General features: G+C 39.1%; 6 protein-coding genes and 2 pseudogenes across 15 annotated transcripts; 3 read left to right on the top strand and 5 right to left on the bottom strand.

Moving 5' to 3' along the window:
* Positions 1–163521: 163521 nt before the first annotated feature.
* Positions 163522–221024, top strand: EDNRA (endothelin receptor type A). The gene is made up of 8 exons (XM_030312960.1): positions 163522–163568; positions 167548–168041; positions 195109–195236; positions 208199–208397; positions 211499–211651; positions 215830–215963; positions 216389–216497; positions 219954–221024. Exons 2-8 carry the CDS (start codon positions 167622–167624, stop codon positions 220092–220094), a joined length of 1284 nt encoding a protein of 427 aa, XP_030168820.1. The 5' UTR covers positions 163522–163568; positions 167548–167621; the 3' UTR covers positions 220095–221024.
* Positions 221025–298890: 77866 nt separating this feature from the next.
* On the top strand, positions 298891–323858 carry TMEM184C (transmembrane protein 184C). Its single transcript, XM_030312959.1, has 10 exons — positions 298891–299590; positions 305669–305799; positions 305898–305934; positions 306679–306884; positions 316874–316948; positions 318059–318152; positions 320662–320774; positions 322135–322234; positions 322710–322881; positions 323092–323858. Exons 1-10 carry the CDS (start codon positions 299372–299374, stop codon positions 323355–323357), a joined length of 1413 nt encoding a protein of 470 aa, XP_030168819.1. The 5' UTR covers positions 298891–299371; the 3' UTR covers positions 323358–323858.
* Positions 323859–324668: 810 nt separating this feature from the next.
* On the bottom strand, positions 324669–363864 carry PRMT9 (protein arginine methyltransferase 9). 7 transcript variants are annotated; one of them, XM_030312952.1, is made up of 12 exons: positions 363460–363863; positions 361189–361337; positions 356599–356835; positions 355556–355723; positions 353230–353332; positions 350455–350561; positions 346727–346919; positions 344178–344361; positions 340519–341236; positions 330800–330953; positions 326158–326280; positions 324669–325858 (listed from the first exon to the last, which is right to left on the bottom strand). In XM_030312952.1, the coding sequence occupies exons 1-12, from the start codon at positions 363646–363648 to the stop codon at positions 325643–325645; spliced, it is 2541 nt and encodes an 846-aa protein (XP_030168812.1). In that variant the 5' UTR covers positions 363649–363863; the 3' UTR covers positions 324669–325642. The 7 variants fall into 7 exon arrangements, with proteins under 7 accessions (XP_030168812.1, XP_030168813.1, XP_030168816.1 ...); XM_030312953.1 differs by having other exon boundaries at positions 344178–344262; XM_030312956.1 differs by lacking the exon at positions 363460–363863 and adding an exon at positions 363152–363271.
* Positions 328351–329774, bottom strand: LOC115512184 (keratin, type I cytoskeletal 18-like). The gene has a single exon (XM_032592893.1). It carries the CDS (start codon positions 329714–329716, stop codon positions 328427–328429), a length of 1290 nt encoding a protein of 429 aa, XP_032448784.1. The 5' UTR covers positions 329717–329774; the 3' UTR covers positions 328351–328426.
* Positions 363865–375843: 11979 nt separating the features above from the next.
* LOC115512991 lies at positions 375844–376182 on the bottom strand (annotated as a pseudogene).
* Positions 376183–419415: 43233 nt separating this feature from the next.
* Positions 419416–742904, top strand: ARHGAP10 (Rho GTPase activating protein 10). Of its 4 annotated transcripts, XM_030312948.1 has the most exons (23): positions 419417–419677; positions 500027–500122; positions 500196–500257; positions 522247–522318; positions 531017–531118; positions 537697–537807; positions 539825–539929; positions 550620–550749; positions 553949–554055; positions 556239–556333; positions 584214–584295; positions 586278–586323; positions 589116–589181; positions 609825–609899; positions 616591–616678; positions 625678–625736; positions 637382–637487; positions 639151–639310; positions 687641–687791; positions 713655–713814; positions 731512–731664; positions 732835–732926; positions 742175–742904. In XM_030312948.1, exons 1-23 carry the CDS (start codon positions 419524–419526, stop codon positions 742261–742263), a joined length of 2361 nt encoding a protein of 786 aa, XP_030168808.1. In that variant the 5' UTR covers positions 419417–419523; the 3' UTR covers positions 742264–742904. The 4 variants fall into 4 exon arrangements, with proteins under 4 accessions (XP_030168809.1, XP_030168810.1, XP_030168808.1 ...); XM_030312949.1 differs by lacking the exon at positions 537697–537807 and having other exon boundaries at positions 419416–419677; XM_030312950.1 differs by lacking the exons at positions 537697–537807; positions 539825–539929 and having other exon boundaries at positions 419416–419677.
* Positions 668411–669430, bottom strand: LOC115512181 (annotated as a pseudogene).
* Positions 742905–748604: 5700 nt separating the features above from the next.
* Positions 748605–1098096, bottom strand: NR3C2 (nuclear receptor subfamily 3 group C member 2). Its single transcript, XM_030312947.2, has 9 exons — positions 1097763–1098096; positions 1090545–1092303; positions 926543–926682; positions 851221–851337; positions 819162–819509; positions 817275–817419; positions 791200–791330; positions 785440–785597; positions 748605–751353 (listed from the first exon to the last, which is right to left on the bottom strand). Exons 2-9 carry the CDS (start codon positions 1092299–1092301, stop codon positions 751198–751200), a joined length of 2952 nt encoding a protein of 983 aa, XP_030168807.1. The 5' UTR covers positions 1092302–1092303; positions 1097763–1098096; the 3' UTR covers positions 748605–751197.
* Positions 1098097–1153433: the final 55337 nt, after the last annotated feature.

Here is a 1153433-nt window from a genome sequence, read left to right as displayed (position 1 = left end):
CAGAGCAAAGAGAAGAGACTGACATGGAGTTAGTTAAGAAGAACCATGGATTATTTAAAAATAGAGGTTACACACACAAGATCAGACAGTGAGTATTCACTTTTCAGACAGTGCAATCCATGTACAAAACAGTTTTGAAAGCCACACACAGGCTCCCTGATGTCAAACACCTAAACTCAAAATGCAAAACACCATACTTCAGAAGGAAATACAATCATCAGAGGAAAACAATTGGTGAATTAGTACTAAGTGGAGAAAAAAACTTGCAACAATGCTTAGTTTCAAAACAATAACACTGGCTGTTGGTTCATAAACTGGGTGCCATACACAGAAGGGCAAGAAGAAACCAAACAAACAGGAAGACCACTCCAGACTGGCAGGTGACAGGTGTAACAATCAAGGGAACTTACATACAAGGCTTGTCTTGGCTGGCTGCAAAATAAGTAGCTCTCTAAAGCTGTCCACCAGAATCTTAAAGTTTCTACAGGCCTTCACAGGGTTTAGTCATGTATTCAGTTCAAATGGTCTCAACACCAGCTGACTCTCAAGGATATGTCCTTCAAATAGCTCCCAATATGGGAATGGCAGACAGAACATACATTTCAGGGACAGGGAAGGTGGTGAGGAGCCTCTAACTGCCCAAGTCCAACTGCAGGGTCAACCAGTGGTCACCTCCTCTTGATGACCTCCTGCAATACTGGCTAAACTGAAACTTAGTCATACTTGGTATCTTCTTTCTTTTTTAAGTTTATTTATTTATTTTGAGAGAGACACAGAGAGGGAGAGAGAGAGAACCCCAAGTAGGCTCTGCACTGTCAGCATGGAGCCGAACGCAGAGCTCGAACTCACACACCATGAGATCATGACCTGATGCAAAATCAAGAGTTGGTCGCTTAACCAACTGAGTCACCCAGACACCCCATACTTTGTATATTCTTATCTTGATTTTTCTCAGTCATAGTAGACCCTGATGAATATGAAATCATTTTAAATAAACTAATTGAAATAATAAGTACTGATTTTTCATTTATTGATTGCTTTCTGCCTTAGTCTGGGTTTCCCAGAAAGCAAGATCTAAGGCAAAAGCTGATATACTACTCCTTTATTAGGGGTAAAAGCCGATATACAATCTCCAGGAAGCAAGAGTGAGGGAAAGAGAAAATGAGTCAAAGAAGGAGAAAAAAAAATGTAAATAGTTCATTCAACCTCTTGGATTGTTCTACCTTCTGTAACCATCTTCCTATAGGCTATATAAACTACTAACTTAGAACAATCTATCCAAGAGTAGAAAGGAAGAAAAATTATCTACAGGTTAACATCTCTCACTGACACTGACACTGACCCCCTGTACCCTTGGGTTGCCCATGCATGGGGACCAAGTGGCTCCTGCAGTGTCTCACACTTCAGCAACAACAAAGACATCACGGGGTAAGAGGGGAAAAGTACACAGAATATGCATAAAGCAAAACACTGTCATATTTTTATTTTGTGAAATCAGTGGCTACAACAGCTCAGTGAAACAAGTATCCAAATATTCTAGAAAGAAGTAAAACCAAAAAGATCTGAGTTGTCACATAAAAGGTATCTGACATAGCCCACCCCCTTGCATTGCCCAATCCTCTCACGTAATATACAGCGCCTATATAATAATTCAGGTTATTCTTGTTAAAAAAATGCCCTTACTTGTTTCCTAGTGAAAGATACAAGCCTAATTAGTCATGGCCCTTTTCAAAGTGTTTACCACTTTGGAAATAAATTAAAATGAAAATACAACATATTATGGAAACCAATTTGACAATACATTTCATATATTGAAAAAAAAAAGAAAGAAAGAAAAAAAAGAAAATACAACATATCAAAATGTATAGAATTGAGGGAAATATATAGCACTAAATACCCATACTGGAAAAGAAGAAAGATCTTAAATCAGTAGACTCAGTTTCTACCCTAAGAAATTAGAGGAAAACAGCAAATTAAATCTAAAGTAAACATTAAAAAGAAAAAAAAAAAAAGAAAAAGACAAAAAATTAGGGACACCCAGATGGCTCAGTCAGTAGATCATACAGCTCCTGATCTTGCAGTTGTGAGTTGAAGCCCCACATTGGGTGTAGAGCTTACTTTTAAAAATTAATTAACTAATTAAAAATGATAAATTTATTTAAAAAAATTTAAAGAGAAAAGCATAAATCAATGAAACAAAAATAATAGAGAAAATTTTTAAAACCAAAAATTGGGTTTGTGAGATCAATAAAATTAATCAACTACTGGCCATACTGAACAAGAAATAAATGAGAAAAAAACACAAATTAGTATCAGGAATGAGAGTGGTGGAAAAACTATAAAAGTCACAGATATTAAAATGAAAAAATATTTTAAACATTTTCTGCCACTGGGGAGCTTGGGTGGCTCAGTCAGTTGAGTGCCCGACTTTGGCTCAGGTCACTATCTCACAATTGGTGGGTTTAAGCCCTGTGTCAGGCTTTGCACTGACAGCTCAGAGCCTGGAGCCTGCTTCAGATTCTGTGTCTTCCTCTCTCTCTGCCCCTTCCCTGCTCTTGCTCTCTCTCTCTCTCTCTCTCTCTCTCTCTCTCTCTCTCTCTCTCTCTCTCTCTTTCTCTCTCTCTCTCTCTCCCTCCCTCCCTCCCTCTCTCAAAAGTAAATAAACATTTAAAAAAATTTAAACATATTTTACCATTAAACTTAAAACTTAGATGAAATGGATAATGCTCATTCAAGGATAATAGATAATCTGAATACTTACTAAATTTGTAGTAACAAACATTCGCACATTCACACAGTGAAAACTTCTGGCACAGATGGCCTCACTCCTGAATTCTAACTTAATTCTACACAAACTTTCCTGAAAATAATGAATAAGGAAGATGTCCAAATTCAGTCTGTGAAGTCAACTTTAACCAGATCCCAAAGTCAGTTATTATAAGAAGACTAAAAACCAATATTATTATTGGACATGGATGCAAAAATTCTCTTAAAATTTTTGCAAATGAACTCCAACAAAACATGAAAAGGATACTACACAGTGATTTAGTGGGGTTTATCTCAGAAATGCTAGGGTGGTTTAGTAGTCAAAAATCAGTCAGAGGGGAAGGGGCCTGGGTGGCTCAGTCGGTTAAGAGTACAACTCTTGATTTTGGCTCAGGTCATGATTTCATGGTTCATGAGATGGAGCCCGCGTTGTTTGGGATTCTCTATTCCTCTCTCTCTGCCCTTCCCCTGCATGTGCACATGCATGTGTGCTTACACATTCTCTCTCAAAATAAATAAACATTAAAAAAAATCAGTCAATGTAATTCACTACAATAATAGACTAAAAAGAAAAATCATATGATCTTCTCAATAGATATGGAAAAAGCATTTGACAAAATCTAACCTCCATTACTCATTTCTTTTAGGCCCTCAGGAAACTAAGAATAGAAATAACTCAACCTGCTAAAAGGGCCTCCACAAAAAAAACCTACAGCTAACATCATACTGAATGTTGTTCACCTGAAGTAGGTAACAAGACAAGAATGTCCTCTCCCATTACTTCTAATCAGCATATCGAAGGTTCTAGCCAGTGCAATAAAGCAAGAAAAAGAAATTAAAAGTGAAATAATTTGGAAGGAAAAACTAAAATGCTATTCATAAACAACAGAACCATTTATATAGAGAACCCTACAAAAGCTACAAAATTACTAGAACTAATAAGTAAACTTATTAAGCAGGGTATGGAGTCAATATAAAAAAATCAGCTGTATTTCTAAGTAATAGCAACAATTATAACTGATATTAGAATATAAATCAGTTAAAATAATATCAAAATATAAAATATGTAGGGACAACTCAGTAAAAAGATATATAACTTGTACACTGAAAGCTACAATGAAGTACTAATTTAAGTAAATGGAGAAATATACCATATTTAAGGACTGGAAGACTCAGTATTCCAAAACATTAGTTTTCAACAAACTGATCTACAGCTTCAATGTAATCCTAATCAAAATCCAAGTGACTTTTTATTTAGAAATTAACAAGCTTATTTTTACATATATGGGAAATCAGACCTAATCATACCTAAAATAGCCCCAAAAAACTTTGACAAAGAATACAAATCTGGAATATTTACATACCACTACTTGATTTCAAGACCTGTATTGTAGTAGTAATCAAGGCAGTATGGTATTATAAAGAGAGATAAATAAATCAATGGAACGGAATAAAAATCAGAAATATCCCCATACATATATGTCAATTCATTTTCAACAAAGGTAAGAAGACAATTCACTGAGGAAGGAAAATTATTTTAATAACTAGTGCTGGAATTATTGGATAGTCATATGTAAAAAACAACCTTGACTTGCTTCACACCATTTACAAAAATTAATTCAAAATAGATCAAAGATTAAATGTAAGAGCTAAAACTATAGAACTTCTCAAAGAAAATGTAGGGAAAGATCTTCATGATCTTGAATTTGGCAAAGATTTCTTAAGATGACACAAAAATTCCAAACAAAAAAGGAAAAAATCAGTAAATTTGACTCCATCAGAATTTAAATCTTTTGTTCTTTTAAAGATCATTTATGAAAATTAAAAGGCAAGTCACAGACTAGGAGAAATATGTGCTAAGTATGTATCTGATAATGGCCTTATATTTAGAATATATAAAGTAATCTTAATATTCAATAATAAAAACCCAAATGATCGAATTTTTAAAAATATTAAAATGATTTGAACAAACATTTCACTAAAGAGAATATATATAGATCTCTTAAGAAGACCTTGAAAAAATGCTAAAGATCATTGTTTTTAAGAAAATACAAATTGAAAGCAAATGAAAAATCACTATCTACCCACTAGAATGACTAAAATTAAAAAAGACTGACCATATCAAGTGTTGGCAACGATGTAGAAAAACTGCTCATACACTGCTGGTTTGAATGCAAAATGGTGTTAACTATTTTGGAAAACAATTTTCCAGTTTCCTAAAAGTTAAAACTGTATCTATCAGACCACCCAAGCCTTCCTCTTCTTATTTACTCAAGTAAAACAAAAGCATATGCCCATGCAAAGATATATGCACAAATGTTTACAGCAGCTTTAGTTGTGATAGCCAGAATTGGAAAAGAACCCAAAAGACCAATAACAGGTAAAGTGAATAAATAAATTTTGCTATATTCCTAAAATGGAATACTACTTAGCAATAAAAAGTAATAGATTATTGATACTCACAAAAACATGGATGAATCTGAAAGTAAAGATACTGAGTAAAAGAAGCCACACCAAAAAAAATGTCATATGACTTCATTTATATACAATTCTTGAAAATGCAAACTAATCTATAATGACAGATTGATCCATGCTTGCCTGTGGATGGAGGTTGGAAGGGAGAGGAAAAATACAAAGGGCAGAAATATATTGATTTGAAATTTAACGCCATATTAATTGTTATGGAAAATATTTCTGCATCTGGCCCGGTAGTGGTACTTGAGATCCATAAAGATAACCCCTTGTTGGTCTTTCACATGTATTTATCAAATGACCCATCTCTTTACTTTTGTTGCTTAATATACTTAACAAAAATACCAGTCTTCTCAAGAAAGCAATGTGGTTTAGGAAACCTTCATCCTAATTAAGTGGTATATTAACAGAAAAAGTTTGGGAACCACTGCCAATGTAAATTTGTTCTTTTGAAATGAGGGAAGAAAGGGGGGTAAAGTCTGTGCAATTCGTGCTGTGAAAGCCTTGGATCCTCTTTGACCTTCCATTACCCAGATCAGCTTGGACCAATTTCAGAGGAGCCTTCTCTATAGTAATAGGATTAATTATGGGGGAATAGCAGCACGAATTATGCCAGACTTACGTAGCTTTAGCATCTACATTCTTATAAGCTTCAACTGGAAGACCAAAGGATTAAGACCTAGAAAATTTTTGTTGTCATTCAGGTTCAATCCCTGGGCAACCTTAAGCAAATCATTTGTTCATTCAACTATTAGGTACCAATTAATTGTGTATCATGCACTTTTCTGGCTCTACAGATAATAAGATGAAGGTATCATCTCTGCCCTCAAAAAGTTCAGAATCTGGTAAATTATAAGTTTATTGTAAAAATTAATATTCCAATATAAAAATCTACCCACATCTCCAGATCTCAGTTTCCTCAGAGAAGAATTCAGTCTAGAGTTTTTATAAGATCCTTCCATTCATACAAGACACTTGGCACATACAAGAAAAACAAAAAAATAAAGTAAATAAGGGAGAAGTCTCATCCCCCACGACTTTCTGAGCCTAACTAGTTTAGAGTGGGCTGATACTGGAACATTGACCACCTTCCAGTAAATATCCAGCCTCACTGCATAGGTCTCAAGAGGCTAAGTTGTCAAGGCACTACCTAGATTTTATGCCAGATAGAACAAAAGGTCATTACAGTCAAGGTCAGCCTTATGATTAGACTGCTGACCTAAACATGGCTTTCTCTCTGTGTGCATTGCTAGCCAACATTCCTTGCAGCAGGGGTTAGAAGGGAAGGCCTCCAAGATTCCTTCTAGTTCTATAGGTTCTACAAAACCTTGGTTATATGCTTATTTAGTCTCTTGTAGGAAGAAAAAGAATGGACTCTGCTCAAAGGCTAGTGGGAAGCTGGCAAGTAAGAAGCCACATTTTAGTACCAGTGAAAGTGCTATAATCACTGAGTGCTTTGAGTGCATGCAGAAAGGGGCACCAAGGGCAGGACATGAAAGAAATCTCCTGGAGAGCTTCCAGGAACAGGCAACACTGGAAGGAATAAGCATACTAAAAATAACCAAAAGTCTAACATTGTTCAAGTTGCAATACCTTTCTAAGATGAGTTTACCCACTTACATGAATTCCAAAACTTCTGTTCATAATAAGACTCTTGGGTGTAAATACTATAGTAATTAGGTACCCACTACATCTGGAGAGAATGTGTACCTCCTGTGGGAAAACTGATGAGGGAGTTTCAACCTTGCACGCTCCTCTTGGCAATAAAGACAGAATGGTAATTCCTAGAGCTGTGCCTCTCAATTGTAAGCTTGAATCAGAATCCCCCAGAAGTCTTATCAAAACACAGATTCCAGGGACCAATATCCTTGGGACCCTGTTCTAAGACATTCTGATTTAGTAGGTCTAGGCCGGGGGCTGAAGAATTTGCATTTCTAGTAAAACCCCAGATGATGCTAATGGTGCTGGTCAATGCTGGGCCATAAGTTTGAAGCACACTTAGAGTTGTATTGCTGCAGAGCAATGGTTCTCAAATGTTAGCCTGTTTCAAAATCACCTGGACAGCTTGTTAAAATAGAGGTTGATGAAACCAGAAGCTGATTCTTTGAAAGAATTAACAAAATTGATAAACCACTAGCCAGTTTGGTCAAAAAGAAAAAGGAAAGGACTCAAATAAATAAAATCAAGAATGAAAGAGGAGAGATCACAACCAACACAGCAGAAATAAAAACAATAATAAGAGAATATTATGAGCAATTATATGCCAGTAAAATGGGCAATCTGGAAGAAATGGACAAATTCCTAGAAACATATACACTACCAAAACTGAAACAGGAAGAAATAGAAAATGTGAACAGACCCATAACCAGTGAGGAAATCGAATTAGTAATCAAAAAATTGCCAAAAAACAAGAGTCCAGGACCAGATGGCTTTCCAGGGGAATTCTACCAAACATTTAAGGAAGAGTTAACACCTATTCTCTTGAAACTGTTCCAAAAAATAGAAATGGAAGGAAAACTTCCAAACTCTTTCTATGAAGCCAGCATTACCTTGATTCCAAAACCAGACAGAGACCCCACTAAAAAGGAGAACCAATTTCCCTGATGAGCATGGATGCAAAAACTCTCAACAAGATACTAACCAACCAGCTCCAACAATACATTAAAAAAACTATTCACCAAGACCAAGTGGGATTTATACCTGGGATGCAGGGCTGGTTCAATATCCACAAAACAATTAATGTGATTCATCACATCAATAAAAGAAAGGACAAGAACCATATGATCCTCTCAGTAGATGCAGAGAAAGCATTTGACAAAATACAGCATCCTTTCTTGATAAAAACCCTCAAGAAAGCAGGGATACAAGGAGCATACCTTGAGATCATAAAAGCCATATATGAATGACCCAATGCTAATATTATCCTCAATTGGGAAAAACTAAGAGCTTTCCCCCTAAGGTCAGGAACAAGACAGGGATGTCACTCTCACCACTTTTATTCAACATAGTATTGGAAGTCTTAGCCTCTGCAATCAGACAACACAAAGAAATAAAAGGCATCCAAATCAGCCAGGAGGGGGACAAACTTTCACTCTTCACAGATGACATGATACTTTATATGGAAAATGCAAAAGATCCCACCAAAAAACTGCTACAATTGATTCATGAATTCAGCAAGGTTGTAGGATATAAAATTAATGCACAGAAATCGGTTGCATTCCTATACACCAACAATGAAGCAACAGAAAGAGAAATCAAGGAATCAATCTCAGTTACAGTTGCAGCAAAAACCATAAAATACCTAGGAATAAATCTAGTCAAAGAGGTGAAAAATCTATACACTGAAACTATATAAAGCTTATGAAAGAAATTCAAGAAGACACAAAAAAATGGAAAAAGATTCCATGCTCCTGGACAGGAAGAACAAATATTGTTAAAATGTCAATATTACCCAAAGCAATCTACATATTCAATGCAATACCTATCAAAGTAACACCAGCATTCTTCACAGAACTAGGACAAATAATCCTAAAATTTGTATGGAACCAGAAAAGACCCCGAATAACCAAAGCAATTTGGAAAAAAACAAAAACAAAAACAAAGCAGGAGGCATCACAATCCCAGACTTCAAGCTATACTACAAAGCTGTATCATCAAGACAGTATGATACTAGCACAAGAACAGACACTCAGATCAATGGAACAGAATAGAGAACCCAGAAATGGACCCACAAATGTATGGCCAACTAATTTTTGACAAAGCAGGAAAGAATATCCAATGGAATAAAGACAGTCTCTTCAGCAAGTGGTCCTGGGAAAACTGGACAGCAACATGCAGAAAAATGAATCTGGACCACTTCCTTACACCATACACAAAAATAAACTCAAAATGGATAAAAGACCTAAATGTAAGACAGGAAGCCATCAAAATCCTTGAGGAGAAAGCAGGCAAAAACCTCTCGACCTTGGCTGCAGCAACTTCTTACTCAACACGTCTCTGGAGGCAAGGGCAACAAAAGCAAAATGAACTACTGGGACCTCATCAAAATAAAAAGCTTCTGCACAGCAAAGGAAACCATCAGCAAAACTAAAAGGCAACCGACAGAATGGGAGAAGATATTTGCAAATGACGTATCAGATAAAGGGTTAGTATCCAAAATCTATAAAGAACTTATCAAACTCAACACCCCCAAAAACAAATAATCCAGTGAAGAAATGGGCAAAAGACATCAATAGACACTTCTCCAAGGAAGACATCCAGATGGCCAACCAACACATAAAAAAATGCTCAACATCACTCATCATCAGGGAAATATAAATCAAAACCACAATGAGATACCACCTTACACCTGCCAGAATGGCTAACATTAACAACTCAGGCAACAACAGATGTCGGTGAGGATGCGGAGAAAGAGGATCTCTTTTTCACTGTTGGGGGGAATGCAAGCTGGTGCAGGCACTCCAGAAAACAGTATGGAGGTTCCTCAAAAAACTAAAAATAGAACTACCCTACGACCCAGCAATTGCACTACTAGGCATTTATCCAAGGGATACAGGTGTGCTGTTTCAAAGGGACACATGCACCCCCATGTTTATAGCAGCACTATCAACAATAGCCAAAGTATGGAAAGAGCCCAAATGTCCATCGATGAATAAATGGATAAAGAAGATGTGGTATATATATATATTATATATATATATATATATATATATATATATATATATATAATATATATACATACATACAATGGAGTATTACTCGGCAATCCAAAAGAATGAAATCTTGCCATTTGTAACTACGTGGATGGAACTGCAAGGTATTATGCTAAGTGAAATTAGTCAGAGAAAGACAAAAATCATATGACTTCACTCATATGAGGACTGTAAGAGACAAAACAGATGAATATAAGGGAAGGGAAACAAAAATAATATAAAAACAGGGAGGGGGACAAAACAGAAGAGACTCCTAAATACGGAGAACAAACTGAGGGTTACTGGAGGGGTTGTTAGAGGGGGGATGAGCCTAATGGGTAAGGGGCATTAAGGAATCTACTCCTGAAACCATTGTTGCACTATATGCTAACTAATTTGGATGTAAATTTTAAAAAATAAAAAAATAAAATTAAGAAAAAAAATTAAAAAATTAAAAAATAAAAGAGGTTGTATCTGAGCCCTACTCCCAGTGTTTCTGATGTATTAGGTCTTGGGTAGGGTTTGAGAATTTCCATATCTAACAAGTTCCCAGGTGATGCCCATGCTGCCTGTCCTAGGACTGCTCTCTAAATAGCATTGCCTAGAGGAACTTCCTGCATAACAGCGTTTTTTTGTCAAGAATTGTCCTGACTCCTAAAAATCTTTTTGAAAGATATACTGGAGCCATAGACAGCAGATGTAGGCTAGAGTCAAATGTAAGGTAGAGGATATCAACAGGGAAGAAGAGACAATCGGTAGGGAACAAGTGGAAGGAGAGGAGAAAACCTTTTAAGCACACACCAACAAAGTGGTGAAGTAGAAAGACTTTTTAATCACACAGACGTAGGTTCAAATCCCATGTATGGAGCTATCTGATGCAAGAAACATATATTAAACCCTTTTCTCACCTGCAAATGAGGATAGTGATTTTTAAATAGGATTCTTGTGTGTGTTCCCTGTAAGGAATATATTTAAGCACCTAATACATAATCAGAAGCAATAAAATAATAGGGCAGACCCTTGTACAAGTTCATGAATTTTAGAGTGTACAAGGAAAAACTTGAATTGTTTTTCCAAATAAGTGTTATGAGATTTCAGTCAAGTGTTCACACATTCCAAAAAGGTCTGCTTTCGGGGCGCCTGGGTGGCGCAGTCGGTTAAGCGTCCGACTTCAGCCAGGTCACGATCTCGCGGTCTGTGAGTTCGAGCCCCGCATCAGGCTCTGGGCTGATGGCTCAGAGCCTGGAGCCTGTTTCCGATTCTGTGTCTCCCTCTCTCTCTCTGCCCCTCCCCTGTTCATGCTCTGTCTCTCTCTGTCCCAAAAGTAAATAAACGTTGAAAAAAAAAAAAAATTAAAAAAAAAAAAAAGGTCTGCTTTCTTCTCAGTAGAGACTAGGGCTAGATGGTTCTAGGTCCTCCTCCTTCTTTAAACTATTTTAAGATTAAGGAAAAAGACTGCCACTAAGAGGTTGAATAAATGAAGTATATTATCTGTACATCTGAAGTACATCTGAAGTATATTATCATTTCCGAAGCAGAAGAAAACAATATCTGACAGACTTGGTCCAATCCGGCTTCATGAGGAGACATCTAATAGAATTGGAAACTGACATGAAATCCATTGCTGATTTCAAGCAACAGGTTAGGCTGAACATCCCCACTCACCACCAGCCCCTCCACATTCACCTCACCTTTCCCACCCCAAGGAAAATTAGCCTCGTGTGTTGGGGTTTGGGATATAGGCATTTCCAGTGATTCACATGTTAACAGTAGCACTCTTCAAGGTCCAGTGTGTGGAGGAGGGAGCAAATATAAGTCTTGTTCTCATTCCAGACCTCTGGTCTCCCCAGCACATGGCATGCTAAAATCCAGGTTGAAATGATTTAGGTTTTCTGCCTATTCACTCCAAGCAAGGTTCACATCACACATAAATAAGGTTTCCCTACTGTCAACATGGCATTCATGTTCTTGTGCCAGGATTTATTTTGATATTCCCAAAGTTCTCAATTCTGCGCATTTTCCAACTATTGTCTGCCTTCTGACATAGTGCTAATTTGACCCAGAAGTCCATTCCTGGCAGCATCGGATAGGAAGATTTTTATGATGTATTTGTACAACTGTCACACTAGGACAGCAAGGAGGTTAAGGAAGTTCCCTGCCAGCATTGCCTCTCCCACTCCTCCACCATTTCAACCAATGGTCTACATGCTTCTAAGCTTCTACTACCCCCTCTAAGCAAAGACAAGATCACAAACCAATAGCCTTTGTTTCTATTTTTAAACCTTTATTTTCTATAACAAAAGTATACCTATGTCCTTTTAAAAATATCACGTTAAACCAAAATGTTTATAATTAAAGTGATCATATAATTTATTATCCAAACTGGGACACTTATTTCTGGCACAAATATTAAACCAAATGGCATATGGAACATGAGGCGTAAACCAGAACTGTCATGGATAAACCAATATATATTGTTGTTCTACTTCTAATGGAAAACAGCAGTTCCTGACGTACTTCCAAAACTTTATCTCATTCTCTATCACTATTAACTCTTTTATAGCTATTTCTCCTGGAAAATGTCTCCATTTTTCCAAATAATATAATATTATGGCTACTTTTTGATTAATCAATTTTACACTGTAACTATTGATTTCCCATTATGATAGAACAGGACTGAGTGCTCATACCATTGATCCCCCTTCCGCTTCCTCCTAATATAATTGTTTTACTATTTTTAGTTAAATGAATAATGTTTACAGAATTACCTATGTAAATACTATTCACTGCAGAATCAAGTAATATAAAAGCATTTTATTAAATGATTACATATCCTTTCTTATACTCTTTATAAAAATAATTTAAGTTTGTCCTGAATTTAATAGTTGCATTGTTTCCTGATTTACATAATTTTCAACCCACGTATCTTTATTTTTTTCCAATTACTCTACCATATCTGCTATCTATGTGCTCTCCCCACCCTGACCTCATGCACTATTATATCTTATGTTCTATCAAGCCCCCTTTATTTCCAGGCTTCTCCTTCCTGGACCCTCCAGTCCTCTTGCTCCAATTTGAACCAATGGCTGCTGCCCATGTGTCATCCTGAATATTCTTTTTATTCCTCTTTTGAGGTCTATTCACTGTTTCTTGAAAAACAGGTCTTCCTTTTCTTGATTTATTTTTCATTGTGATGAAACAAATTCATTGGACACTTTGAAAAGAATGCATGAGTGCATGAATCCTCACATATGTGAAAATGTCTTTTTTATTTTAGCTGATGTTCTACTGATAATATGACCAGATATGGAATTAATTGTAAGTAGGAAATAACTTTCAGTCCAAATTGTGAAGTATTCTATCTATTGCCTTATAGTATTGGGAAGGCAATAAATTAGATGCCACTCTGAAGCTTATGCCTTTATGGGTGAGGTGATTTTACTTCTCCTCTCTGGAAACTTTTAGAATCTTCTTCTGTATCCCTGGTCCATCATTAAGTGCTTTGGAGTGAATCTTTTTCAGTCCTGCTACTGGAACTCACTGAACCCATATCCATCTGTTTTTAGAAGTATTTTTCTATTCATTTGTGATGATTTTCTACTTTTAAAAAATGTTATTTTTAGAACTCCTATCATCCAAATTTTGGATATCAGATATATACTCTGGTCTTCCATGATTTTTCTAAACAATCAATCTCTTTCTCTCCTTTTTTCACTCTCTGGGAGGGTTCTTTGACTATCTTCCAACCATTTACTTAATTCTTTTTTTAATATTTATTTTTAATTTTTTAAACATTTATTTATTTTTGAGAGACAGAGCCTGAGCAGGAGAGGGGCAGAGAGAGAGGGAGACACAGAATCCAAAGCAAGCTCCAGGTTCTGAGCTGTAGGCACAGAGCCCGACACGGGGCTCGAACCCACAAATAATGAGATCATGACCTGAGCCAAAGTCGGACACTTAACTGAGCCACTCAGGCATCCCTACTTAATTCTTTATGTTATAAATTATGTATCGAACTTGCAAAACTTCTCTTTTTCTAATTTTTCCTTCTTCATTGTTTTCTGAGTATAATAATCCTTGTCTATTTCTGAATTGCAGAGGAGAATGCTCCTTCTCTTTCCTGAATTACCTTTGTTTCTTCGAGTTCATCTATTTTCATCTCTGTTTCTTTTTTTTTTTTTAATTTTTTTTTTCCAACGTTTATTTTTTTTGGGACAGAGAGAGACAGAGCATGAACGGGGGAGGGGCAGAGAGAGAGGGAGACACAGAATTGGAAACAGGCTCCAGGCTCCGAGCCATCAGCCCAGAGCCTGGCGCGGGGCTCGAACTCACGGACCGCGAGATCGTGACCTAGCTGAAGTCGGACGCGACGCTTAACCGACTGCGCCACCCAGGCGCCCCTCATCTCTGTTTCTTAAAGGAAACTTTCTTCAAGTGGACAGTGGTTCATGATTGTCCATCCGTTCATGTTTAATAATAAGACACTAAGACACCAAGGATATGACTGGAAATTCTCTGATTACAAATGAGGATCAGTAACTAGAACTTTAAGGCGTTATGGGGTAGAACTTCCCCTGAGAAATTCCCTTCCCTTCAGGCTATTCTAAGAGCCTCCAGTGTCAGTGTGTGCTTTCTCCAGTTATCTTTTGCCACACAACAAGCCATCCCAAAATGTAGTGGCTTATAACAAAAACATCTATTTTGCTTATGAATCTAGAATTGGAGCAGTTCTCATCAGGGACATCGTGTCTCTGCTCTACTTGGCATCGTCTAGAGCAGCTCAAGGGCTGGGAGCTGCAACACTCAAGGCTTGTCAGACACCTGTCTATCTCTGTGCAATCTCTGCACGTAATCTCTCTAGTTTGGCAGTTTCAGGAAAGCGGAAATCTTACACGTTGGCTCAAGGTTCTCAAAGTGTATGAACTGAGAAAGAGAGAGAGAGAGGGAGACAGAAAGAGAGACCTCAGGTAAAAGCTATAAAGCTGTATCCCTCTTATTTTCTGGCCCCAGAAGTTGTAGAGCATCACTTTGGCGATATTGGTTGCAGCAACACACTCCTTCCCAGATTCGAGGGAACAGTGCAGAGATGGCACATCTCAGCATCTCCATGGGAGAATGGTCAGGATAGATGTATATCCCACCTCTCAGGTGTCTATGTGTGTAGATATACACGCATAGATAGTTATGTTACATTTGGAAAATAAAAACTGCCTCAATCTGCTGTTTATTTCTGAAGCCTTTTAGTGATTTCTGATCCCCTTTTGTGGAGTAGGGGGGTTAGACTCTTCCTGCAGGTGTTCCACAAGCAAGGAAGAGCAGGAAGAAGCTAGTGTCTGAATCTTCAGCCTCTGAAGTTCAACTCTCCACAGAAGAACACTTTAGCCTTCCGTTAGGATGCTAGATGCCTGCCGTTCTGCCTCCATCTTAGATTCTGAATAGTGACTTTCAAACAATCTTTGTATTTCAGTACTGCTCTTTTCCAGAATCTTAACTTGCAAAGACTCTTCCAGGAACATCAAGGCTTTTCTCATTAACAGTCTCCTTTGCACACCATGGCTTTCTGTCTGTTTGGTCCCATATAATTTTAACGTCTTTACTACCACTCAACTGGTTTCGGGAAAAAGAGGCGATAAACATCTTCATGATAAATCAGTCATCTTTAACCATATCCCAAGGCCCCAACGAGAAGGTGTGTAATGAAGACAGAAAGGCCTTTGGCCTTGTTTTGAATACCACAGGTTCAAATTTTAAAAAGAAGATGGTAGCAATGGGGGAAAAGTTAGCTTTCTTGATAAGATTTGCCCTGCCGTTCCCTGCACTGTTCCTGCTAGAAGCATGGGATCACGATCACCAGACTGCCTCTTAGAAGCAGAATGACCGGTCCCCCAGTCTCCACTCTATTCTACTGTTTTTAGCCAATGGTTTAAGATTTCAGCACCTGTAAAAGGCAGCCAATCCCACCTACCTCATTGAGCCATTTTACGACACACCTAATGTATTTAGAATGATTCCTGGCAAACAGTGAGCATGCGAACTTTCAGCTGTCATTATGGAGCAACATGCCCGACTCTTTCACACTTCTTTAAGTTCTTCCTTCAAAATGCACTGTTGGAAAATTTCTATTTACGTTTTCACCAAAACTCTTGTCCTTTACTCTCTTCAGTCTAATAACCAAAAAGCTCACGAATCCCTAACCATTTTCAGTCTACTGCAGCATTTGCAATATATTTGGAATCATTTCTTTATGTAGCTGGAGCACCATTTATGCTCTTCACCATTTAGAGCATAAGAGAGAATAAGCTCAATAGGAATTTCATAACTAACCTTATTTGCTCATTAAAATAAATTCTTATTTTCTGACGTCCTGAAACAACATCTATCATAAAATGTAATTTAATGCAAAAGAGAGAAAGAGAAAGAGAAAGACAAAGAGGAAGAAAAGAAAAAAAGAAAAGAAAAGAAAAAAGGGAGTAAGAGAGAAAGAGAGAAGGGACAGAGGAAGGAAGGAAGGAAGGAAGGAAGGAAGGAAGGAAGGAAGGAAGGAATTTAGTAATCAGTTCCCCAGCTTCCAGTCATTTACATTCTCTGTGTATATGTGAATACTTAAGAACACTTTTTTGAATTTTTCTGCCTATACATATTGAATATTAATCTAGAACAATGTCTTGGATTTTTCTTTGCAGTTAGTTAGTATCTGTTACACATTAAAGAGAAAACTGTTGTGGAAAGTTTTAGGATACATCAGTTACAAAGCTTAGATCTCTGGGAACTACAAAATCAAAAAGAAAGAGGCAACTACGGCCAACACAGGAAACCCGATTTACAGGCTCACTCTACCGGTGGAAATGTTTGCAGCTGCAGAAAGGTCTATGTACATTGCTTACATATTTGTGGTTTGACCCTAATTCATCCAATGATCCAGCAGTCTGATTTTTTATACTCATATTTGCAGAGAATACTTTTTTTTAACCTGTTAAATGGATTTTTCTTTTATCACTCAAGAAAGGCGAGAACCAACTCCTTCTATAAATATTTCCGTTATTTGCAATAGATTACATTAAATGCACATTAAAATTGAGGATATGCATTTAGTGTGCCACTTGGTACAATGCACTTAATTACACACAACCTTATTGCTGCGACTACATTTTGATAGGTGAGACAGGAAAAACACAAAAAGAACTAGAAAAGTGATATTCTTCCACAGCATAAAACAGTTCTCCATCGTGTTTAGTATTCCATCCAGAGTGTTTATAAAGTATGTGAAGCGCACAGAATTAATTACAAAATTTTTACATTTCTTATGTTATTTGTATATATGACAATGCTCTAAACCAAGAAATTTCACACTGAAATCAAAATATATGTAGAACAAATGCTTTACCATCCTATCTTTGTTTTTCAGCCACTTATATTTGCTTGCCCACTTGTTTTTCGGATGATTCATGGATGTGGATTGCCAAATAGGCCAAAAGCACAGGAGAAGGCTCCAAAGTAATTAAACCCAGGGTGAAGACTGAAATAAAGGGTTTTTTTTTTCATCTTTTATTTCTTCCAGAAAGAAAAGTCGAATGTTCATGTTCTCTAAGAGGAGAATACATACTTTCAAGTCTTTTCAAGTTGTGGATTTTAAGTTATCATAAATAACTTTGAAATTAAAGGGAGCATGCTCTCAAGTACGTCTCTATATTGTCTGCATAAGGTGAGACAAAACCAGAGGTATTCGTGATGAATTCCAACTCTTAAAGGTATAGAAACTTGCCTTCTAACCATCCACAAATGAGAATCAGATAGCCAAAGTGACTTCTCAGTTCACCATCATCTTTCAAAGACAAAATGGGACCACCCATAGCCAACCTTGTCTAAACTCTAGGAAAAAGGAAATGGCTGCTATTAACAGCCCTCCCTTCTTGTCGCATTAGACAGTGATGGGCCCACAGTGAGAGGGGTTACAGAGGACAGCTCCGTATGACCATTAAGCTATAAAAGTATGTCCAAGGATATTCAGCACAGGCTAGAATATAAATTTTTATCATTAGCATGAAGATTCATATTGCACACAAGCAAATCTCTAAGTGTTCATCAGGACAATCTATTCTGAACGGAGTTCTAAGTTCTGATGAGCATCCTAGAGTGGCCTGAATGAATCATGGTTGAAAAACACATGTCTTTTTTTCCAAAACAAGCTACTGAAAAACACCTAATTCACAAATATGAGGTAGGAAGGTTTAGAGGGAAAAATAGAAAAGAGCTGGATCTGATGCAGCTCCTTAAAAATTATGGTTTTCATTGTATAGGGGGTTTTCATTGTATAGAGTCCCCTCAAGTGCTTCACATAAAACTGAGATATTTAGTTATTAATATTTGTAACCCACTTTTATTGCCAAGTGTAGTTCCTAAATTTGAAGGCCTATCTAACAAATTTCCAGATAATGTGCCCAATAGTGATCCAAGGATCCACACTGTGCATTACCGTAGAGGAATGTACTGGATGACGGTGTCTTTTGTTAATAATTTCCCTGACCCATGAACATCTTTATAGAAGGGATACTGGAGCAGTAGATGGCAGATGTGCCACCAGAGACTGGAAGGCAAGAGAGTATTAGTAAGAAAGAAGAGATGGTAGGTAGAAGCCAAGTAAAAAGAGAAGAGAGAAGATTTTAGGCACGTAGAACAAAGTGGTAAAGTAGAAAGAACACCTATTTTCTAGTCACATGGACTTAGGTTCATGTTCAAATCTCATCTCTGGTGCTATGCATGATGCTATCTGGTGCAAGACATATATTCTAAACCCTTTTCTTACCTTCAAATGAGGATAATGATGTTCTTTCTGATGGGATTGTTATGTGTGTTCAATGTGGGAAATATACTAAAGCAACTAGCACACAGTAAGAAACAATAAAATAATACAAGTTTCTTACACACAAGTGCACGAATTTTAGAGTACAGAGGAAAAGAGTGCATCAGTTTCCCAAATTTCCTTTATTGTTGTCCCTGGTAAGTAGCATGATCTTCTTGGCCAAGGGCAGTGAAGTCAGCATGGCCTGACTGGATTTCCAGTGACATAGTTCTCAAGAACAGTAGGTTGCACTTCTTTTTCTCAATTTAATATCCATCCCCCCATGTACATGATCATGGAATCGTTTCATCTAGAAGAGGCAACAGCTTTTCATTTCACATGAGTGATGATGAACTACTCTTTAAAACATTTTCAGTATTTTTAAAAATTTTTTTAATGTTTTATTTACTTTTGAGAGAGAGAGGGAGACAGAGCATGAGCGGGGAAGGAGCAGAGAGAGAGGGAGACACAGAATCCGAAACAGGCTCCAGGCTCTGAGCTGTCAGCACAGAGCCCGACGCGGGGCTCGAACTCACGGACCACGAGATCATGACCTGAGCCAAAGCCGGACGCTCAACCGAGCCACCCAGGCTCCTTCAGTATTTTTTTAAGACACCAGAGGATAAATTAAAGAGTTACATTTTTATTTTGAGAGACTAGAATCAAAGGAAGGCGTGAGATGCTTTTGATGCAAGTACCATTTTTTCGTCTAGGCAAAACGTCATATGTGTGCTTTGGTTTTGTACACGTTTTTCTCTCCTAGGCCTAAAACTATTGAGATGAATTATTATTTCCTATTTTGATATTTCTAGCTATAATAATTTTATCCTCATGAAATACTACTTGATGCTGCAATGCATTAAGATTATACTACACTTAGAATAAAGCCAATAATACCTGAAGCATACATGTATGCTATGTTGCCGAAATTATCGTAAAAGCCAGCAGTCATTGACTGAACATCTCCTAGGTGCCAGACGGCACATGTGGGCTTCATGTTCATGCTCTAATTTCCTTGTAAGAGAACTGGGGACATCTTTCCATAGTCATCAAGGCTCAAAGAGGCCAAACTGAAAATCTCCTCTTCACCAAAGCTGACTTGCATTAATTCTTTCCCATGACAGATCCCATTCACAGGCCATAAATCACACTGGTTAAACCTATGGTTGTTATCAGCTACTGAGTCCATACCCAGAAGGTAATTATTGACAAACATGGGCTGCCAGGATCCCAATGGCCCCTGTCACTCACTTCCATTCATGACTGCCTCATCAGCCATGAGACATGGAGGCAGCTCCATAAAGAAGTGATGACAGCAGTGTCCCTCCAGGAATGTGTGAAAGTGAAAGGGCATGACCTCTCACCTTTTCAATCTCCACTGGCTTCTTGCCTTCATCCGACAAATATGTTCCTCTTTCTGGTTTCCTTTACTCCACTTCCTTCTCTCTTTTTGTCCTCTCCTGGACTTCTTTCACTATTTATGTCTAGACATTTATCAAGGTACTCTTACAATTTATTGGCCTCCAATTATGAACAAAGCATTTGCCATATATCTAACCCTCACAAAAACTTGTAATGATAATGAAAGAACCACCTGTGTTTTAGAAAACTTCATTACTAGGGCTTAAATTCCACATCTGTATGAGGGCAAGGCCTGAGTATCACTTTCTGCACCCTCAGAGAACCTCCTAGAGATGTCCAAGCCAGCTGAATCCCTTTCTCACCAGACCAGAATAAAGACCAATCTTCTACTGCAAATTGACATTTTTAAATTTCACTATGAAGTTGAGTTATCAAGTGCAATTATCTCTTGTGCTTTTCATGTGGCTAGAAGTGTCTTCACATAAGGTTATAAAGTGTCAGGATGATCTTTTAGAATGTTCCCTTGAGGGGACAAGGCCATGGCCATTTAATTCCGAATCTTTAGTCTCCTTGCTGGAAGGTCTGTAAGAAGAAAACTTTCAGGGGCGCTTGGGTGGCTCAGTCGGTTGAGTGTCCGACTTCAGCTCAGGTCATGATCTCGCGGTCTGTGAGTTCGAGCCCCACATCAGGCTCTGTGCTGACAGCTCAGAGCCTGGAGCCTGCTTCAGATTCTGTGTCTCCCTCTCTCTCTGCTCCTTCCCCACTCATGCTCTGTCTCTCTCTCTCTTTAAAATAAACATTAAAAGGGGCGCCTGGGTGGCTCAGTTGGTTACGCGTCCGACTTCGGCTCAGGTCACGATCTCGCGGTCCGTGAGTTCGAGCCCCGCGTCGGGCTCTGGGCTGATGGCTCAGAGCCTGGAGCCTGCTTCCGATTCTGTGTCTCCCTCTCTCTCTGCCCCTCCCCCATTCATGCTCTGTCTCTCTCTGTCTCAAAAAAAATAAATAAACGTTAAAATAAACATTAAAAAAATTTTTAAAAAGAAAACTTGCCACAGAGGATAGCTCCATGAGTAAGTCTGAAAGACAAGGAGAAAGAGGGGTGGAAGAGGAGCAGAGGAAGATGAGGAGAAGTGGGCAGTTAGGAGGGGCCACCATTTCCATCCAAGCCTATAAAATAAGCATTTTTAATTAGTGGCTGATTAGATCCACTGGTTAGCTCCAACCTGTGTTATATTCCACCTAACCCTCACAACCCAGGTCCCTGGCCTCTGAATAGCTTAGGTACTCTCTACTTCAGAACGCTTGCACATACTCTGTTCTCTGCCTGGACTACTTTTTCCAAGTACCCAAATGATTCTCTCTCCTCTCTCAGGACACCACTCAAATGTCACTTTCTCAGTAACATCTTCCTTGATTTTCAGTTTTTAAATTGCTACACCTAGTCCCCCACTGTTTTCTCTCTTCTCCTTTACTGCTTTATTTTTCTCCACTGCACTGACCGCTATCTTACATGCTATGTAGTTCACTTTTTAATTTTACTTTTTGTCACCTCCTTCCACTAGAATGTAATCTCCATGAGGATAGAGATTTTTGTTCACCACTACATCGCCAATGCCCAAACAATACCCGGCTTTTGATTTAGATCACTAAGTGATCTAAAATGTATGTTGAATGAATGGATGCACTGGAAGATAAGTCTCCCTCTACCTACCTCCTCTCATTGAACAACTAAATATTCAGTAACGTGATACAGGCATACTGTGTTTTCTTGCCCTTCACTTTATTGTGCTTTCATAGATATCGCATTTTTTACAAATTGAAGGTATGTGGCAACCCTGCATGAGGCAAGTCTATCAGCACCATTTTTCCAACAGCATTTGCTCACCTCATGTCTCTGTGTCAGGTTTTGGTGATTCTCATATTTCAAATTTTTTCATTATTATTATATTTGTTATGGTGATCTGCAACCAGTGATCTTTGTTACTACTGTAATTGTTTGGGGGAACCACAAACCATTCCCATAGCAGAGAGCAAAATTAATCAACGAACATTGTGTTTGTTCTGACTACCCCACCAACCAAATGTTCCCCCATCTCTCTCTCTCCTCAGGCCTCCCTGTTCCCTGAAACACAACAATATTTTTTTAAGTTTATTTTGAGAGGAAGAGAAAGACAGCACGAGTTGGGGAATGGCAGAAAGAGAGAGAGAGACAGAGACAGAGAGAATCCCAAGCAGGCTCCATGCTGTCAGCACAGAGCCTGATGTGGGGCTCAAACCCATGAACTGTGAGATCATGACCTGAGCTGAAATCAAGAGTCAGTGTCTTAACCAACTGAGCCACCCAGGTGCCTCGTGAGACACAACAATCTTAAAATCATCAGACCAATTAATAACCCTGCAAAGGCCTCTAGTATTCAAATGAAAGGAAGAATCACTCATTTCCTCAAAGGGATGTCCCTATAAATCAAAAGCTGTAAATGATTAAGCTTAGTGATGACGGAGGCATGTCAAAAGCCAAGACTGTCCAAAAGCTAGGCTTCTTGCACTAAACAGCCAAGATGTGAATGCAAAGGAAAAATTCCTGAAGAAAATTAAAAGTGCTACTGCAGTGAACACATGAATCCCAAGAAAGTGAACAGCTTTATTGCTGATATGGAGAAAGTTTTAGTTGCTTTAGATAGAAGATCAAACCGGCCACAACATTCCCTTAAGCCAAAGCCTAATTCAGAGCAAGGCCCTAACTCTCTTCAATACTATGAAGGTGGAGAGAGGTGAGGAAGCTGCAGAAGAAAAATTGAAAGCAGAGGTCAGTTCATAAAGTTTAAAGAAAGAAGCTGTCTCCATAATACAAAAGCACAAGATGAAGCAGCAAGTGCTGATGTAGAAGCTGCAGCAAAGTTATCCAGAAGATCCAGCTAAGACAATTCATGAAGGTGGCTACACTAAACAACTAATTTTCAATATAGATGAAATAGCCTTCTACTGGCAGAAGATGCCATCTAGGACTTTCATAGCTAGAGAGGCAAAGTCAGTGTCTGGCTTCAAAGCTTCAAAGAACAAACGACTCTCTTTTTAGGGACAAATACAGCTGGTGACTTTAAATTGAAGCCAAAAATCCTAGTGCTCTTAAGAATTATGTTAAATCCACTCTGCCTGTGCTCTATAAATGAAACAACAAAGCCTAGATGACAGCACATCTGTTTACAACATGGTGTACTGAATATTTTAAGCTCCCTATTGAGAACTACTGCTTGGAAAAGAAGATTCCTTTCAAAATATGATTGCTCACTGACAATGTACCTGGTCACTCAAGAGCTCTGATGGAGATAGACAGTGAGATTAATGTTATTTCCATGCCTGCTAACACAGCATCCATTCTGCAGCCCGTGGATCAATGAGTAATTTCAACCTTCAAGTCTTATTATTTAAGAGATCCATTTTGCAAGGCTGTAACTGTCATAGATAGTGATACTTTTGATGGATCTGGGAAAAGTCAATTGAAAACCTTGTGAAAAAGGATTAACCATTCCTGATGTCATTAACAACAATGGTAATTCGTGGAAAGAGGTTAAAATATCAACATCAACATGAACATGAGTTTGGGAGAAGTCGATTCCAACCCTTGTGGATGACTTTGAGAGGTTCAAGACTTCAGAGGAGACAGTAACTGCAGATGTGGTGGAAATACCAAGAAAACTAGAATCAGAAGCGGAACCTGAAGATGTGACTGAATTGCTGTAAGCTCATGACACAACTTGAACACATGAGGAGTTGCTTCTGATGAATCAGCAAAGAAAGTGGTTTCTTGAGATGGAATCTACTCCTGATGAAGATGCTGTGAAGACTGAAATGACAACAAAGGAATCAGAATATTCCATAAACGTAGTTGATAAAGCAGAGGCAGGGTTTCAGGGGACTGACTCCCATTTTGAAAGAAGTTCTACTGTGACTAAAATGCTATCAAACAGCATCACAAGCTACAGAGAAATCATTCATGAAAGGAAGGGTCAATCAGTGCAGCAAACTTCATCGTTGTCTTATTTTAAGAAATCACCACAGCCACCCTGACTTTCAGCAACCACTGCCCTGATCAGTCAGCAGTCATCAAGGTGCAGGCAAGACCCTCTACCAGGTCTTGAAAGCTGAGATGACAGTTTGTGGTTTTCAACAACAAAATAAGTTTATTTTTGAGAGAGAGACAGAGACAGATAGAGTGTGAGTGGGGGAGGGGCAGAGAGAGAAGGAGACAGAATGTGAAGCAGGCTCCAGGTTCGGAGCTGTCAGCACAGAGCCCAACACAGGACTCGAACTCATGAAACGTGAGATAAGACCTGAGCTGAAGTCAGATGCTTAACCAACTGAGCCACTCAGGTGCCCCAACAATAAAATATCTTTAATTTAAGGTATATACACTGTTGTTTTAGACATAATTCTATTGTACACTTAGTAGGCTAAAGTTTAGTGCAAACATAACTTTTCTATGCACTAGGAAAGCAAAAATTTCAATCGGCTTGCTCTATTGTGATATCTGCTTTATTGCAGTGGTCTGGAACCAAACCTGCAAAATCTCCAAGGTAGGCCTGTATATTTTGGGAACAGTCGTGTTTTCCCTATAATGGCAGAGCCCCATCTCGGTTCAGTGGGGCATCTTTTCCTTGGTCCTGGGCCTGTGGGTCAGCAGGAAGATTTTTGTTCCAGAGTTACACATTATGCCTGATCTAGAAGCTGGTTCTTACCAGGACACGGCTGCTCTAGGTGCTGAGAGTAATGTTCAGGACAAGAATAATGCTCACAACACTCAAACTATGAATGGTAGAGATGAAAGTAGTTGTTTGAGTAACCTGTGCTTAAAGTCAACTATCGAGGAAAAAGAACTGAAAGGGCTATTCTCAATCAGCCTTATCATTTTCAAATTATAAAATGTTAGTCCCACAGGCCATAAATTATAAGGTTGGCTCCTTCAGAAGGGCTCATGACATCATCAGATTGCTATGTCAGTTGGTAAATACTTTAATTATTTTAAAAGCCAATTTATATTACTGTATATTTGGTGCTGTTCGGTGAACATACTTATTTTGCCTAAAACCTAAGCTCTCTAATAATATTGGTTTTGCTTTCCTTTTACTCTTTTGTTTTTTTCTTTTTAGGGGCAGTTGGGGGTACTTAGTATACCTGGCTTAAACCTCAATGAAAATGAAAGAAAAATTTATAAAAGTTATTCACCATTGGCCTTTCCCAAAAATTTATACTGGAGTCTATGGCAGGGGTTAAACACAGAGTATGCTTACAGCTCAGATTTCACAAGGGGAACACATGGCAGGTCTCCAAAGAATGTCAAGTCCAAGACGCCAAAAGGGAACTTGAGAAAAATTAAACATGTGCAAATTTTAGTTGTATTTTATTACAAAGCAAACAGGAAGTCTGACATTAAATGTAACAGCCTCATAGGCTCATTAGAAATTCTAGGCTTTCATTTAATGAAACCATGGTAAAGTTACAGAAATCTCAGTAGACGGCTAAAAACCTAAAAGAAAAAGATAATTCTAATAAAAGCTTCTTTTTATGGTTTAATAAATTTAGCTAAAACAATCATCTGAAACCTGGGGGCAAATCTAGCAATGAGAGAAAACCCAGTCTCTGGAAACTTTTCTGGACTCATCCCTGCAAGTCAGAAGCAGTTCCTTGCCTCTTGTCTTGTGAATTAAGGCAGTTTCACAATGATGTACAAAAAGCCAACTCCCAAACTGTGAGGTGCTAATTTTAAATTTTACCACACATCTGAAAGCAAAGGAACTCCCACATATTGCAACTTGGATGAAACCAAATAATGTATTTGTTGATAAGGCTCTTATTCCTGTTTAGAACCTTGTGAATTTAAAATGGGATCAGTAAAAAGGTTACTAGTCAACAACAGTGTTTCCCAATAATGTGGTCCTAAAACTACTCAGCCAGAATCACCACGGGAAGGAGGATATGGAAGGGTTCTGGTTAAAAATGAAAATCCCCCAGGCCTTAGCCTAGACCTACTGAATATAGGATCTCTGAGGGTAGGGACCTAGAATCACCACGTTCCCCATAATCCTGAGATTTGCTAGAATGGAAGACCAACAAAAGAGTGGGTCCCAACTTTAAGTGAATAAGGAAACATGTGAGGAGCCTTAAAAAGTAAAGCCTAATCTCATACACAGAAATTCTCTTGAATTACTTGGGATGCAGCCTGAACATTTGGATTTTTAAGAATCATCCTTGGATGTGAAGTTAAGAATTACTGTAGTAGAGTGTCTTCCCACTAATAGCCTCTTCCTCCTAATCATGCAGAAATAAAACATGAATCATAAAATAGCTATGATCAGATAGGAAAATTTCTGTGACTTATTTCTAAAACACTGCTAAGAAGTTGAAATTCTTCTCTGATTTTATGGGGCAACCCAAGGATTTGGGACATAAAGTAGCTCAAATAAACTGTGTGAGGTGTGATTTAATCATTGTAGACAAAAAGAGAGATCTGAGCAATAAAGTTATAGACTTTATAATCCCTGATGATAAACCAGAGAAAAAGGGATTTCATGGTTCTTATTCCTTCAAAGTTGACAAAGGAGTTGGGTCAGGCTTTGTAATTTGTGGCCACAGTCAAGCATTATTCAATATTTTTAAACTTTAACTATTTTCTTTTTAAGTCAAGAGTACCAGTAGTTAGTAATAACATCCAATAGTATTGGTTTTTTACTATGTTTCAGGCACTGTGTCAAGCATTTTAAATGCATTATCTCATCTATTGCTATGTATTAAGTACAATTATTAGCCCATTTTATAGAATACAAAACTGACACTTGGTGAGGTTAAATGTCCAAGGTTACACAAGTTTTAAGAACTTCAAGGTATATGTTTTTAATCCATTTGCTAATACCATAGATTTAAATAAAGATCCAATATTCACCCTCTAGTCACATAAAGAGAAAAAAGAAAAAGAGGACTATATTTATTTCTTTGCAAAAAAGTATTCTTTGAACATACCGGGTTACCCAAGCTCTGATGAATGAGTCCCCATTCCCTGAAGTTCCAATGCTTCTGTAAGTACAGGAAATCTAAACATTTTTTTTTTTCAGTGAATTCCACCCACCCTGGAAGCCTGCAATAGACCCGTTTGTCATGGAAGGTACTGTCTTCTATTTTAAACTACCACCAGCTCTAAGACAAATTCAATAATTTGAAGGAGTGAAGACCTTGTTTGGAAACTAGACAGAAAATCTCAAAGGTCCACAGGGACAATAGGGCACAAGATAACATGTGTTAGGGATCATCTGCCCACTCAATGGGAGTCCCAGGTCTTGAGTGCTCACATGTCTATATGTTCAATGATCTTCTTACCTCAGTTGCTCCCATTGCTGAACTGGACTCTTGTCTTATTAAATACTTAGAGGATAGATTTCTTTTTAATGCTATCTTTCACAAGTGGATTTTCTTATAGAGTGCATTTTCACATCTTTTTTTTTTTTTAATGTTAAAATGTCATGGGAGGACTAGGCTTGCAATAAAAAAAAAAAAGGTGCTGGTGCCCACTGGACCAATGACCCTCTTCAACCATCTTGGGGAAAGGAGAAACATAGCCCTTCCATCAAATAAAAGTACTATGGGCAAGAAGATGAGTGGGAGAAATAAAAGCATTTGCTGATTTCTAGAGTCAGTGCCTGACATCTTTTCATCAGCTAAGATATTTTTAGCCTGAGAAGAAAAGCAAGGAATCCTGATTTCTTGTCCCTTTTCCACTTGTAACTCACCGTGGCCTAAGCAAGTTGCCACTTTCCTGGGCCTCTCCCTTCCTCTCAAAAATTGGGGCTAATGATAGTGTTCTAGCCACTTAATCTTAGTAATGGTGCTGGGATTAATGAGAAAATTTTAGAAGGAAAAAGAAAAAAGTCTTTGATCACAGATATGCGGTAAGTACAATATTTTATTATAAACAATAATAATGGGCCTATGCTACTGATGCCTGGGGAGCAAACCATTCCCCTCTTGGCCTGCATTAATACTTGGACCCAAGGGTGCTCATTAGCGCAAAAATATATGTACCGAGAGGCACCCTAGGGGCCTAAAGGAGTTAATCCATCCCTAAAAGGTGACTAATTTACTCTGCACTCCCCAACCTTTCCCACACAACCTTTCCTATCTATTATTATTAGTGTAGAATAACTGCACCCTTCTTACAGGTCTACTGGGCCCCATGTGCTCCATCCAATTTCCTTAACAGAATATAAGGGATCTGAATGTGCTGTTGGAATAGTACCTTCTATTTGAATATTTGCTCTTGCTTGACTGATTGGTGGAAGCAGCCACAAATTAATAATGATTACAATGTGATAGTATATAATCGGTACAATTTCCTATTTCATTCTCAAGATAATTTTTTCCCAGTACAGAATAAGTCTGTTCTCTTCAGGTGCCATACTTTTAAAATTCTCCCTCTTCTTCTTCAGCTTCTCTCCAATACCTTCTGCCTTTTTGGTCAACATAGCACACTTTCTGCTCCCTTCACTGAAACAAACCTTCCCACAGATTAGCACAGAAGCCATCAAGATGCTGGCTAAGTCACCAAGATTCTTTGAAACAAATCAAGAAGATAATAAGCACTTACTATATCATAATGATTGTCATAAAAATCATTATAATTTTAACATAGCAGGGTCAATTAATTTGGAACAATCATCCCCTTGATAGCCATCCTGCTCTCTCTCTTTCATCATAAATACCAATATCACTGTTAAATAGAAGGTAGGGGTACCTAGGTGACTCAGGCAGTTAAGCGTCTGGCTCTTGATTTCAGCTCAGGTCATGATCTCATAGTTTGTGAGATCAAACCCCGCACTGGGCTCTGTGCTGACAGCATGGAGCCTGCTTGGGATTCTCTCTCCCTCTCTCTCTCTCTCTTTCTCTCTCTCTGCCCCTCCCCTGCTCACACTCTTTCTCTCTCAAAATAAATAAATAAGCTTTAAATAGATATATATAGAGAGAGAAAGAGAGAGAGATAGACAGAAGGTAGAAAATCCCAAGGAACTCTTGCCGTTAATAAATCATCTGACCTTTACCACACAAATGTCTCAGAGATCATCCGTATTTATTTTAATGTGTTGTGACTGTTATGTGAGCTTAAGGACATGAGCAGTATATACATCATGTTGAAAAACCTAATAATGAATGTAAATGTGCTGCTTACTGTGCATCTTATGGTAAATTTATGAAGCCAAGACAGCTGGAATCAACTTAGCAATCACCTAAACCAAAATTTCACCTTAGGATAGAGTAACCAAAGCCCAGTAAGGTAAAGCGATTTTCTCAAAGATGAGTCCTGTCTACCCATTCATGGTTCTCTCCACTAATAAAGGTGAGGTGTAAAAAGGAAAATACTTGATTTAAAGACAACTCCTGTCAATTAAGATTTCTAGAGATTTGATAGAAAAATCACCTTAGGGTAACATCAACATTATCCAAATCAAATTGAAATACTACTCCAAACTACAGTATCAGCCCTAAGTCTAACATAGAATTGAATTTTATTTTTCTTTAACATAAACTAATCTCATAGAGAAATAATTTACCATTTATGTAAATAAGAAAAGAAAAAAGGCCGTAGAGAATGAATTTAAAATGTGTATATGGGCATGTTTATGTTAGCTTGACTTACTCTACAGCAAGCCTGCATTCCTGACACCAGTAGATAAACTCTCATAGATCAATTTGATAACAAGGAATTCCCAAACTCTACCTAAAGTATTAATCTTGAGTTCCTGAAAGGCAGAGCTTGTCACAGAGGCTTGCAGGGGATCTTAATGACCTGGTAAGAAAGGAGCTGTTACAGGATGATAACGAGACAGAGAAATGCCTCCAGGTCACTGAGAGCAGGAAGTACAGTGGAGACTCGTCCAGCCTCACACATAACAATGTTAAGCTGAGATTCATTCATCACTTGATCACTATTTTCTCTTCATCCACCACTCCCTACCTTAAGTAAATGCAAAGGGAAAGAAATGTGAACAATTCTTTTGAAAAAACACACTTCAGGAAAGTTTCCAAAAATAATTGTACTTCTGCAAAAAGCAAGGCATTAGTTAGATGTTCTTTCAACTGAAGCATAAGCCTTCAAACAATACTTACGAGAGTTGAGAAAGAATTCTTTTAATATACATGACTGACCAATTAAACTTAGAAGCTGCATTTATTTTTTCTCTATTTCTTCTAATTATCTTTAACCTCCAAAAGACTGTCTTATTGTGTATATGGCCTCTCAGTGATTTTTTTTTTTTTTGAGGGAATGATCTTTCAGTGACTCTGAAATGAGCACTGAGGTATTGCTGTCAACTGTGACTGACTACAACTGTAACGAAGAATTTCAAGCAAGGAGTGAGCATATAAGCCTACTGACTTATATTTAAGAGAATTTAAAATTAACATTTTTAAAGGTTTTTTTCTTCAATTATATCTACAAAATTTCTGCGGTGCTTCTCTACCATTTGATATTAAGTCCACTGAACTTTTCTATGAAATCAGATGTATTACCACCAGTTTTATCCCTTAGTGTATTATAGGTAAATAAGTAAAGAATGTCCTCAGTATAAAAAAAAAATAATAATGCTACTGGAATTCAAGATGAAGCACCAAATTAGCTTACATACTTTAGGACAATAGCTTAAGATTTGTCCGTAGTCCAGATTCTAAGACATTGTTTAAATTTCACCCTCTGAAATAATATGATATTGGGCAATAGTTGATTAGTTGATGCATGCTTGACAAATAACATGGATTATTTATAAAACATTTCTATTTGAAGTTCCAAGAGATTTCACTGATGCTTTTTCCTAGACATTCTCTCTAGGACTAATTCTTGTGGTCAAATCAGTACTTTTTGAAAAGAGGTTGTATTATATGACCAAATTCAAAATCAGATGCATTTCTATACACTAACAATAAACTGAAAGAGAATTAAGGAAAACAATCCCATTTACAATAGCATCAAAAGCAATAAAACACTTAGGAACAAATTTAACCGAAGAAGTGAAATATCTATACACTGAAAACCATAAGACACTGATGAAAGAAAGTGAAGAAGACACAAATAAAAGGAAAGACATATCAGAGGATATTGTTATTGTTAAAATGCCCTGATATTGTTAAAATGCCCATACTACCCAAAGCCATAGATTCACTGAAATCCCTACCAAAATTCCAATGGCATTTTTTGACAAAACAGGAAAGAATATCCAGTGGAAGAAAGAGAGTCACCTTAACAAACGGTGCTGGGAAAACTGGACAGAAACATGCAGAACAATGAAACTGGACCCCTCTCTTACACCATACACAAAAAAAAATTCAAAATGGATGAAAGACCTAAATGTGAGACAGGGAAGCATCAAAATCCTAGAGAAGAACACAGGCAGCAACCTCTTTGACTTTGGCCTTGGTAACTTCTTATTAGACACGTCATAAGAGGCAAAGGAAATAAAAGCAAAGATGAATTATTGGGACTTGATCCAAATAAAAAGCTTCTGCACAGTGAAGACAACAATCAACAAAACTAAAAGGCAGCCTATGGAATGGGAAAAGATATTTGCAAATGACATATCTGACAAAGGGTTAGTGTCCAAAACCTATAAAGAACTTACCAAACTCAAATAACAACAACAAAAATACATACATACATATATACATAAAAAACAAATAATCCAGTTAAGAAATGGTCAGAAAACATAGACAGACATCTTTCCAAAGAAAACATCCAGATGGCTAGCAGATACGTGAAAAGATGCTCAATATCACTCATCATCAGGGAAATACAAATCAAAGCCATGATGATATACTACCTCACACCTGCCAGAACAGCTAAAATTAACAACACAAGAAACAGGTATTGGCGAAGATGTGGAGAAAGTCTGTGGAGAAGACTTGTGGAGATGTGGAGAATAGTTACACTATTGGTGGGAATACAAACTATGCAGCCACTCTGGAAAACAGTATGGAGGTTCCTCAAAAAGGTAAAAACAAAAGTACCCTACAATCCAGCAACTTCACTACTAGGTATTTACCCAAGGGATACAAAAATACAGATTCAAAGGGGTACATGTAACCCAATGTTTATAACAGCATTATCAACAATAGCCAAACTATGGAAGAGCCTAAATGTCTATCAACTCACGAATGGACAAAGAAGATGTGATATATATATATATATATATATATATATATATATATACACACAATGGAATATCACTCAGCCATCAAAAGGAATGAAATCTCGCCATTTGCAACAACATAGATGGAACTAGAGTGTACTGTGCTAAGCAAAATAAGTCAGTCAAAGAAAGAGAAATACCATACGATTTCACTCATACATAGAATTTAAAAAACAAAACAGATGAACATATGGAAAGGGGGAAAGAAAGAGGGAAACAAACCATAAGAAACTCTTTATGACAGAGAACAAATTGAGTGTTGATGGAGAGAGGTGGGGGATGAGTGAAATGGGTGATGGGTATTTAAGGAAGGCACTTGTCACGTTGCATGCTGGGTGTCATACATAAGTGATGAATTACTAAATTCTACTCCTGAAAATAATATTACACTATATGTTAACTAACTAGAATTTAAATAAAAATTTGAAGAAAAAATTCCAATGGCATTTTTCAAATAAAAAAAAAATGCTAAAATTCATATGGAACCTCATAAGACCATGAATAGCCAGTCATCTTGAGAAAGAACAAAGCTGAAGGCATCATGCTTCCAGAGTTCAAACTTTATTACAAAGCTATAGTAATCAAAAGAATATAGTATTGGCATAAAATAAGTCTAATAAACCAATGGAACAGAATCAAGAGTGCAGAAATAAGCTCACACATATATATGCTCAACTAATACTTGACAAGGGAGCTAAGAACACTCAATAGGGAAATAATAGTTTCTCCAGTAAATGGTGTTGTGAAAACCAGATATCCACATGCAAAACAATGAAACTGGACTCTTTTCTCAACCTAATCCCAAAAATAAACTCAAAATGGATTAAGGACTTAATGTAAAACCTGAAATCATAACACTCCTAGCAGAAAGTAGAAGGAATTCTTGACATTGATCTTGGCAATGATTTTTTTGGATATTACACCGAAAGCACAATCAACAAAAGCAAAACTCAGCACGTGAGACTACTTCAAACTGAAAACCTTCTGCACAGCAAAAGAAACAATCAACAAAATGAAAAGGCAACCTACAGAAAGGGAGAAAATATTTGCAAAGTATGTATCTGATAAGGGGTTAACATTTAAAATATATAAGGAACTCATACAACTCAATAGCAAAAAACCAATCTGGTGTAAAAATGGGCAGAAAATGTGAGCATTTTCTCAAAGACATACAAATGGCCAACTGTACATAAAAATATGCTCTACTAATCATCAAGTAAATAAAAATCAAAACCACAATGAAATGTCACCTCACATCTGTTAGAATGAGATATATATATATATATATATATATATATATATATATATATTTTTTTTTTTTTTTAGTAAGAGAAAAATAAATGTCACCACAGATGTGAAGAAGAGGGAATCTTGGTATACTGTTCATAGCAATGTAAACTGTTGCAGCCACTATGGAAAACAGTATGGAAGTTCCTCAAAAAATTAAAAATAGAGCTACCATATGATCCAGCAATCCTACTTCTGGGTATATATCCAAAAAAAATGAAATCAGGATCTCAAAGAGATATCTGCATTCCCATGTTCATTGTTCACAATAGCCAATATATGGAAATAACCTAAATGTTCATCAACAACAGATTCATGGGTAAAGAAGATGTGAAATGATGGAATATTACTCAGCCATGAGAAAAAGAGGAACGCTTCCATTTGCAACAACATGGATGGATCATGAGGGCATTAAGCTAATGAAATAAGTCATACAGAAAAGGACAAATATTGCATGATCTCACTTATATGTGGAATCTAAAAATATCAAACACATAAAAACAGAAAGTAAAATGGCAGTTGCCAAGGGCTGAGGAATGGGGGAAATGGGGACATGTTGGTCAAAGGGTACAAAGTTTCTGATACAGATGAAGAAGTTCTCAGGATACAAAGTACAGCATGGTGACTCTAATTAACAATACTGTATTATATACTTTAAAGTTACTATGAATATAAAACTTTAATATTCTTACCATAACAAGCACATGGTAATTATGAAAGGTGAAAGATATGTTAACTTTCCTTATTGTGCTAAACAATATTTTGTAATATTTATGTGTATCAAATCATCACTTCATACACCTTAAACTTACATAATGTTATATGTCAATTATATTTCAATAAAGCTGAAAAATAAATGAGTTTTTAAAATTCACAAGCTGATCTTGATTAAAACCACAAGATAATTACAGGACCAAAATCATGTGAAACTTTTAAAAAAATGAAAATAGGAGTAGTCACATGGCTCTTTCTAGCTCTCATATAACTAGGAAATAGCCATGCAATCAAAACCCCGAAATAAACCGAAAAACACCTTCAAAAAGCCAAACTGCATATAAGTAACTCCCTGCACTCATCTATGTGCACTTCATTAAAAAAAATAATAATAATAATTTAAAAGTGACTTTGAGACACTTTCCCTTATTTTGGGCACAATTTTATTTGGCTCAGTAATCTGTTTCCCTAAGACATAACATAATAAAAGCAAAAACTGGAAAGGGGGAAAAGAGCTAGGGAAAGTTACAGGAAAGAAATAAAAATATTAGCTGACATAGCTAAATGGAGAAGAATAGATTTGTTAATAGAACTATAAAAATTAGACCTTAGTACCCAAATGCAGCAAGGGGTAATTTAGCGAAAGGGCAGAGATCCTCACGACTCCCAGAGAACATTCTTATACTAGACCATAATAACAACTTTATATACTAATGACCCTCAGTCATCAAGAAATGATTCATTTATTATTACAAATCCTATACCCTAAAATGTAAATGTATATAATATATATTATTTTTAAAATATATTATCAAAAGGAATAAAAATTTTAAAGTTTTAGTTAGGACTTTTTATGACTCCTCAAAAACACTAAACGTTGTTATAAGGTAGATACTGTGTCAACAAAACAAAAACTAAATAATCATGGCAGTAACTCACATTCCACTGAGGTACTGTCTAAAATCTAGCAACCTAAGAATTCCAAAAATACTGAGGGTAAAGATCCATGAAGATCTGGGAAGAAGGATTCCGGCGGGGGGGGGGGGGGGGGAAGGGGGAGCAAATGCAATGACCCCACGACAGGAACAAGCCTAAGTCAGCTGTCAGGGCTGCCATGATGTGACCAAAGGAAGAAGGGAATAAGAAAAGTTGGAGAATTAATTAGGGATCACATTACATAGAAAGTTTGGATTCTGTTCTAATCACAAAGATAAAATATCGTGAAGTTTTAAGACAAGCAAGAATGAGATCTGATGTATGTTGTGGGGTTTTTTTTTTTCTTTTTAATTTACATGGCTGCTTATGGGGAATGGATTGTAGGGAGTAAGAATGGAAAAAGGGAAATGAGTTAAGAGGCTACTGGATTGCTCAAAGCAGAAGATAATGGTGTCCAATAAAAACAGCAAGCTATCCTTTAAATAAACATTAGTTTGACTATCAACAGTAACACAACTGCACACTCTTCATCTAGTATCACTGGTGATCAAAGTATGTATTTCATTCATCTTAAAACTTGTTTATTGCATTAAGCATTTCAAAAGGCTGAAGTTGACATTCATAAAGACAACATGTGGAGGTGTTTGATATACTGTGCCAGGCAGAAAATGACCGAATTGGAGCCAGAGGGTACTTTTCAAAGGAAATTATCTACCTAATTTTCACTTACTCTTTCCAGAGTTTGATTTTAGAAATGTGACTGATCTAGCGGCATCTGCATGGCTCAGTCGGTTAAGTGTTGGGACTCTTGATGTCAGCTCAAGTCACGTTCTCACAGTTTGTGAGTTCTATCCCCCGCGTTGTGCTCCATGCTGGCTCCATGTGCTCCATGCAGAGCCTGCTTGGGATTCTCTCTCTCCTCTCTCTACCCCTCCCCCCCCATCAAAATAAATAAATAAATAAATAAATAAATAAATAAATAAATAAATACTTTAAAAAATAATGAAATATGAGCTTTGAAATCCCTTCAAGTCCCCTTTAGGTATAAGATCAGCATTAAGAAATTTCTAGCATGGTCTCTTTCACCACACTAAGTTTCAATCCCCACTTGACTCTCCTTCCTTAGGCAATTATCACCTTTGTAAATGAGTTAAGGTTTTGAAAAAAGAGAAAATATTTGAATTTTTTTTTCATGAAAGATAAATCATCTTTCTATTCCTTACTCTCTTTGTAGATTCCCTTAGGAAGAAATCTAGTGAAAGCTAAACTGGAAAGAATGTGATCAGTTTACCAAAACAATATGAATAGTTTGCCAACTTGATGGAAATGGAGATACTACGTTCCAGTTGTCCTAAGTATGATTTCAGTTTCTAGAGTACTCCGTGTGCCTACAAGCTCTTCAAGAACACTATGGAAGATTTTATAAGTATCAAAGTGTTCACCCACAAACAGGCACTAAGACTGGCCAGATAATACATAAGCATCTTTATTTATCCAAGGGTAATATGGTGGAGCATAGGAGAACCAGGGGTGCTTTGCCACTATCCTGCTTCCAACACACAAGCAACATCTGGGAGAATCAATAAGCAAATGACTGCATTTAGTTAGTACAGAAATAGCTACAATTACTAATTTAAATTTAGAACTATGTTTACATATCTATGAAAATAGAAGTTAACAAAAAATAGGTAAGAATCACTGCAAATTCCTATTTAAGAAGTTACACCCTGTACACTCCATAGAATTTCTGTAACAATGAAATAGTGTATTCCTTTATTCAAAAATTTCTAAAGCATCTACCAAGAGAGATAAAAATCTCTAACCACTACTCCCAGTGTTCATTTTTCTCATACAGACTCTTGAAACAACTTCTGTGACTCTCATAAATAGCAAAGCATGTCAGCTCTGGTCAACATTGCCTGGGTTCAAATCCTAGCTCTATCACTCCCAGCTACACATCTTTGAACAAATGCCTCTGTTTACTCATCTGCAAAAGGGAGTAATAATAATACCTATTTCAAAGGGTTGTTGGAAATATGATAAGGGAAGATAGGAATCAATAGGCAGAGAGGGAAAGATTAGGGCCTGAGGTCCCTGAGTGGGGGGAAAAACACCTATTCTGGAACAATGCTGGGAGAGTGTGCAAACCCCCTCAGGTGTAAGGTTCCTCTTAAGAATGTAACAGGCCCCACCTACTCCCCCTCAGGTTTCCCCTCAGGAATTTGACAAAAGACCTAACTGTGGCCATAGACCGGAAATGAGCCAATCAGGAACAGAAAACCCAGCACCGAGAGCTATCAAGCCAATAAGGGTAGAACTTGAGAAGGAATAGGTGGAAGGGATGGGAAGGGCTGACTAGAACCTTATAAAACAAGGATCCTGCCTACTATAACAGGCATTCACTTTCAAATGTCCCCTCTCTGTAATGAGAACTTTCATACTGTTCTTCCTTTTTAATCTTATATTCTAATAAACTTTTGCCTGCTGCCCATTTTGTGTCCACCTCTTCATTCTTTGAAATGGCAAGACAACGAATCCCAGCTATTGTGGTAAAAAATCCTGCAACAGGAGGACTATATGAGTTTATATATGTAATACATATAAACAGCCCCTGAGATATATTAGGTTTAACACGTGCTAATTAATACTTAATCCCTGCTTTCACCAATCAACATCAAAAGTGCATTCCCTCCCTACACCCCCAAATACAAGTATCCCCCACTTTTTGAAAGTTAACACTACACCACTTTGCTTTTATGAAAGATCTACATAAGTACCTGTTTTCACTAACAAAAGAAATCTGAAGAGTATTTTTGCTTTTACAAAAAAAGGTGAAAAGTAGAAATAGCATTCAGCATTTGTGTTGCAGCAAGGGGGCACAATCAGAACAAGGAGAGTGGCCCCGCCAAGCTCCTTCCCCGGGAACTACACTCAGCATCTCAGCATCAAGCGGCCACAGCCTTGAACTGTGTCTGTGAGCACCTGTGCTTTATCTGGATTTATGTTCTGCATCGTTAGCAAGATGTGTTCCAAGGTATCAGAAAAGCCTAAGACAGGTTATTTTTGGGGTCTCGGAATGCTCAAACATTTTTCCATATAAATTAATGTTAATTGCTTCTTTACTTTAAGCATTTTTGTTTACAAAAAGTTTCATAGGGATGTTCTACTTGCAGATAGCAGAGTAAACCTGTAAACAGACATGTTCTCTAATCTCTTGAGAAAGTACTTGTCTGGGACCAACAGCCCTGACATCACCTAGGAGCTTGTTAGAAATGCAGAATCTCAATCTTCACCTCCCCCATTTACTGAATAACAATCTGCATTTGAACAAGGCCCTTTGGATATATGTTATAATTTGAGAGCCACTGCTCTAACACACCATCTTCCTGTAATAACTACCTTCCCCAGAGCTGCACTCCCCTACACTGTGCCATCTGGAATTCTTGTTCCAAAATCAACACACAACCTTGTCTAAATATTTTCCCATCTCCTTACCGTACCTGAACCCCAGCCTTCCCCTTCCCCTAAGATACAAGTTTCTCTGCAAACTTCTGCTTATTCTTACACACCCCAAGGACATAGAGTTAAGAGGTGAAGTTGCTACCTTCGTTCTTCCCAGTTGCTGTCCTCCTCCTTCCTACTAAACATCCTGCTCTGTGGGGTCCCATGCCACTTGACTCCACAACCTTCTCCTACTCCCTGCCCCTCAGGCTTCCTATCTTTCATCCATTCACCTTCATCCATCGGACTTTGCCACCTGTCCTTTCCAAGCCATTCTCATCTCTGTGGAGGACTACAACAACCATATGGGCAATCAGAACCTGGCCTCTTGGTATCTTAAGTACCTTGTTTCCAATACCCTTCTCCAACACTTCACATCAGCACACATATCCAGGCTACGCCTAGAACCTTGTGATCATCTGGAATTACTCCAGTACCAAAAGCACTAGTTTAAGCACCCCCATTCTGGTGATAACCTCTTTTTCATCTAGTTTGCTTACTCTTGACCACTCTTCACAACTTCATTGATCTTTCTAAACTTTCTCCTTATCAAATTTAGATTCTTGTCAATAATGTTCTTGCCAATCCCCTAGCTATGCATCACCAATATACAAATCTCCCCTATAACTATTCTCATCCTTTCTTTCCTGTGACAGTGAAGAAGTTGACTCTGGCATTGTATAAGGCCAATGCTTTCACTTTGCTTTGAATGCTATGCTCATTCACCTACTCAGAAACCACAGGAACTATGGATTACTTTTTTCTCTCCTGAATATTCAACTCCCTCCAACAAATGGATCCTTGCCATTAGCTTTTAAACATTTCAAGTCTTTTCCATTAAAAACTAAACAAAACTTGTCAACTATACTTCAATTAAAAATAAATAAAAGTTAAAACAAATAAACAAATGAAACTTGCCTTAATCTACATGTCCTCTAGCCTCCTTTAAAGATATGTTTTATCCTTTACAAAATATTCTCAAACTATTTTTTTACTCATTCATTCATTTGCCACTTACACATTCCTCAGGCCATTTTGATGTGACCTTGTCCCATAACACTCCAATACCACTACACTCGTTAAGTGCTCTGATGTTTTACAGTTCTAACAGACACAATGTTTGACTTTGTCTTCTTTGCTATGCTATATTCAAGACTGTCAGTAAATCTTTTCTCCTTAAAAATACCCTTTCCCCTTGACTCTACTGATGCTCACTCTCCCAGTTTTCCTTCTATCTCTCCGGCTATTCCTTCTCCATCTTCTTTGCACTAATATCAGTTATTGTTAGTGACATTCTTAGAGCTAAAAGAGACTTTAAATACACAATATATTCTATATTTATACCTGTTTTAATATTAGCTATATACTTAAACCGAAATTAATATCACTTGAACTGACTTATAATCATGTTCAATTCTTACTATACAATAATCCTCTGCATGACTGCATGACTTATGAAATCTATAAAATCCCCCTGGACAAATCCAAGTTTAATGCTCTCAACAAACCCAAATCTAGCATGCCTCTTTTATCACCTTATAGCATTGGTTTGCATTTTTGTGTTTTGAACATACTGAGTAGTCAAAGATTTAACAACTAAAACAATTTCCTTAAGCGCATATAAGGCCATGATGATGGTTGAGAGAAATCTGCATGCAATATTTGAATATTGTCTCTTTGCATATACTATTTATATATCCTCCCCCCTTAAATTAAAATGACACATTGTGATAACTGCAGATGATAGGGAACCGGGTAATGGACATGTTGGATAAGATTAAATGAAAATTAATGAGACACTTTTGAACTTCCCTTTCAATAGAAACAATAATTTCTTAGAAAATTGGCTCTAAATACCCTCCCCCAAAATGTGGGTTCTCTAAGTCATAGTGACCTTTTCCCACAATATTTTTATAACAAATATTCTCCCAGGGACAATCTGAAATTCAGGTAGCTTACGCCCCTTCAAATAACCAATGGGAAAGAACATAAATAAAGCCAAGATTCCTACTTCAGATCAGTTTCCTTCCAAAACTACACATTCAGAAAGCTAAGTTCCCACAAGTATCCAAATGGTAACTAGAATTATATTTTTTTTTAAATTTTTTTTTCAACGTTTATTCATTTTTGGGACAGAGAGAGACAGAGTATGAACGGGGGAGGGGCAGAGAGAGAGGGAGACACAGAATCGGAAACAGGCTCCAGGCTCTGAGCCATCAGCCCAGAGCGTGACGCGGGGCTCGAACTCACGGACCGCGAGATCGTGACCTGGCTGAAGTCGGACGCTTAACCGACTGCGCCACCCAGGTGCCCCGAATTATATTTTTATCTTAGTAACACGATGAAATCCTTTACTTTAAAAAGCTGAATATCATTGTCAAGGCAATTCTTAAGTATTCATCAATTATGAGGATTATGCTCATGCAAGAAAGGCTTCTCCCCAGCTGCATTTTCACAGTGATGAGATCAATGTCTGAACTGTGGGGGTTCTCTGTTCCATTTCTCTGTGATATGGGGGAAAGAGGACCTAGATTTGAACCATTTCTCTACCATCTATTAGTGGGTTGGCATTGGGCATGACACCATTTATTAAACCTTCTGTTTTGGCATTTGTAAAATGGGGACAATAGTGTTTTTCTCACATCGTGGCTGTAAATATTAGATTAAATACTGTAGCAGAGATGAGGCACAGATCCAAATATCAACAATATGGGGGAAAATATTAAAAGATCATTAAAAGACAAAATATAGGTGGCAGGAAGTATCAGATCAAGGAGAACTATAGCCAGGAGTCTAGAAAACTTGCCTTGTGGGGATAATCTAGTGTAAGTTCTATGAAAAAGAAAATATATGTATTAGTCACTGCTCCTGGTTCCTGGCACCAGGCTCCTAAAACCCTTATAATTTCCTAAATGTTAAAAAACTAAGAGTACCTTTTGTTCTCATATTTGGTCTTTGACCAAGTCCCTGACACAGAGCACCTAAATCCCTTGGAATTTCCTGGGTGACAGTGGTATCTTTTATTCTGGTGAAGTGACTTTTGTTGGGCTCCTGGATGGGGCTGGTCACCAGAAAAAACAAGCCATGATTAGAAGGTTGGAATTTTTGGCCCTACCTCCAACTCTCCAGCGAGGGAACAGGGCTAGAAATGGAGTTAATGCTCTATCAAGCATATGTGATGAAGCCTTCATAAAAATCCCCAAGTACAGGTTTCGGAGAGCTTCTGAGTATACATGTTGGTGCTAGGAAAGTGGCATACCCAGAGAGGTCATGGAAGCTCCACCCACCCCCTTACCCACATATCTTGCCCTATGTATCTCTTCATCTGGCTCTTCATCTGTATTCGTTATCGTATCCATTATTATATAATAAACTGATGCACATAAGTGTTTCCCTGAGTTCTGCAAGCTGTTCTCGCAAATAATCAAATCCAAGGGGGAGGAAGTCATGGGAATCTCCAATTTGCAGCCAAGCTGGACAAAAGTTATGGGTAACCTAGGAACCTACTACTTGTGATCAGATTCTGAAGGAGGGGGCATTCCTGCAGCACTGAGCCCTTAACCTATGGGATCTGATGCCATCTCCAGGTAGACAATGTCAGAATTGAGTTAAATTGTAGGACACCCAGCTGATGTCAGAGGGAATTGCTTAGAGAGGGGAAAACCCCTACACATCTGGTCTCAGAGTGTTGTAAGTGTGGTAGTGAGAGAGTAAATGAGGCCATGTGTTCAAACAGGTGAAATGACTGATAAAGAGATTGAGAAGGGGCAGGCAGGTAAAAAAATATATATATAGTGTAAATCTCAGATTCCAGGAAACTAGCATTGGAAATGCACTCTGAGGGCCTACAAACCATTCTGGAAGAGATTCAAATACGGGAACTGGGTTGTGGAACACTGATGCAAGAGCCAAGAGGAAATGGTACATGTGTCTGAGACAAGAGAAAAATAGATATTCTCCATAAAAAGACAAAGTTCAGCACAGAACAAAGATCTGGAATCTGACAGTGAGGAGGAAGAAGAGCTTACGTAAAACACACAAATAAAATCAAGTACTAAGATGTGTAGTAATGACTATGAGAGCAAGAACGCATTCTGCAAAGTTCTGATGGATGATAGAATAGCTTTAAAAAAGGCTTCCTGAAGGTTATGGGATCCAACGGGGACAAGGCCTAGAGGGAAGGCAGATATTCTGGTATTCAGCATTAACAAATAATATAGAGTCCAAGAAAGAAGTAACTGAGGAAACTGTTAAAGAAATAGGAAATGTAAGCATACAACATTCCATTTCAACATGCATGTTCATTACCATCTCCTTCAGAACAAACAAAAAAATGAAACTATGGGCATGGAAAACAGACATGGTTATTTAAAACAGGTGTCTTTGGGGGCACCTGGGTGGCGCAGTCGGTTAAGCGTCCGACTTCAGCCAGGTCACTATCTCGCGGTCCGTGAGTTCGAGCCCCGCGTCGGGCTCTGGGCTGATGGCTCAGAGCCTGGAGCCTATTTCCGATTCTGTGTCTCCCTCTCTCTCTGCCCCTCCCCCGTTCATGCTCTGTCTCTCTCTGTCCCAAAAATAAATAAACGTTGAAAAAAAAAATTAAAAAAAAAAATAAAACAGGTGTCTTTGGTTGCAGTTTATTTTAAAATGAAAATATAAACTTGGGAATTCTCCACTGAAATGAGTCTTTTTCTCTCCACAGTTTACTACTGATTATCAGTTCTCTAGTTGTAGTTTTGTATTTTATGTAGAAGAAATTGACTCTTGGTTATTATGCGAGTCAATGACAAGATAATGATCTGACATTACTAGCATTTTTGACAAATAATGTGTACATTGATAGGGAAGTAACTTTTTGTATTGTCCATACCCTGATCTTGACTAATAAAGCACAGAAACACAAAAATCTCACATATTCTTCTCAGCTCACCAAGGAATTCTCCTGCAAACAGAAGCCTTTCCCATCCATTTACAGGATACTCCTCAAATCCCCCCACATTGACCCCTCCCCCACCTTCGCAAGTACCCCCACCCTTGTTCCTAGATCCCCAAGCCCTCTTCTCTTCCCTGAGCTTGTGGGCTGAGTTATGTCTCAGGCTCTGGGACCCATCAGTCCTTAAAAACCATTCTTTAGTTCACTTTCACAGCCATTTGCTAAAACTAAGCCTTCATTTTGCACAACCTCTCTGGTGCCTGATCGTCTGCCTTGCTCCTTCCTACTTGTGGCTCAGTAAGTGGTCCAGAATGCACATCTTCTAGAAACAGGAACCAGTCTTACATTCGCCAATCCTGCCCATGGGGTGTGTGCCCAGTTCCATTTAGGTCTTTTCTATTCGTCTACAGCTAACCTTCATGTTTCAGGAAGCCATACCCCAGGCTTCTCATCTATATTCATTAGGCAAGAATTAAACCACTGCCAGAGTACATACTGATCTTTTAGACCAAATGCAACTTCCTCCTACTTCTTTGTCAATGGCCCCCAATCTGACTTACCATCTACATATTTTTTTCACTGATTATTTTGTTCAATGTTATACGTTAGTGGTTGAGATAATGATGTAGATTATTTTGACTCCCTTGTAGCCTTTGTTAGGAGGAACAAAGTCCAATAGAGAATTTAATCAATCTCTTCATGGCCTGGAACCAGGATATAGAAACCCTACGAGTGATAGGAATGTCATAAACCGCCTGCCACATTCACAGCGGCGCAGAGAAAGTGAATCCGCCACTGCAAACAAGGAGCAGAGACAAGGCATAAAGTCCCAGACCAAACCTTGCTTTCTTACGGTTCCCTTACCTTCTTACGGTTGCATGCCTCCCGCTTTGGGTTAATTAGCCCTGGATCTCTATAATCAGTTACAGTGAGTCAATGTCTGTTCTGAAGTGCCATAACCAATATATATTACATGTTATATTCCCACAGAGGGACAGCAATGGCCTGCTATCAAGTGGGTCTGGAGCTCTGGCGGGGGGCGGGGGAGATCCTCAGGAGCACAGGGTCTCTTGTCATTTAAAAAACTATGTGACTATTCAGTCAGAGAAAGACAAATATCATATGACTTCACTCTTATGAGGACTTTAAGACACAGAACAGATGAGCACAAGGGAAGGGAAGGAAAAATAATATAAAAACAGGGAGGGGGCAAAACACAAGAGCCTCTTAAATATTGAGAACAGAGGGTTACTGGAGGGGTTGTGGGAGGAGGGATGGGCTAAATGGGTAAGGGGCACTAAGGAATCTACCCCTGAAATCATTGTTGCACTATATGCTAACTAACTTGGATGTAAATTTTTTAAAAATGAAAAAACAGGGGAGACCGGGTGGCTTGGTCGGTTGGGCGTCCGACTTCGGCTCAGGTCATGATCTCACGGTCCGTGAGTTCGAGCCCCGCGTCGGGCTCTGTGCTGATGGCTCGGAGCCTGGAGCCTGTTTCGGATTCTGTGTCTCCCTCTCTCTCTGCCCCTCCCTTGTTCATGCTCTGTCTCTCTCTGTCTCAAAAATAAATAAACGTTAAAAAAAATTTTTAAAAAAATAATGAAAAAACAAAACTATGTGACTATTGAACGTGATTTCCTCTTCATGGGATGCTCTTCAATATCCCTCCACCACCTCCTTATTCATTAATTCAAGTTACTCCTTGTGTCCAATGTCACCAGGTACAGTTTCTCCCTTCTCTAAATTCCACTGTAGTCTCTTCAAGAAGGTAAATTATATTCTTTATCCTGTTTTTTCTAAAACAACTTGGGGTGATGGTGACTAAGTGTATGACTCTGTGACAGTTTTTCTCATTCACTAAGCACAGGTGACACAGTTCCTGGTAGGCCTGCTATTCGGGTAACTGCTACCCTGATAACTTCCCCCTTGGGAAATCCCAGGACCTTTCTCTTTCCCTTGTAGATAATGGACACAGATTCCCATCTGTGAGCCTTTCTAAGACTCCTGGGTCAAGAAGCACATGGCTTCAGGGCTGCTTGGGTGGCTCAGTCGGTTAAGCACCACACTTTGGCTCAGGTCATGATCTGACAGTTCATGGGTTCAAGCCCTGCATCCAGCTCTGTGCTGACAGCTCAGAGCCTGGAGCCTGCTTTGGAATCTGTGTTTCTCTCTCTTTTGCTGCTCCCCCACACTCTCTCTCCCTTTCTCTCTCTCTCTCTCTCTCTCTCTCTCTCTCCCTCTCTCTCTCAAAAATAAACATTAAAAAAATTTTTAAAGTACATGGCTTCAGAAAAGCAGATGGTTTCACAATGTGAAAGGCTTGCACTTAAAAAAACAACACCATCATAAAAATCCTAAAACCAAGACATCCACATTTCCCATGGTATTAAATAGAATTATTCTATGTGTAAATCACTTTGTTTTCATCTGCTTTTCATAAATGGCCATGACAGAAATGGGAGGAAGGGAAGAGCAGTGAGATGGGAAATTCAGTGGACGTTCTATCCCACTGAGCCCCCCAGAGGGGTGTGCTCTCTTCCCATTCTCTTCCCCACAACTAGGAAAACACCTCTCAATCGCCACTGCATGAAGAAGCAAATTACACGACTCCTACAACAGAATTATAAAGTTGTGCTACCTTTAAAGGAACTTAATGAAAATAGTATTTTTTTAAATATTTTATTTCTGAGTTTGCTCAAACTCAACATAGAATTGTCATTTGATATGATCTAGATGAAAGACTCCAAAGTTTTCTTATTTTATAAACTTTTGCTTTATTTTCCTAATATATAGTATGCATATTTTACTTTTTTTTTTTTTTGGTCTGTAAAAACAACAAAAATATGTCTATTTCGGTGAGAAAAGGCCTAAAAGTACCCTTCATAAAGACAGTGATAAGCTATAAAATAACAAATTATTGCATATTCAATTTATTTTTAATCATTTAATGGAAATAGTTATGCATCACGAAATTACAAAGGGCCTGTATATATTGGTATGTCTAAAGTGATATACTGAATTGTTACAATTTCATGTTCTTTTTGCTAATTGAGCAAAAAGAAATGAAGTACTAGACCTCTCCAGTGTAAATAATATAGTTCACCAAGAATATGTAAACAAAAGTTTAGATAATGAAGAATTATGAGCCTTTAATGTTTAAATGTCTTTTGAAAACACTTCAAAGTAAACCTAATGAGTCTTAAGAATGGCCAAATGGATGGCTGCTGCTATGAGCATCTGGCCTTAGAGTCCACACCATCAACAAGAGAAATATTATAACCCTAAGCAAACCCCATTCCCAAATCTGATGGACATTAACCTAACATGCTGCCAAGAAAAACATTTCTCATTCACTGCCCTGAATAAGAGTCCTTCCTATGTACATGGGAGGAAGTCATTTGCCAGATGTTGCTGTTTATTTTACAAGTCTCCCTTTGACTTATGCTTATTTTCTCTTGACCTCCCCAACTTCTCCCATACACATCACATGGAGAAAAATCAAGGCTCTGTAAACCCTGGTAAAAAGTACCTAGCTGTTGTAGTCAATACCACAGTCTCGACATGTGTTCTTGTTTATGAATCCAGGCTAATTGCTGACAGAGATTGAATGATTAGGCCTCCCCCATTCAATGCTATCTGGACATCCATCAGTAAAACACACTATTTTACAACTTGCCATCATGAATGCCATCTATGATGAAAACTTTCTCTTTTATGATAACAACAAACCTATCAGTGATAAATCAAGATAAATAAAAGGAAGTCAAAACGAAAGAGAAAGACTGTGCTATTTTCTAAAGGCACGTTAGGTCTTTAGAACTCCCAAAAGATCACTCAGTGGAATGTCAGAGGTTACACTTTACCAAATGGGATTCTAGCAGGAATTTCACCGTAATCTTGCTTTCTCCTCCTGACGGAGAATCAAACTGGCTGATTCAGCAAAAAGGTCTTGTTCAATTTCTAGGTTACACATCTGTTGCTAACTTTATATTAAAATGACATTGATGTTCACAGGGCCCCTGGGTGGCTCAGTTGGTTAAGCATCTGACTCTTGGTTTTGGCTCAGGTCATGATCTCACTGTGAGTTTGAGCTCCACGTCAGGCTCTGTCCTGACAGTGTAGAGCCTGCTTGGGAGTCTCTCTCCTCTCTCTTTGCCCCTACCCCACTTACGCTCCCTCACTCTCAAAATAAATAAACTTAAAAAAAAATTTTTTAAATGACACTGGTGTTCATGCAGGCCACCGTGTCCTTGGCCAGTTGTGGCAGGGGGGCAGTTCTCACACCTCCCATACCCACTTGCCAAAGCCAAAAACTTTTGCAGTGGAGGCTGCTTCTGTAGTGGGTGTTCCAGCTTTAGCTTTTGAATTCTTCTGTGATTTCCATTGTCCTGTCCCACTTGCTATGTTCTGGGTCTATTCCTAGAATAGAAGCTAGGAAAACTGGGGTGACAGATAGTGGGGCCAGGAAAATAGGAAAAGCATGGTTGAAGTCCAACCAGCTAAGAACATTCTGTAAATGTGCTCAGTGGGCCTGAGTTCTTCAAGGGTTCCTCAAGGAACCCAAAGCCTACCTTTAAAACATCTCCAAAAATGTCTGTATATAGACAACCCCTCATACTATTCCATTAGCACATTCTAACATGCAGAGAGTGGTCCTGGGCATTTATAAGGTGCCCAATATGAATGAATGAATGAATGAATGAATGAACTGATACACAACAATTCTTTCGGTGAGAGACTAAACAAAGATATCCTCAGGATATCCTTGTGAAGACACTCGACTATTAAGCAAATTAGTAGGGCTTGGCCTCTCCCAAGCTTTTGCCAAAATTTCTCACAGGAATTAAGCAAAAATTGCCCATATGCAATTATAAGCCCCCAGAATCCTTTGAATCTTATTCACCTAGTTGACCAAGGTTTAAAAAATTCCTAATGATACAATTTACATATATCAATCTGGTATTTTATACTCAATGTGTTTTTAAAATACATTATTTTCAGGGTGCCTGGGTGGCTCAGTCAAGTGTCCCACTGCGGCTCAGGTCATAATCTCCTGGTCCATGAATCTTAGCCCCACATCAGGCTCTGCTGACAGCTCAGAGCCTGGAGCCTGCTTCAGATTCTGTGTCTCCCTCTCTTTCCCTGCTCCTCCTCCACTCATGCTGTCTCTCTCTCTCTCAAAAATAAATAAACTTAAAAAAAATTTTTTTAAACATTATTTTCAATTCAATAGCAAAGCCTGACTTGATTGTGGTTTAGCACAGTGTTCTCAAACTATCTGTAGTAGAAGATGAGTTTGTTTTTTTTTTTCAATTTGCAATCCAAAACAGGCAGATATTTTTACAAAATAAAAGAGATGAATTACCAGAAAAAGTAAATAAAAACATCCATGTTCATTGCAGCACTATCCATAATAGCCAAGATAGGGAAACTGCCTAAGGATTCATTGGCAGATGAATGGATAAAGAAAATGTGAGATACATACATAGACACATACACATAAATATGATATGTGTATGCATTATATATATATGAATATGTGGTGATATATATACACATACATATGAATATATATACAAAATAAAACATTATTCAGCCATGAGAAATAAGGAAATCCTACCATTTGCAACATGGATGAACCTAGAAGACATTACACTAAGTGACATAAGCCAGAGAAAAGACAAATACTGTAGGATCTCACTTATACATGGAATCTTAAAAAAAAAAAAATCAACAAACAACTCATAGAAACAGAGAATAAAAGAGTAGTTATCAGGGACTGAGAGGTAGGGGAGATAAGAGATGCTAGTCAAAGGGTACAAGCCGTCAGTTATAAAATGAGTAAGTTCTGAGGAATCTAACATACAATACAGTAAGTAATACTATATTGTGTATTTTGTTAAGAGAGTAAATCTTAAGTGTTTTTACTAAAAAACAATAGTAACTGCATGAGGTGATGGGCATGTTAATTAACCTGATTACAGTAATCATTTCACAATGTATACGTATGTCAAATCATCATGTTGTACACTTTAAGTATACACAATTTCATTTTTCAATTATACCTCAATGAAAATAGAGAAAGAAAATAAAAACAAAAGGGACAGAAAATACAAACACCGTTGTTTCTTCTATTTTTACTTTTTAAAAAATATTTATTTACTTTATTTTTGAGAGAGAAAGAGAGCATGGGGGAGGGGCAGAGAGAGAGGGAGACAGAATCCCAAGCAGGCTCCAGACTCCGAGCTGTCAACACAGAGCCTGACGTGGGGCTTGAACTCACAAACCATGAGATCATGACCTGAGCTGAAGTCAGATGCTTAACCAACTAAGTCACCCAGTCACCCCTCATTGTTTCTATCATTAAATTCAATAAACAAATAATTACACTTTCAAATTTCTTTCAGTTACACAAATGTTTCTTTTTTTTTTTTTAATGTTTATTTTTGAGAGAGAGAGACAGAGTGAGAGCAGGGGAGGGGCAGAGAGAGAGGGAGACACAGAATCCAAAGCAGCCTCCAAGCCTGGGGTGTCAGCACAGAGCCCGATGTGGGGCTCGAACTCATGAACTGTGAAATCATGACCTGAGCCAAAGTTGGATGCTTAACCAACTGAACCACCCAGGCGCCACTACGCAAATGTTTTAACCACTCTCAAACCACTCTCAATGTTTGTATCTATCTGGTCACAAACTGTTTACACCAGTCTGGTCAGCAACACCAATTTGTGGATCACATTAAGGATTGCACTAATTTAGGTCCAATCTTCTTTCTTTTGCCCTGCTTTAGGGCAATAAGTTGGAATATATCCACATTTTCTATTACCTTCTCTCCATAACACTTAGCACTAAGATAGATCCTTGCAGAGGAAAAAGATCGCTCTGTGCTCCCAATATTTTTCAAGCATAAAATTACGAAGTCATTTTCAATCACCATATGCTTCAAGTTTTTGAAATACTGAAGATTAAAATATTTGCCAAAAGTTAGAAAATAAAGGTCACTAAGAAAATGTCCCTTTTTCACAAAGAGTGATTAATCTCACTTACACACATCTCTGTTCTCCCACTGAAATGCTACCAAGCCATATTTTCTTGACATTAGGGAACAGTGAAAATACATGCCCAGACAACAATGAGCTCACACAGAAGACTGAATGACTCCCAACATGTTGCCCTATTAAGGGGCTGGGAGAGGGAAGACCATTCTTATGTGTTCTCTGCATCTCCCTCTCTCTCTCTCCCCCTTTCTTCCTCCCACCCTCCCTCACACACACACGCACACGCATGCACAGCACATACCACAACAGCTTAGCAGTTGAGAGTGTGGTTTTGTGACCAGGCAGCTTTATTCAAGTCCTGACCATGCCACTTATTAACCATGAGATCCTGGGCAATCACTCACTCTTCTGTGTCCAGGTTTCACAGGTGACTCTCCATAAATATTTTTGAATGAGCAAAGGGATAGAAAAAGAAACATAGGATTGAAGAGTAGAAGAGTAGAAGAAGGTGGACAAATAGCATCATAATTTTTCATTTGTGCCAGGTTCACATACACATACACATACACATACATCCAACAATTACTGACTCAGGTCATAGTCTGAAGTATGTTATCAAGAACAGAAACCATAGACTGTCTTATGAAAACTAATGAACAAGGATATAGCTTTCCTTCAGTGATAGTGCCCTTCTTCCTGATGGCCAAAAAATTACCTAAGCAAGCAAACAGAAAATCTACGTCAAAATTACCACTTTTCTGTCTTAAGTCTGTTATCACACATGCACTTCTTTTTAAAAAATGAATTGGATCAGAATAGATATTTCTAAAAAAAAAAAAAAAGCCATTACTTTCATTCAACCACCATTTTATAACAGCAAAATAGAACTGAATCTTACCAAAATACACTATCACAGGAGACACTTCTAAAGTTATTATTGCTGTATTATTCCTTACCTCACAGTAAAAGATGGAGATTTTACAGATTCATACAAGCAATAAAGTACAATTTCAGAAGAGCTGTGTTACACAGTGTAAAAGTTGTAGGGAATTTTTATCCTGTTAATGGAATGGGGACCCTACAGCAGAGGGGCCATAAATCACAGGAGATAGGGGAAAATGACAAGGAATTTGAGAGCAGAGGCCATGGGAAGACCACACTGTACTGCCAATTTTTAGCTACAATTCAGTTTTCCTTCATCTTTAAAATACAAATAACGATACAAACTCCCAAAGGAGTGTTATAAGAAATACATGATACATCATATCTGAAAAGCATTTTTGTAAGTTTTCAAATGTTTTTAAAGGTGATAGGGAAAAATAGTCCACTTTATTTTAATTTACACAGCCTCTACAAGGGCAGAAATGCAGAGAGCCTTATTTAAGACAATAACATAGAAATATTCGCCTTTAAAACCATTGACAGGATCGTGGCATCAACTGTACAAATCCCAAGGCTGAAGAGTTTACCAAGACACTGCCAAACACAAGAGCAATGTGAGACATGTCACGTTTCCCTCAATAAATACTCTTCTTCTACACCTTCTAAAGAGACAGAAAATGCAAACTTCTTCCCAACTAGTCAAAATAATTGCTTTTCCATAAGGAAATAATAAACAGGAATGAACAAGGGAGCGCCCAAAGCAGTGTTATAACACAAACAAAAATGGAAGCCAGAATATGTGCCCATCCCCTTCCTCAGCTCTAAAGAGGAAAAGAAGTATAAAAGCTACATGAGGAACTACTTCCCACAAGCTCTCTTTATTAACTACGTGTAGGTATTTGCATTTTTGGAAATCCCAAGTTCACTTCCCATTCCCTGGTGCAAATGGCACACGGTCATTGTCTACAAGCATGCTGCTCAGGTGAGCCATGCTAAAAAGAGGGTCTTGCTCAGCACTGAATACTGAGGTCTTCTAAATTGTTTTGATGCTTCAATGGCCAGTGCATGTTAGTTTTGGCAGAACAGACCTATGGAAAACTGTTCTCATATTTGTTGGCTCTGATACTTTGCATGTCAGATGAAACAGCAATGCAAAACTAAAACTGCTCCAGGCCAAAGAAGGCTGAATTTTGTTTGGCTTCTGGGAGACACAGAATCACGGTGGGAAAGCACTCGGTGGCAGTCTGGAGATGTGAGTTCTAGACTCCACATCATTGGATTTTTATTGGTTGCATACTATTCAGCAAATGTACATACCAAAATTTATAGTCATTCCCCCACAGATGAGCTTTTCAAGTAGTAAGCTGTTATACAAGTTTAATATTGGTGCCTAAGTATGTAAAACTTTCATCAAGGGAATAAACTGTCACATTTGGAGACGGGATAAGAACAAAGAGGAGCTGCAGCCAGGAACTTCGGACCACTAGGCAACTCTTCAGAATAGATGCAAATAAGGAATCCAGGGAAAGGCCTGGCACTCTGCCTCCATGGAGACAAGGCAGTCAAGGAAACTGGGCCTCCTGGTAACTAAGTTAGAATAAATACTTGTTCCTGAGAGAAGTCTCACCCATTCCACAGCCACGCAAAAATGCTCATCAAGGAAAATCTGATTTTCTGCAGCAGCAGCAAATGGCCACCGAAGCAGCTTAAGGTAAAGGGCCAAGTGTGGGTGACAAATTCTGCTGTCTAAAGTGCTTGAAAGGCAGTAAAGTGAGAGGTATCTCTGTAGCGTGAAAGTTGTTAAGGAAAAGGAAATGCAGTTGGTTTCAATCTTAGTGTAAAGAAATTTTTTAATTTTTTTTAATGTTTATTTTTGAGAGAGAGAGCGAGCATGAGCAGGGTAGGGGCAGAGAGAGGGAGACACAGAATCTGAAGCAGGCTCCAGGCTCTGAGCTGTCAGCAAGAGCCTGACATGGGGCTCGAACCCATGAACCGTGAGATCATGACCCGAGCCAAAGTCGAAGTCCAACTCAGTTGGACTGAGCCACCCAGGCGCCCCCTCAGTGTAAGGAAGTTTTTTAATTGCTCACCACGGTCTGCAATATATTCGTATATACTATTTACAGGCATTATATAAACAGATTTCTTTTTTTTAAAACTGTTTTCCTTCTTTTTTTTTTTTAATTTTTTTTCAACGTTTTTTATTTATTTTTGGGACAGAGAGAGACAGAGCATGAACAGGGGAGGGGCAGAGAGAGAGGGAGACACAGAATCGGAAACAGGCTCCAGGCTTCGAGCCATCAGCCCAGAGCCTGACGCGGGGCTCGAACTCACGGACCGCGAGATCGTGACCTGGCTGAAGTCGGACGCTCAACCGACTGCGCCACCCAGGTGCCCCATGTTTTCCTTCTTTTATGTAGCACTGGAGTTGAGGAGATATACAGAGGATTCATGCATCCCTGACAGGGCCATCTGAAGTGAATCCTATGTTTAAACTTTCATAACTGTATACAGAAGACATAAAATAATTTTACCAGAAAATTTTTCCCAATAGTAGTTTAAAATGTACCAGTGACAACAGAGATACCTCTGTTGAAATATGATGGCTAACTTAACATACAGCTTAAAATTTTAAGATAAAGGGCAGTGACTTTGCAAAGTGTTTTAGAATTTAAAATGACTTTGACCATCTTTTTTAAAACAGGCAGAAAAGTAAACTATACAAATCCAAGATGTAAAATGACTGAGTCTACAAATCCTACGAAATCCAAACTGCAATCTGAGAAGTTAAAAAAAATAATATGTTTCAAAGAAAACAATGCTGATGAAGTTTATTGGACACCAGACTGATTTATTCAGAGTTTATTAGTTCCCTTTTCTTCCAAGTGTGTAAGCATATGGCAGAGAATTTTCTCTTAAAAAAAAAAAAAAAAAAAGGAGGAGTTTTATAAAAGAAAAGATGGCCTAAAGTCTAGACTGTCTCTTAAGAGCCCTTCCTGTGTACTAATCCTGAATTTCATTCATAACTCATCTCCTTAGAGGTAATCCAAACAGATTAAGAAATAAAATGCTTTCTTCTGTCTTTTTCGCTTTGCAAACTGTTTTTAAATTAATACTTCCTGCTCCCTCCCAAGAACCCTGGAACCTTTGCAAACAGTTGTTAAATAGCTATAATTCTTTCTCATACTCATTCAACATTCACCAGCACTCACAAGATAAGCAACACCCACTTGAAGGTATCATAGTGTCAAATGCTGTACTAAAAAAAAAAGTGATTTACAGCAGCTGGTAAACACAGACATCTAATTCAAAAAACACTGCAAAAGACAGAGAAGATCTGTGCTTTAGACAAGGGTTGTGAGAGTTTCTGAATTGTTAGTACTTCAAAGCTTCATTCTATTACACTATATACAACTCAACTCATAACTTATTTTTCAGTTTTCCTTGGGACTAAACAATGCTTACAACAACTACCAGACCACCTGCCAAATTTTATTTTTTTTAATTTGTATATTCATTTTCTTGTGCAATTTCAGTTTTCTGGAGTCAACGACAGAAATGATTTATGATTTACTCTGCTAAATTTCCACAGCTTTGTATAAAGAAAAACTCAAAAGCATTTTGGCAAAAGAATTATGTGCTGCCAAACATACAATGTATGCATCAGGTTCAGAATGTTGGGAGGCAGATTCAAAGGAAAAACTGTTCCCACCATCTTTCCAGAAGAAATCTTTGCAAACATGGCTAACTAAGAATTGATGTAACCTAGTATTTTTAAAGTTATTTGGTTTTTAGTCAGGAAATACGTTCAATTGAGTAACAAAGAAGAGAAAACAAAACCCACAAGACTCTCTTTGGAGTTAAGTCATTCAAACCATTGGTTTTACCAATTAGCAAAACAACCACATTAATACAGTTCTCATCTTCTCACTGCTAAGTGATTTTCTTGATTCCATACACTGTTGGTACACATTTTACATAAAAACTCTTTTAAGGTTTAAAGATCTCAGTTCCCACAGTCAGTGGTGCAATGGTCCAAACTCAAACTCTAATTGTAGTGTCTGGATAACCACAAATGAAAATATTTCACAGTTTGTCCCAATTAATCAAAGGAACACTTGATCTAAGATTGAACCACAGCACCCGTGGTCATACACAATCTCTTTAGCAAACATAATCTTACTAATCAGCAAGAATTTACATTGTAATTTTTGTGATTTTTAATTTTTATTTTTTATGCAAGTGTTTTCAGAAATAAAAGGAGTCCATCTCAGGCAGCATAGAAAGTTGGTATCTTTCCCAATGACTATGGGAATCTTTGGGAAAGTGTGGTGAGAGTTCATCATCAAATAAATTTTAACATCTCAGTGAGTGATTTTCAAATTTCAGTATACTACAGAACTGCTGTGGTTAAGTTGAAGCATCTCTAATTTTAGTTCCACAGGTGGTGATTCAGATGCCCATCCAAGCTTTAGAACCACTGATCTAGATTGTACAATCAGGATCTCTCCTAGATTTTATCCTAGGAATTATCTTTTAATATAGCTTACCTTATTAAATCTGGATTAAAAGTCTATCCTTAATTCTATGACTGCTCATCCCTTGTCTTCTCTGTACATGATCGATTGCTCTCTGGTTTTCAGCAACAACTCACTGTCTGGCTAAGTCTCCCTGATCCTAGGGAGAGAAAGGAAGGGGTCAGCTCCACCAGAGGGAAACCCTGTGGATGAGTGAGACCTGAATTCAATTAACTTAGTTCAATGATATCTCCATTTCCTTAGAGAAAAAGAACATGTCTAGCCCTCATGTAAACTGCTGTAACAGCTGGATCTAGATGAAATACATGACATCGCTTCCCCTCTGGAAGATCCTAGTTCTTCAGAAAATACCGTGGGAAATCTGCTGACAATTTCCTGTAGCCTGACCAACACTAATTCCCAGTGATGTCAACCATTTCCTCTCCATGTGGTTTTGCAAAGCCCTTTGTCATAGCAAAATCTGTTCTTCAGGAGAATTTGCTAAGATATATTTTGCTCTTGCTATATCTTATGCCCAGAGAAGTGCCCAAGCATAGTAGGCACACAATAAGTACCTGTTAAATGAATGGTCTCCTGCCACATACAGTGTATGCTCTTTATCATCGTCAAGGACATAATAAACTCAGTACACAGAACTCTGCAAAATAACAAGGCAGCTATCTTTGTGCATAATTGATCTACCACAGAGTTGACTTCCATTTTATATACATATTTATCATTGAAACTTGTCTTAAATACAACATTATGCAGATTTCTTACCTGTACCATAATTCAATTGATATGATACCAGATTTTTAGTATTAGTTTACAAATTTAGGCCATCGGATACCGGCTAATAGGAGATGGCCCTAGAATTTACCCTAATATATTCTGAAGCATGATCACATTCATGAAAGACTCTCTATCCTTAAACATACAAGCAGAATCCTAGTGTAACCCTCTGCCATCTGAATAGTGTTGTCGTTTCTGAAATGGTCAGATTTTCCGGGATGGGCACCTCCTGTCTCCTACTGACTCAGCAAATGAGTGCTCCTTCTACATATATTACAACAGAAAGTCTGTTCTATTTATATAAAGCTTAGATTACATGAATTGAAGCTGTTTTACTTATGCAGGGTTAGACTCTATCCAATAAAAGTGATCTTTAAAAGTTGTCTATCAATCAAATTTTGTAAACTGAATTATAATCTAAATTACTGGGGGAATTTGTCAGTTGATGTGAGCCTATGATATTGCCTTTTGTAAACTGACAAAAAAGGAAATGTAATTATAAAAGTAAATTGTTTTACTACCAACTAATTTGTCATTTTTCTTATTAAAGTAATGTTTTGTTTCAGCAGCTTGAGGAGGCCCTTTTGGATATGGTTCATGTCTTAAAGGAGAGACTAGGGCATTTATAAAAAACACAGATGAGGCACCTGAGTGGCTCAGTTAGTTAAGGGTCTGACTCTTGATTTCTACTCAGGTCATGATCACACAGTTCATGAGATCAAGCTGTGCTAACAATGCAGCGACTGCTTGGGATTTTCTTTCTCTCTCTCTCTCTCTCTCTCTCTCTCTCTCTCTCTCTGCCCCCCCTTCTGGAAATAAATATTAAAAAATAATAAGAAGAAGATAAAAAACACATATATTTACCAGCCAAGTGAATTCTCCCTAAATTCTTTCTTCCACTGAATAGACACTTATTGAAATGCTAAGCCAAACATTAAACAATAGAGAACTGGACAGTCACAGCTCCTGCCTTTATAAAGTTTACATTCAAGAAGGAAATGTGAACATTAAGAAAATACTTACAAGTACAACAGGCGCTAAGAGAAATCCAGATTGATATTGGGATATTTAAAATGATGTCTTCAAGCCCTGCCAGGGGATACCTCATTTAGGCTGAGGCCCAAACAATGAATGACAATGCCAAGCAAAGTAAGAAGAACTAAGAAACACTGGGTTCAGAGGCAACAAACACAGATTGTTATGTAAAAGGAATTGAACGAAGCCCAGTGAGGCCAATGTAGAGAAGTGATGCAAAAGGAGGGAGAAGTTGGCAGGGGAGGCTGAAGGTATGGTTAGGACTCAGCTTGTCGAGGTCCATGCCACCATGTGAGATGTTTGAGACTTTGTTGTGAGAACAGGAGAAAACCACTGAACGGGGTAAAGCAGGTATTATGGTAATGATTTCATGAACACACGTCAAGCCCAACACTTGGCCAATTCTCACTAGAGCCATCTGTTGCAGTCTAACGTAACTTCTAAGGGCCAGAGCCAGAGGCATATAGGGCTGGCATGCAGACAGTTGATTTTAGGCAGTGAGCCCAAAGAACATGTACCTAAATAGCTGAAAGTGTACATGCTAGTGTGGAATAAGACAGCCCCAGTGGTGAGCAAGAGGCACTTGTGCAGCTGAGGCAGGTGCCATTAAGCTAATGGTATCCTGTAGCTGACTGGAACAGCAAGGCTGAAATTAAAAGATGGGATAAGAACATGTGAGGCAGGGGCACCTAGGCAGCTCAGTAGGTTAAATGTCTGACTTTGGCTCAGGTCATGATCTCACGGTTTGTAGGTTCGAGCCCTGTGTCAGGCTCTGTGCTGACAGTTCGGAGCCTGGACTCTGCTTCAGATTCTGTGTCTCCCTCTCTCTCTGCCCCTCCCCTGCTTGCTCTCTCTCTCTCTGGCAAAATAATAAACATTAAAAAAATAAAGATAATAAAAAACATGTGAGGCAGGACATGAGAAGCATCAGATTTGCCACCCAATGTACCATTCCCTCAAGAGCTGGCTATAAACCTGAAATTATTTATCATCTAAATGCAGAACCCACGTAAAGCATTTGGAGAACAGTTACTGGAGAGGAGAACTGGTCCTTTAGTGTCTAGTTCCATTTACAACCAATGCTTTATCTTTCCGAATAACACCATGTGCCGGACTCTGTGCAAACACTTTACAATGTCACATTTAATCCTTCCAACAATCCTATGAGGGGGTGCTGTCATTATAACTGTATCATTTATCTACTGCTGCAGAGCAAATTATCCCAAATTCAGTAGCTGAAAACAATAAACTGGGGCCATCTTGGAGGCCAGATGCCACAGTCACAATATTACACATGAAGCTACTGGGGCCCAGAGAGCTAAACTGACTTTCCTAAGTCACACAGTAAGTTGAACCGGGTTCTCTCTGACTGTAACTCTTATGTCTTCAGTCACTGCACTATACTGCCTCTTTAAGTAAACTGGTACTTAAAGCCAAAGATATTGAACCACACAGGGAAATATTTAATCTAAAATAATATCGAGAAAAAAAACCTGAGGCCTACCAACAGACTTAATTTGGCATGGATTTCTGGCTCCAGCTGTCTTCTGTAGAGACTAAATGGTCAGATTTATAAACACAGATGTACTTGTGCCAGAATTAATCAAACACTGCATGGCATCATGTAAAAAAAAAGGGGGGGGGGCACAATCTGAAAAGTTTAATTTAGTAAAATAAACTGACTTCAAAGCAGCCCAAATCATTTCAATACTACCCAGGAGAAGGAGAAGGAAGAGAAGGAGAAGGAGGAGAGGAGGAGGAGGAAAATAATGATTAAGGACGTGATAGACGTATATAACCATTCTGTCCTTTCTACAGGATGGGGGCAAGGATTGGTTTCTTCTTTGTATTTACAAGGCATGGAAACCAAGGCCAGATGACTAACTGTTGCTATAAATCAACCAGGATGCCCAACTTGAGTACTCTGTGGAGATGCTTGGGTTACAGTTCTCAGCAGTGCAGTGCTGTGCAATTAAAGCAAAATGTGAAAGCTGTGGAGCAAATAGGTGTACTAAAGGATGTTCTCCACCTGTACCTATGTGGTATCAACCCAGGGACCCCATCACATCCATTTAATGAAGTACCAGTATTGGAGTAGAAAGATAAAAGGAACAACATTTACATTCTGTGGTCCAGGCAATATCAAACACATTGATTCTTAAGTCACATACAGAAAACATAGGGACAATATTCTCGGTGTAGAGTGAAACTGTATTCTCATGATCTCCTTAATCATCACACAAGCCCTGGCTTAGGTTGCCTCTCACGCATCTCCAGGCCCTCCTGCCAGTGGAGAAAGCCAGGGTGTAATCCGTCCCAGTTCTCACTGAGGAGTCTGTCAATCTCACTCTCCACACTTCTCACAGACCTGTCCCCATCATCTTCCACTACCAGAACAATGCCCCATTGTTTAATGTAAGTAACAATCTTAGAGCTTCATGTACTGGTTCTTTTCAACCACAGCCCTTGTGAAAGCTTTTGCTCTCTGTATTTCCTTCTCTTTTATGAAAGTTAACAAAAAGCAGCATATCATGGGCTGAGATCCATGCAGCAAATTGAAGCCATTCCACACTCAACGGTTTCCAGCAGTTTTTCCTATCTGCAGACCAGGCCTACAAACTCAAATCATTTTCATTCATTTAAACTTCTGTTACAAAGCTTTAGGGATGGAATAAATTAGCCAGCTCATCTTTCCCTCAATTTCATAAAAGCACAGAGTACCATTTCTTTAAAGACCATTTCATGGAATAGACATCATTTCTTGCAGTAGAGCAGCCTGATAAACAGGGTAAGGGATTGCAACAGTGTTCAACAAGATTTGAAAGGAACGTTGAACAAAAAGTGGTAGGGGTTCTGCCCCAATAAAGCACTTTGAACTTTCCAAGGTCTTTGATCTTAAAAAGTGAAACTTTGGTACATCACTATAACAGCCTCCCAGAATATTTCTAGTATTTTTTTCCTGAGAAAATGGAATCTCCAAAACATTAACTAACAAACATAAATCTTATCAACTGCTTTCCATCCCATTTCCCTGTCCCATACCATTTCAGATATATTCATGTTAACCCTAAGAGATATCCATACTGTTATAAAGGATGGATACACTTATGTGGAAGGACAAAATAGTTCCACAGAAAAACTCCAAATCAATCATAAGACAACCACAAAAACAAGAGTTTTTAACTTGAGCTCTTTGAGTCAGGGGGCACTGGAAGGAGGGATCCAAGAGGGGGGAAAAAGAAGCAAAACCGACAGGGCTTCTGAAGAACAATGGAGACCTGTTCCAAGCAATTAAACTTGAAAATCAACTTTGGTTCCCACCTAAAGCCAGGAATATCTATGAACTCCTTCCCACAGCACCAGAAGTAAGTGGATATAATGTGATACAATGAAGCTTAAGCTCTGGGGTCCCTCCCTTTCATGGGTCCCTTCCAAGAACATCTCTGTTCCTATTTTTATATTTGTAATTTTGAGTTCTTTTTTCTTACACGGGGCCTCCCAAACTATTTAAGATCTAGGGCCCTTAAAATTTGGATTCATTTCTGCACCACACATTTTTAGAAGTATCCCTTCATCATTTCTACAAATATAAGCAAAAGCAAAGAGAAACAAAAATAACTAAAGCATTTAAAGACACTTAGAGCTGGTTACCCAGTGGCTATGCTTGAAATCCTTCCAAGGTTTCCCATGATATTTTGAACAAAATCCAAACTCTAGTGGTTTGCAAAGGCCTCCATGATCTGGCTCCTTCTTCAATTCCAAGTCATTCCACTCTCCCCATAATCCCCTGTATGACCTCCAGTCACACTGTCCTCCTTGTAACTCGTCTACATCGTCAACCTCTTTCCCATCTCACATCCTTTCCCTATTGTTTCTGCTATTGAACCTCTCTTTCTCCCCCTTGTCACATTGCTGGTACCATGCTGTTTTAGGGTTCTCTGGCCCTCTCTGATGGCTAAGATATCATGTTCTGTATCTCCTCATCCCCACCCTTGGGTTCTCTATCATATTCTCTTCCCCTGTAGCCTTTTATACAAGTTATTGCCTTTTTTTTTTTTTTTTTTTTTTTTTTTTTGCCTGTTTTATAACTGCCTATCTCTGCAATCCTGCAACTTCCATCAGGACAACAACGGTGCTTACTTTGTCCACCACTATGGATCCAGCCACTTGGGTCAGTGCCTAGTTTACAGTGGATGCCCCATAAAAATGTGAGCAAAGGATGGTGAATGAGTCATGCAACACAGTTAATCTTCCCGTTAACTTAATCCTTTAAAGCACAGAAACCAATAATAGTAATAATAGTAATAACAATTTTGGTGAGAATCTTTCCATGTCTTTGTAAATGGACTACCTGAATGTAATATAACATTTTTCTGGCAACTCGGGGCTAAAATAATGAACAGTAAATATGATGCCTTGTAGCCAAGGAATGCTGTCCTTGGAGATTTTTTTTTAATGTTTATTTATTTATATTTGAGAGACAGAGAGCGAGTGAGCCAGCACGAACAGGGGAGGGGCAGAGAGAGAGGAAGACAGAGAATCCCAAGCAGGACCTGCACTGCCAGCACAGAGCCCCACACAGAGCTCAATCCCATGAACCGTGAGATCCTGACCTGAGCTGAAACCAAGAATCGGACACTTTACTGACTGAACCACCCAGGAGCCCCTGTTCTTGGAGATTATTGATACAAATCAGTTATTTCTGGCACTCATATGTCAGAGATTGCTATAATTTTTTAATTTTTGTGTCTGCTTTCCTTGGTTCTGCTCTGGTCACTGTCAGGCTGTCAAACCATCTTCTTGAGCTTCTCAAAGAACCTTCCTTAAGCAACTCACAATCTCGTCCTACTTCATGCTACTTTAATCTGCTTATTGGAAAGTATTAAAACTGGAAAGTAGATAACAATCATGGAGAGATGTATGCAAAGTAATGGTAGACAAGACCCTCAAATGTCCATTAGCGAATTCAGTGAGTACAGTGGCACTTATTTTAGCCACTCAAGACAATCTTTACTTGGTAACTGTAATCTGGATGGAATGTAAGCCAGGTAAGCCACCCCTGATTATTGTATGGCTAAAATGCTGTAGCCCCCTGAAAACACTGTCGTCTCAAACACCCTACTATCAGGGCTTCTGGGTGTCTCAGTCAGTTGAGTGTCTGACTCTTAATTCTAGCTCAGGTCATGATCCCAGGCTCGTGGGATCAAGCCCCAAGTCAGGCTCTGTACTGAACATGGAGTCCACTTAACATTCTCTCAGGACACCTGGGTGGCTCAGTCTGTTGAGCACCTGACTCTTGATCAGCACCTGCTCAGATCATGATCTTACCATTTGTGAGTTCGAGTCCCAAGCCTGGCTCTAGACTGACAGTGCAGAGCCTGCTTGGGATTTTCTCTCTCTCTCTGGCCCTTCCTGTCTTTCAAAATAAATAAACATTTTTAAAAAAGAGAGAGAGAGAGATTCTCTTTCTCTCTCTGTTCTTGCCCTGCTCGCTCTCTCTCTCTCTAAAAAAAAAACAAAAACAAAAACAAAAATAAGCCACTCAACTCTCAATACTTCTGGCCACCACGTATGTGAGGGTTTTTCCCCACCAAGCAATTCTAATTGACTATGGACACCTAATGGGTGTCCTGTGATTCAATTCAATTCTGACACCATCTACCTGGAAAAAGCACCAGATCCCACAGGTTAAGGGCTCTGTCCAATAAGACTGCCTTCATTTCACATGCCAATCACAAGCCCAGGTTGTCACCTGTACCTCTAACTCACCAGCTATAAATTAGAGGCTCCCACGACCCCCTCCTCAGGTTCAGTATTTCACTAGCATGGCTCACAGAACTCAGGAAAACCATAAACCTACTAAATTACCAGTTTATTATGAAAGGATACAACTCAGGACAGCCATAAGGAAGAGACACATAGGGCAGGTTAACGGGACGGGGCACCGAGCTTCCATATCCACTCCAAGCACACCACGCTCTCCGCATCTCCATGCATTCACTATCCTGGAAACTCCCCAAAGCCAGTATTTTTAGGGATTTTTATGGAGACTTCCTTACTTAGGCATGATTGATTAAATCCTTGGCCACTGATGACTAATTTAACATCAAGCCCCTCCCACCTCTCCAGAGGTCAAGTTCCAAACTTCTAATCACCTGGTTGGTTCCCCTGACAACAAGCCTCCATCCCAGAGTTAAGGGGCTTTCCAAAAATCACCTCATTAACAAACTCAGGTTGAAAGGGGCTTGTTAAGAAAAACAAGACCCTCATTTAACCTTCATCTCCCTGGCACTATCTGAGGACTGGGGGACAAAAGGCCAAACATTAAAACAAAAAAGGGCGCCGTGCTCTTATCACTTAAGAAATTACAATGGCTTTAGGAGCCACATGCCAGGAAGATCAAGTATATATTTCTTCTTATAAGTCACAGTATCACACCCCATACCCATTTGAGTTGTTTGCATGTCCCTTCTAAAAGAGGCAAGACAAATGCAAGCTTAAATACAAATGCAAATGTTACATAGAGAAATATATTTGGATTCTCTTGGAGAAAGGGAAAATCAAAGAAAAATATTATGCACCAGGAATACGAATTGAGAGTTAATAATTCAAAAAAAACATACCTGAAAGCGCAAAAGGATCTCGAGCTAAAATGAAACTGGAGGCTGTGAAACGGCGAATCTCACGCATGCGCGCTGGGAGGAACGGAACTCCACGCTGAGGCGGAGACTCCTCTCCTGATCAGTGAACGTCCGGGAAGCATCTCTGTCCTGCACAAGCCAATGAACTTAATGCTTGGACTCTGGCTGGACTTCCCTCTTGTTGCACTCCTTGCCCATGAATACAACCCACCCAAAAGCCTCCAAGGCTTCGTCTATAGCTTGCTGAAGCCTGCCTTCACCCAACTGCAGCTACTCTGCTATTCCCGGATAAACTCAATTTTAGCTAATTCGAGTTTGCCTCAGTGTACTTTTATAAATAACGAGTATTTTGTCAAAAGGATACTTTGACAAAAGTAATGGCAAAGGTCAACTGTAAAGTCAATTATACCTCAATAAAACAAAACAAACAAAAAACAGAGGGGAAAAAATTTTGTAGGCTCAATCACTTAAAAAGAAAAAACGTCAGGGGCGCCTGGATAGCTCAGTCGGTTAAGCCTCCGACTTCGGCTCAAGTCATGATCTCATGGTTTGTGAGTTTGAGCCCAGCTCGGGCTCTGTGCTGATAGTCCAGGGCCTGGAGCCTGCTTCGGATTCTGTGTCTCCCCCTCTCTCTGCCCCTTCCCCACTTGTGCTCTGTCTCTTTCTTTCTCTCAAAAATACATAAATGTAAATAAAAAATAATTAAAAAGAAAAAAGCCATAGTCTGTAAAACATAATAGAGGTAATAGGAGTACATGATTAATAACATAAACCTACAAATTGCCACCCTGACCTTTGGTATGTATATCAAATTCTGTCTAACCTCCTAACTTGGAATCTTTGCTGGGCTTCTCTACCCTTTCCACTCTCCCGTTTGGTTAGCACCTACTTACCCTCCAGGTGGCACTTTGAAAGTTACTTCCTCAGGGAACTCAGCTTTTACCTCACACTAGCATCCTCTATTTTTCATTCAGATTATTTATATAATCATTGAATGTCCTGTACAAGACTGCATGTAATCTTTTTGAGGGCAGCACACATTGTTTTATTCTTTGCTCTCTTCCCAGAGCCTGATCTAATGCCTGCTAAATACTTTTAGTTTATTATGACTGTGGGTAATAAATATATGTTGAATATGTTGAATGAATAACTGAATGAATGAATCTAGTCTCCAGTATACTTGGAGAAGAGTGTCACTCTTCATGAGGAAGTTACCGATCAAAGAGTAAATAACCCCCTCTACTACATTTGCACAGCTCCATTCCCCATTCTGTGGAGGCCAGTATTTGACACCATAAAATGGAGAACAAAAAAATGTGTGACTTTGAGATTGCTTGTTTTGAACTCTACGAAGTAGGGAGTAAAAATAGAGCTTAAGAGATTCCAATGTGCACCTGACAATTTTATTTCTTTAAGTTTTCTCTTGGCCTAAACAGAGATGTGGACTAGTGGCTCTATCATTTCCAACAGACAAAGACCAAACTACTGGCATTACAAACGTAGTAAAAGTCCTGGGTAGAGAGTAATGTCATGGCAGTGATACTGGTTACTATGAAGTTAAGGACTGTTGTTAGTGAATTCTGTAGCTATTGCTCTGGAAAAGACACAGTGGGAGTTTACAGTTGCCCTTATAAGCAAAAGCCTAATGTCCTCAGCTACAAATATAGATTATAGGAAATCAAACAGCTAGGAGAAATGTCAGAGATGTAAATTAAATTTGGGAGTTTATGAAAATGACTAGAATTTCTAGAATAACAAATGTGAAGTATAGAATTCTCCTTTGCTTATAAAAGGATATAGAAGAAAAAATGGATTAGTTGGTTGATACCAGCCTTTTAAAAGTAATTAACCCACTGAAGCTGGGTCTATTATAAATAATATGATGGGGCACCTGGATGGCTGTCTGTTAAGCATCCAACTCTTGATTTCAACTCAGGTCATGATCTCACCATTTGAGAGTTTGAGCCCTACATCGGGGCCTACTGACAGTGTGGAACCTGTCCAGTGCAGAGGGATGCTTTCTCTCTCTCCCTCGCTCCCTGCCCATCCCCCACTTTCATGCACACTCTTTCAAAATAAATAAATAAATAAATAAATAAATAAATAAATAAATAAAATGACAATGGAACTGTCTTTGGAACATTACCAGCATTTTGTATAATTGCTATAATTTGTCACAAATGCTTGTGATAAATTTTACGTAGTTGAGATCTCATTAAAAAAAAAGTGAAACAAATACCTCTTCTTACATGTGAGATAATAATCTGGTATTAGCCAATAACCAAATAAATGATTTATTCCTCTATGAAGACTCCTTTCTGAGTTAGAAAGGAGGAATAGGTGAATTGGAATTAAAAATGAAAATATTAAATCTCTGATGGTGATGCACCATGGGCTCTTCCAGATGACTGTGAAAAGTGAGAAAAAGAATTCACTAAACAATAAGCATTTGAGCCCAGTATCACTCCTGGGAACTCGCTTCCACTCTTTGAACTAGTCCATTGTATAAGCTACTACCACAAATATTACCAGTGTGAAATGATCCCAACATTTGGTTTTCCAGTCTTTTGTAGCATGTGTTAACATCATTCTCCCAAGTGAAAATTTATCTGATACTACAAAAGACACATTCTTGTATTTTTAAATGTTTTCATTGCTCCTTATCTCATTTCAAAAATGATTGAAGTAGCTTATAATAAATAAAAGTACGCAATAAGGAAGTCAAAAATGAAAGAGAAAACTAATTCTAAGAAATTGGAGGGGCTCCAGGGTGGCTCAGTCAGTTGAACATCTGATTCTTGATTTCAGCTCAGGTCATGATCTCATGGTTTCATGAGTTTGAGCCCCACATTGGGCTCTGTGCTGACAGCACAGAACCTGCTTGAGATTCTCCCTCTCTCTCTGCCCCTCCCCTGCTCATACTCTCTGTTTTTTCTCAAAAAAAAAAAAAAAAAATAGTGGGAAACAATTAAGTTAATATCAAAAATAAGCAATGATATTCAGTTCAACTCAGCTTTCTAGAAGCCAAACTAAACAAAGGTCAATGGTGAATTACACATTTCTTATCTGAACAAAAAATATATATTGTTGATTTAGAATGTGCAACTTCTAAGCAAGATGTATTGCACTGCTCCTTCTACAAATGACTTTAGACAACATGGTAGACAATTCACAAGTAACTCCTATTCAGAGGCTGTTCATATGTTCACTAATATAGTCATCCCCACTTATCTATAGGGGATACATCCCAAGACCCCCACTGGATGCCTGAAATTGCAGATAGTGAACCCTATATACACTATGTTTTTTCCTGTACATACATACCTATAATAAAGTTTAATTTAGAAATAAGGCCCAGAGGGGTGCCTGGGTGGCTCAGTTGGTTGAGCGTCCGACTTCAGCTCAGGTCACGATCTCGCGGTCCGTGAGTTCGAACCCGCGTCGGGCTCTGGGCTGATGGCTCGGAGCCTGGAGCCTGCGTCCGATTCTGTGTCTCCCTCTCTCTCTGCCCCTCCCCCATTCATGCTCTGTCTCTCTCTGTCTCAAAAATAAATAAACGTAAAAAAAAATAATAATAATAAAAAAATAAAGAAATAAGGCCCAGAAAGAGATTAACAACAATAACTAAGACTAAAAATAGAACAATTATAACAAAACACCATAATGTGAAAGTTATGTAAATGTGGCATCTCTCTTTCTCAAAATACCTAATTGTACTGTATCTGTCCTTCTTCTCATGATAATGTAAGATGATAAAATGCCTATATGATGAGATGAAGTGAGGTGAATGAAATAGGCATTGTGAGATTGTGACGTAGTGTTAGGCTATTAAGGACCTTATGATGATATGTCAGAAGAAGGATCATGTGCTTTTGGACCATGGTTGACCAAGGGTGATGCAAACTGCAGAAAGCAAAACCTCAGATAAGAGAGGACTACTGCATATACCTACATATTAGTAAATTATTTCTGTATGCATTATAAATATACTATATATACACACATGCGCATTTCTGAGTTGTAGCTTATATATACCTACATAAATATTCCCATACATTGCAATAAACTAAATGTTTGTGTCCCCTTGAATTTCATATGTTGAAATCCTAACCTCCCAAGCGATGGCATTAGGAGGTGAAGCCTTTGGGAGGTATTTAGGTCATGGGGTGGGGCCCTCAGAAATGAAATCCCTACCCCTATAAAAGAGACTCCAGAGAGTTCTCTTGCCCTTTTCCCACCACATGAGGAAACAAAGAGAAATTAGCAATCTGCAAAACAGAAGAGCACTCTCACCAGAACCCAAGCATGCTGGCACCCTGATCTCAGACTTCAATCCTCCAGATTTGTGAGAAATAAATTTCTGTTGTTTATAAGCCAGCAAATTTATGGCATTTTCTTATGGAAGCCTGAATGAAGAGACACATACACACATACTGACACATAGGAAGTAACTCAGAGAATGTGCTTCTCTAAAGAGACAATGTAATAGGCTTGAGTAGACTCTTGCCAATGATGGCCACAACAATTCCTCCCATCCCTGTATGCTAACATTTTGCAATGTGTCTTTGTCATTTTCTCATAAAGTAGTGGAGTATATTTCTCCTTCCTTTAAATCTGGGCTGGTCCTGTGAGCAGCCTGAACCAACAGAAGTGATGGTGTGTGATTTGCTAGCCCAGGTTTCAAGAGGCCCTGTTCCAGCTCTCATGCTCTAGCAACAAGACTGCCACCACATGCAGAAGCACAGGCAGAGCGTGCACCTAGTAGACAAAAATAATGGGATATTTTGTAGCTTAACCAGTCTAAGACCATTAATTTGGCTGAGAGCCAATCAGCCCAGTCAGGAATTTTTTAGCAGCAGACTCACATTACAAAAAAAAAAATACTAGGGGCGCCTGGGTGGCGCAGTCGGTTAAGCGTCCGACTTCAGCCAGGTCACGATGTCGCGGTCCGCGAGTTCGAGCCCCGCGTCAGGCTCTGGGCTGACGGCTCAGAGCCTGGAGCCTGTTTCCGATTCTGTGTCTCCCTCTCTCTCTGCCCCTCCCCCGTTCATGCTCTGTCTCTCTCTGTCCCAAAAATAAATAAACGTTGAAAAAAAAAAAAAAATTTTCAAAAAAAAAAATACTAAAATTGAATGTAAATGTTTCTGGTCTGGCAGCTTTCCTCCAGGGAGTAACCCAAGGATCCAGACTCCTTCTATCTTGTGACACTATCATCAACATATGAGGAAGAGAGAGAGAGTGAGCAGTTGGTATCCCAGACATTTCACCATCTCTGCCTGTAAGGGACATATACCACTTGTACACATACTCCATTGGTCAGAACTAGTCAGGTGACCCCACCTGGAAATAAGGGGGCTGGGAAGTATGATCCTGGCATGAGCAGCTCCTTCCAGAAACAATGCTATGAGAGGCATGAATCCTAGGTGGTTCACTAGCTGTCTCCATCACATCTGTGAACAGAGACACAAAATTTCAGATGAATTTAAAGTAAATCAGTATGAGAAACTAAAGAGTGATAGGGACTGATTTTTAAATAGGATAACCAGTGAGGGCATTGGTGGAGATGACATTTAAATAAAGGCATGAAGTGAGGGGCACCTGGGTGGCTCAGTCAATTGAGTGTCCAACTTGATCTCAGGTCATGATCTTATGGCTTGTGAGTTTGAGCCCCACATTGGACTTGCTGAGCTGAAGCTACTGTCAGCAGGGAACCTGCTTCAGATCCTCTGGCCCCCTCTCTTTGCCCCTCCCCCATTTGTGCTCTCTCTCCCTTTCTCTCTCTCTCAAAAATAAATAAACATATAAAAAGAAAGAAAGAAGAAAGAAAGAAAGAAAGAAAGAAAGAAAGAAAGAAAGAAAAACATGAAAAGAGGGAGATATTTAAGTTATCTAGGGAAGTTGTGTCTGATACAGAAAAAATAGCAACTGCAATGCCCTGAGGCAGATATGTTTGATGTGTTTAAGGCAGGGGTTGGTGAACTTTTTGTGTAAAGGATCATATAGTCAATACATTAGATCTCTGTTACAACTACTCAGCTCTATATTATACTATAAAACCAGCCATATACAACATATAAATGAATGTGTGTGGCTATCATCCAATTAAACTTTATTTACAAAAACAGGCAACAGGACAGATTTGGTCACAGGCCATAATTTGTCATCCTCTAGTTTAAGGAAAAGCAAGGAAGGCAAATTTCTTCTCAGAAATTTGAATAGTGGGCAAGGGGGCTAGCAGAGGATAGTGAATTTGGACAGGAAACCAAGTGTTAAATCAAATGGAGCTTTACAGGTTATACTTATTGAAGGGTTTGGATTAATTCCAATGGCTTGAGAAAATTGTGGGAAGATTTTTAAATAGGGATGTAAAATGTTCTGATTTACATTGCAAAGGATGATTCTGGCTGCTATAAGCAATAAACCCTAGGGAAGTGAGAGTAGAAGCTGGGGGAACAGTTGAGGGTGGCTTCAATGCTTGGGTTAGCAGTGAAGACAGTAAATAGTTGCCAGGTTGGGAACCTTACTTGGAAGAACCAACAGGATTTGCTAATCAGACAAATGTCCTGTAGGGGGGCTTTTGAGCAAGTAAGCTAGAAATATTTTTAAAAACTATGTAAATTTAAGATTTCAGAGATGATGAAATTTCTAGAGTTGACAAGGTCAAGACATGTCTATATAAGAGAGTAGCAGCACCCAAAAAAAATTAATTAATTAATTAATTAAATAAAATAAAGATAGTGAAAATCAGGAGGAAGGCTGAGGAACCATGCTCAATAAGAAATGAAAAGTAATATGTATTAATAATCCTGTGATCTTTGAGTCAGCAGTGACCAGGATGATACTAAGAGTCAGCTGTGTCCTGCACTGTCCATTTAATGTGATCATCTAATCAAAGAGTGATGTCCCCAGAGATCTGTCCAGTAACCACAACCAAGAAAAACAAAACAGACAAAAAACAGGTAAATCAAAGCAACCACCATTAAATAATATGAAACAAGAAAATGTTGGTGCCTAGCTCCTCACAGGTCCCACAGAGAAACAAACACCTGGAAGTCAGACTTGATGAAATTTGACATTCATATGAACATCCACTCAACATGACCCAAAAGCAAACTTGGAAAACAATTTAAATCTTTATGGTGGACATTCACAAAATGCCACTGGGATACATTATCCCTAATATACTTCAAAACCACTTTTTGCTCTCAATCCACAACACCAGGGACAGTAACTGTACCACAACCTTCCTTCTGTCTCTAAAACTTTTTAGAATTTTCTCTAAAACCTGGCCTATGCTAAGGTTTTCCTATCTTGTCCTTCATTCTCTTAATCTTTTCCATTTTGAGTTATTATTCTTCCAGGGCTTACCCCGTCAAGCTTATCTCCATTCTTTTCATTAATCCAATTCTTCATAATGAAACCCCAGAAACTGAGCTGGCAAAGTCAGCATTCTCCTGGGCAGGCATGAAAGGGAAAGATGCTGTGATATTTGGAGCAGTGCTTCTCAAATTTCAACATGCATCAGAAGCACCTAAAGAGTTTATTAAAATGCAGATTCCTGAGTTCAATCTGGGGGGCAGGGATGATCAGGAGGTCTGGGTGAGGCCCAAGAATACGAACTTCTAACAAACTCCCAGGTGGATGATGATACTAGTGGCCCACCAACAACACTTGGAGCAGTAGCATGATGGAGCCCTTGGGAAAAAGATTTTAAAGGTCATTTAGGCAAATCCACCATAATTCACTGCAGGGTTTAATATTTAGTACCACTTATCTACATATACATTTTTTCTTTCAGAATAGGAAGAAAGAAAGAAAGAAAGAAAGAAAGAAAGAAAGAAAGAGAGAGGGAGGAAGGAAGGAAGGTAGGTTAAATTTATCTGTCCACTTGACTGGCCAAGGGATGCCCAAATAGCCGATAAAACATTATTTTGGGTGTGGCTGTGAGGATGTTTCTGGAAGAGATTAGCATTTGAATTGGTAGACTACATAAAGAAGATCACACTCACCAATATGGTTGATGTTCTCTTTGTTCTTGGCCTTATGACTCAGATGGCAATTTATATCATCAGGGCCCTTCCCCTTCAGTTCCCCCAATTCTCAGGCTTTTAGACTCCAGCTGAATTATACTACCAGCTTTCTTGGTTCTCCAGCTTGCTGAAGGCAGATTGTGGAACTTCTCAGCCTCCATAACTGAGTGAGCCAATTTCTATAATAAATCCCGTCATATACATACATACATATATCTTATTTGTCTGTTTCTTGGGAAAACCATGACTAATACAAATAGATGATAGATGATAGATACAGAGATACAGAGATAGGTAGGAAGAACACTCATTGGAGAAGAACAGAGAAGGAGAAAAGAAGGAGCAGGAAGAAAAGAAAGAAAGGAGGGAAGGAAGAAGAGAGGGAGGGAAGGAGGAAGGAAAAGAAAGAATTCAAGATCTCCCCCTGCCAATCTGCCAAGGATATCCCTCTACAGGATCCACCCTCCGGCATTTTGTATTGCTAGTTCCTGCCCAACACCTAGTCTAATGACCGCTCTCAGATTCCCACAGGTGAGCACAAATACTACTTATCATTACCAGATGGGCCTGCAATAGTGTAGGCAGCCAGGAAATGTTGATGGACTAAGGTGGTTCTGGAGGACCCTCCCAGACAAGCTTCCTCAGCAACCTTAAACCCTTTAGTCTGCCTCACACTTCCTGCATGACTGCAAGGTGCACAATGAAGTTATCAGTCTCCTGCCCCATTTCTTCCATGCCTGGTGAAGCAGCCACATTTTACTATATTAGCTATTTCTTAAGAGTATGTGCTTTTATATTTCTAAATAACATGATATACTGTACTTTTTTTTCTATTTTAGATATTTTTTCCTACTATAGGTAATATAAATTTAGCTCCTTATACCATATCCCATACAGATATTTTCCTTCCTATTTCCAGAATACAGTCTTATTACTTTGAGACAAATCATTATTTCATGTTTTTATTATGATTCTACAACAATTATTCATCACTGAATCAAGTAGTGTATTATGAATGTATTTCCCTCTCTTGAGTAATTGAATGTTGTTCTTGGAATAAACTGCTTCTTTTTTGCTTATATTTCTCTTTTTGAGGCTCTGGCTAAATCTTTACATATTCTTCAATGACTCTTCCTTCAATTTTCTATGTGGTCAAAACTATCATATATGTCTATCAGTTCCTTTTTTTTTTTTTTTTTTGGAAGTATTTCTCCCCGAGCCGTCCATCATCCTGTATAAGATGCTCCAGACCTGTGGGATTTCTCTTTTCCTCTTTCTTGTGCTGGATCTCTTTGTCCTTGATGCCAGATTTTCTTTTTTCTTGACTTAATCCCTTGTTTTATAGAAAAACATCCTTATGTAGCTTGCTGAGAAAGTGTATAACAGATCTAAGAATAAAAAGACCTAGGTTGTTTGAAAATGTCTTTAAGTTACATTCACACTGGATTGGTCATTTCGTGAGGTATAGACATCTAGACTGGAAGTCATTCTTCTCAAATTTGAAGCATCGCACCAGTACCTCCTAGCTTCCTTTATTGTAGTTAAAAGGCTGGCATTCCATCTTTAGTTTGGATCCTAGTATGTGACCTGTCTCTGTTGTTGTTGTTTTTTTTTTCTTTCCTCCCTCTGGAAGCTTTTAGAATGTACTCTTTCTATACCCATATTTCTGAGATTTCATGATCATATGCCCTGAATAGTTCTTTTTTCTGATCATCATATTAGGTATTCAGTAGTCTTTTGTATATAAAAACCCATGTCTTTCAATTCCAAAATTTTTTGTATAAATCTTTGATAATATATCTCCTCCATTTTCTTGTTCTCTCTTTCTGGAATGCCTATTATTTGGAAGATTGATTCCCATTACTTTCTGATTTCTTTTTCTCTCCTACTTTTTACTCCCAGCCTTTGTTCTACCTTCTAGAAGTCCTGTAACTTATCATCTAAATCTTCTCTTGAATTGTTTTTATCTGCTGTATTATTTTCCATGAATCATGGTTTCTTGATAAATGTTTTTAGTCCCATAATAAGTGTTTTCTTTTTTTTAATGTTTTTTTTTTTTTTTGAGACACAGACAGAATGCAAGTGGGTTGGGACAGAGAGAGAGGGAGACACAGAATCTGAAGCAGGCTCCAGGCTCTGAGCTGTCAGCACAGAGCCCGACACAGGGCTCAAACTCATGAGCTGCGAGATCATGACCTGGGCTGAAGTTGGACACTCAACCAACTGAGCCACCCAGGCGCCCCTTTAATAGGTGCTTTCTTAAAGACTCTTATTTTCCTTTTATGTATATAAATTGTCTTACCTTTCTAAGGATATTCATTCTCTCTTTTACATTTTTTTGTGATCTCTGCATTAAATTTTTTCCTCTGATTTTTTTCCTGTTTGTTTTGGTTCCTATTTTTAAATTACATTCTCTCCTTTTGGTTAACTCTTTGTATTTTTTTTTTTAATTTTTTTTTTCAACGTTTATTTATTTTTGGGACAGAGAGAGACAGAGCATGAACGGGGGAGGGGCAGAGAGAGAGGGAGACACAGAATCGGAAACAAGCTCCAGGCTCCGAGCCATCAGCCCAGAGCCCGACGCGGGGCTCGAACTCGCGGACCGCGAGATCGTGACCTGGCTGAAGTCGGACGCTTAACCGACTGCGCCACCCAGGCGCCCCTCTTTGTATTTTTTTAATGTTTATTTATTTATTTCTGAGACAGAGAGAGAAAGAGAGAGCAGGGGAGGGGCAGAGAGAGAGGGAGACACAGACTCCGAAGCAGGCTCCAGGCTCCAAGTTGTCAGCACAGAGCCTGATGCGGGTCTTGAACCCATGAACCGTGAGATCATGACCTGAGCTGAAGTTGGATGCTCAACCGACTGAGCCACCCAGGTGCCCCTAACTTTTTGTATTTAAAGGCCAGTCACAAAATCCTTACTAGAAGCTTCAGTGTATGGTTTGTCAAGTGATGGCTGCCTGGTAGATGCCTGGCCATTCAGTGCCAGCAGCTCTTTCTCCCACTTTCCTGCCAGTGTCCTGGGAGCAGACCAGATTATGAGGTCAGAGGAATCTCACAGTCAAAAGGTGGCTTTTCGTTTAATCTTGTTTCTGTATGGCCTCATTCCCATCTTTGGCTGCCAACAAACACATTTTCATCTGTCACAGTTTGAGTACTGATTTGTCCTTAGTAAAGTTCGGTCACCATCAGTGTGGATCCTGGGTGTTAGGGCAGACCTGGGAGTCTTGTCGTGGGGTGGAAGGGAAAACATGACAAAGGGCATCCTGAATCCATTAGAATCTTATTTTGGGGAAGCAGAAGAGGTGCCTGAACACATGGACAGCAGGATATGAGGGTGGCATGCAGGTGAGAAGGTGCCACTCTGCAACTCTTAGGCTGTCCTTATCCACTCACTTCCAATAGGCCATGCAATTAACCTTTAATTCACTCTTCCCTCTGCAATCTTACTCTGTCTTGGAGCAGTGAAGTGGCAGAGAAGGTAAGCCTGACTTCAGGAGTTTATATCACTGAACTATGCCTTTCTGGTAACCTACTATGCCCAGAACTCTTTACTGGATACACTATCACATACACACCCAGAAATTCTGCTTCTGATGTTCATGTTTCATTCACCCAGAGGACACAGAACAATATTGCAATAGGTATCGCTATTTTGTAAATGGACTACAATTTTAAAAGGCACAATAAACTTTGTGTATTCCAACCATAAAAAGGAATTTTCCCACCCCTCCTCTTATTTCTCTTGGAACATCAGCAAATTGAATTGCAAGGGAAATATAATGAAAAGATTTTAAGTTATTCTGCAGACATGAAGACATGGGAAGTTGGCTATAAAATTACATTTGGGTATTTTTGCTTATTCCCTGTTCAAACTCTGTCCAAACTTTCTCTATGAAATAGGAAACTTTTCCCCTTTCTCACCTCTGCACTCTGCAAGTCTAGAGCTAGCTGGCCTTTTATTAACCCCCCTCTTCACTCTCTACCCCACCCCTAAAATGCTTAGCGGTAACAGAGATTCATTCTTCATTGTCTGAACTGTTAAAAAAAAAAATAAGTCCATAACAAAGAGCTTCCTACTACTGCCAAGATACACTATGATCAGTCACAAAAATCAGTATATATTCCAAGAGAGTAAGTATCAGCAGTTGTAGGGAAAACCAAGATGTATGACCAAGTAAACATAGTATATACCTAGAAATACAGAATCAGATGTACAATACTAAAGGCAGAGGGTGTCTCAAGAGTTATTGATTAAACTCCCAAACTAGAGTTCATATAGCATTTCAGTAGCAAACACCACAAGCTGTTTCCCCTTGCTTTTCCTTTTCTTTCACTTTTTTCTCCCTTCCCATTCTCTGGGTTGCAGGGTGAGGAGTGGTGAGAACAGTAAAGATGATATGGATTTAATCAAAATCACATTCATTGTAAAACTTGGGATATACTCTTCACCTAAAACATCCTGATTCTTTTTCCCATTAGAGTCTAAAGATGGAAAGGGTGGTATTTATGTCAATGTCTTTGTTCTGCAACTTGAGAATAATTCATAGCCCTATAACCTGAAGAGTATGTTACATTCTCAATACTAAAACATTCAGAACAAGTCTTATTGAAGATATGTGACAGGGTCAAGCTCAAATTATCCAAAGAGACTCAAATGCATGAACTAAGTTCAAAACTGCTTCAGGGAGCCTCGCTTGAGCTTTCCCACAGGATGAGGGGAAGAGAAAGAGAAATCAAATAAATTCCAGCTAGATAAGCAGTCAGGGTGAAGGACAAGAATGGTAAGAGAGGGAGGAGGTAGAAGAAAGGGTATCACAGAGCCAGGAAAGAGAAGGTTCATGAAACTCGAGTTTGAAATTGTACAGTTAACAAAGAGAGATCAAAACAAGGTGGGATATGTTCCCAGGACTCTGAGCAAGTCAGCATCTGGCACCTGACTTATATGTATGGTGATGTGAACAAAGTAGATCTAGAAAACAGGGGATTGATTGAGAATTGGAGACGTTTCAGGACAGGCACTTCCTGTTTCAGCATCACTGAAATTGCAAGAGGTGCTACACAGCTAAATCTTCAATTAAGAATTGAAATATTCTATCCCAGACAATGGTGGCTGGGTTATAAACATTGTTCATAGAAGAACTAAAAACTCTTGGGAAATTTAGCTAATGAGATTAAAAAACAATAGATTCCAGATTGTGTTGTCATTTTGACCCATTCTGAACTTGTTCTTATTTTTTCCTCCATGTCAATCAGTTTACCCTTGACATTTATCAGTAAAATAGATCAAATGCAAACATTCATGGTGAGAATCTGCACAAAAATCCAAAATGCCACATTAAGTAATTCTCGTGGGAATTATTTGCAAAATTCATGAACAGGCAGCATTTTAACAAATGTATATAGGAAAGAAGATTCACCACATAAACTACTCTTCTCTCTGTAGGGAATGATAGTCCAATATCAACAACATTTCCTGCAGGCTGACCCCTTAGTCACAGGAGTCAGCTGTTCTTGTTAACAACACAGGCATGATTTATCTCAAGGATGTAAAGGAATGAGAAAGGCTTACCAAGAAAGTAATGGTATGAGATTGGATGACATTGGGGACATCAGGGGACAATGACTTTCTCACCATTTACATTTTCTCTTTTATACATTCTGAGACCAAGCTACACCTCAGGATCATTTGGGTGTTAATGCCCATCACTATCCTGATATTTCACTTTTTTTATGCTAGTGTTCCCTGTAGCTAGAAATTCATTAGTTAAATTGCTTTAATTTACGAAGTAACCTTCTTTTTTTTGGCCAGAGCAAGATTCATTTTGTTTGACTGTGTACTTCTTTTCAGATATAGATAGATAGATAGATAGATAGATAGATAGATATAGATAGATATATAGATACATAGATATATAGATATATAGGCTATATATATGTATATATATATATATATATATTGGCATGAGTTAAGCCATGTTTCTCCACACTCAATAATTTTTCTGAAGCATAATTCCTAGTCTGATTTTCTCTTCCTTGTACATTTCTAAATGAAAAAAAAAAGAGATTCAACTTGAGATATAATTTCTGCTTGAGGAGACCGATGGATACAGGAAACAGGAAACAGTATTTATCCAACTCAAAAATCCACACCCAAAGATCCAGCTGATAGAAGGCCAATGTTTTTATCTTTTCTTTTACAAATTATTTTCAGATTCCTTTTCCATAAGTCACTATAATGCTTCTTTCCTGAATTCAAACAACCAAAAATTCAGATAACTGGAATTTTTGTCTACATTTTACCTTCATAAAAAGAGACAAAACAAATAAACAAATGCATATCAGAGACTTGGGGTTTTATTATTGTTGTGTTTTATTTACTGTTGTTTTTCTACCTTTTAGACTATATCGTGAAATAAGTATATCTTAGACTAATTGCCTACGTCTTATACACCAACGGTACTCAATAATGGCATGTATGTTCAATCATAATTATATTGAGGTTTTTCATGGCATGAGCCAGTAAAGGAAGAAAAAATTCATTTTAATGATGTCTGTACTAGAATTTATTTGAAAACTTTTTATTTATTTTTTTGTTTATTTATTTTTTGAGAGAGAGACAGAGAGCACATGAGCAGGGGAAAGGGCAGAGAGAGAGGAGACAGAGAATCCCAGGCTCCACACTGTTGGCACAGAGCCCAATGCAGGGCTCGATCTCACAAACCATGAGATCATAACCTGAGCCAATATCAAGATTTGGGTGTTTAACCAACTGAGCCATTCAAGCTCCCCAGTGATAAAAAAATATTCTAAATTTAGATTGTGGTAATGGTTGCACAATTTTTTGAATATAATAAAAATCACTCAATCGTACACTTTAAGTAAGTGAAATGTATAGCATGTGAATTATATTTCCATAAAGCCTTTTTTTTTTTTTAAATACCCTCTCAGAGGTAGTTTCTCAGAGATGCCCGTTGTATGGGGAGGTCAGTGTAATCAAACTGAAAGAGTCAAACCTTTGGGTGAATCTCCTTTGCCTTCCTCCCCTTTTTCTCTTCAGAGATATTGGAGTAATTTCTGTTTCCTTCTCTGTTTTCATCCCATTGACTTGGAGTTGTACTTCCCATCTGTTCACTAACTTGGCTTTGAATTCCTGGCCTTTCTTAAAATAACGTCAAGGGCTCCTTTTAGAATGTCCACGGATCAAAAACCCTGCCTCTTGTACCTCATACAAAGTCTAACACCGGAGCACATTCTTCCATTCTTGACCAACACACTCCTGGACTCTGCCAAGTCTCCACTGTTTCTAATCCAAACCTCAGTCTTCTCCCAGAGATGTTAAGTTAGAACCAAGATAGGGTCTCTGATGGATACCAGGCAGGCTCCTCAAGAAGCTCTTCCTTGATCTTGTGGCAGTTACCTGCATCTACATGAGACACTGAAATATATAGATACTCACACTAGACAGCACCTAACCCTTTTTTCAGCCATTAAACTGACCCTAGATACTAGTGGGTTCTCCCTGTGGATTGGACCACTTTGTACCCCATGAAGACGTAGGTTACAGAGAAGAATGTTGGGAAGTTCACAGCAACACTGTCGGGTCCCCAGCATCAAGGGTGCCCCCATCCGGCCACCATATTCAAGTAGGCTCTGGAAACACCTCTCCAAATAACGGTCATTAATACTGTCCACGTTTGGAATGACTTAGAAAAAGGAAAAGTCCTAAGAGCTTATCTGATCTTATCGAAAGATAGAAGTCATACCTGTGGTTGTTTCTTTTTCCTTTTCCCAACCTTTTCTACCCCAAATTCAGAGCTCCTTTTGCCTTAATCTGCAGATTCTCTTCAAGAAGTGGTGCCTGAAGGCCCAGCTGAGTTACTGAGTTGTCCTGTGGTCTGACTCCCTGACACTTTAGATTTTGATTTTAAGAAATTGCTTGACATTTTTTCTCACCACTGGCAAATGGCAAAGTTTTCACATCCTAAAAGCAATGCTTTCTAAGTGAGAAATATAAGAATCAATTTGTCCATCATTCCATTATTCTGCTTAAATACTTAATAATTAATGGACATGCCAGAACACCTCAGCTAACTACTTTAAAAGCTTTTTTTTAAGTAGATGTTGATGTTGATGAGCTGCCAATAGTCTAAGAAAAGTTCTTTTAGGCATTTACCTGAAAGTTGTCACAATTTGAATGAATAGCTTATTGAAAATGAAATTTAAATTTCTCTATAGCAATTTTGGTTTCATGGAACTTTAAATCTTAGAAATAGTTTTAGCGCAACTCCTTTGCCTTCTAGCTAACAAAAGTAAGATCTAGTGAAGAGAAGTGACTTGCCCAAGTTCCTTAGCAAAATATATGACAAAAATAGGACCAGAAACCCCCAGTCCTCAGGCTCCCAGAACAGGGCCTTCTCCTACTCCATGATGTGGCAATAATTTATGATGACGTCTTCTGATATTTACACTTGGCTCAAGGACAAGGAGAAGATTTTGAAGGGATAGGAAACAAGGATCAAATAGCATCTTTTTCAGGGCCCTTGCAATAATAGAAATAGAGAATATTGTGAGGACTATTATCTATCCACCTGGCAGCTATAGAAGCTGGGAAACAGAAGGCCACCTTACTGCCCCACACTCAATTCCTGGACACTGGCAGACCACTGCTTCCTGTGTCAGGACCCAGACAAGCCCAAAATGAACCAAGATTCATGCCAACCTTAAAAGGTTGTAATAATCTCTTATGCTTATTTGAATATTACTTTTTCATACCAAAATAACAATAGGAATCTAACATAAATGAAATAAAGACCAAAATTACTAGGAAAAAGTAAAATATACTACATTTCATTAGACCCATTTCTAGATTTTTCTTAGATTTAACCTAATTTCTCTTGCAGGTCTATTAGAAAATCACTTTCTTCTGTTGGTAGACATTATCTAGAACTATGTTTCTTTGTTGTTGTTGTTGTTGTTGTTGTTTTTAATGAGCTGTTTGGCCTTGCTCATCTATAATTCTATGGAGCATTTGCATGGGGAGAAGGACAACTGAGTAAGTCACAGATACTCTTAGGAGGATGATAAAGCTCTTTGTCTGAACAAGAGGTTAGTCGTTCAATAGTTAGAGGGCCTATCAGTTATTCATCTCCTTGTAGATGTTCCTCTGAGTTGAATAAGAATCTTTTAGGGAGTTTCATCCCAAAGCAAGCGGTATTGGAGCAGTAGGGTAGTACCTTGGTGGTGATAAGTACAGAGACTAGGTTAAACTTTGGTTCCCTGATGACTAGCTTGATGACACTGGATAAGTTATTGAACCTCTCTATGAAATGAGACCAGCTGTCCTAATGCCATTATGTTGTTGCAAACATTCAGTGAAGTAGATACATGATTCTACCTGCCTGTATAGATTATATTCTCCATAACAAATTGTTTTCTTCCTTTCTCTTCATTAAGGGAATCAAAGTTCTGGCTGTACTGTTGGAAAGAAGATTGTACCACAAACAGGTTTCACTGGGGCCACAAGGACTTTGGGAAGATTGGACCCAAACAGTAGCTTAGAAAACTGGTGAAGGAGCCCAAGTCTATCCAACATTAGAACCAAGATTTTTAACAGTTCAGATGAATACAATCAAAAGTGTGGAACTTAAAGGTGGAGGGCCTGGGTGGCTGAGTCGGTTAAGTGCCCCACTTCGGCTGGGATCATGATCTCCCTATTTGTGAATTCGAGCCCCTCATTGGGCTCTGTGTTGACAGCTCAGAGCCTGAACCTGCTTTGGATTCTGTGTTTCCCTCTCTCTCTGCTCCTCCCCCCCCCCCACCGCCCTCTCAAAAATTAATAAACATTAAAAAAATGTTTTTAAGTGTGGACCTGGGGCCAACGGCATCAGTATCATCCCAGATCTTCTAAATCTGGCTTGCTGGGGGGGGGGGGGGGCAGTCGGGCAGGAAGCCATGATTCTACCAGCTCTTCAGATGATTTTTTTACATGCTCAAATTTAAGAAGCATTGTCCTAGAGAAAGTGTTACCAGCAAACCTAAAAGGACAAGAAGATAGAAACTGGGGAAACAATCCATTTTTTAGGGGCTCAAGTCAAGGAGATATTAAGGAAATATGAGAGAGACAACTGGTATTGAGCCTCTAGGGAAAATCCTTAGATACCATAACAATTATGAATTTTATAAGTGCTTTTATTTACTTAACAAACATGAATCCACATGGTGCTTATTAATCTTATAACTATAAATGACCCACTGAGTTTATTACCAACTGGCTTCGTAGGTCGATCCCCAAGACAAGAAGAGATCAACTGAAAAACCCCTTAAATAGAAAGAGCGTGCGTGCTTATTTTTGGTAACAAGTGGAGAGATGGGAAGATACCATCTTACTCAGCAGCCAGTCCTGGGAGGAAAAGAACCAATTTAAAATCTCTAGGGCTTTAAAGAAAAAACAAAACAAAACAAACAAAAAAAGTGAGCCATGGGACTGAAATCAGGGCTGAGACACAACCCATCAACCATAACTGGCAAGAGGCCCAGCAGCAAGGCCCCTTCTTAGGAATTAAACATCTGCCTGCTTTCACATCTCCACAACACGCTAAACTGTTAGCAAAAAGTTGTAGCATTCCACAAAGATCAAGGGCACATGACACTTAGGAGATTCAGTTCCACATGTAAATATTTACCAGCGACTTTCTTGGGGTCTACAGATCTGTTCCATTTTATTGGCAGCTGAATTCCACCATTTTAGTGAGCTGCTCTATTCTCCTAGAAATATGGGACGGGTGGGGGGCAAAACTTGAAGCAACTGGGAAAAATATATTACAGATATTTACTAACAGCCCCACTAGTGCCTCTAAAACATGGCAGCAGTGGGGGTGGGGGATGGGGGGTGGGAAGAGCATTCTGAAGTGGTTATGTCCATGTTAGAGAAATTTAACAGTCTATAATGATCCACCAGGCTCCCAGCTTCCTGCAACTTTCTCTGCTCAAAGTGAAGGCCACTTAACTCTATTTCCAGGTTGAACCCTTCCCCAGAATGTGGATCCAATATAATAATTAATCAGGAGAAACTGAGGGAGGTCCAGCTGAGTATCTCAAAAAGATATGCCTTCTAGGTAAGCTTATTCCTAGACTGGCTTATAGTTCCAGTTATATTAACTTTGCCTTAGCCCTGCTCTTGTCGGCAGCTCCCTCCTTATGTTTTATCATACACTTACTACATGTCCGCCTTAGAGCTAAAATCTGAGCCCTTCCTTCAGGAAGCCAACCATCCACTTTTTCTTTAAAAAAAAAAGTTTTAACCTTCCTTCCCAGGTAAGTAGAAGAATATGTATTCTGGCCAGAGTGGAAATTAAAAGCTCAATAGAAAGATTAGAAGATAAGGTTGATGAAATCTTTTAGAAAGCAGAGCAAAATGAAAAAAAAAAAAAAAAGAGGATCGAAAATACAAGGGAAAAAGATAAAAAATGGGAGTACTGGTTCTGAAAATCTAAATACATATTTTTCTGGAAAAAAAAGGACAGAGAAAATAGGAGGAAATCCATTTAAAAACTCAAAAGAATGTCCTAGAACTGAAGATCATGAATGTGACTGTTCAGCATGATGGATGAAAATAAAGCCACACCCAGGCACATCACTGGGAAATTTCAGAGCCTTGGGTATAGAGGGAAGAGTAAGCACTGCTCCAGAGAGAGAGAGAGAAAAAGTCATAAATGGAGGAATCGGAAAGTAAAATAGCCTCAAATGACACAAAAGCAACTGAAAACTAGAAATTAATGGAATAATGCCTTCAAAACTCTGATGGACAATTATGTCCACCTGAAATTTCTATAAACAGCCGACCCATCATTCAAGTGTCAGCAAAATGCTGGTATTTTCAGATATTCAAGGACTCAAAAAATTTTGGGAACATGGTGAAGGCCTTAGGTATCAATAGTGGTAAGTACAATAATAAATAAGCAAATTTAAAACAAGACAACTCCAGGGAATACAGAAAGGTATGCAGTGAAGGGGAAAAAAAGACACATGTGCATCATGCATTTATTAACAAAGTACAGAGATAATAACAATACAAACCTTTCTATTGACATAGCCAAAAGTATATTTGGAGGTCAGGGGGATAGGAAAAAAGGATGCGAGTAGGGTGTGTGTGTGTGTGTGTGCATGTGTGTCTGTATGTGTCTGTGTGTATGTCTCTGAGTGTGTTTCTGTGCAGAGAGTGGAGGGAAGAGGGCTAAAATACTCACTTTTCAATGTGGAAAGCCAATAGATAATGTCCAAAATTGGAGAACAGAAATCAAGGAATAGATAGAAATGGTACCATTTTATTTGGAAATATGGGAGGAAATACCAAAACCAAAAACCAGCTGAAGTGTTTTCTTCTAGGGAAGTGGAACTGGAGGATGAGGGAAAAGGAAATAGTTTTTCATCACTCATTTTGTAGGGCTTTTTGACTCTTAAAAGTAAAGAAGGTAATGTTGATTAAAATAAACATGCAAGAGGTTGAGGGCCAGCCCAGATATGAAAGGTGACAGGACAGAACCTCAAGTTACAGCACCTTGATTCACATCTTAGTTAAGTCCCCCTGGCTAATTATGTGACCTTGGGCACTTTAACCCCATGATCTTCAGCCCTCTCAAATTAAAATGGGAGGTTACAGTGATTAGCAGTGCCTGGCACACAATAAGTACTCTTCTGTTCACTGAACACAATGTAGAGGATCTACTATATATCAGGCACAGTTGTAGACATTTGGGATACATCAGTGAATATAAAAGATCCCTTGCCCTTGAAGAGCTTACTAGAATTAGGGGAGAGATACAGACAAGAAACAATAAAATACTACTAAATAAAGTATATAGTGCATGAAAAAGTGACAGGTGACACGTGCTATGGAATAAAATAATACAGGGGCACCTGGGTGGCCCAGTCGGTTGGGCGTCTGACTTCGGCTCAGGTCATGATCTCACCATCTGTGAGTTCGAGCCCTGAGTCGGACTCTGTGCTGACAGCTAGCAGCCTGGAGCCTGCTTCGGATTCTGTGTCTTCCTCTCTTTCTCTGTCCCTCCCCTGCGCACGCTCTGTCTCTGTCTCAAAACTAAATAAATAAATATTAAAATTAAATAAAAATAATAAACTAATACAGGGAGGGAGGGCTCCAGACTGCAGGAGGGGTAACACCTGCAATTTTAAATAAGTTAGTCAAGAAAGGCCCCATGAATCCTCAAGACTTTTGAGCAAAGATCTGAAGGAGTCAAGAGGTAAACCTTTCATATATTTGGAGAAAAGCATTTGAAGGCAGAGGAACAGCCCGCTCCAAGTGTGTAAGTAGGCACATGCATCACAAATTAGGCAAAGCAGGTGTGGGTTGAGCCGTGAAGGGAGAAAAGCAGGAGATGAGCTCAAAGAGGAAACAGGACCAGTGAAATCATGAAGAGCCTTGAAAACTTGAGCAGGACTTTGGCTTTACATAGAGTGAACCCAAGAGCCATTGCAGGGACCTTAGTGTGACATGGTCTGATTTGCCGAGACAAAAGTCATTCTAGCTGCCATGCTAAGAACGGAGCATAGTGGGGCAATGGTGGAAGCTGGGAGATCAGTAAGAGGTGCCTGCAGTGTTCCATTGAGATGGTGTGGCTCAGACAAGCAGAGTTGGAGAGAAGTGACTGGATTTCCTGTACTGAATAGAGTTAGTTCTTATTATCAATTACAAATTAATGACAGAAATAGGAAGCATGCTACAACCTCCCAGTCTTTTTCGGAATAAAGAAAAACTATAAATGGAAAATCCAAATTGAAATATAATATTATTTTGTCCTTATTATTTACCTTAACAAAATCTGTAAGGGATGCATTTCCCCTCAATCATAAAATCTCTGTTATTCTGTAGCTCTTGACATTTGTATACAATGTAAACATCTGGGATTCAAAAGGGGCCTTAGCATTTATAACAATGATACCATGCACACTACCTTATACAGTAAGTGTAATTTAGATACTGCTTAAGATTTATTCATTCATGGAATATTGTTAAATAAGGCATGACACTTCCCCTCAGATTACTTAAGAGTGTAATGAAGGAGAGTAGACAAACATAAAATTTAAGACACCTAAGAAAGAGGTTAACACCATAGAACTATACCTAGGGTTCAATTGCCCTAGGGAGTTCTGAGGACAGCAGTTATTCCTTTCAGCCAGGGGAGGACCAGGGGGTGGTATGTGAAAAGCTCCATGGAGGAAGTGACATCTGTGTAACTGTTTATATCTGGATATTACAAGATGAGGCAGAAGGCCTGGATATTCCTGGCAGTGAAAAAAAAAATTTTTAAGCACCTGGGTAGAACATTTCAGTGTATATAAGAGGAACGATAATTTCTGAAGAGTCACTGGAATATAGCACATGGGAAGAGGAAAAATGGAAATTAGGGGAGGAAAATCAATAGACTCAACACTGCCAGGTAAACGACTCTGGAAAGAGGTCACCACGAGAATAAATAAATGCTAATGAGAATCCAGTTATCAGAGAATTGTTCTACTATGCCCAGCCTAGGCATTGAGCACTGGGCTGGCTGTGAATTTCCCGACTGTCAAATTCACAGTCCAAGATTAGAATGTGGGCAGAAACTTGGAGGTAAAATTTTAAATGCCAGCCAAAAAAAACACCAAAAAACCTACTTCCTATTTTAATTTCTTTTTCATGTAAGATTTCTTTATCTTTGGATGCTTATTTCTCTATGTTGCTTTGCTTTCTACCCAAAGTCAAGGAAGAAATGACAGCAATATTCTTTTCCTCATCTCCTACATCCCTCTTTCCCTACTTTAGGAAAACGGCACCATCTAGATCTAATGACGAGCCTTGTGCTTTGTGCTAATTTTTACTTCAAGTCACTGGAGTCAGAAACAAAACCAAAACAGGACCCTCATAAAACACATCAAAGTCGGGGCGCCTGGGTGGCGCAGTCAGTTAAGCGTCCGACTTCAGCCAGGTCACGATCTCGCGGTCCGTGAGTTCGAGCCCCGCGTCGGGCTCTGTGCTGACAGCTCAGAGCCTGGAGCCCGTTTCAGATTCTGTGTCTCCCTCTCTCTCTGACCCTCCCCTGCTCATGCTCTGTCTCTCTCTGTCTCAAAAATAAATAAACGTTAAAAAAAAATTAAAAAAAAATAAATAAAATTAAAAAAAAAAACACATCAAAGAAAATGTTTAAATGCTACACGAAGTGAAATAAGCCTGTAGCCAGCCTCTGCATCTCAGTGAACATGACTTCAGCAATTTGGGTAAAGATTTCTGGTGTGTTCCACAAATCTCTCTCATGCCCTAATAAGTAGAAATGTAGCACCCACTCAGCAGGCTGCAAGATTTTCTGCAACCCAGATTATTTGGAGAGCTCTCAGTTTTATGATGGAATTTTCCAGTCTTTAGCAGTCCCACAATCCCCATTTCTGCCAATAATAACAGCTAACATTCATTAGAACATACTCTGTTCTAACCGGCATGTACAATTTCATTTCATCCTCACAACTCCACGAGACAGGTGCATTCATTGTGTCCATTCACAAATAAGGAAACCAAGGCACATTGAAGTAATTAGCCATAAATCATAGAGCTAGAAAATAAGTGAATGAATGAATATTTCTCTCTCCCTTCTTCACCAAGAGTCCATAGTCTGTCTCAGCAGCTCTCACTTGATTCTTTCCTCTCCAGCAGGGTACTGTCCTGAATCTGGGAATGAAGTCCTCAGATGATACCTCAGTTGCTATGAGGGAAACTAGATTTGTCTCCTAACATGGGCACTTGCCAAATCATCTTGGCCTCTCCAGCTTTTAGACGTTTTCATTAAAAAAAAAAAAAAAAAAAAAAAGCCCTCTTAACCTTATCCTCTATCACCATTATTCTGTTATCTTACCAGAAATTCCACTATTTTATCTGGAGAGTTTTCCCCCACTGTATTTCATCATTTTCAAATGTCAGATTAATTTGTCACCATGTATACCCTTCTGGAGACCTTAACATCATGGTTCGTCAAGACAATGCCAGAATCCACAACCCAATCCAGACAAAAAACTGAGAATTAAAATGTCATTACCGGAATGGGGAGGAAAAAAGTCTGTTCTCCAGCTGCATATACATCTGTGTGTTTCTTTGCTTTTGACTTTGAAATGCTAAAACACTGCCACATGGAAAAGATTCATTGTTTTGTAGTTTATGCATCTGAATACACAAGCATATGCTTGGGAATGCCTAGAGAACCTGGCCTTACAATGCCACGTAATTCTGTCAACATGCTCAGAGGCCTTTAATTAATTTTATACAAATTTACAGAAACTAGTATATTGCCCTTGTTCATAAATAAATTGATACTTTTAATTGGATCACTCATATAAGAAAAGTTGGTCCAAATAGCCCCAATTCTCCTATGTATGTAAAGAATATTTTCTTAAAATTTGCCCTTAATCCTTTTTAAATTTTTTTTTTCAACGTTTATTTATTTTTGGGACAGAGAGAGACAGAGCATGAACGGGGGAGGGGCAGAGAGAGAGGGAGACACAGAATCGGAAACAGGCTCCAGGCTCTGAGCCATCAGCCCAGAGCCTGACGCGGGGCTCGAACTCACGGAGCGCGAGATCGTGACCTGTTTGAAGTCGGATGCTTAACCGACTGCGCCACCCAGGCGCCCCGCCCTTAATCCTTTTTATGGAAAAAAAAGGGACAAAGGAACATTAAGCTTTATTTCTCTAAAGTATCTTCCAATTGTTGTCACTGTACATACATAAATACATTTTTATGTCATTGTATCATGCATTCAATTGTTTTGTATTCTGCTTTTCCTTGTACCTAAGTAAACCTCATCCTTGCCTTTACATGGTGCTTCTTTGAGATGATATTTGTTTACTGCCCCCTCCCCCTTTTGCTTTTTGGAGTTGTGTCTTATTTTCTCCTATTTTAAACTGAGCTATTTTTTAAACTTTTTAAATGTTTATTTATTTATTTTGAGAAAGAGAGAGAGCGCGCGCGCGCGCGCGCGCACACACACACACACACACACACACACAAAGTGAGCGGGGGAGGGGCAGAGAGGGGGAGACAGAATCCCAAGCAGGCCCCACACTGCCAGTGCAGACCGCAATATGGGGCTCCATCTCATAAACTGAGAGTTTATGACCTAAGCTGAAACCAAGAGTCCCACACTTAACCAACTGAGCCACATGGGGACCCTGAGCTATTTTTAATGTCATCATATAATTCACATTTTTCTCTTTAGGAATACCTCCATAGAGCACTAGCTTCAATTAAATTTTAGTTTCTTCTGAACCCTTTGCAGTGCAAAGGAAAAACTCCAAACTCTGACCTTACCTGCACTCTTTTCCTTGTAGGACTCCTTAGAGCCTGATCTGAACATCAATGCCACAGGTAGTCCCAGAAACGGAATGACCACCTCAAAATGGAGAAACAGTGTTAAAGCTTTTTCTTTTCTTTTTTTTCTTCAACTTTGCCAGACCATTCTCAAAAGGACTAAAGCAATTTACAATGCTGGTAGCTCTCTATGATTGTGGCTTTCTCAAGCCTACCAACCCCCATTGTGTTTTGCTATGATTATTGATTTATTATATTTAAATAGGTATAAAATGGTTCCTAAATACTGTTTTAGAATCTAGACACTCGATTTTGAGCAAATCCATACTCTCAATTTTGTCACAAGCTGATTAGTTTTCTCTTTATTTTTATTTTCTTGTGAGTATATATACTTTCTTCTCATCTCCATATTGAATTGGCTTTTAATGCTGGTGTGACCCACTTATATAAATTTATTTAGCATGTGTATAATTCTTGTATTATTTTAAATTACTTTGTTTTTTCTTGTACGTACCAGATATATTTTGAAACAAATTTTATCTATCATTTTGTCACTCTGTTGTTGAGGGTTCAGAGATGTATCAAATTGGGAGCAGTCTGGGCCAACCTGAGATGAATTGTACTGTATCTAGTTCTTATCTCTGTGTGGGCTATTGTGTGGTTTGTCAGGGGAAAAAAAAGCTTGGAATAGGTTAGAAAAAAAGGGAGGACTACATCAGAATCTTCTATCTTATCTACAATAATATCCTTGGGTTTTTTCAATAGTTAGGAATTTATTTTCTCATTATAGATTTCCTATCTGGTTCCAAAAGTTTGTAGAAAAAAGTTTACAGAGAAATACACACAATATGATGATGTCAAAATAGAAGTAGAATTAGGAAATTAGGCCAAGGGAAAATATAAATGGTTGTAGAACATCAAGGTCTCCTAAAGAAGAACACTTAAAGTTTGGATAAGTTTCTGGTGTCCTTTTTGTTTTTTGGTGCTTTACTTTTTGATAAATCTTGAAGTTTTTATTGTAATATGTGGTACATTTGTCAGTAATTCAGTTCTTCTCTATACCAACTGCCAGTTGTCCCTGCTATATTTAGTGATTAGCGTGATGCCATTCTTTCTTGTTCTAGTGCTTCTGATCTTTCATTCTCTTCAAATAGTTTATAAATTCTTCTGAAATTTCAGTGTAATTATGTTTTCTTTTTAGTCGAATTACATAGCTTTTTATAACATGGCTTATTTGCTAGAACAGTTTTAGATGTACAAAAATTATGAAAGATAGTACACAATTGCCACATACCCCTATCCAGTTTCTCTTATTACTAAAACATTACATTAGTGGGGTACATTTGTTATAATTAATGAACCAGTATTGATCCATCCTTATTAACTAAAATCTGTGCTTATTTTAGATTTCTCAAAAGTTTCCCTAATGTCCCTTTTTCTGTTCCAGGGTGCCATCCAGGATACCAGATTACATCCAGTCATCCTGTCTCCTTAGGCTCCTCTTTGACTGTAATAGCTTCTCAGACTTATTTTTGAGGAGTATTGGTCAGGCATGTTACAGAGAATCCCTTACTAGGAACTGAATTATGCCTACCCAAAATTCATATGTTGAAGTCCTAACCCTCAGTGTGACTGTGTTTGGAGACAGGGCCTGTGAGGAATCGATAAAGGTTAAATGAAATCATAAGGGGGGAGTTCTAATCTGTCTGGGCTGGCACTCTGATACGAATAGGAAGAGACACCAAAGCTCTGTCCCCACTATGTGAAGACACAACAAGAAAGCACCATCTGCAAGCCGGGAAGAGGGTTCTCCCAGAACTTGACCAAGCTGGTGCCCTGATCTCAGACTTCCAGCCTCTAGAACTGTGAGAAAATAAACTTCTCTTGTTTTAGCTTTGCAGTCTAATATCTTGTTTCTTTTATAATTTGATAGTGTTCATATGTTTGAATTTAAAACTATATTTTATTTTCAAAGCTATATGTATTACTTCAAAAAATCTATCAGGTAATATATTTTAGAGAAGTGTATTTTCCAAAGAACATACATTTGAAAATTTGGGGAATTTGGGATTTCACAGTTTTACAATATTCAGGAACATCTGTCAACTTTCTTCTTCTCTTAATAGTCAGTTTATGTTCCTTGTTTCTTGTGCTTATTTGGTTTGTATAAATTTCTAAATTAATCATTTAATTTGATACTAAATTTATTAATATAAACTGGGAATGATAATATAAAAATAATTTAAAACATGTCCTCAAATAATCTTTTGCATTCCTGATCTTAACTAATATTTTCTCTCTTTTCTTACCATTTAAAACGAGTTTTTAAATAAATCCTGTGAGTAATTTACTCAATTTACTCATTATTTTGAAGAACCAAGTTTTATCTTAAATGTTTATTCATTTTCCATTTTATTCCATCCTCTAGGTTTATTTCAGCATCCCCTTTTGCAAGTGCATCCCCTTTTTATAGAAGAACATTTTTTTAAGTTTATTTATCTATTTTGAGAGTGAGAGAGAGCGGGTGAGAGGCAGAGAGAAAAGGAGACAGAGGATCCCAAGCAGGCTCCACACTGACAGCAGCAAGCTCAATGCGGGGCTCGAACTCACAAACCATGAGATCATGACCTGAGCTGAAGTTGGAAGCTTCACTGACTGAGCCACCCAGGCACCCCTAGAAGAACATATTTTAAGAATAGCTTATGCCATTCCTATATGAAGAAAACCAATTATATCCAATTTGCTTAGCATAGATTGGTCTTTACTCCTGTAAGGGTCGTTAAGTCCATCATAACACATGAAAATGAATTGACCAGGGTGTAGCTAAGACAATTACAAATCAATAAACAATTGCCAGACTAGATATTCTATCACTGACTTACTTATCATTCAAATTCTGAAAAAAAAATCTTCCAAATATACAGAAAAATGCCAAGGTCATGTAAAAGATTTAGAAGGGATGGTTGCATTGGTTCTCTGCCTTTTATATAGCCATGCTTTCGAAAGGTTTATAAGAAGAACCAATAACTAGATTGACATTCAGGACTGACTCCTATCAGTCTGTCTAAACAACACTACCAGGGCAAGAACTTCTCTCAGATCCTTGCTTCCAGATGTGACTCACCTCACTGAAGCTCAGCCAACCTCTCTTACTTTAAAGAACTTCCTTTCCTCACAGTGCTTTCAAATTCTAATGAGATCTCCAGAAGTCTATTGCAAAATACCTGTGGCCCTTTACACACTTTCATCATTGGCTCGTAAACAACTCTTCTTTTGTCTTCAAACAGTCTACATGAGTTTCAAAGTTTATTTTTTTTAAGTTTTATTTGACTATACAATTCTAGAGGATTTTGTATTTTTATCTAAAAGCCAGAGTTTTGGCTTTGAAGAATATCTTTTTGTACCTAAAGATATCTTCAGTTTACATTTTTGCTGATCATAGAGCTGACAAGTCTTGTAACAAATAACAAGTTGTCAACCTGACTAATCTTTGTCCTTAAAACATGAGACGAATCCCAGTAGGGTCTGTGAAGCTTCTTAACTTCACCCTCATGCTGCTAATGATGGGAGGTAGAATAAACAATCAAAACGCACAATGTAGTAGGGTACCTGGGTGGTTGTCAGTTAAGCATCTGACTCTTAATTTCAGCTCAGGCCATAATCTCATAGTTTGTGTGTTCCAGGCCCACATTGGGCTCCGTGCTGATGGTGTGCAGCCTGCTTGAGACTGTCGTTTTCTCTCTCTTCCCTTCCCCCACTTGCATGTGCTCTCTTTCTCTCTCAAAAATAAACTAAAAAAAAAGGAATATTAAAAAAAAACACACACACACAATGTAGCATGTACACATAACAGCATACTGACTGAGTAGCTTCCATTTTTCATCCTCTTTTACTTTGCTGTTTTTGTTTTAAAGTAAAATCCCAGACATTAAGTTACTGCCTCCAAACAATGGGGAAAAAAAACAACAACCAGAGTATTGCTTTTAAATAAATATTAGACTGAAAAACATCCAGCTCCAGACTGTCTAGAAGCCCCTGAAGGGCAGAAGCCAATCTTGCTCGTCTTTGTAATTTCTCTCCCTTGGGACAGTCATAGATGTGGTTCTTCACTCTTATTAACAAGGACTGGTTGCCACTACTCCACACAGTGCCTCCATAAAAATTAGAGGAAGGGGCACCTGGGTGGCTCAGTAGGTTGAACTTCCAACTCTTGGTTTCAGCTCAGGTCATGATCTCGTGGTTTGTGAGTTCAAGCCCCATGTCTGCTTGGGAGTCTCTCTCTCTCCTTCTCTCCCCCTCCCTCTCTCCCTCTCTCCCTCCAAATAAATAAATTTAAAAAGGTTTAAGAATGCCAACTAATTTCAATTTAGTATTTTATTTAAATAATTACACAACATGCTTTCTTGGTAAATACATTTATTACAGCAATTCTACTATTTATTTGTAACTGGGTCTCATTCTATGAAAATGGCCACTTGGTTCAACTGTACTTTTTTGTGATATTGTAGACCTTAGGCCATGTTTAATAAATTTTCAGTTTGAGAATAAATTCTCCACTGCCACCAACACACTTAAATATAAACTGAGAACCAGGTAAGTATTGGGTGTGCAGTGAATTAAGGCTGCACAATCATGTCCCATCTGTTACTCCTTACTATGTTCATCAGTCAATTTCAATTATAAATTTGTATGTACTTGTAGTAATTCATTTCTACAGTTTTTCAAAGTATATATGTCATCTAGAACAGAAGTTAGCCAACAATGGCTCACAAGCTGAATCTGACCCACCATCTATTTTTGTACAGCCCATGAGCTAAGAATGGCTTTTGCATTTTTCAATGATTAGAAAATTGTTAAAAGAATAGCATTGCATGACACTTGAAAACTTCATGCAACTAAAACTTCAGCATCCGTAAATAAAACTTTACTGGAACACAGCCAAGCTCTTTTGCTTATGTGGGGTCTATGGCTGCTTTTGTACTACGATGGTAGAGCTGACAAATTGAACAGAGACCATGTAGCCCACAAAGCCTAAAATATTTATTATCTAACCCTTTTGCAAACCCCTGACCTAGAACTCTAAAAAGGCTGTGATCGTCTTTTTTTTCTTTTTTAGCTTTTAAAAAATTTTAATTCTAGTATAATTATCATGCAGTGTTATATTAGTTTCAGGTGTATAATACAGTGACTCAACAAGTCTATAGATTACTCAGTGCTCATCTGTGATAGTCTTCTAATACTGAAAACTTTTAAAAATGATAATCTTATTGTATCATTATTACGTATTAGTAGTAATGGTTATATTATGACATTATTGCTATATGCTATTATTTTGTATTATTATGATCTATATTTACTGAATTAATATTGCATGTTATTATTCTTTGTAAGTCTATACCATTATTCTATCTATCTACATATTTAGGTATTTCTAATTACATCATCAAGCAGTTTCCCAAAGAGCATCACACGCTGCTTCTCACATAGTTTTTAGTGACACAATGCTATCAGTTGATTCTCCCTCACATATTTCACAAAGGTTTTCAAGTTTTTTTTACATTTACTAAATGGGTTTTAAATACAATTCAATGTTCAGTTGAAGTCAAAAAGTAGCTGGTTAGTTCTTGAAAGATAATTAAAATTTAGTGGTGTCAAAAATATTTTTTTTTAAATTTTTTTTTCAACGTTTATTTATTTTTGAGACAGAGAGAGACAGAGCATGAACGGGGGAGGGGCAGAGAGAGAGGGAGACACAGAGTCGGAAACAGGCTCCAGGCTCCGAGCCATCAGCCCAGAGCCCGACGCGGGGCTCGAACTCACGGACCGCGAGATCGTGACCTGGCTGAAGTCGGACGCTTAACCGACTGCGCCACCCAGGCGCCCCAAAAATATTTTTTAACTATATTGTTAGCTACCAGGTTTAAAGAATGCACAGATAAGAGGATTAAAGGCTCTTTTGTGCAATCTGTTTTTTCTATATATACTTTTCATATTATCTGTCCTTAAGACATGAGGCTAATCCCAGAGGGGTCTATGAAGATTCTCAAATTATTTTTGTCTTTAAAATTGTATTTTAAACTGTTTAGTCCATAAGAAATGCACATAATTTTTTAGTTAGTTAACAAAATCCCAAACCAAGAATTGACATTTAGAAATATATGCATCTCTAGAATCCACAAATCTAATAGTAATTTCTCTTTATTCTATTTGGCATACATCAGGGATTGTGTCCAAAATAATTAAGTTGTGTTTTACATTTCTTGTTATCCAAACAATTCTGCTATAATTTTATAATTTTGGCTTTGTATTCCACCCCCTAAGAAGTATGATATGTTGCCAATGTTTGTATTCTGCACATGTCTTCTATGGTATTATAAAATTCTGCTATTGTTTCTAAAAAATACAGCAAATCACCATTGTCTTATTAAGTTTCTTGCATAATTCTCAATGCTAGACATAGTCTTGCCAAAACCTGAACCATACATATTAAGAGGTCCATCACAGAATGCCAGTATTTTTCTCCTTTCCAAGTAATCTCTGTTTAGTACCAAGAATTATAACATTTTTCTGTAAGATTTCAATTTTGAATACTTCCATTACTGTTGACCCGCATTTTCCTTTTTTCATGTTTACTAAGAATATGTAATAAAAGCTCATAGTCATTTCACACTTTCTTTCATTAGTGGATTTTTTTTCTATCCCAAGGCATTTATAATAGAGACAAAAGATAAATTGACTCGAGGTAGAATAACATATTCTAATCACTTTTGGCATTTGCAAGAACCTGCATATACTCATTTCTGAAATATTTTTACCTATTAGTGTCTTTGGGACTGTTATATTTTCTTGCAAGAATTGGATACTTTTCAACAAGAGTGGTATGTCTTTTTGTTTCATATTCAAATTAGATGACCATGAACCTAATCTGCAAATATAATATTCAGTATAATAAGTTCTTTTGTGTTTTTTCCTCTTCAAAGTATTCTTGAAATTCTTCATTTAGAATTGACACTGAAGTGGAATTAACATCTGCTCCATTAATAACATATCTATGGTCCATTTTGCTGAAAATTATGGTTCTGAAATCCTTTTCTTTTTGTTCTGTCAGTCCACCTATTATTTCTCTAGAACATTTATTTAACCAACCCAAATTTCTCTTTAATTTTCTTTTCTGAAAATTTCCCAATTATTCATTATATGATACTAATAAATAATTTAAATTTTCTTTTCAACATCCAAGGGGAAATAGCATCCTTTTTCAAAAATGTGTAACATTTAAAAATATTATAAAACATGTCTCCAGATTTTTAGAGGTTAATTTTTGTAACAACATTTCTATAGTAACAAAAAAAAGCCAATATTATAACATAATTAACAAATTGTTACATGGTAATCTCTAATTGGTATCTATGCAAAACATACTTTGTAGATTATTAATAGAAATTGAATCATTACATACTAATTTGTGTCATAAGAACTTGTAGATTAATTGGAAATTTAGCAGTACAATTTTGGTCCAGGAAACAAATAGCAGATGGTAAAAACTATAGCATATGATATCCATTAAGCCAGGGTACTAAAACCAATAGTGGATTTTTAAAAAAAAAAAAAAGATTTTCACCAAGATATTCAATAAGAAGCTCCTTGTTTATTTTTTTAAATTTTTTTTTTGTTTTTTTTTGTTTGTTTGTTTTTTGACCGACAGAGAGAGAGAGAGCGCAAGCAGGAGAGGGGCAGAGAGAGAGGGGAGACACAGAATCTGAAATAGGTTCCAGGCTCTGAGCTGACAGCACAGAGCCCCACACAGGGCTTGAACTCATGAACCACGAGATCATGACCTGAGCTGAAGTCAGACGCTTAGGCAACTGAGTCAGCCAGGCGATTCATGAAGCTCCTTCTTTAAAGGCCCAGGTTATTGGATCAAAAAGTTTTATTGATTAAGCTCATTCCTCTTTTATAAGGTAAAGCATAATTATACATATCTTCTCTGTTATAATATGATACTGTACGTCCATCTGTTGGAAATTTGACACACTATGCTGGCTTTATTTTTTAACTTTTCAAAAAAATTTTTATGTGTATTTATTTTTGAGAGAGAGAGAAAGACAGAGTGCGAGCAGGGGAGGGGCAGAGAGAGAGGCAGACACAGGCTCCAGGCTCAGAGCTGTCAGCACAGAGCTGTACATGGGCCTTGAACTCAGGAATCAGGAGATCATGAGCTAGACCAAAGTCGGATGCTTAACCGACTTAGCCATCCAGGTGCCCCCAATGCTGACTTTAATAAAGCAAAACTCCTTGCTGTCACAAGCCAGAAAATTGTCATAAAATATGCAGATCATCCATCTTTGGAGTGAACAATTAGGATAAAATAATTTTAAAATTTCAATAGAAGCATGTCTATATGTGAATGGAACCCCATTGCTATGACACCCTATTGATTAGATTAAACACAATCTAATCAATGTGAACAGCAGCTATCTGTAAGAAGAAACCTGGAAATATTCTCCAGTTCCTACTGACCATGTAGATAAATAATTATTTGTTGAATGAGTAGCACCTAGTGCCTAATTTGAACATTCATTTTTGTTTTCTTTCTCATCTCATCTCCATCCTCTTTCCCAGTTTTGTTTCTTTTTTTATTGTAAAGTCAACTTTAAATGTTATGACACAGACCTTGGAGCCTCAAACTTCTTCATTAAACTTATATCAGTGCTGAAAGTTGAGATTGTTCTGGGCAACATTAAGCATTTTATGCCTCTCAAGAAGATAATGAGCCAAGCCCAAGCAAAGAATAACTTAAAAATATGGAAGATTGACTAGTCAGTTGTCTTGGAATATCTTTGTATGATGACATATGGTATCTATACTTGTGGTAATCATAGCATAACATACAAACTTGTTGAGTCACTATGTTTTACACTTGAAACTAATGTGACATTGGGTGTCAACTATACATCACTCTAAAACAAGAAATTAAAAATATGGAAGATTGAGTAAATGCTAATAACTCTATATTTTGCTGGGTTGCCCATATAAACAGTGCGGAATACAACTCTAGGGATCTAAGAAGAGATTGATTTTTAATGTGAGACAATAGTAGGTCACAAAAAAAAAAAAGAAGGTAAAGAGGTAATAATATGTCTCCAAGAGCATAAATTCAACCCTTAAAAGAATGTATTAAGCAAATGCAATATTCAGCAACTGGGCACCCATCCTAGGAGGAGAGATAAGCAATATACAAATTGAGCCTATATTGCTGGAATATGTGATATACAATGAAATAGACAAGGTGCTATGGGAAAATAAAAGAGAACAAAACCACTTTGACTAGGGAGGATGGTGAAAATTTCATTAATTGATTAACCAAATACTTACAGAGGACCTGCAATGTGCAGGAACTATTTTTAGTGCTAAAGCCAACAAAGCAGCAAAAACAATCACCCTCGTGAAGCTTACACTCTACTGAAGGAAGCAGACCACAAGTAAATAAAAACTAAAACATCTTTCAAACAGTGCAAAGTGCTCTGAAGAACAACAGCAGCAAAAGACAGGCATGTGCTAGAAAAGTGCAATTTTAGATAGGATATTCAGGAAGGCCTCCTAGGGAAAGCAAAGTTTTAGTGGAGCCCTGGAGGAGGCAAAGGAATAAGTCATGTGAGTCTTGTGGCTATCATGCAGGTTAAGGTAAATTTATAATTTTTGAGGGTTTAAAAAAAATACACAAAAGGACAAGGCCACCCTGTAGTACATGCCCAGGGCCCTAGGCTTCAAAACATCTGGATTTAATGACATCTGACCTTCTTTCCAGCTCTGAAACTCTCTGTCTTGGAAAAGGGAAGTGCTTGTGCTAGAGTATGAATGGTGAGTTGGAGGAATGACATATTCAAGGCACAGCCTGAAGGCCAGTATGGCTGGGATAGAGGGGAAGTCAAATTGTATGGACAGAGAAAAAACAAGGGACAGATTATATAGGACCTCGTGGACCACTGTGAGGGCTTTCCTCCCAGTGACAAGGGAAACAATTAGAAGTTTTGAGCAGAGGGGCACCTGGGTGGCTCAGTCGATTAAGCGTCCAACTCTTGCATTTGGTTCAGGTCAGGATCCCACAGTTGTGGGATGGAGCCCACATCAGGCTCTGCCCTGAGTATGAAGCCTGCTTGAAATTCTCTGTCTCTCTTATCACTGCTCTTCCCTGCCCCTGCTCATGCTCTCCCCCTCTTTCTCTGTCTCTCTGTAAAATAAAAAATAACTTTTTCAAAGAAGCTTTGAGCAGAGAAATGACACAGTGTGAGAACAGACTCAGGAGAAGCAAAGATGAAAACTGGAAGACCAGTCAGGCAACTATATCAAAACTCTGGACTGCCGGTGATAGTGGTTCAGACCAGGGTGACAGCAGTAGAGGTCCAAAGGGCTCATATATGAATACTTAAATTTCTCAACAAACATCTTTTGAGTACCTAACAGACGGCAGGTACTGTATCTAACCCAAGGGCTAGATTCAGGATTTGGAACCCCTTGAATGGACCCTCTGGACTTCATTATCAATAATTCCAAACTCTATTGAAACCGAAACTATCCCTCACTAAAATATCCCTCATTACTATTTCAGGCCATATTGACCTCCTGCATTCAGATTCCAGCCTATCACAGACTACCTCTTGCTACAAACCAAGTATGTGATGACTTGAACTCCCTCCTCTCCATTGTTCATAAAAGGCACAGGTGGAAACTTTCATAACACATTTGGAAGAAAGCACCCAACCAGCCCAGACACCTAATATTAGAGTGTATATGAAGACCAGTGCTGAAATATGAAACTCTAAAGATAGGCTTGGCCTGGGGGTGGGGGTGGTCACTGTTTGACATTTGGGCTTTATCCTTAGGTCAAGACCAATGGACACAGGTCTTTTACTGCATGTTTTTTAGCCAGTGCAATAAATTGAATTATGTTCAGCAGATATTCACTCATTTTTCCTAGGATCATACACTTGGTTGTTTATCAGACAAGTTTAACATATAGAACTGCTGTAATCTTTCACAATGAAGGAGGAAGAACCTCATACATCTGAGAAAATTAGCCCCAGGCCTAGAGAGAAAAGTGTTTCCAGATCCTTTTGCATCACTTTTACCTGTGGGATAAATTTGTTTTAAATAAATTTTTTGTGATTCTTCCAAAAACCATGTGCACGAATTATCACATCTACCTACAAGATACCAAATTTAGAAGTAATAAAACCAAGTACTAGCCAATTGCATAATCAGTTTTTAAAAAATGTCTTGACTGGGGCACCTGGGTGGCTCAGTTGGTTAAGGGTCCAACTTCAGCTCAGGTCATGATCTTGCGCAGTTCATGAGTTTGAACCTGCTTGGGATTCTCTATCTCCCTCTCTCTCTCTTTCCTCTCTCTCTCTTCTCTCTCTCTCTCTCTCTCTCTCCATCTGCCCCTCCCTCACTTTCACACTTGCACTCTCTCTCTCTTTCTCTCAAAATAAATAAACTTAAAAAAAAGAAAAAAGAAAGAAATGTCCTGACTGATTTGCACTAGATTGGAAAACTCACTGCAGTAAGAAGTTAGATATGCCTTAGGCTCCCCATTTAAAATGTGAAATTATTTTTTACAGAGTACAGAAGCACAGAGATGCTACCTTAGAAAGAAAAAAGGAGATTAGAAAGGAAAAAGCTATTTTTCCCTACCAAAGACCTCAATATTTTAGACAGTAATGTTAGCAACTAATTAAGTTTACATGGAATAATAACAGCGACTCTTTTTCAAGTAGTTTCTATTTATAGGCACAAGCACACACAACCCATTTTAAATTCACAAAACCTTTTGAATAGGTATTATTGCCATTTTACCAGTGTCAAAACAGAGGCTCCTCAGCCAGTGTGAGGAGCTTGTCTGAACTCACACAGATAGCTACCATTCCTTGTCATCTTCCCATATGGAATCCACCAAAACATCTCACATGGAACATGGTCATCAGTGCACTTTGCTGGACTTCAGAACATTCTCCACCCCCTACATTATAGAGCAACGCTTCACAGAAGAAGTATAGGGCGTGGATTTTGCTATGGAGCTTGTTGCTCTAAATATTTGTTGATCAAGTGATTGCAAAGTTAAATGGCACAAGTAAAAGGTTATTAGGAAAAGATTATTTTTGCCTGTCTCAAAGTCTGAAATACCTCCTTTTACTAACCCTACAGACTCCCTGTCTTTTTCATGAAATGTCAACAAAAAAGAAAAAAGATGAGTATAAGCTACTTTGAGGAAAATGAAGAGGAAACCACACGACACTTGAATAAAGTCACAGGTTGCTCTCTAAGCTTTTTCAGTCAAAGATTCTATATAAAAATGAGGTACTTTGTCTATCCCCCAACCAGCCATCAGCTTATGCTGATAACTGATTAGCATATAATAGGTTGACCTCAGCTCCTCCTCTGAGCTTTCCTCTATGTGACTAGTGAGAACCTACTTTCTTAGGACATGCCCATGCTCGATCTTTCTTGGGCTCTTGTCCACATTTCACTAGCCTCAAAATTTAATGGCAACTCCATGATGAGAATATGAATCACACATGTTAAAGTTACAGATTCTCCAATATTCTTGAGCAAGCTAGGCCTTATGTTTTATTTGGCCCAGGCAGACTTGACTAAAGGGCATGCCTAATGTTCAGTGAATCTAAAGAAGAGCCGCCTTCTAGCCTTATAGTTTCCTTGTGGTGATGCATTAAGGTTTAAAATACTTACATTCTTCATTGTTTTTCTTATGTTCTTCAACATAAAGACAAACCCAAAGGTTTTGCCCACCTGATAAGTAATTTTTAATAATTATTCTTTACATCAATAAGAGTTCATCAAATTTATTTTTTTCATTGAATAGAACTACCAGCACAGCAGATTTTTCAGGCTACAGCTGTTTATGTTGATGCTATAATGACAAAACACAAAGTACTGTATAGATCCAAAATAAAATAAAGCATAGTCTCCAACACCCTATGTGATAAGACCATGCCTTCTTTTGACCTTGCCCCCAGCACTCCTTTACGTGATTGTTCTTCCCCAACCACACCATCCTTTCTGTTCCTCAGAGAAATCGAGTTTGTTCTTGTTGGGGGCCTCGCCACCTTGCTGCTCCCTCTGCCTAGAACACTCTGCTTCCAGGTTAGATGTATGGTTTGCTTCTACTTGTCACTCATGACTCAGCTTACACGTCACACTCAGACCTGCTTTCCCAGGTCACGCCCCCACACACAAAACAAGGCAATCACTCTCTCGTTGCAGGTCTGTTTTCTTCATAGCACTATTCACTATCTGAAGTAGCTTGTTCATTTGTTTGTTTAGCTGTTATCTATCTCCCCATCTAATATAAGCAGTCTAAGAGCAAGGTCCTTCTCTGTCTTGCTTACCAATTTACTTCTAGAGAATAGGACATTTGCCTAACAGAGTACTTAATGAATATTTGCTGTATGAATGAATTAACAAATGAACAAATGTATGAATGAATGAATGGTTTCTATGAAAGTTGTAGCAGAGCCACTAACACTAAACATATCCCAGGAGTTATGACAAATCAGCAGTCTCCTACAGTGGAGATGAATAACTTGGAGAACTAGATTCTATCCTTGATACTCATCCTTATATTTAGCCAAACTCCAAACAATGAAGAAAAGAAAATTCTAGAAGAAACCATGTCTAGGTTTCTCTCCTTGTGCCAAAAGATGATATTCCTAAATAGAAGCCAACAAATAGAGACCCATCACGTAGTAGCTATGTACTTTCTTTCTTCATAAAGGGATTTTTCCATAAGCAAGCAATTCTTAGTTTTCTCAATTTAATGCATTCCAAACACTATTTTTGCAGTCTACTGGGTATAAAATTTCAACGTACATAGTTCATTCTTTGGTTCTGCTTAATCTTGATTAATTTCTGGACATTTCCATTTGCATATTCTCTCTCTCCCTCTCTCCCCTCTGTCCTCTACCTCTACCCCATCCTTTCCTCTCTTCTCTCTCTCTCTCTCTCTCTCTCTGACAACATATGCCTAAATTAAAAATAAAAAGGATTTATGGGCCATAAATCAAGCATAGGTATATCTTGAGTAATCTCTACAGTCAGAAAGACAAAGAAAATAATCGTGTTACATTAAAAAATGTTGGAAAACTGAACTAGAAAGATGTCTCTTTTGCCTAAAGAAAAGCCACTCATAGTGGCTGCCTGACATTTTTTTTTAATTTATGGAGGCAAAAATATTTCTTTTCTACATAGTGCTGTATATAGAAATTTAATAATTCAATAATTAAAAGCTGGTTATACTTTTTGTTATCATTCAAACTGTTATAGTCATATATATAGTACATTTTACTGTTTTATGAAGAGAAAAATTTTAATATTTACCATTTATCTAAAATGCCTGTTCACCTAAAAATTCACAAAAATAGCAATATAAAAATTAAAAATTCTCTTTATTTAGAATTTAGAACATTCAAGATTTAATGACCAACATTTAACAAGTAGTAATAAGAGTGATAAAATAAATAAAAGAGAAATAATTTATACCAATGTAAATGTCTTCACATTTAGGCAATTTTGACAAATTGCCACATGGAAAAAGTTTAGCCGGTACATTGATAAAAAACATGTGTATATGTACATATGTATATATATATATATATATATGCACTATGGGCAAGGAGTCAAAATTTTAATTACCTAGCATTTCCTCTACAGAATGAATTTCTCCAGCTTTAACATGCTTTATGCCCCATTTATAAGCTAACACTATAACCTGTCCCTAAGCTAATATTCAGATAAAATGAGGCAATTTGATGACTCAAATTCATCTTCCCAAACCCTTAGCCTTTGGCAGGCAAAAACCTAAGTGTGCTAACTAATCTTTTCAACCTAATCTCAAATGCATATAGCTGGGCTTTTGTTGCTTAAAAACTGCATTGCAAAAATGGCATGATGACTTCCCCCTCACCACAAGAACTTCTGTGCCTATTTTCACTCAAAAAGTGCAACTATCACACAGATACTTTAAGACTAGGTCAGCCATTGTCATATTAGGCTAAGAAATATCAGATGGGGCCTAGTTGTGGCACTAATGAGATTCCCATCCCATGTAAGCCCATAATGTGTCTTCTCTTTTATACAGCTGTTTCCCCTTATCCATGGGGGATCTGTTTCCAAGATCCCGAGTGGACAGATGCCTGAAACCATGGATATTGCCAAACCCTATATATACTATGTGTTTTCTTATAATACATACCCATGATAATGTTTAATTAACAAATTAGGCACAGAAGAAATTAACAATAATACTAATAAAATAGAACAATTATAAAAATATCCTGTCATAAAAGTTATGTGACTGTGGTTTCTCTCTCAAAATATCTTATTATACCGTACTCATCATTCCTCTTGTAATGATGTGAGAAGATAAAACGAAGTGAGGTGAATGATGTAGGCATTGCAACATAGCATTAGGCCAATATTCACTTCAGAAGGACCTGAGGACACTTGAGAAGGAGGAACATCCGCTTTGGGACATGTTGATCATAGGTGACTGAAACCAGGGAAAGAGAAACCACAGATAACGGGGGGACTACTATATAGACTGACAGCTGGTATACACGTATCTAGGAATTCACATAAAGTAAGACACTAAAAAGGAAAAACAGAGAGTCAAAACCCTAGTGACTGCTTTTGGCTCTAGTCGAGGAATAATTTCTAAGATACTAACTTCTATTGTTGACTAGACTTTAAAGATAGAGAACAAAAATTTTTTTCTGAAAGTAGAATAAACTTTCTTGAATAGTTTCAATTGCAATGAGGTTAACAATAATGTGAAGCCTCCTGGCTATCACTTTAACAGAAATGCATTAACCAAACATATTTCAAGTGTACACATTTCAAGTCAGTAACGTTTTGCCAATTAAACTGTCTCTTTATTAATGCCAGGACTCAGAGTTTACAACAAGTTTACCTTTCTGACAAGGGAAAGAACATGTAGTAAAAAGAACTGTGGAACTACTATGCTATGAATAAATGCCCAAGTGAAAATTTTTTACATCATTGTTATTTTTTAAGGGAGAGCTTGGGATCTAAAGTTAAAATATGTATAGTTTACAGGGATGATATGCAAAATCTTTTCAATACTTCATGAAAGTTTGTTTTTTGGAATTTAATCCAAGTTCACTTAATTCAGTGCTAAGAAAGAAAACAGTAACTGACAGCCGGTTTTCCTCTCTAACAGGCCAAACTCATGACCAGTCATCATACAAATGCCCATTAATTTAGATCACCACTCACTGTGTTATGAGTTTAGATGGCACACTGGCTTGGAAGGGGTAGATATGAATGTGTTTATGTGTGTGTGTGTGTTGCAGATTTGCTGTCTTGAATTTAGTCTGACCAAGCAATAGGACGGAAGTCTCTGTACCCCTGGCTGCATTTTTGTGTAGGAAGGACCTCCACTCAACCTAAAGGAATGTGTTTGGCTTCTTGCCACCTCTTTACATGTATGTCCATCTGTGTTTAAGTACAAAATCTATCCTGCCCCTCAGATAAGCCACTCCACTAAATCTTATGGATTTTACTAAATATTAGGATAATTAGGACAATAGGAAGGTACACATCAATGTTACAATCTGTATTTCCACTTAAGTTAAGAATTTGGTCATTCGGGCACCTGGGTGGCTCAGTCAGTTGAGCATCTGACTTTGGCTCAGGTCGTGATTTTGGGGTTCATGAGTTCAAGCCCACATCAGGCTCTCTTCTGTCAGCACTGAGCCTGATTCAGATCCTCTGTCCCCCTCTCTCTCTGTCCCTCCATCACTTACACAGGCTCTGTCTCTCTCTCTCAAAAATAAATATTAAAAAAAAATTTGGTCATTTGACTCTATTGAGTATTTTGATACACACAGTGATGAGCAAACTATTCAGGGTCCTTATGTTCACAGGGCTTATAAAAAAATAATGCTAAAAGAGAAGTCTTATGCCTTTTCCTGAATATATTTTCATCACAAGAGTATTTTTTCTTTATATCTTCAAATTAGCTTTTGGTTGAAAATCCAAGGATAGACAGTAGCTATTTGTCAAAAAGAATATGGAAATATCTAAAGCTGTCCAGAGAAGAAATGAACCACCTCAAAGGCAGGGCTTATAAGGTATACAGCCATGTGACTTGGGTTGTCAATCAGTCAGTGTTCAACAATGTAACTGAGTGACTTTTAAGATCCCAGTGAACCCTTTCTGAAATTTTTAAACTACTTTTCTAAATACAGAGTAGGGAAAATTGAAGTAGACAGCATGGAATTATCCCAACTGAAAGAAACAAAGTATTAGCAACTCATCACTGTCTTCTTTCTCTCCACTCTATATTTTTTAATTGGTCACTTTTCCATTCATTAATTCATTTATTTTATTTTTTTTTAATTTTTTTCAACATTTATTTATTTTTGGGACAGAGAGAGACAGAGCATGAATGGGGGAGGGGCAGAGAGAGAGGGAGACACAGAATCGGAAACAGGCTCCAGGCTCTGAGCCATCAGCCCAGAGCCTGACGCGGGGCTCAAACTCACGGACCGCGAGATCATGACCTGGCTGAAGTCGGACGCTTAACCGACTGCGCCACCCAGGCGCCCCAACATTAATTCATTTATTTAGACAACAAAATTTTTAGCACTAGGCCAAACCCAAAAATTCTTCAAATGAACATTATGTCTTATAAAAGGTCCAGGGGCGCCTGGGTGGCTCAGTCAGTTAAGCATCCAACTTTGGCTCAGGTCGTGATCCCACGGTTCATGAGTTCAAGCCCCACATTGGGTTCTGTGCTGACAGCTCAGAGCCTGGAGCCTGCTTCTGATTCTTTGTCTCCCCTCTCTCTGCCCCTCCCCTGCTTGCACTCTGTCTCTCTTTCTCTCTCAAAAAATAAATAATAAACATTAAAAAATTTTTTAAAGGTCCATTTCTTGGGTTTTAAAATATATCTCCTTAATATACACTGGGAAGAAGTCTATATTTATATCTATTGGCTAATGAGTTTATGAAGTAAGGGATCTACTCGATAGGGGATGGAAACGTTTCACTGTTATCCTTCAGAGAACAGTCTAACCAAGTTTGGTTTTCCTTTTTTTACTTTATTATTGTAAAATATAATACGCATAAAGAAAAATGCATAAAACAAAAACTTAACAAAGCATTATACAACAAACACCCATGTATCCACCACACAGGTCAAAAAATACCATTCCAAATCAATTCCATCACTCACCTAAATGAAATTTTTCCTGTTTTTTATGGTAATCATTTTCTTGCTTTTCTTTAAAATCTTACCAACCACTATACATCCCTAAACACCATAAGTTTTGAACTTCATAAAGACAGCAACATACAGTATGCATTCTTTTGTATGTTTTTGGCAGCTTACTGATGGTGTGATTTGTCCATGATGTCCCATTCAGCTATAGTTCTTCCACTTTCTTTAATGAATAGTGTTACAATGTATAAGTACATACTATTTATGTGTCCTTTTTCTATTAACAGGAGCTTGGGATGTTTTCTCTTGTTGGGGCCATAATGAATCCAGCTACCGTGAGCATTCTTGGACATGCAGGACATATGCAGGAGCATATGCATTTCAATAGAAGTGTAACTGCTATGTCATGGAGATATCTTCAGTTTTAGAAAATATTGCCTATCTATTTTGTAAAATCGTACTAATTACATACCCACCAGCTATGTATGAGAGGTTTTGTTTTGTTGTTTTCCATTTTAAACATTCTGTTGGGTTTGTAGTGCTATCTCATTGTGATTTTAACAGGCATTTCCCTGATTATTAATGAGATGAATCACTTTTTTATATGTTTATTCAATATTTCAATTTCTTTTTTTAAATTCTCCTTTCAAATCTTTTTATACTAGGTTGTCTGTATTTTTAGTGATTTGTAGCCTTTTAAAGTACACTGGATACAAGATTTTTATTGGTTATAGATGCTGCAAATATCTTCACTCATTCTATGGCTTGACTTTTTCAGTCCCTTGGTGGGTATATACTATATGTAGAACTAAATGTATAACAGCATTAGAACAGATGGTAGGAGTGTAATGAGAATTGTTTTCAGTATAATAATTAGTAAATTATAATATCAATTCAAAGACGAAAATGATAGGATAAATGACATATTTTAAGCATTTGAATAGCCTCTAAAAATTAATGAGGAAATATAGCTAAAAAAAAGAGAAAAGATGTAATAGAAAAACCTTCTCAATTAACCTAAAAGAAGATAAAGAAATAACAAAAGACCAAAGAACAAAGGAAATAGGAAAAAAATTATAATTATACTTGGAGATTTTATTGCCCATTTTTCATAGTTGATTAAAGCAGGAAAAAAACTTGGGCTATAAAAATTTGACCAATATGAGTAAGCTAACATTTATATAGCACTAAACCCAACAACAGAACACATATCCCTTTAAAGTGCACATGACATGTTCACTAAGATATTTCAATAAATTTCAAAGAATTGTTCTGTAACTGCAGTGGAACTGAATTAGAAATCAACAAAAATAAGATACATAGAAAATCCTTAAGTATTTGAAAAGAAGACATAAAATAAGACATGCCTATAATGTAAACAGATATAACCACTGTGGAAAACAGTACAGAGTTTAAAAAAAAAACTAAACTAAAAATAGGGGGTGCCTGGGTGGCTCAATTGGTTTAGCATCAAACTCTTGATCTTAGCCCAGGTCTTGATCTCAGGGTCATGAGTTCAAGCCCCACACTGGGCTCTGTGCTGGATGTGAAGCCTACTTAAAAAAAAAAAAAAAAAATTAAAAATAGAACTACCATATGCTACAGTAATTTCACTACTATTTTACCCAACTCAAACAAAAACACTAATTTTAAAAGATATATGCAAGCCTATGTTATTACAGCCTTATTTAAAATAGTTAAGATATGGAAGCAACTTACGTGTCCATATATAAATAAATGGACAAAGGAAACAACAAACAAACAAGCAAAGAAAATATAAACAGACTCATAAATACAGAGAACTGGAGGACACCAGAAAGAAGGAGAATGAAGGAACCCGTGAAATAAGTGAAGGGGATTAAGAGGTACAATCTTCTAGTTATAAATAAATTAGATGAAAAGTACAGCATAAGGAATATAGTCAATAATATTGTAATATGTAATATGTAATCTGTAGTATGTATTGTAATAACATTAAATGGTGACAGATGGTAACTATACTTACTGTGGTGTATAATGTGTAGAATTACCAAATCTATATTGCACAAAAAACTAATGTAACATTGTATGTCAACTATATTTGAATAATAAAAAAATGTTTTAAGCTATATGAGTGGTCAATTAATACATTAAAAAATACCCAGTATCATTAGTCACCAGGGAAATGCATAGTATAGCATAGCCACAATGAGATATTACTTCATACTTACCAAAATAGCTAAAATTAAAAAGACTGACGATATCAACTGACAGTAAGGTTACACAACAATCAGAAATACAATATGTCTGGCAGTGCAACATGGTACATTTTTGAAAATAGACAATTTCTTTTCTTTTTTTAAAATATTTTTAAAAATTTTATTTATTTATTTTGAGAGAAAGAGAGCATGCATGCAAGCAGGAAAGGGGCAGAGAGAGAGAAGGAGAGAGAGAATCCCAAGCAGCCTCAACACTGTCAGTGCAGAGCCCAAGGCAGGTCTTGAACTCACAAATTGAACCATGAGATTATGACGTGAGCTGAAATCAAGAGTCAGACACTTAACTGATTGAGCTACCAAAGCACCCCGAAAATAGAAAATAGACAATTTCTTAAAAAGTCAATATATACTTACTTGACCTTTTAAGTCAATACTTTAACCCAATACTTTCACTCCTAAATTTTTACCCAAGAAAAAAAGGAAGCATATTTCTACAAAAGGAATTATATAAGAATATTTATAACAAGCTTAATTATAATACCCAAAAATTGGAAATAAACCAAATGTCCATCAACAAGTGAATGGATAAGCAAATTGTGTTATAATATTATAATTGAATACTTATAGCAATGAAATGTTATGAACTATTAACACCAAAAACTGTATAAATGGATCTCAAAAACACTATAGTGAGTGAAAAAAGCCAGATACCAAAGAGAACATGATATTGATTCCATTTATAGATTCTATTTCTAGAACAAGTAACTCTATTCTTTGGCAATCAAAATTTAATCTAATTATTTGAATAGGGTAAAGTAAACTCCCTAGGTTGATGGAAATATCCTTGTTTCTTGGTTCAACTATAGTTACATGTTCATATACATTTGTCAAAACTCACTGAACGATAATCATTCTATTATAAGTAAATTATAACTCAATAAAGTAGACTAAATTTTAAAAGACATATCATAGAAGGAAATTTTAGTAATAAATTTTAAAATAATGTGAACCAGATAATTATTTTCTTTAATCAAGAACAGCTTATCTCATTTTGCACTTTTTTTTTTGAGGCAAAATTTATATAACATAGAATTAACCATCTTAAACTGTCAGTACATTCACAATGTTATACAACCACTAACTCCATCTTCTTCCCAAAAATTACCATCATCCCAAAATAAAACCCTGTACCCATCAAGCAGCTACTCCTATTGTCCCCTCCCCAACCCTTGGTAACCACCAATCTACTTTCTGTTTCTACAGATTAACATATTCTGGATATTTCATATAAGTGGAATAATATATGCAATTTCATGTCTGGATTATTTCACTTACTATAATATTTTCAAAGTTCATCCATAGTGTAGCATAGATCAGTATCTAATTCCTTTGCCAAAAAAAAAAAAAAAAGATTTTACTTTCTAGTAATCTCTACACCCAATGTGGGGCTCAAATTCACAACCCCAAGAACAAGAGGTGCATGCTCTATCGACTGAGCCAGCCGGGAACCCCAGTACCTCATTCCTTTTTATGGCTGAATAATATTCCATTGTGTGTACATAGCATAATTTGTTTACCTAATCATCAGTTGATGGACATTTGGATTGTTTCCATCTATTACCTATTGTAAATAATGCTGCTGTGAACATGGTGTACAAGTATTCGAGCAACTGCTTTTGATTCTTTTGGATATAAAACTAGGAGTAGCATTGCTGGGTGATATGGTAATTCTATGTTTAACTTTTTGAGAAAATACCACCTATTAGAAAATAGACAATTTCACCACCTACTTTCCACAGCAGCTGAACCATTTTACATTCCCACCACCAATGGAAGAGACATCCAATTCTCCACCTCCTTGCCAACACTTGCTCTTTTCCATTTTGTTTGTTGTTTTTATGTAGAGCTACCCTGGTGGATGTGGAGTGGTATCTCATTGTGGACTTTCCGTTATTGTTATATAAAGTTTGAATACAGATTCATCAACTAATTTCCTTGCCAAACAATTTTTGTTGCTGTCTTGGTAAGGAGTCCCCCCACCCCAGGTATATGCCACTTTGTATCATTTAACAACAATAATAAAAATGATAATAGTTAATATTTACATAACGCTTATTGCTTATTAGTAATATTATTGTTGCTGTTATTATTATTATCATTAATTTAACCCTCATTACTACTCTATGGGGTAGGTATTATTAGCTCCACTTTGCAGATGAGGACACTGGGGCACTAAGTGACTTGTCCAAGGTCTACAACCAGTAAATATTGGAGCCGTAATTCATATCCAGTTAGTCTAACTCCAGAGTTTATTTTTTTCTGTGGTTGCCAGGCTATTCCCCAAAATGCTTGAAGCCCTGTAGGCCTTATAGAAATAAGTCTGGGTAGCATAACTTAATTACAACACGTAAGTTCAAAATTAGGCACCCATGTTATATATAAAATGCAAATGTGAGATTAACAACAACAAAAGGACTGTTGTTATGGGGTGCCTGGGTGGATCAATCATTGAGTGTCCAACTTTGGCTCAGGTCATGATCTCACAGTTCATGAGTTCGAGCCCTACATTGGGTTCTCTGCTGTCAACAGTGGGGACCCCGCTTCAGATCCTCTGTCCCCATCTCTCTCTGCACCTCCCCTGCTCTGTCTCTCTCAATAATGAAAGGACTGTTGTTATATATGCCCCCTGAATGCACTCTCCACCTACCTCTCAGGTCTACTTTATTGAGTTATAATTTACTTATAATAGAATGAACTGATTTTAGTTCAGTGAGTTTTGACAAATGTATATGAACACTCTCAGGAAGGGTCAAATACCCTCCATCCCAGCTGGCCAGGTAAGGGGAGGACCAAAGGCTGGAGGACCCTAGAGGTGGCTTTCTGCTACCTGTTATGCCAGCCTCTCGGAGACCTGTAGGGGGCGCCATTCCATCTCACCATCTAGCAAGGATTTGGCTGTGAACTGCCAACCACCAACCACCCCAGGGAGCAGAGGCAAAAATCTGAGCAGAAAAGTAAGAAACTATCATCTTTAGCTTTCCTCTTTGGACCGTCTCCATTTTCCTTCAGGCCTCTGAGCACTGGAAGCAGCAATGAAATTTCATGTCTCTGTGTAAAGAGAAAAGGGGCCAATTTCTCCTCTACCTCTGCAACTCAAAACTTAGTTCCTAAGCAGCAGCTCCTGATTCAGCTTCCGGCTGATAGAAATTCTTCCATTAACCTCACCTCATATTTTAGGGTTTCAGATGCAAAAGAACACTCCTTTCAAATACCTCCCCATCCCCCCCAAAACACAATCAGTCTTCAAGTGATAAAGAAAACCAGGTTTTTTTAAACAAAATTTTGAAAGAATTCATTAACAGCAAAAATCATGAACCACTGCTAAGAATGTGAGCAAGAATTACCACAAAATGACAAAGAATGACTCAGAAGGTTTTATAATGTTCTTGAATCCCCCAGAGGGTCCAGAGAGCCCTGAAACCTTTGCCTTTCTCATGCTTGTCATTCCTGCCTAGACTGACCAGTGTCGGGTGGTGTTCTTGGTGTGTGGCCCTCCTATCTGAGAGAACAGGCCTGCTGTCATGGCCCACCACTGTCCAGAAAAGAAGGAAACGAACATCTGGTGAGTGCCTACTATGTGCCAGATGCCATACAGAGCACTGTACAGACATGAGCAGTCACAACAGATGAAGAGAAGGGTCCTGGGGTCAGGCAGACCAGGGTTTGATGTTCCATGTCACCTCTTACCAGCCAAGTGATTTCATCAAGCCACTTAACCGTTCTGCACCTCACCTTTTTATCTGTAAAACCTAATAGCTCATATGTCATAAGACAGTGGGGAGGGCTGCATTAGATAATACTTGTCAAGTGCTTTGCACATAGCCTAGAATAGAGCAATTGCTCGAGCTAGAGTATTAGCTATTAATGGCAGCACTATCATTATTACTGTTACTATTGTTCCATCACCTCACTTTCTCTTCTTAGGCAAAGTCAGAAAAAAAACTCAGAATGGGAAGAACTTCTCAAGCTCTATCAGCTCTAAGTCAGCTCTTTCTAGGTTAATCCCAAGGGAAACTTTAGCCTGTAAGCTGTTCCATTCACCTAAAAGTGTCCCCGCCACCAGGAAGCATCTGAGTGCACGCTAGGCTTCAGTGCATTGTTCTTAACTTTAGCAATGCCTGCTCTATAATTGCTCAAACACAAGTCTCTGTAGTTCTTTCTAAATTGCCTTGTGAAAATAGGATTCAACCCCAAATGTAAACCTGTGCCACTCGTTGAAACAGTAAGTGCCATTACAACCAGTGCCGCAGGTCAAGGGTAGACTCACTGCTAAAATAACTGACTGCCTCCTGCTAAGAGATGACATTGCTCCTGCACAGATAAAAATTCATCTCTAAGATTTCTCATCAATGATGGGTCAGTTGAAAACTTTTGCCCATTTTTAGAACAAAATTGGAATTGGCCTTTTACGGTGACTCAAAAGCAGACAGATAGTATCTGCAATTATTTGCTTCTTTGCATTTATGGAATTGCTGCTCCCCCAAAGCAGGTGGCCTGAAGCAAACTATGCCAACTGCTTCCAGAATAATCCATGTTTGTATGTTCACTCCCCCCACACACACTTCAAAAAAAAAAAAAATCTAGCAGGAACTAAACAGAAACAGGCACATGTAAAAAACAGGTCTCTGACGCATGCACTCCAGCCCACAGTAATCCAGATTTCTCTCCTCCCTTTCTGCTCAGTTAAATGTACAATTTTTAGCTCTTGTCTTGCTTGACTTTTTGAATACTTTCAGAAGCATTTACACTGTTGTGTAATGGAAACTTTACGGCTTAATGGAAACTGCCTCAACCCAGTTGTGACATCCTCCTCCCCAGCTTCTTTTGGCCTCTCCCTGTCTCTGTCCCTTCATGGTTTCATCTTCCCCTGTGCTCCCCACTTACACTGTGGGTATTCCCTGGGATGCCACCTCAATGCCCATCCCCTTGCACTATCATGGCACATATAGCCTGCTATTAGGAGAAAGGGCATCTGAATGATTTCAACAATTCATGTAGAGAACATTCCAGAAACTTCAATCTTACTTTTTAAATAAAATATAAGCTGATATAATTACAAAAGCATTTATAAACCTAGAATAAGGCAACTTAAGATACAGTCTCTAAATCATGCCCTGTTTATAAGGAGAGAGGGAAATAGCCTAGCGAGAAAATTAAATTGCTACAACTTCTCTGAAAGCAATTTAGCAATAATTATCAAAAAGTCTTTACAATGTCAATACACTTTGATGCAACAATTTTATTTCCACATAATAATTAGGAATATGTGCTAATATTCATCTTTTAAACTCTTTTTAATGTTTATTTGTTTATTTCGAGAGAGAGAGAGCTGGGGAGGGTCAGAGCAAGAGGGAAAGCAAAAATCCCAAGCAGGCTCCTCACTATCAGCGCAGAGCCCAATGCGAGGCTCAAACTCATGAAATATGAGATCTTGACCTGAGCCAAAATCAAGAGTCAGATGCTTAACCAATTGAGCCATGCAGGTGCCCCTGTGCTAACATTCATCTTAATGGTCAATTGAAAATGCATTTGAAATAGCCAAAAATTGAAAGCAGTCTAAATAATTCAATAAACAAAGGCATATCCATATAATAACATTAAAAAATTTTAATGTATTATTTCACGAAAAAAGTTTAAAATAACAAACATACATACATGTAGAAAACAAGAGGGAAATAAATGGAAACAAGTCATATCCAATAGTAATAATGATTGTTTCTTTGTGTAAGAAATGTGTTATGATTTCTACTTTATTCTTTGAGTTTTTCTATATTTTCAAAATTCACTAAAATAGCATGAATCAAGGGAAAAATAAACTTTTTAGGGAATTTTTTTCAAAAAGAGGTTATATACACAAAGATGATATAATTACCATTCTCCTAGAATACTGACTCTTGTAAGATCCATACACTGAGACTATTTGAAATACAACATGTTTCAGAAGGAGCTTTTTGATTAAATAGACTTTGAATCCTGTTTGAGATCAGTCTAGAGACAAACATCTAAGTGGAGATGTCTCACTTATCACAACTTACTATAGGTAAGAGAACAGCACCTGGATGACTCCAGAATTTGCCAGAAGATAACTTAGCTTTCTCAAACACAGTGAGATACATAGCGCAAATATGGCAGCCTTGCCTTTGGGATTAGAGCAGCATTATTTACCTTTTATCTATGTCACTAACTAGCTGGCTAGCCTGAGGGAAATAACTCAACACTTTTTAAACCTCAGGGATTTTTAATTTGTGAAATAAGGACAAATCTTTTTGGGTTTTTTCTTGTGTTTTTGGTTTTTTTGTTTTTTGGGTTTTTTTTTTGAGAGAGAGAGAGAGAGAGAGAGCACAAGTAGGGGAGGGGCAGAGGGAAAAAAAGAGAGAAGCTTAAGTAGGCTCCGTGCCCAGCGCACAGCTCAATGTGGGGCTCTATCTCACAACCATGAGATCATGACCTGAGCTGAAATCAAGAGTCAAATGTCAATCGACTGAGACACACAGGCGCCCCAAAGGACAACTCATACCTCACACAGTGTGGATGTAGAAATTAGTTGATTCTTATTATTCATGGATTCCATATTTGTGAATTTGCTTACCCACTAAAATTTATTTGTAACCTCAAAATCAATACAGTGTTTTCACGGTCATTCACAAATATGCTCAGAGCAGGGAAAATTTTGCAACATGACCCACACATTTCCAGCAAGGTTGAGTAAGGGATACTCTGCCTTGTTTCAATTCTCATCAAGGAAACAAGTGTTCTTTTACAGTCTATTTAATGCCATGTTTTTCACATTTCTGTACTCTTTGTTAGTGATTTCACATTTAAAATGGCTACCTAGTATATTACTGGTGCTGTCCAGTGTCCCCAAGTGCAAGAAGGCTGTGATGTGCCTTAGAGGAAAAAAACATGTGTTAGATAAGTTTCATTCAGGCATAAGTCACAGTGCTGTTGGCTGTGAATTCAGTGTTGATGACTCAACTCTGTATGTTGATAAGGTATCTTTAAACAGAAACACACATAAAACAAAATTACATATGATTAGTTGATAAAAATTTTGTGACCAGAGTCTCATAGGAACCTAACCCTGTATTTCCCCTAGGAGCAATGGTTCAGTATTTGCTAATTCACTCTTCATGGCAAGTTTACAGACCATCACTACTGTGAATAATGAGAATAGACTGTATATACAATTCATTCCATGCTTTCCACAAATATTACATTAAGTGCATCATCAGCTAGATTAACACCATGCCTAGAATGAAGAAAAATGGGTAATCAATGTCTATTGAATAAATTTAATGTTGCCTTAAATAGAAACAACAGATGTCATAATACACCTATTTTTAACCAACATCAAGTTACGATTTCTGAAAAGCCTTAAGCATGATGGCTTTACAAACCTCCTTTGCCTGGGCTACAGTTGTTTGCAACAGTAGTTAATCTTAATTTCTCACAGGTCAATTTGCCCTTCAGTAACCAAACATTCTTACAAAGGTGAACATCCAAAACACTTTCAAAAATATGTTTTGGCCTAAAGGTAATTACTAATTCTCTTTATGGAGAGCTTTCTATCCATAAATAAATAAATAAATAAATAAATAAATAAATAAATAAATTTAAATAAATAAATAAAAATGAAAAATTAAAAGAAATATAGCTTCTTTCCAGCCTAATCCATTCTCCTGCTGCAATTACAATGTATTTATTCGTGGTGATACACTGATTCTACAACATTCAACATCAGTTGAATCAGAAAAAGTAGCCAGGAACAAAGTTGTTTTTTAAAAAAGGGGGAAATATCCATAATCTTAATCTAACCATAAGGAATGTCAAAAAATTTTCAAACTGAAGAGCCTAAAAATGTGAGAGTCCTACAAAATACCACTACTCTTGAAAAGTTTCAAGGTCACAAAAGACAAGGAAAGGCAGAGAAATTGTCACATATTTGAGGAGCCTAAGGAGAAATGATAACTAAATGTGATGTATGATTCTGAGTTAGACCCTGAAACAGAAAAAGGACACTTTTGGAAAATAAGAAATTATAATAAAGTCTTTAGTTAAGGGGTGCCTGGGTGGCTCAATCAGTTCAGAGTCTGACTTCAGCTCAGGTCATGATCTTATGGTTCATGGGTTCAAGCTCTGCACTGATAGCTCAGAGCCTGGAGCCTGGTTCAGATTCTGTGTCTCCCTCTCTCTACCCCTCTCCCTCTCACGCTCTGTCTTTCTCTCTGTCCCAAAAATAAATAAACATTAAAAAAAATAAAGTCTTTAGTTAAAAATATTGTATCAATGTAATTCCTTAGTTTTGTAAATTGTGTCTCAGTTATGTCTGGTGTTAACACTACCGGAAGCTGGGTAAAGACTATGGGAACTCTCTGTGCTAACTTTGCAATTCTTCTCTAAGTCTAAAACTGAATTACAAAAAGTTTTGAACAGAGAGTAGGGGAGAGTAAGAAAGGGAAGAGATGGCTCATCTACATTCAAGGTATGAATACTGAACTGAAGCCAGGTTCGGCGGGAGGGATGGACACACAGCTACTTTGGGTAGCTGGGCAATCCCCATAAGGGCCCATTATTTTTTTTAAAGAATTGACAGGAAGTAGTTCTTTACTCATACTACATGGGAGGACAATTCTCCCCAGAACCCTTAAATTCCTGTCTCCTGGAGGATTTCTTCTAGGCACCCTGAATACTGAGCACACCTCCCGGGCTGAAATGGTCCATACAGAAGAGAGACTTAGGAAGCCAGAGTTCTGAAAACATAGAGCCTATTTGGGTAACTGTTCTGCATCTGACAACTCAACATAAGGGCTATTTGTGGCATAACAGTGTTTTCCCTGGGCATGAACTTTTGCCTGAGAGACAAGTATCTCCAAATGTCCTTCTGTGAAAGCATAGGCTCTTGCGCCCCAGATCATGTCATAACATGACCATGACAATTCAAGCTCATAATTAGTACCTGCTACAATTTGTGCCCAAGTTGCTTTGAAAGACTGTTGCTGTTTAAAATTTTGTTTTTCTATAATTACTAGAGATCACAATGGTTATGATCTGAACATAGAGCAAGGAGATATTATTCCTTTCCTGAAAATACATCAACACTGGGGTTTCTTACTCTGAAATATTGGGAAATTTATTTTATTTTTCATAAGTTCCTTGAGCCAGCCCTTCCTGACAGCCAGCTGGTGAGTAAGAGGCATTCAGATCCAACTGCAGAGATTTAAATGCCCACTGTGCATCTATATGATTTTATAACAGTTGTCATAATCATATTCTGCATCTATCCAAAACTATGAGAGCTCAGAGCTATATACCAAGGTCCGTCTATCAGATGCAAGAAATTCAAAGTACTGGCTTTAGAGTGTCACGAGTCATACTTCCTCAAACCAAACAAACAAACAAACAAACAAACTCAAGGGTCCTAAACCTTAAGTTCTGCTTAGAAGAAATGCTCTAATTCTGGGACAGACAAGAGGCCTAGATAACCCAGGTATGTTCACAACAATGATGGTGTAGGGCAGTAGCACAGCAGCAGTAGTAATGATAATGATAGGGAAACGCTAACACTGATCGAGCATTTACTGTATTCCAGGCACTGTGTTACGCACTTGATGTGTGCTATCACTTGTAATCCTCCCCACAACCTTCTGAGGTAAATATGATCATTGTCCACCATGTAAACGATAAAGGAACTAAGACTTTATGAGGTTAAGTAACCTGCCAGAGCTCATAGGACTAGTAAACATAGGAAATGAACAAAATCGCCCTGACCCCGGAGCCTACCAGCTGAACCACACTACCCTGCACTTAGCATTGTGCAACTTGATACATTCCAGAGTTCCTTGTTACCCCAATTTCTGAATCAACATGACCTCTCTGAGGTGCTTTTAGGCAAAGTGAAGTGTTCAGAAACCACTTTAGTCCCTGGTCACTCTCTCTTCATGCCTCCCTAAATATACAGCTTGCTGAAGTCTCTAGTTGTGACTCCTGAAGGAGTCCTCATGGTTTCCAAGGCTTGAATTCACCAGGTAGGTTTATTTACAATGTTTAAATGTGACTGCCTGCTCCCTGGTCCTCAGGGTTAGCACTCCTCTAGGGATAAGAGCTAAAAGCCAGGAATAGGCTTGTTTTCTGGTCCTCCCTCTGCCACTAATTACCTCCCTGAACTTTGATAAACCTCTTTATTTCTGTGGTTGTGTGTGTGTGTGTGTGTGTGTGTGTGTGTGTGTGTATTTCGTAGAGATATTTCAAACAAAGAAAACTGTTTTATCTGGGCATAAAAATAAATTTAAGTATTTACTAAACCAAACTGACTGAGAAATGAAAAATCCTGGGAGTTGAGATTCACTCTGAGGATCTCAAAATCATCTCACTCAGCTCAACTCTCTACCCTTGCTATCTACATTACAAACACCACCCAGTCTCTTCTCTAATAGACACTTTTATAGCTGTGGGCAGGCTGCCAGTCTGGCCTGGTTTTCTTTTTGGGAAATGTCTCCTACTTTCCACAAGATTCTATTGAGCCCATCCATCTGTTATCCCCTGCAGACACAACACTCAGGCTGACGAATGAGAATAATTTGTCATCCTGATACAAAAACCCAAGAAGCGTTTGTCCAAGTCCTTTCTGAGGGATTGACATGGGTATTTCTTTTGTGCTTTGATTCCAAACTGTAAGAATCCCAGTGTTTGTGGCCACCAGGGACAGGTTGCTAAGGAGAGAGCCTAAGAATAAAACAGAGTAGTGACAAACAATACTGAAAGACAGAGACAGTGACAGAGATAGCAACAGGGACAGAAAGGTGACGAGATTGTTTGAACTCCTGGATCAAACTATGTCTGAAACCAGACCTACCACTTGAAGCTCCCAGTTAAGTAAACCAAAATATTCCCTTGTATATTTGGTTGTATGGGATTTTTGGTCCCATACAACTTGCAATATACAGTCCTAACCAATACAGTGGACATTAACAATGTCATGGATACCCAAGTCTCCTTCTTAATTCTTTTAATCTATTATTAATTGTTGAGAAAGTGATAAAGTATGAAATAGTACCACTTCTCTTAAAAAAATAAATAAAATTCATGATTTCTCATGTACTATCCATGTGAAATGAAATTGGGAGATATAGAAAAATTGCAATAGTATGTTGGGTTAATTAAAATAATTAAGCCAAAAAGGCCCAGATGTGGTTAGCTTCAGAAATATTGACTAATATTACATATAAATTAAATGTGTGTATTTAAACCCCATGTAATCTCTAAAACTGTGAGTGTGTGTGTGTATGTGTGTGTATACCTATCACTGATTTCCAAATTTATGTCTCTCACTTTGACCTCCCTTGCTGAACACCAGACTCATTTTTCCATTAGCCAACGGGACATCTCCCCCTCTGATGTCAATATGTATCCAATGTCCAAAAGAGAATCTGGTTCTCTTCAGAGTTTTCCTTTTCAATAAAAAAGAATCTTTTTTTTAATGTTTATTCATTTTTGACAGAGAGAGAGAGAGAGAGAGAGCGTGCACGAGCACGAGTGGGGGAGGGGCAGGGAGAGAGGCAGACACAGAATCTGAAGCAGGCTCCAGACTCTGAGCTGTCAACACAGAGCCCGACGTGGGGCTCAAGCTCACGAACCGTGAGATCATGAACTGAGCTGAAGTCAGACACTTAACCGATTGAGCCACTCAGGTGCCCCAATAAAAAGAATCTTTAATTCCCCAATGGCTAAGGTGCAAATCTTAAAGTTATTCTTGATTTCTTTCCTTCTTTCACCTCACATCTAATCAATAAATTTTGTTGGTTCTGCTTCCGGATGTATCCTGAATCCCTCACCACTTCTACCTCCACCATTATGACCTTGGTCCAACCCACAACACCTCTCAGATGGATAATTACAGCAGCTCTTAACTGAGATTCCTGCTTCCACTCTCAGCTCTGTCTAGCCAATTGTTCGCACAATAAGCAAAGGGACATCTTTTAAAATATAGATTTGATTATGTCACACCTTTCCTCAGAACCCTTCCATGACTTCCTGTCACAGTCACAATGAGGCCAAAGTTCTTATCATGACGTATAAGGGCCAAGATGATCTGGATCCTCACAACCTCTGATGTCATCTTTTATTACTGCCTCTCTCATTCTTTTCCAACTGCACTAGCCTCTTTGCTATTCCTACAGTAAAGCAAGCATGCACTCACTTCAGGGCCTTTGCACTCCCTATTTCTTCTACCTAAAATGCTGTACCCCTCAGTTATCTGTAGAGCTTACTTTCTTTCTTTATTCACGTCTCTGCTCAAACGTCATCTCATCCAAAAAGCCTTTCCTAGCTGGCCTAAGATCATCATCCCCTCTTACTCTCTAGCATTTACTCTGCTTTATTTTTCTTCATGGGTCTTATGCTATGACATTGTCATCATTTTCGTTTCCCTACTCTTTTATTGACTGATTGCCTTCTTTAGGATATAAGCTCCATGAAAGGCAGGACATTTGTTTTATTTATGGTAACATCTCCAGCATCTTGACTCAGGCAAAACACGAAGTGAGCACATGCTAAATATTTGCTGATTAATGAAAGAAGAAATATTTGTAACATTCAAGACAGGCAAAAAGTTAATATCTCTAATACATGGAGAGATGTTCCAATCAGTAAGAATTTTTTTTTCATTTCCATAGGAAAAAATGGGCAGACTCAGGCCCAGATCTTGGTGTTTAAATATGATCCTCCAGAAAAAGGAACCAGAGTTCCTTGGGAGAAGTGGCTGTCCAAGACTGGAGCACAAAAAAATACAAGATGAGCCTACATCGTTGTGCAGAACCATAAAAGAAGTACTCAAAAAATAAAAGGATGGGGTCATGTCAAAGAGACACAGGAGAGAAACGGAAGGAGTTCCCAGTAGCCAACCAAGAAGAATTTGAGCAACAAAATTAACATGGTATTAGGTTATAATCCAAAGTATAAAATAAGTATATGTGATTCCATACTGGTGTAAATAAATGGTTGAATATGTAAGTCAGTGGAGGGAAAGAGAGAAATCCTCCCTACAAAAAAATCCCCAAATAAAATATATAGATATTCTTTGCTGTTATGGGCTGAATTACGTCCTCCCTCTGTCCCAAATCCATACATTGAAGCCATAACTTGCAACACCTCAGAATGTGACTATATTTGGAGATGGGGCCTTTAAAGGGCTAATTAAGTTAAAATGGGGGTGTTAGAGTGGACCCTCATCCCATCTGACTAGTGTCCTTATAAGAAAAGGAAATTAGAACACAAAGACACCAAATGTGCATACACAGGGAAACAGCCATGTTAACACACAGCAAAAAGGTGGCCATCTGCACGCCGAGGAGGGAAGCCTTGGGGGAGACCAGATCTGCCAACACCTCAATCTCAGACCTTAAGCCGTCATAACTGTGAGAAGTAAATCTCTGTAGTTTAAACCACCTACCTGGTCTCTGGTATTTGCTCTGGCAGTCCTAGCAAACTAATACACCTCTCTTTTCAGAGGCAGTGCTTCAGCCCACCCCCACCTTGAGTGTGGGCTGAACTTAGTGACTTGCTTCCAAAAAATGGAGTATGGAAAGTGAAAAATAATCAATTTACAGAAACCTGGCAAACACCACCAGAACAAAATGATAAAGGTTAATATCAGCAGTGCTAAGTCATGTGGACAGCATGTACCCCTCAATAGGTTACGAAGGGCAAGGCATTCCACCTCTGGTAAACTTCCTCAAATCCTGTCATCGCAGCTGAATCGTGAGAAAACATCAGGCAAATCCAAAGTGAGAGATATTCCACAAATATATGACTAGTACTCCTCAAAACTATCCAAGGTCAAAAAACAAATACTGCATGTCCAAAGACATACCTGGGGAGACTAAGGAAACATGAAGATAAAATGCAGTGGGGTACTCTGGATTAGATGCTAGGACAGAAGAAGGATAATAGTGGACAAACTACTGACATCTAAGTAAAGTCTGAGGTTTAGCTAACATTATGTACTAATGTTGATTTCTTGGTTGTGACAATGGTACCACAGTAATGCGAAATGTTATGTAGGATATATAAGACTTTTCTGACTATCTTTGCAATTTTTCTGTAAACATAAAACAATTCAAAACTAAACATTTATTTTCTTTCAGATGGACAAGGAGAATGAATAGGCAAATCACTAAAAAAATGCATATGGTCAAACTCCATGGAAATTATGGACAAACATAAGCAATCAAAGAAATGTAAATGATAACAATGAGTTATTTTTCACCCATCGGAGTGACAATGATTTTCAAAAGTGATAATACCCAATGTTTCTAAAAAGGTGTGGAAAATATGTAATTTGCCACTGACATCTAATGTCTTTATCAAGTACATACTTCAATTCATTTCCCAAGGAAATAAGCAGGCAAGTACTGAAAATAATAACTAGCATTTATTGAACATTTACAATGTGTGCAAAATAGTACATATGTATTAGATCATTTGACTCTGATGATAATTCTGTAAGGTAGATAATATTATCATCTATAAGGATGATAAAACTAAATTGTAATTTTTATAACAATTAGAATATTTATTACAGTAAGGGCCTCTTCCAATGAATCATTCCTCTCTGTATCTATGCCCTTGCATAATCCCCTCCACAGTGACTCTGGGTTTGGCCATGTCACTTGTTTTGTCCAATGAGATATAAGCAAGTGTCACAAATAGAGGGTTTCCCTTTCTCTTTCTTCTTTTGAAATCTTGCCACAATGCTAAGAAATCCGAGCCTGCTAAGACTCAAAGTCAGTCAAGAGCCAGCACCAAGCACCAGACAGGGGAAGGTGGCTAAACTGAACAACCCAGCCATGGCTGAGCTCTCAGATGGCTTTAGCCACATGAATGACACCAGATGGGAGAGGGGGAAGACCCACCAAGCTGAGCCCAGACCAAAAGTTTGGGCTCACAGACTCGTGAACCATTAATGAACCACAAAATGGCTGTTTAAACCACTAGTTTGTTTTACAGCAATAGATAACTAATAGACAACCTTACAAGACTTTTGTTATAGCTAATTTATACATGAGGAATCTAACACTTCGTTAAGTAGTCTGTCTGGTAAGTAGCAGAGCCAGGATTCACAGGGACATAGCTAATAATCTTAAAAGAACATTCTTAAACTCCGTGTTGCTCCACAGACCATTCATCTTTGTAAAATAACTGAAAAGTATTCAAAAGGGGTTTGTTTCCATAAATTCTGTTATAAATAGATACAATAAGTGATACAATAAACTATTGCTAATGATAGAATAGAATGCAATTATCCTCTCAGCAATATAAACCCATTGTTGATCTGAAAAGATAATCAGAGTTCACTTTTATTGGGTGTTACTACATGTCACACACTGTCCTTAGTGTATTATGTGCTTTATTTCATTTGCTATTCACAAAAGCTCTGTGAATATTGTGAATGGTTCTCATTTATTATTATTCTCAATTATTCCCATTTCCCATTTCCTTACAAATGAGGAAAATGAGTGCAGAGCAATTGAACAACTTGCCCAAGGTCAATTAGTAGCAAAATGGGGAGTCTGACTTCCAATAGCCGTGTTCCTAACCACAGCATCATGCTGTTTTTCCCATAATGTATTTTTAGTTGAGAAATATCAGATTATGAAAACAATATGTGTTTCCATTTTGGTAACAAAAAAGAAAGTGTGGGTGGCTGTGTGGCCTCTGTTTATGTAGGCATAGGAAAGAATATGGAGGAACTTCTAAGTGTAGAGTATCAACAGTAGTTACTCCTGACTGGTAGGACTATGAGTGACTTTTCTTCTATATATTTTATGCATTTTCAGATTTTTTTTGAAATAAAAGTTTACAACTCTGATTATGGGAAATATACAACTCTTTTTAAAGGAAAACCTTAGCACTTCAATATTTAAAAATTATAAAATAGATTTTAAAATTTGCAGAATAAACGTAAAGTCCTATCTGACCATATTAAAAATTACAAATTACTTTGTAGCTATGTATGGTGCTGGGTGTTAACTAGACTCACTGTGATCATTCTGCACTATATACAAATATCTAATCCGTATGTTGTACCCCTGAAACTAATAAAATGTTATGTGTCTATTACACCTCAATTAAAAAACAAAAAAAAGTACAAATTAAAAGTTAATTAAAACAATTCATCAGTTAAAACAATTTTTCTCATCAAATGGGCATCTTTTAAATGTTAATTCTCAGCTTGCAAGGGTCTTAGGAGATGCATATTTTCAGCTGCTGCCACTGGAAACATAATTGCCACAACCTCTCTGAAATTTAAGCTAGCAGTACGTATTAAGAAAGAATTAATATCACAAGCGTTGGTGAGGATGTGGAGAAAAAGGAACCCTTGTGCACTGTTGCAAACTAGTACAGCTACTGTGGAAAACAGTATGGAATTTCCTCAAAAAATTAAAAAATAAACTACCTTATAATCCAGTAATCACACTACTGGGTATTTACAAAAAAAAATACAAAAACACAGATTCAAAGGGATATATGCACCCCGATGTTTACTGCAGCATTATTTACAATAGCCAAACTATGGAAGTAGCCCAAGTGTCCATCGATAGATGAATGGGTAAAGAAGATGTGGTATATATATATATATATATATATATATATATGGCATACATATATATAGAGAGAGCATATATATATATATATATAGTATATACATATAGTTATGGAATATTATGGAATATTATTCATCAATAAAAAAGAATGAAATAATGGGGTTCCTGAGTGGCTCAGTCAGTTAAGCATCCGACTTCGGCTCCAGTCATGATCTCACAGATCGTGAGTTCGAGCTTCACATCGGGCTCTGTGCTGACAGCTCAAAGCCTGGAGCCTGCTATGGATTCTGTGACTCCCTCTCTGTCTGCCCCTCCCCTGCTCACACTCTGTCTCTCTCTATCTCTCAAAAATAAATAAACGTCAAAAAAAAATTTTTAAAAGAATGAAATATTGCCATTTGCAACAACATGAATGGAGTTAGAGAGTATAATACTAAACTAAATAAGTCATTTGGAGAAAGACAGATACAGTATGATTTCACTCCTATGTGGAATTTAAGAAACCAAACAAATGAGCAAAGGAAAAAAAATAAAGAGAGAGAGAGAGACAAACCAAGAAACAGACTCTTAACTATAGAAAATAAAGTGATGATTACCAGAGAGGGGGTAGGTGGATGGATGGATGAGATAGGTGATGGGGATTAAAGAATGCATCACTTATCATGATGAAAAAATACAATAAAATAATAAAATAAAATAAATAAGCAAAAACAAAACAAAATTGCACAAAAAAGAAAGAATATTATATGAAACAGTAGCAATCACATCCTATTTATAATTCAACAAATTTAAAAAAACCCAAATTCCAACAATAAGAAAACGGTTCAGTGGGTAATGAAACATCCACATAATAGGAAAGAATATAGACATTAAAAGTCCTGTTTTCATAAAATATTTAATAACATTCATTATCCCCTATTACTTTCTTTCTCCTATTACTTAAAAAGCAGAATATTGGTAAATAGCAGTAATATCTATATGCAAGTAAATATGCGCGAATGAATGTGTAAATGTGCCCTCCCCCAAAAAACCTGAAATTAAATAAAATACAAAAAAAATTTAAAACATTATCTCTGAGTAATGGCATTTTAAGTAACTTTAATTTTCTACTGAATGGTTGTCAAGTGCCTAGGACAAGTCCCTGTTGAAATCAGTTGATACTGGGGCGCCTGGGTGGCGCAGTCGGTTAACCGTCCGACTTCAGCCAGGTCACGATCTCGCGGTCCGTGAGTTCGAGCCCCGCGTCGGGCTCTGGGCTGATGGCTCAGAGCCTGGAGCCTGTTTCCGATTCTGTGTCTCCCTCTCTCTCTGCCCCTCCCCCGTTCATGCTCTGTCTCTCTCTGTCCCAAAAATAAATAAACCTTGAAAAAAAAAAAAAGACATCAGTTGATACTAAGAGGTATACTAAGTAGCATTCAAAGTCAGGATCTCTATCCCAGCTCTTGGTACACTGAAGGCCATCACAGGGGCAGCGCCAGGAGTTTTGCTGAGTATGATTAGAACCACAGTACAGATGAGGAATGATATTCCTGCACTTCTCAAGAGAAGGACCTCACGAAGCTCCAGGTACTTTGGGGGAGTCAGATATACACTGGTTCTTCAGCCAGAACACAGGAGAGTCTTTTTAAGCTTCTGCAGCATGTAAGTCATTTTGAAATTGAACCTATTAAAGAATAGCAACCACAGTACCTGCCACTAATATGTGTTTATATGAAACATACAAAACATCTGGGGCCAGATCTCCCTCAAATCATAACATCACGCTTTGAATGTGGCTTCAGTAACCAGAATCTTACATTCCAGGTGCTTCTTCCCCGCCCCCCCTACTCCAGGTACTTCTAACCTGCCAAGGCCACCTTCTAGAAGGAGCATGGGAGGCCTCATATTCTTTTGTAGAGAGTCAGGGCTACCTCCAAGTTAAGTATCATTATCTCATCTGTACAAATACATGACCAAGCCAGGATTCAAACCCGTCAGACTGCAAAGCCTAAGGTAAATTTTAACCAGTGGCCTATGAATGTGAAGAATTCTGTCTTCTCCCCATCTACTCCCTATGGGGGGAAAGCATTGTACCAGTATTTGATATAATGTGTACTTCACTGAGTAACAGAATGGATGAATCCATGGGTCTGATGGCAATTCCTAATTTTGATCCAAATTAACTAAATGATTATTTTTTAATTTACAGCCCCACTTTGTTACTTTGTTACCAAAAAGTAGCTTACAAAGATGCATAAAGTGTAGTAAGATAATATGAATTAAAATTAGGTGAAAAAGAAAAGCGAATACAATGGTAGGGACACGAAAAGGCGCTAGCTTCGAGGCTAACACAAAATCACACATCACCACGTCCCTCTATGTGCTTGGTATCAGCTCTTTTATAAACTGAAACAGCATTTTAGAGTTGTGCCAAGTAAAACTCTAAGACAGTATGGTTTACTTCCTATTACCTGGTTATGTCCTAAAAAGACAGGACAGCTCTCCTGTATGCTGCTTCACATGACACCCATCATAGTAGCAAAAAAGGTCAGCAGTTTAGAACTGGTTTTAGAACCTGATGAACATGTGACCATGGATTGTGAACTAAAAAACCTTGAGATAACAGCAGTTATCTGACTCTTCTGTCATGCTGGTTGTAATTACCAATGCCCATAGGGGATAAAGATGTAATTTAAAATCAAGGAAATGCTAAATTCACCACCTCCAATGTCTGTCACATGCTGAAATTTTCAGTCCCCCAATTAGTGACAGAACAGAGCTAGGTCCATGGTAGTCACAAGTAGTATACAGCATTCAACATTTATTGTATTTAATGTTATTAATATGACACAACTGATTTGATTGATAATAAACAAGAAACCAATATAGATATTGATTTCTGCTTTGGAGAGATTTTATCAATGACCTACATCACATAAGGTATCACAAAGCTCAACTACACACTTACTCAGGAACAGTGATTTTTCACTTTAAGGAAGCCCTAATACGTAGACATGCTACCCCCAGCACCAAGAAAGAAAAAAAAAAAATCAGACATGTGTGAGCAAGTATAACATCCTGAAAAATCAAAAACATATACTGAGGGATTCTACTACTTCCAGAACCAGGAATGGAGGCATGTAGGGAGGGTACTCAGAAGAAGTCACATGAGCAATTTTAACAAAATCCTCCCTGCTTTCTCCTCCCTCCATCCATGAATTAAGACTGTATGGTTGGTTTATATCAGTAATTTTTAAATTTTAAGGAGTCCATGAACTGAGGATCTCTTTAAAATGTAGATTCTAATTCAGTAAGTCTGGGGTGGGGCCCAAGATTTTATACACGTAAGAAGCTCATACATGATGTGAATGCTGCTGGTCTGAAAACCTCAGTTACCAGTGGTACAAGTTTTTATTATATTTTTGTATCACTTATCACTAAGTTGATATATAAAAAGAGATTTGCTTTTACTTGGTACAACATGACTAGTCTGAGGGATGTCCTGATAGCTAGTGAAACATTACTTCTGGATGTGTCTGTGGGGGGCTTTTCCAGAAGAGATTATCATTTCAATCGGTAGGCTGAGTGAAGAGCATCCTCACCACTGCAGGTGGACATCATCTACCCCTTAAGGGCCTAAATAGAACAAAGAAGTGGAGGAAGAGCAAATTAACTCTCTACATAAGGAGAGTTTTAGACTCAGACAGGGACTATACCTCAGGGTATAGGCCTCAGGTTTTTAGACTCAGATGGGGACTATACCATTGTCCCCCTGCTCCCCTCCCCGTGCACGCCCCCCCTCCCCGCCTCTAATTCTCAGGCCTTTGGATTTGGCCTGAATTACACCACTAGCTTTCCTGATTCTTCAGCTTGCAGAGAGCAGATGAGACTCCTCAATGTCAATAACCAATTAAGCCAATTCCTATAAAAATCTCCTGTTGGGGTGCCTGGGTGGTTCAGTTGGTTAAGCATCCGACTTCGGCCTTGGCCATGATCTCACCATTCCCGAGTTCAAGCTCCATGTCAGGCTCTGAGCTGTCAGCTTCAGATTCTGTGTCTCCCTCTCTCTCTGTCCCTCCCCTGCCCATGCTCTGTCTCTCTCTTAAAAATAAAGAAACTCTAAAAATTTTTTTAAGCAAAAAACAATCTCCTCCTATATATATTTGTATATATCCTACTGGTTCTGTTTTTCTGGAGAGCCCTAACTAATACACTTGAGTAAAAACAAACTATAAATTGATATTTGGAGACTCAATTCAATTCATAATGTGTGATATGATAACTTCTAGCCTTGTGTGGCTATTTAAATTTAAATGACTAAATAAAATTTAAATTTTCAATTTAAATTTAAATTCCTCAGCTACACTTGCCACATTTTAAGTGCCCAATAGCAGTATGTGGCTAGTGGCTACCATACGGACGGCATGGAAGAACATTTCCATTATCATAGAAAGTTCTATTGAACAGTGCTGAACTGGAGATGGTTCAGTCACCAAACAAAAATGTAGAGAATATAAGGTTTACTCCACTTTAAAACAAATCAAAAACTGAAATCTTGAACTGCTCTTGGTAAAACCCCAGCCATCCCTGCTCAAAAAACAAAACAAAACAAAACAAAACAAAACAAAAAACAACAAAACAAAAAACACCAAGAATAGGTCAGGACAACATGATACCCATTAATAAAAGCAGCTTACATTCCTTCTTCCCAGCAAAGGGCAGTACAGCTTAACCTCAAATGGAACGTGACATTAAGGGGCTAAAAGGGAAAGACGGTAACAGAGTTGCTGAAGCTAACCAGAACAGGCCCCATGCTCTGCATGCTTCATTCCAAAGCCATGTTCATGACCCTTAACTTTTATCAGTCAATCTCTTGACCTGATGGGGAAACTAATACCAGTGAGACAAAAGTGTGGGGGTGTAGAGCACAATTTTTCGCTCAGCTCTATCTGGAATACTCAACTCTGACTATTCAATGAAAGCAACAATAACAAAAATGAAACAAAACAAAACAAGAAAACAAAAGGATGTATTAGTCAGGGATTTAGATAGGCCGATAGATAAATAGAGATTTATTTAAGGAATTGGCTCACATGGTTGTGAGGGCTGGCGTGTCTGAATCTGTCATGCAGGCCAGAAGGCTAGAAATGCAAGGGAGAGCTGACGTAGCTTTGAGTATGAAGGCAGTCTGGAGGAAAATTCCTTCTTCCTTTGGAAGCCTAAGGCCTTTAAGACCTTCAACTGATTTGTTGACGCTCATTTACACTAAGGAAAGTATTCTGCTTTACTCAAAGTCTACTGGTTTAGACGTTAGTCTTATCAAAATCATATCTTTAAAAAAATACCTCCATGGCAATATCTAGACTGGTGTTTGACCAAACAACTGGATACCATAGACTAGCCAAATTGACACGGTAACCATCACAAGGGGATAAAGACTGAAATCTTTAGCTCCAGGTCCCTAGTATTTAGGGCCTCCCTACTAGCTTCCTTTCTGGCTACTTTCTTCAAATTCAATAGAATCACCAGTGGAGACTGTAATGTTAGTGATGCTGTAATAAAGGCAAACTTGGCTGTGGTGGCCACTTGTCACCTGTCCCACACCAGTTTGTTGACAATAGCAAAGTCTCCATGAACTTTCAGAATAGGATGCCTGATGTCAGCACTGAGGATCGCTCTAGAACATGGGTAGCATAAGCATTAGCCTTTCTCCTTTCCCCAAACTGCCCCCTGCCAAAGCCTACGCAAGATACTAAAACTTGGGATTACGTTTTGCAGATTATACGACCACTTGGGAAATCTGGAAAATAAACGAGATGGTTGTCAACTACTGTGAGCATCTCAAAAAACAAGCATGACTGGAGGGGAAAACAATTTTCATTAAAAGAGCCTTTCCAGGCTTCTAAACCCAGCTTGAATTTTTCTGTGGGTTTGGTACGTAGAAGAGAAGGAAATTTATTTACCTTCTAGGAAAAAAAAAATAATAGTAATTCTTCCAGACCATGGGTTTCATGGTCTATGAGAGATAGAAGTTTATACTTCCAATAGAAAGTTTGCTCTGCCCTTCACTATACCTGATTTTACATTCATAACTGATGAATATATAGCCTGAAGTGGTGTTATCTGAGCAAGCAGAAATTAAGTTATAAATCCATGGAAATCCTTCCTCCCTTCAATGATATTAGATAATCAGGTAGCAGGTTTCTGGACTGATTTTCTTTATCACTTATTTCACAGTCTAACCATATGAGTCACAAGCACTAATATCCAACTTGCAATCCAGCTGCAGCTTTTTGCCTTCACCATGGCATGGTCCTTGGGGCATTTTTTCTAAGCATTCAGAAGTCTCTGAATTGTAAGTCCTGCTTATAATATTATAAGCTACACTCTCTGCATCTGGTTATTGCACAAGCCACCACTAACCTCCATGATTACCAGTTAATCTCAGCTGTTGACGGAAAAAGAGGATCAAAAATGCAGTTATGTAAATCCACAAAAGTATTGGTTTATTTCCAGTCTTGATCCAGACTTCAAAAGATTTCATGGACCAAACCCCACCATAATTGGATTTCATAGGAAGTATAAGAATTGCGTATAATTAAAGTGACTTAGTTTCCAAGAGTCAATGTAAATTCAGGAAATGACACTAGTAAATTCATTCATATGAGAATATGTCCCTTCTACAGTCCCTGCCCCCCACATTTTCACATTCTAGGCTTCTATTCTGCTACCCTCACCTACTATGTCTTGCATCCCACCTTCTCAAATTCATCCCTCCTTTTGAATTAATCCAATCCTTTTGCATTTATAGACTGACCAAAAGTCTATCTGCTAGGTCCCTACCATCAAATCCCCTATCTTCAATAAGCCTTCTCAGAGGTAATCACTTAGAATTCATCTCTACACTTCTGTACTTTCAGAATGTGTGGTCTTTACCAGAATTAGAGCCTTTATCACATTTCTGGTTAGGGATACTTGGGTGTCTTTCTCATTAATTGTGACCTCTGACATAAAAAGTTACTGTGTGTCATTTTTCTCCCCCAGCATACCAAATGAAAGTTTAAAATGAAATGGGATGGAATGGGATGGAAAGGGATGGAAGTAGCTCCAAAGAGGGACAGCTTCGCAGACCCAGCTCAGCTGCTGATACAGCTCAGCTGCTAATACAGCTTTTCTGTAGGCCCAGCGATTCTGTGATGCAGCACCATGTCTTTAGCCCACAGGACCCCAAAGGCAGGGGTGAAATGTCCTTAGAGAAATGACATACAGATGTAGAAAAGAACAGGGCATCCAGTTAAGGGGACACATTAGCAAGTACCAGCTTGTACTCAGTCTCCCAGAGTGGCCTCAAATTTCCCATTATTGAAAGCAGAATCTCCACCACTACATCTGTCCTGGCCACATGCAAAGTGGTAAACTAGGACTACCCCCCCCCACCAACTATAACAAAAATAAGTTGTGTTTAAAGCTCTTCCATATACATTACCACATTCCATTCATATGTATCCTGTGAGGTAGGCAGGTTAGCTTTATCTCATTTTATAGGCGAAGAAAAGGAATGTCAGAGATTAAATAATTTTCCTAAGGTCCCCTAGACAGCTTATGGCAGAGGTGGAACCGTAACTCAAGACTTTTTGATTCCTGGTTTAGAAGTGGAGGTGCTGACCACACTCCCAGTGCTATTACGAGTAAGATTTCCAAACACTGACTACCGTTTACTATTTCCACGCCGGACATTCTGGGGTTGGGGTGGGAGGGCAGCAAGAGCTCCGCATGTAGGAGCAGAGAAAGCTCAGGCAAGGAATGCAGGAAGTGGGGATAGTGCGACTGTGAGTGTTGGCTTTATTGTGTCAGGGAAATTCAGATTCCCATAGAATCTTTTCCCCTAGCAGCAGAAACTTTGCACTTTTTTTTTAATTTTTGTTTTTTAACGTTTATTTATTTTTGAGACAGAGAGAGACAGAGCATGAATGGGGGAGGGTCAGAGAGAGGGAGACACAGAATCTGAAACAGGCTCCAGGCTCTGAGCTGTCAGCACAGAGCCCCATGTGGGACTCGAACTCATGGACCGCGAGATCATGACCTGAGCTGAAGTCGGCCGCTTAACCGACTGAGCCACCCAGGCGCCCCAGAAACTTTGCAGTTGTAAGCCAAACCCTTTAGAGATCATCAGTAATTACAGTTTTCCAAGTCAGGTAAAAGGAAAGGACTCTACACTGGTATAGAGGAAAGAGGGAGCCCCCAGAACCCGCGCAGGAGTCATTGCTCTGGCGAGGAGGGAAAGGTACTGTCCATTTCTCCAGAAGAAAGGAAAAGGCACAGTCTTTTGAGCTCTCAAAATATGCAGTCTCAAAACAGTTGATCTTGAGAGAAAGTTCAAGTACCTCCTTGACCAAAGTCCAGGATGTTCTGCAACAGGCAGCAGCCACTTTTCGTGGATAAGATTTGCTGACCAGTATGCCTAGTTCTATGTTGTGACATTTTATGGGAATTACCCAAATACTGTGGTTACATGCTAATGATAGGCTGGGGGGGGGAAGCCGTTCCAAAATGCAAGGTAAAGTTGCTCATAAAAACTTTTTGACTCTTTGGCATCTGGTATGAAAAGGGGAAGGAAAGCACATACATTAAGTCAATGTATAGCACATGGAAATGATACATCTGATAATAAGAGGCAAAATACCTGTTATCTCTACATCAGATTTTTTACAATGCTGAACATAAACTGGAAGAAGAACCCAAGTAATCCTTAAGGTTGAAGGGAAAAGAAAAAACCAACCCAAATGATGGAAAGAAATCAGTGAAAACTGAGAGTGAGGGAAAACCAAAACAAGGTTCTGCAATATGAATATCTGCTCATCATAAAAGGATTTTTATTTTGGGAGCGTCTGGGTAGCTCAGTTGGTTAAGTGTCTGACTCTTGATCTCAGCTTAGGTCTTGATCTCAGGGTCATGAGTTCAAGCCCTGTACTGGGCTCCACACTGGACGTGAAGCCTGCTTAAAACAAAACAAACAAACAAAAAAAACCCTATGTTTTTTAACACAGGTTGTGGCAGTAACATTTCATAACTTTATTTTAAAGACTACCCCATTTTTTTTTTCAACGTTTATTTATTTTTGGGACAGAGAGAGACAGAGCATGAACGGGGGAGGGGCAGAGAGAGAGGGAGACACAGAATCGGAAGCAGGCTCCAGGCTCTGAGCCATCAGCCCAGAGCCCGACGCGGGGCTCGAACTCACGGACCGCGAGATCGTGACCTGGCTGAAGTCGGACGCTTAACCGACTGCGCCACCCAGGCGCCCCAAGACTACCCCATTTTGCTTCAGTAGGCTTAAAATATATAAAAAGAGTTTGGCTTTTTAAATATGAAATATTAAAATACATAATTTGAGACAGTGGGACTATGAACACTTTTTAAGGTTAGACAATTCTAATATTGTTTGGAATATGTATGTGTGAATATATATGTGTATGTGTGTAATATGTAATATACAAAAATACACATCTATTATATACTTTTATATATTATATATAATATACTATAAAAGAAAATATAAAGAAAATATTCTTTTCTTTAAGATACTGGTAAAGAAAGATCTTAAGTAGTTTTTGAATGAACTTGTTTGGGTTCACTGGGCAAAAGAAAATAATAATTTAGCTAAAGAGACAAACTGATGAGAAGAATAAATGACTAGGTTGCCTATGTGAATTTTCTCCTGGCTGGTCCAAGAAGACAGATACAGAGAAGAATGGAAGTGGTACCTTGTCCTGACTACCTCCCATACCCACCACCCCCAGATGTCAGTCATTAAGAAGTGAAGCAGGAAAGAGCCGAGCCCTTTGATTTGGAAGAAGAGTCTTTGGAAAGCTGTAGGCCACAGCTAATTAAAGAGCCAAACAGAAAAACCACTACCTCCTTTCTGATAAAGAGGAAGAAATTAAAGACTTAGTTATGGGGTTGCTGTATAGAGTATGTGTGCATGTGTGTTTTAATGCAAAGTTAAATCAAGTTCTAAATTACTGTCAGACAGGTAGAACCTAGAAACAAATTTTCGACTTTGAAAAAAGTCAAAATGAATTATATTTTATCTGAAGTAATAAATCCACTATTGTTTATTTATTATTACTTCGTGCCTATTTGAAAGAGAGACAAAGAGGGAATTTGATGTAGCTTTTTGTTAAAGTTGGGCATAAATGCTCTTGGAATAGAAATTAAAACCAGAAAAGAAGAAAGAAACAAATGCTTAACCACAAAGGATAATACAGTTACTGTGACTGAGCTCCATGCTTGGCCCCAAGATTCTTGGCAGTCAAGACCAAAAGGAAAACACAGTGGGTTATATAATGCCAATGAAAGAAAGCATACAAATGCTTCAAGGGAGAAAACCTTTGTTTCTGGTAATAAATTTTTCAAAAGGCATTCATCACTAGATTAAACAATAATTGATAACAGTTGAGCTCTCATGGAAGGAGCTTGCATTTTTATTTCTTAAAGGTTGCTATTTTCTATCTTGGCATAAATGTAGTATTCAATTCTTACCTATGGGAGGTTTATATGTATGCTGGTGATGCTACAATTACATTGTAGTAAAATGTAGAAGAACATGGACAATATGTTAAAGTCTTACTTTCTGTCATTTATTCATAAGCAAACCTTACCATTTTAATCAAAGCCAGATGCCAGTCCATGGTGGCATCCAGGAAAATTGGTTTTTATCCTCAAATCTACTAAAGGGTATAAAGAACTGTATCTTCATAAATAAGTGAGCATTCTTCAAAGAATGGGAGGATGGAATAAGAAATAGAGCCAATGGGATTTTAAAAGAGCTCGGATATTTTACTGTAGTCAGAGCTTTGTGGAGTGCAGTGGGTTTCTTTCCATTTTATTTTTTATTTATTCATTTTTTGAGAGAGAGAGAGAGAGACAGAGCATGAGTGAGGGAGGGGCAGAAAGAGAGGTTAGAGATAGAATCCCAAGCAGGCTCCATGCTCAGTGCATAGGCTAACTCAGGGCTTGATCTAACAACCATGAGATCATGATCTGAGCCGAAAGCAAGAGTCAGAGGCTTAACCGACTGAGCCACCCAATCACCTCTGTTTCCATTTTAATGTCAGAAGTGGGAGAATGGGTTTATGCTTCTTCCCTGGAATGATGGAGAGAAGTTTCTCTGTAAAAGCATACCACAGGCATCTGAAAAAAAGGCTATAGAAAAGATTAAGAAGTGAAAGATAAAGGATCATGCCAAGAGATAAAACAAGGGAATGCAGATATCAAGGGAAAGGATGTCAAAAGGCACTTATGAAGAGCACGAGGAAGAGATCCAAGTGAATTTTCCAGGAAAAGGTTAATTTTAGAGAGAAACTGCTGACAATCCTGCTTTAAAAGCAGAACTCAAGAAGTAAAAGGAAAAACAACTTACAGAGACAACAGAAATTCTGGAGATCCAAGGGGTTACTTAGAGTTTAAGGTCTAGGATTCTGGAATATATCACATATAAAGTGTATGTTAGAAAATAACAGAATAATTACATCCACATACAAATTTTAAGCCTTGTAACTATCGCTGCCATAGCAAAAAAAAAAAAAAAATGGAAAGAAAAGAAATAGATACTATAGGTAATTCAGTAGGAGAAATAAGAAAGAAAAGAGAGAGACAAGATGAAAAGCAGTGGCACAGAGGGAAAGAGCATGGATGTGGAGGTGGGTTCACATGAACCTGAATCCCTGGTTCTGTGATATAGGACAGGTTACAAAATTTCTCTAAGCCACGGTTTCCTTGTTTGTAAAATGAGAGTAACAACAAATTATGAGGAAAAGTAAATGGAACAGTGTGAAAAACACATAGCACAGTGCCTTCCACAAAGATCAACGCATTTATAGGGTTTGGGTGGGTGGTTGAGGGTGGGGACAGACGGTGAGTGATTGATGGATGGAAGGAAGGAAGGAAGGAAGGAAGGAAGGAAAGAAGGAAAATGAAATCCCTACTTAGAGAGACTTCAAAGAAACATAAACAGCCAAATAAGTTAGGGGAGGAAGCCCATACTGTTATATACTATTAGATGTATTAGAGTAGAAATTCCCCTTAGAGATTATGGATTTCAAATCCAATTTATAGGTAACTAATATGAAGTCCAAGATCATATTAACTCAAGGTCACACTGCAAGTTTGCAACAGATCTCTTCTCTGGAAAAAAAATGTATATATATTACTGTTATTTTTTATTTTTTTTTTAAATTTTTTTTTCAACGTTTATTTATTTTTGGGACAGAGAGAGACAGAGCATGAACGGGGGAGGGGCAGAGAGAGAGGGAGACACAGAATCGGAAACAGGCTCCAGGCTCTGAGCAGTCAGCCCAGAGCCCGACGCGGGGCTCGAACTCACGGACCGCGAGATCGTGACCTGGCTGAAGTCGGACGCTTAACCGACTGCGCCACCCAGGCGCCCCTTACTGTTATTTTTTAAAAGAAAATTAATGTCAAACAAGGTTGGCTGATTTATTTATGGACATAAATAGGGGGTGAGCATTAGCCTTGGCTGGCCTGAATTCTCAAAATTTATAACCGGAATATTTTACTTACTTTTGGCCTAGTCACTTGAAGACTTTCTCCTAAATTTAATGAATACTGTTTTATATTCTACTTAAATATAAACCTAAAGAATCTACTGAATATTTTATTCATTATAAGACTGCCAAGACTGAGCAAGTAGCTCTTTGGAGTATATAATTACTACCTCTTTGTTACTTTAACCACTGTCTCTGAAGACAATTTAGCCCAGACATGTCAATTAATTCCAGAATCATTAGTTCTTGGCAGCCAGGGCTTCTTGATACCTTTTCTCTTATTCTAGCCAAATTCTAGAAGCTATAATCACAGAGATCCTTTTCAGTGCCCTATAACGTTGTTATTATTTTAAAATTGTAGCCAGAAAGAGTATTTTTCAAAGGAAAAAAAATGAGGCAAAAATTATGTGTTCTAGCCAATGAAGCTATTGTTGAACATTTATAGAGAGTACAAGAATATGTTTCAGCTCTTCTTTTCATTGTTTCAGAGTCCAAATAACTAAAAACTACTTGGAATGGGATTTTAGGTTGTGTTTATTTTTTACATTAGCATATGGCATATCTACTCAAGTGACTTCATCTTAGGAAAATGACAGAGGTACTTGGTTCTATTTTTTAATTAGATTTCTTGACTTCTCACTTGGTTACCACTGTCAATCCAAGTCCAATCTGCAAACACTATGTTTTCAGGCTCTTTTAAATCCTTACAGAGAAGTGTCAGACAGATTTACCTATCCTTAAGAAGTTTAGCATCTAAATAAGGAGATGATACTTAAATAGTTTAAAAGACAATTACCAACAGATAGAAAAAAAATCATTCTGCCAATTACTAAATGAGTAATGCTGAGTTGAGAGGAAGGATGTAAAATGGTTAAGGAAGACCATCATCATCCACATCATCACCATCATCACCATCACCATAATCATCATCATCATTATATCTAACATGTATAAAGTGTTTATTATATGCCACAGGATAATTTAAGTACTGTATATCCATTAACTCATTTAATCTTTACAATAACCTATGAGACATGTGACAGTATTTTCATCTACAGAGGAGGAAATTAAAGCTCAGAAAGGTTAAGTGATCTATCCAAGATAACACAATTAGTAAGAGTCACAGACCTGAGATTTGAATCCACACATTCTGGCTTCAGAGTATGAACCCAAAGGAGGCCCAAAGAAATAAAATTTAATCTGGATCATGAAGGATGAATAAAAGCTCACTAAATGCAGTAAAGATTAGTAGGAAAAGGTATGAGCAAAAGCAAAAAGGTGAGAAAAGTCAGTTTGCCCGGAGTAGAGAAATACAAGATTAGAAAGACTGGCCATTGGTAACAACAACAACAAAATCACTGAGACTTTTAAGCAAGAAATGGACATATCAAAATGACACTTTAGGAAGGTAAATCTGACAATAATGTGCAGGATGGATTCAAATAGCTAGAGGACTAGTTACAGACCTTCATGACAAGTGAGATTTGCAAGGGGGAGGAAGAGATGAATGAGAAACATTACAAAAAGAAGTATCATCTCACAACTGAATTTACCTGAGGGGTCAGAAAAGATGAAGAATCAAACATAGCTCTGAACCTGGACAAATAGGAATATGATATCACTATTGACAGAAATTAGAGTTGATTTTACAAAGACAACAATGAACTAAATTGATTGTATTTCCCCAAGTTATTGGTTTTCCTACACAAATGATTCTTCACTGTATTACTTCTTTATCTGACAATCCATTTTTGTATTTCCCAAGGCTTACTCCATGATGCTCTTTTCTACTTTCCCAATCTTTCCCCTACAGACAGTGCACCCATTCTTGGGCTTCGATATTCATTTGTAAGTTCACAATTATTTTTTCCATATCTATATTTATTTATTCACAATTATTTATTCCATATCTATACCCAGTTATAACCTATCTCCTGAGTTCAGTATCTACTCTGGTGTGCTAAGGCTTCCACTTGGAGACACATCCACCATCTCATATTAACCTGTTCTCAAGTAAGTGAAGTAATGTTGCCTAAAAAAGCAACCTTTACTGCCAACCTATATGATCAATAGATCTTGATCCTTGCTATACATTAGATATAATTATGAAGGACTTAAAATCCACACATGACCACTTCATACCCCAGAATCTCCAGCAGAGGGTCATGAACATCCATGTCTGAAAACCTCCACCAGTCATCGTCTTGTGGAGTAAGGTTTGGAAATTACTAACCAATAATGTGATTGATCAGTAGAGGTACCGCTCAATGTCTGGAAAAAAGGAATTGGAACAACTAGAAGTTGGAGTTGGTTATAGAACAGAGTTCAGTTTCTTGCGTGAAACAACCCCAGCAAACCTGTAGAGGTGTTAGGATAGCAAAGATGAGAAATGACTCTTAAGTCAAGACCAGGGGCATTGGACAACAAAGTCATGAGAAATAAAGGAGGCATTGTGGGTTGCACCAGCAGTTCTGTGAATGCAATTCCCTAGACCAACTGCTTCAGCATCACCTGGAAATTTAAAAATACAAAATCCCTCAACCACACCTAACCTACTGAATCTAAAACAACCGTAGGAGGGCCCAGCAATGTGTGTTCTAACAAGTCCTCCAGGTGGTGGCAAAGCACTGTAAAGTCTGAGAACCGCTAGTCAAGAATCTCAGAGAATGGACAGAAGGAGAGGACATGAGTAGAGAAGAGGATATCTGGAGGCCTTAAAATGTTTCCAGCCATCCTATGGAAACCTTATTAATTAACCATGCCCTATACTCCAAGGGAAGTTTCATCTACTACTAAAGGAATGATATTATACAGATAGTATTCTCTGACAGCAATGCAACAAAATTAGAAACCAGCAACAAAGTCTGTAAAATACATATATATTATATATATATATATATATATATATATATATATATATACAGTTAGAAAATAAACACCACACTGCTAAATAATTCATGTAAAAAATAAATAGTATCCTGGAAACTGTGAAATCCTTAGAAGTGGATGTCAAAAAAAATACTACATATAAAACTTACACAATGCCAACAGAGTGAGACTTAAGGGGGCAATTATAACCTTAAATATATACATTAGAAAAGATCAGGATTAAAAATTAATGAATTAGGTTTCCAAACATAGATAAAATATGCCATTTTCTAAATTTGCCAAAATTAACTTGAGAAGAAACAGACTTGCAATCTCTGTGCAGATTCTCAATCCCCCATCATACCTACTGAATCAGAAACTCTGGGGGTTGGGCCTAGCAATATGTATTTTAACAAATCCTCTCTGTGATTCTGATGCAACTAAAATAACAAAGCCTACTCTACAAAGGAAGCTACTAAAATCATTTCAGTGACTTTTATCACTGAAACACCAGAAAACTTGCTTATAATCATTGTGAAGATGTGAATGGATTTTCATAGGCAAAATTCGTGAAAGTCATGACAATGTAGATTGCCTAAAACATTTGGGAAACAATCGTTCCCACTTTGAAAGCAGGAAGATGGTATAAAAGTCTGGCATGCCCTGTAGCCTGTACAGCTCAGAATGGCACCATAGTCAAGATACCTAATTGGTCCCATGTCCAGCTTTACATTCAGGGGCTGTGCAGAACATCTGAAAAGACAAAGACTTGAGGTTTTTGTATATTTTTTGTGCCTGCTTGCTAATAAGATGTTGTACATGTATGAGAATTTGCTCTGAAACAAGCTTTCATTGTAACCTGGTGTGAGATGGTGGAGGAATAGCAAATCTGACCTTGTCTGTCTTGTGGATACCATTATCTACCAAAAAGAATCTAATGGTTCTACATGATCAATTAGTCTGGGCTGGTTCACATTAAGTGGATTTAAATGAGAAGGGGAAAAGAGAAATTGGAGTCAATGAGTATAGATAATCCTTCCAAGTAATTTTATAAATGGGAACAGAAATTTAAGGGTATGACTGGTGTTGGGGGGGTGGGGGGTGAAGTCAAGAAGGATTATTGCATTTGCTCTGAATAGTCAGTAAAGTAATATTCCTATCTTTTCTCCTTTTTTAAAAAAGATTTTTAATGTTTATTTTATTTTTGAGAGAGAGGGGGGAGAGAGAGAGAGAATGAGTGGGGAAGGGCAGAGAGAAATTCAACAGAATTTGAAGCAGGCTCCAAGCTCTGAGGTGTCAGCACAGGGTCCAATGAGGGGCTTGAACCCACAAACTGTGAGATCATGACCTGAGAAGAAGTCAGACGCTCAACTGACTGAGCCACCCAGGTGCCCCTCTTTTTTCCTTTTTAAAAACATATTCCCCCAATACATGGAAAGTTTCACCAAGAAAAAAATTGAGAGCTGGTGATGCTCATAAAAACTTTAAGGTATTTTAAGTTAATCCACATTTTTAATCTGTTACAGTCTACATTTGAATTTGCACATGTGTAATCTATTTAGCATCCCAAAGAGTCTGGCATATTAGGAAGTATATTTAGACTAATAAAATCAGTTTTTAAATTTTTAACATTTTAGCCACCAAAAAACAGAAAAGTCATGGGCCTTCCGTTCAGTATCTCTTATTCTGTTCCACTTCTGTGGAATGCCATTCCCCTGCAACCATCACAAATAAACTTTCAACAGTATTTCTTCTTTACAGTATTTTATTTCCATAACTTCAGGTCACAGGAAGGTTGGATAAGAGAGACTGTTAATGAATCCTCTTTCTCTAAAGACTTAATCCTGATCATTAGAATGCCTGATTTTCTTCTGCAATAAATATACCCCAGGTTATTTTCCCTGGTGAATTAGCTAGGCACAGATGAATTCTGAGTTTTCATGGCCTGACTTCAAAATGTTTTCTTTTGCAATTCCCTACCTGGCAGAATTCTTAAACTGAAGACTGACACACAGACTGCTAGAGTGGGCATTCTGAATTTAAAAAAAAAAAAAAAGTGAGTCTCTTCAGCTGACACTAGTTACTGTAAGGAACTAACCAAGGAAAGGTGAATCCTAATTATCTATTCTAGAGTAAAGCTCAGCCAGCCAAAATAAATTAAATACTTAGACCAGGACATTCTAAACATTTCTAACCCACTGTCCAGATGTTTCTATGAAAACATCTCCAAATTGGTTCCTTTTGGGAAGCATAATTTTAAAACATTGATGAAAACAAACCTCTACTTTTCATCAGATCTAATGAATTGTTCTACTTTATTAAACAAAGAACTTATTATTCTTCATTTGTCTTTTCCTCATACAGAAAGTCCTCATTTTAGTAAAAAAAAATAAATGTTTGAATTCAAGTTGTCATCTCTCTAAAGAAGTCAAGAATTCTATTCATTCTTTAAATATAATCCTTGAAGATAGTCATTGGCAAAGTATGAGAATACTAAATGCTAACTTATACTTACCTAACTTTGGTTTCTTAAAAGACCTTCATATTCATTCTCTCGGCATCTGTGAGATAGGGGTGGGTAGGTGTTACCACTGCCATTTTACATATAAGGAAACTGAAGTTCAGAAATTTAAGGGACTTGCTCAAGGTCCCACAGCTATTAAGTGCTAAAGGTAAAACCCAAATACAAAACTCCAAGCTCCAAACCCAATGGTCCTCTCATGACATTACTTAGGTTCCATTTGAGTATCTAAGCAGAAGACAGTGGACCTACCAATAGCATCCATTTACAAGATGTTATATATCAATCCTTTCTCAGTTGATTTAGTGACTGAATTCCAGACTGGCCTTACTGAATGGACTCCCACAAGCACCACTGAATTTTTACTAAAACAACAACAAAAACAAAAGAAACAAAACAAAAACAAAACCTTTCAATGTTCAAATAAATTCATGGTTCAAACATATTAAGGAGTCTAAAGATTTAGAAATGTTCAAAAAATATTTCTAGCCAATACTGCATTCATACCATAATGTTAAACAATAATAAAAAAAAAACCTCCAATATTAACTTATCCACAGAGAAGGAAAAAGTATGCTTGTTAGAAAAGAGACTGAGCAAGACTCTAACAAAGTAATAGCAATTGCTATACAGAGCCCATAAAGCTTTCAGTTCAAGGCTAGACTAAACATATACGTTTACTTTTCATTCTTTCACAAACCTCATTTGAAATAAATATATACATATATACATATTTACATATGCTAAATATATATATTCTTTATATGTAAATATATAATATAAACATATATTTATATGTTACATGTTAACATATAAATATATAACATAAATATATGTAAAGTATATATATAAATATATAAAGCATATATATATAAAGATACATATATATGTATATATATACATACACACAAAATTAATCCCTAACAACACTGCAAACAAGAAAAAAACATAATCAGTAGACCAGAAATCTTGAGGAAATAAAAAGTAGATGAAGTCAGATGGATAGAAAAGCCAAACCAGAGAAAACTACAACACACAATAGGTGTGGGAAAGATGGCTGTGAGAGATAGAGATATTCATCTCTAAGGGCTCCATCAGAGAGAAACTGTCAGCTACGAATCTACAAATGTGGAGGGCAGACTAGACGATAATAAATTAAGGAAACACCCATAAAACAGCTGAGCCAGCCATGTCCCTCTTCTTGTCTCTCACTGGGGTATTTGCTTCCAGAGGATGTAACTAGGCAGGGTTCCTTGGACAGGGCAAGAAATGGAAGCACAGCAGAGTCTGAGGTCATTCCAGACACTCACAATGAAAACACACACACACACACACGCACAAGAAAGGGACCACCTTTCACACCCAAACATTCCTTGTACTGGCAATCCTGGGGGTCTCTGCACAACTGCTCCTAGCTAACATACTCTAAAAGAAAGCAGATCTGCTTACACAGAAATTTTAAAATTCTAGATGAAATGCTGTTTCTAGAAAACATAAATATTCACAGTTCCAAAAAAAGCTATAAGCCAAAACTGCACAATAGCCATCAGATAAATTAAATACATGGGGCAGGGCAATAAATGTACACCCAAAAGGCAATGGACCCAGACTGTTTCATGGGTAAATTTGTCTCAATAAAACCAATAATCCCTATGTACTTTAAACTGTCCCTAGATATTAAAAAAAAAAACAAAAACACCAAAAATCTCCCTGCTTCTTCCACAAGGCTGGCACAAACATATACACACACAAATGCTACTAGCTGGGTTCTATGGGCCACAACCATCTTGCCAGTGATTATGTGTACATAGCATTGTTTAAGTTTATTTATTTATTTTGAGAGAGATAGAGAAAATGAGCAGAGGAAAGGCAGGGAGAGAGAATCTCAAGCAGGCTCCACACTATCAGCGCAGAGCCCAATGTGGGCTCCATCCCATGAACCAGGGAGATCATGACCCAAGACGAAATCACGAGCTGGCCACTTAACAGACTGAGCCACCAGGGCTCATTTTATATTTATATTGAATGTAGATATTATGAGACCCAACATCCATTCTGTTACCACAGTCTGTGTTTCTTTCTTTATGTGCTTCTCTCTTTATGAGCCTCATCTACTCTACTTAAATTTTTTAACAAATTTGACTCCTTTAGACATGTGAGTTCACTATTCTGACCACAGACCAGTTTCACTTATGAATGTGAATTTTAAAATTCTTACTAAAATATTAGCAAATCAAATCTAGCAAAGGCTAAAAGAGCAAAGCATGTGAGTTTAGGCATGTGAGTTCACTATTCTGACCACAGACCAGTTTCACTTGTGAATGTGAATTTTAAAATTCTTACTAAAAGATTAGCAAATCAAATCTAGCAAAGGGTAAAAGAGCAAAGCATTGTAACTAATTAGAGCTTATACAGGGTTTATCATCAGAAAATTAATTCACAGAATTCACTATATTAGCATATTAAAGAACCATTTGATAGGTGGAAACACACACACCACACACACACACACCTGAAAATTTTGTATCCATTCCTGATTCTTTTGTAACTCTTAGTAAGCTAAGGACAACAACAAAAAAAAACTTCCTTAATTTGATAAAGAGAATAAATCTAAAACATAGAGTAGATGACATTCTTAAGGGTAAAAGGTGAGAGAATTAATAAAAAGATAATCACTATTATTAAAAATTATTCTGAGTTCCTAGATAATGTAATAAGACAAGAAACCAAATGAAGCATAAATATCATAATGAAGTAGAAAATGTTTTGCATAGTCATAGTTCAAGATAATCAATGTAAATTATTAGAATTGAGTTCTCTGAGATATCAAGATACAAGTACACCAAAATAATGACATTACTATAAATCAACAATAATCCATTAAATGCAATAAAAATTCATATTTATAACAACTAGCATTTTTATATGTATATATATTTTAAAATAATCAAACCAGAAAAGTATAAGAAAATTATTATTTTGGAAAATGCTTTTTAAAAATCTAAGTATCAAAATACATTTTTTTTAATATCAGAAGATTCCATTGGTAAAGGTATCAGTTTTTGCCAAGCCAATACCTGCAAATTGAATATGATTCTGACAAAAATCCAAACTGTTTTCAATGGAATTTGAAAAGTTGATTCTTGAGTTTATTGTAACAGTAAATGTGCCTAGAAAAATAGCTTAAGAATGAAAAATCATAAGGATGAAAAATTTTCCCTGCCAAATATCAAAACAAACTATAAAGCCATGTTAATTAAAACAGAGAATTCATGTTAAAAATATACATACATAGACATATACAAAGTTATAGACACATGTAGACACACACACACACACACACACACATACACACACACTCTCTCCAAAATACATCCAAAATTCACAATAGTGAAGCAAATATATGAAACAAGGAAATAAATGAGTCTTCCTGAGTTGTCCATCCTTAGTGTACCACAATCAGCAAGAGTAACCACTAGAAGCTAAAAATCTATGAAATTGTGCAGTTCACAAACACTTAAAATACACTGTGGAGTATTTATTAAAACCAAGTGCCTTGTAACTGGTAAGTAATTTTACATATAAACCCAATAGTGATAATCTGGTTAAAGATGAGCATTTTAGTTTGTTTTGTTGGTTTTTGAGAGAAAGAGAGAGAGAGAGAGAGAGAGAGAGAGAAAGAGAGAATGTGGGAGTGGGGCAGAGGGGCAGAAGGAGTGAGAGAATCTTTTTAAGTTTGAGAGAAAGCGAGCACACACACACGGGCACATGGGGGAGAGGGTCAGAGAGAGAGGGACAGAGTGAATCCCAAGCAGGTTCTGCACCATCAGCTTGGAGCCTGATGCAGGGCTTGATGCGACATGGGGCTCAATGTGGAGCTGGAACCCATGAACCATGAGATCATGATCTGAGTCAAAACCAAGAGTCAGATGGTTAACCAACTGAGCCACCCAGGTGCCCCACATTTTAGGTATTTTTCATCCTGGGTCACAGTTGGCTTTATTCTTCAGAAACACAAGTATTATGACCCAATATCAAGGATCAAAGAAAACGCTTACACTATGAACCTGTAGACCAGAATTTCTCATCTGAACTTTTGTAATTTGGGGGTATCTAATACTCAGTTGTGGAGCATTTCCCTGTGTGGCATCTGCTTCCTTTGGGCCTGGAGACTACTCAGTAGTGTGCAGCCTCATCTCAATACTGCTAACACAAAGTTCTGATTGGCCCTCTGTATTGCCCTGGCATTCCTGCATCACACCCTAGTCAACCACTCCCCCAGAGTCTAAGACAAAAGACAATAATTTCATCCCTTCCATTTTTCCCAAACCTCCATCAATTCACCCTCAATCCTCACTTCTGTCAACCACCAAAAGACAAAACTGCAAGCTGCAAAATAAAATATGTGCGTTTATTTAGGGTTTAGAGACAGCAACTGGGAGACACAGATTCCACCAAAATCAAAAGCGGGCTTCAGAGAGACAAAAGAAGGTCAGAGCTTTTAAAGAGGAAAGAGGAAATTTACACAAGTTGTTTCAAACAAAATGTGATTGGTGCTGGTTCAGTTACACTAATCTATACGGGATTGGTTGCTAGGGCTAATGTTAGGCAGAAAGTTCATTTATGTTCATTTTAACGCATAACAGATGCTTTGGCTTTCAGCTGAGTTCAGCAAAATTCCTAGAATTTCAGACAAAAGATGTGCATAAGCCCCACCTCCTCAATGTCCTCCCAGCTCCATTTTAAATAAACCTCTTAGTGATGCTTACTCCATTGTATTCTCTCCATTGTCACTTTTAACTAATGGCTTCAGGTCCTATTTCACTGAGAAAATAGAAGCAATCTGAAAATAGTTTTCTCATCTTTTTGCCACAAGTTCTACCAGCATTCACACATTAGTCTCCCCCTTATCCCTAGGGATTAAGTTCCAAGACCCCCAGTGGCTACCTGAAACCATGGATAGTACCAAACCCTGTATATACTGTTTTTTCCTATACATACAAGCCTACGATAAACTTTAACTTCTAAACTATACGCAGTAAGAGATTAACAATAACTACTAATAAATAGAACAATTATAAACAGTATCCTGTAATAAAAGTTATGTGAATGTGGTCTCTGTCTCTTTCTCAAAATATTTTATCGAACTGTACTTACGCTTTTTATTCCTGTGATGATGCGAGATGATAAAATGCCTGTTTTATGAGGTGAAGTGAAGTGAAAGGCGCAGGGCGCTGTGACATAGCATGAGGCTACTATTGACCTGATGATTCGCCAGAAGGAGGGTCAGCTGCTTTCTGTTGACTGTGGTAACAGAAAATGCTGGGAAAGCAAAACCACAGGTAAGGGGGGACTACTGTACCTCTATATTCAATCTTTTTTCCTGTTACAATAGGTAATCTCTCCCCGCTCCTAGCTATATTCATGTAATGATAATTAATACATACATGAATTTTATAGCCTTTGGTCATTCACACTTCCCACAATCCAAAGTATATGTGCTTACATTAAGATCCCATCTTATTCCAGTTGTAGCACTACTCTGAGAATGCTCCATTTTTAAATTCTGATCTTATAGCCTGGTAACAATATTTATCAATACCAATAAAGTGAGGAATCCTGATATCTAATATCTGTCAACAAAGTGTTTGAAGGTCCAATGTCTTTGAAGGATGGAAGCTTTCAAACATCTGGTATCGAGCAAGCACATTCATAACTTTGGAAAAATTGAGTATGTTGAGGAGAGTCAAGATAAAACTTCTTTTATCTTTTAAGAACATTTCCAGTGAGAAAAAAAAATGTGAAAGCATTTTGTCAGGTATTTTTATTGAGTGCCTACCATGCTTTTTAGAATAGCTCTAAGGTAAGTGGGAGTCTTTAATAAGGTATGTAACATCCAAATTTACCATTTTTCCTTTGGGGAAAATAGGATCTCCTTACAATGATTTACCTTATGATGCAATTTGCAGAGAAACTGGTAAGATGAAATTTGCCTATACCTGCCCTACTTCTTTCACGGGAACACTATGAAGCTTATAAAAATATAGACTCTAAGTGCAATTTGAAAAAATTAAGTGAATTAAATGCAAACTATTATCAAAAAAAAAACTGCAGTTCTTACCATGGATATTTAATCCTAAGGTGGGCAGCATGATTACTGTATATGGTCATCCTTTTAGCTTTTAAAATTTCTGGGACCAGGGACTATATTACATCCTTTCCCATTTTAAATCTTAAATAAGGAAAACTAAACAAAAGGAATATACTTAAACAAGCTTTTAAGTCATCTAGAAGACAGAGACCATGGAAGGCGTTCTAACGCCTGGAGTGATAAGCGAAAGTGGACTCAGCTGGCCAAGTCTGGAAGGCGCTACCCACAAGGTGCATCCGCTATCACAGAAGGATGAGTGATAAGCGAAAGTGGACTCAGCTGGCCAAGTCTGGAAGGCGCTACCCACAAGGTGCATCCGCTATCACAGAAGGATGAGTGGGTGTTTCTGAAAAGGAACTGGGAGCCTACTCTGGTTAGAGTGAGGGGCACTCCAGATGGCAGACAGGTGAAACTGGATAGCACTAGCTTGAGAGTGGTCAAATGTATTTGTCTGACTACGTTCAGAGAGCACATAGGCTCATAAATAGGGCCTTGCCCATAACAGATCATAAATACAGACTAGTAGAATTCCATTTACAATGCTGATGGAGAGAGAAGACAGGAGTTTTGGCTTCCTGCAGTTCAGGGTAGCCAATCATGAAAATCCTTACATGGTCCTGGGATGTGAGTGTGAATACACGCTAACAACACGGTGGTTCTCTGCATTCTAGAACTGGTTCTTAATAAAGACAGAAATGAGGAGATGAAGCAGAGTCTTTTATATGAACTTAAGTTAGTTCCCCACCAGCTATCAAGGATAAAGAAAAGAAATGTTTTGGGGAAACATGGCCACAGACCAGAAATGAAGAAAAGAACATTTCCAAGAATAAAGAAAGTAAGGCCTCAAAGTAAAAGAGCTTAAAATATTATTAAAAACAATGTCTAAAACTTAATATCCTCAAAGCATGATTTCTTTGTAAGTCTCACTTAGACGGAAATTACAAAACTATAGCATGAATGAACTTCACCTGTAGTGACTAATATCAACATAGTATTACTAAAATGAGGAATAATGACATACAACCACATCCTTACGACTCACCTACATCAGCATTTCCTAATGTTACTTAACCACAGAATGATTTACGAATTATAAAATGTTGATGGAGCACCAGCATTCTGACAGAAGATACTATGCACACTGGATTAAAAGAGGATGGCAAAAAATAAGTGCTTCAGGAAAACGTCAAAATTGAATTCATATGTTTGAGAAGAAAATAAACATTTAGTGAAATCACAAATAAATTTACCAGGAAAATGTTCTTATATTTTACAGATAAATATTTAGATGTGAATGTTATGATGTCCATAACTTACTTTAAAATACTTCCACAGAGGGGCGCCTGGGTGGCTCAGTCGGTTAAGCGTCCGACTTCGGCTCAGGTCATGATCTCACAGTTCGTGAGTTTGAGCCCCTCGTTGAGCTCTGTGCTGCCAGCTCAGAGCCTGGAGCCTGCTTCAGATTCTGTGTCTCCCCCTCTCTCTGCCCCTTCCCTGCTCATGCTCTGTCTCTCTCTGTCTCAAAAATAAATAAACATTAAAAAATAAATAAATAAATAAATAAATAAATAATAAATAAATAAATACTTCCACAGAAATATGCACATTTATAAAGCCAACTGTGAACATTTTCTTTAAGTCATGCAAATGCAAAGATCAGTACATGAAGCGGCAAGTTGGAGCAGAGCTGTGGAGCCTGGAGTGTGGTGGTGTGTGCAAAGTGTGTCCACAAAATCCAGGCATTTCAAGCCACAGAGGGCAAGTGTTAAATGTTGTTATGGGCTGAATTATGTTCCCCCTAAAATTCATATGCTGAAATTCTAACCGCCAATACCTCAGAATGTAACTGTATTTGGAAATAGGGTCTTTAGAAAGGTAGTCAAGGCAAGACGAGATCATATGGTGGACCCTCATCCAATATGACCCTATAAGAAGAAAAGATCAGGACACACACATACCCAGTCACACAGAAGAGACCATGTGACACCACAGGAAGGCTGCCATCTGCAAGGCAAGGAGACTCGAAGAAATCAAGCCTGCTGACACCTCGGGCTTCTGGCTTCCAGAACTGTGAACAGTAAGTTTCTGTTGTTTAAGCCACCCGGTTTGTGGTATTTTGTGACGATAGTCCTGGCAAGCAAATACAAATGTCCTCCCAAATGTATTCCAATCAGGAAGCTGTAAACAAAGGTCCTTGAGATGCTGCCTAATCTGTCCATCATCCTTCAGGCAGAGCCACCTCTACGTCTTCCAGGTGAGGGATCAGAAGAGTGTCTGGGGAAATAACCTGATATCCGTGAGAGGTGACTGTTGAAGGCGATACACCCTGAGGATGGAATCTTGGAATCTCAAGTCTAAATTATTTACAACACCTGTCACCCAGTTTTGGATATCTATTGCAGAAGAGTGGTCTTAAAGCTCTGGCTGATGAATGAAGGTGAAAAACTTTGGAAGGCTTTGCTACAGAACATACTGTATTAAACACTACCTCAATTTAGTAAGTAAAAATACACAAAAAGCTGGAAGTCTCCATCGTTTTTCTCTTTAATTCAGAATTGAGATAAGGTAATGAAAAACATCTTGGCAGCATTCTAAAGACATAAATGAGAAATCAGGAAGAGGCTTTGCTTCAACCTTTACCTCACATGCAAGCTTCCTGGTCTCTTGTTCACCTCTGTATAAAAAATATAAGTGGAATTGTTTCTCAATAAAATTCCTTTTCCAAATTTACCAAGAAGTCTTGAAAAAAAGCCCAACGTAGTACATGGTAATTGTAGACGGTGTTGACTTTTCTTCCACATATTACAGAAATAAATTTAGCAGAAAGATTTATACTCACTACTTAGCAATGTTCCTGCATGTCTTTTTGCACTGTTTCTAATTACTAAGTTATTTTGAATGTGTGTAAAGCAGAAGAGTTTGCCTAAAGGCTCAGCTTGACATCCTTAGAACAATATCCCCCTTATTGCCCATCTCCCTGACCCATTCTCCCTCTTCATTCCCTTTGACCTCTCTTGACCACCCACTCTTTCCTGTAACTCTCTTCTTTCTTTGTGTCAGAGACACTGCCCTTCCCTGCTTATTTCTTTCATGCTTCCCTCTCTGTTTGACAAGCTTCTGGTTATTACTTACCCTAACTGAATGCTTTGTACAAGGCTCATCCTGGTTTCTTCGCCCTTTTCTTTTTCACATTCAGTCTACAAATGAAATGCTTCCAACTCATGGCTACAGTTCCTGATTACTATCCTCATTCAAGCCTGAAGGCCTCATCTAGACCCAGGCCTACAGTTCCATACGTCTTTAGATATCAATGACGTTCACTTGAATGTTTTCAAACTGCTTAAAAACTGAACTCATCTTCTTCCCACTTACATAAACCTCTCTTGCCCCTCAAACCTGGCTTCCTTTTCCTGGTACCCTAATGGATTCACTGTCAATCTTCCTCTCCTGGCCACTTTGTTCACATACTGTGTATGGTTACTTTTTTTATATAAAAGCAGAGTCCAGTAATTGTGACAGAGACTGTAGGGTCCACAAAGCCAAAGTATTCAGTAAATAACCCTTTACAGAAAATGTTCTCTGACCTCCTATCTAGCAGATAGCTCTATCCTAACCCTTAGTGGGTTACTTTAAAGCTATTTACATATCTTTCCCCCTATTAGACTCTAGACTTCTTTAGAATAGGGTCATGTCTTATTCGTTATTGGGTTTTTTAAATCTCTATTCCTAGCGTAGAACCTGGTACACAGTATTTACTCAATAAACATTGGCGAACTGTTTTGAACTCCCAATAGGAAAATTTAGAGTCTTTTTTTTTTTTTTACTTTTTCCTGCTTCATCCTCTAGATCCACTCTGCACTCTTTCCCCCCAAAGAATTCTTGGTTTCATTAGATTGTTTGCAAAAATAGCTGCAATAGTTCTCTATTTCTATGCCCTTGGTTAGTCTTCTCCAAAACTGGCTCTGGGCTTGACCTTATTTGCTCTGGCCAATGGGATGATAGAAAACATGGTGCAAGAGGACACTTGAAGAATACTTGGTTACTGGGGCTTGCCCCTTCTTCCTGTACTTGGAACCCCAGTACAGCCAGATGAATGAGCCAGGCTAGCCTGCTAGATGATGGAAGACACAAGACCCTGTGAATCCCTTGCTCCAGCCAAGAGCCAGATATATGAGTGAAGCCATCAAATCCTACCTGACTGCACATACATGAGAAAACTCTACTGCATGAATGAGCCTAGCCAAGACCGACAAAAGAACCATACAGATGAACCAAAACTGCTGACCTACAACAGCATGAGCTCATAAGCTATTGTGGTTTTAAGCCAATATGTTCTTTGGGGGAAGGGGCTGTTATACAGCATAAGCTGGCTGCTATTTTTGTCTCCTTCATTTTAAATATCTCTAGGATTTGTGCCTTACTTAGACTTGACCAAACCACCAAAGCTGTGTCCATCGCCACTTTATTCTCTACCCTCATGCTTTAAACTGAGATGACACACTATAGGAGAGGAAGGAAAAAACTTTCCATCTACCTTTCTAAGTTTTTTGGCAGGTTTAATAATCAAATTAACAATAGACAGATTAACTATAGAAAAACAATTTGAATTACATACATATGGGGGCCCCACAAAGACAATGAGACTCCAGGACAAACCAGACAATTGAGACTTACATGCCATCTTGAGATGAGGAATGGGGTAGGGACCTGGGCTTCAAAGAGGAGGAGGGTGATTAACAAGAGGGTAAGAAAAGCAGATGTTTGGTAATTATGCTTGTCCTGCCATTCAGATAGGTCATTCTGATTTAAAAAGAAGAAGAACAAGAAGAAGGAGAAGGAGAAGGAGAAGGAGAAGAAGAAGAAGAAGAAGAAGAAGAAGAAGAAGAAGAAGAAGAAGGAGGAGGAGGAGGAGGAGGAGGAGGAAGAGGAAGAGGAGAAGAGGAAGAAGAAGAAGAAAGAAAAGAAAAAAAAATTATCTCTCAGTAGTAGCTCTCTTTCTGGGGCAGGCCCCTATGTAAAAATTTTTAGGCAGTTTAAGGGAGAGTTCAATTTTTTTCTGGAGTCTGCTGCATTTTAATTGCCTTGAACTCAAAATAGTCTACATGCCAAAGTAGCACATTTTGGGGAGACTTGTTCCAAACCCCTTCAATACTAACCTGTCTTCTTGCTCCTAGTTTCTATTCAGATACATAGATTGTAAGCTCCACAAGAAATGAATTATAGAATCATAAAGCATAAAAAGTCTATAGATGATGTAATCTTGCAATTTCCTTTTACTTATGGGGAAACTGTCTCCTCTATGCATGTCCCACCACTGCATTTTGGAAGCACAGTTTTTGTAGCTTCACACCTGGAGAGGACTTTTCCCTTAGGATGAATTGTATCTCTAGTCTCACCCATATCTGATTTAGATGATATTTAGATGAGACTTTGGACCTTAGACTTTAGAGCTAATGTTGGAATGAGTTAAGACTTCGGGGGCTGTTGGGATAGAATGAATGTATTCTGCATGCATGAAGGACATGAATTTAGGGAGTCTAGGGGAAAAATTTTCTAAACTGAATGTTTGTTTCCCCCTTGAATCCAGATATTGAAGTCTTGTGATATTATGATTTATAAGGAATATAACTTGGTCGTTCAAATGACGAAAATATGTGTCTCACATATAATTCATCTTTAACCACCTCTGGCTCACAGCTCCCCAGACCCTTGGAATTTCCTGAGCAATAAAAGCATATTTTGTTATAGTATTTGGTCTCTTGACCTCAGTGCCAAAAAAACACTTCAGATCCAGGAAGGTGAAATGAGTGTCTTGTTATTCATGACAATCGCCTTTCCAACACAATTGGGTTTATGTTAAAGAGGTGAGTTTTGGAAAGCAAATAAGGGTAGGGGCTAGTCACCAGGGGAACCAACCACAAAAAGGGAACTTTCAGTCCATGGCCTGATTTCCTGAGACTGAGTCAATTTCCAAAGGCCAATAATGTAATCAATGATGCCTATGTAATGAAGCCTCCATAAAAACAAAAAAGGAGAGGGTTTGGAGAGTTGGAGAGTCAGACAGCTTCCACATTCCACCATGCTGGGCCCCAAACTCCACAAAGACAGAAGTTTATTTGCGCAGGACCTCACCATATCTATCTCTTTATTGGGCTATTGAATAGTAGCTTTTAATGTCCGTTGTCATAAATCAGTAATCTGGTGAATAAATAACTTTCCTGAGTTCTGTAAGCCACTCTAGCAAATTAATCAAACTCAAGCAGGAGGGCAATTTATAGGCAGTCAGTCAGAATGACAGGCAACAACCTGGGTGATTGTGATTGGTATCTTACATCTCTTGGTACTGAGCCCTTAACCTGGGAAACCCGATGCGATTTCTGGGAGGATGGTGTCAGAATTGAGTTGAACTGTAGCACATCTAGCTGGTGTTGGAGAACTGCTTGGTGGTGTGGAAAACTGCACCCTCAAACACACCCTCCACACATTAAAATTGTTGATCAGAACCCATTAAGCCTTAACCTCAAATGTGATGGTATTTGAAGATGGGGCCTTGGGAGGTAATTAGGATTAGATAAGGTCACGAGGGTGGCTGGTGCCTTCATGATGGGATTAGTACCCTTATAAAAAGAGATACCAGGGTGTCTCTCTCTCCCTCTTTCTTTACCTCTGCCATGTGAGGACATGGCAAGAAGCCAGGCAGATAGCTCTCACCAGAAACCGAGCCTTCTGGTGCCCTGATCTTGGACTTGCAGCCTCCAAAACTGTGAGAAAACAAATTTTTGTTGTTTAAACCACCCAGTCTGTGGTATTTTACTGTGGCAGCCTGAGCTGATGCAGATAATTAGTCAACATCCACTTGCATCTCTACCAACCCAAATTAATTGTTATTTCTACATTTAAGAATCACTTGTACCACCATCAGTTTTCTACAACTCACAGAGCTGTAAAAGAACTTAAAGGTGATGGAAGGCACAGATAACACAAAAAAATGCACTAGACAGGACACCTAGTGATCTTTTCTGCCAATTTCAAAATCTATCGTATTTTGCCCTGACATATCTAAAGAACAAACAATAAGCTAATTGTCCTTACCTCTCCTGTTCTGACGTTATTCCACAAGACACCTGCTGTCACCTCTTTTGATTAAGAGTCTGTATTCAAGCTTTAGGGATATTTAGTTTGTCTTATTACATGTGCAACCCAGAGTTCCTGAGCCCATACCAACCATAAGGAACATTCAAGAGTCAAAGTCACAGTGATGTCCTCACAGCACCCACCTTGGCCTCTAGTCCTCACTGGCAAAATCGGGACCTCTCAGGCCCCTCCTGTGTCATTAAAGGGATCCCTGGGGCAGTGTAGCATAAGCTCGGCTGTGGATGATTGCTCTCACAGCCACCTGAAGATATCAGATCCCCTTTCCAGCATTTACCTTGTAGGTCCCCAGATGCCAGTGATCTCCTTGGCCTTAGTCACAAGTACTATGTCACCTTTCTAAAGTCACCCATGTTACCATGTGAAGCTGCTTCTTCTGCTATACCACTCTCCTCATGGACAAACAAGGAAGGAACACATGAAAGTGAAAAGAGCTATCACTTATTGAGCTCCCATGATGCGCCAGGCTAGGTACGTTACATCCTTTTTTTTTTTAACTCATGTCATTTTTGTTTCTGCTTTGGTAGTTAAAAGTAAATTATATATACCCCAAAAGAATCTACAATATAAGACCATTCTTCTATATGCCAAAGATAATCACACTGAATAAAGTTCATTTCACATCTGATAAAATTAATAAGTTATTCACAGCATCTAATATCTAGTCCAAATCTAAATTTTTCCAGGTGTCCAAAAAATGTCCCTTACAGTTGACTTCTCCAAACCAGAAGCCAACCCAGGATAGTGCAGCTGGTTGTCATGCTCCTTTAAGTCTCTTTTAATCTAGAAAAATACCCCTTTTTCATTGGCTGACTTGTTGAAGAGCTAGTTGTCCTGTAAAATGTCACACTTTCTGGATTTGTCCACTTGTTTCCTCACAGCATTTGTTACAATATCTATCTCCTACCTTTCCTGGAAACTGGAAGAGCTAAAGCCGTAATTTAAGTTAAACGGTTGTGACCAGATGGAATATGTCGTCAAAAGGCAACTAACATCTGCTTGTCTAAACATTAGTGATGCTAAAACTGAATGATTTTTCAGCCCTCCAACGAGACCACCAGCAGTTTACAAAACACTGGGCTACATTATGCATTGAGTATATTTTGATGAGACAACCTGCAGTCTTGACAACCATGTGCAACATTACTGCAGTGAGAAGACACTTTAGAATCTTCCGCAACCCATTACAAGCTAGCATTTTGGAATACTTCCTTTTACAAGCAAACCGTCTATAGTGAATTTCAATTAAAAATGAAACTTAAACTCACCGGGCTTGCTTTTTCTTCTCCAGGCCAGTGATGTTGAGTCTTGACCATGGCACCGCCCAGTGTGAAGACTGCAGTGACAGGCCCAGGTCTCTGATGTGCATCTCCCCGGTTTCTCCCCTCACAACAAGCGTCCCAGCCTTTCTTTAACTTTGTGGTTCTTCTCTGACCCCTTCATGTTTCCTTCCCCTAGGGGGCCCTAAAGGGTACAGAACATTTTTAGCAAACACTGTGAGACTCAAATCCTTTATTGCATTTCAACTTTGAGAATTGTTAAGAGTTAGCAATTGTGAAATGGATTTGCAAATTTGAATCAAGAAAATTAAATTCGCAAGAACTTTTACCCCAAGGACACATGAAAACTTGGCTCTTAAGTGCCATCTTGAGTACTTCTTAATTTTCAGCAATTATTATTCAGGAAATCAATAATGATAATATGATGCTGAGAAAAGTCAACGTAACTACCATTACAGTAATGCTCCACTTACGAGCAGCTTGAACTAGAAGTCAAGTGTGATTAAGAAAGTCTCCTTGAAACCCAGAAGGCCTACAAATCTGCATCCAACCTACCTTCCAGAGGAAAAAAAGAATCCTTGGAAATCAAATTAAGAAACATAGTCAAATGCATTAATTATATGTTCATTAAAAGTACATAGCAGGAATATAGAAGTGGGTGAGTAGGGGCACCTGGGTGGCTCAGTCGGTTGAGCATCTGATTCTTGATTTTGGCTCAGGTCATGATCTCATGGATACTGAGACTGAGCCCCATGTCAGGCTCTGGGCTGACAGTGCAGAGCCTGCTTGAGATTTTTTTCTCTCTCCCTCTTTCTGCCCCTCTCCTGCTCATTCTCTCTCTCTCTCTCTCTCTCTCTCTCTCTCTCTCTCTCAAAATAATAAACTTTAAAAAAAAAAGAAGTGGGGTGAGTATATAATGCCTTGTAAATGGGGCAAGGTGTTAGTGAAGTAGTTAATTTAAAGGAGAACAGATTTAAATCCACTGAAGTCATTTTCCCCAAAGTAAAGCAGAGAAGCCAAGAATATAAATCTCCAACAACTAAGGAAAGTTTATGTTGTTCTCACCTAGAATGAGGCAATCCCAATCAGTTACAAAGGTATATCTATGCTGGTGATCCATGTAATACATATTTATTTATATTTGAAGATCTTTCTTAGAAGAAGCAGTAAATTTATTTTATAAACATATAGGGTAGGTATTATACAGAGGCAGATTTCATCTTAATGTCAGGAAGAATTTTTTTGTGTGGCAAAATATACATAATATAAATTTATCATTTTAACCATTTTTGAGTGTAAGGTTGTGGCATTACCTTGTGCAACCATCACCACCATCTATCTCCAGAACTTTTTCATCCCAAATGGATGCTCAGAAGCACATTAAACAATACATCCTCATTCCTCCTCCAACCCCCTACCTTCTGGCAACCACCATACTACTTTCTGTCTCTGGTTTTGACTACTACTCTAAGCACCTCATGTAAGTGGAATCATATAATACCTGTCCTTTTGCGTCTGGCATATTTTACTTAGCATGATGTCTTCAAGTTTCACCTACATTGTAGCATGTATCAGAATTTCATTCCTTTTTAAGGCTAAATAATAGTTCATTGTATATATGTGTACTACATTTTATCCATTCATCCATAAATGGACACTTGGATTATTTCCATCCTTTGGCTATTGTGAGTAATCTTGCTATAAACACGGTGTACACATACCTGTTTGAGTTCCTGTTCTCAATTATGTTGGGTATATACCCAGAAATAGAATTGTTGGATCATACAGTAACTTAATGTTTAATTGTTTGAGGAACTACCATACTGTTTTCTACAGCTACTGCACTATTTTACATTCCCACCTGCAATGTGCAAGGGTTCCAATCTCTAGACATCCTTGTTAACACTTGTCGTTCTCTGCTTTTTGGTAATAGCTATCCTCATGGGTGCAGAAGAGGAATTTTTAATAACTAGACCTGTGCCACAGTGGGGTGAGCTGTTCCCAGGATGTAGAGGCTGATCGATGTGCTCTACCAAAGACTGGATAGACTAAGATGTTCAGTTGTACAAGCTGTGTACTCTCCAAGTGTGTCTGGTCACAGGGCGAGCAGGAGCTAAAATCCAGTACATGTTTCACCTTCCAAGGTGTGAACCCTCATATAGAACTGCCTTTTCTGGGAGGAAGCAATAACATTTTCTTCCCTGAAAATATTGCCCGCTTGCCAAGTCATGTGCTTGAAGGGGCACTTTTTTTCAATGCAAACTAAGGCACTTATTTATAAAAGCTATTGGTTATCCTGGCTGGCTGACTCTCTGTCATGGAAAGCTGTAGACAGAATAGATTAATGCACAGGGTAATACCTAGTCCAGTTGGACTAGATGACTATTAAGGTCCCATTCAATGGTGATATTCCGTGCATCTCTTTGATGGTTTTACAAGTTTCCCCCTAAAAATTCTTTGAAACTCCTTCCATTGACAGATGGAAGCAAAATCCTGTCACCTTGAATCTGGGATCGGTGACTGCTTGATAATAGAATTCTGCAGGAGTGACACTGTACCAGTCTCTAAAGCCCAGACCTTAAGAAACTGGCAGCTTCCACTTCCTGACTCTTAAGACACTCCTTCTTGGAACCCAGCCACCATGCTGTGAGGAAGCCTAAACCACTTTGTAGAGAGACACACATGGAGAAAAACCAACATTCGTCACCAAGTGAGTGAACTGTCCTGGAAGTGGAGCCTCCAGCCCCAACACAGATGAGCTGTCCCAGCCAAGCCCTGCTCAAACTGCAGATTGATGAGTAAAGTAAATGATTGCTGTTGTTTTAAGCCACTACTGTTTTAGGGTGACTTTCTTTAGCTGCAGTAGATAACCAGAACAGTCTGAAAGAGTTACCAGTGCTCCAAACTCACATTTCCACAATATGTCTCACACCAGTAGTGCAACGAAGGACCCCAAGGGAGAGCCTTCTCTAAGGAGTCCTCAGTTTTCTCTTGTATGTCACAGGCAATGGCCTTTGCCCTTCATCTCCTCCCCTACTCCTTAGGATAAAAATCTCCATCATGGAAAGATGCCCGCTTTCTGCAATGTCTGCACCCTCCGTGTTGGGATTTCTTGAGGAATCGTAGGTTTCTCTGAGCCACACACTGGAGCCTTTCACAGACTCTCCCGCCTTGCCTTGAAGTGGTATGCAAGAGACAAGGTAGTAGCAAAACTTGATCCAGTAAACTGCTGTGTTTGGTTCTTGAACGCGATAAGCTTCAGAGGGGGCATACAAACCCAAGCAAAGGGGCGGGGAGCAGAGACATTCGGCTTGGACCCCGGCTCTAGCCGCAGTCTTTCCCTCCCGGATCAAATCTGCCCGTGAAGGGGATGGGTTTTTCAGCAAGTCCTTCCACAGTTCTGAGTCTTGTCTGTTGGACTATTCTCCTCCTTCGACTGCCAACCCCCCACTTCAGTACTGGAAGGAAATGGTTAAAAGGCTGTTGCCCTTCAGGGCCTGGGAGGCAGCTGGGAGGGGGCGGCAGCTTTGTGCTTTATAGTGTCTTCCTCCTGGGAGGGCTGGAAGGTTGGGACGTTCTTGCTGTCCCAGAGTGGAGGCGAAGGTCTGGGAGTGTTTCGAGGAGAAGGGGAGGACAGCCGGGAGGCGTGTTCCCCTGGAGTTTTCTTTTTCTTGCGAGCCTTCGCGCGCGCGCGCGCGTACAGTCATCCCTTTAGTCTGGCGATTGCGGACGGGCGGTGGAGAGGCTCCGTCCCACTCGGTGGCCGGAGGCTGGAGGCTCGGGAAGACCTCCCCGGAGGAGCCGTGCCCAGGAAGCTTTCCGAAGCGGAGGCAGCTGTGCTTCCCGGGCTGCCGCGGCGTGGGAGCCGGGGACGGCCACCACCCACCCTCGCCGGCTCCGCTTCCTCCCGCCCAGGCGCGGCGCGCGGACCGGGCAGCTGTTTGAGCCCGCCGAGCTCCACGGTCGGTGCAACTCTTTCCTCGGGGACCCGAGTGGGGGTGGGGGTGGGGGCGCTACCTGGGAGGACTGGCGAGCCGGGAGCGTTTTCGCCCGGCGCCCTGCAGCTTGGCGACCCTTCGCACAGGGGCTGGCACCCACCTGCCCGAGGGCGCGTGGCGGGGCGGGCGCCTCTGTGGGAAGGGCGCGCTCCGGGAACGTTTGGGGGTTGGGGGACTGATCGAAAGCCCCCAGCCTCCCCAGGCGGGATTAGGATTTTTAGTCAGAGGAAAACCAACGGTTTTCCTTGGTCTCCCTTTTCCCCCAAGCATATAAGAACTTTGTGGAACATCACGCCCTCGTCGCTGGCTCCAAAGCCTACTTGCGAAGTTTGCTTCGCAGCCTTTTCTTACTCGCCTGCTTCTCCTCCTTGCACACCCGGGGTATGCCAAGGGTAGCCAAGGGCACTTGGTGTGAGGGACTGATGTGTTTTGGAAAACCCCCAGTGCAGCTAATTTGGAAACCTGCCTGTAGAGGTCTGGGCGTTGTGTTCTGTGCTCTCCTTTAAAGGGCACTTGTTGCCTTTCACGTGCAGAAAACAAGGGCTGTTTCTAGATAATCAGCCTCTGTTTACACCATCCTAATGGAGTTCCCGGATAGAGTTGGCGGCGGAGGGGGTGGGGTGGGAGGCACATTAAAGTCAGTTGTCTGTAAGGAGAGTTGCTAGTTTCTTACCCAGCAAGCAGAACCCACAGAAGACTAATAAAAAGTTCCTAGTTTGTTTGTTTTTTTTTTTTCTCTCCTCTAGTAGATATTCGTGGCCTCCTGCCCCCTCTGTGTTAACTAATTGAGAAACATCTTGGCAATCATTTCAGTAAATTACGTGCTCTAAATTTATGCCATTTTGGTAAGGTTGGAATTTCCAAATTACTAATTACAGGTGAACTTTAATCCTGAGAATCCAAGATGTTAAATGCTTGCAGTGTAAACCTAAGGATTCAGTCGTCTTCCTTAATAATAGCTTTAGGACTCCATCAAATTCTTAGCCCCCAAATATGAAGAAGGCTGAATCTATAAACTGTGTTTTTCAGGGTAGACCCTGAGATGCTTCACTAGAGCTAGGTCTGCTTGTGACCGAGAGTTCCAAGCACAGCATGACTTGGATCCACGGAAATGTGCTACAGGTTCATCCATGGAGGAACATGCATTTGAGAGGCTTTTTGTTTATTTGCTTTTGCATTTTTCACCCAATGATAATATGGTACCCACATATCTTTGGCAAGTATCCCTTAGCTCTGCAGCTTAATATGTGTCAAGAGCTGATGGAGATGTCATCATAAATGATGTAGCAGTATCATTGTGAGAAGAACAAGAAATGTGGCTTTAATGGTAGCTAGCTCACACTTTGATGAGAACCTATAGCCTTGGCCTCCATAGTTCCTGCCTAATCAGCTGACCAAGCAAACCAGCATGCTGATGTTCAAACACTAGTGGTACCTTTCCTAACTGGCATAATAGCCATGATAGCCAGGTCAGTTCACTAAATATCCTCCTAGTGGACTCTACTGGGCAAAGAGCCACTCCATTTCCAGGAAAGGCCTTCTCTTTCTCATTTTTAAGGAAACATTACTGAAGGGTCCAGCCCAACTGGGAAAGTAGGAGGCTGTAGTCATTAAATAGCATAACATACTGAAGGATTTCTTTTCTCTCGTATCTATGATCTAAAGAAGAGAATGACAAGGTGCTTTGTTCTTAGAATCTTGGTCTCCACTGTAGAATGCAAGCAGTGGCATTTTGTAGATCTACAGTATTCGGTCAAGTATTCACTCCAAACTGTAAGAAACAGGAAAAAACTGCAAACTATTTATAATTAAGCAAAGCAAAGTGAGGCATTATGCCTGTCCTGACACTCTTTGGCCATGAAGACTTCTTCAAGACCCACTTAACTCATGATTAAAATGGGAATATTGCCCCTGCCTACCAGAGTTATAAAGTTCAAGTCAGATAACAGATGCATACATAATAAATTATTAATATACATACAATGTTATTTTTTCACGTTCCCAGGAAAAACCTCAGGGGAAGGCAAAAGTATGTGGTATTTACACCTTGTACTTACTTTAGACCTTCTGCACAACTTGAATAAATCTTATTTCATCGACATATTGAGTAAACCTAAGCTCTACTGATTTCCCAATATAACTGTCAAAATTCCTAAAAGCGGTTAATACCAACTATAAATAGGCCGAGAAAAAGGACACAATTTTTAAAAAACTACATTATGACCCTATATATCATAGACACATGCCACTGCATTAATGAGGTTATGGTCTTCATTTAAAGAATCATTAAAAACTCACAGAGAAGAAAATTTACAAAATATTTAAGTGGGAGGAGCCATTTTTAATTTACCTTTGATTACTGTGTTACTACCAACCCCTCATTTCCTCCAATATCTTTTCTGTAAAAAAAAAAAAAAATCATTTATTTATTTTGAGAGAGAGAGAGTGAAGAGGGCAGGGCAGAGAGAGGGAGAGAGAGAATCCCAAGCAGGCTCCATGCTGTCAGCACAGAGCCCGAGGTGGGGCTCCAACTCCCGAACCCACAAGATCATGACCTGAGCTGAAATCAAGAGTCAGACACTTAGCTGAATGAGACACCCAGGTGCCCCTCCAATGTCTTTTAAGGATTAAAGTATCCTTCTGAGCAAGAAGGACCACTTGCTGTCAGCAAGTCACTTAAACAAACAAGAAAACAAAAAAGGAAAACAAATGATCTTTTGGAAACAAGTAATCACCCTCCCAAATCTATTGTTTCATGGAAACTCTGGGAGACTGTTGAAACATTTTAGGTGCTAAGAAAGCACAAGAATGAGAGAGAGAGTGTGTGTGTGGTCTAGTGGCTAAGAGCTCAGGCTCAGAGTCTGACAAACCTGCCTTAGAATCAACATTGCCACTACCACCTGTGGACCTGAAGGCTCCTTGCCTTTACTGAGCCTCTGGTCCCCTATGTTTCTAGAGGAACTGTGCATCGGCCTCACAGAGGCATGGTGTGCATTAGACAACACCATGCATGTGAAGTGCTCAGCACAGTTGGTGTGACAAATGTAACCACACAGGATGTTTCAAAGAAAGCATGAGACAGATAGCCCTTGGAAAGCCAAATTCTGTACCTGGCCTGGAAAGCCATTATTACCAGCTTCACTTGCTGGCAAGTATTGGGATAATAATTTCTAAAGAATGGAAGAGAGAGAGAAAAAATTCCTGTCAGAGAGGTGGATTGTACACATTAATCATCAAGATTTTCAATAAAATGAATATTTTGTGTGTATCAATTATATAACTTTTAATCGAAACTAAGATTGTTAAATGTATTGATGGTATTAAGCACAGTTCTGATTTTAAAAGAGCATTTTATGACACTTTAAATAACTACCTGTGCTACATTTTAACCCCATGTTCATTATTTACCATGTGTACAACAGAACACATTTTGGAATATTGAATTGTTAGTTACAGAATTTGCTAATTTTATGCCTTGATACCATGTAAATTTTACTCGGCAAATAATGCCTTTTCTCTTCCATTAATAAATAAAATTTTGTATCTCAACTCTTGAAGATTTTTGCAATTCAGGTTTTTATCAGCCAGTGTAATGGAGAGAAAAAAGTAACTTTTGATCTACTAAAGGAAAAACCCATATGTCCTCATCCATATTATAATCTAGATATAATCATGGATGGAGATGAGAGAGAGAAAGACAAGGAAGCAGAGGGGTGTAGAGAGAGACAGAGATAGAGATAGAGATGATAGAGATAGAGATAGAAAATTTGCCATAATGGAGCTTTGATCTTGTCTTTTTTCCCTGCCGTGGGATAACCTTACACAGATCTTATCTAATTACCAAATATATATTACTTTTTACCTGACGCAGTAAATAATCATTGACTACAATTATTGGCAGCTGGATTTTGTAACCAATTATTTTTCCTCCTTTCTTTTCCAGGTGAAAAAAAAAAAAAAAAAAGCAAGTGTATAAAGGGAAGGTAGTAAGAGACATTTCCTCAAATTTGCATCACGATGGAAACCTTTTGCCTCAAGGTGTCCTTCTGGGTAGCGCTGGTTGGATGTGTGATCAGTGATAATCCTGAAAGCTACAGCACAAACCTAAGTACTCCAGTGGATGATTTCACCACTTTTCGTGGGACAGAGCTCAGCTTCCTCGTTACCACTCATCGACCCACTAATTTGGCCCTACCTAGCAATGGCTCAATGCACAGCTATTGCCCACAGCAGACTAAGATTACTTCAGCTTTCAAATACATTAACACTGTGATATCTTGTACTATTTTCATCGTGGGAATGGTGGGGAATGCAACTCTGCTCAGGATCATTTACCAGAACAAGTGTATGAGGAATGGCCCCAACGCGCTGATAGCCAGCCTTGCCCTTGGAGACCTTATCTATGTGGTCATTGATCTCCCTATCAATGTGTTTAAGGTAGGAAGTAACCACAACTATATTTGCAGGTTTGAACATACGTTCTGATTCCACAGTAAGAGAGTTGCTGCAGACCTTTGGAGTTTTAGTCTGTGTTTTTACTGAGAGTGATTTCTGCAGCCTTCAACTTTGGTGGCCTTTAACATTTTTATTACTTGTTAAATGTTACATTTATTTGCTAACTTAATTGTTTACAAAATCGCGTTTTGGGGAAGACTATTTAAAGTCACGGTCTTTAATGAAGCAGATTCTCATGCCAGCCCTGAGCTTGCTGAGTGGATGGGCAATCTTGGGAAGAAACTGGATTTTTCTGAGACTCAGTTTTCAGGGTGAGATGTATTGAGCCCAAAAGATACTTAAAATAAGTATTTCTTCAGTTTCTGTAACCTTTTTAATGTGATGCCATTCAGTGGCCAGATAGCCAGGGTACATGTTGAAATGAAAGTACCTGTTTTATTTTGACGATCTGGATTGACGATGGAAGCCAAAGGGTATGCTGGCTTCCCTCAGTTGTCTCGGTGACTTAGAGATAGTGAGGTCCACGTGATCTCAGCTCAGTGTTGACCTTGTTGAACAGTGTCACTAAAGCCATTTAAAATAGGCCTCAGTTTACTGTTGCCTTCTTCATTTCTTCAGTTTACAGAGTTTTTATTCGTGGAGTACCCACTGTGTGCCTGCCCCTGAGCTAGGCAATAAGGATCCCAAGACAAATATGACAAAAGTGATGCCTCAGTGGGAGGGGAAGATAACTCATCCACTGTCACTGTGATCATCTTGCTTTAGGGACTGGTTAGTACCAAAACAAAGTAAAGCCCAAAGGAATTAGATGTTTCATATTTGGTCTAGTGGTTGTGAAGGGAAAATGGCTGCAAGAATTCAAGTGAACTAAAATTCAAGTAAAATTACGTGGTCTATGCAAGATGTTATGGAATGTCTTTATTCTAAACCCAGGAAAAGTACTTTCCTCAGCCTTTCTTTTTTTTTCTTCTATGTCTTATCCATAAAAACAAAACTATTCTGAGCAATAATATTCTGAAATATGACTTTAAGTAGCAAGTTTTGTTTGAAGACATGATAAATTTTAACTAAGAGTCTCTCGGTTTCCAATAAATACACTTAAACTATGGCAAAATTATGCTCGCCTACCAGGAAAAGCAGTCATACAATGAAGTGCTGACAGTAAAGATGAAAACAATGATTACAGTCTCGAACGTTACAAATAAAAAGCATTTCAAAAGTACTCAAGTATATTGTTGGCAAAATTGGAGAAATCAGACAACAAATGATAAAATTATATGCCATCTCTTTTCACAGAATGGCATGAAAACATATGTTTTCTATTTGAACTTGAAATGGGATTTTAGAACTGAACTATGATGCAAAACTGAAAATGCATAATTAACTTAAAATGTTTAGCACATGCTATAGAACTTAAATTTTTTTAAAGGTTATTAATTTTCTCTTTATGAAATAATGTGTGTGAACACGAGGCTTTCTCATGACATCTTTCTTTAATAGATTTAAAGTATTTATATGACTCTTATTCAAAATTTTACTCTAGTAGTTATGTTGTAGAGTATTAAACATTGATTATTCATACTTATATACTAGTTAACCAACCCATCATGCCTCAGAAGAATAATTAACTATCTCTGAATTAATTATTCCCGTTTGACCATTTGCAAAGAACATTTTTGGAAAACCAATATTTGCGACTGCTGGAAAAGACACTCGCTTATCTCTTTGAGGTGCTACCTGCCAGTCACTAGACTAAACATCATTTCTAGTCCAGACCAACACACGAAGCCAGACCGTCTGGACTATTCCCAGTTGGTGAAAATTCAAATAAAACTTGGTTTTACATTCATATAACAATGGATAATAATTTACACATCCTCATTTGACCAAATGGTTCTTCCTTTTGGGACTCTAATACTTTATATCCCTTATTGTAGTTCTATACAATGTGGACAGTTTGACAGGCCTTTACATCGCAGGGGTACATTTGTGTAATTACTGTTTTTCTAAAACTCACATAATGAGACATTTAACCAACATTAATTTTAGAAAGTAAACCTTTTGGGTTAAAAAAATACATACATGCTTTAGTTATTTCAATCTTCTTCCAGAGGAAAAGAAGAAAACATTTAAGCTAAAAAGCCTCCCAGTATTTGGGGGTTATTTCTACCTCATTCTGTCAGTCCTCTTCTCTGAGTTGGGAGATGAGAAGATGTAGTTTCCCTGATATCTGCCCAGGAGAGTCCAGAGAAATCCTTCCTAGTGATGTGAGCTCTGGGCCTTCCTGCCTTTGGTCTGCAGCTGCCTCCTGCTGTAAGAGTCTGATGCTTTGAAGTCTCACCTATCAGACCTGTGGACTCCTCTGACCATGGCATGCTACAAGGCAAAGCAGCAGCTGTCCATCTCCCTTTACCATGGTGTTTTGTACCAAGTGGCTCTCGATCTGTGAGCATGGAAGAGGGGGTCCCTCCACACCTATTTCCAAAAGTTTCCTAATCAAACTCCCTATCTTCAGGGTTTCTTTTCTCCAACCTATACTGGTCTTCACTTCTACTTACCGAGTGTCATTTTAATAAAAATCACCCAGGAGCTTCCATGTTTAGTAGTCGAGGTCCTCTCCACTCTGATCATACTTTACCTACTTCCTACCAGCTGCCAATGTGCAGGCACAGCTCTTGTCAAAATGCCATCACTGCAGCTAACTAAATAACATTCTCAGAGGGGCGCCTGGGTGGCTCAGTCCATTAAGTGTCTGACTCGGTTTCGGCTCAGGTCATGACCTCATGGCTCGTGAGACTGAGCACTGCGTTGGGCTCCAGGCTGACAGCGGGGAGCCTGCTTGGGATTCTCTCTTTCGCTCTCTCTCTCTCTCTGTCCCTCTCCTACTCATGCTTTCTCTCTCTCTCTCAAAATTAATAAACATTTAAAAAAATAATAACATTCTCAGAGAGGCTAGGTCTAGTCACTGAAGGACTGCTACTGAGGCATTTACAGATCCTAAATTGAAAAATAAGTCCAAAGCTACATGTGTTGCATAAAGAAGAAATAAGCCAAAAAGTGGAGAGAGTCTCCTCTGGCCCTAGCTTGTACTCTCACACACACAGACACACTACCTGGTGATAAAACCAGACAATCTGAGACAATAAAATTCAAAGCAGAAGGAACCAAAGGAAGCAAATAAATGCCAGTTACCTTCTTGGTTTTCAAGCATGCAAGGGCCTTGCAAATGGCAATGTTGGGGAAAAGTTGTTACTAACGTTATCAAAGGATTACTCTAATTCTTAATTATGCAAAAAGCATAATATCACTAATTATAAGAGAAGACTGACCAAAACAGGAGAGAGGAAGGGAAAAGAGTTACCGACCCTTTCAAATACTCATGCTTGTCACCTAAACTGATGATGGATTTTATGTGTGAGGAAATTACATTATCTGATATCCTGAATTTTCAAGAAATGCCCAAATTTAGCCAGTACATTGATCTGTGTATAAATTGTTTACATCCATTACAATGACAAAGCAATTAAAACCTTGTATCTTAGGGATACAAATAACCCCCAACTACTAAATGCCAATATAGGTTAGAACAGCAGAATCTAATAATTGTACTCTTTAATGATTCTTGAGATTATGTTAATGCCATAGAGTGCCATCTATAGGGAGATGGGTTATAATTTTGAATAGAAGGGAACCTCTAAAAGTGATGTTTATGCATGGGTAACCAGCCAAAGCTTGGCATCATGTGCTTTCAGGATAACAGCTCACCCATGTTTGCACACAGATATGCCCATAAAACACTGTAGCTCAGCCCCTTTAGTAGAGACAGGAATGTGGGGAAATATGTGTACGAGGAAGTAGATTGCAAAGGATTAAAATGGTGGCCGAGGGAAGAAGTGGAGTCCAATGACTTAGCATAGAAATATCTCACATGCAGAGCTGGGCATTGAAACTAGTGATGTCATAGATGATACTGTAGGTGAATAGTGTCTCTTTTTAGCATGTAGGGTAAAGCAGGTTTGTGAGAAGAAGCTAACCAGCAAGTGGCAGAATCTAGTAACTGATTGTTGGTTACTAATTTGGACCACTCTAAGCATCCACCTCTTATTGAGGACAACAATGAAAAATAAACAGATATAATTCTGTTTGAAATTATCAGAAATATTTTGCAATGGAAAGTCAAGACTCAATATGTTGCTCTGGCAGAGGATCTGAGCAATGTGGAAACCAGAGACGTTTGCTTGGAGCCAGTTATCTGCATATTCACACAGCCTTTGACATCTTGTGCAACTGGAATCCATTCTGTTGTTGGGGCAGCCATACCAAAGTTGTCTCCTGACACATCAAATCACCAAGGCAACTTTTGCCTAAAAAATAAATCGCCACAACTTATAGATTGTGTGTCTCAAACATAGTAGTCATTCAGTAAGTGCTTTTTGGTATAATTTGATTTGTTCAGGGTCTTTACTGTTAAAATTGACTTCTTATCAGATTTCTCTGAGATCTTCCAGTTTAAATACTGATGGTACTGATGATTATGATGACAATTTGTTAGAGGGAATCTTCATTTATGTACAAGACACAGGAAATTATCTGTGGTCTACGCATCTTATTCCCCCAAATTGATCAAATTACCCACCAGATTATTGCCTATGTGATAATGATGGTGTCTCCCTTTTACTTAGCATCAAGCAAATAAAAACATATCCTTCTTATGTACTCCAGTAATAGTACTATAACCATAAAATTAGGGATAAAAACTATATTCCCTGAATTTTGATAAAGAAAAGTGTGTCCTTTGACCAAGATCTCTGCCCCTTGTTGGTGCATTGCAGCTAAATATTTCCTATGGGGTAGCTCTGCCTCTGCCTTCCCTCCTGGGCCTCTCTCTGTACACATTCCTCTACCTCCCTTTCCTGGAGCTAACCTGGCCTGTCTGAGAATACCAAGATGGTCTCTCTACCTGGCAGATTTTCCCTTCAGGCCTCCTCTGGCTTATTCTGCTTTATTCTTCGGATCTCAGCTTAAACATCTCCTTGTCTGGCAAGTATCTATAACCCAAAATGGGTTAGTGCCTTTCTCATGCGCTCCCACGACACCCTCTATTAACCCTGAAATAGCATTTAACACACACTCTGTTGTATTTGCCAATTCACTTGCCTGTCTGCCCCACTAGACTTCAAGTTCCTTAAGACAGGCTGCCATAATTCTCATTTATCATTGTATCTCCTGCATCTAGCATTGTATCCAAGTTAAAAAATATTTGATGAATGAGTAAAATAAGAACATGTACTGGTACTTGCTTCTATAAGAGTGTTTTTCCTCCCATGCAATTCAAGATCTAAAAGCTGACTTCCTTTTTGAATTTATTGAATTTCTACTTTTTTCTTGCAAATGAGCAACGTCTCAGGGTCCATAAATCTGAGGGAAATGTGTGCAAAGCAGAGCAGCACATAACAGGGTCATTTTCCCCTTCTGCCTATGTCTGGACCACTGTGTTACCTTCCTCTCTCTGGTACATATAATCAATTGAGGACTCTTTTTTCAAAGTTTCTGTGCAATATGCATTCTTTGAGCATACTTGGAATTGTGGTTTTGATTGGAATATTAAACCTACATGTGATTTGGGATATCAAAATGAACATTCATATCACTAAAGATTTTATTTGCTCTTCAGAGAACAGGAAATAGGTTGAGTTTGAGTTTCTGGCGTTGCTAAGACACATGCGCATTGCAAAAAATTCATTATGCTAACTAGCTGATTTTAGAATATCTGTACACATAAAATGACAGAGTGATAAATTTATTACCCAATTTACTGTTTGTTATAAGGAAGTTGCTGTCTGGAAAGGCTTCAGAACCCTCTCCAACTCTACCTCCCATTCTGACTTTTCGTTTCCTGTGTCTGGGAACCTCATTGCCTTCTCTCATGCTCATGTTAAGTAATTATTCTCATGTGAGGTTACTCTCTTAACCCTCAGCATTTGGCTCACAGCACAGTTATTCCTATTTCAGGGAGGTGGGGGGAATGGAAACCATCCATAACTGCAAGATTGTTCCCATGGCTGAGGAGAGAGAGATGGTTTCAGTCCCGTTCTCATTAGGAAGGTGTGGAGATGTAAAGAAATATCATGGCTGATGATACTCCCCCATCGAACCATTCAGTTCATGGAAGAGGCTGCTGTGTTCTAAATTTAACATAAAATAGTGAGGGCTGGGGAGGGGATGTAAATGTTGCACTGCTTCAAACGCTTGCAGTACAAGCAGATGTTCGGGCTATTTCATTCTGAAATATTTCTATGGTGTCTTCATCTACGAGTTGCTAGGATATGAGTGTTATTTCTTTATTATCATACAAGGGTATGCAGTTGGTATAAAGAGTGTGCTAACTAAAATGAAAGAGGGTGGGGTATCAACTTCTCTGTGTCTGAAGTTGATTCTAAGACTAGAGTGATTAAGTGTGGACTGTTCTAAGAAATTCTGTCAAAATAAATTTGATATACTGCCAGAAATTCTACAACTGCTTTCTGTAGCTACCATATTCTCCTGGGAGTTCAAATAACTGCTTTCTATAGCTACACTTTTATTTTTAACTATGTCTAGCTTTTCTTGGAAAAACTTTCCTACATTATAAAGTTAATAGTTGAGATTAAATTCGGTAACGGGACTAAACGTAAGTATCACTCCATATTAATTTTTGGTAGACTTATTTTTAAATTTGAACATCAAAAATTTTACAAGACCACATGCTCTGAAATGTTTACTTAAACTTGGAAGGTTTGAAGTCCCCGGTGTTCCTGGACTCAGGAAGCAGCGATCCAAGTGTGCCCTCAGGAAGATTTAATCCTATTTTTGGATGTGCAAATTGAGAGGTTACTTTTAGAATTTAAACCTCTGTATGAGGTTTGTTGACATTGTTTCCCATCTCAACTTTTCCAACAACTTACTTAGAAAAGAGCATCCGTAATGGAAGCTGGTCAAATAATTCTTCTCATAACATGAATCCTAAACATATGAGCCCTATTTTACTCTAGAAGGTAATGGGGATAGCAGTGGATTGGCCATTTGGTTACTCAGTGACATCAGATCTTTCCTCTCTAAATGTTCTTCCTTTATCCATTCAATAGATAGTTACTGAGCTCCTACTATATACCAGTCATTGGGGAAATGGTAGTAAAGAAAAACAGACAATCATCCTTGCCCTCTTGGAGCATACATTCAAGTAGAAGAATACGACAATAAGCAAGTTAAATAAATAAATATCTCACATAGATCACTGATAAGGAGAAAAGTAAAATGGGAAAGAGGAATAGAAAGAAAGGGGGAAAGATACTAATTTTAGAGTGGTGGCTAAAGAATGCCTCAATACAAGATAACAGTTGAATAAAAAACCTAAAACTTTCCACGCCACTATCTAAGGTAAGAGCATTCCAGCAGAGGAAATGGCAAAGGCAAAGTCCCTGAGGCAGGAATGTGTCTGGACGGTTAAAAGACCAGCAAAGAGGCCATGGTGGTGAGTGGAAGGGAGACAGTAGTAACATGAGGTCACAGGGATAGGCGGTAGGCTATGTGATGGGGGAAGCAGATAACATAGGGCCTAATAATAGGGTAACCGTATATTTTATCATTTAAACCAGGATACTCTGAGAGTGAAAAGAGACACTGTCATCAATAATTGCATCTGGACAATAGGCATAAACATGGATTGTCCTAAAAATATCATGTCCTAAACATTGTCACCCTACCTGTGCACCTTTTATAAAGCCCTTAGCCTTTTCCTCTGAGTGAGATAGAAAGCTTTTAGAAGGTCAAGAGAAGATTAGTGACATGATTTGGTTTATATCTTAACAAGAGCATTCGCTCTACTGTGTTGAGAAGCACTTCCTGAATCAATGAAGGAAAAACATGCAATCTTAAAATATGTTATGTATACCAATATGTACTGTGAGAATAGTATTCCCTGAAGCTTAACTAGCATTTGCCCTGTGTCAGGCTAACTTTTTTGATCCTCGCAACAAACCCACGGTGCACCACAACTGAGATACAGTTTTTAAGGATTTCCTCAAGGTTATACAACTAGCAAGTGGCAGTGCCGGGATTTGGATCCAGTCTGATCTCGGAGACCATGCTGTAGGACAAGCAGCCATACCACTTCTCTTCCGTATACCTCATAGGGCAAACTTTCCAGTCATCCAGATGCCATCCCTGATACAGAAATATATTTTCAAAGACCATGTTCAAAGATAAAGTCAGACCCTTTTCTCTCCTCCATTAAATCCAATAACTTCTTCAGTTGCTTATTTAAGACAGAAGGAAAACATCATAAAGGAAAATGTGTATGATACAGAGACTGTTCTTCAGAATAGTATTTATGTTGTAAATCTTGCAGATTGCATTGGCACATCTGGTAAGCAGATTTTTGTATTCTATACTCGTCATGTTGGTGAGGTCAACCAACAGAAAGGAACCAGAAAATAAAATAATAAAACAAAGGTTGAGCTCTTGATGAGCTGATTGTCTAGACATATACATCTGCTTATCTGCTCAGAGGGACACATTTTGCTAAATAGGTGTCTCACCCAGTTATTTCTGGGAGGCCCAGGCAATTTTTCAGTGGACATGAGACAAAAATGAGTGTTTGTGACTAGCCCATAGTTTTATTTGGGGTGGAAACATGAGATTTTATTGCTAAAACTAAATGTTGCATTTCTAGACCTTCCTTCCTAGGTTTACCAGATGCACAGGAATTAAAAGGGGAATGTGGAACACAATGGATGATGTTTGGGAAATATGTCTCAACTGATATTTAAAAAGAAGCCAGAGGGGCGCCTGGGTGGCTCATTCGGTTAAGCGTCCAACTTCAGCTCAGGTCACGATCTCACTGTCCGTGAGTTCGAGCCCTGCATCGGGCTCTGGGCTGATGGCTCAGAGCCTGGAGCCTGCTTCCAATTCTGTGCCTCCCTCTTTCTCTGCCCCTCCCCCATTCATGGTGTGTCTCTCTCTGTTAAAAAATAAATAAAACGTTAAAAAAATAAAAAGGAGCCAGAAATCTTCAATTTGAAAAAAAATGTACATATGAAGTATATTATTTTGTGAAGTGGTCCATTGAATCTAAAACTAAGTAAGGAGTTTATTAATATCCCTAGTTATAAAAGCAACAAGTAAAGCAAATAATTACTGGACAAGTTAAAAATGTCCAAAGTCATTGCCTATCAGAGTATGAAAGGAATGGGATGGGCACACATCTCTGCCAAGTACTGAACAATATACTGTGCCCCATCCCACATGAGTTTTCTAGCTGATGAGGCAATTCTGCTAAATGTCTGTACCTGGAAGGAAGGAAGGAAGGAAGGAAGGGGAAGGGGAGGAAGGAAGGAATAAAGAGAGAGAGAGAACCATCTCTGCTGCGAATTTTTAACTTAGTTTATAAAATAAAAATGTCCTGAACACTCCAAAATTCTCCCTTAAAATAATGTCATTTATGTCATAAATGCTGTTTTTCTGAATATTTCCATTGTTTCCCCAAATTTGATTTTCTTATAGAAAATAAACCTATGAAAATTAGGGGAATGTTACATCATTTAAGAGTCATAATACTGTGTAAACTTTAAAAAGTTTATTGAAGTATAATATACATCCAGAACAATGTACATAAGTATCAACTCTATGAATTTTCACAAAACGAACACATCTGTGTAACCAGGATCAAGAAACAGAACATTACCTGCTCCCAGAAGTCCCTCAGTCATGAATCACCCTAACTCCCAAGGCAACCACTTTCCTGACTTCTAATGGCATGAATTTGCCTATTTTTGTATTTTATATAAAGAGAATCATATGATATATATTCTACTCTGTATGGCTTCTTTTGTTCAACATTACATTTGTGAGAGTAACCCACATTGTTGTGTTGTAGCTCATCCATTCTCATTACTCTATAGTACTTCCTTGTCTGAGTATGCCACAATTTATCCACTCTACTCTATGTAGGCATTAAACGGTTTCTAAAATTGAGCTAATATGAATAGTACTTCTATGGAAATTCTCATATGCATCTTTCTGTACATACATATGCTGAAATATATATACACACATACACATATATGACCTACGTAGGTATATATAAAAAGATGTATGTAATATTTGCATATCAAAATATACCTATATATTAAATATATATTTTTATATAAATATTGATTATAAATCTTTAATTTAAATTTTGATCAGTAATTTTGGAGAACTATACCAGGGCATGGTACACTATTAAGAATTAGGCAGCAATGCCTAAACAGGAATTTTTTTCTAATTCTGAATGCTCTAAAGACCTGTGTGGCATATGTGTGAATTGTGTTCATTGTAATTCTTCTTTGGCTTTCAAACAAATCTGTTATCTGCCTCCATAATGGATAATCCCCACATCAACTCACATATTTACTAAGTGTCTATAGAAAACACAAATCTAGGATAACCATGACTTTGAGTGGCACACATTCTGTTTGAGAATACAAACATATACAATCAAATTAGCCTAACTGCCAGGGTAATCTTATACTCTGGTGTTTTGTTGAAGTTTTTGAGACCACCAAACATGCACACACATGAAAAGCATTTTAAAAGTGAAACACCTATTTAACATTTTCTTTAAAAATAGAAACACTGCCATTTCTCTTTCTCCCAAAGGAGTATCTGCAGCTGAAACAAAATTAGTCAAATTAATTTCAAGGATACAGAAATAAGGTTTCAGCATTTTCCATTACTGCTATAATAAATGGTTATTTATTTAAAAATATTCAGGGGTGCCTGATTGGCTCAGTCAGTTAAGTGTCCAACTCTTGATCTCGGCTCAGGTCATGATCTCGCTGTTCGTGGGTTTGAGCCCATGTTGGGCTCCGTGCTGACAGCATGGAGCCTGCTTGGGATTCTCTCTCCCTTTCTGTCTGCTTCTCCCACTCTCTCTCTCTCAAAATAAATAAAAAACTTAAAAAAAAATAAAATGTCTAAACACACTATGAAACACAAATTAAAAAACAATGATTGCAGACAGTAAATGTTATGAGAGTTTAAGTTAAATTAATGAAACTTTCCACACAATCTCTCTGAGGTTATTTTTGTTAAATGACATATCTTGGGTGTGCCAGTTGCTAGGTAAAACTTGGAGGTTTAGTTATAATCTGGTTACTACTATTAAAATAAGATTGGTAAGGGAAGGTTGCTATAGAAATTTACCAAGTTGCAGCTTATGAAGACAGAATAAAATCCCTCATAATATCATCCACAAGGTTTGCATTGCAGCATCCCTAAAAAGAAATTTTATTTGTCAAAAACACTGACTCAATTTCAAATGCAACTTACAATGGTCTTATAGCGCAAATAATACATACTCCCAGAAGGTATTCAGAAGTGAGTGAAATGTGTGTGAGCACTGGGTTTTGCAATTATGAATATGCATTTAAACTTAGGTGATTTGTTGAAACTTCTCCTGCTTTTTGTTCCATGGAAATAGCTTCATAGGAATATTTTCATTGGTGTTATAGAGTGACCTTAAAATTGCCTTCATCTCCTGGGCCACCATTAAGGAGGGGAAGTAAATCTGGAAGTACTATACACTAAAAGGGATATTCCAGAGCTTCATGTGCAAGCACTGAGTGCTCACCATTTCTGCTTTCTCCTCATTCTCTGGCCCAGGGGTGGGTCTACGACCAGTGGGCCAAATCCAACCCAACACCTATTTTTGTAAATGAACTTTTATTGGAACACAGCCATACCCATTACTTAAGTAAATCATTTTGACAGACACCATATGGTCTGCAAAGCCTAAAATATTTGCTATCTGGCCATTTACAAAAACAGTTTATCAACCCCTGTGGCATCTCACTAACTACCCTGTTCCTGCCTTTCATCCCTGCCTCTCACTCTCCTCCATTTTGTTCCATAGTAGGTCAAAGCTCAAAACCTTAACTTCAGAAATATTAATATGTCTTCATAACCTTTGATATTTTTAAGTGGCTTATGTCTCCAACTCCCAAAAAAGTAAATGGGCATAATCCCAGGAAATTAAAATTTTTTTAAATGGTTTGTAATTGATCTTAAATAAATCACTTGATCTCTCAAGTCATTATTTTTGTACGAAATAATAATGAGGGACCCTAATCCCATGGAGTCCCCTTAGGCACAATGATGCATGGTAGGCTTGCTCCTGAAGTGACTACTAACATCAATTAGAAGAACGCCCGGGGTGCCTGGGTGGCTTAGTCTGTTGAGCGTCCAACTCTTGATTTCACCTCAGGTCATGATCCCAGGGTCTTGGAATAGAGCCCTGCAGTGAGCTCCATGCTGAGCATAGAACCTGCTTAAGATTCTCTCTCCCTCTTTGCCCCCACTCCTCTGCTCCTGCTCTCTTTCTCTAAAAGATAAATAAATAAATAAATAAATAAATAAATAAATAAAATCATTAAAAAAGAACAGGCAAGGGCTGTTATTGTCTCTTTGTCTCCCCCATTTAGTTATCACACATCAGAACTCTGGCCTCATTGAGGGTCTTGGTGACCAGGTATCCATGAAACCTATTGGATAAATCATGCATTTCTCATCAAAACTGAAAAAGTTTTAAATTCTTTGTCATGATCTTAGAACTGTTCATTATCTTGTCTTTCAAATAATTAAGATCAGCACTAAACCAAGTGACCAGATCTTTCAGCAATCATTCATGTTTCAGTTAGGAAAAAGAAGTAAAGAAGACTTTTGCATTTATTTTAGGTAAATATCATACAAAAAAAAGAGGTACTCCCTAAAGATTTTAAAGACAAAAACTTTACATAACTTGAAATTACTGGATCAGAAAATCACTGTATATTTATTTGGTATGCCACTTAAATTACATGGTCATATGTAATTTACATACATACTTTAAAATAAATGAATGTTTTTATCTCTGTTCTATAAAATTCAAGGAATTTTTCTTTGATAATGGATGAAGGGCCATGTCATAGACAAAGGGGAAAGTGGAGAAAGGATAAGAAATACTCTGTGTTCCTTTTTTATACAGTGTGTGTGTGTGTGTGTGTGTGTGTGTGTGTGTGTCTGTGTGTGTCTGTGTGTGTGTGTGTGTGTGTGTGTGTGTGTAATTTTGTGGTACAGATATTCTCTGTATATATAGTCCTTTTCTCAATTGTTGGGGAAAACAAAGTGCTACAGGGGATGGAGGAAAGAAGACAGAGTTGGTGATGGATGCATCCCTGGGACTCAACTCTTAGACACTATGTAATTCATCAGGTAGACAGAAGACAGTTCATATATATTTAGGAAGGGAGGGAGAGAAGCAGGGAGCATAGACTCTCAGAATGTTAGGAGTCAACATCTTTAGTTCTGACTGTGTGACCCAGAACACTGAGCTATTTACAATCTTACACAGATACTAATTCAAACTGGTCTTGTGTTCAGGTTGATATAATAAAAGCAGCTCTCAGCTGATAGACCAGAGTCTATCTCTACTGTGGTTTTGAAATTTTTTTACTTATTTGCAGTAACTCTAACTCTCATGAAATGATAAACATTTAAGTTTGTGGAAATGGTCCAGAAGAGAAAACTGGTACAGAATTGAAGACATCTAATAACATGTTATTTCTCTGCCAGGAATTTTGGATAAATGAATGAGTAGAGAAAAGTAAGTGCCTTAGGGCTTAATGTTTATCATTCAATCCCTTTTTAGGTTCCTTGATCCTCAGTGCATCCCCTCATTCTGTTCAAATTATCTCTTCTCTGCTAAAGACATCCATGATCTATGACTAATGGTTAATTTGGAAAATTTCATGTTATGTATATTTTACCACAGGTAAAAACAATTTTAGGGGGACACCTGGATGGCTCAGTTGGTTAAGCATGCGAATCTTGATTTCAGCCCAGGTCATGATCTCCCAGTTTGTGAGTTCGAGCCCCATGTCAGACTGTGCTGACAGCGTGGAGCCTGCTTGGGATTCTCTCTCTCCCTCTCTCTCTCTCTGCCCCTCCCCTGCTTGTGCTATCTCTCTCAAAATAAATAAAGTTAAAAAAAAGTAATTTTTTAAAAACTATGAACTTAAATGAAAATGTAAAAGTATAAAATTTTAGGGACAAAAAGAAAGAAAATCTTTGGGATCTAGGACTAGACAAAGCAATCTTAGACTTGATAGCAAAAGCACAATCTATAAAAGAAAGAATTGACAAATAGAACCTCCTCAAAACTTAAAACGATTACTCTACAAAGGACCCTCTTAAGAGGATGAAAAGAAACCTACAGACTAGGAGAAAATATTTGCAATCGCCAAGTCCAATAAAGGCTAGTATCTAGAATACATAGAAAACTCTCAAAAGTCAATGACAAAAAAATCCAAGTAGAAAATGGGGGAAAGATACAAATAGAAATTTTACTGAAGAGGACATATAAATGACCCAATAAACACATGAAAAGATGTTCAACATCATAAGCCATTAGGGCAATGCAAAATGGAAACCACAGTGAGATATCACTACACACCTGTAAGAATGACTAAAATAAACATACATTGCTGGTGAGAATGAAAAATTGTAGAACCACTCTAGCAAAGAGTTTGGATGTTTATTATAAAACTAACCAGGGGCGCCTGGGTGGCTCAGTTGGTTAAGCATCTGACTTCAGCTCAGGTCATGATCTTGCATGTGTTCGAGCCCCGCATTGGGCTCTGTGCTGACAGCTCAGAGCCTGGGGCCTGCTTTGGATTCTGTGTCTCCCTCTCTCGTTGCCCCTCCCCCACATTTCTCTCCCTCTCTCTCTCTCTCTCTTAAAAAAAATAAAATAAATATTAAAAAATTAAAAAAAGAAAAACTAACCATGCAATTACTGTCAGACTTAGCAGTTGCACTCTTGGGCATTTATTCCAAAGAAATGAAAATTACATTCATGCAAAAACCTGTCCATGCATGTTTATAGTGATTTGTTTGTAATAGCCAGAATCCAGAAACAACTCAGATGTTCTACAGTGGGTGAGTGGTTAAATAAACCATGGTACATCCGTTTCATGCAATACTGCTCAAGATTAAAAAGGAACAAGCTATTGACATATATATATATATATATATATATATATATATATAATAATTTGGATGAACAATTTTGGATGCTGAGTGAAAAAGCCAATCTCAAATGATTATGTATTATATGATTTCTTTTATAAAACATTCTTGAAATGACAGAGTTATACAGATTGAGGACAGATAAATGGTTACCAGGGATTAGGAATGGGAAAGGGAGGGGAGGTGAGTGTGGTTCTAAGAGGACATCATAAAGGATCCTTGTGGTGAAGGACCTGTTCTATATCTTGACTGGTAGTGGATACACAAACCTACACATGTCATAAAATTGCATAGAACTAAATACAAATGAGTAACATTGGAGGGATATGAATAATATTGCTGGATCATATTAATATAAAAAAATGATTGTACCAGTTGACAGTCCCATCAGCATTACATGACAGTTCCAATTTCTCCACATGCTCACCAGCACTTATTATGGGTCTTTTTAATTATAGCCATTCTAATGATGCATGGTGGTCTCTCATTGTGGTTTTAATTTCTGTTTCCCGAATAGACTAAAGATGTTCAGTATTTTTCATTTTCATGTTCTTATCTATTTTTATATCTACTTTGGTGAACTGTCTATTTAAACCTCTTATACTTTTTAATTTTTGTTAGTCTTTATATTTTTTAATTGTAGGAGTTTTTTTATATATTCTAGACAGAAGTCCTTCATCAGATACATGATTTGCAAATAGTTTTCTCACTCTGTGGCTTTTCTTTTCATTTTCTTAATGGTATCTTTTGAGGAGCAAAAATTTTTAATTTTGACTAAATACAATTTATCAAACTTTTATGGATCACGTTTCTGGTGTCATATCTATGAAATCTTTGCCTAAGCCAAGGTCACCAAAAAAATTCTCCAGTGTTTTTCTCTAACAGTTTTATAGTATTAGCTTTTGACATTAAATCTTTGATCACAGTTTTTGTGTAGGATATGAGGTAAGCATCTAAGTTCATTTTTTTGCACAGGCATATCCAATTGTTCCAAAACCATTTTTGAAAACCCTCTAGTCATTGAATTGCCTTGGCACCTTTGTCAAAACTCAGTTGATGATCAATGTTAAGAGTTTATTTCTGGACTTTCTTTTCTGTTCCAATGACTTCTGTGTCTGTTGTTTTGCCAGTACCATCCTGTCTTGATTAACTATAGTTTATAGTAAGTTTTTAAACACATATTGTAAGTCCTACTTTGTTCTTTCATTTCAACATTGTTTTAATTTTTCTAGATTCTTTACATTTATATATAAATTTTAAGATAAACTTTTTCACTTCCTTCAATTTAGATAGGGATTATATGGACCTTTTAAATGAATTTGGAGAAAATTGCCATCTTCACAATATTGATTCTTCCAATCAATATTGGAATTATCAAATTCCAATATTGTATTATCAAATACAATAAACATGTATTTTAGATCTTTGATTTCTCCAATATTTTGTAGCTTTCAGTACATGTCGTACACTTCTTTTGTAAAATTTATTCCTAATTTTGACACTACTTTGAATGAAGTTGTCTCTTAATTTCATTTTTGGATTTTTGGATTTTTCAGAGCTGGAATATTGAAATGCAACTGGTGTTTGTATATTGCTCTTGTATCTTGTGCCCCTGCTGAACCCCTCACCATTACTCTTGCAGCAGCAATTTTTTTTTGTTGCTAGTGTGTGATGGTGAAAAATACAATGACTATTAAAACAGTTTGGTGCCACTGTCTCTATTTGTGCTAAGGGAACCAGCAGCTTTCCCCACCATTGCTTTTGTACCAACAAGGCAAAAGGCAGTAATCTGCTAGTGTTCTCTTGATCGTACAAAGGTTCTCAGGGATCCTCAGGAGTTGCAGACAACACTTAAAAGAACCACTGATATAGATGATCTCTAAGTACCTGCCCTGAGTCTGAAATTATAGAACTTTAAAAATCTAAGATAATGTTGTTTACCAAACTTGTCTTAATAACATTTGATTAAATAGAACTACCCTACAACCCAGCAATTGCACTACTAGGTGTTTATCCAAAGGATACAGGAGTGCTGATTCAAAGGGGCACATGCACCCCAATGTTTATAGCAGCAGTATTAACAACAGCCGAAGTATGGAAAGAGCCCAAATGTCCATCAACTGATGAATGGATAAAGAAGATGTGGTATATATATATATATAATACTCGGCAATCAAAAAGAATGAAATCTTGGCATTTGCAACAACATGGATGGAACTGAAGTTCCAGCTAAATAAGTCATTCAGAGAAAGACAAATATCATGTAATTTCACTCACACATGGAATTTCAGATACAAAACAGATGAACATAAGAGAAGGGAAGCAAAAATAAAAACAAGGAGAGGAACAAAACATAAGAGGCTCTTAAATACAGAGAACAAACTGAGGGTTGCTGGCAGGGTGTTGGGTGGGGGAATGGGCTAAATGGGTGATGGGCATTGAGGAGGGCACTTGTTGGGATGAGCACTGGGTGTTAGTATGTAAGTGATGAATCACTAAATTCTATTCCTGAAATCATTATTACACTATATGTTAACCAACTTGGATTTAAATTTAAAAAATCATAAGAGAAAAAATTTAAAATAGCATTCGATTAAATGGTTGGTTTTCATGACAGTTAATATTCTTTAGACAAGCATAAGCATCTCTAAGTAATCAAGTCTAGAAAAGGAGTCTTGATGTCACTGTAGGCTAATTACATTAGATTCCAAATTTATATGTTTTCTGTTCTAGGTAGCACTAAAAATAAACGAAATGCTTACACTAGAGGTACAGCACATATCAAATATCAAGATTAGAAGCAAAACTAGCTTATAATCTATTGGTCTTGACTAGCACAACCTAATGTTGTATCATTTCCAACTAACTATAAGTAAGACAAAATAATAATCAAACTCATTTTCAAAACTTTTTTAAAAGCCCTAATTTTATACTACTATTTATAACAGACCCTTGACTGGAAGCTTAAAATAGCTACTTGCCTACTATTTTTTCCTGCATTTTATATATAGTCAGGATTATATTTAAAATATGATGCTTATAGCTCACTGACAAGTGTACTGTATATTTTAGCTTTTCCCTAGAGAGTAATAAAGTATTGTTGATTCATTCAAGGTAAATTAGTCTCAATGCTTCAATCTATGGGATTCCACAGGTTTTGACATCCTTAATCCTTCTGGTAGGAAAAAAAAAGGCAAAAGGACTGAAACAGTCACTGATTGGAAAAATAAAAGAGAATTTGGAAAAAAAATAATTATGTAAAATGAAGGGAAAGATTAAGCTAAGATTAGGGATAAATTGAGTTGATAATAGTTTTGGAGAAACCAGTTATAGATGGAGTTTTGATGTTAAAGAAAGAAATCACACAATTTCTGAGCAGGCAGAGAATTTAGAGATAAGAAACGTTGCACCAGAACTAGATTATTCAGCAGAGGAGGGAAGCAAGCCCAAAGATTTCTGACAGGGCTGAAGCTGGAAGTCAGGATTTCCAACTTCCCCTTTAGGATGTTCCATTCTTCTCTCTTCCCATTAAATATGACTTTTACGGTTTTAATACTCTCTATACCACACGTAGCACTTCCCAGAAGACAGCCAAGCTTCTAAAACTTTAATGGCAAATTGTTAAAATGCATGTCATTCGTATGTGAAGTATTATTACATGACTGGTAATTCGGACATCTTAGGTATGTCTTCCTCTTTCACTTTATGTGTCAGCTACTGGAAATCTTGAAGTTTTATTGTCTAATGAATTTCTGTTATTAAATATTTAAAATCACCTGAACCTCTTGTACTGTAACATGTCAGCTTCAGCATCAACTTTTTTCCTCCCAAAGACACAAGAGTACCATTTCTTCATGCTGCATACCGTACATTAGGTGGGCCATTGTTTCTGTCTACACATAGGATAATTTCTTATGACCACATGTCATACTTGACAATGAAGAACTAACTCCAGTTCTTAAGATTTTGAAGAACTCATGAATGACATGAAATCATTAAATAAGCTGCATGCCTTCAAATATGCTATTGGTTTTTCCTTTTTCCTACTTATCACCAATTCTTGATAAGTCTTTTGTAGCTACTCCCTAAATCTGTATGTGGAGATCTCTACCAGTTTGTTTTGTTTTGCTTTGTTCTGCTTTGGTTTTGCCTGCAGCTTTCTTTTAAACAAGTACCGGCATGTACTTGCATAGAGACTGCTGATTAAAAGAAATAATAAAACATTTTCATTAGGTTTTGTGCCTTGTTTTGTGTCCAGGTCAGAGCACTTGTGGGCTATAATTAACTATGCTTGCACTTTGTTACAAGAAAATGTGAGTCTCCACTCATAACACATGTGTGAAATCTTTTCTCCAGTCAGGAAAAGCTAGGGATCATTTTTTCCAACATAAATCTTCTCTCTGTTATGAATTAAATCTTAAAGTATTGGCACATATATTTGGCACTAACGTGTGTAATTTTGATATTGAGTCCTTCTAATGTTCCTCCTTTAAAGAATTTTAATTCTTCTCCATCATTCTCCATAATTATCCTTTGGTTTTACCCATGCAAAATGAGTAGAAGTCTCAAGGCCCCTGCTTCTAGACTGGTATCCTTACAGCAAACAGAGTTATTCAAAAGAGACATTTCTTTTCATTCCAACGTCCAGGTAACTGAGGCTGTTGAGGATAGGAAGCCCATGTCTTGGGGGAACCATCTTTCTTCTAAGGAAAAACCTTCGTGACTTTGGAACTCTGGTTTCAAAAAGTATTTTTCCTCTTCCCCGCCCCCACCCTCCTCCACCTGGTTGTTGTTAACAGCTATGTATCTCAGATTCTAAAAAAGTTATGACTTCAGCAAAAACGGAAACACTGAATATTCAACAGTGTAAGATACAGACAGCGAGGAGTAGCAACAATCCCATGTTTCCCATGGAAGTGCAGAACAGTGGGAACAGTCTCTCATGGGAACTAACATTTATGATCTGTGACAGGCCAGGCCCTGTTCTAAGTGCCTTTGTGTGGATTAGTTCATTTCATACTCACATGCACCACATGGCGTAGATTCTCTTTTCATGTCCAGTTTTCTCTGAGGCCACAGTTAACTTGTCTAAATTATGCCAGGCTCGGGTTCCAGAGCCTGTTTTCTCTGCCATGGTGCCATACCACCGTCTCCTTCTGTTGAGCTCCCACAGAACGTTGCTTACAGCTCCTTTAGGAACTATTATGTCTGTTCATCTTCCAGGTAATAATTTCCTTGAGAATGAGGTCTTTTGAGCTTGTGTCATCTTCCAGCACTCTGCAGCTGGTGACCTGGATGATCCTTCTTCACATTCTCGTGGAAAAACAGGACAAAACGTAGAGACTGATAATGATAGACTGTGCAAATATCTCACATTTCCAGATACTTACTTCTGCTAATCCCTCTGTATGGATCGTCTCTTCTGTTGCCCACAGAAATCCCCTGACGTAGCTGCCATCACTGTCTTCATTTTCTAGAGGAAGGAACTGAGAAGCAGTGAAGTTAATCAACATGTCAACGTCACACAGGAACATAGCAGAGCCTTAAGTCCAAAGAGAGCTTCAGGGCCCACGCTCTTAACTGCTCTGCCAAGCCACTTGCTTTAATTAGAAGTGCTTCTCCATCCCCCTTGGTCACTGAGGGCACCCAGCACCAGAATTGAGAACATTTATGGAGTTGCTGCTATGCTCTGCATTTGTCATACACTTCAAGTTTGGGGCTGGTCAGGAGGCAAGAGGAGCCTGTCAAAGGAATATGTGTATGGATAGAGCAGAGGCCATGGATTTTACTTCATTTATCTATATGAAAACCCTGCCTCAACCCTGAAGCAATTAAAACATAAAGGAAAAGAAAACTCCATGCTCAGTCATGCAGTGATTTATTTTATTGCATCTGATTTGAGATTTGCAACAGAGAGCATGTTTTCATTAAAGGCCTTTCCTGGGCATTACAGGCATTATAATTAACTCAGTCTGTGCTATTGGAAGATATTCTTGTTTACTACAGATTCAACTATTCAACTTCTACATCCCAGCCCCTCCCCCAACAAGAAAGAAAACCGTAGGACCTCACGTTTTCAACACTGGTACCTGGTCCATCGTGTTCAATTCCAAGTGACACTACAATAATTCATGTTGAGGAGAGGAGAATATTTAATTTGATATTTTCAGCTACTATAGACTGTGTTCATAAATCTCTCGCTCCTGTCTAGAATGGGTGGAGTGGTGTGAAGGGAGGAAAAGTATCCCTCAGCCGCACCGGATGGGCTGGAAGGAAAATTAGCACACAGAACAATGTGCCACTGGTTTTATTCATCCCATTATTAAGAAGCCATGGCAATAACAAAAGTAATGTCCAAATAATAGCATTAAATGGCAGGAGATAACATCAGGAATAGACAAAGAGGGGTAAATTCATTTCTGTTATCCTTGTTTTCATTAAGTTGTGCATAAATGGGACATTTCCATGTATGATTACCAATTATAGCAGTCCAAAGTAACTAATGTTTATGTAGTGCAGATTCAGTTTGCAGAATTCTTTCACATGTATTGTTCTTATTGAGCCTCTGAGATGGTCATCATATCATTGTTGGAGGAATGCGAACCACCCCATTTAACAAATACAGAAATGGGACTTACAGGGGTTTACCCAAGGTCACACAGGAACAGGTAGATCTCGGACTTGAACCTGAGTCCTCTGAGTTCACAACCTAAGTTGAATTTAGGGGAAAAACAGCCTTTTTCGGTAGCGCCAAGCTGATGAGGTCTGAAACATTAGGCTACAACATGAGGGTCTTGCGTAACAGTCAAGCCACCTGGTACCGAACTGTACTTTTACGTACTGAAGCCTTTAGGGACTACTGGGGTGAAGGGGCAGTGGGATGCTGCCCCTAAACTACTGTGATTTTTTAATTTCATACGTTTATGTTATAAACTATTTCTGCTTCTCCCCTATCTGGCTGTCAGCTGTCAGTTTTTGTTGATCGCTGTGCTTCTAGAGCAGTGGTTCCCCAAGTTTGGTTGATGGAACAGCACTATCAGCATCACCTAGGAACTCATGAGCAATGCAAATGCTAGGTATCAACTGTACTTCAATAAAAAAATAAAAGAAATAAAATAATTAAAAAAAAGAAATGTAAATTCTCAGGCCTCATCTCAGACCTACTGAATCAAAAAGCTCTGGGAATAGAGCCCAGCAATCTGGTTTAACGAGCCCTCCAGGTAATTCTGATGCTTTGAAAGCTTGAGAACCACTACACTAAGCAATGATTCTCAAACTTGGCTGTACATTGGAATCACCTGGGAGCTTTAAAAACTACTGAGGCTTGTGTCCCAACCCCAATGATTCTGGCTTATTGGTCTATAATATGGTTTTCAACCTCAGCACTATAGGCATTGCGTGCTGGATAATGATTCACTGGGGAGGCCTATTCTCTACCAGCTAGATGTTAGTAGCCTCTGTCCTCCAACACAATTGTAATTACCAAAAATGTCTCCAGAAATTGCCAAATGTCCTCTGGGGGCCAAATTGCCTCAAGATGAGAAGTACTAGTCTAGGGGCATGGCCCAGGTACTGGGATTCTTAAAAGCTCCCTAAATCATTCTAATGTACAGGCAAGACTGAGAACTATTACTCTGGAGAGTTCCCAGTAGTGAGGAGCTCTGGATGTGCAGTGGACTGAGGAACAATAAAAGCTAAACTTTATAGCATTGAGTATAAAGAAAGAATAAATCAACCTGCAGTGAAGAGTCCAGCAGTTTGCCTGTAAGTAAAGTACATGAGCTCTAGGGCATAAATTTCATGTCATCCAATGGGCTTCTTACATTTTTGCTTACTTTCCGTTTGTTATGTTCCAGAAAACTGACATAAACAGGTACATTGCACATAACTAAAACATCCCAACACAGTAGACATTGCTTTCTACTAAATATAGTGGTGGACAGAGATCCTACTTTTGGATCTAGTCGTTCTACAAACAGGGTGCTTATGAGCATACCTTGTGGTACAAGTCCTTAGGTAAATCTGGTTTTGACAGGCTAAAAATGCAGCCTGTCAATTTTATATTGACTTTGACATAATCCAAATCAACCACACACATACATACATATACATTCATATTCAATGTATACATTCATTTCTGCCATTTTAGAGGTATTTGAGTTTTCAGGTGATGATCAGGGACTTTAACAACATATATTTCAACTGTAGAAAATCCCCCAGGCTAGAATCAAGGAAAGGATCCTTCAGTAAAATCCATACCCAGCAGATTGCCCTATGCTCCTTCAGCAATTGTTCTGTGGTGTTCCTCTGTATCCCCTTGAGAATGAGATTAGACCATGGGACGCACATCATGTTCAAGTGTCTGCTCTGTGGCTCTTATCAGGCTGGATAGTCTCATCACAGCCCAGACTGAGAGGTCTCCAAGCACAGAGTTTCTGGCAGCTCCTGTTTAACCTGAAATCTTAAATAGAACAGTATTCTCCCACTTCCTCAAACGACTCATTCACAGGTGTGTGGTTTCTTTCAATGTGAGGAATGGAAATACTACACTGGGATGCTGATAAACAACTTTTAAGTAGAAAGTAAATTACAAGATGGATGTATTTTCAGGGCAAAAGTGGTACTAATTTCAAAATATGAAAATATTGGCTTCAGTTAATGAGTTGGGATTATTAATTCATTCAACACCTACTATGTGCTAGGACCTGTGTGATGTCCTTGGAAGTTATAAATATGAGGGTTACATAATAGCATAGGCCCTTATATGGCAAAAATAAGCTATGACTGCCCCAAGGTGCCCAGTTAACCCTTGAACCAATCTAACTTGTCTGTTTGTCAGACTAGTTTGGTTTTTCTTTCAATTAAGTGATAGTAGCTTGTTAACATTAATGAAATCAACCAGTTCTTTTGCTCTATAAGATTTATCTTATACAGTTGCCTATCTCTTCCTATCCTAGTCTAAATTCTTTCATGGATATGCTTTTAAAAATCCAAACCTTTTAATTAGACAATAGAACTGCTTACCAGAAAAGTAGGCAAAAAAGATCATAAAAGACTGTTAAAAGGTATTATTTCCATATGTTCCCACTTTTTTTTTTAAGGGCATAGGAAGTTTTCTGGAAGAAAACACACTTAACAATTAACAATGGATGCCTTTGGGCAGGGATTTTAGGGGCCTTGATTTTAAGGGAGACTTGCTTTTCATTACATGTTTTTATACAGCTTTTTACCATTTTAAATCTTGTGTTTTTAATTTTAAATGCTAGTAAATAACAGAAAGGATGCATTCCCAGCAGTCTTTCAGAAGTTCTAAAATATCTCTTCTAAATAAGAGAAAAATAGGTGAGCTACACTCTATGCCTCTTTGATTCCCTCTTTTTTTTTTCTTTTTTTGTATATGCTTTATAGCTAAAACAGAGTGAGCTGAGACTTGGAATGTAAAATTACCCCCACACTAGTTCCATGAAGAAAGAGATTAATAAGCAGAACCTGTTTGAGACCGGGTAGTTAATGGGGGCCTCTTTGAGGAAGCCACCTTTAATCAGAAAAGGAAGAAGTTGCGACAGGCAGTGGCCTAATTTCCCCTGGCTACATTAGGACAGTTACTTTCCATACATTCTTTCAGAATGAAGTGGATATAGGTTTTAGAAGTCTCCTTGTGATTGTCCGGAAATTTCCTCCAATGATTTCTTTCATTTCCCTTTGTCTTTAATTCCCAAGAAGAATCAAGGTCCACTCCAGGAGAAAAGAAAAGATAACAACATACATAACAAAGCATCTCCTTATGTCAAAGAAAGACAATTCTATGATCTCTTTGGTGCCCACCAATTCTATAGTATCTTTCCCTTCAGTCCTTCCTCTATATCTACCCCCATCTGGCAAGCATGAAAAAGGAAAAAACTCAAGGGCCAGAAAGAATACATGCTCAGTTGTGTTTTTTTCTGTATCATTTTTCTTAGCACTTGTCATTTATTCCCTCACAGGACCTCAGAGTCTCCCTTGTTAAGCAAGAAACATCCTTTTCTCTGATTATTGGATGTGTGAATTGGGAAATCCATCTATGTGGATTTCAGGATCCTCTGTTTCTGAAATGAACCAACTGTAACAGCTAAATTACTCCAAAGCATATCCTATAACAATCCCTACACATTTCATTTACATCTCTGTAATACTTCAGTGGAGAATTACACTTGTAGGACAAAATACTAAACTCTCTATAAAAAGTAGTTTTCAGGTTTTCTTTTCTTTATAGGGGAAGAGTCATCTCAGAAATAGTGTTTTGTGTCTTGCATCAGCATTAACAACCAGCAGTCAGCCATGGTATAATATTTGTTAGCTTCATGAAAACTGTCAGAGTTTAGGGCAATGTTTCTGTGAAGAGCCCATCAATTGTTCTTGGACAAAAAGTTTATGTGGAAATTCTAAGAAGACACCCACCAAGACTGATCAGAATGCAAGGAAAAAGAGATGAGAGGCAAAATTGGATTAAGGACAAGGTCCTTTCAGCAAACTATTCAAAAGAAAAGGAAATGTGTTTTAAGTGTTTAAGAGAGAATTTCTGGAATAAGTCATACAAGGTCTTAGCCATAAAAATAGGATTTTAGGGGTGCCTCGGTGGCTCAGTCTGTTGAGTGTCCTACTGTCACTTTCAACTCAGGTCATGATCCCAGGGTCGGGAGATCAAGCTCTGTGTCTGGCTCTGTGCTGAGTGTGGAGCCTGCTTGCGATTCTCTCTCTCCCCCTGCCCCTCCCCCGCACTCATGCTTGCGTGCATGTGCTCTTGAAGAAGAAGAAGAAGAAGAAGAAGAAGAAGAAGAAGAAGAAGAAGAAGAGGAAGAAGATTTTAGAGTGCCCTATATTACTAAATTCAAAATGAGTATCATGTTAATGGCCACATTGACCATGAAATTAAGCCTTACATAGTCTTTTAGAAATGACAGAACAGAAATTCAAAGCTCAACTCAGAGTTACTAAGGCAATAGGTACTTTGCAAAAAAAAAAAGAGAAAAAAGCCCCATTTATCAAGTTAGTAGGATAGTGTTTCCTAATGAGTGGAGTAGGTTTCAATTCTGAGTTACTAAGCAAAAATTAGAAGGGAAATCAATACCATTTTTACTCTTGAAAAGACATCAAGTATTCAGCAGGGACTTCCCTTTTAGGTAGCTGAGCTATTATTCAAGCCCATGCTTTGGGTATAATGCCTAATTAGATAAATATCAGCAACTCACAGGGGACTTTATATTATTGCTACTTACCGCAGCCACTAGAGGGTATCCATCCTTTCCTTCCAACAAAGGTTTTAAATTGTCAACATAGAATAGATTTGCCTGCAAATGCCACAAACAGATCACAGTAACCACCTTTCTCCATATGATAAAGGGAAGTTTAAGCCTAAATAAAGAAAGACCACTTGTGACACACATAGTGAAACAGAATCAGCCCTGTAAGCTAAATTCAAAATGACTTTAGGGTGTTAACCAGCTAACAAGTCAGTGCATCCTAAACCACTTCCTTCTCCCAGGATTCTCCATAACCTCGCATTCAGAGCCTTTGCTGCTTGTCTGGAGATAACATAATCTTCCAGCGCTGCTACTTGAAAACAAGCTTTACTCACGGTTTAATAAAAATAGGTAAGAAATGACTGCCTGCTTCTCATTCAAGCTGTCACCCAAACCCTAACCTTTTGCTACTCTTTGAAAAGTAGGCAGTATGACTACTTCACATAAGATCAAAGGTTCATCTCTTCTATTATTGTATTTATCATTCTCAACATTTTCCCAGATTAAAAAAATGCTACAGCTTTAAAATATTTTTTTAATTATAATAATACTCTATCGCTGCCATGCTAACTGGAAAGCATAATGAATAATGAAATTTAGAAGTTTGGAAGATCATTAGATATGTAAGTGTCCATGTATTCCATGCCAGCTCTGTCATTTCTTACCGTGGTGTCTCCTTTTTTCAGCTGCTGGCTGGGCGCTGGCCTTTTGATCACAATGACTTTGGCGTATTTCTTTGCAAGCTGTTCCCCTTTTTGCAGAAGTCCTCAGTGGGGATCACCGTCCTCAATCTCTGCGCTCTCAGTGTTGACAGGTAATGTGGTTCTTGCCCTCTACTCTTGTTACATTTAGAAAAACATTTTCTCAAAAAGAAGACAAAAAGCCTTGAGAGTTGGTGGCCAGGACAGTTGTTAATTAAAATATCAATAATTAAAGTGAATTAAAATATCAACAATCTTGCCCTACTGTTGAGAATTGCTTTACACATTTGCTGGTTATTAGCCATCTTTAGTGCAGGGGATTTGTATTTAGAGCATTTTGCCAGTTATAGCTATTTGGTACCCTGTGGCAACAAAGGAAAAATGAACATATTAGATGGAAGGAACTTTAGAAAAGGAGATTTTTGGACATGCAAATCCTATATTTTCAATGGTAGATTTCTCATTAGAAAAAAGAAGATACCATTCGATTATATTTATAATGCTTGATTACTTGAGCTGAGTGGTGAATACATAATATTGTTTTATTCTTCTTCTGTGTTTCTTTGAATGCCTGAAATGTATCATAATTTTTTAATGTTCTTTTTTAATGTTTATTCATTTTTGAAAGACAGAGAGAGAGCACAAGCAGGGGTGGGGCAGAGAGAGAGGGGGACACAGAATCTGAAGCAGGCTCCAGGCTCTGAGCTGTCAGCACAGAGCCTAATGTGGGGCTCGAACCCACGTGAGATCATGACATGAGTTGAAGTCGGACACCTAACCGAATGAGCCACCCAGGTGCCCCTGGAATGTTTCATAATTTTTTAAAAAGGGCAACAACAGAAGCACCCCTTGATCAGATTCTGAAAAACCCATCAAGTATATCTTTCTGGAATTCTCCTCAAACATGGATGTTAAGACTTCTCTAAAGGAGTACTTCTAGATGGTATTTTCCTTACCGTCTAATTTTCATAGCAGGATCTATAAAAAGTGATAGAAGAATATAGAAGAAAATAGACTAATATCTTTTTGATCACTGGAAAAGGAGGGCTTTGGAACTTAAAAAAGATGGTATAAATTCTGAATATAATTATTAAAAGGATTTCAGGAGATAAAGTTTGAAAATATGAATATCAAACATTCATAAATTTAAAAAACAAATATAGCAATAAGCTGGGGGAAATATTTGCAGCAAATACTTGTAGCAAAAGCTACAACATGTTAATATTCTTGGTAATTAAAGAGGCCATACAGATAGTCATTAAAATCATAAGACTTCCATATAAAAAGAGCACAAATATAAAAATACCAATGAAGAAGTTTGAATGACTAATTAGCATATTAATAGTGTTCATGTAATCAAAGAAATTCTAATTAAGAACATGTTTCTTAATATCTGGTGGGAGTAGAGATTTAAACACCCCTTCAGGGGGGCACCTGGGTGGCTTAGTTGGTTGGGTGTCCAACTTGGACTCAGGTCATGATCTCATGGTTCGTGGGTTTGAGCCCCACGTCGGGCTCTGTGCGGACAGCTTAGAGCCTGGAGCCTGTTTTAGATTTTGTGTCTCCCTCTCTCTCTGTGCCCCTCCCCTGCTCATGCTCTGTCTCTCTCTCTCTCTCTCTCAAAAATAAACAAACATTAAAAAAATAAAATAAACAGCCCTTCAGGAAGATAAAATCCTATATACACTTTTGCCTTCTGACCTGGTAATTACAATTTTTAGGATTGATTCTGAGAAAACATTCCAAACAGAGAATTCACGCACAAAAATTTTCTTTACAATATTATTTACAGCAAAATACAGGAATCTTATTGTTCCATGTTAGGCCAATGGAAAGGAGGTCATATATAATTGACATGTACAGGTATATGAATATAAAATTCCTTAAAGGAAACATGATAAATATTATTAGTAGTTATATCTAGGGATGGGGGATAGGTTTTTGTAATGTTCTTCTATGAGTAGGAAAAAAATCTGAAAGTTTATTTACTTCTATTACCTATTACCCATTTTCCTTATTTATTCTATGCCATTTTATGCATTTTATTTTTTCTCATTTATGCAGCTCATTCCTATGACTGGTGTTCTATATCAAGACTAATTTTCTATGGGCAGGCAGCTCTAAAACACAAGCACATACAGGCACATAAACATGAACACAGAAGTTTGTATACATGGAGAAATACATGTATATGCCCAGCCCAGAGTCTCTTCCATCCCTATTGTTGCCTTTACAAAAACACCATCATATTTGGGGAAAATAGCATTTTATATCAAAATTAAAGTTTGTCTCAAGGGCTTTAAAAACCAGGATGATAATGAGTGTTAGGAAAGAGGAATTTAGCATCGTAAAAGAAAACTACACCTCTGAGGAAACATCTAACTAAAAGCCAAAGCTAGATAAGATTAGCATATTACAAAAAAGAACGAGAAATAAAATGAAGACAAGGAGAATTCTTGTTTCCTATAAATAATAAAAATTTTTAAGATATCTAAGTATAATCCCCTGATAAGCATTAATAAAAGAAGAAGCCAAAAGAGAGGAAAGAACTAATCATCAGGGAGGTGCAAATCAAAACCACAATGAGCTATCACCTCACACCTGTCAGAATGACTAGTGTCAAAAAGACAAGAAACAATAAGTGTTGGTGAGACTGCAGAGAAAAAGGAATGCTTTTGCACTGTTGGTGGGAATGTAAATTGGTGTAGCCACTCTGGAAAACAAAATTGAAATTCCTCAAAAAACTAAAAATAGAATTACTATATAATCTAGCTATTCCAGTTCTGAGTATTTATCCAAAGAAAATGAAAACACTAATTTGAAAAGATACATGCACCCCTATTTTATTGCAGCACTATTCACAATAGCCAAGATGTGGAAACAATTCAAGTGTCTATCCATGGATGAATGGATAAAGATGTGGTATATATAAACAATGGAATATTAGTCAGCCATAAAAAAGGATGGATCTTGCCATTTGTGACAACATGGTTGGATTTTGAGGGCATTATGCTAAGTGAAAAAAGTGAGACAGAGAAAGACAAATACTTATGATCTCATTTATATATGGAATCTAAAAAACAAAACCAGCAAAACAGAAAAAAATGAGCTTAGAGATACAGAGAACAAATTGGTGATTGCCAATGGGCAGTAGGGGTGAGGGTGAAATGGGTGCAGAGGGTCCAAATTATTTCATAACTTCCAGTTATAAAAGAAATAAGTCATGGGGATATGATATACAGCATGATGACTGTAGTTAATACTGTGATGCATATTTGGACTTTGCTAAGGGAGAAAATCTGAAAAGTCCTCATCACACACACACACAATCCTATAACTGTGTGTGGTGATAGATGTTAGTTAGACTTATTGTGGTGATCATTTCACAATTTATACAAATATTGCATCATTATGTTGCATACCTGAAACTAATATAATGTTTTATGTCAATTATACCTCCATAGAAATAAATAAATGTTTCAAAAAGAATTTAGTAAGCAATGTCGGCAAACTGTCATCCTTGTGATTTATTTCCTCGCTACAAAATTTAGAGTCTTTTTGTGAATAGTGTTATGTGGCATGGTTTAGTGGTCCCTTTTATATTTTATATAAATCTATGTCATACGTTTTTTGTTGATGAAAATATTGTAAGGTACTTATCCCCTAGTGACATACTGTATAATAAATTATCCTAGATTGAGAAGCATAATTCATAATTTAGTTCAGCAGGGGCTCAGGCAGGAATGAGGTGATGGACAGACATGATGAATAAGGACTGGCTGCTGTCCCTTAGGAGTCTTCACGCTTGTGAAGATGGCAACCTGGAGACATGAGAGAATGAAATATTTGATGAAGGTATTTAGGCTATGGGATTCCTAAATCACCTAAATCTTCAAAACCCTGCCTTCCTTCCCAAGTTCACATTGTTCTGCCCTCTCTTTCTTCCTTGAGGGAATCTCAGGGAACCATTTTGCACAGCTTCGTTCTCCCCAATAGAAACTCAACCTCTGAAGGGGGTGGACGGGGGGGAGAAGGTGTAGGATCACCTCACCTTACCACTTCCTCCCCACTCCCATCTCAGGCATGGAGAAAAATGAAATAAATGTTCCATCACAAATGATCAGTTGTATATCAAATAAAATGTTCTTGGTTAAAAAAAGAAAAAAATGACATCAGGCATCTATTTCATTAAGACTTGGGCTCAGTTTCAAATCAAGATCATGAACCATTTAAAATTCCACTCCCACAAAAATCTGCCTTAACCTAGGAGATTTTCCTTGGTAATAAATGCTTTGTTCCCTGGGTCCTTTCTTTATTATTTTTACATTTCATTTGGTACTGACTCTAAGTTTTGGGATCTGAATATAGGGAATCTCTTCTGACATTTCTATTTCAAAAGCTTTCACACTAGAGAATGAATCATTCGCACTTAATTCCAGAAGATAAGATACTATTTGCTTTGAGTCTCGATTTGGTTGCATTATATTCTACTAAAAATTAAAAAAAAAATCCTTCTTTAAGAAAATAAAAATAAAACAAGAAGTAAAAAGAGGGAAATTGGAACCTATTACAAAACAATTTACAGTTTGGGAATCCCTGCTTTCCTCTTATGAACTGAATCAAATTTATGGCTCAGGAAGAGTTCCCATTCTTTTCTAAATATATTTTAAATAAAAAATGATGAGAAGAACAACATATTCAAGTTCTGTACAATTTCTTTTTTTTTTCTTCTTTGGGAAGACAATATAATAAAGAACGTATTTCACAAGTTGATTTACAGATTTAATAATCTATAATTTACAGATACAGTAAGAAAGGAAATGTTTTCCCACAACAATGAATAATAAAATGAAAACAACTAGATGAGAAAGATACTTGTAATTGATGTTTATGAACAGAAATTTTAGCCCAAAAATATGTATGCAAGAGAGATATTGGTTAATAAAGGCAACAGCTACTTTGTAGTGGAAGCATGGTTAAAGAATATGAATGTATGGTTATGTAAGAAGAACTATATCAAATGTTATTCAAAAGTTAAGCTTCCAGAAGAATTTCAAATTTTGTGAATTAGAGCAACAATGAGGTGTCATCTTAACTATAATTAGTAAAAATAAATCAATTTATTTATTTTATTTTATTTTTTATTTTTTTTTAAATTTACATCCAAATTAGTTAGCGTATGGTGAAACAATGATTTCAGGAGTAGATTCCTGAATGCCCCTTACCCATTTAGCCCATCCCCCATGCCCACAATGCCTCGAGCAACCCTCAGTTTGTTCTCCATATTTATGAGTCTCTTCTGTTTTGTCCCCATCCCTGTTTTTATATTATTTTTGTTTCCCTCTGTGCAATTTCTTTTAAAAAAAAATGTTTATTTATTTTGAGAGAGACAGCAGGCGTGCGAGTAGGGGAGGGGAAGAGAGAGAGAGGGAGAGAGAGAATCCCAACTAGGCTCCACAGAGCCCAACACTGGGCTTTATCCCACAAACTAAGAGATCATGACCTGAGCCAAAAATCAAGAGTCAGATCCATAACTGACTGAGGTTACCCAGCAGCCCCTGTACGATTTATTACTTTCATCGATTATTCAATGAATACAGAAAACTGAAAGATGGAAGAAAAAAATCTACCTTTCTCACTATCAGCTTTCAATCTGCAGAGGATAAACAAGAGAGTAAGAAGAAGCCCATAACTTGCCCCAGAAAGGATGAGCCTTCATGGTTAATATCAACTATGGACCTGTCTCAGCTCTACCTTTTCACTAATTCCTCTTCAAATCTAGCTCTTATTGATTTTTACTTTGCATCCTTAGTCACTTAAGAAAAATAAAACCAGAATTTCAGAGAAAGACTGAGGAAATTTAGAAACAACTTTGACCCCTCTTCAGATTTATCAGTGAACATTTTTTTTAATGCTAAGGTAGTGTACTCATAACACCAGCCATTACCAACAATTAAAATAGGTGTTTTTGTATGCCATAAGTGACAAATTTCAGATGTTACTTTGAGTTTGTTTGAGGGGAAAAAAGAGGGGGCAGGGAAGGGAAGAGGGATTCAATGCTGTTCTTTGTAAAGTTAACTGTCTTGTTTAAAGTGGAAGATGACAGGGTCAGACCAGTAAAAGGGTCTGGGTACAGATCCAACTTGTAGTTAAAAATTGCCTGTGGAAGGAGATTGTAAAAAGATAAAACTCTTTTAACAACGGCTCCAGGAGTGATGTATAATTAGATACCTGGAAAAGTTGCAGAGACCTAGTGATAAGGCAGTTTTGTTTCATAAGCCTCAAACTCAAAAGCCAATGTCAGTTCTTCATCCCAGCATTTTACATAATTGCTCAGTGGTCTCTATGATGTTCCCAAAGGTTTGTCCTAAGTCAAAACATGAAAGTGGTTTTCTGGAAAACCGGTTTTATTTAGACCTTGGACTTGGTTTCTCCTTATTCTTCTGCTGTTCTGATTGTCCTTTGCTGCATGACAATAGGGAAGACATGTAAGAAGAGCCAGAAGAGGGAACCCAGGGACCAGACACAGACAAAGCCAAATGCTGACTATAGAGCATTTGGCTCTATATTTGGGGGTCTGTTCCCCATTGCACATAGTTATTTGTTCTTTTATCTTAATTCTATTGATAAGATCAAGTGACTGGATAATTTTGCTAGCTTATTTTTCTTTTTTTGTTTTGTTTTGTTTTTATTTTTGAGAGAGAGAGACAGAGCACCAACAGGGCAGGGGCAGAGAGAGAGAGGGAGACACAGAATCTGAAGCAGGCTCCAGGCTCTGAGCTGTTGGCACAGAGCTTGACATGCGGCTCGAACTCACAGACTGTGAGATCATGACCTGAGCTGAAGTCAGACGCTTAACCAACTGAGCCACCCAAGCAATCCAGATTATTTTTCTTTGATAACAACCTACCTAACAAAACCTACCTAACCTACCTAACAAAACTTAGCAGCTTAAAACAACCACCATTTTATTATTACCTCACCATATGGTGGGGTAGGAATTTGGGCAATTCTTATGCAACTTGTCACTTTGACTGGGGTCTCCTGGTGGATTTCATCTCGTGGCTCAGCTTGTCTCTTGGGTCCAAGATACATGACTAGCCCTTTGGCAAGAACAAATGGAAGTCTGAGCCTAACTCCCTCTCATGTAGTCTAGCACCTCTTACATTCTCTGAGACAGGCCCAGGGCTTCAGGGTGGAGTCGCTGCTCTGCTCGGAAGCCAGGCCTGAAACCCACAAAGCTTCTACTTCCTTCCAGCTCTACTCAGTCAGTCCAAGCAGTCACAGGCCAGCCCAACTGAAAGACTCTGCCGAAGAAGTATGAAAGTACTCACTGCTATCTTTTAATCTACCATGCCTGGTTTCTCTTTAGAATTCTTCCTGCTGAGGAGACTATAGATGCTGGAGAGGATGTGGAGAAATGGGAACCCTCTTGCACTGTTGGTGGGAATGCAAACTGGTGCAGCCACTCTGGAAAACAGTGTGGAGGTTCCTCAAAAAATTAAAAATAGACCTACCCTATGACCCAGCAGTAGCACTGCTAGGAATTTACCCAAGGGATACAGGAGTACTGATGCATAGGGGCACTTGTACTCCAGTGTTTATAGCAGCACTCTCAACAATAGCCAAATTGTGGAAAAAGCTTAAATGTCCATCAACTGATGAATGGATAAAGAAATTGTGGTTTATATACACAATGGAGTACTACATGGCAATGAGAAAGAATGAAATATGGCCCTTTGTAGCAATGTGGATGGAGCTGGAGAGTGTGATGCTAAGTGAAATAAGGCATACAGAGAAAGACAGATACCATATGTTTTCACTCTTATGTGGATCCTGAGAAACTTAACAGAAACCCATGGGGGAGGGGAAGGAGAAAAAAAAGAGGTTAGAGTGGGAGAGAGCCAAAGCATAAGAGACTCTTAAAAACTGAGAACAAACTGAGGGTTGATGGGGGGTGGGAGGGAGGGGAGGGTAGGTGATGGGCATTGAAGAGGGCATATTTTGGGATGAGCACTGGGTGTTGTATGGAAACCAATTTGACAGTAAATTTCATATATTAAAAAAAACTAAAATTAAATTAAATAAATAAAATTTAAAAAAAAGTCTTCCTGCTGAAATAAATAAATAAATAAAAATAAAATAAAATTCTTCCTGCTGGTATTTTGCCTCCAAACCTCTGCATGGAAGTTAGTTTGTCTATCATATAAGATACATAAATCGTAAAGAAACATTACAAATGATTGCATTTGCTGTTAATTAACAATGTGCATAGGTAAGGATAGAAGTGACACTTACTGGAAGTGGCAACATGGAAGGGAAAATAATAAATTCCAATGTAGACAAGTATCGATAGGCACTTGGTAGAAATTACTGAAGTACTGAAAGTACTTCAGTTACCTTTTCCTTCTCTTGATTCAATAATTCCCCTCAAGATAATTAATCCAGGAAAATCATTCAAAAAGAGAAAAAAAACTATATATACAAACATATTTATAAGTGTGTTATTCACAACCTTGAAACACTAGAATTGATGTGAACTTAGGAGAAATATTTACGTCAACTGTATCAATATCCAGTTATACTGTGTAGCTATAAATTAATAAATGCCATGCTTCTGTAGAAGCATAAGGCCATTTTTTATCATGAAAAGTAGATAAAGCTAAAAATAAAATTGTAATTGATATGGTTATAATATATATTTAGATTATGCTTGTGAGAATAGAAATAGGCAAAGAATAAGAAGAAATAAAAATAGGTTTTGTTGAAGTGGTATTTTTTAATTTGTTTTATTTCATCCTGTTTTAAAGTACATTCAATAATAAATATATTAAAATTTACTTACCATCCCAGGCCATACCTCAAAAATTCAAAAACATGCATTAAATGCCTTTGGCCTTGGAAACATGTAGAAATCTATATATAGACATACACAGTAACAAACATCTTTACATAAATAAAATGCATAATTTATGGGGCGCCTGGGTGGCGCAGTCGGTTGAGCGGCCGACTTCAGCCAGGTCACGATCTCGCGGTCCGTGAGTTCGAGCCCCGCGTCGGGCTCTGGGCTGATGGCTCAGAGCCTGGAGCCTGTTTCCGGTTCTGTGTCTCCCTCTCTCTCTGCCCCTCCCCCGTTCATGCTCTGTCTCTCTCTGTCCCAAAAATAAATAAACCTTGAAAAAAAAATTAAAAAAAATGCATAATTTATACTTTTATTTTGGCATATCACATGACAGGGTACAAGGTGATGTCGTGGGAAAAGACTCCCCTGGGTGTTGGCAGACCAGAGCCCTAGTCCGGGCTCTCCACATTCACAGGAGATGAGGCAGACGATATAGTAACACTCCAGTCCTCAGGTTCCCAACTGGTAGAACATGAAGGGGAGAAAGATCACCCCAAGAGTCCCTCATGGTTTTTTAATTATTTGCTTCTAGGATTCTAAAAGTATTAGCTTTTTGTTTGTTGTCTGTCAAGGCTGCCTTAAAAAATAAGAAAATGCTCAGAATGTAGTGTGCTTTATTGGCTGATAAAGATAAATGCATGGCCAGAAAACAAAGACATTTACTTCGACAGATATTTATTTGGCACCTATTGTTCTAGGTATCGTGACCAACATATAAAATGCCTGCCCTCATGGCGCTTATATTCTAAACACAAGGGTGGACAGAGACGATAAATAAAATATTTGATTGGTCACATATTGGTGACCAATTGGTAAGCGCTATGAAGAAAAATCAATCAGCGTGAGCAGGTCAGCGTAAGTCTGTAGGGGATTCTGGCAATTTCAAACAGGATGTTCAGGGAAGGACCCTATGAAAAGCTACACCTGAGTAAAGTAAAGCAGATGAGGAAGCAGCTCTGAGAACACCAGTAGGCATTCCCACTGGGCTGGAAACTGCTGGGGGATTTGAACCGAGGGATGACATGAGGGACTTACATGTTAACAGGCTCACTTTGGCTGTTATGTTTGGGATAGAATGAAGTAGGACAAAATGGATGAAGGGAGACTAGTTAGGAAGCTACTAAAATAATCCAGGTGGGATGGTAACAGGAGAGATGGTGAGATGTGGTTGCATTTAGGTGTATCGTGAAGGAAGAGGTCACAGGGTTTGCTAAAGAATTGGATCCCTTTGTGATAGCAAAGGGAAAAAGAGGAGTTAAGGCTAACTTCAAATTCTGGGCCTGAGATGGTAAGGACTGAAGAGAGGGCAGGGTGGAGGTCATGAAAGGGACCAGGAGTCTGGTTTGGGTAAGTTCGAATGCCTATTAGATTTCAAGTGGCCATATCAGTTAACTAGTTGGAAAGACAAGTCAGGAGCTAGAGGCGGGGTCCTCGGTTAGACTTATAAATTTGGGAATTAATTATCAGTATATAGAAATTTTAAATGATGCTAAAGCCATGAGACTGGATGGATCACTAAAAGAAAGTGTGTTGATAGAATAGAAAAGAGGACCAAGGACTAAGGAGGAATCCAATGCTAAGAGTTTGAGAAGTGAGCAGGTTCCAGCCAAGGAGATGAGAAGAAATAGCCAGCCTTATCAGCTGGAGAAAGACCAGGAGAAATGTAGTAGAAGGCGAGAGAAGAAACCATTGCAAAAAGTAGACATCATTTCTGGAATATCAGCTGTTAGTGGTTGAATCTACACTTGCAGATTTTCTATGGCAAGTGAAAATGTCATATGTGTCCACTAGCTCCATTGAAGGATGTTTATAATCACACCTAGTTAGGAGAACATACTTATGGATATGTGTGTTGTATCATTATATTCTAAATAGAAATTATGTTTGGAACATCCGGTATTTCTTATCTTTCACACCTTTCCCTACCCCCATCATCACAAATGATTATTTCTAATTAACTCTTACAATTGTTTTCTCATGTCATGTAAATGTCATCAAAATCAATGTGATTACAAATAAAAAATAGTCTAATTCTTAGTCATGTAGATTTGCTACACTATACACTAAAAACTACTTCTATTTATTTTAAAATGTTGAATTTACATTAGATTATAGACATGTAATAATTTGAGGACTCATGGCATATTACAAAATGAAGCTGCTTTGTGAATATACTCATCATAAGAACATGTTGACCACATTTTCCTTCTCAAACCACCTTCTATCTCCAATCCTGCCTAATAAATCTTGCTTCCTTACTCCCTTAGGAGATAAAGCACTTTATTTAAAGCACCTTTCCTGATAGTTGATCTAAGAGAAGGGGAAAAGAAATAGATATAACTCACTGACAGCCTCGGGATATAGACATCCTGTCTCCATTCCTTTTAGCTTTTACTGGACATCAGGCTGCCAGTCTAATAAGGCAACAAAGAAAAGTAAACAGAAATGAAAAGCAAAATAAATAGCAGTCTTTATCCCACTGGAAATAACCATAAATTTAAAAATGCAATCTTGGCTATATCGTAAAAGGATTTTCTTGGTTTGTTTGCATAGCTGTATTTTATTCAATTCTGAACTAATCTGGACTTTTTTTTTTAAGATTCTTATTGTACATCAATCTTATTTATCCTAAAAATCTTTTGCAAAAAATATTTCTTCAGCAAATTGTGCTATATGTGTGCCATATGGCATCATCGTGCATACCCAAACTATAAGTTCTAATCTACAGTGGAGAACTAGGTAGCATAGTTCCTAAGACCTGTGTTTTCACAGATGTACCTTGTAGATGCACTGAGACAGCACAGTAAATATAAGTGATAAGAGTGATTATGGGTAACGTGTAGTTTGCCTTGGCTTTACTGACAAATCTTTGACATTAAGTCATGTGCCCTAGAAGCCCATGTGCACCTGTCCCCAATGCCTTGGTCTGTTTTACAGTCTTCTTCTGGCACTATCTAATGAAAGCTATAAAAAGAGAATGTTTACTTTCCATTACAACAGCAAAAAAAATTTCAAGAATGAAGCCACAAAAATACCATACCATGTCACAGGTCCCATCTTAATAGTAAGCCTAAAAGTAGTTAGCACCAGACCATCACCTCAGGTCAGAAACACAGACTTTCTGAAACCAAACTTTCTTTAGACTTAACATTGAAATGGGATTACTATCACAAAAAATATTAAAGTCGAAAATAAACAATTTCTTAATGCCAGTTTGTTTTTTGATTGACATGATTGTCCAGTAACATTTATGTTCTACATTTTTCTATGAACCTTTCTTTTCTATTAGATTGTAAACCCTAAAGATTAGGAACCAAGATATCTTTAACTCCACTTTATCTATTTTAGCTCAGGACCATAATGGGAGATAGTCATTCTTTGACTACCAGGTATACAGTGAGAGAAGAAAGGAGAAAATGATAGCTATCTATGGTCATATTCATTTAAGGATATCTAGATCCACTTCATAATAATGTTTCAAGTTTCTTTTTTTAATATAGAGAGAGGAGTAAGATGTTACCTTAACAAGTACCAGCAGCTTTCACTACACCTTCCATCATCCAGTTTTTCCCCCCAGCTTAAAAAACATAGGCACTGGGCGCCTGGGTGGCGCAGTCGGTTAAGCGTCCGACTTCAGCCAGGTCACGATCTCGCGGTCCGTGAGTTCGAGCCCCGCGTCGGGCTCTGGGCTGATGGCTCAGAGCCTGGAGCCTGTTTCCGATTCTGTGTCTCCCTCTCTCTCTGCCCCTCCCCCGTTCATGCTCTGTCTCTCTCTGTCCCAAAAATAAATAAACGTTGAAAAAAAAATAAAAATAAAAAACATAGGCACACTTATCTGATGCTGCCCCATTATAAGCCATCACAAGATTTTCCTGAATCCCAAATGAAGACCTCAGACTCAGGCCTGCCAGACACCTGATTCCCAAAGGGGTGGAACTCTTAATGGTTCCACTTACTTTTCAAATCAGGACTCACAGAAGGGTCCTTATTTTTCACATCAGGACTCACAGAAAGTTCCAGGACTCATTGGAAAGTTCCAGTGATTGGTCACTGGCTAAGGGGACGATCTTTCTAGCATTTATAATTATTTTTTAAATGAAATAAATTTTAAATTTCCTAACAACTAGGTTCTGCCTCCATTTCCCCCACCCCCACCTTGCTTTGGTTTTTCAGGTACAGAGCAGTTGCCTCATGGAGTCGTGTCCAGGGAATTGGGATTCCCTTGATCACTGCCATTGAGATCGTCTCCATCTGGATCCTTTCTTTTATCCTGGCTATCCCTGAAGCTATCGGCTTCGTCATGGTGCCCTTTGAATACAGGGGTGAACAGCACAAAACCTGTATGCTCAATGCCACATCAAGATTCATGGAGGTATGGAGAGTTTAAAGGAAATTGGGGAGGAGAGGAGGTCTTCATATATACTTTACCATCGCCAAGACTTGTTGATATTTTTACAGTGCCCAGTGTGGCTTACTCTGTTAGTTCAGTCCCATAATTAGAGCAACTATTTTGTTTTCACTCTTATATTAGAGCACAATTGTAGACACAACTCTAGTTTTACCCCAAACAACTCAGCATCTGAAACAAACTTACTCAGAAAGATAGATGTGGGCGGGGGGGGGGGGAGTATATATATACACAGTGCTATTTGTTTTTATAATAAGTAATACAGCACAACAATTTCCATCTGATGGGCATGCTAATATGTATTTTATGTTATTTGGGGAAATGCACATTCCTCACACTTTTTTAAAGATAGATTTACTAACTTAAAGTAGGAAGTTATACTTCATGTACTTATATTAGTACAAATTTTATATGTAATATACAAATAACAAATTTGCAGAACTTTTTAAAAAAGTGTTTTAGTTCTTTAACAAATTCAGTTGTTGTTTGATATATCTGACCACATTAATGTTTTTTTGAAAAGTTTAATTACATAACTGAGTGTATTGGGAAACATGTTTAAAATGCATATTTCCTTTGCCAAACTAGTCAAATGTGGACTGGGGAGGAAAAGGAGAACCATTTCTCTTAAATCAGCATAATTTAGTGCTTTGATGTAGGTTTCATGCAGCTCAGATTCCACATTTAATCCTTCACAGACATCCCCAGGTATGTTTTCCTAACTTGAAAAATTCACAAAATTAGTGGTTTTACAGTTGACCAGTTTTCCTGCATTGGAAATTCTTCTTTTAAAATTAAAAGTACTCATGAAAACTGCCAAACTGGCGATGTTAAAATTAAGGTCTTCTGTTTATCTACTGACCTTTTTATTAAGTCGATGTCCATAGTGAAAAACAAAGTAGCAGCAGGAGGTTATCAGAATTTGGGCAGTGCGAATAAGCAATCTAGCTATTCCCAACAAAAGTGTTAAAGAGAAGAGGCTTAGTATAAGAATGAGCTCACTAATCAATTGAAACTAGACAAAATGAAATGGGCTACTTCACAACAACCGAGTCTCTCTTCTAGAGTGGGCAAGCAAAGACTAGCTAGCTACCTAAGGGGATTACAATGAAAAGTATGAGTTCAAACTGATTGTTTTTTAGATTCCATCCAACTCTGAAGTTTTCAGACTCATTCTCCCCCAGCTTGTGTTTCATTCTTTCCTCCTCAACTCTGCCCTAACCTAGAATGGAGGGAGGTCCCTCCATACCCTGGCTGATGACATTAGTTCAAAAGAAACGTGTGACCCCTTTCTCTACAGGCCTCTGCCATGGAGGGGGCAGGGGACTCCATTGAGACCCCTCAGAGGTCAGCTTCCAGACCTTCTGCAGCTGCTTCTAGGGCATTCACACCCAGGCAGCAATGCATCTGGAAGAAGGAGGTACAAGTGAAGAGAGCGCTTAAAGGAGTGTTTGTGTGCACTTAAACAAAGAGTTCTGATTTTTTTGTTCTTGTGTTTTGTTTTGTTTACTTCAGTACGCAAATCTTTCTACAGTGTGATGTGGAGAGGGAAATACTTGTATAAACAGATCTGAATAAACCAAGTCCCTTGGTGTAGTTTGCACTAACCTTAGGATAGAATTCAGGGGTCTGTGAACCTGAATGGAAAAGAAATTACATATTGATTTTCACTAACTTCTAACTGAAATTTATCATTTCCTTCTATTGTGAATGTAGGCAACAAACCACAGTCATATTTAACAGAACCATTTTATTTCCACTAATGGAAGTAATACACATTTTCATAACATAACAGTTGGATAATCTTGAAATATCATTTCTGCTCATCATTATTTCAACTTCTGATGGTTATTAGAGCCACCATTTGATTTTTCATTTAATTTGTTAATAAACACCTAGATCAGAATTTTAATATTTTGATAGCTGTGTTTCAACGTAATTGGCTACCACTGTAATCTTATTTTATTTTATGCATATAAAAGTATCATTCTCAGAAAGGATTATAGTCTTCACCAGACTTCCAAAGCATAGAAACAGTTAAGAACCTCTGCCCAGAACTTTTTTTCCTCAGGAACCATTTATAGATTATTTTAATAGACATGTTATAAATGTAGCCTACTGGGCCTCTTTCTATATTCAGCAACTGTCAGTTTTTCACAGAGCAGCATGATTATTTTTTACTGTGGGAACTGAGATAATACAGGAGGCTGCATTATCCTTCGTAAATAAACAATCTGGAGAAAGAGTATAAGGAAAAGCATTTCTTCCTAAGTCGGTGATTAATTTAGTGGGAGGAAGAACGCAGATATAATTTTCTAATTTCCATTTTGTAGAGTACTAAATTTTCTCCTTTAAAAAGACATAAAACTTAATAATACTAGTATTTACAAATCCTGCCCACAGAGAGATAATGCTAAATAGGCCTTCAGATAAGATACTCTGCCTCAATAGTTTCCAGGTGATAAGTATTAAGAGCTCGAGAAAGGGCATGGTTATTGATGGCTCTAACTGGCTGGCTGTAAGGTCACATAGCAAGCATACCAGGCAAAGGGTTAACTCCCAGTAACCAGAGCTACACAGATAAGCCATTCATAACCTTCGCTGTTACCACACAAGATATTCACATTAAGTACACTTTAACCACAAGAGTCAAAAGTAAACTTGGCACTAGCAAAGTTTTGAGGCTCATCAATAAGTAAAGATAAATACATATTCTATCTATCTCAAAATCATGCTTTATGAGCTTTGGGAGGGAACTCTTCTTCTTGAGTAGGGCTCTCCCACTGTGTTATTAAAACCAATTTCGGTTTATAAAAAGTATCTTTGTCAGGATTATTTTTAAGTGCAATTTCTTCATGTGCTACTAGAAAGCCAGGATCATTTTTGGATTTTCCACTGGATTTTGGATTTTCCATTGAGTTTTGAGCACCACCCCAAGCCCTTTACCACAAGTGTGAATGTAGAAACATATCTACAAGCATGAAGATTTTGAAGCTACCAGAGCACTGCCCAGTAAATTTCTATTACAATGCACCTCCTATTCTCTCCCTTTCTTCACCCTACAGTTTTACCAAGATGTGAAAGACTGGTGGCTCTTCGGGTTCTATTTCTGCATGCCCTTGGTGTGCACTGCAATTTTCTACACCCTCATGACCTGTGAGATGTTAAACAGAAGGAACGGAAGCTTGAGAATTGCCCTCAGTGAACACCTTAAACAGGTAAACCTAATAAGATCGTGAAAATTTGGCCAAGACTTATTTGTCCCAGACAACAGAAGGCCTATAAATAAGTGTATTTATTTAGCATATTTACCCTGGTTTGCTAAAAATAAAGTCTTATAACTGTTTTATTTATAGTTATAGTATTAAAAATTTCTTTTTTTTTAATGTTTTATTTTTATTTTTGAGAGAAAGAGACAGAGACAGAGCACAAGTGGGCAGAGAGCAAGGGAAATACAGAATCCCAAGCATGCTCCAGGCTCCAGGCTCCAGGCTCCAAGCCATCAACACAGAGTCCAGTGTGGGTCTCAAACTCACAAACCACGGGACCATGACCTGAGCAGAATGAAGTCAGATCCTTAAAAACTGAGCCACCCAGGTGCCCCAGTATTAGGAATTTCTTTTGTGAAATAGAGAGTCTGCCTGTAAAACAGGTGGCCTGGAGGCAGGGCCAAATAGAGAGGAACTATTCATTTAGTTTGCCAAGAGTATATTGAACATGTGTGTTTGTGTGTCTGTGAATTGAACTGGGCTTGGAACTGTGCCAGGACACAAAGAGGCATAGGACTTTCTCCCCTAGCAGGCTTTGCATTCTTGGTGTAGAAATAAAATACAACATGAAAAAATTAGAAAATAGAATCACCAAATATGGTAAAAGTAGCCTATGCTGTAGAAAGCCAAGGATGATATAAAGACAAGGTCACAAAGACGCTTGTCATGGATGAGGGAGATCGAACTGTTCATAAAGGATAAATGGGTTTGATGGGGAAGAAGAAGACAGAGGGCATTTCAAGTGGGAGGACAGGAGTCTAGTTAGAACATGGCACAGGCACCACGCATTTGGGGAGTGGAAAAAAGAGATGAACCTCACTAGAAAACCATCCAAGGTAAGACTCAGGATAGGAAATGGGATTGGGTACATAAAAAGAGGTCAGATTTTGGATAGCCCCAAAATTTGTACATGTCAATAGGAGGCTGCTGTTGGTTCCCTCCCTGCCCTCCCCTCCCCTCCCTCACTACCAGGAAGCAAACAGAACATGTACAGCCATGGACTTTAGAGGGCAAACCTTTACACTTATACTTGCTGGCTCTGTGTTGTTGGGCAAATTGCTTAATCTCTCTGAATCTCTGGGTCTTCATAAAATATATGCAATAATATCTGTACCTTTCTGTACAAATACTGATTCAGTTTTAAATTTTAAAAAATTAAATAGGGGTGCCTGGGTGTCTCAGTCAATTAAGCATCTGACTCTTGATCTCAGCTCAGGTCTTGATTTCAGGGTTGTGAGTTCAAGCCCCATGTTGGGCTCCACACTGGGCATAGAGACTACTTTTAAAAAATTAAACAAAATGTATATAATAATACATCAAGAGGATTACCTAATGCATGTGCAGTGTCTAATAGAGCCCAACTCATAGTAAGTACCCAGAAAATGTTTGATATATATTAATTCAAAGAGTAAAACTAGGACTACAGGTAAATTCTCCGTCTCAGCAGAGAAGTGGATAAGAACACCCAACCGCACCAAAAGATAATGAATTGTTGATGAAGCCTGTAAATCTGCTCTCTACAATTACCATACAAAAGCAACATTCTTCATCAGCAACTCTTCTCAACTATTGTACTGATTTTTCTGAGTCTTCAGCTTCTTATCTATAAATTGGGCATAATTGTATATGAATCAATATTATTACAAAAATCAAAGGCATTAGGTGCATACATGTACTGTGTAAAATCCTTACATGCCATAAAAATGGTAGCTATATTTTTTATTAAAATTTAACGGAAAATTATATTGAGAAAATTTAGTATGACTTTGTTCAGGCATGAATGTTTCAAGTGCTCCAGATGTAAAATATATCAAGCAATTACTGTGTTTCACTCCTGCAGTGGAGGTAATTAATTAGAATAGATTTATAAAAAACAAAAACAAAAACAAAACCCCATAGTGTTTTTCAATGTTGACTTTTTCATTAGCACCATGATTGAGTGTTTAAGCTGAATGGTACCTGCTCTGAAAATAACTGAATAGGGATTGGTCACAATAATAGGATGCTCCTTCACATTTACATAGCATTTTATAAGTTTCCAAAGAGCATGTCATTTGCTTATGTGATTTCTTCCAAGCACCCCGAGATATAAGCAGGGTAGATGTCCGCATAAGGGTGGTTAAGCGATTGGCTTATCCAAGTGGAATTTAAAAGCAAAGACTTGGTCCTCCTACAGTAGTCACTGCCTTTGTCACACCCAAAGCTGTAGCAGTTTCCAACAGCAGGAGAGCAAGCCTACTGGAAGGCTTTCCATGGGGGCTGTAGGGAGCTAGCTCTCAGTGAAAGACCATGCCACCCTTTAACTAGTATCCTATATAGCTCTGGTCTTGCTTTCTGCACGGTTTCCTCGAATTTCTCTGTATTATTCTTTCAACATCTTTTATCAGTTAGGGATTGTGTTTGGATGCTGGTAGCAGAAAACCCAAAATAACATTGAGCAAACCAAGTGGAGGTTCTTCTTTCTCCCACAGGAAAAAAAATAAGTCACTGGTTCAGTGTTCAAGGGACTCAGAAGCCAGGGGTCTGCTGTTTTGCTGACTTTTCCTTTAGTATTGGAAGACAGTAACTACAACTCTACCCTTATATCAGATTTCCAGGCAGCAAAAAGGGAAAGAATATAGATCATATTAGTGTGTGTGCATCAGAAGGAGTACCCTCCACTTTTAAGTAGCTTTTCCAGAAACCTCTTACAATGATTTCTACTTGATCTCAGTGGTCCGACTGTGTCAGGTGGCCATGCAGATGATTAGCCCAGGCTCACCTGCTGACATAATAAAATCACGGTTCTGACTGATAGTGAGGAAAACAGGAGAATAGATATTGGTTAAGCAAATATCAGACTACCATACAACATATTACCTTTCGAATGATCATCCTCTTTGAGGATGTGCTCAAGGGAGATAACCTTTCCCCCAGTACCCAGTACCCTCCTTTTCTCTTTTTCTGGTCACATTGTCTTCCTGTGTACACTAAAGGACCCTTTAAAATAATCCCCTATTCCTACAGATTGGAACTCTTTATTTTCTCAACCATTGCTTAGCTTATATGTTCTCTGAAGCCATATCCCAGCTATCCCACCCAATAACTCTGGAAGATTAAAGAACTCCAGTCCTTTGGTCTAGAGCAGCAGTTTGTGACAACTGCCTTGAAATCTTCTTAAATGGCTCTATTAATCATGTGGGTTTATTGTAGGCTTCCCATACTTAATGTTATATGCTTTGGGTTGAACCAGCGTTACCCTTCCAAATCCTGTTTTCAATCAATTTTATTTTGACATTAACTGATCCCAGTTACAGACGAGTTGCATTTTATGTTCCTAGTTAGGCTTTCAAATGCATGCGTTTTAATGCTGAAGCATAATGCACACAAATGACTGTTGCAGATAATTCCTAACCTATGATTTTTCTGGTCTACACAAACTCGAAAGTATGTAAACCTTCAAAGTGAAGTCAGTCCAGGGTCAACATGTCCCACTTGTTCTAATCATCATTGCTGATAATCCTTTACCCTCATCCCTCTGTTTGCAAGCAAGATGTCGTTGGAAGCTATATGTCATTAATAAAAGAATTTTAGAAGCAAAAAACTCCCAGTGCTAGCTTTCTTCAACAGCAAGAAATGGGGGAAACACATTGCTATTGACCTTTTCTCTTTTTCCTACTTACGTTTTCCAAATATCTTCATAGATTTGTTCCTTCTTTATTATGCTAGGTTCAGTCACTTTGACTGCCATGCTGTCATTAATGCTAGTTACCCATTATGGAGGCTTTTAGCTAACCATCTCCCCCATATAGTCACACACACACACACACACACACACACACAGCCACACTGTTGGCTCAGCTCCAGCTAGTTCCCATTTCCCTGACATCTAACTTCTATCCTGACCCTAATAACCAGTTTCAGGCCACCATCCTTCCTGGCAGCCACCCAAAAGAATCATTAGCAACTCCTTGATTAGAAAGTTGGACTCTAAATATTGAAGAGATAGAGGCACTGTGAGGTATGCTGTTCTGGCTCTTTTTTAAGTAATTCTTTCTTTGCTATCTACAACTTCCTTTGTATAGTTCTTTCCTCTGGTAGAAAAACACTAAACTTATTGTACTTTTTTTCCCCTCACTTTCCTTTAGCGTCGAGAAGTGGCAAAAACAGTTTTCTGCTTGGTGGTAATTTTTGCTCTTTGCTGGTTCCCTCTTCACTTAAGCCGTATTTTGAAGAAAACCGTGTATGATGAGATGGACAAGAACCGATGTGAATTACTTAGGTATGATCCTGTGTACCATTAGGAAATTGGAGTTTCCCTAATTTGCACACTTATAATACTTTTTACCAAACCACCTAGTCTATAGCCTCATTAGCCGTGAAAATTAAAACTGCCAAGTTGATTATTTTTCTTGAGCTGACATAGCCCATGACTGATCCCCAAATTTGTGCAAGCCATAGCTTGGCTTGTGGCTCCCCTCCTGAGGCTGTGCATAATGGTTTGAGCTAACCAAGTGGCAGGTATATCTGTAAATGTTCTGCAGAACTGAAACTGCCATTTAAACAAGCACTTTAAAAAAATTCTGACTGCCACCTATAAGAAATGGCTCCTGGGCAAGAAAAATGCTTATTCTAGGGATAAATGCTAGCTAGCAGATTTAAAAACATTGTCTTCTAATTATTCTACACTATTTTCTTTTGTTCTAGTTTCTTGCTGCTCATGGATTACATCGGTATTAACTTGGCAACCATGAATTCATGTATAAACCCAATAGCTCTATACTTTGTGAGCAAGAAATTTAAAAATTGTTTCCAGGTAAGAATGTTTTGCACGTATTTTTTAAGGACAACCAAATGGTTATATTAAGTAGCCAACAAGCATGGCTAATTCTAGTAGAGAAGTTAAAATCATATTCTGTTACCTAGAGAGTCAGATTGTTAGCATAAAGCAATATTGTCCAGATGTTGGCAAGGATGCGGAGAAAGAGGATCTCTTTTGCATTGTTGGTGGGAATGCAAACTGGTGCAGCCACTCTGGAAAACAGTATGGAGGTTCCTCAAAAAACTAAAAATAGAACTACCCTACGACCCAGCAATTGCACTACTAGGCATTTATCCAAGGGATACAGGTGTGCTGTTTTGTAGGGACACATGCACCCCCATGTTTATAGCAGCACTATCAACAATAGCCAAAGTATGGAAAGAGCCCAAATGTCCATTGATGGATGAATGGATAAAGAAAATGTGAGATATATATACATATACATATATATATATATACACATATATATATACATACATATATATATACATATATATACATACATATATATATACACATATATATACATACATATATATATGTAGATACATAATAGAGTATTACTCGGCAATCAAAAAGAATGAAATCTTGCCATTTGCAACTACGTGGATGGAACTGGAGGGTATTATGCTAAGTGAAATTAGTCAGTCAGAGAAAGACAAAAATCATATGACTTCACTCATATGAGGACTTTAAGAGACAAAGCAGATGAACATAAGGGAGGGGAAACAAAAATAATATAAAAACAAGGAGGGGGACAAAACAGAAGAGACTTATAAATATGGAGAACAAACTGAGGGTTGCTAGAGGGGTTGTGGGAGGGGGGATGGGAAGGAATCTACTCCTGAAATCATTGCTTCACTATATGCTGACTAATTTGGATGTAAATTTAAAAAAATAAAAAATAAAGTTAAAAAAATAAAGCAATATTGTCAGAAAAATTGTCAGAAAAGCAAGATCAGTTCAGACAACAAAATATTCAGAGGTATAAAAAAGACTAACTTAATAATATGCTAATTTAGTATGCTGCTTTAAAAAGAAATGCTCAAGGGGCGCCTGGGTGGCTCAGTCAGTTAAGTAGCTGACTTTAGCTCAAGTCATGATCTTGTGGTCTGTGAGTTCCAGCCCCGCGTTGGGCTCTGTGCTGACAGCTCAGAGCCTGGAGCCTACTTCTGATTCTGTATCTCCCTCTTTGTCTGCCCCTCCCCTGCTTGCTCTCTGTCTCTCTCTCTTTCAAAAATAATAAACATTAAAAAAAAAAATTTTTTTTAAATACACTGTTTTAAAAAGAAATGCTCAAGGGGCCTTTGGGTGGCTCAGTCGGTTAAACATCTCGTTCCTGGGGCGCCTGGGTGGCGCAGTCGGTTAAGCGTCCGACTTCAGCCAGGTCACGATCTCGCGGTCCGTGAGTTCGAGCCCCGCGTCAGGCTCTGGGCTGATGGCTCGGAGCCTGGAGCCTGTTTCCGATTCTGTGTCTCCCTCTCTCTCTGCCCCTCCCCCGTTCATGCTCTGTCTCTCGCTGTCCCAAAAATAAATAAACGTTGAAAAAAAAAAAATTTTAAACATCTCGTTCCTGATTTCAGCTCAGGTCATGATCTCATAGTTCATGGGATCTAGCTCTGAGTCAGAGAGATCCCTGCTTGGGATTCTCTCTCTCCCTCTCTCTCTGCCCCTCCCCTGATCTTTCTCAGGTTTGCTCGCTCTTGCTCTCTCTCTCAAATAAGTAAACTTTAAAAAAAAATTTTTTTTAAAGGAATGCTCAAGGGGTGCTTGGATGGCTCAGTTGGTTGGGCATCCAACTTTGGCTCAGGTCATGATCTCACAGTTTGTGGGTTCGAGCCCTGCATCGGGCTCTGTGCTGACAGCCTACTTCAGATTCTGTGTCTCCCTCTCTCTCTGGCCCTCCCTCACTCATGCTCTGTCTCTGTCTCTATCTCAAAAATAAATAAAACATTAAAAAAAAATTTTTTAAAGGAATGCTCAAATGTGAGCTCCAGGCTGCATAGAATACATAAAACCTATTCATGCTTTTCATTATCTTAGACTTTAACCACAGTCTCCAACAAAATATAAATTCTGTTGTTAAAAACAATCTTGCTAAATACTGCTTAATACTATATTTAATAATAGCCTCTTCAAGGAGAGTAAATGCTTATTGCCCTGGAAATCTGAACTAATGTAATTTCATTCAAAATCAGTTTCCTTATGTTCTTCAAACTTCCTTGCAGCTAAGCTAACCCACGTCCTCCAGAAGCTCCATGCACTTCTTACCAAGGTGTCATTTCTGCAGTTCTTAGGATGATTTAGCATACAGTTAATTCTAACTGGATTTTGTTCTCTTTGGCCAGGATGTTTAACTTCAGTTTATGGCACATATTAGGAAGAGTAGGGTAGAGGTCAAGGCTGCAGGATCTGGAAGCAAACAATCTTGATTTACACCACAGCTTTGTACTTGCTAACTGTCTAACTCAGGTCCAGGTGGTACCCCTCCTGCCTCCTCAGTTTGATCATCTGATTTTATAGATTATCTATCTCATGGGTAGGATTCAGTGGGCTAATATATGTTAAGCACTTAAGACAATAATAAGCTGTCAGTATGAGTTTATTATTATTAGGGGTAGAGAAGAGAGGAAAACCACAATGACTGCCCTCATGTAGTTTGCCATCTAGAAGGAGACAAACATATATTTACCAAAGAATCATACAAATAGATGAATCTTGGCATGGAAGTTCTAGCCAACACCTTTTTGAAGTCTACTTGATAATGTTTACAAGTCATGAAATGCTATAAGAAAGATTCTGCCCAAAGAAGGATTGACTAAAATGCTGGTCATGATAATATATAATCTGGAGTTAACATCATTTTGATTAATTTACATACTAATTAGAGGGAAAGGAAAAATCAATGTACAAACTCTCAGAAATTAAACATGTCTTTTGACTGATCTGCAGAAAAAGGTAGCATATGCTGGAGAAATCTAGAGTCCTGGGTTCTAATTCCAGTTCTGCCTATTTCTCCCCTAAACCTCCTTGTCCTCATTAATAAAATGAGGAAGACAGCACCTACCACCTAAGGTCATTATGAACATCAGATGAGGCGCCCCATGCAGGTGGTGCACACTGTGGAAATGCCAGGCCCCTCTGGACTCTTCTCCATCCATGCCTACCCCAAGTCATGGAACATCTCCCTCAGGCCAACACTGCCTTCTCTTCCTCTTTGACTTGGTGAATAAATTAAAACAAGAAACAAGGGATCTATTTTTCCAGCACTAGAATGGACAGTTTAACTTCTACCTAGAAATTATAGGCTCCATACTCTGTTCAGGCTCACATTCTGTCCTCAAATTTGTATGGACATTTCCCCCTTGTTGGTAGGAAGCCAAGGCCTCTGTGTTCTGCTGGGAATGGGTTGCTAGGCTCATGTTATTTAGAATCTGTTCTTTCTCCCAGTCTTGCCTCTGCTGCTGCTGTTACCAGTCCAAAAGTCTGATGACTTCGGTCCCCATGAATGGAACAAGCATACAATGGAAGAACCACGAACAAAACAACCACAACACAGAGAGGAGCAGCCATAAGGACAGTATTAACTAAACAGCTTAAGAAACATTAATCAATATTCCTTCAAAGTCTGTTGAAGAGAAAAAAAATCACGCAGCAACTGTGTTTCCAGAAATCTTTTCTCCAAGTCTTCTCCCATGATGCAACCCCAACCCCAGAAAAATGCTTTCCAAAACATCAGAGGGTGGACTGGCTTATAGTCACAAATTCAATGAATCTTTCTTCTTTAATTTATCTAATTTACATATTCTGCATGTTATATTCAGCACCAAAAAATGTTGGGAGTTAGCAGGGAGAAAGGAGACTGTTCAATTAAACCAGAAGGATATTTGCTACTTTTGCATGAAAATAGAGTCTCCGAGTACTTAACAGCTTCCATGGCAGTTCTGTGGAATATTCCATGAGAACTGGTCATAATGAAAATTTTGCAATCTTGACAAGGTTTTCTTTTTTTTAATTGGCCAAAGACAGTAAGATGAGCAATTAGGTTAATGTTTTTCATGTCACTTTTTTTATTTTTAAAACATCAATTCTCAAGCTGCAACAAATACAGCCACTTAAAGCACAGACTGATATCCACATGTGGCAGTTTAATAGCTGCTATTCAAAGAATTGTTAAGAACCTATATATATATATATTTTTTTTTTTAATGGTGTTTCATTACAGGAGATCTGGAGCATATTTTTATGTTAAATTTTAAAATAATGCTTGAATCGAATAATTCTATTTTTTGCAAACCCAATCTTTTTAAAATGTAGATATTTTGTGTAAAACCAATGTCATGTACCAAAATGTAAATGTACAAATCATTCAACTATACCCAAGATTTTCAGTGGAATGTATTGAAGTCTAAAGCACACTTCATAGAAAAAGATTGAATCTTTTTTGAAGATTTGGAAATTTTCACTGAGACTTTGTTTTTTTGGTCATAGTAACATGTGTGTGTATGTATGTGCATATAGATGTACATATACATATATGTATAATGTATATAGATGTAGGCATATCTATATACATTATACATATCACCTCATATTCTCTTGATTTCTCTTAAAATGTTAACTGGCAGTAAGACTTTTTTGGTCATTCCCTTTTCCATATAAGAAACAATTTCAAGGTGGCCAACTGAGTTTATCATGTCAATGAAATATAATTATCCCCAAATACCACCATGAACTTACGGTTCTTCACTTCCCTGGGTTTCCAGTATGAATTGAAACACCTCCCCCACCCCTGCTCCTCACATGATCACCATTTCAAAGGGCCCACAGTGACTTTTGCTGGGCATTTTCCAAGATGTTTACAGACTGTGAGTACGGCAAAAAACCTTTTACTGTGTGTATATAAATATATATAAACAACTGTACATTTCTTTTAGCCAATTTTTCTGTGATTGTCTTTATGGAATATACTTGTGTGTGTGATATATGCATGTGTGTGACAGTATGTATGGACTTAATGAAATCTAATAATAATGCCCTGTAGTTGTACTACAGCACACACTCTGAGTGGGTGGAATCTAGTGGTTGTTCATCATGACAACTGGCCTTAGTTTTAATACATCTGTGTTCACAATCCTTGTGACCATGTTGCCATTACAAATGGAATATGAGAGGCAGCATGAAAGAGGATGCACCATGGGTTGACAATAGGGTTTGTTTAATTGGTTGGTTGGTTGGTTGGTTGGTTGGTTTGATAAAACAGTATTTGGGGTTATACTTTTTCCTGTGCTAGAGCAAAAATCATTCAATTTTGAAGTAGTATATTGTCCTGGTTCCTCAACTCAATGTGCTGATGAGACTGACAAGAGGTCTGATGTTTCTATCAGACTTCACCAGATAGATTGCTGATGATAAATTACCTAAGCTGATTTTTTGGGCTATATTTTAGCATAGTCATGTATAAAATGATATCAGGTTCCAGCTTGTGCCATTGCAGGCCTCCTCTATGTGTGAGCAGTCAAATTCCGTTACTATACTGGTGAATCACATACAGTGATATATACCTATAATATAAGCCATAGTTCACATCATTTTGTTTAGACAATTGTCTTCTTTTTAAATATATTTTGTCTCTTGCATATTAAAAATGCATTTTATAAGTTCAGAGAGTCATAGATTTCTGAATAAAACACAGACTTCAATGTGCATTTAATTTATGGACCAGTAAGTAACCATGATTTACTAACAGGAATAGTTCCAATTTCTACCTTTACCACATCTTTCCAAGTAGATCTGTAGAAATGAGCCAGAGGCCAAGGCCCCTGCATTGGCAGTGGCCCATAAGTATAAAATAAAAGTTTACAGAAGACTTGCAAGTGTCTCTTCATTTTTACATAGTTGTACATAGAAAATGTTGATTACGTGATGCCTGTTGCAAACTTCTCCCTAGTAGTAGCCAGGCAAGCAATTTTACTTTCAAACAGGTACTTCCTATTCTCAACCTACTTTGTTATACTAAACACTTAACTCTTTCATTCATTCCTTCATTCACCTTTCCAGTAAGTTTTAAGCATCTACTATGCACCAGGCATTCTTCTAGGTTTGGGGGACATAGCAGCAAACAAAACAGGCAGAGTCCCTGCTCTCATGGAGCCTGCATTCCAAAGGAGGGAGTTGGACAATAAATAGCGTGTCAGGTGGATATCTGGAGGAAGATACTCATATATACCTACATGCTTATTTAACATCTCCAAATGAATGGCTAACAGACATACTATATCTAAAACTAGGCTCCTGATATCCCTCTAACCTGTGCTGCCATAATATTTCTCTGCTTATGTATTAGGGTTCTCCAGAGAAACAGAACCAATAGGATAGATAGATAGATAGATAGATAGATAGATAATACATAGATGATACATAGATAGATAGGTAATAGATAAGATAGATAGATAGATAGATAGATAGATAGATAGATAGATAGATAATACATAAAAGAGGAAATTTATTATAGGAATTGGCTCCATGTGATTATGGAGGCTAAAATATGCCATGATCTACCATCTACAAACTGAAGAACCAGGAAAGCCAGTGATATAATTCAGTTCAAGTCCAAAGGCCTGAAAAAAACAGGGGAGCTAGGGTTAACTCCCAGAGTCCAAGGCCCAGGAACCAGGAGTACCAAAGTCCAAAGGCAAAAGAAGATAGATGTCCCTCATCAAGAAAAGACAGAATTCACTGTTCCTCTGCCGTTTTGTTTTTTTCAGGCCTTCTACAGATGGATGACACCTGCTCACACTGGTGATAGCAGATTTATTTGCTTTACTCAAGCTTCTGATTCAAATGTTAAACTCTTCTGGAAATACCCTCACAGGCACACCCAGAAGTAATATCTTACTGGATGTCTCTTAGCCTAGTCGACACATAATGTTAACCATCACAGCTCATTTAAAGACAGCTTCATTCTTTGAGCTGTCAGGATAAAAACCTTGAAGTCATTGCCCATTCTTTCTCTCCTGTCTTATACTAAATGCCTCAATACATCCTGACAGCCCTATCTTCAATATATATTCAGAATTTGACTACTTCTCTTTCTCTGCTTCTACTTCCCTTTTCTGAGCCACCAATGCCATTTGCCAGGATAATTACAATAGAATTCTATCATGTTTTTATCACGCCTGCTATCAATGCTTCTATCATTTCCAGCCTTTTAAACACTATACTCTAATTGGAGCCTGTCTCTCGACCCCTATAAACAGTCTAAAGGTATTCACATTTCCAAGCTAAGCTGACCAGTATCCCCTGGGGAGTTTTCTAGTAACAACTGAAGTAGGAAAGAGCCCTTTCCTACTGTGGCACACCTGGTAGGACATGACCATGGGAGCTGTGCCACCATGGTTTGGGCCTTATGAGGAAAGTCAACGTAGACTGTTACAAAGATGAAAAAGAGCATATAAGCTCCTGGTTCCAGTTTTCCCTGATGCTTTCCCATGGCTTGAGTAAGCAAACTAATATATTTACTCTTGTGCCTGTGCTAATATATTGGGTTTTTGTTGCTTACAATCCATACATTCTAAGAACATCTCCTCTAAGTTATCTTGATTTATTTCTCTTTTCTTGTTTAAATTAAGAGGCTTTATGTTTTTTAGAGTTTAAGGTTTATAGAAAAATTGATTGGAAAGTACAGAGAATTCCCACATGTCCTCTTTCCCTCCTTGCCTGCATGCAACTCTATTATTTCCCTCTTGTGTCAGTGTGGTATACTTGATGATCCAATATTGATACAAGAGTATTAACTAAAGTGCAGAGTTTACATTGGGTTTCACTGTTTTGTACATTCTATGGGTTTTAATAAATGTATAGTGACAGTTTTCCACCATTATAGTATCATTTAGAATAGTTTCACTGCCCTAAAAATACCCTATGCTCTACCTTTTCTTCCCTCCTTCCTTCTCCTTCTTGATTTATCTTTTCACCCAATACAGATATGGTAAACACCCTCCATTATTACACTGTGTGAGTTGCTGGGAATACAAAACCAGATATATAAACAAATAAATAAATGCACTGACATTCTTAGTGCTGACTCATAGATGCCAGCATAGGAGCCGGTAAAGGCACAAAATAGTCAAGATTCTTTAAACTTCAACTGGTGACATTAGAGAACACAGCGAAAAGGTTTTCCCTTCTACGATTCTTACTTTAATGCAAAAATATGTCACTGCTAGGAGAATGACATAATAAAAAGCAATAGACTATTGTCTTTACATTATGAGCTTTTTTAAGCTGTAAATACATGTCACTTTCCACTCAAAAATAAACCAAATATCTGTGCCTTTAAAATTATTAAGGTAATGAAACAAATGGGAGATTAAGTCCAGGAAATTGCCAAGACAAATATTAACCTTTTCCTAATCTCTTATCCTTATCATTATTTTTAATAGTATTACTAGTCCATAATATAGCATTAAACACTATATAGGTATGGAGTGAGGAAAGTGCACTACCAGTATTCCCCAGCCTCTCCAGGCCTGAAATTCTAATACCATGGTTCCTTTATTTGCACAGCAGTGTATTTATTGACCTTTCTCCATACTTCAAACAGGCAAAGTTAAATCAGGGCCCAAGTCCACCATATGCAGTAGTTTCTGAAATTCCAGTGGGGTCTTCATACTAAAACCCCCCCATGGATTTTTTTTTTTTTTAACAATCTTACATTTGGAGAAGTTTCTGTGACACTTTTCCTCTAAGTATTTACAAAGACAAACCAGTGTCTATATTTGGTCAGCACTGATACTCTGGCTTTTTTGTTTTGAGAGAGGCCACAGTTCTTAGAACCAGGGAATAATCAAGAACCAAAATTAACACTGTAACTGCAAAGCCAGGCTTTCCCCATGAAGCAAACTAGCATAGTTCACTTTTGATTTGATGAAGCCAGAAGTCCTAATATCTCATGGTTTCCCAAGCTTCTCACATCGATATTATTCAGTAGATGTCTTTGTTTCTTCCTGGGAGGTAATAAATTAGGAACAGCAATGCCAAGCGTAGATATAGTAAGACAAGTCATGGAATCTCCTAAGGGAATAGAATATTCCACAAATTTTTCCTTTTTGGCCCTAAACCACAGTCCTCTTTCCTAATTTATCTACATAGAACTGACCATCTTTCATTTGAATTTGATTCTATGATGATAGATACAATTGTATATTTGGTGCTGTGTGACAGATTTGTCCCAGATGGGGGACAGTAATGCACGCTGCCCAGACTGTGTAGTGTCATATGATCAGCCAAATCACAGTCCCCAGGCACCTACAGGGCACAGCCCTGACTCACTCCATTTATGCAAGTTTTTACAGAATAAAAAACCATTTCTCTATGAACGATAGCTCATTATTTATCTTAAAGTGTGACAACTGGGATTAACTGCAGTTAAATTCTTGTTTCTAAAAATATCTTCAAATGAGAAAATCAACTAAAAGTGATCAGGTGAAGGGAACTAAAAGTGATCAGGTGAAGGGAACACACTGAAAAGTGTAGGCTTTTCAGGCATACATCTGTGCATAATGAAATAAAACTGATTTCTTAGTCTAGTCTTTTCTCTATTTTATGAAATCTAATGGGGTTAGGCCTGGAGCACAGTTCTTCATTTGCAGTCAAGACCTTGTTGGGAGGGAAGGATTTCTCTGATGAGTTTAAGCCAAGCAGGGCTGATTCAGAGGGAGCAGGCAGGGGACGGTGACTTCCCAAAGGAAAACCCATATGGCCTTAGAAAGAGGAAGGGGAACAGCTGCACCGCTTCCTTTTTTCCTGTTTGAGGATATTGTCCATACATCCTGCTACTCCTTATTTCTGCTGCTTTTCACATCTGTAGCTTAGTTAATTCTTTCATTTCTATTACTTTCTTTAAAAAGAATTTATATGCAGGGGGCCTGGGTGGCTCACTCAGTTAAGTGTCTCACTCTTGGTTTCAGCTTAGGTCATGATTTCATGGTTCTCGAGTTCAAGCCCCACATCAGGCTCTATGCTGACAGCACAGAGCCTGCTTGGGATTTTCTCTATCTTTCTCTCTCTGCCCCTCCCCATTCTCTCTCTCTCTCTCTCTCTCTCTCTCTCAAAATAAATAAACTTAAAAAAAAAGAATTTTTGTTCTTCAAATTATAAAAACAATATAAAAAATAGATCTATAATATATTTAAAGCCCCTTCAGAACAAAACAATAATTAATAATCCATGTATTCAAGGGGAGAAAGTTTCTATACATGGGATTTTAAATATAATGTAAGATATATAGGTATAGATAGATAGCTATAGCTATAAATATTAGATACAGACAGATAGCCATCTGTATGTATATCTTACATTTAATTTATCCAGTCTTTTGCTACTACAAACAAGGCTACGTTGTACATCTCTGTACTAGTCTTCATGGAGACTTGTGTGATTTCTCTGAGACAATTAAAGGTGAGTAGGATTGCTGCTCCATCACAGGGGTTTTGCAAGTTAATGCCCTTACATACTGCAGATTGTCCCCACCAGGTCTGAGTGGAGCCATTATTATTACTCGGGGCTCTGAGTGGCCTGCAACTGCTCCACTTTACACTGGCACTGTCACACCGGAGGACCATATACCTTTCGGCAGATATGCAGATGCTGTCGGAGACCTCACTAGATCCTCCTGGATCTCTTGCACCAGCTCTGTTCACCCATCCCTAGCATCGTGTTTTTGCTACTGTTTGTACCTACAACTTTAAAAGTGGCTTTCCCTTGGACACAGGAGCCTCCTAGTTTATAAGGAGAAGTGGAAGTGTGTGGGATTTTTAGGTTCACCTACAACTCCCACCTGTGGGCCAACAGCCTCCTGGTGTGGGAGCACAAAAGTGCAGCTCTTGTGTCTCAGGTAGGACAAACACCAAGCACCCCGGGAGACAGGGCTGCAACTTCACCTGAAAGCTCACCTTTCTTAGGGTCTTCCCTTTTCCCAACTTGCTGCTTCTACTCTCTAACTGGTTTCTGCTTCTGGGGCTGTGCCTTAAGAAACCACTTACACCCAAATCCTTGCCTCAAGAACTATTTCTGGAAGAGTCTGCTCAAAGCTAGCACACGTTTTTATTTCACTGCTGAATGTAATTGGCAAATTTTGACATTGAAAATATTAGATTCTTCAGCATACTGCATCAGGGCTCCTATTTGAAGCTACTCTTAATTTCTCTCTCCAGGGCCTCTTAGGATGTATGGGCCTCTACTAATTGGCCATCCAAACTTCCCCACTCTCTACTTCGGTCCCATTGGCTATGAAAGAGCATGGCTTTTCTGTTGGGTGCTAACACCCAACACTCTAGGAGTTCCATTTCAAGCTCTAAGTTTTTCTGTTTATCTAACGGGATACTACTACACTTGCCCTTAGGAGAATATGCCTCTCCCAAGTGTCTGACAGATGAAGGTGTCAGTCATTTATGAAGCTGGAAATCAATAAGAGAGGTAACAAGATTAGTCAGCTGGAGACTGGGAAGTGCAGGGAGCAAGCAGAGACCACTTTTTCTGGGCTTGACAATGAGAGTACCAGAGAACTAGGATGGCAGCTTGAGAAAACAGCAGGGTCAAAGGAAAGGCTTCTGTTTCTTTAAGAGAAAAGCAACCTCAGCATTAAGATGGAAGAATTGAAGCCAGTGAAAGGAAGAGATCATGGATGTGTGAGAAAAAAAAAAGAAGATAATTGATGGATCAAGCTCCCAGAGATGATCTGAGGAGTCAGATATGGCAGGCTTTAAAAGGAAAGATTTGAAACTAAAAAACTTTGGATGTCAACTATATGCAAGTGAAAGAAAAAGAAAGAGAGGGAGGGAGAGAGGAAAGGAAAGGAAAGGAAAGGAAAGGAAAGGAAAGGAAAGGAAAGGAAAGGAAAGGAAAGGAAAGGAAAGGAAAGGAAAGATGGAAGGGAGGTTGATTCTTCCTCACTGACTAATCAATAGCATCTATTTCTTCAGGCATGTGATTTCCTATATCTTATTTAATTTATCCAGTCCTTTGTTACCACAAACAAGATTACACTGTATATCTTCTTACTCATGAATGTCCTTTGTATATGTTTTAGGCTTACAGACAAGAACAGAGCCTGTTTCTTATAGGTAGAAGAGTATCATTTTTAAATCATACCTTACGGGAACATCCTGGAAAGATACCAAGTGCACCTGTATGAATGAATGCTACACCTTAGTCAGCTCCTAGCTAGAGGGACTCAGAGAAGACTGACCTATAGCTAGACTCAGAATGGCCTCACCCACACTCCAGGCTATCTATAGGTGCCAGTGAAAACCATACCTGTACAATCTTTTCTATAATGAACATGTGATCCTTGCTCTGTAATCAGAGTATGTAAATAAATAGAGAAAAATTATCTTTGATTTTGATAATAGTGTTAAACTTTCTTCAGTTTAACAGCCAATGGGTTCTCCCAGAGAAACAGAACAAATAGAATATACATATATAGTAATATATAAGAGATTTATTACAAGAATTGCCTCATGTGATTATAGAAGCCAAAAAGTCACACAATCTGCTGTCTGCAAACTGGAGAACCAAGAAAACTAATAATGGCATCATCCTATCATCCAGTTCAAGTCCGAAGACCCTAGAAGCAGGGGGCCAATTGCATAAGTCCTGGTCTGAGTCTAAAGACCTGAGAACCAGAAGCTCCAATGGTCAAGAGCAGAAGACAAAGGTCTTAGCTCAAGCAGAGAGGACAAATTCACCCTTCCTCCACTTTTTTGTTCTTTCTAAGCCCTCGATGGATTGGGTGATGCTCACCTGCATTGGTGAGAGCAATCTTCTTTACTCAATCAAATGCTAATGTCTTCCAGAGACACTCTCATAGACATACCCAGAAATACATTTTATCAGCTATCTAAGCACCCCTTAGGCCAGAAAAGTGAAAATAAAATTGAAAAGTGAAAATAAAATTGACACATAAAATCAGTCATCAGTTATACAATAAATGCATAAGAAAAAACCAAAATCATTTCATTACATGTTTATGTTTTCTTATAGAAACGATCAGAGAAAATAAATTTTCAATAAGCTGGAGATGTATACTATGTACATAACTGTGCCTTAAAGCCTTCATTTTATAAACATCTCCCAATCACATAGCTGTTCCACATTAAAGAGTCTTTCTCACCATTCCAAATATATCAGTCAGGGTAGCTGGTGGAGATTAAGCTCTGAAGCAGTCTAACATGCTTACCTTGCCTTCCCCTGTGTGTCCATAGAGAATCTATAAAATGGTAGACTGTTTTCTAACTCCTCCCCCTTCACTGAGTGCTCCATTTCCAAACTACCCTGGGCCCAAAATTCATCAGGCAGAAGGGAGCCTGAGTTCATTACTTCCTCCACACTGACCCTCTTTCTCAGATTCTATGTCATCTACAGATATTCAGCAATTGTATTGCTAAACCAATTGCACAACCTCTTGGGCTTGGTTAGTAGATACAGTCATCCACTTTTGTCATCAGCCTGGCATCCAGAATCTCTTTCAATGAAAATGGAGAAGGGTCATGGGAACTTAATTTTCTACTGAACCATGAATTGGTTTGGGAAAAATAACGGTATAACTTCTGACCATGCGTGAGATCACACAGCATTCCACCAGGTTGTCCCAGTACTCCAGGGACCACTGTGGTTACACTCAAGTACTCTCATCTAGGAATTATGCTGCATAATGTACAATTTTACAAGCTCTTGCCTCGGTAGATTACACAGTATGCAACAAATAAAAGGTTGTCATTCTGATTTCTGCCTAAATGTCACCTCCTCAGACCTTTCCTGACCACAAAATGTAAATTATTCAGTCACTCTACCATATCATATATTATTTGGTTTTAATTCTCTGCATAACACATATCAAACTTAAGTGAGTCTTCAGTTTGTTTTAAGTTTGTCTATTGTATGCCACCTCTCACTAGATAAAGGACCTGGTCTGTCTTATTTTTTGTAATATCTACAATGCCTGAAATAATTCTGGATGACACATAGTTAGCCCTCAATATGTGTATAGTAAATTAATTAGATCAAGGTGATACAATAGAAAAAAATGCCTAGGAAGTTACCTTGAGGCTACTTTTAATATAGGATGGTCAAAGAAAGTCTTTCTGGGAGATGAAACCTATATGACAATCAGATAAGAGTATGAGGTTTTGATTATTACAATGGCCTGAACGTTTTATTGTTGATATGAGACTGTTATTGTGAAAAAAGAGCTTTATAACTATTGAAGAGCAACCCAAAAAAATATGGGATTGGCCCAACAACAGAACAGGAATGGGACTGGTGGGACTGTATGGGACTCTATTTGCTATTGCATATCTCCAGAGTGGGTTTAAAAGAGATAATGAGAAAATTCATTTTCAGTGCTTCTCAGAACATTTTTCTTTTCCATAATCCAGAATTTCTTCCCCTAAAGCTCCTTACACAATTAAGGCTTAATCACCCAAAGGGAAGGGATGGCAGATACCACCTAAAATAAAAGTCCCCAGTGAAAACATGATGAGAGAAGATTCTACCAGATTAGGAAAAATATATGCTCCTCTACTGAACAGAAGGAAAGCTTAAGAAGGAACACTATGAACATCCCACCTGGGTTCTCTTGGATTTCAGTGCTCCCACCCCATATCTCTAAGATTTAGCCAGTTGAAGGGTTGATTGCGGAGACAGAAATCAGTCAGAGAAGAGAAACAAGCCTAAAACTGGTAAATTGTGCCCTTTTTAGAAAAAGGCTTGTACACTACTGTTTCTATTTGGAAAACATGAACAGACTGTCTCACGGAGCACCTGTTGACCTAAACCAACATGTCTTCAGCTACTGAGAAATAAGCATGAACTATTAGACATGGAGAATTTTATTAGCTATCCCCAAGTTTCCCATACTTTCCCATGCAATGTGGAAAAGATACAGACATTCCTACTTGCTCCCAGAGAAAGCCATGGAAACCAGCCAAGAGTCAAGAGCCAGAGAGCCTACCTTTGGGTTACTATATAGAAAGGTGAGATGACACTAAAGGCCATAGGCTAGACAGGGTAGGCCAGAGAGACAATAGAGGACAAAACTGGACATTTCAGCAGTGGATGCAGTGAAGACAGAAGTCACTCACTGCAGAGGTAAATATGTATCTCAACTGGTGATCAACAGAAAAACAGAATGATATCACCAGGGCAAGGAACCTTTGTCCATAAAGGATAAATAAGCTCCTTCTTGCACCCAGACACCATCTTGGGCATATGGAGAAGGAAGGGAGACTCTGCAGAAGAGAAACAATTCTGGTGATGCTTATGAATTTTAATTTGCTTGAATATGGGTATATATAAACCCATAAAAACCAAACCATAATCTAGAATAGGTGAAATTACCTTCTAATAATAAGCTTTAAATGATTAATTTCTACAATCACCAGGAATTTAAGTAGCTCCAAAGTAACATAAGATCAATTATAGAAATACATACTTTAGATTGTTTCAATTTTGACCCTACTGTGTTATATATAGCTTAAGTGTCCACTTCTAATGTTACAGTTTGAGATGCTCAAGCATGCTCTATTCAACTCACAAACCTCCACACTAGGTATCCAAGGATTCCTTTGGTCTTATAGTTGCCCTGGCGGCAAATGTAGGGTACAAGTAAGAGTGCAGCTTCCTCTATTTGCTATAGAGTCAAGGAAAGGAGACTTGGCTGGGTATTGTTTTCATACCCACAGTGGCTGTATGACTTACTGCCAGGACATTTGAGGCCAGTAATATGAAATTCCCAGTAAAGACTAGGACATCAATAGCGTGACTTTGAACTTCTCTGGAAGTGACCCTTCTCTCCCAGCATTTGTGTTGACCTCTACACTTCCAGACACACTACTTCTCACATCCTCAGCCTCTCCCAATTAAACCTACGTCTCTCCTCTCCTGTTGTCACTACAAAAAAAAATTCTTTTTTCTCTTTTTTTCCAACACAGTAGTTGTTAAGAGCTAATAGGTAGAACCAAGATTATCCACTAAATTTGGACCCCATAGTATCGGTTCCTTCTCCTCAGGAGCAGAAAGACCTTTCTTCAGATCTCCCACTCATGGAAGGGAAGAGAGAGCTTTATTTTCCATGCAGGAAAACGTTGCCCAAACATTCACTACTACTTTCCTCTTGTTCCCACTAAGTCAAATGACTTCTTAAAAATGCCAAAAGAAAAGACAAACCCAACATGAGTTTTGAGGACAGAAGAGATCAACTCAAATGAAAAAAAAAAAAAGGTAGTTAACCAAAAAAACCACAGAAAATATAGGATCCAGTAAAACAGGTTCCAACACAGGAGAGAGGCAAAAAACTTCCCAGAATAATAGAGATCAGCAGCAGGCCTAGAGCAAGCAGTCCAAATCAAAGAAGGAGGAGAGAAAGCTTGAGAAAACAGAGCTTATCTGCAGGGGAATAATGAGATAGAACTAGTAGAGTGTCTAATAGTGTCCAAATTGTAACATTGTTCTAGTGGGAATCACTAGAATCATAGAAACGGGAAACTGTGCCTGTGTGCATGTGTGTGTAAAAGAGCAAGAGAAAGAGAAGGAGAGATTGAGAGAAGACCTCATTTACCCTGAAAAGAAGCCAAAATATAATATGTAAAATTGTTAAATCCACGGAAATGATGGTGTGAGCACACTGTTCAAAGAGGTGAAGTTAAATACCAGTAAAAACAATCTAAAATTTGAAAGCAGTAGCCTCTGGGGGACACGTATCAAGAGAGGCAAAAGCAAGGGGCTTCCTTTTTTCATTATTAGCTATAGATGATTAAAGATGGTCACAAATTCTTTGACAGCACTCCCATGGAAGGGTCTATTTCCCCTTTCCATGAATGAATTTGGGTTGGCCTATAACTGCTTACCAGTAATGTACCAGTGGACTTGACACTCTGTCATTTCCAGTCCTAGTTTTTTAGAGGATTAGAAGCTTCCACTGTGGTCTCATGAATCCTTGAATCAACATGTAAGAAGACCAACTACCTCCCTTGAAAGACCACATGGAGAGGCCTTTAGACTGAATTAAGAGAGAAGTAACCAGCTGATCCCAACCTTTTAGCCACCCCACCAAAACAGCAGATATGTGAATGAAGCTGTCTTGGAACCACCAGACCAGACCAGACACCAGCCAAACACACCCAGTTAATGCTACATGGCACAGAAAAATTAGCCAGCCAAGCCCTGCTTGAATTCCATATCTACAAAATCTTGAGATATAATAAAATAATTATTGGTTTGATCCATTATATATTGAAGTAGTTTGTTATACAGCAATAGATAATTGGAAACTAAGTCTTTTAGTCCTCAAGAGTAGTAAGTCTTTAGTACTAATTTTTTACATGTATATGTATAATTTTCATAAAAATAAAAAGTAAATTAAAATAGTTTGATCTGAGTAAGGTCAATGGATTATATTGAGGTCAATTTCATGATTGCAAAATTGTACTATAGTTATACAAAATGTTACCCTCGGGCAAAACTGGGTGAAGGGCATAAGGGAGGGGTCTCTCTATATTATTTCTTACAACTGGGTGAGACTCCACAATTATCTAAAAATGAAAACTTAAAAAAATAATTTGAACAGCTGAATGTCTGTATCTTGTCATATTTATATATGTTTAACAAAAAATAGTGGCATACTTTATATATTATCCTACATTTTTCTGTTTAATATATTTTATACCTATATCCATGTCAGCACTTATAGGTCTAACTTATTAATTTTAATGACTACATTAGAGCCCTCTGTATGAATTTGCTCCCATTTACTTAACTAGCACCTTACTGATGGATATTTATGTTTTTTCCTTTCTGGAGACTATGTACTCTATTAAATCAGAAGAATTCTAAATTCCCTTTGAGTGATAAAAAACTGGGCAATATGGCAATATCCCTCTAGTATAAACTGAAAGAACTTATTTCTATCATTCTTATGATAATTCCTTTCCTGTCTTCACATCTTCCATAAGCAATTCTAAGCCTACTTCTAAATCCAGGAAGTGTCCACATATCTATACATAGCTAACTCAGCTTCTGGGTAGCAGATTGCAATGCAAACTGCTAGATGTCAGGGAAAAAAAAACAAAAAACATATAACTAAAACTCAAAACTCCAGCCTTAAGTCACCCTGTCTGAAGGGGTGTCAAAAAAATGAAACCAGTAAAGAACACTGATATATAAGAGAAAGAACTGCTCTTCAAAACCAAGCCTCAAACCACAATGCTTCCAAAACCCAATATCTCAAAATAGCTATTTACTCTGACTAGCGTATTTTATATTAATGATAACATTAAGATCAAAATAAAAAGTAAAAATGATGTTCCAGGTAGATATACTGAATTGCTAGCCAAAAATAAGTTATTCTACCATCTAAAAACTCTCTGTGTTTTTAAGAAGGTGGATCTGGAGTGCATTCTTCACTCATTTACTAATTCATTCAGACACAACATCTAAGTGTCTGGTAGTGTGTCAGAAGCAGACAAAGGCAGCTATTGGTCCCTGGAAGAGCACATACTCCAGTGCAGGGACAGAGAACCACATAGATAAGTATAAACACTGTGACAGAGGGTAATAAAAATAAGCACGTGGTAGCACAGGGCTACACAGGAGGACATGCAAGCCTTTATGAAGGAAAATTTTTAAATTGTAAGGTAGGGACAGGGATGTCTGTGGGAGAGAGAGCTCATTCCACGTGGAAAGGAGCATGGACAAAGTCCTAGAAGCAAGCATAAGGTTGAGTATAGCTTGCAAGTGGGATGGTATAGGGGGTCAGGTGGCTGTACACGCAGTTACATCCTGCCCAAGTATACAATGGAGCATGGAGTTCCATGAGAGATGGCCTGGGTCCAGATCATATAGGGCTGTGTGCCTTTCTGAAGACATTCAAGTTTATCCCTCAAGTAAGGGGGATCTAAGGAAGGAGAGCCTTCCTTGGGGTCAACATATGTCCCACTTTGACCAAGACTGTTGCAGTTTATGCTCGTCCCAGTGTAATTATTAGTAGTGCTCACTTTCACATTCAAATGTCCTGGTTAAGATTATAACCCTACTTATTACCGTAGTTATGATAGACCTACTTCCAGTGGTACTCAGATCACTGAAAATCTAAGTGAGAAAAAGCAGACAATAGAAGGAAAGGAAGAAGAAAAGCAAAATCTATTTCCCACCGTGCAGAAAGTCTGATCAATGCTAAATTAAATAGTGGAGAAAGAGTAAGTGCAAAATTTTCATCAAATACATGCAGGAGCAATTTTTATTGTGTTTTTTTTTTTGGGGGGGGGGGGTTCTGCTTTGGGAAACCCAAAAACAAGTGTTCTACAACCTTTATTTTTCTTTCTTATACTTCTTTTTGAGGATTTTCTTTCCTCTTGATATGATACTTGTTGATTTATAAAAGGCATACATGAACATGATAATAATTATAAAAGTATAAAAGGAAAATTAAATTCTATCTTCCCAGGATGCCTGGGTGACTCAGTTGGTCAAGCGTCCAACTCTTGATTTTGGTTCAGGTCATGATCCCCGGGTAGTGGGATCGACCGCTATGCTCAAGGCAGAACCTGCTTAACATTCTCTCTCTCCTTCTGCCCCATCCCCCACTCATGTTCTCTCCTCTCTTAAAAAAAAAATCTATCTTCTCTCCCCAACCTAGGCCTACTATCCCAAATGACACCATATGAACTCATCAGTTTACTAAATAGGATAAACTTAATTGGGCAAAATAAGAGAATAGCTTTTTTCTTCTTCTATTGCCTTCAAACATGTTTGGTCTGACCCTCTCAGTGTTAGCAAATTACTAAAATAGCCAACAACTGGCCTACAAGCACACCTTTCATATGCAAACCAATCAATCCATAGCACATACCCCAACCACCTCCTTTATCCAACTTAAGGCCATTAGTCCCCTGCCCTACTCATCCCAGGGCCAGGTGCCAAACAACTAGGGACAACCCCTACCCCAGAGCTCTTCAAAATTATTCAGACTAGGAGTGATAGCAGCAATATGGCCAAATAAGACATGCCCATTAATATCTCCCTCACCTCAACAATTTGGCATCTATACACAGTATCTTTGGCTCCCAAAAGTGTGTTTGTGGGATTCAACACCATATGCCAAGGGACCAGGGAGGAGTCTTGCTGCATCCAACATCCACCCTTATGCTGTGAGTAACAGGCATACAGACCTTGGTTCCAGCTGTGGACCCTGAAGTGGACCATGAACCAGCTCCAGCCTCTCTTGGTGGTGGTCTGGGAGGCTCTGGAGAACACTGTCTTAGACAATCACTCACAGTTGAGAGATCTTCGTGGAGCCCAGGTTTACAGCAGAGATGTTCCACTTTGGAGCACTGGAGAAAAAAAATATCAAAGTTTGGATGCACTGGAGAACATAAGAGGAATAGTTTGACTTAATCAGCACTAGCCCTCCCCCAAGGCAGCACAGGTTGGGCCAAGAGAATGATTTTTCTGCATGGGGTGGGATAGTAAAATGAGAATGTGTGGGTAAACAGCTGGCTTTCTCAGCTATGCAGGATGCTGCCAATGAGGCCCATTTCTCTTTCTCACTAACCCAAGTTAAATTATGAGCTACATGACTCAGGGGTAGGGAGTGACTAGGAAAGAGGTAGATGGGACTCTTGAGGGCATTAAAGAGAAGCAGATCCGGGGCGCCTGGGTGGCGCAGTCGGTTAAGCGTCCGACTTCAGCCGGGTCACGATCTCGCGGTCCGTGAGTTCGAGCCCCGCGTCAGGCTCTGGGCTGATGGCTCAGAGCCTGGAGCCTGTTTCCGATTCTGTGTCTCCCTCTCTCTCTGCCCCTCCCCTGTTCATGCTCTGTCTCTCTCTGTCCCAAAAATAAATTAAAAAACGTTGAAAGAAAAAAAAAAGAGAAGCAGATCCTACTACCCATGTCACAGATTATATCAAGAAGCTCACCCACAAACCCCAGGGACCCCTTGCCCTCAGATCTTCCCAAATGGCATCCCCAGCGCTCCATGTACCTTACACACACATGTGCACGCACACACACATACACACACACACACACACACACCACCTGTGGTCAGCTCCCCATGTGTGCTCACAATAGTAATGAGAGTAAGTTTGGGCAGACTCAGATAAAATTAGAAATGAAAGAGGAGACATTACAATTGATACACCAGAAATAGGGGGAATCTTAACAGACTACTATAAACAATTATATACCAACATGTTGGATAATCTACAAAAAAAATGGATAACTTCCTAGAAACATACAACCTACCAAGACTGAATCATAAAGAACTAGAAAATCTGAACAGACCAATACCAGGTAAGGAGATTGTACCAATAATCAAAAACTCCCCAGCAAAGAAAAACTTAAGACCAGATGGTTTCACTGGTGATATTCTACCAAACATTTAAAGAATTTACACCAGTCCTTCTCAAACTCTTCCAAAAAAATTCAAGGGCAGGAAACATTCCCACACTCATTTTATGAAGCCAGGAATACCAAAGTCAGATAGGGACAGTACAAGAAAAGAAAACTACAAACCAATATTCCTGATGAATATAGATGCAAAAATTCTCAAGAAAATATTAGCAAACCAAATTCAACATCATATTAAAAGGATCATACAGCATAATCAAGTGGGATGTATTCCTGGGATGCAAGGATGGTTCAAAATATGCAAATCAGTAAATGTTGGTACACCACATGAATAGAATGAGAGGGAAAACTCATGATCATCTCAATGGATGTGGAAAAAGCATTTTCCAAAATTCAACATCCATTTATAATGAAAACTCTTGACAAATTGGATATAGAGAAAAATTACCTCAATATAATAAAGGCCATATATGACAAGCCCTCAACTACTGCCATACACAGCAGTGAAAGGTTGAAAGCTTTTCCCCTAAGATCAAGAACAAGACAAGTGTGTCCACTCTCATGACTCCTAATCAATATGGTACTGGAAGTCCTAGCCAGGGCATTTAGGCAAGAAAAAGAAATAAAAGGCATCCAAACCATAAAGGAAGAGGTAAAATTATATCTGTTTGAAGATTATATGATCTTATATATAGAAAATCCTGAAGACTCCACCAAAAAATGTTAGAGCTAATAAACAAATTCAGTAAAGTTGTAGGATACAAAATCAACATATAGAAATTAGTTGTGTTTCTATACACTTACAATTAAATATCTGAAAAAGAAATAAAGAAAACAATCCCATTCATAATAACATCAAAAACAATAAAATACTTAGGAATAAACTTAACCAAGCAGGTGAAAGATCTGTACACTGAAAACTATAAGACTGATGAAGAAATTAATGAAGACACAAATAAATGGAAAAATATATTATATTCATGGATCAGAAGAACTAATATTATTAAAATGTCCATATCCCCCAAAGCCATCTTTAGATTCAATACAATCCCTATCAAAATTTCAATGATATTTTTGATAGAAATAGAACAAAGTATTTTAAAATTTGTGTGGCACCACAAAAGACCCCAAATAACTAAAACAATCCTAAGAAAGAGGAACAAAGCTGGAAGCATCCTCTTTTCTCATTTCAAAGTACATCACAAAGCTATAATAATTAAAACAGTATGGTACTAGGATAAAAATTAACATATAAACCAGTTAAATGGAATAGATCCTCACATATACAGTCAACTATTATTTGGCAAGAAAGCCAAGAATACTCAATGGCAAAAGGATATTCTCTTTAATAAATGATGTTGGGAAAACTGGTTAATCACATGCAAAAAAATGAAATTGAACCTCTATCTTACATCAGTCACAAAAATTAACTTGAAATGGGTTAAAGACTTAAACATAACACCTGAAACCATAAAGCTCCTAGAAAAGAAATTGGGAAAAATTTCCTTGACACTGGTCTTGGCAAAGACTTTTTGGATATGACTGCAAAAGTACAAGCAACAAAAGCAAAAATAGAGAAGTGGGACTACATCAAACTAAAAAGCTTATCACAGCAAAAGAAATGATGAACAAAATGAAAAGGCAACCTAAGGAATGGTAAAAACAAATATTTGTAAGCCATATATCTGTTAAGGGGTTATTATCCAAAGTATATAAGGAACTCATACAACTCAATAGCCAAAAAGCAAACACTCCTATGAAAATGGGCAGAGGACCTGAATAGACACTTTTCCAGAGAAGACACACAAATGGCCAACATATACATGAAAAGATGCTTAACATCACTAATCATCAGAGATATAAGATATCCACAATGAGATACCACCTCACACTCATACCTGTTAGAATGGCTAGTATAAAAAAAAAAAAAAAAAAAAGCAAGAGATTAAGGATGTGGAGAAAAGGGAACCCTTGTGCATTGTTGGTGTGAATGTAAACTGGTACAGCCACTATGGAAACCAGTATGGAGGTTCCTCAAAGCAGTAAAAATAGAAATACCACATGATCCAGCAATCCCATTTCTGGGTATATACCCAAGGGAAATGAAATCAGGATCTTGAGGAGATATCTGCACTTCCATGTTCATTGAAGCATTATTCACAGTAGCCAAAATATGGAAACAACCTAAGTGTCTATAAACAGATCAATGGATTAAGATGTGGTATATATGCACAATGGATTAATATCTAGCCATGAGGAAGAAGGAAATTCTGTCATTCGTGACAATGATGAACCTTGAGGACATTGTGCTAAGTGAAGTAACTCAAAACAGAGAAAGATAAATATTATATGATATAACTCACATGTACAACCTAAAAACATCAAAATTACAGAAATAGCAGAATGGTGGTTACTAGGTGCTGAGGATTGGGGGAAGGGGATGATGTCAGTCAAAGCATACAAACTTCCAGTTATAAGATGAATAAGTTCTGGGGATCTAGTGTTTAGCACGGTAACTGTAGTTAACAATATTGTATTTTATACTTGCAATTTGCTAAGAGAGTAGATGCTCCTACCACAAATAAAAAATATAATTATGTGAGGTTTTTGAAGTTTTAAATTACCCTATTGTGGTAATCATTTCAAAATATGTAAGTGTATCAAATCATCACATTACACCTTAAACCTCACACAATGTTATATGTCAAACATATCTTAATAAAGCTGAAAAATAGGGGCACCTGGGTGGCTCAGTGGGTTAAGCATACGACTCTTGTTTTCAGCTCAGGTCACGATCTTGCAGTTTGTGGGTTCGAGCCCTGCATTGGGCTTTGCTCTGACAGCACAGAGCCTGCTTGGGATTCTCTTCCTCTCTCTCTCTCTCTCTGTACCTCCCCTGCTCTCTCTCTCTCTCTCACTCTCCTGCTCTGCCTCTCTCTTGCATATGCACTCTCTCTCTCTCCGTCTCTCTCAAAAATAAATACATAAACATTGAAAAGAGGTTTGAGTGAGAGAGAGCCAAAGCATAAGAGACTCTTAAAAACTGAGAAAAAATTGGGGCGCCTGGGTGGCTCAGTCGGTTGGGCGTCCAACTTCGGCTCAGGTCATGATCTCGCGGTCCGTGAATTCGAGCCCCACGTCGGGCTCTGTGCTGACAGCTCAGAGCCTGGAGCCTGTTTCAGATTCTGTGTCTCCCTCTCTCTCTGACCTTCCCCCATTCATGGTCTGTCTCTCTCTCTGTCTCGAAAATGAATAAACGTTAAAAAAAATTAAAAAGAAAAAACTGAGGGTTGATGGGAGGTGGGAGGGAGAGGAGGGTGGGTGATGGGTATTGAGGAGGGCATCTTGTGGGATGAGCACTGGGTGTTGTATGGAAACCAATATGACAATATATTTCATATATTGAAAACAAATACATAAACATTGAAAAACTTTTTAAAAATCTGGAAAATTTAAAAATTATTAAAGGTAGCCAATTCTAAACCTATCATTCCTCACCCTTCCCTTCCCACAGAAACCACAATGAATCTCAGGCCACATTTTACCCCTTCCCTCAGCCTGCTGATGGACACTGTGCTTCTCTGTGTGCCCTGCATGGTGTGGCAGGGTCCCTCTTCTTGGGGGTTGTAAGTACAACAAACTGTCTTTTCAATGCCAATCATCTCCTGATCTGTTTGCCTTACCATATTTGAATAATAATAAAACCTGCATTCTAAAATAATGCTGCATCAGATTTGTCCTCTTCATACTTTAACCAATATCCCAAACAGATCTCATAGCTATCCTGCCACTTTTATTAGAAGAGTCTTGTTTTTGGATTTTGAAATGTTACTCCAGTTTGAACCAAAATTTTCACCTCTTGTCCATTTTAAAACTTTTCCCCTTCCTCCAGGTCAGGCCTGGTCCAGCTCAGGGCAGCAGTGGAGAGAGGCAGAATGGTCTCACTCCTTCTCTTCCCTTCCTGCTGCTCGATCATCCAGGAGCAGGGGAAGGAATAGGAGGTATTAGAGAAAGGCACAAAGGAATTCTTGTCTAGACCATATTGGTGGCTCTTCTTTGGACATTAATTGCCCATATCCTCTGTTGTGGCAGGTGCTCATAGGGAGAATTAATAAACAAAAACCATACACAAAACTATAAATATCTCCAAACTATACTATTTCTTGACTTATTTCACCTTCCAGCTGACATCTTGTCACCATCCCTCCCCAACTCTGCTTTTGGCATTATACCCTGTAGCCTCTTTCTTCTGATGCCTCCCTACTCTGTCAGGCAGTTCCTCTCCATTATGAACTACTGCTTTCTAAGCCTCTGTGCAACTGCCCTCCTGTAATTGCTTTACATTGAACTTCTGGTTTCTACCATTCCTGGATTCTGTATCTTCCTCTTAAGTTTTTGTTTTGTTTTGTTTTGTTTTTGTTTTTTTAACTGGTGAATATCCTTGGATAATTGTTTCAGATGGAAGAAAATGTCTTTCTTTTACAAGCACTGGAAATGTCTTTATTTTTCCTTCATACCGGAATGATAATTTGACTCATAATAAATGTTAGGTACAAATTCTTTTCCTTCAAAATGTTGACAGTATTGCTTGTATTCAGTACCCATCATTGTGGAAGAGACATCTACTAACAATTAAATGCTTATTCATTTGAGGTAACCTGTTCTTTTTTAATTCTCTCTGGTCACATTTGAGATGTTTCTCCTTTTCCTTAGATTTTTGAGGCTGCATGAAATATTTTAATCTGTTCATTCATTGAACAAATTTTTACTGAAACAAGTGATACAAGAGTGCAAGTGATAAAACTATGAACAAAACAGATTAAAATGTTGTTTTCTCATTTGTTTTTGTTTTGTTTGTTTTCATAGCTAGGGCCTCTGTGAGCCCTGCTGAGTCCATCCAAAAACTAGAGTCTTAAAATTTACAGAAATGGGTTAATTATTATTTTTTTAACTTTATTTAAGATAGAAGAGTTAAAGGAAAAGTTATCTCCTATTTTCCATTCTCTTCTTCTCTTTTTCTTTTCAGCTCTCAATTCTAATGATCTCATTTTATCTTTTAGGCTATCAACTTGATCTTTTTCCCCATCAATTTGGTAATTCAGCTAGTCTATACTTTTTTTTTTTAATTTCACCATTCTTTTTTAAATTTCTATGTATTCTTTCTTGAACTCTGCTGTCTCCTTTTATGGCAGCCTTGTTTTGTCTGATGGGTACAATATTTTCTTAAATATCTCTGTGGATAGTATTTAGAATTTTTAAAATTCTCTTTTGTTCTCTGGATTATGTTTACTCCATAATCAATTATTATTTCAACTTTGATCTTCCATTTCACATTTTTTTGCTTTCCTCTTATGTCTGATGAACTGTTACCTATTCACAGTTATCAATAATGGATGATACAGGTTAACACCAGGAACTGAAACAGATTTTCTCTCTATTTGTGTAGGCCCACTTCTCCTGTGGTCTTTCCTTTGAAAACTGACAGTAGAGAGGTGGACAGAGTTGTGTTTCCAGGCAACCAACATGGGTGATTAGCCAAGAACTCTTCCAAATACCAAATTATGACTGTTTAGTGTATTTTACCCCTGAAAACTTTCTCCTCTACCTCTCCTCACTTTCCCTTCCTCTTCTTCTTCATTTTGTTTTGTTTTAGATGTCTAGAGTTATCTTAAATTCTATGCTACTTTTTTCTCAGTAATCTCTCTCCTGGAACCTCATGCAAGCCTTTTGTTGGATGAAAGCAGTTATTAACTTGGGCCTAAGGGTAAAGCAACTGCTCCCACAGCCCAATTTAGGGCATGGAAAAATAGTACTAGCAAGTAGGACCCAGTATATGATTTGTAGGCCTTGGTGCAAAATGAAAATGCAGGGTCCCTTGTTTAAAAATTACTAAGAATTTCCCGACAATGACAGACCATTAAACCAAGTGGAGGTCACTTCTAAGCATGGGGGCATTATGCCACTATACAGGTTACATGCCTATGAAGATGGCTCTGACTTGCCATTGGGCATTTCTCTAAGTTCTACCAATAAATACCCTTAAACTCCTTGCCATTACCATTGTTTTGTTTTTCTACTGTTCAGCTTTTTCCATCAATTCAACACCTTTTGCTTTCTATTGGTCAGGAATTCCCCAAATCTTCTGGTTTGCTGATGATACTTTTCCTTTCTTTCCAGTGATTTTTTAGTTTTATTCTCTTATAAAGCAGATTTTTTATTTTTTTGGAACTTTGAGAAGAAGAGGAAGTAGATGTCCATTTAAAACAAAACCTGGTTAAAGCGCCTGGGTAGCTCAGTCAGTTGAGCGTCCAACTTCAGCTCAGATCATGATCTTACAGTTCATGAGTCCAGGCCTCACATCGGGCTTTCTGTTCTCAGTGCAGAGTCCAGATCCTCTGTCCCCCTCTCTCTCCATCCCTCCCCTGCTTGCACCCTCTCCCTTAAAAATAAATAAACATTACAAAAAGTAACTACAAGACACTTGTTGGGATGAGCACTGGGTGTTATACATAGGGGATGAATCACTGAAATCTACTCCTGAAAACATTATTGCATTATATGCTAAAATAATGGATGTAAATTAAAAATAATTAATTAATTTAGAAAATAAATACATAAATAAATAAATAAATACAAAAACCAAAACCTGGTTTCTTTTAGTGACAAATAACCATAAATATACGGGTGGTAAACTGATTTTAAAACTATCCAGTTCTCTGTAATTTATTAACTTTAATAGTGCCAGAGCTTAAGTATTAACCAGTAGACCCAGAGCTCAAGTTTAGAAATACTAAAATAATACATTTATGGGGGCACTTTTGTACTTATCCTTTAAAAATTTCACATTATTGGGGCACCTGGGTGCCTCAGTCAGTTAAGCTTGGCTCAAGTCATGATCTTCGGCTCAAGTCATACTTTGGCTCAAGTCATGATCTCACGATTTGGGGATTCGAGCCCCACGGGCTCTGTGCTAATAGCTCAGAGCCTGGAACCTGCTTCAGATTCTGTGTTTCCCTCTCTCTCTGCCCCTCCCCTGCCTGCACTCTGTCTCTCTCTCTCTCTCTCTCTCTCTCTCAATTAAATAAACATTTTTTTTAAAAAGCTTAAAAAATAAAAAAAAAATTAACATTATTTCCTATATGAATTCATTTAAAAAATAACCTTTGATATCAATTTAGTTGTCAGTTTTCAAAGTTGGTGGGAGTTTCCCATTATACAAAGGAACATCACTTTACCAAAAAAGTCAACTATTTAAAGTCCAGTTTTTTTCAGCCAAAAGATATGGTTTATATACAGAGAGATGAATGATGCTATAAATCTGATGGGTGGAGAGGAATTTTCTGATTTTAGCTTATTATTTTTTACTTACTATATGCCCATCTTTACAAACTCCACCCCCATCAAAAGACGGAAGGTTTAACTGATACTTCATTACCTGGTAAAGCCCTTGAGTAAGAAGAGATTTTCACTTGCCTCTAAAACCTACTGCAATTTTATTGAAATGACTTATCAGAAAGTGTTCAGCATCCTAAGACCTCCTTTTACATGAACATAGTTTTTTCTGCGTATTTTCTTTTGTGTGTCTAAATATTTCTGCTATATACTCCATCAGTTAAGGAGAAGTGCACTTTACTAAAAATCACTCATGTCCACCAGTTCATGACTTGTGAAACAAATTTGCTTGTTTTCTTGCAACTTACAGAAATGAAAATTGACCAGAAAAGTGAGACATAATAATATCATATTTTTTCTAGAAATAATACAAGTCGATACACTATTTTCAATGGACAGAACAAGAGCCTTAAAGGCAACCCACACATTTTGATCCAACAAATCCAATTCCAGAAATCTACCCCAAAAATAATCTGAGAAGCAAGTTATGTGCTAAAGATGTGAATTTCCAGGGTTTTTTTTTCAATAATAGGAAAAAGTAGTAAATCCTAAGAAATGTCTGAGTATGGCATCCGTCTAAAACAGAGCCTGGGACACAGATTCAGGCAGGTAGCTTATTTGAAAGGTGACTCTAGGAAACAGTAAAGGAGATGGAAGATTAAGAGAGAGAAGGGAAAAAAAGCAACAGATGGTCTGTTTTGAGCTATAGGTAACTGGGGTGTGGTACTGCTGGGGACCCTCTGAAGAACCTGATTTTGTGCATCTCAAAGTTGGAGGACACAGCCCTAAGCCCACAGGGTGTTGTCTCTTGCTCTAATTGTATCTGAGACTTTAATAGGACATTCCAACATTTTATCAAGCTATTCACTTTCTATACTATATCACTTTCCAAGTGATATGGTATATTGTAGTACTCATGGATCTTGTGGTCATGAGCCCATCCATGGTCATACATCCTTTGCCCCCAAAACAGGTCACTTGGTCCAAGGTAAGGTTACAGAGGATCTATGTCAGTAAGTCAAGTATAGTAGGTCATGAGACACTCATAAGGGCAGAAGCGCTGTGGGAAGGGAAAATAAACCCATATTCTGCTGTAAAACAAAACAAAACAAAAAAGCGTGGGCTAAACAAAATGAATGATGAGCCTGAGCCTGAACTAAAATAAAGGCCACATAGAGAAGCGCTGAAGCACTGAGGTGCCAAGCATATGAGTAAAGAAAGGCTTCTTGGACCTACAAAACCAGACCAGCCCATTGCTGAGCACAGCTAAATGAGTGACTAACCCCATGTGGAGCAAAACATCTAATCCCAGCCTGGCCCAAATTCCTGACCCGGAGGATGGTAAGAAATAATAAACCATTTTTGTTTTGAGCCACTAAGTTTTGGGATGACTTACCAGTTGCAAGAAGCCAGTAGCTTCTGTTTTCATGCTCTTGGAATGCTACCTCTTAGAAGCCAGCTACCATGTAAAGAGTCTGACTACTCTGAGACCATTATGCTATGAAGAAGCCCAAGCTAATAAGTAGAGGGGCATTATGGAGGAGCTCCAAACTCCCTAGCCAATAGTCCTAGCTCAGTTAGAATCAAGTAATGCAAAAAAGCAAGCAGGCAAGCGAGCAAGAGAATAAAAAGAATCAAGTAATGCAGAAGAACTACCTATGCAATCCACAGAATCATGAAAAATTTTAAAACAAAACAACACAAAAGAAGCATTGTTGTTTTAAACCCTTAAATTTTTGTTATGGTCTGTTACATTGCAGTAGATCATTGAAACATATGGCTACTCCGTTCTTGGGCCTATTGCACAAGCATTGACAGAGGTTGGCTAACATCCCCAGATGCATTTGTCCATTCTATTGTCAAGTGATTCCTCTGCCATGGACGCTTCCTAGCAGATACTGGAGAGCACAAAGATTTTTTGTGCCCACACTCTTAGTTCTATCTGCCTCACTCTTTTCCCAGATCTTTTACTTCAGTCTTCCAATCTTGTTCTGTTCAGGCCCCTGACCAACAAGCCAAGACATTTGCCAATACTCAGACCATTTCTGTCATACAAAAATAACAGAAGTGTACTGCTGAAAGATCTACCCACTGGGAGGATTTCATCTCATTACTGCCCTATAGGGTATACTCCAAGGAGGGACAATAGTCCCAGAATCCCATTTTCAGATATCACCAACATATTGAGCCAACCCATCCATGAACCAGGCTGAATGGTTTTCTCCTGTTTTTGGTTGGTCATAGAGAATTCCTCAAGAAGCTATGGGGTGAGCTGAGGGAAAGGTATGGGTGCAAGAGAAGTAGGTAACATGGAAGGCAGGGCTAGTTAGCATTGTAACTTTATGCCCTCTGATTAGTTCCCAGATGTACTATATTATCATATAATACTGCAGCTTTCTTTCCAACATTATGATTTGGGGGCTCCAACTCATGACAAAGTTCCTGATAGGCAGTTTCAATCACATAGTTATTTGATACCTCCATTGTCAGGCATTCAACTTCTGCTATAGTAGCATTCTAAAAAAAAAATTTTTTTAATGTTTATTTCTGAAGGAGAGAGAGAGAGGAAGAGAGACAGAGCATGAGCAGGGGAGGGGCAGAGAGAGGGGGAGACAGAATCTGAGGCAGGCTCCAGGCTCTGAGCTGTCAGCACAGAGACCGATGTGGGGGTCCATCTACAAACCATGAGATCATGACCTCAGCCGAAGTCAGACACTTAAGTGACTGAGCCACCCAGGCACGCCTACTATAGTAGCATTCTAGAAGCTTATCCTTTCCTGTCCATCATGGGACTCCTCTGATGGGTAATCTTTGCCCTGGGTTCCTCATTGGCCTAGCAAAGACTTTCTCAGAGACTCTTAATTATTGCAATGTTACTATCACCAACAATAAGGCTTTGTTGTCATCTGGTTGTTAAGTGATTGGTTCCTAATAAACAATTCCAGCCTGGATGTCTACTTTCTAGAACCACCTTTGTACTCCCTGTCTTAGATACAGACTTGAGTGCAAGTCTACTTCGGAAATGATCTCAGGAAGCAGAGTAAAGGAATAGGAGAGAGAAAGCAAAGGAGGGAAAGTTAATTAAGGGTAAATTTTTAAGTGGTGGGCAATTAGGGTTCAATCTCTTTGTGGATTCTTGCAGGAATCATGTAAATGCACTTCAGGATTATTCTCCCAAAGAACAGGAAACTGGCATATTTATATGCCAGCTCCCACTCCTTTATTAGTTGAGGGTTGTTCCCAAGGATGTTAATTCTTCTTGCTCTTAATACTTCTATAGAACCTAAGAAATGTCTTAAAAGCACACATTTCTTCATACTCAATCCCCTGGCCTCTCATTCAGGGTTTTTCACTACCAGAACAAGTCTAATAAAGGGGTAGAGGTAAGTGTTCACTTCTAGCAGGCACTTCCAGAAAGGTACCAGAAAAGGCCTTTGTGACTAAACAATGGAGCTCCAACAGCTTGGGGATGCTGGAAATGACCTTCACTCAATGGAAATGAGACCTCATATGCAAGATCCCTTGGGGAGGAAACTGACAGAGCCCATCCAAAGCTTGAACAACCTAGAAGAGATCATAATAGAGGGCTGGGGAGGGACTGCATGGAGGGAATGGTGGGGTATCATGGAGAGGAACAAGGAACTAAGAAGAAATTGTTAAAGGCTCTGTATTTCTTTCCTATGGCTGCTGTAACAAAACACCACAAACTGGGTGGCTTAAAACTACAAACATTTATCTAGATTCCACAAGTCCAAAAATCAAGATGTTGGTAAGGTTGTTTCCTTCTGAAGTCTCTAAAGGAAAAATCGTCCCATGCCTTTCTCCTAGCTTCTGGTGGTTGCCGACAATACCTGGCATTCATTGGTTTGTAGATATATCACTTCGTTCTCTGCCTCTGTCTTCATATGTTGTCTTCCCTTTGTGTGTCTATGTATCTGAGTCCAAATTTCCCTCTGCTTATAAGAACAACAGCTATTGGATTAAGGCCCAATCTAATCCAGCATGGTTTCATTTTTACTTGATTACAACTGCAAAAACATTATTTCCAAATAAGGTAATACTCTGAGGTTCCTGGTGGACATGGATTTGGGGGGGGGGGGGGGGGCAGGGAGGAATACTCTTCAAGACAGGGCAGTCTCCAAAGACAAATAACTAACCAAATAGCTCTGTTCTTTTGGCCACATGGATATGTGGCTTCAGGGGCCAAGAGAGTAGAAATTATTACACATTTATCATGTTTTGCATCATTGGACAACTGGACCATCAAAGTCTTCTCCTTGCATGTGCCAGAGCTAAAGTACAGTGGTAACCATGCCAAGAACATTCTCTAGTTCAGTGGCTTCTAAACTCCTTTATCCAAATAATCCTTTGTTCAAATGAAACAGGTGTTAACTAAGTGTGTTCAGATAAATATAACGGATTAAAGCTGTTCTGAAAGAAGTGGAGCTTACAGGACCAGGGTCTCCTGCTCCTGGATCAGATCATGAGGAAAGGAGCTTCACAGAATACTATTGGAAGTCCACTTTTACATTTCTCTGTTTAGTTCAGGAAGCAAGTGATAAGTACTGCTAACAGTAAAATAAGTATATAGGGGCTAAGAGAAGAGGTAAAGAGAAGAACAAGGTAGGGGCACATGGCTGACTCTGTTGGTTAAGCGTCCAACTTTGGTTCAGGTCACGATCTCTTGGTTCGTGGGTTTGACCCCCACATTGGGCTCTGGTGCTGACAGCTCAGAGCCTGGAGCCTGCTTCAGATTGTGTCTCCCCCTCTCCCTGCCCCTCCCCTGCTCTCTCTCTCTCTCTCTCTCAAAAATAAATAAACATTTAAAAAGAGAGAGAGAGGGAGAAGAACAAGGTAAATTTAAAAAGGGCTGGAGAAAAAATAAATAAATAAAAAGGGCTGGAGAAGAGATAGTTATGGCCACCTGATTTATTTGGTTGCAAAAAGGAGAGGAAAAACACAAAAATAACAATCTATGGCCTCTTGGTAATACCAGAGGAGAGGGGGAAAGGGTAAAGAGAAGAAGAAGAAAGGAAGTCCTTCTATAATGATTTAGAGTGGTAGGTAGTATTTTATGGCCCTATGATGGACTAATGGATAAAGCTCTAGAGTTTCCTGGGTCAAGTTTGAGGCAATGAGCTACAAAGTGCAGGCAAGTTTATACTGAATGACTTTGAGATCTTCTGTTTCCCAAATAAGTGGATAAACAGAAGACTTTAGTCTCCAGACTCATTAATCTAATACCTTCTGTGAGCACTGAGCATACATACAAAGCCAAATAAAAGCATTCAATATAAATAAATCAATAATAATTTATATCTTTTGATCTCTCCAAAGAGAACTGTTTATATGTGGAGAAAAAATAAATAAATTGACATTTAAAGAAAGAGCCGTCCTTCCTCACAAACACATGGAACGTTTTTGTTTTTTGTTTTTTTTGAAGTGAGACACTAAGCCATTTTATGTGTCTTTAGAGTCTTCACCAAAGCGGGGAATTATCTGTCAATAAGCCAAGGCATGTGAGTCAATGGATCAGTTAGCTTTTGCTAAAGTCATGCTCCCAAGAAAGCACTTTGTTGTGTCTTCTTAAATAGTGTAGTGGCTTAACCTATTAATTCTCATGTCTTAAAACTAACTGACTCTGATATAGGGGAAAGTGGTAGTTGGGGACAGTTCTGATATCAAAAGGTTGCTAAGCAGTATTACAATTTTGCAAAGAGACCTGAATAAATGATATTTTGTTCAATGAGCACTGTGCCACCAATTCCACCTCTTTGAATACTTCTCAGTGCAACACTCTTCTTGTAGAGGGGCTTGATCAGCTTGGGCTACTTCTACGACAAAATACCACAGGCTGGGTGACTAAAACAACAGACAGCTATTTCTCACAGCTCTAGAGGCTGGGAGGTCTGAGATCAAGGTGCTCACAGACTCAGTGTCTGGGTGAGAGTTTCTTCCCAGCTTGCACATGGTCACATTTGCTGTATCCTCACCTGGCAGAGAGAGAGAGAGGAGGCTGTTTTGCTTTTCTTATAAAGACACTCATTTCATCATAGTGGCTCCACCCTCAAGGCCTCATCTAAACCTAAATACCTCCCACAGGCTTCATCTCCAAATACCATCACACGGGGGTTAGGGCTCCAACATATAAATTTGGGGTCACACAAACATTCAAACCATAGCAGGGGCTTTTCATCTTTTTGAGTCATGGACCTCTCTGGAAGTCTAGTGAATAATACTCTTAATGAATTCTTTCAAATGCATAGAATATGTTCCCTGGAAATGAGGTGTCTGGGTGGCTCAGTTGGGTAAGCATCTGACTCTTGGTCTTGGCTTAGGTCATGATCTCAGAGATGGAGCCCCGATTGAGGCCCTGTCAGGCTCCGTGTGGAACCTGCTTAGGATTCTCTCTCTCCCTCTCTCTCTGCCCCTCCCCCCATCTCTCTCTCTCTCTCTCTCTCTAAAGAAAAAAAAATAAAAATAAATATATATATATATATATATATATTCCTGGGAAAAATAGAAAAGCTACAATACACATGCCTGTGTGTATGTATGCACCCACATATACCCATCATACATATGACAGTAAACAGTACTGGAGATAGAATTACAGTTTAGGTATCAACTCTGCACTCAAAAAAAAAAACAAAAAAACAAAAAATAAATAATAAAATAAAATACATAGAATTATAAGGATACCCATTACATTAAAATACAGTTGTCACTCCATTCCCCCCCCCAAAAAAAATACAGTTATCAGAGTATTTTTTTTTTATTTTGTGATAGGGCAATATATGTTTTTTGTACTAACACATTAAATAATAAAATCTAGTGGCAGGTCAAACAATTGTCATAAGGGGTGATAAGTATAGATGATATCTTGGGAGATCTTTCAATAACTGTAATATGATGTGAAAATATCTGGGATTTTCTATTGGTGATAAGGCCATAGGTACAGCTAACACTACTATGAGGTGTTGCCTTTATTCATAATTGAAGGAAATGCTAATTATCAGTTGGAAGTGCAAAATAAAAATGCAATTTTTTTCCCATCCGCATACTCAGCCCCCAGATTGAAAACTCCTCTCTTTGATTTCAAAAGTTCTCCTTTCCTCAGTCCTCACAGGGCCTGGATGAAGAAACACACCTTCAGAAACCCCTCCTTTTACAGTTCCCACTGGCAGCTCTAGGAATGAGGATTATACGTTATCTCACCTCCACCACTTTGGCTAGGGCGCTGCGCATCAGAGGCTACCATTCCTGGGGTATGGGGAGGAAGGTTGTAGTTACCATTTCCCAGACGATGCCCTGAACCCAGGATGCAGTAAAAAGAGGGAGAGAAGAGAATGAACATTTACCGAGAACCTACTATGTGCCTGGTACTCTCGTAGGCACTTTATATTCATTATCTTAAGATGCCCTTAGGAAACAGAAAGAAAATGGGTTGGAGTGGATAAATGGGCTGTTCCCAGTTAGCAAATGACTGTCGTTGGTTTTGAATCCAAGTCTGTCTAATTCTAAAGTGCACAATCTTTTTTTAGCACGTCATGTATTACTGACACTGGGTTGACCTCTTGACCATTCAAAATCAGATTCCTTATCTGGATATAATGATATTGTGGATCATTTGAGAATACGCATACAAGTGTCCTATAAACTATAAAACACTTAGCACATGTTACTGCTGTTGTAATCATATGTCACTGTTGTTCTTACTATCATCAGAAATTTGGTATACAATAACTTCAGAAATCACTGAAAATCCTGGGCACCTAGACAATTCCCTTAAAAATGAGCCAAAGTAAGGAATATTATGTCACAGTATACTCTGTCACAGAGCTATTCTGATTTTTCCTGGTAATTACTTTATTATTTAAGGAAATTGGGTCTTTCCTAGTAAGGAAAATAATTTGCAAACTACATCCCACTTACTTAATAAAATATTCAATTTCTAAGAACTTATGTAAAGCAAGAAAAAAGTAATAAAGTTCATAATCTATGATAAGAAAATCTCTTATTCAACGCTGAGGTAAGATAAGCTTTATTCAAGGGGTCAAAATTTCTCAATTCTGGGGCAGCAGCTCTGTGAAAATGAATGTGCAATATCTTCTCAAGTGCAAACTCATTCTTGATTTTTTTCCACAAAGTTTTCATTGTGATGTGTATTCCCTTAAAATAAAATGGCTTGTTTTATAAGTTTTTAATATTATTTTCTCCTGTTTACAAAAATAACCTCTGCTTATTATAGAGGGGATAAAGAGAAGTGCAGATGAAAATTAAAATACCAGAGATAAGCAATGTCAACTTGCTGTGTAAACTTTTCAGCTGATTTTTAAACATTCCAATAAATTCAATACTTTTCTTTTGAACTCTGACTCCTTTTAGCAAGCAGACTCCCTTTTAGGGGATTTAGCAATAGTGACTTTCTATATAAGGGGCAAAAATAACTTCCCTGATAAAAGGAATATGTTCAACGATCCAACTATACAGCAACAGTTCAAAAAATATAGAAGATCTGGGGCACCTGGGTGGTTCAGTCAGTTAAGGTCCAGCTCTTGATTTTGGCTCAGGTCATGATCTCACTACTCATGGGTTAGGGCCCTGCATTGGGCTCTGCACAAACAGCACGGCACAGAGCCTGCTTGGGATTCTCTCTCTCCTCTCTCTCTCTGCCCTTCCCTCTCTCTCTCAGAATGAATAAATAAATAAACTTTTAAAATATATATATAGAACCATGGATCTCTAAAAAGACACTCTTTTTTAAAAAGACACTTAGAAAAGTTACCATCTGAAACTCAAAAGGAGTACAATTGTGTCAAAACATATGTGAGGATCTTGGGGAGAGGCAGCAGAGGACAGAGTTGGGTAAGAGAGGAAGGGAGAGGGTCACATGCCCCAGACACATGTCCTATTTCCTGCCCTCCAGATGGCTCTCCCACTTGTAATCATGTGAGGGAGCTTCTCACCCCCATCCTCACTGTGGGGTAGGGATAAGAAGAGGCAAAGCTATGCCCCAGTCCTTCTGACCTTCCTTCTTCTCACTCTGCAAAGCAAAATTGGTATTCAAGTCTTCATGATCCAGTGAGTTAAATAAAATGTAATTTCTGGGGCCTGCAGAGCCTCATTTTCTCACCAGTTTGCCAATTCTTTTAACCAGGGCTGCCTTTCACTTCAGAAATAGAAATAACGAGGTTCATTTCTGAAAGTGTGGCTGAGGTAATATTGCAGCATAAATATGTTTTAATAAAAGTGTAATCAGGTAAGATGGGAAGCCATTTTCGAATATGTATGAGGGCAGGGTACCCTGGGCAAGAAGAGACTTGAAATGAGGAAATTCATGAAGATACGATGTTTCCCAGAATAAACTTTGTTTATTTTTAGCCAACAGAGAACAAATAAAAGCCAGGCCAAATTATTTTTGTCGTTCAATTGCAAACATAGATGACACTGTGTACATAACTCCAAAGATGTGCCCGTATGCACAATGCTGGTAGCTAACACACAGGGCCTCCCTTACATTCTTTCGTTAAAACCCAAGATCCTGGAGCTGAATGTGATTTTTTAAAAATCATCTAGTCCAACCCCCTCATTTTCAGAAGAGGAAAGCAAATTCCAAAAAGTTAAATAAATTGCTAAAGATCGGTTCCCTAGTTAATGATTAGAATGCAGGCCCCCATGGAACTTACTGCAATCTTACTTGTATTTTGCTCATGGTCTCTCTATGCCAAGTTCAACATTAAGAGGCTCACACAAACACTAAATGGGATTGACCTATACAAGGTTGCTGACCTACAGCTGTTTTTACTCAAGGTATTTTTGTTGCCCACTGTTTCTTTATAACACTATACAATGACATTAAAGAATTAATGACATATACAAAAGATAGAGTAACTATGGTTAATTTTATATGTCAGCTTGACTGGGCCACAGGGTGCCCAGCTATTTGGTTAAACATTATTCTGGGTATTTCAGTGAGAGAGTTTTAGGTGAGATTAACATTTAAATTGACATACTTGAAAGAAGCAGATTATCCTCCCTAGTGTGGGTGGGCCCCATCTAATTAGTTGAAGATCTCAATAAAACGAAATACTAACCTTCACCCAAGTAAGAGAAGAATTCCTTCCTGACAGTTCAAACTGAGATATCAATTTTTTTTCCTGCCTTTGAACTCAAACTGAAATATCAGCTTTCCTGTGTCTCCAATATGCTAGCCTTCAGATTAGAACCATACCAATGAATCTGCTGGTTCTCTGGCATATAGACTCACACTAGAACTAAACTATTGGCTTTCCTGAGTCTCTAGCTTGTCAGTTTATCCTGCAAATCTTAGGACTTTCCAGTCTTTATGATCATGTGAGTCAATTTCCAATAATAAATTAATTAATCAATGAATAAATGAATACCTTATTGGTTCTAATCCCCTGAAGAATCCTAATACAATGACCTTTCCTAATGTTCAGATGTTGTGTTTCTCAGGTATCTCAAAATGCACATTCAAGGAAATTATATGAGCTTTTGCCCAGATGTCAACATAAATCATTTGGTGCCATCACCATAGTTCATATACATTAAAGAACAAAGGAGTAGAATAAACATGAACTCCCAAAAGTCATTGCTAAAATGAATATTGTACTATTCCAGTTGTCTTATGTTGATCATCTGAGAAATATTGAGATTAAGTTCCTGGAGTGGTAAAATTTTATTACTAGATCAGAAGTTCTCTGGGAAAATAAGTTGGGCTGGAAGTGATTGGCCAGAAAATGGGAAGAGAAAGAAGAGTCTGATAAAAAAAAAAATAGCAATAACTCGCATTTATTTGGTGCCTACTGTACTCCAGACACTTGGCAATCAATTATTCATCCAACAGATATTATCGAGAACTTTTTATGTGCCAGATATTATTCAGGGTGCTAGGGATACAGCTTTGTAAAAATAGAATTGATTTCCTGCTCTTATGGATCTTACAGTTTAGAGAAGGAAGATAGACAAGTAACAAATGTTAAGGAGAAAAATAAAGCAGGGAGGAGACAGAGGCAGTACAACTGGAAGGGATCATAATTTTTGGTAGGGTTGTCAGAGAAGACATTACCAAAACCAAGGTAACGTTTGATAATAGAGCTGAATGAAGGAAGTGAGGGAACAAGTCATATGGGGGACATTTTTCAGGCATTGGAATCAGTAAGTGCAAATGGCCTAAAGCACATGGATGTTTGCGTGTTCAAAGAACAGCAAGAAAATCAGTGGGGCTGGGGCTGAGTTTTTAGCAAGGCAAACGCAGTAGAAGAGAAGGTCGTAAAAATAATGATAGTAATAGTGACATGATAGTAATAGTGTCTAAGTGAGATAACTGGGGCTCAGAGTGGTTTGTAACTTTCCCACAACTTAGCTAGTAGATGACGGAGGCTGGCATAGACCTAGGTATATCCACCTGGGTGAAAAGCTTTGACTCTTTCCACTTTATTACATTGTTTCTCCAGAAAAAGCTTCAATATTCTCCAATTGTTTTGTGTATCCCTAGCATAGTATTTTCAGTAAATATTTGCCTTTTTTTTTTTACTACCCAACATATCACATATCCTTCCTACTTGGAGGGAAATCCCCAATGTGTGAATCTTGGCTTGCCATAATGAAACCAAATGTCCAGACAGTTCCTTCTCCCTAGCCCACAGCAGTTGGAGGGAGAGCACGGGGCCTGGGTCAACTTGATGCCTACACCTAGACTTTGAACCTTGAGGGTGTAGTCCAAAAAGGCAGGGTTACACAGCCAGATGGGGTGTCTAGCAATGCTAGACAAGCGGCAGTGTCCAGCAGAGGCAGTGGCAGGAGTAGCACTCTGACCAGAGGTGCCTGCAGCAGGACCTTGGTTGTATTGCTTGATTCCTCCCCTTTTCTCAGCCTGGTTTTATCGCTGCTAATGATGTTGCAAGACAAAAGAGGTGAGGGAACATCTCCCTTAGCTCCAATGATGTATTCTTGTTGGGAAAAACTGTTGCAAGACTTTGGAATGGAAAAAAAAAAAAAAAGATTATTGAGTGTCCTCTTTAAAATGTTTGTTTCTTTGTTTGTTTATCTTGAGAGAGAGAGAGAGAGAGCATGAGCAGGGAGGGGCAAAAAGAGAGAGGGAGAAGAGAATCCCAAGCAGGTTCTGCACCATCACCACAGAGCTCACGAATTGTGAGATTATGACCTGAGCCAAAATCAAGGGTCTGACACTTAATTGACTGAACCACCCAGGTGCCCCTTGAGTGTCCTCTTTAATGTACTCTTCCCAGCTATCTCTGCCTTTTATCATTTTTGAGCTATTTTACAACTCAGTAATTTGTAGAAAGCTGGAAATAATACCAAAGATTCTTCTCCATACAAATACAAATCAGTTGTGTCAGACAGAATGCATTCCCACTTTCTTATATAATTGTGTGGTACTTTGAATTCACCTTTCAACCAGTTATAACTTCTCATCAAGTTCCCCCAGTACTTAATGAGTGAAAATCTATGCCATATCATATTTATTTGTCAATTCATTTCATTATCTTTTACCTGCCAATATGTGTATGGTACCTTAGAGTTTTCAACCAGTAACATCTTACTGGTGCCCTTAACAATTATTAAGTTACGGGGGCCTGAGTGGTTCAGTCAGTTAAGCATCCAGCTTCAGCTCAGGTCATGATCTAGCTGTTGGTGAGTTCGAGCCCCACGTCGGGCTCTGTGCTGACAGCCCAGAGCCTGGAGCCTGCTTAGGATTCTGTTTCTCCTTCTCTCTCTCTGCCCCTCCCCCTCTAGGCACTCTGTCTCTATCTCTCTCTCAAAAATAAACATTTTAAAAATAAAAAAATAAACCAATAAGTTAAATAAAATCCATGATGCATGTTCATTTTATATTTGTATCAGAGGCAGGATTTTGCCACTTGGAAATATTCTTTAACAATAATGAATAGGAAAGTCACATCACTGTCCTGTCTTTGGCTTGGAGCACTCTCTCTCTGACCTTCACCAACCACACACAGGCATGCACTTCATGAGACTGGAGACCCAGATGCTGGTCTTAGCTCTCACCTTAACCAGTGAGTTAATTCACACAGCTTCCCTGGACTTCAGGTCCTTCATCTTTGAGATAAAGAGGATGAATTCAATATTCTTCAAGATCCAACTCAGCTCTGACTTCTTATGATTGACTGTGTTACATGCCCTTAGGTGTTCTCCCCACTATCTTTTGTGAGTTTTTTGTCCTTTTCCCCAGGACCTGCTGTATTTGGTTCCCTTTATTTCCTCTCTGCCACAGCAGGGCCTATTTTCCTTCTCTTAATTTCCCAAGGTTCGATTTCTCGATATTCAGCTTCCTGTCTCCCACATCCCGATAAACACACACACACACACACACACACACACACACACACACACACATGAATACAAACCTCTTTATGGGAACCAAAAGACAATAACAAACTTGTAGTTATTATAGGATTACATGGAAGAAACAAGGAATTTCCACTCTGCTTTGCCATTAATCCCTCCAAAAGAACTACCTCAAAACAAAACAAACAAGCACTTCACTAAAAAATAAACTAGTTGAACAAACAAAGCACTTTGATCTCACTACTCAGTTTCACCCAGGGGTAGATAATAATAGCACAAGTGATGGGCGTTCTTTTCTCTTCTCTGTTTCCCTTGCCAGCGTCACACTCAGGCTTCCCCAGCTGGGGCAGGAAATGCACATCCTGAGGATCACACTGTAGCTTACATAGACAACTGCTCAGGTCTGCGAAGCAGAACTCAGAAGTTCCTGACTCTTTGCCTGTGCTTCACACAACAGACCAAGAGTCCTTGAGGTCAGTCATCCTCAGGGAATCTGCTCTTACAAAATGCTTTCATGTGTGTTTTTCTGCCAAGTTCACTTAAAAACTGAAATGGTATCTTTTCTATCTAAAGAAAAGATCCAGGAAGAAAGCCAAATTAGATTCTCCAAAGATTTGTTTCTAACAGCAACTTCTGGCCAGTGTGATGTTATTTCTAAGCTTTCTTATGGCTCATAAAATGTCATGGGGTATTTGCAGGTTGAAGGAATTGTGCCAAAAAAAAGGCAGGAAGAACTTCTAGGCCAAGGAAATCCATGTGCAAAGCATGGGCCCTTCAAAGGACCCCAGTGTTCTGAGCATGGGGAGTAAGTCGTTCGATGTGGCTGCAGTAAGGGGGCTGTGGAGGGTCAGGAGGGGGAGGCAGAGAGCATTAGGAGAGGGCAAGCCTGCAAAGATAAGGGAGAGCTAGAATACAAGGGCCAAACTGCCACCTGTACTGTCAGGGAGCTCACAAAAGGAAATCTCTGTCAGATCTGCTACCTTGTTAGTTTATAATTCAACAAAACATGGTGACGTGATGTCTGAAACTTCCCCTTTGAGGTACTCATTCAAATCAATAGCATTTCCCAGAGACAAATACAACATTCGACCCTAAACATTTGCTGGAAAGTATGTCTATGGAAAATAGATGTGTAGTTGGAATTCTTGTTTTTCTCTATGCAAACGTGTGATCATCTTTCTCTCCCCACACCTCACCCTCCAGCATCAAGAACAAATGGAGCAATCGTCAGTAGAAGTAAACATGCATAGTTGCAGTAACTCCAAATACTTTATGGTACACTAACAACCCAAGAATTTGGATCTAAGAACATGATTGTTTTCTGTCAAGGAATTTCAAATACATATGCACTTGATTGATTTTTGGTCTCCTGGGAGATAATATGAACAGGTAATGCTTCAGTTGCCATGTTTAATGACTAGCACCAGACCTTCTGCAAGGGCATGCCTCCCATGCCTGGTCAACTTATGATGAGGAGACCTGGAAAGAGGGACTGCCATCTTGATAAACTCACATGGTTGCCTGAATCTAAAATCTCCGTGCTCCAAGGCACAACTAGCTCTGAAGAGACTCAAGATAGTAGTTTTGCCTTCAATATGCTCCCATCTCATACCTACCTTCATTCTCGTTCTGTTCCTTCCCCACTGAGGCAACCAGGTATCTCAGTCAGCTCAAGCTGCCATAACAAAATACATAGACTGGATGGCTTAACAGGAACTTAATGTCACAGTCTGGAGGCTGGCAACCACAATCAAGGTGCCAGCAGGGTAAATGCATGGTGAGAACCCTCTCTCCTTGAGTTGCAGACAGCTGCCATGAGCTACATCTTCACATGGCCTTTCCACTGTGCTCATCAAAGAGAGAAAGAGAAAGAGATCTCCTTCTCCTTTTTATAAAGGCACTAATCTTATCATAAATTCCCCACCCTTACAACTTCATCTAACCTACATGCCTCTCAATGGCCACAACTCCAAATACCATCACACTGGAGGTTAAGGCTTCAACATATGAATCAGGGGACACACAAATATGTAGTGCATTACATTCCACCCCTAGTCCCTCAAAAGTCATGTCCTTTTTGCATGCAAAACACATTCATTCCATCTCAATGGCCCCATAAGTCTTAACTCATTCTAGCATTAGCTCCAAAGTCTAAGGTCCAAAGTCTCATTTAAATATTATATCAGGGCACCTACGTGGCTCAGTCAGGTGAGCATCTGACTTCAGCTCAGATCATGATATCATGGTTCGTGAGTTTGAGCCCGGCATCAGGCTCTATGCTGACAGCTCAGAGCCTGGAGCCAGCTTCAGATTCTGTGTCTTCCTCTCTCTCTGTCCCTCCCCTGCTTGCACTCTGTCTCTCTAAAATAAATAAACATACATACATACATACATACACAAATAAATATCATCTCAGTTGGGGGCTCCTAGGTGGCTCAATCAGTTAAGCGTCTAACTCTTGATTTCAGCTCAGGTCATGATCTCATGGTTGTGAGATCAAGCCCTGCAATGGGCTCAGTGCTGAGAATGGAGCCTGCTTGGGATTCTGTCCCTTCCTCTCCCTCTGCCCTTCCCTCACTTGTACTCTCTCTCTCTCAAAAAAAAAAAAAATCATCTCAATCAGATATGGGTAAAACTTGACAGATGATTCATCTTGAGACAAAATTCCTTTCTAGCTGTGAACCTGTGAAACCAGACAAGTGATATGCTTCCTAAGTACAATGGTGGGACAGGCATAAAATAGACACTCCTATTCCAACAAGAAGAAAGAAGAAAGAAGGAAAGGGTGGTGGGTCCTAAGCAACTCCAAAGCCTAGCAAGGCAAATTCCATCAGATCTTAAGACTTGAGAAATCCTCTTTGTTTTGATGCTCTGCCTTCAGAACTGGGGCAGCAGCCACACTTCCAAGGCTTTGCTAGATAGGAGTTGCACCCCTAATGTACCCCCAATGTTTGGGGTTTGGTGGGGCTCCTAAGGTTCCACAGGGCAGCTGTACTCCTGAGACATGGGTGGGATCTTCCTGGTCCACAAGACAGGCAGCCTTACCCTTTGAAACTGAGGAAGAGACAGCCTGTCTCAGGACCACTGGTGAACATGGCAGTCCTCACAATCTCTGGATCTCCTTCTGGGTCATTCCTTTCTTTCTTTGAACAAAAACACACATTCACAGCCAAACAGGCCTATGGTCTTGTCTTCTAGAATCCAAGAAGTCTGGCTGACTTTCTTCATTTTGTCCCAGCTCTGACCCTTCAGTTCAAACTGGCAGTGTTTCTTCTACAATCCCATAACTTTATTGAGTGATAGTCCATTTATGAGCTTGGTGTTCTCTTTAGAACATGCTTTATCATTTTTTGCAATATGGACAAGTGAGAATTATCCAAATTCCCGAGTCTGGTTCCCTTCTATGTAACAATTCCTTCTGCAATTCATCCATCTCTTCTCTCATTTTACTCTCCTTTCCTCTCTCTGTTCTCTCATCCTTCAGTCGTGGGAATCAAGCCACTCCTTCAACACTTCACTTAGAAATCTCCTCAGTTAAATATCTAATTTCATCACTCAACAAGTTCTACCTTCCACAAACACTAGAACACAGTTCAGCCAAATCCTTTGCCACTTGATGACAAAGATCACCTTCCCTCCATATTCTAACATGTTCCTCATTTTAGTCTGAGACTGCCCAGAATTGCCCCTAATGTCCATATTTCTAGCATGCACCTCAAAACTCTTCCAGCCTCTTCCCATTACCCAGTGTCAAAGTATCTTCCAAGTTTTTAGCTTTTTGGAGGCTGAGAAGTTCCAAGATCTACTGTTGGCAAGTTGGAGACCCAAGAGAACCAAACGTGTAAGTTCCATTCTGAGTCCAAGTCCAAAGGCTAGAGAAGACTGATGTCCCACCTAAAAAAGAAGCAGAGAAAGAGAATTCTTTCTTACTCAACCTTTTTATGCTATTCCGGCCTTTGACAGATTGGATGAGGCTCAGTCAAAAAATGGAGGACAATCTGTTTACTCAGTCTACTGATTCAAATGTTAACCTCATTCATAAACATCCTCACAGACATGCCTGGGTATAATGTTAAACCAAATATCTGGGCATCTTGGGGCCCAGTCAAGTGGGCACATAAAGTTAAGCATCACACCAAGTCAATCCACCTTGACCTGCTTTCTCATCTTTTCTTCACAGGTTTAACTCTAGCTTTACCTGTTTATCACAATATTCTGGTTTTGTCCAATAATCAGAGCCTTTCTAAGATACTGCTTGATTGCCCTAAAAATTACTACTAAGCTTTGATGAGTGCAAATGATTTAACAATTATACTGTCTATTGCATTCAACTTCTCCTTAAGGAAGAAAAAAATTCCTATTGTATTGTGGTAAAATGCATATAGCATAAAATTTACCATTTTAACCATCTTAATATTTTTTTTTCATGTTTATTTATTTTTGAGAGAAAGAAAGACAGCATGGGCCAAGGAGGGGCAGAGAGAGAGGGAGACACAGAATCTGAAGCGGGCTCCAGGCTCTAAGCTGTCAGTACAGAGCCTGACACGGGCTCCAATTGACAAACCGTGAGATCATGACCTGAGTCTAACTCAGATGCTTAACTGAGTCACCCAGGCGCCCCACCATTTTAACCATCTTAAAATGTACAATTTAGTGAGATTAAGTACCTTCCCAATGTTGCACAGCCATCACCACTATTTCCAGAACTTTTGCAACACCCCAAAAGTAAACCCCATACCCAATAAGTAAATAGTCACTCCCTACTTGGAGATCTTGGAACTCCCCAGCCCCCCAGCCCCAGGCAACCACTAATCTGCTCTCTGTCTCTACGCACTTGCCTATTCTTGGGTATTTCATATACATGGAATTATACACCATGTGGCTTTCTGTGGGCTTTCCTTCACTTAGCTAAGGAAGAATGTTAGAAGGTGAAATTGGAAAATAGAATGTATTTTGTGATATAAACATTTTGAGGTATCTTTAAAAACACATCAACTTTCTATTTAATTATTTTACCAAGATTTAGGGAACTCATCTGTGACCCATCTCCCCCAGACATTGCCCCAGACATTATGTTATTCTTTCTTTCCATGGAGGTTTGAAGCAGCCAAACACAAGCTAGCATCAGGCCAGTGTGCAGAATGTGAGGACACCTCAGAGGGCTCATTTCACCCCCATCAGAGAGGCCTTCCTTCTCTGCAAGTGACCTGGCAAAACCATGGGAGTCAGAAGGTCATACAGCCCTGGGGGATAAAAGGATGTTTGCCCACTGACACTTGAGGTCTTGATGAAAATAAAAGCAAGCACATCTCTGGCTGCAAAGTAAATTATTCACGGGCTTTATTTAAAAAGAAAGCATTTATAGAAAAAAAATGGACATCACTTGAATTCCAAATATCATTTCCAAAAAAAGAACATTTTTAATCAAATGTGAGTGAAAGAGACTGCATTCACAGTTCACACAGCACAGCTACTGAACTATCAAAGGATCCCAGGTTTGCTGAGATACTGATTTCTACAATGTGGGTGATTTGAAAGGATACACAGCTTTACTGGGAATGTGCTGTGCAGATGGCCAGCCCAGACTACGAGTCTGCTAAGTTTGATGGGAAACGAGCCGTTTGGCAACCCCCCAGTCTAAAGGGTCTGAGAATGGCATGCCAGAAGGGCCTGGGCCGCAGGAGTTGTTCTAAAACCCTAAGCCCTGGAGGCCCCACTTGCGGGTTTCAGCCTGTGTCACAGATTTTATGTGCTGTGAGCTTTCACAGCTTTATTTGGCCTAACCAACGTACCTAAGCAGCATCTTTACTTTCTCAGCTCTTCCTTTTTACTCATCTCCTATTTTTATTAATAACCAGATACAAAGAGGCTACCAATATTTTTAGTGCTGATTTCTACCCTGTTACTACTTATATTTTTGCCAAGATCAAAGTCTAGATTCATCTTCAAATCAGTTCATGTTGTTTTCCTGCTTCTATTTCAAAATATGGACCACATAGTCTTTATAATCTTATTTCATGATGTCTAGCTTAGATTTAATCATATACACAAGCTTCAGTAGCTCACTAAACAATGTGAGGATAAAGGAAGATGTAGGCCTAGTCTGAGCATGAAAGCTTTTATACTTTTCTCCTTCTTTTCAGTAGTTTCTGAGGTTTGTAACTGAACAGATTGAACCCTGGTTGAAAGTTCACAATTCCTTTTTAAATAACATCATTTCTTTTTTTATGGGGTCCGTCCGCCCAAAATGATCCCTGTGTTACAACATAGATATTTAGTCGGTTAAGCATCTGACTTCGGCTAAAGTGATCTCGCGGTTCATGGGTTCAAGCCCTTGTGTCAGGCTTTGTGCTGATAGCATGGAGCTAGAGCCTGGTTAGAGTTCAGTGTCTCCCTCTCTCTCTGTCCCTCCTCCAATAATGATCTGTCTCTCTGTCTTTCTCTCTTTCTCTCAAAAATGAATAAACATTTTTTAAAAAGTTAAAAAAATAAATAAATAAAAAGATATGACTACCTGGGCACCTGGGTGGCTCAATTGCTTAAGTGTCTGACTCTTGATTTCAGTTCAGGTCATGATGTTGTGAGTTCAAGTCCTGTATCAGGCTCTGAGCTGATAGTGTGGAGCCTACTTGGGATTCTCTCTGTCTGTCTGTCTCTCTCTCTCTCTCTCTCCTCTCTCTCTCTCTCTCTCTCTCTCTCTCTGCCCTTCACCCCCCTCCCCCACTCTTAAAATAAATAAATATACTTAAAAATTTTTTTTAATTCAAAAGACATGACGACAAGGCCAGGTCACTGGATTTTCACAAATATACCTGAATTTATCCACAAAAATAAATATGTGCCCTTCAAATAGGTAGCAACATTCCAAGGATATTGTTATTGTTTAAAATGATTTTAGAACTCCAGTTAGGAACTGCTTTCCTTCACTCACTGAGGGGATTACTTTGAATGTCCCCAATGGTTAAAAAAAAAAATCTTTTTCTCATCAGTATAAGTTTCATTTCCAGAAAAAAACAAGTCACTCAATAAGGCAGATGGCAATTGACTGAATAAACTGCTTTAGCCTAAAAAAAAGGGACTAAAATAGAAGACTAGCTTTTTCTTTAATATGATTCCTTACATTATTTTCAACAGTAATTTGAAAAAGGGTTCATCAAACAATAGAATGATAGCAGTATGGTGAAAGAAGTGTCTAGACCTCCAAAGCAACTCCACTGAAAAGGAGGACTTTCAATTGAATATATGGAGGGTTTTATTATTATTCTTTTAATGTTTATTTATTTTAAGAGAGAGAGATTGCAAACCGGGAGGGGCAGACAGAGAGAGACAGAAGATCTGAACCAGGCTCTGCACTGACAGCAGACAGCCCAATGAGGGGTTTGAACTCACAAACAGCAAGATCACGATCATAAGCCAAAGCCGGATGCTTAGCTGACTGAGCCACTCAGGCACCCTGGAGGGTTTTATTTTTAAGAAAAATAGGCTAGCCTTGTTTCATTTTCACAGAAACCCCATATTATTGGTGACTAGATAAGAGAGTTGGCTATTTTTCAGCTTACTACAGGATATAATTTAACAATTCAATCTTTGGAGTGAACAAAGTACAAAACCTGAAATACATTCATTGAACCATGCTTTAGTGATATCTTCCAAACCAAAATGTTCATATGGATATACAATCTGGAAGCCAATAGATACACTCTGTGCAACCAATAAACATATACTGAATGTACATATGAATATTAACAAAATATTAAAAGTTAGTTCTACCCTCTAGAATTTATACTTTTGGTTTCAAAGCCTTGTTTCCAAAGCTAATTTCATTAAGCATGTTTGTTTGTGACTGGGTTGCAAGAACAGCATATACCAGAATGTCAGGCACTGTACAAATCAATTTAAACAAGTTTTGTATTTCACCCACATAGAGATATTTAATATAAATAAACCTGTGTTTTATTTTTGTATTCTTATTGATGATGAAAGGAAGAGGGAAATTATTGCACACCGGGCACCTATTATACACAGGATTGAACATGTTACGAATTTAATCCTCTCCACATCTCTGAGCTAAATACTTTTATCCAGATTTATAGATAAAGAAACCAAGTCTTAGGGAATTTAAACAGCAGAACACTGGCACATCACTGGCAAGTGGGAAAAACACACTCAGAATTAGCTGACCATGGTCAGAGAAAGAAGTCAAAGGTCACAGCCATTTCCCCCCACCCCAAAAAAACTGATGTTATCATTCCCCATCATCTTTTTTTCACTAATCTCAATAATTCTTTTGTCATACTTTTCTGCAAACTGAAATAGCGCAATTACCTCCTAATCTGGGGAAAAAAAATGTTCTATGAATTTTTATCATGTTATTTATACAAGGAGCCTTTGGAAACCAGTTAAGTGCTTGAACCAGTTAAGTGTTTGGGTGGGACATATAAAAACAAAGCAAGCTAAATAAAGAATTGTTGAAGCAAATGAAGCAAATAAAGCAAAGGAAAAAAAATCATGATCCTTAGTTCAAAAACACTAGCAGCCTTAATCATCTATAGGGGTAATAGGTTAAACATTTAACTTATGAAAAGGATAAAGAGCAGATCCTTCAAATAAAATGTAAAAGGAAATTGAGAATCAACATCAGGACGTTTCATTTGACCTTAGAGACATATTTTACCGGTGACTCTTTTTTTTTTTTTTTTTTTTTTTAATTTTTTTTTCAACGTTTATTTATTTTTGGGACAGAGAGAGACAGAGCATGAACGGGGGAGGGGCAGAGAGAGAGGGAGACACAGCATCGGAAACAGGCTCCAGGCTCTGAGCCATCAGCCCAGAGCCCGACACGGGGCTCGAACTCACGGACCGCGAGATCGTGACCTGGCTGAAGTCGGACGCTCAACCGACTGCACCACCCAGGCGCCCCTACCGGTGACTCTTTTAAGAGTGTTTCTGATTTGTTGTTGTTATTGTCAATGGCCTCGATTTTCTAGCTTATCTCCCAGTTTATTTTGCCTCATATAGTTTGTTCATTTTTGCCTTTTATTTTCTTGTTCAACCCCTATTGACTGACAATTTGAAAGGAAAGAAACTAAAATAAAGCACCTGGTTTGAGTAATAAATTTTTGTAATTACCCTGATGGATAACAATCCATTTCCAAAATAAATGTAAGCTCCATAATTTACTAATATTTTGTGAGGGTCTTACCTTATTTCTGCAGGGTTTCATGCTCATTGTCATCTGTCTTTACCATTCATCACCCAAACTAACACTAACTACCAAGCTCCTAGAAGGGGTTAAACCTGAAGTGGCTGATGTTTTGACAGTGATATGTTAAAGGAAGGAAGGAAGGAAGGAAGGAAGGAAGGAAGGAAGGAAGGAAGGAAGGAAGGAAGAGAGAGAGAGAGAAAGAAAGAAAGAGAAAAAAAATGTCTTATTCAGAAATTTAGACTGGTGAATATTTTATCTGAGTTCTCAAAATCTCAAAATTACTTGCCCAGTGCTGGTGTTTTTGGTTTGTTTTCTATAAGCCTCTGTCTGGCTTCATGCTTAAAAGGATATTCAGAAACTTGTGTGCATTGCTCATCTTAAATTGACATCTTACGAAGCTGAGCTGAGTACAGAATTTTCTTTCACTTCAAAGGACATACCACAGGGTACAGAGAAAGAAGGGTTGGGTACTTCCAGCCAAACATTGCCCTCTGGCACTCACACTCAACTCCCCCGGGATGGAAGAGGGCAAACTCTGGCCCCAGTAGCCCTAGGTAACATTTCCCACAACCCTGACTCATAAATATTGACGTTTGGGAAAAACAAGCGCAGAAAAGAAAAAAGAGCTCTACCTCCCCCCCCAAAAAAAGTTGTTTTCAAGTTGAAATGTTCATATATTTTCTAAAGCTTGATTAATATCAAAGATATTGATATAATTTTTAAAAATACCTCATCTTAACATCTTAAAATATAGTTTCATCCATCAACAACTAAAGAACATAGGAAACAAAATTTTTAACAGCGTTTTAAAATTTATTTTTCCATCAGGAAAATAGTTTATCAGGACTGGGTCGATGCAATTTTTCTAAAAGTAACTATAACAATGTTCTCAGAGAACATCTTTTCTACTGAATACCAATTTTTAAATCATAGTGAATTTAAAATTCTTTATTTTCAGCAAGATCTTTTTTTTTCCTTTTAAATATTTGTCTCCACCTCTCTGTGCTTCAAAAAACGGAAATACTATAGTTAACTAAGACCTCTGAGAATTCTTCACAGACCCTAGGCCTGTTTGTTTCCATTGTGGAACTACAGCGCAACCTGGTGGTATATGTCTGTAAATGGCCAAAATTACAAACCAAAATAGAGAATGCCTAGTGTTTAGCTTTTAGAAAATAAAGTATTGGGGAAAAGAATGTGGAATGGCTCTCTTAAATCATAATTGTGGATAGATGTCCTTATAGTTTCTAAAGTTATATACCGTAATATTGGTTACTGATGAGTCATTGACATAAATTGACACAATTTTGTTTTAAATTTTTTTTATGTTTGTTTATTTCTGAGACAGAGAGAGACAGAGCATGAGAGGGGGAGGGACAGAGAGAGAGGGAGACCCAGAATTGGAAGCAGGCTCCAGGCTCCGAGCTGTCAGCACAGAGCCTGACGCGTGGCTCAAACTCACAAACTGTGAGATCATGACCTGAGCCGAAGTCGGTCACTCAACCGACTGAGCCACCCAGGCGCCCCGACACAATTTTTAACATTCATATTTTTTCACAATAATCTCCTTTTTATGACTTTTCCAATTTTCTGAACACTGTTTCAAATGCATTTAAGGGGAAAAATATCTTTAATAAGTGGCAAAGTAAACTAATATTTTACCAGCCCTGGGAGGATTCTTTTCTGCTTTGTGCCACAAGTACAATAAGCACCATCAAAAGACCAAAATAGAAAGATGCACTTGTCATAAGATTTTTCCCGAGCTGTCAAATTTTAGCTAACAACAAGTTAATTAGGCTCATTTCCATTCTTAAAAAAGAAATGTGTTTTTTATATTTTTCCCCTAAAAGCAAAGGCAATTTTATATGCCTTTCTTTAACAGCTAACAACACCATTGATGTAAAACCTTGTAGACAAAATGGTGATTCACAATAACTATAATAGTTTATTATGTGTTCTTAGGACTTTACATCCAATCTCTTATCTAATCCTTTCAACAACTCTATCGAATTAAGATCAGTCTCACCCTCTCACAGAGTATTTACACTAAGGCTTAGGGAGATAAAATAACTTATTCAAGGTCACTCAGCTAATGAGTGACAGAAGGGACTGAACTCTTCAAAGCCCATATTCAGGCTTTGGCACATAGAAGGCCCTCAATAAATGTTGATTGACTCAGTGAATATATGTACCTGTTGCAGGATAGGAAAAGTTAGCCTGGACTAAATCCATTCTTTTGACTCTCCATCCAGTAATTTTTCCAGTAAAGTTTAGACATACTTCGACTTTTCTCTTGTATCTACATGTAATTATACTCTTCTGAGCCTGCAAAGTCGCTTCTATTTTCCAGAAAAACACAAAGAAGCAATACCAGGCCAGAGTCACCTGAGTCTCACATCTAAGCTGTTTTATTCATGAGGTACTAACAGCATCATTATAATTTTTGTGCCATAGATCCCTTTGGAAGTCCAGTGAGGCTCCTGGGACCCGTCCCAAAATAATCTTAATAAATATATTAAAAGGGAAATCAACTGTTTAAAATAATATTTTCAGGGGCACAGGGGTGGCTCAGTCGGTTGAGCATCTGACTTCGGCTCAGGTCATGATCTCATGGTTCATGAGTTCAAGCTCCACATTAGGCTCTGTTCTGACAGCCTGTCAGCTCAGAGATCAGATCCTCTGTCCCCCTCTCTCTGCCACTCCCTCGCTTGCACTCTCCCAAAAATAAATAAATAGTTTAAAAATTAAAATAAAATGTTTTCAAATATTTTTTAAAAAACTAATTTGTAATATATGTACTCATGAATCCATTCAATAATGAAAATAGCACTAGTGGCGGATTTAATAAGTACCTTATTGGGGCGCCTGGGTGGTGCAGTGGGTTAAGCGTCCGACTTCAGCCAGGTCACGATCTCGCGGTCCGTGAGTTCGAACCCCGCGTCAGGCTCTGGGCTGATGGCTCAGAGCCTGGAGCCTGTTTCCGATTCTGTGTCTCCCTCTCTCTCTGCCCCTCCCCCGTTCATGCTCTGTCTCTCTCTGTCCCAAAAATAAATAAACGTTGAAAAAAAATTAAAAAAATAATAATAATAACTACCTTATTGATATAAATGGTATTTTGAGATATCTGTAACTACTGTAATAAATTAATTATCTGTGACTTCTATTGGTAAGAGAGATATTGTTATATTAATAAGATATCTGATAAAGGGCTAGTATCCAAAATCTATAGAGAACTTAGCAAACTCAACACCCAAAAAACAAATAGTCCAGTTAACACATGGGCAGAAGACATGAATAGATACTTTTCCAAAGAAGGCATCCAGGTGGCTAACAGGCATATGAAAAGATGCTCAACATCACTCATCATCAGGAAATATGAATCAAAACCATGATGAGATACCACCTCACGTATGTCAGAATGGCTAAATTTAACAACAGGTGTTGGGGAGGATGTGGAGAAAGAGGAACCCTCTTGAACTGTTGGTGGGAATGAAAACTGGTGCAGCCACTCTGGAGAACAGTATGGAGGTTCCTCAAAAAGTTAAAAATAGAACTACCATAGGATCCAGCAGTTGTACTATGAGGTGTTTACCCAAAGGATACAAAAACACAGATTCGAAGGACTACATGAACCCCAATGTTTATAGCAGCATTATCAACTATAGCCAAGCTATGGAGAGAGCCCTAATGTCCATTGACTGATGAATGGATAAAGAAGTTGTGGGATATATATACAATGGAGTATTACTCAGCAATCAAAAAGAATGAAATCTTGACATTTGCAAAGACATGGATGGAGCTAGAGTATATTATGCTAAGTGAAATAGTCAGAGAAAGACAAATGCCATATGATTTCACTAATATGTGGAATTTAAGAAACAAAACAGGGCAACTGGGTGGCTCTGTTGGTTAAGCCTCTGACTCTTTTTTCAGCTTAGGTCATGATCTCACAATTTTGTGGGTTCCAGCCCAGCATTGGGCTCTGTGCTGACAGTGTGGAACCTCATTGGTATTCTCTCTCTCCCTCTCTCTCTCTCTGCCCCTCCCCTGCTCACACTGTCTGTCTCTCTCAAAAATAGGTAAACTTAAAGAAAAATAGATGAACATGTGGGGGGGGGGGGGGGAAAGAAACCATGAGAGACTCTTTTTAAATTATTTTAAAAAGTTTATTTATTTATTTTTGAGAGAGAACATGTGTGTGTGCACGAGTGGGGGAGGAGCAGGGGGGGGAGAGGGAGAGAGAGAGAGAGAGAGAGAGAGAGAGAGAGAGAGAGAGAGAGAGAGAGTCCCAAGCAGGCTCCACACTGACAGCAGGGAGTCCTACACAGGATGCAAACTCACAAACCCAGGACTGAATCATGACCTGAGCCAAAATCAGGAGTCAGACCGACAGAGCCACCCAGGTGCCTGAAATCAGTCTAATCTTAAGAGTTACCTGTAGGGGTGCCTCGCCTGGGTGGCTCAGTCAGTTAAGCATCCAAATTCAGCTCAGGTCATGATTCCCCGGTTCATGGGTTCAAGTCCCTGGAGCCTGCTTTGGATTGTGGGTCTCCCCCTCTGCCTGCTCCTCCCCCACTCATTCTGTGTGTGTCTCTCTTCCTCTCAAAAATAAATTAAAAAAAAAAAACACTTAAAAATTAAAAAAAAGAATTACCTGTAGACAAGTCTTTTCAAAAACTAAATTATAAAACAATTCTTAAATTTGAAAAATTCAGTACATATACTTATTTACATTTATATATATTCTCTTGATTACTATGTGAGATATGTACTTTACTATGAATGGTCTGAGGCGAGTCTCCAAAAATAAGCATGCCTGGGTTCTGGGAAGGTATTAAAACACCCTTGCCTTAATCTTATGACATTAATCAGTAAATAGTTATTGACTGCCGATAATAATAATTGCATTTGATTTAGCAAATATTTGTTGAACAGCTACTATGTACCACATACTCTTCTGGAAGTGTTAGGAAATTAGTAAAAAAAAAAAAATGAATAATTTTGTATCATATGTGTAGCACTTTATAATCTTCGAAGCAGGTCTATATACATCCTTCATTCAAGCTTAATTACAACACTGAGAGAGAGGTAAGCAAAGTATGGAGACTTATTCATTAATTCTTTATTTCCACAATAAATGCTACTCCAAACACATGGTGGATACTCAATAAATGCAGACACTGTGTGCTCTGTTCTTATTCCTTAAGCCCCTGAATTAGAACACTCAATTAAATTTGAATTTCAGATAAACAACAAGCTATTTAATATAAATTTGTCCCATGCAATATTGTCACATACACTGTATTCATTTAGTGGGGCAACCATAACAAAGTACTACAGACTGGGTGACTTAAACAACAGAAATTTATTTTCTCAGAGTTCTGGAGGCTAGAAGTCCAAGATCAAAGTGTCAGTAAAGTGGGTCTCTTCTGAATCCTCTCCTTGGCTTGCAGATGCCTGTTTTCTGATGGTGTCCTCAAGGGTCTTCCCTCTATACCTGCCTGTATCCTAATCTCCTCTTCTTATAAGACACCAAGCATATTAGATTAGGGGGCCCATCCTAGTAACCTCATTTTCTCTTAACTGCCTGTTTAAAGGCTCTATCTCCAAACACTGTTGCAATCTGAGGTACTAAGATTTTGGGGAGGATAGCAGATGTTGACGAGCATGGGGATGGATAATGCTGGGCCTTCTTTCCTTTATTTAGCACTGCCTCAAGTACCAATCATTAAAGTCCTGTCCTGTACCAGGCCCTGGTAGAGTCCCTTTACAGTAGCTTAGTTAATCCTTTCAACTACTCTGCAAGGTAGCTACCTATTGTCAAATTGCAAATGGGGAAGTGGATGCTCAGAGAGATTTTCTGAAGTCGCATGGCCATGGCGACTGTCTTTTCCTTTGCTTAAGTGAGTTGAGAATACATACGATCTACATTTGAATAGCTAACTGCAAACACAAGACAGTGGGTGGAAGTTTATGACAGGTAGCTCAGAGAGGAAGTCCTACCGGAGTCTAAAGACGGATGAGGGTGAACAGCAGGGAAATCTTCACACAGGAGATGGAACCTGGGCTGCGTCTTAGCACATAGGTTAGCTTCAGCTGTGAGAGGAAGGGCAGGGAGAGCGTTCTGGGGTGGATGGCCTCAGTGCAGAAGCAGCACTGGGCAGGTGTGCTGTGACTGTAAACACACGGATGGCCTGAGGATATAGGATATAGGGGACAAGGCCTTATTGTAGAGGCCTGGGAATGCCAGGTAAGAAATATGGAGTTCTTCTAAAGGCTGACATGGAGCAAATGAAGGTCGTTAAAAGAAGAAAATTGACATGATCAAAAGAAGATTTTATCATGTCATCTGGGAGTAGCAGGCAGGCTAGCTTGAAACAGAAAGACTATCTAGTAGACCCCTGACAGTTCATGCCTATGATAATAAAGACCTAAATAAGAATAATAAACAGGAAGGTACAGACAGCGCTACAAGGAAGGAATTATCAAATCTGAGTCATGGAAGGGCCAGGGAGAAAAAGAATAACAAAAATTCCTTTACTGCACCAGGGTATGGGGGAAATGGCACCTGAACAAGAAACTGGGAAGTTGGGTATAAGAGGATAAGCAAACCAGCTCACTCAGGGTATGATCATTTCTCTAAAAATTATACTCTAAGATTTTCTGAATGATCTGGAATTGTGACTATGTCCCCAGCTACACAAAAGTAACTCAAACGTATGGGTGAGGCACTCATCTCTTCTCTATCCTCCCTATTCCACCCATGACCTTGCCTAGCACCTAAGACCACAATCAGTCAGTTGTTAACTGTAGAGGACATCTGTTGTTTCTGTTTGCCCAATATCACTCCACCCCCCCCTCCCCATTCATCTGGTAATGGCATTTGTCTTCCCACTAAAAGATTCATTCCATGCTGTACAGGAGGGCCTGAATGCCGCCCCCCACCCCCGACCCCTACCTCACTCCACCTCACCCAACCCCACCCACCCCTAGCCCAGCTACAAAAACAAGCACATAGCCCAGACCTGGCCAATTAGACCATCCTGTACCCACTCCACAGCACAGGTTCAGGAACAGGCATGTGGCTGGAGCCAAGCCAATCATTAATTATAATTGTTATTAAGAAATAATAAGGAATTAGGGTACCTGGGTGGCTCTGTTAAGTGGTCGACTCTTGATTTCAGTTCAGGTCATGATATCAGGGTTGTGAGATTGAGCAAGGCATAGAGACTGCTTGTGATTCTTTGTCTGTCTGTCTGTCTGCCTCTCTCTCTCTCTCTGTCCTCCCCTGTGCCCTTTTGCTCTCTCTCGCTGAAAGAAAGAAAGAAAGAAAGAAAGAAAGAAAGAAAGAAAGAAAGAAAGAAAGAAAAGGAAAGAAAATACTTCTTTCTGCTACAATTAAGGTCCATAGTAGGAGTTCAGGGTTAAAAATTAAGGGTTAAAGATCAAAGGATGAGAGGAGGTCTAGGAAAGAGATAAGAGAAGCAGAGTCTCAGCAAAATTGTTTGGACCCCTGGGTCCAGCCATATCTGAAGTTAGCTGAACTTCTGAACTCTCCAACTACATCAACAAATTCTCTTTTTTTGCTTTGAGAAAAAGAAATTAGATTTCAATCACTTACTACCAAAAAAAAGTTTGGGGCGCCTGGGTGGCTCAGTCAGTTGAGCCTCCGACTGTGGCTCAGGTCATGATCTCCCGGTTTGTGAGTTCGAGCCCTACATCAGCCTCTGTGCTGACAGCTCAGAGCCTGGAGCCTGTTTCAGATTCTGTGTCTCCCTCTCTCTGCCCCTTCCCGTTCATGCTCTGTCTCTCTCTGTCTCTCAAAGATGAATAAACGTTAAAAAAAAATTTTTAATAAAAAAAAATTTTATATAATTAATTTTACTTACTAGCTTTTTACTAAAATGTGTCCTGCCTGTGCCAACAGCCCACATCATCTTAGAGATCATTTTATTGAAGTTTCTTCATTGGCCACCCTAGGTATGTTATTCTTCCTCTCAACTCTGCCTCCCACACCTAGTTATTTGCATTTACTTTGAAGAACATTTAAAAGTTCTAGCAGCACACCCTCCCACATGTGACCACTAAGAAAGGAGGATCTCCAGAAAAGTTTCCAAAAAGAGGAAAGCAGCAATGGCTCAGCCCAGGTAACAACTGTAGCCCTAGCCAACACCTTGATTTCAGCCCAGCGAATACCTGAGCAGAGAATCCAGCCATCTGAACTATCAAAAGTGTGAGATAATCAACCTGGGTTAGTGTAAACCACTAACTTTCTGGTAATTTGTTACCCTGCAATAGAAAACTGACATATGCCAGGCAAACAACTTTTCCTTCACCTTGGAAGAGGTAACTTAAAATGTCCTAAATGACTAGGACCTTAGAAAACTGAAATGGAGACATATGGGCAGATTCCAATGAAGCTGGGTAGCTGGAACACCTATATTCTTTTTTTGTTTTAAGTTTGTTTGTTTGTTTGTTTGTTTGTTTGTTTGTTTATTTTTGAGAGAGACAGAGAGCATAAGCAGGGGAGAGGCAGAGAGAGAAAGGGAGACACAGAATCCAAAACAGGCTCCAGGCTCTGAGCTGTCAGCACAGAGCCCGATGTGGGGCTTGAACCCAGGAATCATGAGATCATGACCTGAGCTGAAGTCGGACACTTAACCAATTGAGTCACCCAGGTGCCCCAGGAACACCTATATATTCTGTTGAGCCTTCTTTGCCAAGAGAAGCAGTTCTTCCAACTCTGCTTAAAGAGGTTATAGTTTCCCTCTGCTTGAAGAACTTTCCTGGCATACTGCAGAGGAGGTGTCTAGAGGCTGAAGGAGGTTGGAACTTTGAGCTGCAGCCTCAGACACAAAGACAATAGCCTTACAAAAACTGTTTAACCAGCTCCCACAATTGAATAAGGTCAAATCTTTGTTATGTGTGTGTGTGTGTGTGTGTGTGTGTGTGTGTCCTGGTGTTTCTGCTTCTCTGGTTGAATCCATAGTGATGAAGGAGAGGTCATTGTCACTAATTCCATGTTCAAGGTATATTCTCTTTGCCCCAGGTCCTAGTGCCCTCCTAGTTTACCTTCCTCAAAGTGTTATTACCTACATCTCTGGAAGAGGCAAAATCATACCTATATTCCTCAATTTGGCTCAAGAGGTTCAGGACATATCAGGCTATCTTAATAAAATCACCATGACTTATCATCAACCCATTGTTTATATATAAAAAAGAATAATGTGAGAAAACTTATAAGATTTTTGCTTCAAAAACTATAATTTTTTCAAAAGTGTTACCTTGATATTTCTCTTTACTCTGTGGGGGGTTTTTTGTTTAAGGAATGTGAAAAATCTAAAAAAAAAAGATATCCTTTTGGTTTATATGCAAGAGAAAGAAAAATAAACTGGCTGTAGCAATCAGGCTTCAATAAGAGAAACAGAGCCACTAGCATATTATGGGAATAAGAGATTTATTAGAGGAAATAGACCACACACTAATGTGGGAGCAGCTGAGGAAGTGAAGGTCAAAGGATTTGAGAAAGAGTCACTAACTAGTTCTCGAAAAGCACTGGTATGAGTGGGTAAGTTGGAGCTTGCAGGGAAATCTGAGAGGCAACAACACCCAGCTGCTTCAGGGATCGTGAAGGGGGAAGATGTTCCCTCTGTAGAGCTAACAGCCTGCTTTGGGTGAGCAGGTCCAGCAGTTGGAAACCGGACACTATGGAGGAGAACAAGAATCAGGTGGGACCCAGGGCACCTCTGTGTCTGTCTGTCTCACCAGGATGGTCTACTGAAAATAATGGTCTTTGCTTCTCTTCAAATTTCCAAATCTCTTGGAAGTTCCTCTTTGACCAACTCTCACTGAAAACTGGACACAGATGAGGACTCTGGGAAATGTAATTCCTAGCTTAACAAGAAGGCACAGCATCATCCAGCACACTAGCTAGGCAAAAAGAGGCATTTATTGAACCTAGGGTTCCTCAAAGAACTGAAGACAGGAATGAGATTAGGTCTCAGGAATACTTGAAAACAGGAACTCAAACACCATCACTTCTCTCAGTGTCTCGTCTCCCTTGTGGCACCTCCTTCCCTGCTTCTTTATCTGCCTCTCCACAGACTGACTTGTCCTGCAGGAAACCCGTGCCAACTGCTGACAACTCCTGAGTTTTATTTCTTACTGTTTCTTCAAATATATTAACTGGAGAGACTCTCCTAGCTCTATCTCTTGGTGCCTCATCCAAGACATGCTGGGAAAGGACTCATTGGCCAGTGGACTGGGTCATGTTATAATATCGCTGCTCCTGCTTTACCATGTGGATGGAGAAGGAAGAAGTTTCCAGAGGAAAGTAGAGTATTTTGAGCAAAACAGCTCACAGGTATCCACTGCATGGGGAAGTACTTATAATATAACAGGCTCTATGCTAAGAGCTTTGCACATGTTATCTCATTTAATGCTTACGTCAACCCTCTGAGGTTGCTTTCCTTCTTGTTTCCATCTTACAGATAAGGAAATTGAGGCTCAGAGAGATTGTATCTTATGAAAAGTCCTAGAACTCATAACTTGTAAGATTGGTCTGCACTCCAAATACCACACCAGTGGCTTCCAATGTGTCAAGGAGCCCCAGTAGCTTTATTTGAATGTCATTATGTGATGGGCTTTCCCCCAAGACTGCATTTCAACAAAACTTACCATTTGTTTAACGTTCTTAAAAACCCCTATGCCATATTGTACTACCTTCCTTTCCCATTTCACAAGTAGCAGAGACACAAAATGAGGACCTACAATACACATCTAAAGAAAAGTTCTGACTCTTGGTACAGAGTTCTTTTTCCTATTCCACATAGCTTCTGCACTCTTGATCATCCACTGCAGTAAATACAATAAAAGCTACTTTTAATTTCTTGTAGCAAGAGAAAAGCTGTGTTCACTCTCAAGTTCATTTAGTTTAGCATAATCAAAATAAAACCCACACTTGATATAATCACATAAATTGCTACTGACACTACTTCAGACTCAAGAACCTTCTAATGCAGATAAATATCAAAGCAAAATGGAACAATAGCTTGAAAGTTCATTGTTTTCCTTCCAGAATTTCATTATCAACAATAACTAATAAATATTGAGCATGCTATTATAAAGTACTTACCAGGCATAATAGAAAAAATTGAGTGTGTAAAACACAGCCCTAGCCCTTTTTTTATTTAAATTCCAGTTAGTTAACACAGTGTAATATTAATTTCAGGTGTACAATATAGTGATTCATCACTTCTATACAACAGCTGGTGCTCATCACAACAAGTGCACTCTTTAATCCCATCCCCCCACCTACCTCCCCTCTGGTAACTATTAATTTGTTCTCTATAGTGAAGAGTCTGTTTCTTGGTTTGCCTCTCTCCCCCTCTTTTTTACCTTTTGCCCGTTTGTTTTGTTTCTTAAATTCCACATATGGTATTTGTCCTTCTCTGATTGACTTATTTCACTTAGCATAATACTCTCTAGCTCCATCCATATTGTTGCAAATGGCAAGACTTCATTCAAATGGCTGAGTAATATTCTATTGTGTATGTGTGTGTAGATAGATAGATAGATACACAGATAGATAGATAGACCACATCTTCTTTATCCATTCATCAATTAATAGATACTTGGGCTATTTCCATTTCCATTTCCATAATTTGGCTACTGTTGATAATGCTACTACAAACATCGGGGTGCATGTATCCCTTGAATTAGTACTTTTGTATTCTTTGGGTAAATACCTGGTAGTGTTAATTGCTGAATCATAGGGTAATTCTATTTTTAACTTTTTGAGGAACCTCCACACCGTCTTCCAGAATGGCTGCACCAGTTTGCATTTCTGCCAACAGAGCAAGAGGGTCCTCCTTTTTCCACATCCTCGCCAACACCTGTTGTTTCCTTGGTGTTGTTGATTTTAGCCATTCTGACTGGTGTGAAGTGATACCTCATTGTGGTTTGGATTCATATTTACCTGATGATGAGTGATTTGAGCATCTTTTCATGTGTCTGTTGGCCATCTGTACATTTCCTTTGGAAAAATATCTATTCATGTCTTGCGCCCATTGTTTTTTGATATTCATTTTTAGGGTGTTGAGTTTTATAAATTCTTTATATATTTTGGGTACTAACCCTTTATTAGATATGTCATTTACAAATGTCTTCTCCCATTCTGTAGATTGCCTTTTAGCTTTGTTGATTGTTTTTCTTCACTGTGCAGAAGCTCTTTATTTTGATGAAGTCCCAAAAGTTTATTTTTGTTTTTGTTTCCCTTACCTCAGGAGACATATCTAGAAAGAAGACGCTACAGTCAATGTCAAAGAGGTTACTGCCAGTGTTCCCCTCTAGCATTTTTGTGGTTTCATTCTCTATCAAAATACCAAGAGCAGTTTTCACAGAACTAGAACAAATCCTAAAATTTGTATGAAACCACAGAAGTCCCTGAATAGCCAAAGGAACCTTGAAAAAGAAAATCGAAGCTGGAGGCATCACAATTCCAGACTTCAAGTTGTATTATAAAGCTATAGTGATCAAAACAGTATGGTACTGACACACAGATTAATGGAACAGAATAGAAAACCCAGAAATGAACCCACAATTATATGGTCAATTAATCTTCAAGAAAGCAGGAAAGAATATCCAACGGGAAAAAGACAGTCTCTTCAACATATGGTGTTGGGAAAACTGAACAATAGCATGCAAGAGAATGAAACTGAACGACATTCTTACAGCATACACAAAAATACATTCAAAATGGATTAAAGATCTAAAAGTCCTAGCCTTTTAAATTTGGTTGAGTGGATAGAACACAAACATGGAATATAATCAACTATTTATGGTAGCCTTCTAACCACTAATGAGTGATACGGAATAGGGAGTAACACTGAAGCCTGGAACAGTCAGAAAAGGTACCTCAGGAGAGATAGGAGTTGAAAGCTTGGACTTTAACACTTATTCCTACAATTCATTCATTCATTCATTCAATATTTATTGAGTTGAGCATCATGCTTAATACATGTAAGAGTAAATGGGCAATGGTATTTAGGCTGGAAAGAGGTATGAGAGAATCAGAAGAGACATTATTCCACTATCAATAGTACAATTGAAATGTGTACTCTTCACTCTCTCACCCACCAGGCACTTGTTGAGTATGTCTTGCCTTCTGAGTGCTGTGCTAGATCCCTCTTTAAATGAAGTAAAAGATAGCCCATCACTGTCTACAAAGATACAGAAAACATTTAAATAATAAGATAATTCTTTGTAAGAATAAGTGCCCAAATAGGCCTTGTTGAGGACAACTAGGACTGTAGCACAGAGTAGGCTCAAAGAAATGGCACAAGGAAAACAGTATGCACCATTCAGCTACTTACCATTCAGCTACTTGGAAGGGGCACAGCCAGTCACCCCATGGTTGTGCTCCAGGAAAAAGACATGGATCCTCTGCCACCTTGTATATTTATGGAAGTGATGAAAGGGGCAGGAATTATTCAACTGATTTGGGAAATTCAGTCTAGCTAGTACAAGAAACACCGTTTCGTGGAATGTTAATTTGCATATCAGCACCAGTTTCAAAAGAGACCTTGAAATTTATATCCCTCCTTGCTCAGCCAACTTATTGCTAGGCAGGGTTAACGTCCTTATCCAGGTGAGAAATAGCCCATCTTCTCAGCACTGTAGGAAATCAGAGTAAGGTGGGATGGGAAGATAGATCCACAGATAGGACTTGAATAGGTAAGAACAAAGGGGATTGGGCATGGCATTCTAAACAAGGGGCTAGCACAGGTGAAGGTGCAGAGACCGAAGGCAGGATGCCATGTTCCCCATAGTAATTCAAGTGCTTAGTTTAGTGGCAATTAATAATAGGTAAATATTTGTTGGCTGACTGAAAGATATTTAGGAAATCTGCAAGCCTAACACATCCCAAACTTAGCCCATAAAATAAGTGGCAAAGTCTTGGGATATATTCAAAGCCACAAGAAAAAAATAGCAACAACTTTACCAGATTTACTGGTACATTAATTTAAATTAAAACATATATGTAGATATATTTGTTTCAATTTTCCACATTATATAGGAGAGTATGTGTGTGTGTACATATATATATACATATATACATATATACACATACACATATATAACTAGATTGCAAAGTTTCAATAAATTCTTCAAACAAAACATGAGATTAAAAAAAAGAATGAAATCTTGCAATTTGCAACAACATGGATGGAGCTAGAGAGCATTATGCGAAACAAAATAAGTCATCCAGAGAAAGATAAATACCATATGATTTCACTCATATGTTGAACTTAAGAAACAAAACAAACAAGCAAAGGGAAAGGGAGAGAGAAGAAACCAAGAAACAGACTTAACTAAAGAGAACAGACTGATGGTTACCAGAGGGGAGGTGGATGGAAGGACATGGGTGAAATAGGTGATGGGGATTAAGGAGGGCACTTGTTGTGATGAGCACCAGGTGTTTTATGCAAGTGTTGAATCACTCTATTGTACACCTGAAACTAATACTACACTACATTAACTAACTGGAATTTAAATAAAAACTTACAAACATAAAATGAGAGAAACTTCTTCCTTGTGGTAACTTCAGGTACTATCTTAGACCCCTGGGAAACATATGTTAACTCTTCTACACTATTAGGGGTACTGTATGGAAAAGCTGGAGAAGCATGAGTAATGGGTTCCTGTTAAGCAAAAGTAAAAGAAAAATGTGATGAAAATATCAGCGAAGAGGTCAGTTGTAAGATTCCTAACCTTTTCTGGAAGAAAGAGTTGTTAGTTAAGACTAAGAACATCTTTTTATTTAAATCAGAGGTAAACTGGATTATGTAGCCTCCACAGTAATTATTATTATTATATGTATGTATATAACATATACCATATATAATATGTATTATTATATAATTTTACATATAATACAACTAATTTAAATATAAATACATATAAAATAAATGTTATTGTATTATATATGATAAATGTTATAAATAGAAATACTAGTTTATATCAACAAGCTTCCACAATAAGAAAATGTCTACCTTTATAAACCATCTTAGGGGATGGGGCGCCTGTGTGGCTCAGTCGGTTAGGCGTCCGACTTCGGCTCAGGTCATGATCTCACAATCTGTGAGTTTGAGCCCCGCGTCAGGCTCTGTGCTGATAGCTCAGAGCCCGGAGCCTGCTTCAGATTCTGTGTCTCCCTCTCACTCTGACGCTCCCCTATTCATGCTCTGTTTCTCTCTGTCTCAAAAATAAATAAACATTATAAACCATCTTAGGGGAAAAATAAACAAAAACAAAATGCTGCTATATGTAAGAATTTGTAACTGCACACACATACACTCTCCCAAATTTAAAATAATCCAATTAAGAAACCACAGTCCCCTCTTAAAGCTAAAATTTTTTAAGACCATGAGTGAAGATGACAAAAGTATAGCTAATGAGATATAGGATAATAGTTCATTATTAGAAATTTTAAGGATTATCTATAAGTAGAAAGAAAACTGGACCACCAAGATTCACTTTGGTATATTTTGCATAAAATTTTACTAGTCTTCAAGTTTCAAAATTTGCTCTCACTGCCTTGCTTCACCTCTTTCAGAAAATATATGTTGCACAATTTGGGGCTCCCTGGGTTAACTCGTATGGTCAGTTCAGTGTTGCTGTAAACTTCAGATCTGGATATTGTCCCCCATTTGCTCTTTGGAAAGATGCAGGGCACTTACTTCAGGACACCTGTCCTACTGTATTAGCTTATTAAAATTCTGGTGACAGTGTAGCTGAAAAGTCAAATGGAAAAGAATCTGAAAGTCTCAGCATCTTCCCTTCTGCTGATTTTTTTAAATGATTCTTGAGAAGAATGTTCCTATGCAGAATGACCAGGCTATGGCACCTGGAATCCCATCACTGTAAGCCCCTGCATAATCAGTGTAGATGGCCACACAGTGCATGCACCCTATAGTGATGAGAATCAATCATGAAAATGGCTGAAATAATTGGGTCAAATCTACAGCAGGCCAGTTGAGTGGTCACATAAAAATGAGGGCATATTCACAAATCATAACGGATCATACTTTCTGTGGGTAAAATAGGAGTGATGACGGTGAAGAATCAGCCAATTTCCGAAGGACACTAGCAACTAAAACGATGTAAATTATTAATATTTATATAGGTATGGAATAAAAATAAACAACACTGTTTATCATATAAATTTAGGCAGATTTATGTCCCAAACATCTAATTTCCAGCTCATTCTCTCTCATAAAAAAAAAAGTTAGCCAGTTATGGAAGCATTGGGGAGGTAGAATATTTTAAGCTGAAGTATTATTTTTAATGTTGTTTCATTATGCTAGGTTGGATTTCTTCCATTTGTCATTCCACATCCATCCTCTGCCCTTCTCTACTTTGTCTGTGCCCTGGGAGGCTAGTTTGTTTGGACTACATCAACAGGCTTCCTTGTCATCTGGCTTCCAGTTTGGCCAATAGAAGGCATGAATGGAAGATCAAAGAAAGGGAGGAAAGTGAGGTTGAGCATTGTTTCAGCTCCCCTTAATGAAGTCATCCCTCCACAGAAGGTCATAACTCTTTTTAGATGGCCTGTTCCACACAGCCTCTCTGTCTTCAGGTTCCAGCAACTACTTCCTCCTTTTTGCCCTGCTACTGAACCACCCCGACTGGTTTCCACACTCCTTGACAATTATTCAAAATAATTGTCTGATGATAACAACAGGTGTGGCAGTTTCCCTCTACCTTTTGCATACTTTCCTTGATAAACCTGAGACAAGACTCATGGAACACACCTTCAGTATTATCTCAGACCTTCCTCAAGGGCATGTTGGCCTCGCCTCAAGGGTATGTGGCTCCAGGTCTAACAGCTGTCTTGGGGATGGAAAGCAAGTAATTCTGTCAGGTTGACTTAAGCCAGGCCTCTATTCATCAAATGTACAATTTTTTGGTGACACAAATCAAGTATGTCTGGCTATCTAGTTTAATCTTTACTAGGAGACAATTCATTCATAACATTTCTGCTTGCTTTCTATCAGCTTTTGTTCTCAACTACCTTTGCAAGACTTTCTAAGTCAAACAGCCTTGGAATGTAGAGATAAAGCTCCTTTCAGGAAAAGAGCACACTTGTTTCCTGACCAGGATAATAAAGACAAGGTCTCCCTCCAGGGCGAAGGTAGGCAGGTTTGCATGCAGGCCCTTAGAAGAGATTGGGGGATTCTAAGTTTGGAGTTCCCCATCTGTGATGCAAACCCACTTCGTTCACAGCATACACTCACACCTTTCCACCTCACTTGTAGGACTTGGAAGGCAAGGGAACCAATGCAGGTATGCAACTCACACTGCCTACTGTGCTGTGAGTAAAAAAGTTGTCTCTGTCTCCTTTGTCTCTGACCAAGATACCTCATATCTTCTACTGGCATCTACAAAACTATGGCAGGCTAATCTGTTAGTCTGCAAACAGGGTAAAAACGTTATACCCTTCACAGCTCTTAACAGTCCAAGGACTCCCACTGTAATGGAACTAACTTTAATTCACTCCTTGATGAGTCACAGAAACTACACCAGGTGGAGTTGTCACACAAAGTAAACTTTATCTGCAGCAAATCACGTGGAATAACTTTCAAAGCCATGATTCCTTGAGCAAGGGTGAATGGGTTCCTTTTATTTAGGGTTAGGATGAATATTTACATAGAAGAGCCTATGTCATCATAAGGTGGGCATAGGGTGGCACATGTTCCTTAAGGAAACATGCCTATACATACATAATGTATGTTATGTAAAGGAGGTTTGTGCTCCTCCTTCGATGGAGATTTTGGTCTCATAATGAGGTAAAGGTAACCATTGGTCACTCCATGCTCCATCTGTGCAGGCGTGAGTTAAGGTTAAGTTAAAACTGGTCTGGATGGGGGGCTCCGGGTGGTTCAGTCGGTTAGGTGTCCAACTCAGGTCATGATCTCGCTGTTTGTGAGTCTGAGCCCCTGCTGTCAGCATGGAACTGCTCCGGATCCTCTGTCTGTCTGTCTCTCTCAAAAATGAGTAAACATAAAAAAAAAAAAAAAAAAAAAAAAACTGGTCTAGATGGTCTGGGCCCACTTGGTAGAACTTTGTGTGGGCAGTTGTTATTGCTTGAGGGTAGTTTCCGGTTCCATCACAAGATGCTATGTGCCTCAGGTCTTTGCCTGAATTAAGAAATAAGCTGGAAAGAAGAGCTTAAGGAAAAATGCAGGACAAAGGTCGTGGGTACAAGCAGGTGAGCAGTAAAAGGCAGGACTTGGGGTCTAGCTGGTGACACCGTCTCAGTAAGCAACCATCCTGAAGCCACGTATTTCTGTATCAGCCCTGCTGCCTTTTATACTAACTGTAATCACTTTTCCTCTGATCATTAAGTACTGCTACTTGGCTTATATCATGTCTGGATCCCCCCTACCCTCAGTGAAATTAGGAAACCTATGTTAAGTGTGCTATTCCTCAGTGGCAGCTACAATTACAGATGATAGCTATGAAAGCATTTTCCAAAGAGGGTGGTATTTATTTTACCAATGTATTTTTCCTGCACCCCTTCTGAGGGAGACAAAGTTAGAGGGTAGGGGACTGAATGGACTGCACATGAAAAATTCACTTTAGCACCCCTAGTCCCAGGGTCTCTAGATTCCTCCCTCTACATTATGCCAAGGGAATTTTTACAGCTTGACTTCATCTAGTGTGGCCCCATTGAGTCCAGGCTTTGGTTCTCTAGAATTATTCTAGCTGCTCCAATTAGCAATATTTGTTGAAGGCAACAGAGTGCCAGAGGGTCTTATACCAGCAATGAAATATCGCACCCTGAAAATGACACACACGACTTTTGCTTATAAGCTGTTGGCCAGAACCACATGCCTCCTCCCGTAAGGGGGACAGCTAAGTGTAATCTTTCAGGGTGCTGGAGAGAGAGAAGAAAACTGGGTATGTGTCAGCACCACACCAGGTGAGTCAGGGCTGCCACAAGTGATGAAGAGCTACACTATCACAAACTATTTATGCACCCTGACGGACAGCCCACTTGGCTACGCATCCTCTCTCATTTCTCCTGAACCACTACCAGAACCACAGTTCCCGAAATCCTCGACTTGGAGGATTGCAGCAGCTTTGTTTTATGTTAGTTATTTCTTTGCTCCCTCCCAGGAGCCTTTTGCTAGTACAGTTCATTGGTGTCTTCTGGACCTAGTAGAGCCAGGTTGTATAGTTGCTACTTATGTTTTATAATGGAATGCTACTGGGCATGCCCAGCGTTATGGTTCAGTGATCACATAATAGCTGATTTGTGATGGGTGATTTAGGTTGTCCAGTCACTTAAGAGTCCCAAAGCCAGATGCTCAGTTTCCATCAGGACTCAATAACGAGTTATGAACTGCTTTTCAAAATGAAGAACAGTTACAGCATGAACTTCCTCCAAAACCTTGTCTAATCTGGGGCCTGCCATGGTCTCCAGACCCCATCTCTGCTGCCAGGCACACTTCCACTGCCATTAGATCTTTTAGGCTGTAAGGCCCAACAGGCATGCGAGCTTGCTTAGCGGCCTGGACCTGTTCCGGAGCTAGTTCTTGTTCTAGGACCCACTGAAAACTGGCAGCTTATGGGTTATCTGCTGCATGCTGCAGCATGCCCAAATGCGGTACAGGTGGTCACCACAATCCGGAAAGCATCATACACTGTGCCTCTTTCTTTGTGGTGGTTGGGGCAAGGTACTACCACTTATCTCTCTGTAGAAGGTATCGCCTAATATGCTCCGAATCACTGGACCCCTTGAAACTTCATCAAAGTGGCAAGGCCCTTAGGAGCACCTGGTAGCTGGGACGGTTAAGCATCCAACACTTGATTTTGGCTCATGGTCCATGAGTTTCAGCCCCACTCGTGCTGACAGTGCAGAGACTGCTTGGGATTCTGTCCCTCTCTCTCCCTGTCTCTCTGCCCCTCCCCTGCTCTCACTCGCTCTCTCAAAATAAATAAATAAACTTTAAAAAGTTGGGGGGCCAAGGCCCTTAACTATCACAGTTTATTGTTCCAGTCAATATACATCTAAAACTACAGCTGCAATTAACATCATAATCTGATTAGGTCTGCAATAATCTATTATTTTTCAAGGCCCTTTAGCCTTTTGCTCTGGTCACATAGAAACATTTTATGCAGATATAATAGGAATCACTATCCCAGCTTCTCTCAAGGTTTTTATGGCAGTGGTAATTTCTACAATCCCTTCAGAAGTATTGCTTACCAACTGGTGTACTGTGTGGGAAGAGTTCCAGAGCCCTCATTCCGAAGGAAAGGGAACCAGAGAATGGCATTTCGTTAGTTATCAAGTATATGTGTGTGTGGATTCTCACCATATGTTCTACAACTGTAATAATAAACACCATATATTCTATAATTGTAATAAAACACTAGTGCTCTATAGTTCCAACTAGACCCACTGTTAGCTGAATTTGAACCAAGACTTTATCTAAAGCCTGACATCCATAATCATCTACTTTGGTAGACTTTTGTAGCGTTTTGGGTCTCTGGGGATCAGTGTAAAATTAGCATCAGTATGCAGTAGTTCCCAGAAGTTCTGGATATTTCTCTTTCCTCAGTGCACAGTCCCCTGGGTAAATAGCTACGGGTCACTCTGTGGAAAGCTCTCCACTCTGTGGAGGAAATGCACTGTATACACCTATGGCTGTACTGCAGTGTTCTTTTTCAGAGGCTCTCTTGCCTCCACCTCTGTTGAGGGGCTTCAGATCTACACACTGGCTTAGTTCTGGGCACCTGGTAAGAAGACATGAATCCAAACAGTGATGTCTGGTTAGTTTGTCCCCAGCTGAGCTCAGAGTATTCCTTCTATGTAAAGCAGAACCTGGGTAGGCTGCCCAGTTGTTTCAAAACACACCTGTTACTATTTTCTGTTGATTCATTGGACTGACCACACTAAACAGATCTTTGCTGGGATCTACCACCTAGCCTCTACCCCTCTGAAATTCCATTTTCCCACTGTAATCAGGAAATGCAATTTTTGTAGCACTTCCCCCTGTCTTCTATGGGTTTCAGGACAGAGTCCCACAGAGATGCTCTCTTGTTCCCTTACCCAATGCTTGGTGAAGGAAGTGGCCTCTGGGCTTTCCCAGAGGGCATAGTGGGTTTGGAGAATCAAATCAAGAGGCTGCCACTGCCTCCAGCTTCTTCACGGAACCCCAGAATGCTGCTAGAAGACCACAGCTATGCTGAACACCTCATTCTGCCTTCTGAGTAACAGAGAATGCATTATTGGAGGAACCTAATCACTACAGAACTTTAGCTCCAAAGGCTTTGAGAAATGTACTGTCTAGCTGGGTGGCTATGTCCCTGATCACAAGTCTTCTCCTATGGCAGAAGGGAAGACCAGGCAGATGTGGGAGGATTACCTCCAGGCTGTCATGCTTCACTCTCCTCTACTGGTTTCCTCCCATTAGCATTTAAACATGCTCAAGTCGCTGTTGTTTTATTTCATTTTTGGATTAAAAAACAAAACCCTTCCCTCATCCCTATGTCCCCCTGTATTTCCACCTCCTTATTCTATATAGTTCTATATTATGAAAGAATTGTCCTCAAATACTTAGTTATCGGTGGATGTAAGAAAGTCTGAATTCAGCATAGGAAAGGAAGCTCGAGATATCAATCTGCAATGTATGAAACTGACAGCTGTGAAGTGACTAAAAGTTGAAGATGATTCCAGTGTCAGGTCATTTACTAAAAACATCAGGTGTGATAGGAAAATAATGGGCCCCAACGACGTCCATGTCCTAATTCTAGAAACTCTGAATATGTTACTTTGCACGGCAAAAGGGATTTTGCAGATGTAATTAAGGACCTTGAGATTATTTTAAATTATCTGGGTAGTATCAATCTAGTCACATGGTCCTTAAAAGTATAAGATGAAAAAAAAAGTGAGGACTCTTGAAAGGAACTCAACCCACTGTTGCTGGCTTTGAAGGCAGAGGAAGAAGACCATGAACCAAGGATGTGGACATCCTCTAGAAGCTATGGACAGCCCTCGGTTGATGGCCAGCAAGGACAGGAGCTCCAGTCCTACAACTTCAAGGAACTGAATTCAGCCAATGACTTGAATGAGCATGGTAATATATTTTCCCTAGAGCCTCCAGAAAGGAATGTTACCCTGCCAACTCCTGGGTTTTAGCTCTTTGAGGTCCATGCCCCCAGAACTGTTAAGATAATATACATTATTTCATCAACTAAATTTGTGGCTGTTTGTTATGGCAACAACAGAAAATAAATCAAACAAGGTATGGGGTGCCTGGGTGGCTCTGTCAGTTAAGCATCTGACTTCAGTTCAGGTCATGAACTCTGTCCTGTCAGCTTAGAGCCTGGAGTCTGCTTCAGATTCTGTGTCTCCCTCTCACTGTGCCCCTCCCCTACTCATGCTCTGTCTCTCAAAAATAAACATCACAAAAAATTTTTTTTTAATAAAAACAATAATAAATCAAACAAGGTACTTGCCACACAAGTCTTCCTTCCTGGGGACACTTATTATAAAACCAGAGTCGGGGCGCCTGGGTGGCGCAGTCGGTTAAGCGTCCGACTTCAGCCAGGTCACGATCTCTCAGTCCGTGAGTTCGAGCCCCGCGTCGGGCTCTGGGCTGATGGCTCAGAGCCTGGAGCCTGTTTCCAATTCTGTGTCTCCCTCTCTCTCTGCCCCTCCCCCGTTCATGCTCTGTCTCTCTGTGTCCCAAAAATAAATAAACGTTGAAAAAAAAAAATATTAAAACCAGAGTCCCTGAGATTAGGGGGAGTTGAAAAATGTTAGTTCCGGGACCACTGCCTGACTCTTATATCCTGACTGAGAAAAGGTTCTAGGGAGAGTATCAAGCAGGAAGGGAAAAATCAAAACAAGAAAACTGGAAAGCATACATCATAGGATTTGCACAATAGCAGCAAAAAAGTCTAGTTCTACCTCTAAATAGTAAAGATGATACATAAATAAGGACACTGGCCCAAGCCTGGTGGGACTCCATTTAGAACTATGCATACACAGAATATTGATTGGCTCAACAGTGCAGGAGAGGTATAATTCTCACCCCACCCCCGTATCCTACCTATGTAAAAGCACATAGACATGTGCTTTACGTGAGTTCACACAAGCGCAATTCACAGCCTGAAATATGAGAAAAGTAAGAGTTTTACCTTACTCCATAGAGAGCTCTCCTTACATTTGAAGAAGAAAACTATTCCTCCACAGTAGATTAAAATCCTCCCATGTATTCTCTTTACCTCATGTAATTTGTCAAAGCCTTCTTTCTATAGGGATCACCATAGTCTAGCATCTTAATGTACAAATGAATGACATATTGATTCTTGTTTAAATCCTAAAAGAATTTCTCAATATAAAAACATTTTCTTTTCCCATATTTTTATAATGCACAGAATATTCTTCCTAACCAGAAATACCTTCTCTCCCAAATCTTTTGAATTATCTAGTCTTGAGTCTGTTACTTAACATTAAGGTTTTCCACATTTCTTTCAGACTATAACTTGATATTTCAGAAGTGTCACTTAAATCAGCCTGAAAAGAAAACATCCATGGAGGTAAGAGAAAAACAACTTTCCTACCAGACAGAGCTACTGGAAAGTTCATCTAGTGAGTAATAATTTATAGAAAAGGTAATTTATTATTTACTGTGCAAGTTGTTGGCATCATTCACAGCACCTTCTTCACTTGAGTGACAAAGGCCAACATATACAACTAAGGATTATCAGGTGGCTTAAGATACTTTATCACCTTTCTTGTGAGAAAACTAAAGAACCCTACAGTCATTAATCCAGTAATTCTAGTAACACACTTTTGAAGATGAGGGCAAATGTTCTATTCACTTAAGTATTTATTTCTGTAGTTTAAACACAGAGCCTTTATAAGGAAAACCCAACATAAAAGTTAAATGTACTAAAGGAAGAAACGTGAATCAAGAATGTAAAAATTAAATCTGTAACCAAAGAAAGCCATCAGAAATTATTGTTAGGCAAGCCCTGGAAATGTGGGAAATTGTAATTGGGATAAAATAAGAAACAAGGCCAAGGACAAAGGCAAATCCAAATCAGAAACCCAGGTAGAAGATCCTAGGACTGTAATTCCCAAACTGTGTGCTCAGGGGCATAGGACTCTGGAGTGAACTCACAAGGCACCATGAGATATTTTAAATGTTTCAGAGAAACACAGAGACGTTTGTGAGACATCATATGAATGTCTATGATTAGGTTGTTCGGACTTAATTACTTAATAAATGGAACTCTACAGTATTTCTTAGGCTCAAGACACTATGAAAAAAGTCCAAAAATGCTATGAACCAAGAAAGTTTGGGAATCTCTGCCTTAAGGACATACCAGGGTTCAAAAGACATAGCCTGCCTAGAGTAGAACCGGAAAGGTAGATCAGGGGCGCCTGGGTGGCTCAGTCCAGTAAGTGTCCGTCTTAGGCTCAGGTCATGTTCTCGAGGTCTGTGAATTCAAGCCCCACATCTGGCTCTGTGCTGACAGCTCAGAGCCTGGAGCCTGCTTCAGATTCTGTGTCTTCCTCTCTCTCTGCCCCTCCCCTGTTCGCTCTCTGTCTCTGTCTCTCTCTCAAAAATAAATAAACATTAAAAAAAAGGAAAAAAAAAGAAAAGAGAAGTAGATCAAAAGTAAAAAGGACAGCGCCTCAAGCCTCTGCATGCCTCCTTATACATGGTAGGGCCTTTCACTCTACTGTAGCTTTAAAGAAAGGAACCTTGTACCCTATTACTCTGAATTTACTGCAGCATCCCTTCAAAATCAATGAATCTTGCTTGTAAATCAGTGAATCTTACTCTTAGTAACAAAACCAAAACCATGATTTTTCATTGTTGGTTGGGGACCAAACAACTAAAGTTCCCCAAATATTTACTATGAGAAAGTCTACTAAAATTTAAATACTTCTCTAGTGAAGAAATGAATGAACTTTAAGATTCATTCAGCAATAATAGTCCATTATAGAAGTTTTAAAATTTACTCTAAATTAGGGGTTGGCAAACTTTTTCCATAAAAAGTCAGATAGTATTTTTAAATATTCTTTTCTTTTTTCTTTTTCTTTCTTTTACAACTCTAAAAATGTAAGAGCTAACCGAAAGCAGTGGGTATGTTCACATTGTTGTCAACCAATCTCCAGACCTATTACATTTTGCAAAACTGAAATTCTCCATCCACTGAACTAACATAATAATTCTCCATTTCCCCTTGTATACCCATGTGCATCGCAGCACTGGACACCATTAGGGGATAGAAAGTCAAAAGGTCAAAGTACACACACCAATGTTCACAACAGCAATATTCACAACAGGCAAAGATGGAAACCCAAATGTCCGTTGACAGATGAATGGATAAACAAAATGTAGTCTATACAGCCTTAAACATGAAAGAAATTCTGATACCTGCTACAAGAATCGACTTTAAAAATCATTATGCTAAGTGAAATATACCAGATGTAAAAAGGACAAATAGTGTATGAATCCACCCTCATGAGTACCTGGAATGAATTCATATAGACAGAAAGTAGGATAGTGATTACCAGGAACTGGGGGAAAACGGAAATGAGCAATGTGTTAAACAGATACAAAGTTTCAGTTTGGGATGATGAAAAAATTCTAGATATGGATAGCAGTGACAGTTTCACAATATGATGAATGTACGTAATGCCCTGAACTGTACACTTAAAATGGTTAAATAGTAAATTTTATGTTATTTTACCACAATAAAAAAAATGTAAAAACATTTCTTAGCTTCATGAGCCATATGGAAATAGACTGGAGACTGTAATTGGGTTGCAGGCCATAGTTTGCTCTGAATCATAAGACCCACTAAACAAAATGAACAAAATGACATGAAATACTTAGAAGTTTTTTTGAAGTCATTGTAATTCATTTTTATTTCAACATGAACATGTTAAACAGATTTTCACATTTAATATATTTGTTAGACTTAACAAATTACAAGTGTACCCAGTAACTTAGAAGTGTAGCCAGTAAATGTTTACCCAGTAACTTATAAGTGTAGCCAGTAAATGTTTGAGAGAAGTCTCTTTAAGATGAAGTCAACTGATGCCACATTGGGGCACCTGCGTGGCTCAGTTAAGTGTCCAACTCTTGATTTCAGCTCAGGTCATGATCTCACAGTTAGTGAGATGGAACCCAGAGTTGGGCTCTGGCTGACAGCTTGGAGCCTGCTTGGGATTTTCTCTCTCCTCCTCTCTCTCTGCCTCTCCCCCACTTATGCTTGCTTTTGTTCTCTCTCTCTAAATAAATAAGCATTGGAAAAAAAAAGATGAGATCAAAATGTATATAAGGACATACAGACATACACATAGAAATCAGGTATTACATGTAATATGTACAGCTTTACCTGTTATAGATGTAGGGAGGTACAAAGGAGATAGAAATAAATAAATAAATAAACCACGGTGTCTTTAACAAAGCTTAAAATGTAGCCTGAACAACGTGGTAGGTAAAGCTGAAACTTAATGGGCAAAAAATACTCAAAGTTCAGATTTTAAGTTGGATATTACAGCTAGTTCCACTTATATTTTCTTCCCCATTCATTTGGTACATAGTAGACCATTTTCCCTTCCATTTAGGGGAGAAGAGAAAATGGTACATTACAAAATCAAGCATAATGTAAAGACCTGCTCATATCCCTTCCCTACATTTGCAACCTTTAAATCTAACACTCACTTAACTCTTTCATTGGTTAGCATAATCTCAAATTCTGAAGGCAACATACTCCTAAAAAAGAAAACCCTAGACACCTTATGAAGGCTCAAAGTCAGCTCTAGGCAAAAAAAGAAAAAAAAAGAAAAAAAAATCACTCTAAGCAAAAAGCCTTTTTCCAATAGATAGAGTGCACATAAATATGGAGACAGACATGGTTTCAGTTATCTACTCACTGGAAAAGATGCATAACAACCCTAAACAGAGAAGTAAAATAATCATTTTTATTATGCTTATGAATTCTTTTTAAGACTTTAACTTTATTGTTTTTTCAGAGCATTTTTAGATTTAAAACAAAATTGAAAGATACAGATAATTCCTATATAACCCCTAGTCCCTCCACACATGCATAGCCTCCCCATTACCAGTATTGTCCACCAGCATTGTACATTTTTTATCAAGGATGAATCTACACTGACACATCAAAATCACCCAAAATCCACAGCTTACCTTAGGGTTCGTTCTTGGTGTTACACATTCTATGGATTTGGACAAAAGCATAATGACATACATTCATTAACATTATAGAGTATTTTCATTGCTCTAAAAATCCTCTATACTCTGTTTATTCATCTCTCCCTTGTCCCTGTCTGGGAGCCATTGACTTTTTTTTTTACTGTCTCCATAGTTTGTTTTTTCCAGAATGTCACATATTTGGAATCACAGTGTGTAGCCTTTTCAGCTTAGTAGTATTCATTTAAGGTTCCTCCGTGTCTTTTCATAGCATGGTAACTCAATTCGTTTTAGTGCTAAATAATATTCTGTAGTCTGAATGTACCATCGTGTATTAATCCATTTATTTAATGAAAAACATCTTGGTTGCTTCTAAGTTTTGGCAATTATGCATAAAGGTGCTATAAACATCAATGTGCAGGTTTCTGTGTGGACATAAGGTTTCACCTCCTTTGAGTAAATAGTAAAAAGTTCAGTTGCTGGATCACATGGTAAGAGTTTACTTCATTTTATAAGAAACTTCCAAACTATCTTCCAAAGTGGCTGTACCATTTTGTGTTCCCACTAGCAATGTATGAGAATTCCTTTTGCTTCACATCTTCACTAGCATTTGGTGTTGTCAATTTCTAGATTTAGGCCATTCTAAGAGATGTGTAGTGGTAAGTCATTTTTTTTTTTCACTTTGCATTTCCCTGATGGCATATGATGTGGCTGACGCATCTTGGCATATACTTATTTTACATCTGTATATCTTCTTTAGTGAGGTCTGTAAAGGTGTTGGCCCATTTTTTAAACAAGCTTTTGTTTTCTTATTGTTGAGTTTTAACAGTTCTTTAAACATTTTGGATAACAGTCCTTTATCAGATGTATTTTTTTTTGCAAATATTTCTCCCAGTCTGTGTCTTGTTTTCCATTCTCTTAAAATCGTGGATTCTTCAGGTCAGGAATTAGGACAAGACAGGGCAGGAAAGGCTCACTTTGGTCCACAAGTCTAGGTCCTCAGCTGGGAAGGCTGAAAAGGCTGAAGGGTAACTAAATGGCTGAGAGCTGGAATCTGCTTCTCCATTCTCATATCTGGCACCTAGGCTAACTGGAGGGCTGGGCTCAGCTGTGACTGTCAATCAGAGTACATTCAAGGGGTCTCCCTATTGCCCTGGGCTTTTCACAGCACATGGGACTCAGGTAGTCAGACTTCTTACATGATGGCTGAGAGCTACAAAAGCAAGGGTTTCAACAGACTGCACGGCCTTTTATGACCTAGCCTCTGAAGTCACATATGGTGACTATGATCACTTTCTCTATATTCTCTTGTATAAATCAATCATAAGCCCATCCAGATTTAAGAGGAGAAGACACAAAGTATATCTTTTCATGGGAAGGACATCAAAGAAGTCATAGCCATATTTTAAAACCACCAAGGGCATATTTGTATAGAGAGATGTGAAGACACATACCAAAAGGTTGACAGCAGTGCCCACCTCCCACGTTCCCTCAAAGTGAATTTTATTAACTTATTATTTTAAGTCAGACTAACACAAACATATTCTCCATGGGTGGCAAAATTCCATCTACCTATTTTCATGTAATACAGTAACAAACAGAAACTTCATTTCATCTATATAAACTGCATCAAGAATGAATAATGTCTTACTTTGGGGCCTAGTACCATCTGCCAGTTACAACCACTTCTTATCTTCCAAACACCATCAAGCTCAGATCCACCCTCAGGCTTAGACTAAGTCATATCCAGAAAGAATACAGAGAATACATATAGCAGATAAAGTAAGTAGACTAGAATCACACCAGCATTATGATTGCTGAAATTGGTGGCCATTCTCTATCTCAGTCATTGCTAGACTTTAGGATCTCGTGGACCAAGAAAAATTTCAGAAATAAAATAAACCAAATGGGAGCAAATAAAGTTAGCAACAAATATTTCTTCAAAGAAAATTATTTAGAAAATAACTACTCTATAACTGTCATTGGATAAAAGAAATAGAATGAACAATTTCAATATAATGCACAATCCTTAAGAGTAAGTTTAACTAAATGAAAAACTCACTATATTTTTTTCTTATTTCTCTGCTGATCTGTAGCAACTTCACCATAGATGAACCCCAGTTCACAAACTGGTGTGCAAAACTACTTGTCCATCTGACATTCTGGTCTCTTCCATCTCTTACTTTATTCTGATAGTTCTACAACTTTAGCTTGCTCCTAGGAAAGACAGACAAATAAGTAATTAAAACACAACATGAATGCCATAAGGATACAGGGAACAAAATCAAGAAAGTTTTCACAAATTAGGTTGAAAAAGGTTTGCCCCTGGGAAAGAATGAGGAAGACTATTAAAGGTGGCAATGACTGTGACTGAAAGCATGGAGACAATCTACGTATGCAGTATATCCAAGGAAGATACATTGTGAATCAAAAAAGTAAGTAGTGGTTATACTTGATTGTAGAGCAAGGGTTACTTTTCTCTTCTATATTCTTCTATTTTCTGAAATTTAACACTGGAATATGCATAAATTTAATGATCAGGAAATACACAATTATTTTGATTTTGTAGATTACCCTTAGGAAGAAGAAACAAAAGGTCTATTTCCCTTTGAGAAAGCAGTTTGTATTAAAAGAGGCCAGGTTGGAAAATGGAGATGTTAAAGACTGGAGTATGGATGCAGAAATGCAGCTCTAGACTTTGGCCAGGGCAGATGACACTGGGGAAGATAACATTCCCTCAATGCCTCTGTTAGAATTCTAGGCTAGGTGTACTCAGACTGAGGCCTTCTTGTCCACAGTCATGAGTCAGAAACTCTCAGGTGGCAGGTGTGTCTGACAAGTCAAATGCTTAGCAGTGCCTTTGGAATCAAGAGACCAAAGTTGGAATTTCAGCTCTACCACTAACTAGCTCAATGAACAAAGGCAAATTACTTAACCACTTGAAACTTTTTTTTTTCATCTGTAACATGGAGAACTGCCTACTTTTGTGGATTTAGATTAACTGATATAATGTAGGTGAAGAATTTAGTACAATGCCTGCCCCTCAGAACATGAGAATTATAATAGAGGACACATTTGTATATCTAATTGAGAAGTTAGATATTTGTTTGCTTTGTTGGTTTTAAAAGGCTTTAAGATCCTATTTGCCATTTGTTGTATAGGTTTAGCTAAAAGCTGTCAGTTGGAACGTCAAAACCTTTTGAAACTTAAATGTATGAGTTTTTCACACGAGTTCTAAATGCGGAAAGGATATTCAGTATTTGCAGTTGCTTCTAAAATTCAGCTACCTTTAGAATTTTCTGCAAAATCCAGAAATAATTAAGTAGCCCTCCCGTAGTTTCTAGCAACTGATAGAAAACTAGGAGGACGCTTTCCATTCTTCTCTTATTCCACCCGCTCCCCTGTCCACTCATAGAGAGAACCGGAAATTTCTATGCAAATAAATGGCTCAGTTATAAGGTCTTACCCAGTCTTTCTTAATGCTGGAATACAGTCAGCAAAGAACATAGCAGGTGTCTTTCAAGTGTTCTCCATCAATTCTTACAGCGTCCAGAATCCTGTTCACGGGCCTTTGGGGCAACCAGTACCAACTCCAACAATTCCTAACCATCTCCTCTCCTACCAACCTCCTAACCTTGCTACGCCTCTCTACAGCCCCTCCCCCCGCAAATGACCAATCAGAGAGTGTAAAGTGAGGCGGATGGGGCGGGCCCAGTTTGGAGCTGTCGACGAATCAGCAACCTCAGACGGCGGGGGCGGAAACGGAAGCCCTGGGTGGGCTTTGGGTTCCGTTGTGGGGATGTCCCGTGGGAGTGAGTGAGGAAATCCTGGGGCCGGCAGGTTTGAGTCCTCACCTCCAATCTGCCAGCGAAATCGGGCGAAGAGACGCCTGCTGACGCGGGAGGGAGAAAGCTCGACCGCCCAAGAAAAGAGCAAGTGGGCAGGCAGCGGCGGGGCAGAACCGAACTGTATGCAGGGTCTTTAGGGGCCGGTCCTGGTCGGCGCCGCTCACCTCGAGGCCATGGTGCAGGCGGTGCTCTGGGCGATACCCAGGTGAGGGCAGCGGCTCCGCCCGGGTATTCCACCACCGAAAACTGGGTAGATGCGGTGTGGGGAAGAAAGGATGCTGCCCGCACTGCTCCCTGGTAGCACCCTGAGCGGCCGCAGTTGCGGCAGCAGTAGCAGCAGAAAGCACAACGCGGGCCGAGGAGGCGGCTCGAGCTGCTGGTAAAGTCGCCCAACAGCTGTTTCTCTGTAGCATGCGAGTTGACAAAACAACCAAAGAACAGGGCTCCCCATTACAATCTCTGTCGAGCTCTTTTTCCTTGCCATTGGGAGCTGATTTATGCGGAAACATGCCTTGCACTTGTACCTGGAGGAATTGGAGACAGTGGATTCGACCTTTAGCGGTTGTCATCTACCTGGTGTCCATAGTGGTTGCGGTTCCCCTATGCGTGTGGGAATTACAGAAGCTGGAGGTAAGAGGGTGTTTCACCATTGGCCTCTACCCTTTCTTCTACCGTCCTGCCCGTCTAAGGTTGCCCATTTTTACCCTAGATGCCCCAAACTTGATATCCTGAAAATCAGGGCATGTAAATGAGCCCAGTCTTAGTTCATAAACCTGTCTGGTTTCTTGTTCACTGGTTTTCAAAGCGTGCTGCAGGTGGAGGGAGGGCCAAGTCGAGAAAATAGAATATATTAAGATTGCTGCTTAGAAGAGCACTCTTTTGCAAGTATTCCATCAATTCCCTGAAAGTAAGATAATTTTATTGCTGAAATCTGATCTGTTCAGATACTGGACTACCTTGAAAACCATGTATTGAATTTTATTAGCATTTAACTAGCTTCCTGAATTAAAGGGTTCTAGTTGGTTTGACTTTGTTGTTTGTTTTTACTTAGAAATTAGCTCTTAACCAATAAAGATTTTGCAAAAGTCCCTTGTATATTTTTTGATGTCATATTCTTATTATGACATCAGTAAAGTACTACAAACTGGAAAACCCCAAGGTAAATACTCAACTAAGATAGGTACTTTATAAAAATTGTATAATGAATTTTAAATTCTAAGTTAATAAAAACCAGCAAGTACTTTTATTTAGCAACACCTATTTTATAAGAGCAATGGTGAGACAACAGCTAGTTTAGGCTTTTTGTTATGGAAATGTTTTTACATAATTAAACAAAAATGCATTTTAATATGCATTTGTTTCCTGTATGTTCACTAAGTTATATTTTGTTGACTTTCCCATATTGGCATAGCCCATGTAGTTATTTTTAATGTTCATATAATATTCCACTACGTTAAATATTTCCTCTTTGTTAGATATTTAGGTTTCTCATGATTTATCAACCAGAATTCAAGTACAGACATTTTATTACAAATAAATATTTCTTTGAAGTATTTTTTTGGAGTGTGGTGTAGGAACTACTTTTAAGGCTAATAATATGTGTAGTATCAACCTACTTTAAGACTTCTCTTAGTTGTTGGTTAACTATAGTTTTTAAGTGCCAACTTTTAAGGAAAAATTTAATCTGCAATCTCTACTGCAAACACCCTGAACCAAATTCTCTTCATGTGTTGCCTGAACTATTCTCAATTCACTAGCCAAAGTATCGAATTAAAACAAGTCCTATTCTTCTCAAAGTTTTCCAGTCACTCCGAGTCCAGATTAAAAGCTAATATCCCTCACTCTGGCCATTACAGCCCAACATAATCTGACACTACCCCACCCAATCCCCCTCTGACTTTCTCTTCTCAATTCCTTGCTTCTACCAAGGGGACTTTGCTCTAACATGTGGGAGTATGTTATTGCCTTAGGACCTTTACATTAAATGCTCCCCCTTTATGGCATTCTCTTCCCCTAGATGGTATTCTCATTCCTTTATGTCCTTCAGGTCTTTTACTTGAATGTCACCTTGCTACCCTGTTTAAAAATTGCAAGCTTTCCTTCATCCCAGTGATGAATCAGGCTTGTGTTCTATATGGTGAGAGAGAGAAATCTAGCACTCATCTTCATGGAACTTAGTGGTAGAGACCAATACAACCAAAAAAAAAAAAAAAAAAAGGCTATGGAAAAAACTAAAAAAAGATCTAATAAATGAACCAGCAGGCATCTTGAAAAGACCACTACCAGCTATAGAAAAGTGGAAGTGAAGGAAAGTTAGAAAGCTGTTTATGGTAGTTACGAGGTAATGGGTGCCTGAGTTACAATGACTATGGCCCAAATCAGAATAGCAGAAATAGAGATGGAAAACTGACTTTTAAGTATCCTTGGCAGTGAAGAAACAAAACTGTAAAAATGAGATGTGTAAACTGTTTACATGTTTAGGGACAGGTTTATATGAAAAACATTTGTCTTTTAAACACTAGAATCACAATGCTCACACTGAGAAGTCAGTGGGAACTGAGATTGTAGAAAACAAGAAGTTCATAAGAGCCCATCCCATGCCCATGGTGGGGCATGTACTCATTTATTGGAATGGCAAGATGACCATATGCCCTCCTTAAATTATTTCTATCTCTTACTTGGCTGAGCATGTGTAATGGAAGGTAAGTAAGTGAAATGCACACATAATGTCACACTACTCACTCTGCAGTCATTTTACCCTGCCTTATGTGCACTTATGCCCCGAGTAGCTACTCTTTCTGTAAGTTCTCCTCTCTTCCCCTCAGGAAGATTGGGCCCACAGAGCACACTCTTATTGCACTCTGAACCAAATGTTTTCAATTGGTTCAGGTTCAGTTAACCCACTCCTGGATGCTTGTCTTTAATGGTTTTTTCTACTTCAAGTTACCTTAGGGGGGAAAAATTGTGCTACTTATCTCCTCCTTGTCTTGTGAACCAAAACAGCCCTGCTTATGGCTGATAAGTTTAATAATGTTAAACGATAGCCTCATATCAATGTGTCTCAAGTGTGAATAATTTATTTAGAAATAAATGTCAATTAAAATAAAGGTAATAATGATTTCTACAAATACCTAATGTTTACTTATTTTATTACTTAAATATGTGGATACCCAAAATAGCTTTAATTTCTTATGCATATAGCTTTTTAGGTACCTCAGAAATTAAAACAGCTATAAAACCAGTGATTCAAATTAATGGCATTAATGTGGACAGATGATGGTTTTAAGAAACTACCCCTTGCAATGTAAAAATGGTACTAACTCTATGATGCAAGGTATTTTTTAATTTGGTGTCTATACTGAAATGACTCAGTTCTCTAGTCACTCGTTTTATGATCATTTGAAAAGAACTTTCTTTTTTACAGCACACTGAGGATGCTTGGCCTTTATTAGTCACAAGCACATCATTTTTCTCTTAGGTCTACCACCAAGTTGGCACTAAGGCGATTATAAAAACAAATGTGGGCATTAAAATTACTTGGCAATACTATTCTTCATTATCACCTTATAATTGAGAAGATCTAGAATATGCTGTTATTATTACTATTTTAGGTCATCATTAAAATGGATACAGATCTTCCTTGGTTTACAGTGGGATCACATCCTGATAAACCCATCATGTTAAAAATATCATAAGTAAAAATGCATTTAATGCACTTAACCTGCCAAGCATCATAGGGACATAGTCTAGCCTACATTAAACTTGCTCATAACATTTACATTAGCTTATAGAGGCAAAATCCTCTAACAGCATATTTTATAGTAAAGTGTTGAATATCTCATGTAATTGGATACTGTAGTAAAAGTGAAAAACAATAGCTATATGGGTGCAGAAGGGTCTCAACTATGATGTTTAAAAAAAAATTTTTTTTTTAATGTTTTATTTATTTCTGAGACAGAGAGAGACCGAGCATGAGCAGGGGAGGGGCAGAGAGAGAGGGAGACACAGAATCCGAAACAGGCTCCAGGCTCTGAGCCATCAGCACAGAGCCCGACGCAGGGCTCGAACTCACAGACCGTGAGATCATGACCCGAGCCAAAGTCGGACGCTCAACCGACTGAACCACCCAGGCACCCCTCAACTATGATGTTTTAACTTTTGACTTTACAATGCTGTGAAAGCAGTGTACATTCAGTAGAGACTGTACTTCAGATTTTGAATTGTGATCTTTTCCTGGATTAGTGCTGTGTAGTATAATGTTCTTCTCATGACGGTGGGCAGGGGCAGCACGCCATAGTTTTCAGTCAACCATGCAACCATGAGGGTAAACATCTGATACATTTAAAGCCATTCTGTATGCATACAGCCATTCTGTTTTTCACTTTCAGTATAGCATTCATTAAATTACATGAGCTATGAGATATCCAACACTTTATTATAAGTAAGCTGTATGTTAGATGATTTTTCCCAACTGTAGACCAATATAAATATTCTGAGTATGTTTAAGGTAGGCTAGACTAAGCTATGATGTTTGGCAGGTTAAGTGCATTAAATGCAGTTTCGGATTTAGGGTATTTTCAACTATGATAGGTTTATCAGAATGTAACCCCATCACAAGTTGAAGCTATATCAGTTGTTTACCCTCATGATTGTGTGGTTGACCTGGAGCTATAGCTCCCTGCCCCTGCCCAGCATCAGAATAGTATCATATCACACAGCGAAAAACTCAGGAAAAAATAAAAATTCAAAGTATAGTCTCCACTTAGCGCATATCACTTTTGTACCAATGTAAAGTCAAAAAATTGAAAGTTGAACTGTGTAAGTCTGGGACCATCTATACTCAATTTTAAATGAAATTGAACAGGGGTGCCTGGGTGGCTAAGTCGTTTGAGCATCCACCTCTTGATTTCAGCTCAGGTCATGATCCCATGGTTCATGGGATCTAGTCCTGGGTTCAGCTCTGCACTGACAGTGTGGAGCCTGCTTGGGATTCTCTCTCTCCCCCTCTCTGTGTCCTTCCCCCACTCATGTCTGCTTGTGCACACTCAAAATAAATAAATAAAAATTTAAAAAAATAAATGAAACTGAACCAAGCAAAAATCCCTGAAAAATGATTATAAAGACATTCCTTTTAGGATCTTCTTCTGCACGTACTCACTTTTCACTTAACTATTTTGATTAATATCCAGAGTTTAAGACTTTTTGTATAGTTGACCCTTGAACAGCATGGGTATGAACTGCAGGTCCACATATACACAGTTTTGCCGATAAATACAGTGTAAATGTATTTTTTCTTAAGATTTTTAATAGCATTTTCTCTAGCTTACTTTATTATAAGAATACAGCATATAGTACATGTAACATACAAAATATGTGTTAATGGACTATTTATGTTACCAGTAAGGTCAACATTAGGCTATTAGTGGTTAAGTTTGGGGGAAGTCAAAAATTATATATGGGTTTTTGACATTTGTTCTCTATACTTTTGTTTTCTACTTCTTTAATCTTTGACCCCTGTTGAAAAAAAATCTTGTTCTAAACAGTAAAACTAGAAGTTGTAGACTTCAGCTCTATTTTAATTAGCTGTTCAAATCCCAAAAGTACCAAAATTAAATGCCCACCTTTTTTCCTTTAAAACATTAGCATTAATGTACCCCTGCCTTGATGAGTGAATTCACAAGTTAATATAAAATTCATTCTCTAGGGCCCCACGGACAGAACAGAGGTTCAATTTTTTTTTTTTTTTTTTTTTGGCAGAAAGTAAGTGAATTACTTCAACTCTACCTTAAGATGAGATAGTTGAAAGTGTATTTTTAGAAATTGAGTTTTTATAGGATAAAATATTGATCAGATACCTAAAAAAAGAAATTAGAGCTTTTTAAAATGTAGTATCCTGAGTTGATATTGTTATATGTAAGAGGGGTAGCATGTATTAACACTGTTTGCTTGGACAGTGATTGTGGCAATACTTACCAAATGGGAGGGTTAAAAGACATAATGTATACAAAAAAAAAAAAAAAATTTAGCAAAGTATTAGGCAATACTCAGTAACATGTTGTGTAACAGTAAAATTCACAGAAAATGCAGGTAGAATTTTTACTTTCCAAACATAAAAGCAAAGGAATAGACCATAAAAAGATTTTTAGAACTTGTGGAAAAATTTTAAAACTTCTGTACATCCCCAAGCACAATAATCAAATATAAAAGACAAATAACAAGCTAAGAGAAAATGATCTGATGTTAATATTCTTAATGTATACAGCGTTGTTACAAAAGGCCTCACAAGGAAAAATGCTCAACGCCATAAGGAAAAATCATCCTCCTCCCTCCATAAAAGCACAGATAGACTGGGGTGTTTTTTTGGTTTTTTGGGGTTTTTTTGTTTTTTAGGTTTATTCATTTTTGAGAGAGAGAGGATCTCAAGCAGGATCCACACTGTCAGCACGGAGCTCGATGTGGGGCTTGAACCCATGAACTGTGATGTCATGACCTGAGCCAAAATCAAGAGTCTGGTGCTTATCCGGCTGAGCACCCAGGCGCCCCTAGGCTGTTTTTTGAAGAAGAAGAAAACAAGCAACTAGTTATTTGGAAAATGTTGGGCCTCATTAGTAATTACATAAATCTAAATTTTAGAAATAAAAAATATTTTATTTAGGTCTTTCATTTTAATATCAGAGGATTTATTTTAAATATGTTCTTTTATTTTAGGTTGGAATACACACAAAGGCTTGGTTTATTGCTGGAATTTTTTTGCTGTTGACTATACCTATATCACTCTGGGTGATATTACAACATTTAGTGCATTATACACAACCTGAATTACAGAAACCAATAATAAGGTAAACCTTAACATATTGTGATTCTTTTACTGTTGTGTTTGCTTGTTTCATAAATATGATGTAAAAGGTTTTTAATTTATGCTTTGCTTTCCAAATAGGATTCTTTGGATGGTACCCATATACAGTTTAGATAGTGTAAGTATGTTTCATTTTATGTCATTAGTTAAGAACTTGTTTGATGATGCAACAATATTTACAGAATGCTTAAGGTAATGAAAGTTTATTATTTGACAGTAGGGGTTAGATTAATAAGAAAAGTGAAAAGAGTCACTTGTTTTTAATGTTAATAAAAAAGATGAAGTATGACAGTAGAAAAGACGGGTGTTTAAAAAAAAAAATCTATAGCTATTTTCTTTGCTGTATGTTTTAAAATTTCCGATTATGTGTTCTTAGTCCTTTAAAGAATGTAATACTTAAAATTACATTACATCCTTTTTATTTACTAAATTTTTTATTTGGGGGGGGGGACAAAAAAAAACCCTTCCCCAGTGGATTCTGGGGAACAACATGCAGTTGTCACAGATGACTGCTTTAATTTAATTAAATATAAAGGAAATGTCTTTAATTGCATTTTCGGTGATCATCTCAAGAAAAATTGCATGTTATATTAAAGAACCCGATGACAAAATAATTTAGCTTCTTTCTTCATATTCACTATTTACATGAATGTTTTTGTTTACCAGTATCCAATATGTTTATTGCTTTTAAAAATTCATTTCACAGATTGTCTGGTAGCCCTCATAAATTTTAGAAAGTTAGATGGAAATATGTGACAAGCCATCTCAAGTTTAAAAATTAGCATTGTGAATACTATGAATTGGAACGGCAATTCATTTTATCTTAGCTCCAACTATTTTTAACCTCTCTGCTTTTTCATAGTGGATAGCTTTGAAATATCCCAGCATTGCAATATATGTGGATACCTGCAGAGAATGTTATGAAGCTTATGTCATTTACAACTTTATGGGATTCCTTACCAATTATCTAACTAACCGGTATCCAAATCTGGTATTAATTCTTGAAGCCAAAGATCAGCAAAAACATTTCCCTCCTTTGTGTTGTTGTCCACCATGGACTATGGGAGAGTAAGTATGTTTGGTTTTAGTCTTTTTATGTATTTAAACAGAATTTTTAAGCATCAGTCAGTTCTCTGCAAAGTGTGTTAAGTACTATGAGCAGGACAAAAAGTTAAGAAGAGTTCCTACCCTCAAGTAGTTCATAATCAAGTTTAAAGAATAATAAAACACGGGGCGCCTGGGTGGCGCAGTCGGTTAAGCGTCCGACTTCAGCCAGGTCACGATCTCGCGGTCCGTGAGTTCGAGCCCCGCGTCGGGCTCTGGGCTGATGGCTCAGAGCCTGGAGCCTGTTTCCGATTCTGTGTCTCCCTCTCTCTCTGCCCCTCCCCCGTTCATGCTCTGTCTCTCTCTGTCCCAAAAATAAATAAATGTTGAAAAAAAAAAAAAAAAAAAGAATAATAAAACACATATTTATAATCCACACATACAAATTACTCTCATACATTATTCATCCTAAATAGCAAACTTAAAACATTGCAGGGGAAAAAAACCTTAGAAATCATTTAATCAACATCCTTTTACAATTGGAACCCAGGATCTACAGAGATTAATTTACTTGAGATTACATAGATAGTTAATGGCAAAATCAGGTGTAAGACCCAAGGAGAAGGTAGTCTAGGTGGGGAAACAGTATATGAGATAGGAGCAACAAATAGTATTTATTCTAGTACTAAATAATGGGTTAATTGGCCTTATTATATATCCATAGAGGACAGTAAAGGAAAATAAAGCCTGACAAATTCAGTTGAAGCTAAGATTGCATTTTTTACATGAATGAGCCATTTGATATTTTTCAACAAGGAAACATTTGACAATACCATTTTAGAAAGATAAATTTTGCAATACTATTCAGGATATATTAGAGGGAGGAAGATTCCAGAGGTGGGGAAATAAATTAGAAGGTTATTACAGTGGTCCATTTGTGAGATAAGCTGAAAAGGAGGAATGAAATTGGAATAGAAAGGAAAGAGACTGAAACTGAAGGACTGGTAGGAGTTGATCACTGATAATGGAGAATAAGGTGAAAGTTGAAAGTCAAGGTAACTGGAAAGATTTGGAGTTATAGTAATCAATATAGATATACAACCTAGGGGTACCTACATTGCCTCCCATGAGATACAGAACCATTTGTACAACATTGGGACTAAATAGGTCTCTAGTTTACACATTTGAAATGACAGGGAGCTACCTAGCTATTTTAAGTAATAAGCTCCTAATGTGTTCATTAACACACTCGATATGTATTGAGCACCTAGTGTGTGCCAGTATATGGATATGTCTTAATGCACATAACAGATGTAGAACTCGTGGAACCAACATTTTGGCTCAGAGGTTTGGAATTAAATGAAGACACAAATAATAGAGTTACTTATATCAAGAAATGCTTTGAAGGGAAAAGAACAATAGTGTATGAAAGACGATAGTAAGGGAGAAGTATTATAATTTGGGAACCAGGGGAGAGATACTGTGCTTAGCAAAAAATACAACACAGAGATTTATAGCTAATGAGCAGATTGAGGTGGTCACTGGATGGAAAATTACTAAGAGGAGACATCAAGAGTAGGGGTTCTCTCTCAATAGACATAATCGAATTCTTACTAAGGGAAGGCCAAGCACTTACACATCAAGAATGGGAGATGAGGAGCTTGATTAAATATCAAAGGTAATCAGATATCAAGGGTAGGATGACTTAGCAGTATTTTTTGCTGAGACTGACTTAGATCAAGGCCAAGGCCTGAGAATGATACCTAGTTGAAAAGAGAGCTCAGAGGAGTCCTGTTAAAGTTCATTCAAGGAGAGAGTCGTTGTCAAATGAGAAGCCATTATAGGATGTTAAATAGAGGCCCTGGTATGCCAATTTCATTTTCAAAGATTACTGCTCTTGGTAGAGCAAGTGGGCAAGGATGGAAGAGATTGCAGTGGTCCAGTAAATATGATGATGATAGTTCAGCTTTGATCAGGACTCTCCTCCTAATACTGCAGAACCTAAAATGAGGCTCTAGCTGTATCATCACAATTAGCTAGTTGTTAACTAAAACCCCAAACCTTTTTCAGACCATGCTACTGGCCAAAATTCCCCTGTGTTGTGTTTGTGTAATTGATATGTTCCTAATCACACAGTTAACATTTATTCTTGTTAAATCTCTTCATGTTGGTTTCATTTTTTCTCTGATACCCTTGAATTCTGACAACTGCTTCCTGAATAATGTCAGCAATGCATCCATAGTTCAGGTATTCTTTTCTTTCAGAGGATATTCAGTATTTACCAAGTCATACAGTTTGGAGGTATGGTTTTAGTAATAGTAAAACGTCTGCTGTGTATAACCACATTGTAGGTTACCAGTCTCCCTGTAGTAGATAACTAGTGTTACAAATCTGATCATTAATCAGGCTATTGCTGTTTAGGATAATTCAGTATAATGCATTTGTTATAAAATGTAAATACAATGGCAAGTTTGCAGTTGTTAATTGATAAAAACTAAGTCTGCTTTTTATACTCTGTTTGCTGTAACATAAACAGCACAATGAGTTTTCTTTTAATAAACATTAAATTTTGTGTATATTCATGAGAGGAGGGAAAATAGATTACCTAATTGTTGCAGGGAGTATGGCCAGAGTCGCAAAAGATGAGTCCGCAAACAAAATGCAGTTAAGTAAAGGTCCTGACTCCAAAATGAAGCTTCTTTTTATTAGGATAATTGCTAAAGACTACATACATAAAGTCAGCTAAGCAAGTGTGTTAATCAATCTAATGGTTTAGCTTTTCAAGGTTGAATTTCGAGTTAATTGGTTTCTATAGCACTAGGAAGGGTCAGGTGTGAAGGAGGATCCGGCCCTGGACAATGTTAATGGCTCTAGTGTTCAGCTGTGTAAATGTGTCCTAAGGCCTTGCACCTTCTCCAGCCCTTCCCTTTTGAAGTCTTTTCCTTTGATGCTTCTCCTGCATCTCCCACATCTAATGATTTAGTACACTTATGAAACAAATGTTTTCATGAAATGGTACTAATCCGTATTACATATTCTCTTCCTCTTGTTTAAGATTGCTCTAAGGTATATACCTTGTAGTGGAGTGCTAGGTCTTTAGATTTTGTTCAGCATTGTTAGCAGCAGTAAATTTCCTTTTTTTTTTTTTTTTTAAAGTGTTTATTTTGAGAGAGACTGCGGGAGAGAGACAGAAAGAGAGGGAGAGAGAATCCTAAGCAGGCTCACACTGTGTGCTCAGAGCCTGACTTGGGGCTCGAACTCATGAACCGCAAGATCATGCCTCATCCAAAATCAAGAGTCCAACGCTTAACCGACTGAGCCACCCAGGTGCCCCAATGGTAAATTGGTTTCTGAAGTGGCAGTACCATATTAGTCTCCCACTGACAGTATAAAACACTTCTAGGGGCTCTGGGTGGCTCAGTAGTTAAGGGTCTGACTTCGGCTCAGGTCATGATCTTGGGGTTTGTGAGTTAGAGCCCTGCGTCAGGCTCTCTGCTGTCAGCACAGAGCCCGCTTTGGGTTCTCTGTCTCCCTCTCTCTGCCCTTTCCCCACTCACGTGCTCTCTCTGTCTCTCAGAAATAAACATTTAAAAAAAACTCTTTAAAAACACACTTCTAATTGAACCACATCCTCACCTACATTTGGAATTACCTAGACTTCTTTATGTTTGCATATCAAGAGGGTGTAAAGTGGTATATTGCTGTGGTCTTAATTTGGATTTCCCTGATTAGTAATGAAGTTGAGCAACTTTTCATGTATTTATTAACCATCTATGTTTTCCTTTTCTGAGGAATGCTTGTTTTCTGTTTCTCATTTTTTTAATGGGTTGTCTGTCTTGTGGCTTCATAGGGGATCTTTATATATTTAGATATTAATTCTTTGTTTAGTGTGTATTGAAAATATCTTTTCCAGTTTTTGGCATATCTGTCACCTTTATTAAATCTTCTGATAAATGTAAGTTTTGGATCTTAATATAGTTGAATTTATCTTATAGTCAGTACTTTTTGTGTCTCATTCAAAATATTATCTCCAATTACAGCATTATAAAAACATTGTCCTGTGCTTTTCTTGTAAACATTTCAAAATTTTCCTGTTAAGACATAGAAACACTTAATGTTTTGTGTGTATGTTGTGTGAGGTAGGAATGCAGTTTCATTTTATTCCATTGACTAATTTCCCTAGCATCATTCTGTCCCTTCTACTTCACTCACCTCTCTGGTCATCTCTGTTGTGTGTGAAGTTTCCATGTGTATGGGTCTGTTTGTGGCTTTTTGATTTTGGTTTTTTGGGTTTGTTTTTGTTTTTGTTTTTGTTTTTTCCTGTTTTATTGGTTAACTTTTCTATTGCTGGACCAATTCCATACATTAAGCACTACAGGTTATTAATAAGCCTTAAAATGAGGGACAAGTGCCCCGACCCTATTATCTTGCTATTTTTGATTCTTTGCTCTTACATATAAAATGTAGAAACAAGTTTGTCAAGTTGCTTGAAAAACCTCTTGGGTTTTTTTATTGTAATTAATCTTTATTGACATCTTTATGATTTTTTTAGTATTACCTATGAATATGGTCTAGGTTTCTGCATATTTAGCTCTTCATTTATCTTTCAAAAGTACATTTTTCTCATAGAAGTCTTGTACATCTTTGTTGACTTCATAAATGTATTTTATTGCTATTATAAGTGGAATCTATCTTAAAAATCATTTTAACTGCTTCTAGTGTGTATAAAAGCACATTGGGTTTGCATATTAACCTTATATCCAAAAATCTTGTTACATTTTCTTAGTCTGTAGACTTTTTAAGTTCCCTGTGAAGATGTCCTCTTCAATTAAAGGATTTCTTTGATATTTATTCTTTATACTTATAAATTACTCTTCTTACCATGCTGGTATCTCAAGATATTCTTGCATTATTCCTGATCTTGAAGGGAATTCTTATAAAATATAATTGAATTTTATGTTTTTAAAGGTGTTTTATAGGCATCCTTTATCAGATAAAATAAGCTTTTACCCATAGCTTGTTGAATTTTTAATCATGAATAAATGATTAAATTGCATCAAATGCTTATGCTGTATCTATTGAGATGGTTGGTTTTTGCCTTAACCTGTTAATTTAGTGAATTAGATTGATAACTTTTCTAATGTTAAAACTTCCTTGCATTTTGAGATGTGATTAAGATGTATTATCTGTTTTTCTACATCATGAGATTTGATTTGCTAATACTTTGTTTAGAATTTTTACATCTATATTCATGAGTAAGTTTAGATTATAAGTTTCTTTTTTACACTGTTCCTGTCTGGTTTTCATATCCAAGTTATACTGCCTGAATAGGTATTGCCTTTTACTTGTGTATCACAGGAAGAGATTATATACTATAGCTTGAAAGATTAGACCTGGACTTTGTGGGAGGACAGTTACAGAACTATTTAGGCTTCCTGTTGTTTCTGAAATCATTTTTTAATATAATTTTAGGAATTAGGCAGAATAAACAGTTTTTAAATGTACAGGCATACATTAGTTTATATCTTCTCAATCTCTTCTGGATCTGTTACGATTCCTTTTCCATTTCTGATGTTAAATTTAATATCTTTATTTTTTCTTTGAACAATCTTGCCAAAAGTTTGCCTATACCTACTAATCTTTTCAAGAAGTGACTTTTGGCTCTGTAATATACTGGTTTTCTCTTTGATTAATTTCTGCTCTGTTTTTACTTCCTGCCTCCCATTTGTTTTGGTTTACTATCTTTTCCTAATATGTTAGAGTCTTAGCTCACTGATTTACAAAGCCTTTCTTCTTTTTTTACTACTGCTTTGAAACTGTACATTTCCCTCCAAGTTTTACATTCAATGAATCCCAGTTTTTGTTGTTTTATTTTTTATTTTTTTTAATTGGCATATAATTGACATACATTATGTTAGTTTCAAGTATACAACCTAATTATTCGGTATTTCTATATATTGCAAAATGATCACTACAATATATCTAGTTAATATCCATCACCACACAAATCCCAAACTTTATATTTTTATTGTCATCCCATTTAATGCTTTTAAATTCCTATTGGGATTTCTTCTTTACTGTAATTATTCTGGAGTATTTTTAGATTTCCAAACAGGACTTTTTGGGGAGGGTTTTGGATTTCATTTTATTTATTTGCATTGCAGTCAGAGAATAGACTCTCTGAGACAGTCTTTGGAATTGGTTAAGATTTGTTTCATGCCCTTTAGTACATGATCAGTTTTTATAAAGGTTCCCTGTGTGCTTGAAGAGAATGTGTATTCTATATTAATGAGTGGCTTTGCTATATATTCATGTCCATTGGGTCAATCTAATATGTTATTCAACTTTTCTATATTTCTGTTGATTTTGACTACTTGTCTGTCATTTACTGAAAGAGACTGTTTAAATTCTGCCACTGATTATTTGTCACTTTCTTCCTGTACTTTGGTCATCTGGTTTATATATTTTGATGCTTTTTCTACTCCAACTAATTTTTTATTATCTTAAAGCTGTTTTATCTGATATTACCAGGTATCCCATCTTTCCTTTGTTTAGTATTTGCCTGGCTTATCTTTTGCTGTCTTTTACTTTCATCCTTTCCATCTCTTTATGTTTTAGATGTATCATTTTTTTTTAAGTTTAGTATTTTTTTAATTCTTTTTTTTTAATGTTTACTTATTTTTGACAAAGAGAGAAACAGCATGAGTGGGGGAGGGGCAGAGAGAGAGGGGGAGACAGAATCCGAAGCAGGCTCCAGGCTCTCAGCTGTCAGCACAGAGCCCGACCTGGGGCTCGAACTCACAGACCGTGAGATCATGACCTGAGCCGAAGTCGGACGTTTAACCAACTGAGCCACCAAGGCGCCCCAGTATTTTTTTAAATTCTAATCTAATAATAGGCTATTTACATTTTTGTGGTTGTTGATATGTTCATTTAAAATCTTGCCATCTGTTTATTTCCTCTTTGTCTCACTTTCTTCTTTCATTGATTGCATTTTTTTGAGTAAGCCTTTATTGTAAAATAATTTTCAATTTATAGAAAAGTTGCAAAAGACAAGACAGATTTCTGATACGCCCTTTACCCAGCTTCCCCTAATGTTACATAACATCTTATGTAATCGTGGTATATTCGTCAAAACCAAGAAATAACATTGGTATAATACTATTAACTGCAGACTCTTCAGATTTCTCAAGTTTTTCCACTAATGCCCTTTCTCTGTTCCAGGATCCAATTCAAGAATCTACGTTTTAATAAAGATTTTAATAAATAATTTTAAGGTTTTCCAAACATTAAAGGAATACAAACAAATATAAACAAATCTGTTTTATAATACCCACATTTAACAAATATTAATATATTGTAGGTCCATCATTCCTTATTGGTGATTATAAAATATTTTTTAAAACCCTTGAAAACCAAAAGCTTTTTCACAGGTTATATGGTGGCAAAACAGTGTATCATCTTTAACTAATTTTAACGTGACTACTTTTAAGTCTTTTATAGATTTAACTACGAGTGTTAGAAGGTCCTCACTCCTTGTATCTCAGAGCAATTCGGGATCCATTACTTCTTTCTGAAGTATGACCTTTAAAAATTTCTTTAGTGTCAATGTATCAGTGGTAATTTTTCTCAGATGTACTTATCCAAAAGGTTTGCCTTCATTCTTAAAAGACAGTTTTGCTGGATGTATAATTCTGTGTTGACAGGAATTTTCTCCAAGCCTTTTGAAGATTTTATTCTACCTGATTCTGGCTTCCATTGTTACTATTAAGCCTCTCCTGTCAACCTAATTGTTATTCCATTATAGATGACCTAGCTCCAACTGCATTTAAGACCCTGTCTTTGATGTTTTGCAGATTCACTATGAAGTATCTAGGTTGTTGTTTCTGTTTTTAGTCCTCCTTAATTTACAGAGTGCCTCAACCTACAGATTCATATCTTTCATCAGTTCTGAAAAGTTCCTAGCAATAACTTCTTGTGATTTTATCTTTACTCTGTCTTAACTATGAATATATGTCAGACCTTCTGATTCTATTCAGTTCTTTGTAACTCTCTTTCACATTTGTTTCTTTGTCTCAGCCTTTGCTACGTTCTAGGCAGTTTCTTCAAATTCATCTTTAGTTCATTTATTCTCTGCAGCTTTCAAAGCTATCTAATTGGCTAATCCATTTGTAAAGAGTATGGGACAGGAAGAACAGCATGTACAGCCAAGGCATTCTCTCAAGAGGTCTTGAAACAAGCCTAAGTGCACTCCCTAGGCCCCCTCAGGGAGGCACACTTAGCTGTAAGTGGGAGTGAACCACCTTAGCACAGAGAAGTCTCTCAGCACATAGAACCCCAACAGTTTCTTTATTCAGTCCTGATACAACACCTCAAGACCTGTATGCCGAATCTTCTCAGTCTTGATGCAATTCTTAAATTAGGGGATTCATAATACATTACATTGATAATCAGTTCTCCTGATAGTAGTGCTAAATAAAGCATTTGCCGTCAGAGCAACTTGGTTTTTTTGTTTTTGTTTTTGTTTCATTTTTAAGTTTATTTTGAGGGAGAAAGAGAGCACAAGCAGGGAGAAGGCAGAGAGAGAGGGAGACTGAGAATCCCAAACAGGCTCTAAGCCCAGTGCAAGGCTTGATCTTGTGAACCAAGATCATGACCTGAGCCCCTTAGCCAAGATCAAGAGTCAGACACTTAACCACTGAGTCACCCAGGCACTCCAGAGCAACTTGGTCTTTTAAGAAGGCTTGCACAACACAGTCAGGTAGAGCCGTTTTTGTTTTGTTTTTGTTTTCCCCTTGTAAATTTTCCCCTACATTGAGTAATTTTACATTTATGCAGGATCTTTGTTTTGTCCTTTCATAAATCTAGTTAGTGATACTCTCTGGAATGATATTTAAATTCCAAACTTGAAAGAAAACTGAATTCTAAATGTAAATAAGTAATACTTTTTTTTTTTTTTTTTTTTAGTTTAGTTTTGAGAGAGAGGGTGCAAATGAGAGAGAGGGAGAGAGGGAGAATCCCATACAGGCTCCACACGGAAAGTATGGAGCCTGAAGCAGGGCTCAAGCTCACCTTAAGCAGGGCTCGAACTCACGAACTGCAAATCATGACCTGAGCTGAAGTTGGATGCTTAAACTGACTGAGCCACCCAGGTGCCCCTAAATAATACTTTCTGAATACGCTTTCACATATACATGCACACAATTCATCCGTTACTGTCTTTCTTCCAGAAACATACAGGGACACGTTTTTGTTCTTTCTGTGCTGCGCTATTCAGGAATTTGAAACTGAACACAGAAAGGGGGATCTTTCAGAAGATGTAGTTGTCAAATAATTTAAAAAACAGCATTTAAACAGTTTGTCTGCTATCATCCACATTCTTCCCCAATTGCCATTTAGAATGACTAAATCAAAAGAATTAAATATAGAGGCACCTGGGTGGCTCAGTCAGTTAAGCGTACAACTCTTGGTTTCGGCTCAGGTCATGATCTTACAGTTTTGTGAGTTCGAGCCACATGTCTGGCTCTGTGCTAGCAACACGAAGCCTGCTTGGGATTCTCTCTTTTCTCTCCCTCTCTCTCTCTCGGTCTCTCTGTACCTTCCCAATTCACACTGTCTCTGTCTCACAATAAATAAACCTAAAAAAAAATTTTTTTAATAAAAGAATTAAATATAAATATGGCATCATTTGTCAAAGGGATTTTAGGGGCGCCTGGGTGGCGCAGTCGGTTAAGCGTCCGACTTCAGCCAGGTCACGATCTCGCGGTCCGTGAGTTCGAGCCCCGCGTCAGGCTCTGGGCTGATGGCTCAGAGCCTGGAGCCTGTTTCCGATTCTGTGTCTCCCTCTCTCTGCCCCTCCCCCGTTCATGCTCTGTCTCTCTCTGTCCCAAAAATAAATAAACGTTGAAAAAAAAATTTAAAAAAAAAAGGGATTTTAATATAGGAGGCTTTGGAGAAAATCTGATACTATTTAAATGAGTAGTCGAAATGCTAAGTTTTTTGTTCTTTGGCAGAGTATTGCTGTTTAGGTGCAAACTGGGTGTACTGCAGTATACAGTCGTCAGACCATTCACCACCATTGTTGCTCTGTAAGTACAAAGAACTCATTTTTTTTTTCATTCTCATGCTCTTGAGAACAATTGAGTAGACATACCAAGAGCATTAATTTACTTGTTTATGATATATATATATATATATATATATATATATACTCTTATAAAAAGCAACGTGTATGAAAACCCTACTTTTAAAAATAAATAAGGTGACCATTTATAGGCAGAGAATCACTATGGAATTCTTCTAAATAACATTCTCTAGTTCATTCTGGAAAACATTTTTAAGGTACTTTTTTCCCCAAATATTAATATTCACACAGCTTTACAGAAACATCGATTACATGAAGTTAAAGTATACTACTTTAGGTTCATTATATGGTTTTGTTTTTTATATGGTTAACTTAGACTATGACTACTATATTCCAAGGATGAAATCATAATTTTCTTATTTAAGAATTCTGTCAAGGCTTAGGAGATGAGGTAAGATGGTATATCATTAAGCTATCTGGTAAAACTATTCCCTAAAAATTTAAGAACATCAGATAATTTAAAGTGAGTAGATTGCATATTTTATCTGGTAATCATAACTAATATTGTGCATATTCAGAGAAAGAGGGAAGAAAGGTGAAAGAAGCATTCAGTTCCTTATTCTACCTTTGACCTAGCAATTCTTTAGCAGTATTTACCTTAGAATTAAAACTAATTAACTTGTTTATGATGGCAGGCTTTATTTGTCTGCAGTTTAGAAACTGAGTAATCAATCACATAAGCTAATACTTAGATATGGGTATTCATAAAATTTACCTCCCAAGACAAGTTGTAGGAAAAGTTATACTTATAGACTTGGATTATAAGCCTATAACTATCAAGCTTTTGAAAATTAGGCAACCTAATTTTTTTTAATCTAGTAATTATCCTTCTAGTTCAGTGCATGTATCTTATTTTGGAATTAAGATGCAGAAATAATCATTTGGTAATGTTACTAAAAAATGTTTAATTTTGAACCACTTCTATGACCAAAATCAAGTGATTATCTACAGGGTCTTTTAAATAAACTGACTTCTAAATTTAAATATTTCTGTCAATGCTATGTTTTAAAATATATATTTGATTTAATCATAGATCTTATTTTTACCATTTTAGAATCTGTGAGCTGCTTGGTATATATGATGAAGGGAACTTTAGCTTTTCAAATGCTTGGACTTACTTGGTTATAATAAACAACATGTCACAATTGGTACGTAAATATTTTTTTTATTTATTTTTTTTAAAAAAATATTTTAAGTAGACTCTATATCCAGCATGGGGCCCAAACTTAAGATCCTAGGATCAAGGGTCACAAGCTCTACTGACTAAGCCAGCCAGGTATCCCAATAAATATTAACTGTATTAAATTAGTATCTGTGACTCTAAATTTTCTTAGGAAAAGTTTGAGAATGAAGTTTGTTATTTTTTAATCTTGAAATTTGATTTATAGGAAAGAACCTGAAGAAATTTTAACATGCCCTTATACATATATAAAGATATAATATCTTTGGGTTAATTATTTGGTGACTTTTACCTTGACCTGTTGATCATGTTTGTTCATTTGGTTGTGGTAGTCACTACATAGTTGTGTGGATATGTCACAAATAAAAGCACAATGCTCTCCTTAAAATATACATAACCAGGGCATACTCAATAAGAGAATATATCTAATTGGATTATGACAGTACAAGGTTTGAATAAAAATGGGAGAATAAAATACTCTTATGTATTTGGAATTAAAGGAAAATTGTGAACGCCAAGTTTTTAAAAAAATGTTCTAGAGGGACACCTGGGTGGCTCAGTCAGTTGAGCCTCTGACTTTGGCGCAGGTCATGATCTCACTTTCCATGAGTTTGAGCCCCACTTTGGGCTCTGTGCTGACAGCTTGGAGACTGGAGCCTGCTTCAGATTCTCTGTCTCCCTCTCTCTGTCTCTGTCCCTCCCCTGCTCATGCTCTCTCTCTCTCTCTCTCTCAAAAATAAATAGAGGTTTAAAAAAAAAAAATTTAAAAAAAATGTTCTAGAAACTGAAATGCTCTAAAAAAATAATTGTCCAATCCTTTCAACTTAAGAACTTGCACTTCATTTAAATCTTTAATGTTTTCAACAAAATAATAGGTGGAATGACATGCATGTGTGTTATTAGATGTTTATAATAAAAATTATATGCCTGTGGGGACATCTGGGTGGCTTGGTCGGTTAAGCATCCAACTTTGGCTCAGGTCAGGTCATGATCTCATGGTGCATGAATTCAAGCTCCACTCTGAGCTCCCCACTCTCAGCATGGAACCCACTTTGGATCCTCTGTCTCCCTCTGTCTCTGCTTCTCCCCACCTCGTGCTTTCTGTCAAAAATAAACATTTAAAAAAAATTATATGCCTGTGTATTTAAAGCTTTCCCTTATGTTCATGTTCTTTAAAACCAGTAATTCTATTACTGGGAATGTAATCCTCAAGAAGTAGTTGTAAGGGGATGCCTGGGTGGCTCAGTCAGTTAAGTATCTGTCTTGGTTTCAGTTCAGGTCATGATCTCATGGTTTGTGGGATAACCCCTCATGGGGCTCTGCAATGACAGCGTGGAGCCTGCTTGGGATTCTCTCTCACCGTTTCTCTCTCTGCCCCCACTCCTGCTCATACATGCATGCACGTGCTCTCTCTCAAAATAAACATTAAAAAAAAAAAAAGAAATAGTTGTGTTTTTGGTTTGTTGAATATCTTTGTATATACAGACTATTTGTAATAGCAAAAGACTGGAAACCATTCAAAGCCCAGTGATAAGGACTGGTTAAATATATGATGGTCCTTCCACTGGTCAAAATACTAGGCAGTAATTAAAAATAATCCTTATGAGGGGCCAACCTAGTTGGCTCAGTCGGAGGAACTTGCAACTCTTGATCTCAGGGTTGTGAGTTGGAGCCCCAGTTGGTTCAGTTGGTGATACCTGTTAAAAACCACCTATCTGTAGAATGGAATGGTTGGACAATGGGACTATAGACAACTTTATATTTTACTTTACTGCTTTTATATTCTAAAATATTTCAAAGAAACATTTTCTATGACTGTAATGGGAAAAAATAAACTTTTAGGGAAATGTTTATTGCTATGTACACTATACTACGTTATTACAATTGATTTTTAAAAAATAGTTAATACTGTCTTGAGCGTTTATTTTAAAAAAGTAAATTCAGCCAGATTAACATACTGCCCTCAAGAAAAATTGTTGATTCCTTACTTTCATTTTTCATGGGCAAATTTTATTCAAATAGTACTTATTTACTGTGTTTTATAAATAACATATATATAATAGAGTAAGGTAGACTAGTCAAACTTAACTTTTACAAAATTAATGATAATTTGTATATAAAAGCAATTAATAAGCAGATCGATATATGTTTATCTTGGCTGAGGGACAGCCTTTTCTTCCTTTCATGACAGTCACTTGGTCATTGTTTTCTTTATGGGTTCCAGTAAGTGAACACTTAAAGCCACTTTCAGGGAAGACATTATGCATCTCTTATTAGAAATTTCATATCATTATTCTCATCCCCAGTAAACTATAAAAGCTTGTTGTTAATCTAAAAATAACAGAATAGAAAACCTAAAAAAAATTGCCTGAACCATGACTGTGTACCAGGTTCTGGTTTATAACTAACTGTATGATTTCTGTTACCATATTTAATTATTCTTATTGAAGAAGTTTAACTGTTAATCTTGTTTCTAGTTTGCCATGTATTGTCTGCTGCTATTTTATAAAGTACTGAAGGAAGAACTGAGTCCAATTCAGCCTGTTGGCAAATTTCTTTGTGTAAAGCTGGTGGTTTTTGTTTCCTTTTGGTAAGTGTTGCTTTCTCTTAAATGTTCTTAGTTTCTACAGGTAATAATACTGTTGACTAGGGAGGATTTTCAAAATGGTCTTAATGTAGAAGATGAATTAAAATGTCTCTACTTACCTTTTAAAAAGTTCATCCTTTTAGCCCTTCTTGGTTTTTCATAAAGAAGTAATCAGATAGTTAGCATAACATTTACAAGAAAATAATTTGAGACAATCTAAATGTCTCAACACTAGAGGAATCATTAAAATATATCATGGTCCTTTCACATAAGAGAATAGTCTGCAGTTTGGAAGATAAATATAGAATATTTAATACTGTGAGGTATAATGTTCATTAGTAAAATACATTCTTTAAAGCAGAAGAAAAAACTGTTCATGGTCCCAATTTAGTGAAAGAGTGGGTGATAGGGGACCTAGAAACAAATATACTAACATACAAATATGAAAAGGGGAAAAAGAATAATCCTTGAACTCCTCTAACACCCAGAAAGAATGATTAACATTGTGGTGCACATAATGTCACATATAAAATTCCACAGAAATGGTTTCATACTATAAAAACTTGTAGAATTCAATGATACATTCAGTATATTGTGTATATAGTTCTTAGTCTAGAAAGTGAGGATATAATTTTCTTGTTGTTTGGGTTTGTTTTGTTTTTTGGTTTTGCTAAGTATTCTGTTCTGTGGATGTAACTTTTTAACTAATCTTCTATTGACATTTAGGATGTTCCTGATTTTTTCACCATTACAAGCAATATTGAAGTAAAATTCTTATATGCAGAAATATGAAAACTTGTCTTACTATCTTATTAGCTGTCTAAATTTCACCTAGGGTTATATCCATAGATGTGCTTGAAATGTTCAGTGTGACTCCATCTTGGGAGTCTGACACCTTCTGAGTTTGTCTCTAGTTCCAGCACTTCAAACAAGACGGGTTTTAATGTTTTAAAGAATAATCTGGATAATTAAGACAGGTGTAAATAACATTGAAGTATCTGTCCTGTATTTTATTTTAAATGCCTGATATACAAGGTGTTAGGCATTGTCTTATGTATAGGAAACATTTGCTTGTACACACTTTCAAAACAAAAAGACATAGAAACCAAATACTGAAGTTACATATATTTAAAAATACATAATGAAAACTCATACAATGAAACTATACTAGAAGAATAAATTTATAAAGCAAATAAATGTTTTTAATATAGATATATGCTATAATATAATATGCTATGAAGACAGGGTGGTGGTGGTGGTCCACAAGTTGTGAGGGTTAACTTTTTTAAATGGCATATTTGTAAAACAACTGCTCATTTTATGCTTGATATAGATTTGGCGTTTACCTTTTCCTAACATATAGGCAAGCAGTAGTTATTGCTTTGTTGGTTAAAGTTGGCGTTATTTCTGAAAAGCATACATGGGAATGGCAGACTGTAGAAGCTGTGGCTACAGGACTCCAGGTTAGTGCTATCTGTGAATTTAATACGATTTTACTATTTACCCATTTTACATATTATCTCTGAAACCTGACAACAAGCAGGCTGTGGGGCTACTATTCTCACTTCACAAATGAGGAAACGGGAAGCGTAGGGAAACTAGCCATCATCACTCGTGGTAGAGCCAGGAATAGAACCTAGAATTTGTTTTTCCTTCTTTCTCTGTGCATTTGTCTTTAGTCCTTGGGCAGTGGATTGAGAATGCACTGTACTTTAAGATATACTTGATTGGGGAGTATAAAGGAGGTTTAGATTTTTGCCATTTTGCCTTTTTTTTTTTTTGAGGTCAGAGACAGTTATTTTGGAAAATGAGTATAATATGGGGAAAAACAGATGTCAATACTTAAATACTTTTTGAAAAGAAAGATAGTGCTTTTATTTACAAAACTAGATTTAAGCTCAAAGATGGCTGATGTTTTTGTTGCTGTTGTTGTTGTAGGACTTTATCATCTGTATTGAGATGTTCCTTGCTGCTATTGCTCATCACTACACTTTCTCATATAAACCCTATGTCCAAGAAGCAGAAGAGGGCTCATGCTTTGATTCCTTTCTTGCCATGTGGGATGTTTCAGATATTAGGGATGATATTTCTGAGCAAGTAAGGCATGTTGGTAAGTACCAGCCATTTCATTCATCCAAACAGGTTATTGGAGTTCTCATACTAGGGCAATTTTGTAGCTATTTTTAAGAGATGAAAAGACTGTTTAAAGCAGTACCAGTAAAATTGGGGGTGGGGAGGTGGAACTTATTTTTAGCATGGTAAGTTTATAGTGATAAAAATAACTTTTGGCTAATTTGAAAACCTTTCTATTACTTTAAAGGAAGGACAGTCATGGGACATCCTAGGAAGAAGTTTTTTCCTGAGGACCAAGATCAAAATGAACATACAAGCTTGTTATCGTCATCATCACAAGATGCAATTTCTGTTGCCTCTTCTGTACCACCTTCACCCATGGGTCATTACCAAGGGTTTGGACACACTGTGACTCCCCAGACTACGCCTACTATGGCTAACATACCTGATGAAATGTATAATGACACTACAGGAGAGAAAAATGAACTTTCAGATAAATCTGTGGCCTCCTGAACAAGTGTGCAGAAGCAAACTATGCTCCTTCTACCATGTTATTTCATCACGTGGTATCCCATTGCTCAGGATTTTGTGCTTGGGACAAGCCATAAATGATGGAAAGTTTTCAACACAAAGAAGGTGAGAAAGCCAGGTACAACTACTGGATTTATATAACTGAGTTTTGTATATCACAAATAATCAGTCTAAATATCCTAGACTTAGACTTGATTTCTTAACATTAGAGTATCACATACTCAAATGGTAGAAAATGACTCTACTAAATGTTCCTGGTGTTACATTGCTTTATCAAGAGGATGGACATTAAAAAAAAAAAAAAAAAAAAAAATCAATGCTTCTACCACTGCTGCATGAATAGAACGCTCTGGAATTTAGCAGAAAGTATAATTTGGAAATACGAATTAGTGGAACTTAATCATGTGCCATATATGCCTACCTAACAATTATTTCTCTATTTCTCAACTGGATGTCTTTCAATAAAGAAGAATTTATCATTTATTTTCTGCAATTTTTTGTCTCTCATTACTTCAACTCAATGTTTTTTTCAAAAAGTTCTTGATTAGAGGCACAGCAAAAAAGAAATAAGTGCAAAAAAATTAAAGGTTAAAGATTACACACCTACAGTGAAGGATACCTATATCTTCTATTCCTTTTAGAAGAAATGGGACCTAATATAAATCTTAAAACAACTACTATCTAAAAATCTTATTTGCAACACTACTAATAGATTAATAAGTTATCCATGATTTTCAGATGAAAAGAATAAACTGGATAGAAGATTGGGAGGATAAATAAGAAACTTATTGGGCATCTGGGTGGCTCAGTCGGTTAAAGCATCCGACTTCGGGTCAGGTCATAATCTCATGGTTCACGGGTTTGAGCCCCACATCGGGCTCTGTGCTGACAGCCCAGAAACTGGAGCCTGCTTCGTGGATTCTGTCTCCCTCTCTCTCTGCCCCTCCCCCATTTGTACTCTGTCTCTCTCTAAAATAAATAAAACATTAAAAAAAAAAAACTTATGATAACAATGGAGTCTACTTTTCCTCAATGCTGTCACAGGTGTCAGCAAATAAATCTAGGCTGAGTAGTCTTAATTATTCATTAAACCATAGAAGACATGTAGGTGCTATTTGGGAGACACTTCTTACTTAAGATGGAGTTTCTCAAATTGCTAATCACAACCAACTGGGTTATATACTGCAAATAAAATCTAGAAAGTGCCAGAGTAGTATGTTACAAATAGCAATAAATGTTATTTCTCAAAATCTTTGCTTTATATATTTATGCACACACACATTCACATACATAACTGGTTCACTGTAATTGGAGTCTTTATTCTGTCCACTATTATAAACATTTCTATTGAAAGTAAAGCTGGGTAGTATAATACTAGAGCAACGAGAACAGGCAATGTAGAGAGAAGGTATGTCTTATTTTCTTTGTGGCTTACTTACAAAGAGCACACAGTATTTACAAGGCACATCTTATTAATCTTCCTGTTGCAAGTCTTTAAAAATTGGACCAATTATTATATATTTCTTACTGCACATATGGATCAAAACTTTAAAAAATACTGATTTAGGTTTACCTCATTCCTAAACTTACCAGCTTTTTCATTTTCTTTGCCAAAGTAGACCAGGAAAAAGGCTGCCTCTTTAAAACTTTACTTCATCCTTAACTCCTTAACTCTCATAATTAGATTTAGCTTATAGCTTACATTCTTACTCAGGTTTGCATTCTCCAAACACAAAACCCAAGGAGTTTCAGAAACATACTAAGTATTTAAAAGAAGCAAGCTTGGAATTTATAAGTAACCATAACCCTGTCTTCAATTGAAGCCAACTTTCTGATATATCCCAATTATAAGTTTAGACTTAAAAAACTCAAGATGCCTAAAAAATTAAAAGTTTTGCTTTGCTTACACAGGACAATGAAGACGGGACTCAAATCCCTTATATTTATAGATTTAGAATGTAGACTAAAGTGTTTAGGAAAATTGAACCCATTGTAAGTACAACCAAGCAATAAAAACAAAGCTTACTTACTTGAAAAATGAATGACAGCCTTTTTGAAAAAAGAAGTCTGCAGCAATATTTTTATAATAACGCTCCTCTTTAAAATCTTTTAAACATACTTTATTAATCAATTTAAAAAATATTTAACCATTACAAGGAATTAAATCTTTATACCCCCATTTCATGAATACAATTCCACTACTAATTCAGACCAGAACTGCATACTTGCTGCTCTACCTGAACAGTTTTTCATTAGAAAACTACTCTTCATTGTTTTACTGTGATGCTGACATTGCTTTTGTGATGCTGGACACTGAGTACTAATTCTTCTCCCATTTCCACCTGGATGGGATTATCTAATACAACTGCAGCTTGTTTCCAGTGGGAGGCTTCACTTGAAGTATCCAACCTAATCTCGTCATCAAGGTACATATGATACCAAAAGGGAATGGCAGTCACTTGTCCAGATTTACAAATGTGTACCTATGAAAATTAAGAAATTATGAAAATTTCATCAGAGTAAATAGAACAGAGTTGAATAAGTAAGACTTGTCTTTTTAGTCAATTTTAGCTCCAAGTTTTATAAAGATTTAATCACCCAATCCAAATATCAACCTATTTTATTCACTAGTATTTACCAAGCTCATTTTTGAATATTGTTTAGAAAAAAAACCTAACATTTAAATCTTCAAAGAAAGTGACTAATACTATTTTGTGTATATAAAGTATTACCTAGCTTAAGAAAATTCTGACTATGACAAAGAATAATCATTTTGTATTACCTTTACTTCTCTGTTAGAGGTGTTCAAATATGGAGTCATTAAATCTAGTCTTAAGAGTTCCACTGGCTTGCTTAAAGGTATACAGGGCAATGAGGACAGATCCAAAAATACACGTATAGGTACCTAGAAAAAGTACAAATTTTTCACTTTTACTCAATTCTTTCTGTGGCCCAATGACCCTGAAGTGCTTACTTTGTATTTGCATCAGTATGATACAATGCTTTTTGCACCTAATACCTCATTTAATTTAATTCCCATATCAACCTTAAGGCATAAGGATTTTTATGATTCCAGTTTTATAAGAAGGATGAACAAACCAAGGCTTAGGCAGGTTACATAATTTGTTATGGTTTCAATTATCTATGAATTCTTTTCTTAGATGAAAGCAGATTAAATTTTTACTTAAGCCAAATAGCTCCAAAAATTTTAAACACAGATGTGCTTATGTGTGAAAGATGAACTAATTAGCAAATAGTACAATATTATTGTACTGTTTGAGAAAATACCAAATAATAGTGGATTTCATTTGTAAAATAAAGTTTAATTCTAGAAAGCAATGTTTCCCAACTTTGGCTGCAAGTTAAAATCACCTAAAGAGCTTTTTAAAAGCCTCAACTGCTCAGGCCATACCTCAGATCAATCTGGAGTTGGGAGCCAAGTATCGATAGTTCTGAAAGTTCAGTCAAGGTTGAGAGCCACTGCTATAATGTGTTCCATCAATTTTAGCAGCAATAGAACCTTCCTACCAGTAACTTTAGCCTCTTCAATTTGAAACAGAAAGGAAACTTGTTTTAAAAGTGCCCTCTTTCCTTTGAGTAAAATATTAGCAACTGTTCATGGTGAAACAATGGACACAGATATACCAACCTCTTCCTGGGCATCCTGAAGGCATCCAAGCTTCCCTCACCATAAAAACAGCAATTCCATGCCATTTCCAAGACTGATTATGCCCTTTACCCTCATTTGTATCAGTCACCAGAAGAAGCCCTAAATTCCTTTGTTACCTCTCATCACATGCACTCTACTCCTTCATAGCCTGTCCTCACTTCTATTTCTCAACCCAGCCCACTGGCCATCCCTGTCATCTGTGTTAATTCTTCGCACATTTCCCATCTAGAGCTCATTATTTCATGAGTTCTCTAGAGGTCAGTTCTTTCTATATACGCCCAAGGTGATTTCACTCAGACTTAGGGCTTTAAATATCACCTACCACATTTTATCTCTAGCCTGTATCTTTCTCTGAATTCTTATAAATGATCCTGCAAACACATAAATGCAACCTAATCCTCCTGCTATTTTCCCCAAATCAGTAGATGGTAACTATCCTTCCAGGTGCTCTCATTACCCACATCCAATCTATCACACAATGCACCTTCAAGTATGTCTACAGTTGGAACTCTGCACCGTCTCCACACTGCTATGACTCACTCCTAAGTCACTACTACCTCTTACCTGGATTACTGCAATAATGCCTTTGCCTGCTCTCACAAGTGGCTTACTTCTAACCCCTTAACCATAGTAACACTTTCAAAACAAGATACCTCATGTCACTCCTCCACGTGTTTTCCACCCTTCTCATAGTAAAAGTCTTCCTATGACCAAAAGGGTCTATAAGATCTGGTTCCTAATACTTTTCTGACTGCATCTTTCATCTGACTCACCTCATGGTATCTTCCTGCTGTTTCTGAACACTCCAATCATGCTCTTGCCTCAGGCCATTGCATTTGTTGATCCTTTGACTTGTTTATGATTTGCTTCCTTATTTCTTCAGCTCCCTGCTTAACTACCACTTACCCATGAGTCCTTCCCTTAGTCATTACCTATATGAAACAGTATATATCACATACCCCCATTCCCTGTATTTCTTAACCTGCTTTATGTCCATAGCACTTCTAACCATCTATCATACTAATCTTTTTACTTGTTTATTATCTATTTCTTGTTTGCCAATTTGAGTGCTAGCTCCATGAATGCAGGAATTTATCTCTTATTTTCCTAGGCCAGTAAAAAAACAGAAGAGAAGGGATATGAAAAGTATACAGACTATGAATACAAACTATTAAGGAAGGGAGGATATAAGACAGGAAGTACAGTGAAAAGATGGCAAGGTCAAAATTTAATAGATTCTGATGGGACCAAAGAGTTGCTTGCTGATCAAGAGGGAATAAGCTAGAAAGAAAGGAGATGGTGGTATTTTTTTTTTTTTTTTTTGACCTCTGAATTTTTTATTGGCCTCCCGTTCCCCAAAGGGTAGCCTGCTTCTGCTGCTTCAACGCCTCAGAACTTTGGTGTCGTTGGTCTCAGACACCACTTTGCCATCCACGATCCTGCGGGTGGTGGTCTTCTGGATGGTTTGAAAGGAGTTGCTGGTATCCAAGGCGTCACTAAGACTGAAGTCCTCCCCGTCTTCCAGCAGGCGACGGTAGGTGGCGATCTCAGCCTCCAGCTTGACCTTGACATTGAGCAAGGCCTCGTACTCCTGGGCCTGCCGCTGCCCCTCTGTCCGGGTCTGGGACAGCTCTGACTCCAGGTGCAGCAGGACCCCGTTGAGCTGCTCCATCTGCAAGGTGTAGCGGGCCTCCACCTCCCTCAAGCTGTTCTCGAAGCTGGCCTTCAGGTTTCTCATCGAGTCCAGGTTGATCTCCAAGGACTGGACCGTGCGTCTCAGCTCCTTGAGGGTCTTCTCAGCTTCTGCTATCTCAGCAGTCTGGAAGGTGATCACTGTGGTGCTCTCCTCAATCTGCTGGGACCAGTACTTGTCCAGCTCCTCTCGGTTCTTCTTAGCCAGCTCTTCATACTGGGCCTGGATGTCCGCCATGATCTTGCTGAGGTCCTGAGATTTGGGGGCATCCAACTCCACGGTCAACCCCGAGTTGGCAATTTGGTTTTGCAGACCCTTTACTTCCTCCTCATGGTTCTTCTTCATGAAGAGCAACTCTTCCTTGAGAGCCTCGATCTCTGTCTCCAGCTGCAGCCGAGTGACATTGGTGTCATCAATGACCTTGCAGAGCCCATGGATGTCACTCTCCACAGACTGGCGCATGGCCAGCTCTGTCTCATACTTGACCCTGAAGTCATCAGCAGCAAGACGGGCATTGTCAATCTGCAGAACGATGCGGGCATTGTCCACAGAATTTGCAAAGATCTGAGCCCTCAGCTCCTCGATGGTCTTGAAGTAGTGCCCCCAGTCTCTGACCTGAGGTCCCTTCTTCTCCAGGTGTTCCCGGATTTTGATCTCCAATCTCTGATTATCAGCCTCCAGGCTCCTCACCCTCTCCAGGTAGGAGGTCAGGCGGTCATTCAGGTCTTGCATGGTCTCCTTCTCGCCCTGGATGCCCCCGATGCCCGCCAGAGCCCCGGTCATCACGGCGGCCATGCCCCCGGACCCCCAGCCGCTCCGGAAGCTAGAGGAGCGGGATATGGAGATCCGGAAGCCTGAGCCCCCGGCGCCTGCATAGACGCTGGCTGCACTGCTGACCGGCCGGACCCGGTGGTTGGATCCCTGCACCGAGCCTACGGACCGGTAGTTGGAGAAGATGGAGTGGGTGGTGAAGCTCATGCTGTTCTAGGAGTAAGAGGAGAGGCCAGGACTCAGGCTCGGGCCACGAGAGCGAGATGGTGGTATTTTTGAACCACACAAACAATTTAAACTTCTGTCTTCTTTTTTTTTTAAGTTTATTTATTTTTTTAGTAATCTGTGCACCCAATGTGGGGCTTGAACTCACAACCCCAAGATTATGAGTCACACACTCCTGCAACTGAGATAGCCAGGTGCCCCTAAACTTCTGTCTTCTGATAAGTGTATTCTCCTTATTAAACTTGCAAAAAATCTGAGATTCAACAAACTCTAAAACTTGTTAGCCAGCCCTGAAAAAAGCATTTTCTCAAGAAACTTATATTTGCTAAGTACTGTTCACATGAGATCTAACTGCATCTTCAAGGGTTTACTATGTATAGCCTTCAAATAAAAGTTTTAGATATCACTTCTTGAATTCTGTACCCAAATCCTACTTCCCAAAAATTCTGCTTTGGTTTACACATCAGTATCGCATCAGTAGGTACTTCCTGCCTCTGTCTTCAACCCAAACTTCTTCCCTTAGACATTCTATCCACTCACACAATTTTAATCCGCAAATCTGTATTCTGCTAATACCTTTGCCAGCACTAGATCTTGACTCCTTGTTTCCCAAATAGCAACTAAACCCTTTGCCTTGCGCTCCAGTATCCTAGGCTCCTATATTCTTACCCACAGCAGTCTGACTGTCTAGACACTAGCTGCTTACATCTATCACCTGCCAGCCTGAGGTTTCAATGTAATAAAGGGTTCAAGTTTGGAACACAGGTCTTTTTCTGACTGCTTCTGCTTTAGACAAGAAGCACCCTTTTTCATAAGACTAAACCTAGTACCCTATTTTCACTTAGTGGTTCAGAAGAATATCTATAGACTTTTGTCAATAGGAGCAACAGAATTCCTTGGCGATTCTAATCGCTATGTTGATTTTCACGCATAAATTCCTTTGCTCTAGGAAACTGATTACCATCCTGATCCAGCTAAACACAGTGACTGTATTAAACTATGGAGAAAGATAAGGTAGATGGTGGGTAACAGCCACCTGATGGAACTTCTCTTCTAAACACTTACCTGAAACTGATTAATAAAAGGTGCTATATTCAATCCAAGAGTGCGTTCTGTTCCTTGAACAGCACTCTCTTCTACCAGTGTCTGTGATTCCACAAGCAACCCAAACATCAACACATATTGAGGAAAGATCTTGCCTCCAGATTGCAGCAAACACCTAGAGAAGGAGAAATGTTTTAAAAATCATCTTGATTCCCTACATTTTATAAATACCAATAACTAATTCATAATGAATTGGTAAACTACAGATTGTACCTAATCTAATGGACTGTATGTTACTGGCTGGTTGTTCAGAGTGATAAACCACTGGAAATAATTTCCCAAAAAGTCAAAGTGGCTGCTGATCCATGAAAGAGAAAAACAACCAGTTGGCTTGATGGATGGAAGTCTTTAGATTCAGGAAGAGTAATCAATGGATATTAAAACTAGTGGGTGAAAGTTTTATTTGGAAAAAGATATTTACATCATCTCCAAGTATCGTCTCCACAAATGGCTTACTAGTTACAAAGGGAAAAACAGCACCTTACTACGGAAAAACCCAGTGAAGACAACTTAAAACACACTGACCTAAATTAATATCGACAATCATGGGATAAAGCAATACTATATGCCTCCTAATGTGACAAAACTTCTGTGAGGAAAACTGAGGAAGACTGGGGAGAAAAAAAGGAATATAGGAGATTACTGGGATAGGGAAATGTTTAATATAGACTATATGTTAAATAATAGTATTTTTATCAATGTTAAGTTTCCTGAATGTGATTTTATTGTGATATGTAGGGAAAAGCCTTTGTTCTAAGGAGATACATGCTAAATGTTAAACTGTGAAGGTTATAAAGACAAAACAATAGTCTTATGTTCATTGTTACTATTCTTGCAATTTTTCTTAAGTTTGAAATTTTGAAATATTTCAAAATAAAAAGTTGATGGAAAACTTTATGATAAGTAAACAGACTGCTCTTGTAACAGCTCTCCCTAAAGATTAGGTCATTGGAAGCCAAGTCATAACTGGGTCATTTGATGAACATGGAATCAGCAAGGGAAGTTAGAGATGATTCCTAAGTATAATGCCATTAGACTGAGACAAGTCATGATCCGAAACCAAGACAATCTCTCTTCAGTAAATAAACATAAGTACATCATCATTTACATTGTAATAAGTCCTACATATTATATAGATCAGCCTAAAAAAGGACTTCACAGTACTTTGCTCATTTGTTATTGCTTTCCTATCAACTTCTAGTATTTTAGGTAAAGTCTAGTAGAAATTAATCTCTATAATTAATAAAATTACACAGCTCTTAACAAAATTCCTGTCTATGTCTTTACCAAACCAGATAAAAATATGTCTTCCTAAAACACTGGAGAAATCTACCTGTTTTGCTCAAATGGATCAGGTTTATTCCTGATAATTCATGGCACTAATTTTTCTGAAAAAATGATGAAGTTATCTCTAATTGTGATCCATTTAAATAGAGCCAGATCTAATCACTCTTAAGATCACAATTTCTCAAATGACAGACCCAGCCACAGAGCTTTATGCTCTTGACTAAATTCCCTCCATCCCCAGTAACCACAAGAGGGTACTGTTCTATGAAATTTGCAAGCTGAAAAAGCACATAGGGTTAGAAGTCAACCTTCTAACCATAAAAATCTATGGGGAAAAGGAAGGGAGGGCATTACATCAAATCATTTCAGAAAATTAGACTAAACAAAATATCAAAATTTTATCTTCTGAACCCTAAAAAGTCAGAACAGGCTGACTAGAGTACTAACAACTGTGCTAGAGATAAATATTATACACAAAGGCAGTATATGATAATTATTTTAATAGACCATGGTCATACTATTTTAATCTAAAATGTTATACAATGGGGCACCCGGGTGGCTCAGTTGGTTAAGCGAAACTTCGGCTCAGGTCATGATCTCACAGTTTGTGAGTTCGAGTCTCGCATCGGGCTCTGTGCTGACAGCTCTGAGCCTGGAGCCTACTTCAGATTCTGTGTCTCCCTCTCTCTCTACCTCTCTCTGCCTCTCTCTCTCTCTCTCTCTCTCTCTCTCTCTCTCAAAAGTAAACATTAAAAAATTTTTAATATAAATAAATAAAATGTCACACAAATCCTTAACTCAATATTACTGTCACTAACAGGAATGCTCCTTATTTATGTATAGATAAAAGAGTAATTGCCTTGAAACTCTGCTTAGCTTTACTGACACTGGTTTGTTGTCACTTATACCACTGCAGCTGCCAGACTCCTCGATGGACCCTCTGCAAAGCCAAATAATACTTCTGAACCATCTGTGCCTTCAGCAGTGAGAAAATACGTTCCAACTCAAAAGTCTAACCATAAATGGCAAAAATTCTGAAGAAACTCTTCAGTTTCCTTGTGACCCAACACAAGATGTTTTTAAATGCGTTTCAAATTAAAAAAAAAAAGTACCAAACTTTTAAACTTCTTCCTGTATTTTAATCTAGTATGACTGAGCAAAGTCTAAGAATGAAGATTTTAAAACAATGACTACAAAGAAAGGTAGCTAGAAACTAAATATTTAAGTCTGTGAAATGGCTCATTTTCCCTTGCCTTGTTTGGGGGTGCTCAGAGGAGTTCTAGTGAGACAGACGCCCTTATCCCAGATATAACTTCACCCTCTTTCACCAGTCATGAGACCTCCCCTCTGTTAAACACTAACCATTAATAACAGGAGGTCTGTGTGAGAAGTATCTGCATACCTGTGTCCCCAGAATCAAGATAAGCCCGCCCATTCAGGTAAGCAGATTGAACAATAGCTTGGGCTGAAGGAAAGAAGCACTGGTTCTTCACTGTTACTCAGGAGGTAGATATTTGGAGGGGAGGGAACACTGGTTAAAACAATAATCATGGGCACTACTAGCATTTAGTGACCAGAGGTGCCAAACATCCTGCAATCCATAGGACAATCCTATATAAGAAAATTAAACCAAAACTGTCCCACCCAAACTTCCAATAGGACACCCGCCCCAACTAAGAAACACCAGGAAAAGGAGTTGGTAGCTTTATATAAGATGTTTACCACTAATATAACTAATCATTCAGACAGAACACACTGCTCAATTGTTTTTATAACCAAACATGCTTTTTAAAAATCCTTTAAAGGTTACATTTAAATAAAATGTGACTGACTGAATGCTTTTCCACTAAAGATCAGGAACAAGAAAAGGACACCCACTTTCATTACTTCCATTCAATGTAGTCACTGTAAGTCCTAGGGGAAGCAATCAGGCAAGAAGAATAAAGGGCATCAAAGTTGGAAATGAAGAAGTAAAACTATCTCTGTGCATAAACAACATTATCATATATGTAAAAGCCTCTGAAGATTCCACATAAAAATATTACAACTAATTAACTCAGCAAAGTTGCAGGACATAAAACCAACACACACAAATTAGTGGTATTTCTGCAATTAATATGAACAACCCAAAAAGGAAATTTAGGAAACAAATTCACTTTCTATAGCATCAAAGTAATGAAGTAACTTAGGAATAAACTTAACCAAGCAGGTGGAAAAGACTTGTAAACTGAAAACTATAAACATTGCTGGAAGAAATTAAAGAAGACACAAATAAATCAAAAGACATCCCACATTCATGGACTAGAAGAAAATACTGTTGCTACCCAAAGTGAGCTACCCAAAGTGAGCTATACAGATTTAATGCAGTCCCTTTCAAATCCCAACAGCATTTTTTACCAAAATAGAAAACCGCATCCTAAAATTATATGGAATTTCAAGGGATCCAGAATAGCCAAAACAATCTTGAAAAAGAACAAAGTTGGAAGTTTTATACTTCCTGATTTCAAAACTTACTACAAAGTACAGGGAAAATGACCATACAAACAAAATGGTGGAAAAGGAAGCCTCAGATTCACCTCTTCCCACAGAGACACTTACTTACCCAAAACGGCACAGACTAGGGGCACTTGGGTGGCTCAGTCAGTTAAGCATCTGACTCTTGGTTTCAGCTCAGGTCACGATCCCACAACTTCTGAGTTTGAGCCCCACCTTGGGCACTACATTGGCAGTGTGGAGCCTGCTTGAGATTCTCTGTCTCCCTTTCTCTCTGCCCCTCCCCCACCTGAGCTCTCTGTCTCTCTCAGAAATAAACATTAAAAAAAAAAAAAAACCCTAAAAAACACACAGACTAAACTGTTTCTGTGAGATACCTAGAAACTAGTTAAGAGGTTCCTGTACTCCAAGCCAGTACACGGCCAGAAAGAACTATATGGAAGATGATAGGAAAGTGTATCGCATTTACTTGCCACAGTCCCCAGCTACAGCACAGTACAATCAAGAGACAATCCCCAATTCCCAGCTTCTTGTTGGGGAGAGAAACAGAAGAATGGAACGTACATCCAACACTATGACTTTTGGGAGTGCTGCCCAAGGAAGTGGTTTCTGTCTCACATGAAATCTAAGTGACAAAAAATGGGCGCCAGGCTAGGGCCCTCTGGTAGATTACAAAGGCGATCACTTGGCTTAAAGACCAGAGTCTGCAGTTCCACAGCCAGTCATCAGGGTGAGCTCTGGTACTATGACTTGCTATAGCACCAAGGGAGCTGCAGTACTTCAGACCGATACTAGGGGAGCTCCTGAGGAGAAACCAGCAAGACTTCAACTAGCTGACACACAAAAGCCCCAAAGAAGCTACATGCCCAGAAAAGGCTTGCGAGGTCTTCAGAATCTCTAGTCAGGCTGAATGGTAAAGGTCCTCCCTGTACAAAGCCTCCCTGTACAAAGCCTCCCTGTATAAAAACTGAGATGAGGCATTCTTCTAAAAGCTCAAGTCCTAACAAAAGTTAACATGGCATACAAACAACGAAACATGGCCTAATCAAAGGACATTAAGTATCCAGAAATTGACCCTAATGAAACAGATACAAGAATTAAAATTAACTATCATTAGGATGCTCAAATAAATGAAATGAAGAAAATGATGCATAAATAAATAGAGAATATCAACAAAGACATAGAAACTATAAAAAAGAACCAAACAAATTGTGAGCTGAAAAATCACTGAATTGAACATTTTACTAGTGGGATTCAACAGAGACTTGACCAGACATAATGATCAAATTCGAAAACAGACAAATGAGACTACATCAAACTTAAAAAATTCTGCACATCAAAGGCCTAAAGGACACAATCAACAGAGTGAAAAGGCAACCTATGAAATGAGAGAAAATATCAGTAAATCATGTATCTCATAAGGGGTTTATCAGTAAATCATGTATCTCATAAGGGGTTAACATCCAGGATATATAACAAACTCCTATAACTCAACTACAGCAAAAATCCAATTAAAAAATGGGCAATGGACTTCAATAGGCAGTCCTTGAAAGAAGATATAAAAATGACCAACAACAATATGCAAAAATGCTCAATATCACTAATCACAAGAGAAATGCAAATCAAACCATAAAACATGAGCCTACACCCATTAGGATGTCTACTATCAAAAGAACAGAAAATAAACAAATGTTGGTAAAGATGTAGAGAAACTGGAATCCTTGTGCACTGCTGATAGAAATGTAAAATGGTACAGCCATTATAAAAAAGATTCTGGAGATTCCTCAAAAAATTAAAAATAGAATAACCATATGACTCAGTTAATTGCACCTCTGGATATATATCAAAAGAACTGAAAGCAGGGGCGCCTGGGTGGTTCAGCTGGTTGAGCATCAGACTCTGGATTTCGGCTCAGGTCATGATCTCATGGTTTGTGAGTTTGAGCCCAGCATCCCTGCTTGGGATTCTCTCTCTCTCTCTCTCCCCCTCTCTCTGTCCCTCCCCTACTTGCACTCTTCCTGTCTCTCTCAAAAATAAATAAATAAACTTAAAAAAAATCAACTGAAAGCAGAATCTCAGATATTATTCACAGTAGCTAAAAGGTAGAATAACTCAAGTGTCCATCAATAGATGAATGGCTAATGGCATATTTATATAGTGGAATATTATGCAGTTTAAAGAGAAGGAAATCCTGTTACATGTTACAACGTGGGTGAACCTCAAGGACATTCTGGTAAGTGAAATATATCAGTCACATAAGACAAATACCATATGATTCCATATATGAAGTATCTAAAGTACTCAAAATAATACAAAATAGTAATAGAAATTAGAAAGGTGGTTGCCAAGGGCTTGCGGGGTGAGGGGAATTAGTGTTTTATGGTTATAAAGTTTCAGTTTTGCAAGATGAAAAAGTTCTAGAGACCTATTGGTTACAATGTGAAAATACCTTAGTACTACTTAGCTGTATACTTAAAAATGGTTTAGATGATAAATTGAATGTTTCCCACATAAAAAAAGAATTAGTTACTTAAAAACAAACTTATTATGAAGCTACAGTAATCAAACCAGGATGGTACTGGCATAAAGGGAGACATGTAGATCAATGAAACAGAATTCAAGAGCTCAGAAATAAACCTTGACATATACGGTGAAATGATTTTTGCCAAGGGTATCAAGAGCATTCGATGGGGAAAAGACAGTCTTTTCTATTAACAGTGTTTGGAAAACTGGATATCCACACTCATAAGAGTGAAGCTGGGCCCTAACTATATACCATATACAAAAATTAAGTCAAAATGGATCAAAGACCTAAATGTAAGACCTAAAACTATAAACACTCTTAGAGAAAACATGAGAGAACAGTTTTAGGCCACAGAATCTGACAATGATTTCCTGGATATCAAACCAAAAGCACAGGCAACAAATAAAAAAAAAAAAAAAAAAGTGGACTGTACAAAAATTTAAATTTCTGCACATCAAAAGACACTTTCAGGGCACCTCAGTTAAGCATCTGACTTCAGCTCAGGTCATGATCTTGTGATTTGTGGGTTCCGGCCCCACTTCAGGCTCTGTGCTGACAGCATGGAACCTGGAGTCGCTTCAGATTCTCTGTCTCCCTCTCTCTCTCTGCCCCTCCCTGCTCCTCTCAAAAATAAATAAACATTAAAAAAACAAAAGATACTTTCAATAAAGTAAAAAGGCAACCAACCCACAGAATTGGAGAAAATATTTGTAAATTATCTGATAAGGAATTAATATCCAAATACATAGAGAATTCCTAAAAATCAAAAAAAAAAAAAGTCTGACTCAAAAAATGGCAAATAACTTGAAAAGACATTTTTCCAAAGAAGATATAAAGACAGCCAATAAGCACTTATTTTAAAAAGCTCAACAACACTAATTAATAGGGAAATGCAAATCAAAACATTAATACATCATCTCCCACCCAGCAGGATAGCTACTACAAAAAAAACAAAAAAAACAAACAAACAAACAAACAAAAAAACCAAAATAACAAGTGCTGGTGAGAATTTAAACCCTGTGTACTGCTGATGGGAATATAAAATTGTACATCAACTGTGGAAAGCAGTATAGCAGTTGCTCAAAAAATTAAAACTAGAATTACCATATGATCCAGCAATTCCACTTCTGGGTATATACCCAAAAGAATTTCAAGCAGGGTCTGAAAGATATTTGCATTCTCATGTTCATTATTATTGTTATTCACAATAGCTAAAAGGTGGAAGTAACTCAAGTGTCCATCAATGAATGAATAAGAAAAATGTGATATATACATACAATGCAATATGATTCAGCCTTAAAAAAAAAAAAAGAAGTTCTGACACATGCTACAACATGGATGAACCTGGAGGACATTATTCCAAGTGAAATAAAGACAGTAACAAAAATATAAATATAGTATGGTTCCAGTCATATGAGGTCATAAGAGTAGTCAAATTCATAGAAGCAGAGACTAGAATCATGATTGTTAGCTGCTGGGAGAGGATGGAATGGGGAGTTATTGTTTAATGTGCATAAGATTTCAGTTTTACAAGATGTAAAGAGTTATGGGGATAATTGAAGGTGATGATGGTTGCACAACATTATGAAAATATTTAATACCACCAAACTGTACATTTAAAGATAGTTAAGATGGTAAATTTTGTTATGTGCATTTTACCACAATAAAAAAAAAATTGGAAAAAGAATTAAAACTGAAGATAAAATAAACCATTAGGTAAAGTGTCTTTCTAAATAAGTCAAACTTCATTTGTGTTAAAAATTCATAGAGCTGAAATTCCTTCCAAGGTGGCTAATGCAATATCCCTCATTTTACAGATGAGGAAAACTGAGGATGAGAGTCTATATTATGTGATTTATAGAAAATTTCACTACTTCAGGAATTCATTAACAAATGTGAGACTAGCTCTGAACCCTTTAAGCACCACGTTCTGGGGCGCCTTGGTGGCTCAGTCGGTTAAGTGGCCGACTTCGGCTCAGGTCATGATCTTGCGGTCAGTGAGTTCAAACCCCGCGTCAGGCTCTGTGCTGACAGCTCAGAGCCTGGAGCCTGTTTCAGATTCTGTGTCTCCCTCTCTCTGACCCTCCCCCACTCATGCTCTGTCTCTCTCTGTCTCAAAAATAAACAAATGTTAAAAAATAAAAAAAAAAATTTAAAAAAAGTCGGTTAAGCACCACGTTCTAAACTATCGAGTATATCTGCTTAAAATTTTATGTGCGTGTATGTATGTATTTGTGTCAAATCTCTGTACCCCCATAATTTGTGATACGTACAAAACTGTTTTGAAGGAAAAAAAAGTGGTGATTTTTATTTGTTACTCCATAAGAAGAGTTTGGTTAACAAAAGAAAATGTATATAGAACCTAAAATATAATTACCCATAGAATCAAACACTTTTTCCTGGTTTTGTCAAATGTTTTTTTCTTCGATAGATAATCTGCCTTTGCTATTGCAATCTGGTCTGTATTCCCCCCGCTTTTCCTATACTACAAAACAACCCATATATATACCACAAAATTCAAAATCTGTAACATTCATTTTACTCAAATTTGGATCCCCAAATGTTAAATATTGCCATCTTTTCAGATCTGAGCAGCATGACCAAAGGACTTTGAAGCTTAGCCAAATTTGCTTTTATTAAATATTAGGGTCAAGTTTGCCTCCAGCAACAACACTGAAGGGAAAATCTCTTAGGGAGATAACTGTACTATAAAATAAAGATTTTAAGACCTAAGAGGACTGGGATTGTTCATAAGAAGCACTCTGCTCAGGGCACCTGGGTGGCTCAGTTGGACGAGCATCTGATTCTTGATACCTGCTCAGGTCATGATCTCACTGTTTGTGAGACTGAGCCCCGAGTCAGGTTCTGTGTTGACAGTGTGAAGCCTGCTTGAGATTCCCTCTCCCTCTTTCTCTGCCTCTCCCCCACTTATGCACACACACACTCTCTCAAAATAAACATTAAAAAAAAAATTTTTTTTTAAAGAAGCACCCTGCTCTCCCAACATATCATCAACTGTGTATTATATATCTCTTAAAGATACGTCTTATTAAGATGTGATTTGATTTTTCCTTATTTACCCTGAATGTCTTATCTGTTCTTATAGATCTCTACTTAATTCTCTATATCATACATAGACAGTCCAATCTCAAAGCAGGCTCTCTTCTTCACACCTACAGAGCAGGGATTCCTTTAGACCAAAAGCAACGAGTAATGACATGCACACAAAGAGAAAGGCATAAAGTCACATGTCCTGAAAAGCAATGCTTAGAACATACTATGATCATAACTCATCTATACAGTTATGCCACTGAAGAACTAAACCAATTTATATTAATTTAAGCTCAAAATACAAAAGTTGCATTTTGTGTTTTACCTGGATATTGCAGCTTTTTCCATTATTTCCTGCTGAATGAGCCCAGATGGCTCAATGACATCCAGTATAATTATACTCCACAACTTGTCTGATTTTGGCCTTTGCAACACAGCAGATTCATCTTCCACGTGTCTCAGCCAAAACTCAAGTGTTTCTTTAGGAAAGTGATTGGCTTCAGATATGAGGTCCAGAGTTATACGATGTTGGTCTTTCTCCACAGAACTGTAAGGTTTAACCTGCCCAAGTGTGCCAGCAATTATGGGCAGAATGGAGAAGCCTTCGGAAACATCTAACACATAGAATGGTTCAGGGATGCTCTCTTCTGAATTACTCTGTCCACTTCCACAGCTCATCTCATTATTCTGGCAGTGAGTATCCATGGCCTGACACAGTTTCTCTGGAGTCAATGAAGACAACACTTTTCTCATTGCCATTTTAAAGCTTTCATGATAGAGGCTGTTATTAAGCAAAGCAATTTCTGTGGATTCCAATATACATGTCTGCTCCATAGCATCTGGTTTGCTGGTCTGAAGGTTAGCCAGGGCACTACAGAGTTCAGCTTCACTTCCTAAGGAGAATAAGTCTTTATCCTTGCTAAAATCTTTTCCAACATCCATTTCATGTTCTGAACTGAAAACACTGATATTCTGGATTCTTAAGTAACAATCTTGACAAGACACTTCCATCATCACCTGGTCCCCAGATTTTATCCAGTAGTCTCCATAAAACAGTAAGAAAGAAAGAAAAATTGTAATTAATATATTTATAAGTCTAAGAATCATACAAATACTTCCACCCTCCCCTCATTTTGAAATCACTACAGGAAAGATTACATCTATTGATTTAATAGAATTAGGTGAATTAATTTATTCATGTCCTACAAAAAAACTAGGAAAAATCCCTACAGCTTTACTTAGTGAAAAACTTAAGTTTGAAGATTCAATTAACTAATGGCATAATAGACTCAAGAGCTCCATTATTGGACCCCAACTATTAGTTTTATAGTGCCTTTACTGCAATCACTAGGTATCATGTCCCCATATTATGGAGTGGGGAAAGGGGTACAGGAGACTCCCAATCCTCTTCAGTAGTGAAGCGAATAACAAAGATAAATAAAAGTCAGGGATCAATACCAAATCTCACTTTAGCTTAAAGGGGCATTCTTTTCTCTAACAGCAATTTCCAAAAAGAACAAGGCAGCATTCAATAGAACCTTGCCAGTAATATTTCTGTTTATATTTAAACATTCTTTCATGTTTAGGAATTTGATAATATAAGGAAGGACTAAGTCCTACAATAAAGAGTGTATCATGGTCTTATCCATGAACTTTCAAACTTGGTAAAACTTTAAAATGTGCACGTATAATCACAATTTCTTCTTATCAGCATTTAGAGATGGTTGAAAATACAAATTATTCTTTTGTTTACACATTTAAAATGTCCTTTCCCTAAGAAGGATTAAAATTTTTAAAGCCCATCTAAGTTACTATAAGAAAGTTAGAATAAACAAAATAACACATGAAAAGATGTGCAACATCACTAATCATCAGGGAAATGCAAATCAAAACCACAGTGAGATATAACCTCACACCTGTCAGAATGGCTAAAATCAAAAACACAAGAAACAAGTGTTGGCAAAGATGTGCACTGTGGGTGGGAATAGTGTGGAAAATAGCATGGAGGTTCCTCAATAAATTAAAAATGTAATTACCCCTGCTGGGTATTTATTCAAAGAACACGAAAACACTAATTCAAAGGGATACACACACCCCTATGTTTATAGCAGCATTATTTACAATAGTCAAGGTATGGAAGCAGCCCAAGAGAACACTGATAGATAAATGGATAAAGAAATGTGGTATAGAAGAGAGGTGGGCTGGGGGATGGGTTAAATAGATGATGGGGATTAAGGAATACACTTGGTATGATGAGCACCAGGTGATGTATGGAGGTGTTGAATCACTATAGCATACACTTGAAACTATAATTACATTGTATGTTAACTGGAACTTAAATAAAAACTTAGAAAAAAAAAGATGTGATATATACATACAATAGAATATTACTCGGCCATAAAAAGGAATGAAATCTTGCCATTTGCAACAATATGGATGCATCTACAGAGTATAATGCTTAATGAAATAAGTCAGTCAGAGACAGACAAATACCACATGATTTCATTCATACGTGGAATTTAAAAAACAAAATAAACAAAGAAAAAAAAAAGAGACAAACCAAAAAACAGACTCTTAACTACAGTGAACAAACTTATGGTTACCAGAGGGGGGGAGGTGGATGGATGGGTGAAATAGGAGGTGAGAATTAAGAATATATTTATGATGGGGTGCCTGGATGGCTCGGTGCATTGAGCATCTGACTCTTGATCTTGGCTCAGGTCATGAACTCATGGTTTCTAAGATCATGCCCTCCATCAGGCTCTGCACTAACATCGTGGAGCCTGCTTGGTATTCCCTCTCCCTCTCTCTCCTCCCCTCCCCTACTCACATTCATGCACATGCATACATAATCTCTCTCAAAATAAATAAGCATTAAAAAAAGAGTATATTTATGATGAGCTTGAATAGAGAATTGCTGAATTATCACATTGATGATCTGAAACTAATGTAACATGATATGTTAATTATACTGGAATTATAGTTTTAAAAATAAAACAAAGAAAAAATGCCACTTACTGAGTGCCAGTTGCTATGATAGGCATTTTACATCCATTATCACTGATAATCCCTACAACAATCCTACCAAGTAGGCAGCAGCATCCCATTTTTATACATCACATAATAACAGCTCTGAGACATAACCAGCAAGGCTAAGGCTAGCCAGAGAGTCAGTTCAAGTGCTAAGACTTGAATCCCAAATCTACCTGACTGACTCCAAAAACACCATACTAGCCAAACACTATACTCATCCCATGACTTAATGGTCTTGCCAAATTAAATCCTTGACTAGGAGACTAAACAGAAATAGAAACTTATCACCTCCCAGTTTAAAACAGGTATAATTTTTCTATGTAATACAACTTACGTGAACTACACTAAAACCCATCAAATTGCTGGCAAAAAAATTTCTACAGAAAAATACTCCTGCACTAGTACCTTTCTACCATGTTCTATAAAAAATGGACTAGCATTCTATTATCTGCTGATAACCAGAGTAATCAGAGCTGAAGAAATGATTTAACGATAGACATTGTTGAATGGTATGCAGCAATTATGTTTTATTCTCTTTCTTAACTATATATATTAACTATTTAAAACTACTTTTTAAAAAAGAAAGTTCTGGGGCGCCTGGGTGGCGCAGTCGGTTGAGCGTCCGACTTCAGCCAGGTCACGATCTCGCAGTCCGTGAGTTCGAGCCCCGCGTCAGGCTCTGGGCTGACGGCTCAGAGCCTGGAGCCTGTTTCCGATTCTGTGTCTCCCTCTCTCTCTGCCCCTCCCCCGTTCATGCTCTGTCTCTTTCTGTCCCAAAAATGAATAAACGTTGAAAAAAAAAATTTTAAAAAAGAAAGTTCTGAAAAACTTAACCAATCTCCCTCAACTGGAAACTTCATATTCAAAGTAAATTTTCTTACACTGATTGAAATGCTTAGAAGATTAAAGCAACAAGACTAAACAAACAAACAAAAATTAGACAAGATATACCTGCAAGGTCATGTACGGGGTAGACAGCCTGTTCCCAACATGTTTCCTCACTAGGACTTGTGGATAAACTGTGTTCATCATCAAGCTGGAGTACAAACCAAACCACAATAGCATCTAGTATGCCTTCTTTAATCACAGGAATACCAATTTTACCACATTTTTTAGTTGCAAGACTTTTTAATTCCTGACAAAAATGTAAAAGGAATGAAAGCAGTTCATATATGCAATATATACATGCCCTACTATTACATCTCTTTCCATTTCTGTAAGTTCTCAGATCTGCCCAGCATCACTGGGGGAATCAGTATCTTGACACACCTATAGCCATTTCAGGCATACTAAATGAGAAGCTCCAATCTACCACAGGGGAATACTGTGGAACTATTAAAAACAATGAGGCAGAGTGAGTGGGTGGCTCAGTCAGTTGAGCATATGACTTTAGCTCAGGTTATGATCTCACAGTTCGCAAGTTAGAGCTCCGCATAGGGCTCTGTGCTGTCAGCACAGAGTCCGCTTTGGATCCTTGCCCCCTTCTGTCTCTGTCCCTCCCCCGCTGTGCACAAGCGTGTGTGTGCTTTTTCTCTCCCTCAAAAATAAACATTAAAAATAAAATGAGGCACATACATAATACTGATGTAGAGACAAATCCAGGATATACTGTTGAATGAAGGAAGTGAATGGCAAAGAAATAGGGATTGTTTTTGAAAACATGAGCACATGAATGTGTGTGTGTGTGTGTGTGTGTGTGTGTGTGTGTGTGTGTAGAAAAACAGAAAAGCAAGTCTGAAAAGATATACTTCAAATTGGTGATCTGAGAAAGTAGGACCTAGATTTTAAAAAAGGAAGGGGTTGGGGCGCCTGGGTGGCGCAGTCGGTTGAGCGTCCGACTTCAGCCAGGTCACGATCTCGCGGTCCGTGGGTTCGAGCCCCGCGTCGGGCTCTGGGCTGATGGCTCAGAGCCTGGAGCCTGTTTCCCATTCTGTGTCTCCCTCTCTCTCTCTGCCCCTCCCCTGTTCATGCTCTGTCTCTCTCTGTCCCAAAAATAAATAAACGTTGAAAAAAAAAAAGAAAAAAAAGGAAGGGGTGCCTGGGTTGCTCAGTTGGTTAAGTGTCACACTCCTGATTTTGGACGCTCAGCCTGGAGCTCTGAGGTGCTTGGGATTCTCTTTCTCTGTCCCTCCCCCAGCAGCATGCATGTGTGTACTCTCTCTCAAAAATAAATAAATAAAGCTTAAAAAATAATAAAATAAATTAAAAAGGAAGACATATACTTTTTCTTTTCTTCTGTATTACTTGAAAGTGTTAAAACAAGCAGATGTTACTTGAAATTTAACTGTGGCAAAGAAAAATTAATGTAAGAAAATCTCAAAATAAGGACAGCTTTGGGGTATTTAGCAACTATAATCATGTTGATCCCTACTGTACAGTTGTATCAGAAAAGAAATGCTCTTGAAGCTCAGCCTCAGTAATCAATGTCAAAGTGTTAATGTAGCTCCAAACCACCTCAAGAAAAATCTAGTAACAACTAATAGGGGATTAAATTATATTAAATGCATTAAATTATAAAGATCTTAGGCTAAAATGACCTTCACAAAGTGTTCTGTGCTCACACAGGTTTCATCTAATCTGACTTAAAGACCTTCAGAGAAGGACTCGATGTGACCTTTTTTCATTTCCTTAAGCACTTCCTTTGTGTAGCACAGCCTCCCACCACCCACCGATACACATACACAGACACTTAGGGCCATCAACTTGTCCTGGTTTGCTCAAGACTGTTCTAGTTTTTTTTTTTAATTTTTCTTAACGTTTATTTATTTTTGAGAGAGAGACAGAGTGAGACACAGCACGAGCAGGGGAGGGGCCGAGAGAGAGGGAGGCACAGAATCCGACAGGCTCCAGGCTCTGAGCTGTGAGCACAGAGCCTGAAGTGGGGCCCGAACCCAGGGACTGCGAGATCATGACCCGAACCAAAGTCAGACCCTCAACCAACTGAGCCACCCAGGTGCCCCAAGACTGTTCTAGTTTTAAAAATGAAAGTCCTGCGCCTTGGGAATCTCTCATTTTTGGGCAAACTGATATGGGTGCTCGCCCTAATACACATACAATCTAGAGATCTGGATTACTGTTCATTTCAAGGAATACTGTTAACTTAAAACAGCAGTATAACATTGAGAAAAGTCAGAAAGCTCTAGGTTATAACTCTTGCATTCACACCTGCATAATCTGAGGAAAATGAATGTAAACAAAAGTTCTCTCATCTGTACAGCCCAAGGATAAGTATAACTATATTGCAACACTGTTGTAAAAGCAATCTAAGAACACATGTGAAAGCACCCGGCACATTATACATTCCCAACAAACTTTAGGGATTTTCTTCCTATGTATTTAAAGTAAATAATTTCAGGAGAAAATACTGGTTACCATTTAATCATTTTCCTTACATATAGTAAACAGAATCCCATGCAAACTCATAAAATAAGACTGTTCTATGTAGTACTTTAAACAATGCATGAAATTTAATGCTCAAAATTGTAACTTTTTTTTTTTACCTGAAGATTGTTGAAATCTACTGTCATAATTTCAAAGCACTCTGTCAAAGCCAAATATCCCCCAGGAACTCGACTCATCTTTTCAGTTGTATATGGTTCCACTGTCTCTTCAGTATCCACAGAAGAACAAGCTGGACTCTGAAATTTCACATTTGTTGGTAAACAGATCCCAGCAACATCCTTAGTACACACCCTGGTAAGAGGGAAAATGAGAAGTGGAAGGGAGAAAGATGGGGTGGGTTTTTTTGTTTTTTTGTTTTTAGAATTGAGTCGAGAAAAAATAAACAAAAATGACATAAAAACTTTACTGGCAAAGGTTTCTTAAACACAATACATACACAATCACTAACTATAAAGGAAAACAAATGAAAAATAGATCTACATTACAATTAAGAATGCTGTTCATCAAAAAATACTCAGCTTTAAGAAAGTAAAAAGGCACACTGAGTAGAAGCAATTTAGAATACACCTATTCAACAAAGGGCTCGTATCCAAAATATATTTTTAAATTTCTATAAATAAAAGAAAAACAAAAACGGGCAAAAGACTTAGTTCACAAAAGAGCATATCTAAATGGCCAAAAAGCATACAAAAAGTTGCTCAGTCTCACTAGTCACCAGGGAAATGAAGTTAACATACTACACAACCACCAGAATGGGGAAAAGGGAAATGTCAGTACCAAGTGTTGGTGAAGACACACTAGGATCTACACTAGAAGTCTAATACACTATTGGTAGGGGTTTAAAATTAGTAAGACCACTTTGGAAGACTTTTCTTAGTACCTACTCAAGCTGAACATACCCATTCTAGATTCATTCTTAATATAGAACCTGAAGGTATGTGGCTTTTCTACTTCTGGGAATACAGCCAACAGAAATTCATGTATACAATCACCAAAAGACTGTTCAAGAATGTTTATAATTGTACTACTTCTAATAATCAAAGAACTGGATATAATGTAAATATCCATCAACAGTAAAATGGGCAAATGTCTTGGTATATTTGTACAGTGGCATACCGTACATCAATGAGAATGAACAAGCTACACACCAGTGGATATGGATACTGAAAAAAGGCCAGGCACAAAAAAACCATTCTATATGACCCCACTTGTACAAAATTCAAAACAAGCAAAATAATCTATGATGTCAGAAGTCAGGATAGCAGCTATGGTGTCAGAAGTCAGGATAGCAGGTTTCTACCTAGGGACTTTGTGGGGTGGTGGTAAGGTTCTGAACCTTGATCTGAGCATTAGTTACACAAGTGCATCAACTTCATGAAAATACATCACACCATAAATTTATGGTTTATGCACTTGATATAACAATGTTCTGATGTCGATAAAAGTTTACACTGAAAAGAACACTTCATGAGCATTTAGCAGCACAATTTTATGAAAAAGAAAGACTCCAGAGGAGCCCAGTGGCTCACTTGGTTAAGCATCCGACTCTTGATTTCAGCTCAGGTCAAGGTCGTGAGATTGAGCCCTGCATCAGTCTCTGAGCTGAGCATGGGGCCTGCTTGAGTTTCTCTCTCTCCCTTTCTCTTCTCCCTCTACCCCTCCCCTGTCTGCACAGGCTCACTCTTGCTCTTTCTCTCTCTCAAAAAAACAAAAACAAAAACAAAAACAAAACTCCAGTCTTCTCTCATCTCAGAGGTATTCATTTATTGGTCTATCTGCCCTTACAGGGTTGAGGTTGAATTGTGTACTTCTAGAAATTATTTTATTATACTCTCAAAAGATGAATGAAACTATTAATGATTTTAATAACTCAGAAGTGCTACAGAAACAAAAAGGATATGACAACTTCCTTTTAATTTCTTATAAAATACATGCATATAAATTTATCAAAACTCATGATCACATGGTTGCTGGGTCCAAGCCCTGCGTCAGGCTGTCAGGCTCTGAGCTTACAGCACAGAGCCGGATTGGATTCTCTCTCCCTCTCTCTCTCTCTCTCTCTCTCTCTCTGCTCCCCCCTGCTCAGGTGTGTGTGTGTGCGCGCGCTCTCTCTCTCTCTCTCTCTCTCTGTTTCTCTCCCTCTCTCTCTCTCTCAAAATAAATAAATAAACTTAAAAAAAAAACCATACCACAGGGTGCCTGGGTGGCTCAATCAGTTAAGCATCTAACTCGTGATTTTGGCTCAGGTCATGATCTAACGCTCATTTATTCCTGGGGGGAGGGGGGGAGGGGTAGAGAGAGAGAGAGGGAAGAGAGAATCCCAAACTGGCTTGGCATTGTCAGTGCAGAGCCCGATGTGGGGCTTGATCTCACAAACCGTGAGACCATGAGCCAAGCCGAAATCAAGAGCTGGATGCTTAACCAATTGAACCACCCAAGCATCCCAATAAGAAATTGGTTTTAAAAAATCATGAAGCATATCTATTAACATGAAGAGGCTCACAAAGAAAAAGCATATATATTTATTGATATTTTTGAAACAAAATTAAATTTATACACACATACACATTTACTTACAGAGCTGACATTCAACCAGGCACACTAATTCAGCCAATCTGCTAATTAAGGCCACTGTTTGGCTGATGCTCTATGCCCTACCAACCACTAAACATTTTTACTTATCACCCCGTAACATGCATAGAGAATAAGGAAGAATATACAATAAAGATGAACAGTAGTTATCTAATGGTGAGGAGTTTAGGATAATTTTTATTTTCTTCTTTTACTCATCACTATTTCTTAAAATAATTATATGTTACGTTTACTACTATTAAGTTATAGGAAGGGGGGCCTCCTTAAAAAGTCCTAATAAAATAAGGATCAGTATTTTAGCAAGATAAAATATTTTTTAATGCTCAAGAAAAAAAATAACCAAGAGGCTTCTATGACTAAAAATATTTAATATCACATTTTCACTTGTGTCATATTTGATAAGTAAATCTTAGAATTTCCAGAGCAGAAACTTCCTAAAATTTCATTCTACATAACCACAAAACATTATAATATCAATAAAGTTATTAAGAAGAGGGAAATAGGAGAAATAAATTAAAATAAATTATTTTCACACTAGAAATTTTTATTTCACTTTCATCTGAAATCAGTCTGAACTTAATATTTTTCTATATGAATCTATCACACATCAAAAAGATACTAAATTTGGGGTGCATGGGTGGCTCAGCTTGGGATTCTCTCTCTCCCTCTCTTTCTCCGCCCCTCCCCTGTTCACACACTTGCATGCTTTCTCTCTCTCTCCCTCTCTCTAAATATAAACAAACTTTAAAAAAAGGATACTAAGTTGTATCAAAATTAATTTTCCACTAAAAAATCTAAAGCTGGTTTTAATTCTTTCTTTGAAAGAAAGAAAGGGGAGCTGGTGGCTCAGTGGGTTGAGTGCCTGACTCTTGATTTCAGCTCAGATCATAATCCCAGGGTCATGGGACCAAGCCCTGCATTAACCCCAACTCGACTCGTGCTCCATCCTGAGAGTGGAGCCTACTTGGAATTCTCTCTTTCTCTTTCTCCCTCTGCCCTTCCCACATTCACACACTCTCTCTCAAATTAAAAAAAATAATAATTTTAAAAAATTTTTAAATAAATAAAAGAAAAAGGCAAAAAGGGAATTAAGACTGGAATAAACATCATGAATTTAAAGGTCACAAAACTACAAATTCTCATCCAAATAAATATTCCCTAAATAACCTTTCAAGTACAGTCTACTCCTTAAAATTACTGTTTTCTAATATTTACTACTTAAATAATCACTTACCTATGATGTCTTCTTATTTCTGCACATTCTACTGCCATTCCATATAGAACAGCACTTGCTGGTATAACTTTCCCATACTTTTCACAATTACCATTTTCACCTCTGGTCTACAAATATAACAATAAAAACTATATTCAGTTATATGTAGGCAAAAATATGTGTGCATGATTATGAGAAAGAAAATTAATTTTTAAAAAACCTTAAAAGCAATGGGTAAGGATAAACAAGTTAAGGAACTTTTTCTTTAAAAAGCTTCTTTTGGGGTACCTGGATGATTCAGTTGATTGAGCATCCAACTCCTGATTTCGACTCAGGTCATGATCCCAGGGTCTTGGGATCCTCTTAAGATTCTCTCTCTCTCCCTCTGCCCCTCTCCCCCACTTATGCACTCTCTCTCTAAAAAAATGTAAGTTTCTTTTGTGGGGCACCTGGCTAGCTCAGTCAGTACAGCATGTGAATCTTGATCTCAAGAGTTGTGAGTTCAAGCCCCATGTTGGGTGCAGAAGATTGCTTAAAAATGAAATCTTTTTAAAGAATGTAATTAAAAGTTTCTTTTGTTAACTAGACTCATGGTGATCATTTCATAATATATACAAGTTTTGAATCATTAATTCTACACCTGAAATTAATGTAATGTTATATGCCAATCACACCTAAATAAAGAAGTTTGTGTATGTATATACACATACAGTGTGTGTTTATATATCATGTATGTGTGTATATATATGTACACATACATTGGAATATTAGCCATAAAAGAGAATGAAATCTTGCCATTAGCAACAACATGGATGGGTCTAGAGGATATAATGCTAAGTGAAATAAGTCAGAGAAATACCATATGATTTCACTCATATGTGGAATTTAAAAAACAAAAGAACAAAAAAAGAGACAAAAAAACACTCTTAAATACAAAAAATAAACTGGTGGTTGCCAGAGGATAAATGGGGGGGGGGGGGGGGGGTGAAACAGGTGAAGGAGATTAAGACTACACTTATTATGATGAGTGCTGAATAATGTATAGAATTGCTCAATCATTATATTGTACACCTGAAACTAATATAACACTGTATGTATGTTAATTATATTTGAATAAAAACACAGTATTTAAAAAAATCAAAAACAATGAATGGGATCCCATGTTAACACTAACTTTATTTTTTTTAAGCTTATTTTACTTTCATTGCTATATGTATGTGTGTGTATACATTAATTTTTTTCATCAGTACAAATAGGAAAAGGAGGGTAGCTAGGAAGTCTGTATATAACAACAAACTGTTGGGTATGACTAACAGAGAAGCCAAAATCACTAATTTTTTTTTTAAATCATTATTACCTAGTTGAAAAACAAACTGCTCTTCTTTTTAAACTTTAATTAGGTATTTTAAATCAAATCATTTTCTGTAAATAGTAAATTCTTGTTAAAAGCCTTTCATTCACATTACCTATTACAAAAACCAAATCGACAATTTGTGGGCCACATTAGAGGATTTCATTGCAAAACATAAGTTGGCAATTTTAAGAGTTGGTCCTGTCCAATCAATTGGTACGTAAAACATATACAAAGCCAGTTACCAATATCTCTTTTGATAATTTGCCAAACTCCAATCAGTGAGGGCTGTGAGACTGAAAGCACTTCCCTTTCTCAACCCTACTCAAGAATTTCACAATGCCGGTCCACAATGTAAGCTTAATTACCATGAATTCCTTCCTGGAGTGTTTTTGCCTGAATACCCCATTTGGGTACACAAGAGTACGTTATATGATTAAATGTGGTTTTTGCATGGATTTCTTTCCACCTACAAACTATACGCCTTGACAGGATGTATAGTAAAACCTTGGATTGCATATAAGTTGTTCTGTGAATGTTCCACAAGATGAGCAAACATTTTTAATAAATTTTAACCTGATAAATGAGCAATGTCTTGTAATACAAGTAGTACATGACACCAAACATCACATGATCACAACTAAGCCAATGGTTCTTCTTGCTCTCTCTCTCTCTCTGCGGGATTATGGGTGATCGTCTCCCATGCTCAGGTGCTCCGTCTCAGACCGCAGTGTTTGGCAGAAATCAGTAATTTTTCAGAACGTTGGAAGGTGTCCACAACTGGCACTAGTGTATTTTTTGTCACTTTATAAAGCACCTATGGATAGTCCTTTGCTTTTCCACACAAGAGTAAGCTTAGGAATGCTTTCCTTCATTCTAGGTCAAGATGCCTACAGATATAGACCCTCTCCTCTGTTGCCTTATTGCCAGTTACATTAAATAGAGTATACGACAAGAGTTTATTGATACTGTAGTCAACATCTGTATGAGCATATACAATGGCTCCCATGCAGAAAAAGATTCCACTGAGCCAATAGATAGCAGTGATACCATTACTGACAATGAAAGGCACCCTACACAATAACGCTCCTCTCTCGTCTCCCCCACACCAGCCATGAAGGTTTTCGAAGGTAAGTGCAGGTTATTTTTCTTTATATTTTGTATTTTCTTTATTATTTTGTATTATGCTACAGTAACGTAATCATTTTTGTATGAATATTTTTGTGTTGTGGGACAACTCATCTGAGTTTCCACTATTTCTTATGGGGAAATTCACTTTGATATATAAGTGCTTTGGATTGCAAGTATATTTCTGGAATGAATTATGCTCACAAACCAAGGTTTTACTGTATTTCATACTGCTTTGCAAATACATGAGGGGTTCGATAAATACCTATTGAAATAATGAATTCTTAATCAAATTTAAGTGTTTTCATGCTGCTTACCTTTGGCTGCAAAAGTAAATGCTCCCATGCATGAATTAAACTCTCCACAATTCCTTCTCCAAATAAACCTGCATCGACAGTTTCTGTTACAACTAGGGACACTCTATAGAATGATTTTTTAAAGATATATGTAAGTAAAATATCATGCTATTTATGTAAAGATTTCAAAGCTGAGAGAAGAAAGGAAGAGTATATTATAGAAACAGTCCATATATAAAATTTTCTAATACATTTCATTTTTTATTTTCTACCCACAAATCTTAAGGAACTTGACTCTACTGTTCCTCAGGCCCCTCTGTTCTCCACTGACACCTTCTGGGGGTGGAGAGACGCACAACCTTCCCTTGACCCTGCTACCTCCTCAGGCTCTTCTTTCATTCCCTAAATCCTTAAGAGTGCTTCATAGCCAGTCCCCTCCTTGATGTCAACACTCCATAAAAATATTGTCATAAATAATTCCCTTACTTATCAAGATGATTCTTTCTCAGGTCTCATTTTCCTTAATCTACAAACATGTAATGTATATGAGAAGGCCTCCCTCTCAAAATCCTTCTCTTCCTTCATTACTCACGTTTACCTCTTATATATTCATAGGTCTCTTGTTGCTTCTTTTGCTTCACCTACTACCTGCGAGTTATCACAAAAGAGCCACAGAGTTCTGATCTTTTGACTGTTCTTTCTTTCTAGAAAATTTCACTCAAAGACATACCAAAATAATTTCTCTCTTCTCTGAACTTCTTTAGCACTTATTCCCAGTATCATTTATTTATATAGGTAGAAGATAAAAACTTCATGAATATTCCTTATCTTCCTCTTTTGATTGTGGGCACCTTGAGGACTGAAATAACTTTGGTATCCTCTACAGGGCCTAAAGCCAGTATTATACAAGTCCACAAAATTTTCAATATTTAAAGGCTGCAAACATATAGAATGTTGAAGGTATCCCAATCATCTAGTCCAACATCTTGATGTCTCTAGATTTGCTCAGGGCCAAAATAAATTATAACAGAGTCAGTATTAGAATCCATATCTCCTAATTCAAAGCCGTAGGTCCTTCTACCACACTATCTATGAGAGAAATGAAGGTTAAATTAAAGTAACTGATTCATACCATGGACTGAATTGTGGACCACCAAAATTCATAAGCTGAAGCCCTAACCCCCAATGTGACTACATTTAAGGATAGGGTCTTTAGGAGGTAATTAAGGTTAAATGAGGTCATAAGGGTGGGGCCCTAATGTGACAGGGCTGGTTTTCTTATAAAAGCGGAAGAGACACAGGCACTCTCTGTGTCTCTTCACATGCACAGAAGGAAAGGAAAGGAATACAGCTGTCTGCAAGCTAGGAAGGGAGCTCTCACCAGAAATCAAATTTGCCAGCACCCTTCATCACAGACTTCTAGCCTCCAGAACTGTGAGAAAATAAAAGTCTGTTGTTTAAGCCACCTAGTCTCTGGTATCTTGTTAGGGCAACACGCAGACTAAGATAATTCAGGAGACTGCTGATTTCTGCCGCAACAATCTAATAAGACTTCTTTCATGCAAACAAATGTAGAGCCCATTAAAAAGTGAATTATGTATACAAAAATACTATTATAAATATCGAAGAAGACTTTTAAAAATCATAGTCCAAATGACAACAGATGATAAAAAAGTCATCTTTCAATATAAGCTGAACTTAAGACAAGAAGACAGACTACCAAGAGAGGTAGTAAAGCAAGTGCTACATAAAGAAAGCTCTGTCTCTAAAATAGTGTTGGACCAGATGATGTATAAATCCATTCTAGCTCTAAAATTCCATCAGCCTTGTGATATAGATCAAAGCAAGATGACATACTAAAAAGCCAAGACTTATGAGACAATATTCAAAGCATCTAGAACCCAGGCCAAAATACATGGACAGCTGACACTTCCAAAGCTTTCATTTTAGCCAAGGATAACACAAAATGTGAGAAGTCCATCAAGCTTGATCTACTCATGTATTATTTTTAACTATAACTTTTAAGTAGTTATTGACCATACAGGAAGTATTCTCCATTTTCACAAACAGAATATTGAAATTAGCAAAAGTAAGGTAACTTGCTAAAGGTCAAGTTTATCTGTTAAATCGCTTGGCGCAAAATTTTTTCAAGATCTTTAAATATTTTTTATCAAGAATATAACATTATGAAAATTTATCTTACGCTAAATGATCTTATATCGCTATCTTCACAATATAAGGGCTTTAGCATTTTTATTTGGGCTAGAAGCTATGAATGTGAATATCTTAATTTTTTAAAATAAAATAGTGGATTATAAAAACTAAAATTATATATATTATATAGTACCTTTCAGGAATGTGTTTTGGAATCTCTATGTCAAGTGACTTCATATGTAAGAGTTTGATTCCTGCTTCCATCTTGTTTGCTGCTACTACATCACAGGCAAGTTCATACATGGTCTTGGATAACTCACAAGCATATACTGAGTGTGCTCCAGCTTTTTTAGCAAACATGCTGCAAGGAAAAAGGTGCCCCATCAAGAAAAAATAATCCACTATGGTTTTTCAAATTTAATGGAATTATAATGTTAAACATGGGGTTTTTCTTTTATTCTGTAATACAACCATTATTCATTCCACATTAAAAAATGACCCAGGGGTGCCTGGGTGGCTCAGTTGATTGAACATCTGACTTTGACTCAGGTCATGATCTCACAGTCTATGGGTTAGAGCCCCACATCGGGCTCTGTGCTGACAGCTCAGAGCCTGGAGCTGCTTTGGATTCTGTGTCTCCCTCTCTCTCTGGCCCTCCCTTGCTTACACTCTGTCTCTCTGTCTCTCAAAAATAAATAAACATTAAAAAAACAAAATGAACCAATATTCTTATTAAGAAACAAATCATACAGGGGCACCTGACTGGCTCAGTCAATGGAGCACGTGACCCTTGATCTCGGGGTTGTAAGTTTGAGTTCCACCTTGGGTGGAGAGATTACTTAAAAATAAAATCTTTAAAAAAACAAAATAGAAACAAACTATACAATAAATCATGACATTTATGTTTTTAAGAAGATACAACTGGCATGAAAAATATCGATAGGTTTTAACTTAGAGAACTAGATTCAACCAAAATATTAATGCAAAAAGTACTCTAAAAAGGCATTCAAAATTTCAATCATAACCTCAAATTCTCCTTAGTAGTTATGTCCAGTTCTTGATAAATTAAAGTTACAGTAAAAAATACAATAATAGTAGTTGCATGAATAATCATAAGATTATTAGAAATAAAGTAAACTCTGTTTCAATTCTACTGTTAAATTTTCCATATTTGGCAAAAGCTTTAATTTACCTTGGTGTATATGTGTATATAATTAAAGCACAATTACGACAAACCTTAGTATTCCAGTTCCTGCTCCAATGTCCAAAACACTCTTGGACCCCAAACAAACTGCATCCTGGATTGCTGCATTATAAATTGTATTCCGTTTGGTGTCATTAAGCATGATAAAGTGCCAGCGTTCCACCAACCAGTTTGCAACACGATAAAAATTCTCCTTTGCATCATTGAAATCTGGGTTTAGTTTCACTGCTTTATGAAAATACCCAGCTGCTTCATCTCTAAAGCCCATTCTATAGTAAAAAATGACAGAGAAAATATTCAATTATTATGATAGCAATTACTGTGCCTTTATCCATGGCACTCATCTGGCCTAAGAATCCCTCTCCAGTACCCCAAATCCTACTCAACCCAAGCACCATCTCCTTTTGTAAGGACTGCAATCCTTGATCACTTCTTTCCTCTCTGAACCCTTATTGTATTTATGCATTCTAGGAGACAGACTATAAATTACTATTGTAACTAAAGTATAGTAGAAGCTCTCATAGTCCTCTTCAATTTAACCAACCCACTAAAACACGATTGCTTTCTAAAAACCATTCCCTGTGTAAAACATATCAATGCCTATAGCTAGTAGGCAGGACGCTGGTGTGCCTGCATAACTTTTCTCTCGACAACTGAATGAATTATCAAGAGTCGGTTGTGTTTGTGGGGTACCTGGGTGGCTCAGGTTAAGTGTCTGACTTCGGCTCAGGTCATGATCTTGCACTCCGTCAGTTCTAGCCCCACGTTGGGCTCTGTGCTGACAGCTCAGAGCCTGGGCGTTGCTTCAGATTCTGTGTCTCCCTCTCTATCCCTCCCCGCTCCCTTGCGCTCGCTCTCTCTCTCTCTCAAAAGCAAATAAACATTAAAAAACAATTTAAAATAAAAGAGTCGGTTGTATTTGCTGTCAGACCAGTTTACACCAGTTGTATTTGTTATTATAATTACATATTTTAATTAAATATTACAGAAACTAAATAAATTATGACTGCAAAAAGAGAGCCACTGTTTCTGAGGACACTTAGTAAATGCTTTGTAAAACATCAGAGGCAAATCACCCAAAAAACTGCTACTGAAGTTTATGTAAGCAAATCATCAATAAAAAGGGAGAAAACTTCCAAACTATCTAGAAAAGTGCTTCTTAAACATTCTGTGGTGAGGAACTCATCTCCCCTTTTCTAAATATCTAATATTTGTAGACCAATACAGTCTCACTGCACGTAATTAGTATGCAACTCACACATCAGATTTCACCCAAACTGGTCCACATTATTTTCAAGAAGTGAGTTTCATGATCACATGCTTGGGATTACAGCAATGTCAAACTGCTATATACATTTCTAAACACTTCCTCTCAATTTCTATACTTATCCATCACTAACTGATAATTTGTGGACCAGCACAAGTGTGTAGTCCACAAGCTGAAGAGAACTGAGCTAGTAAAACCCTTTTACACTCATACTTCTTCAGAAGAACCTTTAAGCATTCTGTCAATTTTAAAGAAACCAAATCAGATTATTAATTCTATGTATGATTTACATAAAAAAAGACATTCTGGAATTTCAAACAGGAAACTGCATGGGCAATGGCCCTATGTCAAATGATACGCACTCATGTTTTAGGTTAAAATAAAAACGTTTAAGATTAGTATCTGCTAGACAGAGCTATCTTAATCTGCAACTGACATTGCACACAGTACAATACAAAATACATTGTATGTAATCACTGCTTGGTGAGAGACAAAACTAGCAATGGGTATTTTAAATTTTTAAATATCAACAACCTATTGAATCAATGCCACACCTGCCCCTAATAATTTCTTGGGGTTTATGCTTCCCTGAAGTTTGATTCTTAATATATCATTGTTTTCTTAAACTGTAACGATAATCTGAAAAATGTATGGTACACTCAAAATATATCTCATACTGATAGACTCAACAATGTGTCAGTATCAACAAACTATGAAACCACCTCTTTTCTTTTAACTAGAAAAAAAAATTACCTTCCCAATTAGGAACTTAAATGTTTTGTTTAAATCTGATGCTACTGGACTAACATAAGGTCGTAAAGTTGAGACATTCCAGACACAAATTTCATTTAATAAACAAAAGGAATAAAGGAAAGGAAGCTATCATTTACTCTGGAAATCTTTTTCTCCCGGAGCAGTGATTCTTTCAGTGGGAAGTGAGTGATCCACTCTTTGATGAGGAAAGTAGGACAAAAGCTAAGAGCTACTGTTGTAGAGAACAAAGATAAACTATATAGCAAAAGCCGCATTCACACTATCACAAGTGATGAAATCTCAATGTCTAAATTAGAAATTTGGCATAATTATATCTCCCAAAAGCAAACAAGCATGGTTGTTTGTTTGTTTGTTTGTTTGTTTGTTTTTGTCTCATGAATTGGTAACTGCTCAGACTAATATCCTGCAACAACAGGTCACCAAGTTAAAATCTGTCAAAAGTGTGTAGAGCTCCAATTTTCTGTTAAATTGAGTTTATCCTTAAGGTAAGTTCTAGCATGTTATGATAATAACATGTGCATTACCTGGAAATAAATTGAATCCCATAAAGTAACTCTTCTTTCATGGACTGAAGAACTAAAAAAACTTTGAAATTAATGGGGCACCTGGGTGGTTCAGTCGGTTAAGCAACTGACTCTTGGTTTCAGCTCAGGTCATGATCTCACCGTTTATGAGTTCAAGCCCCACCTCAAGCCCTGTGCTGACAGCACAGAGCCTGCTTGGGATTTCTCTCTCCCTCTGTCTCTGTCCATCCCCCTCCTGACTCTCTGTCTCAAAATAAATTTTAAAAAAATAATAAACTTAAAAAAATCTTTTAAACTAAATTTCATTTAGAGGAAAAGTAGTTGGGGCACCTGGGTGACTGACTGAGTGTCTGACTTCGGCTCAGGTCATGATCTCACAGTTCATGAGTTTGAGCCCTGCGTCAGGCTCTGTGCTGACCGCTCAGAGCCTGGAACCTGCTTCAGATTCTGTGTCTCCCTCTCTCTGCCCCTTCCCTGCTCATGCTTTGTCTCTGTCCTTCAAAAATGAATAAACGTTTAAAAAAAAATTAAAGGAAAAGTAGTTGCTAATTAATACAGATGGGAGTCTATGTAACAGGATCAGGTTAGCTGTTAGTGTGAACAAACAAGCGTCAGTTGACAATCTGCCTTATTTTCCTGGTTATTATCATACTCTACAATTAGAAACTATCAAATATTTATCTCTTAAAGGAGTACTCATTTCACTTCCCAGGCCATGTTGATTAAGACTATTAAAATATATAGCAGCTACCTCTCTGAGACTAACACACTTTGATAAAGGCATTTCTTATGTATAACTTTTCACTGACTAAAACTTAACATGACAAGATGAACAAAGCAGTAATACTAGAGGAAACTGCTGGAACATGTAAAATTATCTTACTATATACAGTAGGACATTATCATGGCATTTCCTAAATAAGAAGTCTTTTACTTTGTACAAAGAAGTGACACCAGATTTATTGAAACAAATCCAATACAAAAATTTTGTCTTTTCATCAGTTTTCCTAATTACACAGTTTCTATGAAGAGTAGACAGAAATTCCAATGGCAAGTTTTCAGCAAGATCCAGAAAACAGAATTACAAGTTCCTTGGCAAGGCATCAGAGTGACTTCACTGCCACCCTGCAACCCATGGCTGTGTCCTCTCCAACAAGGTCTGAATCTTAGCCAGGTGGAGGGAACTCTTCCTTGAATATTATATCCTAGCCCTAGGGGCAGTGGCTGTGTAGTATATGATTTAATGTTAAAACTGTTCTGTTAGTAAGTCGGACAGAGAAAGACAGATATCACATGTTTTCTTTCAGTCATATGTGGAATTTGAGAAATTTAACAGAAGACCATGGGGGAAGGAAAGGGGAAAAAACAGTTTCAAACAAAGAGGGAGAAAAACCCTAAGAGACTCTTAAATACAGAGAACAAACTGAGGATTGATGGGGCGGGGGTGGGGGGAAGGAGGCAATGGGTGATGGGCACTGAGGAGGGCACCTGTTGGGATGAGCACTGGGTGTTGTATGTAAGCGATGAATCATGGGAATCTAATCCCGAAACCAAGAGCACACTGTATACACTGTATGTTAGCTAACTTGACAATAAATTATATTTAAAATAAGAGAAATTTTGATTGCAGATCAATTGCCTTTATATGCTGAAATAAAAACACTTTCATCGACTGAGAAGAATACATCAGAATATTCAATCTGGATCACTTTTCGATAATCATACGTTCCCGAGCATCTTGACTTTTTTCTGTATAATGTTTATTACTTTTCCTTATCTGTGTCATTTCTTATGGGTACATTCACAATTGTTTTCTTATATGAAACAAAAGTTAGTGTAATAAAAAAATGCTCTGTTATTACATGTTATATTTGTGATTCGTATATTCCTCTGAGTTCTCTTTATTTTTTACCAGCCAATCCTTCATTACTCTGATCCCCTGTCACAGTTGTAATTCTTTATATTAAACTTTCCCTTTCAAATTACTGTGTGATTTATCTCTGATCAAGACTGATACAGAATAATTCTTAACAAATAACGCTGAAATCACTACAAACCTGAAGAGGTGTTCCCCCATACTATTGCAAATCACTTCATCATCAGGAAACAGTTCCAAAGCCTGCTCATAACAACCAAGTAAGTCTTGTGTTCGATTGAGAGCATCAAGCTCTTCAGCCCATCTGAACAGCGTATACTGAAAAGTTTCCTGTGTAAAAGAGAAAACAGTAATTTAGTCAATAATATAAATGATGGAAGAATATACAACACTGGTTGATAATTCCACAGAGAACAGAACGTAATTACTATTGACTGATCACTTCAAATTTTGTTTAGCTTTAGTAGACAGTTTGCTAAATAAATGCATAAATGAATTTTACCACTTATGTGGCAATAACATGCAGAATTAGACAATTTGAGCACTTTAAACTCTCTCCATTCTTAGCTATCATATCAGATTCTCCACCTACCTCTCTTTTGTGGGCTTCTATGTTTTAGAAGTTGTTTTTGCCTTCTTCTCTTTGTTCATCCATCTCTATCACCTGTTCTACATCTACATCTCCAATCAAGACCCTCTCTTCTGAATCTCAGACACACAGACACGACTTCCTATTAGTCATCTCAACAAGGGACTGCACCCTCAGCCACCTCAAATTCAGCACAACTCAAATATTTCCTGAGCAATCAGTATGCAAAGAACTGGGGCTAAAATACAGCAATGAACAACATAAATCCTATTCCTATCCTCACAGAAGCCCTGTAGAAAGAAATTTAACATACAGTTCTTTAAAAATTAAAGAACTAGAAATTAGAGAAACTAGAAATTAGAGAACCTAAAAATAGGTTCTCTAAACCCTAGCTCCAATCTCACTTCTCTCCAGCCATTCTCCATACTACAACACAGTGGAAAAAAGGGAAGGCTTTAGTCATTCCAGTTTTATCATGAACACAGTTTACATCATCTTCAGAGATTTATACAGAAGAGTTGAGACTTATAACTGAATCTTGATGGAGTTTACTAAAGAAAAAAGGATATAGAGGAAGACCTAAAGTATCAGGAGAAAAAAGTACGGATGATATGAAATGGATAAGAGAATTTATAACTTGGTGTGACTGAAGTGTGGGCATAGGGAGTAGAGTGAGTAGTAGGAAATAAGACTAAAGAAATGGCTCTTTCGCAAACGCCCACATGAAGGAATATGGACTTTGTTCTACAGGAAACAGAGCTAGTTTCTGAACCCTACTGAACACGAAGCATTCAAATACAGGCTTTAGATATACTTTTAATACACATTAAATATCTACTTAAAAAGATACTGTCACTGTTTTAGAAAGGAGGAACCTTAGGAACAAAGAATTAAAGAAACAGCACTTGGGTTGATCAATCATTATTCTACTGCTGCCTACCTATAAGAACAAACTGTATCTCAACATAGCACTTTCTCCTCCTTAGGACCAGCTGCCCCTGAAATTTACACTAAGTTTATGTTAACTACAACCATCTAGAGGTTACTGACATCTAGTGGATAGATATCAACAATGCGGGTAAACATTCTACAATGGCGCAGGACAGCCCTCCACAACAAAGAATCATTCCATCCAAAAAGTCAACAGCGCTGAGGTTGAGAAACGCTAGGTGAAAAAAAGCAAAGTAGCTTGAGGCTGAAAACGGAATACAAAATTTAGTTAAATAATTTTTATAAATTTAGAATCTAAAATAACTTGGAAAAACTTATCTATTACATATAGAACGATCACAATCCAGTAACTGAAGCTTAAATAATGCATCATCAAATGACTACTTTATAGTAGCTTATTCCCAACTTTATTCAATTACAGATACCCACGACATTCCCTCTGCATACAAGTGCAAAGATGCTGAGGCAGGGACATGCTAGAATTAGATATAGGAGGAGGAGATCACCCTCGGCCTCATTTGCAATATGGCCTTTAGAATTCTGAGTAAGGTGGAAGTTTTGAAACAGATAAGTGGCATCGTCTGACTTGTTATGAAATGCTCACCCAGGCTGTGTTGAGACAGGTTGCCAGAGGAAGCCTAGTTATGAGCCTACACCAACAGCCGACAGATGACTGAGGCTTGAACAGGGGTAGTAAAGGAGAAGGTGGTGAGAAATGGTTAAGATTTTGGATACATTTCAAATATGGAGCCGACAGGATTTTTTTTGATGGGCTGGCTGTGGGTGTGAACAAAAGACATGTCAAGGATGAATAGTAAATATTAACAGCAACCACCAGCCATTAACCTTAGCCACCCCTCCCAATGGAAAAACACAGGATCTGCCAGCAAGTGAAAGAAGGGACATCCTCACCTTCACGTCGTCTTTCAGCTCCGGCGCCAGGCTGAGTACAAGGAGGTAGTGGGCATAGGCGGTGCCAAAGTCCTGGGCGCTCAGGCAGTGCTCTGCGCTCTGCAAGGACCGCGACACCAGCCGGTCGCGCCCGACTGCCCCGGCGCCACTCCGGGCACCCCGGCGGGGCCTGGGCCGAGAGTTCGGCATGACAGAGTCACCGCCCTGAAACCTAAGCTTGTATAACCAAAGTGAAGATGTTTTACTAAACGGAACGAGAAAACGGTCCCGTTGGCTACACTTCCAAATGACTTAAACAGAGCGCGAAAACCGGTAACGTAAAGTTATGCCTGGGCCCGGGGTGTGCGCGCCCACCTTAGCCAGGCAAAAGCTCCGCCTCCTCCCTGCCAGGCGGGGTCTGCGAGTCAACCCGGCAAACTGCAGACACCAGCCCACGGCGCACGCCCAGCGAGCGTCAGTGCGCTTGACGTGTGCACGCCGCGGTCCGCCCCCCTCCCCGTGGAAAGGGAGGCGCGAGGTGGACGGGGCGCCTGCGCGGAGAGCAGCGCTTTTAACGTTCTTGAGGTTCTTGCCTTCCTCTCCCTCGCCTCGCTTCCCCTTGCGCCGAAACCGGTGTTTTCTGTCCCTTCTTCCTGGCCGTCAGAAGTGTGTGTGTATGTGTAGTGTGTGTGTGTGTGTGTGACTTCGACTGCAAGACCCGACTCTGCAGATGCAGTCAGCGCGAAGCTGCACCCGACCGTGAGGGACATGGGTGGCTGTGAGGAGGTCAGGCGTTTGTGGTGATGTTTAAGATCTTTGGATCGGGATGCCTCAGATCTCAAAATGGCGAGACTGAAAAGAGCCCAAAGTTAACAAACGCACCCTAGATGTAGTGGAGCAAATGCTTTCACAGGCGTTATGTAAAATCATCCTCACAAAACCCCGTGAGGTGGGCTTCTAAATCACAATCTTAAAGGCGGCAAAGGCGACATTCTGAGAAGTTACTTGCCCAGTATCACAAAACTGGGTAGTGGGAAAGGCGTGACTCAAACCCAAGCTCTCTGTTATTTTAAAACGAGTTTAGGATTTATTTCACTGTTCGATGGGTCACCACCGTATACTGGCTATATTAATAACATAGGAAAAAATGTTCTACCTTCAAGTGTGGCCCCTAAGGGATGGATTCAAAACTTTAAAAGGGGGGGGGGGCGTGGAAATTACAGCTGAAAGAAGTCATTTTTGTCCTCATTTTCAAACATCTCAGTAGTGAATATTTTACTTAACAAAAAATAAGACCATTTGCATATCTAACTTTGGGGGCTCCTACCATTTTCTGACTTCTCTATTGATCTGATTATTTGAACCACTCTTCCTCTGAGCACTTACCACTGTAAACCCTAATCAGTTCTTCAAAGTCCAGGTTACTAGATTGTAATCTCCTCCTGCAATCAGAAAGTTCCTCAAAGGCAGTAACTGTTCTTAACCATTTTTGTAAGATTAACCTCTAGCAGAGTCTAGTTCAGAGTAAGGACTCAAAAAAATTTTTTTAATGTTAATGGAAAGTACATTCCACTACCAGGTTTCACTTGTAGATTTTCCCCATCGTTCACATCCTTTTTTCTCTCCCCTTCTGAATTGCCACTTTTTGTACTAAGCAATTTAAGATTTAACTATATGATTTTTCCCTAACAAGCCTGAAATGCTAGTCCCAATAGGATGTAGTAGAACATGCAAAGGCCACTGAACAATACAAAACAAAAAAGTACATTCTAGTGAAAACTTGGTCCTTTTCTGCCCCTCCAATAACCTTTCCTTAAGAAGCATTATTTGTAAAAAGGCCTAACAAAGCTACATTTCCTACTTTGGACATAAGATTGATATAACCATCAAATGAGATAATGAGATGTGTAAAAGCATTTTATATATAAGATATATTTAGTGCTAGGCATTGTTTACCTTTAGAGTTATTTAAAACTTATCTGGATTATTTTTTATTTTTCTGTTTATCTTTGAAAGAGAGAGCAGGAGAGGGACCGAGAGAGGGAAACACAGAATCCAAAGCAGGCTCCAGACTCCGAGCTGTCAGCACAGAGCCCAACACGGGGCTCGAACCCATGAAACACGAGATCATGACGTGAGCTGAAGTCAGACGCTTAATCGACTGAGCCACCCAGGTGCCCCAAAATTTATCTGGATTATTAATGAAAATTATGTCACAAACACCTTTAAGCACTTGATCGGAAATGGTGCAACTCATATCATTTAAGAGTCTAATGTAATTGGCTGGAATCTCCCTTCAGAAACCAAAGGGAAACCTCCCAAGCTTTCTCTGCAGAGATTTGGGTCAATGGGGAATCACTTAGACTTCATCATTCTAGTAATCTCTCTGAGTCCACCATTCAGCTGAATTAGTTTACTTAACAGGTTATCTGTGGTTCAGGACATGCTTTCCTATTCCACGGGGACAAGGTTTCTTTTGTCCTGTTTTACTTGTTTTGTTTTTTTGATTTGTTGGTTTATTGAGATAACCTGCATATCTCAAACATCTAGACCACATGAAGCTTAAGGTGGACAAATGTTACCAATATAGGCTAAGAAATGAAGGGGCTTGGCAGGAAGTGAAGAGAAGGCAGAGAAAAAATGAAAGGAGCCAACTTCTATTGCATCATCACCTACAGTATCAACCTGTGGTCAGAGTGACCACTGCTAAAAAAGTACAAGGGATGCTACCTGCTGTTTGTAAAATACTTCAGGTACCTTTGTGAGCTACTAAGGTTTACTGAGTTCTGATGTGATTTATCTACACGGAGAAATCAGATGTTATTTGCATTTCTTTGTAGTTTATACCTTAGACACTATATAGGGTAAGCCATTTGAAAAAAATGAACTCACATGACTAACATGGAAGAAAAATGGAATAAAATATATTTTACTATTTTATTACCTCATTCCTAATTAAGACTTAGAATTAGATTTTTCATATTTATTGAAGGTTAATTGTATTGTATTTATAGTAATTCTTTCAGTCCTTTTGAAAAGGCATTATATTCCATTACAAAAAACTCAAAAGTATGTTGCAAAACAATCATAGAATGTAGATTTTACTTCTTGATCCTTAAAGTTTTCTTTAAAAATATTGAAGGTATCGGGGCACCTGGGTGATTCATTCGGTTGAGCATCTGACTTCGGCTCAGGTCAAGATCTTGTGGTCTGTGAGTTCGAGCCCGGCGTAGGGTTCTGTGCTGACAGCTCAGAGCCAGGAGCCTGCTTCGGATTCTGTGTCTCCCTCTCTCTCTGCCCCTTTTCCGCTCATGCTCTGTCTCTCTCTCTCTATGTCAAAAATAAACGTTAAAAAAATATATTGAAGGTATTGCTCCATTGTTCACAATACCCTTCCTCTCATTCCCATCTCACAACCAAAACTGTAATCTTTAGAATTAGAAAGTCTATTTGATTCCTCCATTTATGTGTTCTAGTTCACCCTTTTTAGGGTTCCAAGAAAAACCCACTGATTAGAAAACTACTGCTGACTCAGAGGCAGGTTTAATTGTGGTTGTTTTTGACCACGTTCTGGGCAGCTTGTCAACAAACCACACACGCCAAACAAGGAAGCAAAACCAACTGAAAGTCTCTCAGTCAACTTTCCAATTTGCAAAAGTTGAAAGTTAACGGGGAAAAAAAGGCTCACAGGAAGTTCATTAAGAAGAGATAAACAGCTTGCCAGGCACAAGTATCTCATGTTTATACTTTCTGTGGAGATTCATATCTTTTTGTGTGATTTAGTTTGTTTTACAATTTTGTAGTTTGGAGCCTTGTTCTGAACTCGCTGTGCATTTTAGAATCATCTGAGGAGCTTTTAAACAATAACAGTGTCTAGGCCATATACCTAAAGGTACTGATTTAATTGGCCTGGTGGGGTCTGGGCATGAATTCTTTTTTAAATTTTTTTTTTTTTTTCAACGTTTATTTATTTTTCGGACAGAGAGAGACAGAGCATGAACGGGGGAGGGGCAGAGAGAGAGGGAGACACAGAATCGGAAACAGGCTCCAGGCTCTGAGCCATCAGCCCAGAGCCCGACGCGGGGCTCGAACTCACGGACCGCGAGATCGTGACCTGGCTGAAGTCGGACGCTTAACCGACTGCGCCACCCAGGCGCCCCTGGGCATGAATTCTTTTAAAAAGTTGTCTGAGTGAGTCTAAAATATGTGGTAGGGGTGGGGGGGTATGGTGCAAGCTTCTATTATATCTGATATACTTAAAGTATTTAAGGTATGCAGTATAAAGGCAATGTAGGGAGTAGAAAAATTATTTCTGGCTTCACAAGAATTGTGAAGATTCTCTATTCTTTTGAATGAAGTGATTGCTATGTGATAAAGAATAGAATCCTATTGAATTACTTGTTGGAGAAAAAAAATATATAATTGCATCAACAACGCACTACCAGCCATGGACCACTGAAATTTACGTTGATACATTCTCATTGCTAAATATCCCCAGTTTCTTCAATCTTTTTTACTTTACTACAGTTAGGATTTTATAATAGCCCCCTTCTTTTGCCCTGTGTGCAAAATACAAAAAACAATGGTGTATTTTGTCAAATGCTTTGTCTGCATCTATTGAGAGGATCATGTAGTTCTTGTCCTTTCTTTTATTAATGTGATGCATCACTTTGATTGTTTTGTGGATATCGAACCAGCCCTGCATCCCAGGTATAAATCCCACTTGGTCGTGGTGAATAATTCTTGTAATGTATTGTTGGATCCATTGACTAGTATCTTGTTGAGGATTTTTACATCCATGTTCATCAGGGAAATTGGTCTGTAGTTCTCCTTTTTAGTGGGGTCTTTGTCTGGTTTTGGAATTAAGGTAATGCTGGCTTCATAGAAAGATTTTGGAAGTTTCCTTCCATTTCTATTTTTTGAAACAGATTCAAAAGAATAGGTGTTAAGTCTTCTTCAAATGTTTGGTAGAATTCCCTTGGAAAGCCATCTAGCCCTGGACTCTTGTTTTTTGGGAGATTTTTTATTACTAACTCAATTTCTTTGCTGGTTATGGGTCTGCTCAAATTTTCTATTTCTTCTTGTTTCAGTTTTGGTAGTTTATATGTTTCTAGGAATTTGTCCATTTCTTCCAGATTGCCCAATTTATTGCAGTATAATTGCTCATAATATTCTCTTATTATTGTTTGTATTTCTGTGGTGTTGGTTGTGATCTCTCCTCGTTCATTCTTGATTTTATTTATTTTGGTCCTTTCCTTTTACTTTTTGGTCAAACTGGCTAGGGGGTTATCAATTTTATTAATTCTTTCAAAGAACCAGCTTCAGGTTTCATTGATCTGTTCTGTTGTTTTTAATTTTGATAGCATTGATTTCTGCTCTAATCTTTATTATTTCCTGTCTTCTGGTTTTGGGTTTTATTTGCTGTTCTTTTTCCAGCTCTTTAAAGTGTAAGGTTAGGTTGTATATCTGAGACCTTTCTTCCTTCTTTAGGAAGGCCTGGATTGCTCCATACTTCCCTCTTATGATTGCCTTTGCTGCATCCCAGAGGTTTTGGGCTGTGGTGTTATCATTTTCATTGGCTTCCATGTACTTTTTAATTTCCTCTTTAATTCCTTGGTTAGGCCATTCATTCTTTAGTAGGATGTTCTTTAGTTTCTAAGTATTTGTTGTCTTTCCAATTTTTTTCTTGTGGTTGATTTTGAGTTTCATAGCGTTGTGGTCTGAAAATATGCACAGTATGATGCCAATCTTTTTGTACTTGTTGAGGGCTGATTTGTGTCCTAGTATGTGATCTATTCTGGAGAATGTTTCATGTGCACCCAAGGAGAATGTGTATTCTGCTGCTTTAGGATGAAATTTTCTGAATATATCTGTTAGATTCATCTGGTCCAGTGTGTCATTCAAAGCCATTGTTTCCTTGTTGATTTTTGGTTTAGATGATCTATCTATTGCTGTAAGTGGGGTGTTGAAGCCCCGTACTATCATGGTATTATTATCAATGAGTTCCTGTATGTTTGTGACTAATTGGTTTATATATTTGGGTTCTCCATGTTTGGGGCATAGATGTTTAAAATTGCTAGGTCTTCTTGGTGGATAGACCCTTTAATTATGATATAATGCCCTTCTTCATCACTTGCTACAGTCTTTATTTTAAAATCTAGACTGTCTGATATAAGTATGGCTAGTCTGGCTTTCTTTTGGCAACCATTAGCATGATAGATGGTTCTCCATCCCCTTACTTTCAATCTGAAGGTGTCTTTAGGTCTAAAGAGGGTCTCTTGTAAACAACATATAGATGGATCTTGTTTTCTCATCCATCCTGTTACTCTATGTATTTTGATTGGAGCATTTAGTCCATTGACATTTAGAGTGAGTACTGAAAGATACAAATTTATTGCCATTGTGTTGCCTGCAGAGTTGGAGTCTCTGGTGGTGTTCTCCTGTCCTTTCTAGTCTTTGTTGCTTTGTTGCTTTGTTACTTTTTGTTTTGTTTCATCTTTTCTCCCCTCAGAGAGTCCCCCTTAAAATTTCTGGCAGCGCTGGTTTAGTGATCACAAATTCCTTTAGTTTTTGTTTGGGAAACTTTTCATCTCTCTTTCTATTTTCAATGACAGCCTTGCTGGATAAAGAATTCTTGGCTGCATATTTTTTCTGAATCAGCACGTTGAATACAGCCTGCTACTCCTTTTTGGCCTGCCAAGTTTCTGTGGATAGGTCTGTTGCAAACCTGATCTGTCTTCCCTTGTAGGTTAAGGACTTGTTTTTCCTTTGCTGCTTTCATGATTCTCTCTTTGTATATTTTGTGAATTTGACTATGATATGCCTCGCTGATGGTCGGTTTTTGTTTAATCTAATGGGAGTCCTCTGTGCTTCCTGGATTTTGATGTCTGTGTCTTTCCCCAATTAGGAAAGTTTTCCACTATGATTTGCTCACATAAACTTTCTACCCCTTTTTCTCTCTCTTCATTTTCTGGGACCCCTATGATTCAGATATTATTCCTTTTTAATGAGTCACAGAGTTTTCTAATTGTTATATCATGCTCTTGTGCCTTAGTCTCCCTCTTTTTTTCTGCTTCATTTTTCTACATAAGTTTGTCCTCTGTATCGCTGATTGGCTGCTCTGCTTCATCCATCCTTGCCACTGTGGCATCCATTCAAAATTGCAGCTCAGTTATGGCATTTTTAATTTTGTCCTGCCTAAATTTTACTTCCTTTATATCCACAGAAAGAGATTCTATTTTATTTTCCAACCCCAGCTAGTATTATTATTATCATGATTCTAAATTCTGGTTCAGACATCTTGCTTGTATCTCTGTTGATTAGATCCCTGGCTGTCATTTCTTTCTGTTCTTTCTTTTGGGGTGAATTCCTTCGTATTGTCATTTTGGAGGAAGAAAAATAATAAAATTAAACTTAAAAAGAACAAAAAAAATCAGCTAAAGGATGCTAGATCCTAGGTGTGTTATCATCTGATTGTTGAAAAAAGCTTGATAGAATAGAAGGAAAAGGGAAAGAAAAGAAAAGAAAAGAAAAGAAAAGAAAAGAAAAGAAAAGAAAAACATTTGAAAAATTAAAAAAAAATGACTACAATAGGGATGCCTGGGTGGCTCAGTCAGTTAAGTGACAGACTTTGGCTCAGGTCATGATCTCACAGCTTGTGGGCTTGAGCCCCATTTCGCGCTCTGTGCTGACAACTCAGAGCCTGGAGCCTGCTTTGGATTCTGTGTCTCCCTCTCTCTCTGCCCCTCCCCTGCTTGCACTCTCTCTCTCTCAAAAATAAACATTAAAAAAAATTTATTAAATGAATACAATAAAATAGAATAAAATGAAATGAAAGTAAAATAGAATAAAATTTTCAAAAAAGTAAAAAATATCGTTGAAAAAATTCAATAATAATCTTTTTTATTAAAAAGGAAAATAAAAATATTTTCCCTTCTGTATTCAACAATAAGAAACGAAAAGAAAAAGAAAAAAATTGAATAGATGGACTGACGAATGGAATGGAATATGATTGAAATTACATCCAGTTTCCCCTAGAAGTCAAACTATGAAGCACTTTATAGTCTGTAAACTAAGCAGGCAGAGAGACTTGTGGTGTTCCTCTAGAGCATGGTTGGTCCAGTTGGATAGGGCTTGGTATAATGACTCCATTCTCCATTAGATGGCCCTGCTTTGTTTACCGGGGCTATATCTTGTGGCACATGTATGCATGTATGCATATGCATGAGAGAGGTGAAAATGGTGTCACCCAGCTACCCAGTGTCTGGTATCAGAATTCTATGCTCTTGCCAACCAGCAATCAAGCACCCCTCCTTTGTCTCTGGCTTTCATCCACTCCCTGCTTCTACCCTGTTAGTAACCAAGTCGTCAGCCTGCCAGGTGGCACCTTCCTCCTGAGTTTTATCTTAGATGGGGCTATGTTTTCAAACCCCTCACTTTTGAGGCCCTGTGGCTTTAACCTGCTCAGACCCTCTGGAGGAGGGTCTTGCCAAACAATATCCGGGACTGGCCCACCCTCAGGAATATTCACATGACCGCACCACTGAAGATGCCCAGAGACTGGGGCCAGGTGCCAGTCCACCCCAGAAAAGGTTCATGCAATTGCATAGCAGAGGCCTTTCAGGGATTATGGTAAATTGCAATATACATCTGGTGTCTGGCTTCACCATTTCTTAATGTCCTTGTTCCAACACCAGCAAACATGGCTGTTCTCCGGGGTCCTCTGGGACCTTTGCCTGTGGGGAGGCCACACACAAATGTCCTCTCAGGAAGGAACTACCTCCCTGTGTGGCCCTCGGACCCCTTGGACCTCACTTTCTGCTCCTGGAGATTCGCCCTTCCCACCAGAGCTCCACCAGGTATTGAGCTGCAGAGTTTCAGACTCTGCACTCCCCTGTTCATAGTCTTAATGGTATCCAAACCCTCTTCTTTCTCCCTTGTTAATTCCCTTAGGGTGTTTTCAGTCTTTCTCTTTCTCTCCAGCCGCTTTTGGGGTAGGGAAAATGCCTTTCCAGTACTCTACCCCCTGTCTCCATCCTCTCTCTAAAAGCAAAAACAACTCTTTACCCTCCGCAGTTTCTCTCTTTCCCAGTTCACTTCTCCATGCCGTGTACCTGCTGACTTCTGTGGTTCAAGTTATGTAGATTGTTGAGTTGATCCTCAGATCAATTTTCTAGGTGTACAAGATGGTTTGGTGTTGATCTAGCTGTATTTCAGGGATGAGAGACGCAAAAAACTTCCATGCTGCTCCGCCATCTTGGTCCCTCCCCTATATTTCTTTGATTTCTTATGATCTCCCATCTATAACTCTATCTTAGCACTTACCCAATTATATAAGTGAAATGATATGTTTGTCTTTCTACTAAAAAGTGAGTTCTGGGCCTTAGGAAGTATACCCTTATTCATTCCTTATCTCCAGCATTCAGATAGTGACTAGAACTTAAAAAGCAATTAAATGTGTGGTAATCTAAGCTAAGGGCAATAGTAGAAAGATCAGAGAAAGGATGATTTGGAACATGTGTAGAGAACAGAATCTAATCAACTTGAAACAGTTATATGATAGGAGTACCAAAGACATAAGGAAAGGGGAGAATGCCAAAACTTTTTAGCTATAGGGACTTGGATACATGATGGTGCTGGTAATCAGGATGGGCAGTTCAGGCAACAACAACAACAACAACCAGAATTGAAGAAAAAGACATGAGTTTAATGGCTGTATGTGAGATATCAATCAGTATCAAGTGAAGATGTCCAGTGACAAGGTAAGAAACTGTATTTAGAGCTCACAAGCAAGATCTGGTCTAGAATTATATTTGGAGGTTTTTTTTTTTTTTTTAATTTTTTTTTTCAACCTTTATTTATGTATTTGGGACAGAGAGAGACAGAGCATGAACGGGGGAGGGGCAGAGAGAGAGGGAGACACAGAATCGGAAACAGGCTCCAGGCTCTGAGCCATCAGCCCAGAGCCTGACGCGGGGCTCGAACTCACGGACCGCGAGATCGTGACCTGGCTGAAGTCGGACGCCCAACCGACTGCGCCACCCAGGCGCCCCTGGAGGTTTTAATTCTAATGGTAGGTTGAGTTATGTAAGTGGTTATTATTCTACATGGAAAGTGTGCAGAGGGTAGAAGTGCCCAAATAAAAATGTTGAATGAGAAGAGAACAGCCAAGACTCTGATTGGGAGAATCCTCTGAAATTAATAGTAGAGGAAAATAAAATCCTGGGTAAGATGTATTGTTTTTTAGACAAGCACTATTCGAAGGAATTGTTTATAAGTAAGACCAGAATCTTTCCAAAATCCAATTGGGCCAATAGCATATAGAATAGATAAATATAAGGAATATGAATGGCATATTTTTCTCAACATATTGGTATAAACTCCTCTTCAGATTTCTTTTGGTTTGTGAAAATAGGTACTAATGTAGGTCTTTTCTAAAAGCAAAGTGATGGAATACAGACTTTTGGAAAACGGGGAATATTCTTCAGTTTATGCCATTTCAGCTTACACAGCTTTCATAGGAACATTCTGCTTTCAGATAGTAGCAGGAAGCTATATTATAATTCATCTTTATGAGGAGTTTTTGTAACTTACTGAAAGTGAGAGTTGGAAAGTTGGAATTTATTGGTGTTTCTCCAGGGAAGTCTATTGAATGCATTAAGTAACTTAATGTTTAAGTGATTTAATATTTCACCAGCCAGCATCTCCCCTCTCTTTTTCTGGGAACTGCTTATACTTGTCAACTTTCACTGAGTTATGCTATATAACAACTGGGAGTTGTGGTTTACAAAACAAAGTACCTCCTTGCTTATATTACATATAGATCATAAGTTGCCTACAGTGTTGCTTCAGGCTTTTAGAAGACTCTGCTGTGCATCGTGTCTTGTCTCATCCTGATTCCAGGCTGAAGAAGACATGCCCATTCTCATGGCAGGGATGGGGGAAAGCTGCTACTAAATCACAATGCCTCTTCTTTTTTTTTTTTTTTTAAGTTTGTTTGCTTGTTTGTTTGTTTAATCTCAAGGCCCAAGGTAGGGCTTGAAATCATGACTCTGAGACCAAGAGTCACACACCCTTATGACTGAGCCAGCCAGGCACCCCTAAAATCACAATACTTCTTTTTTTTTTAATTTTTTTAACATTTATTTATTTTTGAGAGACAGAGACACAGAGCATGAACAGGGGAGGGGCCGAGAGATGGAGAGACACAGAATCTGAAGCAGGCTTCAGGCTCTCAGCTGTCTGCACAGAACCCGACGCAGGGCTCGAACTCACAAACTACGAGATCATGACCTGAGCCGAAGTTGGACGCTCAACCGACTGAGCCACCCAGGCGCCCCAAAATCACAATACTTCTTAAAGCTTCTGCACAAGTGTGTGGAATGTCCTGTCCTTTCACTTCATTGCCTAGAAGATATCATATGACTAAGCTCAACCTTGATGGATTGGGGATATATACTCTTAACAAGGAAAGGGATACTTCAAGTCACATATACATATACATGGAAAGGGAGGAGCAAATAAGTTAATACAATTGGCCACATTATTCCTCTGTCGGCTTAAACATTGTGGCTTTTGTGGGAAAATGCCCATGTTCCTACATATTCCCAGTTTTTTGACCACAATTGATTTCGTCAGAGTTGAGCATATAACTAATTCAAACAGAACCCTTCTACTTTCTAACAAGAATTGAGAAAAAAATTTTAAAAAAGAATCTCCAGTAGCCACATTATAAAATGTAGTGCGTAGGAGGAGTTGTCAGTGACCATATTCTTCAACAAGTGAAGAAAACCAGGCTGTAGTGGCAGGGAACAGAGTTGACACGCAGAATAAAGTTAAACAAGGATGGGGAGAAAGTTATGGCATCTCTGCTCTTTCTATGGTTTGGTTGTCCATCCATTCCTTGGATTCTGTAAATTATGACGTTTTTCTTTTTGTCTAAGGTAAAATGCAATTGGTTTTTGTCATTTGTAGTGATATCATGGTTCATGGATGTGTGTAATTTCATTAATCCTAACACAAATACTTTTAGGCAGGTACTGTAATTAACATTTCACAAATGAGGATCAGAGTTAGGGATGGAAGTTCTTTCTGATACCCTGTCTAGAAGAAATATTTTACAAGAACACCCAACTACATTATTCTACACTATGCTCACCAAGCAATTCTTTGTCCTGGTTTCTTCCAAGGGCACTAATATACTGGGAAACTGTGCCTCCCCCCCCCCGCCCAAAAAAAATGGACTGATGTTGGTTATCTTGCCAGAAATAGTTTGTATTATGAAATAACAAATTGATACTATGATTTATAAATTAAGGGGTTTTTTTACTGACTTGGGTTGGTGTAAATCATTTCTGAGAATTTGCATTCACTATTTTTTAACATAACCTCAAGATTTTATTGTCTTCATAATGTAACAAAATATGAGGCCTCGAACTGAATCATTTGGCCCTTTCTCTTCTTATCTCCTCCCAGTTCAAAATGTTTGCATCTCTTCATAACCAGCATTCTCTTAGACCTGTAGTTGGGCTCAACACATTCAAGCCTCAGCACAATCTTCTTTGTAGTTTTAGACTTTTTCTGGAAAATCAGCTTAGTCTGCCCACCAAAGCCACTCTGCTTCCTGTCATAATGCCACTTTCCCTGGGCATAAAGAGAATATTTGCTTTCCTTGTACTTTCTTGTAAGGTTGGTACTTGCCACACTTCTTGCAGAAAGTCCGCAGGTTTTAGGAATGTTCACCATGTTTGTAAGAGCACTATCGGCATAGAAAGTAAGTTAACTATTTAGAATTTAAGAATCTGAAAATTGAAGATCATCTTAGAGGTGAAATTATCAGGATCTGATCTTGCCTAGAACACCTGTACTGCCTATTTTTGGACAAGTACTTACTGCACAGCCACCATAAACTTGGATTTTTCAAGATGCTGAAAGATAGAAATTCTATAAAGAACTGACTTCTGGACACAAAACTGAACTTTCTGATCAGTTAAATCTCAAAAAGATCTAAAAGATGTATTAGTCACCCACGTTGTGTTTAGCCCTTGACTAGCTACTATCGGGGTTAAAAATGACCTGAGGTGATATCAGTGAAAATAGCACAGTAGTATACTCCAAATTTCACCCCCTCCCATAAAGGAAATGAAAAATGGGCAAAAATGTCAGAATCAACTTTTTTGTAATTTTGGAAATTAGCGAAAGGCCTGTAGCAACTTGTCAAATACTCAGGAGAAATGGCTGTTTTTTTATTAAAGAACTATAAAATTTATGGTGTTTTAACCTATGCCAGCCCCATCCCTTGCTCCTCAGATCAGTGGTAGCTGTAAAAATAACAGTCTGCATTCCTGATACCAGAGGGAGCAAAACATACCTCATAAGCAAAGAATTGTAATTCATTGCCGTTCACCCTTGAACAATATAGGCTTGAACTGCATGGGACCACTTACATGCACCTTTTTTTTTCAATAAATACAGTACAGTATAAATGTATTCTCATTATGATTTTTTCTTTTTTTAAGTTCTATTTATTTTTTGAGAAAGACAGTGTGAGCAGGAGAGGGGCAGAGTGGTGGTGGGGACAGAGGATCCAAAGGGGGCTCTGCACTGACAGGCTGACAGCAGCAAGCCTGATGCAGGTCTTGAACTCAAGAACCACAGATCATGACCTCAGCTGAAGTCAGACGCTCAACCAACTGAGCCACTCAGGCACCCCTTCATTATGATTTTCTTAATTTTTTTTTTTTGCTTACTTTGTTGTAAGAATATAGTATATAATACATATACAAAATATGGGTTAATTGACTGTTTATGTTACTGGTAAGGCTTATGGTCAACAGTAGTAGGCTATTAGTAGTTACGTTTTGGGGGAATCAAAAGTTATAACTGGATTCCCAACAGGAGGAGATGGAGGGGTTCACCATCCCTAACCCCCATGTTGTTCAAGGGTCAACTGTATTTGTTCTAAACCGTTGGCTCCCTCAAATATAGGCTTGTCTTTATTTTGCTTAACTCCAAACTAGCCTCAAGCTAAAGCTCCTTCCCACAGGGCATTTATTGAAAACATTTACAGTATAATGTCTTAGGTTGCTGCTCCTGCTGTGATAGATAATAGCTGGGGTAAATAATAGATTAATCAGAAAGGCTGGGCTATGAGTGTCCTGTTAGCTTACAAAGCTGAAAATCTAAAAGGCTAAATGCATGCTCGGGGAAGTGTGGATGCTCAGGAAAGATTCAAGAAAGCCCTAAACTCACTCCCTCCTGACTTTGAGGTTCTAAGAAAGAAGGAAGTGATGGCTAAGGCAGAGTTGTAAAGTGACTGGTGAATGTTGAATGCATGCCACAACAAATATACATAGGTTCTCTCCAAAGACTGGGATATCTTTTGGTTCCAAGTATTTAAGAAAATCTGTGGCCAATCATTAGGTGACCACTAAGCTACCATAACAGATACTTCAGGGGCTACATACAACAAAGAACAGACTGCAGAATTAGTTCAGAAAAGTCACTAAACAGGTGCCTGGCTAATTCAGTTGATAGGGCATGCAACTCTTGATCTCTGGGTTGTAAGTATGAGTGTTGGGTGTAGAGATTACTTAAAAATAAAATTTAAAAAAAATTAGAAAAGAAAGTCACTAAACAAAAAATAACAACTACAATAAATGATAATATCAACAAATCCTAGGGAATGGAGAGTTAATATAATCATTATCACCCAAAGTCTGTATTTACATTAAGGTTCATTCCTGGTGTTGTACATTCTATGACTTTTGACATATGTTTAATGACATATATCTTCCATTATAATATCATACAGAATAGCTTCACTGCCCTAAAAAAAATTTTTTTTTTAAAAAGTTTTAAGTAATCTCTACACCCAGTGTAGAGCTCCAACTCACAATGCTGAGATCAAGAGTTGCATGCTCCACTGACTGATGCAGCCAGGTGCCCCACCCTAAAAAATTTCTGTGCTCTGCCTGTTCATCCCTTCTTTCCCCTCTGACCTCTGGTAACCACTTGTCTTTTTACTGTCTCCATAGTTTTGCCTTTTCCGGAATGCCATATAGTTGGAATCATAGTATGTAGCCTTTTCAGATTAACTTCTTTCACTTACTCATATATATAAAAGGTTCCTCTATATCTTTTCATGACTTGATAACTCATTTGTTTTTAGAGCTGAACAATATTCTATTTTCTGGATGTACCACAGTTTATCTGTTCACCTACTAAAGGACATCAAGTTTTGGCAATTACAAATAAAGCTGATATAAACATCTGAATGCAAATTTTTGTGTGAACATAGGTTTTCAACTCCTTTGGATAAGTACCAAAGAACATGATTGCTAGATTTTATGTTAAGACCATGTTTGGTTTTTAAGCAGCCTCCAGTCTTCCGAAGTGACTGTACCATTTCTCATCCCCTGCAGCAATGAATGAAATTCCTGTTGCTCCACATCTTCACCAACATTTGGTATTGTAAGCATTTTGAATTTTGGCTGTTCTAATAAATGTGCAGTGGTATTTCATTGCTGTTTTAATTTGAAATTCCCTTTTGACATATGATGAGGAGCATCTTTTCATATGCTTATTTGACATCTGGTATATCTCTTTTGCTGAGGTGTCTGTTCATATATCTTTTGCCATTTTTTTTTAATTGGGTCATTGGTTTTCTTATTGTTGAGTTGTAAGAACTCTTTGTATATTTTGGAAAACAGTCCTTTTTCATATATGTCTTTTACAAATATTTTCTCCTACTCTGTGGCTTCTTTTCTCATTCTCTTGATAGTGTCTTTCGCATAGTAGAAGTTTTTAAATTTTTGTTTAGCATTTATTCATCTTTGAGAGACAGAGAGAGACAGAGCATGAGCAGAGAAGGGGCAGAGAGAGGCAACACAGAATCGGAAGCAGGCTCCAGGCTCCGAGCTGTCAGCACAGAGCCGAACGCGGGGCTTGAACTCATGAACTGCGAGATCATGACCTGAGCCGAAGTGGGACGCTCAATCGCCTGAGCCACCCAGGCACCCCCTCATAGTAGAAGTTTTTAAATTTAATGAAGTCCAATTTATAAATTCTTTTTTTCATGGATTGTATCTTTGGTGTTCTGTCTAAAAAGTCATCACCATACCCAAGGTCATGTAGATTTTATCCTGTTTTTACTAGGGGTTTTATAGTTTTGCATTTTATACTAAGTCTGTGATCTGTTTTTAGTTAATTTTTGTGAAGGGTATAAAGTCTGTGTTTCGATTTGTATTGTTACATGTGAACATCCAGTTGTTCCAGCACCGTTTGTTGAAAAGTTTATCTTTGCTCCATTTTCTTGCCTTTTGCTCCTTTTTCAAAGATCAGTCGACTGTATTTACTTGGGTCTAATTTGGAGCTCTTTAATCTGTTCCATTGATTTATTTGTTATTTTGCCAATACCACACTTTATAACAAGTCTTTATGTCAGATGATGTCAATCTTCTGACTTTGTTTTTCTCCTTCAATATTGTATTGGATATTCTAAGTCTCTTAATTAACTCTCCATTTAAACTTTACAATCAATTTGTTGATACCCACAAAATATCTCTCTAGGATTTTTACTGGGATTGCATTGAATCTATACATCAAGTTGTAAAGAACTGACATCTTGATAATATTGAGTCTTCCTAGCCATAAATATTTAATATCTTTCCATTTATTAGTTATTAAATTGCATTCACCAGAGATTTATAGTTTTCTTCAAACAGATCTTGTACATATTTTGTTAAATTTATGCCTAATTATTTCATTTTGGGGTGTTAATGCAAATGGTAATGTTTAAAAAAATTTGTTTTTATGTTTATTCATTTTTTGAAAGAGAGAGAGCACAAGCAGGGGTGGGGCAGAGAGAGAGAGGGACACAGAATCCAAAGCAGGCTCCAGGCTCCAAGCTGCCAGCACAGAGCCCAACGTGGGGCTTGAACTCACGAACCACGAGATCATGACCTGAGCTGACTGAGCCACCCAGGCACCCCGAAATGGTAATGTTTTTAATGTCAAATTCTACTTGTTCGCTGTTAGTATATATTCATTGTTTGTATATTTACATTATATCCTGTAGCTTTGCTACAATTGCTTTTTCATTGCGAAAGCTGTTTTTGTCAATTCTTTCAGATTTTCTACATAAGTAATCCTGCCATCTGTGAACAAAGACAGTTTTATTTCTTCTTTCTTTATCTGTATACCTCTTATTTCCCTTTCTTGTCTTATTGCATTAGCTAAGTCTTTCATTACAAGGTTGAAAGGGAATAGTGAGAGGGGACATATTTACCTTGTTCCTGATCTTAGCAGGAAAGTTTCTAGTTTCTCACTATTAAGTATGATATTACCTTAGGTGTTTTGTGGATTTCTTAATCAAGTCAAAGGTGGGAAATTCCCCCTTTATTACTAGTTTGGTGAGAGTTTTATCATGACTGGGTATTAGATTTTGTTAGATGCTGCATCTATGATATGATCATGTGAATTTTCTTTTTTAACTTGTAGATATGATGGGTTACATGAATTGATTTTCAAAGGTTGAATCAGCTTTGCATACCTGGAGTAAATTTCACTTAGTTTTGGCATGTAATTTTTTAACATATTATTGAATTTTATTTGTTAATATTTCATTGAAGATTTTTGCTCTGTGTCATGAGATATATTAGCCTATAATTTTCTTTTCTTGTGATGTCTTTGGTTTTGGTATTAGGGTACTGCTGACCTCATAGAATGAATTAGGTATTCTCTGGCAGCCACCAGTTTGTTCTCTGTATTTAGGAGTCTGCTTCAATTTCTTTTGTTATCTCTTTTATTCATTTGTTTTGTTTTTAGATTTCCACATGTAAGTGAGATCACATGATATTTGTCTTTCTCTGACTGATATATTTCACTTAGCAAAATACCTTGCCTGTCTCTCTGTGTTGTTGGGAAAGGCAAGATTTCACTCCTTTTTATGGCTGAGTAAAATTCCATTGTACATATATACCACTTCTTCACTCAATCATCTATTGATGGACACTAGGTTACTCCTATATCTTGGCTATTGTAAATAATGCTGCAATAAACATAGGGATGCATATATCTTCTCAAATTAGTGTTTTCATTTCCTTTGGATAATAGAAAAAGCTTTTTATTTTGGTGCAGTCCCAATAGTTTATTTTTGCTTTTATTTCCCTTTCCTGAAGAGACAGATCCAAAAAAATACTGCTAAGGCTGATGTCAAAGAAATTACTACCCATGTTTTCTTCTAAGAGTTGTATGGATCCAGGTCACACCTTTAGGTCTTTAACCCATTTTGAGTTTATCTCTATGTATGACATAAGAAAGTAGTCCAGTTTCATTCTTTTGCATGCAGCTGTCTAGTTTTCCCAGCACTATTTATTGCAGAAACTCTCTTTTCCTCCATCATATATTCATGCCTCCTTTGTCATAGATTAATTGGCCATATAAGCACGGGTTTATTTCTAGGCTTTCTATTCTGTTCTGTTGATCTATGTGTCTATTTTTGTGGCAGTACCACACTGGGGTTTTTTTGTTTGTTTCTTTCTTTCTTAATAATTTATTTGTTTTAATTTATATCCAAGTTAGTTAGCATATGGTGCAACAATGATTTCAGGAGTAGATTCCTTAATGCCCCTTACCCATTTAGCCCTTCCAGGAACCCTCGGTTTGTTCTCTATATTTAAGAGTCTTTTATGTTTTGTCCCTCTCCCTGTTTTTATATGATCTTTGCTTCCCCTACCTTATGTCCATCTGTTTTGTATCTTAAAGTCTTCATATGAGTGAAATCATATGATATTTGTCTTTCTCCAACTACTTCGCTTAGCATAATACCACATAGTTGCAAATGGCAAGATTTCATTCTTTTTAATTGCCGAGTAACACTCCATTGTATATATATATATATATATACCACACCTTTATCCATTCTTCCATCAATGGACATTTGGGCTCTTTCCATACTTTGGCTACTGTTGATAGTGCTGCTATAAACATGGGGGTGTATGTGCCCCCTTCGAAACACCATACCTGTATCCCTTGGATAACTACCTAGTAGTGCAATTGTTGGGTTGTAGGGTGGTGCTATTTTTAACTTTTTGAGGAACCTCCATGCTGTTTCCAGAGTGGCTGCACCAGCTTGCATTCCCACAAGCAGTGCAAAAGAGATCCCCTTTCTCTGCATCCTTGCCAACATCTGTTGTTGCCTGAGTTGTTAATGTTAGCCATTCTGACAGGTGTGAGGTGATATCTCATTGTGGTTTTAATTTTTACTTCCCTGATGATGAACGACATTAAGCATTTTCTCATGTGTCGGTTGGCCATCTGGATGTCTTCTTTGGAGAAGTGTCTATTCATGTCTTTTGCCCATTTCTTCACTGGATTCTTTGTTTTTTGGGTGTTGAGTTTGATAAGTTCCTTATAGATTTTAGATACTAACCCTTTATCTGCTATGTCATTTGCAAATATTTTCTCCCATTCTGTCGGTTGCCTTTTTTGCTGATTGTTTCCTTTGCTGTGAAGAAGCTTTATATCTTGATGAGGTCCCAATAGTTCATTTTTACTTTGGTTTCCCTTGCCTCCAGAGACATTTTGAGTAAGAAGTTGCTGCAGCCGAGGTCAAAGAAGTTTTTGCCTGCTTTCTCCTCGAGGATTTTGATGGCTTCCTGTCTTACATTGAGGTCTTTCATCAATTTTGAGTTTATTTTTGTGTATGGTGTAAGAAAATGGTCCAGGTTCATTTTTCTGCATGTCGCTGTCCAGTTTTCCCAGCATCATTTACTGAAGAGACTGTCTTTATTCCATTGTATATTCTTTCCTGCTTTGTCAAAGATTAGCTGGTCATACATTTGTGGGTCCATTTCTGGGTTCTCTATTCTGTTCCATTGATCTGAGTGTCTGTTTTTGTGCCAAGTACCACACTTTGTGTGTATAGCTTTGTAGTATATCTTGAAATCTAGGTTGTGATACCTCCAGCTTTCCTTCTTCTTTCTCAAAATTGCTTTGGCTATTCAGGGTCTTTTGTTGTTCCATACAAGTTTTAGGATTCTTTGTTCTGGTTCTGTGAAAAATGCTCTTGGTATTTGATTAAGGACTGCATTAAATCTGTAGATTGCTTTTGGTAGTATGGACATTTTAACAATATTAATTATTCCAATCCATGAACATGGTATATCTTTCCATTTATTTTTGTTGTCTTCAATTTTTTTCATTGTCTTATAGTTTTCAGAGTACAGATTTTTCATCTCTTTGGTTAATTTATTGCTAGGTATTTTATTCATTTTAATGCGATCACAAGTGGATTTTCATTTTTTTCCCTTTTTTTAATTATTAATTTTTATTTTTATTTAAGTAGGCTCTGTGCCCAGTGTGGAGCCCAATGTGGAGCTTGAACTCATGACCCTGAGATCAAGACCTGAGCTGAGATCAAGAGTCAAATGCTTAACTGACTGAGCCACCCAAGCACCCTTGGAACTATTTTTAAATTTCTTTTTCTGCTACTTTGTTGGTGTACAGAAACACAACCAATTTTTAGATATTAATTTTGTGTTCCACAACTGTACTGAATGCATTTATTAATTCTAATAATATTTTGGTGAAGTGTTTCAGGTTTTCTGTCCCTAATATAAATGTTATTATGCTTGATATTGTCTCAAAAGCCCCTTAATCTACCTTAATTTTTAAATTCTTTATTCTTTTTGCTCTTCAGCTTGGGTGATTTCCACCACTCTGTTTTCCAGATTGTGGATTCATTTTTCTGCCTTCTCTAATCTGCTGTTGATTTTCTCTAGTGTATTTTTCATTTGAGTTATTGTATTGTTCAGCTCTGATTGTTTCTTTTTAATGTTTTCTATCTCTTTGTTGAAATTCTCACTAAGTTCATCTACTCTTCTCTCAAGTCCAGTTAGCATTTTTATGACAACTTCTTTGAGCTCTTTATCAAATAAATTGCTTATCTCCATTTTATTTTGTTGTTTTTCTGAGCTTTTTTTCTTGTTCTTTCATTTGGAACATATTCCTTGACTCATCATTTTGCCTGATGCTCTGTTTTTTCTGTGTATTAGGTCAGCAATACCTCCTGGTCTTGAAAGCAGTGGCCTTCTGTAGAAGGCATCCTGTAGTGTGCAGTGGCTCAATCCCCTAGGTCACCAGAACCCAGCATTCCAGGGGTGTTCCCTATATGAGCTATGTGTAGCCTCTGGTTGTGGCTGTGTCATGTCTACTCTGGGTGCACTGGTGGGCAGGGCTGGCCCCTGGCATGATGGACTGAGAGGCCTGGCTACAGCTGCTTCACTTGTGCTGGTAGATAGGGCTGCTTCCCCAACCCAGGGGAGTCAGTGCTTTGGATGGGCATTTATCCTGGCCAGGGCTATTTGCTGGGTATGGCAGGAGAGTAGTTGCATTCCAGGGACACCAGTCCTGACCAAAGCTGTCTGCCATGTATGGCATGGTGGGAGCTGCTTTGGAAGGAAGTCTGCCAAAGTCAGTAGGTTGGAAGGGACTGGACCACAGGGGAACAACAGGGCAAAGGAGAGGTGTTCTCAAGGTAGATGGAGAGTGTCAGAACTGGCTTCCACAAGTGTCTGGCCAGCTAGACTGAAGAAGAGCAATAAAAATAGTTCCTACTAGCACTTCTATTCCTGGAGAAATTTCATACAAATTTCTGCCACTTTACTGCAAACCTAAAAACTAGTCCATACATCTCCTTCACATATAACTCAGGCATTTTTCAAACTTCTGCCTCTGTGCTGGGTCTCAGAGCAAGTGATATGTGTACTGACCCTTTAATAGGAATAGAGTCTTGGGGCACATGGGTGGTTCAGTTGGTTAAAAGTCTGACTCTTGATTTCAGCTCAGGTCATGATCTCACAGTTCATGGGATCGAGTCCCTCATTGGGCTCTGCACTGACAGCAATGAGCCTGCTTAGGATTCTCTCTCTCTCCCTCTCTCTCTCTCTCTCTCCCTCTCTCTCCCTCTCCCTCTCCCTCTCCCTCTCTCTCTGCCCCCACTCACATGCATACGTTCACACACTCTTTCTCTCAAAATAAATAAATAAACTTAAAAAAATAGGAATACAGGGGCACCTGGGTGGCTCAGTCGGTTAAGCGTCTGACTCTTCATTTCAGCTCAGGTCATAATCTCATGGTTTGTGAGTTTGAGCCCCATGTTGGGCTCTGCGCTGACAGTGCAGAGCCTGCTTGGGATTCTCTCTCTCCCTCTCTCTCTGTACCCCCCTCAAAATAAATAAATAAACTTAAAATAAATAGGAATACAGTCTCAGCTTCCTATAGGTATCCTGGAATTAAGCCCCACTGATTTTCAAAGCCAGATGTCAAAGCCAGGGGGATTATCTTCCTGGTACAGATACCCAGGATGGTGAGGAGCCTGATTTGGGGCTTGATGCCCTGGTCCTCTTGGAGGACCTCTGCGTCTATGATACCCCTCCCATTTGGGGGCTGCTGGACTAGAGGTATGGATCCTGACGCCATCTCTGCCCCTCTTACCCTTTTTCAATGTGGCTTTTTCATTATATATTTATCTGTAGATGAGCTGTTATACCAGTCTTTTAGGTGGTTTTCAGAGTGAGTTGTGTTATATGTAATTGTAGCTGTGGTGAGTCTATGAAATGAGGTAAGGTCAGGATCTTCCTATTTTGCCATCTTCCCCATCCTCCCACCTCAGTTCTTGTGGCTTCCTCTAAAAATTGCATTGTAAGCTCATTTAAATGGCTAGAATGAGTGGATAGACATTAAGGAAGGTGATAGGACTTGAACCAGGTCTTAAAGAATGGGTAGTATTTAGGATGTGCTCAGATAAGAGGAACGGTATTTTTTCCAGGAGAAGAGACCAGCAAAGCAGAAGCAAAAAGGTGAAAATGGTTGCTGGAGAGAATAAAGAAAGCTGTTCCCACAGAAAACTATTTATTGTTGAAGTTGAGTAGCAGTGGCAAATAAAATCAAGAGTGTTAAACAAGTCCAAATCATGGAAAAGTAGAGTATAATACAAGGGAAACTCTCTTGACTCTGAAGGCAATAAAAAAGATAGTGTGTGTATTTACTTTTTAAAAAAAAGAATTCACAGGGGCGCCTGGGTGGCGCAGTCGGTTAAGCGTCCGACTTCAGCCAGGTCACGATCTCGCGGTCCGTGAGTTCGAGCCCCGCGTCAGGCTCTGGGCTGATGGCTCGGAGCCTGGAGCCTGTTTCTGATTCTGTGTCTCCCTCTCTCTCTGCCCCTCCCCCGTTCATGCTCTGTCTCTCTCTGTCCCAAAAATAAATAAACATTGAAAAAAAAAATTAAAAAAAAAAAAAAATTAAAAATTAAAAAAAAAAAAAAAGAATTCACATTTCTGGAATACTGGGAAATTAGTCTGACATCAGTTGCAAGATGAATTTAAAAGAATTCAGGCATGAGATAATTAAAGTTCTAGAAATAGGAGTAAATGAGATTTAAAAGGGTTTTGTTACAAAGATAGAAAGAATATCGGGAAACAAATTGCTGGTAATGAAGAAAATAACCAAGTAAAAATGAATCATCAGAAAATTAAGTAAACAGAAAGGGGTGCCTGGGTGGCTCAGCTGGTTAAGTGTCCGACTTCAGCTCAGGTCATGATCACACAGTCCATGAGTGTGAGCCCCGCATCGGGCTCTGTGCTGCCAGCTCAGAGCCTGGAGCCTGCTTCAGATTCTGTGTCTCCCTCTCTCTCTGCGCCTCCCCTGCTCATGCTCTGTCTCTCTCTGTCTCAAAAATAAATAAAAACCTTAAAAAAATAAACAGAGAAAAATTGAAATTTAAAAAATGACAACTTATAGAGATGTGACAATATTGAGATAACTACAGTTAGTAAATCCAACTCCAGTGAAATAGTAGGACTAGAGAAGCATAATCAAGTGATCTTCAGTTTAAAAGTCTTCAGTATTATTGGGGCATCTGGGTGGTTCAGTCTGTTGAGCATCTGACTTCGGCTCAGGTCATGATCTTATGCCATACATTGGGGCTCACTGCTGTCAATGCAGAGCCCACTTTGGATCCTCTGTCCCTCTCTCTCTCTGCCTCTACCCCACTCATGCTCCCTCAAAAATAAATTTAAAACATTTTAAAAATGTATGTCTTCAGCATTATTGAAGCAATGCATCATTTTTTTCCAAATGAATATATAATGCTGTCAAAGGACTTTTCAATAACCTGGGGACATTCTCCAATGTACTAGACAAGCAAAGAAGGAGTAAATATGGACTTTGGGAAAATCTGTACTTCACTTTCCCCTTCTGTAAAATGAGAATAATAAAAGGACTGATATAGTAAGAGCTCAATAGCTATTGATTTATGGTAGGGATGTTAAAGAACAGAAGTTTATTTTCTGACAGTTCTGGAGGCCAGCAGTCCAAGATCAAGGTTCTAGCTGGTTTAATTTCTAGTGAGGGCTCTCTTCCTCGCTTGCAGGTGGTTACCTCATCACTATGTTTTTACATGGCCTTTCCTCAGTGTGTGCATATGGAGTTTGTTGTGTTAAAATACACATAACATAAAATTTGCTATCTTAATGATCTTTAAGGTTACAGTTCAGTGGTATTAAATACTTTCATAGTGTTGTACAACCATCACCTCAAACTATCCCCGTAACTCTTTTCACCTTGTAAAAATGAAACTCTATACCCATTATACAATAACTCTCCCCCCAGCTGCTGGAGGCCACCATTCTCCTATCTTCTGCTCTGCTTTTACTCTGCTCTTCTACTGTTTTTATGTGACTGTCTTATTTTACTTAGTGTAATATCCTCCATGTTCATCCATGTTATAGCATGTCAGAATTTCCTTCCTTTTTAAGGCCAAGTATTATTCCACTGTGTGTGTGTGTGTGTGTGTGTGTGTATATGTATATATATATATATATATATATATATATATATAATTTTGCTTATCCACTCATCTGTCAGTAAACATATGAGTTGCTTCCACATTTTAGCTGTTTTTTTTTGTTTGTGTTTGTTTTGTTTTGTTTCTTAGAGAGAGAGAGAGAGAGAGAGCAATTGTTTTGTTTTGTTTTGTTTCTTAGAGAGAGACAGAGAGCAAGTGGTAGAGGGAGAGAGAGAGGATCTTAAGCAGGCTCCATGCCCAGTGCAGAGACTGATGCAGGGCTTGATCTCACCACCTTGAGGTCATGACTTGAGCTGAAACCAAGAGTTGGATGCATAACTGACTGAGCCACCCAGGTGCCCCAAGGCACTTGCAATTTAACCTACCACTGTTTTCATACCATCAATGCAAATGTGAACACACTGGGAAAGTCAAATAATGCCTTAGTATTATTAAGAAAATGTTTTTGGCCTTTTGGACCCTCTGAGGTATTATTCAGGGATCTGAAGACCACACCTTGACAATTGATGATCTAGAATGTAAGCTCTATAAAAGCAGTGAGTTTCTTTTATTCACTGTTAGATTTTCAGCACTATTCTATCTAGAAGGGTTCTTGGCATAATAGATGATTAATAAATATTTCCTAAATGTATTAGTAAAGCAAGGGCAGAAGGGAGATTAATTCTTTATAGAAAACAATAATAATTTAGAATGTATTTCTTTTTACTGCATGTAGCTAAATAACTAACTAACCCATGCCTCAAAATGGCATGACAATCTAATTTCATTATTACCATTTCTTTTGCTAAAGATCCCACTGACTTCTAAATTATGAACAAAAAGACTAAAGGACGTAAGTGAAGGAAGAAAGGTGAAATATGCCAGAATCAGAACAAATGCTATTTTTTCATAAAAGCACAGACCTTAAATGCCTTCAGATCATCTAGCCCAATTCCTTCATTTTTGCAAATAAGAAAATTTAGCTGCCAAGAAAGCTCAATGACTAGCCCAAAGTTAGTGACAGCAGTAAAATACAGGATCTTTCACACTTTTTCTTTTAGATAGAAATGATAGGAACAATAATGGGAAGCAAGAGAACTGGTATGTATTTCTTCTATAGAAAAGTGGCTAAGCAAGTCTAAGCCAAATCCTTAAACCACTCCATGGGTACTTTAAGACAGAAGAGGAACTTGACGTTAAGGGATAGGACACCTAAATAATACCTCCTGATAGAGTACCTAGCTCCTCCCCATAATAGCTCAGGCTGGAGACATGCAAAGACTGTATGGGTAGTCAGGCTAGTCCCATGGAGCTGTGAAGAGGAAAAGATTCAGGCTTGAGAAGTAAGCAAGGGGGGCCTGATGCCTAAAAGGAGGGCCTTTGGAGCTGTACTAGATAGTAACATGGATGGGGTCAGGGACTGAAAAAGCCCAACAGAAAATAAGAATGTCTTTGGTATTTTTCAGTTGGGAACTATTGGCATTTTGTATGGAACTGTCCTGAACTTTGCATGCTGTTTATCATCCCTACCCTCCACCCACCAAATGCCAGTAAATTCCAAATCACTGTGATGACTAAATATGTCCTGCACATTTTCAAGTTCCCACTAGGGGGCTTGTATCACCCCTGACTACCTTTTGTCACATGTTCACTAATAAACACTTCCTGATGGATGTAGTGGGATACAGTTTGGAGATAATGTTTCTCTCTTCACAGGCATTTTGGTTCTCCTCTCCCACCACCAGGTCTCCCCCTTCACCCACTGAATCAATACATTCATAGTTTCAAGATGAGGGTAAACATAGCCAGGAACAAACAAGACAACTAAGTTTCTGAATGAGTTGTTTGTTTGTTTGTTTGTTTTTCATCTTCAAGTAAGTGACTTTTATTTTTCTCTGATACTTTACAGTCAGTTTCTTCAAAACTTTAAGATCTCTAGAGAAAATCTGAATGGGATTTTAAAATCAAAGCTAAAACAATAGGCTTTTTATTATAAAGGCAGGTTTCTCAAAAGAGGAAACGTGGGTTTTAAAATTCTAAAACAGTTACAGCTTGGAGAATTCAGGGCAAATTGTTTACCCTATAAGCCAAAGAGTTAGGAGGTATGAAGTTGTCCACCAGAAGGACTGGTGGAAAGAGAAGACAATCTGAGTGCCTGTGACTATAATTTGGATGCTGGTGGATGCCTAAGAAAGGAATTATATCTCCTATTCACTCTTCTGAGTCAGATGACAGGACAGGAAATTTCCTGGAGGAAGAGAGTAAAGACTTAAGAGCAGAGAGGATCTTCATCTCTCTCAAGAAGACCCCTGCTCACCACACATCTGAGGCAGAATGACTGAGATGCTCCTACCCACCCTCCAGGATACTGAGCATCCAACAGTTGTTTCCTGAGCTCCGCAAGGCAATACAGAGTGGCTGAATGGTGTGACAGAATGGGAGGGGCCTTGTGGTCAGGATGAGGTTAACAGAGATGAATACAGACGGGGGTAGCAGGGAAAGGAGTTGACAATCAAAGGTTAGACGTAATTGTGCATCCCAGCAGATCCTGGGGCCAGGTGCCTCTGAGGTCAGTACAACATATATATCCCCAGAAGAAGAGAAGGAAAGCGAGAGGGTCAAACCCCTGGATTGACTAGTTGAAATCTATAAATTGAAAAACTTACATAGAAAGTCAAGTTTTGGCTGTTAAGTGAAAAGGGTCCTAGCAACTAAGTGCAGTAATAAAGACATAAAGAACCCAGGAAATTCATCCTCAATACAGTAATGAATATTTACAACCTCTTTGCTTAAGCCTGCTGCTTAAATTTGCGGGAGTTACCTAGATGCCAAATATCAGCTATTTGTCTTGTTCAGGGTTTACTATTTGTGTGGCTTTGATGACTATTTGTTGACAAATGCTCCTTTTACTTCACTGTGATTGGAAATAACACTGAAATAGCCCCTAACTATATAGAGGTTGAAGATCAGTTAATTTTGCTGTTATCAATGGATGAGATATTTCAGCTGGAATCCATTTTTTTTTTAATGTTTATTTATTTTTGAGACAGAGAGAGACAGAGCATGAACGGGGGAGGGTCAGAGAGAGAAGGAGACACAGAATCTGAAACAGGCTCCAGGCTCTGAGCTGTCAGCACAGAGCCCGACGCGGGGCTCGAACTCACCAACTGCGAGATCATGACCTGAGCCGAAGTCGGACGCTTAACTGACTGAGCCACCCAGGCGCCCCTGGAATCCATTTTTTTAAAAAATATATATTTATTCAGAGGCAGCTGGGTGGCTTAGTTGGTTAAGTGTCTGACTCTTGGTTTCGACTCAGATCACGATCTCACAGTTCGTGGGTTTGAGCCCCATATCAGGCTCCTCGCTGATAGTTCAGAGCCTGCTTGGTATTCTCTCTCTCTCCCTTTCTCTCTGTACCTCTCTTGCTTGCACACACACACACTCTCTCTCTCTCTCTCTCTCTCAAAAAAAAAAAAAAAAACCTTAAAATGTTTATTTATTTATTTTGAGAGAGACAGACAGAGAGAGAACATGAGTAGGAGAGGGTCAGAAAGAGGGAGAGAGAGAGAATCCCAAGCAGGCTCTGCACTGACAGCAAAGGGCCTCGATCTCACAAACCATGAGATCATGACCTGAGCCAAAACCAAGAGTCAGATGCTTAACCAACTGAGCCACTTAGGCACCCCAGCTGGAATCCATTTTTTAATCAATGGAATATTTACTCTGTATTTTGTATGAACTATAGCTTAAAAATAACTGTCACTCAAAATAGTGTAATTTTGTAATTAATTATCACTTTAAAACAAAGACTAACAAGAGACAAAAAAGCACTATATAATGATAAAGGGATCAATCCAACTAGAGTACAATATATAACACTTGTAAATATCCATGCATCCAACCTTGGAGCACCTAAATACATAAAGCAAATATTAATAAACAATAAGGGAGAAGATGACACTAATACAATAATAGTAGGAGACTTTAAACACTCCACTTACATCAGTGGATAGATCATCCAGGCAGAAAATCAAATAAGGAAACAATATTTTTCTTTAAGTTTATTTATTTATTTAGAAAGAGAGAGAGTGCGTGCATGAGTGGAGTAAGGGCAGAGAAAGAGGGAGAGAGAGAATACCAAGCAGGCCCCATGCTGTCAGCATGGAGCCAGATGCAGGGCTTGATCCCATGAACTGTGAGATCATGACCTGAGCTGAAATTGAGAGTCAAATGCTTAACTAACTGAGCCACCCAGGCACCTGAGGAAACAGTATTTTTGAACAACACTTTAGACCAGATGGATTTGACAGATATACACAGAACATTCCATCCCAAACCAACAGAATACACATTCTTTTCAAGTGCACATGGAACATTCTCCAGAATAGATCACGTTAGACCACAAAATAAGCCTTAATCAACTTAAGAAGATTGAAATCATATCAAGCATCTTTTTCAACCACAATGGTATGAAACTAGAAATCAGTTACAAGAAAAAAAAAACTGGAAAAAAAAAAAAAACACACGCATGTGGAGGCTAAACACCATGCTACTACACAACCAATGGGTCAACACAGAAATGAGAGGAAATAAAAAAATACATGGAGACAAATGAAAATGCAAACACAACACCCCAAAATCTTTGGGATGCAGCAGAAGCAGGGCTAAGAAGGAAATTTATAGCAATATAGACGTACCTCAAGAAATATGAAAAATCTCAAATAATCTAATGACACAAAGAAATGGAAAGACATTCCATGCTCATGGATTGGTAGAACAAATATTAATAAAATGTCTATACTAACCAAAACAATGTAAACATTTAATTCGATCCCTATGAAAATACTATCAGCATTTTTCACAGAAGTAGAACAAAAAATCCTAAAATTTGAGAACCACTGCTACTGTTGCATTCTCTGACTCCATTTGGCCAATTCCCACCACTACCACCACCATGCCCCAGAGGAGCCCCAGTATGGCTGCCCAGTCAGGTACACTGCCTCACCCTTGTTCACCTGCCCATGCACCCGCTGCCCTCATTGCCACACTGGTCTGCTCTCTGGCCAACCTTGCCCGATGGGGCAGATGGTGTTCATGGCTAATAGGGTGGCTATTGGCTCAGCTGTGGGACACATTGTTGGTAGTACCCTGACTGGAGCTTTCAGTGGGGGAGGCTCGGAGCCCACCCAGCCTGCTGCTCAGCAGGCACCCACCCACTCTGTCCCCTAGCCCCTGCAGATGGGGTACTAGGCTTATGAGATCAAGCAGCTCCTTGACTGCTCCACCAGTCAGAGTACTCTGTCCCTGAATGAGGGCTTGAGCAGGCCCTGAAGCAATGCAAATTCAACCATAGTCTAAGCTCCCTCTCTTGAAGATCCATGGGCCAGCCCTGCACTCACCTTTACCCCTTCACTGACAGCCAGACCATGATGTCATATTGTACTCACGTAGCTGGAATTGGGAGTGAGGATGGGGATTTTCACCCCACAGATGACTAGAATCACAAATGTGTAATTAGAAGTGTCTATTTTTTTAGCCTAAAATTTATATGGAACCACAAAAGACTCCAAATTGCCAAAGCAATTTTGAGAAAGAAAAGCAAGGCTGGAGATACCACAATTCCAGACTTCAAGCTATATTACAAAACTGTAGTAATCAAAACAGTATTGTACTAGCATAAAAATAGACATAGATAAATGGAACAGAACAGAAAACCCAAAAATAAACCCATAATTATAGGGTCCGTTAATCTTTGACAAAGCAGGAAAAAATATGCAATAGGAAGAAGACAGTCTCTTCAACAAGTGGTGTTGGGAAAACCAGTTAGCTACATGCAAAAGAATGAAACTGGACCACTTTCTTACACCATACACAAAAATAAATTCAAAATGGATTAAAGACCTAAATGTGAGACCTGAAGCCATAAAAATCCTAGAAGAGAACACAGGCAGTAAGGTCTCTGACATTGGCCATCACAACATTTTTCTGGATATGTCTCCTGAGACAAGGGAAATAAAAGCAAAAATAAACTATTGGGACTATATTTAAAAAAAGCTTCTACACAGCAAAGGAAACAATAAAACTAAAAGGCAACCAATGGAATGGGAGAAGATACTTGCAAATGACATATCTGATAAAGGGTTAGTATTCAAAATATATAAAGAACTCAATAAACTCAGCACCCAAAAAACAAACAATCCAATTTAAAATGGGCAGAAAAGGGGCGCCTGGGTGGCGCAGTCGGTTAAGCGTCCGACTTCAGCCAGGTCACGATCTCGCGGTCCGTGAGTTTGAGCCCCGCGTCGGGCTCTGGGCTGATGGCTCAGAGCCTGGAGCCTGTTTCCGATTCTGTGTCTCCCTCTCTCTCTGCCCCTCCCCCGTTCATGCTCTGTCTCTCTCTGTCTCAAAAATAAATAAACGTTGAAAAAAATTAAAAAAATAAATAAAAAAATAAAATGGGCAGAAAATATGAACAGACATTTCTCCAGAGAAGACATCCAAATGGCCAACAGACACATGAAAAGATACCCAACATCACTCATCATCAGGGAAATGCAAAGCAAAATTATAATGAAATATCACCTCACACCTCTCAGAATGTCTTACACACACACACACACACACACACACACACACACACACAAGAAACAAGTGCTGACAGGGGTGTGTAGATAAAGGAACCTCTTGTACTCTTGGTGGGAATGCAAACTGGTGTAGCCACTTTGGAAAACAGTATGGAGGTTTCTCAAAAAGTTAAAAATAGAGGTGCCTAGGTGGCTCAGTTGGTTGAGCATCTGGCTCTTGATTTCAGCTCAGCTCATGATCCCAGGGTCCTAGGATTGAGCCCTGCATCAGACTCCATGCTGAGTATGGAGCCTGGTTGGGATTCTCTCTCTCTCTCTCTCTCTCTCTCTCTCTCTCTTTTTTCTCCCTCTGCCCCTCCCTCTCCTCATTGCCCCACTTGTGTGCTCTCTCTCTCTCAAATTAAAAAAAAATTTTTAAGTTAAAAATAGAACTACCCTATGATCCAGTAATCGTGCTACTGGATATTTACCCCCCAAATACAAAAACACTTATTCAAAGGAATACACGCACCCCTATGGTTATACCAGCATTATTTACAATAGCCAAATTATGTAAGCATAATATGGGAATATTATTCAGCCACAGAACAGAATGAAATCTTGCCAGTTGCAACAACATGGATGGACCTAGAGAGTATATGCTAAGTGAAATAAGTCAGTCAGAGAAAGACAAATATGGTATGATTAGACTCATATGTGGAATTCAAGAAATGACATAAATGAGCAAATGGAAAAAACAACAAAGAAAGAGAGAACAAGAAACAGACGCTCAACTATTGAGAACAAACTGATGGTTACCAGAGGGGAAATGGGTAGGGGAATGGGTGAAGTAGGTGATAGGGGATTAAGGAGTGCACTAGTTGTGATGAACACTGGGTGATGTATAGAATTGTTGAATCACTATATTGTATACCTATACTGAAACTAATATAACACTGTATGTTAACTATATGGGAATTAAAATTTTAAAAATAAAAAAAATAAACAATGTAAACTTACATTTAAAGGAACTAGAAAGAAAAGAACAAACAAAGCCCAAAGTTAGTAGAAGGAAGAAAATAATAAAGATCAGAGTGGAAATAAATGAAACCGAAACCAAAATCAACAAAATCAAAAACTGGTTCTTTAAAAAGATAAATAAAATTGATAAACCTCTAGCCTGGACTTATCAAGAAAAGAGAGAGAGAGAGAGAGAATCCAAATAAAATCAGAAATAAAAGAGAAGTAACAACCAACACGACAGAAATATAAAGGATTATAAGAAAATACTATGGAAAATTATATGTCAACAAGTTGGACAACCTAAAAGAAGTGGATAAATTCCTAGAAACATACAATCTTCCAATACCAAATCAGGAAGAAATAGAAAATCTGAACGGAAAAATAACTAGTAACAAAATTGATCAGTAATCAAAAACTCCCAACAAACAAAAATCTAGGACCAAGTGACTTCACATGTGAATTCTACAAACATTTATTTCTTTTTTATTATTAAAAACTTTTTTTGAGAGAGAGAGATCAAGCACGAGTGGGGCAGGGGCCAAGAGAAAAGGAGAGAGAGAATTTTAAGCAGGTTCCATGCTTAGCGTGGAGCCCAACCACTGAGCCCAATCCCTGATCCTGACCACTGAGCCTGTTTCGGGGCTTGATCTCAAGACCGTGAGATCATGACCTGAACTGAAATCAAGAGTTGGGTCCTCAACCAATTGAGCCACCCAGACACTCCATATTCTATAAACATTTAAAGAAAAGTTAACACCTATTCTCCTCAAACGATTCCAAAACATTGAAGAGGAAGGAAAGCTTCCAAATATATTCTTTTTTTTTTTTGTTTTAACATTTATTTATTTTTGAGAGACAGAGTATGAGCAGGCGAGGGGCAGAGAGATAGGGAGACACAGAATTCGAAGTAGGCTCCAGGCTCCAAGCTGTCAGCACAGAGCCTGATGCGGGGCTCGAACCCACAAACTAGGAGATCGTGACCTGAGCTGAAGTCGGACGCTTAACTGACTGAGCCACCCAGGCGCCCATCCAAATACATTCTATGAGGCCAGTATTACCCTGATACCAAAACCAGACAAAGATACTACAAAGAAAGAAAACTACAGGCCAATATAGTGGCCTTGGTGAAAATAGATACAAAAACCCTCAATAAAATATTAGGAAACCCTTTCCAACAATATATTAAAAGGATCATTCACCATGATCAAGTGGGATTTATTTTAGGGATGCAAGAATCGTTCAGTATTCACAAATCAATCAATGTGATACACTACATTAACAAAATGAAGTATAAAATCATATGATCATCTCAATAGATGCAGAAAAAGCATTTGACAAAATTCAACATTTGTTCATGATAAAAACTTTCAACAAAGTGGGTTTAGAAGGAACAAAACTCAACATAATAAAGGCTGTATATGACGAACCCGCAGCTAACATTATACTCAATGGTAAAAAAAACTGATAGTTTTTCCTCTAAGATCAGGAACAAACAAGGATGTTCACTCTTGCCACTTTTGTTCAACATAGTAATGGAAGTCCTAGCTGCAACAATCAGATAAGAAAAAGAAATGAAAGCCATTTATATTGGTAAGAAGTCAAACTGTCACTATTTGTAGATGATGTGATACATATAGAAAACCCTAAAGACTCCACCTAAAAACTATTAGACTATTAGAACTAATAAATAAAGCAGTAAAGTTACAAGATACAAAATTAATGTACAGAAATTGATTGTGTTTTATACATTAATAAAAAAAAGTAGCAGAAAGATAAATTAAGAAAACAATTCCATTTACAATTGCACCAAAGAATGAACTAATTAGGAATAAACTTAATCAAGGAGGAAAAAGACTTGTAATTTGAAAACTATTTGACATTGATGAAAGAAATTGAAGATGACACAAACAAATGGAAAGACATGCCATGCTCATGGATTGGAATAGTTAATATTCAAATAACGACAGCATTTTTCACAGAACTAGAACAAAAAATCCTAAAATTTGTATGGAACCACAAAAGATCCCAAACAACCAAAGCAATCTTGAGAAAAAAGAATGAAGCTGAAGGTTTCATAGTCTCAGATTTCAAGATATACTACAAAGCTATAAAACTCAAAACAGTGTGGCACTGGCATAAAAACAGACACACTAATTAATAGAATAGAAAGCCTGGACATAACCCCATGCTTATATGGTCAATTAGTATACGACAAAGGAGGCAAGAATATACAATGGAGGAAAAGACAGTTTCTTCAATAAATAGTGCTTGGAAAACTTGACAGCTACATGCAGAAGAATGAGACTGGACCACTTTTTTTATGCCATACACAGAAATAAAGTTGAATAAAAACCTAAATGTGTGACCTGAAGCCATACAACTTCTAGAAGAAAACATAGACAGTAATCTCTTACAGATTAGCCTTAGCAATATTCTTTTATCTATGTCTCCTTAGGCAAGAGAAACAAAAGCAAAAAACCAGAAAATAAAAAGACACTATTGAGACTACACCAAAATAAAAAAGCTTTTGCAGAGTGAAGGAAACTATCGACAAAATGAAAAGGCGACCTGGGGCACCTGGGTGGCTCAGTAGGTTAAGCATCTGACTTTGGCTCAGGTCATGATCTCACAGTTCATGAGTTTGAGCTCTGCATCAGGCTCTCTGCTGTCAGCACAGAGCCTGGTATCATCTGTCACCCGCTCTCTCTGCCCCTCCCCCACTCATATGCTCGCTCTCTCTCTCTCTCTCTCTCTCTCTCTCTCTCTGTCTCTGTCTCTGAAAATAAATAAACAAACTTAGAAAGAAAGAAAAGGCAACCTACTGAATGAGAGAAGATATTCACAAATGATATCTCCCATAAGGGATTAGTATCTACAATATATAAAAAACTTATATAACTCAACACCAAAACAACAACAACAACAAAAAAAAAAACAAAATTAATCTGATTAAAAAATGGGCAGAAGACCTGAATAGACTTTTTCCAAAGTCATACAGATACCCAACAGATATGTGAAAAGATGCCCAACATCAATAAATCATCAGGTAAATGCAAAGTTAAAACCACAATGAGATATTACATTACACCTGTCAGAATCAAAAAGTGAAAGAATGAATAAATGAATGAATTAATTAACTGAAAAAAATAACAAGTGTTGGAAGGATATGGAGGCAAGTGAACCCTCATGTAGTGTTTGTGGGAATGTAAATTGATGAAACCATTGTAGAGAACAATGGTTGTTCTCTATTTGAGGTTGCTCAAATATTAAAAATAGAACTCCCATGTGATGCAGTAATTCCACAAATGGGTATTTATCCAAAGAAGTGAAATCAGTAGTTTGAAAAGATACATGCATCCCTATGTTTAATTCAGCATTATTTACAATAGTCAAGATATGAGAGCAACCCAAGTGTCCATCAATAGTTGAATAGATAAAGAAGAGGTGGTATATACACAATGGAATATTACTCGGTCTTGAAATCTTGATATTCATAACAACATGGATGGATCTAGAGGGTATTATACTAAGTAAAATAAATCAGTGAAAGACAAACCGTATGATTTCATTATACGTGAAATCTAAAAAACAAAACAAATTAACAAGCAAAGCAGAAACAGACCCATAAATACAGAGACAAGTTGGTGATTGCCAGAGGGGAGGAGAGTAGGATAGGCAAAATGGGTGAGGGGGATGAGGAGGTACAGGTTTCCAGTTATGGAATGAATAAGTCATAGGGATAAGAAGTACAGCATAGGGGTTATAGTCAGTGATATTTTAATAGTCTTGTATGGTGACAGATGGTAGCTGCACTCATGGGGAGCATAGTACATAGAGTTGTGGAACCAATATGTTGTACACCTGAAACTTATGTAACATTATGTGTCAACTATACCTCAATAAAAAAAAATAGAATTTGTAAATAAGAAGAAAAATAAAATTAACTGCTACTAAGAAAACAACAAAGGTTCACACCTTAGGATAGTTTTCTTGAAACATTTTCCAAAACATCACAATTCCTAAATTGAGAACCATAGTGTAAATCCAGAGAAATTCTACCTCAAATTTGACTAAATATCTAGAAGCAATGATTTTCTCTTTGTTCACACTCGTGTAGGGTTTTTTTAATTTAGATGTCATTAACATTCAGATTTTAAATTTGATAGACATAAGCTATAAAGACAGCCCACCTGTAGAGATGTGACCAAAATGGGATTCTTACTGCACACACTCATTCCAGGTAAACCTAAAGTTGATTTGTTTTGTTTTGCTTTGTTTTGTTTTGTTTTGTTTTGTTTTGTTTTGTTTTGATACTGGTAAGAAGTTCGTGTTTTACATTAGTAATTTTTGCCTTTCTCTCTCTCTCCAGAACACAAGAGAATTTCAGCTTGTTCTCAAAGAATACCAAAATAGTCTGAAAGAAAGAAAGACAGACAGACAGAAAGAAAGAAAGAAAGAAAGAAAGAAAGAAAGAAAGAAAGAAAGAAAGAAAGGCTCTTAAGCTCTCCTAAACACATAATCAGATCTTTCCGTCTCTTATGGGGACTATTGTTTGGTAAATTGTGTTTTATGTTCCAAAAGAGCAAAGTGGCAGTATTCTAGTACACTTACAGTTTTACAACAAAGTCCTGTAAAATTTCATGTTCTCATTTTTAAATATGTGGGCTCTTAAGGGCAGTCTTATGGGTAAGTGATAAAGAAATGTGGTGATTACATACCTGACACCTTTTGTATTTGAATTTGATCATTTGATTCATGAAAAAAACCTCAAGCTTGCTTTTCAGGTCATTTTGATAGCCTTGTCTTGATAGCATTTCGTTGCTTGTGAGCTTTGCATTCTGCTTTTTATTTGTTGGTTTTACTTTTCAGTGAAATGAGTTGGTAGTTCTAATGGTATCTATGCTTTAGATAAGTAAAAAATAAAGAGAGAAGGCTTTTTAGACTTCTTAACCACATTAATATCCTCTGGTAAAAATGACAGGCCTGAATAGAAGAGACAGTTGTGAATTTAGAATTTTTCTTCTTTTGATTCATTCTGTAAGTTACAAGAAACACATGAAACAAAAAATTCTGAGAACTAACATTTAAGCTCAACTGTTAAAAACTAAGAAAAATTATGAGTTAAAAACTGGGTGTCAGTCACTGAGTATGCCAAGCAAACTTATTTCTTGCTCTTTTAACTACTTTTTCAAACAGGTTAAAAACTGATAAGAAGCTCTTGGGAAACTCTTATCAGTCATTGCAAAAAATAGGTTAACCCATCCTAATCTGGCAAAGACTTAAAAGGCCTACATTCCTAAAAGCATTAGGGGATTTTTTTTTTCTACTTGCTAAGTATGCTGTATGAGAATCATTTTTTGTGACAACAAATTCAGAGTTAAAATATCTTTTTATTCATGTGATATGCTCTATGAGTGCATTCGTAGCCTATAAATGAGATGGTTGCTTAAGCTGACACTGCAAAACATTGCAGGAAGTGTTGATTAGAATTTGCACATTTGTTCTGAGTTTGTGAATTCCAAGCAGGTTTGCTAATGGAGAAGCAGTGCCTTTTTCACAGCTCTTCAGCTCTAGACCATGGCCACCTATGTGTGTTTCCTATATGGTGACTGCTGTTAATATTTTGTGTATATCCTTCCTGCCTTTTCTTCTCTTCATATACATTTTTTTACTTTGCAAAGTTAATCTCATTGTGTACTTGCTATTTTATTACTTTTTTCACTAATGGTGTGTTATTAATTTTTTGAAAAATATATTCAACCTTGTAAGACAATCTATCACCTAGCTATAACATAATTTATTAAACTACTTTCCTATTCATATGTGGAATTTAAGAAACAAAACAGTTGAACATAGGAGGAAAAAGGAGAGAGAGAGGCAAACCATAAAGCAGACTTTTAACTATGGAGAACCAACTGAGGGCTGCTGGAGGGGTGGTGTGTGGGAAAGATGGGTTAAGTGGGTGATGGGGATTAAGTGGGGCAGCTGTGAAGAGCACTGGTTGTTGCATGTAAGTGATGAATCACTAACTCCTACACCTGAAACTAATATTACACTGTATGTTAACTAACTGGAATTTGAATAAAAACTTGGGGAAAAAACCCTACTTTTCTATTGTTAGATACTTAGACTATGTCCTATTCTTACCTATTATACATACTGTTGTAACTAGAATCCTTGAACTTAAATCTTTAGGCACATCCTAATTGTTTCCTACAGATAAATTCCCAAAAATAATATTTTTGGACAAAAAGGCAAATATTTTAAATGATCACCACCCTAAGATAGCCGTTGCCAACAGTTTGATGCATATTTTTACAATCTTTTTAGAATAAAATAATATTTATGGGCTTGAATGTATGTATACATACAGGAAACCTAGTTAGGAGTCTATAAGCAGTAATACAGGAGACAAATCAGAGTAGCTTGCAGCAGGGCTCAGTGGTAGGGGTAGTGAATGGTGGTCAGATTCTGGAGATATATATATATATATATATATATATATATATACATATATATATATTTAATTTTTATTTTATTTTTTTAGTTTTAGATCCAAGTTAGTTAGCATATAGTGCAACAATGATTTCAGGAGTAGATTCCTTAATGTCCTTTACCCATTTAGCCCATCCCCCCTCCCACAACCCCTCCAGTAACCCTCTGTTTGTTCTTGGGTATATATATATATATATATATTTTTAGGAAGACCAATTGGATGTAGAGTATGAGAGAAAGAAATGCGTGCAGACTTATTCCCAAGTTTTGGAGGGCTGAGCATTTGGAAGGATGACATTGACATCAAGTGGCAGGGGAAATTCTGTAGGTGGAGCAGATTGAGGGAGAGGAAAGAACAGGGTTCAGCTAGGAGAGAGTGAGAGTGAGATGTCTATTAGGTATCCAAGTAGAGATGGCCAATAAGCTATTAAATATATGACTCTAGAGTCTAGAGTCTCTTCTATTCAGAGAGCAGGTATGGGAAATATAAATTTGGGCATCATTGGCATACAGATATTTGAAGCCAGGAGACTGGGTGAGATTACCAAGGGAGTGAGTACAGACAAAGAGAAGAGTTCAGACCGGGGAGGAGAGCATTCTGACGTGAAAAGCACTTACTATGCACCAGGCACTCTTCTATGTGATTTGCATAGATTATAGGTTGACTCATTTAATCTCCAAAGCAACTCAATGGAGGGGTACTATTATTAACCCCATTTTACAGAGGAGGAATCTGAGGCACAGAAAGCTTAACTCAGTAAATCAATAACTATTTTATATTAAATTATGAAATAAGTTATAACTCCCTTTTAAAATAATGCAAACTCGTTCTGAAATAAATCATGTAAACTTTTTCTGCACAGGCTTTATCCATCATGTCTCAAAAATCACAGTTATACATTCCAGTTATATTTTAATAAATCAGCATGACTAATCTCTTCAAGGGTGCTTTTCTTTTCAGCTGACAGCACATTCTAGAAGGAATCCTGAGGAGACATCGAAAAAGGAAAAAGAGCTTATTTTCAAAAAGGAGATAAGGAGAGCCATTTTTAGAGTTTAATGTTTCTTAAAGACATTGTGTTTATTTGCTTTCATGAGTCTCTTCCTCAAGAACCATGTATTGTCTAATTATATTTAAGGATGGGAGAAGCAAGTTAATAAAGGAGAATTATCATCACTCCTACCCGTCTCACCCTATACCATATTCAGCATATCTCAACAGGGAGGTTTCTAAGGCTATTCTTCACCTGTAATATGCATTCTTCACAGAGCTAGAACAAATAATCCTAAAATTTGTATGGAACCAGAAAAGACCCCGAATAGCGAAAGTGATCTTGAAAAAGAAAACAAAAGCAGGAGGCATCACAATCCCAGACTTCAAGCTATACTACAAAGCTGTAATCATCAAGGCAGTATGGTACTGGCACAAGAACAGACACTCAGATCAATGGAACAGAATAGAGAACCCAGAAATGGACCCACAAACGTTTGGCCAACTAATCTCTGACAAAGCAGGAAAGAATATCCAATGGAATAAAGACAGTCTCTTCAGCAAGTGGTGCTTGGAAAACTGGACAGCTACATGCAGAAGAATGAACCTGGACCACTTTCTTATACCATACACAAAAATAAACTCAAAATGGATGAAAGACCTCAATGTAAGACAGGAAGCCATCAAAATCCTCGAGGAGAAAGCAAGCAAAAACCTCTTTGATCTTGGCCGCAGCAACTTCTCACTCAACACGTCTCTGGAGGCAAGGGAAACAAAAGCAAAAATGAACTACTGGAACCTCATCAAAATAAAAAGCTTCTGCACAGCAAAGGAAACAATCAGCAAAACTAAAAGGCAGCCGACAGAATGGGAGAAGATATTTGCAAATGACATAGCAGATAAAGGGTTAGTATCCAAAATCTATAAGGAACTTATCAAACTCAACACCCAAAAAACAAAGAATCCAGTGAAGAAATGGGCAAAAGACATGAATAGACACTTCTCCAAAGAAGACTTCCAGATGGCCAACCAACACATGAAAAAATGCTCCACATCACTCATCATCAGGGAAATACAAATCAAAACCACAATGAGATACCACCTTACAACTGTCAGAATGGCTAACATTAACAATTCAGGCAACAACAGATGTTGACAAGGATGCGGAGAAAGAGGATCTCTTTTGCATTGTTGGTTGGAATGCAAGCTGGTGCAGCCACTCTAGAAAACAGTATGGAGGTTCCTCAAAAAACTAAAAATAGCACTACCCTACGACCCAGCAATTGCTCTACTAGGCATTTATCTAAGGGATACAGGTGTGCTGTTTCGAAGGGACACAGGCACCCCCATGTTTATAGCAGCAATATCAACAATAGCCAAAGTATGGAAAGAGCCCAAATGTTCATCGATGGATGAATGGATAAAGAAGGTGTGGTATATATATATATAATGGAGTATTACTCGGCAATCAAAAAGAATGAAATCTTGCCATTTGCAACTACATGGATGGAATTGGAGGGTATTATGCTAGGTGAAATTAGTCAGAGAAAGACAAAAATCATATGACTTCACTCATATGAGGACTTGAAGAGACAAAACAGATGAACATAAGGGAAGGGAAAACAAAAATAATACAAAAACAGGGAGAGAGACAAAACATAAGAGACTCATAAATATGGAGAACAAACTGAGGGTTACTGGAGGGGTTGGGGGGGGGGATGGGCTAATTGGGTAAGTGACACTAAGGAATCTACTCCTGAAATCATTGTTGCACTATATACTAACTAATTTGGATGTAAATTTTAAAAAAGTAAAAAAACAAGTTAAAAAAAAAGAAATGTGCATAAGACAGGGAAAGACAATAGTCACCATCTGGGTTAATCATTGTAGAAGGCTTCCAGACAAAAATATTTCAAATTGTCCCCTTGGTACCCTGGAGATTTTTACATCTTGGGACAAGTGGCAGATGAATGAACTTGCAGTGTGCTTTTCTACCTTCTCCTCTTCCGTGAGAACAGAGTCACTGTGAAAGGGGAGGTGGGCAGGAGAACTTGCAAAATGGTTTTTTTCAGATAAATTTTAGGATAAAGGAAAACTGGAAGTTGAGGATCTGGAAATAACAATTTTCCTGCCAACAGTGCTCCTTGAAAATTATTCACAAACTTTTAGGGGTTCCTATAACTCAGGTTGAAGACTACTTTCTTAAATAATTTGAATAGGGAAGAAAAAAAAGGGAGATCTTAAAACACCAAGTAACTATAGAGATATTCCTTTATGACCCCAAAATATGAAAGGATAGATAGATGTGTACATTTACATAAATACTAGAAAGCGGCATGAACCTTGACTAATAATATCAGGGAAAGCAGAATCCAGAAGGAACTTAGACATGTGAAAAATAGTTAAAAAAAAAAAAAGGAAAAAAAAGGGTGGGCGTGGGGGTGGGGAGTGCCCTTTTAAGGTCATGTTCATGGCAAGAACAAAACCGTAAAGACTCTGGGGAAAATGATGTAATGTTTAAAAGATAACAGAGAAAGCAGAACTAACCAAAGTCTCTTTTTCTCCATTCTTCTCTCAATAACTACCTTCAAATGAAAAGGGTAAAAGAATAATGGTAGGAGGAAACATAAATTCAAGGAAGGTAAGAAGCAAATTTAATTCTTTTAATGAATTTTTTTTATGCCCAGATAAATTGTATCCTGAGATATTTAAAGGACTTGTAGTTGTAATCATGTAACCACAGTTAACAATCATAGAAAATAATTTTATAAACATAGTCTGCATAGATTCATTAAGAATCAATGCTGTCAGGGGTGCCTGGGTGGCTCAGTCAGTTGAGTGTCTGACTCTTGGTTTCTGCTTGGGTAGTGATCTCACAGTTTCATGGGTTCAAGCCCTGCCTCGGGCTCTGTACTGACAGCCTGGGCCCTGCTTGCGATTCTCTCTCTCCCTTGCTTTCTACCCACCCACCCCCCACTCATGCTCTCTCTGACTCTCTCAAAATAAAGAAATGTATTTTTAAATTTTAATTTTCAAACTTAAAAAAATTAAAAATGAATCAACACTGTCAAACTAACCTTACATCTAAGAACTTATTATTCAACTTAAGACCTAGTGTTTGTATCTTTTTCATTTAACATTATATTGGAGTATTTCTCTAATATTTTTCACGAAATAGTCTTCTGTACTATAATTTTAGATAGCTAAAATTAGTGCTCAAAGTATGAATATACCCTAAATTGTTTAATCAATCCACCATGGTCAAGTTTAGACAATTTCATATTTTTGGCTTTTAAAAACCATGCTAAGGTTAAGATCATTTTGCATAAAACTTTATAAATCACTATTTTTTTAAATTTTAGGTTGAATTCCCACAAGGAGAATAAATGAATCAATGGCATCACATTTCAAAGAAATTTTAATAAGTATCACCAAAACTGCCTCCAGAAGGAATACCTGTTTATATTCTCAACAACAATATGTGAATGACTGGTTTTCTAACCCTTATAATTACTGGAAGATTTTGGTAGAAAAACTTTATACTTGTGTTTTTTTATTGTGGTAAAATGTATACAACATACAATTCACCATTTTAACCACTTTTTAAAAAGATTTTTTAATGTTTTTAATTTATTTTAGGGGGGGTGGGAAGGGGCAGAAAGAGAGGGAGAGAGGGATATCAGTGCACACCCCAACATGGGGCTTGAATCCACAAACCGTGAGATTATGACCTGAGCCGAATCAAGAGTTGGAGGTTTACCTGACTGAACCCTCGAACACCCCTACCATTTTAACCACTTTTAAGTACACAATTCAGGAGCATTAAATATATTAGTAACATGCAACCATCACCACTATTTCCAGAACTTTTCATCATCCCAAACAGATACCAAACCTGTTAAACAGAAACTTAAAAATATATATTAAAATATATTACCAGGGTGCATGGGTGGGCTCAGTCAGTTAAGCTTCTGACTTCAGCTCAGGTCATGATGTGTTTGTGAGTTTGAGCCCTGCATTGGGCTCTGTGCTGACAGCTCAGAACCTGGAGCTGCTTTGGATTCTGCATCTCTCTCTCCCCTCTCTCTGTCTCTATCTGCCCCTCCCCTGCTCATATTCTCTCTCTCTCTCTCTCTCTCTCTCTCTCTCTCAAAAATAAGCGTTAAAAAGTATATTACCATTCTCTTGCTTTATGTTACTAAATCCCATCAGCAATACTCTTCCCCCTTCCTAATATCTTAGAATTCTTCTGTATTAGTCAGAATAGGACAGGCTGTACCATGGTAACACATAACCCCCAAATCCTGTGGCTAACAGATTCAGTTCTCACTCAAGTTACATAGTCTACACCAGCCAGTGAGTGTACTTGCTTCTCAGTCTTTCAGAGGCTCAGGCTAAGGGAGACCCAATCATGTCATGGCTTCAGAGTCTGAGGCCTTCAAGGTTACCAAGGCAGGGCAAGGAAGTGCTGTAGAGCCTTGAACCAGCAATCAAATGCTTCAGCCTGAAAATGGCACATGCCACTTGTAAGAACTTTGTTAGAACTGGTAACACAGTGGAGGGGGACACGTACATTCCTTCCTTGTTATCTGAAAGAGAGGAGAACTGGGTATGTGGTCTCTACATCTTCATCTGTACCCTCCTTGATACAAAATTGGCTTCATTTAACTATTTGCATTTTTTTCCTATTAGTGAAGCCCACACGTTAACGTTTTACTTTATGTAATGCCACAAGAAATCCTGGAATAAGTGAAAACAATTCATTTAGAAGAATAGTAATTTGACCTAAGTGACAAGTCACATATCACAGAGTAATATATAAACACTGCTGTGCCTGACATGTTAAATTGCCATCTTTGGGCCCAGTTTTCTTCATAAATTCTAAATAAAAAAATTGAGTTTATTTATTTATTTTGAGAGAGAAAGAGAGACAGTATGAATGGGGGAGGGGTAGAGACAGAGGGTGAGAGGGAAAGAGAGCATCTCAAGCAGGCTCTGCACTGTCAGCACAGACCCTGATGCCAGGCTTGAACCCATGAAACTGTGAGATCATGACCTGAGCTGAAACCAAGAGTCAGATGCTTCACAGACTGAGCCACCCAGGTGCCCCAACAAATTATAACTTTTGACGTACATGCTGAACTTTTTAGTAGCACTGGGCCCTCTGGTTTTCATGTGGTTAGGCATGTCATTGTGGACGCACCATGGAGGATGATAAATATTGACCAACACTTGAGAAGTTCATTAGCAACTTTTTTAAGAAATGGGAAATCAGTACTTGATTTCTTATTAAACATGCATTCTTTCAGCTCATTCCTGCCAAAAGTTATCTTCTGTACAAAAAAAAAAAAAGTTACCAATCAGTAAAGTACTTACATAGTCATACATTTGTACAACACAATAAAGGACAAATGACTGTAGGTGTGGAGTTTGGATTACTCTATGTTCGATAGCAGCTCTACTCACCCTCATTTTCTTTTATACCTTACACTCAACCTGTAAGTGTTTATGCTTCATGTTGTCTCCGATAGCCAGACAACTTCACTCATCTTGCAGGTTACTGCATGGGCCATTCTATTGACACATCAAATAGCCAGCAAGAGTAGCAGTGTAAAACCACTTCTCCTATGGCCACTGGAAGGAGTAACTGTCCCCACCTGATCATATTCCTGGGGGGGGGGGTTCATTGTACCCACAGGTGCCCTTTATGTGGTTCTTGAAAGTGTGTTGGTTACACTGCTTCTGGAAAGGTCAGTAAAAGAGGTACGTTATCCTTAGTCACCTTTCAGGTTTTCTACTTGTCAAAGTAAGAACTCTGTTCACTGCTTATGTGTCTCATGTACTACTAGATGAGACCATGGCTGGAGACTAAATACAGGGTAGAGGTCCAGGAATCCATCTTGGCTTAGTTTTTTTTTAAAAATCTTTTCAATGCAATTATTTATAGTAAAACTCCATTTAAAAATGACACATCTGGGGCAGTGGGGTGGCTCGGTAAGTTGAGCATCTGACTCTTGATTTCAGCTCAGGTCATGATCTCACAGTTGTGAGATGGAGTGCCGCATGGAGCTTTACGTGGAGCCTGCTTGAGATTCTCTCTCTCCCTCTCCCTCTGCCCCTCCCCTGCTCACATGCATTCTCTCTCTCTCTCTCTCCCTTTCTCTCTCTTGCTTTCTCTCAAGAAAAAAAAGTAAAAAAAAAAAAAAAAAAAAAAAAAAAAAAAAAAAAAAAAACATTCAGGGGAAAATTGTAAAAGGGAGGGGATTCCAAAAGTGTAAAGCAGGCCAGTTACAGTCAAAGGGGGATATAATAGTCAGGGTTCCACAGAGGAACGGAACCAACAGAATATGTACAAAATATGTACAGATATAGATGAGGAGATTTATTGTAGAAATTGGCTTGTGTGGTTATGGGGACTCAGAAGTCCCCCGTCTGTCATCTACAAGCTGGTGAATCAGGAAAACTGGTGGTGTGTAATTCGGTCTGAGAACCAGGGTGAGGGCTGTTGGTGTAAGCCCTGGAGTTTGAAGCCCCAAGAATCAGAAGCCCCAGTGGCTGATGTCCAACACCTGAGGGCAGGAAAAGATGGATGTCTCAAATGAAGAAGAGAGACAGGGAATTTGCCCCTCTTTTGCCTTTTTGTTGTAATTGGGCTCTCCATGAATTGGATTGGATGATGCCTGCTCATGTTGGTGAGGGTAGATCTATTCACTCAGTCTACTGAATCAAATACTAATCTCTTCCAACACCCTCATGAACACATCCTGAAATAATGTTTAACCAGCTTTCTGGGCATCCCTTAGCCCAGTCAAGTTGGCACATAAAACCATCAGAGAGGACTTAAGGTCATGTGACTTAGAGCTAAGTGATCAAAGTTGATAACCTAATGGCTTGTTTGTCCAGTGTGTGCCATGGGCTGCTAGATTTTCTCTCAGAACATAAAGGAGGAGGGTGTTACTGTTTTTTGTTTTATCTTCACCAAATAACTAATTACAAATATGCCCCACAATTTCCATGAAGGTCCACTGCCAATTATCCAGTTCTAGATAGGCCAATCTAGCAGGCACTGGGTCTAGTATTATTTAATCAGTCTAGGTATTAATTAATCTTTGAGTGCAAGGGGAAAAACCCTGATTCTGGCAACTTAAGCAAAAAGGCATTTCATTTGAAGTATGTGGGATGCTAAAGGAAACTTGAAAACCAGCCTTGGAATGAGTAGCTGGGTAGACTGCCAGGCAGCAGGTCTCTTGACAGTCGTGGCTGGAACAGATGAACTTTGTTTTTTCTGTCAGTTTTTTACTATGCTTCAAAGTCCTGGGAAAAAGAGTCTGGTTGGCTGAGTTTAGGGCATGTACCCTGCCCTTGGCAATGGCAGGCTTAAGAGGAAGGATTAGCAGGAGACTCCAGGGATCTCTTTGGATTCCCTAGTATGAGCTAGGCCCATGAATTTTACCAAGACTATGTGCTATGTGGGAAAATAATTACTCAGGTGAAAGTCACGGTGCTTTTGGCAAGTGAGAATAAAGGCTCAGCATCCAAAGATCCCAGTATCTACCACTACAGCAAAAAAAAAAAGTGATCATATTAAAAAAAAAAGTTTATTTGAGGGAGAAAGAGAGAGAGAGAGAGACAGAGTGCAAGTGGGGGAAGGGTAAAGAGAGAGGGAGACAGAGAATCCCAAGCAGGCTCTGCACCATCAGCACAGAGCCAGATGTGGGACTTGAACCCACAAACTGTGAGATCATGACCTGAGCCAAAATCAGGAGCTGGGTGCGTTAACCAACTGAGCCACCTAGGCACCCCCAAGAGTGATTATTTTAATGGCGTCAAAGCCTGAGTACTTATAAATATGTTGAGTTGGTATGTGCTGATTTATTTTACTATTTTCCAATTGTTAGATTGCTTCCTTTTTTGCCTTTCTTTCCTCCCTGCAATAAATAGCCCTAAGCATATACATTAAAATATATACATATATTTATAAATAAATATATATATATATATTTATATATATTTAGGGCAAATTATTAGGTCTGGAAATATTGGGTCAAAAGATAACAGTATTTAAACTTTTTTCATTTTCTATTTTACTGAAGTGCCAATGAACTCTGAGGGTATGCCTCTAATCATTCTAGATTGGCTTTCCAGTGCCTTCTAGATTGGCCTATCTAGAACTGGATAATTGCCCGTTTGAAGGTCACCCTGTGGAAACCTCTCTCTGAGTCATATCAGGGTCATTTGTGGTGCTGGGAAAAGCATACTGTTTAGAGCTCTCCTCTTTCCTTCTGACATTTTTTATATATATTGCTATCTGGATAAAATGAAGTGCAAGGTCTCTGCTTTGGTCAATTGATTCACATACTACAGAAAAGAGGGCAGCGTTTGCCTTAGGGATCTGTGGGCAGTGGGGAGTGCCTACTGATATAAGTCAGCATATATATAATATGATATACCCAGCCCCCTCTTCTCCATGCAAAGTCTCTCCAAACCTGGGGGCAGGAAAAGGAGTCATTTCACTATGACAGGGCGCTCCACTTGACCCACATCTTCATGAGCCAGGTTCTTCTAACTCCAAACTTGAGAAGAGTCCTAGATTTCTTCAGAGGATTTTCATTCAAATGTGAGAGAATTGGAAAATCCCGCCTTCCTTCCCTGTCACACCCATTCCCCATTTCCCTACCCCAGTTCACTGGGAATGTCTGCTTCTTAGCCAGGCTGCCAGGCTGGCTGGATTAAGCAGCAATGTGCTTTGTGTTATCATTGTCCCTCTGTCGCTTATTCCCCATGGCTGGAGTACACCAGACTGTAGATGCCTCGAGATTAGGAACTGTCTCACCTTGGCATTCCTTGCAGAAGTTTCCACAGTGCCTTGCTCTTTCCAGGTACTCAATATTTGCTGAATAACATTAGGTAAGTGGAATAGTTCTAGTATTTTCTTGGGGTCCCAATTTCTTCCAAGTTTTGTCTCAAAGTGCTGGAAAAGGTGAGCATCCTCTAAAAACAATCAGGAAAGCCTGGAGGGGTTCTAAACCCATGCTCAATGTTCTGGGGGAAAGAAGCTAAGCCTGGTGCAGATGCAGATGGATGGGCACTCGCTCCCTCTTCAAGGACTGTATCCCTTCCCATAGTGCTCCAGCCACATGGCCTTTTTCAGTTTCTTGAACTAGCTCTTTGACAAAGCTTTCACTGGGCATGTTTTTTCCCACTTTAGATCATATCCATGTTACCTGAACCCATTGAACTCCTCATCCTTCAGATCTGGATCAGTTGTTAATTCCTCACTAACATCTCAGAAAAGGCCATATTCCTACTACATATAGCATCATGTACAGTTCTTTCCTAGCACTTATCAGTGATTTCATTTAATATTTATATTTGTAATTATTCGATATATTCTTTCTCTCTGACTGGAGACTATTAATTCATGAAGGCACAAAATGTTCACTTGCACAAAAGTGCTTGTTTTGTTCACTACTGTCTTCCTAGTTCTAGGGTCCTCCCTGGTATATAGTGAGTGCTTCGTAAACATTGGAGGCATGAGTAATAGTTTCTCCACAGCACATACATGTACCCACTGCACTCCTGGAAGACACAGAGTGTATTAGAGCTTCCCATAGAAACAGAACCAACCAATGGGATGTATAAAAACATGTTTACTGTGTATAAATAGATATATTATTTTTATTGTGGTAAATACATATAACATAAAAGCTACCATTTTAGCCATTTTAAGCATACAGTTTAGCAGGATTAAGTATAATCACATTGTTGTTCAACCATCACCATTATATTTTATAGATTACTAGTTGACAAACCTGTTGTGTAGCATCCTCGAATCTTAGTGGTTCAACCCACCTTGAGCTCAAAGCGTCTCTACATGCACTCCCAAGAAGTCCTATGATCTGGCATTTGCAAGCTGAAGAACCAGAAAGCCAGTGGTGTAAGTCCCAGTCTGAGTCTGAAGGGGAGAGACCCAGGAGCACCAATGTCTGACGGTAGGAGAAGATGGACGTCCCAACTCAGAGAGAGAGAGAGAGAGAGAGAGAATTCACCTCCCTCTGCCTTTTTCATTCCAGCCCCTGATGGACTAGATGCTGGCCACCTGCGTTGGTCACCCCCAGCACAAAGAGTGGCTCCACTTGGGTGGCCCAAGCTATTTGGCACTACCCCCACCTCTGCCTCAATGACCAGTTTTAACTGAGATAGGGCATGGCAGTCCTCTAAACAGGCTTGATGCCCAGATTGAAGTAGTTGTGATAGGGGGGCATCTTTCCAGTGTAGAAAGTGGCATTGTTTTTAGGTAAATCTGGAAACAGTGAAGCCATTTGATTCTCACAAAGGAAACTTCCAAAGGGCTGAAGTCAATACTCAGCTGGGGCAGAGCTGAGAAAATCACAGACAAATGAGCTGGAGTGGTGATAAATCTGCAGAAGCCTATCCCCGCTCTTCAGGGAGGATTTTAGTGATATGGTCCAATAATTTCTTGTTTATACTATTTTGGCACCTCCCCCCATACTTGTGAGAGAAAACAGCCTAATACAGTTTGGAAGACACCCAAAGATTTATCTTATATTTCCTCTCATTATATCATTTATGTTTCGCCATAGCAATAATTTATGTACCTCACTCATATAGGTGTCAGCCTGCAGCAGAGACTGCTAGGTTCCTGCTCAAAATCTATTGTCCTTTTTCTCTTTGTAAGAAAATACGGTTTCTTTCAGCACATGTTTTTGGAGTGCCTGGTGGCTCAGTTGATTAAGCCTCCGTCTTCGGCTCAGGTAAAAACCTCATGGCTTGTGAGTTCGAGCCCCACATCAGGCTCTCTGCTTTCAGCACAGAGCTCCCTTTGGATACTCCGTCTCCCTCTCTCTCTGCCCCTACCCCACACCTTCAAAAATAAATAAACATTTTTTAAAAGACCATATTTTTCTCTTGCAGCGAAGTGTGGCCATGTGACTAGGTTCTGGCTAATGATACAAAAAACAAAAATGTCTAAGACCTGCAGGAAGGCTGAAAACAGTGCTGACTCAGTTTGGGGGAAGGCACTCTTATCCTTTCCCTTCCTTCACAGAGGGAGCTGTAGGAGCCACCTTGTGTTATGAAGTGAAACGGATTGGAACCCAATGCTTCCCTGGGGACCCTGGAATCACGTTAGGCTATTTACTTCTGGACTTCTTTTACATGAGAGAGAAATAAATTCCTTGTGGTCTAAACTACTGTTATTTTGGATTTTCTGTTATAATGTGTCTGGACCTAATTTTAACTGACTCACCCTGAAACATATCCAAAGAATAGAGTAGAACCCTTATTTGAACTTTATAGGTGGCAACTTTGTTACTCATCAGGGAAAGACAACATGGTATGTAGAGGAACCTACATAAAGGGAAGGTTTCATCTGTATTAACCTCTATTTTATCTAGACTAGAACCTGACCAATTTGCATTGTTTCAAATCCTTATCTAATCCAGGCACTGAGCAAAGCCTAAAAATGCTTACCTGACACACAGAGTTGAATGTCTCCTAGGCACCTAGAGCTTAATGAGTCTGAAGCTGAAATTGATCTTGTCCATCCCACTCAACACATCAACTTCTTATCCCCTGTTTTCCTTTCAGTGAAATGTTCAGTAAAGTTCATCTCCACCCATCTAACCTATCATGACAGGAGCCTGGGGGCCATCTTTGACACTCTCCTCATTTCTGCACTGTTACTTAGAGGGTGAAGCTATGCCATTTCTTGCCCAGACAACTCCAAAAGCCTTCCCTCTGGACTCCACACAGGAGCTATAGAGAAAACACAAACAAGATCACATTATCATACTAAAAACTCTTCAAAGACTCCCAATAGCATTATGGTACAATCCAAAATCCTCATATGGCCTATGAGGCTCTGTGTGGTGTGGCCCCTGCCTATCCTCCACCACCTGTGTTGGCCTGAGCCAGTATCTCTCAACGACTATGCTTCAGCTGCCTAACCTCTTTTAGTCTCTTGAATATACGACTCTCTCTCATTCCAGAGGCTAGCAGAGGCTGGTTCTCTGCCTGGACTACTCTGTTCTCAAAGCCCCCTGTTTAATGGTTAACTCCTACTGATTCTTCTGGTCACTGATTAAATGACCAGAAGTCATTGTCTTCCTGACCTTACTCCCGATTTATATCAGGCTCTCAATTAGAATCTCTCACACATCCTTTACTCTAACTGTACGGCACTTTAATTTTAAATTAGATATATATTTGTGTGTGGTTTTGTGTTTTGTTTTGTTGTGTTGTTGCTGTTGTTTGGTACCATGCCAATTTCCCTCTAGAGAACAAAAGCACAGTGAGGATAGACACTGTTTTGTATTCTGCTGTATCACCAACACCTAGTATGGTTCGTAATACATATAGAAACTTCACAGATATTTGTGGGAAGAATGAATTGATTAATGAACAAAATTGGGGCCTAGGAACTCTGGAGCATCTGCTTTTGTGATCACTTTCCTTGAATTCTGTCTTACATGGTTTAATGCTATGATTTTAGGAGGACAGGTTTCCCTGCCCCCCCCCCCCATTTTTCACATACTGGTGGAATGTAATCTTCATCTCTGCCTCCTCCTGACCATCAGCATTCTTGCTTTCAGCAGGTGCTTTACAAAAACAAAAATTACTATGAACAAAAATTTTATTAAGTTTTCTCAACCAACTTGCACTTGCAGCATCATTGTCTCCATGCCATGGATGGTAAGCCTGAGATTTAGAGATTTTCCTTTGCCAAGCTGGTACAACTACTAAGTAGGGAAGCTGAGTAGGAGCTCCTAAATTTCTTTTTTTTTTATGTTTATTTTTATTTTTGAGGCGGGGGAGGGGCAGAGAGAGAGGGAGACACAGAATCTGAAGCAAGCTCCAGGCTCTGAGCTGTCAGCACAGAGCCTGACGTGGGGCCTGAACTCACAGACCTGGAGATCATGACCTGAGCCAAAGTCGGACACTTGACTAAGCCACCCAGGTGCCCTGGAGCTCCTAAATTTCTTTAGGAGAAATGGTACCATTGTACCATAAGGGTTTCCCTTACTTGGCCATACTTCTCATTCATTCCACAGTTACTGATCATTTCTACCAGGCCAGGTACAAGGTGTAACTGAATAAAACTAATTAGGGCCTTCCACTCTTGGTGATCATTGGTAGAGCTATTTAGTATTAAGATTTACAAAAATTTTTTTAACGTTTATTTATTCCTGAGGGAGAGAGAGAGTGTGTGAGTGGGAGAGGGGCACAGAGAGAGGGAGACACAGGATCTGAAACAGGCTCAAGGCTCTGAGCTGTCTGCACAGAGCCTGGCGTGGGGCTCGAACCCATGAACCATGAGATCATGACCTGACCCGAAGCCGGACACTTAACCAACTGAGCCATCCAGGCGCCCCCTTTTTTTTAAAAAAAAAAAATTTAATGTTGAATTAAGATTTATATTCACCTGCTGTTTAAATTGTTTTGGGGAGTGTGTGTATGTGTGTGTGTATGTGTAAAGACACAAGTAACAGTATTTTCATGATGTTGTATAATTGTTTTAAACAATTGTATAATTGTATAATTGTTTTGTTCCAAAATATCTAAATATCTGGCCACATTGAACCAGAGTTTTTGTGGCTGGAAGTAGAAAGTGGTAAGGAGGAAGAGGCACTCCTGGAGCAGCCCCCACCCCACCCTCCTTTTTAAACTTTACAGTTGAGGTATTTCACATACCAAAAAAACTTCACCCATTTAAAGTATACAATTTAATGATTTTTAGTAGAGTTACAGAGTTGTACAATCATTACCAAAATCTAAGTTTAAATTATTTTCATCATCCCCAAAGGAAACCCTTATTCTACCCCCACCCCACCATCCAGCCTCTGGCAATAACTAATCTACTTTCTGTCTCTTATGGATTTCCCTGTTCTGGACATTTCACATGAGTTGAATAATATATGTGGCTTTTTGTGACTGGCTTCTTCCACTTAGCATTATGTTTTGAAGGTTCATTGTGTTGTAGCATGCATCAGTCCTTAATCTTTCTCTATTAATATTCCATTAGTAGATTAATATTCCACTGTATGGATACACACATTGTGTTTATCAACCCATTCATCAGTTGATGGACATTAGCGCTGATTCCACTTTTTGGTTATTATGAACAATGCTACTATGAACAAGTATTTATTTGTGCAAACATGCTTTCATTTCTTTTGGGTACATACCTAGGGAGTGCAATTGCTGGCTCACATGTTAAATTTATGTTTAATGCATTGAGGAGTATCAGCAGCCCCCCTTTATGAGGATAGGTTTAGGGTTTTGCCCAGAGGAATTAAAAAAATATATATTTATTTTTATTTGTTTTGAGAGTGAGAGAGAATGCAAGCCAGGAAGGGGCAGAAAGAGAATCCCAAGCAGGCTCCACAGCTCAAACTCACGAACTGTGAGATCATAACCTGAGCTGAAATCAAGATTCGGATGCTTAAGGGAGCCACCCAGGCACCCCATGGCCTAGAGGATTGAGTGCCTGTCAATTTGTCTTGTTTTGCCAGGTCCTCTCTGTTTGTTTACATCCCTTTTATTCTTGCCTCTTTCCCCTTCTATTTGCCTCTTTTATTCTCTTCTCTGAAGAATCCAGCCCCCTGCTGATTTTAGTAGGAACTGAAGCTTTCAATGCCTAAACGTTATTTGTAAAACATTTGGAACTCTCTGGAGGATGGACATTAAAGTAATAATGTTTATCTGTTTTTCTGAGGGTTAGCCCCACGCTGGAGGTGCTATTTTGTAACAAAAGAGCTCATTGAGTAGGAGGCTTATTTAACTTCTTCCTGAGGGTTAGGCTCCTACAACATGCTGTCCAAACAGATTCTTAATTACCTAGAGCTGAGTCTGAAAGTTTTAGAGAATCGCTTTGAAGTTTCTTTGTGGATAGCAACATCTTTAGTAAACCTATATATGTAAACATGTGTTGTGAGCTTGTGAAAAATGTGCGCAGAGTTCCTGGTGTGTGCCTGGCACATAATAATTGCTTAATAAATTGTAAGTTGCCATTATAAAAAGTTACTGTAATGAACAATTGATTTCTTTTGGAAATACATTTCAGGAACTTAAAATATCTTAACTTTTTGGGAGACACATCCGAGTTCTGCCAGAGAACACAAAATACTTTTCCATGTGTGCTGACACAAATTCTCATTTGATCGTCACCCCCGCACCTCGTGAAACCTGGCATTTGTTTTCGCCGGTTATTTTTAGAACAATAAAGATCATCTCCACCTACCCAAGCAAATTTAATCTGCTGAATACAACAGAGACAACTTTTCAGTGGTTTAGCCACCCCTCTCCCTCCCTCCAAGTGGTTCAGTGTGGATACGCAGCAGGGTGTAATAGGAGCTCTCGGCCCCCAAACTCTTCCTGCTCGTGTAAAGCTTTCAATTAAAGCGGAGATTCAGCACGCATTTTTACTGCAGATGGGGAACGGGAATAAGGAAAAGCGAGCCCTGCGTGCGAGAAACTTTCACAGCTCAGGGTCGCTCCCAGGATAAGTGAGATCAAGGAGTCCATCGTTTCCCCTAGCAGGCCAGACCTCTGCGTGCAGTCGCTGGCAGAGCGGGGATTATAGACTGCAACTAAGTCTCCCCTTCCTTGCCCAGGTCGAGTTCTCTGCATCCGGGAGCCCGCGGGAAGTCATCCCAAGTGGGGGAGCTGAAAAAAGGGATGGGCACGCGCCCCGGGGGTGGAGGAGAAGCGCGGGACGAAATTCTAGATCGGAGGAGGCTCGGAAGGAAGAGGAGGGGCAATTGCGCGTGGGGAAGAGAAGGAAGAGGCCGCCGGGGAAAAAGGAAGAGAAGGGAAGGGAAGGGAGGAAGAAGGAAGGCGGATAAAGAAGGGGCGAGCGGAGGCGGGCGCCCGGGGCGGGGCGGGGCGGGGCGGGGCGGGGCGGCTGGCGCCTCGGGGAGGGTCTGCGGGGCGGGGCGGGGCCGCGGGCGCCCGGGCATCGGCGGGGGCTGCCGGGATTGGGGCGCCGCGGTTCTCGCTCGCTTCGGCCGCCAGGCTCCGCTCCGAGGGACACGTCCGCGCCGCGCTCGCCGCGCGCCTCTCCGGGACTTCCTGGCCGCTGCCCCGAAGCCCGACGCGGATCTCCGCAGGGCGCTGCGGACGGGTGGCGGACCGCAGCAGTCATGGGGCTGCAGCCCCTGGAGTTCAGCGACTGCTACCTCGACAGCCCGTGGTTCAGGGAGAGGATCCGCGCCCACGAAGCGGAGCTGGAGAGGACCAACAAGTTCATAAAGGAGCTCATCAAGGACGGGAAGAACCTCATCGCAGCGACCAAAAGTAAGCGGCGACCTGGGCGCGGGCGAGCTGCGGCGCGGCCGGCAGGAGCCTCTGCGGGAGCGCGAAGGGCAGTCGCGCGCCCCAGCTCAGCCGCCGGTGGAGCCGGGAGGCCCCGGGCTCCCTCCTGCCCGGCTCCGCAGGCAGCCGGCGGCGAGTCCCCTTTCCCGCCCCTCGCCCTCGGCAGCGGCCAGAGCCGGGAGCGGTGCGTGGGAGCGCGCCGCCGGCAGCCCGGCACCCCTTGGTGCCTGCGTTCCCTGCCCGGCCCGCCCGAGGTCAGGTTGGATTGCACCCTAAAAGCTGCCCGGTCTTTCCTGAAACATAAACATCAGTTTCACTCGCTTTGTCTCGTGACCTCTCCAGAGGACTTTCTGGGGATTCTTTGAAAACCTGCTGGGCGTTGAATTTTTCAAAAGTCCCTGAAACGACACTCTTACCGTGGTATTTTCTGATCGTTTCTGACCGTCTCGTCCCGAGTCCTTCCCTGTGCCAAACCAGAAAGTCCACCTGGACTTGTGCTGCTTTCCGCACATTCTTGACCTCCTGCGCCGGCGAGGGTTCAAAGATTGCGGCTTGTAAGGGGGAGCAGACAGCCTACCCTTTGGCTGGAACCAGCAGTGCCTGCAAATAGGGAATTTCACCCTGGTCAGGCTTCATGCCAACCTCCCTGGTTCTTCTCTGTTTTTTTTTTTTTTTTTTTCCTAAACTACGAAATGGCCACTGGAGAAATAGATCTCTGTAGGTATATCTATTATCTGAGGAGATTCTTTCTAGGAGGGAGAAAGGCTAAAATTCATGCTGAAACACCGAGTTGGTGATGCTGTTGGATATGGGGCGGCATTAGCTCCAGTGAGGAGCTGGGTGGCCTGACCACACCTGTAGCCCATAGCCCTTCTGAGGATGCTGCTGAGTGCCCTCTTAAGATAGCAGGCAGGGGACAGGGCAGTATCCAGCTTCTACAAGCCTGTGTTGCTGGGGTCTTTATCTTTTCTCTAGTTTCTCAATTCGGTAATTCCCAGTTTTGGGAATTAGTCACTTGTACACTTGTTTGTAGATATCAACTCTGGGGAAAAATACCCTATATCACCCTCTTCCCTACCACCTCCCCCCCCCCCCCCCCGCCCAATTTTGCATTAAGAAAGATTAAAACCTACTGAACAAACTGTCTCAAGAACCCAGCGCAGTGCCTGGAACAGTGAATATTCATTTAACGAATGAGTTGAACTAAGTTTTAATAGGAAGAATTTAGTGAGCCACCCCTGTAATTTTGGGAGCAGGTCAGTCAACTTCTCTGGATGATGTCCAGGATTCCTTTTGGTTCTCTGACCTTGTTCGTGTTGCAAAATGAAGCTTGGGCATCACTTTGGGATGTGTGGGCTTATTTGGATGATTTTTGTCCAGTGCCTTGGGATTAGGTATGTGTGTTGGGTGGGAAGTAGGGAGAGTCTGTAAGTATGTAGGAAGGAGGGAGGAGAGGGCAGGGTGTACGTGTATGTGTGAATGAACGTGAGGGAGAGGACTCCTTTCTGTGGCTTGGGTCAGTGGCCAGGGGAGTGTACGTTCTCCTCTCTTACTGGCCTTAGCAGCTCCCTCTGGAGCTGGGAAGATGAGGGGGGAGGCTTTGGTATGGGGAGAGGCAGATGGCAAAGCCAGTTTGGCCACTGGTAGAAAGCTATTTATGTGACTGCATGTTCCCTCTTCTGCCAACAGGACACATGCCTGGTGTCCCAGCAGCAGCTGGTACATCTGGGGGGCCAGCTGTCAGCCTTCCTCCCCAGAATGTAGACTTTCTGTGAACTGGTGTCTTACTCCTTTTGATTCTTGTACTTTACCATAAGAAACATAATTTATAATCGTGATTAAGAGCCCCCAGAAAGTATACATTTTTCCTCATTGTGTTTGATTAACTTAAATTCTTTTTTTTTAAATGTTTGTTTACTTTTGGGAGAGAGAGACACACACAGGGTAGGTAGGAGCAGGGGAGGGTCAGAGAGAGGGAGACACAGAATCCGACGAAGCAGGCTCCAGTCTCCAGGCTCCAACCTGTCAGCACAGAGCCCGATGTGGGGCTTGAAATCACATACCACAAGATCATGACCTGAGCTGAAGTTGGCCACTTAACCAACTGAGTCACCCAGGTGCCCCTGATTAACTTAAATTCTTTCCCAGAAGACAGCAAAAAACCACAGCTTTAGCTCACTTGCTTTAGGCAAGTTAGGAAGACCCTGTGTTTGCCCAGCCCACTCCTTAAATTTTAATTCTAGTTCCCATCAAAGACTACAAGCACCAATAGGACTTAAGTCAGGGCACCTGAGTTTAATTCACCTTTACTGTGAGGGCCTGGCTACATGACAGCCGCTCAGGTCACTTAATTCTTTTGTGTTCAGTTTCTTTTGTCCTACTTCTTAGAGGCATTGGTAAGGTCCTGCAGTGTTTGGAAATTGCAGTGTAGGTCAGCTGTTTGCCTAACCAGTTGAGCCTTTCTGTATAACATCTGAGAGCCAAGAAGTGAAGGGAGGACATGAGGTGGAGGGAGTTGCTGCAGAAAGAATAACAATCAACTAGGTCAGACTGATTAAATTTTCGGATGTTTTACACTTTGTTGTGCAAAAATAGCATTTGGTGCATTTTCAGAATTGTGAGTTTAAGTGATTTCTGTTTTTAATTGCCCTGTAAGATGTCTCCTGTGCGCACTAGATACTTGTTGGATTTATGTAGTTCTGATGTCTTGATGTTTGAATATTCCATAAATATTTAAAGAAGTTGGAGGTGGCTCTGTGGGACTTTAAGGCTTACTGCTGGGTTCAGTGATGGCGGCAATCAGCAAATATTTAACATCTATGATTCATTAAATATTGGGATTGAGATTCAAAGAGGTAATAAGCCCAAGGCCCTTGTCCTTGAGTTTATCATCCTGTAGTTGAATTCAGTTCAATCTAGGGAATATGTTTGAACACCTGTAGCATTGTGCTAAATTCCATTTTGTTTAAGTTTGTTTTGAGTGAGAGAGGGTGCTCGTGTGTGAGTGGGGGGAGGGGAGTGGCAGGGAGAGGGAACAGAGAGAATCCCAAGTAGGCTCTGTGCTGTCAGTGACTCAGGGCTGGAGCTCACAAACTAAACCTTGAGATCATGACCTGAACCGAGATCAAGAGTCAGACACTTAACTGACTGAGCCACCCAGGTGCCCCCACATTGTGCTAAATTCTTGAAGAAACAAAGGATACACAGACACACATATTAAAAGGTTAAACATTCAGTGACAAGCAAGTATTCTAACTTTGCCAGAAACAAGAGTTTGTTGTAGGTCAGAATGAAGACATGTGACTTGGGAGTTTGGGAACTCATTGTTTTAAGTAAGGAATGAAACCTTGTAGAACTTGGTCAGATTGAAAACAGCTGAAAAGAAACTAGACCGCCACAGTGTTTGAGGGCCATGAGGAGACCAGCTTGGAATGGGATAAAGGGAGAGGTCAGTTTCAGATTATGGAGGGTCGTAAAAGTGAGGTCAGGAATGTGGACTTTATCCTGTGGAGAATCACTGAAGGGTGTTCAGCAAAAGGCTGACATAATGGGAAAGAGATGGTTTCGAGACAGAATTTGACATCTGTGTGCAGGGCGGATTTGGACACAGCAGTGGGGGTAGGCGGGAGCTCCAGAGAGAAGTCTGGGATCATTGACTTCTGTGGTACATTTGGAGATCATTCACCCAATTCAATGGAGTCTTTGTTTAAATGGATTTTTTAGTCCTTTTTCTTTTTCACGCCTCTCCTAGAATAACCAGTGTCCTCTCTTCATACAGTCTTTTCTCTTGTAAGCCTTTCACGTGATATCTGTATAGTTTAAGATGCTTATGATTCATACAAATGTATAGCATATTTGCCAGAAATAGAAATGAGCTGTATATGCTTTCTCACAAAGTTTACATTAGACAGTGTTGGGCGAACTTGTTCTGTTTTGGAGGAAAAATATGTATTTTTTAAACAAATAGTCCTTACAGTTATTAAGCACTTACATAGTTACATAAAACGCTGTTTAGTAAGGTTAGATTGTCTAGCTTTCTTGGTGTGTGTTAGTTAAGCTGTAGGGCCCCTCTGAGTGAACCTGCTCTTATCACAGACCCGGAGAAGGGTGCTGATGGCAGCCAGGACTAGAATTTCAGTCTTCCAAGTCTTGGTTTTAGTACTTTTTTTAGGCCTTGATATTTTATTTTTTTATTTTTATTAAAAAAAAAATTTTTTTTAACCTTTATTTATTTTTGAGACAGAGACAGAGCATGAATGGGGGAGGAGCAGAGAGAGAGGGAGACACAGAATCAGAAGCAGGCTTCAGGCTCTGAGCCATCAGCCCAGAGCCCGACACGGGGCTGAAACTCACGGACTGCGAGATCGTGACCTGAGCTGAAGTCAGGCGCTTAACCGACTGAGCCACCCAGGCGCCCCTAGGCCTTGATATTTTATTTATTTAAAAAAAAAATTTTTTTTTTCAACGTTTATTTATTTTTGGGACAGAGAGAGACAGAGCATGAACGGGGGAGGGGCAGAGAGAGAGGGAGACACAGAATCGGAAACAGGCTCCAGGCTCTGAGCCATCAATCAGCCCAGAGCCTGACTCGGGGCTCGAACTCACGGACCGCGAGATCGTGACCTGGCTGAAGTCGGACGCTTAACCGACTGCGCCACCCAGGCGCCCTGGCCTTGATATTTTAATATTTGCTTTAATATTTACTTGATTTTTTGTTTTGTTTACTTCAGGACATCACAGTTTTCTTGACATTCATTTTGGAAAGAGCGTACGTGTGTGGGCGCCCCTGTGAGTGGGGGAGGGGCAGAGAGTGGGAGACACAGAATCTGCTGAGTTGTCAGCACAGAGCCCTACGTGGGGCTTGAACTCACAGACTGTGAGATCGTGACCAGAGCTGAAGTCGGATGCTTAGGCAACTGAACCACCCAGGCGCCCCTTTTTTTGCTTTCTTTACATTAATGTTTCAGACAGATAGTTCATGCCATAATTCCTTTTGGGGGAAATTTCCCAAGTTGCTATTGCATTGAAACATATAGAAATTTGGAAGACTTAAAAGAATTTCACATCGTAATCCTGAGCCTCAGTTTCCTTATTTGTAAAACGGGACTGTTGCAGAAAGCCCAGCCTGAGGATTGAGTAAAATGGTGTGAAAGTGTTTTGCAAACGTGCATTTAAGTGTTGGGTAGACTCTATTGTTTGCCTAGCCAACATTACTTTTCTCTCTTTGGCTTGAATTTTGTTCAGGTGTCTCTACCTTTTCCCAGGTGACTCAGGAAAGGATGATTAAGGGCACTGCGGATTAGTCTAACTCAGTGTTTTTCAATCCTAGCTGACCTTTAGAATCACCTGGGCAGTGATAAAAACATGCATTGAGGGTTAAGGGTCCCAGAACTCTTAACTCCGTTATGGTGAACCTATTTTCTGTGCTTGTAACCTGGTTTCAGAATGAGGATGTTTCTCAGTTCTGGTCATGGAGACGTGATAGGAAGTCTGCTGGAGACTGGGAAAAAGATTTCCTTTTGTGTGAGGAGACTCACCAAAAGGGTTCTTTACTCTTCTGTGGTATCTGGTTGTGTGGCCTGGAGCTGCTACCATCTTGGGAGGACTGAGTGGAGCCAAGGTAAAGAGTGTGGAGCAGACAGCTTACTGCATCTGGGTTTTTGATGTCACTGTGGAAGCCACAGACTATTCTATGCCTAAAGCCCAGCTCTGGATATATTGTTAAATGACCTAAGCCAGTTTGAATTGTGTTTTCTGCCACTTCACATCCCAATATTGATGGAGAAATGTGATTCTAAATTTCATGCTGATCCTGGGATTGAGTGGAATTTAGAGAAGAATAGAAATAAAATGTTATTGAAAACGTTGATAAGTTACAAATATTATTTTTCCCTGAATGTAAAAGAAGATTCAGGTATTTTTTGCCTCAAAGAAATCACCACGGACCCCCGACAAATCAGGGCATCACCTGGGGTAAGTCTTAAACTCTCTCTTGGGGTTTTACTACAGTGGGCTGGTCTCCAGTATGTATGTAGACTTTCTATAAAAATACTGTCCGACTGGAGCTAGGACATGGACCTAGACAGCCTTTAAAAGCTTCAAGTACCTTATTTTCTGCAGGTGGTCCTTGACTCCATTTAGAATAGTCTCTGTTTAGAGCTCTCCACTAGCCATCTGTGTTCATTTAGAATGTTTTATGGGTCAGTCATCCGGTGTGCTCAGTATCTTACTGACACGTTGCGTTTTCCCTGTCCTCCTATTTATCTGTTGGGGTTCCTTTGACCACATTTTTTTTTTTTTTTTGCTTATTTTTTTGGAGGGGACCAGGGAGCATTGTTGACTTTTGGAAGAGGAGAAAACAGGCATTTTGTGTTTTAATTTTTAAAATAGCCGATGACACAGTGTAGCATAGAAGATTAAGAGTGCAAGTTGAGGGTACTGGTCTGTCTGGGTCCATATCCTACCTCAACCACTCACTGATGGTGGAACCTAGTCAAGTTGTTTGGCTTATTTATTTTTTGAGAGCGCATGTGAGCTGGGGAGAGGGAGATGGAGAGAATCTTAAGTAGGCTCCACACCCAGTATGGAACCTGATGTAGGGCTCAATCCTACAACCATGGGATCATGACCTGATCCAAAACCAAGAGTCAGATGAGCTCAACTGACAGCCACCCAGGTGCCCCTAGCTTTTCTCTGTGTTGTCACCCATAAAATGTAGATTATAATGCTATCCCCCGTATAGGCATGCTAGTTGGATTAAATAAGTTAATACATGTAAAGCATTAAGAATAAGCATTCAGATGTGAAATGTTAACACGTATGATGTCATTCTTTAAATTGTAGGCACATGTTTTAATATTCGGGCCTTTTCTTGCCTGAGAAACGTCTGTTCTGGTCCAGTGACTACTGGGTAACCTTTCAGTGCTTATTACCCCTAAGAGTATATTCATTCATGTCCTCATTACCAGTGACCAAGAAGATAGACAAATTTGACAAACTCTGGGAAGGCTTCTAAAGTTTGAATGTAGTGCAGGATATTGAAGTCTTGCAAGTAAGTTGATGAATCGAAGCTAAATCGTATCTTGGGAAAACATTCTCCAGAATTTATTTCCAGTTCACAAACATTTGAAGGTGAAGTAGAAGGTGTCAGTAAGGCTGCAGTAAATCTAGCAAGCCACCTGCAGCTGGGACTCCAGCAGTCAGCAGGAGGCCTCTGTCCAGAGGACTGATGGGGGGGGGGGGGGGGGGGTGAAGGTGACAGAAAGAGTTGTGTTCCAGGTACTGAGATGATAACATCTCATGGAGCCTTCAGATACTTAAAAATTACAGTGATATTTTTAAAGGACATTAATGTTAGTGTTTAACCTGAAGGAAACCTTGACAACTAATGGACAGTGCTTGTATTTGCTAAGGGAAATTCACAATGAGAAATTCCAGATGAGAAAAGGCAGCCAGAGACATCTCTAAGAGGGATGTACCTAAGAGTACATCCTGTCATCTATGAAAGAATCCTCAAATCCCCAAAGAAGCTGTTTTGAGTCTGTGACTCTAATAGCTCTTGACTACCTTACGGTTTTGTTTGTTTTTTGGGTCATAAGAGAGGCAAGAATTATGAAGGATATAAAAATGGTGGGTAATCTGCAAAGTTACCATAAATCGTACTCTAAGTGATTGCTGACTGTATGTCGCAGTGAATAGGAACAGTGTGAAAGCTTATTCAAATCACATAATTTGTCAGTGGAGGAGCTGGAATGTGAACCCACTTTTGTTTGACTCTAAAACCCTTAACCACAATCATTAGCTGTTTCCGTAATGGGGTGTAACTGCGGTCTTGTGTTAGGGGAAGTGATTATGATAAATCTTGGTTATCTGGAATGTGTGTAAACTTCATGATCTAGTTGGGAGACAGTTCTTATTAGCTCAGTACAAGGACCATGACTGAAAGAAAATTTAAGGCCCTGTAGGATGATTATTGTAAATAAAACTGGTTGCTTATTTGTATAGGAAGTATAGACATTCAGAGATTTGTTGATTTAGGATCAGTTAGGTTCAGATCTCTACTTAAAAGAGTATCATTTCCTTCCCCTCAGTCTCTGTCTCTTAATCTCTGCTGTGCTCCCCCCCCCCCCCCCCCCCCCCGCCAAGTTCCTTCTTCCTTTGTGTCCCATTCCTTCCTTCCACCCTTTGGTAGAGTAAATTTTCATTTTGTTCTCATATTTTGGCATTAGTATTTTTTGCTTTGCCAAAATTATGAAATAATTTAGAAATATAAAAAGATACAGAGAATCTCATAATAACTACAAGTGTGATATTGCATTTTTCCACTACTTGTTTCATTAAGATGCAAGTTTTTGTAAATGTATATGCAGAAACATATAGGAATAGCTGTGTCCTTAACTCATTGAAAGCACACTGTGTATAAATCGTCTTTCAAGTAACATGTTCTCTCATTAAGATATAAATGGTTGTAAATGTTAGTGGAGAAGCATATGGCAATAGCTCTGTTCTTAGCTCATTAAAACTATATATCATAGAGGGGCACCTGGGTGGCACAGTGGGTTAAGCGTCCTTTGATTTTGGCTCAGGTCATGATCTTATGGTTTGTGAGTTCGAGCCCCACGTTGGTCTCTGTTTTGACTGTGTGGAGCCTGTTTAGGATTCTCTCTTTCCCTCTCTCCGCCCCTCCCCTGCTTGTGTTCTTGAGTTCTCTGTCTCTCTCTCTCTGGCCCCCTCAAAATAAATAAATGTAAACTATGCTACACACATATATATTTATATATATTTACATAAAGGTATATGAAGAATGTATATGTAAAGAGCATATATATGTGTGTGTATATATATACGTATATATATATAAAATCTCATAATAAACATTTCTGTGTTAGTAGCCTCGCAGGTTGGGAAAAAATTGTTCCTGTCTGCCTCTCCCCAGTAGCAACCTATCCCTTCTCCCCAAGAGGTAGCAACTGTCTCAAACCAGCATTTATTATTCCCAGACACTTTAATATATCTGTACAAATTCCTAAATAATAGCATGTTTTTAGACTTTATATAAGGGTTTTCAAACTATATGTGCAACTCCCCCTCCCCTATCATATTAGTGAGATTTATCCATGTGGATACATGTAGTAGCTCTATTTCATGTAGTTCAACCTCTTTTTCCTACAAGTGGCATTTAAAAAGACTTTGTTAATTGATGTTTTATAGATATTCTATAAAAACATAAGATGTTCTGTGATGTATCATATATTCATGCATTTTTTGATTGCTACACAACTTATTAGTGAATTTATGTAGTATGAAATGATAAAGTATTGTAATTTTAAAAACTTTAAACCAGTAGCTTTGACAACAATCTGTAAATAATGTTCCCATGAGAAGCACCTGGGTGGCTCAGTTAGTTAAACATCTGACTCTTGATTTCGGCTCAGATCATGATCTCACAGTTCATGAGTTCAAGCCCCCCGTCAGGCTCTGCACTGTCAGTGAAGAGCCTTGTTTGGGATTCTCTCCCTGTCTCCCCTCTTAACACTTGCATACATATGCTCTCTCTCTCAAAATAAATAAAAATTAAAGTAACGTACCCATGAATTTTGCAGTCCCTTAGTGAAAATTTTTTTGATAAATTATCAGCTTAGTGTGGATGATCACAGCAAACCAGTTTAAGTGTCAGTTGCTGGTCTGAATCAAGAACAAACAAAAATTAAAGTCTTTTCACTTCATTAAGTTAGACTTCTTGTATTGGTATCAGAAGAAAAAAATGATGTTAATATTCATAAACACAATGTGCATTAAGAAATCTGGTACCTTTCAGTCTAGTTAGGTCAGATGAACATGATTTTTAGGCACGGATTGGTTAGTATTTTGTGACAGGACACAAAGCAAGCAGCAACCACAGCCTGCTGTATTTGATTATCCTCATATAGGAACATGATTTGTAGACTTGCCAAGGGGATGCTTTTGTAATGAGGAAGGCTTGACATCCTTCTCTTTTACACACACACACACAAATCTCTGACGCTTTACATGTAGGTCTCAAGCTTCACGGGTATCACACCCGTGTTGTTGCCCTGGAAGCCTGCCTCCCTGGTTGAACTAGAATTTCCTCCTTGTGTTTCCTGAGGAAGATGTTAATCCTGTGCTACTTAATATTTCAACGGTGAGTGTGATTTCTCCTTCCTTGTTGACGTGTTCACCCACGGGCACTGTCTGCCCTTGGGTGTCAAGGTATGCATTCCATCATCATCTGGTAGCGAGTCATGGTGAGGTGTGTGGCTGGAGGAAATCAATTTGGCCAGAGTAATGTCACTTCAGGTCTGAACACAGGATGTTTAGTACTCTTTAAGAAGGTGAGTGTTTTTATCTCTGACTATAAAGTTGGCTCCACCACTTACCAGCAGTGTAGACTGCTAGACTTTGGGCAAATCGCTTAGACCCTCAGTGCCTGACTTTCTGTTTCATTGTTAGTAAAATGGAGATCGTAAGAACTCTGCCTACTGCGTGGTATGATTTAATCCTAATGTTACATTTTAAAGGATCTCAGAACTGTGCCTGGCCTATGGTAGGTGCTATTATCGTCCCCATCATCAAAAGAGCGCCATTCTGACTTCCTTTGGTTGAACTTGGACACAGTTGTGGCTTACCCAGTACAGATAGTAGAAATAGTCTGTGAACACGTGTTTTTTCCTCTTTCAGGTTAACAATATTTTGAAGTATAGTGCTGAATATAGGCCTCTCATTTATTAAAGAGAAGACACCATCTGTAATAATGTGTTGAAATCCAGCATATTACTGAAGCTCTTTGCTTGAAAGTGTTGGGGACAAAGCCAAAGAAGTACAAGGGAGTGGAGTGTCATTGACCTGTCATTACTTTTATTTCAGAATCTGGCAGATGGTACTTCTGTCACTGTGACAGATAGTTTTGTTTTTCTTTGTGAAGTGCAGGTCAAAGGAAGCATAGCAAAAATATTGAAGAGCATGGTCTTTGGTGTCAGATTTACTGTGTAACCTTGGGCAATTTGTTTAACTCCTCTGTGCCTTGATTTCCTCTTGTGTAAAATGTGGATAGTGGTTTTTCTCCCTAAGTGTGTCTAGAAGTAGTTAATTATTTCTAAAGTACTTTGAAAACTGATTCATAGTGACCCCTGTATGTGTTTGCTAAGCATAGGAAAAAAAAAATTAAAAACCTTTTCACAGTTATCACTATAATAACTTCATTCATGACAGCAGGGACAAAGTTATCACTATAATAACTTCATTCATGACAGCGGGGACAAAGTGTCATCCCAAGTCGTTAAACTCCACCTATTGTGGGCAAGTTGCTAGAGGCTTAACAGTGAACAGAGATCTTGTGTATCCACGCAGAAGTCAGAGTTCCGGTGGGGCAGATGGAGGATTAATTAAGCATTGTCATTCATATTGTTGAGTAAGATTGGGATGCTATGGCCATAGTTAAGAGGACTATCTAGGGAGTCAAAGACTTCAAGAAAGTAGTAACTTCTAAGCTGAGGCCACAAGGAAAGCTAGGAGCTTTCCATGCTGAGGGTAGGGAAGAAGGATTCTCCAAGCACAGTTAAATGCATGCCAGAGGCCTGGAGGCTGGAGAGATCTTGTGCTATAGGGCTGGAGGGACAGCTCTGGTAGCCAGGGAGAGAGGCCACAGCTCCTGCCCAGTGAGAGCAATGGGGCTGCAGAGCCAACAGGGGCAGGAGTGAGAAGGGCCAGGTGAAGGAGGGTAAGGACTTCAGGCTTCATTTGTAACACAGTAGGGAGTGATGGAAACGTTTTGAGCAGAGGACTTTGGCATCATAGGAATTGCATTTTAGAACAGTTTCTCAGGCAGAGGTTTTGAGAATGCCTTTGAGGAAAGGGAAACTGGAGGTTGGGAGGTCACTCACCTAGGCCAGAGACTCTGGTAGCAGATGAGGCTGATTCTTTAGGAGGGGTCAGGATACAGAGGCTGCAAGTTTTGGTGGGTGATTGGATGTGGGGGTTGAGGAAGGAGGCACCCAGAAGGATTCCTCAGTTCCTGCCCTGGGCAGTTGAGTGCTATTCACTGAGGTAGTCCAGCTAGAGGAACAGCTTTTATGGAGAGAGGATACATTTTTTGGATTGGATATGTTGAAGCTGAGGTGCTTCTCAGCTATCCAGTGGACACATTCAGTACTTTGCTTCCTTTTTTGAGTATGTATTTCAAGAACAAGGAATAAAGCTAGAGGTAAAGATTCTGGAGACACAGCATATAGGTAGGAAATGACACCATGCAACTGGATAGCAAACCTGCTGGGAGAGGGATGTAGACGCAGAAGGCAGCGTGGCTGGGCAAATCCTGGGGAACACAACTGTTAAAGGGTGGGTAGAAGAGCTTGAGGGGGAGATTTGAGAGCAGTAACGATTTTGGGGGGAAGAAGTGGAGAAGGTGGAAAATTTGGCTAGGGTCGCACAAGTCACAGACAAAGTAGGAGAGAGGAGACAAGGTCGCCTTACAAAGAGGACCAGTTCTAGCAATACAGGTGACATTGCATTAAGCCAGTTCATTGGTCAAACAAAACAAGGGACTCTCAACTATAGAGAACTAACTGATAGTTACCAGAGAGGAGGTGAGTGTGTGTGGGGGGGGTGGGGGGGGCTGGGTGGGTGGGGATGGGTGAAGCAGGTGAAGGGGATTAAGAGTACACTTGTCTTGGAGCGCCTGGGTGGCTCAGTTGGTTGTTTCTGACTTGATCTCTTGGTTAGTGACATTGATCCCTGCATCGGGCTCTGTGCTGGCAGCATGGACTCTCTCTCTCCCTCTCCCCTGTGCGTGGACGCTCGCTCTCTCCTCTCTCTCTCTCTCTCTCTCTCTCTCTCTCAAAATAAGAGCATTAAAAAAAAAAGTACATTTGTACTAAAGAGCACTGAGTAATCTGTAGAAGTGTTGAATCACTATATTGTACACCTGAAGCTAATATAACACTGCATGTTAGTTTTACTGGGGAAAAAAAAGGATGGTGACATTGGTAATAACTGGGAGATTAGCTTATGGCACAGTAGGAATGGGAGCCTGACTGCAGAGGGTATGAAGAAAATAAAGGAGCCTCCCAAAGTATTGGTTAATGAGTGAGATTTGGACATTGCTAATGAAGGTATCCAGTGGAGAGGAGGGGATTGAATATTCTGGGAATATTTCAGAGTACAAAGTATTTCTGAATGTAGAAGATGGAATTCAGATTCCAGGTGAAGGGGGGGGACACGCCCTTCATCTACTTCACTCCTAAAAGGGGTGGAGAAGATGGGTGAACACTCAGGCACATTTGGAGATTTGTGTCAGGACATTGAGGATGTTATTACCAGTAGATTTATTTTCTCTGTGAGGTGGGTGGCAAGATAGTTTTCCATAGTTAATTGTGTTTTAATTTCTTCCCCACCACATTCTTTGGTTAATAAATAATACATGACTTGTAAGACTTTTGTTTCACAGTCTGTTTGAAATGGGGGGAGTGGATGGAATCTGCATGTTAAACTGAGAATAGGTAATTGGAGGTGGGGAGAAAAGGTGGGAATAAGATGTCTGGACAGACAATCACTAGGACATTAAGAAAGTGCCTCTATTCCAGACTTTATTGTGTTGGCACTTAAAGTCGAATACTTTATTCAAACAGTCTTCAATCTTTTTTTTTTTTTTTTTAAGAAGTAAATGAAAACACTTTTTTTCTTTTTTTTTAAGAAGTAAATGAAAACACTGCTGATTTTTCTGTTTTTATCTCCATGGAATCATGATGGTTCCCATTGGATGTTTACAGAGAAGAAAATGCCTCTGGCAACATCTGAGAAGGGACTTTAGGCCTTTAGATTTCTACCCCTTTGTCCAAGAGAGGAGGAGGAAAAGAGCCTGTGAGAATTTCGAATGTATTAAACTATCAGTGAGCTCAAAAGATCTCTCCTTCCTCTTTCCTGGCTAACTACTTAGGTTCTAACAAGTTTAAGAAACAATCTCCGGAAGAAAGAAATGCTTACGATGACTGTAATTCTTCAGATGCAGGGGTGTGCAGATGGCACCCCTCTTCCCTTTAGCCCTGGCTGCACTGGCTGGAAACCACCCCCCGCCCCCCCCTACCTGCCTGGAGATGAAGGGCAGAGGCTTTCAGGCTCTTCAAAGGGAGAGACTAGGAGTTCAGTGGAGAAGTTCCCCACTTGTATCCCTAGAGCTAGAGTTGGTGTCCTCTTTTTGTGGAAAGCACAAGATAGGGTTCAGAATTAATCTGCGCCCTTTTCCTTTCTTGACAGTTCGAATTTTTGACATAAAACGTGCATCCTCATTCACTTCCTTCAGTTGCAAGTGAGAGAAACCCAATTAAAATTAGTTGAAGCAAAAGGATTTCTTGGCTCCTATGAGCGAAGTCTGAGGAGGGGGGCTTGCTTAGGTACACCTGAATCCAGGGGTTCCCACAGTGACATGTCTGTCTTTGCATCTCTAGCATTTCCTTCAGTTGGCTCCACCCTGAGATTGGCACTCTTGCACGGTGATGAGAGCTTAAGGCTTGCGTCTTTTTTTTTTTTAATTAAAAAAATTTTTTTTAAATATTTATTTCTGAGAGAGCACAAGCGGAGGAGGGGCAGAGAGAGAGAGAGACAGAATCCAAAGCTTGCTGTCAGCACAGAGCCTGACCCAGGGCTCGGGCTCCTGGACTGCGAGATCATGACCTGAGCTGAAGTCAGACGCTTAACCGACTGAGCCACCCAGGCGCCCCGAGTCTTGCATCTTTCTTATTGCCTGGTAATTGCAGAGAACAGTGACTCCTTTTCCTGAGAGGAGTTGTTCTCAAAGGGATGAATCTACCCCCTTGGAGATATTTTTGGTTGTCATAACTGGGAAGTGCTACTGGCATCTAGTGAGGAGAGGGCAGTGATGCCTTGCTGCTTTACGTCCTGTAAGCGCAGGACAGCCTGCTACAACAAGAAATGATCCAGCTTAAAGTTACTTGTGCTGAGGCTGAGAAACCCTGCCTTAGAGGTAGAGAGACCATATAGTCCCTATCAAGATGCTTTTAAGAGTAGGGGATGCCTGGGTGGCTCAGTCAGTTGAGCGTCTGAATTTGGCTCAGATATTGATCTCAGGGTTCATGGGTTCGAGCCCCGCATTGGGCTCTGTGCTGACAGCTCAGAGCCTGGGGCCTGCTTCTGTGTCTCCCTCTTTCTCTACCTCTCCCCCACTCATGCTCTGTCTCTCAAAAATAAATGTAAAAAAAAAATTAAAGATGCTTTTAAGAGTGAAATTATGCCGGACAACAGGGATAAACTGGGATTGTCCCAGGTAAACCTGGACATGTGGTTGTCTACCCTAAAGGCCCTGTTGGTCCCGGCCCAGTCTCTGAGCATGGCAGATGGTATACTTTGGCCAACTGAATGATGTGCCTGCCACCGGGTTGAAGAAGCAGGCATCCAGTGATTATCTTCGTGACCAGGATGCTAAGACTCACAGCAAAGGGATATGTAGAACATAGGAAGAAAAGCAGACATCTAATAAGTAAGAGAACTCACATATTTGAAAGTGACTTTTAGACCTGTTTTGATCTGGACCTAGAGGCTTTATGTGACAAATGAGGACAGTATGACTTACTAGTCAGGTAAGTTTGCCGTGTCTTTTTTCCCATTGCTTGGTTGATTACTTTTTTTTAAGTTTATTTTTGATTTAGAGCACAAGTTGGGGAGGGGCAGAGAGAGAGGAGGGAGGGAGGGAGGGAGACAGGGAGAGAGAGAATCCTAAGTAGGCTCCACACTGTCAGAGCCTGATGCAGGGCTCGAACTCATAAATGGGGAGATCCTCACCTGGGGAGATCAGCACCTGAGCAAAGTTGGACGCTTAGCTGACTGAGCCACCCAGGTGCCCCTTGGTTAATTCCCTTTAACAAAAATCGAGAAGGTTACGAGAGATGAGAGGGTGGAAATGAAGGCTGGGGTCTGTGTGACTTGCCTGGGTACAAGGTTAAGGTTGTTGATACAATGTGGTAGTTGGGGTCTGTGCCTTCCAGCGTTTAACGTCAAAGTATGGAGCAACTGACACTTTTTTTGGTCATTGTAGAAAAAGCGTAGATCAGCATAGCTAATAATATTTATAATATTTTAATTTGTGATCATCCAAGAAAATATTTTAAAAATTAAATAGTGATTTGGTGGCTTAAATTTCTGACACTGATACAGTGCTTCTCTTTAGTTTTGGGGAAATAAAGTATTGCTAAGAAAAACTGATGTTTGTGAGTGTAATTCATCTTGCACTGTGGCTTGAGCAATTTTACATTCTTTTTTTCCTTTTAAAGGAAGAAGGAAATAGAAGGGGGGGCACCTGAGTAGCTCAGTTGGTTAAGCATCCAACTCTTGATTTCAGCTCAGGTCATTAGCACAGAGTTCATGCAGTCAAGCTCTGCATCAGGCTCAGCACTGACAGCAAGGAGCCTGCTTGGGATTCTCCCTTTCCCTGCCCCTCTCTCTCTCTCTCTCTCCCTCCCTCTCCCCCCTTCCCCCGCTCATACTCTGTGTCTCTCAAAAATAAATAAATAAACTTAAGAAACTTTTTTTGAACAGAAATCAGAGCAGATTTTTTTCCTTTCCATTCATGTATATTCCCTCAATTTTAAGGTTGAGATAATCCTGTAAGCATGTAGAAAAGTTGTCTACGTAAGTTCGCTTTCTTCTGAATTGCATGATGGTTTCTGGAAATGGAAATATTTTCCCTGTGTCCATTTTATTGTGAATGCTGGATAGTATCTAGAGCAGAGATGTGAAAGGAGGTAAATGACCTACTTGGACTATTTTCATTGCCAGTCTAGGAGAATTGTGGCAGTTAAATATTTATGTTGTGAACTCTGAAATCTTTGACAGTTGACTGCTTGTCTTAATTGACATCATCTAACAGGCTCGTATGTCTATGCAAAACTATTGGTGAGCGTCCGACATCCAGAAACCGGATGTATCACTTAACCACAGTTAACAGGTTTTTGTTTGCTGTAAGATGGTTTGGTGCCTGTTGGCAGCATCTGCCAGAGCGTCTGCAGTACTGATTTACCTTGACAATCATGGAACAAAAGGTTTTAACAAGTGCTGCTTTGTCCAGAGAACAGAGAGGCAACTTTGTAAAGACCTTCACATTTTGTGACTTTGAAGTTTTCATTCCACAAGCTTTAAAGCTGAACGTGTGGTTGTGAGTAAATGTACTCCCTCAGTTTCACGTATGCAGTGAGAACAAAACAGAAAGGAACGGAGCGGGAGTGGGTTCCATAGTGGAAGCTAGTGGCATCGGTGAGCATTTGTTTGACCTTTGGAAGGTGCTGGAGGGCACCTTTTTGAATGACATGTGTACCAAAACTGAGAATTTATATTAGGAAGAAAAGTTGGAATGGAATGGAATTGATACGTATTCAGCTCTGTGGGCTTCTACTGTGTGTGTGTGTGTGTGTGTGTGTGTGTGTGTGTGTAATCTAATCATATTTTACATGTGACTAAACTATGCTTATTATTTAAGAGGGATCAGTGATGATTCCTTTAAAATGAATAGTCATCTCCCAACCTATTTTTGGCATGTGTATGTGAATACCCATTTTTAGCTGTTGGATTTGTTTAAATGAAGGTGCATATAAAATATCTTCAATTTAAAATAGCAGTGAGTAGATTACTATTGTTTTAAGTTGGAGATAATAGATTTTGTTTTAATTTGCCTGATAATCTACTTATCAGTTGAGCTTTTTGAAAATATTATCTGAGATGTACTAAAACATATTTATAAGTTTCTAAGATAATAATTGTGGTTGTAGTAGCGGATAATAGGTTTCTATTTAATTTTTTAGCACTTACTGAATAACTATATAAGCTTTTCACATGGGTTAGCATTTACTTGTCACAGTCTTATTTGGTGCTCATTCTTTAAAAAAAAAATTTGTTTAATGTTTATTTTGGGGGGGAGGGAGGAAGGGGGAGGGACAGAGGGAGAGAGAGGGAGACACGGACTCCGAAGCAGGCTCCAGGCTCTGAGCTGTCAGCACAGAGCCCAACGCAGGACTTGAACTCACAAGCCGAGCCGTGAGATCATGACCCAAGCGAAGTTGAAGTCAGAGGCTCAACTGACTGAGCCACCCAGGTGCCCTGGTGCTCATTCTTATAGTAAATATCATTTGCAACTGAAGAAGCTGGGTTTACATAGGTTGAGTTCCTTGCCCAAGGGCACTTACCCAGAAAGGTATGTGCCCCCTGCCAGTTGCACACGGACTGTGAAGCCTTTAGTTTCTAGAAGAGCATACATTATTGCCATTGATAACAGAATTTCACAAGCCTTATTTACAGTCTTATCTTGTGTAAAGACATGGGGTGGGGGAGCAGTTATGTTTGCAAAGCGCACTTAGGAAATTAAAAAGTTTTCTATGAAGGTGATAGAACTTCCTTTAAGCTATTAAAAGTCGCAGGAAAGGAAGTCATTTTTAGATGATCTGGAATAGTGGCTACACTATTCTATTTGTTTTACAAGAAATGAAAAAGCTTGTGGTCATTTGCTCTTTAACCAAAGCAGAATTTGAAAAGTAATGTTATGGTTAATGATCCAAAGGGTGTGTGGGTTTGTTGTGTCCTGACAGCTTGCTAGGGTTGCCATTTTCAGCGTCTCTGTCTTACCATGATAAGCAGAGACCTGGAGAGACCTCCAAAGATCTGGAGGATTTATTCCCTTAAAGGGAAAGACATGTTTTGTGAAATGGATGCTTTACTGTTTATGCCAGTAATGCCTCCTTGCTTAAACTTGTTGCTTATTTCATGCCCCAAATTGTATTGCTCTCTTATTTTCTTCACAAGTAATGACCATTTCTTTTCTTTCTGGATGTATTTTCATCCTTTTTGGTGATGGTATTCTGAATGTATTTACCCTGAAATAGATTTTTTCCTGGTTCATCTATGAGGAACTTGCTCTCCAGAAGTTTAAGAATTTTGTCCAGGGGTGCCTTGGTGGCTCAGTTGGTTAAGCATACAGCTTTGGCTCAAATCATGATCTCACAGTTCATGGCTTCTAGCCCCGCGTCAGGCTCTGTGCTGACAGCTCAGAGCCTGGAGCCTGCTTCAGATTCTGTCTCCCTCTCTTTCTGTCCCTCCCCTGCTTGCACTCTGTTTCTCTGTCTCTGTCTCTCTCTCTCAAAAATAAATAAACATTAGAAAAAAAATTAAAAAGAATTTTGTCCAGAGCCATAGACAAAGACATTGTAGTTAATTTAAAAAATACTTTGGGGCTTTTTAATCTTTAATCTAGTGAATTTCAGTTAAAGTCCTGGTCTCCTAACTCTTGCCATGGAGCTGGAAGGAATGCCTGACCACTGTATTCTAAAAATGAGGAAACACATCCCAAGTGGCCTCTAAGATATCTGCTTTGTCCTGTCTGTTGGTTTCTTGATGTTCATTTACAGTGTTGAGTTTACACTGAAGTCATTTTTTTTTAACTTTTTTCTTTTTTTTTTTTTTTTGAGACAGAGAGAGACAGGGTATGAATGGGGGAGAGTCAGAGAGAGAGGGAGACACAGAATCTGAAACAGGCTCCAGGCTCCGAGCTGTCAGCACAGAGCCCGATGCGGGGCTCAAACTCATGGACCGCAAGATCATGACCTGAGCCAAAGTCGGACGCTTAACCGACTGAGCCACCCAGGTGCCCCTGAAGTCATTTTTGAATTTGTTTATTTGCAGTATTAATGAACAAGTAAATGTGGGAATCATATTTAAAGGGTGATTTTTCTCCTTTTGAAACCATTTTCATGGTGCTTACATCATAATTGTGTACCTTGAAAACTTAGATGTGAATGAGTGAAAAATTTGAGACTTAACCATTTAATTTACATGAATGAAAGCTCTTCCTCTTGATGCTTCATTAAAATTGAAGTAGGGAAGTTAATGAATTGAATCAAGATGATGTGACATTGTTTTGTGGTTGGGATTTCCATTCATCTGCCGCTACTGGTCTAATAAAAACTGAACGTTCTGGAAGCTTTGCCCCTCACCTTGCTCACATGCTGGATTCCAACACTTTCAGCCCCCCCCGAGGGTGGTGGTATCTTCTCTCTATCCTTTGCCAGTACCTAGAATAGTGCCTGGTTCTTAGGTTTTTGGATTAATAACTTGCTGTGAGTAAATGCCTGTCTGGCTCCTGGAATGTTGGAAGTCCTTGAAGTCTGGAGAGGTTACGTGACACCAGTAAAGACACAGATAAGAATGTGAGAATCCAGAGCCTTCCATTCCTGTCCAGTTTCTGAGCCACTGATGTGAGACAGAAAGTGCCTTTTGTAACTTTGTATAGTGTCAGAGCTGGTACAATCTGGTTAGAAAGTTGTTTTGGCTTTCACAGTTGATAAACGTTTGGAGCCTGAAGACTGGCTTATGAGGAGTTAGGGTGCAGTTAGGATAGCATTCAAATTCTCCGGAGGGCCTCAAACTGTCTCCAGATGGAAAGAAAGCTCAGGGTGGTTATTGTCAGAAGTGTGCATTTCTTTTGGTTGACTTTTTTTTTTTTTAATTTTTTTTCAACATTTTTTATTTATTTTTGGGACAGAGAGAGACAGAGCATGAACGGGGGAGGGGCAGAGAGAGAGGGAGACACAGAATTGGAAACAGGCTCCAGGCTCCGAGCCATCAGCCCAGAGCCTGACGCAGGGCTCAAACTCACGGACCGCGAGATCATGACCTGGCTGAAGTCGGACGCTGAACCGACTGCGCCACCCAGGCGCCCCTGGTTGACTTTTTATTGTCAGTGTTTGTTTCTACTTAAGCTGAAAGTTGTATACAGTTTTTTGTTGTTATTTTAGTCTGTCTCCATGTAGAGATAGTGTGGGTGAATTTTCACTGTTACATATGTGTGAAGATAGGGTGTTCGTGTTTAATTTGTTTCACATATTGAAAAGTAACAGGAAAAAGACAAAAATAGCAATTTTGCTGCACAGTACAACTTGTACATTCTTTTATTAGATTTATAATAGAACCGGGTCCCTAAAAAATATTAAAATCCTTTCAAACTTATACCTTTGGAAAAGTCCCAAGTAGTCCCACGATTATGCGCTCGATTAATCTTTGACAAAGCAGGAAAAAGTATCCAACAGGAAAAGATGGTCTGTTCAACAAATGGTGTTGGGAGAACTGGACAGCAACATGTAAAAGAATGAAACTGGACCACTTTCTTACACCATACACAACAACAAATCCAAAATGGATTAAAGACCTAAATGTGAGACCTGAAACCACAAACATTCTAGAAGAGAGCATAGGCAGTAATTTCTCTGACATGGGCTGTAGCAACTTTTTTCTAGGTATGTCCCCTGCCGCAAGGGAAACAAAAGCAAAAATAAACTATTGGGACAACATCAAAATAAAAAGCTTCTACACAGCAAAGGAAACAATCAACAAAACTAACGGGCAGCCTGTGGAATGGGAGAGCCTATTTGCCAATGACACATGTGATAGTTTAGTACCCAAAATACAAAGAACTTCTAAAACTCGATGCCCCAAAACCAAATAATCCGATTAAAAAATGTGCAGAAGAAATGAACACACATTTCTCTAAAGACCTAAGGTAGCCAGTAGACACATGAAACGATGCTTATCACTCCTCACTCCTCGTCAGGGAAAGGCAAATTAAAACAACAATGAGCTATCACTTCACACCTGTCAGAGTGGCTAAAATCAACAGTGCAAGCAATAAGTGTTGGCGAGGATGTGGAGAAAAAGGGAACCCTCTTGCACTGTTGGTGGGAATGCAAACTGGTGCAGCCATGCTGGAAGGTAGGGAGGTTCCTCAAAAAGTTAAAAATAGAACTACCCTACCACCCAGCAGTTGCACCACTGGGTATTTACCCAGAGAATACAAAATAGTCAAAGGGATACGTGTGCGCCTATGTTTATAGTAACATTATTTACAATAGCCAAACTATTGACACAGCCTAAGTGTCCATCGATTGATGAATGAATGAAGAAGAAAGGTGTGTTGTATAGACAATGGAATATTATTTGGCTATAAAAAAGAACGGGGCACCTGGGTGGCTGATTTGGTTAAGCATGTGACTTGTGATTTCAGCTCAGGTCATTATCTCATGGTTCGTGGGTTTGAGCTGTGCATTAGGCTCTGTGCTGATGGTGTGGAGCCTGCTTGAGATTCATTCATATTCTCTCTCTCTCTCTCTCTCTCTCTCTCTCTCTCTGCCCCTACTCTGCTTGTACTCTCTGTCTCAAAAAAAAAAAAAAAAAAAAAAAAGGGACGCCTGGGTGGTTCAGTCAGTTAAGTGTCCGACTTCAGCTCAGGTCATGATCTCACAGTCCGTGAGTTCGAGCCCCATGTCAGGCTCTGTGCTGACAGCTCAGAGCCTGGAGCCTGTTTCAGATTCTGTGTTTCCCTCTCGCTCTGACCCTCTCCCGTTCATGCTCTGTCTCTCCTTGCCTCAAAAATAAATAAACGTTAAAAAAAAAAACTTAAAAAATCTTGCCATTTGCAACCACAGATTTGGACCTAGAGATTATAATGCTAAGTGAAATAAATCAGAGAAAGACAAATACCATATGATTTCACTCATGTGTAGAATTTAAGAAACAAAAGAAGGAAAGGGGGGAAAAAAGACAAACCAGGAAACAGACTCTTAACTATAGAGAATAAACTGATGGTTACCAGAGAGGAGGTGGGTGGGGGATGGGTTAAATAGATGATGGGGATTAATGAGGGCACTTGTTGTGATGAACACTGGGTGATTAAAATAAGAACTTAAAAAAAATTCCCAGAAAGTACTGATAAAATACAAGCAAACATCTTACTTAAGCAAAACCAAAGCTGTGATATTAGAAGTACTTGTTATTTTAAGCAGAACAGAATGTCATATTTTTCCTTATTAAAATTTTTTCTTACATAACCAGTTCATGTGAAACCTTTGAAACTTACTCTGGATGTTCTGTGTTCATAGCATCACTTCTCATTTAATTTCTCCTAGAAAAATGCAAGGTATCCCATTCCATTTGACTGTAAACAGGAAGGGATCCTAGCTATAGGAATATCAGTGCCACGTTATCAAAAAGTAACAGCTCTTTTTGAAAACATTAACGTTAGGGTTTTCTTTGTCAAGCTGTGGATAAGGTATTTTAAGGAGTAGCTTTACTTTTGGTGTTATAAACACCGCAAATAGATACTGCCCTGTTGTTCTTTTCTTATGCTTATATAGGTAGGGATGTTACGTATATGGATGTGTGTGTAGTACATTGTGAGTTAGCTTCTGTGGCTGTTTGCTGTATATTTTGTCTTTGGTTTATATTGCTGTATTTATCCTACTTATGTCTTTTTTTTTTTTAAAAGAGTGAGCAAGTGGGGGAGGGGCAGAGCACACATGTGAGAGAGGGAAAATCCCAAGGACGCTCCTGACTGTCAGTGCAGAGCCCCACTTGGGGCTCGATCTTAGGAACTGTGAGATTATGACCTGAGCAGAAATTAAGAGTCTGATGCTTAACTGACTGAACCACCCAGGTGCCCCATGTCCTGCTTGTGTCTTGAGAAGCAATGCACGAGTAACAATTCATTGCGTGTAACAGAAAAGCCAGTAGACAAACCTTGACTGAGTTGGTGTTTTTTTTTTTTAAGTTTGTTTATTTATTTATTTAGAGAGTGAGAGTGTGTGTATGCAAGCAGAGAGGGGCAGAGGGAGAGGGAGAGAGAGAATCCCAAGCAGGCTCTGCGTCGACAGCGGAGGAACAAGATTCAGGGCTCAAACCCGGGAAACTTAAGATCATGACCTGAGCTGAAATCAAGAGTTGGATGCCCAACCGACTGAGCCACCTAGGCACCCCTTGGTGTTTTTTTTCTCACAAAGTAAGTCAATAGTATGTGGTTGCTGGCTGGTTGTCAAGACTGAGGTTTCTACAGATTTCTTGGCCATTTCCTCATGGTTACAGTATGGCCCAGCCATGATACCCCCCTTTCTAGGGGAACAGGAAGAGGAAGAAGTAATAGGAAGCAAAGTGTATATCAGAGGCTTTCCCAGGAACCTCCCATTAGCTTCTACTTATATCCTGTTGGCCTCTGCTTTCATGTGACTTCCCCTCACTGCAAGGGAGTCTGGAAAAGGGTTGTTGAGGAAGGCGAGGGAAGAGAAGATAGGAATCCCTGTTGAATGAGACACTTTCTGGACCAACCAAAAACAGTTTAGGATCTCAGTCGTGTTTCTCTATCAACTTCAATCGATAGGTCTTCACTGAACACTGTTAATGTGAACTCTGTTGTTATTGGTCTTAGTGAATGAGAGAGAGCTACAAAAATATAATGTATTTTCTTATTAGAATTTACACTCTAGTTATGGAAACAAACATGAAACAAAAGGTTCTATGGAATTAAGTGCTGTGTTTTCTCACCAGATTTTAAGAAGAGATGCCTTCATGGATACATGGTATAATTAAAAAGGCTCCATGGAGAAGGTAGCATTGACTTAGGATGGGCTGATGGGAGGGATAGAAATTTTTGGGAAGGGGGAATGTCTTGAATACCCAAGGTTATTTGGAATATAGTGGAAAATTATTAGGGTCTATGGGAAGGATGAATGTGGAAATAACTTCTGCCTTAAAACAGAACTGGGAGTAGTTGTGGTTTGGGAGTAGGAAATACAGAGATGTGCTCTTTAAAGGGGAAAATAATCAGGCACTCCTTTATGGATCAGGGAGAACCTGGGGCCAGGAAAGACTGTGGAGGGCTGTCCTGCTTACTTTCAGAACTGGGACTGTGGTCCAGATTGGTGGCAGAGCAATTGGAGGGGGAGAGAGCACCAAAGGGAAATGAGTGATGCCAAAGGAAAGTTAGCAGGACTCTGTGGCTTCTAAGATTTGCTGAGAAAGCTAAAGCAAAGATACTGCCTTCAGCTTGGTGCGCTAGGAATAAATTAGAGACCAGAACCAGCAAGTCCACCAGAAGCCCAGAGCAGTCTAATTTGAACAAAAGGTTTTGTGACCCAGTTGGTCTTCACAGTCTAGGTTGTTCTGTGTCCACCATTTTGACTTCCTTTTATCCACTTCCATCAGTTCTGTTTGTTCATAGTTTCTGCTTCCTTCAAATTTTGGCTCACTCACAGGCTGCTTCTCTTAAGTGTTCTAGCAGCCTCACTGTCCTCCACTGTACATCTGAGTATTTCCATATTTTAAGTCAGCATCCTATGATATTGCCCTTGTTTGGGGAGAGGTTGTCTGGCAACAACTCTTGGGAGGTCACTGACCCCCCTGTCAGTTGTCTGCTCTTGGATCTGGTGCCTGTCCCTCCAGCCAGTTGTGACCTGGGATACAGAGCAGGTTTGCCCAAGCCTGCCACCTCACCAGCGCCTAGAAGAGGAAGGGTCGGCTGATGGAGGGGCAGGCACGATGTAAGTGCGAAACTAGTACAGATGCCACAGCTTGCTGTGAGTTTTGTAATCCTCTATGAAGGGCAGCTATTTTCCATCTCACTCTATGAAGACTATGGTGCAGTTACGTATGCATGAGCCTTTTGTTAATACATTTTTATTTGGTATATTTTAATTTATAGAGATACTTCACTTTGTTGAATTGTAATTCACACACTATTTGATTCATCCATTTGAAGTGTACAATTCAGTGGTTTTTAGTGTGTTCACATATATGAAGCCATCTCCACAGTCACCTCTAAAAGAAGCCCTGGACCCCATTGGGCTCCTCTTTTTTGTGGCCAATAATGTGTAACATGCTTCTACATTTCAGCCCTTTGCTATATGAGGCCTTTTTTTTTAATAGGACAATCAAATGGTGAAGGCATATTTTTAAATTTTTTGTAATGTTTGTTTTTGGAAGAGAGAGACAGAGGGTGGGAAGGGGAGGGGTGGAGAGAGGGAGACACAGAATCTGAAGTAGGCTCCAGGCTCTGAGCTGTCAGAACAAACCTTGATGCAGGGCTCGAACCCACAAAGCGATCGTTACCTGAGTTGAAGTTGGACGCTTAGCCGACTGACGCTTAACCAGCTGAGCCACTCAGGCGTCACAAGGTGAGGCCTTTCTGACCACAGTGTTTCAGTTGGCACTCTTTCCCCATTCTTTCTCCCCCTTGCCTGCCTGTTATACACCAGAGCCCATATCACCTGATATATTTTATATGTGTATCAGTCTGCTTTTCTCAGAATGTAAGCTTTGTGGCAGTGGTTTTTGTCTGACTTAAAATATCCAGTACATGGTAGGTACTCAGATATTTGCTGAATGAATGAATTATTAATAAATTGATTTGTTAGGCTTCCAGCCGCCAGTGTTGTGGTTTTAGCTGCTTAGATTTTCACAAGAACCAGAAGAGGTAATTGTATCAGGTACCTGTCCAGTTGGCATAGAAACATTACGGATGATGATATGGAGATCCCAAGAGCTTAATACCTTGTCCAGATGCACAAGGTTTCTACTTGGTAGGGTCAGGGGTAGACTGCAGCTCACTTGAGGCTTGGGCTAGTCCTTCAGCATAAAGGGTTTGTCTGTCACCGAGGTCCATCCCTGGCCTTCTGAGAGACTCAGTCTGTTAGAGAAACCTAGAGGTTCTTTGTTGCTGATTTCAACCATTGCTCATTTTGACCCCTCCCATGTTCACTTGTGCTGAACCCTAATTCATTTGTATTCTCTCTCTCTCTTTTCCAGACTGGGTTCATTTTGAGACTCTTGTTTCCCCCAAATTCTCCCCTGGAAGTTCCCTGTTCCATCCCTTTCATGATAAATAACTTCAGGCAAAGAAACAATGTAAGAAAAAGATCTATTAATTTTCTGACTTAGTTAATTAGTAGTAGATGGGGTGCCTGGGTGGCAATTGTCCAACTCTTGATTTTGGCTCAGGTCATGATCTCACAGTTCATGAGTTTGAGCCCCGAGTCAGGCTCTGACAGCACGGAACCTGCTTGGGATTCTTTCTCTCCCTCTCTCTCTTCCCTTACCTGCTCGCTTGCTCTTTCTTTCTCTAAAAATAAATAAACATTAAAAAAAAACATTTGGTAGTACAAAACTAGTTGAAGAAAAGATTTTGTCATTTGTGATCAGTTTCCCAAGACCCCAGTTAGATGCTGGGCTGTGTTAGTTTCTTTCAGGGGTGATAGGAACACTGTGGCAGGGTGGGGTGGTGGTTGGGGCTCAGGGCTGGGTGATGGGAGCCTCCAGGTGGAAACCATGGATGGAAACAAAAGCCTGGGCGTGAAGAACCTTCGCCTGAGAACTGGAAAGGAGTTGTTTATGGGTAATTATTTCTGAGAGGCAGTTTATTTGATAAGATTATCTTTTTTTTTTTTTTAAGTTTATTATTTTGTTTTTTGAGAGACAGAGAGAGCACGGAAGGGGCAGAGAAAGAGAATCCCAAGCAGGCTCCGCACTGCCAGCACAGAACCTGATGCAGGGCTTGAACCCATGAACTGTGAGATTATGACCTGAGCCAAAATCTGATGCTTAACCTGCCGAGCCCCTCAGGTGGCCCAGGTTATTGTCTTTACAGTAATCTGGAGTTAAAATTGTTTACAATTGTTGAAGCTTTCTCCAGGGCTTCCCCCTTTGTAGCAATAATTTCTGCACTGGCCACAAGTCTGTCCCATGCGTGTTTTGTATTTGTAGATGGCTTCTTTGGCACTTTTTGGGTGTGTGTGGCAACAGCATTCAATTCAAATCGCATGAATCTGCCACATGACTTAGTGGTTCCTCTCTGATTGAAAACTCGTGTTAGGATTTGTTTTCCCTCCTCTCCAGAGGAGCAATAGAAGTCTTTCATGAATGGAAGGAAGGCTGTTACTGGGGACCTAGCCATTCCTTCAGGCCTTTGCATTTATCCGCTATAAAATGCAATTGCATGGAATTCTGCAACCAAATAAGAGTGAACAGTGTGAATTGGAAGATCTGTCCATCCATGGTATGTGGGCTAGTTTACCTTGCACAGTGCTGGACTCTTAAGGTTTTGTGCTAATTAGTGGTAAGCAACTTCCAAGGTGATTTTAGGAAGGCTTTGCAGGACAAAAGAAGAAAGAAGACTAAATGAGTTGAATTAAATGAGTAACCACTTGCTTTGGCTGTTCTGAGCAGCAGCAGTATCTTGTGTTCAGTTCTCTGGACTCTGGTTTTTATGCTTACGCCTAGATCAGAAACTGCAGATTGTCCACCATCAGAAACTTCCTCCTTTTGAAATGTAAATGTGATATCAATTAATGTATTCTTATCTCCTAATGGATTACAGTCTTTAGCAATGATATTTTTTCTTTGAGCTTATTGAGGTATAACGGACAAAATTGTAAGATATTTAAAGTGTACAGTGTGATTTGATACATACGTGCGTTATTACCGCCAGTACTGATCTCCTTTGTAAGGTGAAGCAGACATAGAATGATAACCTGATAGGGTTAGGTGTAGGAAAAGGAAGATGAGTGTTGATGAGTTTAGTGAGATAGCCAAACAAATGAAATGCTATGTTTATTTCTTTGTGACCAAGTGGACTGGGGTAGGGTGGGTTGTTACTAATCAAAGATTAGTTGTTGCTCCTCACCTACTCTCTGCCCTGTTTGCTGGGAATTATGAAGGATAACAACAGATTTTAGTAATTGAGACAGGACATAAACTGTGACAGGACACAAATACAAGGAAAGTAAAACAAGAATGATATAACCAATTAATGATACAATATAAAAAGACCTATAATAAGTATGTGTAAGATTCATTGCAAGTTAGATATTATAGAATAGCGTTTCTCATTCTCATTATGCATTAGAATCAAATAGGAGTGTTTTAAAAAATGCTGATGCCTTATAAAATGACTGAGTGATTTTATTTGGTTGCTTTGAGATGGAGACTGGGCATTGTTTTTTTCTTTTAATGTTTATTTTTGAGAAAGAGAGAGCAAGCCAGCTCACTCTCATGAGTGAGCAGGGGAGGGGTAGAGAGAGAGGGAGACACAGGATCCGAAGCGGGCTTTGCACTGACAGCAGAGAGCCCAATGTGGGGCTCGAACTCTGGAACCTGAGATCATGACCTGAGCCAAAGTCGGATGCTTAACCAACTGAGCCACCCAGATGGCCTGAGCGTTGATATTTTTGAGAGCTCTTGAGGTGATTCTTATGTACAGCTAGGGTAGAGAATAACTGGCATAGAGGTGAATTAAGCCTTACAAAGGGAGTGTTTCCTGAACTTTAGTGGGAATCAGAATCACCTAGGGTGCTTATTAACAGTGTGGTTTCCTGGTCTCCACTCAGATTCTCTCTGGAGTATGAGGCAATGTCTTGGGCCACCCTTTGAGAAACATGATGGTAGGTATAGAATATTGGATAATAAGATCACTTGGCACTGAATAGGGTTGGACAGGTTTCATGTAAAGTGGGACATGAGCAAGTGTCTGAATAATGCACAGGATTCAGAAGAGCAATGGGTGGGAAAGTAAAAGATATATTGGGGCATAGATAGAATTAGTTTGGGTGGGGGGAGTAATGGGAGATGAGGTTGCAAGGTAGAAGCCTTCTGTGCCACTTTATGGAGCTTACATTTTGCATTTTTAGGCTTGGAGAGACTTGAGTTTGGAGAGTATGGCCTTCGCCAGTCCTGAGCAAGCTAGGTCAGTAAACAACATCCAGAGGATAGGTGTCCTTGGCACTATGGGAAGTGATTGTTGTATTGGAGGTGACTTAGGAAGTATGGTCTCATTTCACATCGGCCTGCTGAAGTAATAAAATGGTGACACTTGAAATAAGAAAGTCTAAATTTGGAATAAATTAATCCAACAAATATTTGTTAGGTGCCTTTTATATGACCAATATGCTGAGGACCAATAGGTTATTATTAAAAATTTTTTTTAAAAATGTTTATTTACTTGAGAGAGAGAGAGAGAGAGAGAGAGAGAGAGAGGGAGAGAGGGAATGAATGAATCCAAAGCAGGTTCCAGGCTCTGAACTGTTGGCACTGAGCCCAGTACGAGGCTCCAACTCATGAATCGTGAGATCATGATCTGAGCCGAAGTTGGATGCTTGGCTGACTGAGCTACCCAGGCTCCCCCATGTTATTTTTAATAACATACTAGAATTCATTGTTGGTAACACATTTATAGAATTTCTGCAAACTCACCAGATCCCAACCCATCAGACTATGGAGGAAAATAGCAACTGTGACTTTCATTTGTTCACAGATTTAAATATCCTGGTCAGGACTTACTGGAAATGTTTTTTTTTTGTGTTTTTTTAAGTTTATTTATTTATTTTGAGAGAGAGAGTGTGCATATATTTGAGGAGGGGGAGGGGCAGAGAGAGTGAGGAAAAGAGAGAATCTGAAGCAGGCTCTGTGCTGTCAGCACAGAGCTTGACCCTGGGCTTGATCTCACAACTGTGAGATCATGACCTGTGGGCTCATGACCTGAGCCAAAATCAAGAGTTAGAGGCTTAACCAGTTGAGCCACCCAGGCGCCCCTGGAAATGTTTTAATCAGGATAACTTGCAGTGTTTTCAATGATCTTGATTTGACAAATACAGTTGTTTTGGGTTGGAAATATTACCAGAGTAATGCTGGAAGACTGTTCATTGAGAGTTTTTAAAAAATGTATTTTGGGCCACAGAAACCTTTGAATATCTAGTATAGGCAAGCGTTGCCTTTCCGCAAAAATGCACTGATACGTGTAATCTTGCTTATAATTTAGGGCTTTTAAATGCTGTGAAGTCAGTTTATAACCTGTGTAGGTATTCACAGACTTCAAGTTAACACTTAGAGTAGACCATGGAATAACTTTGATGTCATGTGCATTTCGGAGGAGTGGAGAAATATAGGTGTTTGTGACATTTTCTGTTCTTTTAATTGTTCACTATAAATCATTGTGACCTGTGAGTAATTTAGCATCTATGTAGCAAATGGTTTTTGAGTGAAGTTTGCATAAGCCACAACCAAAGTATTTGCATATCCTAGTACTGTAATTAAGTATGCTTTGGAACAGGTGTGTGTGTGTGTGTGTGTGTGTGTGTGTGTGTGTCAGTGTGCCACATCCATTTGCCCTCATGACAGACTGCAGAGTATTGAGTTGGTCTGTTGTTAGGTCTCCTGAAGTAAAACACAAGATAGGATTTAATCTAGCAATCCCCAGTGTGCTTTCTGAGGATTGCTATTTCTGGTAGAAAGAAGCTCCATGAAAAGAGTCTCTGAAGACAAAGTCCTTCTGTAACACATGACATGTTCTATCCTGTCTGGGAGATACACTACACATGTGATTATATTAAAGGAAGTCTGGCAGTAAACCTGTTTAGCTTTGCTTAAACCTATTGATTCTTAAGTTTGTTTAATCAGGCTCTCTCTTCTCAAAACACTCTTTAACTTCTCAAAGATAAATATTGTGAAATAGTAATTTAGCTTACTGTTATCAAAGTTGGCCGCAAGAGATATAAGTGAACGCTTAATGTGTGTGAGCTGCAGAATTTGCTTTTTTGGAAAACCCATCTGGAATGAATTATGTCGGCACTCTGGGTGAGAATTTAGTCTCTCTGCAGAAGTAGGGTCAGAATTTTGAAAGGCATTCTGAGATGACCGAGCTTTGCCTCGACAGTACCTTTTAAAAATGGCCATATTGGGGCGCCTGGGTGGCTCAGTCGGTTAAGCGTCCGACTTCAGCTCAGGTCACGATCTCATGGTCTGTGAGTTTGAGCCCCGCGTCGGGCTCTGGGCTGATGATGGCCCAGAGCCCGGAGCCTGCTTCCGATTCTGTGTCTCCCTCTCTCTCTGACCCTCCCCCGTTCATGCTCTGCCTCTCTCTGTCTCAAAAATAAATAAACGTTAAAAAAAAAAATTAAAAAAAAATGGCCATATTTACTGCTGTAATGAAAAGGTTATCAAGAATCATGTTGAGAATAAAACAAAACTTTTATAGTTTTCTTCCACTAACAACCTGTGCCTTTTGCTCAATTGAAGTCCTTTCCTCAGTATAACTAGCAAATTTGAAAATAATACTGATAAGGGTAGAGGATCAGGGAATACTGTATTTGAATGATCAAGGGAACGGGTCTTAAATAACAGGGTAGATAAATTAGAGTGCTTTATGTATGAAGGAGCAAAGGTAAAGGATTATATAGACTTATGGAAGATATTATATATGAATATACAAATACACTAGGAAGTAACCTCCCCTCCCATATGGTATAGATCTTAAGGCAAGAAAATTATGGTGTATTTTATGGATTATTCCTTCTTAATAGTTTATAGATTAATTCAGGAAGATTTTCAAATATTTAATTGATTTAGATCACATATGAAATACTAAATAAACATCTGTAATTGGCCAGTACCCTAGCTGCCGAATATTCAGAAATGGTTAGGATATGGCTTCTGCTCTTGAGAGGCTCATAATTTTGGTGGGAGTTGCTTTCTCAACGTAATTTTCCTCTGGGTGGCACTTTTTCTTCTCTGGATCTTCTCTCCTGCAACCCCTCCCTCCCTCCATTATTGCTACCTACTACTGCTAGCCTAATCAGACTGAATGAATCATGGAACTGAGCATGTGAGTACTTATATTGCTTTATTGTATTATGAAACACTTTCTGATAAGAAATGTAAGTGGTTTGAGTGTCTGGAAACATTGTAAGCCTACTGCCAAATAGTCCTGAGGAATCCACTGTTAATGTCAACATGAAGACTTGTTGGTGATTTGCCGATTCATTATTCCTATCACAGTGGTCTCCCTAGTTACAAAAAAGTCCTTGACATTTTGGATTTAGTGAATTTTACTTTTCTCAGGAATAAGAGGCTTTAGCATGGTCTCATAATAAAATTGTCATTCTATGAGTCTTCTCTGCCAAATTTTCCATTTTTTTTCAAAAACATTTTTGCCAACCCAGTAGAAATGGATGATAGAAACTGTAGAGATGGCAAGAGTTTGATGTCAGCTTTTGTTTTTGAAAAATTTGATTTAAATGCTAGTTGCTACTTAAAAATGAAGGGGAAATAAATGATGCAGTGGTGATACCCATATTGCTTTCAGAACTGGATAATTCTTCAGGTAGCACCAACCTGTTCCATAATGAGGCATTTTCTCACCACATATGGTAGACCACATATGGTCTTTAGGGAAGTTAGTAAATATTCTTAAATTTTTTTTTTTAAGTTTATTCATTTTTGAGAGACAGAGCGTGAGCAGGGTAGGGGCAGAGAGAGAGAGAGAGAGGGAGACATAGAATCCAAAGCAGGCTCCAGGATCTGAGCTGTCAGCACAGAACCCGATGCTGGGCTTGAACTCATGAACTGTGAGATCATGACCTGAGCCACCCAGGTGCCCCAAGTTAGTAGATATTCTTGAAGAAGGAGGAAAAAATGGAAGTTATTCATTGTGGCCCATAATTTTAAAACTTAAGGTAAACCCCTAACTAGAAAGTAAGAGTAAATTTGTAGGCATTTGTAGGCATCTAGGTTCTTATATGTCTCTGTTCTGTATTGTTTTCCTCATAATATGGATATTAAAAATAAACCATGCATCAAAAATTTATTTCAAATAGGATTCATAGTGCTTTTCTTTATTTACATCGTAAATTCCCTATTAGCTAACGTTCTGCTACCTTGGAATTTCCATATATTAAGAGGTTCTTTTTACAGCGATGATTAATACTTAGAATGATTACCCTGAGGATCCACAAAATCCTCTTGAATCACCAAAGATTATATTCAGTATAGCTTTAATGCCACACACTTATTGTCTTTTAATTGTTTGAAAATTGAGAATCTGTGTTTTTTTTTTCCACTCTTGGCTGAATGCCCCATTTCTTGATCATTTCACATAAGAAACTGTGGGATGCTATCGCGCAACCTGATTTCCTTTGCTACCCTAGTTTAAAAACCAGTGGCTGTAATTAAGATATGTTGTGGAGGTTCAGAGAGGAGCCTGAAGTGACATCTACTTTCCTAACCATGGCTATGGAGTACAGCCTTGGGCTAAGAATGATTAAAAGACGGGTATTGAAAAGTCATCCTACTGTTCATGCACCTATTCCAGATAACAACATAGAGCCCCAAGGAAAGCAGGGGAAAGAGTATTATGAAGCCATCCTCTTTGATCATAGAGATGTAGTGTGTGTTCATGGGTAGCTACTCCCTCCTAACCTTATCGTCACTTCCTTGGGCCAAGTCATTATCAGGTCTCACTTGCGCTACTTCATCAATCTTGTAATTGGGGAATTTGCTTCAGTTTTGAACTTAATTCCAGTCCGTTAAATTGCTGATATATAGTATTGTCTGTCATTGCACTCAGGAATTACAGCCCTCATCATGTTATGTTATGGCTATATCTCTGGATCCTGCATTCCAGGTTAGTCACTTGGTATAAATAGAGCGGTCACTATTTATTAGTACTTACTTTGGGCCCGGCTAAGTATTCAACTTGCAAAGAGTAGTTTGTGTTTTGACCTAGATTCAAATTCTAACGATGCCACATACTAGCTATGTGACCTTGATCAAGTTACTTAGCCTCTCTGAGCTTCAGTGTCTTTTTCAGTGTAACAGTTATATTAATATGTTGGGGTTGCTGTAGCAAAGTACCCCGGATTGGATGGCCGAAACAACATAAACTTATTTTCTCACAAGTCTGGGGCTGTAAGTCCAAGATCAAGGTATCTGCATGATTTCCTCTGACGCCTCTGTTCATAGCTTAGATAGCTGCTTTCTCCCCGAGTCTTCATGTGGTCTTTGGCCTGTCTATTTGTCCTAATCTTCTCTTATATGGACACCAGTCACACTGGATTAAGGTCCATCCTAAAGACCTTATTTTAATTGAATTACTTTTTTAAGGATTCTGTCTCTAAATACAATCACATTCTGAGGTACTGGGAGTTAAGACACCAACATGATGAATTTTGGTTGAGACAATTCAGCAATGAACATAATAATAGCTGTGAACATAATATGTGTTGTGGTGAGGATTAAATGAAGTAATATATGCCAAGGCCTGGCCTGAGTTCGAGCTTAGTGCATACTCGGTATTTTAATGTTTATCTATTTTTGAGACAGAGAGAGACAGAGCATGAGCAGGGGAGGGGCAGAGAGAGAGGGAGACACAGAATCCGAAGTAGGTTCTAGGCTCTGAGCCATCAGCACAGAGCCCGATGCGGGGCTCGAACTCACAGACTGTGAGATCGTGACCTGAGCTGAAGTCAGACGCTTAACTGACTGAGCCACCCAGGCGCCCCAGTGCATACTCAGTATTAACCACTCTGTGCTGGGGGTGGATGGAATCTTTGTTTTCTTTGTGTTCTAGCCAAGCATAAAAGTTTACTTTGGTGGAATTGTGCTTTGAATATCTAGGTGTGTCTTTCCATAAGCTTCTTACCTCCTTTACCCCCTTCACGCAACCAAATGATGTGCTTCCAAGGTGCTTGTGTTCTCTTCTGAGAAGTTCTCTCTACTTCTGCTCCCTGCCCAGCAGGGCATCATCTCCACTTTTCAGTGAAGCAAGGCTTTCCTTCCTCCCAGTTGGCAGGAATGTCAGGCTTCTCCTAAGCACAGCAGTGCACTTTTTTGACTCCCTCTCTCCCTGGATTCTTTCAGTGTTTCCACCTGGTAGTAGTGTGTTTCTGCCATTTGACACTTTTCACACATCACGGTTTGTTTTTTAGACCTGCTCTTCCCCCTCTCGCCCCTTTACTTAGCAGTACCCCGCTCCCCACCACAACCACATTTCTACACACAGACCAGAGGTGTAAGACGGGGTGGGACAGAAGAGCGAGGAAGCAGTGTGAAAGAAAAACTAAACACAGGCCTGGAATGACTTAATGTTTTTGTTCAGACCGGTGCCATGTGGCCTGTGCCTCATGGTGAATGAGTGGTAATTCTTCTGAGGACGTTCTCTTGAAGCATAATGTTTGACAAGGCATTAGCCAGCATTTATCATCCAGAGAGTTTCACATAAACACACATCAGTTTAAAATCCTGGGGTATTAATTGGTCACAAAATCATTTCACTTGTGTACTTGTAGGAGAAGATATGTGCTTTGTAAGTGTTTAAAAATCTTTGACGGGCATTTTCATTATTAACTGTAGAGGAGTTTCCCACAGTGTTCTCTCAAGTTGAGAAGAAGGCTTTCTAAATGTCGTTTTCCAACTGGAGCTTGGTTTCCTGAAAACTATTCTTAGTGTGCTGGATGAGTGCAGCTGTTCATATCTTAATATTTCAGTGTGAGTCATTGGGTGGGCGGAACTGATTAGAATTCCAAATGCGATACATACAGGCGGTTAGGTGGAACTCTTTGGGAATTTACTAGGAGAGATTTGTGACAGAAGTCCTACATTCTGGAGTTAAGTGGTAAAAAGAACGCTTTAAGTACTAGGTATCTGAATAAACGTCTTCTGCATTTCTTTTTGGTTTTCTCTTTTGGTTGGTGGAAGGGAGACTTTTCTTTATGTTAAGAAACCGTTAATACTTGTTGTCAAGATAGGGTTCTTTGAAAATATTTAAAATAACACGCTTCCCTTCCAAAAAGATGCTTGTTTGTTATGGGTCAGTGTGACCTTATTTTCATGATTCATATATCTGTTCGAGACATTATTTTTTTTTTCTTCTAAACACTTTACAAAGCTTTATTGTAGTTCCACTCAGTTTACCACAAATTTGAGTTTTGCTCTGTCCCAAACACCACTTGGGAAGGGCAGTTATATTTATTGAGTGGAAAGTAGCTTTTGGGCTGGCTAATATAAACATCCCTTGGAACATTACCCAGTGTAACAAAGGGGGACAACGGAAAGGTTCATATTTTAGGATTCCAGCTGCCCAGTGACAGCTTGGGAAGCAGTGTTATGTTTTAAAGTTTGTGTTAGGAATCAACCCCAATCCATAAGTGGGCTTGAATGTTACATTCTGAGTTATGACATAAAGTGGCATTGTAATGTTTTCTAGGATGTGGTATCCAGGGTTGCCATGATGTCGTAAGTCAAGCTTTAAAAACAATGAACTGTTTTTCACGGGTGAAGCTTAAAACAGTCTTTTAAAAAGCATGTGCTCTCCATAATACAAGCCATAAATCAAAATGGAATGATAGGGAATCCCTTAGAGAGGGAAAGAGGGCTCTTGGCTCTCCACCTCAGGTCTTCAGAATGTGAATCAGCACAAGTAAGAAAGCGGACAACTCAGAAACAGAGGCATATTTTAGAGCTCCTAGAAGCCCCTTTAAAGGATTATTTCATTTTCTCAGCCATTTAGCCCTTGATCAGTTCTAGAGCATAGCCTGAGCCCTTGATCAGTTCTAGAGCATAGCCTGAGGTATGTTTGGAAGTCATTCATGAAGCAGCACTTCTGGTTAGCCACGCAGTCTTGAGAACCTGATTGCCTGGGTGGGTCACTCCGGGTCCTGCCATTCAAGCTATGTGATCCTGGGAAAGTTTCCTGCTTCTCTGAGCCCCAGTTTCCTCAGCTATAAAATGGGCATCATAATAGCATTCATAGAGTTGCTGTGAGAATGAAATGCATTAACATATGTAGGGCACTTGGGGCAGTGCCTGGCACAGGGCTAACCCTGAATAAGTGTTGACTGCTATTAGCAGTCACATATTATCTTAGCACATATTAAATACCCGTATTTGACCGCGTGCAGACCAGGTGGATACCTAGCAGCATCGGTGTCCATTCCTGACCTAATTTATCCTGGGTTCTCCATCTAAACTCTGTAATCCCCAGGCTAGGTAACCATGAGCTCTTATTCTTAGTGGAATCTTCATGCGAGAATTAGTTTCTGCAGGTATTTGATGTTGCTTGACAGGTTTGGTTTGGTGGTGCACATGGCCTGGGCTTGTGTCTGTAGGGTTTAAAAGTATGTCTTTAGGTGAGGGTTAGAAGGGCGATTTCGAGATCAGAGGTTTGTTTTTGTTTTTGTTTTTAATCTTTTTGTCCTCTTAGTGTTCTCCACTCTGTAACGTACTTAGTTTTTCTTTTTAACCTGTAAAGCCTCTTTATTTCCTGTGACTTTATTTTGTGGAATGGTGACCACCCAGGGGTTAGAGGACTTGCTGCCTGTGTGCCATGGGAGATTGTATAACATTCACATAATGCTTTTACCCAGCCGCCTGCGTGTGTTTTATTTATTTTTTCCCTGGGCTTCAAGAGGCAGAGATGAGATAAACACTTTGGTGTTTACTGAGTCCCGCGGAATTCCGAGCCGACATAAGTAGTATTTGCCCTGTGACTTCTCCATGCTAAGACTCTGCCATCGCTCTTTCCCCTTTGATGCTGCTTACCTACCCCCCCACATCCTCATTTGCAGAGTCCGGGTGTAAAGCTTGCATCCCGCCTCCTGGCCAGTCTGGAGCCCTGTGGAAATAAAGGGGGCTTTAGGTGGGCCCCTGCTATTTGCTGCCTGACTTTTGTCTCAGGTGGAAGGAGATGGCCTCTCTGCAAGGGCAGAGCTATGCAGGTGGGAAGCTGCTGGAAGAAAGCAATGCCTGTTGTCTCAAGGGCTGGCCTGAGAGCCATTGCTGGTGAAGGCTTTTTCTCAGAGTTGCATCAAAGTCCTGGTCTAAAGCTTATTCTCACATATGCCACATTGGTGTATTGTTATGTGGCCTGGTCGGATGGTGAAGGGTGATTATTGTTGGTGCCCTTGTCTTTTGTCTTTCTTTGGTTCACTCAGAAGGCAGTGGGAATATGGAACGAGCACAGGCTTTGTGGGTCAGGCTGACTTGGGTTTGAATTCTTCTCTTTTACTCACTATATTATTACAAAAAAGAACTCAAACTGAGCCTAAGTTTCCTCCTGTGGAGAACAGGGGTTCTCATTCTTCTTGCTCAGGGTTATGGTGTGAAAAAGCAAAGCACAGCACACCTGGCTGGTCCAGACAGTAGTGATATTGGTTAACACGGATGCAGGGCTTGCTGTGTACCAGGTGTTGTCCTCAGATGTGACAAATACTAGGTTACTTGGTCCTCACTCTGACAGCATTTCTATTTTGCACGCTAGGAAACTGAGGCACAGATGGGTTGTTAGTACTGAAGCTCAGATCTGAATCCAGGAACTCAAACGTTGCCTTCCGCAGTTATCCTGGCATGTAACTTTTTGATGATTTCCGAGACTTGATATTACAAAATACAGTAAATATCTTTCTAAATTCTTAGTCTCGACAAGGCAGTTTGTTGGCTGGTACATATACTTTCTGTAGACCTACCAGTGGACAACAGATACAACCTACTAATGAGAAAAATGTCCTCTTGCAGATGTTAAGAAGTTTTAGTGGTTGTCCTGGTTCAATGTGAAGTGTATTTCTCGGACACCACCTGTGGCACCTCCACAGACAACAAGCTGGCTAGGAGTCGTTACTCTAGAACTTTTGATAAATTTGTGAAAAAGAAAGTCTCCAAACCCTTTTGCTTCCCCCCAACCTTTTAAAATTTTTTTCTAATGTTTATTTACTTTTGAGAGAGAGAGAGGAAGACAGACAGAGACAGGGTATGAGCAGTCAAGGGGCAGAGAGAGAGAGAGAGGGAGACACAGAATCTGAAGCAGGATCCAGGCTCTGAGCTGTCAGCACAGAGCTTGATGTGGGGCTCGAACCCATGAACCGTGAGATCATTACCCGAGTCGAAGTAGAACACTTAACTGACTGAGCCCCCCAGGCACCCCCCTTTTGCATTCTTCATCCAGGTTGATTGGGAGCTCTGCTGCTATTGAGATAAGGTTTGATAGGGAGCAGCTGCCCTGGTCACGGGGTAGCATCAGAAGCTCACGCATCAGGACTCACAGTGGAGCATGGACTGTTCCCTTAGCTGCTGTGAGGTTCAGATGACATAATGTGGTTCATTCTGATCCTGCTGGGGTTTTGGGGACTTTTCCAGGGCCTGGTAAAAGCTTTAGGGTAGGTTCTCTGCTGTGGAAGAAGAGCATCTATCTACTCTCCTCTTGAGTGGCCTGCAGTCACATTGAGGCTCTAGGGAGTAGATGTTTGCCTATATTTGTTACTGACTAGTCCAGAAAAACTCTGGCTGGGTTTGACCTGGCAGTGGAAAGTACTGTGCGTTGCTGATAGCTGTCATGATCAGTTTTCTTCTTTTGGACTTAAGTGTATATTGATGATAAGCTGCTGTAAGATGGATGTGCCAGATTTGAGTTTCAGCTACATATCTGTGTCTGTTTACCATTAGGAGATTTCATCTTCTTGGTGTGCCAGTTGAATGAAGGTCTGTGTGGCTGGATAGAATTGTCTGCTTAGGGTGTGTTTTTCCAACTTGGTCTTGTGTTGAACCTAAGGCTTAGAGATGTAACTCTTCTGTCAGACAGGCAGATCTGTGAGTCACGCTGACTGGGCTTCGAGGGTGATTCATGGGTGTGTCCTTTCTGACTGTGTCTTTCCTATACCTCTGGTAGGGACAGTTTGTGTCTCTAAACAGTAATATGAATCGGGGGAGTGCACTCTGCTTTTTATTACCTTGAGTAACATACATGAGGTTATACATTGGGGCCCTTCTCATACCATAAATGTTGTGTTTTTAATGACCTCAGTTTCTAAAAACTAGATTTTGTTTCCTATAGATGGGGAGACGTCTTGATAGATTGGAACTCCAAAACCAGAAAGGAGTTTGTAGGTCCAGCCAGTGTGTAGTTACCTTTTATTACAGTCTGTGTATGGCATTGGACTAGATAATGTGAGCTTCAAAATAAATCCTGCTTCTTGTCCTCTATGTCCTTTTGGGTTAAAACCATATGTCATTGGATTGTTCCCACTCTCCCAAGAAATCTGCTCATAGGGATATTGCTCACTGAAATATTCTTTTCCTACCTGGCTATAGCTGAGGAATCTTTCTTAACACATGGTTCGTGGCTGCCACTACTTTCTGCTTAAAGTTGGCACATTTTATGAAGTTTGTAATCCCCACCCTGGAAGTTTGAGGTATTGTCATCTCTCTGTTCTGTTGCATTTTAATAAGATTTAAGTGAGTGGTAGGGACAGTAAGTTCTGTTGGCATTTGAAAAGCAAGAATTCATTAGAGTGATCAGTAAAGATTTTATGGCGGAAAAAGGACTTGGTCTGTGCTATGAAGAGTGGCCAGGATTTAGATAGATGTCCTTTGACTGCGGGCCAGAAGAGGAAAGTACAAACGTAGTCTGGGAATGGCGAATAAGTCAGTATGGTAGCTTTAGAGGGTTTCTGTGGGGCAGTGGTTTTTACTTTATCCCCTGCTGGGCCCTGTCCCTGAAGTTCTGTTTTAGTGGGTGTGCAGTAGGTCCCTATAATTTGCATTTCTAACAAGTTCCCATGAGATGTTGATGCTACTGGTCCAAGACCTGCTCTTGAGAACCACGGCTGTGGGGAACGTGTACAGTGTGCTGGCGGAGTCCTGTTAGAGCAGAGGTGATGGCCGGGGCAGTCCTGCTACCCAGCTGCAGGGATCACCATTGCCACGTGTGCTCTGCTCTGAGGTGGTGCAAGGCAACACTCGTGCTGAGGTCTGGAGTGCCGGCCTGAGGAGCTGGCGCTTTATTGTGGGTAGTGAGAAGCCATGGGAGAATTTTATCAGTGTGGTTTTATTGGCATCTCCTTTCACAGTTTGGTAGCAGGGGAAAGGGTTGTGGGGGGAGGATGGGGGGAAGTGGCCAGACATGGTAAGACAAGCTGGAGGGTAGTGCAGTGTCCAGGGGATGGGTTATTTTAGGAGTGGATTTAGAGAAAGATCTGGAAGGTAAGAAAGGGAAGAATACAAAGGTGACCCAACATTTCCTTCAGCTTGAGAGCTTGGACAGTAGTGCTCACATTGACATAAAGGGGAAATCAGAGCGGTGGCTGCTTTTCGGGAAACTTCTCAGTTTTGTTTTGTTTTGTTTTTCTTATTTATTTTTTAATGTTTATTTTTGGGAGAATGAGTGGGGGAGGGGCAGAGAGAGAGGGGGACACAGAATCCGAAGCAGGCTCCAGGCTCTGAGCTGTCAGCACAGAGCCTGATGTGGGGCTCGAACCCATGAACCACGAGATCATGTCCTGAACCGAAGTCAGATGCTTAACTGACTGAACCACGCACACGCCCCTTTTCTCAGTTATTTTTAAACTGAGTTTAAATTGTTTATCTTATTTTCTTTTCTGTATCTTTTCTAGATTATTGTCTATCCTGTTTTCAGACTGAAGGGTCTATATAATTTTCCATGCCTTCCAATTATATTTTTCTTTAATGTCTAAGCTTTTGTGGTTCTAAATATGTGATCGCCTGTCTCCCAAAATAACTTCCTTTTGTGAAAATCCTGAGGTTTAAATGAAAGAATATTGTTTAAAAATCTGTTAGCCATATCACTGTAATTTTTCCTCTAGACTCTTACATCCTTATAGTCTTGCCTAAGTAAAAGGGAAATGGTGTATTGTTGTCAGTCATTTGTGTTTTTAGCAATAAAACGTTAATTGGGTTGTGGTATATCTCTAATTTTTCTGTAAGTTACTAATTTCTAATCATTTGATCACTGTGAACACCCATGAATTGGTTTATATTTCACTTTTTCCCCCCTCATTTTTCAAAGCAATACATATTCATTATAGAACAGGGGTGCCTGGCTGGCTCAGTCAGTAGAGCATGTGACTCATGATCTTGTGGGTTTGAACCCCACATTGGGTGTAGAGATTACTTAAAAAAATAAAAAATCGGAACATAAATATATAATAAAAAGTAGGAATCAGTTGTGAGCTACCCATAAATTATATTTTTAACATTTTCACTTATTTCACTCAGTCTTTGCATGGGTGCATGTGTGTTAAGCAGTAGATTTGGGCCTGTCTGGGTCAGAGCTGGGGCCCAGTATGCCAGTGTGTGGAGTTGAGTGACAGATTTTCTCCTCCCTCTCCTCTACCTTTGTATTTGGCTACCCCGCATATTTTGTGTGGGGCCAGATTACTTGGAGTGACCATAGCTCCCCTGAGAATGAAACAGAATGCTGACACGGGTGAGGAAGGAGTCTGGCAAGCAGGGCTTGAGGTGAAGAGGGCAGCGTTTGTATCTCCGATGAGATGATGGTGTGCTTATCTCAGTTTCTTTTGGATCTGTCCTCCTGAGGCTTCAAGTGCTGGGGAAAACAGACTGAATTAACCATGTTACAGCAGGGACCTTGCAGCTCTGTTGTGGGATTCCCCCGGCCTGATCCACAGAGAGGGACTTGAGAAGGGGAAGTTTCTTGCCGATCATGCACAGAGAGAGAAGGAAACATTTGAGGTTAGTGACCGGTCAGCCTCATCCTGTGGGTGACCCAAGCCATGGAGTGGAGACATTGCAGATGACGGTAGATGCAGGTCGTGACAGAACTTAAGGCACAGCTGGGCGAGCAGAGGCCTAAGGGCGTGGTGCTAGAGTGTATTCCTCCGAGATGGGGTCCAGTGATAGTGAAGTGGGCTCAGGAGAAAAGCACCTGGAGCCCAGAGACGCAGAGGCCCAGAGAGCAACCTGACTTTTGTGTAGGTTAGACACTTGCTCCACCTCTCACCTTTAGGAACTCCAGAGAGAGGGAAAAGAGCAAGGGCTCGAGTCTGGTATTTGGCAGTAGGAGCCATTGTTCCTGCAGACTTAGGAATAACTGTTCGCGACCTTATCTAGGACCTGGAAACGATTGGGATATAGGTGTGGTGACCATTGAGCTTGTTGACCAAACTGGACACTGTTAATATTTACATCGGGACTGGGTCTGGCAAGTCAGGATGTGGTATCACTCTAGATACCGGAGATGTTCAGGTTCTATATACATTAAAACAAACAAAATCTGGGAACTGCTTTTATATATTAAGTAGCTCCTTCCCAAGGCTCTAAACTGTTGTCATACTTTTAACTTTTTTGTTCTCCCTTAAAAAAGAAATAAAGCCCCTTTAATATTAGGAGTGTTTTGGTATACTGTTTCACTGAAAATGTTGTTCGTGGGTAGTTGTGTTTCATCTGATAAATGTACCACAGTTTCATTAATTGCATAATGTTACTAAAGTAGATTCCTTTCCAGCTACTTAACTACCACGAATGATAGCAAAACAAATAATTCTTTGTGTATGTCTCAGTACTTTCATAAAAGTCAAATTCTTAGAAATAGAATAACTGGGTCAGATTGTATAGTTCTAGATATGTATTGCTAAATTCTAGGCATTTATTTTAAATCTGAATTTCTGGGGCGCCTGGGTTACGCGTCCGACTTCAGCCAGGTCACAATCTCGAGGTCCGTGAGTTCGAGCCCCGCGTCGGGCTCTGGGCTGATGGCTCAGAGCCTGGAGCCTGTTTCCGATTCTGTGTCTCCCTCTCTCTCTGCCCCTCCCCCGTTCATGCTCTGTCTCTCTCTGTCCCAAAAATAAATAAAAAACGTTGAAAAAAAAATAAATAAATAAATCTGAATTTCTAAACTGAAAAACTCTGAGAGGCACCTGGGTGGCTCAGTCTTGATTTTGGCTCAGGTCATGATCTCACAATTCGTGGGATCAAGCCCCATGCTGGGCTCTGTGCTGGCAGTCGGAGCCTGCTTGGGATTCTCTCTCTGCCCCTCCCCCACTTGCACCCATGTGCTCTCTCTCTCTTTCAAAAAAAAAAAAAAAAACAACTCTGATAGTTGAGCTGCTCTGATTTGGAAGTGGTGCAAAATAGACAATTTTTTTAAAGGCACTAAATAGTTTTTGTCACTTAGCATTTCTGTTGTAACATGGGGATGAGGAAGGTGCAATAAGGTGAAGCAACATTTGAATAAAGAAAACACTTTTATTGCTAATATAACGTGTTTCACATTGCTGTGGAGTGAATGTCTCAAAGAGACTGGATTTACTGAAGTTAACTCTGATGGGTGTGTGCGGTGTGGGCATAGAAATATTTGACTATGAAAATCCTTAATGTTTTTATTGATAGTTTGCACAATATGGCTGAAAGATCAAGTGTTGGGTGTGTTTAGCTATTTGTAGTTTCCATGAGGAACATGATTCTCTGTGTCTGTGATGACAGTTGGATAACATTATGGAGTGCCCGTGGCGTTTTTCACATGGCTTATATGCATTTTATCACAAGCAGGAAACTAGCACATTTTCAGGAGTGGGTTCTTCTAGTATGAGTCAGCTTTGCAGCTGACCAGTCAGCCACTAGTTACAGAATACTACTTTGTGGAGTGGTTGTCAGCAAAAAAAAAAAAAAAAAAAAAAAAAAAAAAAAAAAAAAAAAAAAAAAAAAAAAAAAAAAAAAAGAAAAAGTCTTCCTTACCTCAGCAAGAATTAGAGCTGAGAAATCAGCTTTGAGAGAACTGTGTGTAGATCAGTAGGTCAGATGAAGTGAAGGTGCTTTGTTGTAAAGCCTGTGTGGTAATTGGCTCAGTCATTGCCAGTGTCTGAATGCAGCATGCCAGCCCTATCTACGTCTGCTATGTCTGAGGTGCTGATTACTGGCTGTGTTACAACTTGCTCAGAGGGGCCAGACCAGTTTGCAAATAGGAAACGAAGAAACTTCTGGAGGGTTAATGTGTGAAGACTTCCTGGTTAGAGAGCATTCCTAAGTTTCTAGTTCCACCGGCCTTTAAAGATTTAGAAGACCCAGGAACGACTTCCTGGTATTTTAAAGACGATAGGCTACTGTCAGTGCTGAAGTATATGGGTGATTATGTTGTGACAGTCAGGAAAATAAATATAAGCATGACACCCAGATAATAATACCTAAGCTAAGAGGAAGGAATAATCTTGAATATTGACTTGTTTAGCTCCTAGAGCCTTTATGCTTAAGGGTGAAGCATGGGAGGTAATGCGTTTGGAAGTATCACTAAACCTAAAAATAAAATCACAGTGCTGGAGTTCTGCCTTCTGAGATTTCCCAGTTTTCTAATGATGGCCTTTGGTGTTTTGTACCTTTTGCTGTGCCTGTAATCCAGTGCTCCATTTTGCTTCTCTCTGGTCTCACGCCCCAGATTTAACATTCACTGATTCAGGTTTCCGGTTGTTTTTGAAAGACAACTTGACAGTGCTAGGCATAAGTGGAAGCAGTGTGGTGACCTTCGGATTAATAGCCTGTTACTTTTAGAACGTTGAGGATTACAGAGGTAGTGCTTTGGATATCTTAAGCACCTCCTTGTATTCCTTGGACGTTCCTGAAATGATGCATGTGCCTGATATCCAGGAGACACACAACATGCAGTTTATGCTTTCGAAAAAGTCATCCAGGCCATCTCTTTTCCACCTGTAACATGGTCGTATCTGAGGTCTTTATTCTTAAGATATAATGCTAAGCCTGTTGAAGGTAGTTACTAGGAGGACATCAATTTGGTTTTCCCTCTGTCATCATTGGCCATGACTTTGGCCAATTCTTGTGGGTTTTCAGCAATCGTTTCGTTTAATTAAGAAAGGTTGCGCTCTATGAGATTTTAATACAGTGGGTTTAAAAATAACTATAAAGGCTTGGCTCATAGAAGACTCTTAAATGAAACTCATTTTCTCAATCCTTTAGGTATGAAAGCCACTCCCTATTTTCATACTTTATCACTGAATACATGTTTTTTATATCCCAAGTCAGTAGTGAAAAACTGAACCTGTGAATTCTTTTTACAGGGTAAACTTGTTTCTGATTTTAGGAAAATTGAGGTGGGTGTGTTCATGTTTGTGGATAAGAATTTTTCTGAGATGGGTCATTTACAAGCTATTGGTTTCTTTTCTTTACACGTGCAAGGTTGGTTTTTTGGTTAAAGATAGGCAGCAGCAGACACTAGGCTAAGGAGTTGTGAAACTTTTAAACAGGCCTGATCAGTCAGCGGGGAGAGTTTGCAAGCCTCTCTTAAGCAGCTGCATCATATCAAATAACTGATTTGCATCAATGTTACCAGGCAGTGTCATTAAATGTATTTGTTTCCAGGATCAGGCAATACCAGCATTCTAGTTGTGCGACCCCCTGGGTAATGGCCATGTGGCAATGGGGAGTGTAGGACGGTACTGAGGGATCCCTCCTTATGGAAGATTCAGTTCCTACCGATGGCAGGGAAAGGTAATGACTCAAAATTTAAAGGAAGGTTTAAATAAAAACTTAAAAGTTGATAGGAAGGATTTTCTTCTTCCTCTTTCCCATTAATTCATTCCCTTAAGTGAGATGCTTTCCCATCTGTAGGAGCAAAAGAGGGGAAAAAAATCCATGAAACATTTTGATTTGCAGTGTGGGAGGAGAAAACTTGTCATATTTCAAAGGCTAACAGGATAAAATGGTATCTTAAATTATTGGTAGCTAGAATGCAGAGCGTGTAGACTGGATGGCACAGATTAGTTTTTATGTTTGATTTAACTTATTCAATTATTGGTATCTTGCACACATAAGACCTGTTAAAGATATTTGGGCTTATGGATGGAGGAAAAGTAGATACAAAAATGAATCTGTGTTCAGTCTGCATTTCCTTATGTCCCACTCTTTCATTGCTCAACCATTGTAGTTCTTTTCTGTCTAGTGATCGCTGTCCTCACCAGGGTCATACCTGTGATCCCTTTGGACTCAGTGTAGTAGATGGGTTTTTTTTTTTTTTTTTTTTTGGTCTTAACCCCTTGGCAGCGTTTGATACATTGTAAGCCGCTCCTTTGTTCTTGAAGCACTCCCTTCCCCTTTCTGAAGGGGCCTGGAATGCTAATCCTTATGCTGAGGAAGGTTTGTCTCTCTCTTTTTTTAAAAAATATTTATTTATGTTTGGGAGAACACACATGGGGGAGGGGCAGAGAGAGAGGGACAGAAGATCTGAAGCAGGCTCTGTGCTGACAAGCTGACAGCAGTGAGCCCGATGCGGGGTTGGAACTCACAAACTAGGAACTAGGTGATCCTGACCTGATCTGAAGTCGAACTCTCAACTCACTGAGCCATCCAGGTGCCCCAAAAGTTAGTCTCTTATTTACTACTTTTATCTCCCCAGGGAATGACCAAGGTGGAAGCTAGAAGATCAGGGTTGTATTGTACCAATGCAAGGTGCTGTAGACCCTTAAGACAGGAGGGAAACTGGAGGGTTGGGTATGATTTCCTGGTAGAAGTAGTGATGATTTTTTTTTTTTTTTCTTAAATGGCATTTGAGATGCACTTGGCACAGTGGGGGCTCGATATTTGAATGAATAAAGGTAGGGTTTAAAGAAACAGAGTGGATGAGGGATAAGTACTTTTAATTTAGGAAGCAGCATGGGCAAGGGGGAGATGGAGCTGGTGAAGGTAAAAATGAATCATTCTCTGGGCTGCAGTGGAATGATGGCAGGGCTCAGGGCCCGAGGACAGCCAGTGTACATTCTTGCCAAGACTTTGGAAGGCTGCGAATAATAGCCAAGGAATTTCGGGTTGTGTTTGTTAGGCAGTGGGTGGACTGGAAGGATTCTGAGCAGGAGAGGCTGTTGGAATTGGGAAGACTGATTCAGTAGCAGTTTGTCGGATGGGATTAGCTTGAGAAAAACCTTACATTAGCCTCACTTCTGGACTCCTCACAGGCATTTTGCCCACCGCCCCCCCTTGCCCCCTGGGGTGGGGGGGGGAGGGGAGCAAGCCCTACCATGCTGCTTTTGCACTGCAATGGCTCAGGCCTTATGACCATTTGTCCTGTTGTCCTTTGGTCACTTTACCTGAGCCACCTTGTCCCATGACCAGTGACCGTTGAATTCCTATCAACTTGCATGCACAGTATATCAAGGTACAGCCTTAACTTTGGTCTCCTGATAACACAGATACCATTATAGTAACCTTAGCAGAAGTCCTGCTACCTGGTGGACACACAGCAGCGGTGTGGTTAGAGTTCACGTGAAGCACTGGGTCTGTACGGGTGAGAAGGGCTGTGATGTAGAACAAGAGTGAGGGAGGTTGTGAAACAGGTGCCGTGGGTAGTTGGATCAGGAGTAAGGGCTTAGGGCAAAATCAGGGCCAAGTGTTTGTCTTAAAATCCAGATAATTCTCAGATATGTAAAAAAAATCATGAGCATTTGCTTCAGAGTTTATCGGCTCTTGCTCTCTAGGCCTCCTTCCTCCTATATCCATGAATCAAATGCACCCTTGGGCCCCATATTGATACCATAATAGCTTGTTCTTTTTCTTTAAAAGAGTACTTGTGAAGTCAAGTGCAAGTATGAAGGAGCAATTTTGAAAGGGCTTCTGTTTGTCCAAACCTCTGTATGCTTGGGGGTGAGGACCAGGGTGGAGTGGGGGGAGTCCTCACCCTGGGCTAGGAAGGGTAGTGCCCTTCACTTCACCTCTGCCAGTCTACACATTTGGGAATGTTTCAAGAGTACGATTTGAGCTGCAAGCAGCAGTAGTCTGCATTATCAATAAATGATATCGATGCTAGGTTTTGTTGTTAGAAATGGGGAAAATAGTATTATGAAATTTTGTAGAGAGAGAACTCTGATTCTGAAGGCTTTGGTAGATTCCTGTGACATCAGGAGAGCTAGATAGTTTTGCTTGAGAGGATTTTTGCTTGAGAGCATATTCATGCTTCATTGTTTACAAGCTGAAACCATCTAGAAGGTCACTCATATGGAATAAAGGTAGGTGCAAGTTAAATGTCAGTAGTATTTATTAAGTAACCATGAATGTGATGCTGGTGCCATTAATACATTCAGTTTTTGCAATAGCAAAATTTACTCACCTTTACTCAGCCAATGACTATTCACTGGACTGAGGCCATCAGTGAAAACTGCAAGGTGGTGACTGCTTATTTTGAGAGTAGCCTCCCCTCGTAGCAGCTCCAACTGCCTTTGGGAGGGAGACTGGGAGAGAGGCTCTTTTTGTAAGCATTATTTTGCTTTCTTTTCAATCTTGTGGAAGTCACTTTAACTATCCTCTTAAATTCAGCCAGGCATAGTGATGGTCTAAACAGTATTTTGTCAAGTATATTTCTGTGTACGTGGGCTGAGGCCACTGGGTTCAGTATCCACATATTTCAAAAAAATTTTTTTTAAGTTTATTTATTTTGAGAGAGGCAAAGACAACATGAGCAGGGGAGTGGCAGAGAGAAAGGGTGGGGGGGCGGGAAGAGAGAGAGAGAGAGAGAGAGAGAGGAAGGAAAGAAGGAAGAAAAGAAAAGAAAAAGAAAGAAAAAGCCTAAGCAGTCTCTGCACTGTCAGTGCAGAGCTGGACTTGAAGCTTGAATGCATGAAACTGTGAGATCATGACCTGAGCCGAAACCAAGAGTCAGATGCTTAGCTGACAGAGCCACCAATGCGCCCCCTGTCTCCACATAATTTTAAGTGAGAGGTGCACAAATGCCTAATTAGTGAGATACCGAATTCTGAAACTGAAGAGCCTCTGGTCCCCTGGAGCAGTCTCCTGTTTTAGATAAGGTTGTCAGCTAACTCGAGATCAGCTAGCCTGCTTGTGTCACCCAGCTGTGTCAGACCTCACCCCTTCCTATTTAGAGCATCCCCCAATAAACTGAGGTTTTTCTGTGTAAAACAATGATGGAAGTCATTTAAAATCAGATCATTCCTGTTTGTCAGGGATACAGGACCAAAATGATAGAATGGAAGTCTCATCCCCTCTCTTTGGCAGGGATTGGTGAAGGCTCACAGCAGGTGCTTTCTATTAGCAATGAATGTGTGTTCTTAGCGGGAAGGTTTTTTGTTTTGTTTTTTTATCCTAGTGTCTTAGATTGGGTTGCTGTAACAAAGTATCATAGGCTAGTGGCTTAAGCAACAGACATTTATTTTTCACAGTTCTAGAGGCTACCAAGTCCAAGATCAAGGTGCCAGCAGATTCGTTCCTGGTGTGAATCTTCTTCCTGGTTTGCACACCTTCTTGCTGGGTCCTGAAGTAGTGGGTAGTGGAGGGGGAGAGCTCTGATCTCCCCCTTCTTACAAGGGCACCAATCCCATCATGGGGCCCCACCCTCATGAACTGATCTAAACTTAGTTACCTCCGAAAGGCCCCACCTCCAGACACCATCACACAGGGGATCAGGGCTTCAACATACAAATTTTAAGGGGGACACAGATATTCAGTCCATAATATATGGGATGCTATTTTTTTTAACTAGGCTATCTGGTAGAAAGTATGTTTAAAAAAATTTTTTTAATGTTTATTTAGTTTTGAGAGAAAAAGAGAGAAAGAGAATGAGAGTGAGTAGGGGAGGGGCAGAGGGAGAGGGAGACACAGAATCTGAAGCAGGCTCCAGGCTCAGAGCTGTCAGCACAGAGCCGAATGTGGGGGCTCAAACTCATGAACTGTGAAATCATGACCTAAGCCAAAGTTAGACTCTTAACTGACTGAGCCACCCAGGTGCCCTGAAAATTATGTTTTCAGTTTAGGAGATGATCCAGTGTATCAGTAGTTATTATTCATACTCACAAATATTCAGAGACATGTTTAAATGTATTTAAAATATCCAGAGGTGGCCGGGTTAATAATTTGACTTTTTTCAACTTGCTTGTCCAATTTATTCAGCATATGCTTATTTGAGCACATTTTATGAGTCGGGCCCTGTGCTGTGTGTAGCCCAAAGGGATAATAAGATAAAGCAATTTGTCTTCCTTGAGCCATTCGGTGGCTAACATGAAAATGGTATACAATTATTTTCCTCCAGTCTTCTTTCAAATACATTTTGTCAGGTTCCACTCTTGTCCTGTTTATTTTTCATATGAAATATTATAAAAATACTTAATATGTAAATAATGAATATGTAAATATTCATGGCTTTATCGGATCTTAATATTTGAAGGTAACATGTCAAAATATTTTTTTTAATATGAGAAATAAACATCACTGGGAATTGAAGATTCCTATATGCTCCTCCCTGTCCTGTGTCTCTCTTTCCTTTTCTAGAAGTAACTACCAGCCTGGATTTGGGGTATGTCATTACTGTGCACATTTTTATACTTTTATTATGTATGTATGAGTTTATGAGCAATAGACTGTATATAATTTTTAAAGCGTTAAGGAAAAAATAGCAAACTATATGTTTTCCTGTACCCTGAGAGAAAAAAAAAAAAAAAAAAAACAACCAGCCACGTTATTTGAGATTCATTCCCCTTGATGTATAGCTCTGGTTCATTTTTAAAAAAACAGATGTACAGTATATAATATTCCATTGTATGATTATTCTACATTATATTAGTCTGTTCTCTTGTCAGATATTTTTGGAGTGTTTTGAGATTTTCATTACAATCTATAACACTGCTGTGGACATTCAAGTACCTCTCTCCTGCGTGAATGAGAATTTCTCTGGGGACAAAGGTAAATGTGGTATTGTTGGATCATAGGATGTGAGTGTCTTCAGCCCCAAGGCTTATACTAGATAGTGCCACATCGCTCTGCACAGTAACCAGTTTGTGATCCCCCTACAATGTATCAGTGATCTCGTTGATCTGCGTTTTCTCCAGTACTTGGTATTATCAAATGTTTGAGCTTTTGCCCATCCATTGGTTGTGAAGTGAAACGCTTCATTTCTCGCTTTAATGCTGTGTTTTCTTGATTGAAGTGAGATTACCTTTTTTACACGTCTGTTGGCCTTTCAGGCTGTTGCTTCTGTGAATTGCCTGTTCATCATGTAGCCCCACCTCTTCACAGGTGGGAGCCGTGGGCCTCAGGTGCAGAGAAGTGGAACTGTCATAATCCTGAATTCATGACATGTTCTCATTATTGGGTTTTGCATGACCCTCTTCTTTGTTCATGTTTTTAATATAATGTATACAGGAACTCATGAAGGTCTGAACCACTGCCAACAATTTACATGTACCCGTGCCTCTCCCCACCCTTCTGTCCCTCTGACTCCTCTCCTGTACTTACTGTCCTGGACTTCATCCTTCCTTGTCATCTAGTTCTGTGTGTGGTCTTCCGTCTGGACCTGGCTTTTCTCATTCCCCTGTTCTCAGCCTGGTTTATCCAAGTTGTTGCATTGGCTTTAGTCCATTCATTTTCACTGCACTGTAACATTCCCCCCGTTGTTATTTTTCTGTTGTTTCTACCTTCGGATAGGCATTTTTGGGTTGTTTTCAGTTGTCTAATTATGAACCCTTCTTTTATGAGCATTCGTATATGTGAATCTTGCTGGCCATGATCAAGATGATCTCTTAAGATGCCTCGGTGGCTCAGTCAGTTAAGCGTCTGACTTTTGATTTCGGCTCAGGTCATGATCTTGCGGTTGGTGAGATTGACCCCATGTTGGGTGCTGTGCTGACAGCACACAGCCTGTTTGTGATTCTCTCTCTCCCTCCCTCTTTGCCCCTCTTCCGCTTGTGCTCTCTCTGTCTCTCTCTCTCTCTCAAAATTGAATATTAAAAAAGCAATCTCTTGAATATTACATGCTACTGAAAATGTGGGATTAGATATTCTGATGTTTAACTTTGTTAGCTAATGCTGTTTTCCCTCACAGACGGACCATTTATATTCCCATAGGCAGTGGATCAGATTGCTCTAGGGCTTTGGCACAATTTGCACCTCTCTTTGTGTGTATGATTCTCGTTAGTAAAACCGTTGTTGGAATGGTGGAATCGGGCTGTAAGGTTTGGTTTCCTTCTAATATGCCAGCTGGTATGAAAAGGGTGCAAGAGGAGCATATAAGCCTGCCCTGCTCTTGGAGGCCATCAGTGTTTATGAAAAGAACGTGACATTTGCTGGATTGCCAAGTGGGCTTAGGTTAGTGTGCAGCGTCTCTCTTCATGCGTATTTGATTCCTGCTTTTATGTCTGTAATCATTTTAAATTTATAGTCTATCTCCTAGGTCTCTTATTTAAAATTCACAGTGGGTCCAATCTCTGCTCTTCTGTAGTGTCTACTCTCTTTTGTCCACGGTCAGTTTTTTTCCTTGCGTGCTTTTTAGTTTTAGATGGTGAGTTCCTTTTCTTTTGTTTCAAAATGTTTGTGTATTTTGAGAGAGAGAGAGAGAGAGAGAGCGCAGTAGGAGGTTCAGAGAGAGAGAGAGAGAGAGAAAGAGAGAATCTCAAGCAGGCTCCGTGCTGACAGCAGGAGCTAGATCCCCATGAACTGTGAGATCATGACCTGAGCTGAAATCAAGAGATGGACACTTAACCAGCTGAGCCACCCAGGCGCCCCATGAGCTCCTTTTCAATTAAACTTTATCTGTGGGTATCTGGGATACTTGGTCAAAGGTGTATTAAAAATGTAGAGTTGAGGGGTGCCTGGGTGGCTCAGTGGGTTGAGCATCTGACTCTTGATTTTGGCTCAGGTCATGATCCCAGGGTCGTGGGATTGAGCCCCATGTCGGGCTCCACGCTGAGCATGGAGCCTGTTTGGGATTCCCTTTCTCTCCCCTCTGCCTCCCTTCCCTGCTTGTGCTCTCTTTCTCTCTAAAATAAAATCTATATAGAGAGAATAGGGGTTTCAGTTGACAAAATACTTAGCCATATTGGGTAAAATACAGCACACATGCTTTTAAATGCACAGCAGTGATTGTAAAAAGAAAGTATAGAAAGTCTCCAGAGTTCGACAGTGAAGAGAAGACATAATTCCCTAGCAGAGTCCACTAGGAGCTGAGCTCTCAGCAGCATCAGAAACGAGATGCTGGGAGTCTTAACACCAATACAGGGGGTAGAAAATGAAGCCTTGAACAAAAAGTTGGACCTGGGATCTCCCCTTAAATCTGGTTAGCCAGGATCCTCCAATGGCTGCACTTTTGGTGAAGGAGTAGATGAGAAAAAGTCTGCCCACCAGCACAGAAATACAAAGAAAAGTCCATCTCAACCTGGGCTCTGGGTAGAGGATAAAAGCACTCCAGTCTTAAAATTAGAAAGGACAGGTGTTCCCTTACATTTTAGGGTTCAGATGTATACTACCCACATGTTCCAGGAGTCCCCAAGTCAAGAAATGAGCTTAAAAACCACTCCAGAGTTAATGATGTTCCTCTGCTGAGATGCCTTACAGAAACAAATCTGTGCCTTAGTTGTAAGCTTCTTGGAACGTAGGAACATAGGTGATCTTACGCACCTTTGCACTTCAGTGTATTTTTGGAATGAATGAATAAGTGAACAGTGGAACCACATGGGCATTTTTAATAGAACATAAAGTTCATCAACAAGGTGAATTTTCAACACATTAAAAAATAAAGCTTACAAGGGATATAATTTTGCGATTAAACTTTACTGCAACCTTCAAAATCATTCTGCCATTAGAACATTCTGCAGATCACAGAATGAGCAGACATTCATTGAGCACCTTTGTAGTTCTGTGTGTTGTGAAGGATACAAAGACTACCATATGCTTTGTTCTTAGTACAGGGGAGTGACAGGCTTAAACACCAACGGTCATGGTGCAAAGTGCAAAATAAATGCTTTAGTAAATTTTCGAAGTAGTTTTGGGATTGCAGAGGTTGGCACTCCTTCATTTCACCTGAGGAATTTATTCATTTGGTGAACATTTTTTTTTTCTTAAAGTTTATTTTATTATTTTGAGGGAGGGGAGGGTCAGAGAGAGAGGGGGAGAGAGAATCCCAAGCAGGCTTCGTGCTATCAGTGTAGAGCCCGACATGGGGCTTGAATCATCTGGTGAACATTTAGTAGAGCTTCTCATGTGGTCAGTATTGGGAGGATTATAAGAGAACCTATTTATTGTGTGCTCACCCATGTGTTAGGTGGCAAACATTTTATGTGCAGTTAATCTCTATAACACAATTTTAATTCTCGCATCATCCCTATGAAGAGGATCCTATAATTATCCTCATTCTTAAAACTATTTATTGGAATTTAGTATAGAGAGAAGCATACTTTCGTATGTGTAAAACCGGATGGACTCTCATGAATTGTATACCTCTGTGTGACCAGTACCCAGAGCAAGAACAAACTGAACATTACAGACATTCTGGAAGTCCCCCCATTGCCCCCTTGACTTCCAATAGCAATGTTTCTTTTCCTGTTTCTGTATTTTCTGGAAACAGAATCATATAACTTGTATGCTTCTGCTGTGTGCTATTGTGTGTGGTTGTGGACGGCTCATTCCTGTTCTTGTCTAGTATTCTGTTATCCCCATTTTACAGATGAGGAAACTGAGACTGAGAGGTCAGAGTAACCCAAGAGCATGCAACTAGCGATGAACATATTACAATGCCACTAGACATTTTTTCAGAATGTGATTTTTAACGTTCTGGTGTTCTGTCATGTGAGTATATAGCACAGTTAATTTAGTCCCCTTCTGATGGTTGTCTGGGTTGTTGACAACATGTCCTCACTTATACTCTACCATAAAAGAAAAGAAAATCAATTTCAATATTTAAAGCATGTTTCTAAGTTTCCAGCTACTTTGCCATTGACTATAATCAGTTCCATATAAGTATAGCAGGTAATAAACATGAATTTCCTCTGTGGCTCAGAGAGCAGCTGCCAGTCACGGGTGTCTTTTGTAGTTTTTATGTGGCCGACTTGCCTTTTGGAAGTGTCTTGTAAGAGTGTGTGGTGGCCTTGCTTTATCCCTCTTGACATATTTATGCCTTCTTCTTCCTACTCCCCATTTCCTCTTGAAAACTTCTCACTAGAGTATCTCTGTTCTGTAGTCCAAAAGTACATCCCTTTGCCTGAGGGATAGCTCTCCCTCTGGCCTGCTGATGTGTTATGCAGCAAGTTCTCTGTGGGTCAGCCCTTCAAAGGACTTCATGAAATGTTCTCCATGAAACATTCTCTAGTGCAGTGATTCACAAAGGGAACTTCTAGAGTGTGAGCCCCTGGAAGGTAGGAGCTGTGTATTCTTCACCATGGTGCCTGGCAGGTAGTGTGTACTAAGTAAATGTGAGGTGATTGAATGACGACCCACTAGAGCCTTAGATGGTTTTCTTTTGATTGACCTTTATGATGTTATGATTGATGCTTTGGGGGAATATGGATTAATTTTTTTAGGCTCTTCAAGCAGAACTAGATTACCTAGTTTGTTTAACCTTTTTTTTTTTTTTTTTTCCTGTTCTGATAGCAGAGGAAGAGCAATTTAGGAATGTGACAGAAAATAAGGTTGTGATGATTTTGTTACAGCATGAAGTTTCTTATATTTTCTTCATTCATTGAACACTTGTTGAAACCCTACTGACTGTCATGCAATAGAGACACAAAGATAAATATAATTCCTGCTTTGAGGAATCTAGTGGGAGAGCCAGACACAGGTGTAAGTATAATGCATTGTGGTAAATATATATATATATATATATATATGCTATGAACTATGCTATGACCTAGTTTTTACTTGTTGGTTTGTTTTGAACACAATGGAGCAGCTGAAAGGAAGGTCCTCTTGGAAGATACGACAGGAGCACTGAATCTTAAGGAAAGTGCACAGATTCCTACTCAGTCTTCCATCCAAATGCTACTCCTCCTTTCTTATTTCTAGAGTGGTAGTGCTGCCCATAGTTATGTCATTCTACCCCTTCTAATGTAAAAACCTCACTGTTGTCTTTTCCAGGACACCACACAGCTCTTCTCTCAGAATGCTGTCGATTCTAGCTCTGAAATGGCTTCAGAGTATAGTTTCTGCTTCCTCTTCCCTCCCATCCTCACATCGATAACCTGCTTTCTTTGCAAGACCAGGAATGGAAATCATTCATCTTTCTGCTTTAAGCATCTGACCTAGAGCCTGGCACATACTAGATTCAAATCTTTGTTGAACCAAAAGATTGATCTGTAACTGGTCTTCCTTCCTCTAATCCCTTTTATTTTCCTTTGATCCTGTGCTGGGTTTTACCCCACTGCTTAAAATTCTTCCATGACTCCTCATTACCTCCAAGATGGAAATGCACCTTCTCAGCCCAGGTCCTTACCATTGACCTCAGTCTGCTTTAAGTGCCTCCCATCCCTCCCCTGCCCCATGCTACCGTGTGTCAGAGCACATCTGGGGTTCTTTGTCATTCTCATGGCCCCATGTACCCTCCCCTTTGCTGATGTGTCACTTTTGTCTCATGTGTTAGGATCCAGCTCAGCTGTCACCAACCTTGTGAAACCTCCCCTGCTTTTCCTAGGAAGAATTGGTTGCACCGTCTGCTGGGTTCCCTGAAGTCTGTCCAGTTCATCCTCTTGTTGCATTTCTACAATCAATTATGGTAGCTCTTTTCCTCTGTGTTTCTCCCATTAGATTGAGGACCTGAAGTTGTGTCTGATTCTTTTTTGTCCTTTGGTCAGGTGCTTGTTACCTGTCAGATGAATAGGTCCTGCCTGTACTGTCCCTTAAAAACACCTGCTGCTATCACATTGCTTTGGTTTTGCTTTGCATGATTTTCATGGACACACCCTTTCAGCAGCTTGCTTTATGTATGTATGTATGTATCTGTGTATTTATTTATTTATTAATTATGTTTTATGTTTTATATTTGAGAGACAGAGACAGAGAGTGAGCAGGGAAGGGGCAGAGAGACAGAGACAGAATCTGAAGCAGGCTCCAGGCTCCAAGCTAGTCAGCACAGAGCCTGACGCTGGGGCTCGAACCCATGAGCAGTGAGATCATGACCTGAGCCAAAGTTGGATGCTTAGCCAACTGAGCCAACCAGGCACCCTTTAGCAGCTCTCCTTAATATGTAGTGTATTATTCAAGGGCCAGTGCAAGTAATATCTTGTTTGTGAAATTGTCTTTGATCATGGCAGCTCATAATATTGGCACTTACCTCTAAACCATCTTTGTTTGTTAGCCCTTGCCTGTGGCACTTACACAATACTTGCTGTCATTATTTATATTGTTATTGTATGTATCATCTTTCCCTAGTTAGAGTATAAAGTCTGAAGTTAGAGGTTTCTCACAGACAGTCATGAATCTTCTCTGTTGAAATCTATAATTCCTTATTTAATAGACAGTTGTGCTGTTTTTAAAAAAATGTTTTTTATTTTTTTTTTTAATTTATTTTTGAGAGAGAGAGAGAGAGAGTGAGCAGGGGGTGGGGCAGAGAGAGAGGGAGACAGAGGATCTGACCCGATGTGGGGCTTGTACTCATGAACCATGAGATCATGACCTGAGCCCAAATTAAGAGTTAGACGCTTAACTTACTAAGCCACCCAGGTGCCCTTCGACAGTTGTGCTTTAAAGGTAGGTCTGTAGTGACATAATCTTTTAGCTCCCTTTGTTTGAGAATTTCTGTTTGCCATTCATTCCTGGATACCCTTTTGCTGGGTATAGAATTTGTTGTTGACAGTTCTTTCAGCACTTGAAAAATCTATTTCCTTTAGTCTCCATGGTTTCAGATGAGAAATACACTGTCATTTGAATTGGTGTTCCCCTATAGATAATGTGACAATTTTCTCTGGCTGATTTTAAGATATTTTTATCTTTGGTTTTCAGAGGGTTAGTTAAGATCTTTTGATATTTTACCACTGACCCTCGTGTTGTCATGGATTTATTTAAATTTATCCTGGTTCAGGAGTTTGCTCAGCTTCTTAAATCTGTATGTTTGTGACCAATTTGGGAAGTTTTCAGCCATTGTTTCCTTGAATACACTTCTGGCCTCAATTCATTTCTCCTGTCCTTCTGGGACTCTGATAATACAAATGTTCGATCTTTTGTTGTTCCATATGTCCCTGAGGCTCTGTTCATTTTTTCAGCGTGTTTGCTGTCTGTTATTCAGATTGAGTGAATTCTCTTCTTTCCTCAAGTTCACTGATTCTGTTCTCTGTCCTTTCCACTCTAGTATTAAGCACATCAAGTGAGTTTTACTTTCTGTTACTGTATTTCCTGGTTATAGAATTTTTGTGAGGTTCTTTTTTTTGTAACTTCTATTAATTTGCTGAGAATTGCTATTTTTTCATTTGTTTCAAAAGAATTTATAATTGATTATTGAAGCACTTTTATGACTTTTATGCTTTAAAATCCTTATCAGGTAATTCCAACATTTATCTCTGGGGTTAGCATCAGTTGATTGGCTTTTCTTATTCAAGCTATAGGTTTCCCGGTTCTTGATATGATGGATGATATTTGATTATATCTGTTTTGCCTGGTTATATTAGGATATCCTGGGTCCCATTTTAAATCTTTTATTTTAGCAGTCAGCATGTTTAGTTTTAGCACACAAGTCCTGGCCTACACTTATGGGCCAGGATTCCAATGGCAGCTAATTTTCAAAGCCTCTGTGGTGGTGTTTTAGTTTGCTTTGTTGATTAGCTGTTACTGGAGCTGCCATTGCCCCCTGCTTACACTGGCTGTGGATGAAGAAGGAGTTTCCCTAGGCTGGGGCACCGGGTGTCAGGGGAGGAGGGCAGGTAGATGCAGGCTCCTGTGTACTTGGGCTTCCCTGAGTGTGGTAGATTCCCCCCCCCCCCCCATCTGTGGGGGACAGACAGTCTCCTTGATCCTGTCACTTGTCAAGATGAGATCTTTTTACCGGTGCCCATGGCTTCTCTGAGGTCTTCTGCGCAAGGAAAAGTAGGGAGTCCTTCCTGGTCCACATGTGTCTGGGTACCTCTCGTTGGGTTGGCTTGTCCTTAGGCGTATGTCTTGGCTCTCATAGTTGCTTATTGTCGGTGGGACTTCAGATAGGTCCCCTTTTGGATGGTGTAGGGCTTGCCAGATGTTTCTAGAGGGACTCTCCTTCCATCTGGGGTAGGAATGAGTCTGCATGCTCTGCCTGCTGCTCTGGGAAATGGTGGGTCCCAATGGTTGCCTTCTTTGTGGCAGGAATGCGAGCTGTCCTCTCTTGTGCTTCTCCTCCAGTCTTGAAGTCACAGACTGGTTTGCTTTTTTCTCACCACCTTTCAGAGTTCTTTGGTTGCCTCTTGCTTTATCTCCAGGGTGAATAGTGCTTAGTGAAAAGGAACAGGGAGAGATGAGTCTATGCTATCTTGTCTCTTGTTACTCATTCTTAAATGTTGGCTTTTTAAAAGCGATTACAAATGTGAGAGAAGGTTAGCATTTATTTTCTATCTTTAGCAAATAATGTCGTTGAGCCTTCTTACTTTATAGGTAAGGTAACTTGAGGCTCAGTCAGGTTAAGTGACTGGTTGAGGGGGTCCCACTGCTATTTAATTGCAGAATTCAGATTAGAACTAGCCTCCTGGTGAGGAATCCAGTATTTGCTCATTGTAGGAAACTAAGGCAGAGAGTTATCTGGAGGATAAAACAGGAGAACTTTGCAAGGCAGTAGAGTTTTGGACTTTATAACATTAGCACACTAAAGAATTAATACCTCAAATGAAACGCCTATCATCAGAGTGTAAGAGTACAAGAATCCAGTTTTAAATTATATTGACTAGGGGCGCCTGGGTGGCTCAGTCGGTTGAGCGGCCGACTTCGGCTCAGGTCACGATCTTGTGGTCCGTGAGTTCAAGCCCCGCGTCGGGCTCTGTGCTGACAGCTCAGAGCCTGGAGCCTGTTTCGGATTTTGTGTCTCCCTCTCTCTGACCCTCCCCCGTTCATGCTCTGTCTCTCTCTCTCTCAAAAATAAATAAACGTTAAAAAAAAATTATATTGACTAGGGTTGAATGACATGCTGTATATTTGTCCCCATTTTAATACTATTTTTGATAGTCTAAAATAACATACATTCTGCTTTTCCTATAAAATACCTAAGTGACCTTATAAAATGTTCCTTCTTGCAAAAAGTTCTATCACTTGTTATCATCATCATTCATAGTCTACTTCAAAGAGAGTAAACAATATAATTAAGATTTGTGGCACTACCCAAACAAATTAATGTCATAACTTAGCCTTCTCTGTGGCTTTTTATCAGATAATCTTTGCGTGCTCCACAGACCGTAGATATTTCTCACAGTATTTCCCCAGGAAGCTTTTTCCTGTATCGCAACTGGAGGAATAGAGAAACCCAGATGTTAACTATTCGGTTGTTTGTAATTTTTCTGGAGTCTCCAGGGTTTTACAGAAAAAAGGGTCAGAACTGAACTGATGCCAGAAGTCTTTGAGATCAGAGATGGGAAGTATGTACTTCTTCCCCTGAGACTCCCTGAGGCACAGGGAGAGTGAGGTCCAGTGAGTAGGACTAAACACTGAGTTTGTTTAACGTCATTTGGGTAAGACGACTGAAGGGGTCTAAGGAGAGGGTGTCACTGCCTCCCTTCTTCCCTGGTGTACTAGTTCCTCTCTTTCTGCTTTTGTTTTTTCTTCATCTTCCCTACTTATGTAGTCTTTCTGGAAAGTAAAATCTCTGTACCGAAGAGAGGAGTTTCACATTGGGCATTGGAGAACTTTTCCTGTCACTCATAATAAGACTCCTGTATAGGCAATCTATAACCTGTCTTTTGTATGTACTTGAGCTATGTGCTAAAGGTAAGGTAATATTAGTGCCAGTACAATAATTCACCAACTGTTGATTAGTTTAGAATAAAAAAATGTTAGCATGGGGCAGGACCTTTTTGGACCCCTGCACTGAAGTTGCACCCTCAGCAGGGTGTCCCTACCATATAAGTAGTGGTAATGGCTCATAATTGCCTGCCCAGCGAGGCAGCACATTGTATTAGTTAGCAAGTTCTGCTTTACTTGAAACCAAATCTGTTCCTTTTAGCTTCTACCTATACTGGCTTTGGGATGAGTCTCGTGACACCACGCGGGTTGAGTGTGAGAACCGTTCTAGTTAATATCCCTCAATTCAGAAACCGTCCTAAGATTTTTGTCTTTTTTTTTTTTTTTTTAATTTTTTTTTTCAACGTTTATTTATTTTTGGGACAGAGAGAGACAGAGCATGAACGGGGGAGGGGCAGAGAGAGAGGGAGACACAGAATCGGAAGCAGGCTCCAGGCTCTGAGCCATCAGCCCAGAGCCCGACGTGGGGCTCGAACTCGCATACCGCGAGATCGTGACCTGGCTGAAGTCGGACGCTTAACCGACTGCGCCACCCAGGCGCCCCTGTCTTTTTTTTTTTTTTAATGTTATTTTTGAGAGAGAGAGAGACAGAGCATGAGTGGGGGGAGGGGCCAAGAGAGAGGGAGGCACAGAATCCAGAGCAGGCTCCAGGCTTTGCACTGTCAGCACAAAGCCTGACATGAGGCTCGAACTCATGAACCGTGAGATCATGACCTATGCCCAAGTTGGATGTTTAACTGACTGAGCCACCCAGTCACCGCCACCCCCAAGATTTTTGTCTTAATTCGTAGGGTTTTTAGAATCCTCATCATCCTGATAACATTTTTTTAGATGTTCAGTTTTGCCAGTGTCTCTTTAAAATGTAGTGCAAACTAAACACAGTGCCCCAAGTTATCTTACTCAGCTGGAAATGTTGTTTCTTTAAAAAAAAAAAAAAAAAAAAAAACAAGCCTAAAAAATAAAAACATAAAAGCGAGCTTGTAAAAAAGATAAATATTTTTTATGCTCCATATAATACCATACATGGAAAGGGACATTTCTGAACTTGAATCTTCATCTACCCCTACCAGTTTTGTTCAGAAGTGTCTCTAACCAGATTACAGTAATGCCCCTACCCGTCTTCAATTCACTATACCAGAGCCCCCTATTTCCTCTCTTCTCTGCTATTAAAAAATGCTGGTATAGCTCATTGTACTGATTTTATCACCCACTAAGTCACATATGGCACCCTGAAAAATGCTGCTCTAGGTACTTTGAAAAATGCTGCTGCAGGTCAGTGCTACTCAAAGTGGCCTGTAGACCTGTGCTAGTCTGCAGACTGTTAGTTACAATAGGAGTTGACTTCCTTGAGTCAAGAAGTCTTGCTATAAAGAAAAGTCAGACAAACTAAACAGGTGTGCTCAGTGACTCGGTTAATTTACATTTTGTCCAAATTCCTTGTTTCTCAGGGACCCTATGACCCACAGTTCAGGAGCTGGCACCTTGAGTAGCATTGCCTGCGGGCACCCCAGACCTTCCTTTGGCACCTACCAGCTCTCAGGCGTGTGGCTCTCAGATTTCCAAGCCTCTGTATATTTGAAACCAGGGAAGGCAGTGCTACACTAATTTGATATGTCAGTTAAATCTCGTAGCCCGGTGCCACTTAGTGTGCGAGCAAGTACTTCTGCCAGCAGAATTTAGGAATGAAGAGATCATGAGCTGGGAATCAGGGTGACCTGGGCTTACTTCTGGTTTTGCTGTGTGACCGATTTCACTTCTCTGTTTCCCCACCTCCCCTCTGTCTATAAAATGAATATGTAATAGTTATCTTTGTAGTAGGAGTCTAGGGGTAATTTTTTATATAAAACACTCCACAGAATAGTAGATATTTATTGCTTTTAGGAATAATTCTGAAATGATAAATAAGGTCTTAAAAAAAATAATAGGATGATTGGTTGTATTAGGTAAAAAGTATGATGTGAGACTGTGGTTTAAAATGCACAGAAAGAGAGACAAAGGAACAGAATAACTCGGAGCTGCCAGAGTTAGGTTTCTTTTTTTTTTTTTAAGCTTATTTATTAATTTTGAGACCGAGAGAGTGGGGGAGGGGCGGAGAGAGAGAATCCCACGCAGGCTTCGCGCTGTCAGCATAGAACCGTGAGATCATGACCTGAGTCGAAGTTAAGAGTCTGAAGCTTAAGTGACTGAGCCACCCAGCTGTCCCCAGAATTAGGTTTCTTAAAAAATAAAGTTTAATTTTCTTCTAAAATGTTCAGGAATGTAAATAGGTGGGTGCTTTTAAAGTGAGTAAATGACAGAAGCAGCTTCTTCAAAATGGTAAAATTTGACTACCTAAGAAGATACAAAAATCAAAATCATAATCCAAAAAGGAGGCCACACGGGTAAGAAAGAAAAACATTTAACATGAAGTTCTATATCAAACTTGTTGGAGTAGAGAAAATAAAGACAGTACACTCATGGCACTTTAGACCATAGAAATACTTGTGATGAAGGAAATAAAGATTAAGATTAGAAAGTACAAAGAAATAACTTTTTGAGAAAAAGTTGGGCTAATGGAATAGTGAACTCCCACGTACCTGTTACCTTCTTCCAGGTATTATGAAGTCATGGTCAAGTGCTGAGGGGTGATTTAGGCTGGATTCGAAGATATCTGTCAGTAAGTTTACAACTTACAAGATTTGATCCTTGGATTTCTAGGTGCTAAAATTTATCATAATTATATAAAGTCTGTGCTTTATCAGTTTGCAGAAAATGAAATCCAGTGTTTGCTTTTGGAAGCTTTCCACCTCTGATTCAGCTTTTTCTTTCCTTCTGTGCTAACTGTGCGTGTGATACATTTACTTTCTGTAACACAACTTGGCGAATGAAGGATGTTAGCTGAGCTCTTTCTAAGTGTCCTTTGAATTGGAGCCTGGAAGTTATTAATGGGCCAGAAGTGTTCATAAAGGGCTTTCCCCCCTTTTACTTTTACATGTGTGTAGTTTGGGTTGGGGAAGGGTGGATCAATAATGTGTTTAAATTGAGAATGAAAGTAATAAAAAACTGGAAAATATGCTTTTTAGGAGCATGTGTATCTTCAATCAGTATATAGCTGAGTATTTCTTATACGTTTTAGTGTTTCCTTTTCAATTATTACTGATTTGGAATACAGACCATTTGAAATCAGGAACTGGATTTCATATACTACAGCTCCATACATCTTCTGTATATACATACATCTCATAACTGGAGCCCAGTTATAAAGGCAGGCAGAGGGGTCCTGCTGGGACTTGATGGGGTTCTGGTAGCTTCTAGTGTAGGTTGTACTTGAGTTTTGGGCATTCCAGGCAGAAGGCAGGGCATGTACACAGACCCCAAGGAAGGAGAGGACTTGGCATTTTTTTTCTCCCAGGACTAGAAGGGAGGCTGATGAAGCTGGAGTTGAGTGAGCTTAGGGGATGAATGAGGCTGGAGGGCTGAGCAGAGATGAAATCACTCAAGGTATTTGAGACCTTTGGTGAGGAGTCTGGGTTTTATCCTAAATACAACAGAATGATATTGAAGCGGTAAGCAGGGGAATAAGGAAATCCAATTTATATTTTTAGTTAGATTTTGCTGCTCTTGTAGGAATTGGGTTGAAGGGGAATGAGTGGAAGCAGAGTGACTAGAGAGGCTGTGTTAACAGTGGAGATAGAGAAGTGAGCAGATCCATGGGACATTTTGGATGTAGAGTTGGATGTGTAGTGGGTGAAGGGAAAGGGAGGAATCAGGTTGATTTGTCAAAGTACTTCTTGCCCAATCTCTAGCCTTGCAAACCATTTGGCACTTTTGAGCATTCTCAGTATTGTGTCTTCTCCAATTCTGCACACCCCTTGTACCTCATTTTGGGCTGTCTTTTCTCTGTCTTGTCTTCTTCTGCCCGCCCCCCCCCCCTTTCTCCTTTTATGGGTGTCCACCATGGTTTACTTCTTTATTTTCAGCTCCAGATTTTCTACACTTTTTCCTTCTAACAAGGAAAATTCACTTCAGTTACCTCTCAGCACAGAAGTGATGATTAGAATCTCTGTCCGTGACTTTTATCTTCAGCTGCTTTCAGAATTTGTTTAGTTAATCTGCTACTTTGTGAAATACCTAAAATTCAGTTGTTTCTTCACTTCACATTGGCTTCCTCTCTTGACTTCCCCTTTACAAAAAATACGGTTCTGCCATTCTGTCACCCAAACAGGATAACTTAATAATCTTTTGATTCATTATTTTCCTTTACTACAATTTGTTATATAAAATCCAGTATTATTCCCAAGTTGTTGGTGAATAAGCTGGAGCTTGGAAGGGTTGTCACCTGCTCAGGGTCACTAGAAGCTGGTCACGGGGACCCTAGTGTGTGATCCTGTCAGTCTGACACCAGAACCCATCACTGTCATTAACTCTCAATGACTGTGCTAGGAGGTTTGTGATGAGGCTTTTCTGAAGAACAACTAACCTTCCTTTGTAAAAAGTATGTCACATTGGGACCTTAGCTGTTCACAGTAGTCATATTAACCATCTGAGCATTTTCTCTGAAAATATTGCACATATATTATCTTTTTTATCGAGACCTGCCGTGACAGGTTATTCATGTTCTTCCCTCTTTTAGGGGAAGAAGAGAGGAGTGATAGCAGTGACTGCAGGTTTCTTAATTTTCTTCTCCCCTACCAATATATAAAAGGGCTTATTTACCTATATGTTTGCAAATACATACTGAAATTCATTATTAAAAATAGTATGGGCCATCAGGTGAAAAGCCATGTAAAATTTTCTTTCGTTACTAGTGAATTTGAATTTTTTTAAATGTGTGTTTATTAGTGGTTGGATGATGTCAGTTGACAGTGGGGAAAGCCATCTGCTTTGCTCAGTCTACCAACTGAAATGCTAGTATCTTCTGGAAGCAACTCACAGACACCTAGAAATAATAACACAACATGATATTTAAGCATCCTGTGGCCCATTCAAGTTCATACATAAAATTAGCCATCATAGCCACATTGTCTTACAGCACAGCCTATTCTAATGATCAGATATCATCCATTCTTTTTTTGTTTGTTTTGGTTTTAACTTATTTTTTTTTCCTGATTATAGAAGTAATTTATGCTAAATTCATAGAACATAAAAAATAGAACATAAAAAGAATCATTGGTTAAGATTTGGCGAGGGGGTGTTGCTTAACTTTTCAACTGTCTTATGTGCACTTACATACTTGACTCATGCTTTCAGTGATTTTACAAGTTGACCATGTAGCTTATTTATTTATATAACACCTCTTTCCTGTTTGAATATGGCTAGTTTTTAGGAGGCCCAGACCTGTGTCCATATGCCCCTTATAAGAGGCTTGGATTGTGTTGATTCTGCTGTCTGGGATCCTGGTATATGTTGACCTTGCCCTTGAGGAAGCATGGAACCAAGAAGCAGACCTCATGGACCTTACTGCCCAGGTGGTACTTGTTTTTCTAAGAGCAGCTTTTCCAAGTTTACTCTCTTTCCTTCTTCCTGTTGGCTGTGAGCTCCTCAGCATACCTTTCTTGTCCTTCTTCCTGGGCAACTTTGCTTTCCTAGGGGCTGTCCAAAAAAGCTTTTTTTTTTCTTCCTAGAACCAAAAAAATTTTTTATTTCATTCTGAATAAAAGACGGAACAGATAGAACTCTCGGATATCCTGAAAACAATGTCATCGCTATGGCAAAATTTCACAGAAATCATTGCACAGAGTGTGGGGACCAAGCCTGGTCCCAAACCAGCTGTGAAGGCTGCCTCTCTGGGGAGGGGCATTAAGGAGACGGTAGCCAGGCACAGGTGGTGGCTGTGCCCCTGTGATAAGCCCTGTTGGGTCCCCAAGGACTGGCTCAGCACCTGGCCTTCAGCTACCACCACATAACTGCAGCCAGGGACTGGGAGGGATCGCCTTCTCAAGGTCCCTCCGTGGGCGAGCCTTTCCAGCTGTGTGCCCCACATTCCCTGCTTGCAGTGGTATTGGTAGAAATTCCACCGTTGGAACTGCTTCACCTCCAGCCCATCCTGCAGGAGGACCCTGTCCAGAAGCTCCCAGTCCTTGCTTCCCCCTGGTCACAGAGCTCCTCAGTGTTCGTGCCTCTGATGTGTTCAAAGTTTGACTCGTAGATCCCAAAGAGGCCAAAGCCATTTACCTCCCAGGAATGGTGTGGGTCCCCCAGAGAGCTCCTGCAGGCATGATTATAGGGGCAAAGGCCAGCTTGCCCTCCATGCATTGTTTATAGATGCCCACAAAACCTTTTAAGAAAATTCTTGACCTCTCCTCTAACACTTCCACAAAATCAAGAGATTTGGATGATTTACATACATTTTATAAGGACATTGTAAGGAAATTGTGGCCCACCTATGGCCTGTGCAGTTTTCCTTGTGGGAAGGCAGCATATTGTGACCATTTAGATGGAAAGCTGGCTTCGAGGTTCAAATCTTTGCTCCACCATCTAACACAGTGTGGTCCCTTTGTGTATCCTGGTGCTTGTCTCTAAAATACAGTGGAAAAAAGGCTTACCTAATTGGGTAATGAACTGATATACGCAGAGTACTTCCTTGGAGTGACCAGTGCATACATAGTGCTAAATAAGTGTCAGATGGTCATTGCACACATTTAAAACATTTGGAAGCACTGGATGTGAAACCATTTTCTAGTCAAATATGAGTGTTCAAACTCCTTATGTTGAACGTAATTCCTTGTGTTAAAATGGCCCTTCTCATAGACTGAGGCCCTGCCTGTTTCAGTCTTCTAGATAGACTAGTTTCTGCCTTTAGGGGGCATTTTGTGGAATTTTCTGATATAGTCAAGTCTTCAGAAATTATTTTGGCCTTTAAAAGAATGCATTTTACTCGTTGGCTTTGGGCCCAAGTTGTCTCTCTTGGCATTTGCTAACTACTTCACAGTTCCTATAAGGAAAAATGGCTTTGCTCATAGCTTCTGCTGAAGAGAAAGTTCTCTGAGGACTTCGTGACCTCTCTTCTCTCATCTCCCTGAGGTGGCTGATTTGGTTAGGGTGGGATACTAGAAGCTCCTTCTTTCATGGCCTTCTGTGGGGGAAAAAAAATGAACTGGACCTGTTTGATTCTCTTAAGAATTTTAATTTGGGAAATAAGGGAAAAGCAGTTAAGAGCTCCAGCTGAAAGAATGACATAATTGATTCAAGGACAGTGAAAGGGCGCCACCAGTCAGTGACATGGCAGCAAACCTTCTGAGTAAGCAGTGGTTCTGACAGCAAGAATTGATACAAAATAAAAGAAAACAGAGCAGTTGAAAGTGAGAGAGAGAAAAAAGTAAACACTCAGAATCCAAGTTGCGTTGATGGCGGTGGTCCAGAGAGAAGATCCCAGGTTGGTCGGGCTATGCCACAAGTTCTCTGTTGTGACACACATTGTTTGCTTTTCTTTTCTGAGTTCTTTCTGATTGTATTCTCATTATTTGAGTCTTCGTTTCTTGTATTCAGAAAGGCCCTAGTTTATATAAGTTGTGTAGTATATATAGTCTTTCTCATTCTCATTTCTGAAGGGTTTCCCTCATTTTGTTCCCAATGCCTCAAAGGTCTTCTCTGTGGTTTACAGTGATATAAATTTAGCTTATGTTTTTGGGCCCTTATTCAGGCCCCACATTCCATGCATGCTGTGTTTTCCTGATGATTTCAACATGTTTTTTGTTTGTTTTGTTTTGTTTTGTTTTGTTTTGAGTTTGTCTTCCATTGGACTCCTTTGGAGTGTGTAATCTGGACCCCTCAGTTCATATGCCAGATGTGATGTGATGGTGACCTCTCTCCATTAGAGGCCACAGGCCTTTTAGGACAACTGTCACATCTTGGTGTGTTATATGGCATGTTGGACTGTGCTGAGTGAATGATAGATGCAAGTCCTGGGGCATTTCTTGTGGCATTTCTTTCAGCTGTTGTGATCCTGGTTTATCTTGGGACACAAAAAAAGAGGTTTTAGCCCCTCCTTAGACTGAGTCTTGTTTTACTTTAAGAAGAACTATTTTGGATGCCTGGGTGGCTCAGTTGGGTAAGTGTGACTTCTGCTCAGGTCATGATCTCACAGCTCGTGGGTTCAAGCCCCACATTAGGCTCTGTGCTTACAGCTCAGGGCCTGGAGCCTGCTTCAGATTCTATGTCTCCCTCTCTCTCTGCCCCTCCCCACTCATGCTCTGTCTCTGTCTCAAAAAAATGTTAAAAAAATTATTTTAAAGGAAATAAATATTAAAGCATTTGAGAGAAATGAGAGGCACATAGTAACTCTTGGCTTTCTTTGGTTGGCAGCTAAGTTTCTCATTTGTGCTGTGAAATGGTGATGCTCCAATGGCAAAAGGGCGGGAAAGCTCACATTCATTAGCCAGATGAACACCTGACACCTCAGTCCTTACTAGTATTTACTTTGGGCCTTAAGCATATACTGTGGTTAACACGGTAGCTTGTCTTGACATTATCTCCTCTTTCTTAGAACATTTTGGAAACCAGTTTGAATGCCAAGTTACTATATTCAGTACCAGAATGTTTGGATAATATTGCTTTGTCATTGAGCTTACATCCCTGATCTGTAAAAACAATCCTTGCCAGTAGTGTTTTCATGCCTGTATTTTAACCCCAAGGCTACCTTATTTTTCTAAAAAGAGAAAAAAAAGAATCCTGATGTATTAGTTTGCTAGGGCTGCCGTGACAAACTTCCACAGACTGGGTTGGGTGGCTTACACAACAGGAATTTATTGTCTTACTGCCCTGGAGGCTGGGAGTCCAAAATCGAGGTGTGAGCAGGGTTAGTTCTTTTTGAAGGCTGTGAGGGAAGCCTCTGTTCCAGGCGTTCCTCTCTAGCTTGTAGATGGCCGTTTTCTTCCTTGCCTCGCCACCTCATCTTCCCTCTGTGTGTGTGTGTGTTCGAACTTTGCCCTTCTGTAAGGACACCTGTCATGCTGGATTAGGGCCCCCCCTCCCGCCCCCAGTAACCCCACTTTAACTTGATTATACCTGTAAAGACTCCCTAAGTAAGATCACATTCTGAGATCCGGAGGGTTAGGACTGTACTATGTAAACGGGGCGGGGGTGGGCCACAATTGAACTCCTAACACGGGGCAATGAAAATGCTCTACTGATGTTAAGCACTTACAAAGCAGACTTTCTTCACTTTGAAGCCAAGAAGTTTTGAAGGTGATTGCTATCCTTGGGGATGTTTTTGCACGTGGGCCCCGACTCATTAGGTTGAGACCCTGAAATCTTATCAGTTGTTGGCACAGTTTCCAGAAATTCTTTAAAGAAGTACCATCATCTCTTGTTTGGATCGGGCAGTAGCCTCCTAACTTGTTTTCCCTTTTCCCCTCTTGTCCATCTTCAATGTGTTCTTGACACAGCATCCAGAGTGATGCTGTTAAATATTCGATCATGTCCCTCCTCAGACCCCTCCAGAAGCTCCCCATCTTGCTTGTAATAGATGCTCAGGTCCTTTCTGAACTGCTCCCCATTGTCTTTGACCTTCTTGCCTTTTGCTCTGTCTGCACCTCAGTCAGCATCAGCAGTACTAGCCTTTTGCTGTCCTACACCAGGTCTGTTCATGACTGTGCCCTCTGTCTGGAAAGTCTTCTCTGCAGTTATCCATGTGGCTTGCTTCTTGCATCATTCAAGTCTTTGCTTCGATACCATCTTTTCTGTGCCATCTGCTCAGATCTGTTCAAGCTCTCCCCAGATGTTCCCATTTTCCTAACCTTTCTTCAGTTTTCTCCATGGCTCTTACCTGCTTACCAATGTCCTATGTAATTTATGTTTTATTATTTGTCTTCTCTATTCCCTTTCTACTTCTCCCCTCTCGCTTTGGCCTGTCACCCACTCTCACTCCAGTTGGTGTGATTTATTTGTTGCAGTATGCTCTGTGTCTAGAACACTGTGCCTGGCAAATGTTTGGGTAAATGAGTAGAATGTGGATGTGTAGAATGAAGAACGGGGACGCTGAGAAAGGAACACTGGAATTCTGGCCACTTGGATTCCTGGAAGTATAGGAATGAGATGAAGGCAGATGGGATGAAGGACAACTTAAAGGAATTAATAAATGTAAAGTGGTCAGGAGAGTACCTGACATTATAAGGTATGGTAGGCAGATTAATGGCCCTCCAAAGAGGTCTCTTCCTATTCCTGGAACTTGTGAGTATGTTATTTTACATGGCAAAGGGGACTTTGCAGATGAGATGAAAGGCCTTGTGGTGGTGAGATTATCCTGGGTTAGGATGGTGGTCTTTAAGAGTCCAAGAAGCTGTGTGACAGAAGGAGGTCAGAATGATGTGACTGGGGGATGGTGGCTGTGAGCCAAGGAATTTGGGCACCTCTAGAGCCTCGAGAAGGCGAGGGAACAGTTTTCCCCTCGAGCCTCCAGAAGAAATGCATCCCCGTGAGACCCGTTTTGGCCTTCTGACGTCCAGGCCAAAGGTTCCAAAAAATCTTTATTATTTATAAGATAATAAATTTGTGGTGTTGTAAGCCACTACATTTATAGTGATTAGTTACAGCAGCAGCAGAAAACTCATACATTTAAGTGTCAACTAATTGTTCCGTTCTCACTATAAGATTTTCTTTGAACAACCAATTCTGTGGCCCAAGACAGTTTGAAAACTGGTAGGCTGGGTGATCGCTAGCAATCTCTGCTCAGTGACAGGTACTCTCTCTGTACACAGAACCTAGCCCGAGTAGACCCTTTGCACTGCTGAATGTGTGCAGTGCAGTTGAAGCTTGGAAGAAGGTGTAGCGAAGATTGGGGTGGTGGTCTCCAGTGTGGACCTGCCTGTGGGATTCTTTGCAGTGTTCAGATCCCTCCCTTTGAAAGTACTCTCTTTGTAATTATTTTGGCTAACAGAATCTGGCTGTCTGTTAATGTGCCATGTTGGGTCTTGAGTCTTACACTCCAAGTTTGTGCATTTTTTTCCTGAGGCACGTGCATCATTGTGGACTCACCTTATTTTCCTTGACTTCATAAATTTGTCAATTTAGGTCTAGAATATTCTAGTGACTTTAGATGGTGCTTTTCCTACGATTAAGAAGACCTTACACTCCAGTTGGGCTGGAATTGGAGAGTTAGGGCCAGGAATGTCTTAATGTAACAGTTCCAGAGACCAGGCTGGCCCTTGAGCTGTTGTTGGAACAGCCTGTGATTTGGCCTTCAGGGCTGCATTTTGGACTTGTGAGATGTTTGCATTATTTTAAAAAATCTACAAAGAGAGTCGTTAACCTTCTTATTTGACTCCTATAGAGAGGCCATAATGCTTTTTTAGTATGTAGCGCTGCTGCCAGTTTTGTAAATCTGGAAAACAGAAGGAAAATATGAAGCCAGTTTACAGATCTAGAGGAATTTTGTTTCATTTCCAAGTTGAGTTGGGTTAACATCGGCATTATTTCCTTGGCATGAATCTGGCATGAAAGATATGAAGTTCTTAGAGTCTGTACCCTGTTCCTCTCTAAATAAAACACTGAAGAATTTTGGTACGTGTTTTGATGTGCAGAATGGGTGGCAGACCTTCTCTTGGCAGAGCTTTTGCATATTTGATAAACTAGTTACTTGGGTCTCTACATGCAAAGGAATGTGAACATCTAGGTGCAGTTTGCCTATTTGAAAAAAGGCTTTAGCATCCGATATGGCTTGTGCAGTCTTATATTTCAAATTTAATGAGTAAGAAAGGCACATTTGTTTGCTGTTTCATTTTTCTTCTCAAGCCCAGAATTAGAGAACATGCCACATTTCCTTAGGCGTCCCCATTCGTGCTTCGGTTGACAGTGTGGGGAGTTGCTGGAGATAGTGGTTATGACCTTATTACCAGAGCCAGGCTGGGTCAGGTAGAGCAGTCGAACAGAGAGTTTTCCCATTCACCTCCTTCGTGACTCAGACTTCACGGTCATAACTGAAAACTGGTTAATAGGTGGGCATTCTGCAAAAGATAGTTTTCTCATCTGTATCATCAGCAAGGGTGAGCTTTGGCAATTTGGGCCAGTGTCTGGAGGCTCTCCAAACCTGGATTTAAAATGTGGTTGGATCTCTACGTGTGCTACATCTCAAACTCCTCAGATCTCAAATGTAACTCCTCATCTCTCACACTGCTCTTAGCCCTGGGAAGAGTTATATGCCTCTGCTTCTTCCTATTTGTCTGTGGATTGAAGACGTAAAAATTCTAGTCTGGGCGACTCTGAGCCCAGGTTCATTTGAAAGAGTGCAAATCACATGAATTCTTTTACATTAGTTGTGCTTTTTTTTTTTTTTTTCACACCTTGAAGGTATTTCATTCACGGTAGTCAGGAATTAGTAGACAGGAAAGGGTGGGAGCGTGGAGCCACATGATTGTGAGTTTTCCATTTAGTTAGAATCTGCATTAGAGCTGTTCAGATAATTGGGTGAGATCTGGACAAGAGAATAATGTTCTGTCTTCTGAAAGTCAGAATGATGTAACGGAAGGGACATTGGTAGAAGCTTGAGAGACTAGGGAAGGGATCCTTTGCCTCCAGGACTTATTACCAGCAGTCTAAAGAGGTCTGTGACCTTGATCAAGTCGCTAACCTGTCTCTGAACCTACTTAACCCATTTGTAAAATAATGTGACACCAGGGGCACCTGGATGGCTCAGTTGGTTAAGCGTCCAACTCTTGGTTTCAGCTTGGGTCATGATCTCAAGGTTCATGGGTTTGAGCCCTGCATCAGGCTCTGCACTGGCATCTTGGAACCTGCTTGGGATTCTCTGTCTTCCTCGCTCTCTATGCCTCCCCCACCTGCACTCTTGCATGTGCTTCCTCTCTCTCCCTCTCTCTCTCAAAAATAAAGTAAACTTAAAAAAAGTGACACCAACACCTACTCTCCAGGCTGATGATAAGGAGTAAATGAAGTAATATTCGTAAGTAGTAAACAAAGAGTAGGCACTCAGTAAAGGCATTCCCATCCAGTGGGCCCCTCACCATCTTCCCCCAATAGAGGAATGTTGCTAGCTTTTGTAACTTGAAAACTAAAGACTGGTTGAGATTCAGTGATACCGGAAAGAGAAAACATTATCCTTTGCATAAAACATCTTTGTGCTTCTTTAATGGACTGTACTAAATATAGTGAACTATCTCATGATTTCATATTATGTTTGAAAAGGCAGAAGATGTCTATGGAGGTATAAACTACATGGGAGAATAAATAAGTTTAAAATATACTAAATAAACATGATACATTTGTGATTCTTGAATGGAGTTTGGTGTGGTCAAATTTTTAAACAATAAAAATTTTGCCTCATGAATTCTAATAACACCAGAAAAAAGTCAACAGAAAGAAAAATTATTTATTCTAAAATAAAGTATTGGGGCACCTGGGTGGCTTAGTTGGCTGAATGTGTGACTTCAGCTTAGGGCATGATCTTGTGGTTTGTGAGTTTGAGCCCCACATCGCGGTCGCTGCTGTCAGCGAAGAGCCCGCTTCATATCCTCTGTCTCCTTGTCTCCCTGCCCCTCCCCTGCTTGCTTGCTTTATCAAGAAAATAAACAAACATTAAAAATATGTATGTATGTATTTAAAATAAAGTTTTAACATAACTACAATACTTAGCACTTAATGAGAGAAAAGCATGCTCTTTACCCAGGGAGAAATCTCATATTGGCTGTGCAAATGAACCCAAATTTAATCTGCTGTTATAAACATTTTAAGCTAAAATGAAATTAGGTATTATGAAATATTAAAAAATTTGATAGATTAAGTTTTTTACTTTCTAGAGAGCCTCCTGCCATGACCATATGAAACATGGTCTTCAAAGTATATTTTGACCTAGTGATTTGGATCAAATACCGCAGGAAACAGCTCCAGAGGGGAAAAATACAACTTATGCCAGTGTTTGTACATATTATATAAATAATCTATATAAAATGAGTATAATGCATAAGTAAATATACACATATAAACACATATATATGTACATATACACATAAATGGAACCAATGTACACGCCTCTGTTGAGAACTGACAAAGCAAACGTTAGTAAAATGGAATAATAAAGTTATTAAAAATGGTAATAAACCCACACACTATTAACATCTGGAAGTAGGTGCATGAGATACAAAAGAAAAATCCTATTGTGGTCCCTGTTTCAGGGATATAGTGACGCACAAGACTGTCAGTTACTGCCTCAGGGACACGACGTGATATTGTACAGTGGGAAAATAGATAATCCTGAGTGAGTTCTGACTATATAAGATAGTTTCAGATAATAAGTGCTACAAGGAAAATAAAGCAGCATTAGAATAGAGAGGGATTAAGGACCACGGGTGACCTTATTTTGGAGAGGATGGTAGGGAGGATGGCTCCATCAGAGACAGATGGACTGAGCCATCAGGGTTGAGAACCAGCCTGGTGAGGGTGGGGGTAGGGGAAGAGTGTTTCAGGTGAGGGAGTAGCAATTTTAAGGGTGTCAGACTGGAGTGAGTTTGGCATGTGTGACCCAAGAGCACGCCAGTGTGGTTAAGCCTTGGAGAATAATTATATGTTTGCCTGGATGACGATGGAAAAAAGTTACTTTGGAATGGACTAAATTGCTAGGTTTTACTCTTTTATGGTTTTAAAGATTTTATTTTTAATTGTGAAATTATGGCAAAAGTGAAACAAACGTACATTTTAAATAAGAATGTTAAAGCAAGTATCTGTAGACTCACCCCTAGGTTATGAGCTAAAATCCCTTCAATCCCTTCGTCCCTTTGCATTGCTCTCCTTTGCCTCCAGTGGTAAACATTGTGTGACTTTTGAGATAATGATTCCCTTGCTTTTCTATAATTTTGTGACCTATATATGCAACCCAGAATATAGTTTAGTGTAGCTTATTTTGAACTTTCTATGAGAGAATCGTACTGTGTGCATTTTTTCTGTGTGACTTGCTTCTTTCTGTCCAAGTTGTGAGATTCATGTGTGTTGACTTGTGAATTGATAGTTATTTTTACTCTATGGTGTATGAATGTAGTATAATTTTCAGTTCTGTTGTTACTTGGTACTTGTTTTTTCCAGTTTTTGCTATTATTATGATCATTCTGTTATGGGTTTTCTAGTATATGTCTACAAGTGCACATGTGTAAGAGTTTTTCTTGGGAATTTACCTAGAAGGACAATTTTGGGGTTGTAGGGTATCATCAAGTTTACTAGAAAATGCCAAAGTACTTAAAGAGTAAGTGTACCAATTTTTACTCTTAGCTAACAGTATGCGAGGATTTGTGTTGCTCCAAACACAGAATTACACCAACACCTGGACTTACCAGGCTAATTTTTGCCAGTCTGGTAAGTGTATTGAAGTATGTTGAGCTTTTCATTTTCATTACCACTAATGAGTCTGAGCACCCTTTTCATGTGGTTATAGGCCATTTAGATTTCCTTCAGTTCCTTTTGTGAAGGGCCTGTTGAAGTGTTTTGTTCAGTTTTTTTTTTCAATTAGAATTTCTGCCTTCATTGATTTATAGCTGTTACTTACATCTCCTGGGTGTGTGCTTATCTTCACTTTTTTAATGTCTTAAGCATTTTTCAAGTTTAACACAGTCAAATTTTACTAACCTTTCTGTATTAATTATCTGTTGCCTTGTAACAAATCATCCCCAAACGTAGTGGCTTAAACAGCAGCCATTTATTTATTTTAGTCTGGACTCAAGTTCATCTGGATTACCTCCTTCATAAAAGGCAGGAAAGCTTTGCTTCTGCAGGTTGGCTGCCTGACCCATGGGGCAGGGCGGGGGGGGGGGTGGGGACACTGGGCCACTAGTCTTTCACCAACTAGCAGGCTAGCTTGGGCTTGTTCACACAGAAGCCAGAGGGTTCTAAATTTCGTGAGATGGAGGTTCTCAATTGGCACAGTGTTACTTTCACCACATCCTGCTGGCTCTAAGGCCAGCCTACATTCAAGGTGTGGGAAGAGAGACTCTACCTATTGCTGGAGGAGCTGCAGAGTCCACATTGAAAAGAGAGGTGCCTACAGGGACAGATGGAGAATTGTCACCATGCTTGCAGTCCATCACATTTTACATTATGGTGTGTGCTTTTGTTCCATATGCTAAGAGTAAGAAGTTATAATCTTGTATCATCCTCTAAAAGTGTTGTGGTTTTTACCTTTTGCATTTCGGTCTTTCAGTTTGTTTTTTATTTTAAAGAGAAAAAGGATTTGAGAAAAGCGAACTAAACATGAATTAGATAGAGGAAGAATGACATTTGAAAAGCCGCGATAGCGAGAGATGTTGATAACGAGGGAGGCTATGCACGTGTGGGGGCAGGGTGTCTCTGTACCTTCTGCCCAGTTTTGCTGGGAATCTAAAATTTATCTAAAAAATATAGTCTGTTAAGAAAATTAAGCAAAACCAAACCATGACAGTAGCTGAAAGAGCTGGGGAGCATTGTCAGAAAGTTTGGGAAGTGAGAGAAAGCAGCTTGTCCAGGAGGGTATTGGGGAGCTTTGTACTTAATGATTTGAGGTAAAGAGTTGGTAAAAGAAAAAAAAAAAATCAGGTAGTAGCATTTTATAATGTAAAAATAATCTTTTGCTTTTATTCCTTGTTTAGTCAATGACTAAAAGAGAAAATTGCTTCTACTATCTCATTAAAAACAGTCCTCAGTTTTGACATTCTTGGCTTCTCTTTCTTGTCTACATTTATCTTTTGTGTGAGTACTCTGGCCAGCAGTTATAGATTGTGTTTTATTTTTTTCAACTTCTTAATCTGCTTGACATGAAACTTTAACACAGTCTGTCGATATTCACGGTGTGGGAGTCAGGGAACAGCTTCTTAAAAGGTGCTTTAGACCGGTGGCAGGATTGTATCCAGGCCAGGGCATGGCTTTGTGCAAATAGCTCTGGAATAGAATCGAGCCTTTGCTGTTGTAGTAGCTGTGCAACTGTGTAAATTGTTTAACATCTCTGAGCTTTAGCACCCCACTGTAAAATGAAGATAATCTTTATTTTATATAAGAGTATTGAATGAGATATACACAGCATGTGCTATGGCCCATAAAATAAATGTTACCCTATTTTAGAAGTAGAATTTTCCATCATTTTCTTATTTTTTCTATCTTTGTATATACTTCCCTTTATTTAATTTTTTAAATTGGGGAATGACTGGATTAGTATCAACATAGTGATTCGGTATTTATATACATTATGAAATGGTCACTACAATACACCTAGTTACTAGCTGTCACCATACAAAATTACTACAATGTTATTGACTACATTGCCTGTGCTGTACTTTACACTCCTGTGTCTTACTTATTTCATCATTGGAAGATTGTACTTCTTAATTCCCTTCATCTATTTCATCCTTCTCCCAACCCCCTTCCCTTGGGCTATCATCACTTTATTCTCTGTATCTGTGAGTCTGTTTCTGTTTTGCTTTTTGTTTGGTTTGTTTCTTAGATTCCACATGTAAATGAAATCATATGGTATTTGTCTTCCTCTGTCTGACTTATTTCATGTTACATAATGCCCTCTAGATTTCTCCATGTTGTCACAAATGGCAAGATTTCCTTCCTTTTTTATGGCTGGGTAATATTTCATTGTGTATACATACCACATTTTCTTGATCTGTTCTTCTACCAATGGGCATTTAGGTTGCTTCCGTATCTTGGCTATCGTAAATGATACTGCAATGTAGTTTTCTACTATTTTCTATTAATCTCCAATAAAAAAAGATAAGAATGTGTAGGTCTTTGCAGAATGAATTCTTTCCATCATTTAAGCTTGGCCTTCAGCTACCTCCTGATGCTGTTTTCTATGAAAACTCTTTGATACTTCTGTGCTTCTCTGGCTGGAGTTTGCCAGTCAGTTAAGGGCATCTGGCCGGCTGACTTTGAGCTTTGATATTTTTATATTTGAAACCGTGGCATTCAGCCAGTTCTCCTCCAGCGCTGGGAGATACCATCAGGTGTATGTATTCCTAATCATAGCCTGAACTTTTGAATCGGGCAAGTTCTGACCTGAGTGAGCAGATAAAGAGAAAGAGCTTTGGGGAACAATGTGAAGCAGTTATATCTCTGAGGAAGAAGAGGGTGGGGGAGGGAGTAAACATGTCTCCAGCACCTGTTCCGTGCCAGAGTGTAGAAGGGAAGACAGAAACATCCCAGAGCATGCCAGATTGAGGGTGATGGGCCCCTTGGCAAAGGAGTTGGGTTGTGCCTCCTCTTGGGTTGGGTGAAGAGCCCTACAGCTCTAGTGACCTTAGGATGAATACATTTCTTCTAAGCCTGGACTGAAAACAAGTTCCCAGGTAATCATTAAATCTTTCTTCCTAGGTCTTTCAGCAGCCCAGCGGAAGTTTGCACATTCACTCCGAGACTTTAAATTTGAGTTCATCGGTGACGCAGAGACAGATGATGAACGCTGCATAGGTATGTAACAGTGAGGTTTTGGTTTATTCTCCTTTGCTTTGGCTACCAAATAATCGTAACTTTCTCTTTATAGATGCTTCCTTACGTGAATTTTCTAATTTTTTGAAGAATCTGGAAGAACAAAGAGAAATTATGGTGAGTTGTGGGATGTGAATTAGTAAATTGAACTTCAAGCAGAGAAAATCTGGGTCTAGAAGCTGGTTCTGGTAGAAGTTTTGATGCATTTATCTGCGGATGAAGTAACACTTAGCAGTGGAGAGCCCTGGATGAGGTTTCAGGAGCCTGGATTTCTAGTTCCACAGTGGTGCTGACTGTGGTGAGATCTTAGACAAGTTGCTGGACCTCTAGACCAAGGCCCGGTTTCTTTATCCATAAAGTAGTGGGTTGGACTATAGCAGTGCTTTCTAGATTTTTGTTAGCAGTGGAGCACTTTCATTTAAATTGAGTCTCAGGCAGAACATTGATGTACCTAGAAGATCAAGGCAGAAAATCTTATGTAGAGGCAGAGGGACAGCAGAGCAATGTTAGAGTCTGAATCATATTTTTATAGATTTTTAGGCTGTGTGGAGGGAGAGAATTTGGGCCAGGAAGTCCTTAGAATCCCTCTTTGCCTTGAGGTTCATGATCACAACAGTAAGAATAATAAGTACTTTCCATTGGGTGCTCTCCACATGCTTGATGCTATATGCTGAGTGCATTGAGTGGATGATTTTATTTAAAGAAATGCTCAGCAATGGATTTTGAGGGTATTGAGTAATAATTTCTCACTTTTCTTAAAAGCTTCTTTCCTAATGTCTGTGATTCATTCATTCAATAAAGATTTATAGGAGAATTGCTCCCAGATTATTATATATTATCTATTCTCACCAGATTTTACAGGCGTTAAAAAAAATGACAAACTGGCTTTTTTTGTACCCTTGAGAATGAGTCCTACCTAGAATTATGTTAAAGTATAAGTGTACCAGTGGGTTCAGAAGTGCTTATAATAATAATATTGAACATGATAACTAAGATAGTTAGCCTTTAGTGTGTGTCTGGTACAGGGATATCAACCCTATGATCAACCTATGATAGAGACTCTTTTATTGTCCCCTATTTTACACTTGAAACTGAGCCATAGTACCTTGCCCAAGATCACATGGTAGCTGAGAGGTAGAGCCAGAACCAGGCACTCTGAATCACCCACCATTTTGGTCAGCTTCCTAGATGTTACTCTAATTAATCTCTTTGGTGGTGGCGGTGGTGGGATTTCTGTCTAGTGTAGTTGCAGTAGGCGAAGAAGTAGTGGGAGGACACTGATTTTGATTTAAAAGTGACAGTGACATATGGCTTCTAAAAAACCCCAATATAATTTGCATTGTACCCTATATCCTGAGATGATTTGTTTATATTGTGAATACTGTAGAGGGCATGTGAAGGTACTGTGGTCCTGTTAGGTTTTTCTGGCACAGACTGACATCTTCAGCCATTATTTGTGTGATCCCGAGTCACTAATTTTTCAGCCATTTAAGAAAGTCTAAATGTGATAGTGGATAAAAATAATGCTATCACCTTTGTACTACATGTGGGTGTGTGGGTAGTGATGGAAGTGTGTGTACTCAGTTTATGTATTTAATAGTGTCAACTTTTTTGTTCCCAGCCCTCTTTGGTATTTAGTTGTATTTCTCCTGGGATCCTGAGCTTTCAGCAAATATACATTTGATCTCTGAGTGTTTCAATTACTGTTTAGAATCTGAGCACACAAAGGAAAACCAAGCAAGCTTCCTCATAGAAGTTGCATTCTAGGAAGGGAAGGTGATAAATAAACATGTACTATAGGTCAGGTAGCGTAAGTCCTACAAAATCAAATAAAGAGGGGCCTCTGGCGGCTCAGTTAAGCGTCCTACTTCAGCTCAGGTCATGATCTTGTGGGTTGTGAGTTCGAGCCCTGCTTCAGGCTCTCTGTTGTCATCTTAGGGTCTGCTTGGGATTCTCTCTCTGTCCCTCTCTCTCTGCCCCTCCCCAACTTGTGCGTTCTCGCTCTCTCTCAAAATAAATGTATAAACCTAAAAAAAAAAAAAACAAAAAAAAAAAACAAAAAAAATCAAAGTGAAGGAAAGTTAGTAGCCAAAGAGTCACAGAGTGGGGCAGGGTACTCCTATATGTAGGGTGGTGAGGAGAGGCCTGTACAGCTGAGAACTATGTGAGGCATCCTGACATTTAGGGGAAGAGTGTTAGGTGGACCCGTGCTGGATTTTATCACCACCAAAATACTGTGTAACTACTTCCTGTCTTGATGTCCTATTTCTGTTTTGTGTTCTTTGAGATGCACTGACTAGGTCAAAAAACTGGAATGTGGTCTTAGCTCCAGGCTGTCAGATGCAGATAGTGTGGTTCTCAGGGCTATTAATAGCTGGCATCTTGGTGTAATCTTCAGCTGTGTTGGGGGTTGATAGGGTCTTTTAGATAGGAAGGGGATGATAGGGCTGGGTTTCTGGTACAGGGTAGAAGTAGAAATAGGATGTTGTCTGTATAAGGCTGGAACCTCAGGGAGGAATGGGACAGTATGTTATAACACATTTGTGGGAACAGCGACTCCTGCATAGCAGGAAACTATTCAAAGCCAGAAGGCAGTTTGGTGGCGGGGGGTGGGGAGCAGCTATGACCAACCATAGAATTAAAAGGACACCTCATGCTTTTTTTTTTTTTTTTTAAAGCTTTTTGGTTTGGAAAAGTTTGAGCATGTACAAAAAGTGGAGAGAAAAATATGATTTTTTTAAAAAAAATTTTTTTAACATTTATTTGTTTTTGAGACAGAGAGCATGAACAGGGGAGGGTCAGAGAAAGAGGGAGACACAGAATCTGAAACAGGCTCCAGGCTCTGAGCCGTCAGCACAGAGCCCGACGCGGGGCTCGAACCCACGGACTGCGAGATCATGACCTGAGCTGAAGTCGGCCGCTTAACCAACTGAGCCACCCAGGCGCCCCGAGAAAAATATAATTAAACTACATGTACTCAGTATCCAGCTTCAGTAACCATTGCCACACAGCCAATCTTGTTTCTCCTATACTTCTCACTCCCCACTCCCATGCCCCCACAATTTGATAGAAAGCCCATTATATTGTTTCATGCATAAATATCCTACTACAGAGCTCTAAAAGGTTAACTCTCTTCCTGATCCACAGTGTCCTTCACACACCTAAAGACAAGCAAATCGTCATTCTTAATATTACAAGGAATTCGGCTATATTCAAAATTTCTGATACTCATTTAAAGTCTGCCCTCCCCCACAGCAGTTGGTTTGATTGAATCTGGATCCAAACACATTGCATTTGATAGATAAGTTTCTAAGTCTCTTTTAATCTGTAGGTTTTTCTTCCTTTTTTCCCTTACTAAGAATTTCTGATACTTTTCTATTAGCCTTAAAAGACCTTTAAAATAGTACTACTTCCTGAGTTATCAATGAGTTATAATAACAAAATTAATAATAAAAATGAAAATGTTTAGTATTTAACCCATATTGGTGTTCTTTGGGTCTTTCTGTCTAATCTCCATCATCAGGGGTCTCACTTTTTTGTAACCATGAAAATTGCATGGAATCACAGCTACCTTTTTAAAATTTTTTAAATTAATTAATTAATTTTTTATATTTTAGTGTTTATTTTTGAGAGAGAGAGAGAGAGAGAGACAGAGTGTGAGCAGGGGAGGGGCAGAGACAGAGGGAGACACAGAATCTGAAGCAGTCTCCAGGCTCTGAGCTGTCAGCACAGACCCCGACGTGGGGCTCAAACCCACAAACCGTGAGATCATGACCTAAGCTGAAGTCGGATGCTCAACCGACTGAGCCACCCAGGCGCCCCTAGCTACCTTTGTTTTAAATAGCTTTGAACACTTAGTAAAAGAAACTTTGATGCCTTACTAGACACTAGCCTTAAAGTTTTGAATAAGAAAAGATACCTTCCCTAGGAAGTGCTCAGTATGGCCTTAGAGAATAACTGGTAAAAAATGAATTAAAATATATTCTACTGGGGCACATGGTGGCTCAGTCAGTTAAGCATCTGACTCTTGATTTCTGCTCAGCTCATAATCTCACGGTTTGCGAGTTCAAGCCCAAAGTGAGGCTCTGTGCTGACAGCGTGAAGCCTGCTTGGGATTCTCTCTGCCCCTCTCTCTGCCCCTCTCCCACTTGTGTGCGCCCCCCCCCCCCAAATAAATAAACTTACAAAAAGTCTATTCTCCTGTGATAACACAAAGTTAGGTGGGGTTTCATGGAGTAGGGAGAGGTTAAGTCTGTGCTTATCAGGAAGGACTTTGTGGAAGAAGTTGTGTTTGAGATGGAGTTTGTGGAGCAGAGACACAAAGGAGGACCTTTGTGTGGTTTAACAAGTTCATACCTCTCCAACACGTGACATACAGATGAGGAAAGTCTTTAAGTAGCTAAGATAGAAGCCAGTGCATTCTGGGAAATTTTTAAAAACTCTTGTTTCGCTTACAATTATTATACATCAGCAGCAAAAAGCTACATATTAAGAAAAAGGAATGCAAAATCACAGCTCTAACATAGAGGTTGAAATATTCTAAACTTGGTTCTAAGAATTTAACAAAATCTTAGTGGTCGCTTAATCTTTAAAAACAGTTAGTGTTGGGACACCTTTGTGGCTCAGTTGGTTAAGCATCTGACACTTGGTTCCGGCTCAGGTCATGATCTCACACTTTGTGAGTTTGAGCCCTGTGTCGGGCTCTGTGCTGACAGCTCAGAGCCTGAAGCCTGCTTCAGATTTTGTGTCTCCCTCTCTCTCTGCCCCTCCCCCCACTCGTGCTCTGTCTCTCTCTCTCAAAAATAAATAAACATTCAAAAAAAAAAAAAAAAACCAAAAAACCAAAAACAATGAGTGTTTTCTGAAGTCCTAAATTAAATGTTGCACTGTAATAATTAGATGTTCATAATTAAGACTGAGTCATTAAAATGTGAAAAAATATTTTGATCTGTGTTTTAGAAGGCAAGGACCAGGGTAAAAAAAACTTTTTAAAAAGCTTTCCATTTTTTAAATAAATGTTAAAATAGGATGTTGGGTTTTAGGAATAAAGTCATCAGACTGGAAGCTCAACAATAAGGAACAAGTTCTTTGTTGGTTGTGAGCCATCAGGAATATGTATACACACATGACTAATCTGTATACCTCAGTAGGGTTAGATATAAATAGTTCAACAAATACTGTGTGTGCCCATACACTGTGCCAAGTGCTATAAAGATAAAGGCATAGTTCCTCCCTTTGCGTAGTTAGCCGTCCATTGGGAGAGATTACACAAAGCATGCTTTGTGGTAACAGAGTTATTGGGGAATTCAGGGAAGGCGTAGTAGAGATGTCCTTTCAGACCTCAGTTGACAGATGAGTAGGGGTTATCCAAGTAAGGAAAGATAGAAGTGAAGCACTAGTTTCTTCCGGGCAGACAGAATTTGGGGAAGAAGGAGGTATCTGTTTGTGTTATTTCCCACCAGTGTCTAGCTACATAGCTATTAAAGCCAGTTGTTGGGGAGGGAACTGGAAAGAAGGCTGGTCAGGAAGGCAGAGTGTCTCCCCCCAGCCCCTGCATGAAATTTCTGTGAATGAATGTGTCATGCCCTTTACAAGGCCAATATTGACTTTTTTGGAATAGTGTTTTCAAGTGAGTACTTTTTATTGATCATTTTGCCAGCCTTGACTGTGAAATTGACCAACTCCAGTTGGGAGCTGAGTGCTGTTTGTGGCCAGAATTGCTGAGCTCACTTCTGTGCATGTTCTCTGAGGAAAGTACTGTGTGGTGTTTCACTGCCAGAATTCTGGAGATGTTCTCTCTGGCATGGCAGGACATGGCGTACTGATCTGAGGTGGGCAGCTGTCCAAGAATTTAAGGGCTTTTAAAATAGTGCTGCAGTGTTTATGATGTTCTTTTAAAAACCTTTCATATTGGATTTACCTCTCTATATGCTTCTTTTATCATAACTTTTTCTTTTTTTTTGTCCTTTTCCTGAACACGACTGCTCAGTTTCTCAGGGCAGTTGCGTGAGGCCCAGAGGTTGAGGAAAGCTTCAGGGAAGAGGGGATGCCTTGAGAGAGAAGGCAGAGCTTGCCAGATGGTGCACAAAAGGTACCTCCCTCTCATCCAGAGAGGGCTGGGTGCCGACTGGGCTGCCAGACAGTGAAGAGACATCTTGTCCACCAGCTGCATCCTTTCCCTACTTGAGCAAGATGACCCTGTTCTGTTCAGAATTTTACTGTTACTTAATTTGTGTTTAGCATTACTTATGACTTCCTGAAATGTGATGAGTACCTAAGGTATTCAAACCACTGGGAAGATTGTGCCTTTATAAAGTTTCATCTGACTATAAAAATATTTTGTATGGTATATCAAACCTATTTTAATCAATTATTTTAGACTCTGTAGGCTTTTGAGAACTCCTCCCCCCTCGCTCCCCCTCCTGCTTTTACTCCTCCTCCCCCTGCCCTTCTCCTCCCCCTGCCCTTCTCCTCCCGTGAACGGCGACCACAACTCAGGATTAAAAAGAGGCGCAAAGGAACTTCTCGTCCAATGATCGTCCTCCACCTCTTCACCTCCACATGCATAGCCCAGAATCTCATCTGCACCCCCCTCCTCCTCCTTTCCTCCCTCCTCCCCCTTTTCCTTCCTCCTCCTCCTTTTCCTTCCTCCTCCTCCCCCTTTTCCTTCCTCCTCCTCCCCCTTTTCCTTCCTCCTCCTCATGTTTTTCTCCACCACAGATTTCACTTTTGTGAAAACACCAGGATAGGGAACACTTGCTAGGTGATTTGCCCTGAGCTTATGCCCCAATAAAGAAGGCACTGGGCTTCTCAGTACCAAAGGCTTTTGTCAATAGCTTAGGTGGTTCCAGGCAAGACACAATGGATGTTTCCTCAGTGCTTGCCAATTTGCATCACTCCTTCTTCATTGGTCTTTCATTGTGTCAAGTATCTTAAGTGATTTCTAGATCTTTTGGGGTTTTTGATATTGGTTTTTGCTCTAAAACTTTCTATTTTTTTCTTTCAAATGTATTTCCTGATACTCTTAAAATGACATGTGTTGGTTAAAATGAACTAAATATCTTTTATCTTTTGGGAGAAATTTTCATGCTATTTTTGTCTTTAGTACCATAGGACGGTGGTTCCCAAAGCTAGGTCTCTGGTCCAGCAGCATCAGCATCAGCTGGGACCATGCTAGATATGCTAACTCTCGAACCCCACCCTAAACCTACTGAATCAGAAACTCTGGGGTACAGCCCATCAGTCTGTGTTTTAATAACCCCTCCAGGTTATTGTGAAGCATGCTTAAATTGGAACCTCCTGACCTTGGAGCTAGAGATGTCTGAAAGTTGGAAACACTACAAATTGGTTTTTGATGACTTTCTGTTTACCAGGAGGTTAAAATAAAATAGACTTTAAAAACCTCAGCTTTTATATGCCGTTTCCAAAGGATTTTGAACTATATCTAGTGTTTTGTTTTTGTTTTTTTTTAAATAGGTTTCTGCTGTTAGGAATTTTAGTGTTTGTGTTTAGCATTACTTTGAGTTCTTGTAATGTGCTGGGCACCTAAGGCATTCCATGCCACTGGAAAGACTGTGCCTTTAGTTTAATCTTACTGTAAATATTATATTTCATATGGTATATCAAACTGATTTTAACCAGTTCTTTTACAGTTAAAGTGACGTGTGTGTGTGTGTGTGTGTGTGTGTGCGCGCGCGTGCACGCATGCACAGTTCTATTAGAAGGCATATTCAGGTGGGGAAAAAAATCCATCTTGGACTTATTTGTGAGAACATTTCTCAGTTTAGTTTAAAAGTTGTCAGTGACCTAACTTTATATAAAGAATTTTTCTCCTTGGAACTGACCCTTACAATTTGAAACACTGTTTTGTTCACATATATCCGTTTTTTACCCTTGTAAACTCATTATTAATTCAATCAGATACAGATGTCATTGTGAAACGTGTTTCCTAGGAATATACTTTTTGAAAGTTGGACTTTTACTCAGAATCCTATAGAGGTTATAGTCAGAACTGACTCGAATAAATCAGAATTCTAAAATGAGTGAGGATGATTTAGGCAAGAGGATTGGGCTCCTTGGTGGACCCCATTACGTGGGAGGCCTTGCTCATGACTCAGTGCCCTCTCTTGGTGATTCATAGTCATCTGTGGTCTCAAAGCCTTGTCATCGTCAGATTCTACTTCCCTATTGAAACTTATGTTTCCTGTATTTCATATCTTGGGCTTTGTTCTTGTCCGCTTCTGAGGAATCCGCTTTTCTGATTAAACCCCTTATTACTGACACGAAAGAGCAGAGTAGACAAGGACTCCTCAACCCATCCCCAGCACACATCCATGCACACCAACAACAGACACCAGAATGTGACCAGCCCCCTCATTTCATTGTCTTATCTAGAGGAGTGGTTCCAATAGTGAGAATTAAGCTCAGCTGAGTCTGCAGTTGCATGAGGAAAATATTTTTGTCAGATCCAGTCATGAAGTACTCAAAGGTATGGCCTTGGCTCCTAAAACAAAGAGCTGAGAGAGAACTTAGGGAAACTTTTAACCCTTTTATTGACCAAAAACAAAACGAAACAAAACAAAAAAACAAACGAATTCAGTGAAGTAAAGTGATTTGATCCATGTCACTTTAGAACATAAGTTGGTGACAGTGATGAAAAGAGAATCTTTCTCCTATCTTCCTATCTCTTGGTATCCTAGCGACATTATTCTTTGCCTGTAACTCCTGTAGCTCCAGCCTTCCTTCCACCTTTGAACATGGCGGGGAATGGAAATTTATCCTTATATCTGCTGTCTGCCAGGCAGGAGTCTTGAAGAAATGTGAATTTTATTCTCTTTGTTTTTTGTTTTTTTGTTTTTTTTTTTAAGTTTATTTGTGGGAGAGACAGCGCAAGTGAGGGAAGGGCAGTGAGATAGGAGACAGAATCCATGCAGGCTCTATGTCACAGTGCAGAGCCCAATGTGAGGCTTGAACCCACAAAGCCATGAGATCATGACCTGAGCCGAAACCAAGAGCTGGACTCTTAACCAAGTGAGCCACCCAGGTGCTCCTGTTGTTATTTCTCCTGGCTGTTTGGATAACTGTAGCTCAGCATTTCAATCAATAAACCACTTGGTCTCTTGAGGAAGAAATATGAATCCTGGTAACGGTTAGAAGACCTGCCATTAAGGCCTTCTGGTTAGGTCAAAGGAGTTCCAGCATCAGGAAGTACCTAGAAAGTGGATGCTATCATCTTGGAAGAAAATTCTGGGTCCTATAGTGGAGTACCACTTCAAGAAATAAGGCATCCTCCACTATTCTTGATGGCACAAAGGAAAAAAGAACAATGTGTGGGCAAAACTAGATATCAGTGAGTGAGATGAAAAGTGATTCAGGAGAGCTGGACTCTGAAGAAGTTTTAGAAATATCTTAAATATATTTTGTTTTTTGTTTATGTATACACAAGAGGGATACAGGATAAAAATCTGTCAAAGAACTTTTTCAATAAATGTAAAAGTTTAAATCAAGGTTTCCATATTTTTTCCATAAGACCATATAGAAAAGTGGAGTGTCGTCTTCTTAGTGGCATGTTAGATTGAATGAAATACAGAACTTGAATGGTGGTGGGCATTACTAGAGGTCCAGGAGTAAACTAGTGGCCATGGCCATATAGTGGGAAGAACATGGACTTAGGAAGCAGTGGCAGACGGGCACCTCTCAGATTGCCCACTGCAGGGAGTGTAAGGACCATTGGGCCTAGCTGTTGCTATGTGTTCCATTACTGTGTTAGAGTGAAGGCCACACCTCCTACAGTCTGCCCCCAGCCAGGACCGAGACAGTGGGGGTACTAAAGCAGCTCATTGCTGGGGACTCTGGAGTCCTCTGACAGGCAGCCTTGACTCAAGGAGTCCCCGATGGCCTTGCTGAACTTTCCTTCGAACTGCACTGCAGTCTAATGCATGTCTATCCAACCTTGCAGCCTTCCTTCCCTCCCTGTCTCCTTCCACTGGGATGAGATCTGCATCACTGTCTCCCTGATTACCCCCCCCCCCCACCTTTTTCTCACAGACATTACCCCTAATAAATTTCTGGCATTTCTAATCTTGTGGCAGTGTCTGGTTCTTAGAGGACCTGGTGTAACACAGAAACGGACTGTTTTGAATGAAGATAATATGTACAGGAGACGCAGCATAGGTGTTCATAGTTACCATTGTTGCCATCAGCAGGGAATGTGGAATTCATATAGAAACTCTATTCTTTACGTTATCTAAATTTGTATGAGAATCCTACTGCTTCATAAAACAAGTATTTTTGAATGTTGGGAGCTGAGCAGTGTTTATTTATTTGAGAGAGAGCGCGTGTGCATGTGAGAGCAAGAACAAGCAGGGGAGGGGCAGAGAGAGGAAAGGAGAATCTAAAGCAAGTTCCACACAAGCACAGAGCCCCGCGTGGGGCTCAAACCCATGAACCATGATACGACCTGAGCCAAAGTTGGACACTCAACTGACTGAGCCACCCAGGTGCCCCAGGAGCTGGGCAGTGTTCTAGCACCCGAGAATGCTAGAGTTAGTGAGGGATTAGGCACTTGTCAGGATGAGGTGCTCAGCTGCTGGCTGCTTAGTGGAGAATGAGAGCCTTTCTGTGTGACACCCTCCTTCTCTCAGCCACTCAAGTAGCCCAGGTACAGAAAGGCCGGAGATCAGTGTCTTTGCCTTTGGCCTAATGTATAGGTGTTCTTTTCTGAACAGATCCCCACCCATCTCTTTCTCTCTATTTCTATCAGGTTTTCTTTTCTTTTTTTAAGTTCAATTATTTACTTTGAGAGACGGAGAGAGAGTGTGTGTGCCCACAAGCAGGGGAGGGGCAGGGAGAAGGAGAGACAGAATCCAAGCAGGCTCCATGCCATCAGTGCAGAACGCGATGCTGGGCTTGAACCCGTGAACCGTGAGATCATGACCTGAGATCAAGAGTCGGAAGCTTAATCGACTGTACCACCCAGGCACCCCTCTCATGTTTTCTTGATTGAAAATTTATTGCCTGATTCATGAGGTTCCATTTCTAGCTATGCCACTGACTTGTACCATTCGCTTCAGAAATTACAATTTCTCTCATTTAAAGATAAAAAATATAATTTCAAATTCTCTCATGATACTTTTGCAGCTTTCTGTCAGGCTCCTATTTCACTTGCTTTTGTGGCGTCTTATTCCTTCTCACAATGTTCTGCCCAAGTATTTAGTAAAAAAAAAAAAAAAAAAAAAAAAAAAAAAAAAGAAGCTAGATCTTTACTGTCCATCATGCACAGAGGGAAAGAAGATAAAGGTTAAATCTCTGCATGTCCTTATTAGGTTAACTCATTCCTAATATACCTAATCTTTGTTTGAAGATTCTTACTTTTTCCAAAGAATAATACAAATCTTTACTGGTTGAATCTACTGGATTTAAATAGTTGGAGTAAAATGGCAACCTTTAATGAAAGGCCTTCACAATTGATGCAAGCTTCCTTTTTTTTTCCCTCTTCAGCTAAACACTAATATATTTGTAGAACATAGACATTAAGGGAAGCTTAAATTTTTTGATTCAGTGGCCTAACTTTTTGTTTGTTTGTTTGTTTTTTGAGAGCCAGTTTATGGCCAGATATTCAGGGAATTAAGCCAGGGAGCAGAAATTGTCAGAACTTCAGCTCAAATACTCTTGTTTTATTAAGGCTCTGTTCAGAGTTTACAATTGAAAGTTGACAAAAACTCTCATTGGAGGACTTTTTATTCTTGGCCTTTCAGAAGAAAACAAAAGTGTAGTGACTGATCTAGTGAATTTGGAATATATATTTTACAAATTATAATTTCCAGACTGTTAAATTGGACTGCTGTGGTTTAAAAGAATCAGATGTTCAAGGAACCATTTTATATTAATTGGCTTTTAATTTTCAGGTTTAAACTCTGTAGAATTAATTTATAGCACCTCTGTACCTATGTCTCAGTTAGACCTTTGTACATGGGTTTATTAAGGTTCTTACCAGTTCTTAGCTGATAAGTTTGAGGTATCAACACTCTAAAATTTAATTTTGTTTTTACATTAATTTTTTCTACCAGAAGGATTAGCTTAGCTTAAGCTGTGCTCACAAATAAAATAATATCTAGGGATTTATTTGGAAGTTAAAATTGCTTCTCACGTGGCATTCCCTTCCTTTTTTTTTTTTCTTTTGCTTGTGTTAAGTAGGTAGAGCGAACAAGCATTATTCCTTCTTTAAAGTTGAGAATATTCAGGTAACAAAAGAGAATTGTTTCTTTTATGGTCGAAAAACAGAAATGGTTGGGTCTGAGCCCAAATGAGAGAATGTTGGCCTCTTATTTGTCACTGTGGCCGGGCTCTTTTAGCACACCAATGAAATGTTTTTGTTTTTTTCTCAGCATCAGAGTCTTCTGACTTATTTCTCTTATAGTTTTAGGTATTAAAAAATGGGAGGGCTTTATTGTGCATTTCAGTTTTCCTATTATAACTTGAGTCTGAGTTGATGGGAGAAGGCACAGTCCAGAGAAAGACTGGCTAGATAGAGAAAAAGGGAGGTAGCAAAGGATGAGTGTGAATGGGAAATAATCTAATTAATAAAAAATTATTTGGTTTAATCAGGAGAAAAATCTTGTTTGGGAATTGAGATGGATAGTACTGAAAGCATTTTGACACGATTGCGTACAGTTCGGAAATTTTAAAGAAATGTGAATCCTGTGTTAGTCTGTCCTTAGTAGCAAGGTCTGAGTCTTCTGAACAGAAAGGGAATTTATTTAAATACTGTTCAGTAGCTTGTGGTATCTTCATATGGTTCTGAGAACTGAGAAAGATGCCCAGAGTTGCACTGCAGAGCTGGGTTTGGAGAAGATAGTCACCACCCTTGCCACAGGGTGTAGACAACAGAGCATGCACCAACCATACCGCTGTCCCTGGTGGTGGTTGTAGAACTTCTACTTTTGCAAATGAGTTGCTACTACTCAGCAGAATCTCTGGTCACTAGTTTCTGTAAGCACTGGCTTCCGAATCAAAGTCTGGGCTGGCAGGATCTGATTAGTGACACTCTGGCCGGGTCCTGCTACCTCACTACAAGACGGCTAGGAGAGCAAGTGTCTGTCATTTCCAGCTTCCATAGTGGAAGCTGGGCTGTGCCTCATATGTTAGGAGAATTCTTAAACATAGGAAGGTGTTTCAAGTGGTGCGTATCCCAGAAGGACAGAGATCCACTACATATAATGTTTATGCCTGACTGTATGCAACATCATTTTCCCATGAGAAGATGAAACAAAAATGTTTTTGGATGGCTTGAATGTACATACTTGTAGGTATGCATGTGTATATCTACTAGATAATCACATGCCTACTTTCATTATTTAGTGGATTAAATATGTGGCTATATTTTAAAATCAAATGATTAATGTATACTTTGGAAAAATTTCCCCCACTTATTTCATAAAAAAGTTATTCCAAGTCTTGACCACTTTTACATTAGTATGTTTATCACTGACACATTCTGAATCTTTTGGCGCAACTTTCCAGAGTATGTCATGGCCACATCTGTCTGAATTCTTTCTGATACAGCACCTTTGAAAAATCTCTTTCTGCTGCTTTCTTTAAATATTTTGTGTCAAGCTACAGATACCCATGTGTAGCACATTTGGACGATATCTTTTACAGATTTTATAAGACAGATGTATTTTCATGACTTACTACTAACTACTGCCTTGTTTCTTTTGAAGTGATCTTTATAAAAACACCAAACACTTAGAATTTGAGGTTTTCTCCAGAATAACTAAAGCTCTTAAATTTCTTAGCTTCCACTTGTTTTTGTAATCCAGAACTCTTTGTAAACTGCAAGTATCTGAAACTAGGTGTGATTGGGGGCTGTTTCAGGCTGAGGACTGTTTCCTCAAACAGTCCTTTGTTGATCAAAATAATGGAAAGCACACTCCTTAAGGAGACTCTGAGAATTCTTATGTAGGGTTAAGTCCCTCTGACAATTTTGGGAAAAATATTTCTTATGTTCAGAAATATAAATATAAATATATATATATATATATATATATATATATATATATATATATATATATATATATATATATAGTGTTATATCCTGAGGTTCTGTTTCAAGAAAAAGTAAGAAACATGTCTGTGATGTATCTTTGCTGTTATTCTTGATATTGGAGTTGGAAAGTAGAGTTTTCCATTTAGTCTAATGAAATGGGAAGTATCTGGAAGGTCATGGGAGAAAATAGTGGAAATTCTCCTTTGCTCTCAGATTATGCATTCCTCTGGGGTCAAGAACACTTGGAATCTAGGCTTAAAATAACAAGGGCCATAGGGAACAGACATAATTCCTTCTGTTTCATTAGATTCAGTCTATCCTTGTTAGTATTAAGTGATCAGAAGGGCGTGGTTTAGTACTTACACTGACATATTCACTGTATTATTTAGATTGAGACTTTAAAAAACTGTTAAAGATCTCATAGAATGTAGTTTTGCCTTTTCACTGAATATGGGCTTCTAACCCCAAGCCCCATTCTGTTTAGAATTAGAACATCAGAACTTAGCCTGCCCTCAAATGGGCAGCCTTAAAACATCAGCAGAGGTTCTTCCCCAGCCCAAAGTAGAGTCTGATGGTCTGCTGGGTAGCTGTCATTGCCAACAGATTTCTCAGCTACTGCTTGAACTGTGGGGGCAGGCAGAGATATCACCTTACCTTCTGTTTTCCTTTTAGCCATTGAAGTTCTCACATCCAGATGTCTAACGAAAGGGATTTCAGACCTGACTAGTTGGAAATATTTTAATCCCCCAGGCTGTTATAAAATAGTTTCATTCTTTTACTTTGAATTGTGAAGTTTTAATGGATTCTATGATTTGCCATTCAACACTGAAATGTGGCTTGCATTTCTGCTTCTCCCACCTCACATAGAATCCTAGAGCTGGATGAGACCCCAGAGGTCTCCTAGGCCAGCTTTTCCTCCTGCAGGCCTCTATGATAGAGTGTCCATGGGCATTGGTCACCTAGATTGTACTTTTTGATGGGAAAGGAGCTAGAGGTCAGACTTTGCCTGGTCCATGCAGGTCTTACTGAGCTCCCGTTGGGAGCAAACCCCAAATCTGCATTACAGCTTCTTCCCATTAGACCTGGTTTTGTCTTCTTTAAGCAAATCAGAGTGCTTTTTTTCCTTCTTTCACTTAGCACCTGTTTAAATGTTTATAGGCAGCTTTCATGTTTCCTCTAAATATTCTCTTCCTCCCCAATTCTATTGAATACCTCTGGTTTTCTTGTTCCTCCTACACTGTTTTAGCATTCTGGGCACATTCTTGCTTTACCCCAGTTAGCAAATGTCTTTTTTAAAATGCAATATCCATACTATTGAGATAGATTCTGATCTCACGGGACACCGTTGAATGATTGGCTTGTTTGGTTTGAACATAGCCGATGTATGAGTTCATTCTTTTCTAGGGCAACTTAGGACTCTTTTGACTCATGCTGAACATTCAGTTAACTCATTTTTAGGGACTGAAGCCCTTATTAAAGCCCGCTATAAATTCATATAAATTGTTAAGATAGTTTTTTTTTTTTTTTTTTTTTAATGCTTGCACAGTTGCTTTTCAACGCTGAAACCCGCTGGCTTGCTTATCCCAGGCAAATCTATTACCTCACTTGTAAATCCCTCTTTTCAGCTGGACAGCTACTTGAACTGTGATTCTCTCATGCAACATTCAACCTTTCCTCCCAAATTTTGTTCCCCTGCAAATATAGTAAATGTATATTAAAATATACATGGGGGCGCCTGGGTGGTTCTGTTGGTTAAAAGTTCGACTCCTGATCTCAGCTCAGATCTTGATCTCAGGTTTCTGAATTCAGGCCCTGCGTTGGGCTCTGCACTGGGAGTGAAGCCTACTTAAAAAGAAAAAAAAAAAAAAAAAAAAAAAAAAAAAAAAAAAAAAAAGAAAAGAAATATGCAACCAGAGAAGAGTAAGTAGAACATCTTGGGATGTACTCAAGATGATTCTCTCAGGCAGAGTTGAGCCAGCCATGGCCCAAGCCCACCTCACCTCCTGTATTTGTAAATACATTTTTGCTGGAATACAGCTGTGCTCATTCACTTATGTACTGTTTATGACTGCTTTTGGGCTACAATGGAAGAGTTGGGTAGTTGCAACTGAGGCTATATGACTGCAAAGCCTAAAGTATTTACTACCCAGCCTTTTATATAAAAAGTTGGCTGACTCCTGCCCTAAGGTGAAAGCAACTGGTAAATCAACACATTTTACATTCATGTAGATGCATTCTGTTTCTAAGCAAGACTATCCAAAATCCTTTTCAAGGCTCATTAGTCAAAGCCTTTTCTGATTTCTTATTGTGGCTAGTTCAAGTATTTTATGGGGAATAATATGGTTACATAATCTTATAGGTGGAATATAAAATCACATTCTCTATTTGCTTTTTCTTTCTCTCTTTAAATTACCTGATTTTTACTGTATTAGTATTTGAAAGCTTTTCTCCATAGTATTACTTTCAGCTGTCTCTTTTAAATTGGGGAACTGTTACCACCAGAAATTTTCTTTAGGGTTTTAGGAGCCATCCTTGATTTGGTATTCATTTGTCTCTGGGGAAGAATCATGTTTTGGCATTAGAACATTTCAGTAACACTTATTCCTAACAAATATTATATAATACTTCTGTGAAATTTCTAAAAGGAACTGAGAGATTCCATGGAGTGTCTAGTCTATTTTGAGAGAAAGAAGGAAACAATCCTTCTTGCTCAACCACCAGTGCCTTACTGAAACATTGAGTAGCTCCTCTTGTTTTGTTTATTGAATAGAATGCTTAAGGCTCAGTTCAGAAGGTACATAACCAGATTTTAAAAGAAAAAATTGGTAATGAATTTTAAATTAAAGTTTTTTTAATCAAAAAAGTTTTATGAAAGAGTTGGACATAGTCATAAGACAACAACTCCTTTCTTATTCTGGAAATTTGCTCGTTAACTTGCAAACAGTAAGAAATCTCTCATGCTGTTTTCCTTGGGAAAAAGAGTTAGACCTTGGGAGTCAGACACATGCTGCATCACGTTAATTATCCAAGTGAAGGACCCATTTAATGACCTAAAATTACTTGTGTGTAGTCTTTGTGGGCCCCCTTTTGTAAAGGACGGTGTTAAAGCCACACGATGAACTTTTAGGACTTGCATTTTAAAAGGCCTCTCTGTGTCTGTGTTATTAATGCCTGTATCTAGCATTTACTGAACATTTCCTAGATCCTATTCTGATGGCTCCTGGGGCCCATTGGATCTCTTCAGCCTCCTCTGCTGATTTTCAGCCGCGTTAGTGACACTGAATTGCTTGCAGGTGTATGCCCTGAAATTGCTGTTTTCCTCTCCCCTTTATCCTTACTTTTTGCCATCGCTTCTCGGCCTTTTGGCTAAGATCAAGTGTATCCTTACTCTTTGCCTGGAGAACTCGTATGCCCTATTTCGGGCTCTGCTTTATCCCCTTCCAGAAATCTCTTTTACCCAGTCAGCTCCCTCACCTGTGCAACTTGCCTGTGCTGTGCACACCACATCAATACTATGCTGATATGTTCACATGTCCTGGAAATACTCTTACCTTGGTTAAACCTAACTGCTCACTCACTCCCTGCATTGCTAGAGAAAATTGCACAGCAAGGCAGATGGATGTCTTCCCAAACTGCTGCTCAGTTATTTCAAATGGCCTGTAGCCCTGCCTAGTAATGTTCGTGTTTCTCTAGGAAGTGCTCTGCTCACGGTTTGTAATGATATTTTCCTTCATTCTCCTCACTATTCAAACTTTTTCCCATGCTCAACCTCTCTTGTAAGTGATCTTGCCTTGTATTTCATGGAAAAAATAACCATCAGGTAGCAACTCCCCAGCCTCTCTTCATGAGATCTTCACACTCATTTGTATTGATACAGTACTTGTGTTCTTACTTGTTATTACATGGGAGGGACAGATCCCTCCTCCTGTGACAGGTCAACACCCATGCATGGGCACCATCTCATCTCCTCTCACCTTAGAAATTTGGAACCATCTTTTCAGGATTCTTCACGTGGGCATTTAGATGTTTTACTATCTTTTGGGTGTCTCCTAGTGTCTTAGATTTAGCATAATTCCTTAGTGCTTGCTCCTAGCTGCTTTTGCTCATAATTTTCCTATTTCAATAAATAGTATTTCTGGTATTCAGTTGTTCATGCCAGAAATCTGGGAGTGATCCTGGGAACGCCCACCTTTCCCACATTCAGTCCATCACCAGTTATTTTGATTCTATCTGCAGATATCTGTGAAAACTCTATTTTTGTTATCATGACCTTATTCCAGCCCCCCATCCTCTGTTATATGTACCATTCTAGAAGCCTCTTGGCAGGTTTCTCTCTTTCCATATTTCCTCACTTCTAATCTCTTTTTCTCAGAGAATCCAGAGTAATCTTTAAAAGATCTAAATAATCATTGTGTTAGTGCCTGGCTTAAAAACCTTCCGTGGCTTACATCATACCCAAAATGAAAGAACTCATTCCCTGGGCTCTCAAGGTCCTATATGTTCTGGTCCCTTGCCTTCATTCCTGTCTTTCCATTTACTTTTTTGTTTTTTATGTCCCGGCCACACTGGCCTTTTGCTATTTCCTGTAATATACAAATTTCTCACCTCAAGCCTTTACCTCTGCTGGGTTCAGGCTGAAAACAATTTCCCTTGCTCTCTGCATCCCTAATTCCTTCTCATCTTTCATATATGCACTTAAATGTCATTTTTCCTCCCTGCCTTTTTTTTTTTTTTTTTTTTTGCATCTTTTAATCTCATTTTTTAAATTTACATCCAAATTAGTATATAGTACAACAATGATTTCAGGAGTATCTACTCCTTAATGCCCCTTACCAATTTAGCCCCCTCCCACAACCCCTCCAGTAACCCTCTGTTCTCCATATTTAAGAGTCTCTTATGTTTTGTCCCCCTCCCTGTTTTTATATTATTTTTGCTTCCCTTCCCTTATGTTGATCTGTTTTGTGTCTTAAAGTCCTCATATGAGTGAAGTCATATGATACTTGTCTTTCTCTGACTAATTTTGCTTAGCATAATACCTTCTAGTTCCATCCATGTAGTTGCAAGTGGCAAGATTTCATTCTTTTTGAATGCCAAGTAATACTTCATTGCGTGTACTCCATTGTGTGTACATCTTCTATATCCATTCATCCATCAGTGGACATTTGGGCTCTTTCCATACTTTGGCTGTTGTTGATAGTGCTGCTGTAAACATCGGGGTGCATGTGTCCCTTCCAAACAGCATACCTGTATCCCTTGGATAAATACCTAGTAGTGCAATTGCTGGGTCATAGGGTAGTTTAGTTTTTTGAGGAACCTCCATACTGTTTTCCAGAGTGGCTGCACCAGCTTGCATTCCCACCAACAGTGCAAAAGAGATCCTCTTTCTCCGCATCCTTGCCAACATCTGTTGTTGCCTAAGTTGTTAATGTTAGCCATTCTGACAGTTGTAAGGTGGTATCTCATTGTGGTTTTGATTTGTATTTCCCTGATGATGAGTGATGTGGAGCATTTTTTCATGTGTCAGTTGGCCATCTGGATGTCTTCTTTGGAGAAGTGTCTATTCATGTCTTTTGCCCATTTCTTCACTGCATTATTTGTTTTTTGGGTGTGGTGTTTGATAAGTTCTTTATAAATTTTGGATACTAACCCTTTATCTGATATGTCATTTGCAAACATCTTCTCCCATTCTGTTGGTTTCCTTTTAGTTTTGCTGTTGTTTCCTTTGCTGTGCAGAACTTTTTATTTTGATGAGGTCTCATTTTTGCTTTTTTTCCCCTTGCCTCTGGAGACGTGTTGAGTAAGAAGTTGTTGCGGCCAAGATCAAAGAGGTTTTTGCCTGCTTTCTCCTCAAGGATTTTGATGGCTTCCTGTCTTACATTTAGGTCTTTCATCCATTTTGAGTTTATTTTTGTGTATGGTATAAGAAAGTGGTCCAGGTTCATTCTTCTGCATGTCACTGTCCAGTTTTCCCAGCACCACTTGCTGAAGAGACTGCCCTTATTCCATTGGATATTCTTTCCTGCTTTGTCAAAGATTAGTTGGCCATACGTTTGTGGGTCCATTTCTGGGTTCTCTATTCTGTTCCATTGATCTGAGTGTCTGTTTTTGTGCCTTAAATGTCATTTTTTGGATGGAGCGCTCTTTGGGTAGTTTTTTCCTTATAAATCCTCTACTAAATTCCTCACCTTAGTTCTTTTCACCATTCGAAGGAATTACTAGAATTTGCAGCTACACGTTTTCTTACATGTTCCCGTATGCATTATGTCTTCCCTGCTAGACAGTAAGTTCCAGGAGGGCAGGGACTGTACTTACTTTGTTCATAGTTGTGTCTCCAGCACCTGGTGCTGAATGCTCAGCAGATACTTGTTTCATGAAATACAGGGTTTATTGGGATGAGTGCTTGGAAAGGGGATGTCCTGTTTGGTACTTCATTGCAATGTTGTACATTGGTTAAGGTTAAGCTTGGACTTACATGATTTTGAATCTCTGCTCCTATCTTCTTTGAACTTGAGCACTTATTAGGCTCTGTGTTCCCAGCACTGTCATGCTGGGCTGACTTCTTTCTTGAGTGGGCCATCCACCCTGGAGAATGTATTTATATATATACTTATATGTAGGTTTATTCGGAAAAGGAGTAGGCTAGGCAGTGACACTGGTGCTAATAGAAATGCGCCTTAAATTATTGTGAGATGTTGTGTGTCAGATGGATCCCTTTAAAAACGTATGGCAGAACTTCTCATATCTGCTGGAGGCATTCCATATTGTTCTGAGTAGTTGGGATTCCTGGCATGTGCTTTGTCCCTGCTCTGTTCTTTAGGACAAAGGACTTTCTGGTTTGCCATTGTTGTAGGTCACATGGTCAACAACATAGGGAGGATAAAATGAATGTAGTGTTTTGAAAGTGATCCTTTTCTCCTGACTAGTTGTTGCTCTTCTTTCTTTCAGTTCTCTGTTGCCCCAGCTCCTTGATAGTTAAGTTATAAATTCTCAGAGTGGGAGTGAGTGGAACCTAATTTGTGGCCTGGGGAAGAGAGTTCGAACTCTAGGCATCTCGAGTAGGCATAGTCATTTTTTGAGGATTTCTTTGGGAGAAATCCTTATCTAATGGAATATTGCAAAGGAGCTTTTGGTTAAATTCAGAATCCTTTACTTTTCTAAGTAACTTAGTTTTTCTGTAATTTAAAGCTTGGATTTCTGGAAGCCTTTTTGTGTGTGTGTGTGTGTGTAAAAAGAGGCATGAAACTTTCTTGTAAAGTGTTGTGAAGTTTCCTTTTCTATTCTGGATATTTCTGATCTTCCGGAAATACAGGGTGAGAAGACCACTACTCACCTGCATACTCTTCAGTGCATTTTCGTTAGGTAAATATTCCCTGTGATTTTCATTTTCAGCATTGTTTGTTGCATGTTCTTGTCTTCAAAGGAAAAGCCCCAAAGCAGCCAATAGAAGAACGAGTGGTTGGAGTGTGTATATGGCTCCTACCACATTGACCTCCTTCTGTACTGTTTGCCAGCATGCCCAGTATTTACTTTGTTGTGAGCTCCAGGGACTCTGCTTTGCATATACACCTTCAATCGTTATGAGTAATTTTCAGTCAGACTGAGTGTGTAAACTTGTAGCCACAAACTAAGTCCTTACATAATGTAGTCTGATCACTAGTAAAGGAATGTAATTGACTTGTAAATTTCTGAGGAGGGGGAGGGAAAAAAATCTCCAACAGAAGTGTTCTGTTAATGAATGTGATAGACCCCTTTGTTGTTTAAAGACAACCGGCTTGCTATTTCCCTGAAGAAAGAGCTGTGTTGGGACTGTTGCACATTTCCCTGGCACGTTGCCCCACCTCCTCTTCCCTGAAAATATTTATGGAGATCCAGTGTGTTCATAAATTTAGAAGTCATTTGATGGTTGCATTGGCAGCGTGAGATAAAGTAGTTAAAATATGTTGTTCATTTTATTTCTGGGTGGGGTGGAAGAGGGAAATGAAATACTGACTTTTTTTTTTTTTTTTTCCTTTTTGGAAACCTAATACGATGTTCTTTTGTTATCATTCTCATTCTCTAGGCATTAAGTGTAACCGAAACCCTGATTAAACCTTTGGAAAAATTCAGAAAAGAGCAACTTGGAGCCGTAAAGGTTTGTGTCTAATTTGAGCACACTTGTACGTGGAAGATGGACATCCCTCTGCTGCTTCACTGTACTCTTGATTCGCATTTGGCGGCTTGGAAGGAGATGCTGGAGTAAACCATCTGTTGTTTTATGTTGTAAATGTGCTTTTTCCCCTTGGGGGGTATGAAATTGTAAACCAAACAAAAACACCTGGACGGGATAGTAAAACCTCTAGCAATCTTTGGCTACACCTTCCCATATAGAGGTTTGAAAATATCTTTAACCAGACCTCACATGCACTCGGAATAGAAGCATCTTACCTCTGTGGGGAGTACACTGATTTCCTCATACGCCTCAGTTTTATGGAGGAGTGTAGCGTTATGTGAGGGTTTAAGATTAGAACTGCTGCTACACCATGATGCCATTGAAACTAGGAAGAGAGTATTAGGTTTTGGGGACATAATTTCCTTCAATTTAACACAGATTTTCTGAGCTTCTCTTACACGCCAGTGTTGTTATAGGTAGGTGCTGGGGATTCAGAGGTGGGTGAACAACAGCCCACACTCAAGGATCTGGAAGTTAGCCAGGATTTCTGGGAACAACTTGGTGACTTTACCACAGGGAGCCTGAGATATATTTAGCAACTTCCAATACTAATGAGCTTTGAAATTATCCCAGAGAAATAATTTCTACCAACGTTTCCTGAATTTTGTGCATTCACCTGAGGGACAAAAAGTAACAATCATGTGTTGACTCTTTTTGGCTTGGCCCGGAAGAGAATAACATCACTTTTAGGTAGGGAAGAGAGTTTTTACATTTGGATTCTCCCCCCTCCCCGCCAGTGGCTTGGGGTTGTGAAGCTTTTTTTTCTTCATCTTCCTAAGCAAAATATTAAAATGGTTTTGTACAAATAAACTTTGTGGCTTCAATAACTGTAGCTATACAGATGGGCCCAAAGAGTGCCAGCTTTTTAGTTGCTATTTAAAGAATCATTTCTCCTGTGACTTGTGAAAATATTAGATACATTTCCTTTTAGCATACTATTTTACCTTTTTAATGAAGGGCTATGTTTTCAGAGGAGATTAGTCAGGCACCCTCTAAGTCCTCTTCCTGGATTGTTTGCTGAGTTCCATGAAGCTGACTGTGTCTTCTGGATTTGCAGCAGGACACTGGAGGTCTCCTTTCACACCTGTGACCTTGGGCAGATAATTGGCTTTATAGTTCCTTATCTGTAAAAAGAGAGATTTGGGGATTTGACTGCTCTACTTTGTATTTTATGATTCTGTTTTCTCTGATCTTGTCGTCTTTAGGCTGTTTTAAAGCTCGAACACCTCGACTGTTTGTTTTCTAACACTTCATTAGCAGTTACTGAATGTAAACAGTGTCCGTTTCTTATTAATTGGATGATGGTGGTGGTGAGTGAGGATTATATTATGGAAATGGAAAATGAATATGACTTAATATATTTTTTTTATTTGCCATCCACCCTACTGTTTTTTGTTTGTTTGTTTTTAAGTAGGCTCCATGCCCAATGTGGGACTTGACCTCACAGCCCTGATAGACTATGTTCTAGCAACTGAGCCAGCCATGTGCCCCCCTACTGAGTTTTTATAAATTTCTAACCTTGAATTTTCTATTGGCTGACTCCTTCTCCCTCTAAAACTTTTCCTGTTTCTGATGTTGTACTTGTTCAGAGTATATATCCAGCAAGCACCTCGCAGAATAGCTTGCCATGTTAAAAGAAGTTATTTTAATAATTTTAGTCTATGCCTTGAGTTGTTTCATGGCCAGATTCCATCCTGAAGTCCCCCCTTTTTTTTATTCCTTCATTGTTCACTGTCTTTAAGTTTGTGAAGGATTTATCGTATGTTCTTGTTCAGTACAGTATGTGTGTTGGCTGTCATACTATGGATACTATTTGAGGAGGCAAGTCCTTGTGGGTCACAGGGAGAAGGCCTTTTTTACTCAAAGTTTTATATGTTAAAGAATAGAGAATGGTGATGTTCTAGGTTATATAGTGCTATGTAAGCATCTGTCTCTAGACGTTCAGTGTTTAAATCTAGATTGTTCTGTGTCGAAGAGAAAAAGGCTGTGCTTTCTTTATTTACTACCGGCCTCCACTCTTGTCTTAATATATAAAGTATCTGATAAATAACCTATTCCACTGATAATTCTAGAAGAGGGTTTGTATAAAGGTTTGTAATCTGGATCCTTGGTTTTCTACATCTGTACTTCTTGAATATTTCATCATGTTTTGACAAACCTATATTTTTATTCACTCGTTAATTGGGACACTTAAAAATAACTTTATGTAAGTTAAAGGTCTTTTTAAAAAAGCAGTTTTTATGTGGGGATTAAAAAAAAAAAAAAGCCGGGGCGCCTGGGTGGCGCAGTCGGTTAGGGGTCCGACTTCAGCCAGGTCACCATCTCGCGGTCCGTGAGTTCGAGCCCCGCGTCGGGCTCTGGGCTGATGGCTCAGAGCCTGGAGCCTGTTTCCGATTCTGTGTCTCCCTCTCTCTCTGCCCCTCCCCTGTTCATGCTCTGTCTCTCTCTGTCCCAAAAATAAATAAAAAAAAAAAAAAACGTTGAAAAAAAAAAAAAAAAGCCTTTAAAAGTTGACCACAGCAGAATGTTTCAGATCTCCTTGTTTGAATGTGGATCTTCTCTTTCTCTTCTCCTTCCCCACCTGGTGTGTCCTACCCTCTGCCTTTCACCTGGAGCTGTTTCCGTTCTGTTCACTCTTAGTTTCTCGGGTTTCCAGAATCTCAGTGACGTGTTTAATTTGTGGTTTTAATATGTCTGAACTGCTAGGTTTTTGCAAGCTGGATTTTTTATTTTTTTAATTATTTAAAAAAAATTTTTTTTTTCAATGTTTATTTATTTTTGGGACAGAGAGAGACAGAGCATGAGCGGGGGAGGGGCAGAGAGAGAGGGAGACACAGAATCGGAAACAGGCTTCAGGCTCTGAGCCATCAGCCCAGAGCCTGACGCGGGGCTCAAACTCACGGACCGCGAGATGGTGACCTGGCTGAAGTCGGACACTTAACCGACTGCGCCACCCAGGCGCCCCCGCAAGCTGGATTTTTTAAAAGCCCTGAGCTATTCTTTTCTACTGTTGGCCTCCATTTGGATTTGTTCTCCTTCCGTCATATCTGTTTGGTTTGGGCTCATTCCTTGGTTCTTGGAGGTTCTGCTGATTTTCTTCCATGCTTGCCAGGTTCTCCTGTCTGTTGGAAAAATTCCATTTCCCGTCGCAGGACACAGGTCCTTCTGTGCTGTGTCACATGAGGTTCCTGTTCAGAGTTCCCTTCACAGCCTCACTCAGCTTTTACTTCCTCTGCAGCTCTTTCCTTTCCCCAGGGGCTTGTCACTTACCCTAGTGTCTGCACAACACTTTATCCAGAGCCATTGCTCATTAAATGTCGAATTAGCCACTTAGTCAAATTAGGAAACTAGTATGGGCACCGAACGACAGAGGAGCCTAGTAGGCCGTTGTGTAAACTCTGTAAGAAGTACCCCAACTTGCTATGACTTACATTGGGAGAATTTAAGATTTCTTTTGTAGATATTGGAACAATCCAGTAATGAAAATGTGGCCTCATGCAGGTGGCAGCATGCATGCAAATATCAAACAGATGCAACTAAACTATTGATAATCGAGCCAACTCAAATGCTAGTCTGAAAGAGCCAATTACTATTTTATTCACTGGAATAAAAAAATGTAACCAGAAGGGTTGAAAAAGATGTTCATTTCATATATTATAACTTACAGCCTCAGCCTTTCAGAGACCCTTGTGCCAAATTTCTTTTATATTTCTTTCCAAGATTATATCTAATGACTAAATATTTAATAAAAGTTGACTTCCTGAGATTCTGTAAATGACTGCAGTGAGTGAATATGAGTGAAAAGCAAGTCTACTTAAATAATTTCTCAAATTATGTTTGACAAAGCAGAAAAAAATGTTGACTTAATTACATTTTTTTCATTTTAGTTATAAAACACTTACCAGCACCTATCATAAGGGAAGAGTCCCAGTATACAACTATGAATTAAAACACTAGTTGGCCTTCAAGACATGGTCAACTCTGGGTGTGGGGGAGATGCAAACCAAACCAAACCAAAACAAAACACTAAAAAGTGCTATAATTGAGATAAGCATAGGTGCTCTGGAACATGCCCTATTGTCTCAACTTGGAGTGCCAGGAAAGTCTTTCAGGAAGACCGGATTCCTTCTTGTTTGAATCCCATTTCTGCCCCTAAGCTAGCTGTGTGGATTCGGGCATTCATGGTCTCCAGCTCTCAATTTGCTGATCTTTACAATGAGGCTAATGACCCCTGTCTCAGAAGGTTTTTGTGAGGATTAAATGAACTTGATAGTGTATTTCCCATGCTTCCAGAGGGGCCTGGCCTACATGGTTGCAGTTTATCTTATTATCCCATTTATGGCTTGCTCTGTGTCAACTTGCCAAACAAGAACCGCTCAGGTTTTTGTCTACTCTCTGCATGCTGCAAGCTTCAGAGGTGACATGCCAGAGTACCGTGGCTTATGACCCTCCTGGCCAGGTAGTGCGAAGATGATGGATAGGTGACCCTGCACAGTAGCTGAGGGTACCTGTCAACTTTGTCATTTTTGGGGCCACTGCAGCCACAGGCTTCCTTCTCTCATCCTCTGACAGATGTCTCCTGGGTGTGGAGTTAGGTGCTGGATTCTGTGGGGGAGGGAAAGCTGAATTCTCATTTCTTTGGGTAGGCTGCAGGGACTTAGAGAAAGGGGGAGAGTGAGGTTGGATAAGGCAAGTGAGTTGTCAAACAGGGAGAGGTGACATTTGGTGCAGAAGTTAAGGGAGGGTGTGCTGTTTTCACCACCATTGAGTGGTAAGGGGGCACTTCATGGACGAGATGGCATTTTTATCTGGGCTTGCAGGATGTTGGTAGACCAGGGGAGGGTAAGAACAGAGATTACAGAACTCTTGGGTATCAGGCTTGGACATCAGGATTGCAGTTTAAAAGGTGTTCCTGCCAAGTATATGTGTAATATGAATCTTGTTTCTTGCATGGGTGGTATTCCCCCCTCCCATCTCCTTACTTAAATAAGGGAGGAAGAGTTGGAATCTCTAAGAAAGTATTTAGTTCTCCAGACTAGTCACGCCTTATTATTTTAATGTTTATCGTTGTAAAATAAGCTCTTTCATTTCCTCATCCCAGGAACTTTGTAAAATAACCAAAACATTTTTAAAAAGTTACCTGGTAACTTTAAAAAGTTCCCCCCTTTTTCCAAAGCAAATTCTAATGCTCTAAAGAAATGCGGACAATTCACAATCTCAAGCTCTTGTGAATTCTTTATATATTCCTTATTCGTTTTTCCATGGAAATACTAATATGTGATTTTAGCAGAAAATTGCTTAATCTTAAGAGTGTTTTTATGTATTAGGAATATTTACTTCTTTTCTTATATATTAATTGCATCTTCTCCCTGCTTTGTCGTTGGTCTTTTAGCTTGTCTTTTGTGTATTTTTGATATTTAGAAGTTCTCATGGCTTCTTCCATTTCTTTTTTGCTTAAAAAGTATTGTCTGTTGTGAGATCTGATGAAACTGTTCTTTTTTATGGCTTCATTTTTTACTCGTGACTCTTTCAATCCATCTGGAATTAATTTTGATATGAGACATAGTTCTCTATTTCCAAGTAGTTAACTAATTATACCAACACCATTAGTTGAATAATATTTTTTATCCAGTGATTTATGATACAACCTTAAAAAGTATGTTTACTTCTAATATATTTAAAATATTAAGTTTTGTTTCTTAGGTTTCTGAATTCCCTTTACCATTTATACAGCATACACCTTATTTGGTTTCACTGTTGTTTTTTTTTAATGTTTATTCAGTTTTGAGAGAGAGAGAGAGAGAGAGAGAGAGAATATGAGTGGGGGAGGGGCAGAGAGAGAGGGAGACAGAATCTGAAGCAGGCTCCCAGCTCTGAGCGGTCAGCACAGAGTCCGATGTGGGGCTTGAACTCATGAACCATGAGATCATGACCTGAGCTGAAGTCGGCCGCTTAACCCACTGAGCCACTCAGGTGCCCTGGTTACACTATTTTAAGTAATAACTGTTCTTTACTTTTTTTTGGGGGGGGGTGTTGAGGGGGTCGTGGGGCATGGGCATAGGTTTTGTAACCATTTACAAGCTTTCAGTGAATCATAGTTAACCTGTAAACATAATTTTGTTTGTCTTACTCATGTTAAAATGTAAAAAAAAAAAAAACAAAAAAAAAAAACCAAACGATTGCCACTATTTTATTTTTTTTAATGTTTGTTTATTTTTGAGACAGAGAGCATGAGCAGGGGAGGGGCAGAGAGAGAGGGAGACATAGAATCTGAAGCAGGCTCTATGCTCTGAGCTGTCAGCACAGAGCCCAATGCAAGGCTTGAACTCATCAACTGATGAGATCATGCCCTGAGCCGAAGTCAGATGCTCAGCCGACTGAATCACCCAGGTGCCCGGTAGTCACTATTTAAAACTCACTGGGTTTTTCGGCTGTTCCAGAAAAATCAGATGACATGGCTTGTATACTAGCCTATACTCCCATGTGTAACACAAAAGCCATATGAGCACAAAGAAACAATACTACCCTGTAATGGCATTGAGAACAAATGCAAGAAGAAATAATTTTATTTAGGTCTTAAGATTTAAAAACAAAACACAGCAGCATTTGTATAACGCCATACCACATGTGGACGAACGCATTTCCACTCTCGTTGGTGGGTGGAATGTTCTTTCTTGGCTGAATTCTTTTTGCATAAAGCCTTTGATACCCCCGCTTTCTTTCATTCTCAACTTTACCCACGTGTTAACTTACAAACCCCACTGCTGCTGAGTGTGCTGGGTGTTTTGACTGCTCTTTTTAGCATCACTGCTTCCTTTGTCCTGTTCTGTGATTCTGATGAAATCAAATGCGTAAAAATATTTTCAGTGTTCCTGGTAAGTACGAATCTGCACTAGGGAGCATTTTTTACTACAGGATCCTGCCTTGCGGTAACTGTGTGGTGAATGCAGCGGAATGCCTTCTCTTCCTGTTTTGTTTGAACGTGAGAAACATGCTCAGAGAACGCTGTGAGGCTGGTGCAGTCACAGTCCTAAGTGGCCAGGACGAGAGCTGGTTTTCTCACACCAGATCCAGCATGCATTCCACCCTATCAGCTTGTTAAAATAGTGGAGATTCTGAAACAGTGGCCATATGTTTGTTTTACTTTATTTTTCTGTGAGTCACCAAAATAGTTGATGAAAACTGTAGTAATAAAAAGCACAAAAGAGAGTAACTGTGTATTCATGCCTTAAACTTTTTTTTTTAAATAGTGTAAATGAAACCTAGAGAGCATAAAGAAAAAGTGCTTCTGTGTCAACAAAAGTGTGACTGTTGTCACACGTAGGTGATCCATAGGGTCACAGAATTTTAGGATTGGATCTAAAAATGAGCAAGTACGAAAAAAAAAATCCCTGACTTCTTCAGTAAGAAAACTAAAGTTCTGTGTTGTGAATTTTTTTTCAAAGTTGTGTAGCTAATTTGTAATTCAACTTGGAATAGAAATGGGAAGAAACATCCGTTCTTGAGACTGACTGTCTTCCCTCCGTGTGGGATGAGCCAGCAGAGGCTCTGTCCTAGGTTCCCACAGTTTTTGTAGTCCCATGTCCTGAAAAAATAATGACAAATGTGGAGAAACAGACTTCTCACGTGCTTTGTTCAGTCTCTTTGCCTAATAAGAAAAAGATCATATCAGAAAAGATGGGAAATGTTCGTTTTTGCTTTAGAAAATAGAAGTTGGAAAATAGGGAAGAGAATGTTCCTTTCCAGGAGCCCTTGGAGAGTTAGGGAGAGTTTGAAGTTAATGGAAACATTTTTGGGCATGAGGACATAGTGTGCTCTCGTTGGTGCTCAGAAATGTTTATTAAAAATCCACTTAAATTGGTAGAGGAGATCGTCTATCTTTTCTGTATTTAACCATTAGGATACTTGTTTTCTCAAAAAGCTTCTATCGACAAAGGAAGCAAATGCTGGTTCTCGGCAGTACCTGAGAGATGTTTGTAATGCTAATCACAGAGTCTCAGTACAAAGGTGTCAGTGTTTACCTTATGCCCTGTAGACGGATCTATTGATACATATTCTGAATAGTGTTACAGAAATCACTGGGAAAGTTTGGGAAAGGAGATGATGTTTCTGATCAGAGGGTCTTATTGTTAAATTCACACTGGACAATTAAAATCTTTCCCAAGATTTTTTCCCCCCAATTGTGATGATGCTTCCTTTTTTTATGTAGACTAAAATTTACTCAGTTTTAAAAGAATCCCATTTCTATGCCAAAATCTGCACAAGTTTGCTGTTTTAACCCTGTGTTCTTTTTTATTATCATTTCTTTTAATGAGGGACAAGTGACATGGTGTTAATTCTAAGCACTTAAGTATGAAGAGTTGAAAACTAATGTGCTCCGTAAAAAGCCCATTAAAGGAAAAAAAGAAAAGATGAGTGACTCTTTAATCCTAACGCTGCTTTGATGATTCGTAAGCAGTGGCATGGGTACAGATAGATTTTTCAGATAGCGTCCTCACACTCGGTGGTACTTTATTTATTTTTAGATACTATTCATATCTTGAGCTTCCTAGTAGATAAACTTTGCGCATACATTTCCCCTCCTGTTTAATCATAGTTGTCTGTGTTTTCTGACTTGTAGGAAGAAAAAAAGAAGTTTGACAAAGAAACAGAAAAGAACTATAGTCTAATTGATAAGCATTTGAATTTATCAGCCAAAAAGAAAGACTCACACTTACAAGAGGTATTGTTTTTATTTTTCTGTTAATTTGTTCCTAAATTCAATGAGCAGTGCATGTCTTTTCCATTTAAAGTGTGCTTTTCTTTTGTGAACTTTTCATCTAGGGATGAAAAAAAACCGAAGAGGTAATGCCATGAATTAAGGGAAAAAAAAGTTCTTGTGGAACAAGACGCAAAATAATGAATACATCTTACAATGATTAATTCAGTATAGATTCATAGTATTAACGTTTTTGATTCTGAGTATATTTTCACGGAACAATTTTATCCAGCGTTACTGAAGAACGGGTATATTATTTTGGGGGGAATAGATTCATTAATTGGCTTTCAAGACTGTGAAGAAATGAATTTAATAAGCTCATATACCATTTTGTTTTTATGTGAAGGCAGCATTAATCTTATGTAATGCTGAAGATTCAGGAAGTTCAGCTTCATTGGAAAAAGAGCATCTGCTTTACTTGTGGTAATAGACTCATTTTTTTTTTTTTTTTTGGAGGGAGCCATGTGTAAGGAGAAAGGAATTTATATCTTATCTCTCATTTTGTCTGTCTTTCTCTTTTCTAAATTCCCTGGCACTTGTGTTTTCTCACTCACACACTTGAATGGAAACTCAGTGGTTTGCAATTTGGAACATATGTTTTCATTAAAAATAATGCTGTTTTGCAGCTGTTGGGATCTTGACTCATCCCACAACAGTGTGATTTTTTTTTCTTATTTATTTTTAAACACCTAAGGAATCTGGGCATAATATAGCATTATAACATACTTCTACTGAAGTATCATCAAAATGACGCTAATAACATTGGCTCTAGTATAAAGCTGGTTTATATTTAAATGTCAGATATTTAGTTGCACACTATGTGTGTGTGTGGTCATTTTGACATTCCCCACATGTCACATTTACTTTTTCCTCTTTAATAACTTTGACATTTGGATGGCGTTTGGAAGTTTATAAAAGAGAAAGGAGCTTTTATACCATTTAATCCTCACTACAATACTGTAGGTAGGTAGGGCTCCAGTCTCTCCTCGTTCCACATTGTGTAGACAACCATCCAGTTGTTCCATATGCTCCCTCTGCCCATTTTGAAATGACAGCTGTTGTTTTTATAGACTCTCCTAATGCCAGCAGCATTCTACCTGTCTTTTCCCCTTATCTCTCTTTTCAGAGATCCTGAAGGGAATTTCATGCTGTAAGTAAATTTCCGTCTTCACTGGCTAATTAGGTATCTTATTCAAGCCGTTGCTTAGGCAAAATCTTTATGGCCATCCTTGGCCCTTACTCTCTTACCCTACATCCAGTCTGTTGGCATATATTGTCTGTAGCTTCCGGATATTCTCAGAATATGGCCACTTCTACTCCCCCCGCCACCCCCCCACCCCGGGCCCCATCTCACCCTGGCCCATGCGGCTGGCATCTCTCACATGGATTACTGCAGAGCCCTCTTAATTGGTCTCCCTGCTTCCACCAAGATATTTCTACAGTTTATTTTCTATACAGCAAGCAGGGTGAGCCTTGATGTTGCTGGTCCTCCCCAGACCCCCCACTAATAGCTATCTGCGGAGGCCCAGGGCCCACCCTCCTGTCCTCGCACCCACACGGGCTGCTTTGCTCTGGCTGGGTTGGGTCAAGCATCCTCTGCGCTCAGGGCCATTGCTTTTTTGTTGTCCTACTGCCTGGTACGTTTCCAGCCCAGACCTGTATGCCTCACTCCTCCATGTACTCTCTGCTCAGAGTTCACCTTACTAGAGAAGTCCCCCACCGTCTTATTTAAAGTGTCCCCCTTATGCTGTTTTAATTTTTTCATATTCTTACAAACATTTGACATCCTAAATATTTGGTTGTTACATGGCTTCTTGCACTATCTTGTAAGCTCCTTGAAGGCAGCGACATTGTTTTATTCAGTAGTCTGCCCTTTACACCTAGAATAGTACTAGTCAGGGAGTAGGCAATAAATACTGAATGAAGAAGGATGAAGTTGCTTGCATAGTGAGCTAGGGCTCCATCCATTTGATCATTTCCAAAGATAATTAGACTCCAGATCAGCAATTTGAAGAGACCCTCAAGATGAATGATTTTAGTTTCATTTAAACTGTACATTCTGCTCTATCTTGCTATTTACTCTTTACAAACATACAAACTCCCACTTGAAACAGCTTTCTATTGCAAACGTGAAGGCCTTTTTTGGGGGGGATGCTCTTTAAAGGGAAAAAGTTAGATTTGGATTTTCGTTGCTTTTGGCATTGGCTTATGTATTGCTAATCTTTAGTGAACTGAGTTGAGGTGCTCAAGAGGTTTATAAAGTTTGCTGAGAGTGGTACTGAACGAAGGTAGAAACTTGCATCATTTATTCTTTCTCTTTGTCTCAAATGAAAGTAACAGGAGACGATTGTTGCAAACACCAGGCTGGCTATTTTGGTAATTTTGTTAGGACCATTAGCTGTAGTTCTATGTTTATTGAGCACAATACCTTCTACTTCCATCCCCCTCCCTAAATTCTAATTAATATTTACACTAGAACGAGTATCAGACATTTGAGAAAAATCTATTTCTGTTAATTTTTGAAGTATATTTTTGTTTTTTGAGCGGTCAATTGATTATATTTCAGTATATGTGACTGGAGGAGTAGATCTTGTGAATAACTTTGCAGGAGAATGGTCTGTTCTTGTTACAAATACTTATAGAAGGAATGGCCAGAAATTGGGTGATGGTCAAATTGGAGTTGTTAAAAATGTCACTTTTGCTTGATATAGTAAAAAGTACAGTCTGAATGTGTGTTTTCCCACACTGCCCAGCAGTAAGCTCGCTACTGACACTATCTACCTGAGACGGCATCAGCCCAGGGGGTTAAGGGCTTAGTCCAGAGCACTGTCCCTTTTTAAGATACCAGTTGCAAATCAAGGTGTTACCTGTGCTTCTGATCTACTTGCTATAAATTAGATGATCCTATGTCCCCCTCCTTGGGTTTGATTCATTTCCTGAGTGGCTCACAGAACTGAGATAAAACATTTACTTAACTAATTTATCGTAAAGAATAGTATAAAAGATTGAGATCACTAGCTAGATGAAAGGGTACACACGGTGGGGTCTGAAAGGGTCCCAAGCGTAGAAACTTCTGTCCCCATGGAACTGGGGTGTATTACTCTCCAGGCACATGCATGTGCTCACAGACCTTGAAGTTCAAGTGTTTTTACAGAACTTCCTAAGTTCTTTGCCAGAGGTCAGTAGGTGGGACTGAAAGTTAAGTTCTAGCCCTCTCATCATTTAGTCTTTCTGGTGCTATCTAGAGGCCCCACCCTAAGTCATCTCAGTGGCATAAACTCCGGAGAGGCTCTTTATGTATGGCAAAAGATATTCCCATCTCTCAGGAAATTCCAAAGGTTTTGGAAGCTTTGTGCTTTATTCCACATATAGTGATTGCCTTCCAGACTTGAGTCAGGCTCTAAAGGACTGTGCTGCTCCATATCATTAGGGTGCCCTTGGCATTGTTGTAAATGACAGGTTATGGGCAACCCTGGGGATTTTGGTGATCTAATCACACAGTGCATGGCATAGTGGTTATGGATAACCAGAATACTAGGGGTGTGTATAGAGGTTGACCATCAATGAATGCCAGGTTGGAATAGTACAGACAACCAGGTGAGAAAATCTGCTGAAATAAAGAGCCTACTTGGCTAAGTCTGATCCTTGTGTAATTTTCTTGAAGGACATTTCCCAGTAACCAAACATGAGGAATCTACCTGGAACTCTTCACAACTTCATTTTATTAAATACGAAACAAAATTGCATCCCTCTCCCCCCCGCCCCCGCCCCAGAGTTGTGTCTGCTAGCTACTGGTGGCTGAACTTTCAAACTCTGGTTATTCGAGGCATAAAAAAGATGATTTTGATGAGTATTAAGTAGAAATTCTCATTTTAGCTTAGTAGCTTAGTAACATAACACTCTTATATAACATTCTACTTGAAAATTCATTTCATGCTAAAAAAATTTTTTTTGCCATGATAGATACTTTTTCCCTCCAAGATGAAAAAGATTGTTGTCACATTTCCATACCATAAAATACACGCACTTAATGATTTTCAAGGGCACAGTTCAGTGGCATTAAATACATTCACATTGTTGTGCGACCACCGCTACCTTCACGTCTAGAGCTCTTGTCATCTCTTAATACTGAAACTCTGTGCCCATTGAATAAAACTTCCCCAGCTCCCTACCCCTATCTCCTGACAACCACCCTTCCACTTTCTGTGTTGGTTCTAGGTAGCTTATAAAAGTGGAATCATAGAGTATCTGTCCTTTTGTGACTTGCTTATTCACTTAGCATAATGCTTTCAAGGTTCATCCATGTTGTAGCACGTGTCAGAATTTCCTTCCTTTCCGAGGCTGAATAATATTATACTGTATATGTATATATATCACATTTTGTTTATCCATGTATCTGTCAGTGGATACTTTGCTTGCTGTTGCCTTTTAGCTATTGAAAATAATGTTGCTATGAACCTGGTTAGATAAATCTTTTCGAGTCCCTGTTTTCAGTTTTTATGAGTATATACCGAGAAATGGAATTGCTAGGTCACGTGATAATTCTGGTTTTAATTTTTTTGGAGAACTGCTATGCTGTTTTCCAGAGTAGCTTCATCATTTTACATTTCCACCAACAGTGCATAGGGTTTCAGTTTCTCCATATCCCCATCAACACTTGTTTTGTTTTAATGTTTTTAATGTTTTATCATTTATTTTTGAGAGAGAGAGAGAGAGAGAGAGTGTGTGAGCAGGGGAGGGGCAGAGAGAGGGGGAGCCACAGAATCTGAAGCAGGCTCCAGGCTCTTGAGTTGTCAGCACAGAGCCTGACTCGGGACTCGAACTCATGAGCCATGAGATCGTGATCTCAACCGAAGTTGGATGCTTAACTGACTGAGCCACCCAGGTGCCCCTGTTTCTTTCTTTCTTTCTTTTTTTTTAATAGTTTTGTTGTTGTTTTGATAGGCGTGAGGTGTTATCTTGCATTTGTATTTCTGTAATGATTGATGTTGAGCATCTTTTCAGGTGCTTCTTGCCATTTATATATTTTCTTTGGAGAAATGTCTAGATAAATACCTTTAAAAGTAAAATTGGCCAAATTAAGAAATATATTATGTGATGGCTTGTAAGAATGGTTTCTAGGCTGGCCATTCTTTCCCTGCTCTTCCTCCATGGAACCCTGCTCCTCCCATAGTGCCCTTCTAGTTAGACCAGATAAGCTGGAACTTTTTTTTTTGAACAGTCTCCTGACCATCTGGTGCCTGTTTACTCCCAGAGGATGAGACATTTTGAGGACTTAACAGCCTGACTGCCTACAGATGGGCTTCAAGCTCTGGCCCAACTTTTGAGAACCAGGCTCTTTTCTTTTTTCTTTGACTGAAGTACAGTTGACATACAATTTTACATTAGTTTCAGGCACAACATAGTTATTTGACAGCTCTATACGTTATGCTGTGTCCACCATTGATGTAGCTACCATCTGCCCCCAAACAACACTGTTACGGTGCTATTGACTATATCCCCTGTGCTGTACCTTTCATCCTCATGACTTACTCATTCCGCAACTGGAAGCCTGTACCTTCTCTCTCCTTCACACGTTTTGCCCATCCTCCTCACCTCTCTCCCCTCCAGCAGCCGTTGTCTCGTTCTCTGTTTTTATGGGTCTATTTCTGCCTTTTTGTTTATTTTGTTTTGCTTTGTTTTTTAGATTCCACGTATACATGAAATCATATGGTATTGTCTTTCTATGTCTGACTTATTTCACTTAGCCTAACAGCATCTAAGTCCATCCATGTTGTTGTAAGTGAGAAGAGCTCATCTGTTTTTATGGCTGAGCAGTAGTCCATTGTATATATAGCACATCTTCTTTATCCGCTCATCTGTTGGTGGAGACTTGGCTGCTTTCATATCTTGGCCATTCTAGATAATGCTGCCATAAATATAGGCGCGCTCACGTCTTCTCAAATTAAGGCTTTTGTTGAGTTATACCCGGAAGTGGAATTACCAGATCGTATGGTATTTAAGAACCAGGTTCTTGAGATGGTACCATAGCTACCACTTCCTCACCTGCTGCCTTCACTCATGACTACTGAAGTGACTACAGTTTCCCAGGCTGACTGCATTCTTACAGGATTTGTCAACGGAAATAATGTTTATGTGATTTTGATCATATGTGTATGGTTCAACCTTGGGTGTCCGTTGTGGTTGGGGTGAGTTTTTCGCGAAGAGGCATCCTTCAGTGTTTAATCCTTTGGGGCCAATCTCATCATAAAGAGCAAGCGTTGGCAGACTTTTTCTGCAGAGTCAGGTAGCAAACGCTGTATACTTTTGCAAACTCTAAGGTCCCTGTGGCAGCCATAGTATTCAGTTTGGCTGTTCTAGCAGGAAAGTGGCTATAGAAGATCTATAAACCAGTAGCCACGACTGTGTTCCAGGACAACTTTGTGTAGAAAACCAGGCTGCAGGCCATATTTTGCACAGAGCTCATAGCATTGCCAACCTCTGGGCAAGCGTTTCACTCCTTACCATCTCTGATTTAACCAGCCTCTATTACTTTAACATAGGCAGATATGCAAGTGGAGCAAAACCGGCAGCACTTTTATGAACTGTCCCTTGAGTATGTATGTAAGCTTCAGGAGATCCAAGAAAGAAAGAAGTTTGAGTTTGTGGAACCTGTAAGTATCATAGAAAGTTGTTCTGCTGTTACATTTAATAGACATCCTAGAAGCATTTTTCTTTCTAGATGAAATTTACAGTTCCTGGGGACCAGGATACATACACAGGAAGCAAGACATCATGAATTGTAAAGGGTGGACCCAGATCGCGATGAGGTCAAGGAACCACCTTCACAGTTCAGTGGTTCTCGGCCTTCTTTGCACAGCAACATATAGTGAATATTATTTCTCAATGACTCTGCAATCAGGTGCAATTTCTGCCACCCTATTGTAGACCCACCCTTTAAAGAAAACCCTGTGAAAGAAGTGTTAGGATGGGAGAGTGAGCAGTGGTGTCGATGGATAATCTTCACTCTTCTCGAGTTTGTTCTGAAGCAAGTACACCAATCCAAATTTTAGCACTTTAAACAGTTCTTGGTAACAAATTATTATTATTATTTTTTCAACATTTATTTATTTTTGGGACAGAGAGAGACAGAGCATGAACGGGGGAGGGGCAGAGAGAGAGGGAGACACAGAATCGGAAACAGGCTCCAGGCTCTGAGCCATCAGCCCAGAGCCCGACGCGGGGCTCGAACTCACGGACCGCGAGATCGTGACCTGGCTGAAGTCGGACCCCTAACCGACTGCGCCACCCAGGCGCCCCTGTAACAAATTATTTTTAACACAACTGTATGCTCATGGCAGCCGAGGTTAAGAACCAGCATATGGAGCATTTGAAACTATTTTGTGAGTTACTCTGGCAGTTCTTTATACTTATTTCAGAGACATATGATTTGTGTTTGTGCTTATATAGATGTTGTATATATGTGACGTATATGAAGATATGTAAAGTAATAATTCATACTGTGGGTTTTAGTGAAAACAAGAAACACTAGAATTCATGATTCTCAAGATTAATTTTAATATAGGTGTTTTTTTTGCATGTGGTTTTTTAAAAAACAGTTTTACTGAGATAAAATTTACATGCTATACAATTATCCACTGTATGTGATTTTGAGAAACAAAAAATAACCAAGTAATGATTAACTTAAAATTGGCATTCATGGAGGCAATAGTCCAGTTGGAATAATAGATTAACCTAATTTCAACCATTAGGGAACAATTCATCTCCTTAAAGCTTTCTTTTATGTAAAATAATAATGACCTACATTATTTGCAGTGCTCTTTGTTCAAGGCATTGTTCTAATACTTCATCGTGCTCATGTGTTTATTCCACACAGGAACTCCAGAAGGAGATATTTTTATTATCCCACTAAGCAAATACGGAAATAGAAGTACAGAAAATTTCATTAATTTCCCCAAGGTCTCATAACATAGCTGAAGTTGGGGATTGATCCCTGCTGGCCACTTGACATTAGAGTCCCAGATTGCTAGCCATTATGCTATGTGACATTATAAAGAAAATGAATTTCAGGATTTTCTTAATTCCTATCCCAAATTATGCTTGTACTCACTTTAAATTTACTCCCATGTTTGGGCGGAAGGAGGTGCCCTCTAATCAAGAAGAGCAGGTTGAGGGTTGGTAAGAACTCAGAGCTTAATGATCTCCCTGTCTCTCCCTGTCTCTGCCCCAGTCACTGACTGTCCTGGTAGACAAAAGAGAGAGGTTGTGCTGCACTAAATGCCATTGGAGAGAGCCTGTAGCTCTTTGATTCTGTGATTTCACTTTTTGTTACAGTTTGTGTTGACCTATGGTGATAAGGTTTCAATTATAAATGGATATGGAGATTCTCTTCAAAAAAAAGAACACATGGGTGCTGTATCATTTCTCCAGTATAGTGCACTATAAAAGCTATCTAATGGCTCTGATATTTAAGGAGAAATCACAAATCTTTCATTTTTTAAAGAGATTAATAAATAATATGCGGTTAGATTTAATTGACTTCTGGTGACTTCTTTTAATTTTATTTCAGTAGAATTGCAATGGGATGGGGGAAACGTGGCTGTTTTTTATTCTTCTTCCCCCTGAGGTTTTTTTTTGTGCTAATGTCATTTTTTCCCCCCTTTGTCTTAGATGCTGTCATTTTTTCAGGGAATGTTTACTTTCTATCATCAGGGCCATGAACTTGCCAAAGACTTCAATCACTACAAAATGGAACTACAGATCAACATTCAGAATGTAAGGAAATGAAAGCTTTCTGGTATAAAGGATGTTTGAGATGTGTATTTTTGATTTGGTATATGAAAAACCTTAAACTAAGACCAGACTGAGCTGTTGGTGCTGAGAAACTGAGGTTACGTTGCCACCTTCTGGTCAGTTCTCAGCATAACAAACTGTTCTTCATGGAGGTGAGGCTCGGGGAATTGTGCCACCTGGCGGTTCTTTTTTTTTTTTTTAAATTAATGAATTTGTTTTATGAATTTATTTTTCTTGCCTTTCAGAAAAGTCACTAGGTATGTTTTTTAAATCAGGAGTCACATAAATTATATTTTCTTTTTCTAGTTTTACTGAGATTTAATTGACACACAGTACTATTATAAGTTTCAATTGTACAGCATATTGGCTTGACATTCATATTGAAAGACAATTACCATGAAGAGTTTAGCTAACGTCTGTCACTTCATGTAGTCACAGAAAAATGTTGTTTCACGTGATGAGAACTTAGGATCCACTCTCTTAGTAACTTTTTTTTTTTTGGAATATTTTTTTTTTAATTTTTGAGACAGAGCATGAGCAGGGAAGGGGCAGAGAGAGAGGGAGACACAGAATCCGAAGCAGGCTCCAGGCTCTGAGCTGTCAGTACAGAGCCTGATGCGGGGCTCAAACTCACGGACCGTGAGATCATGACCTGGGCTGAAGTCGCACGCTTAACTGACTGAGCCACCCAGGCGCCCCTCTCTTAGTAACTTTTAAGTATGTCCTACAGTAGTGTTAACTGTCACCATATTGCACTTTGTGGGATAGTTGTAAGGATAAGTTTTGTTATGTAACTTTCAGTGTTCCATGTAGGGAACAGACAAAAGAGCACTCCACATTACATGTAAGGCATTTTAGTTCTAATGATCTCAGTTTCTTCTGTGTATCTTACTTGATTTTTGGTTGCTCGTTCAAGAGGAATTTCTTTCCTGTGTTTATGCATATTCACTAATGTATTGAGTTCACAGTTGCAGTTGGTCCGTATTATTTTCCTGGAAAATGTATGCTTTCAAAGAGGTCTTGGATAAAGAGATTTAGGAGAGCTTTATTAATTTATTAAATTATTACAACATATGTGATTTTGATCAGAAGGTGGTGGGTGTTTTTTCTCTTAACACTTGAGTTGACTTTGGGAAGTGTCCTCATTGGAATGCTATTCAGATTATGTTTAGTATAATTTTAGACCTTGATGGAAAAAAAGCGAGTGAGTTTTGGAATACATGCATATGAGCGCATACTGAAAGACACACGAAAGATGGGACTGTCTGTGCTGTTGTTGCCTGACTTTCACTTTGATATCTTGAGACTGAGGAGGAATGATTTTTGTATAGATTTTGTTTCCAAGGTTTTGTTTTTGCATAGTTCCCTACATTTGGAAATGTAGATAATGAAGTTTCTTTTTCTTTTTTTTTTTTTTTTTTTGTAAATCATGTGTCAATTTGTATTTGTAGATTATTTGGACATTGAGCTGGGTTAAATAACTAAAAGAGTACAACCCTCCCCCCCCCCCCACTGTCAGTGATTATAATGTAACAGAATTTAAAAATATATCAAAATGCATATGTATAGATACGTTCTAATTTTATTTTTGTGATAAAGCAACATTTTATTTATTTTGAGAGAGAAAAAGAGAGTGTGTGAGTGAGCGAGCAGGGGAGGGGCAGAGAAAGAGGGAGAGAGAGAATCCCAAGCAGGCTGTTAGCACAGAGCCCAATGTGGGGCTTGAACTCATGAACTGTGAGATCATGATGTGAACTGAAACCGTGAACTGAAACCAAGAGTGATGCTTAACTGACTATGCCACCCAAGTGCCTCGATTAGTTCTGATTTTATTTTATTTTTTTATTTATTTACCTTGAGAGAGACAGAGAGAGTGAGTGAGCATAAGTAGGGGAGGGGCAGAGAGAGGGAGAGAGGAGAGACAGAGAATCCCAAGCAGGCTTGTGCTGTTAGCACAAAGCCGGATGTGGGGCCCGATCGCATGAACCATGAGATCATGACCTGAGCCAAGATCACGAGTCAGACCTTCAACTGACTTACAACCAGTCGCCCCTAGTTCTAACTTGAAATTGTCTCTATAGGTAGTAGAAATAGCCTAATGTTGCTATGATTTTTCAGAATACTTTTGCAGACAGCTGAACACAGTGTTGTGAAAAGAACACTACATAGTTAGTGTAGAAGATAAATTATACTCCTGATTTTTTTCTTGTACCAACTGCGTATATAACTTGTGGAAATGTACTTTTTCTTTGTGGACATCATCTGTTAACCCAGAGGCTGGCCTGGGTGAGAACCTTCAGGCAGAACTGGATCCATAATTTGTGGGACCAATGTAAAATGGGAAGGCAGGGCCCTTATTTAAAAATGAATAATTTCAAGTTTGTGACAACAGAGCATTAAACCAAGTGTGTGACCTTCTGAGCACAAGATTCTTTGTGGTTGTGCAGACTACACGCCCATGAAGCTGGCTGTGCCTTAGTGTCTTGGGTGACAGGTGGGATAGACACATTATCATCTCCTGTGGGCTTCACTGAAACTGTCCATGCACAGCTTGCTTGTGGATGGAAGTACTTTTGTAACAAGCCTGTATTGTAAGAGGGATCTAGTTACCTTACATACACCAAAATAATTTCGAGAGATTAAATATTTCAATGTCAATGAGCCAATACTCAGTCATGAAATATTACAAGCAAAACTTAAAAACAAACTATGACTTAAAATGGTTCACAGGGGGCCCCTGGGTGGCTCAGTGGGTTAAGCATCTGACTCTTGATCTCTGGTCAGATCATGATCTCACGGTTCCTGAGTTTGAGCCCTGCATCAGGCTCTGTGCTGACAGCTTGGAGCTTGCTTGGAGATCTCTCTTTTCCTCTCTCTCTCTCTGCCCCTCCCCTGCATGCTCACTCTCTCTCTCAAAATAAACAAACATTAAAAAATATTTTAAAAAAGGTTCACAAAATAACTTGGTTAAATATATTCAGAAGTTAACTTACACACTTGAGAACAGCTTTCCCATAGAGAAGTGGGCAAAGAACAGTTGACTGGAAAATTTTTCTGTATCCTCTGGAATTTAAGGATTGTCATCAGTATTGCCCTGATACTGCTTCTCTAAATATTTATCTCTTTATTTTGTTGTGTTTCTGAGTCTGCTCCTGCAACTCTTTCAAGTAGAGCCTCTTCTTTGTGCCTCACTGGCAATTTTGAGAACACCTGACCAAGGTGTCTTTGCTGTTCATTTTTGCTTTAAGCTAATTCTTTTCCCTTCAGAAATACCTGCACGTTTGAAACACATGGCACTTGTTCTGTGCTACCTGCTGAACATTTTTACTGTATTGCTGTAATTTGCTCATTTCTTGGCCATTTCTCTCATTCCCTCATGATAGCAGCTTTTAGTGTAAAAAAGGGAAAACGCTGGCTATATAAAACTACAAATTACAAAAAGGCATATTATTTTTATGCTCTGTATATTTGTGTATTAAAGGACATATACCCAAATATTAAAACCAAATCATAGTGTCGATTATCTCTGCACTATAATGCCATGGATGATTTTGGTTGGTTTGTAAGTATTTTACTATAGTAAAAAAAATCGCAAAATCATTTTATAATCAGAAAAAAGGTAAATGTTATCTAAAAATGAAAACAAGCTACGTTTCGTCTATCTGATTTCACCTTTTCTATTGTAAAAATGATCATACCTCTTTTATTTTTTATTATTTTGGAAGCAACTTATTCCTCATCCACTTTCCATAATCCAGAGTAATACATGGAAAGGAAAACAGAGCAAGATGGCTTTTAGAAGATAGATTTTCTATTTCTAGAAAAATAGATTTCTATATCTGGAAAAATATAAATTGGATCAAAATTGAAGGGTATTTTAAAAAACTAAATTTAAACTTTTGTTATCTTTATCCCCAGAAGAATGTAGGGAAAGAGAGACTAGAATAGAATTCTTCCTAGAAGGAAATTTAATGTGAGAAATCTTAGGATTCATGGAGAATCCCCAGAAAATACTAAGAATAGTTAAGAAGATTTTAAGAATATGCCCAAATATTTTTGTTACAGTGTTGTGAGAAAAATAGAGCACTAAAGTAATAAACTATGTTTTTTTCAAAAAGAGATTGGAAGTGATTGTGTAAAAAATATAAATGTGGTTATTTGTAAAAATAGGTTTATAGTCCCTTTTAATTGCTTTTGAACCTTTTCTTTTTGTAGTTTGTGCCCTTCCCTCTTTGTTTTAAAACCTTGTGGATTAGTTTTTGTATTCTGAAAAAAAAATTAAAAATACAGTTTCTCTTCCAGTAAGATTTAAAACAATAAATTGTCAGTTTGATAGTGAAGATTTCCTTTTATCCTCTGTTAGATGAGAATAATTGTGACTCTTGGGTGACTTACTTGTAACAGTAGTAGTCGTAGTAGTAATGGCAGCTAAATTAATTTTGTTACCAAGTGCCAGGTATTACCTGTGTGCTTTATTTGGATTATACACATTTAGTCTTTGTAAAAGTCCTATGATGTAGATTTTTTTTATTCCTATTTTACAGATGAGGACAATGAGGATAATAACTTCCTGATATCGTATCTTAAGGTCAGGGCTGACACTGGAACTTGGGCAGAATCACTCTAGGGGGTCATGGTGGTTAGTTTCAGCTTCTGTACTGGGATACACATGGGTCACTCATGGTATTTCTGGGGTCAGTAAATAACAGGAATTGGGAAACATCTTGATATGGCCATTTGCTTGCCTACACTGTAGCAACTTGTGGGTAACATGGGAATCCCTTTAATTATAAGAACTCAGATTTAGGCCCCGATGTTGCACCTCAACTAACCCCTAGCTCGCACCTGTTCTAACCTGTGTTCACCCCCATGGAAAGTGTCTTATATGGGATTTAGACTCGATCACCTATTCACTTGGGGTCTGTTGCATAACATTCCTTTCTCTGACATCTCACATGAGGGGCGATATGAGAATTACAGTGAGGGTGTGTTTGTGTGTGTGTGTGTGTGTGTGTGTGTGTGTGTGTGTGTGTGTAGGTAGGAACTTACCCCTTTATGTTATGTTCTTTTGCAAAGTTACTAAAGCAGGGCTTCATGGGGCCCACCCTGATGTTTTACAACTACTTCATGAAAGCTTCTTCATAATTTTTATTTTATTTTAAAGAGACAGAGAATATGCAAGTCAGAGGGGCAGAGGGAAAGAGAGAGAGAGAATCTTTTTTTTTAAAAATTTATTTACTTGAGAGAGAGAGCATGCTGGAGGGGCAGAGAAAGAGGGAGAGAAAATTCCAAGCAGGCTCTTCACTGGTAGTGCAGAGCCTGACTTGGGGCTCAGACTCACGAACCAGAAGATCCTGACCTGAGCTGAAATCAAGAGTTGGCTGCTTAACCCACTGAACCACCCAGGCACCGAGAGAGAGAGAGAGAGAGAGAGAGACAGAGAGAAAGAAGAGAAAGAAAGAGGCTCCATGCTCAGTGTGGAGCCTGATGTGGGACTCAGTCCCACAACCCTGGGATCATGACCTGAGCTGAAACCAAGAGTCAGATAACTAACTGAGCCATCCAGGTGCCCCTTCATATTTTTAGTTCTGCTTTGCCTTCTTTTCTTCTCTGAGTGAGGTCAGGGGGCTGGGATAGGAAAACTTAAAATGGCTATCGGTACTTGGAGTCAGCCTTTGCCTCTGCTTTGAAAGCTTTATTTCTGGGTATAACACTGTGAAAAGCTCCTTCTCCCCTTAATATGGGACTGAACCTGTGCTAATCTTGACTCAGCGGTTTTCCAGACATACTCAGATGGGTCTGAATTCCAACTTAGTCCCCAAATTGTTCTCCCAAATAGGCGATGTAATAAAGTGTTTAATTTAGAAGACTTTGTTTAAGACTGGTTTATTTAGAAATCTATTTAGCAAAGCATGCAAGGAAAGGAAATAATACAGTGGTATGTTGCTGACAATGGATAGCACTAGCCTAACTTAGAGGTTATTTTGAGGATTAAAACACCAAAAGTAGGGCGTCTGGATGGCTCAGTCGGTTAAGTGTCCGACTCTTAGATTAGCTCAGGTCATGATCTTGCAGTTGTGAGATTGAGTTCTGCATCTGGCTCCACACTGACAGCATGGAGCCTGCTTGGCATTCTCTCTTTTCCTCTCTCTCTTGCCCTCCCTCCCTCTCTCTCTCTCAAATAATAAACAAACTTAAAGAAAGTAAATAAAACACCAAAAAGTGTTCTCAGTAGTGCCAGTCACAGTGTAAACACTGTCATGGTCACTTACTGTAGAATTTACAGCCTAACGTTATTATTTGATGATATCTTTTAATAGACACCGGAATTTAGAATTGGAGATTACTGGGTTCTAGCCATTCTATTATTTATGTTCAAAGTTTTAAAAAATACAATTTTAACTACCATTCATAATTTACTTAAAATGGTAAAATCCTTTCCCTCCCTTCGCAGAGCACAGTCATAAGCATCTGAGGAAGTAGGACGATGAGGGCAGGGAGTATTCCATGGAGAGCCCTGTAGCAGGGAAAGTGGGGGTGATGGTATAGTGGGAGTGGGGAGGGTGTAGAGGCAGCCTGAAAAAGAGGTGGCTGGGGTAGAGATTGGTTGCATTGAGCAAATGTATTAATTGAGCAAATAAGTAAATAGATTGAGAGTAATGGGAACTAGATTTCTCACTATCTGAAAAGAAATACACAAAATTGGGAAGGGATAGGCTAGAAAGAGACCGGAAGTATTGGATTGGAATTAGATTTACCGGTATGAACATGTGGGTTTTTCCAATATAGAGACATGTAGAAATGACAGGTGTATGTGTGTAAAAACACGTATGTATGTGTATACACACACACACACACACACACACACACATCCGTATAGTTTTTCTATCTGCCAAGAAGACCCAGAAGCAGTGACAACCCCTTAGCTGTGAGCACACTGTGTTCGGATTTTGGTTTCTAAATACTACACTCCAGTGAAAGGAATAAGGGCTTCTTTGGGGGATATGACTGATTTTAGGACTGGGACAGAGAAAAGTATAAGATGGAACCAGGACTCCTTTTTGAACCAGAAAGTAGGGGATCACTCAAGAAGACATATCAAAAGGTACAGGGGTCAGGTAGAAGGGGCCTCTGCTGGTCAAATGTAGGAAATTTGGGCGTTAATATAATTAATGAGAGTATTGGATACAAGTCACGACATAAATAGGAATATACGTGTGTGCATGTATGTGTCCTTGCTGGCATCTGTGCATACGTGGCATGCACATGTCTATATATGTGTGTATCTATGTACAGGCATACCTTGTTCTATTGTGCTTTGCCTTTTGGAGCTTCACAGATACTGCATTTGTTACAAATTGAAGGTTTGTGGCAACCTATGTCCCACAAGTCTACTGGTGCTATTTTTACAATAGCAGTTGCTTACTTGGTGTCTCTGTCTCAGGTTTTGCTAATTCTTGTGATATTTGATACTTTTTCATTATCATTACATTTGTGATGCTGATCTGTGATCCGTGGTCTTTGATGTCACTGTCATAATTGTTTTGGGGTGCCACAGATTGTGCCTGTATATGATAGCGAACTTGAATGTTGTGTGTTCTGACTGCTCCACTGACTGTCCTGCACCCCCATCTTTCTCCCTTGCCTCAGGCCTCCCTATTCCCTGAGACACAGCAATATTGAGATTGGGTCAGTGAATAACCCTATAATAGCTTCTAAGTGTTCAAGTGAAAGGAAGAATCACACATTAAAGCAAAAGCTAGAAATGTTTAAGTTTAGTGAGGAAGACATGTCAAAAGCCCACAGGGGCTGAAAGCTATGCCTCTTGTGCCAAACAGCCAAGTTGTGAGTGCAAAGGAAGCTTTCTTGAAGAAAATTAAAGGTGCTGCTCCACTGAACACATGAATAATATGAAAGTGAAACAGTCTTGGGGTGCCTGGGTGGCTCAGTTGGTTAAGTATCTGACTGGATCTCAGCTCAGGTCTTGATCTCAGGGTCATGAGTTCAGGCCCTGCTGTCGGCTCTGTGCTGGGTGTGAAGCCTATTGAGGAAAAAAAAGGTGAAACAGTCTTAATGCTGATACAGAGGAAATTTCAGTGGTTTGGACAGAAGCTCAAACTGGCTACAACATTCCCTTAAGCCAAAGACTAATCTAGAGCAAGGCCCTAACTCTCAATTCCATGAAGCGTGAGAGAAGTGAAAAAGCTGCAGAAGAAAAGTCAGAAGCTAGCAGAAGTCGGTTTGTGAAGTTTATGGGAAGAAGCTGTTTCTATAAGAGAAAAGTGCAACATGAAGTGGCAAGTGCTGCTGGAGAAGCTGCAGCAAGCTATCCAGAAGGTCCAGCTGAGATAATTCATGAAGGTGGCCTCATGATACAGCAGATTTTCAATGCAGACGATGCCTGGCTTCAAAGGACAGGCTGACTCTCTTGTTAGAGGCTAATATAGCTGGTGACTAAGTTGAAGCCAGTGCTCATTGACCATTCTGAAAATCCTAGGGCCCTTAAGTATTAGGCTAATTCTAGTCTTACCTGTGCTCTGTAAACGGAACAACAAAGCCAGATGCAGCACATTTATTTACAGCATAATTTACTGAGTGTTTTAAGCCCTCTGTTGAGACCTAGATGCCATTAAGAACATTTGTGATTCATGGGAAGAGGTCAGAATACCAATATAAGCAGGAGTTTGGAAGAAGCTGGTTTCAACTCTTATGGATGACTTTGAGGGGTTCAGGACTTCAATGGAGGAAGTAACTGCGGATGTGGCAGAAATAGTGAGAGAACTAGAATTAGAAGTAGATACAGCCTGAAGGTGGGATTGAATTGCTTCAGTCTCATGATAAAACTTTAACAGAGGAGTTATTTTTATGTATGAGTAAAGAAAATGGTTTCTTGATATGGAATCTATCCTGGTGATGAAGCTGCTATGAAGATTTGCTAAAATGACAACAAAGAAGTTAGAATATTCCATAACTTTAGCTGATAAAGCAGCAGCAGGGTTTGAGAGGATTGAGTCCAGTTTTGAAAGAAGCACTGTCGTGGGTGAAATGGTACCAAACAGCACTGCATGCTGCAGGGAGATTTTTCATGAAAGGAAGAGTCATTTGATGTGGCATATATCGTTGTTGTCTTACTTCAAGAAATTGCCACGGTCACCCCAACCTTCAGCAACCACCGTCCTCATCAGTCAGCAGGCGTCAACATCAAAGCAAGACCCTCCACCAGCAAAATGATTGACTCACTGAAAGCTCAGAAGATGGTTAGCATTTTCTTTTAGCAATAAAGTGGTTTTTATTTAAAATATGTACATTTTAAAGACATAATTCTATTGCACACTTAATAGACTACAGCATAGTGTAAACAGAACTTTTGTATACACCAGGAAACCTAAAAATTCATGTGACTTGCTTTATTGCTATATTCGCTTTATTGCAGTGGCCTGGAACCAAACCCACAATATCTCAGAGGTATTTATGTGTATAAATATTCTACACACAGATGCACCTTCAGAAAGAAGTGAGCGTTGGGAGTTGTCACTAAGCAAAGTGACAAAGGAGGCAAATAAATAAAATCAGGGTAAGATGAGTATTAAAATGGGGACAAGAAATCCTGGAGGCTTGAGAAACAGGAAGGGAAGAGAGAACTGGCATTAACAAATGAGTTCCACCCTCCCTGCAATCCTGCGTTTTGTTCTAGCACATAAAGTTTATTTTTTTAACTCTCAGCTTGTTTTTTTAAAATAAGCTTCTGAAGATAAGTTTTCCCCTTTGCAGTCTGCATTTATCAGACTCCTCTTCTCCTAAAGAATGTGTACCATTCTACCATTTTTCTATTCTAGGACCCTCGGTAACCTCTTTCCTTGTAGGGAGGAGAGGGGAGGAATTTCAATAAAAATTTTTTATCTCCGCTTGTCCACAGTTTCACATCAGCAGTTTTTTGGTGTTAATACAATTATTTTAGAGTGTGGATGAAAGAAATGTCCAGAAACTTGGTGGTGCTGACTCATCATGCTTGCCTTGGTAATTTTGTCACTTCACCTTGCATATACGTTTTCAGGGTAGCCGTTTGACAGAGATATTGGCATGCTGAGTCTCCTGGGTTTCAGAAATGTGATTTGTCTCTTCAGATAGCAAAGACATTATTTGTACATGAAATTCCGCCCCCCCTTCCTTTATCTGAGAAGAAATATCATTTCAACTGCAATTGCCATGACCTGGAGAAGATGACCTCATATTTATTAGTTTGCAGAGCAGAATTAAGTTTTTCAGATTCTGAGTACTTAATACTGCTGGTATAATAACAAAGAGGTTGATTGTGCAAAGGAAAGACTTCCAATATATTTTATGACCTATTTTTTTTTTAAATCTAAGATTTAGTAATATTGTGAGACATGGAGGTAGGAATTCTTACGTTGAATAACACAATTATTCTTGGTGTTAGAAAGCTTCGAAAGTAATCCCTACTTGGCTTATTACACTCCTATTAGCTATTTTACCAGTAATATTTTTCTTTGAATGACAATCTTAAAGAGACACACTGGAAGGGATGGGTATACCTTGAGAAGTTTATAGAAAAATCCTAAAAATTTAATTATAGTTATCCAGAGGCTTAAAAATGTACATCCAAAACACATGAAAACTGAAAACATATATATATATATTTTATCTATTTCAGACGCGGAATCGTTTTGAAGGAACAAGGTCAGAAGTGGAAGAACTTATGAACAAAATCAGACAGAATCCCAAGGACCACAAACGAGCAAGTCAGTTCACAGCAGAAGGCTACCTGTATGTACAGGAAAAAAGTAAGAGGGCCCCGAGCAATGATGAATCACTGATGAAAAATTATTTTAAAACTCTTACTGTAATTACTCGATTTTTGGAATAATTATTCCTACCACTTCCTCTGCCCCCTCCTGTCCTAGAAGGTATATTTTATATTTGGGGGGAAAGCACATTTCTGCTCTAGGGAGGGGACCCTGAAATGAAGAACTCAAGATGCACCCTGTTTTCTAGCTGCACCCCCAAATTCTGTACCATACTTTGCTAACGCTTGTAAGATGCCGGAACATGGTGTAAGGCTGAAAGCAAGGCGAGGTATTATCTTTTTCCTCCTTTCCCTTCACCCCCGTCCTTCTCACCTACGCATACACATAGGCACATTCATATACATATGCACACCCTCCTCCTCCCACAACTCCTTTTCCATGTTAAAGTCAAGAGGGACATATTCCTCCTATTCCTTCACGTCATTGCTTTCCACACCAATCTGAGATCATTTGTTCTTGCTAAAATTATCAGGGTGATTGCAGATGGCTATACAAAATATTCCTAGGTGGCATCCTAACTTATCTCACTGCATTTTTAGTATTGTTGCTCTCAGTGAATATGCAGTGCATAGAGTGTCCTTATTTTGAAAATTAAGGCACCTAAAAATTCTTTAAAACTTTTGACAGTTTGGTCTTATTTTAACTGTTCAGCTCTTAAACTTTACTTCTTCAACTGTAGAACCCGAGTACTATGTGGTAGAAAGGAGGAGAATGTGAAAAGGTTTCTGTATTTGCTATCTTCCTGCCTCCCCACCCTTGACCGCCATCAGAGTACTTAACAATTTTCACTGAGCGTGGCTGATTTACAGGACTTTCAAACTGACCACTGTAGTAGGAGGGCATACTCGTGGGCTGGCTATGGGATATCTGTGCTTCAAGTTGAAGCTAATGCATATGTAGTCGGCAGAGTGGTTGTTCTTTTTCTCTCTGTCCTTATGTAATCTGGACCTCCATACTCTTCACGTCTCATGAAGAGGAGTTACATGGCGAGCAGAACTCTATTTTTCTGACACTTCAGCTTTTTAATCTGTTTGTTCAATGAATTTGAAAGGACTAAATTAACATGTAGGGTAGAGACAGAAGGGTAGAATTTTTGTATTATATGCCCAAGTGAAAATCACAGGAAACTTTAATTTTTAGATTCGTAACTGTTGCCCAGCTTAACTGGCTTTGAGAGGAATTGGGCTGAAACTAGTTGGAAAAACAGAATGAAAACAACAGTGGCAAAATTCTCCTCTCGTTAACTGTGTGCCAGGCACTGTGCGAAGCTTGTTATACACCTCACTTAGTCCACTAAAAAGCCCTATGAAGTGTATGGGGCTATTATTGCCCCATTTACCATTGAGAGAATGAAAATACCATTGAGAAAATAGAGAGGTAAATAATGTTCTTTAGATCATACAAGTCTGAATGCTGGCATTGTCTGTCTGTGTCGTGCTCTGTAGTGTATTATCTGGACCATGGACGGTGTGAAAAGCCTATATGCTTGGGTCAGATGGGAGTCAGGAAAGGATGCTGGCTTAATTAGTGGGGAGACCTTGTTATGTGGGGCCAGAGACTCGGATTTGAGGTTAGGCTTTGTCATTTCTTGGGCATTTGGTCTAAGCTTAATTTTTTTTTTTTATTAAAAATATAATACGCCATCCTTCCTCAACATTTTTTTCTTAGGAATGAAATATCTGTACAATATATTTTGAACCATAGAATAGGATACCAAGCTAGCTATTCCTAACACACACACACACACACACACACACACACACACACACCCCAGTGGTTCCTGAATTCTGGTTTTTGCACTCATGATGGTCTGAGGTGGGATTACTGTGGTCTGGTAACCCCTTTCAACCCTCTACTGTCCCCAAGACAGTGTGGTCAGTTTTTCCTAAAGCTTGGTGGATTCCTTTTGAATGAGTCCCTTTTTCCCTCCTAAGCTTGTCCTTCTTGATTTTTAGATATAGAAAGTTTACTTGTTTGTAGATGAAATTATGGTGACAAAACAAGTTACTTACTTTTTATTTTTTTAATATAATTTATTGTCATATTGGTTTCCATATAGCACCCAGTGCTCATCCCGACAAGTGCCCTCCTCAGTGCCCATCACCCACTTTCCCCTCTCCCCCACCCCATATCAACCTTCAGTTTTCTGTATTTAAGAGTCTCTTATGGTTTGCTTCCCTCCATCTCTGTAACTTCCCCCCCCCTCTTACTTTTTTAAAGTTTATTTATTTTGACAGAGAGAGAGAATGATCGCATGCATGTGAGTGAGCACGAGAGCAAGGGAGGAGCAGAGGGAGAGAGGAAGAGAGAGAATCCCCAGCAGGCTCCGTACTGAGCCTGATGTGGGGCTCAATGAGGTCATGACGTGAGCCAAAATCAAGAGTCAGATGCTTAACTGACTGAGCCACCCAAGAGCCCTGTTACTTGCTTTTTTTTTTTTTTAATGTCTTTACTTGGTAAAAGACAAAATTGTCAACCTCTGGGTGACCTAACTTGTGTTATAATTGTACTTTTATTGGCATGTGAAACTCAAGATTGCTAGGTACTCCTTATGTAGACCACTGTCTTCTAAGAGCTCTGATGGTGATAATATCGACTCTACAAGAGGTAAAGAGTGGTTCTGAGAATGTTCTGGTCAGATGTAGATAGCACCTCTCCGTTCTTCATTTTTCATTTTAAAGCTTACCTTTACAAAGCATCATTAGTAAGGGCAGCTACCCACCAGGGTGCTAGAGTGGACTCAGAACTCCTGAGATGCTAGAATCTGTGACTGTATCATATTGAGAGGCCAGAACCGAATCCAGAACTATCACATACATTGAACGGAATCGTTGAAACCCTTGTGAACTCTTAATACCTAGAGATAAAAAATATAGTTCACAATTAAGACATTTTTAGGTGTGAGATATAACGGTGTGGCAAACTGAGAAGTATGTCTTTGACTCACTGCTCTGTTGCTAAAAAGTATTGCATTTTCTCTCAAATGATCTCTCTCAGGCTTATTTTCCCTACTTTTTTTTTTTTTTTAATTGGAATCCACATCGTTGCTGGTTTGTTTCCTTGAGCTGTGTTAGTTGCTGCTTATTTTTTTTTTTTCCTCTATAGTAATGCATTTGGCACTCTGTGTATCTGCTTATTTATGAGGAAAAAGGTAAAGATCTATTTCTTCTTGAAGGGCCTGCTCCATTCGGTTCCAGTTGGGTCAAACACTACTGCATGTATCGGAAAGCAGCCAAGAAGTTTAACATAATCCCATTTGAGCACAGATCTGGGGGAAAGCTTGTAAGTGTTTGATTATGTATTTTTGTATTCCGTGTGACAGGTAGTTTTTTGAGGCTGACATTTTAATGGTGTATATATTCATTAACGGTAAATATACTGTATCTTGTTTTTAGGATTCAGATCTTTGTTTTCTTTTGTTCCTAAATGAAATAGGCCAATAAATAACAGCCCTTGTGGTTTTTGAATTGTATGTGTGGGTTTTTATGGTCAGGACTAGAATCCTTTTATGTCCAGTATTATTAGAGGATGTAGTGAACACCTATGAGAAGCTTTCACGACTCAGTGTTCTGTCAGGTCAGTGTTCACACAGATCGGATGTGCGCACATGTATTCAGAGCCTGAAAACATTATACAGTAGGTAATCTATAATGAATCATATTGTTTTCCATTTAGATGTACAAAGTTCTCACTTAGGCAGTTCCCATTTATTTCCCACAGAAATAAGTAGCAAAACAACACGTGATAGCAAGAAAACCTTAGGAGTTTGCTGTGTAAAAATGATGATCATTATTTGGGTTTTAAATAGAAACTGCAACTCATAGCAATAATCTATAGTCTGGAGACAAAGCTCTTCCACCAGTATTGAATGTAATTGGTAACACGTTAAAAAAAAAAAAGGTGAACTCATTGCTTATCTGGGTGGATGGGTATGATTTTGCTTTGGTGAATACAGAATTAACCCAGGTTCACTTCTATTTACGTATACTTTGCATCTTCCTGAAAAATGTTTAAAGCAGCTTATAATATAAACATAGTTATGTAATAAACATGGAAAATCAGGGCCGGGGAGAAGAGGAGGAAGTCAGGATATCACTCTTTTTTTTTTTTTTTTCTAATGTTTATTTATTTATTTTTGAGAGAGCGAGAGTGCATGCTTGCAAACAAGGGAAGGGCAGAGAGAGAGAGGGAGACAGAGAATCCCAAGATTCTGAAGCAGACTCTGTGTTGTCAGTGCTGAGCCTGACACAGGATTCAGACTTACCAACCATGAGATAATGACCTGAGCCAAAATCAAGAGTCAGATTTAGCTTAACTGACTAAGCTACCCAGGGACTCTGTGAGGATATCATTTTTTTTTAAATTTCTTTTATGTTTGTTTATTTTTGAGAGAGCGAAAGAGAGAGAGAGAGTGTGTGAGCAGAGGAGGGACAGAGAGAGAGAGAGAGGGGGAGACACAGAATCTGAAACAGGCTCCAGGCTCTGAGTTGTCAGCACAGAGCCCGATGCTGGGCTCGAACTCATGAACTGCGAGATTATGACCTGACCTGAAGTCGGACGCTTAACCGACTTAGCCACCTAGGTGCCCCCAGGATATCACTCTAAAAAGGCTGATGGGGTTAAGATTGAGCATGAGGGTTGAGTGTTAGTCACGAGTCAGGACTAACTCAAATGCTAAGATATGAGATGCCTTTCTGCTAAACCACCAAATAATAAAAAATACTTTTAGAATATAATGACTGCTAATATTTAAAATATTGGTATATTTGAATGTTTGTTTAGTATTATTTGGAGATTCTTGTATTTTAGAAAATGTCAGAATAGTCTAGAAGTATATACTCAGAGTTCTTAACAGTTTTTACTCAGAACCCATGTTCCTGCATTGCCTCTGTCTCCCTTGGATGGTTTAGTGAGGTAAAATAGTACTGTATTAAAACAAATTAAGATAAATTCAGGGTGATTCACTAAGGAAACAAAACCTACATTGAGTGGTCTAGCTTTTGATGATCGCAGTAGCTGATCTAGGGCCCTTTGATACATTATACTTTTTAGGTAGATTCATATGGAATTGAAGTTTTTGTAGGTCAAAAATGGTCACATATTGACTATTTCATACAGTGTAACATAATGCGAATTAAAAACAAATTATTCTTTTAAAAAGTGCAGTAAGAGAATAACAAATATTCTAGCATTTGGAAACCATATTGTTAATCTGCCCTTTAAAATCAGTGCTCATGAGGTCTGGTTTCGTGTTACTGTAATCAGAGAAAGATCTAGAAAACCTTAAGGAAAAGAGGATGATGAAAATTAAGATTATACATAGTGTTTAAACTCGCTTGAAAGAGAACAGGATAAATGGACTTAAAATCTTGAAACTTGTGCCCCCTTCAACCCCAATATAGGATTCTTCAATATGTTTATGTTTATATTGTATTTTTGAAAATGTTAAAAATGATTATTTTCAGGGGGATGGAGAAGTGTTCTTTTTGAAAGAATGTACCAAGAGGCATACTGACTCCATTGACAGAAGGTTTTGTTTTGACGTGGAAGCTGCTGACCGGTAAGTTATTAGAATCATGCCACTTAAGGAAAGAAGCCTGTAAAAAATGATTTAAAGAATGGAGGTTAATTGAAACTGAGGTTTCCTTGGCCTGAAAGAATGTTATCTTGTTACATTTCCAGGCTTTGTGTTCATTTTGACTTGTTAGTCTTTGTCCCTGTGTTTAGCTGTGGAGTGATAGCTTGCTCTCGGCTGGAGTTGGAGTTCTTCTAACCAGTAATTAAAAAATTACCTTGGAGCATTTCATCGTTGACCCAGGCCTGATTGGTGGCACTGAAAGAATAATGAATGAAACTGAGGAAGTAGGTGACATAGCTGACAAGAGATAGTGGGCTATTAATACAGAACAATATTCATTTTTGTGTGTGGGAATTTTCAATGTGTATATTCTGTATGTGATGGAGGGTTGTAGGCAAACTATTCAAAGATTAGTTATTATTTCCCTTGTCATATGACTTTAAGTTATTATAAAAGAATCTTTGCTAGAGAGGAGGAAGTAAAAACAGAAAAAAGTTCGTCCGATAACATTACTACTTGTCTGGCATTTACTTCTGTGTCCGATTGTACTAAGGAAAATCCTGGTACTTAGAGAACGTTTCTTTTGTAACGTCTCACAGTATGGTGGTTCCTTGCCAGTCCTGGTTTTGTCAACACTGGTCTTTAGCTAAGGCTGTTTCATAGTTGTATAATAAAAGTTTACAATATGAGACTTCTGTAACAAAAGTTCATTTCAGGTCAGATACAAAAGTAATTAATGCTTCCCCTTCCCTTAGAGGATGTGACCAAGTCTATGGGGTTGGTGCAGAGAGAGAAGAGCTATGCTTTACTTTCCAATAAATGGATTGAAGAGCAGGTGTGTAAAAGTGTGCCGTTAAGCACCATGATAAATTTGGTACCACCATGAAGAAGGCAGGTAGTTTAATAAGCGTTTTGCCAAGAGTGGGAAAAAAAATGAAAGAGGATGTCATTGCGGAAGATGTTAAATTTCAAGCCAGCAAGGGCTGGTTCAGATACCTTAAGATATTCAGGCTGTCTAGTATAACTTGAACATACGTGTGTATATGCCCATAGTGGGCATTTACTGAGTCCTAAGTGCCAGACAGTGCTCTCCATTCTTCCATGCTTTATCTCATTTTATCCTCATCACAGCCCTGTCAGGTAGGTATTATCCTTTTCATTTTATGTTGGGAATCTGGAGGCATAGAGAGCTTGAGTGATTCTCCCAAGGGCATGTAGGTGGTAAGTGGAGGAGCTGAGATTTTGAGGCATTCTGAAATTTCTGCGAGGCATTCTGCCTCTAGAGCCCCTTCTGCTTCTTAGCCACGATGTTGTAAGTGAGTATTACCATGTAATTGTGACATTCCCCTTTTTCTAAGACCTGACCATGCCAAATGCAATTGGTCAACGATGATGCTTACTGTGATTGTAAGCACTTCCCACTCTTCCCAGTGATCGATGAGGGATTACTGTGGAGTTACTTTCATTTATAAAGCAAAAGATAATACCTTATAAATAGACTCTGAGAACTGGGGAAGACTTTAGAGGTGATTTGTTCTAGTTTTTAAACTGTTTTATAGGGAACCCCCCTTTTCAAATAAAATTTTATATTTATATGTATATGAAACAAAAAAAGTTGCCTTACTGAAGTGGGGCAAGGGGCCTGGATCTGTACTCTTTCAGTTTCCTTCTTCTTGCAGACATCTCTAATTTGCTTCTGCTGACACCCAGAGCTGCTTTCTGTGGCAGGGGTACTGCTAGTCTAGATAGATGGTTGAAGAAAGGCAGACGGAGGATCTGATGTCTAGTTGGTGACTGATGAATTATTTGGAGTCAGCTGGGGTTGACACTCCTATTCCAGGTAGAGTGAATGGCATATCTGAGGGCCTGTAGGCAAGGGAGGGCATGGCCCATTTGACATCCCTAGAGACACCAATGACACTGGAGCAGCCAGGAAGAGTGGGAGAAGAAGCTTGAGATGGGGGCAAGGGCCTGAGGTATTTTAGCTTAATACATTAAATGGTTTTAAGTAGAGTAGCAGGTGATACATTATACATTATATTTTTCAAGACTCACCCTGGCAGAGTAGAGACAGGTCTAAAGATGGCAACAATAGGGGCCCTGGATTAGTGTTGGTAGATGTGGAAATGGAAGCTAAGGGATCCATTTGAGGGAGATGTTTAGAGCTAAGTTTAGAGACAAATTGGATGTTGGAGTAGGAAGTGAAGTAAAGGAAGTAAAGGAAGTGAAGGAAGGGAAGGTTTCTGGCTTAAGCAACTAGGTGGTGCCATTTACTAAGATGGAAAACCAAGGAGGCCCGGGGATGGATGGAGGATGATGAATTCAGCTGTGGTCATATTGAGTTAGATTGTTGTAGGTCATTCAGTAAGAAATCCATTGGCACCTAGGACATTGATCTGAGGATTAATGCAACAGTCTGCATAACTTGAGCCACAGAACTTGGCAGGTACACAGTGCAGAAAGGTGAACTGGGGGAGAGAAAAGCTGCAGAGGGTAGGGAGCTGTTTTTGCAGACAGAGGATAGAGAAAGAGAATGGGGGAGAGAGTGGTGTGTAGGATTGTGCAAGAAAAGCACTCCCCACCCCCCCCCCCCACAGTAGCTGGAGAGAGAGAGAGAAAGAGTGAAAACACTCACAGGGGACTGAATAAGAAGTCTGTTCCCCACAACCATTGGCAAGAAGAAAGCAGAGAGTTTCAGTACCACCAGGATTCTACAAACAGTGGAGCACAGAGTCAAGCTCTGGAGCTCAGTGCCTGGTGGTGCTCTGGTGAGGAAGCAGGGAGAATCCCCAGGAGAAGCCATTGGAGTCTGTGGGGTCCGTGTGCCATAAGGGGAGAGGCAGTTTCCCTGCTTGCAGTGCATTTGGTAGAGGCCATAAACCTCCCCACAGGCAAAGGTCCCAGTGGACCCCAGAGAGCAGCCACGTTTGTTGGTATTGGGACAAAGATGCCAGAGTGAGGTGAAACCTGGCACTGACTGTGCTGTGGTTTGCCATAATCTCTGAACCTCTGACACTGCACGATCACAGGAATGTTTTGTGGGGCAAGCCGGCACCCAACCATTGCTCAGTGAGACCCTCCCCTAGAGAGTGAGCACGGGTCCAAGCCCCAGCGGTTTCTGAAGCATGTGGTTTTGAAACACAACCCCATCTGAGATAAAACTCTGGAGGGAGGTGCCGCCTAGCAGGCAGATGGCTTGGACGTGGACAGGGTAGAGGGGGAAGTTAGATGGAGGCCTGAGACAAAGGAAGGGTGCCTGATTGTGGGTCAATGAGAGCAGAGAGTTCCTGTGCCAGAGACTAGGGAGCTGGAGAAACCATTTTCACCTCTCCTGCACAGGCACACCACACTGATCCACTCCAGTAAGCTGAGCAGCACCACTTAGTGGAGAATGGATTCGTTACACAAAGTCCCACTGAACTGTTCCCTCCAAGCACATTCTCTAGAAGACCAGCACAAGTCATTCCATTCACTTAGTGTACAGATTATAGAGGGCTTCATAGTTTCAGTTCTAGGGGAAACTGGGTTTCATTCTGTTCACTGGTTCATTTATTTGTTCATTTTCTTTGCATCTGTTTTTGCTTAATTGTTTTTCTTTTTTTCTGTTTCTTCCTCATTCTTGGATACAGAAAGAAAATACTATTTTTACTACTTTACTTTTTAGTTTTTTAAATTCTACTTCATTTTATTCTATTATATAATTATTTCTAATTTTTAAATTTTTTCTTACTTTTTTTTCCCTTTTCTTCTTTTTCTGTATTCTATCAAGCTTCTTATTCTATCAAGCTTCTTTCAACAAGCAGAGCAAAACATGTAGGATCCGTCTTCCTTTATTTGATTTTTGTTTTGTTTTTAATTTAATTTTTTATTATTTTTTTTCCTCCAAAATGACAAATTGAAGGAATTTACCCCAAAAGAAAGAATAAGAAGAAATGACAGCCAGGGTCTTAACACAGATATAAGCAAGATACCTGAACTAGAATTTAGAACCACAATAATAAGAATACTAGCTGGGGTTGAAGAAAAGCATAGAGTCCCTTTCTGTGGAGATAGAAGAAATAAAAGCTAGTCAGGATGAAATTAAAAATGCTATAACCGAGATGCAATCTTGAATGAATACCACAGTGGCCAGGCTGGGTGAAGCAGAGCAGTGAATCAGCAATTTAGAAGATAAAATTATGGGGAATAATGAAGCAGGAAAAAAAGGGGGAAACAAAGGTAAAAGATCATGATACAAGACTTAGAGAACTCAGTGACTTATTAAAAAGGAATAATATCCAAATCATAGGAATCATAGAAAATTAAGAGAGAGAAAAAGGGGCAGAAGGTTTATGTGAGCAAATTATAGTGGAAAACTTTCCTAATCTGGGGAAGGACACAGACCTCAAAATCCAAGAAGCACAGAGAACTCCCATTGGATTCAACAAAAACCGACCATCAACAAGGCATATCATTGTCAAATTCACAAAATACACAGACAAGGAAAGAATTATGAAAGCAGTAAGGGGGGAAAAGAGCCCTTAACCTTTATGGGAAGACAGATCAGGTTTGCAGCAGACCTATCCACAGAAACTTGGCAGGCCAGAAAGGAGTAGCAGGATGTATTTAATGTGCTGATTCAGAAAAAAATATGCAGTCAAGAATTATCCATCAAGGCTGTCATTCAGAATAGAAGGAGACAGAGAATTTCCCAGACAAAAACTGAAGGAGTTTGTGATGACTAAACCAGCCCTGCAAGAAATTTTAAGGGGGCCCTTTGGAGAAAAGACAAAACAAAAAAGAACAAAAGCAACAAAGGCTAGAAAGGACCAGAGAACACCATCAGAAATACCAACTCAACAGGCAACACAATGGTGCTAATTTCGTATCTTTCAGTACTTATTCTAAATGTTAATGGACCAAACACTTTAATCAAAAGACATAGGGTATCAGAATGGATAAGAAAACAAGATCCATCTATATGTGCTTACAAGAGACTCATTTTAGACCTGAAGACACCTGCAGATTGAAAGTGAGGGGATGGAGAACCATCTATCATGCTAATGATCATCAAAAGAAAGCCAGAGTAGCCATGTTTATATCAGACAAACTAGATTTTAAAATAAAGATTGTAACAAGAGATGAAGAAGGGCATTATATTGTAATTAAGGGGTCTTTCCACCAAGAAGATCTAACAGTTGTAAACATTTATGCCCAAAAGTGGTAGCACACAAATATATAAATCAATCACAAACATAAACTAATACATGATAATACCATAATAGTTGGGGACTTCGATGCCCCATTTATAGCAATAGATCATCTAAACTGAAAATCAACAAGGAAACAATGGCTTTGAATGACACCCTGGACCAGATGGACTTAACAGATATATTCAGAACATTTCATCTTAAAGCAGCAGAATACATGTTCTTCTTAAGTGCACAAGGGATGTTCTCCAGAATAGATCACATACTGAGTCAGAAATGAGCCCTCAACAAATACAAAAAGATCAAGATCCTACCTTGTATATTTTCAGACTATAACACTATGAAACTTGAAATCAACCACAAGAAAAAATTTGGAAAGACCATCAATACTTGGAGATTAAAGAACATCCTATTAAAGAATGAATGGGCTAACCAAGAAATTAAAGAGGAAATTAAAAAGTACATAGAAGTCAATGAAAATGAAAACACGACAGCCCAAAACCTCAGATATGGCAAAGGTGGTCATAAGAGGGAAGTAATCCAGGCCTTCCTAAAGAAGGAAGAAAGGTCTCAAATACACAACCTAATCTTACATCTAAAAGAGCTGGAAGAAGAACAGCAAATAAAGCCCTAAAGCAGAAGACGGGAAATAATAAAGATTGGAGCAGAGATCAACGACATTGAAATAAAAAAGAACAGATCAATGAAACCAGGAAGTGGTTTGTTGAAAGAATTAACAAAATTGATAACTCCCTAGCCAGATTGCTCAAAAAGAAAAAAGAAAGGACCCAAATAAAGAAAATCATGATTGAAAGAGGAGAGATCAAACCAACACTGCAGAAATACAAATAATAATGAGAGAATATTATGAGCAATTATATGCCAACAAATTGGGCAATTTGGAAGAAATGGACAAATTCCTAGAAATGTATAAACTACCAAAACTAGATCATTAAGAACTAGAAAATTTGAACAGACCCATAACCAGTAAAGAAATTGAATCAGTAATCAAAAATGTCCCAACAAACAAGAGTCTGGGGCTGGAGGGCTTTCCAGGGGAATTCTGCCAAACATTTAAGGAAGAGTTAATAACTGTTCTTTGGAAGCTGTTCCAAAAAATAGAAATGGAAGGAAAACTTTCACACTCCTTCTACAAGGCCAGCATTACCTTGATTCCAAAACCAGACAAAGACCCCACTAAAATGGAGAACTATAGACCAATTTCCCTGATGAACCTGGATGCAAAAATTGTCAACAAGATACTAGCCAACTGGACCCAACAATACATTAAAAAATTATACACCACGATCAATTGGGATTTATACCTGGGAGGCAGGGCTGGTTCAATATCTGCAAAGTAATCAGTGTGATATATCACATGAATCAAAGAAAGGATAAGAACCACATGATCCTCTCAATAGATGCAGCAAAACATTTGACAAAATACAGCATCCTTTCTTGATAAAAACCCTCAAGACACTAGGGATAGAGGATCATATCTCAAGATCATAAAGGCCATATACGAAAGACTTACTGCTAATATCATCCTCAATGGAGAAAAACTTCAAACTTTCCCTGTAAGGTCAGGAACACAACAAGGATGTCCACTTTCACCACTGTTATTCAACATAGCATTGGAAGTCCTAGCATGAGCAACGAGACAATGCAAAGAAATAAAAGGCATCCAAATCAGCAAGGAGGAAGTCAAACTTTCACCCTTCGCAGATGATGTGATGCTCTATGTGGAAAACCCAAAAGACTCCACCAAAAACTGCTAGACCTGATTCATGAATTCAGCAAAGTTGCAGGATATAAATTCATTGTAAAGAAATTGGTCACATTTCTATACACAAATAATAAAACAGCAGAAAGAGAAATCAAGGGATCGATCCCCTTTACAAGTGCACCAAAAACCATAAAATACCTAGGAATAGACCTAACCAAAGAGATGAAAAATCTATATACTGAAGACTATAGAAAGCTTATGGAAGAAATTGAAGGAGACACAAAATAATGGAAAAACATTCCATGCTCATGGATTGAAAGAACAGATATTGTTAGTGACGATACTTCCCAAAGCAATTTACATATTCAGTGCAATCCCTATCAAAATAATACCAGCATTCTTCACAGAGCTAGAACAAACAGTCCTAAAATTTGTGTGGAACCAGAAAAGACCCCGAATAGCCAAAGAAATCCTGAAAAAGAAAACCAAAGCTGGAGGCATTACAATTCCAGACTTCAAGCTGTATTAGAAAGCTGTAAGCATCAATACAGTATGGTACTGGCACAAGAACAGATGCATAGATTAACGGAGCAGAATACAGAACCCAGACATGGACCCACAATCATATGGCCAGCTAATCTTTGACAAAGCAGGAAAGAATATCCAATGGAATAAAGACAGGGTCTTCAGCAAATGGTGTGCTGGGAAAACTGGACAGTGACATAAGAATGAACCTGGACCACTTTCTTAGACCATACACAAAAATAAAGTAGATGAAAGTCCTGAATGTAAGGCAGGAAGCCATCAAAATCCTAGAGGAGAAAACAGGCAACAACCTTTTTGACCTTGGTCGCAGCAGCTTCTTACTTGACATATCTCCAGAGGCAAGGGAAATAAAAGCAAAAATGAATGATTGGGACCTCATCAACATAAATAACTTCTGCACAGCAAAGAAGACAATCAGCAAAACTAAAAGGCAACCAATGGAATGGGAGAAGATATTTGCAACTGAAATATCACATAAAGGGCTAGTATCCAAAATCTATAAAGAACTTATCAAACTCAACACCCAAAAAACAAATAATCCAGTGAAGAAATGGGCAAAAGATATGAATAGGCACTTTTCCAAAGAAGACATCCAGACAGATAACAGATGCATGAAAAGCTGCTCCACATCACTCATCATCAGGGAAATACAAATCAGAACCACAATGAGATAGCACCTCACACCTGTCAGAATGGCTAAAATTAACAATTCAGGCAACAACAAGTGTTGGTAAGGATGCAGAGAAAGAGGAACCCTTTTGCACTGCTGGCGGGAATGCAAACTAGTACAACCACTCTTGGAAAACAGTATGGAGGTTCCTCAAAAAACTAAAAATAGAACTACCTTGTGACCCAGCAATTGCACTCTCATATATCTACCCAGAAGATACTGAACAGGTATACTGATTTTAAGGGACATACCCACCTCAATGTTTATAGCAGCACAAATAGTCGTAGTATGGAAAGAGCGCAAATGTCCATTGACTGATGAATGGATAAGGAAGGTGTGTGTGTGTGTGTGTGTGTGTGTGTGTGTGTGTGTGTGTGTGTATGTGTATCTAAACACACACATAACGGAATACTACTAGGCAACCAACAAGAATGAAATATTGCCATTTGCAAGCAAAATAAGTCAGAGAAAAATATCATGATTTCACTCATGTGGAATAAGAAACAAAACAGATGAAGGGAAGCAAAAATAAGATTAAAAACAGAGAGGGAGACAAACCATAAGAGACTCTTGAATACCAGAGAACAAACTGAGGGTTGTTGGCAGGGTGTTCAGTGGGAGATGGTCTAAAAAGGTGAGGGGCATTAAAGAGAACACTTGTTGGGATGAGCACTGGGTGTTCTATGTGAGTGATGAATCACTGAAATTATTATTAGACTGTTAAGTAACTTGGATTTAAATTAAAAGATAAAAACAGTGGGAAATTGGGCATAGCACTTGGCAGCTTTAGCAGCATTTGACTTGGTACTTACCTTCTACCTCCTGCAAATCATCTATCCCTTGACCTCCATGACTGAATCATAGTGGTTGCCCCAAATTTCTTGAACCTCTCCATATTCAGCTTTTGGTTATTTTATTTTATTTTTTTTCCATTTCATTTCATGTCATTACTTCTTTAAAATGCTTATTTATTTTGAGAGAGACTGCATTCATGAGTGGGTAAGGGGCAGAGTGAGAGGGAGAGAGATGATATTGAGCAGGCTCCTGACACGGGGCTGGATCCCACGAACCATGAGATCACGACTTGATCTAAAATCGAGACTTGGACTGTTCACTGACTAAGACACTCAGGTGCCCCTTTGTTTTATTTATTTATTTATTTATTTATTTATTTTTATTGTTTAATTTTGAGAGGGTTCAGGCAGGGGAGGGGCAGAGAGAGAGGGACACGGGGGCAGAGAGCTTGATGTGGGGCTTGAACTCATAAACCCCAAGATTGTGACCTGACCCGAAGTCAGACACTCAACCAGTTGAGCCACCCGGGTGTCCCTCAGCTATTACTTTTTAAATGTTATTTCCTGTGGTTGTCTTTTCTTTTTCTGTCCATTCACATGGTTTCATCCTCAAGGTGTATCACTCTATAGACTGTATCTTTCTTTTTTTCTGTGGTGTGAACTGCTTTTAGAATCTCCATCTCCTTACACGGTATATTTCCAATTCTACTCCTTTCATAATTTTTGGTGATTTCGGTATTGCTTGAGATGATCCTTTTAGTGCTTTGCTTCTTGACTCCTTGAACTCCTCTCCTTCAGTCATCTTCTCCTTTACCCTACCTCAGCCATTCACTGTCACAGTCATTGCTTAGATCTTGTCATTACAAGAACTGGCAACTTCTTCTGGATCTCAACTGCAAGCCTTTCTCTTTCTGACACTACTTTCTAGTGTTTTTTTTTTTCTGGTAAGTTATCCTTAGATTCTCTCTAATCAGTTGAGCCTGTTGATTGTCAGTTTCCATACACCCTCACTTCCTTCTTCACCTAGTTTAATTTCACAATCATCATAGTTATCTCTTAAATAAACTCTGTTACTCCTATCTTTGTTAGACTTGCTGGTACAACCCCAACTTTGAAGATTCACCTCTGCCTTCTCTCTTCCTAGAGAGACATATTTAACCATGTTCACTGGGATCACTTCAAATTCATGATCACTAGCCCCACATGGGCTGTTAATTCTAACCACTAATTGTGTGAACGTTTTCTTAGTTCCTTCATTCTCTTGGTTGATGAATATTTCATATTTTCCTCTCTCTAAGCCTCCAACACTGTCTCTTTCCTGATAGTTTTGTGTCTTATTTAGTTGTGAAAGTAGAAGCAATTAGAAGAGATCACCCACTGCCTTTACACTCCTCCATCACCTTGCCCTTCTTCGTCACTGTGTGACCTGTGTTCCTGAGGCCAGTCTCTCTGTTCAGTTGTTTCTCATCCTGTCTCTCTCTCATCCTGTCTCTCTCTCATCCTGTCTCTGCTATTCCGATACCACTCAAGCAGTCTTCTTTCTTGTTAACATGAAGGTTGCCCTTTCTACTGGATTATTCTCATCAGCAAGCAAAATATTCTTTTTTCAGCCATCTTGAAAAAATGCTCCTGCCATCACCAATGAAAAACCCTTGTTTTGACCAGTCTTCCCTTTTCTCTGCTGCTCATTTCTGTCCTGTCATAAGCAACAAAACTTCTTCAAAAGCTGTTATTTTAAGGTCTCAAATTTCCTTCTTTCTGTTCTCTTTTGAGCCTACTCCAGTCTGGCCTCTGCCTCTCTTCTCCACTGCACTTGTGTTTGTCAAGTCATCATCATCTCCATGTTCTACATCCAATAGTCAGCTCTCCTGCCCTCCCTGTTCTTTGCTGGCAGCAGCCTCTGACATGGCCAGACTCTCCTCCATGACGTACTTGCTTTACTTGTTCCAAAATATCATGCCTGCCTGTTTGTTTTCTATCCCCTCATTGACTTTTCATTTTTTAGACTCCTTTGCCAGTTCTCATTTCCCAGACCTCTTGATATTCAGGTTCTCTCATGTTCATCCTGGAACTCTTCTCATTTTAACCCTTATGATTTTGTCTGGCTTCATGGTTTTAAATGCCATCCTTATGTTAGTAACTCCTGAATTTATTATCTCTACCAGGATCTTTTCCCTGAACTCGAGGTTCTTATCTAGCTGAAAACTCAGTATTGTTTTGGGATGTCTAATAAGCATTTTTAACAGTGCAGAGGTGGGAGATACTATTTTTTTTTTAATCTTTCAAGAATTCTTGGGACAAAAAAGATCTCTGTCGGATCCAACATTTTTATATAGGTGTATTCAATCTTATGTAAATACCAATAGCATAGAAATATGTTTTTTAAAGTAATACACACTTATTGTAAGTCTTTTTTTTAAAGCTTTTTGGTTAACTTGGAAAATAACTTTGTCTTTGTGTCTCCTTGAGTCTTCAGGATTATGTTTCTTTTGAGTTAAATTATAGACTCCCATTGTCTTTGCTTAGTTCCTCATTTCTAAACAGGGAAACATTTATTCAGGTTTGATGTTACCAATGGATAGTATTTGTGGGGCCCGCGCCCTTAGGTTCCTGCCAACCCCTGTGTCAATGTGTGACTATTAGTCTCCCACTTCTGGAGCAAAATCTGGAGGGTGAGTTAGTGTACTTTGAGGCCTCTACCCTAATTCTGGGGTTTTGAAAAGCTTATTTAGTGAAGAGTTTGCATGAGGTAGGCTCTTCTCTTGTCTATTTCTCTGATTCCTGGCCAAGTAGACTCCTGGGAATTTTAAGTAATTTGTTCCTTGTCTGTTAGATTATGAATTCCATGAGGGTAGAAACCCTGTTTTAGGATCACTTGGTATTGCAATACCAAATGCAATGCTTTATGTGTGGTGAGCATTCACCAAATTTGTGTTGAATTAAATGAAATTGAATTGTTGCTTAGAAGTGGCAGAACTGGGATTAGATTCAGTCAAGCAGTTGTCAGTTAGCCATCCTTTTCTTCTGTACCACACTGCAGTGCTGTGAGCTCTAACCCATTTTGGAGCAGGTGGGTGTCATAGGTGGGTTTCTGATGGAAACCCATTTGTAGGCAGTTCCTGTTGGGTACCTACATATAAAATTTCATAGTTTATTGCATATGCCTGATATAAACATATTTTGTCTCCTTTCCTGGTATTGGTTTTTGCTTTTTTTATTTCTTGGATCAGAAAAGCAGTCAGGTAACATTGTGATAACAGGTAATACTTCATAAACTGCAGAATGGAGCCTGGGCTTGCATTTGATTTATGTAGATACAAATCAAGAGCTTTCATGTAATTGTTGTGTGAGTCTGAATCAGGTTTGATTGCACTGAACAGAAAAAACTCAAGATGGCTTAAATAATGCAGTAGTATTTTTTTCTCTCGTTTGGGAAAACAGAGGAGTTTAGATCAGGGTGGGCATCATGTCTCCTGATGTCAGATCTTGTTCCTTCGTGTGCATGACTTTTTTTCCCAGTCACCTGAGGTCCAGGATGCCTGATCTCACTTATATAGCACTGTCTTTTATCGTAGGAACATTTTCCAGAGGTTGAACGTAGCTCTTTTGATCATGTAATACTAACCTGAATGGAGTTGTATGGTTATACCTTGTTGCAAGGGAGGCTGGGAAATGCTGAAGCAGGGAAATTGTGTCTTTTGTTACCAACATCCATGTGCTATTGTAATACTTGGGAAATCTATCACTGACAATGAAGGAGAGAATGGTTGAGGATGGGGGTCCAGGTAGCCATTACCACTTTGATTATCAGTGTAAAATGGATATGTGCTTCATTCTCCTCCTTTCATTTCACCAGTTTACTTTGACTGTTTCAGCTAAGAATATTTAGGAACACATGTGCTGAGAATACCATCCAAAAAGTGAAAAGACAACCCACAGAATGGGAGAAAATACTTCAAATGGTAAATCTGATAAAGGACTTGTATCCAGAAAATATAAATAGCTCTTACCACTCAATAATAAAAGGACAAGTAGCCCAGTTAAAAAATGGGTAAAAGATTTAAATTTGACCTTTTTTTCAAAGAAAATATACAAATGGCTGATAAGCACATGAAAAGATGCTTAATGGCATTAGCCATTAAGGCATAAGCCGCAATGAGATACTTCGCACTCACTAGGATGGCTGTAATTAAGACATGAGATAATAACTAGTATTGGTGAGGATGCAGAGACACTGGGGCCGTCATACACTGATGGCAGAAATCTAACAGGGTGTAGCCGCTTTGGGAAGCATTTTGGCAGCTTTTCAAAAAGTTAAGCATTAAGTTATCATGTGACTCAGAAATTCTGCTTTTAGTTATATATGCAAGAGAAATGGAAACGTATTGTCTGCATAAAAATCTTGCATGTGAATGCTCATAGCAGCATTATTCATAATAGCTGAAATGTAGAAACAACTCAGATGTCTATCAACTAATGAATGGGTAGATAAAATGTGCTCTATTCATACAACAAAATATGATTTGGTAATAAAAAGGAAGGAAGAACTACCATGTGCTGTAATGTGGAATAGCCTTGCCAACAGCATGCTTAGTGAAATAAGTGAGTCACAAGAGACTATATATCATAGGATTATATTTATATAAAACATCCAGGACAGGCAAATCTTTACTGGAGTAAAGTAGATTAGAGGCTGCCTAGGGCAGTGGTTTTCAAGGGAAATGGACACTAACTGCTAATGGGTTTGGAATATTTGGGGGGAGGTAATGAAAATGTTCTGAAATTGATTTTGGTGAGGGTCATACAACTCTTTGAATATATTAAAAGCTGTTGAATTATATACTCTAGGTGAATTTTACAGTGTGAATTATATTTCAGTAAAGCTTATTAAAAGGAACACAGCTGCAAATAAAGATCATAAAGAAAGAAAGCCTTCAAAAATGATATAAACATTCCCTACTTCATGCCAGCCACATGTCAAATACCACAGGCTGTGAAGTGATCACGTCACTCATTTTAGGTGGGAGAAGAGGATTTTGTGCAGTTATTTTCTCTATGGCAAGCTGTAGTCTGTCAGAAGAGGCAGCTTTCTTTAAAGGATGAAACACAGTCCCCTTCCTCCTGCCCCAACAGTTTTGTTACATAACATGCTCTGAGCTTCCTTCGCAAGCTCACAACATGCCACACTGTGCTGTGACCCCCACACATTTGCTTGATAAATAATTACCATTGTGTGAGGTTCTCCCACACATCACATTCAGGCACTGCTTCAAGAAAATGCTTCCCATTTTGCTCTCAACCTGACATTTCGGATATTCTGTTTGGTTTGATTTTGCCTGGTTCCCAGTGTATCACTCTTGCAGGATGGCAAGATAACTTCTTACTTTTTATTTTATTTTTTTAAATTCTTTTTTAACGTTTATTTATTTTTGAGAGAGAGAGAAAGAGAGCGCGTGAGCAGGGGAGGAGCAGAGAGAGAGGGAGACACAAAATCCAAAACAGACTCCAGGCTCCAAGCTGTCAGCACAGAGCCTGATGCAGGACTCAAACTCATGGACTGCGAGATCATGACCTGAGCTGAAGTCTGATGCTCAACCGACTGAGCCACCCAGGCGCCCCTGTACTTTTTACTTTTATAATTCACTCATTTATGTTTTCACGATGGCAGGGGGTGGAGGCAGTGACCTAAGTATCTGGAGCAGTATGTGTTTTATAATGCTGCTACACCAAAGAGTTTATTTAGCAGCTATGTGCGTGGCACTTTATTGTTTGTCACTTTAAAAGAGTGAGTTAAGAACATGTTGCTCCAGAAGCCCATGCAGTTGAGCTGAATAATAATGTTTCTGTAGTACATTAACTGTAGTAATATTTGTAAGTATCTCATAGAGCATGTCACTCAGGCAGCTAAGCAATCATAGACTGTTTGGCACCAAGGATGCGAGAATAAGAAACTAAAAGGCCTGACCTGAAGAGGACTCACAGACCTCAAGAGTGTTTACAAACAAATAACAGTTCAGAGGTCTAGGGTACTTTGGGAGCTGTGAAGCTGTAGGAGTAGGGCTGGCTGCATAAGCTTACTAGAACAATTGATTGTTAAATTGGATCCTGAAGGTTTGGTAACAGTTTGGAAACTCAGAGGAAGGGTTGCCCAAGGCAGAAAGAATCCTAGGAGGTCTTAGAAAACATAATGAGAAAATCCTTTAAGTCCGGTTCTCAACTGAGAAATTGTGCCCAGAGACATTGTGATTGTCACAACTGTGATTGTCACTGCTGACACCTAGTGGATAGAGGCCAGCCCCTGTGCTAAATATGTAGCATGTTCTGTAGCAAAGTATCATCTGGTTGAGTATGTTGGGAGTGTTGCTGTTGAGAAGCTCTGCTTTAAAGCCTTTGAAAAGACCACTCCAGCACATTTGTGCCATCGAATGCAATTTTTTTTACATGAATATATTTATGAGATGTATATTTTGTTAAATTTTTTAAATATTTATTTTGAAAGCAAGGGAGCGAGAGAGAGAGAGAGAGAGAGAGAGAGAGAGAGAGAGAGAAAGGCATAGAGAGAATCCCAAGCAGGCTCCATGCTGTCAGTGCAGAGCCTGAGGTGAGGCTTGATCTTACAAACCACGAGATCATGACCTGAGCCGAAATTAAGAGTCGGATGCTTAACCGGCTAAGCCAGCCAGGCTCTCCTATGAGATTTATATTTCAATGAAAAAAAGTATAACAGCTTAATTGGTTATAGAGCAGGGGATGAATAAAGCCAGAATGTGAAGGGATCTGTGTGGCTTTATCCTGTCAGTGCTGGTGCATAGTTCAAGAATGCTTAGACTTCAATGTAGAGAGAATAGAAATGGAATTCATTTTAAAAGAATTTAGGTGGAATTGTTAGAAAATGGATTGCATAGAATTAGAAACAAGTTTTGTATATAGGCTGTGTGTTTTTCACAGAGTGTAAGGCTTTGCTCTAGGATTGTAGTTGACAGTGGCATACTGAAAGGCATTTTGTTTTCTTTTTGAGAGAGATGGAGAGAGCGTCAGTGAGCACCCCAGCAGGGGAGAGGGGCAGAAGGAGAGGGAGGGAGGGAATCCCAAGCGGGCTCCACACTCGGTGTGGAGTTCGACGTGGGGCTCGAACTGGGAGATCATGACCAAAGCCGAGATTAAGAGTCTGATGCTTAACCTACTGAGCCACCCAAGGCACCCCTGAAAGCCATTTTATACGGGTTCTAATATTTAAATGTTTTAAAGTTTATTTATTTTAAGACAAAGAGAGGGAGGGAGGGGGCAGAGAGAGAGAGAGAACATGAGTGAGGTAGGGGCAGAGAGAGAGGGAGAGAGAATTCCAAGCTGTGTTAGTGAGAGCCCGATATGGGGCTCAAACTCACGAACCAATATTTAAATGGACATTAATATGAATTTATTCTTAAAATGCTTGCTGAAGGACATTGGAATGTGAATCATAGAAAAGTTCTTAGCTTTTATGAATAAAGTTATAATGAACCGTTGTATACAAGGGTTTGTGTGGACACATATTTTCATTTCTCTTGGCTAAATACCTTAGAGTGGGATTGCTGTGGTGTGTGTACATACATATTTACGTATATTTGGCTTTTTAGGAAATTGACAGTTTTTCAGAGTAGTTTAATCCTCCTGCCAGCAATATATGAGAGTTCAAGTTACTCTGCCCTCTTAGCAACCTTTGATTATGTTATCTTTTTCATTTTAGCTAATTATGGCTAGTGATGTTTAATATTTTCATGTGCTTTTTGCCCATTTATATTTCTTCTGTTGTCAACTGTCTATTAAAATCTTTTGCACATTTAAAAACTTATATTGTTGGTCTTTTTGTTATTAGATTGTAGGAATTATTTTAAGCAGTCTGGATACAAATCCTTCATCAGTTATATCAGTTTTGAATATTTTCTCTAACCTGTGGTTTGCATATTTGTTTTCTTAACAGTGCTTTTTGATTAGAAGAACATCTACTTTTGATCAAGTTGAATTACTATTTATGTTCATGAGAGAGAGTGTGTGTTATGTTTTTTTTTTTTTTTTCCCTGCAATATCTTTGTCTTATTTTGATGTCAGGGTTATGGTGGCTTCAAAAAGTGTTAGAAGGTTTTCTGTGCTCCTGATATTTGAACATGTCTCTATAATACTGGTATTATTTCTCCCTTAAGTGTTTTTTTTTTTTTTAATTTTTTTTTTCAACGTTTTTATTTATTTTTGGGACAGAGAGAGAGAGACAGAGCATGAACGGGGGAGGGGCAGAGAGAGAGGGAGACACAGAATCGGAAACAGGCTCCAGGCTCTGAGCCATCAGCCCAGAGCCTGACGGGGGGCTCGAACTCACAGACTGCGAGATCGTGACCTGGCTGAAATCGGACGCTCAACTGACTGCGCCACCCAGGCGCCCCTCTCCCTTAAGTGTTTGAGAGAATTCACCTGTGAAGCCCTCTTGGTCTGGCATTTTCTTTGTGTGAAATTTGAAAATTTTGAATTAAATTTAGTGAGTAAAGAGATACTTAGATTTTCTGTTTTTCCTGTTTTGCTAAATTGTGGTTTTCAAAGATTTATTTCTTCTAAGCTGTTGACTTTGTTAGTATGTATATCTTCATAATATCCTTTTCTTATTACTTCATATTTGTAGGATCTGTACTGATACTTCATTTCTACTTCCTCATATTTTTTTTTTTTTGTTTTGTGATATCTTGCCTAGCTCTTTACCAATTTTGTTATTTTTTTTTTTCAGATAACCCATGTTGTCTGTGTTATATTTTATTGGTTTCTGCTTTTATTTTTATAGATTTCATTTACTTTGGATTTAATTTGTTTTTCTTTTAATTGCTTCTTAAGATGGAAGTGTTGATTTTTCCATTTTATTTTTGAATGTAGACATTTAGTCTATACTTTTCCTTATAGGGACTGCTTTAGTTTGCATCCTACAATTTGTTTTGTATTCTAAAAATTAAAAAAAAATGTTTATGTATTTTTGAGAGAGAGAGCACAAGCAGGGGAGGGGCAGAGAGAGAGGGTGATAGAGGATCTGAAGCAGAGAGCCTGACAGTGGAAAGCTTGGTGCCGGGCTTGAACTTAGGAACCATGAGATCATGACCTGAGCTGCAATCTGATGCTTAACTGACTGAGCCACCCAGGTGCCCCTGCATTCTACAGATTTTTATGTGCAGTGTTTTCATTGTAATTCCATTCCAAATATTTAAAATTGTGTGTGTGTGTGTGTGTGTGTGTGTGTGTGTGTGTGTGAGATTTGGACAAATTTTAACCTAATATTATTTAGAAGTATGTTTTAAAAGTTCCAAATGGTTGGGTTTTTTTTCTGTGTGTATTATTATTGTTTTTCTATTACTTTCTGTTATTTTCTGTTTTTCTTTAATACTCTTTTGGTCAGAGAACATACTTTATTTTACTAGGAAGTTTACTAAACTTGCTTCACTGTCCTAAATGTGGTCTTATTGAGTAAATGTTCCATGTGCACTTGAGACCAGTGAGTTTTCTGCTGTTGTTGGATGTAGTTTTCTCTAAATGTCAATTAGAGCAAGTTAGTAATAGTGTTGCTCAAATCATCTAAATTGTTTTGATTTTTTACTATTGTTCTGGCAGTTACTAAACTAAGGATATTAAAATCTTCATGGTTAGAACTTGCCTGTTTCCCTTTAGTTTTGCCAATTTTTATTCCATGTATTACATATTTGGGAATTTTGTGTGTGTGCAGATTTATGATTGTTATGTCTTTCTGATGAAATGTCCCTTTTGTCATTATGAAATCTGTTTCTAATAATCTTTGTTTTGAAACTTACCTTGTTTGATATTAATGTAGGCACCCAGGCTTTCTTATGCTCAGTGTTTACTTGGCAGATGTTTTTTAATCTTTTTCCTTTTACCTGTGCTAAACTTTCTTTTTAACAAAGAGCATATTACTGAGTCCTGAATTAAATCCAGTCTCTTTGTCTTTGCCTTTTAATCAGGGTTTTAATTTATGTATAATGTAATTATTGATTTGTATGGGTTTATGTTTACCATCTAAGTTTTTGTTTTCTATTTGTCTAATTTGTTCTTTGTTCTTCTGTTCCTATTTTGCTTTCTTTTTAATGAATTGAGGTTTTTTTTTTTTTTAGTATTCTATTTTCTGTTTTTAGTTATGCCTCGTTGTATGTGCCTTTTTAAGTAGTTGTCTTAGGGAGTTTAACATGCATTTTTAAATTCTTAAAGTATCTACCTTTCCTAAACAATATAAAACCCTTACAACAGTAGACTTCTAATTACCATCCTTTTGTCTTCTGTGCCCTTATTATATATATTTAATTCTATGTATGCTATGAATCCAATATATACAACTACTTTTACTTTATGAAATCAGTAACTAGTAATTTTAAAGATATTAGGTATCTTATTTACATATATATATGTGGTTTTCTTGTCCTTTTTAATACCAATATATTTGTCCATTTTTTTATTTTCTTCATTTTTTTTTTCCCCTACAGAACTGAGTTTCTATCTTGTGCCATTTGCCTTAAGTCCCTTAGGCTCATTAATCTGAGCATTTCTTGTAATACAAGTCTTCTGGAAAAGAATTCTTTCATATTTCCTTTGTCTGAAATGTCTTTATTTTGCCTCCATTTTGATGGATACAGATTTCTAGATTAATAGGTTTTATTTTCCCTAGCACTTCAAAGAAGTAATTTCATTTTCTTCAGTCCTCCTATTTTTAAAATCATGATTAATGGTCCATCTTTCTTACTATCCCCCTATATGTTGTCTTTGTCCTGTGCTGCTTCTAAATTTTTTTTTTTTTTTTTTTTTTTTTTTTTTTTTTTTTTTTTTTTTTTTTTTTTTTTTTTTTTTTTTTTTGGCGGTGTGCATAGGTGTGACTTTCTTTGTTTCATCTTGCTTTGGGTTCTTTGAAGTTCTTGGATATGTGGGATGTTTCATAGCAGGTTTAGAAAATCGAAGTCCTTATTTCTTCAAATATTTATTCTGCCCCATTTTCTCTTTCTTCACTTTCTGGAGTTACAGTTACATTGTCTCTGACCATTTGGAATTTGTTTTGGTTGTACTGGCAGGATTTTGATTTATGGAAGTGATTGAGATATGACAAGGAGAGACTAATGGCAGTAGAAGACTAACTTTATTAATTATAGTTTCCAAGAGAAGAGGACTTGCCATGCCATATGGGGCCACGTGGGGAATGCCAGGTTTTGGTTAGAAGTCAGGAAGAAGTGAGGGAAAATCCTAGACCAATCTTTACTGGAGTTTCTGCAAAAGAGGCCAGGCAGAGAAGGGGAAGCAATTTAGGATTGGCTACTTTGAATAGTAGTGGTGGGCTCTTTCCTATGGGGATGGTTGTCCTGGGGTTATATAGGGCAGAGGAAACACTGCCTTTGTGAGTGAAAGTCAGATAAAAGAGTTGGTTGCAGACACAGACTCAGGATTGGTTGGTTTGTATCTGAAATGTGTCCTCATCCTCCTGAATTCTTTATCACTGTTCCTTTATTTTCCATTTCACGCATATCCATTAGTCTCTTTTAAATGGTTTTCATTTCTTTTCTGAAATTTCCATAAGTTTATGCATGTTGGCCATCTTTTGTCCTGAATCCTTTAACATGCATATAGTTCATTAGGGTGTTTTTGTTGTTGTTTTTTTGTTTGGTTGTTTGTTTTTCAGTCATTTTAGTTCTCTGATCTGTATTTCAGCACTATGATTTTGTAGGGTTTCTATCCTGTTGTTGGGGTAGAACTATGTTCTCTTACAACTTTGTTAGTTCTAAAGTAGTAGTTCTCTAATGATTAATGGCTTGAATTAGCTTTTATTAGAGGAAATAATCCTACTTCTGACTGTATCATTGCTTAACTGCTCTATTTGAAACCTTTTTATTATTATTATTATTATTATTTTTTTTTTTTGGTGGGTAGAAGAAAGAAGTTATTATAGTCTTTACCCTCAGTAAAATCAGGCAACTTGCTTTGGTCATTTCTGGAAACATGTAAGATTCATAGACTTGTACTTAAAAAACTTTTTTCCTCAGCAATCCTTCTGTGAAACTGATTATCACAGCTACCTTTCTATAACTTTAGAGTGTTTTGTTTGGCTTTGCCAGTTTCCCCTTCACATAGTAAAATTTAGTGCATGATTTACAACATGCTGGTCTAGTTTTTTTCCTTTTCCTTTTCAATATTCCTTTTAGTAAAACATTAGAATATTCCTGATTGTTGCCATAGTAAGTTTTGATAGCTGCTGCTTATTTTTTTCCTTAATTTCCCTATTTATGATATCACATTAATTGGTATCTCATAAATGCCTTGTGAACATTTCTTTCTATTTTTATATTTTCTTAATTTACGGACTCATTGATCTATCATGTAGAATATAAGGAAAACACATGTCTTCCACCGCTTTGATAGAACTATAAAAAATGGAGTTGAAAGAGAATACAGGGTCAAACGTAGAATACAGATAATAGCTCTCTAGATTGCTTCTCATGTATGGACCTTGGTAGTGCTTAATAGTGCATAATAGTGCCTATTTTTTTTAATGAGTGAATGAAGAAAAGATGAATTGCTTTAACAAGAACTTTTTTAACTTAAGTGAGTGTTTATTTTTTATTATTTTTTTAAGTTTATTTTTTTTTGAAAGAGAAAGCACAAGTAGGGGTGGGGCAGAGAGAGAGGGAGACACAGAATCTGAGGCTCCAGGTTCTGAGCTGTCAGCACTGAGTCCGATGCGGGGCTCGAACCCACAAACCATGAGATCATAACCTGAGCTGAAGTTGGACACTTGACTGACTGAACCACCCAGGTGCCACTTAAGTGTTTCTTTAGAGTTCAGTTTTGTACCTTGTGCTCTACAGACAACAGTTATGGTTTTAAGAAAAGAAAGATAGACTATCGTGGCAAGTTGCTCTCTTTTCCTTTGTCTGTTTTTTCTTCATGGAGCTCCTGCTGTTGACTTTGTATTTGCTAAGAATTAGTTTTGCTTACTGTGCATGATGATAAATTACTCAGAGTTTAGCACAATGTCTAGCACACAGTATGTACTCAGATGTTACTTTGGTTGAAATGAATTATCAGATGAGGAAGAGAATGTTGTGTCCTCTGTGAACCAGTGTAATGCATTGCAGCAATATTGGCTCTAACTACCAAAAATTAGAACTTTGTCCATTCTAGTTCCAGCTCCAACGCAGTCACTGATGTTGTTACCTAATGTTGTCACCTAATGGAGTCACTAATGTTATTGAAGATATAATTGCTCTTTTTATATAATTGTGAATAATCTATCTCACACACTAAAATTTTCTATTCTTGGCTATCCATATATTCACCATGTCGTTCTATGTATCCATTAAATTTCATGAGTAAGCCATGTCTTTGTCTCAAAAACTAAAGAGTTTTTTATGGTTTAACAATGAGATGCTGTTAATACTGGAGTTTAAAATGTGTCCAATGCTTCCTAAAGTCTCATATTTGCCAAATGATTTCCTAGCAATTGATTATTAAAAAAAGAAACTGAAGAAATTAAGAATGTTTCAAACTGTTTTAAAAAATGTATTTATTTATTTTGAGAGAGAGTGCATGCGTGCACTGGGGAGGGCAGAGAGAGAGAATCCCAAGCAAGCTCTGTGCCGTCAGTGCAGAGCCCGACTTGAGACTCCATCTCACAAACTATGAGATCGTGACCTGAGTCTAGATCAAGAGTCAGCTGCTTAACTGAGCCACCGAGTTACCCCTAAAACACGTTGTAGTGCATTGTTTTTTTCCTACACTAATGTTTTAGAAGTGGGGGTGAAGCAAATGGGGGATGAGTGTGAGTCATGTCTGTGATGGGATGGGAACTCGGCTTTATATAATATTAGTGACTGATCCCTGTATATTGTACATATGAAGTCTTCTGAAAATGTGTCCTGTGATGAATTAATTCTCAAAAGGGAAATTGTTTTGAGTTACCATGTTATCATTTGGCGAATGTAAACAGAAATAGAATTCTTTCTTTATAGCTGATATATTTCTGTTTAATCTCTCATCTTTCAGTAAGTTTGCTTTTTCTCTGCTGTATTCCATAAAGGGCTAGGTGGCTCAGGTCTGAGTCACTGTTCTTGGAGACAAGGCATGTACTTTAGTTTTTATGCCACATTGGATTTTTATCCAGATGTACTGTGGCTGTTTCATCTGAAGCCTGACAATTTTTTTTTTCTACTGTGCTATCTATAATTCTAGTTCATAACTCTTTAGACTCTTCATCATTCAACACTTTTCTCTTGTGTTTCAAGTTACCACCAGAACCAGTCATTCTTTCTCTTATCTGTGTCTCTGTTTGCCACTGTATGTGAATATCCAACCATGTCTATGTGGTAAATATTCTTTCTCCTCACATATTAATGGAGAACATTAGGGGAAAATAAAAAGGAACTAGAAAGTGCAGGAATTTCATCTGGTTCAGTGTCTAATTTTGTGGGTGTAAGTATATTAAGTCCTGATTTGCTTCAATTGTTTTTGGCTTTCATGGATTCCCTTTACTAGTTATTGATGAAACATTGTAATTGACTTGTTCTTTACTCTTGATTCTTGGAGTGGCAGCTTTCTTACTCAGTATTTGTCGCCCATAGCGCGTAGAAGCAACCTCCTGCCTGTTTCCGAGTTCATGCATTTTTTTCAATTCATTTGTGCCCTTCGATCTCATCCTCTTAGTTTGTTAACAAGTCTGTGCAGCCAACTCTTGCCTGTCTTCAGTCCATTTCCATCCAGCATCCACTGTTCACCTGCACCTTTGATCATGTTATTTCCCTACTAAAAACCTGTGACATGTAGGATAAATCAGATCTTTCACACAGCCAAGGAGCCCTTTGTGGCTGGATCCCTTGGCTGCCTCTGCAGGGAGGATGGCTGATGAGGCTGATCTAGCTCCCCCAAAGTGTGTTCTTTCCTTCCTCTGTGCCTTTTCGGCTTAGGGAATACCTCTAGCCCTGGTGCTCTGACAAGGCTCATGTATCCTTAAGGCCTTAGGTTAAATGTTCCTTTCCTAGGGAAGCCTGACTTCCAGGGCTAGGTCAGACCTTTCTCTTTCTTAGTCCCCATAGTAAGAATGTGACATTTCCTCCCGAGACTGGCAGCCGAATTAGCCCACAGACAAGTCTTGACAACAGTTTAACATACTTGAGGTTGAATGCCTTTGTATTTGGGCATGCACCTTCTGATGTCTTTATTGTCACCTCTCTTTCTCCAAGGTAGCTGGCTTTTTGGAGGGCTCTGTACAATTCTATTTTTTTGCAGGGCTCTGTACAATTCTAATTAATAGATTATTTGTAATTTTTTTTTTTTTTTTAACCTTCTGCTTTCTCTGATAGACAGTAAGCCCTTTGTGGGTGGTATGCCCAGCCCGGTGCCTTGCATATAGTAGGGTATTCAATAAATGTTTGTAAACTCCATGTTTGTCTTTCTGTGATAGAAGTTACCATGTTTTGCCTTGGGTCCCATTTTCTCTGCTAATTTTGCCATTCCAGGACTAGAAAAGCTGTCAGTTTTGTATTATGTATTCGCTACCACATCTTATTTTATGTTTTATACTTTTGTTCATTTAAGTACATAACTAAATGTTTGAATAAATATAATTTTTAGAGAGGTAACTAGATATTTTTTCTTCTTGACAAGAATGGAGCATTCTTGCAGACGTGAGACCCCCATATGTAAATATTGTTTTATCACTTAAAGAATGTAAAGAAAAACATTTGTGCCATCTGAAGTTTTCCCTCACAATTTTAATTAACTCCCTTGAGCCCAGTGTGGGTTACTAAGAATAAGGGCCAAAATCTTCACGTCCCAGTCAAGGAACTTCTTAAAACAGACTGGTTGTCTGGGCATCTTGCCTTGATGCTTGATCCAAAAAGATGCTGTGCGTAGCAGAACGGGAGGAGGTGGGACCTCGGGTCTGTACTGTGCAGTGCCGAGGTGATAGAAAAGTGAGGCCAGTATAAGAAAGTGTGGGGTTGGGGTGCCTGGGTGGCTCAGTCAGTTGAGCATCCGACTTCGGCTCAGGTCATGATCTCATAGTTCATGAGTTTGAGCCCCGTGTTGGGCTCTGTGCTGACAGCTCAGAGCCTGGAGCCTGCTTCAGATTCTGTGTCTCCCTCTCTCTCTGCCCCTAACCCACTTGCGTTCTGTCTCTGTCTCTCTCAAAAATAAATAAACATTAAAATAAAAATAAATAAACATCTCAAAAATAAATAAACATTATTAAATAAATAATAAAAAAAAAAGTGTGGGGTAGACAATAAAGAGCCATTTTGCTATTTCGGGGTGGGAGTGGGGGATTATTGGTGATTTTTTTTTTTTCCTTTAAATTTCAGTCTGGAGAACATGGTTGTCATCAAGAGCCTATCAATTGTAGCTATAATTACTTTGTAGTGAACCTTAAGCAAACAATCATGTGGGGAGAAAGCGTAATACCTTTGGGAGTGAGTGTTGGGAGCCCCGCTTGTTCACATTTGTCTCTGTGCTTTTGGAGGACTTTTGACTTTACAGTAATTTATAAAAATTGTAATGATTATTGAATTATAGTTGATTATTACTGCTTGCTTTATTTGAAAAAGATAATCCATTAGTTAAAAATGGGGGGAGATACTGTCACGGGAGTGATAACTTTAAAAAGTGTATTCAGGGGGCACCTGGGTAGCTCAGACAGGTAAATATCTGGCTCTTAATTCCAGCTAAGGTCATGATCTTACGATTCGTGAGTTTGAGCCCTCCGTCGGTCCCAGTGCTTACAGTGCTGAGCCTGCTTGGGATTCTCTCTCCCTCTCTCTCTGCCCCTCCCCTGCTCACTCTCTCTCTCAAAAATAGACTTAAAAAAAGTATATTCAGTATCAAAGGGGAATTAAATATTGCAAGTATTAATTATTATACTTTTCGTTTCAACCATCCACTTTCATTTCCAATTTTCTGTGTTTTGCCTTTAAATTCTTTGCCAGAAAAGTTCGTTTCTAATACTAATTTCTAATATTTGAATCAAATATTCAACATTTGTTTCATGTGGGAAACCACTCACAGGTTAAGAGGTATTATTAATGACTTTTTTACCTAGTATTCCTTCCCAGTATAAAGAGTTTTCTGGCTCAATTCCTGAGTGAATAAACTGAACTCAGAAAGATTATGTGGCCCAGAGGACCAACACAGGGCTCAAGAAAATAAGAAGGAAACACCAATTCTACTTCCAAACGCCGTCTTGGAAGTAGAATTGGGATGGGGTGAAAAATGATTTTCTGGTTTTACTCTGTCCATGCTTGGGTAACAATAAGCATGTATCTATTTTATTAAATTGTCATCATCGCTAGCACCACACACCCATTAGGATGGCTACTTTTGAAAAAAAGAGATAACAGGTGTTGGTGAGGATGGAGAAATTGGAAGCCTTGTGCACTCTTGGTGGGAATGCACAACAGTGCAGCCACTGTGGAAAAGATGTGGCAATTCCTCCAAAAATTAAAAATAGAATTACCATTGGCCCCTTGTGAGGCAGAACTGTTTCTCCTTTCTGTACTACAGATGTGTGGGGTTTTCCACATCCAGCAGTTCTCCAGTTCTCTGCAGACCCTGATTGAACTGAATTTTGACACTAACTAAAGTTAGTGAAGACCCTTCAGGTTCAGGATTTACTCCCATAAGACTGCCCCCCACCACTTCAGATGCCAGCCACAAGTCCAGATTGTCACTTTTGCTTTGGGCTGTAAATTGGGGGTTCCCCTGGTTCTCTCCTTGGGTTTGATAATTTGCTAGAACAGCTCATAGAACTCAGGAAGACAGTTTACTTTTGCCAATTTATTACAAAGGATATTTTAATGGATATAAATGAACAGCCATATGAAGAGAGATATAGGGGAAGAGGCTTGAAGTGTCTGCGTCCTCTCTGGACATGCTACCCTTCTAGCACCTTCATGTTTATACCAACCTGGAAGTTCTCTCATACCCAGGGTATTTTATGAAGACTTTATTGCTTAGGAAATAATTGACTGAATAATTGGCCACTGCCGATTGAACCCAATCTCCAGCCCCTTCCCCCTCCTTGAATGGGTGGGGGTGGGGCTGGAAGTTCCAGTCCCCTAGTCACATGGTTCTCTTGGTAACCAGCTCCATCCCAAGACTGTCCTAGAGCTTGCAGCCCTGTTATTGCATTAGAATATAAACTGACATTTATTTTGGAGATAGCAAGGGTATTAGGAGCTTTGTGCCAGGAAGCAGGGTCAGAGACCAAATACATTATTTCTTACTATGTCATATCCAGTAATTCCACTTCTGGGTATATACCTAAAAGAACTGAAAGCCAGCTCTTGAGATATTTGTACACCTATGTTAATAACGGCATTGTTTAGAATAGAAAAAAGTAGAAGCAACCCAGGTGTCCATTGACAAATGAATGGATAAGCAACATGTATTGCATACACAGTTGAATATTATTCACCCTTAGGAAGGAAATTCTCATACATGCTACAACATGGATGAAAATAGAGGATACCATGATAAGTGAAATAAGCAAGTTATAAAAAGAACAATACTATATGATTCCACTTATAAGAGTTACGTAGGAGTAATCAAATTCATCAAGACAGGAAGTAGAGGGAGGTTGTCAGGGGCTGAGCAAAAAGGGAACAGGGAGTTGTTTAATGGGTACAGAATTTTGGTTTTACAAGATGAAGAGTTCTGGAGATGGGTTGCCCAATAATGTGAATGTACTTGACATGGCGAACTGTGCAGTTAAAGTTAAGATGATAAATCTTATGTTACATGTCTTTTATCACAATGAAAAAAAACCCAACTTAATCACCAGAACAAAACATTAGAAAGAGGTAAAGCAGGCTTTGTTGTTGTTGTTTGTTTGTGTTTGTTTGTTTTACCAGCCCGAAGGGTAACCTGATCCATTACTGGTGTCTTTCAGGCCTGGCGTTTCCTTGACTATGCAGGCATTTTCAGAAGAGGAAAGGAAGCAGTGGTTGGAAGCTCTGGGTGGAAAAGAAGCTGTAAGAATAATCAATGGTTGTTTTATGTCAAATCCTTTAGAGTTGACTTGTATTCATTTTTATGTTGTTTTTGTTTCATAGTATTTGAAAAAAGTTTCCTGCTGAAACTGGTATTTGAATTCATCTTGGAAGCATTCAGTATTCTAGTAATTTGGCTTGAGGTAGCAGCAACACATATAAGACAGGTGTATCATTAGTTTTTATTTTTGATTTTTCTTGACTCTGCCTCTCAGATTTGCTTTGCTTGAGGAAGTCATCTAAATTCTCAATTTTTTCTTTCCTGCCTGACAGTTCTTTGGGTGATGAACACAATAAATGCTTGCAATTCATTTTGATCTCAGTGGAGATGGAACAGTAAATATGAGGCAGTGAGGGCAATATTATAAGTGACTGCTGTAGTTATTTTGCTTGATTTAACAATTTGTGGTTTAGACTAATGGTTTATGGTGTGCAATATCAGGTAGCCTTAGTGAATGGGCCTCTGTACGATTGGTTTGAGGATTAAATTAAAGGTAGCGGTATAGATCCAGAGGCACACACACTCAGCCTGTTTGCTGCTTTAAGTACTGCTTTCATTTCAGTGGACTGGTGGCCTTTGGGAATTGAGAATTTGGCAGATCATGTATTGAATTGGGGAGTTAGTAAGGATAATTATAGAAAACACCATAGAACCCATTAAAATAAACTCTCCTGCAAATATTACGACTCTAAGTAAACTGCCAGTGCAGGTACCAGGTGGGCTTAACTGGAAAGCATTTGTCATTTTAGCAGGGTTTAAAAGGAAGGAGAGTGGCTTGCAAAGGGAAGGAGGGGTCATGTATAGTAAAAGGAGAGGTGTCAGAATTGAGTTGTGAAACTGGCAGAAGATAATGTTATCTTACGGTAGCAGAGAACACACTGGTGGAATATAGGGGCCAGGGAGCTGGGCCCTGGCGTGCGTGGCAGTCTTAATTCAGTGTTGGAAAAATGCACACCCAAAGTATACATGTTAAAAATAGATGCTATAGAAGAGAATGTATCACGCTTGGGGGGGAAAAGTGGTAATCAGATTTGTGTATTATTTTATTATATTTGACCTACATTTGGCCTCCCTCCTTTTATTTCTGTCTAGTCTTCATTTGTCCTTGAAAATTTTAGCTGGGAATCCAGAGTATTTACAGCATTAATGGTTACTGAGAATCCAAAATACATTATACTAAGCCTCTCTAGTAAAGGCAATGCAGGAACTAGGACTTCTCTCCCCTGACATTCAAGTGCTTTGGAAAGTGAGTTTGCCCAGGGAAAAGATCACATGACTCAGTCTTTGAGAAATAAGTCTGTTGTCAAAGGCAGTGTAACCTTGAAGACCTAACTTCTCCTTTAGCACAAAGAGGCAAGTAATTAATTTGAGATGCACAGACGAAGGCAAGTCTGCAGAAAGAAAACATTTAGCTATGTATTTATGCGAGGACACCTAAAGTAGCATTTTTTTTTTTCCAGGTGCTATATATATGACTTGCAAATAATGGGTCAGTGCTGAAGTTCTTAGAGGCAGCCCAGAATTATCACCTAGCTCTTTCAGATGTAGTTATTTAAATTATGAGCAGGAGTCCTCTCATTGTTAAGTAAATACCAGATCTTGGAAATAGTGGTGAGAAAATGAGCTTCATCTTATTGCAGCAGTTTCTTTGTCATTCTGTAACTGTAAGGCTGAGCATTTCAAATTTACATAAACTTCCAGTAAGTTGCTCAAGAATCCTAGCTCCTTCATCTTATTTCTTGCTACCATGGCATACCTCTCTGCAAGAGACAAAGTAGACTTAGAGGTGCCCCTGATTGTTATTTGTCTTAGCATTTGAGCACATATGAGCATATAATTAGCCAATATCAATGTTTTGTTTTTGTTTTTGTTTTTTTTTTTTTGCATGGTCATAGGCATGCCTACTTGAAACCTTTATATTGATATGTTAAAAATATTGTTTTCCCTTTTTCTCTTTTACTAGCTGTTACATAGTTTTAATAGAGCCATCATCCCAAGACCAGAAGGAAGTAAGTGCTGATTCATAAAAAGGACTGTTTGTTGCCTTTCTTCATGAGTTAGTTTTCATTCCTGATGTCAGATTGTTGCTGTGTGCCCTGTATCCACTCTAAGCTAGATCTCCAAATGTATATATGTATTCTGTTTTACCTACTGCAACCAACCCAGATTTTCCTGGACTGCTGTAATCCTCATTGATTTTTTTCTATCTCTGAGCTTTTTTTTTTTTTTTTTAAGTCTTTCTCTATAATTACTTTCTCAACAAAGCCCAAAATGTTTCCGCCACAATTCTCATTGATATTTATTCTTATAGCTATAAATAAACACCTAAGACTTCCAGGTGTATATCATTCAGCTTCCTAAGTTGTAAGTTCCTGTGGGTGGGAACTGTTTATCAGGTCCCCTGTTTGCAACCCCCTTACCCCCACCCTTGATATTTTTTATCCTTAAACTCTCTGAGTATGGATTATAGAAGTAATAAATTATTGCACCTTAGAAAATAACAATTGGGGCATCTGGGTGGCTCAGTTATTTAAGCGTCTGACTCATGATTTCGGCTCAGGTTGTGATCTTGTGGTTTGTGAGATCCAGCCCTGTGCCAGGCTCTGCACTGAGCCTGGAGCCTGGTTGGGATTCTCTTTCTTCTCTCTCTGCCCCTCCCCTGCTTGCATGTGTTCTCTCTCTCTCTCTCAATCTCTCAAATAAACAACAAAGAAAATAACATTCACACATGTTCAGTTATTTTAGGGCAGTCATCTTCCATGTATCATATGTACTCCAGGAATGTGGGAGCACTGCCTAGTTCTGTAATCTTTATTTTTTCGGAGATAAAAATGTGATCAGAGTTGCTGGTTTTTTCATTAATTTACTTTTGATATGTTTGGCTAAATTAAGGTTACATTAATCAAATGTATACAGTTTGGAAAGTTTATGTTCTTTAACACATGATTTCCAAATTATCATGATGTGTATATATCACTTGAGCCAGTGCTTGGGTAAAAGACCTCTCTAGCCTTCCTGGTATTGGAAATTGCCAGTTGTAAAGCTATGTGAAGCGCCTTTTTTTTTTTAATTAAAAAATTTATTTTATTTTATTTTTATTTTAGAGAGCACGGCGGGAGAGGGGCAGAGAGAGAGGAAGAGAGAGACTCTTAAGCAGGCTCCACGTCTAGTCCTGAGCCAGACATAGGGCTTGATCTCACGACCCTGGGATCATGACGTGAGCCAAAATCAAGGGTCGGATGCTCAACTGTTTGCATTGAGGCACCTTCTTAATCTCTGCCTGTCCCTCCTACTTCCTTCTCCCTTCCCTTCTGTCTTTCTCCTCTTCCTCTCTCCTCCAACTCCTTTTCTCCTTCTGTCCTTCCTTTCAGTTATTTTTTATAGAGAAATAAAAACCTGCTACTTCTTTTGAAAAATAGTTTTGCTAAACATTTTATAAAATATGAATTTTTAGATCCTTAAACAGTAAACCGTTGCCTGATTTTCCTCATTTTAAAGTTCTCCTCAAACTTAGCATTAAACCTGCACAGTTTATATTTGTGGATTGTTCATGCTGTCCCCCTGAGAGATAAGTGTTAATATTACTGTTCCCTAGTTCTAAATACAGACTCAAGCATTCACTTTCCCTGATTTCATTTTTGAAACAAGAATCATGTTTTATTAGGATACTCAAATGTGCCAGCCTAATCACAGGCAAGCACTTATATTGGGAAAAAAAATAGGAAATTTTAAAAATCTTTTCTGCTATACGAATCATCTGTTTTAAATTCATTATGAAAATAATAAAGCATTAAACATTAGAGCATGGTATGAAATGTGAAATTCTTCTTCAAGCTCATGGCTTAAATAATACCCCCCTCCCCCCCGCCAAATAATACTTTTAAGAAGTGTTTTAAAAAATTTTTCTGGGGGTGCCTGGGTGGCTCAGTTGGTTGAGCGACCGACTTCGGCTCGGGTCATGATCTCACGGTTTGTGAGTTCAAGCCCCGCGTTGGGCTCTGTGCTGATAGAGCCTGGAGCCTGCTTCCGATTCTGTGTCTCCCTCTCTCTGCCCCTCCCCCACTCATGCTCTGTCTCTGTCTCAGAAATAAACATTAAAAAAAATTTTTTTTTTTTAAATTTTTCTATAGTTGAAGAAAAAAAAAGGTTTCTGTGGGGTGTCTGGGTGGCTCAGTTGGTTAAGTGTCTGACTTCAGCTCAGGTCATAGTCTCGCAGTTCGTGAGTTTGAACCCCGTGTTGGGCTCTGTGCTGACAGTTCAAGAGCCTGGAGCCTGCTTCGGATTCTGTGTCTCTTTGCCCTTCTCCCACTTGCCCTCTCTCTCTCTCTCTCAAGAATAAATAAAAACATTAAAAATAGTAATAATAAAAAAAAAGGTTTATGTTATTTCTCCCTCCAACTGTCAAGTAATTTACTTCACTCCTCTGTATAACTAAAAAAGAATTCTGAGCTGCTGTTGGAATTTTGGCAAAATGTATCTTACCCATTTTTAGATAGATATCCCTAAAGATTTATAGCACTTTCTTTTCCACTGTTTAAAATAAGTCATATGTATTAGTATAAAAATTATTTCATATTATGAATTATAAATTTATAAATTATTGGTAATTGGTGTCCTATTCCAATAAGTGCTTTTCTAAATATATGAAATTCTCATTTACATTATAATACATGGGAACACATGGCCTTTAGCTTTCTTTTAATAGTGAAATAAATTTAAATAATTTTTTTTCTATTTTTGTAAAGAAGAGAAACATCAATAATTCATCGTGCCCTTAATATTTTAACACTATTTCTTTTAGGCGCACAGTTGGATAAGATGGGATTCACAATTCTCAGAAAATGCATCAGTGCAGTTGAAACACGAGGTAACATGATAGAATCATTTTATTCATGAAAAGCTATAGGTATGTAAAATCTAAGAGTATTTAAAGTGCCTGTTGCATGGTTAAGTGTTGTAGAATGGAAGACGTCAATGCAAAATGTGTATGTACTCTGGGGGTCAGAGATTGAGCTGTCCATTTACTATGACAGCATGGGATTTTCCTTTGTGTTTACATTTATATTTCTCCCCAGCGCTGAAGTCATTGCTGAAATGAGAACTATTTGAAGAATCAGCAGTGTTGGACAGCCCATCTGAATCCTTTTTTGTTCACCATTAGGGTAGTCTCATCTTCCATTGTCTCGTTGGCCTCTCTCTAAAAAGTCAGCTTCATTGAGGTGTCATTTACGTACGGTAAAATTCACTGACTTTAACTGTAGGAATTGGTGAGTTTTGACAAATGTGTACTGTTTTGTAGCTGCCACCATAATCATAGAAGATTCCTGGCTTTCCTCTCCCTGTTCCTTTATGTCCGTTTGCGGTCAATCTGCCTGCCCTCCCTCCTTGGCCCTTGGCAACCACTGAGCTGCTTTCTATCACTTTAGTTTGTTCCTTCTTTTTTAAAAACCATTTCATATAAAAGGAATCATGCGGTATAGAGTCTTTTGAGTCTGCTTCTTTATGTAGCATAATGCTTTTGAGATTCATCTTGTGGAGTGTATACCTAGTTCATTTCTTTTTACTGCTAGGCAGGATTTCATTACATGGATATACCACAATTTCTTTATTCATTCACCTGTTGATAAATATTTGGGTTGTTTCCATTTTATTTAAAAAAAATTTTTTTTTTTTAACGTTTATTTATTTTTGAGACAGAGAGAGACAGAGCATGAACGAGGGAGGGTCAGAGAGAGAGGGAGACACAGAATCTGAAACAGGCTCCAGGCTCTGAGCAGTCAGCACAGAGCCCGATGCGGGGCTCGAACTCACGGACCGCGAGATCGTGACCTGAGCCAAAGTCAGACGCTTAACCGACTGAGCCACCCAGGCGCCCGGGTTGTTTCCATTTAAATTTAGGGAAAGCTAATCCCTCCCCCACTGAAAGTTTTTTCTTTATAATCCCTAAAAAAAACCCAAAAAACCCAACAAAACAGGGTCCCTCTGCTTTGCAGCCATTGCAGCAGACTTTGGAGAAATGAAAGATTAAACATTACAAAACAGGCTGTTTCTGGAGGTGGAGTTTCTCTTTGTTTAGAGACTGAGCAAAGTATGGTTAAATGGATATTTCATTCACTCTCATGTATTGAGTATCCTGGTCCCACTTTGGATGACTTTGTGGATGAAGCATTGTGTTCATGCTTTCTGTCAAAACAGGATTTTTGTCATGGAGCCATGTCAGAAATAAAAGTGTCGGATGACAGAGAAGTACCAGCCCTTTTATGATTAGGGGTTTGCGCATCGATAATAAAATCCCTAGTCATAGAAAGCCTTTTCTCATACATTCTCTTATGGTGGCAGTTTGGTCTGTGACAGATTTTCCTTCATCTGCCCTGAAGTTGAGCTGATAAATTTGTTCATTTTCCTAGTGTTTCACAAATTTCCAAAATTTGGAAAAAATACTGTGATTTTCATATCTCTCACTTCATCATTCATGTTTCTGTTTCTCCTGAGCTCCTGAAGTGAAGCGCCTTAATTTTATCACTTGTGTGTTTATTATTTTGATAAATTATGTTCTTTCCCCAAAGGATATGTTTTATACATACTTGCTTCTGCCTGAACAGATTAAAATCTATCTAGAATGCTTTCTGATTGGTATATGTAGTTTTATGGAATGTTCTATACGTTGAATGGAATATATATATACATATATATACATACATACATACACACGAATCTGCATTGAATGTATTTTTATTGGATGTATTTTTATTATAAATATATAATTATTGGATGTTTTTAACAGAAGAATGAGTCTACACAATTTAAGTTAGATTTTTATCATTTAAAAATAAACTAAAGCATATGTTTTTCTTCTTTTTTTTAATGTTTATTTTTTGAGAGAGAAAGAGAGACCGAGCGCGAGTGGGGCGGGGGCATAGAGAGAGGGAGATACAGAATCTGAAACAGGCTCCAGGCTCTGAGCTGTCAGCACAGAGCCCAATGCAGGGCTCAAACTCCCGAACTGGGAGATCATGACCTGAGCCCAAGTTGGACGCTTAACTGACTGAGCCACCCAAGTGCCCCATGTTTTTCTTTTTCAAATCTTTTGTTCTTAAAGGTTTTCTATTCCTGAATGAAGCCTTTTACTTTTAGTGAAATAATGGACTAATAATAGTGTTCAAAGAATCAGTGGTCAGATTATATTATCAAAAATGATGAGAAACATTGTAGAATCTCTGAGGCTTTTATCCTAAATTTGTGAGTTCCTTTAAGGAATATTGCTGTCAATGATTCAGCTAGCATGACTAGTGATTTTCTTATGCTATAGGCATGGTTTGCCGTACTTATTTTTTCATCAGGATAAAGCTAGTTTATGTCCTGTAACAAGAAACCCACAAATCTCTGTCTGAAAACAATAAGAATTATTTCTCACTCAAGCACTGGTAGGAGGGTTTTGCTCATCACTAATACTTAGGCTTGAAGGTTCCTGGTTGTTTTTGTGAACCAAACAAGTCAGGGGATCCTGGCTGCCTTGTCAGAGGGAAACAATTCTGGAGTGCTTTGGACCTCCAAGCAAAGTGGTCTGGGCTTGAAGCGAGTTAGGTTTGCTAATAACTAATTGGTCACTAGAAGCCTCATGGTCATACTCGACCCCAAAGAGTCTAGGTTCAGCAACCCTACCAGGAGACTGGAAAACACACAGAGAGCTGGAAATCTTTGGGGAATAGCTTTAATGACTGCTGTGTACCTGGTGGATCTACATGCCTAAAGACCAGGGGCTTTTAATGAGATCTGACTGAAGAAGTATTTCGAATCACAGCTTGTAGTGTTTTAAACATGACCATCATTTTCTGAAAACTGCCCATTTCATGTGTGTGGGTTAAAACCATTAGTGTGCCTTTTTCCAAATATGTTTTTCTAAAAACGACTTTTGGCATTTTTATTGTCATCAATCTTATTTGTGACTTCACTGAAATATTTGAAAGCATCAGACAAATGTCTAAAATTTAGTGTCATCTGCAGTATCCTAAGAAAGTTAACATTTTTAGTGTACTAACATATCTTTGACAACATATACACTACATATGGAACTAATATGTATGCGACACTAGCATAGGACAGTAATATATGACACAAATAAAATATATGATAACCTATGTCAACACGTACAATATATGTTGACCTATACAGATGCTGACATCTTGACCTGAGTGGGACTATTTAAGCAGTTACTCTACTTTTGAGACGAGAACTAATCCCATTTCTCTACAACATCAGCATCAGTTAACAAATCATACTTGTCACTTTCATCGAGTTGTTTGCTCATGAAGTGAGGGTGTGTGTGGGAGTCAGATCAACTGATCTTTCAACCATTTACCAAATATTTGTAATTGATATGTACTGGTTCTTAATCAATTCAGGCCAACTGACTACCTCTAGGAAATTATTGCTTATGTACATATACCAAGTTGAATGATTTCCTAAAGCTATTATTCTCAAATATTGCTGCACATTGGAATCATCTGGGATCTTTAAAGACTATAACCTGGCTCTCACCACCACCCCCCCCCCCCAAGTCAAGTTTGACTTCCTGGCTGTCGGGTATGAACTGGGAAGTGGGATTTTTTTTAAATTTAGTTTACTTTTTTATTTTGAGAGAGAAAGAGAGAGAGAGAGTACATAAGCGAGGGAGGGGCAAGAGAGGAGAAACAGAATCCCAAGCAGGCCCCATGCTATCAGCACAGAGCCCGATGTGGGTTCGAACCCATGAACTGTGAGATCATGACCTGAGCCACGATCAAGAGTTGGATACTCAACCCACTGTGCTACCCAGGCACCCCTGGGAAGTGGGATTTTTTAAAATGTTCCCCAAGTGATTCTACTATGTAGCGAAGTTTGGGAACCACTGTCCTAATGGAAGGGTTGCTTGGTATTGAAGAAATAGTTTGCACAATTGTTATCTTTATGTTTATAGTATCCAGCTATGTGGGGAGCTTTTTTTGTAACTTCTTTTTAAAAATAACCCAACCTAAACCCAAACAAACAAAAGAGAAAAGTTCTGCAGAAAATAGCATAATGTTCTTTTCCTTCCCTTAGTAACAGGTGACTTACCACCATTAAATCCTAGTTCTACCAGTATTAATAAATACTGGTTAGTATTTATTTATTGAGCAGTATTTATTTATTGGGCAATCACAGGGTGTACATAGCTTTGTTCTAGTCCTTTGGGACACATTAAGGTTGTTTACATATAATGCTGGATATGTTAATAGTAAACAGATTTGTAATGTAAATATAACAGGTGATAAAATAAGTGTTACAAGTTTGCAAGGATTAAGAGAATTTGAATGCATGTTGATAGAATGAAGTGTACTTGATGTTATATAATTGAGGACTGTGGTTAGAAATAGGCTTCCTTAGATTTAAAGGATAGGAAGGTATATTGTGGAATTTAGAGACATCTTTGCAAAGCTGTGGAGACAGAGTATGACAGAAACAAGCCAAATTTGATTGGAAAGGAAACATGAAAGTGTTGGTGGGAATGCAAACTGATGCAGCCACTCTGAAAAACAGTATGGAAGTTCCTCAAAATGTTAAAAATAGAGCTTCCCTACGACCTAGCAATGGCCCTGCTAGGTATTTATCCAAAGGATACAAAAATGCTGATTCAAAGGGGCATATGCCTCCTGATGTTTATAGCAGCGCTGTTAACACTAGCCAAATTATGGAAAGAGCTCAAATGTCCATTGACGCACGGATAAAGGAGATGTGGTTTATATATACAATGAAATATTACCCGGTGATCAAAAAGAATGAAATCTTGCCATTTGCAACAATGTGGATGGAACTAGAATGGATTATGCTCAGCAAAAAAAGTCAGAGAAAGACAAATGTCATATGATTTCACTCATATGAGTAATTTAAGAAACAAAACAGATGAATATGGGGGGGGAGGAAAAATAAGATAAAAAGAGAGAGTGAGGCAAACCATACGAGACTCTTAAATATAGAGAACACACTGAGGGGTGCTAGAGGGGAGGATGGGGGGGATGGGTTAAATGGGTGATGGGCATTAAAGAGGCACTTGTTGGGATGAGCACTGGGTGTTCTATATAGGTGATGAACCACTAAATTCTACTCCTGAAACCAATACTACACTGTATGTTCACTAACTTAAACAAAAGAAAGGAAGCATGAAGAAATAGCATCAAAGCGGTACTGAGGCATTTGCATTTAATTGTAAAGGAGGTGGGTAAGTGCTAGAGGGTGGTGGATAGCAGAGTAGGAGGCTTAGAAAGATAAATATGAAAATTAGTATTGGCAGCCGTGTGTGGGATGACAGTGCACAGGAGCCTCAGAATTCTGTCTAGGCTGGAGGATTCAGTAGACGAGGTAGCTGATTTAGCATGGTCGATTTGGGCAGTGGGGTCAGATAGCATTGATGCATCCAAATAATTTAGCAGATCGTCACATTTAGCAGTTGGTCATACATACAGGATCAGAGTTCTATAAGGAATTTCACCTTCAGATTTTAGTTTGGAAAGCAAAGGATATCAAGGAAACTTATGGGTCCATGGCAGACATGTTGACATGTGTCAGGATCACCAGGGGGTACTTCTTGGAAATGCAGATTCCTGGGTTCAATCAGTTCTGTTGAATCAGAATCATTGGTAACTGGGCCTCTGCTGTAGACAGTGTGAGTTCCAATAAGAATAGTCCAGTGGAGACAGGAATTTTCTCATCTTTTGGTTTTAGAGGGTAGAAGAAGCCATGATGGTTTCCTGAGAGAGTTTATGAGGGCCCTGGATCATGGATCCATGTAGCTTTTGGGATCATGAGAGTGAGCATAGCAGATGTAGGGTAGACCTGCATCCTAAAAGAGGGGTTGAGAGAAGAAATAGCAAAATGGCTCATAGTGGCCAAGTCTCTGTGTCAGAAGCCAAGGGTATTTCGGATTTCACATAGTTTGTAGGTGGATCCAAGGCATATTCTGAAGTATTCATGGCACCTGTCGCTCATCATCCTGTGCTTCATCGCCAGTCTCTCTACCTGCTATTTCAGATGACGCCTCGTTTAGTGCCTTAGTGCCTAGTGCCCTGTAGCAGTTTGTTCCTTTGTGGGAAGCACCTGATTATTCTCAAAATAGTTTTATACAACATATCCTCCATTGTCTGGGCTGAAAACCATGTAGCCACCATGTGTCTGTGGCTCAGGATGGAGAATATGATGGGCTCATTCTTCTCCTTTGCCCCTCCTGGATCTCTGAATCACCATTGACTCAGGGCTTCCTTGAGGACTTAGCGCATAAGCTGCCTTCTGAAGGATGAGGGAGGAATTGACCAGATGCATGGGTGTAGGGTTTCAGGAAGGATTTTGGCAGAGGAAAAGGTGGGGTTGAAGTGTAGATGTTTGAAAGAACATGATGCACCTGGGCCCTAGAAGTCCTTGGCAAGACTGGAGGAAGAGAGGTACTTTGATTACTCTGCAGAAGCCCCACCTGTCTGTTGGCTGATGGGAGCTGTCAGGCTTACACTCCACAATGGTACAGTGAAATAGGCACTTTGGAAAGATTCTTAACCCCTTGGACCCTCAGTTTAAAAGAATGTGACTAGGAAGTTCATTCACACTGCTTACCTACCCCCACGTTTGTGAGGATTAGAGCTAATTTTTTTATATAGAATATTTATTAAATGTATTGTTTCAATTTCCCCTTTCCATCCTTCCCTTGAAGTGCTTTCCTTGTGAGAAGGAATTTCCTCATTTGGCAGTTATATTGTCTGATATTTTTTTTTTTTAATTAACATTTATTTATTTATTTCTGAGAGATAGGGAGAGCACATGCACAAGTGAGAGAGGGAGACAGAGGATATGAAGCAGGCTCTGTGCTGAGCATAGAGCCTGTTATGGGGCTCGAACTCAGGAACTGTGAGATCATGACCTGAGCCAAAATCAAGAGTTGGCCACTTAACGACCTGAGCCACCAATGCTCCCCTCTGATATTGTTAGTTATATGATATATTTATTTTGTTTTGGGATCTTTATGGTTTTCTTGGAGTGAAGAAAATGTCTTATTTCTGCTTTGCCTTTGCTTGCCTCTTCTTATTTCTCAGTATAGTCTGTGTCTTTCATACATAGAACTCAATAAGCAATTGTGTTTTGCTTGAGTATTCAGAGATTTGACTAAGCCACATTATGTGTTCCAGCAATTGGTAAAATTATTGGAAGGATTTCTTCTTCGTGTGTGGTTAGGATTAGTATTTTCAAGTAACATAGGTAGGATTGGATTTCTGTTCTTTGCAAATTTATGTCGGCATCTTTCTGAATTATAGGTAGTAGTTTAGACATAGATACATCATGTTACCTGTTGAAGAATTTTCTGGTTTCAGAGCTTGAAGAGTAATTCCATGATTTCCTTAAGTAAATTACTCCTGTTCCTATAGAGGGGCCAACTCCCATGACCAGTACACTGAGTTTTTTCTGGAACTGCATGACGTCTGGTTTTGCCGAAGCATGCATTGTAAAATATACAAAAACAAATAAGACTCTAGCTTAAAAACTTCTTCTGGTTGCTATTTTTTAAATAGTCATCGTGATTTGAAACTAAATTTGTATGCCACTTTTGTTTAGGAAGTTTCTCTTTAAAGATCTTCCATATGTGAATAATTTGAATATTCACTTTAATTTCTAGAGAATGGCATTAAAATATCGGTCTAGGCAAGCTGTCAGTTATCCAGTTGAGCACTGTAACAAGCTGTGAATTCATGGGATAGAAGTAGGAAGCCACGTCTAAGACGTGTCAGTCTTTGACTTGTCGTATGTAAAAGTGAGATTCTCTTTCTTTGAAAAGCAAAGTTTTAGGTTTTTGGAAAATCTTTTTGAAGTTGGCTTGAGGATTTTTCCACTTCTGAAACACCTCTGGAATTGTGTGGGGGTCTCAAGATGGGCCTGGTAGAAGATGATACTGTATAGTTTCAGTAGGAAGGAAGATGCCCAAGATGAACTTGCAGCATATTTTACCATTACTGCACATTAATCTTAAATTGCTGAGGGCAAATTACATGCAAAAATGGAGAAAATAAAGAACAGCTGTCCCCAGAAAATTTACAGCAAGTAAACTTGAATTTTTCCCTCACTGTCTCTTTTTTAATCATAATGGGTGTGAGATGGGAGTGGGTGGATAACAAGAGGACAGTCTTATGTGGGAGGGAATTAGAGAGTCTTGTGGTGTCTGCAGAAATGCAAATGCAAAACTGAAATCCTAAATTCAGGCGAGTCAGGATTATTCATTTTCTTAATTAGTAATCTTATTTGTTTTAAGAACAAGTAAGCTTCCAAAGCTATTAGTTTCCAAATGAGTGGTTGACAACAGTTAATAGGGAAAAATGGTTAAACTATCCTGCTAGAGTAGGCATGCTAGGTTTTGTGTGTTCAGTTCAGATTCTGACGAGGTCCATGGCATTTTTATTGCAAGGCTCTGTCAACACTTTTAGCATAGTGGTGAATAGCATGAGCCCAAAGGTCAGTCTGGATTGGAATCTCTTTCACCACTTACTAGCTCTGCAACCATGGCACGTTAGTTACTTGACGCCCTGTGACCTGATTTTATCATGTGTCTCATGGGATAATGGTGGCAACTCCTTCGCGGGCTTGTGAGGATGAAAAGAGAGTGCTTGGGACCTTGGCACCTATTGAGTGCTCAGTAAATGTGAGTCACTTATTTAGAGATCCATCTGTTAATTGAGGCCAGTCACAATTAAGTAGTTCCGTTATTGATTCAAGGCTCTGGGAGCACTTTTTTTTTTTTTTAAATAGTAATTTACATAGGGAAATAAATCACTTGAATTCACTTTAGCAATTTCATGTGGCACTTGCAACATGCAGCAAAAGTAACTGCTTTGGAATTTCAGTCTTCTGTTCCTCAGTGTCTTGTGGACACTGGAGCAAGAAAACGGCCAGGAGGTGGTGAAGAAAGGAAGGATGCTCAGGAACAAGACCATGGCTTTTGGATTACGTCAAGCTTTCCCCTCCACATCCCCTCCCTGCCCCCCGCCCCCCCCCAAAAAAAGAGATTGCCTGGAGTTGCCTAGAATTGGTTTAGTTCCTGATGCTGCAGCTGTTCTGAGGTGGAGAGACCGATGGCAGCAGTGAGACTCTTAGACTTTTCCTGATGTTCTGATTTCTGTAGAGAAGGGACGAAAAAGAGTGGCAAAAAATGACAGCCAACTTCGCCTTGAGTTTGAGTCTCTTTTTCTGTTTTACGTTAAGTAAAATTTTGTGACCACTTAGGCTTGAGCTACATGAGTGAATTTAAAAATAAAATGTACTTTTATTTAGCTGTCTCATCCATTCCAGCTTATTTAATACTTACGTATTCTTCAACATGCACGTGTTACATGGGCTTTAGTCAATTCTTTTTGGGTGTTTCCTACAGGAAATATATTGGAGGAAAAAATGGTGGAGATATGGTTCCTTTTTCTTAAAGATTAGTTTCAATCTAGTTTCAAGGCAGTGAAGGCCTCTGATTTCATGCTTTCATGTGAACAAGTTATTTTGTATAGTTTCATGCATGTTAGTAGAAGACCCAAGACCCTGGATCAGAAATGAAGGACAGTTTATTACTCTCAGTAGTCAGAATATAAATTTTGTGTTGGTCTCTAATTCCTAAGGGTACTGCAGAGAAGGTCAGGTGATACCTGCCTGCACAATGGGTCATATTACAAGAGAAAAACTCTGAGCTTAGGAAACTTGACTCTTATTATGGCTGACAAGTATGCCTGGCTTTTGTTCTAGATGGAGACACTATCTCTATTTTCCAAGGCTGCAAGTAAACCTGTTCTTTGCTCTAGAGTGAGATACTGGAACAGATGGTGTTCACCCGCCCTGGGGTGTTGCTGGCAGAGGGGGTGGATGGCTATGATGTGTTAAGATGCTTTGTGAGCAGTCGAGGCCAGAGTGTGGTAGATCCCAGGCACTGTGCTGCATGTTGCCTCAGTGCTATAGGCAGAGGTGAGACGTTGACAGATTTGAGCAGGGGTATGTTCAGATCTTTTAATGGGAGTTGGGTGGGATGGGGAGATGGCAGGCAAGATGGCTGGTTGGATTTTAGAAATAATCCAGATAAAGCTGATGGAGGTTTAAACTAGGGCACTGATAGTGGAAAGAAGGGATGGATAGGATGGGAGACTTGGCAGAAAAACAGAATCTGATGACATGTTGAATATAGAAGGTAGGGAAAAGGGAAGATAAAAACTGTAAGCTTCCCAACCAAGGTAGTTGAAGACATCTTTAGCCAAGACAGAGAATGCAAGAGGAGCAGTAGGTTTGGGAGGAATATAGGTTGGTTTTTGATATTGTGAATTCAGAGTGCCTGTCCTGTGACATTTCTGTCAGAAATAAAATGAAGGCAACAGAAGAGATGGTGGGCATCATTTTTTAGAGAGGTGAAGTTTTTTTCTTTTCTCTTTTCTTTGTTTCTCTTTTCTTTTTTTCCTTTTTTTTTTTTTTTTTTTTTTTTTTTTTTTGAGAGAGAGCATGAGCTGGTGGGGGGTGGGGCAGAAAGAGAGGGAGAGAATCTTAAGCAGCTTCTACACCCAGCATGGAGCTTAACGCTAGGCTTACTCTCACAAACAATGAGATAGTGACCTGAGCTGAAATCAAGAGTTGGACACTTAACCAACTGAGCCACCCATGCACCCTGAGAGGTCAAGTTTTGAGTGTCAAAAAGTCTTGTCAGGTGGATGGTGAGGGAAGAAAATAATGGGGGACAAAGGGTAGAATATTTGGGGATCTTTGCCTTTAGAGAATATGAGGAAAAAGAATAATTAAGGAGACATAGCACAGTTACAGGGTCAGAGGAGAACCCAAGACAGTGTGGTGTAAAGGAATCCAGAAGAGGGGTAATTTCAAAGAGGAGGAAGTCATACCTGTGTCACCTGCTCTACAAAGTTCAGGGAGGAGGAGGACCAAAAAAAAAAAAAAACCATTTAAGGACTGGGAAGCAAGAAGCTGGAGAATAGCCAGGCTGTACAGGTTGTACTTCTCACAAGAACCCTATGAGACAATGATATTTTCCATTTTCCATGAGCATCTAAAGCCAAGAGACATGATTTGACTTGTATAAGTCTCAGCTAGAAGGTATCAGACTACAACTCAAATCCAAGGCTGAGTTTTTAATGCTGGTGCTCTCAACATCAATGAACACGAGGAGATGGAGACTATAGGCTGATTTTGGAGGATGCTGGAGATGAACAATATAATACAGACAAATACTTAAAAAATAGAGGAAGTGTGAAACTGTAGACGGTAGGAAAGGGAAGCTGGGAGGGAAGACTTAAAAGTCATTCTCTGAAGTGCTTCTCCAGACTTGAGATGAAACCATTCTAAAGTCATACCTTCTTCTTTCCATACTGGCTCCATCATGGACCTTTGAAGGGGCACCATCAGCCCAAGAAAGATTTATCCCCTTTGCTGAGAATCTATGTAATACCTTGGAAAGTCTCTTTGTAGAAAACATTATGTCAGTGTGGAATCTGCATCTGACCGTATTTAAAATCCTAATAACAAATGGCATTTAATATTTTCTGAGTATTTCATGTATTCTAGCTCACACAGTCCCTACAAAACTCAGTAGGTGGTTGAGATCTATCTTGTTTCTGAGGGATCTGTGGCATGGAACGTTAAGGGTAAACCTGCCACAGTTCACACAGCCTATAAAGAGGCAGAGCTGGGATTCGGAACCGGGTCTCTATATTCAACGTCAGAATTCACCCATGGCAGGAGAGTAAGGTGAGAGGAAGAGTTGGTTGACAACTCCACTTAGTGGTAATAGGGGAGCTGAATTCTGCTAGGAGGCCCAGGGACTGTGACACACTCCTTTCCCCAAGGTTTACACTGAGAGGAAAGATCGAAGGGCACATTGAATGAGTGGTAGATCTGTTAGATGTGGGACAGAAAGACATCAGACCTCGAGAGAGTTTGGGGCCCTGAGTGTTATTAATGGAAGAGGAAACTTCCTGGTAGTCAGTAGTTTCTCACTAGCCCTACTGGAGGCTTCCTGCCCACTGGCTTGGGTGAATTTATACCAGAAATAGCAGCAAGTCTAGGGGTTGTCTGGTCCGAAGCAAAAATGCTTTCCTCTCATGTGGGCTAGCTGCATGGAATGCTGGGAATATACAGTCTGTTCTGACCCGAATACCAAGGTAGCAGCTAATAAACCAAAAACCCTTTGTATTTGTGACTTGGAATGAAAGAATGAGTCTTAGAGTCAAGCCTAGATGTGTCTGAAAAGTCCTGGAATGAGAACTTCATCACAAAAATACTGGTTTAGACCTGGAATTGGGTATTTGCCTTGTACTTTGTCCCTACTTTTCACTTATGCTGGGATGGGATGCAGTAATGAAAGTGATGTGACAGGCAGACTCAGTGGGCACAGCTGCCCTCATGTACCAAACTGTTGGAGTTCTGAGCTCTCTGGTTGGTTGGGTATAGGAAGATCATGTGAATGAAATCATGAGACCTGTCCTCAAAGTGCCTGCTGGTGAGGAGGCTATCCATCGTAATACAGAAGTGGGTTAATCTAAAAAGAACATGTAGAGGCCAACATGAAAGTGGAAGCAAGACTTCATAGGAAGGAAAAGTGCAGAGTAGTTCCTGATACGTAATAACTGTCAATAATATTTTTATATCTGCCGCCCAAATAATCATCATCTAGGGGAGAAATTCCAAACGTTATCAGCGAACAGAAATGTCATATTTTCTGTGAGCCATTCATATTGAATAAATTTTGACACTCAACATGTGCTTTATTTTATAAATTAGGCTGTAGACTTAGGGCAATTTGTATATGTAGTGTACCTAGCTGTTTTGATACTAATTTTGAATCTTATGCTCAATTAAAGTTTGTAAAAGTGCTTGGTATGTGAGGCTCATGTGCTTTACACACGGTGTGTCCTTTGATTTCCATGACCATCCCATGCCATCATTAACCTCATTTTTCAGGTAATGAAGCTGGGGCAGGGAGAGAATGAGTGACTTGCCAGGTTGTACAACCAGGAGGTGGTAGAGTTGGAAGTTTCCAGGATATGAGTAACCTTAACTTGTAATAATTTATATCTTACAAATTTAACAAAGATGTGTTTACTGAATATGCTTTTTTTTTTTAAGTTTATTTATTTATTTTGAGAGAGAGAGAGAGAGCGAGCATGCACAAATGGGAGAAGGGGCAGAGAGCTAAAGAGAGAATCCTATGCAGGCTCCACGCCATGAGCACAAAGCCTGATGTGGGGCTTGATCTCATAGACGATGAGATCATGACCTGAGCCAAAATCAAGTCAGATGTTTATCTGACTGAGCCACCCAGGCACCCCTACTTTTTTTTTTTTTTTTTTTTTTTTTGAAGTGAGGGGACTAAGATCTAGAAATGTTGAAATGTTACTATCATCTGCAGTTAATCTTCTGTTTCAGGGCTTAAAAATTGTTTCTTACCCTGTTTTTTCCTAGTATTTAATACACTTTAAGTATTAAAAATAATACATTCTTCTTCCAAAATTTTAGAATTCTTTAAATACAGTACCTTAATTTATGGTATTGAATGTTATGTCCCTTTGATGGAATAGAGCAAATGATGCTTGGTTCTGTCTGCTTATACTTAAAAATAATTTAACTTAAATGCATGTTTTTGATAGAACCTTAGAATATTATGAATTGTCCAGTATCTTGGAAGGTAGTCTTTGTGTATGAACCTGTTTATTTTTGTGTAACTCAGTGCAGTGGATAGTCTGGAAAGTGATGATTGTATTTACACAGACATGTAAATAGAATGTTTATTGGGGATTAGTTATAAATATACATAAAGGACACATTATCAAATCTTTGTCATTTACCTATGACCTGAAGCAATATTCATGAGCCTCATCATTTGCTATTTTTGGAGTCACCTTTATAGCATTTCGTTCTTAGCCTTGTTGCTGGGTTATTTTCTCATAAGCTTTTCCTAATCATTTTACGTATAGTGCTTTCTTCCTTTTATTTTCAAGACCCACTCCAGGTTAGTTAATATTTATAATTGTATATAAATGTATTATTATAAAACATTTACAATTATGATTGATATTTATGCATAAAATTGTGTGTTCATTACATAGCTCAAAGGAGAATTTGTCTTTGCAGTGCTGGTGGGATATATAAACAAATTTGCATTTATGCGTGTGTGTGTGTGTGTGTTTATGTGTGTGTGCTGTATTACTGATGACATGTGGCAGACTTTTGATGTAAATCTTGTGAATATGAACCTGACCATTGACGACCTTTCATCCCTGTTGTAGACAGACAAAAGTGCAAATAAATGATTCAGTCCTGCCACAAACATTGGTCAATTATCTCATTCCATGCCAAGCACTCTACTGGTTACTAGATGAGAACTGACTGAATGTTAGTTTATGGACCCATAGCATATGGTCACTGATTTCTGTAGAATCATATACCTGGATAATTTTTTAAAATAATTTTGTACGTATCGCCATCAAAAGTCTAAGTTTCATTTTGAGTCTTATTCCTTTATAATGTTATATTTGTCTTTTCTACTTACAAATAACCTTTTCTGTCTCTTTTTATTTTCTTTCTATATCCTTTTACTAATCACTCATCAACTTACAAATGACTTATTCAGTTTATTAATTTATCTGATTCACTGGTTAAATGTATACCATGTACTGAGGATCATGCAAGATATTAAGAGTCCCTGAGTTATCAGGTATGGGTTCTGTTCCCGAAGCCAGAAAGGAAAGATGAGACGTTGTGGCTGGGTTGGTTGCTCTCTCCCAAGTTGCTCTTTCTTTTAATTTTAATTGTCTTTTAAATTTTATCCTGTCTTCACTGTATTCTACCTCAGTGCTTAAAATATAAGTACACGATAATTTTTATGAAATTAATAGGAATTTAAATGTTACACAATTTCTAGCCTGTTGTCGCCTCATTTATTTCCAAATTCTCCTTCCTTCTGTTCTTCATTGACCTTTCCTGTGTGTGTGTGTGTGTGTGTGTGTGTGTGTGTGTGTGTTGATTACCTGTCTTCTCTCTTCTACCTCCTTTACTCTAAATGCCACTTCCTCTTTTCTTCTTACTCAACAAATTTTTTTGCCAGTTGTGGCCATGTTAGCCTTTGCCCCCACCTCTGTTGTTTAACTGAATTTAGCCACCCTCTTTGGCTTTATTTTCCTTTTGTATCTAATTCTTTTATTGTTCCAGAGCATCTTATTTTCTCTTTTGCTTCTCTAGCCCACCTGCCAGGGCCTCTGAGTGCCCACTGATGTTAGGTAGTTCTGTGCAGGTGTTTTGTGGAGTGGAATAGACTGGTTCTGGCAGCATCATCTGGGTTCCAAGAGGGAGACTGTGGGGCAGAGATGATGATGAAAGTTGACTCATTTCTTTTTTTTTGACTTTCTCCTCGAGAAAGATGTGGCTGGTACTCAGTGACAGGACTGTGTGAGATTGGAGGAGACAGGCGGTGGGAAGTAAGACACGTTTGATTTCACCTTGTCCACTTTGCCCAGGGACAGCTGTCATCAGCTGCTCATCACTGTAATGGAGAGCACTTACCCTCCTGATCAGAAACAGCCTTATTTATTAAAAGAAAAAACAAACAAAAAAAAAAAACCCAAAAATAAAACTTTGGGCCTATAGCACTTTGACCAGATGAAAAATTTTTGTTAAAAGTTAAAAAGTGTTGTAGTAATAACATCAGGAAATATTGCTACCCGAGAAAAATCGTAGTAAGTTGGATATTTTAACTTTGTTTTTAGCTCCTAATTATAATGTCTGTTTTGGCCCAAGGCCAGTCTCTATCTGTAGTTCCAAATTAATTCCAAGACCCTAGCCATATCTTTTTTGTACTCAACTATTCCACGTGAGGCACCATGAAAGCTATTAAAAACAAAACTCAAGATTGACCTAGTATCTTTCCATGTCTCTGTGTATTTGGAAAGAGAAGGTAGAACATAGGTCCTCAATTCTTAATCTGAAAATCATGAGGTTGGATGTGTTTTAGAAAGCGTATGGGACGTAAGGTATACTGCATGTCACATCTCCAGATGTGTGGACATACTTTTAACATAGTTAATTAGGAGTATTCACACTGAGCGGGGGAATATACAAATGTAAATAATCTGATGTCAGGTCAAGCATTCAGACTTTGATTTTGGGAATTGTGAATAAGAGATTGTGGGCTTGTTTTAAAATGTATTCAAGTGTTCGGAGGAATTAATTATGAGTCATGTTCAGGAAAAGGGAATATCAACTGTAGGCTGGTGTTAGACAAGGTGGGATTTTATCTGGTTTTGAAGGTCTGGATGGGATTCAATTTGCTCACTGTTGAACCTCTGGCAGCTAGAACGGCACCTGGCACATATTTGATGAATAAATATTTGACAGATGAGTAATTTGTGGAGAGAAGGCGGAAGAACATTTCTGTCCGAGGAGATGACCTGGAGGGAGGAGTGAAGGGAGTGAATTTGGTGACTTGTGGGTGATTGTCCGGGGTTTGCTCTGGTTGAGGTGAATACTCCACAATAAATGTGGGTAGGTGAGGTAGGGCCCATTGTAGATATTTGTGTATTTATGCCTTACCTACTACTTCAACAGAGGAATCCAGACTGGATCTGAGTGATGGCATACTCTTAAATGGGGATGGCAGAGAATTTAGATAATCAGTGTGGTTTGAAAAAGGAAAAGAAAAAGAAAAAATGATGTTCAGAATGAATTATAGTCGTGTGTGCTTCCCTACAGGGGTGTCTTAATAAATATGTGCGTATAAAACTCAAGACTGTGTTGAAGAAGCAGAGATGAGTCTGAATGTGAAGAAATTGTGCACATTGACCTAGTGAATTTGGAAAGTGACAGAGAGGAAGTCAAAGAAAATTTCCAAATTCTAATACGTGGTGATTAGAAATAGTGACTCCTTGGGCTGAAAGGGGAAAATGTGGAAGAGAAGCTGGAGAGGCTGATAAACTCACTCATATGACTTGGCATAAGGATTGGTTCCTATTCTTCAAATGTATTTATTTGTTGTCTTTTAAATGATATGTGTGTGTTCAGAGATATAAAGTATGTTTCAGTTTTCTTAATTCAGACCTTTTTAAGGATGTTGTAACAAGAAACAAAATCCTATGTGACGTGTGTGTGTGTGTGTGTGTGTGTGTGTGTGTGTGTGTTACATGCTGTTTCTAAGCTGTTTTTATATGAGGTTTATTTGAATTTCATCTTAAAAATGTAGAAACTGTTGAGTAGCATCAATTCCCCCTTGCACCTTTCATTATGCATTAGCAATTAACTCAGCTTCTCTCAGGTTGATGAATTTGAACTTGATCAATTATCTGATAGTAATTACCAGCACAGAGTGATGATTATTGCTGAGGTAACATTCTTATTTCATTTCTCTGTGCATTTCAGGCATGTCTCAAAGATGCACGTTTGCTTGACTGCAGAATATGACTTGCTCTTTTGGCTTCTGGCTTCTGGCACCGAGGTCAAACTATTTTAGGTTTTTTAAATGGAGTAGTATTGAAAAACAGTCCTCTGATATTTTAAACTCTGGACATGGCCTTCTGGCTTCTAGGAGAAGGAAGGAATGAGGCCCAGTCTTTTCTCCCGTAGCAGGCTCAAAATCTGATTTTTGTGTTTCTTGACAGTTTCCTTTCTTTTTTATCAACTCCTGGCAGGGCTGACCTGAATTTGTTTCCCTCTCTTGGAGTCCGTGAGCTTCCCCATCAGGAAGGTGCCTCTCTGCTGCTTTGATTCTTTAGCATTCAAAGCATCTTTAGAACAGATATGTGTAGACTGAAGGGCTAGCCTTTGCTCTTCTGGTTCTTTGAGCTCTGTTGAGATAATTGAGAGACAAGGTGTATGTGTTTGCTTGGATTGCCATAATAAAGTCCCACAAACTGGGTGGCTTATACAACAGAAATGTATTTTCTCAGAATTCTTGGGGCTAGAAATCTGAGGTCCATGTGTCAGTAGGTTGGCTTCTTTGGAGGGCCCCTGTCCTTGGTTTGTGGGTGACTGGCTTCTCTGTGTGTGTGTCCCAACTTCTTTTTTTTTAATGTTTATTTATTTTGAGAGAGAGATTTAAAAAAAATTTTCTTATTTATTCTTGAGAGACAGAGAGCCAGACAGAACATGCATGGGGGAAGGGCAGAGAGACAGGGAGACACAGAATTGGAAGCAGACTCCAGGCTCCCAGCTATCAGCAAAGAGCCTGATGCACGGCTCGATCTCACAGACCACGAGATCATGACCTGAGTTGAAGTTGGACACCTAACCGACTGAGCCACCCAAGCGCCCCAAGGATTGGTTTCTTCTGAGGGCCATGGTTTGTGGGTGACCATCTTCTCCCTGTGTGTCCGGGCTTCTTTTTTTTTTGTAAGTGTTGATTTATTTTGAGAGAGAGAGAGAGCAAGCAAGCAAGCAAGGGAAGGGGGGAGAGAGAGGGAGAGAGAATCCCAAGCTGGCTCTGTGCTGTTAGTGCAAAGCCAGACATGGGGCTCGAACTCACAAACCACAAGATCATGACCTGAACTGAAATCAACACTTGGGTGCTTAACCGACTGAGCCACCCAGGTGCCCCCCCAACTTCTTATACGAACATTAAACATACTGCTTTAGGATCTACCCTAATGACATAATTTCAACTTTATTACCTCCTTTAAAGACCTTATTTCCAAAGACGGTCAAATTCTGAGGGTAGTGAGGGTTAGGACTTCAACATATGGATTTTGGGGGGATGCAAAATGTAGCATATACAAGACAAATGGGACATTTGAGAAGCTTAAAAAATTATTAAGGAGAAATAAGTGAAAGGCAAAATAGAGAAAAGGAAAATGAAGACTTGCTTTTGCAAGGAGTGATAAGAGCTTTTATGTGTGCCATGTGTTACAATTGATAGTACATGTCTTGGTATCGTCTCAGTGTTTTCCCCCCACCAAACACAAAATGCAAGGTGCTGTCCTTGATCTCAGATACATCATCGAGACTCAGGTCTCCCATCTTGCCCATGATCTCAGAGCTCAGGAGTGACTGAGTCTTGACTGGAAGCCAGCCCTTCGGACCCTGTCTGGTCTTTTCATCACCCATGTGAGTAGATGAAAAGAAAGTAAGCTCTCCTAGGCAAATTCCGTGGCTTTTTTTGGTGTTGTTGTGTTTGGGAAACTTTGGGGATTAGAGGCATCATCTTCTTTTCAGCCAGTTCTGTTCTTGTTAGTTTTAACATTGGTTGTGCAGAAAACAAACACCTGCAGCAAGCTGCAACTCTTTTGAGAAGTCATGATTTTTCAAAGTCGTTATTTTATCATGAAAGCTTTCAAACATAAAAAGAGTAGAGAGAGTGGTGCAGTGAACTCCCATATTCTTATGGCTCAGGCTCAACACTTAAGATTTTGGTAAAATTGCTTCATCTATCCCTTCTTTGCTCTTAAAGCAAACCTCAGATAGGTTCCTTTCACTCTTTTCAGTATGTACCTTAAAAAAAATAGAGACATTTTCTGACATACTCTTAATGTCACTCAGAGTTTTCCAATTGCCTCAAAAATGCCCTTTTACAGTTGGTTTATTCAAATCAATATGCTGTGTATATTGCCATGTATTCAATATACTAAATTCTGTTTGACAATATATTTTCTTGCCTTTATTGCTCATCTGTTGTGCCCAGAGATACTTTGTTTCCCCAGCTCTGCAGAGAGAGAATGCTGTGATTTGGCTCATTCTGATGTATACTTTGTAGTAATGTTCCTTGGGAGTTTCAGAGCTCCTTGCTGGACAGTGCATGTAACAGCTCTTAACCAAAAACAAAAACAGTTCTGCCTTAGTTTTGAATGGATTTCCATTGCCTTAAAGAATCATTTAAATAATGATTTTCTTTCTGTGTACTAATCAGCACCATGTTATTTTTAAAAGGCTGAACTTTTCAAGAAAAACAACGTGAAAGTTAGGATGCATCTTTACAAAATGCATTGGTACACATGAGTACTACTTAAGGAACTTATTTCATTAACATTGACTCATTACATTTTGTGCACATGGAACACTGTTTTTATGAGATTATTTTCCAACCATAACTCATGAATACCAAGCTGCTAAAACAAGTTGGTAAACACTTGGTTTTGTCAAACGTTTATTTTTATAGTCAACAGGAATGCTGCTAATGTGAGTTAGCAAAGATTCTGAATACAATTGTTTGCTGACAGCTTTTAAAATATGACTTGTCGGGGCGCCTGGGTGGCGCAGTCGGTTAAGCGTCCGACTTCAGCCAGGTCACGATCTCGCGGTCCGTGAGTTCGAGCCCCGCGTCAGGCTCTGGGCTGATGGCTCAGAGCCTGGAGCCTGTTTCCGATTCTGTGTCTCCCTCTCTCTCTGCCCCTTCCCCGTTCATGCTCTGTCTCTCTCTGTCCCAAAAATAAATAAACGTTGAAAAAAAAAATTTAAAAAAAAAATAAAATATGACTTGTCTTATATTTTGCTAACACTTTGTCTCTTCCAATAGGTATAAATGACCAAGGATTGTACAGAGTTGTGGGGGTGAGTTCAAAGGTCCAGAGACTTCTGAGTATGTTGATGGGTATGCCTCTTTTCTAATCATTTTCCATGCATTGTTTGTTTATGTTCATTGACTTTACAACTTAATATTTCATAGTAACATACAGCACACTTGGGTGCCTCGATGAGTTTTCTCCTGAGCAGAGGTAGTTGATGCTGAGAAGTAGATTAGTGTTTGTCTCAGCACAGATTTCCACTCCCTCTTACCTTGTGTTCCATTTCTTAGTAAATGGGGGGAAAAAGAAAAGAAAAGAATGCAGCTCATGGGTGAATGTCGTCTTGTGCTTGCTTCTCACAGGAAAGTAGCAGCCAGGCCTCTGTGATTTGCATGGCTTCCAAATTGCCTGTCCAGAGTCTTGACAGTACATTTGGTTGGACAAGACCACTGGGACTCACTCATTTTTATGTTGCTTCCAAAACTGTCACTTGACAGCAAGGATCCGATTCTTGGGGACTCATTGGTATTCACAGTGGCTTGTTCGTAGTTTGCACCAGGCTCTTCTCCAGAACCATGCATGCTCCATCTGTGCTGATAACACAGTGTTCTTTGGCATCACAGACTAGAGGAAGCCAGCAAGTGAATTCATTTCATTACCCCAGACATTGCGTGAATGACAAAGCGCTTTTACATGACACGCCGCTGTCGGTTCGGTGCCACCTGTAAGGTGTCCTACCTCTCTCCCTGCCCCAAAGCTGGCTGCCTCTTGAGGAGTGATGATAACTCATCAGGCTTGAGGGCCTGTATGTCAAACCAATCTGTCGTTTTGACCTTGCTAAATATTAATTAACTTGATATCTCACTTTAATTAATCAGTATTAACAATGCCCTCAGGTATGCTGTAGATGCATTTAAAACCTGTCTGCATCTTAAAGCATTGTGGGAAGGACTCGTTTTTAGGAAGCATAAACCAAGATGAATAAAATCAACTGACATGTTACAGATAGGATTGCTTGTTTGGCTGTGTTTGAATTAAGGATTTAATAAGCAATAACCTTTTTTTAGCTATTAACTGCAGGAAAAATTGCCCATCATCAGTTGGAGAGCTGTCTTAGAATACATTCGCTTTCATGAGCTGTTTTCATTTTCTGCCTCTCTGGTTTAACTTGGGTGTGCAATTTTGGCGGTCAGATTTTCCTTTTTACCATTAGTGGTCTCCAAATTAAATAGACTCAGGTTGCCAGTGGTTCAGTAGCAGCTGGAAGAGTTTAATGGGGCTACAGCATCTGCTTTTAGTTAATTTTAAAATTAGAAACACTTCGCTCATTTCCAAGATGGTGTAATAATGATTAGAATTGGAAGGCTGTTGGTATCAGAAGGGGATATTTTGGCTGAAAGGCACACTTTGGCAGTAAATTGGTCCTGAGGATCCCAGCATTATTTTTATTGTCTTCTTGTTCGTGTTCAAGGGAAGTTCAAACAAGGGTGTCTCTGTGGTCACGGGGAAGTGTTAAGCTGTCTCAAAATTTGTTCTTAATCTCATAAAATCCCTCTTGATCTGCATCCCTGAACTAAGGTGGTAGTTTCCTCTGCTCATGGGAAATGTCTCAAGATAATCCCTTACTGGCAAGGTGTTTTAAAATATCTAAACCCTCAAAAATTCATGACCTGGAAAACGGTTTTCACTTTCCATGAGACTCAGAGCAGAGAAGTCTAGGATACAAGCGCGATACAACCTAATTTCAGTTGCTGACAAAGGAAATTTGTTTTCCCAAGAAGCATTTCTTCAGGAAGTTGAAGAATTGATGAGAGGGATGACACTGACTTGATTATTTCCTTGTAAAGGGGGGTTGGGCACTACCACAATAATTATTTTACAATAATTCCTAGTATGAAATTGAAGATTGTCAGTCACAAACTTTGGATTTTTTATTAGGATTAATATTGCTTTCTTGTTACTTTGTTACCAACTCAAACTTTAGGTCTTGACAAAATAGATTTATTCACTGAATCTTAATTTAAAATTCCCTTAAGATACCTTTTTCCTTCTATCCCATTCACTAAGTGTTCAAATAAATAATTTATACCTCTTCCAAAAAAAGGATTTTAAGAGTTCTGTGTAGTTGTGTATACCCTATCCACTGGATATTCTTTCTTTCCATCTTATCTCACCTCCCTATGTTGTTCTAGGGTTCTATATCTTAAAGAGGAAAAAAAAAAACACCGGATGAGTCTGCCAGATTTTTAGCTTTGCTCTTTTAGACCAGTGTCCCCACTCTCCCTGCCCCAGGAGTTCTGATGATTTTGCCCATTTGGTATTAGGCAATTATTTATTCATTTTTTGAGAGAGAGAGAGTGCAGGCAGGGAAGGGGCAGAGAGAGAGGGGGACAGAGGATCTGAAGCGGGTTCTGTGCTGACAGCAACAAACCCGATGTGGAACTCAGGAACCATGATCTGAGCCAAAGTTGGACACTTAATGGACTGAGCCACCCAGGTGCCCCAGTATGAAGCAGTTATTTTTTTAAGTTGCTATTCCTCCAGGTAATTTGTATTTCAGATTTGGATTTTTCAAAGTACAATTTGTTTGTATTGAATTTTTCTTTGTAGAGATGAGAAATAATCCATTTTTTTTATGTCTGAGAAAAAATTCCAAGGCATTTAGTATTTTTGACAAGAACTTCTGTTTACTTGGTTCTTTAGTTCTTGAGAACTAATTATTTACTTGGATGTTTTAATATTACTGTCATTTTTATATAACGTGTGTATTGTTTGTTTGAAATGTTTTGAGTATTTACTCTTGTGTAGAAGTTTGTGATGATTTCTAAAGAAAGGATGAATGCTTAGTATCTTCCATGTTTTCTTCACTTGTTGGTGTGTTTTCACTCTTCATATTTAAGATTAAAATAAAGAAAAATCTTTCTTTCCATTCTTCATCTCTCCCCATCTTCTTCTCCCCCACACCCCTGTTTCCTCCACCCCTTTCTTCTCTCCTCTGCCAAGAAGGAGTACGAATGGCAGTTGACCACAGAAAGTCCTCTAAATAGACATGTCATATCTACTCCTCCAGGTCAGGTCAGGTGATGGGAGTTGTTGTCTTAGTTGTCTTCTATCCTGGGAGCCAGAAGGTAGTGCTCAGCTCCCTTTCCCTGGACCACACTTCTTAAGTTAAAAAAAAAAAAAAAAAAAAAAAAAAAAAAAATATATATATATATATATATAATCACACACACATACATAATATATACATATATATGTATATGTATATATACACACATACATACATACAAAGTCCAACTGAGCAGTTGTCTTCCTCCCCTTTTCAGGTGTTTTTCTTCCCCTTTTGCTCTAACAGAGGGCACACACACATAGACATGTAACTTTGTAAAAGTTTTATGTTTGTTTTTTACGTAGTAACTTTAGAGCACTTGGGGAGGGAAGGGAGAAATACCGGATGAGGTGTGTTTGGGTGAGTCATGGATTTTTAGTAAATGGGGTGAGAATGTAGCAGGTTAATTACAATAGTTATTGGCAGGTTAGAACTCAGATGGGTTAGAGTTGTCAGTGTTCTCCCACTTCACCACTGAAGAATGAAAACATCAGAGCAGGGAGGGGAAATTATAAGAAAATGTGGTGGCAGCGTAAGTGTGTTGGTGAATTTGGTGGTTATTTCTAAATTTAACTTGCAAAATAGGCAGGATTTTATTTTTAGACACAGAACCATAGAAAACAAGATATACAACTAACTTGGAAGTTTTACTTAAAAAAAATCACCTTATTTGTTTGTAAGACAGCTTTTTCATATACATTGGGGAAAACAAAGTAAACTAATATAGGTGAAAATTATGATTTTGGATTTATAATGTATATTCTCAAAATTCATTCAATCAGTGTGCTCCTTCAAGTACTTTAAAGTGGGGCCCAGGTCAATTTTTGGAATATTGCATTTAGGTGCTTTGCATTTAGGTGGGGCTGAAAATTTCCAGTTTCAAAAAAAAAAATACTGGTTACGTAATTATGAAACATTCACTCAAATAAACAGTTAACTGTATCTGTGCTTGTTAGTTTTAACTAGTACATAAAGGTGTTGTCTCTTAGTCAATAAGGGAGCAAAATCCCTTCCTTATTTACAGTAGAATGTATATTCTGATTGAACACTCAAATGCATTTATAAGTTTGAATCCCAAGTAAGTTATTAGCAAATTTACCTGGTCCCAGTGCATCCACTGATTCTAAAGAACTGCTAGGTATGATTGAGTTATTTGAAAACAGTAAAAATTTAATAGGGGATTAGTACCATAGACACTATGTAGTCATTAGCCTCTGATGTGACAGCCACTTTTTATTCCATGAATTCAAAGGGTGGCTTACTTTTCCATAGAAAGGCTATGATTCTCGAAATATAGAATGATAATTTGGTAGAAAGATGAAAATAAAAGATTTCCTTTAGAAGCCTCCTGGATTTTAAAATGCTGATTTGCCAGGAGCGAATTGATTGAAAATGTTATCTGACTTGTACGTTAAAATGAGATTTAAATAATTGATTTAATGAGAGAGAGAATATTCAGTTACTGAAGTAATGGGTTGGCAAAGCCTTTAGAACAGAATTATTTAGTCCCAGTTATAAAGGATTGCACCTTTAATCAGGGTGCTTAATTTGATTCCTTGAATGTATCTGTGGCTTGTCTGACAAGCTTGGTAACAAATGAGTTCTGAATTGTAGGAACTGATCAAAATGTAATCAGTGTCAATTGCCATTGTTGTAGTTTATTGCATGTTGCTGTCAGTTGCTGTAATCAAGAACTGTTGAAGTGCTTTAAAAAGTCTCTAGACTTTTGAGTAATTGACTTCATATGTATGATGTTATGGCTGTGAAATAACCATCACTTCCTGTTTTACTTTGTTTCTGGAAAGTTTGAGAATAGCATAGTTTGAGATAGGTGAGTTGTCACCTATCCTTCCTCATGCCCAAGCCTAAAGTTTTTTAAGTGACATGCCTGACTGAATGCAGTGGTCCCGTTCTGACAGGCTTTTCTTTTTAGTGCCTTTAAAGAGGAAATACTAACAAGATGTTTCCTCCCCTATATAGATAAATACAGTGTAAGAGAGGGAAAAAAAAAGTCTGAAACAACTAGTTTTCTTGGCTCTTAGTTGAAACATCATTCTGGAGTGAGGGAGAAATCAAGTCTTTTCCTGGAATGTCTGATTTTTTCCTTTGGATGATGGGGTGTAGAAAACGAGGCAAGTTTCTACTGATTATTTAATATCTGTCATCATAACCCATTTACTACACTTCCCTTTGAGTAGGAACCACCACTGAATGCTTATACTTTTAGTGACTCGGTTGTGGTAATTGCCTACTCATTTAAACAAGGTACACATTGCTTATTTGCTTTGCTACTCTTTGTAGTTCTGTGAGAGTGTTTACATGATCGCTGTTTTGTAGATGAAAACCCGGAGTTCAGACCGGTGTTCATGTGACTTGGTTTGAGTGGTGTGGCTGCTTAGGGTGGCCGTGAGGATTTAAGCCCAGGTTTGTGAGAACATGCTGCACTCATTCCTCTCTGGTGCCAAGCCGCAGTTGAGTGGAGTAGCCCAGCCTTGTAAGGATCAAGGTGCCACCATATACAGAGTGCTGGCCTTTCCCTTTCTGTTTCCCACCCTCCTTTCCTTTTATTTCAACCAAGACTCATTTCTTCCCTTTTATTTTTATTTATTTTTAATTTTTTTAATATTTTATTTTTGAGAGAGAGAGAGAGTGAGCGAGCGAGCAGGGGAGGAGCAGAGAGAGAGAGAGAGAGCAGGCTCTAGGCTCCCAGCTGTCAGCACAGAGCCTGACACGAGGTTCAAACTCACGAACCTCAAGATCATGACCTGAACAGAAGTTGGACGCTTAACCGATGAGCCACCCAGGCCCCCCTCATTTCTTCTTTTGTAGAATTTACTGTCTCCTTTCCCCTCCCTTGTTTGTTTGTTTGGTTAGCCAGACATCTTTTTCTGTAGAGTTTATTAGCTATTTGAAAGGGCATCTGGAAGAAACACATCATTAACACCCTTTCGGGACAAAGAAAACTAGTTTTAGTTAGAATGAATGTCAGAAGCATTGCACAGAGGCTTCCAATAAATATTTCTTAGATGAATGTATAAATTACGATGTTAATGTCAAAGTTGAGTTTAAATTTATGTATTACCATATTGCTATTTTGGTTGATCGTGCATTAATCTTCAGAAAGATAATCTGTTGAGTCCAGATCTTAGAAGTGTGGGACCAAACTTCCTGTCCTTTCTTCCCACTGACTTGTCATTTTGCCATTAACAGGGCTGCCTGTTTCCCTTGTCATAACACAGCGTGATAACAGTAATGCCACCTGAAACATGGTAAAATGTATAGATACTGTAGATGCTACATGCCCCAAGCCCTGACTGTGGGGTAGTGTCTTTAATAATAGAATAACTACCACCGTGGTGGTCATCACAGCTGTGTATGCTTTGTAGTTGTGAATATTGAAATGTCTACTATGCCTAGGTCTTCCCTCCTTCCAGCCCCATCTTATCCTTTACCTTGATCTTCACTATGGGTTTTCCGAAGTTGCTTACAAATGTCTAATAATAGAACATGGCTTATAATAGAAGAAATTTTGTACGTTTTTATAAGGACTCCCAGAATTAATAATTTGTGGTTTGGCCATTTAAAAATGGAAGCTTTGTGAACCAGTCAAGAAGACCTTTGGATGTCCAAGGTTTTAATTATTGTTTTCTTGCCTGCTTGCTCACCAGATGTAAAAACATGCAATGAGGTGGACCTGGAGAATTCTGTAGATTGGGAAGTGAAGACAATAACAAGTGCCCTGAAACAGTATTTGAGGTAAGCTCCTCTCAGTAACAGGAGGGAGGTGTGGGCTCTTGGGTATCTAACGTGTGGTAGATGCCAACGCTGCCTGGAGATCTCGATCATTGAGTTCAACCTTACAGAACAGGAGGACATTCATGATGGATCTGTGTCTCTGAAAGTGCCATCAGTAGTAGTTGAATGTCTGTTGTTAGGTAAATTGCAAAACAGAATCGGAAAAGACAAAAGTGTGTGAAGTAGATGTCTATTGTAGATGGGAGTTTTGGGAATTAAATGTTATGAAGCAATGAGGAAGAAGGCCATTTATCAATTTTTATCGAACCTTTTATTTATGTTTTAGGCTACAATGAAGAATTTTTTTTGGTTTAAATTTAAACCATTGAGTCTAGGGGTGCCTGGGTGGCTCAAATGGTCAAGCTTCTGACTTGAATTCGGCTCAGGTCACGATTTCACAGTTCCGTGAGGCTGGGTGCCACATCATTCTCTGCTCTTGCTTTCTCTGTCTCTCTCAAAAATAAATAACCTTAAAAAATGATAAACCGTTGCACCTAGAGGCTTATAATGATAACACATAAATACAAAGCTATTTTTAAAGAAGTTTATTTGAAGTTTTAGGATAAACTTAAGTTTTGCATTTATTACAGAAAATATTTAGGACCAGAGTTAGAATAGGGCTCAGCATCTCTATGGGTGATTACCCTTTTTATAAAGAAGAAAGGAACTTAATGATAGAAACCTTGAGGTTAGATGAAGAACAATACAAAGTGAGTGAAAGAATGAAAAAAAATTATGATCGTAATTCTTTTATTTTTTAAAGTTTATTTATTTTGAGAGAGACAGAGCGTGAGTGGGGGAGGGGCAGAGAGAGACTCCTAAGCAAGCGCCATGCTGCTGGCACAGAGTCCAGTGTGGGGCTCAAACTCAGGAAACTGTGAGATCATGACCTGAGCCGAAACCAAGAGTCAGATGCTTAACTGACTAAGCCACCCAGGTGCCCTATGAATGTAATTATTTTATTTTATTTTATTTTATTTTATTTTATTTTATTTTATTTTATTTTATTTTATTTTATTTTATTTTATTTCATTTCATTTTATTTTCATTATTTTATTTATTTTTTTTTTAGTGTTTATATTTGAGAGAGATAGAGACAGTGTGTGAGCAGGGGAGGGAAAGAGGGAGATACAGAATCCGAAGCAGGCTCCAGGCTCTGAGCTGTCAGCACAGAGCCTGATGCGGGGCTCGAACTGAGGAGCTGTGAGATCATGACCTGAGCTGAAGTCAGTTGCCCAACCGACTGAGCCACCCAGGTGCCCCGACCCACGACTGTAATTCTTATGCTGCGGTTCTGTTGGGGATTTTAATAGCAAATGGCTTTGCTCCCCTACCATCGTTTCTTTTTAACCAACATGTAGGATCGTGTTTCAGGTAGATAGTATTTGGGTTTGAATGAGCACATAGAATGAAATGTTACTATATAATTTATATGTCGAGTAGTTCATCTATTTGAAAAATTCCAAGTCTGTGCAACCACAGACAGTTAAGTATACTGAATCCTCATGGCTCCATTATACTGCTTCTGAAGTTACCAACACTCTACCCTTCTTGTTTCTTCAGTCTCCCTACCTGCTACTTTTTTTGGATACTATTTGAAAGATTTTCTAAACCACCCTATTGCTTCCCCCCTAAATATTGAAGTATATACTTAGAAAAAGATAAGGACTTAAAAAAAGAGTGTAGAAAGACAAAAAAAATAGTTACCATACCCAACGAAATTAATACCATCTAATACTCAGTCCATGTTTGAATTTTCACTGATTTTTTTTTTTCAAAAGGTCTTTTTATATTTACTTAAATTCTGACAGGGTTTGAGTAATGTCAACACATTTCATTTGATTGATGTGTTTTAAATCACTTTTAATCTGCATAGTCTCCTTCCTCTGCACAGCTTTCTTCCTCAGCGTTTTCTTGTTTGTTTGCTTATGAACCTGGGTCATTTTTAAATAGAATTTTCTACATCTTAGGGCAGATTGTGTCATGGTGTCATTTAACATGTTTCTCTAGCCATCATATTTCCTGTAAACTAACAGTTAAATCTATAGGCTTTATTAGATCCAGGTTAGGTTTTTATAAAAAACATGATTTATTGCAAGAATACAGTATAGTGGTGGCATATTTTTCCTGTATTATATCAGGAGGCCTGTGTTATCTGGTTGTCCCACTTTTTAATGAAATTAAAATTTATCAGTGGGTTCAGACGTGTATTACCTATTTTTGAGTGTTTTATTTCGACAAGATATCTTTAACCACTGTTTAATTTTTTTCCCTTAAAGTATTAAGTACAGAATTGCACTTAATATCCCTAATTGATAAAGGGATAAAATTAAGGCTAAACCTATGTGCTTATGGCTGTCTTCCTATCTGCCACTGATGGTGACTAACTGGCTTGGATGAGAATTATAGACAAAATTAATCTCCTTAGCTCCCACTTTGGGATTAGAATGTAAGCTTCCTGAGGATAGGCACCGTATGTGTCTTGTTCACTGCAGTGTCCCCAGCATCTAGAGCTGTACCTGTCACTCAGAGACAGTGCTTCCTGACTGGGGAAATTTTGCATCCCCCAGGAGATACTTGGCAATGTCTGGAAATATTCTTGGTAGTCATGATTGCTGGAAAGGGGGTGCTACTGGCATGTAATGGATGGAGGCCAGTGATGGGCTGCTAAACATCCTACAGTGCAGGAGACAACCCACCCTTGCTCCTGTATGTACAAAATAGCAATAGTGCTGAGATTGAGAAAGCATGTAATAGATGGAGAGGGAGAGGGATATAAAAATACGAGTTGCATATGTTAACTTGATGTGCAAAGGATGCTGCCGCTCCAGGAAGGAGCTTTAAACCCATTTTACTGTTTGGTAAAATCGTGGCTACTAGAGTTAAAGGGATTAACCAAGGTGACTCAGTTATTGGTGTGGAAACTAAGGGCAAAAATCCAGTTCTTTTGTAATAAATTGCATGTTTTTTTCTCCCTGTTCCACACCAGTTCTTTTTTTTCCTTGTGGGATAAGTAGTTTAATAAACTTAGAGGATCTTTTTATTGAGTACCGTAAGTAAAATTTCTTTTTGGTTCTTGATACTTACTTAAGCTAGTCCCTTATCGCTCTTGGTCTTGTGTTGCTTTTTCTGCCTTTTTCTCTCTTTGCGTTGCTTTATCCTTTTGAATTCTGCTTTTAAGCAAACATTGCCTAGAGAACAACATTATGAGATGCTATTATTATATAACTTCACTCCTAACAATATACACAGTCTGCCTGAATGTGATAAAGTGATTATCATAAAATGGCAGATGCCTTGGGAGATTTTGAAACTTAGGTTGCTGTTCTTTCCCCTGTGTTATTTTTAGCAACTAAAAATGCAGTAATTAGGATTTAAGTAATACTTTTTCTGGTGGTGCACCAAATGGGAGAAAACAGAGTTTGTATTTTGGCTATCTGCTTATGGCCTGAGCATGTGCATTTCTTTCAGTACAAGAGGTAATACAGCGTGATGGTCAAGAGCATGGTTGGAGCCAGCCTGCGTGGGTTGGAATCCCAGCTTTGTCACTGAAGGCGCCATAGCACAAGTCGAATATAGCTTTTCTCACCACAAAAGCTATTGCTCTTGAATTCTTCTCTACGCAAATAACCCAGCCATCATATTGGATGGGAGGCTGGAGGTGGAAGAAGGGAAATAGCCAAACCCCTCAAACCCTAGGAGAGAGATAAAGATGTGCAGCACATACGTGTATGGCATCTCCCTTTTTCTTGTATTGACTTGAGGCAAAAATTCTTTACTTGAGTGTTTTAGAGGGCTGAATACCAGCTCTCTGATTGAGTGCCTATCTTTTCAGACCATAATTTAGATTTTCAGCCACGTGTTCATTACAATGGGTTCCCATTGTGAGGGGACAGAGGAGCTATTTTGTGAGATTTTTAGTAAACTGATTTTACCTAGAGGGAACTTTTAAAGCCTGGAAACTAGAATGGAAGTTTTGGGGAAGAAAATGCCTGCTTAAATAAATATTATGATTTATGTTCTTAGATCCCAAGGGGTGGCAAAGAGAGGTAGCTCAAAACATGTTGGATGGCAAGTTGAGAGATACAGTGACTCAGTATAATACATTTTGTGTGGGGAACGTGTCATTTTTATTACTGCTTCCCGAACTTCAACAATATTTAATACTTACTATTTATGCTGTATTGACTAGCAGACATATGGCAATGGTAGAAGTAGCTCGTCGAAGATACCTAGGTACAAGTTCATTTTTATTGGAAAAGCAATGCTGTCCGTGCTTTTCCAAATGTTCTCTCCCCCCTCCCCCATTTTCTTCCCAGTACCATTTAGCTTTCCTTCTGTGCCAAGCCGTCATTTTCCTTCCTTGCCATTTTTTACTTGTTCGTATTTTGAAACAAAAAAACCTAAAGGTTTACTTCTTTTTATTGAGGCTGTGGTATAATTGCTTTTATTTTTCTTCTTTAAATGAGAGCGTAGGAGATGAAGGGGAGGGAGAGGGGAAATAAGAAACAGCTTTTCCTCACTAGGGCTTTAAGTTTTAGTTAATGTGCCTACAGTTGTTATGTGTGTGTGTGCATATGTTTACTAAGTGGTATGTAGGGAATATAACCTGTAAATATGTTTTTGCACCTGTTTTGTTTGCTTTATAAACCACTTTATTCAAGTGAAGTTGACATATAATAAACAGAACATTTTTATAGTGTACCTTTTGATAAGTTTGACATGTGTTTATGCCTGTAAAGCAGTCAAGAAAATCAGGATAGTGATCCTAACCACTAGCCCCCAAAGTTTCCTCATGCACCTTTGGAATCTATCTCTCCCACCTTTCCCTTTCACTCCCTCATTCCTAGGTTACCACTGCCCTGCTTTCTTTCACTGTACATTATTAATTGGCTTTTTTTATAATTTCATATAAATGGAATAAAAATACATCTTTAAAAAAAATCTGGGTTCTTTTATTCAGCATAATTAGAGATTCATTTGTGTTGTGGCAAGTCCAGTAGTTGATTCCTTCTTGTTGCTAGTGTTCCATTGTATGGATACACCGCAGATTATTATGGTTCATTCCCTTGCTGATGAATATTTGGGTTGTTTGTAGCTTCTGGCTATTACAAATAAAGCTACCAAAAACATTTCTTTTTTTTTTTTTTTAATTTTTTTTTCAACGTTTATTTATTTTTGGGACAGAGAGAGACAGAGCATGGACGGGGGAGGGGCAGAGAGAGAGGGAGACACAGAATCGGAAACAGGCTCCAGGCTCTGAGCCATCAGCCCAGAGCCTGACGCGGGGCTCGAACTCGCGGACCGCGAGATCGTGACCTGGCTGAAGTCGGACGCTCAACCGACTGCGCCACCCAGGCGCCCCCAAAAACATTTCTGTATAAATCTTTGAGCAGACTTATATTTCTCTTGGTTCAAGCCTAGGAGTGGGATGTCTATCTAGATTGTATGTTGGATATATGTTTAACAGTTTGGGAAACTGACGAACTGTGTTTTTCCAGAGTGGTTGTATAAGAGTTCCATTTCCTTTACACCCTTGCTAACTCTTGATATGGTCAGTCTTCTTCATTTTAGCCATTGTAATAGCTGTATAGTGGTAGCTCATGTACTTTTTTTAAATGTTTGTTTATTTTCAGAGAGAGAGAGGGAACATGAGTGGGGGAGGGGCAGAGAGAGAATTCCAAGCAGTCTCCGCACTATCAGTGCTGAGCCTGATGCAGAGCTCATGTCAGGAACCATGAGATCGTGACCTCAGCCGAAATCAAGAGTCAGATGCTTAACTGACTGAGCCACCCAGGCACCCCTCTCATGTACTTTTGTTTTTCATTTCCATTATGACTGATAATGTCAAGCTTTTCTACGTGTGTATTTGCATTCTCTGTATCTTCTTGGGTGAAGTGTCTGTGTCTTTCATGCAATAAAAAAAAATGGAGTTATTTGTTCATTTGCTCTGTTTTGATAATTTTTTAATGTATTTTGGATATAAGTCCTTTCTCAGATACGTGTTTTGCAAATGTTTCTTCAGTCAGTGGCTTGTCTTTTCATTCTCTTAATAGTGTGTTCCAAAGGGCAGTCAATTTTAATGTGGTGCAGTTTATCAGTTTTTCTTTGTATGAACTGTACTTTTGGTGATGTGTCAAGAAATCTTTGCCTAATCCAAAGTCACCAAGGTTTTCTTTTCTATTTTCTTCTAGAAGTTTCATAGTTTTAGGTTTTACACTTAGATTTGTGATTTTTTGAGTTAATTTTTATGTAAGATACGATATATGGATCCAAGTTCACTTTTGAATATGAATGCCCAGTTATTCTAATACCATTTGTGGGAAAAGCGCTCTTTTTTCCCCTGAATTATCTATTTAGATGATCATACAGTTTTGTTTTTTTTTTATTTTAGTTTGCTAGTGTGGCAAATTGCATTGAGTTTTGTTTTAATATTAAGGCAGTATTGCATTTGTGCCGTAAACCCAACTTGGTCATGATGTATTATCCTTTTATGTATCTTGTTGAATTTGAACTTTGCTGATTCTATTTAGAATAGTTGCATCTATATTCATAAGTATTAAGGTCTGTTGCTTTCTTGTAATGTCTCTAATTTTGGTACTAGGGTGGGGACATGAAAGAATGAGTAGGAAAGTATTCCTTCTTACATTTTCTGGAATTTGCATAGAATTTGCATAGGATTGGTGGTATTACTTTGGTAGAATTCACCAGTGAAGTCATCTGGGCCTGGGGTTTTCTTATTGGCAAGATTTTTAACTACAAATTCAGTTTCTTCAGTAGATGTGTTACCTGATTCTTCTGGAGTGAGCTTTGGTAGTTTGTGTCTCTCAAGATATTTATTCTTTCATCTAAATTACTGAATTTGTGGGCATAAAATTGTTCATGCTATTCCCTTATTTTCTTTTAAATATCTTTAGAGCCTACAGTGGTTTTACAATTATCTCTACCATTCTATCATTCCTGACATTAGTAATTTGTGTTTTCTCCTTTATTTCCTAATTACTCTGCCTAGATTTATTATTTTCATTGATTACCTCAAAGAACTGCTTTTGGATTCATGTATGTTTTCTATTTTTCTTGTTATCTTTTTGTTGATTTCTGCTCTGATCTTTATATTTTTTCTGTTCTTTTGCTTATTTGGGGTTTAATTTACTCTTTTGTTTTTTTGTTTTGTTTTGTTTTCTAGCTCTCTAAGATGGAAAGTGAAGTCATTGGTTTAAGATCTTTCTGTTTATATAGGTGTTGAATGATATAAATTGACCCCTAAATACTGCTTTACTAATAACGTCCCTTAAATTCTGATGTTATATTTTCATTTTGCTCAAAATACTTTCTAGTTTCCCTATCTTTTGGGTTTTCCAGATATCTTTCTGTTACTGGTTTTTAATTCATTTTTTATTGTAATCAGAGAAATAGCTAGTGTAAATTGAACCTTTTAAATTTACCAAGAAAGATTTGTTTGATGGCCTAAAATATGGTTTATCTTGATAAATGTTCCATGTGTGCTGGGAAAGAATGTGTTTACTGCTGCTTTTGGATGGACTAGCACTTAGGTGAAGGACATATCAATTGGATAAAATTGGTTGATAGGATACAGAAGATGTGAATAAAGCTAACTGATTTTTTTTGGTCTACTTGTCTTATCACTTATTAAAACAGAGAGGTATTTAAATCTCTTGCCATAGTTGTGGATTTGTCTGTTTCTCCTAATAGTTCAGTTTTTGCTTCATGTATTTGGAAGCTCCTGTTATTAGATTTGTTAACATTTAGGATTGTTGTCTTGTTAATTGTCCTTTTTATAAGTATGAAAGGAACTCCTTTATCCCTACATTTTTCTTATCTTTTGTCAATGTCTTAAATTTGTGTGTGTGTGTGTGTGTCTTTGATTTTTTTTTTTCTTGAGTATTTGAAGAGGAATTTCCGGGTTATACGATTTAAACATTTTAAAGATTTTTAATATCTTGCCAGATTGCCCTCCAGAAAGACTGTGCAGATTGATACTTGTCTTAGTGTTCTTTTTTTTTTTTTTTTTTAAATTTTTTTTTTTCCAACGTTTATTTATTTTTGGGACAGAGAGAGACAGAGCATGAGCGGGGGAGGGGCAGAGAGAGAGGGAGACACAGAATCGGAAACAGGCTCCAGGCTCTGAGCCGTCAGCCCAGAGCCCGACGCGGGGCTCGAACTCACGGACCGCGAGATTGTGACCTGGCTGAAGTTGGACGCTTAACCGACTGCGCCACCCAGGCGCCCCCTTGTCTTAGTGTTCTTGAAGTGTTTTTATAGAGTACAGAAATCTGGTCTTCTAAAATTTAAGATAATGTATAAAAGTTGAGTGAACTGTAGCATTCTGTTGACCACAGGATAAAATATACTACCATTTGTGTAATCTGCTTGGTAGAAAATTAAAATTATATGTGTAATTTTCAAGTTGTCATATATTTTACATCATATCTTTTATTGTTTCATATGCATAAGCCAAAAGTGGATATCATGTTTCTATACTAGAGATATGTAAGAGGAGAGGTTATGATATTTGTTTAAACTTTTTAACATATTTTGTAACGTCTTCAGTTAATATTCTAGAGATGATTTTCAGAATTTTATGCTTACATTTGGTTGCATTGAATGTTTGTCTCTAAATAAGCTAATATGTGGAAGCAAGTTTTATGTAAAAAATCAGATATTTATAAAGGTACTTTCCAAGATTAAATATGAAATACTATGTGCTTAGATCTGATAGGGATTTGTGGCTGCTTAAGCTTTGGTAGTACCTAACGCAAATAGTGCTTTATAAGGTAATCCATTGGATTTATGTATCTTTTTGATATGTAAAAATGTTTCCTAGGGAAGTTTTACACAGTAAATGATAAATGCATATCATACTTATAACCTTTTATAAAAAATGAGCACAAAGAGTATAGTGACCTGTTTGGTAATTCTGAGCTGTCCTTTTCATACAGGAGTCTTCCAGAGCCTCTTATGACCTATGAGTTACACGGAGATTTCATTGTTCCAGCCAGTAAGTATGATGTAGAGGTGCAGAGACAGTTGGATGGTTGACAGTGTGTTTAAACTAAAATTTCCATGTGAAAAATCTAACTTCGTGTTCTTGTAATCTGTGTTAAAAATAGAAATCACTTCAGAAGATGTTTGGTTTGTTCTTTTAGAGGGTGAAAAAGAGGGACAAGTAATATATCCATTCATTCATTCACATTTATTTATTGCCTACTGTGTGCTAGTCACCGGTAGATACTGGGTACATGGAACCGTGAAAGGATTTCTGCCCTCAGGAGTCAATTCTCTAGCAAGTATTTGGGCACACGCACCTCCCACTGTCCCATAAAACATATAGTAATGGCATGAACAAAGCGTTATGGGAACACACAAGTATTTAACTTGCAGAAGGTTGGGGAAGATTAGCAGATTTGGAGAGATTAGCAGGTTGGAAATGGCTTCATATAGAAAGATATTTAGATGGAAATTACAGGCAGAAGGAGTATTATGAGATAATGCCAGAAGCCCACACAGTATCTGATAGAGAGTGAATTATATGTGATAAAATGTTAAATAAAAAAGGCCTATAGTCGGTAGAATTTTAATTTGTGATTAAATTTTTTGTGAGTCATAATCATTTGAAGCTGTCTTGTTTTCTCTCTATTATTCATACACTTCAGTTTTTGTGTTTGACACGTGGTGTTTAATCATCAAAGTCTTCTGAAATACATTGGTGCTAGGTATTTAATAGTTAAGGAGATGAAGGTTGAGACACGTTAAGTAACTTGCCAGATTATAGGGATCTTTATTTAAAATTCAAAACCCAAGCTCCACTGGCTAAAACCTGCAGTATTGGTTTTCACAGGTGCACCGACAGTAGCTATAATCGTATTTTCATTTCCTCCCCCCCCCCCCCCCCCCCCCCTTGAATGTATTCCATAGTTTAATCTGTTGAAAAATTCAGAGTAATCCCTTTGGGTCCTATGTTACTGCTGCCCGAACATTGCTTTAAATGTTATCTTCTTGTGAGGTCTTTGGTCCAGCCAGTGTAAAGGTTCCTAGTGTGTTACAGAAGGAAGCAATGTGTAGGCCCAGCTAGACTGTACATATAAAATAGGCCTTCGGAAAAGGCAAAAATGTGGTTCTACTCACTTTTGTTTTCACGTGGGAGAGGATTTTTTTTTTTTTTTTAAGAGAATTTGTATGATCAAGGAAGTGGGGGAAAATTTTCTTGGCAAAAACTCAAGCAAAGACTTAGTTGTTTTGATTTCTTCCCTGTGGCATTTTTGGCAAACTGGGGAAAGAGAAATTAAACTCTAGTTGGAGGACAATTGTTTCATGTTGTTCGCCTTAGAGACTGGAAAAAGCAGAAGAGTGCCAGTTTTAATCTAGACTCCTTTGAGAATTGGAGAAAGATAAAGTGATTATGGAAAAAGGTTTTAAATTACCACAAGTTAGTGTCATTATGATTATCACGCCTTATAATTGAAGCCAGTGTGTTTGAAATTCTAATGTCAATGTTGTTTGCCAGATGAAGTCTTCCTAAGAGGTGAGGACTTAGGAGTGGTAATGAAGTCTATGGTGGTAGGAAATGAGTTTAAGGAGTTTGTCGAGACTGTGCTTGAACAATGTGGTAGAAGAGATTGCATAAATATAAACTATATCGTCCCCTACTAGACCTGTACTTTGTGTTTTGCCTCCTGACTTTCTGGGGATGCTGTAAAAGAGTCTTGACAATGATTTGAGTAACAGGCCTGTTTCAAAGAAATACTGTAGCTGCTGTAATTATTGGCATGTATTTTCACCCAAGTGGAATTGCAGGTGGAACGGGACCTGTAGTTACCTTATTTAATGAGAAAAAGTACATGTGTTCAATGGGTGTATCCAACATTCCCAGTGTAGACTTTGTTATTTGAATCTCTGTGGGTGCCCCTCTCTCTACTCACAGTGCCTCATTTAGGAAGGAGCGTGCGAGCAAATTCTCTAATCTTCCTCACATCTACTTTCAAGTATTGCATGAAACCGTTACAGAAGTCAGGTGGACAAAATTAGTCTCCTCTTCTGAATATTGTTGGGAAATGGGGATTGCGGTCAAGTTATCATTTTCTATTGACAACGGCAGAGATTACCTTGATGTGCGAAAGTGTCTGTTAGCAGAGCTGACTGCTAAAATTACCAAGCATTGCCAGTCTTTGTTACCGCCTCTCACACCAGCACAGAAACTAATTTTTGATTCCTTCCAGTCATGTGCGGTGGTTTCCATCTGTTCTGTGCTATTGAGATGGTCTCTTCTGCCCTCCCTGCTGAGAATTCTGAAGGTTTCTCCTCGGTCCCTTTATTTTCTCCCTCTCGGTTTTTTGTTTTTTTTTTTTTCCTGTAGACTTCTGTTCAGAACCCATGGGTTAATTTCTGGAGTGCATGATACAAATAGGAATTTCATTTGATTTTTGTCACCACAAAAGACAAACAGTTTTTGTTCTTCATTCTTAAAAAAATACTGACTGTTCAGTGTTGGATGCCTTAGGAAATTAATTTTTCTTGTTCTTTTTTCTTTTTTTCTTTTTTAGAGACAATTGAGAGTTAACTAAACCCTCTCAGCTGAGAGAATTAACTGAAATTGCTGAAAGGAACTAGAGTTTATCGGTCTAGGGAAACCACTCCTTTGTTTCGCTTTTGCTTATGCACGCAATACTTCACTTCTGACACTTCTGGTCACCAACTGTGTGGGATATTTTCCCCATGCCAACGAGTTCTGTGATATCAGCTGAGCATCCTACAATTCAGTTCAGATTCTGTCTACTTGGAGGTAGTGTCAGATCCCCCAGGGTCAGGGCTCAGTCCCACAAGACTGCCCCACTTCAGACACCAGTCACAACTCCTGGGTTTTCCACGGGACTTCTGACTGACTAGAAATCAGTTTCACAACCTCCACCTTTGGTATGATAATTTCTTAGAATGGCTCACAGAACTCAGGGAAACACAAACTTATATTTTCCAGCTTATTATATAATGAAAGATATGCTAGAGGATATGATGAAAAGCCAGGTGAAGAGATACATAGGATGAGATCCAGAAGTGTCCTGAGTGCAGAGACTTCTGTCCCTGAGAAGTTGGGGTGCTCCACCCTCTGGGCATGTACATGTGTTCACCCATTCTGAAGCTCTCCAGACTCTACTGTTTTTATGGAGGCATCATCATGTAGGTATGATGGATTGTGAACTCCACTTCCAGCCTCTTGTCCCTCTCTGGAGAATGGGAGGTGGGGCTGAACATTCTGAGCTTCATGTTATAGCTTGGTCTTTCTGATTACCAGCCCCCATCTAGGAACCCACCAAAAGTCACCTCATTAGAACAAAAGATGATCATAGCACCCAGGAAATTCCAAGGGACATAGGAGCTCAGTGTCAAATATTCCTATCACTTAAGAAATTATGGGGGTTATAGGAATTTTGTGGCAGGAACTAGCATCAAAGACTAAATATTAGAAGATTCTCTGAGCACTCGTATTTACAAGGCTTTCAGAAGCTCTATGTCAAGAATCAGAGAGACTAATATATATACTTCTTATTACTTCACAACATCTATCTTGTGAGAAAATGTAATAAGCTTTTAGTATAGAAATTCGTAAGATGAAAACACAATTTACTTGGTCTGTGCAGGAATGCAAAAGATGTGCCCACCTGGGGAAGGCTGGGGTGTCTACCGGAAGGTGTTAACTCTATGGCATTTCTTACCTCTGAGAAGGTTGCAGTCCATGGTCTATGTGTTAGTCTTCCAGGCTCAGAGTCCTTGCTATATCATATTGATAAAAATTGGACCCATTCTTGATTGGACTCATGTTAAGCTTAGTTTGAGAATGACAGCTGTAGCTTGGATGCCTAATATGGCATCACACAAAAATATTTACCCCCGAACAAGAACACTTGTCTTGCTATGTTCTATATGTTTTCTTTCTGTAGTCAGATTACTTGGGAAGCACAATCATAATCACAAAGTTCTTAAGTCATTTATGATGAAAAATACAACTATTACGGGATCCAGGACACTGGTATTTGCCTAACTGGAATGTTCTATTCTTGTTGATAAACTTGCATAGGAAGCAGGAAAATCATGTGGTCTTGGTTGGGAAAGACTTGAAACCTGGACATTAAAGGAACTGAATGCCTAATGATATTCAGCTATTTTAGCCTGATATATTCATTTCTCAGTGGATAGGGTCTCCCACAGAAGAATTGGAATACTTGATGTCTGTTGAGTGAGGCACCTGGGGAAGTGTTTGCATATTTACTGCTAATGTTTTCCTAAAATTACAGTACTGTTGACTTATGACATTTAAATATTGAAATAATTTAACATTTATCTGCCTGGGTAGCTTTGATAAGCTCCAGTAAGCTGTGATCCTGTCTTTTTCAGTCTCTTTTGTTGGCACAGCATCCTAAGCACATAGACCTTAAGTGTTGTGGATGCTGATTTCTAGCTCCACAATTGTAAAAAATGCTTTTGCTATTACAGTAAACTAATTTCCTGGCATATGTTAGGAATTTGGTATTATGATTAATTCAGTATTCTAGATTTTTAAAATGGTATGCTTTTCATTATATACTTTATATAAGTTAAAACATAATGAAATGCATAGAGCATAAACAACTGAAGATAATTTATCTAATTATATAATTTATCATTTAGAAAGCTTTTCTTGAGTACCTTAGTTATTATTAGGTTGTAGCCACTTGGAAATGAAATGCCTATTTAGTAGAGATTTCTGATTAATGTCAAAATGAAGCAATGTTTTGAGAAAAAAGTAATTTTACTTTAAAAGCCTTACTTCCAAATATTCTTCTTTTTGAAAGAGGGAAAAAAAGCATACTTGAAAAAAGTGTGTGTGATTTCAAATTAGATGGATGTGGGAGGGGCACTCAAAGAAGGAAGTGGAAGGCTCTAACTCTAATTTCAAAACCAATTCTACTATTTTTAGAAATGAAGAACCTTTTCCTGAGAGGGTGGGAAATGATTTCTGTAGCTTGTGTTTCTGAATAAGTAGTAAATCCCCAAATATTAAAATTAGATTTTCTTTGGGAAAAAAAGATTATTAATGACGCGATAGACAACATGAGTTAGAAGTAGCTTTTTTAGTGCGAAGTTTTAGAAAATTTTCAGTTTTGAATGTATAAAATTTTTACTGTTGGCGGTTATCCTTTCATTCCTTTGGAATATTTTTACTATTTTTCAGAGTCCCAACTTTAATTTTTTCCCCATTCATTCATTCATTCATTCATTCATAGCTTATTTATTTTGTGAGAGAGGCAGAGAAAGAGGGAGAGAGAGAATCCCAAGTAGGCTCTGTGCTGTCAGCGCAGAACCCAGTGTGGGGCTTGAATCCATGAACCATGAGATCATGACCTGACTGGCAATCAAGAGTCTGATGCTATGGGGCGCCTGGGTGGCGCAGTCGGTTAAGCATCTGACTTCAGCCAGGTCACGATCTCGCGGTCCGTGAGTTCGAGCCCCACGTCGGGCTCTGGGCTGATGGCTCAGAGCCTGGAGCCTGTTTCCGATTCTGTGTCTCCCTCTCTCTCTGCCTCTCCCCCCGTTCATGCTCTGTCTCTCTCTGTCCCAAAAATAAATAAAAAACGTTGAAAAAAAAAAAGTCTGATGCTTAACCAACTGAGCTACCCAGGTGCCCCAGGAAAATGTTATTTTTTAAAAATTCATTTCATCTTTCTCCAGCTTTGATTTGATAAGGTATTACCTTGGTTTTAAGTCTAGATAAGAAACTTGATTGTAATTAATCACCTAATTTGTGGGGTTTTTTTTGAAGTATAGTTAGCACGCAATGTGATGTGAGTTTCAATTATATAACATAGTAATTCAGCAAGTCTCTTCATTATGCTATATTCATCACAAATGGAGCTACCATCTGTCATCATGCAGTGTTATTACAATACCATTGACTGTTTCTCCTATGCTGTGCCTTTCATCCCTGTGATCTATTCATTCCATAACCGGAAGCCTGTACTTCCCACTTCCCTTCACCCATTTTGCGCATCTCCCACCCCACCCCCTCACCCTCTGGAAACCACCTGTTTGTTCTCTTTGTTTATGAGTCTGTTTCTGCATCTTTTGTTTGTTCATTTGTTTTTGTTTTTTAGATTATACACTTAAGTGAAATCATATGGTATTTGTTTTACTCTGATTTGTTCACCCCTCTAGGTCCATCCATGTTGTTGCACATTACATGAGCTCATCCTTTTTCAAGACTGAGTGATACTCCTTACCCAAGTCTTTAGATAGTTATACTTTTGTTTTCAGTGAAACTTAGTCTGTATCTAAGAGTTTTTATTATGTAATATGATTTGATTATTTTCTACTTTATCAGGTGCCTTTTCATTTCATAGCCTTTTGCTTCTTTTGTCTTTAGCAATAACTGTGTCCTGTGCTGTGAAATCTCATTCCTCACTCTAAAATATTACTGTTGGAAGTATAAACTGGCACAGGCTTACCTTTACGATCACTGGAAGCAACTCCTGTGTTCATAGAATTTGATGGTGTTGTGTTCCTTTTAATGACATGGAGAGATGTCCATGGTATTTTAAATGAAATAGGCTGTTTGCACGTTTTGTTACAAAAACAAAATTATGAAAGGTATAAACCTAAGATTTGTCAGCCTAAGTTGGGAAGGATGACATTTATTATGAGTAGCTTAATATAAGTGAACTTTTTGTTGAAACATAATAGAAATATACATGAATAATAAATATATAGCTTAATGATTTTTTTTTTTTTTTTTTTTTTTTTTACCAATTAATGGTAGCCATGTTATCAGCTCTGGATTAAGAAGTAAGACATTTCATAGTTCCAGAAGCTCTTCCTAATACTCACACAGTCACTATGGCATGTAAGCACTCCCCTGACTTTTTTTTTACTAAAAAATTTTTTTTAATGTTTTTTTATTTTTGAGACAGAGAAAGAGCATGAACGGGGGAGGGTCAGAGAAAGGGAGACACAGAATCTGAAACAGGCTCTGAGCTGTCAACACAGAGCCCGACGCGGGGCTCGAACTCACGGACCGCGAGATCATGACCTGAGCCGAAGTCGGATGCTTAACCGACCTAGCCACCCAGGCAGCCCAGCCCCTGACTTTTGATACCATAGTTCCATAGGTTAGGATTGCTGCATTTGACTGTGTGTAAATGGGAATCTCTTCTTTTGCATTCAGCTTCTCTTGCTCATCTTGTGACATTTTATCCATGTGGGGTGAATCAACAGTTCATTCACTCTCCTTGTGGTACCGGTTTCCACTGTATGAACATAACCACAATGCATTTATCTGTTCTACAGTTGATGGAGACTTGAGTGGTTTCACTTTGGGGGTTAACAAGAGTGTTACTGCTATGAGCATTCTAATGTGTGTCTTTCAGTGAAAATTTATGTGCATTTCTCCTGGTTTTGCGTAGAATTTTTGGGCTGTGGGTTGGAATGTGTGTGTTCAACTTCAGGGGGCATAGCCAAAGAGTTCTCCAAAGTGATTGTGCCAGTTCATTGTTCCCATGTAGTTAGAGTATGACAGGTCCAGTTACTTCATATCCTTGCCAGAGCTTAGTATTTTATTCATTTAGAGCCATTCTGGTGGGGAGAAGTAGTAGCTCATTGTGGTTTTATTTTTATTTCCCTGATAAATAATGAGGTTTAGCACTTTTTCATATTTTTATTGGTTTATTGGCTAATGTCTTTCGTGAAATTCCTCCTCCAGTCTTTTGCTTATTTTTCTTTGGGTTGTCTCTTTCTTTTCTGATTGATTGATAGTTCTCCATAGTCTGATTGCAAATCCTTTCTCAACTATATGTATTTCAAATTATTAGTGATTTTTTTTTTACTAAGTTCTTTTATCTACATTTTCTGACATTTTAACAGAGCCAATATTTAGTTTTTACAAGAAGCAAAGAGTAAAACCATTATCATTTTGAAGAAGCAAATTCCCTAAATCAGGCAAAGACAAAAACCATATTATCTCACTTATATGAGGAATCTTAGAAAAGACGAAAACAAGCAAGTTAATAGATACAGAGAACAGATTGGTGGTTGCTGGGGGCTGGGGAGTGGGCAAAATGGGTTAAAGGAGTTGAAAGGAAACAAACATCAGTTATAAAAGGAACAAACTTCAGTTATAAAATAAATCATGGGGATGAATGTACAGCATGGTGACTACAGTTAATAATACTATACTGCATATTTGAAAGTTGCTAAGAGAGTAAATCTTGAAAGTTCTTATAAAAAGATTTATAACTGTGTGTAATGGATATTAACTAGATATATTGTGATGATATCTAGGATTATATACAAATATCAAATCATGTTGTATAACTGAAGCTAACATAATGTTACGTGTCAGTTATATCTCAATAAAAAACAAATTCCTGTTTCTTGATCTGCTTTACCTTTCTTCCCCTTTCCCTTCCATTTCTTGGTTTTCTGAACGAGTGGTCTGAAATTCTGCTTTCTCTGTCCCCTCCAGCCACCCATGTTTTAGCCTTCTTGTGTTACTAAAGAGGGGATCCCGACTGGCAAACTTAGAGGTGGGTGTCTGGGCTCTCCTCCTGGTCTTTCTGTTCCCTAGTCCCTTGTTAACTATTGATACCACTGGCTACCCAGGCCTTGCACGTTTCTTCTCACTTCAGTTTCTAATGACAGTGAACCTCCTGGTCCTTCCTCTTCTTCTTCCTCCTGTGCTTTGCTTAGCCCCCAGTTGGCATCTCCTGTGCACCCCTCTGGAGATGTTTTCCCAGCAGGGCCCTCTTAGCTTTCTGGAGTGGTTGGGCAGCCTTGGCCGAGTGCTGGAGGCCACTCCCTCTGAAGAACACTGCTACCTTTATCTCTAACACCTCCTACCTTTCCCAGCTCCCAGTTAGATACCAGGCTCTTGAACATCCTTTCCTCCTTCACTCCCAACCATCATCTTTCCCCTCAAACCGGCGACGTCTCCTCTGCTCCTGTCTGTCAGTGGGACTGACCATACTATCACATGACCCAGGCGTGAAACAGTGGTCATCTTTGCCTTCTTCCTTTGATCTGCAGCCAGTCTGAGGCTAGATGCTGTCATTCTGCCCCTTCCGTAGTAGCTCTCACGCAGTAAGAGTAATACAAACAATAGAGATGATGGCGCCTGTTTGTTCCTGTGGAGTTTTGTGCTTTGCAGGTGTTACGTCACTGAATCCTATAATGGCTTTTTGAGATAGTATTGTTAACTTCATTTTGCAGAGGAGGAACTGAGGCCCAGAGAGGTTAGGTACCTTGCTCATGGCCACTTTTTGTCAGGTGGAAGAAGCAGTTCTAAACCTTGCTTGCAGGCTGTGCTTCTTCGCTCTACTTCCTTCCTTGTAATTCTACTTCCCATCCCCCTTCCTGCCTCATCACTTCTTGCTCAGATAGCATTTCCCTCCTAATTTGCTTTTTTTTTTTTTTTTAAATTTTTTTTTTTTTCAACGTTTATTTATTCTTTTGGGACAGAGAGAGACAAAGCATGAACGGGGGAGGGGCAGAGAGAGAGGGAGACACAGAATCAGAAACAGGCTCCAGGCTCTGAGCCATCAGCCCAGAGCCCGACGCGGGGCTCGAACTCACGGACCACGAGATCGTGACCTGGCTGAAGTCGGACGCTTAACCGACTGCGCCACCCAGGCGCCCCCTAATTTGCTTTTTTTTACCCCATTCTAATCCATCTTCCAAAAAATGTCAGGTATGTCTTCCCCAAATTTAACTCTGTTCGTCTCTTTTCCCAGCCTTACTCACAGTGACTAGAACCAACAGGAAGATGGATTCTTCAAATTTGCTTTTATAAACCAAAGTTTGGTGTTGGACTTCTTATAAGGTTGAAGTGCTCTCTGTCAATAGGCTGTGTATTTTTCATACTGTTTGCAGAATCTGGAATGTGCCCCTTATGCCTCAGTTCTGCTTTTCCTCAAATTCTTCAACGCTCAAGACCCAACTCAAATGTTCTCCCTTACCTGAAACCCTTCCTCTGCTGCTGCAGTCAATTCTCTGTGAACCTCCAAGCAGTCTGTCACTGTCCTTTCTGCTGCAGTAACTGATCACTGAATTTTTATCAGTCACTTCTTTGACATCCCTGAAAACACCAGTGGAATTCTCTATAATAAGCATTTTATTGATTTGTTTGATAATTTTTGGTTAAGAACACAATAAAGGGAATTTGGGCACATTGCTGATAAAAGCTGTGGATAATCCATTCCAAAGTCTAAGAGATAAAGTGAATGTGTGAGTTCTCTAGGGCTGCTGAATGGCTTACAACAGTCAGTCAATCAATCAGTAAGTAAGTAAGTAAATAAGATTCATTCATTCACAATTCTAGAGAATAGAAGTCCAAAATCAAGGTGTACGTTGACAGGGCCAGCCTCTAAAGGGTCCAGAGAAGGCTGTTTCCTTGCCTCTTCCAGTATATGGTGGTTCGCAGCAACCCTTGGCATTTCTTGGTTTGTGGACACATCACTCCAATCTCTGCCTCCATTGTCACATGATATTCTCCCCTTTGGCCATCATATGGCCATCTTCCCTTTGTGTCTTTGTTTTCTTACAAGGGCACCAGACAGATTAAACCACCACCCTACTCCGAAATGATCTGTCTGATCTGACCTGATGTCATCTGCAATGACCTTATTTCCAAATAAGGTCATTATGTTAAGCATGTCTCTTTATTCTGATGTTCTGGCATCTGGGGCTTTACTGACCCGGGGAGCCTTCTCTCCTGGGGCTAACCAATTCCTTGAGATAGGAAACTGAGCATGTTTTCCATATGCCAACCAAACCAGAGCCCCTTTTCTCTTCCAAACTCTGTCTTTTGGGCTCTTACACTCCAAGTCAGTATTCTCCTGCCCTAATCAGGGCCAGGTACCAGACATCTGAGCACAGCCCCTGTACCTCAGAGCCTGCTGAAAGAGTTCAAACCAACCAGTCATTCTAACTCTGCCTCACCTGTTCCTTCACATGGAAACCACAATAAAGCCCCTTGACCACACTTTCCCGTTCTTCCCTCTGCCCCTCTCCTGACCCTGGCGCAGCCCGAGGTGGTATCCTGTGCCTTCTGTTTCTAGGGATGTGTGAGTATAAACTTCTTCCTTCAAGTTAGTCGTTTCTGTGTTTGTGTGTCTTACCATACCTGGTGAAAACAAACCCCACGCACATTTTAAAACAGGCATGTTCTGAGCCGCTGGAGGTTAGGGCTTCAGTGTATCTTTTGGAGAGAGAAAATGCAACCGGTAAGTGGGAAGAATCTATCTGCTGATGTTTTACTTGCATTCCATCGTGGGGGGAGTGAGCCAGTGACTGAACTCCTTCAAGTGACGGGCAGACTGGAAGTGTAGTGTGCCAGGATGAGAAGCTGGAGTAGCCCTCTATTCTCAAACATCACCCCAGGGAGAGGCACTAATTGCGTTCGCATGGAAATTACCTCATAGGAGAGGCTCAGAGACTAAGGAGAATAAGGCAAAAGATAGCTTTCCTCTCTCTCTCTTTCTCTCGAGAAGTGGCAAAATACATTTAAATTCTCTGTTTAAAGATGTAGAACAGATGAACCTTTGTAATGGTTGATTTTTAGGACTGTATTTGATTCTGAGTAATCTGGTTTTTTTTTCTTCTTTCTCTTCTTTTTTTTTTTTTTAGAAAGTGGAAGCCCAGAATCTCGCGTCAATGCTATCCATTTCTTGGTACACAAACTGCCAGAGAAAAATAAAGAAATGCTGGATATTTTGGTGAAACACTTAACAAAGTAAGCCTCTTTTTCCTTCTAACTTTTTCTGTTTCACTCTGGGTGCTGTGAAGGGTTCTTGGATTTGTAACAGTTGGAAGTGGGGCTGTCTACACAATACCGGGGGCCACGCCTGGAAAGGCAGGCTGGACATTTGACTCACTGTGTATGTCTTGGACAAGACCATTGAAATATGATGCTTTCGTGAAGTCGTATAATTATTTTCTTAACATCACTGCCAGCAACTTGGGGTTTGATTGGAAGTAAAAGAAGAGAATATTATACACTTCCCTGTACACAGATTCTGGAAATGTGATTATAAGTCTGTCAGCAAATTTAGCCTGGTTTCACACCTACCTAACTCTAAGTTTGAACATGTCCTTGAAGTTTGTTTAATCCAGTAATAGGTAGTAATTTCATAGGATCCGTTCTATTTTTTATTCCTTCTTTAAAAAGCAAGCAAAATCTAATCACTCAGTGGAAAAATTAGTCCTTTCTTCAAATATAAATGATTCTTAGATCACTATAATTATAGAATTTTAGAGGTAAGTGGAAGCTGAAGAATGCTGTTTTAGAATTTTTTTTATTTTATTATTTATTTTTAGTTTACATAAAAAGAAACTGAAGGCCAGGAAATATTATGACCTGCCAAGTGTCCTACTACTGGTATAGCCATTCGTTCATTCAACATATACTTACTGAATGCCTTTTTTAGGTGCTAGTGGATACATAGATGACCAAAGATGGACAAATTCCCAGCTTTCATGAAGTCCCTTCTTTCTAAGAGGAAAAAAAATCATCATCAGATTCAAATAAAAATACAAAATAATTTCAGATAAGTGGTTAAAAAAAAACAAAATAGAGCGAGGGGTTAGAGAATATATATTGGGTGTAAGACTACAAAGAGGGTTATCATGGAAGGTATCTGGAGGAAGAGACCTTTGAATTGAGGTCTGAATTAAGTGTCAGGGCTTGTGAGAACAGTTGTCCAGGTTGCTCAGTGCACAATGTATTGGGCCAAAGGGGTGAATGCGGGTGCTCAAGTTCTGGGTGCTTGTGAAGCCAGTTCTTGCAAGAGTGCCATACAGTCTGGTCATTACTGGAAGCCAAGGGTATACATGTCTGGGGAAGGAGAGGATATTCTAAGTAGAGGGCAACAGTAAATGAAGATCTTTGAGGGGCATAAGCCTAGCATAAACATAGATTTGTTAAGAACGCCATTGTGGTTAGAGCAGGGTGTCACAAAGAGAGTAATAGGAAAGTAGGCAGGGGCCTCATTATCTAGGGTCTTGTCAGATCCTGTTTTCAGACATTGAGACATTGAGGACAATGGAGTCTCTTGACTCCTTTTTTTTTTTTTTATTGTATTATATTGTATTGTATTGTATTATTTTTGAGAGAGAGACAGTGCAAGTGGGGGCAGGGCAGAGAGAGAGGGAGACAGAATCTGAAGCAGGCTCCAGGCTCTGAGCTGTCAGCACAGAGCCCGACGTGGGGCTTGAACTCACTGACCACAAGATCATGACCTGAGCCGAAGTTGGACTCCCAACCGACTGAGCCACCCAGGCACCCCTTCTTGACTCCTTGTTTTTAAGGAAATACAGAGTTGGAGAATAATGTACATTCCTCAGTTATTGCCTCTCTTTTAACTGGAGACCTATCTTTCCCCCCACGTCTATGTTAGTGTTTCACATCACTCCAAGCAGAACTTAATGACTGTGGCAAATTTGGGAGTGGTGTTTGGACCAACTTTGATGAGGCCCCAGGAAGAAACTGTTGCTGCCATCATGGATTTGAAGTTTCAGAACATCGTTGTGGAAATCTTAATCGAAAACCATGAAAAGGTAAACTCTCTGTTGTTTTCTCCTTAAGGAAATTCCTGTTTTTGGCTTTACCACCAGATGAAACTGTCCTCTAAGATCCTCCCTCCCCCATTAAATGATGATATTACTCTGATGATGAGCTTGGTTCTGAGAAGTTCCCACTGAGCTTGTGTCTTCTGATGGCTTTCCATAAATCTGAAGTTTACTTGGTCTTCTGTTGCCTTAGTAGTTTAAGGAAGAAGCATTTAACCCAGATGCAAATGAGTATCTGCAATTTAATACTGGAATCTTCAGGTTTTTTGCTGCCTTCAGTCCTATCCTTGGATTTCTCAAATTCTATTTCTGTCACACAGGGAAAATATTTTTGCCAATCTGTGTCAGACTCTCCCTAGAAAAACACACATGAAACTCCCCCTGTCTCCCAAATTGTGCTAACAACTTCAGGGGATTCATATGCATCCTTGATTCTGGGAACCCCAGATTAAGAATCTCTGGTTTAAAATGAATAATCTCTTTGGTGACACATCTGCTCACTTGTTTCTCTGTAATCAGGGGACTATGGGGTTTTTGAAAATACGATAGATTCTTTCAAGAACTTTTATGTAATTTTTCTTCATCCTCATTATAGATGAGGACCTTCTAATTGTCCTCACTTCTTCTAAGATAGGGAATTTGAAAACTGTTAAAATCCTTGGTTACTCATTTGCTTATTAAAAGTTTGTTTTAATTTGTTGGTTCTTTTCAACTGAGATTGTATTCTGTGCCGAGCATGTATTAGGTGCTAGGATGTGAAGACGAACATTACAGCCCCTGATGGAAAGCAGTTCCCAGTATGTGGGGTACAGGCTGTCTGGGGACCTGTATCTTACAGCACTTACCCGTGTCTAACATGTTATGTAATTTGTTTATTGCCATAGTTACCTGTTTCTCTCTGCCAGGTCCTTGAGGGCAGGGATCTTTTTTTACACTTAGAATAATACCTGGTACATGTTGGATGTTCAGTTAATATTTTTTGGGTGAATGAATGAGCTCAATAAATTTTGAAGGGGGCAGAGGAGCGGGAAGGAGACAGAGGTGTTAGGCTCTATGAGCAAAGAACAGCGAGAGCCTTGCTGCATTTGCTGTTTGCTAGAGCAGTTCTAGCTTGTGTGAATACTGGTTCCCACTGAAGAGTTAAGGGTGAAACTTAGAGATTTTCTTTCCCAGTATAGCATAAGCAGCTTGTTTATGGGTGTAAGACGTTTGGGTTTTTGTTTTGCATTGTTTTGTTTGTTTGTTTGTTTGTGGTGCCCTAAGCTATCCAGACAGCCTCAAGGAAAGATGGCTACTAATCATTTTTAGAAAAAGAAATAATTAGACCCACAGGCTTTGAAACAATGCTTAGTGGTACAACTATCATTAGGTGAACTCCCAATTAGGGAACTTTCATGCAGTTTATTTGTGAAAATACTGGCTCTGGGTCTTGCTCTCATATAAAAGGATCTCCATTTAATGCTGCAGCTTCCTATTTTCTTCTTTTATTTGAAGCTGAGAAGGTAAGTTCATGATTTTTCTGCTGGGAAGTAGATTGTGCTGCTTCCACCTTGTTAACAGACCTTATAGGAATTTCTAAGTGGCGCTGGTGAGCCAATTATAATGGTTACAGCGGATGAAACTGAACCAACTCTCGGAGAGGAAGCTTCCTAGAGCTAAGTAGAAGGCTTGCAGGTTTCCCCTCTGCCTTTCTGTGGCTACGATAGATAACGCTGCAAATGCACAGCCAGTGTGAATTGAAGCAGTGAGCTTCCTATCAAGAAGGGGGTGGGGGGCTGTTGAGTTTCAGATTCTTCACTGTGTGCATGGGGTTAGGTTTGGATGTACAGGGTTGCTTGGGTTGGGGAGCTGTTAGCTTGGATTAGTTCTTATTTCTGAGAACTTAATTTCCCCGTTTCCTCCTCTTTTCACTCTGATTTCATCCTTGTCCACTTTCACTGCCAGCTCTTTGTCCCACTCAGCTGGACTTCCTCTCAAAGTCCAGGCTCAGCTCTGAGGAAGGAGATCTCTACTGAAGAGGGTGGCTTGCAGAAAAACTTCATATGGACGCGTGGACCCACGGGAGCCAGAGGCTTCCTTGGCCACAGACCCATGTTTACCACCCAGAGTCTTGTGTTTGACTTGAACATTGTGAGGGAGGGATATGGTTCCTCTTAGTAAATGCTTGAGAACAAAATAAAAGAGAGGGAGGGAGGGTAGAAGGGTTAAAAAGAAGAATCTTCTGGGGGAGGAAAGAATTATAATAGACGGGGGGTAGAAAGGAGGGGCAATGAGAGAGAATGAAGAGACTTAAGTAGTGTCTATGAAGGAGAACAGACAGAGGGGAAAGTGACAATAGAAGGAAGGCATTTTCTTTTCCTCACTTATGTTTCCATCCTAGGAATGTGAAAAATGCTGCCTCTGACCAGGAAAGTCACCAAAGCAGAAGAGGAAACTTTCAGCATATAATTAAAGCAAGAAAACACTAGATTAATTTTGGAGTTAGAAAAAGGCCTGAGTTAATCTGCCTTGGAGATCACATTTTATCCTAGCCTCTTTGCTGTTTTCATAAAACCCATATGTACTCTATAGGAAACTTAAATCGACATGTTTTGGCTTCCTTCCCACACAGTACATTAAGATGTTGTTTTAAAAGAAGCATTCACGGGCCAAAAATATCATCAAGGTCTTTCTTCCCGTGCAAACCAGAAAATTGCATTTCCCAGGTGGAAAAGGGTACTGTGAAATTCCCACCGATTTTCAAGTTGGGATTTTGCCTTAGAATTTATGGGGTTTGCCTAAGTTTCATTCTTGACAAAGTATACTTGTTATGGATTAATGGGCATGTTCGTGGTGGGTGCCTTCTCAGAGTTGGATGTGAGATGTGGGGGAAGTGAGGGCAGTGAGTCCGGCAGGGAAAAGGAAAGGTCTGTCCAACAGTAATGGCGGGATGCGGTGGAGAATAAGCGCTCTCACAGAGATGCGGAGAAAGTTGCTGAGACTTCAGAGGCAGATTTACGTGTAACTGTGAGGAATCTGGAACGTTTCCTGACTAGGTGGTTTGAATAGGTTTTAGAAGAGAGTTTGAACAGGTGGAGTATGTTTTAAGAGGACATTTCAGGTATGGGGAAATCATGTAATCAGAGAAGCACAGAGAGTAGGTGTGTGTTATGGGAATGCGGCTCCTGTTGGAACATAGGTGAGTGGTATGAAATGAGATTGGAAAGAGGTTTGGACCAGGTGTAGGGAGGCTGGGAATGCCACCATAGGACTTTTGGATTTCACTTTATGGGTACCAGGGCCTCTCCTGGCTTTCAAGTAAACTGCTTCAGGAAACAGGGTTAATCTGCTTAATCTGGCAGCAGGGTTAGTGAGTAGAAAGTAGAGTAATAACAGACCAGGTGAGGGGTCACGCGGCATGTAGTTGAGGACATGGTTGTGACAGTGGAAGTTCAAGGGTGGCGGGCATCATCTTGTGAGGCACAGTAGACACAATCCAGGGTCTGGATCTGTGGGCCATCTCAGAGGAATGGGTCATAAATCATGGTCAGTAAGTCACACCTGGGGACCCAATGCTGGAAGAATATCGATGTCATTAATAAAAAGAAGAAAAAAAAATTGGGTTTGGGGCAAGAGTTCAGTTTACAGTGTGCTGAATTTTATTCATCTGGATGTGTAACAAACAGTTGGAGATGTGGGGCTCAAACTTGTGAGAGAATTTAGTGGAAGGAAGTATAAGAGGCAAGAGATTGGCATGGCGCCCTTTGTGTTATATGCTTTTGGTCTACTACTCGGGGTACTTACCTCCTGTAACCCTAGTGTTTACATGTGTGTATGTGTGTGTATATACACACTTAAAATGGATATATAAAGTAAAAAAATATTTAAAGTATTGCATATATACCTAATAGTGTGCCTGTATGTATACACAATTCTTATTACACATACGTCCCTTTATACCATGTAAGAAAACTGAAGGGTGAGAGATTAGCTTGCTTGTGGGCACACAGCTGGTAAGTGGCAATGCTTGGGTTGAGTTAAGGATGGTTTGACCCCAAACCTTTGCTTCTCATCACTAGGAGAAGATTAAGAACAATATCTTTGAGCAAAACACCGAGATTTTTCTATTAGTGATAAAACAGGAACCAGAAGAAACCCAAGCAAGTTCAGTGTTAGGGTCGTCAAGGGGCATTGTCAGTGATGCCGGATGTTGTCCCTGTGGGAGAGTACGACTGTTGACTCCACGAGTAAAATGTCTGTTGGGAGCAAGAGCCAAAGTTGTGAGTGTGTGTTCAGGAATGGGTAATAGCAAGTAGAGATCTGCATGTGTTTTTTCCTGTAGGACAAGAACAGACAGGAGGAAAAGTCCGAGCAGACAGGACAGGGAGGGGAAAGAGTAGGGGAGGACTGCTGGCACTTGAATTGTATACAGCTTGCTAGTCACTTTTAATTCTAACTTCCTGTTAGCTAATTTCTGGGGTGGGGAGCTCTTTAGAGCAGCTTAGTTAGACAGGTGGGTAAAGAACCCTCCTGGGAGTTAACAGTTTGTTGAAATAGAGCTCATTCTGCTCTTTTATACATTTTTAGTGGCATAAAAGAAATTTGTGTTGATAATGCGACACCCTCCTTGTCTCTCCCCAAGTCCCTGAGGGCCCTGGAAGATTATGAAGAGCCTTTGAGAATCATCAAAGAAAACATTAATATTGGTGCGGTTTTATTATCTTATTTCATGTTAATACTTAAATTGGCAATTCATGTAAAGTAAGAAATATGTTACTTTCAACCAAATCACTTGACATAATGTATAGAATTTTTTTTAAAGTTTATTTATTTATTTTGAGAGAGACAGAGACAGCATGAGTTGGGGAGGGGCAGAGAGAGAGGGAAAGAGAATCCTAAGCAGGCTCCACGCTGTCAGCACAGAGCCCGATGTGGGGCTTGAGCCCACGAAGACCCGAGATCATGACCTGAGCTGACACCAAGAGTCAGATACTTAACTGACTGAGCCCCCCAGTGCCCCGATAGTATATAGAACTTTAATCCAGATTATAGGCAGGCCTTGTTTTATTGCCCTTTGCTTTATTGCCCTTCACAGATACTGTGTTCTTTACAAATCAAAGGTTTGTGGCAGCCTTGCGTTGACATGTCCATTGGTGTCATTGTACTTTGTGTCTCTGTCACATTTCACATTCTAGTAATTCTCCCCATCTCTCAAGCTTTTTCATCATTATATTTGTTCTGGTGATCTGTGATCAGTGATGACAGTTTGCTGGAAGCTCAGATAATAGCATTTTTTAGCAGTATTTTTTAATGTAAGTTCATTGTCTTTTTAAACATAATGCTACTGCAGACTTAGTAGACTACAGTACAGTGTAAATACAGCTCTTAACGTGCATTGGGAAACCAGAAAATTCATTGGACTCGCTTTATTGTAATACGCACTTCATTGCAGTGGTTTGGAACCAAACCCATAATATCTTTGAGATATGCCTGTATATTTATTTATCTTATTAAGGATTATAATTGGATTTTCAAGGTGATATGCCAAATGTGGTGCCCTCCTTGCTTTTAGCTCTGTGGGATGCTTCAGTTTGCTCTGATTTTCACTGATTCTGTGATGGCCAGTGGGTCATGAAGATTTTGTCTAGTGTTAGCCTTTATATACTACAGTTTCTGTGGACCACAAGGTACTGAGAGATAATCACATTTTATTGGCATAAAACTTTTCCTTGGTGAGGATTCTTAAAAGTTTGTCAAAATAAGCAGTTTAGTCTTTGAAATAGATACTCAGGCAGTCTGCGTCTCCTTTTTCCTGAGAAAATGGAGGCCTTTTGTGATGATCATGGTTTGTGGAAAAGGCTGATGTTTTGTTCCTGCTCTGAGGTTTCAGTAACCTTCCCTGTAATATCTGTTGCAAAATCCTTGGATAGCCAGTGTCCCTCTAGTCACAGAAGAGACAAGGTGAGACGGGCATGTACGTTTTCTCTCAGGTGTGCAGCACACTCAGAATATTAAATTACACGCACACATAAAGAGTATCGGGGTGCCTGGGTGGCGCAGTCGGTTAAGCGTCCGACTTCAGCCAGGTCACGATCTCGCGGTCCGTGAGTTCGAGCCCCGCGTCGGGCTCTGGGCTGATGGCTCGGAGCCTGGAGCCTGTTTCCGATTCTGTGTCTCCCTCTCTCTCTGCCCCTCCCCCGTTCATGCTCTGTCTCTCTCTGTCCCAAAAATAAATAAACGTTGAAAAAAAAAATTAAAAAAAAAAAAAAAAAGAGTATCAAATGGCACATTGCATTACTCTTGTTAACCTTGGGACAAACTTTTGGACCTGCACCCTTGTCTTTGCCAAAAGCTAGAAGAATATGTCTCTGCCCCCAGGTTCCATGGTGGAAGGGATGCCCTGTTCAGTCCCAACTTGCAGTTCAGAAGCAGCCACACATGGACTGGTTTGGGTTTGGGGCAGCCCACTCCTCCACTCCTGTTGCCACAAAGACAAGGCACATCCTGGCCTTTCTGCAGGTTGGTCTCTGTCATCCTTGAATATGAAGGAGGCCCGAGTGAGTGGTATGCCAACCATTTTCTTTGGGGTGCAAAGAACCTTTTAGTCTTAAAACATGCCTGTCATTCAGGGGGAAAAAGAAATCTCTTTTTAAAAAATTCAGCCTAAAATGCTTCTTGATAAAGCTTTGCTGGCCCAGGGTTGCTAGGCAGCACCAGTTTTCATATGAGAGAAAAATAAATATCTTAAACAACAGCAACAATGATAAAACTCCAAAATTTCTAAAAGCTTTATGGCTGCCTGAATAGTGATGGTTCATTACAGAAGTTAAAACCCCATGGCAACAGGATCTGACAAACTGTAGGGGGTGGGGATGGCTTTTTCCCTTATTCCAGTTTTCTTGAATGTTGGCATCTTTGGCATAGCCGTGGAGACTTCCTTTACTGTTAGATTTTTTTTTTTTCTTCTCAGCAGGGCCTTACATTTCTCTGGAATGTTTATTTTTTATTTTAATTTTTCTTATTAATATGAAATTTATTGTCAAATTGGTTTCCATACAACACCCAGTGCTCATCCCAGCAGGTGCCCTCATCAATGACCATCACCCATCCTCCCCTCTCTCTGGAGTATTTAAAAAGAAGTTTTAGAGCCACAGAAAACGTTCTGTCTGCCTTCCTCCTTTCTTGAAGGAGAGTCATAAAATAATAATGACATTATCTTCTCAATTCTCTCTTCATTTTGCTATGGTACAGGAAGTCCCTTCTCTGCACTGTAGTGTGGCTCTGGGGTAGGTAGTATTTTCCCATGGTACTAGCGTGGTTTGATAAGAGAAAATTTGGGAGATACAGTTCTTAAGTTCTGCAGCATTTAGTGTCTGGTGTAGACAAAACACTGGGGCTATCTCAAGAAAATTGAAGAGCTGCAGTATGGAAGGGGAAGTAGATTTATTTTTTGTTATCTAAGAAAGCTTAGTATAAGCGAGCAGAACTTGCTAGGAGGTGAGTTTTTGATTCAGTAGAAGGAAGAACTTCATAATATTTTTGATGATGAGAATGTGTTCATGTTGGAGGTGGAGACTGGGGAGTTGGAGAAAGCGAGCAGGCCTAGGAGGTCTGGCCCACTCAGAGATTCTCTGCCAAAGTCTCTGGAGACGCAGAGCTACAAAGACAGGTCCTCAGAGTATAGCTTGGGGCATGGAACTTGGCATTCTATCAGTATTTGTAGAATTAAGAACGATGGGGAATATGATCCTTTTGTTCATCTCTCCTTTAGGAGCAACACCAAGAGTTCTTGGAAGAGAGAATAAGGGGATGGGGTGAGTGAGGAGTGAGGGGGTGGGGGGGTAGCGGGGAATGGGTAGGTGAGTGATGGAGAAGGTGCCGTCAGATGCCTTTTCTTAGGGGACAGGATAGTGTGGGGTGTTTATGGGCTGGACTATTTGCAGGGACATGCCCACTTTTATTTTCTTTTATAAAATAACTTCCCCCCCTCCCAAAAGCTTTCAGAGCTATCTCTGCCACATCTCTCGATATAAAATTGAGATCAGCAATAATAGTCAATATTGACAAAGGGATGACTGTGCACTAGGCACTAGGCTTAGCTCCTTCTCTGACATTTTACTGAAATACTCTGGAGAGTATCACATAATGTAGCATACATAGTGAGCTCTAAAATGAAATTCCTTGTGTTGGCATCTCAGCTCCACTAAGTTATGTGACTTCTCTGTGACCTGGGCACCCTCTTGACTCTCATTGTCAGTTTCCTCCTGTATGAAATAGAAACTGCTGAAGTACCCATTCACTAGAGTGGTCACAAAGATGAGGTGAGCTGACCCACGTGAGCTCCTCCTCTCCCTGCTGTTCTACAAATAAGGAAGATGAGGCCCAGGGAGGCTCGGTAATTTGCTCAAGGTCATAGTCCCAGAGAGAGTGGCCAAGCTGGAATTTCAACCCAGTTTGTCTCCAAGGCCTATCCCTTAACCCCACACTGTCACTGTCTGCTAATGTATGTATAAATACACATTACACAAATAAATACACACATTTTATATTAAACCGTAATGACATATTTGTATTTTTTAAAAGACTTCACTTTTTTTAAGAGTAGTTTTTTAGTTTACAGAGAGGGAAGTATGGAGATTTCCCATATGCCCCTTGTCTCCCCCTCCACCTCCCCATACAGAGTCTCCCTGGTATCCACATCCCTCCACCTCAGTGGTACATTGATACAGTACCACTGTCTTCACTGACACGTCAGGAGTCTTCACTGACAAGTCATTATTGTCCGAAGTCCAGAGCTTCTTTGGGGTTCACTCTTGTGCTATACATTCTATGGGTTTTAATATTATCAGCATATTTTCATAGTCCTAAAAATCCCACGTTCTACCTGTTCATCTCTTTCCTCAACTGCCCCCCACTTCCCAGGTCCGGCACTCACTGATTTTTTTTTTAACTGTCTCCATAGTTTTGCTTTTTCCAGAATGTCATGTAGTTGGAATTGTATGTAGCCTTTCAGACTGGTTTCTTTCACTTGGTTATATGCATTTAGGGTTCTTCTATGTCTTTTCATGGTTTGATAGCTTATTTCTTTTTAGTGCTGATTTATTTGAATTTTGAGAGATCCAAGGGGTTTATATGATCATTGTACCTGGCGGGCATGGACAGGAATGCCGACTGCTCTCAACTGGCCATCTCCCCCCTTCTTCAGGTCACTCTCCATTTGCCACATCACACGTGACAGGCAGCCTGCTTCTGACATGTCGTCTCTTTGGGGTCATCAGGCTGTGCCAGGCCGCTCAGCTCAAGTTTGCCAGAAACTCTAGTGAAGCTCTGTTATCTTCTCTCTCCTTGTGTTTATCACCATCAGGATTATTAATATATGATAATAGAAAGGCTAATATTCACTAAGTTCTCATACTGCGAAGTATTTTATATCATGATCTGATTTAATGCCCTGCTCAACAGCTCTGTGAGGTAGATATTATCTTCATCCTCATTTTACAAATGAGGAAACTGGAGCTTAGGGTAAGAATTTGCTTAAGGTCGCACAGCTGGTAAATGGCAGCGCTGGGATTTAAACCCAGGACTGTCTGCCTCTGGAGGTGGGACTGTTAAGGAGGCCTAGACTCTACTGCTGCTTTGTCAATTCTAAACAGCTTTAAGTGGAAGGTTTTTGTGTGGTCACTGCCTAATAGGCCGGACAACTACATTCTGATCCTCAGCAATAGCAGATCTAGAGGATATGAAGATTGAACTAAATCACTAAAAGCAGAATGTTTTAGTGTCCCAAATTTTCAGAAATCCAAAATTACACCAAATAGTGTAAGTGGGAAAATATAAACATGAAGTATTGCTTCAATAATATGTAAAAAACTGATTTTTCTAAACTTTAATCCAGAGTATTGAGAATAGGCTACATGCTTTTAGCAAAAAACTTTAGAATTAAAAACAGTAGATGTTTATATTAATAAAGTATGCATACTGTTGAAGTCTATGCAATGATAATATGGCCACTTGCATCAGATTAGGATACCTTCAGAGGAAAATTTTTTTCCCTTTCTTTTCCTGGAAAGATGTCCTGCTACTTGGTAGACAAGATGGGCTGGGAAAAGGGTATTTTTCTAGACTCTGACCTCCGTCTCTTCCCCTTTTACCTCTCTTGGGTCCTTCTCGTCTGTACTGCCCCACAGTGATTTAGTACATATATGTCCTGGAAGATAGCCCAGCATCTCTGAGAACTGCTCACTGTGGAATTCATCCCTCTCGTAAGACTCAGTGCCACTCTAATCTCGATCTGCTGACAAGAACTGGCTATACACACAAGAGTAGTTCCTCTGGAGTCTGGGCTGAGTCACAGTCTCTCCTCTGGAGATCTGGAATTGGGATGGGGAGAAACCCAGCCTGTTACTGTGAGATTGCTCCTGGGCTTCAGACTGAAGGAACCCCAGTGGTGGGTCAGATGCCCGGTGGAGAAGGCAGAGCGCTGGAAAAGATGGGGAGTCTCATTGGAAGAGGGTGCTTGGATCAGTTGATTAAGTGTCCCACTTCAACTCAGGTCATGATCTCACGGTTCGTGAATTCAAGCCCTGCATCAGGTTCTGTGCTGACAGCTCAGAGCCTGGAGCCTGTTTTGGATTCTCTGTGTCTCTCTCTCTCCCTCTCTCTTCCCCTACCCCACTTGCACTCTGTCTTTCTCTCAAAAATAAAGATTAAAAACAAAATTAGGAAGGGTGCAGAGGTGAGAAATGGAGAATTGTTGGTTGGCTCTTGATGGCCTCAGGTTACTAATTCAGAGCACTTTTGTTTCAGCTCTTTGTCCTTCCTGCTGATTCCTTTTAATAAATCCCTTTTTACTTATGTCAGTTTGGTGAGTTTTGGTTATAACCAAGTCATCTTTTGACAGTGTGAGAAAATTCACAGTGCAGCATACCTACAATTTATTCATCGACTTTGATTTAACTCAGTTTATATTTTGGTGCCGTCACATAGCTCCAGCATGTTCTTGAGGCTGGCTGCTACTTAGGCCCAGTCCTTATGGAAATGGATCAGGTGCATCTGGTCAGTAGAATTTCAGATGGAAACGGGTATTTCAAGGTCACCCAAATCTGAACCTGTTGCTCTATTCCCGTGGTTTTAACTAGAGCTTCTTTAACTTTCTTCACTTTTCTCAGACCAGTATTTAAACCAGAAGTGTCTTTTATCTAGATAATTGTTTTCCTAGCTGTTGTTCTCCAACCTGATAGACCCATTTCATCCCCCGTTGCATTCTTACATGTCTCCTGGCTATTTGGGCCTCTGGTCTGCCATTCAGTCAGTCATTTTAAAGTCTACTCCTTCATCTGACATACTTTTCCTCTACCGAGAGCAATAGTTTTGAAGCTTTAATACATTAGGACTCAATTGAAAATTTAATGAAAGCTTTGGGTCCTGTTCCCAGCAAATAGTATATTATATATACACAAAAGAAACGTGGGTACAATTTTAGGAATTTCAGGGACTCCCAAGTCAAGAACCTAGAACCATGGGGAAACCAAGAGCTGTCGTATATCCATGAGAAGTTAGGGTCTAGAACCTGTCTTCTGGCTTAGCCTTTCTTGTCTTTTGCTGTTGACTTATTTTCTGTGTTTCTGCTCAGGAACTGGGAGGGAACAGGTGAGGATGTTACTCATCTCAGATTCTTGCTTTATTTCATCAGTGATACTTTATTGTTTGTGCGCCTTCTTTGGGGCCAGCCACCAAAGAAACCCTTTATTGAGATACTTATGGGTGGCGCCTGGGTGGCTCCATTGGTTAAGCATCCACCTCTGGCTCAGGTCATGATCTCGTGGTTTGTGAGGTTGAGCCCCGCATAGGACTTTGTGCTGATAGCACGGAGCCTGGAGCCCACTTCAAGTTCTGTGTCTCTCTTTCTCTCTGCCCCTCCCCTGTTCACACTCTGTTGCATGCGCTCTCTCTCTCTCTTCCCAAAATAAATAAACATTAAAAAAAATTGAAAAAAATAGTAATGATTCAGTTTGGCTATGGAAAGAAGGAGCCCACACTGAAAGGCATTGTGCTAAAATACTGGACGACAGCCATTTTCCATTATTTTGAGATGTGGTGATGTTCAGATTTCTGCCTGAGTGGGAAGAAGGCAACTGACTTGGGGAAGTCTGATGAAGGCACCTCTGTCCCGGCCAGGTTTTCACACCGCAACCTTGTTGTCTTATTTAAATTCTTCTGAATTGCTCTGATATTAAAACCATTCTGAGACACCACTGCTGCACTAGGTCGGTGATTGACCACGCACTAGTGTTTTAGTCCCTGCATCTTTAGCATGGCAAACACTAGTGTCCCACCTAACTAAACGTTTTGAATAATGAATGGTAGCCGGAAAAATGGCTAAATTAAGGGTTGACAGTTTTAGCTCATGCACACTGGGGCATAACAGTTCTATTTCTGCTAGGCTTCCACAAATTCTCAAACTTAAAGTCAGAGTGGATAAAATGTCTATTTGATGAAGCAGGCTACTACATAGTGCCCTCCAAATAGAAGTCTTCCTAGTAAATGTAGTGCCTGCCCTTCCTGGGTGTGCTTAGAGTCCTCAAGACCACCCCCATGTTTGGGGATGTGTTGGAAGGGGGCATGGGACTTAGCATATACTTGTACTCACAGCTAGTTTCTTCATAGCGATGTAGTAAGGACACACAGAGAAGACTTTGACAAACCAGGTGGACTCTGGAGAAATCCACATGTAGTTTTGCTTATGTTCTCTCCTCTCAGGAGGGGTCACACAGAGCAGACTCTTCCCCGAGCACTGAAAATGCAGCAACACGGGTGATACTTCTGTTCTGGAAAGCCCATTAGAGACCAGTGCCTATTGGGAGGTAGTCACATAGGCATGCTTTGCCCACTGTATACCAGGATTCCAGACTCCCAGAAGGAAAGCAGGTGTTCCATATAACCCCCGCATATGCACATTTATGTACAAACAGCTTAGGCATGGTAGGCCATGCTAACTTGTAAGGGACTGTTTTATATCCATTTAAACAACTGTTTACCAGCCCAGTTCCCAGATGCCAACCAAGGGCTGACTTTGCAAGCAGGCCTTTCTAAGGATGGCCATCTTAGGCCTGCTGTGTTTACTCTCTCCTATACACTGGGCCTCTTCTTTTTTTAAAAATGTTTTAAGTGTTTATTTTTGAGAGAGAGAAAGCAAGCAAGCGAGCATGCATGAGCAGGGGAGGGGCAGAGAGAGAGACACACACACACACACAGGATCTACAGCAGGCTCCAGGCTCTGAGCTGTCAGCACAGAGCCCAACGCAGGACTCGAACTCACGAACTACAAGATCATGACCTGAGCAGAAATCAGACGCTCAACCAACTGAGCCACCCAGGCACCCCTCACTAGGCCTCTTCTAACTGCTGGTGTGAAGAGTGTGAGGGCAGGGGTGATGTTCTCTGTATTTGGGATTCATAGCCTTTTCTCTTTTTTTGCTTGGGAAGTGTCTTCATTCTATTGGGGAAGTGTGTGTTGTCAGGCCTATTAGGAAGTACAGGATTAACTTTATTGAGGAGCATGGGAATCGACATGAATGTGGTCAGTGCAGGTCAAGTAAATTTCAAGCCATGCAGCCTTATGTTGCTGGACTAATTTGGCACAGGATGAAAAGTCTCTTAAAAGCTCTCCTTGTTTTAACTTTCCGGTTGGTTGATTTCTCCTTGAGAGTGACCCCAAAGGGCAGGAATCAGTTTTGTCAGCTTTATTTCTGTTCTCACCCTTCAGCTCTATTGAGCGCTGTCATTGGAGGCCCCACATTTTCTCAAGGATCAAGGTACTGCTCTGTCTGTCCTGCCCTCCGTCCTTGGCATCTGGTCAAAACCCCCTTCCTCAGCTTGGCCTAGGCTTTGTAGTATCTGGTTGACACTGACCCTCCTCAGATCTGCTCCCTCCTCTATTTACCCTTCTGGATTTTTCTCTAAAAAGTTTTTTTTTTTTAATTTTTTTTTATTAAAAGGTTAAAAAAAGTTAAATCCTTCAATCAGGATTTGTTAGGTGAGCTTGTCATCCAGTATTAATGCTGTCTTCCTCCTCCTGTGAGCTATCCCAAGTCATTATTTCTTTTCATGCAGATATTTGTAGAATTATTCTCTCTCTCTCTCTCTCTCTCTCTCTCTCTCTGGCATGTAATCATGCTACCAGTACCCTCTAATCCATAGTGATGTAGGGGAAGAGTTTGATTTCCTTTTGTGTCATAGCTCCTCTCTTGACCAGGTAGTGATGGCTTCTGTCGATCTTTGCGTAGTATTGTGTCTTTCTAGTTACTATAGAGATAAAAGCATCTAGAATTCTAGAGTAAAATCTAGTTACTTAAAGCTCCGTAAACACCTGTGCTAAGTCTTGAATCTGGTTCAAAATAATCTGGGGACTTGGATGAATTAAGCTAGCCATCAGTTAGTGATTGAGGTAGTTAGGTGATGTGCCCCTAGGAGTTTATTAAATTACTTTTTACTTGTGTGTGTGTGTGTGTGTGTGTGTGTGTGTGTGTGTATGTATTTATATATATAGATCTATCTATATATATCTATATATATCATATTATTCATGATGAAGTTATATGATCTGATTTTTGGTGTTGGCATCATTTCTTTTATGCAGTTATCAATTCATTCAACAAACATCTGTTAAGCTGCTCTTTCATGCCTTGCACTCTGTGGACAGGCACAAAAGCTTAAGAAAAAAAAAAAGCAGATCTTGCTTTCCGGAAGTTCAGCGTTTAGTAAGAAAGACAACGGTGTACCTAACTGACACAGTGGAAATCCAGTAACCTGGCCTGAAGAGTGTGTGTTTGAGTTTGGACCTATAGGAAACCGGTAGCTTTCTTTGTCCAAAGCTGGGTTAAGACCATTGCTATACTTTGAAGACTAAATGTAGTAGGCATTCCTTTGTGAATCAACCCAGTCGTTTCTTCAGAAGATATTCCATTCACAGCAGTGTGTTGGCCTATAGGAGATCTAGTGGACATAATTATAAAATTCAAATTTCCTTTCCCTGAGCACTTTAGTTAGTCTGCTTAGGGAAGAGGGTCAGCACTAAGGGCTTCTTGAGCACCCGATGTTCCAACCACTGGCCAGCTCTCGTTCAGACGAACCGCGGATCAACCTGTCAACCCTGAGAGGGTAGATAGTATTGGTTGTGTGTTTTGTTTTTTCATTTTCTTTTAGATAGTAGTGTTTTTTTTCTGCAGTTTACAGACTAATGAAAGAAACGGAAGCTTGGAGAGTTGAAATTAACTTACCCAAGGTCACACAGCTTGCTTTATTCATTTACAGCCTGCCTCGGTCCAAAAAGGATTTCAGGCAGTTAAGCCACACAGTTAGAAAATTCCTTGTGGTCTTTCTACTGTCCCAAGAAAAACAAGACCATATTTTTTTCTTTTTAAGCTTCAATGATTCATAGTGTTTCAGGCAGTATTACTACATGGATAGCTCCAAGTTTGAATTTTACAAAAGTGCTTACGTATGTCTCTGTTGGAATGTGTAGGAGTCAGAAAGGAAATCTCTGTATTTGATTTCATAAAGTCATGAGCTTTATATAGTTGCTTGAGCCACACATGTCAGTGCTTGGTTGTGTGTACAAGAAAGTTCTTATTAATCATTGCACAGCTGGTGTGTTGTTTGCCAGCATTATTACTTATTCTTAATTACCAAAAGTGCACATGGGCTGCAAACTATAGATTGTGCCAAACCAAACCTCTAAAGTGGTCGAACTAATAGGTTTTGGGGAAGATTTATAATCCTTTGTAAATGATAGCCGTGCTGTATATATTCATATAAAGAAACAGTGTACATCAGAAACTCACACAAAATCTGGATCATAATCTCGAGTATATGATTCTCAATATCTGCCTCTTGTTCTCTTTAATTTGTTGCTGAATCAACTTGGCTTGTTTTGTATATTGAGAGTAGAGTTTATTTATATTTTATTTAGAAAAGGCTCTGCCTTTTTTAAGGTACTTGTTTTTTTTTTCCCTAACTCAGCAATGAGTAGAAGTGGAGACATTTTTTTCTCCAGGAAAGCCTTCAAACCCTTGATTTCTCTCGAATGTCATTTCTGTTGAGATGGAAATGGTGGACATGACCACTAAGAGGATTAGTCATCATTTTCAAAATTTAATGAAGGAATTAGGTCATTTGTGCTTAATGTGCTAATAAGCTCACAGAGTAACCTGTAGTTACTGATGGATTGATGTGGAAGGGTCTTCGGAATGATCATTGTTTCTTGTGTGTACTCTTTCTGTTCTACAATTTCTGCAGGATGGTGTTACCTGCCATGCCCAGGGCCACAAACACCTGCAGCTGAACTTTTTTGGAAGTCCTCTGGGCTTTATCCAAATTCTATGTAGCTTAAAAGAAAACTCTCACTTGACTTTATTATTCAGATGAATCCAAACTATTGTAAATGGTTTCTAAGTTTCCATTGTTTCCCATTCTTGGCAGGTTTCCTGCTCATTACTATAGGTTAGTGGTTCCTAACCAGTTTTTATGTTTCATAGGTCTGTGTGAATTTTATGAAAGATAACAATCTCATTGAAAACATACAAATGCATATGGACCATTTACATACAATTTGAGGGTATACACTAATACTGAATTCTCTAAGAGACCTCAACTGGGAACCCTGCCTTGCTGAAATGAACTTGGGTGATACTGAAATAACTTAATAAAAATATGTGGCCCATTTTTATGATGCAGGAGTGCGGGAAGTAGCGAAGTTTAGCAACTTACAGGTTTCTGCATGTGATAGTGTGTTACCTTTTACTTATGGCTTTACCAGTAGTATTTATTGTCCACTTATTATCTAAAACAGATATCTCAAACACATGTTTTAAGATATCAAAGACAGAGCTCAAAAATCTTACAATATAAACTAAAAATAGGTTAAAGGAAAAAGACAAAAAAATAAACAAACAAAAAACACTTTGGTATCAGTCAAATTGAGGAAAAGGCCAAGGATCAACAAATGATGTTTTTAAAAATTGGCATGGGCCATATCTGTTTTACTCCTAACTCAACCTTCCACAGACATGGTATGGAACAGATGCATATGTAATCCTCAGAATCCCTTTTGGGAGGGAGGTGGAGAAGATGGTTTGGGCAGCTTTGGGTAAGACTTGCAACTTCCACAAAGGTAGAAGTTCCTCCTGACCATCCTAGCCTCCCACCAGAGAAAGGAGAATAGGTGGGGTGTGACTTCCTCTCATAGACACTGCAGGGTCAGTGATCTCTGGCAGTAAACAGAAAATTAGAAAGAAAACCTCAGAATCAAAACTAAATTTTAAAAAAGAGCTTCTATAAGAGAAAAAGACGGGAAGAATGAACCCTGAGAGTAGGGAGGGGAATCCCATTTCCCACCCTGATAACTTGTAACATGAACATCTAGAAGTCATGTCTCTTACCTGGTCCAGCTTCTGTCTAGTAAATGGTGGGAAGTGGTGATAAAGTGGCCAGCTAGGACAGAGACTTCTGGCAGGGGCTGAAGGGCCTGGGGCCTCCCCTGGAGTTTGTATAGCCCAGGCAGAGGGAGTGAACACAGGCACAGGCGTTTTGGCAAAACCAGAGAGATGAAGTGAGAGAGCAGGTTGCTTATAGCCCTGGCTGCGTCCTTGTCCTCCCCATCCTTATTGGTTATGGACTCAAAATGTTGAAGCCCTAACCCCAATGTGACCTTATTTGGGGATGGGGTCTTTAAAAAGGGAACCGAGGTTAAATGAGGTGATAAGGATGTGTCCCTCATCCAATTGGACTGTTATAAGAAGAAGAAAAGGCACCAGGGATGCACATGCACAGAGGAAAGGCTGTGTGATGACACGGCAAGAAGGCAGCAATCTGCAAGCCAAAGAGAGAGGCCTCAGGAGCAACAATCGTTGCTGGCACCTTGGTCTTGGATTCCCAGCCTCCAGAGCTGTGAGAACACACATTTCTGTTGTTGGAGCCGCCCAGTCTGTGGTGTTCTGTTGTGGCAGCCCAAGCCGATGAACACACCATTCTCCAGCGACAGAACACTGGGCAGGCAAAGCTGTAGTGTGTAGAAGAAGAAAACAGACGTCCACAACATGGGAAGAGATTCAAGGATGTGTCACCCGTGGTGTCGTGGTGTGAATAAAGTGTTGACAAAGCTGCCCATTTAAAACACTAGTATGGTTGAAATGAAACAACCAAAAATATCAAGCGTGTAGTCAATGAGCCTATTTTGCAGCAGGAGAGGAGAAAATGTGAACTATAGTTGAAAAATCTAAGGACTACTGGTCTAAGGAAGAGAAGAAAGGAACTTACTAAAATTTATCTCTATAGAAGAATTAAATATTTAATGAAATGGGAGTTAAAAAAAATAAAATGATGGAAGAGTTTTAAAGATACTTGCTGAGCTAAGGAAACAGACTGACACATGTACAACGTTTTAAAACGAACAAATTAAAAATACCAAAATAGAATAAAAAATTAAAAAACAAATTACCCTCCTTAATGGAACAGTCACATTCAATGAAAGGAGAGACACAAGTCAAAGAAACAGACACAGAGGGCAAGAATGACCCATCAGAAGTCATCACAGGAGTACAGAATGAATGCAAGGAACAGAAATAATTTTGATGATAAAACAGAACTTTTTTCTGAATCAGAGTGAGACCATAATCTGATCAAAATGTTCGCTGAATTTCAGAAAACATCAATCTGAATAGTAAGTCCTTCAGAATGATCCGTATAGAGACAAACTGATTCAGTTATTAGATTTTAAGGAAAAATAAAAAACACTGGGAGGATACATCTGGTTGCCTCATATTTTCCTACAGCAACTCAGAAGACAATAAAAGCAGTGTTTATAGGTCTTGAGTATCTATTTTTGGTCACAAAGAAAAATCCCAAATTTCAAAAGGCAGAAATAACACAGACCATCTTTTTTTCCCCCCTGATCGGTAATATTCTAAATCTAGAAATTAGAAGCCAAAAAAAAAAAAAAAAAAAAAAGAGTCCTTGGTCATCTGGAAGTTTAAAGACTTTCATGATTCATGGGTGAAAGTGGAAATAAAAAAGTTGTAGAATGCCTAGAAAAATATTATGAAAACAAGCTTATCAAAACTTAAAGGATAGTGCAAAAATTATGTTCTAAGGGAAATGTATAGACTTAAATAACTGCATATCCAAGCCAGAAAGAATGAAATAAGTTAAATTTCCACCCACTTACATCCCCAGAAATTTGAAGAAAATATGAAAGTTGAAATTAATTAGGAAAGAAAAAAGTGGTTTTTATAAAACCTCTTGCATTTTTGGTAGATTGGGGAGCATAAAATAAAACAGATTTTCTTGGCTAAGCTAGTCAAGAAAAACAGGGGTGGGAGAGAAGGCTCACATACATAAAAAGAAACAAATGTGAAAATAACCATAGATACACAGTGCACAGAATTTTGAAAATCTGAATAAAATTAGTGTACTAATAAACAGAAAACGTTCAAAGAACTGTCGTCCCCTGCCCCCCCCCCCCCCCAAAAAAAAGCACCAGGCAGAGATATTTTCACAGGTGAATTTTAAAGTTGGAAGAAACCATTTAATAGGTTAATCAGTTAGTATTTAAACTGGTCCACACTATAGCAGAGGAAAGTTTCAACTTCTTTTTATGATGCTGGTGGGGCACTAATGCCAAAGTCTGTCAGAGATAAAGTTGTAGATCAATTTTACTTATGCATATTGTGCAGAGACCTTAAATAATACATCAAAAGTAACAGCAGTATTTTAACGGGATAATATTTCAGTCTAGGTTGAATTCACCCCTGAAATACAAGGGTGGTTCAATATTAGGAAACACATTAATATAATAATATGCCATATTAATAAGTCTAAGGAGAAAATCTTACAGCAGATGCCTAAAAGCTGTAGGCTTTTACATTATTCCTAACGTAATACTTTAGTAAAGCAGAAATTGTGGATGCTTCCTTAAAATGATTTAAAATGTATATTTTAACCCTTAAGTTCATATTCTATTTAATTATTGAGATGCTTAAAAGATTGATGAAATCATGACATGGCTCACTGTTACTATTGTCCTAGAATTATGATATAAGAAAAGCAAGAAACAAAACAGAGCTAGTTTGAAAACTAGAAGGGGGAGAGTTTGCATTATTTACAGATGCTTGTACACGTGGATAGCCCCAGAGAGCAGATTGAAGAGCTCTTAGGTACCCTAAAATGATTCATTGGGATGAAGGATTAAAAGTAATTACCAAATCGATAGCTTCCTTATATACCGCAGGGCATCAGAAAATACAGCGGGAGAACAGGCGTGATTATCAGTGTTATCTGAGAAGATGAATTACCTGAACGTAAGCCTAAATCAAGAAAAGATAAATCACTGGCGTGTGAGCCTAAATGAAGAGATGAAGAGCACCTATGTGAAGAAAGTTATAAAGTTCCACCCATGGGACTTTCCCAGATGAGGGAAGTCTCTAGGAGGAGGAAACAAGTGTGTGTGAACTGGAACAGACTTTGTGTGACTGTTTGCAGTGTCCCGCAAGGTGTAGAATGCACCCCTGTCCTGAAGGCCATCTCTCTAGTACAAAGTACTCTGCAGATACTGTCAAAATTTTGCAAAAATGTAGAGCGTGTTTGCTGCCATTGACGTCTACTGTATCTCTCAGTGCAAAAACCAGACAGCCTTGCGGCGCCTGGGTGGCTCAGTTGGTTAAGCGTCCGAGTTCAGCTCAGGTTATGATCTCATGGTTCATGGGTTCAAACCCCACGTGTGGCTCTGTGCTGACAGTGTAGAGCCTGGAGCTTGCTTCAGATTCTGTGTCTCCCTCTCTCTGTCTCTGCCCCTCCTCTCCTTGTGCTCTCTCTCTCTCTCTTTCTCAAAAATAAATAAATACACAATAAAAAAAAATCACAAACAGCCTTCAGTGGCAGGTGAGAGGGTTAACCCTCTCACACAAATTATGTGATGACTATAAGAAGAAACGTTCAGCAGCTTGTTAAAAAGAATGAAGTAGACTCACAAACATGGACACCTATCTTGGTGGACACATCCTAAGGTGGCCCAGTCATCTAGGCCCTTGGGTGCCTGTGGGACCCATGGCTTGATTCTAACCAGTAGAATCTAAGGTGATGGATGTTTTCCCCATGATTGTTTTGTTATGTAAAACTCCCCGGGACCAGACTGGAAGCAGAGGTTCTCACTGGCCTGGAAGAAGCAAATAGGCATGTTATGAACTGCTTTTGGAGAGGAAACTGCGGGGGCCTCCATCTCATATTCACCAGAAAGTCAGAACGTTCGGTTGTACAGCTGCAAGGAAATGACTTCTGCTAACAACCCAAATGAGGTCGGAAGCAGATTTATCCCCAGTCCAGCCTCCATAATACAGGCTGGCTGATCCTTTGATTACAACCCTGTGAGCTGAAGACCGGGGCAGAGGACCCAGTGAAGATGTGCCTAGACTCCTGACACACGGAAAGTAGGAGATAAACGATAGCTTTCTTATGCCCATCAAGAATCAGAAAACACAGTAATGGTAAACGTGTTGTTTTTAGGCTTTGGGTTTATGGGAATTTGTTACACAGCAATAGTAAATGAGCACACAAAACTGAATGAGAGCTAAAACACTGGCATACTGGCTCACTCTGAATTAAATTTAAAAAATCTCCTACTACTTACCCAACTTTTCTTTCATACCTTCATATCTTAAACTCTAGTCATCCTGGCCTCCTTGGCATTCCTGGAATACGCAAGGTACATTTCTCCCCCAGGGCCTTTGCACTTAATTGTTTCCAATGTCCGGAACATTGCAGGTCTCGTAAAAAGCATTCAGTTAACAGTTGAATAATTCAAAAAAATTGAGACATGGAACTGTATCTCTATTATGATCCTTTGTGTATTAAAATACGTACCTAGAAATTGTGTGTGTGTATGCACATGCATAGGCATAGGCAACTTTTAAAATTTCCTTAGAAGAAATCAAAGAAACTATTGACAATGATTAATTACCTTGGAAGGGACTCAGTATTTTTCCAGTATTCTGTGTGTCAGTATCCTCATCAACAGTGTTATTAGGATAAGGCTCATTTATAGTTTTCTTCTTTGACTTAAAAAAAACCAACTATCACATACTTAAATTTACATTACAGAATAAACACTCTAGTTCTCTATCTCAGAGTGTAAAAATATCTGTCAGTTTGACTAATTTTTTGGATGAAAATGGAAATTGCTGAAGAAATCAGGCTTCAGTTTGAAGAAACTTAACAATGAGTCTGATTCTTTTTTGAGTTTGAGCCCCTTACATTCTTTGATGTCTTTCCTTTCTGATGAATGAAGCCCTTGTATGGCTGTCTTGTCCTTAGATGACAAAAACTTGAAGCAGTAGTGAGAGAAATATTTATATATATGATCTGTTGAGCACATTTACTACGAAGTGGTTATATTTTGAAGTCACTTTGGGAACGGTTATTTTGCTCATATCCAGACTATCATCTGCTTGTACATGATATCAGATGAAGAAATGAAATAAATGTGTCTCTTTGTGACAGAGTAAATAAAGATGGCCACAAACTCTTCTATACTCCTTCCATAGAGATAAGAGAATCTGTCTCCTTAAATCTTGGTGGACCCTGTGTTGCTTTGGTCATTAGACTGTGACAGGAGTCACTCTTGACTATAGTTTGACGAGCTGACCGCTTCCATTTCCTTCCTCTTGGGATGCTCTTTTTGGGGGAAGGCAGCTGCTGTAGAGAAGTCCAGCTACCCTGAGAGTGCCAAGCTGGGAGGAAGCCCATGCTTATCATGTAGGGAGGCTGTGTAGGAGGGAGGAAGAGATATGCACAGCCAGACTTAGTTCTTCCAGTCTTCTCATCCCAGGCATAGGATGTGTGGAAAAACAGCGTGGTCATCCCAGACTCTAGCGGACAAAAGTGAGGAACCCAAATGACAACCAAAACTAGGGTTTCAGACATGTGTCCCCAGTCACTGTCCCAGCCACGCCCATTTGACTGACCTTGGCTTAGGCTGATCATTCCTGCTGTGCCATGCCCAAATACCTGAGCCAGAAAATTGTGAGCGTAATAAAATGGTGGTGGTTTGAGACCAGTAAGTTTTGGAGAGGTCTGTTACATAGCAGTGAATGGGAGGAATATCCCATTATTTCACTGAACATGAATTTTGGTTTAGTGAATTCTGTGTCCCTATTGACTTCCAGAGGGGGGGTGTTTTAGGTAGAAAAGGAAATATTTTTAAAGGTTATATATTTAATGTTTGTTTGTTTGTTTGTTTGTTTGTTTAGAGGGAGGTGGAGAATCCCAAGCAGGCTCCATGCTCCACACAGAGCCCTATGTGGGGCTTAAACCCATGACCATGAGACTATGACCTAAGCCGAAATCAAGAGTCAGATGCTTAACCTACTGAGCCACCAAAGTGCCCCTAAAGGTTATATATTTAAAGAGCAACACGTTATCTGCATCTTTTCATACGATAAAAATTCTAAAAATGAAAATACAGAGCACAATCAGGTAATTAGTTCTCATATTATTTTCCCCAGTTTCAGAGCTTTAGCCAGTTGGCTGAGGTTTCTGCCTCCCTGCGCTCCCCTTGCTCATTCTTCCCCAACACAGACTTTACTTATCCCTGGGACTCTGGCCTCTTTTGGAGCAGTATTCAGTATTACTGCTATAGTACCTATCTAGTTTTTTCGTTCTGTTTTGTTGACATACTTTTGCATACTAGGAAGTAGGAAAATAAGGTTAAAATACCTATTGGTGTGCTGTGGTTCTTAGGAAACTTCAAGGGGGCCAATCATCATGCTCTTCAGCAAACATCTCTATCCATGTCCATGGAACTGTAAGATCACCGTTTCAGGGGTCAAATAAGAATGACATTATTTGCAATGAGTGTATTTATGAAATAGTAACAGTTCACAAATCCTTGCCACGTATTTATTAACATTTGACACATTCTTCCTTTGGAAAGGGAAAACCAGAATAGAGGGGATGGTAAAACGAGATTACTCCCTAAATAGTCAGGGCCACCCCTTTGTCATGTTAACCGTGCATCTTGGGTATAATCAGAACCCACAGTATGCCTGACTTGAAGCAGAAACTAAGGGAGCTCATGTCTCAGCATGGTACACTGTGTATTTATCAGGGGTTGGGGAGAGGTTACTCTGTCCTGCAGGGAAGGGTGACAGGTCAGTTTGACAGAGCTTGTTTCTGTATTGCGGAGTCAGTCACTTGGCTCGCATAGCTTGGTGAGTGAGACAGGCTTTGGGGGATGGGCATGTATTTTCTTATTCATAGATTCATGGATCAACTATTCAAGCCCTGCATGTAGTGTCGGAGCCTCTTTTGGAATGCTCCTAGTCTTACCTTGTAAAACTTTGGTGACATGGAACTCATTCTCTCCCAAATTAACTGCCCAAGAGTTGTGTAACTTCACACAGTTCAGAAGGTTTTCCCCCTTATATTCGGTTGACATATGCCTTCTTACATTCTTAACCCATTAGCCCTGGTTTTAATCTCTGGGCCCAGTACAAGGTGAATATCTCTTTCACATGATGGTTTTTTAGAATCGGTTTTTTAGAATTGTCAAGTTGCATGACTTTGCTTTGAATTTCCCACTTTCCTGGTCACATTGTGCTGTGGTTTATACTAAGAAATACATATTTAGTCTTCATCCACAGTTCCTGGCTCCCAGTTCCCAGAACCCTTGGAATTTCCTGAGCCATAAGAGCAGTGGGAGCATCTTTGTTATATTTGATCTCTTGTCTTCAGTTCCTGAATTGCTTCAGGTGAAATGGATGTCTTGTTATTCATGAAAAGCTTTCTCTACTAGGACTGGATTTATGTAACCAAGGTGCCTTTTGAAAAGTACGTAAGGATGGGGGGCTGGTTGCCAGAGAACCAACAGTGAATAGAGGATTGAAACTTTCAGTCCTACCCCTGATTTGGCTGGGAGAAGAGAGGCTAGAGGTCAAATCAGTTGCTGGTGGCTGGTGATTTAATCAGTGGTGCCTATGTAATGAAGTCTTCATAATGAACCCCAAAGCAGAGGGTTTCCAAGCGCTTCCAGTTTGGGGAACCAGAAGGGTTCCCACATTCCATGGTGCTGGATCCCAGACTCTATGAGGACAGAAACTCTCTTCATGTGGCACCTCACCCTATGTGTCTCTTCATCTGGATGTTGATTTATATCCTTTAATATCCTTTGTAATAAACCAGTTATCTAGTGATTAAACCGGTTTACTGAGTTCTGTGAACTGCTCTAGCAAATAAATTGAATCCAAGGAGTGGGTCATGAGAACCTCTGATTTATAGCCAGTCAGAAGCCCATGTAACAATCTGGTCTTACAGTTGGTATCTGAAGCAGAGTGGGGTGGGGATGAGAGGGTTGAGGGACAGTCTTGTGGGACTAAGCCCTTAACCTGTGCGATCTGATGCCATCTCTGGCTGGATATTGTCAGAATTGAGTTGAGTTGCCCTAATGTGGTCTGGTCAGTAAGGTGTGCAGTTGGGATCAACATCTTCCTCGTTCTAGGTGTAGGATGTTTTAATTCTACTTGAGATGTTCTCAGTTTGCCAGTCATGACGTGTGTGTCCTCACTCTGGCCTTCCTGTACACATTGACTTTACTCACCACTGTGGCTGAGGCATATGTTCTCATACTATACTTGTGTGGCTGCTTTTTATACAGGTTCAAGAACTTCCCAGATAGTTTTTTCTTTGGAATCTTGTATTGCTGGTCTGTTTGTTTCCAACCTGCTGAAAAATGCTTGGGCATACTTCTTGCACAGGACATTGTTCAGTATCTCTCCAGTTTTGTGTCCTGTATGAAGACAACAAATACTGAGCTAGAGCTCTGAGGCATAACACTAGAAGTATTTCTCTAGATTTATAGTGGTGGATCTCAACTCCCAGGGGACATTTGGCGATGTGTGGAAACATTTTTGATTGTTAGAACTGAGTGGGGTTGGTATGGGTATCTACCGGGTAGAGGCCAGAGGTACTGCTAACCATGCATAGGATGGTGCCTCCAACAAGAATCAGACCCAAAATGTCAAGGGTGCTGAGGTTGAGAAGTCCTTGTCCAGATTAATGTGGTTGTCGGAAACAGTGTCTGGTGAGTATGATATTTTTAATTTTGCTAATCAGACTTACTACATTAGCACATAAGACAGTGATTCTCAAAGGGTCAACCGGGGGTCCTTGAGGCCCTTTTTGGGGTCTCTGAGGTCAGAGCTCTTTTTATGATGATTGCCTTTTCCACTCATTCTTTTACAGAGTGGAATGGAGTAGAGTGGAGTTTTCCAGAGGTGACGTGACATCTAATACGGAAACAGATTGAATGCAATAGCAGATATGAGAATCTAGCTGCCTTTTTTTTACATCTGACATTAAAGAGAGTTTTGGGGCATGTGGGTGGCTCAGTCAGTTAAGCATCTGACTCTTGATTTTGGCTCAGGTCATGATGTCACGGTTCGTGAGTTCACAGTTTGTCTGGCTCTGTGCTGACAGCATGGAGACTGCTTAGGATTCTCTCTCCCTCTCTCTCTCTCTAAATAAAGAAATAAACTTTAAAAAAGAGATTTTCCAAATGGAAAACAATACAGTTTCTCTTACTAAATTATTTTCTATTAGAAAAGTTATTTTTTCATAAAACATGTTAATATGTAATTGGCATATTATTTTAATCAACTAATAATGCATGTAAAAATCAAAAGAATTTTTTTAATGTTTAGTTTTGAGAGACAGAGAAAAAATGAGAATGAGTGGGGGAGGGGCAGCGAGAGAGGGAGACAACAGAATCTGAAGCAGGCTCCAGGCTCTGAGCTGTTAGCACAGATTCCGACGTGGAATCCATGAACTGTGAGCTCATGACCTGAGCTGAGGTTGGACACTTAACCAACTGAGCCACCCAGGCGCCCCTAAAATTTCTCATAAATTTTATTTTTTATTTCTAATACTAAGAATGTCAATAGACATAAAAGTTCTTTGGAATCCTAGTAATTTTTGTAGTATAAAGAGATCCTGAGATGATGAATTTTAAGAACTTCTGACTAGGCGACATTTCTTCATTGTATATGCAAGGATATTGTATCGAGTGACAGTTTTAAAGACCTCGTTAGAATCTAAATATACAGAGTGTTTATGTTTCCCAACCTGAATAGAAATTAATTGGCAGGTTCCTAGTTAACCTGTGGTAATTTCTAGTTATCCCTTGTCTGCTTCTCCAAGTGATCACCATTCCTTTAGTAGTAAATCTGAGTGCACTTTGGGATCTCCATTTGTCAGAAGGATTTCCTCTGCTTCAGTTCCTTTGCTTCATTCATGGATACTATGTTTTTGTTTTGTGGTGGAGTTAAGATTAAATTTTGAAAATATCTTTGGCCTTGTGAGAAGGCTTTCCTTTCAGGACCTCAAATGATGGAAGCATACATTACTTTATGTGGAATATTTTGAAGTCTCCTTTCATGAAACCTAAGTCTGGTATTCAGATAAGGGACAGTGCTATTCCTTGGAGAGAATGTGTGGCTCACCTCCTGAACTTTTTAAAATTTTTGAAATTCTATTTCATATGGCTAACCAATTCAAAATGTCATAGATGTCTGCGATTTGGTGTTGGTCATATGGATATGTTTTTTAGATACATTGCCCTTTGCTCTTTCATTCTACCATGAAGGTAGAGGGAGATAAAGACCTGCCCAGATGAAGTGTAGGAGGATATTAGTGATTGAAGGGTGCATTGACTTATGGGAGTGATGGTGTTTGAGATGCTAGACATCATGTGGTCTGGTGCAACCAGACCGCATTTAGCTGGATCAGGAAACAGGCCTATAATGGTGTTGCTTTCCCAAGGTCATGTTATATTTAATAGCAAGGAACGTTATCACTTAACTTTATGACCTTGCAGCCCTTTACTAGTAATATGATTGTACATAAGTTATTTAATCTCTTTAGGCATCTCTGTTTCCTCATCTATATCATTGAAATAAAAATAGCAACTTTGTAGGGTTATTGATATTAATTTACACAATAGCCTTTCTTTTGAAAAATTTCAGATCCACAGAAAGGTTGCAACATGATGCAATAAACATTTGTATTTCCTGTCCCCATACAGTGTAATTACATTATTATTATTATTATTATTATTGCTGTTGAACCATTTGAGATGAAGTTTGATTTCTTTTTTTTTTTTTTTTTTTTCAACGTTTATTTATTTTTGGGACAGAGAGAGACAGAGCATGAACGGGGGAGGGGCAGAGAGAGAGGGAGACACAGAATCGGAAACAGGCTCCAGGCTCTGAGCCATCAGCCCAGAGCCCGACGCGGGGCTCGAACTCACGGACCGTGAGATCGTGACCTGGCTGAAGTTGGACGCTTAACCGACTGCGCCACCCAGGCGCCCCTGAAGTTTGATTTCTTTATGACCCCTTTCATTTCTAAAAACTTCAGTATGTGTCTTCCAAAAACAAGGAAAAATTCAGGAAGTTTGAAACTGACACTATATTGTTATTTAATGTATTGTGACACTAAGGGTGACCCACAGTCCAACACATTGACACTAACTGGGAATTTGTTAGAAATGAGAATTTGGGGCCCTATTCCAGGCCTACTGAATCAGAATATGCACTTATTTATTTAATGTTTTATTTATTTAGAAGCACACTATGAAAATTAATTTTATTTGCTCAAGGATTCATATTGCAAGCACCAAACAAAGCATGGGCTTCGATTCTGTGAGCCCAGATTCACATATTTAGGAGGATAAAAGCAAACTGTGATCCCTATATATGGATGAAAAAACTAAAGGCTAACCGTACATCATGTTGTAGTTTATTTATTTATTTATTTTTTTTTAAATTTTTTTTTTTAACGTTTATTTTATTTTTGGGACAGAGAGAGACAGAGCATGAATGGGGGAGGGGCAGAGAGAGAGGGAGACACAGAATCGGAAACAGGCTCCAGGCTCCGAGCCATCAGCCCAGAGCCTGACGCGGGGCTCGAACTCACGGACCGCGAGATCGTGACCTGGCTGAAGTCGGACGCTTAACCGACTGCGCCACCCAGGCGCCCCTTTCATGTTGTAGTTTAAAATTTTTAGAATCCAGAAGTCACAGGTCTTTTAGGTCTTTCTGGATGTCCCACAAAGTATCTGCACTTTTCTTGAGCTGAGCAACCTCATCATCCTTCACCTTCTGGTTGATAACACTGGTTAATCCCTGAGTGTTCAGGATGCATGGAAGGCTCAGGAAGACTTCATTCTCAATGCCATACAGTCCCTTCCCCATTGACACTGGATGAATCCTGGATAGATTTTTCAACATGGATTCAATAAGATCAGCCACACTTAGTCCTGCAGCCCAGTTGGTATATCCTTTTAGCTTGATGACTTTGTAGGCACTTTCAGCCACCATCTTATGCACTTCCTTCCAGTTTTCACTGTCATTGGCTATTCCCATTTCTGGATTCAGTTCCTGGAGAGAAACATCTGCCACATTCACTCCCTCCACACAGCCACACTTGAGTCACCATGTTCTCCCAAAATCCATCCATGGCAGTTGCTGGGATGAGCGCCAAGTTTTTCAGCCATAAGATAGTGAAATCTGGCAGAGTCCAGATTACACCCACTTCCAATCACACAGCACTTGGGCAGTCCACTTAACTTCCAGGTAACGTGTAAGAATATTCACTGGGTTGGAGACCACAATTATGATACAATCAGGACTGTACTTGACTATCTGAGGAATAATGAATTTGAAGACATTAACATTCCTCTGCACCAGGTTGAGCTGGCTCTCCCCCTCCTCCTGGTGGACTCCTGCAGTTACCACCACAATCTTAGAATTGGCTGTCACAGAGTAATCTTTATCTGCCACAATTTTAGGTGTCTCAAGAAATCAGCTCCCATGTTGCAGACCCTTCGTTTGTCCTTTGCATTTATCTTCCAAAACATCCAAGGGCAAGTTCACCAGCCAGAGACTGTCCTAGAATGCTGATGACACATGCCATACCAACTTGTCCAACACCCACTTGAGTGATCTTACTGTTTGGGATGGTTGCCTCTTCTTCTGCGACTGGTGCAATCAGTTTTTCCTTATGAATTGCCATTGTGCCCACAGAGAAATGGCTGTTAAGAGCCATGCGAAGAAGACAGTGTCAGCCGCCCAGAATCTGTATTTAAGAAGACCCCTGATTTGTATGTGTATGAATATTTGAGAAGCACTGGACTGAGCAATCCATATTCATACTTAATTAGTTGTTACATGATAGCTTTTTTTTTTTCTTTTTAAGTAATCTCTGGGTCCAACATGGGGCTTGAACTCATGATCCTGAGATCAAAAGTCACATGCTCTACCAACCGAGCCAGCTAGGTGCCCCCAGGATACCTTTTGTGGAAATATTTTCATCCATGCAGGATCCAGTCCAGTGTATTGAATTGTGTTTAAGAATTGGCATGTCTCCTTAGTTTCCTTTAATTTAGAATATTTCCTCAGTCTCTGTCTTTCATGATACTAGTACTTTTGAAGAGTATAGACCAGTTGTTTTGTTTTGATTTTTAAATTTTAATTCTATATAGTTAACATACAGTGTTCTCTTAGTTTTGGTGTACAATATAGCGATACAACATTTCTACGTATTAGTCAGAATTCATCACGGTAAGTGTATTCTTTAATCCCTGTCACCTATTTTACTTATCCGCCAACCACCTGCCCTCTGGTAACCATTAGTTAGTTCTGTCTATAGTTCAGAGTCTGTTTTTTGGTTTGTCTCTATTTTTTGTTGTTGTTGTTGTTGTTGTTCATTTGTTGCTTAAATTCCACATACGAGTGAAATCCTATAGTATTTGTCTTTCTCTGACTTATTTCACTTAGCATTGTACCCTCTAGATCCATTCATGTTCTTTTTTATGGCTGAATAATACTCCATTTTGCATTTATATACCACCTCTTTATTCATTCATCTACCGATGGACACTTGGGCTGCTGCTGTAATTTGGCTACTATATATAATGCTGCAGTCAACATAGGGGTGCATAAACTTTTTCAAATTAGTGTTTTTGTATTCTTTGGGCAAATACCCCCAGTAATGGGATTACTGGATCATATGGTAGCTCTATTTTTAGCTTTTTTATAAACCTTCTTACTGTTTTCCACAGTGGCTGCATCAGTTTGCATTCCTACCAGGATACATATTTAGAAAAATAATGCTATTGCCAGTGTCAGAGAAATTACTGCCTGTGCTCCCTTCTAGGATTTTTATGTTTTCATGTCTCACATTTAGATCTTTATTTTGAGTTTGTTTCTGTGTATGGTATAAGAAAGTGGTCCAGTTTCATTCTTTTGCATGTAATTGTCCAGTTTTCCCAACACTATGTGTTGAAGAGCCTTTTTCCCATTGCATATTGCCTCTTTTGTTGAAGATTAATTGTCGGGCGCCTGGGTGGCGCAGTCGGTTAAGCGTCCGACTTCAGCCAGGTCACGATCTCGCGGTCCGTGAGTTCGAGCCCCGCGTCAGGCTCTGGGCTGACGGCTCAGAGCCTGGAGCCTGTTTCCGATTCTGTGTCTCCCTCTCTCTCTGCCCCTCCCCCGTTCATGCTCTGTCTCTCTCTGTCCCAAAAATAAATAAACGTTGAAGATTAATTGTCTGTATAATCATGTGAGTATTTCTGGGCTATCTGTTCCATTGATCTATGTGCCTAGGTTTGTGGCAGTACCATAATGTTTTGATCACTACAGCTCTGTAGTATATCTTGATATCTGGGATTGCCACACCTCCAGTTTTGTTCTCCCTTTTCAAGATTGCTTTGGCTGTTTGGAGTCTTTTTTGGGTTCCATACAAATTTTAGGATTATTCTAGTTCTGTGAAAAATGCTGTTGATATTTTGATACAGATTGCATTAAATGTGTAAATTGCTTTGGATAATACGTTTAAAAAATATTTGTTCTTCCAATCCACAAACATGGATATTTTTTCCATTTGTGTTGTCTTCAATTTCTTTCATCAATGTTTTGTAGTTTTCAGAGTGCAGGTCTTTCACCTCCTTGGTTGGGTTTTATCCCTAAGTATTTTATAATTTTTGGTGTAATTCTAAATGAGATTGTTTTCCTAATTTCTCCTTTTGCTGCTTCATTATTAGTGTATAAAAATGCAGTGGATGGATTTCTGTGTATTGATTTTGTATCCTGTGACTTTACTGAATTCATTTATCAGTTATAGTAGTTTTTTGGTGGAGTCTTTTGGGTTTTCTATATATAGTATATCATTTGCAAGTAGTGAAAATTTTCATCCTTTCTTACTAATTTGGATGCCTGTTACTTCTTTTTGTTGTCTGGTTGGTGTGGCTAGAATTTCCAGTACTATCTTAAATAAAAATAGTAGGGGTGGACATCCTTGTCTTGTTCCCAATCTTAGGGGAAAAGGTCTCAGTTTTTCACCATTGAGGATGATGTTAGCGGTGGGTTTTTCATATGTGGCCTTTATTCTGAGATATGTTCCCTCTAAACCAATTTTTTTTGTAAAGGATTTTATCATGAATGGATGTTGTCCTTTGCCAAATGCTTTTTCTGCATTTATGGAAATGATACTATGGTTTTTATCCTTTATCTTGTTGATGTATTATGTGGATTGATATGTGAATATTGAAGTACACTTACATCCTAGATATAAATCCCACTTGATAGTGGTGATTGATTGTGTGTATGTGTGTGTGTGTGTGAATGATTTTTTAAAATGTATTGTTGGATTTGGTATACTAATATTTTGTTGAGGATTTTTGCATCTGTGTTCATCAGAGATATTGGTCTGTAGTTCTCTTTTTTTGGTAGTATCTTTATCTTGTTTTAGTATCATGGTAATGCTGGCCTCATAGAAAGAATTTGGAAGATTTCCTCCTTCTATTTTTTGGAATAATTTGAGAACAATAGGCATTAACTTTTATTTAAATGTTTGATGGCATTCACCTGTGAAGGTATCTGGTTCTGGACTTTTATTTGTTGGAAGTTTTTCTTTTTCTTTTTCTTTTTTTTTTTACTGTTTATTTACTTATTTTTGAGAGAATGCTCACAAACAGGGGAGGGGCAGAGAGAGAGAGAATCCACGCAGGCTATGTGCTGTCAGTACAGAGCCTGATGTGGGGCTTGAACTCATGAACTGTGAGGTCATGACCTGAGCTAAAATCAAGAGCCAGACCCTTAGCTGACTGAGCCACCTAGGTGCCCCTTGTTGGAAGTTTTTTGATTACTGATTCAGTTTCATTTCTGGTAATTAGTATTCAGTCTGTTCAAATTTTCTTCTTCCTGATTTAGTTTTGGGATGCTATATGTTTCTAGGAATTTGTCCACTCCTTCTAGGTTGTTCAATTTGTTGGCATATAATTTTTCATAATATTCTTTTATAATCCTTTGTATTTCTGAGTGTCAGGTTTTTATTTCTCCTCTTTCATTTCTGATTTTGTTTATTTGAATCCTCTCTCTCTGTTTCTTTTTATGAATCTAGCGAAAGGTTTATCAGTTGTGTTGATCTTTTCAAAGAACCAGCTTCTGGTTTCATTGATCTGTTCTATTTTTTTTTTTTTTTTTTTAGTTTTTATTTTGTTTATTTTTGCTCTAGTCTTTATTACTTCCTTCCTACTGTTGGTTTGTGGTTTTGTTTGTTCTTTTTCTAGTTCCTTTAAGTGTAAGATTAGGTTGTTTGAGATTTTTCTTGCTTCTTGACGTAGGCCTGTATTGCTACAAACCTCCCTCTTTAACAGCTTTTGCTGTATTCCAAAGATGTTGGAGTGTTGTGTTTTCATTTTCATTTGTCTCCATGTATTATTTGATTTCCTCTTTGATTTCTTGGTTGACTTACTCATTGTTTAGTAGCATGTTATTTAACCTCCATGTGTTTTTTTTTTTTTCTAAATTTTTTCTTGTGGTTTATTTCTAGTTTCATAGCATTGTGATCAGAAAAGATGCACAGTCTAAGTTCAGTCTTTGTGACTTTGTTGAGATTTGTTTTGTGGCCTAATTTGTGATCTGATCTGTAGAATGGTCCATGTGCATTTGAAAAGAATGTGTATTCTGCTACTTTAGGACTGAATATTCTGAATATATCTGTTAGATACATGGGGTCCAATGTGTTGTTCAAAGATACTGTTTCCTTGTTGATTTTCTGTCTGGTCTATCTATCCATTCATGTAAATGAGGTGTTAAAGTCCCTACTACTATTGTATTACTATTTATTATTTCCTTTATGTTTGTTATTAGCTGCCTTATAAACTTGGGTGCTCCCATTTTGAGTGCATAAATATTTACAATTGTTACATCTTGTTGGATTGTTCCCTTTATGTTATATAGTGTCCTTTTTTGTCCCTTGTTACAGTATTTGTTTTAAAGGCTCTTTTGTCCAATATAAGTATTGCTATCTCAGCATTCTTTTCCACCTCCATTTGCATGATAAATGCTTTTCCATCCCTTCACTTTCAATCTGCCTGTGTTGTTAGGTCTGAAATGAGTCTGTTGTAGGCAGTATATAGATGGGTCTTGCTTTTTTGTTTATTCTATCACTCTGTCTTTTGATTAGAACATTTAGTCCATTTACATTCAAAGTAATTATTGATAGGTATTTGTAGCCATTTTGTCACTTGCTCAATGGTTGTTTTTATTGTTCTTTTCTGTTACTTTGTTCTCTTGCACTCTTTCATGGTTTGTTGATTTTCTTTAGTGATATATTTGGATTCCTTTGTCTTTAGTGTTTGCGTATCTATTACTGGTTTTTTATTTGTGGTTTTGATTAGGTTTGCATATAACATCTTGTGCATATAGCATTCTATATTAAGCATTCTATATTCTATATTAAGCATTCTATCTTGTGCATATAAGCATTCATGGTTGCTTAAGTTTGAACCCATTCTTCACTCTTCTTTCCCCCCCATGTTTTAGGTATATGGTGTCATACTTTACATCCTTTTATTCTGTGAATCCCTTGACTGAATTTTTGTGGATATATTTATTTTTACTGCTTTGTGCATCCTACTTTTCACACTCCTACTTAGGGTGTTTCCTTTCTACTCAAAGAGTCTCCTTGAACATTTCTTTTAGGGCTTGTTTAGTGGTCATAAATTCCTTTAAATTTTTTTGCCTGGGATACTCTCTATCCTTCTATTCTGAATGATAGCCTTTCTGGATACAGAATTCTTGGTTGCAAGTTTTTTCCTTTTAGCACTTTGAATATATTATGGTACTCCCTTCTGACCTGAAGAGTTCCTGCTGAAAAATCAGCTGATAGCCTTATTGGCTTTCCCTTGTATGTAACTGTTTCTTTTCTCTTGCTGCCTTAAAAATTCTCTCTTTATCAGCACTTTTTGCCATTTTAATTACTGTGTGTCTTGGTGTCAACCTCCTTGGGTTGATTTTGTTGGGGGGCTCTCTGTGCCTCCTGGATCTGGATTTCTGTTTCCTTCACCAGATTTGGGATTTTTCAACTATTATTTCTTCAAATAAGTTTTCTGTCCCCCTTTACTTTCTTCTCTTTCCAGGGTCCCTATTATATGAATGCTATTAACCTTGATGTTGTCACTGAGTTCCCTTAGTCTGTTTTCGTTTTTTATTATTATTTTTCCTCTCTCCTGTTAGGTGGATTGCTTTCCATCACTCTGTCCTCCAGGTCGCTGATCTGTTCTTCTGCTTCCTCTAGTCTACTATTTATTCCCTATACTGTATTTTTTAATTTCAGTTATTGAGTTCTTCATCTCTGATTGGTTGTTTTATGTTTGTCTCTTTGTTGAGGGTTTCACTGAAGTCTTCTACTCTTTTCTCAAGTCCAGTGAGTATCTTTATTGCTATTACTTTAAATTCTCTATTGGATATTTTCCTTAGGTCTCCATTTTCCTTAGATCTCTTGCTGTGATTTTCCTGTTCTTTCACTTGGAACATATTCCTTTGTGTCCTCATTTTGTCTAATTCTCTGTGTGTATTTAGTCAAGTCAGTTATGTCTACTATTGTTGAAAGTAATGGCCTATGAATGAGAGGTCCTGTAGTGCCCTGAAATGCAATGTCTGCTATTCACCAGGACCTGGCGCTTCATGAGTGCATCCTATGTGTGTTGTTTGTGACCTACTATTGTGGCTGATTTGCCTTTGTTCAATACAGTCATCCCCGTTGTGGACAGGGTTTTGTACCTGTGTTGTTAGTGGGCCAGTCTGAGGCTGCCTTGGGCTTGAGTTGAGTCAGCCCATGCACTTTCCAGAGATACAGTACCACCAAACTACAGGGCACCTTCCCTGAGTTGTCCCCTGTGAAGCTGTTGTTGGTGGACGTATCCTGCAGTTAGATGTAATGTCTGCCCCTAGCCCACTACTCAGGCCACAGTTAGAGTAGTGTATGTAGTAATCTTCCCCTCTCCCTGGGCAGGGGTCGCTTTGGAGTGGTGTTGGCCACTGTCAGGGCTGATTGCCCAGTGCCAGGCTTATATGGCACCACTTTGGATGGGCTCTGGCCCAGGGTTTATTGGAGGGGGCAGGGCTGCAGGATGATATGGGGGCAGGGTGCACAATGGCAGCAAGGTCCACATTGGTGCACAGTGGGAGAAGGCCTGTAGCAGCTTGGGAAAATTCCTGCTGAGGCCAGCCGGGTTGTGGGGGAGTATATCCACAGAAGTGCACTGGGCAGAGGTGCTTTTAGCAAGCTAGGTGGAGAATGTTGGCCCTGTGCTGGTTCCAGCAAGTGTCTGTATACCTGGACTGGGAAGCAGGGAGGGTATGCCAGTAGCTCTTTTGTTCTTGGAGATGTCTCCCAAAGATCTCTTCCCTTTGCAGCACTTGCTCTGAGATTAGTAAATACATTTCTTTCATGTATACGCCTGGTGTTCTTCAAAATGCTGCTTCTATGCTGTATCGCAGCAGGGCTGTTTGTTGTGCTAAGGCTGGGAACTCAGTTTCCTCACCCTCCACCTCCCAGAGCTGAGCCCACCAAGTTTTAAAGTTCCAGATGCTAAGCCCCACCAATTGTAAGAACTTGTGAAGCCAGGCCCTTTCAAAGCCAAATGTTACAGGGATTCCTTTTCCCAGTGTGTGTTCCCCATGCCTGGGGTACCTGGTGTGGTGGGGTCTAGTCCTCTAACCTCTCCATGCCCATCATGTCTCTTCCTCTTGTGGACAGTCCTGTGGGTCCATTTGATTCCCGACCATGTCTCTGCCTTTCCTACCCTTTTCAATGTGGCTTCTTCTCTACATTTAGCTGTGAAGTCTGTTCTGCCAGTCTTTGGGTCATTTTCTGGTTTATTTGCCCTCATGTGGGTCTTTTTGAGTTGAGTTGTCTGTGAGATGGGGTGGACTTAGGATCCTACTACTCCACCATCTTCCCTGGAAGTCTAGACCAGTTGTTTTATAAAATGATCTTTAATTTTAATCTTTCTTCATGGTTATATTCAGGTTATGTATTTTGGGGAGGTAAATGATCTTGATTATTCTAAGCAAACCAGCTGGGACATTTGAATGGCTACGGGCTGGGATCATCTGGAGGCTTTGTACTTACATCTGGTGCCTGGGTTAGGGTGACTCAGAGGCAAGGCTCTTCTGAGACGAGTGAGCAGAATCTCCTACACAAGCTTCTTCACATAGCTTGGGCTTCCTTACACAGCATGACAGCCTAAGGGAGTGTTCTATCCATGAGGGCAGACATGGTAGGACCTTTTATAATCTAGTATCCACATTCCTCTAGCATCACTAATGCATATGCTGTTGGTTGGCAAGGTCAGGAGCCTGCCCAGATTCAAGGGGAAGAGACATAGATGGAAGAGTGTCCATGAATTTGTGGTTGTATTTTAAAACTGCCAGAAGTGATGATTGCCAGATTTCTTAATTGTAAAAATAGCTTTTTTTTCCTCTTTGTCATTAATGGTGATCCATTAGGAGATAGCCTGAGAATATTTAAGAATCCTGTTCCACAGTAGACTTTTATCCTTTAGTGATAGTATTCATTGATGACTCCTCTACATTTATGATTTGGAATTTAAATTACATAAAAATCATAAACATAATACACTCATCTCCGAGTAAATAAACATATAATGATGACAGACAGTGTTGGATTCTTTTTTTTTTTTTTTTTAAATTTTTTTAATGTTTACTTATTTTTGAGACAGAGAGAGACAGAGCATGAATGGGGGAGGGGCAGAGAGAGAGGGAGACACAGAATCGGAAGCAGGCTCCAGGCTCTGAGCCATCAGCCCAGAGTCTGATGCGGGGCTCGAACTCACGAACCGTGAGATCGTGACCTGAGCTGAAGTCGGACACTCAACCGACTGAGCCACCCAGGCGCCCCCTTGAATAATCTTGTGACAAAGGTAAGCTTGCATGACCCGATTTGACAAGTAGTAAACATTTTATGCGGATATAAGTAACAAGCACTTGATTATTAGAATGTCAACAGAAATACACATGAAGAGGTTCTGTTCTCTGTATGTGTTTCTGTTGCTGTTTTATCCTATTCCTTCTTTCCAATCAAAGGAATGCACTTAAGGCATTTGTGTCAAAACTGGTGGTAAGAGAAGTGAGATCAATTGAGGCAGATCTTCTCCTTTGCACTTCAAACGTAGCTATAATAACTGAGAGTTAGCAAGTTCCAAACGGATGTGTAATTCAGAAATATAAGAATTAACCTTTTGAGCCTCACCTTTGAAGGTGCAAGAACTAGGTAAAGATTATGCTTTTATCGTATTTAAGTCTTATTCAAATGAATTGTGCAGTGCATATTGAAGGAGATGGTGTTTGTAGCCAGCATGTGTGACTTCCACAGAGATTTGAATTGGCAGGTGAAGGTCTAAACATTGAGCTGCTTGGAATATTCCTAAAGTTATACATGAATAATTTCTAAATTGCTAATTAGAAACGTTTAATTAGGAGGTGAAATCTAGCTGTATCCCAGTGTGTTTAGAAATCGAATCTTGCCCAAAACTTATTCCTAACAGATGTCTGTGCCAGAGGTCACCACCTCTCATGTGTAACTATGGACTGAATACTGGCAAGTTATAGGAGACTGTGGTCTATATATTTTTACAATCTTATATTAACTTCTTTAAAATGAGATAAATGTGGAGCGCCTGGGTGGTTCAGTCAGTTGAGCATCCGACTCTTGATTGCTGCTCAGATCACTATCCCAGGGTCGTGGGATTGGCCTTGCATCTGGCTCCACGCTGGGCATGGAGTCTACCTGGGATTCTTTCTCTCTCCCTCCCTCCCTCCCTCTCTCTCTCCCTCTCCCTCTCCCTCTCCCTCTCCCTCTCCCTCTCCCTCTCCCTCTCCCTCTCCCTCTCCCTCTCCCTCTCCCTCTCCCTCTCCCTCTCCCTCTCCCTCTCCCTCTCCCTCTCCCTCTCCCTCTCCCTCTCCCTCTCCCTCTCCCTCCCTCTCCCTCTCCCTCTCCCTCTCCCTCTCCCTCTCCCTCTCCCTCTCCCTCTCCCTCTCCCTCTCCCTCCCCCTCTCCCTCCCTCTCTCCCTCTCTCCCTCTCCCTCCTTCTCTCCCCCATTTGTACGCTCTTTCTCTCTCCAAAATAATAAAATAAAATAAAATGAGACAAATGTTACATGGAAAGAAAAAAAAAACTCTGAAGGATAGTCATTAAAATTTTAACAGAAATGTTCCTGTGTGTGGGATGATGGATGGTTTTTATCTTCTTTAAAGAGGTTTTTTTTCCCTTGAGTTTACCGGAACTTCTACAAGGACTGTAATGTGTTAGTTATCACTTTTGTAACATGAATAAATTATACAATTGACCTTTGCACAATATGAGTTTCAACTGTGCAGTTCCACTTACACATGGTTTTGTTTTTTTTAAGATACAGTATGGTATTTCCCTTATGATTTTCTTAGTAACATTTACTTTAGCTCACTTTATTCTAAGAATACAATGTATAATACATATGACACACAAAATATTTGTTGATCAACTGTTATCAGTAAGACTTCTGGTCAATACTAGGCTATTAGTAGTTAAAGGTTTTGGAAAGTCAAAAGTTCTATGTGGATTTTTGATTGCATGGGAGAAGGGAGATCAGTACCCTGACCCCTACATTATTACCAAACTATTCCTATAAAATTTAAAGCTGTTGATTAACAAAAAAAATTTTTTTGATATTTATTTATTTTTTGAGAGAGAGAGAGAGAGAGAGAGAGCGCGCGCGCGCGCGAGCGGGGGAGGGGCAGAGAGGGAGACACAGAATCCGAAGCAGGCTCCAGGCTCTGAGCTGTCAGCACAGAGCCCCACATGGGTTGTGAAACCCACAAGCTGTGAGATCATGACCTGAGCCGAAGTCTATGCTTAACTGACTGAGCCACCCAGGCACCCCTAAAGCTATTGATTTAATGTGAAGGCTGGTAAATATCCCCTGCTGCCCCACCATGGAGCTTCTCATAAAGAATTACCATTGACCACCTTCAAAGCATGGTTTTGCTTAGACAATTTTTTTTACTTTTTTTTTTTTTTTTTTGAGAGAGAGCAAGTAAGCAGAGGGAGGGGCAGAGAGAGAGAGAGGGAGAGAGACTCCCAAGCAGGCTCCACACTGTCAGTGCAGAGCCCCACATGGGCCTCAACCTCATGATTGTGAGATTATTACCTGAGCCGAAATCAAGAGTTAGATGTTGGATGCTTAACCCACTGAGCCACCCAGGTGCCCCTAGGCATTTCATTTTTATGAGCATTAAAATGGAGGAAAAAAAGTGTGTTGCACTATTTCTTAAATATGTAGGCCATACCTGGGGCCTCTTAGAGAATTTCCTCTTAGAGAATAAATAGATCCATGGCTTATTCTTTCTTTCTAGGGAAATGGTCATTGTGGCCTACTAAACGAGGAGGGGTCATAGCTTGTATTCCAAAAGAAAAATGTCATTCACCTTGAAATGTTCATAAAATGATGAGTCAGTGAGTTCTGAATATGTTTACTTATATTGGGTATAAAGTTTCACAGGTAACATTCGGGGAGGGTCCTGCTTTTTGTCATGGCTAGAGCTAGTCCTGTGTTGGGGAGGTCTCTCCTTGTGGATCCCCAGGCCTTTGGGGACTGCAAATGGTAGGCTTCTTGTGTTCTGATCCTCTGTACTACTGTCAGGACAAAGTGATTTTTTTTTAAAATTTTTGTTTTAATGTTTGTTTATTTTTGAGAGGAAGAGAGAGCATAAGTGGGGGGAGGGGCAGAGAGAGAGGGAGACACAAAATCTGAAGCAGGCTCCAAGGCTCTGAGCTGTCAGCACAGAGCCCGACCCGGGGCTTGAACCCACGAACCGTGGGATCACGACCTGAGCTAAAGTTGGACACTTAAGCAACTGAGCCATCCATGCACCCCAGGACCAAGTGATTTCTAAGGGAATGAAAAGTTTTGGAAAAAAAAAGGGTGAAAAAGAACAAAAAAATTGGAAGAAGTTCTACACCGAAATTGGAGGAGGAGTTAATTTTATTCTGGGCTTTTATACTGTAATGTAACTTTTTGTATGTGAGCAAAAGACAAATTGAAAAAAAAAAATTCTAGGTAGGCATTGGGTTTTTATTAAGAATATTTGTAGACATTTGGGTTTTGAAAGTCAAAGTTACAGCTGTGTTTGGGAAAATGTATTCTTCTGACTTCAGAAGGTTGTATGCTTGTGTTTCCCAAATGTTTGCAGGTGCAAACTGATACAACTGCACCTGGAGTGTTTTTAAGGGTTTGCAAACCAGAAAACACAGCATTTTATAACTGGGAATGTATGTTCACACCGTGACTGTAAGAGCAATGTAGTTTCAGCTTAATCAGGAGTTTACCTTATGAATTGGTTAGAGAGAAAGCTATTTAGTGAGCCTGTGAACCTTTACTTAATGCCATTTGCTTACTGATGTATCAGAGTTGTTAATTATTATTATTACCTCTGTCAGTTTTTGTTGAACACTGGAAATACCAGGGCACTGATGTTGCATACACAGTTAATGCCACTGAAAATACACATGGTTTAGGGTAGGTAGTTCTGGGGTGTGTTTCATTATATACTGTTTGGTAGATAAAAGTTGTCATTTACTAAAATCTTGAAGTAATAAAAACCAAAGTTAATTATGTATTACTCTATGTATGTTTTACAGCACATGGAGTGCTGAAGAAATTAATGCGGTATACGCCGTTAGGAGTTGGGAAGATGTCTGAAAATGTCTCTAGAAATTAAAGCTAAAAGCTTGGAAAGGAAGAAAAACATGAACCCTAGCAGTCTGATAAATTCCAAAAAGTATACTTTTTGCTTTGCTTTATTTTTTTTGGGGGGGGAGGGGTGGGTTATGGCAGGGAGGGAGTTTGTAAAGCAACATTAAAGTTTTTCAAAAAGCTCATGGTAAGTCAGGGCCATAGTGAAAGCCTGAGCCTGTAGGATGAATAGGCTGGGACTGAGAACGTCTCCTGCCTTCCTTTTCCCATCCCGTTTTTCCTGGCTGCCCTTCTCAGTGTCTGCTGTGACATAATGGAAGGAGCCTCATGCTGATGGGTAGCAGGAGGACTCTGAACAAAACCTTGTAGCAGGGTCCAATGTCAGCCTCACAGATCTAAGTGTTGAGGTTTGCATCAGATAATGCATATGAAAGCACTTAGAGGAGTTGCAGCTATTAAGCAAAATCTCCCCTGATGAGGAGGCACATGCATAAAGAATAGTGTTTGGAAAGAAAGGTTCAGAGCCAGCCAGATGGGAAATAGCAGTTGGCGTTGAGGCCTTGGTCTGGGAATAAAGCTTGAGTTTACCACTAACTAGTGGTATAAATATGAGCAAATCTTTAACCACAGGGGCCTTGGTTTGTTCAACTGTGAGAAAAGGGCTTGGCCTAAGTGATAGGTAGGATACTTTTCGCTCTGAGAGTCTGAGTTTTAATGAACCAGAACAAACATGAAGCTTTAGAATATTTCCAGCGTCTAGACTGAACCTAACTGGTATTTCACTGTCAGTCCCTATTATCGATTCTAGTTAAATTTTCTGTAATAGACCCATATTTAGTCATGGGGTAGAGCTGATTCGAAGACAGACAGCTGGAAAGTTTTCAGAGTTCTTTTGTACTGTTCACACAGTAGCTGAATTCTAAAGTTATGTTACAGATGGAAGGTTCATGCTACCTTGGTGCCAACTTAGAGTCATATAACCTTAAGGTGATGAGTGTTTGTCTAAGCACACTATAGACTCTGGAGCTGAAAGGAATATTTGGCTATTTCGTAGCTAAATATTGTGGAAAGAAGATTGGAAATTTTATTTTTGTCCCTCCTTGTATGTTAAATGTTCACTAAGGGGAGTAGGCATTGGTTTCCAACCATCTTCTGGCTAAATCTCTTTGTGTTTATGGATAGTATAGTTATGTGAGCTAGGCGACCATCAAAGAGGACAGAGTATGAATGGGGCTTAATGTGATTGGGTAACATTGGAGACAGGGCAACACACTGACACATCCACACTAGAATCAGGAAATCTGGGTTTATTTTTTTTTTATTTTTTTATTTTTTTAAATTTTTTTTTTCTTTTTCAACGTTTATTTATTTTTGGGACAGAGAGAGACAGAGCATGAACGGGGGAGGGGCAGAAGGAAATCTGGGTTTAAATCTTCGTAGGTCAACCAGTTGGTCATAGGAATATGTCAGGTATATTTCAACTACCCAATAGTTGCAACTATTATTATTCAAGATGATGGGAGTATGCACACATATTAGTAATCTCCCTATCACAGTAAAGACCAGTGGATTCTCCTGTAGAAACATGTAAAAAAAATTATCTCATCCCCCTTAATTTCCTTTAACCATATTATTTGTTTACTTAGTTGAATCAAATGCTGAAGGTTTGAGTTGGGTATTAAAGCAAAATTTTCAGAGACCATTTTTATTTCCTGTTATCTACAAAGCATTTCTGGCAGAAGTGGCCCAATCATTTCCGTATGTGGCCCCTGGTAGCAGAGCACGAAGGACTCTGGGAGGTATTTATATGTATGGCTGAGTCCCACGGGCATAAATGTGAGTCTGGTGAGTCTGTTGAGTCTGCAGAATCTGTGACTTAACAGTGGTGCCAGACTTGTGTTTGTGCTAACACTTAGTAGATCTGAATAAGCACTTATCTACCTGACATATCTATGTGTGGAGTTTTGTGTTTTGTCTTTGTCTTGTCTGGTTTGAGTTTTTCTTTGTTGTAAAATACGTAGGTGCAGTGAAGACACTTTCTACCCTGAAACAAATGTTTTGAGTAGACTTGATCTTTTAGTATTGTTGAAGATGAGTTCATCTGCCCTACAACAAAGGTAATAAGATGCTAGGGAAGTTAGGAGAGTCAAGAGACTTTGGAAAGAGACCTGGGCAGCAAAGGAATTTGCATCCATGCAGTGGTTCTAGAATTGGAAAGTCAGTATTATAGTCAAAGATGACACACATCTTGGCCATAATAGAACAAGATAAGTAAATTTGTAACTTCTAGAATCAGATGGCCAGGAAACAGGACAAAATTGTAAAGTAAACAGTTTATTGTTTCCTCCTCTCCTAAACTTAAAAAGAATATTAAAAAAAAAAAGTTATTTCTGGTGTTTCAGAGAGAACCATAAGAACATAGCTTTGTAGCTTAAAAAACAAACAAAAGTAATTGGGAACTTGAGTCTTGTGCATTGGCAAATAAGGTAGATGCATATACAAAGTGATGTGTTCGTGAAACATCTAGGAAGTCATGGCACAATGATGGTGAGTCTTACATAGAGAATCTCTTATAAAGATAATCTGAAATTATACAGATAATCTCCAGTTTTACTCTTTTTAAACAGATATAGAACATTATAGTTGGTGATTTTTTCCCCCTAACGATTCTATTTTGTTTGTTTTTTAAACTAGCAGTAGGGGCTCTGGAATCAGAACTGAGAGCAAAGATACCAACTCTGCCATTTTCAAACTGGACATTTGGATTAATTGTTTAATCTTTGAGCTTTTATCATTTGAGCTTATATCACATGTTCATGTGGGGAACAATGCTTCCCTCAAAAGTTGTGAGAATATTAAACAGAAAGAAAGCCTACTACCTAGTACGTGCCTTTAAATGTTAAATGTATTTAATGAAAGACGAAGTAATTTAAATCTCAGATTTCAGTGCTGAAGTGCAGAAATGAATACACAAAATAATTTTGTGATTCTAGCTGACTTGGGAATTTGATAAGGGGCTCTATTTGTTTCTTCCCTTTCACCCCCACTGCTTGATGAGCTTCTTCCATAAAACATTTTAGAATCATGTGTTTAGAATAACTAAACAGTGGATTTGAGGAATATTCAAGACTTTAAAGAATTAGTGCCCTCTCAAAACAGTGGTTGAGCAGAGTAATGAAGGTCTAAATCCATTTTTATTATCACATGTGATCATATTACAAATACCAGTAGCTCCCATTTATTTCTAGTTATGATGTGTCAAGTGCTGTACTAAACAGTTTATAAACATTTTCTCATTTAATGTCTGTAATAACATGAGATCTAGGTGTTATGGCCCTCATTACACATGTTTTAAGGAGTAGTCTATACATTTATAGCTGGGAAGACTTAAAAGCCAGGATAGTGCCTTCTCAAGTGAGCAAAGGTGCCTTGGTACCACCAAATTCAGATGACAGGATAACTCTTCGAAATGTTAATACAATGTGGAGTTTGTTGAGGAAGTGGTCAGTATTTAGCATCTTTGAAATATTTTGCTCTAATTATGACTTGAGCGGGTCCAAGGAATCGATTGTGTGTGTTCAGTGCCAGTTTTTCTGAGGTAATATTTCTGGTGTTTTGATTTTGACTGGTCCGTCCAACACAAGTATAAAATGCTGTGGAATGTTTGTCTGAATAGGTATTTCTCAGCCTTGGCTCCAGAGAAGAATCACCTGGAAGCTTTAAAATGCAGATCAAAGAAAAGCAAATAAACCTGAAGCCCAGTCCCCATTCCCAGATAGAATTTTTCCCGAGTTTCATTCAGATATAATGGACATAGAAAATTTGTATTAGTTTGAGGTGTACAGTATAATGGTTTGATACATGTATGTATTGTGAAATGATTACCACACAATCAGTTTGCTTAATGCCCGTCACCTCACATACATTTAGCTGGAAGAAGTTTGTACCTTTTGACTGCTTTCATCCATTTGCCCCCTACTCCCATCCCCCTGCCTCTGGCAGCCACCAATCTGTTCTAACCTATTAGTTAGGTTTTTTAAAATTCCTCATGTAAGTTAGATCGTGAAGCATTGGTGTTTCTCTGTCTGATTTCACTTAGCATAATGCCCTCCATGTCCATCATGTTGTCACATGTGGCAAGATTTCCTTGTGTTTTTTTTATGGCTAAATAATATTCTCTCAGATATTCTGATATAAACCATGTCATAAGTATTCTGGAGGCTTGCAGAATTCCATACTTAGCCCTGGGATGTCTCAGATCTTTCCCCTGAGAGCATTGGAGTTGCACTCTCAGGTCCTGCCTTGCTTGGTGGCTTGCAGTATGGCTCTGAATGCTTGAGCCGCTCCCCACAACTCCCCCCTACCCCCCACGCTCCTACCCATCTTGTTATCCTGAGGTGTGTGTGGAGGGAACAATAGTCATCGGGGTGGGTCTTAGAGGAAGGTCTGTTCAGAAGATTATCAGCTATGCAGAATCAGTTCTGGGATGTAACTTTCCCATTGTTTATTTAGGCTTTGGGTGTATTGGCTCTGTGTATTGTTTGGTTTCCTATTCCAGTACTGTCCCAGAGGCATTTCCCATATTTGTAAAGATCAAACATAGGTAAGAAGCTATTCCAACAGTTGGCCACACACGGGCTGTTTTCTTTCAATGGAAGTAAGTTTTCCCAACTTCTCTCCTTCACATTGTCATATGCTTCTCAACCTAACTTCTCTCCTGTTCCCACCACTCCACAACCTTTCTTAATTTGAGTAGTGACAGATGGTAATAAATCCAGCTGTGAACAGTAGTTTAGACAGCAGAGGATTTTTTAAGGCAGATAAGTAGTTTGCTATTTGCTGGAGTGCCCTATTGGAACACAGAGTCTGTGGAAATATGGTGTTAGCAGGTTGCCAGTTGGAGCACTAAATTAAATTTTCACTAGCAAATATTTGTCCACAGTAATTTAAATCATTTTGTATCCCATTTACGCATGAGGGGGCAGTATGGTACTATATAAAGCAAATGCTCTGTTGAAATTGTCTATTTTTATTGGTATATAATAGTTTTTAGGTGAGAACTTTTAGACTCTGCGATCGTAACTCTGACATGGTAGTTAGTTGTTAAATGTGATATGCATATGTGATCCCCTCACTCGTATACACGGGTCACATGCCTTTTTTATTTAAATGCATAAATAATCATTTCCTTGCAGCAGTGGGGCTTTCCCACAGTGCCTTTTTTATTGTGAGTTTTATATTTATGTTTTGTTTAATGGTAGCAAGCTTTCTTCCTGTTTCCTGCTTTCACTTGGGGAGCATCAGGCCTCTTGGAGATGCAGTGTCTATTAGGTTGGTGTGTCTAAATATTTTATTTTATGACTTCATTGAAGGCTGAAGGGTCTCCAGTGTTGTTGGGGACAGGAAACCTCTGAACTCAGGTCTTGGCAGCTGTGGAAGGTCTATTATAAATTACCTCTGCATGATATGCTTCCCTTTATGGGACAGATTGCTTTTCTCAAAAGAAAAAAAAAATCGTTAAGCAAAGAAGCAGCACATTTTAATTAATGTTATTATTGCTGATATATGAGTGACATTGTAGATTATCAAGGTGCTAATATTCTAGGTTTCATAAATGGAAGGGAAATTATTAAGGGAAGTTGGAGGGCAGTAATTGATAAAATCTATAAAGTATTTTATGAAAAATGTACATGGGAATCTGAAAGGTAATTTCATAAGCATAAGCTATTTTTAAATGTGTAAAAAATATTTACAGTCATATGTTTCTGTTTATGTAGCTGAAAAAAAATTGAGACCAGCATTTGGCATAAACATAACCCTGTATGAAACTAAATGGGATATTTACTTTTAATGTTTTATCCTGGCTACTTTCTTTGTGGGTGAATAGCTGTGGTATTGTCTATACCTGGTAAAGTTAATTATACATATTTAGTTTTGGAACGAATTTATTTTGAAATATAATGATTGGACATTGCTTTTACTTAATTTTTACTAGAAATTGTATTTTGAAATCTTCTGTTAAGAAAATAAATGAAAGACTTACGACCTGTACCCACGATTTGAAGGAATGGATTTTTGGCTCCAGCCTGTTTTGGATGAGCTCCAAATCAAATGTTGCTTGATACTGGTTTACTATTGCAACACACAGGTTTCTGTTCATGGGAAACAATTAATGTCCTTTATGCTTCGATGGCAGATTTTTAGGACCCCGCCCGATGCGACATTCCTGGAGCCAGTCTCCCTGTCAACATCACCCCCAAATGCTCCACCAAGGCAATCGAAGAGACAAGGCCAGAGGACGAAGAGACCCGTGGCCGTGTATAATCTTTGTCTGGAGCTGGAAGATGGTAAGATGTTGATTCTATTTTTCTGCTTGACAGCATGTTGAGAGTATGGCATATCATATGTCCTCAGGGAAGGCCATTCTTTTCCTTCCTTTGTGTTTTAATTTCTTTTCACCTTAAGATAATTTTTTGAGATTAACAAGGAGGGTAAAGCCTTCTTGTCAGAGAGAAAATGCGAGTTTCAGGTTTGTGTTTGTTATTTGTTATGCATGTTTCTTTTTTTATTTTTAAAAGACAGCTTAAATTTCTTTTTTTGGGAAACTTGTGTGACCTCCTGTGAGGTTACATAACTCTGAGACAAATGGAAGAGGAACTAAAATTAAAGCAGATCTTTTGAGAGGAGCTGATAGTCTAATGTTAAATACATCTAGATTAAAGGCATAGTTTTCTATTGCACTGAAGCTTAGGGCTTCTGCATCTTATTTGGCCCACGTTTTCTTGCAAGGCTGGTGCCTCATCGTACAGTAGGCGTGGCGAAGTGACCTGCCTTCAGGGGTCAGGCCCAGTGAACTAAGGTGCAGTGGGACTCTGGCAGATGGAAGTTCTACTGTCCTGTCCTGTCCTGGCTAACATGTTCCAGTTACTTGTCACGTGGCCACATTGTCTCAGTATCGTCAGATTGCCTAGTTTTTTAAAGAAAGCTTGGAAATTTGAATTTTATGCACTGATCTCTACAAAACAAGACCGTGTGCCATGTAGAAATTACTGACTGCCGATTTGTAATCATGTGGTTATTGGCATGGAGGGGTAAGGTGATTCTGACTAAGAACCTCTAGTTCAGCAGGCATGTCTGAAACTGTGACTCTTTGGTTGTGGGACCTTTTGAGGACATTTCCTGAATTCGTAATTAATCTTCGTTCTTCTTTTTGTTATAACCTTTTTTTCTTTTTTGTTTCTTTCATTTATTATCCTTGCAAGCTACTGAAGTTATATTGGTTTGGAAGTATGAGGTGATTGTCAGAAGGAGGAAGGGAATGAAGACAGAAATAAATGCAGTACCTTTCATCGTAAGGAGCTATATAGTCAAATGTCCAGGTAGCTAATATGGAAAGATCTATGCAAGCAAGTGACAACTGATTAGGGAGTCTCTGCAGGAAGCCTCAGAATGCTTCCTGTAATAACACGGTGGGGGGGCTAACGTGTGCCGGTATTCTTTCACATCGTTTAAGATGGGCATCATATGATACAACTATTAGTTTTACAATCAGATCCTTATTTTCCAGAGGAAGGGCATGAATCCTTAAAATCAACCTATAATTTCGGAGCTTCCTTTTAAGACCTTAGTTTCAACTTCTGATCCTACCTAACTTTTTTTTGTTCTCTTTTTTTCTCACTCTCACTCTTTCTCAACGGAGTTGCTAATAAGGAGTAAAACTGACTGGTTTGAATTGAACCTTTTCTTGTATCTCACTTGTCCTCTGGTGGAAGTGTTAATAAATAGTGAAGGAGGCAAATGTTGGGAAGTAGGAAGAGAAAAAGAAGTCATGGAGATGTAGAATAAAATCTGCATTGGCTCACTGGCCCTTGAGCAAAACCAAATTGGCTGTATTTCATAAAGGAAATGACCAGAGTGTCTGTTTGTCTTAGAATCACATCTACTTTTTTGGTATTTTAAGGAATTGAATCATAATATCCAATCAGTATACATGGTGACTGATCTTTTGACCATTGTGTTGGAAAGTGATTATTAATGGGTAAGAAGTTGCTGAAGTGGTGCTTGGTACATCTTTTATGGGAATGCTCACGATGGCATATAATCATAGCTTTCCTAGATTTTAGGTCATATAATAATTCTTAATTATTTGATTATAAGGGAAAAAAGATTGTGAAATATTCAATTCCTTTAGTCTGTTTTTATGTTCATTATTTATATGGTGTTTTATTCTACGTTTTGTATTTTATAACTTTACATTAATCTGTCTTGATTGTAGCCTTGGAATTTGTTGGTGTTGCAAATTGTCAGAATCAGGAAAGTCCATGATTTTGTCACAGAGTAATTTTATTTTATCTAGAGGTCATAAGATAAAGCAATTAAAAACTATAAGTTATTTCCTTCCCCCCCCCCCCACCAATTATTTGTAGGTAAGCTTTAGTGAAACTCAGGTTGTGTGAAAAAGAATTATTTCAGAGAGAACAGAGTAGGGTCTACATATTATGTTTTCCAAAAAAGGCAGGGTGGTGGGGATAAATGAAGAGAAGAGCTTCTGAAAGGAAGCATACAGGGGAAGCATACTAAAAAACTGTGTTATTGACTATACTTAGCATATTGAAAAACTCTGCCCCCTCCCGCCCAAAAAAAATCTGTTGTCCCTAGTACTTAAATGTTTTTTTTTTTTTTCAGTAGCCTGAGTACTATAATTGTCAACTTGAAGGTTTCAAAAAGTTTAATCTTCTTAATATTTTTTCTTATTGGTGGTAGTAGAGTCAATTTCCTATGTTTCACTAGGTCTGGTGAAGATATGCATTACAGTCAACTTTGATGGATTATTCCCAATTTTGTAGCTTAGATGAATGTGATAGAGATTTTTAAATGTAGATGTGTCCTTCTCCCATTGATGCAGTGTAGTATAAATTAATCTTGACTTAATGAAATATAGGACAAACAGTTATTGTTTAAATTTAGGTGGATTATCTGTCAAGATCCAAGGTGCTAGATTAGATGATCGGAGATTTTCTTCAGCCTTATGATTTGGTCACAGACTTGGTATTTGAGTTAAGTGTTTGTAATATGTTATTTTTTCTTCTACATTGAGTAGGGTATGAAACTAAGTGATGTACCAAATAGCCAACCCTGGAAAACAGTCAGAATTGGCTTCAATTTAACATCAGGCAGATCAAAAAGTCATTATTAACAAAGAGTCAGCAAGCCTATTACATGAGCTGAAGCAGGATAGGCCTGGAAGCAGAGAATCCAAGCTGGCGTAAAATGAGAGAGAAACCCTCTGCTGTTAGACATGAATTTTATTATGATATATTCAACCCCACTCCCATCCCAATTGAGAGGTGACCAGTTTAATTAAAGACGCCTAGTGTCTTTACTTTGTTAAAGACTTTAATTGGCTTTGGCACATTTATCCATATTATATACACAGTGCTCGTTATTTTTCTTTGTAATATATGATTAAATGATATTAAACTTATCATTTGCGAAAGACTTTAAAATTCTAGTTAGTTGCTTAAGGATCTTTGTTGATGATTAATACGAACTGAAATGGATATACTATCTGGCTAGATTTCTTTAAATAGAGCAGCTATTAAATCTTTACAAAGTCCTTATCTTTATTTGGTAGAAGCCATATTGTTCATTTTTATATAGCATTTAATAATCTCGTGAACTTCAAAGTTGAGAAGTTTGGCTGGGTCTGTTGTGAAATAGAAAAATATGAGGTATGCTGGAAAGTGCTAAAAAGATAACTAAAAATCAGAGGTTTGCTTTCATTCTCAAATGATCTTTCTGTGTTTTTATTTTCTTAGAATTCATAATAAAGTAACTCCAGACAAATTTATAATGTATGTTCATTTTCTCCTGCTCATTCCATATTTATGTCCTTTACTACCTCTTATGTAAAGAGACACCTTTTTTGTTGTTGTAATTCTCCCAAGTACAGGGGAAGTTCATGAGGCTATATGAGATACATTCTTTGTTATTCTCATTCAAGGCCAAAGAAAAATTTTAAAAGAGATTTGGGGAGTGGGAGACAAGATGGTGGTCATCTAAATTTTGACCAAGCTCTTTCTTTATGCTAGTTCTAATTTTAAACAGAATGAGGCATTCATAGGACTAGTTTTTATTTGTATCTTCTTGAGTAGTTAGGTATTCTGTTGCCCATCTTCTTTTGTACATGATCTAGCAGTTTATTTGTTTAGGCAACTTAAAAAATATGATTTATAGCAAGTTGAAAACAGAATCATCTTGCAAGCCAGTTGGCAAGATTTAATATTATTATAGAGTAGGTCTTACTTGGGTATCGTTGGGTTGGCACTCTCACACTTGGATCCCGGATGTGCTAACTGCAGCACATTTTGTTGAACATGTGTTATTGTAGTCCTACAGTGTGACAAGGATGGAGAGCCTTATAAGCATAAAGTGAAAATGTAACTGTTAAAAGGGAGATAGATAAACAACGAAGCATGATCGTTTCCCTTCTGTTCTAAGGAGGAACATACTGTGATACGGATCAGTCTCTAAAATCAGAGTAGCATAAATAAGTTGTATGTAGATGTCCTTTCAGCCGAAATGACACCCAGGTAGATTTTTAAATGATTACCTAACATTTAAATGTCCCATATCAATGAGAGTGATGCTGAGAGCCACCTTTGGTATTTGGAAAGAATCTTGTTGAATAATGAATGAGGCATAAGCAAGAGAATAGAAAGCTAAAAAGGAGGCTCTTGGAAGGTCTTTTGAAATGTAGATTTTTAATCCTAAAGTATGGAATGCCCCTGGCAGTTTGGAGATTTTCTGCCTCTATCATTAATTAGTGATTTTTCTCATACTAGAGACTAAAATCAGAATTCTGTGTATCTATTGAAGAGTTTTTATAAACTCTGCATCATGTTTACACATGGTTTCTATTTCAAGGCATCGATATTCTACTCTCCTTCTGTCACTATACAGCAAAATAATGAGACAGCATGGTAGCAAGTGCCCAGTGCTGGGCTGTCGGCCTTATGGGCCCTGAGGAAGGCAACCCCAGGGCTGCGGTAGGTGGGAAAGGTGTCATGGTTTCCTTGAGCGGAGCCATTTTGGCAGTTGGTTGGGGCATGATTTCAGGTGAGGAAACTAGCTTGAATGAAGGCCTGGCAGCAATGGTGAGTAAGAATAAGGCAGGAGGGTAAAGAAGAGGCCAGCTTGATCAGACGGGGGCAGGGTTGAAGAGTAGTGACCAGTGAACCCAATGAGATGTTGCCAAACCAGGGGAGGTCAGCCTAAGGAATGATGGTTAGAAGTCTGGTTTTGAGGACTTTGTATTCTGATTCTACTCAGATAGCTTACCCTCTGTAAATCTATCGTATTAACTACAAAATAGTAGTTATAATGTGTGCTACTGAGGATGGTTGAGAAGGTTTAGGTGGTTAATATGCTTAATATAGTGTCTGGTATATAGTAAACAGTCAAATCCTAGCTTCTGCTATTCAATATTATTATTAAAGACAGAGAAACGTGCCTTATATATAGAATGATAAGAGAAGTTACTGTTTTTCAGCAAGGGAGAGTTGTCACATGGAAAATAATATTAAAGGAAGTTTAATCTGACTTAAATCTGTCTGTAAGAATCAGAAAGGCCATGGTAAAGGCTGGTTAAGTAGTTTAGGTTTAGGTTGGTATGGTGTTGAACCAGCACTAGAAATAGAAGATAAATCTGGGACAGGTGTTAAAGCAAACTGTTGGGACTTCTTAACTGACTCGATGTGGAGAATGAAAGCAGATAATCAAAACGATGTCTTCAGCCACATTTTAATATTTAGACCACCTTTTCATCAAAAGGAAGGAAATACCTCATTTTGTTAGCATCTTCAATACGTAGTGCAATATGTAACCGCTTTGGAAAATAGGTTTAATAAAAATAGTGTACAGTGTATTAGTGTAAATAGTATATATGGAAAGTCAGTGGAAAGAGGAAAATATTAAATAGTACTAAATGGTATGTCTTCTTAGAGAAAGAATAGTCCGTCTCATAACCGTGAGCAGTGGAGAGCTCATTTCTTTTCCCCTATTTACCGCACAGACCTATATCCACATTCACTCACGTGCTGGGAAGGTAAAGGTTGCGAGGCAACCACCAAACTAAAAGACGATCATTTCAGTAGAAGTCAAGGGTGGGTAGCAGACAGTCATGGCAGCTCTGTACTCTCAAATCTCAGTTCCCAAGAGAGCGTCTTTAGAAATTGCCTTCATGAAAACATGCTTTTATCAGTGAGTTGTAACTGCCCTGTCATCCCCACAATGTAAGAAGAACCACTGTAAAACCATTGTTGATGGGAATTTTCAGTGACATTCTACAGCTATTGACATTTTCTTGTAGACATAAGCTGATCAGCTTGACACAGAATTATAACCAACCCTAAGTAACTGGGCACAAACAGATCTTTGGCTCAAGCTTGGCGATCTTCCCTTGATTCTTATCATTTTTTTGGCATGACACTTCATGGGTGGATGCTGGATAATAACTTCCTGAGTGCCAAGGCCCCTTGCCATTTCTTCGGGGCAATGTTATGATTCCCTGACATGGAATTACTGTATTGTGAAGTTAAATCTAAGACCAGGCTTGAATCAGTGACAGTATATGTAGACAGATTATTTCTTAACTCACTGTTACAATGATGAGATCAATGGGATGGAAAAGGCAGCCAGAAATTTCAGGGCTGTAATTGAGTTGTGGCGTACCCATAAATCATGCAAGCTGCCTCCCCTGCATTGGCGTCTCCCCAGAAGCCTCCCAGAAGCTCAGCCCCCCTAATGTCAGCGACAAAGCACACGGCAACTTCTTATATGACTTCCTATATAATCTTAACTATGCTTCTGTGTGGGATGAACATTTCCCCCTTTCTCTGGAGGGAAAAGGCTTATTTAACGCCTTCAAAAAAATACATAGCTGCTTCTGTGGTGAAAATAAGTTCATGGCAGGTAACTAGAATTTATAGAAGAGAGAAAAATTCTTTAAAGCTTGTCTCCCTGTGGTGTGGGTTTTTTCTTCACTTCTAATAGCTTTTATTTTAATTTCTAGTTCTGAATTCAAGCAGCTGTCATTCTCTTTATAGCCCTTTTTGAAACTCCTACAGCGTAGGAGGTAGCTGGGCTGTCTAAGAAACATCTTTTCAAACCAACCAAAGTATTGTTTATCCTGAATGAAATAGAATTTTTAAGGCTGTCAAGAGTGAGTGATTTGAAGCGTTTTCTTTGATAGCCAGGAAGATGAGCAGAAATCTTAAAGAGGGGAAGGTATTATCTCAATGTGGCCAATTCCAGGTAACTTCTCTTACCCAGAAAAAACTCTTTTGAACCATGATAAAAATTACCACTAAGTGAGGGTGTTGTCTACAATTAATATAACAAAACAAACCTGTGGCAGCTCATTTTTACTTACTGAATTCTTACCAGCTGTTGATGAAAAAGAATGAGATTGAGTCAATAATGGAGAATACTCCTGTAACTAGTCCCCTCTAGTTGCCCTCTGTGAACTCTGGGTAGCAACTTTGCAGCTTGGTTCCCTCTGAGGGCTCATTCCGCTTTCCATGGCATTGCTGTGTACCCTCCGAGCAGTATCTGGAAGTTGAATGTTACTCTTGGATGAAAAGAATTCTTCAAACCTATTAAAATGAATTATCAGGCTGACGTTTTGCAGATACTAGTATTCTCTAAAGTCAGCAGCATGGGGTGCCTGGGTGACTCGGTTGAGCGTCTGACTCTTGATTTTTGCTCAGGTCATGATCCCAGGGTCGTGGGATCGAGCCCCACGTCAGGCTCTGTGCCAAGTGTGGAGTCTGCTTGAGATTGACTCTCTCCCTCTGCCTCTCTCTCTCCCCAACTTGCATGTATATTGTCTCCCTCTCTCTCTCTCTCTCTCTCTCTCTCTCTCTCTCTCTCTCTCAAAAAAAAAAAAATAAAATCAGCAGCATGATTTTTTGGGCTTCAAATGTGATTATGGTCATGATTTTATTTTTCTCTTTGGGTCAGAATAGAATAATATTAAGTCTTTACTCAGTTATTTGACAGGTATATTCTTTTTCTTAAAAATTTTAATAGTTAATTTGGGGCGCCTGGGTGGCGCAGTTGGTTAAGCGTCCGACTTCAGCCAGGTCACGATCTCACGGTCTGTGAGTTCGAGCCCTGCGTCAGGCTCTGGGCTGATGGCTCGGAGCCTGGAGCCTGTTTCCGATTCTGTGTCTCCCTCTCTCTCTGCCCCTCCCCCGTTCATGCTCTGTCTCTGTCTGTCCCAAAAATAAATAAAAACGTTGAAAAAAAAATTAAAAAAAATTTTAATAGTTAATGCAATAACAGGATACAGAATTTGGAGGGTTGATAATGGTGATCAGTGATATATACCATACTATATGCCAGACACTGTTTTTAGCAATGTTCGTTAGATATAGATAATCCTCATAACCATCTGAGCGGTAGTATTATGATCATCCCTATTTTATGGTTCAGGAAACTGAGGCCCAGAGATCAGTAAGTCACCTGTCTCACAGCTGGCCAGTGACAATGCCAGGATTGAACCCAGGCAGTGCAATCCCACAGCCTGGCCCCTTTTCCACGCTGCTAGTGTGCTGAACACAAGTGCTGCAGTGACATCTTCTCTTCCCTGGAGTCTGTAGACATGGCCTGTTTGCCTCTGAGTCTTTCAGAGATGCTCTGCATTTCAAACAGTATGTCAGTTTATTCTTTTTTAATGTTAGGAATGATTCTTAGTTTTTTCATTGTAAGAAAGTACTGGAATCAGAATAATGGTCTTACTGAAGGAGATGCAGGTGAAGAGAGAGCCAGAGATGTGTACGGTTGTAAACCTGGAGCACAATGCACGGTGACAGAAATGGACCCTCCAAGAGAAAAGGGGGTGCTCATTTTTCTGGGAGGGGGAGAGGGAGGAACAGTCATTTTATTTCAGTGACATGTTTGTTTTCATGTGGTTTATGCAACCATTTACCAAAATGGACAATTGCCTGCTCTTGTGTTAGCTGTAATGCAGATCTCTCAGGTACCTGGTGCTTCAGCAGGTTGTTAGAGATGTGTAAAGGGAATGCAATCAGCAATTTGATGCTGCCTGAATATTATTGGATTTTGCTGGTATTTTTTTTCCCTCTTTGTTCTTCCTTTTATTAAAAAAATTACAACAATAGGTAATAGGTTCCTTGGTTTGAAACCAAAAAAAGTATACAATGATGTAGTGACAAGTGTCCGCTCCACCCTGTCAGCTCGTTCCCCTCACCAGGCTGCACCTGCACAGGGCATCTGCAATCACTGACGATACTGGCTTGAGCCATATGGAAGTGCCATCTTTGGGTTCCAAAGTTATCTAATATCAGCAATTTCAAAAAAATTTTTTTTCATTAAGTCAAAAGTACTAAAGCATCAGGAATTTCATGTAGTTCAACCTACAGTTTCTTAAATCATTTCAGAGTTGAGATCCAAATTGGATTGCTGACCACCGTTAGTAGGATCACGCCATGTGAAATTGCTGTTTGTGTGCATCAGAAATGATTGCAGAGCAGTGGTTTCACATGGTTAACCTGTCGTTTCTCGCCCATCCTTCCAGAATCCGTTATGTATTTAGAAGCAGATATGAATATATTCTTACCTTCTTCACCCAACAGCTAGTTGTACCGAATTAAAAAAAAAATTATAATGTACTCATTGTTGGTTTTCATGTTTCTACAGGGAGCTTTCCTTCCCCCTTTTCACTGCTGTATAGTATTCTATGTGTTCTGTTGTACAGATGTATTCCTAAGAGGGCCCTGTGTTCTATAGCCCAACTCAAGTATATGGTGGAAGCCCCTTACTAACCACACACACTTCCAGCCTTCAGATGATAGTAAAAATGTTTTCCCAGAAATCATACACATGGGGCGGTGCCTGGGTGGCTCAGTTGGTTAGGTGGCTGACTGTGGCTCGGGTCGTGAGCTCATGGTTCATGAGTTCAAGCCCCACGTTGGGTTCTATGCTGATAGCTCAGAACTTGGAGCCTGCTCTGGATTCTGTGTCTTCCCTGCTCGTGCGCTCGCTCTCTCTCTCTCTCTCTCTCTCAAAAATAAACATTAAAAAAATTTATTAAAAAAGATAATACACATGGTATGCTTTCAAGTGAATAAAAGCAAGCTGTAAACAGAAATTTCAGAATAATCTCACTTCTAGAGGAAAAATTGTGTAAGTACATGTATAAGCATAGAAATAAATCTGGAAGCATATTAATCAGTTATGACAGTGGTTATACTTACAGGATGAGAGTCATGGTTTTCTTCTTTATACATACCTGTAATTCTTTTTCCTATATTACTGGTTACTTGTCATACACACATACATATTACTTGTCATACACAAATATTGTTATACATATTTGTACATATTACTTTTATGCACCATATTGTTATACACACATATGCATATAAACACATGAATATACATATATATCACATAAGTGTATACCACATAAATATATAAATATCTATGTGTTGAAGTCACAGAAGTTTCAGCTTAACACTGATGCAAGCTGTGCTCGGTATTTAGTGTGCTAAGTGTAAGTTTAAGATTTGAAGTGGAAAGAATGAAGCAGATTCCCTAGCAAGAAGCGTATGCTGTTGTTCCTATGCCATTGTTCCGGCAAGAGCTGACTTGGACAGACTTCACTGGTGCCACTGTGAGAATGGAGGGCTCTTGCTGCTTAGTGGTTTCCCATTTGATTTAATATATTTCACCTTCTACCTGGGCTGCTGTCTCAGAGCCACATTGTCCTAGCATCTTGGGGATCGCTATCACTGGAAAGACTTAGGTAGCAAAGAGTTGTATTGACTGATAGAATTGTTTGTGGTGAAGTTTGGATTTAAAGTAACCTGGATTTAGGGACGCCTCGGTGGCTCAATTTGTTAAGCCACCTACTTCAGCTCAGGTCATGATCTCAACGGTTTGTGAGTTCGAGCCCTGCATCGGGCTCTGTGCTGACAGCTCGGAGCCTGAGCCTGTTTCATATTCTGTGTCTCCCTCTCTCTTTGCCCCTCCCCTACTTGCATCTGTCTCACTCAAAAAAAAAAAAAAAAACAACATTAAAAAAAATTAAGTAAGCTGGATTTAAATCCGTGTGCTTTCTCTCTTTTATGATCATGGCAAATTCGCCCCCAAGCCTCACAAGTTTGGGGCAATAAAATTTCACGTGATTTTTTTTTTTTTTTTTGCCAAGAATATATGAGTTAAGAGTTGTAAACCACCCACTGTTTTGTAAATACTCAAGAATTTGAGCTTATTTGTTGAGGGCTTCATGTATGAAGTAGAGGGCTTCAAATATATTTTCATATACAGTATACTTTGAAAGAAAATGTAACTCAGTCTTTTATTTTTGTCAAGCATAATGCCTAGGCATATTGGTTTCTAGTGTCTTAATTTGGCCTTTGATGATAATTAACATTCCTTAGGTGAGGCAGCTGGCAGGGGAGGAAGACAGGTAAATAGCCAGGAGTCCAGCAGCCCTCATTGTCTCAGCTGGACTGGAGTTTGTGTTCTGAGCAGTGATGTAAATTTCCTGAGCTGTCAAAGTGTCAGCCTTCCTCAGAAGTTTATGGAAGACAGTTTGATTCAGTATCTGATTACTTTTTGGTTCCTAAGGATAATAGTACATGGTTGTTATATTTTTTGTTTGTTTATGTAGGCAGAAATCTGAGTCTGTAAATAATACCTCAGGACTGTGATGATGTTGTAAAAATGCTCTCTGCTTTACAGAGTAAAGCAATTTGCTTTGACTTCTATTGACATTGCAACTGAACCGGTCTTATTCACTTTATAATTGAATTGCTACAGACTTCCATCGACCTTTGCAAGTGGTAGAGGTGGTTCCTGGAGTTGTAACCTAATGCCTATTAGCTGCTGCTATAACGTTATAATGGGGTCTTATGTTTTATGTCATGTGATATTAACACAGCTGATTCCCTCATGAGCTTCTCCTGGCATACACATTTGGTGTATCTTAGCTGTGTGGTAGATTTGGGGGGCAATCATCATACTTCATTTTTTAAATCTTTGGGCAACAGAAAATAAAATTTGCTGTATAATTTTATGGCTACTTCATTACATCTTTTTATGCCTTAATGTGATGCATTAATTTAGAGTTCAGGAGTTGCCTTTTCCCTCTTATGTAATCTTTTTGGGAGATGCATATCTGTATATAGTTTTGTTTTGTTTTGCTTTTGGGATTGAGAGTAGGAGGTTATTCTGTTGAGATAACCTTTCCTAGACACAGTTTCAGATAAAGAAATTGTATTACCCAAGTGATTTCTTCTCATTTAGCCACTGACTGTCATTAATCTGCATGTTATTTAGCTTCATTAAGGTTCCCATTATCGTTTGTTTTGTTGGACGAGGGCAAAATGAAATGAGAGGAATTGGGACATCTTGCCCCCTACCCAGCATGACATTGCTTTAACTTGTAGCAGAACTGAGAATTTGGGTAAGTGGGACTTGAGGAACCTTTCCTTCCACTTGGCACTTATAACCTGTCTCAGTGCACCTCCCACTGCTGAGAAACACAATTAGCTTTCTTTCCTTAATGGGCATTTGGCACGGTTAATTTCTTAGGCCTCCTCCCCCTTTTTCCCTAATGTAAGACTTAGGGCAGATTTTCTGATCAAAGAACCTAAACTTTACCAACAGTAATCATTTACCACTTTCCACTCTATGGATGGTTAAGAAGAATTGCCTTTGAAAGGTAGGGGTGGATTTGCTCTTTTTAAAAAGAATATCCAATTACATTAGCATTTTGAAAAGTTCAATTTTAAAGTCAAACTTTGAGTTTCCTAACCTATCTCTATTATTCTAATTAGTTTAAGAAAGGAGCTGTGTGTGTGTGTGTCTATTTTTCCAGTTAAGGAAAGCTAATGTATAAGATAATATGATGTAATTATTCTGGGTATCTTGCCACCCTGATGTCTGCAGATCAATAATTCTGGGAATGCTAGTGCTAAGGACAAGGTGCAAAAACAAAAAAAACACTGGATGAAACTGAAAATCCTGCCTTTGGAGCAGTAATGTAAGAGTGAACCACTCTGGAAGTCACACTCCTTACTCAGAGCTGGAACTGTTGGATTTTTCACTGTCTGCAGTGATTTCACCCAGTGGTCTGAGAGCAAGTAGACATAATGATGTACTTCTAAGACTTGGATAGAAAATGTGAGGCCGTGGACAACTAGATTGTCTTTGGCTGTCTTTATTAAAAGTAGAATTCTATCCTAGATGGGTCATTATCCTGATCCAGTATACAATTCTAGGACGTCTTATTTCTCATGAGTCAAGTAGTATAGTTTGAACCTGTGTTTAACACTTTTCAGAGAACAGCTCTGCTTAATGCATGCTAACTGTTCCCCTGCACTGAATCATTAATGAATTCTTTGATGGCTCTTGGCCTTAAAATTCCATTGTTGGTCCCCCTTCCATCTATTATGTTGGTTTTATGAAAATCGGTGGAAAATGTTTTCCTTCTACTGTTTCTTATATCTGAAGCTTCTCACCAGCTCCTGGACTTATTTAGCTTTATTTATACAAGTCACTTCCATATTTTTTGTTCAGCGTTAGGTTTTATTTACAATGCCAAGTCTAACAGCATACTGACCTGAGGGGAGGGAAAACAAATTTAGGCTTATTCTAATTTACACCAGTCAGGGCAGCATTAGAATCTGTTTTTTGACATGGTGAAATATAGCAACTCAGACTATTTTAATGAAGTAGGAATTATGTCAGAAAATACTGGAAATAGATTTGGGAGTACTGTATTTGATACAGGGCATCCCTCTCCTTTTCAGTACACTTTACGTCCTGTGTAACATTAGGAGGAAAGATGTCTGTGGCTCGAAAGGGATTTTATTGATGTCATAATATCTGCCACATGTTGGAAACTAGGGCGGCGTGACCATGTCCCTGCTTCGTTCAAAGGTTGTGTTTTGAACAGGCTTATATAAGTTAGCAAAACAAACAAACGAAACTTCCTACTGCAGCATTTGTAATTCCCTTCCACTTTCAGCCTTGTCCCAACAGCTTAGTTCCCAAAGCTGTTGTCTGTCTGCGTCTGTGACAGATGTTTATTCTTGAGGATATCTTTTCTCTCTTTGCCACCTGCTCAGCCCTCCTCAGCATCGGTCATAAAGCCTGAGTGTTTGGTTCTTAAGTCTTCCTTGGGTACAGTGTCATTAGAGAAGAGACACCAATTGGGAAAAGATGTCAAAATACTCTAAGCAAGACCATACTGGTTATTTATTACTGGGCAGCCCTATTTTAAAAGATAGAAAATAAAGAATGACAAGAAAATGGATCCAGGCCCAAGAGAAGGATATTAACTACAGCAGCTTTGTTCACCCCCTTCCTCTGAAAGAGTCCACCTAATTTTGATTAAAGTCACCCTCAAAAGTGTAATAGATCATGTTTAGTCATGAGTCTTATTTCTCTGTACTTAGGATGAGTTTTTATTTGTCTAGTCACATTTTCTCATTGATTTCCACTGTGACTTTGGAGATTTTTTTTTCCCCCAGAAAGTCTTAATGCCAATAACTAATGACAATAATAGTTAAGAATATTAGCTTTTTACTTTTTGGTATACCTTGTTTACATTAATTATAATATATAAGTGAGCCTTGTTGAATCAGTGCAGTATAATAAAGAAAATACAACAAATATATTTCGGTAAATTTTAGTTTTATTGAGAGTTTACCCGAACTAAATTTAGTTTGACCGTTTAAACAGTCATGACTGTTGACTATCACTATTTTGGAAAAACGTCTATTTAAAATCGGCATAAAAGTATTGTGAACCTTTTTTGTTTCCCAGTAAAGATTTTAGAGCTATAAAGTTCTCATTGATATTATTTTGCCATGTTTCACAAATTTTGATACGAAATGTTTTTATTATCATTGAATTCTAAATTTTCCAAAATTTCAATTAGGATTTTCTTTTTTAACCATATTTAGTTTTCCCACATGTGGAAATTTTAAAATCTGTCCTTTTGTCTATGAAGTTATAAATAGTTTGCAATTTTGATCTGAGAAGACAGTATATATAATATTCAATCTTTGGTATTTAAGACTTTAATCTTCCTTCAAAAATATTCTATGTGTTTTTTTTTTATTGAAGTATCATTGATACACGATGTTACGTTAGTTTATGTATAGAACTTAGTAATTCCACAGGTCTACATATTATGCTGTGTTCATCAGTAGTGTTGCTACCATCTGTCCCATTACATCACTATTGTAATACCACTGATTGTATTTCTTATGCTGTGTACCTTTCATCCCCATGACTTACTCATTCTGTAACCAGAAGCCAGAACCTCCTATTCCCTTTCACCCGTTTTGCCCATCCTCTTACCTCATTCCCCTGGCAACCATCAGTTGTATTTATGGGTCTGTTCCTGCTTTGTTGTTGTTATTCTATGTGTTCTTAAAGAATATGTATCCTCTGCTTATTGCGAAGTGTGTGTGTGTGTGTGTGTGTGTGTGTGTGTGTGTGTGTGTGTGTAACAGATCACCTTTGTAATGTTGACTCTGTTTTGTTTTTGTTGTTGGCCTGCCTGATGATAGTAGACCTGAGAGGAGTGTGTTAACGTCTCCAATAACAATTGTTGCTTTTTCTGTTTTTCCTTACAGTTCTACTTGTTGCTTAAGGCTTATATCATTAGGTGCTTATTTTCTTGTTGGATCATCTTGTCTCTTTACCATGACTGTCTCTCATGTAATTTAAGATCATTGTCTTAATATTTGCCTAGCACATATTAATGCTTTTTACTTTCAACCTTTTGTTTTAAGCATGTTTTTTTGGTAGTCAACATATTGTTGGATAAAAAAATATATTTGGAAAGTCACTGTCTTTTTCTTTTTTTTAAAGTTTGTTTATTTGAGAGAGAGAGAGCTCTCTCGCGCGTGCACACACACACACATGGGGGAGGGGGAGGGACAGAATTGCAAGCAGGCTCTGCACTGTCAGCGGAGGGCCTCGGACTCAAAAACCGCGAGATCCTGACCTGAGCCAAAATCAAGAGTTGGGTGCTTAACCAACTGAGCCACCCAGGTGCCCCTGAAAGTCACTGTCTTTTAACTGTTAATTTTAATCCAGTTCTGTTACTGTATTTACCATTGTGTTAGGATTTCTATTATTTTATAATTTTTATTTAATAAACTTTGATATGCTTTTCTTTCTTTTTCCTCCAAAAAACACACAAATGTTCTTCTGTTTCCAATATTCTGTTTTTGTTGCTAAGGTGATTGCTCTTATTTTGGGACTTATCTCATTTATCTCTTGGTTTCTTATACTTAATTATATGTGTTTCTCTCTCTACCCCTTATAAGACAAGTAATTTAATGCACTCTCTTCTGCTCTGGGCTACATTCCCCCCACCACGTGGTATTTTCCAGAATTTTTGTTCTGGATCATTTTCATTATGTTTTTAACTTTTCTTTTGTCCTAGAGTTTTAAAAAGTTAACAATAGCATTATCAAGTTTGTTGAACATTTCACATTACTTCTTTGATTTAAACACTTTAATATTTTCTTTAAAATGTTATCAGTGTAGTTCTTTGTGTGATAAACCTTGGGTGTTTTTATGTATAATAATATGTTTATTGTGGCCTCACATTTGAATGGCTGTTTGGCATTTTGAATATATAATTACTTGCTCAAAATTCTTTAATGGTTTAAAAATATTACTTCATGGGGTTCCTGGGTGGCTCACTTGGTTAAGGGTCCAGCTCTTAGTTTCGGCTGAGGTCATGATCTCATGGTTTGTGGGTGTGAGTCCCATGTCAGCCTCTTCGCTGGCAGCATAGAGCCTGATTGAGACACTCTCTGTCCTTCCCCTGCTCATTCTTTCTCTGTCTCTCTCTCCTTCTCTAAATAAATAAATAAACATGAAAAAATATATTACTTCATTATTGTGCATTCAGAGTTGCTGTTGAGAACTCTGATGTCAATCTGGTTTGTTTTTTGTATAATCTCCATCAGGATGCTTTTTTTGTTTTTTCTTTGTATTTGATACTCTTAAATTTTGCAAAAATGTATCTTATGTGAAATGTTTTATTATTTAAGTTTTAATTTTAATTCCAGTTAACATACAGTGTTATATTAGTTTCACGTGTACAATATAGTGGTTCAACACTTCAATACGACACCCTATGCTCATCACCTATTTAATCCACCCCCCAACCCCCTCTCCAACTTCAGTTTGTTTGCTAAGGCTAAGAGTGTTTTCTTGGTTTGTCTCTCTCCCCCTTTTTTATCTCTTTGCTCATTTGTTTTGTTTGTTAAATTCCACATAAAAGTGAAATCATATGGTATTTGTCTTTCCCTGACTTATTTACTTTGCTTAGCATTATATTCTCTAGCTGTGTCCATGTTGTTGGAAATGACAAGATTTTACTCTTTTTTGGGCTAAATAATATTCCATTTTATGTGTGTGTGTGTATATATATATATATATATATTCAGATATATATAAATATATATATATAACATATATAAATATATATAAAAATATACCTATATAAATATATAGGTATCTATAGTTATAGATATATGTCTTCTTTATCCATTCCTGAATCAATGAACACTTGGACTGCTTCCATATCTTGGTTATTATAAATAATACTGCTATAAACATAGGAGTGCATGTCTCCCTTTGAATTAGTGTTTTTGTATTCATAGGGTAAATACCCAGTAGTGATTGCTAGATTGTAGGGTAGTTCCATTTTCACTTTTTGTGGAACCTCTATACTGTTTTCCACAGTAGCTACACCAGTTTGCATTCCTACCAACAGTGCAACAATGTTCCCCTTTCTCCACATTCTTGCCAACACATGTTGTTTTATTGTGTTGTTGATTTTAGCCTTTCTGACAGGTGTGAGGTATTTCATCGTGGTTTTGATTTTCATTTTCTTAATGGTAAGTGATGATGAGCATCTTTTCATGTGTCTCTTGGCTATCTGGATGTCTTCTTTGGAGAAATGTTTCATGTTTTCTCATATTTTAATTGGATTATTTGTTTTTTTTGGGTATTGAGTTTTATAAATTCTTTATATATTCTATATATATTAGATATATGATTTGCAAATAATCTCCCATTCTGTAGGTTGCCTTTTAGTTTTCTTGATTGTTTCCTTTGCTGTGCAGAAGTTTTATATTTTGGTGTACTCCCAATAGTTTATCTTTGCTTTTGTTTCCCTTCCCTCAGGAGACCTATCTAGAAAAAAGTTGCTTTGGCCAATGTCACAGAAGTTATTGCCTATGGTTTCTTCCAGGATTTTTATGTTTTATGTTTTATGTTTAGGCCTTTAATGAATTTTGAATTTATTTTTGTGTATGATGTAAGAAAGTGGTCCATTTTCTTTCTTTTGCATGTTATTGTCTAGTTTTCCCTGCACCATTTGCTGAAAAGACTGTCTTTTGCATATTGGCTATTCTTGACTGCTTTGTCAAAGATTAATTGACCGGGGCACCTGGGTGGCTCAGTCAGTTAAGCGTCTGACTTCGGCTCAGGTCATGATCTCTCGGTTCGTGGGTTCAAGCCCACATCAGTTTCTGTGCTGACAGCTCAGAGTCTGGAGCCTGCTTTGGAATCTGTGTCTCTTTCTTCTCTCTGCCCCTTACCTACTCGCGTGCGCACACTCTCTCTCTTTCTCTCTCTCTCTCTCTCTCACAAAAATTAATGTTAAAAAAAAGATTAATTGAGTGCATAATTGTGGGTTTATTTCTGGGTTTTCTATATTGTTCCATTGGTCTATGTACCTGTTTCTGTGCCAGTACCATATTTTTTTATTATCACAGCTTTGTAATATAACTTGAAGTCTGGAATAGTGATGCCTCCAGCTTTGCTTTGCTTTTTCAATATTGCTTTAGCTATTTGGGGTCTTTTGTGGTTCCATACAAATTTTAGGATTGTTTTTTCTAGCTCTGTGAAAAATGCTGTTGGTATTTTGATAGGAATTGCATTGAATGTGTAGATCGCTTTTAGACATTTTAACAGTATTTGTTCTTCCAATCCATGAGCATGGCATGTCTTTCCATTGTGCAATATTTTCTTTATTCCCCTGTTTGGCACTCTGAATTTTTTGAATTGAGGTCTCTGAAGATCCTTTAATTTTGAGGAGTTAGTGGTTATTTCTTTAAATCTCGATTTATTTCTTCTTTTGCGACCAGGGTGTTGGCAATTTCACTTCTTTTCTATATTACAGATCTCTAAATATCTGAATTTTTTTATTTGTTGAGTTTGCTATCTTAGTTTTCTTTGCATTCTAGAAATTGTATAAGTCCATTGTGAATGAGGATTTTGTGTGTGTACTCGTGGCTGTGATGAGTTGGAACCTCCTTCTTTCTGCTCCTTTTTTTCCTACTGCCTTTCTGGCTCTTGCCTCAACCTAAGTGCTTTGGTTCAGAACCAGGTCTTATTATCCCTGCTCATAAATCACATCCTGGAGATGGGAGGGGTAGGCATGTCAAATCTAGTTTCCCTGCTGAGTGGGGAACTTGGTCATAGATTGTTTCCGTATAGTTTGGAGAACATCTCCTAACCCCCAGTTCCACATGGAGAACCTGGTTCCAGCCCCCTGCCCCATGCCTGGTGTATCGTAGGTGTGTTGTACTTAGGACACCACAGGATTTAAATGTCTGTCTGGTTCTGCTGGTGTCAGTAGGTCCTGGAGTCAGTAATCCTTTGGCTTATGCTCCCACTGACCTCTGAAGCTCTGTTTCCATTCTGTTCCATAGATAGGTTTAACATATTTTTGAATGCAGTTATATCTTTTTATTTAGATATTTTTAAAATGTTATTTTATCATTTTGGTGGTGGTGGTAGCAGTGTATGTGGGAGGGAGGGGTGGGTTCTACTTAAAATTTCATTGCCTTCTTGCCTGGAAATTTCCTGACTGACCTTCATTGTAGAAGCATTACTGTGGTGTTAAAAGTATAGTTACTTTATTCTCAGTAAATGTTTCTTTGATCCTAGTGATGAACTGTTTGAGACTTAGAAGCACCTGTGACTATCCTGACTGACAGGTGGCATATTTGTGTACCTGTGTAGCTGTGGTGGTGGCAGGTAACCCAGAAGCACAACTGTGAGGCTTGCTGGAGTTAAGTTCAAGTTCGGTTAGGATACTGGATCTTTTCTTTCTATGCTTTTTTCTTTCCTCTTTTCGGTCCCCCTTTCCTTTTCTTTCTTATCTGCGAATACATAAACCAGGATGTTTAAGCAAGAAAAATGTGGAATATTCTTGCTACTAGGGAGACAATCCATTTCTGAGGAATAACAAAGTTTCTGTGGTTTCATAATGTATGCAAACATTTTAGGCTAAGTGGAAAACAGCAGGTAAGAGATTCAAAGGGAACTATCCCTGACTTCTTAACAGTTACAAAATCCGTTTGAGAGGAAGACAAAAAAGAAATGAAAGGGAAATGAAATGGAAGGGAAAACTCAAAGCCTTTTTCCCTCCAACAATACAGATGCAGTTCTAATTAAGTGAAATGGCCAGAGATGAATGGAGAGAATCATTTGTCATCGTCAGAACAAGGAAGTTCAACCACTAAAGTAAAAGCTTACCTATCTATTAAAATTAAGGAGATGAGCGTCCTCTTATGTTGTTAGATATGGTAGAACTATCAAGTTCTTGTTTCCTCCTCTAGCTCTAATTTTCTGCCAGTCTTTGAAGTTTTAGTCTATCATGAAAGTAAAACCCTTGTTTATGTACTCAGGGTCATTAAAAAAAATCAGACTAATAGTGAAATGCAGTAGCTATCATGAAAGGTATGTGCTCTTACATGCTATTTTGCCCAATTTTAATGAAAACATATGTCTGTGAGGGAATCCTAAATATTTGCAAAGTAACACTTCTCTGTATTTATCTTAATAATCACAGCAACAGTCATGACCACCACCACCACCACCACCACCAATAATCTTGCTTTAAGGAGAAGCCTGATCGTTACAGCTGAGGTTCCTCCAAGGTTCTCTTACTTTTCTGCAGCTTTCCTTTGTCTTCTTCCAATACCATGACTTCAGTTCTACCTCCATGACACTCAGAACACACGCGCGTGCGCGTGCGCGCACACACACACGCACATACCCCAACAGTAACTGTCGCAGACCTCTTTTCTGAGCTCTGGAGTGTATAACCAACTCTTCTCTGGCTATTTTCACCTGGATTTTTTTATTGACACCTCCAGCCCAGCCCAAGATGTCTGCAACTAGTTTTATGATCTCTCACACCCAATTCCCTCCTTGCTTTTTATTCCCTATTTCAGGTAATAATTCTACCATTCATCTAGTTGCCTAAGTCAAGAACTTGAGAGTCATCTTAGGCTCCTCTCTCACCCTTCACCTTTATTCACAGAGTTCTAGTGACTGTACTACTGAATATCTCTCTTTAATATTTATACTGAGAGAGGGAGAGACAGAGAGCATGTGCATGTGCACTTGTGTGTGAGTGGGGGAGGAGTAGAGAGAGAGGAAGAGAGAGAATCCCAAGCAGGCTCCATGCTGTCACTGCAGAGCTGACATGGGGCTCAGTCGTATGAACCATGAGATCATGACATAAGCTGAAATCAAGGGTTGGAGGCTTAACTGACTGAGCCACCCAAGTGCCCCAGTACTGAATATCTCTTGAGTCCATTCTCTGGATCATGTCACTTCCCTGCTTCATTCCTGCAGTAACTTCCCAATGACTATGGAACAAAGTCAGATACCCTAAGGTTTTATATAACACCCCACTTCGTACTCTCATTTTCTGCCTTTGATCTTATTCTCCAGCCAAATCCAGCTACCTGTGGCTCTGGAAACTGCCACATTCTCTCTTGTTTCTATGCTTTCAACCTTGATATTTTCTCTGTCGGGTTCTTTCCATGCAAGTTTGGCAATAATTTCTTCCTTTTCCTGTTGCCTTTCTCCCTCTACCATTGGCAGGTTTGGAAACTTCTTTTTCTGGGTCTCAAAGCTCCTTGATACAATCATAATACGACCAACACCACCTCCTGTTGTGTTTGTCTTTACCTGACTGTCTTCTGCACTGTACTGTGAGCACCTTTGGTTTAAGGACTAATTCTTCACATTTTATTTTATTTATTTTATTTTATTTTATTTATTTTATTTTATTTTATTTTATTATTTTTAAAATATAATTTATTGTCAAATTGGCTAACATACAATGTGTAAAGTGTGCTCTTGGATTTTGGGGTAGATTCCTGGGGTTCATTGCTTACCTACAACACCCAGTGCTCATCCTCAATGCCTATCACTCATTTTCCCTTCTTCCTCACCCCCCCATTCACCCTCAGTTTGTTCTCTGTATTTGAGACTCTCTTATGTTTGCCTCCCTCCCTCTCTGCTTGTAACTGTTTTTTCCCCTTCCCTTCCCCCATGGTCTTCTGTTAAGTTTCTCAAGATCCACATATGAGTGAAAACATATGATATCTGTCCTTCTCTGACTGACATATTTCACTCAGCATAATACCCTCCAGTTCCATCCGCGTTGCTGCAAATCAGGCATCCCTGATTCTTCACCTTTATAACTAAGCATCTGTGGTGTGCCTTGTATGTAAGTAGAAGCCTAGTAAATGCTTGTTGATTGAATAAAGAGGGTGAAAGATATCTGTGGCTTGAAAGGGAAGAAGATAATTGGAAGCTTTGTGCTGATTTTTAAAAAAATTTTTTTTTCAACGTTTATTTATTTTTGGGACAGAGAGAGACAGAGCATGAACGGGGGAGGGGCAGAGAGAGAGGGAGACACAGAATCGGAAACAGGCTCCAGGCTCTGAGCCATCAGCCCAGAGCCTGACGCGGGGCTCGAACTCACGGACCGCGAGATCGTGACCTGGCTGAAGTCGGATGCTTAACCGACTGCGCCATTCAGGCGCCCCATGTGCTGATTTTTTTAACAATACTTTGAGGTTTGCAGATTTGGTTTTCTCCTCTTCAATTCCTAGAGGCACTGGCTTTCCGTATTCATAATATTCCACATGACAGTGAGTCCATAGTATTTCCTGAAGATTTCTGGTTTGCCTGGCCCTGCATTATGTTCTCTAAGGATTACCAAGACTGAGGCCTAGTCTCCACCCTCAAAACATGCATAATGGAAATGGGGAATTAAAATCAGGTCGTGGCATTAGTGAATGCCAACTTGGTTGCTGCTGATAGTTGTGAGAGAGGAGAGAAGAGGCAGAAAAGGCAGTTGGCAAGTGCTTTGTGGAGAAGGTGGCAATTAAGCTGGATGCTGTGAAGAAGTCATTTTCTCTTCTAGGTGGTGGTAGTTCTATTTCTGGTGAGTTTCTTATCTCGGAGTCTGTTCATAACACAAGCCCTTCAGCACCATTTCTGCTCACTTACTGGAACAGTCTTGTTACTCACAGGTGATTTGTCTGCCTGTAGGTGCCTGTTAAAGGGTAACACCTAAGGGAACAGGTGTGTGACACTCCAAAGAAATGGAAGGTGAGAAACAATGAGAGTATCCAACCTTAATTCTCAAGTACAAATTAGTTTCATAGGATTCAAAACCTTTATTCCAGAAATCATTGAACGGAGAGTTTTTGTTTTGTTTTGTTTTTGGAATAAGTTTTATTATATTCATACTAGTTAAAAAGTCATAGTTTGATTTGGGGGAACTAAGGCTTCAGAAATGGTTGTAAGTATTTAATGCTTATATGCCTTTTTCCTCAAATGCAGTGATTCTCCAGTAGATAAGCTCATTCCGGAACAGTGGAGGAGAAAGGAATTCTGTGTGCACAGAAAGTAGGGTGAGGTATCTCTTCATTTGATCAGTTTGTGTAAACATATTCCCTTCTACCAATATTCTTTTCACTTGAGGGTTCAGATTGCTACTGTTTGGCAGGAAGGGAGAAAGAAATTCTCTTAATAGAATGTGATTTAATATGTTGAATGACCGTTGGTGCTGTGTCAGTCTGCTTGGGAAAAGAATTTGAAGCAATGTAGATGAGTTAGTGTATCTGGTTGTAAAAACATTTCAGGCATCTTTTGAAAGTAACACTAGACCCTTGCTTTCCATTTCCCCAAAGTTGCTTCTCATTGAAATGTTTCTCCTTGTAGGAATGAATCAGGGAATAACTGGCCCCAGACTCTCATTTGCTGCTGCTTTTGCTATGTCATGCGGTGCCCTAGAGACAGGGCAGGAGGCCCAGAGAGCAGAGGGCCAGGATCCAGCCTCCTGAAGCCAGGAAGCTGCTTGTGCCTGACTCACTGCTGAGGTTATCCTGTTCTGCTTCAGAACTGATCCTATTTTGCTACTTCTAGCCAAGCCTTGAATTGGCAGCTGTCGTACAGGTACATGTTCAGGAGTTCCCAGGGAAGCTGGAGCTCCAGCCCCTTATTCTTGGGCATATTTGCAGAACAGAACTGGATGGATCTGAACTATGCAGACATAGAAAGAGAAGTAGCTTTAGTTTCAAAGTGGACTGTGTCCCAGAATGAAAATAAATCAGAAGGAAATCCTGGTGGTCTATCAGCGGGTTATGGTTTATTTGCCTGAAAACTGGCCCACGTATGTGGGCCTGAGTTACTCCAATTAGCTAGACACTTTTGTGGTGAAGGGCTGTGGAAAAAGTGACTTCACTGAAAGAGGAATCCTCCAGCCTTCTACGCTCCGCGTTTGTGAATGGGCACTGAGCACGGCTTCACAGGGACACTTAGACCAGGGAGGAGACCTGCCGCCAGAGCTTGCATTCATCTCTTGTTTCAACGCACCTTTCTCGACGACACACTTAGGAAAGAAAAAGCTCAGAAAACTCTCCTCTACCAGAATCTTCTGCCCATGATTATCCTGGCATTCCCTCCTAACTGCCCCCATAAAGAATTCCTTTTTCCAGCCATCACTGCCATCTGTAACTCCTACTTTCCTGAATTCAACTTTTCTAGATCTCCATTTCTAAGATTCTCTCTCTTCGCCTGAGTTGAAGCTGGGTCAGAGTTAAATAAGAATTATCTCTTACAATCAATTTTCAAGGTTAGCATCTTGGGATCTAGCTTAATCAGAGGCCAGAATTTCTCTTGTACTTCATTATGAGTAGGATTGAAATCTAAGATGGTTTTCTGAGAGCAAGATCCTTGCTGTTCCTGGCATTCACGCAGGCTTTCCTTCTAGGACCGTGGCTGGGTTTTGGCCCTCCAGGTTGTATATCATCTGCTTGATAGTTGTTGATCAACTATTGTGACCCATCATCTGTAAAATCAAGGCAAAATCAGTGCCTCTTAGTAGAATATTTCTGCCTCTGCAAGGCAGCCTGGAGCAGTTAATATTTAATGGGGACTGTGAATGTGGCCGACGGGTCCAGGCTCTGATAGGTGCTGTTCAGGTACGTTATGGTAGCTGGGAGTGCCGTGAAAGTAAGAAGACCAGTTGAGGAAAACAGCTGCTCATGTGAGCTCTTTTTCATCTTCTCCATTTTTCCACCCCAGCCTATAATATGTGCAAACGATACTAAATGTATTTCATAAAATGGTCCTCTGTGAATGAATAAATCATGCAATCCATTTAAAAAATGCTTTTTAGTTTTGGTTTAAAGTCATCCCTGCAGTCACTGCAGAGGCCTGATTCTTATATAACATCCTCCCTAATCTTCACAGGGAGATGGAAGTTTCTCTATGTCTGGGATTTTAATAAATTGAACTATTAAGTTGTAATCTAAGACACCAGCTCAGAAGACAAGGTCCCTTTAGAGTTGTTTAATTTATTACGCACTAAGTGGTGACTAGCAGTGTCTTAAAGAGGCTTCAGGTGACTGGAAAGTGAGAGGTTGGCCACTTTGGGGCTGGTGTACTGCTCTGAATTGTTCCTGAGGTTATCCTTGATTTACAACTGTGTTCCTTAGACATTAGGAAGTCATTGTGGCCACGACTGAGGCTTTCATCTTTCATTGGAACTGATTTTATTGTATTTTCTTGTGGGGGAAACACCCCTTTTTATGTATTATCTATGATTTAGTTTAAGCATTTTTGGTTAAAAGCAAAAACAAAAAATTTAAAGACAGGACCCCTGAATAATCTCAGGGTAAATTATAAATATAATTTTGGATTTAATTTGATTGTATAATCAAATGACGCCATATAATTATTGGAGTGGTTTTTTTTTTTTTTTCAATCTTCTGTGTATTTGTTTGGAAGTTCATGTTATTTTTTTTTTTCTTCCCTAGGTGACAGTCCTAACCTTCCTAAGGAGGACACTCCTACCAGTAATCTAGATTCACTTTCCTCCCCATCTCCCACGGCTGCAGCTGTCCACGGGCCTCCTGGACCAGACAAAAACCACCTTCTCACAGATGGGGGCAGCTTTGGGGACTGGGCATCCCCTGTGTAAGTAGCTGTGTGTCTCTTTGGTGCTGAGGGAAGGAGGACTGGGACCTTCATTTTGAAGTTTATGTGCTGCATCGGTACTGAAGTGTTGGGTCTGAGGACCTCTGTTCTCTAATCAGTGGGACCACCTGAGGAAGCAGGACACATGAAAAAAGCCTTTCTTGACAGCATCTCTGAGTTCCCCATGTGGAAAAGTGGATAGGAGCTGTTTCAAATCTGTTTTGAGTTTAATTTGTGGCAGTTTTGGCTTGCACAGAGGAAATTTGTTATTGTCCTGCTCAGATACTCGGGATGTCCTCTCACCAGCAGCGTAAACTTTTAGACCTAGGATAGTGTGTGCATTGTGATCAATAGACTCTTGAAACTGTCAGTAGAATGATATTTTAGTTGTTTGAATTTTCAAGAGCTTTATGCCAGTGTTCTCTGTTTTCTCCATAACATGCTGCATACTTGACAACTGGTGAATGAAATATCTGATTTTGTCATCTCAGTTTGGCTTAGTGCCAGGCGTGTGCAGATCAGCTCAGGTATATTAGGACAAATATACCAGAACAAACAATACCATGGTCCTGGTTTGACTACATGGTTTGTCTTTCTGCGTTGACCAAGCTGTGGAATAAATGCGGATTGGTGGTGGGGTGGGACATCAAAAGAGTGTCAAATTACAAACAAATGCTCAGAGAACAAAAACAAAAAAAGAATCCCACTAATAATTACATGCCATTACTTGATTAGTCAGTCACATTACATACGAAAATACATTTTACAGTTCAGCCTTGAGAGTACTTGGGCGTCTTGTCTTCAGTTAAAAAACATTTTTTTTTTTTTAAATCAAAGTTGCCTAAAATAAGTCAGAGATAATGATGTCATCTGACCCTAGCTAGGCATTCTTGGGACTTTAAATGGAATCGGAAAGTGTTCCTCACATTACTCGGCTTTTTATAGTTACTGCTGGATTCACATGAAATCATTATGAACTTATTAAGTATTAAAAGGCTGGGAGACATTTGGTATGCTAAAATTTTGGGGTGACCTAAAGACTTTGAAAATGTAACTGAAAGTCCATGTGGAACTCAAAATATGGAAGCATTCTCCAGATGAGATTTATCCCCCCCCCACAAGATTGTAACACATATATATTTAAATGCCGAAGACTGTGTATTGTGGACTTAAATTGCAAAGTACTCGAACATGCTTGTCATTTTTACTATTTTTTTTTTCCAGAATAAAAATACTCTTTTCACTTTAGTGCTCCAAGCACCAGTGAAAGTGGTTACATAGGAACCTAGAATCTAATCCTGGGCACTCTGGGGGTAGAATTTGCATGGGTGCGTGTGGGTGCATGTGCATGTGTTTAAGCAAAAACCAGATTTCTAGTTATTTCTTTCAGTAAGTGTGTATCATAGTGGAGAATAGTTTAGTTAGTCCTACTTCTTCCGGAGTGGTTCTGTGGGAAAGTGACATTATAAGCCATGATATAGCCAATGCTCAATTCATAGCACGTTCATGCCTGAAACATGAAGAGCTTGATATTTTTGGTCATAAATCAAACGAGGAGTGAATTCCCCAGCTTCCTATTCATACAAATTTTAAAATGTCATGGAAAGCACTCCGACACTGAGAGGCCAAAAAAGCAGGGGAGAAAATAAGTAGCTGAAACAAGTCTGGAAAGATTTGTGTTATAATTTGGACTTCCTCCTACTTCAAGAATTTGGTTCTTTCTGTGTAGTGGATAAAATGTATGTATATTTCTCTTAATTATATAGAGTGTTCCTTGTGTGTCTTTTGAGGGATTTTCTTCTAAGCATATTTCAGTCCAGATTGATCATGAAGCGAGGAATGCATCTCAAGCTTGAGCACACATCAGGATCACCTGGGGGGCTTGTGAAGCCCCCACTGCCGGCCCCTTCCCAGAGTGACCCTGAGGTTTGAGGGCCAATCTCTGAGCATGCATTTCTAGCAGAATGCCAGGTGATACAGACAAATGTCCCGCCCTCCCCCTGGTTCCAGGCATGTGTGGTTGTAAACAGCTTCCCTGAGGAGTGCAATCAGGATAAGTGATACCTCTTCTTCACTTTATTTTCTTTTACGTCGTCTGGGATGGTGTGTTCCTGTCTTCAGGCCCCCTTCTGTGGCTCCCCCATACTTTGATTCTCTTTGCCTGAAATATCTCCCCGCTTCTTTGCTCAAGGCAATCTGACTTATCTTTAGGGTCTAATTTAGTTTCCACTCTAAAGAAGCTTTCTCTAGCTCTGTAGTCTACAGGAAGATTCTAAATATCTTTCTCTGTCTATACTTAATAATGGACATTGGGAAAATACTGCCTTCTAGTATTAGGTAATATTTACCTTTTAGTGTTAGTTGATATTTAAGTGGTATATGTGTATGTGTATGCGTATCTATATACTCACAACAGTGTCTCTGCCTGCCTGCCTGCCCATTTATGTATTTTAGTTGGTGCACGCTATAATAACAAAAATACTGTGAGAGCTTATTTATTTATTTCTGCTTAATGACAGAAATTTATTTCCCACAGTTCTAAAAGTTAGATTTCCAAGATCAAGGTGTCTGCATGGCCAGGTTCTGGTGAGAGCCTGCTTCCAGTTTGTGGAGTGCTTGCTGGCTTTGTGACTCTTCTTATAAGGACACTAATTCCATTCATGAGGATTCTACTCTCAGTACATCACTGGATTCTACTTACTTTCCAAAGACCCCACTTCCTAATAGCATCACATGTGAGGAGGTAGGATTTTAACATATGAATTTTGGAAAGACACAAACATTCGGTCCACAGTACTATCTTTCCCTCATTCCAAGATAGATTATAAAAATTATTGATGATAGAAATTGAGTTTTATACTCTTCGAACTTTTTAGTGATCTTAACGTAGTTATTAAAGTAAGAAATAGAACATTATGCATTTATAAAAATGGTCTCCTTTTGGAAATCTCCTTTCTTTCTGTATATCACTGAATGTCTGTTAAGTAACTGTGTTTCATTTCTGCTCCATCTTCCTTCTTCCTTGTAGAGATTAACAGCTCTTCCTCCAGGAATTTCACAGAATTAATCTCACCATTTTCTCTTTAGAGCATTTTTCTTTGTTTCCTTACCATTTGTAAATTTGTTTCTCATTGTGTGGTGTTTTTGTTTCTTTTTTTTTTTTCCAATCCATGATCTCTGCACACAAACTATACAGTATTGAATAGAATAGGCTCTGAGTAAATACTGATTAAGACTCCTTTTAATGAAACTAAAATTGCTGTGGGGTCATTAAACCTCTACTGAGGGCTTTAAAGAAGGAGGCAATGCCTGGACTGCCTGGTTTTAATCCAGGGTAGTGATTCTGTATTACAAAACATACACTTGCCTAATCTCATGTCCTGAAAAATCGACAACTGTATATGGATCACATAGGACCCCGGTAGCTCGGCTGGAAAGAAATGCCATGACCCTAGCCGCCGGAAAGCACATTTGCAGAGGGAAAGCTACAGCAGCAGAGATTCTGATCGGGGCAGTGTGTAAATACAGCAGTAGCCTCTGACAGGTAGAAAACAATACAGCAGAATTGGATTTCTTGGGTTTCTGCTGATGTTTATGACTTGTGGGTATTATTCATTGCAGTCAATCAATCTGGAGCTATTACTTACCTGTACACTCAGTAAGGTGATGGGTGACTTCATTGCCAGTGAAGAATTGCTAGCTCAGTCTCCTTGGGGGACATTACATCATAGGTCAAGGTATTTCAGATTTTCCGAAGTCATTTTTTTTTTTTTTCCAATAAAGTAGTTTTCTCTAAACAGATTTTCTTCCATTGTAAATGATGGAACAGGTTCTTGACAAGTAATCCTTTTAGGTTCCCAGCCCCAAAAGAAATTCTCTTGTAAGAAATAGCAGCCATTGCTATCTGCTTCCCCCAAGATTTCAAATGAAAAGGAACAAACTCCTTTTGTGCCCGCACTTTCCCACCTTCAAGATGGCGGCATCATAGAATAGTTTTTTGTAGCTGGGAATGTTGGTATCCCAAGGTATGGTTCACTGTGTGCTCTGGCAGGCCAGGCGGGCAGTAGATCCTTCTGTCCCATCTGATTAGAGGCTTGGCTTAGTTTATGCTGAATATTAAGAAAGTCCTAACCCATCTTTCCCAGTTGCTGCCCAGAGCTCCTCTTGTGCAACAGATTCATGCCTACCCAGACTTGATGCTGGTTGCTTGAAATCATCTGACAGTAGATTCCCACTCTCATTTACAGCCTTGGGCTGCATGTCATCTGTAGGCTTAGTGTTGCACTCACTGGTAACCATTTGTATTCTTATCAATGAAATCACTTGCGTTTGAGTTGTGCAAATAGAGGTCCCATAGACAACTACTTGGCATTTTAAATTACTTGACTGTTGGTTCCATGATTGCTTTTTGGAAGTTGATGAAAACATTTGGTGGGCGATCTCACAGTACCTTTGAAGTTTGATTTGTGCCTTGGTGTACCATGACAAACCATGAGTTATTTGTCTGAAGTTTGGAAAACTAATCACCTTAAAACAACTTTTAACAGATGTCTGTGAAATTTGGCATACACCTAGAAACTCTAAGATCGCGGTCATAGGTAAGCTTTGTCTCCACCTCCTCTTCCTCTCATTTTCTTCCCATTTACTGTCTTTTCCACCCCTTTAGGGAGGGCTACTTCAACCCCATCACTTCTTGATTTTACAGCTCCCAACCCTTCTTGGGCCAGGGGCAGTCAGTTCACCCTAGAAATTGGTATCTCATGTTTTTCCCTCTCTTGAAATGATCATTGTTTAAAAAGAAAATCAGGAATTTATCTTTTAAAACTTTTTTTTCCCCCACATCTGTTTTTTTTTTTTTTTTCCCCTGACTTGACTAAAATGAACACAGAGTACTTTTGTAGCAAAGGGAAGAAAGCTCTGTAAATTTAAAAAGATCTGGCGAAGGACAAATCGCCCATCATAGGAATTTCCAGCATTGTTAGTGGTTAATGGGGAGATTGTATCATAATAAGTGCATTGCTTTCCTCTGCTTACCTGTAGGCTGGCCCTGGTTATAGAACATGGTAGGTTACATTGACTGAGATCTCTAGGATAGCTAGTGCCTTCATATGGAAGGGTGTCCTTTTTGGTGCCACGTAGTATGAGGAGTGAACTGGAAGCCAGGCCCCCTCCCACTCCCCCCTCTCCCCTCTCCTTACCAAAGTGACTAGCAAAGTCCCCGGGTGGATTCAGAAAGATAGAAGCCTAAGATAAGATGGCTCAAGTGAAGGCAGAATGGAGCCAAATGAGCAGGGGGAGCATGTGGCCTTGCCTTGAGCCCACAGCAGCCTTTTAAATTATGCTCAGGGGCACCTGGGTGGCTCAGTCGGTTGAGCGTCCGGCTTCGGCTCAGGTCATGATCTCACAGTTTGTGAGTTTGAGCCCCAAGTCGGGCTCTGTGCTGACAGCTCGGAGACTGGAGCCTGCTTTGGATTCTGTGTCTCCCTCTCTCTCTGCCCCTCCCCTCCTTGTGTTCTCTCTCTCTCTCTCTCTCTCTCTCTCAAAAATAAACATTTAAAACAATTAAAAAAAAATAAAGGCCCTTTTCTCAGAGGCTTCTACAGAAGAGGTTCCTACACTGAGAGGAAGAGGAGGTCCAAGCTGAGTCCCCTTGGAATAAACACAGTAACCAGGAGTAATAAGACAACTTCAGGCCAACCCCTAAGGCTTCCCCAGGACTACAGAGGCTATTTCCCTGAGCTATTTAGTAAGGAGCTTATGTAACTGATGAACCAGGAAGTCAGGTCAACTTAAACTAAGATATCAAATTAGGTTCTCAGAGGGAAGGAAAATCCAAATAGGCGGCCACCTGGAGCTCCAAGGGGAACGGGAACTGGGTTTTAGTATATGTGATACCTTGAAACCTCGAAGCAACCCAGAGGGGCAGATGCTGTTATTCCCTTTCAACAGATAATCCTGCTAGGCCTTGATTTGTTTAAATAATTTATATAAAGTCTCCAAGGTTCTAAGAGCAGAATGAGGATATGAAAGCCCATCCTAACTCTAAAATCAATGCTTTACCAGCCTAAACTCTCTTCCAATTTACAGAGAACTCAGGACGTCCCTGACTACACTTTGATATTAAGGCACAGGCAACCAATCCATGCACAGAAAATGATAAAGTATAACAACAAAAACCAATGAAACAAATAATAATGAGAGGAATTCATTGTTTTCTCTGAGTGTTAAGCAGGACAAAAGCTATAACAAAATTCAGACGTGTGTCTTCATTTTGGAAAGTCAACTTTTCATTATGGGGCTTTAAAGTTAATGTGAGCAATCAACATTATCAACTGAAAATGAAACCTTTGGATTTCAGTACCTATAGTGACAGCACAAAGGAAGACGTGAATTAGGCCACATGCAAATCCGAGTACACAATACAAATACCAAAAATATCCTAGGAAGACACACGGATACGTATGGAAGGATGTGAGCACGTTAGGCAGTTGGTATGGCATCATTTCTGTACAGACTTGGAGAGAAGATTCAAGGAAATATCTGGGACAAAAATTGTACCCCCAAAAATGAATGTGAGCAGACATTTATGGCTGGAGGTCGAGTATGTGGGTCCTGTGATTAGCTTCAAGACCTTTACTGAAGTTAAAGAGACAACTGGATATCACATTACTCATTAAAAAATTATGAATGCTGGGGCGCCTGGGTGGCGCAGTCGGTTAAGCGTCCGACTTCAGCCAGGTCACGATCTCGCGGTCCGGGAGTTCGAGCCCCGCGTCAGGCTCTGGGCTGACGGCTCGGAGCCTGGAGCCTGTTTCCGATTCTGTGTCTCCCTCTCTCTCTGCCCCTCCCCCGTTCATGCTCTGTCTCTCTCTGTCCCAAAAATAAATAAACGTTGAAAAAAAAAAATTAAAAAAAAAAAAAATTATGAATGCTGCTCCATTGCAGACTTTCAGATTTCCAAGCCTCTCAGTTCTGTTGGTGGGGAGGGATGCCCTCCTCCCCAAATCTCGGTCAAAGGTGTGGCATGATGAACATGCAGCAATCAGATTCAAGTGTTTATTCCCCACAGATAATCCTAAACCAAAGCCACCTGACCTAATGTGGGATCAGTGCTCCCTCTTCAAAACAAGGGCACAGCCACTGTTATCTCACTGGGTTTCAGATCCAGGGGAAACCCACACTTCAAACAATGCTTGCATATGCAACGAGGTCATTTCAATCCTTACAGTAGAGTAAGTCTAAGGGCACCATGATCACTGGGGCAGACAGCTCAGGGACAAACTCTATCTCTGTCCCTTATTAGTCTTGTGGCTTGGGGCAATTTTCCTACTTCGGTGTGCTTTGGTTTCACTATCTTTAAAAATGAAGATATATCTACCTGACTTGGTTAATGTAAGGATTAAGATGAAATACCATTTTATAAAGCGGCTGAAACAAAGTCTGGTGGTCCCCAGTAATTAATGCTCCTTTGTCCTCCTGGGAAATGCAAGAGAATAAGTATCCAATCAAGCCTTCTCTACAGCCTCTAACCACCAGCCACTGATGAAAAAAAAGCTTCTACTCCCTCTAAGTCCCCAATCCCCCAAAAGAGAGTCCAGAAAGGAGCCAACTTCTGAGCATAATTAAATTTTTTTTTGTAGTGTTTTTATTTATTTTTGAAGGAGAGAGAGAGCATGAGCGGGGGAGGAGCCCTAACACGGGGCTCAAACTCGTGATCTGAGCTGAAGTCAGACACCCAACCCACTGAGGCACCCAGGCGCTCTGTAAAGGGCCTTTGCGTATTGCATGACCAAGGCATGGGGCACCTGCTGGGACCCAGTCATTCTGTAGATTATTTTGAGCACTATGGGTAGCTCTCCCATTACAACATATTACTCATAAAAACAGCTTGTAAGTAACTGAAGGATTTTTCTTAACAGAGTCATGTTGTACCCCTTTGGAGCTGCGCTTGGTAGCTCCCGTTTTATATGTTCAGGCTTCACATTGGGTGGCAGCTGTTTTCCACGTAAGAATTGAGCTGGCAGAAACATTTTTGTCAGTTATCCTGAAGGACCTCAGTGCCGAGACCTCTAATGCCCCATGATTTTCTGAAATGAAGCTTCAGTTCCTTTTCTGTTCAGCTAGCAAGCTAAAGTTCAACCTTCTTACCTGATTCCAGTGATCATCCGGAAGAAAGAAAAATGGGATTCAAGGAACACTATTCGAGCAAAAGAATAGTTAGAGATGTAATTCTAAGACAGTTCTTTTATAGTAAATCCCAAGAAAATGATCGCCCTTGGAGTGACCTTTGTAAGCTGTATGATGACCAGGTGGTGGTGTTCTTTCTCCTTAAGGAGGGAACTCTCCAGAAGTCTTAGTATCCCACAGTGGGGAGGACTGAGTGTTCAGTGTGGCCGTGTCTAACTTCAAAAGGCTTTGTCTTATCTATGCTCCAGTGATTTCCTGTGGTGCTCTTTCTCCTCTCCCTGCCCACACCCCTCCTGCAAAAAACTTTCTACTCAAGGCTGATCAAGCTAATTGCTTTTATGTGCTGGCTTGATGTGTTGTTGTCTCCCCCGTGCATGGGAGGCGATCATGAGCAGTTCGTCAGGAGAGCTGCTACTGCGGGCAAGCCCTGGGCCTTTGCAGAGCGGCTTCTGGTGCACACCTGGGAGCCCCATGCCACACAGCCAGTGGAGATGGAGGGGGCAGGGAGAAGGGGCTTCTCAAGCCTGGGGAGTTTGCCATCATTGTTTTCATCTCCCCTAGCTCTCCACTCCAAAGTGGATTCTCATGTGGCTCATCTAATGCAGGGGTTAGCACACTATGGCCCACTTCTACCGGTTTTCATACATAAAGTTTTATTGGAACACAGCCACCCCGGCACTTACGTTTTGTCTGTCACTGCTTTTGCACAGCAGTGATGGCAGAGTTGAGAGACCCAACTGTATGGCCTGCAAACACTAAAGTGTTTACTCTCTGGCTCTTTACAGAAAAAGTTTGTTGACTTTTATCTAATCTATAAATAAAACAAATCATTTTGGGGAAAAAAAAACAGAACAACTTTCCTTAAAACCCAGTTTCTGGCACCTGGGTGGCTCAGTTGTTAAGCATCTGACTTTGGCTTAGGTCATGATCTCATGGTTAATGAGTTCGAGTCCCACATCACGTGAGCATGAGCCCCTTCCAGGTAAGCCCTGCCTCTGTCTCTCTCTCAAAAAAAAAAAAAAAAAAAAAAGAAAAGAAAAGAAAAGAAAAAGAAAAAAACACCCCAGTTGTATCAAGTGAGATTAACTGCCTTAAGATGGGCAGTGCAGGTGATTTTTAAATGTAACCCTTACTAATTTTTGTCTTGTCACTTAACCAAGCAAAAGGTTTCCTTATGGTTTTTGGATGTCTTCAAAGTGTGATCCTAATTTCAAAAGGTCTTTAGTGTTTGACTGAATCAAGAGTTTATTTGGGGTTCTTTTTTATTTTTTACAACCTATTGTTAAAAATAAAAATTTTAGGGGCACGTGTGTGGCTCAGTCGGTTAAGCATCCTACTTCGGCTCAGGTCACGATCTCACAGTTCATGAGTCTGAGCCCTACATTGTGCTTTGTGTTGACAATGTGGAGCCCGCTTCAGATCCTCTGTCTCCCCCTCTCTGTCTACACCTCTCCTGCTTGTGCTGTCTCTCAAAAATAAATAAACCTTTAAAATAAAATAAAAATTTTATTTTGAAATAATTTTAGATTTACAGAAAAGCTACAAAGAGTTCCTCTAGACCCTTCACCCAGCTTCCCTTACTGTTAACATCTTACGCAGAGCCACGGTAGTTTTATTAAGAATAAGAAATTCACATTGGTACAATTCTGTTGACTGTAGACTTTCTTTGGATTTCACTAGTTTTTCCACTCATGCCCTTTTCTTCCAGGGTCTGTTCCAGGATACCATATTGCATTCAGCAACTTCTTTTTTTAAATGATGACATCCACTTAATATCTGTGGGTTTTTTCTCTTTGATATAGTTTATACGTTGTCTTCAGGCAAAGAAAATGATTTGTTAGTGAAGATGGAACCCTGAAAAGCACAGGTGAGATCTGCCTGCAAACTACCTGATGCTGGTAATACAGGCTTCACTTCCTGAGTGTTCATTTGCTCCTGGCCCTGCGCAGTACTTCCCACCTAGCATCCCACTCAAGTCTTTTGGCCACTTCACCTGTTAATGATTCCTTTCTTTTCAGTGAAGGAAGCTGAGACCAGGGAGTGTGACACTCATGCAAGCTTTAGTTTTGGGTGACCCTCAGCCAAGGCTAACAGTGCCACCGTGCAGCAGCCTCCAACAGGCATTCTGAAGTCATTCTCTTGCTCCTGGCCACGGCCTCTAGCGAGTGAGAAGTGTCGTCTGTGTTTACAGAAAAAGGAGAAAGCATAAGGAGATTAGCCACAGCTGGCTTTGGAACCCAGGTCCCTCTTTGGAATGGTGGCACTCACTGCACTTGCAGTTGGTGTAATCACAGTCCTTCAGCACACGGTCCTGTCCCCTGAGTAGGTCTGACTGCCATCCTTCTCCATTCTTCTCCTTGTATTCTGTTCCAGCCACCCAGAAGAATGTGAGGGTGTGAGCTCCATGCAGTCTAGTCAAAACGGAGTTTAGCAGCAACATGACCTCTTTTAAAAATTTTTTTAAAATGAATTTATTTAATTAGAGAAAGAGAGCGCATGCACAGGGGAGAAGGGCAGAGAGAGAGAGAGAATCTTAATCACACTCCGTGCTCAGCGTGGAGCCTGACATGTGGCTCAGTCCCACTACCCTGGGATCATGAGCTGAGCCAAAATTAAGAGTTGGATGCTCAACTGACTGAGCCACCCAGGTGACCGAACCTTTTTTTTTTTTTTTTTTAAATGTTTATTTAGTTAGAGTGCACGAGCAGGGGAGGGGTAGCAGGAGAGAGAGAGAGAGAGAAGACAAAGAATCCCAAGCAGGCTCTAACTTGGGCCCTGATCCCACAAACCATGAGGTCCTGGCCTGAGCTGAAATTAAGAGTTGGACCTCCAACCGACTGAGCCACCCAGGTGCCCAGAGCACCAGCATGACCTTGAGTGAATCCCTTTTAGCCTTCTGAGATGGTCTTCTCATACGTCTCATGTGGAATGGAAGCATACCTTGCAGTAAGTGAATCAGCATATGCAGATTGTGCCTAGCAGGAGCCTGGGTGTGGACAGGTGATGATATTGACACTGGCAGCATCAGCTCAGGGCAGACGCCACCTCGTCCAGAAAGCCTTCCCAGTGCCCACGTGATGGTTAGATGCTTCCTCCTCCGTTCTCCCAAAGGACCCTGGGCAACTCTCTGCATGGCATTCGTCACACTGTGTTATGATTATCAGCTTGTCATTCTCTACTCACTTGACTGGGCACTCATGGAGAGCAGATGTCACAGTCCCCTGGGTGTCCCCAGGGCCTAGCATGGGGCCTGACAGGTAGTTCTCAGACCATGAATGATGAGTGAACAAGGTCCATGTCCAGCTCTCCTAATGGGCAGTGAAGGCCTCCTTGCCCAGCACTGGATAATGGTGACTCTCTTGTCATAGGCGCTTGCATTTCTCACTGCTGTCCCCCTCAGTATGCTCATTTGGAACCAAAAACGTACTGGCTGTGGAATTCTCCCTCTCTGGCACTTAAGGAATAATGATGGCATTTATTTGAACAGAGATTTCCCGTAATATACCGATCTACAATATTTCCTTCTGTCTTTATTAACATTTTCAAACACTTTTGCCCAGGACAGCTGTTCTAGACTTATGCTGTACGTTTCCCAGGCTGGAATGAAAGATCATTTCACTAATGTGTTAGCTTCTGCTCGGAGACCTTGCAAATGAGGTTTTAAAATCTTTCATTCTGACACAAACTTCTGATGTGATTCTGACATCATATAATCATAGTCAAATATCTTGGTACTTGGGGGATTTAATCACTTCACACAAGCAATCGTTTCTTGATATGTGTTCTCCCTTTTCTATGGCCTCTGTCACTGCTCCAAGAGCCTGGAATCAGGCACTTGTATCTCCCACGCTGCCCAAAGCCTGACCTGTCTATGTTATGCAAGAAATGTTCATTAGATACAGACGTTCTCTGGTGACTGGTGCAGCTGTTGTCGAATTTTAACAGTTAAGGTCCTGACTCCCCTCCCCCATTTCTGAAATGCTTGTGTTCTGCTGCTGCCAAAAAGTTTTTAATATGCATGGAGCGTAGAGTCTGGTATTGGAAAAGATCGGGTCACAGTTTGAATCAGAAGCGGCACATACTGCTGATTTGTTGCAGTTTATAAATATAAACTGTAAAGTGGATACATACACAGCTACTGTCATAATGTTATGTTTTTGAGGGTTTATTCCTCCTCACTGTGAAAGCTGCAGGGCCTTTCCCTGCAATACAGACTCCAAAGCAACAGTGTGGCTTTTTCTTTCTTTCTTTCTTTCTTTCTTTCTTTCTTTCTTTCTTTTCTTTCTTTTCTTTCTTTTCTTTCTTTTCTTTCTTTTCTTTCTTTTCTTTCTTTTCTTTCTTTTCTTTCTTTTCTTTCTTTTCTTCTTTTCTTTCTTTCTTTCTTTTCTTTCTTTCTTTCTTTTCTTTCTTTTCTTTCTTTCTAATGGAAAGAAAGCTCTCGTCCCTTTCACAGATGCACATTCTACTCTCTGCTATGTCTTCCAGCCCTCCACCCGCCCCACCAGGGCACAGACTTCTCTGTTGCCTTAGGGATAGCCAGATAGACTTTCAGCCTAAGTAGTTTCAGAAATGAGGTTCTGAGTGAGCAGTATGAAACCTTTATGTGTCTTTAGTGAAACTCTTGTTGCCATTTGTTCCTTTTCTTTGAGAAGGAAACATTCCTCCTCAGAGGAAGGTGGGGATATTGGCTCCTGTGCACTGAAAATGGAGAGGAGTTTTACTTTTGGAAGAAGGTTCTTTCAGTTTAGTGCATGAAATTGGGAAGATAGCAAACAGACAGATATTAGTACTTCTCTTTAATTTATTTCTGTTTTGGTAAGTGTGGTTTCTGAGCTTTTCAGGAAGAGTTGACTTCGGCCTCCATTTCTGCAAACCACAAGTTGGCTCTCAGGAAATATGTGGCATTTAGGTACTTTTTTGAAATTGGTAGCAGCTCATCATTAAATAAAATTGGTGGTTTGTGATCATGCCAGTCTTACTCATCAAAAATTTGTAAAGGGGCAGCAGGAAAAAGAATATAATTTTTTTTAATGCTTAACTCAAAATATTTCGTTATGTTTTAGCAGGTACTAAGCTTTTTGTTCTTAGATTACCCATCATTTTTGGTTTAACCCAAAAGACTTTTTTTTTTTTTTTTAACTAGGATTCTCCTCTGAACCACAGACCTAAAAAAAAAAAAAAAAAAAAAAAAAAGGGAGGGGATGAGTGTTTTCTCAACTCTCCCAAGGATGATAATGTCAAGAACTTTAAAGTCTGAAATCGTACTCTGCTTACAAGCTACCAAATTTGTCTGCTATGATTTCCTGGATTTTGGCAGAAGACACGGGACTCGTGGTGAAAAGACTACTAATTACAGCGGTAGCAATGCTCACAGTATCAGCTCTTTGACCCTCAGTTAACAAAGGGTGGTGCCCCACGGGTGGAGGATACCTGCATAGAGTGTTCTAAGAGAGGATGAGGGGTCAGTTGGTTAAGTGTCTGCCTCTTCATTTTGCCACAGGTCACGATCTTAGGGTACTGAGATTGAGCCCTGTGTGGCACTCTGTGCTGAGTGTGGAGCCTACTTGGGATTCTCTCTCTTCCCCTGCCCCTTCCCCATGCATGCGTGCTCGCTCTCTCTCTCTCTCAAAACGAAAACAAAAAAACAAAAACAAAAACAAAAACAAACAAAAAAAAAAAACAACAAAAAAACAAGAGGAACCCAGAGCTTAGGAAACCCAGATCTTTCATGGTGGTTATTAAAGCCTGCTTTTTTCTCTAGGAGGAGACCCAGTCTCTGTCTTCCCAGGCTGTTTGCCCAATAGACATCCTTGTAAAGATAGTCTAGGACAAAGGCAGAAGTGTAGAACAGTCGTAAGAAGTGCAGAACACGAGAAACCCATCAAGAATTGTCTCCTACCACATAGGTAGCTGGAACTATTCTAAATATATAGGAGAGATGTGACTGATATACATGAATGCCCTAGGGCTTAATTCTCTTCTAGGGCTCAGGCTAAGAAAAACGGAGTCCTTTGTCTAGGCGAAGGGGGGTGGGGGCTGCCATTTCCCAAATGCCCAGTGTTTCTGTCAAATGTATTAAATCAAAGAAGAGAAAGAGAATATCAGAAATTTTATTTAAAAGCTAATATTTTCCTTCATTGCTTTTTTGGGAAAATATAAGTAGTATATTTTAACCATTAAATACAGCTGACCCTTGAACAGGTGTGTTTGAACTGTTCGGGTCCACTTAGGTGTGGATTTTTCTCAATAGAGTACAGTGGTGTAACTGTCTTTTCTCTTCATTACAATTTTCTTAAAAACATCTTTCCTCTAGCTTACTTTATTGTAAGGATACAGCATATAATACATGTAACATACAAAACGTGTGAATTAACTGTTATTGGTAAGGTTTCCAAAGGTCAACAGTAGGCAACTAATGAGGGTTAAGTTTTTGGAGAATCAAGAGTTATATGTGGATTTTGGACGGCATGGGGGTCAGTACCCCTAACCATCACATTGTTCAAGGGTCAACTGTAGTTAAAGAAAAGTTTTTGATCCCCATTACAAAAACAAGCAAACAAAAAACCCCCAAACAAACAAGAAACCCCACACCAAATTCTGAAAAGTAGGAGGTGATTTAGGTAAAGCAGCTTATGCTGATCATTTCTTGCTTTCAAAAAGATACGGACAGTGTGCTTTTGGGAGACACCTATGAAACATATTGTTATCTGACCTTTGTTGGCTGAAGTAAGAACTTGTTTTAGGACTTTATATTTATTTAATCACTTTATGCCTTATCCTCACTCCTTCTTAGCGGAAGAAGCCTGTGAAAAGTTTCTTGTATCCAGCCAAGCATCTACTCTGTTTGTTTTCCAAACTTTGTTTTACTACATAGGTCTCTTATTTCATAGGACTTCCCATTCTCCAGGTAACTTCTTATGCCTCCTCTCCATAGAGATTGTTTCCAGACTTGGGTTTTGCTGCCTGTTAGGAATATTCCACCTCGCAAAGTTTGTGCCATTTGGGATTCTGAAATCCAAAGGAGAAGTAACTGGGTCAGGCTTCTGAGCTATTGTGGGGAAAACCCAGGAAATTGAATACAGAAATGTAAGTCTGAATGGGAAGTCTGAACGGTTATCTTGGTGGCCTGTTGAGTGCTGGATCACATAGCACATCTATACGTTGAAGGACAACAAAAGGGTCACAGAAAACAAAGGAACAAAAAGGTTAATGTTGAGAACTTGACCCTGAGCCAGGATTGCTGATTCTGAGTCCCTGTTTTGGGACAGGATGGAGAAAGCTGAGCAAAGGGATAGGCCCATACTTTCTGCACCTGCCGTTCCAACGGTTCTTTCACTTTCCAAAAGGAGTGTTTTTCCTTTACCAAAAAAACAAAGCCATGTTAAAAAAAAAATAATATGTAAAGATTAAGTAGATAATAGCTATAAAATTTATGGTCTTTATTTTTTAAGAGCCTTGTAAATATAGTCACATTGTTACTTTATCTTCATCCTGTAGCTGTCCTCCCTCTCAGCAGATGGATGGCCATCATTTAATCACTAGGCTATTTATGACCTGAACGAGTTGATGGGGGTGTGGTAAAACATCTCATCTTCCACCACCACCACCCCAGAAGCACCTTGAATAATTGCTGGGAGATGAAATGGGAATTGTTTGGCTAAGTGTGGTCTTAAATTCTCTGTCAGACCTTCCCTCATCCTCTCCCTTTTGATTAGTAAGACACCATTTAAGGTTCATTTTCTGATAAAGAATTGAGTGACTTTTTTGCTGCTGGTAGTACAGATCATTTGAGATTTATAGGTTTCTTTGCTTGGTATGAAATAGGTTTTATGACTTCCAAATGAATTGGCTGAATAGGGGGATTGTAAATAAATTGTTCGAAAAATAATGTTTTTTAAATGTGAGCCCCTGTCCCCTTTTCTGGGCAAAGGGTAGGAAACCTTCTAGCATACTAAATACCTATCAGGTCAGTAATGCAATATTTCATGTACTTGATTTATAAAATCCAGTTTTAGTTGTAGAATGTCTGAATTGGTTGTTAAGATGTCCGTGGAAGACTTCATGTGCCCAGCACTCTGCCTGGATCTGTAAGGTCTACCGAAAGAGTTAAAGACCTGATTATAACCCAAAGGCAAGAGAAATATCTGAAACAGTCACAGAACAATGATGGGCCTTCAGAGAAGATCTGTAATTTAGTCCAGAGGAGAAGCATTTGGGCAGGCAGGTCTGGAGCTGAGCCAGGGAAGGGACAGATCAGGGCTGGCAGAGGGGTTGGGGAGCCTGATTGGTGAGGAGAGACCTGAGGCACAGGGTGGGGGGACCATTGGGGGAGCAGACATGGAGGGGGTACATTGGGGAGCACACTAGTTCTTGGGTAGGCGGATGGGGCAGACTGGGTCTCAGGTGGCTGAGGGTGGCTGGCTGAGCCAGCTAAGTGGGAGGAATTAGACTGGGGGCTTAGTCAGGAGACCACAGAGGTGACACAGGCAGGAAGCGATGAGAAAGGGAGTCTCCTGACACTGAGGAGGAGGTAGAGAAGAGAATAGCGTGGGAGCTCTTGGAAGTAAAAATGGATAGAACTCGATGTTAGCTGTGCTACAGAAGAAAGAACCATAGGTAATGCTCAGGAATGTGGAAGGATAAGGAAGCTGCTCATGGAAACTGGTTTTAGCTGAAGAGGGTGAATTTGAGGTGAAGAGCATTTGGGTGTAGCAGCCATTGAATACATGTGTGTTGAGAGTGTAATTGAAATGAGAAACTTCCATCGCTGTGCTTTTAAAGTAAGCTTCATATACTAAGTCACAAGCCTCCAGTGTGAGATAATTGAAACATAATTTAATTCCAATCAACCCATATTTATAGAACTCTCTTTTACATTTAGGCCCCTCCATGAGTCTGTTCACTGACCTTTATACGTTAGCTTTTTTTTTTTTTTTTTTGAATTTGCAAATGAGAGTTAAATGGAAACGTTAAGGTCATCAAAGATTTTTGCTGCTCATGGGTTTCTGTCTCAAATGCTGTCTGTGGTCTGCTCTAGAGGAATCTTGGTTCCTGGCTGCAGTTTTTTTCTGAGTTGTTCCATGTACACAACCAGATGAAAAGGCTTTAAACATTAATAGACCATGTCTTGAATTTTTGGAGCTACAGGTAATGAGTTTGACTGTAGATTCTGGCACTTTCCTTAAAAGCAGAAAACACAAGTATCTCAAAAGTCCAAGCAGCTAGTCTTGGCAATTGGATTCTGGTGTCCTAATTAGTGAACTGATTTGGTGCTAGGATGGGCAAGACTCGATCTCCACAAACCTGGAGAAGGACTAGGCATCTCTACTTTTGGGTTGTGGCTTTCGGGGCTACAAGACCAGGAAGGATACAATGAGAACTCTGTCTCTTCTGGTCATCAGGAGAGATGAGGAAGCTATCATCTTAGCCAATTAGGAATGCAGTTTCATGTATTTGGTGTTCTATTGCCTTTATTACTATTAATCCTGTTCTTCCAACTTCCACCTGTAGCCCCTGCCAGACGCGATCACCCATGGTCCAGTGGCTTAACACGCAGTCCCCGACCACCCCAAGCTGCAGCCCAGCGATTACACCGCCTTCACCCAAGCCACCGCCTTCCCCCGTTTCTCTTCCCACCACCATAGTGGACAAGCCGCCTGAAAGGTACGGGGTTTGGAAAACAATGTGGAAGACAGGCAGCATGCAGAAAGGGCTTGACCAACCTGAGCAGGTTCTTGTGTTCCTCGCGTGGGGCTTGCTCAGGTTCTCCCGGCCTCCTGGACCTCGTGGACAACATCGACAACCTTGTCTCTGACTGTGTGTTGGTTCAAGAGCAAGTAGCTTGTTAGGAGAAATTGGCTCTATGTGAGTGCTGCTCGAACCTGCTGTCCTACTCTGTCTTTTTGGTGCCTGTTGTGCATTTATGAAACTGCTTATTTTGGAAGAATTTCTCATCCATGAATATAAAACACACGCTGTTTTTTAAAGGAAAGTAAACTGGGCATTGGGAACAGGAATTAACGTGGCCGTTTAATGGGCCAGTTGTGCAGGAGCCAGAGGTGCTGGCCCAGCAAGCTCTTCTTCCTGGGGGGTAGGCTGAAGTTCTTATATCATCAGCGGCTCCCCCCACTCCAGTGAGGTGGGACGCTTCCTTTGCTGCAGTTTGCATCTGGCTAACAGCATGTTTTCCATCCTCGCCTGTGTGCTCTTTCCCCAGAAGGGCACAGAGGGTGTTTTGACGAGCGGTGAGAAGCTGAGCCTGAAATGCCTTTTTCAGGCAGAAGGGAGGGGGTCAAACAGGGGAGACCCAACTCAGAACGACAGGCTCCCTCCAGGGTGACGTGGGAAGCAGACTGTCAGTCTTGCCAGATTGATGTCGGCAGCGTACTGCTGAAGTCACTTGGTGTGTGTGCGCCTCTGCCCTTCACCGCCTGGCCTTCTGTCTCAAGATAGTAGTGCCTCCCCTAATAGGTAAACTAAGGGCTTAGGAATAAACACACCCTGTGGCTCTGACAATGCTGAACGAGAGGAAAGGGCATCCCACCAGGCAGAGAGGACAATTAGGTGAAGAGGTTCATCGAAAGCTTCTCAGAGAAGCTCCCCGAAGAAAGATTTGAATTTGAAACCCATCATTTACTTGAAAATCAAGTGCTGGAGTTCCGCCTGCTGTTCACTTCCCTGCTATTTTTTTTTTTTTTCTTTTTCTTTTTTGGAAGGAGTTGTCCCACTGGTGCTATATAAATGAGATTTGGGAAGGGAGGATTGGGGTAAGGTGAGGTTTCCCCCTCCCGGTTTCTCATATTTTAATTTGTGTCTTGCACGTTCCCTTTTCAGCGTTGTCAACCGGAAGGCTCGAGCAGTATATCCGTGTGAAGCAGAACACAGCTCAGAATTATCTTTTGAAATAGGAGCAATTTTTGAGGATGGTGAGTGTTAGCGGGAGCTTGGTAGTAGCATGTATTCTGTCCTCCCCAGAATGTCTGTAATCCAGCCACGGGTTGTGGGTTTGTCAGGAGCACACATCTATCCCTTGACACTTTGGACAGGAGAGAGCTGGCCCCTTTGGCTGCCAGGAACTGAACTCTGGCGGGGGGCTATGGAGTTCAACTTCTGGTTTCATCTTGTTTATTCTCCAACCCTTTTAACTCTTGCGTATCTTCGTTCAGGACATCTTTTTCCTGATGTAAAGAAGCTAGTGCCACTGGGAGTTGGATACTTCTGATTTGCATCCTTTGTTTGCTTCTCCCAGAGTCCCCCGCCAAGCCTCCTAAGTGCTTCAGGTTCGCCAAGTCTGAGTTACAGAAGAGTATACTCTTGTCGAAAAATTTGGTTTGTAGTTTCTCTTAACCATTCTTAGGCTTTACATGATTTTTTTCATTTGAATAGTGTGTGAATCTCTAGATTTGGGTATTGCCTCTGCATATTGAAACAAGGGTATGGATTTTATCCGAGTCTTTAATATTCATACACATGCATGGAGTATCTGTGCCCAGCTTAATATTTCACAGATTTCTCCTATGGTTCATTGTTTATCTCTTTTCCCCCAGTCTCTTGATATCTTCCTTAACAGCCCTGCTCATCATGAAATTCATTGGTTGCTGTGGAAACAGTGATGCGTGGGGGTGGGACTGCCCAAAAGAGTTCTGTGGAGACAGTGAGGGTCTTAGATGCCTGGAATGCAATGGTCGATTAGCCAGAATGTGTGGAATATATGGAATATAGGAATACAACGCCTAGTGGTATATTGTCAGTAATGTAGCATTTGCTCGTGGTGGTTTTTTAGAAAGGAAGTTAACTGCCTCCTGTAGAGGCATATATATGAAGGACATGTACTCTTGAGAGCCAGGGACTCTAGATAGTGTCAGAAAACAAACACCACCACCAAAACCCTACATATGAAAGAATTATACTCTATGGAGAACTTTTGTTCTTGGAGTTGAAGCAAGATCATTCCTCTATCACCATAACATGCATACCTGTGATTTTGCCAGGATGGCGTGGTACAATAGCCACCTACTCTAGCCCTGTCACATACTGGCATACCATATGGCATGAGGGAATGCTGAGACAGTAGTGTTGAAACCCACTCATCTGAGAAATGATGGTGAATTTGTCCATCGTGTGATTAGATTTGACTGGGAGCCTCTGAAATCCTTTAGACTGTATCATTTGAGAGATATTTACCTTTGTAGAAGGCGTTATCTATTAGGATGCCTTTGGCTGCAAGTAATGGAAACTGACACAAATGGCTAAATTGTCATTAAGATGGATTAGTTCATATAATGATAAGTCTGGAAGGGTTGGTTAATTCACATTCTCAAAGATATCATCAAGACCACAGTGGATCCATCTCTGCTGAACCGCTTGTGGTTACAGTTTGTGGGCAGGGGCCTCTGGCCAGCATCCCCAGTGGGGATGAGATGGCTGCCACAGCCCAGTCATCGACCCTAATAGAAGGAGGTGGCTCAGTTGAGCATCCAACTTTCAATTAGTCATGATTCTAGGGGTTTGGGATTGGGCCCTGTATTGGGTTCCACACTGAGCATGGAGCCTGCTTGAGATTCTCTCTCCCTCTCCACCCCCCACTCGCTCTTGTTCTCTCTACCTCCATCCCGCCCTCAAAGAAAGAAAGAGAGAGAGAGAGAGAGAGAGAGAGAGAGAGAAAGAAAGAAAAACTTTTCTAGAACTTCTTTCCTAATTTACCTGCTCTGATGTTTCAGTAGCCAGAACAAGGTCATGTGCCCACCTTAAACCCATCACTGGCAAGGACTTAGGGCAGTCTGAACCACACTGGGTGCAGGGACACCTCCTGCGCGCACACACACACACACACGTATGTATATACACGTATACATGTGTGTACACACATACCAGTATCTCATTGTGTTTAGAAAGAGGAGAGTTAGCAGAGATCTATGCATTGCCAACTCTGCAGTTATTTTGCCTGAGAGCAGATTGGCCTTTCTACTTTCTCTGTGCTTTTGGGCAAGTTCTTTGAGTTCTCTGTGTATCAGATTCTCCATCCGAATCTTCGAGGATGTCTACAAGAGTGATGCGGTGTAGGACAGCATTTGGGGCCATGGGTAGGTAGGGCTTTGAGAACAGCACAGACCTCTGTGGAGGACATTGCCGACCAGAGAGCCACTCTTGGCACACCTCGGTGTGCCGTGGTCGGGCTCCTCTTTGAGCCAAGGCCTGTCTCCCTCACATTCAGTGCTCTGTAGTCCTGGTGTCCAGCCCTGTCTGGACCACTGGCTGGGGCACCCAGGGTGTCTCAGTTGTTCCTCTGTCTCTTCCTGAAGGCCAGCTGCTCCGCAGATGGGTCGACACCGTCTCCCTACACGAGCGTGTGAGCATCTTATTTTATGTGAGCTGCTTGTGTTGCACGTGCCTCCCTGTGACCTTCTCGTTGTGGTACAAATAGGCACAGTGGAATGCATTCAGAGCCTCCACCATCAGACTTGCTGTGTCTTAGAGCTGGTTCTTAAAGGGTACAGAAAATCAAAGGCCCTTGAACAGGATTTATTCTTTTTTATGTGTTTGCACCTTCATCGCTGTGCATGATCTCTTTGCAGAGAATTTATAATTAGTTAAAACTGTGTGCTTGCTCAGAAACTGTCTAAGGAAGCACTTCCTTGACTGGTTTGGGGTCTTCCCTTCTGATGACTGACACAAAATAGGACAGATAGGCAACTCATCCAGCCTCAGCTTCTGTGGAGCAAGGCTGAGCTCCAGGTGGCCACCATTATAGCACAGCCCACAGGAATGTGGCCGGGAACACACCCTTTCTGCACACCAGCAATACTTAGGCCCCTAAAATGCCCAAGACGCTTTTGCTGTGTCCACTTGTCCACTGGAGTCTTGCAGCTGTCATTAAATGCTCTTGCAGAATAATCCCCTTTTGTCCCTCATATGGGCAACAAAGGAAATTGGTTTATGGCATTCAGTGGCCTTCGGTAAAGACAAAATCCAGGTCAAAATGGCCCCTGAGCCACGTTGTCAGTAGTTATGTGGTTTGTAATATATACAACAGTAAGAAACCCTAAACCAGAGTGTGGAAGAGAAAGGGATCTGTAGTAATTAAGTAGCTTGATAGCTGTTCCTTGCTCTTTGCTCTTACTGTGTGGACCTGGACTTAAGTTATGGGTTTAAACTGTAGGCTAAAGATTGATCTGTATGGTAGACACATGAGTGCTTAGCCATTGTTCAGGGGAAATGCCTCCTGTATCCCCCAGGGAAGGCAGTGTTCGCAAAGTCTCAGAGCAGCCTATATTCCTGTGACTGTCATATGGACCTTCCCTTTTCTTTTGGCCTGGGAACTCCAGAAACACTTTAGCCTGGTGACCAGTTAGTCTTGCTCTCTTTTCAGGTAGGCGGCCCTTCAGCTGGTAGACCCTCCAGGTCAGTGGGAAGTGGCATCCCTCCACAGGCTGCCGGGCAGGACCGGAGGGGCCCCTGGTGGGAGGATTTCTAGGACCTGGCCATCTCTCAGACACGCTTCCTAGACTTTGTTCATTTACACTTGGATATGTGATTGATCCGATGCTTTGGAGAGCAGGTGTGGCCCAGGTTGATCTTGTGAAGCTTCTGGTGGTTCCTTTTAAAGGTCTCAAATATATAAAGAGTAATCCTTGCAAAACAATTTAGCATTATCTTGGCAGGTTGAATCTGTACAGAACCCACAACCCAACAGTTGTACTCCTAGATCTATTCCTAACCTCGAGGAATCTTTACATATTAAGTAAAAAAAAGGGAGTGCCAGAAGAGTATATAATGTGGTTCTGGCTAAGCTTGGAAATAAGCAAAATAAATAGTCTATTATTCAGAGATATGAACAGATGTGATGAGATTGTGTTTTAACCAGAGCCAGGGTAAGAGAATGAGAAATAGAACATTCAAGCTCCTGATCACCTCAGGGTAGGAAGGGGCTTTGGTGAGGGGATGGCATAGGGACAAGCCTAGGATGAGGCCTCTGTATCAGTCACACATCACCTGGGTTCTGGGTATTCACTATATTATGATGATGCTTCAGTGACTTGAATATTTGTCTTACATCTTGTTTTTATAATGCTAAAAAAAATCCCACCGTATTCTCTTCTGGAGAAAGCTTCTTACAAATTATTGTTGTCTCTAGCTCTAGTGCCCCTGTTGTTATGGGATGGTAATTCACGAAGACATGGAAAACCCACAGTGAAATTTCACCTCATATCCATTAGGATGGCTGCTAATCAAAAAAACATCTAAAGTCACAAACAAAAAAACTAACCCTCTGGGGGCACCTGAGTGGCTCAGTCGGTAAAGCATCTGACTCTTGATTTCAGCTCAGGTCATGATCTCACAGTTCTTGAGTTCGAACCCCACATCAGGCTCTGTGCTGACAGTGTGGAACCTGCTTGGGTCTGTCTCTCTCTCTCTCTCTCTCTCTCTCTCTCTCTCTCTCTCTCTCGGTCTCTCTCTCTCTCTCTCTCTCTTTCCCACTGCCCTTCCCCTGCTTGAGTGCACACTCTCTCCCAAAATAAGTAAACATTAAGAAATCTTTAAAAAAAAACCTCAGAAAGTAACAAGTGTCGGGGACAATATGGAGAAATTGGAACCCTTGTGCATTGCTGGTAGGAATGTAAAATGTTACATGTAGCTGTTGGAAGGCAGTATGGAAAAAAATTAAGTACAGGATTACCATGGAATCCAGCAATTCCACTTCTGGATAGATACAGAGAAGAAGTGAAAGCAGGGACTCAAACAGGTATTTGTACACCCATGTTCACAGCTGCCTTTTCACAATAGCCAAAAGGTGGAAACACCCACGTGTTCATTGGGTAAACAGAATGTGGCATATATATGTATAATGGAATATTCATCCATAAGAGGAATGAAAATCTGATACATGCCCCAGCATGGGTGAACCTTAAGGATATTATGTTAAGTGAAATAAGCTTGTCACAAAAGGACAAATAGTGCAGAATTCCACTTATATGAAATCCCTATAATAGGCAAATTCCTAGAGACAGAAAGTAGAATAGAGGCTCCCAGGAGCTCAGGGTGGGGAGTGAGGAGTTAGTGTTTAATGGACACAGAACTTCAGTTTGGGAAGATGTAAAAATTTTGGAAATGGATATGGATAGTGGCGATGGTTATATAACATTGCAAATATTCTTAATTCCCCTGAATTGCACGCTTCAAAATTATTAAAATAGTAAATTTTAAGTGCTACATATTTTACAACAGTTAAAAAAAAACCACACATGTTAGGGAGCATTGGTATAATTGTCATCACGTAACGATTGGGTTCTTAAGGGTGTGTGACTCGCCCAGGACCACACAGCTCTATGTGGCAGGACAGGGTGTGGCCGAGGCCCTTCCACGGCACCGGGCACATAGTTAGTGCTCTCCAGTGCTTGCTGAGTGACTGCCATACTGTCTCCCTCTGTGTCCTGGGGGTCTTCAGTGAGCAGCTACCTCTCCACGGCCTCTTGGTTGAGTGCTGGAGCTGCCGACCTGGCCCCGACAGGGAATTGTGGCCGGTGGCAGCCCAACGTCAGGAATTTGGTGGAACTATCTTTAGTTCACTCCCCCCATTCCATTCCCATGCCTAGTGGCTTTGGGAGCATTTGAGGAAGGTATTTACTACTCTTCAATGCTAGTTGGGGTCCCTGGCCCCATACCCTTCATCTTAGTTGGGGCTTCTGTAACAAATACCACAGACTGGGTGGCTTAAGCAGCAGAAATGTATGTCCCACCATTCTGGAGGCTGGGAATTCTCATCAGCATGGTCGGGTTCTGGTGGGAGCTCTCTTCCCGGTTTCCTCACATGGTTTGTGTGTGTATGGGCAGGGGGCGGGGGGGTAGTGGTAGGGAGATTGGAAGGAGAGGAAGTGATCCTCTCCTGTCTTTTCTTACAAGAATACTTCCATCATGGAATGCCACCTTCATGAGCTCAGCTAACACATATCCCTCCCAAAGACCCTACCTCCTAATATCGTCCTGCTGGCAGTTAAGGTTTCAATGCATGAATCCTGGGCAGACACAAGCATGCAGCTCATAACACCTGTCTCGCCCTGTACCCATGGCCTTCTCCCAGCATGAGGCTGACAGGGGCTCCACAGTTGAAGGAGAGCCAAGCTCTCGGACTGAGACAGGCAGGGAGTGTACAGCCCTCAGGGACGGGCACCAGGGGCATGACAAAAACTGAGACCCACACACATTTACTTGCCTGCATTGGGCAGGGGCATGGACATGGTGTGTGCCTGGCATCACATCTCATGTAAAGTGTCTCATTTTAATCTCAGCAGCAACTTCAGATCGCTTCTTGTCTTTTAGAAACGAGGAGCATGGAGGTCATGAGAGATGGAGGTAAATCATCCAGGGTCTCCCAGTCATTAGGGAGCCAGAGTTCCAGCCAGCATCTCATTTCTCTTAGATTCACTGCCTCTAGGCAAACCACCTGTATCAGGGTTCTCCAGAGAAACAGAACACATAGGATGTGAGTGTGTATGTGAATGAGTGAATCGCTTTTGATAGATAGGTATTGGCTCATGCAGTTGTGGAGATGCAAAATCCGCAGGATAGGCCAGCAGGCTGGAGACCCAGGGAGTAGTTGCTGTCTGTGTCCAAGGGCAGGGTTCCCTCTTCTTTGAGGGATGTCAGGCTTTGTTCTGTTAAGGCCTTCAACTTCTTGAATGAGGCCCACCCATATTATGCAAGGTAATCTGCTTTACTCAGAGTCTGTTGATTTCCCTGTTTGTCACATTTAAACATCTAGAATAACGTGTGAGTCTCATGGCCTAGCCAGGTTGACACGTGAAACTATCACATTGCCACTGGAGGAAATGGTTTGACCAGTGAAGTACAGCAAGGAGTCTAGGATGGGCATTTTGGGATTTGACGCTCCCAGGAGCGTGGTGAGACCCTCACCGGCCTCATCTGAAACCTCCGAGGCACTTTCCTGTGCCTGGGGAGGCCCAGCTACGGGTGCTCTGCACTCCTCCACCTGTTCCTGCCCTCCTGTCAGCCCTTGCCACTTCCAAGCTCTCGGATACTGTAAGAAGTCCTCTCAGTCCCCTAAGTTGGTGACATTTCTTTCCTACACTTTGGGGAATTAAGAGCTGCAGAGGAAGCAGATGAGGTATGGATAAACCCCCTGGTCTAGCGGTAGGATGGGTACAGGATTCCCGACCTAGCCTGGTTTCCTGTGTGCAGGCCTCCTTCACCCCTAGCTTTATGGGAAATTTCTTTTCTTTCTCTTCTGTTCAGCCCATGTCTGTTAATACCTACTCCGTGTGAGAGTGGGCGTTGGTGTGTGTGTATCAGAGAAGAAACGATGAGCACATCCAAGGTGTTCTTCCGTAAACTATTTGACGGCCTCCTTGTAGTAGTCCTACAGGCCAAGTGCTGTAACCCCATCTTGTAGGTGAGGAGGCTGAGCGGGGCCCTGAGGGTTAAGTAGTTCCCCAGGTGCACCTGGTTAGCACCTGTCAGCCGGGAGTCCCCTCCAGGCCCTTTGTCCTGAGCCTGGGGCCCCTTTCCATTGAGGTCCCCATATTGCACAACCCCTGGGGGTCTTTCCCACGGCATCCAGTCCCCTCCCCTGCTGGTGGCTGCTCTGATAGTATTGCCAGCTTGGGTGGTTTGGAATAAGTGGGAGCCTTTAAAAATGCTGCTCTGAGGCACAGCGTCAGGCCGGAAATCAGTGAGGGAGCAAAGAGGCAAAGGGGGACTTGCTGCCAGACTGCCTGGAGAGCACGTACCTAGTTCCTTCGCTGTTCATCCTTCAAACAAATCCTCACGCGCTGGGCATGGTGCTCGGGGTGCGGTGTCCCTATCTCATGTTAGAACCTAGACTAGAAGGGAGACAGGCCATCTCCCTCTCCCTCCCTTCCCCTCCCTCCCTCTGTCTCTCTGACACACACACACACACACACACACACACACACACACAGAACATGTATGGTGTATAACTGGGTACTCTGACCTAGTCTGGAGCACTAGGAGTGATCTCAGAGGGACGGACACCCAAGCTGATATCTGAAGGGTGAGGAGGTGTTGTCCAGGCATATATAGGCCGGGAGGAGAGCGTCAGAGCTGAATGAACAGCTATGCGGAGGTCATACTGTGGGCTGCCACACGTTAGTGGCTTATGAACTGCATTTCCTGAGTTGCAGTCAGCATTTCAGAATAATAGAATAAAGAGAGTGCATTGCACATAGGGAGGTGTTGTTTGATGAAGCTTTTGTGTGTTGTGTACATGTCTGTGTATGCCGGCTTCTGATGCCCAGTAGTTCTTCTTATGGGTCGCCATCACAGCTGCATTGCTCAGCCAGCTCTTGGGCTGGTGTGCTGGCCTAGGCCACACCTCCCCTCGCCTCTCCGCACACGGCCGGCTGTGGTCAAGGCCTGAGTGGAGGCTTGCCCACACTCGGGGGTTATTAGATGCGTCTGTATTTTACTTCTAAACCCTGCTGATGCCCTTTGCTGTCCAGCCGGTGGTTATTTTCTACTGTATCCGTCATGGATATTTATGGATACCTGCAGTTTGCTAGGCACCGTGCCCAGGGTATGTTAGGCCTAGGCCCTGCCCTCAGGAGCACCCCATCCAGTGTGGCAGACACACAAGTGCCCAGATGACGCTGTGAGGCCTGATGAGTGCTGGGAATGGTCGAGGGAGTCTCCCCAGAGGACGGGGCATTTCAAGGTCTCTGAAGAGGAAGAATCACCTGGTGAAGAGGTGGGAGAAAGGCATTTCAGGTGGAAGGCATGGCACTGGTGGGGAGAGTGAGGGGAGACTGGAGATTCGGGTGGGCTGGGTGTCTGTGCATCAGACCAGTAGAAGCTTGGGTTTGTTCCCGGACACAGCGGACTTTAAGTGGGGGGACGTGATCAGCTCTGTGTTCTAGAGAGTTTGCTGAGCTCCTTTATGCACAGCGGATCAGAATGAGCCAGGCAGGCTGGAAGCTCGGGGACCGGTTAGGAGGCTGCCGAGAGGGGCTGCATGAGGTCTGTAGTGGCCAAGGGGCAGGTCCTATAAATAGCCCTTGTGCAGATTTGTAACCAGACATCCCAGACATGGGCCCCATTCTCTTCTGGTTGATCCTTTAAGACACCCAGCAGTACAGTGAATTCCACAGGGAGCAAGTACTTGGGGACATTTTGGTAAAAAGCGATTTCTCTTCCTTTTCAGTGCAAACCTCGAGGGAACCTGGCTGGCTAGAAGGGACTCTGAATGGCAAGAGGGGGCTGATTCCACAGAATTATGTCAAGCTGCTGTAGTGTCCGGCCTGCGAGGCCCCACATGGACCTTTGGCTCCTGGGAACCTGCCTTCTTCCTCCAGGGCGGGACCCACAGCCCCCTGGACACGGGAACTTCAGACCATGGATTGGCACCTGAGGGGAGGGGAGGGAGACATCCCGCCAGCCGTGGGGGGAGCGGGCACACCGCACAGAACCGCGTAGATCTGTGGAGTGGGAGAAGAGTAGCAGGATTCACAGAATGGACTTTTCATTGTCAAGCCTGGGGACTTTGGACTGTGATTTTTAATTATCCAGTCTTCTGCCTGCCCAGCCTCCCCTGTTGGTGATCATCCCACCAGGCACTTCTCTGCACACGTGCTGCTGAGATGTAAAAGGGAACTGCACTTGTGGTGTTTGCAGGCTGTGCTCTTGGCTTTGGTTGATGTGGTGTGGAGGGGGCTTGCCGCTGGCAGGCGGGGAATTGGTCCAAACCCACAGGGCAGCAGAAAGACGCTCCTTCCTAGATGGCCACCGCTGGGACCCACATTCACTCTACTTAGAGCACACTGGCGTATTTATAACAGGCTTCTCCTTGGTGCTTCTCACCTGTGTGCTGTTTCCCAAACACCACCTTTTTGCCCCAAGGTCTCTGTAAATGAAATAAAATGTAATTTACTATTTGATTTGTGTCATAATGTGGGGAAGAGATGGTGGAATTCATTCCCTCTGCAACGTTTTATGATTTGGCATCCAGCGGATAGAAACTCATTTTCCTCGGACGTTGGCACACGCAGGTAGAATTTATTAACAAGGAGCCTTGCTTATTCATAGCAGGGCGTGTTCCTGAGGGCAGCAGACTTCCCTGACGTGTGAAATCCTGGAGGGGCTCCTCCAGCCACCGGAACAGGCCTTTCCCCCATGGCCCATGTGACTCCCGAGCAGGAGTGGGGCTGAGGCTGCGCCCCTCCCCCTGGCCCCCCGCTGACTAGCTTCACCGTGCAAGTCTGTCCCCACCCTGCCCTGTGTTCCCTCTGTCTTCCAGGCCTCAGCACTAGTCTCTCCATCTGCCTGAAGCCTGGCTGCAGGGTGGCTGTCAGGCCTCAGCCACGACCCTACATGTTATGGTGCCCCACCTGTGGGTGGGCCGCACTGTGATGCTTCCTCATTCTTTCCAGGCACAGATTCAGCCGAATTCCTCTCTGTCCTCTGATCTGGAGTCCTGCGGAGTGTGGGACTCATTTTTAGGAGCCTCATCATTCTGAAGCCAGCCCCACCACAGAGCCTGCTGTGGGGGCGTGGCATGTCTCTCTTCCCCACGGGAGGTTCCTCAGCCTGTCAAACTTTTACTCCTAATAATTTGTCACAAGAAAGATGTGTCCGCATCGTCCCCAGATGAATTGATACAAGGCTTGCTGGGTCTCAGGTTTGAATTCACCTACACGGACCATGTAGAGTGTTCAGTTTGGGGTGACAGGTGTACAGGGGAATGGGCCTGTTGAAAAGTATCCATGTTTTACATCAAGACAGTCTCAGTGCAGCGTAATTTACAGTACTGAACTGTCCGTTGGGAAAGTCCTGGGACTGCCGAGGAGCCCAGGGGCGCCCGACAGTGGCCAGCCCCGGTGTCCTGTTTTCTGAGTTATCACTTCCTGTGCATGCCCACTGCTAAGGGATGCGGAAGGGAAACTTGGCTTATGAGAAGGAGTTACTGACGTGTCCCACTTTACAAAAGGCCTCTGCGGGAAAATGCAAACGTATGGGCAGTTGGAGTGGGCTCAGTATAGCACTGGGAGTGATTTCCTGGCAGTTTTCCTAATTGGTATATCCCTGTAGGGCATTGACAATAAGACCCACTGCACGAGGACTTGATTTATTTGCTTGCTTGGAGAAGATTTCCATCTTTCACGATGAGGTGCACCCCCACCCACGGTTATCCGTCAGACTACCAACTCCCAAAGTGTGTTTACCACCACACGCTTGATCAAGGAAATTGCTACGAAGTGTGACTGCCTGTGTGATTTTGGGTAGATTAAATTGATTCTGTGATTCTTCCTCCTAAAAAGAAAATGATGCCCAGAGGTTTGGGTTGAAATGATCTAATGCAAGTAGGATGCCCGGTATGTAGTACGTGTTCAGTGAATGGGAGCTGCTATTCCTTGTATTGTTCCCACCATGACCGTCACTTGCACCTCTGTTGTCAGGGCCATCTGTGTTCTGTAGGATGCCAGTGTGGTGGTCACGAAGCCTCAGAACATGCTGGATCCAAGGGCTCCGACAGCACCACGCCCTGCAGTCCCCTCCTGTGGCTGTCGAGGGAGGAACGCCAGAGGGGACCTGGGGTGCTTTCCTCTGCAAACAGGACCGGTGTGGCCAGGCTTGCCAAGGCCTTCAGGTAGGGAGCTTCCCTCTGGGTCTGGCCCAGGGTATGCCTAGTAACGGGATCAGGAGGTGTGCTCTTACGTTGGCAGATCATCTTCGTTTCCCCAGAAGAGAAATAGGGTGTATTTGTTTCTCCGTTTCTGCTGCATGGATGTGGCCAATCCCTTGAGCGTCCGCAGGGCTCTGGCTCCTCAGCCCACCTCATCCAGCAGCCGCTCAGAACGGGTCTCCAGCTTGTATTCATTGACAATCACCAAGGGGATTGGGGGCGAAAACAGACACTCAGGTGCTGCGTTTCTGCTTGCCATGGGGCTGGCTGTGGGGCTTGCATCTGATTTCATCACCCAGGGCCTGTTCTGCAGACCATATAAGAAGATGCCATGTGAGATTAGAGCCAAAGACCTTGTACTGGTTTTCCCCCTTCCTTTATGTAGCAAAAATATCTGCACTTGCAGGTATGGGCAGGGAAAGCAGTGGACTCTGCCAGTGAAGGATGGTTAACTCATTCTTGCCATACAGTGATCGAATGAGCCAGGAGAATTTATCCCGTTTTATGGATGGGAAGATGGAGGCTCTCAAGGACAAAGAGCCTTGCTCAGGTTCAGTCAGCTGACTACATGTTCTTTCTGCTGTGCCATTTTGCCTCTGGGGGCCAATAAGGGACAATGGCTGTTTGGGGTTGATTTGCACTCCCCTCCAAAATGCGTATGTTGAGATCCTAACCCCTAGCACCTCAGAACATGACCTCATTTGGAAGTAGGATGGTTGCAGGTGTAATTAGTTAAGATGAGGTTAGTAGGGTGGGGCCCTAGTCCAATATGACTGGTGTCCTTATAAAAGGGAAATTTGGACACTGAGACAGACACACATATAGGGAAGACAATGTGAAAAGACACACAGGGAGAAGACAGTCGTCCACAAGCCAAGCAAGAGAAGTCTGGAACGGATCCCTCCCTCATGGCCCTCAGAAGGAACCAGCCCTGCCAACACCTTGCTCCTGGACTTGCAGCCGATGGTTTGTGGCACCTTGTTACAGCAGTTCCAGGGACCTAAGACAGTGGCTAAAAAAAGTGTGAGCTTTGAGTTACAAACAACCAATTTTGAATCCTTTTTTTTTTTTTTTCCTTTTTTTTTACTATTTTATACTTTGGTGACCTTGGGCAAGTGAACTTGCCTCTTTATGCTTCAGTCCCCTTCTGTGCAATAGAGAACAGCACCAACCTCATTGAGATGTGACAAAAGATAAGTGCCTGAAGGGTGCCCAGCGGGAAAGAGTTTGGTAAATGGAGATGGGAGAAGGCAGACAGCAGGGTACCCTGGTGGTGGGAATAGTCTCTGTCCCCCTTCTTGTCTCCTGGCCACTCACTGCTTTCGTCCAGGTACTTTTCCAAAGGCCATTCCTCGGCTTTCCCTCTACATGGTCTGCCCTTTCCTCTCCTTCCCAAGGGCATACTTTGCCTCTGTAATCTTGCCCTTGTCTTTGTTCCCTATTCACCTCGGTTCTGGCCCCCTTCTCACCTTCTGACTGTTCTCCCCTCCAATCTCTCAATGCTGGTCTTGATGACTCCTTTCTCAGCCAGATATTTTCCATGCCTTTTTTTAATCTTCCTGAGCCACATAACTTTCCTTCCTTCCTCCTATCCAAAGATGTCATTCCAGGAGCCTGTCCTCAAACGGCTTTCCTGCCCCAAGCTCTGCAAATGTCTTCCTTGACTGTGCCTGTCAGCACTCTTTTTCCTTGACTGGCCGGGGCAGTAATTTATTGCCACCCTCCTTGGGTAACCTGGCATAGTCTCCTAATGCTCATGTCTGCAAACAAAAAGTTTCTCAATCTACTGGTTGGAGGAATATCTCCGAGAACTCTTTCCTATCAGAAAAGATCAACTTGATTGGAAAGTGGACTTCTGCTTTTTGTCCAGCAAGAGACCTGCACTTTGAACTTGGGCAGTAAATGCACAATATTGATTTAGACAGCTCAGTGTCATGTGCTGGTGTCTAAATTTCTTCTTCCATGGAGGATTTCAGCAGCGAGGAAACCCTGCAGGAGAAACACGCTCCAACACGGCTTCGTAGTAGCTGTGACCCTTTCTGTAGCTGTGACCATGGATAACTTGGAAACTGCTATCCTGGCAATGTAAATTCTATGAAAAAGTATCAGGGTAATTGCCAGTGTAGATTGATTTAATGATCCCAATTTCACCCCTCTTTGAATCCATGTCCCTTTTTGTGGAGCCCTCCACGATGACTCTAGACTTGACCTTGTAACCTGTTTTGGCCAATGGCATAGGAGCAAACTTGATGCAATCGGAGGCTGAAAAGTGTTATACCTTCCCCCTCCTTCCTTAGTAGAGCCTTGCCTTTACCATGAAAATTCGCCTAGGCTGGTCCGCTGGAGGAAGAGAGGCCACGTGGAGCAGAACTATCCCAGACCAGTCGGACTGCTGCTTAACTGCAGATGCCCCATGAGGCCAGATTCCACCGAGCCTGGTCCAGGTTGGCAGAACCCTCCCAGCTGAATTGTAAACTCACTAGAAATAACAAACGGTGGTTGATTCAAACCCCGCTACGTTTGGGGTGGTTTGCAGCTACCCACCTGCTACTCTGCTCCGTGGTTTGCTTTGCTTTGGATATAGTCTTGGTCCATGCTGACCGTTAAGATCATATTCTAATCTTCTCTTATCCAGTGTTGTTGGGAAAGCCACAGTGTTACTTCCAAGAAAACTGCTGCACTGACAATTGGAGGGCTTGAAATTAAAGTGCCAGGGAGACTTGTAATCAAGTCATTTTAGTCTGTGTACACTCACAGTTTATAAAAAGTATGTTAGAGCTGACTTTAACATAGAGGGACAATGTTTTCTATTTGATTGAGGGGCATTCAACACACAGAAGCAAACAAACCCCTAATTATAGATGCATCACTGCGCATAATCTTCACTGCTCTGGTGTGCAGTGGCTGGCTGTCTCAGGGGAAGAGTCTTCGTTCTCAGCTAAGGATTCCTAAACGTGCAGCTGGATTCTTTGGGTCTGAGAACACTTTTAGAAAATCTCAGAGTGACACTTGTCCCAAGAATGAGTCCGCTCCATTCAGAAAGGACACCCACTCTAATTAAAAGGGAGCATGCTGGGGTGGCCGTTATTTAAAGTTAGGGGCTCTTGGTGAAAAGCCTTGCTCCCTAGTAGGTCAAATTCTGTTAGCTTTAAGATATAAAATTAACTGCATGTACAGATGTTTTAGAAACAAATTTGTGCTTACAACTCTAAAACTGTTTCTCTCCCGTTCTGTGTTTAATGGCCATGTTGTGTTCCAGAAATCTATCATGTTAGAACAAAGTTGAATTTGTCTAATGCTCAACTAGTCTTCTCTTTCTGGAAGCAAATAGTTTTATCACCAGTTAAATGACATGTTAAAAATGAACTTGAAATTATATGGTGGGAAATATATGTTTTCTAATTTTAAGATGAGCTGATAATTGTTTGCTGCTCTTCTGTGGTCCATATTATATGCGTGAAATTAAGGGGAGCAGCCTGTAAGGAGTGTGAGAAGCATTATGGCCAGTGGAGAGCCAAGTCTCTTGGCCCAAGAGGATCTAATGAGAAGGAGCAAAGCAGAACTGCATGGAGGAAGAACTCTGGAGTCAGGTGGGGCATCTGGTCTACTCAGGTCAGTCTCAAAGTCTGAAAAATGAATGATCGAGCTTTCCTACGGCTGTGAAGATAAAGGAGGCAATGTACACAGAGTGTTTAGTAGCAGTTATTGTTATCAAACTGTTACAGGTTGTTTTAGTGACCCCAAATATTAGCACTGAAAAATAAGCATCTAATTAGTCCCAAAAGAATATAATGGACATGTGGCTAATGGGGGGGGGGGGGGCTTTAACACAGGGGGGCAGAAATGTTACGCTATCTTGGATGTAGGCAGAAGTGCAAGTTATCAGATTGAGAGGGACACAAAAATCCAGGTGTTCCTACGGACATTCAAATGAAATGTTTCCAAAACAACAGGTGATTAAAGTAAAGGATTTATTGTAATCTGCTTACAGTCCTTTGCAAAGACAGACATATGTTTTTGCATAAAGATATAAATTGCTTCAAACTAATTTAGTGTTTTTTAATTATATGAAGAAGTTTTGGTGAAATATGAATTGTACCAAACCAAGATTTTTAAGAGCAATATGGTACAAAAATAAGAGCAGACACACAATTTGGACTGGGACAGGCATTCAACAGTGAATTTAGAATATGGCTTTGCTGTTTAATCAAGCAAAGTTACCTGGAGACACATAAAGAGCCAGTAACTTTGTTAATACAAAAAGCTGATGCAGACTGTCTCCATCCCAAACCTGGTTACAGTGAAATTCCAATTTCATAAAACGTAAGTCTTGAGCTAAAAGCTGCTCTTGTAAGCCATTTCTTTTCTAGAAACTCCCAGTCTGCATGCTGAGTACTTATCACCTTCCAAGTGTGGCTTTCATATTGCTGTGCATGTAAGTTGACTATATTTAAAGATCTGCCTATAAATTAAATTACTGAAATTGCAAATTATGTAAGAAAAAGTCCTCCCTCTGAATGCAGCTTTCACAGGCTTCCCCTTGCATAAGGCAGGTGTCTTCTGAAAGACAAGGTAATGTTGCCTGCATGGTGAACCCTGGAGAAAAGTGGTGACCCCAATGCTGCCTTCTCCTGGCTTCTCCAGCTACAGCTTTTAGGTTTTGGAAAATAATGTGATTTCACTGAGTACCTGATGATTATCGTCACTTTTAAAAGACTAATTTGGCCTCTGTTCAAAGTAGTTTATTTAGTGCAATCATATTGTTAAGTTTCCCCAAAGATATATAGGTTTGTGATCTGGGGCAAGAGAAAAGCGATAAATTGCATCAGTGCCAAACAGATTAATGAATTAAAAATTTTAGTGCCACTGTCTTGCTTATATGATCTGTAGTTATTTTTTTTTTCCAAAACTGTTTATGTATAAAATTTATTTTTAAAACCTACCTTTTAAAAATCTAAAAACCCTCTAATTATCATGCGGTCTCCACGCCACTCTGACCGAACCGTGCCAAAATGCATCTTCCCAGTGCGTCCTGCAATGGCCTATGTGTTCCCGTGACCAGTTCCGGGAGTGCAAAACCCCTTTCCAAGACCAGAAGTGAACGTGTCACCTCCGCCGATGTAGAGAGTGCATGGAATTTCTTTCCCAAAGGAGAAAATCCAATTTTCTACAATGGGATGAGACTCAGCTCTCTGGGCCATGGCATTTCCGGTCTCACTCTCCTGGAGCCGATTCTGATTCTGCTTCGTGAGGAAGAAAGGAAAAGAGGCAACTCTCCTAAAGCTGCGGCACTCCCGGACACCCTCTCGCATGTGTGTTGTCAGGTGACCCCTTGGAGGAGCTGCGGGCACCACAGCCTGTCGCTCCCGGACGGAAGCAGGATGGAGAAGAAGCCAGAAACCGTGCTCAAGTCCCAAGAACACCCCAAGCGGGAGACCAGAGACAAAACAAAAGTACAGAAAAGGTAGAAAGGCTTAGAGACAACCAAAGAGGTTTAAGTGTGGTTATTTACAACAGAGACTGTAAAATGGTAAATTAGATATGAAGCTAAAAAAGGCACAGCTTTCCCTTTCTTAAATACACTGTAAACGGTTCATTATGCATGCAGAACATTTCACTTTACAAAAAAAATTTTTACCTTGTTTAGACAAAGATAGTACTTAAATAGTCTCCAGCAAAATAGAATTCTTTCAAAAATACTTTCCCCTTCATCCTATCAACCATTAAAGTTTTTTTTTTGTTTTGTTTTTTTTTTTTTTTTTTTGTATGTGTCTCATTTACAAAAGTTCCTTATACCTTATTTCAGGTCCTTCACAATTGATACATACAGTAATGTACAGCACAGCAAAAGACTGCAAAAAATTATTTGTAAAGCCAACACAATAGATACTAGAAATTGAAACCAAGGCATTTGTTTAACATCTTATCCATTCTAATTAAATAAATGGACGCTAAAGGGTGTGTATACCAGTGATGCAGAGGAACGCCGGCGAATAAGCCCCCCCCCCCGCCACCAAGGGGGCCGCTCTTCACCCCACGTGCTCTGTTATTACACAACAGGAATCTGTATATATTTTTTTCTTTTTTTGTGTTTTTTAAATAACAAAAGAATATTAATGCCCCATATTGACTATACGTTTTATGTGCAACCAAGGGTAAGCTCTAAAAAGTTCGTTAGTCCTTGAACCCTTTTAAAACAAGCGATACCGGAAACTACATGGCATAGTTAAAACTTCCATCTGTTAAAATATCAAAATCAGAGAGTTATTGACTAGATATGGCTTTTCATCCAGAGGAACAGGAACATGTTTCTAAGCGCTGGGGATTGGACAGGGAAGAATCCTTCAGACCGCTCAGGTCTTGCCAAATCCGTGTCAAACTGCTTTCCCGGCTCCGAACCCTTGACGTGATTTTCAACTTGAGAAACTGCTGAACAAGTATGAATCAACCATCACATGTCAAAAATATGATTCCTTGGGTCCTTCGTGGGTGTAGAATAACATGGGGAAACTTAAGGCAAAGCTCTCCTGGTAAGACGTCTTCCGTCACTTCCTGTGAAAGTAAAGGGGCTTGGCGTTCCCGGACTCCACCTTAGGCAGCTGGTCGCTGATGATCTCCACCAGCATCGCGGGGAACTCGACCTTCAGGGCCTGGGATTCTCGGAAGGTGTAGAAGCAGAATTCCAGCAAGTCATTGACCAGCTGCAACACAGACAGGGAACAGGACAGTGAGGCCTCATCTCCGTCCCCACGCCCCTCTGTGTCCTAACCCTGCTGTAAGCTCAAGAGACTTGCAGAAATCTGACCAGGAAACCGTGGCCGTGAAGCTGCCTAATTTGGCTAAGGCATCTGTTTTGGGGGAGGATGGGGTGCTCATGTCTCCTGTCACCATGCCTTTCGTGCAGAACTGATCCCAGCTGAGAAATGAGTGTGCAATACTGAATATACCAGTGGGAACAGGGTCAGTTACAGAGGTCCTAGTGGTGGGGACACGGAATCGCTCTCCCCAAGTTCTCGTTCGTAAACGTGTGAATTCGGTGGAGCAAGCGTGTACGTGTATAAGGTGGTGATGGGCCTTCCCAGGTTATAAGGTGGGCTGGGGTGGAGGGGCAGGTGGTGCCCAGGCCTTTGCTCGCATGAGTCATGCTTCCTCTAGTCCCGGGTGGGCCCTGTCAGTTGGGGCTGTGGCCACCACATGCAGGCCTTCATCTTGCCACCTTCTTCTCTCCTTTGGCTTCTCACCCTGAGCCGGGGGGGGCAGGGTTGAGACTTCTCAGTACCCACCGCTAGCTTTATTAAGGTGTCACTGATGCACTACACTATGTAAGATTAAGGTGCCCAATGGGCTGATCTGATACTTCTATATTGCAAGATGATTAACCCCTTCATTGTGTCATATAATTACCATTTTTTTTTTTGTGGTAAGGAAATTTAAGCTCTATCTACCCAGCAACTTTCAAGTAACAAATACAGTATTAGCTATAATTATCATGCTATATTTCACATTCCCAGAACTTATTTTCTTAGAACTGAAGTCTGTGCCCTTCGACCACCGTCTCTCCATTTCCCCTTTCCTTACTTACCACCACTCTATTCTCTGTTTCTGAGTTTGGGGTTTTTTTTTTTAGGTTTCATATATAAGTAATGTCATACAGTAGGATGTATAATCTTTCTTTGTGTGACTTCACTTAGCATAATAGCCTCAAGATCCATCCATGTTACTGCAAACAGCAGGACTTCCAACTTTCTCACAGCTGTGTGTTTGTGTATTTCTTCTCCATTCTCAGCCACTTTCTATTTCAGGCTGATTGTGGAGAGCAAACAGCAAGGGCCACCTCCATGCCTACTTGCCTGTCCAGCTATTTTTCCTACTTGGTGACCCAAGGACTTTTTCCATCCTCCAGGACCTGAACCACTCCCAATTCTGTAAGTTAAAAAACCCAATTATCCACAAATGCGATATACCATTATTTCCATACCTCACTGTAGGAAATTTTTGGCCATTTCCCACTGTATTAAAGCAGACAATATTACAGGTCATAAAAGAACTCTGTAGTCTTAATAAAATGATGGTAGTGAAAATACCATCTATAACTTTCCCTCAGGGTTTTTTTTTTTTAAACTCAATTTACAATCTTAAGAATAGTAAATAACTGTATGGCAAAGGCCTTTAATACAAAAAAAAAAAATGTCATCAGGAAAAATATCTGGTGCTTCTGTTTGTGCCTGTCTATGCCCTCTGTCTGCAGAGGGACATTACCCTAATGAGGTTCCAAGGACTGTGAGAGCTTTAATAAGTCTCATTCACTCACAGAAGGTTGGGGTCAAATAAACTGGAAAACAGCACAAGCCACTGTCCAGTCTGGGCACTTTCACATCTCTGCGCTTGCTTTGTGAATGCTCTCAGTTTCTGTATCTGTAAAATGGGGTATCCGCCTCCCAGGGTTGTTTAAGAGGATGGAATGAGTGAACTGCCATAAAGCAAGTACAATATGGATGCCAGTTCTCAGTCAAGATGTTGACAGGTAGTGCTGGTAAAACCCCTCTGATTCCATCCTCCCAAGTGGTCCCAAACTCTTTAAGCCATAAAACATCCTTTTTCTCTATGGGACACAGTTTGCAAGATCTGCTCTGGGTCTTCTCTGTATAATTTTGTATCCTCGGGTCCCCCCTTCTATAAATTGAGGGGCAGGAGAATTTTGTGTTTTACCTTTCCAGGAGAGAGATTTTTAGAATTAGGATCCCAGATTTCTTACTAATTTTTTTAAGGCAGTGGGCTAGTGGCCGTGAAAGCTAAAAGCTGGGTGCCACTCTCCAGGTGTGGTGCCACGAATGAGTTAGTTTCGACTGCAGAGAACACCTTTCAGTGGGTGACAGCAGAGCTCTGTGCACCAGCTGCCAGTACAAAGAACCAAGTTCATCCTGATCCCTCCCCCCATCCTGCCCCCAAGGTCTCTCTGTGTGGTGCCTGCAGGGCTATAAAGGAGGATGATTTTTCCTTTTAAAGAATGTTAACCTCCATTTAAAATTGTACCAAAAGGGAGTGTCTGGGTGGCTCAGTCATTGAGCGTCCGACTTGGGCTCAGGTCATGATCTCATGTTTCGTGGGTTCGAGCCCTGCATTGGACTCTGTGCTGACAGCTTGGAGCCTGCTTCGGATTCTGTGTCTCCCTCTCATCTCTGCCCCTCCCCCGTTTGTGCTCTGTCTCTCAAAAATAAAGAATTAAAAAAATTTTTTTTAATAAAATTGTACCAAAAAGAATAAAGTACCTAGGGATCAGCTTAATGAAGGAGGTGAAAGACCTGTACTCTGAAGACTATAAAACACTGATAAAAGAAACTGAAGATAACACAAACAAATGGAAAGATATTCCGTGCTCATGGATTGGAAAAATACTGTTCAAATGTCTATACTACCCAAAGCAATCTGCAGAATTAATGCAATCCCTATCAAAATACCAACAGCATTTTTCACGGTACTAGAACAAACTATCCTACAATTTGTATGGAACCACGAAAGACCTCAAGTAGCCAAAGCAGTCTTGAAAAAGAAGAACAAAGCTGGAGGTATCGCAATTCTGGATTTCAAGATACACTACAAAGCTACAGTAATCAAAACAATACAGTACTGGCACAAAAACAGATCATAGTTCAATGGAACAGAGTAAAGGGCCCAGAAATAAACTCATGCTTATATAGTCAATTAACCTATAACAAAGGAGACAAGAATATACAACGAGAAATACAGTCTGTTCAATAAGTGGTGTTGGGAAAACTGGACTACTTTCTTATACCATACACAAAAAATGAACTCAAATGGATTTAAGGACTGAATTGGAGACCTGAAACCATAAAACTCCTAGAAGAAAACATAGGCAGTACTCTTGGACAATAGCCTTCACAACATGGTGGAGAGACAGGCAAAATGAAGAGGGGCGGGAGACACAGGCTTCCAGCTATGGAATGAGTAAGACATGGGGATGAAATGTACAGAATGGAGAATACAGTCATTGGTATCGTCAATACAACGCTGCACGGTGACAGGTGGTTGCTATCCTTGTGGCGAGCACAGCATAACATACAGACTTGTCCAGTCACTACGTTGTACACCCAAAACTAATGTAACATCGTGTACCAACTATACTTCAATAAAAAAAAAAAAAGGGAGACTGCTCACTTTCTAGGCAACATCAACCCCCCCTTAGGCTGGCTCTGCTGCCCTTTTCACTTCTCTGGGGTTGGCCCTAGTTCATGTCCAGAGATGAAGGCTCCCTGTCCCTGGGCCACAGGGCGTTCAGGGAGGTGGAGGTCCTTTTCCATAAGTCATCCTCCGTGTGTGTCCATCCAGGTTACGGAGTACCTGCTCTGGGCCGGGCACAGAGAAACCATGACAAACACAACAAAGCCTTGGTCTCAGGGTGTCTATGTTCTGCTCTGCCTGAGAGGAAATGATAAATGCGGTCAGGTGCCGGCAGTGCAAGATGGGACAGAGGAGGTGCTAGTTTTGGAAGGGTGAAGTGCCAAGGGGGCGGTGGCTGATGACCTGAAGGAGGTGGAGCGGAGCCGTACAGCCATCAGGGTGGGTATGGGGTCGCTCAGAGGGTTCAGAGCAGTGCGAAGCTTGTGAAGCGGCACCTGTTAAGTGACCAGCTGACATCTGAAACAAGTTACCTGGCAGGGCCAGGGCCACTTAAGGTTTATATCTGTAAACATGCCAAGTTGCGTATGCGACAGGAGATGAGAAGCAGAGTAAATCAGGTCTTGAGCACCAGGCAGCACACACGGGAGCACCTCTGGGACCCTGTTAATGGGGACACACCTACCTTTAACACCTCATGAGCATCACCTAGGAGATGCTGAGGGGAGAGACCAGAGCCCAGGGCTCAGCTGTCATCCCTGACAGGTTGGCTGAGGACAGGTGTCCCTAACCAACCATGCATATTAACCTGGGGCTGGCATTTCACAACCGCCTCTGTTCCACAGACTGAGACAGCAGTTCCTTTCCTGTCATGAGCGGACACCAAGGGCTTCTGTTTACAGTGAACGCCTCAGCCAGCTGCAGAGGGATGAGGGCTTTCCTGGGGCACGGGGGGTAGGCCTGGCAGCCTGGGATTGGGTATCTTGCCCTGTTGAACACCTGGGAGTCAGGGGACTCCCATCACTCTCTCAGGAAAGGGCTCACCCCTCGCTGCTGAGGCGGCCAAGATGCCCATGGGGCCGGGAGCTCCCAGAAAGCGCTGCCTGGCCCACCCCCCCTGAGGCAAAGCTGAAGACCTCTGCAGGCCTCAACCCAGCAGGACCCGAGCCAACAACTAACCGTGGCTGGTGAGGTGAAGGGTTCTTTGGGAGAATCGAAGCCAGGCGCTCCTGGTCGCCGGGCGAGGAGAACATGGGCCAGTCTGATCCAGGTTGCAGGTTCTGCCTGCCAAGTGTTCGCTGGCCCACAAAGCCCTCCCACCGCCCTCCCCAACCTTGGCCTGCTGCACCCTGTGGGTCAGGGGCTTTTAGGACAGGACCCATGCGTACCCGGCCCTTAACAGGTGTCTGAGGTGGGCTGCTGCAGTACAAGGGCAGCGCACGTACTGGAGCACACAGGGCACAGGAAGGGCGAAGCTGCACGCGGCCAGAGTGCGAGGAAGCGGGGACTGGGCCCTGGCAGCTAAGCAGGAATTACATAGCAAACAGCTAGGTGGGCAGGGATGCTGACCAGTCAGAATGAACACAGGTGCATGAGCCAAACTTCTGTGTCACAGCCACGTGTCTAGCAGTCCTGCTGTTCACATGCACAGGTGTCTCCCAAGTGTCATCCTGGTACAACGCACACACAATAGGGCAGGGCCCCCGCCTGAGCCCAGAGCAGCCAGGGAACATGGGTGCAGACAAGCACCACGCACATGCCATCCTCAGACACCATCCGCTGTCCCAGGTACAGAGCTGGTGGGGGAGGCCGTAGTCACACCTGGCAGCTGGCCCTGCGTGGAGGTTGTGTATCACTAAATGTACATAGCTTCCGTCTGAACCTCGAACCACCATTTCCACTATGAAGGCAGAAGCCACCAGGGAAGAGCTCTGTTTGTCATGACCTGCTCCCATTCTGGTGCACCATGTGGGGAGAGCCAGACCGTCTCAAGAGCGGCCTTTAACATGAGATTACTTCAAGACAACTGTGGACAGCCCTTCAAGAGATAATCCAGCAGTTCCCTTGGATATTCACTTGGTAAGGAATCATTTCTCAAAAGTGTCACTCTCTCTCTTTTCTAGTGAGGTGAGTACTGGCTTCTTCTGCTTGTTTTCTGGGTTCTTTCTTTCCACACCCCTCGCTCCCTGCAGTCACCCCTGGCCCAGGCCCACCTGGAGCCCCAGCCTGAAGGAGCCTTCCTCTCCTCCGAACTCACAGATGCCACCTGTTGTCCTTCTAAGTTGATAATTAGCCATGGAGCCGGGTGGCACAACCTTCTCTTTTTTCTGGTGGATCACATCTCCTATCGATGTAACTTTTCACATTTCCAGGTCCCGAGGCAGCCTGCAAGCTCCCTGAAGGCAGGGACCGCCTACCTTCTCAGCCCCACGGCATCCCGGAGAGGCCCCCTTCTCATTCCTTCCGTGCAGCCCCGGTGAGGGGCTGCAGGGACCAGAGCTACTGTTGCTGTGGCCTTGCTCCTGTGTTTCTTGTGATTTCTTCCAAACTCTGAAGTGCTCAGAGTTAATGAATTTCAACAGTGTTTTCTTAGGGCAACGTGTCGCTGGTTTTAATCAATGAACCAAAACACCAACTGGGCACTTTAAATAGGCATCCTCACTTTAGTGCCACTAAGTAAATAATGCAGGACTCAAGACATAAAGCTAACCTTTTTCATCTTTCTCTCTGAGTCTGATTTCCTTCAACTCATTTATTGCTGGGTTTTAATGTGACTTCATATGTAGGCTATGCCACAGGTGCCAGGAGCCCCAGTCACTGCTCACTGTGATTAGAGGGACAGGCATAGGGAAGGGGGTGGTCACAGCTAGAGAGATAAAAGCTCTATTACCCTGTTGGCCTGTCAGCATGAATGCCCTAACTGCAATGAGAAGAAAGGCCTGATGCCTTGATACTGGTTCCCACCAGCCGTTCCTGGTAAATACCAGGCTAGAGGGAGAGGCAAGAACCCTAATTATAATCAGAAATGAGTCTCACATTATTAGGAATCAGAGAAAAGTCCTGTGCACTGACTTTTCATTCTACACAAAATGTATCTGTGGGGATCACAGAAGTTTAGCTAGATGCCAGGCATAATTTATCCAGCCTGAAGGGCCACAGCTATCAGGGCAGTGGAGGAGCCTGACAAGGTCTCAAGGTAATGGTGGTATTTTACTCACACTGAAGATGAAGCCATTAAGTTCCATCTCATCACCAGGGGCACGGCCACTCCCACCACAAGCAATGGCCTCTCAGCCCTGTTCTAAGGTTATAGAGTCACTAAGTGATGACAGAACACTTGAATGATAACAGCCTCTCTGAAATAGGGTCCCACATATTTTCAACAGCATGCTCATTTCTCATGAGATATCTGATGACTCCAGAACTTTCCCCCAATTAGGATCAAGCTTTTAGCCTGTAATAAGCACTGGGGCGGGGGTAGGTTAAAAGGTTTATTTTCAAGATCAGAATTGTAGCCAGCTACGTTAATAGGGTCAGAGGCAAAAGATACAGAGCTTCACCTCTAAATGCCGTGACACTCATAGAAATGGCTAGCACCTATTTACTCCAGGTGTTCCTGCAATAATTCTGTGAATACTGGAAAATGTTGCTCAGTAATTGTATAAGGAGTGTGGCCTTCCCACAACTATATGGTCAAGTCATATTTGACAAAGCAGGAAAGACCATCCAATGAAAAAAGTCTCTTCAACAAATGGTGCTGGCAAAACTGGATGGCAACATGCAGAAATATGAAACTGGACAACTTTCTTACACCATGCCTAAAAATAAATTCAAAATGGATGAAAGACCTGAATGTGAGATAGGAAAACCATCATAATCCTAGAGGAGAACATAGTCAGCAATCTCTTTGACCTCAGCCACAGCAACTTATCAGACATGTCATCAGAGGCAAGGGAAACAAAAGCAAACATGAACTACTGGGACTTTATCAAGATAAAAAGCTTCTGCAGAGTGAAGGAAACTATCAACAAAACTTAGGCAACCTACAGAATGGGAGAAGATACTTGCAAATGACATATCTGACAGAGGGTTAGTATCCAAAATCTATAAAGGACCTATCAAACACCCCAAAAATAAACAACCCAGTGAAGAAATGGGCAAAAGATATGAATAGACGTTTTTCCAAAGAACGCATGGCCAACAGACACATGAAAAGATGCTCAACATCACTCATCATTAGGGAAATACAAATCAACCCATGATGAGATACTACCTCATACCTGTCAGAATAGCTAAAATTAACAACACAAGAAACAATAGGTGTTGGCGAGGATGCGGAGAAAGGGGAACCGTCTTGTACTGTTGGTGGGAATGAAAACTGGTATGGCTACTCTGGAGAACAGTATGGAGGTTCCTCAGAAAACTGAAAATAGAACTACCCTATAATTCAGCAATTTCACTCTTAGGTAGTTACCCAAAGGATACAGACATATAGATTTGAAGGGGGTACATAACATGCATCCCAGTGTTCTTAGCAGTATTATCAACAATAGCAAAACTATGGAGAGAGCCCAAATGTCTGTCGATTGATAAATGGATAAAGGAGATATGGTGTGTGTGTGTGTGTGTGTGTGTGTGTAGGAATATTAGCCATCAAAAGGAATGAAATCTTACCATTTCAATGACATGGATGGAGCTATAATGTATTATGCTAAGTGAAATAAATCCGAGAAAGACAAATACCATATGATTTCACTCATATGTGGAACTTAAGAAACAAAACAGATGAACACATGAAAAGGGGGAAAAAGAGAAAGGAGGGAAACAAATCACAAGAGTCAAGTCTTAATGACAGAACACAAACTGAGGTTTGATGGAGGGAAGGGGGGTGGGAGATGGGCACTGAAAAGGGCACCTGTGATGAGCCCTATATATAAGTGATGCATCACTGAATTCTCCTGAAACCAATATTGTACTATATGGTAACTTACTAAAATTTAAATTAAAAAAAAAAAAAAGAGTCTGGCCTTCATTCAAAACCCCACTCTCCACCCAGTGCAAGCAGTGTGAAAGATGCCTGCATGTGCACAGGTGGGTGCCTGTGGCCATGTAGGGCTGACTGTTTTTCTCTGGTTGGCGATGCCTCGGTGAAACCTGATGGTAACATGGTACAAGAGTAACAATAGCACCTCAAATTTAGTAGCATTAGCTTCTATACCCAGAAGACAATATAACCTTTTACAACACAGTTTACACTACCATTTCCTTGTGGATTCCTCTTAGAAATCCAGGCCCCACAGTGCCAATACTCTGCTGAGTGCTCTTGGAGGGCTCACCTACAGGATGCGTTTGGGAGCAGTCCTGAAGGCCTCTTAGATGTGACCGAGAGAGAAGATTGAGAAGATATCAGGGAGTGACATTAGCACCACAGTGACAGAAGGCACCTTTCTGTCCCTCTTTTTCAATGAAGAATGAGTCATCCATCCATGAACAAAAGTGCCTTTGTGGGAGCTGCAGGATCTGGCACCATAGGCCAGGGAACTCAGGAGGAGTCTACATACCTGTGCATCCAGTTATGGGCACAGGTGGAACCCATGGAGCAGTGAGCCTGCCCCAACTCCTCTTGACATAGTCATGAAAAAACCTAGAGAGTGCTGATCTAAGCTGATACCCACGGACAACAGAGAAGGTGCCTAAGCCTAGCTTTTATGAAGGGAGATTCCAGCACGCCAACGGAGCAAAAAACAAGTTTGGACACGGCAGAGATGGTAAAAAGCACTTTACCAACGCTGTCCTCACCCCCACCAAAGCAACATTGCACTGGGCTAAACTATCAGGTGGTAGTGACCTCTCTCACAGAGAAAAAGAAGAGCAGTGAATAAGTGTCCAGTTACCCACAGTGGTATGGAATGCAGCTGGAGGAACCCATTCCTCTCCAGGAGCACTCAGAGTACCTAGGTGGGATCTCCACGATGGAGGAAAGAAAGATAAGAATATCAAAGGACACTAAAGGGACTCAGGGCCTGCTGCCTGCACACAGCGGGAAGTCCAATCATGAGCTTCTCAGAGTACTACACCTGAGGATCTCCCTACCAGGCCTGTGGCCAACCCTAATGCCCCAAGGACTAAATCTATACCTTCCTCCACTCTGCAGGTGGCTCCTTGTACATACTTCTGAGTGTGGTGGCAAGAGCAAGCTCCTTGGGAGTGTGCTTGAAAAACAGGCCAGGGTCTGTGGACTAGGGAGAAACCACAAACTTGAGCTATAGCACCGTCTTCTGCAAAATAAAACAAAGGTTTCCAATAGCCAGCCTGGTGAGTTGTAAGAACCAAAGATGTAAAAGCTTAAGAATTTTGCCACAAGAGGGAGCAAGAAGAGTGGAACAGGTGTACCCATACAAAGGCCAATAAAACCCTAGATGGCAATAGCACTAATGAGCTGAATACCCAATGTGAAAGCAACAAGCAAAGATTTAAAGAGGTGGCTGCTACTTCAAATGTGAAAGCAGCAATGCAAAACTACAAAGAACATGAAAAATCAAGGAAATGTGTCATCACCAAAAAATAATAATTCTCAAATAACAGAGCTCAGAGGCATAGGATTTTGGATAAAGAATTCAGCATCAGTATTGAAGAAACTCAATGAGGTACCAAAAAAACTCTAAGGACAGTTGAAATCACACACACACACACACACACACACACACACACACACACACACACGTGAGCATGCGCATTCAAGATGAGATATTACCAAAGAGCTATAAATCATAAAGGGAACCAAGCAGAAATTCTGGAGCTGAAGAATTCAATAAATGAAATGACAAATGCAGCAGAGTAGAACAAATGGAAGACAGAATAAGTGAATTAGAGAAAAGAAATTTTGAAATAACCAAGTTAGAAGAGAACAAAGAAAAAAAAGAGGAAAAACTGTGAAGAAAGCCTAGATGATCTAATGGGGTTTCATCAAAAGAACATAGAATCAGGATTACACAAAGAAAATAGAGAAGGGGACAGAAAGTTTATTTAAAGAAATAAGAGCTGATAGGATGCTTGGGTAGCTTAGTTGGTTGAACGTCCAACTTTGGCTCAGGTCATGATCTCATAGTGGATGAGTTTGAGCCCCACATCAGCCTCTGTGCCGACAGCTCAGAGCTTGAAGCCTGCTTTGAGTTTTGTGTCTCTCTCTCTCTCTGCCCCTCCCCTGCTCACGTTTTGTCTCTCTCTCTCAAATATAAACATTAAAAATTTTTAAAATACTATTAAAGAAGTAAGAGCTGAGAAGTTCCTAAATGCGCAAGGGAACTGGACATCCAAGTTTACAGAGCTATAGAAAATCACCCAATTATCTCAATGCAAAAACACCTTCTGCAAGGCACATTATAATGAAACTGTCAAAAAATTGGAAATAAAGAATGCTAAAAGTATCGAGGGGAAAAATATTGTAACCTACAAAGGAACCACCATTAAACTGTCAGCAGATTTCTCAATAGAAACACTACAGGTCAGGTGAGAGTGGAAGGTCATATTCAAAGAATATGAATTGAAAGAAAAAGAAATTGCCAGCCAACAATGCTATATCTGACAAAGTTATCCTTCAGATATGAAGGAGAAACAGACTTTCCTAGACAAAAAAAAAGCTGAAGGAGTTCCTTCAGCACTAAATCTGCTTTGTAATAAATGCTGAAAGTTCTTCAGGCTGAAATAAACTGACACTAATCAGCAACATGAAAATACATGAAAGTATACACCACACTAGTAAAGGTAAAAAATCAGACTTTGGATGGATGTTAGCCACTTAACTGCAGTATAAATGTCAAAGGAAAAAAGTATTAAAAATAATTATAGCTACTATAATTTAATAAATATACAACATAAAAAGAGGTAAACGATACCAGAAATATACAAGGGGGAGTAAAGGGCGAAGTGTTTATAGACAATTGAAGTTAAGTTGCTACCAGTTTAAAATGGCCTGTTTTATTTATGAGATGTCTTATGTAAGCCTCATGGTAACCACAAAACAAAAACAAAAACCTAGAGTAGATGCACTAAAGATAGAAAAGGGGGAAGCAGAGCATACCGCCATAGAAAATTATGCATTTACAAAGGCAGTGAAAGGAAACAATGGAAAAACAAAATATCAGAAAACAGTAAGATGGCATTATAAGATCTTACACAGCAATAATTTTAAATGTAAATGGACTGAATTAACCAATCAGAAGGCAGAGTGGCTGGATGAATAAAAAATGACTCAACTATATGATGCCTACAAGAGATTTGCTTCAGCTTTAAGGACATACATAGCTCTGAGTGAAGAGAGAGAAAAAGACATTCCATGCCAGTAAAAAAACAAAAGAAAGTAAGGTAGCTATACCTACATTAGACAAAACAGACTTTAAGCCAAAATGGTAACAAGAGACAAAGGTCAATATATAATGAGAAAAGGGTCAATTCATCAAGAAGATATAACAATCAGACACACACACACACACAATATTGGAACACCTAACTGTATTAAGCAATAGATCTGAAGGAAGAAACAGACAACAATACAATAATAGTGGGGGACTTCCAATACTCCACTTTCAGTAATAGATCATCTAGACAGAAAACCAACATTTACATTGGGCCTGAACCACACATTAAGCCAAATGGACCGGACAAAGATTTGTGGAACATTCCATCCAACAGAAGAATACACATTCTTCTCATGTGCACGTGGAACATTTTCCAGAATAGACCACATGACAGAACACAAATCAAGTCTTGCGAATTTAAGATGACTGAAATCATACCAAGTCATCCTTTCTGACCAAAGCGGTATGAAACCAGAAATCAAAACAAGAGGAAAGCTGAAATATGTGAAAAGCTACAAATACGTGAAAATTAAATACTCTTGAACAACCAATGGGTCAAAGAAGAAATCAAAAGGAAATAAAATATCTCAAAACAAATGAAAATGGAAACACACTATTCCGAAACCTATGGGATGCTGCAAAAGCAGTTCTGAGAGGGAAGTTTATAGTTATAAATGCATATATTAAGAAACTAAAGGGATCTGAAAAAAACCTAACTTTATATCTCAAGGAACTAGAAAAAGAAGAACTAAGCCCCAAGTTAGCAAATGAAATTAATAACAAAGATTAGAGTGGAAATAAATGAAACAGAGACCAGAAGAATAATAGAAAAAAAAATCAGTGAAACTAAGAGCCGGTTTTCAAAAAAAAGTAAAATTGAGAAACTCTAGCTACACTAAAAAAAATAGGATTCAAATAAATAAAATCAGAAATGGAAGAGTGACATTTCAAATGATACTACAGAAATACAAAGGATATGAGAAACTACTATGAACAAATTAAATGCTAGCAAATTGGATAATCTGGAATAAATGATAAATTCTTGGGAACAGTCTGCCAAGAGTGAATTGGGAATAAAGAGAAAAGATGAACAGACTGACAATACATGAGGTGATTTAATTAGTGATTAAAAAGTTCCCAACACAGAAAACTCCAGGACCAAATGTCTTCATGAGTGAATTCTACCAAACATTTGAAGAAGAACTGATGTCAATTCTTCTCAAACTCTTCCCAAATTGAAGAAGGAACACTTCTAAACTCATTTTATGAGAGCAGAATTACCCAGATACCAAAGGCAGATAAGGACACTATAAGAGAACTATAGACTAATGTCCCTGATGAATACAGATACAAAAATTCTCAACAAAATAAAATCAAGCCAAATTCAGCAATGCATTAAAAGGATCACACATCTGGGAACGCAAGATGGTGCAGCCACTCTGAAAAACAGTATGGAGGTTCCTCAAAAAACTAAAAATATAACTACCCTACAACCCAGCAATTGCACTACTAGGCATTTATCCAAGGGATACAGGTATGCTGTTTTGAAGGGGCACATGCACCCCCATGTTTATAGAAGCACTATCAACAATAGCCAAAGTATGGAAAGAGCCCAAATGTCCATCGATGGATGAATGGATAAAGAAGAGGTGGCATATATATATAAAATGGAGTATTACTCAGCATCAAATAGAATGAAATCTTGCCATTTGCAACTATGTGGATGGAACTGGTGGGTACTATGCTAAGTGAAATTAGAGAAAGACAAAAATCATATGACTTCACTCATACAAGGACCTTAAAAGACAAAACAGATGAACATAAGGGAAGGGAAACAAAAATAATATAAAAGCAGGGAGGGGGACAAAACAGAAGAGACTCATAAATATGGAGACCAAACTGAGGTTTACAGGAGGGGTTGTGGGAGGGGGGATAGGCTAAATGGGTAAGGGGCACTAAGGAATCTACTCTTGAAATCATTGTTGCACTATATGCTAACTAATTTGGATGTAAATTAATAAAAAATAAAACAAGTTAAAATAAAAAATAAAAGGATCACACATCATGACCAAGTGGGATTTATTCTAGGAATGCAAGGATGGTTCAACATACATAAATCAATAAATGTGTTACACTACATTAATAGAATGAAATATAAAAATCATGACCATTTAAATAGATGCAGAATAAACATTTGAAAAAATGAAACATATTTTCATGATAAAAGCCCTCAACAAATTAGTTCTGTAAGGGACATGCCTTAACATAATAAAAGCCACATATGACAAACCCATAGCTAACATACTCAATTGTGAAAAATTGACAGCTTTTCCTTTATGATGAGGAAAAAGACAAGGGTGTCCTCTTTTATTCAACATAGTAATGGAAGTCCTAACTATATCAATTAGGAAAGGCAAAGAAATAAAAGGCATTCAAATCAGAGAGGAAGAAGTAAAATTGTTATTTGCAGATAATATGACCTTATGTATAGAAAACCCTAAAGACTCAACCTCAAACTGAATCAATGAATTCAGTAAATTTGCAGGAGATAAAATCAATGTATAGAAATGAGTTGCATTTCTATAAAATAACAACAAAACATTGGAAAAAGAAATAAAACTATTCCATTTGCAATAGCATTCAAGCAATAATATTATGACTAAATTTAACAAAGGAAATGAAAGACCTGTACAATGAAAATTACAAGAATTTGATAAAAGAAATCGAAGATACACGTGCAAAGATATCCTGTGTTCATAGATCAGAAGACTTGTTATTAAAATGTCCTTACTACTCAAAGACATTTCCAGATTCAACACAACTGCAATTAAAAATTTAATGGCATTTCTCATAGAAATTTTTCAAAATCCTAAAATTTATACAAAACCATAAAAGACTCTGAATAGCTAAAGCTATCATGAGAAAGAAGAAGAAATCTGGAGGCACTGTACTTCCTGATTTCAAATTATACCACAGAGCTATGCAGTAATTTCAATATGTGGCTATTATAAATAGAGCGATGGAATAGTGAGCCTAGAAGTAAACCCCTACATTTATAGTCTACTAATATTTGATAAGGGAGCCAAGGACACTCAACAGGGAAAGGATGGTCTCTATAACAAATGGTATTGAGAAAACTGGATCACTATCTTACACCATACACAAACATGGGTTGAAGACTTAAACATACAACCTGATACCATTAAACCCCTAGGAAAAAAAGGGCACCTAGGCGGCTCAATTGGTTAAGTGTCTGACTCTGATTTTGGCACAGGTCATGATCTCACTGTTCCTGAGATCGAGCCCTGCCTCGGGCCCTGTGCTGACAGCACAGAGCCTGCTTGGGATTCTCTCTCTCTTTCTCTCTCTCTCTCTCTGCTCCTCCCTTGCTTGTGCTTTCTCTCTCTCTCAAACAAATTAATAAACATAAAAAAAAAACTCCTAGGAAAAAATATAGAAAAGAAGCTCCCTAACATTGGTCTTGGCAATTTAGATATGACACCAAAATCACAAATAACAAAAACAGAGTTCAACAAGTGGGACTACATAAAACTGAAAAGTTTCTGCACAGCAAAGGAAACAATAAAAAGAGAGAGAGAAAAGGCAAATTGTTGAATGGGAGAAAAATATTTGCAAAATCATACACCAGAGAAGGGGTTACTATCAAAAATATATAAAGAACTCATCCATCTCAATAACAAAAAAACAATCCAATTAAAAATAAAAACTAAAAATGAACAAACAAAAAAACCACATACACAAAAACATGGCAGACGAACTAAACAGATATTTTTCCAAAGAAGGCATCCACATGGTCAACAAGTATGTGAAAAGATGCTCAGCATCACTAAATATCAGGAATGCAAATCAAAACCACAATGAGATAATACCTCTCACACTTGTTAGAATGGTTGTCATCAAGAAGACAAGAGATACCAAGTGTCGGTGAGGATGTGGAGAAAAGGGAACACTTGGTGCACTGTTGGTGGGAATGCAAAGTGGTTCAGCCACTATGGAAAACAGTATGGAGATGCCTCGTAACATTAAAAACAGAACTACCATGTGATCCAGCAACCCCACTCTTGGATATATAATCCAAAGGAAAGGAAAACAGGATATGGAAGAGATCTCTGCACTCCCATGTGCACTGCAGCATTATTCACAATAGCCAAGGTATGGAAACAACAATAGATGTATAGATAAAGAAGATGGGGTAAATATACACATACACACAAAGGGATATTACTATTCAGCCATGAGAAAGAAGGAAATCTTGCCATTGGTAATAGCATGGATGGCCCATAAGGGCCATTATACCAAGTGAAACAAGGCATATAGGGAAAGACAAATATATATATATATATGTAGAATCTAAAAAAGCTGAACTTGATGGCAACTTAGGAAGATCCTGAATTCATCTCCTCTCATGGACACACCAAATCTATACCTACATATACAGGAATTCCTCCTAAGGAAGAACTGAAGGCTGACTGAACAGCTTCTGCACAATAAAGCACTGAGGTGCCACACAGAGAACAGCAGGAGAGAGGGAGACACAGTAATGATGGGAACCCCACCCCTAATGTGGCAACCTACAGCAGGGAAGGGATATCACAGATGTGCCACGTACAGATTCATCTGACCCGAGGCACTGCAAAAAACAAAACAAAACAAAACCATCAGTTTAAAAGGCAAGTAGACTGTAAGTGAAGGAAACCCATGTACTAATCCTGAGTGTCTCCCATATGGTGGGGGAATTGCTGTAACTCTCTCCGGGGTCCATGGTGCCGGCAAGAGCCACTGTTTACACTCTCCATCTTGACAGCACAGACAGGGAACAGGGACCCAGTACTCTAGCCAGCCTGCTGCCTCAGCAAGCTCTGAGCCCCTAGCTCACACCAGCTCCAGCCATTCCATCAAGGCTGCCCCAGCATGGCCCACACCTGCTTCAGCTCCAGCCATCCCACCAGGGCAGCTCTGGTATCCTGCCAGGGTTCCTGCTATGCAAAATGCCCCGGTCCACGCCTGCCCCAGCTCAAGCCATCCACCAGGGTGACCCTGGTACGAAGCAGCCTGAGACCCGCTGGTCTGTGGCCACTTCAGCCCCAGGTGTCCAGTGCCAGCCCGGCATGAAGCACCCACTTCAGCTCCAGCCATCCCTCCAGGGTGCCCCCTGTGCAGAACACCCTGGGACCCTCCGGCCTGTGCCAGCTCCAGCTCCAGCCAGCCAACCTCAGCTGCCAGGCATACAGAGTCCACATAGGGGACGTTCTTATATAAGGTCACTCCATCAAGACTGGGAGAGGTAGTGGTTTCACCTAATAAACAGAAAGTCAAACGAAATGAGGAGACGGAGGAAGATGCTCTGAACTAAAGAATAAGACACGGGGCACCTGGGTGGCTCAGTCAGTTAAACATCTGACTTTGGCTCAGGTCATGATCTCATGGTTTGTGAGTTCGAGCCCTGTGTTGGGCTCTGTGCTGACAGCTCAGAGCCTGGAGCCTGTTTCAGATTCTGTGTCTCCCTCTCTCTCTGACCCTCCCCTGCTCACACTCTGTCTCTCTCTTTCTCAAATAAAGATTAAAAAAAATAAAAAAAAAGAGTAAGACAAAACTTCAGAAAAAGAAGTAAATGAAACAGAGGTAAGCAACTTACCAGGTGAACAGTTCAAAGTAATAGTCATAAAGATGCTCACCGGATTTGAGGAAAGAGAGGATGAGCTTTGCGAGAATGTCAACACAGACAGAAAATGTAAACAACAACAACAATCAGAGTTGAAGAATAATGTAAATGAAAAATACAGTAGGGGGGGGGATCAACAAATTAGAGGATGTGGAAGAGCAGATCAGCATCTGGAAGGCCGGGTGATGGAGAGTTCTCAAGTTGAACAGGAAAAAAAAAATAAAGGTGAGGCTATTTTAAGGGCCCTGTGGGGCAATATCAAGAATACTAACACTTGCATTATAGGGATCCCAGAAGGAAGAAAGAGAAAGGGGCAGAAAATTTATCTGAAGAAATAACAGCTGAGAACTTCCCTAATCTGGAGAAGGAAACAGATACTCAGGTCTAGGAAGCACAGAGAGGCACCAAACAAGATAAACCCAAAGATGTCCACACTGAGATACATAACTAAAATGGCAAAAATTAAAGAAGGAATGTTACATACCAGGGAAACCCCATAAAGGCCATCAGCTAAGCTTTCTCAGCAGAAACTCTGCAGGTCAAAAGGGAGTGGCACGATACAGTTGAAAGGCTGAAGGGAAAAGACCAAAAATACTCTACCCGAGAAATGACCATTCAGAGACAAAGGAGAGTTTCCCAGACAAACAAAGTTAAAGGAGCTCTTCACTAAACTGATGTTAAAGGGACTTCTTAAAGCAGAAAAGGAAAGGCTGCTAAGTAAAAGAAAATTATGAAAGGCAAAAAAATTTCATTGGTAAAAGCAAACATACAATAAAAGTAGTAGGTCAATCACTTATAAAGCTAGAATGAAGATTAAAAGAAAAAAGTAGTAAATCAATTACATCTAAAAATTCAGTTAAGGAATTCACAAAATAAAAGGATATCAAATATGATTATCTGGTTCATAAAACATGGAGGGGAGGAGTAAAAATTTAGTGCTTAGTAAAAATTTAGTGAACACATTTTAGAATGTGTTTAAACTAAATCAACCATCAACAACATAGACTGCTATATAATTGGGATGTTATATGTGAACCTCATGGTAACCACAAACCTGTAACAGACACACAAAAATAAAGAGAAAGGAATTTAAGCTGAAAACTAAAGAAAGTCATCAATCATAAGGGAAAAGAGCAAAAGAAGAAAAAAGGAACAGAGAACTACAAATAAAAACGCTACCAAAAACAAACAAACAAAAAAAACCAAACTCATAAAAACAGAGAATAGAATGGTGGTTTCAAAGGGTGGGAGAATTGAGGAGGCATCCTCCGGAGGGTACAAAATCACATCCAGTAAGCCAGTCCTACAGATCTAATGCATTGGGTTCAAGTGTGTCCCTGAAGCAGGGGACAAGGCTCCATGGGGCTGCTGCTCTCACAGGAGATCTGCCTGCAAATTCTAGGTAAGGGGAGCCCCTGCAAGGGTGGCTGAAGCCAGGGCTCCAGGCCAGGATGGGCACCTCTAGCTCTGCTTCCAGAGAGGCCCGGCTGCCTGGAGAAGTGAAAGAGGCAGGGTTGTTCTGTGTAGCCTCACAGGGTATAGTTCCAGAGCCTAGGCTGGTGCAGGCTTGGGCATTTTGGGCCAGACCAGGTGCCCAAGAGGAAAACAGGCTGGCTTCTGGGATGGGAAGTAGAGCTGCTCCACATCTTACGAAAAACCAAGGGCCTTTCTAGAAACTCTGTTACCTCAGGCTACTTTTTAATTTGTCTTCATTATCATTTTTATATTGAATTCAGTAGAGTCACTGATCTCTGGTCAGTGATGAATATTGTATCTTCAAAATATGTTGTTTGGATGCTATGCTAAGCAAGATGGGTTCAATTTCCTTCCAATTTTTTTGGACTTAAATTTATTTAATTTCCACCCTGTTTAAGTTTCCTTGTGTTACAAGCCTCATTCTGGGTCGCAGCTCCGCCTTCTTGTGCATAAGGTCTATTGTACATGTGAGAAACACAAAGAAAAATGACACAATGGAAACAGAGAAAGGAGAGCTTAAAGATAAAGGGATAATTAGAACACTGCTGAACAAAGGGAATCTGAGGAAAGGGCTGTGTTTTGAAATGCATTGGCATGTTACTGTATATAGAAGTATGAACTTTTCTTAATTTTGTTTTCAGTATTTCCTAGGATCCTTTTGCCAGTATACACTGTACTAAGCCACGTAAAAATCTAAACCAGCTTGTATTGGTAAGTTACCAACTTTAATATCAGGTTAACTCAAGAGTTAAATCCATTAAAATCCTTACTTCAGTTTCTGAAGGAAAAGGAACACTAAGGAACAAGGGGCAGACCCCCACTGGGCAGGGGCAACCTCTTTTGATCCAACTAAGAACACTTGAGACCAAGGGGTCTCATTCATTCCCTTGTTTCTATTATGCCACCGAATAAATCAGGGGTTAGCCAACTGTAGCCTGCAGGCCAAATCTGGCCTAAGGACTGTTTTTTTTTTTTTTTTTTTAATGTGTTTTTTCATTTGGTTTTTCATACTTTTATTTATTTTTATTTTTTTTAATGTTTATTTTTGAGAGAGAGAGAGGTATAGCATGAGTGGGGGAGTGACAGAGAGGGAGACACAGAATCTGAAGCAGGCTGCAGGCTCTGAGCTGTCAACACAGAGCCCGACGGGGGGCTTGATCCCATGAACTGTGAGGTCATGACCTGAGCCGAAGTCAGACGCTTAACCGACTGAGCCACCCAGGCGCCCCTGTTTTTTATACTTTTAAAAGATTGAAGGATAATCAAAAGAAGAGTATTCTGTGACATACAGAAATGATAGAAATAGCAATTTTACTATTTTTACTTGAACACCACCAGGCTTATTCATTTATGGCTGCTCTCTGCTACAATGGCAGAGCCAGGCAGTTGCAGCAAGATTGTGGGGCCCAGAAAGCCTACAGTGTTGACCATCTGGCCCTTTACAGAAAAAGCTTGTGGCCCTGGACTGGAAGGCATGCCAAGGATTCTGTAAGTTTATGGGAGAACAGGTTTGGTGGGTTGTTAAAATATATAAATCAAGTATAAGATGTCTCCTGATTTCAGAAATATTGAAATGTGAAAGAAAAAAAAAGTGAACCAAGCAATATGGTTGGTAGCTAGAGCTGAGTTTCCAAATGCTCTCCAGATTCTCTGAGCCTTTAGGAAAGGGTTTACAAAGAATCCCTATAACATCATTGTCTAGCTTAAAGGCTCCAGAATTTGTCATTTGAATGGAGAACCACTGTCACCCTTGTCTTCCATTTCTGGCTGTTCTTTCAGGAGTCATTTCCCTTTGAGTCTATAGTCCCTGTAGGTACATACATTTCCATTTGTCATTATTCACGGTAGTTACATTCTGTTATGTCATGGAGAACAAAATTAGCAGATCCTGAACCCTTGTTCCTCGGGAGAATACAGGGTTAGGTTTCCATGAACTGCTGGTCACACTGTCAACAATCAATACACAACCTTGTTTTATGGGTTTCTGTTTAAAGACCTTATTTAATGTATATTGCTGATTCTTTAACGTTGAACTCATGGCCAACAGCACTATAACTCATGCCTGAATGGAGTTTTACTAAACACAATTATTTTCTCCATTAGGCACATCACAGCTTTCTTTCTGCTTGGGAACATGAGACAGTGCATGAGCACTACATTTGGGGACCATTTTAAACATCAAAATCATCAAAACAATGCAAAACCTGTGCCACTAAACAGATCATGAAAAGGACACTTCTTTGCTATAGGAGAGATGAAACAAGAAGGCAGAATATCACCTTGTTTGACCTCAGCTGGGAACGTGCACATTTTTACTACTTGTTGCATGTCTGTGAATGACTGCAAAAGTTCCGTATGGATTTTGGGTTTACAGATACACTTTAACCAGTAGGAAAATTTGTAAATAAAGAATCTGCAAATAATGAGAGTCAACTGTGTGTGAAACCACATACACTTTCCAGGTCCTTTAACCATGACCTTGGTAAACAAAATTGATCAACTGGCATCTTCCGGGTCCCTGCAAGCTCAGTCATTTAAAATGATCCACCCTCATCTAAAACAGCACATGATAATAACATTCCCCCTTTCTATTGCTTCACGATGTCTCTCTCCCTTATGAAATTTCTCCACTATTTCTTTTTGTGTCATGTTGGGCCTTAGCTGTTTAAGGCTCCTTTCCAGTGTATCGACAAGTCTCTTACTTCCCTCAGTTCTCATACCCTGCTTCCTTTAAGCTTTCTGCCTTTCATAACCTCTGCTGCCTCCTTTCAAAGACATGTGCACCGTGCACCACAGGCTGCAAAGTGCTCTTCATACTCGGCATCTCTTCTAATCAACATGATCTTAGATGGACAATATTATGCCCAGGACAGGCTGCATTATTTGGGGAGCCCCTTGTGCAAAGTTTGCTACAGATTTCAAGATGGTGAGAGCAAAATATTAAGCCAAGAGTGGGACCCTCCTATGTGCGGGGCTCTGAAGTGATCCCTAACCTACCAGGGCTAACAGAGCTACCCAGGTACAGGGCTGGCCCTACACTGACGTCTCTCACACATGTTCTCTTCCCTCCTGCACCCCTGCCTTCTGGTCCTGCCTCATTTATGAACCTGGGAAAGGGCACTTAATCACTCCCTGTTTTAATATTTTTTTCTCTATAAAACATTTAAAAATGAGTAAATATTACTTTTATAGAGAAAAGTACAGAGAAAGGAATTTTTATAGAGAAAGGAATTAGGATGAGGTGATTAAGTGTAAATAGTAGTATTTACTCATCCTTGCCTCATGGAGGGAGTAGAAGGATTTAATGACAGGACTTACGAAAGAAAGGCACTAGGTAAACCCCAGGTATTATATAGTTATTTTATATTTTAAGAAGAGGGATTTAGGCTGCATAAGAGGTGGGGATTTATTGACACAGGTGTTAGACAATGAGATAGTTTTCCCAAATCTTCCCTAGATATATTTTAGATTAAGAAAAGATGCCTATGTGTCTGGTTAGATTTCAATGTGATTGTCTATGAGCATGGCTTCTAGGACCCTCAGTGGTTCTTTTTACCAGATATTTATATCTATATCTATATATCTACATCTATCTATATCTATATTAATCTAATCTAATCTAATCTAATCTAATCTAATCTAATCTAATCTCTTCCCAGAAAGCTCACCCTCTAGCATCATAAGTCTTATAGAATCAGGTAGGAATGGAATGCACTATTCTTTCATATGTCCTCAAACAAGGCAAGATCCTGGTCCCCCCCCCCCCCGCCCCCCCAGCATTCTTTCAAAAATGTGAGCAATGGCACATGTTCTATGGCTTTGCAACTTTTAAAATGTTAATTAATGAAGCCAAAGGAGTAGTTATTACTGCAAGAAAATACACCTTTCCCCCTTTCTTTAAGTAAATTAGGATCAGACACAACTTTTAATTTTTCCAGTTAAGGATTAAAAGACACAAACTGCTGTCTGTTATCATTATAAGTTCATAGGGGAAAGATTCTGACACCAAAATAAATAAACAACAAAGCCCATGGAATGAGAGAAAATACTCACAAGTCATGTATCTGATGGGGGATTAATATCCAGAATAAAGAACTTGTACAACTCAACAACTACAACAACTGATTTAAAAAACGGGCAGAGGAGTTGAGCAGACAATTCTCTGAAGTAGAAATACAAATGACTAATAAACACCTGAAAGATGCTCAACATCACTGATCATTAGAGAAATGCGAATCAAACCACAAGATACCACCTCACACTAATTAGAGTGGCCACTATCCAAACAAACAAACAAACAAACAAACAAACAAACAAACACAAAACCAAACCAAAACAGTAACCAAAAAACAGCAAATAACAAGTGTGGGTAACGATGTAGAAAAACTGGAATCCTTGTGCCCTGTGGGTGGGAATGTAAAAAACTATGAAAACCAGCTTGGTGGTTCCTCAATAAATTAACATAGAATTACCATATGATCTGGCAATTCTACTTCTAGGAATATACCCAAAGAATTGAAAGTAAGGTCCTGAAGAGGTAGCTACACACCCATGTTCACAGCAGCGTTATTTATCATAGCCAAGAGGTGGAGGCAACTCAAGTGTCCACCAACAGATGAACAGATACATAAAACATGGCACATACTTAAAACAAATATTACTCAGCCTTAAAATGGAAGGAAATTTGGACACAACATGGATGGACGTGGAGGATAACCTAAGTGAAATACATCAGTCACAAAAAGACAAATACTGTATGATTCTATACATCTGAGGTACCTAGAGTAGTCGAATTCAGAGATAAAAAGTAGAGGTTGCTAGGGCTGGGGGAGGGGGATGAGGAGTTGTTTAATAGCACAGAGTTTTGGTTTTACAAGCTGAAGAGTTCTGGAGATTGGTTGTATAACAATGTGAGTGTGCCCAGCACTAGTAAATTGTACAGCGAAAAATGGTGGAAGTGGTAACTTCGATGCTTATGTATTTTACCACAATTAAAATAAAAGCAATGACAAAACCCTGTATGGAATGTTTTTACTCACTTCTCTATAACTGAAAGCAACTGCATCTCAGAATGTTGCCTGGCTATAGACCAGCAGTTGGTAAATATTGCCACAGTCTAAACATTAGCCACTGAAAATATTCAATGTTTTAAATCAACCTTTTCCAAAGAGGTAAGGAAGTAACACAGATTTGACATTAAGTCAGTCACAGGAAACCACGGCCAACCATGAAACACCAAAGGAGATAAAGTTCTGTGGCTGCATGTGGAAATTAACTGTCACTGTAACTAAGGTTTCATATGAACGTGATGGGTGAGAAAGGACTCAAGAGCAGTATCACTGATAAAATCGACTTGAAATGCAAAATCAGCCTTGAAGCACCATGGCTGCCTTCAATCCCCGCCTTCCATCTCTGTCTCTGTCTAGATCCATATACTGTGCAGTATGTCTATTTAGTGTACAGAATACATGTAGATGTATATACTATCTAGTAAAGCTTTCACTAATGCACAATTAACTCCTACATGGCTGGATTGAGGTCTGTAATAGTTTGTTTTGGGGTTACTCACAAAGATAGAGTTTGCAAAGCCATTGTGATTTCTTTGCTGTACTCAAACACAAAAACTGCAGGTTCCTTCATCCACATATACTCATTTACACACATGTTCTCACATGACAGAAAGATTCATACTTCCTATTTATAACAGCAATTTTTTCTAAGGAGCTTTACTGGAAAATACCTTGAATTTTCTTCTTTTTACAAAAATATTTTCCCAGTTTGCTTTGTGGATTCTGACTGGTTACTAGAAACTACAGAACATTAACACAAGTTGAATCAATCAGTAGTTTTTCACAATAATCTCCTCGTTGCTATGGCTATTGAAGTTTTCAGACTGTTTGCTGACTGACCTTTCTGCAGCTTCTGACCCCTCATTTGCACAGTGGGAGATACATTGTTTTCTGGTTTGTCCCCTTTGTACCTCTTTTTGCCTCCTTTTTTTTTTTTTTTTTTTTTTTTTAGCTCAGCAGCAGCTCCTTTGTAGCCTCTCAGTAAACTTCCTTCTTGGGATCCACTGGCCGTTTCTCCCTCTGGGTTTGGTGCCAGGCCCTGTGTTCTCCACACCAATGCCTGGGCAGTGCCATCTGCCCTCAGGCTTCATGACTGCCATGTGCTGCCACCTCCCCAGTCTGTATCAGCACTGTCACGCCTCATCTTCTTCTGTATGGAGCCCAAAGTCTACCTGACATTTCTCCCTGGATATGCTAATAAGGGCACCTCAAATCAGTACACCCAAAACCTGCTTATCATATCCCCTCCCAAAGCTCCTCCTGCTCAGGCCCCTGGTCAGTTCTGGTTCCACCCCATCCAGCCACCTATGTCCAATTCCCAAGGGGCATCTTCTTTTCTCAATCTCCGTGTCCATTCCACCACATGAGTATCTCCTCAGTCCCTTTTCCCTAGCTCTGACTCAGTCCCCCATCTCTTCCCCGGATCACTGCACCAGCACCCCAACTGGCCCTTTGTTTCTCTTGCCCTCCACTAATAGATTCTCTAGATCAGCACTGTCGAATAATGGATAGTTGTCAGACTTCCTACGTTGCCCCAAATGGTGGCCACTGAACATCTGAAATGTCGCTGGTGCAACTGAGGAACTCAGCTTAAAATTTTACTTAATTTTAATTAACTTCCATGTAAACAGTCGCATGTGACTAATGGTCATTGCACTGCAAAGGGGCAGGTCTAGATTCTCCACAGATGTGCTCAAAATCCCTCAATAGCTCCCTTGAGGTGATTCACAGTTTCTTTCATCGTCTCCATCCTCATTTCTCTCAGTTCTTCCCCGATGCTCTTGGATACAATGAAATTCTCCATGTCTCAAAATCACCATGTTGTCTCTCTCTTGGGATATTAACTCCTTTGGCTACGAGCAGCTTCCTTCCATCTGTCTGGCAAACTCCTACTTTGCCTTTGGGGCTCAGCTCAGCAATCGCTTCCCCTCACCTCATGCCTTGGGCCTTCTCCACTGTGCCTCTTCCTCTTCCAGATACTCCAACTATGGGCCTTACAGCCCATATTGAGCACCTGTCATGCTGGATTTTAATCCCCAGTTTGATTGTTATACTCCCCATCATACTGCACTCTGAGGTCAAGGACCAAGTCTCCTTTGCTGCTGTTGTATCCTCAGTACCAGTACGGTACCTGGCCTGGTGGAGGCCGCTGTACACGTGCCTATTCTACTGGGACCTCGGGTCCCTGCAGCAGAGCCCCTAAGCAGCACTTCCTTTGCATACCTCTGTGGAGATGATAAACAGGAAGTGTAACTGACATAGGGATGTCTCATTCCACAGGGCCTAAAACAACGAGACACCGGAAGATATCTTTTCTTATGCAGTGTCCTGGTTATTCAAATCCTCTTTCCAACAGGTTTAGGAAGACAGTAATTCAGCTATTCTTTTGCCTCTCACAATATGAACTGATCAGAAACCCTAGGGGAGCTTGGAGAGTCACAGTCATGACCACTGCTGCCCTTAATTCATGTGTGAACAAAAAAGGAACAGGTAAAGACATCCTTCATATCTGTGGGGAGTTGTATCTTCTATCTGGGCTTCATGGCCAATCCTTGAACCGCCCAGACCTTTCTATACCACACCCAAAGTCAAATTCCTATTTATCCACAACATTGAAATACTAGAATATTCTGACCTATTTTTTTCCATTTCCCCCCATTCTTATTTTTTCTTACATCCGTTGGATTTTGTTTCAACTCTACGAACATAAAACATGTTCTAAATGAACATTTAAAATAAGCACTCACTGGCACAACTCACCCAGGACAAAGCATTCTGAATCATGCGATACTCTTTAAATTAAATTGAAATTAAAAATTTGTAAAGGCAAATGACAGTCCTTACATACTATATAGAAGTGCAGAAACAGATGCTGTAAACCATTAATAACTGTTCCACTGGTTTCACCAACTAGACAAAGAGTAAGATTTGCCATGTCAATTATTCATTTAATTTGAAACCTTTACTTATGAAGACTTCTTTTTCAAAAGGGGAGGGTCTTTGCATAATTTGTATCCTCCCTCCACTGGTGCACAAGGCTTTGCTCCCTTCTCTGACTCTGGAATAAACAATTCTTCCTTTATTTAGAAACTTTCTTAGTCATGGTCTTGTCAAAGGAGAAGGCAGTGTAACACTGCTAACAATTATATTAAATAATTAAGTTTTGCTCAGTGAAATAGAACTGTGGCTTTGAATTTGAACTCTCTTACACACATACACGTGCACACACCCAGGTGTGCTATTGCCAGTACTGTACAAATAGAGAATCAGGAGCGCCTGAGTGGCTCAGCTGGTTAATTGTCTGACTCTTGATTTCAGCTCTGGTCATGATCTCATGGTTCGTGAGTTCAAGCCCCATGTCAGGCTCTGTGCTGACAGCCAGAAGCCTGCTTGGGATCTTTTTCTCCCCCTCTCTCTGTCCCACCCTGTGATCTTTCTCTCTCAAAATAAATAACCATTAAAAAAAAATAGAGAATCAAATAGTGTCATTTCCTTGTCACCTGAGCAACAGGAAGAGAGGGAAATCTCTCTCCTCGTGCTGCAGCAGCATGGTCAGCCTTTTTTCATTGCTAGCAGCATTCTGGTAACACCTGAGGCAAGGGTTTATGGTTCGCCAGGATCAATCATCCTCATGGTCACCTCACAGCAATCATTCCATCATCAAATACCTTTAATCCTTTTAGCGAATCAGAAAGTGGTTCAAACACATCCCAACACGTTTGTAACATTACCAATCTCCCCCGGTAAATGTGTAGCTGATGTGTGCACCAGGACCTGAAGTACCGTGGAAATGCTTTAGGACTGACTTAATTTTATTAACTCACTACCAGATAACTTTTGTGCTTCCTGCCCCATTCTGTGGAATGATCTTTACTGCCTATTTCCCTGCTTGATCTGGCCAACTTTTAGACTGTCATTTCCTTGAAGGTACATGCTATGTCTCAAAGGTTTGGGTGTCTCTGTATTTAAAAGTAAATTAGGGGCGCCTGGGTGGCGCAGTCGGTTAAGCGTCCGACTTCAGCCAGGTCACGATCTCGCGGTCCAGGAGTTCGAGCCCCGCGTCAGGCTCTGGGCTGATGGCTCGGAGCCTGGAGCCTGTTTCCGATTCTGTGTCTCCCTCTCTCTCTGCCCCTCCCCCGTTCATGCTCTGTCTCTCTCTGTCCCAAAAATAAATAAACGTTGAAAAAAAAAAAATTTAAAAGTAAATTAAGGGGAACCTGGGTGGCTCAGTCAGTTAAGGGACCAACTTCCGCTCAGGTCGTGATCTCATGGTTCGTGGGTTTGAGCCCCGCATTGGGCTCTCTGCTGTCAGCACAGAGTCTGCTTCGGGTACTCTGTCTCCCTCTCTCTATGCCCCTCCTCTGCTCTCTCTCTCTCTCTCAAAAATAAACAAACATAAAAAAAAAAGTAACAAGTAAATTAAAACTGCCTGATGGAAGGATTTTGGTGGTACAGAGACATGTTTCTGAGGAAATTCTAACAAAGTATGGGAAAAGGGGATGCAAAGGGGTGAATGTTTGGTGCTTGCTATGTGGCAAATGCCTTATGCAGTACCTGTGTTATTGCATTCAGTCCTAAAAATTCCCTATAAGGTGGATACTATTCCTGTTTTATAGTTGAAGAAACTGAGGGTGGAAAATTTAAGTGCCCAAGTTTACTGAGTGAAATGGTGGTGCCGCACCACAGGCCATCCCCAGGGGTTCCATTTCTGTGGTGGGCTCCTATTTTGGTCTCAGAACACTTCCCGAGGAGAAGCTGATTGGGAAGATGTAAACCAGAATCAAATGTGAAAGAAAGCGGCTGCCCAAATGGTGGACCGAGCCAAACTTGTGGCTGGCATTCTTCAGCGTGCGGTAAGAAATGCTGAAAATAGGTTTGCGTCGATCTCAAAACCACCTATAGTGTAATCACGATGGAAATTACCACTACCACAGCCCGGATGCAAAAGCACCCACTAATTAAATGAGCAATGAGAATCTCAAAATAATTTGCTAATAGTCTCGACTGCTTGCAGCAATATCTCTTTTGTTGGTGACTGTGTCACTGAAACTTAACGCCCTCTTCATGTAGAGCATGAAGTCTCCCCAATGTGCACGTGTAGCATTTACTGTATCACCAGATGTTCTGCTCCTCACCCCCCCTCGTCCCCCCACCTCGCAGAAGGAAAACCTTGGCTCCGAGAGAAAAGCCACTTCAGTTGTTGAGCATTCTCTCTGGAACCACAGAAGGCAATTATTCAACAACATGGCCCTCAGAGTGTTTCCTTTTGTCACACAGAGAACAGCCTCTAAGTGATACGCCAGTGCCTGCCCAGGTTCTTACCTGGATTTAACGATCGTCCGCAGAGACAAAAGCCTCCACACTTAAGTCTGCTCAGCTTACACTGAGGCAGACCCAACATTATGTTTTGGGAACTGCTAAACATGCGTGCCACTTTAATACAGCTCCAGGTTTCACTGCCTTCAAGATGCAACCGCGTGCCTCACGAAAACAACGCATTCCACAAGATGCCAGGGAAGATCCAAACGAGTCTGGGGAGCTGGAGCACGGTGCAGCTGTTTTTAATGTTCCTCGTTGCTAGTTTTCTGATCTGCAAAGACGCAGACCGGCCTAAAACTGAGCAGCTGCTCTGAGCTTGAAGCTTTCCTTCACCATGACGGTGGTGTGAAAAGTACTAGACAGTGAGTCAAGAGGGCTCAGGTGCACTGGCTACCTATGGACCCTCCAAAATCACTCTTGGGTCTCTGTCTCTTATGAAATAAAGATTCTCTGAAATCCCCCTCTCCCCCCCACAAGCCTTCCAGGACGCCTGCCTGGCACAGCTGACTCCTGTAACTTTTCAATTAGACTTATTATCAACTCAGAATAAACAGCAGTGAGTCCACATCCACAACTAATGGCACGCTCACCTCAGCGGAGCTCCCAAACACAATGCCTGTGTAGTGCCGTCTGGGTGCCCTGGGCAGACTACAAGCTCCTGGAGGTCAGGCTTTGGGTTTCTTCCCCTGAGTACGCTGCCTTGCACTTTCAAATATGAAAACATTTGTTGAGTAAGCGGAACATCTTCCCCCATCAAACAAATGGGATTCCTAAGGACAGGTATTCTATTCACACTTGCACCTGCGGTTCCAGAACAGGGTGGGGACTCACTGGCACAGGAAAGAATGCAACTCATGTGCTCTCCAAGGTTCTACTGCCCAGATGGCCAGTTCTGGTACCTGATTACTTTCTGCTGCATGCATATTGTGCTCCAGCCACCTGCCTAGAATCTCAGCTATCTGAGGGTTGGGTTGGTGTCATGTATTTATTTTGTATCCCCTGTAGCCCTGTCAATATTGCTAGGCACCAGGCCCCTTTTTTTCTAGTATATATGTTGAAATAAAGTTATCACAATAGTATGACCTTGAAACTAATAGAAAAAGGCCTCTAAAAAGTACTATTAATATCATTTAACATTTACTAACAGTTCTACACAAAGATCATAATATAATCCTTGACCTCTATGAATGAACAGAAGTTACCAATAAATTTATCAGAAATGTGCTTCTTTCACATAGAAAATTAGTCACCAGTCTTAGCAATAGCTAGAGAATGACTATTAATGATCAATTCTCTTTAGAAGAATAAGAAATCGGTATGCTTTACAAATACCACCCAAACATTTACAATGCAAAAATACATCTATTCCTAGCCGCCTGCCCACAGCTGCTTTCTTTGAAACATTCTTTGGGGAAAGATTGATGTTCAGGAGGATTATGATTCATTAAAGTTGCTGACCGATTCAAATAGCTGCCAACCTATTTTTTCAGAGAATGTTCCTTTCACTCACCTTGGCACCATTCTGCCAACACACGTGTGCACCATGTGGGAGAAATCCACATGTCCTGAGATCTATGGACATGTGTCCTGAGGGGTGGCATGCTATGCACGCTATTTAAGCAGAACTTTGATTTGATTCATAGGGTTCTTATTTGTGCGAACCTCAGGAACAAATGCTCTTTTTCCACAAGGTGACCAAAACTAGGCTTGAGCACAGAGCCAGTCATTGTGTAGCTCTTTGTTCCCTGGAAGAAAATTCCACAAATGTTGATTCACTAATTTACTCTAATGAAAAAGCTGTAGGCAGTCTCAAGTCTGAGTAAGCGTGAATGTTAGAAAGGTCCCTCTAGACTTACAATGCATTTTTCAATGTTCTGTCTAGAACAGGAATATAAATAGAGCGTTCAAGATGCTTCTGTTGGGCTACTTCTAAGAGCAGATATTTTTGATAATTTAAAACGAGGGTCTCAGAATTAAAATGACAGCAGTGATTCCCCAAAGAAAGTTCTCCTTCCAGCTATGGTGGAATAAGGAGGATTGGATTCACCCTTCCACAAGAAAAAAAAATGCTCTGAGAAATACATTAAAAAAATGGTTTTTAAGACACTCCATATCTGTCAATGAAGGAGAGTGATCTCTAGAAGACATCAGGAGAAAAGCTTTGTGACACTGGCCTGGGCCAAGACTTCTAAAAACAAGATTCATGAAAGAAAGAAACAATCACTTGGACTCTATAAAAAAAAATGGGAAACTGCTCTTCAAGAGACATTGTTAAGAAAACGAAGATAAGCCACAGACTGGGAGGAAATACTTGCAAATCATAAATCTGATAAAGGACCCGTATCTAGAACTTTTAAAACTCAACAATCAGAAAGCAATCCAACTTTTAAGAATGAGTGAAACAGCTGAATAGACAACTCACAGAAGATGACATAAAGATGGCAAATAAGCACACGAAAAGATCACTAATCATGAGGGAGATGCAAATTAAAACCACAGTGAGATACCACCACGTAGCTATTAGAATGGTTAAAATTAGAAGGACTAGCCATAACTGCCAGCAAGGAAGTGGAGTAGTCTGAACTCACACGTCTTAAGCGGATGTACAACTGGACAAGCACTTTGGAAGACAGTTTGTCAGTCTCATAAAAAATGAAAACACACATACCATATGACCCAGGCATTCTACTACTAGCTAGCTCTTCACCCAAGAAAAAGAAAGCAATGTCCATACAAGACTTGTACACAAATTTCAGTGCAGCTTTCTACGTTACAGTCCCTAATCTGGAAACAACCTAATGTCCATCAACAGGTGACCGGACTAGCAAACTGTGCAATATCTGTATGGTGGGATGAACTAGTGATACGTGCATTAGCATGGATGAATCTCAAAATAATTATGCTAAGTGAAGAAAGGCAGACAAAAAGAAAAAAAAGCACAGTACATACTGCATGATTCCATGTACGTGAGACTCGGGAATATAGAAGTCCAACTTGCCAGAAAGCAATACAGAAAGCAACTGGGGAGCAGGAGGTGGAAGTAAAGGTTAAAAAAGGGGCACAAGGAAATTTTTCGGGTAATAAATATGTTTGTTATCTTGATGGTGATGACAATTTCATGGGTGTATACTGTGTCACATTTCCCAAAGGCACGCTTTAAGAATGTTCAGTTTAGGGGCGCCTAGGGTGGCTCAGTCAGTTATGCGTCCGACTTTGGCTCAGGTCATGATCTCGCAGTTTGTAAGTCTGAGCCCCACGTTGGGTTCTGTGCTGACAGCTCAGAGCCTGGAGCCTGCTTCAGATTCTGTGTCTGCCTCTCAAAAATAAACATTTAAAAAAATGTTCACTTTACTGCGTATCAATTATACCTTGATTAAAAAAAATACTAAAAGGACCCTTTTTCCCTCGGGGAATTTTGCAGAAATTCATCAAGAAGGAACCACAAAAACCCATTCAGAGTCCACTAGAAAGGACTTTCAACAAAACTGACAGAAGAAAGAAACCAGGTACTACTGGTTCTTGTGCAGATGACCTGTCCTCCAGGCACTGTTTTTCTCTGTTCCCCATGTGAGTTGTGTTCTCTAGAGCTGTGTTTGCCATCATTTTCTCATCCTAAGATTTTCCATTAGGCCACGCTCTTTAGGCCACTGACAATTAGCAAAATTATCACTGAATTCACCTTGTGGGAATGTGACCCATCACATGAAAAGTTGAGAGAAAGCAAAATCAATGTGATATGTATGGAGTCTTTGGTGTAAAACACCGGAAAATGACATTCTTTATCAATCAAACCACAGAGACGCCACATTCCACTGGCATAAACAAAATTTTAAAGGATGACTCATTATTTCAATAGTAGTATTGTTATAATACCAGCCATGGAGCCTGGCAACATTTTTCTGAACGGAGAAATATCTGAATTCTTATACAAATCATATGGGCTGAACTTGGGCAATAACTTTTCCAGAAGAAAGTATGAAAACCTCACAAATATCAAAAACTAAATCAGCATGACTGTGTACAACTTTTTTTTTTGAGCCAGAACTAGAGAAAACTGCTCACAAAGTGAAACAAGAAGCATATTTCAAGTGACATAACAAAGCAAGTTATCCAAATCGATATTTTGTAGAAACTGCTAACAAACACCTCGACTACATCTATAATTGATTGATTTAGAAACAAGCTCAGAATTTACTTTCTGTATTTACGTAAGACAAGAAAGGTGACTCCTGTGAGGAATGAATATAGGATTCAAAATTTGGCAAAGATTGAGATGATCCCAGTTGGCCCTAGACCACTAATAATGTTTTGGGAAGATTGGGTTATTAGATTAACAGTTGTAGAAGATGGACGCTATTTGTGCAATGTTAAAGCAAACATTTTTATTAACCAAACATTTCCTAAATTGTAAGCAGAAATGTGAAACTTGATCTGACACCTGTAGCAAATCTGAGGGCTTTCCCTGGCCCAGGACACAGAGGTTTTGCCATTATGGTCCATAGTACTCTTACCCTGCTCAGAATGGAAAAGAGCCACACCCTTTACTTTAAATGAGGTTTGTTTCAAAGGTTATCTGAAGGAAATTTCCTTTCTAATCAGTTCTCACCTCTTGCTGCCTCCCACTGGATAATTTACCTCTATTCTTCCCAAAGCCCTAAGAACTCTTTCTCCCCTCTCCACTGTTTGGTCAACAGTGTGTGTGATTGTTGATCCTTCATTTAACAGGCACCAAGAGGCTCTACTTACGTCATGCATGGAGTCCAAAAGCTTGGTCAACTGGTAGAACCTTTGCCAGCTCTGCCCAGAGTTGTTGGGACACTTAGTTACCATCTTCCTCAGTTCTTTGATGTAATTTGTCCTCATTTCTTCAAATGCAGCCTGGCTTTTGAGGCCATCCTTTGGAACTGTGTTTAAGGAATACAGACATGTAAATTCCCAGGATGGGAAACAGCTCTAACAATGGTGTAGAATATTTTGGGGTTTTTAGGCTCATACTTTTAGATTGATACTGAATCGTAATTAATTGCACTTATAAATAAATATGGCAGTTGTCTATTGGTGAATTCTTGTCCACATCCATATATGAAAGAATAGTAGCTGCTATTTATTGGATGTATATTAATATACACCTTGCATATGTTAACTTGATCTTGACATCAATTTTATGACATAACCATTATTCTCATTTTACAGATGAGGAAATTGAAGACTGGAGGTTTAATCCTGCCCAAGAAACACAATAAATAAATGGCTAAGAAGGAAAAGAAACCTAGGTCAATTTCCAAAGCCTGCCTCATCGCCACAATGCTACACTGCCTTGTGCCCTGTCATCAAAGTTTCTTATGAACCCTAACTTGCAAGTACTTCATAGGTAAGAAAATACACTTTGATTTTCCAGGACAACTGGAAGAGCCACCAACAGTCTAAGCCGGGGCTAGAATTAGAAAGCAACATCTCCATATCCATATTCAAATATCAAAGACACTTGGGGATACTGGCCATCTACCAAGGGGGAGGCCAGGCATGCTGAGAAGTGCTTTCTATCTTCTTTTCAGGATCCTATGAGCAGTTGGGCATGGTCGCGTGGCCTTCCAGACAACCTGGTGGTGGTGCTGTGCACTGGTTTGCGTGTGCAAAGGAGTAACACAGCGGTGGCTCTGCGTGCAAGGCAGAATCGAAAACTTTTCGGAGAATAAGCCACGTTCACCTTATCTGTGATGATGTGGAAAATGAAGCATCACATTTTCTTTTGTGTGGTGGCTGGTGTTTACTTTTATTTGGGATTCAGGGCTTGGAAACATATCAAGTGTTTCTGTGACCTGCTGAAGGGAGATGCTTTGTCCCAGGACACACGTGAAAGCACTTTACAGAGGAAAGGCGCTCCTGTGCCTGGAAGGAGGTGTATGTAGGGCAGAGTGTAAACTAAAGTACTCCCTTTGAAAATCTACTTTCGTGTTTGCTTTCTTTCTACTATAGCCAATAGTGATATGCATGCTTTAACTTTGAAAAATGAAATCACTTAGGACTTTATTTTTAGGAGATGAAGATCTAAAGAAAATTCATCTTGTGAAATTAATGTTCTGAGTTTGAAACTGCTCTTATTTTCACTTCTTAATTATACAGCATGTTTGTTAATTTATCATAACTGGGATAAATAATAATTCACTTGGGTCATCAGCCCTTTAGAACAGCTAAGTACATTTTTGAGTATTATGAGGACCCTGGAAACCTGAAATACTGCTGCTTCCAAATTAAACCCTGGCTGTCCCGTACAAAAATATGGATTATCTTGCAAATTAAATTCACGTATTATGTTAACAGTCTTCTCGAGTTTAATTGTTGAGGCTTTGGTTTGTGGTTTATCTAAGTCTATTTTTGTGGGGAAAAAATAAATCCCTAATAGTAATTGCACAAATTCCCGAGACTGCCACAAGAGTGGCTGTGGGTTCAAATATTTGACATTCATGTCAAAAGTTAAATGCCATCCATTATATAACAAATAGTTTGTTTTCTTTAAAAATAAAGCCTTGTTTTAAAAGTATAAAAAATATGAAGGATGGTAATAACCAGGATGTTAATAGTCAAACTTTAGATCTACTTTCTACCAAACTTTTAATGTTAACTTAAAACTTTCTGAAAGAAACTGAATGTCTGCAAATACTTTGCAAACAGTGCCCACCCACAGGTTATCATTTATTTTTTTAAGTTATAAAATATTATGGAGTAAACCTTTTGCTTTTCAGTATAAATATTTATGGATAACATCCTATACATTAAAAAACTACCTAAAATTAGAATGGAGTGAATAAATTTCACTACTATATTTCACTACTATTTGGTATATCCACTAAAATCCACCAAGACCTTCATATGGATAGTCCTGTATCGGAAATTCTCAAGATTATAAACAACTTATGTCAAATATTACTTATATACTATCTGTAACTGAAATATATTGTACCAATTTCCCAGCCAGATTTTTTAGGAGTTGAAGCAAACCCACAAATAAGGAGAACTTAAGCAAAACCTCAAATTTTGGAGGTCGGCCCAGATTTTCTGAATTTACTTATTAAATACAGCAGGGCTGCTGGAAATCATCCAAAATCTATGGGCTGGAGAAGAGCAAAGAGACAATTGGGATAGAGGGTCGTCTGTTTTCCTCCATAAGCATTAAGAACACAAGATTCTCTCAATGTCATTGGTAAAGACATTCTTGATACACTGGACATTAGGTGTACAATTTAACATCCTAAATAAGAAGAACAATTTTCACACACTCTGTCATACATTAGCAAAATAAGCTTACTAAAGCCTGCAGCTCTATGATTCATACAATTCTTTACTTACGTTTTCTTGCCTTTTTATTTTGCTTTTCCAGCATCTACAAAACCCAGAATTGAAAGTATTGAGCTAGTTGGAAGCTAATAAATTAATTCGGGTAGCTACAAAATGGTATCAGAATTGATTAAAAACTGACTGATTAAATGGTATAAAAGGATAAGACACCAATTAAGATTGAGTAGTCAGGATTTGTAAAGAATTGGTATCATGAGCATTTTTTAGAAAAAAATACTTTATTTAAATTCTATCACCCATTTGATCTATCTATAGCTATATATTTATGTCTATATCTATATCTACATCTATATCAATCTAAAACATTTTTCAAGCCAGTAATGGTTAATGACCTTGCTTGGAAAGGGGAATAAAATCACGGTCACCGAACTTATAGATTCCAGTTATATTCCAAAAGGATAAATCAGGAACATCAGAAATCTCGAGGAAGGACAGAGCGGGGAGAAAGAGCCTGGTTCTACTGACCCTGCAGAGGAGGGTTGCAAACACAACCCTACAGGAGACTGCCTGAGTGTAATTAGTGAGGAATGGTAAGGCCTGCGGCAAACAGGAGAGAGCATGCCCTGCCCTGGGCGATCAAATTCAATGAAAATAAAACAAGACAAAAGGCCAAAAGCAACCTAAATTCCTGTGCAGGCCAAACAAAACACAGCTGTGAAGTGCTGGTCCCACCTCCCTACCAGGCTGCTGTTTTGCCCCCTTCCTGGGAGCCTGAGTCTGGCCCACTAACCGATCCACTCTTCCTGCCACGCTCCTATGCCACCAGCCTGCCTTTGCACCCTTTGCTCCCTGCTCTGGGGGCCAGCACGAACAACACTGGATGTGAAGTCCAAAGCCATGGGTTTGAGTTCTAATTCACAGAGGATACTGAACAAAAACACTTGTGTGCCTCCTTTTTGTTAACTTTAGAATGGGGCCATCAATCTCAGAGGGTTGTGTGAAGCATTAAACTAGATAATATACGAACACTTCAACAACTGCAAGGTGCTAACCATAGGGAAGCAGACGCTTATCCACAGTCGCTGTGGCATCCCCTCTTCCTGCTCGTCACTACTTGATTCAGGCTAACTCCTCCTCAGATCCAGTCCCTCTTTGCTGGAAACAACATCTCTTCTTACCCCGTCTGTCCTTGGCTAGTGATGCCACTTCCTCCCAAATGACTCTACTCAAAACTGCCCCTTCTCCCATGTCCCTGATTCATGGACCAAGGTGGCGGGGAGTGGTGCTGGGCAGGCACTGGATTCTCTTTTCTGCTTCCAGGTGGTCACTCAACAATCTCTCATCCCTTGAAGTCCATTCATTCGCCCTGGCATCCAGAACATTTCTGTTTCCCCAGCGGCCACAGCACTTGGCTTAGACATTTCTTCTCCATACTGTCTCCTGCCATCGCTCTCATCTGATGTAAACTTACTCAAGTTCTATCCCCTGAGTTTGAAAATGTCTGTGTCGCTGCCCAAGGAAGAAGTACTCAACATCTTTGCCAAGGCTAATCCTGTCCTGTGTTGTCTCTCTGGCACCTTATGTCATCAACCTCTCTTCTCTCATACTTGGTTCCAGAAGCCTAGAAAAGCTTCCCATCAATCTGCAAGTCCTTGGCCATCTGGCAGCTGCTCGATGTCTAATGGTCAACTCTAGTAGGCTTCTCTCTGAGCTCTCAAGTTTTCTCTTGGGGAAGCTTTGCTCTTAGTCATGCCCCTTTTGGAAACCAGTACTTGGATCCCAGTTTCTCTGCTTCTCTGACAGTCCCATCTCTGTCTTTTTGGTCCTGCCATCTTCCTTTCATGTAAGTCAACTGGATCATTCCTCTTCTTTCTGTGCCCCGGCAACCCCACTCCCCATTTTACTTTAGATGACAATTTTCTATGAGGATAATTCCACATTCATAGCTCAATCCCCAAATCTGTCTTCTGAGTTCCAGTCCCCAATTCTCCTTATCTTTTGACCTATTAGGATACATCTGAAAATTAACCCATTTGAAACAGAACTCAGTTTATAAAACTCCAGCAAATCTTCTCTGAGTCCCAACATAAACATGTTCCTCTTAATGGTATGACTGCCGTCTTAGTCATTTCTCCATGCTCAAAACCTGTGTCACTTCTGATCCATATCCTTTTTATTTCCTCTTCTAGTCGGCTGCCAGTTCTGCAGTGTTTCTTGAATCCATTTGCTCCTGTCCATCATACCATCATCATTTAGGTCATTATTTCAACAGCTCACAGCAGGTCTCTGTGCTTCTAAGCTGGCTAAATTCTCTTTGCTTCTCGGCCTCCCCTTAACTTTGCCCTTTAATCTAGTCTAGCGCCAGATACATCTTCATAAAAACACAAAACACAGCTTAAGTCACGTCATCCCACTGCTCAAAGTCTGTGGTGTTGCACTCCTCCGCCCACCCAATAAGGTCAGGTGGCTTCTACAGGCATTGAATATTCTGGTCCAACCTACACCCCAACCTTATTCCCCACTCCTCTCCAACCAAATATAGCCTGATACCCCTTGAAAAATTAATTAAATTAATACAGAAATAAGATAGAAATTTAGAACTTAATTGGCAAAACAACTTTTCCAAAACTAAGTTCTATTGCCTGGATATGCTTTCCCACATTTCCACAATCCCTCACATCATCCCCTCATGGGAATGCCATCTCAGACCTCATATCCAATTCATTATCCTTGCCAAGTTCTCCAAGATTCAGCTTCACCGTGACTCGCTCCTTGGTCCCCAGAACAAAACATGCTTCTCCCTTTTTTGAGCCATCACGACATTCTTTTATCTTCTATAATGATTGGAGTATCCCTTTCTGCAGTGTATTAAAATTATCTTTGAATCTATCTTCTAGTAAAACTCTCTTGAGGGCAGAAACTGCACCTTATTCACTCCTGTAGTTCCTGATCTGCCTAATCCTCCCATGCATATATAACAGAAACTTAATATATATTTAGTAGTTAGGTGGATGAAGGAATATGCTCCTTCTTTACCCAAAGCTTCATACTCTCCATGTAACTTAGTTCATTCACTAAAGACCAAAGCCCCTCTCCCACCTCCTCAGAAAATTTTTTATACCTACTACTTGACACTGTAAACAGGCTAATCTCCTAAAGGTAAGATTATTGAATAATATAGAAAAAGGGCCCAAGCGGACATCAGCTTACTTGTGCTTAGCAGCAGCAACACTTTCATTATGGTGTATTCTTCAAAGGTAAGCTGCAGTCGAACAAACTGAAGGCTGATTTGGTGCATCCCCTGGCACAATTCGTACATGGCGGACTGATGCATCTTCTCTCTGCAAAGGAAATGAAGAAAATGTCTGAGAATACAAGGTTCATGATCAAACCCAGACTGGTGGCCCAAGGCAGCTTAATAAGAGATCTGACTCAGAGTTTTCCTTTGGAAAGGCTTCAACATGGAGCAGATACGTATTTGAAAGACAAGTTAGATTTCACACCGATTGGCAAACTGCTTCTAGGCCAACACTGCCATCCCATTTACTAGTACCCTGCAACCATGTATCAGAAGCACTGAAACCAAACTTTTTCGAAGGGTGGCATTATATAATTTTATGTCAAGAGTAAGGATGACTGTGTTGTGTTATATAGCAGAGAGGCCATTGTGATGTGGGGTAAAGCCCACAAACTTCTGTTCCTTTTGAGATACCAAGTGCTTATTAGCATTTTGATAAACTGTATTAGAGGCTGTGAACACAGGACAGTGATGATCAGTCCTGTCTCCACATGGACCATCCTCATGGAGGTCATGAAACACGACGGTTAACTGTTTGCAGCAGTACATTCCAAAAGGAAACTGGACAAAATTTTTAAATGTGGGAACCTTGAGTAGAATCTTTCTGATAAAGGCAAAAAGCAAGATGGGGGTTTGGGGCAATATATGCACATTTTCATGGAAACAACCAATCTTCTCCCTCCACCAAATCCAAATGTTTCCCTAAACATCTACATTATGTAACAACAGAAGTCACCATTGTCCCTTTCCATGAGAAGTAAGCAAAGCATCAGTTCATTTTTAAGATTTTTCTTTCTCAAAGTCATAAATCTTTCGGGAGGGCCTGGGTAACTATTGCTTTATGATGACCAGAACTTAATAACTGAAAAAGAGACTATTAGTGAAAAATGCGAACAGACTTGACAAAGGCCAAAGAAACAGAAAAAAAAAGGTCAATGATGGCTGATAGATTTCCAAGGGTGACTGATGGCAGGTAGGAGTCTGTGGGACAGCAACATTGCGATACAGCTCCCAGGATGCATTCCTGGGTTCCCCTCACTGGCAGAAACCCTTTGATCTCAACTCTGAAAGCCACCTGCACAGAACCCAAAATGGAACACAGAACATTTTCTCTCCATTATTATTATATGTCTTTTGTCTCCCAGAAGCTGGAAGATATTCTTAATTAAATAGATGTTTCAAACACACACACACACACACACACACACACACACACACACACAAATAGCAGGAGCCTAGGCATCCACTATCCAGAACTAACAATGTAAATAAATGCTAATGTTTTTTTGTCATATTTACTTCAGATCTTTAAAAATTAAACATGGCGGAGTTACAGCCTGCTCTGTCTTCCTTCTGGTTCCCATTCATCTTCCTTCAAGAAGGGCACTCGCGCACGTTGGGGGATCTACTGTTTCCTCTCAGATGTGCATATTTTACTACCACATGTATGTATCTGTAAAAACAGCATACAGTACCTGATTTGTTTTATGTAAATTTGAGATTAGATATACACATTCTTCTGCAACTTATTTTCATTCAATGTTGTAATTCTGAGATGCATCTATTTTAATACAGGTAACTGTAATTTAATTCATTGACACTGGTGCAAGTTTTGTTTGTTTGAATATATTACAATTTACTTATCCATCCCACTGCCAATGGCCACTTGGGTTGTTTCCTCTTTATCACTATCACGGATGATGCCCAAGGTATACCTTGTGCATTAATCTAGGATACACAATGACAGCAGAATTGCTGAGTCATAGATCAGCACACATCTGCTGCTTCCATTCCAACCAGTAAGAGATAAGAATTTCCTTTTATTCCACATCCCTGGCAATACTTTTCATTATCTAATTTAAAATTTGTTGCCAACTGATGGGGGTTGAAAGGATAGCCCCATTGGTGCTTTTACTTGCATTCCCATTAACACCAGTCCGCTGAACATTTTTCAAATGCTTTTTGACCATTTGGGTTTCTTGTTTGGTGACGTGTCTCTCCATATCTTTATCCATGTTACTGTTAAGCTTTTTCCCTTTCTATCACTAAGCAACACTACCTTTATTCTTAGTATTTTTTTTTGCCTTAAATTTTTTTTCTGATATTAATTTTGTTTCTTCCTTTCTCCTTTCCTGTCTCTTATTTTCTTCTGCTCTCTCTTTAGAATTTCCCTGGTAGACCCTAATTATATTTCACATGTCTCTTACCAACACCAAAAAAAAAAAAAAAAAAAAAAAAAAGGATTTAAAAAATCTGAGAGGGGCGCCTGGGTGGCGCAGTCGGTTAAGCGTCCGACTTCAGCCAGGTCACGATCTCGCGGTCCGGGAGTTCGAGCCCCGCGTCAGGCTCTGGGCTGATGGCTCGGAGCCTGGAGCCTGTTTCTGATTCTGTGTCTCCCTCTCTCTCTGCCCCTCCCCCGTTCATGCTCTGTCTCTCTCTGTCCCAAAAATAAATAAACGTTGAAAAAAAAAAAAAATCTGAGAGTCTGTGTATTTTAACAACTTAATCTGTTTTCCTTTATCAAGGTTACTGATGTTTTACGATTTTTTTTTTTTTTATCACTCTAACTTTCCTCTTTTCTCTCTTTCTTGCCACTTTCCTTCCTTTTACTGAATTGATCCGGCTTAAAAAAAAAAAAAAAATCCCCCTTTGCAGGGTGCCTGGGTGGCTCAGTTGGTTAAGCGGTTATTCAGATTTCACCTCAGGTCATGATTTCACAGCTCGTGGGTTCAAGCCCTGGACGGGACAGGCTCTGTGCTGACAGCTCGGAGTGTGGGGCCTGCTTCGGATTCTGTGTCTCCCTCTCTCTCTGCCCTCCCCCCCACAACCTTGTGCTCTCTATCAAAAATAAACATTAAAAAAAAAAAAAATCCCCCTGTGCTCCAGGAATGGATTCAGAAGGTACACATTTTATTTTTACTCTTTAATTATCATGTTGTGAATTTGTATACTTAAAAATTGAAAGTTAATCCATAGCTTTTCCATGAGAAACACACAAACAAGTAGAATACCTTTGGTCTACTGCTTCTAGTCCTCCATGTTACTGCTCTTTAGAATTTACATTACACCGTTTTTCACATTTCCCCTGAAATCAGCCCATCTCTCTTCACACCCACATGCCCGTCTGTCTCATTTTGATGTGTTTCTTTGGTCCCCATTGTTCCCTGTACTTCACTCCATCCTTCTGGGTTCAATTTCTTACATATTAAAGAATATTTTCTCATAATTCTTTCAACAGCGGTCAATCACTGAAAGTTCAAGTCTTTCAGTCTTGATTTGTCTGAAAATGCCTTTATTTTACTTTCATTCTTTAAAAAGTTAGAGGAGCACCTGGGTGGCTCAGTCAGTTAAGCATCCGACTTCAGCTCAGGTCATGATCTCCCGGTTTGTGAGTTTGAGCCCCTTGTGGGGCTCTGTGCTGACAGCTCAGACCCTGGAGCCTGCTTCGGATTGTGTCTCCCTCTCTCTCTGCCCCTCCTCTGCTCAGGCTCTGTGTCTGTCTCTCAATAAGAAATAAATGTTAAAAAAAATTAAAAAATTAGAGATTTTCCAGCTTGATACTTTCCCTCAATACTCTGAAGATAGTATTCCACTGTAGCTGGGCCTTAATAGCAGCTGCTTTGGGGAGATTTCTTGTTAGGCTAGTTGTCATTCTAATGCAGGTAGCCTCCATTTTCTCTCTGGTAACTTACCAAAAACTCCATTTATTTGATGCCTGCAGTTTCATTATGAAGGATCTAAGTCCTGCTCAGGACTCAATATCCTTATTTGATTTGAAGATGTAGGTATTTCTTCAGTTCCAAAATGTCCTTCTACGTTGTTTCTTCAAGTATCACCCCTATCCCTTTCCTGTTACTTTTTCTCTTTGGACTCCTATTCACAGGGCCTTGGATCTTCTCACTATGTCTTCCATATCAACCTCCCTCTCATATTTCTATCTTTTTATCTCTCTGGACTGTAACTAGGCGGTTTTCTCAGATTCACTTTCTAACTATACATATTTTTTGTGTGTCTGATATGTTTAATGTCTACAGTTTTAAATGACAACATTTTTCATGTCTAGATGCCTAGAAATAACTACTTAGTTCTTCCTCAAACGTCTGTTATTTTCCATAAGGTACTTCTTACCTTGTGGTTATTATATATTCTTTCCCTAAATTACACCTTTACTTACTACATCCCTGAATACTTTTAACATGTGTGTTTCCTAGTTGCCTTCAGATTTTTTGGTGGTGGTGTTCAATTTTCTGGGATGCTAATATGCATGTCTGAGCACTGTTCTGGCCTGGGTGAATCCTCGGGGCATTGCCTTGTGGAAGGGACTCTGAGGGAAGTTTCAGCACTTATAACTGTTGGGGGTATAAACATTTCACTTGTTTTGGACCAGCTTTTATGCTAATGTCTTAGCTTACATGCTCTTTGCAAGACTTGTGTAGTTTAAATTTAGACTCCACATTTGATGTGATACAGGCTTGTGTTTCTTATGTCTTTCAGCTTCCCTGCCATGTCCCTGGGCTGGCTGGCTGGTGTGTTGAGTTTTACTGTCCTTATTTTTTTTTTTTTTTTTTTATAATTTTTTTTTTCCAACGTTTATTTATTTTTGGGACAGAGAGAGACAGAGCATGAACGGGGGAGGGGCAGAGAGAGAGGGAGACACAGAATCGGAAACAGGCTCCAGGCTCTGAGCCATCAGCCCAGAGCCCGACGCGGGGCTCGAACTCACGGACCGCGAGATCGTGACCTGGCTGAAGTCGGACGCTTAACCGACTGCGCCACCCAGGCGCCCCTTACTGTCCTTATTAGTAGACAGTGAAATCTCTGCAGAGCTGTGGCTTTATACAAGAGCTTCCACTTTAGGCTCCAGCCTTGCCAGAGTCTATGTTCTTGTCTCCTGTTCGTGTCCTAATATCCACCCCCCCTGTCGAAAGCATTCATCTACATCCACTAGTCTGTGCGCCAACTATAGCTTTGGGTCCAAGTTAAACCACTCGGACTGTGAATTCCCTCTTCTTGCACCTGTTTGTTCCCCCTTTTAAGCTTGCCTATATATCTAAGACTTTTTTTACTTAAAAATTTTTTTTGAATGTTTCTTCATTTTTGAAAGACAGAGAGAGACAGAGCACAAGCAGGGGTGGGGTGGAGAGAGAGGTGGGGGGGGGGGGACACAGAATCCAAAGCAGGCTCCAGGCTCCAGGCTCCGAGCTGTCAGCACGGAGCCCGACGCGGGGCTCGAACTCACAAACTGCGAGATCATGACCTGAGCTGAAGTGAGATGTTCAACTGACTGAGCTACCCAGGCGCCCCTCTAAGACTTTCTTTTTTAAATGCAGAATTTCTATGTGCTTAGAGAAAAAAAAAAGGCTCAATTCAGTTCCCCCATTATGATGATTATGATTCTTAAAGGCAGGATCCATGTCTGGCTAACCTTTCTGAATATTAAATAGAATATGAGAGCCAAGTGTCATGTGTCAATCTTTGCTCAATGTATGTTCTATGAATGAATGAGAGAGAGAAGGAAAGAAAAAAGTGAAGACAACCAAATGAAGATTTGCATATGATGATGCTATTAGAGCAAGATGATACTGAAAACTTACACAAAGGAAGATCAAATGTCTAGTAAGATAGATATGGCATTTGTGAAGTTCTTCAAAACTTTCTAAAAAAGAAAGAGGAGAGATTTAGGTTGTACAATGGGGTGGAGTGGATTACAAATCAGGATATCCATGGAATACAGCACAACATGCATTTGACACTATACAAGTTAAAAAGCAGACTCTATGCATTTGATTCCTCAGGCCACCTTGTGTTGGAGACAGCACAGCCATCCTTGGCTTCACCTCAGGAGGGTCAGGAGATGTGCAGCCCATGAGCCCTTCCGGGTGCTGGCTTTGTGAGTCTGCGATGGTTCTGTTTCTGAGACCCAGACTTACTGCATGTCAAACTGGGATACTAATAACAATTTCAACCTTGCAGAAATGTAGGAATCAATTATATGGGAATTCTTTTTTAACCTTTTAAAAATTTTTATTAATTTTTGAGAGAGAAAGAGAGAGAGAGAGCATGAGTGGGGAAGGGCAGAGAGAGGGAGGGAGACACAGAACCCGAAGCAGGCTCCAGGCTGTGAGCTGTCAGCACAGAGCCTGATGCAGGGCTCAAACCCACAAACTGTGCCGAGGTCAGACACTGAACCGACTGAGCCACCCTGGTGCCCCTGGAAATTCTTAAATTATAAAGTACTGTGCAACTCTTATATTCTTTTGTTTTTTTGGTATAAGAAAACAAAATGCTTTCTGAGAGACCCAAGATCATTTTGCCTAAAACAAACCAAGCAATAATCAAATTTTTAAAATGACTTTATAGGAAAATAATATTGTATTATCATGATTATTTCTACATGTAGGTTGATAATGCAGAAAAACCAGAGAGAGTGCCGATTTTCAGGAAGGTGAAAGGAACGTGCCTGGAGAAGAACATGAGGACTAAACACCTCCGTGTTCAAGTGCTTCTGTTCTCAGATGTGTTGACAAAACATCCATGCACAGATTTAAGGGTAAAGAGAGACCTCAGATTCTACCAGAAGACAGATTAGAAGATCAATGTGTGCACACCTAAAGAAAGCATTTATTTTTATTTTTATTTTTTTGCCCTTTCAGTCTGAACAGCATCTCCTTAACTCCTTCTTGAGGTATTATTATTACCTGAATAACCTCCGTGGTCTTCGTAGCTGTCATGCATGGGCTGCCTACTGTACACCAAGGCTAAACTTATTCTTGCCAATTCTCATGATGCCCTGTGAAGAATGATCCTCATGCTCATGATAAGGAAATGCAGGTACACGATGCAGCCCGGAGCCAACCCCAGGTTTTCCATCTCAAACTCAGGCCGTTTATCTCTCTCCGCACTTGCCAGTGGCCCAACAGTTTTTAGCTGTTTTCTCCAGAGCATCTCTTCACAACTATGAAGAGATATTTGGTACCTCATATGTTTTGTTATTATATACGCTCATTTGTTTACCCTTTGCCCTCCATTATGTGGGAAGATTTTGTGTTTACAAATGCCGCTGCTGTTTCCACTGCATGAAATTGAGTTCTCAAATGAAGAGTACCAGGTACTCAATATAGCTTGAAATCTCAAGAAAATAGGCCATCTTGAAAACACATTTTACAGCACATCATTTTTGCACAATTAGATTAAATGCACAGAAATGTACATCCACAGAAGCTGAAACAAGGACAATCTTTTTGGCACGATACTGGTATTAATTTTACAATATTACTTCACAGAAGTACTCTTTGCTACGTGCTTTTATTCATTTTATAATCTTACCTCATTTTCAGTAATGTAAAAATACATGAGCAACTTTGGGGAAAAGACAAAATTTGTATAATGCTCCTAAAACATAAAAGTAAATGCAAAAGTCACCCTTGAACACTGAACCAATACAAAGGCAGTAAGAGATTACTGAAGTCGGCAACATCCTTGTACTAAAGTGAATGTCAGGACTGAATAACTGACAGCCTTCTCCACAGTGGGCACATGTCATCCGTTTATAAACATCTCATTTGCAGAACAGAATGAACTCTATTTTTGGATAAATAAATACAATAACCAAAATGGGCATAGAGACCCTGTTCCGATTCCAAAGACCTTGGGATAAAATCTACAAGAATAATCGTTCTAAAATATTTTTTAAAAAACACTTCAAAAAGATAAAAGAAATATTTCAATAGTTTTGCAAACTTGTAATTTTCTCAAACTAAGAAACCAATTTTATTCAGAGCTATAACTTCATCTGGTTCTCTCTTAGAACGTCCATAAAATCATATGGTCATTTGGAAATAGTTTTAAAATATTAAAATAATCTAATGTCTCCAAACCTGATTAATAACTTGGAACAAAAGTGAATAATTCAAGAGTTAGAAAATATTTTTTTCCTGGCTTTTTGAGAGAATTTGAGGTTGAAAATGGAATTTACTTTCATGATAACAGTGGGAATTAGAAAAAGTCCCATTATAATCAGAGTATTAAAGACATTCACAATTTAAATGATTCATATGCCAGTTCCTGCTTTTAATTTAGTAAATAATCGGAACAACTTTTGTGTCTATAGGACCCATGCCTTCTTGCCATTATTATGTTAACAGTATTGCCTTATTTTACATTATGAGGATAGTCCTTTGAACCTATTGGCCACTGGCCATTAAGGAACACTCTTGTTTTGGTATTCAAGTATCGGTTTACCAAGACACTACTAAAAAAGTATATGAAAAGCTTAGTCATTCAGTTATCTGGAGGTCTATCTGGAGGCAGCTGATTTGGGAAATTATTGGCCCAAACTAAATGCAATCCTGGAATCATATTTATCTTCTGTTCTGTTACAGGTAAATATTTGATAAGCCCAAGCTACAAAACATTCCAAACTATGGGCATCTGCAGAATTCAGGAGCTCTAAGTATTAGCCCGAATGTCTCCTGTGACTTCTCATGCTGTGGCTATCTACAGACAGAACACAAGCTAACTTCTACTTAAAGAATCTTTGCAGAAATTTAAAGCAAGGTCTGAAAGAGACATTTGTACACCCGTGTTCACAGCAGCATTATTCATAATACCCAAAATGTGGAAGCAGTCCAAGTGTCCCTAGACAGATGAATGGGTGAACAGAATGTGCTATTTTCATATAATGGAATATTATTCGGCCTTAAAAAGGAAGGATATTCTGACAGATGCTACAACATGAATGAACCTCGATGATATTCTGTTAGGTAAATAAGCCAGTCACAGAAAGTCAAATACTGTGTGATTCCACTCATATAAGGTATGTGGAGCAGTCAAACTCATAGGAACAGAACGTAGAACGGCTATTCCCAGGGTCTGGAGGAAGGAAGGAACGAGGACTTATTTACCTAATGTGTGAATATACTTAACATTAGTGAACTATAGAGTTAAAAAGGGTTATGTTGGTAAATTTTATGAGTATTTTTATCACAATTGAAAATATTTCTATTAGAAACAAAAAGGCTTCTCTGCAGCCCATGATCCTATCTGCTGTACTTTGATTGAGATTAAGAAACTAGGATGTGCATTAATTATGTAGCTTCTCTTAGGGTTCGGGCTTTTCATTCATTCTTCTTTTATAATATATAAACTAATCTCTTTTCTTCTCGGTTTCTGCTACTTGCCTTTCACCTTTTTGTGTCTTGATGGATTTTTAATCTTACTGTATGTACTTTTACTGCAGGCTGTGCTAAATGTTTTTTAAAAGCAGTAAGAGTGAAAATTCTTTAATAAACCATAATTTCAGAAAGTCAGTCAGAAACACTTTCTCAAAGGTCTGTCTGTTGTAGTTCTGGTACCCTGAGGGAGAAGGGAAAATACAACTACCTTTATCACTCTTTTCTCTTTCCAAGAATTTACATTTCATAAACATAATCCCTTCACATTGGCTGATTTTATAAATGCCAAAGCATAAAAGGTCCCCAGCTCTTTCAACTACAGGAGTCTATGAAAGGTACAGTGACATTTTTTAACTTACAATTCTTTAGCAATATTGCACTAAAGTGTACCCTGGTCACCTAAATACCTTTCAGGGGTGTCAAACATCACTTTATTTAGTAAGGAGCTACAAAAAGAAACTTTTCACGTTAGCCCATGGATTAAGCAACAGGCAACTCTCATCACTTCGAAGGCGCGTGTTCTCCTGGATAATCATCTGTGGTTGATTTTTGTATGTGTGTAGATCCCCAATTACACCAGTGCTAAATAAATATCTGGTAGCCACTGAGAACAGGTAAATCCAATGGATTTCACACACTGTGAGTTGCTCGTAAAATATAGATACCAACAACACCCAGCAAGGCTCATTCAGGGCCAGGCTCCCTGGAGCCTCAAGACTTCACAAGCAAGTTTGCTAACATTGCTCTTACTTCTGTAAGTTGCCCCTAGGAATGTGTGTGTGTATTACATTGTAATACTGTCAGTCTTACACAGAGAGTGAAATTTCAGTGGTGTGGTGCACGCACAATCACAGCCGATCTGAAAGACCAGACCTTACATCTGATGCTGCAGACCACATTATTATGTCCAAATAAATGTAACATCGTGTTAAGCAGTCAGTGTTAACAGATGGTCCCTGTCTTAGGCTTGTTATTTCCCTAAAAAATAACATGCAGAAACAGGTTCCCCCCCCAACCTTAATTAAAATAAAAATGAACTCAATTTGAAGATCCAAATTATTCCAGTGTATGATATACATTTTTTTTTCATAGTCTTACCAGATTTTTCCTTAACCGATGAACAAGATGTATCCATAAAAGGACCATTAGGCTAGCTGCAGTTCTGATGTCTGTTATAGTATTTACGTCATTTATTTACAGCCAGGGCAGAACTTAGTCACTTTGGTCTAGGAATTGCTGGAGAATGTTGCTTTTCTGGACTAGTGAGCCAGAGAGTGGTATCCCAGTGGTCTTTATGACATTCATCAATTCTCTATTAATTGTACATGGCCAACTCTAGTAAGAGTTAAAAGCTAACTCAGTGTTTTGTTTGTCACCTTAAGTGACGTTCCAGAAGGGATGTGTTTTTCTAGAAGTACCCTTGAACCTAAGCATCACAAATGGCCACTGACTTCAACAGACGTTACACAGATCAAATCATATTTGACAATCTAAAAACTGAGAAAGGGCTTGGCTACATGACCATAATTTGCCACTGACAGTCCTAGAAATCATGAAAAAAATTCTTTTCACCATATATTTTAGGTACAGTTTTTTGTAAAACACTCTTTTGTACCTTAGGTTTTAAAATACTTACATAGCACAATTTCTTTTGGTACAAGGACACATATTTGTGGTACAGGAAAGAAAACAGGAAGCTATAACCCACTGTGAAAATTTCCTCTTACCTGCTATATTAAGGTTAAAATACCCAATAGCATGCTTAGAACCTCATGAGCACTTAATAAAATGCAAACCATGTTAAGAGTTAACACCTCAATTGCTCGACACATAGAGAGCATACAAAAAAACCAATATTCTCTGGTAAAGGATTTTTTTTTAAATTATCAAAGTCTCATTTTTGTAGGATGTAGACTTTAACACTAAATTTCTGCAGATTTAATGATATGCAGACCACAGATGTTCCAACAGAAGACAGAAAACCTTCAGTGAGCTATTACTGCCTCAAACCGGGACACTTCAGGTATAGACTTAAAGACATGGCTTACTTTCAATAAACAACCACAGTTTCCTCACTTGTGAAAAGGAGCCGTAAAAAGGCTAGATTCCTCCTTGATAACCACTGAATTTCAAGAATGTCAACAAAGTTCATTGCTGAATTCAGGAGTGTGGCTAGACTATTGTGTGGGTGAAGGGTGACAGCAAAGCACTTTTCCTAGTACAATAAAAGATTTGTATTAAATCGCAACGTATGGAGTCATGGTCTTCTTGAAGCCAAAGTCACATTATTCTAGCCACAGACCTGGCCCAGGTTATAAGGAAGGACATTTACTCCGATAAAGCCCAGGTATTCAGTTAGGCTTCCAAGGTAATGGCAGAGTGTGGCTCACACAGAGGTGCCCGCCAGTGCGCGCGTGGTGAGAGTGGGGCTGCAGAAGGCAGAAAGCAACTGTGCTCGCATGACAGGACCGCGGACTCCTCCTTCTACCTGCAAAGTCTTACTGTGCAAGAAGAAAACAGCCGAACCCCCAGAGACTGTTATCACAGACACTACTCAATTCATTAATCAAACTGGGTCCTAGAAAATGTTTTCGGGTGCCATGGTTTTGGAAGAAAGGTTTTTTTGTTTTTGAGTTTGAATCATTCTAAAAGCTGGTAAGTCATCTGCCTAAATACTAATAAAAAAAGATGATGTTCAACTCAATTAATTTATTAGACATTAGCCACGTGTCCTTTCTTATTATTCTGAACATCTGTCACAAAGCAGATTTTGTTCAGGACATTATGAACAACTGCATCATTCATGACTGGGTGAAGTGAGTATAACACGACCAGGCCACTATACCCGTAGTGACATCTGTTTCCTCTGTAAAACAGCAACACTGAAACCATACTACACATGTGCATGAAGTGACATGAACACAACGCTTATTCAAAGCACAGCCTAAATGTTTCTCATCTTCTTTACCCACTTGCAGAAAACTGCTAGTCAAGATAGCTGAGTACAGCTGATGTTCCTAACCTTCCCTTATACTCTGAAATTCTATGAACTTCCGAACATTCTCTAATCAGAACAAAATGGCCATGCAGTCTTTAATGACAAACAAATGATTTTGGGGGGAGTTTTTGGGTTCATCTACCAGAAGCATGGAGGGTAGAGGCCGATGCTTCAAAAGCAGGCAGGACCCCATTCCCAGCCAGACACTGGGCCTCACAACCTGGAAAGAGACTGTGATTCGAATCCCTCCCTCACTACTGCTCAGCATAAAGGGCTGGGGGTGGGGCCGCGCAGCCAGTTGACAGCAGTGTTTTTCTGTAACAAGTACAAAGGATAGTGGTCAGGAAGGATATAAAATATAATAAAAATCAGAAAAGCAAAGTCACTTCTTTGAGTAGCTTCTGGAACAATTTCAATGATTTTAAGACTAAGACCAAGACCAAGATGGGTGGAACGTGAGTGAAAAAGCTTCCCATTTTGGGTTACCACTCCAAAGAAGAGAGCAAGAAAGGTAATATTGAAGTGAAACAGCAACTTTGTTCTTTGTTTTTCTTCCCCCTGCAAAGGTGTATGAAAACCTGAACACATCTCGTTTCAGAACTTGAAAGTTGCTCAGAAGGTAGATCTTAAAAATTCTCATCACAAGATGGGGTGCCTGGATGGCTGGCTCAGTTGGTTAAGTGTCTGACTTCAGCTCAGATCATGATCTCAGGGTTTGTGGGTTCAAGCTCTACATCATGCTCTGTGCTGACAGCTCAGGGCCTGGAGCCTGCTTCACATTCTGTGTCTCCCTCTCTCTCTCTGCCCCACCCCCACTCATGCTCTCTCTCTCAAAAATAAATAAAACATTAAAGAAAATTAAAAAAAATTCTCATCACAAGAAAAAAACCTTCATTAACTATGGTGACAGATGTTAACTAGACTTACTGTGGTGATCGTTTGCAATATGTGCAAATATCAAATCACGTTGTACACTGAAACTAATACAATGTTACATGTCAATTATGTCTCAACTTAAAAACTAAGCTGACATTGGGATGTAATATTTTTATTTGATAGATGAGAGGCAGTGAAGGGCTGGAGAGCCACAGGGGGACGAACACAGAGGAGAAAAAGAGGAAGAGAAAAATTGGAAGAAGCAATGGTCACGCAGAAGTGGAGGGACGAGACAAGACACACAAAAACAAAAAACTGCGGAGGGAAGGAGATTTGGGAAATCAGAATTAACGAGAAGAAAAGGAGAGTGGGAAAGAGCCCCCTCCATTCTGAAGTGTGAGTCCACAGCTCTTCCTGACCTATGAGCAGTTGGAGACCTTCAGCTGTGAACGTCAGAGACTCACCCCCTTTCCTGCTCAGGTACAGTTCCTCACCTGTGGACTGTAAAGCATTGTCTTCACTGTGCCCATCCAAATTCTCACCCTCCTTTGGAGGCCGACTCAAGGTTTAAAATTATACAATCCCACTAGGCAGCTTTCTTTGATCACTTCAGCCCAAGAGAATCACCTTCACTTTAAACTCCTGGAGCACCCAGGAACACCCCTCTTAAATAAAACTCGTCACTTGTCATGTGGTCTTCGTTCTGTTGGGCCACTACACATATGTCTAGGTCTTAATTCACAAACCACACCATAAGATATTCCAGAGAATGGAAACTCTGTCCTTACAACAGCCATGGTGGTGCTTTGCATATTGTAGGTATTCTCCATATTTATTAATGACTCATGAAATCCAAGTCTTTGTTAATCATTTTTTTTTAGCTAAACAATTAAGGGATTTAAATTTCACTTTAGGGGAAGTGGTTAGGATATTCATTTATATTGTCCTTTTTTTAAATTTATTTTAAAAATGTTATTTATTTGTTTTGAGAGAGAGAGCGAGAGAAGGAGACGGGGGTGGGGGCAGTGAGCACAAGGTGGGGAGGGGCAGTGAGAGAGGGAGAGAGAGAATCCCAAGCAAGGCCCTATGCTAACAAGGTGGGGCTTGAACTCACAAACTCTGAGATCATGACCTGAGCTGAAACCAAGAGCTGGATACTTAATTGACTGAGCCACCCAGGTGCCCCTGTTTTAATTTCTAATATGGGTAAATACCAATAGCTATAACTTATATAAACAAAAGCTCTAAAAGCACCAGCTCATCATTCTTCAAATTTCCCCTCTAAACCACTTGACTATTAACTGCCTTTGTACCATACATAGTATGCATGTAAATGGAGATACTACAGACTGAATGTGTGTCCCCCCCACTCCCCAAATTCCTATGTTGAAGTCCTAAACCTTACCAAGGTGATGACAGTAGGAGTAAACAGGTTTAGATGAGCACATCCCCCAAGATGTGGTGGGAGGAGAGGAGAACGAGGAGGACGAGGAGGACCAGGAGGAGGAGGGGGAGAAGAAGAAAAAAGCAGCAGCAGAAGCAGCAACAGAGACCCCAGAGCTTTTTCTTTGCACCACATGAGGAGACAGTAAAAAGGCACCATCTGTGGGGCGCCTGGGTGGCTTGGTCAGTTAAGCGTCCGACTTTGGCTCAGGTCATGATCTCACGGTCCGTGAGTTTGAGCCCCGTGTCAGGCTCTGTGCTGATGGCTCAGAGCCTGGAGCCTGTTTCAGATTCTGTATCTCCCTCTCTCTCTGCCCCTCCCCTGTTCATGCTCTGTCTCTCTGTGTCTCAAAAATAAATAAACATTAAAAAAAAAAATTAGAAGGCACCATCTGCAAGCCAGGAAGAAGGCCTTCATAGAACATGACCATACAGGTACCCTGATCTCAGACTTTCAGCTTCCAGAACTGTGAGAAATGAATGCCTGCTGTTTAAGCCACCCAACCTGTGGCATTTTTGTTATAGCAGCCCAAGGTGACTGAGACAGAGAGTGACATTATACCTGTAGCAAAAAGGAAATTAGGAGTTTATATACTAATAATTCCTCTGATTCTATTGAGACAGTGGTCATTTCAAGGTGGGGGAAGCACAGATGATGGGCCTTTAAACGATGGTCGCCACATCTGTGAATGTGGACCCTGTCTGGGGCAGTACGCCTACTACAGAAACAAAGATGAGCTTTACTAAGAAGGCTGAAGGTCACCAACTATGGCCGTCTCTTTTTTCTTTTCCTTCCCTACTAGTTTTTTCAGAAAAGTATCAATCCCAGAACCACCCCTCAAAAATTAACCTCTTCAGAGCCCTCCAAGTACACAACTCTATTAATTTGCTTAGGGTTCAGAGGTGGAAGTGAGGGATTAAAACCAAATCATCTGTCATGTACGATACGATAAAAATGGATAATTATGTGGCTCGGTTTTGGTTCTAGAACTGTTTAGAGATGCAAGTTCAGTGAACACTTTGTATATCAAGACACATTCCAGTGTTCTCTTCCTACAACCTAGAGGAGCATGATCAAAGACACCATCTGTGTCTGAGGATGACACAGACGTCCTCTGTCACAGGATGACCTGTGTCAAGGGAGGAAGCCTAGTGCTCTCCTTTGTTTTGTAACTGACTAAGCCATTCCTCACCACCTGCCCCAATCCTGCAATAATAATCACTGCATTGAAATTAAATTTTTTAAAAAATAAATTCACTCTAGTGGTTTTATTTTCTATTGAAAGGAAGAATATTTTTAGCTGGAGAGACCAAAGTCCTTGGGCATGTTGATTGAAATAAAAAGCAACATGCTAGCATTAGCCACACTAACTAAGCCTTTTACAGATAACATGTCATATTAAACTGTTTCTGACTTTTATTCAAAATAAAAAACCGCTCCCTCTAGTTATTCAGATTGAATCTTAGACATGTTTCTTGCATCATTATTACTCTGTGCAGTCTCTGTATGATTCCATATGGCTTCAACAGTGCATTCTCTTTGCAGTTTCTTATGTTTTGTTTTAATTTCATACTAAACTGGAAATTTCCCAGTTTCATTAACTATCAGGAAATTTCTCAGGTACGCTACAAGAAGCAACATGTAAGAAATATTAATATATAACAATGTTCCTGAAGTAAAATTTGAGAGAACCCTACAAAAATGAATCCTTTTCATGAAGTTCACAAGCCAAGCCCTAAGAGCACTGCAGAGTAAACCTATATCAGGGATCTTGCATCTGACGCTTGTGCTAGAAAGAGTACTTATTAACAAACCAAAAATAGCCACCAAGTGCCAATTATGTAAAAAGCATTTTGCTAGACATTAAGGAAAATTTTTTCAAGTATACTTTCTGTGCTCTAGAAATTTCAGTGTATCTGGAGTGAAAATGTATATAAAACACAAAAAGCAGCAAACAACTGATACAGAAGAAAGTAATATAGATAAAAGGTTTTTAGGGTGCCTGGGTGGCTCAGTTGGCCAAAGACCAACTTTGGCTCAGGTCATGATCTTGTGGTTCATGAGTCTGAGCCCTGCATGGGGCTCTCTACTGTCAGCACAGAGCCCGCTTTGGATCCTCTGTCCTCTTCTCTTTCTCTGCCCTTCCCCTGCTTGTGCACACATGCTCTCTCTCAAAAAAATGAACTTTAAAAAAAGAAAAAGAAAAGAAAAAGAAAAGAAAAGAAAAAAAGGTTTTGGGGGAAAAAAGTCCCTTCTGATTTTGAAGGGAAGAGAAGTCATTAGAGAGGAGGCATCCTTTGGGTTGGGCTTGAGGGAGAGAAACGGAAAATGTTAGCAAAGGCACGGCAGTGGAAAGATAGGACTAAGAGAAGAGAAAGGTTAATTTGGTTCACATAGCATTTATGCAAAGAAGCAGCAGGAAATAATGCTGAAAATAGCATTTTAAAATTAATTAGTTTATCAAGCACTTACTAATGCCAGACAGTATTCTAGGTGCTGGGTATGCAAAGATAAACCAGACAGGCCTTCCCTCCCTGAGTCTATATCATGCAGGCAGGAGACCTACTACAAAGAAAATAAATGTGTGATATAATGGGGGAGGGACTGACTACAGGAGTCTCTCTAGATCTGGTGGTCGGACTTCTGAATAAGGAATATTTGAGCTAAGACAAGAAGGTGAGAAAGGACCATCCTCCTGCACAGAGCAAATAGCATGTATAAAGGGGGCCTGAGTCAAGAGTGGACTTAGATCCTTCAAAGCACCACCAGGAGGTCAATGTGGCTAATCAAGGGTGCTAGTACATCCTCTGAGAGAATCCAAACTGTACCTTATTGTTTTAAATGCCACTTTTTCGTGGTTGTTTACAAGGATGATGGTATGCTACCTGAGCCATGGGGACACAGCAGGTAGGACTTCTTCATGCTGCCTCCATGTTTTCCACCACCCCACCCACCTACCACTAGAGTGTGAATTCCATTTGTTCCCTGTTGTTCCAGTGCCCAGAACAGTGCTTGGTGTATTGAAGTCGCTCAGAAAATATTTGCTGAATGGACTGAATAAATATCACATATCTCCTTCACCCAAGAGCAGTCCAAAATGAAAGGCAGGGTTTGGGGAAAAAGAAGACGTGTCGAGGAGTGAGTTAGAAAGTCTACCTATGGTGCCAGTCCTTACAGGACTCTTCAGTGTTCTCACCCTTCTCAATTGAGGGTGGTCCCCAGCCCCTACGGGCTCACCTTGGGAACTTTCTTTGATGAGCAGGAACTCAGCAGAAGCATCCATAGCGGTTACCCATTTATTTAAGAACTTCTCTCCTCTAAACTCCTTTGCTGGAAATGTCTGCAAGTAACTCTTTGCTCCGACTCTACTTCCTATCATTGTGGTAGGTTGATTATGGGGAGGAAAAGCTGTTTTTAAAAGAATCAAAAAAAAAAAAAAAGAAGGGAAGAAATACCCCTTGTTTTGAGTTCTGTACCTACCTTTCCTCTGCTCCCATATAGGACTAGATGATTATCTCTCATTTGTAGCTTATAAGATCTCCTCAGGTTTCACTGTACCTTCCCCTAGATTTCCCTCTGCCTAGGCGCCTTCAGGTGGCACAGTGTCTTCCACACCTGAACTTTACACAAAAGAAAGGTAATTCCATTCTGTCATGTTTCTGCACCTTGTAGACAAGGATTCACCATTTGCTGACTTGTGACATTGTTTTTCTCTATTTAGGAGTGTCAGACTCCTGAGTGAAGAGGGCCAGATGCAAACGGCAGGGAGTGGTGGGAACCATGGGGGGAAGGGCAGTGCAAGCACCATGGAAAGGGGGAGCTTCAACTCCCGTCCAACACACAAAATGGCCACACCATTCTGCTGCAGACTCTGGCCCTCAAACTGGTAGGATAGGGCCTGGTTTCCACAGGGTCCGAGGGAAAGATAAGGCACACTTTTTCTTCTTTCAAAGTTTATTTCCTCATACTGACCAAATGGAGATTTCCAAATAGAGAAAATCTCAGAAGGCTGCTGGTTTTTCAGACAGGACGTAGGCGTGCCTGTGTGTGTGTGTGTGTGTGTGTGTGTGTGTGTGTGTGTGTGTAAGACAGGCACAGAAAGAGAAGGAGATGGAGAGGGAGGAAGGAAGGAGGGGGGAGCAGAAGGAGGAGGAGGGAAGGGAGAGGGAGTGGAAGGAAAAGGGAAAGGGTGGAGGTCAGATACTGGAAACTACACAGAACAGTGCCCCAGTGAGCACAGGGGAAGTAAGAAATCCTGTCTGAAAGCAGCAGAAAGGGAACAGAGGAGGAAGAGCCACTGGGGAGAGAGGAGGAAAAGCAAATGCAGCCAGTAAAGGGGAAGCTTATCCAGGCTCACCCCACTTCCCTGGCTCCTCTCACCAGAACTCCTGTCCCTCATCCATCGCTGGCTCTCAGCTGGAGCAAGGGTCCAGGCACAGAATCCACCTCGAGTGGCTCAGGAATACTGACCATGATGCCTTGGGAGGTGTGGGTGGGGCATGCCATGTTCTAACTCCATCTGTGCCTGCCTTCATGAAGACACCCCAACAATAATGACACGGCCTTGGAACACACGGCTGGGGTATGAGCCAGGCCTATTAGAGCTTTAGGACCTTAGGTGCAGGGGGTCCTTGAGAGCACTGGGGAGGGCCCCTCACTAAGGACAACTGGACTATGGCAGCACAGTGGTCCCCCCTGGGGATACAGCAGGGACAGGCAGCACTCCATGAAACAGACAATGACTGATAACTGAGTTTGTACTTCCCTCCTGGTGCTGCCATCACACAGCCGGGGTGTGGGAGTGGCGGGGGTTCATCTTCCATCACTAAGGAACTGAGGCTAATGCATCTGTCTGGCACACTCAGGGCACTCACTCGGAGGGGTCCAGAAAGTGGTACCCAGACTTAAACTCTTGCTCCTACCAACAGTCTCTGAACCAAAAATATATACATACATACGTACATACATACATATATACGTACACAAATGGTTCAGAACCACAAAGACAAAGATCATTCAAAAAACATTTCTTGTTGGGCTACCACTTGAGGGAATGCAAGCATCCTTTTAAATATATTTTTAATTCTAAAATGCTGGCCATGACTTAAAACACAGTGGTAACACTAAATCTGCCTTTCAGAAATTAAAAAAAAAAATTGGAAGAAATTTCATTACAGGCTTAAATGGGAGTTTTAATATGTGTACTGAATTGATAAGAAATTTGAATACTTGCAGCTATCTGTAGCAATATATGATAAGCTGTTTCAAGGTACAATTGAATAATTAATCATTTAATACATATTTGAAAAGTTTTGCATTTATAATAAGAAAAGTTCTATGCTAATTTAAAGTATTAACTCATATCTTCACCCCAATGTTTAATAAAAAAAATATTGGAAAGAATGTTTTCCTTAATTATTCCTTGCTCCCCACCTTTCTTCCAACTCCAATAAAGCCAGTACACAGCTGAAGATAAGATCTCTGGTAACTTTCAGATCTGTTTCACAGGCGAAGGCAAACACAAAGGATCAACCGTTAAAATTTTGTTCACCATTTTAAACAGCAAAGCCTCTGTTCATGAAAACTGCACCCCCATCATACTTCTTTATCATAAATGTCATCCTCATAATTAGCAATGATAACTTAGAAAGTGTCTTCCAGACTGATTAATAGATTGTTTGGTTCGTCTGTTCAATAATTCATTTATTCGGCAAATATTTATAGAGTTCCTCCTTTGCCTTGGACACTAGGCCTATGCCAGGTGCTGGAAATTAAAAACCAATTAAGACAAAGTTCGTGATTTCATTGAGGAGGTACCAGTGAAACAAAGTGGGGATACAGATACCTGAAAAAGAGCTGCCAGTGCAGGTGAGAGGTAGCCTAAAACAGTGAGTGGGAGAGCAAGGCGGGATCACATCACAGCATTCTAGCCTCAGCTGAATGGCGTATATTACTCCCTTACACAAAATGCCAGTTCCTTACTTCACTTGCTGGAAGGGTATGGAGTACAGGAACTGGCTGAGGGAAAGTATAGGGACACGTTCAGCAGACATGAATGTGCAAAGTGTTGGCAGGTGACCAGTGACACGTGCTTCCTATTTTGTGGTTCACTTCTCCAGTTCACTCAGATCACATGGCATTTAATGTTAGTAGCCATACTGTCTCTCTTGAAGCCCTCACTTTTCTTGGGATCTGTGATGTGTAGCACTTCCCTGTCTTGCTTCCTTTAACCACTGTGTCTAAAATGAATTCAAAATTTGTATCTTCAGCTGGCTCCTCTCTTTAGGCTTCAGATGTCTATAATAACTGCTTATTTGATATCTCTTCTTGAATAATTGGAAGGCAATTCAATCTTATGTTCAAAACTGGCCTCATACACTCCCTACCTCTTCCCCTCCAAAGTCTGGTCCTCTACCTTTGCTCCCGTATCCCAGGGAATGACACCAAATCCTACCTGGCACTGAAGGTGAAGGCCTGGAGGTCATCCCCGACACCCACCACTTCCTCCCTTCCATTCTCTACCTGAATGTGACCACCAGTGATTCCTGTTGATTCTGCCTTTCACATCCTTGCATTTCCCTCTATGTCCCATCATCACACTGTTCTGAATTGAGTTCCTTCCTGCCACTGGCTTTGCACATGCTGGTCCCTCAGTCTAGGTCAGCTTCCCTCCTCCTGGACTCCCTACACCTGGTTCACACTACTTTAATCAATCCCAGGGAAGTTTTTCCTGACTAGATCAATACCTCCCATTAACTGCCCTTAAAGTACTTTCCCTTTCAATACTTGGAATTGGAATTTGAGGATTCTCAGGTCAATATCTGTCTACCTGATTAGACTGTCTGTTCCACGAGACGAGGACTATATACATGTATTTTCCCTATTTGAGAACCACCACTCAGAACATGGGTGGCAGTTAGTAAGTATTCCCTGAATGAATGCAGGATGAAGCAGGAGTATGCATTCAGACTTTAGTTGCAGGCCATTCTTTCTAACCCTAGTAGTCTCCCGAAAAAAACACAGGTTCTGTGACAGAGTCACTCACCAAGCTCTTTTTGTTGGCGTGATCTGATCAAAAGGCTGTAGGTCATTTCCGAATGTTTTCTGAGAGGCACTTCTCCCCCTTCTCAACTTTGAGAAACACAGGCCTCCCCTGCTCTTTAGTTGAGAGAAAACTAGAGAACTCTAGGTTGGGGCTGAGGTCAAAGTTTGGAGAACAGGGACAAAATTTTCAGTCTAATAATTATATAATAACATGTAACTGTTTATAACATTGGAAAGCAATCTTTGTGTTTCCATTTTGTCTTGATTTTTTTTTTAGAACAAACAAATGCACACAAAGCATATATGGCCTTTTCTATTTTGGGTTTCTTATTTATTTCCCAAATGCTTTAATTACATTCATTTAGATTTAAAATATAAGCTGCTTTCTCCTAAATCTCATTTGTTAAAAAGGATTCTTACAATTCTGTACTTTTTTCAGAATCTGTACACTTGGATATGTGTGTACTATTACAAATCAACAGAATACACCATATGCATAGGCAATAAAAGAAAACAAAGATAAATTGCACTTCATTAAAATTAAAAACTCTAATTTTAAAGGGGTACTATGAAGAGTGAAAAGACAACCCACAGAATGGGAAAAATATACTAATTGTATCTCTGAGAAGAGTTTAATATCCAGAAAACATAAAGGCTTCTACAACTCAAGAACAAAAAGACAAACAACCCAATTAAAAATGACCAAGAGGACTTGAATAGACATTTCTCCAAAGAAGATCTACAAATGGCCAATAAGCTTATGAACCAAGGCCCAACATCATTAGTCATTAGGGAAATGCAAAGCAAAACCACAATGAGATACAACTTCACAACTACTAAGAAATAAGTCAGAGAAAGACAAATGCCGTATGATATCACTTATATGTGTAATCTAAAAAAGGCTCACTTGTAAAAACAGAGAGTACAATAGTGGTTACGGGGGCGGTGAGGGGGAGGGAAGAGGAGAGGTGCCGTTTTAAGGGTATAAACCCACAACTAGTAGATAACTAAGTTCTGCAGGTTTAGTATACAGTATAGTGAATGTATAAAATATTATATTATAATCCTCAACGTTGCAAATGGACTAGATCTTAATTACCCCTACCAAAAGAAAGAAAAGAATTATGTGCCTTGATAGAGGTACTAAGATGGCTACAAGGGCAATCATATTACAATATATAAATGTATCAAATCAACAGGTACACCTTACCTTTACTCAATGTTATATGTCAATATATTTCAAAAAAAAAAAAAAATCCCACCCCAAAACATTTTATACCTAATAGTATGGCTATTAAAAAAAAAAATAACCCAAAAACAGAAAATAAGTGTTAGCAAGGATGTGGTGAAATTGGAACTCTTGTTACATTGCTGGTGGGAATATAAACACTACAACCGCTGTGGAAAACAGTATGGTGTTTCCTCAAAAGGTTTTTTTTTTTTTTTTACTTTTTAATGTTTATTTATTTATTTTGTGACAGAGAGAGAGCTGGTGGGGGAGGGGCAGAGAAAGAGGAGAGAGATAATCCCAAGCAGGCTCCGCACCATCAGCGCAGAACCCAGTGAGGGATTCTGTCTCACAAACCATGAGATCATGACCTAAGATGAGATCAAGAGTCGGCCGCCCAACTGACGGAGCCACCTGGGTGCACCTCCTCAAAAGTTTAACACAGAATTACAATATGCTCCAGAGATTCCACTCCTAGGTATATACCCAAAAGAAATGAAAGCAGGGACTCAAACAGATACTTATATACAAATGTTTATAGTAGCAACATTCACAATAGCCAAAGGTATAAACAACCCATGTGTCCATCAACAGATGAATGGATAAATAAAATGTGGTCAATGTTCTCTATTTGGTAAAAATAAATAAGGTAGTTATATTCTATAAAGTTGCAGCAAATACTGAATGAGTAACTACTGAACTGCTCCTCCTAAGGGTAATAGGTTCTCGAGATCCACTGGTCACCTTTATCAACCAATTTATATATAATCCTGTTTTATGTGCATTTCTGTTTAAGCACACCTTTATATATATATATATTATTATATATATACACACATATATACACATATATATATGCACACATATATACACATATATATACACACACATATATATATACATATGATTCATAACACTGAACTTACAGCCAACAGCACTATAACTCATGCCTGAAAGAAGCTTATCTAAGACCTATATTTTTCTTCCCTAAGGCACATCATAGCCATCTTGCTTTAGGAACACTAGATAGCACTTTAGCACTATGCTTAGAGATCATTTTAAACAATGAAATCACCAAAAAACAGCACAAAAATGCAAAAAAACCCCACATGGTACTAAGTAGACCATGAAAAGGCCACTTGTTCACAGTAAGAGGGCTGAAACAAAAAGGCAGAGAGTCTCAGCTGAAATGTACACACTGGACAACTCTAATTTATTGCTGCTCTGGGCACATCTACGAAGGACTATGGGAGTGCTCTGAGTATGGACTTTGGGGTTACAAAGAAATGTAGTCAGAAGGTCAGTTCACAAATACAGAATCTACAATGAGGACTGATTCTATATATAATGGAATAGTCAGCCATAAAATGAAATTCTGGTACATGCTACAATAAGAGTGACCCCTGATAACATGAGTCTTAAGGGAAATAAGCTAGACACAAAAGGATACATACTGTATGACCCTACTTATAGGGAACACCTAGAAAAGGCAAATTCATAGGCTAGAGGTTATGAGGTGTTTGGGGGAGGGAAGACTGTGGAGTTACTGTTTAATGGGTTGAAAGTTTCTGTCTGGGATGATGACAATCCTGGAGACGGACAGTGGCGATGGTCGCACAACCCTGTGAATGTAATTAACGCCACTGAACTATATACTTAAAAATGATTAAAATGGAAAAATTTTAAGTTATATGTATTTTATGAGAAAAACTTCTAATAGATTTGCTAAATAGGACTGAACGGATCATTTAAAACTCCTGTTAAAGTCAAATGGAGACATGCTGGATGGCCCGAGTAGCAATTCTTGTTTACCCACACTTCCATTTAAAGCAAGGACCTTCTGGGATGCCTGGGTGGCTCAGTTGGTTAAGCCCATGATCTCACGGTTTATGAGTTCAAGTCCCATGTCAAGCTCTGTGATGACAGCTGAGAGCCTGAAGCCTGCTTTGGATTCTGTGTCTCCCCCTCTCTCCGCCCCTCCCCACTCACACTCTGTCTCTCTTTCTCAAAAATAAATAGACAGTAAAAAAAATTTAAAACAATGACCTCCCTTAATGTGTTTTTCTTTTGGTTTATAGACCATATTAAAAAAAAAAAGCCTTGCTATATAATATCAACTGATTAATGAGGAACACAAGTAAATGAAAATGTGCATGTTGGTTGTTTAGCCTTGCTTCACTCTTTTGGTGAAAAATTATGTTCAGTAGAAGTATTCTTTCTGACTAATCACCAAAAGGAGGGTCACCTTGGGAACCAACAGTGGATGTTCCCAATTTATACTGGGATGAAATGGTCTTGGTGACATGCCATACTTGAGTGAACTGGCCTTCCTAGGTCAACTGCTCTGGTACCATTTAGGTGTCTCGGCACTATGTGTCCACTATCAATCTTTTGCATTGCTCTTATCACCAACCTATTTCTTATGCACTTCCTTCCTTACCAGAACCCCCTATTTTCCTATCTCTAGACAGAGCCATCTGTTAGAATAGTGATGTGGTTACTATCATAATTCAAATGTTCCTTTTTATTTTAGGTATTTCTTGACCCAACAATTACAAAGAAGCACTGCTGGAAACAAACATATGAGAAATGTGCTAACGTGGAATAAGAACGGCGTTGAAATGTAAACGTAACATAGGAAGGAATTCATGGCCAAAGAAATATCTCTTACAGTTCTTTTGATCTTTTAAAATGCGTCATAAAACTAAAAACGTTTCACTACAGAACAACATTTCGGCTTCTTTTATGATTGCAAAGAAGGATAATTATGATTGTCATGAAAACACATTGAGCAGCTGTATACTCTTAACAAAAGAACCACTGTATGAATGCATGTAAAAACTGACACTTCATACATTCACATTTCCTAGAAATTAGATAGTCTTCTCAACTGGAGTAGATACCAAAAGAGACTGTTTTCTATTAATCGTGGCTTTGTACCAGTCAAGTTTTTAGAGCCAACTGGATCATCTTTCTTTTGGGACAATTCCCACATATTATATGAGATCTATATAAACTGATTTATATATACGCAGACACGTGCATTATAATTTTGCAAAAAGTAATTTTTAAATTCTTAAATGATAGATTTTCTACTCTTAAAAATGCTAGTGTCAGTGGATTCTTTCACAAATATACATATGATTTATGTTTAGAAATCATAAAAAAAGCATAACAAATAACTCTGCAGGTTATTTTATGAAGGCTAATTAATAGGTACTTACTCATTAAAGACTAGGTCTGGCGCAAAATAGAGAAATTGGCTGTTTGTATGTTTGTACGATCTCCAGCTCAAGGCAAATGATGATAGACACATCCAAGAATACTGGATTAGGGTAATTTGGTCCTCAAGAGGCAAGTTTTTGAATCCTGAAGAACAGAACAATTAATCACAGAAATACACTTAGCATTTAAGTACATTCCAGGAAGACGCTTCTTAAGGCAACCCCAAATAGTCACCTTTCTCTAACAGACTCAGATCAATTCAATAGCCATTTAAGGAGCACCCACCATGGGCATGGCCCTGTTTAACATCTTATTTTAAGTTTATTTATTGAGAGAGAGAGAGAGAGAGAGAGAGAGAGCGAGCATGCATGCATGTGTGTGCGAGCAGGGGAGGGGCAGAGAAAGACAGAATCACAAGTAGGTTCCTCCCTGTCAGTTCAGAGCCCCACTTGGGCTCAATCTCATGAACCGTGAGATCATGACCTGAGCCAAAATCAAGAGTTGGACGCTTAACCTACTGAGCCACCCAGACTCTCCAACGTTTCATTTTAAATTCACCCTAAACTTTCAATGAGGGTGAACTGCCAGAACAAACAAAACCAGGGAGTTCAGACAGCTTCACTGTGGGTAATGGTCTAAAACCTTTGGTTAGACTGAAAGAATTTGTGTTAACTTGTAAAACTTGCTTCATCCTATTCACATTAACATTCAAATAAAGACTTTTTATAACTGTCAACTCCTACATATCTACAGTTAACTTTTGTGAATTTGCAGTGGTTGAAAAAGTACTATTCCTTGTTTCCCCTCGTCTGGGAGAATACTGGACTTCAACAAAGGTATAAAGTAGAGTAAGTGTCTTTGGCATCTGTCCTCCTCTCTCTTACAGTCTTCATTTCTGGGCTTACATCAGCCCATCTTTTGTTCCTTTTCTCACCCCCTGTATTCCCAGGGACATCATGGTATTCTTCTGTTTGCAGAGTTTCACCAGGACATGTTCCTCTTCACAGACCCAATCATCAGAGCTTTCCCCAATCTTTTTTCTTATGCCTCTTGGCTGACCATAGGTAATCCAAGAAATTGCTTATAAGTTACATTATTATTATTATTATTATTATTATTATTATTATTATTGAGACAGAGAGAGTGCGAGTGGAAAAGAGGGGCAGAGAGAGAGGGAGAGAGAGAATCTTAACCAGGATCCATGCCCAGTGCGGAGTCTGACACAGGGTTTAATGTCATGACCGTGAGATCATGACCTGAGCCAAAATCCAGTCAAATGCTCAACAGAAAGAGCCCCCCAGGCGCCCCAAGAAACTGCTTTGATTAACGAACTGGGACAATGTGATAACAATTCTAAGTGATGTTTCTGTAGATTAAGAAGGACTTTATTAATAAAATTCTATAGCATAAAAAGTGACTACAGTAGGAATTTCAAGGACAATTTAAAGGGTGCCGGAGGCAAGATGATATTTTCAGAAAGAACAGTCTTTCAGGATCTCCTACAACTTACTTGATAGGTCATGGTTTACTGGTCTATGCTCAGATTAGCCCTGGTTATGAGCTGCTAATAATGGGCTCAACTTGCATTTTCACAAACAGATTGTATTTCACCTTATCGATAATTCGAGGTGGAAATGTCCTATTTCAATCACCAGCACAAGAAACGTAGATTAACAACAGAACCCTTAGCCCTAACAGCTCAGGAGAAATGAGCACATTGACAGATTTTCCCTACACACTTGATTAGTTTGGTAGCGATTACAAAATTTGGTTATGAGGAACTGACAGAAAGCTAACTCCAACTGCACTCTTGGGGAGATAGTGAAATGTGTTGCCCTGACTTCTCTTCTTCAGGATGCAGACCTTGAAAGGAGAGGCATGCCTACCTGGAAGTACCTTTGCCCACTTCACGACTTGGATCATCTGTTTGCCTGCTAAGCGGTTTAGAGTGGAGAGTAGGTTTTCGGCTGTGTCTGGTTTTGAGTTGTCGTAGCCTGCATACACGATCTCAGGCTCGATGTTTTCAAGGATCGCAACAGGGGTAGGCGTGAGCGCTCGTGAGATTGTGGACAGCTGAGGAACCAGCGCTGAGTTGACCGAGGGCTCTTTTGCAGGAGCTATGTACGTTGTCCCCTCCTCGGGGCTCTGGGGGGGTGGGGGAGGGGGCGGGGGCTGCTGCTGTGACTGCTCCTCGTGAATACCTTTTAACTTGCCCAACTTCTTTGACTTTCGAGCTGTAAAAGAAATTGTAAATAATAACGGAAAATTTAAATTAGGATTGGGATACCTTACATGAGGTAAGTTACAATTAAACATTGACTTAGTTGACTACTTTTCTTTTAAAGATGTCTTGTCACAGTAACAGAAATAGAGCCTTCTCAGTGATTTTCTAATATCGGGCACAGTCCTAAATGTTTTATATTAATTAACCAATTTAACAATTTTATGAGTAGGCACCATTAAGTTTCTTATTTTATAATGAGGAAACAGGCCAGAAGGGTTAAGAAATAGGTAGGTCTAAGATCACACAGCTAACACATGATAGAGATGAGCGTTCAGAGGAAGGTAAAATTACTTCATATGCTAATAAGTTACATATGTCTCCATTAAATCTTAGATAAACCAGTAACTCCCGCCTATTTTCCACCAGGTTGCCAACAAGTGCTAGAATGGGTCTTATTCTAATGCAGTCTCTACTCCCTCTAATTAGCTTTGCTGGCCCCTTTACTAGTTCCTGTACTTCTCTACCACTTACTCTTCCTGTTCTGGTCCATGTGTCATCGCTGGCTTATGCGGTTATTTGGCATAAATTCTGCTAGCCCTAATCCCCAGTTATACTGTGAACCACTGAAACACAAAGACTGGGTATTCCTCCTCGTTTACAGCCCCCGTGGCACGCTGGTGAATGGTATACCTGGAGAAAGTGATTTATAGATTTCCACTGGATTAATGGGAGAGCAATCAACCCCAAAGCAAGGCAACAAGATGGAATAAATTAAATATCTAGGTGATTTCAAATTGGAGAGCTAACTACTAAGCTAACTACATGTATAGGAATTAATGCTGCAAAAAACCATGTTTAAATTACACCAACGCACACATATACAATATTTAAAAATCTGACCCACTCTATATTTTGAATACAAATCAACAATTCACATATTATATAATCTAACTAAAAAATATCATACTACGATATTAGAATCTCACTTCAGATTTTTAGGAGAACTTATTATGTACGAGTGACATTATGTTCTGATTTACCCAGAACAGTCCTGGTTTATGCTGGTTTTCCCAGCATGATTACCAATAATGCCCTGTTTATTCTTACAAGTGCCATATTTTGGACAATAAATATAATGTGGTCATTTTAATTAAAACCAAAGGATCAGTAAGTATTAATTTTAACAGAAATTGCTTTTCTTTCTCATTTTTCTCAAGGGCACTTAAAATAGACGAGAAATGAAAGAATGGGGAGATGTAAGGGAGACTGTTAGGTAGATGGGAGGTTGGGTTTTGGATGGCAGGTGTGTGGGGTCAATGGGTAGACAGATAACTGTTTGTTTGTTTTTTGAGACAAAGAGAGATAGGGAGGGGCAGGGGAGCAGGGGAGGGGCAGAGAGAGAGGGAGACACAGAATCTGCAGCAGGCTCCAGGCTCTGAGCTGTCAGCACAGAGCCTGACGTGGGACTCGAACTCACAGACCGTGAGATCATGACCTGAGCCGAAGTCGGATGCTTAACCGACTGAGCTACCCAGGTGCCCCTTGATGTATGACTTAAAGGATAAAAAGAAAAGAAAGCTTAGAAATGCCAAATTGAGCTTAGAGCTACAGTAATAACTTATTTGCAATTGTAAGGTTTTATTTTATTTTTATTATTTTTGAGAGAGAGACAGAGTGCGAGAGGGGCAGGGGCAGAGAGAGAGAGAGGGAGACACATAATCCAAAGCGGGCTCCAGGCTCCATGCTTTCAGCACAGAGCCTGACGCAGGGCTCAAACCCAAACTGTGAGATCATGACCTGAGCCAAAGTATGATGCTCAATTGACTGAGCCATCCTGTAAGGCGTGCCTGTAAGGTTTTCAATTTCACTGAAGAATTTCAAAACTCTACTTAGTTCAAACACGTGAGGGACTTCTAGCATACATGTTTAATGTAGAGTACAAATATGCCACACTAATTAGCTTGATTTTAGAAATAACCATTCATGATTACAATCATGGCCATTAATCTTTACCACATTCATCCCAGAAACACTTACCAATTTAGATGAACGACAAGCCACTGGCCAACAATAGATCTACCTGCCACACATCTATTAAATACTGGAACTGGGCTTAAAAGATAGAATTCCTATATTTTAAGGAGTTTTAAAATTAGCAAAACAATTTTAAAGCAGTCATTTCAAATCGTTTCATTTCTTTACAGACTACCTCCATCAATAAAAGATTTCTGGCAGAAAAAATCTGATGTTTGGAATTGTTTTAATGAAAAGCAAACGTATCATATTCACATGTGCTAATGGGAAGCTGTCGACAAGTACTGCACAGTAGTGCTAAACTTACGGTATGTAACTAAGATGCTTCTGACAAACAAATGAGTGAGCTACCAACCAAGAAAAAAAATCAGCAAAGTGCCTCATCGATAGCATACTGATTATTTGGGGAATTAGATACTTGGGAACTGCCTGGGTCACATAAACTTTTCTCTAAGCCTCAAGGAGAAATGGAGACGATAAGGCTCCCCTCTCCTATGTCACAGAGGGCTAAATGGATAAGAAAAATAAAAACATGTTGAAAGTTACTGCTGACACCTGAAGTAATATTTCAGTGTTACTCCCATTCTTTCCATAATTCTTCAAATAGTAAAAATATTCCAGTTCATTAAAATGTCCTCCTTCTTGGGGCGCCTGGGTGGCGCAGTCGGTTAAGCGTCCGACTTCAGCCAGGTCACGATCTCGCGGTCCGTGAGTTCGAGCCCCGCGTCAGGCTCTGGGCTGATGGCTCGGAGCCTGGAGCCTGTTTCCAATTCTGTGTCTCCCTCTCTCTCTGCCCCTCCCCCGTTCATGCTTTGTCTCTCTCTGTCCCAAAAATAAATAAACGTTGAAAAAAAAATTAAAAAAATAAAATAAAATGTCCTCCTTCTTTATAAGACTATATCTGATGATAACTGTAATTTGATTGACTAGCAACAGCCAAGGGTTATAGTTTCAAATTTTATTAAAAGTGATATTTGCTTGCAAATTAATTGTAAAAATCATATTTCTTTTTGGCCTTAGGTCTATACTGCTGTGTTTATTCTCATGGCTGACTTAAGGTCAATGCTATAAAATATCATGAACATTTTCTCTAGCACTTATCCACAAGGCTATGGCTTGTAGCATAACCTATTGAAGAGATCATTAACATTATGTTTGGTATTTCAGTTACACTTAACTTTAGCCTATGATTTTGGGAATATATGTGGGACACGCTTGGAACTGAGTAATAATCTATATTTATTTAAACAGCTCAAGGTAATAAATATCTTCAGTGTGTAGATTTTGCAACCATGTGTATCCATCCAATATCTTTTCTAAAAGCACGGGAGATACATAATTAGTTATATTACTCGAAGTAGCCTTTCTAAAGTGTTTGGAAAGTTTATGCTGCTCTTCTAATACGTGTTATATTCTAAAATGAAAGTCCCTAAAAGTTGGTAATAGTGTCTTACACATTCCTAAAACATCCTTTCCATTATGCTTATGGGTACTTAATAAATGCTGAATTTAATTCAAATTCACATTTTGAGAAACTTTAATAAATTATTATACTCTATTAATGGAGTTATGCTATATGGTTTCCCTTCTAATCCTTCTTTCTTTATCTAATTTGCATTATTTTTATACTTTAAGATTAGCCACAGCTTCAAATCCAAGTGTATAATTAAGATGTTTGCTAATTACACAGGAAAATCTTTTGCCAAAGATCCTTAATAAGCATGTTTCCATTATCCAAAGCATCAGTGAACATAAATTGGTTGGGGGTCTTAGCACTGCCTACAAACCACCTTACTAAATTAACATGGAGTTAATGGGCATTGGGCTTGGGGACCCATGCTCCAAGGTGGCCACAGCCACACTTCATTTCTTAAGTGCCAGCAACAGCTGTGTGTGTGTGTGGGGGGGGGAAGGGTGCACGGAGGGGTACATTAATGTGAATTTAAACATGTCCCAGTCCCACTTGGACCTAAAGGAGTTTCACTCATTCTTAAACAGTTTTTTTTTTTTTTTTTTTTCAACGTTTATTTATTTTTGGGACAGAGAGAGACAGAGCATGAACGGGGGAGGGGCAGAGAGAGAGGGAGACACAGAATCGGAAACAGGCTCCAGGCTCCGAGCCATCAGCCCAGAGCCTGACGCGGGGCTCGAACTCACGGACCGCGAGATCGTGACCTGGCTGAAGTCGGACGCTTAACCGACTGCGCCACCCAGGCGCCCCCACTCATTCTATGTCGATGTTACAATAACTAGTATGTGCTTCCTGGCTGCCCTCAGCTGCCAAGTCCTTAATTACCAGCAACATCTGGGCAGCTACTTTTTCCCGGCACTGCTGGAGGCCAGAACTCTACAGGCTCTCCACGATTGTTCCCCACCCCCCCCACCACCACCCCAGGAGCTGTGCAGTGGGGAGGCCCTGCTTCCTATCTTGACCAATATGTAGAACAGCAAGCAGGGCGCATCTGGTGGAACCTTATGAAAAGTGTGAAGAATTCCCATTGAGATCTCACGATTCACAAAGGCCTTGAGACATGGCATGGCAGGTCTTCCTTTGTGGTTTACTCTATGTCCCAAGGTGGACAGGACCTGTAACATAGTTTTTGACAAACTACTGGTGTGGAAGAATGATGGCTGGATAGGAATGATTTCATTTTTGCATCTCACAGTAAGATGGTGGGATGGGACTCTCCCATGGTTCATGTTACTTTCATCGTGATCTTTCTCAAGTATGTTCAATTAGAGATATTTTAGTTCAAGAAATGGGTAATTAGGACAGCCTTCCCCCTGCCCCTTCTGGGGTAGAATAAAAGACTAGTATGAGATTTTTTCAATCATGACATTTCACTGGAGAAATTTAAAGTGAGAATTCTGTCATCTTAGAAATGTCTTGAAGTTTTAGGTCTTGGCAGTAAACATTAGAGAGAATAGACTGAGGTTATACAAAACCATGGATTTTCTGTTCACGGGCCAAATATAATTTCTGGTTTGAAGCCACAGGACAGTAACAGTACCCACCCATTCCTCTCTCTTCTCTCTTGCCACCCTCGCCTTGCTCCCGTTTGCCCTATCCTCCTCATCCTCTTTGTTTGCGTGGCTTCTCTTTGCTTTCCTACTGCCAGAGAAGACATGCTCAGAGAGTTAGGGGGACAGAGAGTATTTCTGTGTCATAGAACCAAAGGAAGGAATGTCACCATTCTATAGGTTTAATAGTTTTGCAGCAAAACCTCTCTAACTGGTACTAACAGGAAAAAGAACACATATTGTTCCCAAGGCAGTACATACTAATGGGAGTGGGGCGACCATCCAGGGGCAATGTGCCTACACTGCTTTAGGAATAAATGATTAGCTTCTCAATGGATAATAAAAAAGTGCATTTCAACTGTTTATAAATACTCCTTGAGTGGTTAAAGAACTTGAAGACAGTGTTTTAAAAAGTATCTCTGAATAGTCTCATGTTAATGTACAAAATTTAATAAATTAACAGGCATTATCAATGTTATTAGCATAGAAACACATGCTAAGACAAACTGAAACCTAACTTTGACCACATTAAAAGACTTTCCACATTACACAGGCCCGCAGATGATAACTATATGAGGTGATGTATTATGCGAATTAGCTTGTGGTAATCATTATACATGCACATTATATCACAATACCATGTAGTACACCTTAAATATATATAATCTTTTATTTGTTAATCATAACCTCAATAAACCTGAGGAAAAAAGACATTCTGAATGAGTGGATCTCCATATGTTTAATTTTAATATGTGCACAGGGTATCTATAGACATCTTTGTATCTTTAATAAATATAATTTTGTGGCTACTGTAGAATATATTTATTCACTACTTAGCAGGTAACCAATATCCACCCACTGTGTAGAGGTATGCTGTTTTTGTGAGCAGTGCAATGTTGAGTAACAAGATCTGAGCCTAGACAAGAGATAACAATCTTGGGGACGTTCTATCAATACCTAAGAAAGTAATTAGGTCTATGAAGCGGGCAACGATAAGTTTGGGGTCGGTGGTACTGACAATATATTTGGAGAGTCAGACAATGGCAGGGAGAAGTTGTTGTATCTTTCTACGGGAGGTCACAATTTACAATACCCCTCTGCCATTAATTCCCACCATGTCCTGGTTTGCTTCTAGTGTGATTCATGTTTTACGGAAGACCCATGTGGACCAGGCCACCTTCCTGTGTTGGGAATCCACCCAAATTTAAGCACAACTGACTTCCCCTCAAAGAGGGGAGTCCCTCAGACCAGAAGCCAAATCTCAGAAGAGAGACTCAGGGGAATCCGACCGAGGCAGTCAGAAGAGGGGTCCACTAATTGTGCAGAGAGGGTAACAAGGTTCTGAAGACAACCCCCCAATGACGTATTCTGACACTTTCCCTGCCAGAGGTACAAAGTCAGAAAGGTGCAAAGTCAGAAAGGTGCAAAGTACCTCCCTACGAGGTACTTCTGGGGGCTAGATAGACAGCCAGACTTATGAAGGTGAAGCAGCATGTCTTCGAGGTCTGGCCAGGTTGAGACTACTTTAAATCAAGCAAGAATCTTACAAGAGGAAACAATGTCAGAGAAATGGCCTCTTGGTGGTAGGTTTGTATTAAAGCAAGAGATTGCCATAGGATTGAGTGGCAGGGCTGAGCATAAATCGTAGGTCCAAAGCTCTCTGTGGCACGACTTCTTTTCTTTTTTAAGTTTATTTATTTATTTAGAGAGAGACAGAGACAGTATGAGAATGGGAAGGGCAGACAGACAGGGAGAGAGAGAATCCCAGGCAGGCTCTGCACTGTTAGCACAGAACCTGACATGGGGCTCGAACCTGCGAACTGTGAGATCATGACCTGAGCCGAAACGGACAGTCAGACGCTTAACCATGCCCGTGGCACCCCTGGGGCCCTACTCCCGCAGAACTGTAAGCAGTGGTGGGGCAGGGAAGTAGCCGGCACCTCAAGGCCAGCTGGGGTGGACCGTGGGCTGGTTACATGGAACACCTTCTACCTGCACCTTGCCATTTATGTGCTGATACATACCCCAAGGAAGTCTCAGGGGGAACAACAAAATGACAAATCTTTTACCCACAAAGCCCTGGACAAAAAATGCTTAGTGAAGAGGAAAAAAAAAAGTGGGAAAAGACTGGGATTGACTTATTCTACAGTAGAGGGTGAGGAGGGACGTGAAAGACGAAATAGCAATTTCAGAAACTTAACAAGGCACGTGGCAAACCCTGGTGAGGATCTGCTTTCTATCCCCATTGAAGTTAAGATAAGATATAAAGGGTTTAAAGGGCAGAAGAAGGGATTGAGATTAGATATCAGGAGAATTTCCTTCAAGTGTTCTGGAATGCATTATGGAGAGAGCCTGGAATGAATTACCAGCAAGAGCATGTAATATTATTTTCTAAAAACTCTAAAGTAATAGGTAGACAGGCATCCTGCTTGCCTGAGTGCAGTTCTGTCCAAAGGTAGAAAAACGTGATTCAATGAGTTACTGAGATCCAGTGGCCCCACAATGGAAGAAAATCAGACCTCCACTGTACGTTCCGGCCTTTCATTTGTCTGAAAGGAACTTCTCTGGTTCATATTTGTTTGAGAAACAGGAATAAATCCCTTACCCCTATAAATGTGGTAAGAAATAAATTTAGAAGTATTTTTCCAAAATAAGCTCAAAAGACAAATACTGCGATGTCAGAATGCATGCCTGGAAGAAGGTCCAGCACCATGGAAAAAAACACGTCAAGTCCTCTATGCTCTCTTCCACCCTATCCCCCAGCAGTCACACCTTGTTTGTTAGAAACAGTTTCACCACTATAAGCTACAGGACTGTTTGCTTTAGTTCTGTGTTTAAAATGGGCTCTTTGGTTTTCTTCTAATCCTGAGACTATGTAATTTTCTTAGTGGGGAAAAAGCAATAGTAAAGAGCTACCATTGATTGGGGATCTGTATGTTAAGTGCTAGGACACCATCTTTTAAAAATATCTCATTTAATCCTCCTAAGGGCCTTGTGGGGTAGGTACTATTGTCATCCCCATCGTACAGGGGGGTGCAGTGGTTTGCAGGGGGTCACAAGGATGGCACTTGTGACTGTGGCAGAGTCAGCAGGTGGTGGGCTACTGTAATGACATGGAAAAACAGAAGAGAGAAACCCCATTACGTTTGCAGATGACATCAAACCAAGAGGCCAAAGGGGTGTGAAAAAGGGCCAAGCCCTCAAATGACTTAAATTTTTGGCAAGGTTACCATTAGGTTACCTGTACTGAAGAGATTATTAATCTCTTTAACAGGAGGCATATAACAGCCTGTACCAATCCACAAGATATTTTCTCTCCTAATTCCTTGGGCAGAACAGTCAACGTCTGTGGACTCAGGGGCTGCTCTTGTAGCAGGCAACCCAGGCTTTATGCTTTTGCTCCATGTGAAGACACCGTAATCCTGATGGAAGGAGATACCAAGAGGCAGAATTCAAACTGGTCTGTATGAAAAATAGAATTCATGGGGGAAGAACCTACTACTTCTGATTAAAAATAAAGTTCCTAAGTTCCATTGCACCTGAGAGTTGAGTTCTTTGCACAAATAGATATTTGAAATCAAATGAACATTCTTAAGAAAATACACATTATTTATCTGCTTTGTAAATTCGCATTCTTTAGGAATAACTATGCCATGCTCAAGATTGATACAACTGTATACGCAAAACAAAACATAAATAAGCAAAAAAAAAAAAAAGTAGAGAAAACCTCCATCTAGTTTTATAACATACTTAAAATAAGAAAAACAGAGCCATGATAGCTGTGGACACCAAGCAAAAGTTCCCTCCCTCAGTTAAAAAGTTAATTCTTTAACAGCTGCAAGGGTTGCCTTCTTGGCACATGTTCGAGCACAGAATTTATTACACAAAGCATGATCTCATTGGGTATGCAAGGTAAATAGTCTCATTAAGGATGTTTTATGAAGAAACATTACTGTTCTAACAAGGTCAAAGGGTGAATAAGGTATGAGAAAGAGGCAGAAGGCAGTGACCTGGAAACAGACTACAGTGCACAGCTTAATTTACTGTGCATTCCTGAGCCCCAGCACGATCCTCCATAGGCTCAGGCCAAAAAGAACTGGTCAGATGCTAGAACACATGCTGGGCAGAAAACCCATAGAAAGGGCCCCATGCACACCTCCTCAAACCAGCAAGTCTGCTAAATAGGATCTACCTTAAGCAGTTGTATGTATGTATTTATAAAAGTTTATCCAATAGATATACTAGGAGGTTATTTACCCTAGGTTAATGGCATTTTTCTTTATAATATTTTCAGCAAAACATTCTGTAAATAAGCTCTCAGAGAACATTTAAAATATAATGCTTTAACATTTGCCTGAGTGTCACATTTAGGCAGGTTTCAATTATTCCGTTTTTCCCTCTTAGCATCTGCTCTCACTTCACTGCAATGGCTTCTTCGTCTTGGACCCTTTAATTGTACCCAGTGACCTTACGGCTTGCAAGTATTCGAGAATTCTAATGCAACGAGGGAAGATGCCTAAATTCAATTTCAGATTTTTTTATGACTACTATTTGTGTACCTGAGAATTAAAAACTATGGAGTGGAATGGAAAAATATGCAGACTAAGAGAATAGTTTTATCTCCAATACCAGTTTTTTTCAAAATATTTTATCCTTAGCTCAATACTCTTTCTGTAAAAGAATTACTTAGAGCCACATCATTATAGTTTTAATTATCTTTTATGGACTATTACTTAACAGCATATTTTATATAAAATTGTCTCAATTTTAAGCAAATTATAAGTAACACTTTACATTATTTACATGAAAAGTAAACTGACTAGGTTCTAGTCGAGACTACCAATGTTGAGATTATAATTGAATGATTAAAAATTATTAAAACTTAGCAGGAGAAAGAATTGAACTAGATAACAAAACACAGAATAATAATACCATGAATTGATATAGACACGTACTTTTCACAACTGGCATAACACAGAAAACATTCTGTATTTCTGACTACTATTAGTCTAGTGTTTTAACATTTTAAAAATGCAAGACAAAGAAGCCAAGCAGAATTAAAAAATATATATTCATATTAGAAGCTAAGTAATAAGTACATGTTAATGAGTTAACAGGATGCCACTCAAGTTGAGGGGGGGCAATTAAATAGGCCTGAGGGAAGAGAGAATGTCAATGTTTGTATCTTTTATGCATTTTAAATAAATATTACTCTACATTTTATTCCACTGACATTATCAGAATAAGTCTAAATTAGGAATTAATAGTAGCCAATGATGCATGTACTTGAAAAAAAATTATTTTTCTAGGCTGGGATCTCTTCAGGATACAGGCTGAATTGGTCTGGAAACTCCCAGATAAAGCAGAGCCAAACCAAATGGCCTTTTTTGAATAAGTGATTCTCTTACATTTGCTTCTCATGGTTTCATTCCAACTTTTCTCTGCACACAGAGTTAGTACTAAAACATTTTGAGGCGCTCTGATGATGTCTTGTGTTGGCAGGTCTCAGGTCCCTGCTGAGGACGAGGCCTTCTCAGCTGCCTGGTGGTGAGCAGAGCCATGCCAGGGTGGGGGCAGACACACATGCCTGACCTCGCAGCTCTGTTTAGAAGATGAACGGCTATTTTTTCATCTGGTATTCTGCCACAGTGTAAATTCCAGAGCTTTGGTGACTCTCTCAAAACCTAATTCAGCACGGCAGGCTGGACAAAAAGAGTCTTTAAAAGAATATGCTTTCCACTTAAGTTTCAAAAATATTATTCAAATGTACATCACTTAGCTACACTAAAAGCAAAAGGTCCAAGAAAGCATTTAAGAAAGTTGTTAATAAATATGATGCTAACTCATCAAAAAGAAACTTTTAGGAGAAGTAAATATTAGATCCCTTTTTATATTGAGTGATTCCTTATAATCTATTTTGCCTTCACAGAGGAGAAAGAACAGTAGATTTAGATGAAAACAAGTCAGCCCATCTCTGCCAGAGCTAGAAGATGAGCTGCCCTGAGGAGGTCTTCTGGAGACGATTTAAGTAGTTCCGGAAGGATAATTGGGCCATTCTGGAAGTTTTCCTTTTGTGCTGTAATTCATATTTATGCCACTGTTAGTAATTTTTAAAGTAATGTCACATTTACAATAAGGATATTAAACAAAAACACTTAGGGTTTCTTCTCACAAATTGCCTACCATTTTCCTATCGGTATTCTGCTTATGTTCCAAAGATAGGTTTCCCTTCATTTAAAACATAGTCTGCTAGCATGTTGTGATTTTTAACACTTCTATATGTAACTGGGAAGAATTCATGGTGTCTTTGATGATAAATTTCATTGATGGCTTTGCTGATGTTAGAACAAGTCTCTTCTAGTGTAATGGGGTAGCCCATGGCTGTCACCCCAGAGCAGAGGTCTTTGCTAGGAGTCAGTTCCTCATTGCTGATTTGGGTTAGGGCCAATTTCATGCTAAGATTTTCAAACAGACAATGTGGTTCTAAGTTACACACCATGTAAAACACAATTTTTAGTGTCCATAATAATTTTTAACTTCCATAACTGAATGGGGATGATACAAGCCTATAACCTTCCCTGCAAAGAATTTGTATTCTTTAATAGCAATTTCTTTGGGCCCAGAGTTAGGATTAGAAATTCTTTTCAATTTGAGAGACAGTGTGTATGAGAGAGAGCCCACACGCAAGGGGGGAGGAATGGGGGGGTGATAGAAGAGAAGAGAAGAGAAGAGAGGAGAGGAGAGGAGAGGAGAGGAGAGGAGAGGAGAGGAGAGGAGAAGAGAGAAGAGAGAGAATATGAATCCTAAGTAGGCTCCACGCTCAGCACAGAGCCCAACACAGGGCTTGACCTCATGACCCCGGGATCATGACATGAGCCGAAATCAAGAGTCAGACGCTCAACCAACTGAGCTACCCAGGCAACCCTAGAAATTCTTTTTTAGATTCAACAGGGGGTTCCTGGGTGGCTCAGTCAGTGGCTAAGCATCCGACTTCACCTGAGGTCATGATCTCACAGTTTGTCGGTTCGAGCTCCACATCAGGCTCTCTGCTGACAGCTCAGAGCCCGGAGCCTATTTTGGATTCTGTGTCTCCGTCTCTCTCTGCTCTCCCCCCACTCATGCTCTGTCTCTCTCTGTCAAAAATACATAAACATTAAAAAAAAAATTTAGATTCAACTATTCTCCCTTTACAGACATGATCACAGAGAATAAAAGATCATGAGATATGCCCAGAATAATGATACACTCTACATTCATTTGTTTGGTTTCTGTATTCTCATGCTCAGAACTTGTCTAAGCATTTTATTGCACAGCAATAAAGGAGGAAAAAAGGGAAGATAAATAAATGAATGCTTTGCTGACATTCAAAAACTGGTTATATGTCTTAACGTGAGGACTACAGTTGCCATTCTCTAACAAAGCTGTTAAGGGAAATAGAGAGTATGTTAGGTTTCACCCCAAGCCCCAATGAGCTAGGCTAGTCTATCCAGAAAATAACTGCAGCCAGGGGCTCAATGAAGCCTTGGTATGATAACAAAGGCAGGTCAGGTGCCCTCCAAGAAGCAGCAAGCCAAGTACAGTAGGAGAGGGCAGGCAGCCCTGCCACTTCTGACCCTGAGAAAGTCTAATGAGAGATGAAAAAGGGAAAAGCCAAAAATAAGTGTTTTACCTCTTTAACTTCATAGAAGAACAAGACTAGAGACAGGATCCAGGAAAGAGGTACTCTCCATCCCTAATCTTAGGGTCCAATTTGTACTGCTGAGTTTGACACATCAGCATGATTTCCTTTCTGTGGATGCAATCATGGGAAATGATTCTGCCCTTGACCCTGACACATCCTTGGGGAAGGGGTAGGGATGCAGAGAAAAGCTGTGATCTTCTCCTGCCACAGATGGACTCCCGACGATTCAACGTTGGATATCTATATTGTGAGCACTCTAACAGAGTTATAGCCTTCTAGAACAAGAAGGAACATCACAAATCAGCCAGTTTAATCTCCTCATTTTAAGTCAGATGAAATAAAGTTCCAGGAAGATGAATTCACTGAGATTCCAACTGGTAAAGGGGACTTCTATACATGGCCTCATCATTTCAAGTACAGTAGCCTGTTGGTAGGGTCAGCCATAAGGATTTTTACAGAGGAGGGGCTCAGGGAAACCCGTGAAAACACATTTGCTCAGCAAGACATTTACCTGTATTTATTTATTATGAAAAACATTTGATGAATATTATGAGGGAGAAGCTAACGACCTCTCCCCAGGACATTTGATAACTATTTTAATATCTGCCAATAAACACAAAGCCATCCAGATAGAATTCCAGCTTTCTTAAAAATAGCTTCTTAGGGATTATGATGAGAAGTGGTCAAAGTTGGATAACAAAGTTACCCATGACCCTTGGTGGCAAGCTGGTTAGCAGACCAACGATGTTTGCAACTTACAATGATTGTAAGTTGTCTTATCTGTGTGGAAGGACATCTGTGTTGGTAATGACATCCCAGAGGCTATGCCTTGATAAATGATCCAAATAACTGCCACGTATCCTTCTAATTATAAATTTCAACAAGACACTGAATAACTGCTGTAGACCTATCAAAGTCCTGTGATTTGAACTCAATTTTTATAATACATGGGATGCCAGTCATGAGCTGAAGCTCCTGAAGGCAGGTATCTGCATAAACATGTAGTTTTCCTGAGTTCCAGGAAGCATTTGGAGAAATAGCTCTTATGTGCCTATAAATGCCCTCCCATTTTTGCCTCCATGGAACAACTACATGGCATAAACTATGATCTCAATTTTTGGTAATAGTTCATATGCATCAGTTTGGTCAAGGAATCACTTACATGGATTATTTCTAATATTTTCAAGTTTTTAATCTTTTATTTTCAGGGAAGCACTATCAACCAGTGAAAAGACATATAGTATATTACAAAAAAAGTAGAGAAAAGAGACCAGAAATTTTGGAAAGAAACTCTGTAAGATATATTATTCAGCTACTTGGATGACTGATTGTCCATAAATATTTTAGTTTATTTCCCAAAGTGTAAATAACTATTAAAAGATATGTAATTTTTAAAGCTTAGTAAAAGTAACAATATAGTTAAGGAGTTCAACTAATAAAGGATCCAAAAAAAGTGCAGAGAAGCAGATATTATGAAAACGAGGATTGTCCTACCACTTTCACTGTGGTCTGTGCACGGTCTTCCTTAGAATCACCTGCTTATTTCAAGAAGCAGAATCTTGGCCCACCCCAGATCCACATGTCAGAATATCTACAGGTGGGGGCTGAGAGTCTCCATTTTTTAGAAACTCCCATGTAGATTTTTTCTACATTCTGAAATTGAGAACTACCAACCTAAAGGTTCTGAATGAGATTCCAGGAAGAGGAAACAGAGTATCTGGGAAAAAGTGCTTTAAAAGAAAGGCAAGTAAGAAGGGAAGGAGGGATACACAGAAATTAAAAACAGGGTCTACATGAAGATTTCTCAATCGTATCACCATTGACATTTGGGGCCACAAAACTATTTGTTGTTGGGTTCTGTCCTATGCAACGTAGAGGCCTATGCAATTTAGCGGGATCTCTGGCCCTCTACTCCCCTAAAGGCCAGTAGCACACTCTCACTCTAAGTTGTGGCAACCAAAAGTATTTCCAGACTTGGCCAAATATCCCTCCAAGGGATATAATTGCTGCTGATTGAGAACCACTGGTCTATGCTACGGAAGTTGATAAAAACAGGAACAGTAAGCTAGAAAGATAATTAAATTCCTAGACTATATAAAAACAAGCAAATGAGAACTGAAGTAAGCAGCATGCTAATTTATGATGCTCCTAAAGTTAGTTTCCTTGATAGCAAAAGTCACAAACTGGAAAGTAAGCTAAGTAAAATTAAAAAAAACAACAACAAAAAAAAACCCCTTCATTTTCATCATTCAGAATGTGGCATATTTCACAAAAAAATTGTATTTCTGATATCTCAAAAAGAAATCTTAAATTCTGGCAAGATCTGCCTGTTTTCTCCCATGGCAACAAATGTCTGGAGCTGAGAGCTGGCCATGCCCTTTCAGATGAAGCACTGAAGGTTTTCCCCTGCTCTCTACAGATAGGTGAATTCTATACAGAATTCCTTATTTGTGTCACCGGTGTTGTAAAGGATTGGAACCTATCCATACATTTAAAACTTACGTTTAGTTTTCTGGAAATCCAAGTCTTATTACCAGTGCCACACCACAAACATATTTTATGAGCAACATGGGCACAACATACGGTGCACTAGAGAAGTTCCTGCAGCTTAGTGTAATCACAGCATCAGGTTTACAATTTAAAAGGCATGGCCAAGTGCCCTACCACGCCCAAAGGGTGTGTGTACTGACTGACAAGTGCATATCCTGTAGGTTATTACACTCATAAAAAAAAATGAGTAATGACTGACTGACTTCAACATTCTCACATTAAAATTCAAGCTGGGCTTTATACAATAGGCTTCCTTACTAACTATCCATTAAAATAATATCTGTTCCTGTAATGAAACAAAGCATAATCTTCCTTCAGCTGTGTTGCTGGCACTGCTCCCCATGGTCAACATCCTGCTGACACCACCTGGAGGGAAAAAGGTGCACACCCCTAGGTTTATAGCCTGTTTCTCATCTTCGGAAGTTGCACCTTTTCCCCATCCCATGAATGCTAGCCCTGCGCCCAGCCAAATTAAGTGTGCAATTAAACCTGACTACTGTGTGAAGGAATTTCCAGGTATAACCTGCCCAGAGTTACTTCAATCATGAGTGTGGTTTCATGCTGTTCAGTTAGGTAGGCACACATTTTCCTAATGGGTGGAGGCCTCACAGATACTGTCTGATAACATTCTCCTTCTTCAGCTTGTAGGTTTCTCTATTTCCCAGAAACGGAGCCAGAATACCGTCTTCATGTTTATGGTCATGAACACAGCATTGCTTATTTCTGCTTTACTCAACTGGCCATCCAAACATGGGCTGAGCGTTTGTTTCTGTCAATCTTGGTGAAGTTCTTGGGAAGATAGGTCCCTCTCTCACCTGAAATCAGTACATATACCTGACTTTGACCTTGGGTTACAAATGTTCTGGAAACCATGATTCCACTGATGTAGCTCATGATCCCTGGGATTTAGGATCTCACTAAGCTGCTCAACTAAATCTTCATCTTAACCTATTCATCTCAGGTTTCCCTCACTCCTGTGTTTCCTTTCCATTATCTCTTGGCTTTGTCTTTTCAGATTTATTTTGGGGGCTCATTTCTCTAGCCCTTTCACTCCAGGTCAACTCAAACTAGCCTCTCTTGACCTTAAACTTAAACTTCACTACAAATTACCAGACCAGGGCTAGAATTTCCACCTTAATAGCTACAAGAGCTATCCCAAGATGGCCATTCTCTCATGTTGGGGACAAAAACTGTGGTTAAATAAGCATAATTTGGAAGTTCAAAAATCACATAAAATTCCTCATCAGTAAATGAAGACATACACAAAAACTTTTTTGCAATATGTTATCATTTAAGAAGTTGCCAAATTATACTATATAAGTCAACATTATGATCAAGACTTATATGTTTTTTTTGGAAACTGCACCTTCTTGGTAAAGGGATGGAAACAACAATATTTATAGAAATTTCTTAAAATATCATCCTTGGAATCTTTGTTATGGGACTGTTTACAAAATGAAGCCTACTGTGCCTTTAATAACTATATAACCAAACTTACAATTTCTTGCTAAAGTCAGCTTAGCTATGTATGTGCAAGGTTTAACTGCATGCTCATTCACTCGTTTATTCAGTAAGCATTTATTAAACACTAACCAACTTGTTCCAAGTGCTCTAGATACGAAGACAAAGGGACAACTTTGCTCCTAAGAAATTCTTGACTAATTGGCATGAAATACCTATAAACAAATAATTGTAATAAAAACTGATAAATGCTACAATAGGGGCTTTGGAAGCACAGAGGAGGTACTAATTAACTTCATCTAAGGAAGTAATAAAAAACTCTATACAAGAAGTCTTAATAAAATACATACATATATAATATCTGGAACAGCCTAAAAGGGAGTGAAAGTTCTTTCCAACTGTGTAAAAGATTGATCTGTGAGGGCTGCACTTAATGTGGAGGTGATGCAGTGTTTGAAGCAGGCCTGGGGTGGGTGATGGAGACTAATTAGCATACGGAAGGAATATGTAGGCCATTTAAGAATTGTGTGGACAAAGGTACAACCAGAAAGTTGTGAGCAAGAAATCAGAGTGGCTTCATGGAAAGAAGTGGTGCCAGGGGGTAAGGGGAGAGGGGAATGAGCTGGGTGAGTATGTAGAGGGCCCAAGTCAGGAAGCAATCCAGAAATCCCAAAGCAGCAGTGTGTTTTGATGGGTATAGGTTGTTAATAGTGTGATGGCAAAATAATGGTCCTCCAAAGACATTTACCACCTAATGCCCAGAACACGTGAATGTGTTATCTTATAGGGCAGAAGAGACCCTACAGATTGAAATACATTAAGGTAGGAGAGATGCCTTTAATCTGGCTTTGAAGATGGAAGAGAGTCATGAGCCAAGGAATATGGGCAGACTCTAGAAGCTGAAAAAGGCAAGGAAATGGATTTCCTCCTTGAGCCTCTACAAAGGAACAAAGCCTGCTGACATATTCTTTTAGCTCAGTGAGACCCATTTTGGATTTCTGACCTCTAGAACTATACGGCAACAAATTTGTGTTGTTTTCAGTTTGTGGTACTTTGTTATAGCACTGATGGGAAACGTGTACACATAGGAATACAGGTGGTTTTCTTGGCCTTCCTATGTCTACTGCAAATGAGAGGACTTTGCTGTGCCTGACCAAGTGTGCTGTCACTCAAACCACTGAGACTGACTGGCAGGAACTTCTCTGTAGCGCAGGACCAGAGGGAGCTGTGGGCGGGAGAAGTCACTGGCGGTGTGGAGGGCACACTGGAGCAGCTGGAAGGACTAGTTACACAGGGTAGAGCCTAGGAGTGGCACAGAACCTTTCAAGGGGCAGGGTAAGCAGGTAGAGGCGAAAGGGGTGTATGTGAGTTGAAAACAAACCAAGCCTTGTGTTCGCTGTGTTATGTTCAGTCACGGGATCCTATTTATTTTGAATTTCAAATAACCTAAGGGGAGGCTTCAGATTCTGTTTATTAAAGAAGAAAATGAGTCAAACATTTTGAAAAAAACTGACCTACTAGATACGAAAGCTTGTTGGGAATGGGGCAGTTAGTGAACCTTAGAGTAAATAAATCAAATACAGCTAAGTCTTTTAAGTTTTATTTTGAATCGGTCTTAGACTCTGCAGTATTTTAATCAAATCTCTTATATAATATTTAAAGCCTGATAAGGATTTTTGTTTAATCACGAAACAACTGGAAAGCCAACAATATGTCACCACTAATATTATCTGAAAAGAGTTTAATGATGTGACCAAACCATCTCTACTGGGAAAGAATGGAGAAGTGGGTCAAGATGTCCTTTGCTCTGAAGAACAGTGTGGAGAACAGACCCACTTGAGGTCTTGGACAACACTACATACACAAACATCTGACCCACTGACTACCAGCTTGAGGGGACAGCCACAGTGCTGGCATGGGGGCACTCTAAGTGGGGGGAGGAGATATAACCTAGCTCCTTTTCTCTCTCCTCAGTGGGGGCAAATGTCTACACATGTCCAGGGTATGAGGTAGGAGCAAATGAACAAACGTGAGGTGACACCTAAGATGGCATTTCTAAATCTGTTTCTTCTCTCGTAAAAAATCACAAACCTTTCCATGGACTCTCTCACCCCCCAGTTTCCTTCCTGAGATTATTCTCAGCCTTCTCATCTCTTTCCTCACTCTTGGCTCCGCAGAAGAGAGCTGTATGGTCACTGTTTCAGACTTTTCCTCTCTGACGATAAGAAACCTTCCTTCATCTTTGCATTCTGAACACTCTGCCCCAAATATTTGTAGCATTTAAATGTAAAATTTAAAAAGTTATTGCTTAGAAAAGCACAAACCAATAAAGTCAGTGGACTAAAAGCGAACATGGACCTTTGAAGGGCTGTTAGAGTTGACAAGGAAAATACAAATATATATTAACTTCAAATATCATTTTTAAAATTTTTTTTCCACGTTTTATTTATTTTTGGGACAGAGAGAGACAGAGCATGAACAGGGGAGGGGCAGAGAGAGAGGGAGACACAGAATCGGAAACAGGCTCCAGGCTCTGAGCCATGAGCCCAGAGCCCGACGCGGGGCTCGAACTCACGGACCGTGAGATCGTGACCTGGCTGAAGTCGGACGCTTAACCGACTGCGCCACCCAGGCGCCCCCAAATATCATTTTTAGGGCACCTCTCCTGATAAAGAAATATTTTCCAAATGCTGATTAGTGATTTACTTAAAAAGAGAAAAGTAATGCTAAGTAGAAAAAAATAAATAAAACAATGGTGCTTTAAAAAAAAAAACAATGAGGGTGGGCGACTGGGTGGCTCAGACAGTTAAGCCTCCGACTTTGGCTCAGGTCATTATCTCATGGTTTATGGGTTCAAGCCCCACATTGGGCTCTGTGCTGACGCCTCAGAGCCTGGAGCCTGCTTCGGATTTCGTGTCTCCCTCTCTCTCTCTGCCTCTCCTCTGTTCATGTTCTTTCTCTCAAAAATAAACATTAAAAAAAAAAAAAAGAGGAGCGCCCGGGTGGCTCAGTTGGTTAAGGGTCTGACTCTTGACTTCAGCTCAGTTCATAATTTCCCACTTGTGGGTTTGAGCCCCACATTAGGATCTGCACTGACAGGGCTGACAGTACAGAGCCTGCTTGGGACTCTCAACTACTCCTCTCTCTCTGCCCCTTCCCCGAACCACAAGCTCACTCGTGTGCATGCTCGCTCTCTCTCAAAAATAAAGAAATAAACATTCAAAAAACAAACAATGAAAGGGCTTTCTTATCCTAAGAAAACTGCTGCCAGTGTTCTAGTAACCCCTAGAACAGATGTTCTTGGCTCTAGTGTACTGATGTACAATGCATACTATTTTAAAAGTAAAGATGCCCGTGCTCCCTCAGATTTACTGCACGAGGGTCTCTGGGAGTAGGGCACGGGTGAGTGGGTTTAAAACAAAGACTTGACAGATGAACGTGATATACAGTGAGAACCAAGAATGACTGATCGTTTAATTACACAGTCCTCTTGGGCTTCCTGTTGTTCCTTTGCATTATCTTTTGAATTTGGCTTAAAATTTCTAACTTAACTCAATTTATCGAAAAATAGGAGTATATACAGAATGGAAAGGTGTTTTTATTCTATAGGCTTTAAGTGTCTGCTTTAAATTAAAAAAAAAAAAGTGAGCTACTTAACATATGCAAATATTTCTAAGTCATTATCATGAAATGCCAAATAAAGATGAAACTGAGTTTTCACTGGTGAACTAATTTTAGAATTAGCAATGGCTTGGTTTGAGTCTTTCTAGATTAAGAAAACTTTGTGTGGAGAGGTCTTCAAGAATAAAAACATTAAAAATATTATTTACACAAGTTTGTCTCCTGGCTTCTCAGGCCATTGCTGCAGGTGAGTTCTGAAGTTTCTGAGGGAAATATTAACATGCTATGGTGGTTCAAGAACTGAAGGGAGCTGAGAGAGACCTCCTAGAAAGTGGCTCCCGAAGTTCCAGCCTTCCTTCACACACGTTTCCTAGCATCCGTTACAAGAGTGATAAGAGACAGAGACATGGTACATGTTCTGAGGAGACCAACCAGAGCTGCTTCAGTTGTCCTAAGACCAGAAATGACTTAGAAACCTCTAAGGTAGCCAGAAATCTTCATAGTGAAGTTCAATTTTTCAGCAAGAATGTGAAGAGCTTATTTTCACAGCTTGAGTTGAGGGAGCAACAGGAAGTGAAGAATTCCGTTTCCTGACAGATGCTGTAGTTGGAACTGGGAAGGAGCTATGGTCATTCTGCAGGAGTTCGCACTGCACAGCTGCTCCCTTCTAGACAATGTCCCATGCAAGCATTAGCAGATGCCACAGGGCCGTTTGGTGGGATCAGCACGCATGGGAAGCAACTAGGCAAGATAAACCAACCAAATATCAAGGGACACAGTCATGGGAAGTCATCCTGAGGTGCCACCACTTTGATCAATACAGGTCAAGAAGCTATGGGTACCACTCTAAGGCAGAGAGAAAGAACTCCAGGGATTTGGGCCGCTATCAACGGTAAGGATGTTTTTTAAGTACCCTGCTGCAATTTTTAATGCTTATCGGGTCCAAAATAAATCTCTTCATTCTTAAAGATTAGGTCTTTGAAAACAAGGCCAGTGTCTGTCTTCTCTTTGCTACATCGGCAACATCATGTGGAACATCTGGAATTTCAGAGGTGTGCAATGGATATTTGCTGAACAAATCAACGAATGGGTTCATCAGAGATGCACTTTTGGAACAGTATGATCCCCTCCTATACAAATTAAATTAATCTTAATATAAAAAAAATAATTAGCTGGTAACTGAGCAACTGCTTATCTTCCTCACTATTTAAACATGTTCCATATTATCATCCTCTCAAAACAAATACTGTACAAACACTGAAGGAGAAACAGAGCACAATTACATTTTGGAGTTTCTGACTTCTTTGACCTAACTCAGCAACTGCCTTTATATTATTGTTGATAGATCTTCTTTTCAAAATAATGAAGCAGCACATTCTGAAGAAACCATTTTTATTAGCTCTGCTAGTTCAGCTTTTAAGAGCCTCCCTGCCAAAATGTAAATCATTATTTTTTCATCAGTAAATAAAGTGCTCGGCAAACGTCTTGACTCTTCTTCCATCTTTATTCCCTCAATATATTGCAGAGAACTATTACTTTCCTTTATTAATTGCTGTAACAAGTATGTATAATTTGATAAATCAATAAAATTATTTTAAAAAATCTGTTAGAATTGGGTTAGCCTTTATTTTATTTTATTTTTTATAATATTCTTACTCTAATACTATTCTTTTTTTTTTAATGTTTTTTTTTTTAATTTATTTTTGAGACAGAAAGAGACAGAGCATGAGCAAGGGAGGGGCAGAGAGAGGGAGACACAGAATCCGAAGCAGGCTCCAGGCTCTGAGCTGTCAGCACAGAGCCTGACATGGGGCTCGAATCACAGACTGTGAGATCATGACCTGAGCTGAAGTTGGATGCTTAACCGACTGAGCCACCCAGGCACCCCAGAATTGGGTTAGCCTTTAAAGGGTAAGTTATCTGTGCCAGAAAAATCATCACCTTAACAGAAACTAATGATATTAAATATCATACATATTTACTACTGAAGGCTGACAGACTGTTGGCAGGTTAGCTGGATGGTTTTCTGTATGTCCTAGAGGTGAGAACAGAGGACTTTATTGTAATATAAATAGCTTCCTCTCCCCATCTTCACAATCATAACATTTTACTGTGAAGACGAGGAGAAGAAGATGTTTATTCAGAAAGGCAACAAGCAGATGATCATTAGTCTCTAGGTTTTCAAATGAAAAAGATTAAATTATATTCCTTAGTGGACATGCCTGTTAATTAAAAGTAAATGAATTCAAGATTTTCACTGTGGGAAATCAGAATTTGAGGTAGACAGTGCAATGAATCCTAGAGAACAGACAGGGACTTTAGCTACAATGACTGAGCACCCTTTCTAAGTTGACTGAGTATGGTAAACCTATGATGCCTAATTTTAAGTGGTTTCATCTTCTTCCCTAATATTTCCTTAGCCCTCATTCCCTACCCTTCCCATGATCCTAGAGCTCATCCTTTGTCCAGAGCGTGGCATGTAGGGACAGAGAACTATCTTAGTATAGAGATGTTTTACAAGAAAATGTCTACCTTATGCATTAACTGGTGATTTTTTTTAAATTAAGATTTGCTTTATTTATGTTGTGTGTGTGTGTATGTGTGTGTGTGTGTGTGTATGTGTCTGTGTGTGTGTGTTTTCTGAAGAGCTATATCAAAAAGCCCTGAACTCCAAAATAAAGCCTTAGTAGTTTTTTCCAAGATCATGAAGTTATTGTTTTCCTTTGCCAATTTGCTTGCTAAAAACAAATGTTTTACTTTTAAATATATGGGTAACTTATAACATGTGAATAAAAATCAGGGTGTTGAAAAAATTACTATGATTTAAGGGATTCTCTACAATTAACAGTTAATTGTAACTGTTTAATGAGTTTACATTGAGTCTATTATACTCTGATTGCTATCTATACTTATAGCTCCTTCCTGAAAAATGGGATCAAAATCTTTCTCGTCAAAGATCATCGAACTTTGCAGCACAGGGATCTATAACCTGCCACACCAGCCTGGCTAAGGTAGGGGCAGCAGAGGCAAAGGCAGCCATGTGTCTATATCCTCTGGAGGATTCCACCCAATCAGAAGCTCCATTCTGATAGTTGACCAACCAATCAGCCCAGACCCTCTCTTGGAAGTTTGACTCCAGGACACTCAGATGACAATGAAGCTAAGGGGTACAGAAGGTAGTGCCTAGAAACAAGTATAATGAAAATAATGAGTAAGCAAAAACACCAACAGAGGGAGGAGAGAGCTTCCTGCTTGAAAAGAAGCCAAAAAAAGAGGAAAACAAATCTAAGAGAAAACCCTAGAAATTGAAACCTGATGTGTCCCAAGCAACATCCCAGTATTTCCCAATGACTAATTGTGAAATTATCAATATTCTTATAATAAAACTCTATCATCTGGGGTGCCTGAGTGGCTCAGTTGGTTAAGTGTCCAACTTTGGCTCAGGTCGTATCTCATGGTCTGTGAGTTTGAGCCCTGCATTGGGCTCTGTGCTGACAGCTCAGGGCCTGGAGCTGGCTTCAGATTCTGTGTCTCCCTCTCTCTCTCTCTTCTCTCTCAAAAATAAATAAAAATAAAAATAAAAATAAAAATAAAAATAAAAATAAACCTCTATCATCTGAAGTAACTTTTCAAAGAGTGCAACAATAGGAAGCACTGCGAACAGAGCAAAAACAAAAGCTCCCCACAGTTTATCAGAGAGTTAGAAAACAATCATGTATTACAGAAAACAGCACTGAGTGTGTGGAATTGGAAGGCTGCTGGAGTCCAGACAAAAGAGGACCGTACATCCGAGGTGGTGCCCAGAAGGAGAGAGGCTGGCTCTGATGCCAGGTCTCTGGAGATCACCAGGGCCAGTGACAAGCTATCCTGGCCCCAAAAGGTCAGAAAGGCTAAGCTCTCCTGCCCATTAAGTAGAAGGGATGACAACCTACCAGGACAGACTGCAAACAAAAAAGTTAAAGGATGCATGGAAGTAACAAGGGGCCTTTGTATACCAAGCAGAACTTCCCAAACATCTCTGGGTCATATATTTTAAAAGATCCAAGAAAAGCGGCCTACCTGGGTAAGCCCACCCAGACATGAGTATGTGCCTACAAATGTGTATGTTCTTAGGAGGGACGAATCTTTGAATCGAATGTTTCTATTGCTAAGATGTCATCTGTCACCAAATAAGACACCAATATAATTAAGAGTTTAAAAAAAAAAAACTAATAAAAATTAAATGCACATACTGATCGCAAATTATAATCATAATAGGTAAACTTTGGAAGGAAAAAAAGTCTCAGAAATGAAGAAAAATAGTAAATCTTGAAATTGTGTCTGCTTTGGGACCAATCCTGAACTTTCCTCTTTGAAATTTTGCAAGGTAAAAATACCAGTTGTTTAACTCAAGTCATATTACTAAGAAAATGAATATGGCGTAACTTATACGTGAAGATTCAAAAACCATACTTTCACTGATTTATAAAAATGTGTTATTTCCCTCTGCACTTTACTGTTCAAAAGTCCCACTGAAATTCTTATTGTCTCCAAGCAAGAGGAATTGGAAAGAAAAAAAAATCCAAGCAATGGTATTTCTTCATAAAACTCAGTACACTTGGGCTTTCTAAACTTATACAGACTACTGCATATCCTGCCTCAGGAGACCCTTAAAGATATAAAAATTGTTTTCCTTATTGGATTTCAGATATTAAACCTACTCTTCACTGGCGTTGATCCTATAACTTCTCTCACCAGACCCACACCGCGTGTGAGTTTTGCAGGTGACCAAAAGTTGCTGGCAGGTAAAGCCAATTTACCTCAAGTAGAAAAGATCCTTTTTCTTGGAGAATCAGTTATGATTCTGTCACTCTAGGATCTTTGGGTCTTTTGTTTTTCACCCACTTCTCCATTTCAGTTCTCACAGCATTTCACAGCAGGAGACTGATTTACTGATGTCTCTAGTCTCCTTCCCCCTTTTCCTCCTTTCTGTTCAGGGAAAACTCCTTTGGTTATCTGTAGAATTCTTTACTTCGTCTGCTCAGTAGCAGTATTATTCTTACGTTTCCCTTCTTTTTAGTTCAAAATTGTGAACTCTATTTTTAAAGTTTTATTATAAAACGTTCATATTATTAAAAACAAGACACAACCACTTTTGGTACTTGAACATTTCTTCCTCAGTCTCTTGACTCCTCCAAGTCTTTTCCTATATAGCTAGAATCATAGAATAAGTAAAATTTTAATAATTTTGCATGCTAATTTTTCATTATTACTTTTTTTAGAAAGTTTCTATATTGCTTTGAATTTTCATTGCCATAATTTTATTGGCTGATTAATATTGCATTATGTGGATGAATTTTAATTTACAGATTTTCCTCTCTTTGGTTCCATCCTCATCAGTAATATACGAGAGTGTATCTTTGAACACTGCTAGTGTCAGCATCTTGCTTCCCTTCCTTTTTCACTGAGCTGCCTCCTGTCTCCAGAAAGCAACCATCATGTCTACTGTTGCTACTGCTTCCTGTGTCTGACATCCCTCTCTTCTCACATGACATGATCCATTCCAGGAGGAAGAGGTAGCCCTGCCTGATATGGCCACCCTTTAAAGGAAGGCTCTGGCTAAACCCAGTGAGAGTGATTGCTGGCATTAAGGAAAGCTGCGGATAGGCGCTGGAAGTAAATTGGAACCCAGATTAGAAATGCCCTGTGGTTTGTAAAGTCTACATTTCTAAAGCTACAGGGAACAAGATTTTAATGTTTTAGAGGCTTCATTAAAGGAAAGTGAAAGGGGACTTAGCCTATTTAATGAGAAATGAAATAAGAGAGGGGTGGGTTCTGGAAAAGAGGGAAGACAACGGAATTAGAATTCTTACGTTGCATTTTTTAAGTCTCTGATGATATGATCTTAGATTCCAAGTTCCTCTTCTGTAAATGGGAGGACTGGAATAGAAAAATCTTGAAGATCTCCTCTATATGCCATGGCCAGAGTGCAGTCAAGTGAAGTGCTCCTCAAAACTTACTCTTGGTCTGAGGGCCACTTGGCTTTAATGATATTTTATGCATTTTAGGAGAAGCTCTCAAAGACATGTATATAGATCATCCTCATCAGAACACTGGCATGTAAAAGTGATTAATTCTTTGGAGAAAGCTATGTAAAGCAGTAAATTCTCATGCATATGGAACCAAGACTTTTTTAGATCTACTGATAGGGGCTAGAGCAAGCATGGCAGGCCCAGCTTGGGGCCAGAAAAGCTGTTATTTTCCTTTCAATTTCTCTGTTGACATTCTCACATCTTCTGCTATATTTTCCTTTGCATGCAGCCTAAAGCGCAGCAGGATTTTAAGGAAAAGGAATGGTACTTGTGGTAGGAAGGAGGGAGTGGATCTAGAGAAAAGGGAAGAGGCACATTTTCTGGCTTTAACTTCCGAGACATAAAAATCGACTTGTTCTTCCTTCCTCCCACTTTCTAAGGTAGATGCTAGTGTGGGGACACAGTTAGGATTATACACTAACCAGATGATAAGCTAGGAAAAAAACCGTTGTCAAGTATTTTGGATTCCTGAAGTCTTCAGAAGGGGAAGGCTAATTTTGTTCCCAGAGTGATGACCACTCACCGACACAAAATGCCGGCCAAATAGTACACTGGGTTGGCAGCTGCCTTATCCCCCAAGAGAGGTAGCGGGGAAGAAGGGTGGATCAAAAGAAACTGCACAGTCCTGCTTCATTAGGACAACGGGTGAGATTGGAACATGTGTAAAAAGGTTTCACTTAACTCACATTTTTAAGATTGCTTCACATTAAAAGGTTAAACTTTACATTATCCTTTTTGAAGATGATAAAATTGCTCACATTTCCTATTGCCCAAATTGAAACTAAAAGCAAGGCTTCAAAATAAATTATAAAAGAAAAAGAAAGATTACAATGTAGGTCACTGCAACTCGACACTTAATAAAAGTTAAGGATTTAATCTCTGAGCCAGAAATGGTTAAGTTATAACTCGAATCTGAAGAAAAGAGTATTTTTCATAAATATTATTTCCTACTCTGCCCATTTTTGACTCACTACTTGCAATGACCTCGATATTCAAAATATGCTTTCTCTCTAGTAAAATGTTTTACCAAAATTCACAAAACCTATGCCTCATACACAGAAACCAACAACAAACTATGTGAATTCTATATTCGGTACTGTGCCAAACCTCACTTACAGATCATTACAGACACAATTAAAAAAGCAGGGTGCTGCTGCTGCCATTAATAGATAATCTGGGCTATTTTAAAAATGCCAATCTACAGGGGCTCCTGGGTGGCTCAGGTCATGATCTCACAGTTTGTGGGTTCAAGCCCCGCGTCGGGCTCTGCGCTGACAACCCAAGAGCATGAAGCCTGTTTCAGATTCTGTGTCTCCCTCTCTCTCTGCCCCTCCCCACCCCTCACGCTCTGTCTCCCTCAAAAACAAACAAACATTAAAAAAATAAATAAAAATGCCAATCTACAAATAGCGGACCTATGTCATACAGCAGAGTGACACTGGGTACAGGCTTTGGTGCCAGGGACAGAGATTTGAGTTCTGGCTCTGCCATCCCCTGGCCCTGTGGCCTTAAGCCACTCCTTTAACCTCTCTGTGCCTCCATGAACTCACTTCCAAAATGGACAGATTAAAAGTATGTATCGCATATGTTATGTGAGGTTTAAAAAGGATGACACATATAAAGTCTTAGCAAAATGCTGAGAACACAGAAGCCTTCAAAAATGCCAGTTAATCATTCATTCAATTAATTCAATAAATGGTTACTGAACACCTACTTTGTGCCAGGCACTGTTCTAGTTACTGGGGAAAAAGCAATGAACAAAATAGACAAAAATTCTTCCCCTGATGGAATTTACATTCTAGCAGAAAATATCTCACAACTGAATAGTGCTTACAATTATTTATTATTATAGCTAAACCAGCGGGTTTTAATGCCACCCAGGGTACATTTAGTGAAGTCTGGAAACATTTTTGGTTATCACAACTTGGGGAGAAGAGGTTGCTATCAGCATTTGGTAGGTACAGACCAGGGATGCCGATATACCAATGCATAGGACGGTTCCTTATTATGAACTACCTGGCCCAAAATGTCAACAGTGCAGAGGCTGAGAAACCCTGTTTTATTTATTTATTTTTTCAATATATGAAGTTTATTGTCAAATTGGTTTCCATACAACACCCAGTGCTCATCCCAAAAGGTGCCCTCCTCAATACCCATCACCCACCCTCCCCTCCCTGGCACCCCCCCATCAACCCTCAGTTCTCAGTTTTTAAGAGTCTCTTATGCTTTGGCTCTCTTCCACTCTAACCTCTTTTTTTTTTCCTTCCCCTCCCCCATGGGGAGAAACCCTGTTTTAAAGGTTATAAATGGGCTCAGTTCATTCTTAACAATACACTATGAGGTAGGGAATTATAGATATGGTTATTTTGTTATAGTAACTAATAGTACTTATATTTTATAGAATGGGTTATATAATATTTATAGGAATATTTACATAGTAAAGTTTTACAATATTTGTAAATATTTGTAAGTTATATAAAATTTACATATAGACACTTTAAAAGATACTTCAGTTGTGTTTATGTATATTTAGATTCAGATGTTGGATTTTACAAAATTGATTCAGAGTTTATTTTATAACCAATGGCTGTACCCTTGTGCCATCTAGATTTTAAATGATTCATTTCTCCTGATTCTCACTCACACGCGTAAGAAGGTGATCTTTTGTGCCACATTTGCACTGATTCAGATAACAGAAAAAGGGAACAGTGTGGTTACTAGAAACACCAGACCACAAGTCTAGAGATGTAAGACCATTTTACTGGCTGTGACATGTCTGGGCAAGTCACTTAGCCTCTCTGGGCACCTGAGGTTCACCATCACCAAAACATGGGGCAATAATATCATTCGGATCATGTGTGAAGGCGCTATGGAAATCACAATGAGCATTACCTCCACCCACTGAACATGCACTGAGTGCTTTCTCTTCTTTGCACACTGACTCATTCAATCTTCATCACAGTCTATGAGGCAGACATGCTGATCACTACAAGTTGAAGATAAGGAAACATGGGCACAGAAAAGGTGGTAGCTCCCTTGAGGTTACACGGTCAAGAAGTAGCTGGATTCCCACCCAGGCATTCTGGCTCCAGAGCCCATCCTCTTAACCAGCAAGAGCCTCTCTGGCTGAGCTACTGTGTCACATATTCAGGCCACAGTCTGACATGAGCAGTCTCAGCTGGCCACAGTCCATACTCCTCTGGATTTCTAAAAGTCTCTCTGCTCTCCATCCTGCCATTTTACTCACCAGTCCCGACTAGCAGCCTATTGGTTCATTTATCAAAGCAAAGAAGGATGAAGTCTCATTTGATTTCTTTTTCAAATTACTTTATTTCTTTTAATTAGGCAACATGTGTACATAACACATGCATTAAACAGAATACAAAATTCAAAGACACGGAAGAAAATACAATGACAGTAATTCTCCTTCCTATCCTTGTCTCTCAGCTACCCAATCCCTTCTACTGAGACAACATGACCAGTTTCTTGTTTCTTGTATACTATTCCAGAAATGTTCGATACAATATATATTCTTTTTCTGAAACGGATATACCACTAGTAGTAGACAAAACATCTATTTTGCAACCTGATTTTTTTCACTAAACAATATTTTGGAGATCAATCCATATAGAGCTTCCTTTATTCTTATTAATGTCTGAAGAGTATCTGTAATTTATTTAATCAATCTTGACCACATGAATAATGTATTTCTGATGGTCAACAATGTTATAATGACTATTTTATGAATTTATCATGTCTTAATTGCAAAAATATACTTAGGATAAATTCCTCAAAGTGGAGTTATTGAGTCAAATGTTTACCATTTTACTGAAATAGCGAAATTCCTCTCCATAGGGGCTGTATCACCTTATTTCCACCTCAAATGCATAAGATCACCACTGAATTTTACTTTATTTCTATATCATCAAACAATATATCAAAAACATGTTTTATTTTTGACATTTGTAAAAAATATCTTAAATTTGCGTTTCTCTTATTATGGTTAGACTGAGACTCTTTTCATGTGTTTCAAGTACCGATTGTATTTGTCTATAAGTGTTCTGTTCAATCTCATTTTTTATAGGAACTCTCTTTTTCTTATGAAATTGTAGGAGCTTTTTATGAAGAAATAAACCCTTTGTCTATAAGTCGCAAGTACTTTTTCCCAGCTTCTTATTTATTATTTGCCTTTGAAGCAATATTTGATTTGTAAATAGTGTTGATTTCCTCAATTCTTTTCTTTAATAGCTTCTGAGTTTTACACTTACAAAGGTCTTCTCCACTTGAAGAGTATTAAAGAAATATCCATGTTTTCCTTTCGTACTTCTATGGTTATATTTCCAAGCTTAAAACTTTGAAAGACTACAATTTATTTGGGTGGAGATTCTGAGTTTGGATTCAACTTTCTTGTTTCCCAGATTGCTTCCCAGTTGTCACAATAATTTCTGTTGAATAATTTATCCTTTTACCACTGATCTGGAATGCCAAATTTACTATATACAAAAATCTCATGTTAATTTTTTTCTTGACTTTCTGTTGATCTTACAATCAGTAAACAGACCATTTTAATGACTATATCATATGCTTTATTATTTGGTACAGCTAGTTGCCCTTACTATTTATCTTTTTCAGAATTTTGTTGCTTGTTGTTTAAGAACTTAGAATCACCAATTGGTAATTTAGTTAGGACTGTGTTACATGCATAAATTAATTCAGGGAAAACTGATACCTTTAGCACACTGGACCTTCCCATTCATGGACACTGTATACTTTTGTGTTTGGTTCAAGTCTTTTACCATCCCCACCACCCATCCTACCCCCCTTTTGGCAGGTTCATGTGATATTTCAAAGTTTTTTTTGTTTTTGTTTTTTGTTTAAATACAGGTCTTCCTTTATTACATTTATTCTTAGAGTTAGAAATGTATTCATATCTGATTAGTGTTATCACATATAGGGCTTATTTCTAAACAGACATTGTAATAAAAACTGTTAGTTATGGTTTTATATAAAAAGTCATTCATTTTTGTGTTGGTTTTGGTTATGTTCCCAGTTTTTGAAACCTTTGCAAACTCAGGGTTGAAAACTTCACTAGGACTACAGCCACATAACATACTTTTTTTTAACTGCTGCTAAGAAAGAAATACTAAAATGTTTTAGCATGAGTATAGAACTTGTTAAGATCTTTAGAAATCTTTGCTCCATGTTAGCTTCATCTTAAATTTTGGGAGTATACAGAGCTTCCATCTTAACAATTTTTATTTAACTAAAAACACAAGACTTACCTCCTAAATTCATTCCAGCTTGAAGACATTTCTGAAGTCTGCAGGCAGGACAATTCTTTCGTCGAATCTTATCAATGATACAGTCATTTCTTCCAGCACATAAATAGTTGTGTTGCCCTGAATAAAAAAAAAAAATTGTTAAAACAAAGACTACTACACTAATATAAAGTACTAATATGTATAATCAGAATATGAAACTTCATCTTTCCTGCCTTGAAATTTCTTTTAAAAAATAGATGAGAAATATGATTTACAGATAATACAGACATAGGAATGCTCACTTTAACCTAACACAGACATAACAGAGTCACTTTAAAATAACATAACATAATAGACTTTACATTACAGATAAGATTAATACTACATTTATTTCCAACTCTCATATACGTATAGCCACGTTCCCTCTCTCTGAAATTTTTGATAGCTACACAAGCCCTCACAGGCAATGGTGCAACTTTCATTCAGATATCACAGCAGCAGCAAAGTGAATTATTCGAAGGCCCTCTTGCAGTTGTTTAAGCTATGCCTGCCCACCATTTACACGTGTGATTTCAGTGGGAAGACTTTTAAATTATACAACTGCAAATGTTTAACTATTTCATACCGTGGACCAAACTGTAACTTCAAACATTCGGATGTGGGAATATGCTTAGCGAGAGGCATCTGCTGGCAAAATGTAAAACTGTAGCCTAGTTCTATTATTCATTTATTAATTTCAAAAATAAGTACCAGGCACTATTAGAAACACTGAGGAGAGGGGTGCCTGGCTGGCTCAGTCAGAAGATCATGCAACTCTTGAGTTTGTGAGTTTGAGTCCCATCTTGGGTGTAGAATTACTTAAATAAACTTAAAAACAAACAAACACTGAGGATATAGCAATGAGAAAGGCAGTCAGAAGTCCCTGCTATCATTAACTTTCATTCAATTAGGAGGAGAGAGTCAACAGACAAGGTAATTAGGTAAAATACACAAATGTTGGACAGTTAAGTGCTAGGGGGACATGAAGAGAAGGGGCAAATAACATGGTGGAGATGTGGGAGGATGTGGGAGGATATTGATATTTTAAAAAGAGTAGGGAAGACCTCACTCAACGATGCTTTAAATAAAAGTCTGAAGGAAATAAAGGCGCTGTGTGGACATCTTGGGGAGAAAATACACTAGGCAGAGGGAAAAGCGAATGAGGGAAGGGTAGGGTTGGGGAGGATACTTGGCATGTTTGAGGTACAGCCAAGTGTGAAAGAGTAGAAAGCATGAGTAGAAAGTAAGAGGTAAGGAAAAAGAGCTAATGGGAGTCAGATCATATGAGGCCATAGTAAAGATCATATTTAAGACTTGGACTTTTTTACTCTGAGTGTTAACAGAAAGGTTCGAGCAGAGAAATGACTTGATGTGATTTACACTTAGCAGGATCACTCTGGCTGCTATGCTGACAACTGACTCAACAGATGCAGGGAGATCCGGGGTAGGAGGCTATCACCACTATCCAGGGGAGAGATGACGGTGGTTCTGGTCAGTGTGGTAGCAGTGACAGTGGTGAGAAGTGGTCAGAATCTAGATGCATCTTAGAGGCAGAACTGTTAGCATCTGCTCATAGACCAGAGAGAAACAGGAGTTAGAGACATTAAGATTCTTGGACTGAACCCTTAGGAAAAATGGAACTGCCATTTAAGGGCATGTGGTTTATGTGAAACTTCCCCAGTTCAGTTTTGGATGTGTTAAGTTTGAGATGCCTGAGAGGGATCTAAGTGGATATGTCAAGTTGGCAGTTAGATGCACAGGTCTGTGTCAGGGAGAGGTCTGGGCTGGAGATGTAGTCAGCTTGTGGTCATTATTTTAAGCCATGAGACTGGATGAGATCATACAGAGAGTGAGCACAGACTGAAAAGTGAAGAGGTCCGAGGACTGAGTCATGGGTCATTGAAAACATGCAGATAAAGGAAAGAAGGGGTTTCACTGATTACTGTAAAGAAGTGAACAAGCTCTAAAGCACTCCCTTCAGACTAGGACTCTCCTGCTCCCTTGGTTGAGACTAAGTAAATTACAGTAAATACTCAATAAAAATAATATGTGTTGCTTAATGTAATTAAAATAATTTAATCTAGAGCACATTCTCGGTAACATTATGGTAAATCTTAGTAATAATAACAATAAACAGTACTAGAATAGGGAAATCTATCAAAGTAAAGAAATGGAAATCTACCATTATAATAATCTAATGGCTTTTTTAAAAAATGAAGACTCTTAGGGAGTGTAAGTAGGTATAGATAATTACACAAAGGCAATCAATACCCATTGGTAAAGACAATACCTGATTCATATAACATTTTGTGATGCCATACATTATTAGGTAACTGGTTACCAATTTTAAAATAAAAGTTTAAGGCCCTATTATAGCACTATCTTATTTAAGCCCTGTAACAACCCTACGGTACAGAAGGAAATTATTATTATTGCTATTTACTCAAAATAAAAAATTCATGCTAGCGCTGGTAAAGTGGCTTCCCCAAATGGTGAAATTGGAAGAATTCAGGAAAGCTGACAGTATCCGTGTGCCTTAAGGCCAGAAGCCTTTTTTAAACATCAACTTGCAATATAATTTACTGGTGGTCCAACAGGATGCTAAAAGTACTCTTTGGAACCAATAAGCAAAGTAACATTATTTGAATGAGGAGTATTCTACTTTATCAGCCACTATTTTCACTGGAAACCAGCACCATGTAGTTGTGTTGCCTTTTGCATGGTGTGAACTTGAACACAAAACCACAGATTTTATCTGTAACTCCTATCGAACAAACTTTAAAGTCCAAAGAGAAAACTAAATGTAATTTTAATTGTTTTCTTCAATGTTTATTTATTTCTGAGAGAGAGAGAGAGAGAGAGAGAGAGAGAGAGAGAGAGAGAGAGAACAAGAGCAACTGGGAGACAGAAGATTTGAAGCAGGTTCTAAGCTGTGAGCACAGAGCCCGATTGAAGGGCTAGAACTCATGAACCGTGAGATCATGACCTGAGCCAAAGTCAGTTGCTTAAATGATTGAGCCATCCAGGTGCCCCCTAATTGGTTTTAATTCAGCAAGTATTCATTGGGAACCCACTATGTGTGGAAGGCTGCCAAAATTTTGCATAAGGAGTTGGGGTAATCTAAGATTCTTTCCGTTTCTGTGAATGTGCAATAAACTGTGACTAAGTCTCTGAGATTGTAGGCATACGAAAATGCGTAAGAAATGACCACCACTGACTTACATACACACTAGAAGACTTTATTCTTTGGGTGTTCAAAAACAGAAACTTCCAAAAGCTGGGATATTTCTTTTTTTTAAGTTTACTTATTTATTTTGAGAGAAATAGGGAGAGAGAGAGAAAGAGAGAGAGAAGGCATGCGGGAGGAAGGGGCAGAGAGAATCTCAAGCAGGCTCTGTGCTAAGCTGGGATATTTCTATAAGAATTCAAAAAAAGTGAACACACCTTAAAAATACATGTTACATTAATAGCTGCAGGATAATTTCCTTCCTGCAGTAATATTTGAAATTGTGTATTTGGTTTCTACCAACCAGTGTGGTCACTGCTACCAATTCATCTTCCAAAAATAGGATGAGAGCAATGTAAGGGACTGCTGCAGGAATGTCTTAAGGGTTTTCAGATAATTCCCTGCCATTTATATTTTTAGTTGTGCAAACATTAAAGATTTAAACTGTAGCTACACAAATATGTAATGTGTGTCCCATCCCTGAATCTATATTAAAACATAAAAGTAGTAACAACAACAACAACAACAACAAAACCCACAATGAAAACAACAGAATGCATCTAGAAGATTTACAAAACTTTTAATCATGTCCTATTTAAACACTATGTTCTCCTAGTGTTAAGAGTGCTAATCCTCAGCAAGTCACGTCCCAGGCTCTTTCAGGTAAATGGTTTTCTACTATGATGCTATGATAGGGCAGACAACCAGAGTTCTGGGGACCAGACAGTGGAGGCTTTGGATGATAAGCTAAGGGACTCAAATTTTATTCGGCAGGTTATAGGATATCAATGAAGAATCTTGCTTACAATATGTCAAGTCCAGAGCTGTGTTTTAGAAACATTAATCTGAAGGTGATATACTAGATAGACAGAACGGAAGTAGGGGACACTATTAACAGTCCACTTGAAAGTTTCCCGAGAACTTTTGCTTGGAGGACATGGCCTCCAAGCAAATTAGTAGCTGTATCTTTGTCAGACTATAAAGGAACAGGAATAATCCTGCAGTTAAGAAAAAAATCAAAGATTTCTCGTTGAAATTACATGTCCATTATGGAGAGAATTCCAGTTCTGGTAGTGGCAGAAGAGCTTGAATCAGATGAACCTCCTACAAATGACACTTATAAACTGTCCACGAAAGGAGAGAAAGAAAGATTTAAAGGCAATGGGGAGCAACCAAAAGCAGGCAGAAACTGGAAGAAAGTGGATTCTTGAAAAAAAGAGTATCACCATAAACAATATTCACCTCTGAATGGCTCTTTCCTTGAGAGCCTTGTGTTCTACTCAGTGCAGGGTAGATAGAAACGAAGCAAAATCCTCGGTCTTAATGGCTTGAGAAGGCAGAGAACAGATTTGGGGACTGCCAGAGCAGCCAGAAGTTGAAGGAAGTCATTCTGGAAAGACGAGTGTCATGGAGGGTGGGGGGGGGGGGCGGTAGAGGGAGAGAAAATGTACATATGAACTCTCCTCAAATTTTTGGCTGATCCCTAAACTGAACATGAAACTCCAAAGCGTCAAGGGGTGAAAGAATTTAAAGTTGAAAGGGCTGAGCAGATGATTTCAGCTTCTGCCCACCACAAAAAGTCTGAATCCCACTAAATCAGGACTCACTAAATAACTCAGGCTCTCCATTGAAATACCAGAAGGTCCCTGCCTTAAGAGGAAATACTGTATTCCAGGACTGAGGCATTTACCCTACAGTTAAAGGAACAACCAAAATAGACCTATCCTAAAAAAGTTTTTTTTTTTCCTTTTGAGAGAGAGAGAAAAGAAGAAGAAGAAGAAAAAAAAAAAAAAAAAACAGCAGGGAGGGGCAGGGAGAGAGCAGGACAGAAGATCTAAAGCAGACTTTGTGCTGACAGCAGAGAGCCTGATGCAGGGCTCAAAGTCAGATGCTCAAATAACTGAGCCACCCAGGCACATCATCCTAAAGAAGTTTAAAGCAAAGGCTCTACAAGTTTAAGGTGATGGGTAATTTAATTGACTACTAGAAGAAAACTCAATACTCTTCAGAGAAATATAACAGGATCTGGATTTTCCAGAAAGTCTAGAATACAATATTTAAAAACAGAAAAATATGAACCAAAGTCAATAGAAAAATTAGTCCATAGAAACAGACCCAGAGGTCGGAATTAACAAATAAGGATTTAAAAACTGATATGTCAGATTGTATAAGAAAATATCATTAACAGGAGTTAAGAATTGTGGACTATCAGAAGAGGTTAGGAAACTATAAAACAAATAAAAACAAATGGATATTCAAGAACTTAAAAATATAGTGTGTAAAATAAAATATTTATTGGTTAAAATTAATAACATATTGGGCATTAAACAAAAATGGGTTATTAAAATTAAAGAAATATAAATCACCCCAACTAAAGCATAAAGAGAAAAGATTAAAGGATAAATGAACAAGGCACCAATACCTTGTAGGACAGCATTAAGCAATTTAATGTGTGCAGTTGGAGTCCCAGAGAAAATGGGTCAGAAAACTATATGAAAATTTACAAATCTAGAAAGCTTAGCAAATGCTCCCTTTAAAACATAAATACAAACAAAAGCACTATGGCACAATACAGTTAGGTTGCTGAAAAACAAATATAAAAATAATTATAAGCAGCCAGAGCCAAAACAAATTACATTACATAAAAAGAAACAAGGAAAAGAGGAATACATGATTTCGTATCAAAGCAATTGAGGACACAAGACAACATCTCTTTAATGACCATCAACTCAGAATAACCAATGAAAACATTTCTCAAAATGAAGGTGAAATAAAGACATTTTTGTATAAATTAAAGCTAAGGGAGTTTGCTGCTAGTAGGATTACATTATAAGATATGAAAAAAAAAAGTTCTTTTTGCTGAAAGAAAATGATACCAGATAGAAATTGGGATGCATCAAAAAGAAAAACAAGAACTGGAAATTATGGATGATAAAATGTAAAAGAAATTTTCTTTCTAAAAATTCTTTAAAAGTCAAATGATTGTTTAAAGAAAAAATAATAAAAATGTATTATGGGATTTATAAAATATGTATGAGAGAAATACCTGAGAACATAGCACAAATAAGGAGGGATATAAATGAAATTCTACTGCTGTTAAGTTTCTTACATTATCCTTAAAATGGTATACCTGAAATTGATTCAAGGTAGACAATGATAAATTAAGAGTACATCCTGTAATTCCTGGGTAAGCAACATTAACATCACGTAAGAACTTATCAGAAATTTAAATTTAAATTCACAGGCCCACTTCAGACTTACTAACTCAGAAACTCTGGAACAGAACCTAGAAATCTATGTTTTATATAACACTTCAGGTGATTCTAATTCATATTAATGTCTGCAAGACTGCCATGAAGCAGTCACTAGAATAACAACACTAAGAAGTATGGCTCAAAAGATGGCAGAGATATATAATGGCATACTATAAAGTATTTAACCCAAAAAGTAAAGGAAAAACCAAGGAACAAATAACAGAGGGAACAAAAGGGAAACAAACACCAAGATAACAGATATAAATCTAATATAGCAAATAATTACATTAAATGTAAATGGTCTATACACTTTGATTAGAAGTCAAAGATGGTGGACTGAATTAAAAGAAGACTGAGGTATGTGTTAAGATGCATTTTCAATATATAGGCACAGGAAGTTTGAAGGTTAAAAGATGAGAAAATACATGCAATGTAAAATGTTAACATAAGAAAGCTGATGTAGCTATATTAAAATCAAACAAAGTAGACTTTAAGACAAAGAGTATCAACAAAGAAACAAAGTCATTTCATGATGATTAAATGGACAGATAACAATCCTAAATATAAAATGCACCTAAGAGCAGAGTTGCAAAATAAATCAAGCAAAAATTGACATAACTAAAAAAGGAGAAAAGATAAATCCAAAATCACAGTTGGAGATTTAAGAACCCATCTCTCAGTAACAATTTCTCAGAACCACTATCTAGAGAAACAGTAACAATATAGAAGATTTGAACAATATTATCAAACACCTGACCTGATTAACATTTAGTCACACAATTACACAGAACATGTGTCCTTTTCAAGTGCTCATAGAACATTTGGTGAGATTGAGCATATCCTGAGCTACGAAACAGTGTCAACTTCTAAAAGGATTAAAATCACGCATAGTATGTTTTCTGACCACAAAGGAACTAAATTAGAAATCAATAACAAAATATCTAAAAAAGCCCCACATATGTGAAAATTAAGCAACACCCATCTAAATAATTTATGGGACAAAAAAAGGGATCAAAATGGAAATTACTGAGTATTTCAAACTGAATGATAATGAAAATTCAACATATCAAAATTTGTTGGATACAGCTATAGTACTTACAAAAGAATTTTTAGCTTTATATCCTTATATTAGAAAAAAATATTTAAAATTGATGATCTAGAATTCTACCTTAAGATGCTAGAATAAAAACTAAACCCAAAGCAAAATAGAATGAATGCAATATAGCATAGAAATCAATGGCAAGGACAAGCAATAGAAAAAAAATCAACAAAGACAAAAGTTGGTTTTATTTTAAAGAACTATTTTTCTGGATCTTTAAATCATATCCCGTTTACTTTAAGCTTCTATTTCCCTCCATGTTATGGAAATGTACCTTTTTTTGTAAAGATATTAATGGATTAGTCAAGAGCAGATAGGCTGGATATTCTGTTCCATGTCTTCTCACTTTGGGCCCCAGGCTGATGGAGGAGTCATCATAGTGAATATTGTGAGTCTTATGCTATAGAGGATGTAGAATATGACTTAGGAAACATAATGCTCCAGCCCAGAAAGGGCCACTCACTATTCACTGCTCAGATTTAGTCCAATGATCACACTCAACCACAAAGGAGGCATGAAATGGAATCCTACCTTGTGCCCAGAAGGCAAAGAGATGGAAACAGATGGGGAACACCACTGAGGACTACCTCCATGAAGGGGAAACCAGAACATAAAATTCAGCCTCTGTATTAGTTCTTCTCTGAAGTGTTAGATTTACATTATTTTTTATGGGACAAATTAACTTTAATAATGTTGAGGGCCCTTTCCACAAATAGCTGAACTTTCCCAAATGTTAATGAGAAGATACTAGTGTGTACTACATTTCCTTTTAGAAGAAAATAAGCATCTATGGGCTATTTTAATAAATAATGTATTCCAGTGACCACCCCCAAGTCCAAACACCCACAGCCTATTTTATCAATGGTTAGTATACTCATATGCACATGTACTCAAGAATCTGTACTGAAAAAAAAAAAAAAAAAAGGAAATGAAATCAATTAAAACTTACATGGGAAGTGCAAATGTCCTACCATTTTCAAATAGATTACTTTTCCTCATAAAAATTTTGAGAACGTTCCATCTGGCTAGTTGGTAGCAAGCACTGTAATGGATTCTCCGAAGAAAAGAAGGTACGTTTCCACAACATGGAGGGAAACAGAAGGTTCAAGTAAATGCGATAGGATTTGAAGATTCAGAAAAATAGTTCTTTAAAATAAAACTTTTGTACAAAATTTCTGAGCATCCATCTATGGCATTCTACTAGGCTCTGTGAAGAAACAGCCTACCAGCTAATGGAGAAAGTAGAGATACAGCACAAACAGCATACTACCTGGCCCATCGTTGCTACTGAATAAAAGGATCAATGAACGAATGCAATCATTCTGATAAACTAAGTCATGTACAACATACAGAATGTACACGTTCATATAGTGTGTTGTATATGCAGACAAACCCACAGTAATGAATGTTCACAGAAGGCCTTATTGGCTCCTAGGTAATTGGCTTACAAAAGACAGATGCATATAAATCTTTTCTGCCTTATCTCCAGCATCATACCTTTCAGACTCTCCTACACACACACACACACACACACACACACACACACACACACACACACCCCCAATTGAGAAAAAGAGCTCTGAGGATTTCCAAGGAAGCAGCAGAGACTTCTGTGAACACACACACACACACACACACACACACACACACACACACACACCCCCAATTGAGAAAAAGAGCTCTGAGGATTTCCAAGGAAGCAGCAGAGACTTCTGTGAAAGGCAAAACTTAAACCAGGGTCAGAATCCCACAGGGGATGAGTGTGCCTTCTTGGTGTCCTAGGTCCTAAGTAATTCTCCCCCCAGGAGACCCACTTTATGCGCCACTGAAATTCCTTAGGTTGCCTGTAACTGTAGCCATTACATAGCCATCTGCATCTGAAAGCATCTTGTTTTAAGAATGAAAATCTGTTCAGTAGGGCTCAGGGAACTTTAGTCACTCATCCATCTGTGTGTACTAGTTCAACGTACCTCCTGCCTGAAGAAGTGGCAGCTTTTTGGAGAAAAGGCAGTAATTCTAGCAAACAGAAAGCTGCCAAGGTTACAGTAAATCTGAAGGGGGTACCAGGAAGTTTAGTTAGTACATATGTAATATAAATTCACGGGTTTACAGAGTAACCAGAAATACAAAAATCAAAGGGAAAATGCCTATGGACTTTAAAAAACAAAGTTTGAGTTCAAAAATTAAAAAAAATCAAGTGTCATTTTTCCCCTGTTGTTTTCAACTATGGTATTGCTTTTAACTATAGAATAATTCAATAAGTGCCTAAAACTTAATGTCATTATTTTAAAAGTTACTGAACTCAAAAAAAAAATTGTCATGTAAAATTTTCAATTACTTTGAAATCAAAAACCAAGTTTTTGTTGTACTTGGGCTGGTCCCAAATGAGAAAATACAGATTGGGTGACATATGGGTCTTGCCTTAAAGCATCAATAATGCTAGAAAGGAAAGAGTGGAAACATAGAAGGCGGGGCAGGGGAAGGAGACACAGTGGGAAGGGCACAGCTTTGTATCCAGACACACCTGGCTTCCAACCCTACCTCAGTCAATAGGGAACTGTGAGATTCTTGGCCACTTTGCTTAACCTGTTCTGAGCTTCAGTTTCCTGATCCATGATGTGAACACAGTAACACCTGCTTTGTAGGCTGTCAGATGGATTCAATTAATATACACAAAACAAGAAGCACAAAGCCAGGCTGAAGGTAAAAACCAAAAAACCAAAAAACAAAAAAAACACAAATGGTGATAGTGATGGTACCCATCATTTTTTTGGTTAGCTTGGTCTTAAATAAATAAATAAATAAATAAATAAATAAATAAATAAATAAATAAATAAATAAATAAAAATAGAATTTTGAAAATCCAAAAAACAAACACAGTCAACTCTTAATTAAATACATCAGCAAAGAACTTCCTGTGGGAAGAGAATATCACCACTGAATGAGGAAGACCTGTAGATGAACAGAAACCACTTGAGAAGAGACAAATACCATCCAGCTCTGATCTCATCTTCAAGCCTTGACTTTCTCAACAAACTGGCAAGGATGTGAGAGTGGTGAGCGATATCCTTAGGGTAAACACAGGACAAAATGCTGGGATCTGGTCTGCAACTCAGCTAAGAATTCTAGATTGGGGCCCAAGACCTTAAGCATGGTAGAAGACTCTGGAAAGTTACTACCGCCTTGTACTGTTGCTCCTCACCTGCTTTATCTGTTTTCCAGTGTCATTCAATATCAAAACTCTTAAAAGTAAGTAGGCACACATTTTAAAGGCAAAACATAGTCCATTCCCTCCTCGAACTTTCTAGAGCGTGGATGAGGCTAGGGAAACTTCATAAGGTAAATCATGTGGGATTCATGTGGTACGGCTTTTTTTTTTTTTTTAAGTTTATTTATTTTGAGAGACACAGAGACAGCATGAGTAGGGAAAGGGCAGAGAGAGAGGGAGAGAGAATCCCAAGCAGGCTCCGCACTGTCAGCACAGAGCTTGATGTGGAACTCAAACTCATGAAACCATGAGATCGTGACCTGAGCTGAAACAAAGAGCTGGAAGCTTAACCAAGGAGCCACCCAGGCGCCCCTGATGTGGTAGAACTTTAAAGAAGGAGGTGATTATACTGGGAAGAGAGAGATGAGGAAGGCTTTATGCAGAAAGCAAGCATCAGAGGTAAGACTTGAAGAATGCTGTGGAGTTGAAACACAGAGGGGACAGTCATACAGGCATCCCAGGCAGAGGATGGGGGCAGGGAACTGCAGAGACACAGTTAAATATGCAGGAAGCAACTGGTCTGGTCAATTGAAGCCCAGAAAGACAGGGGTCCAGAGAAGGAACAAGCTATATCTACACATTCTGGTGACTAGAGGACATCCAGGGAGCTGTCAATGCTACGAGGGCTCCTGGGCCCTCTCTTTTGGGTTTCAGACCCACGCATCCACCTAACTCAGAGGACATCCCTACCTGAACGTCTCTGACACTTCAAATCCTCCATATTCACAAACCAAACATAATGCGCTTCCTATATTCCCCCACTGTGAAAGCTACAACTAGCTGTTGGAACTAGAAGCTTCAGGGTCACACTTGATTTACATCCCATCCACCTTCCTGCAAACCCTTGCAATCCTAAATATTCAATTGGCCATGAGGGCCTGACGATTCTCTCCCGAGTTTCTCCTGAATCCCATCTATGTCCACCAGTACCTTCTCTCTTGATTTCAAAGCTCTCTTGGTTAAATTTCTGAATTACAGAGTTTGAACCCTTGCTTACTGTGTGATCTGAGACAAGTTACTTAACTTTTCTGTACATCAGTTTCCTTCTGTGTTAAATAGGAATTATCAAAGGGCCTATGTCATGAATTATCTGGAAGACGAATACACTACATAAAGTCCTGAGAACAGCCACTAGCATCCAGCAAGGATCCGGTGAATGGTAACTGTTATCATGATATTATTGCTATTATCATATAGCACTGCATATTACTATTATTATAACTAGTCTATCCTGCCTCTACTATGTCTCCACTTCTAAATCAAATGATTCTTAAACTTTCATTTAAAAGCTGTCTAAAAGAAATTACTCTAACAGATCTCAGTATCTTAGAATATGAAGGGAAGAATGACTCTGGTTGAAATAAACATAAGCCCCACTGCCCAACCCCCCCCCCACCCGCACCAGAGCTGCTCCCCATTTTGTATCTGTCAGTGATCCAGGAGGCACTCCACTCGCTAGAAAACCAGGGGTCCTCTGAGGACACAGTCACAGCCATGAGCCTCCATCATCCACAGAGCTGTGCAGTGATCCTTTGGAATCACAAATCTGATAATCTCATCCTTTTGACTGAAAGCCTTCTAGGGCCCTTCACTCCTTAAACTTTCAAGTCGAAACTCTTATGTATCTTATTCAAGTGACACTGAGCCACTGGGGAACAAAAAGGGGAGGCAGGGGTAGGCAGAGCTCAAAGATGTGCTCAGCAAAACTTACTGCTATTTCAGGAAAAGTAAGCAAAGCTGGGACCAGAGGCATCGGATACCGTAAAACCGGACTGTTATTTTTACTGGTGTTTTAGTTATGGTGTTTTTACGGTCATTTTATTGCTATTATCGGCATGAAAGACAATGTGTCTGGTGGCTTATTTTAACAAAATGGAAAAAATTCAGAAGACTGGTCACTGTATATTTGTATCTCTCTTCGCAGGTACAGGCACACAGGCTGGTCCCAAATTATATACCATCCCTTGCGAAATCCTAAAACTGCAGACAGGTAACACGGTGTGCAGTGAGTATCCCTTGCCTGTCTGATCCTGGCTGAGGTTCAGCCCTAGGCTGTGGCTGCACCTGTGGCACATCTTCCCGAATACCTCTCTGCTTTGACCTTAGGAAGGAGTCCTATTTATGCTTCTGGCTCAACTAATTTCATATTCAGTGGTGTCTGTGGACACACACATCTCCTTCAATTCCCAGCAATGTTCTGCTCCTCTAATTACATGTGAAAACAAATACACTATCTTCTGTTATCCTCTCTTATGGCCTGGGAGCTGGGCCATAAGCATGGCTGGTATCAAGTAAAACACTAAAGTTCTCAGGTAAAACTAGATGTGGAAAGAATCAGGTTCTAGAAGCCCTTAGAACATCTTGAACACCTATAAACACCTTTATGAATGTTTGAAAAAGATACACAAAGAAGGAGGTAGGTGAATTCAATCTGATGAGCAGGTATTTAATGTGACGGGATTAAAGTGATTCTAGATCTAACAGAATGTCCCAAGTTCTACATTTTGAGAAACTGACTTATCATGACACTTGGGGAACATAGCCCTCTACAAATGGGGGACTGGAGAAAGTAAGGACACACTGAACATGACCTCCTCCCCTGCCTCAGCACCCAGATCCCTTTTCACCACCCCCCAAAGAAGCTGTGCCTGGCGTTCAGGTTGCGCCTTCCAGAGAGGAACACTCCCGTCCCTCCCTCATTGATATTTCCTTCCAGGGGAGACTGCTCTATAGACGTCACACTTCCGGCCGTCTCTTTCTCCTTTACTCACTCTGCCTTGGTAAGTCTGAGAAGAATAAATCTGACTTCTTTGCCTCAGCATCTTCCCCTTGGGGGAGAACTCCCTCAGCGTGCAGCCTCCAGCCTTGAGGAAGCATATCCTGATCCAGCGTTTGCCTGCACCTGTCTCTAATTCTGTGTCTCAGGTAGCAGTCCTCCTTTTTTTGCTCTTAAGCCACATCTTTCAACTTATTTATTCCCCCCACCCCCCACAAGCTGATATTTTACCTACCATCAACTATTGCTTTATTTCTTAGTTTGTTCAGAATCCAGGTGGGGAAACATGGTGCTAGTTCACAGGGTTCTTAGAGATGAAGAGAAAATCCAACACCAGAGTCCCTGAGACTAAGATCTCAACAACAGGGATATGATACCACATGAGCTCCCTCTGTGTGAATCCTGTAACAAAGATCCTATCCTACGGCTCTTTCTCCATCTACTTCCATGGAATCTTGCTCCCTGATTCCTGACTCCCCAGACCTGCAACATGTTAAAAGGCAGGGAACCCAGAGCATATGGTCATGTGAGAACCCAAATGTCATGGTGCAAACCTCTTGATGACAGTCAAGTTTAGATCCTTTTCTGTTATTGTTTTTGTTTTCCTATTAAAAACAATCTGTCAAAGAGATTTCACCAAAGAATCTTATTTTCCTTTAAAATTTTATTGTCACACTTACCATGTCATGTGAAATGTAGTTTTCTTTTTCACACCTTGAAACTACAAGAGAGTTTAAGAGCGGGCAGTAATAAAATAGTTTAATATTTATCACCATCTGAAAGATTCACTGCTCAATAATTTGTTACATGCCCAAAACCATTAACAAATCTGATGGTTTTGTTGTTGCTGTTATTAAAACCCGAGAACTCTCTGCTTTAGCAAAAAACCAAACTTTGAGTCCTCTTTATTTAGCTACCCCTGATGGATACTCTAGACTATCCAGACTTTATGTACAATGTGGTTTTCCTTTTTCTGAAGAAAAAAAAAAAAAAAAAAAGGCATTCATTTTCAGAAAGGCAATTTCACCAAATCCCTCTTAGAATTAACTTTTTGCTTAAATTTCCTTCTCATTTTTAAAGGTCCATTTGTTATCCTGCTGGAGGATTTTTTTTTTTTTTTTTCTAAAGCAGTTGACAACTGCCCAGCAACAGCAGCCTGTGTTTGCAGTCACTATTTTGGGCTACATCACATGTCACTTACATAACCTTGTTTAACTGCTCTTGAACTGGTTTGAACAACCTGGGAAACAGATTAGGGCAGTCCCAGCAAATTCCCTCATTGCAGATTCTGATGGGCGATTTCCCATCCCCCGCCTCCCCTGGCCCCCTGTCTTATAATGTCGCACAGTGAATAAGACGGTGTCCGACAGGAACTGGTTATTCATTGTTAGAGCCAGCTAAAACGTTTGATAATTAACTTCCTCTGCTCAGTTTAAACCAGTCCGGTCTGCCCATAATAAACCAATGAACAATGATCCCCTGCTGCTGGCGTTTATGAGTGAGCCTGGATTAACATGCTTTAAAATGCCAGGGGGTTAAAAAAAAAAAAAAAAAAAAACTCACTTGAGAAGTAAGTATAGGTTGCCTTTGCCACCTTTAAACACAAAGCTTTTGAAGGATGTTTTGAGGATTTTGAGAAGTTATGTTTTGAGGATTCTAAGATTTTAATTTAGAAGTCAGATTGGACTTATTTTTTTCCCTGTGGTGTTTCAAGAGTTCTTCCCATGTGGGTAAGCACAAAATTCCCAGATAAACATTCTTCTTGGTGTGAAAGGTGTTAGTTTTTCATTAAAAAAATATAACTTCTAATTATCGTGACTTACATTTTAGGCACTCTGTATATTTTGGTGAAAGATAATCAAAGAAAATATATGACAAAAGCCAAGTGCAGTAAGTTTTTAACCTTGAGAAACATTTACTATGATGTGCAGTAAGAGAAGACAAGTACATTATTGACAAGAAACAGGTTTTTTTTCAGGAGGAGTGACTTATGTCCTACACACATTCAGTAGTAGGAATTTAGCATAGTTGTTACTTCACTATGTAAAAACATCTGTTATCTTGATAAACTTATAAGTTATTCAGGGCACTGGGCAGGGAATTAACATTTGTTGAATTCCTATTATGTGACAGGTGCTTTACCAATCATATAATTTAATCCTTAATTTAAAATCCTATGGGGTGAATCCTGTGAGATTGGTCATGTTTTCTCCATTTTGTCAGTGAAGACACACAGAGAGGCTAAATCATGTGGCTCGCTTAGCTGGGGTTTCTGCTTGGTGTTCTTGCATTACTCTCTCTATGGCTCCACACATATTAGAAGTATCCGTAAGATATTTGTACCTAGAGGGTAAAATGGGACAGAAAGAGAATCTCTGCACTGAGAAACATTTAGGCTACCAAATAAAGGATAAGTTTTAGGAGACTAAAACATTAACTGCTCTAACACTTGGGAAGGGAAAAGGCATGAGTTTAGGCGAACCTACAACTCTGAGCCTCAAATGATTATTTCATAGCATGGCAAACTTATATAGTACCTAATCAACCAACTTCTTCTGGAATCAAATGTACCTGAAAACCCCAGACCTTGAAGCAAACAAATCCACAGTCTTTCAGAACTGAATCCGTGTGCTGGGTTCTTAATGATCAGATTTCATTCACTTTTGCCCAACCAGCAAATTCCCTAAGATCTTAAAAGTAGAAATGAGGCCTGGCAGAGAGAAGGGGTTTTGTTCAGCCACCCTGGCCTCAAACTATTTGTTAAGATTGGAAGGTCTCAACACAGCTCAGTGGGTCCTTATTTGCCATCTGAGGCATAGCCTGGTTTCTAAAGACCCTTATGGCTTGAAACCCAGATGAGAGCTGTCTTCGTAACAGAGAGCAATTGTATCCTAAACTTATATTGACAATCTAAATTTTTGCTAGAAAAGAAATTATGAAACTATTTAATATGAGGTTGTTTTGCTCATACACACACAATTAACTAAACTAATTTGGGTATATAATGATATAATGCATGCACATGGTAGAGAATTCAAGCAGCATTATGGGTCATATGGTGTAAAGGTTCTCTCTCTCTCTACACTATCCTCTGGCTACACCCAGCTCCCTTCCCCAGAGGCTACCACTGTTATCAATGTCTTTGTAGCATTCCAAAGGTTTTCTAGGACACATGTTTTTTAAGCACAGTGAATATATCATTTGTTGAGTTAGGCACTATTAACTCAACATGTCTGCTTGTTATTTTACTAATTAACTCAACAAATAATTATTGGGTGGCTATTACATGCCAGTTATTATGATCAGCACAGGGGCCGAGAGATGAATAAGAGAAGATCTCTATCCTTGAGGGAGTCATACATGGTCCAGTGTGGGAGACAGAGTGCTTAGAAAATCAAACCCCGGAACAAGAACAGCATGTGGGCAGAGTGCTATAGGAACATGGAACTGGTGACTGTTGTTTCAGAAGTCAGAAAAGGCTTCCTAGAAAAAATTATATTAGGCCAGATTCTTGAGGGATGTTTGTTGGATGGAAAGAGAGAGAAGTTTTCTAATTAGAGGAGAACACCATATTTAAAAAAAAAATGTTGTCGAAGAGTATCATATATAGGGATGGGTGAGCTTGGCGTGGCTAGAGCACAGGGAATGTATGTGGAGTCAGTACAAAATAAAACTGTAAAGATTTGCTATGCCATGCTGTGGAGTCTCGACAGGAATTTTTAGGCAATGGAGAAGCCAATCCAGGGGGTAGGTCAGTGGAAAATATCCAGAGTATAGTGAAGAGACTGGTTAAGCTCAGAATTTGTATGGCTCCTTAAGAGGGTGATTAGGAGATACAATTTCCAATTAGTCATCCTCCTCTCTGTTACTCCTCAGCCCCAAATGTATTTTTCTATATCTTAGTTGCTTCAACATCCACTCATCATCCAAGTGAGAACAGTTGAAGCCATGCTAAATTATTTATTTCTAGTCCTCCATGCAAATATTCCACACCTTTCTGATTTTATAATTCAAAGTTGTTGACTTCTGCCTCCTGTGTTCCATCATTGTCTCAAAGGAACAGATAATATGTGTGCTTCAGATAAAAATGGAAGCCTTTGGGTTACCTACTTACCTTGCCAAAGTAGAGGAGTATTTTCTTTTTTAGCATTCTAAATTGGGAAGTCCCCCTTTATCTAATTATTCCCCAAATAAATGACTCACAATCTTAGGTTGTTTGAGCCAAACTTCTTGTGCTTATGAAAAAGAAGTGGTAAAGGACATAGATCTGCATACACCAGGACTTTGTATAGGATTATTTTACCACTTGGCGTTGAAGATCAGAATCAGATAAAGGAGAGTGGAGGAACTGTGGGAAACTGCCCTGAGAAATAAGACAAGCTGTTGGCTGATAATGAGAAGGGCGGGGGGGGGGGGGGGGAATGAGAGACCGGCTCACAAGTGTGTGGAACAGTCATGAGAATATGAGAATAATAGCATGAGCTGGAAATGCAGAGGACTAATGTTTGGTAAGGAACTACTATGCTCTAAGCTACTAGTCTGGGAAAGTATATTATAATCATATTCAATATTTATGATAACCTTTTTGATAGGTAATATTATCCTCACATTCTGGACAAGGAAATAAGTTAAGCAGCTGTCCATGGTGCTTCTCATGGCCAGTGGTGATGTCAGGATTTGAATCCAGATCGGACAAAGCCCATGCTTGCTGGGTGAGTCACTCAGAAACAGTCCTGAAATCTTAAGAGGCACAACAGTAGCTCATTCTTGCCTTCTAAGAAAGCTTTGTACTTACACATTTTAACCTTGTACATTTGATCATTTGACTATGTTGAGTGAAATCAAAGAATTTCCCATTTAGAAAACTGCTTAGTCCTTATTTACAGCTGAAACCCAGGATATGAAAAGTTCCTAACCATAGTTCCTAATGTAGTGATGGGATTTGAGGTCAGACACATGTGGGTTATATCCAGACACTGTCACTTATCAGCTGTGTAATGCTGAGGAAGCCATTTAACCTTACATTTTCTCATCCATGAAGTTAGAGTAACCAAATGTATCTCATGGGGGATTATAAAGAGGAAATGCAATAGTAGGTTTAGCACCATGACTGGAACACAACTGGTGTTCCACAAACCTTCTCCTCCAAGGTCATACCCTTGAGATGGGAGATAGGGGAGTAGTACTGTTCCTGGAGCAGAATGCCCGGCTCCCACTTTGTTTCACCATGCCCTGTCTGTGAGGGCTGGTTGGTTTTCCTCACGAAGCCTTCAGATCTCCACCTATAAAATGGGAAGAGTAACAGTACCTCTCCCTTAGGGCAGCCCTGTCCAGGCCAATGTTGACTTTGAGCAAGAAGGAACTAGTCCCTCTATTCTAAACCTGGGATCTCTGTGTGAAGTCTAATATAATCTCTAATTATATTTGTATTCTGGGTTCACTTTCTGCCAACTGGGCTTATGTCTTCATTCCCCTGTGTCCCATTGTTCTGTTCTGTGGCTTGCATAGCACCCTCAATTCTTATAGAACAAAATTCCCAACACCCTGGCTCCCTCCAAAGTCCAGCTCCAAGACTGAGGTTCTGACATTTGTTTCTCGAGAGTCCACCTGACTCCTCTTGCACCCAGAGGCTCTCATGATGCCTTGCCCAGACCACAGGGGCTTCTGCACTCCGCCTTCTGGACTGTATTTTCTTTCAGCATTAGTGTCCACACTGGTTTGTCCTGCACTGGTGAGCAGGTCCAGTTTCATACCCCAGGACTTTCTAGTTTGCCCCATCGTTACTTATTCACCAATGATCTATATTCTTTAATTCTTGTCACCATTTCTGTTATACAGAAGAGATAAGACACACAAAGAAATAAGCATCTATCTTATTTGCAACTATATGGTGCTTTTTTTCCCTCTCTCAAAAAGCAAGAGCCTGTCATGAGGAATAGAAAAAACAATTGTGTTATTCGATCATTAAGAAAGTATGCAGATTTACAAACTGATTGCCTAATGATCACTGTAGTCATTTTTAAATCACAGAGACACATTCACTTCAGTGGCCCAAGTCGCTGGAAAATGGCCAGCTGATTTTTAGCTCAGTTGGACAATCTAATTAGGCCCGGGATGCTCGCTCATAGCCCTTACCAGTCTGGGCCTTTCCCCACTCTTCCAAGTCTGCCATCTCCAGGAGTCATCCAGCCACAGCTTTGGGGTGGATACTACTTTTGGCCAAAAGTTGACAGAACATTCCAGCCCTTCCTACCCCCTCCTCCACATCTATGATGCTGGTCTCCTGAGTTGGCTCAGAGCTGCCCTGCTGCCTGATGTTCTCTCACTAAACAAGAGTTTCCCATGCCTTAATTTCCCTACTGGACCCCGGGTCCCAAGTCAGCAAGTTCTATGCTGTGTCCTCTTCTCCTCGGAGGGTCTGGGTAGGTCAGCTTCCAGATGGTAACCCTCTTTTGTTAATACGGAATGAAAGTAGGCAGGCAGAGGCCAGATTTGGTGTGACATCTGACTGGCTGAGTTTCTAATATCCTCTCGAGATGCAAGCCCAGTGCACTGGATCAAGGCAATTTGCTTCCCCACTTGCCAGGGTTCCTTATGCATAACCCCTAAGGAGAGAAAAAGACCTGGGATTTGAGGCAGGTTGGGCCTTGTTCTTGGTCCCCCATCGAAGCTGCTTTCCCAGGCACCTGTCTGATATTGCTGGTGCGTCCTTAGCACTCCCTACGCTTTATCACTGTACTCTACCACATGGCTTAAGCTCCATGAACCATGGGGAAAACTCCAACATTCCAACTGTCTACGTGGGTTCTTACTCTTACGCCCTGTCTGTCCATCTGCTACATGGTCCCTGAAGCCTCATACCAACCATATGCCTGGACTGCGGCTGGGGAATGCTGTACCCATTTGACTCTTGACTTCATTCCTATTTGTCCTAAGATATGCTGTTGGTACAGTGCCATGTGGTGAGAATGAAGAAATCTGGAGACATAACAAATGCAAAGAAATCATAATGTGGTTTTTAAGCCTTTTCTATCCACAGTGCCAAAAAATGACTACTTTAATAAGTTAAATAATCTTATATAGAAGTTCCTCAGCAATCTTTGTAAATCCCTAATTTGCTGGTCGTCCTGGTCAAGTGACAGCCTTTCTAAATCCCTCTTCTTCACTTTACAATGTAGACATGGAATTGGATGATCTGCACTGTGACTGTGGCTCTATCTCTGCTTCTATGGTTCTGAAAAGAGCAACGGTTGAGGTTGAAGGAAAGATACAAAGTCATCATTAGATAGAACAAGCAGCAAATAGGGCAATGTAGCCTTACCCTGTGGCCTATGTAAATACACAGTGTAATTGGCAAAGCCAAACTAAGAGCAAAGTGCTAAAGACAGGACAGGGAGCTGTAACCACTGTCCTTATCCCACACAAGAGTCTTAGAATTGCAAATTAGTTAAAAGAATTCAAAAGCAGCCACTATGGCCTTTGATGAGAAAGGCGACTAGTCAAAGATAACAGAACTTACTTTTTTGAAAATACTTCTAAAGAAAGTACTCCAGGAGATAAAAAGCAAACAAAATCTTAAGATTGTGTATATATGTGTATAGATATCTATCCATCCATCCATTTTAAATAATTGTAACACTGCTGAAAGTTAGAAAGCCATCACATTACAATCTTGACGCTATGTTAAAAAAAATCTAGAATTTTTCACTTGGTATTCCAAGATTTAAAAAATGCAGAAATGGAAGATCTGCCCTCCTCCCTCATTTTCTGTGCTCACCCCTACAAGTTTTTAGGGAGGCTGCTTGTGTTTATGTATTTATCTTTATGCTGCAACTATAAAATTGATAAAACACGTTGGCAAAAAGTCTAGAAGTAATATTCTAAGTCAGAGAAAAATCAGAGATGATGATACTTGAGAAGCTGTGGCTTCCCTGAAAGAATATTAAGGAAAGAGTTACACTGTGGTTAACACCTCAGATCAAGTAACGTGGCATAATATGCCTATATGAAGCAGCATGGTGAACAAACAAAATACAGCTTGTAGGCCAAAAATAGCCTAGCTTTTCCCAGCTCAGAATTCCATCTGTCAGAATAAGGTGGATGGCATTCATCAGATACCAGCAATGCGAATAGAGCCGGACTGATTTAATCCTTTGGGGGACTTAAGTTTTATTACCCATAAAAATAATCAACCACCAATTAATGGGATTTGTGTAAATTCTTATATAATGGAGGCTTTGGACATTATCATCAGCCCATTCCTTCTCCCTTTCTAGAGACTAAGGTCTTGACTAAACCTCACCATTCTCTGCAAACTTAACTGACCTTGGACACATACATCTTCTCTCTGAAACATCCTCACACATTATTTGAACCTCAGGGATCTAGCTTACATTAGCTGAGAACTGTTATGAGCTGGGCCCCACAGTGCTGCGTTATTTTAATTAAGATTTGTAAGAATACCATACACTATTAAAATTATTCCCATTTCATGTTGTTCTTATTGCCCTGGCAAATTCTCACTGGCAATTACTGCTTTCTTCCCTATGTGAAGGCTGGGTGTTTGTGAGCCAGTTCTTCGTATCTGTATCAGAAAACCTTCAAGGTAGAGAGCCTCATGGTGCAGAGTACATGGTAAGTGTTAAAGATGCCATTTATACCATTCCCAGAAGAGTGCAGTCCTCTTCTTTGGCACCAAACTAGTGTCTGGGGCAGGGAGGCTCTGTCTTCTCAGCTGATGCACATGCCCTGTGATAATGGCAGTTTCCTCCCAAACTTCTCAATGCCCTGGCTGGCAGAGCTGTAGGGGTTAACATTTAAAGTCTTGCACTAGAGGAGTCAGTGGTTATTGTGTCACCATATAATAAAACAAATATACACGGGGGGCCAAGAAAATATCTGAAAGTGAATGAGAAGTTCATTTGAATGAAAGGAAAATTATTTTAAAATTTTTTATCTTTATTTACGTTTGAGAGAGAGAGAGAGAGAGAGAGAGAGAGAGAGAGCAAGCGCGTGAGCGAGCGAGTGAGCCGGGGAGGGACAGAGAAAGAGACACAGAATACGAAGCAGGCACCAGGCTCTGAGCTGTTGGCACAGAGCCCAATGCAGGGTTGAACTCACGAAATGCGAGACTGTGACCTGAGCTAAAGTCAGATGCTTAAACAACTGAGCCACCCAGGCGCCTGAATGAAAGCGAAATTTAAACAAAAAGTACATTTTGCGATTTTTAGTAGTCTACAACAAGATTTTGAAAAATAGATTCTCATTTAACAAAAGTTTAATCTTAGGATACAAAATGATTCGTAATAAAACAAAAATATTTTCTAATTCTATGGTTTCAGCCTCTGTCCCTTTTATAAACACCTGTGTGACAGGCATTGTGTTTACTGACATACAATGGGGTGTAAGAAAAGTACAAAGTTGTTCACAAAGAACTTCATACATACATACATAGTAAAATGCACTGTGTATAAAAGTGTTACAAGCTTCACACCTATTAAGATGGCTGTTATTAACAAGTGTTGGAGAGGATGTGGAGAAAAGGAAACCCTTATACACTGTTGGTGGAAATGTAAACTGGTACGAGCTACTATGGAAAACAGTTCTTCAAGAAATCAAAAATAAAACTACCATATGATCTAGCAATCCTATTTCTAGATATATATCCAAAAGAATTAAGATCATTGTCTCAAAGAATTACCTATACTTCCACGTTCACTGCAGCATTATTCACAAACTAAGGTACGGAAACAACCTAAGTGTCTGCTGATGGATAAATGCATACAGAAAATGTGATACACACAGTGGAACATTATTCATCCTTAAAAAAAAGCCTGTATGCAACAAAGTGGATGAAGCTGTTGGGCATTATGCTAAGTGAAATAAGCCAGAGAGAGAAAGACAAATACTGATTGGTATCACTTATATGTGGGATTAAAAAAAATAATAATAAAAATTAAAAAAATAAAAAAAAAGGTCAAACTCATAGAAACAGAGCAGAATGGTGGTTGCCAGAGGCTAGGAGATGGGAAAATAGGAAGTAACTGATAAAGGGGTACGAAGATGAAAAAGGTCTGAAAATCTAATATATAATATGGTGACCATAACTGATAATACTGTATTGTATAAGTGAAATTTACTCAGAGAGTAGAACTTAAATGTTCTCACAAAAGGAAAAAAAAATTTTTTTAAGACAAATACATGAGGTAATGCATTTATTCATTAACTCAATGGCGGGAATTCTTTCACAAGGTGTATGTGTGTCAAATCATCACACACTTTTATATGTATTATAATTTTATTTGCCAATTTTACCTCAATAAGTCTGGGGAGAAAAGTGTTATGAGATCACAGAGGAGGAAGAAATTAATGCGGGAAGGAGGGGAGATAGCCAGTGATGATTGGAGAAGCTTGATGAAGAGGTCACCTTTATATGGACCTCAAAGGAGAAATGCAATTTCCCCAGCTGAGAAAGAAGAGGGAAGGACACTGGTGCTTTCAGACAAGATCATACCTGTCCATCTAGGGCCTCAGCTGCCATGACATGGTCTCACAGCACACTCAGTGCCTTCCACAGAGGACTCCGAACAAATCAGTTGCGTAAGTGTATGGTGAAATTCAATGAAATCATGGAATTAATTTTAAAATCAGGATAATAAAGATATCAAAAAATATTAGTAAAGACAATCATATTGCTAAAGCCAAGGGAAAAACAGAAAATCAACAGACATGATTCTAAAAGTCCAAGAGATGTCCAAGAAAAGGTGAGAAACTGACCCCTAAAACTGATGAAATGCTTTTGTAGGTCTGAAGTTACATGATAACTTACTAAAGAATCTGTTTTCCACTTTAATATTTATAGTATTCTGAACTGAATGTTTATCTCGTATGAAATTAAAGTTGAGTATTATTATGCAGCACTTTCAAAGGATACGGTCTTTCACATGTACTCAACCTTTAAGTCAATACAATCTAATCGTTTAAGAAAAGAAGACATTACATCTCAGACAGCCATTCTGCCTAAAAACACTCTAAATTATTTAAATTGAATTCTGATTAAAGTTAAAATAAAATCTTCTTCAATAGGGCATGCAAGGTTCTTAGAACTTTTGCAAATGAGATCTTTGTAATCTGATTCTGTTTCATCCAGGAAAACCATATAATGAATGCGGTATGAAACTGCAGTCACTGTGGCCGCCGGTAGAATACTTTTCACTTACACAGTCCTCTGTGTAAGTTCTTCTTAAACTCTAAAAAGGAAGGGGGAAGTCATACAAATGGCTCTCCTGCAACTCTGAATACTAGGCACTACCTTCAATGATTAGATTGAGGATTTTGTTCCTTCTAGAGGACAATAGTTTTTTTGTTTATTGTAGAAAATTATATAATTTTAGAACTGGAGGAAAATAGTTCCTTCCAACCTAGGGGTTAACCAAGGTCACAGAGATAATAGAGAGATGGGAGACTTTAAATCAGAAGAGCTAGGTTTAAAATCAAACTCATCTAACCACCTGCTGTGTGACCAGGGACAAGTTACTTTACTTTAAAAAAAAATAATAATAATGTTTATTTATTTATTTTGAGAGAGAGAGAGAGAGAGAGAAAGCACAAGTGGTAGAGGGGCTGAGAGAGGGAGAAGACAGAGGATCCCAAGCAGACTGCCATGGTGTAGCATACAGCCTGATGCCAGGTTTGAACCCACAAACTGTGAGATCACGACCTGAGCCGAAACTGAGGGTCAGATGCTTAACCGACTGAGCCACCCAGGTGCCCCCACGTTCCTTTACTTCTTATGGGTGAGTTTCTTCACCTGTACATTTGTAAAAACATAATCTGCCTTGCTAGAGTATTGTAAAGGACAGGGGAAAAATATATTTAAGGTGCAAAGTATAGTGCTTAGCAGAATAGGTATGTACCAGCTTAGTTTTTAATATGGATTATAATGTTGAGCCCTGAACCACGCAAGACCTCCTGGTTGTCGGTTCACCATACGGTCTGGGCTGTTTTTATTTGTTCTGCTTTAAACACACACACACAGAAAACTAAAGAGTAATATAATAACCATGTACCCACTTTCTACAATTTGAGCTGTTTTTCAACCCTAGAAACAAAGTAAGACAAAACAAAAAGATTTCCCAAATCACAGGCTAGCTCAAAATGAATGCACTTGGCTCTGTGACCACTTAGCATTTCGGGTGGACCACTGAAGGTTGCCTGTGACTAAGGAAGCAGGGAAGACTAGACAGTACTCCTGAAGAACCACCAGAGTCCCATGTAGGAACGGTGGGGCCCGGCACGTTGAGATGAGGCTGGGGCCATGAGATACTGAAATTCGTGAAACAGCAGGAGACTGCAGGCCCTGGCTCAAGGAAAGAGCAGCTGCTACAGCTGCTACCCTGGGCGTGCCAAGTGCTGGCATGCGGGAATGCAGGGGCACCGATGCCAGATCCTCCACTGCTTCAAGAGAAGCTGGGCATCCAGATTTTATGTGAAATCTCCCGACTCCTAAATGCTGGCAACGAACTCACAAATTCAAAAAGAAATACCGTATAGGCCGAATGAAACACCTCAGCAAGCTGAATTTCAGTCTGGGGAAATCAGCGGTAAGACCCTTACAAGGACAAGAACACCCAGGTGTGGGGGCTGGGGCTTCATGCAGCCGTCAATAACTAGATGGGGCTTGGAACGAGAAGCAAACGAAATGCTGCTGGGCAGGAATCTGGCCTTCTGTATCTGGATTTTTATTTTTATGTCTGAGAATTCACAACAAATCCTGGAAACTGGCATTAGGACAGATAATATAAACCCCGTCCAGGGTATGAGAAGGAAAACAGGGCATCTAGAACAGAGGCATGTCCCTGAATTTCGTCACCCTTATGTCCTTGGGATTCACTGCTATATGCCTCTGGTGTTTCATAGAGCATTGGGAAAAACATTCAAATTGACTCTCAGTTCTCGGGAAAGCCATTCCAGTTCACTAAGCTGCAAATGTTATTAAATGCCCTTGAGGCGTTTATCCACGAACTGCTGTATGCTGGTGGAGACTGTGCTCAGCAAGCTTACAGAAGCTGATCCAGGCCTTCCTCGTGAGGAAGCAAATACTGTAGATAAACAATATGGAGAAAGTGGAGGTCATTTATTAACTCAAATATCAGTAATGCCACACATGACCAAAGATATGCATCTGTAACATCAGGATTAAAATAGCTATTAAATTTGTGCTTCTTTTGACATACCCTGCTAAGTAACACCGGGCATCAAAGACAAGAATATCAAGGCAAGAGGGCTTCCTCATTCTGTACCCTATTTGAGAGAAGGTATGATTACCCTGCCAAGCTTTGAGTACTGCAAGGCTCTATCTAGAGAAGGGGTAGACAAATTTTCTGTAAATGGGCCAAACTGTAAATATTTTAGGCTTTGTGGGACAGACATATAGCTTCTGTTACAAGTACTCAACTATGCTATTGTAGTGCGAATGCAACAACGCAAGATATGTAAATGAATGAGTATGGCTGTATTCCAATAAAACTTTATTTATGGACATCAAAATGTAAATTTCATGTATTTTTTTATGTATCATAAACTATTATTTTCCTTTTGTTTTTCCATCCATTCTTAGCTCATACAAAAACAGTCAGTGGGCTAAATCTGGCCCCTGATCTAGAGAAATAATCAAGCAAGAGGAAATTATATTTCCTGGTCAATTACCGTAATTCGTTTAACTGGGATAACAACCCTATGAAATATTCTTTTAGTTTCCTTTTTACATATGAGAATGCTGAGGCTTGTCTAAGTGTATACAGACAAGAAGTGAGAAGCTATGATTTGAACCCAAGCACAGACTGTGGGTTCCACGCTGAGGGCCATAAGCACATAGTGGTTCTCAACCCTGGTGGGCATCAGAATCTTACTGGAGAGTTTTCAAAAATACAGATACCCAGATTCACCCCCTGCCCCCAGCTTCCCTAGCATCCCAGTTTACCAGATTGGAATCACTGAACATGAAGAAACCAAGGCATCTGGATGTCAACAAAATATAGTTTCCCAATAGTTCTGGGATATAATGAGGACCTACTATATGCCTAGACCTACTATATGCCTAGGACTATCAGACATTGTCCTCCTAATAAAGAGCGTATATATCTTGAATGTAAACCACCCTATTTGGATCTGTTACTTAGTTCATGTTCATAATCATAAGCAAATTCTTAAAAAGCTTCAAATTACAGATCAGGCTCACAAGAAGCTAAGTCCCAGATGGTGCCCAGAGTCTTATTACCAAAGCCATATTTGCTGAAAACTACTGCCACAGAACTGGGGATGAGCCAAAGTTGAACTAAAACTGTATGCCTAAACCATATCAAGAGCAAAAAGTGGCAAGACAACTAGAAAAGGCAATACAAATCATATAAGAACTTTAAATACATTTAAATAGGATAGGCATAGATAAACCAACCTGATTTGGGGCAAAGCCTTTATGTGCATGACTGCAATGGGTTTCTAGTGGTCAGAATTCTCCCCTATAGCTCTGGGAACTCCTGTAATTAAGCCTCTGCCTCAGAGAATTCACCATAGGAAGCTGCTGTGATCTCCCTTGCTAGATTTAACCCAATGGCAACCTCACAAGAATGTAACCTGCCCAGGGAATGTGCTTCTACCTTAGAACAAAAATAATGGAACACTCCTAGGACATGCACAGGAAAAATCTCTCATGGTCCAGAGAATCCAACCTATACACCTCAGAGATTTTCAACCTGGGGACAGGCGAGGGGCCTGAATTTCCCCTTGTCAGAGGTCAATAGTACAACAGATTATATGGAACTCACTTGAATGACGTGACTGTCCTTACTGAGGTCTTCCTGGGGCAGATCCATTCTCCTACTGTGACTTGACCTTGCAATGGACTTTCTGCCTCCTTCCAACTTTTTTCTTTTTTTTTTAATTGTTTAATGTTTATTTATTCACTGCTGGGGGGGGGGGCATGAGAGAGGGAGACAGAGAATCCAAAGCAATTCCACACTGTCAGTGCAGAGCCCGATGCAGGGCTCAAACTCACAAATGGTGAGATCATGACCTGATCCAAAGTCAGACGCTTAACCAAATGGACACCCAAGCGCCCCCCCACCCATCTTTTCTTTTTGATGACCCATGCTGATACACTTGCCACTGTCTCTTGACATCAGGCAATCTTTCCTTCCTTTTTATCTAACTTGGCTCTGACACCAAATGTGGGTCCAGGACCCTGTGACCCAGAGTACTCTACAGGTTTTCACTCTTTCACTGGGATTGAGTTGTTGCTGCTTATCAAGTATTCAAGAAGCTTAGAGCTACAAAGAATGAAGACAGATATGGAAAAGAACTGTATATCTAAAGGGGTAGACAGAATGTATATGTAATGAACTGTAGCTCTTGTAATGAATGTCTATTGCCACTGGCAGGAAACTTCAACAATGGCAACCTTTGAATATAAAAGACAATGAAAGCCTCTTAAAACCAGGGCAAATCTACTGCAGCTACATGCCTTTTACTTGCTTAGAGGTTTACTCAATCAGATAAATAGTTCTGTTGTCTTGTTTTAATTTTTTTAAAGAGTACCTTGTAACTTCAGCAAAGCAGTACAAAAGAAAAAGTTACCAACATTTGATCTTAACTTTTTAATACACTTGGAGCCAGTGTCTGGAGTGTGTTAAGATTATAAATTTGCTACAAGCTTAAGTACAAAAACAAGGGTAAATATCATAGTTACAATTAATAAGTGTTACCTTAATGAGAAAAAATGAAAATAAGAAAAGATTTCAGTAACAAGAATATATGAATACATTGAAAATATATATAAAAAAATAGACTGGCAAACACAAAATAATACTTTGAGAGTGCGGTCCAAAGAGATCCCCAAGCAAAAAAACGTGTCATAGTTGAACAGTCCATCATACAAATGACGCAGGATTCTGCAGAATCATAGAAAGTGCTATGTTTTAAGGAATCTAAAAGACTACAGGATATAACCACATGCCCTCTCATAGGTTAACAAGAGTTCAGTATTAGTCTCATGGTTTTCTAGCTTTGGTTAATATTTTGGTGTGTTTCCCGTGTCTTATTTTTCAAGTACGCATTCTTTAAAACACAAAAATATATTTTTCTCATCCATTTTAAGTGTATAACTCAGTGATTAGTTATTTTGCAGACCTGTGTAATTATCACCACAGTCCAGTTCTAGAACATTCCCATCACCCCAGAAAGGTGCATTTATGCTCATGTGCAGACACTTCTCATCTCCTCCACCCTGATCACCAATTAATCTATTTTTGATCTCTTTCAATTTGCCTTACTGGACACGTCATATAAATGGAATCATAACAGACAATAATTTGCTTTTGGTGTTTTCTACTCAACACAATGCTTCTGAGGTTCACCCACGTTGCAGCATGCACTAGTGGCCAGGCTTTTTTTTTGTTTGTTTGTTTTTTAATTGCTGAAAAGTATTCCATTATGTGGATATACCACATTGTTTATTCCTTCACCAAATGATTGTCTTTGGATGCTTTTTACATTGTTGTTATACCAAATAATGTTCATGTGGACATTTGTTTATAAATCTTTGTGTGGGCTTACATTTTCATTTTTCTTGGGTGTAAGATACCTAGGAGCAGAATTTCTTCTAAGTTTGTTTAGTTTTTTAAGAAACTGCCACACTGCTTTTCCAACTAGCTATATCATTTTACACTTCCACTACCAATGTGAGAGGGTTCAAAGTTTTTCCATATCCTGACACCTAATATTATCTGTTTTATATTTTTATTGCAGTCACTCTAATGAGTGTGAAGTGGGATCTCCTGTGGCTTCAACTTTCATTTCCTTAATGATTAATTGTGCTAAACATGTTTTCATGGAATTATTAGCTATTCATGTATCTTCTCTGGTGTATGTCTATTCAGGTTTTTTGTTCATTTTTACAAGAGTTGTCGGTCATCTTGTTATTGGGTGCTAGGGGTTCTTTACATATTCTAGACACAAGTGCCCAACTAATGTCTAATTTTGCTTGGAACTCTAAATTAAACTTTCATTTGTTGAGCTAGAGGAGGGGATCTCAAATTGTGATCCAGGGTTTTTAGGACTATTTTAGAGACTCCAAGAGGTCAAAGCATTGTCATAATTATACCAGAATATTATTTGCCCTTTTCATTCTCATTCTTTCATGAGTATACAATGGAGTCTTCCAGAGACTAGAAGTATTCACAATTATCTAAAAAGGCTCTTAAATACTTTTCCCCCTTTTCAACTATTTATCTGTGTAAAGCCAGATTTTCTTCAAATACCTCAAACAAAACAACATGAGTCTCCAGCTGTCTTCCATTAAACCATACATTAGGGAGATTTTCAAAAATATACACCAATGACATTCTTCTGTTTTTTTTTTTCCAGAAAGCAGTTATTTTTCATAAGAAGTATATAATGTATGTTAACATGTAATGGATTTATTGTTATTCTTAAAGAAGTTAATTTTTTAATGTCTGTTCTAGTTCCTGACACAAAAAATATCAATAGATATAACTCACATGAACAAAAGGTTTTTGGCATCTTCACTATTCATTTTTAAAAAATTTTTTTTAACGTTTTATTTATTTTTGAGACAGAGAGAGACAGAGCACGAACGGGGGAGGGGCAGAGAGAGAGGGAGACACAGAATTGGAAGCAGGCTCCAGGCTCCGAGCCATCAGCCCAGAGCCCGACGCGGGGCTCGAACTCACGGACCGCGAGATCGTGACCTGGCTGAAGTCGGACGCTTAACCGACTGAGCCACCCAGGCGCCCCATCTTCACTATTCATTAAAAAAAACAAAAGTTTGTTGTGTTTTTTTTTTTTTTGAAAGAAAAAGAGAGACATAGTGTGAGTGGAGGAAGAGTTGACAGAGAGGGAAACACAGCATCCAAAGCAGGTTTCAGGCTCCGAGCTGTCAGCACAGAGCCCAACACGGGGCTTGAACTCACGACCCATGAGATCATGACCTGAGCTGAAGTCAGATACTTAACCGAGTGAGCCACCCAAGGGCCCCAGTTCTATACTATTCTTAAATGCGTCAAGGAATCCTGCAACCTAACTTGAGAACCACTGAGGTAGAAAAACCATAAGTCAAGAAAATATTGGAGTGACTGATGATTATAGAGGTCACCAGAAAGCATTTTCACATGCCAGAGTCGGGCACACCAAATCTATAATCAAAGGGAGAATTTCCTCATGGAATCCAGCTGAGGGGCAACAAACAAGAAAGTGGCTCAAATATGGAGAGGCTGAGTGCACTCCTGGGCAGACGTGGTGGCAGGGATCTCTGCCCCTCATCTGGACTGGGGTGGAAGGGATAGGGGAGCATGGGGATACAGCACTGGGTTGATGTAAAAGAATACACAGAGTGGACTCTGATTAAATTCCAGGTTTTTAACATCTGCTTCTTTATTTCAGATCCAACAAATGTTTTTAAATGCTCTGAGGCCTTTGCCATCACATGCTGAAGAGTGAAATAGAAACACTAGCAAATAAGAAAATATGTGCAAAGAATATCTGAAGGTGAGACCAAATTTCTGATGAGATTATTGTTGAAACCTATTAAACTCTATGTATTATATGAGTCTAAAACAGATGGCCTCTGGGTCATGATGCTAATGCAATGTTAAACTGATCATCTGCCTCCTGGGTCACTTGTCAGAAGACAGTGGCTGAAGGTTTGAAAGGTAAATTGTAGGTTCTTATTATTATGCAAACCTACCAATAATTTTCTTTGTAATACATGTGCTAAATCTTAAACAACATTTCCAGAGAAGTCGCACTATAAAGTCATATGAAGTAGACGTACAATTCATAGAGTCATCCTTTCTCAATCACTATAATTTATTCTCAGATATCCTGGAGTTTGAAGGGGACTATGTCTAATTACTAGTCATAATATCTCATCAAATACTACAAATGAAAAAATGGAAGATAAAAGTTGGAAAAAGAAAGAACTGAGTAAGTTAGGTAAACTTCTTCAAAACAAACTGGTTAAAGTTTACTTATTTTCTTCCATTATTCAGATTAGAAATGAAAAAAACCTCTAATAACTGGAAGATTTATTCCAAAGTAAAACATATCTTAATTACATTTTAAAGTCAGTTTGGAAACAGTACTATAATATTAATACTCTAATATGGAATAATTATAATAACATAACAGATTTGTGTGTGTATATGTGCAATAAATGAGTTAATATAATCTATAAAGAGCTAAAACTGTGTCTGTCAATCACTCAGCTTACTTGCTTACTCAATTAATAGTTGACTAAGCAGTCAGTAAGGGTTAGCTATTATTATGATTGTAACTAATACAAAAGGAAACTCACTGATACCAAGTAAGACTTTTGTCTGTTTAATCTATGGAACATCATTATATTACCTTGAAATTAAAAGAAACATCACTGCAGTTAGGATATACTGTAGGAAGAGTCATAAAACACCATATAAAATGACTAATATTCCATTATTTGCAATTATAAGAGCAAGGGGGCATAAACAAGTAAAATTCCTCAATGTACTCCTATTTCTTAGGAGGTGGGCGTTAAGTACACAAAACCCTATTGATTTAGTAAATGAGCCAAAGCCCACTTTATCCTACAATGTTCACCTGAAAGAAATGCACCCTGGTTATCCAATGCTACTAAAGAAAAGCTGGTCAAATTCATATTTTTTCCAACAGCCATTCTGCCACTCAACAACCGAAAATTTGCAGTATACTGTATTACAAATGGTAGCATTTAGGACATTAATGAAACATAATAAAAGTGACGTAATTTAAAATACAAGTTATACGTTCTATTTAAGATTCCTTATTTAATTCAGATAATTGTATAGCTTGCCATGTGAAATATTCACTAGGAAGGAGCAGAGAAGGTAGAAATTTTGCCATTTATTTTACTGCAATCCAATAACATAAGTTTTTATTGATCATGTACTGTGTGCCCACCAGCTTTTTAGATACTATGGGAATACGAAGACATTTCAGATAACATTTTATGCCCTTGGGACTTCACGGAATAGATTGAATGTGACAAGATCTAATACATCAATGTGTGGGAGCATAAAGAGAAAGATATCAAGGGTAAAAATGTGTGGTGAAGATAAAATAGGCAACTGGGTAAAAGAAAAGAATGTGAACTAGAATACTTTACAAATACTATAGAGAGAAAGAATATTAAAAAGGGGCTAGAAATTGAATAGCTACAGAAGTGTAAGGTATTCTACTTCCAGCCCCACTTTTCAACCTTATCCATCCACTCGGCCCTACACTGGCATCCCCCCTTCAGCAATATTTTAGAGCTATGCATTAAGCTCCAAATATTCCTTACGTCCTCTTCAGATCTTCACTCATTCTTTGTCCCCAGAGATCCCTACTCCCTGCATCTATAATTCTTAGTATTCACCAAGATTCAGCTTTAAGACCCATAAGGAAGCACTCATTTGGCCCTCATTAAGCACTACCATCTATTGTTAGTGTTGTTTTCACACATATGTTTTAATTCTCTAACTAGACCATAAACTGCTTGAGCACATGGACTGCGTGTTATACAAATCTGTGTATTCTCCACAGCGCCTGGCAGGCTTTCAATAAATATTTGGTAGTTGATTAAGGTAGAATCTGATTTATGAGCAAAGTCAGACTGTTATTGAGCTATGATAAGCTCTTATTAGAGAAAGGCACAAGGAAATAAGCACTGGGGAGATACCAGCTGAGCAATAGTATGGTTAGTTTGGGGATAGGGAAGAGTCTGCCAATTGATAGAAAATCAATATCTGAGTAAACAGGAGAAGAGAAGGCAGAGTTGCTTTGAAGGAAGAGCTACTAAAGAGTTAGAGACTGATTTTACTTAAAGAACAAAGGCAAGAGACATATCCAAATGACTTTAGGGTTATAAACCTTAGAGCCTAAAATAATAATGGCGTTATCATTAATAATAATGCGGAAGTTGGAAAGAGCTGCCATGTTTGCAGGAGGCTGGAAGTTAAATTTTCATCTTGTTTTGTCTTAGGCATCTGCAAAATCCACGCATACAAAGATCCTATGGGCAAATGAACAGATAGAACATGACTGAGAATTGAAGCTGAGTATGCTGATTTGGCAGTGTTCACAAGCATATGTTGACTGAATACACCAAAGAGATTAAGTCAAAAAAGGAAAAGACCAGAGAGTCAAGAACCTCAAGTTATGTGGGAAGAATATGAAGGAAGAACGAAAAGACAAAAAGAAGTGGGGAGGAAAAGTGAATGAGCAGAGACAACATGGACTGCCTGATCTTGGGAAGAAGTATAGGTTATCTTGCAACACATTTAATTGAGGTGGACAGTCAAGAATTTTATGATTAAGGGGCATACTGAATTTTAGTGAAAGGATTTTATGAAAGACTACACACACACAGACACACACATGCTGGTCAAAATGGAATGTATTAGAATGACATTCAAAGCACAATGATTTTATCTCCTTCACTTCTTCAGCCCTCACAGTAAAGCTCAAAGAAAACAGTGAATAAGTGTTCATGTAAACATGCAAAAACATTTCCAACCTACAAATAGTGAAGAAGCATTACGTTGTGGATTATACCGACAATGGAAAATGAGACTCTCAGCTCTATAGTGAGTCCTGTATACAGTGAGTCCATTCCATAGCTGGAGATCATTTAGAAGTTTTTTGCATTTTATTGATTTCAGTTCTAAACTTCAAGAGATTATGTGATGTGGGAAAATGTTTGGGACTTGGAGGTGAACAAAATGGGTTAGAATACCAACTTGGCCATTTATTTTAAAACTCTGAAGCTTCTGGAAGTAACAACTTCAATGTCCTTATTTAAAAATGTTAGTGAAAGATACAGTGAGAGGGCCTGACTCAAAGAAAAAAAAAAAAGTTCATTTTCCCTCTTATTTCAGGGAAACTACCTTCAGAAAAAAACTCCTAGCATTGAGATTCTAGCATCTTGTTTCCATTTTAATCAAGTATTTCCTCTTCCTGCTGAATCAAGACAAAACTGCTGAACAAAGAGGGATGTATTACTGGGAATTATGTATTAAAAACTACAACTTTAAAAAGGGTATCATCTAGAAAACTGGAACCTTAAATCTTCATTGGGCTGACTAGAGGCCATAAAGACATATATTGCTGACAGAACACCAATTATTTTTCTCTCTCCTAAAGGCCTCCTCTTCTAACTAGAATCTCCTCAACCCCCACCCCAGCTGACACAAGATTCGAGAGAATCCTGTCACAAAATCCAGAAATTTCTGGTAAAGCTTGACACCTTACAGAAACCTTCTGCTGAATGATCAACAAAACCAGAGTCTAAAAAATGCTGTGTGGGGCGTCTGGGTGGCTCAGTCGGTTCAGCAACCAACTCCTAATTTCGGCTCAGGTCATGATCACGTGGTTCAATACGACTGAGCCCCGCTGTCAGCATGGAGCCTGCTTGGGATTCTTAATCTCTTGGGACTGTCTCAATTGATGTTGAACAAATTGATTGTTCAACATCAATTTTTAAGATTCATCCTCCCCTCTCTCTCTCTCTCTCTCTGCCTCTCCCCCATTCACACAAGCACTCTCTCAAAATAAATAAACTTATAAAAATTCTGTTTAAGTTTCCAGAAAAGTTTATCTATGTATCAGAAAATACGAGTTCATGTTTGCCAATGCAATTCGTTATGAAACAACAAAATAATGCCTCGATAGATATAAAAATATAAATTCCCTTGTCTCCAGAACTTTGTTTTCAAAAGTTTATATGTAATAATTTTATGAATCCTGTAGCTTAATATTTTCTCTGCTGAAACTGACACAATTATTCACTTAGAAATTATCCATTCCCATCACCTCCTAATGAATTATACAGAATTTGTGAATATTAAAACTTGACTAATTTTGAAATAAATAGAGCCCTTTTGAAAAGAAAATACCAATATCACTTCTATACTGCTAACAGATTTACTCGGTTCCAGAAAAACGACACTAAAAAAACACACCAAAAACATTTTTATTAACAAAACCCAGTCTTCATAGGAAACGGATGCAAGGCATTTAATGGCAGACTCGCCCAGATTATACTCCTAATATTTTTACACTCTAACTTAAGCTACTTACACATCTAGCATTCTAACTCTTTCTCACTGGGTCATTTTCTCCCTTTCAAAAAGGCGCCTGGCTGGCTCAGTCGGTTGAGCATCCTACTGCAGCTCAGGTCATGATCTTGTGGTTCCTGGGTTCGAGTCCCGCATTGGGCCCTGTGTTAAGCTTACAGCCTGGAATGTGCTTTGGATTCTGTGTCTCCCTTTGTCTCTGTCCCTCCCCCATTTTCACTCTGTCTCAAAAATAAATAAAACATTTAAAAAAGGATATTTATGACTAATAAGTGTCCTAGCTTTATACAGTTTACCAAAGTAAGAGCAGATATTTTCAAATGTCTGCAATCCACAGTATAGAATTTATTAATGAAATTTAATTTTTTTAATGTTTATTTATTTATTTTTTTTAAAAAAAATTTTTTTTTTCAACGTTTATTTATTTTTGGGACAGAGAGAGACAGAGCATGAACGGGGGAGGGGCAGAGAGAGAGGGAGACACAGAATCGGAAACAGGCTCCAGGCTCTGAGCCATCAGCCCAGAGCCCGACGCGGGGCTCGAACTCACGGACCGCGAGATCGTGACCTGGCTGAAGTCGGACGCTTAACCGACTGCGCCACCCAGGCGCCCCTTAATGTTTATTTTTGAGAGAGACAGAGTGCAAGTAGGGGAGGGGGAGAGACAGACAGACAGACAGACATAGAATCTGAAGCAGGTTCCAGGCTCTGAGCTGTGAGCACAGAGCCTGACACACGGCTTGAACCCATGAACCGTGAGATCATAACCTGAGCCTAAGTCAGATGCTTAAATGTTTGAGCCACCCAGGTGCCCTGATTAATGAAATTTTGATAAAATATAAATATGCGTTCCTAAGATATGTCTAATAAAAAATAATATGTTAGAAAAAATAATATAGTGCAAAATTTTGTTAAGGCATCTACCACAGACTGTGACTGTGGTTCCAGTTTTACACATGCCATTCTTGCTTCTGTTAGAAATCCTTCAATTTTCTACTAAGAGCTTATTATTCAATGCCATGCAGTTTGCTCCATTCTGGGCCTTGTGTTCAAATGATATAAAGTTTACTGTAGAATTCATTACATTTGGGTAAATACACACACACATCAAATTCATATGCAGAATATCTCCATCATCCCAAAAAGTACCCCTATGCCCCGTCTTCCAGCCAATTCCCACACACCACTGGGCAATCACTGCTCTGATTTTAATCACCATAGTTTGGTATTTGCCTTTTCTCAAAGTTCATACAAATGGAAGTTCACAGGCAGTGAGCTAAGTTCTTTGTTCAACATCAATTTTTAAGATTCATCCATGTCGTATGCATCACTAGTTCGTTCTTTTTCACTGACTATCCTGTTATATGAATACAGTTTGTTATTAACACAGATGTTATTAATATTCATGTACACATATTTGTGTGGATATATGTTTTTTATATTTTCAGATAAATACCCAGAAGTAGAATTTCTAGGTTGGAGGGTAGGTATGTATTAGATAGGCACAGGGCATATATAACTTTACAGGAAACCGAGAAATCGTTTTTCAAAGTGGTTGTATTATTTTATGCTCCCACCAGATTATAAGAGTGCCAGCTAACCCACATGCTTGCTGATATTTGGTGATGTCCATCTTTATCATCAAATTTTGTAGATGCCAACTAGTCTCACTGATTTTTACTTTGCAATTTGTATTTTTCTGACTGCTAACATCTTTTCACGTGCCAACTCAGCATCTTTTGCAGAGTGTGTGTTCAAGTCTTTTCGCTAACATTTTTAACTTTAATTTTGAAATAATTTCAGAATCAGAAAAAAAAGCTGAAAAAAAGTCCCAAGAGTGCCTGTAAGCCCTTCACTCAGCTTCTCCAAATGGTGGCATCTCACATAACCACAGTACAATTATCACTGGTTTACACTACAATACTATTAACTCATCCGCAGACCTTATTTATATTTCACCAATTATCCCACAGAGGTCCTTTTCTTTGGGATCCAGTCTAGGATTCCACATTCCATTTAGATGTCATGTCCGCTCAGTTTCTTTCCTCCAATCGAAGACAGTCACTCAGTTTTGTTGTTCATGACACTGACACTTTGGAAGAGGACTGGCCAGTTATTCTGTAGAATGTTTCTGATACTGCCTTATGTTTAAATTTATTTTTGGCAAGAAAATCAAAAAAGTAACATTGAACCCTTCTCAGGGCATCACACTAGGTGATGGTGACATTTCTCATTACTAAGTATATTAACTTTAACTACTTAAGGTGATGTCTGCCAGGTTTCTCCACTGTGGTGGCATTAGGCTTTTCTTTGTAATTAATAAATATTTTGGGGAGAGATACTTCGAGACAAGGCAAATATCCTGATTCTTATATTTTCACCCACTAATTTAGTACCATTATTCTTACTTGTAACAATCATTACTGCAGTGTTGGCCAAGTAGTGGTTTTCTATTTCCCTCATTTCTTCAATATTTATTAAAGGAATTATACTATGAGAAAGAATTATTCCCTTTCCCTCATTTGTATGTTTATTGTGTATGGAATTATGGATGTTTAATTTATGCAAGGGGCTGTAAACCATTACTATCATCCATTTATCTCGTTGTTTAGGCTGTCCTTCAGCTTGGTTCTTGCACATGCCCCCATCATTTACTTTTTGAAGACCACCTTTCTGGTGCCATAAGATGTTCCAGGATCATCGTATACATTCCTTGCCCCAGAACTAAATGGAACCATTCTCCAAAGATTGTGACCTTTTTGTTGCAAATTAAGATCTAGATGTTAGATGCCCTTATTGCTACTGGGTGTCACTGTTTCTGGACATTCTCAAGAGACAGAACAAGAAAATGTGTATATGCATATGTAAACAGGCATGTAAATCTGCTTCCCTATCTATATATATGTACACCTATTAAAAATCATGAGTTGATGAGGCCAGGACTACCTTGATTCCAAAACCAGACAAAGACCCCACTAAAAAGGAGGACTACAAACCAATTTCCCTGATGAACACAGATGCAAAAATTCTCAACAAGATACTAGCCAACTGGGTCCAACAATACATTAAAAGAATTATTCACCACGATCAAGTGGGATTTATACCTGGGATGCAGGGCTGGTTCAATATCCACAAATCAATCAATGTGATACATCATATTAATAAAAGAAAGAATAAGAACCACATGATCCTCTCAATAGATGCAGAGAAAGCATCTGACGAGATACAGCATCCTTTCTTGATAAAAACCCTCAGGAGAGTAGGGATAGAGGATCATACCTCAAGATCATAAAGGCCATATATGAAAGACCCCCTGCTAATATCATCCTCAATGGAGAAAAACTGAAACTTTCCCTCTAAGTTCAGGAACACGACAAGGATGTCCATTCTCACCATTGTTATTCAACATAGAGTTGGAAATCCTAGCTTCAGCAGACAATACAAAGAAGGCATCCAAATAGGAAGGAGGAAGTCAAACATTCACACTTCTGAGACGATATGATACTCTATGTGGAAAACCCAAAACATTCCACCAAAAAAAAAAATGTGAGAACTGATCCATGAATTCAGCAAAGTCACAAGATATAAAATCAATGCACAGAAATCAGTTACATTTTGATACCAATAATGAAGCAGCAGAAAGAGAAATCAAGGAATTGATCCCATTTACAACTGCACCAAAACCCATAAAATTCGTAGGAATAAACCTAACCAAAGAGGTGAAAAATCTATGCACTGAAAAGTACAGAAAGTTTATGAAAGAAATTGTAGAAAACACAAAAAAATGAAAAAATATTCCATGCTCATAGATTGGAAGAATATTGTTAAAATGTTACTACCCAAAGCAATCTACATATTCAACGCAATCTCTACCAAAATAACGCCAGCATTCTTCACAGAGCTGGAACAAACAATTCTAAAATTCGTATGGAACCACAAAAGCCCCGAAATAGCCAAAGCAATCCTGAGAAACAAAACCAAAGCAGGAGGCATCACAATCCCAGACTTCAAGCTATACTACAAAGCTGTAATCATCCAGACAGTATGGTAATGGCACAAGAACAGACACTCAGATCAATGGAACAGAATAGAGAACCCACAAATGGACCCACAAACATATGGCCAACTAATCTTTGACAAAGCAGGAAAGAATATCCAGTGGAATAAAGACAGTCTCTTCAGTAAGTGGTGCTGGGAAAACTGGACAGCAACATGCAGAAGAACGAACCTGGACCACTTTCTTACACCATACACAGAAATAAACTCAAAATGGATGAAAGACCTAAACCTAAGACATGAAGCCATCAAAAGCCTAGAGGAGAAAGCAGGCAAAAACGTCTCTGACCTTGGCCTCAGCAACTTCTTACTCAACACGTCTCTGGAGCCAAGGGAAACAAAAGCAAAAATGAACTATTGGGACCTCATCAAGATAAAAAGCTTCTGCACAGTGAAGGAAACATTCAGCAAAACTAAAAGGCAACTGATGGAATGGGAGAAGATATTTGCAAATGACATAGCAGATAAAGGGCTAGTATCCAAAATCTATAAAGAACTTATCAACCTCCACACCCAAAAAACAAATAATCCAGTGAAGAAATGGACAAAGGACATGAATAGACACTTCTCCAAAGCAGACATCCAGACGGCTAACAGACACATGAAAAAATGCTCAACATCATTCATCATCAGGGAACTACAAATCAAAACCACAATGAGGGGCGTCTGAGTGGCTCAGTTGGTTGAGCGTCCGACTTTGACTCAGGTCATGATCTCGCAGTTTGTGAGTCTGAGCCCCACGTTGGGCTCTGTGCTGACAGCTCAGAGCTTGGAGCCTGCTTTGGATTCTTTGTCTCCCTCTCTCTCTGTCCCTTTCCCATTTGCACTCTGTCTCTGTCTCCCAAAAATGAATAAACGTTAAAGAAAAAAAAAAACAAACAACCAGAATGAGATACCACCTCACACCTTTCAGAATGGCTAAAACTAACAACTCAGGCAACAACAGACGTTGGCGAGGATGCAGAGGAAAAGGAACCCTTTTATGCTGCTGGTGGGAATGCAAACTGGTGCAGCCGCTCTGGAAAACAGTATGGAGGTTCCTCAAAAAATTAAAAACAGAACCACCCTACAATCCAGCAATTGCACTACTAGGTATGTATCCAAAGGATACAGGTGTACTATTTCGAAGGGGCACTTGCACCCCAATGTTACAGCAGCACTATCAACAATAGCCAAAGTATGGAAAGAGCCCCAACGTCCATTGACTGATGAATGGATAAAGAAGATGTGGGGTGTGTGTGTGTGTGTGTGTGTGTGTATAATGGTATATTACTCGCCAGTCAAAAAGAATGAAATCTTGCCATTTGCAACAATGTGGATGGAACTCGAGTGTATTATGCTAGGTGAAATTAGTCAGAGAAGGACAAATATCATAGGACTTCACCCATATGTAGAATTTAAGATACAAAACAGATGAACATAAGGAAAGAGAAGCAAAAATAATATAAAACCAGGGAGGGGGGACAAAACATAAGAGACTCTTAAATACAGAGAACAAACAGGGTTGCTGGGGGTCGTTTGGGGTGGGAGGATGGGCTAAGTGGGCAAGGAGATGAGCTTGTTGTTGGGATGAGCACTGGGTGTTATACGTAGGGGATGAATCACTGGATTCTACTCCTGAAATCATTATTGCACTGTATGCTAACTTGGATGTAAATTTTTAAAAAATACCTTAACCTCTACCTGGTTTTAACATGATAAAGATTATTAGAGCAAAAGTGATTAACTTTTGTAACTATTATAGGTTACTTTGGTCCTCCATCTACACAGAATTCCTAAATCATCCCTATGTAAGTTTATTACAGTTTTGTTTTTAATCCGGTTTTTTCATTGTCACTTTAATTTCAATATAAGGATACAAATTACTATATGATTTATGTAAAATGTTTTATACTTATATCATTTAAAAGTATGCCTTTTCTCTAGCAGTAATGACAGGATTTGTGGTTATGTTAAATAGCAGGTCATCTGTTGTGTAGTGGTGAGTTCAGAGTTATTAAAAATTACTTTTTATGAAAAAAAATCATGAGTTGATACTGCTATTTCCAATTCCAACCCAATACCACGGGGTTTATTCCTTATTTGTTACAAATAAGGAATCCGTTTCTGGTTTATCCTTCCTGTACAAATAAACATAAATATGCATATATGTGTATATTAGATCTTGTATTTTCATCTGTCTCAAATTAACAGTAGCATATATAGATAGGTACTTTTGTACTCTGCTTTTTCCACTCAACAAAACGTCATCCATATCAAGTCTGAGGTCTTTGTCATTCTTTCAGAAAGCCGTATTGTACTCCATTGCAGGACGTACCCACGGTTGATTTAATCACTCTCCACTATATGGATGCTTAGGTTGTTTCCAATATTCTATAATAACAAATAAAGCTACGATGAATTTCTGCATTTTTTTATTGGGTGACGTGTATTTTTTAAAAGCTGTATCTGTTATAGGTATTCATTCTAGCTTATTTACATAATGTGTAAGATGTATCACAAATATTTACTTCATTCTGTACTTCTCTCTGCATTTTCTTCACAGTATCTTTTGATGAACAGAGTTTAGAGTTTGATGAAGTTCAAACTTTTGATGAAAAGATAGTAAAGCAGAAAAAGACTTTAAAAACTCTGAAGAGTTACTGAGCTTTGAACACTTACTTTTTGAAAATATGCAAACTATAAATATACAGTTTAGAAAACCTCGTATTCAAGCCTATGCAGTAACAGTTTTGGAGAAACAGACAGTATCTTGTCACTGCAGCCGGACTGCTGGCAAGAGAGAAAGGTCAGGACATTGTCCAAACTTCCGTACCCTGTAGATACATGAGCTGGAGGCATGGATGAGAAGAGGATAAACGAGCCAGGGGGCATGGATGAGATGAATAATTATGGTGAGAGAAGGAAGGACTAAGAGAAACACCTGGTCCAGACTCCATGAGAAAGACTATTGAGCAAAGAGACCAGGTATAGACTGAGAAGCTATCTCTTAGCTTTGTGCTGAAAGCAGGCCAAAGCAAGTGAGACCAGCGTACATGACCAATTCTGGGCCTGAAAAGGGTCTCGAGAGCCTGACTCTAAAAAAACCAATCCTGTCTGGCTGTGGCTTTCCTGCAGAAAAGGATGAGATAATGGCTGCAGAGTATGGACATCCTCAGCTCATAGATGCATGTCGTGACAGGTCACAGAAAGTCCTATGACACTGAGGTCTTCCAGTTCTAAGACCTGCCACAGTGAAGAAAAGAGACACCAAATGAAATTCACCGGGGTGACCTCTGGCCAAATATGCCAATTTAAAGTCAGAAGTTTAAAGTTTCTTTTTCATGAGCTGCCTAGAATTGAAAAGACCTTGTAGGGGGCCTTATTGTACTTTACCCATTTCTTTCTTCTCCCTTCCCCAAAGAACTGTAAATATACCCCCTCTGCAACTCTTCCCTCTTCAAGGGAACTAACTCCAATTTCGGCCCTAGGGAAATTCTTAATCCTACAGGGTAACACCAACACCCACCTCCCACCCCACCAGTCAACAACTGTTCTTAAGTGAGCATGTAACTCCAAGGCCAAAGGTTTGCTGAGGACGTCTGGAAAAACAAACCTCTCTTACTATTATTATTATTTTTTATAAATGAGAATTCTCTCTTTTCCAGGGCATAAATGAGAAAGCGTAACTGCAGTCACTTCTGGAAGCCAGCCTTGGAGTAAAACAGACACTTAGAGGAGAGAACAGAGAGAAGAAAAGAACCTGTATCTTGGTATTTTTATTCTCTTGTATTAGCCAACCCTGACACCTGCCTTCCTTCTGGATTTGCAGTATGTGAGCCAGTATTATTGAAGTCCGCTTGCATTAAATTTCTGAAAATTAATCACAGACAAAAGCATCCTCAGTGATAGAATATCCTACCTTTGTCTTAGCTATTTTTTCTCTTACATTTCATTTAAGCTTGCATGTTCAGTTCTAACCATGTAGTAGGATGAAGTAAGAGTAAGCACACTTCAAGTTTCACGTGAATGATGGGAGAATGTAATTACGCTTTTAAGTCTCAATCCTGGATTCAGCAGACCGTGTGGTTTCCCAGTGTCACACTGAAGTTTAGCAACAGCACAGAATGAGAAAGATGTGCTCAGCAAATTTTCAAAATTTAAATATCAGTTACTGAAAATAAGCTCTTGTAATATAAACTCAAAATGAATTCTAAAATGTGAAATTCATAAATGTGCACGGTAGTCACACAACCTAACAAGAAAGATGGATTTTTATTCTTAGTACCATCTAAAGGATGTCTTAGATCCTATTTGTCAAGGTAATTTTCACCCCTTGGTGAGTATTCCAATTCCTATGACAAATTAATCATCTCAAATAGTATCCTGCTAAAAGCATAGTGCTCTAATGTGACAACCGGAGTACCATGTTCTGGAAGACATAATTCTCTACTGCGAGTCAAGAGCTAGATTCTAGGTCCAGATGAACAACTAATGATTTTGCACAACAAACTGAAACTTTTTAAATTCAACCCTTTTGCTCTAAAAAGCAAAATGTAAGCAAGACTTGCTGCAACCACCAACAAACACTTGTATAATCATTGTAAGGACGAAATAACCTACCTATAAATCACTGAAATAAATGGCCCATACTTACTGAGTAACAAGGTTGACCATCACTCACAAGCAACCCCCCAAAAACAATTTCTACATGCGAATTTGGTTTCTGCCATGTTTAGTCAAGAGTCTTAAAGTATCCTCCCTACTGAATACGCTGAACCAATGTGTACAGTGTTTCTACCTTAGATTTTGGGAAGGAGACATAATCACCAATGACTTTTAAAATAAACTAGAAAGATCTGCTCTGTATGAAGATATTTTCACAGGATACTTGGCTAAACCACATCTGCTGTTTTATGATATCATGAAAATATTTACAAGACCTTTGATATGGTTAATAAATCACACTTAAAATTACAACTCCTGGCCCCCAAGATCCTACTCGTATGCTATTTAGGACATAAAGCTCTGCAGAGTTTGCTTGGTTCCTGATGTGAACAATTATACAAAAGATATTTATAATATGATACTGAAGAATATTTCAATGATTTTCTTTTAATGATAATTATATTTAACATTTTTAAGTGGCCATTTTATTACATTTTTTAAAAGAGATCTATCTCTAAAAGATATATATTGAAGAATTTATGGATGCCAGACATGCTTGAAAATAATCTAGTGAGGTAGAAAAGGGGACATACTGATAAATGTTGAACCTGGGTGATGAATACATGAGGGTTCATTATACAATTTCATGCATTTTTAATGTAAAATTCTCCATAATAAAGTTAAAAGAATTTATTTTAAGAGAGAAAGAATTAAAGCAGAATGGTTTAGTTTTCTTTCTTAGTTTAAGGATAAAACGAAACTACTCTGAAACAGGATTTTATTTAACTTTTAACTGCTTTACTAAGTATAATTTACATCCACACAATTCACCCACTGTAAGCACACAGCCTATTGACTTTTAGTTGGCTTACACCACTGTATAACCATCAGAACAATGATTTCAATTTTAAGCCAGGAGAATTTTTTTTTTTCAGTTAGGAGTATTTTTTATTTTTTGTTGTTGTGAAACAAAGTTCTATTTAAATACTGGTTATCATAACAGCTTAGTTATGCTTTAGAAACATGCCTATTTTTCTCTTTTTGAAATATCAGTAATCCTAAAAAAATACAACAACAGTATTTATCAACAACTAGATTTTGAGACTAAAGCCATCTTTTTTCCTCTATCTTTACTGACATATTTTCTCCTTGCCAAGTTATGAGGAAGAAACACACATTTCCCCCCAACTACCCCCCTTTTCCATAGAACTTCCCTGTTGGCAGACTGCCACAGCACTAGCAGTGGGCAAACACGAGATCTGAATTGGCTCTCCTGTGTTTCCACAGCTAGACCAGGGCAGCCCTGGGGAGGGTTCCCACCCCCTAATCCAGGACCCCTTGGGAAGAGCAGAATATAATTTATCTTCCCCACTTCTCAGGAAAAGAAAGAAAACCTGAATGCACTGACACAGGCCTGCACAGCACAGTGCTGTCAGGTAAGCCAATTTTGTTCCTGCTCCACCATCATCTCTATCCGGGTCTTAGAGGCTTGAGGCCGGTTATCATTTAGCTAACAATGGCTCCTGATATTTGTTTCTATACAAATCACTCTATGTTACTTCACTGGCAGCTCTGGGAATTGGCGTTTGTAATTTCACTTTAAATTTCCAGTCTCAATTGAAAAAAGAATAATGGATTTTTTCTAACAAAATACTATATAGGCTTTTCATGTGGGTGAAAAGATAACTTAATATTAGGATAATTCATTTTGGATACACCCCATTAATATATACAACTTGCAACTGATAGCCTTTACATAAAAAAAAAAAAGCTTAGAAAACTTTTTTTGAAGATTTACAGATACCATAAATAAAATATGCGGCATTTTATAATCAGTCATAATGCTCAAATTTCATTGTTTTGAATATTTAGAAGAAATAAATACTTCTGGGGAAGTGCTGCATATACCTGAAGACTTGCGGTCATAATTAATAATGCATCAAACAGAGTAGCCGCACAGTTTATTATCCAAACACGTGTGGGTGTGAAAGGAGGTGCTGTTAAATACTGTACCAGGAACAGGCATAAGCCAAAACTATCCCAGGCAAATGGGACTAAAAAAACTATCCTATCCCTGGGACAAAACAAAACTATCCCTGGGACACATGATCACTTTAGATATAAGCAAGTCAATGCAGAAACATTTAAGAATAACTGGACTTAGCTACAATTCCCAATTCTTTGGGGTCTATAGTGAAGTTTCTACAATAGTTATTCTCAAACTTCTACCCTTTGGAAAGCTCTAGCCACCAATATGGGAAAAGCTAAAAGGAATCTGTTTTTAAATCTCATCCTTTGACTCTGATATTTTACCTCTGTACCATTAATATCCTTATCTTTGTATTTATAATACATGTCAATGAACTATGGACTTTAATGAACAATATTAAACATAGCAAAACATTAAAACTTATCAAACGACAATTACAACAATCATCCAATTGTAAAAAAAAAAAAAAAAAAAAAAAAAAAAAAAGATTTTTTTCACCCAACTGTAAAATTTTGAAACCAACATCCAATTCTAGGGAAGACACTTTCATTTCCCAATTAGATAATTTAATTGTTTTGGAAATATATTGCCAAAACCTGCTAGCACTATGAAATACCAATGACAATTTTGAGACTCAGAGTGTACAGAAAAAGAATGAACGTGGCGGTACTCCCCACAACTAGCTATGTCATTTGGATAGTCCTAGAATTTGAATAACATTTCAATTTCTTTTAAGGTCTCCTCACACTAAAAACGTCATAATTAACATTCTCAGCAGCATTTATGTCCATGAACGTTAAAACCCAAATCAAACTAAAAAATTAAAAACAGCTGGAATTTATAAACCAGAAGGATTTTCTCCTCTGGTAAAGAGATTATAATGAAGTGTGGCACAATTTTATGAACTTATTAGTCCAACTAAATGAATTTACATTCTGCAGCACTTCAGTAACTTTGTAAGTCGGAGCACTGCCCAAAAACAAAATGGGAATTTTTTTTCTTGTTGCTTTTTATGCAGAAGTCAGAATGACTTACATTTAAAAATTAAATCACAGAATAAAATACAGGGTATTAAGAAATCAAGTTAAGTATACTAATGCATAAAGTTGATACATGATACAAAGTTGAGTAGTGTGATAGGCTTTTTGTGAAGCTAAAATGGTTACAATGAGTGAATAATAACATGAATTTCTATCTTAAGAAACAAGCAAAATACATGTTCAAACTATTTCTGAGTGAACTTCCAAAACTATTAGCATCATTCATTTAAACACTCTGATATTAAGACGATACCAGCTTAAATATGGATTCTGACAGTTTATTGCATTTATACAAGACAACACAAGGGGAAATTCAGACACATTCTTAGGATCCCAAATGGGAAAACCTCAGTAAAATTTTTCTACTAATATTTAGAGCAAACCATCTGAGGATACCATCCAATACATTTCCCTAAGTGATCACTACAATATCTGCTAGTACTATTTTATATTTTCATTTAAAATTACAAACTATATTTGCAAGAGTCTCTATTTTCAGGCATGGCCACTTGGCATGTTCAGTACTTGAATCCAGAAGAGGGAGGAGGTAACATGTAGCCACTTGAGAAGTGCTTTAACAGGGAAGACTATACAGTCACAGATGGAAACTCAAATTTATCCTTGATAGCTGTTTCCCAAAGCCAAAACAATGTTTTCCCTCAGCTGAATTTTACCATTGGACTGATCCTGTATGTCAAAAATGACTTTAGTCTCTTAATGTCATCTGTAAGAACGTGAGAAATTTGAACAAATCACTGTGACTAACACCCGTAACAAAAAAAAGTCATTTTGGCAGACAAAGGAGAGGTCAGAGAAACCAACACAGAAAAGGAACTGAAGTAAGCTATCAAAATTGTGAGAACAATTTTAAAGGAGTAATAGATATAAATTGCATCAAAAGACCATCATTAAGTGTTCAATTACAGTGAACTGCAGAGACCCAATTCAAAAGATAATAATCTTCCATTCTTCTCCTATAGTTAAAATTTTAAATATTGTATTTTCCGAGATCTGATGCAAGACAGACATTCAACAACTACATATGACTTTGAGGGGACCCTGGCAATCTGGGTTTATGGCTCATTCCTTCCTTCCCCTACAATGTACTATGTACTGTGTTACTTGCAGAAATAAAAGACTAAACAAGGCACGGTCCCTGCTCTTAGCAGTCCAGCGGGAAGACACAAATAAGACGTTTAACAGAGCTTGTGAAGATGTGGGGTGGGGCAAGCTCAGGTGTCACAGGACACATTGGAGTCAAGGAAGCTTTCCGGAAGCAGCCACCTCTAAAATGAGAACTGAAGCCCTGGGAGCAGCCGGCTGGCACCGTTCAGAGACAGGGAGGACAGAAGAGTAATCCAACAGGGAACTGCGTGTGCAAAGGCCGTGTGTGCGAGGGGGCAGCCAGACAGACGCACGGGAGGGACTGACACTTTCCTAAGCTGAGTGCAGCTGTAGAACGGATTCTGATGCATGAGTGGAGAGCGACAGAGCTAGAGAGGTAGGCAGGTTCCAGAGCTCATGCATAATGCCGAAGAACCCTGAAAAGGCAAAAAGCCAAGTGGAAGAGGGAATGCTGGGTGGACTCACTTACCCTCTGTCATCTGCTCCCCAGCGCCACCCTCGCCACACAGCGATTCAAAGTGGCGTCTCTGTGACAGTATTAAATGTCACGCATCTTTTGATGAAGGCCAGGCTCACAGGTGGCAAGACGAGTTTTGTCAACCCGGTTCATGGCATTTGGTACCTGTGGGTCTGATGCAGGGGGTCTTCAGTTCAGCTCTGGGGCTCACCTTGCCCTTTACCTGGCTGCTTATCCTCTGAGGCCATCTGAGTCTGCCCCGGGTCTGGACTACTGAGAGGGAAGGCCCAGTGAAGACAGAATGTGGAGAGTCTTCTGTGCTCTCCAAATTCCTAGTACGTGCTGAGTACTAGGACAACTACACAGAGGCAGAGGATGGGCAACAACAAGCACCAGAAGGCACGGTTCTTAACCCCTGCTAGTAAGTCTAGTAGGTCTGGCTGCTTTTTGATAAATTGGGGAGATAAAACACCAGGTAAAAACTGAAGTGTGAGAAGAGACTCTCTCCATTGTTTGGGAGACTGTGGGACCTTTCAAAGTTCTGTGGACACGTTTCCAAGCTTGTTTTATTTTTCTCTGTGGTCAAACTCTAGAAGCTCCAGAGAAGACAGCGTACATGGGATCTGGAGCCACCCCTCTCTTCTCTCGTGTGGGTACTGTTCAATTAGTATGCAGAGGGCAGTCTGATGAGAAAGCACGGGACGAGGTCCCCTGTGCATAAACGGGCATGTGTGTGAGGGAGGTGGCAGCGAATAACAGTTAAAAGGCACGGAGATAAATACTTGAAATTTCCTGGTAGCCACATTACAAAGTAAAAATAAACAAGTGAAATTAATTTTAGTATGGTCTTTTATTTAACCCAATTTCCCCCAAAATGTTACTTATTCAACATAGAGTCAGTATAAAAATTATGAAAGGTATTTTATATTCTTTTTTTTTTATACTAAGTTTTCAAAAGCTGGTATGTATTTTTACATTTACGACACATCTCAATTAGGACTGGCCGCATTTCAAGTGTTCGAAAACCCCATGTGGCTGGTGTCTACCATACTGGACAGTGAAGGTCCAGAATATTTTACTGAAACGTTCCATCTGCCACCAACCATAAGGCCGTCAGAATACACAGACATTTTTCTCATGGCAGAAGTAGCTAGCCTAGAATGAGAGGGAGGCTCTCACTGCCAGGAGATGGTAGTTTCATTGGGCTCCTGCCCAAATACCCAAGGGCAGTGGAAGAACTGAATAGGGATGGAGGCCGGCTTAGGGGTGGGGTGATTCAGCACAGGTGGGAGACTTAAGTAAGTAAAATCAGCTCCCCAGTTATAGGAACAGAGCTATTGCAGATGTAGGATCTGCTAAGTTCTGTTTTCCAAAACACCTTTTCCATTCATTCCTATTGTTTACAACTAAAGGTCCAGATACAACTTTTTACACATCAATCGCATCTTAAAATGGTTTTTAAAGACTAAAGGCCTGGAAACAGGAGAATGTATGTATCTGGCTCTTTGCCACAGAAAGACACTGGGAAGAAAGTCTTAGGCTTTCCTTACCTCACCTATAAAATGGGAAAAAATTATAGATGCCAAGTGTTGTGCCTGTCAGAGTGGTAATTTGTGATTTCTCTCCCTTCCTTCTGGACTTACTGTTAGGGATAAAATGCTGTACTTCTCTGGAACTGTGATGGGTGAAAACCATTCCATGTCTTGCTTCCAAGTGCCTTTACAAAAATAAAATCCAACCTCCTAACAGGGGTCTTTGAGGTCCTACATGATCTGGTGTCACCTCTGTGCCCTCACTCTACACTAACCTCATTTCATCCTCCTCTTGCCCATTCTTCAGCCACAAGGGCCACTGCCTATTCCTCTATCATTCCAGTCTCTTTCCTGCCCCAGGACCTTTGCACTGTACCCAGGGCACACTGAGGGCTTATTTCCACTTCAAACTTTTAAGTCCCATTTACTTCTCTGGGGAACTTTTTGAGACCACACTAACATAACCTTTCCCCTGCAACCCAGATACTCCATCTCAGAATTCTTCACCATCCCCCCCCCCCCCCGCGGGGCCCTTTACTTTACCTATTTGTTTATTTGTAAATAACCTGTCTTCCCCACTAAACCATTCTATCTATGGGGGCAAAAGTGTTGCTCTGCCCCCAGTGCCTGGAATAGCATCTGGCACCCAGGAGATGCTTGAAATTTTCATGACTACAGAAATAAATGAATGTCATCCAAATACAGATTTTTATCAGTAACTACTAGGACAAATCCTTTCTTGAGGAGTTCTCTTTCATCATAAAAAATATATTTTTATTGACATTAAGTGAAATAAGCCAGTCACAAAAAGACAAATACCCAATACACTTACATGAGGTAACCTACAGTAGTCAAATCTACTAGAAAGTAGATCTAGAAAGTAGATTAGAGGCTACCGGGGGTGGGGGGTGAGGGGAGAACCTGGAGTCATGGTTTAATGGGTACAGTTCGAGCTGGGGAATGAATGGAGGTAGACTGTGATGACGGCTGCACAACATCGTGAATGCATGTAACGTCCCTGAACCACACACTGAAATGGTTAAGACGGTAAATTTTATGTTGGGTGTATTTTCCCACCATTTTTAAAGAGGGTAACAATGATACCGATACCTATCCAACTAGCATAAAGTAAAGAGTGTGCTACCACCTATTACAGGTGAGGCTGGAAATACACTCCTGGTCAGAATGCAAATTACGGCCATCTTTGGAAAGCAATCTGGCAACACTATTTTTTTTTAATATTTTTAAAAACAATGTTCATTTATTTTTGAGAGAGAGAGCATGCACATATGACTGGGGGATGGGCAGAGAAAGAGGGGGACAGAAGATCTGAAGTGGGCCCCATGCCGACAGCAGAGAGCCCGATACAGGTCTTGAATTCACTAACCCAGAGACCATGACCTGAGTGGTAGTTGGACGTTTAACCAACTGAGTCACCCAGGCATCCCTGGAAACACTTCCTAAAATCAAAATCCTCATGTGGTTAAGAAATTTTAGTTTGGAGACCTATGAGATGTAATAAATATAAGGACGTATATAGGAAAAATCTTGGAAGCATTCTCCCTCCACATGGCAAGAGCCCATAGCATATATATTTCTGTATTCCTGTGGGCCTTGCATTTACTGGGCAAGTAAAGCAAATATCACAACACCAACTGGCTTTCATATAATCCCTTGCTATGCTCAAAGGACAGATATTTATTCTATCTTCATTCTTTTTTCCTAAAATTTTGCAGAAAATATTTTCTTACATAAGCAGGGGAAAAGACTACTTATTAAAAAGCAGGTTAACTGATGCAATTTTACCATCAAATCAACTATCCCCCAGGATTAGAAGTCTAAAAGTCTGTTACAAAGTAAAGACAACTAATTCTTATGTTTAAGATGCCGAGGTATAGGAGTGAATCACATTAAACCTCAAACATTTAATTTCCCAAAATATACTGCGCATCAAAAATGTATCTACTCAGAGACAAACTTAAGGCACAAAGGAAATACTATTAAAATGATTCTAATAAAAGTAGGAACATTAATTAATTGGTTGCAAGAAGGTTACCATTTTAGGTAGAAGGATTTCTCCAGAGTTTTTTCCCCCCATTTTAACTAAGATAGGGAGTTCGCTATAAAGGCATTTCTTTAACTCTGGGAAAGATGGTTCCATAATAAACAGGATCTCAAGTATCACTAATAAGCTGATGTATCATGAAAAACAACTCAAAGAAAAGCTAATTTTCCTTCATTTACAGGCCCCAATGGTTCATTTTAAAAAAGGATTTCCAGGATCCCGAGTTTCCTTTCTGAGTTCTGTTTAAGACCAGACCTATATTCCTGGATTTTAAAGGGTTCCATGGCACCGCCTGATACACAGGAGTAAGACAGAAGATAGAAGATATACCATGGGAAGACTCATTTTTATCATCTTCATTTCAACAAATACAGACCTCCATATAGTGGGCCTTGTTTATTTAACGTTTATTTCTGAGAGACAGACAGAGTACGAGCAGGGGAAGGGCAGAGGGAGGGAGACACAGAATCCGCAGCAGGCTCCAGGCTCCGAGCTGTCAGCATAGAACCTGATGTGGAGCTTGAACCCATGGACCACAAGATCATGACCTGAGCCGAAGTTGGACGCTAACTGACTGAGCCACCCAGGCGCCCCCCCCAGTGGGCCTCCTTTAAATGGGGTACACTTGAACAACTCTCAACAGTGCTCTTGACTAGCTCCCTGTGGCCTGAATATGTCAAAGAAAATCTAAATGACTTAATCACAGGTCAAAAACATGAAGCCATTGCAATGTCTTACGAGGGTGTAGAGCATTTAGAAGTCTTGGGAAGCAAATCATCTTTGATTTGACAATGAGCCAAGTATGACTTTGGTACCAGTTTATTGAAGAAAAGTGTTGTATGAGTCCTGCTATAATTTCTGCAACAGAAAAGTTTCCTGTGGTTAGATGGTTTACAACTGGCACTGTGCAAAGGTATTAAGATGGGTAGGTTTGAGAGACAATCCCTTATGTAAGAGAATAAGTTTACATTATAGTAAATTCTGGCTAAAACGTACCAATAGGGTTAGCCGCACATACAAGTAGAACTGGCAATTAACTACAGACAAAACTACCAGCTTGACATATTGAGACATTCATTGACTTCCCGTTGGTTTAAAAGGCTAGTGACACATGGGGCACCTGGGTGGCTCAGTCGGTTGAGGGTCCGACTTCAGCTCAGGTCATGATCTAATGGCTCATGAGTTTGGGCCCTGCATTGGGCTCTGTTTTGGATTCTGTGTCTCCCTGGAGCCTGTTTTGGATTCTGTGTCTCCCTCCCTCTCTCTCTCTCTGCCCCTCCTCTGCTCGCACTCTGTCTCTCTCTAAAATAAATAAACATTTAAAAAAATTAAAAAAAAAAAAGGCCAGTGACACAACAGCCATCCTCAGTAAACAGGACCCTCTTAATATTAGCTTATATACTTGCTTATAGAGGGTCAGCTATAGGCTTTGGGATAAGAGAGGTAGGCATACCTGGTATTTCCAGGGAAAACCACTAGAAGTTAAAAAAAAATATTTTTGGACAATGTAAATCAACTGCAGGCTAAAATTTTTAACCAAGGGGCACCCCCTCTCCATTTTTCTCCAATATGTCACACTCCAAGCGTTGTATCTAAGCTTTGCCATTTACTAGGCTGTGTGAGCCTGCCTAAGCCGCTCAACTCCAAGTGTTTACTGGTATGAAGACATGTGCAAACATAAGCTGTTATTATCACACTTGTACATGAAGATATGGAAGTGAGCTTTGCTGTGTATTTCTTCTTTGGAGCAAGCTCACAGCTTCTTAACCTAAGCTGCAGAGTATTTGGATTTCTGAAGACTTGGTCTTGAAGGGAGAGAAACTGCCTAATGTTTTTTTTCTTTTCATTAATTACTGCTTTTCCTTCTCTTTCTTCTCAAGTTTTTTAAAAGAATACTTCCATATTAGGACTATGTGGACTAAATTTTAGTAAAATTTTTGTTTCAAGTTAGAACTTAAACGTCTCCTTTTAGAAAAAGTACAATTTAGGACTTTTGATTTGTGCCCTTACCTAATATCATGCAGTGAATCTCTTCTACAAAATAGTATTACTGTACTATTATAGCTTTTAATGTCATCCATCACCCTATTTGATAATAAAACAGAGCTATTTTAACAATTGAAAAGTTGCTTGCCCTAGGTCTGCATTTGATTCCAATGGTATTTACTCTCACCAGGATTCAAAGAAGCCTCTTACTGGTTTTGAATACACATTTTATATTTAATACACGTGGGGAGGGGGTGGAATCTGACATATAAAATTATTGTTCCCCTGACATTTTATATACTATTCCGCCAAGGTAGTACTTGGAGAGCTCTGCATAATCTGTGGTCTATGTCTAGTCTGACAAGTAATAAGAACACTCTGAAAAGCTATCATTTATTTAATGTCTACGACATGCCAGGTAATTGGCACACATCACCTCCAATTGCCAAAATACCATGCTAAACTAGGAATCACCTGGTCTTCATTTTACAGCTAGGAATCAGGGAGAGGCTGATAACTTTCCCCAGGTCCCAAGGCCAGTAGTGCATGATGGTAAAAACAAACAAAAGAGAGCCTAGAGTCAGAAAGACCTGCATGCAATTCCTACCTCTCTCCTTCAGTGTGTGACTATGGACAAATTACTTAATTCTTCTGATTAACCTCATCACAAATAAGAACAGTACTTAATTCGTATAAAAACCGTAGAGAAATAAAACCACAGAATCTCCATTTCAGTGCCTAGTTCATAATGGCAGCTAGTAAATGTTAACCGTGATGAATATACTGTGTACAGTAACACTTGAATTTGAACACAAGGCTCCAAAGGTTACTATGCTGACTGTAACATCATACATCTAAACTGAATGTGAAAAATGGGATCTTATCATCTATTTTCAATTATAATTAAAATTAAGAAAAAGCACTTGTAGGGGGTGCCTGGGTGGCTCAGGTAAGCTTAGGACATGATCTCACGGCTAGTGAGTATGAGCCCCATGTCAGGCTCTGTGCTGGCAGCTCAGCCTGGAGCCTGCTTTGGATTCTGTGTCTCCTTTTTACTCTGCTCCTCCCCAACTCACATTCTGTCTCTCTCTCTCAAAAATAAACATTAAAAACTAATAAAAATAGTTAAAAAAAAAAAAAGAAAGAAAAAGCACTTGTTAAAAAAAAACACGGGGCGCCTGGGTGGCGCAGTCGGTTAAGCGTCCGACTTCAGCCAGGTCACGATCTTGCGGTCCGTGAGTTCGAGCCCCGCGTCAGGCTCTGGGCTGATGGCTCGGAGCCTGGAGCCTGTTTCCGATTCTGTGTCTCCCTCTCTCTCTGCCCCTCCCCCGTTCATGCTCTGTCTCTCTCTGTCCCAAAAATAAATAAAAACGTTGAAAAAAAAAATTAAAAAAAAAAAACAAACACATACGGGGTGCCTGGGTGGCTCAGTTGGTTAAGTGTCCGATTCTTGGTTTAGGCTCCGGTCATGATCTCATGGCTTCATGGATTCGAGCCCCACATGAGGCCTGCTCTCTCTCTGCCCCTCCCCCACTTGCACTGTCTCCATCTCTCTCAAAATAAATAAATAAACTTAAAAAAAAAACACGTACAAAGACAGAAAGCATAATGGTAGTTGCCAGGGGCTAGGGGAGAGTGGGGAGTTCTTGTTTAATAGGTATAGATTTTCAGTTCTACAAGATGAAAAGAGTTATGGAGATGGATGGTGGTGACTGCAAAACAACATGAAAGTATTTAATACCTCTGAACTTACACTTAAAAATGATAATATGTAAAATTTATATATATATATGTAACATATAATGTTACCTCAATAAAAACAAAAACCAACATTAAGCTTTATTAGACTGAATCTGAAAATATAGTCTTAGATGGAAATTTTGTTTAAGGAAATTGAATTATGACATATTTTTCATATGACAATAAAAGTATTTTATTATATGATCTTAAACAAAGTATTTATTCTATGATTTACCCGTGTAATATAAAATAAATCATTGCCTAGAACTGATTTCCAATAGATTCTTTTTATTTTTGTGTGAGAGAGAGAGCACGTACAAATGAGAGGGGCAGAGGGAGTGAGAGAGAGAATCTCAAGCAGGTTCCATGCTCAGCACAGAGCCCGACACAGGGCTTGATTCTGCGACCCGGGATCATGACCTAAGCCGAAATCAAGAGCCAGACACTCAACCGACTGAGCCACCCAGGCACCCCTTCAAATGATTCTTTGTTTTTAAATTTTTTTTTTTACATTTACTTATTTTTGAGAAATAGAGTGAGACAAAGCATGAGCAGAGAAGGGGCAGAGAGAGAAGGAGACATAGAATCCGAAGCAGGCTCAGGCTTTGAGCCATCAGCACAGAGCTGGACATGGGGCTCAAACTCACAAACCATGAGATCATGACTTGAGCCAAAGTCGGACGCTCAACCGAGCCACCCAGACGCCCCATTTTTTTGTTTTGTTTTAATGTTTACTTATTTTTGAGAGTGAGAGAGACAGAGCATGAGTGGGGGGAGGGGCAGAGAGAGAGGGAGACACAGAATCCAAAGCAGGTTCCAGGCTCTGAGCTGTCAGCACAGAGCCTGATGCGGGGCTTGAATCCACGAACCGTAAGATCATGACCTAACGGAGCCACCCAGGCGCCCCCAAATGATTCTTAAATAGATCTTTAATATGAATGAGTGGGTACATGCAATGTGTTCTAGAAACGTGAATATAAGAAAATGGTTGGTTGTCCCCTTGTTATAAAACATGAAAGAAAGCAGAGGCTCTTTCTGTGATTCTATAGGCAGCAATTTCTATTTTAAAAAAGACTGCTCTTCAGTAGGCAGCATGAATGCATCACAGTACACACCTCTCTACATAATGACATTTTCTTTATTATTATTTTTTTTATTTGAGAGAGGGAGAGAGTGTGTGCAAGTGGTGAAGAGAGACAGAGGGAGAAGGAGTGGGAGAGGGAGAGAGAGAATCCCAAGCAGGTTCCATGCTCAGCACGGAGTCCTACCTGGGACTCGATCCCATGACTCTAGGATCAGGACCTGAGCTGAAAACAAGAGTTGGATGCTCAACTGACTGAGCCACCCAGGTGTCCCAATGACATTTCCCTTAGAAGTTGTTTTTCCTAAAAACAAGTCATCTATAATGCATAACAGAATGAGGTCATAATGCAATTACTAAAGGAAAAACTATACATTGAAAAATGTTTCAACTTAAATCTTAAACATATCTCAGTAACTGAAAAAAAAATTTAACACAGGTTTTTTTTTTTTTTAATCTTTATTGGAAGCACCACAGTCACGACTATCTGAAACAATATTCCTCTTGTAGTCTAGTCAATGATTGAGGTTCTTCAAAAAGTCATAATCAGACATGCTGAACACATTTAAAAAATTTTGGGGCGCCTGGGTGGCGCAGTCGGTTAAGCGTCCGACTTCAGCCAGGTCACGATCTCGCGGTCCGTGAGTTCGAGCCCCGCGTCAGGCTCTGGGCTGATGGCTCGGAGCCTGGAGCCTGTTTCCGATTCTGTGTCTCCCTCTCTCTCTGCCCCTCCCCCGTTCATGCTCTGTCTCTCTCTGTCCCAAAAATAAATAAACGTTGAAAAAAAAAAAATTAAAAAAAAAAAAAAATTTAAGGAAAAGTTGCAGTAATTTTATATTTAAAACCAGTTAATAATGGTATTTCTCTATTTTCTCTTAAAAACAGGGATTTTTATCAATGCCTATTAATACTCTTACAAAATTACTATTGTTTTTAAAATTATAGTATCAAGTCATATTGGATGGTAAAAAAAAAAAAGCACGATTACTACTTATGTAATGGTAAGTTATGGTAAATACAAAATAGGAAAGTCTACTCCATTTTTCTACATAAATGAAAACACCCAGGGGTGCCTGCGTGGCTCAGTTGGTCAATTTGTTGATTTCTGCTCAGGTCATGATCTCGCAGTTTGTGACTTCAAGCTCCGCATCGGGCCCTGTGCTAGCAGTGTGGAGCCTGATCGGGATTCTCTCTCCTCTCTTTCTCTGCCTGCCCCTCTCCCACGTGCGTGCGCATGCACGCTCTCTCTCAAAAAAAAATAAATAAACCTAATAAAAAAAGAAAATCCGTATTTTATGTTACACTTCTGACATGCCCCCCTCACTACAGTAAAGATAATTTGCTTGATTTTTTAAAATAATTTAAAATTGCTTTAAATGTTTCACTTGTTTTTACAAAAGATGTGTTAATGGCTCAATAGAGATTAATTTTTGATACTAAAATAATTTCTATTTTGTTCTCATCCTCTCCCTGTGGATCATGACTATAAATTACAACTTACTCTCTTAAATAGCTACCAGTATTTGAAAACCCCAATTTTCTGCTTAGTAAACGGAGTTCAACAGTGAGAATCTTTGTAAAAAAAAGGAAATCTTTACTAGTTCCATTTGAATTTTATATAGTTTGTACAGCTTCACTGGAAAAGACAAAGTTAATTCCTAAGACTCATCATTATTTTGTCTTTTTTTGAAAGAGAGAGCAAGCACACACGAGTGTGGGGGAGGGGGAAGGGACAGAGGGAGAAAGAGATAATCCCAAGCAGGCTCCATGCTCAGTACGGAGACTGACACATGGGACTCAACCCCAGGACCCTGGGATCACGACCCAAGGTAACATCAAGAGTCAGATGCTCAACCCACTGGGCCACCCAGGTGCCCCTAATTTGCTTTATAGGTAATTTTAAAAATCTAGAGGGGTTTACCAAAACAGAACAAAACACTGCTTAGAATGATATAAAAGGTGGTATCTGGGATCCTCATGTCTTTTCATTAATAGGACTGGACTGCAGCACACCCCCCAGGGCCTAGTGCATAGTAAGCGCTCGACAGTGTTTGCTACATTGAATGAAGGTGCCTGGGTTGAGGTCCGACTCTACACTATGCCACAGGTGGGGCATTTTCCTTTCCATTTTCAACGACTGCGTTATCCCTCATTGGCTCTGGCCCTGTTGGGTCCCTGCTTCTGGCCCTGCCCTCTCCTCACCTGCTCTCCAAGCTTTGGACCTTTCTACATTTCAGTGATTTCTGACCTCAGTCACTATTACAACTCTGTCCTGTGAGATGCTGGTTAAATCAATTAGGCAAAGGTCAGCTATTTCAGTATTTGGGAGACATAACATAAATATTTTGAATTTTAACTATCACCAATTAGAGCAACTAAAGCTCTTCAAATAAATCTAAATCCTAATCAGATGTGTCAGAAGCACATTTAATTTTAAAAATTGAGAGGGAAAGTTGTTTGAAGGAATTTTTTTTTATCTAGTATCATTTAATAATGGCATTTTCTAGAACTATTTCTCCATCTATTCATCTTTAAAAACCGTAATTTTTTAAAAATATTTCTAATGAATGGCTACCAGTACTCCATTCTTTTTTTTTTTTTTTCTGAATTCAACTCTAGTTCATATGAGATAGTGAAAAACAAAACAATTAGTACTTATGTAATGCTAGCAATATCAAATTGCTGAGCCTGTTTCAACTGGGAAAATGCTATGGTATAGGCCAGATGAAAAATAATCAACCTGGACTAATTCTCCACTGGTTTTCCAATTAAGTCATTTGTCAAGAGTGGGAGAGTAAGAGAATGCAGTATGTTTTAGAAATCTTGGTATGGTTAATAAAAAAAAAAAAAAAAAGTAAAAAGTAGCTGGGATCTTGCAAATGGTTAAGATGTTGAAATATCCTTTGTTCTCTGATTCTGTGTTCAGGTGGATTACATTTAAATCCTGACCTTAAACACAAAGGTTTCCCCACCACCGCCCTTTGGCATACAATACTCATAACAATATAGATCTGCCTCAACTAGTGACAAAGAGGTCAAAACTCCTAGTCTTGCCTAAAGTAATAGACACTTTAGTTTTTACTGGTTTTTCCTTCAAAGTAAATATTTAACATGTACATAAAGTAGCTACAGTTTAAATATTCCGCATTTTATTGTGAAGCAAAGTATATTGATTAAATTGCTTCCTAAGTAGGAGAAAATTCTTTTTTAAATGTAATGTTTGTAAAGCGAGCCTTTATTGTTTCTAAAGCAGTTTAAACATACATGTACTCGGTTTCATCTTCCTAACTCTGAGGGATGGGTAGGGCTGATACTTCAAGATTTAATTTCTCTTGTTTATAGAAGAGGAAACAGATGTTCAATTATCTGCTCAAAGTGTCAGAGTGAGTAGCACCATTCTGGGCCCAAGTCCACCTTGTCTGACCCCAGGCTAATTCTCTTTCTGCTCTATCATTCTCCATTAAAAAATGGACTTTAAAACCTATCTTGGTAAGGTTGTATTATACGACCTCTTACCAGAGGACTCACACAGTAAGTGTGCAAATTGTGGGATGACAACAATTAAGAAATCAGTAAGTGATCAGGATGCCTTGGAAGAGGGTGTTGTGAATTTGGGAACTCAAGCCCAGGTTCTTCCTCCTGAATTGGAGAAGAAAATCAAATTTAAGAAGGGATTAGAAGGGAGGAGGAGGAGATATTCTCCCTTTTAGTTTTCAAATTATATAGTTTTGATCTACTGAAATAAAAGAATATAAGTTAATGCACCTGACCTATACTACAATGATACATGTAATTTAAAATTTACATTGAACTTCCTAAAAACCTCACCCTGTCTACTCCTCAGCTAATTTGCTAGAAGTGACTCTTCAGTTCTTGCTGACAGTTACAATTCCTTTCTAGATTTATATCCTTTAATCTGTTGTTTTATTCCATTTGCTTTATTTCATGTTTTACCTTTAGAAAAGTAAACAAAACATTTTTGTAATCATGTATTAGGTTGTCAAATGCCAGTGATTTAATAGAGGCTTTAGTCTTCTACCTGTAAAAAGAAAATATTTCTCACTCTTCCCTTAGGGATTGTTCTTTGCTCTGTGAGGTATAAAAGTTCACTGTTAATTAGCAACACAGCACATACAGGAAGGTGATGCCTTTGTAAATGGAACCTTATAGTCAACAAATTCCAAGAGCTAGCATTTATTGCAGAGCTTCAAATGGGGCCAACCCAAGGGCAAAATGGAAACAATCTACATTGCTCATGAAGAGCTGTGAGCTCCATTCCGGAGCATCAATCTGCTCTTCTCCGGTTGTGGATTTGATCTATGATGTTGGAAGGAGGTGCGTTGAGTGTGAGAGAATGTGTGCATGTGCACAGAGGGCTTTGTGACAATTCCAGATGGTTCTGAAGTCCTCTTCTTGACATTCGGGGTTTCCCTTGCTCCTTAGCCTGAGGAATAGCAATCACTGGGTGATCAAGGGAGGTGGGGCAGAGCTCTGGAAGTGTGTATGTGCTACACCTGTCCGCTTGTCTCTAGAAAAATCATTATCGGCCTCTCTCTGTTTCCCACCTAAGAAGTCAGCATGGGCAGTGAACAGATACCAAGGAATAAGGTGAAAAGGGAAAAAATTACTACACTAGATAGGTCTGTCTTTAAAGAGCAAAAACAGGAAAAGTTTTAGGGACTTGAAACACTGGCATCTTTTTATTTGCTACAGAATTTTTCTGCCTTCTCAACCATAAATAGCTTCATGTATTTGTGGCTCCCTATGGGGCCCTAAGCTGTTGAAATCATCATTTAGTACCTCTACTATGAGAAGTAACAACAGCACAAGTCCCCCAATGATCACTACAGCCAGTAAGACTGCTCCATAGGTGCTGTGGGCCCAACACCTTCGCCAGCCTTTCAACTTCATTGTGTAGCTTCCCACACACTGCACCAAATATCCAGAGCAGCCACTGACATCGACTACCTAAAACTAAGGCCGTCTGCCAACATGCTTAATACTTAACTATGCCGTTTGTTTTAAACATTTCAAGAAAATATTTCCAGGTAGAAAGGGAACTTTTTTCAGAATTTTGTCTCTGCTTTTCCATTCCTATTTACCTGGACTGCTTTATCCCTTTTGGAGAACTGATTGCCACAGATTCACCAGTTCTCAACTCCACTTATCCATCATGTCTATTTTTTTTTTTTTTTTCAATTCAAGTTAGTTAACATACAGTGTAGTCTTCGCTTCAGGAGTAGAACCCAGTGATTCATCTCTTACATATGATACCCAGTGCTCATCCCAACAAGTGCCTTCTTTAATGTCCATAACCCATTTATCCATAAGATCCATAACCCATTTATGGATGGGACAACCCATCCATCTCCCCACCCACCTCCTCTCCAGCAACTCTCATTTTCTTCTCTGTATTTAAGTCTCTTACAGTTTGTCTCCCTCTCTGCTTTTATCTTATTTTTCCTTCCCTTCCCCATGTTCATCTGTAGAGTTTCTCAAATTCCACTTGAGTGAAATCATATGATATTTGTATCTCTCTGCCAAACTATTTTGCTTAGCATAATACACTCTAGCTCCATCCACGCTGTTGCAAATGGCAAGATTTCATTCTTTTTTATCACTATCACTCATCAGCATGGAAATACAAATCAAAACCACAATGAGACACCACCTCACCCCGGTCAGAATGGCTAAAATTAACAGCACAGGAAACATCAGGTGTTGGTGAGGATGCGGAGGAAGGGGATCTCTTTTGCATTGTTGGTGGGAATGCAAATTGGTGCAGCCACTCTGGAAAACAGCATGGAGGTTCCTCGAAAAATTAAAAAATAGAACTACCCTACAACCCAGCAATTGCACTACTAGCAATTTATCCAAACGATACAAAATTGCTGATTCGAAGAGGCACAGGCACCCCAATGTTCATCGTCTCTGTTCTTAAAGTGTTTCCTTCTCCAGTCTCTGACCTCCTTCCCCAAACTAATCCACCATCGGCTCCTGCCAATTCTTCCCTGTCACCACTCAAATCAGGCCTTTTGCTCAAGGGCACCAATGCTGTCCCAAATTAAGTGCTTTCTACTCTGTCATCCACAATCCCATCTCAGTTGTCATCCATCCTCTAGAGGGCACCTGCCATAAGCCACTGTACCACACCAAGGGACAAAACTGCCTGGGCCACTGCACTGATTTTTTTCCACTGTGAAGAGCTTATTAAAAGACTTGATGTATTTAGGAGAAGGGCTGCAATTTCTCATTCCAATTTGAGGGCCTTACGTAATGCGGCCCTTGTGTCTTTGTTCAGTTGCCTGCTCTGGCCAGGCTGTCCCCTGATCTGGGCCTGCGCAAGCAAGCAGGCTCAAGTTCAGGCTCCACCTTCCTGTTCCTCCTCTGCCCACTTCTCCTTAATGCCTAAACGCCTCCTCATACTCCCTATCCTTCCAGGACGCTATTTTGGCATTTGACTGCACTCAGTTTAGCAATTTTCATATTTCTGGTGTCAAAGTATCACATCATGTAAGTTGTATGATCCTGATTACACCGTGAGTGCAAGTTCTGTGACAGCAGCTCTGTGTCCTATGGCGTTTGGGTATGGTTCTGAGCCACTAGGCATAAAGAAGACAACAAGACCTGAGGAATTAGTAGCTTTCAGCCTTGTATGAGGAAGGCCATTCTCACAATGATTCTCTGAACCTGATAGGCTACATCTAATTTTTATCACACACAGGAAATGAAACACAGGAAGATAAAATTTTTAAATAAAGCTTTAGATTAATATCAAGATGTTAAAGAGGTACTTCAGGATGGTAATGGTGACTTTTTTTTTTAAAGTATGGAGATCATTCCTTAAGAAAAAAATAGAGACTACCCAATTTCTTTCCCATCAGGGCAACAGAAATTCAAATTAGAGTTTCAACTTGAAATGGCTAGGAGTTAATTATTTAGAGTATAGCGAGATAACTGTTAAATTATAATGTGCTCTTCATAAGTGTTCTGAAGCCAGAGATGTTGCCCTACTTTTTGGTGGGTAAAAATAGTTGGGATCTTTGTAACTCTTGTGAGAGGCAGTATAGTTTATGTGTTAAGTACACAGAGTCAAAATGCCTGGACTTCCTGAGTTCCAATCCCACTTCCTTCAGTCTGAGCGATCTTGGACTACTCGCTCACTTCTCACATGTCTCAGATGGCAGATATCTAACATGAGGGCAGATAATTATCATACCTATTTCATAGGGTTATTATGAGGATTAAAACGAGAATATACAATAAAATTATTAGCATAATGAGCACAAAATAAGTACTCAAATATTTACTATGACTGCTATTAGTTTTAAAAATTCAAGGAACATACCAAAAAGCCTAGTTAAAATACCTTCAGTGTTTTCTTTGTCACAACTGCTTAGAGTTCAGATTTAAAGATACTACCTTTCAAAACTCACCAAGCTTTCAGATTTAAGAAGGCTGTCATGAAGAATAAATGGGATAAGGGTGCCTGGGTGGCTCAGTTGGTTGAGTGTCTGACTTCAGCTCAAGTTATTATCTCATGGTCTGTGAGTTCGAATCCCATGTCAGGCTCTGGGCTGACAGCTCAGAGCCTGGAGCCTGCTTCGGATTCTGTGTCTCCCTCTCTCTCTGCCTCTCCTCTGCTTGCTCGCTCTCTCTCTCTCTCTCAAAAATAAACAAACATTAAAAACAATTAGGAATAAATGGCATAAAACAATGTCTGGCATCTAGTAACTGCTCAGTAAAAGGTAGCTATATTATAGGAGTAGATGGGATAGAATAAAGCATTTTTTTAAAGCACTGCTCCTTAAAATAAACCAAACCACTCCATTAACAGCAAAAATGAGAGTTACTTTTTAAATTTCAGATTATAATTTGTGTGGAAGGAACAGACACATTAAAACCAATGCTCGTTGGGGTGCCTGGGTGGCTCAGTCAGTTAAGCGCCGGACTTCGGCTCAGGTCACGATCTCACAGCTTGTGAGTTGATGAAGCCCTGTGTTGGGCTCTGTTCTGACAGCTCAGAACCTGGAGCCTGCTTTGGATTCTGTGTCTACCACTCTCTCTGCCCCTCCCCCGCTCACACTCTGTATCTCTTTCTCTCAAAAATAAACACTAAAAAAAATTGAAACCAATGTTCGGGAAAATTTTCTTATAAACAGGCAATCCTCTAAACCAGTTTTTAAGAACATCCTGGGTGAGGTGACTCACTGTTGCCTTTGGGTTGCCTATTGTAAAGCCAAGAGCCAAATAAGTGGCCAGTCTCTACAAAGGCCTCAGGGCATATATTCTCTGTATTATCCCCATTCCTGGCTCTATTTTTCCCTTTCTTGCTCTTATCTTCCCTTTGTCCTGTTTTTCATCTCTTATTTTAAATTTCATTTTAACTTATATAAAGTTTTCTGTTCCTTTGGATGTTTTTCTCAAACAAGATGGGTGGCAAACAAACACATCAACATTTGAAAATTACTGGGCTTCTAATTTATACTTTACAAATTTGCTATGTAAAGTGCACCTTTATATATATATCACATATATACGTACTTATATTATCATATGATTTAAATAGTTATCAGGAGCGCCTGGGTGGCTCAGTCGATTGGCTGTCCAACTTCAGCTCAGGTCAAGATCTCACAGTTTGTGAGTTCAAGCCCCACATCAGGCTCTGTGCTGACAGCTCGGAGCCTGGAGCCCGCTTCAGATTCTGTCTCCCTCTCTGCCCCTCCCCTCCTCATGCTCTGTCTCTCTCTGTCTCAAAAATAAATAAAAAACATAAACAAACAAACAAATAGTTATCGAGTAGTAAATCAGCAAATGTTGCTTGAGCACCTGCTACATGTTTGGCATCATCTCTGCACTGGTTAACAAATCAAATCCCCTTTACATCATGTTTAGTTGTGAGCTCTGGACTGAGATGCAATAATAATCAATTATTCATCATCAATCATTCATCAATTAATGATGAATAAAAAACAAAAACTGGGATTGAAAATTCCACATATGCACATATGCAAAAATGTCTGATGTCTAGCTAAACTTGGAATAAACAGAGACCAACTGGGGCTTTCTGTGTGCAACTTAGAGAGAGAAAAATTACTCATACATGTATAACACACACACACACACACACGCACACGATGTCCTACATTCATATTCTGTAAGGTTCTAACCATGGCACATTCTTTGTCTAAACACCCATTTCTTGGGCAAATGCATCTATTTTCATGGATGATGACTCCAAAATCTTTATTTTCAATCCTACCTTGTTCCCCAACCTTCTGCATCTCATCTCCAACTTTCTGTTAGGCACACCTGAATGTCCTATAGACATTTCAAACTCAATGTCCTAAATCGAACCTCATTCCAATCTCCTTTATCCTGGCAATGCCCCTTCCCCCCCACTGTTTTTTTTTTTTCATGTGCTACATAAATAACTCATTTATTGTGTCTAATCTTCCCACCACCTCTCACTGGAATGTATGCTCCACCAGGGCAGGGATCTTTGTTCATTTCAGATGTCCCTTCATTCAAGATGTCTAGGTATGCCTCGAATGGTGTCTGGCATTTAGTAGATATCAAATAAATAAACTCCCTCTCCAGTGTTACTAATATCAGCAGCTGAGCCTAGGGAATCATCTTAGATCTTTGCTTCTTTACCTCCAATATAGAACTGCTAATGTTCCTTCCCAGATAGTCTCGTTAACTACCCCTCCCCTCTCAATGCCTAACACTGATGGTCTAGTTCTTTCCCTGGACATCTCTTACCAAAGTGATTTAAAACAGCCACCAGAACTCTTTAAATAAGCATACCACCCTAAATCCAGATATTAAATGCAAAACTGAGCCTGCCATTCTTCTGAAAACATCCAGAGGTTCTGTTTTGCCCAAGGATAAGTTCAGGCCCTGCCTAACAGTCCAAGACCTGGACCCAATCTGCACACTTAGCTTCACCTTCTATTCACATCTCAATTTTCAAAGTGGTTAACACAAAATTGCTTCTGGTGCCCTGTGCAGACAGACTATCCTTATTCCTCCTCACCATGGCCAATTTTAATCTTTCAAGATTCAGTTTGGGGGTCAATTCTTTAAGAAGCCTTCCCTGACCTTCCAGGTTAGCCTAAATGTCATGGCTTTGCATGTTCCCACAGCAACTAACTCAAGGGCTACAAAAAATCTGGGCAAATGTACAATTAACACTAAAGCCTTATGATTATACAAGGAGGAAGGGAGGGTTCATAAAAACCGTAGATACAATCCACTGAACAGATATTTATTTAAGCTCTTAAAATAAGTGAGTAGAAAGAACCAGGTTATCCATTTCCTAACATCTGGTAAAGGAAAGAAATCATCTTTAAAGAGTTTTATGAGAAAACTGTAAGCCAGAACAGTCCTTGGTTTCCTATCTCTGACTCAGCAGTTCTGTAAGTGACAATGGACTTTGATGTTCTTTAGCTCCCTGTACATGGCTCATGGAGACACTGAGGGCTGTATCGTAGCATGAACTGAAGACATCTAATAAATATATGTTATTTTCTTGCATTATCATTTCCTTAATTTTATATTTCAAGTTATAAGGGAATACCTATATTTCAATTATTATATAATGCCACCCTGAATAGTGTGTGTCCACTAAATTCAAGTTCTCTATTTTGGGGTGCAACTGTATTGTGCCCATCCCCACCCCCCTGCACCTCCCACTTGCTCACATTGCAGTGACAGGGCTAATGTGGGTATATGACACAGTGAGACAAGTTCCTCTGGACCTGTTCAGTTTAATCATTAATTTTATAAAGCAAAGGAAATTAACTATTAACCAACCATCACATTTCCTTAACAACAGTTACCTCAAAGAATAAAGTATAGGGGTACCTGGGTGGCTCAGTTGGTTGAGCGTCCGACTTTGGCTGAGGTCACAATCTCACAGTCTGTGAGTTCGAGACCCACATCGGGCTCTATGCTGACAGATCCTGGAGCTTGCTTTGGACTCTCTCTCTCTCTCTCTCTCTCTCTCTCTCTGCCCCTCCCCCACTCATGCTCTCTCAAAAATAAACATTAAAAAATTTTTTTTCAAAGAATAAACTATAAATTTAAAGATTTTCAAATCTACATGCTGTGAACTACATATGTTAAGACTGAAATACATGTTCAGAGGCTTGGTTACCTTAAAATTCTGCCTATTTGAGGAATCTTTTGATTAATCTGCAATTGTACCTCTTAAAGTTATTTTGTTTCAGGAAATAGATTTGTAAGTCTCTTACTTAAAAGGAAATGTCTAAGTATGGAAACTGACATCACATGATTTGGCTGACCTTACCAAGATATGCACTCTTTAGCCTAACAGGTCTGCTTGCAAAAATATAAATCCAGTTGACTTTACATAATAATGAACTCTGTCCTTTCATAGCCTTGTACCTCTTCAGTGATTTGTGGTAGCTGTGTCTTCCAGACACTGCTTGTACACTGGGTATCCAAAAAGGAAATTAGGTTATAAAATAGTGTAGTGAATGTAGTCGCCTCTGTTCACTGAGGGATCACAAAATAAAATACACATGAGATGAAACTAATGGCAATTTACAGTTGGAAAGAGACAGAGTAAAAACTCAGACTAGAATTACAAGTTGCAGATTAGAAGGTCAAAAGCCTGAACCAACTCTTGCGCTGGTTTCATTGCTAATTTCCTGATTTGCAGGGAAGTCACTTAACCTCAACTGCTTTCATGCCACGTGTAAACATTCATGTGTACATTCAAACATTTATTTGGTGGCTACTCTATATCTATAGTCTTGCTCCGTTCTGGAGATAAGACTGTCTCACCCTAAAGACATCTCACAGAGGAGCTGAAGGTCCAGTAGGTTGGTGGCTCTTAATATTTTCTCTCACTATGCAACTTCCAAAGGCAAGACTGCCTGCATGGGTGACAGAGGATCAATTATGGGGTAAATATCAACAGTCTAGGCTGAGCTGGAACATGTGCGACAGCCTCTCCAAAAAATTCTGGCAGACCCTCTGCCCACTTCTCCCACATGCCCTCTGAGAACTTTGAAAACTCCTAGGCTAGAACAATCTTACAACCTCCAAGGGCGCTCTATGAAGAAAATAATGTATTACAGGAAAAATAAAAACCTAACGAAGAAAAAACAAAAACCTAGAAGTGCCACATTATTGTACCACTTACACGATCTCTCTCTAAAGACATTAACCAGAGAACTGTAGCATTTGATTCCACAGAATAAATCTAATATTTTGATGCCACTTGATGATTTATAAAATCTGCAAAAACATTTTTTTCCATTTTATTTTTCTTAGCATTAGGTAGGGCAATACTACTTTCCCTATTTAGATATAAAGAAATTATATAGGCAAATTAAATAATGACACGTTATAAAATTTTTTTCAATTAAAAAAATTAAATAATGTCTTACTCTCATACCTAGTGAGTGACAGAGCCAGAAATTAAAACTAAATCCTCTGACCCTAAAACCAGTCCAGTTTCCACCAAGGGAGAACCCTACCTAAAAAATATAAATATATAAATGTTTATTCTTTTTCGTTTTAAGATAGAAAGGTCTTGACAAACCTTCAAGGCAAATAAGCAATTCAAATTTAAAAACAAAATGATAAACTTCCATTTGTAACGTACAATAATATGGCTCTTAACTGACATTATTGGAAAATAAGCTGTTCTGGATGAGACTTCTAAGTTTTTTTATATTAAATGTTTAAGATGAAAAAAAAAATAAACACATATATATGTCCCATTAAACAGAACACAAAGAACATAATTTACACATTTTTTAATGTTATTTTTTAAGTTTACCTATTTTGAGAAAGTGTGTGGATGGGAGGGAAGGAGGGAGGGAGAGAGAGAGAGAGAAAGAGAGAAAGAGAATCACAAGCAGGCTCTGCACTGTCAGCGCAGAGCCGGATGTGGGGCTCAATCTGATGAACCATGAGATGACCTGAGCCGAGATCAAGAGTCAGGTGCTTAACCAACTGAGCCACCCAGGTGTCCCCATAATTTATACTTTTAACAAATGATTTGCAGTCTCCTTACATTGTTACTACTACACTATTATACCAAGCTTTAGAGTGGAGTGCTCTAGGGCATAAAGCCCTAAACCAGTAAACTCAGAGCTCAGACTGTTCCATCTTTCTTCCTGCCTCCACTCTAGTGGATGCTTCCAGTTCTGCGCTTGGTGTGGTTAGCTCTTTTCAGCTTACCTGACTCCCCTTATCCCAGCTCCCTCTATCTACTGCTTCTTGAATTCTCTGCTTTTATAATCTAAGGAAGAGCTTAAGGTTATCAGGGAAAGCTCGATATCTATCTATCTATCTATCTATACACACACACATGCATACACACACGTATATATATACACATGTGTTATATATGTTTATGTGTTATATATATGTATTATATATTTTTATATACACTATAATATAGACCAAATTATGTCTTCTCAATGCTTACATCACACCATCATCACCAAGTAGGCATGAACGAATGACATACAGGGTAGAGTTTCCATGAGCTTGAAAATTATAGAAAATGAAAGAAGTAGACTGACAGATTCAGAGTTGTGAGATGCTGGGTTGGGTCTAGGTGTGGAGTCCTGAGACTTTAATCCAGGTCCAAGTTTAGTCTAATGATTCTGAATAGACTGATAAACTGGGTCTGATCCCAATTGTCTTCACTATAAAAGGGGAAGAATAATATATCCATATACCATAATTTTATGAAACTAGTGCTTCAAACTATAAAGTATTATAAAAATAATTTATTTTTATTAAATCAAAAAAGTTCTGATACAGAGTCCAATTTCTCACATATTCTCTCTCATACACACATGACAAAACAGTAAAGAAATACAAATACAAAATAGAAACAAGTAAGTCCTCACTCTGATCAAGTTTATTTTCAAAATTTATGGTCTGGTTTCACTCAGGTGAGCTCTAAAATCAAAATTCCCACTTAGTTCTCTAATTCTCCCCTCATACTCCTGAATTTTTATCTTTTTCTCAGCTTCCTCTTTTTCCATAATTTTATCTTCTAATTCACCTATTCTCTCTTTTGCCTCTTCAATCTGTGCTATGGCCACCTCCATTTTATTTTGCACCTCATTTATAGCATTTTTTAGCTCCTCGTGACTATTTCTTAGTCCCTTGATCTCTGTATCAATAGATTCTCTGCTGTCCTCTATGCTTTTTTCAACCCAGCAATTAATTTTATGACTATTATTCTAAATTCTTGTTCCATTATATTGCTTAAGTCGTTTTTGATCAATTTGTTAGCTGTCACTACTTCCTGGATGGGCGGGTGGGAGGGAGGGGAGGGTGGGTGATGGGTATTGAAGAGGGCACCTGTTGGGATGAGCACTGAATGTTGTATGGAAACCAATTTGACAATAAATTTCATATCAAAAAAATAAAGTCAAATCAAATCAAAATTCCCCCCAAAATAGGGGCTATGTTGTATTTTTTTTTAATTTTTAATGTTTATTTTATTTTTGAGAGAGAGAGAGAGAGAGAGAGAGAGTGTCAGCAGGGGAAGAGCAGAGAGAGAGAGAGAGACAGAATCCAAAGCAGGCTCCAGGCTCTGAGCTGTCAGCACAGAGCCCAATGCAGGGCTTGAACTCAGGAACCGTGAGATCATGACCTGAGCAGAAGTCGGACGCTTAACCGACTGAGCCACCCAGGCGCCCCGGGACTAAGCTATATTAATAAAAGTTTTAAAAGGTGCTCATCAAGTTTCATTATCTATTATCGATCAAATTTCCAATGGAAGAAAAGGATGTCTAGACATCAAGGTTTTTCCATATTTATTTATACCTCAGTTACAAAAACAATTGTTTCCTCAGCTACTTCCATAGAAACTACTTAAAACAACAAAACTAAGCAAAACCTTTGGGAAAGCCATTTGCTTCAGAAGCAGAGAAGTTCAGGTTCCGAAAACAGCCACAACTTGGGTTCTGATACAAAGGCTGAGCCACAGGCAGGCTACCACAGAGGGTACCATTCCAAATCTCTCTACACTGCTTTATTGTTATATATTGCCTGACTTTGTTCACTAATTAGTGAGCCTAAGAGGGGAGTCCTTATATTGGAAGGTACAAAGTGGCATTAGGAAGGTACCAAAGGTAATTTTACCTTATTATCTTATCTTCTACTGAGCCAATCATATAGCTAAGGATAGAAAGAGGGGAGTTGTGGGTGAGGAAAGTCTTAAAAAATAAATTGATCTCAGTACTGCACAAATTTATTTTCCAGAAATCAATCTCCTGGTAACAGAATCCATGGTTTCCTACAGGAAATGCTCTTCCCCACTCTTAGTGTAGGTAGTTTAAGTTGGCTGACTCTAGCCAGAACTAGCCTGTCAGATCACTGCATTCCCAGGTCACTGTAATTGGTTTGGAGGGGAACATGGGAGCCAAGTGCAGTCTTAGAGGAGATTTAACTGGGAGCTTTTCTAAGAACCGCTGGGAACAGAGAACTTCTTTTTAATGAGGTCCTGGTGGCTATCTCATCACCATGAGAGATCCTGGATGAGAACAGAGCCAGAGCAAAGTCAAGCACTGGAGAGAATGCAATGGAGTTCTAACCACCTGGTTTACAACCATGGCTTGTTTGAAGCCAAGCCTATGCCAGGGCTTTACGGTTATGTGAGCCAATGAATTTCCACTGCTGCTTAAGCCTGTTTGTGTTGATTTTCTGTCACCTGTAACCAAGAACCCATATTCTGAGAAAGAAATACAGAACTCCTATTACCAATTCAATGCTGAGTTTCGGGACTATTAAATAATTAATAGTGTAAATAATGTAAAATCATGTAGTATTAATTAAATAACACGAAACCAATCCTAGAAGCACAGAAATAATGAGTTGGTCAGCTTTTCCATCCAGAACTGAGGACGCCAGCTTCCTGTGGTCACCAGCAAAACAAAGATGAAACATTCAAGTGCTTTAAGTCTCTGAAGCAGTAGTTCATCCCCCAGAAAACTGCCCGAGAAATAAACCTACAGGAGTCTTAGTGTTGGGGTCCTCGGTAAAATAAGCATCAATGATGCAATAATGCTGCTACTAAGAGCAAAACTTCTACACTTCAGCCAATCATATAGTCAATATTACTAAAACCATCTAAGTCTGATGGTAATTAATGGCTTACAAGTGAGGACGGAGGAAGGAGAACACAATCTAAAAGACTACCTCTCCTCAGGAAGTACAATTACTTGGACAGAAGCAAAGCTAGCCTAAATATACCTAGAGAATCTCAGTCAAATGTTTAATTTAGTGTACTGGTTTGGAAACCTTCAGTTAGAACAACGGTAGGACTGAAGCAGGGACCTGGAATCTGAAGCAGCTGTTCAATGCAATTATTCTGTATGGAACACAACTTAACTCACAGACACGATCCTGATATTAAAATTTCAATTTGCCACAAACACATATATTTATACAGAAACACAGAAAAGATGTGACACATTCTATGTGTGCCTAGTAAAAATGCTCTTGCACATCATGCAAATTAAGTTTATGGAGAATTATTTTTCTAAGTCTCACTGAAAAACAAAGACCAATAAAAACAAAAAAGTTCTTTCTGACAGATCTCAATTCCCAATTTCAAATTCTGCCCATTCAACAGCACTCAGTGGAAAATCTCCAGGTGCTTTTTAGAGAAGACATTACTACTATTTATCACTGACAGACTGCCTCAGAAGTATTTTGTATCTATTTCCCTGTAGTGATTTAGAGTTAACTATGCAAGCAAACTATGCAGCAGGAAAGAAAACGTGTAAAAGGAACACCCACATGAACATTTACCTTCCACTGCTCTTTTGAAGAATACTTTGCAGCTGCCACAGGTTACTACCCCATAATGACATCCTGAAGCCTCATCCCCACACACCAAACATATTTTGGAAGGTCTTGAAGATCCAGTAGAAACACTTCGTAAAGTAGAGCTGGGGAAAGAAATCAAGATTCAAATAAATACGCTACAATAGCAAATTTGATATGCTGTACAGCTTAGCTCAAACTTTGTCAATACTCGCAGTTTCATAAATGAATTCAGTATTTACTGGTCACAGATGTGACCTAGAAAATGAAGGTAAAACCCTATCAGTGGAGTAATGCTATCCAGAATTCTATGCAGCAAAGCCTTTTCTCAATACCAAGAAACAATAATCACATAAATACTCCCCCCGGCCCCGCTATTTTTGAGAAAGTTGACCAAAAAAATTATTTGCATTCTAGGTGGGCAGCTGCGGAGGAGGAGAATCTTGAGCTGAGTCATTATGGAAGTATTTTTGGCATCAAAGAGCTATTACAATACTTCTTTACTCTCTTCACCCAGACTCACATTATATATCTCAATTATGCCAGATAAAAAACTCTCCCATTTCCAAAACAATCCACTAATCAAAATGTAAAAATTCTTGCCTTGACTGCCAGCAATTCTATCCCTCCAAGCTTCTGCATTTTTCCGTGTTACCTTATATAGGTATGTTCAAATCACTTCATTTTGCTTACTAAAAGGACACAGTCAATACTCAAAAAACAAAAGCCATATGTGGTGAATATCTCAGGTATCTTTCTGGTAAGAAAATGAAGGGCATCAGTTTTTAGGGGAAAATTTAGCCCTTTAAACAAAAATCTGTATGAATACTTAAAAAATGTTTTTATTGCTTATTTATTTTTGAAAGAGAGACAGAGTGCGAAGAGGGGAGGGACAGAGAGACAGGGAGACACAGAATCCAAAGCAGGCTCCAGGCTCTGAGCTGTCAGCCCTACGCGGGCTCAAACTCACGAACCGTGAGATCATCACCTGAGTTGAAGTCGGACGGACATTTAACTGACTGAGCCACCCAGGTGCCCCTCTATGAATACTTTTAAAGGGGAATCTTCTCATATATACTGTGATACATTCTATATTACTGTGCTAATTTAAACAAGAATGTTTTACATTCTAATAAGGCATCGTAGTTCAGTGACAGACGTATTCTGAACAGGCAAAGAAGGTGACATTATTCATTTGTAGTCCACATGTATTTGTTGAATATGTACCCACAGGCCCTGTGCAAGGTACTGAGGAAATAAATACCCAAACCCAGTCTCTGTCCTCCAGTGAGTGGGGACCTGAACAATTATGGTAAGTGCTATGGTGCGGGGTAGTATGGCGGCACATACTGGGAAGGGTGGGACTATGCCAGTAGCGAAGCACTTCCCCAAAGGTGACCACTGAACTGAATCTGGAAGCACAACAGGATGAGAGCTGGACAAAGAAAAGGTGCGGGGGAGGCAGAGGTGCAACGGCTCAGGGAAATGCCAGCTGGACGTGTTCAGAAGACTCTGAATAGAACTGCTGTATGTCACCACCATCGCCTTGCTGTCACGACATCAGTCTCCATGTGAAACAGCAGGAACATGTAGAAAAGACTCAAAGAAAACACATTAAAAGACTAGAATGGTTATGTCACGATGATGCTTTCTCTGTTTTCCAAATTAGCTAAAACGTGATTAATTCTGTCCTGGTAATTTTTTTTTTTTTTTTAAGACGTTTTCACTACGCTCTCACAAAAAACAGAAGGAACAAAGTATTCAGCTGCTGGAGCACTGCAGCATGACTGACTTTTTAGAAAATGACTTCTTAAATCAAGGACTGCAACAATGTTCTCCAAAGTTGTTTCTCCTTCCGAGAAAAGTGCTCTTTATTATTTTTATTAGTGTCCTTTGACTTCTTTATGGCATTCAAAACATTCCATTTCAGCACCAGTAACTTCTTCAGCATGTCAGAGAAACTCAATCCATGCTCTGTCCGACCCTCTTACCTCTCTTACGCCTCACAGGGAAATATCCCAACTTTGTAAACAATTAGAATGCAACTTACAATCATCGTTAACTGTGGCTGCTTTTTCACAACTACAAGCGTAGGTAGGACTTCTGTTTCACATTTATGGGAGCCTTGGTCTTGGTCTCCAAACTTAATAATCTCTTAACTTCACTTTTTATAACACTCCTCCTCTTGTCAAACCCATCCTCTCTGTGATCTTGTCTAGTTTCTTAGCTTTAACGTCATGGATATGCCCAGGGCTTCCAAATATTTATCTCCAGCTCAGGCACCTCCTGAAATTTCTGACCCATTTATCCACCTGCCTGACATGCCCACTTGAGTGTCTGAGGTACACCTCAAACTTAACATGTCCATAACTTTGCTGATCTTCTCCCTGCCCCAAACCTGCTCCTCCTACAGACAGACTTTGTCATCTCAGTTAATGGCAACTGTTACGGGCTGAGCTGTGTCTTCTCCAAAATTCCCATGTTGAAGTCCTAGTCCCTAGAACCTCCAAGTGTGATCTCTTTTGGGAATAGAGTCATAGCAGATACCTTAGTTAAGATGAGAGCATTCTGGAGTAGGGTGGGCCCCTATTCCAACATGACCCACATCCTTCTTAAAAAGCGGAAATCAGGACACAGACACACACAGAGAATGCCATGTGAAGGTAAAGGCAGTGACACTTTCACGAGCCAGTTAACATCAAAGATTGCCAGAAAACCACCAGAAGCTGGAGACAGGTAAGAAACAGATTCTCCCTGACAGCCTTCAGAAGGAAGCAATCCTGCTGGCACGTTAACCTTGGACTTTGGATCTTCAGGACCATGAGACAATACATCTTTGTTGTTTAAGCCACCCGGTTTGTGGTACTTTGTTACCATGGCCCTGGCAAACTAAAACAGCAACTTGGACTCATCTCTGACTCTTTACTCTCTCCCTCCACACATCCAATCTGCTAAATTCTATTTACTCTGCCTTCAGAATACATCCAGATTCTACTCACTTCACACACCTCCTCTCGTACCACTAGCTTCAGCTGTCAACACCTCTCCCCAGGGATTTGGAAAAGCCTCCTAGGTGATCTTCCTGTTTTTCCTTGCCGCCCCTTCCTTCCTCTGCAGCCAGAATCATCTTTATTCACTCCTTTGCTCAAAACCATCCAGGGGCTTTCCCTCACACTCAAAAGTCAGTTATCCATGTTACCGCAGGGCCAAATCTGGCCTCCCAGACTTCTCTAACCTCTCTTGCTTGCCTATACCACTCAGCAACACTGGCCTCCTCAGTGGCCCCCAAAACCACCAGGTGTGTCCCACCTCAGAACCTTTGCACTTGCTCTCCCCCTCACCTAGATATCTACAGAGTCCCGCCCACCTTCTTCAAGGCTTCATCCAAATGTCACCTTCTCAGTCTGGCCTCTCTGACTACACTGCCGAAAGTGCCTCCTTCCTTAGGACCCTCTATCCCCTTTCTGCTTTATTTTTCCTCTCGGAACAACACATTACCATCTAAAATGTTGTCCTCTTTACCTCTGTACTCTGTTTATTGTCTTCCTCATACACACAAGAAAGTAAATTCAATAGGAGCCAGGATTTTCTTCTGCTATTTACGATCCTGTGCCCAGTTCCTGGACCATTTAGTACCTGGGGCAGACCAGGACCCCAGTCAGCACTTGAATAAATGACTGATTTTGAATAACTGGCATTGTTGCAACAGACACCATAAAACCCATCCCATCGTCAATTCTGAAGTCCTCCCACAGTCCTTATATGAAGGAATGAGATTTGTTTTTAACTATCTTGAGAGTGAGATGTATGTAGTGGAACCAAATTAAGAAAAGTTGAAGAGAAAGTCTAGCATAAAAAGGATGCACTGTGAAATTCAAATTAAAACATTTCTTTTTCATTATAAAACTAAAGCAAACACGAACCCTTTTCCCCTCTTGTTCACTATCATCTTTCAATGACATTAGAGCAAATCTGCCTGTACACGCCTCTCAGCAGCCCTCTGCCTCCTGGGTTTCTGTAACACTGTACTGAGCCTGTTCTCCCTAACACGCCTCCTCTATTCTTCAGGCTCCTTCTCATTTTCTAGATCATCAATGTAGCTTTTCTTCGGAGCTCGACCCTTGGCCATCTTTTTCCTTATTTCTGTACTTTGTCCCTTAATGATCTCATTCACTCTCCCGGCTCAAACAGCTCTCTTGGTGAATGACTTCCCAAATCTTCCCATCCGGCTCCAACCACTCCCCCCATGTCCAACGGCCTGTTTTCACTTCCTTTATAGAACATCTCTGCCTCTGTGTTCCATGCACTTCTGGAAGGGTACTGCCATCTGTGAACCTCCCAGGTTCAAACCCTGGACTCCTTCCTAACTGGCAAATCTAACAGTTACCAGGTCTGCCGTTCGGCCTCACCGGCTACTGTGAACAGGGATTCAGGTCCCTGTCACTCACTTTCTCAGGCATCCTCCCTGTCACCAGCCTCTCTTCCCAATTCCTTCCACACTGGCTGACAAATGACTTTTCCTATTTAAGAGCTTGACTGCATTACTTCCATCGTCCCACCAACACCACCATGAATGATGACCTCGGTAGGACAGCTCAGTCTTCCCCCCTCTCAACCGTCCCCTGCAGGTCCTCTCACATGCCCAGCCTCATGCGGGCCGCATGACGCTAACATCCCTGCCGGTGCAGACACTGGCACTGACACAACACTGCTTCCTCACCCCTGTTCACACTCCCCGTAGCACATCCATCCTTTAGGAGCCCTGGTGTTCTCCCAGCAGCAAGCACCGCTCTCCCTCCCCCGATTCACCCCAGCACTGCACTACCCTCCCCTCCCCCTTTCAGCAGACACCACTTTGGGCCTCACATTAGTGACCTGTGCACTTATCCTAATCCCTGGAGGGCAAAAATCTTGTCCTGTGCATCTCTGTGCACCCTGCTGCCATTAGTGGATGGTTGCTACTATTTATTGAATGAATGAAATCGCACTCTTAATCTCATTACAGTAGAACATAAATTTCCAAAAGGCGATTGTACAGAAGGTAAATTAATGAGGCCAAGGTTATAGGTTCAATTCCCATGCGGTTCATTTAGCTTTGCACAGGGGGAAAAAAACATCCAGGAACACAGACTTCTCTCAAAAGCTCAGCCAGCTGTCTCACAAACATATGCATTATTAACACAGAAGACAAGCCACAGAGCGTGGATGGGTCAGGGAAATGCCAGTCTCTACTGACACCTTATCGTGTGGTTATCTTTAAAACTGAACTACAGCACATGTTGGGAAGTTACATATCTAGTTTTAAGCAATATATCAGTACATTTTAGAAGGGGGGTGGGTAGGAAAGGAGGAGGGGAAGGAGAGAGACAGGGAGAGAAGGACAGGGCGGCAGACCTTGAACTCACTTCTTAAACACGGAGTGTTATGAAAATACAAAGTTTACTCAGTGATTCTGTAGATCAAAATTCAACTTTACAGTATAATCTATTTACTAAGCACCTACACAGAATGTGAGGCCCACACTGTAGGGCCAAATATGCAGGGGCAAAGGCGGGGACAGAGGCTCGAGCCGGGGGCCTCAGCTCCAGTTCTAGCTCAGTCATTTCCGAGCGAGAAACCACAGCAAAACCACCTCTCTTTAGATGATAATTCTCATCACGAAAAGGTTAAATAGAAAATCTCTAAGATTATTTTTAAGAAATCCTTTTAAGTTAAAGATGGATACAAAAGATAAATGGGACGGCCTGTCCTGATCAAGTTTTATACAAATCGAATTTCAAGCTCAAATTAAAGACAATGTATTACACACCACAAATAACCACTTTCTGATCTAGATCAAGGATAAAAGCATATGTATGTAAAAACTTATTCTTTCTAGAACAGCTATTCATACAGCATTTAAAACTTTGTTACATCTTCACGATTGTATCTATGCTGATTTTGGTTAAAATTTCTCTATAAATGTACACATTAAAATGGTACTTTACCCCCTAAAGAACATTTTAATATTGACATAAAAAACTACCCAAAATGATCATTTTTGGTCTTGGTAATCAAAGAAACAATGTTCACATAAAGAAGTTTATAATCAACAAAGGCAGTTGGTTCATAGGATTTCATACAAATGTTAAAATATTATAAAAGCAGAAATCTGTGAAAATTATATTTCCATTTGTAAAGACAGTGTCTCTTTTAGGGAAACACAAGTGAGATGCAGCTATTTTTTTTTTTTTTGTGCCAAATATAGTAATTCTAATGACCCAGTGAAGAGCCTGAAGAGATTAACCAAAGGTTCAAGGTGCACATTAATTTTGGTGACATTTGGGAGAGGATAAATTAGCCAATCATCAAAAACAACTGAGGTATCTTTTTCCCTGAAATGGTTCGATGTTTAGGAAGAAGCCATAGGAGAAAAAATGATTTTTACTGATCAAAACAAGACTAGGAAACCAGCTCACTGAGAAACTGTAATGGACCACATTGTTCCAGGAATTACCACATGTAAAACTACCCTTCACTGTCTTTATAACAATTATATAACAATACAGTGGTGACTGATCCACTATTCAGTGATAGGAAACTCTTCGTATGAAAATACTGTCTCATTTCTTAAACTCACTCAGTATGAATTGACAAACCTATCTTTTGTACTGCCACTTAATCAGCTGTATGCTTCTACCATCACCTGCAGCTACTAAAAACATTTTTTCCATGTGTAATCAATTCCAGTATTCAGTCAGCTATCTAGAGCAGGGTGAGAATTTTGAGGAATATGCAAACAATACTTCAGTAAGCATCCTTGTATCTGAACATGCTGGTGCGTTTAAATTATTCATTAATGAGGCGATTCACTGAAGGCCTACTATAGGCACCACTGTGATGAGTAAGAGAAAGTTCCTATTCTTGTGGAGTTTCTACTGTAATAAGAGAGGTAGACAACACAGACGTAAGCAAATAATTTTAGAAAGTGATAAGTGCTAGAAAGAAAGTAACAGACTGAGATTGGATGGGGTGGTGGAGCATAGGGTTCTTTAGAAAGGTAGCCTGAGAAGACATCTTTGGGGAGGCTGAAATGACAAAGTAGCTAGCTATGTGAAGATGCCAAACAAAGAGACAAGTGCAAAGTCCCTGAGACAGGAATAAACGTGACACCTTCCAGAGACAGAAAGGAGGGCACTGTGGCTCAAATTCAGGCAACAAGGAAGAAGGGAAGATGGGCGATAGGATGTAACGCCCAAAAAGAGGGTGGAAATGGACCACACAGGCCTGGAAGGCTATAGTAAAGAGTCAGGATACTATTCTAAGTGCCATCAACATAACGTGAACATGTTTTCAGCAAGAGGGTAACATGATCTGTTTGACACTTAAACATCTTATTGTGACTGTTGTATAGAGAATGGACCAGAGGATGGGGTGGTGTTGGGATCAGGGAGAACAGCAAAGGAGACTCCTGTAATTATCCAGCTAGGAGAGGACAATGGCTTCTACAGATTAAGCTTTAATTAGTAAAGACTGTGAGAAGTGACTTTTTGTTTTTACATAGATAGCAGTGACAGGATTTGTAGCATAATTGGACAGCAGTGCTGTAAATATGTAAGATTGGGATAAAGAGCAGGTTGGCAAGGTAGGGTCTGTTTTGGATCTCACAGTAGGACAGTATTGGTACGTTATAGTCTACTTTTGTATATAATATAGTAACGATTAAATTAAAAGATAGTCTACTCATAGGAAAGACAGGGAGTGATCCACACCAGTTTTCCTTAACCTTTCTGGGCCAGTTTCCTCATCCTTAAAGTAGTAATAACAAAGCTCCTATCTTATATTACTCCATATATGTAAGCACACTAAGAACACGGACATACCTTCAGTGTTATTTAAATTCTGGTGATTATTAATCAGTATTACTGTTGGATCTATAATTCTTAACAGTGACTGCCACAGTAGTGGATCTACAGGTAATTCCACTTTTCTATATTATATTTTTCTGTATTGCTTTTAATTTCTATAAGCAGGCATAACATTGGTAAGCAGCAAAAGAAAGGTTTTTAAAAATTATACTATAGGGGTGCCTGGGTGGCTCAGTCGGTTAAGCATTCAACTTTGGCTCAGGTCATGATCTCGTGGTTTGTGAGTTCAAGCCTGGCATTGGGCTCTGTGCTGGACAGCTCAGAGCCTGGAGCCTGCTTTTGATTCTCTATCTCCCTCCCTCTCTGGCCCTCCCGAGCTCACACTGTGTTTCTCTCTCTCTCTCTCTTTCTCTCTCTCTCTCTCAAAAATAAACACTAAAAATTTTTTTTCAAATATACTATAAAATAGTGGTATTACAATAGCTATGTTATGTTATTTACTGCAGTTATTAGTGTTTTGTGTGAATATGGATTTAAGTATTTCTTATGTCTGTAATGTGCAACTTGGAAACAGCCACATTAGATCATTAGGATAAACAATCACTGAGATTCAAATATATATTCTTTTATATAAAGAACACTAAATCTAAGAAACATAAGAATCTGGAAAACACTCAAAAAAAATTTCAAGAGTATAAATTAACCCTTACCAGCTTGTTTACTAAAATCCTATTTTCACCAACACATAAAATAAGCAAAAAACAAAAAGAAAAACCCTTTTTGTAGACTATTTCCTTTTGTTTTGATAAAAAAATATAATACATATTTTGTATTGTTCTCAACAACATATTTTGTTGTTGAGAAAGCGTGAGAGGGCAAGAGGGGGAGAAGAGCAGAGGAGGAGAGAGAGAGAATCTTAAGAAGGCCCCACACTTGGAATGGAGCCCAATGTGGAGCTTAATCCCATGACTCTGGGATCATGACCTGAGCCAAAATCAAGAGTGGGATGTTCAACCTACTGAGCCACCCAGGTGCTCCAATAAGCATATATTTTGAATCACAATATTTAACCTGTGCTATCTCATCCTAGTTTTCCTATTATTTAGGGGGAATATTTGGGAGTGAGACTTGTGGTATATTTTCCTTTATGGTCTTATCTTTGTTGATAAATAAATCATTAGTGTTTTGGGGGGATAATTCATCACTAAATAGAGTTTATCCTCTTAAGCCGCAATTCATAATGCACCATAGATAAAAATTAAAAATTGGCATACCATCTTACAACTTCAGTTGTATGAAAAATTATGAATAAAATTATATACAGAAAATTCAAGGATATACCTGGATTAGGAAATTAAAATTTAAAACACAGCCATGGCTGATTAGTATTTTCCACTTTACTTTTTTATTTGTTTTCATAATAGTTTATACCATTAATAATATTAGAGTGGCTCTGTTTAAAGAGGTATGCATTTTCTACACTCTAAATTTCATTTAAGTGAAAGAAATTTGCCAGTAAAAGACTTAAAATCATAATCAAGAAAGCATAGTTTTAGCACAGAAAAAAAGTATCTTGACACAGATCTCAAAGAAAAAAAAATATTTTGGATCAAAACAAACTGAAGCCCACACTACGATATGTAGAATTCCATTAAAAAATATATATATTTTAAGTAATTTCTACACCCAATGTGGGGCTCAAACTCACAACCCTGAGATCAAGAGTCTCATGCTCTTCTGACTGAGCTAGCCAGATGACCCAAATTTCATTTTAAAAATAAGGATCTATGTTAGGAGGGCATTTGAGTAACTTTTTCTCCTTAACTAGCTAGACAAATTAGCATTTGATCAAAATATGCAACATCTATTTTTTGGAAAATAAGCAAAAATATTTTAATCAAGATTAAAACGTATTGTCTAACAAAACAAAGAAAACAGTCAAATATAATTATAGGCCTTTGTATTATTAATGAATCATTTTAATCAAATGACTTTTACTAAATACAAGTTATGTGACAGTCCTTTTGAGAATACAAAGATAACAAATGGCTTCTACTCTCAAAGTTTAAAATTGAGCAGGTAGATAAGACCTGGAGATTGGTAAATATTAAAGTCATTACACGGTAAGAATCATCCATGGTTTAAAAATAAATCAAAATTCAAAAGTGAGCTGCACCAAAAAAAAAAAAGAAGAAGAAGAAGAAGAAGAAGAAGAAGAAGAAGAAGAAGAAGAAGAAGAAAAGTAAAAAAAAGTCCAGACAATGGCAAAATGCTCCAGGGTCCAAACTCCAGGAATGCATTCTAGAGACAAGTGTGAAAAATAACCCAAACCATGGAGGGTCTCTAATACTAGATTAAGTAGTTAGAGATGATTGTAGGACAAGGAGTTGAAACATCTGGTAGACAACTGAAAATGTGGCATGGAAAATGGAGGTGGGTATAAAAATCTATGTTAAAGGTCATAATAAAAGTGACCAGTTTACAGTTTTTAATGTGTACAATACAGACAATGAAAACAAGAAGATGCAATAAACTGGAAGAAAAGTAAGGACCACTGCTAGATAGTATAAGCACAAAAAACACATTCAAGGGTGCAACACAACTTAAAAGATAGGTTATTCTTGGGAGAGCAAGGACTCTAGATTTTATTTACAGAACAATGAATGAATTCACCCAGGGAGAAGTTGAAACGAGGAGAAAAGAAAGTCTCAAATGGAAATCTATAGAAAATGAACGTTTTTGGTTAGGCAGGAAAAGACGAACTCACTAATAAACCTGAGGCAGGAGGGCAGGGGGTACACAAAGAAGTAGGAAGACAAGATAATGCAGTCTTAGAATCAGGGAGGGCAGATTCAATTGGAGGTCAACCGTGTCAAATGCCACCAAGAGAGCAAGACTTAAGGTTGACCACTCGGATGCTGTCATGGTTAACACCACTGACCACTGACCTTAGCGATGGTCATTTTTATGCATATATAAGATGCATGTAGGGGCAGCTGGGTGGCTCAGTTGGTTAAGCTTTTGACTCCTGGTTTCAGCTCAGGTCATGATCTCACAGTTCATGAGATCGTGCCCTGCATCACAATCTTTTCTTTTTTTTTTCAAAGTTAAAAGCGCATCAAACACGCCTAGCATTTATTATTTTAATCACAAACCTACAGACCCCTTAGTACACCCTCCTTGGGGCTCGACCCCAAGGATCCAAAGCTGACAACCTTGGGTGTATGTGGTAGGAAGGATGGGGATGGGCAGGGAGTGTCTCTTAATAACTCTAAAATGGGGAGGACTCCTCCAAATGGAGAACTGAGTGGAGGCTGGAGGTTGGAGGTGGCCTAGCTTCTGAGTGGAGGGTCAATAAAAAAATCAGACAGCTCGGTGCTGTCAGCACGGAGCCTGTTTGGGATTCTCTCTCTCCCTCCCTCCATCCCCCTTTCTTGCTTCATGCTCTCTCTCAAAATAAATAAACTTATAAAAATAAGATGCACATATAAGCCATATTGAAGTGAAAAGCATTCCACATCTTTCTATTAAGGAGTTTCCGTATTCAGAGAAGTAGCCCTTGTCATAAAACTATACCTGGTAGTATACTATCCTTGAGTATATGCAGAGTCTCTAAAAAGATTTAATGTCAAATTATCTCCAGAAACATTTATTGAGCATGTATTTCTATGTCAATCAGTGGTTGCTAAGACAATGACCAAATATATGTGCTAAAAAAGATGCCTCCACATTTTATTTTGCCTCTGTGATCCCTGGCATATGTAAGTGTATTTATATACATCATAAGTTAGTTATCCAGAATTCTCTGGAAAGGAATCTTTCCAGAACTTATCACATCATCTGCGGGTCAGTACTTTATAAAGTATGTTTTAAGGAGATTACTTCTAAATGCTTGTTTGAGCATATAAAGTGGGTTTTAAGAAGATTACTACAAAATGCTTGCTTGAGTGTTTTTAATTACAGTAATTTTGCTTTTGAAACATACTATATATAGTACACATGACTTACCTTTTCCCCCTGAATGTTAACTACCCTTATGTTAAGATGCAGACTTAGATGCTGATACAGATGGCATGAGACACTGAGCACTAATGGGTACTGAACCTAGGTATGGACCTTGAACCCGAGTTATTTAGAAATTACTGATCAAAGTGTGCTCTGTTTACCACATTTTCAAAAAGTTGATGTAAAACATGCTTCACCATGGACTTCCTGTGCAGAATACAGCTTCTTTCTAGAAATATAATTTATCAAAGCTCCGAACAGCTTTTTCCCAGAGTGGTTTTTCTTACAGTCTAGAAATAATCATTTTCCTTGCCGCTGGTATTGCCCTCTGATTCACCAACTCAATTCCACTATCACTGTTACTATGCAAGATTCGTACATAATATTACAGGGCCTTTTTGTATGAACTCACATCCTCCTACCTGTCTTATACTAAGTTTTTTTCATGTAGGATAAAGGGATATCCTTCATTATTTCATCAGTATACATGTCATAGGTTCAGAGAAGCTCATTCCAAAATCTACAAATTAATGACAATGTCATAGTACTTTCACTGACATGACATCTTGCCATATTTACTTTAAACCTACTCAATATCTGACTTTGAGCAGAGATACCACTCTTAAAAATATTAAAATTAGCATCTTCATGTGACGTTAAAATTCCTGAAGAGTGGTTCTAATTAATGGGATTAGCTAAATTCATTCTTTGACATTTCAGTTTTTCAATAATCAATGAGGTGTCACTTGAAAACTAGAAGTTGAGAAAAAAATGCCCAAGTAATAACCATATTTTCTTAGGGTTAATTCTATTATTTTTAAATATTTTTATGTTTTATTTATTTTTGAGAGCAAGAGAGACAGAGTGCAAGTAAGGGATGGCAGAGAGAGAGGGAGACACAGAATCTGAAAGAGGCTCCAGGCTCTAAGCTGTCAGCACACAGCCCAATGCGGGGCTCGAACTCACAGACTGTGAGTTCAAGACCTGAGCCAAAGTCAGACGCTTAAACCAACTGAGTCACCCAGGCATTCCTCTATTATTTTTAAATAACATTAATGCTTTCAGGTCAGCTTAATACTCTGAGATGGTCTTTCAGTAAAGGTGTAAGGAATCGGAAAACAAAAACCTTTCCTAATCACACATTAGCTTGTAACAGGTAAAAATATATGTCCCTTTCCAAAACATGAATAAATTTTTTCTAGTCCTCAGGGGTTTTCTTTATGGAGGCCGACACTATAACCACACACACACACAAAGCAACCCTGTCCTTACTGTGCTGAAGGGCAGCATGACTGGTACCTGGATCCTGGTGGCAGTCATCACCAAAGAGAATGATTTGGTCAACACTGCAAAATGCTACTCAGGGGATAGACCAGCCTCACTGGTAAGCTCTGAAAATAAGGTGTGCACTAACACACACGTTGAAGAGGAAACACATACACACACAAGCAAAAATCTTCTGCAGTGTCATGATTTGCTGCTCTTCAAAGTATTTTTCATTAAGAATTTCCTGGGAAGAAAATAGCAGAGGCTTTAAGTGGGAGCAACTATAGGCACTACGTCAGCAGGATTAGATGGCGGAGTCTGCAGGGTAATTCAGAGACACCTCTTCTACCTTATTCCTATGCCCTTCGGGGTTGATGTATCAATGCTGTTCTATTCTATCAATAGTTGCCTGTGTTCACCTTTAAGGTCCCCATAGAACTCTCTTTTAAAATTCTCCCACTCAAGCATAATTTGTAAGATTAAGCCATATGAAATAGTTTTTTTCAACGGTTTTTGACCTGAAAAATTGGGAATTTGTTATGGTTCCATGTAACACCTTTCTGGCCTCTGGCTTTAACGATAAAACCAGGGTCTGCCATTGGACAGCAGTTCCAACTCAATAAAATGATCATTTACTATCATGTGGGCAACAGCTAAGTATGGTGGACTTGGGCCTTCAAGGTAACACACGGAAGTACTGAGGTAAAGTTAGATATTGTTTGTTCCCACCCCACACTGCTAAGTTCCCTTCTATTACCACATTCTCCACCAGTTTTGGCTAAGACTTACAAATTTCTTGCAATATGCTTTTCTTCATTTTTTTCTCATCAATTTTATTACTTTTACTTTTAAGTGAAAATGTGATGTTAAAAAAAATAACTTTAATAAACCAAACGGTACACTCATTTCCTGACTCGGCATGAACAGAACAATGGCAGAATCCTGAGTACTTTCTTTAGGTCTTTGTTTTTCTTAGGGTTTGAAGTTTGGGGCTGTTTCCTCTGTCTACAAATATTTGAAACCTAAGGTTGCAGAAAGGTTGTTCATTGGTTAGCTAAGATTCTATGGGCACATGAGTGATAACACACAGCCACTGAATTAGCACTGTTCCACGCAGTCAACACAAGGGTACATACAAATGCCGTATTAATTTACTTCATTAGCTACCATCTTTTCCAGATATCTTATACCCTATCCTGTACTTAAGGACAAATCAAGAAAAAAAATCCCCCCAATACTCTTCCTCCTTTCTCTACCTTTCTCTTCTCTCCCTGTCCCCACCTTCTGTTGCCCCAACTCCACTCTCCCGCATATTTTGACTTTGAGAAAATGGCTACCACTATAATCAGAGGTGTGGGTATACTTGGTCCTTATTAGAGCAGACATTAAAATTCGTTAAATATTTAAATTTAAATTAAAAGGGCCATTTAGATACTTGCCAGTAGTTGAGAGTGGAAGAAGGGAGAACTAATCAGGGCTCAGTGTTCTTCCAGCTACTCACTTGAACCTCCTTCCTCATCTTACCTCTGGTGCTATTCTGGTACTAAGGACTAAGGAGAATCACCTCCAAGTAGCTCTCCGAGCCTATAGTTGTGTGCTATGAACAAGTGTTTGTCCCTCTTAGCATTTACCCAATACCATTGCTGAGTACCTAGCACATGCCAGACGCTCTTCTGATACATACCCGCAAACAAAATACACTAAAGTCCCTGACGGTTGGACACCATATTCTAGTGTCAGAATGGAGGTGGTGGGCCCAGCGGTGCAGATAAATCCCTACTGGAAAGTGAGGAAATATTACTATGTAAAATAACCTCTGAAACAATTTTCTATTACTTTCCTCTTAAAAAAATACATCAAGTCTGCTTAAAACAGCCCCTTCCTCAAATCAAGAAAAACTAAAATGACAGCTCTAGATTCAGTTAACTCACTGTGACTTCTATTTCTTATAACTGAGATGTGAATCACAGAGATTCAAGGAGACACTCCCAAGAGTACTGAGTCATAAACAGGATTTGGATCCATACTCGTACCGCTGAGTCCTGGGTGTGTTGTGTGTAAATACCCATGGCATTTATTTACATAAACATGCCAGTCTTCCTTGCTTTCAGTGAAATACGGTAGTCCCTCAAATGAAAAGGTACTCCTCTTTACTACTGGATTTAATGCTAGATTTAATTATCTTCCAAGGTTGCAAAAAAAATCTGTACTTATTAAAGACAATTGTTAACTTAAACATCAAAATCGCCCTGATGTTCTTAAAAGAAATTATGGAGGTTTCTCTCAAAGGGTTTAAAAGTTAGGCTTTTCCTTTTGGAAAAGATCTGAGAAAAGATGAAAAAGGTTTTTAAAACAAGGCAAAGTGCATAGATATCAAAGCAAATGGGACATTGTTTAGTGGTCAGAAGTAGTTCCAATGGAGTTTGTGGGGGGAAAAAGGATTTCAGTGTACCTATAAATAGTGATGAAAGATGGTGAAGAAGTTGAGAAAGGGCATTCCTTCTGTTGTAATGGAACAAGGCAAGAAGTGGTGTAGAAGTCACTTAGATCTACTCTGCTTCAAAAATGACTTCCTGCATTATACTGCTGCCAGATGAGAAACAGAAGGACAGTCAACTGATACCAACCTGATAACCTACCACCAAAGATATGAGGGCGACCGGCCTTTTTCTATCTTATATATGGAAATGCCTAAAATAAGATGCACTAAACCTCCTATGTTTAATTTCAGTGTCACAGAACTAAAACTGCTAGATGTCCTGACTTGATTTCAAGGACCCTGCTAGGCCCTGTATTGAAACTGTACTATCAACACCTGCCTGCAATATAAATTTTGAAATCTATACCAATATTCTCTTTCTAGTGTTTGAAACAATGCAAATATGCATATGCTATATGCGCTCTGTGGCAGAGAGAGATTAATATAAAATATTTCCACACATAGGGAACATAAAGCATGTGTGTGTACATACATGTATTTCTATCTAGACAAATTTCACCATGCTTTGAAGAATATGGTCAGCAATATAATTTTTTTTAATACAGTAAAATAATGTTCAGGAATCAGATGGCATGTTGGCCTTTACCCTCATCCCTTAATTTAGTAAGACTTATATAAATTGATCATTTTTAAAGACCCAGAAAAGAAAAGCACCCAGAGGTGCTGCGATCCCAACACACTGAGAGACAGAGAAAGGAGACAACTTACAAGAGCCCACGTGTACACCTGAGAAGGAACACAGGGCTGAGACATGAAGCAGTCAGGAAGCCAAAAGAGAAGAATGAGAGGCAGAGAAAGCACACTGGGAAAATGCTGGGCAACCAGCTTGAGCCAGTAAAGGCAGAGATGCCCAAAGTTATAAAGGAAAGGTTCCAAGTCAGCAAGCCCTTGGAAACCAGGTAACAGAATTATGACCATCTGGGCAGAAGCACACCATTAAGCTCCAAGGCAAAAGACAGCCTGGGCTGGGTCGAGTTGGGGGGCAGACATAGCGACCAATGTTGGAGACAGATGAATTTGGAAGCTCTTCTCTCCCAGGGAGCCTCCCCAGCTTGCCCAGGGACACTGAAGCCCCACCCTAGGCCTTGGGTGTGCTCAGCCCCGACCACTTCACCTGCAGAAAAAACAGGCCAGCACATTCAATAGGTAATAGAAAGCCAGTTCATGGGAAAAAAGTAAAGTTAATGCAGGTGAGAAAGGAAAGGGAGAAAAATAAACCTTTCAAAAAAAAACCTGAGGTAGTTAGAAGCAGAATCAACTTTCCGAATATGGCAAGTGTTTTAAGGGAACTTCTGTTGAGAACAGATGGTGTTCAAGGAGACAAACGGCAATTTATCAGACTCCTAGAAAGGTGGATACATACAAGCTTAGTCAGAAAAGTTGCCTAAAAATGGCAGGCATTTCCAAGAGGAAACAGGGAAATAACGGTAGAAATAAATTTGTCATAAAGGCAAAATAATTCTGAAGGATGTATCCAAGTTCACTGTTTACCTTCTGAGCAGAGAGGGCTATTTATTTGTTGAAATAATTAGAGCCATGATAAATAGAAAGCTCATTAGAAAATGGTAAGTGTAAGCAATTAAAGGTAGGGAAAGGACTGGTTAGGACAGAAGAAGGAATTTTCTGCTGGACACTTGCAGGGTAAGAAAATAATTTGTTGAGGTCTAAAATTAACCCAAAAATTTTTGCTTCCATTTTCAAAATTGAAGTAAAAAGGGAGTTTGTGAGGCAACGTATTTTTTAATAAAGTAGATAAAGCCTAATTTTTATAATCCACATAAAAACTAAATATAATGGAAATAACTGATATCGCCATATGCAAGTCACACAACTAACAGGAAGAAAATGTGGAGTTCCTAAGAGTCAACAGATACCAAACACAGAACAGATTTTTAATTCAATTCCTGAAATGGGGAAACCTATTTCACCATAGGCTTATTTAAATAAGCACATTAAGTATGATTAATAGAAAATGTGATTGTAATAAAAATAGGATAATCTGTGTTATGAAATGTGGTGATACTACTTGAGTATAACTCAAAACTCTGATCTCTTCCTTAAAACTAGTATTAAAATCATTCTAAAATATTTCAGAATATAGTGAACCTAATGAAGATTTTCACCTCACAGCTTTAGAATCCTCACTGTGAACATGTTATGGCAGCCTTAATACGTCTGGCCTAAGAACATTTCCTGGATTGGGAGGTGGGGAGTGTGTGCACAGGGCAGGGGCACATAGGCATGAGGTGCTACTTTCCTGATGATTCCCTAGTAACTACTTGAATTCTGCATATAAATTAGTAAGTGCAGGTTCTGATTAATTTAGATATATTTAATAGTTGGTTTTTGGAGTGTTTTTAAAATATAAGTCTGATGTAGTGGGTCTTGCATGCATTTTATAGACCTTGAAGTAGACCCAGAACATAGGAATGAAAAGGCCAAAGACGGAAGAATTTACTCTTATTACTCACAGTTGCACAAAGTTAAAAGACTTTGTGTGAGAGTTAAACAAATAATGTCATGACAGTATTATTGGGGCAGGGATTTCTTCTTCCTAACGATAAGTAGAGTCTCAACAAGCCTTACCCAAAACTAGATAAAGGACCACGGTCTGGTAACGGTTCCAGTAAGGTGTTTATCAAGTGGAGCTGGATGAAAACAGATGAATATGGGTACCCTCCCTTTCCCACAATTAGTAATAGGCTGTTCCTGAGAAATAAATTTCAATCATTCAAAAGTGTACTGCAATTTCCTATTGTTTGTTCAAGTGAAATTCGGGGTAACACTTACAGAGGCATAAGGGAAGGCAATCATTTTACTATTTTTCTTTTACACTACTGAAACAATTCACTAAGTTATAACGCCAATCACCAATACCATAACCCAGTGATAAATTTCTCTTTTATATAAATGGTTTCAAGAGTATTGCAGCTTATATTCTAGTTAAAGTAACTGATTACATTTGTTTGCATATTGTTTCAAGCAAGGTTAAAACTCAACCTACTGTGTGTTCAGTGACTTGATAATACCATTTAATATTATTTGTTTCACTTGATCTTTAGAGGCAAAGATTCAATTTAAGAAAGGAATCAAGGGGCGCCTGGGTGGCGCAGTCGGTTAAGCGTCCGACTTCAGCCAGGTCACGATCTCGCGGTCTGTGAGTTCGAGCCCCGCGTCGGGCTCTGGGCTGATGGCTCAGAGCCTGGAGCCTGTTTCTGATTCTGTGTCTCCCTCTCTCTCTGCCCCTCGCCCGTTCATGCTCTGTCTCTCTCTGTCCCAAAAATAAATAAACGTTGAAAAAAAAATTAAAAAAAAAAAAAAAAAAGAAAGGAATCAAAATATTCATAAATGGGATCTTCTGTGCTATACGTTAAAAATCAAACATTCTAGGGGAATCAAATATATAGTAGCAACTTGAAGATCAGCATCACCTAATTTTTTTGGGTAAATATTAGCATGAAATCCTACAAAATGCGATCTTCTAATAAAAGCTTACATTTCAGCTCTAAAAAATTCAAGTCTGTTACTTTGTGGTATTAAGCAAGATAATAAGTACCCAAAGAAGACATTTAAAGACTATTAAAATGATATGAATCATCGCTGTATAGAAAATAATATGCCTTGGAATCCTCATGGCTATGGGTCATCCTCACAGGCATATGAAGTACTACATGACTTTAAATATTATAATAAAGTATCTAAATCTCCAACAAATTAATCTAAATCAAAATTATACGTGTTCTTTTATTTGTGCTGTGAAGTTCAAGTGAATAACAGGAAGTAAAAGTTTTACAAATGGTGCCCGAATTTAAAATAATCCACACCTCCGGAAGGCTGCTCCCATTACCTCTACCCCACCCCAGCACTCATGCCAGAAAGTCTGCTAGCTCTGTGGCAGCAGCTACACTAGTCATCAGCACCTAAGGCCAACTGCCAAGGCCAAGACTCACGAAGGCAGGAGATGGGCAGGAGAGTATAGGCAGATCTACACCTATAGGACCTCAGGAGAGGAAATGCCTACAGTTTTGATCTCTGTATGAAATCCTGGGAGCCAAAGTGGGTTTTCTTCGAAGGAAATGAAAACAGATTCCTAGCATCCAAAGATGTTAACTCTGCTACAAATAACATTATTTAGTTAAGAAACTATCTTTCAGGAAACGTTTCAGAGGGGTTACAGAATCAAGTTTTGAAATACTTATTTTCTAAGTTGAAGACAGCTCGCTTTTAGATTTGCAAAATGATGTGTAAGATTTTTCAGGGGACCGTGGTCTGCTTACAAACAACCTGGGAAGACTAAATATGAACCTATGACTGTAAATACAACAACATATTTTTTAAAGTTTTGTATATGCCTGGTTCTCCCTACCACACCCCAAACCTTTCCCCTCCCAAAAAAGCTCAATTTTCCTTATGACTTTGTCAGGAAATACCTCCTTAAGAAACTTATCTGGTAAGAAATGCACTGTTTTTAAACTTAAAGTACACGTATACACACATACATAACATGTGTAGACGTCTATATCTCAGTGATACTTAAAAGTATGTATTCTTTAACCAAAATGAGAACTACTCATTTTTTTCTTTAACATTCTGGCCTTGGAAGTCTATCTTGAATTGTGAACTCAAGAGCTGTCAAAGGGAAAAAAAAAAATTCAAGACTGATTTCTTGCCTTGTGAAGCAGCTAAATCACACCCTAATGGGATGGGGAAATTTTTCAGAAATTGTCATTCTAAAACAATATAGTAAGTGATTAAACTAGACAAATTTGGTGGAGAGTAAAATGTTAAATGAGCATTATCTTTAATTCCTTTTCTTTCTGTTATTGGAAGTGCAGGAACTACCAAAAATATGCATTTTATGCAAGATTTACATAAAGGTTTATAGATTTTCCTATGGGAAAATAAATCTAGTTTTCAACAACTGTTCAAAGAAATTTTAAAGCATAATGTCTCCTCACAATTTTTCTGAAGTGCACTTTTGACTAACTACTATCAGTTAACATGATCCTATGTCCTGGGAGAAATAAAAATAACTTGTTCTGCAATTTTTCAGTTTAAAAATACAGTTACCTGTTCACTTAGAAGAGTTAACATGGAAAGAAAGTTACGAATAATACCAGAAAGGATGTCAATTATAGCAAAGAAATCCATAATGTACTTAGGAATACAGGCATACCTTGTTTTAGTGCACACTGATTTACTGCGCTTTGCAGATACCGTGCTTTTTACAAATTAAAGGTTCAAGACTTCAGTGGAGGAAGTAACTGCAGTGTGGTGGAAATAGCATGAGAACTAGAAGTGGAGCCTGAAGGTGGGACTGAATTGCTGTGATCTCATAATGAAACTAACAGATGAGTTGCTTCTGATGGATGGGCAAAGAAAATGGTTTTCTTGAGATGAAATCTGCTGTGAAGATTATTGAAATGACAGCAAAGGATTTAGAATATTTCATAAACTGAGTTGATAAAGCAGCAGCAGGGTTTGAGGGGATGGACTCTAATTCTGAAGGACTTCTATGAGTCCTACTATGTCCTACTATGAGGACACCAAACAGCATCACATGCTACTAAGAAATCATTTGTGAAAGGAAGAAGTCAATGAATGTGACAAATTTCACATCTTATTTTGAGAAATTGCTAGAGCCACACCAACCTTCAGCCAGAGCTGACCACCACCCTGATCAGTCAGCAGGCATCAACATGGAGGCAGGATCTTCCCCAGCAAAAAGATTATGACTCACTGAAAGCTTAGATGATGTTTGGTGTTTTTTTTAGCAAGAGAGTATTTTTAATTAAGGTAGGTACTTTGTTCTTTTAAGGCATAGTGCTATTGTGCACTTAACAGACTAAAGTATAGTGTAAACATAACTTTTACCTGCAGTGGGAAACCTAATTCATTTGATTAGCTTTATTGCAGTGGTCTGGAAGCAAACCTGCAATGTATCTGGGGTATGCCTCTCACAAGAATGGGATAAGGCTTTCAGATATACTAGGCCTGAAAGTCTTGTACCTCAAGTCATAGAATGCATCAAGTCATAGAATTAGTTCTATTTTAAAGCATGTATATCATATTTCCTCTGGTAAACTCCTATTAAGGCAAGAGAAACAGATCCATATGTGCATTACTTCCCCTTTTCTGCTAACTTTTGATTGTGAAAATGTGTTTGAGAGAAGCAGTGAAGGCAAGCTGGGAAAAGCAATGAGCAGAAAGAGAAACTGAGCCCCAGGCTATCTGTGCTCCTCAGGCCAGAGTTGTAGGCACGGGCTAGAGCCATTTCCTTGAGAATTCCACTCAGACTCTGTCCCTCCCTTCATCTCCCATTGATACTTCATTCTTTCTTGTTCCTCAGCTCTCTACAATCAGGCTATCATGGCTGTGACCTCCCCTCTGTGTTTTCTTTTATCCCCTTGTTTAATTATAATCCCCAAATGGGAAGAAACAGTCTGTGACACTAGCTGGTTGGCCTCATGAGAAAAAAGTTTGTGAAAGATGAAAGAAGGCATTTTTTATTTTCCTCAATAAAACTAGTGTCTGTGGTTAGATGCAAATGCAGGAATGCCTGTTTGAACTGTGGTAAATTATATTTAATTGAAACAGAAGTTTCAATTCATTGCAACATAATTGAGCACATTCTATGGTTTTATATATTATTGCAATTACTCTGTGTCCTTTTCTAATTAAAAAAAATGAACACTTTATGTACACTTATACACTTTTAGTCATTACCAAATATTTTTATTTACATTTTCTCTTTCACAGTTACGAATTTTCACTTGCAGAACATTCATATACTCAGTATATATTTTAAAGCTTTAAAAATCAGTGTTTTCAGAGATATGTCCTCTACCTTGTGCTAGCTCAATTTAAATCCCAATCTTTGCTCTAGGTTCCATTGTTTCTTATGCCTTATGAAGAGAAGTGTTCATTGGAATCTACTTTTTTTTTAAAAAAATATTCTTTCTACCTCTTGATTCAGTATAACAAATATTCAGCAAGTATCTATGCTATGTGGGGCATCATGCTAAATGCTTTGGGAAATGTAAAGATGATTCCTGTCCTTCCACAAATATATGTAAAGATAGCCATATATAATATTTATTAATGCTATAATGTATATAGAAATAGTATCGCGGAAATAAAATAGGAAGAGATTAATTCATTTTAGAGGCAGTAATACTTAAGATGGGCCTTGACGTACAGGTAAGATTTTAACACCTCAAAGTTTTCATTAACTTTCTGAATATCCCTTTTAGATTATTTGTTTATACATATGGTAGGCTTGGACAACAATTAAAAACAGACAGAACCATTTTCTGTAATAGCAAAATTAAAAGGAACTCTGTTCAAGCTAAATACTGCAGGCAAGCCTACCATATCTTACAATCTAAAAGTATGTAGAGTAGGGATAAAAGTAGAAAAGTCAAGTAGGCTATTCTTTCAACAAAAATTCACTAAGCAAAAGTCAGTACAATGCAGAGGGAATGGTGACAAAGTCCTTGCTGGGAAGGAGCAAGGAAACAAGAAAGTCCCAAATTAAACGTAGTATATGCACATGTGTGGGTGTAGATACCGGAAGGGACAGTAATGCCAAGAAATTGCCTAAAACTCATTTGGCAGGAGTAGTCTAAACAATTCAAGGGTGGCAATGAGGGAGGGAAGACAAAAGTCAAGGAAAGACAGGGGTAGGTAAAAAGAAAAGAAAGGAAGGGAGACAAGATGGACATAGGTGGAACAGGGCAGTGCAGGAAGAACAGGATTTGCAAGACTGAGAAGAGACACAAAGGGGATGCTCAGGAAGGGCAAGAGTTGAGGGACTGTGCTGACAATAAGAGGAAAAGAAAACAAAGAAATGCGGGAGGAGGTTAGAAGGAAAAGGAAGGAAACAACTAGTTGAGGGGAAAAAACAAACAAGCACACCCAGCACACTACAAGGAACTTGAAAGAAGTAGACAGTAAGAATACCTGGGTCGTTTTAAAGATAAGAAGAAGCACGAGGGAAGAAGAGGGAAGAAGAGGGAAGAAGATAACTTTTAGTAATTAAAACCTGAGTAACTTTGCTTAAGCCTATGGTCAGGTAGGGGCGCCTGGGTGGCTCGGTCAGTTAAGCATCTGACTTCGGCTCAGGTCGAAGTCGCAGTCGCACTCCATGAGTTCAAGCCCCACATTGGGCTCTGTGCTGACACCTCAGAGCCTGGAACCTGCTTCGGATTCTGTGTCTCCCTCTCTCTCTCTGCCCCTCTTTGGCTCTCTCTCTCTCTCTCTCCCTCCCTCAAAAATAAATATGGAAAAAAAAAAAAGACTATGGTCAGGTAAACCAATTTTAGCCACTACACCCAACTGAAAGGATCAGAAAACTCAGCACCGCTGTCACAGTCTTACATTCACAGAAATTATAACATTGCAAAATTGAGGAGTGTTTTCAAAAGAGTATTAAATTTTTATTTTATTTATTTATTTATTTTTTTAACGTTTATTTATTTTTGGGACAGAGAGAGACAGAGCATGAACGGGGGAGGGGCAGAGAGAGAGGGAGACACAGAATCGGAAGCAGGCTCCAGGCTCTGAGCCATCAGCCCAGAGCCCGACGCGGGGCTCGAACTCACGGACCGCGAGATCGTGACCTGGCTGAAGTCGGACGCCCAACCGACTGCGCCACCCAGGCGCCCCAAGAGTATTAAATTTTTAAATAAATGATACCAGGCTGATAACATTGAGGGTTTATAAATTGTGTTTCCTTCAGGCCAAGGAGTATTTTTGTGAAGAACCCATTGATAAGAGAAACACAAGAGCACCACTGACCGCAAGAACTCTCAGTGTTTTTCCCATTGTGATTGCTTGTGACGGATGTTTTAAGAATCTTAAATGACTATCAAGAAATTTAAGTATTAACTACTTCAAATTCAGATGATTGTTTTTCACTTGAATTGGATTTACAGTTTTATATTCAGTTCCTATCTACCTCTTTCTGTAACTCAATTGGCAATCTGTAACTCAATTGGCAAAAGGCACTTAAATATTTTTTCTCCATTTTTAGAATCCAGCAAGAAAAATGCTAAAAAGTTTGCAATCTATACAAAAAACAACAACTTGTAATTCAATTCTTGGTTAATTCATAACTGCTCCTTAGACAACAAGTAACTTAGTTCATTAATTCATATTTGATTACATCAGTTTCTGGTAAATCATTATTCAAACTTTAGCAGTAGCAACGACAGAAATCCAAAAGGACATGAACCCTCTCGTGTCACCTTCGAGACAACTGAGGATGAAGATAGTTAACAGCCTATCCCTACCCACGGGAGTAATTAGTACTTCCAAGATATTCTCATACCAATTAAATTCACTTTAGGAAATATTTTATTGACCTTCTACCATGTGAGAGAGACGCCTGTGAAGAAGAATGGGACAATGCAGCACTGAAGAGCCAGGGCACTAAAGGAGCAGTGAGGAGGGCTCGTGTGGATAGACCTCTACTAGTATTTATTCTTCTGGGGTACTCTTTGCATACATATGTATCCCCCAGAAGCCTATCAACTCCTTGAGAGTAGAAACTGACCTTCTAATTTTTAGGTCCCCAGCAAAAGATGTGGCATACATTAATACTCCATACAGATTTGCAGACATAAATGCATGAATAGATGAACCAAAAAACAAATGAAGGTGTCTGAGTTTTCATTGACAGCTCAAGGCAGAACCAAGTCTAGGTACTGATCAGAGATCTTGACTTCTACCTAGGAGAATAACAGAGTTGTTTCGTTTTGCAAGAAATCAGGTAGATGAATAAATACATTCAGGTTGTTTACTATAAGGATTCCTGCTAATCTATCTTGTCAAGAATACTTACTCGTACCGCCTTCTGACCAGCAAGGAAGGTGAAAGGATCCATGACTTCCTATCTTGTGGGCCAAGCTTTATTTTATACTGACATGCAGAGCTCCAATTAGTGCTTTCTGCCATCAGATGGCACACTGGCCCATAGCACTGTTAATCCCAGGCCACTGTCCAAACCTTCTGACCTTCAAGGGCAGGAGGAAGGCAATTAACATGTGCTGAACCCAAAAGCACTGAGGGTCTAGAGACTTTACATGCATTCTCTTATGTAATCCTACAGACAAATCTTCCTGCTATCGGTTACTGTTCTCACTTCATAGATGAGAAACTCAGGCCCAAGGAAAGTGAAATAAAACTACTATCTGGTTACAGAGCAGGCACCTGGCAGAGGGAGATGTGAACTTGGGTTAGTAAGACTCCAAAGCCATTTCTCTTTCCATCTCCCAGGATTATATAACATGGCGTTCATGTCCAGAGCCCCACTCCCTTGATGTAAGCTGTCGCATCAGAGCGAGAGAGTCCTACTCTAGAACTGTCAGGCTTATACATTATGTCTAAAAATGAACTGAGGATGTCAAAAGAGACCAGAATCCAGAATGTTTTGTGCCCCAAGAAGTGATTTCCCCTTTGTTGCAGCCTTTATCATGGAATGATCATATTAAAAAAAATGCTCAGGACTGTCTAATCCATAACTTACATTAGGGAAGACACAGAAAAACCAACCCTTCTGAAGAATGAGGGTGAAGTTGTGCAGAGTGTAGTGCAACCAATGAGAGAAACAACAAGCCTTGTTCATGGAAGAGGCAAGAGAGGAAGCATATTTCATCTTTTGAAATTAAAAACCTCCTCCCTCCATGGGCAAATATTACAGTTGGTTTACTGTCTCTCACATGTGGTGACAGGCTGAGTCAAATATACTGTTACCTTAAAGAGTCTGATGGTTTCTTATATAATTTCTATCAATCTATTTAAAATGTAGTCTGTCATAAAATACATTTATCTGTCACAGAATTTGTTCTAGGGGAAAAACATTAACATGTTAGTTTTATTCAAAGAATGATTTTACCATGTGTTCTTAAAAAGATTAAAAACAAAAGGAATTTTATACACCATTTGTTTTATAATTAACAGTCCACTAGGAGGGCTGGAAAACAATGTGTTAAACCAGAATAATTGGAGAAATTTTGCCTCATCTAAAGTGACACTGCAGGCCAAGCCTAGGTGTGCGGCACAAAGAATTCTGTTAATTAAATTTCTGCCAGCAGTTCAAATTCTATAAAAGACCACGATGAACAGAAATGCAGTTTTTGGGGGGTATGCTGAACTGTTAAGATTATATTTTAAAGCCAATTGATAACATTAACAGAGCAAACCAGCAATCACTTTAAAAGACTCAGCTACCATGAATGGTTTTAAGTCCGTCTCTCTTGTCTTCTAGGGTACTTTCAACTGCTCCTGAATGTATAGGTCAGTAAAAATCAGGTTGTGCAGAGCTAAGAAAATAATCTGATTATAGGAATCAACTATTTGGATTCTAGAGCAACAGAAATTCTCTGTGATTCAGTTCTACAAATAATGGCACAGACCTTCACAATGACCATATGGTCACTGAAAAAAGAAAAGTTCAGTCAAATCTATTCTTTTATGAAATAAAAGAATAGCCTGAACAGTCATTCTTGGCCCATCCAACAGAATCTGGATGAAGGAGGGACGAACCTTTTTCCTGAATAAATCCAAAAAACCACCACAGACTGTTCAACCCAGGTACGGAAATCCTGCAACTGTCAAGTGCAAAGATGTTTTCTCAAGTTGTACACAGCCTTTTCGAGGCATGAGATGGAATACAGGGGTAAAGACATCTATGTGTAATCACAGAAGCTTTTTAAGAAATTCAGCTTATTTAACAGACAGCAACATAAATCCACCACTTGAACTCAGTGACAGCAAAAATCTAACATAACTTCTGTCCATTATTACTTTACAATCATGTACAAAGAGAGTCATGATTCTTCTCTGAATGGGGAAGTCTTTAGGGAGTCAAGTGCACTAAACTCGCCTGCCCGCAACACATTCTTATTCTGCATCTGTATTTCCTGCTTGCTTGTGGCAGAATGCTAATTTCAGCTAATTTAAATGAAAGCCCCACAGAATGTGGCACTCTCATTCTATTTAAACAAAAACTAGCGATAAGGAGCAAGTAAGGGATGGCCCATGAGGCTGCTCAACCCAGCTTTCCATTATTTAACAGAGAATTATTAGCTATGCATGGTAACCATTTTTTTCTCCAATGTTTTTGAATTCTGATCAGAGCCATTACTACTGTTTCTAACTTTGTACCCTCTTTTGCAAGCTTTCACAAGCCCCTTATTAAAGCGCTGGGAAGGCTTCCTATCTGATGCTCTGCCAGGCACTGTCCTTTTGGACACAATGCATTCAGGTTATTAGCCTGATGTGCACCATTCAGCAAGCTGTCTTACAATTTCACTGATCATCATCTAGTAAGACTGAATTGCTGCCTTGCCCATGGCTTTTAGATTTATATAATTAACCAAAATTAGCTTGATGTTTAAAACACAATGCCAGCCTACTCATTTATTTTTGGAAGAACACTTTAGTGAGCACAATGAGTGGGCTGATTTGGAATTGCCAACTTAAACTGTCAAAGTTTTCCTATAAAATTACTATGCTTAAAAAATTCAAATTCTATTAAGGCAAATACCACTACAAGAAAACTATGTGATAAAATAATCAGGTACCATATTATTTTCATTTAGGTTTACTATTATATTCAATTAAGTTCTAATATAAAATATGCCACACAGTTCCTTGGTTGTGTATTATGTTAGTTATACATAGTAACTCCTGGAAAAGTGTATAATGGTTTTAGTTACAAAACCTTACAGAAACATAGCATGCACAAAATTACATGTAATAACTATCATTTAGAAGTTATTAATGTCAAACAAAAAATTTTAAAAAGCCAGCTACACGCTAAACATTATAGTAGATAGCAGAGGATACCTTGGGGGAAAGCTTGAGTTTTTCCCAGCACACTTTTGCTTCCTTATATCAAATTTACCTTTGTAAGTGTAATCCATGAAAATATATTTAATTACCAACATTTTTCATAAAGGGGATTGAAGAATAGAAAATCAAAATGATTTCCATAAAATGAAACAGTATAGTCTGTAAATAGCATGTAGAAAAGCTGAAATTAAAATTCAGCTCTCATGGCTATTTCTAGTTCCACCAAAGCCAGTGATATGTATTTTAGAGTTTGCTGGACCCTGGTTTGAATAATTTTAGGCAAATTCCAACTTGTCTGTAGTTCAGTTTTTGTTTTTGTTTTTTATATGTAAGAGGATGTCAATAATAACCTACCTCATAAGGATCTATTAGTAAGCACATCAATACCTTACAAATTATGTGACCGGCACAAACCATAACTGATACAAAATAGGTGATTTGTAAATGCTACTTCATTCATTATTCATTCATACTTAAATTTATTCAGCCGATATTAATTGAGCATGTGTAAGTGCCAGGCATTGTCCTAGGCCCTGGCCACGTGGAGCTGTCATTCTAGTAGGAATAATCAGGAAGAGGTTGGCTTGTGCCATAAATGCCAACGAATAGTCCCTCAGCCAACTCGTCCTCACCCCTCCATTCAGCACATAGTTCCTGGGCACCAGCCAGTTGCTCTGGCTTACAAAAGGCTGCAAGATTTGAATCCTGCCCAGCTGCTTCACTTTTTTCTCTCTTGTTCACTCTGTCTGCTCCTTTCTTTTCTTTCTACTCTTTCAGTCTCAACCATCTACAATTTAAAACAGTAGCTTCAAATTGTGCCAAACACAGGGGTTTAGCCAAGAAGGTGACTGAGAGTAGGGACAGGCGTGGCTCGGGGGGACAGGTCTCTCAGCCTTGCCTAAATTAGAACAGATGTCTCTATTTCATCTGTTTGATGCCTTCTACTTAACATACGAGGCTTCCAGTTGCAAGATGCTGGTGTGAATAAATAACTTTACTGATCAAGGAATGTTGTGGGGGGGGCAGGGGGGTGGACCAAGTTAAAATATGTCCCATTCTTTAACAAGTTGATGTCAGGAAAAGGAAATGAGAGTTTCTTTCAACTAAAAGAGACTTGTAAGACAGAAAAACCAAGTGGAATGTATGGTTCTTGATAGGATCCTGAGTTGAACAAGTCAACTATAAACAGGCATTTTTGAGACAACCAAGGAAAATTTAAAAATGATCTGGGTACACAATAATTAATTTTATTATGTATCACTATGATAATATGTTATGCAGCAAAATACACCTTTGTAAGAGAAGAGTACTGAAATATTTAGAGATGAAAAAGCATGATGTGTGTAATTATACTTGAAATGCTTACAGCCACAAAAAAAAAAGATGATATAAATATGACAGTTGAGAACTGTGAAACCTCAGTGATGAGGGTGAATTATATGTTTCTCTTGACTTTCGATATGTTGGATATACCTCATTAAAAAAAGTTTTTAAACGCTCAATGCCTATTAGCATTCATTGGCTTTAACATGCCTCAAACTTCATTCAGCTGCACAAGTTAAAACTATATACAGGTTGTTTGTTTTGTACTTTAAAAGTTATATAATCCTATTATAGCATTTAATAAAACATCAAAATGACTCACCACCATAAAGAAAAGAGATGACTTACAAATTACACATAATCTTTACTGCATGGTGTTTCTACCCATGTTCTGGTATCTTCCTGTTATACAGATAAACTTCATGGCAAGTATATACTTACAAAGACTCTATAACCAAGTGTGGTGGGACAGCCTCTAAGATGGCCCCCAAATGAGCCCCACTTCCTGGAATTCAACCCTTACATAATCCTCTCCCCTTTAGCACTAGGCTGGAACTAGAGACTCAATTCACAATGGAATAGAGCAAAAGTGATGAGAGGTCACTTTGGGGACTGGATTGTAGAAGACTGCAACTTCCAGACTCCCTCCCTCCTCTCAGCCTTGAGACTGACTGCTTGCTATGATGCAGTGAGCTGCCACGTTGCAAGCAAGCTGCTCTGACACAGCCCCACATGGCCTCAGAAGAGCAGATAATGGGGAAATGTGGCCCCCAGCTCAAAAGCCAGCAAAGCACTGAATCCTGACAACAACCACATGAGTGGGCTTGGACCAACCCCTTCCCTCGTAGAACCTTAAGATGGCTGCAGCCCATGAGACCCTGTGTTAGTTTGCGAGGGCTGCCATTACAAAATACCACAGACTGGGTGCCTTCAACGATAGAGATTTATTTTCTCATAGTTCTGGAGCTAGAAGTCTGACATCAAGGCATATGCAGGTCTGGTTTTTTTCTAAGGCCCCTTTCCCTGGCTTGCAAATGGCTACCTTACTTTCCTCAGTCCACATACATGTTTGTGTGAAAGTTACCTCTTCTTATAAGGACATCAGTCACATTTCATTAGGACTCACCCTAACTGATTCATTTCAATTTAATTACCTCTACAGAGGCCTTATCTTCAAATGCAGTCACATTCAGAGTTAGGGCTTCAACAGAGGAATATAGAGCAGGATACAATTCAGCCTGTAACAGACTCTAAAGCAAAGGACCTTGCTAAGTTACCACTGGATTCCTGATCTACCAAAAAAAAAAAAAAAAAAAAAAAAGTGAGAGAATAAGTGTTGCTTCAAGCTGCCAAGTTTGGGGTAATTTGTTATGCAGCAACAGATAACTAATATACCAGGTCAAATAGTTATTACCATTCACCATCTGGACCTAGTGAAAAACAACTTCATGAAAACTTTTTATGTGAATATAATAAGCTCAAATTTTTACTCCATATTTTCCTGGTTATGAAGACATATATTCCTGAAATGGTCAATATCATTTTAATGCAAATTAAAGTATTATTTTAATGCAAATAATTGCTCACGTATGAACCTAGAACATATTCACCTTGTAAACCCCAATTCCTGATTTCAAATCTCTTTGACAGGTTCTAGTGTATCATTACTTCTGGTACTTTTCCTTGCATTTACATCATCAAAGCACAATACTGAAAACCTTGAGGTTTGCCAGTTTCAAGAGAGGAGGATCTCTTCTTTGCTCTATACATGCAAAATATTTTCATTTTTGATTTATAATAACCCATTAGAATGAGCAATACAATGATTTTTTTCATTTCTATATTATTTATTTCCTTTTATTCAACCTTGTATACAAGCCTGCCTTTAGCACTTCTCTACCTGCAAACAGTATCAAGTAAATCAGCATTTTTACTGCAAGGATGGTGCACAAACAACATGGTTTTCTAGACTGACTTCTCTTTATTCCATTTTTATTGATGTTTATTCATTTTCAAGATAGAGAGACACACACAGAGCATGAGCAGGGGAGGGGCAGACAGAGGGAGACACAGAATCCGAAGCAGGATCCAGGCCCCAAGCTGTCAGCACAGAGCCCAATGCGGGACTTGAACTCACAAACCACAAGATCATGACCCGAGCCAGAGTCGGACACTTAACTAACTGAGCCACCCAGGTGCCCCTCTTTATTCCACTTTTTAATTAAAATGAATGATCATATTATTTAAAGACCAAAAAAAACCCATGCTCTCCTCCATTTTGCTTTTGTTTCCCCCCTTACTAATTTTAAACCTAACTAGATTATGACTTTGAATTTTTTTCTAATAATTGTAAGAAAGATTTACCACTTGAGTCTTTAGAGCAAGAATTTCTATTCTGCTACACAGAAAAACAATATGAACAATATCCTGAGTTCAGCCTTATGACACTATTTTCCAAAAACGTCTCTGTGCTTACATTTTAGGAGATGAAATCTATCTTAGAGGACTGCTTTGTACTCTATTTTTTGGTATGTATTATTTTTATTGATCTTACTTTTGGGATTTGACAAAGCTTTCATATCCTTTCCTGTTACTATCAATATTCCAGCCTGTTACTGAACATTAGTCCATGAAACCCAATTCTTACCTATAAAAATTACCTTTTATTCAGTTCTCACCTGTATTTACATATAGTGAAGTCAGTATACTCACCTTTTTTTCTTTGACCTTTTCACTATTATCAGTGATGTTTACTTTTTCTTTAGTTTCTTAAAATTTTTCAAAACATAGGTTTCCTACTGAGTAAACAGTACAGTAGCATTGTCATTCTTAACCCTGCTTTGTAGTACTTATTCCTAGTAATGTATCTCTTTTCCTTATGTGGAGTAGCCTCTAAGTCCTTCTTATACATACTCTATCACCACTCTCTGGATGTCATTTATACCATACAAAGGGTAAACTACTTTATGCACATACAATCAGCAGTCATCCTGATATTCACTATAAGAAATTGTTATTCTGGTTCTACATTTACCTCTCATGGTTTCTTCACTGAAATGCTGTCTGGCATAGAGTAATGCCTACTAATATTTACTGCTTTATATAATGATATTTTAAGAGGACAGATAGAAGATACCATGGTAACATTATAAAACCCTTAAGACACATATTTTTAAAAGAGATCTAAAGGAGGAAATTCTAGTATTTTAGACATGTTGCTATATTGACTTATAAAGTTGGAAAGAAAGGAGCTACATAAAAAACATACTAGTTCCCTGCCCAACCACCATTATAGTCCAAAGGAATCCATTCCAGGTTGGTGGTCAGAGTATGAGGTTTCTCTCAGACTGTGGTTTGCATGAGTGTGAAGGACCAAAATATAGAGAATTTTGGTAAGGCTTTTTAAAAAGTCAAACAGCTGGGGCACCTGGGTGGCTCAGTCGGTTGAGCGTCCGACTTCGGCTCAGGTCATGATTTCGCAGTCCGTGAGTTCGAGCCCCGCGTCGGGCTCTGTACTGACAGCTCAGAGCCTGGAGCCTGTTTCAGATTCTGTGTCTCCCTCTCTCTGACCCTCCCCCGTTCATGCTCTGTCTCTGTCTCAAAAATAAATAAACGTTAAAAAAGTAAAAAAAAGTAAATAAAAAATAAAAAGTCAAACAGCTGACTGAGTTCTTGACTGACCCCCAATACTGTTCTCAAAGGTCTTTGGACTACTCAGGGCTACTGCCACACACTAGGCAACAAAACCAGTCATAATGCTGATATGACAGGGTAAAGTCTATAGAAAAATAGGATTTTATAACCTTTTAGAATGTATCTATTTCATATACTTTTTAAAAAAATTTTAATGTTTGTTTATTGTTGAGAGACAGAGACAGAGCATGAGCCGGGGAGGGGCAGAAAGAGAGGAAGTCATAGAATCTGAAGCAGGTTCCAGGCCCTGAGCTGTCAGCACAGAGCCTGATGCGGGGCTTGAACCCACGAACTGCAAGATCATGACCTGAGCCGAAGCTGGACACTTAACTGACCGAGCCACCCAGGCACCCCTATGTTCTCTTGTAAATAAGCAATTCAAAGTGTACTCACTGGCTTCTAGACTTCAGGGCTATGATAGGTGAAGGGGACAGAGAGATGATATTGAGTAACAGCTGTAGAGAACACTAAAACATATACCTATTTAGAGCTTCTGAAATAATGCAGGATATGAAACAAGGTTAACTGTTAACTCCATGACTAAAAACCCTGAAAAATCTCAAAATAAGAACACTTGAATTTATGGCAAGCATTTTTTCTGTTTTTTATTTAACTCAGAATTATAATGTGTAAAAATGTAAACCCTTGTTCAACAAATGCAATACATAATACATATATATAACATCCACTATTCATATGTAATATGGATATCAGAAGATTGATCACAGAGGATCAAACCAGATATAAACCCTTCTCAAAAAAAAAAAAAGGTGGAGTTGATTTATAACCACTCATTTAGAAGCTCAAATTCCTTGCTTGGGCACATGCAGGAAAATAATTTTGTTATGGTAGTCCTCAGACCTATCTCTGCATCAGAATTTAAAGGATGAAATGGCATTTCATCTCATCAGATCATGCTGTGAACATTCTGGAAATCCAGACACAGAGATTGTTTGGGAACCCCCAGACGCTGGTTCTGCTTTACGATGCTGAGGCTGGTAAAGTGTGGGTGTGTAGTTCCCTCCTCCAACTCATTACTGATTGGAAATGCCTTAATGACAATGTATTTTCACCTAAAATGCTGACATTTAAGTTAATTTCTTACAATCAGAACTGATATTGCTCTTCATTCTGAGAAATGTGTGTTCTATCTGAGGGTCTTCTGTGTCTGTTGTTAACTATTCAGAGTCTGGCCTGTATGCACAACACATTTCCGGGGCAAGGGGAAAAGGAAGACACGTACTGCCTCTAATGGTGTAAGAGGTCAGTCTGGTGATCTACCTGTTAGAGATCATCACTTCAGATTTTTCACTGGTACGAGTGACAAAAGTCCTCCTACCAACACATGACCCTGGCTTGTTGGTTGCCCCTGACCTGGTCTCTGTGTCGGAGCACAACCCTCTCTCCGGGAACAAGGTCCGTAATCCACGCCAGGTCATGAAAGTGGCCTTTAGTTCTCAAAGCCCCTCTTCTCCCAGTACCCTTCCCCCAAACAGGGGATTTGGCTTCTTGGGTGTTCTTCTAGGGACCTTCATACTCTTTCAAAAACTGATCCAGTGAAATTACTGGTGGTGGCAAGCACCAGATCCGCGGGCAAACAGAGCCAGGTTCACATCACAGTGCCTTACTTAGCCACGAGTGATTCTGAATTAAGTATGTGGTACCTTGAGCCACAGTGTCCTCACCTATAAAATGGGGATGGTAGCCGCTTTGTAGTTTTGAGGATTAACAGGGACAAACGCTTGGCAAAGTACTAGGAACATGGTCAGCACTCAGTATTCACCTTCAATTCCAGGCCGTAAATTTGGAAAAGTCCTGAGTGGCAGTTCCACCTCTTATATTTAATGAGCTCCAAGTAATTTCAGCTACATTATACATAAAACCACTTTGTGTTTTCCATATACAGACAACCTGTGCGTGGCTGCTTCTGACAAAACAGTATTTAAATTGTCTGAAAACATTTTAAGCATATCATCACCCACTCCCTCCCAGAATAGCCCTTTATCCTGTGTTCTATTGTAATTTAGTCCAAGGACCTTAACTGTTGACAATCCGAATTTTAATCTAGTACTATAGTACCTCTACCTTCATTCCAGCTCAAGAATTCCTTTTAGAGTTCCTCACTGATAATAAAAAGTATGCTGCTTTGTAACGCTGTTAATCAAATGACTATGAAATAAGCATTCTCGTATTAAATACTGACAAAACTATGAAACATTTTAAAACTTATTTAAATATATTCATAAAGAAGAAAAAATTAAAAGAGAAAACAGAGGAGGAGGGTCACTAAATTATACCTGATTTTAGACATTTCACAAAATGGAAGTTTCCCCTTAAGATACATTTTAGGATCATCTCTTCTGGAACTCAATTAATATTTAAGATATACAGATATAATAAGAAAAATTTTGAAGAATAATTCTGTGGAAAAATTAAGAAAACGGAATGTATTGACAATTACATTTCAGTATGAAAGTAAGCATTGTCCCCCCAAAAAGTCCAAAAAGCCACAGCTCTGACTCAGAATCATCACAATAAGGCTCCAGCTGTAGCACCTAATTCCCTTCTATCCCCGTGTTAGTTCCCGTATGTCCCCTCTACTCTGGAGACTAAATACACAAACATTTGTGGTCTGTGACCCATTATCTATGTCATCCCCTACACCTAGAATGAATGCCTACTCCCACCATCTTTGTTAATCCTCTAAGGCCACGCCCAAATGTTGCCACCTCCACGCACCAAGAGCAAAGGGCTCTTTCTTATACCCTCACTGTTGGCACTACAGTGAATTCATCTGGCACATGTCTACCCTCTATTAGAACCTAAGCTCAATAAAGACAAGAAATAGTCCTATTGCCTAATTCATCTTCACTTCACCACATCTCCCAGGAGAGGCACGTGCATAAAGCACCAACAGCTTTAACGCTGTGCTGCCTTCTCATCTCCATACAACTCACGACACACATAATCTGCAGCCTGATAGGACCTTGAAAAGTTGCATTTTTATTTCAGAATCAACCCATTTCATCCAGAAAAACAGCAAGCACAGAAAACACAGGACAGTTTTGTTCCAAGTTAATACTTTTGCTCAAGTCAATACTTTCCTTGAAACAGAGAGACCCTTAGTATGAGCTGAGAGAGAGGGAAAAAGAGAAGAAGATTGGGTCATAAGACAGGACTAGGCAGATGTAGGATAAGCTTAGGAAGGTCACAAAATATCTTCTTGGGCTCATATCCTTTATCGAAATCAATTATCACAGCACCCACTTACTTAACACCTATTATTATAAAAGACTATTTTGAAGGACTACAGTAATATTTTTACTGTCAACTTACTTAACTGTGCTCCAGCATCACTTACAATGTTACCACATTTCTGGGAATTGACCCAAAAAAAGCAGCATTCACAGTTATTCCTTAAGAATGCCTTTTACTCCTATAAAAGATTCTAGATTGGAAAAAACAGAAACAAGTAATATTTTATTTTCTCCCATTATGGTTCAGTAGTAAAATAGACTGCTGTCTAATTAGAATCTTTTATTTGTTTTCTTTCTTCACACCAAGACATTATACCTTTCATAATCACATAATCATTGAAATCAAATGACTTTATTCTTAAGAAAACTGGATTGTTTTTAATGATTCATTGTCTTTATGACTTCAATCTGCTCAGTAATGATCTAACCAATTAAAAAAAGCACATGTGTCTATAACATAAATGGAATAGATGAGAAAGTTTCTAATCCCGTAAACGTAAAGGGGTCTGCATCGGCTGCCCATTTCAATTCATGCATAGAAACAACAGACCAGTGGAAAGAATTTCCTACCGGTGGCTATTATTCTAAATCTAAGCATTAGATCAAGTATACAGAAAATGTAATTTCACATACTGGGAATTTTGTATTTGTATCTACATCAATGTTCTGGTTGTGACACTGTACTATAGTTTTCCAAAATGTTATCAAGGGAGGAAATTGGGTAAAGGACACATGGGATCTTTATTAAGTCTTATAACTGCATATGTATCTAAAATTATCACAGTGAAAACTTCAATAAAAAATAATAAGAATATGAAATAAAATTCCAAATACCAAAAACTTAAGTGAATTAAAGGCAATGATTACAGCCAGACTTGCACTTTCTAGTATATAAAGGAGACAGACACTTTTGTTATTTTATAATATAAGACCAGACAACACCTGAATATATTTACCTGGCCATGCACTATTCAATGCAGTAGCCGTTAAGTCATAATTAAGATAAACTGTAAATCCTCTGCCCAGTAGCACTAGTCATATTTCAAGTGCTCAATAACCATGTTACTAATGGCCAGCCATACTGAATAGCACAGAATGACCACGTCTATCAACATGGAAAACTCTACTGGACAGCGTTGTTAGGCAATTCCATTAAGAAGTATTCATGAATGGGTAAACAAAATAAATGACTTAGCTAATGAACAAACCAACCTATTAAAAACATAAGTTTTCTGGGGCGCCTGGGTGGCTCAGTCGGTTGAATGTCCGACTTCGGTGCAGGTCATGATCTCACGGTTGACGAGTTCGAGCCCCACATCGGGCTCTGTGCTGACAGCTCAGAGCCTGGAGCCTGCTTGGGATTCTGTGTCTCCTTCTCTCTCTGCCCCTCCCCCACTCATGCTCTGTCTCTGTCTCAAAAATAAATAAAAATTTAAAAATATTTAAAAAAACATAAGTTTTCACCTCAAATGTGATGAATGCTCATAATTGCCTAGTTAGCTTTCATTATCTTTTACCTTATCCTTAAACATTATCTATTACCTTAAATTGTTAAATTTCTCAATTCAAACCCATTAACAAAAATACCTGGGCAATTCTAAAAAGAGCTCACATTTTCTAATTAAAATATGTAGGTATAACTTAGAGTAATTCATAACATTCAAACTGACCTTAGAATTCTGAGAAATTTGCCTTGATATTAAAAAGTCACACACTATACACCCACCAGAATGGCTACAATTAAAAACACAGATAACCTAAAACACTGATGAAGGAGTAAAGAAAAAAAAAACCCTCAGATACTACGCTGTAAGAAAAATGTCTGGCAGTTTATTTGAGACTTAACATATATCTCTATGATCCAATAATTCCCCTCTTAGATATTTTCCCAAGGCAGCAGGGGGGGAAACCATTTCCACAGAAAGTCATGTAGGAGAACATTCATAGAAGCTTTATTCTTAATAGCCAAAAACTGGAAAAGAGCCTCTAAGTGTCTATCAATAGAAGAGACACACTGGTATACTCTGACAGTAGCATACAATACAGCAATAAAAAAAAAAAAATACCTGAGAACACTCGAAAACATTATGATAAGTAAATGAAAAACATACTACATGATTCCACTCATATGAAGCTCTACAACATACAAAACTAACCTAAGGTAAAAACAAAATAAAGCAACACAAAAGCCAGAAGAGTGACTGCCTCTGGGAACCAGCCAGGAAGGAGAGTGGCACGGGTGACAGAATGTGTTGCATCTTGATTGCTATTTTTAGAAAGTATAGTCTTTTTAACTAGAAATAAGGGGCTAGAATGAATTAATTGCTAATCTAGCTTCCTCTTTACCAGCGAAGGCATAGCTAATTTAAAAATCACTAACAGCAACTTGAAACACTGACCTATGAATGAATATGCTGATCAAATGACTTCTGTGGAGGTCTTAGAAACGATAGCAGATACTGAAGAGTACTTTCTGCAGAACTCCAACCCCTTGTTGGTCCCTCATCCAACTTTTGCATTCAACAAAGCACAGAAATTCCAGTTATTCTGTTGGCAGAGAAATTACAAATGCCATCGTATATATGCCATGTCTTCCATAAGCTAAGGCTTTCATATTTGGAATTTATCCTTAATGAATAAACAACACGCATTTAGTTTTATGTGCTATTTACCATTTCTTGCAGTTCTTGGGTGATCAATGAAAACAAAAACTTTCTCATTTACAAAATAATGAAAAAAGCGCAAAGCATTTTTTGTGTCGCCGGAACACTTTGACATTCTGGTAGATACACGATGAAAAGGGAAGCATGAAGCTGTTCATTTTCCGTCTAAGTAATTTGGATGCTTTTTCTCAGGTTTTGTTCTAGACCAAATATCTTTGGTATCCAGGGCTAACTAAAACACTTTTTCTCTTTCTCCATTCCCCTCAATATAAAACACAAATCTTCTCCTAAAGCCAGTTACGAAAGGCAGCAGCAACAGTGAAAAGGAGCTGGCAGCATGGGGGACGGGGGGAGTGGGAGAGGCAGGCTTCCAGTTAGGGAAGGAATAAGTATGGGAATAAAATGTACAGCATAGAGAATACAGTCAGTGATACTGTAATAGCCTTGTTTGGAGACAGATGGCAGCTGCACTTGCGGCGAGCACAGCATAATGTATAAACTTGTCAAGTAACTATGTTGTACACCTGAAACTAATTACATATGTGTCAACTATATTCAAAGAATAGTAATAATAATAAAAACCCAAGATGACTGGCAGAGGCTAAGGCTATGGCTTTCCCAGCAGCACTAGAGTCCCATGTGCCGTGCCCCGTGCTGAGCACCTCCCCCCACGGCTACGGCAAGGGGCACAGGGCTGGGCTACAGAACAGCGCAGATGCCACTCGATCCTGTTGTCAAGTATCCCATTCTTTAAAAGAAAAGAAAAATTGCAACTCCCAGAACTCCTCTGAAAATCTCCAAAAGGAAGAAAAGGCTATGATCTGGGGGGAAGTTGGGGACAACTGTCACTGGGGCTGTGCACATCTAGGGCTGCCCTCTGATCGACTGGGCAAAGCAGTGCTTTGTGGATAAATGAACACCCAGGACCTAGGAGCTGGGGAAAAGTTGGGGCTTGCCTGCAGGTAACTCAATTTGGGGATGTGGAATCGAAGAAATGTTACAACTATTAAAACAGGTGGACATCCTCTCAGGAATATGAATAGTTTATAATAATTCAGAGAATTTACAGATTCAGTATGTGTCCTGGGCTATTACAGTTGTATTTGTTTTACATATGAAGCCAAACAAGCAGCTGCTCCCAGAGTTCTCAGAAAGGAAAGACTTGTGGGAGCCTGAAGGCCATGGAAGGGATTCTGAGGACAGACTAATGAAAGGACAAGAGTTGATTCCACTTTAAAGTCAAACAGCCCACAACAGCCCTCTGACCACCACTGCACACCGTGCCATGACCTTGTATTTTCTGCGCAGCACGTTACAGTTTAAGGCATGTTTCTGTAAAGTGAACTCTTCTTCTGCAGCCTATCACCTCACCTACATCTTCTTAAAAAGGCAAAACTAACCACCCAAGGAAGCAAGAGGTACAACAGGGGTTTGGATGTGCAGGCTTTCTCTGGATTGAAACAGAATGTTCTTCCTTCTGTTGTGTGTGACTTCCATTCACATACCTCTGAGGGGACTCTTGGTGGTATGCTGGCACTTAGGGAAAGAAGATGGCCTCTTTTGTTGAACAGTTAAGATAGATGCCCGGAGCACTTTAACTTTTTTCTGCCAAAAAAGAAAAGTTGGGGGCACAAGATGCCATGGGTATCCAAAAGCCTAGATCACAAAGAAATGTGTGGGAATGATAAACAACTCCTCTTGTCTCTGCTCTCCCCAACCCTTTAGTCTGAAGATGCTCAAACCTACAAAAAAGCTGAATGATGCATATACACAGTAAACCCTGTACCGAGATTAACCAACTATTGGCATTTTCCCACATTTGTTTTCTCTCTTTATAGATACATAGATAGGATAGAAATAGTATGATGTTGATTTTATTGTCATTTTGACAGGGCCATGGTGCCCACATACTTGGTCAAACAATATTTCTGAGTGTTTTTTGATGGCACTTAAATTGGAGGACTCTAAGTCAATTGCCTTCTATAATGTGGATGGGCTTCATCTGGTGAGTTGAAAGCCCAAATATGATCAGAGACTGACCTCCCCTAGGCAAGAGGAAATTCTGATAGCAGAACTCCAGACTTGAATTTTTTTTTTTTTTTTAATTTTTTTTTCAATGTTTATTTATTTTTGGGACAGAGAGAGACAGAGCATGAACGGGGGAGGGGCAGAGTGAGAGGGAGACACAGAATCGGAAACAGGCTCCAGGCTCTGAGCCATCAGCCCGGAGCCTGACGCGGGGCTCGAACTCACGGACCGCGAGATCGTGACCTGGCTGAAGTCGGACGCTTAACCGACTGCGCCACCCAGGCGCCCCCAGACTTGAATTCTAACATCGGGTCCTCCTGGGGTCTCCAGCCTGGGGACCCATCCTGCTAATTTTAGATTTCGCAATTTCCATAACTGCAAGGACCATTCTTTAAAATAAATCTCTCAATAGGGGCACCTGGGTGGCGCAGTCGGTTAAGCGTCTGACTTCGGCCAGGTCACGATCTCACGGTCCGTGAGTTCGAGCCCCGCGTCAGGCTCTGGGCTGATGGCTCAGAGCCTGGAGCCTATTTCCGATTCTGTGTCTCCCTCTCTCTCTGCCCCTCCCCCGTTCATGCTCTGTCTCTGTCCCAAAAATAAATAAATGTTGAAAAAAAAATTTTTTAAATAAATCTCTCAATAGACAGATATAAACATAGATATAGATCCATTATTTTGGCTCTATTTCTCTGGAAAACCCTAATATATACAGTTTTCTTTCTACTGAAACATGCAAAAATACATGTAGACATCATACAATCTTACACCATCTATCATTAATATATATCTCCTAAGATTAAGACTATTCCCCTCAATGAACATAATTCTATTATCACACGTGAGAAAACTAGCATTCATTCAATAATAGATAAAAAATAGTCAACATAAAAACTGTCAATAAAACATTTTAAAAAATTAAAAAAAATGGGGCGCCTGGGTGGCTCAGTCGGTTGAGTGAGCATCCAACTTCAGCTCAGGTCATGATCTCATGGCTTGTGAGTTCGAGCCCTGTATCGGGCTCTGTGCTGACAGCTCGGAGCCTGGAGCCTGCTTCAGATTCTATGTCTCCCTCTCTCTCTGCCTTGCCCCTCCCTTGCTCACAGTCTCTCTCTCTCTCTCTCAAGAATAAATAAAACATTAAAAAAATTAAAATTCTCGCAGTTATCCCCAAAATGTTTTATACTTTGTTTTGATAAGGATCCAATCAAGGTCTACTTATTGCATTTGGAAAAATCTTTTTTTTTTTTTTTTTTTTAAGAATCAGACTTTTTAAATGGGGTTTACATTCTAAATTTGTCTTGTTTTCTCATATTTAGACCTACAATAAACTGCTTTGGCAAGAATACTACATAGGTGATACTGTTTTTTATTGTGTCAGGAGACATCATACCAGAGTATTCCATCACTGATGATATGCATTAGCAACTTTAAACAAAAAATTTAGTATCAAGTATATATCCCTTGCCTTCTAGCTCAGATTCTGTTATAATTATGGACTGAACACATTTAAGCCGTTTGCATTAACATTCATCCCATACAGAAACACAGGGCCAGACCCCATGCTTAAGGTCTGCAGGTTTTAAAGTAAAAACTTGCCAACTGATGAAATTGGCTTTAATGAAGCAAACAGCAAGGTAATTCACCTCAAAGGACTTATTTATACAAATAATCGCTGGAGAAGGACCAGGAATGATGTCAGTCTGTCAACTTCCAACTCACTGTATTGAAGACCAAATCCTGGTTACTTCCCTTCTTTAATTTTCGGTGTATTCCCCACTTTTTTTGTTTTTGTTTTTGTTGTTATTGTTATTGTTTAGGATAAAGAAAGAAAAGTTAAATAACATGTTTATATTTCCAAATCCATGGGGAAACAAAATTCTGAGATGAAGCCTACTAAAAAGGAGAATTCTCGAAGTTCTGTTACTCAAGCTAAAACCCAACCATCTCTTTCTTATGATGTTCCTGCTTTTATTGTTGTTTGACAACTTGATTGTCTTAAACTGTGGTACAAGTAAAATGAAATTCTCTAACTTACCTTCCTTTCTACTAATAAATCATACATGGAAAAACCAGAAAATCAGAAGAAATACGGGAAGAATACTAATCAAAGAGGAGACAGAGTGACCGTTAAGTGGAAAAGTCTGGGATAGTGGATTCTTGGTTTTAGTGAATTCAAGAAAACAGAATTTTACTTTGAGCTGTGCACTGAAGATCTGCTGACCCAGGTGGATTTGATCATTTTCTCTGTAGCACCTCCATACATGTATTTCACTTACAAAGATGTCAACGTGAAGTTGAGAAAACCGTGCCAACATAGATTTGGAACCCATTGTGTTCTCTGTGTCTCTCTCCTTCTTCAGCTGACCATTTTACAGAGACAGCGGAGGCAGCACTGAGGATTCCTACACCTGGAACAGCCTCTTCACTGTTCACTCTTCAACTTTTACAGGAAGGCAAGGAGATATATGCAGTTGCAATTCTTTTTTTTTTTTTTTAATATTTACTTATTTTTGAGAAAGAGAGCGAGTGCACGTGCGCAAGTGGTGGAGGGGGCAGAGAGAGAGGGAGACACAGAATCTGAAGTAGGTTCCAGGCTTTGAGCTGTCAGCCCAGAGTCCAATGCGGAGCTCGAACTCACGAACTGTGAGACCATGACCTGAGCCGAAGTCGGACGCTCAACCGACTCAGCCTCCCAGGCGTCCCTGCAGTTGCAATTCTTGAGGAAGTGTGTTTAATATCGAAAGCCATATAAACATTTCTACAATCTGGGGAAGGGAGGGGCTTGATATACATTTTTAAAAAGGTAAAATGTCTTAGATAGTAAGAAAGAAAAACTGAGAGAAGAGAGAACACATCTGATAATGATCATACATTTGCAGAGGGATAAAAGAGAGAAGTAGAGTAACTTTCATAAAGCAATTACCTATAAACTGATTACACAAAACAAGAGGTGACCAATTTGTACAAACCTCTTCTACCCCTGTTTTCAGACTCGTGAATTATTATGCATATCTTACTACTCTATTAAACTTCCTTGAAATCTGGGACTCTTGTATTCATTTTCAAATCCATCCCCTACGTCACCTTCTCCAACTGCCCAAGCATATTTTCGAATAAATAATAGCTTTTTATTTCTCTATGTGAGGACAAGTCTCTCATGAATACTCCTTGAACACACCCTAAAGTTTAAATTACTGTTAACTGGATCCACTTTTTTTGCTGCCTTAGTAAATCATAAATGTTTATTTTTATAACAAAACTCTAAAATATGACAGAATGCAAAGCAGTAAAGTTTAGATCCCCCTGAGGGAATAAATAAAACTACTTTCAATAATGTTTCTCATTCTTTCAGTTGTGAACTAGGAAGGATATTATTAAATATTTAAGTCCCCCAAATAAGGGAACACATTAATGAAGGAAGTTCCTATTTTCCAGTAAGTTATAACAGATGGTTTCCAAACACATACCAAAGATTTAAATGCATAATTTCACCCTATAAATATGCTGCAAAACATTAAAAATAGATTATAGCACATATGCCTTATGGGGCAAATGAAATGATGAAAGGAATTTTGTAGTGGATAAGCTCATAATTAAGAGATCATACTTGTTTACAACTATGTGTCCCTTTTAATAGAATTAATGGACTAAATGGAACAGCTTTATAAATAACAATTAAGATTATTTCCTTAATTTACATCTTAATATCCCAGCACAGTATAAGAGGAAAGGTTTTTCCCTTTAACATAAATTTTTTTTTGACAGGTTAGGGTTTTGGGATTTAAATTTTTTTCTATTTCTACCTCACTAATAAAAAAACCAAGCTATATACAGTTATATACACATATAGTTATCTCACATTACGTTAGGTAAAAAATGCAAAAAAGATAAAACTTGGCAAAGAGAAATGGCAATCATCTTTGAAGGAATTTTCCTATTTATGATTTGTTTTCTCTGTTGAATTCTCTCTTGGAGCCATCAGTTTTGATGATTTCAGATACAGCTTACTAATGCAACTAAAATGTGTTGTGTATCAGAAAGTGAAAACAAAACGGCAATTTAAGGAATTAATCAGTTATTCTGTATTATATTTCCATCAGACTTTATCAGAGACTCTTCAACATGGTTGCCTCAAGTATTAACTTACAGACTTCCAACAGGATGAAATGAGATTGGGAAGTAACATTTGACAAATGAAGACACTGAGAAAACATGAGATGTGTGCGACACGGTGCTACTAAAACGTCCTTCACATCAAAATCACCACGAACTTACACCTTGTGTATGCCCTTCCAAATCACAAATCCAAACATGACCGGATCTTTGCTTCGGGAGCTCGTGTTTATATTTACTTAATATGCATACGGATCTAGAGATGATACCAGCAGTGCTTTGGGGGCGGACGCCCAACTTAGCTGAGAAACACGGAGAACAAGCTTGTTCCCCAAAGGCAGGAATCAAGTGACAAAAGGCGACAACAAATGTGTTTCCTACGTACAGGGGGGCCTACTGAAAGAAAGGAAAATGTTTTCAATAAACGCCCGGATGGGAGAAGAGTGAGGGTAAAGATAAACTCTGCATCATAGAGGAAGAGGGCTTTAGAAACACTTTACAAGAAAAAAAAAAAAAAAGTCTAGTATACAAGTATGCTATTTTTTTTTCTAGAGAGAAAAAAAAAACAACACTGACTCCATTTCCCAGCCAGTTCTCACCAAATTCTCTGTCCTCTTTCACAGCAAAACCATGGAAAGAACTCCCCACGCTCCGTCTCCAGTTTCTTTCCTCCCAGACTCTCATTAAACCAGTCTCTGGACACGGCCAGCCACAGCAGAACCACACTCACCACAGTCAAAAAGGACCTTCACGTTCCAAGGCCGAAACAATTCTTAGTTCTCACTTATATAACCTGTAGCTTCAGACATACTGGACCATTCTCTCCTTGAAACATGCACTTGACTTGTCTTCCAGACACTGTTTCCCTTCTAACACCCAGGCTATCTTTGCTCAGGCTACTTAACCGTCTCATCCTTATCTTCCCACTGGGTTGGACAGCTAGCTCTCTGTTCTCTCAGTAACCTCATCCACTTCTGTTCTGCTGACTCCCAAATTTGTATCTCCAACCCAAACCTCTCCCCAGTTTCCTAAATGCGACTGCCCACCCCACAGATCTACTTAAATATGTCACGGTCACGCAGAACACAACATAGGCAAATAAACATACTTGTCTCCCCAAGTCTCCAGTGGTCTCCCTCATCTTAGTTCATAATAACTCCATTTCTCCAGCTGCTCAGGCACCAGCCTTGGAGTCACCCTCCCTCTCTCTCCCGTGCCTCATACTGGCAAACCCAATTGACTCTACGAGCAGATAAGATGCAGCATTTGGTCATGTCTCATCACCTCCAGCACTACCGCCATGACCCAAGTGACCATCAAATGAATCACTGCAGAATGTCCTCCAACAGGCTTCCATACCTCTGTCCTTGTCCCTTAGAAATCATACATCAGCTAGAGTCAGCCCATGGCATTTGCAAAGCCTCTACTGCCCAGCCTTTCCAGAACAGCACAGGTACGTGCATGTGCACACAAACATGGCAATTCCTTGTTCCCGCTTCTGCTTTGGTTTTTGGTCACAAATCACCTTTTTTTTTTTTAATTTTTTTTCAACGTTTTTATTTATTTTTGGGACAGAGAGAGACAGAGCATGAATGGGGGAGGGGCAGAGAGAGAGGGAGACACAGAATTGGAAACAGGTTCCAGGCTCCGAGCCATCAGCCCAGAGCCTGACGCGGGGCTCGAACTCACGGACCGCGAGATCGTGACCTGGCTGAAGTCTGACGCTTAACCGACTGCGCCACCCAGGCGCCCCCACACGTCACCTTTTAACATGTGTTTTATTTTTTTAAAGTTTATTCACCCCTTAGCACTGTATTGGAGATAGCCTGTATTGGCTCAGGAAAGCCAGTTCTTAAATCTGTAGGAATTCTGCAAATCGGTCATTAAACTACAGCTATTATTAAAAATTACCTTCTATAACATTACAATTTAATTTTGTTAAAAAGAATAATAAATGCTCAAAAGTTATTGTTTCCTATTTTACTCTGTGTCCTTTAGGTATTTACATTTGTTTTATCAAGAAGGTAACTGTGCCACTTAGCACCTTTTCGCAACTCATTCAATCACATCACATTTGTAGACTGAGATCAGGGTGGTGGCAGTATTCACACTATAAAAAGCAACAACCACTAAAAGCCAGGGCCTTTCCTCTCAGAAGGAAAGCCCATTGTTAAACATTTACTGTTACCAGCACAGCACTGATGGTCTGTCTGACTCGACTCTACTGTAGCTGTGCACCTCGTACAGTGCCTAGCATATGGTAGGCACTACAATATTGAAGGAAAGAGAGAATAAATTTCTCTGAAAGTCACGTGCTGAAGTATAATGAGAAGAAAGAAACTGCAAAAACTATAATGCATTCTCATTTGACAAGTCATATACAGTTTTATATGGTATTCTATTAAATAATGTCACATTAATTCAAATAAATGTCTCATAAAATGATGACTCAATCTGGCTGTAGCTGGCATTTTCCCAAATAATCATACTTTTAAAATAAATATATCCTTGCTTCAGAGTTTCATTTAGTATCGCATTTCAGCAAATTTATAAAAGTTTTTTTTTTAAAAAAAAGCATATGTCTTTAGTTAAAGATCTGTAATGCAATTAAATGTTACAGAATTTTTTTTACTATTGGAATGATTCACCTTTGAACTACTATAAGTTGTAAGCATAGACAATAAATGCATCATTAACCCACAACAAATAAAATTAACACTTTTCAAAGGCAAGAAATAGTAAATGATGCTCTTAATTACTTGTTTAAGTGACCGAGGACTCTCTTTTATTACCAACTGCAAGGAATATGCCATACCAAAGTAAGATAAAACGTGATGGATAATATACCAGAAAAAGGAAACACTAGCCTTTAGAAAGTCCTTGGGCTGCAGTCCAATAACGTTTATCTTGTGAGCAGTAAGCAGATTTATTAAAATCCATTAAAAAAAACCACCATAAAACATGATCACTTTTTAACATACTTAGTCCTGAAAAACTTCAAATTTGTAACAAGTCCATTTCACTAACTGAAATTTTGACACACAAAATATTTTAAGCCATCCAATGTGTTACACTTGTGAGAAAACTTAGCTGATGAACAACAACACTACAGTTTGGTATGGCTCCTACTAGATTTTGAATTGACGGAAGAACCTTTCAATTTACATTTTGAAATCTAAACCAATTAAACACTGTTATCGTAAATTTAGCAAAATACTAAAATCCTTTTAATGCCAAGGACAAACGTGCAACATACATACTATTTTCCCCATTTTAAAAATGAAAGAAAACTGAGTTTCACTGACTTACCCAAGCCTCTATGGTTATTAGTCACATGGGAAAATGGGACCCAGGTTTTGACTCTGAATTCTCTGCTCTCTCCATCATACTAAGCAGGGTTTTCAAATGCTCGTCATATATCAAGTTTTTAAACTTTATTTGCTTTGGCCTTACCTACTGCAGGCTGGCTTTACCTTTCCTGTATGTATTCTGAAAAAATAGCATAGCAACTTTCTCACTAAGCTCAACAGTAAAAACTAAGATCCCCAAATCCTATGGCAAGCCTTTTTTTGCTAGCACCCACTTGCAGGTTTTCTGAAAATGGCTAATATACCTGTTCCTTACACTTTTGCTAGGAGGAAAGCAGGTAATGGAAGGTTCTTATTTACAGAAGCTGCAAATACTCCAACTTCTTTTTGAAAGAGGTATATTTTATTGTAACAGCAAGTGCATGATACTGCAGTTCCGACCCTGACTAAGGAATCACAAAGTCTAAAGAGAGCTACTAAAAATGGATTCCATTACAAGAAACAACAAAAGGACTATATGGGGGAAAAGATCTTCATAAGCAACCCAATCACATCATTTGAGGTGGAAATGAAAGGGAAGAGCAAGTGTGACATGAGGGGGGTGAAGCATCCACCTTTCCACACTTCACCAGAAATCAACACAATGTCATGTCAGATGCAAGTACACTATTTTTAGCACAGCATTAGACTTGGGCATTTTTTTAGTTCTGTGAAAAAAATTCTTTCAGATCTATAACCATGTTTAAAACACAAGGCCTTCGTAACATTTAAGAGCTTTACTTGGTCTTAGTCATGGAGAAGGTGTTGCGAGTTTACAATGCACATACTTTTATAGATGTTTCCTAATTAGTGGTCTGGTTGCTTTAAAATTATATTTTACATTTGTTATTTACAGTTTACACAGGCAGAAAACCGAATACCTAAAGGCCTTCATTCAATACAACGTTTAATGAAACACTAGAAAACCAGCTGCGTGTCCATATTTTAAACATGATCTTAAGGTTACTAATAATCACTAACAAATAGTTTTATAATTTCCTAAAAAGGATAACTCATTTTAGAAGTATCTTAATGTCCGCATTGGTTCTGAGGTGAAGCCTAATCAAATCCAGAAGATTTCAAAAGAAAAATTAAAATCTAAAGCCTTCAATTACAACTTCTTTGTAAAAACAATGGCAAATTCTACACCTATTTCTGATAGCAAAATAAATTACCATAATGTTCTCATAACTAAGAAAACATACATCCAGTAATTACACAGAATCTTTAATTAACATGCTAAACAATTTGAGTGTTTTATACAATGAAAATGATGTAAAATCTCTATTATGCAAAATTCCAACACTGAAAACAGAGTTTTGTAAACATCGTATAGTAAATGACAATTATGTACTTTTAACATTGAAAACTCTTGATTATCTATAATTCAGGCAAATAGAAGTTTTAAATAACCAATGTTTTGACAGTATCAAAGTTGCCATGAGAATTTATTTTTAAAAAGCAGCTTTTGCAGTATGTCATGGGACCAGAATAGTTAGGGCCAGCACTAGATTTCCTCCTACATCATGGCTCACTATCCCGTCACTATGATCTGCCAATTCCTCCCTAAATCTAACAGGCTCTTCCCAGGTTGGCCGGCCCGGTTCTTAGTTCCTCGCATGGTTCATTCCACTGCAAACCACAACCACTCTTGGGGTTCGAAGCTGTCACCCTGTCTGAGCCCACCTGTCAGGCAAAATGATCTGCAGCGCCACCTCAGAGCTACCGCATTTAGCTGTTATCCCCAATTCTTCAACACCTAAATGCAATTTGAGCAAGGTAAAAATAAACTCTTCTGGAAAGCTCTGAACCCCTGCCTGTCTATCTGACTAGTCAGTAATGTGGCGTTGCAATGATGCTTTCAGATTGTAACGTCCTGCAATACCTGTTGAAAATTTTTCTTGATGTAGCCTTTAAGGATATTTTGTTTTCATGAGAACTGAAAATTAATGCTGATTGTAATGGAAGTTTTACTAAATTTATAAAAAGTCTTATGACCTACACTTTCAAAAATTCTCACTCTTCGACCTTATAAATCCCCTGTCTTAGAATTCATCTTAAAGTGTCAGCATTCAAATGAAGATTTAAGTACAAATATGCACATTACGAGAGTCATATGAGGGGGGAAAAAACCAACACAAACTTGAATGGTCAAAAAAAGAAAATGTAAACAAAGGACACATGATATAGGCTATATGTTTTTTGCAAGCACTAAAAATATTTTCCATACTAAAAATGCTTATGGTATGCTAAATGAAAAAAGCAAAAAAAAAAAATTTATCTCATTTACATTCAATATATGTGAAGTAGTACACACACACACACACACACACACACACACAGAGAAAAGATCACAAGGAAATATGTAAAATATTCATAGTGATCGTCTGGTGTGGCTGAGAATATTAATTTACCCAATATGTAGCTATATATAGTTATTATGCATAATAACTTAAGATAAAAATATGTATATATTTATAGTGAGCATATAATATTTTTAATCCCTCTTTTAAGGGGGAAAATGAGATTATTTACCTTCTGAGAAGCCACAACCCATGTAAATGTAGCTTTAACTTGCTGTACACAAATTTCTGTAAGGTAGTGACTTAATACAAGTGCCAATTCTTTTTTATTTTTTTTTAATGTTTTATTATTTATGAGAGAAAGAGAGAGACAGAGCACGAGCAGGGGAGGAGCAGAGTGAGAGGGAAACACAGAATCCCAAGCAGGCTCCAGGCTCCGAGCTGTCAGCACAGAGCCCAACCTGGGGCTTGAACTTGTGAACCGTGAGATCATGACCTAAGTTGACGTCAGACGCTCAACCAACTGAGACACCCAGGTACCCCAATACAAATGCCAATTCTTATGGAACATTAAGGGAAAGTATTATCTTCTACAGGCCTACAAACAGGAAGGGATAAAGAAACTGGTATAATTTAACATACAAAGTGTCACTTTGAATTATGAGAAATAATCAATAGGTATTTGTGAAATTTTCTCTTCTCAATTTGTTTCAAGAATGAAATTTTTATAATGAGCCAAAAATTATGCTTAATTATATAGATTACTGATTTATGGCTGTGACTCCAATTTGATACTATGTATTTATACTTCACATTATTTTAACAAAACATGCCTTCTGGGGTCCAATATATTCCCCTTAAAAATTAAATGTTCACTAGTATTTTTTTTTTTTTAATTTTTTTTTTCAATGTTTATTTATTTTTGGGACAGAGAGAGACAGAGCATGAACGGGGGAGGGGCAGAGAGAGAGGGAGACACAGAATCGGAAACAGGCTCCAGGCTCTGAGCCATCAGCCCAGAGCCTGACGCGGGGCTCGAACTCCCGGACCGCGAGATCGTGACCTGGCTGAAGTCGGACGCTTAACCGACTGCGCCACCCAGGCGCCCCGGTGTTCACTAGTATTTTTAAAGAGAAATCATAGTCCTATTAATGCCTTAATTTATTGACTTAAGAGACTAGAAATTGAATCTATTTATTTAAAGGAGTCTCATAAAAGATAGTTATTTGAGGGGTGCCTGGGTGATTCAGTTAAGCAAACGACTTCGGCTCAGGTCATGATCAGTTCATGGGTTCGAGCCCCATGTCGGGCTCTGGGCTGACAGCTCAGAACCTGGAGCCTGCGTCAGATTCTGTGTCCCCTCTCTCTCCCTGCCCCTCCCCCACTCACACTCTCTCAAAATGGATAAATATTTTTAAAAAATTTTTAAGATAATTATCTGAGTGGAAGAGTATTTTAAAATTTTCCAGTTAGAGAAATTAAGACATTATCATTTTATCAGTTTATTCACAACTATAGTTACTTAATGAAATATAACTCAACCAGGTTGCTTTGTACCTATTTTGAACAACTGATAAAAAGTATAGAAGCTACATAAAAGAAAATACAACTGACGTGGTTATAATGTAGAGAGAGGATATGGGGATTTGATGATTGCAAAAAATGATCTCAAAGAAAAAAGGTATTTAGTTTTAATTTTCCTTGTGAGATACATCATGAATCATTTAGGCATTATTTTAAATGTATGTACAAGGAGAGGAGTTATGGTAAAAAATAAAAAATAAAAACCTAATGGTTCTGTAGGAAAAACAAATAAAAATTACATCTGCCTCATTTTTTCAAAAGTCTTCAATACCAAGATCTTTCTAAACCTTACATAATTTAAAATGTCTGCATATGTTTTCATTCCACAAATTACTCACTTCCAAAGTCTACACAGCTCTGACAAGAACACACCTAAATCTCAGTGCAGAATGACAACCATCTGGTGAGACCAGCATCTACCACCGGCCCATTCTCTTCCTGTATCCCCATTACTAACCAAAGAAAATAGCATAGCTCAGAAAAGATCAGCTGTCTTTAACTGGATAAAGAATCATCCTATCTGCCTTAACAACTACTGGGCAAGTCTTCTGCTGTTGTTTAATTGCCACAGTAGAGCAAATTAAAGACATGCAAACTATCTGTGACAGAAGCCAAATGTTACTTCAAATATTACATGGGCATGAAAAAGAAAATCAGTATCATCATTGCAGGGCCACGTCCAGGTTATGGAATCATTGGTTTAAGCACAAATTCTCCAAAACAAGCATCACAAGGCCTGCTGCTGTGCCTAAGGACTGAGTATAGGAGCGCTGTGTGCATACATGGGGACGGGATACCATAATCAACGCAAAATTTCATCATACAAAAATCACTCAGCTCTGCTACCAAATAGCTTTGTGACCTTGAGCAAGATAGCTTGGGTCTCGGTATTTTTATCCATAAAATGACATCTTTCCTATATATTACAATACACTAAAACTATAGGAGGTAAGCAGACCAGGTAACTAACATTGCAAAGCAGCATCTGTGTATATGTATGGCTTAGCTTCTCTCTCTTTTTTAATCTCCAGTACACTGTCCCTATTGTTAGCCTCTTCTCTAACAGCAGAGATGTCATCACACACAGGTGTGCTACAGATCAATGAGAAAGAGATGACTGGTCTTAGGGCAAGCAGGTGAAGTACAGTAACTCTGCATGAAATCTAGGTATTCTCTCGCGACGGCAGATGTGGACTTTTCACACGTGTGATTGTCATCTATCAAGTGTGCTACAGCACGAAAAGGGTAAGATCAAAACAGATCTAAATAAGGGGTAATTTACTCACCAGGGAGAGACAACCCTGACTTTTACTACTGCAGTTGGTAAGCAAGTGGTAGCAAATGATAAAAGAAAGTTTTCTCCAATAGCTGTGCTAAGTCAAGTACTTCCCCTACCTATAATAATTACAGCAAATGATTATCCTTTAAGATATTCAGAGATGAACCCTTACAGTAGTAGATAGTATCTAAGATCTTGTTTTATTTTGTCTGTAAGTAGGAGATACATATATACATACATGTATGAGTTTGGCTTGCATTTATCAAGATTCTGTTTTAGTTTTAGGGTTTAAGATTCAAGATTTTAGTTTTGTTTTATTTTGTTCAGTGAATCATACCACTGTTAACAACTGTTTGGCCAAGTTTGATCCTCAAAAACACACTTTGTTTCTAACTTATAATTCACTCTAGATGTGAACTTCAACCAGCAAGAGGCAAGATCACTGGACCCAGGTTGTTGTAAGAACTACAGATGTTTCCTTTTTTTAATTTATCTTTTTCAGAGTACCTTTATAAACTTCAAGTTTTCTAACATTACTATTCCAAAATGAGTTCTTTAGAACTCCTTAGAGTAAACTCCTTAGCTTACACATAGCTTTAGTTGGTCCAGGAAAAGGTTTTATTATTACCCATTATTTCTATTGTTCCAGTATGCAAGATGTCAATCTTCCAAAGACTTTAGATTCTCAGGGTTGTTTGTTTTTCTTTAGGGCTTGAAGGATTTTGACACCAACTGTCTATGGAACAAATAGACTTAAACCATACATTTAGAACAAGGACTGACAAACGTCAACCTCTGTGAAAACGAAGCTTCACCATTACTAACAATGGTCACCTTTCAAAAACGGAGCCTGCTGTTTGAGAGATCCCACCGTCTAATGCTTACAACTGAGAAATCTGTCTAATGCTTACGACTAAATATAAATATTTTAAATTTTTTTTTCAACGTTTATTTATTTTTGGGACAGAGAGAGACAGAGCATGAACGGGGAAGGGGCAGAGAGAGAGGGAGACACAGAATCGAAACAGGCTCCAGGCTCCGAGCCATCAGCCCAGAGCCTGATGCGGGGCTCGAACTCGCGGGGCTCGAACTCACGGACCACGAGATCGTGACCTGGCTGAAGTCGGATGCTTAACCGACTGCGCCACCCAGGCGCCCTAAATATAAATATTTTAAATGTTTAAATATTCTAAAAGAACATCTGCTTTGTAAATTAATACATAGGTAAAAATAATTAGAAGAAGTAAAAGCACAGTAATAAAATACAACTAAAAATCATTATACTCATAAAACAGAACTCAAATGGATCTAAACCACTACTTTAATTACTTCTTTACAGATATACCATCTAAGATAAGTCCATAGTTGAGTAAGAATTATTTTTATCTGATAATTCAGTTCTATATTCTCAGGTCTACATAAGAAGAAGATACATTAATGGGAAGAAATTAAAATTAAACTAGAAAAAGATGTCAGTTGGGTAAGGGCATTAATCTTCAACAATCAGTGTGGTTCAACAGGAATATAAATAAAAATATCTAATTTCAGCAATTCTAAGTCATGATTGATGGTATGATTCTGCACTGATTGATGTAGAGAAAAGCCTACATTACGTGTTCTTACTGATTAAAAGAAACACCTCAATTTCTGGAAGCCCAAAAAGTAGAAGAGAGAGAAAAAGCACATTTTAAAATTGAGGATATGTAGCTAATCTAGTTGAGGATATGTGAATCTGCAAATTGAAGTTCAACCTTGTATAGTTCCAATCTGAAAAAGAAAGAAGAAAGAAAGATTTAGAAAAGGAGGAAGAAGGAGGAAAAAAGGAGGAAAAAACCCTGGAAAACATGCTAATCATGGACATTTTCATGTACCCTTCAAACTCACCACAGTGATCCCTTATAGTACTGTTGGATCTTAGGGGCTATTATTGTGGCAAAAACGTTGTCTATAGTCTGTAGCCCCTCCAAACACACTATAATGATGGCTTCTGGAGTTCCTGTTCTTTCCGACAGTCAATAATTAGCTGATAACTTCAGTGTACTAGAGCTCCCAAAGTCCCTTTTCTGACACCCTAATGATGATTTCACCTAAGGGAGTAGAAACAGCAAGGGGACAGGCATGGATACGACTGGACAAGGGGCAGGATGGGTGTGCTCTGTTACAGGAGTCAAAGTATTTGCCTATTAGTCTTATCTCCTTTCTCAGCACAGACATTACTTGCTAGACTTCACTCTTTTCTCTCCATCACCTATACATTTTTCCTCTCACATGCATTGTCTCACCTGTATGCAAAGGAACATGGCTCAGCCAGGCAGAAGAATGTGAACCAACATGTTAATGGCCAAGTGTTTTCCCATTCCCAGCCCCTAAAACCTCTTAGTTCTTGTGGGGGAATTTTGGTCATTGCAGGTTTCCTTTCTTGCCTTATTATGCCCCAGCTTGTCCTTTTCCAGAGGCAATGGTGGGCCCCAACAGCTACGGCTATTTATTTCAACACCAGCTTCCTGCCAGAGCTCTGCCACCTGTAGCTGGGGCTCCATTTGCTATAGAAATGACCAGAGTGATAAGGAGAGAGGTGGTGGGGCAAAAGATGGAATGTTCTACTTCACACTGTAGAAGGAGGGGAGAAGTTGAAGGCAGAAGAATCAGCATGGGGAGGAAGATGCTTAAGGAAAAGAGAGGCATCTGTTCTCATGGCACAGAATGCACCTGCTCCCCACCTGAACACTCTACAAATTCTACCTCTTGCAAAGGTGGACACAGAATCCGCTCCCAAGGAAGAAAAGACACAGAGCCAAAAGCCCTGACTTTTAAGAACATCCTAGCATTTGTCTTTGTCTCCTCTGCCAAAGATACAGAAATGACGACAACTTTGGACAGTGTAAAGGGAATAGGAGTAGACCCCTCTCACTCCCCAAAAAAGAACAAGTCTTCTCCCCAGTAATAGCAACTAAGCTACCTGACCTCAGTTTTCAGGAGTTATCCACCCAGCCAATGCAGATTTTTACATGTGTATCCATTAGTTTGAAGAGTAAAGAGGGCATCATTAATACAGAACTGTATTCTAAGTCTCAATTAACAGAAGGAAGAAACTAATAACAGGTTAACAACCACCAATGAACCAGGCACTGTGCTGGCTAAAAGAATTTATCCAAGGCCTCACAGCCAATAAATGGTGGAGCACAAATTATAAACCTGGGTCTTCTGATACCAGAAGAATTGTATTTTCAAATCTGACTTTGACATACAGTCTCAACCAATCTCTAACCACACTTCTGCCAGACTGCTTAATGATATAATTAGTTTTTATGTTCTCCCTTTTCATTCTCTGTATCTGCAGAAATTTAAAACCTCTAAAGTTATAAGATATTAGAAAATAAGAGGATGTGATGAAGGCCAATCAGGGTAAAAAATGCAAACACCTTCAGGGGCCTGGAGACCGGGCACATGAAGGAGGAAATGAAAAACTGCGCTTAATGAAGGAGCCCCAGCCCTAAGTCCTATCCAACACGCAATCCCAAGAACCTATTAGGATTTCTTTCATCTACACTGCTTAGATTCTATACTTTTTGGTTCCTTCTTCTAAAACTTCACGTCCCTTTCTTCCACAATACCAATTTTACATCACAAGAGATTTTTTGGTAAAAAGACAGTCTTTTAAGTAAAGTAAAAAGGAGAAGGTAGAAAGGCAACTTCTCTTTACTGAATACCTACTATTTACCAGGTAGCACACTAACAGATTTACATACACCAACCTCAAGCAACTCCTGGTAAAATTATAAAAACTTCTCTATATACAAGCAAGGAAGCTGAGGGTGACAACGTTTAAGTAACTTGCCCAAGGTAGAGAAGACTAGATTTGAATTCTGACCAATTCTAAAGTCAACAATTCAATTAACAAAGAGAATTTTAAAATTAAGTTAAATTTAAATTCAAAATACCTAGTGATTCTTCATGAATTTCCATCTGTTAATTGGAAAATGTTTTATTTAACTCATTTGTCTAACTTGACACCTAAATCACAAATTGACTTAATAGCTTTTCAATCTATGATCACCTCCTACCTTTACATGCTTGGTCACTAATCATCTCTTATTTCTGACTAGCCAGGGAGACCATGAAAATATTTTGGCGTTACGTGGAAAAACTTAATATGCCTCCTAGCATCTACATGTGCTTTTTATCTTCATAAAACTCAACAAATATTAGCTAATTAATCCTAGTGAAAGCCCCATAACATGCATAAGATCGGATTCGTTCTCAATGGGCATTTATAAACTAGACAGTTATGGCTTCAAAATTGATGAGGTCCTCAACCCACAAACATTATGAAATACAACCTAGATTCACAACTAGCCCATCTGGAGTCCTGATGAAACAACAGGGTCTCTCTCATCAATTTATCAGACATCAGTGTCTCCTAGAGGTTCCTTTGGGCTATTCCATCGTCTCCGAGCTCACGGTATCCCAGAAAACAATGCCCTTCATGCCTCAAGCAGGTATAACCCAATTTAGATATCAAAGTCTAATTTTTTTTTTAATTTTTTTTTCAATGTTTATTTATTTTTGGGACAGAGAGAGACAGAGCATGAACGGGGGAGGGGCAGAGAGAGAGGGAGACATAGAATCGGAAACAGGCTCCAGGCTCTGAGCCATCAGCCCAGAGCCTGACGCGGGGCTCGAACTCACGGACCGTGAGATCGTGACCTGGCTGAAGTCGGACGCTTAACCGACTGCGCCACCCAGGCACCCCTCAAAGTCTAATTTTTTTATTGAATATAAAATTTTTATATACTGTTAATAATATTTTTATTTCTCTGATTTTGGCAAATAAAGATTTAAGAAAAAGCTACTTGCTTTTTTTTTTTTTTAACTCCAAGCTTTAGGCATATGTGCACATTCATGCAAAATGCCAACACTTCTTGTCTCCCATGTCACTTTATATTCAAACGTTCACTCATAGTATATAAATGATACACATATATTCTCCAAAATCAGTCAATAGAAAGTAGATCTAAACCTCATCTTTGGCATTCATTAGGTTTCTCCCTAGGTGCAAAAGAAAAAAAAAAAAAGAAAAAGAAAAGGTCATTCTTCTACTTGCAAAAGGTATATCTAGTAGTCTTTAGAATTTACTTCTTATGACAAAAAAGATGGGTTAAAACTAAAATGACCATGAGAAAAGATTGCCCCAAACATGGAAAGAACCAGCCGATAAAGTCCCCTCAGTGGACTATACATATCAACCTAAGGGGTAGCACAGAGGTGACAGTGTCTTTCAAATAGAAATATCACATTATATAAGGGCCAAGGTAACTCTAATTCAAAAAATAAATACATGACAATTAGAAAACTTTTACACTTTAAAGGTACTTCCACGGTGAAAGTTATACAATGACATATCTACAAGGTTTCCAAGTAACAACTTAAACCTAAGCTTTTCTTCCACACTTACATAAAATTTCTAGAAATCCTATGAAATACTACCATTTTCATAAATATATAAAGATACACTTTGACTTTAGAAACAAAAGAAGACAAGTAACTTCCCAGTACAAGGGCAGTAGTGGTGCTCCAAAGAGAACAATGTCTATACGTTCTGATATCCCGCATCCAGGTGAACAAAGGGTGTGAGGAAATGAAACATGACATTTTGTGGAGGATATCTGACCTTGTCATGTATAAAATACCATCTTTCCTGACCCTGTCAAATAAAAAACATCATCTTTTATTACTAAATAGTGAGTACAACTGTCAACTCTCACCTTGGGGCTCATTCATTCTTCCTCATCTCCACTTCATGAGGTTGGAGAGCAGGGTAGGAATACTGGCTTTGCATATTACTTGGTAAAGATGAACCTGAAAGCTCAATGGTTTCTAAGAATATCAGAAGAAAATTTAGGAGAATTGTACAATGAACTCTGGGTTGGAAAGAACTCTCCAAGTTTGTTGCTAAATTAGAAATCATAAAGGCTGGGGGCGCCTGGGTGGCGCAGTCGGTTAAGCGTCCGACTTCAGCCAGGTCACGATCTCGCGGTCCGTGAGTTCGAGCCCCGCGTCGGGCTCTGGGCTGATGGCTCAGAGCCTGGAGCCTGTTTCCGATTCTGTGTCTCCCTCTCTCTCTGCCCCTCCCCCGTTCATGCTCTGTCTCTCTCTGTCCCAAAAAAAATAAATAAACGTTGAAAAAAAAATTAAAAAAAAAAATAAATAAAAATAAAAAAAAGAAATCATAAAGGCTGATGGCTATTATTACTTTAGAAAAAAAGCACTTATGGGAATGCAAGCTGGTGCAGCCACTCTGGAAAACAGTATGGAGGTTCCTCAAAAAACTAAAAATACAACTACCCTACGACCCAGCAATTGCACTACTAGGCATTTATCCATGGCATATAGGTGTGCTGTTTCGAAGGGACACATGCACCCCCATGTTTATAGCAGCACTATCAACAATAGCGAAAGTATGGAAAGAGCCCAAATGTCCATCGATGGATGAATGGATAAAGAAGATGTGGTATACATATACAATGGAGTATTACTCGACAATCAAAAAGAATGAAATCTTGCTATTTGCAACTACGTGGATGGAACTGGAGAGTGTTATGCTAAGTGAAATTAGTCAGAGAAAGACAAATATCATATGACTTCACTCATATGAGGACTTTAAGAGACAACACAGATGAACATAAGGGAAGGGAAACAAAAATAATATAAAACAGGGAGGGAGACAAAACAAAAGAGACTTATAAATATGGAGAACTGAGGGTTATTGGAGGGGTTGTGGGAGGGGGGGGATAGGCTAAAAGGGTAAGGGGCCCTAAGGAATCTACTCCTGAAATCATTGTTGCACTCTATGCTAACTAATTTGGATGTAAATTTTTAAAAATAAAAAATTAAATTAAATTAAAAAATAATAATATTAAGATGACAGTTCCAAGGTTATAGCTGTTTTTACCCTTCAAAGTGTACACCTAAAATTTGTGTATTTTTATGGAAATTATACCACAATAATTAGTTTTACTTTCAAAATACAAGATAATGGGATGCTATTTTTTTTTAATTTTTTTTTTCAACGTTTATTTATTTTTGGGACAGAGAGATACAGAGCATGAACGGGGGAGGGGCAGAGAGAGAGGGAGACACAGAATCGGAAACAGGCTCCAGGCTCTGAGCCATCAGCCCAGAGCCCGACGCGGGGCTCGAACTCACGGACCGCGAGATCGTGACCTGGCTGAAGTCGGACGCCCAACCGACTGCGCCACCCAGGCGCCCCTGGGATGCTATTTTTTTGTGGCACAATCTTACAAATATAAAATCAAATGTTTATTGTGTTGTGTTTTGGAAATGTGAATATATTATTGCATTGGTTTAAATACTATTAAAACTGAAAAAAATATTAAAAAAAAAGAAAAAGCACTTAAAAATATTGATAATCTACAAACCTGAAAAAGGTATTAGTGTGACAAATTATGATTACATTCCAAGCTTTTTCAAATCGGGTTGAACAAGAAATACAAAATGTTAGAAAAAAATACAAAAAAGAAATGTGGTAGTGATGATTACACGCATTTGTGAATACACACATTTGTGAATATACAATTCAGAAAACCACTGAATTATATAGTTTAAGTAGGGAAATTGTATGGTCTCTGATTTATCTTTCAAACTCTGCAGATGAAAAGAAAAAAGAAAAGAAAGAAGAAAGAAAGGAAGTCAGGAAGGAAAAAAGGAAGGTCTTAAAAAAAATTCTATGTACGTCAAGCATGGCAAAAAAAACCCTGCAAATAAAAATTACCACCTTTTGCCCAAGATTACAATACTTATAATGCCTGTTACCAACGGTAAAGTAAACTGATTCAACCATTTAGGAGGCCATTCAAAAAAATGCTTTAATATTTAAACTATTATAACCTTTGAGGCAGAATTCCACTGGGAGTGTCTTTTTTAATACTTAGGTGATACTTACATGAATATACATACCCATTTATCACGTTTGTAAGAACATATACAAAAATTTGCTAGCAATGGTTATCTGCAACATGTTTGCTTTTTTGATGTGTATCAAAATACCCTATATGAAAATAGCTATCAAACTCTCCTTAGTATGATAATATCCATGGTAAAACATCTGAGTCAAAATGTCACATTATCTACAGCAAGGCTAGGGTAAGGCTGCCATCTGACCTGAAAGCCTTTCTTCTCACACTAGGATACTGGTATCCCCAAGGGCACGCAGTACCATGGAATGTTAGATAGCCATGGATATGGTGATACATCTTCATGGAGTATTAATTTTATTCAATTTTGGAGAAAATGTTGGTTCTTTTCCAAAGGATTGTTTGCGGGGGGGGGGGGGGGTTGTTTGTTTTGTCTTGTTTTTGGTTGCACCAGTACAAATAAAATCGATAGGAACTTAATTTTCCAAACGTACTCATTTAATGTCTATTTCATCTAAAAAACCTTCAGAATTAAAAAAGAAAAATAAACATTATATGCTGAGAACAGGCCGAAAAATTGGCATTTCTGTACCATCGTTGGATAATTAATAGTAAAAATAACTGCGTTTAAACTGCACACAATGCTGTCTACCCAAAGGACACTTCCAAGTCTAATTTGCAGCTGGATGTTGGAGCCAATGAGGCATGAGCTGAACTATCTCAGGGAACTTTCAGAAAGTCTCGTTAAAATATTCCTAGTGATGGGAGAATGAAAACTTGGGAGGACCTCTAAATCTCCTGAGTTTCTGATGACTATCCAGAACCACCAGTGATAGCTCTAGCCACCTCCTAGGTTCTTTTACATGAGAGGGAAATCTCATTTAAACCATTACTTTCTGTGTGTGGAGCTAAATGTAAACCCAGACGATATAAATAAAATCAGGAAAAGCCAGGCACTATTCATGTGAAGACTGTTTCAAAGTGAAACAGATACATTTTTGTGGCAAGAACAGACTGTGCCCACGGCCTGGACCCCGCCCCACTGCACCAGTCCTACTCCAGTCCTACTCAGAAGGAACCAGAAAGCTAGAATTTGTGATTTCAGGTCCAGTCCCCTATGAAGCCCACACAGCTAACTTTCTTTGAAACTAACTTACAAAAACTCGATAAAACAAAACAAAACAAAAAACCCCACAATGTTTTGCTTCTGTTTTTGACTGTATGCTTTAAAAATCAAAATAATTTTAAATTTATTTTCAACAGGGAATGTGCCTCGATAATGAGAAAACAGAAATGTGAACTTGAAACAAGGGAAAATACACAAAACAACGAGGTGCATTTGCAACAACCAGAAGTCATGCAATGCCACAACTGACCTGATCACAAAGGTCATGCATACCGTCAGGAAAATTATGAAGAATGCTAGAAAACATTTATGGCTAAAATAAGAGGTTTTGTGATTTAGAGAAAGCAAAAGAGCACATAGAAATTTGCATAAAGCATCCTTCAAGGATTCGTAACAGAATGAGCAAAAATGGGGAACAGCACACAACAGAAACTTTGGCATTGATGTGACCACAATGTGTTCTAGAAGACAAAGAAAAGGTGCAACCAATCTAAAAGGGGGGAAAATGTAACTTTAGGTATCAGACTATTGTAAAACATTCTTGAATTGATGTATTAGCTTGCTGAAAATGCCATAACGAAGTACCATGAATTGGTGGCTTCAACAACGTACGTTTATTGTTTCACAGTCCTGGAGGACAGAGTGCAAGACCAAGGCTGTCGTCAGGGTTGGCTCCTCTGAGTGCTGAGATACACAGAGGGCTCCAGGTCTCTGGCCTGGCTTCCGGCGGTTTGCAGGCAATCTTTGGCATTCCTCAGCCTCCGCTGCCACCACTCTGATCCACCTCCATTTCCATCTGGCGTTCGTTCTGTGAGTACCTGCCTGTGCCCTATTTCCCCCATATTTAAGGACACCAGCCCTATTGGGTTAGGGGCCCACCCCATTCCAGTATGAATTCATATTTACTAATTACATCTGTGATGACTATTTCCAAATAAGGGCACATCGGAGGTATTGAGGAGTTAAGACTTCAATATATGAATTTTGGCAGAATACAACTCAACCCATTAACAACTGGTGAGAGGTCAGCTTCTCTGAAAGTAAGAGGATGTTAACAATTGATTGTGCCATCTGGTATTGATTTGTATTTGTATTTATATATATATGTCTGTGAAACGTGTGAATTTACAAATTATATGATCACAAATAACTACTGAGTTAGCTGAGAGCTCTCAGTGGTAATGACTGGAACTACTATTCAGCCTGAACACAACAGCAGCCACTTACTCATCCACTGAATACACTGGCTCCTCTCAAGTATCTCCCTGTGCTCAGTGAGTTTGGTGAAACTGGAATCATTTAAAAGCATTAGCAATGGTCAAACACTCATCATTTTAGAAAACCCTGAAATGAAAAGGAGAATGACTTTGAAAGCCTGCTCTACGCAGTACACAGTTGTACTCCCCAGAATGGTCCACTCGGTTTTCAAATTCAGCATTGGCAAGCAATATGGCTATATAGTATCTAAAAAGTCATTAAAACAATTCATAACTAGTAATGATACTTTTGAGAATTCACGTTAAGAAAATCATAAATAGAGAAAAAGTTTATGCATAAAAATGTTCACCGCAGTGTTATTTAGAACACTGGAAAGTAATGAACAACAACTGTATGAGTAATGGAGATGGTCAGCCAACTACAGCATCACCAGGGTAATACTAAGCAGCTAGGACTGAATAACATATGAGGTTACTGATTTTTGTGTCGCTTCCCCTACTCGCTCTCCCAGAGTGAGTAGACAGTGTATGTCCCCCTGTTGCCTCTGGGGATGGTGTCTCAGAAGGCCAGAGGCAGATATTGCTTACAGACAATCTGACTTCCTCACACCTTCTGGAAGCCTGTGCTCCTAAATGGGATTAGATCAAGTGTTCTTGTCGGTGGGAATGGAAGAGAGAAGCATGCCTTTGACAGCTGTGAGATCCTGGCAGCATCAGGGAGACCTATCCAAGCCAGGAATAAGGGAGCCCTATGGCAGTGGGTGGCCTGGTAGGAGAAAGGGTTATTTGGTGGGGCTATGCAGAGATCCAGTGGCCACAGATTTGCCAGGATTCCCATACTCCACACGACAGTGAAGGTACAGATCCTTCAAACTTTGAAGGATCATAGTGGCTTGCTACCGAGCTATTAGCGGTGATGGCACAAAAACCTAACTAGGGGATCTCCATAGTGGCATGTAACCCCCCTATACACACACTACAGGATCTTTGCCAGGCCCTGGGAAGAAAAAGCTATAGTTGAGAAACTGAACACCCCTTTCCCTAACCTGTCAGAGCAGCCTCCTAGATTTAGAAGGAGAAAAAAAGTACAAGTCTCTTGCATCCCCTAGTTTGTAGATTAAGAATCATATGTCCTACCTAGCCATTAGAATGGTATGAGAACATTACAATTATGTGAAGAAATTTGTAATGTTGTGGGGAAAAGGCAGAGTACAAAAATATACGAAAGTCTGATGGCATATATATATAGTGTTGTTTTAAAGCACATAAGGAAAAACGCCTGTAAGGAAATACATCAAAATGCCAATAGCTGCTGCGTCCTCTTTTTCAGAGGCCTGGGAAGAGGGAATATTGTTTTTCTTTTTTCTATGATATGGTTATAGTACTGCCAAAATGGAAAAATGATTCAAAACAAACACAAATGACTAAAACATTCTTTCGTTTCAAACCTACATTAAGTCGATTTTGGATTCATGTAGCCTTGTTGACTTTCATGATAAATTTTGTTGGTACAAAAGTTATAGTTTAGTGGTGGGTTTACTGGATTTTAAGCAGGTATACCACAAAGTAGAAACATTAGGAAGAAAAGGTCTTTTTCATTACATTTATTTGAACTTTCAAATTTACTTAAGAATTTACTTAAGATTTGCTACTTATAACCAGTCAAAACATAATAACATCTGTTTTTATAAAGGACTTAATTTGATCTAGAAATCTTTGGTTTCAGTATTGGGTAAATATATAGGTTTGACAATCTTTTAACAACTGAAAAAAAAATCAATGTTTGAGATGCTCCTTCAGAAAAGTAGAAATATATGGTACACCACCCAAATTAAGCTAACATTTCAGTCAAAGAAAATCAGTATTTTCATTAACATACTTATAATGCAATGATTTCAATATGAAAAATGGGAATTCAATTTCTGTTCTTTGGTTTTTCAGAGAGGGATGTTTCTCCTCTTAATTTTGGGAAACAGCATGGTGGTTAGTGCTTATAAAGATAGAAAACCTGGATTTGTATCTTGGATTTCTCCCCAGCTTTGTGACCAGTTATATATTTTCTACACTTTACATACCTCATTTTTTTCCCCATCTGTAGTACTGGGATAATATAAGAACTGGCCTCACTGAGATACTGTGAGGATTAAATACTATATGTAGAAGTACACAGGTGCAAAATGAGCTCCAAAGAGCACCCAACAATATATGACTCTACTGTGATTATCCTTTCAGAAACAGGACTTGGTCTCAAAAAGTAAGGTTTCAGGGGCGCCTGGGTGGCGCAGTCGGTTAAGCGTCCGACTTCAGCCAGGTCACGATCTCGCGGTCCATGAGTTCGAGCCCCGCGTCGGGCTCTGGGCTGATGGCTCAGAGCCTGGAGCCTGTTTCCGATTCTGTGTCTCCCTCTCTCTCTGCCCCTCCCCCGTTCATGCTCTGTCTCTCTCTGTCCCAAAAATAAATAAAAACGTAAAAAAAAAAAAAAAAAAAAAAAAAAAGTAAGGTTTCCCAGGGCACCTGCGTGGTTCAGGAGGTAAAACATCCACCTCTTGATTTCAGCTCAGGTCTTGATATCATGATTTGTGAGATCCAGAGTGGAGCCTGCTTGGCATTCTCTCCCTCTCTCTCTAAATAAATAAGCTTAAAAAAAAAAAAAAAAAAAGGAAGGCTTCCGCTCATTAAGGGCAACAGCAAAACTGTAATGTAACTCACAAAAGTCACTTTCTGTTTAGAAATTCCCAGTTGTTTCTTATAGTATTAAAAACTACCTTAGAAGAAAATGCACTCAGTTATAGACTGGTTTCTCTTTACTAGACTACAGTATTTAATATCTAGTTAACTGAGAAAGAAATGCTAAGCAGCAAATTAAGCAGATCCAGTGCTCTGTAAGTTTTAATACATCTGGTCTACCAAAAGTATTAAGTTCAGACAGTGCATGTATAGACTAATATTCAAAGTAGGATTCCAAGCAGGATATCTAAGAGTTAAATGTAATGTGATTTTTAATTTTTTTTTTTCAACATTTATTTATTTTTGGGACAGAGAGAGACAGAGCATGAACGGGCGAGGGGCAGAGAGAGAGGGAGACACAGAATCGGAAACAGGCTCCAGGCTCCGAGCCATCAGCCCAGAGCCTGACGCGGGGCTCGAACTCACGGACCGCGAGATCGTGACCTGGCTGAAGTCGGACGCTTAACCGACTGCGCCACCCAGGCGCCCCTGTAATGTGATTTTTAAAAGACTATGTTTTTTCCAAAGAGGCAAAATTAAAATGTTTATATTTTTAAACAGTGAGATGAAGGCATCTTATCAGTACCTTTTACTTTGCTTATGGTGAAAAGGCTTTCTCATGATTTACTCGGATTGGTTTATTCATGTAAAAGTCAGGCGTCAAAACTCAAATGTTTATAGAAATTAAGCAGGTAAAATAAAGGAGGAAAGCAGCCAGGGTGGGCATGCTCAGCCTGACATTAAAGGGCAACCAACCCTTCATCTTAGCAGGAAGGAGTAACAGGGAACAGTGGCAAATCCAGGGACCTAAAGAGGTGTCCCATCAAAAGAAGGTCGCTGCTCTGGACAAGGCAGAACTCAAATCCAGAAGTGCCAGACATTCTGGTCTCACCACCGCCACCACCCATAAAGAATGAGAAAATAACTCCATTTTAAGAGTTAGGAAATAATTTAATTAAAAACAACAACAACAAAAATGTAGGGGCCAAACAAAACACTTCACAGGGCCAAATTTGGCCTGGGTGCCAGTTTGTGACCTATGATGTAAGTGTTCCCAATCACCTAAAACATTTTCAGTAACATCCTTTGGGAATGTTTGAAACAGAAAAAAAATTATACATACATCCATTTTAATGCATCTACTTATTTTTAAGTCAAGAAAAAGTACCTGAAAACTAGGGTAATAACTCACATATCTGTAATCAAAATACCCCTAAAATGCTGCCCATGCACACGTAGTCCAAAGTCAACCAACCAGCAAAGCAGCTTCTGAGCAGAAAACCACTGTTGTCACAAATCTGTGCACTGGATTTACATGGAAATCTCTAGTGCTGCCTCCTCCTAACTTTCTTACTTTTGATTTACATGTTTTACAATGAGTTGGCCAGTGGAGTAGGGCTGCTGAAGACAGTCCCATTGATCACAGATTTCAGGGTAAGAATGAGGATAACTGGAAGACTCAGAGGGTGACAGCTCCAAGCAGCCAATGTCACAGCCTGAGATCTTTGTGGAAGGGTCATGTTGCCCAATATGACCCAGGGAGCTCAGAGTATTACAAGGGTCTTTACTAAAAGGACGTGGTGGTTTTTCTATTCAGCACAACAGTTCAAACTAGTACTATAAATAACACACAACACACACACACACACACACACACACACACTCTCTCTCTCTCTCTCTCTCTCTCTCTCTCTCTCATGGTCTGGGTTCTTAAGACAAACATACATAATTGATCAGCATTACATTTCAGAAAGATCTCTGTTTAATTCAACAAACATTTATAGGAAATCTATTATGTGCAGGGCTCTGGGCCACTGCAAATACTTGGTAAGAATTATTTTAAGAGCTGATGTTTCTGTGTAGGTGAGTCTACATCTCTGACATGCCTCATAATTCTGAAACTGGTCTGTTTTTTCCATAAGAGGTTAAACACTCAAGCTATCCAGAAAATCAGATGTGAACATTTAAGAGTTCCTAATGGTAGAGATAAGGGTTTGGTTTTGCTTCAAATCAGAACTGTGACTACAGACAACAAATTACAGAAAAAAAAAAAAAATCTGATGTTTAAGGACTTTAGCTATCAGTGAATTGATCAAAAATAAGTTTGCTCCAATAAGCAATCACTCAAATAAAGCTTGGGGGCAGTAACTATGGTCAAAATGTTTGTGTAGATGGACTAGATGTTAATAAAGGGTCTGTTCGCTGATGGCACATTCTCATGAAAATAGGAGGCTTTATCCTCTCCCTCTTAGCTACTAGTGTCTAGGAAGTAAGAAGCAGCAATTAACCTTCAGCTCAATGCACACAAAGAACTGTAGAAATCAGAGATGCCTGGTTTTGTTCTGCTGAACTTCTTGTGAGTTGGCATTTAAGAACTGATGCTATGCATTTTTTCTGTTATTAAGGTGTGGTTATTTATTTCTCTAAAATACATAATTCCTAAGCCTAGAGAAGACATGAGCTACTGAAAATTAGAAGTAAAAAATCTGTAGGTGACTTTTTAAATAAGTTATTTCTAAGTCTTCACTAACTCACTATTACATAGAGTTCTGTTTCATTTTTAAATTTTTGTTGTTTTTACTTTACTCCAAAGAGTTTTAGATTTCAAGTAAATTAAACATTAAGGTGAGGAGAGCATTTCCTCTATCACTTAGAATGAGTCTAAGTTTGGCTTTTAAAAGCCCAAGAACAAGACTACAGTACACGCAAAATAAAACTCTTCCCAGAGTCAAGCTTTGTGACATATGCAAGGAGCCATCAAGAGCAATAAGGAGTACAGTTCAAATTAAGAAACACTGGAACTGTCAACGGAAAAGAGAAAGCACAGCTGAAAGGGGGAGAAAAGGGAGAGGCTTATAGAGGAAATCTATCATATCATTTCTTTAATGTCATGGCTACCTCGAAGCACCAACTAGCAAGATACTGAACACTGAAAAGCACAGCAGAAAGTTCTCCGTTAGAGTGCTCCATACATGCACTGTGACAGGTATCAAATGGCACAAAATAAAACAACTCTGAGAATACACCTGTATTTCACATCTGATGAGGCCCTGGTTTGCTGATCCATAATAAGCCCCTTATGAGCTAAGCTGTGCTTTCACTATAATCCTTTCCCACATATCTGAACCTGCTGTGGGATTTTTTTAAACTGCTATTAGCAGTGACTAAAACTTCTAATCCCCTGCTATGCCTTTATTATTAACACATACAATTATCATGCTGTAGCATTAAAGAACTGTGAAAAACCTTATCTTATTTCTAAATCTCACTATTTCTAAAAGAGTAACAGTAGGATTTTCACAGAAATACTATTTCAGTCATTTTGTCTGTATTTTTACTGTAAATTACTTCAGCTATAAGGTTAATTGGCATCTCTGATAGGCCATGAGAAACTTCAAAGTACCTGGAATGAATCCATTACTAATGCAACTACTTAAGATATAAAGTAATCTTTCTTTAGTTTACTAAAGACAAGGGCAGACTTTCAGCCCATTCCTGGAAAGAAAAATAGAACCCATTTTGGAGATTAATATGGTAGTTGGGCACAGAAAGGAGTTCATTTGACTCCATGGTGATTATTAAATCAAGTATCACAGCTTTTTCCCTAGTCAAACTGAGGCAAGATTACGAAGCAGCCCAAATTCTGCAAGCTGCAAAGCAGAAACATATGTTCACCACGCCAAAACTTGCAGGGCTCTGAAGCAAAACTCACGGTACTCTACTCCTTACTGCCATGAGTAACTTATCCCCCACCACCTTCCTTTTATGCCTTCAAGTCCTTATTATTTAATCTCAGGATCAGTTATTTGCCTTTATCAGTCTCTGTGTCACTGAACAAGAACTGCTAAGCCATAAGGAAGTTTGAACCCTTCAGCCCAAATTCAGGGTCTCTGCAGCTCACTGAATCAAGCACCAAGGTGGTAGGGGGGCATCCCCATTTTCTGACCTACCCAAACTCCAGTGTTAGAGAGGTAAGAGTAGTGGCTGCCTTCTCCCTGCTGACATCAGCCCTGACTGGCATGCTGTTGGTCCCCTGAATTTTACTGAGTGGATTATTTTTAACCCTCAAGGTTTGGGGTAGAGTTGGATGGTATGAAGCCCAGTTTTCTCCGTGTGTTTGTAGACAATTCCAACCTAAGCTTTTGGAAAATAGGATGAAAACTTCCTATGAATGAGCAATGAAACTCCCCCAAAGAAGAACTGTAAAGGTATATGAGAACGAACATCAATCAGAGGGCCAAAGTCACTAAGTGACAAACTCACAAACACATACACACACAGTCCAAAAAAAAAAAAAAAAAAGCAAAGGAAAAAGAAAATGTAATAATTAACTCACAGTCTTCTCTTTTTGTGGTTGGGGCATTTTAAATTATGACTTCTCCCTGCAAAGTCAGGAGGCAGCGTGGTACTCGGTTCAGCTACAAAAATTACAAGGCTGGTTGCATTCCTGTTTGCTGGGCCAAGGAGTAAAGTTGTTGACAACTCCTGATATAGCTTTAAATTAACTGAATGACAAGCAAGCCATAAGCTACATCTAGGAAAAGGATGACAGACCCATGTTTTATTGAAAACTTCACAAAGAATTGTTCTAAAACCCTTACTCTTTTTTCTAAGACTGACTTTGCTCCAACAAGGCAGAGAAACTTCCATTCCATTTCTCTTCAAGTACCACCAATGGCTACTTGAAGGGTTAGATCTTCACAAATACTAACACCTAGAGTTTCTAAACTTGCTAAAAATACTCAAATGTATTCCTCATATACAGTTTGATTAAAATATTATTTGAATTATAGATGTAATATGCTGCAATAGTGGAATTTTAAGTAACATCAAAGCTAGTAACTCAAGAAATCTAAACAACATACAGGCAACGTGGCTGGAAAAAGCATGAGCTTTAAAGCCAGACACCAGGTTTAGAGATCAAACTTCACTGGGAGCTACACAAATTTAGCAAATTATTCAATCTCTAATTTATAAAACGGAGCTACCACTGTGTCCCAATGATAGAACATACCTAACGCACATGGAACTGTGCTTGGCACCTCGTCAGCATTCAATAAGTGCTGGCTGCTCAGAGCAGGAGCTGGACAACAGAACGTGGCCAGCCAGGATTTGAGTCCATCTTGTCTATCTCTAAAATCCCAGTGTTTCCACTGAGCCTCTGGTATTAGTCTGAGGTCCACGCTGCCACTATTGCTCAACACGCTTAATATAATTAAGAGGTTTAGAAATTTTAAAACTAGATGATGAAATCTGAATTCTCTTGAGGAAGAACCAGGACAATACACATGATCAAGATTTGCTTCTCTGCTGGATCTGAATCTGACTCTAAGAATGGAAAGAAGAGTAATTAACCCATTAAACAAGCTGGCTCCTTTTAACATTATTCCAAGGCCATACAGGATTAGCAATTCTTCCAGATTACTTTCCACTGATTAGCAAAGGATTAAAGACAAACAAATTCAAGTTGGTTTTCAGATGCACAAAATTAAAGATTGAGAAAACTTGGTATTTTCAAAGCATGCACCAGTGAAGGATTTCTTTTTAATTTTAATTGTTCTTTCCAAAACTTTTAAACATTCAGTGAAATAATCTCAATTTGCTTCGCTTTGTTCTTTGCTTTCAAATACTGTAAATGGCTGGATTCCAGATAGAGTAGTTATCCTCAAATGCCTTCCTATGAGGCCTGCCAGATTCTGTGGTTCAGAAGTAATTTAAAAGCAGAAATGTGTAACAAATGAGACCTAATGGAAAACACTAGATGCTTTATAGTTAGAAAGATCACTTCTTTTTTTCCAGCAAGAAACAGACAATACACATACACACATGTGCACATGAATGCATACACATACAGATGCATGTAAACAAGACAGAAAATGAACTGACACATGTTTTACTTCTCTTCATTGTAGACACTAATTAGTAAGAGTAAAAAAATATATGTACAGTGTTGTTTTGCAAAAGAAAATGAAATTCATGATGCAACTATTAACCAAACTCAACAACAACACTAAATCAAAACAGAATATCTGGGATAATACAACCTTTACCTTATGGGTTTTTGTTTTTGTTTTTGTTTTGGGGGGGGGGTGTAAGTTGGAGAGCACATTCCCTGAGTGTTCACAAACCACTTTTTTACGTAAGACAAATTCTTCCTCCATATAATGAAACAGCTTTCTAATGGCTTGTTCACAAGAAGAAATGCCTATCTAATTAGCGAGATTTCCATCACTAGTATTCAAGCAGAAGCTGGGATGTTCCAAAGGTAATTCACATGCTAGATAAAGGTTAATTAAACCTGGGACTACCGCACTGTGTTCTTCTGGATTTGTTCATTCATTCATCTTTCTTGATATTCATGAAATGCTCACTAAATGCCAGGTACCCTACCTACCTACCGCACACTATATGTACCACAAAGGACAGACCTAGCTCCTGCCTTCCTGGAGCCTAGAGTCCAGTAGGGAAGATGAAATACAAACATTTACAAACATGATGAATGCTATATGGAAGATTAGGAAAGAAACCTACGCTGGAGGTAGAGAGAGATTTCTCTACTAAAACCACCTGAGGGAAAAACAAGTTAGCTATATAAGCAAAGTGTGTATAAGCAAAGTGTGAGTGAGAAGTGAAGAAAAGCCAGGATGGCTGAAACGGAGGCAGAGAAGGGTGAAGCCTGCAAAAGAAGGCAAGGAAATGACTTTAATGAACACATTTAGGCGTGTGTGGATTTTATCACATGAGCAATGGAAACTATTAAAAGATCTTAAGCTCTGAAGCAATCCTTAGACTGGCTCAGGAAATGTGGGTAACATTGTTTAATGGAGAGAATGGAGGCAGGAAGATCAGAGGGGAAGCTATTACCATGGTCCAGTTAGGAAATGATGGTGACATGGCCCAAGGAAATGGCATTGATGATGGCTGAGTAAACAGATTCAACAATACCTATCTTGTTACATATGGTAACACTGGATGTGAGGGTGAGCAGTGTCAAAGAAAATGCACAGGATTCTGGCATGGGCAACTTGGTAAATGAAGGTGTCTTCATGGGATGTGAACATTGGAGGCAAAGCAGATGGGGACTAGGAAAGGAAGGTAATATGCTTAGCTTTAAACAGGTTAAGTCTGAGGTGCTTCCTAGGTACATGGATAAAGGGTCTAGAGCTCTGAAAAAGTTGAGGGCTAAAGAGGAGGATTTGGTCTTTGTGAGCCAGATCTTTAGGGTCCAATATGGCAGCCATTAGCCACATGTGTCTATGGAGCACCTGGGATGCCACTAGACCAAAGTGAAATGTGCTATAAAAAAAAAAAAATACATCCTAGGTTTAAGAGAAATCTATATGAAATGTAGGATCTCGTTAATAATTTTTATATTGATTATATGTTGAATGGATAAGATTTGTGATGTATCAGTTGAAATAAAATTAAAATGGATTCCTTTTTTAAGTATAGTTGACATACAGTATTATATTAGTTTCAGGTGCACAATACAGTGATTCAACACTTACATACATTATGAAACGATCACCATCTTCTGTTTCTTTTCACCTTTATAATGTGGCTCGACTAAAAAATTTAAAGTTACATGGGAGTTTTGCCATTCTATTTCTATGGGTGGCACTGGTATAGACAGTAACTGAAGTTTAGAAGAGTCAGGGCACCTGGATGGGCTCATTTGTTTAAGCGTCTGGCTTCTGCTCAGGTCATGATCTCGCGGTCCATGAGTTCGAGCCCCACGTCAGGCTCTGTGCTGACAGCTCAGAGCCTGGGGCCTGCTTTGGATTTTGTGTTTCCCGCTGTCTCTGCCCCTACCCTGCTCACACTCTGTCTCTCTCTCTTAAAAATAAATAAGCATTAAAAAAAATTAGAAGAGCAGGGGCGCCTGAGTGGCTCAATTGGTTAAGCGACCGCCTTTCAGCTCAGGTCATGACCTCACTGTTAGTGAGTTTGAGCCCCAAGTAGGGCTTTGTGCTGCCAGCTCAGAGCTTGGAGCCTGCTCTGGATTCTGTGTGTGTTTCTCTCTCTCTGCCCCTCCCCGCTTGTGCTCTGTCTCTCTCTGTTTCTCAAAAATAATACATAAAAACATTAAAAAAATTTTTTTTAATTAGAAGAGTAAGGAAGACCATTAATGAGTCTGGTCTCTGTTGAAGCTGCAGGATTCAACACATGTAGGATGAGTGGGATGAAGAGGAGCTGAGAGAGAACATGAAGTGCATCAAGCTGGATAATGTGGTGCAGTCGAGGGCAAGACCAGCACAGGCTCTCTGGCCAGCAGAGATTGCACAAGAGGGCCAAATTCTGCTGGGTAGTCAAGTCAGACAAGGACTGAAAAGCATATTTCAACTAGAACACAGAATAAATGGGAAATACTACTTTATTAAAAAAAACCATCATTGGGGGCACCTGGGTGGCTCAGTCGGTTAAGTGTCCGACTTCGGCTCAGGTCATGATCTCACGGTCTGTGAGTTCGAGCCCCGCATCGGGTTCTGTGCTGACAGCTCAGAGCCTGGAGCCCATTTCAGATTCTGTGTCTCCCTCTCTCTCTGCCCCTCCCCTGTTCATGCTCTGTCTCTCTCTGTCTCAAAAATAAATAAACGTTAAAAAAAAATTTTAAAAACCCATAATTGTATTACTATAATTTAATTTTCTTGAGTTTCTGTATATTTTGCCACAAATTTTCAAATTCTTACTGTATTGACTTCCAAATGGCATATTATTTTAAATCAAAGGTTTTCACCTTTTATTAACCTATCCTTGTCACCACCACCCCCAAAATGCTCCTTCAGTATTATGTGAAATCCCTGATGACTGAAAACAAATCAAAGAATAGAAGAAAAAAAACTCTACTGTTTTCAAACTAAAGCTCCTTTTGCCCCATGAGTCACATATTCCCTCTACTAAGTCATCCTTGTTCATCACCATATCATCACTGATAATCTACAAAATTCTTCAAATTCTAAAATTATATGCATCTTTGTTAATATCTGCATTAATTCTTCATTCCATCCTCAATAAAATCAGTGTTCCTGTAAGATATGGTGGCCTCACTAAAAGCACCCATTGTGAAAAAAGCACACGTCTGCACATTTTTGTCCAATGTGACTTTCCCAAAGCATTTAATTCAACACGTATTTATTGAGAACCTACTGTCTACCCCCAGTGAGCTTCCAATCTGTGGCACAAAAAACAAGTATCATAATAACAAATAACCATCATAGCAGCAGTGGTTTATAAGACTTCCAACTGCCAGTCATTGCACCATCCAGCCCTTTACACCAATTAATTTATGATATTCACAATCAACTCAGGTCTATTTTAAATATGAAAAAACTCAAGACTGAGCAGCCACTCCTCCAAGCCACACTCTAAGTAAATCTAATCACCTGATTAAGCTTTAATTTACATCCCCCCCACCCCCCACCCCCAGCTGTATCAAGTCTGAACTTGATGTTACAAGGCTCTGTACTCCCTGAACAGCACCTATCATGGTGGTAACTCACACTACGTGATTCGTGTCTGAGTCACCTACTTGTTCTAGACATTTCATGACGGCAGGGATTGTAGGTTTTTATGTCCTCAGACCTAGAGAAATACCTGGAACATACTCATTAAGTACTAGTTAAATGAATCAAAGTAAACTTTCCAAATCCAAGAAATTTATTCATGTTCAGGCCCAAACTTTTATTTTCACCAAAGAAAAATCTTTTATTCTCATCTGCCTTCTTGTATAGGGCAGAACAAATGTAACTGTAACTTCCCAGGGTCATCATTCTAAACTCTAATTTTTGTACATCGTTGTAAATGCAGTGATGCCATTGGGGAGCTAATGAGGTTTATAGGATCATTTGCCTGGATAACAGATAGCTCCCTAATTGCTAAGTGCTAAGTGCTTGTATGGGTTTTAATGTCCTACCCTACCACTTCCAATATGTTTGTTCTTATCCCCTAATTTACTGCAAATATACGATAATCCAAGAAACCTGATACTTATTTACTGACTTTATGAAAAGGGCATGAATTTTAATGCAGAGATTTTGTTATATCTATTTTAAAGACTAGAATGTCTTCTCTGCACTCTCCCTTCAGATTGTTTCAAGCCTTAAGATTAACTTGTTACTCTATCGTTGCTGCATTCATAGCAATAATATCAAGCACAAAGAAAACAACTAGAAAGAGAACGAAATAGCCGAACATACACTAAACTAATTTACCCAATTATTATTTAGAAGTGGAAACAACTTCCAAAAGCCTGGAGGAAATGTTTCCTTACTATTAACCACTATTAACCGGGAACCTGACACGGATAAAACAACAGTTTCGAATGTGTCACTTTTTGGTATAGAAAATTCCACTACATAATCCTTCATATTTCTGGTATTAAAGTGTTCTCCCTCACAAGAGTCCTCTTTGTTGCTCATCATTTTATTTGGCTTTCTCTACATTTTTTTTTCTGGTTTCATTATGTCTCTCTTGTACTATAACTTCGGTCTGAAATATAGCAACTTTCCAGGGACCCCTCATGATTTTGACTGTTGGAAATGTTAAGGTCAGCTAGAAAACCAGCCTAAAATAACAGAAATTGTACTCAGAGAAGGGTGTATGATGAATGTTTATCATCTTCCTTAGTGTAGCCCCGCAGGGTTCCTGCAAAAAGGGATCACAAATGCCTACAGAGATGCATCCTGCTCTAGAGCTGAACAAACCTGTTAATGAGAAATGTCTCCCTTCTGTGAAGGCTATGTTAGTTGCTTGGGAAAGGAGTTCATAATGACCACTTTCCTTAGTGTTTACAACACGTTTGATTTTTTTGTCGTCAATGTTAATGTATGACATGCAATATCCTAGTTAATTTCATGGCTTCATTTCCCATTAGACAATTTTCCATTATTTGCTAAATTTCTTTGAGTCCCCAGAAAAGTGTAAAAGAAAGGTTTATAGTGTATATTGTTGGTATCAAATAACACTACAGTATACTGCTCCCAATGTAATGTTATGAGGCTGAGGGAAAGTGTCTGGAGGAGGAAGAACAGATACATAAACATAAAGTTGAGGAAATATGCAAACAAGGGTCCCATTATACAAGTGGGAAAATAAACCAAGAGGCCCCAAATTACAATATAATTTCCTTTCCTGAAAGACAAGTACCTTACTATAAATAAAAACAGGAAACATTTACTTATTGCTTAGAATGTGAGCTAGTATTGTGCTAAATGTGTTATGTTATATCCTTACTAACTCTATAGGCCAGGGAATTGGACATTATGCCCATTTTATAGATGAGAATACTGAGGCTGAGAGAGATTAAATTGCTCAAGAAATAATTACAAAGTACAGAAGAAGGTCTGTTTGAATCCAAAGTTAGTGCCCTTACAGATGACCATTTTGAAATTATTTGTACCCTGACCTTCCATTTCTGAATATGAGAATTTCTAAGAATTCAGATGGTGGGAATGAAATCCTATGTTTATATCCATAGCATATGAATAAGACTTTTAATTGCTATACGTTTGGATAGACCACACACACACACACACACACACACACACACACACACACACACACAGGCTATGTATGCTTTAACTTTTCAAATAACTGGCCCTAATGCATTAAGGGAAGAAGCTCAAAGGTTTAGAAATCTCTCTAAATGGCTATTTTTTAATTCTTAAACTCAATTATCCAAATTATACCCTCATTCAGGCCATGCTATTTTCTCAGACTACTAGATTAGTCTCCTAACTGATCCCCTCAAAAAAAAATTTTTTTTACATAGCTACCACAGTAAAATATCTAAAACACAAATTTAAAACTTTGTCTCCTCTGCTTAAAAGCCTGTAAGATTCCCATCAACTACAGAAACACTCTAATCTCCTTGGCATGGGATGTAGAGCCCTTAGTGGCTGGTTCCCATCACTCACCTGTCTTAAAAAAGGGTGTGAACTCAAGGGTAAGAAACTAACAAGTTTTTAAAAAAGGGTGTGAACTCAAGGGTGGGAAACTAACAAGTTTTACTCGCTCAATCAATGTTTATGGAGATTAATTAAATTAATAGCCATAAACTTGGTACAAAATATTCTTCTATCCTTATATTCTTTTTTTGTTTTTTATTCCCTTTTTCCATCCTGAAACTATATTGTATACATCTCTGAATGCCAAAGAATCTGGTGTGTAGGTGTTGAATAAAACTATATTGTATACATCTATACAACTATATTATATACATCTATACAATTATATATGTATACAAATATACATATGTATATATATATACAACTATGTTGTATACATCTATACAACTATATTGTATACATCTATACAACTATATATGTATACAAATATACATATGTGTGTGTGTATATATATATAACTATATTGTATACATCTATATTGTACACATATATACAATTATATTGTACATATCTCTCAATGACAAAGTATCTGGTGTGTAGGTGTTCAATAAAAAAACAACTATAAAATCCTTACCAGTCTCCTGTTTTTATGTTTCAATGTCCTCAGGTAACACTTAAAAGGTGTTGCATAAGAAATCCAAATCTGTTTTAACATCCATTTCATGTTCTAGGCTAACTTGTCTTTTCTAATATGTAAATTTCCTTCTTTCTTCTCGCTCCTCAGGAACATCTAGTACCTCACCCTAACACCCTACCCTCTACCTTTCTCAGTGGCACAGTGGCAAGAGCCCTGCAGGGCCCTTTGGCCCCACTGCTAAGGACAACCCTGGGGAGGCTATCAACCACCTGAGGGCAGGGACAGACCCTTGGTCACTGTGTATCCCAGCATCTTCCCAAGGCAGTTGCCAGGTGATCAGCAAGTGCTTGTTGAGTAAATGAGGGAATAAAAGAGCAAATAAATTGACTCACAGTGAGTGAGTCTAGGTCTCCTCAGTCATGAAAGAGTAATAAATGTTTTAGCTAAAAATGTTGTCATTAGATCTTGCAGGTAGTATTACTACGTCATAGGAGACATTCTCAAAATTCAGTCCCCATTCATTTTTTTTTATATATATCACTGACAAATAACATTATATTAGTTTTCAGTATATGCCATAATGATTTGATTATACAATCAAATATTGTATATATAATCAAATATTATATTGCAAAATGATTACCAGAATAAGTTTAGTTACACTTACCACCTCACACAGTTACAATTTTTTTCTGGTCATGAAAACTTTTGAGATCTACCCTCTTAGCAACTTTCAAATTTATAATACAGTACTGTTAACTATAGTGATCATGTTGTACATTGCATCCCCAGGACTTAATCTTATAAGTGGACACTCGTCCCTTCTGACTGCCTTCACCCATTCTGCCCACTGTCCACCTTCACCTCTCCCACTCTCACCTCTAGTAATCACCCAGGTGTGGTCTGTATCTACATCAGTCTCCATTCTCTTTTTAAAGCCTTGGTTGATCAAGTACCTAAGTTCAGGACACTGAAATGGTGGATAATTTGTGGTTGAAGAAGAAACGAATTTTGGAATTCCAATGGAATTATAGGTGACTCAATCTTTCTGACTTGCCAAAGGAAGGAGGGGGTGATAAATCAGATCTGCTTCTTTGGAAGCTTCCTTAAGCCATGAGATGGATTTTACAACATTAGTTCTGGAAGAACAGAGTCCTACTCATTTTCCAGCAAAGAAACACTTCAAAATACTGTTCTGGATTTCTCTTTCAGTTTTTGGAAGTCATTTTGAGAAAAAGTAATTTGTGGAGTGATACTTATGGGATGTTACTTTATACGTTATTTTTGAGGTCACTCAAGAGTATTTGTTTTCTCTTTTCTGTGTTAATTGAAATAATAAATCTTAACCCTACATAGAACTATGACAATATGTATCCTTGCTCATCTAGCCAAAATGCTGCTTGGCATCTTTGAGATTCTATTCAGCCAGGGGTGCAAACCACAGAGTGACTCATTGCAGGCGGCTGCTTGCATGGAAATGAAAGGCCCTTCTTCCTAATATCAAACTGTGGATTTTCTCCTATTGGCATCAGCAGGTCATTAGAAAAGGATGAGAAATTCTGGTCATTGATCTCTATTAATCTTTGTCCTAACATCAATCAGCAACAAGCTTCTTCCACAATGAAACCCAGTAAAAGCTAACTATAGAGTCTTCATGTTTCTAAGATGGTATCTTACTGTTTGGGAAATGCTAAACAACCGGGTTATTCTGATTTTTTTTAAGTACAGATATGTAAGTAGTGTGAATGCTAAACTACAAAGAAAACTCCTGAAGAATAAAGATTCTTATATAACACGGTATAAAAATGTAGGGCAGCTAACAAGTTACTTAGCACATTTTCTCAAATAATGTAAAATAAAAGTCAAACACTGAATGAATAAACATTAATGGGAACTCAAGTGGTAATAAAACAGGTCTTAATATTTTAAAAAATTCTTCAAAACTGTGTACATAGATTACACATAGAAAAAAAATTAAGTACTCACGTTATGGCAAAGTATCAGTTTTTACAAAACTAGAAAGATCTTCTACTTTTGCCTAAATAATTGTAGATTCATTCTCAACATGCCCCTAAGATATGATTGATCCAGATAACATATTTTAAATTTATGTCCTGCTTTATTCTAAAAAATGTAAGGAAGCTTATATTAAAAACACTAGTTACATCAATTCCAAAACCCTGATAAATATACAACTGAAGCACCAATATATTTTCATTAATACAAATTCATTTTAATTTTTGAATTACAGAAATCCAAGAGCCACAGCTAAACCTATAGTTCATCAAAACTACAATATGAAACAACTTGTCTAATAATAGAGAACTGCTTACATCCACAAACACAAAAATTATATATAAATTTTCTATATATATGCATAAATATTCATTATATATAACAACATGGGAAAGTTTTCATGAGATATGTTAATGCAAGTAGTTGCAAAAAAGACAATTTGCACAAAATTATACCACTTTTATTTAAAAAAAATATATGGATACCCAGGCAAAGAAGAGTGGAAGTAAATCCTGGAATTTCAAGTTTTCTACAATGAATGTGTTTTAAAAAGTAGAAAATTACACTTTCTAGAAAAATGTATAATTGCCCTATGATTATCTTCCTATATGAAAAAAGCCATCACTGCTACTCAAAACAACAGAGTTCCTGTTAGAGGAGTAGAGGATATATTCTCACTCTTATTACTGACTTCATACGTTGTATCAAGATTTTCTGTTTTACAAATAATCCAGTGAAGAAATGGGCAGAAGACATGAATAGACACTTTTCCAAATATGACATCCAGATGGCTAACAGACACATGAAAAGATGCTCAACGTCACATCATCAGGGAAATACAAATCAAAGCCACACTGAGGTATCACCTCACACAGGTCAAAATGGCTAAAATGAATAAATCAGGAAACTACAGATGCTGGCAATGATGTGGAGAAACAGGAACCCTCTTGCACTGCTGGTGGGAATGCAAACTGGTGCAGCCGCTCTGGAAAAACAGTGTGGAGGTTCCTCAAAAATTAAAATAGATCTACCCTATGACCCAACAATAGCACTGCTAGGAATTTACCCAAGGGATACAGGAGTGCTGATGCATAGGGGCATTTGTACCCCAATGTTTACAGCAGCACTTTCAACAATAGCCAAATTATGGAAAGATCCTAAATGTCCATCAACTGATGAATGGATAAAGAAGATGTGGTTTATATATACGATGGAACACTACTTGGCAATGAGAAAGAATGAAATCCTGCCATTTGCAGCAACGTGGATGGAACTTGGAGGGTATTATGCTGAGTGAAATAAGTCAGTTAGAGAAAGATATCATATGTTTTCACTCATATGTGGATCTTGAGAAACTTAACAGAAGACCATGGTGGAAGGGAAGAGGGAAAAAAAGGTTACAGACAGGGAGGGAGGCAAACCATAAGAGACTCTTAAATACAAAGAACAAACTGAGGGTGGATGAGGTGTAGGGGAGAGGGGAAAAGGGGTGAGGGACATTGAGGAGGGCACCTGTTGGGATGAGCACTGGGTATTGTATGTAAGTTAATCTGACAATAAATTATATTAAAAAATAAAAATAAATTTATATGATGGAAAAAAAAGATTTTATTGTTTTATAGAACAAAGTTTCACCCTAGGTAGACTCATGTACTGTAATTAAGGAACCATAGCCTAGTGATGTTTCACTGCATATGAAATGGATTCTACCTAATGGGAATTTTCATTCACCATCTCTTACAAATAGTATTACACAGTGTAAACATGATTACAGAAATTGTAAATCCTAAGTTATTTATCTGGACATGTAAAAATTATTTTAAATCTACACAACTCACCCCAATGAAGAAAAATAACTGAAAAAAGGAAAAAGTGAAATGCATTTTCTGAAGAAGTGTATTAGAAAATAAATATGTTGCTCTGAAGGATAAATAGTTATAAAGGCATTTTTTTCAAGCCTGTGCAAGGTATATTAAAATAAAAGATCCTATTACAAAACAATGATATAATGCTAATAATTATGATAAAAGACAGATTTTTTATATGTTACTGGTACATAGAGTATCTCCAAAAGAACACAGTTCATTAAGTTATTTTTATGAAAAATATTTAAAAAACTGTACTAGTTATGAATAACATAGATTCATCTTATAACCAGGAAAAACATAAAATGAGAACAAATCATAATACTCCAAATTAACAATGGAAATTAAGAAACGATTTGATTTTTTTTACCAAGTTTATGCTATTGTTCTTAAAAATTAATGCCTCTATCACATAATACCACTAAATTATTTCCATGAAGGGAACAATAAAATAACAGTTTTTAATGGAATTGAGCAAAATTAAACAACCACCTATTTAAATCATCAAAAGTTTTGGGGCTCCTGGGTGGCTCAGATGGTTGAACGTCAGACTCTTGATTTGGGTTCGGGTCGTGATCCCAGGGTCATGGAATCAAGCCCTGTGTCGGATTCCCTGCTGAGCATGGAGCCTGCTTAATATATTGTCTCTGTCTCTGTCTCTGTCTCTGTCTGTCTCTCTCTCTCTCTCCGCCCCTCTCCCCTGCTCGTTCTCTAAAAATAATAAAAAAATAACTCTTTTTTTTTTAAGTTTAAAATGAATTGTTCTTATTCTCAGAAATTGCCTAGATGCAAATGTTCTACACATAGTAAGGATTCCTCTTGCTGCCCCACTCCATTCACAATTTATCAGTAGGATACCTATACCAAACTTCTCAAGGTGAAGTTCATACATCTTTTGGGGTAAGTTAGGTGTGCCAGCAATCAGAAATCCCAAGAAAACTATAGCATGTCACCGTAGGTTTTTAACTTTATGAGTGGAATGCTTCAAAGAAAAGTATCTTAGACAAAAGCACCAGCATGCTTAGAGCCCTGCATTCACCATAATGTTTCTCTCTCCTGGTCTCTGCATATTCCATCTTTCCCTCTGAACGCCCTACTCTATTCCCACTCCAGTTATTTTCCAGATTAATGACTAATAACTTCAATGTTGGTGTAACAGTCAGAAGAAAACTATCCTTAACGTCCTACGTGGCATCCCCTCTGGGGTAGTACTTCTAAGGCACCCTAGAACAGGACGGCCCACACATCTGCCACCAGGCAGCATCATAGGTGTTTCCCCTACCAGAGGAAGGGCAGGGATGCTCCCTCAGTATTGTGAACACATTACTATTAAACAACAAATATACAACCTGATCTAAAGCTTGGAGGTCCACCATGATCACTGGAAGATACTGGTAGGCTACCTGCTAAAAAAGCTCAGCACAAGGTTAAGGCTAACATTTTGGATAAAAACGTATCTTATCTGAAGAGGAAAGGTAAAGTTGAGGTTTTGGAGATCAAATTTTGGTCCTGCTACCTGACCCTGGCCAAATTACTTAAACTTTCTGTATTTCCTTGCTTTAAAATGGAGCAGGGCTAAATCCCACCACATTGGATCAGAGTGTGCATAAAATGAGCCATGTGCATAACATTCTTAGCAATGGGACCCAAAAAGCACCTAGCATTTCCTGAGTGCCGCTATCTTGAAAGTCAAGATCTTGAAAGTGAAAATTTCATAATGTTCATGTGCATACTACAGACATACAGAATAAAATGATCATCATTCAGCAGAATGAAAACGGACCTACTGAAAACATTTTATATGTTATACTTATTAAACCGAAGCTATTGTTGCTGTAATAATGAAAGTATGCTCTCTGTATATTTGAGAAATTTTCATTTATAGTACTTAAAATACCAATGATAACTAAAATACTAATGAAAACTTAAATCTATTGTAAATGTACAGTTTCATTAAAATGAGTATACCTGCAGGCTCTGGGCTGATGGCTCGGAGCCTGGAGCCTGTTTCCGATTCTGTGTCTCCCTCTCTCTCTGCCCCTCCCCCGTTCATGCTCTGTCTCTCTCTGTCCCAAAAATAAATAAATGTTGAAAAAAAAATTAAAAAAAAAATGAGTATACCTGTGTGTGTGTGTGTATACATACATACATACATATATATACATATACACGCACACAATATAACTTTGAAGAAAGTGATACAAATATGTACAAATGGTAAATTCTTATTTAAAGACAAACATCTGTGGGGAACCTGGGTGGCTCAGTTAAGCATCCAACTTCAGCTCAGGTCATGATCTCATGGTTCATGAGTTTGAGCCCCAAGACAGGCTCTGTGCTGACAGCTCAGAACCAGGAACCTGCTTTGGATTCTGTGTCTCTCTGTCTCTCTCCTCCTCCCCCACTAGCATGCTGCCCACCTCTCTCTCTCAGAAATAAACATTAAGCAAAATTTAAAAAAAGGAAAACATCTGTGAAATAGACATTCAGAATAAAAAGGAATTATTTTTCATACTTTCCCCCATAAAGGCTATATATCTAAGCTGTAGCTTATTGAGCCACAATTTTCTACATGTGAATTATTGGGAGATTAATATAAAGCTATCCACTATAACTTGGAATTTGCTACCGGGAAACTTAAGACACATATATTACTAAATAAAAAAAGACCACTTCTTAAAGTAACCTTATGAATATGACACATAGCCCAAGAACAGACTCATTTACAAAAACACTGTCACAGGAGCATATGTATACGTATGTAAAAATAAAGTCTTGCTACCAAAATAAAAATTGCACTTCCCTACAGGTCTCTGGTTGTAACTTTATAACTCTGGTCAAGTCTTTTTTTTTTTTTTTTTACGTTACAGTTGACAATGTTATATTAGTTTCAGGTGGACAACAGTGATTCAACAATACTATCCATTACTCAATGCTCACCAAGTGTAATCACCATCTGTCACCATACAAAGTTATTACAATATTATTGACTATACTCCCTATGCTGTACTTTTCATCTCTGTGACTTATTGACTTCATAACTAGAAGTCTGTACCTCTGAATCCCTCTATTTAACCCACCCTTTTCCAACCTCCCCTCTGGAAACCACCAGCTTGTTCTCTATTTATGAATTTGTTTCTGTCTGTTCATTTGTTTTTTAGATTCACGTTTAAGTGAAATCATATGGTATTTGTCCTGTTCTGTCTTATTTCACTTAACAAAATATCCTCTATGTCCACCTGGGTTGTTGCAAATGGCATGATCTCATTCTTTTTTTTACAGCTAAGCAATATTTCATTCTATATACGTACCACAATTTCTGTATTCATTCATCTATCAATGGGCATTTGGGTTGCTTCCATATCTTGGCTATTGTAAATAATGCTGCATATAAACACAAGCGTGCATATATCTTTGCAAATTGGTGTTTTTAGTTTCTTTAATACCCAGCAGTGGAATTACTGGATTATATGATATTTGTATTTTCAGGTTTTTGAGGAACCTCCATAGTGTTTTCCACAGTGGCTATCCCAGTTTAAAATTCCCACCAACAGTGAATGAAGGTTCCTTTTTCTCCACATCTTTGCCAACACTTGATTTTTGTCTTTTTGATACTAGCCATTTTGGCTGGCTGCATTTCCTCAATGATGCTGAGCATCTTTTCATGTTTCTATTGACCATCTGTATATCTTCTTTGAAAAAATGCAAATTCAATAAAGTTGTAGGATACAAAATTAATAGACAGCAATATGTGGCACTTCCATATGCTAATAATGAAGTAGGAGACACAGAAGTTAACAAAACAATTCCATTTGCAATTGCATCAAAAAGAATAAAATACCTAGGAATAAATTTCACCCAGGAGGTGAAAGACTCATACTCTAGAAGCTATACGACACTGATGAAGTAAACTCAAGATGACACAAACAACTGGAAAGATATTCCATGTCTATGAACTGAAAAAATTAATATTGCTAAAATGTCCATACTACCCAAAGCAATCTACAGATTGAATGCAATCATTTTCAAAATATCAAGAGTATTTTTCACAGAACTAGAAAAAATAATCCTAAAATTTGTATGGAATCCGAGATGACCCTGAATAGCCAAAGCACTACTGAGAAAGAAGAACAAAGCTGGAGGTATCACAGTCCCAGGTTTCAAGATATACTACAAAGTTCTATTAATCAAAACAGGCACACAGATCAATGAAACAGAACAGAGAGCCCAGAAGTAAACCTACATATGGTCAATCTATGACAACAGTGGCAAGAACATACAATGGGGAAAAGACAAGTCTTTTCAGTAAATAGTGCTGGTAAAATTGGACAGATACATGTGAAAGAAAGAAATGGGACCACTTTGTTACACCATACACAAAAATAAACTCAAAATGGATTAAAGATCTAAACGTAAGACCTGAAACCATTAAACTCCTTAAAAGAAAACAAAGGCAGTAATCTCTTGGACACTGGTCTTAGCAACATTTTTCTGGATATATCTCCTCATACCAGAAAAACAAAAGCAAAAATAGATCATCGAAACTACATCAAACTAAAAAGCTTTTGCACGGCGAAACAAACCATCAACAAAATGAAACAGCAACCTGCTGAATGGAAGAAGACATGTGCAAATGACATATCTGATGAAATTAATATCCAAAACATATTATAAAGAACTCATACAACTCAACGCCAAAGGAACAAATAATCTGGCCAAATCTTCACTCGTAAATCTTTAAAATTAGGATGCATTCATTTCTGTATTGAAAGTGTCAATATAAATACAAGACAAGTTCATTCATCTATGGAGACAAGATCTATGCTTATAAATGCCAAAAACATCATCATCCTCTGGAGAGGACTGAATCTAAGGTATATTTCCCCACGTAAATTCATGTACTTTTAAATGACTAGAGGGGCGCCTGGGTGGCGCAGTCGGTTAAGCGTCCGACTTCAGCCAGGTCACGATCTCGCGGTCCGTGAGTTCGAGCCCCGCGTCGGGCTCTGGGCTGATGGCTCAGAGCCTGGAGCCTGTTTCTGATTCTGTGTCTCCCTCTCTCTCTGCCCCTCCCCCGTTCATGCTCTGTCTCTCTCTGTCCCAAAAATAAATAAACGTTGAAAAAAAAAAAATTAAATGACTAGAGTGTGACTCTTTTTACATGGTAGCTACAACATGGAAGTCTCTCCCAAATCATAACTTTATCAAGCTAAAACAAATATGATATACACACATATTGCTCCAAATATAAAACATTTCTGTGATACCTACAGATTTTAAATTTCTTCCCAGAAGAATCTGGGGAAATGTTAACATGACAAGCTTTTATGTTAAATACAAAGGAATCTCCATGAAAGGCTCATTATTTATGTAACATTAATGATTTCTAGTGATTTCTGCTAAATTGTACCATATTATATTCCTTTTTCTCTGTTTATCAATCCCCATTGTATCTTCTTTCCAATTATCATTAAAAAAATTTAACAGAAGCATAAGCCACTTTAGTTCCTGACATACTAAAATCAAAAGTATAGGCTTACAAAGATGAGGAACAAGTCAAAAAACGGATAAACACACTGAGATCAGAAACTTTTACTTCTCAATTTATAGAGTATTGTTATAAAAGAAAACCACAAATATCTTTAAGTTATGAAAATGCACTGGAAGTGTCCTCTTTCAAAAGGGCTATATTTACTCAACTATGTGTTCCAAATACAAGGTAAACCCCTTATTAAAATGCCATGCCTCAGTTCTTTGTTTGCTAAATTTAAATTATATGAAACTGCTTAATCACTGAGGTTCTAAAAGTAGTAGGTCTTAGAATCTCAAGGGGAAAAAAAAAAAAGATTCCATTTTCAAGACACTCATAGCTGTGCTTGTAGTGACCCATTAGAGTACTTGGCTAGTACACTGATATTTAATTGGTAATTTACTTAAATTGCAATAATAGCATACCAATAACAGTATTTCCATAAGACAAGTTTGACCTTGAAAAAGGGAAAGTATCTACAATAACACAAATATGATAATATAAGCTAACCCACAATTCACAAAAACAACAAAGTACAAAACACATTCCAAAATACTACATATATAATTCACTGCTAGGTCATAAAAGAGATCTGTTTTTCAAGCATCATTTCTTTGAATCATCATGCCAGAACCGAACTGTTTAAAGGAAGAATACATGTGCTGGAATTGATAAATAAAATTGCTTTTGCTAATCTTTAATTTTGGCCCAACTTCCTTATACAGTTCTGTCTCTTTATTAATTTTTCTTTTCTGGACCATTCAACTTGGATATCATACAAAAAGATCACAAGCCAGTTTTGACCAAATGTGTTTAGTTTCTCTGCCCTGCCTTCACTATAGCTATTAAAAAGTTAGAGAGGGAGAGAGCCAAACCATAAGAGACTCTTAAAAACTGAGAATAAACTGAGGGTTGATGGGGGGGGGGGGTAGGATGATGGGGGGTGGGAGGGAGGGGAGGGTGGGTGATGAGTTGAGGAGGGCACCTGTTGGGATTAGCACTGGGTGTTGTATGGAAACCAATATGACAATAAATTTCATATTAAAAAAAAAAAGAATACTTTGAACACCTTATAACCTAGATAAAATTTTTAGACTTTACTGGACCTCATGGTTATAATAGGCTCCCAACAGAAGTTACTTCTTCATATCCACTTGGGTTATACACAAGGATCTCCCCAAAACAAAGGGATTCTAGCTACCTTTGGTTTTACCACTCACAACTGGCAGATGTAGAAATATATGAAACTTGGAAGAGAAACAAAACAGTACCAATAAATTTACCTTTTGCCAAAAATAAATTAGTCACCACTGCATCTTGCACTACTGTTTAAGAATAAGAGTTTAGCTTAAAAATGGGGGGGGGGGGAGGAAGAGAGGGGAAGAAGGAAGGAAAGAAGAAGGAAAAAGGGAGAGAGGGGGAGAGAGAAGATATGGTGGTAATGGTGGAAATTTAAGAGTTAGCTCCCAGTTCTTCCCCATACTTTTGGTGTCCTAACTCCCTCTGAGAAACAGCTATGTACCCACTTCTCTTCCATATGTACACATATAACAAATTTTAGGTATGATTTCAAGCAGCCCGTAAAAGCTCCCAAATTAAGGCTTTAAAACTTTTAAAATGGCAGTATCATGTACGGGAGGGAGCTGTATATCTTTACACACAAACAACTGATTCAATCATCCTGTGTAATTTATTATGTGGGCTGGAGACAGGTGAGTGTTGGGAATGAGAGAATAAGGCAGGTAGGTATGAATGGGGAACTGATATACAGTGGTATGGCAAGGTCTGTGGATGTGCTCTGTTTACTTCTAAGCAGGAAGCAAAGGTAGCAAACTAAAGTGGAAGAGGTTCTTGGTGACAGTAGCTAGAAAGAAATGGAATTTTCAAGGCAGCATGTTCAAACACAAAAATATAGAAGAGATATCATAAGTCATTTAATAAAATCTTGGGATTACAAAGGCGTATTTTCATCTCCCCTTGCTTCACACTTCATTATTATTTTGCTTATTTAGCATTAAGCACTATAGGGAAAAACTTTATAAAAATACAAATTATATAATTAACACAATTTATAAACACCTACACCTAAGCATGCTGTATAAATGTTTTCTCCACTTAATAGTATGTCCTTTCTCCTTTAAACAAAACCAAACTGAAAGTGAATCATACTAATGTAGGCCTAGATCCATACACCATGTAACTGCACTTAAGTATGCTTATTAATTTCTTCTCTATGCTATAAGTATTAAAGGGTCTTACAATGAAGCTAAGGACTCACAGAAAAGGCAACATACTCAGCCAAAAGCATTACAAAACTTGTATTATATTTAGAATTACATTTTCAATAACAAACCCACTCTTCCCTTAAAAAAAAACTTATAAGCATCTGACATATTAACTAAAGATTAATAATCCCTATTTGGATTTAGGATGTGTTTGGGTTATAAACAAAATCATGCTATTGAGTTGCTGCTAGAAACATGATTTCTCAGATTCTGGAATATTCCAAATCACATAGTAATTGACTAGGTTTATAAAAAAAAAAAATGTTTAAAAACTCTTTAAGTGCTATGTGCCAGGCATTTTAATAGGAGATTTCATGTAAGTTTTCACCTTAATTATATAATGCTGAAATCTTTTACAATACAATATTAAATATGGATTGGCAAGAAATAGTAATGTTCAATTATATTTTTGACTCATGAAGTCTGGGGTTCCAAGTCTGGAGTGTATGACTCCAGCCATAATTTATACATCAATGGATCAATTTATACATGAGAATTCTCAGTAACAAAATTAAAGTGTTAAACCTCTAATCACTTTGAATAAAAATCTCTAAACTATGATATTCTTTTTTCTCTTAAATGTAATATAATTTGCATCCTTCCAATGACAGTAATTATTGCGAACACCAGTTATTATACAGAACTTTGCAGGTAGCTGCACCTACTGATGGCATAAGCCAAAGAATGAGAGAACCACATGGAAACCTGCCCCAGCCCTAGTCTTGCAAGCCGATGCCCCGAGAGGCTTCTGAAGTTGTCCTTTTCGTCCTCCTCAAATATGATGTAATTAATGGAAAATTATGGGCTCTGGTTTTAATCTTAGCTCCAACGCTTTATCATCTGAATCTTGGACACGTTAAATCTCTTTGGCCCACCACGTCTTCAGCTGTTCATTTTGCATTAACACCACCTACAAAAGTCTACTGTAGAGGTAGAATGAACACCCACTACCTTCAGGGCCTTTCCTTGTCCTTCCATTCCTATAAGGCATGACTTACCTTTAATTGTTACTGAGGTATAGGTGACCAGAATTTTCAGAATCAAAAACAGAGAGACATAACCACAAAACTAGATTAATATTTAAAATATAGATTTCCTGGATAGTTCACGATACACACGGCACACCGTAAGATTGCAAGCTGTCTGCACTATTTCCTTTTATGAGAAGTTTCTCAGAGTCTTTATCTCCACACTGGTCTTTCTATTATTTCCATCCCTGTATAGAATAGCATATAGCCATTCCTGCTTTCACCTGCTCAGGAGTTACAGAGTACCAGGCACTGTGCTCTGAGACTAAAGCAGGGAAGAAATGGGCATAGCTCCCATTGCAATCAAATTTACGATCCAGATGCTTGACGAAGAAAGAGCCATTTCACACAAAAAATTACCCACACAAATAATACCAGTTGTGATAACTGCTGTGGGGCATGAAAGTGAATCCTACCACAGGAAAACCAGATTTGGCAGAGAAATGGGTAGAAAGTGAGGAAGGCTGGACAGGGTGTCTGAGGAATACCCATTTAGGCACAGCACTGAAGGCTCGCACACTGTTTCTGTTCGCTCTATTTTTCTACCTTTCTTTCTGTGGCTTTCCATTTTCTCCATTCTCTCTCCCTCCCTCCCCAAAGATGCCCAGATGTTGAATCCAAAGATCTAGCTCTGAGGTCTCATCTGTAAAGGTGACAGAGTTACAGCATCTTCCTGGGCTCAGTCTGTAAGATGGGGAGGACATGTGCCCCAGGTGCCTCATTCTTGTGAATCAGGACTGTATGTGAAGTAACAGATGTCAAAACTCTTGATTACAGGATTCCCTAACAGTGCAAACTTATTTTTCTCACTACATTTTTCTTTGCTCTTATAATTTCTGTTTTCTTACATTCAGTGATCTCCTTACTGCTGCTAGCGTTCTCTGAAAAGAATGGACAGATATCCCAAGCCAACCTTCTGTTTCCTTCTTGTCAGAATGCGACATGTCTTCCTACCATTTTTCAGTCACTCATTTGCTGAACAGACCTTCAAACTGTGTGTGTTATGTATCCAAGTCACGGGCATTAGGGGATAGCATTTTAAAAATGAAAACAGGGCACTACTCCTAACAGCAAAAGTTGGCTTTTCATATATCTCTACACCCAGTCTCACCTATAATTTCAAAAGGGTAAAAATACTCTCTTGTCCAAACTGCAGTCAATCTCAAGCATCAATGAAAAGAAAATCAATGATGCATTACAGATAAAACCTCTAAAAAGAAAGATCACATTTCAAAATTAATGCCTAATTCATTTTATTCAGTAATTATATTTTAACTCAATCATATGGCTTTACAATTAGTCTTGAATATGAATCCAAGTTTTAAAGCTTCTGAGTAACGTGACCACTTAATAAACTGACACCAACTCCAACTGACTCATCTATTAAATTGTATAATATTGATGAGCTCCATAAGGCTGTCATAAAAAGAGAACGTTCATAAAACATCAAATACAATGCTCAATATCTTTGTTCTTCCATCTCTTATTTATTTACTTCTTGATTAATTATACTAGGTACAGGAACTGAGCCACGCTGCTACACTTTGGTTTTTTATTGCAGAAGAAACATGTGTTCTTCTCTCGTGCTTTGCCTGACTGACATACTGCTTTGGGGAGCACCGAAGCCCATCAGTTTGGATTAGAGGACTGGAGAATACAGAAATCAATTTTAAAAGAAATATTTAAGGGAAAGTAATCCTCTTTTCTTCCACGACTGGTAATGTTTTGGAGCTACAATGAAATTGGCATGTTCCTGTAGCAATTCATCGTAAAGTGTAATGACATTGAGCCACACTGAAACTGGAGAACGAAAGCACAATTTACATTACCTCTAGATGCCTCGCTTATACTCTTAATGATTACTCATACATGCCTTGTTCTTAGAAAAGCAAAAATTCATATAATAAACATCTTCTGTATGCATAACGCTAAAAATTTTTAATACTATTTCCTTTGTTTTATCTTTACAATTAATTTCCCAAGTCAATGGGTATCGTCATCATATGGCACACATGTGCCACTACCCAAGGTAGTGGCACCCAAGGTCACACACAGTGAGGTAACAGTAAAACCAGCAGCACAGTACCTACCTGCAATGTTCCCCTGTCCAGGGACCCTGTTTTATGGATACCTTTGGCAGTCTAGTGAAGTCTACAGACCCCTTCTTAGAATGTTGTTTAAGAGTGTTACTAGACTACGAAGAAAATCATCAGATTGACAGTTATCAAAATATTTAAAATGTGATATAATAATGTACTGCTTTATTAACGTATTAAATAACAAGCTGTAGCTGTGAGTCTAATAAATGCTGTAATTTTAAAGTAGTGATGAGCTTCAATATTTTGAGATATCTGTAACAACTACAATGTAAGATAAAAATATATGATTTCTATCAGTGGCAAAGTCACAGGCTGCCAATACTACTAGAGTTTATTGCCTACATTCAGAAATAAGGGAGAGGCCAAATTTCAGTTAGATACTAGTGAAAATAAAAGAGTAATTTTCTCCACATGAAGGCTCACAAACTCCGGGGAATTTTGGCCACTGACCCAAGTGGGTCCCCTGAAAACTCTCACAACAAAACTCACCAATATATAAAATAGCCACAGAAATCTTACAGTTTCGATTAATGATAAGAAATTATCCTTACTATCAATGTCAAAATCTAAACATGAAAACTTCCCCCCTCCCAAAAAAAAAAAAAGCCAGAAAATTGTTTCAAAAATTCAAAACTATTATTTCCTAACCTCCACCAACATTAATATTCCAAATCTTAATATAAATCTCTAAAATGATTTCAGGAAATATGGAATTCTTAAAAACTTGATCTGCTGAAAACATAGATGTTGGATAAACTTACTCTGGCTTCCAAATCAAAAGAAACAACAACACAGTATATGTAACCACACATAAGAATGTTAAAAAATCGGGGCGCCTGGGTGGCTCAGTCGGTTAAGCATCCGACTTCAGCTCAGGTCATGATCTCGCGGTCCATGGGTTCGAGCCCCGCGTCGGGCTCTGTGCTGACAGCTCAGAGCCTGGAGCCTGTTTCCGATTCTGTGTCTCCCACTTTCTCTGACCCTCCCCTGTTCATGTTCTCTCTCTCTCTCAAAAATAAATAAATGTTAAAAAAAAAAAATTAAAAAAAAAAAAAGAATGTTAAAAAATCATGGGTAGGGAACACTTGTTTCCATGCCCTTTTCCAAGCCCCTCCCTGCCTCCCAGGGCACTCTCCCCCCACTGTTTGTGTGTCTTTCCCCCACAATTTAGTGCACTTGTTGCTTGCTCCCTGACTTCAGTGATATCATACACAATTCTACCTAGCAGGAAAGTACCCCCTGGAGGGAGACCTCATAGTGGCCCCAAGTAAGGAGCACGGTTTCTAAACCCTAAATAAGGAAACACGTTTGACAAGTTTATCTGTGGAAACAATTAGACAAAATACTTGATATCAGAAGGTTCCTGGAAAATCCGTAAGATGCAACATAATAATGCACATATAGGCAAGTTCTTTCTCTCTCTAGAGATAAGGTTGACCTTCCTATACAATAATTGGCACACATGCCTACTCTACACACTGCACAATAAAGGAGATTTAGGAAGACTTTTGCCAATTATGTGACCGAAGTGCTCAGGAATTTCTGAAGTAATTTCAGCTGCTGTTTTAGATGCTTGTTTTTTTAAAAACACAGCAATATTCTAGAAGATATACTAGAGAAAAAAGTTACTGGCCCTCAAATTCAGTTATAAATTTGAAGACACTGGGACTAATTTAGAAAAATCTAAATTGATAAACTTATACCAAATCAATGTCTCTATTCTTCCTTATCAGTTCACAAGCCTTCTCCCATAAGAAGTAAAATAAGTCTCTATCAAATCATCAAAAATTTCTGATTTCTCCTTCCTCCTACATACTTAAACCCTGAGTGATTACATTCCATTCTGAGTACCGAAAGCTAAAAATTACAAAAAAGAAAAAAATCTCTACTAGAAAGGAATTTTCTAGAATGGCAAATCATCAAACAGTGAAAGATGACCTATTAGCTATGTTTGAATTTTATGAACAATAGCTACATGTACAACTACACTGGCAATGTGATTTCAATCATGCCAACCTACAAGAAAAATAATTCATTCTTAGGTTTTATGTATGGGGATTTATTTTCTATGGGGATATGCTAACACTTTGCAATCTCTTCTTAAGTTAAAAAACAGCCCTTAAAAAGTTCAGAATGAAGTATATTATACTCTATGAAACCAGTCTTGAATTTTGTCATCTCAAAGGTTACCCATTTTAAAGAGAATTCACTTAAAAATGCAAAAAGGTTCCAGTAACTCTACATTTGAAAGTCAGTATTCAAAAAATATATATAATAAAATGGAATTTTCATAGGATTGTGTGCTTTCACTACATCTGAAACGCTGCTGAAAAATTAAGAGGTGATCTTAAGGAATGAATTTGTTTGAGCTGATACAGCAATCCAATATTATACATAAATTTTCAATACAGACAGACCACAGTGGTATCGTGGATTTGGTTCCAGACAGTCATAACAAGCAAATATCAGAATAAAGTGAGTCAAATTAATTTTTTGGTTTCCCAGGACATATAATAGTTATATATACTCTGGTCTATGAAATATACAACAGCATTAAATCTAAAAGAAAATAAAACTAAGGCACACGCTTTAAAAATATTTTATTGTGGGGGGCGCCTGGGTGGCTTGGTCGGTTAAGCGTCCGACTTCAGCTCAGGTCATGATCTCACAGATCGTGGGTTCGAGCCCCCTGCGTCGGGCTCTGCGCTGACAGCTGAGAGCCTGAAACCTGCTTTGGATTCTGTGTCTCCTTCTCTCTCTGTTCCTCCCCTGCTCGCGCTCTGTCTCTCTCTCAAAAATAAATAAAGATTAAAAACAAAATTTAAAAAATATTTTATTGCTGGTGCCTGGGTGGCTCAGTCGGTTAAGTGTGCAGCTCTTGGTTTCGGCTCAGGTATCTCACAGTTCACAGATCAAGCCCTATGTCGAGCCCTGCTGACAATGTGAAGCCTTCTTGGGATTCTCTCTCTCCCTGCCTCTGTCCCTCCCGTGTGTGTCTCTCTTCCCCACCCCCCACCCTCAAATTAAATAAATAAATATGTTATTGCTAAAAAAAAACACTGCTAACCATATCTGAACTCTCAGCAAGTCATAATCTTTGTGCTAGTGGAAGGTCTTGCCTCCATGCTGATGGCTGCTGACTGATCAGCGTGGTGGCTACTGAAGGTTGGGAGCGGCTGTGGCAATTTCTTAAAATAAGACAACAATGAAGTCTACCACATCCATGGACTCTTCCTTTCACAAACCATTTCTCAGGAGCATTCAGTGCTATCTGACAGCATTTTACCCACAGCAGAACTTCTTTCAAAATTAGAATCCATCCTCTCAAACCCTGCTGATGCTTTATCAACTGAGTTTATGGAATATTCTAAATCCTTTATTGTCATTTCAATAATCTTCACAGCAGTAGATTCCATCTCAAAAAAAAAAAAAAACATTTTCCTTGCTCATCCATCAGAAGCAACTCCTCATCTGTTAGTTTCATCATGAGATCACAGCAATTCAGTCCCACCTTCAGGCTTCACTTCTAGTTCTAGTTCTCTTGCTATTTCTACCAGACCTGCAGTGACTTCCTCCACTGAATTCCTGAATCCCTCTCAAAGTCACCCACAAGGGTTGGAATCAAGTCCTTCCAAACTCCTGTCAGGGTTGGTATCCAACCTCTTCCCATGAATCATGAATATTCTTAATGCCACCTAGAATGGTGAATTATTTTCCAGAAAATTTTTAATTTATGTTGCCCAGATCCATCAGAGGAATCACTACCTATGCCAGCTATAGCCTTGCAAAATGTATTTCTTAAATAAGACTTGAAAGTCAAAATTACTCCTTGATCCATGGGCTGCAGAATGGATACTGTGTTAGCAGGCATGAAAACAACATCAGGGCTCTTGGGTGACTGGGTACACTGTCAATAAGCAGTCAATATTTTGAAATAAATACTTTTTTTCTGAGCATAGGTCTCAACAGTGGGCTTAAAATATTCAGTAAACCAGGTTGGAAACAGATGTACCGTAATCTAGGCTTTTTTGTTATATTTATAGAGCATAAGCAGAATAGATTTAGCATAATTCTAAGGGTCCTAGGATTTTTGGAATGGTAGATGAGCACTGGGTTTCACTGGAAGTCATCAGCTGCATTAGCTCTTAACAAGAGAGTCAGCCTGTTCTTTGAAGCCTGAAAGCCAGCACTGACTTCTCCTCTGTAAAGTCTGAGATGGCATCTTCTTCCAGTATAATGCTGTTTTATCTACATTGAAAATCTGCTGTTTAGGGGCGCCTGGGTGGCGCAGTCGGTTAAGCGTCCGACTTCAGCCAGGTCACTATCTCGCGGTCCGTGAGTTCGAGCCCCGCGTCAGGCTCTGGGCTGATGGCTCGGAGCCTGGAGCCTGTTTCCGATTCTGTGTCTCCCTCTCTCTCTGCCCCTCCCCCGTTCATGCTCTGTCTCTCTCTGTCCCAAAAATAAATAAACGTTGAAAAAAAAAATTTAAAAAAAAAAAAAAAAAAAAAAAGAAAATCTGCTGTTTAGTGTAGCCACCTTCACTAATGATCTTAGTTAGATCTTCTGGATAACTGGATGCTTCACCTTGCACTTTTCTGTTACAAAGATGGCTTCTCTCCTTAAATTTCATGAATCAACCTCTTTAATATTTGTCAGTTTCCTCACCTGCGTGAGCCTTCACGGTATTAAGAGTTAGGACCTTGCTCTGGATCAGGCTTTGGCTTAAGAGAATGTTGTGGCTGGTTTGATCTTCTGTCCAAACCACTCAAACTTGCTCCTTATCAGCAATGAGCCTGTTTCACTTTCTTATCATCCGGGTGTTCACTGGAGTCGCACTTTTCATCTTTTCAAGAACTTTTCTTTTGCACTCACAACTTGACTGTTTGGCACAAGAGCCCTAGCTTTCAGCCTGTGCTGACCTTGACATGTCTTTCTCATCTAAAGCTTCATCTTTTCTAGCTTTTGATTTAAAGTGAGGGATGTACAACCTTTCCTTTGAACACTTGAACACTTACAGGCCACTGTAGGGTTTGTTCACTGGCCTAATTTCAATATTGTTGTGTCTCAAGGAATAGGGAGGCCCAAGGAGATGGGAGAGAGATGGGGGAATGGTCAGTCAGTAGAGTAGTCAGAACAAAAACAACATTTATCAGTTAAGTTCACTGTCTTATATGGGTACAGTTTACACACCAATACAATAGTAACATCAGAGATCATGGATTTGTCACCATAACAAACGAAATCATGAAAAACTCTGAAATATTGTCAGAATTGCCAAAATGTGATACAGAAAGATGAAATGAGCAAATGTCGTTGGGAAAATGGTGTCAGCAAACTGGTTCAATGTAGGGTTGCCACAAACCTTCAATTTGTAAAAGCAAAACAAAACAAACAGTAAACCCCTTTAAACTCATCTGTGAAGCACAATAAAGTGAAGGTCAATAAAAATAAGGTATGCCTATACAGTTTAATTGTCCTCTTGGCCTATATCATGTTACATAAATACTATAACATTAAATCAACAGTGTCATCATTTAAGTGGAAGGTATAAAATATTAAAAAGTTTAAAGATACTCTCAAATAAACTGAAAAAATATCTATTAAAATTCAGCTTGGGTTTAATATGAAAAATGTTAACGTACCAAAAGAATTCTAGCTAAGCAATCATGTAAAAACATAGATATTAGCCTAAAATTTAACACAAGCTGCTGGATTGAATGATGAGACCATCAACTTGAGTTCTTCAGTTCATTAGCTTAACCACAATCCAAACCTAATATCCATAAAGTCACAAAGGCAAATGTAATGTACCTCCTAAGTTTAGAGAACTACACAAATTTTTCATTATTCACATCATGAAGGATTTATGTTCAGCATTACTTTAGAGACAGCGAAGAAAAAACTAGAACAATCTTTGAGGAAGAACTTTTGAAAAAGCACTAAAAACCTATTTCTCTTAGGTTCCATACCAACATATTGAAAAACAGAAATGTATCCTTAGAAAACAAAAACAAAAAACTGCAAATTACTCAGTATGCTTCCACCGAGAGATACACCATAGCAACACTCAATCTTCCTCCAAGACCTGCCCTCCTGCTACATTTCCTCTACCATCTACCTAGATGCCCAAACCAGGTCTTGGGCATCATCCTGAATATCCCCTCCTCCCCAAACCCTCACTCACCAATCACTCACCTTTGATTCCACCTCAGTGTCTCACAGATCGGGAGCCTGATGCCCTGGCTGGGGTAGTGGGCCCACCTCTCCCCATACAACACTAGTCACCTGTCTTCCTCTCCTTCACTTCCTCAGACACCACTGCACCTGCTCAGACTCTTGCAGGGTCTCTGAGCCTTGTATTTCCTGTTTCACCTACAAGTTACTTCCTGTGGGAGGAGGAAGATCTCTAAAAATAGGTACTCGCTTCTTTGGTTGGATGTGTTCTAATAAGAAGAAAGTGTTTCAAAGGAATTAGTACATAGTCAAAGAAGAGAATCAAGAGAAGGGGACAGAATTCTGAGCTGTGCAGTGGTGCTTTAAATGTCAGGATTGATATTTAGCTCCCACCAAACCCCTCACTTCTGGTCTCTGCTACTGTTATTATTGTATCATCATCACTATTCATAATAATAAAAAACCAACAGTGGTATTTTATTATTAATAAAATGAAAGGATACTTTAACATCACAATTATGTCTTTAATCCTTCCCTGCTTCTAGTTACACTGAGCACAAGAAGAGTCCTCTACATTCTATCAGTACGTAATGGTTCAGCTTTCTAAATGCGGGTGAGAGAGGAAGCAGCAGAAAGGGATCTGAACACTGGATCAGTATATAAACCAGCACTGGAAAGGAGAGAGTAAAAGAAAAGCTAGGACAATATAAAAGGCACAAAGGGATATTTAGGAGATGTCCACAGAGACATCCCAGAAAGCGGGGCTCAATTCATAAGAAATCTCAATTCCTAAGTCTCTGCTCCACTTTACCCAGCATGATTTCCCAAAAGGTGCAGCCCTGTGGAGACCGAGCTTGTTTATATCATACTGGGGATATTTTCCTGGGTACTCACTAACTTTCCTTTTTGGCCTTTTCTAAACTTGTTGCCTTCAGTTCTTTTCTGGTTCTACCCCTCTACAGCTTTTTGCCATTAACTACATTCTGTAAAAATGCAGTCTGCACTTCAGAATTCTTTGCAAGCAGCAGGGTGGGTCACACTTGGCAATTACCTGTTAGCAAAGGAAAAAATCATTTCCCTTAATAGAGTTTATGCAAAGATGATCCAGAATGGATTATTAGGGCAAGTATCTAAATTGTGATTCTATACATGGCATGGCATTAGTGATTTTATGTGGTTTTGAAGCATTTGCTATCAACGGATAAAAAGTTTAAGATGCCCATAACATGAATTAAAAATATATTAGAATACAATTTCACAGTGACATATATAAGCCACCTTCCAATGCTTATTTGCACTTCCCCCCCACGTTTTAGGACTACAGCATTTGTCCATAGAAATTTAAATGCCCCAAATAGCAGCATTAGCAGAAACATACTTCACTTGAAATATGAATAATTTGAGTTGGATTAAAAAAATGAACTGACAGAACTTAGCTGATAACAGATCTGAAAACTGACATTTAAATACTTCCTTAGCACTTTGCATATAATCATGTTCACCATTTCTCTTAAACCCTTCACAGTTTCTCTAAATTTTAAAGCATAAGCTTCTGTTTCCGTATGGCAAATGGATTGTGCCCACTCTAATGTAATTATATAAATCTTTACCCAGTGATACCGATCTACTTCCTTGGAGGGATCTTAATTAATTAAGAGAACAAGACAAAACAATAATTTTGTAAAAGGAAAAGCAGTAGAGATGAGCTACATTGCAAAAAGTAGCAAGACTTGCCTCTGAGCTCATGGTTAGCTATCCTGGCTGTCTCAGTCTCTCCATACGTGGCAGAGAACCACACAAAATCGGACACAATTAATGGGCACTAAGGAGTTAGAACCAAACACTTCCTTTTTAGAAGCAGCAACTTTCTAAATCAGTAACAACATGCTTTCTTGTATACCAAGATGATGCAGCCAGCTTCCCTACTGGGAGGCACGTGCTTTGATGTATTTTTCTAGCAGTGATGATGGATAGAAGATTTGTCCCATGGGAATAGATGGCCGGTGACAGGTGCAAGACAACTGGCCAGTGTCAGCCATGCAATCTGACCAGCAAACAAAGCAGAATTCCTGCTTCTTCTGGAAGGAAACCTTCACCTTGGGCCCCACAAACCCCACGACTGACCTGGTCAGATAGGCTAAGGCAAAAAAGCCAACATAAGACTTCGAGGGCAATTTTTCCTGTCTACTGAATACCTATTTTCCTATGGATCAACATTTGGAAGAACCTCATTGCAAACCAATTAAAATAATTCAACAGTACACAACAACAATGACAACAATAAACACTTTACTAAGCAATGAAAACATTGCTAGTCAATTTATTTTGCTAAAGTCTTTCTTGTGAATGTAATCGTGAAAGTGGTATGGTTAGAAGAATCATATAATTAGTCTTAACTTTTTTTTTCAATACTGTATTTGTGTGTCACTATGTCTGCACATGAAAGAAACGGATGTTTATTATTTTGGATAAAATCATACGGGATGCTGTCAAAATCAAGAGATTTAGATAGGAGTTTCCCTACCCATGCAATTTATATGAAATTTTGAAACATGAATGGAAGGGTATGCAGAAATTTAGATATGCAGAAAAAACAAAGCACCCTCTCAGTCTGGTGTAAAGAATCAGTCTTAACAGTAAGCATTTTATTTAGAGAATAAGTTATGAATCTTAAGTTCCCTTCATTACTTTTAATTCTTATAATCATTCGGTAAGACAGGATAGCTGGTAAAAATGTCTCTGGACCTGTCTGCAAAGGGAACTAGATAAATGCCCAAGGACCCCTTGGCTTGATGGCTTTACAATTTTATAATTCTATAAATATTCAGAGACAGCAGAGACTCCCAGAGACACTACTACACCACAAAATTAAACAGGTATACCCCACCTTATAGAAAGTAAAAAATTGTACACCTTTACAATAACCTTGTGTGTAAGCAGTCCCTTTAAATATAGGCTCCAATTTATCAGAGGAGAAAAAAATGAAGGAAAAGACATTCAAAAGCACCAAGAACTTATTAGGAGGGATAACTAACAAATTTACTAAACACTTCCCTTAAAATTTCACTAAAATGAAAACATTATCAGTACTCACTAACCTGATACAGGTACTGTGATAGAGATTATGCAAAAGGAGGAACTAAAGATTAGATATATTAAATGAGGTCATTGCCTACAATCAAAAGCTAGTGAGTAACAGCACCCAAATGATACAAGATTAAAAGAACAAGGTGGAGAAACTCAACTCTCCAATTTTTTCCCATGGAAATGATTTATTCATTCCGCAAACATCTGTAACTACCCTACACCAACTACTACTGGCCCCCTAGAAAGAAAAGAAATAACATAGGATGAATATTGCTCCTATACAAAAAGCTCATGGTCATAATGTTAGTACAACAGATCTAAAAGTAAAAGTAAAATGCACCTGTCTGTTTTAGCAATTAAAGAGTATTTAAGTTCAGATGCATTAAAATATAACATTAAATACCACACTCCACCTTAAAAAGTGTGTTGTGGGTAAAGAAACCAAAGCAAAAAGCCATCTCACTTCCTGACAATCTCCTACTGAAGTAATGACAATGGCAGAAACAGAATTCTAAATCCAATACCATGATCTCTTATTTTAAAAACATGCTATATTCCCTCCCACTGATATTGTGCTACTAATATGTTCTTCAAACAAAAGCTACTATTGACCACTACTTCTCAGTGATTCTATTCATACCCCTGGAGGTGATGTAACGGATAATCTCAGCATACCCAAAAGATGAACAGATGCCAAATACCAAAGAAGCTTTCTTAACATGGAAGAAAATATGTGACTCAAGGTTTGAGAAACACATTTCCTACCGGCAACCAGATATACAATGTGCCTATAAGCAGTCTTATTCACTGTAGCTTATTTTAAATAATCTAGCATGAAATAGTATCTCAAATGGTTTGTTGCCAAATGAAAGGTACATGAAAAGAAAAAGTCAATAGCTTCTTTATTTTTCCAAGTTATTAACACTTAAAAGTCAAATATTTGCTGCATCGATTTCGGAGAAAAGTTATTTAGTCATAGCATGATTTTAAGGGATAATAACCAAGATTAAATATGCCAATCCTAGGGTACCTGGGGGGCTCAGTCAGTTAAGCATCCAACTCTTTGATTTCAGCTCAGGTCACAATCTCACAGTTCATTGGATTGAACTTCCACATCAGGCTCTGTGCTGACAGCGTGGAACCTACTTGGGATTCTTTCTCTCCCTCTCTCTTTGCCTCTCTCTCTCTCTCTCTCAGAATAAATAAATAAACTTTTTAAAAAATATGCCAATCCTTCCACTGATTTCTGAGTATGCTTCAGACAATTTAATCTCTTTAAAGAACCTTTGCTCTTAAATTGTCCAAAAACTCAAAACTCAGGAGTATAATACTTTTCTACTACTAAAGGAATTTATATGCCACTTGTAATTGAAGGATTTTTCAGCATTATCTATCTATTTGTTATATGATCTGGAAAAAGTATCTGAAGAAGGTAGAGAGGTCTTTGATAAGGAATTAGGATAAACCAGCACTCAATGCAAGTTTCCAATATATAATTGGGTTAAACGTTATTTCTTACTACATAGAGCAATGTTATACTTTGATTTCCTCTTAGAGTTACTTCTGTTTTTTCTTTCCTAGGGAAACCAGGTTCCATCCATGCATCAAATCCTCCAACCTCAATGGCTCTCTTCTTCCTGACTGGAAGTTCCTCCTGGCTCTTCCTTCTTCTCCTACTGGTAACATCCTACCCACCTTTCAAGCCCAGCTCAAATCCACCTTCTCAGATACACCTTCTCTTACAAAACATTACCAGCTGAAATCCATTGTTACATCTATATTATTACACTCCCATTCACTGTTTTACAACTAACCTTCCACATTATGCCTTCCATTCCTGTTACCCAGGTGTGTGCATGTGTCCCCTGAGCACCATATCTTAGATATCCAACAAAAGGTTTGCCAACTTGAACCGAATGATGAGTTTTTAAAATGTTAAAACTTAAATTAAGGATATTCACACACACAACCTAGTTTAAAACTCAGTTAATACGCAGATCTGTGAAACTGTCTTAAATTATCCTTTTAGAGACAAGGAAACTCAGAATCAGGGAATTTTAATGCATGATCCCAGGGACCAAAACTTTTGGGTAATAGAACCAGGACTGAAACCCACAGCCTGGGCTCAAAGGCCTGCAGTATGGTGCTTGGCAGCGGCCTCTCAAGGTACGAAATGGAATTCCACCCCCCAGAAGGTTTTATCTGCACTGGAACTCTTCAAAACTACCAAATGCCCTAATCCATATGCCATTTTTTACTCACAATCGCCCTGTGAATGACATCAAATGACAGCAGCCTATATAATAAATAGAAGGAAAAGGAATGACTGGGTACTAAGGAGGTAAAAATTTCTTCGAATTATACAACACTGCAAAATTACACATCTACATTCAATAAACGTAAATGAGCTATTCCCTATGTTAGCATATTGTGTTCTCACTTATTCATTAATTTCTAGTCTACAAAAAAAGCAAAATAACCATAGAATTTTGTCTAGACTCTTTATGTTGAAGGGAACCTCTAAGATCATCCCGTTCTACTCACTACTTTATAGATGAGGAAACTGGGCCCAGAGTGAGTAGATAGGCTCTAGGTCATATAATCATGAAATGAAGGCAAAGATGAGAACCTGGCCTCCTGAGGCTCAGCCTAACTGCTTTCCCACTGTACTGGCAGAACTCTATACGTATTTCTAGAGAAGCACTAGAAGTAGGAACATACGAAAAGAACCTCAAGATACTTAGCCTTAGTTTAACAACCTAAATTTTATGAAGAAACTGAGGCCAAAGTAGCCAATATCATTTTTCCCAACTTTTAAAATTATTTTCAATCAGTTCAGTGAAAATCCCCCCTCAAAATATTAAAAATATATTAGGATATAAAGAAAATTCATCACAGTAACTGACAGAGCATCTCTGTAGAAGCAGGATCCTTTCCTCCTTCTTAGATTCTCAACATATCCTAAAAAGACTGTCATAAAACCTATCTGATGATAAACCTAATCTCCTCTACCTTTAACCATGTCTGAAAACAAGACAAATATCCCCTAATTACATCCTAGCGAAGTTGTCTTTTTATAAGAAACAGAGATTAATGAACCAAAAGAAAAAGTATGTTGACATGTGTCTATTGTATAAAATAATTTTAATGTCACTGAAGTAAGGAAGAATGGTATATTCAATCGTCGCTTGATTTTTTGATAAATAATCACAATATACGTTTCATTTCTACTCAGGTCTAGAAGTTTCTACGTGTAAGATCAATAGAACTGCAAAAATTAAAACTTTTCACAAGATTTTTCTATCAAGAAAGTATCTACTTCTTCCTGGCATCTCTTTTTTAATATCATGAGCAAATAATCCTTCCACAAATATAATATTTCCAAGCCTTTTCTTACATTTAAAAGAAAAAGTTTCAAAAGGGACACACCCTGTAGTTGAAAGGCAGAACCACACACCCTTCATTTCCCTCTACCTCTTTTCAATTCAGCAGCAGCCACACAAATTCCAACACAAGGGGAAAGCGACTTGGTAACGTCAGAAGTAAAGCAGGCACATTAAAACTAGAATCTAAAACCAAAAAGATTATAGGACAACAGGAAGTAAAACCATGATAACAAAGAAAAGTAGGAAACACCAACACGGAATTAATTTTTAAAGTCAACACAGTGTTAAGTGTTCTGAATTCAACTCAGTTCACACTGCTCTACTCAAGTTCTTTTCATTACCATGAGAGGACATTGTCCTTTTAAAATTTAAGAGTAATAAAAGTACTTCTGCTTATTTCAGCAGAAACGTACCCAAGACAAGGAGGAAGGCAGAAAAAAAAAAAAAAATGGACTGTTTGGGCACTTTTTCCCTTGACCACAACAACTGTTTTTCTATCTACGATAGAGGAAACTCTTCAGTATGGAAGGAGAAGGCAAATAAAAGGAAGAACTGTAATTCTTGAGCCTGTGCCAGTTTACAGTATTTAAAAAAAAGAATCTGCGCCACAGCTTGGCGGTCGGCCATATTTACAGTAAGCTATCAGAGTTTTGCCCAACAGGAAGAACAAAGGACTCAGTGTAGTGCTGCTGGTTTTGTGTGCTTCAAACATTGTACAGAGTAGGAATGCAGGTCCACGTGCAACAGACCCTTTGCTTTCTGTAGCTCTGTCTCTCCTCAAGGACTCTCAAAACATGGTCAGAGTCTACAAAAGGGCAAGAGACAGCTTACTGCCCTAAGAGTTTTAGCTTAAACTTTAAACAACCATTTCTTTTACTGTTAAAAATACAACCTATTAATTCAGCTTGAACTTTTAAAGTCAAAAGCTTTAAAAGCACGTGATGTTTAACAATATAGGTAATTCTATCTTCCAAGAATAGCTAACCCTGAAAAAGAGCCCCGGGTACAATTTTCTTAGTGAGATTTAATATATATTTCTTCCATTATACGATTAGAAATTTTTAGCAAATAAGTGGAGTGAATAACACCAAGGAAAATGATGTTAGGGACTCAATTACTATTTTAATATAGTGCATTCCTAGTTTATCTCCAGATAAATATAAAAATTTAAAGGTACAATTTTATGACTGCAGTATTAAAATCAGCAAAAACTCTTTTCCCTCAAAGTTATATTTCTTTTGAAACTTTGCCAAAATATATTGTAAATTCAAATTTAATTGTGTTGAAATTTACATATTTGCTAAGGTCAAACTTTTTTTTTTTTTTAATCCTAAACCGACACAAAGGACAACACATCTCTGATTGAACTTTTAGTTTTCTCACTGACATTTCGTTCTACTGGGGTTTCCTAAGGAATATGTAAGTATTCTCAACTACTGTGAAGCTCTTCTCAAAGGTGGGGGGACAACAAAGGTAGTTTCATCTAAACATAGATGCTGTCCAGAAAACAAGAAAAGCAGCTGGCTCTGGGTCAGAAGGAACACCAGCAGCTAGAAAGAATTTATGAGGAGAAAAGGTGTATTGAAAGAGCAGATGAACACGGGAGAAGCAAAGCAAGAGACAGGTGATAATGATGTTGAGAGAAAAGTTAGTGCCCTAAAACTAATTATTACAATAGCTAGACGCTGGACACTTGTGAAGAGTCTGTAAACTGTGGCAGCCTGGAAGAGGCTTCTCGTCAGAGTCCGAGCAGCTAAGCAGAAGAATCCCAGAGACAATGTCAGACACTTCTACAGAAGGGTAGTTTACCGAGATTTTATTTTTTGTTGTCTCCATTGTTTTGTTTCTTCCCTGTGGGGAAAAAATGAAGGAGAGAACTTCTCTGGGATACAGGCTATAGAGCCTCCTGGTGCCCAGGAGATAGCAGGAGAGAGGAGTGGGTGCATGGTGCAAATAGAGACCAGGCAGGCAAGGCCATTGCGTGGCAGCTGAGTGTCACTTCATATGGTTACAGGACCCGGGTGGTAAGACACACCAGCTATATGGGGGAAAGTGTAGATGGACAACCAGAGGAACTCCTCAAATGTCCTACTGTGTGTGCAATTGCTGGGTCCTTCCCATTGGCCATGGAGGTGGCTGGAGGAACGATAATGAGTATGAGCTAGAAAGATACAATTTCCCTCCAATCTGGTTGCTTGGGAGCTCTTTAGAAAGAAGAAAAAGCAATTGAAAAACAAAAAGAAAACACTCATGCCTATCAGAACTGCAAAAACTTTTAACTCACTGATAACAGGGCTGCTAAGAGTGAGAAACAAGGAGGACTCTCAGACACTGTGGGTAGGACTACAAATTGTAGAACTTGGCAACAACTAGGAGGAAAAATAAAGATATTCATACACCATGCCCTGTCAATTTCATTTACAGGAATATACTCAGAAAAACCTTTGTGCCATTGTATGTTTGCACAAGGAAACACAAAAAACATTCAATGTGCTAAGGTTTGAAATGAAAAATTACAAAGAATTCTCATCAAAAAGAAATTATGTTCATTATACTACAATATGATGTGGCAATGAAAATAAATTCACTGAATCACCCTGTACAAGCAAAAGATCAAAAAAAAAAAAAAAGATAAAGTAAGCTACAAAAGAATTCCCAGTATATTACATGAAAATTAAAAGCTGGAAAACAATACAAAAGAGATTAAGCAACTAATAAATGAAAAATACAGGATGAAGAATCTTTATCTCAATTTAATCATGTGTCTAAATTTAACTCTCTAGAAAATCTAGATAACTCAGAGTATGCATGTCATTTTAAAATAATTCTTACTTAAAAATTCAATTTAAGGATGTAAGCCAAGTATCCTTTATAACAGAAGTTCTCAAACAGAAGTGGTTAGGAATTCATCAATGAATCTAGGCAGAGATCGACCTCCTCCCCACCTCCATGTGAGGAAGAGAGGAAAAGATTCAGACCCTGGTGTGCACATGAGCAGAGCAGAACACACAGCCTAACAGCAACACGTGCAGTGAGCCCACCCTCCCTGCCAGAGTCGCACAGCTGACAAGCAAGGCTGTCTCCGCGTTGAGAAATGAGATCTTGGAGAAGCACCAAGAAGGCGCAGGAGAGCTGCTAAGTGGGATTTTCAAAGGGGTCTAAGACACCATCACTTTATAAAAACTACTTAAGCTTCTACTCAGAAACAAGTGTTGATAAGAGATAACAGGCCAATTTAAAATAAAAGAAAAATTTTATAGTATTCTCCCATGTTATTTACTAAATAAGGAACTTTGATTTTCTAATGATGCCAATGATAAAAAGAAAGACGAGACGCAGCAAAAGGTTCAAAGAATACTTTGGAAATCTACTTCAACAACCTTAAGGATATTAAGAAGCAGGATAACCTTCAACCTGGCCTCTGTCCTTGTTCTGCCTCATAGATGCTCTCTTATTAAGTCCATATTTCAGCATGAAAATACTTTAATACCAACCAATACTCTATTTTCACCTAATTTGGAAAACTAAAATTGAGAATTACATGAAAAAGTTCACAAAAATAGATTTAAATGACTTTTTATGTTATTCAAAAAGGCATACAGGAAACTTAGGCTATCTTTGAAAAAATATAATGATTTAGGGGCGCCTGGCTGGCTCAGTTGGTTAAGCCTCTGACTCTCGGGTTTCCATTCAGCTCACGATCTCACTGTTTCAGGCCCCAAGTCAGGCTCTGCAATGACAGTGCGGAGTCTGCTTTGGGATTCTCTCTCTGCCCCTCTCTCTGCCCTTCCCCTGCTCATGCTGTCACTCTCAAAATAAATAAACTTAAAAAAATTTTTTTTAACGTAATGATTTAGGGCAAATATAGTACCAACGGCACTACACATGCACACAATCTTTTTTCCCATTTTTTTCATTGAAATATAATTCATATGCCATATAGTGCATGTTTTTAAAATATGCAACTCAGTGATTTTTTAATAATTCACCAAGTTGTGCAACCATCACTTCTAATTCCAAAATATTTTACCACTGTATCCATTAGCAGCCATGCCCCATTTCTGCCTGTCTCCAGCCCCAACAACCATTAATCTATGCTCTATGTCTATAAATTTGCCTATACTGGACACTTCAAATAAATGGTATCAGATAGTATGCGGCCTTTTGTAGCTGGCCTCTCTCATTTGGCATAATGTTTTTAAAGTTTCATATATGTTGCAGCATGTATTAGCTCATTTTCTGGTTCAATAATACTCCACTGTAGAGCTATACCACATTTTGATTATCCATTCATCAGCTGAACATTTGACTTTTTGGCTATTATAAAAGAATGCTTCTGTGAACATTCATGTACAAGTTGTTGTGTGAACGTATATTTTCAGTTCTCTTGGAGCTTCTGGGTCATATGGTAATTCTACGTTCAACTGTTTGATAAATTGCCAGACTGTTTTCCAAGAAAGTTGCACCATTTTACATTCCTACCAGCAATGCATAAGTGTTCCAATTTCACCACATCCTCACCTACACTTGGTATTGTCTCTCTGTCTGATTATAGCCATCTTGGTAGGCATAAGTGACATCCCCCTGTGGTCTTGATTTACATTTCCCTAATTCCTAATGATGTTGAGCATCTTTTCAGCACACAGATTTTCACAATAAGAATTTTCCATATAGTTTAGACTGATCTAACAAATGCTGTAACAGTAACAATGAATAATTTTTCAATTCACATATATTTTTTTACATGAGACCTCACTAAGTAGACTTACGTACAATCAGTGAATATTCTGTGAATAAGAAAACTAGTAAAAGATAAGAAGTCAATCTTAAAAAATTACATACAGTGATACAAGGTTTTATACATTTATATACGTATAATAATACACTGTCCTTTAGCAAAAATGGTTGATCAAAGGATCGTTAGGGTAAGAATAAAGTCTGTAAAAAGCAGTTCAATATCTTACAGCAAAGTAGCAAATGGTGGCAGGCGAATGAGCCTAGTTGTTTAAATGCCATTTATTATTTTTCTAGAAAAATGTACTGATTCTAAATAATCACTACAACATTTCATCACTTGTAAAAGTTTCTAAATTGCTTTCAAGTTTACTTCTGTGACCTTTCTATTTGCTAGACCAAATATTAAATTATATTCAGAAACATTTCATTAAGTACTAGAAAATATACTCTGTCATATGACAAACTATATTACTGCCCACACTTGTGACATTTAAGACCTCTGTACAATAAAAGTATGGAACCTGATGTTTAAAACATGGAAAAGTCAAACAAAATGCTTCTATTTTTAGAAACCTAAAACAAGGAACCAAAAACTCAAAGTACTGCTGATAGCAACTGTTAACTCACTTAGGTTACGATCACTTTTTAACTCATTTGGAAGATGCCCACATTATCATTTAGTAAATGACACCATGATTTTTTTCCACTGAAAGAACCAAGCCCAGTGTGCTGTGAACATTCTGTGTGTGTTTTAAATGTTCTAGTCTGACCACTCCCCACCCCCATATGATACTTCCAGCCTCTATACATTTGTCTGTGTAAGTCTCCTTGTCTGGAATTTTCCTTTCCCCAGTGTTCTTTTCGTCACCACTGCAATCTATCCAGATCCAACAGAGGCTCCATCTTGGATATAGAGACGTCCCGACTGCTCCTTCCACTGAGCAGTTACACCAAGTATCAGTGAGGGCAATTATATTCACAGGTAGGTAAAAGAAGCTGGATTCTGAAGGATTGACAATGACTCCCAGTTTCTAGTTTGGCTGACCGTGTAGACAGTCACAACCTGTTCCACATAAACCTTTATGAAGGTATGAGTCGCGTCAAAGGCGACCGTCACCAAATTACAAGACACAAAAGTAGTTGCAATCCTCTCTAGGATCTCTAGATGAGTTAGTTATTACCTATTCTACCTCCTCCCGACCGGACTCTGACCTAGGTGCTAAGGATAAAAATAAGAAGATGGCCCATGAACTTAATAAATATCTAATATTATCAAGCACTTATTTTGTAATAGTTGCTCCACTTCCATGTTACTACTTTCATTTATTTTTTAATCTTTTTAAGTTTACTTATTTTTGAGAGAGAGAGAGAGAACAAGAGCACAATCCCAAGCGGGCTCTATGCTGTTAAGCACAAAGCCCAATGCGAGGCTCAGACCCACGAACTATGAGATCATGACCTGAGCTGATACCAAGAGCTGTACGCTTAACCAACTGAGCCATCCAGGTGCCCCCACACTACTACTTTTAATCTTCACAAAAGACCCTGCCATTGTACTCACTGCAGACAGCAAACAAACTCAGAAGTTAAATGGTCTGTCCCAGCTCACAAACCAACCAATACTCAGGCCAAGATCAAAAGACAGATCTGTCCGACCCCAAAGCCACCCACTTCAATGCCTCAAGCAGCTCAACCACTGAAAAGCATATGGAAGGTATAAAATAAATATTATGCAGATGCAATCATTATGCATTTATAGCATGTAAACGTAATGTCTACAGTTTCCATGATATTATACATTAAATAAGCTTGCCTGGATATTTTATTCTAATTTGTAACATCGTCTCTTTTTAAAATACACTATGAATGGCAGTCATCAATTTAGTAGAGTTTTTACAACATAACCTGTTTATAGGTAACTAACTTCCTACTGCCAATCAAGAGATCTACTATGGAAAAAAAACCATAAAAGTCACTCTAAGTATTATTAAAAGCAGGACACAAGTAAGATCTTATAAATAAAGGAGGAATGCACGTAAAGCAGTGAAATAATATTACCCCTTCTCTCCAACAAAAAACCCCTGCTCCGTACTCATATTCTTAAAAAAATGTAAATGGTTAATGTTGCAATTTACTCAGAGACAGTATTTCAAATCCAGTTTATAACCACAAGTTCGTTTATCCAAAGTGTAAATAAGACAACCTATAAATTAGACAATAAGTAAACATACTCAGAATATTCTCAAAAATAAGCTATTACAAAAGTTAGAATATTCACAACCTGAAAATTATATACTAACTTGTAGGTAGAATGAAATATCGTCATGCTGCATGTTTCATTATATTGTATAAAAAGTGGCTGTAATAATATGAACTGAGGCAGTAATTCTGAATCATTTTCTAGCATTTTCCTTTCTGAACTGAGAAAAAAATAAGCCTTAGGCAATGAGGATGGAGATAAATCTACTGTAGTAAGAGGCATTTTAACTTCATTTAAATCAAGACAACTTAGTAGTAATTTTCTTATAGTCCAGCTTGTAGTAGCCTAGAAATTCCAATAGATCTTTATTTCTTTTAGAATCATTTCATACTTTTGCCTTTGGTTAACAATTATGGGTTTTCTATATTTTGAATGTATCTGAAATTAAACATGACAGCTTTGCCACAATTTTATGAAGTTGTATAAATGTTAAACAACAGCTGTTTGACTAGGGATTTGCCATACCAAAATGTAAACTAACATCACCAGTGCAAAGGGCCTGAGTTTACAACTTTAATGCAATAAGCCAAGGACAGTTTGACTTCACAGAGTCTATAAATAAGCACCTTTAAAGCTGAATGACAGCAATAAGGAACTACATGCTTAGTAAAATGATAGGAATTTGTGTTGTTTTTTATGAACCAAGATTCACCAGCAATTTCTGGAAAGAAAAAAAATTTATGTAGATTACACTTGGTATGTATTATTCCACCATATTCAAAACAGAAATTAAATGATCATGTATGATAAATAATTCATGTTTTCTATTACCAAAAATATTAAAAATGTAAAAACAAATATCTTCATGTAACAGAAGCTAAAACTTTTTACAACATAAGAATACTTGGTAGTAATTCTAGATCTTATTCTTATATATATGTTTCACATATAGTATAAATCTTTATATTTATTTAAAAGCACACTGGATTTGCTTTGTAAGAAAGTACCGTGAGAATTGTAATACTAATGTATTTTTTCTAGATGTTACTGACACACACACAAAAAAAATACATACCATATGGTCCAATCAACTGAATAAGTTTTTTTAATTAAAATTTTATATACAGAACCTACTAATATTATGCACATCAACACCATGTGGTTTTGAACTTATCACTCAAGTCCAAAATTCAGTACACACTCTAAACAAACAAGAAACTATATTTATACTTAATTTAATTCCCCAATCAAATACAGAGGATTTTCTTATTCTCTTTGGTGAAAACTAGTTTTTTTTTCCATACTTTTATCAATTTTGTAGCCATGATGTTCTATTATCTGTTCTTCCTAAGATATAACATAAATGGAGAACTGCAAATCAATTGAATAAAATATTGAATCGCATTTTACGGTTTCTTTTTGAAATCAGTTGTCAAAACACCAGTAACTAGGCATACTGGTAACCAATCTGCAATTACGGGTCTTATAATAACTACAAAGGAACACTAAATAGTGTCAAAGGCCATCAGGGCAAAATCTGTCCAACTCTATTCATGGAGGCATCATATCCCTGGACACCATTTTCTGAGGAGAGAAAGGAGATCCTAGATCTTGCCAGGCTCATTTTATCAAAATGGAGGCACATTCCTGTGGTGTTCATGGGCCTTGAGAGGTTAGCAGACATTCAAGTAGGAATAGCACATGGATTCAGGGGCCTGCATCAGACCCCAGAGATCCTCCTATGGGCCAGCAACACTGAGATTGCCAAAGGCAGGATCTGAGAAATAAGCTACCACCTAAACGGAGGAACAAATTCCCAGGAAAACAGACTTATCACATCGCTATTATATAATAGGAAGAAACTCTATGCATCATGCGGCTTGTGCTAAAATGCTTAGTGATCTCATTCTTACCATAACAAATTATCTGCCAGAAAAGACCTTCAAGGTCAACCCTGGCAACAATTAAAAAATAATGAAAAGCATTCATCCCTAAGGCAGAGTTAGAATGTTTTAGTTTGAAGCAAGGTGCTGTATATTTTATTAGCTATAACTTGTTTAATTATTCATTGCAACTCTTCTTATATTCCATACAGAAACCTCAGGTTGCTCAGATTTCTATCTGAAATCCCCCTTTTTCCCCCTTATTCAAGGGCAAATGCCTTAAGAACCCAAATTTCTATCCACTATTTCCAACTGAACACGGAGCTATACTTGTTTAGAATAAAATGCTAAATTAAAGCCAGAAAGATACAGAGGGAAAGAGAGAGAAGGGACAGAGAGAAAAAGAAAAGACAGGGAGACAGAAACACTGTTTCATCATGATCCTTTCTGCACCTCGGCTGCGCATGCACCCCACCTCCGTCCCGCCTGCGTTCTGCCCTTGCCCTGTGGCGTTCTCAGTGTCCAGGACCCTCTGCAGCCTGAAAGGCTGGCTGAAGCATTGCTAGGGCACCTTCTAAAAACACTTCTGCGTGGCTGCCCATCAGTGATGCCACTGCTTCCTGTGCTGTTTTCGGGCACCTGCCACCCCTACGGAGAGAGCTACTGTCATCGGCTGATGGTCTGTGTCAGATAGGCTGGACTGCCACAGGTGCTCTCCGCTGGAGGAGCCGGGGGCTGGTCTGCGCCGAATGCCCACGCAAATGAAGGAATGTTGTTGGTGTTTGCAAGCCGGAAACCGCCCTGATGCACATCTGAGAAGCAGTTTCCCTCATTCACATGAAATTGAGGAATTCCCTCCTCTCTCTCTCTCTCCAGCCCTGAACAGCAGTCAAAAAAAAAAAAAAAAAAAATCCTACTTCGGCATCAAAATGAACAGGGCCATTCGCATGTGTGGTCACAGGTCCAAGCCAAGCTACAGCTGAGTCTCAAAGGGGTGACATGCCTGAAAAACAGCCTATCCTAGCTTTCCATACGAACGAAAGCCCTAGCAAGTAACCTGATGGCAATTTTTCATAAAAATGACCACCAATACTATATACGCTTAATCAACTTCACATGTGGGGATGCAGAAGAGAGCTAGATATGGGGTCAAACTGAGGAAACTGTGAGCAAAAGACCCAGATAATCAAAACGTCTTTTACTTCAGAGGGATCACAGTGACTCATTCAATTCCCTAATTTTAGAGAAGAAAGGAGGAAGCCCTCATGCCAAGAAGAATGCAGTGATTTGTTGAGCATAACAAAGTCAGACATCAGCAGATTCAGGGCCAGACCCTGTGGTCTCCAAACACTGGGTCTGTAGCATTTCTACAGCACTACTAACTGCTTTAACTTGAGAACTACCTACAGTCAATTTTAAAGAGAAGGACTATAGAAGGCTACCTTCTTTTTACTCTATTATTCCTTAGAGCTTTGCCTCATTCCTAAATCAAGGATTTAAAAAAAACAACAAAAAAACAAAAAAAAAGCAGTTCTCTTCTATCTGCCATTTTCCTGGGCTTTGTCTTGGGTCTCTGCCATAGAAATCTCTACACACAGGGTTGCTGGATCCTTCTACCTACCTACTCCAGTTTACCCCCCTTTATTCTTAGTGACACTACCCCTGCTTTGTACACAGCAGCAGTTCCCAGCTAACAAACTATATACCCCAATCTCTGGTTCAGCTATGGATGGCAAAGAGACTTAGCTCTGGCCAAGGAGATATAAGCAGAAGGCACCATTTGGAGCTCCCAGTTTTTTTAAGGGGTACTTGACTGGTTTGTGCCTTGTGCTCTTTGCCTTTCACCTTCTTTGTTCCTCGGAGGATTGTGGAGGTCCAGCAACGACACTGTCATCATGAGGCAGCAAGCATGAGGATGAAAACTGGACAACAAAAAGGGGGCTGAACAGAAAGTCAGAAGCTCCTCAGATCTCATGATGTTGTGAAGCTACCTATCTGGCTCAGGCTGCCTCCCTCTAGATGACAGAAAAGAAGACTCGTTTGATTAAGCCACTGTGGCTTTAATTTTCTGTTATGTGCAGCTGAAATGATTGCTGATTCATGTATCAGGTATCACTGGATGTCACCAAGAACAAGAAAATCACAATTGTATATTTTTAATTGTATTCTTCACGTTTTTAATGGTAGTGTGTTTAGATCAACCATTGCCTGAATGCTAATATTTTTTTTGGACAAACGGGGCAACATTGCTGGGATGAGAGATCACTCTTAGAAGAGGTATTGGTACGTCCCACTGTCAAAAATATCCTCACCTGATGTATAAAGCATTAAAAACGGTTGTATCCCAGGAAGAGTTGACGTAAATTGTGGTAAGATCTAAGAATTTAACAGTGACAACAACATGTCCTGCATGAACTCCTCCTCCTGAGAAAGATATGTTTTTATTCTAAACGGCTAATATCTCAATGTCTTAATTCCAAAATTTAGAGCAAGCAGTATTTTACAGGTGGCGCAAAGAACATATAGGTATCTGGTTCCCCATTTCCTATCAAATACTTGGCAGCTGGAAACAGTGTATGTGCACACTACTGAAAACCTGGCCACCTACCCTGCATTTCTGATAAGTTGCTTTAGTTTCTATGTCCAGAGTCATTCCCGAGACCACCCGAGAATTCTGGACTGCTACTACGTCTGCCTCTGCCACACACACTCGTTTTTCTTCTTCTCTCACTTGCAAATTCTAATAAGCTGAAATGAGAAAATGGCTGCAGAAAACAATTTATATGCTACAGTTTTCTTTACTTTTTCTCTAAATATTAGGCAAGCAAATTAAAAGTCCAATATACCTGGACAAAGTATTGTGAGGCTGCAATGACCTCTTCTAAATTTTAAATTGTAAAAATTTTGCTCTAAAAAAAAGTATACTTATGTCACATCACAACTTCACGTAAAAATCTATCAGCCATCAATACCAATTTCAACATATAAAACCAGACAGAAAATGACAAAATGCTTAGATATAATAGGAAAACATGACACAGTCACTTATTTGGAACTAAACAAACCCATTTCTTGAAAATGCTTACTATTCAGTCACTGTTTTGCCCCAATACTAACAAAGGAGTAATAAGTAGAATAACTAGTAGGGAATGGCTAGGGCCTGAAAGGTACTCTTTAGTCACGGGGCTGTAGGAAAGCCAGGCCAGAAAGAGAGGAGTTTCTCTGACTCCCCCCAATCCCCCCCACCCGCCCCCCACCGTTCAGCCAAGCTTAGGGGACTTCGGTGGCACACATCCATGGCAAGCAGGCTGGAAAGGGACATGTTCACTCATAGACACTGGCTCTGCAGGCCTCCCTATAGCATGCTGGCTCTACAAGAGAAAACTCTGCCTGGCTACTGCATCATAATTAAGTTGCACTACATGTCAGTATTTTAAAGACATATGTTGTACCTCAATTGATTCAACATTCAATTTCAAGGTCTTGCATCTAAGGTTTCCACTTTCATTTGCCAAAGCATTATACACGGCTCTTCCTAAGACTTGAAAAAAGCCCATCTCAGCCACACCTCCAGGTCTTTGAAGCATTTCAGCTTGTACTCAACAGCAATGAGGGGCCTGGCCACATCTTGCAGAAAGAGCAAAGCTGAAGATTAAAAAAAAAAAAAAAAAAAGGCTCACTGCAAAGAGAATTTGGTCTATCTGTATTATGAAGAGGATAGCAGGTGCTCTGCCATGATCCTATAGTGCATAGATAAAAGGTGGTTCAGCTGCAGGATTTAACAGAGAAGTTTCCAATGTAAATGTACTATTTACTAACTTGGTAAATGTGCCTGTCCTTTTCATAGTATATTTTAAAAATACATAGCTTTGTAGCTTTAGAAGTCTTCTTGTCCTTTGCTCTTGTCTTTCTTTCCTTATTTAGATCTTAGTATTACCTTTGTGAATTACAAAAACTAAACTGTACAAAAAAAAAAATACTTTCCTTGGACTGATCTAGATGTATCTTGCATCTTTGATACATTTCATAATGACTGAGAGAATCCACTCTCACATGTATGTTATTTCATTTAAATATACAGAAAGCATTCTGTTGGTTAATTATAAAACATGGAGGACAAAAATACTAAAAGGATAAAGGATATTGCTCAGGCAAAAAACCTAGATTCGCAAGCTAGTACTTTATTAAAAATGAATTAAGAAATTTAAATTGTAAAGAATATAATAACGTTATTGAAAAACTTTCATCTATACATCTTATGTTACAGGGAAACGCAAGTTAAAACGACGAGCTACAACTACACACGTATTAGCATGGCCAAACTGCAGAACACTGACGATGCTACATGCTGGCGAGGATGGGGAGCAACGGGAACTCTCACTCACTGCTGGTGGAAATGCAAAATGATGCAGCCATCATGGAGGCCAGCTTGACAGTTCCTTACAAAACTAAACACACTCCTAGCATACAGTCGTGCTCTTTGGTATTTATTCAAAAGAACTTAGAATGTGTATCTGCCCAAAAGTGTGCACACAGATGTTTACAGCAGCTTTATTCATAATTGCCAAAACTTGGAAGTGACCAAGATGTCCTTCAGCATATGAACAGATAAAGTGTAATGCGTTCAGACAACAGATTATCATTCTGTGCTAGAAAGAAAAAGGGCTATCAAGCCATGAAAAGACATGGAGGAACCTTAAATGAATATTAATAAGGAAAAAAAAAATCTTGAAATGGCTATATCCTCTATGATTCTAACTATATGATACTCTGGACAAAGCAAAACTATGGAGACACTGAAAGATCAGCGGTTGCCAGGGGTTGGTATGAGCAAGGAAGGGATGAACAGGCAAAGCACAGAAAATCAGGGGCCAGTGAAAACGCTCTGAATGATACTATAATGACAGATACATCTCATTCTACACTTGTCCAAACTCATACAATGTACAACACCAGAAATGAGTGATAATGACGTGTCAATGTAGGTTCATCCCTGATAGCAAATCTACCATTCTGATGAATGATCCTGATAATGGGTGAGATTATGCATGTATAAGCTAGTGGGTATATAGGAAATCTCTGTACCTCCCCTTTAATGTTGCTGTGAACCTAAAACTACTCTGAAAACAAAGTCTTTAAAAAATTCACTTGTAACACTATGCCTCAATTTTTAATATCATTGCCTTTTACATATACAAATTTAAGAATATATAATGCAATAGGTATTGTTTGTAGGTAAATAGGAAAGTGGTAAAAGAACACATGTACTAGAGAGGGGCACACAAGAATGGTCATATCTGGGTAAGGATATATAATTAGGAAATATAATTAGGGAACCCTTCAATTACACATTCCTTTAAAAAAATGGAAGGGGGAAAGGTCTGCAGTCAATATGCAAAATGCTGACAATTAAATCAGAAATAAATGCCTGACTGTTTATTAGTGTGTTCAATTATTTTCTAGTCGTTTCTGCATGAAAAAAAAAATCTTGGAATTATAACATTCCCAGAAGAAAATATGACCAAATGGGATCTAGGGTTAGGTAAGAAGTGTCAGGCTGCAGTAAGAACTGGAGAGAGTGGCAGGAAGCATATACAGAAGGGTCAAAGAGTCGCGCCGAATCACCTGAAAAGAGGACAAGGTAGGACTGTCTGGGGAGACAGTACACTAAAGGCACTGTGTGAATGGAAACAATGGATGCTGTTTACTTGGTGATGTGTGACCCCAGAATTCAGTACTGTATATATCAGCTTACTAAGAACCAAAGAGAAAAGATGCTTGATTTGCTAGCATAAAACAAAACCTTAAACACAGAGGAAACCACTGAAATAGTGTTAAGAACAACAATCTTCAACTGGGATTTTGACAGCACACATGCAAAAATGGTTTTAAAATACGTGCTTACCTATAAAAGTAAAAAATTATGCCTGCTCGTAATATGACTTTTAAGAGTGAAGTCAGGAATTTATTTTATCTGGTACACCACAGTAATTTGCTGTAAAGCTTTATGAAACAGCTAAAATAATGTTACAGCCAGGAACCAATTGTTGCTAAAATGCATTCAGTTAAAATGGAAAATATAGGGAAATAAAACACTGTAATTGTCTCTCAACCCACATTATATATTATGTTGCTAAATTATATACTATTATATTCTCTACATTTTAATATGCTTTCCCATAGAGGAATTGATAACATAAGGAAATGATTCTCTGCTTTTATTTCTGAAGACCTAAAAAATATATCACACATATTTATAAACCAAACAGGGCCTCAGCCTCTTATTAGATCCCAAGGCTTATAAAATCTTTTTCACAAAACCACAACATGCAACAATGCATGAAAACCTAACACAAATGGTTTTCTGTTCTACTTCTTACTTTATTCACAACTGGGGAGTTACATATTTAAAGTGAACTATAATATGCAAGAAAAAATCAAGATTTTCTTAATTTTAGAAAATCTTTTAATAGTATATTGTATAATTCATAAAAATATTGTCTTTGGCCTCGACAATATTTTTTTTTAAACTTGTCCATCCACTGAATAGTTGGTGCAAGTAAAGAAGAGATTTCTCCCCAAAGGGATGAAAGAATTCCATAGCCCTGATCCAAATTTAGCAGGATGCTGACAAACCATATGCTAGAAAGGAATACTACTTAAACAAAGGGCAAATGTCTCCTTTACTAGAGACCATGTGAGAATTTTTTAAATGTCATAAACTATTACAATTAATAAAATAGTAGAAAAACTTTGGCGAAGAAGCTTAGGTACCTCAAGAAAGTGAATAATTTTCCAAATAAGATGCATTTACCAAATATGAACAGAGAGACTTGAATCAAAAGAGACAGACCTTGGTGGATGTTTTAAAGGAACCACTTCCTGGGGTGCCTGGGTTGTTCAGTCAGTTAAGCATCTGGACTCTTGGTTCCGGCGTGGGTCATGATCTCATGGTTTCGGGAGTTCAAGCCCCACATCAGGCTCCATGCTGACAGTGGAGAGACTGCTTAAGATTCTCTGTCTCCTTCTCTCTCTGCCCCCTCCCCAACTCACGATCTCTCTCTTTCACAATAAATAAAACTTTAAAAAAAAAAAAAACTTTAATGAAACCACTCCCTAATTCCTTCCAGGTTATGTTATCAGTTCAGATTTTCTATGAATACCTGAAAGCATGAAACAGGAAAGACAATGTGCTCACCCCCCTTTTAAAGTTCAGACTTCACTGAATTCATTCTGGGAAACTACTGTGCTTCTGAAATGTTTGCCAAAAGCAAGATTCAACCCATGTATTTCTTGCTGACTTCCAGAGTAGCCAGCAGGAACCCTCTCTTAGGAGACTTATGACAACGATCACCCCCTGACCTTCTCCTCACTGAGGGCATGCGTGTCTGACTGGTGTTGCCAGGATCTAGTGTAGCACTTGCTTATGACTCTGTGAATCTGTACCCTACAGACAGAGAAGACTGGACTAACAAAACTGAGAAGGCAGGTCAAGGAAAACAAAGGCTGACCATAAAACATGGTGGTGGTGTTTTTTGTTTTTTTTTTTAAAGCAATCTCAAGCACTGACCATATCTAAAAAATTATGTAATTTTATTATTGTAAAATAAAAGTACTTTACTAAAATAAAATAATATAAAAGCTGCTGCTTTCTGAGACACAGAAGGAAGACACGTTTTGTGTGCTTCTAAGTCCCTTTAATAAATTAAGGCTTTACCTTAATTTCAAGGTAAATGGAACTAGCTCCACAGAATTTTCTATAGGTAATCAACTGTTAATGTTCACAATTCTCCCCCATCTTTATAAAGACATCTCTCAATAGGTACAGATTCAAGTGCTAGTAAAAGGATCACTACCAAAATTTATTGCTGCTATTGGAGTTTCCTATAAGTAGAAGATCCCTCAAGCTGTAATAAATGATTTTTTTTTAATATGAAGAAGGTAGAGTTTCAGGAGACAAAATTAAATTTTCCAGCAATTCATAAATTAATTTCCCTATCTTATTCTATCACCTATTCTTTTCACAGAGAACTTGTGAGGAAAAATTAAATAAGTGTGAAAGCATGTAACATTTGTTAAATAGAGAAAATAGGTATATTCAAAGCATAGCCATTTTTCGATTATTCAGTATCATTCAAATATGTGAGAGCCTTATCTTGGGTCAGTGGTTCTTAATGATGGGTGTGGAGAGAAGCACGTGTGAAGCTATGGGCTGCTGCATATACCCAGGCTCTGCCTCCCAGTGGATCATGTTCCATAGGTCTTAGGTAGTGCCCTGGAACTGGCAGCTTTAAAAGTTTCACAGGTGGTTCTGGGGTACCTGGGTGGCAGTTAAGCATCCGACTCTGGCTTGGGTCCTGATCTCATGGTTCATGAGTTGGAGCACAGAGCCTGTTTCTGTTTGCCTCTCTCTCTGCCCCTCCCTGACTGGTTCTCTCTCTCAAAATAAATAAACTTAAACAACAAGCTTCACAGCTGGTTCTGACACACAGTGCTGGTTGATGATGAGCTGTCACAGGTTCAAAGGCCCTGGGAGCTGGATAGATAATCTGAACTAGGGAAAGGGCAGTGGTGGGGACTATGACAAACCAGAAAAGACACCCCCTATCTGAAGAGGCAGTCTACTTAGCTCCAGCCCCTTGGGGACTTGTGGATGCAAGCCTCGTATTCCAGGGCTTCCATTTTGTTAAAGAGAAGAAATTCAGGTTCAGTTTAACGTAAAATCTCTTGGGTCCTAAATGTTTAAACACACCGATGATCACACTGAGGCCTTGGCAGTCAGTTTGTAATCCTTGGTTTGTAAGATCAACACTGTTGAATGATTTTTGCTTCTCAACGGGAATACTCAGAAGGGTATATAATACTGGGGTGGCAGTTTGAAAAAGCATGGCTACGGTATTTTGCGGCTCTTTCCAGAAGCAGTGGGGTCTACTTACCTGCCCCATGAGTCTGGCTGGCGACTTATTTCGAGCAAGACAGAAGTGACACTGTCTAGTGCTCCAGAGCCAGGGCCTCAAGGGGCCTTGCAGCTTTCCATCCTCTCGGAACATCCCTGCTGCCACGTTAGCATGCGTGAGGCTGGCCACTGAGTAATGAAAAGACTACATGGAGCAGAGGGCCCACCTGCTACATAGCACCGAGGCCCCAGTGCGTGAATGAAGAGATCATCTCTCCAGCCCCAGTCGGCCAGGCTATCACATGACCACAGCTGCCTGAGTGGACCCAGCTCAACCCACCCAAAATGCAGAATCATGTCCAAAGAGTTACTGCTTTAGCCACTAAGCTTGGGGAGGCTGATTAAGCAGAAATGGAAAACTGCTACAGGCACCTTACTGAAGGTAGACTGCAACCGCCATAAAAACAACAAAGACTCTGGGGCGCCTGGGTGGCGCAGTCGGTTAAGCGTCCGACTTCAGCCAGGTCACGATCTCGCGGTCCGTGAGTTCGAGCCCCGCGTCGGGCTCTGGGCTGATGGCTCAGAACCTGGAGCCTGTTTCCGATTCTGTGTCTCCCTCTCTCTCTGCCCCTCCCCCGTTCATGCTCTGTCTCTCTCTGTCCCAAAAATAAATAAACGTTGAAAAAAAACAAAATAACAAAGACTCGAAACAGGTGGCGTCAGTTTTGGGAGTGAATGGTAGGCAGGAGCAGGGAAAATTACGAAGCAATGATTAAAGACTGGAGAAACGGCAGCCTGTGGTGGCGAAGTAACTGATAGCATTTTGCCTCCGATAACTTGAAAGACAAAGAATGTGCCTAATGAACTCATTGAGGCGGCTAAGAAGACCCCAGAAGGAAGACCGAAAATATAACTTAGTTTCCTTAAACCGCTTATGATAAAGGCACAGAAAAAGAAGAAGAGCTAAAAAAGAAACTGTTCAGTTTGCAAGCGGAATGTGGCAGGGGGAGGGGCAACAGGGAGAAATAGAGAGTCCAGGATTTGGTGAGTTAGAAATAAACCTGTCTCTCATGCTCCAAGTTTTCAAAGTTATAGATAACCAACATGACTATGTGCGTGGGAGGAGGGAAGGAGAGGTAATACTTGAGAAAAACGGAATATATACTTACACAGACATGCACATGTGTGAGCAGACATGTTTTTCTATCAGTTATTTAAAATATTGTTTTTCGTCAAAATAAATATAAATATACTACGTATAGATTCTAAGTTGGCATTGCTTTTTAAGACACAATGTAAGAGACTTCAAAGATATTTGATTCTTGGGACTAGTGGTTAGGGATACATCCCTAAATCGTCTGGGACAGGCATTTATTTCCTTCTACCACTTTAGGAGTACCTTGGTGGAAAAAGTGAAGCTTCAGGGGGATGAGCCCCCCCACCCTCGCCCAGGTGAGCCTCACTTCACATGGTTTAGAAACCTGGCATCCATGAGAAGTCCCAACAAGATGAGGAGCGTGACAAGCTGCTGTGGAATTACAACTGTGCCACAAGGGTGATCCCAACTCTCACACATCCACTTCTCAAAAGACTAAAGCAAATGGCAGGAAAATTGAAGAACACAGACCTCTGTAATTAAAACAGATGACCTGGAATCCATGTGCTGAGAGTGCTCCCGTACAGGTAGAGGCAGTTGGGCTGTTACCTGGAGCATACTTGCTCTCAATGTACATAATACTAAACCACACTCGATTAAATTTTCCTGACTCATGACAAAGGGCATAAGGTATTGAGGATGAGCTCGACAAGCTAGATAAGATTATAGCCCCAAAGCAGGAAGCAGCGACAGCAGTCTGAGATCATTTATTCTGATGGCAAAGTACACTAAAAATATCAGTTGGTATTAAGGGCATCATATTTTGCCATAATGGTTTCATTCATTCAACTGAAATAACTGACCATGTGCCTATGGGCCTTGTTATGTGCCAGGGATTAAGAATCTTAATCTGGCCCTCAGTGTAGTTACAAGCAGGTAGAAATGGTAGTCATACTAGGCTAGGGATATGGAATACTACTACGCTTATGTAAGTAACCAAGCTCTGAAGGAGCTTAAAATAAACCATAGTTTGATCATTCATCAAGGAAAGGTTTTTGCTCAGAACAATCTATTTAAGACAGGAAAACGGGCAATTTATTTTAGACAGACTTCTATTCCAAATGTCTAAAACAAAACAGTCTTGAATTTTAAGCAAACTCTCAGCTCTGGAATGATCCCAACGCCAAAGTTGTACTGAACATATCATATGCAATATTTCATGATACCTCCTATAAATATAAAGCAGAACATAAAATAAATTACATATATAAACAGAGACTAAAAATTCATATGTTAGTACTTATGAGTAATAAAACTTGAAATAGTTATGTTTTCCCTGGGGCAAAGTTTCTTCATTTTATCCATTAAAAGTTCAAGGCAATTTGAGAAAAATTTATATCCAACCATTCTGTATACATCTAAATTACCCTCAATGTTGTATATAACTGAAGCACATCTAACAAAGACTAGAAAAATAACTGAAGCCTAAGTTGAATTTTTTAATTGCAAAAGAAATTATTTTTCTTCCAGTTAACAGAATACGTTAGTTTCATTAAACTATAAAAAAGAAGCACAACTTTCATACCATGAATTTGATATTCTTTCAACCTAAATGATAAAATAGGGACAAAAATGTTTAAGTCCCTGGAAACAGGTTCCCATAAAACTGCCTTCTTGGAAAACAACTGCAGGCACTGAAGAATATTTTTAATTCATTTAGAAATCATACAATAGCTCATCTGAATGTATTCCATGAAGTAAAATATACTCTCGATTAGCTGAAAACTTAATATACTCTAATAAACTTTGAATAATTTTAAAGCAATTTCTGATCGTTTCATTAACCTTCCAAACTTTTCCTTACAACATTACATTACAAAAAAGAACATGGTTCTCTCCAACCCCTACTTCTATTTATAAAGGACAATTCAATTTACAGAAGTTGATGTTGTGCTCATTTCTTTTCTGTCAGACATTAAAGAACATTTCTTTTGGAAGAATTTGAAGGTTTTAAGCATCAAGTGTAAACTACCATTTACAAATATTCTCTAGAAGTTCCAATGTCAAAATGTGCCACATAAAACCCCACTGAGATTTACAGTTTGAACAGCTACTTTGGCATTTGACTTCATCGATCACATCCCATGTTGCAAAGCTGCTGCTATCACTGCACATCCCTTCAGGGTCCTATGGTGGGAAATTCCAGTGAGGACCCGTCTCCTCCTTTTCCCTCACCCTGACTGGCTGCCTAACTACCAGACTGGGCTCTGCACCCCTGAGGGCAGGCAGCCTCACTCCTGACCCTGAACCCTTGGGCTTTCATCATGATCCCATTTCAGGTAGCTTCAGGTAGTAAAAATAGGAAAGCTTTTGGAGCTGTAGTCCCGGGCTCTAAATCCTGGCTTACAGCCCAAGAACTATACAGCCTGGACCAGTTAGATAACCACTGTATAACAGATACATAGCGACCAATCTTAGATAGCTATTAAAATGGACCGTCACATTTTTAACTACATTATGCAATCGGAGACAAGAACCTAAGGTTAAGTATTCCAAATTCATAGATTAGAAAAACAGACTCAAAAAATTAAATAATTTTCCCATAGCCCACACAGTTAACTAGGAATCAAATTCCTGATTCATTCATTCAGGATATTGAGTGAATGTTCCATACAGAATGGCCACAGATCTGTAAACGTAACAGATAATCTCTTCCCTCATGGAATTTACATTCTATTAAGGAGACAAGAACTTAATAAATTGACAACAATTACCTGTCACCTAGAGAAATACGATGGTGGGTGAGTATGGGAGAGTAACTCTGTGTGCGTCTGTGTGTGTGCACGCGCATACATGGATGTGCATATGTGTGTGTATGTGCATGTGGTGACAGGACGCCAAGGAGTTCAGAGTGTGTCTGGGGAAGGCCTTTCATGAAGAGGTTAGCTGTTCAGCCACCACGTGAGAGAAGGCATTTCCATAGAGGAAGAACATTCTAGCAAAAAAGAACAAATGTATACTTAGGGTGGCACAGACAAGGCTCTGTAAACCACCTCCTGGTCATCTCTCCAGGCTTATTTTCTTGCCAAACTGCCCAGCTCAACCTCTGTGCTCTGTCATCCATTCAGAACCACTTTCCATCCTTAAAACTGCCTGCCTACTCTTGCCCCGGGCCTGTGTGTAAACGTCTTGGTATGTCTACTTATACTCAGAAAACATACAAGATTATTCTGCTTTTATATTACAGTGCACATTTTCCGTACTTGTATGAGCTTCATGATTATGCAAAAATGGCAAGATAATATTCCACTAAATGTCATTCCATAACTTACCATCTTATTATTCACTTATTTTTCTAATACCTAACCTAGCATTTTCCAAGTATGGAAGTATCCAGGCTGTAGGTTCCAAAATGGGACACTGGTGCAAGTTTTTAATCTTAGCCCAGTGGAGTGGTCAGTACTATATGTATAGTAATAAGCCTCATGAACAGTAGACAGACACAAAAATTACCTTTTGGGCTTTGAATTCTTAACAATAAACTGCCAGACTAAATTACATTTCAGTAATTATTCTGAACTAGGAATAATGGGAGATAGGAGGAAGAGGAACTAATCATGATGAAGCTCTTAATAACAAAGGCATCTAATATTTAATAAAGGAACATCATCAGAAACCATACCTGCATTGTAGCAAAGGATATATGAATATGAACTATCTGGCCAAGATATTGTCATTCTTAAATCAATAAGCTGTTATTTAAGTGAATTTCAGGTTTTGTAGAGATATAAAATTCACATATCTGAGAGAGAAGCACCACAAAGATGGATGTAAAGACCCCAGACGGAATGGACTGCTCTTTAGTAAGACTTGCTAAATTTGCAGTTAGAAAACATCTTTGACATTTGTATTGTTTTTTGTGTACAGAAACAATACAAAAATCACTCTTGAAGTCCTTGAGGTCAAGCAGCTATAACTTTTCAATATCCCTAGTACCTATGTGGCAAATGATACACATTCAGTAAGTATTTATTTTATGAAAAAATAAATCGCTCAAATCTATTTCTTTAAAAATTTTGTTTGTTTTTGTTTTTTTTTTGTACATGCCTTATTTATTTTTGAGAGAGAGAGAGAGACAGAGCATTAGCAGGGGAGGGGCAGAGAGAGAGGGAGACACAGAATCTGAAGCAGGCTCCAGGCTCCGAGCGGTCAGCACAGAGCCCGACGTGGAGCTCGAATTCACAAACCACGAGATCATGACCTGAGCCGGTCAGATGCTTAACCAACTAAGCCACCCAGGCACCCCAAAAGTTTTAAGTTTTAAGATTAAAATGTATACATGCCATGGAAAACAAAATATGCTTAAAAGGCTTTTCTGACTGACATGGAAATAAGTCCAAATTTTATTATTAAATTTTAAATGGCAAGTTGCAGACAGACAATGAGTAATTTTTAAAAAAACTGAAAAACCTCTGAAAGAATATACACCAAATAGTGGCTCCTTTGGCTTTGATGGTGGGTTTTTTGGTTGTGTTGTTATTGTTGTTGGTGGTAGTGGTAATCAATAGAGAACTTTTCGGTCTATATAATTCTGTATTATCTCATATATACATATGTATTTGTATGTATATACATATATACCACATATAAAGATACACACTTTTAAAACACGTACTCTGTAAAAGAGAAATTAAATGAATTTTAAAACTACCTGAGTAATCTAAATGAAAATAAATTAGTTCACAAAACCAAAAGCACAAAAATAAAAAGTGTTTAGTATGAAATCTTCACATTTCCCTTCTCATAGAACTATAAAGCTTCAATTGTATGTTTCAATAAATTACTATTTGAGTACCCAATCATATATGGGATGCTGAAAAAGAAAAAGAGTTCTCTCTATTCCACCAGTCCTTAATTTTTACACTTTGTTACCGTCTTTCCATTTACTGGGCAACAATATCTTTACTCCAGGGGAACCCCACCCCCGGCTTCCAAAGGAAATCTTCCATTAGAAAATGGTCAAGTGTTGGGGTGCCTGGGTGGCTCTGTCAGTTAAGTGTCCAACTTCCACTCAGGTCATGATCTCACCACTCGTGAGTTCGAGTCCTGAGTCGGGCTCTGTGCCAACAGCTCAGGGCCTGGAGCCTGCTTCGTATTCTGTGTCTCCCTCTCCCCCGCTGGCATTCACTCGCTCTCAAAAATAAATACACGTTAAATTTTTATTTTTAGGTAGTCAAGTGTTGAAGCCCAAAGGAAAACAGAAATTTAGGGAGATGTTTTATTTTCTAATGATTGAAAGGAAAATATCGACTTCTAGCAGATTTCAATGCTTGCCCTCTCCATGTAAGGTTACCCAATCTTATTTTAGAATATGCTTTCCAAATTACTCTTGTGCTTGAGAAAATATATTTTTATACAGAGCCAGATACTGATTGAAAAATAAGGCCATGAAATTAAGACAAACTTTTCACTGCACTAGATTTGATCATAGTAATTTGCAAATTTAAGTGTTCTAAATAATACAGAGTGGAAAATAGGTACCGGTATAGAAGCCCAAGATTTCTACCAATTATGAGCACTTTTTATACTTCTCTGATAGCTAGTTTCTTTATGTTTTAAATGAAGGTATATTTTCTGAAATCTTTTCAAATGCCAAAAACTTCATGTTCTGTTTTATATACTTCTATCTTAAATGTACCTGAGGAACTGTTTATCTACTGAGACGAGGCCAGTGATAATTTGTTAACTATATGAAGTTTCACATTCCACTACAAGCTTTATATATCTGTCTACTCTTCTGGTAAGTATTATCCCCATTTCTTGTATGGGAATCCAAGAGTGAAAACAGTTGTATCTTTTGTTCAGGCTCAGAGAGCTGGGTCAAATTTTAAACTCAAATATTTTGGATTTCACAAATCTGCGCTGATGCCTTCCACTTGGAACTACTTTGTAAATTATACATTCAGATCTAATTTATCTCCATTTCATTTTATACATCAGGCTTAAAGGCAGGTACACCTGCACAGACTAGCTGAAAACTCTAGTTTATAAAAATTTACATTTCAAGGTAGAAATTATTCACGGATTATTTACATTAGATAATATTTTTCTTTAGAATAAGATTCATTTAAAATTAAAGTTCTTCTGGGGCACCTGGGTGGCTTAGTCAGTTAAGCGTCAGATTCTTGATGCTGGCTCAGGTTGAGATCTCACAGTTCAGTTTGTGGGACTCTACAATGACAGTGTGGAGGGAGCCTGCTTGGAATTCTCTCTCTCCCTCGCTCTCTGCCCCTCCCCCCACTTGCACGTTCTTTCTCAAAATAAACTTTAAAAAAATAAAAAAGTAAAATTAAAGTTATTCTGAGTAAACCTTAAATGTGACATATGAAACTTAAGTTCACAAAAGAGGAATAAGAACACATTTATTAAATGAAGTATATTAATATTTAATAGTCGAATTTTTGGTTTTGGCCAAAGACCATTTCAAGGCTCCCAGAGCCTTGTTTTGTTTCTGTTTGTCTGTCTGTATGGTGATGGGGAGACAAGCTTCTGCACACAAAACTGCAAACAGAAATTATTTCAGGTCTCCTGCTATAAGCATAAGTATCATGCTAGTATAATGTTCTGTTAATTTCAGGGAATCGTTTTTGAACACTTATGATCTACCATCTCATCTAGAAATTCAAATTCAAACTAATATACATAGATCTTGATGAATTTTTTGGAAGGAAAATGATAAAATGATTTTAAAACATAATATCAAAGCATAAGAAAACATAATAAAAAAGGAGGAAATGTACTTAGGGGCATACTTTCAGTAATGATGAAAGTCTATGTGATGTTTTTCATTTACATTCACAATTTATTTGTGATATTTGCTTCTCAGAATGTTACCTGAAGGAAAATACTATAATCAAATTTAACTGACTTAAAATAACCAGAAATAAAAGCATATATTTAGTAGAATTTCCTAAGCTTATAAACTATAATGCATGTGAGGAATTAAACAATTCCAAATTCATGTACTGGAGTTTTTAGCTAGTTATTTCAGCATACAAGGTCAGTGGACTGATAAATTTCAAACATTTTATACTCTTGAAGATTAATTTCTACTATGATAGAAATTTTTTAGGGGCACCTAGGTGGCTAAGTAAGTTAAGCGTCTCACTTCAGCTCAGGTCATGATCTCATGGTTCAGTTCGTGGGTTCAAGCCCTGCATCGGGCTCTGGGCTGACAGCTCAGAGCCTGGAGCCTGCTTCAGATTCTGTCTCCCTCTCTTTCTGCCCCTCCCCCAGTCATGCTGTCTCTCTCTCTCCCTCAGAAATAAAATAAACATTAAAAAAAATTTTTTTAAAGATAGTAATGTTTTAGAAATGTTTTCTGCTCCTATAATATTCAAAACCCAAAATGGACTCATTTTGCTTAAAGAAAACTCAGTAGATAGAAATGACAAGTCATGGCAATGACAATTTGACATGCAATATGCCTCTGTACAGAAAGATACACTATTCTCACCAGAAGTCTGTATGAACTGCATTATATATAGCCATCATCTTTCTGCAATTCTCAAGAGTAAAAATACCTTGCAAATCTTTCACCAATACACATGTGCAGCACACACACCACACATACACACCCCTTTCTCATATATTCACAAACTGGGACTAGGAAAGGGGGAATAGGTGCAAGATAATAGTGCCCATCAACCTCCAGAACCACATCAATTCTTTTTACAGATACATTCATAGCAGAGGTGCAAAGACTTCATTCACTTCTCCCAGGCAAAGGATTATACTTCTGGGAGTTACTAAATGTAACAAAATTCCATCACTACAAAATGCTGATCAGTTCCTGAACTAGTCTGAACTGGGGTTTACCTACAACAAGAGGAATCAGCCCCTTTCTAGCAAAGTTTGAATGCTCTGTATTGAGAAAAATTGAGAGAGCTTTGGATTTATAAAGCACTTCACAGATGCGTGGTCTCTACTGGAAAGTTAGAGGTCTCTAAAGGCAAGTTCCTGCTTCATACTCAAAGGGCAGGCAGCAGAGCACCTGTATGTGCACCTGCAGACATAACAGTTGTCCAACAGAAGCCCAGTACCTCCAGCAGCTCTCGCTGGACTTGACACTATTTGCCAACTCCCAGGCTTTCCAACTTTCAAATAATAATCTCTATAAGAATAGTAAGAGAGATCCAGCACTATCCTAATGGGACATGCATTCTAGAAGGGAGGTATAGTTCAACAGGTTATAGAAAATTATAAAACAGTAGCAGTAGTAATAATTGCAATATTAATAATGTACATATTTGGTAAAGAACTATGAAAAGCCATATGAATACACAGAAGGAAAATTTAAGGTCACAAAGTTTGGAATGCCTTCTTCACGGAGAAACGTTTAAGCTGAGCCCTGCAGTACTAACAGGCAGGACAGACTCATGAGGCAAGGCAGTTGTGGTGGCTGGGAGGTATGCAAAGAGAACTGCCCTGGAGATAGAAAACTGCCCACAGAAGAGAGTACATACTGTTGGAAAACTTGGAAGAAATTCAGCACATAAGAACTAGGTTGAACTAAGGATCCTGACTGATAAGCTCCTAAATATTGACATTTAGGATTTTTCAAATACTAAACTTAACGAATGTTAAACTAAGACCATTCGTTATGATACAAAATAACTGTTAAAATTTTTTTTTAATTTCTTGAACTTCAGGATATATGATCTATAAAACACAAAATAGGTATATATCTCAGTGTTGGAATCTGACAGTTGACAGTCCCAGGAAGATATGAATTTAAGTTGCAGGTTTTAGTCTAAGAAAACGTAATACCAAGCAGTTAAAAAAAAAAAAATATGTATCTTAATTAACTAATGGCAACCATTTGCATAGAGTTAACACTTACATAAGTGCCAAGCACTGTGGTAAGGACTCTGTGCGCGTATTATTTGGTCCTCACAAATTCCCAGTGAATTAAATAGATTATCACAAGTGGAGAAAACTGAGGCTTATAGAAATTAAGAACTTTCCCAAGGGCATAATACTAGCAATTATCCAGAATCAGAATACAAATGTAAGTCGATACGATTTCAATTCCCACCAGTACACCATACCAACAGTCATAGGTACCTGTTAGGAAGATGGTACCTAGAACACAAGACAAATATGCCTACAAACAACAACAAAAACCCCATTACGTGTAGAATCCACTTGATTATATTTTCTTCAACTAAACAAAGTCTTAAAATCAGAGGCTGTGGCCATAAACTGCATGGTCCTAAAAATATATCTCTTTTCACATCATTTCCCATATTAAAATTATTTTATCATGTCTCCCAAACATATAATTAGTTTTGATTGAATGGTTTACTTTTGTGAAATTGTATTGATCCATTCATTAAACAGCTTATTCTTCAAAGAAAACAGTGCTAACGTCCGCATATATTACTACTGATAGACAGGATTTCACTAGACTTTCCAAGTACGCCAATACATTTTTTTCACAGTGCTAGAATATGATTTGCAAGCATATGCACATAATGAATCTAAATGAATGTAAATCACTCAAATCTATCAAGTGGTCCCACTTCGTTGGAATACATTCTTCTAAAAAAAATTAGTTCGCCATTCCATTTTTACATTAGTTAGCAGTTCTTTTAACTATTTTAGAATTTACTGGATTATAAAATGCTACACTCATTTTTATAAAAATTCAAGTATCCTTGTCCCATCACTATTTGCTAGTGGAATAGTGTTCAATCTAGAATATTAGCACAAATATTAGAGTCTTTTCTTCTAGGTAATTTATATTAGCAAATGGATGTAAAGAGAATTCCAACAACCTGGTGACAGGCCCTCAGGAACACCTTCCTGGAAATTAAAACGGAACAATTTTTATATTAAAAAAACAAAGAAAAAACCAAAACCTTGAGAATCCTCCCTCCCACCGCCCTCCTTCTGCTATTGTGTGGTAGCAGGAGGAAACCCGACATGTGGCCAAATTAATATCCTTAAAAAATTAAAAGGTTCCTTTATTACCTGTCACATATGAACTAGCAGGGACCCAACACCTGCAAGTAACTGTTTTTTATTTTGTTTTTTAAGTTTTAATCTGAACGTGGAAAAGGTGGGGGACAGGGAGTGGCATGGTACAGATGGGCCAAACCAGGCCTTAATGAATTAGAGTAAATAATCAAAATCATTAATTCTACTAATCACTGCCAGTTATCAGGTAGTTATAAGGACATAAGTTGGATTTCCATCCTCCACTTCAGAGGTAGTTTCTGAAAACCCAGAGAATTTATTTGTAGGACTTTTAGAAAAGTTTTGTCTTGCCTCTCCCACTAAGGCTTATACTCCAGGAAGGCAGAGATCATACCTTACTTCTTCATCTTCCACAGCATCAAACTCAGTAATTACAGACAGTTGAAATAACCAAATCACCCACAAAAACTTTACAATTCAAAAGAGAGTATTTTTTTTTTAATTCTTTTTAACATTTATTATTGAGAGACAGAGCATGATCATGGGAGGGGCAGAGAGAGGAGGAGACACAGAATACGAAGCAGGCTCCAGGCTCTGAGCTGTCAGCACAGAACCCAATGTGGGGCTTGAGCTTCCGCGAGATCATGACCTGAGTTGAAGTCGGATGCTTAACCGACAGAGCCACCCAGGCACCCCAAAAGAGAGTCTTTTTTTTAAATGTTATGCGGTATGTTTACTTATAAAATGTAGCTGCTTAATTTAATTTTCTGTTTATAAAAACAACAGACTGACTACAGGAAACAGAATAAAAACGTTAAGAAAAATGAAATCACTCATAATATCACCATCCAGAGAAATAGTGTATTTCATCTATGAATCTATTTCATCTATAAGTATGTCTGAGAACGTATATTTTTGCATATATGGATATATGAAAAGATCATGCTGAATATGTTGTTTTATACCATTTTTAATTCAATATTTTCCTAGGTCTTCAAAGTTATTAGAAAATATTTAAATATTTATAGTTAGAAAGCCCCATATAATAGGAATATAGCAAACTTCGTTTCATAATTCACCTCTTAGTTGTCATTTTAAACCTAGGTCCTATTAACTCTGTGATGAATCTTTGTAAATATCCACATTCCTCATTATTCTCTCAGGACAGTTTCCTGGAAGTAGAGAAACTGGACCAAAGGGCAAAGGAATAAAGCTACTAACATCCTGCCAAACTGTCCTCCAGAAAAGGCCCTTCATCCCTCTCCCATGCTCTTGTTAGAAGCATACATGTATCTCTTATTTAAAAAAAAAAAAAACCATAACTTTTTTAAAGTTTATTTATTTATTCTTGAGAGAAAGAGAGAAAGTGTGAGTGGGGGAGAGGCAAGCGCCACACTGGCAGCGTGGAGCCCAAGGTGGGGCTCGAACCCACAAACCGTGAGATCATGACCTGAGCTGAAGTCTGACGCTCAGCGCCACTGAGCCACCTGGGTGACCCCAAAAAACAGAACTTATTTTTAAAATTTGTCAATATAGAAAGTAAGCAATAAATATTATTGTCTTAATTTCTATTTCTTTGATATTAAGTAAGGTAAAACATCTTATTCCAGGACTATCCTTTTCTCTTCTTTCTCGACAAAAATCTTTCCTATGTGTCCTTATCATGAACCATGAACTATTCAGAACCTGATTTCAGAAACCCATGAGTTTCTGCCTTCAGGAAGAGCTATACACTCCCAAGTATTTAGCCACTAGACTTGGGCCATATCTTTATTGCCACAATTTTGTTTTTGTCAAAACTTTTAAACCTAGACTTCATCATTTCTTGATGGAACTTTTCTATAGTTATAATATGTATATTTTAAATTTTATTTTTATTTCCCACAGAATTACCTACAAAATTATCCTTAATTAAGTCATGAAGTCACTTTCTAGGTTAGTATTTTGTGACTTGAGAACATTATATAATAAGATACTGAAAATTGGAAACATATTACTAAAATTGAAATATAACCACATTTATATTTAAATGTTATGTAAAAATGTGATTTTACATGATGTTTATTTGATTTTTTAAATTTTATTTGATTACATGATTTTATTTAACTACCTAGGTGGTCCTCTTAACTATCATGTCTTACATAAGTTCACGGTAAAACATCCCAAGGAAAGTAATCTACTTAGTCCTAAATGCTTTTTGTAAATTGAGGTATAATTGATATACAACCTCATATTTGTTTCAGGTGTACAACATAACAATTCGATATTTGTATACACTGTGAAATGATTATCACATAAGTCTAGGTGATATTAATCCATCACCTCACACAGTTACAAAATGTTTACTGTGATGAGAACTTTTAAGATCTGTTCTCTTAACAACTTTCAAATATGCAATACAGTATTATGAACTACAGTCACCATGCTGTACATTCCTTCCCATGACTTATTTTTTTTAACTGGATGTTTGTCCCTTTTGACCCCCTTGTACCCATTTCTCCCACCCCACATCCCCTAAATTCTGTTTTTACCAGTGCTTTTCCTCAGGACTTTAGGTAAAACATACTTTGCCTTTACTAAAAGTTCCCCTGTACATAATGGAGGGTTTAAGAATGCCCCTATCATCACAAGAGAACAAGGTTGTGAGTCCAAATGACATGTGTCTCTAAAGTCCTTTAAATTATCTTATATTTAAAAAAAAAAAAAAACCTCTATATAAGTTCCTAAAACTACCATTATATATAATGTTTTCTAAAAAAAACAACAACAAAAAACATTAAGTAAAAGTCACATCAATATTTAGGTACTTTTATTTTTTATTTATTTTGAAAGAGATAGAATACAAGCAGGGGAGAAACAGAGAGAGAGAGAGAGAGAGAGAGAGAGAGAGAATGAACCCCAAGTAGGCTGAGCAGAGCCTGATGCAGGGCTCGAACTCACGAACTGTGAGATCATAACCTGAGCTGAAATCATGAGCTGGATGCTCAACCAACTGAGCCACCCAGGGACCCCAAAATATAGGTACTTCTAAAGGGCTATCTCATTTTTAATGTAAAAGAAAACCATCTTTTTAATGTTGATTTATTTTGAGAGAGAGTACAAGTGGGGGAGGGTCAGAGAGAGGAGGGACAGTGAGAATCCCAAGCAGACTCCGTGTGTCAGCACAGAGCTCAGTGTGGGTCTCGTACTCACAAACCCGGGAGATCATGACCTGAGCCAAAATCAAGATCAGATGCTTAACCGACTGAACCGCCCAGGCATCCTGAAGAAAACTCTTTAAATGACAACCTATACTCATTCATTTCTCAATCGATAGACTGTCATTCAACAATACATCTGAAATTTTAGAAAAATATGCTAATAATCATATATGTATGAATTTCCTGTTATTATGAAATACTAAGTAGTAACTAAACCGCTTTCTGAACTAAGCTCATCTCAGACCAGCTGCTACTTCTTGCCCATACTATTCCAAATCAGGTCATCTGTACTTCCAATAAATTAAACAGTGCTTAAATTATCTATTAAAAAAGTTTTAAACAAAAGTGTACTCTCAAAATGAGGAATGGACACAGAAGGCTCCAAGAAACCAGACCAACCTCCAAAAGATAACAAATGAGCTTGTCTCAAATCCTCAGTTCATAGCATATTCCCCTTTAATTGAGCAATAACAGGAGTTTATGGGTTTTAAATTTATAGACTTAATTCAGGGACCTGTTAACACCACATTTTAGTTTAACTGCAGAAGTGTAAATCAAAGTATAAGATACAGAAATAAAATTAAAATACAAGTTAGTGTCTGGTGATGTACCTACACGAGACCTTTCACTACATTTCAAAGAAGCAGGGTGTCTCAAATTATTTTTCTTACCTGTTGAGTATTCTTGAACATCTTAGACTGTGAGGAGAAAAAAGTAACTCCAAGCACTGAGTACTCGTAGACTGGCCATTCAGACTTCTTTACCTATAATACCTGAGGTTGTACTTCTATTATTTATATGCCCACAGAGCACAGTACAGGCACACAGTATTTCACCAAGAGGAGTGACAAGGGATGCTTTATAGATGGCAGAATTCACAGACATAACAGAACACGCATAGCTACCAAGGACACAAACCAAACCCAAGCATACAAAGAAGCCTCATATATTCCAACTCTCAAGTCGGTGTCACCTTATCCAATTTGGGGGTCCTAACACAACAGTTTCTTGCTACTTCCCAACTACATATTTTTAGTTCTGGCAAGAAGAGCTACTTTTGGCTGCTTGCATCAGGCTTCTTGTCGTTTCAATGGCTCAAACAAAGGATTAAAGAAACGATTTAGTTCTAGGTTCCAAAATATTTTTGTTTGGAAGTACAGTAATTACCAGCAAATCCCCCTGGCTTGTGGCCATTTGTTGTCGTGGTGGTTATTTGAGTGAAAAAAAAAAAATTCATATACAGAAAACTGGAAGCAACTTTGGTTGATGTCTTTCTTTGTTCCATATTTTTATACTTCCATCATGCACGCATATAAACAATAAATGGACATATTCTATGTGCTTTTAAATTTGTATATGAATGGCATCACACGATATATATTGTTATACAACCTGCTTTTTCTCTTTCCTTCTTTTCCCCCTAACTCAACAGAGTGCTACTGAGGCCCATTCTCACACATTCCGGACCGTGTGGTCCTACTGTACATTGCCTTCAGACACCGTCACCTCACAAGACACTTACATAGGGTACCATCTGCATACACATCCAGGACAAGCTCTAACATTAACTACTAGACAAGCAAACTTAGTCTTCAGTGTCGCTAAAATAAATACTCTCTTTTCCCTCAACTTACCTCCTCTGCAGGTACATAGCAAGATGAAGAAACCCCACGACTCCTCTTCTACTCAAGAATATAAAAATCCTCTCATGCCGAGACACAAAGTCATACCATTATGAAACCACTGCTAATTTTAATTAAGACAGCAGTACTGGTAAGAAAAGGGTTTTCAGAGTCTTTCAGAGCTAGGTTGTAAGCCCAGTTCAGCATTCGCTAAGTGCATGATCTAGCTACTCAGCCACTTCAAAGCATCCGTTTCCCTATAAGCAAAGCAAGAGCTAGCACACCTGTCTCCTAGACAGTTGCCACAAAGACTAATGCTTGGAAAGCACAGGGCAGCTAAGACTGGCGCATGGGCAGTGATGAAGCCATGGCTGACCACGGCTGCAAACGGCTGCTGGTATATCCAAAAGGCTTTCTTCTCCACGGGAAGTGGGGGGGGGGGGGGGGGGGCGGCAGTGATGCCTTGCTTACTGCTCAGAAAGCGATGAATCCTTTACATTTAATGACTTATTTTCTAGGGACTGACATTCCTAAAAGTACAGTTTAAATTAGTTAAATTTCAAAAGACTGAAATTGTGTTAGAATACGTAAGTGAAATAAAAAAAGATCAAGCTGGAATTCGAACTACTTTCTTGGCTAAGTAGTCACAGTTACGGGATTCAGATTTAGCCTTTCAATGATAAAATGCAGGCAGCGTCTATTGGTAATTTAAATTGAAGAAAGAAGCAGAAGCAAGAGAAGTAGAGAAAGGGTAAAAAATGTTCCTTCCTTTCTTAGGAAGAAAAAATAGGGTTTGTCTGAGAGCCTTATAATGGCAACACCAACTGTGGCTTCAAAAACTCAACTGCCAGCACTTTCCAGTCTCATGAACATTCTTTTTCTTACTTACAGTTTCTAAAAATGTGTAATTTTTATCTTTGAATCTGTGATGAAGCCATCTCTGACCCAGACCACACCACATGAATATCCACCCCCTATCCAGGGATCATCCCCAAAGGGCCATTGAGTGCTTCTGTCACACCTCAGGTGGCAAATGCTGTTGAGAGTACAGAGTACAAATTTGTGTCATTTGAGCTTTTTCCATCTGGGTAGCCTTATATTTATTTCCAAAGGCACTTAAGATAACAATCTAAATCTACACTGAATAACTGCGATCATCAAAATGAGAAGTTTCCTCTCTTTCATCTTCTTACACCAGCATAGGGTTCTCACAAATATTTGAATTTCAAAACCAAATAACAAATAAACAACCCTGACTTCTGTGTTTTATCTTGTGTTTATTGAACGCTTCTAAATAGCTACATAGCAGTCACTCTTGGTTAAGTCAGTGTGTAACAGTTTTCGGTTCTTAGCTCCACCAATATCATAGGGAGTTATTCCTATTGATGTGAAGATCAGCTCTGAGTAGTGGCAATGCTTCACTTCCTAGGGTAACCTCATTTCTGAACACTAAATTCTTTTATCAACTACTACATGAAAAGTGTTCAGACTTAAAGAATAACAAATTCTATAGAAGTATAGATCAAAAAATATCTTCATGAATATAAGGTAGGGAAGGATTTCTTTAAGAAAGCATCTAATGTAAGAAAAACTGAGGGGCAGGGCACATGGGTGGCTCAGTCAGTTGAACAGTCGACTTCGGCTTAGGTCATTATCTCACAGCTCGAAGGCTCATGAGTTTGAGCCCAGCATCAGGCTCTGTGCTGACTGCTCAGAGCCTGGAGCTGGCTTTGGATTCTGTGTCTCCCCTTCTCTGTCCCTCCCCTGCTCGCACTCTGTCTCTCACTCTGTCTCTCACTCTCTCTCTCTCTCGAAAATAAATAAACATTTAAACATTAAAAAAAAAAGAAAAAAGAAAAACTGAGGCGCATCTGGGTGGCTCAGTCAGTTAAGCATCCGACCGTTGAGTTTGGCTCAGGTCATGATCTCACAGTTCATGAGATCAAGTCCCATGTTGGGCTCTGCGCTGACAGAGTGGACTCTGCTTGGGATTCTCTTTCTCCCTCTTGCTCTGCCCCTGCCCCTCCTCTGCTCACAGTTTCTAAAAATAAATAAATGAACATTAAAAAAAAATTGAAACTTTACATCAAAAAATTTGAATTATTAAAAAAATACCATAACAAAGTTAAAGAACAGGCCACAGATTGGGAGAATATATTTTCAACTCACATAACCAAAGATTTAATGTATGGATTGTTTTTATAAATCAATAAATAGAACACAAGCCGAAAGAAATCTGGGTAAACGGGATATCAATAGCAATTTACAGAAGAGGAAACCCAGTCTCATAAACCTATAAAATAAGTCCAACTTCACTAGTAATGAGGAGATTCACATTTGAACCACAAATGAGGCACTATTTCCTACTCATAATACAAAGTGTCAGCAAGGACCTGAGGAAACCAGGAATTCACACATGCTGTTGACAATGTAAATCAGTACAAACACATTGCCAAGCACCACGCAAAACTTGTAAAATTTAAAATATATACATCGTCCCTTACCCAGAAATTCTAATTATATATCCTAGAGAAATCTCTGCTCATGTGTATAAGGAGACATAAAATTGGTCTTTGCAGCACTATTTTTATTAGTAATAAAATTGGAAACAACCTCAATGTCCACCAGTAGGGAACCAGATAAGTAACAAAATTCTATAAAGCACTTAAAGTGGAATGAACTAGATCTAAATGCATCACACATAGAACTCAAAAATTGCTCAATGTTTTACAAGGCTAAGATTCCATTTCTGTAAAATTGTTAAATATGTGCATATACATATACATGTTTAGGATAAAAACATGGACAGAAGATACACAGGACATTCTTGACTTTGCCTCTGCACAGACAGTAAGGGAAAGGCAGAGAAGGGATTCAAATGGGACTTGAAATTCATCTGTAATATTTTGTGTCAAGTTTAAATAAAGATCTGAAACAAATGAGAAATTAACATGTGTTAACTCTGTGTGGCAAAATATGAATATTATTTTTGCCTTTGGCAGTTTGATTTTAAAAACAATAAAAAAAGGACAAATAAGGCATTGAGTGAAAATTCCTAATCCCTGTCTAGACGATTTAGCCTCTGTTTGGTTCGACTGATTCAGCTTCCTGGAAAATAATGGTAATCTACCTTGACTGCCATCTACCTTCAGTAATTCTATTCTGAACTTCATGCCACTTTCAAAAAACACAGCCAATAACATTATTACCAATAGGTCAAACTTAATTACATTAAGGTCTTTTGGAAGATAATTTGTCATATATACTGATGCTAACACACATTAATTTGTCCTTAATTTGTTTAATGAAAAACTTATTTTTTCCTATAAAGAAATATTACTTAGGAATAACAACAGAATAACTATAAATATAAATCTAGACAAGGCACAATTTCCACAGTCATCATATGCTCAATGAATATAAATATCTGGTCAGCATAGCAATTCCAAACCATAACATTATTAACAATGTTAGGCACTTTTTTAATAGTAAGAATTTCATATTACACATAAAACCCAATCTTTAAACATCTGGCAACAGATTAGCCCAGATATATAATATTATATATTTTAAAAAATGTAATAAAATCTATTAGGCTTGCAAGGTTTCCAACGATCCACCCAATATCAAATAATACAATTCTTCCTGTTTTTTCACATTTAAAACTTCTCTTCATATCATTAAGGTAAAGGACCATTATGTGAGAACAGTACAACTTTAAAAATAAGTTAAAGAAAAATCAAAAGGTTGTCCATCTAATCTAAGTACCTCAAAGAACCAGTGTTACACAATCATAGGAATTGAAAGGGTCAGATTTCAGGCCTGATAAAACAGAGACCCCATGGTGGAACAAGAGAAAAGAGAGATCATTAAGGTAGAGGAGAAGTAAATATGAGGATAATGGATTTTTTTATGCACTATTTTTATTCTGCCCAAATAGCTCTTAAGTTCCTGTATTAGCTTAGGAAATAAACCAAATTATGAAAACTTTGCTTTATTCATCATGCATGCTTATTCAGATAATTATAAACATAACAATTTAACTCTCAGATAGTTTTAATACACGTTACAACAAATGGCCCTACAACTTCAAAGAATCTAGAAGCAGGCAGAACCTCCCAAGAGGCAAAGCAAATATTCTGAGAGGCAGGTGCAGGCCTACACAGTCCTCCCTCGACACCCACCAGGTCTTCCAGACTGGTCTAGAAAGCAAGACAAACATAACCTTCAAGCACAGATTCTAAATGCACAACAGCCCAGAATTCTTTACTTCTCTCTGAAAATGGTAGTGCCACCTGGAGGCAAAGATGATCTTGTTCTTATAGGAGAGATTTACTCCACTCTCAAATGAAATCATTACTGGTGCTCTTTTAATAATTTATTGTAGTAGTCATAATACAGTCTCACTGTAAAAACTTTGGTAAATACAAGAAAGAAAAATTAACAGACCAGTAATCCTATTATTTGGGGATAACCACTATTGATTTTTAGGCAATTTCCATTCCATTAAGAACAAAATATATACATTAATTTATTTCCACTGAGAATAAAATACACACACATAAATGTGCAAAAATTCTGTAGATGCAGTTGCATATATAATGTTAAGTGAAAAAATTAGATTTTAATGACTCCCCATGTTATTAATTTTCTCTATAGAAATCACTGCATATATTACACAATATTATTAAAAATAAATGTATCAATCCATTAAAAAAAGGTATTTATTTTTTTAAGTTTCCAAATAAATATATTTTGAGAGAGAGATAAAGAACCAGGAGGGGCAGAGAGAGACAGACAGAGACAGACAGAATCCCAAGCAGACACCACACAGTCAGCGCAGAGCCCAATGCAAGGCTCTAACAAACTGTGAGATCGTGACCTGAACCGAAATCAAGTCAGACACCTAACCAACTGAGCCACCCAGGCACCCTGATAAAACATCTATTTAAAATTTTATAAGTTATGCTAAAATGAACATCATTATACAACAATCTCTGAGCACATGTATAATAATTCCCTTATGATACAGTCCTAGAAACTGGACCTTATGAGGTACAGACAATGATAATAATAATAACAACAATAAAGCAAATACACATACGTAGGATTACTATAGGTCCAGGACTTTTCTAAGCAGTTTACATATACTAACTCAATGAGCCCTTAGAACAGTTGGTAAATTCTATTATTGTTCTCCATTTTACAATGGGGACAACTGAGGCATAGAGGTTAAGTAACTTGCCCAAGGTTACTCAGCCAGTAAGTGGTAAATAAAGCTCAGATCCATTTAGCTGTAGAGTTCATGCTTAAGAACTATATCATACTATTTCTGGTGTTTTATGCTGTCAAATTACTTGTCTCTCTTTATTTAAACTCCCCACTTTCCAAAGCACCATCCATCCATCCATCAATTGTTCCCCTCTCTGAAAATCTGATAGATGAAAAATGCTATCTGTTGCTTACATTTGTCTCTATTTACTAGCATGACTCAACATGCTTTTCTATGAGCTTTTCTATGAGCTGCCTGTTCATGTTCTTTGCCTGTGTTTTTCCCCACCCCCACTGGAAGTCTTCATGATCTTCTTATCGATTTGTATTAGCTCTTAATATAGTTAACCTAATCACAACTTCCCATCTTTGTCTTAATTTTACCTGGCATATAGGCATCTAGAATTTTTACACAGTCAGAAGTTTTAGTTTATGTGTATGTACTTTCTTCCTCCCCTCTAATCTTAGAAAGCACTTCTCTCTCCTGGGGTCAGAGATGCATTCAACTAAATGTTTTCCTTGACCAAGGTTCTCTTTAAACCATCTGGAAATTATCTGGTGTATGGTGTTGGCATTAAATCTTAAGCATAGTGGAAGTGTAAAGATTTGCTACTATAGGTGGTTTTACATAATATGTTTTTTATCCTTATGTAGATTTCAGATTAGACAGCAACATATGCTGACTTATTACAACAGAATTACTCAATATGAGGAAAAGCCATAATTTAAGACACTTCTATTCTGGTTACAGCCACATCAAAAACATCTCAAACATGAAAATCATTCTTACCTTTAAAAACCCACAGAGTAAAAGCTGTCACAGGCCTTCCCTGAACAATAATTCTAGCCCAATGTTCAATATAAAAAGTCAGATTTTTCATAGCTCATCTGAATCCCTAACAGGCCTTCTTCTTGTTTCATTCTGTTGTCCAAAGGAAAAAGCAACTATATATTTAGTATCATTGGCTTACCAGTTCTTACATATTTTTTTAGTGTTCAGTATTTACTTTTGAGAGATACAGAGAGAGAGAATGCAAAAAAGGGCAAGGGCAAAGAGGTGGGTGGGGGGAGAGACTCTGAAGGGGGCTCTGTGCTTACTGCAGAGAGCCAGATGTGGGGTTCGAATTCATGAACTGTGACATCACGACCTGAGCCAGTTAGGCATTTAACCAACTGAGCCACCCAGGAGCCCCAAAGGTTTTTATATTTGAATAGCATTATTACACAGTGATTTTAATTGTGTGGAGGAGGAGGAAGGGTCTGGCCATTTTTACTGACGTCTCAGGGTACCCTCTAAATCAGAGTACTATATAATAGGGCATGATCAGTTGTGAGTGGTGTGCCAAGTAATTTGTTAATAATGATGATACTGATGTTCGTAAATTACTTTCAAAACAGAACCACAAAACAAGTTCACAATTCTTCCCACAGTAAAGCCACTTACTTGTTTGCATTCTCATGTTTTCACAAGCAGGAGAAGAACTGGAAATTAAAGCCATTACTGTATATTACCATGTGGCTTATATTCCTAAGCAACAGCCCATAATAAGCAATTCTTAGTGAATAATATTTTTATGCCAAGTATTGATTTTTTATGAATACCACAAAAACAAAAAGCTCATGGTGCTATTTGCTTTACTGCCCCCACACACATACCCACACAAGGCTTCTAAATCAAATCTGCCACTGAGTTTGTGATATATGTGAATATTAATCTTCATTTGTATTGCTCTAAAAAAGAGTTGAGAATCCCTAGTCTAAACTATCTTCATAATCATCTCTATTTTTGGAATTCAGAAAAGAATGAGTTCTCAATTAAGGATCTCATGAGGGCACAAAGAATTGGAAGGATTTCCTCTCTCTAAAATAATGTTAGTTTTGTGGTTGAATTTATTAAATCTACATTGCTAATTCTTTTCACAATGGAATCTCTTAGGTCATACTTTCTTATGAGCAATTATTTACCCATGTAGTTCCTATTTGTTTCTATTCCTCTATTTCAATTCTAATTGAAACTGATAATAAAAATCAACAAGAATAAAAACTAATATTTTATTTTCACTGAGCTGTCATTATATGCCAGCACTTTACATGGACTAGCCCAGATAAATTTCCCAATAGCCACAAGGGTAAGGACTATTATTGTCACTGTTTTAAGATATGGAAACTCATTGATAGAGAGGTTAGGTAACTTGCCTAAAAATATACAAGAAGCAAGTAGGGGTGCCTGGGTGGCGCAGTCGGTTAAGTGTCTGACTTCAGCCAGGTCATGATCTCGCGGTCCGTGAGTTCGAGCCCCGCGTCGGGCTCTGGGCTGATGGCTCGGAGCCTGGAGCCTGTTTCCGATTCTGTGTCTCCCTCTCTCTCTGCCCCTCCCCCGTTCATGCTCTGTCTCTCTCTGTCCCAAAAATAAATAAACGTTGAAAAAAAAAAAAAAAAAAAGCAAGTAGAAGTGCATTCCCAAAGTTGGTCTTCCTATCTACCACTCTTCTCCTATACATTCATTTGTTACATTTTCTCCAATGTACCAAGACCATGCGGGCTTCTGATTATACCCTTCCCAAAAGATGCTACCTGTACCTACAATATCTACAATATTGATCTTTATCTTTTCAATTTATCAGATACCAACTAATCAGATCAACTAATAATGCTGGCCAGTTTACATGGGCCACTCAGTACTCCGTATTTCATGGGATTCTTTTTTTTTTTTTTTTTAATGTTTATTTTTGGAGAGACAGAGAATGAGCAGGGGAGGGGTAGCGAGAGAGGGAGACACAGCACCTGAAGCAGGCTCCAGGCTCTGAGCTGTCAGCACAGCTGACATGAGCTGACACAAACCATGAGATCATGACCTGAGCCGAAGTCAGATACTTAACCAACTGAGCCACCCAGGTGCCCCTCTCACAGGATTCTTTTTCCCAAATAGCCATCTTGCATACGTATTTACCACGTGTTAGGAGATGTTGTGACTGAACATATAACCTAGCACTACTAGCAAACAAACAATTCAAACCGCATTTTCAACTATAAATGTTCTCTTGGTAGTGGATCACTACGGTTCTCTTTCTGTTATACAATTATATTTTAACAACGACCAAGAGAAATAGTTCTTAACCTGGAGCAGGGAGTTCACAAAATGGTGCGTGAATCTTCTGAAGCCATATGCAAAATGTTGTAAGTATGCACATATTTGTGCTGGTGAGTAGGTAGAAGTTCATTTCCTTAGTAATCCTCCCACACTAAGAAAATATCATTTGCACCAAGAACTGAAGAGGCTCTCAATCAACAGACCAAAGAAAATAATAATATAAGATGGACACTTCTTAGATGCTCTTAGGTAGACCATCTCTGGATGGTCTAGGGCCATATTTATTAATGGGGTCAATTTAATAAGCCTTTTGGTGTTACATTAAAGCTGATTTTCCATATGTATCAGAGAATGGGAGTGAATCTGCAGTGTACTGCTCTTGGAACACATTCTGGTTACTACTAAATTTTATCATCATTAAAGTATCTATAAATGTACTCCACAAAAGAGACTATCAGATCTCTCTAAAAAAAAGTCACCTTGGCCTTTCCAATCATCAATTTTCTGTTCTCAATACAACTAGATAGTCTACTTCAATAATAGTAAAGTCTTAACCATAATACATAGAGAGTCAAGCATTGTAGTTAATGCTTCTAATTAAATACAAGATAACTAATAACTGACTATATGATCAGTTTTGAAATTACTGACACAGAGTACCGTTCCTGTTTGCCTGAACACTAGAGAACTATCTTCCTGTGTTCTTAGCACACTGTGCTGGGCAAGGCCAAGCACCCACCCCCGCAATGCATATGTGCACACAAGAGCTATCTCTGCTCCAAGCTTGTGGTGAGACCCAAGCCAGGCCAGTCAAAATCCATCAAGAAAAGGACTGATCCTTTCACCGGGATCAAAAAACTAACGAAAATGCAAGCCCAGAGTGAGGCCGACCATACCTTCGAAAAACAAAGTTGAATGAAAAGAGAAAAACTGCAATCGATGGAGAAATAAGGAAACTCATGACACCACCATGTGAAACCTGGGATCTAGCCAAGCCTGAGGTTTGCCCCTTGAACTTCTCCCATTTTGTGAGCCAAGAGATTCCGTTTTCTTGAAGCTAGTCAGAGATGGTTTCCTGTGCTGTTTACAAATCAAGACTTCTCATTAATTACATGAAACTCACTTATGGGCATTATATAATTTCATTAGTGAAATTAATATTTAATTCCGAAGTATTCCCTCCCCGTGTGCTCAAAATATTGTTTGCTACCTCCAAAACAAACAAACAAACTTGCCACAATCTACTTTGTAATTGGATCTTGGATGTATCTTGACCAGGTATCCTAAAGGATGAGGAATTTCTCATTTTTGCTCTGACCACACACCTAGGATCATGCTTTGACAGAATCAAGTGCTTAATAAATGCTTCTTGAATGAAAATCAGTATTGAACACAGTTCACAGGGGTGCTGTACTTAGTAGTCCAGAAGATCAAAGCTAAGGATGACATGGTCCCTGCTTTTACTCTCTGCTCGGAGGGGCTCACACAGTGGACTTTCAGTACACCTCCATATCTCTGGATGCCAAATTTCATCAATGCAAGGTACTCCCATTTTTGTCAAGATTAAGTGCTACTTTATTTGTGATAAAATGTATGTACACAGAATTTACTCTCTTAACCATGTTTAAGTATATAGTTCAGTGGCATTAAGTGCATTCACAGTGTTGTGCAGCCATCACCACCATCCCTCTCCAGAACTTTTTCGGATTAAGTGCCTTTAACATGCATTGTTGTTTGTTATAGATTCCACGGAGTTCAATAAATAGAATTGATATTAGTTATTTATAGGTGGCAGTGCATTCCTCTTTGAAAAATCTCCACGTCTTCTGTCTTGTAATCATCTCTCTTCCCTCTCTTGGGCTAAGGACCAGGGAAGAGCACCCCCTTTTAAAGCCAAGCAACTGAAGTATCAACACTAAAAACAGCATGACAAGCAAACTTTCAGCATTCTTCATTGATTAAAAGCCCTGAATAACTCAGGTTATCATGCTTAGTATCCATTACATGTGTGGAGGAGACAGACTGTATAGACTCTGACATATTCACAAAAATTTAGTCATTTTTCCCATTAAAACAACATTAATTGTTTTATGTCTATTCTCCTTAAAACCCTCATGATACCAGATTTGATGATTTCTGCTGTAGTAAAAGTTGGAAAGAATTAAAAAGTTTTAAAAAGCATATTGCATCAGTGTTATGACATCACAAAGATGAGGCCATGTTCACAGTTAATATATATATATTTTTTTACTTCTTCTACTCTCAGGTACTGGCAACAAATTCATCCTTTAACAAATGCACAGTTGACACAATTATACTCATCATAAAAATCTTTGGCTTTTTAAGTGAACATTAACTCAAAAATAAGGGGTACCTGCTAATGGACACCTAAGACCCTCCCATGGAGCCATTTCAGATTCATATAAATAGGGGTGCTTGGGTGGCTCAGTTGGTTCAATGTCCAACTCTTGATTTCAGCTCAGGTCATGATCCCAGGGTTGTGGGATCGACCCCCATGTGAGGCTCTGCTCTGAGAATGGAGCCTGCTTGAGATTCATTCTCTCTCTCTCTCTCTCTCTCTCGCTCTCGCTCTCGCTCTCATTCCCACTCTTGCTCTCTCTCTCCCTCCCCCTCAGCCCATCTCCCCTGCTTGGGCTCTCTCTCTTTCTCTCTCCCTAAAAAATGAAAAAAATAAAAATAAAAATGTTAAAAAGTTATATAAATATAAGAGCTCTCGGGTCTAGGTTTTCACTACGAAAGGTTACCATGCTTATAACCTCTCCTTCCCTTACTCTACCCATCTGTCAGTTTCTTCAGTTTGCTAAAAAACAGTATTTAGGACAGGGGAAAAGTGCTGTTTGCACCTGAATCATAGCAACCAAGTCCAAAATACAGGGTATATGTCAACAAAATTATCATATTTCTACCACATACAGAAAACTCAAATGCTTCCAGGAGTCTCAAAGGAATACCTCACATGCACATTTACTTCAGCTGGGTCTGAAAATGATAGAGAAACCAAGAAAAAAATACTTTGCATTCGATGAACATATATTATTCTGCCATCATACAGTAGTTCCAAGAACAAAAGCTGCTCTGAACAGAATCTGCACTTCAAAAATACAGCTAAGAATCCAAATTGGAGCAAATTGGAGATCTGCTCCCATGAAATCTCTCCACTCCCAAACTTTGTCCTTGGAATCTCTTCTCAAACTTATCAGAAAAACATTTATTAAGTAAATACAAACTGTAACATGTGATGGAGGAAAATAACCATGTGCCCAGTTTCGGAAAGAGCCCTGCTAATTCAAACAGCAGTTACTTGGGGACACAATAAACGGGCTTCCGAACAAGCTAGGATTCTGCTCATTTACAGACCTGTGTGCCCCTCTGAAATCCATAATACTTCTGATGCATTTATATCATCTTTTACCAGCTTGTTTTCCAACTTTGCCAAACCTGTTCAGCTCTTCCTGTTCCATTTCCCAGGGGTATTTTTTTTTTCCTCCATAGTCTAATAAAAAAGTATTCTATTTTGGTATCGAAATGATCAGGTTTTATCTTCATCCACATAAAATTATTTCACTTCTTTTCTCTTAGAGTCATAATTATGTTTAAATGTCTTCCTTATTACTATTTTTGTTCCTTATACCCCGTGGCAATCTACGTCTTGTGGGGTTTAGCACATATGGCTTAGTGGTATAGTGGAAAAGAAAAGGCTTTGGGTCAGATGATCTGGCATTCAATTATTTCTTCCTTCACACTCGAACTTCTATCCCCAGCCTACCATCCCAACCACTCAGCACTTATCCCCTAGGTTTGAATTATCAATACAATAGCCTTTCAACTGTTCCTATTGTTTCATTCACTATTTCTTATCTCCCTCATCAGATTTCCCTATCTACCCTTTTATGTCATTTCCAGGTTAAAAGAATGTTTAATAATGCTATGTTAAAAGTGCCCAACACTTCTTTTTGGCACTCTCGGATTTTCTATAATCTAGTTTTCCCTAAATACAATTAAAGCAACCCAAGGGGGCTTCGTCCTCTGTCCACACACCTGACCTGTGTTGATGCTTATCCTCTAATACATCTCTACTCCTCACCAAACATCACCAATCTTCAATTGTTGCCTGAAATCTCATCCCCTTTATGAAGCTTTTCTTGGCTATTCCAGCCCACAGAGAACTCTTTCCTTTCTAATCTTTGGTAACAGTTCTCACCTGCATCATTCAATGGACCACATGATTACAGAACTACTACCCAGCCCCCTCGCACAAAAAAAAAAAAAAAAAAAAAAAGCTGTATATACTCGTGTGAGTCATCTCCACAGCTAGAAAGGAATACAGTGAAGACCACATTAAGAACACAGTAGGTACTAAATGATCCGAAAATTGTCTATTATTTTTCCCTCTTTTAATCCAGAAATTTAAATAGCTAATTTTATCTTCATTCTAGGTCTTCTGTCAAAACGTTTACATTAATATCCACTGATAACAGAACTCAAAAAGAAGAAAGCAACCCAATAAAAATGGACAAAAGGGTTAACAGGTATGAGAAGAAGGCATATGGATGGCAAGGAAGCACATGGGAAAAAAAAATGTTCAGTTTCATTTAGGCATTAGAGAAATGCCAATTTAAATGACAATGAGTTTTCATTACACGCCTATCATAAGGTCTGTAATTAAAAAGACTGACTCTCTCAAGTGCTGGCAAGGATGTAATGGAACCAGATCTCACACAGTGTTGGTGGGAATGTAAAAATGGTACAATCACTTCAGAAAACAGCTTGACAGTCTCTTAAAAATTAAACCTACACCTACCATATGATCTAGCCATTCTACGTGTACGCATTTACTGAAGAAAAATAAAGCATATGTCCATACAGGGAGCTGTATGTGAATATTTACAGCAGCTTTGTTTGTAACAGCAAAACCTGGAAACAACCCAAATGTCAATCAGCAGGTGAGTGGATGAACAAACTGGGTGGTACAGCCATAAATGGAATACTACTCAGCACTAAAAGGAAACTAATAATACAGGCAACAACATGGATGAATGTCAAAGGCATTATGCTAAATAAAAGAAGCCAGAATCAAAAGGCTATAAAAAGTGTAATTCCATTTATAAGACAATCTACAAAAAAATAGATCTACAATGATGGGGAACATATAAATGGTCACTACGGTTTGGTAGTGAAGAGGAGTGAAGGGACAACACAAAAGAATTTTAGTGGAAGATAGAACTATTTTTCTCTTGAATGCATGGTGGTTATGTGACTACTCACTTGGCCAAACTTCTCCCAAAACAATGAATTTTACCGTTTGTAAATTAAAAATAAATAAATGACCTCGTAAGTAAAGACTAACAATATGTCAACATATAGCCTGTAATACATCACCAACTACCTTATTATGCTGAGATTAGATAAAACAAGAACAGTACCTATTGATTATTTTTGTGAAAATCCTTAAAAATATGTTCATGGGTCACGACAACTTTTCGCTAACAACACAATTCTGTTATTTGACAATAATTGTAGGAGTCTTACACAATCACCAACACTTATCCAGTCATTCCAGATACATGTCTGCCCCTAAGTCCCTCTGCTAAGCAACTCATTCATTCATTCATTCATTCATTCATTCAGAATTTACTGGACATCAACAACGTACCTGGCACTGTCTTAGGTATGACAAATACACTGGCAAACAGGACAGATAAGGTTCCTGCTCTCAGGAAGTTTACATTCTAATTGGAGGAAGTAAACAAAGATAACTTCTGATAGGTATGTGCTATGAAGACAACAAAAGTTTGTGACGTGTTGTTAGAAGGTGGGGGGGTGGAGTCACCACTTTAAATAGGATGTCAGGGAAGACCTCCTTGAGAGGGTGACACTTAAGCTAATTCCAAGTGACAAGAAGGAACAGGCAACCAAAATATGGAGGCAGAGCCTCAGTGGGGAGAACAGTAAGCATGGAGGCCCCACAGGGTAGGGGGCTCGGTTAGTTTGAGTCACAGAAAGGTCAGTGTGCAGAATGAGCAGGGAAAAAACAGATATTAAATAAAACAGAGCTCTGATACTTCAGTGCTTTTCAGACCCTCGATTATTTTACCTTATGCTGCTTGCAATGAGAGGCAGCCAGAGGGCTTTATATCGGCCACATAATTTATGTTTTTAAAACTTCCATCTTTCTTAGGACATTCAGTTTTCTTCTCTATCTCAAGCATTTGTTTCTTCATTTACCTTAGTTATGTGGCCTTAGGCAAATCACGAATACCATCTGAGCCTCAGTTTCCCTATCTTAAAAACAGTGATGCTGGCTGCCCGCAACTGCTTACATATACTGGTTCGATATGGCAGTTAAATACCTGACCCTGCAGCTAACTGTAGTCTCCCTTTTATTCTCAGCTTCCCCAGACACTGCCCTCGTCATTCTCTGCCCTCCTTCTCACATTTTCCATCTCAATCGCAGCACAGTCTCCTCCACCACCCTCGTCATATCTCACCTGTCCAACAAAATCCTTACTCTGATCCTGCTGCTCCTTTGTGCTACCACCTGTTCTCTCACCCTTTCTCTTTACCACTGAACAGATGCCTCCCAAGGGTAAATCCTGTGCCCACCTCCCCTAAGTTTCTCCTCTTCCTAACTTATTCCTTAACCGATCATGGTCTAATTCCCATTCCTACCCCTCTACAGAAGTCCTTCTTGAAAAATCACCAGCGCCAACTACTCAGTCTAATTTCTAGTCTTCCTCACCCCCATCACCAGGTTTTGAACCACCATCTCCTACTGAAGGAAAGAATGACGTAATAGACAAAAGGGCAGGATCTACTCCCAGCTCTGCTACCAACTGCTTTGTATGATATTGGAAAAGGCATGTAATCTCTCTGGACCTTAGTTCCAGGCCTGGATTTACAGATAGCCTTAGAGCCCTTCTAATTTGGAAAGTCTAAGACTACATGATTCTTCCCTTTGGCATCCATGACTCGGCACTATCTTAATTCTCCAAACAACTCTGTCTCCTTTATTAGGATGTGTTGCTCATCTCCTAAATGGGGTTCTGTTCCTCCAAATGCCTCTCACAATGCACTGTAAGCCATACCTGAGTCATACATACATTCTCTCCCTGGGCAATAGCACCCACATTGACACCCTCAACTGCCACTTCTATGAAGAGTCCTCCCACATCTCCAGACCAACATTTCCACCTATAGGGAGGACTCTTACTGTCAGAGGTAGTGTGGAACTTAAAACTCATGGAACCAAGATAAATCATCACTTCTTCTCCAACCTATTCCTTCTTGACCTCTCCATTTCCCTTAATTGCTTACCATTATCCATGACAGTCAAACTCACAACTTGAGTTTTCGCTGATTTTCCACATACTTTACCCTCCATTTCTACCTAAGTATCTAGTCCTCTCCTTTCTCTTAATAATTCAGTCCTAAAACCATTAGGCAAGACATAGCAAAGTAAAAATCCACAGTAGGGGGTAGGGTGTGAACAGGTGTCTTGGCCCACAGTAGGGCACCAAGCCCAAGGCTGGCTCTGATGCCCAATGCAGGCGGGGGGGGGGGGGGGGGGGCGGCGGAGGGAAAGCATGCATGTGTCTATGCGTTCACATGGTCTAGTGCAGAGCAGCGCCCAAGCAGGGAGAGGATGGCCCAGCAGGGGGAGTCAGTGCTGGAGTGGGCTAAGGAGGGCATCTGTTGGGGGGAGTGTGCCCCTGTGACCCAGAACACCGAGTTAGATCCCAAAGGCAGACAGGAAAGTATCTTCGGGGATGGGGCAGTCCTTGGAGAAATAGCTGACTCCAGGACTGGGGCAGAAAAAGCACAAGATGGGCCTAAAGCAAGTAACTTAATGTTAATTTCTTGATTTTGATGGTTATATTGCGGTTATGTGAGAGAATGTCCTTCTTTTTAGTTCATGATGGACTTATTTTTTTTTTTGGTAGGTTTGTGATTATTTCAAAATAAAAACCTTATACAAACTCCTACAAGGGCTTCTTCTGTAATGTCTCACATCTGTCTCTTTTTTTCCATTACCCTGGACATCCTTGCTCCAGAGAACCAAGTTCCCATTCCCCTGCACTGCTGCAAGAATTTCTTAACAAGGCTCCACCCCACAGCCATTGCCTAATTAAGGTTTTTCCAAAGTGCACTTCAGCTCATGCCACTTCCCTGCTCCAACATTTCAATAGTTCCTCATTACCTACCAAATTAAGTACAAATTTCTTAGTGTGACTTTCAAGTTCCATTCCCTTCTAGTTCCAAAGAACTAATCTGTTACAGCCTTTCTTCTCCTCATTCGCTATTGTCACAATCAGCCATACATCTTGACACATTCAGTGTTTTCTGCCAATCTCCAAGTTTAGCTCACATAACTCCCTCCATCAGGAAATGACCACTCTTACCCCCTGCCAATTTTTCAAGACTAAGGATAAATATCCACTCTGACCACCACCACCCCACTCCTCATTTTCCAAAACTTGCCTAGATAATCTTATACTGTCAGAATACCCAAAGTTGACTTTGCCCATTGTAAATCTTATTTCACTCTGTTTTAGATTATAATTTTTATTTGTAAGTCTCAACAACTCCTAATATATAAGGTAAGGATACATAACAATGAAGATATCATCATTCATTAAGTCACAGCCAGCGTTACATATTCAGATCGCCAGTTATTAGCTCACTCTCCCTCCCTAGTGAATTAACTTTTTAGGTATTCATATTACTTTTTGTTTGTCCTTTTTCCTTCCTTATGCTACAGTTTTCTATTTCTTGCATAAATACAAGTGATTTCTACCTCTTTTCTACATAGATAGTTTGGCCTTGGCCTTACCACTGACAATAATAAATCCAGAGGTTTCCAGGCATCCATTAAGTAACAGGTGCTTATATGTAATTATGTTTTAACTTCATCATTACCTCTAACACTCTTAAAACTGAAAACAAAGCCTATACCTGACAAGTTTAAAACTAGAAATTCTAAAATTTAAGATAAAGACCAACACATTTAACACAATTCTTTTTCCTGGGTCTTCACTAACAAACTTTGGAATGCAGTCCACAAAAATATATAACATAATGACTATATTTAAGTTCCAAATAAAAGCTAATATTTTTCTCTTGATTTGAATTTAGCAAATGAAAGAAAATGATACACTATGTAGCAGGAGAGCTGAAATTTTATCAGTAGATGAGTAGTATTAAACTAAAGCAACAGTTGAAAGCCTGGAAAAAAAAATATTATTTTGGAGAAAAAAATTAATGCCATCAAAGCATTAGGGGAAGTGAAGTGTTACTCCTAAATTACTTGTGATAAACATAACATCTGGTACCACTCTAAACATTACAAGTATAGAAAAGGTCACACACATTCAGAATTTTACTCCTGCAAAAGGTATCAAATCTGTAAATGCTACATCCCCTGGTCTTAATTCTAGCACACCACTGCTGGATATGCAAACAGCCTGAATAGTCTGAAGTTGAATAATTTGAGTTTATTTAACTGAAAGCAGGGCTTTTATCTCTATTTTTAAAGTATGAAGTAAACAGTTCTAAGTATATTAAGTATATCTAATACTTTAGATAATAAAAGGTAGACATACTGACATATAAACCTAGGACACTTATGATGTTAAAAGCAAAATTTATCAAACTGTACATAGCCATTTGTTCGTTAAAAACCACTAAGGGTTTTCTTCTTTTTTTTTTTTTTTCAATAAAATTATCACTACTCTTACCAGAAATACCATAAATGAATGAAAGTGGATGAATCATCAGGAGAAGCAAGTCTCATTGTGAAATCATTTCTAAAAATATTATTTAGAATACTAACCGGGAGAAATTCTAGGTACACCAGCAATTTCAAAATCAAAATATTGTAAGACAAATAATAAGAAAAAGAAAGTTCCAGGTTTTCACTTCCAAATGACCTAAGTAATTCTTAATGGATTTATTTATTATAGGAAGTATGAATACTCAATCACTCCAATTCCACCTCCCCTCCAAAAAAAAAAAAAAAAAAAAAAAACCAACCCATCAGTCTTTCATACTCTGCATTACATAGACATATTTAGATCTCACTGGTTTACTCAGAAAGTCTGCTAAGGGACAGGTAACTATTCTAACTCACTCCTTGAATTCCAAACCTTTTGGTGTACTACAGAAGGTAAGTTTTTAAAAACTCTAGGCACAACTGAAAAAAAAAAAAATAACCGTAGGTTATTTACTAAATTGTTTCACTCTATCATGGAAAAAAAAATGCAGCATAGAATAAGATAAACACCTGATCATTCATCTTGAAACCTACCAGAATATGCCCTTTGAAACAGTGAACTTTACATTCAAAGGTCTAAGTCAATGTTAGCGCATGTTATGATGCTATCAGGGTGACTATGACCATCACCATAAACATCAATGTTGTGTCAACAGAAAAACCCTGTCTTCAAAAGAAATGGTGAAATTAAAAGAAAAATAAATTCATAGTGAGTATCAAATTTTACCAAAGATTTGATTTTAAAAAACCTCTGCTTTTCAAACTGAAAAAAGTCACTGCTTCTTGTTTTTAAATGGTAAATGGTGGGGCACCTGGGTGGCTCAGTCAGATAAGCATCTGACTTTGGATCCAATTTGGCTCTGCTCAGGTCACAATCTCACTGTTCGTGGGTTCAAGCCCCATGTCAGGCTCTGTGCTGACAGCTCGGAGCCTGGAGCCTGTTTTGGATTCTGTGTCTCCCTCTCTCTCTGCCCCTCCCTACTCATGCTCTGTCTCTCTCTCTCTCTCTCTCTCAAAAATAAACAAACATTAAAAAATAGTAATAACAAATGGTAAATTACAATAATATTTTTCTATCCAGGACACCCTGGAAACCACAGATCTGGACCTGCCATTAAAATATACTCCAAACCAGATTAGCAAATATGTTAAAGGATACTCTTGATTTTTCACAAACAGAACTCCAAGGAAACTGCACAGCCACTCCATGGTTTTGCTGGCAGACCCTCAGGAGAGCACCGAGTTCAACACAACCACTTTAAATGAAGAAACTGAGGCCAAGAGAAGCTGTGACTCACCATGGTCACAGTTTTGTTTGTGTCCTAGATGACAGGGAAACTCCAATCGACATGACACAACTAGGTCCAGTGTCCATCCTCCAACCTTTACATTCAGCTTGTGTCATAATTTACTTTACACTGTGGTGCTCAGGCAATCCACTCACTGGAAATGATTAACAGACAGATGGCTTTCGTCACCGCTCTTACAGGATGCCCACAGAGAGGAGGACAACACACACTTCACAGCCATTACTCACTTCTATCAGCTTGAAAAATTAACTAGAGGAGAATCATTTTTCTTATTTGAATAGGGCACTCCTTCCTCAGCATCATATTCAGGAAGGCTAACATAAATAAAGTAATAACGTCTTTTTTCATTCACTGCCAAAGGGTGTAGAGAATAGAAGAGACCAGCAACTCTCAACTTTGGGGTCTTAGGACACCTTTCCACTCTAAAAATGTATGGAGGATTCCAAAAAGCTTTTGTTTAGGTCAGTTAGATCTAATGGTATTTACCATATTAGAATTTAAAACTAATGCTCATTTTAAATCATTTAAAAATAAGAAGCCATTACATGCTCACATAAGCATATGTCTATGAAAAAAATAACTATGTTTCCCCAAAAACTTGAGTGAGGAGAGGCACCGTTTTACATCTTTGCAAGTCTATTGTCTCCCTTAATAGAAGACAGCTGGATTTTCATATCTACTTGTGCATTCAATGTGTGGCAACAGGTTTTGGTTCAAGAGTATGAAGAAAATCTGGCTTCATACGGATATGTTGTTGGAAAAAGGAGGAGCATTTTAACGATCATTGGAGATAAATGTAGATGTGATTCTTTGACACTACCTTGAAAACTGAAAGTGAGTAGTTTCTTAAAGGTTAGTTGCAATGTAGAATCTGAAACCCTATTAGTAAATTTTTCATACACTAGCACTGGTCTATCTTCCATTTTGAATGGATCTTTTACCGATGCATGATCTTTCACTTCACAACCCTCCGTGAAAGGGTCTCAAGAATCCCAAACAACACTTTGACACCTACTAGAAAACAGTTTCCAGTTCAATCTAAAGACGAAGGTTATTACAAAACCTAGGAACAGTCACACACCGCCTTGATCCTCCACAACCTGCAATTCTTTAATCTATTCCACATCCCCCAGAACAGGGTATCATCATCCCACATTAAGGTATAGACAAAAAGGCTCGATTTTGATCCAAAAGACACAAAATAAGAGACCAGAGATGAAGCATAGATGAGGTCAAATATTATAACACGTACACTGCAATCTAGAAAAAAATCTAAATATCTTCTGATCCTTGAGCCTTTATTCTGAGAATGATCAAAACAGCAGGTTTCGATAATATTCACCAGAAAAGGCTGTAAAGAACCAGCAGGCTATAAGTGGCTTCAAATGACAATAAAGCTTTGTTATTAAAAGTTTGGGGGAAACTTCTACAAACTAGCAACCACACTAACATGCGTGTAAACAAAATGAATCCCCTCTGATACTAACACATACGTGAAGAATTTTGGAATCCTCCTGAAGAGACAATGAACAACACCTCCAGTGCCCACAAACACAGAGCAGGCTCAAGGTCCCTGATTCACATTAACATGTTTAAGGCTATGGGTCACTAGAACATCGGGAGGGGCTTCAGGAGTGTAAAAACTACGATTAAAGTAGTGGAAAGAGGATGCAGAACAAAACAGAGCAGAGAACTGATGATGATTTTATCTACTATATCTCTACTATTGCTACCCGGAATATCATTACCTAAAGCAACTGCCTTCAAAACTAATAAAGCATAAATAGAAATGTAGTGGCAGGGGTGCCTGGGTGGCTCAGTTGGTGAAGCGTCTTTAATTTCAGCTCAGGTCATCATCTCCTGGTTGTGAGATGGAGCCCCTAGTGGGACTCTGTGATGATCATGGAACCTGCTTGGGATTCTCTCTCCCCCTCTCTCTCTGCCCCTCCCCCTGCTCATGCTGGCTCGTGCAGGTGTACACTCTCTCTCAAAATAAATAAACACTGAAAAAAAAAAAAAGAAACGTAATGGCAAATGTATGGTGCCTAACCATAAAAAATAATAATAAGCAGAGTAGGATTCAATCATAAGAATTAACAAATATTTCTTTCAACTATGTATAAAATATTTCTTCAAAATATTTTGTGTAATTTCATATAATGAAGAAAACAAAAAACTAAAAGAAATGAAAAGTAAAAATTGTGCAACCTAATCAAATGTTAACAGGAATAGCTAAAATGTATATAATACCTATTGCATGCCAGATGATAGGCAAAGTGCTTCTCATAAATTAACTCAATTATCCTAACTACCTTTGAGATGGGTACTACTGACTTCTTTTTCTTTCCTTTTTTCTTTTTCCCCTCCCCGGGGAGGAGAAAACCAAAGCACAGGGGTGAAGGGATTTGGGCAGTGACACAAAGCAATTAAGTGGCACAGCTGAGATTTCGACCATGGCAGCATGCCCTCCACTACCAGGCTACACTCCCTCATACTAACTCACTAAAAACATCACTCACGAAAATATCAACATCGTGTGCAAAATTTCCTTCTCTGAAAGTAAAACAAAGCACTAGCAGTAGACCACATGCTGAGTTTGTTTCTGATGAAAGCCATGCTGTCTTAGGCTACGTTGCATTAGTGTTTAGAATTTAAGAGACAGAGGCAGGATCCCAGTATGACAGTTCGGGCTATGGACAATTGTTATAACGTATCCTTTAAATGGAATGTTTGCTTCCATAAAGGCCAGAGGAGCAAGGTGTGCATCAATGACAAGGAAAGGAGTGCACCAATTAAAGTTTTAGCTTTTGGCTCATAAGGAAGGCAGAACGGAAGAAAGATACAGAAATACATGTAAGCCCTCTGTTGCTAATGGGATGAACGTATCTCCCATAACATAAGTTTTTAGGGAAAATATCTGTGTATTCCTAAATGCCAAAGGAATGAACTACATCTAGGAAATCTATTTTTTATATGTTCAATAAAGGGATCATTTATCACAACCATGTAATAAAAACAGTACTGAAGCAAAGGTCAATACAAGTATTCACTATATAACTTAGAACCACCCTTTACAGTCATACCAAAAACCTCGTTTTTTTCTAAACATACACAATATGCCATCTGCAAAAAGGAAAGTCAAGAGATATTTTACAGTAAGTAATGCATGTCCTCTTGCAGATCATAAAAGTTGTAAATCTACCAATTCAAAACTGCTGTGACATATTTTACTTCCAATATGAGTAAGAAAACAAGACTGTCCACTTAGTAATTTTAGATGTGTTGAGTCTTTAAAAGCCCTCACAGTTAAGGAAATGATTTATTTGTACTGAAAACCATAACTTACATACAATTAACCTACCTAGAAAAGGACCAAGAGGGTGCAGAGCTTGTGGGTAACAGATTTGGGGTTCAATTTCATATTTCACAACCAATGAAGAGATGAATTAAAAAAAAAAGCTAAGGAAAAAGACTAAAACCACAAAGAAATGAATTTAAAACAATTCTAGTCAACCGGTATACAGCTAAAGAAACAGTCTAGCGCTAGTCTGCTAAAGTAAATACAGTAGCAGGCAGTACAAAACAAGCCTTTCCCAAACACCTACAATAGGCAATGTAGAAGCGGGGGAGGGGACACCCATATAGGCTCCCTCCTTGAAGATCAACACCAGTATTTCCTAAAAGATTTTAAGAGGTTTTTTTTTTTTCCTCTATTTCAAAAAAGCAGTAACGTTATACTAGCAAGGAAAGAGGGGAGCACTCAATGACCATCCTGAAAGCAAACATAAAACAGTAAACTGAAATGTGTTTAAAATTACCAACTGTAAATACTTTTTCAACATTTTATAAAGCCATGACTTTCAAAAAAGGAGGAAAAGCCAACTTACCTGGATACGTTTTCTGGAATGTATTCTAGAACTGGATACCCATCACTTCTTCTAGACGACAGGTCACCATGTGACTTCCATGACTCCACTAAAGTATTAACAGGAGGAAAGGAACTCATATGTTGGAAAGATTGGTCTCTAGCTGTTCGTGATAAAGATATTGTACCTTGAGCACCAATCCTGTAGTGAAAGGACTGTCCACCTGAATTCACACCAACAATAGCGGATGAAGGGATGCTGGCCTCTGGGTAATAGCTCCCATCATCTGGTTCCTGTTTAATCCCCATTGGGAATCCACTGCCTTCACAGTTACCATCAAAGCCGGGCACAGGTGGTCCTAAAATTCCTGATAGAGAATAATAGTCTTTATCATCCATAAAGGAAAAATATGAACCATCCATAAATGGAAATGGGTTCACTGTTGGATTCCCTTTAAAAGCGGTGCCTGAACACGAATGCTTGGTTGATTCTTGTTTTATTGGTACCGAGAAAGGGGAGTCAGAATTTATTTTGCTATTTCCTCCTAGGCATGAGCTGCTAAAAGCCCCGTCTGGCTCCGGTTTTATGTACTGTACAATGTTAAGCTGGCCAGTCACACCATTGGAGATGGCACTGTCTACTTCCTCACTCTTAGGAAAGGGGACCTCGTGAGCACCTTTCTCATGGGTGTCTGGACTAGGAACCACATCCCGGGCTGCACTGGATCCAGCAGGGGTGCCAGAGGCAGTGTAGCTGAAGGCATTGTTTACAGGGCTACAGATAGATCCCACAGTACTAGCAGTTGGACTGGAAAGCGTGGATCTGTTGTTTGTGTTGGAAGGGCTGGAAACAGAGCACCTTGAGTTGTTGACGTTTGCAGGGCTAGACACAGAGGATCGCAGAGTGACGTTAGTAGGACTGGAGACCGGAGATTTTACACTGCAATGACTCGGAGGGCTGGATATTGGGGATTTCATGCTACTTAATGGACTTGATAGAGGAGAGCCCACATTACTGGCGTGTGCCGGGCTGTGCGACCTGGAGCCTCGGTTTTCAACATTAGGGGAGCATGTCAACGGAGTCCCCTGGGTGATAGGGCTGTGCACTGTGAAGCTGCCAAAGCTGGCAGACGTGGAGGACACAGAGCTGATTCCTGCAGGGCTGCAAGCTGAAGAGGCCATGCTCAGGGGGCTGCAAACGGATGGACTCTTCTCATGACACACGATAGGGCTTTTAACGATGGCACGCATGACCCCACCATTCACAGAGCTCCCAGAGTCAGACAGGAAGGATCTCAAGGGCCTGTTCACACCACCTAGGGTGGAAGGATGGTGGCCATTTTCTTTATAAAATTTCACCAGCTGTTCAACATTTTGATAAATCTTCGCTGGACTCATGCTTCCTTGTTGGTTCTGCTGATCATAGGTGTAGTCAGCATCTCTTACGGAATCCATGTATAAACCCATGGACTCAGCTACAGTTGCTGCAAGTTCCTTGGACTCCAGCTCAGTTTTAATATCAGATGTTAAAATCCCCGACCGATTATTGTCTTGCTGAAGGCAAGGGAGTAGCTCGTGTTTTTCTTTGCTGCTTCCTTGAGTACTGTTGTTTGGAATAGCACCGGAAACACAGCTTACGTTGACAATCTCCATGTAGTTATTCTCATCGGTCCTCTCTGTAGGTCCCAGGGAAGAATGTTCCACAGCCTGAGAAACTTGACCCCACCGTCTTTCCATATCTAGACCTTCAGGGAGACTGTGGTAGCCTTTGGTCTCCATAGCTAACAAATAAATTTATATTAAAAAATCGAATTAGAGTCATTTATAGCCATATCACCCTAGAAGACATTCTAAAGTTGTATTTATTAAACTATAAATACATATTCTACTTATTATAAATGGTACTTCTAGTTATATTAAAATTATTACCTTTTTGGGGTGCTATAACAGAGTACTGACTATAACTTGTCCAGAGGCCAGAATATGAGCAGCAAGCATACAAAATTATTTTGCATGTAAGTAAAAGTAACATATTTGCTATAATACATGTTTTAGAATTTGCAAAGAACATTCACAAATGTCAACTCACGTAATATTCAGAGTAATCCTGGGGACTGATGAGGCAGACAAGGAGGAAACTGAGAGCTTAGTCATATGGGTTATTTGCCCAAAGTCAAAGACATAATAAGCGATGAATATGGGTTTAAAACTAAATCTTCTGACGCCAAAACGTTTGGAGTCTTGCAGCATATGGAAGCTGCTTTCCAGATCTACATGGTTTTATTAAAAACCATATGGAAATACAATCAATGTTACCATTTCTCAATATAAAATTAAAGTTATCAAGTGAATTATTGCAGGAAAAATAATTGAGATTTTTTAAAAAAATAAGATTTTCTTAAAATGTGTTAGTGATGAAGATAATCCCGTATCAGTTCTAAAAAGAAAAGATTCATATATCCTGATTAACTAAGATGGTCCATAGTTCAGACAGGCAGTATGAGAAGCTGGGAATGTCACCACCAGATTCTCTGTATTTCAATACTGACAGGGACTTCAACATGCATCCTTACTTAGTGGTACCTCTGCTATAAAGACTTCTAGCAAAGACAGTTTTATTTTCAAGAGCAAATGGAGGAAGTCTGAGTCCTGACAATTTATGTGTTCATTCATTCAACAAATATTTACCAAGTGCGTGCTACATCCTAGGCCTATAAAGACTCACTGAATCTATAGTGATAAACATAACAGGTACAGTCCTCATCCTCAGGGAGCCCAAAGGTTGTTTTTTTTTTTCTTAGATATACAATCATATTCACTGACTCTCTATATAAATTTATTTCATAGACAAAATCATTATAATAGGCTATATTTACATAATTCTATGCATTATATAACTCAATGCAACATTATAATCCTCTTATTTACCCTAATAACCCTATAAGGTCGGTAAAACTATTATCCAAATGATACATTGGGGAAACCGAGGCTCTGGCCACACAGCTATACGGCAGGGCTGAAATGTAATCCCAGGTCTCTGTACAGCAAGGTATCTCGACCTCGGCACTACCGACATTTGGGGCCTGATAATTCTTTGTGTGAAGGTCTGTCCTTCTGCACTGTAAGATGTTTAGCAATATCTCTGACACCTACGCACTAGACTCCAGTAGCACTCCCCATCCCCAGCTGTGACGACCAAAAATGTTTCCACATTGCCAAATGCCCCTTGGCCATTGGCGGGGGGGGGGGGGGGGGGGGGGCAATATTCACTCCTCACTTTGAGACCCACCACTCTCAACAAACATATTTTAAAGAAAATTAACTCATTCTCAGTACAAATTTCATTTGTACATTTTAATATACAAAACTGCTGAAGTCATTATGTATACATTTTTCAAATCCTTTCAGGTCTGTAAACAATCCATGACCCAAATAAAAGTCCAGTGCAGTTTCTGCAGATCTGTACACCAACATTACTTTAGGCCCTCTCATCCTTCCTCGCCCCACCCCCACCCCCACCCCCACGGCCATGTACTACCTCCATCCTCCCTAGCTTCTCCTGAAAAAGAGACCAGGAAGTCCTCAGGCCACAGAACTTATGTTAATTAACAGAGAAAAATAAGAGAATGGCTCTACTAAATAAATTGGCAATAGACATCACAAAGCTGTATTATGACATTTAATGCCTAAATTGTCTGAGTACCATAAATACCTCTTACTTCTTTGTATTCTACACTTGATTTGAAGTTAAGAGGCAAAAACTATCAATTTCACCACTGTATCCTAAGCAGATACCTAGTACAAATAAAAAATCTTTCATTATAATATAATCGATACTCAATTTGTGATGATTAAACTCCGGTATGTAGCCTACTTTTTAAAGAACATTCTATAAGTTCTTAATCACAAGTCAATCACAAAACAGGGGAAAATGACAAATTACAATAGTTGTTTATCTGGTAACTCCAGCCAAAAAATTTAGTATGGATGAAAGACAAGTTGAAAAAAAAACAGACTTAAGTTGAAAACTACAAGTATTCTGTGTTTCTACTTCCACCTAAGAATATTCTGTCCACCCCATACCAAACTTGAATGGATGCATATCTAAGGTATAGATGTTTTAGGTCCAAATACATTAAACACCACAAGAAACATGTCTATTCATGTTCAAAACTGAACATCTTGGGGTGCCTGGGTGGCTCAGCTGGTTAAGCATCTGACTTCGACTCAGGTCATGATCTCATGGTTCAGGAATTTGAATCCCACCCATATAGGGCTCTGTACTGATAGTGAGGAGCCTGCTTGGGATTCCCTCTCTCTCTGCCCCTCTCCCACTAGCTCATGTGCACTCTCTCTCTCCCAAAATAAATACATAAAAATAAACTTAAAAAAAAAAAAAAACTGAACATCTTCTGTGTATCACACCCCTTTCCTGGAACCCTGTCCCTAAATCCACATTCTTGTCTTGGTGAACTGCACCACCCTATACCCTAGTGACTGCAGGTTACCCTTGCCTAGGCACCTTTGCCAAAGGCCTCCAAAGGCTCCAGCCTCCCCACCTTCCACCTAGCTGCATTATTCATCTGCACCCACACCCCCCCCCCACTCCAAGCAACAGGCCTATCTACCCTGAGTCTGAAAGGAGAATCCCCAGCTCCAGATCCCTCTCCAAAATCCATCCTCCAAACGTTTTTTTGGAAAGGGTGATCACTTACTGCTTTTTTGAAGTTTCACACTGTAAATCTGCCTGCTAAACTCCTGAGAAGTTTTCCAGTACAGAAACCTGTTTCCTTTCTAATCCAATGTCCTCTAAACAATTTGGCCACTGCCCCCTTTTTTCACAACACCTACTAATATTCTAAGGGATGTCTTTCATCATACTGCCTTAAAGCAGGAGCCAAATCTAAGACTTGTGAGGCTGTATGAAGATTTGAAGAGAATCGACATGGGAGATAGCAGGCAAGTACAATCTTAAGGCACTCTACAAGGAAGCACCTTATCAGCTAACATGCAGCTGATCACAACTTTCCAAGTCCTGTTTGGCTAGCCTTGAACCCTTAATAATAACATAAAACAGCCTGCATTTCACCACGTTATTGACAGGGCTATCGTTAAAGAATTTGCAAAAGGCTTTACTGAAATCTAAATTAGTTCTATTTAAGGTACCGTATTCATCTACCAACTTAATGTACTTCTCAACAAAGGAAATAAAGATTGGCAACAGTAAGGCACAAGACTAGAGGACATCTAGCATCTGCATGGCTTCTACTGCAAACATTTTTCAAGATCAGAGTTTTTTAAAAATTTAGGATTATTAAAATATTTTATACTGAGTTCCCCCTATTATTTTAATCAGTCTTCTCTGTAAAAAAAAAAAAAAAATAGATTAGGTTAAGCATTTATTTCCTATGTTGTCCAAGAAACCTAGGTTGTCTTTCTGGAATTGGCACAATAACCATGGTTTGATCAGAATTTCAGTTAACCTGAACGTACTAGTAAATAATGATAATTTTAGTTGATGAATATGAGCCTCATAGAACTTAATAACCAGAGGGTAAAGGAAAAGTTTTTGTTACTGAAGTATAAGATGAAGCAGACACTGGTATACACATCTAGCTTATATAGAATCAGACTTGTCTCCCTTACATCGGAAACTATAACAGAGGCGCTCTTGGGACAAAGACAAGAACCAGAAAGATCCTTTAATTTTCATGCAAATGACCTCCCCCCAAAACATAAAGGAAATTTCACAAAAGAAAAAGCACTGATAGAAGTTCTACCTTAAGCTACGCATATGCTCTTAAACACTATTTCTGCAAAGGAAAAATCTGACTTTAAAATTTTATGTTTTACAGTCTGTGTTAAATTGTTCTTTTCCATAAGGAAATAGCTTTTTTCAGGAATATTAACAAAGATTCTTGCCAATTTATATTTTATCTGAAAACTTTCACTTTTAATATCCCCCCCAACCTAGTCCCACTTAAAACATAGCATTTTCTATAGTTATTTCACTATAATATGGCACCTTAAAGACAGAATCTTAAAGTCACAATTTTCACTGGTTGTATCGTTGTAAAAGTTTGCCATTCTTAACTACTTTTATGTCACCCCCACTACGGAACTATTATGATGTTCCCCTCCTTTATAGAGGAGGTAAATGATAGAAACCTGCCCAAGGTCACCTAAGAGTGCTGGAGAACCAGTTAGAACTGAGCACACCTGATTTCTATTCACTCACCTAATTCACTCAGCCACCTGATCTTTCTAAAATCCCCAAGCCACACTATTTCTCCCTTAAAGGAAAAAGTCTCCTTTAGATTATTTTTTTTAAACTTCTATCCTCAGGCATTTCAGCGACAGTGTGCCCTGAACTCAAACATAAAATTAAAACTTCACAGAACTTCACAGATGGGGAACGCTGTTATCATTACTATGTAAATACCATCAATAACAGCACCTGGAGAAATGGCAATACAAATGTTAAGAAGCAAATTAGTGTATTAGGAATTCGGCGGTTTCCAAAACTTGTCTATCAAACAAAAGTTTTCCTAACTTCTAGGTTATAATAAATAGTTAAAACTGATGGTACCCTAAATCATTATGATTCAAACCTGGTCTTTTAAAATTCAGTAGGAAAAGCCATGCACCTAAATTCAGTAGTAGGGTACGGATGACATCAAAAGAAGCTTCATCCCTTCTCCCCTGCCTTTACAATTGCAACTGATGCCACAGAAAGCATTTGCCTCTCCCAAGAGTTTTATAATACTAGGGGACGGTAAATGCACGAATTTCCAGAGCCCCCTTCATACAGGCTCCATCAGGATTCTGTATCTCCTTCAACTGCCCTTATCCGCTACACCTCCAGCTAAGATCTGGGTGCTTCCGCAATTGATAGAGGAAAGAAATATTATTCAAACGTCCTTTAAAAATTGTAAAAGGAAAACGATCCGAAATTCATCCTTGGGGAAAGGGAAGGGTGGTAGACCTCCCACTGCCAAAGGCAGTTGAAAGCTGCTCGTTAGAGGGCATTTATCCAAAGTGGCCAAACTTTCCCAAAATAGTCCTCTGGCGGCCAAAGGGGGGAAAAAGTGGAAAACCAAAACAAAACAACAAGCACACAGCACCATACTGACTGTGCCTCCGGATTACGCAGCCACTTCTCCCTGCAAAGTGCACGCTCCCGTGCGGCGGCCGCAAGCCGAGTCCGGCAAGCGGCGCCCCGCGGCGCACCCCTACACACCTGCCTCGGCCGGGGTCCGTCTCTCGGCGTCTACCTGTTGCAGCGCTCGCCAACGCCACGACACCCCTGCTGCGGAGCCCCCCTAAATCCAACCACATCCAGGCCAGCGAGTGCCGCTCTCCCTGCAGCGAGAGAGCCCGAGGCAGCAACGCTCTTGCACCCAGGTGACTGCACGGGCTTCCTCCGAGCAGCCTGAAGTTGGCTTGCGTCTCCCCGGCCCAATGACACCCCGGGCGCGGAGAGGCGGAGAGGAGGGGGCAGGGCCAGGGCCAGGGCCAGGGCGGGCGAAGTGGGAAGGGAAAGAGGGAGAGAGGGCGGGCGAAAGCCCGGAGGGGGAGTGGGCCAGCTCCAGGGCCGGGGTGGTCACATGTCCAGATAAAGTTCAGGTTGCTATCCCGCCCCCCTGAGCCCTTCCCATTGGCCCGGAGGGAAGCAAGGCTCCACGCTGCACAGGTCAGGCGGGCTTCTCATTGGACAATCGTGGCTGTCAATCACCAAGAGGGCGACATGACTGATACAAAGTTGCTGCGACACAGCCTAGACTCGGCAGCTCCCTTAAAGCCGCAGCCACGGCGGGTGCTTGGGGTGCCGGGCAGCAGCTACGACACTGGGTACTGGGCACCATCCACGCTCTGACCCCAGCCCCTTTCGCTCCACTGCCCCAAACTTGCTCGCTCCCACCTGACTCTCCTCCTGGCCGACCTCAGGCTATCTGGAAAGACGTGAAAAGTGTGGTGACGCGGAAGAAGTCGGTTTTCCCGAGATCCAGTCAAGGTGTTGTTCCCTCATGCTCTCCACCTGCAGCGCCAGGTGAGCGGCAGTCCTGGCCCAGGCACCGCCCACAGCGTCCACGCGCAGGGGAGGACTCCTAGTGGGCTTTACCCGACCCCCGAGGTTCCTCTCCCCGCCCCTTTTCTCGGTCTTGCGAGTTACCTCTCAGCGGAGCAGCCGCAGCGTCGCTGCCAGCGAGCAAAAGGATCACGTTCCCACTCGATTTGAATTTCCTTGTTTTAACCGTGCGGGAAAAGTGGGTGATTTCAGTGCAGCCAAAGCCCTTTAAACGCAGCCTCTCTCCCACCCCCACCCACCAAAAAAAAAAAAAAAAAAAAAAAAAAAAAGTGCCAGGGTCAAAAGCTGCTGGTCTCCTTTATGATTTTGTTGGTGCATTTATTAGTTTAGTATTGGATTTTTCCACTAGCTCAATTTGAAAGAAAGCTTACCATCAAGGGTATTCACTTCTTTATAATGGGTGGGAGGGGTTGCACATAATTGGGAGAAACATACATGAGGGGTATGGAATCAAACAGTTTTCTAAGGATCGAGTGTGCAAGAAGAAATTTCGGTTTCCCTCCAACCACCCCCACCTTGACTCTCCTCTCGCCCACCCGAACGCTTTAGTTACTAAGCAAAAGGATGGGCTTCTTAACTTTGATTTCTAAGGACTTTGAAGCTCCGCGTCTGACTCTCGGTTTTAGGCTCCCGGCTGGCCGGGAGTCAGCACCAGTGACGTACACACCTAAATCTGGTCCCCCGGCCCTCGGCGACCCGCAGCCCGGTGGCGGCAGCTGTGCAGCCAGCCTCCAGCCTCACCCTTGTCTTGCACCCGCCAAAGTCGGAGGGCGGGGGAGGTTCACCCTGGCTGTGCCCAAAGGCCCCTCCTCTCTTTACAATAATTAAGCTTCGGGATTCCAGACCCCGAACGCTTGAAGACTCGAACTCTCCGCCGCTGCAGGTAGGGAACTCCCTGGCGGCGGGGACGACTCGGTGCTCAGCAGTCCCCTGCGCAGAGCGGCCGAGAGGCCCCCGGGACCCCGCAGCCGGGAGTCCCCGCCAAGTGTCCCAACTTTCCCGCGGGGCCCGCCGTCACGCGCACTCTCCCGACCAAGCGAGCAGTCTGGCATCGATCGCACCCGGGCCGAGCGCGGGCGGCGAGCAGGAACGAAGGGAGTCCCGGACCAAGCGCCGGGGCAAGCGAGGAGGCGGCGGCGCAGCCCGCGTTGACAAATTATTCATTATTAAAGCAATGGACGTGTGTCTTTTACTAAGTTTTTACCTCCCTTACGGAGGGCCGGTCTTACCCTGGATCTCAGCTTCTTGTAAAATCTAGGTTAGAACCGTGCAGGGTCAGCCGCCGCGATCCCTTGCCCGCCGCCCAGCACCCCTGCCCGGAGGCGGCCCGGCGGGCACCTGGTCTCCTGCCTGCAGCCCGCCTCGGTTCGCCCACCCGCGCCCTCCACGCGGACCCTGCCTTTCCCAGAGCCGCCTCTGAGCTCCCCGGGCCCCCTCCCGCCGCTGTCAGCGCAAAGTGACTGTCGCTGCACTCACCTTTTCTAGGACATGGTGGGGAAGCTGGGGCGCGGGGCGGGGGGGGGGGGGGGGGGGGAGGACAGCGAGACTCCCGCCGCCGCCGCTGCCGCCGCCACCAGCAAGTCCAATATTAGCAGATCGGCGGTAAGGATGGAGAAGAAGATAATCCCGGCAGTCGCCCTACTGACGGTGGGTAGAGCAATAGACCAGTAGTGTTGTTACCCCGCAGGAGGAGGCGAGGCGGCGGCGCCAAATCGCGCAGAAGGGGACGCGGGCGCCTGCCCGCCCCCAGCAGCGGCGGCCCGGCCTCCAGCCGGCCCCTCTCCCGGGGCTGTTGGTCTCCCAGGCGTTGACGGCGGCGGCCCTGGAAGCCGGGAAGTACAGCGGGATGATTCCGCGCCTGTGCCCCGCAGCGCGGCTCTCCGCGCCCCCTCTTCGGGCCTGGGGTGGCCGGTGACAGCTCCGGCGGCGGAGCGAGTGTGTCTGTGTGTATGTGAGGGGGCGGCCGCAGGGGGAGCCCGCGGCGCCGCGGCCCCCTCCCCGGGTCACACCCTCAGCGGCGGGAGGAGGCTGCAAAGCGTCCAGCCACCGGCTGGTGGGAAATCGGGATGGGGGCGCCAGTGGCTGGCTGCCCTCTCACCCTGGCCCCTAGCCGCACGGAGGCCGAGGGAAAACGGTACCCCCCCCAGGCACGTAACCCTCCCTCCACCACTTCTCACGGCCCCCCAAAGTCTGGGCCTGAGCTCCCGCCCTGGCCTCAGGTGCAGTCCCCACCCGCAGGGGGCGGCGCGGGCTGGGGACCACGCGCGGGGGGCGGGAGTGAAAAGTTTCTTTTCCTGCTCCCTCGCCGCCCACCCAGTGAAGCTGCTCCTCTCCCCCTCTCCAGGGCTCGCGGCGCCTTTGCCCCACCCCCACCGTGGGGGGGGGGGAGGGACGCCGGGTAAGGACCCGGTGTCTGCGCGTGGGGGCGTGTGGGGAGAGTGGTGAGGAGCGGCGGCCGTGACCGGTCCCCTAGCTCTGACAGCGCCTGACACACGGCCGTCTGTGGCTCCGCGGAGCGAGCTGAGTAAGGGGCCCAGCGCCAGGACCCCTCCCCCTCCGCTCGCAGAGCGCTGCGCGCCCCCGCGCCGCCCCGCGCGCCCCCGAGCCCTCGCGCCAGCCGGGGCAGACACCTACGCAGACGCGAAAGTGAAAGGGGGGAGAAGCAGCGGGGTAGGCTGACGCAGGGCAGGGGGCAGAGAATGAAGCTGTGGCCCGGGGTCCCGGGATTCTCCCACTCCCTCTGCCCTGAGGAGCAGTCTGCCGCCTCCAGGCTTCGCAGCCTGCCCTAAGTCCCACATCCGTCACTCTCTGCCACACAGATTCCCCCCCCCCCCATCAGGGGATACGTGTGCGCTTGTGTGTGTTTGTGTGTGTGCGTGTTCACGTGCATTCACGTGTGTGAGATACACGTTCAGTCACAGACTCTCCCACTAAACCGTTACACTTACCTTTGGTGGAAAATTTGGGGGGGGGGGATGGGGGTGCATTGTGACTGTCACTACCACTTACAGGCTTCCTTGCTTCTTGTCCTTTAGGATTTAAATCCCGCGAACTGACCCTGCACACCCCCTTCCCGGTTTAACACTCTTCCTAAAGGATCTCTTGACCACCACCCTACCCGCCCGCCCCCACCCCCGCCCTTTTCTGGGTTCTTTCCCTTTTTCTTTCCTAAATAGCTGTGAAAGTTGCTAATCTCTTCCCACACAAAACCGTGTTAAACACGGAGCTGCCCTGTTAAAACAATCACTGCCTTTCTTCAAACACATTCCCACTGTCCGAAAATCGAGCTTCCCTCTGCGTCCGTCACCCACGTAGTGTTGGCACTGCTCAGTTGTTAGATAGTTGAAGGTGGCATTTTGGCCTCTAATAAAACCTTTTTTGCCTCAGTTTCCTTATTTATAGGGAATGTGAAGTTCTTAAGGTGTTATGTTTTAAGTGAAATCAAGATAATAATAACATATTTTCAAAATTGACATTAATAATTACTTAGAAGTGTCCTGACTGCAAAACCTGAATCTTGAAATGTATCAAAAATAAGATGGATTGACATTGATGGATTGGTAAAATGCACAGAAGGATGGATAGATATGTGATGAAGAATGTATATACTCTAGTACAATATTAATGGTAGAGTTTAGTTGTTGGGTATACAGGTGTTCGCTGTAAAATTCTTTCTGCTCTTCTGCATGTTTGAAATTTTACATAATGAAATATTAGAGAAAACTCTTATTTAAGGTAACCTATGTAATATAAATTCTGTTTACAAAATTAGTAAATTAGCTATTGATTTTTCCTTTCTCTTTTTAAAAAAATGATTTACCATAAACATTCTTTACCTAGATACTCCACCATGATTTTAATCAGTAATTTCCATTACAGACAACTTGTCAGAGATCAGACTATGGTGTAAAGAAGGTTATTATAAGTGCCACATTTTAGAAATTTAGAAGATTTCTTCCTGTGTTTTTTCTTGACCGTTCTCAAAATGTTATCTTCCCTGCCTTAAAACCATTTGGTATTATAAAACTAAGATTGAGTTTTTAAGCGTATATAAATATTCTTTTGAAACTTTTCCACACCAAAATAGCTGGGGGGTGGGGGGGAGCATATGCCCATATATAGCAGCTTCTCTTATCCTCTGGGAGGGATGTTAGGGGATCTTGCAATTATTGACAGGCAAATCTCTGGGGATATCTGAGTATTTACATACTTGCCCAAACATTTGAACAATTAGGTTTTCTTCATGTTTTTATTTTGTTGTGCTGTCTGTAAGACAAGAGGTGGTCCTGTGCCACCCTGTAAGGAGAACAGCTCCAGGATAAGATCTTGGCTCTGTCATCTGAAGAGAAGGTGAGGCTTGTTTTGCTTGGAATCACCCCACGGTGATGCCTCTGAGAGACTCCACCAAAGATGGGGATGCAGGGTGTTCTGGTTGTTTGGAATATTCTTTTCGCCAATATTCATTAATAAAGAGTCCTATCACCTTAAAAAAGTGTATGCCTAGAAATGCCCTTACTTGCTTGTTTTTAAAGCTGTCTCAAGAAAGTTTGTTCTTTTCATCCTTTTAGATAAGCATATTTTCTCTTTGCAAAAGGATGAAAATGTGGGTTTTTTAAATAAAAATTAAGAAAGGAAAAGCACAGAAAAGAAACTTAACTTCAGATAGAGACAATTTACCAGTGCCATACAGTCTTAAATCTTAAAGCAGCAGCAATAGTTATGACCCTTTTGATAATAGATCACCTAGGTCCACAGTCACTGTACCTTAGGACACCTCCCTCCCTCATCCCATTAGTGTCACATTCCCTGAGGTTTGCCACCATAAAATGCAAGACTCAGCATTTGCAATTTACATGTGTGACATCACATCCTCTATTATATAACTTCAGATACAAAGCCTAATATCATCTAAGTTTGTGTTGGAAAAATTCTCCCTTGCTCTTTATTTTAGCTTTAGCAGAGCCACCCATTAGTTCCCTGATCCTAGTCCTATTTCTTCAAACAGCTGACTGGGGGAAGAAAAAAAGGCATAGAGTAGTTTTAGCCATGAAATCATTACCCACCCACCCCCAAAATTGTTTTGAATATATTTTGAAATGTATTAAATACCTCCCTTTATGTCTTAACTTACAAGAAAGTAAAGACTATTAGGTATCATATAATTTAATTGTATTCAATAATTTTTAGAAGTTAAAGGCTAAGTATTTGGCCATAGTTAAAGTCATTAATAAGCCTAGCCATGCTGGCATTTTTTTTCTTTCTAAAAAGCTAGGCTCCCCACCTCCCCTGCTGTCTCTTACCAGCTGTTGGAAAGAGTTGAGAAAGACAGAGAGAATCAGCAAGAAAGGAGGGGGGTGTTGGAGAGAAAAGACAAATAGGGGAATAATATAAGATAGAGCTTTTTCCTTGTTTATTGCAAAACACACATGTTACAGTTTATAAACATTGCAAGCAAATAAGAAATTGTGGACCAGAAGATAAATAGAAAACATATCAGTGTTTTTGTTAATATCCAAAATAGACCAAGCTCAATTTTCTAGACTACTTGGAATATTTTTATTAGCTTTGGTTATTTATCCATTTCTGTATTTGTTTACCTATTTATTCATCTATCTACCTTAATTTCATTTGTAGTCATTTTAAATAAAAATATAAAAACCTAATACATTTCTATGGCCAGATTTTGAGATGACAGAGCACCCAACAGCACATGCATCACAATTAGTATGCCATATTATTAGAAGCAAATCAGATTTCACTGTGCCTACACTGATGTTCTAAATTTAGAAATAATGTACAGTAGTTGAAAAGGGGGAGAGGAACTTAGAGCAGTATATTTTAATAAAAATAAAGATATTTTTTTTCTGTCCTCTTTTTCTTGCTTTAGTACAGGAAATTCGTCACCTTTAAATAACTGTGCTAACCTTACATAAATAAATTCATGGTTTGTTTGCACATTAGGACTATACCAATGCTGTTTCTCTGATATTACATGCAATAACAACCACAGAAAAGTGAAACAATCCAGTGGGTCAGGTGTGAGAAACAGAAGAGTCTCTGTTGAACTTGATGAAAACTCATTTAGAATTTCTCATTAGGACTTCACAGGAGCAGTTAGCTTTTCAGTAGTTGGCACTATATTTTTAGCAGCATTTTAACAGCTGTCAGTAACAACTAAGACAACATTTTGATCAACACCATTTTTTTTTATTCTAACAAAGATGATTACAAAGAAGCAAAATCTTTTAGGATTTCAATGTTTAGCTATGAAAAATCACAATAAAGAAGATTTTTTTTGCGATATAAAATGTTAATAGTACCTCAAGGGCATGTAATAAGGTATCCATACAAAATGAGGCCAAGTAGATTTTTAAATTTTAATTTTCTGATGCCTAGGTACACATAATAAAGATTATTTTATTCTTAAAAGGTATGTTCGATGTCAGAAATAGAAACGTCAGAATAAGAATGTGCAGTGTATCTTGTCATATATTTGCAAGTAGGTCAAGAATAGCCATGTGGGCACCCAAAATGAATAAAATCTTTCCTCAACATTAAAGTTTATAAAGGGAGGTTATCATATGTCAGATATATGACACTGGAAATAGCAGACAGAAAAATGTAAGAAGCTTCATGGCGGATGTCATCTTTCTTCCTAAAGATAGAGGTAAATTTGCTATGGGTAATGCATTACAAAGCAAACCAAAACTAAATCTCTGCAAGTGTCAAATTTTCCTTTCACCCATAGTCTCCCCAAGTGATTTCTGTTCCAAGGCAAGTAGGGGTAATAGTATATTATTAAAGCAGCCTACTGAATCATCTTATTTAGAGGTCATCTACTCATTTTGAGGACCTAATCCAAGTTTTGAGTTTGTCCCAACTAACGCAGCTGAGTATTTCCCACTTCATCTAGCTGGCACAGTGAGCGAATTAATGCATTCTTATGTCGAATGATATTTTTATATTACTGCATTTGTTTTTCTAATCCTTTTGGGGACACTTATCTATTAGCTCTTTCTACATGAAGCATTTTTAACTGCTTGGTAGGACTTTTTTTCCAACAGATATATGCAACTTTAGTAAAAACTGAGATATCCTTTAGTAAAAACTTTAGATATCCTTTCCTCTTTCCCAGCACCAACCCCTGCCAGATGCAAATCTTTTGGTGTTAACAGTTTTTCACAGATCATTATATGGTTTTCTTGGTGCATAAATTTTGGACATTAAATATCCATGTGTAAAAATGAAACACCTATAAACCCTTTCTATATGGAAGGTATATGCCACATAAATTATTAATATTTAAACCACAATCTATTTTGAAGTGCTTCGTGCTAATTATAGCTAGACTTTAATATTTTATCAAAACAAGTAGACATGTTTCCATTTCAACTAGTTCATTACTTTAAAAAAAAAAAGTTTTGTAATGGCCTTTGCCATGAATGTAGTAAAACCATGTCCTCTAAGTAGAAGTTAAGTAGACTTATTTAAAAATTTTTTTTAAATGTTTATTTTTGAGAGAGAGACAGAGTGCAAGTGGGGAAGGGGCAGAGAGAGAGGGAGACACAGAATCAGAAGCAAGCTCCAGGCTCTGAGCTGTCAACACAGGGCCAAATGTGGGGCTCAAACTCACAAACAAGGACCTGAACTTAAGTCAGATGCCCAGTCCAACCGACTGAGCCCCCCAGGGGCCCCAAAGTCAAGTAGACTTATAATGCCTGTATACAATGACAGTAGAGATTGCTTTCTTGTGTAAAGGACCAAATAAGCACCTAGAGTCTTGAGATTTTTCTAATATTTATCAATGTAACTTTTTTTGTTTTGCTTTTTACTTGAGAGAGACAGAGAGAGAGAGAGAGAGAGCATGAGTGGGGAGAGAGAGAGAGAGAGAGAGAGCTAGCATGAGTGGGGAAGAGGGGGAAGAGGGGGAAGAGGGAGGAAGAGCTCCACACACAGCACAGAGTTTGACTCCGAGCTTGATCCTATGACCCTGGGATCATGACCTGAGCTGAAATCAAGAGTCAGGCACTCAACCAACTGAGCCACCCAGGCACCCCATGAATGTAATATTTAATGTATTGTTTGAGGTAATACAAAAGCACATGTTTTTGTAATAATTGTATGCCTCAAAAAAGAAAAATCTCCAGGAAAATTATTATAATTACATCATTTCAACATATATCACTCCCCTATTCATTTACAAATTATTGCTTTTATTTTCAATTTGAGTATCACATGAACTAAAGTTTTGTTTGAAAATACAATTAATTTTTAAATTATCTTTATTTGTAAATATATATGTTATTATAATTCAATAAAAACTTCCAAGGAACATAATACAGTATCATTTATGCATATCTTTTTATTCACTATAAGTTATTTCCATTGCCCCATGTGATTACAATACGAAAACACAACTACTGGTACATTAACAAACCATGGACCCAATAGCTAAATCAAGATTATTAATCACAGCAAGTGCATTCACTGGGAAATTCAAACAAACAATACCTTCTGCAGATATTTCAAAAAGTCCAAGGTACAAGAAAGAGCCGAAGTTCAATCTTCTTGAATGAAAAATCCAAGCAAAAATAATCTGTCTAGAACTATACTTCACTACCCCTTCTCATAGAACCAGCAAATCAAGCATTACTGTAGAGTCAGCTTACATGGCTTAGAATTCTGGCTTCATCACCTACTAAACTTATGACCCAGTGCAAATTACTTAATCTTTCTAAATTTAGTTTTCCTTATTTGTAAAATGAGATTATTGATACCATAACAGGATACGTACTTAACATAGTACTTGGATCCAGTAAGTGCTCTCAAAAATGCTAAATATCTATCTCTGGAGGTTTGTCATAGAAAAATCAAGATTGATTCTCTGGAGAATTAAAGATCTTGCTTCCAATCAAAGGATTTTCAAGGACCCTTGAGAATCAGAGCTTTACCTGAGATCTTCAAGCATTTGACTTCTGAGACTTCTCTTTTCTAAAACAGAGATTCTCAAATTTTAGCATGCATCAGAATTACCTGGAGAGCATGTTAAAAGAGACTACTAGGCTCCACCCCCCAGAGTTTCTCGTTTAGTAGGTATGGGGTGGGGCCTAATAATTTGCATTTCTAACAAGTTCCCCCCTTGAGGCTACTGCTGCTAATCAGGAAAATAATCTTTGAGAACCACTGCCCTAGCGGACAGTGAATGAAACAATTGGTTCCGGGCTGCTCCCTTTGCTGACAGCTGCTACTGGGAGTGTAGGGGGTGGGGATGAGAAACAGGAAGTAGGGGACAGAAGAAAGGAAGTGTCAGGTAGTGATAAAAAAAAAAGAGTAGGGGTAAGGGGTGGCCTTCATAATCACATAATTATCGGAATAACAAGACTGACTAGCTGCTGTTGAGGACTTTCTCTTTAAATACACAGCCCTTGAACTGTATGTTGATTTTTCTAGACCTCTGGATTCCTCCTCTGAATCAGTATTTGGGGAAGTACTTTATCACTTTCAGACTCTTGAAGTACCTATTAGTTTATTATTGTATTATCTTAAGGCACTAACTGGTTTATTTGGGGGAGCTGAGAATTGATAGCCCAATTCTTTTAATTGCACACAGTTCATTGTAGTCAAGTCCAGATCACTTTTCCCTCTCAATTCTGAGTGTGACATGAAGATGGGTTCATTTCTCTTGAGTTAGATTTTAACTGAGTTCTTTTTTCAGTTTTCATTCTATCATAAGGGAATATTAGATCAATTGGATGTGATCAAGTTTTGACAAAGTCATAACGGTTCATTCCTAGTTTTTAACCAAATATGGTATCAGGAAATTTCTAATGTTTTCCTCAGGAACTCAGGCCTACTGTTTATACCTATAATAATGTTATCACTTTATTAAGAAATGATATTTTCATTGTAGGATTTTCTGTCCTCAAGAAGCTGAAAAACAAAATCCAATCAAGATAGATGAAACTCCTGGGGTGCCTGGGTGGCTCAGTCGGTTGAGTGTCCAACCCTTGGTTTCAGCTCAGGTCATGAGTTTGTTCAAGCCCACATGGGGCTGGGCACTGACAGTGCAAGCCTGCTTGGGTTTGTCTCTCTCTCTCTCCCTCTCTCTCTGCCCGTCTTGAACACACACTCTCTTTCTCTTTCAAAAATAAATAAACTTAAAAAAAAAAAAAGATGAAATTCCTATATTTATAGAGATGCACCTAAAGAACAAGCAAGTAAAGCCAACAGAAATAAAATAATGCTACATTCCTAGCATTACTTAAATCAAACTTGACCTGGAATGAGCAAGATAAAAAGGGCAAAGTAGAATATGTATCTGGGAGGAAACTTGGTGTTATAGTTAGCAATGGACCTCAATTGGAGCATTACATCATTCATGGGTTGTGGAAACAATTCAGAAAGAAAACCTAATGTCAGTAGCAGTTTTTGAAAGTAAGATATACATGAAAAAATTAAAGTGATTGGATTTCCTTAATCTAGTAGATAGTGACATCATACAAAACGATTCATAACAAGTTAGATAACCCATTGAGTTCATTTTATTTTTTGCCACTGTAAAAATCACTTAGAGTTTTTGACTGCTTTTTAATGTTGCTATATTAATATTTAATTATAATATTATAAAGTATAACATATTTTATACATTTATAAATGTTTCATGAAATATTTCAAGCATACCAAAAAAATAATCACAGCCTACAGACTTTAAGTAGTCACCAACCACCTTTATATCATGAGGTGGGAACAATTTGTCATATTTGCTGCAGAAGTATAAAAACCTGCATGGGAGTGATACATTCCTATTTCTTGATAGGGGTTACTGTTGGAGAGGGAAGGAGCCAAAAAGTATAGAGGGTAGGCTTTCATCACCTGGGAGTTTCACTCCCACTGTTATATACCCTTGGTATTGCACTCTTGGCCCGAGAGTTTAAGAGGGAATTAGTTCTTAATATATGCAAACAACACTCCAAGTGGGGCTGTTGGATAATCCCAGCTCATGGTTTCAGTTGAGGGAAGGGATTTAAAAGTCAAACTATTCTCTCTGAGATCCTCAAGAATGAAGATGACTTCAGGGCAATGAGAACTGCCCACCTCAGAGACTACTGATCCTTGGAACAGAGCAATTCAAGTTCAGTTCATTTCAATGGTACTACTTCTTGGGTCACTTTTTAATCATCTTTTTTCTTAGCCCAACTGATTCCAATCACCTTTTTTTCAATGAAATGCAAGACTCACATAATCCATTGCATGTTGATTTAACTCATTACCAGAACTATTCTGATTGGTTTGCCTATGCTGTATGAATTGCTAAATATTTTGACCCTAATCCTAGAGAAAAGTGTTCAGTCCAAATTGGGCAGCTATCTTAGCTTGTTTGGGCTTCTATAACAAAATGCTACAGACTGTATAGTTTATAAACAGCAGAAATTTATATCTCACAGTTCTGGAGGATGGAAATCCAAGATCAGGGTGCCAAAATGGTCACATGAGAACCCTCTTCTGGATCGCAGGCTTCTTGTTGTATCCTCACGTGGTGGAAGACGTCAGAGAGCTCCTCGGGGACTCTTTTATAAGGGCACTAATCCCATTCACGAGGACTCTGCCCTTATAACCTAATCATTTCCCAAAGGTCCACTTCCTAATATCATCACTTTGGGGATTAGGGTTTCAACCTATGAATTCTAGGGAGACACAAACATTCAGACCAAACCAACAAGGCTTAGGAATTCAGTGAGTTTAACCACAATTTAGCTCATTTTATTTGGTAATATGTTGCCCTTCAAGCTAGTTCTTAAGTACTTATGTATTATGTATTCTTAAGTACTAGTTCTTAGAACTTAAGTTCTTAAGTACTAATGTATTAGGTACAAATGAAGCTCCCATAAATGGGTGGCTCAGATAGGAAAGAAGTTTAATTCTATATCACATAAGGTCAAGAAAAATGAACCTTGTCCAGGGTAGATAGGTGGTTTTGCTACATGAGGTCTTCAGGAACCTCTTTATGGGGGCAAATTTTACCACCCCAAAATATGCCTCTTTGACATATTATTTTTTTTGACATATTGATTATTTTAAGCTGGTTATTTTTAAGAAACTGTGGACATAAGAGAATCTCTGAAAACCAATTAGAAGTTACCTTTTTGTAGAAGTCATTTACGTGTGTAAGAGAAATGTCCGTTTGTGAAAGTGTTTCCAAGATAACTCTAATTCTCTAGAAACTGTTATCAGTGGAGAAGGCATGGATTTAAATCCATGTAACATTACCCTTCTTTACTGTGCTTTTCCTGGTAACCTTCCATAACTGACTCTCCACATCTTTTGTCTTTTGCTGGAGCTATTTACAATGATAGCTTTGGCCATTTCAGAGACTTAATTTTCCCAGGTCTTTCCCATATATACATTTTATTGAACTTTGGTTGGTATTTCTCCTGTTAATCTGTCTCATGCCAATTTAATTCTTAGAGTAGCCAGGAGAAATTTGAAAGACAAAGAAAAATATTTTCTCCCCAATAGCCCCAATTCTGTAGAGTGTTGTCCTCATCTATATGGTGGAAACTGTGTCACCAGCATCATATCCACAGTTTTCTATTAAAAACCAAAATTTTTGACCAGGTAATTTGTACGCATCGCTTCTGCTTACATCTCACTAGCTAGAGCAATTTTCAAGAAAGATTGACTGGCCATACCCCTGCCAAAACTATAGTTCTACTACTAAAAGGAAGAGGGGGAGAATAAGTACAGGGGACAATTAACAGCCTTTGTCATGTGATGATCAACTCCACTGAGCAGAGAAGAAAGTGAGACAGGCTTAAACTGTGGCAGAAAGATCTAAAGTTATAGCTGATGCTATAAGAAATGATGTGTGGAAGGGTGGGCAAGGTCAGGGGCCAGGATGTAGATACTGGGATCAGGATTTATACTCTCAAAATCAAAGGGGCCATCTTTTGCAATACACCTAGATTGTGGAATCAGTGGTAACCAAAGATTCTAGTTAAGATGAGCTAACCTTTCACCAAGCCACGTGGTAAATTTATAGAACACGCTAGATTCAATTAATGATTTTTTTTAAACTGAGAAGAAACATATCCAATACAAACCAATCTCAAAAAAAAAAAAATCATGGCAATATAATGAGAATTTTAGCTATTCGAGATATATCAGTAGAGTTTGAAATGCAAGTAATACTATTCCATAGAAAGCCAAAAGAGCTCAGATTTTAACCTGCACATGACACAGAAATAGAGAGCTAGTATGTGGCCCCCAGTGTTTATATTAGCACACACAGGGGGAATGTGCAGGAGATTACAATCTCCTTTAGCATGCTGCCAGAGCACCACAGCACAAGGTTAAGAGCAGGCCTGATGTTCAGTGGGTTAGTACCAGGACAATTCCTTGCTTACATCCTGTGGCCCTGCTGATTGGCTGATACCCATGCCTGATTGGTAATGCTGCCATACATGTCATTAAATATTAACAACATTATTCTTGCTTTTAAAGACTATTCAAAATTTCCTTGAGAGATGATCAAACTACAATGGCCCAGGAAAAAGGTTCTTAAGAAAAAAGGAAGAGTTTCTTCTCCAATCTGCAAAAACTCTTCATATAGGATAGATAAAATAGAGAAAAAAAAGAGACAACACCCAGGTTGATCTGTCAATCCATCTTTGAGTTAGTAATGTAGAAGGTCTGCAGAAAGCATACATTTTTCTAGTTTTGATTCATATGCTATTCAGAATTTACTGACCTTTCTGGAATTTTGATGAAGCATTCTAGATTCCCCATACATTCCAGATGCCATGTATCTACTTACAGAATGTGAAATGTTGAGACAGATTACACAGGAAGTTGTGGACTTCCTACTCTGGAGAAATTTAGAAGTAGCATTTCCTCTGATCTGAAATGGCAAAGGCAGGGGTCTGTAAGCAGGGTGATGGATAAGCTATCCATCAGTTTGTTTAGCCTTTTAAATAATTAGTTTGCAAAGAGGAAATGAGATCAGGAAGAAAGAAAGGCCCAATATAGCCTGATGAATCAGTGGGTGATAAAGTACATTGGAACTTTGACATCCAGCCTTTTACATTTTCTTTTGAAAAGTTGCCTCTATGTCATAAACCAAGTATCACTTAGAAGAGGAAATCCAGCAGGGTTTGTCTTTTAGAGTGGCAATAAAGTATAAAGGTTAAAAGCATAGACTCTGGAGCCAGATTTAGCTTGGGTTTAGATCCTAGCTTTGCCTGAGTAGCTGTGTGACTCTGGGCCTCAAGTTTCGTCACCTATAAAATGAGATACTACAACTTACCTCATAAGGTTGTTATGGGGATTAACAACCTATAAAATGGATTATATGTAGTAAACAATTAACAATAACTATGATATTTTTCATACCATTAATCCTAAACCATTTGTTCCTACCCATTACTCTACCCATATTCTTTCCTGCTGTCCGTTAACTTGACATCTGATCTTATTGGATCTCTTCTCCCTTTTTGTATTTTCCTTACTGGTTTATTTGATATTCATGGCTGTCTGCCTGGCTTCTTCTCATATCTCAAGCCTCCTGTCACAAAACATGCAACTCTCCTGGCACAGTTCTGCTCCTCCTATAGTAACCTAGTGTTCCATGGCATAGACTTGACCTTGACTTTCACATATTTATAGAGTCTTTATGTTATTTGAAGAAGTAAATTTCTTTAAATAGTGTAGAAGACACAATTCTATGGGTTCTCCAAATTTGATCTCTTCCACTCATTCTCTCTTTTTTTATTTTCTGAGCACACGGAGAGGCTACAGATCTCAGCTTCCCTTGCATTTCGGTTGGGTCCCTATGACTGGTTTGCATCATGTTACATTAGTGGAAGTGATGTGCTCCACTGGTCATAAGACCCCTTCACTGATTGTCTAAACTGTCACTTCCCTTACCATGAATGCCTGGGAGGTCTCAAGTTTAGGATAGCATTATCATAGCATGGAAGGAGATTGGATCCCTGAGACACTCCTTGGAGCAAAGTTACTATGGAGAGTTGCCTGAACTGCATTGTACTGGAATGTGAGTGACCAATTTATTGTATGCATTCCATGAAATTTGGGTGCATTGCCCTGATCAATTTAGATAGGACAGAATATAAGCCCACAGGGAGTAATATAATAAAGTTTGAATGTATTTATACTAGGATGTTTCCCTATATTGATTATTTAGGCAGCAGAATATTGTGGAGAAAAGGATATAGATTATAGAATCCCCAGAACCAAATCTGAATTTTATCTCAAACAGTTGTAACTTTGACTTTAATATGTCCTTTCTCTGGAATCAAAGTGATATTTTCTTTCTAATAGTGTTATTGGGTAAGTCAACTAAAACCTATTAGGTAACTATCTTCCAACCCTGTATCCTTTCCAATATTCTAATATTTCCAATCCAGTATTTAATTTCTGAAATTCTCCATTCTAAACTGTTTTTCATAAATTGTACTTCATAGCAGCACTGAACTAAAATCTTGACAATAAAAGGTAGTAATTTGGTCTGGAGAAAGTATCTGTATCCTTAATTTGTGCCCAAATAAAAGAAAATCATTACAAAATTTTATGTGTTGAAAATAGTACTTAGTAGAGAACAATTTCCCCTTTATTTAGTGCATTATTCAGAAAGTTCCCAACTTAGAAAGCCTATGCCATGCACCACAGCACAATTTGGAAAATATTGTATTTAATTAAAATGGGAATTTCTGAAATGATTACTATAGAATTTATCTTTTCAAGCCTCACATAAAATGTTTGACCCATGCAATATTTATGAGTTAATTTTCCTTTTCCCCATCTCAACAATCAGAAGAATAGCCTCCATTTCAAATTGCTGAGTGTGGGCCATTGGCAGAATGTGCACCAGCAAAGACAGAGATAAGTGGTGACCACCTATTTTTCAACCTCACTGTTTACACACACAAAAAGCCATTTGCACACACAGTATAAACACAGACTTCAAAGGCACACCTGCGAGAGCTGCCTTGTTACTTGTTTAATATTTAAACAAATTGTTTAGAATTTATGACATATACTTTCTGGCTTTTTAAATTAAGAAACAAGCCAGCCCAAAACTCATTAAATTAAATGACAAAGACGACAACATTTTACATTAGGCATGCAAGACAAGAGAGTTAACAATTCAATAGGTATTAGTAGAAGTTTGCAGACCTTGATCCTACATTGCACAGTAACATCTTTAAAAGATCAATACTGCAACAAACTAAGCTTTCTGTGGCATAGCTTCCCTTTTATAACGTTAGTAAAATTCCTTTCAATGAGCAGATAGATGTGCCTGAAAATTGATAAGAGTAGGTGTGTGCTCTCTCCATCTTCTTTGCATTTCTGATCTTCGTTCACCATCTTTTCTTTTCTTTTCTCTTTTTTTTCCCACCATCCCAACTCTAATTTCCCTCAAGGCTCCATCCCAAGACCTCTGCTTCCCTGTCACCTCTCCTCTAATGTGGAGTTGCACTTTACAGAGCGTTTTGTTCTTAAGTCAGTGAGTAAGGTGAAAAATCATACCAAGTCAGAAATACCCTAGGGAAAAAAAAATCCCTTAAAGTATAATTTACATGGCCATTTTTGTGCATGTTTGAGGCTGATATAGCATCCAACTCAGCCAGTTTTTCCTCCAGCATTGGAACAGATTGCTGTTTTCTCAGCTAAACACCTGATGAAGTAGTTGGCTTGCATTTAGGGGCCATGTTGTACAAAAAAAAAAAAAAAAACGTATCTTAAAACACTTGAATCACACTCAGCATGGTAAGATGCTCATTCTATGAGAGCAATTCAGGAACTGAGACCAACTGAGGGAACATCAGATTCGCATCTCCCATCCTGCGCTCCTCGGGGCATATGCTCTAGTGGAACGTGGAACAGAATCACCCACACTATTTACATTTTTCTCTTTCTCTCTTTCTCTTTCTGGCAGAGTAAGTAGAGTTGAGTATGGATAAGAACTTTATTCTCTATGGATTAAGGAAAGATTCTATTGAAAACCACAAATTTTTCTAAGAAGGGCAGCTTGTGTTAAAGGAAATTTCAGGGTCTCTGTTGCTCCTGTGTCTGTATCAGTCCCCTTCAGTTTAATGGAGGGAACCACCTCATAGGTTACGGACTTCAGATGGGAAGACATGGAGTCTGAGAGTATGGATGCTGGAGAGAACAGACTTACTGTATGTCATGTTTTCTCAACCTTGGCTCTATTGACATTTTGGATTGAATAATTCTTTGTTGTTGGGGGTTGTCCTGCGAACTAGGATGTTTCGCAGCATCTTCAGTCTCAGCTCACTAGGTGCCAGTAGTAAACGTGCCCCCAAGCTTTGAAAATCAAAAATGTCTCCAGACATTGCCACATCACCCCAAAGGAGCAAATCACCCTTGGCTGAAAAACTTACTGGAAAGAGTTTGAAAATCTTGGGGATAAATTCTGAATGGAAGAAGTAAAATTGAACTTTGGGGTGGGGTAGAAGGAGCTTTCGAGATAGTGCAAGGTTGAGCACAATATGAGGTAAGGTGGCCTCTGAAAAATTCTTAGTCATAGGACAGTTGAAGGCTTTTAAAAGACAGATATGTCTAAAATCCCATTTGGAGCCGTTTTTTGTTATATGAACTCCCTTCCATTTCCCAAACCTTCAATAAAATCTATTGTAGGCAACAACACCATGTGAGAGCAGTTAGTTTGTGGGTACCAAAGAAGGGAATGAATTCCCTAGCTGGGCTGACACAGTATAGAATGGGACAGCTCATGTGGAAAGGTCACTTAATTAAGGAAATGGCACCTTGGAACCAAGGTAAACATTCACAACATGGATTGTGCAAAAATCTTTGGATTTCCAAAAGGAATGTATTGTAGGTTTGAACAACTTATCTGTATCCTCCAGGGCAAGGACTTTCCAGTGGCACCATTAATTAGTGGTACTCTGAGGTTTTACAGTGTCTGGGCTCCACAGGCCACGTGGAGGCACCACTAACTCTGGCAAGGGTTAGTATTGAAAACAGACTCATCTCCACGTCTCTCAGCATGTTACGATTGGAATCTAGGGCCTCCTGAAAGGGAGCCGATCACTTCTCATGGTGTGAATGGTCTTTAATACGTAACACAAATCTGCCCAGGACACTTTTAATTCTTCAGCTCCATCACCCTCAAAATCTGTCACTTTTGCTTTGCCCTCTCAGCTGCTTCTTTATCACCCTGTCACAGTGTCCCATACATTTTTCTACAAAACTTTTTAGATGTATTTTTTTTTTGTCACTTTTCCCAAGGCTACCTTGTTTTGATTGAATACAGATTTGGAAGGGTCTACTTCTCTTAACCCACTCCCCTTTTAGGATCAGGTCCATCCTGTCAGATATAAACTGTTTACTCAACATATTCTGTTCTTTATTACTCCCATTCTATTCTAGTCTCAAGCTGTTCCTCTCCATAGAAAGTCTTTCATTGCCATGTCTTCCTGTCTTAATTTGATCTATTCTATTTGAAAATACTGATTCAATAATACCATTTCTGATAGTAAGATAAACTCTGAACTCATAGAGTTTTATCCATTTTTCTTTAGTGGGATTTATCATTTTCTATCCGCTGTGAGAGCTATTTGCGTACATGGTATTTTTACTTTTAGACTAAGAGCTCCTTGAAAACAGGAACTATGTCTTAACATAATAATTGGTTCGTAACAGCTGTTAAGCAGTTGATTTTAATTTTATTTCTATTTTTCCCAAAAAGAATTTAAGATGCCTTAGAAGGACACAAAATATTGGCTGATGTCTTAAATTAGAAGAAAATGAGAAAAAAAAGCAAAGAGAGATGTGATAGCAATTTAAAAATAGTAGGTTATCAGTAAATGCTTCCAGAAAAATAAATCAATTTTCTTTACATAAGCATTGTCAATGGGTGCAATCATAGACACAAACTGTATTTGTTTCCTCACTCACAACTCTCACAATGATGACAACCATGCTTCATACCCCTTCTTTAACTCCCTATTTTTTCTCTTTCCCAAATCTGGCCATGCTTTATTATGCGACCCATTAGAAACTACCATCTTCTTCCACAATCTTACCTTCCCGACTGCAATGCTGGTTCTAGGCATGGGGACTTGCTTTAAGCCAAGCCAAACAGAATACTTCTCTTGGATTTTGGAGCTGGAGCAAGAGGTAAGAGTCTTTTCTCCATGGATGGTAAACCAGGAATCTGCTGAATCACCATACTCACTGGGTAGAGAAAACTGATTTTCAGGAGAAGAGATTGAAGCCAACCTACAGAAAGAGGCAGAGATCAGAAACAAAGAGAGAATTCTGATGGCATTTGTACCCTTTGTTCTTATTTCCGAGGACCCACCCCCCCCCACAACCCCTGCCCCAAAGCTTCACTCGTCCCCTGCCTTTCAAGGCATTTTGTTAGAGCTTCTTTTGATTTTTGTTGGATTAAGTCCAAGCCCTTGAGCCTGACAATACAGCATTTCCAGCACCCAGTCAGCCTTATCTTGCTTCTAAATTCACAGTTGAGAGCTGCCATCTCCCAGATGCCAGGCTCATTCTTTGCTCTGTGGTTTTCTTACAGTTATTTCCTTACCTTGAATGACCTCTTGCCTCCTCTCTCTGCAATACTAATTCTAGCCTTTCTTCAAGGTCCAATTCAAGATCTGTCTCCTCCATTAAAACACTTCTTGATTGATCTTTTCCTTCTCTGAACTACTGTAGCCCTTATTTCCCCAGTTTTTACGATGCTGTCTAAAATACACTTATTTTTCTGCCTTAGATTGTTCTCTTATATATTTTCTGTGTAAGGTAATGTTTTGGTTTGTTTATTACACCCAAACTTAACTACTTTTAAGAAATGGTATCTCCCCCTTTGTTTGTTGGCACTTTAATTTGTTTGGGTATGAGAGTTTGGGGTGAGGATTGAGGGAACACTGCACTGGTCTACATAAAAAAAGAAGAGGAGACTGTGAGGCTCTTGCAAGCATTTCAGAAAAGGAGAAATGGAGAGCAGAGGGTGAGACTGGGAGGGAAGGGAGAGTAAAGCAGTGAAGCAGGAGAAAGTTGTACATAGCCCAATAGGATCATTTCCCATGATCCTCAATTGCCCAGGAAATTAAAATAAACTCATTAAATGCTTGGAGAGCACGCATATTTTATGGAAATTGGTGAAAGGATAGACTTTTGGGTGTAGGCTGTCAAGGAAGAAAACAGAAGCGACCCACATGGATGCAGGTGCTGTAGACAGTGACCCTGAAAGATATGAGCCCCTAGGGATTTGCAGAAAGTATGAAAAGAGTTTTGAAATTCAATCAGGTGTGGATTTGGGGGTTCAAGCCAAAGGGCAAAAGGTTACATCTGGGGCAAACATCTGGGTTATAAGCGTTTATTAGTTTAGTAGTAGACACATTAGCCTTGCCTTCCCATGTTGATTGTAGGTTCCATGATGTAGACCATCCTGTCTTCTGTCTCAGAGCCTCTCATGCTGTGTCAAGCCCATGGTAGTAGTTTCCATCTTTTGTCTCTTCACTTTCCAATGCTTCCTCTATATCAATGTTAGGCTAATAAATCTTATAAGTTTCCTTTTGTTGTATCAGTTCCCTGATGTATGAAAAAGGAGGAGGAAGAGAAGGAAGAGGAAAGGAGGAAAAGAGTCTGTAATTGGTCTCAGCAGCCGTGTTAAACTCCATTGCTGGAGTCACAAAGGTCACAGTCCTTTGTTATCTGACCTCATCCGATTTATCCAAACTCTCTTCCTTTTGTCAGACATAATCTCTTTTCCAGTAATGCTGAGTTCCTCTCTGTCTACCCACAAGGCATGGAGAGTCTCATCTCAATGCCTTTTTAATGCAGTTGTCCTCACCTAAAAAACTCCCAGTCTCAGGGTACCTGGGTGGATCAGTTGTTTAAACATCTGACTCTTGATCTCAGTTCAGGTCTTGATCTCAAGGTCATGAGTTCAAACTCGCTGTTGGGCTCCACACTGGGCATGAAGCCTACATTAAAACAAAAACACAAGAACAAACCAAAACTCCCAGTCTCCTTTCTACCTATCAAATCCTACTGGTCCTCAAATTCTGGTACAAGACACGGTTTCTCCAGAAAACCTATTGTGTCTCTCAACCAATCTCCAAGTATCTTTCTGCTCAGAACTTTAATTACATTTATAGTTTGGACCATGCCACATAGCACTGATTATTGCTCTTGTGATTTAATGGTGGTTAATCTTCTCATAAGCACCTTGAGGACTGAAAGAGTGATTTACATTTTTTATACAATGGGTGCTCAGTACTATTAAGTGATTAAGAAGTCCCTTCCCTAAGTAGATTCACAAAGAGCAGGGGATTTATTTGGTTTTCTCTTCTTTCCCCAATGCCAGAACATTGCCTGGAAAATAGTGGGTACTCAATGAATATTTGTTTAATGAATGAATGAATGAATGAATGAATAACTATTGGTCTGCCAACCTTTATGACTCCCAGGAGGGAACACCAGTCTTTTTACTTTGTCTTCTCCGGCACATGTTTAAGGCCTTGACATAACTCTCTTCACCCTTATAACTGTACTTCCTTTGTTGGATTTCTCAGCCTTTCAAATAATTTCAAATGGTGCTATGTAGCTCCTTCATATGACATCAGTCATTCTTAAAGTGCTGCACTTATTTTGAGTCACATTTGTGCCAAATTTAAACTGTTTATTCTGAAAGAGAAAACAGGAGAGCAATGCATATGTGTAGCCTGCCCCTTTACTTCCATGCTCCCTTGGATGCATCACAATATTGAAAAAGTGGGACTTGAACATGTATATGGTAAAAAAGAATCTCTTTAGAGATATACCATTTTCATAAATGGAAATATTTAATATTGTAAAGATACCAATTATCTCCAAATTAACATATACAAATATGATGCAATTCCAATTAAATGCCAACAGAGAATTTCATTTGGTGAAAGTTAGCGGGTAGATTCTAAAACTCACTTGGGATAAAAAATTGAGAATGGCCAAGGTAATTTTAAAGAAGACTTTCCAGATACCAAGAGTCATTGTAAGGCCATGGTAATTAAATCTGGATGATGTTAGTGTAGAAACAGACAAATAGACTCATAAATAGGGCAGAGGGTCCAACACACATGTGCACACATGCACATACATATACACAGAAGTGGCATTACAAATTAGGGATATTGGGGCACCTGGGTGGCTCAGGTCATGATCTTGTAGTTTGTGAGTTTGAGCCCAGCATTGGGCTGACTCTGTCAGTGTAGAGCCTGCTTTGGATCCTCTGCTCCTCCCCCACTTGTGGGCATGTGCACATGCTCTTTCTCTCTCTCTCTCTCAAAAATAAATAAAAACATTATAAAGAATTAGGGATATTAGTTTGGACAAAATAATCTTGGGACAATTGATTGACCATATGAAAAAGAATTATATCTTTATATCATATACAAATATAAAATAAATTCCAGTTGGGTTAATAGCTTAAATGTGGAAAGCAAAAACCATAAATGCCTTCAAGAAAAATCCAGAATATTTTAAGACCTGGGGAAGGAAAATTTTTGTATATAACACAAAATGCATAGGCATAAAGGAAAAAACGATAAAGAAATTTTACTACATTAAAATTTGAGGCTTATTTATTTAAAAAAAAGACATCATTAAAAAAGTCAAAAGGCAAGTTACAGACTTGGAAAAAATATTTCAAACCATATATCTGATAAAGAATGGTATTATGCATATTTAAAGCTCAGTTTTAAAAAATCAAGAATCTAACTGAAAAAAAATGGGCAAGGAGTTGAATAGAAAATTCCCAGAAAAAAATAAATGGCCATTTATTCAGGGAAATACAGCACTTAATAAAATTGAGAGTGTAAATACCCTATTTTATTATAATTCTTATTTTAGTTATATATATATATACATATATATATGTATATATGGTATACATGTATTTTTAAGTATATGTGAATAAGCAGATATTTGCAAAGAATCTCAGCAAAATTCTCATATTGAAAAAATGGGAAAAACCCAAATTCTTCTTAATAGGGGAATAGATAAATTGTGGCATTTTCCAAAAATCAGTTCAAATAAATGAATTAGAGCTGCATGAATCAACATGAATAAACCTCAGAAACATAATTTAAAGGAAAAAGGCGCATTGTAGAATATGTATAACACAACACTATGTAAAATAAAGCTTAAAACATACAAAACAATATTTCATGTTATTCAAAAACATATGGTGTATAGTACAGAGGACTAGGGTCCCTGTAAAGCAGGTCCTGAGATAGAGATTACCAAGCAGCAGTTTCTTTTGGGAGTGCTTTTGGGCATAATCTTACCTAAAGGAGGTGAAGGAAGCAGGACTGGGCAGGAGAGTTCGAGCCATGGTACAGTCTTTTTTTTTTTTAATTCTTTTTTAATGTTTATATATTTTTGAGAGAGAGGGAATGGGGGTGGGGGGGGAGGAGCAGAGAGAGGAAGACAGAATCTGAAGCAGCCTCCAGGCTCTGCGTTGTAAGCATAGAGCCTGATGCAGGCCTCGAACCCATAAACCGTGAGATCATGACCTGAGCTGAAGTCACTTAACTGACTTAGCCACCCAGATGCCCCCAAGCCATGATCCAGTCTTAACAATGGCCTCAGTCAATCCCTCTGAAAACCTGTGAAACTAAGATTGCCCCTCAGAATTGTCATGAGTTGGATGAGGGCCCTGGCCTTTGCATGCCTGCAATCCCACTGGATATGGGAAGGTGCATGGTCTTGGAGGAGGCAGTTCTCCTCAGACTCTGTGTAGTCATTAGGAACATTCACACAGATATTCTGACTCTCTTCTCCAGGACAGATAGTAACATTATATTTCCCTGTGTCCTTTGAGTTAGGTATGGCCATGTTACATGCTTTGGCCAAGTGGAACGGAAGCAGAAGTTGTATGGGTCACTTCTAGGTAGAAACTTTTAATAGTCCACAGGTGATCCTCCACCTTCTGTTCCCATTGTCATGGTGATCTGTGACATTGTAGATCTGTGGAGGCTCTTCCACCTGCATGTATGAGTGAAGACAATGTGGAGCAGTGCTCTCAGCCATCCTGTGATCAACATCAGGCCTGAACAAAAAGTAAACACTGTCTGTTTTAAATCACTAACTTATTGGGTTGGTTTTTTGTTTCTTTGTTTGTTTGTTTGTTGGTCACTGTAGTGTAATAAAGTAGGTATCCCACCTCTTGATTCCATATGTCTTGATTGCAAATTTTTGCCATCTTTGATCTCTTCTTCTTACCATATATACTTAATTAATAGTCTTTTTGTCTTGTTTCCTAGATCAGGGTTTCACAAAATATGTTCTGCAAAAAACTATCATATGAGTTGCCCTCTAAAATCATGGTTTTTATGGTCAAGTAGGTAGGAAACCACATACTTTATCACTTTTTCAGGGATTTATAATTGCCCATTAGTATATTAAATTTCCAGAGCAGTTTTTTTTTTCAGAAAGAAACCTGTTTTAACTAATTTTAATCTTCCATTTCACAAATTCATTTGACTATGGAGTCCTAAAAATAACATCTATTAACATCTGACAGAAGAACACGTTTTTGGAAACTATGCCCTAAGCAATCTTCCTCTTTCCATTCCAAATTAAACACATCCAGCAGGTCTACTTGGAAGTGAAGAGAATGGCACTGGGGATTTTTTATGATGGGTTCGAGAACTAAAAGCCTTTTTAGAAATGTACAATTTCAATAGAAGTGACTTGTAAAAAAAAAGCAAACATTAAATTAGCAGGAAGATCAATCAACACACACATAGGATATACAGTCTAGAAAACACATAGATGTATTGGATATGCAGTCCTTAATCACCTAGGGATGGTAATATGTTTGCAAACATAATATGTAAGCACATAGAAAGCAAAACAATAAAAGTATATAATCGCTGTCAAATGAGTGAAGACAGAACCTTGAGGATATCTAAGACCACATAATGAGAGCCAGCACGCTGTCTACATTCCATGTATTAGATCTGAGAATCAAAGATTCACTGAATCCTAGACCACTCACTCTTTGATAGTATTCTGAATCTCTTACCTGTGGTATGATGTATGAAAACTTAAATCTTAAGCACAATTAGGGTGATTAACATTTCTGTATATTTCCATTATGGCATCAGAAAACAAAAGAATACTAGCCAGTTTCCCAGTAGGGCAAAGTCAAAAAATGTCTGCTTGTCTACCTTCTCAATGTAGCAAATTATAGCACTGCTTGTTGGCTGACAAAAATGGCGCACTCAGAATGACGAGGTAGATAGAGCAGATGGCTGCCTGTACCTCTATAATTTTTTTCCCTTACAGAATTTAGAATTAAGGAATTACGTCTTTTGAATGAAAATTCCATATTTTAATAAATTAAATGGTCGACAGCCTGGAATGGATGGAGCAGAATGTTATATAATTTCTAAACTCCTCCTCTTCCTTTTTATGTATTTTGAATGAAGAGGAAACTATTTTAGCCGACAGGAAGAAAAGACAAAACTTTAAAAGAAATACAAAACTAACAAACTCTTGCTTTTGCCTACACACGTAAGAGTCTGAAATAGGAATAAAATTCACAGTGTAATGTATTAGAGACTCAGAATCCAGATATTTTGGGAGTAGATGGCTCAGCAAAAACACAAATTACTTTTAGACCCAATCTATTATTTATTATTTCAATTTATAAAAAATGCACCCAATGCATCTTTGGGATGAAGAGTTCAAAGTCATTGTGATTGTTGAGTTGGCTTATCTCTGGCATATAGAAATCTGCATATTTTATGTCTACTTGAAGTTGTATTCTATATGAAGTGTGATGCCATCAAAACAAAAAGCTAGTTTTCAAGAATAAAATTCACAATGTTATCATAAACATATTAATTACTTTTAGGTTACATATCAAATAATATCCTGTCAATAAGAAGTTGTAATTAAATTGTGAGAGCTGACTGCTGAGATTTGGAGTGGGGCATTATTTTTATCACTATAGTTAATCATTCCTATTGCCTTGAAGCCAGAATAAAAAGTCCTCCACAGAATTAAAAATGTGAACCTCATTATTTGTAAATTGAAGTAATTAGTTTCTTTAGTTGGATTATTAGTGCTTACACTAAGTCACCATTTCTAACACCTTCATTCCCCAGCCCCCCAACAATGCTTCTCCCAGCCTCCCAACTTCCAGAGGTTTCTGGTCCACTTACTAGAGCCAGGTTTCCAATTTGAAAAAGAGACAGTGGTTATGCTGAGCTCAAAAGTTTCCCTTATTGCTACAGTTTGAGATTAGTGACAATTTTTAGAAGGTTCTAATTTTGATTTTGAGACTCTTCTTTCTAAAATAAAATTGTAGTTGAAATTGAAAAATATTGAAAAATATTACTTTGAAATTAATCTCTTATTTTTTTCTTAAAATATACTGCATGCAAGAAGATAAGAAAAATTAAATTGTCTTTTAAAAGTTGAATTGTAGATACCCCCATACATTAAATATTCAATTCTCAAGTACGGGTTTTGTTTTCTACTTGATTTTTCAGTGTCTCTTGTGTAATATTACATATCTGATGTGTATGTGCGACTACTTTCAAAAGAATAATGCAACTATTTTCAAAGTAAAAAGAATCAAAGTTTAGCTATGTAATAAATATAGTTTACTGCTTTCTTTATTAAGGGTAAAAGACTGTAATACATTTGTAAATTCATAAATAAGCAGCCGGTTTGGCAAACTTCTTATATTAAATAAGATGGCATTTAATTATTAAGACAACTAGGCGATGAATGCCATGCTAATTAAAGACCCAGCGAAACAGCTACTCTCCATTCCTGATTTATAATCAAAAAAGTCAAAAAAAAGGTCACCATATCTTCTGACATGTGCATATATCTAGGAAAGAAATCTGGCTATTAAGTATAGCATCATTAGATATAAATCCTAACTTGAAAAAATAAGCGTATAAAACAACGAACCAAACAAACTGAAAAACTTCATAGCCTGAGATTTCAAAAATGACAAGGCTATAAGACAAACTACCTAGAAAAATTACAGTTCACAATTTTGTGTGAAAAGTGAAAGCAATGCATCATTTTCAAGCAGTGGGTAAATAGACATTTGTGTTGTTGCATCACAAGCTCAACATCTCTGTAAGGCATAAATACGGTACAGAAATAGATTCTTAAAAATTGAGTTCAAGTTTTATCTTGCTCATCATATGAATGTGAATGAAAATAAGTCAAAAGCTTAATCTGAACAAACTACTTGTCATTGGCGCTGTTAATGAAACACTGGTTTCAAACAGCATTTAGGGTATAAAACACAGAATGAAGAATCAGAGATCCCATTTTCTGGTACAATGAAGTGTTTTTGAAGCTAGTTTAATTCTTTCAACTTCCAGTTAGTTGATAAGATGATTGGACCATCTTATAGGAGGAGGCTGAGTGAGTCCCTCTGCGGCGGTCTACCTAGAAGTTTCTAGAGACAAACTCATATCACATTAAATATTTTGACTGTTTTTTCTGCACTGCCTTCAGAACAGCACAAAACAAACCAACTACCCAAAGTCTGAGGAAACGGGAAATTCACATTTTCTCTAAGATTTCTTTTTTAAAAATTTATTCATTTTTCAGAGACAGAGACAGAGTGCGAGTGAGGAAGGAGCAGAGAGAGAGAGAGACACAGAATCCACAGCAGGCTGTAGGCTCTGAGCTGTCAGCACAGAGCCCCATGCAGGACTTGAACTCATGAACTGTGACATCATGACTTGAGTTGAAGTCAGACACTTAACCAACTGAGCCACCGAGGCGCCCCTCTCTAAGATTTCAACTCTGTGTTTATAAAATAGATTTAATAGGAGTGAAGAATTTACTTAGTTTGGTTCACCTGGTTGATTATGGTAACCCTAGAGTGGTAAGATTAATTAACTAGTCAAGCGCTTTTTGTCAGTGAAGCCAAGCATTCTGCTGGGTACTTACAGTCGTCTACTGGTGTCATTTTCATATCCACCCTGTATCCATGCTCTTAGCCATGTGATTTCACAGATCTGTTCCTTAAGAGACAGAGTCCCTATCCTCGCTCTTTTGGAACTTCTTCCTCCATCAGGTAAACAAGCCCTGGCTATCTAGCCAGGGGATGAAAGATCACTGGGACCAGAATAAAGTCAGTGCAGTTGTCCTAACAGAGGCCCCAGACACGTGAGGGAACCCAGCCAAGGTCAAGACCTGACCTGACGCTTCAGATCTAACTTGAAGTTGATCTACAGCCAATTGAGGACATGAAGAAGCCCAGCTGAGCTCAGCCTAAATTTCCTGGAGCTAAATAAATAGGTAGCTGATAAAAATATACTGTAAATTGATAATACCCCATTGTCCTCAATTAGTGATGTGCCACCTAAGAACTGAATCAATAAATTCAGGGCCTAAAGACATAAACACATTTAGCCACATCTCTATATAGACTGTCATTTTTACTTTTTAATTAATTAATTAATTAATTAATATAACATTTTTGAAGTTATTTATTTATTTTGAGAGAGAGACAAAGCACCAGCAGGGAGGGGCAGAGAGAGGGAGACAGAGGGAACCCCAAGCAGGCTCCACACTGCCAGCGTGGAGCCAGATGTGGGGCTCAAACTCACGAACCATGAGATCATGACCTGAGCCAAAGGCGGTCACATAACTGACTAAGCCACCCAGGGACCCCCGGACTGTCATTTTTAAAGTATCTGTTGACATTTTATTTTGCAGGGCAATACACAAATTAGATTGATAGTCACTGCCTTTTGGTACTTAAAAAAAATGTTTACCATACAAAATACATTTATGTTCTTTACGTTGTATACAAGTATACAAAAACAAGTGTATTCATGCTTGATTGGTTGGCATATTTCATATACTAAATAATTTAACATCAAAAAACCGAAAAGAGATGAACCTAAGAAGCCCCACATACCTACTAAAAAACAAACAGTAAAGTCAGTATATGTATAGTCGGCCATGTATATGTACATGGTATTATAAAAGCTCATCAATGCTCCCTTGTTTCTGGGCATTTTCAGAGCAGTCAAGGACCATTCTATCAGAGGTCCCTTTTCTCCAACCAAACCTTTTATATTATTATAACCTTATTTAGGCCATTATAGATCAATCCCCAAATTCATCATGAGCCACAGAGTAGATAAATGATAGAATTTTAAAGTTAGAAGGAACTTCAGAGGTTACTGAATGTGTTGGTGAAAAAAAACAACATTATATGCAGAACCCGATTTTATTCCTACTTGTGTCACATGTTACCTTTTTTAGCTGAGAGTTTTGATCTAATAGTAAAATGAGAGCTTTGGTATATAAGACTTCCGTGCATGGGAGGGCAATTAAAAACATTAATTCCTCTTTGCATTCTACAAGATAGCCAAGAAATGCTGAATTGCACAGGACTACGGAGAGGCTTTTCAAGAGGTCAAGTGAGGAAAGAGAGAGAGGAGATGTCACTAGACATTTGGGGAAGTTTGTTTTGTATGGTATGTGAGTTTCTCCCCACCAAGACTTTTAAAGTTGTAATATTGGACAGGTAGGGGAGTGGGGGACACAGCCTGAGGAATATAGCTAAGTGCACCTGGAGGCTCCAATACAGGCTGGAAGTAAGAAAAGAAGCTGCCCCCAAAAGCCCAGTCTTACTTGGGTTATATAAGATTCCTTGCATGTCTAAAAATCTCTGGCTGTGAAGGCTGCCTGTGCAGCATTTATACTAAATAACAGTCCTCTGTATTCTAAATTCCCTAACTCAGAATTTTTGATGAGCCATTTGGGACCTGGCTGATGTATATCTCTATGCTATATATAAAGAAAGGGTTTGTCAAGGAAATAAATGGTACAAATAAGATCATAAAAATGACACTCAAAATGCTTGAAAGAGCAATTTTCAAACATCCTAAATACTTTAGGAACATGATTTAATCAATGGTCCTTAATAAATACATTAAAATTATGACCAATGACCTAAAAGGCTGTATGTATATGTTTTCTCTAATTTTGCAGAGAGGTAATCGGAAGACATTACCTTTTCTTTTTTTTTTTTTTTTTTTAAATTTTTTTTTCAACGTTTTTTATTTATTTTTGGGACAGAGAGAGAGACAGAGCATGAACGGGGGAGGGGCAGAGAGAGAGGGAGACACAGAATCGGAAACAGGCTCCAGGCTCTGAGCCATCAGCCCAGAGCCTGATGCGGGGCTCGAACTCACGGACCGCGAGATCATGACCTGGCTGAAGTCGGACGCCCAGCCGACTGCGCCACCCAGGCGCCCCAGACATTACCTTTTCGATGCATGAATTTTAACAAGATTTACCGAAATTGGCTAATAATATGGCAGGCTGATTAGATGAATTAGTAAATTAACCCAAGCTGTTACTGTACATATGTAAGTCCTCTGAGATGGGAATTTTTAATTGATTCCTCATGGGTGCTTGTTAAAGTGGCAAGAGAGCTGCCTGACTGTTCATGTATATTAAAAAAAAAAGCAAAAAAAAAAGCAAAAAAAGCATTCCGTTAACTAGTGGGAATTGACTTCATAAAGACATCACAACCAGTGAATGTCAAAGTTGCAGTTGAAACTCAAGGCTGGTTGGTTTTATTTGCTCTCCTCCTGTCCATCTCCCAACTTCTCACATCCCCAGTGCCATCGATCAGTAGTAGGCAGTTCCCTCTTGCCAAATGTCCTTGCTCATGTTCTAATCTCCTCCTCCTCATTTTTTTTCCTCGTCTTTTGCCTCTGTCCTCTTCTGTTTCTTCATGCATCATCCCAGTGTTTTATATTCTCATTTCCCCTATAAAACACTGGTTTAATGTACTGAAGTGGAGTGGATAGGGAATAAGATTTTATCTGCGTTGGGTGCAAATCCTGATTACTCTATTTAGTAACTGTGCAGCCTTGGGAAAGTTACTCAACAACAGTCCTGTTTCCTCATCTGTAATTTGAAGGAAATAATATCTGCCTTGCATGACTGCTGTGGAAATTCAAGATGGTATAGATAAAGCTCTCAGCACTTAGCACATAATTAATAGCTAAATGATTTTCTTTTCCTGTTTCTTTTTCTTGAAACTCAGACTTCTTGTGACACTGCTTTCCCCACAATACTCTAGGTGTTGCTCCTATATTTTGGCTTCTGGAAGAGGACTCTGCATTATCCTGGCTCCCTGCAACTTCCGGCAAAATTTCATGTAGTTTTCAGTTAACAATCTCTCCTCCTTTGAAGGACATTCTGGCTCTTGGTATCTCTTACTTCCCAACAAGAATGTGTATAATTTCTTTTTATTTCATCCTCCTAAGAATGCTGGGTGATGGGGGGGGCAATATTATGTTGATGAAATACCCATGTTCTTGTTCTTGTTACCTCTGGGTCATTTTTTTCTTAATCGTCAGGGACTTTGGAACTTAGCTCACCATTTCTCTCTTTACTCCAGCAGCTGCTGTCATCTTAAGTGACTTTATGACATAGACCGATGAGCCATCCCACAGCCTGCCCTCACAATTGACATTTACCTCCATTCTACTTTAGTAATCCCATTTACAGAAGCACACTTTGGACCTTTTACTCATTTGGGAACTGCTCCTTGAAAATTAGAATTTTGAAACAACTCTCTCTGCCCACACCTTTGTATTCTTTCTCTTCTCAAACTCTTTCCCACAAAACCTGTTCTTTAGTCTTATTGCCCACGGCTACTGCTTCTCCAATCCTTCCTAGTCTCTCAGTTTGTGAACATCCTCCCTCCTCATCTCCCACATGACCCCTCTGAATTCCAAGTGTGTGCTCATTCATACGTTCCTTCGTTCCCTATTTCTCGAGTGCCTTCTATGTGTCGGGCACCGTGGTGGGAATCCTGACAGGTCATTACCTCAGCCCCAAAGCAGCTCAGGGTGGACTTAGTCCTTTTCTTCACATACTCACCAACATTTTTGGATTCTTCATCTCTTTTTCTTTCCTTTGTTTCCACTGGGAAAAATGTTGGTTTTGGTTATTTTCTCTGTCCTGAAACTTTCTGGATCTAATCACTGCTAGAGAACATACTAGGGCCTTATGATCCCTTGCTTCACCTGGGTCTTCAGTGCAAATCTAATTTCTCACACATTCCAGACAGAGCCCTCTTTCTCTGCAGCCATCATTCCAAAACTTGACTCTCTTCTCAGGCTTTTACCTGCTCTCTCATTGAATGATCCAGTCTGGCTTCACAAGGAAAATAAAGGCTGTCAGTTATGAAATACCTCAATATTTTTCATCATTCATCCACACTTAATCCTCCTTCTCCTTGTTCTTGTTCTTGTTCTTCTTCTTCTTCTTCTTCTTCTTCTTCTTCTAGGGCAAGGGCAAGATCAAGCAAGACAAGACATATTTTGCCCAGCTAGCTTCTCCACACGTACTTTGGTCCCATCTCCTCTGACTTCCACTTGATTCCTTAAATTATGTGCTCTTTCACTCTTCCACTTCTCTGCCTCCAACAGAGTCTTACCTTTAGCATAACAAAGACCCTAAACAAGCTTTCTCTGAACTCTGTCTACCACTTAAGCTTCCATCACATAATTCCATTTAACATCAGCAACCTTGAGAAAGATATCTTCACTCACTGCCTTCAATCACGAACCTCGCCTTCACCCCAATGCAATGTGGCATCTACTCCCAAAACTAACAAAATCACTTCAATACTTAATTGCAAATCCCTGGTGACCTTTCAGTCCCCTTGTTAGTGGAAATGGTTTACCATCTCTTGTGTTTAGTCATACCCAGTCTACATCTGGCCAGAACTTGATAAGCATCTCTGACAAAAATTCTGGACTTTTTGCCATTTTGCAGTCTTACTCCTCTACCTCCCTAGTTGTGCATTTACTTGATGTTTGACCTCTTGCTCCCTCTCTGATTTATAGCCACCATTTATCACTTGACTCTGATGACAGATTGGCATTCTTTGGAAAATCTTTGGAACATGCCCACGGTGTCTGATGTAATTCCAAGATCTATAATCCTACTCTATGACTAGATATCATGTTGGTTTCCCTGCTGGGTTTGGTCTGAACTCCTCTATGTGGGTGGGACTCTTAAAGCCTGTCCTTGCCTGGTTTTCATGATACTCTTCTCTCCTGATGCTTTTTATACTCCTCTAACCATTCTTTCAAGTATCCTGTGAAATCTCTTCTTCCTTCGCTTCTCACTCTATACACTTTTCTTGGCAGATTTCATCCACTCCCATGGCTTAACCATCATCTCTATGTTGCCAACTCCCAAATTTATAATTCCAATTTTGAATTTTTTTTCTGAGTTCTATATTTGTAATGCAAACTGCACACTGGATAGTTCCTCTAATTTGGACTCCAAATTCAACATATTTAAAAACAAATTCATCATCTTTTTCTTCTAACCTTCTCTTGTGTTCCCTACCTCAGTTAATGTTACTTTAACTTCTTATTCCTAACAGCTACTTGAACATTATGCTTTAGGAATGCCTCCTCTAAATGCTCTCATATCTGTTTTTTAGCAATTTCTTCTGATGCAGTCTAGATTAGACCTTGCATCATTTCTTGCCTACACTTTTCCAGTAGTCTGGTAACTTGTTTTCCCTTGTCAAAGTTGCTTCCTCTTCCAAGCAGTTTCTCATACTGCATCAGAGTTTACCTTCTAAGGGAGGGTTTTGTTTATGTCACTCCACAACTTTAAAACTTTTTAATGTACCTGGAGCTACATCAGACAACTTGCTGTTCCTGCAACTTAACCCACGATTTTCACATCTGAAGCTCTGTGTATGCTTCTTCCTCTATCCAAGGTGAATTTGCTTTTTTCTTCCAATTGAAACCTTACTTCACTGTCTATCTCTGATACAATGACTTCTGAAAGGCCTTTCCTAAAACTTTCCAATGCATTCCCATAGCATTTATTTTTCTCCTCCAAATGGTGACTCAGCGACCCAGGCTCCTTTTATTTTGTGGCTCTGCCATCTCCTGGGACTCAGAGAATTCCACTGGTCCCACTGTATCTGGTTGGAAGATGAGGGAGATAAACGGAAGATCGCACATGGGAGGGATCTATGGCATATGACACTGTGGCTGACAACCTAGTGGCCAGAACTCAGTCACATGGGTGCTGCTAACTGTAATGGTGGCTGAAAACAGTAGTCTTGCTCTGCCCAGAAGGAAAAGGGATATGGTTTGGTGAACAACTAGCGAATGTCTTCCACACTGGCACATGGGATGTATAGTATGTATGTTTGTAATGTGAGAGTGAATTAACTTAGAGAATGACCATTAGCTGAGCCCAGTGTATACTGATATTCCTGCCTTCCAGTTTCTTATTGGCTTTCAACATGGTAATTCAAGAAAAATAAACATGATTATCATATGGTCATACAACAAATTTTACTATTGGTCAGGAATTTGATTTTATTGCTTAACCAAATATTTTCATTAATGCTATTTTTCATGTATAAGACTTACTGACATTATAATTTTCAGAGACAGACCACTATCCAAAGAACACTAAAAGTGTAATGAAAATCATTGAATCTGTATTCCTCATAATGATTCACAAATCACTGAAAATTACTTTGCAGTGTCGCCATGCTTCAAGACCATTAATTTCAGAATCCATCCATTTAACTGTTTGGGAATGGCAGACCTTGTGCAAAATGTGATCCAACTGTGTGTAGTAGAAAGAGCACTGGGGAATTCAAGTTCTGACTGCACTGCTTCCTGGCTGAATATGACTGATAAGACAATTTAGCCTAAATTTCTTCACCTTTAAAATGAAGGGCTTTTAATGGAAGAGCTCTCATGCCTCTTAGAATTTTAACACTCACTTCTAGGATTTGTTTGAAAGTGCTAGTTAATAGTGGATAGAATGGCAGTCAATGGAGAGTTTACTATATCTAAGTGAGTTAAGTTAAATAAAGTTGTGTGTAGTATCGGAAGTCGGTTAGTGATCTTTAAAAGCCAGGGGAAAGTACTATCTAAAATTATGTAAAGTCTTCTTTATTGCTATATTTACAATCGGACTGAAGCACTGCAATTATTGGGTCCATTTGCAAAGGCTGTTCCCCTTTCCAGCGCTCATGCGTTAGCACATCCCTGTCTCGCTGCTAAGTGGTTTACCATTGAGAGTAGCTGGTTGTTTTTGTTATCTTTTTTTTTTTTTTAATTTTTTTTTTCAACGTTTTTATTTATTTTTGGGACAGAGAGAGACAGAGCATGAACGGGGGAGGGGCAGAGAGAGAGGGAGACACAGAATCGGAAACAGGCTCCAGGCTCTGAGCCATCAGCCCAGAGCCCGACGCGGGGCTCGAACTCACGGACCGCGAGATCCTGACCTGGCTGAAGTCGGACGCCTAACCGACTGCGCCACCCAGGCGCCCCTGTTTTTGTTATCTTAATAGCATCATCTCTCAAGATGCTGTTATTGTAGCAGAAATAACTATTTGCTTATTGACAAAGAGTACTTTGGAATGGCTCACAAAGGGTTTATTTAGGGATCGTGTAAGATTAGCGCCCAAGAAACGTGTATTAGTTCTCAGTGTGGTGTCAACAGCTCTACCTACCACAGCTTAAAAGTTTTCCTACCATCCTGTCTAGTATTAGTAAATGTAACCTGCTTTAAGTTTGCTTTTTTTTTTTTTTTTTTTTTCCCCAGGTAACACTCATGAAATTGTAAAAGAAGTTTCCAGATCTCACACTGTTTCAGAAATTAATGCCTCTGAGGTTAATAGTGTAGATCAAGTTAGCACAATGTCTCTCTAGAGGTCCTGAAAATATAGTAGGGCTTAAAATTTACACCTGTGGCCCAGTACCTAATCTGCCACTCAGGAGATGTGCCAAGTTGGTCAAATCTCTTAAGCCTACTGCTCATTATTTATGAAATGGGATCAATGCATTCCTGTATTTATTGAGCATCTACTATGTGCTAGGGATTGTTTTAGGACTGGGGAAATAGTAGCAAACCAAATTAATTACCATCCACATGGAGCTTATGTTCAAGTACAGAAAGACAAACAAAAACCACATTTTGTCAGATGTGAAAAGTGGGGAGTGAGATACTATTTTGTTTGGGTGGTGAAGGAAGGGTTCTGAATAGGTGACACTTATGTGAAACTTGAAAGAAGTGAGGCTGAAAGCCATGTGTATATCAGGGCAAAGTGCATTTCAGGAAGAGGGGGGAGATATGTAAAAAGCCTGAGAAAAAGAATCTGGTTTTTCACCTTCATTATAAAATTGCTGTGGGGATCAAATGAAATACAATACATGACTTGTATATTGTTAAGTATTTTGTTAATTTTCACTGCTGTTGTAGTTAGTATTTTCGCATAGAGCTTCTTTTTGCAAAATGAACTATTTTGTTTTAAAAGAGAAATTCATAAAGACATGTAGTGAATACCATAATCTTGAGGCTCACTGGTGAAAATGCACTTCATTTCTATCTTCAAAGAATTTAGAAACTACTAGATGAAATCTGTAGGAAAAAACCAGAATGTAAGAAAAAATAATGCAAGACAAGTGCCACGCTTATGAAGCAATCTAGCAAACAGTCTCTGAGATTCAAAAGTTCAGATTCTTTGGGGTGGCTGGATGGCTCAGTTGGTTAAGCATCCGACTTCAGCTCAGGTCATGGTCTCACTGTTCGTGGGTTTGAATCCGGTGTCACGCTCTGTGCTGACAGCTCAGAGCCTGGAGCCTGCTACAGATTCTGTGTCTCCGTCTCTCTCTGCCCTCTCTGCCCCTCCCCTGCTCGTGCTCTCTCTCTCTCTCTCAAAAATAAATAAAACATTACAAAAAAATTAAAAAAAGAGAGAATTCAGATTCTTATGACATAAGAGATGGGTTCTTCTATTTAGGAACACTTTTCTCTAAATCAGGTTACCCTCTGTCTCTTTCCTGCTCTCCCTCTCTCTCTTTTTTTTTATTTCTATCTTTTCTTGTTTTTTTCTTGCCTTTTTCACACAGACTTTGAGGTGGCTTACAAGAAGAACACAAGCAATAAATAGTGGTTAAGAAGGAGGAACTTAAAACATTCACATGAATACAGCTAAGAACACATTTCTTAATGTTAAATTCAAACACTGTTAGATATTTTCATGACAAGTTAAGCAGCAGAGAAATATTATAATTTCTGCAGATAAACAGAGTAAAAGAAAGATGGCTCCTTGGTTCTGCTCCTCTGATATTGGAGAACAGTTGCCTTGAGCACGGAAGTACTCTTGACAAATATTTGTATTTGTTTCTATATACACATGGAACAAATATTCAAAAATTTTTGTAAAGTGAGGCAGGGTACAGACAAACCTGTAAACAACTAACTTTGAAAACTGAATTGAAACAATGTTCATAAAGGTGCACAATGAGAGAGAAACTCCATTAAGGAGTTGTTTAGCATTATTTGAAATACCCATTCCCAGAGTAAGTCACAATATTTAGTCCTACATGTTTATAGATATAGTCATTATTTATTTTAAGTATCATTGAAAAATTTAAAATATATTCCTCCACCTAAACACTAACCCTTACCATGATCTCAAAATAAGAACTTTTTTGTAATGAGTTGCAGGCAATAGGTTCTACAGTCTTTCATTTATGCATTTATTTAGTCATCTTAAGTTCCAGATGTGCCATGCTTTTTAAGCATCTGCTGTATAGCTTTGGGGTCATTGCTTCATAGTGCTTGGGAAAAGAAGCAGGTTCTGGAGATGTAGAACACTAAGGTTTTAGTTACTTTAGTTGGCAAAGAGAAAAGGATTTCTTTCTGAGTTCTCCCAGATTGCTTTTCTCAAGTTTAGGCCAAGTGCTGCTCCCCGTCCCCCCAACCCACCAAATCCTTCCCAGGAGACTCATGATTGTTAAACTTGAATGTATTAAGCCACACCTGGAGTGTTTGCTACAAATCTAGAGATCTCAATTCAGCATGTCTGGGGTGCAGCCCGGAATCTGTATTTTCCATAAGGACCCAGGTGCTTCTGATGCAGATGGTTTGTGGACCACACTGTGAGAAACACTGTTTAGACAAATTTACTCAAAGGTAAAGAAGTCTTTAAAGAAGCTGAATGTTGTAATGGGAGAAAAATGGTTGATACATGGTTCTGCTTGAACAAGAGACTGGGAGTCCTGTGAAATTGGTGGGATAAATTATTTCAACAGGTAATTTTTAAAAACATTTTATTTCATTTTTTCCCCATCATGATGAGTGTACTCTTTAATGCCTATCACCTATTTCACCCATCCTTCCACCCACCATCCCTCTGGTAACCATCAGTTTGTTCTCTATAGTTAAGAGTCTTTTCCTGGTCTATCTATCTCTCTATCTCTCTATCTATCTATCTATCTATCTATCATCTATCTATCTCTCTATGTGTCATCTATTTATCTTTGCTCATTTGTTTTGTTTTTTAAACTCCATATATGAGTGATATCATACGGTATTTGTCTTCCTCTGACAGGCTTATTTCACTTAGCATTAAACTCTATAGATCTGTCCATGTTGCAAATGACAAGATTTCACTCTTTTTTATGGCTTAGTAATATTCCATTGTATATACACACCACATTTTCTTTATCCATTTATCTACTATGGACACTTGGGCTGCTTCCATAATTTGGCTTTTGTAAATAATGCTGTAATAAACATGGTGGGGGGGGGATACATGTATCCCTTTGAATTAGTGTTTTTGTATTTTTTGGGTAAATACATAGTGGTGTGATTACTGGATTGCCAGGTAGTTATGTTTTTAACTTTTTGAGGAGTTACTGTTTTTCCCAGTGGCTGCACCAGTTTGCATGCCCATCAACAGTACCAGAAGATTTTTCTCCACATGGTCATCAACACTTGTTTCTTGTGTTTTTGATTTTACCCATTTTAACAGGTGTGAAGTGATATCTCACTGTGGTTTTGATTTGCATTTCTCTGATGATGAGTGATGTTGAGCATCTTTTCATGTGTATGTTGGCCATCTGTATGTTTTCTTTGGGGAAATGTCTGTTCATATCTTCTGCCCATTTTAAACTTAGATTATTTGTTTTGTTTTGGTGTTGAGTTATATAAGTACTTTATATATTTTAGATACTAACCCTTTATGGATATGTCATTTGCAAATATCTTCTTCCAATCCATAGGTTGCCTTTTTGTTTTGTTGACTGTTTCCTTCTCTGTGCAGAAACTTTTTATTTTGATGTAGTCCCAATAGTTTATTTTTGCTTTTATTTACCTTGTCTCAGGAGACATATTAAGAAAAATGTTGCAACCGCCAACATCAGAGACCTTACTGCCTAGATTCTCTTCTAGGATTTTTATGGTTTCAGGTCTCACATTTAGGTGTTTAATCCATTTTGCATTTATTTTTGTGTTTGGTGAAAGAAAGTGGTCCAGTTTCATTCTGTTGCATGTAGCTGTCTAATTTTCCCAATACCATTTGTTGAAGAGATGGTCATTTCCTCTAAGGTCAGGAATAAGACAAGGATGTCTACTCTCACCACTTTTACTCAACATAGTACTGGAAGTCCTAGTCATAGCAATTAGCCGACATAAAGAAATAAAAGGCATCTAGATTGTTAAAGAAGACGTAAAACTCCCACTATTTGCAGATGACATGATACTATATATAGAAAACCCTAAGACTCCACCAGAAAACTACAAGAACTGATAAATGCATTCAGTAAAGTCTCAGGATACAAAATCAATGTACAGAAATCCATTGCATTCCTGTACACTAATAATGAAATGCAGAAAGTGAAATTAAGAAAACAATCCCATTTATAATTGCACCAAAACCAATAAAGCATCTACAAAGAAACTTAACCAAAGAGGTGAAAGACCTGTATTCTGAAAACTACAAAACAGTGATGAAAGAAATTCAAGATGATGCAAAGAGATGGAAAGACATTCCATGTTCATAGGTTGGAAGAACAAATATTGTTAAAAATGTTTATACTACCTAAAGCAATCTACAGATTTAATGCAATTCCTATCAAATACTAATAGCATTTTTCACAGAACTAGGACAAACAATCATAAAATTATTATGGAACCACAAAAGACATTGAACCAAAGCAATTTTGAAAAATAAAAACAAAACTGGAGGCATCACAATTTCAGATTTTAAGTTACATTACAAAGTGGTAGTAATTAAAACAGCATATGGTACTGGCATACAAACTAGACATAAAGATCAATGGAATAAGAACAGAAAACCCAGAATTTAACTCACAATTATGTGGTCAATTAATCTTTGACAAAGGAAGAATAACTATACAATGGGAAAAAGACAGTCAATTTAACAGATAATTTTTATAAAAACTTAATAAAGAATTATGAATTGACATGGTTAGAAGGAGCTATGGTGGGTATCAGGAAAAAAGGACATTGATTGATCAGAATTACAAGAGCCTTGAAGGCAAGGGTAATGATTTTTCATCATGAAGATATGGGGCCCAGAGGAGGGACAATTACTTAAGAGTTATTCCAGTTACTATAGTTATATAACAACTATCCCAAAACTTAGTGGGTTTTTTGGTTTGTTTTTTGTTTTTGTTTTTTCCCCAAAAGTTAGTTTTTAAAAACAGCACCCATTTGATTGTGTCTGTGGATTAGGAATTTGGATAGGGCACATGGATACTAGCTCGTCCCTGTTCCACAATGCCTGGGAGTTCAACTGTCAAGACTCAAGCAACTCAGTGGATGGGTCTGGAATCATTGGCTGGGTCCTTCACTCATGTGTGGCAGTTGAATTGCACCACTTTTAGGGCTAGAACTGCTACCTGAAATTCCCAGACATGGCCTTTCCATGTAGTTAGGCTTACTTGCAATGTGGTGAACTCAGGGTATGTGGACTTCTTACATGGTGGCTCAAGCTCCAAGTATGAATGCTCCAATAAATAGGGTGGAAGTTGCATCATCATAAGACTATGACCCAGCCTCAGAAGTCACACAGTGTCACTTCTGCCACATTCTATTGGTTGAAGCAAAGCCCACCTTGACTCAAAGAGAAGAGAATTAAACTACATTTCCTCATGAGATAGTGGCAAAGACATGTAGTAAAAGAGTGCATGGTATGAGGAGTATTGATGTACCATCTGTGGAAAACAAAATCTGTCAGGATCTAGGTAGTGGCGTGGCTGGAAGTGTGGGAACAAAATGGATACATCAGTAGTAGTAAGCTTATTCAGTGCAATACTATACAGTAATAAAAATCAATGAACCATAGCTAAACACATTAACATGGATGAAGCTTAGAAATACTGTGTGTTATTAAAAGTGCAAGTTGCAGAATACTTAGCAGTATGCTACCATTTTTTTAAAGTTTAAAATAGTTAAAAATGAACAAGACATTTTTATTGTTTAAGTTTATCTACATATGTGATATGACCCTAAAGAAAAAACAAGCCAATGACAAAAAGGAAAACTTTAGGATAGTGGGGACTTCTGAGGGTTCTAGATGGCAAGATAAAGGGATGAAGCAGAATATACAGGAAGTTTCTAGGTTCTAATATTGTTCCACTTTTGAGGTAGGGGATGGGTTAATGGGTGCTTGTCCCACCCTTTATTAATTTAGTGTTAATTTGTCCATGTTGACTGGGTGGTTAATTTATTTGTTCTTTCAACAAACATGTATTGAGAGCCTAGAAAGTGCCTGACATGTGTTAAGCCATAAGAATAGAATGATAAGATAGTCATGTATGGTTCCCACCTTTTCAGAAGGTGTTTGTGGTGAAGAAATACATAGTGGAGGAAGAAAGTAAACAGAAAATGACATACAGTGAAATAAATCATCTCACAGGAGGACAGCAGCTATGAGAGGCACATAAGTCAGGCAAGATCTCTGTATGGAAAGAAACATCTTAATGGAGACTGGAAAGATGAACAGACAGAAGCAAGAGCATATCAAAGCAAGGGTTTGGTGGTGAGAAGGACCTAACATGTTTGTGGTATTGAATGAACATTAAAGATGAAGCAGGAAATAGCCAGATATGAGTTTGGATGGTTAAATAGGGCCTATATCATGAAAGGCCTTGTAAACCATTTGCCTTTATAAGGGTTCTTGGTTGCAAGGGTCTGGAGCATAACTTGACCAACTTAAAGGAGATGATTTTTATCACAAATATGCTGCACCATCTATAGAGCCCAAAGATAAGGGTGGGACCAGTTTACGGGGACATCTGAGACCAGAAACTCGAATGCACTCAAGGCATCAGCACTCTCTTGATTTAGTTCATCTTTGTGTATCTACCTTTGTGTATCTACCTCTGCTGACACCTCTGATTCTAAGGGTCACATAACAACAACAACAAAAACCAGGTTCACTGACTTCCTTAGTCCCAAAGTCTTAAAACCCAGGGGAAGAGACCGAGAAACTATGGCTACAGTAACAATGCAGCTCTCACGGTGGCCATACAGACAAATGGGAACAATTACTTGAGAAAGGATTCTCCAATGTCCTTAAATCTGTATGTTAAAAACTGGTAATTTTCCTAAAGGTAATAGAGTTTTAGTAGGATGGCAATATAACCTGATTTGCATATTGGAGAGATGAATTTGTCCAGAGTTTGGAGAATTGCTTTGGGTGGTGGTGATAAGGTCAAAGAGAGAAAAATGAGTTGTAGCTTGCTGCAGGTGGGAAAGAATGTGGTGTGGGTAGTGGCAGTGGGACGCTGAACGCACGTGGTGAATTTCTGTTTACTTTATACCACACTTGAGTGTTTCAAACTGTGTCATTAGAGCACTCTTCCAAAAAGTGTAGCACCCGAAGAGGGGTGGTAAATGTTTTCATGGCCAATAAAATAACCTTCTGTAGGAGGGGAGTAAGTTCTTTTTTTCTGTGTGATTCCTACAGAATAAGTATGATTCACTGAAGCTCACTGTTTTGAGCTTCCTTAATGTCTGCATCTGCCCCTTTTGTTTTATTCTCATTGCCACTGTCAGGGGATAGATCCAGGCTAGGAAACCCCATTTTAGAAAAAAACGTCAAACATTACAAATACAAAATTAGACATGGAAGTTAATTTGTGTTTAGACTGGTGAAAGGAATCATCACTTATAAATACAACAGGCATTACTAAATCCATAAAAATAACAGGATGTTTTTATTAATTCACTGCTTCATATACCTCACCACAATTTTTTTTCCTGGTATATATATTTTTTGGCTGCATATTTGTTGATCACCTCATCTGAAACAGGCTTCAGGTTCTGAGCTGTCATCACAGAGCCCGACACGGGGCCTGAACTCACAAACCGTGAGATCATGACCTGAGCCAAAGTTGGATGCTTAACTGACTGAGCCACCCAGGCGCCCCGTAATATTTTTTTTATAGAGACTAAAAAGACAATTCAGTCTTTCTCCAGCTTGGTGGATTAAAATTTAAAAAATTACTAATAGTTTAGAAACATTTCTTTCAGCATCACAGATGATTACTGGGGATGTCATGTCAATAGTTCTCAGTTGTAGCCTCCAACTAATGAAAAAACCTATTAATTTTTTTCTCATAAATCAATTGCTTTAAACTTTTTGTGAAGTGGGGCTAGAAGCACATATGTGTTTTATAAAGCTAAGTGTTCTGAAAACTTTTATACGATTTCATTTTAAAAAAAAAGTGTGGTGTTTAAAATTATAATACAGCTAAACAGTTACAATGCATATGCTGCATTGTTGAATACATTCCAAAGAGGAGAGGACATCTATTCTGATTAGTTATCAATAAGAACCAAATCTTCCATGGGGTGCCTGGGTGGCTTAGTCAGTTAAGCTCTCTGGCTCGTCTGGCTCTCGAGTTCAGCTCAGGTCCTGATGTCAGGGTTTGTGGGTTTGAGCCCCGCCTCAGACCCTCTGCTGACAGTTTGAAGCCTGCTCTGAATTCTCTCTCTTCCTCTCTCTCTGCTTCTCCCCCACTCACATGCTCTTTCTCTCTCTTTCAAAATAAATAAATAAACTTAAAAAAAAAAACCTTAACAAAAAAAGAACCAAATCTTCCACTTCTAACTTTACATATCAGATGGTTGGTAGAATTTTCCACAGACTTGGCTTCCAACTCCACATATTTCAAAATGCATTTCTCCTTTACCACCCACACCTTTGGGGCCTAAGGTTCTGAGGACATATCATGTTGTAATGCAAATTGTGTCCCTGCACCTTCATGTCCAGAATCCAGGTAAGGTGGCACTGGGGCATAGGAGTATTTCTGAAACCACTTCTGTGCAGGAAAAGATAGTAGTAACCTGACTATACAGGGCAGTGAGTGAAAACCATTTAATATACTAAACCCAAGGTAAATCTTTCTCCAACACAAATTGCTCTTAGTCCAGTTCCTATAATGTCCATGGCCTCTCCAGAGAACAACAGAAGGAAAGTGATATGGAAGGAAAATAGAGGTGTGCCGTAGACTGAAAGTTTGTATCCCTTCCCAATTCACATGTTGGAGTCTTAAACTTTAATAGGATGGTGTTAGGAGGTAGGGCCTTTGGGAGGTGATGAGGGTTAGGTTAGGTCATGAACATAGTGCCCTCAGGATGAAGTCCTTAAAAGTGTCCTTGTAAGAAGAGGAAGGGAGCTCTCTCTCGTCCCCCATGAGGACAGAGGAAAGGCTATATGACCACATATCACCTCACGGGGCTATCTACAAACCAGGAAGAGGGCTGTCATCAGAATTCAGCCAAGCTGGCACCCTGATCTCATACTTCCAGCCTCCAAAACTGTGAGAAAAAAAAAAGTTTTGTTATTTAAGTCACCCAGTCTGTGGTGTTTTGTTATGGCAGCCCAAGGTGACTAAGAGAGGGTGGAAAGAGAGAGTGGTCTTAACCAATCAATATCTCATTTTTGCAAAGTTCACCAAACCACTTGACTATGTGAAGGTATTGACTATGTGACGGTATTTCTGAGGCCTTATAGGAGGCTCATGCAAGTGTGACGCCAAAAATTAAGTTTCATTAGCTTCAGGTAAATTCATCTTTGGCCACAACCCTAATTCTAGCCTTTAATACTTAGTGCTCGAATCATTGCATTAACCTTCTAATGAATTTCTCTGGATCGAGTCTCCTCCCTCAACCAGGTTGGATAACTACTGCAATAGTCTTTCCCCAATACCTTCTCTGCTCAATGCCATCAAACACCTATGGAATAAAGTCTAAATCCCTTAGTCTGGTATTGAGGTCTCTACAAAGTGGCTGTAGTTTTTGTTTACAAATTGTTATCCTGTGACTCCCCCATGCTCCACACACAAAAGCAATTACTGGGGGTCTATTTAGCCATAGGCATTTTCCCAAATGTTGGTATTTTAAATTCTTATAACAAATGCTCATGGTTTACAAACAAAAGAATAGAGCTCAGAGACAACAGCTGGAGTTGGAAGGTAGATCTGTCTGACTCAGTTCCCTTGCTCTTACTACCATACTATGTTATGTGCCTTTAGCTCAGTTCTTGACTCTGTGAATTTGGATATGGTTAAATCTCCATTTTTATCCCATCATCTCAGGAAAGTCTTTCCAATTTACTCCCTCAAGTATGGTCCCTTCCCTACTTTGAAATGCTACAGTATTTGGAACCTGTATTATTCATTGGGCATATACTCTACACTGCCTTGCATTTTTAACTTAATTTACCCTATGTGTCCCAACTATAACTTGCTTGTAAGCCCTTTGGCGGAAGAGAGAATGGTTGATGCTTTTGTGTATCCCTTGCAACACATGGTAAGGCTTCCTACACCAACTAATAGATCATTCTAGAATAAGTATATTTGTTCATCAGTGGGAACCACAAAATTAAGGTCAAAGGAGGAAAACCCAGCCAACCGCCGCTCACTATTTCTCTACCCCATTATTAGATTATTAGGGCAAGGACAGTTGCTACTGGGGCTTGGTTTTAAACTCTTCTCAGTATAGCTGCTGACTGACAAGACCTCAGAGAATATTAAAACAGCACAAGCACCAGTTGGCAATAGCTGACACAGCGATGCTATTCCCCAAAGCACTATGCTTAGAGGTGACTGACACACCCATCAGCTTTCACAATGACAGAAGATAAAAGAGCTCCATTCCCTGGGGACTCAGGACGCTTTAACAGGAGAAAAAGTTGACATTTCCCAAATCATCCTGACACGTGTCTAGTGCTCTCTGGTAAAGTTATATTTACCTTTCTATCATATTTATTGTTGGTCTTTGTGTTTCGTAAGGAGTATGACATTCGGTTTTTAAGTTTTAGTTGCTATTTTCAACTTTTGGTCATAGAACATTTAAAATATATACAAAAGTAGAGAGAAGGATGTGATGGACCCCCATGTAATCATCCCAAAGCTCCTAAAATGAATAGTCCATGGCCAATCTTGTTTCATTTGTCCTTCAACTTGGGATTTTTTTTTGAAGCAAATTCAGGGATCATATTATTTCATCCTTTACTCTTTTTAAAATATGACAAAGTAAGTCTTGATGAAAGAAGCTCAATCTGGAAAAACTTAATGAGAACTCTTTTAACATGACGAATTTTTAAAATCATGACATTTGATTTATTAAATTTTACAAAAAATACTCATGTGAAATATCTCTTTATTATAAAAACTGTGACTATAGAAATCCTGAGTGATAGCAAAAAAGAGTAAAAATTAATCATTGGGGCACTTGGGTGGCTCAGCTGGTTAAACGTCCAACTTTGGCTCAGGTCATGATCTCACGGTTTGTGGGTTCGAGCCCTGTGTTGGGCTCTGTGCTGCCAGCTCAGAGCCTGGAGCCTGCTTTGGATTCTGTCTCCCTCTCTCTCTGCCCCCTCTCCTGCTTGTGCTCTGTCTCTCTCTCTCAAAAATAAATAAACATTAAAAAAAATAAAAAAATAATCTTGTTCATCTTATTCAAATTTTGAGAGTTAGCTAGTAGGAATAAGTAAAATAGCTAACTAATACAAATGTTGATCTGGTGTTTTAGCTGGAAAACATTTTCTTTTTTTTTTAATTTTAATTTTTACTTATTTTTAAATATAATTTATTGTCACATTGGTTTCCTTACAACACTCAGTGCTCATCCCAAGTGCCCTCCTCAATGCCCATCACCCACTTTCCCCTCTCCCCCGCCCCCCCATCAACCCTCACTTCTCTGTATTTAAGAGTCCTTTATGGTTTGCCTCCCTTCCTCTCTGTTTGTCCCTCCCCCCCACCCCCCACCCATGGTCTTCTGTTAAGTTTCTTAAGATCCACATATGCGTGAAAACATATGGTATCTGTGTTTCTCTGACTGACTTATTTCACTCAGCATAATACCCTCCAGTTCCACCTATGTTGCTGCAAATGGCATGATTTCATTCTTTCTCATTGCGAAGTAGTATTCCATTGTATATATAAACCACATCTTCTTTATCCATTCATCAGTTGATGGACATTTAGGCTCTTTCCATAATTTGGCTATTGTTGAAAGAGCTGCTATAAACATTGGGGTACAAGTGCCCCTATGCATCAGCACTCCTGTATCCTTGGGTAAATTCCTAGCAGTGCTATTGCTGGGTCATAGGGTAGATCTATTTTTAATTTTTTGAGGAACCTCCACACTGTTTTTCCTGAGCGGCTGCACCAGTTTGCATTCCCACCAGCAGTGCAAGAGGGTTCCCGTTTCTCCACATCATTGCCAGCATCTGTAATTTCCTGAGTTGTTCATTTTAGCCACTCTGACCGGTGTGAGGTGGTATCTCACTGTGGCTTTGATTTGTATTTCCCTGATGATGAGTGACGTTGGGCATCTTTTCATGTGCCTGTTGGCCGTCTGGATGTCTTCTTTAGAGAAGTGTCTATTCATGTCTTCTGCCTATTTCTTCACTGGATTATTTGTTTTTCAGGTGTGGAGTTTGGTGCGTTCTTTATAGATTTTAGATACCAGCCCTTCATCCGATACGTCATTTGCAAATATCTCTTCCCATTCTGTTGGTTGCCTTTTGGTTTTGCTGATTGTGCTGGAAAACATTTTCAACCCTGTTTACCTAACTCATACATTTCTATTCTGCCAATCCAATTCTTTAGCAATACATAAGTAGTATCTGTTTGATTCCAGAATGGTCATTAGATTATTGAGACTTCCCTAAGTGAGGAGTTTCGCAGCTCTTTGGATCTAATTAGAACAACAGAGTCATATTTAATGGGGAAGAATGTGTTGGTGGCAAAAGTCACACCTCTTCCCTCTTCAACTCTCTCTTGATGTCATTTTTCCTCCTGCAATGAAAGACACTGAAAGCTCATTTTGATAATCCTAACAAACTTAGAAGACAGGGCAGGTGAAGAAAGTAAAACACAAGATAATTTAAAAGACATTTAAAGAGCCTATAATGAAACTCATTCAACTTCTTTATCTTTTTAGTTTCTGATGTCTCTCACTGTCTCTTAGGATTCATAATCTCCTCCTGGTTGCTATGATGAGACACATGTGGAACTTTTCATTTTCCTGGATTGTGTAGACTTCAGCTGTCATCTTTACTGAATAAGCCAACCTACAAGACAGCTCAGTTCAGGCCTTTTGTTATTTTTGTTTTTTGTAATCGTAAGAAAAAAAACGACTGATGTAAAGAGAGGAATGCATTTCTAAAGCCCACTCAGGGGAGAGTTTCTGTAGAAGGGCAAATGATGAGGGAATTAGAAATGCTAGTCCGGAAGAAGATGTAGAGGTTTTCTCTGAATCTGAGAAGTGCAAGTGGGTGGTTTGGAGGCTCAATGAGTATAGTAGTAGAAATTTCTGCGCTATTGTCTCCCTCTCATGCCGTCCTCGGGAGGCAGGGCCCAGGTGTCGGGCTCTCAGTGTCTGCAAAGCCCCACATTGCATCTCAGCTCTGGAGCCACCATGTGCTTTGGACAATAAGCAGGGACAATGGCAAGTGTGGGCTGAAAAACAGTGGGTTTCTCAGCCACGTAAGACTTTCAGGATCTACACTGAACCTGGACAGGGGTGGGGGTAGTGGTGATAGTGCCCAACTAGTAACCAAAATCAGTTTTCCTATAGCCTGTTGATTAGATTATTTAGAAACATTATTTAGAAAAATGACAAACGTGGCATTTCTGAGATGTGAGATGTGAAGTCAAATTCATGAGAGCTGCATTTTGTGTTTTGCCTAATTTACTTTCTCAGAGGACTTGAAAGAATCCTCTGAAATATTAAGGGAACTTTCTTTTAATGGGATTTATGATTTTGAAGTTTTGTTTTTTTCATATGTTATGGACTGAACTGTGTCCTGTTCCTCCACCTACTCCCTAAATTCCTATGTTGAAGCTCAATCCCCCTGCAACATTTGTATGTTGAAGCCTAACCCCCACCCCCAATGTACTTGGAGACAGAGACTTTAGAGGGAAAATTAAAATTAAATGAGGTCATAAGGGTGGAGCCCTATTTCAATATGACTGATGTCCTTATGAGAAGAGAGAAAGACACCAGTAGTGTGCACACAGAGAAAAGGCCTTGTGAGGACACAGCATGAAGGCGGCTATCTACAAGCCAAGAAGAGAGACCTCAGGATGTCTATCCAGAACTATGAAACAATACATTTCTGTTGTTACACAACTCACCTTGTGGCATTGTTTTCTAGCAGCCCTGGTCAACTAACATACCATGTTTAATACTTTCATATATAGGTCCTTATTCTCCGAGAAAATCTAGTGAGATTGTATCCTAATAGAAATCCTACTGTTGGGTGGAACTGGTTTACACTCTACCGGGCAAAATGATTCACTTTCTGAAAAGAGTGTTGCGAGGGGCCACAGAACATACTGGATGCCACTGATCAAACATACAGACAATGAATGCCTCCCTAACAGTGACTACTAAAAACAAGGTGCGTTTGCAAGGGAGATGCGACCACATTAAGTCTCATGGGAAATGCTTTCCCCAGATACCGTGGTAATGCTAGAATCACATTAACCTTTGTTAGTATGAAATTGCTGAATATATGTAGTTAGCCAGGGAATAATATTAACTTACAAAAGTTACTTTCTTTCTCCCATATTTGCCTATACACTGCTATTATAATTCTGCTTAAAATCTTTAAAGATTGAGAGTCAATCTGTTAATGATTTTATAAGCCTCTAAAATTGCTAGTTAAATTTCATGTGCACTGAAAAAACAGAGAGAGATAGAGAGAATAGGAAAAATACAAAGATAAATACCTATTGCTAAACTATATGTTTATAGAAGTCAAGGTTATAGCGTTGTAACCTTAAGATCCTCAAACACACTATTTTACACACGGTTGGCATTTATGATAGGCTTAGTGTATGCAGAGAAAAGCATGCAACTAATATGACTAGAGAAAAAAGATTAAATTTTGCATGTGACATGTGAAATTAGTTTCATCACTTTACAATTATATACTGTATATGAATGACGATACGTGAGTAGGCTTTAGCTGGGCCAATATACTTGCGCAAATGTAGGTATTCCTGAACTTGTAGGTATTTCCAAATATCTATGGTATTAAACAATGTTAAGAACAGAAAAATAGATGGTCTTAATTGGTCACTTTTCAATTGGTTGGCTCCCCGCTCCCCACCAGCTCTATTGAGGTATAACTGACAAATAAAATCATAAGATATTGAAAGAGTACAACGTGAAGATTTGATACACACATACACTGTGAAACGATTTCCACAAATGAGTTAATGAACACATCCTTCACCTCACATATTTACTTTCCTTTTGGTTTGCTTTTTGGAGAAATATTTGATATAAGAAAAGCTTTCCTTATTTAAGAGCAAATACTAGCAAAGGTTAGTAGTGTCTAAGTTTCCTAAATACATCAACCTAGTAATATGATAATTTGATATACAATTTGTCATACCTTAGTATATATCATTATATTAGTGTCATATATCATGAATTAAAACCAAAAGAAAACCATTATTTCTATATCCCAGATAAACACAGGATTCTCCCAGGAGTCAGTGAGAATTGAACCAAATTGCCTGATTCTACGTCTGCAAAATAGAATGTTGGGTAAAGTTCCCTTCGTTAATCTATTACTTCTTCTCTCTGACACATACCATAAGAATTTCCTGTGTGTTATGGTACAATCAGAACACAGGAGGGGGAGAGAAGGACCTGGGTGACAGGGGGATGTGGGAGTCACCTTTTTGTGCTGCTACATACACAAGCCCAGTGTATCCACGTTGGCTAGGTGTTAGCTGTGTCCTCTGTAGGCTCTGCAGCCTAATCATAACAACGGCAGTAACATCAGAAAGCACTTGTTTAGTGTAGACAAAACATATAATCTTGTGCTAGGTGGTTTCATTTGTTATGTTTAATCCTACCAAAAACTCATGGCAAAAACAAAGTCTAACTTGGTTTCTGCTTGTGGGGGAAGTCTCACAATGGTATAAGAAATGCTGGAAAAGAGTGGCCACAGTGCCAAAGCCGTGGACCATTTTAACCAGTACTTAAAGAGGCTTTCTTGAGGTGGTCACTTTGGAACTGGACCTTAAATGATGGCTCTAGATTTGTCAGGAGAAGGAGGTGCTGGGCACTCAGGACAGAAAGAACCAACTTTGAAAAGCATTGAGGCATGATATGGCATGACACATTCAGGGAATACTTCAAACAAACCTCATAGTTTACTAGAGCCCCAGTACATTTCCTTTTTTCTCTGAAAAGAGAAAACAAAAGCAAGCAAATGCCCAGTGACATAGTGGTTACTTTTTATTGAGCTTTCTCTGTCAGCTGTTTGACTTGTTATTATCTTTGTAAAGGCATTGAATAGACATTCTACTTTTTAGAAATGTTGGTGGGTATAACTTTCATGTTCTAGCCTAGAAAATCTCAATTAAGATTTTTATAAATCTGGAGACTTTATTCAAAAGGCTATCATATTTTATATTTTACTTTTATATTAAATTTTATTTTTTAAATGTTTATTTTACTTATTTTGAGAGAGAAAGAGAGAGACAGAGAGAGCATGAGTGGGAGAGGGGCAGAGAGAAAGGGAGAGAAAGAATCCTGAGCAGGTTCTGTGCTGCCAGACAGAGCATGATGCAGGGCTCAATCCCACGAATCGTGATATTATGACCTGAGCCGAAATCAACAGTCGATGCTTAGCTGACTGAGCCACCTAGGTGCCCCTGTATTTTATATTTTAAAAGTAAATATTTATACTTAAAAATAAACTAAATTAGAGATATTTTTATATTTATATAAAGCTAATTTATTTTAATTTTGTAATTTGCACAAGCTCTAAAGGATAGTAAACTTTGGTCCCCAATCAACTTTCTCATTTTTAAGACAACACATAAAATGAGATAATAATTTGAGTTTGGATGAGGAAAGGAAAACTTTGTCATAGTTATATCCATGAATCACTGGTTTTCTTTTCTAAATTTCACAGATAGCAGCGTCCAGCTTTAAACTGTTAGATAATATTAGGACTCCCTAAATAATGAATTGCATTTAAAAGAGAATGTGATATATGAATCATAAATGAAACCAATGATTTTATCATTGTCCATTAGAAAAAAAAAATCCACCTTTCTCTTAACTTTCAATGTGAAGAAGACAAGTTTGAAAATTTTTATGTGAAGCCATAATATCCCAAACAAAGATCTAGGCTGGCAAAGGACTAGCGAGAGAAGCAGTGGAGAGGTTTGGTTTCTTCTGCATGCAATGTGAGCATACTTACTTGTCTTAGACTAAAGTGGTACATTTGCACTTTGCAATATCTGTTTTTTTGTTTTTGTTTTTGTTTTTTTGGGAAGAACTGGTTTTGGGGGCACATGTCCCTTTAAGGGATTGCAGTGTTACTTAATGGCATGGATGAGGTTTGGCCCACAGGATGTTGTATTTTTGAATCTTTATCCCTTGCCCCTTGATGTCTTTCTCATCCCTAGAAGACTGCCTGGGAAGAAGGGCATTGTAGGAACAACGACATATACTTCCACTGTTCTGTTTCATGAAGAGGGTCAAGGTCAGTTTCTGGCTATAAAATGTAGAAGCTGACCTCTAAACTAAGAGGAAGTCCTGGCTTTATAATTTATCCAGGAACTCTAATCTTAATATTTCAAAGATGTACATGCTTGATAAACTTTTAAACATCAACTAGGTCAATGAGTATATTCTGTGGTAACTGCTTTGCATAGTTCTACAATGCAACATACTTTAGAATTTACTGAATCATTGGAAAGAAAAGATTAGAGCCATTTAAGTATAATTTCATATTGCATCTCGAAATCAAAACTCATTTTAGTCAGCAGTGGAAGACGAACTTGGCACGTATGTTCTAGTTTACTTAATAAAGTCTTAAAAATGTAGCACGAGTATTAGTTTAAATAAACTTTTACATAAATATGGTAATCTAGGAATGCTCAAAAGATCAGTGTTTAGTTTTCTTGGCTCAATCAGTGTCTGCCTCTGCAATTTATTTGCTGCCTCAATTGTATAAGCTGGAGAATGTATAAATCATGCTGTGGCGTTTTTTCTGAGGGAAACCAAGTCATTTCCAGACTCACAACATGACTTGAATGATACACATTCTATGGTTTCAAGCTACAAAGCACTTTCTCTGTTATATGTAGCCACATGGTTCATTTAGTGAAGAGCTTCCTAAACACTTTTGGTCATGACACAACAAAAATTGTCTTAGTCATATGGCAAACTAGAATAAATGGAAGCGGATGCTCCCAGTGATGGGTCCTGGGGCTCCAGTCTCCCTTGTCTCTGCCCCACAGACCTGAGAGATAAAAATATTAGCATCTTGGGAGACTTACAATCTATTCATAGGCACACGGGTTGAGCTACTTTCATAGCTCATCTAAGAACTCCAAATACTCATCTTCTACAGTCAATTATCACATTTTAGAATTGAATGGGACTTAAGAAAACTTTTAGGGTGATCATTCAATGCACAGATAAGACAAACAAGGAAGAAAGTGATAGCATGATAGAGTGAGGGCAGAAGGGATTTTATTTTATTTTATTTATTTATTTTTAATATAGTTTATTGTCAAGTTAGCTAACATACAGTGTATACAGTGTGCTCTTGGTTTTGGGGGGTAGATTCCCATGAAGAAGGGATTTTAAAAAGAGAAGTAGGTCTGTGCCTTGGGGCTACTGTTTAGTATATTTGTAATCTTAGGCATGCTACTAAGCCACTCAGAGTCTCCCTGTCTTCATCTGCAAAGCAAGGATAATTATAATTACCTTGCTATAATATTTTAAGATTAGAAATAATGTATGTGAATTACATACCTAATATGGTATGCGACACATAATTAATTGCTAGTTTGCTAAGTAGAGTAAGATATAGAAATGGAATTTAAATTCTATACCCAACTTCCAGCTCAGTGCATTGTTTACACATTGTGGTGTCCCAGATATTTCAAAATATTTTGATCCCTTATGTTGACTGGACGTGTGCCCCCCAAATTCATATGTTGAAATTCTAACCCCTAGTGTGATGGTGTTAGGAGGTGGGGCCTTTAGGAAGCAGTTAAATTTAGGTAAGTTCACAAGGGTAGAGCCCGCATGGTAGGATTAATGTCCTTACAAGAAGAGGAAAAGATCAGAGCTCTCTCTCTTCCCCATGTGATGATGCAACAAGAAAAGTAGCCAACTGCAAACAAGAAAGAGGAGCCTCACCAGACACCAAATCTGCTGGCACCTTGATCTTGGACTTCCCAGCCTCCAGAACTGTGAGAAATAAACGTTTGCTATTTAAACCACACAGTTTATGACATTTTGGTCTAGCACACTGAGCTGACTAAGACACTTTACTTCTGCGTACTTGAGTTCACTCATGTTGTATCTCATCAGTTTAGTGGTTCTCAACCCCCACTTTATTCTAGCAAGTAAACCTGGGGGAGAAGAGAT

The sequence above is a fragment of the Lynx canadensis genome, chromosome B1 (genome assembly GCF_007474595.2).
Source record: "Lynx canadensis isolate LIC74 chromosome B1, mLynCan4.pri.v2, whole genome shotgun sequence".
NCBI classification, from domain to species: Eukaryota; Metazoa; Chordata; class Mammalia; order Carnivora; family Felidae; genus Lynx; species Lynx canadensis.
Note: the sequence above shows the minus strand (reverse complement) of the source record. Positions and strands in the feature narration are given on the sequence as shown.

What these genes read in the sequence shown, in the direction of transcription:
- TMEM184C (XM_030312959.1), top strand. Translation starts at nt 299,372, where the DNA reads ATGCGAGTTGACAAAACAACCAAAGAACAGGGCTCCCCATTACAATCT. An exon ending in CCACCATGGACTATGGGAGA is followed by an intron (nt 306,885 to 316,873) that starts GTAAGTATGTTT and finishes GTTCTTTGGCAG; the next exon opens with AGTATTGCTGTTTAGGTGCA. An exon ending in GTGGTTTTTGTTTCCTTTTG is followed by an intron (nt 320,775 to 322,134) that starts GTAAGTGTTGCT and finishes CCTAACATATAG; the next exon opens with GCAAGCAGTAGTTATTGCTT.
- EDNRA (XM_030312960.1), top strand. Translation starts at nt 167,622, where the DNA reads ATGGAAACCTTTTGCCTCAAGGTGTCCTTCTGGGTAGCGCTGGTTGGA. An exon ending in TCAGTGAACACCTTAAACAG is followed by an intron (nt 211,652 to 215,829) that starts GTAAACCTAATA and finishes ACTTTCCTTTAG; the next exon opens with CGTCGAGAAGTGGCAAAAAC. An exon ending in AACCGATGTGAATTACTTAG is followed by an intron (nt 215,964 to 216,388) that starts GTATGATCCTGT and finishes CTTTTGTTCTAG; the next exon opens with TTTCTTGCTGCTCATGGATT.
- LOC115512184 (XM_032592893.1), bottom strand. Translation starts at nt 329,716, where the DNA reads ATGAGCTTCACCACCCACTCCATCTTCTCCAACTACCGGTCCGTAGGC.
- NR3C2 (XM_030312947.2), bottom strand. Translation starts at nt 1,092,301, where the DNA reads ATGGAGACCAAAGGCTACCACAGTCTCCCTGAAGGTCTAGATATGGAA. An exon ending in ATTCCAGAAAACGTATCCAG is followed by an intron (nt 926,683 to 1,090,544) that starts GTAAGTTGGCTT and finishes TTCTTTCCCCAG; the next exon opens with CTCTACTTTACGAAGTGTTT. An exon ending in GTTGCTGCTGCTAAGCACAA is followed by an intron (nt 785,598 to 791,199) that starts GTAAGCTGATGT and finishes CCTTAAACACAG; the next exon opens with TTCCAAAGGATGGCCTCAAA.
- PRMT9 (XM_030312952.1), bottom strand. Translation starts at nt 363,648, where the DNA reads ATGCCGAACTCTCGGCCCAGGCCCCGCCGGGGTGCCCGGAGTGGCGCC. An exon ending in ATGGGGGAACACCTCTTCAG is followed by an intron (nt 356,836 to 361,188) that starts GTTTGTAGTGAT and finishes TTTTTACTATAG; the next exon opens with AATGGGCTTTAGAGATGAAG. An exon ending in CTTTTATTAATCAGTTTCAG is followed by an intron (nt 326,281 to 330,799) that starts GTAAGTGTTTAG and finishes TACTTTTTCTAG; the next exon opens with GTACCTATACGTGTATTTTT.
- ARHGAP10 (XM_030312948.1), top strand. Translation starts at nt 419,524, where the DNA reads ATGGGGCTGCAGCCCCTGGAGTTCAGCGACTGCTACCTCGACAGCCCG. An exon ending in AGCAACTTGGAGCCGTAAAG is followed by an intron (nt 522,319 to 531,016) that starts GTTTGTGTCTAA and finishes TCTGACTTGTAG; the next exon opens with GAAGAAAAAAAGAAGTTTGA. An exon ending in GTGGACAAGCCGCCTGAAAG is followed by an intron (nt 731,665 to 732,834) that starts GTACGGGGTTTG and finishes TTCCCTTTTCAG; the next exon opens with CGTTGTCAACCGGAAGGCTC.